Genomic DNA, 1,047,829 nt, shown 5'->3' with positions numbered 1-1,047,829 from the left:
CAGGATTCCCTTAAGTAGTCGCTCCATCAGTCCCTGAAAAATTCCTGGGGCCACGCTGACCCCAAACTGCAAACGCTTAACTCGAAATGCTCCCGGTGAGTAACAATTGTCTGCGCCTCCGCTGTGGCGTCGTCTACCGGGAGCTGTTGGTAGGCCTGCGCCAGGTCTAATTTTGCAAAAATCTGCCCCCCTGCCAGGGACGCGAGCACGTGGCTTACCACTGGCACCGGGTAGGCATTTTGCTGCAGTGCCTTATTCAGAGTGCACTTGTAATCCGCGCAGATCCGTACTGCGCCGTTTGCCTTCAAAGGGCACACGATTGGAGTCTCCCAGCGGGCATGCGAGACGGGCTCCAGCACCCCCTGCTCCACAAGCTTGTCCAACTCTTCATCGATCCTCGGCTTCAATGCAAAGGGCACACGGCGCGGCTTCAGTCGGATAGGGCAAACAGCCGGGTCCAGATCGAAGGACACCGGCGGCCCTGTGTATCGTCCCAATTGTCCGTCAAAAACAGCTGCGAACTCCTGGCACAATGCCTCAAAAGAAGACGGTGCCGACTCTATTCTGTGGGCCCCCTCTAGGCGGATGCCGAAGGCCTCAAACCAATCACGCCCCAATAAGTCCGGCCGCCGGCCCCCTGCAACCACAATTCGCAATTTGCCTTTAAATTTTCTGTGCTGGACGCGAAAATCCCCAACACCTAGGACAGGCACCGGATTCTGATTAAAGTCTCTTAAAAAGAAATCCAGGGGACGAAGACAATCGCGGCCCGCTTTGGGGCAAAACCTGCGGAAAGTGGGCTCTGAAACAATCGTGAACCCCGACCCAGAGTCCACTTCCAGTTCACAGGGCACCCCTCTATGCGAACCACTTTCGTGATCCTTGGTGGTGGCCGTACACTATCACTTTGGGGCTGAATACGGGTCGAAGAACACTGACCCACAATCTCAGGCTCTGAGCCCCAGCACCTCAGTCTCTCTCTTGAACGATCTCCAGTCTCTCGATCTCTCTCCACTCTATCTCGCAGCACTCGGTTTCCAGCCCGACAGACTCGGGCAATATGGCCCATCCTCTTACACTTCCGACACTGGGCGTTGCGGAACCTGCAAAACCGTCGCTCGTGTGCTTTTCCGCAACTGTCACAGCTCTTGGGGGACGACTGGGCCAGCAGTCGGCGATGATCAAGCTGTCGACTTCCTTGCTGCCGGCGGGAGGACTGAAACACCTTCAATGCTCCCCCCGTTACCTCGTCCGACACGCCTTCCTCTGTGTCAGTCTCCACCGCATGCACACCAGTCGCCTGTCCACCACGGAGCTCTCGAACTGTGCGGTCTGCCCCCTCCCGGGAGATGACAAAGTCATAAGCTTCCTGGAAGGTCAAAGACTTCTTGGCAACCAATTCCCTCTGCAGCCTCTCCAGATCGTGGAACTCACAACAGCGGGTGAGTTCCCTCAAGGCAGCCACAAACGATGACGCCGACTCTCCACTCTGCTGGTACCGCTGGTAAAACATCTGCCGGCAGGCCAATTGTGAAGGCGCCGGCTCAAAATGGTTGCCAAGCACCGCAGTCAATTCCTCAAAAGTCTTTGACTCAAGTGTGGCCGGGGAGATAAGGTTCTTTGCTAATTTAAAAGTAGCCTTTCCGCACACACTGAGGAATGTATCCCTTCGCTCCTCAGCACTGGTAATTCTATTAGCACGGAGGTAAAACTTAAGTCTGTCACAATAATCACTCCATTCTCCTGGCTCATTGACATTAAATTCCTCAATTGAGCCACGTGTTGCCATATTGCCAGCCGATCCCTCCCGGGCGTTGCTGTTGGTCTCTGTCATGGCGGCAGTTCACTGGCTAGATCCCATCCTCGTCGCCAGTGTTATAAAGTGAGTCCAGCCAGTGATAGAATAGTAACACATTTATTCATGGCAGCAAGCAAGTAAAAGACACTCACAAACACAAACCCTGCTGCTATATATAGGCACTTGGGCTAGCATAGCCAACCCAGGTGAAACTAATTAAAAGCAATCACTATCTCCTTTAACTATTTCCTGGCTGCTCTGTTACAGTGCTGTGCCTGCAATTCAGTACACAACACGCTACCTCACAGAATCATAGAATTGTATAGTTGGAAGGGACCCGGGGGTCATTAAGTCCAGCCCTCTGCAATGCAGGTATCTCAAATAAAGCAGCAATGACTGCTGGATATCCAACCTTTGCTTAAAAACCTCCAAGGAAGGAGAGTCCACCACCTTCTGAGGGAATCTATTCCTGCCTCATGCAAGTCATGCCAGAAGATGTGCAATGGGGCCACCCTGCAGCCCTACAAACTCAACACAGCCATCAACCTCCAATTGGACACTGTTCCTCTGTTCCTTGTAGCATTTTATTGTTCAGAATTTAGCTCATGCTGTTCCTAGTATTCAGATTTAAAAAAAAAAAATCACTTGGCCATGATGTGACTGAAAGGTGACAGGAGGCGGCTAGGAGTCTGACAATCTGCACAGCATCCTCCCCTTATACCATAGAGGCTGCTTGTACCAGACAAAAACTAGTAGCGATTTCTCACAGTTGTCAAAGGCCAGCCACTGCATTTCATGTAACAGACAAAAAGGTCTTCACACCATTGCATTCTGTATAACAGGAGTATTCTGTTTCCCTATCTCTCTGCTACGAAATTATTTTAATGGACCCTGTCAAACTTTGTTTCCTAATAACTATGTCTTAATTTATCTCAAGAGAAAGAACAGCATATAACCTCTCACAAATGACTAAAAATATTTGCCCTCAGGGCCAGCTCAAGACATTTTGCTCCCTGAGGCAAAGGACATTACCACTTTAAATGGCCATGGATTCCCTCAAAGAATCCTGGGAACTGTAGTTTTTTAACAGTGGTAAGAGTTGTTAGCAGACTCCTGTTCCCTTCACAGACCGACAATGCTAGGGTGGTTTAATAATCAATCCCTCTTCCCAGGGAACTCTAGGAACCGTAGATCAGTGAAGAGAATAAGAGGGTCTCCTAACTACTCTCAGCACTGTTAATAAAACTTCCCAATATTCTTTGGGGGGAAGCCATGATTGTTTAAAGTGGCATGGGACTGCATTAAATGTCAAGTGCATATGGGGTCTTTCTGTCTCTTGACTGCCAATATCTGCCTCACTTCCACACTACACATTGTATTGCTAAGCACCATGCAGATGGAAGTATGAGACAATTTCAGCACCCCATTGTTCACACATTAGCAGATAAAAAGGAGTACGAACCACATGCTATTTTAGCTCATCTCATAAAATGTGAACAAGTTCTTTCTTAGCCCCCTTCAATATTCTTCTACAATTACAACTTGTGTAACATTTTCAATAAGAAACTGAGATTAGATTACAGTTCTGGAAAGTAGAGCATTGGCCCTTTTAAAAATGTCTGTTATTAACAGCCATGCCAAATTAATTATATGTCCCTAAAACTGAGATTATTTTTGTACTGGGAAACAGTAATATCTCTCTGCCCCCTCTCTTTGTTGGCAAGTGTAAAGACTTCTTTCAATCAAGCATTTCCAGTGCAGTGCAGTTAGGGATATAATTGAATAGGTTGTAAAATGTACAGTATGTAGCATTTGGAGGCCAGTTCTGCTAGGGTTTTTCTTCAAGAAGCCTGGGTTACTGCACTGCATCTTAACTGTCAAGCTATTTTTTCCTTGCTAGGTTTCATTTGTGTTATTTCTTCACCTTTTGGAGACCCCTTACCTCTCCCTCTTAAATCTACACTCACCACCGAGCAGACATAATCCAAGATTTTCAGTAAATCAACACTATATGCTCCCTACTGACTAAGAGAATTTGATACTGACAGATTATTACACCTAGAAGAAAAATACTGCCATAGTTTCTCTAACATTATTTGCCTGGAAGTGAGAGCAGGGAGAGAGACGTGTGTGATATCCATTATGAATGTAACAATGCCAGTATTCTGCTGTAATAGAATTATTTTTAATTTATATTTCATGACAGAGAACATAGGTTTCACCATGAATCTCTTTCCCCATCTTTAGCACATTTTGGCCACAAGGTCCTGGAGATACAATTAGCCTCCTTAATCACTGTGATTATTTAGACCACAACAATGCCATTGTTTTAGCTCATGAGATCTATCCAACACAGTATTTATATGAACGACAGATTATTCCACTTGATAATATCAACATGCTTTGCAAGCATTTAATTAATGCAGCCTCTTAATGGCACTGTGAAGTAGGTAAATATTCCTTTCTGTATTTTACCAAGAAGAATGCTAGATGTAGCAGTAGGCTGAGATAGTGTGTACATTCCCCTCCCTCAGAGCAGGAGGAATGGAGAATTTCATGGGAGATTATTTCAAGATCCTGCACAATAGGATATTCTGATTCAAGTTTGTTGGAAAAATTCCTTGGAAACCAAGGTCCAGTTTGGGGCAAGTATTCTTTGGTGAGAGAACCCCAGCAGAGATTTAACATGGCAAAACCTGCAGCAAAGAAAAGTGTGGAAATAAACGCTGTAGAACCTTTAAAGTGTGCCCTTTCCAGTGAACTCCAAAATGTCCCATTTAAAAAGCTCCTTCCAAAGTTTCCCACTCACCTTAGCATAGAAAAATGTTTGGAAAGTTATAAAATGGTTTGTTTACAAACTCTCCAAAGGTCAGATTCATGTGGTTTTCCATACAGCAGTTAAAAAACAAAAAAAAACGTTGAACAGGCAGTAAAATGTAGCTTGGTTGCAAAATGGGAAAAGTTCCTAAACCAGTGGTATAAGAAAACGCTATTTTCAGTCTCCATTCTGGTCTGAAACAAAAGAGGCTGGTTAAAGCCATGCGGCTGGAGGGAACAGTTCAGAGCTCCTCATGCACCATATAGGCTGAGGAAACAAAGGCATGGTATCTATTTCCTCTCAAGGTGAGGGGAAGCGTCATAAGCTAATACTAAAGCAGGACAGCTTACTCTATGGCATCGACCCCTTCATGCATTCATTAGACTCAAGCATGCTGGTTATATGAGGCTGGTTTAGCCCACAAAGTATTGGTATGGTGGGCATTTGGCTAGGGATGCTTCCAGAAGTGTTGCTCCTAACATTACCCAGTGGTTGTTCTTACTCCGTAAGCTACAATGAGAATTGCAGTTGACTTTCCCTGCTATCAAGAGTGCTGTACTTTTCTCTATAAGTATGTCCCATTGGGTGTGGCATATTTGAAGGGTCCGGTCCTTCTGAATGTTTTAACTGGGACAAAAATGCTCATCTATCTTTGAAATAAAGGTCTACGACACCATAATGCTGTAATGACTAATGGAATTAGGTGGGCACCTAATTTCAGTAGGAATTCTTTTCCAATTTTTTGCTAACTGTTAAGGACCCATCTGTTTACCTTGACCGCTAGTACCAGCCCTGATACTTTGGTATGGAAACATTTTACTGAATCTCTTTGTTATTGTTGCAAATGCAAAGTGGCGTATAAATTTGCTAAATAAAGAAAAACATTTCATATGGTTTTTTTCTTTAAAAACAAACAAACACTTCCTGGTCACTTTTAGCAACCAGATGATTTTACCAACATCATTGATGACAGTGACTGCAAAGGGTCTTTTAAAAATCTTTTTTAAAACAACATTATGGTGGTTTATTTTTTGCACTTTCTCCTATAACCCTTCAAAACAGCTCCAGCTGTTGGCAGTACATAAGCACTTCCCAGTTCCACTGGGGAATCTCTCTTACTGCAGAGACCAGTATGTAGACAGTAGCCTTGAGCAGGGATGGAAGGATAAATTATGTTGCATGAATCCTCCCTTACTCTGTGAAGGGACTGCAGGGAAAGAGGAAGGCAAACTGGGCTCCGAGACTGCACTGCTGCGATGTTTCTGAGCCCTAATTTCTTCCCCTCCCAACACAGCACACTTCTGCACACCAAAGGAAAGATTAGCAGCGCCCTCCTTTCCCCCTCCAAAGTCACTGGATGGGGAAGGGCAAAATCCAGCTGTTTCTTCTCCTATGTCCCTGGGAGAAGAGATTTTCCCTAAAGTTCACCTTCCCACCATCACCACCCCCATTGTTTTTCACAGGTATCCCAGTCACCTGTATATATAAACAAAGCAATAAACTTTTAGAAAACTTATTTAGAGTAATAGGTACAGTTGGTCATCATTTCCATTTACAGGCCAAGGTCACCCATTGAATCCTCCTTAGCGAAGGAGGTATTTGAACTCAGGTTGACCATGCTATTTTCTGGGATTACGTTGGTTAATATGCTGTGTTTAAATCCCAAGCATTTTTGTAAGATTAAGTCCTAATAATGACTCTTTAGATTTGCACAGTAGCATAGCACACGGCTGGGGCTATACAAATATGATAAAACAAAATAACTGTATCATTAACACCAATCAAAACATCATTTTGTGATAAATCCACATGCAAATTACTCCCCCTTACTCCAGTTTGTTTACTTATTTTTTTTTGAAAGCAACATTCACTGAATGATTTGCCGTTAATGGAGAAGAGAAGATTAAGAAACAAAAACAGTAGCTTCAATCCATCATTAGGGAATTAATCAATTGGCAACCAGTGCAGGCAGCTATTTAGATCTGTGGCCTGAACAGCTTAATTGGGAGAAGCATGTTAAAAGGTCTAGAATGATGTTCAAAGGAACATAAATAGTACATTTTGGACTTCTCATCTGGCTTTGATTTAACAGTTTCTACACCAGGCACTTTAGGAAAAGAGCAAGAAAGAGAGAACACAATCTAGGCCTAATCAGAATATTCTTTCCTGACCTCATAACAAAGGGTCGTTTGCATTAAAAAAGTAAACAAAAATAGCTTAAACAGGGTTTGACTCCTCAGCATTTGAACATTTTTGCCAGCTATCTCTGAAGAGTACATTAATAATAATAAGATAAAAACACCCAGAAATATCAATCAATCGAAAAAAAAACACACAACAAAAGCAGACGGAATCCACTCCTCACATCTCAAAATAGTGAGAATCTCCAGGGTTTGATTTATTTTTGGGTGGAGATAAGGACTAGGCACAATCCAGGCAGAGGCATTACTACCTCAGTTCAGGACTCCCAGAGAGATGCACCTGGCACCAACAAGGTGCCTTCAACCAGTGTCTGTCCTCTCTCTCTCTCTCTTCCTCTCTCTCTCTCTCTCTCTCTCTCTCTCTCAACATACCCCTCTTTTTGTCTATGTTCTAAAACTACCGTACCTTTGGTGCTCAGACAAGGAGGGAGGGTGGAAGGCAGACAGAGAGACATTGTTGGACTCCAGCCCCTAGCAACCCCAGCTAGCATGGCCAGTGGTGATGAGAGAGTTCTAGTACACAACACAACATCTGGAGGTCTACAAGTTGAGGAATGCTGCTTACCTCTTCTCACTCACACATGCACAGACACGCAACACAAACCTTTATCATCTCTCCTCTTAGATGGGCAAGGGAGTATGTAACTTTTCTGAAGCTTTGATGATGTGTGCCCCCCCCCGCAACTTCAAACATTCTAGACAGATGTCTGAGTATTTCCCAAACATTAGCAATCTCCATTATCAAGCAATCTCCTTAGCAAAGTCACAATAAGGTTTTTACTCAGTTAATGGATAGATTACACTTGAATAGTTTTCCCTTCCTGTTCCAGGTATGATTTCCAAGCCATCTGAAAGCAGGACCATGCCCCCAGAATGCCTACCAGGGCTCAGGCTATGAAACGTGTGTGTATCTTTCTACCTATCTAAGGAACAAATTATACATGATATTAAATGTATCTCTGCATTTAATGTGCACTTTTTAAAAAGCATAATTATCAGGACTACAGCAGACAGGGAGGAGCAGCTCAATTTCCCCTGCTGCAGTAGTGACAAAAATTGCTCCTTTGAAGCTGCTCTTTGCAGTTTGAAAAAAATCCCCCCTTGGCACCAATGTGCAACAAGCCAGTTCCCTTCCCAACACTACATTCTGTTCTTCCAACATTCTGTCACACTTTTGTGTGACCAATGAAGAGAAACCCAAAGGCTATGCAGACAGAAGCTGTCTTGATAATTTTTTTTATCTCTGTGGCCACCAGGTACAGGAATAAGTTATGCCCCTCACTCACTGTGTGCCCAAGTGCACACCTACTTCATACATCCCCATACTCACTAAAATAGTTTCTGTCACTAAGCAGTGTATAGGCCCACCTTAGGCTGGTCAATTAGCTACAGCTGTTCATGGCTAGCCGGCTCCACTCTCCTCTCACCTGGATGACTGCAATGTGCTGTACATGGGACTGCCCTTGAAGATGGTTCAGAGACTGCAGTTAGTGCAGAATGCATCTGCTAAATTGGTAAGCGAGGAAGCCTGATGGGACCATGTGACACCAGTCCTGAAAGCATTGCATTGACTGCCAGTGTGCTACCATGCCCAATGTGTTACTACAAGCATGCAAAGCCCTAAACAGCTTTGAGCCCAACTACCAAAAAAGAGTGCATTTCTGTATAACACCATATTGTGCCCTTCAATTGGCAAGGATGGCCCTGCTAATGGTGCCACCGCAGGGTGCTAGCTCATTGGCATTGACAGGGCCTTCTCAGTTGCATTTTACCATTTGTTGAATGCCCTCTCTGGTGAGGTGCATCTGTTTTCCTTTTTATTAACTTTCAGGAGCATTCAAAACATTCCTGTTTACCAAGGCATTTGATGGCTGAATGTTTCTGTTCTTCGCAACCTTGAAATGATTAGCTGTGATTGTTTTTAAATGGTTCTAAACTGTTGCTGTTGTTGTTGTTGTTTTTACAACATTGTTCTGATGTTTTGCTGCCCTGGGTTCCTTGGTGAGGAAGTGCTGGATTTAAAATTAATAACTAAACACATAAAGCAAAATAAATAAATAAACAAATATATCTTTTGGGGGTTATTTTTATAATTTGGAAATATGGCCCAGATCAAGAAGTGTATGGTACAACTTCACACGTGTCTGCCATCAGGGCAATCTGGTATCTATCTATGAGACACATCTTCTCGGGGCAATCGCAAACACACTCTTCATTAGTAACAGAAAATGATGCATGTGGTTACCTACCGCAGTGTGAACATGATGCTGCCAGAAGACTTTCACATGGAATTGCTTAGCTGAAGGCCCCTAAATGTTTTAACATCTCCAGGAGACAGCACCCTGACAATGTAAGTAAACCCAACAAACCTTATGAATGTATTGTACATGACGTTTATTTTGGAGCAAACATGTTGCCCTGCATTCCAACCCCCTGGAGGCATGGTGCCATCCTCTTTATTCGTCAAGAGTATGCCCAAATCCCAGAGTTGGCTGATCTGCAGGAGGCCCACACGTTCCCTGTCTCTGAAAAGAAAATCCAGAAGGCAGCCTTCAGAGTTTATCCAAACACAATGGTTGTTGGACAGACTAGACGTTTTGAGACGCTTCGCAAAAGTGGTGTTTGATTGGTATTTGGCTCTTCTGTGGTGCAGCAGCAAAAGTCTATCTTGATTTTTTAAGAACAATAGCTGGGCCAATTCCATCTCATTTTTTTAATGCAGGGGGGAAAAAATCATAAGAATTCAATTGATGCAAGGCCATATTGTGGGCTATACCCAGAAACAGATTTCTGTTTTAAGTCACTCCCATGAGTGCGGAATAACAACAGATATGTAGGGGTGAAGCCAAGTCTGAAATCTGATTTCCTAATCAAATGGAAGTGTTTTCTTTTATCTTTGACCTACTTGCCTTAGAAGCTGTTGGCAATTTCTCCATAGTCTTATTATGCATTTCTAACACCCCTAATTATTTGTAAGGTGAACCGCACAGCACAAATAGTTTAGAATCGCTTTCTTGCCCCTGAACTGTAGCATCACCTGCGTGGTGTATTTGGATCATCAGAATTGAGAATCAAGGTAGGAAGCTCTTGGGGCACAGTGTGCATCGAAGCTCTTCCACTTCACTATTCACGTTGCTGATCCTAGCTTCTTCTTCTAAAACGACACACAACTGATTGGTTAGAACAGCAGAACTGGAAAGGACCAACATATACAGCCCAAACCTATATCGTACACCTCAGCAGACCACAGAGCAACTCAGATCCCAGTGTGCTGTAGCAGGAAGGAGAGGATCCCTGCATAACAGCAAAAGCAGTTATCTCAAGATTATCGGAGTAAGGGAACCCACATGCAGAGGAAGCAAAATTACTGCACAATCACTAATCAGTATAACCTGGTAAAAAAATTCTTTGCAACTCCAAACAAGGCAACCTCTGAAAGTTGGTGGGGCTTAATGCATTTTAGTGCTTGGTTATTAATCCTGTTTTTATTTATGCTTTCTCCATCCATTTGTTACCTGCCCCAAGTGTTTAGCATATGATGGACTATAAATTTAAAAAATTACATTGGTAGGCTTCTCCCCCACCCCTTTGGCCATTAGAGCATTTCAAGAAACATTCTTCTTTCTTGCTGGTTTTTAAACTTAATACTCCAATCACAGAAGTCTCGGTCTAAGCAGAAAAGCTCTGGAAGGAGACAATAGGAAAATGGAGAGCATGGCAGAGGCACTAATGGGAACATAGCGGCGTTTTCTTCACCTCTTTCACTGCTCCCGTCCCCCCCTCCCTTGCCCATTTTTAACCACATATGTACTCTCAATTTCCCAGGCTAACTACAAAGCAGTTCTGAAATGTACAAGACAAATAACAATGTCAGTCAAGAACAGCAACTGAAGCTAAGTGGCAACTTACTGTGCACAAAGGTAGAGCAATAAAGTAAGCACGTGACAGAGATCCTTTGAGGGCTGGTGGCGCTGTATTTTTCCGCCTTTAAGAGAAACAGCAGTATTCTGTCACTAACATCGGCAGGGCCGGTTGAAATACACAAGTTTGACTGCAGAGAATTCCTGGCATTTTCATCCGGCCTTTTTTTTTGCGGGGGGTGGGGAACCCTCAGCCCTGCAAAGGGGACAGTTCTTAACAAAAGCCGGCAGCAGCCACCTCTTCATGTCAAGCTGCCCTAAAACAGCATGTGTGGGGCTCTTGTAAGAGCGTGTGCTTGCGGCTGGAGAGATTGTAATAAGGTTGGCAATTTTTATTCCTCCACCACCGATGGAATCACTACTATCACGTCCATCAGTTCCCCCTCCCCACCCCACTCTATCCACCCAAAATCCCACAGAAAGCTTCTCTGACCCTGTCAGTTTTTTCACAGCCCTCCTTTTCAAATATACAGCCAGACTAGTTATATGTATTTATTATTATACCGTGTTACATTTGTACCTGCTATTCCACAGGCCTGACTCCTGCGCTTTTTCACTGCAGTGTAACATGCAGATATTAGCAGATGACTGTACGTATTTCCTTGCTATGAAAAGCTTCATTTCTGCAGATCAAGCTGTTGTTGGCAAACCTATTTGTACCCTACCACTCCTCCTGTGAGCGTCAGGTGGCGTACCTGGGTCTGTCTCCTTATATTATTAGTCTTATTTTATTTTCTTCACAACGGCCTGCTAGGTAGTTATGCTGAAAGACCATGGCTTGATTTGAATTGAGATCATCCCAGCCCAGCTCTCTGTAACCACACCAGCTGCCATCAATTAAAAAAAAATATATCTCCCCTGCTCTAGGTGCACAGACTCTAATGTGCACAATGAAACTTTTTCATGCATGGAATCATGTGCTAAAGGAAGAAAAAACTCCTGCCTGGCCTTTCCCAGGATATGTTTTTACCGAGTGAGAGGCAATATACCAACACACTATCATCCCTAACAACTAATGCAATACAGAAGTCTATGTGCCCTATGGAGTTTGCTCCTATGGCAACAAGCTCTTTGCTTCTCTAAGAACGATTCCCCCCACCTCCCAAACTCTCCCAGGAGCTGGACAAATAAGGACTTACATGCAGCAGCTGAAGCAGCTGACATTCTAGGTGAAGGAGATGGAGGAAGTGACTATGAAAGGGTGCAAGTGTAGGGCAGTATGGGGCACGGAGCATTGCCCTAGCACTGCAAGTGACCCACCTAGCCACATAGTTCACTAGCCTTGAGCCAGTCATAACTTCTTAGCCTGACCTACCTTGCAGGGTTGTGGGGCAGATAATATGGGAGGTGACCACGTATGCTAGCCTCAGTTCCTTGGAGGAAGGCAGTTAAAGCAACAATAACTGAACGGAGTGAATAATATGGAAGCCACTGACGAAAAAATGTGAATATCACGGTCACTTCACACAATAACAAACAGCAAACTTTGGTATCCTTTTAGTGTGTAACGGGGGGCTTCCTCCAATCTCAACTCCAACAGTGCATCTCCATGATACACTCTATGATTCTGGCATTTGTCACGCTCACATTTTGTTTTTTAGGCGTATGTATTTAAAACGCCCTATGTGCATATCTAAAACGAATCTCAGATCAGATCCACACCAGGCATTGAAAGCAATATTCAGTGCACATTTAACGCACATTACTTCCCCCAAAGAATCTTGGGAACGGTATTTTCCTCCTTACAGAGCTTAACAAACCGTTATGCAGCCTCTTAGCTGCAATACCATTGTGAAAGATTGCCCGCAGCTGTCATTTGCAAAGGACTGCATCTATTTAGTGCAATCCATTCTAAACAACAACAACAACGACAAAAGGAGGAAAGTGGTGGCTGATGTCCACATAGCGACTCAACACCAGTTAGTTGTAAAGGTGTGGTATTCAGGTTGAACCACAAAAGCAGATAGTGTTCTGTGCTATGTTGAATTCCTGAACGTGTTTGCTCCTTCATATGATTCACTATGGTTAAGTTGAGGATTCTAACTTGAACTCTTCATATTTGCAAAGTGTGTTTCCTTCGCCTGCTTTTATTTTCTAACTTGCAGAACTGAAAAGGTCTTTTCAGTTCCAGTTGACCAAATTGCCAGTGAACAAGGAAGAGAATTTGGGGGGGGGGATAGCACAAACATACCCTCCCGATTTTTTATCAGCTTGACAGTATCCCCAATCTACACTTCTTCAGTACAACAGCAATGAGTAAATCATTCCTGGATGTACGACCGCAAGCCATGAATCTCCTTATCAACCCTGGATGCTTCCCCTCATCTCCAAAACCCAATACCCTCTTCTGTGATAAATGATGGGCCTCTCAGCTATAATTCTCCATGTTTAGGATAATATAAAATTATGTGCCATGCATATTATAGGAACACAGACACTCTCTATTAATAGAAATTAATGCTGTTGTTACCAGATTGTACTTGGGCTGCCTCTGACAGATGAAGCAAAGCAAAGGCTGGGAGGAGCTATTTGATTCACAATAAATAGATACCAAGATTTATGATTAAAATAGAACATCTTAATGATTTACCATAGCAATGAAACCAATAGGCTGGTGTTTCAATCCGATATCCACAAATTTGTATAATCCTCGGGGTAAAACAATTTAATGTGCTGTCTCTTTTATAGTTACAAAAGGCCTTTCATATGATCAATTATACATAAGAGTATAATAAATGTAACTTTCTTCATACTAATCACATCTAACTTAAATTCTCTTGTTGGTCTTTGGAGTGTATGTAGCATTCCCCATAAAGTTTTAGTCTCTGCTCTTAGCAAAAGTTAATATGCCCAGAACTTTCAGATAAATCATCAGTACAAGGGTCTTTATACCCGCACAACTATTCACACAATTAGGGGCCACCTCCTCCTGTGAAAGACCCTTGCTTAATACAATAAACTTGCTCTTTTGTCTTAAATGGCACTAGGGCTTTCTTTTGCTGAAAAGGCTGAGTTTCATACTATGCCCCATGCATGGAATCATAGCTTAATTCTCTGAGTTATCCATGACCAGCAGAAGCATCTCCTTGGAAGTGCATTCATGCTCCTGTGGCAGGAAAAGATCCTTCTTATTCCGGGACATGCTGGCCCATGAGATGCAAAACCAAAGTTGTGCTTGTGCATGCACACACATGCATATATACTTCACGGCAAAAATATATAGCAAGAATTTGGCACCTCAAAAGTGTCCCCTGAGCCAACCACAGCACAGTGCTTCACTTTAGGGTGACCCTAAACCTGCTATGCCCTACACTTGTGTTTTGCCCTTTGTACCTCTTCCAGAAAGAAACACAACCATTTCACACTTGGGCATGCCTGAGACTGAGTTTGTGTATGCAACAGGGGGCTACAGCCAATCACAGCTCCCTGACACATGCCTCTGTATGACACATTCACTGCCACACTCACATTTTACATGTTTGGGCACAGACACAAAACATCTCAGATGCATACCTAATGTGCAAAGTGTCATCCACTCCCTTCCCTCCTCTGGCCACTGATAAGGCTGGCCTTAGATTAAATGGTGGCCTGAGTAAGGAATATCTTTGGTGCCCCTTCCATTCAAATTTCCATTTCTTTCAATTATCTTGGGTTTTTATTTTTTATTTTATTGTATTTATTAGGTTTTATACTTTGCAGGTAGTACATAAAAGCAATATAACAAAACAACAAGAAAAATGTAAACATGTGGGAAAGAGTAAGTACTATGGCTTGAGAAATAAGTGAGAGGTTATCATAAAAATGTAGAGTATGTCTGCATAGATCTTGGGTTGTTTTTATTTATTTGTTGTCTTTATAGCTCATCTTTTCTCCAGAGAGGTCAATGTGACATACATGGCTCTCACCCTCCTCATTTGATCCCCACAACAACCCTGGCCCAAGGTCACGTAGTGAGCTTCATGGCCAAGTGGGGATTTGAATCCTGGTCTCACACATCCTAGTCTGATAAATTGTGTGCGCATGGATCTGATCATAGCCACATACACTATTTGTTGAAGTGACACGGATATTGTATATTTCCACATCAAATTAAAATAGCAACCATATTAGCACATTGCTGGTCATGCTGATTTGTGTTGGCAGCTTTACGAGTGAAGATGAACATTTTTATCCTTTAACTGCTGAGTATCCACTCAGTTGAGTAGCCCAGTGAGTAGATAGCCCATTACAGTTTATCACCAAGCCCTAGGCTGCTTGCCTCTAGAACTTAGCTTGGGACATTCCCACTAACTCCTGAGGTTTCCATTCCACCAACTAAGACCAATAACGAATTTCGCCAACAGCTCTATAAGAGCCTCAGCAGCAGCCAGATGTGGCAGAAGACAAAGACTACCATTTCTCTGCTTCCAACATTATGAGGCTAAAACCAATGTAATCTAGGACTCTACCAGCCCAAATAAAAACCTCACATTATTCACCCAAATACTCAGTCACATTCATACTCTCACCTTAGTTAATCAGGTACCAATTCCTAGCTCCCACCTGAAAAGTGGTCAGACTCCAACCCCTTCCCAACTGTCCCTCACCTAGGACAGCACTGTGCACCCCCAGGGTCAGCCAAAACACAACCATAAAGGGGTGGGGACCCCCACTCATAATTCCCTGAAGCAATGCACGGCAATTCTTTACAGCTCAAGGAATAGACGTGAAAACTCCCGTTCCCTCTCCAGTACTTCTTGATGCCAGATGCTGTTGATTGGAGGGCAAGCAATATATCTCCAGGTGAAACTTGAAAAATTAGAATATTGTGGAAAAGTCCATTTATGTAAGCAAGTGTTTTCATTAGCTACTGCAGTTTAATATCTGAGATAGACTCATGACATGCAAAGCAAGATATGTCAAGCCTTTGTTTGTTATAATTGTGATGATTATGGCATACAGCTGATGAAAACCCCAAAGTTGAAATTGTTAATTTGGGGTTCTCATCAGCTGTAAGCCATAATCATCACAATTATAACAATAAAGGCTTGTCATATCTCACTTTGCATGTCATGAGTCTATCTCATATATTAGTTTCACCCTTTAAGTTGAATTACTGAAAGAAATGAAACTTTCCACGATATTCTAATTTTTCGAGTTTCACCTGTCAATAAGAGATAGGCAGGTGTCAGGAAACCCCCCTCCCCGCGGCTGGTAGGGTCGCGGGAGCGTCTGCAGTATAGAGAACCCCAGAAGCTGATTACCAGTTCGTCCTCCCCCTCAAGCACCGGAAGCGACCATTCCTCCAGTGGGGAGGGGGAGTCAGAGGCAGGAAGGCGATGCAGGGGCTCTGAGAGGATCGCGGAGCCTCAACACTGAGGGGAAAGTGGGGAACGGGGTCAGGTTCCCATGCTCCGAAAGGGTAGACAGGAAGGACGTGGAAGGGGGAGGCGGTGGTTCAGAATCCCACGCCTCTTTTGCTGGACAAAGAACAGGAAGTGGTCATTCCTGGACTCTGCAGAGGGATGAGATGGACGTTTGATCTTTTGCTCCACTGTACATAGCTGTGCACAATAAAGAACTTATTTTTTAGAAGTTCTGCGTCTGGCGCTTTACTCATGAGCAACCACTAAACGTCCTTACAGCAGGTATGGCCAATTCATACTTCTTGGAAGTAGGAAGCCAGAGGTTCTCAGCCACCACCCCTCGCTTCTGATTATCTAGCTGCCTCCCATCTTCTGCTGTGTCCCGTGATGCAAATACTGTTCCTGACTCCCCTTGGCTGTTCAGAGGGAAGGTAACCAGATTCTCACTATCACTTCACTGTGGGCAATGAACACCCAAGCTAGGAATTCAGGCTTCATGTTGGTTATTAAGCCAGGAGGAACATACCTTGGCGTATTATCTTGGTGCCTTGACTTGGTGCCAGAGTCCCCCTCTTCAGACATAACAGGCAACAGTGGCTTAATACAAGCCATAAATGAAGTTCTGAAGCAGCACATTGGGGTTAGAAAGGAGGGCACAGGGAGGAAGGCTCAGCTCCAATGCATCTTCCCAGCTTCATAAACTGTGGTTTGTAAAGCCCTGAACAATTGCCCAAAATGGGCCTGTAAGTCACAAATTAAGTTCCTAGCAATGGAACACTACCCACATAAATGGCCATTGATTGGCAATCCCAGCTTACCTTTGCAAGTGCAAATATCTGAGCTTTCCTGATATGTCCCTTCATCATCCTTGGCATACTGTTCTGAATAGACACATCCCTCCAGCTTTTGAACATGTTGCCTTAAAGTCTGGCACCTTTTTGAAACTAGGCTGTCAGGAAAGGAAAAATGAACAAGAACATTGTAATCTGTTTCGACCATTGTGAAGAGAGAGACATCTGGTAGGCCACTTGGAAGTCAGCCAGCGATGAAGGCTTCAATTAAAATAATGAACGCTTTCTCAGGAGTAGCACCCAACTCATTAAAGAAGCCCCCCATGTGACTTCTCATGTCATCAAAAGAACATCACTAGAGGGGGGAAACAGACTAGTGAAGGAGAAAGAAGGGGGACAAGTACAAGAGGATAAAATGGATTTTTAAAACCTATAAATGAATAATATGTTTCTCAGATGTTCTGTAAAGACTTGGATTGGAGCAGACTCAAACAACCCTCTTTTTTTAACATGTTACAAAATTAAAGCAGCAGTTGTGGCATGATATTTTTGGTATGCTGCACTAGGGCGTGTTGAATTTTTCATCTTTAAAAATCCTGATTTGAGGGGTGTTAAAAAGTTGTGGTATGATTAGGTAATTTGAAATATATTTTGGTTACTTGTAAATATTTAGGTCTTGCTTGGTAAATATCTATGTGAAAAGTTCCTACTTTTTATTTTTTTTAAATTTTTCTGTCATTTAAACGTATATGTTATTCCCAAATTTTCATGAAAACAGATGTTGATAAGTGCCTAAAATTGATTACAAGATATTGTAGTTCTGTTATATATGTATTGTAGTTATCTGTATTATTAATATTAATATTATTAATTATTGATATGTAGTTATCTGTATTATTAATACTGGGTATGTTTAGCCTGGAGAAGAGAAGGTTAAGGGGTGATATGACAGCCATGTTCAAATATATCAAAGGATGTCATATAGAGGAGGGAGAAAGGTTGTTTTCTGCTGCTCCAGAGAAGCGGACACGGGGCAATGGATTCAAACTACAAGAAAGAAGATTCCACCTAAATATTAGGAAGAACTTCCAGACAGTAAGAGCTGTTCGACAGTGCAATTTGCTGCCAAGGAGTGTGGTGGAGTCTCCTTCTTTGGAGGTCTTTAAGCGGAGGCTTGACAGCCATCTGTCAGGAATGCTTTGATGGTGTTTCCTGCTTGGCAGAGGGTTGGACTGGATGGCCCTTGTGGTCTCTTCCAACTCTAGGATTCTATGATTCTAATATTATACAATGGTATGCGATTTCTTTTTTGCTTTGTACAACCAGTGATAACTGCTTCACTATGACTACAAAGAAGAGAACAAGGCAGGGAACATTCACACATATGAGCAACCTTATTGGAAGTGGAAGAGACATGTTAAGATATGGACTGTTGCTGAGAGAACAAAGTAAGTGAGGATATGAGAAACTATCCAGCTGCCAGTGTTGCAAAAGACTTATAGCCTAAAGTACTTGAAAAATGGGAACGAGCAAACTGTTCTTTTGTTTTCCCTGTTGTGAATTCAAGAGTTACAGTATTAGCAAAGATTCAAGAAAGTTGAGAGCAAGCAGAAAACATATCTCTTGGAAGGGGCAAGTTAGATATTAAAGAAGCCTTTGCTTTAAAACTTGACAAGCTCTATGACATTCTCAATTGCAAATGTGAAATCATTATGTGCTCTGAATTTGGCTGTGCTACCGATTGCACAAAAGAAGCTCACATTAATTGCACATGCTCTAAAGACAAGAAGATCCCAGTGAAAGAACTTGCTTTCATTAAAGGCCAGAGAAACAATATTGGTTCTATTGGACCACACCAAATTGGTTTGCCAGATTTTCCAGAACGTAACAGACTGATAAAGAAGCAAAAGCGAGGAGAAGTTGAGAGAACAAGACTTGCTGATGCTGAATAGAAAAAGGAATGTTTGCAGACTTCTTCACTTCCATCACATGAAGAAAGTTCCTCGGGGGTTGGAAATGAAAAAGAATCTGATACAGAAGATGGAAGTGAATCAAATTATGATTTAGCAGCTCCTTCAACTTCTAATGGAGAGAAACAGTACAATACATTAGATATTCCTAATGTTGCTATGCAGAGCATCAGATACGGTGTTGGTCTTCGTGCCACAGCTGCAATTACCACCGCTGCATTTATTGATATTGGCTTGATCACTGAAGAGAATACGAAACTTGTTGTTGACCACAATAAAGTAAAGAGAGCACAGGAGAAATTGATGTCATCATTAGACAATGAATTTGAAGAAATTCAAATTCATTGTCTAATGAATTTGAAATTCAAATTCATTGTAAGGTGGCTTACAACAGCAAACAGACTTTGTCGCTTGTGAGTTTCCAAACATGGCCTAAAAGGCAAAAACCTCAATAATTTAAGGCTGATTGTAGAATACATTGTTGGTGTGTACTATCCGTGTTGGTTCAATATAAAAGTAAAACATTTGTGGATAGAAGGCCCATGTCATTTGTTGTTTCAATTGCAACAGCTTAGACTGCAAAACAAGGCTGCTGTTTTGCTGACTGTTAAGCGTTCAGCGTGGTATGCATTTAGTGAAATGTTAATTCAGACACTGCTGTGCTCAAATAATAAGGAAGAAAGGAGAGCTGGAATTCAAAAGATCATCGATTTGAGAGGTGGCAATGATGATATATTTGGAGACCTTTCAGTACGTCCAAGGAAGACACCTTCTATAAACACCTCTGCTTCAAACTTATTGGAGTTGATAGACTGGTTTGATGGAGTTTATGAACCTCCATTAACATGCAAAATGACCTTGACAGAAATAAAGGAATTTGTTGACAAGCCTATGCAAGTTCCTCAGTGGCCTTGTCATGGTCAAGGGATTGAAAGATGTGTGAAACAAGTCATGGAGGCTGCAGAGAGGCCAAGAAGCAGGTCGTCTGCTTTTGTCAAGAAATGAATCAATACAGGACTTGATGAAACTTGTTATTAATTCCAATTAATGTTATTCTTTTTTTTTAACTATAATAGGACGTTATAAGATAAAGTGATGATATGTTGTTACAGCTGGAAATAAAATTTCTTTATATTTTGCTTGTATAAAATGATTAAAAACTTTAACTTTGCTTCAAAATGCGAGTTTTTGGCTTTTTTTTAGTGTATTTCAAACAAATCTCAATTTACCAAGCTAAACATCAACCAATCATAAAAATAATTGCAGATTTGGATTCCTCATGTGCAATTACATATTTTTAGACCCCCTCATTGAGCAAATTCACAAAATAAAATTTTCCGTCCTTAAATGACACGCCCTAATGCTGCACAGTTCTTGTGAATGTTCCAATACACTGGCATCATGGTTTACCACAGCCCCATAATTCCTAGAAAAGCAGGTCACACCAGGAAGACACATTCAGCCTTTCTACTTAATAATCACTCAGTGCAATAAAATGTTCAATGCAGTGGTGTTAATTTTACTTCCTGGTTGGATGAAGAGGATCTCTTTATGTGGATAAGGTATCTTAAACATTATTATCGAACTGGTCATTGTCCAAAGCCCAGCTTCCAATCCTCAAACAGGAAGATGGAGTTATGGTGTAACCTACACATGTGTTCTCAGAGGCAAACTCGCTGAGTTGAATGGGGCTTACTCCCAGGTAAGTAGGTCTAGGATTTCAGCCTAAGCAGCCAGTGGAATATTTTGAAAGCATGCAGGAATGTCAACTGGGGTCTAGGTGTCTGCTACACCTCATCACAGTCTAAGCCTGAAGCTGGAGCCGAATGTATTTTGATGCTGGATCAGATAAGTCTAGCAACATTCAGGTGTGGGCATTCCCATTAATTTCTCATAATATTGTTCAAGTAAAGTTAGACATCGAGCATTATTCTCTCCAGGCCATTTATAATGACAAAAATAAGCAAAGCCTATGTCGCTCTACAAGTGCTTAATAAAAATGCGGTGCTGAACCACGCTACCCTAATTTGGAGCTGTGGTCATCCAGTAATGGAGTAAGGAAGGCTTAAATTAGAGGCTCGGCATAGCAGAATGCAGTTGCTAATGAGCCAGCACAGAAGTTCCTTCTCAAGCTCATTTAGAGTTTGTAATGGCAATTGGTTCATGACATTGTGAGGTCATTATAGTGGCCAAATTATTTTAGCGCAGCTCTTCAGAGACCTTGTTATGAAGCCAGTATGAGGTGATATTACAATGGTAAAATTATTTCCACGCACACTTTGGAGAAAGCAGCACTACAATGCTCTTAGGGTGAAACTGCACTGCAAGATTACAATCTGAAGTGAGAGCACAATGCAAGTCTGTGGAGATTAGACTCAATTATGATGTCAAAACAAAATGAAAAAATGTCAATGCAAGTTATACCATTAAGGTCGAGACTTAAACCTAGGAAAGCTCTGCATTAAAATCCCACGTTACCTTTAAATCACATTCTTGTGCTCAGGTGTTGCGGCATGCATGCTGAATGCTTTGTTCAGCTGTCTTGCACCAGTAGGGCACCGAGATGTTCCATAGGTGATCACTGTTGCTGAATCGTGCAGGTGTTGACTGACTGACTTAACTAAAAAAGACCCAAGGAAATGTAGCATTAATAGTTGCAGCTTAGCAACGGCACAATAACACATGCCTCAATGGTTCTGCTCAGAATATGCTCCTCTTCCCTCTCCCAGGAATGACCCTGGCACCAGATAGGCAGATAAGAACTGAATGATGCAGCAAGTCCCGTCCCCCCAAGTGTTGGCCTAAGCTTAGGGAACTCTATGCGTTGGGACAGCACTAATACATCTTTCAACCTTCCTCTTTCACTGAATTTTCTGAGAGTATTAAAAAAAGGCATGGGTTGAGTCCTGAATCACATACCTGACTCAAAGTCATAAATCAAGTAACTGTCACCATGAACACATGTGGGGCCTCCTGACAAGGTTATATTTACCAACTGGTGGCCAAATAATGACAAAATTCCATGTCGCCATTTGCCATTATGAAGAGCTTCACATATGGTCTGCACGTAGGCTTAACATTTCTTCAGATGGAGAATCAGATTCATACATAGACAGGAACCTGACGGCTGTTTTGCTGCCTTCATTAACATTGATGGGGCAGTTCTTCCAGGTAAGAGCTCAGTATGGATAGAAACCATAAAACTATAGATTGTGGCAAATGCAGTCAGATTTCAGGGACTGCAGTGAATATTTCCTTTTCTTTTTTGTGCAGGCATTTCTTGTATACATTTTGTATACTTTCCCCCCATTTCATTTCTGTAGCAACTGAATGGGTTTGCTTCGAGTTTTAGATTCAAATTATTACAAACCACATTCCCTGGTACCAAGCTCATGTCAGAAAAATACAGATTCTGAATGAGAAAATTGAATTAATTTGGCAACCTCCCAAATCACAGCTCATATATTTCAACCATAAGGTATGTAACACTCAGTTTTGTTGTACCTGTTCTTGTAGGGAAGCTTTGTTGGTGGGGTGGGGTGTTACTGCCAAAGATTTGCTCTGCTGCTAAATCTGTCGTCATGTATATGCAAATAGTTAATTGTGTTTTATACCTGCATTATCTGTTGCACTGATTATATCAGCCTCAACCTGTGTATACTGATACCATTAATTAGCATAAAGAGTTATTCCTCAAAACCCCATGGCTGTACCTCTGACTCATTTGTCATGAGGGTAGTAGAAGTCAAGCACAGTGCAGTAATATACCAAATTTAGCCTCTGAGATGCAATCATCTTTATTAATTGTCTAATGTAGCAGAGCCTGATGGAGATAATACCATCCTGCAGGGTGCTGATAACCTCTTACTTGTCTCTTAAGTCATTTGAAGCCTGATACAAAATTGTATCAAAGGAGCTTCCACCCACAGGGCAATTCCATTTTTGGTGGGGTGATCCACGGTAGGGCCCTCCACACTGGTGCTTTTTCATGTGGGTGGATTCTTCAACATGCCACTGGTGCAATAATCATGCACTAGTAGTGGGTTTATACTGGACCATCCACACATCATTTTTCTGCCATGTTTCTCTAACGTTGCAGCATTGCTGACCATCTGGGGCATTCTTGCACTATGGTGCACCAAAAGTGGGACTCAAAAAATCCCCAAACCCCGGTATATTTGCACTGTAGAAAATAACTAGATTTCATCCAGACATTATGGGGCATGCCGGGATTGAAAATGAAGCAGTATATCTACCCCCAAACCTTTGCATGTACAAGTACTGTAGTGTTGAAAGCAGAATTGCTTATAACGTCCCAATACCATCATAAGCACAAATAATCACGAATGCACAATTATAAGGACATATGGAGGGGCCCAGAGAGCAGACTACATGCTAGAACCATTCCAGAATCCACTACCTGCACACTGTATTGTGACTCAAATGAGCCAGACTTCTGGCTTCCTAACTATGAACCCCACTGAATTCTGTATGAATCCTGCATGTTAAAGAACAGGGCCCAAACTGCATGGGATGTTCTGTTGCAGGTTTTTTTCCCTCCACACAGACACAGATTTAAAACCAGATAAACAAAAGTGAAAAATTTGGCAGAAGACCAGCAGTGCAGGCAGGCAGGAAGGGGCTGTTTTAACGCTTTCCCTTCTGGTTTTTTTCCTATTGAAATCAGCTCCTGCAGCTGCTTTTTGGTCCATGTCAGAAGAGATACAGGTACTTCTACTTTGTTTGTTTAAATGATTTCTATTCCTCCTGTCTTTATCAAAGTGCACTGAAGGCAACTTATAATAAAAAGAAAACTCGTATGCTTTGGAAATGCAGAATAAGAAATACAAATTGCAGCCAGTAAAAAAAATGGGAGTTGAGACATCAAACTGACCTAATAAAGAAGACACTCACTAAAATAATATCACTGCCTACCTAAAGGCGAGCAGCATGGAGGTCTGGCTCACCTCTCTATACAAGCTATTTCAAAAACCTGGGCACCACAACTAAGGCGGTTCTCTCTGGAACAGGTAAGAAGAGGGCCTCCATAGTGGAAGAGAGCCCCATGGCAGATTTCACTTGTGGTGAGGCAATTCCAAAGGTATTCCAGCAATTCCAAACACAGCTGGTGGGAGCGAAGTGATGTTGAGTGGGCAAATGGCCAGGGATGAAATAGTTAAGAAACTGCCTCCCTCCACCTCTCAATATGCCTTTTATTTGAAAAACAAAACAAAACACCAGCCTCTTAAATAGTTGCTTTGGGTTAAAAAAAAACTTTGGGGTGGTGGAAACATTTGCAACCGAGCATCACATGTAGTATGGGCCTAAACATCCACAGTAATTGAAAATGCTTACAAGAAGTAGGGAAACAGCATTTAGAAGCAAGCGAGCCTGTGAGCATAGCTCCCACTGTGCCACTTAGAAAACGGACCCTTCTTCATCTCTTTATCATTTTACTTAAGGTATTGTTAATGTGTGGAATAAACATATCTCCCCAAGTAAAGAACTGCTTCTAAAACAGTAGACCCGCTTAATGCTTCCATTATTGATCTGTGCAGAGGTGTCTCGTGCCAAACGGCTCGTTCTCTTCTCTGCAGCTCCAAGGAAGCAAGCTGCATTTGCTTTTGGCAAGTTATGAACTCACGCATTTTATGCAGCACTAATATGAAGCGAATGCCCTTATAAATAATCTACGCAAGCAATCTTTGACATTAATATACTTTTAGTGATACTGAACCAGGGCGGATAAAGTTCAAGAAAAAGACCTACGACATTAAGGCCTATGAGGTTTGAAAGCTACACAACTGCACTTAAAACAAAACAAAACAAAACAAAAATCTTTATTCGGTTTTTGCCACCTGCTCTTATATTTTCTGTTCACCTCCCATCTACATTCCACTTATAAAAACAGTTTAGTTTTTATGGGAAGGTATGTCAACAAAAGCAATAGCTTGGATCCTGAGAACCAGCAGCAGAAGTGAATTCATGGAAAGGGAATTTATTCATCTCTTCTTTCCCCGAAGAAGAAGAGGAGGAGTTTGGATTTGATATCCTGCTTTTCACTACCCGAAGGAGTCTCAAAGCGGCTAACATTCTCCTTTCCCTTCCTCCCCCACAACAAACACTCTGTGAGGTGAGTGGGGCTGAGAGACTTCAGAGAAGTGTGACTAGCCCAAAGGTCACCCAGCAGCTGCATGTGGAGGAGTGGAGACACGAACCCGGTTCCCCAGATTACGAGTGTACCGCTCTTAACCACTACACCACACTGGCTCCCTTAAATGCTTCTCTGGGGGGTCAAGGAGCCCTCCTGAAGACTGTAGGATTGAGTGCAGGGAGCTTCTGGGTATGGCTCCCAAATTAAGGAGATTTACCTGCTACAAGTAGGTTTTCGAATATTCCCCCCCCCCAGCTTCCTGCACCTGATTCTTCACTGTTCAGGAGGAAATTTGTGACCTTCTAGAGCAGAAGCCTTCAACTTTTTCAGAGCCAGCACCCACCTTTAACCCAAACATGCACTTAGGGGACCCATTTCTTAATTTTTTTCCACGTTTGTATGGTGGTTGTTCTGCTCCTGCTGCTCAATACGTAGCATGTCCTGATTAGGGATGTAAGAAGGAATCATTTTCCATTCCTCCCTGTTGCATGAAGTAATGTTTCCATTCCTGCACAATTTGCCTACTGCCAAAAACTACAGTGGTGCCCCGCTAGACGAATGCCTCGCTAGACGAATGCCTCGCTAGACGAAAGGCATTCGCTAGCGGAAGGCTGCCCTGCAAGACGAAAATGTCAATGGGGCGGCCTCGCAAGACGAAAAAAAATATTTATTTATTTTTGCGCGAAAACCTCCGCGCTGCATTGCCGCTTCGCTAGACGAAAAATTCGCTCTACGAAGACACTCGTAGAATGAATTATTTTCGTCTAGCGGGGCACCACTGTATACTATTCATATTGCTGTCCACTGTGGCAAAATTACACAATTTAGGTAATTAATTACATAAATTAAGATGGAATTGTCATAATTCCCTTTTAAAGCCAACCAACATGGTGGCTTCTTGTGGGAGCAAATTGCAGTGTTTTTCTGCGTGCTGTGTGAAGAAGTATTTTCTTTTGACTGCCCTGAATCTTTTAATAGTCATCTTCATTGGATGACCACAAGTTCTAGTGTTATGAGAGTGTGTCTTTCCAGGCTCTCCATGATAAACTTCTATTATGTTCCTCTTATTCGATTTAAACTAAAAAGACACCCACTCACCCTGCAACACCCAGTCTTCTTGTAGTGATCTGGATACTCACCCTAGGCTCCTTTCTTCCCTGCCCAAGTTTGAGCTGCATATAAATGCTCCATCGGACTGAGGTTTTGGACCCTGCTTCCCTTCTCTGTGTTGCATACCTGACCACCCAGGCCCCCTCCGCCATCTGGATGAAAGATACTAAGATCGTTTCTCCAACTCTGAGTGGTTCAGTGTTTCAGTTCATTAGTTTTTGTTATTGAAATGGGAGTCTCATGGGAAGGTGATCTCATCATGTACTGAGTTTCACTTTTTGTAAGAGAGAGAGAGAGAGAGAGAGAGAGAGAGAGAAGCATACCTCGAGGTTACTTTTTTAAAAAAAATAGAAAAATAGACTTAGACTGTGAGGCAGGAGATGGTACAAAACATGCACATAAGGGTGGCCATTTGTACTTTTCAGAGAATAATCCTCTACTTGGAGGTGTCTTCTATTGGAAGGACTGTCCAGTCAAAGTCCAGTGTAAAGATGAAGGAAGAGCAGAGGCCTTGAAGTTGCACATCAACAACTAGCAACTGGACAGCAGACTGAACAGGCATCTTGGTCACCTGATCAGAGTCTTCCTATGTTTTGTGAGATGAATTGCTTTTTTGTTAAATTTTAGCAACTATTTCTCAGTCTGCATTTATACATATAAATTAGCATATTCATACCCTCCAACATTTCTCTGATGAAAATAGGGACATCCCATTCCATAATTATAATTTTACTATTTATACCCCACACATCTTACTGGGTTGCCCTAGCCGCTCTGGGCAGCTTCCAACATATAAAAAAAAATAAGACATTGAACATTTTAAAAAACCTTCCCTATACAGGATTGCCTTCAGGCGGCTCGGGGTTGGGTAACTCCATGCCCTCCAACATTTCTCCAATGAAATTAGGGACATCCTAACGAAAAATGGGACATTCTGGGATCAAATCAGAAACCGGGATGGCTTCTCTAAATCAGGGACATCCCTGGAAAATAGGAACACTTGGGGGATTTGCATATGCAGTTTTTTTAAATGCAAATTGATGCAAAGGGTTAAATTCCCCACTTCAGATGGGGGCAAATGGTTCAATACCCTCTTCTGTCTCCACTGCGCAGCCTGCCGGATCTGGATCCCCTCCCATTGCTAATTAAGTACTTAACATAATGTGTAGTTTGTCCCCTAGACAACATGCCTAGTAGTGGTTTCTGGTTTGCAGATTGCTTATTACTGCCTGGCTTTCTTGTGGGCCTGCCTGAATGAAAGTATGTCGGTGAATCTCTACCTCACATCTGTCTGGATGTCACAGTGACTAATACGGCATTCTGTCATTCTCCAACATTAAGCATAGCCTCCCAAACTCCAGACATGTAGATATGTGATTACACTGCCATGCAAGTGAAGTACGAGGCTGTGACATACCCCTCAACTGTCCCAATTTAAGCTGGGCACCCTGTTTTGGGGGACAGTGCTCTTGCACAAGTAACATGACTTGTACAGCAGCATGGCCCCAAAAGATGTGCGTCCCAGTTTTACAGTTGAGCATGGGTTGGAGGGCATGCTGTAGTCAGTGTAAGTAAAGCATGTGGTCAGCAGCTATTGTGTGAGTCACACATGCTTAGGTTTGGTTACTGACTCAGCTGACTCAGTAGAATATGGAAACATTTATCCCACGTGGCATGGTTGTATTTCAGCATGGGAGGGGCTAAATCTCAAATTTCATTGGAAGTCAGGATCATGCCATCTCACATGGAAGCCCTCCACCTACTCATGGGTATATTTTGACTAGTTGATGTTACTAAGTGAGGGCACCATGGCACTCTGCACATGTTTAAGGCACTTTATAGGTTGTCTGCAAATCCTGGAGAAAAGGTGAGGTTTAGCAACTGGAACCCTACCAACACAAAAAAACTCCAACAACTGCCAATTCAATCACTCAGCTATAAGCCTACCCCCCTTTTTTGCAACATTTTGAATATCATGTGTATAGATCCATGTTCAGTTGTGCAAACCCATGACCCCCCCCCCCAAAAAAATCTTCTTTTTTATGAGAGTATTAACCAGATTACTGCAGAACAAAAAAAACCCACTGCCTTATAATACACTGGCTATTGTAGTCTTGCAGAAAATAAAGAAAAAACAAGCTTCCAAAAATTGAAGATTTTATGCAGTGCCATTTTACCAGCAGTGTGTCTGTCTTCATTTGCAATAGCAGATAAATAAATTCCTGGTAGAATCTGTATGACACTGCCCTTGAACATAGTCTCTGATGAGCAAGTTGATATAACATTAAATCCTTCTTCTTTTTTAAATTCTAAGGCCTACTCCAAATGGGAGAATTGTGAAATAGATGGCTTTAAAAGGACAATATGACTTTAAGATGTACAAATACATAAAATCGCTGAGAATTATACACTTTAGGCATTTCATGGAGCCTGAGAGAATCAAGGAACATTTCAGGGAGATTACAAGGAACACAAGGGATTTTTCCCCTTTAAAATTGTATAGACAGAGCTGACTTTGGGCACCTGCTGAATTACTATTAAAAATTAAATTACTAAGCCTAAACTAACTTGAAATTTCTATTTCCGACCCAGTTTGGAGGTAGTTCCGCAGGCAATGCCCAAGGAGTACTATGCCTTCCTGCAGGTAGCAATGTAGCCGAAGCACCTTGCTAATTGTTCAGTCCTCTCAATTTAATATTATCAATGGAAAATACGAGGCCAGAATCATATTCAGTCTCTGATGAGCCTCTTTCCTCGACCAAGTTATCAGAGATCCAGATTGTTGCAAAGGTGAGTCTGTAATCAGAAATGGCAGATTAATCTGTGTTGCATTTAAAGAAGTTTCAGAGATAGTGCTGGGTTCTTTGTACCCCAATTGGACCCACTCTACCCCGCTTGAGGTTTGGAATTCCAGATGTCACCTGGAAAAGAGACATCTCCTGTTACGGGGCCATCAAGTAACACTATCTTGTTCCCCCAGCCTGAAGCGGACTGTTGTCACTTTCAGTTGCTATTTGCTCTGAAAACAGTGGCTCCTGGATAACAAGGGGTGACATGACACAGACTGCAAATACCATATTGTGGCAGCTGGGAAGATAATGTGTGTTACCAGAGAATTCACAAAGGGGGGAAACTTTGAAACACTTTAAAAATGCAGGTGCACAAATTACTCATGCCAGGAGCAGCGGTGGCATTTTGTAATAAAATTGTATGTTTATTCGCCATCGTTGAATATGTGCACCTTACAGTTTCCGGAGAGAAGGTTGCACAATGCTGGATAGTTTGCCAAAGGATTTAATGCACGTACAGAAAGGAAATGCAACTTATCAATTATCAATTTATAGGGATATATTCCATCCTTCTCCTGCAGATGGAATGCTTGCTGATGCTTTGGGGAGTTTGGCAAACAACAGAGGGCTCCTCCAGATGATCTGCTTATTGAGCATTCATCCTGCTTTGCTTGCACAACAAACAATGTAGAGGTTAGGCTATGCCCAGTCTTTATCAAGCATTCATTTGGATTTGTTTATGGGTTTGTTATTCAACAATGAGCCTTTGCCCTGACTTCCTTGTGCAGTATTTATACACCTTCCTGTTGATCATTTGTTCATCCTTCACTTTTCAGTGCATTCCCTCATCACTTTCCTAACAGCAAAAAGTCTGTTTCTTTCTTTTTAAAAGTGAAGACGTTGCACTAGGGCAACAAAGCACTTAAATCCAAGGAGACCATTTCTGTATTTTATGGATTCCAATTGTTCTTCACTTATCTGAAAGTTCCGTGCCATGACAAGAAATCAGGGTTCTTAGTATTGTTGAAGGCAGTTATATCTCCCCTCCTGCAGATTTTAGCCAGTGCCAGCTTTCTGCCCGCTTTTTTGTGTTTGTTTTGGCTCTACTGAGGTTTGACTTGCTGACTGTTCTCATATGTATGTGGAAAATATACTGCAGGCTGGTTTTCTGTATGCTCCTATGTGAACTGTGGTAATTTGGGGAGGATGGCCTCCTGAAAGCTTCCATATGAATTTTTCTAATGCTGGAGGCACACTAGCTGTGTGCTCCTGTTGAGTATGTAGATTGAAAATGTCGAGCAAAAGATCTGAATATTTAAATCTCCCCTCCCCTCCTGCTTATAAAGTAGCACAACAATTACCTGAAGAAGAAAAGAAGATTATGATTTTAGCTTGATAGTGAATTGAGCGAGCTCTGGAAAAATATTAATCCCTCACATTTATTTCATGTAGAACTGGATTTGCTTTTGATACTGGAAAGGCAAAATAAGACCAGTGAGACAAGAACTCCACCCATATCGAGGGAGTTGAAAGTGGTATTCCATTTTTGTCCCTCTTTGGTCAAACAATGCTTTTGAAAGCTGCCTGAAGGTATTGGATTAGTCATAGGTTTACTGTGGTTTATTGTCTGCACATCACAATAAAACCATACTTAATGGTTTGCCATGAACACACTGATCTGAATCACTTTGTTCCTCCCCACTGGTGCGTAGAGGAAACAAACCACAACCTCTGCCTTAGCATTATGTCCAAACCAGGCATCGTGGTTTGTTTCTCTCCAGACAAACCATGAACCATAGCCAATGTTTGTTCTTGGCTTACTGATCATGATTTGTTCAAGTGAAGCAAACAAAAATATTGCTTCAGACATAATGCTACAACAGGTTTCTTTCTCCCACACACAAGCAGGGAGGAGCAAAGCAACCCAAACTGGCACACTTATTGTAAACTATTAACTATGGTTTGCCATGCTATGTGAACCAGGCCATATAACACCCTGTCAGTGACTGATATTCTACATTATTTATGTTTGATAATATGATTTGCATGATGTTTAATCCGCTTTCCGAGTTCTCTGCTTTGGCCAAACCACATCACACACGAAGTTCTTGACATATTGAGGGGAAGTGGAGACAGAAAATTTCTTCAGCAGGTGAATCAGAGTGTTGCTTGATGCATATTTAAAATGAACAATAAGAACAATAAATGCCTGTACTGAATAAATACAAAATGCCACACTTGGCTCTCCAACTGCATTTCTTTCAGTTAGCCGCACTGGGGTGTGGTTCCCAACATTTATACATGTACCTCAAAAGAGTAGAATTATGTGAATCTATAACATGGCTCTTTAATAAATCTATTCTGACTTTACACACAATTTGACAGAACGTTATAGCATGGTAGAATAATACAGGTCAACAATGCCAATTCTTCAGCTGCCTACTGCACAGGGAACCATCTCTAATACATCATGCTGTAAGGTCACCAAGGTCAACTTTCTCATTAACCATATATATTCTCTGTGTAGTCCCGTAGTCATTATGCAAAATGGCAGCATATTAATTGCAATGACTTCTCATCTAAATGAATTTATTTCAAATCTCACTTAATTCAATATTAATTAAAATGAACAATTTGTGGCATTGAGCTATCATCTGGTGAAACAATTTTTTATACTCTTCTTTTTCAACTGATCAGGTCAAGCTGCATAATTTCATCCTGTACAGCCCACGCCTATCCATGTACACACAGAAGGAAGTTCCACTGAGTTCAATGGGACTAATGCACAGGTAAGTGTTTTTAGGGCGCCACCCACAGAGCAGACAAAAGCAGGTACTTCCCCCCGCCCCACCATGGTACATGGGTAAATTATGGAATTCACTTCCCCAAGATGTGGTTAACCATTCAGGTAGCTCGAGAAAGAGATTAGACAACCAGCATGCTTATGAATACCAGTCACCATGGATCAATAGTCATTATGTTCTGCTTGTAGGCTTCTTATACGCATCTGGTTGGCCAATGTGAAGGACAGGATACTGGACTAGGCAGACCTCTGGCCTGCTCCATCAGGAATATTCTTATATAAAGAGATAATGATTTCAGTTGGCCAACACAATGCAATATAGGAATCATTGTACAGGACAATGGAAAAAAGCTGACCCTTCAGCCCTGGCCTTTCTTTAGTTTTAGAAGAGAGAAAGGACTCTGCATACTATCTAGGGGGGATTCAGGGAACATTGCTATTAAAGCTGTAGTATTACCTCTGGGAAAAGACTGTGGGGAAACATAAATGGAAGGTTCTAGAGGAGGAAATTGGGATACCATCACAAACACAACAGGAAATGAATGGAAAGTTTTAAATAATCATATTTTCTTTTATTTAAAAGGCAGATAAAAATCAGAAGTTCCTCTTTTGTATTTTTTTGCTAAGGTTTTCTTTTGCTTTCTTTGTGTTCTCCTCTCTTTCTCTAAGGTGCTACTGGAAGGAATTTTTTTTCCTTTCCTCTATTTCTATTGTTGCTTTTCTTCTTTTGTTTTTCTACTTTGTTTTGTATCTTTTGTAACTGAAAATTTACTGTATTGCGGGAAAATCTCAATAAAAAAGAAAAGAAAGTTGACTCTTCATTAGAGGGCAAAGGAGCTACATACACAAATAAAAAGACAGAACACAGACAGCAGCCCTTATTTTCAGTAACCACTGAGTACCTCTACAAATGGACAACTTACAGGATCTGTACCAGCCACAAAGGGAGTCAAGCAAGGGTGTATTCTAGCTCCGGCACTGTTCAACTTATATATAAATGGTATTGTCCAGTGTCTAACATCTCCAGAGTATCATGCCCCTAAATTGGCCACAAAACCCATCTCAATTCTATTATATGCAGATGATGCGGTTCTTCTATCCCAAACAAAAGTAGGCCTAAAAAGACTGATCAGAGCATTTTCAGGATATTGCCAGAGAGAACAGTTGGCTGTGAATTACAAAAAAAAAAATCAAAGTCATGGTTTTCTCAAGAAACTATAGGGCCCATAGATGGCGCATGGACAACCAGCTAATTGAACAGGTCAAGTATCTTAGCCTTATTTTCCAGTCTACGGGGTCATGGGGAGCACACCAGAAATCTGCAAAAGAAAAAGCGTCTTAAAACGCCAAAATTTGGACACCCTTTTTCCACACAAAAGGTGGTCAACATATACCATCAGTCCTGGAAGTATTCCAAGCTAAACCCCTAGCAGTGTTATTATATGAAGCTCAGATGTGGACAGGTACACACCTTGGATCTACAGAATCTGTCCAATCAAAGGCAAATTTTCTCTGTACCACCCTGTGTCCCAAACGCATCATTGCGCCTAATTTTCCCTTGGTAGAATTACGGATCTGGCGTAGGACACTTGACTGTTGGCTTTGCCTAAACTCAAATCCTCCAGGTCTAATATCCCTAGTGCTGCAAGATTGTCATAAGAGCGCCTGGACTAAAATTGTCTATCAAAAATTTCACTTGTGATTTATCACCACAACAGCTACTCACTTTGGGTTTTAGTAAAGCAAACAGTCTAATTTGTCAGCACCGCCCTAAATGATATCGCATTTTGTCCATGGTATGACTATTTTTCAACTTCCCACTTTCACTTTCTGGTGTACTTGAGGGACGATTGCAACAGATTCCACACGAAAAATGCTTATGTCCCTGTGGAGATGGCAGTACCGAATCGGTGGTGCATGCCCTTCTGGCTTGCACTCTTTATAAAGACTTGAGGAATGAGATTATCACCCCTCTTTTATTGTCCATTCTGGGTCGCCCAGCCACTACCACAGTGTCCCTTCTCTTGGCAGATCAAGATGAACAGGTGACAACAAAGGTTGCAAGGTTTTTAGCTGGGGCAATCAGAATAAGATCTACTATTTAACTATTGATTCAAAACCCTAAAATGTATTTTATATTATTGACTATTTATTTCTATTCTTTGTATATCATATTGTTGTTTTATTGCTATGGCTGATGGCTGATGCAAATAAAGATTCGTTCGTTCGTTCAACCATTGAGTACCTTCTCAAGTTTATGGTGAGCTTATCTCTGCAAGGAAATAAGCAAGGCAAACCTGATTCTCCAAAGCCTTTGGTGCCATGTACTACATGATGGCCAACTGGCCTCCTAGGTAATGGCATCAGTGAACATTCATTTTGTGCCAATTCTGCACCAGGGCTAACCTAGGGGTCTCTTTTCTATAACAGTCCTGGAATCTGGGGGAGAAAACAAATTCTGAACATGTGCAAAGTTTATTCTCCTTAGCCCTGAGTAACTACAGATTTCCAGCCTCCCTATCTCCTTAGAATATAAGAGCAAGTGGCTTCTGCACACATTTTTACGAGTTTTGAGTTAAGAAAATATATATATCTTTCCCCACCCAAGCCCGCTCTTGGTTTCCTCCTCCCTGTCTGAGGCAATTTTTCACAGAAACAACAGGGTTGCTTTTTCCCTTTTCTAGGTTACCGGGATGGGACAAGAAGTCAAGAAACGGTGTAGATTGCATGCACAGCAGCTGCCAGAATGGACCACTGTAGCTTCAGACATTTTTGAATAGGTGGGAGAGTGGAGAATGTGGGCTCTGGCCTGGGAGGCCTGGCGTTGGGGTGTCCCACCTGCTCTTAATGACTAGTCTCCACTGCCAGTATTTATATTGTATGCTGAGGCGTTGGGGAGGAAAAGAGTGCAGGAGTTGTGGGGAGGGGAAGCAAACGCATGTAAAAGAAAACATTTTGCATCACTTTGTTTGCCTCAGATCATATAACCTATGTGATTAACAAGTGCCCCCCTTTTTTGCAACACCATCAGTAAAGGGAGCACATGTGCAACTTCTGAAGTTTAGTTGTGGTGCTGTCAAGACTGGGCCATGGGCACAAGTCAGAGGTGAGCCAGAAATGAGGAGTAGCCAGTAGGGAGGTTGGCAAATTCTGACAGAAATGGAAATGGGAGTGAAAACTACCGGTGTTTGCTTATTTGTCTGCTGCCCAGAATGGAAATCATAGAATCATAGAATGGTAGCATCAAAAGCGACCCCAAGGGTCACCTAGTCCAACCTCCTGAAATTCAGGAATCTCAGCTACAGCATCCATGACAGATGGCCACCCAACCTCTGCTTAAACACCTTCAGTGAGGGAAATTACACCACCTTCTGAGGAAGTCTGTTCCACTGTTCCACAACTCTTACTCTCAGAAAGTTCCTCCTGGTGATTAGTCGGAATCTCCTTTCTTGTAACTTGAAGCCATTGGTTGGGGTCTGACCCTCCAGAGCAGGAGAAAACAAGCTTGTTCCATCTTCCCTGTGACAGCTGTTTAGATATCATACCTTCTCTCAGTCTCCTCTTCCTCAGCCTAAACATACCCAACTCTCTCGACCATTCCTCAGTAAGGTTTGGTTTATGACCCTTGAGCATCTTGGTTGTTCTCTTCTGTACACGTTCCAGTTTGTCAATATCTTTCTTGAATTGTGGCACCCAGAACAGGACACAGTACTCCACGTGTGGTCTGGCCAAGGCAGAATACAGAGAATGTGATCAGTATTCACTGGTGTTGTTTTCAGTAAACAGACGATAGGTGATTGATTATGTTTCCTCCCCTCCACCATTTGCATTGTGTTTCCTTTGCACTGGAATGAATTGTGTGAAATAGCGCAATGACAATGTACTTTACATAATTAATTACATAAATCAGGTAAATTACATGATTTTTGACAACAATATGAATAATGTAGGTTTTGGCAGAAGAAAAACTGCAGTGGGATGGAAGCAGTGCTGCATGCAACAAATAAAGGTCAGAAAAGTAAACAATGACTTCTTATATCACTGTTCAGTAGTCAAGACTGAATAGGGCCAAAGCAGGTCACACGACCAAAGAGGGAACTAAAACTGAGGATGGAAGAGTAAGTCAGGATTAAAGAACAAACCAGAATGAAGATTGGAGGAGTCAGCTAAGGCTGTAGGATACAGGAGCACATCACAGCTCAGGAAGGCCTCGTTGCTTAAGAAACATTTAACTGGAACAGAAAGCTCTCTTAGAGTGTTTCCCATCCAATAGCCAGTGTGGGTGGGCAGTGGCTGGCTGGGCAGCAGCCTGTGGATTCAACACTGCCTTCACCACACTGGGCAAACACACATTGACCCAAAAGCTCCCAGTTCAGTTCCTGGCATCTCCTGATAAATGTCAACCTTGGGTTTCACCATTGCATCTCAGTGTGGTGTAATGGTTAGAATGCTGGGCTAGCACCTGGGAGAATGGGGTTCAAATCCTCACCCAGCCATGAAGCCCACTGGGTGACTTTGGGCCCATCACTGTCTCTCAGTCTAACCTACCTCACAGAGTTGTGAGGATAAAATAGGAAGAGGAGGGGCTCATGTCCACCATCTTGTGCTCCTTGGAGAAAAGGTGGGATAGAAATGCTAAACAAGCAAGCAAGCACATTCAGCACAATGTGGGTGTAAAGGAGTTGCTCCCTAAAAACTGGGCCAGGGGCAGTGCAGAGGTGTGGGTGTGTGCTGGCCAGAACAGAGCTAAGAAAAAAACGTGGTTGCCCCTGTTGAATTGGGATTGAAGGAAGGCATGAATATACCCTTTACCAAGAAATGTGAAATTAGATTCATTATTCAGTGGAGCTGTATGTTTGCCTCTGTAAGCCTTACAGAGAGTGACGACCGTAGTCAACAGAAGATTTATTTTTGTATCCATATATGTTAGTTGTTTCATTTGTATTCTTTGTACCAAATCTTCTTGCTGAACTTCTGTAACCAAGGGGAAAATCCAGTACAAATTGAAGGTGTTTTACAACATGGCGCAGAGACTTAGAATTCATTAGTGTACTGGCTAAATCATACAGTTGCACAAGACATTATTAAAACATCTCCGACTGGAGGGAGAGTGGACACAAGACTTCAGGTTGGGGCGGGGAGGAGCCTAAATTTGCATTTTCCTTTTGAATCTTTCTGAGGCTCGCAAATATGTATTTCGTTTGTACGGCATAGCTGGCCTAGAACAACCACTTATTTCTGTGCATTTTTAATATAGGTTAGCTTTAATGAAACTATGTTGTGCCTTGATATCAGCCTAACATGCCCACAAAGCAGCATGGGCTTTGGCTTCACATCAATATTTCCCTGTCAGAGGTATACTGGAATAAAGGTATAAACTTAGAAGCCAACCCAGCAGCATGTTAATTATCAATGAATTCAAAGGGAATCTACCTTGAAGGAGGAGACTATTGCGCAGCCACAGCTCCCCTTGACGCCAATAGGAATGACACATGTGCATTTATGACACAGTAAGACCTTGGATTAGAACGGCGGGGTCTAGTCATAGACTAGCTAATTCATGCGGTCGTAAGACAATAATGAGGCCTGAACATTGTGGGAACTTCCACCATCTCCAAAGTTCATAAAGCAATGTACTTTGGGAAATATTCCAGCAAGGTACTCCCCCCACCAGACTTAAGAAAATGAAACAAATCTTATAGCAGGGAGAGTTTTTCCTGGTGAATCTTAACTATGACTTCAGTCTTAAACTTTAGGGGAACAAGCCAACTTCAGTAAGTGGATTCCCTACAGAGGAGTGGGCCTCAGCAGGGGTGCCAACTTGAATAAAATAAAATATTGGGGGAGGGGTCCAGGTAAGCCCTGCCCCACATAATATTGGGCAATGGGGGGTGCTTGCTTCCTCAAATATTTTATTGGGGGTGAGCGATAACCCTAGAAGTTATGTCACCCTGGTAAAGCAAAGGCACTCTGAACCTTTGCAGTTATTAGTCCCTCCTATAAGCCCAAGCACTGGAAAAAAGGTGCCACAGCCCTGGCATAAATTATTCTGTGCCCATATTGCAGATCAACACCTGAGAGACTGAAAGACTGTGACTTGTCTATGGTCACTTCTTATGTTCAAGGCTCACAGCTCACACATTTAGGAAAGCCAGCTCTCAGAATGGGGTGGAAGGATTATGCAGGTAGAAAGACACACAGAATGGAGGCAACCCCTGTACAGCTGTAGTGTATCCTGCTTGACAACTCTCAGTTCAAAAATAGTGAGGCAAAAGGTGCCAGCAGTGTACAAGCAAATGCCTATTTGCTTGAGCCTATTTGGTGACACGTGTCAGGACTGCATGGAACCCACAGGGACAGGATGTGAATCAAAAGTTGTCCATCGCTGCCCTCAAAGTGCTTCTATCCAAGAACAAGTAGGGAAACTCCAACACAATCCCTCGGCCACCCTCCCTTGCGCTCAACAGTCTCAAAGCCGCTAATTTGTCTGAAGATTATAAAATTGTACATTTATCATAGTGATTAAGGACAAACATTTTTCTCCTTGAATCAATTTAATAATTGTCTGGATCAATTATCTGCGAGCAGAGCATCATTAAAATGCATTTGTTTTTGTCCACAACCATGAATCTGACTGTGTGTCTTGCTGCAAGGGTTCCTATTGCATGGCATCAGATTGTACCTGTCATTAGGCAGCTGCAAATCACCTTGTATCTCCTAATGCAACATGACTGTCAAGCCAATACAATATTCTATAGTCTAATTTTTCAGTCAATTCCTTGTTTTTGCTCTCATAAGTAGAAAGTATACCATCGTCTGGAGTCATAAACAGAACCCAGGTGCTTTATATTGGGCCCTGTTTAAAATGTGTAATGCCCACCAATCAGGGAAGAGACTTACAACACAACCCTGTTTGCGTCTACTCAGAAATAAGTCCCACTGAGTTCACTAGGGCATAATTCTAGGCAAATGTGTATAGGATTTCAGTCTGGGAAATTGCAGGGAAAAGTTACTTCACAGAAGCTGACAAAATGAAAAGAGAGCTTTGGTTTAACTGTTTTGTGGTCAGATGCCTCCTTGTTATCCTTTCACCCACAGATTTGCTGGGTGTAGCACAGCATCTAAGGCAGGCTTCTCCTGAGCATGAGAGACGAAGAAGTGCGGCCACTGAAACTGCACAATAAGGCCTCCTCCCAACGATGCATTCTTCAGGCACCTCCCAATCTTCAGCCCAGATACAGTAATGAAAGTTTGCTTTGCAAGTTCAGGACACCATTCTACATGTTATGTTCAAGGCAGATGCCCTGCACTAATTGCCAAGAGGAGCAAGAACAGGCCTATCAAACATTATACTTTACAAGTTGTTTTATCGTTCTGTTGTGCAAATTATCTTTGCACCAGGGCAAGCTCAAAGCAAGTGGGGCTGAGTGTTAAGAAAAAATTACAATAGAAGGAGAGAGATGTTCTTAGCCAGCTGAAATCTCCTTCATGGTAGTAGAAGCCTCATTCAGAGACCTTGAAACTCTGCAACTCCTACTATATTGGTACACTTAAGTGGATTTTAAGCAGTCACCAACTTGGCATAGCTTGGTGTTGCCGTGATAATATCCAAGCTCTGCAAAAGTTGCCACCCTAGGGACCAGCTTTCAGGGCTATGCTTGGATATCACAAACATACGCATCAGCCCTTTCAAAATATGCTTGGATGTCACAAAGTGAAACAGGGTGATTGGCTTGATTAGGCTACAAAACAATTACAGGAAGACTAATTTCATAGAACATCAGAATAAAAGTTCCTTCTCTGTTGTAGCATGCCTGATCATGTTATATGTGTTTTCAAATGCAATGTAATGACTATCAAATGAGGTTTTATGCTCACTTACATCTTAGTTCCAAGATCATCATATCTCTGCTTCCCAGTGACTCCTGCCCAAAGCAGTGTTCCCATACAGATAAGCGATATACTGTCTTCTTCACCTGTGTTATTTCATGGCTTAATAAACAGCAGGAAATTGTTATTCCCTCTGGAGACTAAGAACATCCTCTCCAAAACAAACCTAAGGTTTACCTAACTGAATAAGTGCATCCTTGTCTCTGTTGTCTATGTCAGGATGCAACTTCCTGAGCTGATGAAGTTGAACATAATAACAGATTTTTCTCCCTCCCATTATGACTGAAATTTATTTGGGAGGCAGAAAACAGGGCAATTTGAAAAAGAGACAAATCAGAGGCTTCAGGAAGTTTACATTTGGATCCATATCTCATTCCTGCATGTCTAAAAAGGATACCCCCTGCTCAAAACCCAAGTTCTTTGTATGCACTTCCTGTCACCCCCCCCCCCCTCAGTTGAACATTACCTTATGAGCTGCTCTCCCCCTTTTTTACTGCCCCCCCCAACAGTGATGATGTTCTTCTGGCTCGCATTCTGTTTTTTAAGACGCATGTCTGTTTTGGAACTCGGTGAAAAAGAGATATGAATTACAAATATTATGATGCATTAAGATGCGAAAAGACAATGGTTAAATAACAAAAGCTGAACGCCTGAGCCTAGAAAAGAAATACCGCTAGAATTCCATCAGAAGGAAAGATAAATGAACAGAACTACAGTGACATCTGCTGGTCTCTTCATTGGCAAGACAGGTCCTGGAAACTGACAGCATATGGTGAGGATAGAAGTTAAAAATATAGATATTCTTCATAAAATGTTCTTGATGTGCAACAACTATGATAATGAACTCTAAGCATAGGAAAAAAAAACCAGTCATATATTTCAGGAAGTTGTAGTATTACTCCTGCAATCTCATGTGTAAAGCAAGGTGAAAAAACAAACAATTACATCATTCAGCTGAACTGCTGAGTATAAATGTTAAATGTGATCAGTAATTTGAGGTGGATTAATTTCCAAATGTCCCTCTTAAGTCTTGTTAAATAAGTTCAGTTTCACCCAAACACCCAGAACATGCTTCTTGAAAAACACGAGACACACAAATTTAGTTATCTCAGAACAATCTGCCACTTCTTAATGCATCTATAGAAGATGGCAAGAACTATAAAAGTATCCTGACCATGATTGGTCCTTAAGGATACTTAAGGATACTGTTATGCAGATATTTAAAGACTGTCATGATCAGAGATTTGCCATTTAAGCATTAATGGCTTGTGCAAGTTTTTGTTGTTTTAACATAAACTGTCAACTTCTACCTTCCCTGAAAATATTCAGTCTGGGTACTTCTTTAATTTTGCTTTGGACCACAGCCACAATTTCCCTTTGCCTAGAGAATTTTCTAAAATAAACTTTGTACTATATAATCTTTGATTTAGTCCTAAAAGTTAGGGCAACAATTATAACAATCCTAGGTCAGTCGGTTAAGGACACTGAATCTGCTGTCCTTAACACCCTTTTCATAGGAGCAAGTTACATTGTATTCAGCAGGGCTAATTCATACTCAATGGAATATACCAGGGGTCAGCAACCTTTTTCAGCTGTGGGCCGGTCCACTGTCCCTCAGACCATGTGGTGGGCCGGACTATATTTTTTTTGAGGGGGGAATGAATACCTATGCCCCACAAATAACACAGAGATGCGTTTTAAATAAAAGCACACATTCTACTCATGTAAAAACACCAGGCATGCCCCACAAATAACCCAGAGATGCATTTTAAATAAAAGGACACATTCTACTCATGTAAAAACATGCTGATTCCTGGACCGTCTGTGGGCTGGATTGAGAAGGTGATTGGGCCGCATCCTGCCCACGGGCCTTAGGTTGCCTACCCCTGGAATATACCATGCTTCTGAGTAGAGATGTATTGCAGTGCACTGTTACTTAGAAGGAAATTCCTTATGCATCCATGGAAGCTTGGTGTGTGTGTTTTTTAAATAGAACTGAAATACTAATTTATTTGGAATATTATTTTTACAAATTAAAGAAATTTATATCCAACTTGGAAAAATCTGAACTACCCCAGTATAGATGAAAGCTGGACGCTACTTAATGAAAATGGTAGTTTTTCTTCACTAATTAATTAATTTAGAAATGTGTCACATAAACACACTGGCCACAATCCAGAACTCCACAGGGATCCTGCACCATGTATGGCACTTTCCCTGCACTGAAGAGAATGTTGCAACCAAGAGCTCCATTTCAGAACGAGGTGGGATGGGTAAACACTGGGAGGCAAGATTCAAAGCAGTGTGTTTTAAGAACACATCTTATAGTTATTTCCCTTCTTTAAAAAAAAAAAGCATTTAAAAACAAAAAATTGGTCACAGCAAAAACATTTTAGAAAACAAAAACATTCAAACACTACTCCCTCAAGGGGAAAAAACCCACCCCTTAACACAAGTACCATATTTTTCGCTCCATAAGACGCACTTTTTTCCTCCCAAAAAGTAAGGGGAAATGTCTGTGCGTCTTATGGAGCGAATGGTGGTCCCTGGATCCGAATTGCCCAGGGGCCAAAAGCAGATCCTGCTTTTTTTTAAAGAAAGAGAGAGAAGGAGGTGTTGAAAGGACCCCGCTCAGCAGCTGATCAGCAAGAGATAGGGAGAGAGATAAGACTCCCTGGCTCCCTCTGGGCACCCCCTTGCCCAGGCCTCCATTGTTGAATGTGCCTGCAGAGGGAGGCTGTTTGTTTCCCCAGTCACATGTAACTGGCTGATTAGATTATCTTTCTGCAAACTGTAGAAAGGACTCCTTAAGAATCTGCAGAAATGTAAGTTGGACCCCATAAAAATAGGGCTTTTCCTCTTGCTTTTCCCCCTTTGCAAAAAAGCTTTGCTTTCCCCCTTTGCAAAAAAGCTTGCCTTTCCCCCTTTGCAAAAAAAGCTTTGCTTTCCCCCCTTTTCAAAAAAAAGCTTTGCTTTCCCCCCTTTTCAAAAAAAAAAGCTTTGCTTTCCCCCCTTTGCAAAAAAAGCTGCACAAATCTGAGCCGATCCTCAAAAAAACCAGGGCTTTTCCCTTTGCAAAAAAAAGCTGCACAGATTTGAGCTGATCCTCAAAAAACCAGGGCTTTCCCCCTTTCCTCCTCTAAAAACTAGGTGTGTCTTATGTTCAGGTGCATCTTATGGAGCGAAAAATACGGTAATAAGGCTGCTAAAATGTTAAAATGAGCCTGAATATTTCTTCAGATTGTGGGAGCAATTTTTCAATATCTAGCATATAAGAGGACATAATAAAACAAGGTTAGCAGTGCACTCATACATATGCCGACTCAGAAATTTAGTTCAATGGGGCTCACACCCAGGAAAGTTCGTATAGGACCGTTGCTTAACTATTCTTTTTCTCCTATTTTTGTTTTCCCTCCCATACCCTTTGCAGTGCGGCCAGCCAAGTGATGTGCAACCTATTGGTGCTAAATACAGAGGTGCGTGTTTATATCTGAACAGCATCACTCTGGTGTGGTCTGTTTTGTGCAGAAATTGTTGGAGATAAGAAATTCAAGCCATGGACCGTGTACCATAAGCTCCCGAAGAGACCACATTTGAGACTTGCATACATTTGAGACAGCCATTGCACATGTGCAGATGACAGCTTCGGTGAATTGGTGTTCAGTGTGGGGGGCAAATCAGGCAATGTGTATCAGGTGAGGACATCTCCACCCCCCTCTCTGGGGGTGTGCTCAACATAAGAAAGCATAAGAAAGTGTACCAGATAGGGATGGGAAGAATTGCTTTCATTCTCATTTTAATATGTACCACATTTTCACCAATATGCAAAACAAAGCACAGGTACAGCTGCCATATACCCAGATTTTTCTGGACATTACCCAGGATTTCAAAAGCAGAAATGACGCCCGGGGGAATTTCCGAAAGGCGGCACTTTGTCCTGGATCTTAGGCAAGTCAATCGAAAAATTGTGGGTTTTGGGCACTTTTGTGAATAAAGCTGAACAATTTTTGGGGTGTCCTGGTTTTTACTTTTTGAAATATGGAGCCCTAACCATAGGTCACTATTGAAATTTGCAATGCTCCAAATTTTGGTCAAAAGTGTGTGCAAAAACCTGTGTATTAGTGAAAATTGCAAACAAAAGTGTTTCTAATTAGTGGACCTAAAATGCATTCTATTTAGCAACAAACTGTTTGCAAAAATGCATGTGTTAAGCAAAATTGTGTACAAAAAATACATATAATAGAAGAAATACACATGAAAATCATGTACACTTTAAAAAAATCAAACATATGTGGAAATGGGGGGAAACCGATATTAAGGCAGTGGAAATGAAAAAAAAACAAGAGAAACCAAATTTGAAAGATTCATTCATCCCTATGAGGAGATGCATCCAAACATAGCAGCAAAATCCTAGGGGCCAAGGAGACTACCCTGAAGGGTAGTTCAGCACTGCGACTTAATCTCTTCCTCTTTTGCCCGCTAGTTTGTTATGGGCAAGCCATCTCATTGTTAATGTAAAGTGCTAAATAAATTGCTTAATGTGGGTTGTTGATATTATTGGAATTTGATATTAATCTCTGACCTATTGGTATGTTTCACACTCTTTAAACTTTTGGTATGTTCTGAATTAATTGTATTCCTTCAAATGCTAATAGTACATGGTACTGTGTTATTTGTTATGGCTATTGTGCTATTTTCGTGAGTCACTTTGAACATAATGTATTTTTGCAAAATGTAATATATAAATAAGCTGACTATGACTGACAGTGGCTATGATATAAAACCAAGAAAAGGTGCTGCTTAATATCTCTGATTCCAGTCCCTCCTACTGAAGTTATCTGCGGGCACATCAGATGTCTTTTAGTTTGGACTAAAGCCACTGAATTAAGGTGATGTGCTGCGTACAGAAATACAGACTCTTTTCGGATGAATGCCACTAGCACTTTCACAGGGAACAGAGCTGATTAAAATCCTGTTTAAAATTTGCATCTCTGGGATTGGTAGTAACCCTGGGGTCCTAGAGGAGCCCCCAGGGAAGGCCTCACAGTGGTCATGGGAAGCATCAGATTTCGTTCTCCAAGGGCGCAGAGGAAAGTATGACCTTGAAGAGGGAGATCTGGTGTCAGATGCCTCCTCGCTGCTACCATGGAAACTTTTGCAGACTTTGCATTGAAAAGAGGGGCATGGCAGGGGCAGACCAGGCCTCTGACTTGCCCATAAACCAGGGAGTTTACTCCAGCTGGAGTGTTGTGAAAGGGAAGGGGGAATCTATAAAAGGATGGAAGCACGCAAGACCACCGCTGAGCCCTTACATCTAGACTTCTGTGTGGTCAAGCATGGTGTCGGATAAGGTAGTTCATCCACTGTCATCCACCCCACCTGTTATCACTAAATTGAGTGATCTGTTTGGCAATCTAAGGCTTTCACCCCTACCTAAAGCAACAATGTATGAGCGACATCCAGCACCACGTGAGTGGCCTTATTCTCATGCAATGAGACTTTCCCTTCCTCTCCTCTCCCTTGCAACCCCAACGTCTGTTCCAGGGCTGCAAGGCAGGACCTGTTCCACCAATAGTACCTATTCCGCTGGATTTTATCCAATGTCTGTTTATTTTAAAAGACCAAATGCCCCGTTTATATTTCCTATATTGGTTAGGGTGTTGTTCTCTCTTTTCTGTTGGATATTTAAAGGCGGTTGATAAATAATTTATTTAACTATCATATAAATAGCATATTTTGCATATTTGTAATTCAAGTTATTTTTTTATGAAGATTCCATCACTTTCCTCAAATGCCTTTAGAAAAAAAACACCCAACACATAATATTCAAAATACCTGCAACGTGTACCATTGCCACCATAATCTTAATGATAGGAGGCAGGATACACAATTAAAAAACAAAAAACAAAAAAACCTTACATTTCACTTTGAATCAGGCCTGGTGCCAGTACATAACATTCTGGAGCAAATGCCAGGGCCACAACAGGATTTATCATCACTGCCAGCAAACTGCCAGTGCTACCACCATAGCTGTGCAAAGAGGGTCTCTTGGTCCACTTGGCACGTGAGTTGGTCAGCACCTCCTTGTCCATGATGTTGCCATCATTCTGTCAAGGATACTGGCCTCACCCCTCCAACCTTCACATGCCAGGAGTGGGCCAGTTTCAGTAACAGGGCAGAACTGACCACTGAATATGTGCCTGACAGGAAGTTTATAATTCTAGGAAGTTTAAAAGAAAGGCATGAAGACAACTGCCCTCTCCTGTTGTTTGTCCTTTTCATCTGGGATTCAGAGATCCACTGACCCTAAACGCAGAGGCTGCATTTAGCTATTATGTCCAAAAGCCACCAACTGTACTGTATCATGCCTGCTCCTATGAGCTGGCACAAAAGGGTGGGGAAAGATTGAGATGTCAGTTAACTTCTTTTCCCAGCCCTACATGGAGACGCAAGGGATGGAATTTTGGGCCTTCTTTATATAAAGCAGATGTTCTACCACTGAGGTGTGGCCCTATCCCAGCTAGATCAGCCAGGGATCTGATTCAGTATAAAACAGATTGCTCTGCTCCTAATTCCTTGGAGGGCAGCTGTGCAATGATTTGTGTGGATTGTCACCCTCTTATGAAGGGGTCCATTTTCTGCCTGCAAAAGTTGTTCTTCAACAGGCAGCTAATGAAGCAGCAAAAATAAAATAAAATAGAAAGGTTGTGCTTCAATGATGTGGAATTCTGGGACCTTTAGATTTGATCTACTAAGGCTTTCTCTCTCCCTCTTGGGTATCAGCAAAGGTGTATGACACTCCAGGCTTCTAATTCATGGGCTAGTGGCTGTTCATTCTGCTACCTGCTGAGCTTTCATCATAATGATGAGTTCTAGTCTTCAAGAGTAATATTTTACAGAGCAGCTAGATGCACAGAGGCAAACATACACACACAAAGAGAGTAAATAATAGCACCTATCATACATTCAGATGCCAAATGCCAAAAGAGAACAATGATTGAGAAGCATGATGCACTATGAACATGGGCTATGGGGTATGGCTGGAGTGTAGAGTTAAACACAACCCTTTTATATAACAGAGGCAAGTGGGAAGAGAGAGGATGTTCCAGTCTTTCACTCTAACTTGTTCATTCTTTTCTGGTCCAAGGGTATATATATCCATGCAAAGCAAAAAACAAACAAAAAAACCCACAAAACACAACCCTATTCAAAATCCTCATGATAGCTACTCTGAAACCTATAGGCTTTCAGCATCTGTGAACAAGTTGCTTTGCTGTGGCCTGTTTCTAAAGTAAGGCAACTACTCCTAAATGGACAGCCAGCCTAAAATCACACAAGAGCAAATAATCTTTGCCTTCTATGTACCATGTATCAAGGCAACTTTAAATACCCTTTTCTATTTCTTCATTGAAAAGACTTATACAGGTATGCTGCCTTTTCTATGACCAAGGCAGTTACTTTTTAAAAAAACAACAACACAAAAACAGCTAAAAACACGATCACATTAAAACTATGAACAGCAGATAGAAATATCAGTGCAGTACCATTATACTGGAAACAGAACAATTCACAAGCAACTCTGGAAACCCCCCAGAACAGCACGAGGAGGGGTGGCTAGGGAATCCTTCTGTCTGGCAAGATGAAATGCTATAGATTGCTATAGGGTTACATTGGATTCTTCCCCCTGTGCGCAATTTGGTTTTGATCCGATTATGGGAAAGAGAGAGAGAGAGAGAGAGAGAGAGAGAGAGAGAGAGAGAGAGAGAGAGACTGTCCCCTATGTCAAAGCTAGTACTGATACCAATACATAGCCAGCCACAAACTTGAATTAGATTTGTTGTTGTTTAGTCGTTTAGTCGTGTCCGAATCTTAGTGACCCCATGGACCAGAGCACGCCAGGCTCTCCTGTCTTCCACTGCCTCCCGCAGTTTGGTCAAACTCATGTTAGTAGCTTCAAGAACACTGTCCAACCATCTCGTCCTCTGTCGTCCCCTTCTCCTTGTGCCCTCAATCTTTCCCAACATCAGGGTCTTTTCCAGGGAGTCTTCTCTTCTCATGAGGTGGCCAAAGTATTGGAGCCTCAGCTTCAGGATCTATCCTTCCAGTGAGCACTCAGGGCTGATTTCCTTAAGAATGGATAGGTTTGATCTTCTCGCCATCCATGGGACTCTCAAGAGTCATATCTATTTATTATTTGCCATATCTATTTATTATTTATTTCATGAAACTGATACACCACTTGATTGGGGGGGGGAACCCTCAATGTGGTTTATAAAAAGAATAACACAATAAAATTATCAGCAAAAACAGTTTAAAACAACCTAATGCAAATGATGCCTGCTATTCGACTCCTGTGGGAGCCTTTGGAGTCCCCTCCAGCAGGCATGTGGAGGGACACCAGTCAGTGCCTTCCTACAAGACGGCTCCTTCTTTTGGATGTGGTGTAGTGGTTAAGAGCGGTAGACTCGTAATCTGGGGAACCGGGTTCGCGTCTCCACTCCTCCACATGCAGCTGCTGGGTGACCTTGGGCTAGTCACACTTCTCTGAAGTCTCTCAGCCCCACTCACCTCGCAGAGTGTTTGTTGTGGGGGAGGAAGGGAAAGGAGAATGTTAGCCGCTTTGAGACTCCTTCGGGTAGTGAAAAGCGGGATATCAAATCCAAACTCTTCTTCTTCTTCTTCTTCTTCTTCTTCTTCTTCTTCTTCTTCTTCTTCTTTAGCTGAGATTCCTGCATTGCAGGGGGTGGACTAGATGACTCTTCCAACTCTACAGTTCTTTCCTTCTATTTTTAACTTGAACAGGGGAGTTTAAAGGAACACTGGGGGCAGGGGAGGTGTTAGAAAAAACAGACTGGCAGTATCCTTCACAGAAACCCAAGAAGGCAGGCTCCAAGTGAAAAGATAGGCCAGATGTGCATAGGGACAGCCTCAAAAATAAGGAGGCTGCTTTCTTCTCGGGTCCAAAACTGGGGCTGGTTTGTTGGCAGCCCCTTCAGGGCCACTATTTTGACAGCTGGAAGGATAATCTAAAACATCCAGTCCCTGCTGGATCTCTAATCGTGGTAGTGGACCAGAATACGACAGTGGAAACTCAGCTTTTTGCATCTCTGTGTTTTCCCCACAACAGAACAGGTAAGTTTTCATGTTTTGATGCTGTCACTACTTTCTACCTTTTGTATTTTCCCAATCTCGCTCATCTCATGCTGTCACAAGACTGCAATATCAGGTGTTTTGAATGTGAACTTCTCTCTCCTAGTTTTTGTTGTTTTTTTAGCCTCTCCATAGCTAAGTTGCACCAGAGCAGGCAGTGCCAGCTTCCACAAATCCCCAGTTAAGAATCCACCTGTTATTTCCCCATGCAACAATTCTCTGCCTCTAGCCTCTTCTCTCTATTACTGAAGTAGTAACTAAATGTATGGTCCAGGCAACATGGAGTGGTTAGCCTGTGGCAGCTAATCATTTGAGCCTTTTATATTTCTGTATTTTACCACTAAGACTTTTTACTTCTTGTTAAGCCATTTTTGTTAATAAATATTCTCATTATAACTACAGCGTGACTATTGCTAATTCCCTAAAGAAAGCGCACTTATATTGTCACCGCAAAATTCCCTTATGCAAGTGAAGTAATTGGGCCCAATGCAATAATGTCTGTGATGTACAATCATTTCCAGTAAAAATTCCAAGAGTAGTATTGCTAATTCCCCAAATTAGCGTGTTCCATGAATACATGCATAGGCATACCGGTATGTGCACTTGCATGCAAGAGGATTTGGTAATGGTGAAAAATGTTGCTTCCAGAAAACGATTTTCATCAGGACCATGGCAGGGGAAGGAAGGGTTTACTCTTCTTCTCAAAATCCTGCAATTCACTGGTGGTTGGACTCTCTGTAGCAGCTATTTGTGTGTGTGTGTGTGTGTGTGTGTGTGTGTGTGTGTGTATTACAACATGTATATTAATTGCATTCATACAATAAACATAATGTATATTTTGGCCCTTAGATTTTTTTGTTTCTATTAGTGTCTAAACAAGCATATGACTTTCCTTTCTTGTAAAACTATCTAGAATGTTTGTTTGAAGAGAATTTGATCATTGGTGAATAGTTTGATACCACATACCTTTTTCTGCAGTCCTATGTACTAATAAAGGGACCCAGGTGGCGCTGTGGGTTAAACCACAGAGTCTAGGGGTTGCTGATCAGAAGGTCGGCAGTTCGAATCCCTGTCACGGGGTGAGCTCCCGTTGCTCAGTCCCTGCTCCTGCCCACCTAGCAGTTTGAAAGCACGTCAAAGTGCAAGTAGATAAATAGGGACCGCTCCAGCGGGAAGGTAAACGGCATTTCCGTGTACTGCTCTGGTTCGCCAGAAGCGGCTTTGTCATGCTGGCCACATGACCCGGAAGCTGTCTGCGGACAAATACCGGCTCCCTCGGCCTATAGAGCAAGATGAGCACCACAACCCCAGAGTCAGACATGACTTGACTTGATGGTCAGGGGTCCCTTTACCTTTACCTATGTACTAATAGTCAATCATATAGACAAAAGTGCACTGTCCATGGACAAAAATGAAGTATCAGCAGACTTGCGGGATCTCTAAAGTTTACAGAGGAGGAAGAAAAAAAACTTTTGGGGTAGCAAACCTTAAAAAAAATCAAACCATAAAACATACTGTAACGAATCGGATCTAAGTTAAGGGATTTTCAGAAACCTACGGTGTTTTATGAGTTAATGGGCACCCCAGTTTGAGTGGCAGGTATCTCATGGGAGGCGGGACATTCCACTCTTTAAAAGGAGGGAGCAGCCGTTAGAGAGAGAAAGTGGTGACTGGAAGAAGGAGGGCGTGGGGTCAGGATAGTGGTGGGTGGGTTAGGGTAGGTTAGGGTAGGTTGAAGATGTGTATATGATGCTGAAAGAAAGAGTTTACACTGTTATGAAACTAAGCTTATAAACGATTGCATTACTGAAACCGTTATGTTCTGAATGAAATAAAGACTTATTATTGTTGAGCTAAGAAAATATCGTCGTTTATTTGGTCGAGCGAGTTATGTATGCCAGTGTTTTTCAACCACTGTTCCGCGGCACACTAGTGTGCCGCGAGATGTTGCCTGGTGTGCCGTGGGAAAAATTGAAAAATTACTTTATATATAGTCAATATAGGCACAGAGTTAAATTTTTTAACATTTTCTAATGGTGGTGTGCCTCGTGATTTTTTTCATGAAACAAGTGTGCCTTTGCCCAAAAAAGGTTGAAAAACACTGATGTATGCTCATGAGGAGGTGAACTCAGGGAAAAGACAAAACTGACCTGCAGGGTGATAGTTTGTGTCTTGGAGTTCCCTCAGGAGGGGCTAGCAGGCGGAAACCTTTATATTGCCACAGAGTTGCTAAGAGGGCTTAGCTAACTGATATAGTGAGGGATCTAATGAAAGAGAGACCCTGAACTGTAGGCAAAGAAGAGTTTAACCCCTGAAGCCCAGAGCGGATGATATAACTGGCCACGGCCGCTGGACAGGAAAACTCCGGTTACTAAGAGATTCCCAGATTATTAATAAAAGGGGATTAACATCACAGACGGACCTCAAAGGGACAGGTGGGGTGGATTGAAATTTGACCCAGAACACCTGATTAGAAATTCACTTAGTAACAAGGGGACAGTATGAAGTGGAGGTTCGTCGCACAGACCAACGACGACTAGGGTTTGGGGAGATGCATTTAAAGGTGAACGCACCAAATCCACGCTTTCTGAAACAAGAGGTTTTCCCTTTTCTCTGTCTTGAATCTTCCATCATTCATCTTCAGCGGATGCCCCAGGTTCTAGTATTATGAGCGATGGAGAAACCCTTTTCCTTTTTACACTTTCCCCACATTGTGCACATTGTTTAGGGCTTCATACCCTGCCAGCAAAACCTTAAATTTGGCCTGGTAACATTTTGGCAGCCTCACAATTGGTTTGTGTGTTGACAGAAAGCAACCCAGGCCACATGTCGTGCAGCTGCATTCTATACTAGCTGCAGCTTCCAGATCAAATGCAAGGGCAGCCCCACACAGAGCACATTGCAATAATCAAATCCTGACCTTTCCAATACATGAACCTCTTGAATCAAACTACCCCTGTCCGGGAATGGCTATACCTATCACACCAACTTGAGACTGGTAAAAAGCACTCCTAATCACCAAGGCCACTGAATTACCATGATGGATCAATGAGTATTCCCAGACTCCTGGGACCCAATGATAGATCAAGCAGTACCTGTTCAGAAGAAGTGCAACCCCATCCAAAACTGACCTATAAGAGACCATAGAACCACCCACCCACAGGTCCACCATCTTACAGTACTAGGATTCAGCTTCAGTTTACTGGTCCTTATCTAGGGCAACACTGCCTCTTGACATCACCCTTTCCTTTACTATATATTTCCCTTTGAGCAAGCTGAAATGGTAGTTGTCCATATTTACAGCTGGGTATTATAGTACTGTATGCACAAAAATTAAAGAAGTGTCCCTGTATAATGCAGTAACCATTTTGCTTGAGGCACACACACACCCAACACTAGCCATCCACACAGCATGGGTGGGAAAACAGCACTTGATAAATGTTGTTTATTGGGGCCAGAAATGAAGCATGGGCATATCCAAGTCTTCAAACAAGCACTGTAATGACTTGCTCCCAGTGTTCTGGGCGACATTGCCCTTTATTTCACGTCAGCTAATCTGCACACACTGCCCTTCCAACATTATCCTAAACTATTCTGCCAATCCAAACAATCCATTTGCCATGGTTTGCGGCATCAAAATTCTTGAGTCTTCAAAACAAGTTGTTTGCATTAGCAGGAAGAGTTGTGGAAGCAAGAGGCTGTGTATTGTATTTCTGTCTCACAAGCAGGTGCCCTGAGAAGCATCTATTTGTAGCAACACAATCCAGATGCCATGGCAGTGCTTCTTTACATGAGCAATTGTGTACATTCCCGTGAGTTTACTCTCACCCCCAGGAGGGGTCACCTCGCAAAGTTTTCTTGTCCTGGACGGGCTCCTCGATGCTAAGAAACTCATAACTAATTACTATGACTTCAATTCTTAACTGGACCAGCTGTGTCAAAGCAAGGAAGCCACAGTTCCCAAGTGTTGTAGGATCTATAATTTATCTTCCCTATAAAAAAGTCAATATTGGACAAAAGAATGACATTTTAAAAAATCATAAAATAAGTAGTGTGGTATTTACCCAACACGGTCTTTTCTTCTCATAGTTTTATATCACATGTTGAGCTCTGTTTATACACCTCTTATGCTTTTTGTGTGCGTGAGAGTCGGATTATTCTCTTCTCACTTTGGAAGACTTCTGGGCTAGAGATGAAACAAGACCACTGAGAAAAGAATGTGCCTACGAGAGAGCCTCTGAAGACACTGAATTTTTAATGCCATAAAATAGGTTAGGAATCTAATTGTAATTTTTCTTAATTTTAAAATAGTGTTCTTAAGACACCCTGGTTGCTCAGGTTTGGGAGAAGGAATAATGAAAGTGTTTATTTCTTTATGTGTACACTCAGTGGCACTGTTTTTGTTTGCATATGGAAAGCCAAGTCTCTCAGCAACAACAGCGTCAGAAGAAATAAGGAGAGCTCTTTTAATATTAGAACAGCAGCAGAAGTGAACTCTTCATCAAAGATTTAGGGACTGGTCCTGCAGCCTTTATTCGCAAGAAGAGTTTTTTGTTCTCTTAGAGTTGTTTTAGGTCTTACAACCCATATTCAGATGTGATGCTCTTACCCTTAAAAGGGATAACTCTGCAAGCATTTGGGTTTATTTAATTTATCATTATCAGACCAAGAGATCCACCCATTCTACCTTAATCCAGTATTGCATTTCCTATGGTGACCAGTAAGATTCCTTTGAGAAGCGCACCAGGAACTGAAACATTGTTATGGAAAATCCAAACTGGCTTTTGTTTTTGGGGAAAATAATATAAAACAAGACTATTTAAGTATCATAATTGAATTTTGAAAAAGATCCCAGTCAAATAAAGTTTTATAATCTTTACTATGAATTTGGAAAGTAGGAGATGATTGTAACCCAATGAACAAAGGAGGTGCCGGTAAATAATTCTTTTAAAGCCTTAAGCTTTCCTAAGAAGGGGGAGAGAGTTGCATATACCTGTAGTGTCAGTATATGGTTATGTTATTACGTGGCACTGGATTTGGCCATACCTGAGCAGAATCAATAATGTCTTGTTCTAGCTCAGTTCCTGTTGCAGACATAGAATAAAATAATTTTTAGCTTCCTCTAAGTCCTCCATGACAGGGGACAAGAATAATATGTTAACAATGTACATGGGACAATGCTGTGGCAAAGAGAGAATCAAGGTTCATACCAAAACCAGCACCCTAAATCTAAGTGTCAATTCAATTTAATTGGGTTGTGGATTATGCTAGATGTTATTCAGCGTCACCCCTGGAACGCTCTTTTTCTCTCAGGGTGTTATGTACTGAGTTGAATAGGATCCAAAATGCAGCAGTCTGATTGGTCCCAGAACAATAGGATTCAGAATGTAGCAGTCTGATTGGTCCTAGAACAATAGGATCCAGAATGCAGCAGTCTGATTGGTCCACAGGAGCCACCCAATCCAGCTCCAGGTGGAAGTGAATCTGCAACCTGATTGGCATACAGGAGTATCCCGGAATTAGCCAATCACATGGGGCCCATTGTGTAAATAATGTATATAAAGCAGACGTTTTGGGGAAACTTCCATTTCTCGCTACTATGAGCTGAATAAAGAGCATGAAATCACACTTGACTCCGAGTATATTTCACAGGGTATTATTTTTGTGCCTAGATTGTGTGGTATTTTAGTGGCCTGTTGCATTATTATTTTATTTGTCTTACCTATAAGCCACTTTAAATGCAAAAGAGAGTTTAGTTTTTAAAAAAATAAAAAAATCAATAAAACATATGGAGTGGGGAATCATTATCAACACTACAGGACCCCTGTGGAAATTACTGAGAACTTACTTTCCTAATTTGATAGCTAAGGACTTCCTTTTTCTGACACACATTAAGGATTTTGATTGGTACCTTTTTATGGTTACTGGGTGATCGTCTCTTTGTCAGTTGGTGAAAGCAAATGCAATCCGCTAACAACCATGAATCAATGCAGTGGGTGGTCAGTATTCACACGTGTATTGCCGAGGGTTTTCTGATATTCGTTGCTACCCTGACCTGCTTTCCTGTTCTTTCCTACACACTGCAAGTGACCTCTGTAAACATACAAATTCCAGTTCACTTCCCTGCAGATTCAAGAGTGTGAGTCAGTGCCTGAGGGAATAATGAGGAATTCATTGTTGTTGCTACAAAGAATGAAGTAGGAGAAACAATGCACATTTTCTCCTCAGAATGAGAGGAACAAATAGACAACAAGAGTACCAGACTTGAAGTTCATGGAATTGTAGTAGCTAATTTGAAAATGAAATCAGGGACTGCCTTCTGACTAGCGTGGAGTGGACCAGGATAAGACACCCACATAAAGAATGGAGCAGTGTGTGTGTGTGTGTGTGTGTGTGTGTGTGTGTAAAAGTGAGGGAGAGCGCTTTGTGAAAACTACGTATTTCCCTGCATCTGCCATGCCAGACCCTAGAATTGATTGTGACCTGCTTCATAAAGTTGTATGGCTGCATAGAGGCTTTGGCAGCCAAAACTATGGGCAATTATCCTGGTTGCAATTCACTACAGAATGCTTGAATGCTCAAACTGGGACGAGGTTGAGAGTGCACATGCCAGCTCCAACCTCAAGGCCCCTGAATGCAGCAACCTCAACCTTCCCATATGGACCAAGAATGACTGAAGGGAGCTTTTAAGCATATTCAGTTGAATGTGCTTAGAAGCCCATCTGCAGTTGGGAACTATGCATTATCAGGGTTGCTATCACACACTTAGAAGCCCACTCCATACCTTCCTTCTTTGAGATGAGAAGGGCACAGCGTGGAGCTGTTTGAGCCTCATCAGCTCTTTCTGAATGCTGGAAGAGGGTTTATATCCACTGAGAAGGTGGTATAATTTTTAGTCCAGTGACATGGAGAAAGCTGACGTTAGTACCACAGAAAGCAAGTGGAACTGGGCAGTCATACCACAAGGTCCTTGTAACATGGAAGATTTAAGTTTAAGAGAATGCTGCCAACATGTTGCACCTCTGACATGACAGTTAATTTAATAAATTATACAGTCGAGCAAGTCTTTTGAGATTCCTAATTCCAGCATCAACTTAGCCATCCACTCAATCACTTTTTCCATATCTTCTGACTGTGGAACATTTTAAAGACGTTAGTAAGAAATAATAATAATATAGACTGCTTTGTCATGAATTCTACTCATATTGATCCAGAGCAGATTCCAACGCATAGTTAGCAGAGTAAAAACTTAAAACACGTTGCATAGACCAGAGGCAATTAATATTTCATCCAGCAGAGCTTTACTGCAAATGAAGGCAAATGAGCATAATGGTCACAAATCCAATACATTGAGGATTAGCACTGTCCATAAGAAATCCAGTTGCAGCAGACTTAACTTAAACTTACAATAACTTATCTTAAGACTAAAACATGAACACTAAGCATACTTTACAGTATACAGAACACCACACCAAAAGGAAAGAGAGACAGAAAGTGAAACCCAGGCTCCTTCTGGCCTTATTATTATAGTCATCATGACCTTGACAGAAAGAGATAACAGGACGAGTGTAAGCCAGCTGTACTCAGCTTCTCTGAAGGAATAACCCAAACATAATGAACCTTCTGCCCGTTTCTAGGCAGAATATAAACTTAAGTGTCAGCTAGAAACTTCCAGCTTGCACCAGTTTCTTTCACACAGATAAGCTTCCAAAACCCTCTTGAATTTATTAGGATATGAAAGATCTCTACACATCAGATCAATACTTTCTGTACCAAGAAATGCAAACTGACATGCTTCCACACAGGGCATTTACTTTTTATGGGGCATCTGCATACTAATCTCATTAGTACAGCACATTCTTTCCTTGCTCAGCTTCCGTTTTACCTGAAAGTCAGAAAATTCAACTTCTCCAAGTGTCCAATTTCTCCAGGTGTAGATGCCCTATCATGCAGATGATCCACAGGTGGGGGCAGTTATAGTCTGTATAGATTGCTCAACTCATTTCCTTTTCCATGGCCTATATTGCCTCTCTAGGAATCAACTTTATAGCTTTAACCCTTCATTTTCCAAACAGCATTGCCTTAATATCCATTTTTCTCCCCCTTCCTTATCACCCTCCCACACAATTACAGTGGGAAGACAATCATGACTGGGAACACCTAGAAAGTGAAGTTGCTTGCTTGTGTGTGTGTGTGTGTGTGTTATGGTCATGGCATCAAAGTGAGGAGAACCAAGAAGGGAAAGCAAAGGAACAAATGAGAGAAAGGATTGGGGAGCATTTATCTTGTCAGTAGAAATAACTGGATTTATTTTCTGATTTTTTTTATCATTGCTTCTTTAAAAAAAAATCCCCAATAGTGTGCTTTCCCAGGAGTTCTGAAAAGACTTTTTCACATATGTGATCTTATCAATAGTTTCATGCAAGAAAAGACATTAGGTTCATTGTCAAGACAGTTTCCTTCATACGTTTGCTTAGATTCAGAAATGACACAAGCCTTATGAATAATGTAGTGTGTGCATATTGTCATCTTTGGATAATATCATCAAATACACCAAGATTCCCTCTAAATTATTGTTCGCTCAAATACCTCCCTCAGTCATGAGGCTGAATTAAACTGAAAGCAAAACAGCCAGGATCCAAACAAGGGTAAATTTAACAGCAGTCATAAACTCTGCTGAAATCTGGAATAATTGTATACCCATTATTAAACAGGCCCAGAGTCCCCATTTACAGAAACCGGGGGTCTTTCTGATCATGGAGTTTAGACCAGTCATCTGCTTAATCTGGTCTTAATCAATGTGGACTTTTTATTGTTACTTTTTAGAATCAAGATAATATTTGATCCATGGGGAAGAGAAATGTGCTATAAATGCAGATATTTTCCCCTGTGTGCTCCATGGAAAATATACTATTATAGAAGGTCTTTTTAAATAAATAAAAATTAGTACTCATAACATAGTGCAAAACAAAAAAAAACCTCACTCTATGGAATATATGGAATTTTTTTAAAAAAAGTGTTATCTTTTCATTTTCTTAAAAAAAACAGGTAATGGAGACAATTTACAATACAAAAACCAGGGACCGTGGAGAAGAGTTGCTGGGGTATACGACAATCCAGTCTGTTATTGTTGCATAACAGTTTCCAATAGGGCATACCTTGGAACCTGTCAAATCTGGGAAATATTTTGATGCTGTGGTTCATAAGCCAAAGACTATGACCATTTCATCTCTTGTTTGCCAATGCCTGTGGAAGTGTTTATCTAAATGGCTCAACATTTGCTCAAATCAGCAGCATCCCCATCATCCTCATCACCACCATCATTAAATAGTTTTCTTCACTACTCCTCGCCACAAGGTCTTAGAGCAGGTTTCAGCCATCTATCCCATGTGAAAGGCCAGAGTAAAGAAATGCATCTTCAGCATATGATGGAGACGACATAATGAAGGCGCAGACTTGCAGACTCACCAACAACTTCAATCCTTAAAAAAGGTCAACAACCTTGGTTGGCCCTTTGGTTGGCCCTCACGCCCTTCACTTCATCAAATCTGGCCCTCTTTGAAAAAAGTTTGGACACCAGTGGTTACTCCACAAACCTCTGAAGGCAGAGGAATTACCAAGTGGGCACCTCCCAAAATTTAACCCCAAAGAGAGTCTGTAAGGAAGGTTGGCAGTGTTTCAGATATTTGGAGTGTAAATAAACTATGGCTTTAAATTCTTGAATTGGGCCCAGAAATGTTCTAGTAACCAGTTGATGTTAAATTGGAAGAGTCTCCTTGACTTCAGCTTATCATTTTACATTATTTTTGCTTGCTGAGGTAAAATATTGCACAACCACCCCTCCCACAGCAGCAGCGGCAAGACACACACAGTGACTAAACATTACAGAAGACCTCTCCCCGTATCTACCTGTCTGTACTTTAAGATCAACAGAATGGGCTCTTTTGTTTTACTATTAGGGAGGCTCATTCAGGGACATAATGCAGAAAAGACATTAAACAGTTGAGCTGTTCAGGTTTGTATGAGTGGCTGTTTTTTTAAGGTTTCTTTTTTTATTTATTTAAATAATACAGCAAAAATAGAACATCAACAGAAAAAAATGAAATGAAATTGAGAGGGGGGGAAAACACAGTTCAAAAACATTGAAAACAAATATACTTGTTGTATAGTACTCCCCCCACCCACCCACAGCTTCCCTCCGCTACAATTCGACTTCTTTAAATCAGTATCTCCACATTTATCCTTACACTCTCCAAATGTATCGTTATTTGTACTTCTTTTATCGTATGAGTGGCTGTTTTAGTTTCCAATCCACTGTATTTAGTTGCTACCATTTGTTACTATTTTTAAATACACACACACACACACACACACACACGTGGTTGTTTATAATTTATTTTATGTTGTACCCCACTCCGGCATCAGTACAGAAGATAGGCACGTTTACAAATCTTTTGAATAAATAAACTGGTGAGTTTCATTAAACATTACTGGTATATGGGAAATGGGGCAGAGCAAACTATACACAGAGATGCTGTTTTCTGCAGGAGGCTTGTATCTGCTGTAACTTTTAGATCTATCCATACGTCTTCCCCACCTCCTACCCCCCCCCCACCACGTCCACACTAAGGCCTTGCAGTGATTGGATAGGAGTTTCCTTTGTACCAAGTCCATGTGTGACTAGTAGGCTCACTTGCAAGTACCTGACATCACCTGCCAGCCCCTGGTCCATCATCAGTTCCAACTGAAAGTGCAAGGGAGCCTGGCTTTTCTTTTGTGAAGGGATGAGGTTTTGTCAGCCTTTCTTAGGATTCACTTTGCGGTCATCCTCGTTTCCGTGGAGAAGTATTCAGAGCTGCAAATCACACGCTCAAGCCAAACCCCAGCTAGCGTTGCATGGGGCTTGCATAGGAGCAGTGTGTGACAGATTACGGACTACATATCAATTCATTTGTCAGCCGCTGATCTGAGCTTACACCAGTGGGGAAGGAAGAACAATTTGTGTCTCGCAGTTTTTGTGATGCAGAGCTGTTGGTACTAAGAAGCAGGATTAGAACATCACCTCATTTCTCACACAGTGCAGAACATACTAACAGCTGGCAGTCACTAGAGATCTTAGTCAGATTCAAATCACTAACCTAAAAGGTGAAAGCCTCCACATCCCATTACCAAATCCTAATACATCCCATCCCCCGGTCAATTAAGGGTTGATCATTACGAATTCCATGTTGGGTTAATTAATTACTATATCTGAACTCTGCCGTAGGATTTATTAGATCATCAGGGGCCTGCAATTTATTTTATTTAGTGCTGCATGAAACGGTTCTTTCAAAAAATAAAAATAAATCCCTAACTAAAAATTTTAAGAACGCCGTGGTTTTTTCCCCCCTATACACAAACTGCTATGTAGACATTACATATATTATTGAAGCAATCCTTTGGGATTGGCAGGAACAGCAAGGCAGCGAGCTAACAAGCTGGCCCAGAGGATAAAGTACATGTGGACCACCACAGATACAAGCAGCGTGAAAGCCAGAGGGCCTGCAGAAACTATTGCCATGTTAATGAACCTCCACATATAATGTGAAAAGGTTTGTTTATAGAAAGGTGCAGGATGGAAGAATATTTTCAAATCCTCTTGGAATGAACCAGATTTGCTTTTCAAAATACATAAATATTAGAAAAAGAAGCTCAATGTCCAGGAGGTAAATCAATCTATCATTACCTACCCCAAGCTCCCATATTGCAGCTTGAGTAAAAAAAACTACTGCAAAGGACATTTGCCCTAATGAGGGACCAGAAATTCTCCTCATCCGCAAAGCTCATTCCTGAAAGCTGTCCTGCCTGCCATGACTTACCCCAGTAGCCAACAAAGAAAATAAGCAAATCTACATTTGCTTAGCAGCACATGTGAAGTAGTAAAGAATATAGCTTTTGAGTATGTGTAAACTGTATTTCTCTTACTTCTAAATAGAGATGGGGGAAATTGATTCAGTTTGCATTTAAAGGCAAATCCTTTACCAAATTTTAAGGCAAATCTATCAAATCCACACTTACCAAAGCAGTATGTGAACGGAGAACAGTTATCCTTTGACATTTACACTTTTTTGAATTTTGCAATGCATAGAAAATTGTGCATAAAAATGAATATATTTATGAACATAATATACAAACATGTATTTTGGGGGGGGGGCTGCTTGCAAAAATGTGTACATTGATAAAAACTGTGCAATGTGTTTATGAGGTGAAATTCACACTAAAATCCTGATGAATTTTCATAAGATTTAAACAAAAATCCCAAATTGCTGAAAAAAAATGCAGAGAATGAATTTCAGGTTGGAAAAATGAGAAACTGGGAGAACAGAAATTAACAGATCTTTCCATCCCTACTGCTGAGTGACCATTGCTTTCAAACCCCTCCTTATCTGGCATTAGGCAGCCCAGTAACAGGACATGGATCCAAGACATGTTTGATCACGCCCCCCCCCAACACTTTCTATTTTACACCCAAATGAACTCGCTACACAGAAAAAAAAACATGCAGAACTACCCCCAAATCAGTGCGTCCAGAGCTACTACATGAACGACAGAAATCTGATATATAGGATGATTATGGAGAACAAAGGAAGCTGCTTTACCCAATCACACCCTCGGTCTATCTAGTTCAGCATTGTCAACGCTGACTGGCAGTAGCTCTCTCACACTTCTGTCTTTCCCATCCCTAGCTGGGGATGCCAAGAACAGCACCTGAGACCTTGTGCGATCATGCAGAGCATATGCTCCACCACTGAGCTATGGCCCTTCCAGCAGAGAAATCCCATACATATCTAAAGTGACTATTGAATGGATGGTGCTGTTTTTGTGCTTTATACTTTTTCTTGGGTTTTATTTTACTGTTTTTATTCTTTTTAAACTGTACACTGCCCTCGGAGCTTTTGGATGACAAGTGGTTCATAAATCTGCAAAACAAAGGAAGAACCGGTCCAGATCAAAATGTTTGACTTCTAAATCAGGCTGGATTCCCAGCGCTTTCTCCTTGTGGAAGGAAAGTTCTGGCATAGAGGGCGCCAGTGCCTGCTGTTGCTGCAGCCCCAGTTGCCATGCCAACACGAGCAAATGAGGTGCCTCCTTACACAGGTGCTGGAAAAGATCCATAAAGCCTACGAACATTTCTGAAGGTTTGGCCCTTTAGAGTGCAATATTCCTAACCCCATTAACATAGATGGTGATGATTCTGTTGACTTTTGTGAAAATCTGCATTTTCAACGTGCCGCCCTCTGACTCTTGCTCTGACTCATACTGCTTGTGGCTTGAGTATTGCAACCTTACAGTTTAAATATATCCCAATCTGAATGCTACAAAAAACGCAACTGTGTAAACTAGCTCACTTTCATTTCTGCCATTTGGCCACGACCTCCAGGGAATTAAACTGGCTTAAATACAAGTTGTAATAGTTTGAGGATCCCGAAGCTCCATATAAACAAGAAAAATGTTTTCAGTTCTATCGGCCATGGCTAATACTTCCTCTACTGAACATATTTGGACTAAAATGGTTTCCAAGTCTACTCCAGTCACTGTTCAACATCAAGAAAGCTTTCCTGTGCTATCCTTCAGGGTTCCAACTTGTCCTCCATTGTATTTAACAACTATATGAAGCCACAGGCAGCAATTATCAGGAGTTTTGGACTGATGTGTCACCAGTATGCAGGTGGCACCAAGTCCTAACTCTCAATTCTTTCTGAATCAGGAGAGGTGGCTGAGGTGCTAGACAGGTCTTCGGAGGCAGTTATAGACTGGACGTTGACCAAAAAAGTTGAAGCTGAATACTGAAAAGACAGAGGTAACACATGTTCCAAGTTCTTGAGTCTAAGAAATGTGAATATAGTTTGTTCTGGAAGGAGCAGATCTCTAGTTTGGGGAAATTCCTGGATCCAACATTGGTGCTTTAGACTTGGAGTGCCTATTTCTTGCTCTGGCTAGTTCACCAGCTATAGCTCCTTTTGGACAGAGGTGACTTGGCCATGGTACTCCACACTCTTGTAACTTTCAGACTGAATTATTGCAATGTGCTCTATCTGGTGCTGCCCTTGAAAACAACACAGAAGCTTCAACTGCTCCAAAATGCAGAAGCCAGATGACTGGGTGTGTGTTCCCTTTAGAACTCATATAACAGCAACATAGGTTGCCAGTTTCTTTATAGGCCAAAGGAGGATGCTCACATTTGTGCTGAAAAACCTAAATGACTTTTGTCCCAAATATCTGAAAGACTGCCTCCATCCCTACAGACCCTCTTGGGTGCTAAGATCAGCGGAGAAGGTCCATCCTCTTGGTGGGTCCATCACCTTCTTAAGTTTGGGAGGTTGCCCATTATTTCTGGCAGTCCCTGCACTGGGAAATTGCCTCCTCACAGAGGTGCGGCTGGCACCTTTACTGTATTGTTTCAGGAGTATGCTGAAGACTCACCACTTTACCCTGTCCTTTGACATGTGTGTTTTTAGGACTGTAATTTGTTTCAAATGTTTTTAATATTGAATTTTAAATTGTTGTAACCCACCCTGGGTCTTGCTGGTGAAGGGCAGAATAAATTGAATCATCATCATCATCATCCATCATTATTAAAACTTCAGCTGAGCCATCAGTCCAGGTCCAAATGCAAGGAGGCTAAGCACTTTCTAACAGCTTCCTCTTTTATCTGGCTGCAGTAGTGAGGTGCCAGAGAGATGCCCAGGAATACCAGCAGCTGGCATTGTGTGTTTGGTTCCCCTCAATAAGCTGCCCCTCATCCCACTCTCCCAAGAGCAAATGTCCCTTTTACCTCATGGGCAGAATGGCTCTTGAGTGAAAGGAACTGCCTCAGGCTTAGCACAAGAATGGTTTTGTTTTTAACAAACTTCCAGCCTCAATTTTTTGTAGCCAACTTCCAATTTAATGTAAGCCACAGCATTTTAAATGCAGCAAAATCCATAGCAATTCATTTTCATGCAGCTTCGCACAACACTTTGCATGGGCAATGAATCACAGCCATTCTGTAAAATTAAAATACTTTGCTAACTCTTAAATCTGCTACTGAGGACATATTTCAAAACAATTTTGGCATTAATAAGCTGGGCAGCCTGTTTTGTCAAATTATTCTGGCACTGACAATGCAGACTGACTGATATCTTGAATGACCCTGGCACTAGAAAACCAGGCTGGCTGGGATTTCACTTCACCCTGGCACCAACAGTCTGGAAGTGGAACTGGTTTTTTCAGATTAATGAGAACCCTAAAAACTGTATAAAATTGGAAAAGGAAAAAGTGCTTTCAAAAAGGGAGAAGCTACTTGCTGCCTTCCCACTGGCCATTTGCCCCTTCATCTTCTCCACACAACTCTTATCTGCTTTCCAGAGGTTCACTCTGGAAGTCTTCTGTTTAATCATGTTCTTATTTCAGGAGAGTTTGTATTCTGTCAGGCGTGTCTTGCTGTAAGATTTATAAAGCAGCTGTCTTTATTGTGCTAATGTGCAACAACAGCATTGGTTAAATGCTAATCTTAGGAAGAAGCTACATAGTTAAATGAAGAGCCACACAGTAGTGAGTTAAAAGCTTCCCGCATAATAAAGGTGTACAGGAGCCTTTTCGTACATTATCAGAGTAGTGTGGGGGCAACTTCTGCATGACTGGATCGCAAGCTGCTCTGGCAACATTTGTGGGGAGAGGAGAGGACACCACATATGGATCAAATGAGACTGGCATGGTAGCTTTGTAGTAGAGGGCCAAATTACATACGATGTTAATCACATAATTTGCCCTTGACTGCAGAATATTTCTTGCAAAAATAGTTAGACCCTACTGTGGGGTGTATGGGGGCTAGGTCTTTACCACCCCCACCCCAGTCCCTGTTTAGATTAGAGACATTGTGTGGTGGTGGTAGGGTGGAAGCTCCCATTTGGTCCATCACAACATTGGCCTTGTTGACTTGCAGTGCAGCCACCACTGCCGCTGTCTTTCACCACCTCACCCTTAGCATTCAGAATCCATTTGGGGGGGAGGGGAGAGAGAGAGAAAAAAAGAGGCAGCCAGTGGCAGAGCTTCATGCTCCAGCACCGGGGGGGGGGCAGGCGGGGACAGGGCTGGCATGCGTCCCGGGGACGTGGTGTGTGTGCCACCCGCAGGAGCATGGCACCCAGCACAGGCGGGGAGACAACCGTGATGGCACCCCACTGGGATTGCACTGCCAGGGGCAATGCGCTCCCCCCGCACTCCTCTTCCTCTGCCAGTGGAGGCAGCCAGCCAGAGAGAATGGCAGGACATGATATATGACAAGGCATGGCATTACAATATCTGTATAGTGATGTACATTGTATACAAGACGTTGTGCCCCCCATCACACACACACACACCTGACCACAGTTCTCAAGAGGCAGTGCAAAAATGGTACAAATTCCAGCTTCAAACTCCCCATATACAATATCTGAGAGGCGTTGCGAAAATGCTCGTGGATAAAATGGTAGATCTGCACGTGCTTTGTCTCAGATTGCTGAGGAAAATAACAATGTTTGCACCATGGATCAGCTTATATCAGAATCAGAACAAGGCGGTCCAGGGCTGTTAGTACCCATCTCAATATTATTTAAGGCAGAAAAGTGGCCTATTCGGTAAAGGGGCAGTCTAGATAAAAGTTGGAGTTCACACCATTGCAGAGTACCTAGCTTAATAACAAATAAAACATTAAAGCTAGAACAAATCTATTTTGATATTAGCATACAATAAAATCCTCGTGGAGAGTGAAGCAGTCCCTCTGTCATTTGTTTTACTTTTTAAAATAGGTATAACATTTATATAAAATTTCTTAGTATTCCTTTTAATGTGGAAGGAAGAATGCCAGTTATGCTGCCTTATAATAACCCAAGGGCCACACCTCCTTCTATACAAGTTTATGAGGGCCACATTTCCTTCTACACAACCTTCTGAGAGCCACATGCCATTGGGGGCTGGAGCTAGAAACAAAAGGGGCAGCAGAATAATGTAAAAATTATCTTTGTACACAAGGCTAGTTTCTACACACACTTTCACCCTCCTCTCTATTTTCAATTTTTCTATTTTCTGGTGTTAAATGTTGTAGATTCTGCCGTTGTTGTTACTGTGCATTCTATGAAACAGGAAACATAAATTAAGTAGTTAAAAGAGGAAGAAAAATGATCAAATGCTAATGAGATGGGTTCAAAACCAAATGGTTTTAAAAGGTCAAAATGGCTTTCCCCCATATATTCTTCCATAAAGTATTTAGATATTTTGTGGGGGGGGGGGGTTTGCATACAGATCTTTGTGCATAGAAAGATTTACTATTTTTCTAACAAGTTCTAGCCACACTAGGTGATCTAAGCTCATGTTTACAGTGCATGCATGCAACTATTATGTGTTGAGACAGAAGGGTTTTATAGCCAGTGGGAGTTGCATCTGCAGTTACAATTCACAATACTATCTAGTGCTACTCTAGCTGTTTTCTTTTTTTAGGGGGGGGGGAGTAAGAAAAGCAGCAGGAATCTTTGCCAAAATAAAGCTTCATATATTTTAGTTCTTTCCTTTGTTTTGACACATCCTCAGTGTCTGCTCCTCAACACAAGCAATCAGCTAGTTTTTGCCCAGTTTAACAGTTCATGAAACTAGTTGCTCAAACAGTTCCATCCTCTCTCACATCCATATTTCCTCCAGCAATGCAAATACAAAAACCATTTGTAGGAGGAAACTGGTTAAAAGAAAAGAAAAAAGTTATCAAATCTAAAAGGCTGGCTTTGCAAGGAAAATCCCAAATAACTATACCTTTTAGATAGCTGGTGTCCCCCCCCCCTCAAAAAAATCGCATTCCAGATACATTGCAGGTCCAAAGTGATTATATGTTATTGCTAGTGTCAGAGGAAACTTCTTCCTAAGTGATTATATGTTATTGCTAGTGTCAGAGGAAACAGTAGAGGAGAAAGATGGAGCTACAGAAGTAGTTAATTCTAGAGGAAATCACGGAGTCCAAAAACGACATGCTTTTTATGGGGAGTCACAAATTGGAAATGTAATCACTGTGGTTAAGGAGCTGCTACCTATGCTGTCAGTGCAAGCAGATCAATATTAGGAAATCTGCCCATATGGAAAAATGGACACTGAGTTCACAGAAAAAAATTATTAGTCAAAACATCCACTCCAAGAGGCATAAAGCAGATTCCTTTTACTACTCAGTTATCAGAGATCCACAGATCTCAAAGTCAAGTCTCCCTAATGAGGTGCAAGCAGGGTAGGTACAAACTTCTCCTCATATCCTTCTATTTTTTATTTTTTTATTTTTTTTTGCATGCCTTGATTGCATGAAGTGATGGAGCATCAAGCCTTTCCCGTAACGACAGTTACAAAGTGAGACAACAGCTCAAGCCCTGAAGCCTTTGAGGAACCATGTTGCAATGAAAATATAACAATACGCTATATCTTTACTGGGAACCGTTGCCAACTGGAGACATGTGGTCCGTATTGTCTGCATTGAAAACATCTGGAGATCAGTGATAGTGTGGTGTTAATATTCTGAAAACTGGAGTGGGGCTGTTTCGCTCGAGTCAACTTGCCATACAACAAAAATGCATAGGAATGAAAACTGGGCAATTTGGAAATCAGAGCTATTATTCTGGGGGCAGAATCAATTTTCTCCTTGTACCTTCCCAAACTGTGTTTCTCCTTCTTGCTCCCCGACAAATTATGCTATTCTGGTGCTTTGCAAGTACAAAACAGTAAAATCTCACAAGGTTATAAAAATAATAAAGGTAGTGATTGACAAGCAAACACTACCCACAAATCCTGATGGGAAGCTCAGTTACTTCATCATCACATGAAATAGGGGGAAAGGAAATGCACCTAGAGAATTGGGAAAGATCAAAAAATACAAGACAAAGGTGCTGTTAGCTGTGTGAATCCAAAACAACCAAAGCACAAATTGGGAAAAAGTCTATATAGCAGAGAGAGGTTTTCTGTTTTCCAGTTCTAAATACAGTAAAGAGAGAACATAAGATACAAAAGTAATATTAATTTTAATGCACATCTGCAAAAGATAGAATGTTTTTCTCCATCAGCTCACTATCAGAGATGTGCCCATGATGCCCTGGGCCCTAGGCAGTGTTAGCAGAGATGTATCAGATCATCAAAGAATGAGATGGAGAGGCCATAGCTCAGTGGTAAAACACATGCTTGGAATGTAGAAGCTCCTAGGCTCAATCCCTGTCACTGTCCAGTAGGACTGGGAAAGACTCCCTATCTAAAACTCTAGACAGTCACTGCCAGTCAGTGCTGAGCTAGCACTGCTCTATCTTATATTTGCCTTTTTGGTGCTGTCAGCCTCCTTTCGGAATAAGAATATGGGAACCAGCTGTACGTCATCTACCTCTCCTCTTTGAACTGTATCTGGAAACTTTATGGTCTGTTAACTTTCATTTTTGTTTTGTATTTATGTATTCGTATTTTGTATTTATGCCTAGACTGGTGGGTTGTGTGTGTGTGTGTGTGTGTGTGTGTGTGTGTGTTTTGCAATACTGATTTTATTCTGTTTGCTGAGTTGTTGATTTTTGTTATTTTGAATTTACTGACATGTTCTGTACAGTATTTTGTATATTTGTATTTCCAGTGTTCTCTGTTTTGATGGTTTGCTGTAAGGTGTTTTGGGCACAACTCATGAAAAAACGGCATGCTGTATAAGTAAATGCAGTCAATCAATCAGGCGAGTATATTTTGCATATTAGTGTTCAGCTTTTCTAATACAGTTCACAGTTATGGAATGGTTCTTTGGCTTTATGCAATTCATGTATCAACACTTCATTTTACTGCTGGTGCAGAAGAACTAATATTTTGTGAGGATTTCCTTACCAACTTCTATCACAAACTTGGAATATTGGCTACACTATAATGAATGTTAGCAAGAACTGCTATTTAACAAGGATCAGAACACACCTCTTTGAAATGGTCTGGCTAATATTCAACTTCACTTTTTTTTCCAAAGAAGAATATACAAAACACACAGGGAATTTTGTGTTAGTGCCAGTGATTATATTACTTTCAAAAGAGAAATAAAAATCTCACCCTGAAGCTTCAAATTATTACAGAGAACAGCTAGAATTTATTATAGTGAAGAAGTACCACACAGAGAGCATTTGTGGCAGATTTTTGCCAGACTCCTTGCAAAGGCATGAACATTTTCATCTTGTATGTGTTTTTGAATTAGTTACAATTCTCTTTTAACTTTGAATTCATTTGTATAAAAATGTGTGTACATGTAAAAGGGTACTTGATTATCTATATACTCTTAAGTATCCCTTTGTACGTTATACTTAAACCGAAATAAGAAAGTAAGTAAGTAAATAAATAAATAAATAGCTAAATATTTTTTTCTCATATGCACACTTGCACAACTTGTCTTTTTGGCAACAGGTGTTTCACGATCAAGGAATCAAAGCAAAATATTAGACAGGAGGAATTGGTGTGTGTATGAGTAATTAGTTTTACTTCAGAAATGTAAATGTTGTTGCCTTCTCTCTCAGTGTGAACAATTGTATTCATGACCAACTTGGGACCAGGATACCTAGCACATCTCCTTCTGTTATACAGATCATGCCAGCCTTAAAGATCTTCCAATAAGACCCTGATGGTTGTTCCACAGCCAGGGAACTTGGTGACACCATAGAAATGGGCCTTCTCTCGCTTCAGTACTTTGTGAGATGGAGACAATACCGTAATGGTATCGAAATGTCTCCTAAAAACTTATTTGCTTGCCATAGTTTTCCTGGACTCCAGCCCCAGGACAGGGATGAAGGAGAAATTTGATTCAATTTGCATTTAAAGGTGAACCTACATAACTTGCACTTTTTGAAACCATGCATGAACCAAAGCATAGCTATACTTCAAAATGTGCATTTCTCCAAATTTTGCAATGCAGTTCTCCAGCTAAGTAATGTAAACAAAAGGACCACAAGAGTCATCTAGTCCCTTCAATGCAGGAATCTTTTGCCCAACACGGGGCTCAAACCCACAACCATGAGATTGTTAGTCTCATGTTCTACTGAAAACAATTGGTTTGCAAAAATGTGTGCAATTAGGAAAGAAGAATCCCTGGCTATATTGTTAACCTTTAATTCTAAAGCAGACCTAAAATGCATGTCAGCAGCTGCGAAGGAACAGAGCAATTGTTTAATTACTTTAGCATTTTTATGCACAAGTATTCCCACACGCATATCTGTGTCTCAGCTTGGATGCACATTCCTCCCCCAGGACTAGTTCTATAGAATGTGGGGAGGGGGGTCGCAGCTGATACTTTGCATGGAGAAGGTCTCACATTCAGTGCCTGTCACCTCCAAAAGAAACTGTCAGGTCTAGGAGAGGCCTCTGCCTGAGACCTTGGAGATTCACTGCCAGTCAAAATAGATAGCACTGAAATAGATGAACCAATGGTCTTATTTAGTATAATAAGGCCGTTCCTTGCACCTCTTGGGTCTCATTTGTGAGGTAAGGAATAAGGCCTCAAAGAGAAGGGTTGATGTATTATTAGAGAGACAATTGAGATGTCAAGCAAGTAGCCCTTCCAAATCTATATCGTCAAAAGAAATGAAGACGCTTAGGTGTTCATTATTTAGATGTGAAGCTGCAAAAGAGATGTCGCCCCTTCAGTAACAAACCTGTGTGACTGTCTTTAAATTGCATCTAAGCCCAATCATCTCACACCCAAAGATCCATCGCACCACCACAGGCTACTTGATTCATTTAACTAACTTGAGAAGCAACATCAAGATGTAAATCAAGATGGTCTTAATGTTAAATCCACATCCACCCCAAATTTTTCCTCATTTCTTTGTCTCCACCACTACACTGAAAATGGAGCAAGGCTTTCCAGCACGCATATCAATTTTTTGCCTATTCCTGAAGATTAAAATTACCCATTTAATGGAACATTTTGCCGTTAACAATCGTCCCCGCCCCCCTTTTGCTAACCAATTGGACATGCTTGAGTTCACGCCGTCAGGGGTAAGTGTGACCATAAATCAATGAAGTTCTAGAAACCTTGATGCATGGCTACTGAAGGGAAGGCAGGGAAGCTGAGATAACACATGTATTAGTTTTAGTGACCACCGTGTTATCTTTATTGAAGAAAAGTTTTATTCCCCCAAGTTAGATTACTAATGAATGTGTAACAAAAGTTCTTTTTCTGTAAAAGGTGATAATTTTACACAGGGGATTTATCAGTCTTTTTCTCGGAAAGGCTGATACACTGGGAGTTCTTTAAAGGCCCATTTAAAAAGAGAGAGAGAGAGAGTCTGTACTCCACATGTAGCTTTTATGACCTGTAAAGTAAAGGGACTCCACATGCTCTGAGGTTCAATTGAAATTATTGCTAGGAATGTAGGAATACAACAGTAGGACTGTATTCACCTCAAGAGTTGCATGCTTTGTTGATACAGCATGAGAGGAGACCATATAGATCAGAGCTCTAAGTTGGCTCTTGCTTTGTTCTCCTCTTTGTATTCTGCTTTTGTTTCTCTCTTTTGGCCTCTAGGAGGGTCACTCTGTACTCAACATAATCTGTTGCTGCAAAGCACTTTGTGGTCATTTCTACAAAGGTTTCTATGCGACGGTACAGATATGGCACCTAACAGTGGCACAAGGTTTAAACAATATAATATTCCCAGCCCCCAATTCTTTTGCTCCATAGGGGGGGGAAAGAAAGGGGGGGAAGCAATGTCTTTGTTAACATTTACAATATTTGGGTCAATATTATGTCCATAAGGGCTTCTTTGTATTTTTAGTATAGAAGTCCTTACAGCTATGGGATGGGGTGTGGCGCTTCACTGTCTCAGCTTTGCAATAATAATCAGTGGTACCCTCCAGAGGTTTTGGACTAGAACTCCCATCACCCTCAACCAGTATCACCAGTGGGCAAGGATGATGGAACTTGTGGTCCAACTACATCTGGAGGCCTCCATGTTGGCTGCCCCCAGATTAGACTCCTTAACATCATTGGCTCTCTATAAGTCGGTGTGCCAGACAGCAACTAGGGCAGACTGGGGTGTTGTATGGCAGTCTTCCCAATATGTTGCATATTCCGAGGAACAGGTATCTATCTACCTTTTGCCAGTGTGCTTCAGAGTTTGCATTACTGTCAAGCCAGGAGTTCATGAAGCTGGCATGTCCCCTCTCTGCCCCATACTTGTACCTCACCCTTCATTCAATGAGCTCAGCATTTATTTATTTATTTAGCATAATACCTTGGTGTGTGGGTGTGTGGGTGTGTGTGTGTATGTGTGTGTGTGTGTGTGTGTGTGTGAGAGAGAGAGAGAGAGAGAGAGAGAGAGAGAGAGAGAGAGAGAGAGAGAGAGAGACCTTGGGCCTTTCCCTGTAGGGCTGGCAATAGTTTCTGTAATGCACTTCTGATTACTATTATTTAGAAGAAAAGGTATGAGCACACAAGTACAGAAATACCTGCACCTGTGTCCAGAACAGAAAAGGGTAGTGTAGGGCTGGGGAGGAGAAACTGATGAGAAGGACAAAGCAACACAGCACAGATACATTTCCTTAAGCTCTTTCCACTGGTGCAGACAGCAAATTAAAATACCCCCAATCTCAAAGCAGTGCTTTATTGTCATAACAGGGGTAAGCAGGCAGGTACGGCTAGGCTAGCTGAGTGACAAATTGGAGATGGAGGGGAGTACACAGAACAAGAAGCGGAAGCCACAATTTGGTGAAGGCCACACATTTAGCTGGAAGTTTGAACCTGGATTTCTCACATCAGTAACCCAACATTTTAGTCGCTGAACTATACTGGGCATTTGATTTGGACCAGTACCTTTGACATCTGTTGACGGGTGTACTCAACCAACCATTCCCCCCCCCCACTAACAGCTGATTGTTTCCCCATCACTTCTGTCGAATTCCATGTGGAACTGAGTCATGTGATGAATCCAACATATGTTGAGCTCCGGGGCCAACAAACGCTCAACAAACCTGACTTCTGGAGGTTGCTATATGTGTGTTGGCTGGGGATCTGGGCATGTGTTAGACCCTTCTTTATGACACATTTTCATATGGATCTCATCATGGGGTGACTGCAAGGGAGGGGGGAATCACATCAAGGGAATAAGAGAACACTTCCAAAGTCCATGTGCCAACTTTCCCTTTGTGGTTTTGCAGCACCCAGGAGTGTTCTGTGAATATTTTTACATACCGGTCATATATTTGTAGCATGTGAAAGGAATTCTGCTATGGCAAAGCTGAGGGAGGTAGAAGGAAAACTGGAGAGTCTGAGGAAGGATGGGGAAGGATTTTTGCTCTACTGCCCCCTGTTGTTGGTCTCAGCAGAACTTGCTGCAATACCTGCTGTTCCAGAAGGTATTCTTCCATACTATTGTTATTTTCCTAACTGTAAAATTTCCTTTTTAATAAAATTGTAGCTTCTTGTATCCTTTCTATTAACTGGTGTACTTCGAACAAATATTTTTATAAAAAAGCAGGAGTGGGGGACTTTTTTCAGTCCAAGGAGCACATTTCCTCAAGGACAACCTTGGGGGAGCACAGAGGGAAAAGGGGATGGGCAGTGGAAGTGACTCCTACTTTTGCATAGTAGGCTACATTTTAACCTCACAAAGTCAGAGGGCACTGTGCACAGACACTCCTTTCTCCACCCTCAAGCCAGACAAGCAAGAGGCATTATCAAAGCATTATCATAATAATTTATATTGCACCTTCCAGACTGATAAACTTAATGACAACCTTCCCACCTGACACTATAGTTCTTCATAAACAGAGCATCTCAATTCTCTGTCCTGCCTTCTGCTTGCTATACTTTTGCTCCCCAGCTCCATCAACATTTTTTACAAGATCGCCTTTGTCTTATCTATTATCAAGTTGTCTACTGTCTTAATGTGAATGTAGGTCCCAGTGCTTCCAAGAAAGAAAGAATCTTACTTGAAAGTAATGGCACTGGAGAAGTACTGTGGACCTCAGTATGAATACGGGGATGCCACAGGGGTGTGTGTTGAGCCCTCTTTTATATACACTCTATACATCTGACTGTGCTCCCAAGTACCCTAGTAATAAGATCATTAAGTTTGCAGACGATACAATGGTGGTTGGTCTAATTACGGCTGGAGAGAGGGAAGTGGCCTATAGGAAGGAAGTTGAGCAGTTGGTGGAGTGGTGCAGGGAAAACAATCTATTCCTCAATTTAAAGAAAACAAAAGAAATAATTGTGGATTTAAAAAAAGTAAATTGAATATTCAACCACTTAATATCGAGGGGTGTGTGTGGAAGAAGTCTCAGTGTTTCGCTTTCTGGGAATGGAGTCGAGAGATGATCTAACGTGGGGAGCAAATAGTAAAGATCTGATGAAGAGACCACAGCAGAGGCTATACTTTCTGAGAATCCTCCGGAAAAACAATCTATCAAAGGACCTGTTGAGGGCATTTTACCACTGTACGGTAGAAAGTGTACTAACCTATGGTCTGTGTGTGTGGTTTGGGAATTGCATTGTTGGGGAAAGAACAGCGCTGTCCAGGGTTGTAAAGACAGCAGAGAGGATAACTGGGTGCACTCTTCCCACTTTGGACCGAATTTATGCCTCCAGGTGCTATAAGAAAGCAACAGACATTGTGCAGGATAGTGTGCACCCCGGAAACGATATTTTTCAGCTTCTGCCTTCTGGAAGGAGGTATAGGGTCATAAAGACCAGGACCAGCCGCCTGAGAAATAGCTTCCACCCAAGAGCGATTTCTGTTCTGAATGCAACGAAAGGCAGTCTGTGAGGGAGGGTCTGTACTCAGATGTGGGGTATCAGAGTTTTAGGAGTAAATTAGGGGAGGTATCAGAGTTTTTAGGGGGTTATTATGCAGAGGTGGGGTGGGTGGGGTGGGGTGGGTGGGGATAGCAGGTTGACAGTTGTAAGTTTCATGTAGATGTTCAATTTCGTTGTTCAGCATTGGACAATGACAATAAAGATTATCCTATCCTATCCTATTCACCCTGTGGCTTTCTGGAGGATTTCTTGCTTTTATAATTTCCACCCATTATCTATTAGGCTTCCAAATTTAGATACCTCATACCTTTTCTAATTAGCTCGTTTCTGCTACAAAATCTATGATGTTCTTATTGCACAGGGTTGCCATATTTCAAAAAGTGAAAACCAGATTTTCCTGGGCATTTTGACAATTTCTACCCAGACACTGCTTCTGACTGCAGTATTCCGGTTATGTCCGGGCAATTCAGGATGTTGCACAGGTGGGAGGTAAGATACCTAAGCTTAATTTACCTGCATATTTATTCCACATTCCCAGTATTTGCCATGGAATCAAATTTATTTGAATACCACACCTTTCATTATTTGATACCTACATCAAAGTTTCTAAAGCAGCTTTGATAAGTAGTTGTTCCAATTGGTACAAATTCTCTTCATCATTATGTAAAAACCATAGACTCAGTCGATGCATCATAATCTATCCTTAAATTTGGGACAGTTAATCCTCTTGTCTGTGTTGAGGCCTGCATGGTATTAGCATCAATTCTAGGCCATTTATCCTGCCACATGAAGCTGTCCAGGATATTTTGCCAACTTTTCAATTCTTTTGAATCCACTGACAAGGGCAAAGCGATAAACAAAAATGCAAATCTTGGTAGGACAGCCATCCTAATTGAATTTATCCCAGCCACTTCCTGGTAAAGATTTCTACTAGCAGGCATCCTGCAAGGTACCTGAGGTTGCATTGGAACCCCAAATGTAAGGTGTGGATAAAAGAGGCTGAGGTAGTGTGGTGCTGCCTTTGAAAAGAAGTTATAAGTAGACAGGGTAAGCATGCTCTTCCAACACACCACTTATTTGCTTCAAATTGCACCCTCTCAAAAACTACAACAGAGAAGATATGTAGGCTCAATTATCTAACTTAATATTCTATGTTCAGACCCTGTGAGTGACAGTGGGAAAGGCACAGGTCTACAGATCCACTGCAATATAAATAATTATGCAACCCATTTCTTCCCCAAATCAGTACTGGCGAGATAAACTGGTGCTGTCTCTTTGAACTCTATGAAATGGGTGAATTATTTTCAGATGTTGCTTTTATTTTCAGAACTTGACAGTGCCATCCTCAGTCACACCGTTCCATTCCACTTAGAACCAGAGCTGTCAACCTTCCTTTTTTTTTTTTTGCATTGGGAAACAGCCATAGCTGTCAACTTTCCCTTTTTTTGCAATGGGAAACGGCACTGGAATAAGGGAATTTCCCGCAAAAAAGGGGGAAAGTTGACAGCTATGCTTAGAACTGTTTTAACTGTTTTATAATGGTAACAGGTTCATATGTTTTTATAATTCTATATTATATTGTTGTAACCCACCCTGATGGTGAAGGGCAGGTGAGAAATTTTGGAAATAAGGAATAATGCTAGGCAGGCCCATGCAGAGCTTGTCTGAGGCCAGGGGGGGGGGCTTGTTCTTGGCATGACAGCATAATTGGGAGCCCCCAACCACCTTAGCCCTCCAAGGTCCAGGGCAAGGGTACCCAGCTCTCCCTCCCCTCTGCATGGGCCTGGTAACATGCCCCAAGTCATTAGTAGCAGTACCACTATTGCCTCAATTGCATCGGGGGGGGGGACCCCCCTCTCCAACTGTTTAACCACTCTGATGTAAACAACAAACAGGAGGAAGATTCCTTTAACAATACAGGAATACTTAGGTATTTCACAAATTAATATGGCACCAGCACAACAGGGGGCATCCCTGCTGGTTCCAGGTTCTTCATCCTTGCTATTTGGATTTGCACCAAGGAAAAGGGTGTGTGCGCAGAGAGTAAGTTGGAAGCCTGCACAATTTGTGACAATACAAAGTATCATTACTAGTCACAATGTGTGTCTGTTAAGGTATCAGCTTTGTCTTAACAATTCCCCAGCTTTGCAGAACTTGAGCCAACATCAGAGAGCTTTAAAACTCTGGCTTTAAATTGGCAGGCTTTAAAATCGCTGAATAAATTCATATTGTGTGTGCATATCAAAGCCTAACTTAGACTTTTAATGTAACACTTAGAATTATAATGTTAAACCCCAGCAAATTCTTGAATAGGGAACTGATATTTTCCTGTGCCTCTTAAACTCATAACTAATGTTTGCTTCTTGACTTACATACTCGAGGTTACTTGATCAATTACGTTATGCGAGCTTAGCACACTTTAACTACCCTGCTGTACTTACAAGGATGGTTAAAGAATAGTAAAAGTTTCTCTCTTCAAATATGTAAAGCAGGGTTGTAATTATGACTGCAGTCAATCCCATGTACACTCACTTGGGAGCAAATTCCACTGAAATCAATGGGACATAACTCCAAATAAATACGTATAAGATTCTGCAGCACAAATAGACAGCAGATTAATGAAGGTGGAGTACATGGGTATGCTTGTGTATCTATGGTACTGGTGGCAGACTGGCTCATCCCTGTAACACAAAACTAGTTTTTTTTCCTCTCTAGCAAATTAGAAAGCTGCTTTGTTTCAAAAACTCAGTCTACAGCACACCTATTAAAGCTGCAACACTGACATGAGAGGGAATCCTATTTAAAAATATTCTGCCTTTTTCTTTAAATAGGGGAGAAAAACTTTCTTTATAATCACTGACTTGGCTCACATCCCTGTTTCATTTAACCTCATCTGCCTGACTTTTACATTCGTGGAACAGATTTCTATTGCCTTGGATTCTCATATAATTGGCTGCTATGATATTCTTGGACTGCTTCTTTTCTTTTCTTTTTTGTTTGGGGGAAAAAACCCATTTGATACCATTAATCATATTGCCATATGTAATAAATTGGCTGCTTTGGGTATATTGCTTGAAACTGTCACATGGTTCCAATCAGGATCCTGCCAACTGAAAGTGGCTATTGGAAACTCTGAATCTTCCTTTCAGGCTCTTCCAGTTGGAGTTCCAGAGGGTTCGGTCCTGTTTGTACTGTACATTAATGACCTGCAGGCTGGTTAGCTGCACGTAGGCCAAGACTTACAAGTATGCACATGTTCCTAAGTGCCGCACTACATAAGCAATAACCTGCTTGCTATCAAAGTCACATCGTTAGACTCAACCTCTCTCAGCACTTGCAAAGCTTGGAGGCTCACACAGCACATCTCTAAATTGCAGCTGAAACATGCACAAGTACGAAACCCAAAAAAGGGCATTTGGTAGAGCCGTGTAAAATGATTCAGGGAACAGGAATACCGCTGGTATTATTATATTTTTGCAGTTGTCAAGCTCCTTGTCATGTCACAGCTGGAATACCAGAGTCATCTTAGAAGAACAAAAGAATAATCTGAGTGGATGGCTGGCAGGGCTGGGGAGGGAACAGGCTGTTATTTTGAGCTTTGGAGAGAACAGTTTACAAAAGGTTCTTAAAAGCATTTAAAAAAAGCATTAAAAAAAGAGGGTCCAATATTTTTCAGACTAAGGAGAACACCCCTTTTCCCAAGCCCTTGAAAATACTATTTAGTTATTTAAAGCATCTCTTACCCCAACCCATTTTTTCAGTCAAGATTCACAGAGCAGCTTACATACTATTAATAAAACTCAGGTAGCCTCAGGTTACAATCTAAAAGGCATGACACAAAAGAAAAATGGATGGGGAGGAAAAAGGAAAACACTAATTCTTAAAAGTCAAACAGGAGTTGTTATAATGGTCAGCAGCTGAATTTAAACAATCCAGGAAGAGAAAGAGCCGAATGCAGCTGGTCTCTCAGCAGAACCTATAAAGTGGCCCCACTTCCACATCTCTTCTTCTGCTGCAGCCTGAGGGAAAATTCTGTTATTCGCACTGCAAAACAACTGAGCTAGGAATGTTAACTCTATAAACCAACAGTCTGGTGCCTGGTCAGGGCCTGGCTTGCACAGGACTCTGGGTCAGGAGAGAGAAAGAGAGAGCCTCACCCTACCTCCCATTGAACAGCAGTGACACTACTGGCCGGAGGTCAGGTGAGTGGTATCGCCCCACCACCCCATCTACTACTGGAAAGCATGGATTATACATTTTAAGGATGATGTATTCCCTGTCCCTGGTTTAGATCATCAGACTGGTTTCTTCTGTTCAGCTTCTTCATTTCCGTTCCTGCGGTTTGAGCAGCAAAGTATTTCCTTTCCAGAACCGAGAGTAGGGCATAATCTTATGAGTTCAAGCTCAGTGAAGATGGAGCATGTGCAGGGTGGTGGCTCAGAAGATGGGGTGAGTGAATGCCTGATGATTTGCCTTCTATGACCTAATATACTGTTGTGTCACTGCCTTTGGGAGCAAAGAGCCTCTTGCCACATGCCCTTGAATGGAAGGTCAGCATGGAAATGCCCAAACTCTGGCAAAGAAGTCCTCCAGCTGAGAAAAATAATCCGGCCGTGGCTTGGCAAGAGCTTTTCTTCTCTCCTCAATTTTTCTGACTTGACATGTTGCTCTAGTGCACTTCACATCTGATTAAATTAGTCGCATTGCATTATATCCTATCAAATCTGACATGATGCAATGGAATGTGAGCAGTGCATATAAAGATGTACTGGCAGCAGATAGTAGCTACCTGTCCCCAAATGATCGCCTTGCTAGCAGCAGATAAGGGGCAAAGCTGATGCCTGATTTTGATATGTGATTTCTTTCTCTGCTGACATAGAGGGCCTTTGTATCAAACTGATTGCAGTTTTGGATTATAATCACAATGCGCTTCTCCTAAGCTTTTGCAGCAAAACTCAGCATGAATAATAAACATTAAAAGGATGATGACTATATTGATAAGACCACTTCAGCTAACAGAGAGATTGGGAGGGCTATGCACAATCCATCTTTTTCTTCACACAGCATAGGGCCACTGTACTGTTAGAGCACTATTATACCACTTTAACAGTTAGGGTGGTGCTGCACAGAGCATAATGGAAGGATCTCTCCTTCTTCCAACTCGCCCCCTAAATCTATTCTGGGTTTCCCCCCCCCCCAACTCTCTAGGGCAGATTTGGGGATGACACAGGGTGTGCATGAGGGGAGGAGAGCGGGGAAATCCTTTTGCACTAGTGCAAATCCTTGCAATAGTTCAAATATGTAGTTGAATACCATCCATTGCTTTCTCCAAAGAATAATGGGAACTGTAGTTTGTTAAGAGTGCTGAGAGTTGTTAGGCGATCCCTATTCTCTTCCTGTTGCTAAAATTTACAGAGTGGTTTAATGATCAATCTGTCTTTGGGAATCAAACTTTGGGAAATGTCCTACATTCGCAAAATGGCTCTGAGGTCTACTGTCCTCTCTCTCCATTGCCCCCCTGGTGCTGTAGTGGGTAACAGACAAATATATTTCCTTGTGGTGCTTCATTTCTGCAGCATCTTGCACAGTTCTGAAATTATGTATTGTTTTATTCAGTGGTTGAATCATAATCACAAATGCATCTATGGTGTGTCTCCTTTCAAGGGTGCCTGAAATGAGTTCTCAAACTCACCATGCTGGAAAATGACAATTAATCCCTCCATTTGCAATCCCATCGTTGCCTTCAATTTGCACCAAAAACATTCCACGAGCTTCAGAATGAGCTCTGTGATAGCAAGGATCCAGTTTCTCCACACCATTGTGTCTACTCAAGCAAATGTGACAGAAAAATAGTGGAGCCTTTCCCTTCATTTTCCCCAATGTAGGGCAATATTAACTTGGTTTCCAGAAGACTGAATGGCAATTAAACCCATGAATTTGCCCAGCTCTCCTGCCAATGAACTGTCGCATTCTCAGTTGCACTTCTGACTGATGCAGCTCATGAGGCACAGCCTATGAGTCAGGAAGCAAAACTGGCTGTGATCTCCCTCCTCTATTCTGAATTTGATGTGAGGGCTGGTGAGGCCTCCTGTGTATATTGGGGCAGTTCAATGGTTTGCAGTAAATACAACTCGCCATGAAGCTAACTTGTGCTTCTAATTAGATCATAGAGCAGTAAGCTCTTCCCTCTTTTCCCCGAGTATCAGTGGTGCCAGGAAAGTTCAAAAAGGCAGAGGGCATCACCTCTTTTATCTACATTATCCAAGGAGGATGTTTTCAAAAGTGCCTATGGGAGGTGAATATAGGTGGGAATAATAGCTCTGAAAAGAATAGTTCAGATTCTTCTGTTTGGTCTGTGTTTTAAAAAAATATATATCAAAAATAAAGTCCCTTGTTCTATCAGAAATTCATAGATAGTTGATTCATCTAGACTGTGGCCTTTATGTTCAGCACCTCTCTCCTGGAGCAGGGGTGGGGGTGGAAACCACACACAGAAGCTTTGGAAGTGCACAAGTAACTTTAAAATGTGGCAGGCACAATGTAGCTAGAGTTAAGTGCTTTTAACTTTAAGTGATTTCACTGGGAAAGCTAAAACACATGCTTATCATTGCAATCCTATGCAAGTCCCATTTAGTTCAGAAGGACTTGCTTACAAGAAAGGGTGTATTGCAGCCTGAATCTATCACATTGATATCAAGAGGACTTAACGTGCTTGATTTGGGCAGGAGCATGTCAGATGTCCTTGCCTTTTGCTTACATTAACATCAATTAATCAAATACTGAAATATATTAGTTTTACTGGGACCACTGAGCAATCAACTGGCCATTAGAATCCTTATCTGGTTTGGATTTTCCAACATAGGCAGCTGGGGTTTGTGCATACAGTTTGTCAGTGGGAAAACAGGGAGGTTAAATCATTTCCCCAGCCCGCCACGTGCCTGATCTGAATCCGAACCATTCACATCTGTAGCTGCTATTTGGGGGAAACAAATTAAAGACATGAATCTCTGTCATAATACAGTATGCTGTTTAGCTCTAAGACTTAGTTATTATGTTTTAAGTATCTCTCAGCCCAACCTACCTCTCAGGGTTGTAGTGCGGATACAACAGGGAAGGGTGAGAACAGTGCCTGCCACCTTGAGGTCCCTGAAGTAACAGTGGAGTGTAAATGGGAAAAGAAGAAGATACTTTCTTCTGAAATTGAAAAAAAAAATCACACCATCTTTATTAGGTACATTTCCTCTAAGCAAAACTTCTGAAGGGCTTTTCAACAGAAGCAGTGAGTCCATCAATAGGCCTGCAGTTGCTAACCCTGGAGTGGGGTAAGGCAATTTTAATCAGCGAAAGCAAATTTTAATCAGGGGGCTAAGAATTAAGCACACATTTGTTAATGTTTCAAAGGTATTTCGAGTCTGTTTTGATACTGATTGAGGAAAAATGGAAAGGTGCTGCTTTCTACCATGTATTTATTGAAAATATTTATTTCATGGCTCTCAACCATGATTTCCAAGGCAGATCACACACACACACACACACACACACACACACACACACGGGGCTGGTTCCAGAGTTCCTGTGAGCAGAACTCTGTTCCTGGGACACTCCTGCCAGCTCATGGGTAGAGATGATTTTCACTGATTCCTTCTTCCCCTATATATTGTAATAATGTTTTTGGGGACCCTCCAAAAGTGTGTGAGCTGTGGTGTCAGGGGAACTGGCAAAAAAAAAGGCTTTCCGCCTCCTTCCCCCAGTGGGAACCTCCAATGGGTATTGAGTCAAAATAAGAGTACCCCTAAGCATTTTTAAATAAAAAAGCATTGGTTAAAAGAGTTTTGAGCCATGCATGATGGCACCTAAGCACTCATCCACAGAACTAGATCTAAAATTATCCCTAAGCTGTGACCACGATCCTGTCAGTCCAAAAGCATTCTCAAACTGAGAACCTGATCATGGTAATGGCTGGTAACGTTTTGTTTACATGTAATTGGTTTAAAGGCTTATGATCACATTTTATTAAATTGGTGGACAGAGGTAATTTGAATGTGAATGCATTCCTTGGTGTTCCTTTCCACTTTATGTTTTCTTGTCTTCTTTGAAACCTGGCTTACCATCTATCAACAGTTAAATGCTTTTAAGACATGTTGGTTTCAATGGGAGATTTCAATCCCATTGATTTTAATTAGAGAGGGTTAACTGCCCTGAGTGAGGAGGAATCATAAGGGTTTTATTTCATTTTCCTCCTTTGTTTTCCCCAAGTATATCATAACTTTAACTCAGGGAGAGCAGGGGAGGGGGTGAGACAGAAGGTTCTTGTAAGGGGAAATTATTATTATGTTTTCTATGAGTAAAACAGAACCAAATAGAGAACATGCCTGCTATAGAATTTCTTTTTTAGTGGATCTTAATATGAAGCTGGGTGTACTTTGTATGAACCCTGTAGCCCTGATGTAACATTTTCAATTAATTTGTTTATTGGTTTAATAGGCTTCTTCTATTACATTTATGAGACTGTATGGGCTTCCTCTGATGGCTAATTAACACCTTTTTACATTTTTGACCAAAGCCTTGGCTTGTCTGCTGGGTAACACAGCAGACTTTGATTTATCAAGCTTTGGAACTGAGTAGTTTTATAGGGAGGGGTTCGGGTGGGCTAAATGTGGCCATTAAATCATATCTTGCTTATTATCTGTCTTTTCAGTCATTAAAAATACATAGTAAATAAGCTGTTGCTATGTCAAATTTTTCATTTTTAACAGAATTGCTTTATTTTGCTTTGATTTTTTTAACGATGCTGCTTTCAATTTATGAGGGTAGGGGGATAATTAAACTGGTTCAACTGGCTAAGTACTTCAATAACTTGTCCTTAACACACTGGTCTGGTTTTGCTTACACTCTGTAGAGCAGCTGGGGGTGGGTGTTAAATGCCCAGATAACAAAGCTATGGTTTGGCCCATCCTATCTTAAAAGGTGGTTGTCCTAGATATGCAATTTTATTGGAATGACTCCTTGCATCGAAAGGACTAGAAACTTAGGGCATATTCCTACACTTGAGATCCCTTGAAAGGGCTTTAGGATTTGGCCGAACCTCTGCTAAGCTGGTGGAACACCCCACCACCCCACCCAAAAATATGTTGGTGGAACACTCTGCCAGTGGCACTGTTCTGGTGGCAAATATATGCCAGTGAATTGGCTAAACTGGAAACAGTTGTTGGCAGAGCTCAGAGGTGCCAAGTTGCAGCCAATGCACATGTATGACGTTACATGCATCATGCTTCAGGAGGATGCAACCCAGTCAGATGACCAAGGTATAAGTAATAAAATTATTATTATTATCATCATCATCATCATCATCATCATCACCATCATTTATTGAATAGGATGTCCCTATTTTCATTGGAGGAATGAAGGAGGGTATGCAGCAGAGGTGGCAGGTGTGGGCAGAGGATCGAGGCTCCCACTTCACCTAGGCTGCAACCAATATCAGGAAGTGAGGATTTGTGTGGAACTTTCTCTTTGAGGGGAAATCCCTCTGAGGACTACCTTATTATATTTGTGCCCACTTTACAGACTTTACCTCAGAAAGATCCCTTGCTTGTTGCTGCCGTTGCCTGGCTTTATGCCTTCCTTCCCTGAGAAGAGAGGTAAAATGTTTTGTCTCCTGTGTGGATTTGAACAAACCAACCCATGAACATGGTTGCACCTGCCTGCTCTAGCAGACAGCACCACAGAGTTCCCTTGGCTGTGGTGCTGTCTGCTAGCAAACCTGCACAGCGGCAAACGGCTGCTGACTCGTTTGAGTCTTTCGTCCTTTCTTTGATTGTCAAATCCCTTTATCCACCTCAAAATAAAGATACACATGAATCTAATTAATAACCAAAGTAAAGTAATTTACTGACAGAGTCATTCATGTACATATTTAGGTTACAAAACTGGAGATATAAACTATATAAACTGTATTAGTGAGTCTCTTAACACATCTTTAAGCAGCAGCAGCCTAACTGATCAACAGACCAAAGCTAACTGACACAAAGTGGCAGTTGGTCCTCCCTTAGAATGTTGGACTTGACTGACATCATCCCACACTAGCCTGCTTCCTAAAGTATCACTGGTTTGCTCATTTCTATATATAGGGTGCCTACATTTTGCATGTGCAAATGGCTTTAGGTACCTATTAGGACCATAAATTACCATATAACATATATTCAACACGAAAAACTGCAACAATTTGTTGTTGACCAAGGACAGCTGGACATATAAACAGCCCCATTACCTTCAGTAGCTTATGGCCTCACCAAACCTAAATCCAGCCCTGCAATTAGCATAGATGTTACTTTTGTGCAGTAGGCTGGTTTCTGTACTTACACGTCCCTTTCTACTCTGCAGCCTGGTGAAAACACTCAAGGAGCTGGTGAGAGGTGTGGCATAGGAGCAGGGTGTGGTTGTGGAGGGTGTGTGGTCTGAGGAGAGTGCTGAGGGTCATATCAAGACTTGCCACATTCCGCCTCAGGCCTAGAGGTTCCCCTGAATTTAGAGTATAAGGATGTGGCACATAGAACTTCTACAAAGTTAAGGCTCGAAGCTGGTTATCTGTTTACCAAACCCTCAGATAAGAAGGTTTTGAACTGGATGGTGTATATGGGCATTTTACACTGGTTCTATCTGAGTAGTATTTTTTGCTGACCCCTAATTTTAGATGTTTGCACTTAGGTTAAAAGACCACCGATGCTTTTAAAAACAATATTATACTTCAGCGAAATGTTGGCTTATGTTGCACAATAGCTACATCAAAGTATCCCGTCTCAAGCACATTGCTTCATGAAATTCATATGATGCACTGTAAATATTTACAGTATTTTAATGCAATGAGTTTGACCTGGAGAAAAAGCTATAAAATAGTTGAACAAAATCCTCTGGGAAATGCTAGCAGGCAGCGCTGCCAAGTCTCGCCATTTTATCACAGGCCTCATAACATTTGATCCTTTTATTACGCCCCTAGATCTGTTTATCTCAGATTTCATTTGGGGGTGAGAGGAGGTTGTCATTAGCTTTCAGATTTGCGGAGGAAAGCTTGAAATTAATTGTGTATTTTAACCTAGTAGCCCTTACCGAATCTTTTTTTATCTCTGTTGACAATTAGATTGAATACTCAAAGCAGTATTATTGTTTCTGAGTGACAACATTATCAGGCAGGTATTTCATTTTGTTTTAAACTAGAGACTTAAAACATACGTGCCTAGGCAGTGGAGTCTCACTTATTTTTTTATTTTTCTGTTAGCTCCTAGGATTTCTCTGCCTTTCAGGCCTATCCCTCCCAAGTCATTGTTAGGCATACTCAAACTGCACCCCCTGAAATTAATGGTCATGTTCACTGATTTCAGTAGTCTGAGTATGATTAATACAGTGGTGCATCGCTAGATGAAAATAATTCGTTCCGCGAGTATTTTCGTCTAGTGATTTTTTCGTCTAACGAAGCACCAATGTAAATCGCGGTTTTTGCTAGACGAAAAAAAAATTCGTTTTGCGAGGCAGCCCCATTGACGAATTCGTCTTGCGGGGCAGCCTTCCGCTAGACGAATGCCTTCGTCTAGCAAGGCATTCGTCTAGCGGGGCACCACTGTATTGGAGATTACCCATAAAATACAACTAAAAGCATGCTTAGTCATGCTGCCACATGACCCGGAAGCTGTCTGCGGACAAACACCGGCTTCCCTCAGCCTATAGAGCAAGATGAGCATGCAAGCCCAGGGTCGTCTGCAACTGGACCTAACGGTCAGGGGTACCTTTACCTTTACCTTTATGTGCCATAGCGTGTTCTCCCTCCCAGAGAACACGTGTTGCGGTTGGGGCCTAGCAAGACACCCTGCTGGAGTTGTGGGGCGGGACTTAATTAGCTAGCCAAGGATGCTGATAGGGGCTTTTGGGGTTGTTGGGGAGAATTGTATGTTGCAAATTTTGATAGACAGTGCAGGGGTTATATATTCTGGGTGCTCGCAGCACCAGCCCCTCTTTGCTGCGTGCACCGGATCTCCCACCCGTCCCCCCCTCGTTTTGTAGGTGTGCGCTTTGACCTTGCTATGCCTGTCATGGGGTCGCCTGCTTTGTGGCAGGGGCCTGGTAGGAATTTTCCCATTTGGCTGATTGGCTGTGGCCATTTGGTTTTGCCTACTGCGTAGCAATTAGTCACAACTTGTAAGGTTGGCGGTTAGGCATTGGTTATTCAATTGGTTGGTGGAGGGGAAGTGGTTGGCCGTGCCTGCCCCTCCAATGCTGCTGCTGCGCGGGGAATTCCGTTAAAGGAATCCAGGGGCTCGCCATGCTTGTCTGTCCCTTGGTCATGGGTTAGGGCCACACAAGAGCCCCTGGGAACATTAGGGGAGAGGGAGGGTCCTGGCCACCCCGACCCCAATCCTCTCCTCAATGTGTTTTCCCCTTGGCTGTCTTCCACCAAGCGGATGGAAGTCAGCCTGTCCCCTAGATGGGACTTACAGTCAAACCAATGCCTAAGCAACCACTCACATGTAATTTAATAAAAAAAGTTGTGGCCAAAAATTATGCCAATAACCTTAAACAAAATTCCTGTGTGCGGTGTGAATTATTTGTGGGTGGGCTTGAGGACCTCTACACGCAAATAATGTTTGTTCCCTTAGGAGTCAAGCTTTCAGTCTGGCAGCACCTATGCTGTGGAATTTTCTGCCTTTTACATTAGGCTGTACTGTTTTAGACACCACCTAAAAACCTTTTCCTCCTCTCCAACAAGCCTATACTGACACATAATTTGGTTATGTATACTTACCTTCAATATTTGCTGATTTTATTGTTTATTATTATTTAACTTATTTTTACTGACTTTTCAGGTTGACCAAAAAAAGTGTGATAAATCTAAACAAACTAGCTATTATAAGGATCTCTCCTGCCCCTTCATGCTATCCACAAACAGCTGAATTGTCACTGTATTTTTTTCTTTTAAAAAAATAGAGAGAGAGAGTTATGTTTACATAGGCTAAGGTTTGCAGACATTAAGTGTATGCGAGATACACTGTGTATTATTAATAATTGTTTTAAATTGTTTTGTATACACTACTTTAGAGGTGTTGCTTTTAAATTAAGTGGTTTTTAATTTTTTTCAATATAAATAAATCAGCAGTCTGAACTACTCTACAGGCCAGCATAACAAATCAGACAAAACATTTTAATATAGCGAGAGGAACTCTCTTTAACAATTTAAAATACTGAACCCATCAAGACCTATTCAAACATTGGTAAAGAAGAAAGTAAAATAATCTCTCTTGGGGTAGGTGGGAGTTACCATCAAATATAATGATAAAAACAACAGAAACAACAACTGGATAATATATTGATCAGGCCAGCAGTGGTAAAAGTGTTAGATGTATTTTACTTAAACAATTTTTCCTGGTTCTGGTATGGGAGATATGTGTGAAGAAGCAAATTTCCACATGGTTTCATTATTGAAATGGCATTTACAGCACCAAACAAGTGATTTTTTAAGTCAGACAATACTGTTCACTAACTTGCAGGGCCGTCAATACAGCTGTACCTCGGAAGTCGAACAGAATCCGTTCTGGAAGTCCGTTCGACTTCCAAAACATTCGACTTCCAAAGCGCAGCTTCTGATTGGCTGGAGGAAGCTCATTCAGCCAATAAGAAGCCACGGAAACCCCGTGAGACGTTCGGTTTCCAAAAGAACGTTCGAAAACAGGAACACTCACTTCCATTTTTTGATCATTTGGAAGGCAAAACATACACGTTCCGGGGCGTTCAAGAACCGAGGTATGACTATATAGGCTTTCTATTCCTCTTCATCCCATCCTAAGAGGTAAATGGTTGGGAGACATAATACAGATCTCTGTGTGTGCAAATGCAGGTCTCCAAATTGGGCCTTCTATGGACTTCCATGAGAAGAGGAAAAGAACAATCACTATTTTCGCAGTAGCAATATATCACACGTGACTAAGTCCAGTGGATAGAAATAGCACCCCAAGGAAAAAGCAACATTACCTCACTTTCTCCAGGGCACAAAATGCCTTCTTTGTCAAAAGTGTGAAAAGTTGTTCTTTGTTGGACCGAGAGCACTTCATAAAATCAAGTCAGAATTAGGCAAGTGTTCTTAAAATGTGGAGGATTGCAGATCTGCTTGTCAATTTTCATGGGAATGGGAAAATGAGAAGCCGGGAGAAAGTGATATTGACAGACTCGCCCATCCCTACAAGGATTCTCTGGCAACCTCCTACCCTAAAGGTGCCAGTCTCACTCAGCCCTGAGCAGCGGAGGAACGCTGTTGAAACAATTTGCTAATCTCTTTTGCAAAGGGTGGCAAAGTGTGCTTCCCTATTTCATGATAATTGGATGAGGAAATGTGGGTGGGAGCACAATTTATTTCAGAGTTTGAGGAATTATTTACCAATTAAGGAGAGGAGCCAAGGATATTGTAAGCTACATTACTCTGGTGTGAACATTCCCTTTATTATATTATTTATACATGTGAAATGGTTGCTTTTATGAACTAAAAGGTTAATCACTTGAATGGGATTGCTTAGCAGCTCTTTACCATCCCACATACACACACAGAGGCAAATTGGTTAATTTTATGTGAAGAAAATAACCTGGCAATTTTTCTAGCACTTATCTGCACAGCGCAGTTTAATAATGATCACTGTGTCTGAAATGGAATAAAGAGTCCAGAACCACAGCTCCGCAGTGACATGGGTCTCCCTTAGGAGGTACAAGCAGTTGACTGATATACTTTTAGGTAACATATTTTTCAAAATCATCACCAATTTTGTAGGCATTGCCCCAAACCAGGAAATGGATCACCTAAAAAGAAGACAATCAATCTGTATGAATTTTGTACATGCTAATTTAGATGTATAAGAAAAAATTACATACAAAAGTGTATATTATCAGGAGAAATTCATACTAAAATGCTGATAAATTTCAAAGAGCAATACAGCAGTTCTCATCACAGGGGGAAGGCTATGACCAGGTGACTTGTGTGCCTACAGGTAATGGACAATTTCAAGCTCCTGCTGCTGCTGTCCCATCTTAGATTCTTTATCTGTAAACTGATCTTGGGCCGATAAATAGAGCAACTGTCCTTCTGTAAAGTAGGAGCAGTGGACATTCTCTAATTTTATCTCATAAAAGGGTTCTCTGATTTGATTCTCAGTTGGAATAATAGTAAGTGCAGGACAACTGCATCTAGTGTTTGAGAAAGGCTGATGTTTTAGGAAGGAAGAAATGGAATCTGGAGACTGGAATATAACATAGATTCTGCTCAAAATATGCCATGGGATCCTTAATGACCACAAGTGGTCAGGACCTCCGTTTTATGTCTCTTAGGAGATAGCTATGGCAGCCTTTATAGATTTGAGTACACTAACTGTGAACAAAAGCTGAAACTTTTAGATTTAATGAAGCTGAGGATCTAACAGCAAATAGCAACTATTGAACTTGTTATGGACAAACCTAGAGTTTGATTAAGTCCACAGAGCATTCCATACACCATATATATATATATATATATATATATGCTGTAGTTTACATGTCTAGCTTGCTTCAAGATTAAAGCAATCACTATATTTTTTGTTTCCTATAAGCACAAAAATCTTAAAGAATTGTAGAAGTGAAAGAGCCCTAATTGGTTGCTGTGATAAAAGGGTGTGTGGCTGTGCTATTATTAATGCTTAAAATTATATTGCAAGCACTGTACAGTTGTCATATGATTTTCCTGACATTCCTAGTCTAAAAACTAGAAAAATATTTTTCTGGCAGTCGTCAGTTCATCTGTTCTTCCTTCTTCCTCTGGATATCAGGAAAATGTCTTAGGGGCAGCTTTTCTCCTCCAGTTCACCTAAACAGAAAAGTTGACCCTAAGCAGTTTTTGTCAGTAAAGCTAAACCAATTTGGGGTTCTACTTGTGTACCTGGTTGTTTGTTTCTGGCTTTTTCCACAGCTGCTTTTAGCCCACATGGTGGCGTTGAAGTGTACTCTCCAGACTCTCTGACCCGAGAGAAGTTCTGGTCACTGATTCAACAGCTGATTTGATCTCCTCTATTATGAATCAGTAAACACCTACATTTCTCTAGCTTTCTCAAATGTAAACAAATAGTCTGCCGAAAGTCTATGAATTTTGGCCCGGGGGGCTGAGCCCTGGATCTTTTGCGGCAGACCCTGGACCACCTGCTCCTTTCCCTCCCTTTTGCTAAACTGTAAAAAATACATTTTAAAACTGTGTTTACAGACCAGACTCTGTTTGTTCTAGACCAGCTGGATCAAGGGGCAATGCTGGGCAGACTCCAGTCAGATGGCATCTTAATTTACCCAGAGGCACCTAAACATGTAAATTAGAAGGTGCACATTTGTGCCATGGCCCTGGGCTCACAGATACTGTAGTGGGCTTTTACCTAGCAGTTCCCTTGTTAAAAACGCAACAAGTTTCTCCTTTTATTCAGTGTTCTCTAAGTAATCAGGGATATGGAACCTCCAGGTGCTGCAGAACCACAGGTCGCATCATGCCTGGCCATTGGCCATGCTGGCTGAGGCTGATAGGAGCTGGAGTCCAACAACACATGGAGTGTAATAGGTTCCCCATCCCTGCTCTAAAACATCACCATCTTTGTCACAGTGAGAAGTGTGACCAGCATAGGTTCCTGCCTTACATATATTTCAGACTCCGATTTACCGTATTTTTCGCTCCATAGGACGCACTGGACCATAGGGCGCACCTCATTTTTAGAGGAGGAAACAAGAAAAAAAAATATTTTTCTGGTTTTCCTCCTCTAAAAGCCCTGTTGCTTTTTTGTTGTTGTTGTTTTTCAGGATCAGCTAAAGGTTTTGCAGCTTTTTTGCAAAGGGAAAAGCCCTGGCTTTTTTGAGGATCAGCTAAAAGTTTTGCAGCTGTTTTTGCAAAGGCAAAAGGCCTTTTTTGAGGATCAGCTAAAAGTTTTGCAGCTTTTTTGCAAAGGGAAAAGCCCTGGGGGTTTTTTTTTTTGGTTTTTTTTTTTTTTTTTTTTTGAGGCTCAGCTAAAGGTTTTGCAGTTTTTTTGCAAAGGGGGAAAAGCAAAGCTCCTTTTGCAAAGGGGGAAAAGCAAAGAGGAAAAGCCCCATTTTTATGGGGTTTAACTCACATTTCTGAAAAATCTTAAGGAAAGGGAGCCCTTTCTACTGTTTGCAGACAGATAATCTAATCAGCCAGTCACATGTCCTGGGGAAACAAACAACCTCCCTCTGAAGCACATTCAACAAAGGAGGGCGGGGCTGAAAGGGAGCCGGGACTCTTATCTCTCTCCCGATCTCTAGCTGATCAGCTGCTGAGCAGTGTACTTTCAACACTCCCTTTTCTCTTTGTAAAATAAAAAGCACAATCTGCTTTTGGCCCCTGGGCAATTCAGCTCTAGGGACCACCATTCGCTCCATAAGACGCACAGGTATTTCCCCTTACTTTTCAGGAGGAAAAAAGGAGCAAAAAATACGGTACCTCAACTTGTTTAGGAGGTGAATCATTCTCCTGTAGTCTTGTGACCTGTTTTGGCTTCTAAGAAAGGCCTTCTCTGGGTTTTTGGAATTCTCTCCAGAGATAGGCTCTTCTGTTTTCCAGACATTGATTTCTGCCTCTTGCTGAGCTGGGTCTAGGCCATGCAGCCCGGAGGATTCTTATTTTGATTCTCAATTCTGCACTTTGCTCTGTTTGGACTCCCAATGTCATTTTCTCTTCTTTTATTCTTACAAATGATTTTCTATCTTTACTGATATTCCCTACAATAAACTGTCTTCTGGGTTTTATTTTAAGCTTTTATTGCCCCCACATTTTAGTCCTATTGCTTGGTTCTAAACTTGTGAATCTTGTTCACAAGATTCCACAGAGGAAGGATACCACAGAGCAGAAAGAGTGGTTGGAAAGACTCTAAATGGGGTCAGGTCTGCTCGCCCGTGGTTGCTCTCCTTCCTCACACACCCTTTGCCCTAGGAAATTCCTATTGGAGTCTCCTTCAGGTAAGGGAGTGGAGCAAAATGGCCCCCACTAATAGCGAGAGTGCCATTTTCTTGTGGTGAGGAGCCATCTGTTCCCATTACATTTGCTTGTGAGTTGGCGCTACAGTAGCAGTCAGTGGGCTTTGCGCCTGATATCCCAGAAAACCTTGGCTCTTTTCATATTAATTGACTGGCTAACAGAATTGACAAATACTGTTCTACAACAAAAAGATTGTGTTAATTTTCAGGTTTGCAAAATCCATTTAAAGTATCATTTGAACCTTTTGGAGCCTGATTCTTCACGGGAGAAGATGCAATCCACTTATGACACCATTCTGTCTCATTTTCAATTTGGAATGTGGGTGTGAAAATCCATCAGCCTTGAATTTTAAGAATATTTTGCCATTAACACCATTTTTATGCACTTCATCTGTCCTTTGAAACATCACGTGAACATAGTTATGTCAATATACCCCAAAGCACAAAATAATATGATACACAAACACAAATACACACATTTTTAAAATCAAAATAGTATGCTTCGCTGTATTTAACTAGAGTCCCTATCACATACTAAAGAGGCAAGGCTCTAAATTAAATTTCATTGTTAGCCCCCAGTAGATAAAATTCCCTTCAGTACTCTCTGCAGGTGCAAACTGATATCCATATGGCCCAATGAATGTGTAACACAGATTTCTCTGTTGTCGTCAGATTAACAGCACAGCCTTTGCATGGTTACCCTTTGGTGCTAAATTCTCCTTTCACTCAGGGGGTTAAAACAGCCTTGCGCTATCCAGATGTTCAGTGAAATGAAAGATTAGCAATTCTTGCCGCCACTGCTCTTTCCGCCCCCGCCCCCCTTCTCCTTTTCTAAAACTGATATTTTCTTTAGGAGCCTGTTCGGAGTGAGTTGGAGGAATTTCTTCCCTGAGGTATATCAATCAATAGGCTGCTCTGGAAGAGGAGCAAAATGTTGAACAAGTAGACCAGAGCGCTATGAATTTGTTTACAGGGAATGACTTTCCACTGAATGAAGTATGCATCCCAGGGTTTCACTTTACCCTCTAAAACAGTGGCAATCTTTTCTGCTAAACAGACAAGGCGCATACTTTTTTCCAGAAGCATTCTTATTAATTTTCGTGCAAAACTGCACCTATTTACTTCAAACTGTGCATTAAGCGAGAGGGATAGGTATTAGAAATATGTCAATATAAAATTCCCACTTGCCATAAACAATGGCTTCCCAGGGGAGAAATGAGAAAGGTAGCCAAAATGGATGCCACTCAATGAATGCCAATTTAAAATCTACCAGACCTGTCTTTCGTATACATAGGCATGCTCAGGTCCCTGCTGTTCCAAGAACCGTTCAAGCATAGAATAAGTAGCATTCCAATGAGACAAACCTTCTGTCTCAGCTGATGTTTAACAAGCTGTTTTGTTGCTGTGACTGGTTCTCAGGGTTTGGTAAGAAGGCCTCACAAGAAAGACTCAGGTTGTTGCTAATGGGGATGGGTGAGAAATTAGTTCAGTTTGCATGTTAATGAGAACCTTAAAAAAATTCACATTTCCTGAACCAAAATGAAAACCGAAATACAACTCTCCTTTGAAATCCACACTCCTATGAATTTTTCTCCAAAGAATGAGTACAAAATTAGATACCAAAAAAGCCTCCTTGGAGATTACACGGGGAAATTCTTATATTGGGAGAAATATTCTAAAAAATGCATACAAATTTTCATCAGACTTTTTGTTTAATTGCAAACCTAGGAACAAATGGGGTCAACTGGAAATTAGAGAAACTGAAACAAACCAAAGCTAAAAGATTTACCAATCCCTAGTTGCCCAGTGGGGCAGAGCCTCAGCAACAGTGTCCTGGCAACATTACTGCAGCTTACCTGAGGAAAAGGTGAGAGGCAAGGTTGTGGAGAGGAGGAGGAGGAGGAGTTTGGATTTGATATCCCGCTTTATCACTACCCGAAGGAGTCTCAAAGCGGCTAACATTCTCCTTTCCTTTCCTCCCCCACAACAAACACTCTGTGAGGTGAGTGGGGCTGAGAGACTTCAGAGAAGTGTGACTAGCCCAAGGTTACCCAGCAGCTGCATGTGGAGGAGCGGAGACGCAAACCCGGTTCCCCAGATCACGAGTCTACCGCTCTTAACCACTACACCACACTGGTGAGGTCCAGATTCCATCAAACTGGAATATAAAATGTTTCTTCAGAATCCTGAATATATTTCTCCAATTTTGACTATGTTCCTTTGTTGTTTTTGGCTTAGAGCACAGCACATCAAAAACACACTGGACAGTAGAGGCTATGGGCTGTATCCAGGGATAGTCGTACTCAGGATAGACCCATTGACAAAAATGGACATCACTTAGGTCCATTAATTTCACTGTGGCTACTCTGATTAGTTGGATACAACCCTGTATTGCCTATCCTCCTTAAGCCTTATGAGGCTTATAGTATTTGTAGGAAATTCATCACCATCATCGCAGACACATACACACTTGCATTTTGTGTCTTGTCTTGACACTTAGTTTACAGCCTGGGGCTTGCATGACTTATTTGAGGCATCTTGGGCTATTTATTATTCAATTATTTTGCCTCAGAGGACATCAATGGGAACTGTTGTCTAGCAGGAAGAAGCTGAAGCACCACACCAAGCTAGGAAGCGTCCTAGAGATGCTTCCTGAATAATCCTGGCACCATAGAAAGGTAGCCAATGTTATATCTCTTCCAGGTGTCAGCCATGAATGTGATTTTTAGTTTTACTGTCTATTAAGCAGAATTTAAGTATTCTACATACATAAATTTTAGGGGTGCACCTGTTCAATGTTTGTATCAGATTGTGATGTGGACCGTGTTAGTCAATATGTGTATGGTTGGTTCTGCCTTGCAGCAGTGGGATATTTGATCTACAACATGGGTAGGCAAACTAAGGCTCAGGGGCCGGATCCGGCCCAATCGCCTTCTAAATCCAGCCCGCTGACAGTCCAGGAATCAGTGTGTAAGAGCTGTTCGACAGTAGAATTTGCTGCCAAGGTGTGTGGTGGAGTCTCCTTCTTTGGAGGTCTTTAAGCGGAGGCTTGACAGCCATCTGTCAGGAATGCTTTGATGGTGTTTCCTGCTTGGCAGGGGGTTGGACTGGATGGCCCTTGTAGTCTCTTCCAACTCTATGATTCTACATGAGTAGAATGTGCCCTTTTATTTAAAATACATCTCTGGGTTATTTGTGGGGCCTGTCTGGTCTTTTTACATGAGAAGAATGTGTGCTTTTATTTAAAATGCATCTCTGGGTTAATTGTGGGGCATAGGAATTCATTCATATTATTTTTTCAAAATATAGTCCGGCCCCCCACAAGATCTGAGTGGACCGGCCCCGTGCTGAAAAAGTTTGCTGACCCCTGATCTACAACAACAGTGTGATTTTACAATTTGGAACCAATTGTTTATCACAGAAGCTTTGAAGCCGATTTACCTATTTTATCACTGTCACAATGTTTTAAGTGAATCTGGCAAATGGAACTTTCTGCATAAATCAGTTAAGTTTGCAGCCAATTTTTTCTTTTATGTTTTTATTTTGATTGATTTTTTTCAAACTCAACTGAGTGTAATTGCATCTTTCTTTTAATTATTTATTTTTGCCTCATTTATTCCATCACATTTTCCTCATTTACCTGTTGGTGTGTTGACAACAGCAAGATTCATTTACAGTATTTAATTTTTAATTTTTGTTGAATGTCCATTTCTTGGACTAATCAAAACTGGCCACAGGATGTCACTATTACTCTACAAACATACAGCAAGTGATCTGTTTGTTTATTAAAGGGCAAGTCTGAACAATCTCTGGACACAGTTTCCTGCACAAGCTCTCTTAAAATAATGTGGACTCTGCAAGACAACCACTGTTTCCTTACTAGGTTCCCATTCAATTGAATTTATACTGGAGAGACATCTAATGGAGTCTGTGTTCTCTCCTTCACCAGTTAGTTTGCATTCATTCATCACCAACATTAGCATGGCTTTTCGAGAAATCATTAGGCCCACTGGACACTGGATGTTATGCAGTCATATCGAGGCTGCTTTACATTGCTTCTGAGGGCACCTAGCTGCTACACTGTGCAAACTGACCCTCTAGCAGCTAAGGATGAGCAGATCATTTTATCTGTGGTCTCTTTCCCTTTTGCATGTTTTCCTTCATAAACCCATTGTATCCTGTTGCTGCATTAATCTGACACTGATTAGTGATTGATCATCTCTCTTATCAAAGTAACATTTGTGAGGTATTGTAAAACAAGACTCCCTCTGCCCCACAAAAAAATCTGTCAGCATAGTTCCTTCCAGTTACAGGGGCCTGAAACTGGGTTGGTCACCAGTCTCACCTTGGAGAATCTACCTACCTACCTATTCATTATAACCATGGTAAAATTATTAGCCTTCCTGACTCAGCAATGAGTAATTTTTTATTGAAAAATACCTTAGTTGTATACAAAAAAGCCCAAAATGTAACCAAAAAGGACAAAACACAAGCACAACATATTGCATGTGAGATTAAAATCAGATCCACAAATCCACAAGAGTTGAAGTTCAATCTTTTCCTCAAACATTTTAACTAATTTTAAAAGTAATCGCCGTCATTATCTTCCTCAAGGATGGAATCAAAGCAATCTTTGTCTTCATCTGCTTGGTTGTCACAATGTTGTGCGTGATGTATTGCTGTGCACACCAAGCTATTCTTCATACAAGATCATGTGTGTGCTGTGCAAGATTGCTTCCACTTGCAGGACAAGAGCTCTAGACCTGACTCCAGTGTTGGTTTTCCTGTCATCCACTGTGTGTCCCTGTTCCTGGAATAGACTTCCATGGAAAAGTCATTACTACAGTAAAAGCAATTTCCACATGGATAACATAGAAGATATAGTTGTGATGGGGAGGAAAGAAATGGATAGACGTGTGTTGATTGGCATAAGTCCCCAACATCCATAAATTTTATGTCAAACCATAAGTTTTGGGGTTTCTCAATAACAGCCAATATATCATCAGGAAAGATGGCGTGGTTTGCCCAAAACAGTCTGGCAGGCCAAACCCTGAAGCCTGGCAGGCCTAATTAGACCCACAGTTTGGAGGTTCCCCACTACTATTCTGTACCATCATTAATCCATATATCAGTCCTCACCCACCTGATGATACCTGTTCCTGTTTGTCACTACACATATGTCTAGCAGCATAGTCATGCATTCACCTCTTTTCTGCATTTGCTTATGTGCCCTTACCACTCCCTGGGAAACACTAATTTACAAAAGAAATCAATCCAGCTACAAGAACCCCAGAATATATATGCATGATTGTAAAATTGCAAATGGCAGGGGAGGAGAATATAGACAAGCATTGTCTGTGTATGTAAGTGAAGAAGTCCCAAGGATTTCAGCTCACATGCATGGAAGTCATACATGAGGCAAGCATGTGAGCTGAAACTGACTTGCCATTCCATGGCAGAGCAACATCCCAACTTGCTTGGCAAGCTCACTAGACAGGTTAAATGCCATAGGAATCATTTTACTGTTTATCCACTAGATGGTACCCTCACCTTATCATTTTCGTATTGTCAACTGCACTGGGGCACTTTTATTAATTTCCACAGTCCATTTCAGTAAACCCTTTTCCTTTTGCATTTACTCCCCTGGAAGATACCTGCTCACACTGTTTCCACTTGGTCTAGATGGAAGGAGTGAAAAATACCACTCCTTCAAGCCCAAGTCATCAAATCTGTAGACACACTTTACTGACCCATGGTGTACAGGGATGTTCTGTTAGTATAACAAGTGGCAACGTGTGGTGCAGTGCCTTTTGTTAAACAGGGTGTTTTTTATTTGAAAGAGCCTTTGTTGAAGCATGCACACATTCACACATTTGAACTGGCCACTGAATGAAGACAAGGAATGGGGCTGTGGTTATCGACAGGGCAGGTGAGAATGTGATCCTCTCTTTAATCATAAATCCAGAGTTCTGTCTAAATCTAAATTCTCCTCTAGTCATACCCATAGCTTATTGTCATTTATCACATGCCTAACAATGCAGAGGACCTATAGGTTTTGACTTATAAAGCCTTTAATGACTCAGGACCGCAATACCTCAAGGACTGACTCTCCCCATATAAACCTTCCCAGATTCTGTGTTCATCACCTGAGGCCCTTCTTCATGTGAGATCTGGAGGGAGGCAACAAGAGAACAGGCCATTTTTGTAGTGGCTCCCCATATGTGGAATGCTCTGCCCAGGAAGATTTGTCTGGTGCCTTCATTATATATATTTTAGGCGTCAGATGAAAGCATTCCTCTTCAACCAGGCCTTTGGCTGATTAATATCCTACAGCCTTTTAAATATATCTGTGGGGGGAGGTTATTGTTTTGTTGTTTTGCTTTAATTATTTACTGTGTTTTATCATGTATTTTATTCTGTGAACCACCCTGACACCTCTTGATGAAGGACGGTATATAAATTCAATAAATAATATTTCTGTACCAAACCAAATTTCCTGCCAGATTAATGACAGTACCTGAAACAGGCAGATCTACAGCAGATGCTGTTTGTAGGCCACAACCATGAAAACTCTTGCCCCAGACCCAGTAACTCTCCAAAACAATCTTGCTGAGACCATGGGGATAAAAGGGTGACAGACAAATGTGCACCTATAACCACAATAGGATCAGGCTGAAAATACACAATGGATGGTTCCCAGGCAGGGCCGTCTCGTCATAGATGCTGGGTGGCCCGGCGTGCCAGGGCACCGGGGCCCCGTGAGCCCGCCGGCATACTGGGCGCCCCCTCCCCAACCCGCACCCGCCCCCACGGTCGGGTGGTCAGGTGGGCGCCCGCGCTGCAAGCCGCCCGCCCTCTGGAGCCCCAGCTGGAGCGCTGGGAAGGGCGCACAAAGCCCCGCGCCACTCCAGCGCCACGCCCCTCATCCCCCGCTCGCCCACCCCCCCTCCCGAGGGGCGGCCAGCACGGGAGGGAGGCGGGCGGAGAGGCGGCACGCCGGGGGCGCCAAGGGATCGTTGCGCCACGGTGGCCGATCCCTTTAAGACGGCCCTGTTCCCAGGTATGAAAAGGAGAGACACTCCTGTCACCGCTGCTAGCCTGAACAAATCTTGAGAACACACAGTGAAGGTCTTCTTTCTCACACAAGCCAAGAATAGTGTGTAGAGGAAGTAAGTTGTCTTCACACCACACTATTTGCCCATGTTGCCTTCTAATCTGTCTGGCAGGTCAGTGTCTCCGAGCTGTAGATGCTAGAGAGGGACTGACTCTTTGGTCCTTTTAGATGCCAAGCATGTGCTTTACCACTGAGCTGTGGTCCCATCCAAAGGAAGAGTGGTGCTGAATATTCATTGGTGAATATTTGCTAACAGACACCAGCACCAATGTAAACAGTCAAGCAGGCATGGGCTTAGGTAGCTATCATCCTCATCATCTGGTTTCTTTTAGCAGGGAACACGGAGTAGCATCTATTCCCTTGTCATGGAGGAAGAGGCCATCAATAGCTCCAAGCTACGATAGCTATTTTCTGCATCCACTATCAGAGGCAGTATGACTCTGAATGATCATTGCTGGGAAGCACAAGTGAGGACAGCGCCACTGCACTCAGGTCCTGCTTTCAGGCTTCCCATAGGTGTCTGGCTGACCACAGTGGCCATATCTGTGCCATACAGTTGCAGCACATGGCTGCCCCCAAATAACACTGGGGTTTGTTAAGGGTTCTGGGAAGCGTATCTCTTTGAGGGATAAGCTACAGTTCCTAGGAAGCCATGCCTGTTAAAATGGTATAAATGTGCTTTGAATGTGTGGTGTGCATGTGACCTAGAACAACAGGATGCTTTAGTAGATGGGCCATTGGCCTCATCCAGCAGGCTCTTCTTGTGTTCTGATCTGGGTGGAATCTACACAGACATTATAAAAAAAGTTCTGAAAATGCTTTTATAAAAAGCGTTTAAAAAAATACATTTAATTTTCCAAAAGGATCACCATTGCCATCTAGTGTCAAATTGCATATTTCACTTAAAACAAATTTAGAACATTTTATTTGCAGCTATATAGCTGAGTTCCGGGAGTCTTCAGGCTTCAGTACAGGATCTCTGCATTAAATTAGGAGAAATGAACAACTAGTGGAAAACAAAACATCAAATGTGCTACAGAAAGTCCTCATTTATTGCATTTTTTAAAAAAATAATAATTTCATTTTATTTATTTCAGAATATTTATACATCACTTGACTGGGGGGGAAAAGCCTCTCAAAGTGCTTTGCTTTGACATATATATCATATATGTACCACGTAAGGAATCACACAATTAACATAATACCTGGTTTGGCTCTTAGACTTTTGGTGATCAATAAATTCATGTTCTCCTATTAAAATGGGCTAATCTGCAAGGCATGTTGGGTATAGATGCAATGAATTAGGTAAAGGTCAAATGACCTTCACCTTTCTAAATTATACAACTCTTCTGGTTTAAATTTGCATCATAAATTTGCACCTTTTGCTACTAGACCAGTTTAGATAGCTAGAATAGGGTGGTTCTTCTTTGGTTTAACTTTCCTCTCTGGGAGGGGGCAGGAAAAAACATTTTAAAAAGTTCAGTTGCTATGAATATTCTGGATGTTTATCCAGTACAATCGTTTTGTCCTGAGCTTTACAGAGCAGCTGAAAACACCTCTGTAGTTTCAGCATCCAATTTGTGTGATACATGGTTGTTAATTGAACATTTAGGAAAGTTATTAAAAACACTCATTCTGTTCTGCATATGCCATTTTTATATTATTATTCTAAGGGGAGCTAAGCATGCTAATGCAACACAAAAGCCCTTCAGAGTTCTAACAAGAGTACTTTTCTTCCTTGGCACGTCTCATAGATTGCCGTTTAAATGAAAAATAAGCGCAATATTTAATATGGAGTTCTTCAATTTAAACTTGGGCTTGGTCGATTTGCAGGAATCCAGAACAAACTTTTTCTACTTGTGCTTTTAGCCTGCCCTGTATCATGGTCTCGGGGCACTTATTTTGCCAATAAGTACAGACATTCTTGTCACTGAAAGGTTCTTAGCTTGCCAGCACATGTAGTGAAAGCCTGAGTGTGTGAATAGGAGATGCGACTGTCTGTATCAAGGGTGGGGAACCTCAAGCGGAGTGTGGCCCTCCAGACCTCTCTGTTTGGCCCTTGGGACACATCTTTCCATTTCCCATCCCTCCTCAAGTGATTTTGCTTAGCTGAAGTGTGTGCTTGAAACTGTGATGTTGCTTTTTGCTTGCCTGAGTGGGCAATGTTCTGGCTTTTGTGTGGCTGGGATGTAGCTTACTGTACCAAAGTAGGAATCACTGCTGTCGCCCCTCCCACGTTGTTGTTGTTGTTGTTGTTGTTATACCCTGCCCATCTGGCTGGGTTTCCCCAGCCACTCTGGGCGGCTTACAGCATATATAAAACATAGTAAAATATCAAACATTAAAAACTTCCCGATACAAGGCTACCTTCAGATGTCTTTACCTTTACCTTTACCTTTTAGGACTGGTGTTATATGGTCCCAGTGGCCACTCCCAGTCACCAGTCTAGCTGCTGCATTCTGGATTAGTTGTAGTTTCCGAATCACCTTCAAAGGTAGCCCCATGTAGAGTGCATTGTAGTAACCCAAGCGGGAGATAACCAGAGCATGCACCACTCTGGCAAGACAGTCTGCGGGCAAGTAGGGTCTCAGCCTGCGTACCAGATGGAGCTGGTAGACAGCTGCCCTGGACACAGAATTGACCTGTGCCTCCATGGACAGCTGTGAGTCCAAAATGACTCCCAGGCTGCACACCTGCTCCTTCAGGGGCACAGTTACCCCATTCACGACCAGGGAGTCCCCCACATCAGCCCGCCTCCTGTCCCCCAAGAACAGTACTTCTGTCTTGTCAGGATTCAACCTCAATCTGCTAGCTGCCATCCATCCTCCAACCGCCTCCAGACACTCACACAGGACCTTCACTGCCTTCACTAGTTCTGATTTGAAGGAGAGGTAGAGCTGGGTATTATCCGCATACTGGTGAACACCCAGCCCCAACCCCCTGATGATTTCTCCCAGTGGCTTCATAGAGTTGTTGAAAAGCATGGGGGAGAGGATGGAGCCCTGAGGCACCCAACAAGTGAGAGCCCAGGGGTCTGAACACTCATCCCCCAAAACCACTTCATACTTTGGCCCTGCCCACTTTTGCCTTTGGTCCCACCCACCAGTGGCATGTGGCCCCCAGAAGGGAATGTGGCCCTCTGGCCAAAAAAGCTCCTTATCCCTACAAGCACTACATGAAATACCTGCCTTCCTTGGTGGAATTCTGTACAGTATGAAATGGTCCTAATGTCAGTAGAATGAAAAACAAAGGTGAGTGGACAATTAGATTTGAATTTTATGTAAGAGACAAAATTAATGTGAATTGGAAATAATGGGGAGAAATTAATCTTTCTGCATGCGTATGAGACAGTGAGCATTTTAATTAGGGTATCAAATACCAATCATTTGTTTCATGCTTCTTTTTTATTAACTGGTTAATCAGTTAATTTTAAAAAATTGACGCAAAAATGTTAACAGCACAAGTGAGAGGTATTCTGAGAATACCTGATGAAAAAAATGATTTCTCATGATTCAATAGAAGCAGCAACTCCTTTGCTCATCAGTTGTACACAAGGCCACTGAATTTGACCCAGCCAAGCATATGAAACTAAGTATGACTGAAGCTGAGCCAAAACATATGCTTCCCAGTTTCACCACTTCATTCTCTGGCTTTTAAGTTGGGTGGCATTTTAGTGATTTGGGATGATGCAAATAGAAGCAGGGTGTTCGTCCCATTTGTTGGTGGTAAGGTTCATAACTCACTGATGCTTGATTTTGGTTTTATTTGTTTTTTAAAATCTCCTTCCGTACCCAATGAGAGAAGATGGAAGCAATACTTCCAGTTCCTGCCCTTACTCTGGTTAAGCTTAAGGGGAAAACTCCCAGAGTGACAGCAGGAGCAAATAGCAGGGCTTCCTTCCTGTCTGGATAGGAACTGGAGGAAGTTTGTAACAAAGAACAGCAGCAGCAAAAATGGCGCCCAGCAACTGCAGGGAGGGTTATTTTTGTTGCCGTTAGGAGTATGCAAACAGCAGATGGGGAAACAAAAAAGGTGAGCTCAGGGAGCACGATTTCAGGAAACCTTCCTAGCCACCTTCCCACCTGCTCAATTCAACCTAAAAAGTTACTTTTAAGGACTTTCAGTACAGGTCAGTTTCTGCTTGTACTGCCAACATCTATGTTTTTATACCAGCAAATACTGCAAATTGCTCATGCAGCCCCAACTAATTCTGTTCTAATTAGTCTTCCAATTCCAAATTGCTTAGTGCTAATGGTAGAACTTCCTAAAATAGGTGCTGGGGACCAATTCATAAATTAGCTTAGTGGCCTGAATGCCACAGCAAAGCCACTCGTCCATAGCTGTGATAGTTGTTGTGACACCCTTTGTGTCAGCCATTGTCCCACACTTTAATTATCAGGATTTAAGAGAACAAATACATTATTAGGCAGTTTAGGGGAATATCCTCATTGTGTTTGTATAGAGAGCCAGACACAATGTCCCTTACTCTCATCAACCAGGTTTACAAGTCACATATTAATCAAAAGTTGACACTTATCAGTACACATACAGGTGGGTAGCCGTGTTGGTCTGCCATAGTCGAAACAAAATAGAAAATTCTTTCCAGTAGCACCTTATAGACCAACTGAGTTTGTTCTTGGTATGAGCTTTCGTGTGCATGCACACTTCTTCAGATACACTGAAACAGAAGTCACCAGATCCTTAAATATAACACATAAGGTATTTATTTTAAAACATTTGTACCCTTCCCTTCCCTTCCCTTCCCTTCCCTTCCCTTCCCTTCCAATCCCACTTGGGTGGAGGGAGGTGGTTTTTGCTGGGGCATATTTTCTTATTATTTTGAAAAATAGGGGTGGGGGAGCTGTTGGCCAAGGCTACAGGAGCTAATTTTCTTATTTTTTATTTTTCAAACCTACTCTCCTTTTCAAAAACAAAATTATATTATGTGTATACATGTATAAGAAGTGAACCCCATGTTATTCTGGTAGTCATGATGGTGCTATGATTAATGTGCCTTTAAAATATGAAAATGCACATGCTCAGAGCATTTTAAACAAATCAGAGGTGGCTCTTGCATATTAGGAATGTAGAAACATCCCCAGGGTTCCCTGGGAAGAGGCCTTGGTTGTTAAACCACTCTGGGAATTGGAGCTCTGTGATGGCCACTGGGATCTCATAACAACTCTCAGCACCCTTAACAAAATACAGTTCCCAGGATTATTATTTTTTTGGGGGGGGGAGCTTTGACTGTTTCAAGTGGTATGATACTACAGTACTTTAAATGAACAGTGCAGATTGAGCCTTAGCCTGATTCTCGGTTTGCTAGCTGACTTAAGTTACAAGGAACCAGGGCTGGGGAACCTGTGGCCCTCCATAAGTCATTGGGTTGCATTTCCCAACATCCCTGACCAGGGCCGGTCCACAGAAGAGAAGTGGCAGCAGCTTCCAGCAAGATCTTGCGAGATCTTGTGCACTCTGCAAGATCTCACTGGAACCTGCTGTCGCAAGTGTTGCTGCACAACCCAAGTAACAGGGGCTTCTGTGATGGGGTGGCAGGGCAGTACCTTTTTGTTTCACCTCAAGTGGTGAGATGGGACAGGCCACCCCCGTCTCTGACCCTTGATGGTGCTGGCTGGGACTGATGAGAGTTTGAGTTGCACAATATATGGAGGGTCACAGGTTCTCTCCTTCAAGGTTTCTCCCGACCGGCGAGGATGGCGCCAAACCGGAAGTCCTCATTTTCTTTTTAAAAACAAACAAACAATGGGGTTGTATCCAATGTTAGTTATACTCAGAGTTGGACTATTAAAATTAATGAACATGACTGACTTTAGGTCCGTTAATTTTGATGAGTCTGCCCTGAGTATAACTAATATTATATGCAACACAATGGCAATGGCAAGTGTATAACTATTTGCGAGGGGGTCCAGTCTAGATTTTTATTATAATGAAGTTATAAGAAATATTCACTGTAGCTGTAGTAAAAAAGTTGCCTTTACTGCTGGCGTCACAGCTGTTTCCCTACGTTTTTTGTTCTCCTTATAACAATTGCCAGAAATACCTCTTTCCTATCCTCTGCTTTTCTTACTTTCAACTAAATTGCAATCATTTGTCCTCCTGCCTTCTTATCCCCAGTGTCCCTTCTTCTTGCGTCATTGTGCGATGAAAAAAAGACATTGCAACCAGTAAGGAGAATCCCTTGGAGCTCCTGATATCCGAACAATAATATACACAGTGAGAGAATGCATGAGATTATGTGTAGTGTTATACTGGCAGGTGTTTGAATGGATGTTTTACTCTCAAGTATAAATTAACTGAAGCCCCAGAGCAAAAACTGCTCGTCCAGATATAGGCAGCCCATATGATGTACCCATTGTTGGACAGTGCCACTCCAGATGGCAGGAGTGGGACTGAAATTGCTCTCTGGTTGTTGTCTTGGGGGGGGGATTTACCTGGATAGAAATGCAAAGTTGTCAGAAATAATGTTCTGTCATTCTCTTAAATAGGGAGTTTAGGTTTGGTGGTGGTTGTTTTCAAAAATGAGGGCACTGAAATATTTCACACTGAAGTGGTACAGAAAAAAAATCATCATGTAAAATTGCCAATCATAAAATAGATCCAGATTAAGTCATACTTAGAGGAGGCCCGTTGAAATGAATGGGACTTCATTAAATCCTTTTAAGTGACTGGAAGGCATCTGGGCATCCTTATGGTACTTCTGCCTGTAAGAACCCTGCCACTTGCATTTGCACTCTCTGATCTTTGCAAGTCTAGTCTGGCCTGCTGTCTTGTTGCCTGCTGCACCTTGGCTTATGTGTGGCTCACCTCACAGGGCCTTGCCTCCATGCCCTTTGTGGCTTTGCTTCTCTTTGTTGTTGTCTTGCATTGATCTCTCTGCTGGCTTGTGGTTCCAGGGTGTGGTTGGAGTGTGTGTAATGGGGTGGAATGACATGGTATGGCACTGAGAGGGGCTATCTCAATGAGACTGAGGTGTGTCTCCCGGCGCGCATTTGAGTGCCTCACTGGCCCGGTGGTGCAGCCATGCATGCTGGGAACTGTTTCTGGATTGGCCAATCTGGATGGATTTGCGACGAATGCAAGGGGCATGTCTGCACTCTTGCTGCAATTTGTTTCCTTTGCCTTGTATTGCCACACATACCCTGTCCACTGCCAAACAGAGTTTGGGTGAAGCAGAATTTACACTGGAGGAACAGCAGAATATCTGGGGGTTTCCCATTCTTTGGGTGGTTCTCTCTTTCACTGAAAACCATGTTTATGGAACAGTGTTAAGAAATTAAAGCAGATCTTAAGTGCTCCCTATTTGGCATGCACTGCAGTGACCACAGTCAAGAAAACGAGAAAGCCAGCCATAAGGAAAGATAGCAACACCGCTCACGAAAGTATTGAAGGAAAAGACAGCATGTTTTCATATTCATAACATTCAACACACAGTTTGTGGGGCTTAAAAAACTAAATGGTTTCCAAAGAATGTTTCATATTCTCATTGAAGTATGGAGTAGTGAACAACAATGGTCTAATTAAATGCCACATCTTGCATTGTCTACAACACCTTCCAGTTAACATAATTATCAAGAGGTAAATGGAGATTTTGCAAACGCATACCTGCTCTCCATCCCCATTGGCCAAGAATGTGAAAAGACAGTACCTTAAGTGCAAATGATGATTCCCCCCCCCCTATATCTGCAGGGTGGGAAACAAACAACTCTTTCCACCAAGCTCAAATATTGCTAATGCTCACAATTACTGTGTGTTTTCATAACAACACATTAAGCTTTTGCATACTTATGAGCTGTGTAAGCTTCATTAGCCTTAGATTACTTCCTGGCTGTTTTTGTGAGGTTTTCTCACACCCTCCAGCCCATGACCTTCCTTCCATGATCTAATATCAGAGCCCTGCTGGATCAGACCAAAGACCAATCAAGATCATCACTCTTTTCTCACAGTGGTCAACCATATGCCTATCAGAAGCCCACAAGCAGGACGCGATCCCCAGCAAATGGCACTCCTCAAGACTTCATACATACTTCACACCTCTGAGATTATGTTCCCCTTTCTTTTCTCCAGAATGATGGCCAATGTGTTTTTCTCATAATCCCATGGCAGAGTTGCCAGGTACATCTTTTGTTAGGAAGGTTGCTATTGCCAGCCTGGCCTTCAGGAAGCTTTGGCAATAGTTGATCTTCCTCCCACACACCCAGCTAAGGATGCTGTATTATCTGGGCAATATCTCTGACAAAGAATGAAGAAGAGGCTGCAGACTGCAAGGCCTGAAGATCTGATGTGGGCCAACAGATCTGACTGCCTGTTGGGATGTTAAGTTGCGCTGCCACCTATGTTTAACCTGCATGTTTGTAAATAAACTCAAATATTACAAAATGCCATTAATCCTCTAACATCCCCCTTCCAAGTGCTGCTTCGGGAAGTGGGGTGACCATAATGTGCTTGGCATGCTTTGAACTGTTGACTAGATGGGAAGTTGCATTTTCCCAGTCACAAAGTATTGAGGCTGACATAGAACAAATGTAGGCTTATGCCAAAGAAAATTCTATTAGGACAGACCCAATGAAATTAATGAACCCAAATTAGTGATCTCTATTAATTTAAATGGATCTGACAAACATTGACTACAACTCTTAGTCTGCCATCTCATACACACTTATTTGGGAGTAAGTCCCGCTGATATTGATGAGGCTTAGTTCTTAATAAACAAGGATAGCATTGCAGTGCTAAAATCTCATCCTATAATTTAATACTAGGTCACTTCTCCTCTTCTGCAGTACCAGTCTCTACCATCTTCCTTTTCCCAATCTTTGCTTGCTATTCCTTTTCTTGTCCTTTTAATGGGAGCATTATTTATCTTTAGTAAATAACCCAAAATGCCTTTGAGGGTGCATTTTATAAATTAATTACTAATTACATTATTAATTGTTATCAAGCTTCATTTCTGGAAGGCTACAGAGATAGTTGAAATGCAGAAATTCTCCTGAGTCTGTCTTACAGTGTTTTATAGACCTCATGTTTATGCAATGTGATTGATTTTTCTCATGTCCTCTTAAGTTTAAACTATATTATTCTGTATTAGATAGATGTTGCTTTAAACTACTCTTTATGCAGGTTTCAATTAAAATGTTATGGTGGCTAATCATTCAGATATTTGTGGTTTCTCTTACACAACTACAAATTTCCTTCCCAAAAAAAATTCCTCTAGAGAAACAGCGAAACTGTAATTAACCTTTCTCTTTTTTTATTGAGTAATCCTTCCACTTTGTCATTTTACTTTTACTGATGCCAGTGATAGAACATACAAATTTGATGTCGTATGAACAGAAAGGATTTGTATTCTGGGAGTAACTTGTAAGAAAGCGGCTGGTAAAGCTAATTCTGGTCTTACTGTGATTACCAATAATATTCCAACAGCCAATGATGCTTATTTTATCTCTTTCAGCTGTGCTAATGAATAGTCTTATTAGCATATAGGCATGTCACCCAAGACCCCTTCATTCCCCAATTTACATCACTTTCCATCATAGCCCACTCAGCTCTCAATATATGCATATGTTCCCTCCAGAAACACTGGCAGCCAGTTTGTTTCCTCATAGGCAAAAGGTACCAGGTAAGACTGCTGTCTGAAATCATGGAGAGCTACTGTTGATTGGTGTAGACCAGCCCTCCCCAACATGGTATCTTCTGGATGTTTCGGACTACAATTCTCATGAGTCCCAACCAGTATGGTCCATGGTTGGGGATAATGGGAGTTTAGTCCAAAATGTCTGGAGGATACCAGATTGAGGAAGGTTGTTACAGACAATAAATTCTGACTTAGATGGACTATTGGTCTGACTTGGCAGCTTCCTATTATTCCTCCCTCCCCATTCCTATGTTCTATAGATCATAAATCCCTCCTGTTCTTTTTTCCCCTCTCCTCATTCCAAAGTCTTATGTGAAACAGGGGATCCTTGAGTCTTCTGTGTCACTGTCCCCCCCCCAGGGGATTCCTGAGCCCCCTTGCAAGATAGGCATGTAAGTGTAAGAGATGGAATAGTAAGGCACTAGTGTATTCCCCCTAACAAACTATCATGACACGTTCAGAATAATGTGTCCTTTATTCCACTTTAAATGGGTCCCAGCAGTGCACCCGAAATTATCTTCATACAACTAGCAGAGTTAAACAGTCTGGAGGGGCTCCGTTTCCTTTCTTCTGGTTGCTTACCTGTATAGTAATTTTCAGAAAACAAGATGGACTTGACTGCCAGCCCTCGGAGAAAAGGATCACAGGTCCCATGGAAACCAACCCTACCGCATAACAGATGATGCAACTAGAGCTCAGCACAATTCCAGCACCACTGTCCAATGGATCTAAATATTGTTGTTAACAGTCTAGGCTAGACTAGGCTACTAATCTGCTTCTCATGTGAACCTATATGCCAGCCATGTCCAAAGTCCATTTCGGGGGCCTAATCTGGCTCGCTGGCTGGTTTAATCCGGCCCCTGTGGCAGTTTATTTCCTGCGGTAAAATCCTAAAAGTTCAATCCTGAAAAAAGCTCAACAACAACGGCCCTTCACTTCATCAAATCTGGCCCTCTTTGAAAAAGTTTGGACACCACTGTATATGCTTTTGTGAAAGTTAGGCTAGACGGTCATGTTGCGTCAAGTAATTAGAACTCTTAAGAATTCTGTATGAAATGACTACTTGTCCTGGGCGCTGTTTATGTTTTAAACGTCCGCATTCTGGTCTGGGAGGATTGGGGCCATGTGCAACAATATGCTTATTCTTAGCCTCTGCGGTTGCACTGGAGTTTCAAAGGAACCCTGGAGGCTGCAGAAATGGTTTGCCAGTGGTGCCTGCCACCCCTTGCTTCACACTGTTATTCTCTACCGGGCTTGAGAATTCGCTGCTCAGGGCGGCCGCTGTAGCTCTTTGTCTGAATTGTTGTAGACACCTGTTTATTGCCAAATGACAGTAATGTAGCTTCAGGGTGTTGGTGGTGCAGGACAGAAAGGCTCATAGTTGGAAGCTCTTACCATTTCCTTGGACTACTAAATCAGCTTGCGCTGCCCAACCCTGCCATTGCTTCACAAACTGCAAGTAGCAGGTTGTAAAGCAGGAATATTCACAAACCCAAACTTTAAGCTCAGTCTCTAAAACAAATCAGAGGCATCTGGCTGTTTTGCTGTCAGTGGGTAATGATGCAGCCGTGTCACAAACCCAGATGTGATTCTACATTTCTGCAGCTGTTCTGATGGGAATTTCAATGCCCCAAACATCTGCTACTGGGAATCATAGGCATGGCAACACAGACAACCTTTCAGGGCTGTTATTTTGGCTTGAGTTTTTCCTTCTTCTTTCAAACTCCCACCCCACCCCCCGGATATATTTTTCCCTATTTATCTAAAAGGTTTAAAACCTTCCTATGTGGGAATAAATGGCAATAATCTTAGAATCAGTACCAGGCAGTACAAAATCCCAGAAGCTGAGAGTTATGGCTTCATATGGCTGAGAAATGAGGTTTATAGAGGATGACATGATAGGACACTGTCTGTCATGTAAATAAAGTGAAAGGGAATTCTTAAAATGAAGCCATTATTGTCTGTTGCATAAATATGTATTTAGATCATTTTAATAATGCAGCGGCGTTAGTCTTTCAGGTAATTACATATTTAAAATATGGCACAGGAAAAGCTTTTTGAAGATCAGTTGCATTTCAAAAGATGTCAGCCATTTTAATGTATCAAATCAGAAGAAACTTGAGAAATACATCATGAAATAATTACTGATCAAATATGTGCATGAGAGAAGTACCTTAAAATAAATGTTTCTACAGATTTGTATGTGTGTCAGTGAGAGAGAGGGAAACATTCTCAAGCTAAATCATTTCTATGCCATCTTTTATTATTTCATAGATAGAAGGGGGAAAGCTTTTCTGAAAATTGTCTGTATTCCAAAAGTTAACCTCTCAGCTATTCAGATGAACCAACAAAGAACTGAAAAGGGAATAGCTTAGATTCCTATGGAAAATCAATTCATCTCTGTGGTTTTCTTTTAACTGTATCTAACAGTCAGATTGATTTGTTTAAATCTGGGGAAACAATACCCTCTAAGTCATCTGCATGCCAAGTTCAGTCCTGGCATGAGATTTTATGACATAAATACAATAAAAACAGAATTTATTCTAGAAATGCTGACTTGGCAAAATGGGACACGCCACCCCTGTCATAATACTTTGATTTCCTGTATGTGAGACCATTAATAAACTGAAAGCAAACACAGGATATGAAAAATCAATACAAGGTACTGTAATGTTATAGCTGCAATAGCATTCCTAATTATGATTTCTTTTTTCAAGGAAACAATTTGGTGTCTAGCATCTGTGCAGTTTTTCCTTGTCACCGACCTATTTTGGAAAGTTTGTCTGAAACACAACCCACCACAACTGACAAGGTGTTCTAACTGAGCTTACTGCATAAGTCAGATTTCTAACACGTTTCAGAGCGATAACAATGAGATCCCAGCTGTGATTTTTATCTCATGTTACCATAGAGACGTGGTGTGCTTGTAAAATGGTGGCTGCGGTGGTTGCTGCCGTGGCCTTCAGAGGTGAATCAGAATTACAACGCAGGGTGTAGAGTTCATGACTACAAAGGTCACATCCACCCCATACAATTAAAGCACTCTTATGGCACCTTAATAGTTATGGCTTCCCTCAAAGAGTCCTAGGAACTGTTGCCCTCACAGAGCTACAATTACCAGCACCCCTAACAAACTACATTTCCCAGAATTCTCCATGACTGTTAAATTGGTATAAGAGTGCAGGTGCTTGAAATGTGCAACAGGGTGGATGATGAACACAGACACATGGGCAAACTCCCCCAATGCACCATTTTTTCCTAATATGTTTTTCTGCCCCAGTTAAGCATTTCAGTGTTGTTTTAGCTTTGTCAGTCTCTAAAGGAGTTTTTCCAATGCCATCTAGAGGGTTGGCTATCCCTGGCATAGGGATTTCAACTGCATAATGCATGTGAAAGACTCTTGAGTACTTGAGTGAGCGTGTCATACAGATGGTAAGGATTACTAAATGAAGGAAAGGGCATGGTCCTATAGCAGTAATGTTGATAGTGATCCCAAGTAGTCAATAAAACACAAGAACGCATGGGTTATTTGGGCTTAAGTTGCAGGTTCCAGATCTAAAGTTGCATCTCAAATACTGGAGGAAAGATTAGAAATGGGATATCGTTCTACTTCTGCTAAATCTACTTCTTGGTATGTAAAATATCTTGTTCACCTATACAGTATATTAAAATGAAATTCCTACACAATTATTTTTCTTATATTGCATTGACATCCTTCCATTAGTCTTCTTTTTAAAAGTGACTTCTTTTAAAAAGTAGCTTCTAAACGTTGTGGAAGCATATAAATTGGTTTAAGAACATAAAAATTGCCTGCTGGATCAGGTCAATGGCCTATTTGGTCCAGCATCCTGTTCTCATATTGACTGACCAAATGCCTGTAGGAAACCAACAAGCAGGTCCCAACCTCTCCTGTGGTTTCCAGCAACTGGTATTCAGAAGTACTATTGCCTCTGATTCTATAAGAATGTGTGGTGGAGCTAGAATTCCCCTCATATGTCACTGCTTCTCTACTGATACACAAAAACTTTGAACAAGTTGGGAGCTTGTTGACACATATGTTTGTTACTTTCTTAATGTGCATACCCATAAATGCAGCTGGTGACCTGGGTCTACCTTGTAACATGTAGTCCAGCCTTCCCAATATAGTGACTGCCAGATGTTGTTGGACTTCAACTCCTATCAGCCTGGCCAGCATGGCCAATGGGGAAGGATGATGGGAGTTGTAGCAGTGGCAGATTTGGGTATTATGGGTACTGTGTGAAGTCAAAACTTGGTGAGTCCCCCAACCTTTGTTCTGCCTTTCCAAAGGTGGATAAGGATGCACCCACCTTTGGGAAGGAGGTATGAGGGCTCTGGCAGGATCCTAGAACCCTCCCACCTCCTTCCCAACTCCAGGAAAGTGCTAAGTAGGCTTTTAGAAGGAGGCGGGAGGCCTCGGGCCTCCTTCCCAAAGTCCAGCATCTTGCTTACCAGGCTTTGAGACAGTGCCCTCTCAGTTCAGCACCCAGTATGTGCATACTACTTGCACATTCCCAAATCCACCCCTGGTTGTAGTCCAGCATCATCTGGAGGACATCAGATTGGAGAAGGCTCTAGTGATCAAAAAAGTTAGTGATCTTCAAGTACTTCTCCATCCCTAGTCATTGGAGATTGCTTGTAGCAGGTAGGGAATGCTGATTCCTTTAAAATCCAAGGGCTAGACATTATGACAGAAATGTGTTAGGGCCAAATGCAAACACACATTTTCTATGACTTCTAGTCATGTCCTAATGTTATTTTGTGCTCTCCTTTCTGGTCAACGTGTTTACCATTTATGTTCTAGAAATGACAACAAATGTGAGGACCCATATACAGTCTAAATGATGCTATCATAAGTATGTGGGGGGGTGATGAGGGAAATACATGGTTTTTTTAAAAGTCCATGGTGTTTTTAGTGTTTTTCAGAAAAGAAAAAAAATACATATCTTATTTATCAACAAACAATGTTATGCTTATAGAAGTATTTGGGAGGAAGGAGAGGGTCCCTTTTTGGAGGTTACCCTGGACCTGTGAGATGGAGGCCGGCCTGCCAACAAAGCAAAGTTAGCTTTCTGCTTTGGAATCTCTGTCAGCAGCAATCATTGATATGGCTGTTCCTCCTTAATAAAATCCATCATGCACTCCAAAAGAGTAACTAGGACACTTAGTTTTTATTCCACATGCATCTCATTTGTCTTCAGCAGGTTCTTCCATAATCTCATCATTATTGCTATCACCCTCTGAGGACAGCTGACTTGCATTAATCAGCTAGGCCTCCCTCATTCCTCACTAGATTCTTTGCAGCTTTACTGTGCCCTTGGGCATCCTAACTTTACTTGAAAAATTAATAAACCTCCCCTCTCTTATCTTACCTTATTAATGTCTGTCTTTGTAACCCATTATCCCTGCATCTCATCAGTGACCATTTGAGGCTGTGGTGATCACCAAAGGATTGCACCCTGGTGAGGCAGCGCACAAGAGTGCCCTACATAAATGCAAAAGAGGAAGTTCAAAGCCCAGCTTTGTTGTTTAGGAGTCTGAATGGTTGATGAAGTGAATGTGTGGGAATTGTTAGGATTCCACAGAAGGCCATTAAGGCCCATCAGACATTTCCCTGCTGCCTTCCTCACGCCTCCTTTCTCCACCCACCAACCAGCACACACCCAAACCTCCTTTTCTCTTTCTCTTGCTTTGCAAACCATGGGCTTGTTATCTGTCCAGTATTTTGAAATACTGGTATGCTAATTACTTGTGTTTGCATTTTTGGGGGGGAGGGTTGTTGTTGGTCATGGTTTGCAGTTATACTGGCTGTCTCCCTTGCTTACTTAAAAGTACAATCCAATTGAAAATAAAGATTTTGCAGGTTTGCTCATTTCACACAGAGATAGCAGCTGGTAAGTGTCTTTTGCAATTCATCAGAGGCCTCCCCGACCACCTGCTCTTGGCATCCTGCAAACAGCTGGCTCCGTGTATGTACCATAAGCTATTATCTTACTCAATAAATAATGAAAGAAAGAAAGAAGGCAGGATGGAGTCATTTCTTTGTAAATAAAATAAATTGATCACCATCTTTCTTTTCCCATCTAGAAAGAAGCCATCACGTTAAAGGTGTGTTCTGTTTAAACAATATCTAATGGACATGCATGTCCAGGCAACAAGCAAACTCAAATGCATGACAGTTTCTTTTTTCTAAAAAAAATAATGCTGCATTTTATAGAGACCGTGGGGAGGTTTTTGTAGAACTTCAACTAATGTCACCAGATGCCCCACTATTGAGAGGGAAAGCTATGTTTTCCAAAGACTGCCCCACTTAACTCCCCCCCCAAACGAATTTCTGTTCTTTAGTTCTTAATTGTAGTGGATGTCAGCAAGTCACTCATGTTTGCTTTGGCCTTGCACTGCTGTTGGACGGCACCACTGCTGCGTTTTATAGCTGCCTGGGTTTTGTTCAAGTAGGGCATTAGGGAGAAGCATTAGAAGCAAGAGAGATCAGCGCAAATAGTAAGCTTCCCATGTGCAAAGCTTGCAGATACATTGCACGTCTGATGTATGTTAAGATTTGTGTCACTATCTGCACTTATCTGCATTGGTGGGGGGCTGCATTTCCATCTGTGTTTCAGTGCAGGAGGGAGTATACATCCCTGTACACTCTTGGGCTAGCTGCTCATGGATAACACCATCTTGTTTCCTTGCAATTAACATGTAGTTCAGACAAAGCTGATGAGTATCACTGTGACTGAACATAATAATGCTGAGAGCCAGGCTATCAATTCCATAAGGAGATAGTTATTGCCGACCAGATTTAAAGGGGGGGCGGAATCTGCAACGGAATTGTTGTTAAATTATTGTTGAGAGTAGAGCCGAAACTGATAGTAGCTTACTGAGCTCATATCAAAGACAAGGTGCAAACAGGGCCTTTTTTTCCCCACAACTCAGTAACTTCCTTGCCACTATGCTACAATATGTACAGTAGATTCCACTGACTTGAAAGAGAGCTTCAGCCTATGGGATAGCGCCAGCATTTAGGGGTGTTGTGAAAATTCAAGCAAAGGTGCTCTACTTACCCTTTGTTACTTACTGCTTCATCCCTGTCCCCGCAAGGAACAAAGAACTCACCTTGGAGCCAGAGAGATGTCTGTGCATGTTGAAGGGTTGCTACGAAGTTGAAAGAGGTCCACTAAGTCTAGCCTTCCTCTGTCCATTGTAAAGTGAAGATGCTGGCAGCAGGGGCAAATCTCAGCAGGGAACGGGAAAACTCTGCCCGTGTTGGTATGCCACCAGCATCTTCACATTGCAAAAGTCAGTGGAAAGAGGAGGAGTTTGGTGGTGGGCATCTCCCATCTTCAAGGGAGCTGCTTCCACCACCTGCTACTCTGTGCTGGACCACATGGTGAGTTTTCCCTTAGGTTAATGGGCAGCAGAAGTAATGGGATGTTTAAGTGTTCTTTCAAATGCTTGGGGGAGAAAAACAAGGTTTTCAAGCATTTGAATGGAATCCCTGTAGGGCCAGGTTCATTTTCGAAAAGCACAGGGTTGCTTATCCATCATGGATATAATTAGAAAATACTGCATTTTACCAAATTCTTCTCCAATAAAGAGTGGTGTTGTTTAATCTAGCTTCCTCAAAGTCCACCTAATCATTTTTTAATTATATCTAATTACAGCAAATAAAAGCAATCTGCTGCATGAATAATTTTATTAGGATCTTATTTTAAATTATTTGCAGGTAAGGAACTAAGGGCAGTACAATGGATGCTGCTTTCTCATATCTGTAGAACACTTTTTAATCCCTTCTGGACTTTTGCTACTTTGGAACAGATTTTCCATCCAATGTATATTCTAGCCAAAGTAGGTTTTACATTCAAACGCAAAAGCCAATTTAAGTCACAGTTTAAAAAACACCCTTTTAGCTGTTTATACCAGTTTGGCATGATTTTATGAAAGCACTAAGCTCAGCCCCAGAATGAAAGGAACAAAAGAAAAGCAGTGTAGCTGTAACATAAGCTTTCTGTTAAGCCAAGTGGTTACAGATCTATAGAGGAATGTTAAGTCTCATAGTTCAGGACATTGAGAGAGACAAAAGTGATAGGTATTAGAGAAAGTGTTTTCCTCTCCAGTTTGGATGCTGAATTCCAGAATGTGGCACTGGGTGGTTATTGCTCTACTACAGGGGTGGAGAGCCTTTTGACCCTCCAGATGTTGCTGGACTAAAATTCCCATCCTTGACCATTGGCCATGCTGGTAGGGCCAGATGTCCCAAAGCATCTGGAGGGCTGCAGGTTCCCCATTCCTGCTCTATTCCATGGCAGTTACGCTTTGGGATCCCACAGGGCTCTGTTGTATACACCCATGCTTTTTAATATTCATATGAAACCACTGGATGAAGTCATCTGGAGATATGGACCAAGGTGCCATTACTACATGGATGACACTCAGCTCCACCTCTTTTTATCAAATCTAGGTGAGGCAGTGGGTATTCTAAACCAGTGCCTAGATGAGGCCCTACAAAATGAGACTCGATCCAAGGAACTAGTTCATTTGACCAGCTGAGTGTTGCTTAGCCTTTTCTTAAGGACAATAGCTGCAATGTGAGAGTGTTCTTGGATTCAGCACTGCTATTTAGAGGCTCAAGTGGCTTCTGTCACCAAGACGCCTTTTATCAGCTTGGACTGATATACTTGCTGCAACCCTATCTGGACTGAGATAGACGTGCCACAGCTATCCACATTCTCTTAACCTCTTATTAGATTGCTGTGAGGCACTGTATATGGGGTACCTGGAAACTTCAATTGGGTGGCAAGATAGTTTACAAGGATTGGACATTATGATCTCATTATTATGTCATCTGCACTGGCTTCCAGGCAGTTTTCAAGCAATGTACTGGTCTTAACTTGGAGTCAAGTTACCTAAAGGATTGTCTCCTATAGAAGTTACCTACCTTAACTTTAAGATCTGCTTCAGGAGCTCTTTTTCTGTTACTCTCCACTAAGCAAGGTGCTGCAGGTGGCTACTAGGAAGAAGTGGTCTTCAGTTGTTGTGCTTCACTTATAGAATGTCCTCCCCAGAGAGGGTCCCCTGGCATCTACAGACTGGCCTTTTGGGCACCAGGACTTTGTTGTTTTCACCTAAAAATGTTTTAATAATATTTCAATCTTGGTTTTTTCCCCTCGTTTTAAGATCTGTGAAATGGTTGCTACTGCTGTGAGTTTTACTATATTGTTTGACCTCTGTGCTCCTGGTATTATGCTGCATTTAGATTTTATGGTTTTAATTTCATATGCAACTGTTTCACTTTTATTGTAAGCCGCCTAGAGAACTTTTGCTATTGGATGAAATATAAATTTTGTAAATATAAACAAGCAAATAATCATTATGGAAACATACTGGAATAATTGCAATGAGTAAAAGATAAATAACTGGAGTTTGCTTGTGTACGTGCAAAAATAATTTCCTTAACAAATATATATCCCAAAACCAACAAAAAACTATTGAAGAGAACCTGAATTGTCTTATGTATTTCCAGTTGATGACATATATAGCTGACAGTTTATAGCCAAGTATATTGTATTGGGTACAATTTCTCTATTAAATCATGTCTATTAAATCTGGGATTGGATTTAGCTTTCAACTGATTAAGATCTTCATAGTTAATAGTTTCCAAATGTTGTCATACTATCCATGAATAGTTGGAAGTTGTTTTACGTTTCTATTATGCTGCATTTTAAAATTTTACCACTATTAAAACCAGCTCCCTGTGAACTGTGATATTGCTTCCTAGTTCATTACACCCAACAAGAGGTATTTTTCCTGTGTGTGGAGTAAAAGTGCTTTGCAAAAATCCCTGAAACAAATGAGGCTGTCGTAGTATCAGTGTGTGATTATACCCTGTAATCTTAATGTGCACAAGTGTCTGTGTTATCCTTGCACATCCTCACCAACAGTGAATACATCAGCCTATTTCACCACATCATTTCTGAGCAATACTTTATGAATGGTTTGTTCATAAACAAGATTTCATGAGGTGCTGGATACCATCTTGAGACTAGTTTTGATCTGAGAAGTTTAAAAGTCTCTATCCCATCTCAGGCTGTTGTTCTCAGTCAATCTGGAGATCTCAGTTACATTTTCCTTCATATAACGGATTAGCTCCCTTGGCCTGAAAAGCGAGATGAGCACTTCCACCCCATAGTCGCCTTTGACTGGACTTAACCATCCAGGGGTCCTTTACCATTATTATTTTTTACCAAGTGTAGGAGTCCAATATTATATACAGCTGGGAAAGAATGTGCCTAGAGTATCTAGCTCTATCATAAAAGCTTTAAGGCTTCAACCCAATAACCAATAACCTGGAATCAGGGATGGGAAAGAAATGCAATTCAGTTCACATTTAAAGCCAAATTTCACAAATTTGCACTTTTCGAAAGAATATGAGAACCAAAACACAGCCATCCTTTGAAATTTGCACAAAACAATGTGTGCAAAAATGCATAGATTGGGGGAAAGTGTGCATCAAAATGAATACGTTTGAAAAATAACAAGCAAAAAATGCATTGCATTAGGGGAAATAGCATGCAAAAATGTGCACATCAGTGAAAACTATGAGTATCAAAGCATGTATAATGATGCAATGGTATTTCATGTGTGTAAGTGTTTTGTCTGGAGCCCAGAACAGAAGATATCTAATGGATATAGCATAAAAGAATTCACCAGTGTGGTGGACCCACACTGTTCATCCTAGATAACCACAATTCATTATGTGACTGTTGCATAATCATGAATGCCTAGCAACATCACTATTCATAGGACCCTTATTTTCTCACATAACTTTTACCTTCCATAGGTATAACCAGTTAAGGTAATCTCTCGTCTTGTTGTGAACCACTCTCAATATGTCACTAGTTTCACAAAGTAAGCATGCACTACCTTTGCAATCAGTACACAAAATGATGACTAATGATGGATGATCACCCTTAGAAGACTCTGGAGCCATTAATCATCCCAACTTCTATCACATCTCCAGCTTGACAAGTTTGCCATGTGACTAAGCAGTGCTAAGGGCGCACACAGTTGACACAAGAGCAATCTTGAGATGGGAAACTGTGAAGGGTGGGGGTGGGACCATCACTGCTGAGTTGTTGAGCACATCATTTGCCTGATCCTACTTACATAATAGAAACAATTCCCCACTGATTTCATTGCACAATACAGACTGTTTGACTAGTACACTAGAGCATAATATTCCATATGAGTACTGTAGCACATATCTCTTTTTTTTCTCAAGTGTTATCATTAAGTAGGAAATGCAGCATATTTTTCAAGCTGTCTGCAATTGCACTGGAAACCCACATATTTTTAGTTAAAGACTGAAAGTAAATTGAGGATATGGAATATCAATGGGAGGTAGTGCTCCAGCTGCTAGTGCAGCACTGTTAATTACACAATACTTTTATGGAGCAATTCAGTGGTAATTCTTACTGCTATTCCTCCTTAATAAGATCCATTGTGCACCATAAAATAGTAACTAGGACACAGTTTGTATTCCACATGCATCTCACATCTCTTTAGCTGCTTCTTCCATATCCATAATCTCATCATTATTACTATTACCCTCAGAAGACAGTTGACTTGCATTAATCAGACAGGCTGACATTCCCTTACCAGATTTTTTCCCCAGCAGTTTTATTGTGCTTTTGGACATTTTAATTAACTTGAAAAATTAATTACAAATTCCAACCTTATTAATGCCCATCTCCACTCCCCAACTTCTGTAGTCCATTAGCACAGTTTTATTGGCACTGACCATTGCAATGCAGGGTCAACAAAGAATGGGGCGTTAAGTAAAGATCACACAGAAATGTCCTTAAGTGGAAGAACAATCATATCCACAAATTATGCCTGCTGGACAGGATAGGATCACATCCTCAGAGGCCATCTTCCATCCATTGCTGTTAGCCTGCTGGTGATATCCTGAATGTTGTGTATTGTTCTTTGCACTAGTACAGTTAGTTTCCAACAGAAGGAACGCAGTGCCAGAAGTGACTGCTCTTAGCAAGAACTGTTTCTTTTCTCCATGAACCCTACATGTTGAAGGCTCAGTGGCAGAGCATCTGATTTGTATGCAAAAGGTTCTGAGTTCAGTCCCTGGCATCTCCTGGTAAAGCTGGACAATGTCCCTTTCTGAAACCCCTGGAGAATCACTGTTGGTCAGTGTCACCAATACTGAGCTAGATGAACTAATGGTCTGAGTTTGTATACGTCCTATGTTCTGTGCTTGTTGTTGTTTTAGTCGTGTTCGACTCTCCGTGACCCCATGAACCAGAGCATGCCTTGGAAACCCTCACTTTCTTCTCAAAGCTTCTCCTTTTTATGTCCATGGAGTTTTCTTGGCAAAATACTGGAGTGGTTTGCCAGTTCCTTCTCCAGGTGGATCACATTTAGTCTAAACTGTCGGCTATGACCTGTCCGTCTTGGGTGGCCCTGCACGGCATAGCTCATAGCTTCTTGGAGTTATTCAAGCCCCTTCACCACAACAAGGCAGTGATCCATGAAGGGGATTAAGCTTAAGCTCCTGCCATCATCAGTTGCATATATGCAGCAGTGAGTGGTCAAAGTTGCCACATAAACCTGAGTTTGATGTCTGTGAAGCTCTCTGTGGCGTAAGATGCATTCTAATGCTTCTTCTGCTGAAAGAAATCAGAAGGGAACAAGTCAATTGCTCACTCTTTCCCAGTAGTTCAGTAGCAAAGGTTGCACTTTGGAGGAAGCAGTGCTTCATGGATCCCACCAGATTTTTCAGAGATGGAGGAGCTCTGTGAATGACCAACATTTTTTTTTTATCTGGAGCAAGAAGCTTTCTGAAGCAGTTTAAAGTTACACATCCTATTGCAACCAGGAGAAAAGCTCCTGAATAATTTAATAATCTCAGGCTGTTCAGAAGAAGAAGAAGAAACTCATTGCTTGGGTCCTTGGGACATGGATGAAGTTGTGTGGGTGGAAGTATATATTTATTCACTGTGGACTTTGATAAATTATTTACCAGTTCAACTGCCATTAACAAGATCTCTGAGTGGCAAGGTCTCTGCTGGAACGAAATTTAATCGCTCCCTTCATTATTTACACAGGTGAGATCCTCACCTTTTAATATAGAAATCTGGTACCAGGTTCCCTAAAGTCAGCTGAATAATTGGAACACCCCAGGCTACCAATTTAATTCAGCTTCTTCCGAGTCACTACTCTGGGCCCAGTTCAGACTTGCCTAGCATCAAATAAGAGAGATTACTCACTTGTACAAGAGCTGCAAAAATCAGACCCTCATTTTGCATAATTCAGCTTATACTGCAGGGAAACAAAGGAAAATCTGCCTGAAAGTTTCGAAATATATTAAACGTTTCCCATATTGCCAAACACAGTGTTTTCAGCTGTGTGTGACAAAGAAGCTCTGATATACAATTGCCATCAAGGTTAACTATGTAGTAGTGGATTTATATGGCAGGCACTTAACCACAGACAGCTTATTTTGTCACATGAAAGTATTCCTCATAGTTGGAGGGCCAAGTCCTATGACAATTATCTATGTGCAAAGGCGACATTCGTTCACTTCTTCAGTGGACTTTTTGGTAGCTTAATGTGAACTAGCTTTATACTGTAACAAGTGCATATTTGTAAGTGATTCTTCATGTCAATGCTTCTCTAGCCTTCAGAGTTTGTGCATCTGCAGTCAAAACTGGTAAAAGTTTGGAAATCAGTGCTGGTAGGAAAAGCTTCCAGTGGCCAGAAGACAGGATTTATTGAATGCATTTCTCCAGTGGAAGCTGGTGCCAGTTGGGGATGGTTAAGCAGTGGGTCACTAAAGATCCTACATGGCACCTAGCAATAGGTAGAGTTAATGACAGGCACCACGTAGGAACTCTCCAGGACTAAAATCCTATGCACGCAAGAGAGTGTGCTCCATTGAATACAGTGGGATTTCCCTTTTGAGTAAAAAGGATAGGATTGGGGTGAGACCACAGTGATGCAGACCCCAAGCAAGCAGGCAGAGCAGAGAGTGGGTGATTTCATGGGGGGGGGGGAGAAGGAAGGGGGCTCATGTCCTGTGAGGAAACTGAGTCCTGTTGCTGCCTCCTTTCCCTTTATGGACCAGCAATGCCTTTCTCCCTCCCTCAGAAGAACTCTTGCACATTCTCTGTGGCACTGCTGCCCCCTTTAACCATGAAAATTCTGCCATAGCGGAGAGCAAAATGAATAATATTCTTGTCAAAAGCTGAACTGTAGTGGAACAGAACCAGTGCTGCATGCAACAAATATGGGGTGGAAGAGAAGCCAATGTCTTCTTACATCCCTTGTTTTGGTGCTTCACTCCACTCAACAATTTATTACAGTATATTAGAAGCATAGGTGCCAACTCCCTGGGGCCCTGGGTGCCCGAGCACTCACAAAATTCCCCATGAAGGGGCCAGGCACCCACAAATTTCAGTGCCAGGGCCATGCACACTGCATTGCACCCGCAGCCCTGGGCACCCACAGTCACGGGGCCAAGTTGGTACTCCTGATTAGCCTCTCAATTTGGGGGCCACCACAGAGAAGTTCCTGCCATGATAAGCCACTGCCTCCTGAACTTCTGAAGGTGGTGGCACTACCAACAGGCTCTCTTCCACTGATCTGAATTTCCAAACTAGTGCATTGGGGTCCAAGTCATTTAGGGCTTCATTATGTTAATGAAAGCACATTGAATTGGGCTCAGAAGCGAATAGGCAACTGGTGTAGATGCTTGAGGACATTTGGTTGGCCAGTGTGGAATGCAACCCTCTTCTAAAACTAGGAAACAAAGTGGAGAAAGTGGGTCATTATCCTGAAAGCATTCAGACAGAGCATCATCACCTGGACATAATTCTCTGGAAAGCTCTTGCACTTTAGGCCCCGTTGAACTGAACCTTCTCTTGTGCAGTTCCTATCGATTTTTGTGAGGTTTTCACCGAACATCCCAGTAGACTGTGCCCCTTTTTTGTACAAGTATTTCCTTCAGAAATATAGTTCAGCTGATGAAAGATGAATGGAGATGCCTGTGTGTATAACTATCTTTTAATTCTGGCTTGTCAAATTGTGACAGCCACTCTGGCATTGTCATGTTAGATTGTCATGTTCTGTTGATGTCAGAATTTTACCTAGAAATAGGAGCTGACATGATCTGAATTATTATATTTTTAACAATAAAGGCCAAACTATACCTTACACACAGATTTGTGTTACATTACCCTGCTGGCCTTTTTCCTTCCTTTTTTTTTGCAGAGGGAACAATTCTAACAGTAGTAGCAGTAGTAGTAGTAGTAGTAGTAGTAGTAGTAGTAGTAGTAGTACCCTGCCCATCTGACTGGGTTGCCCCTGGGCAGCTTCCAACAAATAATAAAACAACAAACATTAAAAACTTCCATGAAATTAGCCTTATCTGCTACTTTCCTTCTTCAGTGTGCCCCCATGTTGGTAGTGAGTGGGTTGTTTGAGGCAGCTGATTTAGACTTTGAAAATAGCAGGAAGGTGAAGTGCTGAACACCCTTCCCCTTCCATTTCTCCAGTGCCAACTGGAAATCTAGAAGTGGCTGTTCCTGTGTAATATGCCTCCAACACGTAGTTGCATCCTTAAGGCTGGATCCAGCGCTGCTTGTGCAATGGGAGGTCTCCTCTCCTTTCTTCTGCAGCTCCCTCATACCCTCAAAATCTGCTCCAGAAGGTTGGGTGGGGGCACCGGAGTAGATTTTGGGTACATATGAGGAGAGGAAAGATGTGATTACTAAGACCCAGCATGGGGTTTCTCAAACATAAGTCATGCCTGGTGAATCTTATTTATTTATTTATATAGCATTACAAGATTGGTGGATCCCCTGTGATATTCTTGTGGAGAAGCTGGTAATATATGGGCTACATGATAGGTGGATTTGCAGGTGGTTGACTGACCAAACCCAAAGAGTGTTCACTAATGGTTCTTCATCATCCTGGAAAAAAGGTGACAAGTGGGGTGCCACAGGGTTCTGTCTGGGCCCATTGTTGTTCAGTTCCTTTGTCCAAGTTATAAATGACTTGGATAAAGGAACTGAAGGAATGCTCATCAAATTTGCAGGTGACACCAAACCAGGAGGTCACATGGAAGATGGAGCAAGCTTGTTTCCTCCTGCCCCAGAGAGTAGACCTGAACCAAGAAAGGAGATTCTGACTAAACATCATGCATAACGTTCTGACAGTGGAATGTATTCCCTCACAAGGTGGTGGGCATCTGTCATGAATGCTTTAGTTGAGAATCCTGCATTGCAGGGGGTTGAACTAGGTGACTCTCAGGGTCCATTCCAGCTCTACAATTCTATGATTATATTGTGGCTCACTTTTTGTCCCACCTTATGTGACTGAATAGAAGTCAGGACTAAGCCTGTCGTTTGGAGGAAAATTACAGCGCTGAGTCTAAAAATTTCCAGAAGCATCACAAAACTGGTTATGAACATACTATTCTACAAACTAATTGAAATGAAAACATGTCTGATATATGTCAAGGCATTTTGCCCCAGGCAAAATAAATTCTTTAGGCAACAGGAAAACTTAATGCTCCCTTGGAGAAATAGCTTGAGGTCAAAGGTAGCATTTGCTCTGTAGCCACATGTGTTTTCAATCTGCTTAGCCCTTGCGATCAGCAAAGCTCAGCCATGCAAAGGGGAAGATGTGAAGGGCTAGAAAGCAAAAGCATACAAATGAATTTCCTAAGAAAGATAAAGTACAGGCATAAATAAGCTCGTAAAAAAATAGCAATAAACTTGATGCTGTACAAAGAGAGAGATTATATTGTGTCCCATTCTTGCAAATGCCATATCTCAGCCCCAACCAAGCCTGGTGCATGTTTCCTAACAATGTTGTTCAGGGTGAGAGTGTGGGGACGTTGAGGGAGAGTTTGGAGTCCAGCCATCTCTCAGCTGCGGAAAGGCCATAGCTCTGGTAGAACCTGCATTGTATGAATACATAGTATGCAGAAGGTCCCAGCATTTTCAGCAAGGGCTGCAAATGTCTCCATGCTGAACTCCTGGAGACCCACTGCCAGTCTGTGTAGACAATGCTGAACCAAATAGACTCAGTATAAGGCAGTTTCCTTCATTGTGATGTTTCAGGTAGTAGCTGGAAACTGGTGGCCACCTGAGCAAGAACTTGTTTTCTCAGCCATAGATAATAATCCGATTTGAATGAGTATCTTGGTGAATATTGGTGAGATTTTTATTGGTGTTGGTGGAGTTCTAGAATAAATAGTATAAGACTGTCAGTGTTGTAGTTAGGTGCTGTAGTGTAAACATTTTGTGTATATACCTAGGGGATTGGTGGGACTGATAAATGCTGAGAGTAAGTAAATGTTTGTGTGGGGGGGTGTCTAAAAGTGTGAATGTCTGTAGGTGTAGGTTGGTTGAAGTTAGGGTGTTAATGGGTGTGGAATATGTCAAGGGGTGAGTGTGAAATATTCAGTGAGTGGGATCCTACTTTATGGATTTTGACTGAGAGTTTTTTCTTCACTTTATTATTATAAATATTGTGTTCATTTTTTATTTTCTTTGTAAGTCTTTTTGGATAAAAAGTAGCATGTAAACAACACTATAAATAAATAATAAGACCGACATACAGAGAATTTGGGGGGGGGGGAGGGAGAGAATGTGAATAGCATGGAACAAGAGCAGCAGAGTAGGTGTAACTGCTGGGCCAATAGGAATGGTGTAAACTCCCAGTACTAGCTTAACTGATGAGCATTTGCTTCTAAACTCTGAAGCTCAGCTGAAGATGCTCACATAGCAGGAACAATAGGTGCAGAATTTCCTGATAGGACTAGTGTTTGTCTTCTATGCCTAATGGGGTCACTCTGTGTACCATATGAAGCGTTCTCTTATCTGAAGTACATTTTTGTAGCATGAAAAATGAATGCTGCTTTAACTCTTTCTGTAGCATGCTTTATTGCCAAGTAATTCACTATGATTTTCCCCAGCTTTCCCCCCCTGCAACCTCTGTAGCAACAATTGCTGTTTGTACACCACCTGATTCTCTCTGCTCTTTTTCTAAGGTTAACTGTGTGCACTTGGTATGCCTGTGCCTTTTTAATGGGACTGCCTGAAGTGCTTTTCAACCCCTACTGCTTATCTGACTTTCAATATTCTCCAAGTGGGAGAATGGCAATTGTATTTTTCAGGGTCAGATATGATTTTGCTGGCAGCAGCTGTGTTAAATCTCTAGTTTGGTTTTTTTAAAAGGAGGAGGAGGTGGTGGTGGGGGAAAAGACAGTTCTAAATTGATATCCAATGTTTTTGATGCTTATGCAAGAGAAATCCTCAGACTGACAATTAATGTCCTCATACTGATTTAGGCAATGTTACATAATTTTGCTTTCTGAGATCTACGACGTAACAGGATGAACTTCCAGTGCAGCTGAGGCAAATGTTATTGAAATGTTAAACTTGAGGTGTTTTGCAACAAAATGGCTGGCAAATACATTTCCAAGGAACCTCTACACTTTACACTGAATCAACCCAATGCTCAGATTACAAAAGGGGCGCGGAGAGGGCAGTCCAGGCCCTATTACCCCTTTTGACCATCCACATAGCTCCTGTTTTTAAAAGAATATGCGTGTGATTTAGCTCAATCAATCAAACTGATAAACCCGGCACAGGATTATCCAGAGTTGATTCCATAATGTGTGAATTGACAGTAAACATGAAGCCAGCTGACAACTTGTTGGTATTGGTTGGGCAGGTAGCATATCTGTGACAGGCCAGGGACATTCCTGGTTTTGAAGCTCTCCTTCTGCCCTTTGTTGTTGTTGTTGTTGTTCAGTCATTCAGTCGTGTCCGACTCTTCGTGACCCCATGGACCAGAGCACGCCAGGCACGCCTATCCTTCACTGCCTCTCGCAGTTTGGCCAAACTCATGTTAGTAGCTTCTCTTCTGATGAAACATTCTCTTCTCTTCTGATGAAACATTCGTATTTTTCTACACCTGCTTTGCTATTTTCAGGGTCTGAGTACAATTAGGTCTAAATAGCAGCTAGAGACCATTGTGGGGATTGTCAGTGACAGCTCAGATTGCAGGGGTGCCAACTTCAATGAAATATGGGGGGGCAGGTAAGCCCCGCCCCACATAATCAATCACAGGACACGGCACATGCACACCATTTGAATGGCAATACTTTCAACTTTGGAGTCCCTGCCCCCCCCAATATTTTATGGGGGGGCGAAGACCTCCTTGGCCCCTAGGGGTTGGCGCCTATGTCAGATTGTACCATGCTAACTAAGAAGTGCGCAGTTGATAGAATATTTCAGAACATTCCTATTTGGGAGGCTAGACAACCCACAACTCTCTAACACATATCAATTCCACATTCTTGCCAGGACCTTCACCTGACAATAACATTCACATCTGCTTAATAGGATTATTATTATTTTCATATTTTTGATGTGCATTGCCTGCTTGTTATGAAGGTGCCATGCATCTAAATTCACTTTGATCTTTGTGGCTTGGGTGGTATGACAGTAGTTTTGTTTGAACTGATCAAGAAGGAAATCCAGCCATAGAAGGAAATCCAATTCATAATATTATTGTCTGACCATAATCCCTTAATCTAAAAACTGAAATTAATGTACACTCATTTGAGACCTGATGTAATGAATGATGGGTTTATGAATTATGGGTTAGGAGTACTGGGTTTTAAAAAATTAGCTCTACCATGAGTACACTGGGTGACCTAAGTGAAAGCACTCTCTTTCAAACTCACCCATGAGGCTAACAGCAGGGATCTGCTTTACAGTGTTGTTGTAATTATTGCTGAGATTTTCCATTTTGAGCAATTTGAGCGCTTCAAAAAGCACCATATAAGTATTGATTTATTAATTCAATCATAAGACTGGATAATTCCAACAATATATGAGTCAACAGAAATTGCATCTGCACATATTGGGTGGTATGCAATGCCATTCCTACTCAGAGTAGACCCATTGACATTAATGTTGTTGTTGTTCAGTCATTTAGTCATGTCCGACTCTTCATGACCCCATGGACCAGAGCACGCCAGGCACGCCTATCCTTCACTGCCTCTCGTAGTTTGGCCAAACTCATGTTAGTAGCTTCGAGAACACTGTCCAACCATCTCATCCTCTGTCGTCCCCTTCTCCTTGTACCCTCCATCTTTCCCAACATCAGGGTCTTTTCTAGGGAGTCTTCTCTTCTCATGAGGTGGCCAAAGTACTGGAGCCTCAACTTCAGGATCTGTCCTTCTAGTGAGCACTCAGGGCTGATTTCTTTGAGAATGGATAGGTTTGATCTTCTTGCAGTCCATGGGACTCTCAAGAGTCTCCTCCAGCACCATAATTCAAAAGCATCAATTCTTCAGTGATCGGCCTTCTTGATGGTCTAGCTCTCACATTAATAAACATGGTCAACTTAGATTCATCCATTTTAATAGGTCTGCTCTGAATAGGACTTGGATTGGTGCTATAGGAAACAGAAGCTTTAAAGGGCTCTGCTCTTCCAATTCCAACTATAGCAAGCAAACCCCTAACAAGTAGCTGGTACAAAGTGAGGCACCTCCTTTTAATCCAGGAATGTACTTCGGCCCATATTGCATCAGCTGCTCTGGATTAATAATACTTGTATTTCCTTACCATATTAACGACTGCAATATGAATGCCATTTGAGAAAGAGAACCTTAGCAGCATTTTAAACTATATTCCAAATTCAGATATTATCGTTAAAATGTGTTTTACATTACTCTTGAATTCCCCCTCTCCAGTGCAAATCTAAGCGTTTGCTCTTCGTTTTTACATACTAGATTGAACATTTTCAAAGAACCCTCTTCATTTCCCTTTTATCTCTTGGTACACCATTTCGCTGCAGCCTCCGTTTCCCTCTTGTCTTTTTATTCAGTGTGTGACTCATCTGCAAGCGCAAATTACCTTCGCTAAAGTATTCTTAGGAGAAATAATTAGCCAGAAGCACCTCCTCTGCAGGCTCCCACATATGCCTCAGAGACCGGGGCGCTTGACATAAATCATTTAGTCCTGAGCCCTAGCACACACCTCTCCCAAAGGACTCCGTAATTGGCAAAGTAGTTGCCAACTGGGTTTAAAGTGATTTGAAATTGTTTTCCATACAGCCTTGCTGATAGCTAAAGGTTTCCCCTTTACCTCAAGCATGAGTTACAGTAACATGATTGAATGTAACCAGTTATTCAGTTCAAGCTGTGATTCTGATACAGTATAGACAATATAAATTCCCCGGAGCTCTGTGAGGCCACCTCAACGGTCCATTTAAGTCCAATTCAATTAGGCTCACTATAGTTCTTAGGATTTCGTAGGTATGTTTGCAGCAGCCTTGAGGCTTGAATGTGAGAACAGAATTCATCTAGGACTTTTAAATTAGGTCTCAGGTGTCATCATTCTAAATGAATTATTACACTGGTATGTTGTTCATGCCACTACAGTTAAGGTTACGTTAGTCTCTCTAGTCAGCCATTTTAACACACTGAGGGCTGAGAGATGCCTTGTAAGGTCCTTCTGTGGCTGTGACTTTTTTTAAAAAAAACACATAAATTCTTAAAATAATTACACTATCAGGAAAATACATGGGCTTCTTTATATAGATAGATGGAGATATAGATTTAACAGGAAACTTCCTGGTAGATTTGAGTTTCCAAATGGTGTAAATTCAGGGAAAGCATATTCCTGTAGAGCTGGTAACATTTCCCGCCCACCCCCCGCCCCCTTACAGGATGCCATAAAGAAAAGGCATCTGCCCCAAACAATTAGCAATTTGATCCAGCAAAGATGACAGCATAATAACAGGGCATACTGTGAATTCTTATTGAGCTCAGTAGGGCTCCCCTGTGGTGCACAGGGAAATGCATTTTTATAAGAAAATGCACAACTGAAGAACTGTAGAAGGCAACAAGCAAGGTATGTAGCATTACCAAGAAATAGAATTTATCCTGTATGAGAATATATTCTTAGGAATAATGTAAAGCACAAAAGAAATGGATGAGTTCACTCAAGGGTAGCTATCATGGTGTCATTCAGATATTTTTGACTACAACTCCCATCAGCCCCTATCAGCATAGCCAATAGTCAGGAATTATGGGAGTTGAAACAACATCTAGAGGGCACTGCATTGACTCTACCTCATCCCTAAACAAATAACAAATAATGGTTACTTAAAGGAGTATCAACTTCAAAAATGATAGAATGATCTCGATACGAATCCAAGGCAGTCCTTTTAACATCACAGTAATCCAAGTTTATGCACCAACTACCAGTGCTGAAGAAACCGAAATTGATCAATTCTATGAAGACTTACAACACCTTATAGAAATGACACCAAAGAAGGATGTTCTTCTCATTATAGGGGATTGGAATGCTAAAGTAGGAAGTCAAGAGATAAAAGGAACAACTGGCAAGTTTGGCCTTGGAGATCAAAATGAAGCAGGGCAAAGGCTAATAGAGTTCTGTCAAGAGAACAAGCTGGTCATCACAAACACTCTTTTCCAACAACACAAGAGACGACTCTACACATGGACATCACCAGATGGGCAACATCGAAATCAGATTGATTATATTCTCTGCAGCCAAAGATGGAGAAGCTCTATACACTCAGCAAAAACAAGACCTGGAGCTGACTGTGGCTCAGATCATCAGCTTCTTATAGCAAAATTCCAGCTTAAACTGAAGAAAGTAGGAAAAACCACTGGGCCAGTAAGATTCAATCTAAATCAAATTCCTTATGAATACACAGTTGAAGTGAAGAACAGGTTCAAGGATTTAGATTTGGTGGATAGAGTACCTGAAGAACTGTGGATGGAGGCTCGTAACATTATACAGGAGACAGCAACGAAAACTATCCCAATGAAAAAGAAATGCAAGAAAGCAAAGTGGCTGACCAATGAGGCCTTACAAATAGCGGGGGAGAGAAGACAAGCAAAATGCGAAGGAGATCGTGAAAGATACAGGAAATTGAATGCAGATTTCCAAAGAATAGCAAGGAGAGACAAGAGGGCCTTTCTAAACGAGCAATGCAAAGAAATAGAGGAAAATAACAGAATGGGAAAAACCAGAGATTTATTCAAGAAAATTGGAGATATGAAAGGAACATTTCGTACAAAGATTACCACAATTAAGGACAAAAGTGGAAAGGACCTAACAGAAGCAGAAGACATCAAGAAGAGGTGGCAAGAATACACAGAGGAATTATACCAGAAAGATATGGAGGTCTCATACACCCCAGGAAATGTGGTTGCTGACCTTGAGCCAGACATCCTGGAGAGTGAAGTCAAATGGGCCTTAGAAAGCCTTGCTAACAACAAGGCCAGTGGAAGTGATGATATTCCAGCTGAACTATTTAAAATTTTAAAAGAGGATGCTGTTAAGGTGCTGCACTCAATATGCCAGCAAGTTTGGAAAACTCAGCAGTGGCCAGAGGATTGGAGAAGATCAGTCTACATCCCAATCCCAAAGAAGGGCAGTGCCAAAGAATGCTCCAACTACCGCACAATTGCACTCATTTCACACGCTAGCAAGGTTATGCTTAAAATTCTACAAGGCAGGCTTAAGCAGTATGTGGACCGAGAACTCCCAGAAGTGCAAGCTGGATTTCGAAGGGGCAGAGGAACCAGAGACCAAATTGCAAACATGCGCTGGATTATGGAGAAAGCCAGAGAGTTCCAGAAAAACATCTACTTCTGCTTCATTGATTATGCAAAAGCATTTGACTGTGTCGACCACAGCAAACTATGGCAAGTTCTTAAAGAAATGGGAGTGCCGGATCACCTCATTTGCCTCCTGAGAAATCTCTATGTGGGACAAGAAGCTACAGTTAGAACTGGATATGGAACAACTGATTGGTTCAAAATTGGGAAAGGAGTACGACAAGGCTGTATATTGTCTCCCTGCTTATTTAACTTATATGCAGAATACATCATGCGAAAGGCTGGACTGGATGAATCCCCAACTGGAATTAAGATTGCCGGAAAAAATATCAACAACCTCAGATATGCTGATGATACTACCTTGATGGCAGAAAGTGAGGAAGAATTGAAGAACCTTTTAATGAGGGTGAAAGAAGAGAGCACAAAATATGGTCTGAAGCTCAACATCAAAAAAACTAAGATCATGGCCACTGGTCCCATCACCTCCTGGCAAATAGAAGGGGAAGAAATGGAGGCAGTGAGAGATTTCACTTTCTTGGGTTCCATGATCACTGCAGAGAACGACTGAACAACAACAACAAAAAAGGAGTAATTAGTACCTTTTTCTGGGCTTACCTCTTGTTTTCTTTTAAGATTGCTGCCCCTGAGTTAGGCTGCAAGTAGGTCTCTCTACAGACCCTTTTGAGTGTTGATATCAGCTCTCTTGATATTTTCTCTGCCCTCAAAAGCTTAGGAGAAAACAGCCCCTCAGTTGTGGAATTCCTTCCGCGCAGAGGAGCATCTGGCACCTTCAATTGATACTTTCTTTCATTTGCTAAAGATGCACATCTTTACCCTGGCATGTGACAACACACACACACACACACACACACACACACACACACACACACACACCTCTCAGTCCAGTTGTGATTGTGAGTTGTTTTCAGCTGTTTTTACAATGTTGTGACCCACCATGGAACCTTGTGGTGAAGGTTGAATAATAATAATTATAATAATAGCTGTTTGTTGCTGGTCTTGTTATAAATATTATTTTCAGATGAATCAAGAGAACCACTGAGTTACTTCCAGGGCTTTTTTCAGCTGGAACTCAGTTCCGGCACCTCTCAGGTGGGCACCATTGACATTATAAAAGAACAAGGGAGGCATTCATGGTGAGTTCCAACACCTCTTTTTCTAGAAAAATATCACTGGTTACTTCTTTGTATCCATAGACAATCTACAAGAGGACAGACCAAGAAGGGAAAACGACAGAGCACCACTTGTTGTCACCTATAAAGGTAAAGGTAAAGGTACCCCTGACCATTAGGTCCAGTCGCAGACGACTACGACTCTGGGGTTGCAGTGCTCATCTCGCTCTATAGGCTGAGGGAGCTGACGTTTGTCCGCAGACAGCTTCCGGGTCATGTGGCCAACATGACTAAGCCACTTCTGGCAAACCAGAGCAGTGCACGGAAACGCCGTTTACCTTCCCGCTGGAGCGGTACCTATTTATTTACTTGCACTTTGACGTGCTTTCGAACTGCTAGGTTGGCAGGAGCAGGGACCGAGCAATGGGAGCTCACCCCATCGCAGGGTTCGAACCGCCGACCTTCCGATTGGCAAGCCCTAGGCTCAGTGGTTTAGACCACAGCGCCACCCACATCCCGTTGTCACCTATAGATCCCAGCTAAAACCATTCCAACATATCATTAATAACCTACACCCCTTCCCCATCTCAGAAAACAATCCTTTCCATTTATAGCCCTTGGCTGGTAGGCCTTTCCTTGCTTAACAAACAGTGCCCCGGCGTGAAGCAGTCACTTATCGGCAACAACAATTGCTCAGTTAAGATCAGACATAGTCTAGCCACCGTGTAAGCTTTGTGCAAGCAAATCAGGATGAATGCTGAGTAAATTGGTGATCTGGGGGAGCCCTGACTCCCAGGTAAGTGCATATAGGGTTGCTCGCAGTCTAAATCCCCACCTGCTTTGAAATGTTGTATGCTACTACAATAAAAGCTTTCCAGTAATGCAATTTCAATGAGCCTATGAGTTGAGAAAGTTGACACCTAACCCCGTCCATTAAAAAGAAAGAAAGAAAACTGCTTACCAACATTGCTAGCAAATAGCATGAAGAGCACTATTTTTTTAAATATCATTTTTATTGTTTTTATATAAATACATTGAGAAAAACTTTCACATTTATCTTTCCATTCATTTAACATTTTGGCCTTTTAGGGCCGTGACTTCCCTCAAACCCTCCACATGATGTTCTAATATCTATTACTTTATACCATACTTAATTCAATCATTGCTTTAAATCATCATATCCAACTTAATCACTATAATTTCATATTTACGACGACATTTCTTCGATAATCTACAAAGCTTCTTGCAGTCATATCAACATATTTGATTGAATACCATTGTCTTTTAAATAATTCGTAAATTTAGTCCAGTCTTTGATGCATTTCTGGTCCCGCTGTTCTCGGATTCTTCCTGTCATTTTATCCAATTCCGCATACTCCAGTAATTTCACTGTCCATTCTTCCTTTGTCGGTGTTTCTTCTTGTTCCCATTTTTGTGCTATTAAGATTCTCGCCACAGTCACTGCATATTGGAGAAGTTTAAAGTCTTGTTTTTTAATGTCTGTACCAGTAATGCCCAGTAAGAAGGCTTCTGGTTTTTTAGCAAATGTATATTTCAACATTTTCTTCATTTCATTATAAATCATATCCCAGAAGCCTTTCACCTTCTTACATTCCCACCACATATGATAGAAAGTACCTTCCTTTTTCTTTCATTTCCAACACTTATTATCAACCTTATACATTTTTGCTAATTTGACCGGTGTAATGTACCATCTATACATCATCATCAAGACATTTTATTTTAACGCATTACATGCAGTAAATTTCATTCCTTCTTTCCACAATTTTCCCCAGTCTTCTAGCATAATATTATGACCAAAATCTTTTGCCCATTGTATCATCACCGACTTCACTTCCTCATCATTCAAATGCCATTCCAACATTTATACATTTTTGACAATGTTTTGTGATTATTAGTCAGTATTTCAATTTCAAAAATAGTTTTAACATCTCCAAATCCATTGTTCTTCATATCATTTTTAAACATTTCATTTATCTGATAATAATGCAACCAATCATTCACAAATTCTTTTACCTCTTCATATGGTTTTAATTTCCATTTTACACCATCATTTTGGAGTAACATTTCATATGTTATTCAATTTTTGCTCATATTAACTTTTTTCAGACTCAACACTTCTCGTGGTGATAACCACCATGGTGTTTTTCTTTCTAATAAGCTTTTATACCTATCCCAAACTTTGTAGAGACTTTCAGAAAATGTGGTTTCCAAAACCTTTATGTACTTTAGTTTTATCATGCCATAAATATGCATGCCATCCAAATCTATTATCATGTCCTTCAAGATCTAATAGATCTGTTTTTTTCAGCGTCATCCATTCCTTTAACCAACAAAGATAAGCTGCTTCATAATACAATTTCAGGTCTGGCAGTGAGAATCCACCTCTTTCTTTACATTCAGTTAGTAGTTTAAATCTTATCCTTGGTTTCTTCCCCTGCCAGATAAATCTTGATTTTTTTTTTTTTGCCATTCTTTAAAAATGGTTGTCCCTTTGATTATCGGAATTGCTTGAAACAAAAACAACGTTTTTGGTAGCACGCTCATTTTAATTGCTGATATTCTTCCTAAAAGAGAGAATTTTATTCTTTCCCACACTTCCAAGTCTCTCTTTATCTTAGTCGAAGAGCACTATTTTTATTGTTTTTGTTTATCATGTCATATTGGTGATGTGCAGGTGGTGGCAACCCTCAGCACTAAATAATGAATAAACCATCATTACACTGTGGCAGCAGCATTGATGTCCTATTTGGTAATTACAGGGCAAAAAGATGTCCGTCTGTACTTGGTGGTCTATGGATGGGCTGAGAATCCAGGGTTCTGTTTCCCAGGGGGTTTGGACCAAGAGTTTGATATTTTTATTTATTTTATTTTTATTGTTTGCAGTTTTTCTAGCATGTTTTCTGTCATCTTTTTAAAGTACTTTTTGATATATAGCCCACCTTTCCACCATATGAATAGTAAATAGTTGTTCTTAATATTCTTTTTAAACAGCAAAATATTCTTGCAATGGGAGGGTTGCGGGATGGGGGCGGAACACACCAACCGTTGGTGAATTGAGATTAATACCCTGAAGTACTAGTGTCTTACCACTTAGAAAGCATGACACTCCCAGCTTTGTACGGGAGTCCTGTTTGTATAACTTAATTTGTCATACCTGCATAATTCACAAGTGTCCTGTAAAGGATGATATCTCTATATCGGCTATTGGATGTTGAAATAGACCCACATGCCCCCCCCTAATTTGAGCTGGGTAAATTACTGTAGAACCACATTGACATCTAGTGGCCAAAATGATGCACATTGATATTGAAAGTATTTCCCAAGGAAAGGTATTTCTCTAGTGTTATATTTTCTGGCATGTTTCAGTTTGAAAGAGTAACATGTATTTTACATTCTTAATACTAATGTTCGTGGGTGTTTTGAACAAATGGTTCAATATGTGTGTGTTGGTGGGGGAAGAAATGCATAAAACCAGTGTGATGGAAAAGGCAAAATGGGTTGTGACATTAAGAATATTACCCTAATTTCACCTTCTCATGTTCCTCTAAGTATTTGTGCTTTCACCTCTGCCAGCCTCATCTGGCATCATTTACAACTGGGTGATTTATAGAGTGCAGTAAATATCCATTGTTGGAAATACAGGACCAGTATTATTTAAAGTTCAACTATTAAAACCAAAGCTGTATCCAGATTGTTTTCTGAAAACAATGGCAACAGCTCTCCTTGCAGCCAGAAGATAACAGCTGTTTATATTTTATTAAGGCTGTGGAGAAGTCTTGCTGTAGATAATCTTGTTTCTCCCTTTCATCAAATAAAAGGTGTGTGTTTTTAAGGCTTTAAGACTATGTCTGGTGGGGTAGCAAGAGTAGCTTTACTCAAGGGATATGTTTATTTTCTTTGAAAGGGCTCAGATTAGTTTGGTTTGATTCAATTTAATTTATCAAATTATACAATATTAAAATTAGGAAAACAGAAACAACATTCTGTTTTCTCTCTGGCCTGAATGAACCTGGTCTTTGCTGTGTTGGAGAGAGAAAGGTTTTGAAGAGAGATTCCTACTCTCTAGTAGCAGAGTGAAGCACAATGGTGAATGCCAGGAATGTTTAAACTTGGTTTTATTTACACCTGCCCTCATCCACCTTTAAACAAATGCTCCCTACAAAAATACTGAGACTAGAATAAATCACAGGGAGTTCACTTTGCAAATACTGTAAGTGAATGTTTTCATCAGAGTTTCCAGAAGCTGCAGCAAACAAGTCTCCATCAGCTGGCGCCAAGACAAAGATGGGGAAAAAAAGGTTCCAATTGACTTTAAAAGAAAACTACTTGGTTTTCTTACAAAAGAAATCATGCAATCTTTGTGTTAGCAAAGATACGGGGTCTAAATTCTTTTAGAAAGATTCTTCATTCATATACAGCATTTTCTGTGTTGGGAGCAAAGCCCTTTCCTGCATGCAAGTATTAACTCTTTCAGTAAGAGTCAGTCCTTTAAATAAATGTTGGTCCACTATTTTAATGCCTCCCTAGCCATGCACAATGGCTGTCTCAAATGCATACACCTCAGCTTAACTGTGAAGTGAATATGGTTTTAAGTTTTCAAACTGGATGTAAACTGGCTTGAGGGAAAACACATCCAAGAGGATAGGTATGGATTTTGGCTAATGCTGTGTGTGCATGACTTCAGACACCAATGGTGGAAGCGCATTGGAGCCAGAGTAAATGGCACAGCATAAGAAGCATTGATGTGGTAGGGTGTTTGTGTTTGTGTGTGCGTGTGTTTTACTGCATCTGATCCTGCACCTTTAAAAGCATCTCCCCCCCCTTGTAATTTATGGTTATTGGCAGGCGAGTTAAGACTGAAGGTCATTATTTTGAAGTGAAAAGGTGTCACCTTGTATACATGGCACCTGAATCCCCTTCATTTTAATAAAGCTGTGCTTTGTGTTTCTATGGCTCCTGCTCACCTGGAAAATTGACCGATTTGCCGTTGAATCTGAAACTTCCCAAGGGCCAGGCATGCTCCAGCTGGTGAGCCATCATCACGTGTAACTTGCCGCCCCTATGGAAATGATATGCTAATTTATGCCCCCAAATGAAGCATCTGTGTTGCCATTTGTGCTGCAGATACCAGCAGAAGATCTCTGACAGTTACTCAGGTGTTAAGAGTTAAGTGAGAAAAATCAGATTTATTCCCCATTACTGCCATAGCCACTAAAGCAATTGAGACTGGATTTTCCCCTTCCAGTGTTTCATGACGGCATCTTAATAGTTTGAGTCTTGGTGATGCATTACCAGAAAAACTTTCCCAGCTGAATTATTCATGTATGCAGCCTACTAAGCCAGATAATAAGAGATGGCAGAACCTTTCCTTCAGTCTCATGGGACATATTCATATATTTTAAAGATTAATATTCTGGCCAAATATATACCTTTCAAGGTGTATTTTTGTCTAGCTCTTTCCATTCCATTCAATGAGTTTTCTGTTATATTTGAATTTTATTCCCAAGAAACAAAACTAGAATGTACTCACTTTAAAATGAAATAGGTGTGCTGGATTACACACACACACACACACACACACACACACACACACACACACACGTGTAGAGAAATCTTCCCGACTTCATTATACACCTTTAGGCACCAGGGAAAAACATTCCTCTTCAACCAGGCCTTGGGCTGATTAGCATCCTGTACCCTTTTAAATGTGTTTGTGGAAGTGGGAGGGGGAGAGGGAGGGGTTAGTGTTTTGTTTTGTTTTGTATTGTACTTGTTTTTATTATGTATTTTGTTTTTTTATCTTGAGAACCGCCCTGAGATCTATAGATAAAGGGCAGTATACTAAATATAGATCGATCAATAGATCTATCCAGTGTCCAAATTGTGTTACCCTCCTACTACTGACTTTTTTTGGGGGGGGGTTCTAGTAACGTTCAGCCATTGCAAACTGTGCACTGATAATGCTGTAACAGCCCCCTTTTAGTTATAAGCATGAGTATGGTCTTTGTCAAGAATCCATGTGTAATGGGAGATTAGAACCTCTAGTTGCAGTCTGCCATTTTGTTCCAAGGCTACAAATGGTTCTGAAATGAGAGCCAGGTTCAAACTACAGACAAACTATGGCTTGCACAAGCCAGTTTGCTGCATCTGGACAAAACAGCAACCTGTGGTTTGCGGAATATTGAATTGGATGTTTCTCATTCCACCTCTTGAACATGAAGGACAGGAAAGGGGAGAAAGAGAAGCACACAGGCTCAAAACTTGCCATAGCTCATGCGCTTAACATCATGAGGCTTTCCATGGTTATGACTGAACTGGGCCCATACGTGGCCTTTTGCAGAATTGGGAGCCTTAATGACTACCTGCAAAATTGCTCAGTAACTGAAAGACCCGTGGATCAAACAATAAAGGATTAAAGGCACAGCAGAGGTCAAAAATGTTTATTAAAATTCATTTACCACTTGACTGTTTAAAAAAACGCCCTCAAAGCTGTTTACAAAAAGATATCCTATCTTAACCATGGGATCAGAATAACAAATCAGATGGCAAACTGAGAGTTCAAATAGATTTCCTTAGTTCTGGTAGTAAGTCAATGTATCCCTGTACAGACCATCCAAGCGTGTATTTTATTTATTTATTGCATGTATGTCCCACAATTCCTTTCATAAGCTCAAGGTGGCAAACATGATTTTCTCTCACCCCCCCGCCCATTTTATTATCCCAACAACCCTGCAAGGTAGGCATGAATGTATGCATGAAAGTGGGGCTGACATTGTACTTCCTGGTTCTGCCCACAATTTCCATGTGTTTACTGTGTGTAGGGCCTTCTGCAGCTGTTACATTCAGATTGTGCAACCAAAACATTTGGGCCCTACACAGAAGTAACAAGTTGAAGTCTGGAGACTGGGGTGTAGCCAGGAGGCCTCCACATATCCATTTCTACACTTTGATCACCTGCTAACATAACTCTCTCTTGCATAGCCTTTAAGTAGATAGGCAGAAATTTGGCAGGACAGCTTTCTCCTTCATCTGATAAAGCAACTGTTTGTGTTCATCATAAATTTTACAAGTTTCAAATCTCCAAGGTTTTAAAAACTGTTGAAATTTGTAATGCAAATTGTGATTACTAATTCTCATTATAAAATAAATAGATTAAATAATAAAAAGAAATGTTGCCAGAATGATATAAAATCTTGGGATTACTTTTTCCTCTGAGATCAAGATTGTACATTTACATTATGTACAAATGTGCAAAATACATTTGCTGGATAATCTGCGGCAAAAATGACAAAACATTTTTTTAAATAATTACAGGATCATTAAGCCTAGGCAATTACACACAAATGGGCCAGCAGATAAATGATTATTAACTGAACTTCTAGATAATGTTTCATATTGTTTGCTGTTTGCTATTGTATTTGCTTCTGTAGGATAGCAAATTTGGATTTCCATTTGGACGGAATAGCAAATAAACTGATGATCTGTTGTAAGCGCATTTAAACATGGTTAGACACATACATTAAACCCTACAGTTTAATTAAAAAAACTTAAGAATATGACTTTTGATCTATGCAAGACAGAGTTGTCTCACACTGCAGTGTAGCTAATCCACTATTTGCAACATTTAGGCCTTTGAAAAGACTGCAAGGCTGAACCACATCTGGCAATTGGAATTATAATTTACCACATTCAGTAGTGATTAGATTACATATTTATTTAATGTGTATGAATCCACAGTTCCTGCTCACAGGGCACTTCCCCAAGAGGAAGAAGAGGAATCAGTTTTTGCCCACCTGCAGCAACCTGCCAAATCTGCTGGCCATAATGTTTTGGATGCCTCAGACCGAGAACCTGACAGCTTCCCAGCATAGCCTATCCAAGAACACCCTCCCACCTTCACAGCTCTAGCTGCAGGCTGCAAAAATGGGAAGCTGTGCTTTGTGACTTTTTAGAGGAGAAAGTCACCAAGGTTTTCAGAGACAGGACACCAGCCAGTAAACACAATGGCATCATATTTTTGTTCAATCTAACTTATCTTCCTTTAATACTAAAGGTTTTTCTGCCACTGCAATGCAGCTAGGCCACCACATTCCCTCCCAATGATCGACAGTGGTGTATCATGACAACAAAATATCATTTCACATATTGTTGGGAGAAAAAAGTAAGCAACACAACCCCTCTTCTCTTTCTCTCCCAGAATAACTTGGCATTCTCTTCCTATTTGCACCTACCTTAATCCCCTAAATTTATCAGTGAAAACAGTGAAAACAGTGCTAGCCCCACTAAACCCAGCACAGGACTGTATGCCATTAGAAAGGTGAGGTGCATTTAAAAGCTAGGTCATGGCACAGTACACTTAACTGAAAGATTAATCTGCTGTGATGCATCTTGCTTGTGTCTTCTAAAGTATATGGACTACTGTGTGGGGTATTGATGAGCAGAGAAGTCTGCATTTAAAACCCTAAATTCAATCTGAGAACCTTTGGGTTCTCTGTGGCTCTCTCACTGTATGAGATACACACACAAAACTTTCCTCCACTTCCCAACCCATAAATGCAAGGAAGAGGATGCCCTGGTTGATACCACAGCTGGTAAGAAAATGTACACTGGCGAGAGAAAGGAAGAGAGGGGGGAATTATTTATGTGATAAAAGTTGTACATCTGTGGATTTTACTTTTAAAGACAAAATATACTTTACCACATTGGATGGATTTCATAATAGAGTAAGCTCACAATTTATGCACATTTAACTTGCGCACATTCAGCATTATGTGCTTAACAAAATAATAATAATGATTGAAAATATGAAAAAAGGGGCAGAAAGGGGGTGGGTGTCTGAGCAAAAAAGACTTCGGCAATCCCTCCCCCCTGCTGCCACCGCCATTGCACCCAATGTGTTTTGACTATACATGATTTTGGCTTTAGGGACATAACCCCCATGTAAATTGAGGGCTTGCTGTATTTTGCTAATCTGTGCACACTCCAAAACACAAACTGACTTCCAAGCTGAAGTCTGCATAGCCAATAGTAAGTACAAATTTATTTTAAAAAAACATAGTTCTACTGACATCTACTGGAAAGAAACAACTCCTAATGCAGTACTTCAAAGTTGTTGCTTTATTTGTAAGATCATAAGTTTGCACATGTAGACTAATATAATAATTTTAATATCAGGTGTAAATACATTTTGGATCTATTTAATAAATATTTGTTAAATATAGATAACATAAAGTAATTATAAGTAGAGAAGTGAGCTTCAGGAAAACTTTGTACCAGCTCCTCCTAATGATAGGTGTTGGTGGATTAATCTGAACAAGACAGCATACAAGACCAAGAACCAATTCCGATTGTTAAATTTGCCTTCAGTGAATTTAAGCTGTCTTTGGCCTTGTTGTAAAGTGCAATGGTTTCATCTCATGCTCAAATCCAGAATTATTATTTTTTTGCAAGGCACTCATGTGCTTTAATTGCTATTAGCAAGAAGCCTTTGAAAACCTGTGTGACAAGACATTCCAGGGCCAGTAGCACAGCAGGGTTTAATTCCTCTGGACGATGAAGCACAGTGTAGACTTATGGGTCCTCTGCAATGTTTTATTTATAAATATGCAAGTAGGGCATGCTGGAAACCAATAAGCAGACACCTAAAGCAGGCAGCAAATTTACAAATCCTGCATCAGATTCCTAGAGAGCAAAATGTGTAACCCTGCTAAGTCTATTATTGAGTTTCTACTCTGCAGTTTCCAAACAGACTTCAAAGGCTACATACAGTACATTATAGCAGTCAATGCTAAGTTTTACCACAGCATCGCTAACTGTGAGTAGGCTGTCACTGCCTAGGGGGTGCTATAGCCGGAACACCAGCCAAAGCTGATGAAAGTCACTACCTGGGCCAACAGTGACAAAACAGGATCTAGAATTAGCCCCAGACTGCAAAATAGATCCTTTGGGGCAGTGCAACCCTTACAGGACATGGGTGGCACTGTGGGTTAAACCACAGAGCCTAGGGCTTGCTGATCAGAAGCTCAGCGGTTCAAATCCCCGTGATGGGGTGAGCTCCTGTTGTTCGGTCCCAGCTCCTGCCCACCTAGCAGTTTGAAAGCACACAGTGCAAGTAGAGAACTGGAGGAGCTGGTACACAGTTTTCCTGAAACTCACATAGGTACTGCTCCGGCAGGAAGGTAAATGGCGTTTCCGTGCGCTGCTCTGGTTCACCAGAAGTGGCTTAGTCATGCTGGCCACATGACCCGGAAGCTGTATGCCAGCTCCCTCGGCCAGTAAAGTGAGATGAGCGCACAACCCCAGAGTCGTCCGCAACTGGACCTAATGATCAGGTGTCCCTTTACCTTTACTTTTAAACCTCACAGAATGGGTTGAGCACTATCTCTCTGAAAGCAAATCCCACATTTGGAAAGCCTGATGAGGCATGAGGCATATACACATACAGTACCGACACATGTGTCTATGGCTGCTCCATGCATGTGGTGCTGGTGAGATGCAGAACATGGCTGCATAAGTGCAGTGCATTAACTATCTTGGTTGTTGAACGGCTTGGCTCCCAAACAAATTGCCTCCCGAACACCACAAACCCGGAAGTGCTCCGGTTTGTGAATGTTTTTTGGAACCCGAACGTCCAACGCAGCTTCTGCGACTTCCAATTGAGTGCAGGAAGCTCCTACAGCCAATTGGAAGCTGCACCTTGGTTTTCAAATGGTTCCTGGAGTTGAATGGACTCCTGGAACGGATTAAGTTTGACAACCAAGGTACTACTATACAGTTAAACATTCCTACTTATCTGAGTAATAGGGTTTCTGTTTCAGGTCTCCAAAGCAAGCAAAGCGCCTTTTAGAAGCCCTCACCCTCTCCCCAATGCCAAGGCTTGCTTTTGCAAACCCCATATCCAACTAGTCTTTCCTGCTAGCTACATTCCTATTACAAACTGCTTCTCTGACCATACCCAACCACTTGCAGAGCACCAAACCAAGACCCCACACTACAGATAATACTGCTTACTGATGACAAGGGCTGTTTCCTTAATGGCAATCAGGAGCAATAGGTGATGTTGGCAGCTATGACAATACTTCCAATTTTTAGAAGTATTATAATTCCAGAACTGAACTGTTTCATAACCCCTTTTGTAGGTTACTACATGCTTCCTCAATTCTAACCAGTATTGACTCTGTCAATAGTTGACCACAAAAAAAGCTTTTGCAAAGAACTATGAGAGCATGTTTGTTTCATTCAGTGTAAAGAGTAAAAATAAAACTAAAAATCCAAGAACTTTTAATGCATTTTTATAATGGAGTTACTGTCGGAAGCGATTTTATATTTTTTGTAGTTGATGGATATCAAGTTCGCTTTTCTTTGATTCTGGTAAAGATGCCATAAATAAAAACCTAATCTAATCCATTCAATACAACTGTGCCCATGACACGTTACAGAACTGGATCGCAAACTGAAAAAAACAAATAAGACTAATAAATTCAGAGTAAAATAGTTTGCCATGCACAGGTTAATGCACATGAACTCAATGTCCTGTACTATCAACTTAGCGTCTCAGGTGTGTAGACAACCACACAGCAATTTCCACCTCCAGACCTACAATCCACAAGAAGCAAGTTCAATCTTTTATGAAGAAACTATAATGGGCATTAAAATTGCCTCACAGTTCTATTTCAATATGAAATACACTTACAATCATCACAGTAGTGAGCAAGCTGTTCAAATGAATTTTTTTTTAAATCCCCAAGATTGCAAATCAATTAAAACATATGATTCAGCTAGCATTAAGCACTTTTACATACCATTGTTCCAATGTCCCCACTGTGGAAGGATGTGTGGATCCAGAATTGGTCTCCACAGTCACTTACAGACAGTTTTGTTAAAACCGTGTTTATGGAAGACAATCTTACTCGGCTATGAGTGATCGCCAAAGAAGAAGAAGAAATGTTATGTATTACTTCAGGTGAACCTCATTTATAAGAGCTCGTTTGATAGCCAGACTACAGCACAGAAACTTGCCAGTAAGAAAAATTGGGAACTGAAAATACAGTAGCCTACAATCCAGAACTTGACAGTAGGCTGAAGTTTCATTTTTTCAAAGGTGTTTAAGATTCCTACTTGGTGCAATGAATTCTTCCTTCCATATGTTAACAGAAACCCTTCCCCAGAAGTGAAAGATAAGACAGAGAAACTCTGAATTTCCTCATTTAATTGTTCTTAACAAATTAAGTAACAGAATACAGAAGAGATCTCATTTGTTTAAGGCCTTGGTTTCTGAGCAGCTGAGGCATTGAACAAACTGAAAACATTTTCTGGGGCTGCCACTGAGTTCTGTTACTATGAAATATTTCTTTTTACTCCAAAATATTTCCATGTCTTAGAGATAAAACATTTAGGACAGGCTTCCTCAAACTCGGCCCTCCAGATGTTTTTGGCCTACAACTCCCATGATCCCTAGCTAGCAGGACCAGTGATCAGGGATGGTGGGAAGTGTAGTCTCAAAACATCTGGAGGGCCGAGTTTGTGGAAGCCTGATTTAGGATTACAAAAGTTCCTTTCACTATCTGAGTGACTGGTGTTTTAACTGCTTACATACAGGGGAAAGATAAAATGGCTATTGTGATTTTGCAAACTGAATTAATGTTACATTTTCTTCTTGTCCTTCCTTATTCTTTTGTTCTTCCCCAGCTGCTTAGATAAATTTTCCTAGAGAGAGGAGGGGGAAAAATCAAAATGAGCACGACTTATTTCTTACCCTGTATAAGCCACTGTGCTTTTCTGCACTAGTAGGATACTTTCAAGGTTAATGATCTACAATTAATACTCTGTTTAGTTTTATATTTTCCTGATTCACTGAACGGATTCTGAAAAGATTTATACTTATATCATTAAGATTGTTTCTGAATGGAGAAAGTTGTCTGCAAAATGATGCTAACCATTCATAACCATTGGAGACGTTACAGAACAGATTCCATTTCAACTTCTTGCTGTTAGGCTTTATATAGGAACTGTTTTCTCCTAGGTATGAGTGACAGACAATACAATTGGAGCTCTTTCTTGTCACTTGTGGGGCTTTCTGCACAGAAAACAGGCACTGCATTTAACAACATCTCGTAAATAAATTACACTGTACTTTCCATGGCACACTGGTGTTGTTTCTGATTAATATAATTTTTAACAGAGTAATGTTTAGACTATTATGCTTCACCTACCCCCTCTTTTATATGACCAAGATCAATAATACTATTGTATAACTCAATGAATCATAAAACACCACATGTTTTTTTCAGAGCAGGTGGCGTTTTAGGGCTCTGAAAGGTTTTACGTATTGGATGCATTCCAAGAAACTTAGCAACTGGAACAAAAGACAGTTGATTTCAGATGAACATGAAGTTTTCACAGGTTTTATACCCTGTTTACAAAACTACCTTCAACACAGGATAGAAATTAGTCTCCTAAAATTTCAAGACCCTCTGTCACTTTCTATAGCCTTTACCTTTAAAATTCTCCATCTCTCCAGCACTGCCCACCTAATCTCCTCTTATTACACGCCTTAGCTTTGCCATGTTTCATGCTGCTACTTGATCTTTCTGTCTTCAGTGCTCATCTGCCAACTGCTGTTATTTCCTTTTCCCACAGAAATCATGCACCAAACACATCAAGCAGAAAAGGAAGCAAGACCGAAAAGTGGCGTTCAGCCACCCACAGGCATGCACCTCTGACTTTATTCCATTGTTTCCTTCTCAGAACCAGTCCCACGCTGAACTTGTGGGGAGGTGAAGGAGAAAACTGTCAGTCTGGGGATTGGGCATGAGAAATAATATTCACCAAAACACAACCTTTTCCTTGAAGAAGCTTTCCCACCAAACTACTTTTAAACTTGGGGGGAAATTTAAATAGTAGTTTTCTCATGCAACAAGTAAATCGAAAAATTCATATGCCATTTTAGAGAGTGTCTATGTGTGTGGCATTTCAGCAGCCAGTTAACAGAAGCCATCGCTATTAGGGTAGACTTACAGGGGAATTGGTGTAGTTCTGTTCCACAAGTATATTTCTGGCACAATTGTTGATGTGTTTAAAACGATCTGGTCCTAGCAGGATACCACCATACCAGCGGGACACCACCACCAGAACATTGCGGACATCCAGGATCTGTAATAAAAACACTTGTCCATTAACACCTGGAAGATGAGCTATGTGACTTGTGTTTGCCTGGATGCGCTCTCCTGTATACCATGAGCGCATGTCATTGCTGATGCAACTCTCTGAAGTATTTCTAGAATAAATATTACCCCCTTTTTTTTAGAGCACAAGCCAACTCCATCTTCCCTTGCCCAAAATTCTTTAATAAGAAAAGCTGACTCTGGTCCAGAAACTCAAATTCTGCATTGGTACATCAACAATTTACAATATACTTAATAAATTCAGCATATGACTGTTAACTGCTCTCACTATTGAGGAAGAAGTACAGCAGGAAGAGGAGAGTTATTGTAAATTAAATGTAGAGGGCTGCAGGAATGGAGGCAGCAGCGCCACCTGCCGGACCCTAGATCTCCCATTCAGCAAAGGCTAAAATCACTACCGGGGGAAAAATACAGCAGGTGAAGCTCTTCTGGCCATGATGTGTAAACAAGGGCATTGCGAGAGCATTTAGTGGAGTTTGAGGAGGATGCCCAGTGTGCTATCTCACAGTGTACGTAGGACCAAGAGACATGGACGGAGAGGGAGCTGCTGCAGTGACCTGCAACACCTGTGCCCTCTTTGTCTTCCTGACTGAGAACGTGCTACACTACGCCTGCAGCAAGAGCAAGCTAGAAGAGAAGTTACAGCAACTTGAAGCCTCTTAGAGACCAGGTGTTAGATGAGGCTGAAGCATGAGGGACCCATGGAATGTTGGACACAATCTTTCACCTGCCCATTGCATGTATCTAGTTTTAAAATAAAACCATAAGGCTGATCAGCATGCAGAAACCAATTCATGCCCTTGGACCAGATTAGGACCATGGCCTATGCTTTCAAATTATCTCCGTTGTAAGATCTACAAAGATTCTTTAAAAGTTTTGTTGTTTTCACCAACATATACAAACGGTAAAGAATTCATGATAGCAAATACGTCTAAGTAGAGAATACTTCCCACCCGGCCAATCATTTAGCCAAGTAGGTCCTTCCCAAGGGTGCTCTCTGATGGGGGGTCAGAGTTTTTGAGTCATCGCTCATACAAGAAAGAAAACAACACCAAATCTCTGCAAAGTCATTGCCGAATGTTTTAAGTCCCAGACATTTTTAAACCACGTTGAGATTCTCCAAAAACCAAATTCTGTCACACTCATCAAATTCCAAGTGTTCAAAACTGTAAAACATGAACAGGTCATGTTGTCTATATCTCCCTTAGGAGGAGATCTACTACAGTAAAAGGAAATAGCACACAAAGAAGGTGGCCCTCCTTTGTTTCAGACATAATTCATAGCCATTTCTTTTGTAATAAATCCCAGTTGCATGGCTACTCTTTTCACTGTTGAGAGACGGAGTACTAGTAAGGTTTTTCGGGGCTTCCATGTCTTTAAATGAAGCGCTTCTAATTTACAGGTTCAAGCAATTTTATTGCCGTCTATTGATTACATTGGGGGGATTAGTGACTAATCTCCCCTTGAGTCGCCTCCCTGAGAATTGCCCTGCATCAATTTCCTTTCCCCACAGGGAGGCTAATTACTTATTCCTTTTTTTAAAAATAGAAAGCTAGCGATTTATTTTTATTTTTTTAAATGTACTTGATTCTTCTACTATTTTAATCTTTTATGGCCTGGCACATGAGGAGGATGAAGAACTTTTCAGCAGGTACAGAGTTTATGGTTAATTACCAATTGGTTCCTTTTACCTGCATGAGATGGAGAAGACGTCCACCTGCAGCTGTTTCACCATCATCTTCACAATCTTGTAAGAAAGTCTGCTTGTCTTCACAGTATATCCTAAAAGCAAAAAGTGAAACAAAAAGTGTCAAGTAACAAAGCAAACATCCTTTACATCTTTGCTGCTTATCCCATAATACAGATCTCAATAATATTGTTTATGGGACTCTTGCTTTTATTCAAATGCCTTAAAATCTATCATAACCACCTGTAGTTACACTGTATGACAGTGCGAGAGAGTTTTGATGCTATTAAGGTAATGCTATTAAGGTAACAGAATCAAGGCAGATGTTTCTCTCATTCATCCCTCTGAAATAATTGCCACTGAAAATTGGCTACTCACCTGTATGCATATATATTGTGAGTAGCACTGGCTATTTTCTTATTCTTGTACAACTCAGAAAGAACATTTTTCACCTACAAAGGAAAAAAAAAGCTTTTTTCCCAACGTATAAATGCTTATATGCTTCTCTTTTAAGGTTTTGCAAACAATGCTCATTCTCTGCGGTTACTACTAAAACATTTCAATTAAATTAAATGCAACAGTGGTGCAGACTTATGGCGTCCATACTTCTGGTATCAAGAAATTATTCATTTGCGCAAGTACATGTTTCCTTGGCAGTAAATGCCACTGGATGCAGTGGTGTATATGTCTGTGCAAATGTGCCCAGGACAACAGCCTGCAAGTGCAAACTTTAAGACAGCCTTTGCCAACCTGGTGCCCTCAAGATGTTTTGTACTACAATGCCTATCAGTCAGCATGGTCAACAGAATGACAGGAATTGTAGTTTAAAATATCTGGTGGGCACAAGGTTGGCAAAGGCTAATTTAAGATATAGATGTAATGGTAAAATGCACCCAGTACCACCTGAGATAGTGATGCTCAAGGAAGTTAATGTGTTAACCACAAAACTCCAAAGACCACGAGTGCAATGAAGATCTTTCCAAGACAACCAAGGGTGCCCCAGAGTACAACTTCAGCTACATGGACTGTTGGGGCTTACAAAGAACATGGACTGGGATGGGGGGAGAAAAGAAAGGAACAGGTTACAGATCGACAGAAGGGCTGATTCTTTGGGTTAGCTTTTTTTTTTTTTACCATTGGAGGAAAGAGTCTGGAACTTGGACTGTATCACCAATGTCCATAGTTATGATATAACTATACATATTTTAAAAGGCACTTTGAGAATGGCTGAAAAATGTGATGCAAACATAAGCTGAGATCCTACATTTCCTTCTCTAGACAGAGCAGAGCTCATAGAATATACCTTCCCATCTCCACACACATCCTTTTCTCCACAGACCTCTGAGGTTCTGCTCTGTGGGGTCCTTCAAAGTGGTACTGGGAAGTGAGGGAGACAATGAATGAAAATGTATTTAGTATTCAAGACATTGTCAAAATTTTAAATGAAGAGTGTGGATGGAGTAAAGAGAAGAAGGTGAAGATGAAGGATATAGCAAACTGTTGTGGAAGAAAAGCGCTGGAGGAAGATCGACCTGCAGCTCTTAGCCTTGGGAAAAGTTTTGTATGCTTAGAAACATGAGCAGCCAGCCAGGTACATTGGGCCAGTCTTGTACATTTGGCAAGGCATGTGTGGAGGTGAAAAATGGGGCCCCTGATATCTTATTAAAGCAAAACACTACTGATCAGATGCCAGAGAAGATGCACTGCCTGGTCTAGAAAGTCACAAGGGGCTCTTTGTGTAAGAAAATGAAATACGAAGCAGTAGAAATAACATCAACAGGCCTTTACAGATCAAGACATCAAAGGCTGCTTCTGGGGGTTGGCACCCTAGACCCACACACCATCTTCCTGTTTGAGCTCTGTGTCACTCTGTGTAGCCTGGAAAGCTTTTTTCTCACTCAGAAACTTAAATCAACAGGACCAACAGTATGTGGATTAAAACAACAACAACAACAACAACAACAACACACCACCACACTGGGTTGCTTTTTTGCCCAATAGGTTACAGAATCTATTGTGTTAATCTGTGGAAAGAATCAAGATTCCTCCATTACCCCTTTTACACATTTAATCTTTGTCTGCACTGTAGGCCCTAAGAGCTCAATAAAGAATTAGATGGTAATTTATTAGTTGTCCTTTCCCCCCATATCTCCTTAAACATAGTTATCTATTGTTCTGTTCTTATCAGATGGCTCATGTTTCCCTGTACTAGACAAACCTTGTGATGAAAAAACTGTTTTAATAAACAATGCATAATTAATACCACTTTAAGCAAAACATTATTAAAGCTGTGAGAGCTTGAGAAAACATGCCTGGCAAGCAAATTGCTTTTAATTCAAAAGGAAAAAAAAAGAAGTCATCTCTCTAGAGTTATCAAAATACATCTCCAATATTTATCTTTGCAGTATTCCCATTATTTCACAGCAAATTCACTTACTATGCTGGGGAGAGGGAAAAACTGATATAGCATACCTCAAGACACAGTTCACACTATCTGCAAAGAGAATTTTGCTTTGAAAACAGTTTCCCAAATCATATATTTCCCTTTCTAAGGGGAAAAACTGCACCAAAGGAGGGAAATGTAAATAACTAACTGTGCTAATAATCAACCAGCAATTCTTGAACAGTTTCCACCACCACCACCATGCAAATGGGACTGAGCTGGCACAGTCTGGTATGTGTGGATTAATAGTGCATTCCTATGAATATCTACTCAGGAGTATGTCCCACTGAGGCCAGTGGGCAATACTCCAAACTCTACTGGTGCAGCAATAAAACTTCTGGCAAATTTTCAAAGCTAAGCAGGGTTTCAAATTGGATGGTGGACCACATGCTGAGATGCCTGCATTGCAGGGGGATGGACTAAGATGACTGTCAGGTCCCTTCAAACTTCAGTCACCACAGGTATTCATGTCAGCAGAGGGGAACAGCCTAGGAAACAGGAGGCATTTGCACTGCACCAAATCCCACTACAGTTGCTCACAGATGTATTTCCCTCAGGGGCATAAAGCTGGCCAAGGGACGCAGGTGGCACTGTGGTCTAAACCACTGAGCTTCTTGGGCTTGCCGATCAGAAGGTCGGCGGTTTGAATCCCTGTGATGGCATGAGCTCCCGTCCCTCGGTCCCAGCTCCTGCCAACCTAACAGTTCGAAAGCACACCAAAAAGTGCAAGTAGATAAATAAGTACCACTCCAGTGGGAAGGTAAACGGCATTTCTATGCACTGCTCTGGTTTGCCAGAAGTGGCTTAGTCATGCTGGCCACATGACCCGGAAAAACTGTCTGTGGACAAACGCTGGCTCCCTTGGCCTGTAAAGCAAGATGAGCGCCACAGCCCCAGAGTTGTCTGCCACTGGACTTAACTGTCAGGTGTCCTTTACCTTTTTTAAAGCTGGCCACTGTGGATACTTTGGTCTTATGCTTTTCAAATAAAAGCTCTCATGGAACAGATAATGCCTGTAGGACTCCGTAAGTTATCCCAGAGCTCAGGATAACATGTGCTATTTCTGTGCAATCCACTGCTCAGCTTCAAGCCAGATATACAACCCTATCAATTCAAAAGGTTACCACTCATCTTTTCTTATCCGATTATCTTGAATCCAAATTACTGCACACCTCTTTTTTTACAAATATTCTGGATCCAAAAGGCTATCATGCATCTCTTCTTTCAAGATGATCCTGAATCTAAATTCCCCAGGTCATTCATTTGAATGTGAACAGCAGTATTTAAGCCAATAAAACCCTCTGGAATAGATGACAGAAATCTGTATTTTGCAGAAGAAAACATATTTGTGGTGTTTGTGTTAAGCACCACAAATGAGAACATATACATACATACTTATGAATGTATACTTATGTATACCTATATACATACTTATAACCTAGAGAGGAGGAAAGACTGAAAGGCTTGTCAGAAAGCAGATTTACTAACCTGTTTGGGGCTCACAACAGGTGCTAAATGTGCCTGGAAAGTGCTTCTTCGGTCTGTAATTGGATTTCCATGATAAACTGGAGGCAGCTCTTCATCTGCAAATTTAAGAATTTAGGTTTTGTGCAAAGGTGGGCTACTGTACCATCTCTCCAACTAATTCAGAATGCCCCTGCTAAACTAGTCTCTCCCTCCATCTCCTACGATCACAAGTTTCACTCCTCTCTTTTAAATCCTTTACACTGATTTCTTTGGTTGCCTTCCATCAACTTTTAAAGCTTTCCTTTTCTACGGCTTGCTACAAGTTTACTATGGGTTAAAAACTGCAAACAAAACGCTGCCTCAAACCGGGAAGAAAGTTGGGGAATTGCTTTGTGCGAGCAGAGCAGAGCACACGAACCAAAGGCTCACTTCATGCTCATGTATGCAACACATGCATCTCTTACCAATATTTATAAAGCACAAGATATAGTGGGGGGAATCTCCATGCCTGACTCTTTTAATCATATAGCATAATCTCACCTAGGATCACACTCCTGTCTCTTCTGCACCATGCCATTTGCTAAGCCATTCACTGCACCAACAATAACTTCCATATTGATCCCTTCACAATTGTGGTAAGGGGGTCCACACATAGAAAGCAGTGTGAGAGCTATGGCATTTTCTGATCCCACCTCTGATGTGTATGTGCTGAGTGAGGTGGATATCTGAGGAGGGAAGGTTCAGGAAAGAATGATCAGGGTTCCAGTTCCCACAGAGATCTGTGTCTTCCCTAGCTCAGACACCCATGTCTAACATGCAAAAGTTGGAGGCAAGCTTTAGGGAATCAGTCCCTTTGTAAATGTTCACCCCCTTCACAAAGGGATCAGTTCCTCTTTTTATTTTGCCAGACCCACTTTTAATCAAAAGATCAGACAATACAGTGCAGATACCTAACACAGACTAAGTCACAGGAGGACAAAGTGATTTGCAGAAGTGCTTTCACATGGCTTGCAAAAGTACTTGGCTCCACTTCACGAGCGCCGTTTCATATATATTTTTTAAAAGACACAAAAGTAAGAGTGGAAACATAACTAAACAGCAATAGCTACTCTACCTTCCTGGCTTTCTGACAGATCAAAATTCAGAGTTACAGCTGCACATTCCTGGAGGGGTTGATACTCCAGTGAAAAATTCTCTTCATACTCCAGATCAGTTTCTTCTGTAATTTTTTTAACATCTGGTCCTACTGGTATAAAAGCAATACCTGCTTTAAAAGGATTTCTTGACAGTTCAAACTATTTTAAGTGATTAGTAGCAACTGTGGGGAAGTTAGTGGTACAATTACATTTGCAACTGGCACTTCTTAAGAAATACATATAACACATACTTTGAAAAATAAGTAAAAAGGATGCATTGGTCATTCAGAGGGCAGAGCAAATTATTAATTATAACTATCAGAACCACATGTAAAGTATTATAAAATATTTTGGACCCACTACTAGGAATATCTACATGTGCAATTGTCACATAACAACCTACAGACAGGTTGCACTAGTTTTCTGACATCCAAGTGCTTCCTATATCAGAAAAAAAGGAAAATGCATGAAGTGACACTCACACATCGTATTTTTCAGGGTTTAAAAGAAACAGAATGTACAGGTTTAGAGAAGAAACATAGCATAGCAAGTATTACACACTTCTGTGCATTTTGAACTTGCAAAAAGTACCTCCAGGGATCACAAACGTGTGCAAACACGGTTAATATGTCTAAATTTTCCATTCCCGCTTTGTGACTCTCACATATTCAAAAGCCTTGAAAAACGTATCACTTCAGGCAAACTCAAGCAAAGTTCAGATTACTACTAGGAAATTTCAGCAATAATATAGATGGGGTAAAGCAAGGCAAATTATTTGGCATAGATTACTATAACGCCCCTTATTCTGCTGAATGTCCACTAGATCTCTCAGGATGCTCCGATCATTTTCACCCACATGCTGATTCCCTAGTATATGACACCAAAACGTTATACCACTAGAGGGCAAAGAGAACTACCAAATGTGGGCATGGCTAAATGCACGTCTGGGTTCAAGAATGCTTTCCAGAGGATAGCAGAAAAATATGTGGGCTGCAAATCCTGCAGTTTTCAAAGCCACCCCAATAGTTGCAAAAAAAGTACAGCAGATCACATTAAAGATCCCACCCTAAGTGTTGTAATCTACCTATTAATTTCCCCAGTAAACGTGACACCCTTCAGGAAGAAACTAAACATGAACTATCGTACTGAAATGTCTCTTATTTATTTTTTGTATCAAGATGATAAAATTGCAATTTGGAGGAATAACAGAAATGCCAGACTACATGCCTGTATATTCCAACTGTGTTGCTGTTCTGTTGACAAAGAAGCAAGACTTTGGTATGGTGGCTCCCACCCTTTGGAACTCCTTCCTGTTACAAATCAGTCAGGTTCAATCTCAATTATTTTTTCAGTGTCTATGGAAGACCTTCCTTTCACAACAAGCCTGTTAAGTAGAGATTTTTTATTCCCTGTCTGTATCAGCACTGGGCTTGAAAATTGTGTCTATATTTGTAAGGTTTTCAGTGGTTGCTCATGAGTAACCAGGCTGACGCAGAAACTTCTGAAACTAAGTTTCTTTATTGTGCAAATATATACAGTGCGGCTAAGAAAAAGACGTCCAGCTCATCCTTCGGCCGAGCCCGGGAATGACCTCTTCCGGTTCTTTGCCCAGCATAAAAGGCGCGGGATGCGGAACCCCCGCCTACCCCCTCTACGTCTTTCCTCCCTGCACAGATGGGGAGACGGAAAGGGTGCTTCTCCTCTCGGCTCTGCCTGATGCGAGGGCTCTCTACCCCTGTTAGAGCCCTGACTCCTATTTCCTGCTCCCATCTCCCCCTCCCCACTAGAGGGATCACTGCTCCCCTCACTAGATGAAGATGAGTTGCTCAGCATCTGGAACAGGGGCTCGCAATACCGATAAAGCCCTGGCAACTCCTTGCCTTCCGGTGAGGGCAGTCCCCTGACAATATTGTTTAAGCGCTTTGCGATGTCTTGTTGGAAGCAAATGATACATGAAATAAATAAAAGCAATAAATAAATATTCCAGAACCTTAACCCACATACAACATTAATTAGTACTATTTCCACTGCATGAATATTTTTGTATTCCTGGTTTCAGTTCTGCTATCAGGTATTTTTTAAACACTTACTAAACTGCAGCTGGCGTTCCTGCTTTAATAGCACTCTCACTTACCGTTTCTCACTTTAGGAGAAATGCCGAGGCCTCTGAGAAGTGGCTAAAAGTGCCTTTTAAAAAATAATCTACTGATCTATTGGAACTAGATGTAATACTTTGCTTGAAATTGGTGGGTTTTGGGGGGGGGGGTGGAGTGGGGGATATAGAAAGCAGAATTGATCATTTTCTCAAGCAACTGAAAGCACCTTACCCTGCCTCTAGCTTTATTTGTGCTGCCTCAACTGATCCAGCTGCACTGGGGCCTTACAGTAAATGAAGGCAAGACTGTGTAGACTGCCATAGCCCTTCCCATGTCTGATCACAAGCCCTGCATGTACTTCTGGTTATTGGGTCACATGGTGCCCAACAGGTTTTAACACAGCCTTCTCACTTCCCACTTGCGGTTTTTCTACATAGTAATGATCAAAAGTAATCATCTAGGGTTATATGCAGTGCCATGTGAGCAGAGTCATGTGTGTGCAACAGGACTTCTCCTTCCTTTCCCCACGTGTTCCCAAAACCTGCTCCGGAGCGTTGCCCAGACCCATTTGTTTAGCACCTTACCTGAATCAGAAGACTGCGATTTTTCTATCAAAAATTCACGTATCTTCTCCACCCATAGATAAAGGATGCTTTCACCAAGATTCTGTCTGAAAAGCATGATACAAAATATACAAATCTACTCTAAAATTACTTTTTTAATGGATAGCACCATAGAAATCTATATGTTTCAGATGTGGTTTAGGAGCCTTCTTGTGTAAAAATATCCTATGATACACCACTTTCATTCCAGGGACGCAGAGTGGCTTGTTCTTTAGGTTTTGGAAGAGAGAAGTCAGGAAGTGCAAACCTATGCTTGCTTCCTCAGAAGTAAGTGCCAAGTGATGTTACACCATAACACATGACCTTTGCCTAGCTTTGCTATAAACAGTTGTCTCACTAAAACAGATTGGACTATTTTGTATAAGATCCATAAATCTTCACTTCCAGCAAAAGGTTCAACTTCATAATGCTTTTTCAACATTGCTGCCATCTGCTGGAATTATGTATAAAACATTTCAGGACAGTATTTGGATTTTTAAATATATAACCATGACATTTATTTTTATTATTACATTTGTTTGTTTGTTATTCCCCGCCTTTTGCTCTAACAGGACTCAAGGAGGCTTACAAATAATAGCTAAAAACATAGAAAAAATGATTAAGCATTAGCAGAATTCAAGTACATATATAATCTGAAAACATACAAATAACTGCAATAAAAGCAGCATGGCAGCAGCTATGCTTCCTCCTTCTCCGGACACTGGAAAGTCATGGCTCTTTCAATATGATTTACAGATACAGCCGCACCCACTCTCTGCTTATTTGTGAAAACATGGTTTTCACAGAAAGCAGATACTATGCTAGATCCCAGCTTCCCATGCTTCTTTCTATAATTCATATTCCGACAGAGTACAACTTACACATAGAGTTCTTCCAGATAATTTGCAAGTTCCGCATATTCCTGTCCAGAAAGCCAAGGAGCACTAGAATTAAAAAAAGGAACGTACTAGTTTAATATTTGCATCATTTTAAAACCATTTTATACTTCAAGATACTAAAAGCACCTCATGGTGATTATGCGTTTTATATGCTTTGGCAAAATCAAATCACATTGCAATCCTACCTTCTTCTACATACTGGGACAGTACCCATATCACGAAATATGATAATAAAAAAACTAGGAAGAGACACATTTTCACTTGCTTTCTCCCTTATGTTGCTGGGGAAACCCAGCCAGATGGGCGGGGTACAAATAAATTATTATTATTATGAGTTCGCTGAGTTCCTTTAAACCAGGATGATTAGCTGATTTTGGCCAGAGGGCTACATTCCCTGTTGGTCAAATATCCAAAGCTGAAGTGTGTATGGTCACCACACTCTCACTTGCTCCACACAAGCCTGTGTATCACACAGAGAGAGTGGTTACATATTATGAAACTAACAGTTTGGAACAAAAGGCACAGAAGCTTTTTTCAAGAATGTTAACTTACCACTTACTTTATTTGATAAATAGGTGGTGCTGTTGTAGGGTATTCAGGAGGAAGGATCACCTGAAAAGTTTTAAAAGTAGATCAGCCAGAAATGTTCATTCCAAATCTAGCTGGGGACGGGGTGGAGGAGAACGCATGATGGTTGCAAAATGCATGACGGTTGCAAAACATTGTTAAGGTATAAAATAACTGGAAACACTAGTACGTAAATTCTTAGATGACAGTCCTGCACACAAAGTGAGCCTTACTTATGCATAGTTCCAGTTACAGGTGGGTAGCCGTGTTGGTCTGCCATAGTCAAAACAAAATCGAGGTATCTGAAGAAGTGTGCATGCACACGAAAGCTCATACCAGGAACAAACTCAGTTGGTCTCTAAGGTGCTACTAGAAAGAATTTTCGATTTTGTTTTTACTTATGCATAAACATGTACAGAATCAGTATCTTTAGGTACCTTATGGCTCTCCCATAATATACAGGAGATTTTACTTCTCCCATTTTTTCGGCATTATAGGCGAGACAGATGCAAACATTAAAGGACAGAACCCCCAGAACTATCTTGCCAACATTAAAACATACTTGGAAAAATAAAAATCCTAACCTACAAAGAAAGTTTTGCTTTTTTAAAAAGTTACAGAACTCTGCAACAACTAATAAAGTAGGATGTTCCTTCCAGTAGCACCTTAGAGACCAACTAAGTTTGTTCTTGGTATGAGCTTTCGTGTGCATGCACACTTCTGCACATGAAAGCTCATACCAAGAACAAACTTAGTTGGTCTCTAAGGTGCTACTGGAAGGAATTTTTTTATTTTATTTTGTTTTGACTATGGCAGACCAACACGGCTACCTACCTGTGAAAGTAGGATGTGTCCCCCTACGTCCGACTGGATAATTTAAAAATCAATTGTGTGTTAAAGAATAGTCCTAGTTATTCGTAAGTAGCGCACCAACGGTTTCAAGACAGGGTGGGGTCACATTCCTCACCACATCCCCAGTGCTGCATTGCCATGCTAGCTCTGACCTCTAAAGACTGCATATTGAGTGCAGTCACCATCAAGGGAACCCCTGCTCACTAGCAGCACCTTGCGCTTACAGGCTTCACAGGATCAGGACCCCCAATTGTACAGGGTTCCTGATTGTGTGGATGCCCAAAGCAGAAGCAATTGTGTGTATGAAGGGATCCCCTTGCAGACAACCAGTTACAGTTCAGTTGTCAGAGGGTGGAGCTGATGCAGAAGCACTTGCCCTGCTCCAAGCTTGAAATCATGAATGCCTTATATGTGAATAATGCATAATGAAGGCTAAAGTTAAACGCAAAAGATTTGAGGCCAAGCCACAAGCCAGAATTCCTTCATTCTTCATTTTATTTGTATGCTGCTTTCCCACCAAAAGAATCAAGCTCAAAGCAGCCTACAACAACAACAAACAAACAATACCTCTCAAAACCAACCATTTCAGAATAACACAATAAAAATTACATTTACAATGTTACACCTCCTGGCAACAGCAAAAGTAGGCTCCAATATGTCCATTTGAGACATCCAGTTGCAAACTCAGAGCCCAATTATGTCACAGGAAAACCTACCTGCAGGCAGAGTCTCCACTTTGGCTTTTCCAGGCAATCACTAATCTGAATGCAGAATATTTTTGCATCTTCATCAATGGTACACCATTCATCACCATATATAGCAGATAAGGCTTCAATTTCTTCTGTCTAACAGAAAATTATGCAATGATATTTTATTTTATTTATATACTGCTGAACTACAGTACAATAATTTCTAAGTGGTGTGCAATATTAACTTGATGCAATGTAAATAAAAATCAGTTAAAATTACAAATTCAGAATTCAGTTAAAATGCCTGTTGGAATAAACAAAGTCTTCAGTAGTCAGCACAAGCTGACTCCCCAACACAGTGGCCGTTTAGGTATTACAGAATCGGAACATATGAAGAGCCTGCTGGATCAGGCCAAAGACCATCTCATCCAGCAAGTTTGCCTCACAGTGCCCAAATCTAGGTGGACTTTAGGAAGCAATCAGAGAAATGCACGAAGGAAGGATTTATAAACAGCAGCTAATAATGATGGTCGCATTAAGCTTCCAGAGCTAGAGGAAGTGCGCCTCTGCATACCAGGTAGTGGGAAAGTTTCCTTAGGGGTATCCTGGAAGCATCTATCCGACCACTACTGAATTCGGTGGATTTGGGTCAGATCCAACGGGATGACGAATATATTAATATGCTTCAAGGTGATGCTAGACTACAATGCCCATCACTCGCTAACCGGGCAAGGTGGGGCTGCAGGGCGATGGAGTCCAACCATATCTGGAGCCACATCGCTACCGTAGGCTTTTAGCATGCAGGCAAAACTCCTTAGGCAAACGCCCCGTTTCTCTGACCTGCCCCCTTCTCCTGGAATCCGAGCCCGACGCCCCGCCATCACCCTCCCGCTCCGCAACGCGCTCACTTGTCTCTGGGCCGTTTCCGGGTCACTCGCCGCCATCACGGCGCGGGAAGGCGGAGCTCGCGTGTCCAATCAGCCGAGCGCCCGGGACGCAGAATCACTGCCCCCGAGAAAGAGGTTAGCGCATGTGCGTAAAGGCGAGATGGGGGAGAAAAAACCCTCCCGGTATTTTGGGGGATGCGTGTTGCGGCCTCTCTTAAGAGCCAAGAGCGACACGGAGCCGGAGGCGCTCGGGTTCGCGTGGGGAGGGCACTGTCACCGTTTGGGGAATAGGTATGGCTGAAAGGCCACGGGAAAATGCAATGTGCAGCAGGTGAAACACATAAAGGCCAAAAAGATGCAAAAATAAGAGTGTCTTTTTCAGCTTCCCAGTCGCGGTAAACAGCTGTTCTGTAATTCAGTAGAAAGTGTTTATAGATTTGGGAGTGCTGTAAAAGGGATCTGGCGTTTAGTAAATGTAAACACAGACTTGAACGCAGTCCCATTGGATCCAACAGAATCTGCATTTTTATTGACGTTTATGGTAGTAGTTTGCATTGACGATTTTGAAAAGCTAGAACTTTGGCCAGCTTGCAACGATGACAGGACTGTGTGGAAACTCTCACTATGAATAAATTCATCAGAATGGGAGTGGTACACACGGCCTCTGCAATTTGCATTATTATGAACTTGAAAGTACAGTTACCATATTGCTTCAGGCCCAGGGGGAAAGCAGATGTGGCAGCAACCACAAAAAAATGTCCTTACACACCTGTGCAAATATTCTAGGTGCACCCTGTTACATTTAAATGAATTTACCACATTTTTTTTTATTGTTCACATGTAGTCTCTGGCAGAATAATGCCTGCTGATGATTCAGGTTCATCAGGGGTTAACCTATCACTCCCATGTTAGGTAGGTGTTCCCTGGGAGGCGGAGCTAGTTGGCATTCTAAAAGGAGGGAGAACAACCTTGAAAGGCAGTTGGGGGTTTGGCAGTTGGGAGTGGAGGATTAGAGAGAGAAAATGAGAGGTTAGGCTTTGGGGAATGGGAGGAAAGGTCATTACCATTGCTAAAGGGATGCAGGAAATATTATAACTAAGCTGAATTACACGAGAAGAAGATTTGTACCAGTAATAACCCGAGACATCCATGTTTTCAAGTTACCTAATAAAGTTAAATGTGCTTAAACGTTCGCTGACTGGCAGTGTATCAGTACCTTAAGAGGTGTGACTAAGAGGAGAGAACAAAGCTTTCCTGTGGAAGAGGAAACTGTTTGCTTATTCTCCTGTCATACAGAGGGCTGGACAGTGAAGCCAAGTGTGCCACTTATTTGCCTAAAGGGAAGGCAAACTGCAGTAGTTGGGAACCCTGGTAGGGAGATCCCATAGGTGGCAAGAGGTTTTCAAACGTAGAGCCCTGAGGTACCCCAGAGACAACTCCCATATGAACACTGAAGGATTCATCCTAGTTGTCAGTGAAACCTAGGGAGAGTCACTGCTGGGGAAGCATTGAAGGGGAGGGAATAGGATCCCTCACATTTATCATGCCAAGAACAGGTTTGCTAATGCTATATGTGAGTAGACAGGTACAAGTGATAAGTGCGTTCAAATGTTCGCTTCACTTATATACTAAGCATCATATCTATGGTTGTCATTAAATCTGCTGCGATACAGCATGTTGAACACTCCCAAGCAGAAATCTATGCCAAACTGAGCGAAGCAGTGGCCCAAAACATTACTGGAAGCAATTACAGGGGAGCCATAGAATATGAGTCGAAACAGACATGGTAGTGGCCATAAATAAAGTGCTCACCCACAAAATACACAAAGATGTCTACCTAGAAGTCATGTGTTCCAACCTACAAGCCATTTATGCCAGTTCCAAAGTCCCATTAGTCATTTCCACTATCTACAGAAGTTGGATATATCTAGATTCAAAGGCTTTTCTGCATTTTTCCTTTGTGTGCTTTTATATTTTTTATAAATTTATTTGGCTGCTTTAGTTGAAAATTCAGGTAATTGAAATAATGATTATCTTATGTTTTGATATTGACCTATGACTTTCTAAAGAAAAGATGCTGATAAGTCACTCTAAGAAGAAATGAAAACTACACAATATGTGCATATTTTTGTGGGGGGGGGGAAGAAGCATCAAGAGCACTTGCCTTCTCACTTTTTGGTGCAATGCAACAGCAGATGACACATCTACAGAAAAATGATAAAAGGCCATGCTAGTCAAGTTAATGATGAAACAGTCTGTATTTTTTGTGTTATCTTCTAAAATCTGAATGTATTCCCATAATAGGCCTTTCCACGTAATTTCTTTTGAATGTCTTATTGGCTTGATTTGAGGTAATTGTGTGAGACAGGTGGACCTGCAATCCTAGGTTTGTTGCAAACTCATATTGCTGTAGTTATCTGAGCATGAGCAATGCAGTCTTTGGAGATGACTATTATCATGACAGCTATGTTTCACATGTTTCAACCTTCTTTTTAAGAGTCAGTTCAGATCTTTAAGCTTTCTGTTCCCAACACTGGACCATCATGTCCAAATTAGAATGGTTTCATCACCCCCTCTGATGGAGGCATCCCACTTCTGTGCTGAGGGTACACACATCCTGCTGTAAGGAGAGATCATGTACAAGTTAGGAAACAGAAAACATGAAGCAATCTTGTGCTTCCTATTCCAAATCTTGCAAGACTATTCTAACAGAAAATTCACACAGGAGACTGCAGCTGTATTAACATTTTGTAAACCTTATAGATCCAAGTGAGAGTACCGTTTGTGAAAACTATGCCTCCATGTGGGTGGCTACAAATCTTACAGTGGTGGCAGCTCAATAAATTTCAGAATTCTCTCCGAAGGAACTTGTAATTCTCAGGAGGAGGAAGATGTCTCAGCCACTCTTTGTGAGTATCCATGATAGTTAAACTCATATTTGAATGGTAAGAGTTCCAGGAGAGATAAGCATCAGCCCATCCTAAACACATTTTACACATAGATTTTATGCTGGCTGGTGCATCTGATCTCATTTATATAAGCAGTGAGTCAAGTTGTTCTTGAAAGTAAACAAAACATCTCATTTGTTAAACTTAATTTGAATTAAGTTTTTAGCATCACAAGGAACATTTATTTAGGATTGTAATATTAAATATAGGACAGAAATGTGTGTGTGTTGCAAAAGTGTTATTCTATAAAGTATGAGCAACATGATAGTTGGGCATGATTTTAAGAGACCATGCAGTTAATATTAAAGAGAAGAATGTTAAAGCATACAGCCTTGCTTAATCAGAATGTGATCTATCTACCCCAATATTCTTTATAAAAAAGCACAGGAAATAATTTCCTGATCACGTATTGAACTTCTCAGGTATGGGAATGGAGTCTTGGTCCCGTTATCTTGTTCCTCTTGAAATATCCAACCTTCATTACATTATCTAGTCTCCTTATTAATCTATTATCACCATTGGTGATCATGAACTTTGATGGTGGTAAATTCCATAGACCAAGACTGTGATTATATCATTGCAACAACTTTTATTTGAAAGCTCCTTGATGTGCTGGTTACAGCTTATGCTCTGTGAGCCATTTTTGTAGTTCTGTTGTTTTGTTTACAAACTTCTATAAGATTATTTCACTGGATAGACTCCAACCAAAATAACTACAGTTGCTCCATTCACTTTTCAAAATGGTTTGTAATGTTCTGAGCGATCTCTTTAAGAAAGAAATTGAGTGATCACATCCTTCTAAAATGCAGTCCTATTTACATCAAATCAAGCCTTTTAAAAAACTCTGTAGGTGTTGCTTCCAAGGAAATGTGTATAGGCTGCATGCTTCACTAATACAGGCATTCAATGGCCTTGATAGGTAGTTTTGTTTTGCCCCCTTTTCTGTACCTTACTCAAGAAAGTGATAGCCAGAACTCTACATATGCCACACCAGTACCATAAAAACATACATTTTGTATAGTTTTTGTAATGTTAATAACATTCAATTTCCTGGTACTTTTTATGTGATGCTATTTCACAATGTTATCACTATATTTTAAGAAGAACCACCAAACACCACTAATAAAAACCGCCCACCTCATTACATCTTCCTTTGCATCTTTCTGGTTTCTAGTTCCTCCGGGTTAAACATGTCTAGTCAAGGAACAGCCTACTCTTCACAAATTTTCTCACGGCACTGTAGCTCCTGGCCTACTTTTGCAGTACATTATCTAATGGGAAATGGAAATTACTTTGTTTCGACACACTGGCACATTATTATAGTCTGTAACTATTAGCAACACTTTACTACAGATCTGTCTGCAGTTTTGGCAATATCACAGCTATTGCAAAATTATTCTCAAGTGCTGAAGGCACAAGTTAACACACTATGAACTACTGCAGAAAACTGGATGTAGGAATTAGGAGCACATGTATATCACCAGTCTGGGATTTATTTCATTCCATGCCACAGGGTTTTCTTCTGACACAAAGAAAAATACTAGGTAAGAAAATGATACTTAACATTTAGTGTAGATTTTTAAAAGCTTCATGTCAGCAGCTAAAACCTGTTTTCCACTGTTCCATTTACATTTCTAGCATTGTTATAGCTTATCATTCAGTTCATTGTCCTTGTTACTTTTCTTATTTAAAAAAAAATATGAGCTATTTCTCAAAGTTTCTTGAGAAGCCTGTTTTAAAGAGATGCCTCAACTAATTTATAAAGCTCATATCAAAATCAGATTATGCTATCTATATGAAGATTTTCTCTACATATTCTCCCAAAACATCTTGCAGAGATTAGTAGAAATGAAATAATAATCTGGGAGGGCGAAGCCTCCTCTTTCTTTTATATCTGTAAACTCTGTAATTCTGCAGGCACCTCTTACACAACTTACTCTTTACTACAGACCTCAATTTAAGAGTGTGTCTTGCAGTCCAGTTCTACCGGTATCTCATTGGGTTCAGGGACACCTAACTCTGCATATCATTGGGCTGCGATCGAGATGCAGTTAGGCTGTAATCCTCTGAGCACTTATTTGCCAGAAGTCCTATTGTACACAATAAGCAATTACAGTTGTGCATTCTGCTCCAGCTATTCAAATCCCTGCAGAACCAAGCCCTGCCATGGGCGTAGGCAGGATTTGTTGGGGGGGGGTGTGCATGCGCGCAGGACACCCACCTGCCATCATCCTCTGTCTGGCTCTGGCTAGCAGATTCAGGCTGAAATGTCTCAACAACAGTTGTTTTAAATTACTTTCTTTTGACCCTAAGTGCTCAGAAAAATCTGTCAATATCTTCACTAGGATGTGCCACAACATCATTCAAGTGACCCCAGCCAGTACTGTATTTCAATTTCAAATATGCTGATTATTTCTACTTTTAGTAAAGTATTTTATTTACTTGATTTAGGAGGGCAGGCCCGGGCAGCTGCTCCCCTGCCTCCCTGCCTAAACCCAAGCCCTTCAAGGTGGGGATGAGGAACCTGTGACCCAGATGTTGCCAGGTAAAACTTCCCTAAATGCTGTCCACCGGCCGCGCTGGCTGAGGCAGGTGGGACTTGGAGGTCCAAAAGCCTAGTTGCAAAGACATGTTGCTCTGTTCACAAGGTCGCAGGAGCACCTGCAGTTCCCTTACTTCCTCGGGGCGGTGGGCAACAAAACCCGCGGCGTCTAAGGGGTGCCGGTGCCTCCTCTCCGCTTATGGGATGGCAGCGCCTGCCGAGTGCCTCGCGCGCCTCTGCCGCTGGGTGGAGCTTTGCTTCTCCGCTCTCGCCGCTGCCTCCCGGGAGCCTCTTGGCAGGCCGAAGGGAGGAGGAGGAGGAGCGCGGCCGGGAGGGCCGGCAGAGCCACGCGGTCACGTGCGCGGGAGTGCGAACTACAAGAGAACCCGAGGGGAGGGGGCGCGCGGAGCGGACCGCGGCTGGTCGAAAAGGGTTGCGCCGCTGCCGGCCTCGCGCCGCCGCCCGAAGCGGTGAGAGAAAGAGGGGAGGCGGAGAGTGCGCGCACACACACGAAGGGAGGGGGGTGTCGGAGACGTAGAGAGCGCAGCCCAAAGAGACCCCCCCCTTTCCCCCTCGCCTCCTTTCCGCGCGCGCCTGCTGAATTGCTAGGTGGGGCTGCGTGCGAAGCCGAGGAGCTTCCCCCTCACTCCGTGTTTGCAGCGTCGTTTGGGGATGGGAGTTTTCGTCTTCTTCTTCTTCCCAAAACCTGTGAGTGCGCTTTCTGCCTCGCTCGGGGCGTGCTGCCCTGCTGAACCCCGTGCCCCAGCAGCCCCCACTTGGCTGGCAGCTGCAGCACACTTCGGAGTAGCGGGGACCGGGGGTTGCAAGTGGCGAGCGCGCTCCTGCGAAGTGCAAGCGGCGGGGCCGCTCCTTTGACTGCTCTCTACTATTATGTACAATAATAGTAGCGCGGGGCGCAGGAGGTCTGGGCAGGCTTTGCGCAGAAGTGCGGCTCCTGCTATATCGCAATTTCTTGCGTCTTGTTGGCGGCGGGGGGCTCCCCCCCCCCAGTACCAAAAACCGTCACGTGTGACAAGATGTTTTAATTTTGCGGGCTAAGTTCGCTGCCTTGCGAACCCGAAATTTCAGAGGGGCCAACAACCCTTTATCTCTTTTGGGATTGGACCGCTGAAAAAGTGGCAGCATAGCATCAGGAATGTTAGTACCTGAAGCCTGTCGCATCTTAGGAGGAGCTTTTCTTGCTCGTTTTTTTTTTTTTTTTTTTGTCAGGGAAACAGACATTGGGGAGGAGGTGGCAAACCCATCAGAATTTCGTTTCCTGCTATTTGCTAAGGTGTTGGTCATTCATGGTGCGATGAAGTGCCTTTGGTACATGTGTTATGCATACACTAGTATATTGTGTGTATGTTCAGTCCTAAACTACTGTATATACTTGAGTATAAGCCTAGTTTTTCAGCACATTTTTTGTGCTGGAAAAGCTGCCCTCGGCTTATACTCGAGTGAGGCGGGCGGTGGGGGCGGCGAGAAAGAAGCCCTCTCTCTCCGCTCGTGCTGCCACCCGCTCTCCCCAGTCAACCATTCCTTAAGAAGCGTACAAGAACGGCGGTTCTTTACTCTCCCCAGGCAGCTTGTTTCATTCCTCAACTGCTTGCATAAATGCAAACTTGGCAAAGGAGGAAGAGGAAGGAGCAGCCCAAAGGGCTGCTTTCGGGCTGCTCATTCCTCCTCCTCCTCCTCCTCCTCCTCCTCCTCCACAGCGACAAAGGTGAACCGGCTTATGCTTGAGTCAATAAGCTTTCCCAGGTTTTTGTGGGAAAATTAGGTGCCTCGGTTTATATTCGGGTCGGCTTTTACTCGGGTATATACGGTATGCAGTTTTATTCATATCTCTCCTTAAGGCACTTTATCCTGGATTGCATGGGTTTGAAATAGATGACCCTTGGAATTATTTCCATCTCCACAATTCTATGATTCTTTTATTCTGTGATAACTACAATAATAAAACCTCTGAGCATATGGAAGGAAGTACAGTGGTACCTTTGTTTAAGAACGGCCTGTTTCTGAACGATTCGGTTTATGAACTCCACAAAACTGGAAGTAGTGTCCCAGTTTGCGAACTTTACCTCAGTCCAAGAACGGAATCCAAAAGGTGGAAGGGCACCAGTGGTGGGAGGCCTCATTAGGGAAAGTGCACCTCAAGAACGGACTTCCAGAACGGATTAAGTTCATAAACCGAGGTACCACTGTAGTTGTAACATGAAGTCATCACAGAAACTACAATGGTGGATGTGCAGTTGAACATGAGAATTAACCAATGTGTATTTAAAATTAAAATGGAAGCCCATTTGTACAGTGATTGAACACACATTTTCGGACATCCGCACAGGACTTTTTGTCTCTTGTGTTTTTTGTGTGTATGGTTAAATGTAAGATAGGGAGTGAGAAGACTATCAAACAGATGGAGTATTCTAACTGGTGTCTTTTTAACCTAAACTGGCATTGTAACTTGTTTTGATTTTCTCTGGAGCAAGTATAATGTAGTTTGTTTTTTAATGTTTTATTAAAATATTTCTTGGGTAGCAAGGGTACATACAGTGTCTCAGTTTTCAGATAATAGGGTCCTTTCTACAAGTCAGTTACATTCAGTGATGTAGTTAATAGCTGTGGTCTTACTCATCTTCACATTGCCTTCATACTGACTTTCTAAACAAAGTTGGTAACTGCAAGGAAACTCTTAAAGCATTTAAAGTTGACAATATTCAAGTCAAATCTCCAGGATTCTGCTTAAACAGCTAAACTGTTAATTTGGACCACATCCTAGCTTACTGCAATGTATTGTTTTTTTTTTTTGGTTAGGTTGTGCTTCCTAGGATACTCAAAATAACCTACACAAAACATTTCTGCTTCTGGGTGTAGATGTGGTACAACAAGCTACGTTTTTGATCTGTTTAAGTCATAGTTTAAATGAGACCAATAACACGCAGGTTTACTCTCCTGACATAGCCAGGATTAGTCTGCTGACATAGCCAGTATTAATTAAATATCCCTGCCTTATATTTATGTTAGCTGTCATATAGTTATGAGAAAGATGCCCTCAGTCCTGGTGAGAACTTTATAACTATTCATTACAAGAATTGTTCAATTTTTCATTACTTTAACAGAAATGCAAAGGTACATATTCAAAGTTATAGTTTGCACCGCAAAACCCATCTTATTTAGCTTACAGAAACTGCATTCATAACCTTTCACTATCTGTAAATCTTAATTTCCTTAGGTAGGCTGTTTCCCAAAATGGGAATGGGCATAGAATTTTAGAAAACTTAAAATGCAGATGAAAGGTTAGTACAACTCACTATAACAATGTCTAACTTACCTGGCCTTAAGAATTCAGCCAGTGGAAGACTTCAGGCTCTCAAATTTCAGCAGTGCACTGTGCAGCACTAAAATTTGGCACCCCCTTTGAGCTCTGTTGTATAGCATGGTTTTGGCACAACCTGCAGTGAGGTACCTAGTGCAACCACACCAGTTGTGCCACTCTAAAGCCACCTCTTATTCAGTGGGTGCAATAATTAAATCAGGCAACAGGGATTTCAGGGCACTGTTATTAGAAAGATCAGCGTTTTGTGTTATCATGCCCATCACTGAGGAGTGATGCCATCTTACAGAGTGCATTCTGTTCCTTGATCCTTACGGAGACTGTGCAACATTGCATGGAGCAGGAAAGGTGATGAAACATCACATACTGGCATTATGCAGATCCAGCAGCACTCTTTCAACATATCCAACAGTTAGAGCTCTTGACAGTTCTGTGTTTGCCAGTGTTTCTGCTCCTCTTACAGAGGTGGGAGAAAAGCAGCAGCCTCTAGTCACTTCTCAGGGGCGTAGCAAGGTAAATTGGTACCCGGGGGCAAAACATTTTTTGTCACACACCCCCCCCCCCCAGGCATGGGGAGGTCAGGTGGTACCCGGTGCGGAAAATTTCTTGTCAACCCCCCTATTGACACCCCCCCGCAAAAATGGTTTTATGTTATTTCATATTTTCTTACAAGGAATAATAACAAGTAATAATAAAAAAAAACTTTTATTTATATCCCACCCTCCCCGGCCGAAGTCGGGCTCAGGGTGGCTAACATTAGATACATAACATTGGTATAAAATCAAACAATAATTAAATTACCTTCTAAAAACATCTCAAAATCAAATTAAAGTCTAATTAGATGGCTTTCCACAGGGTTAGGGTTGGGAACAGAAATGTTCTCTGATCTGAAATTTCAGCCTTCATGACATAGGAAAACAGCCAAGTGAACAGCTATTTTGGTGGAGGAGGGTCAAGATATTAACCGATATGCATGAAATTTCATATATAGCTATATAATCCCTAGTATAGTAAGATAAGACCTTCAGAGCAGGCATTTCCCCCCCCCCAAAAAAATTCCTTTTTTCCCCAAAATTCTTTTTTTCAAAAAAGTTTTTCCTTGATAATTTGTCACCCCCTCCATTATGGAACACGGGGCGGACCGCCCCCCTCGCCCCCCTTGCTACGCCCCTGATTCTTCTCCTACCTTTCAGGCAGTAATGCTACAATGTTCTTTCAATCACTCTTATTTGTATCCAGCAAATGCAAATACTGTACCACTGTACTAAATGGAGATCTGTGAGCTTACAGCAGAAAAATGACAATTGGCATATTAGCCTTGGTACAAGCAAGTCACATTAAATTCCCCAGGGCTTATTTTAGGGATGTATTTGAAGTTTTCCAGTTTAAGGGTCTGATACTGTTTCAGTAATTCCTGTAGTCTAAACGTGTGTGTGTCTTCAGCTAGTGTTGTTTCCATCTGGTCCATACAGATAAATCAGCAATTGGCATAGACGACTGTTTGAACTGTGCAAGCTGCATAGTTAATATCCTCCTTGCAGGCAGCACAGAGAGTTGGGTCAGTGAGGAAAACATGCCTGTATTTCCACAGCATGCTTTCCATTATCTCAACCATTTATTATATAGTGCTGAATTGGGAGTGTGGAGGCACATAAAATTTGGGAGTGTGATAAAAAAAGACATCATTTAATTCAAGATCACACACCAAAAACTGCATAGAGTGGAAATTAAATAAATCATGTTCAGCCTGGTGTGTTTTCACTTTAGCATTTTCATTAGTAGTAGCACATACAATATTCTACTCTTCCACATTTTCATACACTAGGGAGAACTATGCACACTGTTGAAGGAAGGTTGGCATTTAAATGTAGTAGTAAATAAACCAAATAGTAACAGCAGCAGATTAAAAATTTTAAGGCAGACAGAGCTAATAAAACCATATAGGCTACAAATGGGATGAAATCTGCAGCAGCAAAGCCAGCTTCATTGCTTGCTAAACCAATGGGGAATAATGTGTAGTTTACAAGTGAGTCACATGCAGCCCCCCCCCCCACACACATGATACTTAGATCCGGCCACATGATATTAGTAAAAGTCAGTGTCTCAGCTAAAACAAGCATGCTAAAATCAAAACATTAGTTCTAGTTGAAAAGGAAAGGATAGCATGACAGTGGCAGTGTGTCTTTTTAAAAATAAAATAAAAAATAAGACTTCTAACCTCATACTATTTCCCTTTTTTCAGTCCTTGAGGATACAAACTGTGCATGATTGATAATTTTTTCAGTCCTTGAGGATACAAACTGTGCATGATTGACATGCAATGGGATATTTTTATCACTTGATTAAAAACAGAACTTTGAACCTTTTTCTAGGAGTGTGGTGACTGCAGCACCAGCATGATCTTGATAATGCAGAAACCCTGAACTATCAAGATTTAAAGATAAAGTAGTCAATGCCATCTACTAGAACAATGTATAGGAGCTCTCTCACTGATCTGAAAGATCACAATGCAAACCCATTCAAACATTGACATGTCTCCCAAAGAGCTTACCAAATGATAGCTAGGTCCATTGTATTATATAATTTGCACACTTTAATGCAAGGGTAGCCAACATGGTGCCCTGCAAATGTTACTAGACTGCAGCTTCCATAATTCCTAGCTACAGTGGTACCTCGGGTTACAAACACCTCGGGTTACAAACACTTTGGGTTACAGACTTCACTAACCTAGAAGTAGTACCTCAGGTTAAGAACTTTCCCTCAGGATGAGAACAGAAATTGCGCAGTGGGAGGCCCCATTAGCTAAAGTGGTACTTCAAGTTAAGAACGGTTTCAGGTTAAGAATGGACCTTCGGAATGAATTAAGCTCGTAACCAGAGGTACCACTGTACTGCCCATGCTGGCAGGGGCTGATGGGAGTTCTAGTCCAACAGTGTAGAGAGCACCAAGTTGGCTACCCCTGCTTTAGTGGTTCCCCTTCCCTTAGTCCCTAATGCAGACTTTCTCAATCTTGGGTTCCTAGATGTTGTTGGACTACCACTCCCATCATCCCTGACTGTTGCCCCTGCTTGCTGTGGATGATGGAAGTGGTACTCCAACAACATCTGGGAAACCAGGGTTGAGAAAGGCTGCCCTAGTGTTTATAGGTACAATCCTGGTGGTCCAAGTGCCCTTTGATTTGCTGCTATACTCCCATGTGCATTTCTGCTATTGCTGTATGAGTCCAAGACTGAATAACTGGCAACTAATCACCCGCCAAACCTTCCTTGATAAGGAATTGCATAAGAAGGCAAAATGGAGTCACTATGTGCCTTGTTCTATGATAGTTGCCAGCAGGGTGTGGCCAGGATTTATGTTAGAGTGGGGCAGAACCGAGCTACCTGTGATGTGATTGGTCAGTTAGTTAAGTATTTTTTTTTATTTACAGCTTGCTCCCCTGGCTACACCCATGGTTGCAAGTGATTAGAGTGGTGGAATATTGGAAATCTTAAAAACTCATTATAATGCTGGAATTGGTTAGTGAGGTTGCAGCTAAGCAAGAGAGGTGGGGTGGGAAGAAGGGACCAAAAAGGGAAGGACTGTAGCTCAGTGGATAGAGTACACGATTTCTATGCAAAATTCTGAAGCTGACTCTTTGACTTCTTCATGTAGGCTTGGGGTACTTCTGTCTGAAATCTTGGTGAGCTAGCTCACTATTGTCTAGAAGGATCAAAGATATAAGGCAACTACCTATGTTCCTAATCCTCCTGCAACATTCCCTTAATATATTTTCATCACAGATCCTCATGTGCAACATTTGCTCAACTGTGTACAATATCTTCTGCTTACTGCTCTGCTTAAATGAGTGGCTCCTACAGGTTACTAAACTGCCTGTTTCTAGAAGATATGCTGTTACCTTGTAAGTCCCTGAGGGTGAGGAGGTGGGGAGGGTTGCAGAGTAATAATATAATAGCCTGGAACACTTAAACATATTTCAAGAGCAGCACTTCCAGTTCTTCATGCACTAGCAAGCTTCCATAAACCTAAATAATACACTTATGCTCTTGAGTATTTGGACCATTCTATTGAACCAATGGAATACTTGCAAGTAAATACATTGCCAGTCTTGTTCACCTGCGGACACTACAGAAATGTGAAATTCATAAGTTTTCTGTCTGAAACCCTTAAGTTGCATTCTACCACAACTGAGAATTTTGATTAATGCCCAAACAAACCTGCTTAACTTAAATGGTAATCATCTAGGTAATGCTGAGTCATGGAATGAAGAGAAGGCAGGTGCAAACTTGTCTGTTAGATCTGGAGCAAGTATCTTAGCTGTGCCACGTATATGTTGGAAGCGGCAGAATCCAGATGACACTTTTAATGGCACTGAAAACATTTCTTACACTGGTGACAAATAGACCCTTGAAATGAACCTAGATGATGAGATATACCCCAATCTTACTAAGTCAAAAACAAGTCTTTTATATTTCTTTCCTGACTATTATTTTGCAGAGATTCAGTTAAGTTTGTATATTGCAACTTTGATTGGCCAAAATGTGGGGTTGTGCCATCAGCAACATTCTTTGTACAGTAATGACTAGTCAGACAGTTATTGATATACAGGGCTTGTGCATAGACCTCCTACATGCCCTTCAGATAATCTGAAAGCTCCCCTGTCCCTAAAGCCATTTCTGAAATTTGAGGGATGCTAGAATAGCTTCTGGAGAGCACAAAATTGTACACAGATGGTCAAACTATGGGCTGCACATGGAGCCACTTGCATATGTATTCATACAGAGCTTTTTTAATACCTGAGCTAGCATACCCTATTAAAAAATATTTCTAAACTAGTGCAGATTCATTGCTTTTGGTTGATACTGCACTCAGACATATGGTCTTCATGCAACCCCCTGTCACTCTGTAGCCTACCAAGCCCTGGGGAGCCCCATCCACTTTCCTTACTGCCCAGCTGATCAGCCAATTGATTTTGGCTACATCAGGATCACTGAGAAGGGGATGCTTTGCCGTCCTGCCACCCATGACCTCAATGCAGCCCAAATCACTGTCCCATACTGCTCTTAACCGTTCAGGAACAACAATCTAGGCTGTATTGGGATTGTTATAACTATTAATGGTAAAGCAGGGTGTGAACTGCCCTGGAATCTTCAGATGATGGGTGGTATACAATTATGATGTTGTTGTTGTTGTTGTTGTTGTTAGTGATGGCCACCAACGTATATTAGACAAATTAATAGAAGGTAAGGCTTTAATCAGCTGCTAGCGATGATGACAATATTTTGATTCTACTCTCAGAGGCAATATCGCTCTGAATACCAGTTTGTGGGAATCACAAGTCAGGAGAATGTTGTCATGCTCTGGTCCTGCTTATGGGCTTTCCATAGGCATCTAGTCAGCCACTGTGAGAACAGGTTACTGCATTGGATGTGCTTCTCGCCTGATCCAGCAGGTCATTCTGATGTTCTTAATTAAGCAAAGGCAATTTTATTTGTTAATTAAAATATCAGAATCTGTTTAAAATATGCACTGCAATTGAACTGTGGAATTGACATGCGTTAATACATCTTGTGGTAGTGAACTTGGTTGGCTGTAAAAAGGGAATTATAAAACAGAAGATGAGACGATGTGCTACCACTGGTACTGGAGATGGTGTGCTTTTTTGATGCTGGTTGCTGGGAAGCACAAGAGGGGAGAGTGCTATTGCGCTCAAATTAGCCTCTATGGGATCAAGGTGTTGGACTGCATGATGGGCCCCTGTTCTGATTCAGCAGTGCTTTCCTTATGTTCATGCTGTTTCTGTGTGCTGGGTTCTAATGTATTTTTAATTGCTAATTGTTATTTTTTGTGAATGTTGTCACTGAGTACTCCTTTGTTTAGTGAAAAGGGGGTGGGATATCAATTATACAAATAAATACAATAATTATCTGTATTTTAGTAGAGATGAACACAGAGGCAGAACAGCAGCTTCTCCACAATGCTAGAAATGGACACAGTGAAGACATCAGGCAGCTGCTGGGAACTATGGACAAAGGAGAGGCCATCTTTAACATCAACTGCAAAGGTTAGTATAGGCAGCCTTTTGAATAACACCTGGGACATTGTTGGGAAGTGTTAACACCATGGCTTCATTGGAACAAAATGTATACATTACTGCAGAATATTGGTCTTCTGGTAGTCCTTAAAGGTAAAGGGACCCCTGATCATTAGGTCCAGTCGAGGACGACTCTGGGGTTGCGGTGCTCATCTCGCTTTATTGGCCGAGGGAGCCGGTGTACAGCTTCCGGGTCATGTGGCCAGCATGACAAAGCCGCTTCTGGTGAACCAGAGTAGCGCACCAAAAACGCCGTTTACCTTCCTGCCAGAGCGGTACCTATTTATCTACTTGCACTTTGACATGCTTTCGAACTGCTAGGTGGGCAGGAGCAGGGACCGAACAACAGGAGCTCACCCCGTTGCAGGGATTCGAACCATCAACCTTCTGATTGGCAAGCCCTAGGCTCTGTGGTTTAACCCACAGCGCCACCCGCCTCCCATTCTGGTAGTCCTTGGGAGAATGTAAAATATACTGGAATATTTCAGGCCAGACGTCATATCAAAATACGGTGTGTAGCTTCTTGGGTCCGTTGCAGGAAAAGATATATTTTTGAGAAGGTAGCAGAAAGGCCTTGTGTCATCTGGCACCACTGCTTTGTAAAAGTGCCAACTATGTTTTGAATAAATGCCTTGATGGATTATGATCTGCTCCCTCAGACAAAAGCTAAGCTAAAGCCATTAGTGAAACTCATGGCAACTCAGCCTTCCTTTTTAATGTCACCTTTCCTCCAAAGAGTGCTGTATGTTAATTATCATAACAGCAATCCTTTTGAGATTAAGGTTAAGCTGAAAGATAGTGAATGGCCAAAGGTTTCCCAGCTGAGGGGGGAGCCCGAGTTTTCCTGGTCCTTGTCTGAAACTCAAGTCTAACTGCTACAATGCTATTACTTCTCACTGAGGATGATATAAATTCAATTTATATCAAACACATGTGAGAGCATCTTAAACTGGTGCAGTGCAGAATCATGTAGGATCTTTTTCAGTTTTCTTGGATGATATATCTTTGCTTGCATGAAGGGATGCTGTAGTTTAGATTTGTTGTGTTTTATATTGTATCTTTAGGCAGAAGCAAATCTAACTTGGGATGGACACCTCTTCATCTTGCATGCTATTTTGGGCACACCAGTGTTGTCAAGGATTTGCTGAAGGTATAAACTTGTAATCTTCTAATGAATTAATATTTTCTGTGCAACAGAAATCAGCATTTCTCCTCCAAAGCAATCAGCATTTAAAACTGAAATGCTTAACTTGTAGGTAAAAAAGTTAAAACAGTTAGATGCTGAAACCGTATGCAGGAGTTTATTATGTACCCATTACACTGTGCAGGTGTCTCCTGTGGTACATAGTGGGTATGAATTGGGCAAAATCTTTATCAAACCTTCCAGCTTCAACCCTTCAGCACAGGCATAGGCAAACTCGGCCCTCCAGATGTTTTGGGACTACAGCTTCCATGATCCCTATCTAACAGGACCAGTGGTCAAGGATGATGGTAATTGTAGTCCCAAAACATCTGGAGGGCCGAGTTTGCCTATGCCTGCTTCAGCACACCCAACATCCCCTTGCAGGATGGCCATGTCCACTATGTGCACTAATCAGGAACCCTTGACATATTCTTCAGATAGTACAACTGAGCTACTTTAAGTGTGTGTGTGCATGCATGTGCATATGCATACATGCACACACACACACACACACACACACACACGAAGCAGAACATGTTGATACTCTTAGCAAGTACAGTGGACTAGAAGGGATGCTTCAAACTGATTAAAATGTTCAAGCTGTATCACTTATCTGTGAAGGTATAAAGGACTCTTGATGCAAGTAAGAGTGCTCCTTCAGCTAAAGGTTTTCAGCATTAATCCTAGTACTTAAAATAAATGGCATTGGTTTCTGAGTCTGAAAGATGAGAAACCAAGTTGAATCTGTTAGCCCATAGGCCTTTAGGTCACCAGCAGGAGTTCAAAATGAAATCTAGGCCTCCTGGCTCTAATTTTGAATTCTGTATGTCTATGTAATTGTTAAACCACATAATCCATTTAGTTCTGCTGCATGTGTAGCTTGATCTGACCTCTTTGTAACCCTTTTGAGAAAGAAAATGAGCTGAATCCAATTTGAACAAACTGGATTAAAGGTGGCGGTGAAGTAGACTGGCACAGAAGAATTGTTACCTTCCCAAACACAGAGGGCTTAGAGCTCAGATCAAGACCAATTTAGCTGCACTTGAGCACAGAACATAGCAAGTCGACATGGGTAAGGAAGGCTGTCCAAACCACCTTTTGGAAAGTTTTAATTTAAAGTGAGTTTGGCATGGAGAAATTATAGTCTTTACTACGCTGGCTAAACTTTCTATTTAGAAATTTTTGACCACAGTCCTTCTAATACAGCCTATAACTGTCCCAAGTAAAACAGATTTTATGTGGAAGTATGCACCATTGAAAGCAAGAATAGAGTTTGTGTGAATGGTCAAAAACCAATTTTCTTGGATCCCAAGCGCTACTAAACAATCTTTCTTTATAGGCTGGTGCTGAAGTAAATGTATTAAATGACATGGGAGATACCCCACTGCATCGTGCAGCCTTCACTGGGCGCAAGGTAAAATTAACAAGTTCAGCCTCTTTTCTCAGAGGCGTACCATTGTTCCTTGTGACTGTTCTCCTTATTTCAGTGTATCTGAAGAAGTGTGCATGCACACGAAAGCTCATACCAAGAACAAACTTAGTTGGTCTCTAAGGTGCTATTGGAAGGATTTTTTGATTTTTGATTTTGTTTTGACTATGGCAGACCAACACGGCTAGCTACCTGTGACTTGAGAGCCAGTGTGGTTTAGTGGTTAAGAGTGGTAGACTCATAATCTGGGGAACAGGGTTCGTGTCTCCACTCCTCCACATGCAGCTGCTGGGTGACCTTGGGCTAGTCAAACTTCTTTGAAGTCTCTCAGCCCCACTCACCTCACAGACTGTTTGTTGTGGGGGAGGAAGGGAAAGGAGAATGTTAGCCGCTTTGAGACTCCCTAGGGTAGTGAAAAGCGGGATATCAAATCCAAACTACTCCTCCTCCTCCTCTTCTTCTTCTTCTTCTTCTTCTTCTTCTTCTTCTTCTTCTTCTTCTCTTCCCTGTAACAGACACCTTGTAATTTCCCTGTCAGAAATGTTCGTTCTGTTTAATTACACGTGGCATTCACTTCCCAAGAGCAAAAGTACAAAGCAAAAGTAAACTGTTTAAAAGGAGGGAGTGGCCTCTGTAGATAATGCAACAAAACTTTGTCTTTCAGGAGGTAGTTATGCTGCTTTTGGAATACGAAGCCGATACTTCCATTGTTAACGGGAATGGGCAAACTGCAAAAGATGTTACACATGATAAAGAAATAAGAGAGATGCTGGAAGGTATCCATTCTGTAAGATCCATTCTGTAACTCTTCTAGAGTTTCAGTTTGCCCTTAATTTCAAATAAATAAACCTTGTTGGTTAGCATTTGCCATTGAATTCCTCTGTAAGCAGAGACGAATGCTAATAGCCCTATTGCCAAATAGCTGCACTCTATGACTGCACGCCATGGGGGTGGACATCACTTGCATGAACTGAGCATGTACAAACCTGTTCCTGTGGATATGATCTGGGTATGAAAGCAGGTTTGGTTAAAGCTGCCTATCTAGATAATCAGAGATGCACGAGACTCTCCAAAGCCTGCTTACTAGTACCTTTTAACTGGAAAATACTGGGGATTGGACTTTTGGATTTATGTATGCAAAACATCAGTTCTACTGCTGAGCTGGTCTTGGCCTATATTGTTCTGGAAATTAACAGGCTTGAAGTTTAGGGAATATAAATCTGTGACCTGCTGCTCAGGAGGGAAGGACCCACAAATGTTAATTGCTTTTTCGTTGGGAATGTAGCAATAAAAGAAACTTTCCTATGGGAGGATGTTGTTTTAATTAATTATTTGTACTTAGCTGTAGAAAGGACTCAAGAAAGAAAACTTGAAGAACTCCTCCTGGGAGCTGCACGTGAAGGAGAAACTGAAAAACTCACAGCACTGGTACATACTATGTTACCATTCTCTTGACATTTTTAAGCCATACTATACAAGTAATGCTAGATACAGGTTTTTTTTTTTAATAAAACTAGATAAAAGGCATGGTGGAAATAGAAGTCAGGCAGTGGAATGGCCAGGAGCTCTGGTTGTGCTTTCTGTCTATAATTCTGCTCAGCTGGCTGTGGTGTGTCAGAAAACGCAACTGCAAAAAATTACAAGTACAGTGGTACCTCTGGTTGCGAACGGGATCCGTTCCGGAGCTCCGTTCGCAACCTGAAAGGTCCGCAACATGAAGTGCCGCGTCTGCACATGTGCACGGTGCGATTCGGTGCTTTTGCGCATGCACGTGACGTCATTTTGCGCGTCTGCGCATGCGCGAATTGCCAAACCCGGAAGTAACCCGTTCCGGTACTTCCAGGTTCGGCGCATTCGTATCCCGTGACGAATGCAACCTGAAGAAATTGTAACCAGAGGTATGACTGTATGATTAAATAATTTTTTTAATACTTGTCTCTAGTTAAACAGGTCAAATTCTCCTGACATCAACTGTACTGATCAGGTGGGAAATACACCATTACATTGTGCAGCATATCGTGGCCATAAGCAGTGTGCTTTGAAGCTCCTAAAATCTGGAGCAGACTCCAAAATAAAGAACAAAAATGGTATGTAAAAGTTTCATTTGATTAGCTCCAGATTTCCCCTTTCACAAGAAAAGCAAAGTGAATGTGTTAACTAAAAATAAAACATTATTTTCATCTAACTGGGTCTAGAGAGTATTGTATTTTAGCACTGTCAATTGGCATTCTATTAGAGAATTTTAATCCGGGTTTGTGTTGCCAGTAAATAAGTACCAGATGCCGATGAAAATAAATACCCAATAATCCTATTTTAGCTCTTACAAAGCCCATATGCTTAACCAGTACCGTCTGATACATTCTTGAAAGGACTTCTGTTGCTAATGTCATTCTCACATTTAAAAAATTGAGCATGACACAGGTGGCACTGTGAGTTAAAACACAGAGCCAAGGGCTTGCTGATCAGAAGGTTGGCGGTTCGAATCCCTGCGATGGGGTGAGCTCCTGTTGCTTGCTCCCTGCTCCTGCCAACCTAGCAGTTTGAAAGCACGTCAAAGTGCAAGTAGATAAATAGGTACCGCTCTGGCGGGAAGGTAAACGGCATATCTGTGCACTGCTCTGGTTCGTCAGAAGCAGTTTAGTCATGCTGGCCACATGACCCCGGAAGCTGTACGCTGGCTCCCTCAGCCAATAAAGCAAGATGAGCACCGCAACCCCAGAGTTGTCCACGACTGGACCTAATGGTCAGGGGTCCCTTTACCTTGATGTTTAGTAGAATAATTTTTGAATCAATCCTTTGCGATACCTTGAGTAAAATGCCTGTTGAACAATGCCTCAAACCAAAAGAGCATCCTTTGCTTTTCCTCTCAGCTGTGAAACATAAGGTATATTCTCAGTGTTGAGTGTTGTCAACTGTATTGATTCTGATCCAGCTACGATGAAGTAAATCTGTCTGCTCTTTTGAACAGGTCAGACACCCCTTGCTTTAGCCCAAGGTGCAGAAATGAAACACATACTTGAAGGGGGCATTGGGAAGGTGGGTACAGCAGATTGTGTGTTTAATCTACCATTACCATGGGTCGACTTGTGTTTAATTTCTCAATTCTTTTGTAGGTGAGCAACAAACCTCTGAAACGATATGAAGGACTGCTCTGGAAGGTGCCTATCTTTTTTCCTTTTTTTGCCTTCTCCTTATGTTTTAATTTGCCAGAGTTTTTTTTATTTCAAGCCATAGCAATAACACAAACTGATAGACGGTTCATTCACTGTACTAACTCTCAAGATAGAAACAGAATTCATATCGTAAATGACCTTATCTTGAATTGCTTTGCTGAGACAATGGCTCTTGGGAGCAGGCCAGGGCCAACGTGTCTCCTTTCTCCAGGGCTGGATTTACGCTGACCTTTTAAGCATTATTAGAACAATATCAGCTATATTGTTCTAAAACAGGCATCCCCAACCTTCGGCCCTCCAGATGTTTTGGACTACAATTCCCATCATCCCTGACCACTGGTCCTGTTAGCTAGGGATCATGGGAGTTGTAGGCCAAAACATCTGGAGGGCAGCAGGTTGGAGATGCCTGTTCTAAAATGTCACAGGGGATACTGCTAAATAATGTTCATTACCTTAACGTTGTTCATCCCTAACAGCAGCTCCCTTTCCTACCTGGTTCCTGGTTGCTCTGCAGTGCCCTCTGGTGTCACATTTTAATCAAGCATTATTAACATTCTTAGCAAAATGTAATGTGACCCTTACGTCTTCAAAATCATTCCTTGGCTCTTTCTTAACATTATAAACTATGAGAGTAATCCGCTTCAGGTCATATCTTCCATTTAAGCTCTTCCATTTCTAATATGACCCATCTGTTCTGTGTTGTTGCTGTTGTCTTAAAGACTAGTGGGTGACAAAATGTCTTAACTTCCTTGACATGTATGAAATATAGGCTGCTTGAATCTTTTCTTCATATCTGATCAATATTACTTCAAGAATTGAACCAATTACAGTTTATTGTATTATAATGAGCTGTGCAGATATAGATAAGGGTGGAGCTAGATGCTTGGCTCTTCTGTAATGATCTCTTTTAAGAACTCACAGGCTTTGGGGATATACTTGAAAAGTAGGCTATTGTCCTATCCTCACTTTAACAAAAAGTCCACAGGATAGGCTAGTAGTAACTGTACTTGGAGCCTTTTATACCTCTCGGGTAAAAATGTTCATCCCTCCCAGGCTCCAGCTGAAGTTTTCAAGTAAGCATTACTTCAGTTTACTATCAGTCAAGTATCATAGAACAAATAGCAGAGTAGTCAGTTTCAAAACTTTTGGCCTCCTGAGATAATGAAAACCATTAAGGATGTATTGTTCAGCATTAAAGCTGCTTAGTAATGCTTCTTATTGCTTGTCATGCAACACATGGCAAATTCAGCTATTGCTGAGGTGATAGACTCCATTTTTGTTTTGTTTTTAAGAGTTCAAGATTTTTTGGTTGGAAGCCATATTGGGTAGTACTGGAACATGGAGTCCTCTCCTGGTACCAAAAACAGTAAGTGTGAAATTGAGCATCTCTCTAAGGCCTTTTGAATGTATAATATTGATAACATCTGCTTTTGAAACATGATTTTGAAATTGTTGAAAAGTTGAACTCTCTTTACCTATACATAAGTTGAAAATTTCCCTCTCAGATTATAATTTTATCATTCCATATATTTGTAGAAGGTGGTTTTTATTTATATTATTATGGATTGATTTGTATTACAAGGAAGACTAGCTTTGCATTTGTTTTCAGCTCTCCGAACACTCTTCATGTGTAAATATAATGGGCAGTATTTTATTACTAGTCTTAAGTCCACTGATTTCAGTGAGTTTATTCCAAGTACGACTCAAATACCACCCAATCACATTCTACTATAAAGAAATTCTGCATCACTCCAAAAGCCTTTTGGTGGCTGTAATACTGATGATAATGATTAATTATTTGTTCTGCCTTCTTTTGAAGGGCTGATATTGGGAACAGTAATCGCCGCCAAGGATGCAAGCACTTAACGCAAGCCATTTGCACAGTAAGCAAACTGGGGAACTCAGAAATATCTGTTATGATTGTGGACAGAATGGGCTAGGCTTAGGTATGCAATATCCAGGTTCAGATACCCAAGCAACAGAGCAAACATTTTTAGTCAAGGTTGTTCTGTTTTTGTTTTTGGTGTTATCTGGTTCTTATTTGTGAGCCACTTTATAAGGAGAGTTCAGGCACAGATATTTTAAACAGCTGAGGAGAATTATGTATCCTCTTCTTATGTTACATGATATTTCCTCCCATTCCTTAGAAAAGTCTACTAGAATTGTACATGTTGGGGCTTTGTGTTTCAGGGCTTTCCTTTTTTTTAGGGTGTAATTTTTAAAACCAACCTAGCTTCTAAGAAGGCTAACAGGTAACAAGCAGTACAACTTCTAGTTTTGCAACATGCCCTATTCCACAGTAATAAACTTATAGGAACAAATTAGTGCGTAAAATGCACACATCAGCTTAAATACCTATTGTGAGTAGGGGTAAAGAATGATGGATTCCAAGTGGGACACAGAATTCATAGCCAGATATATTTTTGAATACAGTCACACAATGCCAAGGCTGGGATAAAAAAAGAGCAGAAGTACAACAAAGGGGTTGCAAACGCTGCAGTAAAATGAGGACTCTGCTCTGTGATTTGTACCGTTTGTAAAACTAAGCAAGTTGGTATATGTGCTGTTTTGCATTCTTTTGTTAGTTACGGGGGGGGGGGGGGGGAAGAACCACAAAGAACATAGAATGCTCTGCCCTTTGGTCACTGGAGGTACTGCTGGACTCCACAAACCCTGACATTTGCCCATAACATGTTCAAACCTATCCTTAACAGTCATGATTATTAAAAACTTTCAACAGGGTTTTAAACAGGGTTGAACGCTGTGTTGTTTTCATTGTAATCATCTATATGTTTTTAATGTATCTTCTATTGATTTTTAACTTTTTTAATGATTGGGGTTTTTTCTTCTTCTCTGTTTTTAGCTGTTCATGTTTTCTTCGTAAGCCACCTTGATTCCCTGTCAGGGAAAAATGTGGGGTAGAAGTAAAGATATTATAATAGTAATCTGATTTTTTTTTTAATGAGATTCTCAGAATGATGGTGATTTATTTTTATTTTTTTGCACCAAATTTTCTCTGAAAGAACGAAGTGGGCATGGATTTAACGAGACACAAATGCACCAACTGAATAATCTGTGACAAAACCCATTTTGCTTGATAGTTTGCTATTCCCCCCCCCCCCCCGTTAGAGAGCTTTAAGTGAACAAGATCCAGACAAACTAGGGATGTTGGATTTGACCTTTAAAAGTTTCAACAACTTAGTCACTTTTGCAGATGGAACTTGTATAGGAAGCACTGTGCAGTTGGCTGACCTTCTGTTTCTGACCTGCTGTCTCTGCTTCCAATTGAAGGTAAAAAGTGCAGATGGCAACCTGTTCTCAATCAAATGCTTTGATAATACGGTTCACAGTTTTAAAGTTCCCAAGACCAATCAACAGTCAAGAGAGGTAAGTATTTCTTTAACCAATGCTTGGTAACTTGCAGATTCTAGCCAAGAACAAAACCACTGCTTGCCTAAATGTCGTTGGATAGGAATCTTTTGGGGCTGAATTGATTGAGTTCTTGTAATGCCACACTAAATTATCTTATTGCCATGATGAATGGTGCTGTGTAGTTGTAGCTTTGTCTACTCCTTGTGCTTCACAGGGAAAGCAAGGCAATAACTAAACTGCATTCTTCCAACTCTGCCTGAAAATTTCCCTCCCAGCATTTTAACTTCACTGCAACTTCCTTAGCTAATCAGACTAGGGAAAGCTGCCATTAAAGGCACCCCATGTCCACAGTGCTCCATGCACGATCAAACCCAGCTTTTCATGAAATGCCTATGAGGAATTACAGGGACAAATAAAACAAGTATTTATGCTCTTATATATATTATTTTATATCCTATTTGTGCCCCATAAGCTTTAATTAAGAAATACCTTACGAGATGCTTGCCTGTTGGTCTTAAAAAAAGATCCCCCCCCCTCAAGAGCAGTCCTTTAAAAAAAAATAAAGTCTTATCAAACCGCTTCCTTCCTTCATTGCTATCTAACTTTTGCCACTCCATCTTTGTCACCTCTGTTGGTGACGGTAAACTCTCAAGATAAGAGCCATGGTGATTTGTGTGGACTATACAGTGGTGCCCCGCTAGACGAATGCCTCGCTAGACGAAAAACTCGCTAGACGAACGGCATTCGCTAGCGGAAGGCTGCCCCGCAAGACGAAAACGTCAATGGGGCTGCCTCGCAAGACGATTTTTTTTCCCCCGGCGCGAAAACCTCCGCGCTGCATTGCCGCTTCACTAGACAAAAAATTCGCTCTACGAAGACACTCGTAGAACGAATTATTTTCGTCTAGCGGGGCACCACTGTACCTTATTAAAAGTTTAAAAGTAGCAAATACTGCTTTCTTCTCTAACCCCCCCTTTCTTCCCCCCCTTTTTTTCTTGCAGAACTGGGTACAGGCAATAGAAGACCATTCAGCATACAGCACACACTATTGTACTCAGGAACAACTGAGCGATGAAGAAGAGGAGGATGACACAATATCAGTTGCTGAGCTACAAGCTTCCCTCAAAGTAAGAAAAAGCTTCTGTATCTCATGCTACGTAGAGGTCTTCTTGACTCTCTGAATTTCTGGATAACTGTGACCCTAGGGCCTTTCCTCTGGAGTACACCAACACGAGGTGCCCTGGTCTGTGCAACTAAGGTTTAAAGGTGTACATAATAGAACTTAAAAAGTCTGTAAAGGAATCTCTCTCCTTTTGCTTTCTCCCTCCTACACACACACACAGCTTTATCTTTAAGCCACTCTCTTGCATTTGAGCTGCTATTTTCCTTTGTTCTGTATGAGAACAACAACAGGTTGAATTTCCTTGCTTTTGCAGCCAGATTTGGGGGTGAGGCACAGATCTGGGGATTCTAGCCTATGCACTTCCAGTGTTTAGAATTCCTGGAACAAGCTCTTCAGCTTTCCACTCCCGTCACTGCTATCAAGCTCAGAGAGATGCAGAACTTGTTGGTATAGGGCTTCTTTTGATTTCTGCTACAAGTGCTGCTACTATTTCCTCATTTTTTATTTATTAACATTATTCCTATTGTAGCCCAGCATTCAGCTAAATAGTCTTGGCATGAGTTGTACAAAAGAGCACACAGTTCATGATAACCGTTAAGTTAAAAACCACTTCCTGAAGAAGCAAGACGTTTACAGATAATGCCACACATTTTTAATTTCCTTTGGATTTGGCAGGACACCAGAGACTTGTGGTATATTGGTAATACTTTAAGTTAGAAATATACAAACAATACACTACATGGCAAACAAATACTCCTAAAACAGCAGTGAAACAGCTAATCTTGCATCCAACTCCTAAGGTGCTTCATGTTACAATTCACATCTGTTAGTATATCTAACAAAGTAGTACTGTTAGTTCAGGGATTTCTGGCTGCACAATGGAACTTCTCCTCCCTCTTCTTTAAAACAGCTTCACATATATGTCCCATGTCTGAAGGTCTTCATGGCACTACTTAAAATAGTGTGTAGAATATATCAGCTTCTTCTACTACTGTGGTTTTTTATTTTTATTTTTTAGAACTAGCTATTGGGCAGATATAGTTCTTCTGAACACTTTCCTGCCTGCTTTTAAGTTGTCTAATAAGAAAGTAATTAACTTTTCCTTTGATACCAAACAAGGAAAAAACAGTCACTTTAAGTTACATTCATTTAAGTCATTAACTGGATGTAATTCACTTCTAAAGCAACTTTAATTCAGTCTATGTAGCCATGTGAAACTCAAAACAGGATGCTGTCCAGAGTAACACATTCTCATTTACTGGGCGGGGGAGGGGGGGAGTGCGAAGAGGGTTTTACTACTTCAAGCCAGAAGAGGGAGCTCATCTGTTTTGTTTAAATATTTCTGAAGACCTGTGTAGGTATTTCTTAAAACAACAACAACAACAACAACAACAACAACAACAACAACAACAACAACAACAACAACAGTATTTAAGGATTATTTGAAAACCTCTGATTATAGGAAACAGTTCTAGCATAAGAAAAAAAGCTCAGTAATTGATTTTCATATTAATAAATAAGGTAAATAAGTAAGTTTAACTAAATGCATGGTTGCAGTGCTAGTAAAGTAATTTTTTATCCTAAGAATAATTTGATTATGCATATCTCAACTCTTAAGAATTATCTTGCGTACAAAGATACACTTCCTGTGGGAAGGGGGATTATTGGTTTGTTGTCATTTTTACTTTATATTTTGTGGTTTATATATTTTAATTTTATGTTGAGATCTACAGATGAAAGGTGGTACACTAATAATACTAATTTGGAAAAACAACGATTTTAGAGATTGGATGGCCAATTGGGGTTGTATTTAGATTAAATTTATCCGGTATTTTAAAACCTCTTAATGAACTTCATGAGTTTGGTCATCGCTGTTGTTGTTCAGTCGTTCAGTCGTGTCCAACTCTTCGTGACCCCATGGACCAGAGCACGCCAGGCACACCTATCCTTCACTGCCTCTCGCAGTTTGGCCAAACTCATGTTAGTAGCTTCGAGAACACTGTCCAACCATCTCATCCTCTGTTGTCCCCTTCTCCTTGTGCCCTCCATCTTTCCCAACACCAGGGCCTTTCTAGGGAGTCTTCTCTTCTCATGAGGTGGCCAAAGTACTGGAGCCTCAACTTCAGGATCTGTCCTTCTAGTGCGCACTCAGGGCTGATTTCTTTGAGAATGGATAGGTTTGATCTTCTTGCAGTCCATGGGACTCTCAAGAGTCTCCTCCAGCACCATAATTCAAAAGCATCAATTCTTCGGCGATCAGCCTTCTTTATGGTCCAGCTCTCACTTCTGTACATTACTACTGGGAAAACCATAGCTTTAACTATACGGACCTTTGTCGGCAAGGTGATGTTGTGTTTGTTCTACTAACATGAGTTTGGCCAAACTGCGAGAGGCAGTGAAGGATAGGCGTGCCTGGCGTGCTCTGGTCCATGGGGTCACGAAGAGTCGGACACGACTGAACAACAACATCCATACTTCATCCCAATTTCATTTCTTTATACTGTACAGATCTTCCAAGGGGCATACCTGGGAACATAACTACAGCATGTGCAGAACTCTAAATAGAGCCGGTACATGCTGTACTGTTGCAGATAATTTCTGGAGAAACCTTACAGCGCATTGCTCATTTCAGGGCAACTAGTGAATAATTCTGCTTAGTCTATCTTGCTTCATCAGTGCCTTAAAAATTTATGCTGTGAAATTTGAGCATCAGCTGTGTCACCTTGAAAACAATTGTACTTCTGGAAACTAGAGGACATACCTTCAGCCATAGAGGGCTTGACTTCAGAAATTGATGTTGTGTTTGTTCTTTTTCTGCCCCAGTATGATGGTGCTTCCAATAGAATAAACTATAACTCAGAATCAGCAATAGTCATTATTAAACACTGAGTGTGGGTGAGCAGTGTGGCAAACTCAGGATTCATTTATTGGCTTATTAACAGGGCAAATCTATGTATGTCTACCAGTACTTAAAATTAGGTCTAAGATTAATGGGACATATATATAGCTGGATTGCAACCTAACTGAAGCTAACCGTGCAAAGGACAGTATATATACTGGTGGAAAACCTGTACTTTTCAATATGTTGTTGGATTCCAACTCTCACCAGACTGAGCCAGCATGGCAAATGGGCAAAGATGGTGAGAATTGTTGTCCAGCAACACTTGGAAGGCCATGGTTCCTTCCCCCTAACTTGAGAGAGACAAATAGGTATAATACTTCCTTAGATCAACCTATAATAATATTATGTGGGTGCCTTGATTCCCCTGAATTCCTCGGTGCCAGATTCCCCTAAATATCTGATAGGTGTTAGAATTTCATCAAGCCTCCTGAATCCCTGGATCCAGCAGGGATTCAGTTACCAGAATTGCAAGGCCAGCCTGCTAATGGCCACTAAGTATGAGTTGTTAACTTAACCAAGATGGTAAATACGTAAACCATATATCATAAAGACACCACAATCTCTGCTGTGCCTAGACCCATGGAATCTACTCTGCTGCAGAGATTGAGGTGGCATGTAACAATATATCCAGAAGAGTGTGCAAGCCTCTGAATTACAGTAAACTGCATATGCTACTACGTTTGCTACTACATACTAAATTGCTTATGCCACTGTGTTTGCCCATTAAGAAGTCATTTCACCTATTTTATCTCTTTAGGGCCAAGGTAAAACTCATAAATAGCAAAGAAAGTTAGGAGAATGGCTTCTGAAAATCATGGGTTTTTTATTTTTATTTTTTTATTTTTTAATGAGCTGCTATGGCTCTTGGATGTCCTTTATATTGTGGCACTTTAGAAATAAAACCATACATTTTAACCTTTTTTAAAAAATGCTGGATTAACACTTGTGGATAACTTTTTGTAAAAATTCACATGTGAATAATATGAGCAGCTGCTCTCTTTATGAAATAGAGGGCCAAAGTAGATGAGAATTGGAGATCTGTAATCAGATCTCCGTCCCTTTGTTTTTTTGAAACAAGCAACTGCAATGGAGGTGCACCTGGATTAGGACTGTGGCATGGTGAGGGGACACTTGACATTTCCCCAGTGTAAATCCCCCGCCAAAGCTGATATTTGTCTCCTTAGGGGAAAGTCATGGTTCCTCCATGGCTGCTTTCTTTTCTGCTTCTCTTTCTCCTTTTCTCTTCTTAAAAAGGTACCTTTAGATTAGAGATCTGTGGTGGCATCTCTCATATGTCACCTAGTTTGGCACAAAGTTTTAGAATGATGTAGGTCATGTTTAACTGGAGAGAAACTCTTTAAGATTCGTTATCCTGAAAGTGTGCAGTTTTTCATAGCATACCAAATTTCTGTTTCCTCTCCACAGGTTGCACAGTCATGGCAACAAAGACTTGATAAAGAGATTTCTGGATTCCTCACCGTAATTAGGTCATGTGACACTTCTCAAGGTGACTTGTTTTTGTTCATAATAAGGAACTCTCTTGTTGCTTTGACACTTTCCAAGCTGATCAACAAGAACAGCCTTAACTAGTTTCTCAGTAAATATGGGACCACCCCTGTTCTGTCTGACCAGATGTCTCAATCAGGCCTTAGTAATGGGTGCAAAGTTAGCTGATCTCATATTCAGCGTAATTTTTGCTCTTTTGTGTCCTGATGTTTGCAAGTAATTTAACTCACACATTTTGATGCAGTTTAATACGTATTTTTCAAAAGGTTAACTTCCACTTTCTGTGTGTCCCTCAATCTAGAGAATATGCACAGAGAGGGGGCAGGTTGGCTTAGATACAAGCAGCGACCATTTTGCGTGTGTTTGATTGGTGTGTGACCACCGGTGCGCAAGCCGAAGGGAGCAGACTTAGATGCACTTTGCCGATGACCTAGAATGCAACCCCCTTGCAAACGGGGAGTGGCCTGTACAATGTGAAATTAGAACATTTAATTTAAGAAAGTAAACCTGACAAGTATTGTAATACTCATGTTTCATAAAATTGTGTGCATTTAAGCTGCAAAACCTTCCTCGTCAAGGCAGTATTTAATGCATTTTTAGAAACGAAGAATTCGCTGGGGACAGAAGCCTTCTCAAACTTATCACTCTGGAGTTCTCTTGCCAAAACACCTGAACTTTCTGCAATGCTGTTAGACTAGCATTTCATCTTACAAAATTCTTATACAGGCCTACAGTGTTCAGATGTTTCTAACTTCCATTGCTCTCAGACTGTCAAAATTTTGTGCAACATTTGTAAATGAAGAACAGGCTATAACCATTAACGGAGGATACAAGATTTTAGAAGTTGTGGTAGCTGACTCAGAAACACAAATTTAGGATTATGTAGTAATGTGCCATCCAATTGCTATGAAGGAAAGGTTACCGTTCAGATATTTTCCCCTTTCAGGCTTGTCTAATAGCAATCATACTGTCTATCGAAAGCACTGTCATGGTTTGTCCTTCTGTCTTGTGATCATAGTAAATTGTACTTCCTCCTAGCTAAGACTTATGGGTTTTATTACAACAGAAAGTAATTAAATGTTCTCTAATTAGACATTCCTTTTTCTCAAGTCAAAGATATCAAGTGTATCCTATGTAAGAATGGCTGATGGATAAAGGTTCTGGGTCATGCTTCTGTGAGACTGTTTTAATAATAAACTTTGTAGGTTACATCAGCTAAAACAACAACAAAAGGTGGGGTGGAATAAAATAGTAACACATATATTACCTGCCCTTCTTCTAAAGGAATGCCTACTTCGTTTCTCAAGAAGGCTGAAGAGGTTTCTGAAACATCAAGAGAAACTTGTGAAGCACTGAGCAATTGTCTCAAACTCTTCACTAAGCAAGAAGGGGTAAGTATTTCTATATGACATACTCTCTGTGAATCATAACAATGGCAAGTATCTATAGAAGAACAATATAAGAACATCATTTGGATGGGATCTTTTCTCTCCTTTGCAGCCTTGAGTTCTGATTGCTGAGCAATATTCCCTATTGGTTTGGACCACTTAAGAACTTCAAATATTTAATGCAATGTCACTTAAGTTCATAGCCTGAGAAAACATCTGAAGTGTTCTCACAAATAACAAATGCAGTTTTAGCAGAGAGACATTGATAATAGAACTCTAGAACACTGGTCAAGTTGATAAAAAGAAAGAAAGATCAGAAGTGGAAGAAATATTGGGTGGAATGTACAGTCTGCTTCCAGGGGGAAGCAAAAACAAGAATATTGTGGCTCCTTAAGGTGTAAGCTTTCATAGATGAGTCAGCTTCCTCAAATGCATGAACCTTTGGTTCTCACTGCAGCTAGAATTCAGTTGTCAAAAATCCTGTCCGTTTTAGACAGACTTAAGGCTCTCTCAAGATGGTTCAAGTTCCACAAAGCCAGCAGTTTCAAAACTAATGCAGACATGACTCATTATTGGTAAAGATGCTGTGCAACACTTAGCCTCCATGTACCCCCATTTTCCTTAAGTCTTTCCAGCCCAAATACAGATGAGGATGAAGTACTTGGGACCAGCAAATATGTTCCATGTTGTGCTGGTCCTTAATATGTTGCTAGACATCCTCCTTTGAGTTTCCCTGTGCCTGTTGTTGCTTATGTCTGAAACCAGCAGGATGGGGTGTGTTTTTTTTGTTTTTGTTTAGGACTCTACTCTTTACCATCCTTATGATGGCTTGTCACTGAGGAGTTTTTTTTTGTGATGCACTACAGCAGGGGTTGGCAAGCTTTACCGGCCATGGGCCGGATCACTCCCATGGAGATCGTCTGTGGGCCGGACTGGCGCAGTGTGACACTGGAAATCGCATCTGCAGATGTCTGTGGCACCGGAAATCGCTTCTGCGCATGCCCAGACACTGGAAATCGTGCCTGTGCAAAAGCAATTTTTGGCGTCTGGACATGCGCAGACGCGATTTCTTGTATCTGCGCAGGTGCGATTTCTGGTGCCGCTCGGCGAGTCCCCGCACTGGGCAGCGCTGGTTTAGTGCAGCATGTGGGGGACTCGCCGAGTGGGCGGCTCAGTTTGGGGGCAGCTCGTGGGCCAGTAAAACAGTCTTTGTGGGCTGCATCCGGCCCATGGGCCACATGTTGCCGACCCCTGCACTACAGTAAGACTGAATAACGTGAGAGGTCAAAGTTTCTTATTCTGGATTTGAAACTCCAGCATGAATGAAAGAAAAATATTCACTATCATATGACTTCAACAGTGGATACGTTGCAAAATGTTTGAGGATATTTCGGAACCTGAAATGCTTGTTGGGGATAAAACAGGTTGAGTGGTGGTGTGCTGCAACAGAACAGGATTTAACCCCTTAGGTTGAATCACATGACAAGGACTTAAATTACTCATGTGCTTACATAAATCCACTGCTTATTATAAATTAATTAAGCTCATGGGAAGACAAATAAAGCTACAGCGTAGCCATTTGTTTTCAAGGTAAATTGTTTTCAAGGATAACTGGGTGCATTACAGAATGTTGAGCTGTGTCGTACGGTATTGTAAACTTGCAAAAGCTCACCGTTAATCTGTATGGAGATTATTAGAATAAAGTTATGGCTGAATCTAAAAGGTTTTTATGGTGGTAGATGTGAGTTCAGCTTTGTTTTTCCTTTAGCAAGTTGTATTGCAAATGAGGAAGCAAGCTGACCGTGACTCGCAGCACCAGTTACATGACAATGCAGCCCATACAGTGAAGCTATTGTAGGTTCTGCAAAAATAGTCTTGAATAGTGAAAATCTGAGCATATGTCTTCTGTTACAGTTGAGATAGGGAAAAAGTGTTGGAAGAGGGAAGGATTTGGTAAGTTTAAACTTCACAAATAACGGCTAAAAATGCATCTAAGTAATGCATCTAAGTAATTATTCATTTGGGCTGTGCTCTTAAGTAATGTATATACTTAAAGTGAATATTAAGATGATGATGATGATGATAATAATAATAATAATAATAATAATAATAATAATAAATTTATACCCCACCCATCTGGCTGGGTTTCCCCAGCCACTCTGGGCAGCTTCCAACAGAATGTTAAAATACAACAATCTATTAAACATTAAAAGCTTCCCTAAACAGGGCTTTCAGATGTCTCCTAAAAGTCTGGTGGTTATTTTTCTCTTTGACATCTGGTGGGAGGGTGTTCCACAGGGCGGGTGCCACTACCGAGAAGGCCCTCTGCCTGGTTTCCTGTAACTTGGCTTCTCACAGTGAGGGAGCCGCCAGAAGGCCCTCGGCACTGGACCTGTGTCCAGGCAGAACGATGGGGGTGGAGATGCTCCTTCAGGTATACTGGACCAAAGCCGTTTAGGGCTTTAAAGGTCAGCACCAACACTTTGAACTGTGCTCGGTAACGTACTGGGAGCCAATGTAGGTCTTTCAAGTCCGCTGTTATGTGGTCTCAGCGGCCGCTCCCAGTCACCAGTCTAGCTGCCGTATTCTGGATTAGTTGTAGTTTCTGAGTCACCTTCAATGGTAGCCCCACATAGAGTGCATTGCAGTAATCCAAGCGAGAGATAACTAGAGCATGCACCACTCTGGCGAGACAGTCCGTGGGCAGGTAGGGTCTCAGCCTGCGTACCAGATGCAGCTGGTATACAGCTGCCCTGGACACAGAATTGACCTGCGCCTCCATGGACAGTTGTGAGTCCAAAATGACTCCCAGGCTGCGCACCTGGTCCTTCAGGGGCATGGTTAACCCATTCAGGACCAGGGAATCCTCCACACCTGCCCTCCTCCTGTCCCCCCAAAACAGTACTTCTGTTTTGTCAGGATTCAACCTCAATCTGTTAAAATAGCTGTGTATGGGATTTTTGTCAGGAAGGTGAGGGATAAAACTGAAATACAATGAAGTACTGGTTTAGAAACAGACTAAGCAGCACTCCAAAGCCAAGCATCCCAAACAAAAACTTTACTCAATGAGGCTGATATTCAGAGGTTCCCACTGAATAGTCACAGCATGTATTAAATTAATACTGAGCAGTATAAAAAATTTTTTGAAGGGGAAGGGCCATAGCTTAGTGGCAGAGCATCTGCTTTATGCAAAAGGTGCCAGGTTCAATTCCCAGTATCTCCAGATAGGGCTGGGAATTTCCCCCGTTTGAAACCTGGGAGAACTGCTACCTTCTCAGTGTAGGCATTACTGAGCTAGACTGACCAATGGTCTGATTTGGTATAACACAGCTTCCTGTTATTAAATTTGCTGCAAGTTGCAAGATGATTTTACCCATATTAAATGTGTGTGTGTGTGTGTCTTTTCCCCATTGACTGGGGCATGGGAGGAAAGTTTATTATTCTGGAATTGGAACTCCAAAGTTCTGAAATGCCCTCCAGGAAAAGAATGTGTAACAAAAACTTCCCTTTCTCTAGCAATTAAGGTAGAGTCAACGTTTGAAGAATGGGGGAATGCAGGGTTGTTGTTGTTGTTGTTGTTGAAAAAGGAGTAGTATTCTGTGTGGGATATGAGCAGTAAGCCTTACAGAATAATGGCATAAACCTGTAGGGCGGAGACTGCATTTGCTGTTTGTTAAGCTTAAATGAATTGTTTTCCTGCTTGAAAATATTTATTGTAGATCCGCAGAGTGATCTTGGGATAGTTATCTGGATCAGGACTGCAGCATGGGGAGAGGCAATCTTGCTCCAATGGAAACTTCTCCCTACCACCGCTATGCAAAACTACAGGATCACAGTAGCAGGCCAAAGGGATAAAAGTCCATTGACCCCACTCCAGAGAAGCCCCCCCCCCCCCGGTTGGCATTTCTGCAGTAAAAATCACACACTCAAAAGCAAACAACCTGATTAATGCCATAGTTCAGACCTTAGCATTGCACATATTAAAGTGCAACACTAAATATAGCTGTTGTGGTCAGGGTCAGAATAAAAGCTGTATGGTGCTGGGTTATAAAATGTGTTGGGTCCCTTTGTACCTAATCCAGTTTCTGCCATCCATGGCCATTAAAAAATGTACTGAAATCAGATGGGCACCTGTTCCTATTCTTTTCTCTTTATTAAAATACCGTATTTTTCGCTCCATAGGGCGCACTGGACCATAGGGCGCACCTCGTTTTTAGAGGAGGAAACAAGGAAAAAAATATTTTTCTGGTTTTCCTCTTCTAAAAGCCCTGGTTTTTTGAGGATCAGCTAAAAGTTTTGCAGCTTTTTTGCAAAGGGAAAAGCCCTGTTTTTTGAGGATCAGCTAAAAGTTTTGCAGCTTTTTTTGCAAAGGGGGAAAAGAAAAGAGGAAAAGCCCCGTTTTTATGGGGTTCAACTCACATTTCTGCAGCTTCTAAAGGAAAGGGAGCCTTTTCTACAGTTTCCAGACAGATAATCTAATCAGCTAGTCACATGTCGCTGGGGAAACAAACAACCTCCCTCTGCAGCACATTCAACAAAGGAGGGCGGGGCTGAAAGGGAGCCCGGGATTCTTATCTCTCTCCCAATCTCTTGCTGATCAGCTGCTGAGCGGAGTCCTTTCAACATCCCCTTTTCTCTTTGTAAAATAAGAAGCATGATCCTCTTTTGGCCCCTGGGCAATTCAGCTCCAGGGACCACCATTCACTCCATAAGACGCACAGATATTTCCCCTTACTTTTTTGGAGGAAAAAAGTGTGTCTTATGGAGTGAAAAATACGGTAGCTTCAGAGGACTTTTTTTTGGGGGGGGGAAGAATGTCCGTCTAGTTTATGAAGTTTGTTGCTGAGTGCTCCATGTGACTCTGCTTGTGAAATAAATCTATTAATGTGTTGATGATGGTTGTTTCTTTAAATAGCACCATTTTGTGTTCTGTTTCGCAAAATGAATGGAAAATTAAAATTCTGAATGCAATGTGAGATACTCATTTACATTTTTTCCTGAGAATGTGGTTCAGATTACAGGGATATTTAACATCCAGCTAGGTCACTCGGGCTGCAGTCTTAAACTCATTTACGGTAATAGGAGCCATTGAACAAAATGGGACTTGTTTCCAAGTAAATACTTTTAAGATTGTGCTTAGAGGGGAGAGCTGCTAGGCTTCATAGCACTGTTTGTAGGCCAAGCCTAGGCTCATTTAGTTGTTCTTCAGTGGTGTCTTGTTGGGTGGCGATTCTGGGGTTAATCTTCATCATTTAGGCTTTTTTTGATTCCCATTCCAGCATAACCATCCAGAGGTCTTTTACCTTTATGGGAAGTTTCACTGTTGGATTTTTTGCCTGTCAGGGAACTGTGAGGAATAGGAGTTCTGCAAAAATGGCTGACTTCAAGTTGGTATAACAAATAACTAAACATCCCCCCTCCACCCTGCTGCCTTTTGAATTGCGTGTTGTGGTTAAAGGTGGGGCAAGACACACTTTCTTGTCTGTCCTGTCTGTCCTGAACTTCAGAAGACTCAAACCTGTGCATTTTTACGCGTGGAGGAAGGAAGAAGTATGTCCCACTGCGTTCAAAGGCACTTTAAATTTCGAATAGACATGGTTAGGATTGCACATTTAAATCCTCCTGAATTCAGTGGGGCTTAATCTCAGGTAAACGGTATTAGAACCGCAGTAGTATTGTTCCTTGGCAAGCCCTCTTCTTGACAAAAGTTGCACTCAAGCTTCAACCGTAATGCGTGTCTTTGTGGAAGAGAGATATATTTTCGCAGCAAGCAGCAGGATGCCTCCGTGTGGCTTGCTGCACACATGCTCCCTTTCCCACTCTTTAGGACCCAGCAGGAACTCGAGTCAGTACTTGGGTTAACGGGTTTGCAGCTCCGGCGAAGTCTTGGCTCCCCTTTCCCTTGCATCGGCCGGCTGCTTTTCGTCCTGAAGTGCGCGCGGGGCGGGCGAAGCGAAGGAGCAGCTTCCGTTTCTCCTCCACCATCCCTCTCCGACTGCCGCGTCTGTCTTGGCCAACTCCAGGAGACGCGGAGACCGCGTGGGGGCGCCCCAATTTGGCCCTCCAGAAGCCGACGAGCAGCGCTTCTGAGTCAAGAGCTTTCTTCTTTTGCTTGCAGCAGCCGGTACTAGGAAAGCGCCGGCGACCTAATTAAGCTGGTGCTGCGCCTGCTTGCATGTATCGCCGCTATCCTTGGTTGTTGTTGACGACCCGGGACGTCTCTTGAAAGCCTTCCCTGCTCGGGAGCTGCGAGCCTGCAAACTGGCCCTGGGGAGTGGGGGGGGGGAAGCAGCTTGGCTCTCGCGATAAGCCCTGCAGAGGCGTTGGTGCAGTTGCAATAGCGGCGCCGATTTGGAGAGCGGACTAGAAAAACGAGAAGGTGACTGAGGCGGCGGCAGCAGCCGAGACCTTGCAGGGCTGCGCGCGAGGTCAACAATGCCCTGGTGACAGAGGCGGGAGGAGAGGACTCCGGCTGGGCGGCTTGCAACGCAAGACGACGTTTGCCAGCAGCTCATAGGATTCACCGTGTGTGTGTGCGTGTGTGTGAAGGTGTAGAGCACAACACACGAGCTGGAACGGTAGGTTTCTCCGGGTATGCAGGTCTTGTTGTGTGTGTGTGTGTTTGACATCGGTGGGGAAATATTCCGGAGGAAGAGATGGAAGGTGCAAGGACAGGAGGGACAGATCTGGGATTCTGACACCATGGGAAGGACATGCTGCCAGGCTTTGCCGCTCTACTAGGCTCAAAATCTATTCCATCGTCCCCTGACCCTGGTAGCTTGTGCTATGAAGCTGAAAAGTTAGTTTTCTCTGGTGCTTTGTTTTCTGATGCTGAAAGTTTAATGGCTTCCGTCTGACATTGGAATGCATTCCCCTTTGCTGTGTCAAGGAGCCTTTAAAAATGCCTATGTGTTAAAACATAAGTCAGTTCTCAGAACTGAGTTCAGGACATTTTTTTTTAGTACTGGGGGCTCCTTAAAAATAAATAAATTGAAGCTTAAGTAGAGGATGCAAGTAAAATTATAGTTTGTGGTATTACTTCACTGACACAGCTTTTATAGTTTCATAGAAGTTGGTATTGTTGTATTTCAGTCTTTGCAAACTCCAAAGAGATGTTCAATATTGACATTGAGGCGTTTTCAGCGATATCACTATAGTAGCACATAAGATACAGGTAAGCTTCCTGTCAGGTGTGTGTTCTGTAGAACAAAGGATATGCGTTGGCTTTAAAATGCAGTACATGCAGATCTTCATCTTAATTTGAAGGTATGAAATGACACTGAAACTAAAACTGACTAATTTACTTGAAGTCTGTGATGTGACTGAAATTCAGTAGTAACCTAACAAACTGCTATGCCCTTGGAAGTTAAGCCTATTAGTTTTCAGGGTTCTTACAAATAAATGTATTTAAAATTGAAGTTAAATTTTTCATAACTTAATTCTGTTTATTCCTTTGTGGGAAGCATTTTACTTCTTAAAAGAGTGGTGTTTGGCTGGCTTTATTATTTGCTGCAGTGCTTCTAATTAATCCACAGTTTTCTGGAAACTATCGCGCCATCTGCAATGTACATTTAAAGTACTGTAGCATTGTACAACTTTAAACAGTCATGGCTTCCCCCAAAGAATTCTGGGAGGTGTAGTTTAAGGGATCAAAGAGCTGTTAGGACACCCCTTAGAGCTACAGAGAGCTACAGTTCTGAGTTCCCTGGGGATGGATAACCTACTCTGCACATTGTAGCTCTGTGAGGGGAATTAGGGGGGCTACCAACTGAAGCATTTTTTAAAAGATTGGTCTAGTGGTGGCTGTGTTCATGATAGTTAAATAGAACCTCCAGGTTCTGAGACAGTCTACCTTTTTGTACCTCTTGCTGGTGGGCAAACAGCAGGTGAGGGATGTCACCTTTAGGCTAGTGGCAGGTTGCAAAATCAGGCTGTGGGAAAATGCTTGCTTGATTACATGGAACTTTATGTCTCTTCATGTTGTAGGGGACTGCTGTCTTACACCCACTTTTACTCATGCTGAGTTTCCTACATGGGTATCGCTTCAGTGTAGGAAATTATGACATACACAGCATGGGTGAATGGGGGTGAAAAGTAGTGCTGATGTGCAGTCAAAGCTGTGGGAACTATGGTTATTTGACCTGCCATTCACTGGGTACTACTAGAGTTGCAGCTAAACTAAACCCATTAACTCCTTACCCTCCACTGTAATCAAGCTTAAGAAGGCGTAGCTATATTTGTTCCCATTCATCCCTTGCTACCATCCCAACTACAATTTTTAACTGTAAGGTCCTTGTGGGCAGAGACAACTCATTCTCGCTTTCCGTTTCTCTCTCTCTCTCTCTCTCTCTCTCATATTTTATTTCTTTTTCTTAGGAAACATTGGAAAACACAGGGTAGTAAAGTTCTATTCAAAGATGAACTTGCTCCAAACTTTAAACATTACAACAATGCCGCCTACGATTATGTTAGCCCATCCCTCATTCTTCTAGAACGAAAGGCTGTTATTTATTGCCCACTTGAAGGTCCCATAAGAGACTTCAAGCACTTATAAAGGGAAATCTCAAGTGCAACTGCAAATATCTAGCTTACCCCATCTGAACTGAAGACCATAAAAAAGTATTTCGAAGGAAAACAGGGTGATGGATTAATCCCTAGAATGTTGATCTTTCCCAATTTATTGTGGCCCTTAGGGGATTTATTTCCAGCTCCAAATAGTATGAGTATTGTGTGTTGTGCAGATGTCTCTTCATGACACTTGGCACACTCCCTGGAAAGATGTGGAAGTGTATAAGCCTTGCTTATGTGTTACAGGGCTGGCCCTACTCCAAATGGCACCCAGGGCGAGGAATATTTCAATTCCCACCCATTTGCTTGGTTTTTGAAATCCTTTTTGTGCATTGTGTTTGCAGCCCTTTTCATGGTTTTGATGCACAAGTTGCATACTGTGTGTGATTTGTTCTTGTTAGACAAGATGGTGCATTTGTGCATTTGGATCGTATCGCAATCATGCCCACACTGTTCACTGAATGCGACTGTTGAAAGGCTTCCCACAAATAAAAAGCATCTGTTAGTACAGCCATAGCCATGCAGCTCAGTGTCCCCAGCTTTGCAAGTGAATATGTAGTTTTCAGCTGTTGAGTGGATCATTCAGTGAATTGTCTGCTCTGACTGGCAGCAGCTCAGTCTTTCAAGTTAATGTGTTTTCTAATCCTGCTACTTGAGATCCTTCAACTGGATCTATAAAAATACCTGCTGCCGAGAGCATACTCAAAATCGTTACATCCAAATTCATGAGATCCAGAATGTTGCTGTTCCTGCCTCCTTCAGTCCAGATGGCGATAAGATAAAGTGCAGAATGCAAATTATAATGTAAGGCAGTGGAATTTGCTCCAGATTGTTACTATTTGACGTAGAAATTTGAACCAAGATTTTGTAACTCTTCCAGGGTACATGGTAATTCTTAATTAAATCTTGTTCTGAATATTATAATATATATATATTTCCCCTGGCTCAATTATTTTCCCTTACCATTTTTGACCAAAGTGTGCACTACAAACAGGAAAAAACATACCGGTACTTTCTCTGCACAGTGAGTTGTGGACCCAAGCATATGACCATGTGGGAAAATTAAGTGATATTTGGGGATCTAAAGCACCACTTTTTTCAGTGCCAAATTAATCAATTAATACGTTTATGTCGATACTTGAAACAACCTGGTGATAGATCAAGGTCCTCTGTTTAAAGTTGGCAAAAAATATACAAGTGCAGGGTTGTATTCCTTTCCTTACAGAAGTCCCTTCGCTCCAGAGGAGGCTTCCATTAACATAGATGGAGGAGGAGATGTACTTTCCCCTTTCTCTCTGAGATGACTTCACTTTCCTTCTGCACTCCTCCAAAATATGTTCCAGAGAATTAGGGAACCTCTTTGGAACAGCCATAGGAGGTGCTACTGGGAGGTGTCATTTGGTACAACCCATATTTTATGACCAGGTTTAGTAGTTTAAAAAAGCCAAATTTTGTGAGACATATTGGTACTGGTGGTTCAAGTTACTTCAGCATAAATAATAATACCGTACTTTTAGCTGCCATTAAAGACACAATGTTAAATAGAAAACTATAATTTTAAGTGTTAATTCACTTAAATAACTCTGTAATGACTATGAGCAGTCTTTCAGTGATGGAAGTTTATTTGGGTAGAGGACAATATTGGGCATTGCCTCCTGAGTTTCAAAGCTGTAGCTCCTTCCTTAACTTCTCATACTAAGTTTAATCAGTATTGCACATACATCTCTAGTTCTCTGCTGTAGATATGAAACATGTGAAGTACCGTATACAAAAATATAGGGCTTCAAATAAATCAGACTTAGAACTGCTCAGATTTGGCCTGTATGATGGGCACAATCCTGCCATTCTGCTCATACAGCCATTCTTACAATATATTAGGGAAAGAAAGAGGGATATGGAGGGTGGCAACATGGAAACGGGCCTTTTCTGTGGTGGCACCTCATTTGTGGAATGGTCTCCTCAATGATGCTTGCCTGGTGCTTTCATTACATATATTTAGGTGCCAGATGAAAACCTTTCTCTTTAATCAGGCGTTTGGCTGATTAACATTCTGTGACCTTTTAAATGTGTCTGTGGAATAGGGTGTTATTGGTTTATTTTGCTTTGGTTTTACTATGTATTTTGTGTTTTCATTTTGTATTTTTATGTTGTGAACTGCCCTGTGATCTTCAGATGGTGGTATACACATTTAATGAATGAATAAATGAATGAACCATCAAATTTCCTTTAACTCCACAATAGACTTCATATAGTGAGCCTGTCTTGTAGAACACTGAAGGAAAACACTGCTGCAAAGAATGGCCTGATTCATGAACATTCTAATTTGACTCTGCAGGGCCTTCTCTGTAGTGGCACTCTGTTTATGGAACTCCCTCCCACCTCTTGGAGGTGCACAGAGTGCCTTTGTTAGTGGAGTTTCACTGTTGTCTTTAACACCCATCTTTTCACCTAGGCCTTGGGGTAATTTAGGTTGGTGGGTGACACCAGCTATCGTTGACATACTGTGCTGCTGCAGAAAAACAGTGCTTTTATGGTATGGTTTTTCAAATTGGTTTTATCATTGCCGTAAAATTTATTTTTGTTTAATGTGAATAATGCATACCTCCTGGAATCCTGATGAAAGGCAGTGTAGAAATATAGCACTGTAAATAAATCATTGTAAAGGAATTTGAAACAGAGCCACCACTATAGACCACAATGTATTAGAAGACTGATAATGCCGGAAGGCTTTCTGAGGGATCCTAGGGGCCAATCATTTTTGGGTTTAAAAGTCAGTACCAATATGTTAAATAAAACCTGGAAACAAACTGCCTGTCAGTGGAGCTCAGTAATAACATACTATACTTAGAGTTGCCAATAGCTAAGGAGCTGCATTCAGGACTAGCTGAACTTCATTGAATCATAGACTCAGAAGAGCCTGTTGTGTTTTACCCCAAGCTCATACTAGCAGTTCCATTAATTATACAAAAGTTGCATTAACTGATTAATAGGAAACTTACTTTGCCTTTCATAGCGCCTTCAGTTTTAGTTGCCAATTTTACTTAGGCAAATTCTTTTTGTAAGCTTTCCTATTCTGTGACACATTAAAATGGTGAGGCAAAACTTCATGGTGAGTGCAGAAGTTCCTCGGTCAACTCAATCCACTTCTCTGAGCTTGTTGACATGGTTTAGTTAGTAAACTGGAGCCTATTCTTGAAATAGCTTTCAGTTTCACGTTCTTGGGAGAGATGAGAATTTATTCATACATGTTTCTACTTATAGGTGAGGAATCTGAAACTGGAGCACGAGCAAGAGAAAAACAAGATCTTATCTGAAGCTCTAGAAACACTAGCTACTGAACACCATGAATTAGAGCAGTCACTGGTCAAAGGGTCACCACCTCTGAGCATCTTTAGTGAGGAACAGTTCTATGATGCTGTTTCAGGTAAGTGTGTGACATAGAAAACTAAAATGTTAGGGTTCTTTTCTTTAAAAGACCAGGGTCAAGGGTGTGTGTGTGTGGGTGTGTTTGTTTATGTATAAACATATACATATATACACACCTTGGCTTCTCAGAGTAATGAGCAGAAGAAAAGGACTATTATGTCACAAGTAGTTTGCAGTATATAAATTTTGACTCTGGCTAGGAAGAATATGTTGAAAGGGGCGGGGCAAAAGTAGCAAGATTTGGGTGCGAACAGCTGCTACTGGATCAGGAGTAATGAATTGTTTACTCTAAGTAGTAGGTATGTAAATATTGGTTTATATGCAATAGAGCTCAATTCTTATAAGAGCCACGATCACTCCTAGCCTGGCTGCTTTTTGCCATCTGTTTCTTGCCTTTCCACCTACAGCTAATGAAAAAGGATTTTAGATCATGATTCAAAAACTAAAATGTGGTTGGTGCAGGCTCAGGAGAAGTAACACTTTAAAAACCCATGTTCAGTGTCTAAAAACAGATTAAAACATAATACACACAATTTCTAGCTTGCGTGACCAAAATGCATTAGATTAAATTGAATCGCCCTGTTGTGAGGAGAAATGCACTGTAATAAACTAGGTGTTCAAATAGGTTTCTGCTACTGAAACCATTCAGCTGGCTAGGATTTCAGGGTCATCTTAGAATGGATAAGTAGTTGTCTTGACCATGTATAATGTGTCCTCTGCAGAAAATAAGAACCAGACCTCTTCGTTTGATTCCTATTTTTGGATAGTGACTGAAGGAAAAAGCCTGTTCTCTGAGAATGAGGGATGCAATGTGGGTTGGAATCCCTTTTGCAAACTTTGTTAAGCTATCAAAGGATTTGAGAGAGGTTTTGCTACCAGCAAAACCCCTCACCAAGGTCAAGAAATGCTAGAGAGAATATGTGGTTTGGCTAACTTTCTTAAGAACCTTCTCTGTGTTACTTCTCTACAGGCAGCGAGAAAATGTCATTAAGCAGGAGGCTATGGTCTGCCTAGTTGCCATTTGTCTTGTTGATAATTGTTTCTCAGCATTAAATTGTCTTGTGAAAATTATTTTTTCACGGAACCTGAAAGACAACACAGCTGCTCCTAATGTGTGCATGCATACCATAAGTGTCTTCTGATATGTAGAAATATAACACAGACAAATTTAGTGACTGTCCCAGAAGGTAAAATCTATCAGAACTTAAAGAAACCATTCTGGTGGAAGAACGGGGTTGTCTGCGATATAGGTTATTTTTGTTATTTATACCCCGCCCATCTGGCTGGGTTGTTAGAATACATACAGATGTTAATATAAAAGTTTAAGCCAGGATCTGTGCACTTGTATCCTAATAGAACATCTAAAGCTCCTCTGGTAAAACTACATGTCTGGTATGCTTTGTGCCTCCCCAAGGGAGTGGGGGTTGGACTCCATCGTAGTGCTGCTGTTTCGAGGGAATGTAATTTCTCATTTGTTTGTGAAGTTTGATAACATGATCAAATTTGAATACTGCACCAAGTAGTCGATTACTGAAATGTAATTCAGGGATATTACAGTTTCCTTGTATGAAAGGGATTGAAAATTCACCCCCCCAAAAAAACCCCAATCATCTTGGGCAGATAAAGCCAAACCTTAAAAAAAAAAAAGCTTGACTCTAAGTGAGAGGAAAAATGTAGGCTATTTGTTTTCACTTGAAACTGTGTATTATGGTCCTTGTAAGCTGCAGTTTTAATTAATTGATACAGTTGTACCTCGTGTTGCGTTCGCTGCGGGTTGCGAATGGCATGGGATACGAACGCGCCAAACCCAGTAACGGAACGGAGTGCTTCCAGGTTCAGCAGGTCGCAGATGCGCACCGTGATGTCACGTGCATGCGCAGACACGCAGAATTGCAACCTGCGCGTGCGCAGAATCGGCGCTGCGGGTTGCAGACTTCTTAGGATACGAACGGGGCTCTGGAACGGATCCTATTCGTATCTAGAGGTACCACTGTATAAGACTTTACAATTGGTAGGTCACCTGGAACCATACAAATCCCTTGTTTTAAGGACTTACCTAAATTAATACAAGTTTGCCTTGTTATGCTGTCCTTCTGTAAGTGGATAGGAATAGTCGGTTTACGATTTTATATCCACGATAGCAAACTCTTTTGAAAAGTAAAGCTCCCTGTCAACTTGGGATGTCTGTCAGGAGATCAGGAATTATGCAACCCTAAGGTCTCTTGTATTACCTAAATGGTTTCCTGTGCACCATAATTAACCTGTAAAGCTTCACTTGTGCCTTACAGAACAGCTTGCTCAGCAGCTAGTTGCCCTTTAAAAAAAGAAAGTCTGCATGTTTGGTATAATAGGACTTACCTAGTAGACAGCTAGTTAGCTAATATTTGCACCACGTAAGTATTAAAATGTTATAAGAGAACTCTCCTGTACATTTTGGTATCTAACACTAGGAATAACTGACTGCAAAGGGAAGGTTATGAGCCAATTTCATGATGTGAAGAATCTGCTTCCATCCTGAGTTCCGTGTATCCAGTGTCTTGGATTGCTAATATCCATACATAAAAAACAGCCAATATGTTCCAGCTCTTGAAATTTTGCATTGCCATCTATGCAAACATAGTGTTTGCTTTGATCAGATTTGTTTACAGCACAAGCTGTAAACATTTATGCAAAAGGTCTGTGTGCTGTCTTCAGTTCCTTTTCTGTGTTTGTAGCTGGGTTAGAAAGTAAGTGACTAAACTTGGTTTTGCCAGACATTGGAATTAAAAACACGTCCTCAGTCTCGGGAAAATATGTTCTATGAAGCCTAGGGTGGTTGTTGGTAGGTTCTAAGCTCTTTAGATAGCACCTCCTCCTCCCTATGGCTGGTAAAAGTACAAATAAGTGTATTTAAAATAGCAAATGCAAATCTGAATCTGTGTGTGTGTGTGTGTGCGCGCGCACACACACACACAGTTGGTGAAATTTTGTACTCCACGTTTAAAAATAGAGATCTACTGGCCCTGAATAGCATTACCTAGTTGGCTTTTCTACCCATTTGGGTGAATGAAGGTCATGGAACTTGTAGTAATGTGTAGATGCAGCTGATAACTGAAATCCTGGGCATCTGCCAGATGGGTATGATTCAGAGAAATGCTGGTCCTTGTTGAGTGTATTTCAAAGGATTGTTATGTGTGTAACCAATGCGAATGCACGTTGTGCTCATTTACCATGTTTACCATAGTTGGTAAAAAAAAATGTTTTCCTTTCCTCATTGGGTTGTACTTGCTGGTGAGTATATTTGCTTTAATGTGTCAAGCTGCGTTTCACTGTGTTTTTATCCTTTATTGTTGGGGCATATGAGTTTGAAAAATCTTGATGTGCATTAAAAAATAATAATCAGGAGAATACCTGGTGTTAAATTTAGCTAGTAGCACAGGAATTAAATGACACACCTAGAGGAAAAGGCTGGATTCTCATATTAAAACTATGAAACAAGAGTTGTGTAGGAACTCGTATCTTAACCCTGATTCCAATAAGTATGATTAAAGGACAGGCTAATATTTCACCTGTAGCAGGCCTAAGTTTAGGAGTTGGTAAGATGTTTTGCTGGTACCCTGTACTTGTCTGTCCCTGCTCACATTCCCATCTTTGTATAATCCTTGGTGCTGAACAATTTGCTCACCCATGTTCTTTCAGAGACTCAGTCTCTACTTGTACTAAGTTTTCACTGGACAAATGCTGTCATCAGTACACCATAGGCTACTTAAGTTTCATTGCGCTGTGTGAAGGAGGTGTCCATTAGCCTGAGAAAGGCTAGCCTGAAGTGTGTCTCATTTGGCGTTCATCTGCCTTACAGATTCAGAATCCGAAAAATCATTGAGTGGATTTGAAACTGTGACAACTTACTCATTAGAAGACAGTGTGGATTCTAGTGACACTCTAACATCTGACATGTCTGGAGAAAAGACCTGTAAAACTGGAGAGACTCTGTCAAATGGCATCAAAAAACACAGGTAGGATTTTTGTCTAGAGAGGCTGCAACCTTTACTGCTGTACTAGAAAAAAAACCCCACCCCATATGTGGTATCTATAAAAGATACTTGGGGGTACTTCTGCCTTTCCCTTTGAACAGTGGTGGAACAGAAGTTCATTTATACGAGATCATCTTTTTTGTTGTTAACATTTTTTAAAAAAAGTAGGGTACATTGATGTGACTACACCATGTTGCAAATGAAATACATGAATTCTTAACAATGCATGTTTCTGACTCATTTAAATTTGTCTCACTGACATCAATACTGGTCTCTTGTTTCTTCATGTTTTTTTAATGTGGGTCTCTTACTGCTTTTTAAAAAAAGTTTCCAGTTACTTGATCGCCTTTGCATTATCTTTCATTCAATGCTAGTATTGGCCAGATATTTCAATATGTTTTTGTAAACAAAAAACATCAAAAGCAAGAGGTCATATTGAAGACAAAATGTCACACATCTTCTGCTTCATCTGTTCTTAACTTTTTTTTACATGTAAAAGGAGGACAATAGATCCCGTGACATGTAACAAATACTGCACCTTATTTCTCAGGTTTCAATGCAGAGAGAATTTAATATGCGCACATTTATTTTTTACTTCCACTGTTTCACTATCACTAGTTGCTTGGCATAAAGACGGTGACCTTATTTTATTTGCTGAAGACAGGGCATTCAAGAGAGAGAGTTCGGTTTAAATACGTTTCACTCTCATATGTATCATCATTTACATGCTTGCCTCTTGGCTCAATTTAATTCATTCTGATCACTGCAAAATGGCACCGTGGCTTGTGTGCAGAATGAAACCCATCATGTCTTCACCCACAATTGTTGTAGGACTGTAGAAATATTTCAGATTTTTTGGCACAATGAAATTTAAACGAATAAGCAGTCAAAATTCCACACCCCTCCCTCAGATTGACTCTGTTTAATAAATGATAACCAGCACCCCCCCCAATCTCCCATGCCTCTTCTCACGTTAGAGGAGATAGTCCTGCTAATGCAGTTTGCACAGTGTTCATTCAGTGGAAAAAGGAAGGATTAGGGTCCTTCATCAAATGATTTTTTGCTAGGATGCAAAGATCAGCTCAAGGCAGCTCTAACTATAGGAAACAGTCTGCAACTTGGCAGCTTTCCACAATGCTTGTTGTAAAACTCTTTTGCCAAAATGGTAAACAAGAGGTGACAAGAGCCGCCAAGCTCTTATTTGTTCCCCAGTCCCCTGGCATTTCTCTTCTTTCCACTACAGATGTCTCTCATTAGGCTTTTTGGTCACTTTTTTTTTTTTTTTTACATCTCTATAATTTTGCCCCCATACCCTTATTCAGCAATAATTATGTCTTTTGCTGTATTTTTTAATGGACTTTTTGGTAGCGTTTTAAAAATGCAGCTAGAGCATATTCTTTTTTAACTTTCCAGCTCGCATCTCTTTGTGAACTATATTGCAATATCTGACCTGTCATCTGGCGCCATTTAGGGAATTGGTGTCTGCAAATACTGTATATTGATGCAGATTCTCAGAGCTCTGTGGGGAAACCAATCTAAATTTTGCCTTGGAGCAAACTTCCTCAGGGGATGAAGCTGTTCAGTTGTCTTGGGATTCTTGTCCTGTTTTCTTCTCTTGTCATACCGTGACTACTGTTGTAACATACATTTATGTGGGCAATGTTTTACCATGGTTTGTCTGAGTGCTTTATGTTTGCATTTATAACTATATATATTTATATATATACATAGGGGAGGAAATGCATGTGTAATTTTAAATGTAGCTTTGATACAACACTAAGGTGAACATACTTTTATGGTAAAAATTGTAAATAAATATCTGTCATTATTCTAGAACTGCAGTGATGTTTGTATTACATACAGAAAAGACATTCTCCCAAAGTTTGGAATTGGGCATGTTTCGCATGCGGCATGTGACTTTTCTGCTAAGAACGTAGCAAACCAGTTAGTCTTGGGAACGAGTTGTCATTTCATCTGACATGTTCATTTCTGGATTCTCATGCTTAGGCTTACATTATGTGCAGTTCTGAAACAAGGATGGGAGGAAATAACTAAACACATGCACAGGCCTAGTAGTGTCTTTTTGTCTCTCTCTGTGTGTCTCACTTGTTACTGTGCCATTTCACTTTTAAAACGGAACAAGAAACTGGCTGCTCAGTTTTCCTCAGTGGAAGTTCATAATGCTTTTGGAAGTGTAATAGATTGAAGGGGCAATTCTGACCGTGTTACTCTGTCATAATCACATTGACACTGGCATAATCCCAGTTCAGCGTTGGTGTCAGCAATGAGAAGGGGTAAGAAAAGTTGTTAACGACTCTAGGGTGCTGATTTCAAATAGCAAAAATATTTAAACTTCCATAATGATACCTTGTAACAATATTTTAAAAGCCCCAAATATACAAAGGCTAACTGTGGGCTTATCAGTGAGCCAGACATGTAAATAATGTTCATTAGCCCAAGTACGGACAGTGACCATTTTATGCGCATCGGATTGACACGTGATCACGCACATGCTCGTTGCTGCTGACCCGGAAGTGGTCCCAAAGTGGGGTGGAACGGGGGCAGGGCGGGCTTATGCAAACTCCACTTACACACACAGGTCAGGAATGGAACCACCAGTGTGTAAATGTAGAAACAACTCCTGTTCTACAAAAAAAAGCATGTTAACTGATTTCCTCAGCTGTTTGTGTCTATGTGCAATAAGTGGCATGCTGAAGGAAGTGCTACTAATTGGCTGCAGCTCTAACTCCCAATGAGGTCTTGTACTTGGTTTTTTGTGATTGCAACAGGAAGGAGGGCCCCTTCTGGTTAAAGATTCTATGCTTTGCTGGTATTACCAGTAGGTGACTTGTTGGCCTCTGCCAAACAAAATAAGGGCCATATACTGCTCTCTCTCCCATCTGCCTTAATTTATGTGCTTTTAGGGCTATGTCTAGCAACACAAACTATACAATCAAGTAACTTCAGAGTTTCAGAATTGAGATGCTACTTGCCCCTCATCTTGGGACTTAAATGGATGCTAAAGTTCAGTCCATTTGTAGCACTTCAAATGCTGTTAGTTTCTTGAATGACACGAAGCTGGTTTATTGACAATAGTTGCCTTCCACCTAGTCCAAAAGATTATCTTGGATGGTCTGGGGTGCGAGGGGAAGAGATACAATAGTCCAAACAGTTTGGGGGAATTCTGGCCACAAGTTCAGTCTATGAAGATGTGTTTGGGGACCTCCATGACACGTAATGGGGTGTAACTTGTAGACACTTAACTAGCTCCATATAGCCGCACCACAAAATCATTCAAATTTAAGCATTTAAGAATACTATCCTGTAAAATTTAGCCTTGAATATGAGAAGTACTGGTAACTAGAATAGGTGAAATCAGAGCTAAAGCCAGCTTCATGTGCAAAGAATGTGTCTTGTTGCTTGTTTTTCTGTGTCCCTGGTGCTAAAGGCATTTGCTATCGGTTGTTTGAGATAATTGGCATGTTCAAACTCTTGGAATTTTTCATTGTTGACAATACATAACTAATGTTAAAAGAATACATGATCTGAAGCAGAAAAGAATATTTGCCATTTGATACAAACCATATGCAACTTGTACTAAGCATGTTATTTAAGGAATGCAAGCCCATTGGTATAGCATAGTGAAACTGGATGTAAACTGTAAATATGGCTTTTATGAGACTCTAGTAGATCAGATTGGAATTTTCATTCAAAGTTCCTGACTTTTGGGCATGTTCTCTTCTGTACATTCTATCTATACATTAATAGTGAACTCATTCTCGGAGTACCGATCCTTATCTTGCCAAAATTGCACCATCCATGTGCAAGAGGGAAGTTTCAGCATGCCTGGGAGCAGACGGGAGGTGGGGAGAAGAAACCGCAAGGTTTGCAAAATGGTTTAGGTGGGGGAAAGCCCTAAGAGGAGAATGCCAAGAACTGCCCAGTGAGGACTGCGAATGTCAGTGACCACAGAACTCTGGCTCACAGTTGAAGGAAGGGAAATGGAAAACCACGAATGGTGGTGAAATTGGCGTATCCTGGGAAATCCTGGGCATGTGTGGCTGGAACCCTGAACAGGAGCATTCTACACAACAACACTTTGTTGTAGGTTGTACATGAGTTCTGTAATGAGATGATGCTAGCGAAAAGTACTTTCACATAGCATACCCTGCTGTCATCGCTAAAACAATACTGTAAGGTAGGTAACTATTGTACCCATATGGCAAGTGGAGGCTGAGAGTGTGGCTTGGCTAAAGCCATCTCTTGGGTTCCTGACTGAGGCAATCCCATTACCTGGGGACTCATAGATCAGTCTTTTTAGGTCACTATGCCAGGACGTGCTCCAGATCCATTTTGGTCAAGTTCCATGGGCTTCGTCAACTTATCTACTGTTCTTTGTTTTGTTTTGTTTTTGACTTACTGGAACATTCACCTGGCCAGTTTTTGAAGGTTATGCCTTTATTTTTATTGCCATGAAAATGCAGGTCTTTTTACTGTTGTAAAATAAACTAAGCATTCTCTATAAAATTCAGTTAAACAACTGCTAGATGTGTTATTTAGGCATACACATGTACCCCTTCAGGATTGCAGCAGTAAAAGTGGTACAATTGTTTTTTTAAAAAAATAAAAGAATTAAAAAGCATTGTTTAAGTTAAACACTAGTGTCAGCTTGTCTTCTGCAAATAACCTGTGCAAGGAATGTTTTTATTGAGACAGAACACACACTTCCTTAGTATAACGCTCCCCTCTTTATTCACTGTAACACTTTTCAAATTGGTAGGCCCATAGTTACCTGCTTTGGTGAGTTAACAAATACCATGCTGTTTAAGGCATATAACATAAAGAATGCAAAATGTAGTGCAGTGAAATAAAGCAAAATATTTCATAGAATTAAAAATCTATTAAGCTGAGAAATCATGTTCTTCTTTCTCACCATTGCAACCCAGTGGCAGCCATTACATCAAGCGTAGCAGGGAAGGGCCTCTAGCTTCATCACTGCAACTGAGAGGCCAGTGACTGCCTCTCTTCGAATTTTTCTACCCCAGCTGTTTGTTAAGAGAACTTGACACTAAGAACTTGAACCGAATCGTCTTACTTCTTCATTCCTCCTGAACCATTTCTCCATTGTGTTGTGTTTTTAAATTATAATCCTGAGGGCGGTGACTCTATTTTGTATTGATCTGTAAACTGGTTTGGGGCATTTTTTGGCTGAAGGGCAGGATAAAGATTACTGTAAAATAAACAATATAAACCTTGCCCTCTATCCTGATGAGTAACTGAAGAAAGCAGTTCTAAAACTAGAAAACATTTTCCTGCCCTTTTGCACTAATTTGGATGAAATCAATTCTGACAATCTTTTTTTTTTTTAACTGATCCTTTTCGCTGGAGTAAGTAATAAATGCTGGTTGCTGATGATAGTTGCAAAGAAGTATAGGGAGGCATATTGTTAAGGAGCTTTAGAGTCATGCAAGTTTTTTTTCCTGAAATTGAAGACTTCTGTCTCACTTGTGAATTCTTTTTCAGATATCCTGGACTGGGCACTTGCCTTAATAACGGGGCCTTCCTGTCTCCCATCGAGTGGAGTCAAAATGTTATCTGGATGCAGGCCTGTCCTGTGAAGGGACCACTACTTCCTTCCCAGATATAGTACTCTTAGCTTAGCTTGGGGGGGGGGGGGTAGATGTAGAAGTTATAAATGCGGGTGGGGGTGGGCAGATAGAGAAGTCCCCTAAATATAACTTAAGCACATTACTGTTTCACAAGTGATATTTATGTCTATACTTTAAATGTCAACTTGTTTTAACCTTCATGGCTTCCACCCATTGAGCCCCGAACTATTGTTGTATAAAGGGACATGGACAGCTTTGGGTATCTCCACAGAGTTCTTTGGGGAAAGCCCTGATGGGTAAACTGGTTATGACATACATAGTGTAGAGGTGGCTAATGCAGCATGTAACATGGGAAGCATTGAATGGTATTCCCAAATAATGTTACTATTAAATTTTGAATGGTGGCTGAGAGCATTTTATTCTGTTTCTATGCAATTGTGTGTCTCCCCCCCCCCAAAGTTGTGCTTATTAGTCCCCTTCACTATTGGGATGCAGTGGTTTCCTTTCCCCTTCAATTTTGTGCAATCTAGCATTAATCTTAATTGAAAGTTACAGAAAACCAACTTCTCTGTCAACTTTCCACTGCATTTGCTTTCTCCTTCTGTGGACTTGCCTTTTCTTGTGCTACAAAATAATGAAACACTAATATTTGAACATGCATATCCTTAGTGGTGTACACAGGCAGGAACTGAGCTGTGTAGTTTGAGAACATAGAGACTGGGACAGACTGTTGCTCATTTATGATGCAGGAGAAAACTGTCAGTGTAAGATGTTGCTGACCTCTTTCTTGACTGGGCAGCATTCTCAGCAATAGGGCTAAGCTCGCAATACCGTAATTAAGAGAGGAGAGAGGGGAAAGAATGCATTGTGAAAGGAAGCTAAAGACATAAACAAAATAAATCCCACTGGATCAGGATACAAATACCCGTCTAGTCCAGCATCCTGTTCTCACAGTCTCCACCAAATGCCTATGAGAAGTCCACAAGCAGGGCCCAATTGCAACAGTGCACACTCCTCACCTGTGATTCCTAGCAACTGGTGTGCACAGACATGCTGTCTTTGAAAGTAGAGCTAGAATGCAGCCGTTGTGGCTAACAGCCATGTATTCCCCATGTTTAATGGTCTCTTAAAGTCACCAAAGTCAGTGGCTATCACTACGTCTTGTGAGAGTGAATTCTCACAAGAGTGAATTTTGAGGCTTTGAGCTGAGGGACCGACCTGCTTAGTGGAGATGCCATTGGAGTTCCTAAAGGTTGTGGTACTGGGGAAGCTCACTTGCTACTGACAAGTATCATAGGAGTCAGAAAAATATCTGAAGGGGAGGTTCAAAGCAACCTTGCGGATCTCCCTACCAAGTGTGGCCCAGGATGCCACAAAAACATGTCTCCTCTAAGGAGGGAAAATAAAAGAGGGAAGACTCTTGGGGTCCAGTACACCAGGCTGGATCTGTTTAGTGGATCCTTGGAAACAGTTTGTTGAGTAGAGAAGTACATTCAAAATGGGTAGTAAATCTAGGGGGGAAACTTTACAATGACAGGAGTCTGCCATCTGAATTCTTGTTGGGTTCAGTGAGGTTGAAGCAACACGGTGAAATTGGGACTATTTTCAGAGACTTGGACAGGATTTTGTTCGTGGCAGGCAGAGATTTAGTCTGAAGAGTCTCTATATAGCATGAGGATTGAACACAGTACTCCCAGAATGACTGTTCTCAGGAAAGTGAAGAACAATTTTCTCCAATTGTGTTTCTTACTATAAGGGTAAAACACCCGGTTACAAAATGTCAAGTGTTTTTAGTGATATACAGATGATTCATTTTGGTGTTCTTTTGAGGAAAATCACAACACTAAGCAAGTGTACATGTAGGGTTTGTGTTACTTTAAAAAACAAAGACCACACTTCTTTAATACTGGAAGAAGGAATGTATTTGACTGGGATCCCTCAGGTCTGGTGACTAAAAATAGAGCAAATTATGCTTGGAAAGACAGCATCTCTTTGGTGCACAAGTATATTACAGGCCACCCAGCTTAAAATTGTTCCCTAAAAAAAATATCAATTTTTCATGCTGACTTGTATGCTAACGGTGCTTTATTTTTTTGGGGGGGGGGGGAATTCACAGACTTTATGTTGGCCTGATGTAGAAATTAATAATGTATTTTGCACCATTAGAACTGGATAAACACAAGTTGGGTTTTCCTGCCATAAGGGCTTTTGGCAGGTTACCAGGTATTTTTGCTTACTTTAATCTCACAACCCTGTGAGATAGGTTAATAGCCCTTCTAGTGAGTGTGATCACGATGTAAGATTAAAAGCTAACCACTTGCAATTAACTTGGTGGTTGTGGTGGGTGGTGGGATTTAAAAAAAATTAAAAATACAAGTGTAAAAGCATTTGTATTTTCTGTTGTTGGCAAAATGAAGACACTTCTGGTGCCGAAAGGTGCTGTAGTACAGGCTTTGTACAAAGATAATCTTTCAGGGAGTTGGACAGCGGCATTGTAGAACAGTTACTTCCAGTGATAATGCATGTTCATTTTTCCTGTTCCATTATGGGCTCTAGTCAAACTGGTTTTGTAGGCTTTTATGCTTCAAGCAATAATTCTCATGGTATACTTACAGAGGCATGACTAGCACCTGCTGCAATACCTATCTACATTCTAGCCTGACTGTTGTGGGAACAACCATGAAAAGTCATTCTTTCTTTGCATTGTTAGAACTGGTTTTTGAGCTTAAAAAAAAGACAGCTCAATATATATTTGGGGTAGGGACAGAGGAGACTAGTAAGAGAGAGCAATCTAGATAATGGCCCACTGTTCAGAACAGTCTTCCTTAAGTGTGAATTTGTCTGGATCAGAAACAGCTTCTAGTCTCATCTAGTCAACTTCATCATTCAGCTGAATTGTATGAGTCTAGGGGAAGCAGTTGCATAGTAAAGAAATTAACAGGCTTCCCTCACCCAAAGGTAGGCTCCCTAACACGCTTAATGCCTTTACCAAGTGTCCAGCATTAAGTGGGATGTCACCCACCCACTTCTTGTGCTTCAGAAATACATTTACACAGCTGCACATCTTTTCTTAAATTCCTGTTTTTTAAAATTGCTTTTACAAATTGAGCTGTGGTTACTCATGCAGAATATTGGGCTGTTTAACCTTAAGTAGTTCTTAATTAAATGTATGACAACACCTTACATATACCCAAGTTTATTATAATGATTCATACTTTTATATTGAGGACATAACTTTTCAACTACCTGTGTGACAAAACAGTTTGTCTGAATTGGTTACCTAACAAAAGTTGCTTTTTCTTTATTGCTACTATAGCAGCACATTTGGGTGGTTTATATTGAGGTACATAACTGGTTTGAGATCAGTGATGTATCATGAGCCCTATTTGAATAGAAAAATTGAGAGTTGGGAGACCAGTTGGCTGTTGTAGTGCAGGTTTCTGTTATGTCTGTATTGCATACACTCTTCATTCTACAAATACTTAAAACTAGAAGTATATTATTCAGGTCTAATGAACTTGGTCTCTTGCCCCCATCCCCACCCCCCCATCTAGGACAAGCTTGCCTTCTCCAATGTTTTCCAGAAATGATTTCAGTATTTGGAGCATCTTAAGAAAATGCATTGGAATGGTAGGTGAAACATTGCTTAGAATAAAAAGCTTAATCTTAGTCTTTATAGTAAATGTGTAGTAATAGATTATTGATTCCCCACCCCTCCAAACCGGCTTTTGAATAAAAGAATTAAGGACTGACTGATGTATGCATGCATTTTGGAAGCAAATGGCTGTGTGTCTTATATAAAATCAAATGTCACAAAAGTATGGCAAGCTTTTATCAGTTGCATCCAGCATGAGCAATGGTCAGGGATGATGGGAGTTCTTGTCCAAAACATCTGGAAGAAGCTAAGTTGGGGGAATCAATTCTGGTTTGTAGCCTGCAGGTAAAGCTTGTTAGGTTTTTTATTTCTTATACAGTGCCTGTTAGGTACTTCATAAATTAATGCTGCAATTATTAATATTGTAATTAATAATTAACAATAAAATAATTACAGCTTAATTAATACTGGCCCTTTTGCATTAATGCCTTCTAAGTGTTATTTCAGCTCACTGTAAAATAGTCAGCCTTCTTTCAACTCTTCTTATGATTTGTGTTTTAGTAATACTTTCAAGCTTAGCGTGGTCCTTTCCCTTGCCTATTTTATCATTGCAACCACTCTGTGATGTAGATTAGAGTAAGTGAGGGACTTGGAATTGTTTTGTTAGTTTCATGGCTTAGTGGAAATTTGAAACCAGGTTTCCCTGATACAACTTCAGCACTCTACCCCTTGCATGCTGTAGCTGTACGGGCTCTTGTTTAAAAGGGTGGCAGGGTTCCTGCCCCCCACATTCCTTTCATATTACCCTCTACCTCCCCCAATATGTACCAGCTGTATTTTATGATAAGACATATACCAGTCATAATGTTGGCAATGCACAGTAGTATATGCAAACATTTTTAATAAATGCTTTTAACACTCTGCTAGGAGCTGTCGAAGATCACTATGCCAGTCATTTTTAATGAGCCACTGAGTTTCCTACAGCGACTGACAGAATATATGGAGCATACATACTTAATTCATAAGGCCAGTTCGCTTTTGGACCCGGTTGAAAGAATGCAGGTACTCTGCTCAAAATTAATGCATCTGGTGTTCTCTGAATGTTGCATACCGTTTCATGCATAAAGAGGAGAGCTGCTTATTATTACAACATCTGAAACACTGTTGTGAACATTGTTGTGCATGAAATAAAAGTAATTTTGCCTCCAGCTATTAATTATCAGGGCTGTAAGGTTGGCATTAAGCAGTACTGCTTAACTCTTTGGTTTTTCTATTTTTAAAGTGGTGGTTGTAATTGACTTTTTCCTCGTTACATGTTTTCATGCCACTTAACTACCTGAATGCTTACCTCTTTATGAGAGTTAGTGCTTTAAAAACACACACAATTGGTAAGATTTTCTGCTTTAAACAAAAATAAATATGAGTGCAAATTGCTTTTTCAACAGTGTGTAGCTGCCTTTGCTGTTTCAGCTGTTGCCTCTCAGTGGGAACGTACAGGAAAGCCGTTCAACCCATTACTTGGAGAGACGTATGAACTGGTCAGGTAACAAACTCACAGTGCAATTTAACTGGCTGGCTCATTGAGAATTGAAAGCTAATGTCAGATATTTGTTCATTGATTCTTTTTTTAATGTACAAAGCTGATGTGGCAATGCCTCATTTTATCCCCTTTTGTAGAGAAACTGCAAATATCACTCAACTGTCACTTTCTTTCCGTGTTTAGAGAGGACCTTGGATTCAGACTCATCTCAGAGCAAGTTAGTCATCACCCACCAATCAGTGCTTTTTATGCTGAAGGACTGAGCAATGACTTTGTGTTTCATGGTTCTATTTATCCTAAACTAAAGTTCTGGGGAAAGAGTGTTGAAGCAGAACCCAAAGGGATAATAACTTTGAAACTTCTTGAGTAAGTTGATCTATTTGATATCTTTTGGCTGCCTTAGGCAAAAGGCAAGTGGCATGTAAACTGCAGTGTTGTATAATGTATACTGGGGGTTCCCAAACTGTGGCCGTTCAGGTGGTATGTGTTGTGTTGGTGAAATTGGGAGACAGCATACCCATCATGTTAAATGCTGATTTTTAACTGTATTTTAATTGCTTCTCTTAGTTCTTATATTGTATTTGATTGTATCACAATTTAAATGCTATAGATTACAATCAAATACAGGAAATTAAAAAAAATGCAAATACAATTAGAAAATTATATGGCATCTTTAATAAAGCATTACAATTGCTAAGACAGATGGAAAAATCATTAAGTGCTCAGCCAAGGCACTCACCAATTTTCAAGTGGTCTGTGGGGGGGGGACCGTTTGGGGAGCCACTCTTCTATCCTTAAACCTGAACACTCCCTCCCCATTTGTAGAGATGGAACCAAGCAGGCATGGTATATAAGTAAAAGGAAGGAAGGCAAACTGCACAGGTCTGGTTGTCAGGGCTTTGAGAACTAGAGGATGGGTGTGCCTATCTGATATGGGCAGAGATCTTTCCTTGTCAAAGTTCAGGTAGAGTGAGCTACATCTGTAAGTATGGTATTTGACCGAGCTTAGGCAAGGTCAGCTGCTGAAGTTCCTGTCTTTGAAACCTGTGCAGAAGAGTTGGCTATTCTGGGATTGTCTTAAATGTGTTTGAGAGATTCCCAAGTAAATTTAGGATAGGAGACTTTCATGGTGCATGCCTGAAACCTAGATTCATCTGGCAGGAGATGGGGAGAGAGTTAAGGTAGGACTGACTGGCCAAGATTTGCTAAAGCATACAAAATTGTGAGAGCGAAAAGTAATCATCAGCTTACGCTTCCTTGCACTGTGAAAGATTTTGACCTAAAGGCATGTTCTGATGACTTTTGTTTTGTGAATCTAAGAGCTTGTTCTCTTTGCTCCCTTCCAGACATAATGAAGCATACACATGGACAAATCCTACATGCTGTGTGCATAACATTATTGTGGGCAAGCTTTGGATTGAGCAGTATGGGAATATGGAAATAACCAATCACAAGTAAGATGGAAGTCTTAACTTGCTACTTAGCTTGAAAGTGTGGCATGCTCATACAGTAACAGATATAAAATGCACTCTTAATTCCAATGCATAAGAAAACATTAAAAACATAATCAGTGTCGTCAGGCAACATGAATAGCACTGCTCAGCTTCACTCAAATCCAAAATGTTGCTGGAGAAAGTGTTTGTCAGGGAATATTATGTTACCCTTGCAATGGTCAAAGATCCAGTGTATTTAATTTATATTGGATCAGGGCTTCTTTTTTCCTTTAATGCTTTCAAAGTATCTCCTTAGTAGTAAAGCCCATAAACCAAAGGCAGATATAGTACATATATTATGCTGAACGCTACAGGAGTTAGAGCTTGCATGCTCGAAGTACTTTAAATGGCTTAGCCAGTACAGTATTTGATGTGAAAGTGTAAATTATGAGAAGGCGTAGAGTTAAATTTCATTTTTTGCCCCCACAGAACTGGTGAAAAATGCATGTTAAACTTCAAGCCCTGTGGCCTTTTTGGGAAGGAATTGCACAAAGTAGAAGGTTACATTCAGGATAAAAGGTAAGCAAGCCTCTCTGCTTATATTTCTAAAGCAGATGGCAGATCATTTATATTTTTTACAAAAATGCTGAAATGCTATTAGCCTAAATTATGTTGCATAACTAGGGATGAGAAGCCTCAGTCCCCAGGGGGCAGATTTGGCCCTCCAGGCTACCTCTCTTGTCCTCAGGCGTTTGTTCAGGACACACCTCTCACTGGCCCTGCTCCCATTTCCTTGAGTGCTTTGGGCTGGCTAGAATGTGGTCTTAACTGTGATAAAGCCCCTTGCTTGCCTGGATGGAGAGTCTCGTGTATGAACCTTTGACTTCTGCATGGTTAGAATGCAGCCCACTGTACAAAGGCAAGAGTCACATTCTTTGTGTTTCCTTCCTTTGTCTCTGTCCCTGCTCACCAGTGGCATGCAGTTTTGTGGGAGAATAATGCTTCCTTTGGGGCTGAAAAATGTCCCCTACACCTGACTTAGATGTTCATTAGCTTCTGTGAGTTGAGCATTTACTGTCTTAACTTATGTTTAGAGCCGTAGTCTTCATTCAGCCTTTTCAGACCAAGGACCCACCTTTAAACTCAAACATGCACTGAGGACCCATTTCTTAATTTTCTACCGTCTGTTTCTAGGGTGGTAAGAGCAGCTGTTGCAACCCATCTTAGGTCATGCCGTAACCCAGTATTGAGTCCCAAGCAACCAATTGAAGACCAGTGGTTTAGAGTGTGAACCTGATTGTTATAATAAGTCAGTACTTCAGCTGTTCCTTAATTTGTTTGTTTTGTGGGGGGGGGGGCTCTTTGACAGCAAAAAGAAGCTTTGTGCACTCTATGGAAAATGGACTGAGTGTTTGTATAGTGTTGATCTTGCAACATTTGAAGCTTACAAAAAGAATGACAAGAAGAACACAGAAGAGAAGAAAAACAACAAGCAGGTATTGATATTAAAATATAACTTGGTAACAGTGATGTCTGTTTAAAACTAACACCAGTAAAAATGTCCTCATCTAAGGGCATTGTGCATGATTTGAAATGATTTATGCAGCCATCCTGTTTTCCTCAGTGCTTTAAAAATCCTGAAAATGTTTTTTTCTTCTCCTTTGGACTTCGCATGCCTAGTTCACAATGTGACCCAGTTTGGACAATCTTGCAGAGCTCCATAAACCATGGTTTATAAAATGAGGAAAGCACACTGGGCTCAAAGCACTCTTCTCTCACTGCCCTCGCCTCTCACTCATTTGCACCAGCTTTGGCACACGTTGGCTTGTATTAAGCTAAGGGTTCCTGTTATGTCAAAGGAGAAGGAACTCTGGCTTACCGCTGGTTAACAAGCCAGGAAAATAAGCTAGGTTACATCCCAATGTACTGTTCTAGTTTACCAATAGTTTCCTGGTTCATATGCAACAAAGAACTCTGGTTCCCTCACTGCGAGAAGTGAGGTTACAAGGGAACCAGGCAGAGGGCCTTCTCGGTAGTGGCGCCTGCCCTGTGGAACACCCTCTCATCAATGTCAATGACATAAACAACTATCTGACTTTTAGAAGACATCTGAAGGCAGCCCTGTTTAGGGAAGTTTTTAACGTTTGAAGTTTTATTCTGTTTTTAGTCCTCGGTTGGGAGCCGTCCAGAATGCCTGAGGAAACCCAGCCAGATGGTCGGGGTATAAATAATAAAATTAAAATTATTATTATTAACAAGCCAGAATTTTTACAGTAAACTCCTATAGGGGAGGAGTTCTCAGTCCTGACATATGTTCCTGCCATCATAACCTGTGATGGATTAAACTTTGGTTAATGGTCCGAAGCAAGCCTATTTCTTGTTTTTATGGAGATGGCAGCATCTTGTAGTCATGTAATTATAGAGGTATTTAAAAAATGCTTTCAGTAAACAAAAGCTCTTTAAACTTCATCACATTTGTGATGTTGTATCCTGTCCTTGGATTGATTTTTGGAGACAACACCAAATTGGGGGGGAGGCAGGCTGCCATGAAAAGTTTGTGGGATTCTCTCTTTTTGTAAGGTGTGTGTGTATGGCTTTGTACACACAATTGCAAATTGTGGTGCCTGCTCTTGGATTGATCAGCCCCAGGGAAGGATCTCATACCTTTTTAAAGACCTTCAAATTATTCAAGGTGAAAATAAACTAATTTTTACTCACCAAAACATAGGGAAGTTGGGAGAGATTTAGTTTTGGCTGGATCTTTCCCTTAGTCTGTGTGTGATACCAATTCTGGTACATTCTTAATGTTTATAATTTCAGAATGCTCCAGTAGTGATTCACTTGAATTGCTGCCTGTAACGCAGCTTATTTCACTTATTATCAGGAGTATGGAAAGGCTCTAGAGATCTACTGCAGTCTTTGAGAGGCAGCCCTGTGAAGGGCCCAGGGGGACAGGAAGAACAGACAAGAAAAACATACCATTCATATATGCCTCTTGTGTTACTAGCAAACTCTGGATATGCAGAAGATGGCTGCCGCTGTGGTGCAAAATGCAAAATGCTTAAATATATGGAGCCTTGCTTCGGCTTGTAGGTAAACGTGGAATTTACAAGGAAGATGGAATTGAATAATAGCAGATTTATTAATGGCAAGGATTTGAAGCTGAGATACTTCCAAGTCCCTTCTAGAAAGTTCTGGCTTCACATGCTCAAAAGGAGGAGAATTGAATAGATTGGACCACAATCAGTACCTCACACTAAGATCTGGCACACAGGACATAGAGCAGCGAAGAAGGTTTAAAAAGCCAATTAAGAAACAGGAAAGGGAAGAGACATGCATGGTTGAAGGGGCGAAAAAGAAAACAACAAAACAAAGCTTTGCCTCATGGCAATTTCTTCCTTTTAACAGTCTATGGTCTTATAAATTTGCATACAATCAAACATAAAAGATGTAGACAGTTATTTTGTTTTCCCCCAGGCAGTCTGCACATTTCTTTCCCCTTCCCCCAATTGCATATGAACTGGATTTTTAAAAAATAAAAACACACACCAAGGAATTGACTTGATCAGATGAAAGGTCTGTCTCGCGGGGGGGGGGGGGAGCCTGCTGCCCTCCGTACGTTGTTGGATTCGATTCCCATCAGTCAGCTAGAATGACCAGTGGTCAGAGATGATGGGAATTGTAGCTTCTCATCTAGCTTTCTGTTGCCAACCATCAGCAAAACATTCGCAAGCGGGGCATGTCAAGAGATAATTCAGTCGTATATCCATAGTACCTATACAATTAATATTTGCCCCCGTCATTTACATGATTGGTTACACCGTTGGGACTATGGGTGTAGCTGTAAAGCACATGAAACGTTAACTTATTTAAGCAGGTCTTGCTGATGGCTGGATGGTAAGACCACATGGGGGTCATTTTGTAGGTTGCTTTGAATTCTGTTGGAGAAAAATGGGAAATCATCACTATTTAACGGAGGACTAGGCATCTGTTTTGGGATGAAGGACCACATTACCTTGGGGGGTAGTGAGGGGCTGCATAACAGGGCAGTGGACTGATCTAAGCAGTAAGTGGGTAGGATACATGTTCTCTCTCTCCCCTCAAGCTTGTGGTGTTGTGCCGTAGGTGGCGGCCCACAGATGGCTCACTTGTGGCTTAGTCGGGCTGAAAAGTATCCTCATGAACCTGTTGACAACATTCATCTTAGTGTAGCATTCTGTATGCAGGCTGGTTTTGCTGCCTTTCTCAAGATCCTAAAATAAAAATTAGGTTATTCTGAATCTAGCATGTGTTGCTAGAACACCTATTCATTGAAGCAGATACGTTTTCTAATGCAGCCTTGTATATTAGGCCAGATATCTTATTAGGCTGTGGAGAGGAAATGTGATTCTGCTAAGAGGCTTATTAGGTAGATCAGTAAGAAACAAAGCCTTCTCTCCATTCCTCCTTCACCAGCCAACTTGGTTTTGTGCTGGATGCAGAGGGCATCGAGCACAGAAAGGAAGTAGGCAAGCAGAGTAGGGGACAGATCGCTCCATCTCTCATCTGCCATCTTACTCACCTGCTGACATGGAATTCCTTATTGCCTGTGAATGTTCCAGGGTGGTCCAAACAAGTGGTGACATGTCTGAGAATGATCACTCCCTCCCTCCCTCTCCTTGTGCAGAGTATTTGGGAATTATTCAATGTTAACTCCCATGTTGTCCAAAATGGTCTCCATTTTGACCATGTATCTGTAAATACCTTTATTTGTTTTCTAAAAGGTTGCATATATATATATTCCATCTGTGCCTAATTCTGCTGCCTCTTTTAACTACTAGAGCTAGTTTCCAGATTCTTGTTTTTCATTTTACTTTCTTCTTATAGACGGGCAGTTCTGATGAACCAGATGAGATGCCCTTGCCAGATTGTGAAAGTGTGTGTGTTATACCTGGAAGTGTGTTGTTATGGAGGATAGCCCCAAGGCCTTCTAACTCAACACAGGTGAGGAAGAACACCTTGACCAAGACTCTGCATTTTGTATATGTGAGAGTGAGATCTATCTCATGTTGCCTGGATTAAAGGGTATGTAGGTGAAGAGAGGAGAGAATATGGATAACCTTCCACCAGCTCGTGCCTCCATTTCAGCAAAACAAAATTCAGGTTACAATTAGGTGTCTGGCATTTAAATTTGATCCTCTCCCTGTAACTTCCTCAACCTCTTAGCACCTCCATTAATTACTATGTGTAACATTTGTATAAAAAAAAGATTATCCTTATCAGTGTAGAATTTTTTTGATAAAACACGTTTAGTTAGCCTTTTCTCTTTCCATAGCAAACATGACCAAGGCTACCTCCTTCCTACCTAGACACAAGGTGGGGTCCAGTGCTCCTGTTTCACTAGCACAAGGGATGTGTATTAGCAGAATTATAGTTTTGTTCTTGGAAAGCATTGTGTAAATTTGGGGTTTCTACTGCCAGTTTAATGTTTGTTTGTTTGTTTGTTTGTTTGTTGAATATTGTGGTTCTCCCTGACAGTTTTTATGACAGAATATAAATTTCAGACTCTTGCTTCCTCGGCACATATACCGCAGCGCATGTCAGAATATTTATTGTATACTTGGATTTATGGCATACTTGTCAAAAAACTTGTCTGCCTCTTTTTTGCTCTTTAGACCCAATTAGAATTCTATCTATTTAATATGGAGAGCTGGATATCAATTAGATTCAATTAATCCCTACCCCTACTATTTATATACCATTAAATCCTCAGTATTTAATACTAGTAAATGTTTGCAATCACATTGGAGCCTATACTCCCCATAATCATCTTGTGGTGATTAGAGTTCTGAAATATTCCCTTGCCTCTTGTTCCAATTGATGAGCCTGCAGCAAATAAAACAAACCTGTCCTTCATCGTACAGCTTAACACTTTCTGTTATGTTGACAGTGATCCCCTTCCATTGATCTCATTCCAGTTCTTGATATCCCAGCCGTTTTCTGTTTGAAAGGCCACTTAGATAATTTGATGGTATCTTTTCATTCCATGAACATACTCCTTTCCCCAAGGTCACTGTAATGAAAACATTGAATAAAAGGCCCCAAGACTGATCCCTTGAGAAACTCAGTTGGATACTTCCTCTGAGAATGTATAAGCCTATTAACAGATGGTACTTGCTCATAAAAATAAAAGAACATTCAAAAAGCTCTTTGTTGTTTTTCAGATGTACAACTTCACTACTTTTGCTATGTCTCTGAATGAATTGGATCAAGAAATGGAAAGTGTTATTCCTAAAACGGACTGTAGGCTAAGGCCAGATATAAGAGCTATGGAAAATGGTGACATAGGTAATTTAAAGGGCTAGCTGATTTTTTAAAAAAATCTATATCCAAATGCTTCATTGTATAGGGCATACTTTTCATGTATAGATTTGTTTTAGCAATCAAATTTTACAGAGTCTCCTGCAAAGGAATGCCTGTTAGTGATATAAACAGTAATCGCTAACTTTTTGTTTTAAGAATATTTACATCTGACATTCCCCTTCTACAGCTAGCAAGGCAGCTCCTCCTTGTGCAATGGTTCTCTGTTTTGTCGTTTATTTTATATAAATGAAAATTTATGCCTTATGAATGTGAGTTCCAGCTTGTGCTTTCTGTGTCAACTTTTATCAGGAGATGGTTTCTGATTTTTTAGCAATGCCATCAAAATTACTCACTTTCCTTTACACAAATGCAAAGTCATGATATATTAACAAATTTCACTTGATTTCCAATGTACATTTACAGAAGCAAAGAATATGTGAAAATGCTGCAATGTCAGGGTTGTATCCAACACTATCACTTTGCTCACATAACATGACTTCACCTCCGCTGTGCAGCCTTTTGTACACCCTCAAAATCTGCTCCGGGGGGTTGGGGACCTTCTGAAGGAGAGTTGGAAGACATGAGAGGTGTTATAGGTAGGAATAAGAGGAAGGTGAAGACCTGTTGCATAAAAGACTCTTTTCCTCATGCCCTTAATTACATGTCTGTTATCTTGCATCATTTCTTGGTTAGTCCCATTATTTGGGAGCATGGGAAATATTACAATGAAGCTGGCTTTTGAATGATCTACCAGTTCACACCACTGCACAAAAATCTCAAGATTCTAGTTGTGCCAACCAAAATGGCATTAAAATTCTACCCCTGTCACTGACATAGCACTATTCCAGCAATTGGGAGTATTCTTCTGTATATTTCAAGTTGGCTCCAGCCTTTTCTCTCTGTCTGTCTCTTGGTAGATGTAGCAAGTGAAGAAAAGAAGAGGCTTGAAGAAAAACAAAGAGCTGCTCGTAAAAACAGGTCAAAGTCAGAGGAAGACTGGAAGACAAGGTCAGTAAACTGGGGGCTAAAGCACTTGATTTAATAGTTTACAAATGTTTTTTTTCTAACTCTCTTTTTAAATGTCTGCATACTTGGGAGTGCCTGGCAATATTACACGTCCACTGCTTACGTGCTGCAGTACTTTCCCATATCAAGTTGCTCTGAAAACTCACTGTGCCATCATTTTCGAAAGAGGCCTTTTATATTTTACAACAGTGATTTAACTACTTACTTCTCATTTCAGTCATTACCCAGTAGATTTTTTTTTGCTCATGTTTAAGCTTTCAAAAGCACTTAGGTTTAGCAGTAGCCCCTTGTATTTCAGAAGTGCAATTAGACTTATGAGTGAGGTAAACAAATTATTTTCAGCAGAGCCACACTGGAGTCTGTGAAAATCCCTAGCATTTTTAGGCCACCAGTGGGGACTCAGATGTAATTTGTAGCTGGTCCCAGGGGAATTTAGAAAGAAGGGTACTTTTGACCTCCTGTGTCTCTCCAGCAGTGTTTGAAAAAAGTAAGGTTAGGCAGACTTGGAAACTCTCCTGTTGAATACTTTGTTGTATCCCAAGCAAGTTAAATGATTCTGTGACAGGAGTGGGATTACAATTGTGAAGAAATTACAGTCTGATGGAATAGAATTTTGGTACAATTCTGTCTTGAAGTTTAAAATTTGGAATTCATATCCAATAAATGCAACGAGTCTGCATTTTGAACTTGTGAAGTAGCTTCAAGCTCAGCGCGGGTTTGTGTTTTTTGTGCAATTCTTAAGTCTTGGCACTAATCAGTGTGCTTTTCCACGAGTCTCCAATAGATGCATACCTCTAGCAAACACAGTACACGTGTATTACTTCCACCCATATTCCATGAAAACATGAGGTCTGCATTCCTCATTGTAAAAGAAATGCATTGACTATCAACATGCATGCATCTGTGTGAACATACATACATGGGCAGCCTAGTGTTGTTATTTTTTTATCATCCTTGCGATTTAAGTTGGTTTTGAAATTTGTCTCGGGGAAAGTTGAATGATAGGGCAGCGAAGCTACCTTGTGAAATGCAGCCTACACTCCCATTCTTAAAAAGGCATTTAAACCACTTCTGATCGTAAAAACATCTTGAACTTTATTATTGTGCTTGTAAAGTACATGCAACATTATACCAACTTGAAGGAAGCAGGCACACACTTTTGTATACACAGTCCAAACAAGGTGATTTTGGTGCTAAATACAGAATGCAGTAATATGTCAAATAGACTGTTTCATGGCTACATTTAATATTCCTTGCGTGTTTCTTTCATAATGGTAGAAAGTACTGAGTGTACAGCACATTAATTCACATACCTTTATTGTGGGTATTTTCACAAATAACAACAATGGTTGTGATGCCATTTCAGTCCCCCAGAATAGGACTTTAAAATACCTTTTATTATTATTATTTGCCAGTAAGCAACACTTTCTAAAACTGAAGAAATGACTCCAAAGAAAATTTTTGAACTATTGTTCTTTTTATTAGGTTTCATTTGAAATTTTGGCAGCTTACACCTCACATTCTAGTCATTTTACACAGATGTTATACTGATAGGACAGATAGTGTCAATATTAAAAAGTGATACAATTTTGTGCTTTATAATGGTAGAACACCAAAGTGATCATGCATTATTCAATTGCTCCAGTGGCTGTATTTTTTAAAAAAAAAAAAACAGTTCAGCCAGAAATCTCATAATTGGGAGATTTAAAGACTGCTAATTAGGGATAAAAACAAATCAAAACACTTCAATACGAGTTTATCTAGTTGCATTGGAAAATCCAGGATGAAAAAAGTTTTCCTAAAAGAAGCAAGTACTGCATATATCAGGCAGGCTAAGAGGCTCGATAGCCCAAATTATGAAAACATTCAACTCTTGGTTCAGATTCATGTCCATATTTAAAATCAGTTTAATTATTTTAAGGTACTGTTGCTGTTTCTTCAGTATAATTAAATTCAGCAGGATGTTTCAGTTGCTTTGCAAACAGGTCAATGAACCCAAATAACCCTGGACTATTGTGCAAAGAATGTGATGGAATGAATTGCCTTTGAAACAAAACAGCTGAAGTTACGAGTCACAAAGGTTTCTGGCTTGTAAAAATAAATTATGAAATTGCATGTTTAATGCAAGATAAGGGCAAGGTTTTGCAATACAAGTTGCTTTAAGGCACATCAGTAGTCAGTGTGGGAAACAAGGCCTGCCACATGGCAAAGTACTAATTTTCTAAATGAGTCAAGCTACCTCCCAGACCTTACCTTTCTTGCAGAAGGCACCAGTAGGGTCTTCCAGCCTCTGAATAGGGCAGCACATCAAATCATATCTGTTTCAGAAATGCAAACTTTCTACTGCATTGGTCAGTGCGTAATAAAAATCAGAATGAGACAAGTAAGTCTTTTTTTAAAAAATCAGTGGGTAGCTAGGACAATGATACATTGTTGATTTTAATGGGACATGAATGCTTGACTGTTTTTCTGGGCTACTTTTATTATCCCTGGTAAAGAGCCAAGTGCGTTGGTGTGAACAGGGACAGAATGGATTCCCAATGGAAGTGTTTTCCCCCGTTGTTGGGATTATTCCTTTTCATTGCCACACTCTACATTTTAAGCAGGGAGACTGTGGTTGTTTTTTAAAAACAAAAACAGTAACAGTAAATGCCCTTTTAGAATTCCAGTCCTATGTTTTAACTGTGAACAGAGAATGGGAACAGAGTGAATGGTGGACCGTGACTCCTGTATATTATACTGTTATCACAGTGAATACCTTATAAAGAGACAGACAGATAACATGCTGTATTATGCTTTACTTTGAATTATGCATTTATTTCTACAGAAGTTTCTATTTTTACATGGAATTGCTCAGTGCTCCTAAATGTCTACCATATGTTAACAAACACCATGCAGAGAATTGCTAGAAATTGCACCCCGTGTGATAACTTGCCATAATGCTAGCTATCATAGTACTCTGGTGAAAACTGTTATGTGCAGTGCAGATTCTTCTGAGAGGCATCTTGCTGTGGTTTGAAAATTCCCACCCTGGTTGGTGCTGACCCAACACTGGAGTTGGAGCCCAGTCTATGGAGGGCAGCAGACTGGGAAAGGCTCTGCTACAACCACAGAAAGTCAGGTGCCCTTGGTCCCTCCTGCAAGGTACTTGCAGTACGAGCTTTTCAGGGGAAAGGGGGAGCATGCACACTTCCTCATGCTGGCTTTGAGTTCCAGGAACATAGTTTAAGGAAACAGAATGAGAAACTGACACTTTCCTCCAAGCTCAGCTGCCAATTTGAATATTCATCATCAGGAACTTTCCCCCAGATCCTTTTCGTCCTGTTGCTGCCACACATGGTTTCTATTGAGAAATCAAGTACCTCTATACTGAGAACAAACAAAGCTGTAAATTAGGAATTAAAACTTTAGAAGCTTCTAAATGTTGCCTTCCTAAAAATACTTATGCAAATACTTATACATGAGCTACCTGCCAACAGGCACTAGACTCTACAATTTCCTTCATGGTTTGCTCATTCAAATGTCTTATTGTTGCTGTAAGTTGCATTATGTTTTGTCTCTCTTTAAAAGTCAGCCAGTGGCCCAGGGACCCAGGTTTGATCTTTTCTGATACTTTTTTTTGCTTGCTTTCCTAACATGCTTGGCTTTGTGTTTTAAGGCTTAAAATTGTTTCCAGTACCTATAAATTAGTGATACTCGAAATAAGAATTTGGTCCTCTTAATAGAATCCTGTCGGTTTTCCAACTTACCCAAATTGACTATTCTGATTCTGGGTTTGTTTATTTATTTATTTATGGGGCAGTTTGGGGGGGTTATTTTTAGCAGTTCTGGTAAACCTGATGATTAATATTTAAATAGACCTTGAATGTTAATGTCCAGGGTTTCTTAAGATGTACACGGGAAAGAAAGGCAGAGGCATATATTCTTTTCCAGTATCATAATTTTTAAGATTGTTTGGTAGTTTAAGGGTGAGTTTATACCATCATGGAAAGAATTTTAATCTCTATATGATGATTCTCTCCTTACCTGTCAGATTCTTTTTAATACATCCAATTTGTCAAATTTTGTGAAGTACAATCAAAACCTAACCTTCAAAACATGGGTGTGGGGTTGTATATACAGTAATTCTTCACCAGAGGAGGGATAATAGTGTTAAAACTCACTGTTGACTTTTCTTCCCTGTTAAAATGATCATATAAACTCAGTTTGCACAAGGTGCGGTAGAATAGTAAATGTACCCAACAATTTATATTGGATTATTTGCAGTATGTATGTACGTAGTCACTTCTGCCTATTCCTAGCAACCTAATGCTTATTAGACCAGTTTAGACAGTCCTTTCCAGCTTTAAGAAGTGTTCCTGCCATGCAACTCCCCTGATGTGCATTGCTTCAATCTTGGCTTGTATCATGCCAGTCTCCCTTGTGTTCCAGCAGCAGAACTGTGCCTTAGTACAAGCCAGGAATAAATGACAGTGCTAGCACACAAGGAGGTGGGAGGAGCACTTGGTCCCAGCACTTGTTCTTTGCTTCATAATAATCTGGGGCTTACGTATTATCTTTCTACACTAAACTGAGCCATTGATGAAGGACAATTGCAAGATGGCTAGAGTGTTGCAGCGACAATGCTACCTACCTCCTATCTAGTAGCATGATTTCTGGTAGTTTACTTCACTGCCATGTCACCTTCCATTTTTCATAACGGACACCTGTTTGTTTTTTTGTTTGTTAAAAAAAACAGTGGCTGGGTTTGTTTGTTTTTTAAACCCTTTTCACAGTGAGGTAAGAAACTGAAGCTCACCTCTCTTTCCAGGGCTGTTTTGGATGCTTGCTTCAATTAAATTTGCTAGTTGTTACAATTTTGAAAGCTGGACTGATATGCATGTAACTAACCTGCAAAAGGAGGACTAGCTTCCAGGATCACATATTTAGCCAGTTGTCATGTGTCCTGACATGACCCTGTTGTCTCCACGCCCTCTGAGCAGGTGCATGGGAGTGGAAAGGAAGGAAGGAAAGCTGGCCAGCCCACTATAGTCCTCTGGCTGAGAGCTCTCTAAAGGAGCGAACAAAATACTTGGAGCCATCCCCGAAATGAGGCCTCCTAACTGTGTTTCTCACTGAACGATAAATATAATTAATTTTCCCTTTCTCTCGGTCGGATCAAAATGTTGTAAGCAGGGGAAACAGTGGCTCAAGTAGATAGCAAGGAATATAATTGTATTGAACTTCCAATGTTTCCAGAATATATATGGCAGCTCAAACATACATTGACTAGAATATAGATACTCTGTTCAAAATCATGTGACTTTTCTCCCTCCTTTTCAGGTGGTTCCATCAAGGGCTGAATCCATACACCAGTGGACATGACTGGCTTTACTCTGGGAACTACTGGGACAGAAACTATTTCAGCTTGCCTGATATTTATTAAGCTGTATCGGGAAGTCCAAGACTAACACAAACAAGTCTTAATCAGTTTTCAGTGTTTTCCTTTGTTCCTGTACTCTTAGGGAAAAAACCACCCCTGAATTTTAACTGAATGTACTATATTCAGCAGCTTCTGCAGCAATTATGGTAGCACAAGTTTATTGGGAGGAGTTTTTGTCCACTCCCCTATATTAAACCATGTATAATATGCATATACCACATCCGTTACAGGGAGAAAGAGCACTACCTATATTTGCTGAAGAAAACAGTGCAACTCATGTTCCGTCCCACCCAGGTCAAATAGAAAATAGAAACCCTTTAGGTTTTCTGTCTTTCTCTTTGGTCAGTGATAATCTGCTCACATAATGGAAATGTGAAGCCTCTTATGAAACAAATATCAAAAGCACACTCGGGAAATGCAATACTACCATGGCTTGGAGGCAGAGAAGGGCCTGCCACTCTTAAGAAGTACTCAACTTTCTGAAAGTAACGTTCCATTGCTTCATAAAATACTGGATTATAGATTATTAGCCTCAGAATGTTACTCTCTCTGCACCAGCCTGCCCTTCCCATTCATCTCCAGATACTAAGTAGGATTAACTGGTATAAAATACTCAGAAATGTCTATTCCATGTTTAGTGCAGTGTTTTGAATTTGCTCTTAAAACTTTTATTACCATGCTCAAATCTTTATGGAATTAAGAGCCATTTAACTAAAATGAAGGTTGGTTTTTTTTTAAATCTGCAATTCACTTAAGATGTGCTCAGCACTATCATAGGTGGGAGGAACTGGTCCTAAGCAACAGCATGGATATTTCAAATGTATCTGGGTATTTGCTGTCAGAAGCAAACTCTCAAAGGAAGTTGTGCACATTTCAAAGCCAGCAAGGCAGCTCTGAAACTACTGTACACAGCAGATTTACCCCTTTGTTTGGGGTACATTAAACTTTATGGGATTATATATTTGTATAAAACTGAGTACATAAATTCCAGAGGGCTTGCTGCTCTTGTATAATTTAATTGCTGTTTGGAAGTATAGTGTTAACTGAATAATTTAATTGCTATTAATAAAGACTTTAAACTGCCTCACGGCCAGAATTTCTTTATTGCATTCAGGGAGGTGGGAGTATCAAACCAGGAAAGGGTGGGTTTTTTAAGGTTTGCAAAAAAAATTGAATCAGTTCACCCTAAAGCATAGTGGTGGTTGAATAGTTAAATGAATGAGATTAGTTATCCTAATTTCAGCAATTTTATGGAAGTATTATTATTTATCTTCCCACCACACTGCTGGGGGGGGGGAGGTGAGAGCCTATTTGGAGGGCCAATGGTAACCCACAACTCTTACTGCCCCAGGTTGTCTAGCATACAGCAAAGTCTTGCTTCACATATTGTATATTTTTGAGATGGGAAAGGACACTTTGTGCTGGGCAGGAGAGATGGAACCCCTAAACTTTCCTAAAGTCTTCTGCCATACCAGGGAACTTGGAGAGAGGAAAATAATTAGCCTCTTTCTTAAGTATGGGCTTTAGAACTACAAAGGAGCAGTGAGTACTGCTGCTTCTCTATATATCCAAAGTCCAACCTGAAATAAGAGCTTGGCCTGCCTCTCTCTCTCTCCCTCGGAATTGCCAGAATGACCACAATTAATGTCCTGCTACTACAGTCACCCCAAAAATGTGGGTGAAGGCTTCCTAGTTCCCACCTTGGGATGGAAAAACCAATGGATGAGACAAAAGGAGCATTCTTATATAAGAGCCTGTTTTCATTTTGCAGTTGCATGGAATCTCCATGCCCTCATTCTGTATTTCCTGGACATGACGTTCTATTTTGTCAATTACCCGGTCATAAGACTTTCTGACTAAGGGCCTAACAACTTACTGGCAAGGGAATATTGTCCTGAACTTTAGGAACTGTATAAAGGCAATGTTCATTTTGACTTTCTTTCCCTAGCAGTAAATTTTAAACTTCTCAAATAGATCAAAGGTCAACATGAGGAAAGTGTCCTGATTTTAGTTCACTACTCCTTGATTACTAGTCATATAACTCAAAACCAATGCTTTTTTTAAAAAAAAACAGTCTTTAGATAAGAGCGCTTGCATTGCTTTATTGCGTGTATTAGTTAATCAATTTCTAATTAAAGATGCAGGTTTCCATTCTGGGGTGAAATGTTGAACAGCACCTCTTCTCAATCTGGGAGGGAAAAAGGTTAACTCAGTGAATTTAGCATTTTTTGTTCATGGCAGTAGCAAAACATTGGTGCAAATGCTCTACCACATTCTCTTGCAGAAAGGTACAGTCATACCTCTGGTTGTGTTTGCTGTAGGTTGCGTTCGTCACAGGATACGAACGCACCAAACCCGGAAGTACCGGAATGGGTTACTTCCGGGTTCGGCACTTCAGGTTGTGCTCTTTTCATGTTGCGAACGGGCCTCCGGAACGGATCCCATTCGCAACCAGAGGTACCCCTGTATAGGGACTCTAACTCAGTGCATTCTAATGTGACAGCAACTCAAACAATCTCAGCCAGAGGTTGTTCCCAGCCCTACAAACCAAGTTCTTTTAACTAGAGAAATCAGTGGTTTGAGCATCCGAACTATAACCAGCAAAGCATGTGCTCCGTGGCCTTCTTTGCAGCAAGAAATTGGAAACTACAGTTTGAAGTAGGTTTCCAATTTTGGCTTTGAGGCCGTGTGCGAACAATGTTTTGCTGATTCAGGTGTCACAGCAAACTGACTGGTGCTGAACCAGAACCTTGAAAGAGCAGCACCATGCAAGAGCAGAGTGAGGGCACCATGACTCTGCAACTCATTTCTGATCCTCTTAAGGAGGTGGCTGACCCGTAGCACCCCCACCCTCAGTTGTATGTTTGCTTTCATCACATATGCATTAAAAACAATCTCTGCAGCAATCTACAATCAAACATGGTCATGACAAACATAATGGATCTCAGCTCCACCTCACTACAGAAACAAAACAGCATATTCACTGGATGATGATGAAGTGGTAAAACAGAGGACTATCTTATTTATAGCAGAAGTTCCACAAATGGGGTACAGTAGCAGAGAATGCCCTGTCTTGGGTCATCAGAAGCGGGACCTCCTCAACAGATCTTTAACCCCAAGGGTAGTAGATATAGAGAGAGGTGTATTCTGGGACCAGACTATAGACCTATAGACAGCCAGTATGGCAAATACATGTGGGATGAAAATGAGATTATGGGGGAGCAGAGAAGAGCAAATTCTGGAGGCTTTTGTTGACATGCAAGGGCTGCTTGGAGAGAGGCAGAGATTTAGTAAGCCCTTGCTGATGTTAGTCTCCCCAACTTCAGAATTATTTCCTTTGTGCAAGTGATTCACAATCCTGTCTGCCATGACAGACAGCAGGGATTCTATTAACTCTTATTTTTTAAAGTACAATCAGTTGTGCACAAGTGGAAGGGGGCCAGGAGAAAGAATTACAATTACAGTAGTTTGGTGCTCCCTGTTTCCAGCTGAAACATTGCAACCAGTGCCAACCAGAAGGGGCACACAGGTAGGGAGAGAGACCTGATTTCCACAGATGTCATAGTCCTGCCACCCAAATGGGAACTCTCAAATGGGAACAGGAAGCGAAGGCAGTGTATCTTCCTAACCTCTTCTGAACTATATGTAGCAAATAGGAAATTAAGGCTACAGCCATGCCTGGGAGTAAGTCCCATTGGATTTAGTAGGTCTTACTTCTGAGTAGACACAGAATCACACTTTTTATAGCTTTTCAAAATAAATTAATTCATACATTTTGGTGATTCTTACAAATAACTTCTTCACGCAGCTCATCATGCAGTGTTGGCCACTGGCTAACACACACTTTTGAAGGTGTAGGATTTGAGACCAAAACCCCTTTCCACAACGCCAGCTTACTCAAGTGGTAGCCTGCCTCTAAACTGGATGTTACATATAGCTATCAACTGAGATATCTATCTTTCTCCAGGTTCAGAGGCAGTCTGTCTCTGAATAGGCTGATGGAGACTAACAGGAAAAGCATTATTGGCCTCAAACTCTGCTTGTGAGCTTCATTATGCACCTGGTTTCCATTGGGGGAAATCCAGGGATGCTGGATTAGATGGAGGTTTGGAATGGTTCAGCACGTCTGCTCTTCTATGAAAAGTCTTTTCATATAATCTGATCCCTAGCCCATTTTAAAGAAAAGATTGTTCTTTTCTGTCTAGTTTCTTGAATCAAGTTTTTGCTTTTTTGTTAGCCTGTGAATACAACCCAGTGCTTCAAGAATCTTAACAAATCCCACTGTTCTGACGCATGAAGGTTTTTATCCTGTAATACTATACAACAGACAGGAAAATGATGCATTTTAGCATCTCTACAGCCTAAAGGAATTTCTAGAGCCGCTTACAAAGATCAGTAATAAACCAGACAGTTAGGTCTCACTTTGAAGGAGAAATTTTAAATCGTGTAGTTAATGGGAAGGTGGAAGGTAGAGTAATTTTTTGTTTGGAGGTCCTGAGAATGTGAAGGATGAAAACAAAGAGGTGGAGAACAGGAAAAGGCAGGAGGAGGATACTGTGCTCTAGCAACCCTAGAAATAGTTCCCCTCTAACCTGGCCTACCATTACTTATGTCTCTTGCACAGGCTCTGCAGTAATGATCATTATCATCATCATCATTTATATAGCCTTAATGAATACAAGTGAAACATTAATGTGTACCACTATCTACATTTGTGCTCCTCCACCCCCACCCAACCCATGCTTTTAGTCAGGCTATGAGCCTGAAATTTGTCCTTCACCTCCAACTACTAAATTAAAGGAAATGGATGTTTATGTATAATTTTGGTGCAGCTAAACTGTTACTGTCTACACCGAAGCTGGGAATGCATCAAGTCTGTAGGAGCCACACGGTGTTTTAATAGATGCCTTAACCCTGTTCACATTTTACTTACAGGTGGGACATAATTGTGATGGCTGCAGAACAGGACCATGCTTTTAGCCCTGCCTGCCCCTGACATACATCTGTATGTGAATAACATAAGAAAATAGGCATTATAATCATGAAATTCCAAGCTCAGAATTGTTGTCCTACACAAAAATCCACTCCTAGTGACCCTGTCCCCCTCCTCCCCTTGGCTTTTCCTAATTTCATTAGGGAGATGAATTTGGTTGTTCCCATTGTCAAACTGTAGATCTACCAGCAGAGCCCAACCTACCTTCTCCGCTCCCCACCCCAACCTGGTCTGCACTGTCAGGAGCTTCCAGGGTTTCTTAGACGACCCAAGCTGGAGATGCCAGGGAATGAACTGTGGACATTCTGCCTGCAAGTCATGTGGTCTACCCTCACCCTTCCAAATGTAAAATTCTCCTTAGCAGAAAGCTGCTGCCGCTGCACACTTTTACAAATATTTTACCTGCCATATTTTTAATTCTGACCTGGCTTTCTGCCTTGTACTGATGCAACTGTCAGCTCTCATCGCATCCGCGCTATATATGGAGAGTACATGTAAGGCAGATTTAAACCACATGGCTTCCCCAAGAGAACCTTGGGAACTGTAGTTTGTTAAGGGTATTGGGAATTGTAAGTCCACAGTCCTCCAGATTCTTTGGGGGAAATCATGCGCTTTAAATTTGCATGGAATGTGCTTTAAATGTCTATTGTGTTTGTGACCTATGTTATTGGAAACTGCTCCCAAAAGTATGTCTTCTTTATGCCCATCTTTGTAGGTCACATCTATTCATGGTTTAATTTCTCGATAGGACCGAATTACACACACACACCCTTTATAGGCTATGCTATCTTTAACTACTTGGTCAGCTCATGAAGATGAGAACTGTAACTATTGCAAAACTGTTTTAAGTATAACAAGGCATCTGCATTATGAGGCCCACCAGGCTAGAATGACACCAGCAAGCCATCAGCAGCTCTTGGGCTCCTTGTGACTTAAGCTGGCCTCATCTGCTGCCAACGAAGTTGCATTTGACCCATGTTTGTAGGAACTGATGTACTGTTTCCTAATCACTGCAATTTTACAACACCAGCACTTTGACAAACCCCAGATCATCCCCGAATTTATTTAAGTCTACTATCTCCCTCTCCCTGTTTGGCTATTCTCATACACCCTCATACTCTGAGTAATTGGCCCTCAACACCACGAAATGCGTCCTTTTAAACAATACACTAGACAACATCCAATGTCATGTGAGGAGTAGGGGTGGGAAGGGATGGGTAAGGCCTGTGTCAGAACTGGACATCGGTTCCACAAGCAGGCTGACACTCTTGGTTGTCACCCTTAATAGAGAGCAGCACTTCTAAAGCATCAAAAGCAAAGGCAAACCGGGTAAGATTTTCAGAAGTAACAAAGACAGCATTTCATGGATTGTTGAAAAAAGAACGGAACTGATCTGCATGTCTCTGCAAATCTCTAGAAAACCCGCAACCTATTCCATACTTTCAGTTCAACAACAAAAACCAGAACAAAATTACTTTTATCTTTCACATGCAATAGCAGCTGGAAAATAATTCTTGAGTGGCGTTCAACTAAGTTTTACTCAGACTTATTCAAATAAATGGGCCCAATTTAGTGATGTTCATTAATTTCAAAGGATCTACTCTGAGTAAAACTTAGTTGAATGCCACCCTCTATTTTAAAGATAGCTCTTCATTAATTCTGCAGTGTAGAAAACTTGCAGCAATTATTCTGTGGACCTTCATCAAATTTCTAACCCAAACTTAGTCTCCAATAATGAACAATGCACATGAAGGAAAAAGAAAGCAAATGACAACAGATTCAGCGAGGGGGCTCACAAGCTTCAAACCCATTTCTCAGAAACTGGCCAAATGCACATTCCAAAGGAAATCAGCAATATCCCTTCAGTCATTTGTTGAGTATTTTTTAAACGTTCTATGAACAACACTTGATTTGCTACTGCATCTCTGAAAAAGGGACACTCACCAAACCAATTAAGATGTGAATAGCATCAGCACCCTCATACAGCTCAGAGCACCACTGTGTGTCCTTGGAAACAGGGTCCCATGCAAATAACTGGGCAGGGAACAGATGCGCACAACACAGTGCTCCATGTGCCATTACCCTCTCTACGCACTAAGCCACTCTCTCCATGAACTACAAGTTCCATAGTCCCTGGCCATGCTTGCTGAGGCTGGTGGGAGTTGTAGTTCAGCAACGCCTGGAGGGCCAAAGGTTTCTTTACACCTGCATCAAGTCCTTTTCTGAATACTAAAGTCCTACCAATGTATTGCGGGGCAAGGTGGAGGGTATTCCATTTCCAAACTTTTAACTTTTCTGCCAAACAGTCAAAGAACAGAATTTAAGTTTCATAAAAAAAACAGAAGCCAGGCACAAACTTTTGCATCAGAGCCATCACCTGGGAATACATTCCATTGAAATCAGTAGGATTTGAGTTCCAAGTTGAAAGCTTATGGTCATTGCCAACTGAGGTGTCTGCAGAGAATTCCAACATTATTTTAGTGTCCCATTTTCAGCAGCTCACAACCCTTAAAAAACAAACTACTTGTCTACTATTTATTTTTCACCATATGAAAATGGTACAGCTTCTTCTCTAGAGGGAAATGCATAAAATAAATGTGGGGTTAGCCCCCCCCCAAGTTTGCAACCTTGGAACAAAACTTTCTGATCACAGAATGGCTGCAGCATATCAGAAATGTAGCCCACTACAGAATACATCTCTACAACCAACCAACCAACCAACCAACCAACCATAAAAAATATAAACAAAGTGAACTGATGTACTTACCCGTTTGCTATTCTGTCCTGCGCATAGAGGCAGTAGTAAATGTGATTTCTCCTGCTATACCATAGCTGCCTGCAAAGGGTGCTTTATCCCCAGCTCCTGAGCCCTTCTTCCCATTCATCACATCTTCCAGTGGTATGGCAACTGAAAGAAAAACTGGAGTTGGAGGCCTGCCGCTATCCTGTGCGGAGTTAAAATTGGGATTGGCCATTTTCGGATCTGCTGCCCTGGCAACTGGTACAGGTATCGTAGCGAACCTCCTCACAGTCCCGCCAGTATCCTGCTGTGCAAGGACAGCATGGCCAGGGATGGGTTTCCAGTCCTGTTTATTCTGAACAGAAGAGCCCACTAAAATGAAAGGTGGTGCATTTCCCTTCTTCCCTTCTTCCATCATCACATAAGTTGGAGAGGACACTTGTGGTGGTTGGCCTTGTTGTAGCATCTGCGGCTGTAGATACTGCGGCTGGTCCTTACCACTAGATATGAATAGGGTTGCCTGGGGAACAGGAGCACCAGTTCCAACAGGTGGAAGGGGTGGTGGAGGTGGTGGTGACTTGCGACCTTGTTGATGCATATCAGTTAGACAATAGAGAGTCCACACATTAGAATATGGTGGTGGTTGTCCTGGTTCGCTTGTTGCCATGGCTATAAAATAAAAATTTAAAGAAAATTTGCTGGCATGAAAGACCATCTAGTAGGATGTATGAACTGCAGTCACATTGCATAGCCTTACCCACAACTTTATGCCACAAAGAAAGGATGTTACAGAGAGGAGAGAATCCCTGAAGGCAAAAGGGAGGACCTTGGCATGGCTGAAATGGAGAACAGCAGAAGAACCGGTTCTCATAATTTTTGAAATAAATCCAAAGTATCAGATTCACAACTTGGGGGGGGGGGCAATTTTTGTCATTAGGTACTTCTGTTGGTTGTAAGGATACTGTTTTCATATGGGTGACCCAAAGATCAAGGGTTGAAAGTGTCTCCTCGACCACAAGTCCTGTCCAGCCATGCCAACCCTTTGTGTTCCTCTAACCCCTGTCCCCTTTGGCATTCTCTCTTCTTTCTGTAAGATGCTTCCAGACCTTACCTACCTACACCTCTCTAATGGGAAGTGATTCTAGGGAATAGTGTGCCATCGCAGGGCACACCAAGGCCACGGGAAAGGTGCTAGGAGAGCTTCTCCAGCTCGAGAACAGGAGTGGGCTACACACTTCTCACGGAGGGAGAGCAGAGAACGAGAGGAAACGGTGTCACCATGGGAAGCCAATCCTCCAGCTGCAGCAAGATCTGCAGTTCTCAGCAAGAAGCGATTAGTCCCCTCTCTGTCAACAATCTGGAGAAGACGAGACCTAATGGGACAGCCCAGGCAACCACCACCATTTATTTTAAATGCAAAAACCTAAGCAGTGCCATGGCTGAGCATTTGAATACTTGTTCATTTTTTTAAAAACCTGAAGCCACAGTCACCCACATCACTTTCTGTTAACTGCTGTGAGCATGTGTGCAATTTTGATTCAAGATGCATAGTCTATTGTGAGAGGGGCTAATCATGGTTTAAAGAAGGGCCAAAAGGCATTGGCCTAACTCCCCGCTGAGTGTCATCCTGCTCCTGCCCAGTCTGCTTGCAGGAAATGATACAAGACTTGAGCAGAAAATTGGGGCAGCTGGCACTCATCCAAGGTACATTTTGGGGCCTACTCACAATCAACCATGCACCTGGAAAAAAGAGAGGCAGAAATTCCAGACATGCACATTCCAGTTAGGTGCTGTGGGCTCTGTAACTCCCTAAAAGCAAAAGTGACCAATCACTTATCTCAACATTGCACTGCCATAGATAGTTGCATTTAAATAATTAAAGCTCCAGTCCTCAAGGCACTGTACCAGCACAAGGCTTTTGGGGTCACAACCACACCATTCATTTAAAGCACATGGCTTCCCCCACAAAGTCCTGGGAATTGTAGTTTAAGGGTGCTGGGGGCTCTGTGAGAGGTAAACTGCAGTTCCCAGTATGCTTTGTGGGGGGGAGTCATGTGCTTTCAATGTACAGCGTGGGTGTGACCTCAGTCTCAGCTGAGCTATGGGCACAAGTGCATTTGAGGAGATGCAGCCATCTGTTGATTGTGGAGCAATAATATCACTACAACATGGAATAGGCAGCTTTCAGAAATATCTTGACTTTCTTACCTGACATAATAAAACCTGGATCAGCTGAACTCAGTTCCTCTGCAGTATCCATCCTGTCAGGGTCACATTCTGCATCATCTGCAGATGGATCTAGAATACTAGCAAACTGACCTGCATTCTGCGAAGCCATCAGCGGATTAAAGAGACATGCTACAGTGTCTACGAAAGGAATTACTATCTGCTGTGGAAACTGCTCTACATACGGTGGTGGTTGGGGCTCTCCACCAGCATTGGGATCATCATCACACATGGGGGTGAGCTGTATGTCTGATGTGAGCTCAATTTCACTTGAACAAGATTCAGCCTGCAATGGGTCTTTATCAGGAGGAGGAGGTGGTGGTGGCGGCGGGGGTGGCTGTTCTTCCAGCAAGGGGTCTGAGGAATCTGGATCTGCTACGTCAGCAGGTGGCTGCTCAGCCTGACTGCCTGAGGTAACTACATCCCCAGGAGCGGAGGTGTGACTCTGAGTGGCGGACCCAGCCCTGAGAGAGTGTACAGAAGCTGCAGGGGCAGCAGGCTCTGCTTCTGCTTCTGCTTCTGCAGGGGCAGCAGGCTCTGCTTCTGCTTCTGCAGGGGCAGCAGGCTCTGGTTCCGCGGGGGCAGGCTCTGGTTCCGCGGGGGCAGGCTCTGGTTCTGCGGGGGCAGGTTCTGGTTCTGCAGGGGCAGGTTCTGGTTCTGCGGGGGCAGGCGCTTCCTCTTCTGCGGGGGCAGGCGCTACTTCCGATGGGGCAGGGGCAGGTTCCGGTGCGGGTGGCGGGGCCTCTGTGACTGAAGCAACAAGATTCTCTACACTTTGGGATGAGGTAGGGAGCGTCTGCACTGAGACTGCCACGTCCTTCAGTTCAGCTTCGGAAGAAACAGGTTCAACTTTACCTAGCATCTGGGATGCCAGCTGGGCTGGATCGGCCGGGACGTAGGCGAGCCCAGCTCCCTTTTCGTCCCCAGCCCTGTCTGCAAAATCATCCACGGTCGATGGGTACTGGGTTGTCTTGGTGCACTGTTCACGGCGTGGTTCTTCACTTATCTGGTCCTCTTCTGTGTCTGTCGATTTCTCCTTCCGTTTCGGTTCGTCACTCATCGGAGCCGTCGTGTCCGCCTCTGGCCTATACGCATCTCCCACGTCAGCCCTTTTGCGGGGCACCTGCGTTGCTCCTGCTGTCCCTTCTGCCCATCCTTCCACTGCAGGATGAACAGGAAGCAAGGTTAAACAGCTTTCTCCTTAAAGCGCTCTCTCTCTCTCTCTCTCTCTCTCTCTCTCTCTAAGCCACCTACTTGCAGTTGCTTAAAACCACCAACTTCCAAGTCCAGTTTGAAAAGCTTAACACTTATTTATTAATTGCTGGGAGACTCAATGAATGGTTAACATGGAACTTGTGAAACGTTGAAGTTCAACTGTCAAATAGTGTCCACTTGTCATTTCAAGGCTGCACAATAGGAGCCGGTTTTCAGTAATTCCCCAAAGACTGTCTTTTAAAAATACTATCGTTTTATACTTTAAATGCTGAACAGGAAATGCCATAATGACCTAAACAACATTAATCCCTTTCCATAAAACCACTTATTTCCTTTGGAGAGGGGTTACAGCTCAGTGACAGAGCAAGTATTTTTTAAAACCTCTCCCCGTAATAGTTAGCTCATGATCTGTGATTTTTATTTTTTAATGTGGTTTCAATTGTACAGATGTAATGGTTGCAAACCGCTTTGCTATTTTTTATTTAATTCTCATATGCAGGTATTTTTTTAATGAACAAATACATATACAAGGTCCGCTATTTGCTCCCCACTGCTGCCAGGCAGGACTGGGAAAAACCTCTATTCAAAACCCTGGGAAGTTGCTGTTAGTCAAGTATCAACAATACTGAGATAGGCAGCTGTGTTCTTTATGGAAGGTGTCTGCTGAGCACCACTTTCTATAAACCCCAGGTTCCTACAAATCATTAAGTGGGTCCTTTCTACTTCAAACAATTTATCTGCTTCTGGACCATTACCAAATAGTGGTCATGGGCCTTATGGACCTGACCTGAAGGCCGAATAACCCTAAATAGCCACTATGAGGAGGCTGCCCCCCTGTGGCCACATGTCCATTTGGCAAGTTGCATGTGCACTATTCTCTCCTTGTTTTCCTCTCACATTCACTCAGCAGCCTGATTTAGAAAGCAGGGGATACCTTTTCGTTGTTGCTATTGATTGTTAAACAACTGGGCACCAGAATCCTCATGGATCTGCTGTGAATCACTCATGAGATCTACCTTCCGGCCACCTCTGCCTTACAACATAAATCAGGCACATATTTGGGGACAGGGTATTTTGTGACTGCATGAATCAACTTCCCCAACCTGCAGCTACTTATTTGTTGCACATTTTCCACAAAAATACAAGTCAACTTTCTACCAGGGATGAGGAAGCTGTGGGCCCTTCCGATGCTGCTGGGCTAGAACTCCCACCATCCTTGACTGATGGCCATGCTGACTGAGGCTGGTGGGAGTTGTAACCTCTGGAAGGCCACAAGTTCCACCATCTCTGAATCTAAGCCTAGCAGCTGCTGACTCAAAGTGTCTCTTCAAATCGCCATTTAACAGGGGATCTCTCCAAATCCAATTTAGCTCCCTCAGTTATACTGTAACCCCTTTTTGAGGGACAGAATAACACATTGCAGTAGTTCTGTGATCCTGTTTACAGGGGCAAAACTGGGCTTTATTTCACCCAGGTCAAAGACCCACCCACCCAACCACGTGCACACAGAGAGGCTGGAAGCCTCAATAGCGCCCCTCTGAAGGCTTCACCCAGGGCAAAAAACCTGGCTAGGTCCAACCCCACCCCCACAGCAATGGCTCTGCTGTGTAGCATATTTTAAAAGGCATGAGATTCCAGGACTCAGGCTATTATATAAGTGGAAGACTGATGTGACAGAAAAGGGGTTTCTATTGCTACAATTGATAACAACAACTGTTCCTACTACTACTAATGATATGGTTCAATATTCTCTAAACACAGAGATATCAAGTCTTCTTAACCCAAAATGATGTTTCCAATAGAAAAACTGCATTTAGAAAGAAATACAGTTTGCATAGTGCCTGTCAATATGTATATTCTATATATATATTCTATATACTGTCTAATGTTTATCCATACATATAATTCCTACTGATTTAAAAACATATGCGCTAAAACACAAGACTGCTGATTTCCCCCCAATACAAGGAAGGACAATCTTTATTGCAATTAAAAGGTTAACAATGTTTTGCTCCATTTGACACATTTCGTATTTAATTCAGTAACATTTAAGAAAAGAGGGTTTCTTACTGTATTTAATTTTCCTGGTGCCATTTTCCAGGGTGAAAAGCACCCTTCCCAAGCTGCATTTTCTTGTATGGGGTGAGTTTCAGTTGGAAAATGGGATGAGGAGAGCCCCCTTTCCCCCATGCCAAGCTTCCACTTCAAATCGCACCCTCCAGTGGCTGCACTGTATTTCTTTTAAAAAGAGGGAGGGAGGGCAGGAATGATCCACACCATAATGTGCATTCAATGCACACTTAAAGCAGACTGCTTTCCCCAAAGAATTTCAGGAACTGTAGTCCCCCCAACCTACAATTCCCAGTACCCTTAACAAACTACCACTCGCAGGATTCTTGGGGGGAAGTCATGTGCTTTAACTGTTGGCTGTACTTTAAATGTGTGGCATGCATCTGCCTGTGCTAGTTCTTGTCCCAAGAGCTATTGCTTTTCTGCTAATGTCTTACCTCTAGTCATATGAAACTCTCTCACCAGGTCTTTAATGTCTAAATTAGGGTGGTCTGGAAATAAAAGGTGGGAAAAGCCAATTAATTTTAATTCAGGATATCAAATTTTACAAAGGCTTAAGGGGGTGGTTCGCTGACAATTTACAAATTGGAGCCATTGCGGCAGTACTGTTAGTCCAAAATGTCACTGAATTGCTCTATAAACTAGTATTTAACTTAAAAAAGAAAGAAGCAAAGCAAACCTTCTCGGAAAAGTATCAGTTCCCTGAAATACACAGCAGCAAATTCAGTAATGTTAGAGGGACTGGCTTTCAGAACTGCTCTGCTCACTCCCTCAAGTAGAGTCTTGAGGCCATAAGGAACCACCATCCTGGGCTTTGTGGTATGCATTTTTGCCACTTGAAGACAATACTGCAATTTCACAACTGTAAGGAAAGGAAACTGGATGAAAAGAGAAACTGATGTTTTCTACAATCTACACAACCACTTTCTACCCATAACCCCCACATGAAAGGTATCACTCAGTGATTTTTCAGGGCCTCTAGTGGACAGTAATGAGGAAGTTTAGCATGTGTAAACCTCTTATGGGAATTTTTGGAGGGGAAGCCATGTTAGGCTGCAATCCACACCTCCCTCCTTGCCCAGTTCACACTGCTAACTACTTGCACCCCAAAGGGTAGCTGTAGAATGATGTCATTTTGTGTATTTATATTCTGCCTATTAGGGTAAACCATCCCAAGGCAGCTAACAAAAATCAATACAAGATAGCATTTCAAGAGGTGTTAGACTTCTGCAGCAAAAACAACAGAAGTTGCTTCCAAACCATTTACTGAGCATTCCTATTGATTTGTTTGCACAAAGTTTGTGGGAAGGGTTACACACCTCACTTTCCAAGGTATTTCCCCATCACTCTCCAAATCACAAAAAGCACCACCTGAATTTGCAGGTATGCACTTGAATCACACCTGTAAATAGCAACAGGTGGAAAATGTCCAGAGACTCTTATGATGCCTTACAGATTAACAAATTTAATATGGTGCATGGAGTTACAGAATACATACAGGATTTTTTTGGGGGGTGGGGGTGTAAAAAGTGAGGTCAGCAAGGGAAATAAAATGCAGAAAGTATTAATTATGCACATTCTCAAAACAGTTAAGTACATCCTTATCACCACACCTGTATTGTATTTCCAGCTATATTTCTACTCAAACCTAAATGTGTGTGTATCTACGCATGCATACACACACACGGGGGGGGGGGAGGGATAGAGACATATGCATCTGATGAAGTGGACAAACTGGTCCACGAAGTTTATGCCATAATAACGTTTGTTAGTGTTTAAGACACAAATCGTTGTTATGCTGCAGAGGAATGTGCTGGGAGTCTTTCCCGCGGGGAGGGTAACCACAACTGAAATAAACCATCCAGCCGTAGTAGGGCACCGCTCCAGAGACCTCGGGCCCGGACTCCGACGCCCTTCCCTGCACGCCCCCCGCCCGGCTTCGCGGCCCTGCACGCAGGAAGCCGCCCCTCGCTCGGCTCCTTGTTTGTTTCCCCATCCAACCCGCTCGCTCTCCTCATCAGCCGCAAGGGGGCTCCCTCGCTCAGCTAAATCGCCACTGGCTCGAAAGCGGCCCGACCTTTCTTTAAAAAAATACTTCGCTAGTCGGCTGCGCCAAAGCTCCCGCCTCGCCCCTTGCCGGAGCCTCCTCTGGAGCGGCGAAGGAGACCGGCGGACCTTTTATATCGAGAAGCTCCTGGTGGGCGGGGCTAGAGCGCACGCATTTGTGAGGTCACAAAGGCCGAGTTAGACCAGCGCTAAGGAAAGGGCGGGGAGGCCGGGCCTGATGTTCACCAGGCCTACTATATATATACGCGCGATTCCCCTCAGCGCGGCCAACCTGGGATGAGCGCGCGGCCCACTGAAACAGGCGCGAAGGGGGTTAGGGCGTCAGGAGTCCAGCTGCAGTTATTACATGGCCGTTACATAAACGTGTGTCATTATTACAATAAAAAACCCGCCAGTAGCTTCACACGTGACGAGTTATCTAGTGTAGAGAATTAATATGCCCCTCCCTGTTTGCATTTCCAGGTGAAACTGACCTGGCTAAGCTCGTTTACCGGAGGGAGGCGAGTAGGGTAAGCTCTTATTAAGCCTGTGTTGTTCAACAAGAGGACTACCTGTGCTGGCAAAAGGCAATTTCCCATTTAAATTTAAGTTATAATGGCAATTAGAGACGGTGTGTTTTGTCTGAATTGTGTTTACAATCTGCAACACATGCTTCTCCCACTCGTATAAAATGTATTTTCATACTGGTGTCAAATGTTAGATTGCATACTCATGAAGACACATACCTCTCTCCTTCCAGTATTTTGGAGGTGCTTTATAAATAAGTTGCAACAAAATGGATGCCTGCATACGTACAAATTTACAACACACGGTGATGTGAGGCATGTGAAAATGAGTACAAAAGATGTCTCGACTTTTCAAATCCACTTGCAACTTGTCAAGAAATGCTATATAACACTGAAAAGCTCAGCTATTCAGCATTAAGTTCTCTCCTAGCTCTCTTAAATCTGTAGAATTTTGTTTCACTGCTTGAGAGCCTTCCAAGGGCCATAACACAGTAACGAGTTGCATGCAAGTCAACAGGGCAGGGGACTGTTGGCATCCGCTTCTGTGAGTACAGTATAGCTATACGATGCATGTGCTTTCCAAACATTTATTTGCTACATTGACTTCTGTGTGCATCTGAAAATAAGGTATGTGAAGAGATCCTGAAACACACAGCAGGCACAGATCTCCACTGGGGAGTTCATGTAACCTTTTGAGGCTTCAATGTTCTGATTTTTGTTGAAACAAAATAAAAAAAAAATCCTTCCAGTAGCGCCTTAAGAGACCAACTAAGTTTGTTATTGGTATGAGCTTTCGTGTGCATGCACACTTCTTCAGATATATTGTCATGTATTTTCTGATTTTGAACATTGTGGACCAATTCTCTGTAACTCAGGGGGATGTAAAAGATAAGTGTGGGACTGAATGCAGGTGGACTCTTGGCTTGGCAAAGCTAGTAGTCAAGTGAGTACCGGTAAGCAATTGAGTACAGGTAGATAAAAGGTTTTCCAAGCCTGCACATGCATGGAAGGCAGAAGTAGATCTTTGTAGATCTGGAATTATTCAATACACTCTGGTAATTAATACAAGTGTTTTTTTTAATGCCAATGTTTTCAAAATACTGAGATCTATTCAGGCATTTCCCTATCTTATGTTTGAGCTAAGGCTTGAAAGCACTGAACTACCTGTATCTGCAGGTCTATACTACAGATTAAACCGTATACAACTGAGATGACCACCACCTTGAATACCTAAACAAAGTGATTTTTGAAAAATTATCAAACTGAAGTAGTGAACATTGTGCATAAGTCTAATGGATTTTATGCAACCATTACATTGGAAGAGATCGAAGGCCATCTAAACTTAACCCAGCACACAAAGACCATTCACCCACTTGCACAACACAGTTCAACCTGGGGCATAATTCAGCTCACAAAACAAACTGGAAGAAAGACAAACAAACTCCAAGGCCTCCAAGAAACTTAAGCTAGAGGAAAATCCCTTCCAAATGTAAATCATAGCCAGTTCATACCATGTAAAATTTATCCAAGTTATGCCAAATGAATTATTGTGAGTGTGACTTATGCTACAAAGCTTCCAGTCTAATTGTGGCAGTCTTGGCACTCCAATAGAAAAAGAAGGAAACCAATTTTCAACGCAATGGTTCACAAGTGAGGAATGTGAAATTGTACAATTTCATTCATAAATATTATTGTATCATATCATAAGTCCAGCACACTCCATTTCCTCTCAGCTAGACTATCCAAAAAAATTATCTCAATATAAACTTTCTTTTGATTTCCACAGTTTGTTCAATTTAATTAATTACTCCTCTACTGCATTAACTCTGCTGTTATTTGCTGTGCAACAACTGTCCCTTTCACATTTGTTTGATCAAGCAACCCTCCTGGCTAAGATGCTGATGTAATCTATGCAGGTGCTGAGGGATACAACAGGATGGCATTTAAAAAACAGAGATCAAGTCAGGAAAATGTTCTACAGATTTTATTTAAGACCCAATGTGGTGATAATAAGAAACACGCATTGAAAGTTTAGTGACAGAACATAAAGTGTTTGCTCCAGGGGGGGAAAGTGAATACATCTTTTAAGGTAAACATTTTTTTAAAAACAGTAAACAAGTACAGATTTTGCATGGGAAACATGTCTGCAGCACACATGAAATACTGTTGTCCAAGCCACAACTGAGACCCCAGTTCATAGGTTGAATTATGCATACACAAGACATAGGCAGTGCATCAACTGAGTGGCATGAGTACTATTAAACAGCTGGGTTTCCCTACAGTAGACACGGAGGAAACTAAAAGAAAAGAATCACACACTCTTGTAACCAGGTATATTTAGGGAAAACCAGCAATTTTAAGTGCATGCTCCCCATTTAACCAACATCTGCACATGTATTCTGTATGCTGATATTTCTATGCAAGTATGAATCAGTTCTGAGCTGAATATGGTAGAAGTACCCAATCTGCGAAACCTGGAGAAACTAAAACATGAAGAACAAACATTCAGGTTCCTGCAGCAGCTCAGAACATTTCAGCCTTTGTTCTCACTGAGGTGATAAACCAATCTGAGCTGTACACAGAAAACTAGGTGTTAGGAAGAAGGATTCTAGGTTAGAAACTTCTTTTCCTGAGAAGCTAGTCTTCTATGTGGAGGTGTTGTGGTTGTTAAATAGAGGAACATTTAATCCTGTGAGCCCACTTCCGCAAACTTTCTTGACAGAAGCCAAGCACAGGCCTACCACCTCAGAGGAGAACTAGGCCTAAAGACCCAGCCTAGATTTTACCCTAATTTGAATAGAGCAGATGGGGAATTTAATCCATTCTCCTATCAAAATTCCTTCTGCCCAGAATGGAAAAAGGTAACAGGCCCTAGCATTTATTCTCCCAAGTGCTTGTGTGTATTGCTCAGTAGGTGGTTAAGCACCACTCTCCTTCCAACTCTGTTCAAATTAATGCCCTTGCAACTGCATTAAACAAAAACTATTGGGAAACCCTCCACATGTCTCCTGCACCACATCAAATTTGGCCATAAGTTACACCATTCACTTTGATAAACACCCAAGTACCCTTGAAAAACTATGCATATTTATCACTAGAAGGCTACTTAACTGAAGGGTAATTACAAAGAAGGGAAAACCCTCAAATCTTGTTCTTAATTTTACTCAGCAGAAATATTTTTAAAGTACAAGTTCTGTAAATTAAAGACAGTTATAGCACACCAAAGTAAACAATCTAAAGTGACATGTAAAAATTCAAGTTATTCACTTGAAGGACGTCATAATGCAATAAGGTATCAACAACAACAAAAATATACCAGACCTGGTAAATTCTTAATAATATATATATAAAACCAATGAGATGCTTACTCTGTTATTGCTATTAGACCATGCCTCCGAGCTATAAAGTATAAAAACTTATTCCAATTACATAAAATACAGCTGAGATTATTCTCATCACTGGCATAATCTAATATAAAAATACCTTTGACATTTACAAGATAGAGGTTTCTTCTATGTGTGGATGAGAGGAGTGGGAGTGGAGGAAATACATGGATGGCACTGAGCCGCTGTCAACATACAAGGCAAGATTACTTTGCTTGCAGGATTAGCACATCTCAAAACAGACCTGGCAACAGCAATAGGCCCATGGTCAGGTCACTACTGTTTTATTTATAATCTAGACACTTGTGAGGAGCCCCTCCTAAGAACTCATCATGCCAGTGCAAAAGTCTTCTAACTTTAATAGCCTTGTTCAGGCATTTATTGGTGTGTAATCCTCAAGTCATGTAAGCTGGCACAGGTGTACTTAAAACAGTTAACTTCTACAATAGTCTAAGATGCTGAGCTAGTTTAACTTACTAATTCGTGTCTAAAGAAAAACTGCAGATAAGTTAAAGTGCTTGCACCAATTTTTAAAAAATCTAGCAGAAAAAGTTTGTGTGTGTGTGTGATTGATTCATAAGCAATCAGGGGTCAAAATTACTTTCACATAGGCACATGTTCCCAACCCACTATGTGTTTTAAGTTTTGTTAAATTTTGTAGCTGTAGGATGGCTGCTCCTATTTCATGAGCTCAGTATGGGAAGCTTATCCTCAGATCCCATGACCATGCAGGGATGAGGATGCTGCTGCTGTGTTTGATACCCATTGACTCACTGTGTGACCACCAAGGGTGAAACAATCTTGTTGTAAGGCAACTGCAGTCTCTTGCTTGAGCGCTGCTAATTACCCAATCTCCTTCCCCTTCCAAGGAATGTACTGCAAGGATCCCAACAGGTGTTTATTTATTTTTTTTAATCTCCAAGCCAAGAAACAGAATGGCAAATCCTGCCATTTTAAGTGAGCCAGATGCATATGCTGCAGTGCCATGTTTTCACACAAATGCAAACGAAAGAGCAAACATCCCATGTCTAAAAAATGAAACCAAAGCAGATAAACTGTCAATCCATTGAGAAATGGGACTCCTCCAAAGCAATAAATAAAATGATGATGATGATGATGATGATGATAAATTCACAGCATATAGTGTTACTAAAAAGTAAAGGTGTAGTTACATCTCTTAAACATTCAACTTCTCTTTTTAGAAGGCAGCAGGTTCAGCTGTCGTGAAGTGCTTTTTACTGGCCAAAGGGAGAGTGGGGCAATCTGACCCACAGCTCCAGTCCATACTTGGCAGTTTGGGGAGCAGGCCTATGCAGGTTGGGGAATGCTCTATATGTACTGCACCACATAGAGTATCAGTAAGAGATGGAGGTGAAATGTGGAGTCCCCTGCTTATATGTATCTCCATGTGTTCACTAGAAGCCTGCCAAGGTCTGAATCGGGGCCAACAAATTTGTACTCTCCATATGCCAAGAAAGTGTTGGAGCCAGTCAGTCAGGTGAAGTACAAACAATGTAAGCATTTTTCAGAGTGTGCCAGAATAAAAGTTTATAGCTAGATACCAGGAGTGAAAGTAAGGCTCTAACCACTTTGAAAGAAAAAGGTACTTCAGTTCTACAAAGTTACACAATTCCCAAGTATTTAGGAAAACTGCTATTCCAAAAATTGGTGTTCGAGTTGTTTTTGTTTTTTTTTTAAAAAAAACACCTACCTGTTAAAAATAACACACTAAAACAAACTGGAATAAAGATAAGTGACATCATAGATCTGGAATGCCACTTGGCAAGTCCCATTATATTTAACATATGAGTGATAATTTGTAAACACCTTGTTAACAGCAAAGCTAGTAGGCAACAGTACCATTTAAAACAGATAAAAAATGTCTAACACAATTATTAAGGGTTTAAAAAATAAACATTTGGCTGAAAAATAGAAGTTTCTAAATCTTCACACAATTTAACATAAATATAGGGGTAGGCTCTGTTACACATGCATTTGGATGATCAATATAACTTAAATGAGCAGGTTTGCTGTGCTGTGAGTGAGCCAGGCTTGATTCTTTCCAGGTTCGCTCTGCTTTTGTTAGCCTTTGAATAAAATAATATCTATTTCTGCCTATTTACAGTTTCAAACAATTAATTACACAGTACTGTTTCAACAAACAGTTGGTATCCCTCTTCAAAAGAACAAATAAACCTATCCAAAATGAGAGAAAAAAGCTTTTTGCAGAAAATGAGCCAATGTTGTTATAGAAGTCAAAGTGTGCTTATTGTAGGCTCATTTGTACAATCACAAGCTAAATATGTTCCACTTGTCTAAGAACAAACAAAAAAGACACACCTCAAAAGCAAAGGCTTCCAAACCTGGAGAAGTCCTCTAGCACAAACCCCACAGATTCCCAGAGCAGATATATGAAGACAAGTGGGAGGTGGGGGATGGAATAATTGAGTAACAACTGCCTCTCCACGATCTAACCCAATTTTTCATTCCCCACCGCCCCAGGCCTTCACATATCTATCCCAGGAGCTGGGCAACTTCTAGCACCCACTCACTCAATTAGGACTTGTGCAAGAGAAATTGCTACTGGATTAGGCCTTAGGACACAATGTTTTTTGGCTAATTTTGCCCTTAACCATTGAAGATGGTAATGTTTTTCTGCCACCAATTCTAGATGTCGCGGGAAAAGTGTCTCTGGCACTGGTGGTTGTTTTCAGTAGAGAAGCTGGCCCTCCTAACAGTTTTGCTCCGAGTGCAGAAACAGGGAGAAGAAAGAGTTGAGGCATCCTGCCCATCACTGGGGGACCACTTCTTTTAGAGAGGCTATCGCTGCATGTATGCGGACATGCAATCTGTTCTCAAAATCATACCCTGTGAATTCCTCCTGCAATGAAAAAACAAACAAACCAATACATTAGCCTACCTCCCTCAGGTTTACCAAAAAACATGGTAACTTCTACGCAGGACAGAATATGGCATTTATTTGTTTTAGGACATAGCTCAATACCCTCAACGGCAATGCAGGCTGGGAAAGATAAGAGGTTTCCATTCACATCCCACAATTACTTTTAGCAATGCTACCCTCCAAGTCCAGCTAGGCTATACCATGAAGGAAAGGATGCCCCATCTTAATAATAATAATAATAATAATAATAATAATAATAATAATGCTCAATTCATTTTCATTTATTTATTTATTTTACCTTTGCCTGAAGCAGTAAGGCTTTGCCTCTTGGTACTGTCTGTAGAAGGAAGCAAAATATCATTTTTGGAATTTGTGTGCAAATGCAAGAAAATAATACTTTGAGAGACAGACAATGGCACATGATGGGACTTTCTTCATTTCTTCACTCTCTGCTTAAATCTGCTCTGGAGGTTTTCCAAACCCTACGGTGAAAAATTGGGGGGTAGGCAGGGGAGAGGAGAGGACATCTTGTTGCACCAGTGGAAACTTGTTCTATGGTCTGGTTAGTCACCACTGAATGTCTCTCTTTAACTGGTCTAATGAGAATTCAGGTTCTAATAATATGGAGTTTGGTACCAGAAATTAGATACGTAATTTTAATAAATAACGTCACTCAATTTTTAGGTATCTCAAAATAACTGGCAGCTGTCTCTTTTGTTAAAACACCAACAACCTCATCATTAAAAAGAACAAATTTGCACACACACTGGGCGATATTCAATTAATGAGTCCCATTAGCACAAGGGTTTCTGCTTGTGCAACGTGACTCCCACCTCCCCCCAAATCTCAATCTAGAAAGCAGTAAACCTCGTAGGCCATCATCCACATGCATTGTGTGTTTTTAAGTATACAAAAATGGGGTATAGCCCTTGTACATCCCCTCCTCTTCATATAAGGATCCAAATAAAAAGGCAAATACGAAATACTGATACATCATCGATGTGCCAGTGGATCTCTGTTTTTCATGTTCAAAACAAGCTCGTGCTGCCTTTCCATGGTCTTGCTGGAGAGCAATTAAGAGGCAGGTCTGAAAAGCATTAATTAAAAGCTATTTTAAGACATTCTCTTAAAATAAGACATTCTCTTAAAATATGGCAATGAAGAGAAGCGTGGGCGGCTGAGTGTATGAAGCATGAAGAGAAAGTGTACAAAGATCTCTAATTTTTACATGCCTAGATCTTTACACTCTTACTAGCTTCACAAGTTTTACCACGCACAGTTGGAAGGCATTAAGTATATGTTAATAGTGCTTGGATTACTCAGTGTTCCCTACTGAAAAGGGGCTTAAGCAACCCAGCAAGCCACCCATTCCTCGCTCTCTTTACCTGTACCGATGCTCTTCCCTTCCCTCCTAATCTCATCCATGATGCTAACCACAGCTCTCCCACTTCACCCTAGATGTGTTGGAGAGGGAGGGGTAGGAAGAGAGACTCCAAGCCACATTTGTAGCCAGCAAATGCCTGGTTTAAGAGTAATGCTGAGCATGCAAAAGAAAGGAAAAAAGGGAAAGCGGAGAACCCTTACCCAATAAGGGTTCAATGTAGCCAATGTAATTTTTAAAAATTTGGCCACTAGGCTCTACCTACCATATTGGCATAGCATCAACTACAGGTCCCTGACATGATAATGCTACATGTATACAGACCAGCAACACAATTTAGATATCCTCTCATGCAGTATTCTTTAACCTTTTATTGTGATACTTGAACTCAAGCCTCATTGCAAAGGGGAAAATGGGTCACCTGGCACCATGCTGATGTCATGTGACTAACATCAGAGTGGCTGGGGATGATGGAGTTCAGGAACTAGCCCGCCAGGCTGAAAAGGTTTTCCACCCCTGAGCTAGATCATATGTTGAAATGCCATATGCAATTCATTTGACTCCCATCTGAGAATATCACCTGTACTACCAGTGCAATATCATTTCACAACATTTAAACATTTTTCACCAACAATGCTGCAGTCACTCTTTTGAAGCTGTAATGTCACACCAAATATCAGGCAGTTCCAAAGCATAGCTGTCAACTTTCCCCTTTTCTTGTGAGGAATCCTATTCGGAATAAGGGAATTTCCCTTAAAAAAAGGAAAAAGTTGACAGCTATGTTCCAAAGTATGCAGTACTGTTTACCTGTGGGTCTTCTAACAAGAGACAGCCAAGTTCATAGCAAGCATAGGGTTGGATATACAAATTGTTTTGGCGGCACAGTTCATCTTTAAGGGCTCGTTGAAAGAACTGTAAAACAAAATCAACACATTCAACACACAGTGACATTTCAGTGAACAAAAAAAGCCTTTAAACTGGACAACACATTCTCAGATCTTGCAACTATCTTCACCTGCAGGGCCTGTTGATTTGCCAGTTAGCTTTGGAACCAGTTAATGCATCAGATCAGAAATAAACTTGGAAGAACTCCCTAGCTGTTAGGGGTTCAGGGACTTTAGAAGAGGAACATACCTGAACAGCATCTTCAGCATTTCCTAAACATTTGTGTATGGCCCCAAGTAGCAAGTTCTTTAAACCAACAACAGTGGAATCATCAATTTCATGGCAAGCTTTATCAGGAAAGAAAAAGTTGAAGCATTTAGTTTTTAAACTAGATAATTTTTTTAAATTTATTCAACAATTTGTATGCAATTTCCTTACAATTTCCTTTAAGCAGTATACAAGAAACCCAATGTAATTATAACAAAAATGAATTAAGATACAGAAAGCTGCTTAAAAAGCTTTAAAATCAATCTTCCCCAAGTTGCTGCTCTACAGATAAGTTTGGGACTTCAAATTCTCATCAGCCAGTGGACAGGGATGATAGGGGTTGTAGTCCAAAACATCTGGTGGGCAAATGATTGAGGAAGGCTGCTTTAACTGATCCCCCAATCCTCTGTCTTCACTTTAGACTTTTTAGTCCAATTAACATCTGGACAAAAAAATGCTAATATTCTCCCCTTTCAATCATCAGCCAGCAGATGGATCCGGTGCCAACCCTACTACTCATGCATGATGGCAATGGGTCTGATCTGGACTGTGGAAGCAGCAGTGGCTGCAGAGCTCCATCAAGCCCCACCGGCGCCAGCTAGGGGGATAGACTGACCCCTAAACCAGGGGTAGGCAACCTAAGGCCTGGGGGCCGGATGCGGCCCAATCACCTTCTCAATCCGGCCCAGGGACAGTTCGGGAATCAGCGTGTTTTTACATGTGTAGAATGTGTCCTTTTATTTAAAATGCATCTTTGGGTTATTTGTGGGGCCTGCCTGGTGTTTTTACATGAGCAGAATGTGTGCTTTTATTTAAAATGCATCTCTGGGTTATTTGTGGGGCATAGGAATTCGTTCATTTCCCCCCCAAAATATACCGGTAGTCTAGCCCACCACATGGTTTGAGGGATGGAGAAGAAGAAGAGTTTGGATTTGATATCCCGCTTTTCACTACCCGAAGGAGTCTCAAAGCGGCTAACATTCTCCTTTCCCTTCCTCCCCCACAACAAACACTCTGTGAGGTGAGTGGAGCTGAGAGACTTCAAAGAAGTGTGACTAGCCCAAGGTCACCCAGCAGCTGCATGTGGAGGAGCTGAAAAACATTGCTGACCCCTGCCCTAAACCTTTAGCATGGCCATTCAAATATGCAGGAGAGCCAGGTGAAACAATATATGAATTGGTTCATAGTTCAACTAACACCGAAAGTGTTTATAATAGCTTTAAAACATACTGTTCTATTGCATAAATATTTTCATTTATGTTTATGCTGGAGGAAATGCCAGATGTGTTTAAAGAAGCAGCAAATTTATGTTGACTAAGAATCGGTTAAGAAACAAAGGAGCAACAAAAGGTCTGTGATAAAAAACAAATAATGTAAAGCGTTATGAATCCTTTATTTGCGTGAACCAGGGAGGAACACGTTGGATACACAAGTGTACACACACCAGGAGTTTAAGTCAAGCTTTCCAGCCTTGTATTCTGTATGAGTCAAATGGCACAGAAAAATGAACTTCTGGAAATATGTTCAAGTTGCAGCCTTTGCCTCTGGATGGCTTTTCCAACCCTAAAGCCAATTTCCCAAGGCCTAAAGTACAGTCATAAAAGTCAGAAGGCGGCCTTGAGAAGCTATATACTTTTTATATACAGGAACTTGTTTTAAGTCTTGTCTAATTTGCTCACAGTGAGTGCCAGCTGCCATTTTGAATATGAATCTCTTCCATCCTAAGGCTTATAGCTTCTTCAGCAACCCAAGACAAATGACATCACCACTAAGATCAGCCTTGGCACTAAAGAACTCTCTTAAAGAGATGCATGACAAGGCATGCTCTATAGGAATGCTGTATAGTTTTGTTTTTCCTTTGAAGCAATATGCTTTTTTATCTTCAGAAATCCACAGTCTAACAAAGCGTGCTTCAAATTAAGACAAAACATGAGTAGATAGTAAAGAATATTTGTCGTCTGTGCCTGTCTCTACTTCCTGAAGATGACATATCTGGCATCAGTTATTCATGCCCTAGTTTTGAAGTGAATAGGTTGTGACAATGTGGGGTTCTCTTTACACATTCAGGAAACTTCTACCAGTTGTCATCAGGTGCTGGAAGACTGGGTCTTATACCATCCCTACTGGTTGCCCATATGTTTCAGGGCTTTATTTACACTGCTGGTTCTGAGCTTTTAATGTGTTAAGAGTTTAGGACCAGATTGTTTCAGAAACCAGTTGCAAGATATGAAGATGCAGACTGGACAACTAACAGCCAACCTTATCTACCGGTATGTAATATCAAGTAATCTTTGCTGTGCACAGAGGGGAGATAGTGAGAGGAGAGGGGGTGGCATAAGCTGGATGGGCAGTGGCTAACTTCCCATCTCCCTTGCAAACCTTGGACTCCTGCATCTATTGATAGCTCTCTCTTGGGAAGCTACGTGAGCACTGAACATCAGAAATAGAGGGAACAATGGCAAACCACAACACTGAACCAGTAGCTACCATGCACTATATCTGGGCTCACATTACTGCCAAGAATATGTTCTGATGGGTGGTGGGAGAACAATACTCAAATTTCCACAATCTGGTTTATTATCCACTTTGAACTGCTTATTATTCAAAGCCCAAGAGTTATAGTGTATCAATCATTAGATGAGTAAGCCAGTTTCTGCCTTAAATTGGCACCAACTGCAAGTATTAGTGACAGAAAAGTGATGGTTTATAAAAGAAACAGTTTGTTCAGAAAACAATAATAAAAAGAAACAGACATCACATCTTGTACCTTGACTCATGTGCTGTAGGTTTGGGAAGGAGCAGTTTGGAAGAGCTTTCCATAAATACAATACTTCAATGGATGCCAGTATACAGAGTTGCTTGGTTGGTTTCTGCTTCCTAAATCTATCTGCCTGAAAACAATAAAATGGTTTATTTTAATTTCTATCTAAGCCAAGGGCAAGAAGTTTTCAACATGCTTTCAAAATGCAACCTTTAAAGTTATACAATTGGACAAGCTGAATGATATTTTTAACATTCAGCCAGAAAAAATAGCAAATCTCTAAAGACTGAAATGTCAGTGTAAAGAATCATGTGCCACAACATAATGTTCCAGTGTACCCCTAAACACTACAAAGTGTGTGCTGTTCAGGTCTCCAGTCAGTCTGGGACTCGCAGGGCGCACATTTTTAAGTCCCACTCTTCCAAAACATTCCCCTCTAGTACTGAAAGGCTCAGAATAATGGCTGGCTGATCTTTGTGCATGACCATGGTGCAGCTGGGCATTTAATCCTGTTGTTAAGTTGCTTTGAGACTTTTTTTGTACAAAGCAACTAACAAATATAAACACCAATACATGTGATGCAGATATCATGTATTTAAAGTTAAAGGCACTTCCCTTTAACTTTTAAGAATTTTGTGAAGCATTTCTGAGCTCACATCAAAGGAGAGCATTTATGTTTCATGCACCCACTTCCTGGATCAGATTCGTAATCATAAAGAGTCAAAACTTGTCTTGCGAGGACGAGGGACTTTTTCCAATTCATTAAGAAATAAGCAATTTGTGGGCAAGTCCCAGACTCCTATGGGGAGAACCATAGCATATCACTTATTAGACCCTTCACCTCATTCAACCACACCTGTCCACCCAGACCAAGCCACCCCCATAGCAGAAATGTACTGGTTTTAAGGTCAACAACACACACTTGGGTTACTGCCCAACACCATGTCCACAGTTCCCTCTTCTAATTTAGATCTGCATCCAGGAATCTTAACTCCTGGTATTATCTCAGGTATCAACAAAGCAAGGGGACAAACATGGGAAAGTTTTCAAGGGCAAGATAGGACAAAGGAGAGAGAAAGAAAAGGGACCAGATAAAAGTAGTGAAGCCTTTTTCTCTCCAGATAGCTTGTTGGCAATTTAAACTGTTTGACATGCAGTGTTAGAAACCGAGATATGAAAGCTGGGAGCTAAACGGCACCTTAAACCTAGGTTATGGGCACCACAACAGAATGTCCAGGTGCACGTTTTAATAGCAAGAATACAAAGCTGACAATGAATTAACTGAAGCTAAAATCTCATGTTCATTTTTCACATGGTCTAGTCCTCATTTGAAGACTGCAAAAAAAGAAAGCCATGTTTCCCCTGCCTGTCACCTTAATATTTGAGTGTCCCTCAAAACACTACCTTTCTGTAAGGCCAGCTGAGAGGCAGAACCTATCAGCTTGCCTGATGCTACAGTGATTTCTTGGAAGTCAAGCAGAAAGGAATTTCTCCTCCCACACCCTCAGCACCAGCAACGGCAGTTTAAATCTGAAATTTTAGGTGCAGTACTGCTCAGAAATTGCTTGTGCTAATGAAATTCCCAGGTGCAAAATGTGCCTAGAACAATGGGAGTTTTGAATGCTATTGACACGGCTGTAAGCCAAGACATAAAACAAATGTCATATAGAGATTTAAAAATGTTCTTACAGCACTAACTTTAATAGGATCATTCTACAGACACTAAAAGCACAGTAACTGAATAAGGAAAACGTCATGAACATAATGAAAAATGGGTTGTCTATTTTTCTTTTCAGAATGTCACATGCACTATAATATTATTTTGCTTTCCCATTAAGACAGACATGGTTTAGCTTTTCCAGTGGAATTCTTCCACTACCAGTTTCCATTTACAGAAGTATTCCTGTATCTGGTAGAAGAAGCACACAAAATTAAGATTCTCACTAAAATTATGTGCACTCTCTCCATAAGGAGAAAATAATGTACAAACCAGCACAGCACTGAATCATTCTCTAGTGCTGATCTCATGAAACTCACGGCCTGTTCCTAAGTTGAGAGGGGTACAAACGGGGGGGGGGAGGTGCTGAAACACACATGCTTCTCATGACAGGTCTTGACATACTTATTTTAACAGGGTCAGTAAACATCAGTATTTAAGCTGCATTGTTCAGAAAAGATTTTAAAAGATTCAGCTTAGATTGCTGTCATCACCACCACCACCACCACAATCAACAAATCAACTCGGCTTATGCTCATCAGACCTTTTTGACCGAAAACTGCTCAATTTGATTGTTTTTTCTTTTAAAAAGCTTCTGGACTTCTTTGAACACATTCTGAGCTCCATTCACATCACCGGTGGCACCCTGACACACTGTAATAAAGCACACACCAAAGGTTTATTCTAGTTTTCTTAGGGTAAAAAAGATTTTCACCTGCCATTCCACATAGTTATTAAACATTTATGAAATTTTTATAAATAACTGATGCCTGAATTGCTTGTTTTTCTTTCCTTGCCCCATCTTTATGTAGGATACCTATTAGATTATAAGCCTACAAGCTGGTTCTATGTTGCTTTAGATATTTATACAGTGCCTAAAAAAACTTAGGTGCTTCATACATAAATAATAATGAGATACAAACAAATGCAGATAGAGGCTATCATGCAGGAAGAATATAACATGCTCACAAGACATTTCATCTAATTAACAGTAAATAAAAATATATAAATACACACCACTGTTACACTAATGTTGTGATTTGTGAAGCTGTAAATTTAAGGTTTATTTACAATACATAATCTAGAAAAGGAAAAATGTACTGTAAATTGTGGATAGTTTTATTGCAGAGATATGCTACTGCCATATAATGATCAACAAATTCAACACACACACACCACACACATTCCTATTCATGTAATGATACTTCCCTGCTGTCAAATAAGCATAGTAGCATTGGGACCATCTTGATTCATTTTTAAGACGCTCAAAGGATTCAAATGCATCCTTGAAGTTCATTTCTATCATGCTGCACCAGCCTGTAAGAACAAGCAAAACATTTTTTAACACACTGAAAAGAAATGGTTTATACACGGAATAAACACAGCTGTGTGTGTGTGTGTGTGTGTGAGAGAGAGAGAGAGAGAGAGAGAGAGAGAGAGAGAGAGAGAGAGAATATAATCTGGAAGAAATAGAATCTGCCACTGATGCAGGACTGAGTGAGGCCTGATCCCTCACTGCACATGAAAGCACAAGGGTCTTGGGTGTCAACAGCCATTGCAGAAATGGACTGGAGTTTCTGTAAGCAGGCAGCTTTTCTGGCAGCAAGTTGCCCATCACACTTCTTCAAGTAAAACCTGCTTGTTTTCTTTCTGAAGGAAGCCCACAAAGATTAGGAGATGTTACAGTTTCAAAGAGTGGGTGAAACAAAAATGCATTGCTTTGTCTTCTTTTAGAAGCCATGCTGCCTTTAATTATATCAGAAACAGTCTTCTGTAAGAAGCCATTGAATAAAAACTAGAATCTGAAGTGTAAACACAGCTCTTAACATGCTTTCAAAATGGGGGGGGGGAGTGTACTTTTGGTTTACTAATGCTGCACTTTCTTGACAGTAAGCAAGACATGCATTCACTCCACAGCAACAGGCTGAACATTACCAATGTAACTTTTCATGTGTGTGTGTTAATAAAGGCAATGAGCATGTAGCTCAAGCAATCTTTATGCATCAATGGAAAATTAAATGTGGTAAACCAATGAACTGTGATTTTTTCCCTTTGACTGTTGACCAACAAATGATCATGATTATATAATTTCCACCCAGAACACACAATATTTTCCAAGGATGATTCCAGTTGGAAGTTAAGGTTCTTGTTAATAAAATGCATACTACTAACACAACTCAATATTGCTCATTCAAGCACTAGTAGCAGTGATGAAACACAGTAGCAATAAGAAAATACATTAGTTTTATTATATACCAATTTCATATAGACAGACATGCTGAATCTCTCTCTGATCAGTTGCCAGTTCCAAAGCAGTATGAAAGGAGGTCAAGGCACTGTTGATTTGACACTAAGGAGAGAGAGAGAAATACTATGATCAAAATGCAAATATGAATAAATACTAATTCTATCATTATAATTCCAAGCCCTCCAGCAGAGTTTGGAAGCAAGGATGGTCTGGTGTGATTTTACTGCAAGCCTGCAGCCCAAACATCAGCTGGCTACTCAAATCAGGCCTGGTTCACAGGACACACTAAATTGGCTTAGCAAGATTGCACAAATGTATGGTCGGCTGGACAGGAGCTGACAGCAACTCTGCTGTTCCCTGGTCATTTTAGCTGCTGCAATGTACTGAGTTAAGCCAAGGTTTGACTTAGTGTGCCATATGAACCAGGTTAAGCTCTCTTCTCATTAACCAACAGCTGTAACAAAGGTTTGTTGGTTCGTTTCTCTCCAAATAGCTTGTTTGTTTATTGGTTTGTTTGGAGAGAAACAAACCACAAGCACTGGTTTACTCACAATGCTAAGCCAGCCTCCTGGCATGGCAAAAACAGGAGCTGAGTAAGAGCAAAGCAGGCACAAATGAAGAGCTTTCACTGGCAGACTCTGGTTCTCATTAAACCATGCTTGAAGTATGGTTAACATTGCACATGAATAAGGCCGCTGTCGTGCTGCCACCCTTTTAGCTAGCAATGTACAATTTCAGAACAGTTTACTTCTCCCACATGGGGTCAGGAAGACACTGGATTGACAGAAATTAATGCTACCAACAGAGCAACAGCCAGATATGAAAAATGTCACCCTTTTGCCAAAGGAAAACCTCTACTTTGACATCTATAACTGCCAACACATTCTGGAGATATTCTCTGCACCCATGAGCTCTAGAAACTTGCTTTTAAGTTTAGTTTAGTTTAGTTTAGTTTAGTTTAGTTTAGTTTAGTTTAGTTTAGTTTAGTTTAGTTTATAAGAGTCCAGGGAGCCATGTTTCATGCTAAATAGAACACTCCCCCAATCACTGTCCTCTTGACTATATTATGGATAGGCCAACTGCATCGACACTCTTTTATTGAAATGGTTTTGACTAGGGATGTGAAGGCCCGGAAAAAAACCCAGTTTTTCCCCGTTCTTGGTATGAGCTTTCATGTGCATGCACACTTCTTCAGATACCAATGTTTTTTTTTAAATACTGTGGAGAGGAAATGTGAATAATTGTTACTTCTGGATTTTTAAAAAGTTTTTTTTTTGGTTCCACATAAACTAGTAAACAATTCAGGAGATTGTTGCTCCATTTGTTACAAATACAAATAAATATTATTTTTAAAGTAAATTCTGTTTGCAATAATTGTTTGGATACACCATATTTTTAATATGCTAGTTGTGATAATTTTATGCCCATTAAAATTGTCCATAGTTATATTTTATGTTTCTAAAGTAACAGAAGGACTTTCAATCTGGAAAAGAAAAAAGAAGTGCTAATGTAGCATTTTTTCCTGAAATTTTTCGTTTCCCCCCCGAAAAAACTGGGGTTTTTTCCGAGCTTCAAAATTTCCAGAAATTTTACATCTCTAGTTTTGACTCAACAAATCTTGCGGAATTACAGTCATACAGAGAAGTCTATCAGTACCTCTAGACGCTGTATTCTTCCCTTGAAGAACATAAAGAGAGACGAGTTTGGATAAGCAGCTTCTTTTTTCTGGAGAATGTCTTTAGCCTCTTGCAATCCTGCTTTGGTGTCACTGCCATCCAAAGCAAAAAAAGGACGAACCACAGTGTGGTACCACAGCAAGGCTAATCTGAAAAGACACGCACACACACAAAAATCATGATGCTAGCTGGTTCTGTAATGAGGAGATGCTGACAAAAGATTCTTTCTTTCTTTTTCTTTCTTTCTCTCTCTCTCCTGCGTCCGGCCAACGTTATGCCAATACCTTAATTTAAACCTTAATCACAGCAAGAGGAGACATTGCCTTTAGTGAGGCGGGTTTTCTTTTTATGCTTCTAAGCAAGGTCACAATCCTACAGCATCACACACACAGGGTAGGACAGAAGTGTGCATTTGTGTTGTCATTCATTATGCAACAGAACAAGCAAACATTCCCTCCACCCAGCCACATACTTAAAACCAGGTTGCAATTCACCACACAATCAGCTACAGTAAAAGATTCAGAACACCTCAGGCTATGCTCAGCTTATTCTTCCAGCTGTGCCAGAGATGTCTGGGGTTCCAGCCGAAGGCCACTTGCGCGCACATGTAATAACACTATACAGGTACTACTAGAAGGAAACAGCTCAGCACCCCTGCATTATGGGGCTTTCCACTTCATTTCAGAGGAAGAGGTAGCACTCAGTATGCATCTCTTTGCACATACAAAGCTCCACTTTTATTGAAGTGAATACACACAGTATTTCTCAATCCAAAACCCTATCATAGTATTAAAAAAATATGAATTACAGACTACAATTGGAATTAACATCTTAAACCAGAATTCTAAATGAAAACAAATAGCTGGCATGCAAAATAAAAACCAACAGTGACCCAACTTTACTGGCACAAGCTCAACACCAGCTAAATCCTTAACAAAAAGATATGTTTCTACAAAAGGTAAAAGTGGTATATAATTCATTAATATCATCCAAATCTTTCCAATAGCTTCACTGGATGGAGGCTGCATTCACAGTATTTCACCTCAAGCATAACTATTCCATCCACTGAGCTGAATGGAGGAGTTCTACATGTTGGTCACAGACCACTCAGGGCTTTTGAGAAATGTGGTCCATCATTGGAATACACAGAATCACACAGTGGCACAAATAAGAAATTCTAAAACCAGTTTTTAAAGTGCCAAATTATTACTGCCTTAAGAGTTGTTTATTTCAATCAGCATTTATCTAGGTTGTTTGAATTTGTAAGCATCTGAGGACACAAAAATATATCCTTGGTGAATTAAAAATCTCTCTAAAAGCCAGATTCTCATTTCATAAACCATCACACATCAAGCAACAACTATCTGGTGATGTTTCCATTAAGATAAAACAAAAAGAACAAATACAAGACCGCTTCCTAACTTACGTTGGCTTGCAGTTTACTTACTTTCAGTACTAAGTTATTTACCAAAGCATTACAATATAGCTACTCACGTAGCTAAAGGGGCCTTCATGTCCTTACTTTCACTTGCATATATCAGTGAAGAAAGCCCCTGCAGGCGGTCTCCAGGAAAACCCAGCAGGTTGATGATTTTGAGCAGGTTTGGGGGCACCATGGATATGCAAAGATGAAAAAGTCCATATCCAAAGCTAACAGCACCTTTCAGACGATTTAGTGAATCCTCCGTTATGCTTTCTGCAGCAATATGATTATCATTTGCAGCGTAAGAAGTCAAGGATTCCTGAGTTATCTTCTTCTGATATAATTCCTGAAGTGTATTAATGTCTGTATAACATTTATTGTAGATTTTCCAAGCTTTTCTAAGGATCCACCCACCTTTTATATAAGCTGAGAAAAGAAAAGAAGAGTTCAGTCAAAGACAGCAGCTTTTCCAAACAGAGAAACAACATAATAATGGTCCCAGAACTGACCTGGACTCTGCAATCATAATCTGAGGCCCTTCTTCATGTTCTTTCTCCATGAAAGGTCCAGGAGAACAGGCCTTTTCCCGTTTGTGGAATGCTCTCCCCAGAAAGGTTCGTCTGGCACCTTCATTATACAGTCAAACCTCGGCTCTTGAACGTGATCCGTTCCAGAAGCCCGTTTGGCTTCCAAAATGTTCAACAACTGAGGCACAGCTTCCGATTGGCTGTAAGAGCTTCTTGCACTCAAACGGAAGCTGCGCCAGACATTCGGCTTCCGAAAAACAGTCGAAAACTGGAGCATTTACTTCTGGGTTTTCGGTGTTTGAGAGCCAAGGTTTGACTGTACATCTTTAGGCGGCATGCAAAAACATTTCTCTTCTCCCAGACCTTGGGCTAATTAAACTATCTACATATGACTTTTTAAACTGTGTGTGTGTGGAGCATAGTTTTTGTTTGTTATTAAGGTACGTATTTTTGGTTTTTATATTGTAAACTGCCCTGTGATATTTGAATGGAGGGCAGTATAGAAATTTAATAAATAATAATACTAGTAATAGTCATTCATATATACTGAACATCAACTTATTATACCTTTCCCCACAAGAAGCAAACCTTACAACACACAAAGTGTTCCACTAACACAAGCACTTTTGGCTATGCGACGGAACTTCATTTCCTGTGTGCCCCCTAAATAAGTTCTAGGGGTTCCCCTAGCCCTCTTCAGATACAGGGAAGCAAGAGGGTGAGGAGAGGGAAGGGAATTCCCATTGTAGAGTCAGAAGTGCTTGTGCTAGTGGATCTGCTTAATGGACTAAAGCCTAAAAAACCTTTCCAACTTATACATGTGCTCAAACCAATATGCAGGGATTCTGAAAACAGAAAAAGACTAAAGAAACTAAGCAGTTAGTATGTGATATTAAGAGGAAATTCTGGTTTTCGGAGGATTCTGCCAAGGGACTCAGAATATGTGGGGACATAAAGGGCCTAAAGAAAAAAATGATGTAGCATGCAAACTCTAACCATAAATCTTTACAATAGTTAAGTCACTATTCATTCCCAATTGCTTTGGATAGGCTGTAAACAGTGAAGGAAGGAACAGTTTCTTTTTTAGAACTACCAAGCTATGGATAATTAAGCTGTCTGTTGCAAAAAAGCATTCAGACCAACAGCCATGATTCAGCTTTATTAGGAGGCTAAAGTTACTGCAAGACTGTGCAGTTCGACCACTTTCTGCTGCATAGCACATTTGGTTCTCGTGTGGCTCACCACAAGGCAAGTGTTTACACAATTTTGTTCAGCAATGCTGCAGTAAGCATGGAGGGGGGGGGAATACATAGTCCTCTCCTCACCTTGGCTTGCACATTGACAGATAAAGGTCAAAAATGAGAGGTACACTTCAGAACAATCTTATATAGATGTGCTATGTTTTGCACTGAAATACTAGTTTTCAAAAAATAATCAGATATACATGTATTTCTTCAGTATGCACTAGATTTATTTTAAATATGCCTAATATCCAAGGGTGACGCAAGAAAGTAAAAAACAAAAACAAAAAACCACATACTCTGGATGTAGAATTACTGTTATCACATCATTTGATTAAATGTTAAGCAGCTTCTAATCTGACCAACAGTGTTAACTGAAAGGAGACCAACAACTCACTAACAGTAACTTGGATTTATAGGGCCTAATGTTAAATAACATTAGACATTCCAAAAAGAATTTGAAACCACATACAAAGAAAGCTGTAGCATGCACATGAAAGGAGAAAAAATTCTTTCCTTCTAGCCAACTGTCTTAACAGGCTACTAGAATGGAAATTGTAAGTTGTCAATCACCTGCAAATCAAACTGGTCAACAACATTTTATACTTTCTTGTCACCTACAAGTGGGAAGGACTGGAGAACTCAAAAATTCAATTGGGGTGGGGTGGGGAAATAAATATTTAATATTAGAAGTCAGAGCTCACCAGAGAGTTCTTGTTTCACAAAAGAAAGCACAGCAAGATAAACTTGACAGTCTGCTACAATGATTTGTCTCTGAAGTCGATCAATCATGGATGGGGTAGCCTTTCGGCCATCAACCTGTTTGAAAGCCATGAAAGTAGGGTAGAAACATCCAATGAATCTTAAATTCTTCTAACTCAGGCAACATATTCTCCTTGCAACAAGGTGGTCTTTAATTTCCCAATAGGGACACACACAAAAACTGTGTGGAATCCTAACACAGCACTGAAACTAAAGAAAACTGCCTATCACATTTACAAAACTGTCTATGTTTGGAAACTGAAAATATTGTACATTTTCCATATGTTGCAGAGGAACACTTTCATATGTAAGAGCATTATGATAAGGAATATATTGTGCATCCAACATAAAGTGTGTGTACATACTTCCTGTCTTCTGCTCTAGCAGGTAAAAAAGTTCATTACTGGAACCATGAAACAAGTATATCTATTGTATTTCCCATTCCAGAGATTGCAACCTTTATTTGAAATCATTTTCTTATTCTGTGGAAGCATAGAAGGAGATGAGAGGCAGTAGCAATAAAGGAGAAACCCTTCAAATAAAGCCATGGTTAGCTTCACATTTTAGTTCGCTTTGGCATAAATAATCAGATTCTATTACGTAAATGCACATGCAAGAGTGTTTTAAAAGGAATGGATTAGAAAAGCAAGCAGTAATACCTGCACATACATTTCATGTTGGGAATATATATCACCCTTTCTTTATTCAAGTGTCAGAGGACGTTACTGTCTTTTACCAAAAAAAAGTGATAATCTGAGGAGTGAGCACTGAGTTTAATAGGGCATTCTGCCTGCTGTTCCTCTCCACAAAGTTGCTGCCCACCCCAGCCCCTCTGCAAAAGATGGTGGATGGTGCATTTGTACACTGGGAACAGGAAAACAAAGACCTCCTCATATTCCCATTAGAAAAATATATGGAATAGTGAAACTAAACAAACTGCTCAGATTTTTATACACTCAACATTAATAATGCAGGATGTTCTCAAGGGAAGCCAAAGCTTCATTATTTATAGACTATGCAGAGTGCTACACTGGTCCACTGAACTAGCAAAGACAGACAGCATCCATGGGATACTTCAGCAGGATTACTAGCCCAAATTAATCATTCTGGTTTTGAAGAGGAGACGTGCCAACTACATGTATACAACAGGTGCTGGCAACTGAAGCGGAAATCCTCTATTAACTTATACCATCTGAAAGGGGAATATATTAATTGTTATTTATTTTAAGTGCAAAAACATGTGCTTCAAATGTCATTTCAATTACAAGTGTCGGCTTTGCAGTCACAGACAAGTATCAAAGGTAAGCAGAGATCCACATAGATTTGTCAAGTCACAACACTGCAAATGCCTGTATGAACCTACAATTCAATAGACAGAAGCTAAACGGTAATTGGTAACATCTGGATTAACAGATGTACCTCCTTTGCTCTCCAAGTCCCGCCTTTAAACTAGTGTGGGGAAAGTGAGGGGATAAGACTAAGCTTCAATGCAGGAGGCCTGCACAAGTGGTAAAGAGGGGGGGGGGAGAAATGAGATATTCGGGGGGGAGTTTGTCTGGGGTGTTGGGGGGGGAGAATCTGGGTAAGATTTTACTGTTTCAGAGAAACTGAAGGCCAAGTTACTTTGGAAGGTTTGATATTTGATGCTCAGATTCCACCCTCTGTTCACTTGAGATTTTGGGCAATTGCCCCATTGAGTTAGCATTCCACTTCCACCAGGAGCCAATGTGGAGTTCTATTTAGAGTTTTCCTAAACAGAAATTCTATTTAGTTCTCATGGCTGAGGATGCAGGCTTCCATGGACAGAGCTGGGGTGCAGAGGAAACCAAGGGAAAGTGCAATAGGAGCAGATTAACAAGAGTAGGGCCTTGTAGCTGTGGTCCCTCTGGTTTCAGGGGTTATCAGCTATCACTGTCAATAACTCAGCAGGACTAGCAAATAGAATGGAACACGCTTCACAAAAAGAAGAAAGCCAAACTACTATAGATGGCCAATATCTACCAATGAACTGCGTAGTGGCACCTGAAAGAAAGCTTCCAGAACAGCAAGACTAACCATATCAGGCTACATTTTTTGTCATGACAACCAGAAGCCAAGACCTTATCTATCAATTGCCATAAGCAGTCTGAAGTTGGAGCTTGTGACAAAACAGGCCTTTAGGATCTCCTGCCTGGAGTGCCAAAGACCAAAGCTTGGATACCGATGCCTATTTGAACAGATGGTGGTCATGTATCCTGACAATTCTACAAAGTGGTAAATCACAGGGATGATGGGTAGAATGTAAGACAAGGACCTCAGAGACCAAGATTTAAATCTTCACTCAGCCATTAGAAATATATCTAGCAAGCAGTTGCCATATTAGCATTGGGTACATTAGTTCACATATTAGCAATGTTGCACTTACATTCTTCTTAATTTTGTTTTTAATGGTTTCTATAACTCCTGCTTCTTCACTCTCACACAGTTTTTCGGTAGCTTTTAAGTCCTCACACGCCAGCTGCATTTTTTCTTCTTCAAAAGTCATCATGGCATTCTGTTAAAACATAACAAAAAAAGCCCCTATTGAATCATAAAGTGACAACCTAATCTAAACCTGCTTACTGCTGCACAATCTAAGGATATTGTATAACGGTTTTATAAGCACTTGAAATAAGCTCACTATCTAAGACACATAAGCATCTCACCCAAGAGCACTGCATTCAAAATGTCACTGTGAAAATGAGATGAGAAGTCAAAAATTTAACCATTTGCTACTGTGCACTGAATAAGTATTATAAAAGGGTACTGGGATGAAGGCTTCCCAATGGAAAAATGATATACAATTAACTGAAGACTTTCTTGGAATCATTACACAATGTAATAGCCAAGGTCACAATTAACTTTGCTACCATGCTTGTAATTCAGGAACAGAGAGCATGTGGCCCTCCAGATGCTGTTTGATTTCATTTCCAGCTCCAGCCAGCATAGCCAGTAGTGAAATATGATTAAAACAGTGGTCTAACAACTCCTGGAGAGCCACAGGTTTCCCTTATTGGACGTAGTACTTATCAGATTGGCCATTCCAATGCATCATGAGAACATGAATCTTTCCCCATATGGCATGTACTTACTCTAATAAGTCTAATGCTGTATCAGCTAGCATCAGGAGACCACCATATGAGACTCTGGGAGTGAGGACACAGAGTCTAAATATTAAGACACTAGAAGATTCTGCTCTACTTTCATTAGATGCAAACTAATGTCAGCGCTCACATATTTCCAACAGAGCATGAAGATTCTGAAGCATCCAAACTCCCTATACAGTGGACACTCGGGTTGCGAACGCGATCCATGCAGGCGGTACGTTCGCAACCCGCAGCATCCGTAACCCGCAGCGCCGCATCTGCGCATGCACGAGTTGCGATTCAGCACTTCTGCACATAGCGCGATTTAGCGCTTCTGCGCATGTGCGAGCGCCAAAACCAAGAAATAAGCCGTTCCGGTACTTCTGGGTTCGGCGCGGTGCACAACCCGAAAACATGCAACCTGAAGTGGCCGACACCTGAGGTATGACTGTATATAATATTCATATTTGGCTATTAGTTTTGATGACCTGTCAAAATTATCATGGAATTCTTTTTAACAGCTTACATTTCAGCTATTCCTGATACAGCATGTATATTCCCTACAAGTTAACTCATTCTTGCACTTCCAGGCTTTTAACAAAGACATAAAAAATAATACTCAAACCACTTTCCAACATAAATGAATACACTGCCACTGCCACTTGAACACCATGGACAAACTCAGAATCCTTCCCAAGTGTCCCACTTCAGCTTGGGATTCATCCAAACCTGCTGCACACCCAGAGTATTAACTCTGCCTTTATAGCTTGGCAGGTATCTGGGGTGGGGTGACCAAATAAATAATGGCTAAGCAAATAAATAATGCTTAAGCAAGGCTGTTGAATTTATTATATACAATGCCAAACCATACTTTTAACAAACACAAAAACTGCGGCTTCACATCATGGTCTAATTGAGCCAAGGCTTAGTGTTGTGTGAACCAGTCCAAGAAAAATCTGAAATTAAAATAGTTATCTGCTTCTCCCAACATAACTGGGTGTTTCATATACAATTGAACTGAAATTACTGTGATACTGTGCTTGCTGAAAAGAGAAGTAATGTTACACAAACACTTTGGTACTGTTACTTCCATAGTTTCTATTTGTACAGATTCTCCTATCTACCTATCACTTTTATGCCTCAAAGCAAATAGTAACCCCCTTTACTTCTGGATAGGGTAATTTTATCTCAGCTCCCACATATAGCAAATTTATTTCCCAATGCTTTTTCTAATGGACGTTTTGAATGACACAGGCATACAAAGTGATGCAGCTAAATTTAGAATAGTAACTAAGCAAAAGCTTTTCAGGGCACAGTGATGCTGTGCTGTGGTATTACACTGGTTCAGCAAACCAGCTCAGATGAGCAAGGTTTTTTTGGGGGGGGGGTTCTATTTATACACACCAAAAGGAAGCCATTCCTAAGAAAATATACTGCATTAAGCCTTTCCCTGACATGACAGCTGATGTTACTGGGACACTAGCAAACTCCCAAGTTTTACAAAAATGTCAACACAGCTGCAAGTGGGATTTGCCCCATACTTCTTTGCTTCTCATGTAAATTCAACAATAGAAGAAATTAGGACTAGTATATACACACATTCTTAGTTTAAAGGTGCCATAAAAACTTCTGCTGTCTTCACAACTTACCTGAAACCACCAAATTTTACAACATTTATCATTGCATGTGCTTTCATGGACAAGGGTCTACTTCGCTTGATGCATCATTATCAGCGGCATCTCAGAGGATGGTTAAGGGGAAAAGTTACCTACGGTATTTTAATTTGCTCTAGTATGTAGGTAACGACCAAGCAATTTACTATGCTACTGAAGGAACAGGTCTGTCTTAAAAGTAGAGTTTATCGTCAGATGTTGCAGTTATCTTTTTAATGTATGTTTGAATTCTTAGAAGATGATCTGCGGTAAAAGTTGTCAGCATAGCCAGCATGAACTGTGCATGTGCTGCCAGGATACACAAAATTTGGAAGTGTTTTTGCTAGCCGCTAACAATGAACCTTCTTTTTCAAATTAAATAATTCAGTATCATACTACCAAGTGCAGAATTCACCAGCATTAAAATACTTCTAGATCAGGAGTGGGGAACAGGATCTGATGGGTGGGCCTTATTTGCCCTACCTACTGCAGGCCAAATTTGGCAGATCAGCAGGTCACTCACCTGTTACTTGATGTCAGGGGACACAGTGGAGTATTCTTCTCTACCTGCCTGCTGCTGCCACCTGCCCACTCAGAGGTGAAGTGCACAAGCTGCTCTAAACAGCACTTTTGAGCCGCTGATGAATGAGGATTAAATCCTGCTACCTTGACTGCATGATCCTGTTCCAGTGATGTCAGTTGATAGGCAGGTGGGTGTGCTTTGAGAAAAATGGCCTTGCAAGCAAATTGGACCCCCTGCATATATCCTGCATCACATTAATGTTTAGACAATATAATATAATACAATAATATAATATAAATGACCGCAAGAGTATTTGTGCTCACCTACCAAAAAACTGACAAAGCTGGCCCCAAAACTCATTAATGGACTATGGTTTCTGTAAAAGAAAAAGAAAAAAAGGTAAAATTACTACTTGTGTCAACATTCCATATTATTACTTAGGTGGAAGCACAAACTCTGATCAAACATCTTTGAAAAGAGCCAACATACACATCCAATCGTTTTAAAGTTGTGCTGGCAGGGACTATTCTTCTTTAATTTTCTGGATCACAATAAAGACCTGTTCTATAAAATAATCATTCAAAAATTCAAATCCATGTTCCACTTTTACACAATATACTTGGATTTAATACATTTCCAGGATTTTCCAAATTCCTAGCATAAAATCAAACTCCAGATTGTATTTTTAAATAAACATAGAATACACACTAAATATGAACTAATTGAAATTAATGACTATATTAATTTAGTACAGCAAGGAAAAGTTCTAGTCTGCAAGCCAACTGCCAAATAATAACAAGAGAAGGAATCAGGCTTGCAGGCAGATGTTTCTTTTACATTTCCACCTGATATCACACTGGTATGAAGCATCAAGCTATATTTTTGACAGAAAAGTGGCTTGCTTCATTAATGGTATGATCGGCTACAATGAAAATTCCAAAAAATATCCAAAGTTCTCCTAAAGAACAAGTTTCCAGAATAATCCCATATAAAGAGCATTAACGTTTTTATCATAAACACTAAAAACACATGGATAATGAGGGAAGGACCTCTATTTTCCAACAGCTGTTGTTATCAGGCACAAACTAAAGTCAGGTCCAGAAGCATTCCCAAATTACAAATCTGCTCTATCAAAAGAACAAATACCCCATTGATAGCAGGTCAGCTCATTTCCATTAGAGCATCTGAATTTTACGCCAGCACCACCTCAGGATTCACTCTCATAGAATCATAGAGTTGGAAGAGACCACAAGGGCCATCCAGTCCAACCCCCTGCCAAGCAGGAAACACTATCAAAGCATTCCTGACAGATGGCTGTCAAGCCTCTGCTTAAAGACCTCCAAAGAAGGAGACTCCACCACACTCCTTGGTAGCAAATTCCACTGCAAATTCTCATTCTACTGAGGTCTCATCCAAGGGCTGCAAACACTGGTTCAAGACAGAATGCTGCTCAGATAGTATATATGCTGATCTAAGCTCCTTCATTTAGCTGTTAAGTAGCAAAGGTGACTTAGAGAGTTCCGCCAGGCTACATAATTTCTATGTACACTTTGACCATAAAACTAAGAAATGACAGCTGATGAAGAATAAACGAAACAGGGCCTTGTCCTGGAGTTAAAAATCATTGCAACTGGAGTTTGTTTCATACTTTAAACAACAAAAATAGAGGAAATCATTGTTTATTTTCGTCCTGGCCTGAGTCCTTGCAACCTTTCTATTTGATTACATAATTTCTATGGCACAAACAACCCTTAAACTCCTTTTTTCTACATATACCCAGAGATACACCTAGATAATTTGGGACCTTGGACTTAATGCTCTTGGGAGGCCTTTCAGTTGATCACAGTCACTCTAAAAAGTACTCGTCATTTAAATTTATTTGCCTTAAATTGCCTTTTATAGTCATTGCAGAACTACATCTCAAAACTAGATAGCCCTTCTAATCTTAGCTTGCTGATTTGAAGTTATCATGCTGACAGCTAATAATAAGACAAACTGATTTCAGTATAACCAAAATATGGAAGGAATGAACTGGGAGTGTTGCATACATTAAGTAAATTTAAACAGTAAATTAGATACTTTTTACTCAGGCGTGAACAAAATATTTAATTGCCACAAAGTTAAGAAAAATTAACTGTTTCCCAGGAAACCTAAATCTATTCCACAAGAGACCACATGAATTTTAATTAGCTGCCAGCAATAACAAGTCCCCCCCACCCAGGAACTTAATTAGGACACAAAATAATCAGATGAACAAAAGAAATGTCTGAAAGGTCATCCTGCATTACTTCATATATCTCTCTCTCTCTCTCACACACACACACACACACACACACACCCTAAGCAAATTCATATACCTAAATTAGGTATAGAATGTACTTAAATCTAAACTTTCAGATAATCTTGGGAGGAAGGGGAGGTTGCAAAGGGGCAAACTACTGTTTTGCAGCCATTTTCAACAGAACTGTCACCTTTGGCCTGATCTGGCACTCGGCAGCTAGATTTTACTCTATGCCAAATTTCAGATGGTTTGGACAACTGACCTGGAGCTTATTAGCATTCAGCACTTATAATTGATTAATGCCCTTTGGTTCCTTCACTGAGCCTGTATAATTTAAACAGAATTCAGAGTGAAATGGAATTCAGCTAGCATGCTACTGCAGAAACATGTTAATTGACCCTTACATGTATGTGCTACTTCATTTAAGATGTACCGTATATGACTGGCACATCATACAATGACCACTGTGCTTTCCCTTCAACTGCCTTCATTTCATCCAATTCCAGACCAATTCCACAACTGGTTTCTGCTCTAAAACAGCTGTCTTTTTCTTTTCTCATTTCAATGCATGGAGTTCAATGTTGCACTATGACAAACATCCCATCTGTGCAAGCATTTCAGCTCACCAGACAGCACAATCCTTCCTCTCTGTCCCCCCTATGTGCTCTTCTGTAGGTTCTCCAACCCCACCCAGAGCCATGGGGGGGGGCACAGGGGGAGGAGAGAGGAGAAGAGCCCCACTCCCCAAGCGGAAGTCCTTGCACTCAGTTTCTGCTGATGGAGCTGTTGTCCAGCGGATCTTTAAAAGAAAAAGAAAAAGCATGCCTCCTGTCAGTTATTTTTTCCACAGCTACGAGCAAGGTTTGGGGGAAAGCAGCTCATATTAATATCTTTATCTTTTCCTGCCTTTTTGATGGTTTTCGTTCAACACTATTTTCTTGATAAGGCTGCATGCCTTTGAACTACAGTACAGATCTCCATAATGGGATTTACTGGCTAGAAAAGAGAGCAATTCCATATTGGCTAATCCTCTCCTGAAAGGTGGGGGCACATGAGGGATGAAAAGAAAACACTAATACAATATAAGAAACACTAGAATATTAAAGTAATGGTATTCTTACTACACGTTTTTTACAAAAATTGGAAAGCTATTTGGAAGCAGGCAGCTTTCCATCATGCTTAAACAATCTCTGTAGAATTGGACAAATAATAAAACAACCTATAAGGAGAACCTGCAACAATTTGTTGCAGTGCTCTTGTTCATTTTTCCAGCCATTTTCCAGGGCACTCCATTGCACTTCCACTCCTTCCCACCCACCTATCTTTTTTGCCCCCTTAGCAAAAGTATTTAGTTTACAGAAGTACAATAATCCCCCAGAGGCAGGGTAGAGACCACTAATACCTCTCTCTTTTTTCTCTGTGGCCCCTTTTTGGCTAAAAACATGTTGTTACTCACTAGCACAGTTTGCTATTACAGTGAAGAATGCTATTCTAGGTTTGTTTGGAGTTCTTTTTATTTTATTTTATTTATGAAACATTTCCTACAAAGCACCTCAGAGATTTCACGTTGCAATAAAAACACACATAAAAGGACATATATAAATAACAATTGCAATGTAATATATGTACTGAATGGAATAGGTCTCCACATAGAGGGCTTGCTGAAAGAGTTTCGTCCATGAAAAGGAACTCCTGAGAAAGGGGGGAAATAATTAAATATATGGAGAGCGGAGGAAGCCCACTTGCCATTTATTTGGCACAAAGCTGTGATCAGCGGCATACTTGGCTTTGGGGAGGCAGTGTGAGGGCTCTGGCAGTTTCCTAAAGCAGGGCAAGGTATCCTCCACCTTGCATGGAACCCAATAACTGAACCTTCGCGTAAGATTTTACTGAATTGCCAATATGTTGAGATATTGTGGACTACAGCTGCAGTTGGCAATAGTCTTTTATCAACAAATGTCAAAAGCTTTTCAAAATACATCAAAGACTTTTTTAAAAAAGAGGGCTGCCATGGATCTCAGCCTGTTCCACAATTTACATGATAACCACAACTTAATACTTATCTGAGGGAGTCTTCTCCTTCCATCCTCTTCCCCCATTTCCTCTACATAATGACCAGACTTGAGCACCAGTTATTTTCAGAGCCCTTCAATGAACAGGAGCACCCCATCAATTCCAAAAGGGAAAGCACACTTATGCAAGCAATCTCAGGTGTGCAAATAATGCTTTCTTTGTTGAAATTAATGGTTCTCACACAGCCCAACAAGACAATGACAAAAATCTACTGACAGCATACAAATCAATATGGCTAACCTGATCCAAAACACCCACCAACCCCACTCACACAGGAAACCAAAGATCACCACAGCTAACCACAAATGAACAATCACACCCTACGCCAACCCCAATCTCTCTCACTGCCAAAGGAGCACAAGCGAACAACAGAGAACCTACACAAACAACGCTGACACCAAACCCTACTCATATTAAGTAAAATAGAAACATCGTCACCCCACCCCACCTATCCCCCCATCCCACCCACCTCTCTCCCCCTTTTCTTCTTAATGTCTCAACAACAAAAACTGATTTGTAAAAATGTTATACGGAAAAATACGAGAGGGACATTGCACTTACCTTTGTAAATCAAGAAAATCTTTAATAAAAATATTTTTAAAAAATTAATGGTTCTAGCATAAAACAACAGCAAATTTTCATGTAAGCACTGGAATCATTCTGTAACCAATACTGCTGCTACTACAATTCTTTAAATTGTACCAAATATTTATTTTACACTCTGTTCGTTTCATTTTTCATTACATTACATTCTGTTCTCAAACTTACAGCTCACTAACATAGAACAAAAACCAGAACAACCCTTTCAATCTTTATAGAGGACAGAACTCAAATTAGATATTTGTTGGATATAAGCAAGCAAGGAGATTGGTGTACTAGCTTCTTGGCAGAAACAATAAGCTCAGAGGGCTAGCAAAGAAGCTGTACACTGAAAAATCCAACAGGTATGAATTAATTAAGGGTACAATCCAAATACAATTGAGCTCTTGGAAGAGAGAGAGCTCTAGCTGCAACACAGAAGAACAATGATCTATCAGTAACGCAGGTGTTTTCGAGCACAATTCGAAGTGTTGCACAGGTGTTTTCGAGCACAATTCGAAGTGTTGCTGCTGACCTCTAAAGCCATAAAGAGCCTCGCCCCTGTATACCTGAAGGAGCATCTCCACCCCCATCGTTCATCTTAGACACTGAGGTCCAGTTCTGAGGGCCTTCTAGAGGTTTCCTCGCTGTAAGAAGTGAAGTTACAAGGAACCAGGCAGAGGGCCTTCTCAGTAGTGGCACCCACCCTGTGGAACGCCCTCCCACCAGATGTCAAGGACATAAACAACTATCTGACTTTTAGAAGACATCTGAAGGCAGCCCTGTATGGGGAAGTTTTTAATATTTGACATTTTATTATGTTTTTATATGTGTTGGAAGCTGCCCAGAGTGGCTGGGGCAATCCAGTGAAATGGGTGGGGTATAAATAACAAAGTTTATTAATTATTATTATTATTCAAGATTTTAACTTGTAAATCCCCCAAAGCTTTGGTTCTTAGGTCTAATACTACCCATGGTGATGAGTTAGTAAATTCTTGTTCATTTTTATAACTGTTAGTTTCCATTTCATCTTCCTAACTAGTTTTGCATTTGCTGACACTCTTACTTTGCCTTCTAACGCTCATATCTTCTCTTTTAATTATTTCTCTGACCCCCAGCAACCATGTTAATGCTACTTTTCACTCTTACACCAATCAACATTACTAAATTTGAGTCCTCTTCTTCTTTTATAAAGCCATCCATCTTCAGCTCCTTGACGGCATGCATCCCCTCAACCCGCATCTCAACCACACAAAATTATCCTCTGATCTGTACATTCTCCATCGGGATATGGAGCCGTTTACTCACTTTGTTGGCAATGAAAGTGACCCTTATCGGAAGAAACAGGTGCTGTACAGTTAAGGTGCAATACTGAGCAATGACAGGAATAAAAAGGGGATGCAATTTTGAAGAGAATAATGGAGGTAAGAAAAGAATATTTGTCAGGAATTAAAAGGTGTGAAAGACAAAAAGCAGAGCCAGGTGTGTTTCTGTCACTGCTAGGAGACTCTGACTGACTGACTGAGTGGCAAAGACACTAGACAGCTCAGGTAGGAAGAGCCAGACACTCAAAAGTACTTTAATTGAATGTTTCAATTACTTCTACACTTGTTTTTGATGCTCAACTACAATTTAACAAACCTTTTTACATTATTGCATTGCCCCAAACTGGCCATTATTTCAGTCAACTTAGAAGAGGCTTAAAGCGGACACACCTACCCCTTCCTGACATGACACTGAGAAATTTCCTATGAACATGTACTTTAAGTGACTGTTCTACACAAGTGGGGTTAATGGACTAGTCCTAGTTCTGACAGGCAGCAACCTTGGTTCCAACTCTCAGAAGTCTCTCCCTGTTCCATCACCAAGGGTCCTCACCCATATGTTCAAGCTTCCCGGAGGGAGGGGGGAATTAACTTCAAGGTTACAAGCCTCTCAGGCCAGAAGTTGTTGGAAAAACTATAGGAGGAGCAGTAATTGGCTAGCTCGGACAAAATCACATCTCACAACATGGGGTAACATTTTTTTTTCAAGTAGTCAATACTGTTATGAGTTGGGAGGTCAGTCTGGATGATATACTGGGTCTCCTCCAAACCTGTAATTCTGTGCCTGTGAAGATAGAATGAGTAAGATGAAGCCTGCCAAACCAGTTCGTTTGCCAAGATAATGGCTTTGGCTGACCAGTTAAGTAAGGTAAAGGTAAAGGACCCCGGGATGGTCAAGTCCAGTCAAATTCAACTATGGGGTGCAGCGCTCATCTATGCTTTTCATGCCAAAGGAGCTGACGTTTGTCCACAGACAGCTTTCTGGGTCATGTGGCCAGCATGAGTAAACCACTTCTGGTGCATGGAACACCGTGATGAGTGCCAGAGCACACAAAGGAGGAAAGCTACTCTCCATTTATTTATTCCCCCCACCAACCTGCACAAAGCTGCAACTATGGGCTTACCCAGCTTTGGGGAAACAGTGTAAGGACTCTGGCAGAATCCCAAAGCTGGGTAAGCAATTACTAGGCTTTGGGAAGGAAACGGGAGGACTCTAGGACCCTGTCAGAGCCTTTGTACCTCCTTCCTTTAGCTGGGCAAGCTGCTCACTACTTTGCAGAGGGGGGGGGCAGTTCTGGGGGTTCCTGGCTTTACGCCATTTTGCTTATATTCGCGATGGCCAGGAACCTAACCCACCACGTAACATGTGAGATAGCTATACTGCTATTTGCCATATACAAAGAGGTCACTTTGTTGCCATCCCACCTCACTTGGTTAGATGCCATGCCATCCTAGGATAGAGTACAATGGGTCAAACGGGGTATAGGTATGTGAAAGTGCTGTGTGAGAATTTTGAGTGATGCTGGAAGCTGGGGACAGAGAAACATGTCTTGCTCTGAGCTGGACTTGAGGCTCCCCTGGAAAACTAATGGGGAAGCAAGATCTGTTGGGGGTGTTAATGTTGTGAACCCCTCCATCTTACATTCAGGTGCATATATGTGTAAATATAAAATAATATTCACCACTGACCATTCCAACCCTGGTTAAGTGCACCCCTGGAAGCTCTTGCTGCTTGGAGACTGGGGTAGCATGCAATATACAGCAAGAAAGAATTACAACGGTTATTATACCATTTGACTTACAGTATTCTATATTCTTCATAAATCATCTCTTTCCTTAGGTACAATTTTTTCTATTCAGAAGGTAAGTCGGAAAGCCCCAGGCAAAAACCACAAACAAACAAACAAACAAATAGGAGTGCTGGGATTCTAGGAAAACTGTTTTGTGAAATCTGCTTTATGTCCTATCTTCCATGCAGCAACACAATTAGCAAATGCTGGAAGTGATTAATACTTTCTATCATTTCCGTTACAACTAGCTGAGAGTAGGCAGCAACTAACGGCAGCCACCCCCAAGTCATCTTTTGATTTCCCTTTCCAATTACTAGATTCCGGTTTGCATTAACACCGATTGGATCATCTATTCAAATAAGATGCTATTTGCAACACCCTGAAGCAGTTGCTGAAACTCTTTAATTTCAGAGGAGAAAACTGAGACATCATTTCTTTCTGCCACCATTTCTTCCTGTTAGCTGGGCTCTTCTAGTTTCTACCTCTGAGGTCCACAGAATAGGGAAGAAGGTTGTGTGACCTATATTCATAGTGCTGGTAGAGTTATACCACATGTTTTTTCTCAACTAAGATCAACTGAAGGATTCCAATTTCCCATTGGTATATACAGTACTTTACTATCCACTTATCTAAATATCACAATAATTTTGGAACACATATGCCACTTCCCACATCTCAGCTGTTATTGCTTCCTAAAGTCTGTCCTAGAAGTTAAGGAAAGGATACACAGACATACACATACGTTCAGGAGTCAAACTTTGATGTAACAAAGATATCTGAAATGTTCCTGGTTTATGAGTAGACAGGTATACCAATTATCAGCAGCAGCACTCCTGTGACTGATTATTAGTAATGGTTTATGTAAATAATTTAATGTTTTATCTGAAATTGACAGAAAGCATAGTTTAAGATCAGATTAGTTTCCTCAAATGATCAAATTAAATAAAAGGTGAAACAGCTATTTAGACTCAACTCAGATAATAAGATAATGATTTCCCCCCTCTTTTTGAAGTACAGTACAGGATTCTTTGAGTGTTAAACAAAAAGCACTGATTTTGATGCAGGTTTGAAGTCTGTCAAACCTGCATCCCATCCAGCTGGCACTGTTGTACACCAGGTGTTCAATACCCAGCTGTGTTTACAGCTCTTCCAAGGTAAAAGTCAGGACACAGTCAAATACCGGTACCTGCCAGGATACAAAATGCACTGAAGTATACATTTGCCCCTCAAAAGAAAAAAATATTACTCTTTCATACTTCAACTTGCCTAGAGCTCAGTCTTTGCATAATGAAGATCACAGGAGAATAATTACATGAACTGGTCTCATTCTTTAAAATCTTAAGAAATCTATTTTGTGCAATAGAAACAGCAGAAATGGAAATGCAACGTATGATTTTTCTAGAGGATTTTTTTAGCTTGCTAGAAAACATTTGCTGAGCAACTCTATTCTTAGTAGAGCTTCCTCTAGTAGTTGGTATGCTTTATACACACGTATTCAGTACAATATGAGACCAAAACAACATCCCTCAAGTAAACTGAGGCCAAAACAAGTCATGGTTTGTTCCCCCATACAGTCCCAGCCCCGTAGCATCCCTTGCACCCATTCTTCCTAGTCCCATTACGATTTTGTAAAGCTGGTATACTATTTATAACTTGACACTGAAAGTTTGATGGGGGGGGCATGTATACTTATACCTATTTTGCCTTCAAGACCAACCACTGAGATAACTTTAAAAAACTTAAAACAACATAAACTATATTGCGTGGCTATGTCCTGACCCCCGTGGAAAATAAATGACACATGACACAATATATAAGGTTAATGGGCAGAAAAAGGCAACAACTTTATGATTACAGATGAAGAGTAGTATTGGCTTGGGTATTGGATCTAACCGACTATATCTGACTCCAGCCTGTGTGCTGGGAGTCCGGGAAGGGTAACCATAAGTAGAGGGAGCCCTGCTGATGCACATCAACTAGGAACACCCCCTGGGGTCACTGGTAGGGGGCGTGCCTTAGGCCCTAACCTCCCAAGGCTTTGGACAGGGCCACGCCCCCCGGAATCCTTTAACAGAATACCCTTCAAAATGCGGGGCAGGTGATGGCCCAACCTCCCCTCTTCACTTCTACAGAAATATTCCAAAGCCTAACCGCCAAAACCAAGAGTTGTGACGAATTACTACGAGGTAGGCAAAAACCAAATGGCTGGTGCCAATTTGCCAAGTGGAAAAAGTCCTACCAGGCCCCTCAATGGCGACCAACCGAAGTCCATAGCAAGGTCAGGAAAAGAAAACCATGAAGGGCGGGTTAGGGTGGGAAAACCGGAGCAGCTGAAAGCAGGGAACAGGGAGATCCCCCAGCTCGTGACTACCCGCAATACCACCTCCTGCTAAGGCAGAAGTGGCTTTAATATAAAGAGATTCAGTCAGCAGCAGTCATGAGATCAGCAATAAAATCAGATTCCATTCTTCTTCTTTGGCGATCACTCGTAGCCGAGTAAGATTGTCTTCCATAAACACGGTTTTAACAATGAGTCCGTAAGTGACTGTGGAGGTCAATTCTGGATCCACACATCCTTCCACAGTGGGGACATTGGTTTCCGGGCAGGAGTTGATGACAGATGAGATCAACAATAAAATCAGATTCCATTAAACTAGTTAGAAAGAGGAGAACTTTCATTCCTGTCTAAATGCAGCAATGATAAGCCCTCGACAAACTGAAGTAAGTAGCGAGTTCTAAACTGAATAAAACTAATAAAGATATTTCCTTTTTGAGATAACTGTTAAAATCTGAATGGGGTGGTTCTGAAGACAAAAAAAGGTTTTCTGCAAGAATGTTTGATCAATTTCAAGATCCCTCTAACTCAGCAGCTTTAGTGAAGCTGAGCAGTTTGTCAGTGCCTGAATGAGAGGTCACCTAGGAACCCAATATATATTGACTTGAGTTAAATATTTCATCCCTCTTGGATTATGCATGGAACAAAGACATTAAAATAAACAAAGGATGTGATGCAGGAAGGCTGACAAGTGTACTTTTGCTGGTTCATGCACTACAAAGAGGAATAGCATAAGCATAAATTTAACAATTTTATGCTGAAATAAATCTCAAGGACTTAAGCAGAAAACACTTCCAAGTGAATGTTTTAGAATCAGGGCATAAGGATATACCAGTAGTTCTTCACATTTTACCAAACGTTAAATGTACCAAAACTTACTTTGGCTAACAAAAGTATCTGTGAAATTGTACACTGGGAAAACAAAAACACATTGAAGGGGATAAAATGGGGAAGGGAAAAAGTCAACTAAGCAGATAATCTGCTCTGCTGAACTGAAATAAAAGAGTGTAATAGAAGATGACAGTACTCTTCCCCCAAAATGCTTGCAGGATTCAAGGAAATGCTCTCATTAAGAAGATATACAGCATTTGTGCTTAAGCTTCTCTCTCTTCAGCGGAATCTAGGTGGAATAAAAAGAACTGCACTGATGTGATCTTAGTCATGCTAAGAAAAAGACTTTCCGTGAAAGACTGGAAAGTGAATCGAGAGGGGAGGTGGGAAATTGGCTCATACAGGATGTAGAGATGGCACGGTAGTTTATGCAGGTGGCAAATGGCTGATCACAGGCCAGATTACCTAGGTGCAACAGGAGCACTAAACAGGGCTTGCAGGGAAGGACAGGCACCACCAGTAAGCAGAAGCAACAAAGCTTCCCCAGAGCAAAATAGGGCAGACGTTAAGCATGACTGGAGATCCCAGAGACAATACTTTGAGACAGCCATCATATTAGGGAACTGGCAGGGGAATCAGCATCAGCTAAATCAATGTGAAATAAATGGTCACCAAAGCAAGATTATCAAGCAATCTTATGATAATTATTTCTTCATTTCAAGAAATTAGTCCCAACTCTAGAAGAATTGAGGTCATAACAGTCCCCACCCACCCACCCACTCCTGCTCCGGTGTCTCAAACACAGAGAAATGCATTTCTGCGATCGAAGTACTTGATGCAATTCTGTCTACAAAGCCAGATGAGAGGGTGCCTGGGAATACAATTCACACCACCCTTAAGAGGCAGAAAAGGCCAAATACAAGTGTAACAATAAATACTACTTCAAATTATGAGAAACCACATTGAAAACTGGTTTGACAGAGGACAGGAGATCCAAACTGTTGCCAGTCAACTTTTGAGTGAGGTAGGGATGAAGAGAATGGAATTTAGGAAAGTGTCATATTTGTGTGTGTGTGTGCGTATGAATGAATTAAACAAGGTCAAATGCAGCTGTTTTCCTGACCAGAATTAGCAGTACAGCAGTGTTTGAGCAAGTACAAAGTTCCTCATTCTCACCACTGAATCATTAGCACTCCCATATATACAAAAATATGTGTGTGTGTTTGTGTGCATGTATGGGGAGTGGATTTTTGTGTGGCAGTACTCACTGGTATGGAGGACCAGCATCATTATTTATTTTTTGCTGCCCATGGCAGCCATCTTGTGCTGGCATCCCCAGCACTTGTATCAATATACCAGCTCCTCATTTTTTACACCACCATCACCATACACACACAGGCTTCCAGGACTTGTTGCATGACTACCAGGCAAGCTCCTAGGGGCTGAGGGGCCTTCGCCACCCCAATAAAATATCTGAGGGGGCTGGGCCCCTTCACAGTTGATGGGCATTGCCATTCAGATTGTGTGCGTGCACCATGTCATGTGATTTGATTATGCAGGGTGGGGTTTACCTGCCCCCCCCTCCAAATATTTTATTCAAGTTGGCACCCCTGCTGGAAGTTTCTAACAATTCCCATTTTATAAGTTAAATATTAGGGAGTAGCTATCCCTGAAGCCCAACAGATATTTCGCAGTGGGAAGACAGGTAAACTGGGATGAATGTAAGAAACGCAGACAAGGAAATAAAATGAATATGTAATTGTGATGTGAAGTCTCACAATTTGTGGGCAGGTCATGAGGTATCCACAGTCACTGGAAAGTTCACGCAACAAGGCAAACTGTAAGCAAACCAATAGGTACCAGTGGCTGTAGTGAGAGAAGAACTAATTGATTCCCAGCAGGAAGAGATTTTGGAAAGATGGAAACAAAGGCCACCATGCAGAATTTCAATTTTGTTGCGAAGGGGGTCATCATACTGGTGTCAAAGTGGTACCCAGAAGTATTATTGCAATCTACTTCATTTAGCACTTATTCCGGAGGTCTATAAAATTGATTGAAATTTTTTATTAAACTGTTGGGGAGGAATATAAAAACTACTGAGAGTGGAGGAAAAACTACTGAAATGAAACCACCAACTACTGAATGTGTGAGGTAACATAGCATAGGGAAAGTACCTAAGACACAACCAAGGGAGGGAGGAAGCATAAGAAGACTCTTATTTGTTTGTGGGGAAGAGAAGTTTATGTGGCTTATACTGAAATACCTATATCCACCTGGCTGTTACGTTGCTTCTACATTAGTACATTTCTCTAGAATTGTCATCTTTTCTTCACACCATTTTCATAGAAGATCCAGTTTGGTTGACAAATTGTTGTATTATAGACTGATTTTAGCCTTCACATGTTTCTCACAATCAAGTTGTATCACTTTTTAAAATTACAATTTAAACCCAAATGCGTTACCAGACAACACTAGTGTGGACAAGCAAAGTGCTACTGAGGCTTTTCAGAACACCTGTATCTTTAATTAGAAGTATCCTGTTTGCAGGTTCTGTCCCTTCATTACTTCCTGCCAAGCATACACAGCTCTTGTTCCTAGAAATAGTTGTCAAGAGTACTTTAATTAGTTTTTCTCTCTCATTATTTTGTTTATTTCCCCCTTTATTTTATGTAAAATTGAAAAGAGAATTATGAGAAGAAATCACTGATTAAAGTCCCTATCGGAACTGATAATAAGGGAAAACTAAGTGAAGCTGAAGCAATAATTAAGAAGCTATTCATCAGTAATCCCACTGCTACACTCAATAGGAGCCAAAAAAAAAAAGGATCAAAGCCTTCAAGTAGAGAGAAGTTTGCTTATGAATATATATTACAGAAAGATTGTAGTCAAGGGGAATAGCATTGCTGGGTAATATAGCACTGTATGAAGCGCAGTCTTCATTTTAATTCTGCTTCCCGCTGACTTCAGTGTGACTGAGGCATAACCTTTCTGTAGAGCTCTGATGTGGAAGTAACATTAGTTGCAGTCAGTGCACAACCTTTTTTCCACATATACCATTACAGTACCAGGATAAGACCAGCCACCACAAAGCAGCACACTGGGGCACATTCCACCAAAGAATTGCCACTGTGCAGTCTCTATAAACTCTAGTGGTTTTTATACAGACCCCCACATATACTGTATATGAATGAAGTTCTATCAGCAGCAGTGTTAGGTGGATGGTGTCCAATGCCTTCCTGGACAGAAGTAGCAACCCTTTCCACCACTGCTTAACCACAGTTTAGAGATCAGTCCCAGGATCCGCTTTTAAGGCATTAAAAGCCTTTAGGGAAGTTTTTAATGTTTGATATTGTTGTATTTGGTTTCTGTTGGAAGCCGCCCAGAGTGGCTGGGGAAATCCAGCCAGATGGGCGGGGTACAAATAATAAATATTATTATTATTATTATTATTATTATTATTATTATTAATGTTCAGTCCTGAACCCTGTGAAGTTATTAAGCATCTTCAAGTATGTGCAGAGTGGCTTCTTTCTTTCACCACTAACCACAGTTGATTGTCGCACGTATCTGGGTCTAAGCATTCAAAGAAAGAAACAGGACACTGGGGGGGGAAATCAAAAATACAGTGGCCTAAGAAAAGAAGAGATCAGATCATGATCTGGAAGTGGTTAGCCCTCAGTGTATAAAACCATTCTGCCATTCAGCCAGATTAGCTGAAGCAAGTTTCAATAGACACCTGCTGAAAAAAGGTGCATTAGCTGACACAGGGTGTGACTGCAGTGACAGGTATTGCTCCAAATAGGAATCAAGGCACAATAGGAAGGTGTTAAGGAATTAAGGCACAATAGGATGCGGGTGGTGCTGTGGGTTAAAGCACAGAGCCTAGGGCTTGCTGATCAGAAGGTCAGCGGTTCGAATCCCTGCAACGGGGTGAGCTCCCATTGCTCGGTCCCAGCTCCTGCCCACCTAGCAGTTCGAAAGCACATCAAAAGTGCATGTAGATAAATAGGTACCGCTCCGGCGGGAAGGTAAACGGCATTTCCATGCGCTGTTCTGGTTCGCCAGAAGCGGCTTTGTCATGCTGGCCACATGACCCAGAAGCTGTACGCCAGCTCCCTCGGCCAGTAATGCGAGATGAGCGCCACAACCCCAGAGTCGGACACGACTGGACCTAATGGTCAAGGGTCCCTTTACCTTTACCTAGGAAGGTGTGATCTTGTTCAGTAGGAGATGCAATAAAAGAGAAAGACGTCATTTATTTAATTTGGTATGTGGGCAATCCTTCCACATATGTGGGTGATACATACAGGAAGAGCAAATCCCTCTGAACATGCTCAGGGCTATTACCTCACACATCCCAAGGCCAAGTGAAGGCATAAAAAAACAAGCTCAAGGATGAGCACCAGCTCGGGCGAGATCTAGGTACAGCAGCGAGGGCAGCAACGCCAAGCACAACAAAGGAAGAAGGACAAGTGGCGCACATTGCTAGGGTGGCAACGGAATGGGGAGCAGGTGGAGGGCTTCTGGCGAGCGAGCCTCCATGCACCCGAAGGCAACCCCAACGGTTATCATTCCAAAAAAGAAAAGCGGGCGAGGGGGGCGGCTTAAATTTAGGCTGGAGATCCGTCCCTTCTCACGTGCCCCCAGTTTAGACTGCAAGGTCCTTGGGGGGGGCCAGAGAGAGAGAGAGAGAGAGAGAGAGGGGATGGCGGGTACCTGTATTTCCTGAAGAGCTGGTCCGACTCCCGGAAGCCGTTGTTGAGCAGCATGTTGATGCCGGCCAGCGCCAGCTCGGAGTCGTCGAGGGGCAGCGGCGCCTCGCCGGTACCGCCGTCCTGCTCGGAGCCGGCCATGGCAATGGGCAGGTGGGAGACCCGCCCAGCAGGCTCCGTCGTCCTCCTGCACGGCGCTCAGCCTCCACAGGCAACTGCAAGCGGAGAGGCTGGGCGGGCAGAGAGGGATATAAAGCCGCGCAAACAAAGCCGGGGCTCCTTTCCGCCGCCCTTCGCGGCCCCTCCCTCAGCGGCAACCGCCCGCTCTCCCCTTCGCCGGCCCGACGCGAGTAGCGCAACCGGTTAGCTAAGGCGACTCCGCAGCCCTCGGAGCAAGGGCTTGCCGCTGGCGCGCCTGCGCAGGGCAGTACGTAAGCCTGCGTGCCTCTGGCGCCGAAGCCGCTGCCCTCAGTCAGCCACCGTTGGCACCTGCTCGGAGTGGCTGCTCGGGGTTCCAAAGGGGGGAGATCTGGGGCGGGATCCCATGGGGAGAGTTCCTGTTTGCTCTTCCAGGTCGCGTCAGCGGGTGAAAGTGGCTTCTTTAACAAACCGAAAAAAGAGGAAAAGGAAGGGGGGGGGGTTGGTGATGGGGGGAATATAAGCTTTATATTAAGTCCGCCACCCCTAAGTATCGAAAGGGCTGAAGGGTGCACCTGATGCAGTGCTTTGTTTCCAGCAGTGGCAGAACAGATGCCTCTGTTAAAGTCTCCAGGCACTTGGTCTATCGAAGATAGGCTGCTGCTGAATGTGGAGGATCCATCATCTTGCCATCCTAGTTAACAGACCGACATAGCCCAGTCCTCTCCGGTGCATGTTTGCTCAGAAGTAAGTTACACCGATTTCAACATATATGTGCTTGTTTCCAAGCTTTTAAGTCCTGCCTCTCGTTCATAAGCGTGGTGGGCTAACAACATAAAAGAGTAGGGGGGGTGGAATCGATGTTAAATTCGTCAGTGGGGCTTTCTCTCTGGTTGGTGTGCTTAAGACTACAGCCGTAAAGGATTATTGTTATTTAATGCAGTACTTACAAAGTGCCAAAAAATTTCCAAGCACAGTACTAAAATAGATGTATTAAAATATAGGATAGTTCCTGCCAGCAGTTGAAATGTGATACTCTGCACAATTGAACTATATTTTCAAACATTCTGTCAAATGTCCGTTTAAAAAAACCTTTACGTGTGTTTTGATTTAGCTATAATTTCTCCTTAGAGTGAACAAATCACGATAACACTGCTATGACTGTGTGTGTGCTGTGCCTATATAGCAATTTATCAAGTGTCTCCATAATATATATGGTTTCCTGAAGCAAAAAAATCTCAGGAGACTTGAAATAAAAATGCCAGAGACTCCACGATGTAATGTTACAATTATATTTCTGCCTGCATTGCTGCAGTAGTGAATGTGAGAAGTTGAAGCTGTGTTTTTACTTTATATTCCCCTTGTCATAGAAGCCCTGCCTCCTAATACCAGGTGTCTGACAGCAGCAGGAAAAGTACTCTAAACATGTTCAAGGAGGTTGCCCTCCCTCTGGTTATTCTTTCAAGGACAAACCCTGGACTCCAAAGCAGATTGTGAGGCCAAGCCTTGGCCCAAATTCAGTGTAAACATGTGACTGCAGCTTAACACAGAAAATGAAACAGGAAAGGGAACATTTTCCTCCTAATTATAATAATAATATAATATTTATTATTTGTACCCCGCCCATCTGGCTGGATTTCCCCAGCCACTCTGGGCGGCTTCCAACAGAAACCAAATACAACAATATCAAACATTAAAAACTTCCCTAAAAAGGGCTGCCTTCAGGTTTTTTCTGAATGTCAGGTAGTTGTTTATTTCCCTGACCTGTGATGGGAGGGCGTTCCACAGGGCGGGCGCCACTACCGAGAAGGCCCTCTGCCTGGTTCCCTGTAGTTTTGCTTCTCGCAGTGAGGGAACAGACAGAAGGCCCTCGGCGCTGGATCTCAGTGTCCGGGCTGAATGATGGGGGTGGAGACGCTCCTTCAGGTATACAGGACCGAGGCCGTTTAGGGCTTTAAAGGTCAGCACCAACACTTTGAATTGTGCTCGGAAACGTACTGGGAGCCAATGCAGATCTCTCAGGACCGGTGTTATGTGGTCTCGGCGGCCACTCCCAGTCACCAGTCTAGCTGCCGCATTTTGGATTAATTGCAGTTTCCGGGTCACCTTCAAAGGCAGCCCCACATAGAGCGCATTGCAGTAGTCCAAGCGGGAGATAACCAGAGCATGCACCACTTTGGTGAGACAGTCCGCGGGCAGGTAGGGTCTCAGCCTGCGTACCAGGTGGAGCTGGTAGACAGCTGCCCTGGATACAGAATTAACCTGCGCTTCCATGGACAGCTGTGAGTCCAAAATGACTCCCAGGCTGCGCACCTGGTCCTTCAGGGGCACAGTTACCCCATTCAGGACCAGGGAATCCTCCACACCTGCCCTCCTCCTGTCCCCCAAGAACAGTACTTCTGTCTTGTCAGGATTCAACCTCAATCTGTTAGCCGCCATCCATCCTCCAACCGCCTCCAGGCACTCACACAGGACCTTCACGGCCTTCACTGGTTCTGATTTGAAAGAGAGGTAGAGCTGGGTATCATCCGCATACTGATGAACACCCAGCCCAAACCCCCTGATGATCTCTCCCAGCGGCTTCATATAGATATTAAAAAGCATGGGGGAGAGGACAGAACCCTGAGGCACCCCACAAGTGAGAGCCCAGGGGTCTGAACACTCATCCCCCACCACCACTTTCTGAACACGGCCCAGGAGGAAGGAGCGGAACCACTGTATAACAGTGCCTCCAGCTCCCAACCCCTCTAGCCGGTCTAGAAGGATGTTATGGTCGATGGTGTCAAAGGCCGCTGAGAGATCCAGCAGAACTAGGAAACAGCTCTCACCTTTGTCCCTAGCCCGCCGGAGATCATCGACCAGCGCGACCAAGGCGGTTTCAGTCCCATGGTGAGGCCTGAATCCCGATTGGAAGGGATCCAAATGGTCCGCTTCTTCCAGGCGTGCCTGGAGTTGTTCAGCAACCACCCTCTCAATCACCTTGCCCAAGAATGGTAGATTTGAGACTGGGCGATAGTTGGCCATATTGGCCGGGTCTAAAGATGTTTTTTTAAGAAGCGGTTTAATGACCGCCTCTTTCAGCGGGGCTGGGAAGGCTCCCTCACAGAGGGAAGCATTCACCACCCCGCGCAGCCCATCGCCCAGCCCCTCCCGGCTAGCTTTTATAAGCCAGGATGGGCAAGGATCAAGGAGACAGGTGGTTGGTTTCACTCGTCCAAGCAGCCTGTCCACATCCTCGGAGGTAACAGACTGAAATTGATCCCATGCAACTGGACTAGACAGGACTCTGGCACTCTCCCGCCCTGGCCCTGCTCCCACGGTGGAGTCTATCTCTTTCCGAATCTGAGCGATTTTATCTGCAAAAAACTTTGCAAACGCATTGCAGGAGATCTTGGGGTCCCTACCAGGCCCCGATGACGAAGGTGGCTCCGATAGATTCCGAACCACCTGAAAGAGTCTCCTGCTGCTATTTTCCGCAGATGCAATAGAGGCGGTGAAGAAAGTCTTCTTCGCCGTCGCTATCGCCACTTGGTAGGCTCGACGTTGAGCTCTAACCTGTGTTCGGTCGGATTCAGAATGGGTTTTCTGCCACCGGCGCTCTAGCCGTCTCAACGATTGTTTCATCGCCCTCAGCTCCGGGGAAAACCACGGGGCTGTCCGGGCTCCATGCAACCGGAGAGGGCGCTTCGGAGCCAAACAGTCAATAGCCCTGGTTAGCTCCACATTCCAGCGGGCCACCAGGGAATCGGCTGAAAGGCCATCAACATGGGATAAAGTATCCCCTACCACTCTCTGGAAACCATTTGGATCCATTAAGTGGCGGGGGCGGACCATCCGAATTGGTCCCACCTCCCTGCAGAGGGGAAGGGTTGCGGAGAAGTCCAGTTGTACCAGGAAGTGATCTGACCATGGCACTTCTTTAGTTTCACTTTTTTTTAATGTCAGATCACCAACATCCATAGAGGTGAATACCAGGTCTAAGGCATGTCCTTGGCTATGAGTTGGACCAGACTTATTCAGGGACAGCCCCATGGAGGCCATGCTTTCCACGAAGTCCCGAGCGGCCCCTTGTAAGGTCGTGTCGGCATGGATGTTAAAATCCCCTAGGACGACCAAACTAGGTGACTCCAGGAGAACATCCGCCACGACCTGAAGCAGCTCGGGCAGGGAATCCTTGGTGCAGCGGGGAGGTCGGTACACCAAAAGGAATCCTGTACTGCCCCTATTGCCCAACTTCCAGAACATGCACTCAGAGAACTGGGTCTTCCCAATAGGACGCCTGGTGCAAACTAATGACTTCCTAAAAATCACTGCAACCCCCCGTCCCCGCCCAGATGGCCTGGGTTGCTGTGCGTAAGAGAAACCTGGTGGACAAGCAGCGGCAAGGACAGGCCCATCCGCTTCATCCAACCAAGTCTCTGTTACACATGCCAGGTCAAGTCCACCATCCACAATCAAGTCGTGGATGGCAGTGGTTTTATTCAACATTGACCTGGCATTGCACAGCAGCATCTTCAGGTCATGTGGGTATCCCTTGCTGAATCCAGTATCCGTCCGGTCAGGACCAGACCCGGAGGCAGGAATAGTCCTCAGACAACGACTAAACCTGCCTCCTCGGCAATGACATGGTCTGGTCTTAGCGTAACTCCTCCTCCTGCCCGTGATCACTGAGATCGGTTGTCCCAGTGCATCCCACCCTGTGGAACCTGCCCCAGCCATTTTGTTGGCCGGGACCCCCTCCCAGGCAGCCCTGACCCCACCCCTTAAGAACAAAATTAAACCTATATAAAAACAGAAAACAAAACACAACAATACAAACCAAAAACTATAAAAATTACAAGTAACCAAAATTATACAAAACTCAAAACCCCACTAAACATCTATCCCACCCCCACAACAAGAAAACTTAAAAAGATGAAAAGAAATAATAATAATAATAGAAACATTTTAAAACATTTAGGAAAAAAAAGAAAAAAGAAAAAAAAACATTTAAAAAAGAGCTGGACAGCAGCAGCACTCAGGCACTCAGGCAGGGGGGTCCTCCTGGGCAGCAGCAACCAGCAGCAAAGCAGAGGCAGCAGCAGTCCTTTTATGGCCTTACCAGGCCCCGCCCTGGGCCAGGTGGTGAGTGGCAGGAACGGGGCCCTCAGGCACTCAGGCAGGGGAGTCCTCCTGGGCAGCAGCAACCAGCAGCAAAGCAGAGGCAGCAGCAGTCCTTTTATGGCCTTACCAGGCCCCGCCCTGGGCCAGGTGGTGAGTGGCAGGAACGGGGCCCTCAGGCACTCAGGCAGGGGAGTCCTCCTGGGCAGCAGCAACCAGCAGCAAAGCAGAGGCAGCAGCAGTCCTTCTGAGGCCTTACCAGGCCCCGCCCTGGGCCAGATGGTGAGTGGCAGGAACGGGGCCCTCAGGCACTCAGGCAGGGGGGTCCTCCTGGGCAGCAGCAACCAGCCAGCAATTGCAATGGATTGAATCCAGACTGAAATCCTGCACTGTACATGCTTACCTGGGAGTAAGTTTCATTGAACTTAAGGGGCTTGCGTCAATAGACAAGTAAAGGCTATTGCTGATGAACAAGCACACAATTTTAAAATCTTGAATGTTTATTGACACAGCTGTCATTTAAGCTGCAAGAAGCCACACACAAGGATAATCATGCAGAAACCACTGGATTAAAAATAAAATGAAATACCAAGTATAAATTTCCAATTATGTAGGACTGAAGATTGTGGGCAGCAGGGGGAGGGGAGGCCACCTGCTCAATGTCAAAACTGACCTTGACACTCAGGTTGGAGGTTAGCGGTGTCAGGCACCTGCTTAGGTCCACAACTTGCAGGGGACCCATTGCCAAACCCCAGAATCTCCTGGCCTTCTTCCTTGCTGTTGCTGTTTGTTTATGCCCTGAGGAGGACCTTAAGGTCCATAAATACCAACACTTTGGAGGTCCCGAGCCTCAAGGAGGTTAGATTGGTCTCAACTAGGGCCAGGGCCTTTTCAGCACTGGCCCGGACTTGGTGGAACACTCTGTCACAAGAGACCAGGGCCCTGTGGGATTTGACATCTTTCCGCAGGGCCTGCAAGATGGAGCTGTTCCGCCTGGCCTTCGGCTTGGACTCACTCTGACCCCTTATATGGGATTTGGTATATAAATTTTCCATTGACTTTTTTGCTAGCCCATGTAGGACCAGCATGGATAGCTGGCTTGGGTGAATATCTGATGTTTCCTCCATTTATGGTCTTGATTTATGGGCTACTACTAAAATGAGGCTGCGTTTTAAGCCGTATTTTAATTGTTTTTTAATTTTTTGTTTTTTTCTATTATGTTTTATTGTAATTTATATTTGGTGTTAGCCGCCCTGAGCCCTTTTTGTAAATAAAAATTTATTATTATATTATTTGTCCTCTTAAATGCAAGTAGTGACTAAAGGAAGAAGATGTGCATAGAATCATAGATTTGTAGAGTTGGAAGAAACCACAAGAGCCATCTAGTCCAACTCCCACAATGCAGGAATAGTTTGCCCAGCATGGGGCTTGAATGCACGACCCTAAGATTAAGAGTCTTATGTTCTACTGACTGAGCTACAAAGGCTTAATATCCTAGTTCCCACTAATATCGTTCTTAACAAAATGATTATTATTTTTATTTATTTATTTATTTATTTATTTATTTATTTATTTATACCCCACCCATCTAGCTGGGTTTCCCCAGCCACTCTGGATGGCTTCCAACAGAACATTAAAATGCAATAATCTATTGAACATTAAAAGCCTCCCTAAACAGGGGCAGTTCTGAGTTTAAGGAGCAGCTAGGAATTAAGTACACACAGGTATATGGCTAGAGCTTTCTGGATTTTCTGGTGCATGTATAGGCCTACTGTGTGCTGTTGCTTGTCAATGCATCGGTGTATTCAACACCTGGACTCCTCATCCTGCTGCAAGAGACATAGCATTAACATTTAAAAACCGATCCTAAGCACTGTACTCCCAAGTTGTTTCGCCTACTAGTGACTGCTTTACAGTCAAGCAAGAAAAGGATTTCAGACAGTAAGGATTGTGGTATTAGAATTCAGCAACAAAAATCTTGCGAATCTTGCTAAAAAATGGCTGAGCACCTTGCAAAGCCTTGCTTTCCGCAGAAGCCATTTAAAAGAACCCATTTATTTACTAGAATCGATGCTGCTAAAAATATTCCAAGCCTGCCTGAAATAGATTGTAGGGCTTTACTTATTACTGAAATTTAAAAGTCCTTGTATCAAAAAAGTTATAGCTTTTGGGCATATGAGTCCTTACTTTAAGTGATTGTCGTCTGACAGCACAGATGATGGTCTCATTTTTTTTTTAAATGCATGAGTTTACAATTCTTTTAGTTGGCCAGGATAGAAGTTAAATCTAAAGAAGAGGTGTTTCTTCTCTATGTAGGTTCATATTAAAACACTCAAGCAATCTTCCTATCATTCAGCCCAAATTGGAGAGAGACAACCGCAATCCTTCTAAAATCTGCCATCTAAAGTGATATACTCCCTTGCCTAACAGTAGAGCTGGCAGTTTCTATTGAAATCAAATAACAATCTCCCAGCTGTATCGAATTCAGAGTGATAACAAATCCATGTATGTGATGTTTGGCCCATTCCTATGCATTTTTTCTCAGAATTAAGTGCCACTGAGTTCAGTGAGACTTTAGCCATTTAAAATTTCGGATAGCCTGCAGACTTGTTGCAAGTGAAACCTGCAACAAAATTTTGCAGTGGGGTGTGTTTCCTTTCAGAATTCCAGCCACACAGATACCCCTTTCTCTCTGTTTTTCTAGTTCTTATCTCTAACAGTTCATCAGCATTCAGTGGTCACTGAGCACACCCAGTCATCACTGGGCTGTTCTGCAGGGTTCCCTACTATCCTGTTCACCTGAATATATTTTGCCTTTCTGCAAATCTTGAACTCACAGGCCTATGGATAGCTCCCTTTTGTGAGTGGGTGGTGCTGGTTTGGCTACCTAAGCAACTGCACTCAGAGCCTGAACATGACATGTAGAGTTGAGACAGATGGATCAGGCCCCTGGTTGCATTGAAAGACTTGCACAGTATGTTCAGAGAACAGACCAAACACATTTGGGTTTTGTTGGGACATGATCCTGCACACACCCCACTCTGCAAACGTTTGGTGTATATGCCATGTGAGCCATATCCGGTCACCCATGAAGCTCACAGGTTGACCTGGGGCTAGTCCTTGTCAGCCTAACCTACCTCACAGGGATGTTGTGAAGATAAATGTGGGGAGAGCTAGAATCATGAAAAGTACCTTGAGTTCCTTAGAGGAAATGTGATATATATAAACGTAATGGAATAAACAAACAGATGAAATGTAATCTGAAAACAGGCAGCCCAGAGTAATTTATTTCTTACATTTAGATTTGCCTTCATACAGGGCCGTAGCAAGGGGGGTGTAGGAGGTGGTCTGACCCAGGTTCCATAATGGAGGGGGTGACAAATTATCAGGGAACAATTACTGCCCTACTAGGGCAGTTCATAAAAAACTTTTTTAAAAAAAAAGCCTGCTCCAAAGGTCTTATCTTACTATACTAGGGATTATATACCTATATATGAAATTTCATGCATATTGGTTAATATCTTGACCCTCATCCACCAAAATAGCTGTTCACTTGGCTCTTTTCCTATGTCGTGAAGTCTGAAAATTCAGTTCAGTGGAGCACTTACTGTTCCCAACCCTAACCCTGTGGAAAGCCATCTAATTAGACTTTAATTTGATTTTGAGATGTTTTTAGGAGGTAATTTAATTATTGTTTGATTTTATACCAATGTTATGTATCTGATGTTAGCAACCCTGAGCCCGACATTGGAAGGGGAGGGTGGGATATAAATAAAAGTTTTTTATTATTATTACTTGTTATTATTCCTTTGTAAAAAAATATGAAATAACGTAAAACCAATTTTTGCGGTGGGGGGGGGGTAGAATCAATGGGGAGGGTGACAAGAAATGTTTCGCACCAGGTACCACCTGACCTTCCTACGCCTCTGCCTTCATAACCACTATTCTTCATGTTGTTGCAATTTAGCCAAGCAAAAATCATGGAGATAGCAAATAAGTACCTAAGTCCTGTGTGTTATCTGTGGAGTTCCCTGCAAAGCATGAGGACCATGCTCTTTAGTTAACACTGTTTGGCCCACTTACAATCAAGTTGTGCCAAGATTTGTGGTGTTGAAAACTGTATTTCCATTACATTAAAGCAAACATGACGTACTTCAAACAGCAGGGATGAGGCAATTTTACTGCTGTTAGTATTACAGTCTGTTGTTAATAGTTTTATAGTCCTTTTCCTGCGTTAATAAAGTGCATTTAATCTCTTTACTATGGAACATCAAGAGATCAGCGATGCTGTGGGGCTGCTTGCAGGCAAAGTCTGTTGCATAGTGATAAAGGCTGTAGGTTACACACACGGCACTGATTCGCAGGACTTCAGTTATAAAAAAAGTTGATGTGAACAGAATAAAACTGGATTGGTATTGTTAGGGTTGTGCAGCTTTTTTTTAAGAAGACCCCAGAATTGTTGAGCTTTTTAAGGGAAACGTGGGTGGCGCTGTGGGTTAAACCACAGAGCCTAGGGCTTGCCAATCAGAAGCTCGGCGGTTCAAATCCCTGCGATGGAGTGAGCTCCTGTTGTTCAGCCCCTGCTCCTGCCAACCTAACAGTTCGAAAGCACGTCAAAGTGCAAGTAGATAAATAGGTACTGCTCCGGCGGGAAGGTAAACGGCATTTCCGTGCGCTGCTCTGGTTCGCCAGAAGCAGCTTAGTCATGCTGGCCAGTGGCCACATGACCCCGAAGCTGTACGCCGGCTCCCTTGGCCAGTAAAGCAAGATGAGGGCCGCAACCCCAGAGTTGTCTGCGATTGGACCTAATGGTCAGAGGTCCCTTTACCTTTACTTTAACCCCAAAATAGTGATTTGAAGCTTTCTGAGCTTTTTCTGCTGCTTTTTCCATCACATTGTCATACATCTGGGTTTACCTACTAACACAGTCAACCACTTAAAAAGCCTATTGTGGCTAAAAAGCAAAATATAAATGTAATTTATTAATTAATGGGCAATATTTGTCTAGTGCTGTTAAATGGGGGGCTGTGATTGGCTGCACCTCTTGCAGATTAAACTGCATCCTTCAAAAAGAGGGTGGGGTCTTTATTTTGTAGGGGAAGGCTGCCTAACTCCTCATGATAGGAAATATTGACATTGTGCGAATGAAGGTCAACATGGGCACAAACTTCCCCATCCTCTTCAATGTAAAGGAATGTATCATGTCTACAGTGCACATTTGACTCATTTCCCAGTCTTGAGTGTTATGGTGCAGCCTTCCTCCCATGCACTTCCATGGGGCCCTGTGTCTAGGCAGATTTATTGGATTAGAGCAGTTGTATTTGTTGCACCATTGCCTTAGCTTCCTTTGCAAGCTTCTTCTGCTCTCTGTACTTGAGTTGCATTGGCATTATTGGAAACAAACACAGAACGAGAGAGAGGAGAATTAAGATATTTTTGAGATGTATGAATGATTGCTTTATGGCACAGTTTCTGGCCCTGTCTTCTGCTATTGAATCCCGAGGTCAGCATACAGTGTGGTTATCTTATATTGCAGTTATTGCTTCTAAACAGAAGTTTGGAATCATTGTTGTAACGCAAGAGGGAGACTGAAAGGCTCAGTGATGAAATAATGAAATCAAGGCATAGAAGGGCCTTTCAGCCCCTAAATCAATCCATTCAAGTTTAGTCCATGCTGGTAAAATTATTATCATATGACAGCCTTGCTTAGGCACACACACAGAGAGAGAGAGAGAGAGAGAGAGAACATTGTGTTCTCTCAGACCAGTTATGATGTCTAAAAACTGCATTGAGAATCAAAAGCAGTATGCTTCTGAACACCAGTTGCTGAGGAACAATAGTGGGAGACAGCTATTGGCCTCAAGTCCTCTGTGGTAAGAGGATGATGGACCAAATAGGCCTTTGGTCTGATCCATCATGACTCTTAATGTTAGACAGTCTTTAAAATAAATAGGTAGGTACATTAAGGTAGGTAGGTAGGTAGGTACACAAATTGGGTGGCAGGGAATCAATTTTCAATAACATGTCAGCATTGGTGTGTGTGTGTGTGTGTGTGTGTGTGTGTGTGTGAAATAAATCAAAATATTCATTACTGTTATCCTCAACACTTATTATCAATATAAAATTTCTACAAGGTAAGCCACTCATAGCTGCAGCACAGAAACTGATTGCTGAATAACCTTGAGAACATAACAAAATGTACTTGAGTAACCTCGTGAAGTGCAATACAGGGAAGTCTATTCCACCTTCAGTACCTGTTTTGGTTTGATGTACAAATACCTAACATCTTTACCCTCAAGGTCATTTCAGTAAAGGGAGGTTTAAGCAAGGGTTTTAGTCTATAATTAACTAGCTCTTATTTTGCTGTCCTTTCCAGAATAGCTAGTTTCTCAGGTGAACATAGTAATAATGCTAGAGCTGTTAACCTTTCCAGAGGCTGAATTACATTTGATCCTTTATGGCAATAATCCTTCACTTGAACTCCACGGAACTTACTTCTGAGCAGGCATATATAGGAACGAGCTGTGCTCAGCTAAGTTGTTGAGCTGGCCAGTTCCACTTCCTGATTTTGTCCCCCAGCTATCACCTTGTGTTTCTTGTGGCAGACAGTGCCTCTGACTCACTGACATTATGCACAAAGCGCTGTACTTAAGTCCGTGCACAACCAATCACAGTGAGTGACTAACTCTAAATCACTTGTAACATACATTTTACTGTTCAGTTTGGAAACTTATTGCCCTCCAGATGTTGGACTACAGCTCCCATCATCCTTGACCATTGCCCAGTTGACTAGGGCTGATGGGAGTTGGAATCAAACATCATTGGAGGAGGAGGAGGAATAGTTTCCTCATCTACCTTAGTGTTTCCATTCTCAAGGGGGCTTCTGCTGAGACTGAAAAATGAATAAAACAGTAAAATCAATTGGTAATTCAAAACGAAGTGTATAACAATCAAACAGTAAAATAGGGATTTAAAATCCAAGTCAATGAAAAGGTCTTCACCTAGAGCTAGAAAGTAATCAAAGTAGGTACTGGGTGAGCTTCCCTGGGGGGAGCATTCCATAGGGTGGATGCCACAATCAAGAAGTCTCTCTCCCCAGAGGCAGGAGAGCCAGAAAAAGGCCTCAAAGGATGGCTGTAATGTAGTTGCAGGTTATTGTGAAAGCAGAAGGGCATTCAGATACCCAGATACAAAGCCATAGGGTTAAACACTCAGTCAAACTATCATGGCAGCTTTGAACTCACACACACACACACACACCCTACCCAAAATTCTGATTACAAATTATGTCATGTCCAGTTTGGCCCTAGTAATAAATGAGGGCTCACACAATATTGACTCTGGAAAGAGATTGTACATACTGTACTGGGGAGAGTGTTTGTTTCTAACATCTGATATAGCACCCCTGAGAAATACAGTTTTGTAATCTGAAAGGTTTTGCTACATGTGCTTGGGAAAATAAATGACTGCAATATGTGTTTTAGGAGTGGGTCTGATAAAAGTCTTTGTTTCCCTTTGTATGCCTGAACATGAAGGACTCTTCCTCAATTAAGTGTATTAAATGTGCGCATTCAAGCACAGTAATTTTCATGTACGTTCAAGTGACAGCATTATCCATGGGCAACAGCTGGGTTAGGGCTCTTAATGCTTAGATAAGCTTTAGTCAGAGGCCTTCATGCCTTCGCTTCATTCTCAAGACACTGGAGGTCACAGTGCTGGCTTCTTTGTTTTTCTAAGGAAAAGCCAATTCACGAAGCAGAAACTGGAAAAGAACTGACTATTTGTGTTTATGTGTGCTAGATCCTTTCCCCTCTTGATATCTTGTCGGCTTAAAATAATCCCCAAGTCACTTTCCTATCCACAGGGGGAAGGATATGGAGACACCTTATATTTTCCTTTTCAGGGGGGAAAACGCAGCCGCAAGGGGGAAGGGGAGAATTACTGGAGACTAATTGCAGGAAGGAAAATAGTAAAGCAGCCTCATCCTGATAGCTGTCCAATTCCAACACCTTGTTTCATTCTGCATTTATTTCAAAGGGGAGGCTGCATTTATTTTGCAGCCTCCCCTTTGAAAAGGGTGGCAGGCAGATCTGTGACAGGGGATCTGCCTGCCATCCTTTTCAAATGTTAAATTAAAGATGGGGAACCTGTGGCCACCCTGCTCCCATCAGCCCCAGCCAAGGTTTATCTCAGTCCATTTGATAACTGTATGTGGAGTGGTACCATCTTGTCCTTTGCCTCAGCCAGCAAAATATATAGGGAGCTGAACTAGGCAGGAATATGTGAGCTGGAATTAGGGGAAACATAGAGCAGCTATTCAGGCCAATGATGTAGCACTATATTTAAGAAGAGGCAGAAGACAAAAAGTTTCTTTTAAAAAAGCATATGCCACCTCAGGTTCCATGACAGAAGAAAGCCAAGATATAAATATAGTAAATAACTTTCTCCTGTACTACTGTTTTAAAAATATTGACACACCAAGGTGCCCAGTCATACATAAAACCTCTAAATAAGAGTTTTCCTCTTTAATTATTTCTTGTAGAGAAAGGGATTAGCAAGGGGCATAAGGCAAGTTTCCAGTTCACTGCTGCATCCCTTAAAAAAGATCCAATAAATCATTAGGGAAAATTTATAAATATCTATTAGAATGGGAATTAAAAGATGAGGAAGTGAAATGTGTGATGACAAAATGGGCCCAAGATTTAGGAAGACCAATCTACAGAGTGCAATGGGATAAATTATGGAAAGTTAATATGAGATTTACAGCCTGTACTGGAATTAAGGAGAATATGATGAAATTAGTTTATAGATGGCACTTAACCCCAGAGAAAATAGCAAAAATTTCTAAGACGCAATCGAAGGATTGTTGGAAGTGCCATGAAAAAATAGGCAGTTATTTTCATTGCTGGTGGAAATGTTCAAAGATTTTTGGTATTTGGAGTGAAATATACGAAAGATTAAAGAAGATGCTTAAGTGTACGTTTGGGAAAAAACCAGAGGTCTTCTTATTAAGTATAACTCCTGAAAATATCCCAGAGGATAGGAAAAATATTCTTTTGTATGCGTGCGCAGCAGCCAGGTTACTTATAGCCCAAAATTGGAAAGGGGAGAAAATTCCGACAATTCAAGAATGGTTGATTAAATTAGTGGAATTCATGAATTTGGCTAAGATGACGGCAGCAATTCGAAATATACCCAAACAAAGATCTAAGGCTGAGTGGAAATATGTGGAAGACTATCTGAAAAAAGAAGGTATAAGAACGGATTTGGTGATTTGCTTAGATTGAGATATATGTGGGGAGATTTATATGAAAATGTGAGCTATTTATTTAGTTATATATTTTTCAAGCATTGTATAAGGTATAGCAAGTTTTGTTTCATTATTAAGGGAAGCGATACACAGACAATTGGAAGTCAATTTTTAATTGTTATTTTTAATTGTTGCTTTTTTCTGTGTTTTGTTTTTTCAAATATTATTTTTTGTGGATTATAATGTATAGATTATATGTGTTTTAGGGAGTTTGTTTGTTTGTTTGTTTGTTTGTTTGTTTGTTTCTATTGGTTGATTTGATATGGTTGTATTTTAGAAGTCTGAAATTAAATAAAGCTATTTTAATATTTAAAAAAAAAAAAAAGATTGCTAAAGAATCTAGCAGAGGTTCCTTTCAGGAGGTAATACTGATCTGCTAAAACAGGGGTGTACAAGTGATGAGCATACCTTGTCCAACCTCTGCAGCCTGCATGCTTTTTTCCCCACCTGCACCATGCTTTTGTCATGTTGATGAATTATTGTATTATGAGTGCAGAGAGGCAGTATGTCAACATGCTATGCTCGGGCAAATGAATAATTAGATCTTAAGCAAAAGGTGAATAAGTAGGGAGTGGTGCTTGTAAATGTAAACAGGATATGCTTCCTTTAATACTGTTGTGTTCCAACATAGCAAAAAGAGTGTTGACACTATGCTCTAACAAAGCCACTATTACAGTTTCTGACTGGTGCCACTTAACTCTCATGAAAAGCTGTCTTTCCTGGATTAGTACAGCAGCTCTGATGATGGTATTCATGGTAGGTGTATTAGGGGCTTGTCCAGGGCTGTCTTAAGCTTATCTGGCGCCGTGGTGCAACGATCCCTCCGACGCCCCCCACCCCCACGTTTCCCCCCAGGCGGGGAACAGCTGGAGGGCAACTCCTCCGGCCATGGCATGGCAGAGGCGGGCGAGGGCGGCAAGCTGATGCCAGGAGGCGCCACGTCCAGCCTCCGCCTCTTCCCTGGCGCCCTCCAGAACGTGGCGTCGTGGTTCCCCGTGCCTCTAGCCTCTATGGCTAAGACGCCCCTGGGCTTGTCATCTTGTGTAACTGCTTGCTTAATCCATGTAACTGCTTGCTTAGATCCATAGGGTGCCTCATGCCAGGGGCTCAGGGAGGATACTCCAAAGAGTCATCCATCTGGAAGGGCCAGAAGACTATCAGTTCAATGCAACCATACAACAGGGCAAAACAGGGCAGTGCTTTCTTGTGGGCTATCGAGGAGATCTGTACTTCAGCTGACTTTGCAAACGAAAGCAGGGAAATGGACTAGAAGAGGCATGGAAAAATAATAGGATAGATAATTACTAGTCATAGCTGCAAATGGACACTTGTTTAATGGTGCACTATGCACACATAATTATGACTATACCTTTTTTAATGAACTGGATGCTTCCCTATATATTATGCAAAGTGAAACAAGGAGAAAGGGAAGGCAAGGTTAGAAAGCAAGTCGTATGGGTGGCATTGCTGTTACTCCTTTTGCTATTGACAAACATGACTTGCGAACCATGTGGTTGAACTTCAGTGCTATTGAGCAAATGAGGAAATGATTTGTGAAAGTAAAGTATGAATGCTAACACTAATCCAAGCCACAGAGCTGATAATGAGCAGCAAATTTTTCTATGGAAGTTTTTTTGGTGCTAACAGGACCAGGATGAGGAAATTAAGAAGTGGGCAAAAGGAGAAAACCTCCCAAATGTTACTGGCCAGGTAACAGGACAGTTAATTTCTTTTATGGTTTCATTAATTTATAGACTTAAAGCATTACTATCAAAACAATACATATCCTATTGGGTGCCACAGTGATAGGAGGTATTAATATTCTAGTGATGAAGGGATTCTTAGCAAAGTGCAAGTATCCATGAGCAACGAGTGGTATCCAACTAAGTCGGAGTACATCCACTGAAACAAATGGAATTAAGTTATTCATAATTATTTAAGTCCACTCCTTTCAATGGGTCTACCGTGAGTATGACTGGAAATATACTGATTCATTCATCCCTGCATTATACTGGTGTAAGCTGGCTGCCAGCATGGCAGGACCATAGGATTACTAAACTGGTTTCTGAAATGTATGTGTTTGTCATAAGAAACATCTTCTTTAAAATATGAAACTGATGGTAGAATTGAGTGTATCATTGCAGCCCACATTGCTCAGGTATTTCTTAATTGTTATTTTTTTAAGTGGGCTGGTATAAAGGTAAAAAAGGTAGAAGGAAACCCTGCAAAAATGGCAGTCTAAGATGTAGATAAATCACGAACCAGTTGAATTTTCTAGACATGTGTGAAAGAATACCTCTGGTTGCAGATCCTGCAGTCTCCAGACTGAAATGCTCACGGAAGATCAAACTACCTTCATTTTCTCCACACATACACACACACACACACACACACACACACACACACAAAAGGGCACAGCATCTTTCTCACTTCTATTATTATGGGAAGAAATTACACCACATAGAGATATTTTATGCATATTAAGTAAAAGATAGTGGGCTGAAACTTAATGTCCTTATTCAGCCAAATTATTTTGATTAAAGTTGATCAAAATGGTGCCATGTGTAAATACAATAAAAATACAGAATATTTTTTAAAAGCAAATTGCATTTATTTGGCCATATAACTCTTAAAACTGTAACTTCTTGGATTGCATTCTTTTAAAGTGCTTCATATTCAGGTTTATATTATTTTTCTCAATTGCGTAATGCACACTTCAGTATAAGAAAGAGTTGGTTCAGCAACCCAACATAATTGTCTATTTTTATAAAATTCTGCCAACAAGGTCAGATTCTGGTTGTAATCCAAATATTTTTCAGTTCTAATTTGGGTAGTGCTTGTCATGTCAGGTGCCTCAGGACTGGCCTCTTATGTCAATACAAGTGTTCTAGTTATGCACAACTGTGGCTGAGAGCAGAGCCCCACCCGATTGTATTATGTACAAGAGCATTTTGTATTTCATGTGGCTTTATCATATAGAATGAATTGTACACAGTAAAAGCCAAACAAAATTTCAAAGCATCTAACAATGGTGGCCCAGACCACAATTCTGAAAAATATATACATCCTTAAACCATGTTAGAAATAAGTGGCAAGAATAACACACAGTTTAGAAGAGATGAAAACATATTGTGGCATTCATACAGTACATTAAGGAGATTTCATCCTGAGGAGATACATGGGGAATTTAATTGACAGGGCACCCTTGCAAGCTGACAACACCATGAACATCTGAAATTTTGCTCACTAAAACAGGTTTGTCATTAATTGCAACACCCTTCAGACAGCCAAGGAACACGTCCTGAACAGGAAGCCATGGTGTTGCCAAATTTACTGTAAAGAGAAAGGATAAAGGTAAGTTGGATACAGCACACTGCAGTTTGATACAGAATTGTAGAAACCAGTATTTCTTTATTAGTAGAAGCGGAATGAAATCAGTATATGCGTATTCCTATTCAAATAAACTTCTTTCTTACTGTAATATATAATAGCTATTAAAAATTACTTGGGATTCATCTACGTTTTGCAACAAAATGTTAACATTTTACAAAGGCCCTCTTTTCCAGTCCCACTGATTGGACAGCTTTAGAAAGATGAATACCAAACTCTCTAGTCAAGTATCTTCTCTTGCCCCCTCCCCTTCTACCTAAACTCGCTGTCTGTGGTCCTGTTCCTATCTATTTTCTTCCTGACAGGCCTCTTGGTCTGACAATGCCGTCTTCCCTTGCAAGCATCAAGCTCCCATGGAACTGGCCAGACCTTTGAAGTTCTTTGTTGGGATGACTTGTGTGTCTCCTCCAAAATCTTGGAAATGGATCGTTTGCATCTGGAGGGAAGTCGCAACTGACACCAATGGAAACTTCACTTCTGATGTAAACAGCAGCTTTCTTAAGGTAAGGTCACTTGTCATCGGGGATAGCTGGCTTAGGGGGAAGGATTAAACCTTTTCTTCTCCCTTCTGTGGTCCTGCTGCTTTTGTCCCCATGGCTACTATTTACAATTTTTTAAAAAGTGCACTTTCATTTCATTAATGTGCACGTTAACTGCATTAATGTAATTAACTTCTCATCTAGTTTGGCTTGTTCATGAGAAATGAGAAAGAGATTCTACTTTCTTTTGACTGAATGTGGTTTTTCCAGATAGAAGGTTGTCACATTCATTACATACATTTCTTAAAAAAAAAAAAAAGTTAGCAGCACTGAAAGATTAACCAGGAAGAGTCTTCCTACCTGGAACTCTCCCAAAATAAAGTGGTTGAGCATGGCTGGTGGAGAGCATAGATGATGGTCCAGTTGTAGAGTTACTCTTTGCGTCTACTTCGAGGTACACAATGTTCTGTTTCCGAGTTACTATAAACAATCACATGAATCAGTTAGTTCTGCCTTTCATCAAGGCATTCATCACTTTCAGTCACAGTAATACTTCACTTATATCCTTCTCCTTGGATCTATCTATGAATGAAAATCTTTCCTCACCTACAATTCCATGAAACCTATTCTAGACAAATACAATATGTCTGGAGGTAGCCATGTTTAAATATTAGCCTGGTGTTGGTTGCTAGCCCTTTTCTCCCTGAATTACTTCTCCCCTTGCAGCTATTGTTGTTGTTGTTGTTGTTCAGTCGTTCAGTCGTGTCCGACTCTTCGTGACCCCATGGACCAGAGCACGCCAGGCACACCTATCCTTCACTGCCTCTCGCAGTTTGGCCAAACTCATGTTAGTAGCTTCGAGAACACTGTCCAACCATCTCATCCTCTGTCGTCCCCTTTTCCTTGTGCCCTCCATCTTTCCCAACATCAGGGTCTTTTCTAGGGATTCTTCTCTTCTCATGAGGTGACCAAAGTACTGGAGCCTCAACTTCAGGATCTGTCCTTCTAGTGAGTACTCAGGGCTGATTTCTTTGAGAATGGATAGGTTTGATCTTCTTGCAGTCCATGGGACTCTCAAGAGTCTCCTCCAGCACCATAATTCAAAAGCATCAATTCTACGGCGATCAGCCTTCTTTATGGTCCAGCTCTCACTTCCATACATTACTACTGGGAAAACCATAGCTTTAACTATACGGACCTTTGTTGGCAAGGTGATGTCTTTGCTTTTTAAGATGCTGTCTAGGTTTGTCATTGCTTTTCTCCCAAGAAGCAGGCGTCTTCTAATTTCGTGACTGCTGTCACCATCTACAGTGATCATGGAACCCAAGAAAGTGAAATCTCTCACTGCCTCCATTTCTTCCCCTTCTATTTGCCAGGAGGTGATGGGACCAGTGGCCATGAGCTTAGTTTTTTTGATGTTGAGCTTCAGACCATATTTTGCACTCTCTTCTTTCACCCTCATTAAAAGGTTCTTTAATTCTTCCTCACTTTCTGCCATCAAGGTAGTATCATCAGCATATCTGAGGTTGTTGATATTTTTTCCGGCAATCTTAATTCCGGTTGGGGATTCATCCAGTCCAGCCTTTCGCATGATGAATTCTGCATATAAGTTAAATAAGCAGGGAGACAATATACAGCCTTGTCGTACTCCTTTCCCAATTTTGAACCAATCAGTTGTTCCATATCCAGTTCTAACTGTAGCTTCTTGTCCCACATAGAGATTTCTCAGGAGACAAATGAGGTGATCCGGCACTCCCATTTCTTTAAGAACTTGCCATAGTTTGCTGTGGTCGACACAGTCAAATGCTTTTGCATAGTCAATGAAGCAGAAGTAGATGTTTTTCTGGAATTCTCTGGCTTTCTCCATAATCCAGCGCATGTTTGCAATTTGGTCTCTGGTTCCTCTGCCCCTTCGAAATCCAGCTTGCACTTCTGGGAGTTCTCGGTCCACATACTGCTTAAGCCTGCCTTGTAGAATTTTAAGCATGACCTTGCTAGCGTGTGAAATGAGTGCAATTGTGCGGTAGTTGGAGCATTCTTTGGCACTGCCCTTCTTTGGGATTGGGATGTAGACTGATCTTCTCCAATCCTCTGGCCACTGCTGAGTTTTCCAAACTTGCTGGCATATTGAGTGTAGCACCTTAACAGCATCCTCTTTTAAAATTTTAAATAGTTCAGCTGGAATATCATCACTTCCACTGGCCTTGTTGTTAGCAAGGCTTTCTAAGGCCCATTTGACTTCACTCTCCAGGATGTCTGGCTCAAGGTCAGCAACCACATTACCTGGGGTGTATGAGACCTCCATATCTTTCTGGTATAATTCCTCTGTGTATTCTTGCCACCTCTTCTTGATGTCTTCTGCTTCTGTTAGGTCCTTTCCACTTTTGTCCTTAATTGTGGTAATCTTTGCACGAAATGTTCCTTTCATATTTCCAATTTTCTTGAATAAATCTCTGGTTTTTCCCATTCTGTTATTTTCCTCTATTTCTTTGCATTGCTCGTTTAGAAAGGCCCTCTTGTCTCTCCTTCCTATTCTTTGGAAATCTGCATTTAATTTCCTGTATCTTTCACGATCTCCTTCGCATTTTGCTTGTCTTCTCTCCCCCGCTATTTGTAAGGCCTCATTGGACAGCCACTTTGCTTTCTTGCATTTCTTTTTCATTGGGATGGTTTTCGTTGCTGTCTCCTGTATAATGTTACGAGCCTCCATCCACAGTTCTTCAGGTACTCTATCCACCAAATCTAAATCCTTGAACCTGTTCTTCACTTCAACTGTGTATTCATAAGGAATTTGATTTAGATTGAATCTTACTGGCCCAGTGGTTTTTCCTACTTTCTTCAGTTTAAGCTGGAATTTTGCTATAAGAAGCTGATGATCTGAGCCACAGTCAGCTCCAGGTCTTGTTTTTGCTGAGTGTATAGAGCTTCTCCATCTTTGGCTGCAGAGAATATAATCAATCTGATTTCGATGTTGCCCATCTGGTGATGTCCATGTGTAGAGTCGTCTCTTGTGTTGTTGGAAAAGAGTGTTTGTGATGACCAGCTTGTTCTCTTGACAGAACTCTATTAGCCTTTGCCCTGCTTCGTTTTGATCTCCAAGGCCAAACTTGCCAGTTGTTCCTTTTATCTCTTGACTCCCTACTTTAGCATTCCAATCCCCTATAATGAGAAGAACATCCTTCTTTGGTGTCATTTCTATAAGGTGTTGTAGGTCTTCATAGAATTGGTCAATTTCGGTTTCTTCAGCACTGGTAGTTGGTGCATAAACTTGGATTACTGTGATGTTAAGAGGTCTGCCTTGGATTCGTATCGAGATCATTCTATCATTTTTGAAATTGCATCCCAGTACAGCTTTCACCACTCTTTTGTTGACTATGAGGGCCACTCCATTTTTTTTACGGGATTCCTGCCCACAGTAGTAGATATGATAGTCATCCGAACTGAATTCGCCCATTCCTGTCCATTTTAGTTCACTGATGCCTAGGATGTCAATGTTTATTCTTGCCATCTCATTTTTTACCACATCCAGCTTACCAAGGTTCATGGTTCTTACATTCCAGGTTCCTATGCAATACTTTTCTTTACAGCATTGGACTTTCCTTTCGCTTCCAGGCATATCCGCAACTGAGCGTCCTTTCGGCTTTGGCCCAGCCGCTTCATCAGCTCTGGATCTACTTGTACTTGTCCTCCGCTCTTCCCCAGTAGCATGTTGGACGCCTTCCGACCTGAGGGGCTCATCTTCCAGCGTCATATCTTTTATATGCCTGTTGTCTTTGTCCATGGAGTTTTCTTGGCAGGGATACTGGAGCGGCTTGCCAGTTCCTTCTCCAGGTGGATCACGTTTGGTCCAAACTCACCACTATGACCTGTCCATCTTGACCTGTCCATAGCTTCCCTGAGTAATTCAAGCCCCTTCGCCACGACAAGGCAGTGATCCATGAACGGGCTTGCAGCTATTACCCCAAACCTATTCACCTTGCAATCGTAGGTCTGAAAACCCTGGGAGGGGGGCAGCTGGGGGAGGGAGGATCTAAGGAAAATAGGCTAGGATAGCTACATGCAGTATTACAGCTGCAGTGTAATACATATGTAGTTTGGGATGCAGGAATGTTATTTGCAGTACTGTATAGTTATAATATACTGTATTATTTCATATCTATAATACAATATACTGTATAATAATACAATAATAATATAGATATGAAATAATACAATAATATACTGTATTATTTCATATCTAAATAGTTTTTCTATTGGGAATAGTGCCACGAAGCTTAAAGGAAGAAAATAAAACATATTTATATGCAACAGTAGCCGCTAGGTTACTAATAGCGAAAAATTGGAAAAGTGGGGTAATTCCAACAAAAATAGAATGGCTTGCCAAAATTCTAGAATATTACAATATGTCCAAAACAATGGAAGAAATTGGAAGGACCACAAGAGAAAGGACAGACAAAGACTGGAAAATGTTTAAAGGGTATTTGCAAAATTATGTTGAAAAGTCAGATCTCCTATTATAATAAACAAGTTCCGTTAGGAAAATTGGATATTAAACAAGTTGGATAACAAAGGGGAATTGCAATAAGAAATTGGAATAATACTGTGTTGAAAGAAAGAAAAAGGATAAATGGAAAGGAATTGCAGCTGAGTCGATTGGAAGTCAAGCACAGGGTGGGGTGTGGGGTGTTGAAAGGTGGTGGGAAAAGGAAGTAGATGCAAGGATGCAAGGAAGAGTATGGTAGAGTTTCTTTTAAGATGTGTAGAATGTATGTATGTTTGTTTGTTTTGTTTATAATATGTGAATGTACTGTCAACTGTATCGATGAACAATAAAATAAAGTTTTTTCATTAAAAAGTATAGTTTATTTCATTGTTATTCCAGTGAGAAAAGTACGTGAGAAAGCTGCTACAGAGAAAAAGAGCAAATATGACTCCACCAATCCACCATCTAATGTTACTTAATAGATCTGTTAACCGAAGCAATAAATCACCTTGCTTTAGAACAATCTTGCTGTAGTCCCACTGAAATCTATGGGACTACCCTTAGATTATTCTGAACTGATTTACAGATTGTGTTCGTAACACGTGTATAGTCAAGAATTCATATCAAGCTAAACTGAAGATGCACACAAATAAACAGATACAAATTAAGATATGCATTTAAAGAACATTAGTTAAAAATGCATTAGAAATCCAGTTAGTCATCTTTTAAAAGCATGAAGTGCTACATTTTTTTAGAGCTCAGCAATGTCTGACTCTCATTTTCTTGCCTCTAAAGAACTAGTGAATGAGATTGCATAGTACCTGCTATGGAGTGCCATTTTCCATCACACAGAGACTGCCGAGGCGTGACTGACGTTGAGAACTCTCCAGCACCATTATTACCAGAGGCAGTGAGCTGTGAAAACAGACATCTTTTAAATTAGCAGTAACAAAAGGAGTAAAATAAAAGCATGGACACAAGAAAATGTGACGATGAAATATTTGCTGAGCCTGATTAATTTAACCAATGCTTTTAGGGACAGTTGTCTCACTTGTAAACCCTAGATTGCTATGCAGTTGATCTTTGGGAACTTCCAATCCACAGAAATACCAAGAAAGTTTTATATTCAGTGCATTACTTTGGTGAAAAGGAAGTAGCCATGTTAAGAGTTTTCTAGGTGGTTATTGCTAAGTTGAAGTTGATTTAATACTGTAGTTAATTTATATTAACATTACAAGATGTTGGCTTACACTGCCCTTGACAACACCAGTGTCTGCAGTGAAGCTTAGATTTTGCCCATTGTCAGATGTGTCCCATACTGCTGCCCTGTACCACATAAATGTATAGGAACCATGAAAACTCAGCCAAGTTCTATTTGCACAACTCGTCATCTGCATAGTCCATCACCAGTTCTATTTGTCGTGCTTAAATGTGACAGAAGTCTGGGAGCTGGCTTTTGTAAATACTGATACTAAATCTTAGTAGTTCAAAGTAGATGGTCCCTTCCCCTCACCCACTCTGTCTTCACCAAATCTGGGGGGGCGGGAGAAAGATGGAATCACACCTACCATGCCTTCTTCCATGTACACAGTTAAATAGTTCCTTTGTTTGCTGCCAGTATGAATTAAAATGCCATTCAAGCTTCTTGAACGAATGTTAAATACAATCCTATAGTCCAAGCTCAATGAAAAAGCATTTTCTGGGAAGCAAAAAGAATTGGGAAAACACGTTAAAGAGGATACCAGCTCTGTACACTGTTACTTGCTACTGAGATGTGTATGTGTTCCAAGAGCTGCCGGTCTTTTCTTTAAAGATGGGTATTATGTAGTCCCCTAGTCTGTAAGATGGGTGTCCCTGGTCCCAAAAAGGTTCTGACAAAAAGGCACAACTTCTGAATCCCTGTTCTGACTGAATGCATAGCTAGTGTTCAGAACCAACAACTCCTACACCTTACTTACCGATGACAATATGCCCCCCTTCGTTGAAGAAAGAGATCCCATTCTCCAAAGCATTATCCAAGCAAGGCAGAACGCCGCTGTTCTGATGGTATGTACGCATGTGCTTTCCTCCCGCGTTGAAGTTTCTCAGGCAACCTGCAAAACTCTTTCTTGGTATACTCTGGAAATATAAATTCAACATAGATTATAATATTTACTTGGAACAATGCATCACTCCATGCTGCCTGGCCTAGGAACAGATGCCTAAATAGATCATGCAGTTTTTAGGCAATCTTGAAATGTCAAAATCTCTAGTGCTACATGTATTTTAAATTTGCAAAGGAATCAGGGTCAGGCTAGAACATTGGTGAGGAACCTGTGGCCCTCTAGTTCTTGTGAAATGAAACTATTGTGCATCCATATTTCTCAGTGGGAGTCAAGTTGGAAGGTGACATGCCAGTGAGCATCTTGGCTATGAGACCTAGAAGACCAGCTCCCTACCTTGCAGGCCTTTTCTACCTAGCCTGGTAGGGTGGAGCCCTGACTGACCCGAGCTACAAAAGCTGAGGCTGCTGAAGAGGCCAGAGACCATCCTGGCTGTCTCTTAGTGCAGACCTAGGTCACTGAACCTGAGCTTCCACAGCCACCACCTGCCATGAACCACCACTGGCAGAATCGGCAGCGACAGAGATGTTCTATGCTTACGCTATTTTATTCGCTTGTAAATTATGCTGTTTTAAAAGTGCATTTTATATTTGACTTCCTTTAGTAAAGTTTTATTTTTATATATTTAAGATAATATCTTAGTTTCCTGTTAATTATGTTGCTTTGAATGTACACAGTACTTTTTATTTGAAGTTCTTCAGTAATGCTTTTTTCTGGATTGTTTTATTTTGTGTTTTAATGTGTTGTAAACCACTTTGAGATTTTCTTCCTCTTAAAAATATAAGGTGGTAATAATAATAATAATGCAATTCTCATAGACTGGAAGTACTTTGTGTGAAAACTGGACTGCCACTATCTTCAGGTGGCATTCAAACACACCAGCAAATTCAGGTTGTGCCATTATGGCTGATTGGGATGTCCTGTGCAACAAGCCCACTTCCCCCAAAGACTGGATTATATATGATAAGGAAGGTGTGGGGGAAATGCACTGGAAAACATGGAATACTACTGGCTTTGGCAAAACTAACCTCCTTGCTAACGAACTAGAATAAATGCCCATTAAGTATTGTCATCTAATCTGCCTACAAACAAATCAGGATGAATGCTGAATAAGCAGGTCATCTGGAAGCACCCCTGATTTTATGCAGCTGAAAAAAGTAAATGTTACCTGCCTTGAGCCAATCACATCAACTGAAACATCAGCATTTTACCTGAATTTTCAATGAAGGAACCCCTCCTAGGTAGATCGGTGACTCAGTCATGGCAGAGAAGGAAGGTTCTGTGTTTACTTCCCGAGCTTTCAGACCATCAACAACAAGTCGTACTCTCTTTCCAGCTCTGCTGAACACCACCTTTTCAGAAAACAAGCACAGTCTTAAACAAATACACCCAAGTTAAAAAAATAAAGCAGTGCTAAATGTCATCTTGGAGTAGCACATAACTGCTTTTTTATGCTAAGTGGTAACAGGACTGTGCCTTTTTTCAACTATTTTGAAGTTTAGCATTCTATGGGGGACACATAACTGACCTTCACCTGGCATTGTCCACACATTCTGAAATATATATTCACAATGATTAGAGCTGGAAGCTTCAGCTGGTGACAGTGATGCCTGAGTGGGTGTTAAATAAACTCTAATTTGCTGCCATGTAGTCATCTGGCAGTTCCTTGATGTGGAGAGTATGAGAGATTCTCTGTGTTTTAAATTTCACCAGAAATTGATCTGAAGTAACCAGCCACAGAAGGAGAGAGGAATGAGAGGCAAATCATGGATTGGGTTCCAGTCAGATACCCTCAGCAGTGGTTTGGACCAGTGGTTTGGACCAGTGGTTCCCAATTAGCTAAATACTGCGCCCCCCCCCCTGTTTTTCAAAAGCCAAGTCAAGAACCCCCTACTTTTGAAAAATTTGATACCTCTGTGGTAGTTTTTGTGGGTCTGCGGCACGGGGTCCATGGCACAATTCTCATGTAGGTTACGCAAACTCCCTGGGGTCCATGGACCACCAATTGGGAGCCACTGGTTTGGACAATAATTGTATCACTATACTTTGCTGCTTCTCTTTCCCACCTTGGCAGTGGTAGCTTTTGTCCACAAGCTGAGTTAGAGATTTGTCACAATGGCTGCCCTATGCACTAAATGACTGAATCCTTTAGCCTAGGCAGATTTCATACTCACAGTATGCCACTGTCCGTCATTGTATTTAGCTTTGCTTTTGATTTTTATCTTCCTTCCATCAGCAGCAAGTAAAAGGACAAAACGCCCTTTTGAAAGGAAAAGAGCTGTGTAGCTGTTCCCCAGCTTGTCTCCCATGAAGAAGATCAATCCTCTAGATGATGATGTACGAACATCCACAGCAAAATGGGACCTTGAATTATATTTTTTAAGATCAGAGAAGATTAACCAATACGGAAGCAGAAAATGCTATGGTTATATTATTATATTTCTCATTAAATTAATATTGAGTTGCTTCCAAGTTCCTCTCTCTTCAGTGCTCTCAATTACTCTTTGATGAAGGATATAATTTACCACAGAGACATCAATAAGCTTCAAGTTTAACCAGATATTTGAACCTTGGTTGCTGTATCCAAGCCCAGAACTGATTATCGCATAAATTAGTCAAACAAATGCCGCATTGCCTTATTTATATTATTACAATATGGGATGAAATATGTTCCTAAGAACCCAGTCTGAAAGTACCTGTATGATGTCTGGGGACATGAGACAAGGACTCGGGCAACAGAACTCAGGTGCCTTACTCTTCTCCTCTGGGACAGATCTCAGGCTGAGGGCATTACTGGCTTAATCTCCATTGTGCTGCAGCATCATGCATATGGTGACATGAGCCAGAAAAAGCTGATTTTCAGTTCAGTTCACCTTGTGACTTAAGGAACCAACAGTAACATGACTTGCTGCATATAAATCTTACTCCAAGTTGTGTTTCCCAGTCCGAGCAATTCATCCAATGGAACAATAGAACTACCTTGCCACAGGTCTGTCTTTGACTACATTCCTCCCTCTGGCAACCTGGTACCTAGCCACCAGCCTGCCTTCCAATGGTTTCTCTGGCCCTTGCTTGCCTGATCCATTGTCTGAACTCCAGCCTGCTTGTCTGCTGCCTTTGACCCAGCCCTTGTCTACTTTGCCAGACAACAGCTATGAAGCTAGGTCTCAACCTGAAAGTATTCCATGGAATTCTAGATGCTTTGAAAATGTTGAGAACAACAAACAACAACAACAACAAAATCCCATTACCTGTCTCCTGATGATGCTTGAGATGTTGTAAACAACAAATGAGTGTCAGCCGTATTGCCAAAATGATAAGCTCCAGTGACAAAATTTAACTGAGCATGTAATGGACAGCCCTTGTTGTTTTGCTGCACACTTCCATCTGTCAAATAGGCAATGGTTTTTTTCCTCTGGAAAAGAAAACGTAAATATTGAGTACTTGCACCTCTTTAGAATAACCCAATACAAGGTTGGGGGTTAATAATTTTGCAGGGTGGAGAGTAAAGAAAAAATAAATCAAAGGTTATGCATTTCCTTGAGATCATTGAGTGTATTCACTCATTTGTCGCGTCTGAAAATTGACATCTTGTTTTTCTCTCTGGTATCTGAGGATATTTTTAGAACTATGTTTCAAAACTCATTGAATCACAACTTGAGGTTTTCAAGGTTTTTAAATGCTATTCCTCTAAGCTCTCAGTGTGGGGTACTTGAGTAAATTATCCATCCTCGTCTGACTGGCAATCTATACATGTTTACTCTTTATATTAGGGATGGGGAACCACAATTCCTGTTATCCTTTACCATTTGTCATGCTGGCAGGAGCTGATGGGAACAGGAATCTATAGAACATGGAATCCATGATGAGCTCAAAAGACGAGAGTAGCAGTTGCCAATCACCATACTCCTGATGAAGGAAGCAACACTAGCACCAAATGAGCCCACGCAACCCACCTCTGGATCTGAACTGCAGCTATCTTCTGGCTATCGATCAACCACACTTGTTCCCTTATCATCCTATGAAGCAGCATCCAGCAAGGAAGCAGAGGAGGAAGACTACATCTGCTGAATTCACACTTCACTGGTAAATGCAGCGATGCCCCCCACCCCAGTTTTCTAGGGGTGGTTCTGGCTTTATGCAATTTTGCTCATAAGCACAATAGCCAGGAATGTAACCCTCACATAAGATGTGAGCTAACTGTGTGTTCTTTCCATGGTAATTACCAACTGCTATTCTTTCAAAGTGTGTATATACTAATTCAAGCACATTAGCAAAACATTTACAAATGGCTTATTTGTTGACTATGATCACTGAATGTATCCAAATAGCTTTCCCTTCCATGCTGAGCAGCATGGTTACTTACAACAGATCTCTCTACAGTACTTCCTTTACCCAACTCATTTCCCAGAGTTTGTTCTAAATCAGAGCTCTCTCTTATTATGCTTCTGCTATCACCACTTGCCCTACTCAGGCTTAAATGCACAAGCAAGGAGAGGAGAGTTGCACAAGCTCACCTCCCATCCCCATTGCCCTCTGTGTGTTTAAGGGTAACTGTTTGCAACAAGGACGCCTCCTGTACTCATGGAGACTCCCAAGCATTTTGGAATCCTGATTTCTATGTCTAGAGAACTAGACATAATTCTATAATTAAACAAAACAACAATCAGAAGCTACATTTTCTTGTTGCATAAACTTGAATTTCCTTTCCTTTTCTTTACAGAACTCTGAACTCCCAACCTTTAAAAACCTTGGATGGTCCACATCATTCAGGTCTTTCAGCAGCAGCATCTTTGGTTGTTTCTTTATCATACAGGATCCTAGGGATACATCAATCTTCTTAGTGTTATCAGTTAGATTTTGAACTTGAGGAAGCCGATCTGATCTGGAATAGGTGTAAGAGAAAGCACATATTTCACATAGCGCAGCCAGCTGGTAGGCTTATAAAATACTTAGGAGAAATTCTTTTTTTTCTAGGAAGACAGTGCAAATGAATCAATTTAGCCAAGTTTCCCCTCTAAATGCTTTGCCTCTCTACTGTGTTTTGTATACGAGGTGACACATTTGGAGGTGGCATTTTTATTGGCACTACTTTATCAGTGAAAAATGAATGCATCTTTGGGAGAGGTGTTCTGAATGCAGCTGTGCTGAGAACAAGCACCCACAATATAGGCAATAACATCTTTGAAAGCTATAAATTTGTAAATCTTAGTTGAACTGATGAATGTTCTGCCTCGCCCAATCAATAATACTTCTCTTTTAAGTGGCTCCTTACTTATTCTGTTACAGGGCGATGTGCAAAAATATTACTTTCTCTCACAGGGACCTTCCACCTGGAATCTGATTTAACAAAAAGTTCTCTAATTTTTATGTTAGAAAATAGCTGATACACTGGATAGGTTACATGGGCTGAAGTCTACAGGTGGTAAAAGATTGCAGCCTGAGTTGAGAGAAATGAGCAGGTGGGCTCAGTATGGGTGGTAGCAGAGGAAGAGGGGCAAGCACTCCTCTAAATGAGGAACTTACCCTCCTCTTCATTGCTGGACCCCTGTCCTTAACACATACTGTTATTTTTCTTTCAGAGAGCAACTTGCCCACCTAGAAATATACTTTCCCCCTCCTGTTTGCAGCCCCCAAAATATTTTTCTGGTGCTGCCTCAGGGACTCAGCAACACCAAAACAGTTATAAAAGTGTAAAAGTATCACAACTGTACCTCCACACATTTTGGGTGGGTTCTGATAAACTGATGCAGTGTAAGCTGTACTGGGAAGCTGCAGTGTGCCTAACCTGCACCAATTTCCTGATAGTCCATGAGGTAAGCAGTACGGCAAATGCCAGCAGTACAGTCAACACAGAGGAAGGGTGATCCAAACCCTGCACAATACAGCGTTGTCTTTTTCAGGTACTACTTGCTAACGTTCTGGTTTCACTTTCAGGCATACAGGTGCTAATTTTTCAGTATATGCCCAAAGGCACCATGCAGTGTATTACGATTCTGTTGTGCTCATTGTAAACACTGGTTTTGTGAGGAGCAGAAAGTACCATATTAATGGATTAGAACAGAATGTGCTCTTGTACAATATGTTTACCTTTGTATAAAGACATTGGAAATGCATCCTTCAAAATCATTCCCGCCCAACTCTATTGGCCGACTCATTGTTTTCCTTCCAAGGGTTCCAACTATTGTTGACTCAGGCACATCATCAACTAGCATCTTAAGGCTGGAAAGAGAAAAAACACAACCTAGAGTAAGTCATCCCAACTTTTATTTAATCAGCCACTTAACAGTCATACAGTACGTTTTAACAGTTGTTCACAAAGCTGTTTACAGCATAAAGCACTACTTAAAAAAGAAAAGAAAACCAACCAATCAGATCAGATCCGTAGCATTCCATTCTTAGTTATTTTACCTGCCTCAAAAAATAGGCAAGTGAGAGCCCCCAGAAGGAGGACATTCTATAATACTGAGGCTGCTACCCAAAAGGTCCAGCTTCTAATGGACACTAATCTAGAATTCACAAAAGATGGTACCCTGAGCTAGTAAATTATGATTTCAAGCACAGCCTTGGAAGGAAAAGGGTTGCATATAATCACCAGTGTCTATTTATTTATTAATCGTGTATTTATTAAATTTGGACTGACTGCAGTAGAGTTTCTGCATGGGACCATGATTAAGCAGAGTAGAATCAGATTCTGCACAAATTATGCACAAGTATGTGGCCACGTTGGTGCCTCTTTTGCTCTTTGTTTTCACACTGCAGCACAAAACCTACACTACTCATTAATAGTCTAACATTTTCTGTGGATAGCCAAAGGGCCCATGCAGTGTGTGTATGTGACTAAATTAGAGCATCCAATACAGATTCTAAAATTCCATATAGGCATTATCTTAGAAATCAAACCATTACATTTGACACATTGTTGTTGATAAATTGGATTGTTGCTGCAGTGCTCTCCACACAGACAGAATTCAAGCAGCCAGTTAGTTGTCATGGGATAGGGTTATTCCCTGCCAGGTTACCTCCCACAAGCTGGTATTCATGGAGTAAGAAGCCAATATTTGTGATGGCCAAACCACAACTGAACGTTCAACTAACCAGGTTAACCACGGTGGTGATCATCACATGAGATGCATGTCATCAGAATCTAATCATAGAAGCTTCTGCTCCACCAAGCCAACACAAATTAACAGTGGGCACAAGCTTCACAATTGCAACATTACAGAATTTCCCCATTAGGTGGATTTATGTAAAAATAAAAATGCCATGATTCCTAGGTTGCTAGCAAAGATCAAAACGATTATGAAAAGAAGATATCTGAGCAAGTCCATACAAAGATGTGGAGGCAAAAGGTTAGCAGCATCTGTGTATTTAGCATAACCTGGGAAAGCTAAGAGATCAATTTATACATGCTAGTTGTGATCTAGCAGTTTCAATCTGCTTGCAGAGCTCTGTGTGCACAATATTTGCTTCATTCTGTTCTCCGAGAGGGAAGCACATAGTGCACACAATGGGAAATGCCAGTGAAGTCTCACAGAAGAATATAAAAAGCCTTTCTACTCTTACGTGCAGAGCTCTTGATCATGCCCTATGGGAGAGGAGTGGGTTGTAAAACTGGCCTACAAAGCACAGAGATAAGTACATACAGAACACACACAAAATAAACTGGGTCTAAAGTTTTGTCACAGAAAATGCTCTAATATTCAAGAATGGAACTGTGAAGACTTTGAAAATACAAAAAAAAAGTCTTGTTTATTCTGAGGTTCCACATCAACTGCTGGCATTAATCCTAATGCAGTTTTAACTTTCTAGATATTTATATAATCAAATGTCACGTCAAGCAATACAGCCCCATGTTTTTTCTCTAACATAGCATTTACTCTGTCCCATAAAGTGTTGGACTTACGTGTCACCCTCTTTCATCACTGTTACGTAATGCATTGAACCATCTTCATATCTCTTGCTAGACTGACCTTCTTCATCAGCTAACCTTACGATGACAGAGCCATTTCTCAGGAGCACAGTAAGCACATCAGGCTAAAAACAAACAAACCAAAATTTAATTTTTGAGGTTTTAGCTTTGGCAAAAAGGGGGATTTGATTATCTTTGGAGAACATAAGAAGATATATATTTCATACCCGTAAATTGTAATATAGCAATGTTCCATCAAGGGCCAATGTGTGAAAGCCAAATCCGATTTGGAAGTCGTTAGGAAATGGAAAACCATCATCACTCAAATCAAGTACTCCATTCTTAGAAAAAGTCGCAGCTCTCACAAGCTAAAAATACAAATGGATAATGAATAGGTTTCCTTTTTCAGAAGAGTCATTCCTACTTTCCTTGCTTCTGTCTAATGTATCAAGTGGAATTAATGGATCTCACATTATGGGCTCCATGGTAATGTGGGGCTCACAGATCTTATTCTTGGAAGGTGTGAAAGTCCTCACTTTGCAAAGTTATTTGTTTTTGTTTTTTTGTCTTAAATGAATGAACTGAAATGAATGAAATGCCATCATGATTAAATAATGTTGAGCTCTATAGATTAGTCTCCATTACCTAAGGAAGCCGTAATCGGCAAATTACCTTCCAGTCTTCAGGACAATTTTTGCTGACACCGAGCATCTCAGAGATGGTAGGGGAAGACTCAAAAGAAGTTTTTACATTCTTCATGCACCCACGAAATGGAGGTGTCGATATATTAAAGCTGTTTCCATAAAGAAAGAAAAAATACCACATAGCCTTTAAATTTGCCATTATTGATTCCAAACGTCTCATTTCATGTACAAACTTCCACTTCTTATCTCCAGAGTAATTCAGTAAGTGCTGCTAAGACATTGTGACTTGCCCTAGAAGATCACTAATTAAATATCTTGGTTAGAAAAGGGTATCCCACTTTCAAATCTGCCACTCTATTCACTGGCCCTCACTATGCACATGAGAGCAGTATTACAATGGCAGAATGACAAGTGCAAACCGGCATTAAACTTATGTGAAGCATATTTTTGTATCTAGGTAGTGAGGTTTTGTGTTTGTGAACTGGAACTGGGGGTACAAACTAAGGCCGTACAGTTCAGCCCAGGCCTGGGAAAGGACTATCTAGGTATTTCAGTGAAATGCTCCGCTTTGTGTCATGCCTGCACAACTGAAACCTACCAAGCTGAATACAGCCCAACCACCAAGTATTTGTAGCGTTCAAGGTGATTTGACAATACTCACACTAGGCATCAAACACAGGAGAAACGTCAGTCCCCGTCAGACCACAACACCTGGGAGGTCACATCATTCAGCTCAGTGGACCCCAAGTTGTGCAGGCCTGACTTCCATCCATAAAACAATACAACAATCTTAAGGAGTCATCTGTAGTGCAACTCACCGTTCTCTTACAGAGGCTGGGATTCCACCCAGGTAATATGAATTGAACGGAAACATACTTATGTTAACTTGTTCTCTAGGCCTGCCAAAAGCAACTAATTGTGGACCAATGAGTAAAAGAACCTGAAATGAATAAAACAATCAGAATTTAAACCAGCCTACAAAGAAACAAGGGAATTTATATATATATATATATATATATTTCATATTATCACAGCTTGTTTTTAAAACAGGTTATGCTTCAGAAGTTAATCTAACAATTGTTCCATTGGGTAGTTAAATAACTAGTGAAAGTGAGAAAACTAAGTTCTTTGAAGGAAAAAAGACATAACATCTAGAAGATGCTAAGCAGAAATGTTAACTTTTATAAATGGTGTGAATTTGCATAATTTATAACATCATTCATAAGTGATTACATTGTTGGATATTCATTTATTTTACATTTTTAAAAAACCCAAAAAAAACCTTACTATTTGATCCATTCCGTTGTTTATGACCACTTGGCTCTTTGCTTCTTTTGGAGGCTGTGAATCAACTTTATACCTGAGTACCAGCTGGCCTTTTTCAATCCTCAAACTAATGAACTTATCCTGCAATTAAGAAATAATATGTCATGTAATATATTATAAAGAGTCATTTATTTGAACTAGGCATAATTAGCAGCACTCTGTGCAGTAATCCTGAAAATTTCAGCCTTAACATTTTAAAGAAAATGTGCATTACCAGTTCTAGTGGCTGAATGTACAGATGAATTTGAATCTGATCCACGTTTCAGAAATCCATAACTCGCCATCCTCTACTTCTTTTCAGTGATCAAAGCCATATTGAATCCAACTACTGCACATTTCTGGTCTCTGAATCAGGCTGTCTGCTTGGTTCTTCAGGCATCTAAGGAACCTTAGTCTCAAGGAGTCAGGCTTGTACTGGGAACCTCAGGATTTTGGGTCCCCATTACTGTGTGTTCAGGCCTCAGAGACATCTTTATGCATAACAGAACAGGAATCTGCAACGTCAGCCTTACAATTGGCAGGCAGCATATTGTTCCTGGATTGGCCAGAGCTGGTATGATTGCCATGGCAGGTTCCACGGCCTTATTATACATTTCTAGGTTAGGAGCTCCTATGTTGTACCACTAAAAAGCCCAATAAAACACAGCCATTCCTTTGAACACTTTGTTCTGCTTACTGCAGTTCTGTCCTACTATTACGTAAGTGGCCTACGTTAGAGAAAGCAGAAGGGCAACTCTGAAAGAAAATTTTATCGCTATGCCCTGAGGAAAAATTAATCCTTTCAGTTGATTCGCATCTGCATTTTTTTACTCAAGCACTATTTCCTTTGATCTGACACACGCAAAACTTTTGCCTCAACTCTATTTATTTATAAAATGTATATAGCGTTTTTCTATATGAAGACAACACAAAGCAGTCAACACAGTAAACCACAGGCTGAATATTTAGGTTGGGGGTTGTTACAGTAATTTCTCCTAATCTTTCGTTCAAAACATTTCACCTGCTAACCTCACTTCTTCAAGTCTTTTGACTGTGGGCAAAGTAATTGGGCATAACCGTTCTTTCCACTTCTGCCATATAATAAATAATAACAATAATATTTTTTATTTATACCCCACCCTTCCCAGTTTAAAAACCGGGGTGGCTAACAGCAAATATAAAATGCACCTTAAAAAACAGCATAAAATACAACATAAAATGCAGCATCAATATCAATAAAATTCAAAAATTCAGGGGTCATTTTGTGGAAGAAGAAGAAGAAAACCCCAGTCAGTAGACATCAAATGATCACTAGGGCTAACTGGTAATATGTCTCTATGGTGCCTACTGGCATCAGAATTCCTTGCTGGAAGAATACAAAGCTTTAAATGGATCAAGAATAGTCTTCTTTCAATTGATTAAGCTTATGCCCTGGCCTGAAGAATTAGTTAACTAAGATTTCTTAATAATCACTGAAGTTACTCATCATTTTTTGCCACCAAACAATATGAAGCACTGTGTTTTACAAGACGTGTAAAGCACGAGCTTTTTAATATATTTGTTCCTAATTACATTCAGGTTCTACAGTTCAATTTTCTTATCCATTCACTCTTAATTGTTATGAAAATATTAATTGCATGAATCTCTTTCTCCACATGAGCAGTAATATTACCTGATTACTTGCAAAAAACACAATTCCATCATCTGTAGTAGTCTGAATGGTTTGTTCATATCGTCGAAAAGTGCTAGTTGGTGAAGTTACATCAACATGTGCATAACCTGTGCCTTCAAAATAAAGTTTGGAAGACTGTTCTTTATATCTGTAACGAAGAACGGGGGAAGTGAGAACTACTGCATGTTCAGAATCTCAAGAAGTATGTTAAGCAAACATTCACAAAATGAGTATTTTTCCGTTTCAGATCATAAAAAGGGGAAGTTGTATTGTTAACTTTTTAAAAAAAATTGTCACAATTATTTTTTTAAATGCTGCTTTCTCCTCCTGTTGGGACATAAACAAGAAGAATCTACACAGAGTGGATTTATCTTGCACGATCTCACAGCAAGCCCACACAGATGACCTTACTTCCCCAAGATGAGCATTCTCATCCTGTGACAGCTTAATCATTAGTATCAACCTACTAAGTGGAAAAGATTTTACAGAGAGAATGCCTGAGTTGTCTGTATGGGCTTCTTAAAAACTGCATAGGACTTGGAACAGTTCAGCACACCTAATTTTTAAGGCTTGTTGAACACATGTTCAGCTTCCTTTGCTAATTCTGTTCCATATGGATGTCATTACAATATGATAGAAAAGATGTCTCTTGAGGCCACAATTGCCAAACTTTGACTGGGATAAGGAGAGTGTGACAGTGTTAGAAACTGAGATATGAAAGCTAGGAGCTAAATGGCACCTTAAACCTATGTTATGGGCACAACAACGGGATGTCTAGGCACACTTTTTTATAACAAGAATACGATACTGAAAATGAATGAACTGCAGCTAAAATACTATGTTCATTTTTCACACGGTCTAGTCCTTCCCCTGCCCACTCCCTAATATTCTTAATACTTCTCCACTCTTCAGAGAGTAGCTGGAAGTGAGGAGGCAGAAAAGGGTCCTCCTTTCCTTCCACTCTGCAGTTTTAATCTGAAATCTTAGGCACAGAACTGAGCCCAGAGCTCAGAAACTGATCACACCAATGAAATTTCCTGTGCAAAATGCGTCTAGAACAATGGGAGTTTTGAACACTGATGATAGATTATTCTGTGGTGCAATGTGTCAGTGCACCTGGCTGTTAACCAGAAGGTTGGTGGTTCGAGCCCACCCAGGGGTGGGTGTGGGCAGGATTCTTGCATTGCAGGGGGTTGGACTAGATGACCCTCAGGGTCTCTTCCAACTCTGTGATTCTATGTATTATAAAATTCCAAATATACAGCACATGCCATGTGGTAGGTTTTTGTTTTTTTTTACCTTCTGCATGGTTGTACTTCACTGGTATCAAGATTAAAACTCCTCTTGAAATTGTACAGGCTGATAACTCTCTCATTCAAGCTATCCAGTTCAATGCAGCCTTCATAAGGAGAGTAGTTTAGCGTACTGGGAAGCTGTAAAAGTAAAAACAGTCTTCAGTGAAATTCAGCACCATAATTTTAATTAATTATGAAGATTGCTGAATTCTGCTTTTCAGTGCAAAATTTGGTTTGATTTTTTAAAACCCACCTAGGATATATATCTCATACTTCAGTTAATAATAATAATAATTTATTTTTATCCCACCCACTCTGGGCAGCTCCCAGCAGAATACAGTGGTACCTCAGTTTAAGAACAGCCCTGTTTACGAACTATTCAGTTTACGAACTCTGCAGAACCGGAAGTAGTATCCCAGTTTGCAAACTTTACCTTGGTCTAAGAATGGAAGCCGAATGGTGGAAGGGCACCGGCAGTGGGAGGCCTCATTAGAGAAAGTGTGCCTCAGTTTAAGAACGGTTTAGGTTTAAGAACAGACTTCTGGAACGGATTAAGTTCATAAACCGAAGTACCACTGTATTAATAATAACAATAAGTTATGGGTTGTTATTGTTTAGGTCGTTTTTGTGAAGCAAGTATGAAATGAAAGACTAATTTGTAGTATCAGCACTTGATTTACACACACACACACAGAGATAGATAGATAGATAGATAGATAGATAGATAGATAGATAGATAGATAGATATAGATATAGACATATACATAAAATATTTCCATAAGTTATAAACACATTACTATAAAATCTGATGGATATCCTCCAACATAGAAGACCACATTGTCAGGATCCAGGTTGAGAAGAGTATGGCTATTTCCACTGTTGTCATCAAAAGGCCCAAGGCTTGATGGTGAAGGAGAGGTTGCACCTTGAATGTAATTGAGTTTTGCATACTGGTAAATCCTAAAAAGAAAAAGGGACAAAAGTTGAATATCTCAACCTAAGCCCACAAAAAGATCGGGAAGGATTTTATTATAGAGTCCCATACCTTTCAAACCTCACAAGATCCAAAATTGCATCCTTGGTATCGCTTTCGAACACCGATTCAGGCACCTGTATTTCAGCTTCGTCGCCCCCTAAACTATAGGCGCAAATGAGACGGCCATCACGGACAGCCATGCCTATGTAGTCCTTGGAACTCTAAACATGAAAAATAATAATTCTTAATTAAGAAAGCTGGCTTCACATTTTAAAATAATCTTTAGAAGTCTCAGGTGTGTGTGTGTGTGTTAGGCTATGCACAGGGAGTACTGTACATTCCCCCCACCCAACCTTCCCTACCTATTTTGTGGTCCCAGTGAAAATTACCCTCCTGAAGCTGCCATTTGCCCCAAGATGGCAGCTGCCAATTGGTGTCATTTGTAACTTGAAGCATAAACCAATTCTAGGCCAGTTAAAATGGCACACCACCTCCAAGAAAGTATTGGGACCATAGTTTTGAGCCTTCTGGTTATATTTTTATTTCTTACTTGCCTTTCACCATGGGTTCCAGAAGTTTAAAAATAGAGTATTCAAACAAATTAAAGTCACAAGAATACAGCGGGTCCTAAAATATTTATCTCATGTGTCAAAAGCCAGGATAAAAAGGTGCATCTGCAGTATATAATGAAAACTACTTTATGAAGGTGCCAGATATCTCTCTGTGGGGACGGAATTCCAAAACTTAAGGGCTGCCACAGGGAATGCCCTCTCTAGGTCACAAAACCCCAAACTTCTGAGAGTGGCCAAACTACCAAGAGGGTAGTTGATCTTAACATCCAAGAAGATCCATAGGGAAATATTTGGCCAGGGAGGAATTATTCCCCAAGCCAAACTGGGCCTATCTGAGGGTTTTACCTGCCTCATAGCTATTGTCACAGCTTGCTAGTGGATAAGGCATTGTGTTGGATCTTTAGTCAAGGGAGAGGAGTGGGGTTGGGAGTCCCATCCCCTGCTCCCAAGAATCAGGGTACCCCATTAAGGGAATCCAGAGGAACATGTTTCTGTCCAGATGCACAGGCAGGGAATGATGGGCCATAGCAACCCCACCCCAGATGATGATTCTGGAGGGGTTGCCCCAATTTGATATACACCATAGGGTGATCCTTAACCTAGGATTAACCCTGCCAAATCCAGATGGGCTGGATGATTCAGAATACACACCCAATGCCTACTGACATCTGCAATCATTAAAATTGTGGCCTGTTTAATCCCAAAATGCTTTGTCTTGTGATTACTGCATCTTCCCATGCCTTGGCCCCCACCAGCCACAGCCTACTATGCCTGGGCAAACAAGCCACTTTCAGTTAATTGACGGTTAGATAGAATAGTCTGGTGTCCATTCACATTTGCCACCCCAAACTAAGTTAATAAGCCATGTCTGTGCATGTTTCAAAGATGTAACCGTCACTCTACTTTCAGCTAATATTATAGTCAAAAAGTGGAACACATTCACACAGTGATACAAACTACAGTGGTACCTCGGGTTAGACGCTTCAGGTTACAAACTCCGCTAACCCAGAAATAGTACCTCGGATTAAGAGCTTTGCTTCAGGATGAGAACAGAAATCGTGCAGTAGCAGCAGGAGGCCCCATTAGCTAAAGTGGTACCTCAGGTTAAGAACAGTTTCAGGTTAAGAATGGACCTCCAGAACGAATTAAGTTCTTAACCCGAGGTACCACTGTACTTACATATGTGAGGTTCTAAGGTATAAGAATAAAATTATCCCTTTATTGTTTTTTAAATTCCTGGAATGTAATTTTAAATTATAACACAATGGGCCTTCATTTACAATTGGACTGCAAGCTTTAAAATTATCAATGGATTGCAAATTAAAAGCACATTTGCTTTTTAAGGCTAATTTGGTTCCAAATGGGCGCATAAAACTGCGCGTATCTCACATAAAATAAAAATTGAAAAATTTGCCACCTAAAGCTATATAAAATAAACAAATTGGCAGAACTGAATTTGCCATCTAAAGCTATATAAAATAAACAAATTGGCAGAACTGAATTCACATAGACTTTTTGTTTTGTTTGCTTTTTGCAAAGATACTCACTTTATTAAAGTAATTCAATTATTTGAACAACTGCTCAGATATTTACAACCCATTGTCCATATTGTAATAAATATTAATATAAATAATGGAGACAAGAAACAAATACTTACATCCTTGTCACCCAAGTACATGACAAACATGTTGGACGTCTGCCGCCGTGGGCTGTCCAACCGTGAGAGAGGCCTTTGCAGATACAAAGAAAGAGAAGTATAGCCTTTCAGGTCATCAAGGTTATCTGGAGGCCGAACCTCAACCCCAGAACTGCCATTGAACCTCATTGGAACAGCAACCTATTAAAAATAAAAATGATCAGTTACAAACTCATACGGGAATCAAAACAGACATGCAATATTATTACAATTTTGACTTAAGTTCTGGGAAGCCATGCAACAGCCTTAATATATGTAAACAACTACAGTCCTATTCGGACACTTCATTCTCAAACAGTTATCACTGTGTGGCTGGGAGAGTGTTCACTGGCCGATACCGGCTTTTGTATCCCCATTGGCTTCCCTCTGCCACCCATGTTTTTCGTGTATGTCTGGAGGGAGGAACCTACCTTACATACATGGGCTCCCTATAAAGTTTGTAGCCTATGTGACCAGGAACCTTATATGTGTAGAACAGGCTCCTCCTTCAGACCTCCCCCCCCCCCCGCGCTCCAAAGTATTCAAGAGGAAAGCAATATTTACATTCTGTTAAACAGAGGAGAAGCAGGTAACTGAAGCTCTGTTACTGAGGGCCTGTAGGATTTGCACCATGTACCCATGGAAAATACTGGTTTTTCTTGTGACTTACATTGGTAAGCACAGGAACATTTTTTTTAGCATGTAAGTAATGGTTCTTACTCAATTAGTGAACAATATTAGCACTTTAATTCTTGTACCCTCCTTCTCCGGGGCCATCTTGCCTGCTCCATAAGGGTAGAGTCCTATGAACATGGATTAGGGAACTGAGATAATGCCATTAAGCTCAAGCTTCCCTCTGTGATGCGTGCACATGATGAAGAAAGCGCTTTCTGATGCTTCCAGTCTGTTCAAAAGCAATTTCTCCCCATTATGACCCATGGGAGTTCAAAACAATGGGCCACAAATTAGCAGGATACCCAAGTTGACACCCATTTACAGCAGCATCTTTTCCCCAATGCTTTTGTGAACTGACTGCTTTTAATGACTGGGCTGGTGCCGTACTGTGTTTTTTAATTGTAATTGTATGGATTAAACAGATTTTATATATGTATATAGCTTTACTTATATACTTTTTATTATTGTTTTTCCTACACTTTTAGTGGTTCTCATTTTAATATGTAAGCTGCTTTGAATCCCATCAGGGGAAAAAGGTGGAGTATAAATAATAATAATAATAATAATAATAATAATAATAATGTCCAGTTGGCTTTTCAGCATCAAACCTGTCCTGAGGAAAATTGCTCTCTGGGCAGACCTGAAGAATAAATTATTTCTCTTTATTAAAGGTTTCACTTAACAATAATAAAATATGTGAGTGTGGGCATGTAGCAACATTCTTGGGTGAACATGTGGTGACAAGTAGCAAAAGAGGACAGAAAGAAGAAGCTATGGAAGGTTCTACCACAAGCCACATACCTTGTTAGCAGCATCTCTTGCTTGCTGGATGAGCTCTCTGATGCGGTTTATATTCTCCGATATGTTAGCTATTGGCATAAGTTGTTCATTGATGCGTGTAATCTTGTTAAACAGATCTGGGAGGATGTTTGTCAAGTTCTTTACTGTGGATAGGATTTTTTATTTTTTTTAGTGACATGAGGGAAGCATTATGTACTAAAATACAAAATATGAGTCATGTAATCTGCAATTGCTGGAATATAATGGGGGCACACTCAATTCATACCAGGGAAATTTCCAGAAAACCTATTCACTGAATGTTTATCCTGCCTGTTTGAGGGGTAGTGGGGAGGGTTGTATGACATTAAGTAATGCAATTGTCCTCCCTCGCTTTCCAGTACATTTTCCTTTCATTTCTCATCATCATGCTGCTTACTTTAAAAAATATATATATATGGAAGGAGCTTTGTTGCGCATCTAATCCACTTTAACTGTATAACCTGAATTTGCCAGTCTCAGAGTGAATCCCACTCACAAAACAGTGACAGTCTGGAAGTGCCCCAAGACTTTGGGTGAGGACCTTTTCTAGGAATTCACAACAATAACCAGATTTATAACATCTATATTTAGCAAGTTGTGAAAGAATATTCAACAACAGCAACATGGCCTAGTTCACCCATCAAAAACAAATGCCGATATCACTCCTGAAAGGCTGGAAGAGGCCCACGGAACAAACAAACTGCCTACCTGTATTGTTTGCATCATTCAAAGCCTTGTTATAGTTAGAGCTCTGTGTGCTTCCATACGAAATCTTTATCTTTTCCACATCTTCTTTAATTGGGTTCAGTTCCATGAGAACATTAGCAGTAATGTCATTGGCATTTTTGACCATGTTCTTTGCACTTGTAATCAAGCCATCTGTGTCATCTAGCAGAAAGGAAAAGATGCACAAAGATCCAAACATTTGACTGGTTTCTAAATGACCACATATCTTGCTCCTTATTATCTTTCCTTCTCCATTTGGGTAGGGCTGTTTTTTATTTACTAGGCAAGGGCTGACTTAACTTTTTTGGTCTGAGGGCCAGTTACCCTTGGCCAACCCTCCAGGGCCTGCACCCTCTTGCACACAGCTCCCCGGCTCGTATGTGGCTAATCCCTGCAGATCATCTTAAGGGAATACCCCCCCCCCACTCATCAGTTGATTGATCTGATGACTGGGGAGAGAGTGCAGGACAGCATCTCTCATTTATTTATTTTTCTGCCAATTGCTAAAATTGGTGGGGGTTTGGGTGGTTTGCAGAAGGAAGGATTTTGCTTGCGGGAAGTTGGGCCAGGGATTAGTTGCTTGGCATAATAAGAAATGCAGAACAAAATATACAGCAGTGGAAGTCCACATCAAATTATTTACCTCTATTTATCCCCTGAAGGTCATTTTGAAAGCTTGTAAGATTTGCCTTTATCACATTTTTCTTGTGCTCGGCAACCTCAAGTCTGCTCTTTAAGTCATCAAGAGTGGGACTGATATCTGTAAAAATAATAATAATAAATAAATAAATCAACCAAGTGTTAAATCAGTCTGATAACTATGGATTGGATCATTTTCTGGTGAAGCTTCACTACTTTGTTCTCTAGTCTTTCAACAGGAGGAGGGGAATCAAACTCCATCACAGCAAAATTCAATCCTAATATAAGCACATTAAATGGTCACCTTTACAGTTGACTTTGGAGATGGGTGAGCATTGGGTATACTCAGTAAACCTGTAATTCTGCATTAAAAACCCAATATTCTGCAACCAGATAATAGCTTTCTATGGGATCAGGTTGTAAGTAGTAGAATACAGGAAGAATTACCCTTTCAAAAAAGCTCCAAACTGATTTTATTAGTTGCCTAAAAGCAGCTAGCTGAGAACTATGCAGGGCAGAGATATTAGGAATCATATTACATATTACTTCTTAATAGCCAATAACAGTGATGAGGGTGCCACATGTCTTATGAGCGGACTGGAACTGCATGATTTTAATCACTGAAACCCAACTATTCTCAGAATCCCTCAATCCTGCATATAGCATCCTGGGCACTGGGAGTATTTCTGGCTGCACACTCTGACCCCTGGTGGGTCAGGGTCTACAATAAAGTAGGTATCAATTAGGACGTTGCACAAATCACCCAAACAGAAATATATATGACTTACAACAGTTTTTGAATGATATCTTTTCTCTCATGAGTCAAGAAGCACGCTGATCAAGCTACATGCAATTTCTCCCCTTCACTTTGATTTCATCTTGTTAAAATTGCTGCAGGCCAGATAAAATTGTTGCATTGCTGGATTTGTCCCATTCCCAGCTCTGAAAGGTTGTAAGGCTGTAATGCTTTCTAAAGTGGTAAAGCCTTCAGACAGTACTTTTACCACTTTAAAGTGGGGAGATCTGTTTCTCCAAAATTGTTCCCAAGTAACCAAAGCCACACACTATTCAAAACCAGCCAGTCTTACGTCTGATACAGTTACTTTGTTATTGGCTCATCCAAAAACTGCCAATTTCAGACTAACGTCTTTCACCATTAACATTGCAGTAGTAAAGATGGTGCGACTCAACCCTTAATGAGACATGAAGTCTGGAGCAACAATATCAGAATGGTGGCAAAACTTTTATGAACCTGCACATTATTTATTTGCTTTTCAAGATACCCTGTAAGGTCTTTTGCGCAGCCTGTGCTTGATTTAACAGATTGCCGCTGTTGGTCTTCAGTCTCTTGGCACTTCCAGCTAGGTCTTTTCTCTCCACTGTCTGAAAATGAAGCATTGCCATGTAAAGTCTTCATATAAGGGAGGCAGGATACATAAAAAAGTCAAAGTACACACAATCAGGAGGATTTAATCTCTGCCAGGTGTTTTCTATTTTTGTTGGATGCAGTCCATGAACATCTGCTACTGTGCAATCTCCTTTCATTTTAAAGAAACTTCCATGCAAGCCCTATTCAGAATATGAGATGCCTGGAGAATTGTCAGAGTGTTGCCTTGGAACCTATTGTGAATCTGCCTGGATTAATTCTATAATATCTAAAGTAATGATGAAATGAGATGGTGTCTTTTTTTTTTTTTAATCACAGCTAAACTGAACAAAACGTAGGCAGCCCTCAGGTATGTAAGATTAGGATCAAAGCTTCCTATTCTATCTCCCCAATGAGTCTGGAGTGCTATTAACTCACTTTTCATCAATCAATCACAGATTTTAACTGCATTAAAAAAACACCGTACGTGTGTAGCATATTTGCAACAGTAGCATTCCAAATCATGCAAGATACTAAGTTGTTAATTTGAATACAAGCCCTCTAAATACCCAGTTAAGAGATGCCATGTTCTAGCCTAAGCACCTTAAGAGAACAGAGACAACAAGAAGGAGCAGGGTGGTGTCTCCCACTCTGGTGCTTCAGCCGTTCCTCTGCCCATTCTCCTTTCCCACCTGCTATGAGGTCCAATAAGAATTTTGTGACAGCAGGCAGGAGAGAGGGGTGGGACCAAAGAGATTGAAAGCAGGCTTTCCTCCAAGGTTAACTTCAGCTAACATGCAGACCGTCTAAGGTTGGACCTTAAGGGCTGTGCATTTTATTTAAAATAATATAAAATAAATCCAATGGCTAAAAAACAAAACAACAATTCTGATGTGATTTCAGAATACTCTTACCGATAAAGCTGAGTCTGCAGCATTGGATGCACTGTTGGCTGCAACTTCTGCTGCTTTGATGGCATCAATAATGTCATCGTAGGCTGTAGCTGCTGCCACAGAACAGGACACCAGCTCGTCATCGCTGACATTTTTCTTGATCCTGTGGAGAGAAAAGCAGGAAATCTAGCAATCTGGACCATGTATGGTGAAAATATTTTTCGCTGCTCTTTTGGTGGCGTTTGCTCATAAATGCCAAGCAGAAAAGTATACATCATATAATAACACAAGTGGTCCAACAAATGGTATTTTCAGGCGCCCTTTTTGGGTAGGGACACTCTGCTGCTGAAGTTCCTGTCTTACCTTGAGAATTCATGTCATGAGGAAATTCTTATGAGGCTGCAGATCAAAGAGACCACTCCAATCCCCAAGAAATGTTTACATGAAAACCACAGAGGTAAGCTCTTAAATTAGAATTTAAAACTGAAACACAACACACACACTTTTATGAAAGAGAAAGAAAGAGAGAGGCAGCCAAAGCCATAGGTGCCAACTCTCTGGGTGTCCAAGCAAACACAAATTTCAGTGCCAGGGCCATGCACACTGCATGACACCCACGGGTCTAGGCACCCACGGCCATGGGGCCAAGCTGGTATTCCTCGTCAAAGCAAAACACTTTCAATTCCCACCAATTCCATCTAGTTAAATGCTGGCTTTACTTTCCCACTGAAAGCAGTGAGACTTAAGCATGCTTCCCTTTAGCTGGTTCAGTGTTTTAGGCTGGCAAATTTACAGTGCATTATGTAGATTCGGTCAAAAATCAGAACCCCTCTGGCATTCTAAAGATATGATCATGTTCTTGAAAGTGATTGATACACAGGGGTCATCTGAAGGGAGCGTGCCTGCAGGTTTGGCACCAGTTTTATGGGACCCTAGGCAAGCACTGCCCTGGTTCCCCATCCCTACCCTACAAGCAGAGGCAGGTAGCAGTGGGGAGGGGCTGCAGGAGGCAACCCAGTGCTCTGAAGGGAAGTTCCAGGTGAAGCAGCTGTCATCTTAATTTCCTCAGAAGGCCTTTGGTCCCCTATATCAGGGATGCCACAGAAATTAAAGATGGAAGAGGCTGCAACTACCTCTTCTCTTTAGAATGCTGGGCCCCAAATACTTCAAAAGGCAGGAGGCTGATGTCAGTTGTGGTGGGTCCTTTAGGACCCTGACATTTGTCCTACCATGCTGGCTGCTGGAGCTGGCTCTGCATGTTCACCTTCCTTCCTGCTGGTGTGGGCTTGAAGGGCAGGAAAAGGGGTTTAGAACATGATTCAGTATAAGAACCTCTCCCATTTGATCCACGAATCAGCTCTCACATATAAATAACAGGTTCCTCTTCTTTTGCCTTCGCCATTCACCTTTAGTACAATGCTCTTTAGCAAGATACACAGTATCTAGCTATTCATCTGCAAAAATGAAAACATACTCATCCAGTTTTCTTGCCAGGTCTTGTAAAAAGTTGGCATGCTCTTCAGCTCTCACTACTAGAGGTTCCTTGCTGGCTGATAAAGAATGGCTCTTCAGTTTCTCACTTAGGTCCTTCCTCGCACCATCCAGCTGAGCAGCTAAGTTTTCATATTCCTGAAGTTTGAAGGCAAATGTCACTTTATTTGCTGTGACCCAGACAGATTTATAAAAGTGCAGGAAATAAATGGCAATTCTATCTTTTGTGTGCTTCAGCTTTTCATGCAAATCTTGGTGCTTTGAGCACAGCACAGAGGATTAAGCACAAAAGATTAGACAGAAATGGGGGGAAATGTTTTCAACATATAACTTGTATTTTGTGAGCAGCTGTTACTGCCTACAAAATCAAATCATTATTTGCAATAGATTTTTTTTATTTCCATTACAATGATTTCTCTCTCTCTCTTCACAGAATTAAAGCATTGCTTCTTCAATACCTCTTTGCTCTTCTGAAGCAAGCCAAATACACTGTTTGCTTGAGACAATGATGCTTCAGCAGAACTCAGAAGATCCAAGATGTCAGTCTGTTGTTTAGTCATTGCATCAATCCGTTTCTGACAAGGAAATGAAGAGGATACTCCTTAAATGCAGCTCTCATTGGCAGAGATATAAGTAACATAGCTTTCCGAGTTAGGGGCACAATCTAGCCATAGGCTGTCTCCAGGCGCAAGTGCAATTTGGGGAAAGGTATAACTTGTTTAATGGTCAGGTTGCATTTACCCAAAGGCAGGCTGATCTTAAATCAAGCATGTGTCTTAGGGCCAACCAACATGTTACATTGTCTACTAAGTCGTAGCTTTAAGTGAAGGGTTTTCGTTTTGGGCATGAATTGTCTAATCTGGATTGGGACCCATGCCTGCAATTTGCATAGGGAAGAAGTTCCCAATGAAGCAAATGAGACTTTCCTCACCTAATGCAAATTGCGGGCATGGGGCTCTTATCCAGTTCAGAACCATAGTATGGACAAAAGGTTAGAGGCCCCCCTCCCATGGTTTATAATCCAGGCCAGGAGTACCCCCACCACTCCCACTGCCACTTTGTACAATACAAGCAAAAAGGCACCGCTGCATAGCTAATGTAACCTGGCATGTAGAAGTAAAGATTCTGATTAGGAGAAAAGGAACACTGGCTTCCCGCTGCAAACCCTAACTGAAGGGAGGAGGACACAGAAAATTCATAGTGCAAGCCTTTGCATGGTCTACTCAGATTTAGGTTCCATTGAGTTCATTGGGCCTGACTCCCAGGTAAGTGCATATAGGACTGCAACTTATGCCTATTAGCACTCTACAGCAGCCATTGCAGGGGTTTGTTATCAGTGCTCCATATTTCTGAACCCTGCTTCCTGAAAGCCAAGAAGGGTTGGTCCAGGATTAGGGAAGGAGAAAGCTCTTCCTCACTCACATCCAGTGCTTCCCCCCAGGGGGTACTCAAGGGTACGCAGTACCAGCATCTCTTCTTGTTGTTGTTAAAAAGTGTGTTACTTACTGTAACAACTTCATGGTGAGTACCGGCACCTATTTTTCAAGTGAAGGAATTGTTGTAAAACTGAAGACTGTCCTATCCTGAAATCTCTGGATAATTATTTCCTAAACTAGAAACAATTACTGTTATTATTAATAGGTAACTAATTAACTACCTACCTACCGGTAACTGTTTCCTGTATAGGCATTTGGCACAAAAGTAAAGCAGAACAGGATGGAACAATTTATGACATGTCTGTGTATCATTGGGTCTTCCCAGGTAATTTCAGGACAAAGAGAATAGGCCTAGGCAGGCTGAACAATTAAATTACACCTCATATAACTGTTCCAGAGAAACTAAACTTTGTTTATTAAGAAGCAAAACGCAAAATAAAGCAGCAGTTTCTTATTCCATCAGCCTTTCACAGTATCCTTTTGAGAGAGATTATTGATAAGGCCAGATAAAACGACTTGGCATTTCACATATTCTTCATCTACTAAAGATTATTTTAGAAAGAAAAATAAAATAAATAAAAGTGGTATTACCTTAACATCTTCCAAAAGGAGTTGATTATTTCCATTTAAATTTTCAGCCTGATTTGTTTGCTCTTTTGCTTCTTTCAAAGATATCCGAAGGTCTTCGAGCTTGGATTCATACTCATTTAATGACTCTCTTATAGTTTTAATAAGTCCCTGGTTTTTTGCTTGGTGCTTTTGTAGTTCAGTCCTTACACGCTCCAGCACTATGGAGGGAATTAGAATGGATAAAGTTTGATTATTGGATAACATAATACTGTAAGAACAAATTTGATTATCCATACTGCTGTAAGGAGATAGCATCCACCTAGCTTAAGTCCCTTCAGGTCACTAGTCTTGCTCTGGTCTTGCCAATGAGTGGATTTTAATCAGCTGGAATGTTCTCTCCCAACCTAGTGCTCTCCAGATCTTTGGACCAATTCCAATCAGCCCCAGTCAGCATGGCCAATGGTTGGGAATGATGGAAATTGTAGTCCAAACCATCTGGAGGGCACCTGATTGGGGCAGACAGAAATTAACCACCTGTGACTGGACTAGTGAGACTACAGGAAAGGAAACATCCATTATTTTTCTTTAATTTGCCTGCCATAACATGATGTAACAGGGCATTGTCAGGCTAGAGGCTTAGTGAATAAAGAAGTGTTTCAGCTGACTTACATTAAAGTAACTAAAATAATACAATGCAAAATTATGCTACTGCTACAATTCACATGAAGACCTTGACTGGGCACCCAGAATGTACTATGTACTATGTGATTTTCTCATACAAGCCTGCCATCATTAAGTATTTTGCACTCTCTCCACAATTTCTTTACCAAATTGTTTAGCAGCAAATGATGAATACACATCTGTTGCAGGCAAAGTGAGGAAAAAGGGGTGGACATTACATATCACTGCTTGCTGGTTTTGAAAAGAGAAAAGTTCTCACCTTGACTTCTTGAAATGCAAAAACTAAAACACAAAGCTTATAGGTCCAGCTGCAGTAAGCACTGAAGGATGGAGGTTTCACATCCAACCAAGAGGATTTATTTAACCTGCTCCTTGGACTTAGGCACCTCAGAAAGTTTCTTCCTGGTCTAGCATTTTCTGATCCTACCATCTGTACTCCTGTCCCCAGGCCTACCACCCTCATCTTCTTCTCCGCCTCATGTTAGCTACAGAATGATCATACATGATAAGACCACTTTCAGTTCCACATTGTTTACAACTCCACTGGGCATTTCCAAAGGAGACAACGGTCCTCATTCTAGCAAATCTACTCAGAGTCATTTCTATCCCAGGATCTATGCATACAGTCTTTATGCTCTTACAAAGCTGGGCTTCTCTTTTCTCCTTTTCTGCTTCTGTTAGTTGTTGCTCAAAATTGCGGTTTCTCATCTCGTTAATCATTCGCTGAGCTTGAGCCAGCTCTTTGGCACCATCTCCTGAAGGCAAAGGAGTTGCTGCTGTAGAAGTACCAGCTATCTGATCAAGGAGAACTACAACAAAGAAAAAACACAGATGAACAAAATACTCTGACAGATACTTTTTCTCAGAGCCATGTGTTGTTTTCTTGTCTTAACCTAAAAGGTTCTACTTTCCATTCAACACATATTCAATGATGCAGAAATAGTCCATCAAATCATCCTAGTGAAACAGCCCAGGCCTCTTGCCTCGGGGTGGGATGGGGTGTTACACCTGCTTTTTAACATGCAGATTATATCCCACTTGTTTAGTAAGGAACTGGGCTGAGTGCCTATGTCTATCTTGCCAAGGAGATGCTGCCAAAACAACTTTCCCCTGGTGAGTTGTCCACTCCTTAGCTGTTCTACTTAAAAGCAGTGGTTCTCAAAGGGTGTGGCAGGAGGAGATGGCAAGTGTGGCAGGAAGATACAAGGACAATCAAAGAAACATTTGCACATTTCATTGTAGTATAGAATAGCATTTATTTATTTATTTATTTATGCATGCATGCATAATATGGATAGATCTCTTCTCAAAATGAGAGCAAGAGCATCAAGTGTTCAGGAGATGATTCATGTTCTTACACAGCTGTATTGTTTTATACTATGTGGTGTCCTATGATCACATTATAAAGTAGTTGTGTTCTATGTTATAATTCAAGCACTGCTTAAGAATTGTTTCTTTTTGTTTTCCAATGTATTTCTTATCATTAAAAAATAGGTGTAGCATAAACAAATGTTTATTCTGAAAGTGTGGCCCAGAGAAAAAAGTTTGAGGATCACTTATGAGTATTTTACTGCACAGATCATCCTCTTAGACACCTTCACTTTTTGGCAGCTCCTAACAGGGCAGGGCAGCATCATGAGGGCAATCCATGGAATTTGAATTTCTACATCAGATGCAGGGAATGTTTTTCAGTCTGAGGGTGGCATTCCCTTCTGGGCAACATGCTTGTGGTGGGGAGAGTCAGAGGCAAAAGTAGTTGAAGCAACAAATGTGAAAGTTACTTTAGGACAGTAGGATAGTTATATACATATTCATATACTCTCCTCTATCCTCGATCCAGACAAGGAATAGGATTATCTGATCCTATTGCAATTGCAATAAAGCAAAAATAGTCTGGGCATGAAGCAGGGCCAGTGAAGAGTGTGGCCTAGGAAGAGTTTTGAGGCCTAGACAGAGAGGTTCGGGAGGTGGGCACATTTGGCCACCAGGCCTGAGGTTCCTCACTCCGTTCTACACATTACAAATTGGGGGAGGAGAATTACCACAAAGATGCCATTTTCAATAACACTTCTGAAGCAAGCATAATGTCAGATCTTAATGTAGGGCAATAATCATTCATAAGAGTTTCTCATCAATAACCACATCTAAAGCCACTGCTCATAAACCCCACCTTTTATTTGTTTATTTTATTTTATTTTATTAAAGATTTTCTTGGTTTACAAAAGTATGTGCCTTGTCTCTTTTTTCAAGTTGCACAATCTTTTCTACAGATCCGTCACATTTGTTATGAGAAATTAGTGTCGAGTACAGTATAAGGTTGGGGAGGAGAGGAGGGGTGGTGGTGAAATTTATATGTGGGGTTTTGTGTACGTGTGGGGTTTTGGGTCAGCGTCAACTAGATGGGTTCTCTTTCTATTTGTTTGTTACATTTCCTTGGTAGTGAGAGAGGTTGGAGGCCCAGGGTATGGCTGGTTGTCTGTAATGAGGCTTGTTTGCATCTGTGAGGGGGTGGGGCTTGTTGGGCCAAGTAAGACAGTTTGATTCGTATGCTGTTGGTGGGTTCTTGTTGTTGTCTTGTTGGGCTGTGTATGTGATGAAGGGGAGCCATATTGTGGGGTGAAGGCATCCTCTTCTATTTGTCTCCGTGTCAGTTTCAGTTTATTGGTTAGCTTTCCTAGCAAGGCTGTTTCCCATATGATTTGGTACCACTGGTCCATGTAAACCCCACCTTTTATAACAATACTCCATAATCAGAGAAATGTGGGTTATCAAGTTGCAGTAGTGAATTAAATCAGCTGGAATTTATCTCCACAAAACAGGATTGTGATCAAATAAAATAATGTAGGAGATCAGCAATTACTCTTACCGTTAATATTGGTGGTAACACTTTGTATCTTTGAAATCAAGTCTTTCCCCCTTTCGTTAGTCTTACTGAATTTGTTGAACAGCGTCTCTGCTTTCTTGTAATTGCTTTCAGCCTGACAAGAAGCAAGAGTTTTAAAACAAGAGAGCACAAATCAATATTTGTTTTTAAAAAGTATTTGCTACTACAATTCAATGTTTCTGATAGTAGCTAACAAAATTTGTTATGTAAGGACAGATTTCATAAACTTGGTGAATTTGACTTTTACTGGTCATTCTTAAGATTCTACAAGAGGAAATATCAGAAGTGTTTGTGTCATGTTGCCCTTGGTTTCAGTGGGCAAGGCACCTTTCATCCATATGCAGACCCCCTGAATCAAGAGGAAACCAAGATGTAATGCTTACAAGTCATTCATTCTGATAGCTATAAATGCTTTTGTTCCCCAAACTACATACATAGTTCCTTCAGTTATCTATGGCGAAGTAGCCCAGGCAGCATGGGTCACCCCAAGTAGAAGGACAATTAATCTTTAGTTCTGCTATGCCCTCTGTAATATCACAATCAGGACCTTCTTGGAAGCTTCCTGGTTCTGCTTTTCAACAACATATTCAGTTACTGGGATACCTCTCCACCTGTGTCTTCTGGAAAATGCTGGAAGTTCCTAAATGGGAGCTCTAGGTCTTTGATTATAAGTAAGCCCCACCAGGATCATAGCTATCAACCCTCCCTGCTGTTTCCCAATGCTACAATAAGGGAATTTCCCGTAACAAGGGGGGGAAAGGTTGACAGCTATGACCAGTATATTGGCACAGTGTTCAGCCTGTAGGATCTCATCATAGGGATCCCAAAGGGGGATATCTACCCTCCAGGTTGCAGACCTACCCAATTCACCCCTCTCACATCTTTATTTTTCTTCCATTGTGTGCTCTTTAACTTCACTGCCTTCAGACCTTCAGTTTCCAGCTTTTTTTTTTTTTTTTTTTTTTTTGCTGCAGCTGCTGCTATCTGGGGATGTTCAAGTCAGTATGCTATCTGTCTTAGGTGGCCTCCTTTCCTGTGTCTGCCTGTCTTCTCTTTCTATCCTCCTGAAGAATATCTTTCTGTCTGTCACTTCTCCTCACCTTTCCCGTTAGCTCTCCTCTTTCTGCTGAGCTCTTTATTTACTTTTGATTACCTTACATGGCTATTATTGTCTCTCCTCCCTGGGCATCTGTTTCTCACTTCTCGGCTAATTGGCAGGGCAGAATACCAGCTGGCAGTGCCCACGTGACTTGCCATTTGTGGGTAACCCCACTCAGAATCTGCTCCCTCAGAAATCTTGATGCAAGGGAAAGGAAGCTTCCTCTGGCTAGGATCCCTCAAAGTCAACACAGGTAAATGAAATTTAATACCCCATACATGATCAAAAGTCTTTCAGGCAGAGATTAGGCTTTCCATTAGAATTTTAGTGAAGGCACTGACATTTCCTGACCAGCAAATTCCAGCACTTCTTATATATATAAAAATGTAAAGGGCTCACCTTTTCTTTTAGAGCATTAACATTTTGGTTAAGGTCGAGCAGGTCTGTCTCCAGTTCATCCACTTTTGGGCCGTGAGTCGTGATAACGGTACGATAGCGGCTCAACAGAACCTGAAAAGAAAGGCCACCAAAAAGAAGGGGAAAAGGGATGTCTGACTGAGCTGAAAACTGTATCTGAATACAGCATGAGTTTGGGCCAAAAACATATTTTACCTAGACAGGAATCCTAAGTCATTTACATAGGAAAGAATTCAACTGAAAGACTTAGGCTGCAATCACACCCATACATGTAGGAGTAATTCTCATTACACTCGGTTAGATGTATTTCAGAGAAAACATGCGTTGGAGCAAGCTGTTACTTCCTAGAAAAATGTATTTAGAGTTTTGGTGTCAGTCAGAACAGATTCAAAGATCTGGTGCATCCAACGCCTTCAAAGTATTTGGCATCTAGCCTGTCTATAACCCACGCCAGTAACACGTTTACGCAGCAGACTGAAAAGATTCAGAATATCAGTTCAGGCATCATAGCATGATGAGACGGACGACAGGCAAAGCCACAATCTACTTGGACAGAGCATACAAAATCTCACCCAGCATGTCTTACTTCCCGAACTTATAGGTTTGTGCTAAAGAGATGAATTGGGGCCATGAAAAGCTTTCGCACAGACAAGCCTTAAGCCTACCTTCAATAAAGCAGAGCATAAATAGGTCCCTTATGGCACTATGCAGACCTAATTAATTCTGTCAGTTCAACGCCTAGCAGCTGAGGCTAGGGGACCTGATGGGTATTGGGTAGTGGAGTCACAGGGGCTGCTAAGTCAGCAATGTGCAATCATGTGGCTGCTGACAGGCCAGCAGCAACCATCATAGACCATGTCATGGCCAGTGCTAGACACTGCTAGCCATGGTGGTAAACTAGCAGTCCTCAAGTTTCTGCCACTGTTCCTGCTCCTGCTGTTTATAGGGGCTGATGGGAGCTGGAAAAAAGGGAAGGTGGGAAGCTCCTCTTTCCACACAGGCCCAGCTCCAAAATACGGCACCCTTGGACAGATGCCAGTATCCCAGTGCCCTGGCAAGCCTCACTGCTATGTTGACATCTATCCTGCTGGTTGTTCCTAGGACAGGCTCAAGTGGGAGAAGGCAATCTTTCAGATACCGGGGTCCCACAAAAATGTAGGTTTTCAAAGACAAGCACCTGCACTTAGCATATTTTTCCGTGTATATCCCCTGTGAGATTGCTGAAAAATGCTCACCCACTCAATGGCACGCCCAATAGCCGCTGACAATCTCTGGCTCGCAGCAGCAACCAGTTACATGGCCCCCCATGCACTATCTGTGTACAAGACCCCCAATTTTAAACAAAATTTTTAAATAAAAAACCCCTCATCATATACACAGAACAGTACAGTAATTGTGCTCACAAATGAATCTGCAGCCAGTATCCAAGCAACAGTTATTCCCCCTTGCCAGTGCCAGGCACTAACCATGCAACTATGCCAGCTTTCCCCCAACCTCCTGCCCTCCAGAACTTGTTGGACTACAACTCCCATCATCTCAGACCACTGGCTGGGAGCTATACTATGGCTAACTGAATTTTCCAATAAGGGAATCCCAAGGACAATGTGGACTGGGCTGCCATTGTCTTTCCCAAAGAACTGGCACAGGAAAGGACCGTGCAACTGGCTCCACCCGTCCAACCTCAGCCACATGGGATCACGTCACAGACAAGTGGATCTCGCCCAGCTGCTTCTAAAGGTCATCACATTGTGTAGTTAATTTGAAACCTATTTCTTTATTTCTTCCCCCAGCCCCATAAGGAAATGCCAGCTTTTCACATTACCTTCAGTTCCTTGATGCGGTCTTCCAGATGCTTCATCTGCCCCAATGCGTGGGCACTAGCATTGACGTTTTGCATCTGAGACTTAATCAGACGGAGCTCGTCCCCCATTGTACTCAAATCATTCAGCAAAGTAATTACACAGCTATCACAGGCTGAATCGAAAAGAGCACATCCAAACAGTGCAAAGTGTTAGTTTGCTGTATAGGCAGAGAATGACAGCACCAAAATAACACCTTTCCACAAACTGTCATCTACTGCTATAAATGAACAACAAAGGCAGGGGAAGCTCAAGTGCATTTAAGGCAGTAACCAAATCCTGAGGCCCTCCCTAGTATGTATTGACTTATTTTAGAGTTACTCCCTGTCAATTTTCCTTAAGAGTAGGATAGAGGAGAACCTTTTCTTTACCTCAAGAGCTGCATTCTCTCAGAGGTAGTCTGTCAGGAAAAGTGCACTGTTGGTGGGTGGGGCCAGTGGCACTATAAACACGCTCTCTTAAGATCATCATTGCTCCCATGTGTTCTCTCTCTCTGTCTCATACACATACTTATTTGTTGCATTTATAACCCAACCCCAAGGAGTTCAATGTAGCTACATGGTTTTCCCCATACACACACGCAGACTACACAGAGACTTCCAACAACACAGACACCATCCACAGCTACACTCCAACACCCATCCATCTACAACCTTCTCCATTCCCACCACCACCATCATCCACACAAAGCAGAGGCTGAGTCCCCTTTGCAGAGAGAGACAGAGAGAGGAAGGGCAGAGCTGATCTGCTGCTATGCTTCCTACCTCCCAGTCCTAATGGAAAGTCTTCCCTGTGGAGGTCTTTCATTCTGGATACAAAGGGAACTAAGCAAACTGGAGGAGCAGGAAAGACCATGGGGGGGGGGAGTCACAATGAAAAAGTAGGCAGCAGCCCCTTTGTAATCAACGAAGAGGGAAAGGTGGAGAGCAGAAGCACAGAGTCTCTCCTCCTCTAGCTCATTTGGTGTCCTTGGCTAGCACAGAACGCAGCAGGAATGAAGGCTTATTTAAAAACTCACTTTTATAGCAGATGAAAGGAGAAGGGGCTGCAAGACAGATTTGAGTGCACTGTAGGCTGAATATCACTCAAGGGGTTCCCCATCCCTGTGTAAGCATTTCTGAATAAGTTCACTGTCAAAGCATGTGTTGACCTTTGCAGTCTCCCATTTAAAACAATGGTGACTCTTTAATGAAGCCCTATAAGCAAGCATACAAACTGCTCATGCATTATTACTTACAGTCGCAATCTTCTTGAGGATCCATATCTTTTGGTTCTTGGCTTATACATTCTGGAGGTTAGGGGGCAAAAGAAGCAAATTAGAATCACATGATGACACAACACAGATATCAGGTGTAAGATTTTCAAATCGCATTCAGAAAACTGATACCGCTATATAACGGATGCTTTCATTATTCACTGAAAACTAACCATAACTCTTAGCAGGTTTTCTCCTACTGGAAGATAGAACTTGTCTTTTCAAGAGTTACTTTCCCAGCAGGCACTAGGGAATGCTACCCAATTTGGCTTCCTTTGTTCTTGTTTTTATCTAGGACACCATCTGAAATTAATCTCTACTTCTCTTCAGTTCTGTTGCCTACCTAACAAGGGGTTTATGTGTTTTACTTAAGGCTAGAGACAAAATGGGACACGGGTGGCGCTGTGGTCTAAACCACAGAGCCTAGGGTTTGCCGATCAGGAGGTCGGCGGTTCGAATCCCCGCGATGGGGTGAGCTCCCGTTGCTCAGGCCCAGCTCCTGCCAACCTAGCAGTTTGAAAACACGTCAAAGTGCAAGTAGATAAATAGTTACCGCTCCGGCAGGAAGGTAAACAGCATTTCGTGTGCTGCTCTGGTTCACCAGAAGCAGCTTAGTCATGCTGGCCACATGACCCGAAAAGCTGTCTGCTGAGAGGGCCATGAAATTGAGGGCTGCCAGCTGAATGATAACAGCGCCCCCTCATAATTAAGATCTCATTTATTCTTGTTTTAATTGTGCCGAATCCCGATTCAGCTCATTTTATTGGTTATATATGGTTTTTATCAGTATCTGTAATATGTGTCTTTTTGATGCAATGGCCTGTAGGCTATGCAAATAAATAAAGTTTGTTGTTGTCTGCGGACAAACGCCAGCTACCTCGGCTAGTAAAGCAAGACAAGCACCGCAACCCCAGAGTCATCTGTGACTGGACTTAACGGTCAGGGGTCCCTTTACCTTTAGAGACCAATCAGGGTTAACCGGGGAATCAATCACTGTGTGTGCCTTTGTCCCAGCAATACTGGGTGCAACCTGAAACCTGCACAGCATCTAACCCAACAACTAAATCCAAGTGAGTCTGTATCTTTATTTTAAGGCTGTGGATAAATACAGATAATCTCAGTAAATTCACATTAAGGACAAATATCTTGCATCCATGCCAAAAGTTACCTAGGCTGGAACTAGGAACTTGTGCAGCTGCTCTATATGGTGAGCTATCAGACTGCAACTTGGGACATCTTCCGGGCTCTGGCCTACCCACCCTCTACTTAGCTGAACTTCCAGCCTGATGAAGAATTCTGGAGAACTCAAAACCTTGCTCACTCACTGACTTTGGATTTTGGATTCCCCCAACCCCATGGGCCAACATGGCTTCATTTGCTTTCTGAACATCTTGCTAGTTGTGGTTAGAAAAAAAGGTCTCAGGCTGTCCAAACTGAATAATAGCTTGACACTGGAAAGCAAGTTCACACTACCCCGAGTCATTGGTGTTCTCAGGATTATTGTTACAGACTGGTTCACTTTAAATAACAACTTCCATTGACATGAACAAAAATGTCATGCTATATCTAAGCCATTCCGAAGTCTGCTTCTGCAACAACTGCCAGAGGCAATAACCCCGCTGTTGTTCACTTACACAATGATAAAATGAAACCAGTCAAGAGCACTTGAACTTGCTATTCAGCTAACTTTGACCCTGATTTAGCTCTTGAACATGTAAACAGAACAACGGTTAAAGTGACTGTAAGGCTCATAATTTCACAATAAGAATGTAAATGAGCCTTGAAAGTCTGCAGTGAAAAAACCCTGAGGCCCAAGAATTAATCTTTAGCCCATCCAAATTTCCGCTTGTCCTGTGCCTCAAAATCACAGGTTCAAGCAGGTTTCCATTTGACCTGCACATTCTAGGCAGAGGTCTGAGCTTGCCCCTCTTTTCCCAGGAAAACCCCACTCTTTGGCGCTAAATCAGAGCAAACTTAAATCCAGAGAAAGCTCCAATTGCCATTTGCTCCAATTAAACGCTACAGTGGTACCTCTGGTTACGTACTTAATTCATTCCGGAAACCTGAAACTGTTCTTAACCTGAAGCACCACTTTAGCTAATGGGACCTCCTGCTGCCGCTGTGGCGCTGAGCACAATTTCTGTTCTTATCCTGAAGCAAAGTTCTTAACCTGAAGCATTATTTCTGGGTTAGCAGAGTATGTAACCTGAAGCGTATGTAACCTGAAGTGTATGTAACCCGAGGTACCACTGTAATTAGCTGTTTTCTCCAGGGGGAAGCAGCAGGACAAGAGGAAGTGTGGATAAGCCCTTTGTAAGGATAAATCACCCTTGGGTCAGGCCAGGATCATACTTCATGCTGGAATTTTATATATTTATTCCAAACCCGAATAAAGCATTGGAATACACAAATGACAAAAAACCCTGTAAACATTAAATAAGTAGTTCCTTCTGCAGCATTTGGGTCTTTCCCATACCGATCAACAATGAAATCAGAGGTTGCACAGCATGGGTCCATGCCATGGGTCCAGACCATGCCAATTCTGCTCTAGTCCCCTGAAGGATGCTGGCATTTGAAGAAGCCATGGTATGGTACAGACTGCTGCTTATGTGACCCCAGACTCCAGTAGTTCTCAAACCACTATAAAGTTAAAGGGACCCTTGACCATTAGGTCCAGTTGTGTCCGACTCTGGGGTTGCGGCGCTCATCTCGCATTACCGGCTGAGGGAGCTGGCATACAGCAGTGCACAGAAACACTGTTTACTTTCCTGCTGGAGCGGTACCTATTTATCTACTTGCACTTTGATAGGCTTTCGAACTGCTAGGTGGGCAGGAGCTAGGACCGAGCAACGGGAGCTCACCCCATCGTGGGGATTCGAACTGCTGACTTTCTGATCAGCAAGCCCTAGGCTCAGTGGTTTAACCCACAACGCCACCTGCAATCCCACTATAAGTAACCTCAAAACAAGCCCTTATTCTCACATTCCATGGCTTGGCAGAGATTCCAGGTTGTGTTTAGCCATTCCTATGAGCATACTGGATTAGAATACTTAAAATGGACTGAGCTTGAGCTACATGGAACAAAAGGCTTTTTACGGAACATTCACGCGTCTACTATCATAGACAGATGAATTCAGCCTCTCGGTAGATTGTCTGTCTGCTACTGTGTGAATCGAAAGCAACTGTTCAGGCTAAGAAAATGTGAAGCTAGAAGCTCAAATTGGAAAAACTGCAGGGGACGTAGTCTTTCACATTTAACCATTGACCACCACGCATACAAATCCCCCGTAGATATATTGCACGATATATTTAATTGGCACCTTCCTTTAATGCAACTTTTATTACAGCCTGTGCAGTATTAAGGACAGTCTGTGATGATGCAATTAAATGCTTCAGTAATCTAATGGAAGACCGCAATTATGTCTGAACCTACTAAAATAACTGGTCTGCTGATTACAGGTGATACTGCTGCTGATGTGGAAAAAGCAGTTCAAAACCTGAAATAAAACTGCATTCTGAGTCAAGTTCAAACTTGTCCTGCCAACCTTTAATTTCAGCAAGACAACATATTTTCTGCAGAATATATCCATCAATAACACAACTCTAGTGAAGGAGCTTTTGCATAATGGAAGATAGTTAACATTACCTTTGAGAAAGAAAGCATCTCAGTCGATTCATATTAAGAATGAATGAATTGCATTTATGCCAAAAGCTACGTGGGCTAGAGCTAGGACCTTGTGCAGCTGCTACCAGACTGCAGCTCAGAACACTTTCCAGGCTCTGCCAACCAGGTTGTCTGCTGGGCTTTCCTGAACAGCTAGAGTTTCCTGGTTGGATTGCAAACTTCCCTGAGCAGCAAAAAAAATCCTAGCACCAGCATAGGAACATAGAAAAATGCCTTATACTGAGTCAGTCTATCTGTTTAACTAGCTCATTACTGTTTACGCTGACTGGCAGCGGCAGTCCAGAGTCCATACAATTTCCTTTGTGTTGTACAGTTCAATGGAATACAGTCACTAGGAATAGCTATACAACTCTACATACCCCCAGTCAGGCGCTCACAGGTCATGAGCTGGCCGTTATCAGGGCAGTTGCACTTCTGACAGTAACCTCCATATTTGAGTGGGTTTCCAAAATAACCAGGAGCACAGCTGCACAGGGAAAACAAACACAACTTGCAATTAAAACATTATAAACTCAGATTGAAACATCTGCTGGCATCATGGTTTGCACAAAATCCAGTTGTAAAATCTAGCCATTTTATTAGATTTAATTTGTAACTGCCTGTTCTGACAAAATTTTCACACACAAAAATTCTTAACACATCACATCAAATATTTGGGGTTAGCTGTAACATTTGAAGGACTGCAGAAAGCAAATCCAACTGTTGACAAAAAAATAATAACCCCTGGAAAACTTGACTGTATATTGTTTCTTTCAGATCTCCTATGACACTGGCCTTCAACTGGTGGGTTGGGACCTACTTGTGGGTCTGATTCAATGTAGATCGCAACCAGAGCACTACCACAACCCAAATACATATTAAAAGGTTAATAAATGGGTATCCAAATGCATGTTTAGGTTAAAAGTGCCTCCTTGATATGAAAAGGTTGAAGACTATTGTCCCACAAGGCAAAGGACCAGTTAGTCCAGCCAGAGTTGTACGTATTAGATAATAACTAATTGGTTGCTCCTCATTGTCTGGACATGTAATTCAGGACTCCTGGAATCTTAAAGAAAATTAATATGTGGTCATGAAATTCAATATGTTGTCATTATTAACATAAAGAAAGAGAACTTAATTCAAAGTTATGCAAGCCAGGATTAGGGAGAAAAGAAATCAGCCAACAGAGATGATGTTTCAAAAAGTCTAAATTAAGAGGAGCACATTTCAAAGGGCTTAAGCACACTTCCTCTTCTCCTACTGGTTTCCCCAAACAACTCTTTAGTGCTCAATTGGAGCAAACAGCAATTGGGGTTTTCTCCAGATTGATGTTTGCTCCAATTGAGCACTAAAGAGTGGGTTTTGCCTGGGAAAGGAGTGGGGAAAGGGGGAAGCCTGCAAAACCTCTTGTACCCATGCTTTCTAGGCATGGGGCAAGTGGAAGTGTGGACATGGCTAAAGTGACAGTACCCAACTTTTTTTACTGCATTGATTTGGCCAAGGATTCCTACCTTTGAAATTCAAAGCTGATTTCAAGTTGGCTTCTTTCAAAATGAACCACTACATGCCAGTTTGGACAAAACAACTAACTACAGTTAAGGCATCCTTTTTGAAGCTGCTTGAAGTGCATCTAGGTTAATTCTTGTCAGGCTTAACTATGCTTTAGTGAGATGTCCAACATATTATTACATATAGGGTTTAATCCAGCGGGGTGGGAAAGTATACTTTCCTTTGAAATCAGTAAAATTTTAGCAGAGTTAAAATTTATTTGGACTGCACTTGTATTTCACACTGCTGCTCAGATCCAAATGCTCCAAAGTGCATACAAGGGCTCTCATGCACAATAGGAGATCTGTGTAATTCACATCAAAACCAAGAACAGTGTGCACAATCCCAGCGGAATGTGCAGACTTCCCGAAACACTGAACTGAATGCAGCAGGTTGTATTTGCAGAAAGCTTTCTGTGTGCTTTCAAACCCCACAGCGCCTTGGACTGTAGACCAAGTATGTTAATATGGCACACCCTTAGAATACACAATGGGCTGATACACTTGTCATGCAGAGCCAGACCATGGCTTAGTGCAAACATCCATGTGTGGGGGCTTCTGGAAAGAAGACTGTAGCTGCTTTGCTGCTTCCTTGTTATTGTGCTGCAGACTTGTACTGAGCTAAGCCACACCTTGGCTAAGTGTGTTGCTTGAACCTGGGCACGCGAGTTAGCTTTCTGCAGACTAACCACAAGCTATAACCAAGGCATGTTCTAGGTTGATGACTCACAGTTAATCTGGAGAGTGCTCAATCATAAGCCTGGATTTGGATAACATGCTGAGCCAAGTCATGGTTTAGTTCATGCCAGAGCCATAAAATAGGAGACAAGGAAGTGAAGCAACCACACTCTTGTCTTCAGTAGCCTGCATGCTTGTATGTTTGTGCTAAACCATGGTTTGGCTTAGCATGATGTGTGAATTAGGCTAATATTTTGCAATGTGCCACTTTTTAAATAGAAAACCCATATTGAGACAAACAATCACCTTTCACAGTGCATTCCAGTATAGCCTTCTTTGCAGAAACACTGAATTTCTCCACCATTTTCCGCGCATCCATTAGCAAAACTGGGGGGAGGGACAGAAATACAATACATATGAAATATGTTTTACACTTCAGGCATATTTAGACAGGTTTCAATATCTTGCAATAAGCTGAGGTTTAAATTGCTGCCAGAATATCAAATATCATTGAGAGTTCAGGTGTATTGCTGCCTATCTTCCTAGACCTTCTGAGAACAGTTTGTTCTGCTTAACAATGCAAACAACCAAATCCTTAAAAAGGGAATAGGGAATGAAAATGACATCTATTGATGTGTTATTATTGAGCAAATATAAATGTACTGCATTTCCTTGAGGGTTCTAAGTGAGGCATTCTTATCTACAGAAATCTTTGTATTTGGTGATGCATAGCCATGGATAATCTCTATGACAACTCACTCACTGTTTCTCTGAATTGTGCACAAGATTTAGTCTATACCCACATAGCAGAGCAAGGCATTTATGCCAGGCTACCAGCCCACCCCACCCTTTATGAGGCTCATAGTGGCTGGTAACCCCAGTGAACTGAGCATGTGTTGTATGATGGCACCTGTGCAATTCACTGGATCTCACTCATTGCACAAGAACAGTGCCTGTTGGTGACAAAGGGGGATGAGAGGAAGCAGGAGATCTGATACTGTATCAAATTGCTCAGACAGCGGTCCTATTACATCTGCTTCTCCTCTGTGGTGCAGTTTCTCAATTCCCTTCCCCCAATAAAAGATCCTTGCACCTTGGGAATCTTGATACAATTTGGTACCCCACCCACCATTCAACTATGCAACACATATGTTGCATAGGCACAGGGATCAGGATGTAAAACATGCACTATTGTTTGCTTTTAAAAAATCACTTTCTACACACTCCTAGGGAAAACCATTGGTGAGTTTACAGAGGAAAAAAATTCTTAAAAGTAAACTAACTCTCCATATCTATCTATCTATCTATCTATCTATCTATCTATCATCTATCTATCTATCATCTATCTATCTATCTATCTATCTATCATCTATAGTCTATCAGTTATTTTCATAAGGCTCTTGACCTCTGCTTTTGCAACCGGCAAATGTTTGAGGCCCTTGGCCATTAATTATCTTAATTTTAAGTGCTACAGGGTCTTGCTACTTCACAGGATCCCAAACATTTTTAGCCAAGCTCCATTCTGAAGATTCAGGTCCAATGTAATCTTCATCAATTCCTATCACCCCTTGAAATGAAAACAAACCCAAAAGGCCACTGTCATACACTGCAGTGTGCTCTGTCCACACAGGCAATGTTGTCATTAATTGTCCCACCTATATTCTTTCGGCAAACGGTGGTATTTCAAGAAGATCAGACAGCTGCAATCTGCCCCATCACCCTGCTATCACCCAGTGATAGCTTTTTGAACTCCTATCATAGGATCAGGTGTCCCATTTTAGGGAACCATACTAACATGGGAAAATACACCATATCTAAGGAATAACATGCTCAAGGAAGGCTCAAGCATTCAAAAAAGAACTACACTTAGCAGACATAATTCTTTTCATGGCAGAATGGTCCAACACCTTTGTCAAGCAGCTGGAAGATAAGGAAAGGACAAAGGGTGAAGAAAGAGCTGTTCAGTGTGTGTGTGTGTGGGGGGTCCTTTCCCCATCCTCTGGACCCACTGGACCATTCAACTAACCTGCTGTACCTGAACTGGGTGTGGAGAGTGCAGCTGATTGGGACACAGCTATGGGCAGCCTGAAGAAGTACCATTCACCTTGGGCCTGCCCATAAAAAAGCAAATCTAGAGTGAGAGACTAGGGTGATGTCTGCTGTTTCCAGGAACTCTTTTCACTGTGAGACTTTTGTGGGTGAGCTAAAAGTTTGTTTGGATCCTGGGCAAGAACCCAGAGCCTGAGAGGGAAGGTGTGTCAGAAGGTAAATGAATTGATATTGAAGAAGAAGAAGAAGAAGAAGAAGAAGAAGAAGAAGAAGAAGAGGAGGAGGAGGAGGAGGAGGAGGAGGAGGAGTTTGGATTAACATTCTCCTTTCCCTTCCTCCCCCACAACAAACACTCTGTGAGGTGAGTGGGGCTGAGAGACTTCAAAGAAGTGTGACTAGCCCAAGGTCACCCAGCAGCTGCATGTGGAGGAGTGAGACACGAACCTGGTTCCCCAGATTACGAGTCTACCGCTCTTAAACACTACACCACACTGGCTCTCCGTAGTATATATATTAGTAACTTTGTGTTACTGTAACATTTTTTATATGTAACTCTGTATTTTTGTAATATTTTGTTTAAGTTGTCTGTTGTTACTTCAGTGTTCTGTACACCGCTTAGAGATATTTTTAATATATTAAGTGGTATAGAAATTAAACAATCAAATAATCAGTCAATGTGCCAAGCACAAGAAAAACACAACTCTCCTTTCCTAGCATCCCTCCCCCACACCCACACAGTACCTGTTTGTAAAAGGACAGCGACATGCCCTGCAGGTTCTTTGCTTGGCATCTCCAAAGTAGCCTTCTTTACAGCGTTCACACTTCTCACCAGCAGTATTATGCTGACAATTCTTTTAAAATATGTACAAATATATAAAACCAGAGAGTTAACAGCAATTCAATTATCAGCAGTAGAAAATTAGAGTTGATCAGCTCCAAGCCATTTCCTCCACACAATTATATTACCGCAAGAACATATGACTTTGACAATGTCTTCATTCTCTTGAATTATAGAAAAGTTGCTCAACTGGGGCCAGAGATGGAAGAATATTACAGTATCCACACAGCTGGTTAACATGTCAGTGTTTTAAATAACTACACATCCAAGAATCGACCTCTTAGTTGGAAGCGATGCTAATACTTGTGAGCAACTTTGGATTCATTTCACAATCTATTCGAGTCCCTCTATAAATGAATATCCTGCTACCCTTTTTTCTGTTTAGCCCTTTAGTTTGAACAAGTTTATATAGTCTCAAATCTAGGTAGACTGGTCCAATAAAATATTTTTTTGTACTTCTAACAGCCCTAGCATAGGACTTAAAAGTCCCAACACCACTGGAACAACAACAACACTAATACAGGGAGGCAATTGCCTCAGGACAGGTACAACAACTTTTCTTAAAATTAGTTTTTATTGAAGATTTTATTGTGTTACAAAATAAATAAACCAACAAGGAAAAGTACATATAGCGTCTCCACTTTCAATTCATACAGTCTTTTTCACAGTTTGTTTATGTTTGGTATAAGATACTAAAGTCCTGGACATCCCCTGGTTCAGGGGAAAGAAAGGGGAAAGAGAGTTGGGGGGGGGGAGTGATGGGGGATGCTGTTCTTTCGTTCTGTTGCATAATTTTACCTGTCACAGCAACAAAACCTGATCAGATCATCAAACTGCCACCTATGAATTAACATTTTTACTTTATGGGGACACACAACTGCACCCTGGAAAACCTATTTCCTCTGCAAAATGAATTGAAAGCGTCCATCTTTCAATTTGAATTTGGAACCAATAGTCATCAAACAGTCCACACAGAATGCAAGCTGCATTAATTAGTAACAAATATATGGCACTAGCTATAACACAGTTTGCATAGCTATTAAAACAGCAGGAGCAAGGCCAAAAAAGCAAACCTTTACAAATCTAGTCTTCTCTTGATTTTCCTGCCTGGGTGTTTTCTTGTCATGGCCTGCCCCATTTCTCTAATCAAAATGTCTTATGATTCATACATCTCCTGGAACATGCTGGTTTGGCTAACAATTCCTATGATTAACCCAAAAGGGTTTGTTTAAACCAAAGTCAAGGGAAGTATTGCATAATCATCATCAGATGATTTCAATGCAGCCAAAATAGGTTCATAATGAAAAAGGCACCCATGCAATGAATCTGGCAGTGAACAGGGGGCAAGTTCCTATGATAACTTTTCAGAATAAACTATTGAGACAAAAGCAGTGAAACAGAATACAAGATAACAATCCACAAAGAGTGCTATTGATGCAAACCTTGATCCTTCAACTAGAGCTCATATTTGTGCAAGTTCTTTAGCAACAGAATGGTAAATTACACTTTTCAAAGCACAATTCATTTCAGTCGAGATTTGCATCTTGCTGCAAAATTAGTTTGCAGAAGTCAGACATTTACCAATTATGTCTGCATTATAATTGTCCATTTCCAATGTGTGGAACTACCTTCTCTTGCCATGCTCCTACATGCATTCTGTAGCTTTCACTCTTTGAGCAGAACTAGTTACTACAAGAGAAACATGCTGCGACCACTTTCTAGTCTTTCTATCAACGTGTAGCTTATTATCAATGTGTGACATGGTTACTGTCCTGAATGTTTTCTGCTCTCTGGTTCAGACAGCCAACAAGTTGAGATGGTAGTGGGAAATGCAGTGCCATGGCATCACATCACACATTAGCCACACATTACCAGGAAAACTGGAGACACAAAAGTGGCAGCAATTCTGTAATTATTATTTTTTTGTAAAATGCAGTTTTATGATGAGTGTTTAAAGTCTGCAAAGCAAGCAGCTGGCATAATCATACTACAATACCCACAATCATGGTTCAGATAAATAGGGTCAGCGAACTAAAGTTTCCCAGAGGAATGCACTGCTAAATGGGTTACATTTTTAAAAGATTGGGTGCCATTTTCAAATGATTAGAGAGATGGAAGCATTTATTATTGTGACACACAGATTTGTATTCCAGGTAAACAACTTGCATTCTTACACATACTGTATGTTGGATAATATTTTACCTATGTTTACGAGAAAAACAACAAATAGATATACAGTGCCTTGAAGGCTAACAATTTCATTATAGTAAATATTTCATGGTTGAGGGTGTACTCCATCAGATGCATGGAGTGTTGCTGGACAATACTCCATGCATCGGATTAATTTGATTCTAGTTCATGAAAGCTTGCACAATAATACATCTGTTAGTTTTTAAGGTACCATGCAATTTTTGGGGGTGTTGCTGTTGTTGTTTTTGTACTAATAGACCAAAACAGACACCCTTATGAGATCACTACACTTTATGAGTTCACTACACATGTGCTCATAGAACTCATTCACTTCAGAGGAGTGGTCCAATATATGCATTGCTTTGCATGCACAATTTCCCCCCCTCTACTAGACAGAAGGGCCTACGATCTAGTGCAGTACTGGACAGAGCAAAACTTCTATGCACGTCAGTGGTTAGTAACTAACAGCAGTGATAAATCTCAACAATCTTTGCTATTATTACTTACAATACAAATTCCAGAACCATCCAGACATCTATTTGCATTTCCATGACAATCGCAAGGAACACACTGTCCTGTTGATAGGCCACTGTTCTCACGGTAGAATCCTGGGCTGCATTCCTATTGCATATGAAGGAGACTTTTTTTTAGAAGGCTATATGTTTATACCTTTAAAAAGAGGTGTTCTATGAAGTTTTAAGGAAGAATAAATTAAATTGCTAAATATTGTCATATGAATACCTGTTATATGATTAAGAGGCACAGGTTTATTCTAATATTCATCTCAGTTTAGTAAGCCAAGACATGTGGCCACAGTTTTTCAGTTTGGACATAGAAGGAAACTATACTTAATGGAAGACTTCCCAGCTTGTTTGCTCACTTTCACGAAGGGGTGAGCCAAGGGTCTCTGTGTGAGGCCAAAAGGCTCCTTCATAACTTGTCATACTGAGATATGATCAAATGTGGTCAATGTCAACCATGTCCAAAGTCCACGAACTGCCCAACCATTTTGAAAAGTAGCTGTATATATCAGTGCTCTGAGATGTGTCAAGAAGGATTCTCTCAACCTAAACCCCTGAAGGCTGTTCTGGCTGGATATATTTCATATTCTGTGAAGAATGTTTCCAGAATAAGTCCAGTTTAGGAAAGTATTTAAAATACAGCCAAAGGCATTTTTGTTCTAGATCCATAGGTTTGTGTAGAACTATGTTTCTTCCTTAGCATTTAACCAGTTTAAAGTTTAATTTTCAAAACTACTTGCTGTAATATAACCTCATCCTGATTTCCTCACCTGAGGGTATATGAAACTATGTTTAAGCAATGAGATACATTCTTTAATATGAAGCACAATTTGTACGTACAGGCTTGTCCCAAAGACAAGTGAAGCATGAAAAGAATGTTCATCAACTAGAAGCATTTAAGAGGCAAAGCTGCTCTTCCGCGATCAATGTCAACTGACAGAATTTTGGGGAGCAGGGTAATAATTTTTTTAAAAAAAAAGAAAAAAGAGAGAGTTGTCAAAAAGCCATGTCCTGTTCCAATAAAGCATATCAGTTGAAAATGTGGCTTTCACCAATGAAAAGATATTGTTTAAAAAAAAAAAAAAACTTTGATAATCTCTGGGCCACCACTTCAACCATCCCCTCTTCAAAACCTATAATCTTCTATGAAGTCCAGTTGTAATGTGAGCATCTTGACAAACCCAGTACTGTATGCATGCTCTCTGTGCTTAAACAAATGGAGTGAGAGGAGGGATATGGGCCCACCCCAGATATCACCAAGCCCCCCTGGACCTGTCCTTGTCCTCCATACATGGAGTTTGAAGTCTGAAAGGGGCATGTACATCCCTAGGTGCTCCACATGATGGGAGACCTTGCGCATTCAGACTTCCCAATCGTGTGGAGCTGCTTCATGTGTCTATTCATTTCTTGTAGCATGACACCTTATTCCTGGCTGAGACTGCAGAGGAAAAAGTATTAGCAAAGGATTAATCCCCAACCCATGCTAGGGTCCTGATCCAGATTGCTTCTTCCCTCTGTGTAAAAGAAAGAAAGCAGTCAAGGACAAACAATTAAATGAATCGCCATTTGCAGTTTTAGCCCTTAGGCGTGGTTCTGGGAAACTTGTCTTGAAGTCCTATCTCTCCCATGAATTCATTGTTTAGAGCTGGGCAAAGCCCCCCATGTGTAAAAAAAAATAACGAGTAACCTCACTTGTTTATTGTAAGGACAAACAAAATGAAGATTATAAATCCCATTGCAATTAACAGGTCTATGTGAATGGTTGTAGTAGCATTTTTTTAAACAACAACAATTGATGCTGTTCACAAGAGGGAATTATCCTGCAGCAGCTACCAATACAGGCATTTAAAGTATGGATTATTGAAAAAACAGCTTCCTGAAATAAAGCTACTTATGACCCAATTATTAAAAATCAATTAAAGAGAACTATTTGAGATGTTCATATGAAATAATCGGTGTAAAGCTAGTTATTGTCTTTCTTGTTTAATATTTTTTTTAAAGTTCTTCCAATAGTAGTTTCCCTGCACACTCAAATTCCATTTTCAATTGCCTTGAAGGAAAGTAAGATATCCTGTGCAGATAACACTTCCATGGAGGACACTGGAGTGTGCACTGTAAGTTTTGACAAATGCATATTTGTCCACTTTCTTCATATGTCCACTTTGTGCAAATGGATGGGGAGCAAATATTTTGCTGGCCACATGGCATTACCACTCTGGCGGTCAACATTTCAAAGCCACAGTAAAAGTGAATGTGCATTAAGTTTTGTATTTGAAACAAGGACTCCAACCTTTTTAAAAAAAAAAGAAAAAAGAATAGAAACAGCCTGGCTAACCATTCTATGACCTTGTACACCAATAGAGTCTAGGGTAAGTGGTTAACAAACTGCCCAGATAAGGACTCAAACAGCAACATTTTGTAGCAGGTCTTCTGTTTGTTACAGGAAACAATATAGTCCAATGAATAAAGAAATAAGTTTGTTGTTGTTTTCACTCAGAATACTGCATAACACACTTTTATGTCAGGGCTATAAAAAGCAAAAAAAAAAAAAAAACACCTTACAGCGGGGGGGGGGGAGAGAGAGAGAGAGAGAGAGAGAGAGAGAGAGAGAGAGAGAGAGAGAGAGAACACACGTTACCTGTCTTGGTTTAAAATCCCAGTGATTTTGCTGCTGCTGCCCTCCGTCACGAAGATAAGGGAATGCTATCCTGTGTTGTGTAGCATGCACCAAACAGTGCCGCAGGCCTATGCACAACACCAGCCATCCAATGTTGCCCGGCCTCTGCATTCCAGCCGTCATTTTACTTAGCTTAAGGCTTTGCTGTTCACATGCAAGGAGGCTCTTTTTGCTATGCAGCCCTTTTCTTATACTAGCCTCTTATTGTTCAGCTTCTCTGACTCAGTCTGTGTGCTGTGATATGCCCCTCCTTTAAAACTTCACACATGAGTCAGGTTGTGCAACACATAGCAGTTCCTGAGGTTAACGAACCGCTTTCTAATTCCTGCAAATGAGCGTATATCTGCATTAAGGTGTGGCAGGCATCACCTTTTCCCTGCCTAAGACAGTCAGACAGTACTAGACGATTAGAACTGTAAATCACAGGCTGAGTAATTCTGTGGAAACATTGCAGGGTGTGTGAGCTATTTTACGGAGTACTGTAGTTCTATACCTTCCTTTGGGCTACATGTTTTAATCAGTCCAGGAAAAGGGAGCAAAAGAGGCATTTTTGTGCATGGTGAGTAGGAACAGGAATGAGAAGAGTTTAGTTAATGTATTATATGCAAGCCTTGGCATGCTGATCGATTGCATTTTTCATATAACAGACTGTGAAGTTTATTTTTTTTTAAGCCTCTGAAAGTATTTTTAAAAATGACAAGCAAGCTTTATGTTATTATTGTAACCTGAGAATAAAATAGATAGACTTGCACATCAATCCAAGTGCATTTACTTGGAAAAGTCACAATGAACATATCAATGAAGTGTTACCAAACAAGTAGCATTATTAGAGGTAGTAAAACACAGAAGAAGACAGAAGCTGAGTAGGTACAACTTTTCTCCCATGACAAATGGCAGCTGTCAAAACACATTCTCCTGTGCAGATATCAAGGTACCGGTCTTTGGTCACCCCCACGAGCAGAAGCTTATGCAGAGAATTAAAATACCTGAAGATCAGTTATCACCCCCTTCCCATTCATCAAATAATCAATCTGATGGCCATGGGGGGCGGGCGGTAATATGCATCCCCACTAGGGAGCTGGAGTAGATGGAGATTTAAATCTCTCCAAAACCATGTCTACTTTCCTCCTATTTCTCCTTACTTTCAATTCCTTCTCCTCCTCCTCCTCCCCACTGCTGCCAATATCAGTGGGTTTCTGGGAGGCATGAAAATGTTGTTTGAGGATGGGTTCAGGCTCCCAGGCCACCCCGTATGTAGGATCAAACCAGTCAAACCCAGATTTTCAGGTTAAAAAATTAAGTACTAGGCAATTTTTTCTCTCCTTTACTTCTGAACAATTCTGAATATACCTGTCACACAACATTATGGGGCATAATATGGAAGAATAGTGTTCAGAGAAATTTCTGATGGCAATGATGTCTTGGTAGAGTGGGAGGGAGATATCTATTGCATGACCACTCCTGCTGATTGGCAACTGAGGAACTAGCTAGTTGGCTCAGCATATGTATGAATCCACACACACACACACACATCCCAAAAACCCTCCACAGCCTGACTTTTTTGTATTCACCTAAAGAAATGCTGAAATATTATGCTTCACACATCTTTAGAAACGGGGTTGTATTTTATTGGTTCTACTTTTAAACATTTCTTGGTTCTATTTTTGTCATTTGGATGTTTGAAGTTTTTTGTTCACACAAATGAATTAAAACGAACTCCATAAATTATAAAACTCCATAAATATATAATAGCTGAATAAAGTACAACTAGTACAAAAGGACTACACTGTGAAGGTGGAATGTCCCATCGAACATAACTGTTCAGGAACACGTCTCTACTGTGCTTTTAAGGCAACCAGTAAGAATGAATGAATAACACTCTCTCGTTTCTATAGCTAAATCAATACTGTTATCGTGTGTCATGAATGATGCAGAGCAGAAACAAAGACAATTTCCTACCTGACATGAATCACCCATATATTCAGGAGGGCAGGAACATGTCTCTACATCCAAAGCAACGATGCTATTTCCTGCATTGGAGGCTTCTTCCAGACCGACCTCGCCCAAGGTTAACCGCTGAGATTCTGTGAAGTAAAGTCCTCTGATTCGTAATCCATCCAGTCTAGACAGGACCATCATCAGTTCCTCTCGAGATACGAAGCTATTGCTGCTTGCATGTCTGAAGTTTCCCTGCACATTCAATATATAATTAAAGTTAGGAGAAAGTTTGATTAGCAATCTACTCAGTGTAAAAAATACTGCTGCACAAGCAAAGGGATATAGATTAAACATAATAATAATAAAATAGGTTCATGCCTTATAAGAAGCAATGGGTGCTGCTAGCCTAAGGGAAAAGGAAACTAGCAGAATGAAAACCCAAGCAAGAGACAATCTAAACTAAAGTAAAATAAATGAGGGTTGGCCTCAGAAGTAGACATATAAGGGCAGATTACAATAATAACATACAAAGGACAGGAACAAAAGGTTTCACTTGACACGGGGCTGTGCAAAAAATTTCCAGTGCTTAATTATTCCACAGAAAATTTGCTGTTTCATTAGTAACAATGAATGGGTGCCAATTTTGGAAAAACAAAACAAAAAAACCATACTAAATTGCATATATGAATACAGTATAATAAAATACATTTAGAAATCCACACTTGGGAGAAAATACATTCATAATTGTGCTATTCTATGAGAAAATGCATTCAAAAATATATTTAAATTTCATGTGAAAGTGACATGGAACGGAAATACACTCATCCATCCACACTTCATTGACAGAGTTCGTTGTAGGCTAGACTACGAATGCCTGAGAGGAAACCTCATGCATCAAAATGTGATTTGTTTGGAAAGGCCTCAAACCATTTGCAAGCACATATGTAATTGAAGGCAGAATATAACTCAAAAGTACCTTTATTTTTCAAGTTCAGGCATGAGCCTGACGAGAACCCAACTTGACTTTGAGACAGCGGGAACAAGCAGCTGTTTCACTGTAAATAATGACACTATTTCTGGACAACAATGAGGCACTAAACAGAATAATCTGAAGCCCTTTTCAGAGTTTGGCTTTTCAAAAGTGTTATACTTCCTCGGGCTGTGAGAAGTCCAGGTGCAGCACAAAAGGAAGTATTTAATTTAGTTGAGAGAGAGAAAAATACTGGAGAAGTATTTCTGGAAAGTGGGTTGTACCATTTGCAGTATACAGACTCGCCAAGCTCAACAGTCACCAGAGTCTCATACAAAGGAAAAGTTAGGAAAATATACAGCAAAAAACCACTCACTTTCCACAACTAATGAACCTTAGAATTAATAACAACTGTAACCCATACATTACTTTGACCCCATTGCAGTCCAGATTAGGGAGAGACCCAAGTGCCTGCATGACGCCCTCACAAATCTATGCTTCAAGTAAGCACCAATCGTACCATCTAACTCAGTATACAGCAACTTCATATATACCATTTATGCTTCATATTCTCAGTTCCTTATTGACCAAGAGGCAAGGGAACTAGGCTTCACCTGACATGCATAGCGATATTCTCTTTGTTGTATGGTTTCTGTTCCAGATTAGAATGTACTTGCAACACAGTTTCTTCACATTTGTTCATTTTCAAATATTTACAACAGGAAGCAAACAATTGTTTACAGAACAATCCTACACATGTTTACTCCTAAGCAAATTTTGTTCAGTGAGCTTTACCTGCTCATAAGAGTATTAAAAATTGCAGCTTTTAAAGTATACTTTGAAGCGAGACTGTTTCTGATGCTGTTCTCTAAAATAAGCAGAAATGTCAGCTAGTGATTTATGAAAGGGAACTTCCATGATTCTTACCTCAAGTAGCCGAACTGATCCATAATACTGTTTGTCAGGCAAAGGGTTGTTAGGATCCACATAGATTATTTTCATTTGGTGGCCCTGTGCAAAAATATTACCGGTACCATTTCAAACATCAGTATAATATTCAACGTGCAGAATTAGCATGCTTTACAAAACTGCATTAGTTGAGAGATATTTCGGTTGTTATTAGATCTCAACAAAAGGAAATGTAGTTAACATTAAAGTATAGTAGGGGTGGGGGTGGGGAACCTTTTTCAGGCTGAGGGTGGCATTGCCAGAGGCAAAAGTGAGTGAAGCAATGAATGCCAAGTTTGCTTTTGTACAGTAGTCTAGTTTCTACACCCATTCCATTCTACCCTCCATCCAGGCAACCAGGAGGAATTATTAGAGTTCAGGGACACATTCCAGCCAGGGTTTGTGGCCTGAGGAGAGTCCCAATGGTCAGCTCCAGGGCTCATCCAGAATTCCTTTTGTGCCATGTTTCTAGGCACAGGTCTGTGCTTTAAAGCTACATGTCTGAGTGCTTTTTTATTTTTATTTTTTGGCCCTACGGAAAAATCCGCTTCTTACCACTGAATCGGAGCAAATGGCAATCTGTGGGAAACCTGAATTGCTCTTTGTTCCAATTCAGCATTAAAGAGCAGGCTTTCCTGGGGGAAATGGTGAGGCAGAAAAGAAAAGAAAAGAAAAGAAAAGAAAAGAAAAGAAAAGAAAAGAAGAAGCAGCACTCAGACACAATGCTTTAAAGAGCAGACCTGTGCCTAGAGAGCAAAAGGTAAACCCCTAGAGAGCTGCATTTTTTTTGAGTTCCTCACCCTGGAAGCTTATTGCATCATTTTAGAATGCTGTAAAATAGAAACAGTGTAAAAACTCTATTCAGACCAGGATGGTTCTTGGGGAAAGTTTAGGAGCAGGCTTTAAGCTAACACAGCTCATTCTCGATTGGCCTCAACATTTTCTTCCAAGAAATAGTAAATACCAAAACCAGGAAATCCCAGGTTTATTTTAATGTGTGGTCTTCCAGTTCCTTGCAGCTGAAGCTAAAGCCATCTTTCTAGCAGATTTATTCTCATGTGGTCATAAAGATAGCACATTCAAATAAACACATTTCAGGCTTTCGCCTCTCCCCACAGAGGCTGCATAAAGTGAGCAGCAGGAGAGGGAGAGGGAGAAGCAGGAGAGGAGAAAATGCCACCTGAACAAAGCAGAACAACCCTTAAAAACAGTTTAACAGGAAGACTCTTGATTTCACGGGCAACTTTCACTTACAGTAAGCTGCACATCGGGCCTTTTTTCCAGTAGATTCATGCCTTCGCTAGGCAAACCAAAGGATTTAACTTGATAGCTCAAGTAGCCGCCATATGAAGAAAGCTGAACAACATATTTAAAGAGATGATGAGAATTATTATGAGAGCTTATGACATAGTTTCTAAGTATTCAGAGCACACTTATCTCAGTACCTTGACCCTTGCAAGAACATTTCCAGTGCTACCAACACAGGATTAACGGAGGTGCAGAAGCAGTCGGATCAGGAAAGGGGTAATGTATTCTGAAACATGCATCTTCAGATGGCATTTCTACAGGCATAACAAGTTGCTAGCTGCTCAAAAGTGACTAAGGCCGCAATTCTAACCTAGGACTAAGCCTTGTCGAATTAAATAGCATGCTTAGGACACACTTAGCATTGCGGGGGCATAGGAATTCATTCCTTCCCCCCCTCCAAAATATAGTCCGGCCCCCTGCTGAAAATGTTTTGCTGACCCTTGCCCTACTAAACTGTCAGTACTACAAGCTAAGATGCTCTATTATTTATTACTCCAATCATGCAGCAAACCCCAAGCAGAACTGATGATTACTACTTAAAATACTTAATAGAGGACAGGGAACCAGAGATTACTGTACCTTAAAAGTGGCTAAATTGTGTGCTGCTGCTATAAAATTAAGGAGACAAGCTTAATTTTAATCTATTTATGTTTGTATGCTCTCTGTTGTTGTATACGTTGCACTCTGGTCAGTGAGCGAAATAAATGGATTCATTCATTCACCCAGCCCTAACACACATCACGCCTTGTGATATAATGCCAGGTCAAAAATTATGAAACCATTATCACAATATGGACTTCAAACCAGTTTTGGACAGTATATCAATATATCACCCAGCCCTACTATTGACCTTGGGTGGTAACAATGTTCTGAAAACACCTTTGAGGGTCATGTACCTTTTCTCCCAAGTAAGATGGTGGTGCTACCCAGTATAAACTGTGCACGGAGGGAGGCAGTTCTTGAACATCAGCAACGACACTGTTGCTGCCTGGATTGAAAGTTACAGGGATGCTCATTCCATTATCCACAGCTTCTAGGTGCCAGTTCCTCATATCAACAAACTAAGAGTGAAGCAGACAATAAGACACTAAGCGAAGTTTCTATACTGAATACAGTTTTCCCAGAGCAATAGTTAATGTGCATGACTACCTGTTTTCTGGTGAAAATGTTTTGTTTTGCCTCATGTGAGAAGTTTTCCCAACTCTTTGCCATGAGCAACAGCTGCTGGTTTTGTGTGACACCACAAACCGTCTCAGGCAAGTTATTACATTCTGTGGGCTGAGGTTCTACACACATACCAGCCACATCACAACATAGAAACCCTTCTGCAGCCCCACTACAACAAGAAATGGGAACTGGGAAGCCACCCAATGCACAAGTGCTGACAAACTATGTGTCTGGAGGGGTGAGAGGCTTGCCATGGGGATTGCTACGGTGAGTGGAACACAAAGCCTGTGTGTTATAGTGATGTGCAAAATTTATTGCTTCTGTTCACAGAAAATAAGCAAGTCAAACTCTCTTCTGCAATCAACAGTCAGCCAAAGGCTGAGGAAAAAAGTACCAGCCACAAACTCAACAACAGCCTCAATTAGCCCTAACTCTTCCAAGAAATTACAATGGCATAAAGGGGAGGGGAATAATACATCTGAAAGACACATGTATATACAAAGTCACAACCCCAACTTCAGACATAAAAACAGTGACTCTAATACAGTCATACCTTGGTTCTCAAACGGAATCCGTTCCGGAACTCCATTCGACTTCCAAAAATGTTTGAAAAGCAAGGCACGGCTTCAGATTGGCTGCAGGAGCATCCTGCACTCAATCGGAAGCCATGGAAGCTGTGTCAGACGTTCAGCTTCCAAAAAAAGTTTGCAAACCAGAACACTTACTTCCGGGTTTGCGGCGTTGGGGAACCAAAACATTTGAGTCACAAGGCATTCGAGAACCAAGGTAAGACTGAAATTGGAAAAAGTCTTTAATTTTAGGTCACAAAACTAGACAAGACTTGATCCATGATTGGATCATTCAATGTAAAGAAGAGGTTAGAAGCAGCGCACCTATAAGTTTTTCCCTGCAAGTCAAGCAGCACCTTCAGGCAGAGGGCTATTTAGACTGAGGAAAGTGAAGTGTGTAAATTCTTGATGGCACCGAAGCCCAATCCAATTTCCCCATGCCATAGCTACTTTGAATTTAAGGAAACGGGAAATCCAATCAGATCTCCTGCTAGCTGCCCCCTTAAAATAGTGATTGAAAAAAAGAATAACTTACAGCAAACATACCTTAACCCTACGTTTATTTGTGCTGCGGCATATATTGGTTGCTCCAAAACAAAAGCAATTGGTACAACCCTTCGGGTTAGCAGAGTCCAAATAAAACGACCCAGAGCGGCACATGTCACACTGAATACCTTCAACATTCTCCTATAAGTCAGTTGCAATAAGTCATTAAATGTTTCCACATAAAGCTCCTGCAGTAATATACACATGAAAAAAGCTGTAAAATACATACAAAATAATACATAACATTGTTTCATCGCCTTGATTTTCAGTACACAGTAGCACAAATGCAAATGAGGTTGCCTCCTTCTGAAAGGAGTTTCAAGCAAATGACATGCATATGTTTTGCTCCTTTGAGTGCATAAGAAGCAGCTCCACCAATACTATGCTTGTGTGCATTAAAATTAAGGTGCTTCCAAGCAAACCTTTTTTGTGGATTGCCACACATTTTGACTGCTGTCAGTCGCAGACTGAGTCACACTGAACACACACAATATTGTGAGGCTCTTGATCTAGTTGGAAGCAGGGATGAGAAAAATCCATCTATTTCTGGTCCTTGTTGCTATTTCATGTGTTCACCCATAAGTCTGTTCTGTTCCATTTCTACATTGATCTGGATTTTATTTTTATTTTAAAGCTCTGCACAGAAATTTGCAAAATATGCATTTTAAAATGCACTTGGATATCTTTGACCCAAGAACAACCATGTGTCAGAACACTTAGGAACTGTAAAAGCTGGTGAATAACCAACTAATGTTCTGATTTGAACCTTAGTCCAAGAGGTTTATTTTAGAATTTGCAAAGATCAGCATACAATCGTTCTGAGTTTAAAGACTGAGCCCAGCTATGTGTGTGATAGCCACCATGTCAGAGAATTACAATAATACCAAATATATGTGATGTGCAGCTGATAAGACAACTAAATTAATCATACTAGAAAAAGAGAAACGAAACTCAAGGGATTGTTGCACTTGTACTTACTCCTGGAAATGATTATTTGGAAGCACTATCAAAGTTTGGCAATGAACAGTTAGTACATCAAGTTAACACTTTATATACGGGACCATGTGCATATTCCTGATGATCATCAGGGTCACCTTCCAGCCCCCAAATTCTATGATACTATAAGCCAGAAGCTGAATGTGGGGTCACAACCGCATAACTCCCGCAAATCCACTGCTACGTTCACTGAGCCCATTACTAGATGATTAGTAGTGAAGTGGGCAGCTGGAGTGAAGTTAGCAACATTCCACCAGCATTTGTTAACCAGAGTCCTAGAAATGTGCTAAGCAGTGCACATGAGATACTGGAGCAGTGTACACAAATATCCCCAGGACAACGGGAGTGGGTTTTTCTAGCACCATTTGCACTACTGGGAGTAGAGAGTATTTGAGAGAGAGAGAAAAGGTTTCTGCACAAGGGTTCCTCTTGATCAATCTGTATAATAACAGAATCCAGTTGAAGTGTTTCTATTGATTTCAGCAGGAGGTGAATTTGCTTCCCTCTGAAATAAGGGATGAATGGTGAAATAGACACTTGAGGAACAGCAGTGTTGCTACATGTTTCCCTCCGAGGCTTGTTCGCAAACCAAGGTGTTGTACTAACAAATGTTTCCTTGGGAAGCTCGCAAGTGTTAGCTTCATTTAAGAATTACCATTGGTTTCATATTATGGTAATTCTGACATGGAAAACACTATACAGCTAATTAAGAATTTTATTATTCCTTAAGAAATCATGGGAACGGTAATCATCACTACTTAACTAAGGACAAACTCCTGGCAATTACAGTCGCACCAATTTTGAATGCAAAAGCACCTGACCTTACAGAGGCAAACTCCTGTCTGTGGATGACAAACATCTGGCTCTGTTCCTTCTCTGTTACATTCGCAGGGTTTGCAGTTTGGAAAACCATAGGAACCAGAAGCACATTGATCGCACCGTCGACCAGTTATTCCTATGCGGCATCTTCAGTAACAAAATAAAACCAAAAAACAATTTCTGAAAAAGGTATGCTTTTTTGGAAACTCAGTGAGCCAATGAAAGAGTCTTTATATAACAGTATTAAAATCAGTGTATACAGTAGTTTTCCATTAGCAAATAAATATCACACTGTGATGTCATAAAATACCAGTGTTTCTTAGATATAATTTAGGCATCAAAGACAGACATGCTGGAACAAATATTTAGAAGTGTCAGCTATAACTGAATGCTGTTCTTCAAGTAAAGACCTCATGATTAAAACTCATTGCTTTCTTTCACAGGGGTATACAGCAATGGCATTTTTTAAAATATCTGAATAACAGATTAGCCTGAAGGACTAAACAAGGTTCAAAGCTCTGCTTGAAGTATACATAAGGCAAGTAAGATAAGAACACCGCACACAGGTGAGGCACAATACGCACAGTGTTGAAGTGCGATATCCACACATCTTGATAATAAAAGCAAATTTGCACACTAAATTGGGACTTTGAGCTTTGGTGCACTGCATAGATCTGAAGCTGTGGAAAGATAGTAGCTCTGTGGCCAGCAGACATGTGGCTGCTGACCGGCCTGAAGTGTATGTCGTTCAGAAGTCACATGTCTGTATGATGCTAACCCCAGCAGCCCCTATCCCATTTTCTTCTGGTTAGGTCCACAGGTAAGAGGGACAGGTTCCCCTGTTTCCTCAGCTGATGCTTGATGGTGTTAGCGTCTTTCTTCCCAAACACACCCAATCACCACCATAAATGATTTAGGTCAATTGCCAAATTTGATTCATATGTGGGAAGTTCGAAACACTTATTCTTTCATAACATGATGTAATGCAGGCCAGGGAACCTTGGCTATTGGGTGGGACATAGATATTGTATATAAATATAACGACGCATACACCAACAATAAAGCATACTGTCTCCCACAATTATTTCTCAGAGTAAACCAACCTCTTAGCACACACTTAAAGCTCCTAGGCATTCCACTTTTCAGAAGTTAATTAACACTGCATAGATGCCTATTTTGAAGAAAAGGGCTTCTTGTCCCATCCCATTTCTCTCCCTTGCATTCCCTCCCCCCCCCCCCGAACATGGAAGTTTAAACTGTAGCCTGATAATATGGACTTACTTGCACTGCCCAACAATTTTATCACATTCAGCATTTTCCGGATTAATAATGCCTTTCCTTGAGCAATTGCAGCCCTCGCAACCAGCGAGGGGATGATAGCCGAAGTGCTGCCTCACACACACTTCACATCTGGGCTTAATGGTTTGAGGGGGACAAATACACTTTCCAGTGATGTCATCACAAAGTCGCCGCCCGCAGCTGCATGCTGGGATTGAGAGAACCATTTAACACATGAATAATATTGTATACCAGTATATGCAAGTTCATCTAAATGTGAATAGAAGTATAAAAAAATCCACTAGAGCTTATTTTGCCTCATACCAACTTTAGTTTGTCATAAAACGGTCTTAAAATAGTTTAAAAAGTAAACAATGAAACATACATATGCTACAGGAAGTAATTTAGGATAAGCATTAGGCTTTTCCAATTACAAACACAAAAAGCACAATAAAAAACAATTAGAAAAAGACAACATCTCAGATATCTCAAGTTCTAGGAAGAACATGAAGGTGTAATTCTGCTGCCAGGGTTTTTTGAGGCGCAAGAAAGACTTGAAAGCCTGGCATACAAGAAAGATTTGCAGCTGTACACAGACCTGGACCACAAAACTGCAGAGACCAGCACTGCTGTGCTGCCCTCTACCTCTTTCTCTCTACTGAGATCCGCCCAGTGTGTTTTCCACAGCTCTCCTCTGAAGCCCCATCTCTAAACCAGCTTCATGCCAGCATAGGACTTACAGAAAATGGTAGAAAAACAAGAACTCAGGCCACAATGATGATTCAATTGATTCAAGTTTTTCAAGTCTCTTATGGATAGATTTATTTCTTAAAGTTTATATACCAGGTGAAATTAATGTGCCAGGACAAGGCCCTGTTTTGCTGATTCTTCTTCAGCTAATAGAGTCTTAAAAGTCTTAAGGTCAACATGTACTAAGCAACCAGTACACATCGGCCTTAAGACTTTAAGACTCTATTAACTGAAGAACAATCACCGAAACAGGGCCTTGTCCTGGCACATTAATTTCACCTGGTATATAAACTTTAAGAAATAAATCTATCCATAAGAGACTTGAAAAAGATGAATCAATTGAATCATCATTGTGGCCTGAGTTCTTGTTTTTCTACTATTTTCTGCATCGCTTCTATCAAGAAGTCCAACTTTTTTAGCATAGGACTTATAACTTAAATCAGAAATAAGGGGAAATGGTGAGAAGACAGGATGCCACATAACAGTTACAGCTATACGATAAACCACTGTTTGAGACCATACATATAATGGCTTACTTTAGGGACATACATCTTGAAAGTGCAAGTTTGTTGCTTAGGAGCAGACTTTGAGTACAGTAAGTGCAGATTGTGGCATGCACTCCTTTCAGAGCGGAGATCAGTACCTAGTCTCTCTCCATTTTAGAAAATGTGTCAAGACATACCGTATCTTTTTAACTGGCCTTTTAAATCAGTATTAGTGCTCCTACTACTGCGTGTAATGCTGTTCGTTATGCTTTATCGCTTTAATGCTTTTATGATACTGTTGCTTTATTGTTATGCTTTGTTGTAAACTGTCTTGACTGGTTTACAAAAGGGCAGTATAAAACTATTAACAGTAATAATGTTGATATTACTACAGATGCACTTGGATGTCACGTTACACTATTGTATAGCAAAACATAAATGAGCCTAGCCTCCTCTAAGGCCTGCTTAAACAAGTCAACTTCAAAAACCATGGTTTTAAAGTACCATAGTTAAATGTTAACTACAGTTTGCTGGTCTGGGCAGTAAGACAAACTGTGGCTAACAAAAAGCAGAGGAGAAAGCTTCTGAAAACTTATACGGAGAGGAAATCGGGGAACATGTATGTGCAAGAGGATTAGGCTCATTTACATCTTGCTAAAACATAGTTTAGAGTGACACCTGAACGCCAATAGTACAAGTATTATATAATATAATAATTTCTCAAAAACCCACAAAGAGAGGGAACCAAGGCTTTTTGTGGAATCAGTAAATGTAATAGCTGCATTAATATTTGCTTTGGTCATTTAAAAAAAAAAAAAAACCTGCATATAGATGACCACTGATGGGACAGGCTATAAACTTAAGGGAAATAAAACTGGAATGAAATACAGAATGAAACTTTAAACTCTTTAGGCAACATTCCAAAAAAGTGTAATCCAGCACATGACCTCTCCCAACAGTTATCAATGACATCCTTACGTTTGCAAAAGGGAAATCCATAATAGCCTGTTTGACACCTGCTACACTGGCGGCCAATGATGTGTTGTCTGCAATTGCACTGCCCTCCCACAGGGTCGCAAGTGCGACTGGTGGCACCATTTCTGTGGCAATTGCAAGGCAGCGCCCCATCATTGTAGGCAGCTACAAGTGACCTTGCAGACGTTCTACAGAATTCTGAGGAAGTGGCAGTGCTGTTAAAAGAAAAGAAAAATAAATAAACTGTAATTTGCAAAGCACTATGAGCACCAGGGTGGGCAACCTGTGGCCCTCCAGATGTTGTTCAACTACAACTCAAATCATTCTTGACCATTGGGCTGAGGATGATGGGAGATGGAGTCCAACAACTTTTGGAGGACTACGGATTCCCCACTGCAACATTACATAGACAGTGTAAGTAAAATAAATTAACTAATCAACTGGTAACCATATAATAAATAACAGGTGTGTTTGGTGTTGAGGAATATGAGGCTGACTTACTTAATGTAAAAACTGTTCCCACCACAATGATAGATGAAATCAAATGACTTGTCCACAGTGTCTTTCTGAAGAAGTCTATAACTGTAGCTGTCTGCTGGAACAGCCAGGACACGTTCCTTTAAAAATGATAAAGAAATGAAATGATATGTTTAATCTTAAGTATCCAAGCACTGTTTCCAATTTCCATTCATTCAATGCAATGTGTATGCAAACGGCACTTGCACTGCACTGATAGGAGCTCCAGAAAACAAGGGCCTTAAAGTATTTTTATTTTGCATACCACCCTGCATTAGAAACTTAACAACAGCCCATTAAACCCAATAAAATAGGAGAAATAAATAAAACATATCACAGCAGAGACAGAAAACACAACAGAATCTGGAGAAATAAAGCGGTTCTTCACTGGTGCCTAAAAGATGTTAATGAGGGGACCAGGAGGGACTCCCACAGGAGAGAGTTCCACAAGCAAGACATCACAGTCTAAAGAGTCTTCTCCTCCATTGCCACCTGCAGCCACATAGTGGTAGCACTCAGAAGAGCTCCTGAGGAACAGCTTGATATAGTAGAAGCAGATGGATTCCCTCAAAATACAGAGGTCTCAAGCAGTGGAGGGCTTTAAAGGTGAGAAGCAGCACTTTGAATTGTGCTTAGAGACAGACCAGAAGCCAATGGAGCTTTTTAAAGACTTGGTGAGATGTGTTCCCAACCCAACATCTTGTTTCATTTGGTGCCACGGTGGCAATGTTTGAACTGCTGTTTCTAAGCAGTCTTCAAAGCAGGCCTTCATACACCAATTGTTGTAGACTGGATAATTGTTTGTTTGTTTGTTTGTTATACTGTAATTCTAAACAGCCAGCTCATTCAACAAGCATCATGGGGATGTATGGTTATAAGCACCAAAACATTTTATAATTATTACCGTAAATCATAAAATATTGTAATTTGCCTATCTCTATCCATATAAAAGGAATCTTCCCTGATTGAAAGAAAGCTGCAACAGCTGCCTGTGTGACTCAATGAAAGTAGCTATACCACTGTTACCTATGCTTTGGGCAACTTCCCATTTAAACTGTTACAATGTATATAGCATGTGGAGCTGTGTTTTTAAAAAGTGAGAAAATCACCATTGGTCTGGAATAGGACTACAGATTTATTGACTGGGCAGTTTGATCATATTACAATTGTATGTTGTCAAACGCACTGGTTCCCAGCCTGTTTCTGAGCCTAATTTAAATAGGTTGAGACAATGTTCACTGAAAGATTGCCTTCTCCCACAAGTATTTATCAGAATCTTAAGATCTTTTTCAGAGGTTCTGTTCCATATGTCCTTGCCAAACAAAGTGAAGCAGGTAACCACAAGGGAAATGGCCTTTTTGGTAGTGGTATCCCAGTTACGAAACAACCATCCCTTTGAAGTTTGCCTGATGCCATCTTTGTGGTTTTTTTGGTGCCAGGGGAAGATATTTTTGTTCACCCAGGCTATTTAAATAACGTATGTCTTATGGTCTGGCCTGTCCTCTTATGTTTAAAAAAAACTAAGCAAAACTGTATTTTAAATGTATTTTTAGTTTTTAATAGTTTGCATTGTTTTGTACTGTAGTTTAATTTTTGCATTTGTTTTGTAATGAACTTCTGAATTGGGGTGACAATATAACGTTAGTTAGTTAGTTAGTTAGTTAGTTAGTTAGTTGAATTAATATTTAAAAAATAATAATTAAATTGTCTTGAATATAACAAACCCTACCAACACAAGCATTTTTCCATTAGGAATTTTCACAGTGACTGAGATATCATGCTGAGGGATGTCAAGTTCAATTTGATTTTCTGCCATCACCAAACCTCGGCATCCAGCAATATGTGGACAAAATGAAGCATTAAAGGACCCTAAAACAGATAAATGGAAAATAAAATAAAATGAAAACTGTGAAAACTCAAAACATGCTAAAAATGTCTAAACCCGTGTAAAACCCAACTCACCTGACCAGAGTCGTCCTCCATCTACAGTCACATGTACAGGAAATGTTGGGTCCTCCGGCTGGTAAAACTGTATGACAAACACGTATCTGCCCAAATGTGTCACTCTCCCATGCAAAGTAATTTGGTTCTGTCAACATAAAAAAGTTTTGTGTTTTGAGCTTCATCCTATTTGTAGTCCAAGTGTGGCAATGTCCAAGCACCATCTTTGCACACTACTGGTTATTCAACTTAGCACAACTGAAAGTGTGGGAAAGTATCTTATATAAAAAAGAATGTTAAGTTTATGTACAGGATTGTAATTTTTTTAAAAAATGCTAGAAATCTCTTGTTTGAATTCTCATCCTGCTAATTCTCAGATTGTTGCTTGGACATAGAAAGCTGCAGTAGGGACTGTCCTTAGAGGAAAAGAGAGGCACAGCTGGTGACTTCAAGAATTACTTCTTTCTTTCTGCAACAGCTTTTTGCCAAGACTTGTAGTGGAATTTAATGTCAGAGCAAAAACTCTGTAGGAGGCCAACGTATTGTGAACCATTTAAGAGAAACTCCTACAGTTCTGCAAGAGTTCAGCTGCATGCCAGATGATATTAACTTCTACAAATCAATTGACATAAACACACCCACATCTGTGCTGGACTATGACCCATATTTAATTCAAAATGTTAAATACCTGTGAAGAAGTCAAAGCTACTCCATTAGCTGTATGAGCAGATGCCAAAGGAGAACTCAGTGACTCCTGGTATATCACATTTCTTTGCACTTCTGCAACCTGCCCATCCCTCAGAGCATCCAAGACCACAGCTGAAGGAGGCATTTCATATTGCGAGGGGAGGCATGAAGCACTTTAAAAGGGAAACAGAATCAGAACATATACATGTATACACAGAAAAGTGAGTTCAAATAAATGTGAAGCCTATACATTTCATTTTCAATTTGCTTGCTGCCTTTTTACATTACTGTATTTACAACATACCCTGTAAGTGTCCTGGAAAAACCGGGACATCCCACTTTTCCCCATGAGAGCATGGTGGCCATTTTGGGTGGCGTGATTTCGCACAGAGATCTCACTCCAAAAACACTTTTGGGAGATGGCCACGATCTCGCACGGTGCTCCAAAATACATGTTTTGGGGCGCTTGCTGATGTGCAAGAGTGCAGCCCAGAAGAAAGCATGTATTTTGGTCTCCTTTATCTTGCACAGGTCACATGACTAATGCATGAGCACGGCTGAGAAGATGCACATCCCAGTTTTAGGACTCAACATAATAATAATAATAATAATAATAATAATAACAATAATAATTTATTTATACCCCACCCATCTGGATCCCCAGCCACTCTGGGCGGCTTCCAACAGAACATTAAAATGCAACAATCTATTAAACATTAAAAGCCTCCCTAAACAGGGCTGCCTTCAGATGTCTTCTAAAGGTTTGGTAGTTGTTTTTTTCTTTGACATCTGGTGGGAGGGCGTTCCACAGGGCGGGTGCCACTACTGAGAAGGCTCTCTGCCTATTTCCCATAACTTGGCTTCTCGTAGCGAGGAAACCACCAGAAGGGCAGAATGATGGGGATAGAGACGCTCCTTCAGGTATACTGGACCGAAGCCATTTAGGGCTTTGAAGGTCAGCACCAACACTTTGAATAGTGCTTGGAAATATGTTGGACGGTATGTTTACAACCCACAGAAATGTACATTGTCATAGTATAACAATTCAAAATGCTGGTGTATGGCTGTTTTAAATGTCCTGAGATGGAACATTGGTCAGAGTTTGCAAAGAAGCTAAAATAATTCAGACAAGTCAAATTTCTCAAGAGTGTGTGCACAGCTCTGGGCAAAGCCTTGCATATCTCTGCTAAGAAGAAAGCACAACTGAGATCAAATTATTCTTATTTCAGATTACATAGAGTGGCAGCCTTGCTGTATGATGGGTACTGCAGTTATTCCCAGGTCAGAGAGAACCTTAAGCCTTTTCTTGATGGAAGCAAAAGGGAAGGAAGCTGTTTACCTTGGATCAGCTGAATACCCAGAAGTGGCAATGCAATATACTTTAGGTTCCAAGTACTCTATAGAAAAATCTTCCAGAGGAATAAGGCAAACTTTATGCTAGGAAACAAAGATGACAATGAAGGTTCCGTTATTTTCTTCTTCCAGCTAAGAGCAGCATGTGAATAAGGCAGCTACAATATGTGAAAACAGCACACCATTTGTGCTGTTAAAGAAAGGAAGGAAGCAATTCAGTTTAGCAAAGAGGCAGTGCAGTATGTGGAGACCTGTGAATGGAAGGCTTGTAAGCTGCAGGACCCTGCCAAGGAAAGGGAGGACAGAGAGCTGAAAGCCCCTTTCCATGACCACAGGGCCTTCTACAATCTCTTGCCTTCATTAGAAGGATTTGTGAGAAGCCATGAGGGCAATGTGGTTGGCCAAGAGCTGCTACTCTACCATTATAGGGAATTAGAAGTGTACGCTTTTGACAGTGACTCACACAGTAGTGCCTTGAACTGCTTATTGGTCTTTACTAAGAATAGAAGCAAAAAAATAAGCAATCAGCCTACTTTTACTGCACAACCACAGTAAGATTATTCATTCCAACTCCATTTATTCAAGGCTGATAGCATTCCTGTGCAACTACAAAATGTGGACTGCATCCCAGAATTTGGCACACTGAAAACCTCAACTTATTTTTGAAGAAGCACAGTTCTAATCCTGATGAATTCAGATAAATGTCTGAAAACACACAATGTGTACCTATTAGAAAGCCATGTATCCTATCCATGTATCCTGCACAGGCTCTCATTAAGAAAAGTTGAAAAAATGCATGCAATTCAAGGACTGCAGCTAAAGGCTCAGAAACAAAAGCTGGCCTCTTCTGATAGCTCCAGAATCCATTTTATGGTGAACTTAAATTAGCCTCCCTTGGGAATAGTAACAGCCCCAATCCTGTGGAACTGAGAGATCCTGTGGAACTTTGTTTGCCACTTTCCCAGAGGCAGGTAAAATATTTTATTTTTAAGAAAGCCTTTGAGAATTCCTGAGAACAAACGGCTATTGCCCTGTGTTTTGTACTGTCTGCTCATATTTCAGATATTGTGCTGCCATTTTATTCCACAATTTTTTCCGTTCTGTTATTTAGTTGGATTTCATTAAGTGACTTTCTATACATTGCTTCTAACTTTATAAAGCTGTGAGAGATATCATATGAAACAGAAGCACAGAAAAGGTTAAAAACAAACAAATAATAAATAAACCAAATGTATAATAATGATTCAAGAAACAGAACAGCAAAACAATCTCACTGGCTAACCAGTGAGACAAGAAATTAACTCCAGAGAAATAAAAAAACCAGAAGGGGTGGGGTGGGGGGATCCCCTGGCCAACAGAATCTGGGTGCATTTCCTTTCTGATTCTGGGTAACTTTACTAACAGGAACATAGGAATCTGTCAGGCCCTTGGTCCACCCAGCTTAGTATTGTCAACTCTGATTGGCAGTGACTCTATAGGGTTACAGGCAGGAATATTTCCCAGCTCTTCCTGGAGATGCCAGGGACATAGAACCTTTTGAATGCAAAGCATGGGCTCTGTTACTGAGCTATGGCCCTTCCCCTATTCAGCCACTTTATTTTTTAAAAGAGTATTCAGTATGGATGTCCACAGTACCTTGCAACAAGCAAAAGTTCAACTCCTTCTGAATGCAACCACCAGGGTGCCACATTCTATTCTGGTTTTTAACTCAGTGTTCTCCATATTCATGCTAGCCAATGCATTGTTTTGAAACCAGAAGGCACAAGGGGATAAGTGAGGAAATATTTAAGTATCCAAAAGGTGGCAGCAAAGATCTTATAATGAAACTTCTAAACCAATTTACTCCCAAACCTATCTTCATAGCCAGTCCCTTTGCTTTGCAGTTGGGAAGGGTTGAAAAAGACACATATGCACACTTTTTTTTGGGGGGGGGTATTATGGAACCACACAATCACTGTGATCATTTGAAACCAAAATATGTGAAAGCCTGCATCACAGTGGCTGGCAGGACATTAATAATAATGGATTATCATTGTGGTTATTGTTATTAATTTATTTATACCCCACTTTTTTCCCTGGCAGGGACTCACAATGGATCCACAAGTGTAACTTATACCAAGAGAGTCAGGTGGCAAGAGATCCCTTATTAGGGACCCCAGAGTAGCCCACTTGATGGGGAAAATACTACAGAACAGAAACTTACTAGGAGAAAATCTACTGCTGAAGCCCTGAGATGGAAGTTTGCATCAGCCAGAAGGTCATAAACTGCAACTCGGTGCATTTCATCAAGCACGGCACTGCGGCATAGAAAGCTAGAATAGATTTTAAAAGTAGTTAAAAACCATACTGGAACTCTTCCACCCCCAAAAGTGTATTCTTCTTCTACCGTTTGCTTATTTCCTCCGAAGCCAAGAAACCTGTACCATTTATATCTGGCTATTTTAAATCATGTTGACAGGATAATCAATCCAATCCAAAACAGGGAATTATGTTTAGAATTAAAGAATTAAGTTCTCTCTATGGATTAATGCAATGAAAATTATTTTAAAATCTATTTACATCAGTATTTGACTCCCCCAGATTATTCTGTTTTCTTTAGATGGAGACACACACTATACAATCCATACACTATAATATCATTGTCATTAGATCAAGCATAGAGCACAATAACATAGAAATTTGCCTTCTAATGAGTCAGACCACTGTTCCATCCAGTTCAGTGTTGTCAACACTTATGGGCGGCAGCCTTCTAGGTTTTTAGGCAAGAGTCTTTCCTAGTTCTACCAGGAGACACCAGGAACCTTCAAAGCACATGCCCTATTGCCGAGCTGTGGTGCTTCCCCTACTCAATTCCCATATATTTTAAAACAGTATTCAGAATGAGTACACAGTATGCATACATAAACAAGTTAAAAAGAAAGACAAAACAGATATTCAAGCCAAATGGATAATTAAGTTTCCATGTTTTCCCACCTGTATTTGCAGCTATATATATTGATTTTTGCCTCCATCACATTCCCAGGGGTGTCAACCTTCACATTGCCGACATATACTCGATCATGTTCATTAACATACTCAAGGACTATGACGTAGCGGCCAACTTGGGGGATGTTCAGCCTTATCTGCATATCCACCTAAGAAAATTTGAACCACAAAATTCGAACTATATAATTCCTGAACGCCAAATCCCAAACCAACCTACAGAAAAAGCCTCCTTACCCTGCATCCCAGAATGATTGCCCCATGGGTAAGTCACACAGTAATACTGCAGGGGGTGCATGGAACTAGAATGTATGAAATTGACACATATGGTAGCAGATTTGCACACAAACAGAGCCATCTTACCTCTTGACCAGTGATATGAGACATTACGGGATGTTTGGCTGTTGGCTGTTGGGAACCTACGTTCCTGTAGTCTCCTCTGTGCAAGGAAACTCTGACTTCTGAACCAAGCACACAGCTAAATCTGTCCAGTGGCAGGTGCTCATACTGTAAACAACTTTTTAAAAAGGAGGAAGAGACACCATTAAAATAAAAAAACAACCCAAGGCAATGATCTCAATAATATAATAGGTGCACTAACTTATCTGTTACTGCCTGTCCTGAATATGTGCAAGCTTCTGTAACTGGGAACTGCAAGATGGGGGCTTCATAGTAGTCGCTAGGCAAGAGCACCAGGTAATCCTAACAGGACAAAACAAGATTCACACAAGCATATTTATTAAGCACATATAGAATGATTATGTGAAAATTTCAGCATAAGTTGCAAACAGAGTGGGTTCCTGTTTCTACAGAAGATTAACAGTGCAAGCCCATGTATTCAGATATAAGCCCCCAGTTATTTTGACTTATTCCTATGTAAATGTGTATAGGATTGCTCCCTAAAGGCACAGTCCTGTACTCAAGATCTTCTAGCAGAGGGATTTTAAGACGTGGCAGAAGCCAGGAAACAATAGTGGATCTTGATCTATGGTGCCACATGTCCAATGGATTTGTATGATATTCTTCAACCTTCAGTCCTAGGTGCTGTTGGACTACAACTCCCATCATCTATAAACGTTGGCTGGTGATGGTGGGAGTTGTAGTCCAACAACATCTAGGAACCTGAGGTGAAAGACTAGTGGAACTCCTCCAGTGTGCTAGTGGCACCATTCCATCAGCAATTATATGCCAATGGAATGGGGGACAACGACAGGGTAGAGTTGTACATGTGAGGGGTACACTTGTCCCAAATCCTATGTTCACTCAAATCCTATGTTCACAGTCATGCTGCTGACAGCATCATTTTACACCAACCCCAGACCTGGACAACAGAACTGAAAGCAGTCCTTCTGCCCACTCTGGCACAGAATATGGTGTGATTCAGCACCCAATCACAGCACACAAGCCTAGCACAGAGAGACCACCACTCCAATAACTAGGCACAGTTCATGAGGCTATATTTCTCTGACCTCATGTTGTGCACACTGAGAGGTCAAAAGGGGGAAGTCTGATGGGGGGGCAGAGAAAAGAAAGGGAACTCCGCACAGAAGGGGAACATTTCACACAAAGCAGTCCAACATCACACAACACACATAAACTCTTAAGAGGAGCTCTGCCTCAGGACTCCAGGCACAACCAACTGACAGTAACCTCCACTTCACCAACTGGGGGTTTCAGAACCAAGCAAGTAAGGGGAAGGGGAACACAAGTTGCAAAACGTAATATCTGTGATAGCCTTCCACGCCCCTTCCCCCCTTTTTTTGCTATATATGAAAACTCTGTTTTGACTGAACTATACAGCACTGGGGGAGAAAAGCAATGACAAACCTAGACAGCATCTTAAAAAGCAGAGACATCACCTTGCCGACAAAGGTCCGTATAGTTAAAGCTATGGTTTTCCCAGTAGTGATGTATGGAAGTGAGAGCTGGACCATAAAGAAGGCTGATTGCCAAAGAATTGATGCTTTTGAATTATGGTGCTGGAGGAGACTCTTGAGAGTCCCATGGATTGCAAGAAGATAAAAACTATCAATTCTTAAGGAAATCAGCCCCGAGTGCTCACTGGAAGGACACATTCTGAACCTGAGGCTCTAATACTTTGGCCACCTCATGAGAAGAGAAGACTCCCTGGAAAAGACCCTGATGTTGGGAAAGATTGAGGGCAAAAGGAGAAGGGGACGACAGAGGATGAGATGGTTGGACAGTGTTCTCGAAGCTACTAACAGGAGTCTGCGGGAGGCAGTGGAAGACAGGAGTGCCTGGTGTGCTGTGGTCCATGGGGTCACGAAGAGTCGGAAATGACTAAACGACCAAACAACAAAATACTGCACTAACATTCTTCCCCCTCATAATTATAGCAAACATCTTACCAAAAGGACTCCCTCTGCCATGATTTTAAAAATCCAGGTTCCAGGAGCCAGTGAAAATGCATCTGCAAAGCTCTTCCCTGGGACAGTGACAAAAGCAGGTTCTTTACTGTGTGGGAAGACAACACCTTTGCTCTGAGGAGTCCCTGCCAGCAAACAAGAAAATAATAATATTTTTTTAAAAAAACACTCCTTGATGACTCAGAAACCAAAATTTTTATTAATTAAAATGAGATAAGCAGCAAACTGAAAGAGCAGGTGCATCCCCCTGCCCGCCCAACCACGTATGTACCTGCAACTCAAGGCAACACTTCATGTGTCTGATAAAAGGGACTGTAGCTCATGAATGCTTATTCCATAATAAATCCATTAAAGGTTACCACATGACTCTGTTGTTGTTTTTACATTTTTTAGATTTATACTTTTAAGGGGAGAAAATCTTGGGTGGCCACCTAAAATTATGTGTGAAGAGGCTCAAAGTGTGTGACAGACATATTACTGCAATGCACTGCAATAGACTGTATGAGGTATGAGATTAAGATCCAGGCAAATCTCACGATATACCGGTATGTGATCCACATTCTGTTACAGGCTGCCCTCCATGAAACCACCCTGGGAAATATCTGTCAGAAGAACTAAAAGTGGCAAGCAAGCTATTAATAAGCTAACATTTTCAATGAACGTTGGCTTTTTTTTTTAAAGGAACCTACCTGTTTTAAGTCTAGCACCAGAGGTCCTTCTCTAAATATCCCTGCCACTCTGTAGGCTTTCATAATAATAATTACTATTATTTACATGCTGCCACCTGATTGGGTTGCCCGGAGAGCCATGTTTTAGTCGTTTAAAAAAAAAAAGATTGCCCGGGATTTTAACTGATTTTCTATCTACTGCTTTTTGTACTTTTACTGTTGCTACAATAACTGTCTTTTTTACTGTTGCAAAAACCAGCAGCTGAATTTGCTTAATTAGCAAAGTTAGGGTTTGTTCTATGATAACCAAGCTGGTAATTCTTTACTCAGTACAGATCTTGAAGCAAATGAAAAATGAGGAAAAGTCATAGCCCTTGAGTTGTCAGGGCAATAACTCTTTCCTTTACTTCAGCCTGACTCTCTTCAAATCTAGGGCTGAGCAATCTGTTTGGCACTGATTTCTAGGTTGGAAATTTGTGCCACCACATATTTATATGTCTCTTCCGTAATCAGGCATTCAGTAATTAAAATAAATAAATAAATCAGGGCCATGGCCCACTAGCATCAAGTGAGGAAAATTCTATGACAGGATGGGATATAGGAGCAAGTGAATTTCTCTCTGAAGTTCTTCTGCCTTTACAATGTTGCTAATCTGTGTTCTCAGATGTCTTGATCAAATAAAATTATTTTTTAAAATTTGAAACACAGTCTTCCAATGTATGGCACATGCATGCTTATCCTTTGACAATGTGCAGGCAAAGGCAAATGTTTAATTTTATTTAAGATCTTAATTTCGAAATGCTGTTTTTTCGTGTGTTTGTCTTGTGTGTGCTACGTTGATCAGCTGAAGAGGACGATTTGGTCTGTGACAGTTTAATAAAATTTGATTTGATTATGTGCACACATAAAGTATATTATTACTACTACAGCTACCCTGCCCCGCCCCAGCACATAGTAGACCTAACAAACATGCAATAGAGGAGTGCAGAAGATACCAAACGAGGCTGATGTAAATCAGGGGTGGTTGTCCTTTTCTAGCCAGGCCAAACTTGATAGTTGGGCAAGGCCTCTCGCTTGCCTATCACCTGATGTCCCTTTGATGCCAGGTGATGCTGTACTTTGATATTCCAAATAATCAGGATTTCAAAGGGCAGTGCTATTTGACAGACTTGTAGCTAAAAACCCCTGGAAGCTCAAGCATGACTAGTGGGGCTGTCTGACAGCCCTCTGAAAAGACTGCTGGTTTGGTTCCCTCCAATCACCTGACGGGCAGGGGGTGGGAGTGCTTTTCAGAAGCATCAGCTGCCTATGTGCTTCCAAAAGGAGGGAACCAGGTATGCTCAACCAAATGGAGCCCTTTGCAAGCCTCCCTGCACTGTTCCCTTCAACTTCCAGGTTCAGAAGTTGAAAAGCGGCTACTTCAAAGAGCAGCAGTGGGAAGGGAAAGCGCTTCGCCCTCCTTGAGTAAGGCACATTCCAAGCATCCATCAGCTGATGGGCAGGCAGGCAAGAGTGTGCCTTGTTCCAACGAAGGAACAACAAGGAGCCCACTTTAAGCTACTGCTAGCTCCTTTGAAGCCCCGCCTTTACTCACCCCACACCAGACAACATGTAGGGGGTGGTGGCATGGCATAAAAGAAGCTTTTAGTTCAACTGAATTCAGTGCATGAAGACACTTTGCAACTACCTGCTGAGTTTCGCTGCCATTTTGCTCTACCTACCTTTATGAAGCCAAGAATAAGCGATTATGTGGCCAGATACCGCAGCAGTTCCAGGATTAATATACCTCAAGATAACACGAAATAAACGGAGGTTTGATTTCTCCACGTTCAAAGTTATCCTTACTTCATTCTGTAAAATGGGAGGTTAATAAACAAGAAAAAAGCCATAAAGTACCAAAAGGATAAATCTTCAGAAGCTGTGCAAGCAAAATACTCAATTCCTACCGGGGGGGAGGGGGATAAGAATAACAAGTACCACGCATATAGACAGAGACATTTATGCGGAAGGAAAAGCATTTTCTGGCATAAGGAAGAGAAAGACAGGCAAACCTAGCAAGAAACGTATTCACTTACAAGTGTTATTAGGGTCAAAATGTTTTCCCTCAGCAATTGAGATCCTCCCTCAACAGCTTTTTGAAACCAAGGTGACATAGTGCAGTGCTAGGTGGAAGAGCTTAGGAGAAGCCACAGTGACAGGTACTACCACCTCTGGCTGGGGAAAAAAGAAGCAAAGAAGAGGACAGGAAAGCATATTATTTTAATACTACCACCCAAAAGGCAGAAAATGTCTAGAAACATTTAGCAAAAGTAAACATGGTAATTTAAAAAGTTATGGTGGGTTTGGATGAAACACAGGTCTAAAGCAGTTCTCTTCTTAATGATCCTCACTGTGAATGATGTCCTGATGAATCTGGAAGGATAACAAGTTTTGGCTGTACATACAGTCCACATTTTTACGGCTGCACTCTTATACACACTTACCTGTATAGTCTGCTCCTGTGTTTTTGAGAAGACACGTATATCATTGCTCTGTTAAGTTGGCATAGCACTGTGGTGTCCATGTGGCATGGCTTAAGGTTAAGAACTGTGTTAAAAGATGTGTACTCATGGATGATGTAACTTGCACTTCTCCAATCTATTTTAACTTGGCATTTGAGATAAAGGTTTTCCATGTATTAACTTTAGGGTAGGGTTACCAGGCATCCCCGGTTCCCGGGGACAGTCCCCAGATTTGCAAATCTGTCCCCAGACAAATTCCGCCCCCGGAATGTCCCCAGATTTGCAAATCTTTCCCCAGGAAACGTGGCAGTGGCAGCCGCGGCAGCCTCAGCAGCCAGGAGCCAGCCTGGTAGTGCAGTTGGCTCTGGCTGGCTTCAGGAGCTGCTCGCTGCTGCGACACCCACCATTTTTGCTCTCTGGAAGTCCCCATATGGTGTGTCTTATGCACAACACATCATATGGGGACTTCCGGAAAGGAAAAATGGCGGGCACCATGGCCGCAAGCAGCTCCTGAAGCCAGCCAGAGCCAACTGCACTACCAGGCTGGCTCCGGGCTGCTGACTGTCACCGCCACTGCCAAAGGGGAACTGGGGAGGTCTGGTGGTATAGATCTCCTGCCCCCTTCCCCCTTTGTTTTGATTGATTAGGGGAGGCTCGGGAGTCACGGGTGGGCGGGTGCTGCCCAGTTTTTTAAAAACTCTGCGCATTAATGTTTCACAGGGTGTGAATGAAGGGCTTTGCACCTTGCCTGGCAGAGAAACCACGCACCTTGCCCCCTTCCTGGGCAACGCCTGCCCGCCCACCCGCGACTCCTGAGCCTCCCGCGATCTGTCAAAACAAAGAGAGAAGAGGGCAGGAGATCGGGGAAAGCTTGGGAGACACTGGCAGGTAGCGCGCTGTGCATTTCTGTTTCACAGGGTGCAAAAGAAGGGCATTGCACCTTTATACAATATGCATGTCTGCTTGGGCCCAGGGTCTTTTGCCTCACTATCCCCACTACTGACTCCATGTTGCTACTCAGCTTCAAAAAAAAAAAAAAAAGTGTCCCCGGATTCATTGAGAAAAATCTGGTAACCATACTTTAGGGCATAGCTGTCAAGTTTTGGATTTGAAAATAAGGGATCAGCAGCCTCACCTATCCCGGGGACAGTCACATGGCAGTGGTGGGCGCAGCCAGAAGCAAAAGTGGGCGACACTGGTGTGAATGCGCACAGTAGGCTTACTGTATTTTGGAAACGCTGCCCGTGGGCTACGACGCCTGTAAGCGCGGGAAATGGCTCCTGCTTGCTTTGAGGCTGCAAGGAGGCGAGGTCTTCCCAGTCCCTGGCCAGCAGGGGGAGGGAGAGGAGCTGCTTCCTTTGAAAAAACGGGAAATTAAAGGGATATAAAAAATAAGGGATAGCAGCGGGAAACTTCTTGAAATAAGGGAGATTCCCCGGGGAAAACGGGATACTTGACAGCACTGCTTTAGGGTTGCCAAGTAACTACTACCTAGAGAATCCAACTCGATGTCCATGATGCAATGGAAAGGTTTGAAACCAGATGACTGAAGTTCATTTGGCATATGCCTGGAGTTATTTAACTTATTATTTAACTTATTTGGTCCGATTATTCTTCCTCACCCTTTTTCTATGCATCTCCCATTAGTTTTTCATCAGTGACCACCAACTACAGGATTACTGCAGCAAGGAGAAGGAGGAGAGAGGTTTGGGGTGGGGATGTCAGCATTGTTTCCCTTCCTCTTCTAACAAAAACTTCAAAAATGAAGTTAACTTAATGGGAACAAAACAGGAAATGCTGAGCTGTTCTAATATCTAAAATTAGTATAAAACAGCCAAAAAATGTTCTTCTTTGGATCATCTTAACTAGACATATTCTGGGGGCTGATCCAGGTTTCTTAAGAGCATGCTCTGTTTTTGAAGGCTAGGAAAAGCAGAGGGGGAAATGGCAATGGAGAAGTTGTAGTTCATAAATTTATATTTTACCCTTGAGAAATTCTGACACGGTTAACAAAATTTTAAAGAATAACCCTAAGGGAAAGCCCAGGATTAAGAGGAGTAAGGCATACAAATGAATGTAGATTAACCAGAAGGAACCCATTATATATCGGGACCCAGGTGGCGCTGTGGGTTAAACCACAGAGTCTAGGGCTTGCTGATCAGAAGGTCGGCGGTTCGAATCCCTGCCACGGGGTGAGCTCCCGTTGCTCGGTCCCAGCTCCTGCCCACCTAGCAGTTCGAAAGCACATCAAAGTGCAAGTAGATAAATAGGGACCGCTCCAGCGGGAAGGTAAACGGCATTTCCGTGCGCTGCTCTGGTTCGCCAGAAGCGGCTTTGTCATGCTGGCCACATGACCCGGAAGCTGTCTGCGGACAAACGCCGGCTCCCTTGGCCTATAAAGCGAGATGAGCGTCGCAACCCCAGAGTCGGACACGACTGGACCTGATGGTCAGGGGTCCCTTTACCTTTACCTTTACTCCAACAATCTCTCTGAACATGTCCCCAAGGATGAACAAACATCAGTTTATGAAATAAAAATATCCTCCAAAAAGATGCCAGGACAGCACTTACTGAATACATTCCTCCAATTTTTTCTGTAATGCTCACAAATTGAGAATCACAGAACCATAAAATTGTAGAGTTGGAAGGGGCCTTGAGGGTCATCTACTCCAACCCCCTGCAATGTAGGACTCTCAGCTAAAGCATCCATGAGAGATGGCCATTCAACTTCTGGTTAAAAACCTCCAAGGAAGGAGAGTCCAACACCTTCCAAGCAAGTCTGTTTCACTGTTGAACAGCTTTTACTGCCAGAAAGTAATTCCTGGTGTTTAGTCAGAATCTTCTTTCTTGTAACTTGAAACTATTGATTCAGGTCCCACCTTCCAGAGCAGGAGAAAACAAGCTTGCTCCATCTTCCATGTCACAGCCCTTTAGATATTTGAAGATGGCTATCATATCTCCTCTCAGCCTCCTCTTACCCAGGCTAAACATGCCCAACTCCCTCAACTGTTCTTCATAAGGCTTGGTTTCTAGACCCTTAATCATCTTGGTTACTCTCCTCTACACATTCCAGCTTGTCAATATCCTTAAATTGTGGTGCGCAGAATTGGACAGAGCACTCCTGGTATGGTCTTACCAAAGCAGAATAAGAGTGGTACTATGACTTCCCTTGATTGGAACACTATACTTCTGTTGATGCAGCCTAAAATAGCATTAGCTTCTTTTCTTTTTTTGGCTGCTGCTGCTACATCACACTTTTGACTGATGTTAAGTTTGTGGTCCACTAAGACCCCTAGATCCTTTTTACAAGTATCACCGGCAAGCCGGGTGTCCCCCATCTTATATTTGTGCAGGTGGTTCTTCCTGCCTAAGTATCGAATCTGACATTTGTCCCTATTGAAATTCATTCTGTTAGTTTGGGCCCAGGTCTCCAATCTGTTAATGTCATCTGGAATCTTGATTCTGTCTTCTGCAGCATTAGCCACCCCTCCCAGTTTGGTATCATACCCTGAATTCCTTCATCTAAGTCGTTTATAATTGAACAACAATGGGTCCAGGAGATAACCCTGTGGCACCCAAGTTGTTACTTTTCTCCATGATAATAAGGAACATGAGTGAGCACTCTTTGGGTTTGGTCAGTCAACAAGCTACAAATCCACCTAACAGTTACCTCATCCAGCCCACATACTGGCCTGACAGTATAAGGCAGCTTCCTAAGTTCCTACTCAATTGTAACAAGCTTAGGGCAAGTCTAAAAATATTCACTTCTGCCTCACAACTCCAGCTATTACATCTAGGAAAACTTGCTATATGGGTCATCTCAGTCACATGGGGAATTTCTACAACCACAGTGGATTTCCTGGAAGCATTTCCTGGAAGCTGTTCGGCAGTGGAATTTGCTACCAAGGAGTGTGGTGGAGTCTCCTTCTTTGGAGGTCTTTAAGCAGAGGCTTGAAAGCCATCTGTCATGAATGCTTTGATGGTGTTTCCTGCTTGGCAGGGGGTTGGACTGGATGGCCCTTGTGGTCTCTTCCAACTCTATGATTCTATGATTCTATGATCTGTCCCTGGTGTGGATATATCTCCAAGTGACTGGAAGGAATCACATGGCAGACTGCAGCCAGTGGTGGTGTAGTGGTTAGAGTGTTGGACTAGGACCTGTGAGACCAGGGTTGGATTCTCCACTTGGCCATGAAGCTCACTGGGTGACCTTGGTGGCCAGTCACAACCCCTCAACCTGACCTACTTTACTGGGTTGTTGTGAGGATTAAATGAACTATGTAAGCCACCTGGAGCCCCATGGAGAAAAAGTTGAGATGTAAATGCAACAAATAAATAAAAATAATAAACTGCTGCAGAAAATGCAAGAGGGCACGCGGAATCACCACTTAGAAGATCTTCCCACAGAGGAAGGGTAAATGCATAAAGCAGGCTTTGCTAAAGAATGTTTCCTTCACACCCATTATAAACTTTTTAAAAAGAAAAGAAGTTTAAGTATATGCAGGATTAACTTCTTCTGGCCTCTTCTATAATCCAGCAGGACCAAGGAAATGAACTCACATCTTCTTCCTGAGGTTATTTCACAAAGTAACATCTGGTCAGTTAAATACATACTTGTACTGATGACATCTGTGCATAACCTCGCCAGCTAAAGCCAGGGAATTCTTGAAGATCATAACCAAACCGGATTCCTCTTCCATTAGGAGATGTACCATCTTCAACTTCAAACTTCAAGTGATGTAAATCAGGTAAGTAGTAGTCCTTTTCAGGCCTTTTGTAAATACAGAAATGAAATGGCAGGCAATGCTTTTGTTTTCTAAAAATGTTTCATTTGCTACATATGAAAGAGAGACATAACATTTAAGAATTGGCCTGCTGGATTAGACGATATGGCAGAAGTTCAGGAAGGAGATGGCTAAACGAATCCTCTCCATACTACTGCCAAGGTGAAGTCACAAAGAGCGCCCTCTCAGAACTTGGTGCCCACTGTTGAAAGTAGCTGGTTAATGCCAGATTACCAATCAAGGGTTGATGAATCAGCACAAAATCTTAAGGAAGTTTTGATGCTGTATTGTGTTTTTAATATTCGATTGGAAGCCACCCAGAGTAGCTGGGGAAACCCAGCCAGATGGGTGGGGTATAAATAAAAATTGTTGTTGTTGTTGGATTTACTGGTGCCTAAGCTTCACTTTTCCATCTTACTTACTCATTGCAGGATTTCCCAACCATGTGCCTTCTGCACTGGCAATCACCCGACATATCATCGCACACATGGCTTATGGCCCCTCCCACGTCACATTTGCACCCTGCAAGTAAAGGAAAGAACCAAACTTTTTAGGAAAGAACCATACAAAATATATGATGCCAGAAGAAAGATTTGTAGGTTTTCTGGGCTAAAGAGATGGGAAGAACACTCTCTGCCTTTCTGTAAATGACTTTAGTGCCGCATTGTTTATGCTGAAGATCAGTTCTCAAAAAATGTATATGTATGACTTTCTACAGTGGGCTGGCACAGCCCCAGAGTCATCACAGCAGATACACAACAAAGTACCTGTATAGATCAAAAGTCACCTCTCCATCTCTCAAGATACATGTACATAGCCGTGTTGGTCTGCCATAGTCAAAACAAAATAAAAAATAAAAAAATTCCTTCCAGTAACACCTTAGAGACCAACTAAGTTTGTTCTTGGTATGAGCTTTCGTGTGCATTTATTTAACGATAGTTCTCCATCCTGCATTTTATCCTCACAACAACCCTGTGAAGCAGGTTAGACGGAGAGATTATGACTTGCCTGAGGTCATGAAGTGAGCTTCAAGATTGAGGGGGGACTAGAACCTTGGTCTCCCAAGTCTGGGTCGCTAACCACTACACCACACTGATTCTCAAAAACTCAGCACTGGCAACACAGTAAGTGCGCAGTAATCAGGAGTGTGAACACAGCTTAAGGCCATCAGTTTAAAGAGTGATCTGTGTTGAAGAAAGCAGGTATTTAATACTGATAACTTGCCCACTGTCACTTACCTAAATTTAAACAAAAGGCTCACATTGGTAAGAAACAATAATAAATGTTCATATGCAAATATGTTATATAGGAGTGATTTGAAGACTATATTTTTTAGAAATATGTTGTGTAGTAACTAAACCATACTGTACCTCGACATCCAAAATAATTATTGTCTTCTAGGCCATAATAACCATCTTCACAAGTATCACATGAATCTCCACAAACGTTAGGCTTGCAGTAACATTCACCATCCACCTATAAGGGGAAGGGAGTGGAGAAGCTTTCAAGTTTTCCTTTGATACATTTCTTATTTCAAAAGAGTCTTTAGTAATGACCTAAATTATTTTTAAATAGGCATGAATGGATGATTGTGGCATTAGCTGTTAGCTGGTTTGCAAACACAGAGATCACTATGTAGGAAAGGAAAGAGGCCAAATGCCCCACCTCTGCAGGATAGCCTTGTATGGGATTATCTCTCAGGTTCTAATCTACATATGGGGAACCTGGAGTCTTTGAGCCACTGTTGGACTCCAGTTTCCAGCATTCCCAGCCAGCATTGCCACGGATAGGGATGAAGCCCAATAATATCTGTGGGGCCCTATTCTAACAGTAGACTAGAGTGGGAAGTTCTTCCTGTGATTTGCCAGATATGAAGTCAGCCAGTCATGGGTAACTTTGGCAGGGTGAGGGAGCTCATTTATAAAAATTAGCTAAACCTGACACCAACTTGCTAAGCAAGCTACTTGGGATACAGATATGAACAATTACATGGGAGTAGTTCCTATTTAACTCAGTATTTATTTATTTAGGTAAGCTACTTTTTGATTTCCTAATAAAGCTTCTCTAGGAGGCTTACATTGTAGACCAAAAATTTAAAAATAAAAAGATTACAATATAAGCCAACAAATAAAACACAGCAGATCAAAATGTAGAGAAAGGGATAAACAGAGAGAGGGATAAAAATGCACAGAATTAAACCAGTTTTAAAAGAGGGAGCAGAGAAATAAAATTCACTGAGCTAAAACTAGGTTGTCTTCCTGTTTGCCTGGCAATGAAAAGACATTAGGGTAGGTGCTAGTTGGGTCTCTCTGGGAAAGGCATTCCACAAACTAGGGAGTCACTACTGAGAAGGCTTTTTCACTCATTGTCATCTGTAGTACCTCACCTGGAGGGGACATTCATGCATGTCACAAAGGACTCAGAAAGATGAAAAGCAAAGTTTTAAATTGGGCCTAAAAAGCAAGACTTGCACCCAAGCAACAAAGAATATTGGGATGCCAAGGTCCTTCCCATCCACACATTGGGGCTGTAGACCAGTGTGAGAGCTGGTGCTTGATATGGATTTGTTCAGCCAAAAAAGTTGAATAACACATAAGTAAAAACTGAGTATTTTTACCTGCCGACACTCTCTGACTCCACTCAGTGTTCCAGATGCCTCACACTGGCACTCTGTAAAGGCAAACATATCCACCTGAAACCCATTTTCTTAGAACCCTGTATATGATTGACATCTGCTGGATGAGGGCTAGACAACAGGCATGCCTAAAGGAACTCTCTGCCTTTTAAATTATAAGACCAAAATCCATAAAGACTTAGAGTTCATATAATACTCTAACTTGGAATGTCTACCTGTGGTGAGATGAGCCTGCCTGCCCCCTCCATCCATTCTCCAGCTCCATCTGCAGAGCAAAACTCCTGAACTAGAAGATAGCATCTGTTTGAATCGAAGCTCCCTCTGATTTCACAATCCAGACCCTTAATGAAAACAGAGCCAGGATTACACAGACAGGGAGATTCCACTTTAAAATAAATGTGGGCAGTTCCATTTCAGGTATTAAGTTCATGATGGAGGAGGTACACATGAGACAGAAATGTGCTCCTGATTTCCCCCATAGAAATTCTGGGGGGTAAGTATCTTGGATGTGTTCCTGCTAGGTTGACTATCTGTTATCTTCCTCAGTAATTCTCCTGGGGCTATGAAAACCTTACCATCACAACCACTCTCCAGGGAATCTTTGCTGACCTTGCCACATTCTGATACCATGTAAGTGGAATTCAGTACTAATAATTCCTATATATTTTGCTAGATTGGTGGAGGCACGTTACCATAAAAGTGACATGAATGTTCTTTGGGGGGGGAAAGCTATTTTAATACTTTTTTCCACACAGCAAGCTGTCTAAAGTCTAGACCTATCAGATACACTTTGGGCATTGCTGAACATTTTGAAAATGCTTCCAGTTATTGTTGTACTTATTTTCCATGTTCTGCACCTCAACATAACTCTGGGCAGTTCATGAAAAAGGCAAGTGTGCTTCAGAAAACTACCAACAGGAGGCTTCTTGGACAAATAAATAAACAATTTTCTCCAAGCAAAAAGGCCTCATTCTGTGCCAAATCAAACACGAGATTGAGCGTGCAGTTCTATAGCCCTTGAACCTGGGAGTTAAGTTTCATTGAACTTAAGAGAACTTACCGGTACTTCTGAGTAAATATTTACAGGAATGTCCTGCAAAAGCATGCTTGCATTTGTGTATTTCTAATTTTATTTTTAAATAGCAGCTGTAGATGACCCTGATCCAGATCAAGACTGTGGTGTATAGGAAAAGAGGCTTAAGCCCTTTATTCTGTGTCATTTTCATGATAATCCCCAGCCCCAAAAGGCTGCTAAATGTCCTGTGGATATAAGCTGCTATATGAGTTTTGCAAGTGTATGTTGCCTAACTCTGCTAAATTTACATCAAGTGATTATGCAGAACAGAATTTGGCTATGCATCATTAGGCATCTGTGTGTTACTAATGGGAAACAGAGTGGTGTTTTTTATTTTGTTTTGTTTTTTAAGCAACTGCAAGAATACTGGATTGTTTGATACTCTCAGCATGTGAGAATTGTGCTTTCACTAAAAGAGAGCACAAAACCTTCTGCAATATACAAGGCAGCTGAATCCAAAGTTAGTGGTTTAAGACTGCACAGTGGAGGCCTTCGCAACCATGTCCACATCTGTATCAGCCAGTGAACCTCAAATGTGAACAGGTACTATCATTTTCTTAGGGTTGCTGAATAAAAGATAATAGTGGCAGGTCTGGAGGACTTGGACTGGGCTGATTACACATAAAAAACCACAGGCTTTATTTTTACAATATAACATGAGGTGTGTACAGTACTTTTTTTTCAAAGAAAAAATGTTTACAGGTACTCTCATTTTCCTACTCATATTGAAATACTGCCCCTCAATGAGGCCAAACTTAGATTCACAAAATGTTTAGGTGTATGCGTACCCCTGCGTTCCCCCAGAAAAAAAGCACTGGATGTGTATCAACACAGCCTTACCTATGCATCCATATGGGTTTTCTCTGGCCAGATGCCAGTAAAGTGGTTTGCAAATGCTACAGCTTGGACCTTCTACATTTTGCAGACACCAGCAATCGTTCTAATGGACAAAGAGAATAATGCATATGTCATGACAGGGAGCTAAGGGTCTTGACTAGTATACAGCTTTGAAATACACACAGGAAATGGGAGATGGAGAACAGTTTTACAGATGGAGAATCCAGACTTAGAATTAGTAAGTTGTCTGAAGATAACACAATGAGCAGAATTCACCTAATGAGTTCTATCAGCAGAAGTCCTGCACAAGGGCTTCCGCTTACACAACAGGACTTTCCCTCTGCCCTTCCCCTGCAGCCCCTGAAATTGGCTTGGAGAACCCCCAGAGACAGCCTGCAGGGAGTGGATAGGGTAGGTTGTTTCATCTGGCAAGCTGCAACACTTGCTCTGATGGGACGTTCACCATAGTTCCCTCTTGAATTCCACCCAATACAACCCCAATACAATGGTCTGTAGCTGCTACCCTATACTACCAGTAGTTTGAATCCTTGCATACAATATGTGACTGGAGGAGCTGAAGGAACCTATCCAAACTCTGAGAAAGTGCCCCCCCGCCAACTCACAGCTGCATCCCTCCAACTTGCAGGTGTACCCTTAGATAATGTGTTCATTTCTTCATGCTTTTAAAATTAATATTTTTATACTGCCCATCCATAAAGTCCACTGGACAACTTACATTAAGTTATGGATCAATAAAACACACACACAAATAAAAGATTATCAAAAACCTGTTTGAGGGGGGAACAATCTTACACCTCTTTGCTCAATGGAACTAACGAGACTTGAGCAGCACAGAGGCAAATTCACTACAGAACATTTCCCTATTATGTATGTATATTGTCATCAAATCTCACAAGTAGTAATATTCACACATTTGATATTAGGAGATATGACAAACACTCCATTTCTCCTACGCTTATGAACTAAAGAGGGCTTACCATCCCACTCAGCACAGTTCCTTATCTAAAAGTTACTTACTGGAGGAGTCTCCTCCCTAGGGCTACCATGCCTGTGAGGACAACTTGCCCCATGCCCATTAACTAGCAATGGAAAAGGGTGGAGAACCAGTCATTCAAACCCTAGCAATGTGGCCTTGTGTTATAATTGTGGATGCCACAGTCAGGTTATTTAGCAGGATAAGTGCTAATGTGTTGCCAGCTATTTGTTTCTTTCTCCGTATAAATCCACTGTTAGGAAAATGAATGTTCAATGAATTATGGCCTTTGCATGACAATTCTATTCTGAATACTTACAGAATAAGAATCCATGGTTCCTGCTGGGTCACATTCATTGGTGTTTCCTGTTTACATAAAAAAAAAAACAACCCCGTTATTTTAAGGCTATTTATTTTCAACAATCCATATAGCACTTTTTAAGTGGTTATTTCACTATACACTGAGCCTCACAACAAACACTGACAGTTTCTCTCAGATATATTCTTAATAATATTTAAATACCTCCTTTTATCCTCACATTAGCCCTGTAGTAAATGTTGCTCCCATTTTACAGTTAGGAAACAGAGATGGAAAACATTAACTGAGACCAATAACATGAGCGAGATTTCCCATTAATTTTATACATAACACTGCCCACTCATTGGTTTTGACTGACTTGGCCGTGGCCATTGAAGGAACCTCATGACCACAGGAAAGCAGAAAGAGATGTATGTGCTTGTATCTCTAAGACTTAAATCTAGACACATTCCATTCATGGAGGATTGATCTATAAACAACCATTAACTCCTTTCCTGAGGCATCAGGACAACAGAATGCCAATTTCCCCGATGAAGCAAGATTATAGCATTTGAAACTTCTTAATTTTAAAAGGCAAGTAAGAGGGGATGTAAAGGAAGTGTATAAAAGTATGCATGGCATAGAGAAAGTGAATAGTTTTTCTTCCTCTCTCTTAACACTAGAATGTGTGAATGTACAATGAAGCGGAAGAATGTTGATTCAGAACAGATAAAGTACATCTTCACACAGCACATAGTGAAATGATGGAATTTGCTCCTATCAGAGATAGCAACTTGGATGGCTTTAAAGAGGATTTTCAAATAAATTTTATTTACTTATTTATTTAAAGCATTTTATTTACTTATTTATTTAAACCACTCTTCAGCTGAAAAATGGTTTGCAAATGTCTGAGATAAGATAGTATGGCTTCCTTGCCTCAATAAACTGTCCTTCTAAATCACCAAATGACAGCCTTCAGGACACCTGTCACCTTCCTACCACCACCTGAGCTCTAAGATCTAAGCATCTTACAAGATAAAAAAGGTAAAGGACCCCTGGGCAGTTAAGTCCAGTCAAAGGCGACTATGGGGTTGAGGTGCTCGTCTCGCTTTCAGGCTGAGGGAGCCGGCATTTGTCCACAGACAGCTTTCCGGGTCATGTGGCCAGCATGACTAAACCGCTTCTGGTGCAACGGAACACCATGATGGAAACCAGAGCACACGGAAAAACCGTTTACCTTCTCGCTGCAGCGGTACCTATTTATCTACTCGCACTGATGTGCTTTCGAACTGCTAGGTTGGCAGGAGCTGGGACAGAGCAACAGGAGCTCACCTCATCGCGGGGATTCGAACTGCCGACCTTCTGATTGGCAAGCTCAAGAGGCTCACTGGTTTAGACTTAGCAATGGCAGCCTAAACAAGTGATTAGCCTCACAATGAGGGCAAAACCTGTCCAACTCCCCTGATCGCATTCAATTTTCTGCTCCTACAATATTGCCATAAATAGATGTGTCTTGGTAAATATTACCTTGGCAATGAGGAAAACTGTTGGCTGCTGAGAGACATCTGTGACACTGTTGTCCTGTAAAGCCTGGTTGACACTCACACTGGCCTGTGACTGCATCACATGCGCCCTGGTAGGAGCCATGGGTTGAGCACTGACAAGCTGAACAAAGGTGTTAATTTTATAAGGACACCAGGTTTCATATTACTACACACACACACACACACATATACACACCATGGATAAAAGTTTGGAGACATGCTCCAGCAAGCAGCTGCGTCTTTGTGGATTGATACATTCCATGCTTCTCCTTTTGGAGAGAGATATGTAACTTGGGGTCAGAGGTCTTATTCATCCTCCTTCTCCTCATGTAGCCCCTAGCTATGTAGGCAATCTCTCTGAGGACACCATGCCAGAGAGCAAAGGCTCCCTCAACTGAACGAGGACAGCTATATTTTCCACTAGTCTTCATGCCTCCATTCAAGCACGTTGGGCCTTGAGGGGGATAAAACCCCTCGCAAGTTGGTGGAATTCTGCAAATATAACACACTGAAATCATCAGCTTCTGAAATCCTCCTACTCAAACACTTTCAAATCTTGCAACATTTTTGTTCCAAAAAGTTAATTTTCACAACAAATGTCAAGACACAGGTCCTCTAGTTCTATACTGAACAATACAGTGCTGAAATCTGCAATTTTGAATGCAGGCCTGTTTCTCTTATCACCACACCACCCCCCACTTTCAGTTAATCTGAGGAAAGGAGTTGTTTGAAGCAAAGAGCATGGAAAACATGTTCTCTGCTTACTGTGTAGGTTGTCAGGAATTCTGTCAGCTGCACAGCTACTATACTGTTCTTAGTTATGCAGCCTTTGCCAAGTTGGTGCCCTCTGGATGTTAATTATATTATTAACTACATCTCTATCCTTCCCTTCCTCCCAAAACAGCACAGGCAGTCAACAACAAAGCAGCAAAATGGTGCAATAAAAATAAATTAATTAAAACATCAAGGACATCTAAAAACATTTTAAAACAGTCACATATCCTCACACCTAATCATTTCAAGGTTGCCAGGAACAGTCTCTTTCAGTCATCAAATGCCTGGGTGAACCAGAATGTTTTAAAATTCCTCCTAAAAGCTGATAATGAGGTAGGAAGACACACCTCATCAGAGAGGGCATGCTACAACCAAGGTACTGCCAATGAGAAGGCCCAAGCAGGGGTCAGGGCCAACCAAGCATACTGGCTGGGACTAATAGCAATAGTAGTTCAAGACATCTTTGAGGGTACCAGGTTGGGGAAAGGGTAAGTAGGCATCACTTTCAGAGAGTCACAAAGATGTGTATTCTACCCAAGCTAAAGTTGCTGGGCACACAAACAAAACATTTGCAATATATTGAGCCAATCTGCTGGTCCTTATGTACCAGTAATTAGCTGTCCCTTGTGCAGCTTGTTTTTTCCCTTGTGCAGTGGGAGGGTGACCAAGATCAGCATCATGGCACAGGGGCATTAATCCTTTGCCTCCAGTCAAAATGCTCCTCCCACCCACATGCCTGTTTAGTCCTAAGTGGCAGCTGCTCTCTAGAGCAGGGGTAGGGAAACGTTTGTGGCTCCGTGGGCCAAATCCTTTATCAGAACTTAGCATCGCAAGCTGAATTTAACAGGTGGGCAGGGCAACCCACCTGTCAATCACCTGACATCATTTTTCTTAAATACACCTAGTAAACTAAAACAGTTTTGCTTCCACAAACAGTAATACGTTGTTAAATGAAAGTTCATATCTGAGAAAGAAACTTGATTGGTTACTTACGCAAACAATTGGGATAGCTATAGTAGCCAGGAGCACACTGGCTGCATTTTGGCCCAGCATAGTTTGTATAGCAATGACAATGTCCCAAAGAGCCACACGTGTTGCTCATGGACCCAGATGTATCACAGTTGCATTCTGTAAGGGGGGGGGGAGAATAAGAAACCATGACATTGTTATTTGTTAGTTTTCTTTAAGTTAGAGGTTCTTGACCATTTTGGGCCTGTGGGCACGTTTGGAAATCTAAAAGACTGTTGTGGGCACCGCAGAATGCTGATTTCTTAGAAGGAAAACTGGTGATGCTCAGAATTCCACCACCCACCCACCCCCCCCCAAAAAAACCACTTATACCCACTAAAGCATGCAACCTCCCTGCCTGTAAGAAGCTGGCAGCCCCTCCAAAACAAAATTTATTTGAAAAAACATTGAGAGGGACATGTGGTTTTGTAGGGTACCTAGAAGAATGTATTGGGGTTCTATGGTGCTCACAGGTGCTACACTGGGGACCCCAGATTTTAATCATACTTTTTATCCCCCAAAGCAAATGTCAAGAGATGGCAGTAAAAATCCTAATGCTTCTGTTAGGAGGAAGGAGGGAGAGAAGGACCACCTTCAGCGAAAGGAAAAAAAATGATGTTCTTCTTGGTATGTCAATATTTAAAATTGTGTTGACATTTATAAAAAAATAATAATTCAACTATTTACAAGCTGCAAACCCTGAAGTTTTCCAGTGGACACTAATGCACCATAACCAAATAATAATCGCTATGCCTTTTTGTCTGTAAAGTTAGAGAGATGGCTCTAGCATTAGGCAGAATGAGGTAGCTACCTCAGGAGGATGCTTTTGCGTGTTATGAAAGAGCAATAAATTATTGGCTATTTAATTTAGTGTTGTCACATTCTCACTGACAGGGAGGGGAAGAGGTGGCTATGGGATATTCTGCCTCGGGCATTAAAACGACTTGACCTGGTTTTGGTACTATGAACCTTGACTTGGGAAGGTGGGTACAGAAGGCAACATTCGCTGCTCTCCCTTAGGCAGCAAAATGTATGGGGTGCACTTTGTAAGTGACATGTCTGAGGACCAAGCAGGATGAAATGAAGCTATCCTTAGTTAAGTGTTTGTGGTATTGCTAGACGATACCCTATAGTACTAATTCTCTCAGCCAAGCAGCCTATTAGTAAATCTGCCTTAACTTTTTGCAATGTCAACTATTAGCATAACCATCTGACGTTTTGTGACCATTTAAAACAGTGTTTTTCAACCTTTTTTGGGCAAAGGCACACTTGTTTCATGAAAAAAATCACGAGGCACACCACCATTAGAAAATGTTAAAAAATTTAACTCTGTGCCTATATTGACTATATATAAAGTAATTCTCTTGAATAGGAATCAAATAAACACAAATCTTTAGAATTTTTCAATTTTCCCCACGGAACACCAGGCAACATCTCGCGGCACACTAGTGTGCCGCGGAACAGTGGTTGAAAAACATTGATTTAAAAAATGCTGATCAGTCTAAACTCTGCAAAAGCAAACTGACAGATTAATGGCTGCTTAGAGACAAAAGCAATGCATTTATTATGCATATGCATTGGCTTGTGGTACATTATATGAGATTTAATGAACTACTGTTGCTACTTCACTTTTTTTAAAAATTTAAAATAGCTACTTCACTTTTTAAAAACTTCTTTTCCTATGAGACTTTACGCACCTCCAGCAGTGAGCTACTATCCGAAGACGCCCAGAGGGAGGGCAGGAATGCAAAGTAGACGCCTCTTCAGATACATTGTAACCTAATCCCCTTTTAAATATATCAGAAACATTACTGAATTTGGCTTCAATATGGAATTTAGTTCAGATTTCTCAGCTCCATCTTGAAATTATCTGGGCTGTTATTAGACTGCATGGTGAATTCTGTTGTTCTAAGCCTCATAAGGTCCTCGTGGATAATTACTTAGGTGGAGGCTTTTGCTGCAAAAAAAAGGGTGCCCTCAAAATCACATACTGGCCTAATTCAGGCATAAGGCTAAGCCCAGCCATGGGTTGGCGTAAAGAAGTAAATATGAAAGCTCCCAGTGAGAAGATCATGGGCCCTCTGGTCCCAATTGCTGTTGTGCTGCTGTCCAAACCTGGCCTTGTGATTTTGTAGCCCCCGAATAAACCATAGAACAAACCTTTTTTATGGTATAAGCTAAACATTTGACAAAGTGCTAAACCAAACCATAGCTTAGCACACAGCAATGTGTGCGGGAGCAAAAGTGGTCGCGATCTTCTTATTGCAGGTTTGCTTAACATTACGTGCAAATGGGATCACTGATTAGTTCCATGTAACAGAAAACATCCCCCCCCCCACACACACACTCCCCAGTACTTCAGGTGCTTTAGTAGGGGCTCTTGCACTGTCAAATCAGTTTTCTGAGCATTTTGAAATAAAAATGGCTCCACTTAAATCAATATAATGGAGAGTCTTTCATCAATTTTAATGGCTATGGATTTAATGTCTCCCCCATAAATCTCAACTCTTATATTTGGGATTTTAACATTTCCCTTCCGATCTATTTAGCTTTCATAAGATGCTTTCCTTTCTTTGGCTGCCTTTTGTTTTTCCACAGCCCCTCTCACCAGGGCCTCATGTCAACTTTTTAAAGCTCAACATGTCAACCAAGCCAATTTGAGGTACATTTTCTTAACAAAGCCATGAACTGACTCATTTCCAATGAAACATTCGTCCATGCCAACTGAAGGATATAAGTTATGGTTTTCATTAAATCATTTGTATCTCTTCCTGGTCCAGCAATATCACAACTCAAACTCTCTTGCTGTGCTGTCTCAATCCAGCATTTTGCAGTAAGTGGAGAACTTTTTCAAAGTTCATAATATTTTCCAGTGTCACATTCAGGAAGGGACAAGCATTCTGCACTCCTGTGAACATAGTGCTGTTTTTATTTTATTTTGCCTTCATTTCCCATCACTTTCCAATTACTGGGCCATGTGATAACAAGAAACTGTCACACAATCATGTGACACATTGCATTGTGACACCGCAACACATACTGTATGGGGAAGAATTACGGTACAGTAATTGCTTAGCGGGATGTGGGTGGTGCTGTGGTCTAAACCACTGAGCCTCTTGGGCTTGCTAATCAGAAGGTCGGTGGTTTGAATCCCCACAACGGGGTGAACTCCCATTGCTCTGTCCCAGCTCCTGCCAACCTAGCAGTTCAAAAGCACGTCAGTGCAAGTAGATAAATAGGTACCGCTACAGTAGGAAGGTAAACGGCGTTTCCATGCACTATGGTTTCCATCACGGTGTTCCATTGCACCAGAAGCGGTTTAGTCATGCTGGCCACATGACCCAGAAAGTTGTCTGTGGACAAACACCAGCTCCCTCAGCCTGAAAACGAGATGAGTGCTGCAACCCCATAGTCGCCTTTGACTGGACTTAACCATCCAGGGGTCCTTTACCTTACACTACAGTGGCACAACACATGCTGCAACCCCATAGTCGCCTTTGACTGGACTTAACCATCCAGGGGTCCTTTACCTTACACTACAGTGGCACAACACATGCTTTGCAGTTCCAGGTGCAACTCTGGCATCTTTAGTTAAAGGATCTTAGCTGACATGCTGGGAAAAACCTTGACTGAGACCCTGGAGAGTGCCTGCCAATGAGAGTGGATAGCACCTAACACTGCAATCCTATACAACTCTATTCAAAAGTAATCCCCATTGAGTAAGCCCCATTGAATTCAGTAGGACTTACTCCCAGGTGTGTATAGGATTGCAGCCTAAAGGACCCACTGCTTTACTCAGTGTAAGGCTGTTTCTAATATCTCAATATGTTTTCTCCCAATTCTCAAAACGTAAGGATGCAGCCTAGAGGGTTTTTCCATCTCCCCCCTCCCCCCTCCCCAGCCAACATGTCATTTTATAGAACTCTGGGACAACATTCATCTCTTTCAACAAATTTAAATCAGCAATCCAAAAGGAACACATGACTGTATGCATTTTCAAGTTTGATGTCCCCCTGACCAGATCAATGCGTTTAGATTTGTTTGTTTATTTTACCTTGACAGAAGGGGAAAGAATAGTATCCAGGCTGGCAGGCGTTGCACTGAAAGCCATCTACGCCAACACGGCAAAGGCATCTTCCAAGGAAGTCACATATTTCAGGGAGGGTGCCAGCTGAATTGCACTCACACCCTGCCAGGGGAAGACAGGGCACTTTCAGAAATGCTTCTGATAGAAGCAACACACTTCACACACATCAGAAGCTAAATTACCTCCAGGATTGTAGTGAAAATTATCCCCCGTCCCACCATTTGCTAATTCACAGTTTGACATGCAGGTCATAAAAAGCTGATTTGCACTGAACACTCACAAGTTCCATAACTAGGTCAACATGCTCCTTCCCCAAGCCTGTTGGAAATGATATTTATTTTTTTCTTCATTGTTTGAATTTTTTAAGACAGATGTGGAACCTGTGGCCTTCCCGGGGTTGTTAGACTCCACCTCTCATCAGCCCTAGGCAGCCTGGCCAAGGATCAGAGATTATGGGCAACATCTGGGGGACCATAGGTCCCCTATCTGTGATCTAATAAGTTCACAAGGTGGCTAACAAAAACGCAACACAAATACCGTATAAAAATAAGCCAAAACCATGATTACTTACTTTGACAGAAAGGGTAATGGAAATAGCCTACAGCACAGCTATCACAGGCAATTCCCTGAAATCCTTCACGGCATCGGCACTGTCCTGTTCGTCTGTCACATTCACTGTCACCTAATGCACCTGAGCCATGGCACTGGCAAGCTAGGGACATTTTTAAAAATTTAATAGTCTTGAAATTCAAACGTATTTGGATTGGGGGGGGGGGGTGAGAATTAAAATTGCATTGTATTTGATTTTGGCATCCACCAGCAGAACTGTAGAACTTACGTTGACAACGTGGCCCAAAAAATCCTGGTTTGCAGCCTCCTCCTCCTAATGCAGAAAGACAGAATGACACCATGGAATTAACAGAACAAGCAAAGGAAATCCTCAAATGTAGTAAATATTAGTTGCTAATGAACATTATTAAAGGATAAGCCCTGCCTTGCTGATTTCCAGCTGCAGGAACTGAGGAAGCCAGGAAGCTCTAAGTAAAAGATTTTGCTAAGAAACAGACAGGTCTTATGATGGATGAATTCTTGACCAGCAGAAGTCACCTTCCTTTGTAGGTGGACATACACACACGTATTAAACCTATCTTTCTTTTCTTTCTTTTTTTAAAAAAGTGTTATTTATTAAGCTTTTAAAACAAGCACGGACAGTTCCAAATGTTGGTGTTGTTCAAATGTAAGAAGCTGTGCACAGTGTTGTTTATTCTGATTGGTAGTGGCTCTCCAGCATCTCAGAAAGAGATCTTTCACATCACCCTGCTACCTGACTCTTTTTTTTTTTAATGGAAATGCCAGGGATTGAACCTGGGACTTTTTGCATGCAAAACATGGGTTCCTTCCCTCAATGGAGAATGAAGTGAATCATTGTGATGCACTGTCTGCCTTTGGTCATGTCCACACCATACATTTAAAGCACTCTTATACCACTTTGACAGCCACGGTTTTCTCCAATGAAATCTGGGGACTGGAGCTTGTTAAGCATGCTGGGAACTGTTGCTCTCTGTGGGATCCTCCAACAACCCTCAACACCCTTATAAACTAGGATTCTTTGGAGGAATCCTTTAAACACATGCATTTCTACTCAAAGTAAGCCCCACTGGGTTTAAATGGCAAGGCCCCCCTGAGCTCAAGGCCTCAATCCTATGCATACTTACTTGGGATTATACTCCTGAGTAAGTATGCATAGGGCTGGGGTGTTGAAGCCTCTTTCTCTTATCCCAGCACAGAAGTCAAGCAAGCTGCCAGAGAACAGACAGAGCAATCAGTCCCTCTCTGGAAAAGAAGAATGAGGGAAAGAGAAAGGAGAAAAGTGGGTGGCATAAAGAGAGCGAGAAAATGAGATGGCAGTAAGAGAGAAAAAGGACATCAACCAAAGGAGGACGGGACTCACAGATTTTAATCCAAAAACGAAGCACATTCATACCAACAATTTCTGAACATCCAGATACAAACCAGCCTCAGAAAGAAAAACTCATATGCTACTTGAGTAAACCCACCCTCAGATTAACTATATTTATCGGGATTGTGCCTATGATGGATACAGGGTCATTAAATTATAAAAATGCAAACACAACAGAAAAAGATCACTTGCCAGCTATATGACCAGGTGAAGGGTCTTCTGGGCTTGGAGTAACAGGATAAACAGGATTCCCTTTCAAGAGGGGAGGAAAAGAAGGCGACTTTCAGAAAATACCTAGTACATTTTACTTACTTACTACATTGGTATATATCGCCTTTCTACCCAAAACACTCAATGTGCTTCACAGTTTAAAACAATTACTTATAATTTCATAAATATGATACAATGGCTCAGGATCGCAATACCTCAAGGACCATCTCTCCCCATATGAACTGACCCAGACTGCGTGAGCATCATAAAGCCCTTCTTCGTGGGCCTCTTCCACAAGAGGTCTGGAGGGTGGCAACACGAGAGTGGGCCTTTTCTGCAGTGTCTCCCCATTTGTGGAATGCTGTCCCCAGGGACGTTCAGCTGACACCTTCATTATGCATCTTTAGGTGCCAGGGAAAAACTTTCCTCTTCAATCAGGCCTTTGGCTGATTAACATTCTATGACATTTTAAATGTATTAGGGGTGGTGGTTATGGGTTTATTTTGTCCTTGTCCTTGTTCTTATTATGAATTTTGTGTTGTGAACCACCCTGTGACCTTTGAGTGAAGGGCGGTATACAAATTTAATACAACAATAATAAAATGAATCATAACCATTACAGTCATACCTCTAGATACGAACATTGCGTTGGTCACTGGTTACGAACGTGCCAAACCTGGAAGTACCGGAACGGGTTACTTCTGGGTTCGGCGGTTCGCGCATGCACAGAAGCGCTGAATCGCATCACGCACATGCGCAGATGCGGCACTTCAGGTTGCGCACTGCTCATGTTGCGAACAGTGCTCCGGAATGGATCCCGTTCGCAACCAGAGGTATGACTGTACTTGAGATAATTCTGGAAGATGGGAGGGGGGAATGTGAGTTGGTGCATCCTGGCTGGCAGAGAGCATCTCACTGTGTCTCACCCCTTCCTCTAATGTAATATAGGAAGCTGCCTTACTTATAACCAGACCACTGGCTCATAGCTCACAATTGTCCACACTCTCCAGTATCTCTCCAGGGTGACAGATAGGAGACATTCCCCGTCCTATCTGAAGATACCAACAACTGAACCTTGGACCTTCTGCATGTAAAGCAGATAACTCTGTTATTGAGCTACAGCTCTTTCCAGATATTACATGCATGGAGCTGCATAGACTTGTTGGGATTAGGAAGGTGGGGCAAAGGATGAAAACAAAATCTTTTGCTTCTTACCTTCCTTTTTTCTTTTGACTAACTCGGGCTCCTCACTTGTCAACATTCTTTGTCATTCTTCCTCCTCCCAAATCCCCCTCCTGACACATCACGTTTACCTCTCTTCTCCCCACCCTCCAGTACCTCCCTTGGCCTTATGTTCTCTCTTACCCAAATCTTCTTCCCTTTCCCTCACCCAAAACGTTCCTCTGGCTTACTTCCCCTACCCTTGCTCAGATCAGTGCTCTGTCCTGGCCCTCCCCATCTGAAGAAGAACTTGAGCTCACAACTCTGGTTCTGCCAAAGGCTTTAGTTTTCAGATTAGATCAATGCATGAGGTCACTGGAATCTGCAGGTACATGGGAGGTTAAATATAGGGCTAAGTGCCAGCTAAGGCATTGATGCAACAAGCAACATGCCCTTAGTGGCAAGCAGCAGCTGGAGCCCTGAGACTTGGCAAGCAAGTAGGCACTACTTGAGGTGCGTTGGCAGAGACACAGTTAACATCGCATCAGACTTACTGCTAGCCACCTCCCCAAAAGGGGGTGCAGTCTTGAGTGACATTGGTGGTTCCTAAACAGGACTAGGCATCTCTTGGGGGAGAAGAGTGGAAGGCTCCTCCATCCATCTACTTGGGCCCTCCCCAGTGTCCCCCAAGTTGCTGTCTCCCTCCTTAAAATTCAGACACATTTTGTGCCCCAGAATTAATGATGACCACTGGGACCCTCCCTGAGGTCTTCTAGTGCCCATTCTTCATACCCCTCCAACTCTTCCTCCAGGTCTGACCACTCCCTCCATGACACCCCAAGGGACTCACGACACCCTCTTTCGCCCACATCTCTCCCTGGCTCACCTTCTCCTGCAATCAACCCTTTGCTCTTCTTCATCCAGTTCTCTTCTTCTCCACGCTTTATTTCACCCCAATCCACCCTGTCCTTCATCCCTCCTCCTCACCTTCCTCTGTTACAGAGAACTGGGTGAAATGATGCATTTAAAAAATATTCAAGGGATTTCCCATGTGCCGGTAGACCTTTGGAATGCTTCAGTGGCCACCTGCTTCCTTTCCTCTAGCTATTTTCTGCATTTTTCTGCAAACCGTCCCCCCCCCCGCCCGCCCCCACCATGTTTAGGTATGTAGACATATTGCAGCTTTAGAAATAGAATTCTATATACTATGGCCTTTGAAACCAGACTAAGATGTATATTTTTAGGACCCATCCTATTTTTCTGATTGTAAGTTGTTTTCAGCTGTTTTTAATGTTGTGTTTTAAATTGTTGTACGTCACCCTGTGACCTTGGGGTTAATGTCACATCATCATCATCTCATTATTTTCTAAGGGCTGTGTTCAATAAGTAACGGTAGCCTGAAACACAACTGAAATATTATGCAGTATTGGAATGGAAACAAAGAAAACAGGGTTGGGGAGGGGTAGAAACACTCAGCCAGAGACAACATGTTTAAAAATAGAAGCTGCAGATGTCTGCTTCCCAACCCATGAGCCAACCAGTCACGGAGATATATAACCAGATATTTTGTTAGTAGAATTCAGTTTTATCTCACATTTATGACGGCTGCTTCCATCCATGCTACATTTATTTCCTTGTCTTTTTTTGCAGTATAACTTTTACTTACTGGTGACTTTTTGAGGAAAGTGATTGGAACAAATGCATGTGTAGGGGGGGATATTTAATGAGACAGGACAAAAATGTAGAGCTGTGTGTTAATATATGGATACTCACCATAGCAGAAGGGGAAGCTGTGGTATCCTTCAGCACACTGGTCACAGGTCTCACCCTGATAATTCAACTTGCAGTAACAGCGACCAGATCCTTCCTCACAGCCATCAGAATGTTCTGAGTTACAGCTGCAGGCTGTATATAAAACAATATCAGTCCCAAATCTTTCTTCAGCTTGAATTTATTTACTTCCTATTAAAATTACAGGAATGTCCACTGCACTTGGGCTTGCTTCCTGGTATAGATAGCACTGTTGCTATAATACTTTCCATCTTTAAAGTGCTGTGAGAACTTTACCTCTTCAATCAATACAGTATGATGTTTTCCTGTCAACAGCAGCTTAGGTTGATTTTTCTCAATATATCGGTATGTTCCTCTTAGGCTCACACGGGGGAGCGGGGGACAGGGAAGATGCTGCCTGCCTGTCAAATTGCTTTCTAGTATCCCAATTAACATCCTGGGTCCCAGTTTCTGAGCGTTATTAATGCTTTTATTTATTTAGGCAGCATTACTAAAAAGATGGTTAAAATGGCAAAGAAATGGCACCAGAGTTAAAGCCAATCTGAGCAGTATTTTAAGGGGCCTGACTAAATAAAAATATATTTGCTCAATTCTAAGAAGGACATGTGATTTGGTGACTGGTGGGCCTTCCTGAGAAAGCTTGTCTTTCTGGTCTGACACCATCCTGACCCCCAAAAATGGGAAAACCCAAAGGAGGAGCCCCGAAGACTATCTGAGCATATGGCTGAGTTCATGTGAGGGTAAGCAGTCCAAGGGCCTTAAAAATAAGTGCATCAGCCCTTTGAATTGCCCTAATGAAGGAACAGCAGCGGGTTGTCCCATAAAATGCCTTAAAAATACTTAATACAGTAACTGAAGAGATGTATTCCGTTCAGCAGGCTCCAACTCAACAGTTCCCATGTCTCAACCCTGACATATATTGCCAAATTTCCTAACTGCAGTATTCGGAGCCAAGTAAAGTTTCTGAGAGGGTTTCAGGGGCTACTCCACATACAATGTGTTTCAGTAAGTTTGACTGGGACGTTCTTTGAGCATGGCAAGCAGTTACTGATCTATCTTTCTCCAGGAGCAGTCACAGCTGGTGCATCAGCATTACCTCTTTTGGTCTCACACCAAAAACACAATAACATGACATGGGAAAAACCTATCTGAGCATTTCTCAAGCACATATATGGTTCCTGTAGCTTTTAGGTTTGCATGGCAGAGTTCTTGCAAACTGAACTTCTGAAGTATGCTTAGAATCAGAGAAACATTAGGGCAGTAGAAATATACAGTACTGACTTCACATTCTAAAATATATTGGCATTAACTTCCCATTTTTACTACGGATTCCTATGAAATTGGAAGGTAGAGTGGAAACAAGGTCAGCCTGCCTATGAGGTGGGGTGAGGCAGCCACCTCAAGAAGTGGAAGCCCCCCCACCCCCGGCCCCCCACTGATAGAAGAAAAGCACCACTGTCAGCAGCACCAGTTTCCAGCGACATCTCACAAGATTACAGCATGATTTCACTGGAAGCCAGTGCCACTGCCGGCACTTCACAGCACCACGTAAGAGAGACTTGTGGGGAGGCAGGATGCCAGCGGGGCAGCACATTCCTGTTTCGCCTCAAGCAGCAAAACGGGACGCGCTGTCCCTGGGTGGAAATCAGTAGGGAAAAAGCAAGAGGGAAAGAACATACGTATACATCCATGTGTTGCTGTCACTGGAACACCATAAGGACGGTAGAAGCCCTTCAAGCATTTCTCACAATTTACACCGGCTGTGTTGTGCTACACGGGATAAAGTAAGGGGGGAAAGTGACATGAGAAAAAGAACAGCTAAGCAAGGAAAGAACTGAATGAGGATGTTTTAAAATATGTTACTATGGCCAAGGAAGAAGGTTAATGTGGCAGAAATGCAGTGCATTCTGGATTTCCTTTTTTTGGGGGGGGGGTCTTTTGCATGTTGTCAGAAGCTAAGGAGTTAGAACCCACAGCTCTGGGTACAGTTACCGTAAGTGATGACCCTGAAGTAGCTAGGTCCACTAAGGCTGTCTCTTGGCTTATTACCTGGTTTGACTTCCTGACTCAAACTCCTAGTCTGACTCCCAACTTAACCCCCTTCTCTTGGACTCTTCCCTCCAACTTGACAGCTTCTATGGCTCAACCCTGACATGTACAGTCATACCTTGGTTTTCAAACGCCTTGGGAGTCGAATGCTTTGGCTCCCGAATGATTGAAAACTGGAAGTGATCGTTCCAGTTTTTGAACGTTCTTTGGAACCCGAACATCTGACACGACTTCTGCAGCGTCCGATTGGCTGCAGGAACTTCCTGCAGCCAATCGGAAGCTGCGCCTTGGTTCCCAAACGTTTTGGAAGTCGCACAGACTTCCGGAACGGATTCTGTTGAACTTCCAAGGTACCACTGTATTGACAAATGCCCTATATGATCAACATCTAGTGAAATTAATGCAATCTTATATGAAAGACTGACTTCATGGCTGCCTTGACCATTAAATGACTTTTTCTTAAATACAGTGGTACCTTGGTTTACAAACTTAATTTGTTCCGGAAGTCCATTCTTAAACCAAAGCATTCTTAAACCGAGGCGTGCTTTCCCTACTGAGGCCTCCCGCGCCAGTGCCCATCCACCGTTCGGCTTCCGAGGCAAAGTTCACTAACCAGAACACCTACTTCCGGTTTTGCGGAGTTTGTTTACCGAATAGTTCGTTAACAGGGCTGTTCATAGACCAAGGTACCACTGTATAAGAGAACATTCACTTTGGCTCTCCTTTAATTTACATCAGAAGAGAAAGCCAGCCAGTTTTCTTTTTTCTTTTTTTTTTCTTAAATGTTTTAAAATGTTTCTATTATTATTATTATTTCTTTTCATCTTTTTAAGTTTTCTTGTTGTGGGGGTGGGATAGATGTTTAGTGGGGTTTTGAGTTTTGTATAATTTTGGTTACTTGTAATTTTTATAGTTTTTGGTTTGTATTGTTGTGTTTTGTTTTCTGTTTTTATATAGGTTTAATTTTGTTCTTAAGGGGTGGGGTCAGGGCTGCCTGGGAGGGGGTCCCGGCCAACAAAATGGCTGGGGCAGGTTCCACAGGGTGGGATGCACTGGGACAACCGATCTCAGTGATCACGGGCAGGAGGAGGAGTTACGCTAAGACCAGACCATGTCATTGCCGAGGAGGCAGGTTTAGTCGTTGTCTGAGGACTATTCCTGCCTCCGGGTCTGGTCCTGACCGGACGGATACTGGATTCAGCAAGGGATACCCACATGACCTGAAGATGCTGCTGTGCAATGCCAGGTCAATGTTGAATAAAACCACTGCCATCCACGACTTGATTGTGGATGGTGGACTTGACCTGGCATGTGTAACAGAGACTTGGTTGGATGAAGCGGATGGGCCTGTCCTTGCCGCTGCTTGTCCACCAGGTTTCTCTTACGCACAGCAACCCAGGCCATCTGGGCGGGGAGGGGGGGTTGCAGTGATTTTTAGGAAGTCATTAGTTTGCACCAGGCGTCCTATTGGGAAGACCCAGTTCTCTGAGTGCATGTTCTGGAAGTTGGGCAATAGGGGCAGTACAGGATTCCTTTTGGTGTACCGACCTCCCCGCTGCACCAAGGATTCCCTGCCCGAGCTGCTTCAGGTCGTGGCGGATGTTCTCCTGGAGTCACCTAGTTTGGTCGTCCTAGGGGATTTTAACATCCATGCCGACACGACCTTACAAGGGGCCGCTCGGGACTTCGTGGAAAGCATGGCCTCCATGGGGCTGTCCCTGAATAAGTCTGGTCCAACTCATAGCCGAGGACATGCCTTAGACCTGGTATTCACCTCTATGGATGTTGGTGATCTGACATTAAAAAAAAGTGAAACTAAAGAAGTGCCATGGTCAGATCACTTCCTGGTACAACTGGACTTCTCCGCAACCCTTCCCCTCTGCAGGGAGGTGGGACCAATTCGGATGGTCCGCCCCCGCCACTTAATGGATCCAAATGGTTTCCAGAGAGTGGTAGGGGATACTTTATCCCATGTTGATGGCCTTTCAGCCGATTCCCTGGTGGCCCGCTGGAATGTGGAGCTAACCAGGGCTATTGACTGTTTGGCTCCGAAGCGCCCTCTCCGGTTGCATGGAGCCCGGACAGCCCCGTGGTTTTCCCCGGAGCTGAGGGCGATGAAACAATCGTTGAGACGGCTAGAGCGCCGGTGGCAGAAAACCCATTCTGAATCCGACCGAACACAGGTTAGAGCTCAACGTCGAGCCTACCAAGTGGCGATAGCGACGGCGAAGAAGACTTTCTTCACCGCCTCTATTGCATCTGCGGAAAATAGCAGCAGGAGACTCTTTCAGGTGGTTCGGAATCTATCGGAGCCACCTTCGTCATCGGGGCCTGGTAGGGACCCCAAGATCTCCTGCAATGCGTTTGCAAAGTTTTTTGCAGATAAAATCGCTCAGATTCGGAAAGAGATAGACTCCACCGTGGGAGCAGGGCCAGGGCGGGAGAGTGCCAGAGTCCTGTCTAGTCCAGTTGCGTGGGATCAATTTCAGTCTGTTACCTCCGAGGATGTGGACAGGCTGCTTGGACGAGTGAAACCAACCACCTGTCTCCTTGATCCTTGCCCATCCTGGCTTATAAAAGCTAGCCGGGAGGGGCTGGGCGATGGGCTGCGCGGGGTGGTGAATGCTTCCCTCTGTGAGGGAGCCTTCCCAGCCCCGCTGAAAGAGGCGGTCATTAAACCGCTTCTTAAAAAAACATCTTTAGACCCGGCCAATATGGCCAACTATCGCCCAGTCTCAAATCTACCATTCTTGGGCAAGGTGATTGAGAGGGTGGTTGCTGAACAACTCCAGGCACGCCTGGAAGAAGCGGACCATTTGGATCCCTTCCAATCGGGATTCAGGCCTCACCATGGGACTGAAACCGCCTTGGTCGCGCTGGTCGATGATCTCCGGCGGGCTAGGGACAAAGGTGAGAGCTGTTTCCTAGTTCTGCTGGATCTCTCAGCGGCCTTTGACACCATCGACCATAACATCCTTCTAGACCGGCTAGAGGGGTTGGGAGCTGGAGGCACTGTTATACAGTGGTTCCACTCCTTCCTCCTGGGCCGTGTTCAGAAAGTGGTGGTGGGGGATGAGTGTTCAGACCCCTGGGCTCTCACTTGTGGGGTGCCTCAGGGTTCTGTCCTCTCCCCCATGCTTTTTAATATCTATATGAAGCCGCTGGGAGAGATCATCAGGGGGTTTGGGCTGGGTGTTCATCAGTATGCGGATGATACCCAGCTCTACCTCTCTTTCAAATCAGAACCAGTGAAGGCCGTGAAGGTCCTGTGTGAGTGCCTGGAGGCGGTTGGAGGATGGATGGCGGCTAACAGATTGAGGTTGAATCCTGACAAGACAGAAGTACTGTTCTTGGGGGACAGGAGGAGGGCAGGTGTGGAGGATTCCCTGGTCCTGAATGGGGTAACTGTGCCCCTGAAGGACCAGGTGCGCAGCCTGGGAGTCATTTTGGACTCACAGCTGTCCATGGAAGCGCAGGTTAATTCTGTATCCAGGGCAGCTGTCTACCAGCTCCACCTGGTACGCAGGCTGAGACCCTACCTGCCCGCGGACTGTCTCACCAAAGTGGTGCATGCTCTGGTTATCTCCCGCTTGGACTACTGCAATGCGCTCTATGTGGGGCTGCCTTTGAAGGTGACCCGGAAACTGCAATTAATCCAAAATGCGGCAGCTAGACTGGTGACTGGGAGTGGCCGCCGAGACCACATAACACCGGTCCTGAGAGATCTGCATTGGCTCCCAGTACGTTTCCGAGCACAATTCAAAGTGTTGGTGCTGACCTTTAAAGCCCTAAACGGCCTCGGTCCTGTATACCTGAAGGAGCGTCTCCACCCCCATCATTCAGCCCGGACACTGAGATCCAGCGCCGAGGGCCTTCTGTCTGTTCCCTCACTGCGAGAAGCAAAACTACAGGGAACCAGGCCTTCTGTCTGTTCCCTCACTGCGAGAAGCAAAACTACAGGGAACCAGGCAGAGGGCCTTCTCGGTAGTGGCGCCCGCCCTGTGGAACGCCCTCCCATCACAGGTCAGGGAAATAAACAACTACCTGACATTCAGAAAAAACCTGAAGGCAGCCCTTTTTAGGGAAGTTTTTAATGTTTGATATTGTTGTATTTGGTTTCTGTTGGAAGCCGCCCAGAGTGGCTGGGGAAATCCAGCGAGATGGGCGGGGTACAAATAATAAATATTATTATTATTATTATTAACAAAGTTATCAGATTTCCATATGTTGCAATACACACACACACAGAGTGTTCATTTCAAATGGATGAAACGTGTTTTTTAAAAATGGAAAATGTAACACCAACTTATTTGGGTAGCAGAGTTATTTAAAACTTTGTGATCATGAAAGATTAGATCTACAGCAAGGGAATGGCATCTGTGTAACAGTAACTCATTGCCTGACACAGAAAACAAAGCATACATAATATCGTTATTTTGCAAAGAAGCAGACTCTGTACACCATGTCCCAGTTTTCTTCAGTTGGTCATTTATGCAAAACTTTATAATTGTGTTTCTATGATAAAAATTGCAAAAGGGTAAGCCCAATACCTATGTCCTCTTTTAGGATGGAAAAATTATAATTAGATTTCATGGCTAAGCAATTTCATGCAGCTTAATTTCCACAAAATCAAATTATGGACAATCAACATCAGTTGCAACAGACAGCAGGTTATTTTTAAAGATACCAGTCATTTTCCTTGCTTTGATGATGTTCAGAAAAGATGCTTAGCTAACATAATTCTTTCATGGGCAAAAGTGCAAAGAGGAAATGACACAGAAATGTCAAACTGGAAACAAAGAGTTTCCCTCTTTCCCTTAAAAAATATTTTTTCTTTGATTTACATCCAGCTACATGTGAAACAAATACTGTTTTCAGTTTTAGCATGATGGTTTCACTGGATGTTTCCTATGACCCCAAGTCTCAAGTGGAAGGCTAGCTGTCCTCTGAAGCAGTTGCTAGGGAAGAATGACTTCTGCATCAGTTCTCCACTGTCCGCCCAGTTCTGAACATAGCTTGACTTCTTCAGCTACCCAAGCAATGGCCTGCTTCCCCCCTTAAGTGATCAGAACTAGTATGACTGCACTGACTGATGAGATACATTTGTAGTTTCCCAACAGGCTTTCTGGCCTCCTAGAGATCACCAAGACTTCATTAGCAACAGAGTAGCCATGCTGCGTGTGATGATCCTCCAATCAGCACCCTAAACATGTGGATGAGGGATGACCAGCACTGTTTTGATGTGTTTTTCTACTGATAAACAGTGTCCAAAGTATCTGATTTAAATGGCAAAAGTCATCCTGCAATTAGTCTGGAGAAATGTCTCAAAATATCTCTCTTGCGTCATTTCACCTTCATTACTCATGTCTCTTTAAAAAACATATGCATGTATTATTTCAAACATGTATTATTTCAATCAGAGGTTTTGGGATGAATAAGATGAAGTATCCTATACTTGGTACCACACTTTCCCTTTAAGTGGTATACCAAGCACAAGGTACTTCATCTTATTCATTTCAAAAGTCTTGTTCCCATTACAGTGGTACCTCAGGTTAAGTACTTAATTCGTTCCAGAGGTCCGTTCTTAACCTGAAGCGTACTTAACCTGAAGCACCACTTTAGCTAATGGGACCTCTTGCTGCCGCTGCGCCGCCAGAGCACGATTTCTGTTCTTAAGCGGAGTTCTTAACCTGAAGCGTACTTAACCCGAGGTACCACTGTATTTAATTGCTGTTGGCTGTGCCTATTCAGAAGCTTAAAAAATAAAGTTCACAACACAATCTAACACACACACACACACACACACACACACTCGGAAGTACGTTCCACTGAATTCAATGAGGCTTGTTCCCAGGTGAGTGGACATAGGATTTCAACCTTATATGACTATCGCATACTCATTTACGTGGTTGTTGTTGTTGTTGTTCAGTCGTTCAGTCGTGTCCGACTCTTCGTGACCCCATGGACCAGAGCACGCCAGGCACGCCTATCATTCACTGCCTCCCGCAGTTTGGCCAAACTCATGTTAGTAGCTTCGAGAATACTGTCCAACCATCTCATCCTTTGTCGTCCCCTTCTCCTTGTGCCCTCCATCTTTCCCAACATCAGGGTCTTTTCCAGGGAGTCTTCTCTTCTCATGAGGTGGCCAAAGTACTGGAGCCTCAACTTCAGGATCTGTCCTTCTAGTGAGCACTCAGGGCTGATTTCCTTGAGAATGGATAGGTTTGATCTTCTTGCAGTCCATGGGACTCTCAAGAGTCTCCTCCAGCACCATAATTCAAAAGCATCAATTCTTCGGCGATCAGCCTTCTTGATGGTCCAGCTCTCACTTCCGTACATTACTACTGGGAGAACCATAGCTTTAACTATACGGACCTTTGTTGGCAAGGTGATGTCTTTGCTTTTTAAGATGCTGTCTAGGTTTGTCATTGCTTTTCTCCCAAGAAGCAGGCGTCTTCTAATTTCGTGGCTGCTGTCACCATCTGCAGTGATCATGGAACCCAAGAAAGTGAAATCTCTCACTGCCTCCATTTCTTCCCCTTCTATTTGCCAGGAGGTGATGGGACCAGTGGCCATGATCTTAGTTTTTTTGATGTTGAGCTTCAGACCATATTTTGCGCTTTCCTCTTTCACCCTCATTAAAAGGTTCTTCAATTCCTCCTCACTTTCTGCCATCAAGGTTGTATCATCAGCATATCTGAGGTTGTTGATATTTTTTCCGGCAATCTTAATTCCGGTTTGGGATTCATCCAGTCCAGCCTTTCGCATGATGAATTCTGCATATAAGTTAAATAAGCAGGGAGACAATATACAGCCTTGTCGTACTACGTGGTAATGAACCCCAATTAACTCAGTGGGACTTCTGCAGAAACATGTTCAGAATTGCACTGTCAATCTTTAATTACTGAAGCTCACACATCAAGCAACCAGTAATTTGGGATATCTCCTCTTTTGGAACATTTTTAGAAAAGATCATGAAGGGTATGATAAGAAAATGTATTACATGGTTTCAAGACAGAGAGGAACGAAATAAACACTTTAATAAGGGGCGTTTTACCTGACAGTTGATGCAGACCCCTCCACCTTGATACCGTTCATAAAGATTTAAGCTCTCTCTACGTTGCTCAACTTCAGGATCATAATAGCAGTCCATGGCATGTCCATGGCAGTTGCAGGCTGAGAGAGATGATAGGTTTCATTACAACCATCAGGCAAATGAGCAATGGAACACAGAGAAGAAAAAAGTGTCTCTAATTTCCATATATCGTCATGCAATGAGTTTTTTCCATCAGATGCAGCAAGGTCATCACAGTCTGTTCAGTCCAGCACTGTTCAGACTGAGAATTGCCATTACAGGGGACAAACAGAGGCCATTGTAAGATTGAAAAAGCTGCAAATTCACAGGGTATTTCTTAGCAATACTTTCCAAGCACACAAATGGGGCCAAAATTGCTTCTGAAGAAGCAAGGACTATCTCAACCAATTTTTTGCCAGACATCTGGCCTTGACATTGTTCCAAATCAGAGCAGATGGGAAGAAGGGCAGGGAGTCAATCACTTCAGCATCCAAGCATGACCTGGAGATACCAAACCTGCATGGTTGCACTGGAGCGCTTAACAATATAGGATGATGTCATATTATTTACTTATTCACAGCCTATCTGTTGCATAAAAGAGATTTTTCTTCCATATTACTCATGCGGGATTCAGGTACTGTTTGGTCTGACATGCCTAGTTTCTTTCAAAGGTTTTTGCAATGTTTGTCACTTTCAAGCTTCGCAATATAGGCCGCTTGGCCTGAAATGTTTGCACATTGATTTTCCTCAGTCTTTTGTTCTATGCCACATCCATGGCACATGTCCACAGTTGAGTGCTCCCAATGTGGCTCTCCAACTCAGTTGCAAAACATGTTCCAATTCGCATCCAGAAAGCAGCTTTGCCAGTCCTTAGTTTGTGATGTGTTTCCCAAGCACCCACAGCTAGCTGGCTGTCAAGCACTTGGGAAGTGTTGTGAAAGGGACTTCGGCAAGTGGATGAGACAATTCACTTGCCAGTCATTTGATGTCAGAATGGCATAAGGTGGTTGACAGGTTGGCTATTTTGCCCACCTGTCAAAGTTGGTCCACAGGGGCAGAGACAGATAATAATCTGCCTTGGTCTGGAAGGGCCCTAATTTAAATGGCTGGACTGAATTATTTCAACATGTGAGGCAATAATACATAGGGAAATTATATTATGTATATTCAAAGCACCTTTCCCTCCCCACCAAATAATCACATTCAGACTCTAAACTTACGTTCACAAGCGTTTGTACTGCTGGTTGTTGCAGGTTGCCATTGTTTCTGGTTGTATCCAGGGCAGCAATGATTACAGGTTTCTCCACAAGTGTTATGCTGACATTTACATTGGTACCTGGATATACATTATACAAGTAATTGTCATTTGATTTCCCCCAGCTTTCAATGATTCTCTTTTTTTTGTATTTTTCACACTCTAATGTGATGTGCGCACAAACCTAACTCACAGAATGTATCAGTAGTCTCTTCAAAATTAAACTTGAATCCTTTATAACAGCCATGGGGTTGAAGTATTATTATTATTATTATTATTATTCCAAACCGCCTTATATGAAGACATCTCAAGATGATTAACAATGTAAAATAATACAAAAAATGCATTACCATACATTTAAAGCACTGTTACAACACTTTAACAATCATTCCCAAAGAATCCTGGGGAATGTAGTTTGTTAAGGGTTAAGAGAGTTACTATTCCCAGAGTGGTTCAATCCCTCTTCTCAAGGAACTCTGAGAACCGTAGCTCTCTGAGGGAACCAGGATCTCATAATAACCCATTTTCTGACACTGGGATTAATTTCCACCTTAGAAACAGTAAAGTGCTAAAGATGCCTTAAATAAATTCTGAAGTTATAGAAGAAAAACCTGAAAATGATGCCATCATTGTACAGCCACAAAACAACCGTTTTGAAAGCACAATGGTTTTGGTCGTACTGTTGTATCCTTACCTGTATGAATTTATGTCACTTTCGGCATCACAGATATCTGCATGTCCATTACACACACACTGTCCACCAACACTGATGTCTTTTATGCTGTAGTAATACTAGACAGAAACAAAATTTGCAGATAAGTAGCTGGCAGAGCTTGTCCTCAGGGTGTTCTCTCAAAGATTATGAATTCTAGACCCCAGATGTTATAAACTTGCTAGTGAAATATATATATATGACCACCAATAATTCCCCCTACCATGAATTTCTGACCTTGATAAACTTCTTCTCCACTAAAATTTGTATTTTAAACATATTTTGGTTATTTATTGATTGATATGGGCTGAGGGGCAGAAGATAAAAAGGGAAGTGAAAAATAGAATGGGCAGCTCTAGAACAGAAAGTTATAATCATGGCTGAAGAAGGGAGAGCTAAGAGGATTGGGAGAGCCCTGCTTGATCAGGTCAAAGGCCCATCTCGTCAAGCACTCTGTTCTTTCATAGGGAACCCACCAGCAAAACCTTAGCGCAACAGTACTATGGAAGCAGATGCAGTAATACAAGTATACAGCCATGAGTTGAAGTAGCTTTTTCGAACCTTTCTGATCACCCACAAATCCATTGGCTGTCTTTAGGCAAACAACTATGGTTCAACACTTCATCTTTATATTATTATCTTTTTAAAAGGCATTGTAAGGATGATTAGATTAGCATATGACTAAACCAGATCAGGGTAGCTGAAGGGTCTCAAACCCTCGGTAAGTTAGGGGCTTCCCCTGCATATGAAGGCAGGCTCTGGCAGATTGAGTGGACAAGACCAATACTGAGTCCAACAGTCAAGAAGGTGGTCTCTACGTGTGCTGTAGAGGGAAGTGAGGGGCTGATGGAGCTCATCAACTGGGAAGGTAGCCCCTCTAGGAGAAGGAAAATGCTGGTCCTAAACTTCTGCTGCCTTGCAGGATACCTTCAGGAGAAGAAAATGAGTAAACTCCCTAAGATAGTTGGATGGCACCTTGTATCAACTCCTGCAGCCAAGCTGCTATGAAACATATTGCTCTGCTTTCCTTTAGACCACATCAACAAGGCCAAGAGGGGGGTCCTGTAATTTGGGCTTGCACCCCAGGGAGATCAGTTTGGTGCTGCTAACGCAGTGGTTTGACTTCACCCCCAGAGGTGCACTCCATTGTCTCTCCAGACAGACAGACAGATCCAACAATTCTTTGAGCACTTAGGAAGAGGTGCAACACATACTTATTTTCATGTGTAGCCAGCCATACAGTGGTTTCTGAGGCTTCATACAGCACCTATGCAATAACAAGTGTTTCTCCATAATGTCAAAAGGGTACAGAGCTATGCAGATCAAAGCCGAAGATCTCAGAATTATGTTAAGTCCCATGCTCCATGGTTTCAATTTGGTCAACTATCTATTGACTTAAACAGCAGGAATCCAAGACACAGAGTAAGCATTACAGCAATTTAGTACAGTGGGGATGCAAAAAAGATAATTTCCACTCACTATTCATGTCACTGACCAGGGGCCCAAAATAATGTATAGTTGTCTCAGAAACTCAAAATTGTTAGTCATTTTCCAGAACTGTTTAGTCATTAGCCTTATTCAGTGCATGTCTGTTCCAATATAACAATGCAGGGGTTAAGATTAAGGCTGCAGTCTATAGGAACTTACTTATCTTGCAGTGCTCAGTTGAGTCTTACTTCTGAGTAGACATTCACAGGAGTGCACTGCACGGCTGCAATTGTGCATATGTGGATTTATTTCTGAATAAATATGCATAGGATTGGGCTTCTAGTCATTTGCAAGCACTACTAATCCATATGGTGTCCAGAGAGCATAAAAGTATGTTATCTGAGCACCACTCCCTGCCACCAGCCCATGTATGGCAGATAAAGCCATACTCAGTCAATAGTTATAATAACTTCTGTGTACATTTAAGAAAGAGAGAGAAAGATTCTCCACCCTACCTGAGCAGTACTGATGTAGAGTGGAAGGAAGAAGGCCAATAAAGAAATCAAGTTTGCTACCTTATCCTCAGTGACCAGGAAAGGCAAAAGGTTGCATCTGCAGGGGAATTATTTTATCTTACAAATTCTGCTTCACATATGTGTAATGATTAAAAGCCTACTCCATGTTTCCCTAGCAGTTCTAGCACATGAGAATCTGGAGTAATTCAAAACCAGGTTTTATTTAGGAGTCACACTCTTTTTATGTAGTAACTATAAAAGATTCTAGTAGAACTCTGTGAAACAACCTGCTTGATAAAGGTCATAGTGATAAAATCATACTCTGCTTAGACCATTTTTCTGCATCTTCCTGGATCCAAATTCCCTGAAGAAATTTACAATATGCATCCCACTTTTTCCAGAAATCCTTAAATATGAATGCAACTGGCGTAAATAGCGGCTTTAGACCAGAGGTAGCCAACATGGTACAATATTGCTGAATAACAACTCCCTTCAGTACCAACCAGTATGATCATGGCCAGGGATGATGCTAGTTGCAATCCAGCAACATTTAAAGGGCACAACGTAAGTAGGAAGGTGCCTTTGCAGAGTTAGACCATCGGTCCTTCTTGTTTTTAAGCAGAGTTTGGATGGCCATCTGTCATGGTTGTTTTAGTTGAGATTCCTGCATTGCAGGGGGTTGGACCAGATGACCCTCGAGGTCCCTTCCAACTCTACAATCCTATGATTCCTCCCTGTCAAAACATAACATTTACTCACTCTGCGCGTCACTGTAGGATCCCGTTGAGCTTTAGATATCAAGTGGCCAAGAAGGGTATTGGTTCTGAGGAAATGTAAACGAATATTTGTTGCTTTAGTAAATTCTCTAAGTATAGGAGAATGGGTGAAGTTATTTGCTCCTGGACGACCGTTTACCAAGGATATCACAATCTAAAATGAGACAGAGAAAGATCAGTTTTAAAACATGGACAAATTAATAGAAAGCAACTTATAAATATCTAGGACATGAATAAGCAAACTGGGCCCCTGGTCCATTATTGCAACCATTATTTCAAGGGTGGGCATTGTTTCAAAAGGTGAATGGATTCCAATGAAATGGTGTTAGAATTAGTATAATGCCACCCACTACAAGCACAGCTAAATGCAAACGTAGACATAGGCAATTGGTGGTCACATAATACAGCCAGACTAGGTAAGTGAGAATGACCGTTCCCCACATTAAATGGGGAGCAACTTTTGTGTGGTCGTGCACAGCCCCCTTTGGACCCCAGTGCGGCTCCTGCCTGTTCGGGCTGGCATCACCTTCCCCAGGCTGGATACCTGTGGTCCCCGCCTACCTCAGCCAGCGTCCATTCCCGCCTGGGGGAGGCGTTGCCAGGGGGATTGGCCAGGTAAGGGGAGGGACCATCCAGCCCACACAATAGAAGGCGTAGCTTACCTGGGGAAATGGCAGTCGGGCTCCAGAGCTTCTCCCACCCTCCACTCCCTCAATTAACTCTTAATTTTGCAGGTTAACCTCTTCTCCACAGGTATGCAGGTGCTGCTATGTCAAGGCCGCTGTTGAAGGGCCGGAAAGGAATTTCACTGCATTGGCAGGTTTTGCCTTTCCCGTAACAAAATGTCACAACTTTGGCAGGTTCAGGCCTTGGGCGGAATCCTTTAGTCATCTTCCTAAATGGGGGGGGGGGCGTGGGGCACAGACCCCACACCCCAAGTGCGGCTGCGATACCAGGGTTCCCATTAAAGGGGTCTAGAGGGGAGGCACTGACCATATGCCAAGAAGTTGTCATTGCCCTCCCCCTCCAGTGACGGCGAACGGGGGGCAGGCTCTCTGCTTGAACATATGTTCTCCAGAGCCAGCCCAATCCCCACACATTCTGGATAACCCTGAAGTTTCCTAGATCCCCGGCTGGGGGCTGGGAAGGATAAACGTCCAATGCCTGAGCCAAAGTCTCCCTACATCTGAATCTTAATAAAGTTGTGGCGTATTTTAATCCCATAGCACGTTGTCTTGTGTCATTATTCCGCTCAGGGGTCGCCTGGGGTTTGGGGGACTCCACCTGTCCACGCAAAGGAATTGCAATAGGTTTCATTGTAGAAACACTTAAGTAACTTGCAGCACAAGCCTAGACATATCCTCTCAGAAGTGAAATCAGTGGGGCTTACTAACAGTCAGGCCTGGAATGAGAAGGCGGAGTGGGGACAGCAAAACACCATCCTGCTTTGATGATGATTTGGGGGAATGTTGCAGCCCTGAGCTATCAACCATAATGTTTCAAATGAGCCCTCTTTAACAGATTTGGGGACAAGGGCTGCGGAGAGAAGGGAGAATCAGTGAAAGTCATCTCTTCCCTTTCATCTAACAGAAGCCTCCAATGGATCAATGAGCCTTTAATCAGTGGAGCAACATAACCATAGTGTATTTTACACCACCCTTCAATCATATTCCAAAACGGTTTACAACAGCAAATCAAAGAAAAATGGGTCTTAAGCCATGAATTACACATGTACAGCGGTACCTCGGGTTACAAACACCTTGGGTTACAAACACTTCAGGTTACAGACCCCGCTAACCTGGAATTAGTACCTCGGGTTAAGAACTTTACCTCAGGATGAGAACAGAAATCGTGTGGCAGCAGCAGGAAGCCCCATTAGCTAAAGTGGTACCTCAGGTTAGGAACAGACCTCTGGAATGAATTAAGTTCATAACCAAAGGTACCACTGTATAAAAGACTAAGTACAGTGGTACCTTGGTACTCAAACAGCTTGGCTCCCGAAAAAATCGGCTCCCGAACGCCACAAACCCGGAAGTAAGTGTTCTAGTTTGCAAACGTTTTTCAGAAGCCAAACATCCAACACGGCTTCCGATTGAGTGCAGGAAACTCCTGCAGCCAATTGGAAGCCGAGCTTTGGTTTTCGAATGGTTTCGGGAGTCGAAAGGACTCCCGGAACAGATTAAGTTCAAGAACCAAGGTACCACTGTATTCTAAAGGCAACAATTGCCTAGGCTCTCAATCTATTAAGATAGTCAACAGTCACAGCTTCTCACAAAGGATAAATAACCTTGTCCCATTTGTGAAATGAAGGCATCTCCAATATTAACTATCTAATTGAAATAAACTTTATGTCTGGTAGATAAACTAGATTAAATGGTTGAACATTTAATGTACTTTAAAGCACTTAGAATTATTGCAAATATCAATACTAGTTATTTGTACACCCCTAACAATCAGCTATGTTGTTAAAAGATGTGTAAATACTGAAGGATTTGGCGAAAATGAATTATTATTTTTAGTTGTAGCACAAGGATCCATGACATAAGGGATTGCCGGCAGCAAATAAGGTTTTTAATTATTCTCTCATTATGATAGAAAGAAAATACAAAATGTAGTTGTGGAATTTCCCCATAAGCCAGACCAGGTTTTTCTAAAGATTAAAGAAAACTCTTCAAAGCCCTTTTTAACAAGAGCTCATTGTAGAATAATAATCAGCTCCACTAACTCAGAACCCAGTTCTTGGAACTATACTATTTTAGGAGCCAAATGGAATATTTATCCATGCCTGTAAGCACAGTAAGTTCTACCAATAGGGGGAAAGAGATTATCTGTATCAATGATTGCTAGCTAATTCAAGACCAAGGTGTCTGTTTGTAGTTTTATAGCCTACAAAATGACTTATCATTTTTAGAACGTGGTGGCCAGAAAGGAAAGCAAAAAGCACCAGTAACTAGGGCAGTTGTCAGTAGTGGCACTTGTGGTGGACCAAGAAACATAGAGGAGGTGGATATCTGGTGGGAGCAAGTGTTCTATATGTCTTTGGAAGAGTGGAGTGTAATTCAAGAGTGCTCATCTTCAGATCAACCCGTTCACCAATCTAACTTGTATCAGAGTCCTGGAGTGGAACAGGGAGGTAGACAAGTGAAGTGAGTTTCAATGGTGGTTACAGACAGAAGAGAGAATGGCCACTGGTGACTAAAAACCTATTTACTAGTACTGATCTGCCTTATAGTTTTGTTATGATACTATTACTGAGGTACATTTGAAGTACTTTCATGCAAAACTGTGTAAATGCTAAGTGTTATTATTGCTGTCATCCCGTCCTGTTCCCCCCCCCCCCGACCCGCTGCCCTGAACTTACCTCTCCATTTTCTAAAGGCACAATCCGAGAATATTCTGTAGTGCAAATGACATCATCATCTTTTCTAACACGGGCATTCGCTTCCTTCCCAAAACGTTCCCAACAGCCTTGCTTAGAATCTAACAAAAATAAATAAATCACTGTGTGCAGTTCCTGACTTTCAGAACATTATTCCACCGGTTACATAGAAAATAATATAAACCACTGAATCTAAAAAGGAGAGAATCCTGGTAACTCAGATCCTGCTCCTTGACTTCCCAAGACTCTTTACTGTTCTCACAAAGTTATGCCAGATAGTCCTGTGACACGTTAAGTCTGAGTGTTTCGGTGAGTCTGAGAAAGGGGCAAGGGAAGAGCAGGTCTTGTATGCCCCATTTAACAGGAAACTATCACCTCTTTCCCAATATTGGGGTGTCTAATCCACCTCATTGGTTGTTTTTAAACCTTGAGACACAATGTGCAATAGGCACTGACAGAATCTGGTCTTAAGTTTGCCTCAAGTGAGCATTAAACTACAAACTTTTCGTCTCAGCCTATGTAGCATTCAGCATGCTTGCTAAAATCTATTGATATATACAGTACATGTTTGGCTCGATAGGATTAACCACGGTTTCTAAAGCTTGGGCATAACAGGAGGCTGGGGCTTATTAAAACAGAAAGTGAAATATTTCCTTCTTTACTTACTGGTGAAGGAAATGAGAGTGGGAAGTCTGCAGCCTGATGAATCAGTCCATTAGCAAGTGATATTTAACTTAGCTAGAGGTATTTGGGGGTGGGGGAGAGAGACTTGTTCATGAATTCCTTCTTAGAAGTTAAACACCCAGCAGGAAATAGTTGCTATTGTCAAAATAAAAAGTTACAAGAGTTTTAAAAACTGGTACTCACAAGCAAAATATTGCCATGGCATATAAGTTTTTCCAAAGTCTGTTGATCTTTCTAATACCCACAGATCTGGACGAGGAGAATTTGCAAATTTGATGAGGACATAGGCCACGTGAAAGAACTGGTAATAAAATAACATGTAGAGAAACATTAAAATATACTAAATTGTACAAAGAGAAAGGTAATCCTGTTATTTCTGCTAGAAAACGATAGGGCTGGTGAGGTTGTGTCTCCGGTGGAATTTACCATTTAATGTCTGATATTAGTAACCAAACAATATCATGCCTATGTTCATGTTTGTTCTGACTATTAATCAAGCTGGCTGGGGGTGATGCGGGTTCAACACTGTTTTGGTCTGGACCAATGTTGTTCAGTGCTCAACTAACTGGATGTTTCAAACACACTTTAAACAGCAGAGGTAATTAACTGTAAATTACTTTGGGTTGCCTTGGGCAAAATAGTGACTGACAAATTTAAGAGTATGGGAAATTCCATTGCCATGAAACAATGATAACTACAACAATTTAGTCATGAAGACAAAGTAGAACTATGGTGCCAGAACTACAATGAATGCAACTTCACTGGAGCGGATCTAGAGTAAGCAATTTTTACACTATACCCATAGGGTTCAGTCTTCCTAACTCTTCTGTCAATGTTCATATTAGTGGTATTTTACTTGGAACAGTGTGTGGAGGCTTGGCCTATTTATTTCTTTAACATCAAAGAGAATGCAGTAATTAACAAAGCTGAAGCCTACACTTTATGAAGAAGAGTCAGTAGGCCTGTCCCAGGCCTTCGAGCACTGATGTTTCTTGGTACCAACTTCCCAAATGAATAGAGCTGTATTCTGGCAAGGCGCCGACAAAGCAATCATTAGCAACAAGACATGGTACAGTTCAAAGAGAGATTTTAAAAAGTGAATGACAGAAGATTCATTCTTACAGCTACTAAGAGCAATTTGTAGTTCAAATTTTCATACCAAGTGGGCCACAAGAGTACTTTGACATGGAACCCATGGGCCACAACACTGCCTTGTCATATGGGGGGGTGGGAGCTAGTCCTCACTTAACTGGCTTTAGGAAGGCAGCTCAAGACCTGGGGACATGTCAAATTTTGGCCTTGCCCCCCCCCATCAAATGCAACAAGGCAGTGTGTGTGCGGCCTGTTGGTTCTGTGTCAAAGTACTCTTGTGGACCACTTGGTATGAAAAATTGGGCCACCCTGGCCTAGGTAATAGGCCATTATAAGAACAAAAAAGTGGCTCAGCACCAGAGGGCAAATGGGTGCCCCCCCTTCATCTGGCAGGTAGTTAGAAAGACAAAAGGCCAGAAATGAGACTTGAGTGATGTGAGCTAGAAGCTAGAAACAGAAAAGCAACAGGCTGAGAAGCCAGAGGGTCAAAGCAATGTTTGACTTCTGTTGGAATCCAAGGCTGCGGATATGGGGGAAGCAAGGCCCTCTTGGGATGTTAATGTTGTGAACTCCTCCATCATAGGCTCAGGTTGTATATATATGTGTGTGTAAGTAAGCCATATATCATAAAGACACAACAGTCTCTGCTGTACCTCATTCTGAAAGTAACACAAACCCTGGGTAAGTGCCTGGAACCCCTGGAATCTCACACAGCTCAAGAGACTGAGGTGGAGTGCAACAATACTGTTCATGAAATATATATCTAGCATAGTAGCCAAGAAACTGAGCTATGAATAAGGGAGCTTCTGGTTAGAATCTCACTAAAAGCCCTAGGAAAGCCATACTGTCTTTCCACCTCAGTTGTGGCATCTAAAAATGGAGGAAATACTGGTGTACCTTACAGGATTGTTGTAAGGATTACCGTTAAAGAATAGAAGTGAAGTTAAATAATGCTTCAAAGAGCTTTACAAATATGGTCATCACACAATTGGCATTAGTATACTATTGCCTAATTATATCACACAGAAATGCATGTATTCTCAATCTTCCTCATAAGATAGGCAGTTGGGAAAATATGTGTCCTTCTGCAAATTATTTGGTTATATCATGGATTCAATCGATCCAAATACACACCACCTTAAGAATTTTTAACCAACTTACTTATGAATCACAATGATTCATTGTTATTATTAAGTTCATACTGCTCTCAAATAGAAAGATGCTTGTAAGCATTGCCTGTGGCACTCAAACAATTCTGACTTCATCTTTTTTGGCTCCAGCTAAGGTTCATCCAAAGGACTTTTGATACTGTGGTTAGTATTCGTGTGCCACAGAAACACAATATCTGAAAATATTATATTAATTTGATTATCTGAACATAAAGAATGGAGAAGGAGCATAAGCACTGGCCACATTTGGACTATCATATTTCAGTTTAATAAATTAAGTTATGAGCAAGTCTTACTCTTCTACATGCAGCTTTTTTTGATATTCCCTGTGGGTGATCAAACAAGAAAGTCCATAGTAAATTATTGCTTCCAAATCAGGAAACTATGGTTGATGGTGCCAAACAAGCCAGTATATGAAACCATGGTTTATTGTTGCCATTAATCAGAGTTCCTTGGTTTGAATGTAGCCAAGTGCAGGCTTCCTGCCTTGTTTGCTAGGTTGAGTGAAGGGAGAAGCAAAGAGAGTGTATGCTGGCATATGAGGTTTGTTTAGAATTGGCTTATTTATTAAGCCAATCTTAAGTCCAAACACAGCAATTTTCTTATATACCTTTCAGTGCTTACAAGTTGTTGAAATCTTCTTTAAAAAGTTAGACGGTCTCCCTGTTTGCCTTGAAATACAGAACATATCTTTAGCATACTAGTAGAGAGTCTCACTGAATTCACTTGAAGCTATTTCTGAATAAACATGCTTAGATTGTGCTACACATGATGATAGTTTTGTTTTTTGTTTTTTTTATAAGATTTTTATTATTTTCCAATAAGACAAGAGAAAAACATAACATAACATAAACCCCAACATTAACACAATAAAAAACACATTACATAAACACAATCGACAAAGAAAACAATTAAAACAAAACCAAAACCAATACATACCTAAACTGGAACACCAATCTATCTCTTACTACTTAACAAAATCTAGTTTCTAATCTTCTAAAGGGACCTCCCCCGCTTTCCCTCCTCTGCCTTCAATACTAATATACTTTGGTAACATCCATTTTTAACATTACAATTCATTATCCAACCTTTTGTAATATCATAAAAACTTAACATCTTATAGTATCATGAAATAATTCTTACATCAATCTTATATTTCTTTTCACTTGAGCTGCTGCTATTAATCGGTTACATATCTCTTCACTAATTCCAAATTCCCAAAATCGTAACATCAAAATCTTAAAACTTAACATCAAAATCCTAAAATCTTAACACACTATCTTCAGGGTACCATAAATCCATCCTAATTCAATTTTTATCATTTTCACCCTATTCCCCTTCTCACCATTTTTCTGCTCTCTCCCATGCCCCCCCACCATTCATCTTTACATTTCCCTCTGTTGTCCTTGTTCAGTATCATCTTAAAATTTATAAATCTCCTCCTTGGGCGCCTCAAGAGGCACCAGCTCTCCTCTCCCAGCAACTCCATTTCGCAATTTTGGTTTCCTTCCACTTGTGTCTTCAAAAATCTTCTCATCTTCATCTCTGGACTCCCACTCCAGAGACTGAATCTCGTAGCTCCAGTCAAAACATCAGCCCTGTGTTTCTCACTGCACCAGGGCCGTCCATTTACCTGGGGTTGCTGAATCAATTCGTCCCATTTCTCCAGCACCTCCCCCAGTTCCCTGGAGAAATCTGCTTCCAAATTATCAAAATTCTCCCAAATCTGGCTGGTCTCTCCTGCTCCACAACAGATTTCTTTGAAATTACGTCCTAACCAGTTCATTTTCCGATTCACAAACTCCAATTGCAGAAGGATTGTTCTTTGTTCCTGGGTAATACCCGGATCTAGAATCAGTTTAAAAGCGAAAGCAAGCATGGTTGGAGAAAACAAAGGGTGTCAAATGTCAGTAATTTTCCATCTTGCGTATTAGTTTTCCAACGCCATTTTCCCTGAGACAGGGTGCCAAAAATAATTCCAAAAGCCACAGAAGAGATATTTCCAAAATCTTCAATCCCTCAAATTGGGATTTAATCCATCTTCTCTGTCAAAATGCTTCGTAGCAACATTGTGTCTAGTGATGCAGCTGCAGCCGCTTGAAGCTTAATTACCTCCTCTGCACAACAAAGGAGAGGGACGGGCTTCCTTTTATCATCCCTCCCGGTTGCCAATTATTCAAATGTAAATCCAATTAGTCCCGTACTTACAGCAGCCGGGGTTCCTCTTTTTTCTTTGAAGTTAGCAGGAAAAGCTTGGTGCTCAGGTCTGGCAGAATTGCTGCTTTGATCTCCCGGGGGGGTGCATCCGCCTCTTCAGTCCCGTGTCGGTAACTCCGCTCGCTTGATTTCCCCCCCTTACGAGGGTCAATCAAGAGCAGAGACGGCACGTCTGGGACCCACGAGGCCGCGGTCCACGGGATGCTCTTCCCGTGGCTTTAAGGGGCCCTTGGCGCAGACAAGGAGACCCCTAAAACCCCCCGGGGACTGGAGCTGATTCAGCTCCACTCCGCCATTATCCGGCACCAAACCGGAAGCCACATGATGATAGTTTTGATCCCTTTATTTAGAAAATCAGCCATAACGAAACAGTCATATTAAACAAATAGGCATTGTCCTTATGTATAGTACATAAAGACAAACAGATTAACAGCATTTGACTTTCCTGGTTGTATATACAGCAATTTCTATTAAAAGAAGTTGACGCATTAATCTTTCAGGAAAGAATAAAGCTTCTGACATCTGGTATGCAGTTATTCAAAATGAAATGTTCAAATTAATCTTAAACCACACATGCTTAACTTATCAAGCCACTTTAAAGTTTTTAGATTCTGGGCCACGTCGCATGGCCATTTCATTATTTATAAGATTTATGTGAAATAAATGAAAGCTCCCAGGTGAGAGCTGCGATGGTCTACCATTTTCTATGTGAGACAAGGGTTAAGAGCCACCTTTCAGAGAGGACTCGTTTTATTTTCTTTCTCTCGGTGTTTGTTTCTATTTAGACTATTTTCTTTAATGTTGTCATATTATGAAAAAAGCTTTAATAAAATCTTATTTTTATTTTAAAAAATTATTTATTTTAAAAAATAGAAATGTAAATAAACAAGCAGAAATCAATACACACAAGCCCAGCCACAATTTACCATATCCAGCTAAATGCTTTTTAAAGGTTTTTCAGTGGCATAAAAAGTGTTGGTGGCACAAATACAAGGCAAACTATATAGAAGGTCCTAGGATATGGTCTAAAGACACATATTTGGCTCTGGTCAGCAGCTGGGTGGGTGGCTGACTGCTTGGTAACCTTAGGTTCACAGCCATGGGTCTCATCATGGCTAAGTAAAAGAGGAAACTATACTGTATTCCTGGCTGTGGGGGACATTTTCTAAATGGATTCATTTACTTTAGCCATGTGCCGCTTATACGGGTAATCTTGCGTTGTCATATTTCTAAAAGTGAAAATTCAGACAAAAAAGTTGTGGCAAAGTTGTTGAGCTTTTTTAGCAAAATTGCAAAGTAAAAATGAAGTTTTTGATTTCCCCCCAATTTCCGCCCATACACTGCTTCTGACTGCAATATTCCAGATATGCCCAGAAAATTCCACGCATATGGTAACCCCGTTATAAGCCAACCCTACATTTGCTCATAAATCTCCAGATATCCTACTTCTTGCATTCACTGCTTGAAATTGACTGATCCATCGCATGAGGGGGCACAACCAACCAACCAACCAACCACTACCAGTTAAAATTTCAAATATATGGTTTGATAAACTATATGTTGTGGTTGTGGGGAAAGCGCCACAACTACAAAGAAAACTCATTATCTCATTATCTATGAAAAAAAAGCAGAACTAATGTAAAAAGGAAACCTATGAGGTTTGCCAAGCAATGAGTAATGTTAAAGTCCATGTTATCAATAGATCTTGCAACAGATTCATTATGGTCTTTGAAGCATTGTACCATTTGCTTAAGGGTTTTTTAGTTAAAGGTCATTTGCATGTCTATGTCTGTCTGCTAAGCAGCACTTACGTTATCTTTGCAATGCAATAAAAGCAAAATAGGAGGCCAATAACTATCCTAAAAATGATCACGTCCCACTTGTGAGCTCCTGGCTAGTTCATATGGAATACATACTAGGCTAACATGAAATGGGGGGAAAGGCCTCCCTCCCAAATGGGAAGGCTTTGAACTGGTGTTCAAGAAAGGAATCTATTTAAGGTATTGAATGTACCCCACATATTTCAACATTTAGGAAAAATCCATAGATCTGTGATAATCAACATGCAGTTTATAGGCTACTATTGCAACAGTAAAGGAGGTAAAGTAGCCGTTTTCAAGATGCCCCAGGTCCATACAGTTCATGTAAGATGGAGATCTGAGAAAAGGAAAACTAAGTCAGGAAAAAAACGTTTCCTTGATCTGGAGACAAGCAGAGACCTGAATCGCCCACGAAAGCAGCTGCAATGTCTTCGCTGAAGCAATTTCATTCATTAAGAACAATGTTCTTAGAGTGGACTGTAGCATTGTGAAGCTAAGATGGTGTGCCAAACCCCATCTTTGCCTCATTGCCTCAAAATGCTAAGTAATTGTGTGTGTGTGTTTGTGTGTGTGTGTCAAAACAAAATAAAATAAAAAATTCTTTCCAGTAGCACCTTAGAGACCAACTAAGTTTGTTCTTGGTATGAGCTTTCGTGTGCATGCACACTTCTTCAGATACACTGAAACGGATACACACGAAAGCTCATATTTTATTTTATTTTATTTTTGTTTTGACTATGGCAGACTATGGCAGACCAACACAACTTCCCAACGGCTACCCACCTGTAAGTAAGTGTGTGTGTGTGTGTGTGTGTGTGTGTGAGAGAGAGAGAGAGAGAGAGAGAGAGAGAGGTTATCAGGAGAGGACTGAGAAACAGGAGGTGGTGCTTAATCCTTCCCTAAATCAGCTGATTTTCCTTGAAAGTTATCTCCTAAAGCACCTTCCCAGAGTGGGAAGATTTCAAATAAAACCAGCAAGAGGAAGTTACAGGTGGGTAGCCGTGTTGGTCTGCCATAGTCAAAACAAAATCGAAAATTCTTTCTAGTAGCACCTTAGAGACCAACTGAGTTTGTTCCTGGTATGAGCTTTCGTGTGCATGCACACTTCTTCAGATGAAAATAGTTTTGGAGGCATTTAAAGAGGATAATAAGGAAGGATGGGAAGTTGAACACACAAAGCCCACCACCTGTTTCTCCCTTACAAATACCCACCTGCTTGGGAAATGCAAGTTTGGGGATATGATCTGCTGAAGAAGCAAGCATTCCAGAAGGCAGTGAAAGGAGGTACACCATACAATATGAACATGAGACTGTTTTCTTAAAATGTATTGTCGTGAAGTCCATACTGACATTGTATAACCCCAGAGATTTGAAAAACTGTTAAAATATTGCAGTCTGCACGTGGCAAGAGTAATGAAGTGAATGCAAGCAACCAATAGACACACAATCAAGTTGTAAAGTATTCTAAATATATTATAGGGGAAAACAACAAAAGGCAACCCCACCTCACAAATAAAACCATATATTCTCAGCTCTTATCAGTGTGAGATACAAGAATCTATAACCTTTTAAAACACACAAGAATTATATATCTGGAAGGGACTCATCAGGATATTTAATCTAACCTACAAGACACAGAACAAATAGCCTATATCTGAAGGATCTCCAAGATGCTTATTAAAAAAAAAAATCTCAGAAGCAGATCCCACAACCTCCCTCAGCAGTACATTCCTTTACTTACGGTAATTGCTCTGATAATTGGGACATTTCCCAAAAATTAACTGTAACTTAAATCAACGGCCTCTAGTGCTAATTTCACCTACTTCTTTCTCACATCCTTTAAAATATTTCAAAGTATTTATTTCCTCCACGTTTTTTGTGCTACACTGCCCTTTCCATATTATATGAGTGAGTGAGTGAGTGAGTGAGTGGATATGAGTACATACATCTGTGCATGTGCTTGTATGTGTACCCAGTTCTTTTATCTAGGGCAAGGGTGGGAACCTTTTTCAGTATGAGGGCTGCAGTCACTTCTGGGCAACCTTCCAAGAACCACATGGGGCCAGAGGCATAAGTGGGTGGGGCAATTAATGCAAATTTTACCTTTGTAAAATAGTCTAGTTTCTGCACACATCCTCTGTCTTCCATGCAGGCAAGCAATAAGCATTTTCAGAGTTCAGGGACACATTCCAGCCAGAGTAAAACACTCAAGGAGAGTTTAACGCAGGGCTGGCGAAGGGTGTGGCCTGGAGGGAGGGTGTGTGGCCTGGGGTGTGGGTTCTGAGAACCAGGCGGAGGAGCCTGGAGGGCCACATTAAGTCTCAAGGCCTGAGGTGCAAGACCTCTGCTTTTCCTTCTGAATACAAGTCTAAAGCATCTGACAAAAAATTACAACACAACCAATGCAAAGTTTGCAAAATTACTATCAACATAAACACAATAAAACAAATATCTGAACAATAAATCACACGGTTCAGAATCATGCCATTTTCATAATGGCAATTCAGCCAATAAATAGACAACAATATTTCAATAGTTAATGCATAAAATATCTAAGTAATCCAATAACGCACCATAGAAATTCAGAGAAACACAGGACAACAAAGTCAACAACATGTACACTTTCCCCAGAGGAGACAATGTGGTGCCTTTAGATGTTGCTGGACTCCAACTTCCAGTGAGTATGGCCACTGGTCGGGGGGGGGGGGGGCTTTTTTCAGCCAGAACACGCCAGAAAGGCATTCCAGGACCTCTCAGCTGTGTGCCGGGAGTAGACCTAACCTGACAAGCCTCAACAAAGCCCCAGCTCACGAGGAGACCCTCCCCAGACCCCTAAGGGGACGTACTCTATGGGTCTAGAGAGGGTCTCTTCATAAGCCAGAGATGCAGCAGGGCTTTGCTGAGGCTCTTCAGCCTCCTAGCCAACAGCTGATGGAAAGCGCAAGCCAGAGAAGTGGAGGAGGGGAGCTCATTAAGGTGTCCAGTTGAGACAAGGAAGCCTCTCTCCCTCTCAGCTGCTCCAGCTCATGCAAGCCAGAGGGGGCAGGTCTCCTTAAGGTGTTCAGCTGAGGTGCAGAAGGCTCCCCTGGCCTCACCTGAGAAGCCTCAACAAGCCCCTGGCACATGAGGAGGACCCCCACCACCCAGCCCAGAGAGATCCTCCTAGGGCTCTGGGGTGGGTCTTCTGAGGGAGGTGCATTGCCTAGGAAAAAAAGCAATGGTGAGTTTGCAGTCCAACATCATCTAGAGAGCACCACATTGGCTACCCATGTCCCAAAGCTACAGCAAGAGGGATAATGGACTGGATATTAAAGTCCAAATTTCTTTCTTAGCTGTTGCTACTGTTGGTCAAACTGCCCCTGCTGTGCTGTTTGAGTCCATGCTGGGTTTGGAGTTTATCCAGATTACTGAATTTAGCTGTGCCAGCCTGCCTTTTTTCACTTCCCCCATGCTAAGGGGAAAACATTGTGATTGCATTGCTGGTATTCATTAGCTCCATTATAAATCAGTCATTTAATATGCACAATGAGAGGAAAGCCACTGCAAACAAAATCAAACACTTTTCAAATGACATGTTCCTCCTATTTGCTCTCAGTGACTTCCTTCCTACTTACCTAATCAGTGTAAGATTTTAGCTCTTTTTAATGGGTGAGTGGAGCAGTGTGGAACAACATCTTTTGGTATTTGCTTTCTTATAGTGAAAGTACACTGAAAGACAGGAAATGCTTTCTTGGCTGTCAATATTTCTATAGAATTTATGTGTATTGGGAATACACTGGTTTACAAAGCTTCCAAAGTATATTGTTAAGCACACTTGTTACTATGCTTACCAGTTGTTGTTGCTTGGCCTTAGATACCTCAGCAAAGACTCATGGGCTTGTACAGCAGACAACAAAACTACTGATCCTAAATCAGATTGATAGTGAAAGACACTTCACCCTAAGAATTGTCATCCACAGCCAGCTCATGACATCTGTTCACTGGCCTCAATCACACCTAACACTGGCCACAACCCATGGTTAGAGAAATTAAACTGTGTGAGAGCTGTGGGCTGCTACACAGACAGTTCAACCACTGCCTCCTCCTAGAGTAGGGAAATAAACTAGAATGTGGCCAGCTGAACATTACGTGTGAACCTACACTACTTTCTCTCCAAAGAAATCATAATTGGAAGCCAAGGATCGTTTTTGCCTTCCCATTCATGGTTTGTTTGAGAAAACAAATCACAAGTTCTGGTTCTCACTTAATGCTAAGCCAATCACTCTATGGTTTGTTTCCGCAGTCTAGGAAGGAAGGAGTTAAGAAGGCACTGCTTTAGCTGTGTGCATCAACAACCAGTTCCTCAGGAACTCAGTTAGGTTTCTTGATAGCAGCTGAATTAGTTGTTGCCCATTCCCATATGCTTACAGTCATTCTCAACTCTCTGCTTTTGGATCCGTTTAACACCACAGAATTTTGCCTCTTTCCTTAATATGAAGCGTGTTGGTTGTTAAACATGAAGTTAGGTCTGAAAAATGAGTGTGGTGATTTATTTAACGGCTGCTAATATCACAAAGATACCACACTGGGGACAAGTGATGTTTTCCTACACCTTCCTAGAAGGAAGGAGCATTGGGGGGGGGGGGACAGGTCTTCTCTTTCAGGTGAAAGATAGATAACTCTATGGACAAGCTGGGATCCCATAATGCCTGCAGAGAGCTGCCCCTACCTCAGTTGAACAAAGCAGTCTTGTGGGTAGTGGGAGCTTGCATGCACCCTGGAGCTTCTGAAGCTGCAGGAAATCCCCGCAGTAAATCATTCTGATCTAGTGAAGCCTTCAGCATTTGAATTATTGAACAATATCATCTACTGATGGAACAACAAAGTAGCAGCAACTAATTTTCTGTCTGCATCCATTTCATTGGTAATTTAGAACAGAGTAACCACACTATTCAATTACATAAAGCCCTCCTGTGGCACATTGGGTCAGTGTGTCTGGCTCTTAAGCAGAAGGTTGGTGGTTGTGGGCAGGATTTCCTGCATTGCAGGGCATTGGACTACAATTCTATTATTTATTTGGCCTAAAACATAATTTAGAAAATAGAGAAGAAGTATGGTTAAAGGTTTTTAGTCAACTAGCAGTCCCCCTTTAAAGAGATTAGTCACCTGTCTCATCGATAAAGTTTCATAATCTCAATACAAGTGCTATTTTGAATATGTTTAACTAGCATAACAATTTTATCAATGCCATGGACACAACTTAATTGATAACCTCATATCAAGGACTGATAACTGAGGTCAGACACTGTGACCCAGAGCTCCTTGATTATAGAGTGGAATCTCCAATGGCCTACTAGTAGGGGAAGGAAGTTGAAAGAAGTCTTGTTGAGCTCAGCACCCAAAAATAATTCAGAGTTACTCAATCTGGAATCTTATAGGCATGCATATCTCGTTACATCAAAATGGGTTTTGTCCTGAGATGTGTGAGCAAAAAGAGACTGGCAGTTAGCTCTTCTAACATGGAACAGCTCCCATTATACTTTGGGCCATGCATAGACAACAGACAAAGGAAAATGTCAAAGTCAACAACATGGAAAGCAACACCCGTACTTGCCTGTCCTAGATCTAAAGTAATGTTGACCACATCATACTTTAAACCTAAGGAGAGAGAAGGACTTTGCCACCAGCGCTCTGTCCCATCTATAGCATTGGTTGGTGGGTGAGCTTTGTTGGGATCAGCGGCATCACAATAGTCACAAAACTGGCCCTGAAAGAGAAGAAAACAAAAAGATGTAATGATTGATGTGACAGTTTGAACTTGACCACCAATAGTTAAAGATCTAGGAAGTTGGAAGATCAAGCCAAGGGCAGTGCTTTTCAACAATCAGCTAAAAGCAGAATTAAAACGATGGCTCTAGATGGCACCTGATAAAGTGTTATATTATCTAACAACACCCTTGCCCATGGCCAAAATCCACCACCAATTTTTATGCACGTTACTTCCAGGCACAAGGAATAGTAATGTACTAATTAAAGGGCAATTCACTAAACTTCCAGGCACACCAAACAAGAAGCAAGGCAAGAAGGAAGCTTTTCAATAAAAGGACAGTTGCATGAAAGGTTTTTTCTGCACCAGGTGGAGAATTTTATTAGGGAGGATCATCAGGTCTGAAAAAATACAGGACAACAACACGAAAACATTAGGCTGCAATGGTTTGGCACACAGCAATGGCCTCCCCTGTGGGAGAAGAGAAGTGGCAAGTGGAAGTACCGGTATTTAAAAGGGTGGTAAGAAAACAAAGTAAACGAATTAGATTGAGGACGGAGGTTCTTCATCCTTTCCCCCTCTGCTGATGATCAAACTGGACAGGGGTTTTCTGCCTAGTTACTGAAGATTAGGCCACAAGAGAGTCATTTCAACTTAACTAGGTCACTTGGAGTTCTGAGGACAAGTTTAATAATGTTTCTAAATGTACGTCAGTGAATTCTTCTGGAGCAGCAAGCATCTCAGTTATTTAAAGTACATTCCACAAGAGCTGCCAACGAAGATGGCAGATGGAAGCTAAAGGAAAATAAGTTGTCGGGCAAACCTTTCCTTTTGCTTTACACGGGCAGTATCTGAAGCCCGTCTGGTACAATGTCTCAATTCCAGGAGATTGGGAGTATTGCCTGGATGTGGGCCATGATTCATCAAAGCAGCTCTGCATATACAGTCATACCTCATGTTATGGCCGCTGCGGGTTACGTCTTTTCAGGTTGCGCTCTGCGCCAAACCCGGAAGTACTGGAATGGGTTATTTCTGGGTTTTGGCATTCGTGCATGCGCAAAAGCACTAAATTGGATACGAACGCTGCGGGTTGCGGACGTGCCTCCGTCACGGATTACGTCTGAAACCTGAGCATCCACTGTACTAGTCACCTCAAAACGCACATCTTCTAGAGTTTCCATGACTGTATATAAAATTATTCTCAGTACAAAAAGGAATGTAGCCTATGGAAAATTGGAAGTATGGCAGCATATGTACCTTCCACAGGAGTCGTCTATACAAAGCATAAATGGAACATGTAGGAAATGATCTTCTCAAACATAGTGTTGTTGGAAATTCCAGTCCGGCTCTAAGCACAACACTCATAACTATGTTGCCAATCTAGGGTCAAAACCATAATGACACCTAGGTTGTCCCTCTACTTTACCCTATTCCGGCACCCTGCTACCTGTTGGGAGCTGAGTTTCTGCTGAATAGAGTCTGCTGCTCTTGGATAGACTCCCTGGCCTATTTAGAAACCTCATCTTTCCAGGGTTCCAAATAATGTGAAAGTCTAAATAAGTACAACATACTCGCTACTACTGCAGATGTTTCACTGCTCAATAGGGGAGAGGGGATGCTGCAGGAAAGGGGACGTGTACAAGAGGGAGGGGGCTTATTATCGCTCTCCCCTTTGAGTGAAGTTAATTGTGTGTAGGGTGGTGGTAGAGAAAGAACTGAATATAGCTCTGAGGTTACAGGATATTGGGTTGCCCTTCCTAATGTCAGGTAAATTGCTGGTTAATAGTCCAATATGGTTTTCGCAATGGGAGTGAAGGGTTAGGGCAGGCTTTCTCAAACTCGGCCCTCCAGATGTTTTTGGCATACAACTCCCATGATTCCTAGCTAGCAGGACCAGTGGTCAGGGATGATGGGAATTGTAGTTTAAAAACATCTGGAGGGCCGAGTTTGAGGAAGCCTGGGTTAGGGTATATTGGGGAATACCTCATGTTTCAATGAGATACCCAAAAAAGCTTGGAGAAAGTCATATACATATACCATTAAATGAAGGAAAGGAGGGCGCGGTGCACATGTATGTTGTTGTTGTTCAGTCGTTCAGTCGTGTCCGACTCTTCGTGACCCCATGGACCAGAGCACGCCAGGCACGCCTATCCTTCACTGCCTCTCGCAGTTTGGCCAAACTCATGTTAGTAGCTTCGAGAACACTGTCCAACCATCTCATCCTCTGTCGTCCCCTTCTCCTTGTGCCCTCCATCTTTCCCAACATCAGGGTCTTTTCTAGGGAGTCTTCTCTTCTCATGAGGTGGCCAAAGTACTGGAGCCTCAACTTCAGGATCTGTCCTTCTAGTGAGCACTCAGGGCTGATTTCTTTGAGAATGGATAGGTTTGATCTTCTTGCAGCCCATGGGACTCTCATGTATAGAAAGAGCTATTTGCATTTTTGAAGAGGCAGAAACATAAGAGGGTTTAGAGATGTTTGCAGCCTAAATACACCTCAGTGATGCAGAGCTGGGAATGTGATGTTGGGAAACAAATCAGCTGCCTTGTAGGATTCCTGAAAGTGACCTTTGTACATGTATTTATTTTAAATACTCATGTACCATTCTTCATCTGGGCGATACCAGATGTAAACATAATATAAAGCAGTCACACTTTTGACATATTTAAAACCACAATAAAATGAAATCCACCACGAGGCAATATAGATACCAAACTAAAAATGTCAGCAGCCAACAAGTCTTCAGCAGGTACTCACCCAAGTTAGTGCCTGCCTTATTTCATTAGGGAAGGAATAAATACTGGTAATAAAACTTTGGAAGCAACTTGGAAATTCTGAAACCTCACCCAGAATTCTCTCCAAGCTACCTGAGGGCTGTGGATCTGCCAGAGCAATTACATCCTTGAGTTAAGTGTCCTTATCTCCCTCACTTCCTGCTTTGTATAATATCTTGCTTGAAGAGTTACACAGAACTCAAAAAGTTTGCCACACTTTGTGACCTTTTTGGTTGATCTAAAAATAGGTATTGGCCAATTGTGAGTTTTGGAGTTTGGTTGGTTGGTTGTTTGGTTGTTGTCTGTCCCCCCAATGCTGCTACCTTTGCTTTGTTGTTGTTGTTGTTGTTGTTGTTTGCAGTAGACCTTTTCTGGGCACACACACACACCAAAGTACAAGGTCAAGCCCCATTCATAATTCTCACACAGTGCAGGGCACAGTGGAGCAAGTACAGCATTTCCAGTTACGTAACTGATATTTCCTGTTGCTTAAGTTCTCTATCTTACATCTATGATTATCTGAATATGTTCATTCACTCTCTCCATTCTTTTATACTGCGGACATGAATAGATGTGAGCATGTTTGTTTAAGCCTTCTCCCATTTCATAGGTATTTGAAATATGGTGTCCATAAAAACTCTCTTCCTTAACTTTGAATTCAAGGGTTGGGGCAGTGTGATCGCATATGCACTGTGCTGTTATCACATTTTCCAGGTCTGCTTTCCCCAGTCTTTTGAAAGAATTTGGAACCCCTCTTGAACCAAAAAGATGACTGGTAAACTACAGAAATATTTCTGCTATGTGTCTCAATGAGGCTTTGTTAGAAACAGGAGAGGGAAGCTGCTGAATGCACATTTCTACAAATTCTGTAAGCAGCACACAACATGTACTCTTGTGCCAGGGCACATCTATCAGTAATCCTTCCGGGAGCTTGGATCAAGCACAAATCACAGGTGACCTCTCACCCAGAATCTCTGCAACAAATGTTAAAGTAAGAGGAATTCTCTTGTTCACTATTGCTGTCATACCTAACTGTAGAATTATATCAATTCACAACTAAACCACAGGGTTTTAACTTCATAAATGGGTAAAAGGAAACAATACTACAGAAACAGTACCTTTGGCTTAATTCACCTGTTAGGATTTGCTTCTGCCTATATTATTGTAATTGCTTCTAAAATCTCTTAATGTTAAAATCAAGTAATCTGCAGCATTCAAATTTGCCCCTCAAATGACTCCTCAACCTCTAATTTCCTGTAATCATATAAAATTTGTTGTGCAGGTTAGCTCTAAGAGGGATTGTCATCTCACTCACAAAATAAAGAAGGCTTAGTCTACAATCCTAGCTCTTCCTACCTGGGATTAAGACCCACTGGATTCAAAAGGACTTCTGGGTAGAGATGGTTATGATTGCACTGTAAAGCTGTTCTGCATATATGTTAATTGACTTAAAATATGCAAATCTAAACTGATTTTGGTGAGCATTTAGAATCAGTTAAAAATAGACAGGAATCAAATACATACATGACAAATAGGGATTTGGCTTGGCAATCATTTGGCACATTTCTTCACATATGCCATTGTAAGGTACATGCAGAACTAATGGTGCACATTGTAATAGATCATTTTTTGTAAGAATTTACTGTTCTTATCTTCAGACAGGCAAGATCCTACAAGCTACTGTCAAAGCAGAGAGTGGGGAGAACAGAATTCTGTTCTCACACAGTGGCGAACCAGATGCCTATGGGAAGCGCCCCACCCAAGCAGGACATACCGGTAAGTAGAATAGGTCTTCTCCTTGCCTTGCCAACAGATTAGCATATCATAATACTGACACAACTATACAGTACCAGATGGAAGGCAGGTCAGTGAGGAGAGTAACAGAGATCACCAAAGAGTCCTTCCTTCAACATTGACAGGTATAGAGTGTAGGAGATTAGTCTTATTTTTGTAAGTTATGTGGTCAATTCTGGACAAGATGGGTATTTGGCTTTATCCAGCAGAGCTCTTCTTGTGTCTTCTTAGGACAGGCACAGAGAAAGTGGAAGGGCAGCTTGTATATATTGCCGAGATCCCTGGGGATGCCCTACACAATTGGCATATGCCATCTCTTCCTATGGAAGGAAGGCCACCAATTGTTAAGAGGACCTTTTATTCAGCACTTCCTTCACAAATCCTGAAGGACACTTTCCTGCCAGTACAGCAGTTTCCCCCATTTTTAAGTGGTGAAGCAGCATCTCTAAGCTGCAATGGATGAGTTAACTACCACTATAACCTCGTTCTGTATTCATAACCAGTAACCTTCAGCACATGCAGAAGAGCCTACCCTTGTACTCTACTTGACAGACTGTGGGTGAGTGAGAGCCAAAGAATAATACAGTAGTTACTTTGGCCCTCATTTCAATCATAATTGTGTACTGAACTTATGGAATCACCCAAACATTTCCAAAGTGTCAGCACGTGGATCACGAGAAGAAGGCAGTGAAGGCAGGGGTATCCAATCCAGGTTATCTATACATAGGGGAGAGTACTCCCTCCCATAATATATTTTTTTCCTACACAGTTCTTGTGCCTTTAATCTATCAAAGAAAGACAGAGATTCAACTGGTGCATCTTTCTGCTGCACAGAGATCCGATGGGAAAGCTGCACCTGTTAAATTTCTGTCGTGTACAGGTGTCAAGCTGTCAGTAAACAGCGGTTAACGATGCCGGTAAAACAAAGCTGGCAACCATTGATTTAAAATATGCAGTTTGCGCGTAAATGAAAGCACTGGCGGAAGGAGAGGCGCCCGCGGAAGAGATCCAACCTTCTGCCAATTCATTAACTATCCTGATGCTATGCTGTTCAGTCTAGATTAAGGGGTACATCATGTTAGGAGACCAGAGTGGCTGCACAGGTACAGAATGAGTTTATTTGTCCGCATTTAATGATCTGGACTGGGGGATCCATGCCACTGATCCCTCAGTTGATATCCACTTAACCCACACCCGCGCCACCCGGAGTTACCTGGATAGTTTTCCCCGCGGGGAAAGCGGCCGGGCCCCCCACCAGCTTGCAGAAGAGCTCTCGGCGAGGCCTCCCGCTCTCGTCCTGGCCGCAGGTGTCGGTAGCCGAAATCTTGGCGATCTCCGCCAGGTTGAAGTAGGGCGGATGGAGGCTGAACCCCAGCGCTTGGGAATCGTCCGGGGAACCTACCCGAGGATCGGCGGAGCAGTAGCGGGACCAGAGCGCCAAGACGAGCCCGGCCATCGCTGGGTTGGCAGCCCTGCTCTTGGCCATCCTGACTGGGCTCCCTTCCAGCGCGCACGAGGCGACCCCCGGGCTGCGTTTGTTTACGGCGCGCGGAGCCACTGATCCGGGAGGGAAGGGCAGGAGGAGATGGGCCTCCCTCCGCTCCTCCTGCGCGCCTTTGTTTTGCGCCGCTTGGCCCGAAGGGCGCAGAAAAAGGAAAGGAGCGGCGAGGCGGAGGAGGCGGAGGCAGCGAAGACACCCCCTGCCGCTCGGCCGCCAGCCTCGCAGGATCCAGGCGGAGACGCCGCCGCTCATAGCTGTCAAGTTTCGGATTTGAAAATAAGGGATCAGCACCCTCACCTGTCCCGGGAACAGCCTACGGTTCTCAGGGACAGTCCACGCGGTGGTAATCCCCCCAGGTTACAAATTAATTTACATCAGGCTACACACCACCATCTTTCCCCACATTCATATGCGGGATTTGACTGGAGTAACATATGAATGGAAAGGTTTGCAATTCCACAAACATAGGTGTGCACTGCCTCGAAATAAAAAGAAGTGAACAAAATAAGGCCTTTGGAAAGGCCATATAGACGGATACCTTTAGCTTCTGCACCCCTCCTTTGCACACCTGTCAACACAACCACATAGGCATTTTCCACAACAGCTCCGCAGCACAATTCCCTTCTGCAGGCAGGCACCCGTGTGCAAGAAATGCGCTCCGCTCCCCACAGCGGACCCATGCTCCCTCACCCTCTCGAATTTCCCCTCTGCAAGCTGCATCCATGGATAGAACATCGCACCTAAATATTTCCATTGTGCACAACGCGCAGCATTTGCACGACCCCCTCCTGACAGCACCACACACGGAGGGATAATTTCCACACACAGCTTGATGGGCACATGTGCAATAACCCCCCACCCCAACCCAACATATATATATACATATCAGATCTGCATCAGAGGGAATGGCACATGCCTCTTTGTCAATTTGAGCATAGTTGCGCTCTGTGGTCGGCAACATACGGGAATAGAAAGAGATGGGCCTGCAGGGATTGACAAGTCATCTGACCCTCACCCGCACCTGATTGGGATTGACAAGTCATCTGACCCTCACCCTCACCTGAATCTCATAACTCTCCGGTAGCTGCCTCTGATCAGTTATCATTTAACTCTTGGGGAAATAATTAACATCACACATCATGTGCCTGGAAGTTGCCAAACCAATTAACCAGAAGGATTACTGTTAATAGCACCAGTTTTCCTATAACTTGATGTTGCTGGATAGTTTTGATGAACTGCAAAAGCATTTTTAGTTTGCTTTCTGTTGCCACACTGGAATGTTTCTTTATTAGTGCTTTATATCTATAAGATTTTGCAGACTTTGGGTGTGAACTGGGGCCCTACCAAAGAAACAATAACAATCAAGTTGCGCCCCACTGCTTCAAATTGGGCCCCACTGGGTAGCCCTGAGTCTCATAGTTGCTGGGCCTGAGTTGCCCTTCCCTTGCATGAAGTCTTGGGTTTACTATTTTGGGAGAGGGGAGACTGCGGCACTGGAGAGCGGGCAGGCTGGCGAGGCCCCCTAGATTTAGAGGCCCGAGTTGTCCTGCCCTCACATGAAGTCTTGGGGAGCGGGAGGGATAGCAGCAGGAAACGGCTTGGAATAAGGGAGTTTCACACAAAAAAGGGAGACTTGACAGCTATGGCCTACATTGTGGAGACGGAGTCCGGGTGAGGGGCAAAGGGGGGGCAAGCGATCCACTGAGAGACCTCTCCTTCAGCCCAGCCTGGGAAACAGCCAGCAGTCATAACAACGGCCATGTGTAGGGAGGTTGGCAGGTTTGGGGTCCCCATCGTTACGCAGAGAGAGACTAACCCTCCATCATAGCATTTCTCCCGTCTCTGCGATCAGAGGTGCCAACTTGAATGAAATATTGGGGTGGGCTGGGTGGGGCAGGTAAGCCCCACCTACATAATTGATCACATGATGCGATACACGCGCACCATTTCTATGGCAATGCCCATCAACTTGGGGGGCAGACCCCCTCAAATGTTTTATTGTGGTGGGACGAAGGAGCCTCAACTTGACTCCGTGGCGTTTGTTTCCGTCTCTACAACTCTAGCTCAGGTTGAACCAACCAGCCAGTCTCTATCTCTTAGCATAGGCCCCCTTCACAGGTTGGTTGGGGGGTGTGTGGAATGGAAGAACCATCTCTGCTAAATGCAGAAAGTTAGTAAGTAAATGAATAAATAAATAAATTAGACTTAATGATTGGCAACTGAATATCTGAAGTGTAACATTGAGAAGCACTGCAATGTTTTATGAGGTGATGGAGGTGATCTGAAGTTTTGTCTGGCAATGGCCCATTCACACTTGCAAGTAGGGATGGGGAGAAATTCAACACAGTTTTTATTTAAGGAAACTGGTTTGCACTTTGTGGAATAATGTGAGAACTGAAACACAGCAGTCCTTCAAAAGTTGTGCTTATATGAATTGTGCAGCTCTTCAACCAATCAATGGCGTTTTTAAAGAAAAGCATATATTAGGGGAAGTGTGCATAACAATTATAGTAATATATTAATGATTATAACATACAGGGGTGCCTTTTATTAGGAGAAGTTGCTTGTCAAAATGTGCATGTAAGTCAAAACTACATACAAAAATGGATTTATTAGGAGATATTTGCACTAAAACTCTGAAGAATTTCCATGAATATTTTAAAAATATATATATTTGCAAATTCCTGCAGAAATGTGGAGAATTGTCTTTAATACTGGAAAATTGAGAACTGGAGAGAAGCAAAATTGACAGACACTTCTATCTGAACATCATCACCTGATGTTGCAGTCCATAAGATTTAAGTGATTAATATGTGTGTGTGAATCAGACTGGTGACAGGGTTGTGTGATGGGAATGAATAAAAATAAAATAAAAATAAATTCATTCCAGTAGCACCTTAGAGACCAACTAAGTTTGTTCTTGGTATGAGCTTTCATGTGCATGCACACTTCTCAGTCAATCACCCATTCCTACCACCCTTCTGAGTAATACCCCTCCCCACTCTCTCACTACAGTATATATAAGGGTCTGGTGACTTCTGTTTCAGTGTATCTGAAGAAGTGTGCATGCACACGAAAGCTCATACCAAGAACAAACTTAGTTGGTCTCTAAGGTGCTACTGGAAGGAATTTTTTTATTTTTTATTTTGTTTTGACTATGGCAGACCAACACGGCTACCTACCTGTAACAGGGAATGAATAAATTACTAAAAAGCTAAGTCTGCCTCTACAACACAACCCCCATGCACTGAACTTAAGATAAACTACTCAGGGTTATATTTTTAAATAGCTTTAGCTACACAAATAATATTTGTAATTCACAACCACTTAGGGAATGTAATAATATATTCCCCCCCTCTCCTCTCCTCATCATCCCCAAACATCTTAGACAACGTCCAACATCATCTGAGCTTGGGAAATCAAGGATGGAGAACACTGGTCACACACACACACACAAAATTCAATTGCTACATCCACAATGCTGTTTGTATTGCTTCCTGTATAGTATAACAATAGAAATGGCAGCTTTTTGGATATATTGGTGATAATTATCAGTTAATAAGGCTTGCATGTTACACACTTATTGAGGTCTGACGTTACACATGTAGCCACATTTTAACGCCTTTTGTTGTTGCTTTTGGGAGAAAGACAGTTTTGGGAGTGATTAATTTAGAGCAGAGAAGCAGTATGAAGGAGAAGAGCTGCTTCGCCCTTTCCCCAACCTCCACTACAGATTGCCCCTTCCTAAAGTTTCCTTTTTGGAGGGGGGGGGAATGAGAGAGGAAGAGAATAAATGGGTAGGTTTGGTTCATGGGCATAGCCAGGATTTTTTTGGGGGGCAGGCCTTTTATTAGAGTGGCAGAATCTCAGTTTGCTATGTATTTATATTGATTTTTATTGATTTGGGGGGCACCCCCTGCCCCCCTTGGCTATGCCCATGTTTTTACATGCTTTTCTGTGTAATGTGTCCTTAATTTTTCAGAGTTGAAACATGTTGACTCAAACATATACTTCCTTATAGACTCTTGAAAAATGTTGACTTACACATTACACTAAACTTTTTTTCTGCAGAGTGTCAAAATCACCTTTCAGCAACTGTAAATGGAGACACTTCCTCTGCACATAGGCTGCCAGAGGCTACTTCAGCACTTTGTCAAGGTTAAAGCAGCATAAGTAAAGTGGCAGGATTACCTTATAACTTACTGCCAACATCTTCTTGGGGAAATTTTGATGAGCACAACTAACCAGCATGCTGATCAAACAACAGTGTGAGCTGCATGCTGGCAAGTTTTAAACCCAGCCACAAGCTGGATCAAGAAAGTCCACCAGTTCTACTTAATTATTCGGTTAGAAAATTGTGGGTTTTTAAATCTCAATCACATTGCATTTGGAGTATAAGACTTCTCCAGGAATAAAACAATATGTCACAGGGGCAATTCATATAAATTTATTTTTAGAAAACACTGACTGTATATATGTTTACTCAGAATGAGTCTCATTGTGTTCAGTGGAGCTTACTGCAGATGGGTATGTATAGAATTTATGCCTGAGTTGTTGTTTTGGTACATATTCCAAGGCAAGCATATCATAAGCCCATGGGTAGCTTGTGGACTTGCCATAAAGAGCTCAAAACCTGTTCAAACACATGAACAACAGGACACAGCATGTTTACTTCATACAATGTTTACACTTGTTGTGCATCTTCTGGTGCTCAACGCTCAGTGATCCAACTTTGGATCCAGAAGGTGATTCATTGATTGATCAATGAGACAACAAAATGATGAACTTTAGAAACATTTGTGGTTATTTTTATTCAGTTTATTATTTTGGTTTCCCAGTTCTCCCAGCTAATTGCTGTTAATATTTCCAGCCTTCTCTTTTTCTCTCCCTTTCTCAGTTATAGAAGTCTTGGGAATGCCAACATATATTACAGCTTAGAAATATTTCTTCTGCCTTTCACAGGGGTCCTGGTAGCAACACCCTTATCCTCTATGGAAGCCACATCCGATAGAGTTTTGAGTAACAGAGCCTTTAGCAATGCTCCCCTTCAGGCAAATTAGCCCCCTTTATCTTAGGTCAGAAAGGTGGCATGTTTTTTTCCATGTATGCTGGAGGCCACAGTCTTGCTATCCATCTTGGTATCAAGGATGCAGACTGGATGTCACATTATAGCCTTTAAATCAAGCTGCTCACTGGGCCATTTGGCAAAAGCTAACATGTGGTAAGGGCAAGCTTTCAACTGATTGTCTGGATAAGCTCTAACACTTTTGTTTCTAATCCAAGACACACTGGAGAGTTGTACCCACTAACTTGATCCAGGGAAATGCTTACAACACTGTATGAGACACAAAGAAGCCATTTGTGTGCTTTTAAGAAAAGAACAATTTAGGTATTTTGGCTTCTTTTCCTTGGTAAGATCTAGGCACTCTAAGCGAATTACACTGACTTCTTGTTTCTCTTGTCTTATTGGACTTTTGCCCAGTCCAGTGTTATATAAACATAAATAAAAAAACACTTGTCATTCCACAAAGGCATAATTAAACATCACTCTGAAACCCCAGCTGAGGCAATTCTCCCTATAATTGACAGGATCGGTCTCTGAGTGCAGTAAAAATAGGGATGAGCTGCTAAACCTGCACTAGATGGATACATCTCTAGCCAAATCATTGTTAGATGCTTAATGCAGACATATTGGTAGGTAATAAAAAGACTCTCAGGGCTTGCCCAAGACATTTTGCTGCCTGAGATGAATAAAAAGATGGTGCCCAGCCCACTTTGCCTATACTGAAGCTGACCAGACTGACAGCTGAATCTTACTTCAACACTGGCAGTGGGACTGCATTCTCCACCACACCATAAGGCAGCAGATAAGCACAAGGGGACACAACTCTCCCCTAACATATCTCTGCCACTGATTGCTCTCCAGAATCTGCTGCCTGAGGCTGGTTCCTCACTTTGTCTAATGGCAGAGCAGCCCTGGGGAATAATAAAAGTAGGGAATGACAGCTACATTTCGCTGTTCCAAGTGCTACTGATGCAGTGTTGTCAGCTTCTGTCATGCCAAACAAATATTGCAGGGTGGGGGATTCATGCTAAATCTTTTGTATTTCACATCCTGTTTTTAATGTGCTGCAACCACCAATGTTCCTTCTCTTTGTCATGTAGGTCAGGAAAACTGGCTATTACCACACTTTTGCCATCGCATTCAGAACAGCAACTTCAAGCAGCTGAAATGTCATAGTGATGTTTTCTGAGCAGAGGCCCAAAGGCCCAGCCCCAGGATGAAGTAGTCCATCCACCGCCCAGCCATAACCAGGCCCAGAGAACACACCTCCATTAAAGACAATGCTGGGCCAAGGAGTTTGCAGGCACCAACAGACAGCCGGTGAGCTATGGAAGCCCAGTGTTCATCGGGCCTACAAGTGCATATTTTGGACACTGCCCTGCCAATATAATTCCATGTGGTATCCATAATATTGCAGCCTTATAATGGTTCTATTCATCTTTCCACAATATCTACATGGTGTGTGAAAAGCAGAAATCAGTGATAGTAGGGTAGGAGAGCTGAAAAAGCATGCCATGTATATTGTGCTCTCGGAGGCTTGGTTTGGTCAGAATCGAGTACAGTGGTACCTCAGGTTACAAACGCTTCGGGTTACAAACGCTTCGGGTTACAGACTCCGCTAACCTGGAAGTAGTATCTCGGGTTAAGAATTTTACCTCAGGATGACAACAGAAATCGCACGCTGGCGGCATGGCAGCAGCGGGAGGCCCCATTAGCTAAAGTGTTACCTCAGGTTAAGAACAGTTTCAGGTTAAGAACGGACCTCCGGGATGAATTAAGTTCTTAACCAGAGGTACCACTGTATACACACTTCCAGAGTCAACACTAAATACACTACTTCTGGTAAATGAGCCACCATAATTGCTACAGGGCTGTGAAAATTTGTGTCCTAACTTTTTTAGATTCATCTACCCATGTAGCCTACTATCTGAAACCAAAGGGGTGCAATGGTTGGCAGATGTGAAAACTATTGGTGTTACTTTCAGCTCTCCTACCCCACTATGAGCATTACGTGACTAAAGACTAACTTGATGTCCATTGATTTTGGAGGGTCTACTCTGAGTATGACTTCATCAGAAGCCACCCACTATATTCTCATTTAAGATGCCATCATTATAAGTCATCTTAATGTCATAGTCAATTTATTTGTGTAGCACATTTTTCACATATACATGGTGTTCAAAGCTCTTCAAAGGATAGACAAATTAAACAAAGGTGCTCTCCTCCATTGTCTTACGAGACAGACAGATGCCAACAACAACAACAATACATTACAACTTAACATTACCAATTCCATAATTACAGGTCATTTGAACATTAATTATCAAAAGTTTAAATGGGCATAAACAAAACAAAACTAGTGAAAAAAAGAGAATAACAAAATAGCCTCAAGGCACTTTAAGCAGCCCACCCTGAACAACAGGAGAGATCCCCTTCTCACCAGGGTCTCTGGTCTCATGCCAGGAAAGGGCACCTTCATCTCCATGGCAACTGCTCTCTTTTCTCTGGGCAACAGAGCCCCAAGAGAGGCAAGATGAGGAAAAGCCTCTCCAAGTCTTCAGATAAAAGCACACATACCGTTCCTATACGCATGCCATGAATAAACAAATTGCCATCTCCACACCCAAAACACATACAGATAGCGTATTAAAAATAGGCTTTACTGGAGCATAACTTTTTATTTCAGCTTGTTGGTAACCTAAAGCCTTTAACCTTCTGGATGCAGCATTTTTAGACTGATTTTAACAGCAAAAGTACAATTCACTCACAAATTAAGCTCCCCTGTAATGTAAATGTGCATGGAAGGAAATGCTAAGGAAAAACAGTAGAAATTTATTTTGCTTCTTTTATTGAGTCAACTGAGGACAGGTAAACAGTTAACTATGGAATGAGTCATAAAATACACAAAAGGGGAAAAGGGGAGATGGGAGGAATCTGAAAACTTGGCAAAACAAGCCATGAAATCATAACTTGCACACAATGTACCAAAGCTGGGGTGGGGGGTGGGGTGGGAATCCTCAGCGCTGGGAGGGGAGGAAGAAAGTATTTTTAAACTTATTGTAACTATACATTTATGAGGAATGTTTGTACACCCTAAGAATGATACAAAGAGCAACTTGAGTCCTGCTAAAGGTTTTAAGAACTGAAGCGGGTTCCAAAGAGCACGCACAGTTGTGCCACTAATTGGAAGCCAAAGCATACAACATGCCACAATCCTCTCTCACCAAGTGTCCAGGAAACCACATTGATTCTCATGTATATGATGGAAAGTGAGTCAGGCACCTCTTCACCCTATTCAGTGAGTCCCATGATGTAACTGACAAGTTACTAAACAACAGGAAAATGGGAATGTGTGCTTTGTTGTACTGGTTTGGGGACCTCCAGTTCTGTGGCTCCAGTTGTGGCATCCGATTTAAATCTTATACGACAACTTTCCAATGCAATATACAGTTAATGTGTATAACTCAATGCCACAGGAGGATGTATGATGGTCATATATTATAAAAGAACCAGGCTATTTATTGTGGGATTTGTGCTATTTCATGCAGAATACTATTGGCAGCTAGTTAATGCCATATATCCACAACCCCTACAATATAGCAGGGGGAAATTAACATGATAGGTCACTCAATTATTGATTTTAGTTTGTGTACATTTACCATCAAGTATCCAGGACTGGTGATGCACAAAGCCAGAAGGCATGTTCCTGTTTGATCAGAAGGAAAAGCTGTAAATGGAGTCAACCAATCAGTACAGAATAAGGCCCCATCTCTGCACTATACAGAGAGCTGCAATTCCCAGACTTCCTCTAGAAGTAGATTGTTAAAGCACTCTTAAAACTGTAGCTCTATGATGGCAATAAAGGTCTCCTAAAATCTCTCAATGTACTTAAAAACTAGTTCCCAGTTTGAAGGAAGCCATGACTGTTTAAAGGAGTATGATACTGCTTTAAATGTCTTGTGTAGAGATGTGGCACAACATTTTAGGTATGGAATGAAGAGATTATCCCACTGATAAATTACTTGTTGACGAGATAACAGTGACAGAAAATGCTGAGTGGCTGCTACACATTTCACACTGCAATATTCTGCTGTGGACTGCAGTGGAATCTCCTTGAGTTAAAACTGCATGTATAGCTAAATGCTCTGGAGAAAGTATTTAATATGCTTGTAAATAATTCAAAGCATGCTTTGAAACCTGTTTTACTTTGAGTTTGTAAGAGATGAGTGATTTTCATAAGGTATTTCTTCTTTTTTTGTATTTTCCCTTGTTTACTTGTTTAATAACACAAGAAAATCTTTAATAAAAACTATTTAAAAACAAAAACAAAGCATTGCTGGGATGTTGGTTGCCCATAATTCAATTATCTAAAGAGGAAGCAAAAGAAAATGAAAGAGCTTGGCATTATTGGCCACAGGACGCCATTTTAAAAATGGCAGTGTGCGCATGCACGCATTAAGAGTTCTCAGTCTTCATGATGCTTCTTTCGTCTCTAGATGTTAAATCCCAGGGCCTGCAGATTCATGCATGCATATATCGCATACTGATAGTATAGTTTGGTGTTAATATATATGTTAAGACGTTCTAAATCCACTTCCAATTACATTTCATTTCTGTGCCCATGGGCTATAGAATTAGAAATAACAATACCTGCCTATAATGATAATAAGAACAATACCTGACCTTAGACACTTGAGGTGTATATTTTTAAGACCTACCGGTACCTTATTCTTCTTATTTATTATATTTGTGTATTGCCCTTTATCCAGAGATCTCAGGGCAGTTCACAACATTAAATTACAACATAAGAAACACAAATTGTTTCAAACTGTTTTTAATACTGTGTTCTAATGTTGTAACCTGCCCTGGCACCTTAGGGTGAAGGGTGGGTAATTAATAAATAATATTAAATTACGGATCTAGTATCCTGTGGCACTGCCACAGAGCTTCATAGTTTTTTGTTGTTGTTACAAGCTGTTGTTGTTAAATGCATATTTACATGCATATACTCTAATGCAAATATATAGCATAATGAAAGCTCACAATAAACTCCATGAGCAGAGATCATAGGCACTCAGTTTGGGGTATCAGCATGTAAAAGTTAGGAGGATGAACATCAGTGCCGCCCTTGGCTATATGCCTTCATTCCACAGTGGCACAATGAAAGACTGGATCTATTTTTAAAGTGCAGTTTGTACGCCGTCAGTCTGGGGCATCTAACTGTAAAAATCAGGATCTATGGGAGTTTTTTTATTGTGCAATCCATGGGTATAGAATTGAGTTACTAATGCTCCAGTTGTAAAAGTCATGAGGTTTTATGTCTTAGCTCTCCATTCTTTTTACACAATTGGATTGAATATATTATTTGTATAGCACACTTTCTAGCATGGATGAAAGCTGTAATCAGATAGTGCACATATAAATTATGAGAATTTGTGATGATTTGCTTCTCTGAATTTATACTGCAGCATTGCCACAAAGTAGTGGATTTGTGATTTGTAATGGATACTCTGAAGGCAAAAAGGTGAGTTGAGACTATAAAGTGGGATATGGGGCATCTCCAAGTGAAAAAAAAAACAAAAACACACATCTTTATGGAAATCTGAATTTTACATTTTCTCCTTCTAGACTAAACCCATGGTAGGTGTATTTATGCATGAGGTGACCAGCTTCTAGACAGTAGGATGCCCAGGTGCTTATAAAATAAGATGGGCCTCTTTTCCAGAAATCAGCAAACGAAGCTTTTCAAAGCATGGTTTACATGCTGTTAGAGGAGTCAGTTGCAAACTGCATTGGATAGGGTGACCAAATGCAAAGTTGGTCAGTTTCTTACTACCATTTATGTTGCATTCCATGGGCATGGATTGGAGTTATTGTTAAATGGTGGCTCTGACTGTAAAAATAATGAAGTTTTACGTCTTTAGGCTCTGCCTAAAACAGACCTTCAGTGGGCACGGCTTGAAGGGCCTCAGTCAGAGCCGTCTCTCCCATTCGGCTTAGTGGTTCATTGCACCAGGGCGCTGGCCTCTCAGGGGCGCCCCAGCGAGTGGGGGAGCTGCGTGGCTTTGCAGCGGCCTCCCCTTTCCCTGCACGCCCTCCAGCTGTGCCCCGTCAAACATATGGCTGGCAGGCGTGCAGCTTGCCTCCCAAGCCTCCTCAGGAGGAGAGCGATCCTAAGGCTCCGGAGAAACGCCCCGGGGGAGGGAGCGAGGGAACCTGGAAGGTGAGGCGGAGGTGGGGGGAGAAGGACAAGGGATGCGCCAAAACGCGTCACCCCCACCTGCTGTGGGAGGGGGGGTTCCTGGACAGCGGCAAGGCAAGGGGAGCGGGTCGCCCCGGGTACCGCCCTGGGGGGTGACAACTCGGGGCGGTGCCCCGCCCCTTCGATCGACGCCGCCGGTGCGCGGCAAGTTTTAAGGCTGCAGCGCGCGAACAGCAGTGTGCGCTGCAGCATTAAAAGTTGCCGTGCCACCGCACGGAAGGGGTGCTGGCTGCTCGCGCCTGCGACCCAAGATGGGCACGAGCGGCTGGCACCCCTCCTGACCGTGCAACGGCACAGCAACATTTAAGGCTGCAGTGCGCAAACAGCAGCACTGCAGCCTTAAAACCAGGGTTGCTGTGCGCACCCCGTGACATCACAGCACATGCCCTGTGACATCACGGCACATGCGCTGTGACGTCAGGGCACATGCGCGCTAGGGAGCAACGCCCCGCAAAGAGGCTCCCTATGCCCGTTCCTGGAGACGAAGCGGCCCCTTTGTTGCAGTGGGAGGCGGCGAAGGCAGCCAGGGAAGCAGACTGGAATAGGCGTGATGGGATCTACTGACTTTAATTCTTTTTTTAAACTTTGAAGCAGCCGCAGGGGAAGCACCGAATCATAGAAGTCCGACTTCGACCACAGAATTGTAGAGTTGGAAGGGGTCCCAAGGGTTATGTAGTCCAACCCACTGCAATGCTAGGGGATTCTATTAGCAGCGTTTACTGGGATTTTTTTTTTTTAAGCCTGTGAGCGTGGATTTAAACCCTGCTCCCCACACGGTCCGTTTCCTTCCTCTTTGCAGCCCCAGGCCCGTTTCATTTTTTTTTCAGCTCCCTAAAAAACGGTCTACAACTCTGGGGAACCTTTCCTAAAAAAAGATCAACAACTTTGGGGTGCCCCCCTAAAAAAAGGTCAACAACTCTGGGCAACCTGGGGGTGTGTGCCGGGCGGATCTTTGCACCCCGGCACTGTATACGCTTAAGACGCCTGGCCTCAGCTTCTTTACCACCAAACTTGGGTCTCCAGCTGCTTTTGGACTACAACTCCCATCACCCCTAGCTAGCAAAGATGATGGGAACTGTAGTCCAAAATACCAGCTGGAGACCCAAGTTTTGGAAACCCTGTTGGGAGGACAGGCCTAGTATTCTGGGAACTGTAGTTTGTATACAATTCCCAGCACTCTTAACAAACTACCTTTCCCAATATTCCTGGAATCCTTAATACAGCTTGTCTGCCTGGAGAGGGTGTGTGTGTGTGTGTGGCCACACTCTCAGGCAGAATTTTTTCCCCTGCCTCAGGACTCAAAGTTCTGGAAGAAGTGAGTAACCTTTCTTCAGCCTTTTCAAGAAATCCTAATAAAGGTGTTGATCAGCTCACACAAGTGAAATTTGCGCGTGCACACACCACGGCCAGTAGGCCTCCTTGCACTCTTTTTTTTTTTTTTTTGGCCTTCCTTCTGTTCTGTCTACCCTCATTTAGGCGCAGAGCCAAATCTCTCGCTTGCAAGTGCTGCTGCAACGTGCGACGGCGAGCACGAGCGCGCGCTTCTCAACGCCCGGCTGCATATCAATTCACCATAGTTGCTAGGTCAGCCGCTTGCTGTGTAACCGAAGCGGGCGAGGGAATTCTCCGAGGGGGCAATGATGAGAGGGCAAAGCGTGCAAGCTCCGAAGGAGAGAGCAGGCCTCGTGCTGCTGCTGCTCCTGCTGCTGCTGCCTGGCTGGCTGGCAGACTGCCGCGGCTCTTACTCAGACGCCGGCCCGGGTGCGGTGTTGCTGCTGCTGCTGCCGCCGCCTGCAGCTCTGCAGCCAGCTCTGCTCCAGCGGCTCCGTAAGGCGAGCCAATGATCGCTCTCGTGCCGACGCCGGGGAAGGCCTGGGAAGGAAGTGCTGCTGGGGAAGCGATGCGACTTCGCTGGATTTGGCAGGCATGAACCGCTTTGGAGATCTCACCATGTCCTTCAAGGTAAGCTTTTCCCCAGCCGCGCTGCTGTTCGGCTTCTTCTTCATCTTCCAAGTGCTCCTGCGGCTGTGACCTGTTATCACTGCAGATGCCATGGCAGGCCTGGCTCAAGCGGCTGCCTCTGGCTTTGCGGGGCAAGCTGGGCTCCTCTCTTTTCTAATAAGCGTCAATGCAGCTGGCGGGACCCAGGTGGCTGGCTAAAGCAATGTTTGCTTTTTATTAAACGGCGATCGGGGTGGGGGAGTGTTGAAAGGTTAAGCATGTGGAGTGTGGGCAAGGCATTCATTTTCCGGCTCGATTTGAGACTGAGCTGCGGTGTGTGTGTGTGTGTGTGTGTGTTTGTGTTTTAAACTGGGCGGTGCCTAGAAGTGGTGCCGTCCACTTCAGGATGAAGCCTTTCACCCGGTAATCCCAGATGTGCTAAAGCTGGCCATGTTGAGTGGTGAGGGGAAAGCTCTCTGTCCATGCACAAAAGCACTCCTCTTTTCTCCTGCTAACTATTTGCACGTGCTGTGTGGCTGATGAGACCTAGCATCAGAAACACGCCCTGTGTGGAGCAGTGTTGTAGGAGGAGATGTTTTCTGCACAACGCAGACATAACACGTTCGGGGATGCTGTACAGAGAAAAGAGTTTGCTCTGAATTATTTATGTATTTATTACTAATATTCCTGTTTTGTTTTTTTACCTCAGAAGTAATTCGGGAAGTCTCAAGGCACCTCACAGCAAAACCAACAGGACTGAAAAATAATAGTTTGACATAACAATTAATAATAATATATAAATAATAATAATAATAATAATAATAATTTATTTGTACACCGCCCATCTGGCTGAGCTTCCCCAGCCACTCTGGGCGGCTCCCAAATTAAAGAAATGAATTATAATAATTTCAGTTTGTGTGCAGCCAAGCATCTGCTGAAACAAGTTAGCTTCTGCCATTGACCAGAACGCAAGGAACAAGGAGCCAAGCTGGCCTCCCTCCACAGAGCATTGCATATTTTACATGCCACAACCAAAAAGGCCTCTCTCTTGTACCTTTATGTCTGCCCACCGCCACTTTTCCTCACTATTATATTGTATGAAATTTGAGGCTGTGTTATAAAGAGGGGTGCAGTTGAACTTCCTGCCCCCAATAACATATTGAAAGAATAAGTTGAAAGTGTTGCACTGCATAGCCTTGCCCCAATGCCCCATGCTGTCAACATGTGCACCTGCTATAGGATTCCCTATCTTGGTACATTTCCACCAATACTGTCTCCACTGTCTGGCAGTGGCTATCCCATGTCTCAGGCAGGGATATGTCCTGTTCCTTGTTACTTGATCCTTTTAGCTGGAAATTCTGAGTAATAGTTCTGAAAAATGAAGGTGATGTTTGTCAGTTGTTCCTACTTGGTTATGCTTGGTTATGCAGAGAGAGCGTGTTATCGTACTAGGGTGGTAATAAATTAAGATAGGCCGGACTTCAAGGATTCTAGTAAGAAGCCTAAATTCACATAATTCACCCAAGTACATAAAAGAGAGGAGGATTATAACTAATCAGAAAACAGGTGACAATTGATAAACAGAAATCTTCGCCTGAAAGTTTTGCTCACTGGTCTCTATATTATGCGGTTCATGTATTCTTGTTTCTTTAAACAGATACTTTCAATTTGATGCTGTTTGCAAATACTTAATATTTCTCTTCAACCTGCATCTTATTGCAGAACATTTTGTTCATTTGTATGAGTGTGTTTTTTTATGAGCGCTTATTATTGGAGTGCTGGAAAGCTAGAGTGTACAAGCTTCCAAAGAAGAAAAAAACAAGCTCAATGACAGAAAGATACGAAGCTTTTAGTAGGGAATGACATAGTAGTTTGAATTCAGAGAAAACAAGCTTTTCCAGAAGCAGGGTAGTTGGATTTTCCTCAGGAAATGGGCGACATCTCAACATTCCCCTAAAAACAACAATTCTGTCATCTGTACAGGATCTATCTTTTCCTTATGCCCTTTGTTAAGCTTTACCCATATAATTTTATTATTTTTGGTTGGTTGGTTGATTAAAATCGACATAAATTTTTATATGAGTAAAACAATAGAACTCACCCACCCCTGGTCTCTGTTTTTTGGAAAAGATGCACATGTGTCACATCCAGCTCTGTTTTAGAAGAAGCATTCCCTCCTGTGTAGAAGAGAAAGAGGGTTTCCTCTTCTAAGGTGACACCTGCCATGTATTGTAATTGTAATCTTTAAAACATCTAATCTGTTTCACGATTCACAAGCAACAACTTTTTAATTGATTAAAACATTTTAATTGAGTCACTGCACTGAATAATTATCTGAATATTTAAAGCCCAGCCCTTTGGAATTCTTGGCCATGGTCTTGAGGAACACAGGGGGTGGTGGAATTGCGTTGTTCCTTCTCTAGGCTGCCACATGGCTAACTATGAATCATAGAATCATAGAACAGAATCATAGAGTTGGAAGAGACCACAAGGGCCATCCAGTCCAACCCCCTGCCAAGCAGGAAACACCATCAGAGCATTCCTGACAGATGGCTGTCAAGTCTCCGCTTAAAGACCTCCAAAGAAGGAGACTCCACCACACTCCTTGGCAGCAAATTCCTCTGCCTCATTTTAGCCATCCCACTAGCATGACAAGGTAGCTTGTGTTCCTCTAGCATACCAGGGTGTTGGTTCTGTCAGATTTTATGCCCCCTTAGCTGCTGTATATTGAATATAGGGTTTTGCCTTAAAAACTATTCTTGTGTGCTTGTTTCACAATGGTCTGATCCCTTTCTGTTCTGATGCATATCTTATCCACTCTGGTGAGCCAGGTTGGTGTGCTATGTGTGGTCTTTCTAGAGCAGAGCCTTCCAAACTTTTCATGTTGGTGACACACTTTTTAGACACACATAATTTTGCGACACATCAATTCAGTTTTACATAATTTCGCGACACAGTGATTCAGTTTTAGGGCTTGCCGATCAGAAGGTCGGTGGTTCGAATCCCCACGATGGGGTGAGCTCCCGTTGTTCGGTCCCTGCTCCTGCCAACCTAGCAGTTCGAAAGCACGTCAGAGTGCAAGTAGATAAATAGGTACCGTTCCGGCAGGAAGCTAAACGGCGTTTCCGTGCGCTGCTCTGGTTTGCCAGAAGTGGCTTAGTCATGCTGGCCACATGACCCGGAAGCTGTATGCCAGCTCCCTTGGCCAGTAAAGCGAGATGAGTGCCGCAACCCCACAGTCGTCCGCGACTGGACCTAACGGCCAGGGGTCCCTTTACCTTTACCTTTAGAGGTTATACTAACCCCTTTCCAGCCCCAGGAGGAGCCTGGGGAGCGTTCTCTTCTACACACTACAGCCGACACACTAACGTGTCACGACAAACAGTTTGGAAAGCTATGTTCTAGAGCATAAAATAATCTGCAATTTTTTAATGACTCTATGCTTGCATTAGTGTGTAGGCCCAATACCCACAGGGTAAGAAGCTGTTCTTTGAGAGTCAAGTGGGTAGAGACCAGCTTTCCTTTGCGGAACAGCTGTGTTTCTGTTAAGAAAACAAAGCAGAGAACTTGCACCGTTAAAAGCAAAGGGCCCTTGCCAGGAAAGAAGAAAAAAGATCCCTACTAGCAAGACTTCACAGATACCCCCACGTTTGTACAGAATAATCTGATTTTTGTTGTGTTTTGGTTTTGTTAACAGAAGGAAACACCACTTGCAAATGCTGCGTTTTGGGCTGCAAGGAAAGGAAACTTGGCACTTCTCCAGCTGCTGTTGAACAGTGGGCGTGTGGATGTGGACTGCAAAGACAGTGTAAGGACTTTGTGCATGACAGGAACAGATGATTTGCATCTGTTTGCATAATCTGGTCTAGTGGCGGAGAGGGGAAACTTGACATGAATGCATTATTTTCTTCATATTGAGTGTGCTTAAAAAGCAATTTGCACAGTTTGCGAACCCTCCAACATATTTCAGCAGAAAATTGAGACTCGTTAACCCAGAGTGCTGGGATTCATTTTGCACAGAAGCCACAAACTCTAGCATCCTCTTGTGCTCAAAGTATGGGAACTTTCAGTAGTTACTCAGCAGGGATCACAAAGCATTTTACGTGTGCCAAAAGGCCTTCCCTTCTCCATTGAGCAGGTGCAGAGAAATGCAGGTTTGCATGGCTTTCTATCATTATATATTTAAGATAATGAGTTTGTATTTCTTTATGCCCAGCTTGGTTCAACAACTCTAATGGTAGCATCGTACTATGGTCACAAAGAATGCGTGCGAGAATTGGTGCTGCAAGGAGCTGATATCAACCTTCAGAGAGAGGTACGGTAGAATTCTGAATTTTAAAAGGGATTGCAAGAAAGACTGGGTCAAACTGCAAGATTCAAGATTCAATATTGTGAGAACCTGTGGCTGTCCTCAGTGAGTGACAATACATGAGGTCAGCAAGTTTGGATCCTGGTTAGTAGGTACAGCTAAGGGCCCCCAAAGAGGAGCAATAGGATGTCACAATGCCCTAGTTAGTACAATCAGTTCCTGATGTAATAAGCCAGGATATGCAGGAGTGTTGTGTACTTGCATACAGTCCCTATGCAAAAAACAAAAAAAAAACCAACAAGCCAGGAAGCTCAAATTAACCATAGATTTCCATTTCATATAAGCCAGGAACAACATTGATGGGTTCTAAAGAAGAGGATTCGGAAGTCAACTTTCATTTAATTTAAAGTTGGCTTTTGAATCCTGGCTTGTTTGGACCCCAGTTTGCACTTCAGGAAACTTGGATTAACTGCAGCTTCCTGGTTTATTTCTTCGCTTTTGGGGAGCTAGCAAGAGCAAAGCGGGTAGCTGGAGGTGCATGGAGGTCATACATAACCTTGCCAATTAAGCCAGGATTAAATTGTGTAAACACGGCCAGTATCTTTGACTGATGACAGAACACAGAAATGAGTCAGAATAGTGGAGTTGATATTTTGAATTTCCTTGGTTACTTGCAACCAGGATATCAATCTCTTGCTGTAGGGTTGTCAGCCTCTTATCTGGCTTCTGTAGAAGCAGGAGACAACATTTGCCATTAAACAGCAAGCAGTGTAGTTCAACTCAGACTTGGCCTGACAATTGGAGGTTGCTATTCTCCCAGGATGGTGCTTCTAATCCCCTTCCATCATAATAGCATTTTAATCAACTTCTTTCCTAACAGCCTTTTAAGTGCCTGTCTCAAAAGGACTACAGGATATAGTGACAACCACATCCTCATTTTAACATATCCTGTTTGTATGCACAGCTTTTAATTGCAGTTCTCAATGTTGCTTTTTAAACTCGGAGAGAAAGTTAATCACCAGTGAAAGTTGCCACCTTTTCTATGGTAGGGCTCCTCTGTTTTGCATAGCTGTATGGTCCATGGGCCTTCTCAACTCGGCCTGTGGACGGTCCAGGGATTGACGTGTTTTTACATGAGTAGAATGTGTCCTTTTCTTTAAAATACATCTCTGGGTTATTTGTGGGGTCTGCCTGGTGTTTTTACATGAGTAGAATGTGTGCTTTTATTTAAAATGCATCTCTGGGTTATTTGTGGGGCATAGGAATTCGTTCATATTTTTTTTCAAAATATAGTCTGGCCCATCACATGGTCTGAGGGACAGTGGACTGGCCCACGGCTGAAAAGGGTTGCTGATCCCTGCATTAAATTGTCATCTGTCGTGCAGATATTAAATGCACAGATACCTTATGAGAAGAAGGAGTGGCAACCTTGATTTGGTGATATCAGAATCCCCTCCAGTAGCAAATAAGTGGTCTGTCTAGGCCTGCATTAGTATTATTCAGAAACTTAGCATCTTGACAGTGCACCAGGAGCCTGGAGTCATTTTTTCCTGATAACAGAAAACAGGTATATGTCTAACGGATGACACAATTCTCATCTATTTACAAAATATGTGTGTATACCTGTCTTGGTTACCTAAAATTAGGAGAGTGGTCCCTTTGATGACATCTGCAAATTGCAACATTACCAGATCTACTGGTGGATAATAGGAGTTTTCCTAGATGAATTTAAAGATGGTTAAAATTGCTTTAGAAGTTGCTGGTATGAGGCTTTCATCCAACAAAGCCCTTAATGTATGTGAGCAGCTCCATTATCTCAGTGTACTTAAGCATCTGATAAAGAGACCTAGGAGAATAAAGCTAGCATGTCCACTTGACCTAACTCTGAGAATCTCGTTTGAAGTATTCCTTCAACAAGGGGAAGGCATAGCAACAGATCTCGCTAAACTTATTTTAATGTATCCTGTTTGATGTACAGATGACCGGTTTGCCATATGGTTGCATGCATGCTTTTGTAGCTAACCACTTGGTAAACGGTTTAATGTATTTGTTCCTAGATTAATTTGGGATTGTGGTTTAAAACAAACTCTGGATGGTTATAATACAACATCAAATCATGGGTTATGAAACTGGCTTCAGAAGCTCTCCCCACTGCCATGGAGGAGGAGAAAAAGGAAGGGGGAAGCATGTAACCCAAGTCATGTGCACATAGCACTAACTAAACCATGGTTTAACATTATGAGTATACTAGGCTGCTTCATTCCTTTTCCCTCACAGCTGTGTTACAGAAATTTAACAGGTTCTGTTTTCTCAGTTGTTCTATCCCCAAGCTATGAAAAGTAGTATCTTGAATTTCGGCTTTGTTACTCATTTTGAAAGTTTAAATTTTTTTTAAGTGTTGGCTGGGAGTGATGGGAGTTGTAGTCCAATACAACTGGAGGGCACAATGGTTGGTGAAGGCTGTCCTGGAATCTTCCAGAATAGAGTCATGTGGGAATGTTTTAATTGAAGAACAACTGCTGCTAGATATGAGAATTTGGATTTGCACATTTCAAGCATTACCAACTTTAAAATAAGGTTTTAAAAGTCATTGTTATGTAGATTAAATGAAATGTACTTACATACCTAATCCATGGGCTTTATGTTTCTCTTTTTCAGTCTGGTGCCACTGCCCTGTTCTTTGCTGCACAACAAGGTCACAATGATATTGTGAAGTTTCTCTTTGAGTATGGAGCCTCCACAGAATTTAAAACCAAAGTAAGAGATTGTGCTTGGCTTTAACACGATGATGAATTTTGGCAGGCAGGGATTTGGCATGGAGAGCAAGCAAGAGGCCCATGATATAATTTTGCTTCTTGCCACACAGTTCTCTGGCAGGAGAAAAAGCTCAGGCTTTTACTGCTCCATTTTCATTGTATGAGTGCTGCTCCATTTCCTAATAAATTGTACTTTTCAGTTGCAAAAGGGCAGAATCAAAGCTGACCAGATTGGCTGTCTCTTTTATGCTACCCAGTGGTGTGAAGTCAAGAAGCAATATCTAAAATGAAAAAGAAAGAAAGAAAGACAGAAAGAGGCAACTCTGCTTGGAAGTCAAGTTGTATGGAATTTACAGCTGCAGGCACTCAGGCAGCTGGATTTTATTTATTTTTTAAAAAGATGCTGTCATTTCATGTTTAACATGACAGGAGTAGCTACTGTATACCTGCCAAGATAAGACTAAATAACTCATGTGCTTTAGGCTGTCAGATGACCGTGGCCTGAATTGTGAAAGAACTGACTCCTTTTTGTAGTCAATGCCACCTGCACAACTGCTTTAGGCGAAATCTGTTTCTTTGTGCTAGCATGAAATCACCTATGGTTCATGCAAAATATACTCTTCTCACCTTCACCTTTTCTACTCTTGCACTATATTCTTCATATTAGGGAAGAGCTGAATGTAGGGCAATTTTCCCATCAACTTTTGCTCTTGGCCACCTGTTAAAACAATTTCTCACTGAATTTAACTGAACGGAAGCAAACAAAGCACGGAAGTGCACAGATTTGGAAGAGATCTTAGAGTGCTAAGGAAGGACAGATCCACAGAACTGAAGCACCAGTTCCTGTCCTTAGTTTTATGGGACTTAAGAGTCTATGGCTGCGTTAGTCTCGGAAACAAAGGTGGTATCCAATTAAGTTTTACTTAGAGTAGACTCATTAAAATTAATGGACCTAACTTAGTCATGTCTGTTAATTTCAGTGGTTCTCCTCGGAGTTAAATTTAGCTGCATACTACTGAATGACAGTATTCCAGCCTAGTGCACAAAACTGTGTTGAACTTGTTTTGTTACATTTATTTACTTCTGGAGTTCTTTCCCTCACCCTCACCAAAACCTTGTTTTTTATTTATTTCATACATGTCAGAAACCAAAGCTGAGGCATTGGCCCAGCTTGAACATCACACAATAATTTAGCATGATGAGAATGAGCCTAGCTGAGCCTTTGGCTCTGCTGCAGTGCAAGGAGGAGTTTGGAAGCTTTTCCTTCATTATTATTTTTTATTAACCACAGCTTGTTGTGTCATCCGAACCTCTCAAATTGTGGATGATCATAATTATGAAGCTGGCTTGTTTCAGCAAACTAGTTAATGTTAGCCACGGTTTAGAGTCCAGATCTAATGTATAAGCAGGAAATTTATTGAACTCTGCACAGAGGACATGCACGAGTTCCCCCTTGCAAAAGTTTGCCCTGGAAGATCAAAAAGCAAGAGAGATGAGAATTGTGTGTATTTCTTTTCAGAACTTAATGTAATATGAAAATCTATAATAAGTCAGCCAATGCCAGTGTGAGAGAGAGGGAGAGAGAGTGAAAGGGAGCGCACTCTCACATTAAGGCATGCATGGTATTTATGCTATTTATATACCGCTTAATTATCCAAGGTCTTAAGTGGTGTACATAAGGATGCAACCTTCTGCATTCATGTGGGTGGGTAGGTAGTCGGGAGAGATTGGCTTTTGCTTTCCTTCCAGATTGCACAGTAACACGGCAATGGCAATATTCCGAAGTAGTGTTATTGGGATGTGCATGTGGGGGCGGGGGGAGGACTGCAGCAAGGGAACCAGAAAAATGAGAGAGCATGCACAGCTCTTTGTAGCACATTACACTGCATGTTGGTTTGTTTAAAAAAAAAAAAGCATTTTGCAATAGCTGAAACCCGTTGTCATTATTGTCGTGAAATGCACAACATCAGCAATATGATTTCTGCCTTGGCTTTTCTGGTTTGAAAATATCTTGCATGTGTAATGCCAGCATTATGCAAAAATCTCTGCTTTGATTTGTTGGTGTGCAATTGTGCCAGGATGGTTTTCATTTCTCGGAATTTCCAGCGTATTTGCCAGACAGCGGTACAGCCTCAGCTTCTAATTCCCTACAGATGTAGCCAAAATTGTTCCAGAGTTAACATAAACAACTGCATCCAGTACAAAAAATGATGAGGAATGTGAAACACCTTCCCTAGGAAGCAGTGCTTGTCATTACTTTTTAGATGAGGAGGAATAGAGAAATGTCTTAAGTGTAGGAATGAGCATTCATCCTGATTTGCCTGCAGGGTGTTTTATATGTTTTCCAGTTAATCGTTTGTTCATTTCACACTTTTCAGTGCTTGTCTGTACCACCTTCCTGTCCAGAAAATGGTCTGTTTCTTTTTTAAAGTGGATTTGTTACAGACCTCAGTACCTCTGTGGGAGCAAGTTGCTCACTAAGCAGCTCTCCGTGGTGCTACAGCTACCAGCCTTCACCTGTGGGAACTTGGTAGAAATGGGTCAAAACAGCTCTTTCCATTGCTGACAGACTATCTGAACCGTTTCCATCTCAGGCAACTTTAAGAGTGTTTTTACCTCTCCCCATGCTTTTTTCCTTTTGTGTCATGTTTGCATGGAATAGCCTCTTTGTAAAATTCATCTGCAGACCATGCTTTGAGGCTTTGCAGCCGGAGAGCTGGATAAAAATGTGTTAAAGAAATACCCCCCCCCTCACTGCTTACCTCGTTTATGTCTGCCCGTCAGTAATGTCACTTTTCACTCAGCCAGGCTTCCAAAGCCCTGCTAAGAGAAAAAGTAAAAAAGGAAGGAGACTTCCTGGAAATACACAACCAGGGGGCAGGATGGTTCACTTCCTTTGACTTGCTTTCTCTTTAAATTGTGCCTCCCAATTCCTAACTGCATGATGTGTGAAAGGGCAGGCGTTACTTCAAGAGACTGATATAGTTTCGTTTTACATGACATCTCATAGAATTGCAGAGTTGGAAGGGACTCTGAGGATCATCTAGTCCAACTGCCTGCAATGCAGGAATACTCAGCTGGCCATACAGGGATCAAACCTGCAACCATGGCATTAGCAGTACCACACTTTAACCAGCTGAGCTAACAAGTTGGCGGTGGGGCTGAATGTTGGAGCAAAAAAATGTTAGGATCCAGTGCTAGTGATTTTATGGAAGCTAGTTGTAATAATAAACAAACAAACAAACAAACAAACAAACAATTTATTATTATTTATACCCTGCCCTTCTGGCTGGGTTTCCTCAGCAACTCTGGGTGGCTTACAACATAAATAAAACCCCAATAAAAACAGTCCTTAAAAACTTCTCTAAACAGGGCTGCCTTCAGCTGTCTTCTAAAAGTCTGATAGTTGTTTATTTCCTTGACATCTGAAGGGAGGCGTTCCACAGGGAGCATATAGATACTAAACTTCATGAATGACTGTAATTGAGAAGTCATAATGTCATAGCCAGTATAATAGGGCCTTTCCTGTGGCTTTCCAGCAAGACCATTAAAGTCCAAGAAGAAGAAAAGCCAAGTTCATGCTGTAGGAAAGAAGAAAAGTGCTTTCCTGTTTGAAGAGGCCCTGGATATCCTTGGATGGGGAATGTTGCTGGAAACTACAAGTGACAGCTGTTTGAAGTAATATAGTGTGGAAAAGTTACCAGAAAAAGCCATGCTTTTGAATAAGGTTCAGAATTTCACGTTTTAGATATGTGGGAATTATGTGTTGTTCAGCGGTGGGGTTGATGGCCACATATAGAGACAGCTTCCATTCATTGTGAACTAAACAGGGTCGCTTCCAACTCTACAGTTCTATGATTCTTTGAATATTTAGTTAAGCCCTCAACAAGATACACTTATTCCTCCCGAAGTTCTTGTTCCAAGGCCAGGGCTTAAATCAGAACCTTCCAAACTGTGTTTCGTGACACGTTAGTGTGTTGGCTGCAGTGCGTAGGTGGGTCATGAGAACACTCCCCACGCTCCTGCAGGGGATGAAAAGGGGTTAGTTTAACCTTTGGCTTGATAGTAAAACTGAATTACTGTGTCGCGAAATGATGCGAAACTGAATTACGGTGTCACAAAAGTATGCATGTCTAAAAAGTGTGTCACCAACATGAAAAGTTCGGAAAGCTCTGGCTTAAATTCTGCCACTGCCAGCAGTTTCCCCTGGCATTATCTGCAGAATTTGCATTGGATTTCTGCATTGCTATTATTGTATCATATTGAAATGCAAATCGTGAGTGGTATTCTACAGGCTTTGTCTTTCCCCCTTCACTTGTGCTTATTTTGTGCTTTCTTTTTACTCCCCCCCCCCATACCCTTCCAGGACGGAGGCACTGCTCTGTTAGCTGCGTGTCAGTACGGGCACATGAGAGTGGTGGAGACATTGCTGAAGCACGGTGCCAACGTTCACGATCAGCTTTATGTGAGTTTACTTGGAGTTGGCCTTCAGCCATTCTGACCCTCCCTTTCCCCTGGAATGTTCAAGGTTTAAGGAAACCTTTCCGGGATTCATTTTTTCTGTTAATGAAAAAGCAGAGTGCTCTGGAACTGGTGTTTCTGTGCTAGTTTACGTGCTGGAAAGGAGTTGGTGGAAAATTCAAAGCTTGCCCAGTATGCCAGCTCCTCTTTACACTTTGAGCCATTCTGCACATTACACAGAATGAGAAGGCAAAATTATAAGCTGTACATGTTTAATATTGCACATGGAGATTGAGAATAACGGAAACTGCCTTTTATGAAGTTTCCCTGCAGAGAGCTCTCTTGTGCACCCAAGCCCAGGAGAGGGGCAGCTACTTCAAACAGCTCTTTTGAGAAGCACTTAAAGGCAGCCCTCCACACTGGAACTGGAATGTGGGGACTGCCTTTAAGCGCTGTTTGAAGCATCTCACGTACTTCTCCTGCCAGTCGGTGGGTGGCAGCAGGGGAGAGGGTGGTAGAGATTCTCCTCTCCCACCTGCTGTTGCTGCTGCCCACCTGGTCATAGGAGAAGCATGTGTGCTGCTTCAAATAGCACTTTCAAATAGGATATGAAATATGTAATGTACTTTAAAGCAACGATTGAAAGGAAGTTCTTAAAACCAAAAATCTGATCAGCTTCTGTTGCTCAGCAGCACTCGCAAAGGACTTCCACAAGAGGCAGACTTCAAATGCACATTTGCTGGAACCATTACTCAGAAAGCAGCAGGGTTTATTGTTTAATCTTTAAATTGATTACATGAAAGACTGGAAGCAGACTAATTAAAGAGCAAGCTTGCTTTTTGCGTTCATCAATGCTGCAGAAACATATCGGTAGTTATGAAAAAGATACTTCAGCATGTACTGTAAGCAGTCTTGCTATGCTTGTGGACTAATGGAGGAAAGGAAGAGTTCAATGGTTCTGTTAAAAAAATCTTTTTTTGCCAGCTTAAAAGCTAATTAAATATTTTATTTAAAAAATTAAGGACGGAGCTACTTCCCTTTTCCTGGCTGCCCAAGGTGGTTACCTGGATTTAATTCGGCTATTGCTGTCTTCTGGAGCAAAGGTCAACCAGCCAAGGCAGGTAATGTTCAGCATTGTTAAGACACAGACAATGTTTTAGTTACCCTCCCTTATTTATTTTTAAGATTGATATTGCCTAGATTTTTCCCTTCATCTGTTCATGTGCTAAGACTAACCAGCTGTGCCTTGGTGCTCACTACATTCCATTTATTGGTGTGCCTTTGATATGGAAGTTAATATTTGATCAAATTTGGATACGTGTGCTGCTGTTGGGTTTTCTATACAGACTGCCGAGGTTGTAGTTTAACTTCCTTTAATACTTGGCATTTCTGGTTATGCATTCTTACTTAGATTATAGGTATTTCCTTGAATCTGTCCCATGGAACAGTTGAAGGAGGTATGTGTGCCATGGAATCCTTAGAGAACACAAAAGTTAGGCAAGAAATTTTCTCTCTCTCTCCAACAAGACCAGAACAGTTACAAGGGGTGGAAAACCTCAGTTATGTGTGGGCCATATGTGGTCGTTCTTGGCTTTGTCTGGCCCTAAGCCATGCTCCCTGCTCAGGCCGCACCTTTTCACTGGCCCTTTTCCGTGTCCTTCATGAGTGCCTTTGCCCGGTTGGAAGGTGTCTGTGAACTGTGGATAATATGCCTGTTGCTTGAGCATGGAAGCCTCTGGGTGTGTACATGTGAAAAAGCCTCTTCACTTTCAGGGCTATGGGATGTAACATTTCCTCACCCATTTTTGGCTTTGGCCCTGCCCACCACTGGAATGGGGACCAAGGAAAGTTCCCCATGAGGGACTGCAGCCCTTGGGCTCAAAGAGGCACCCTACTAACAGGAAATGCCCAGTGCCTCTGAAATCCGGCTTAAATCCAGAGCCACCCACTCACTGAACTATATTGCACCAGAGGTTATTTTCCACCAAGAGTAGAGGAAGGTGTAAATGTGGGAAATTGCAGATTCTGGGTAAGTAGGTTCCTTAAGCATTTACATTCACAGGTCGCTGATAACAAGCATGAACTCAAGTGATGTGGCTTCTCATTTGGTATTTCCAGGCACACAAAGCCGCAATTAACTATAGGATGTGTAAAAATCATGTTAGCATCCTGTGTTTCCTTATCCCTATAACATAAAAAGAACCCTCCTGGATCAGGCCAAAGGCCCATCTCATCCAGAATCCTGTTCTCACAGACCAACCAATTCCCCATAGGAAATTCACAAACAGGACCTAAGCACAACAGCACTCTGTTCTCCTGCAGGTTCCAACCACTGAACCATACTGCCTCTGACAGTGGCGTTAGAACATAGCCATTGTGGCTAGTAAACACTGATAGCCTTGTTCTCCATTCATTTGTCTACTCTTTTTGAAAGCCCTTTAAATCTTGTGGGAATGAATTCCATAGTTTAAATTTGCACTGTGTGTAGAAATTTCTTTTGTCATTATTGAATCTCTTTAACATTCAGCCTCACTTTGACTATATCTGAACTTTTTCCAGTTCCACAGTATCCTTTTTGAGGCAAGGGAACCAGAATTGTGTGCACTATTTATTGCCTTGTTCCTCGTGTGTTTTTGGATTTTCTGCCACTATCCACAGGGTTTCAGTTGCTTCTAACAAGAAGTAATTGTTATTGGATACTACCACCTTGAAAAGCAGGACCCAAAGCAATCTAGTCCACAAGTAACCCTGTCACCTCCTCAGTTGGCAGATCTACTGTTGACTCAGAAGGTTATGGCCTGAACTAACAGGTTTACTGCAGTTGACAGTCTTATAAGGTTACGAGTTCTAGGAAACACTGACACCTTGTGACACTGAACTTAATTACCTGCCTCAGTTTTGCTAGCTGTTAACTTCCAGACTGAGTGTTTACAGGAAATGCGGTAAGATAATAAATGCTGCAGTCCTATACATATCTATTCAGTGGGACTTAGTCCTGGATAACTGTGTACAGGATTGCATCCTAAGTGCCTTGTTTGGTTCCCACTTGGGTCCATGAAAGCCTTTGCATTTTTTCTTTGTATTAATATTTCCAGTTGTTGCTGGTGAAGACAGTGGAAGAGTGTGCCTTTGTGGGTAAAGTCAAACTGTTGGAGAGTTACAGTGCCTGCTGTGGCTGCAGAGACATGTTTTATTGCAGGTGGGGCAGATGAAGGTGTCTGCTTTTGCTGCTACAGGTGCACCATGGCATTTTTTCTCTCTGCGCTCCTCATCACTGAATATATCAAGAAATAAGCATTTCAGATCTTCCCCAATTCTACCATTTGATATTTAAGAAACCTTGGTGGTACCATCCACCAACCAATATTTTTACCAACCTGTGGTTGAAAGCATACACAAGCTCACCACAAAATTTAGCTGCTGCACAGCATGAACAGTCACTAGTAGAAAGCAAAGAGCAATTTCCTTTATGAAATACAAAGTTTTGAATTTGCATCCTGTATAAGCTACAGGTATTAAGATGCTCATTCCTTATCTCAGCAGAATTATATATTCTATGGTTGGAAAACTATTTTTTGTTTTTTGTTTTTTAAAGAAAGACGCAAGGCTTTTTAAAATTGAATTGGGCACAGGAAGTAAAACTCAAGAAGCTCCTCCCCCTCAGCCTTGTTTTTCTACTTCAGCACTGTATTATTTTTGTTTAAAAAGAGTCCTTAAAAAGAATACAGAACTACACTTAATGACCTGATAACAAACAAAATAGACTCTTGTCTGTGGTTGATAGCATTCTGCGTTAAGCTTTTTAAGGAACCAGTACTTCCTGCTTCTTAAACTTTGGTGTAGCATCTGATAATAATTAAGGCGTTTAAAACAGAGAAAATACTGTTTGTTATACAGAGTACTGTTTTCATCTTAGTAAGTTATTGAACATTTCATTTGCACTGTTCAAACTTTTATTCAGCCACAAGGACATGCTGAAATATATAGATTCTATTTGCCTGTTTGCATTCCCTGAATGCTGAGCTGAACACGATGTCCCTTCTCCAGGGGGAAACGGGTTTTCATCAAGGATTCAAGTTCATTTTGTCCTTGAGTTCCAGCCAGAATCTTGTGGTGAGCTGCCAGAGCTGTTCAGCGTGCTGCCTGTATCAAACTGATTGGTCCTGTTTTGCATGTTATTTCGTCTTCTTCTTAAAGGATGGGACAGCTCCATTGTGGATAGCCTCTCAGATGGGTCATAGTGAGGTAGTGCGAGTGATGCTGCTCCGAGGAGCAGAACGAGATGCTACAAGGAGTGTGAGTAGCTGCCTTTTGTTTTGTGGGCTTTATATTAGAAGAAAAGGAGCCAACAGTGCTCTGTGATATGGTGGATGCGGGTAGGGAGCCTGTATGTTGTTGGAGTCCACCTCCCATTAGCTTCAACCAGCATGGCCAGTCACCAGAAATTATGGGAGTTGGTGTTTAGCAACCTATGGAGGGCTACATGTTCTAGAACATCTCATTGGTGTGCTGTGGCAGTCAACAACTGCAGAATAGGTTGGCTAGCATCCCTCTCAATTATCTCTCATTGCAAGGGGCATCTTACAACAGAAGGAACAGCTTCTTTTGCTTCCAAGTTGGAGATGTTTTACAAAACCAGAACGCAGAAACATACTTAAGAGAAAAGCCAACCCCTTTCCTCTTGGTAATAAAAGTGTAAATTAAACAGTTAACCTCTGTCTCCGAATGGTCCCTGTCACTGTCTGCCACATTACTAAGAAAGATTTGGTAGGTCAGTAGCGACAAAGATGTAGTGCTCAGATCCACTTGGTTATCTGTTATTTCTTGTAGATTACACAGCACGGCCTTGGCATTGAAGGCAAGTTTGAGGGCTGACGCATTTTGGAGGCTCAGTTTAAGATCAAGGATAATCCGGATCTAAAGAACCTCTTAACAAATGTTGCATGCCCAGTACAGTTCTTTTTCTTGAGCACTAGCCTTCTGTGGTAACTGATGAATTTCATAAGGGTCTGCTGTTCAAAATAAAGTAAAGCCCAATGGACATACAGTTCATTCAAATGAGTAGAATATAATAGATTAGGATTATTTATGTTTAGTAAACCACCAACTGCTATTTAAGAAGAAAAATGTGACGGGCTTTCAAGACTCCCAGTCCTTTATCTAGTAAAACAGGCCCAAGCATCTTTTCATGTCCAGGTCTCGTGGTTATCACCAGGTTGCTCCAAGAAGAACGGAAAGCTGCCACTAGCCTTCATTAGCCATATGCCACTTTGTGTGGCCTTGTCAGGGAAATGCCACTTCACCTATTACGTAAACCCATATTTGCCACCAAGTATTAATACTAAATAGATAGCTGTAGACATCATCCTCATCACCATTATTATTACTTTTATTATGCACCAGCAGTTCCTGGGGTGAATTACAATTTTAGAATTAAAAACAGTTAAAACAAATGACAATCACATGGAAAAGGGTAGGGAATGACTTCCTGGTTTATGTATCTGTGTGGTGCAGACATTTGTGAATTTCTACAATTTTTAGGTATGCCCTTAAAACCTCTTAGTTGTACATCTATAAATGCAATGTGTGTGGCGTTCCTTTGGTCATAGCAGCCAGTATGTGTGGAGGAGAGCTGCGGACTGCCCTCCTGACACCAGCATTGCTACAGCTGACCTGTAACAGGGTAAAGCAGCAATGGCAAAATTGAGGCTGTGTAGATGCACCAGGGGAAACACCACATTCACCCCAGACTCAATGCTGCCTTGTAACAATGCTGGTGTCAGCAGGGTGGCTGCCCAATAGCAAGCAGAGCTGGTGCCATAAAAAGAAGGAAGGGGTAGTAGCAACTCTCCCTTTCTCCTCTTTAATCTTACTTAATATTTATTTTGCTGCTGCCTAAGCAGTGGCAAGGCCTTCCGAAGCACCAAGGTCCTACCTCGAGTGAAGCATTCTGGGCATGCTGGATGCGAGACTGCCTGCGGCGCTGCTATGGTTTGCTGCTGCCGAAGCTCTAAAATTTAGAGGGAAATTTTACAGTAATCTTAAACTTTTTCTAATAATTTTAGGTAGTAAACTGCAGCAGGGGAACAGGGAGTCTCAGTCATCGCTCCTAGAATGCTTTACTCCAAGGAAGGCTTTGCCCCTGAACCTTTCTTGAGTGAGGCAGGGATTAAGGAGGGGGAGGGCTTCTGATGGCAGCAAGCATGTCATGCTATACCAGTGAAGGCAAGCCCAAGTTAACCAGCCTCACCACCTGAGCCAATTGCTTCAGTTTGCTGAATGGCAATGCTAGCTCAGTTCAATAGGACCTATTCCTAGATTAAGTGACTATAGGATCATAGTCTTAGGAATGTTTCAATGACAATATTTTTAAACATTGAAGTCTGCAAAGCTGTGGTATGGGTATCATAAAAGCACTGCTGCTACATGCAGTAAGGGCTTCATGTACAGTAAGGACACTCAAAGCCTGCTAATGGGAGAAATAACATGCTCTAAATGGGCTATAATGAATGAGAGGATCCTTCCCTTATGAATTCTATACAAGGACAAGTCTAAAACAGGACAAATGGTCATCTTCGATTCATGTTTCTTCTCTCTCCTCCTTTCTGTTGTAGGATGGCACAACTGCTTTACTTAAAGCCGCGAACAAAGGATATAGTGATGTTATAGAGGAATTGCTTAAATTCTCTCCTACGCTTGGTTTATTGAAGGCAAGTACTGAGAAAATATTTGGGATGCTCAGAACCATAGTTCCCTTGGATGCTATGGGAGCTCTCACTAATTTCAGTGGGGCTCTCACAGAAGATTGCTCAGTTTCACTCAAAATCCTAAGTTATTTCAAGTATTTTTCCAATATAGAGATGTTAATATAAATCTGAGCGGGGTCCTGTGTCTTTTCTCTATTACATATGCCATGTCTCGAACTCAGGAGGGTTAAAGTCTTCTTATGCCCACCCATCTTTTGGAAAGGTTCAAAAAGGCTACCGACTCCGCCAGAACCTTTCCTGCATAACTGATAGAGATCTGAGATTTAAAAGTTATGTATTATTATTATTAGAAAAATCATCTGCATATAGATATATTTATGTTTTTGTATATACTAGAATGGAACATCAGCTCTCCATGCAGCTGTTCTTGGGGGCAGCGCTAAAGCAGTAGCACTACTCATAGAAGCAGGAGCAGATCCGTTCCTTAGGAACAAGGTAGTGTACTTTTGTTTTAAGATTGTCAGACCTTTGAAACTGAATCTCTTCATAGAAATTCTTATTAATTTTAGCCTGAAGTTATACATTAGGAACAAATTTTAGCCTGAAGTTTTACATTAGGAACAAAAACAGAGAATAAATTCTCCATGTCATGTATTTCCATTAGAGGGCAGCACAACTCTTGGGAAAAAGTGTTTGCGTCAACCACTTTCATTCCACAAGGTACCGGTAATTCTGTTACCTGTTGCAGCAAAATCATCCATGTGTCAACTGGCACCTTTAAAGACTAACAAATCTGTTTGGGCATAAGGTTTCCTGGACATTTCTGTCACTGCAGAATTGCACCACCTCCTCTTCTAAATTTACTGGAGCCTCCACGGTATACTAGAATACAAATATATTTAGACCAATATAGTGTATTTTTCACTCCATAAGACACACTTTTTTCCTCCTAAAAAGTGCGGGGAAATATCTGTGCGTCTTATGGAGCGAATGGTGGTCCCTGAAGCTGAATTGCTCAGGGGCCAAAAGAGGATCATGGTTTTTATTTTACAAAGAGAAAAGGGGGTGTTGAGAGGACCCCGCTCAGCAGCAAGAGATGGGGAGAGAGATAAGAGTCCCCGCTCCCTTTCAGCCCCGCCCTCTTGCCCAGGCCTCCATTGTTGAAAGTGCTGCAGGGGAGGTTGTTGGTTTCCCCAGCGACATGTGACTGGCTGATTAGATTATCTGTCTGGAAACTGTAGAAAAGGCTCCCTTTCATTTAGAAGCTGCAGAAATGTGAGTTGAACCCCATAAAAACGGGACTTTTCCTCTTTGCTTTTCCCCCTTTGCAAAAGGAGCTTTGCTTTCCCCCCTTTGCAAAAAAAGCTGCAAAACATTTAGGTGATCCTCAAAAAACAGGGTTTTTCCCTTTGCAAAAAAGCTGCAAAACTTTTAGCTGATCTTCAAAAAAAAACAGGGCTTTTCCCTTTGCAAAAAAGCTGCAAAACTTTTAGTTGATCCTAAAAAAAAACCCAGGGCTTTTCCCTTTGCAAAAAAGCTGCAAAACTTTTAGCTGATTCTCAAAAAAACAGAGCTTTTCCCTTTGCAAAAAAAACCTGCAAAACTTTAGCTGATCCTCAAAAAAACCCAGGGCTTTTAGAGGAGGAAAACCAGAAAAATATTTTTTTTCTTGTTTCCTCCTCTAAAAACGAGGTGCGCCCTATGGTCCGGTGCACCCTATGGAGCGAAAAATACAGTAGTATTTTTCCTCCCCAAGGGAGGCCCAGAGTCAATTCATTACAGATCTAGTTTAAATGCTATTGAAGCCTGAATGTAAAGTCGAGTGCCAGCTGATCCTGCTCTCATGAGTGATCATGCTTTTATTGGAAATCATTCTTTTATTGGAAAGAAATCTGTTTAATAGTCATTCATCCCTGCAGCATAGCATATAGAGCAAGGATGGGGAACATGTGGCCCTCCAGGTGTTGCTGAACACCAGCTCTGACCATTGCTCATGCTGGCTGGGATTGATGGGAGCTGGAATCCAACAAGGTGTGGATGGCCACTGGTTCACCATATCGTAGAACCTTTCTGACTCATTTTCTTTCAACTTGAAAGCCAGAAAACGAAAGGCAATAACTTGCACTCTTTGCAGCGTCTTGAAGCAGAATCGCTTCCCTGCAGCAGCCCAGGGAAGTCACTAGAATATGATGGGGTAGCTTGCTGAAGACCCCTTTGGATCTGCCCTGGGGATGGGAAGTGCAGAGTCCTTCAAATGGCATTCGCCCTCCCCATTAGCCTCAGCCACCATGGTCAGTGGTCAGGGATGTAGTCCAGCAACAACCAGAGGACCACGTTAGCCACCCTAATCTATGTAATTCCTCACAAGCCAACTTTGAATTATAGTCCCTGTTAAACAAGCCTGCTGAAAGGCTCAGTGATAAGTTTTCTGATGAGACATGCCTGAGTCCACAATTGAATGCAGATCAATGTTGAATGCCAATGCTCCTTTGAGTGATGCTCCTTGAGGTCTGCTGCATGAGAACCAGATGGTGAAAGTCCTTTCTCTGGTTTCCAACCAACTCGTGTCTTGTTTCCAGAAAAATGAACTGCCTTCAGATCTAACAAAAAATGAGCGCATCCTACAGCTCCTGCAGACCAGAGAAAAGCACCGAAAGAGCTAATACAGCTTTGCATCTCAAGAGAGAGCCAATGAGCCCTGCCCATATTCGCCCTCAAGCAAAGATAGTTATCCTGCAGAACTGGAAATGTTTTGCTGAGACTCAAACAACATGCCCCGACTCTTCCTCTGTGATCAAGGTCGGGATTCTCCATGGAGTGGCACTGCTAAGGTCCTAACACCACTGAACTCACCAGATTTTTGTCTCTGGCTTCAGATGCAGGGAAGACTGGGTCGCTAAGTGGCTTTCCTGAATAAAGTCTTTTTCTGTTCCAGAGAAATATTCCTTTGCTGTAGCATTATCTGTTCCTTGAAGTAAACCTCCTGATCCTTATCAAAAGTCGCACAGGTCTTTTTAGTAGTGCTCTGGCAAGTCCAGTTTGGTCTGAACCCTTCTCAGGGTATGCAGGTGGCACAGATGGGGGCACCAGCAGTTTGGTTTCTCATAGTGCTTCAAGCCTCCTTTTATAACCCATTGGTGTCATGGTACCACTTAGGCCATTTGCTCACTGGTGTCATGAAGAAACAAAATAAAAAAAATCCTTCCAGTAGCACCTTAGAGACCAACTAAGTTTGTTATTGGTATGAGATTTCGTGTGCATGCACACTTCTTCATGAAGGTTTCTGATAAAAATGTGGGGTGTTCTTCAGTTACTTACAGCAGCACTCCCCTGCTAAGGCACACATCACCTGTTAGATTATAGTTGTCACAGTGCAGGGCAGCAGGGTTATCAGGGTGTGTGGGTGTGGGTGCTTGTTTGGGGGGGGGGGAAGATGTTGGCAGCGAGGGAGCAAAGCCCAAAGTGAGTGCCACCCCCTTGGGTCTGTCTTCCTGTCCACCCACTAGGCTGTCAGGAGAGGGGCAGCTTCCTCTTGCTGAATTGAACACCCAGAAGAATGCTGTTGTGATTAGGCTCAGAGTCACACGCAGCTCTAGGGCTGCAGGCTGCAAGCCACATCATGTTGGGATGATATAGCTGTTAGCATTCTTTAATACCAAGGCCCACTTCATAAATTATAGTCTTGCTACACACATAAGTACCTAGTATCTCTAGACAGATTTCTTATTGCCTACTTAATGATGCTTTCCATTTATTTATTCAAGACCTATCTTTCTATATAGAGATTCTGTCTGTCTGTTTATCTATCGTCTATAATCTATCTATCTATCATCTATCTAATGCATATCTCATGGAGCTTTGCATCTGTTTGTATATTGCCCTTCAAATTATTTATCCAAGTATGGTTTACAATGCATATTAAGTTTTCCTAAATCTAAGAAAAGCATAATGCATGGTTAAGCCCTTACTCAACTGGTTTGTCTACTATTGGATCCTAGAAGGCTTTTGGAACTACTGTACATTGAGCAAGCACAATAATACGCTAGGAAGCCCAACCATGCAGGAAAGGCTAGCAAACACATGTTCTATGCAATTTAAATCACTTTTTGAAGAGATTTGCCTTCTCTGGAGGCTTGGGGAACCCCAGAGCAGGCTTGGGGGCATGGAGGGAAGGAGAGAGGGCAAAGCCCCGTTGTTCGAGTGAAACTAGCAGTACATTGAAGCCAACCCTATGTGTGCCTGTTAGTCCTTTGGAACATCCCAAGAACAAAGTGAGTACTGAAAGCCTATTACTCTGTAAAAGAATACAGTTAAGATTATATTTGTTGGATCAAACCAAGGGTCCATCTAGCCCACATAGTATCCTTTTTCCAACACTGGCCAGCCAAATTGTTCCTAGAAACACTTATTATTATTATTATTATTATTATTATTATTATTATTATTATTATTATCATCATCATCTTGACGGCAGCTGTTGTCCCCCATTGGTATTCAGTGGCATGCTATCTCTGAACAGCGACATTCTAGTTAGTTAACTAACAAAATTTACAGAGCACTTGTACAGAAAACAAACAAACCTCTAAGTGATTCAGGACTGTGTACACATTACTGTTTACTCTGCATCCCCATTGCTGGTTTTTTAAAGCTGTGTACACACAACATTAGCCACAATTCATATTTATCCCGAAGTTTATTGAGAAATCCTGCTGTTTAATGTGTTTTCCTTGAACCAGCTTCCATCCAAGCTGCAAACTTAAGGTACAGTCACTTTGCAGTTCACCTGAGGTGTATACAGTTGAGAAAGCCATTGCACAAGTGTGCAGATGATTGTTTCATGAATAGGAGTTCAAAGAGATTGCTTCGCTGTGTCCTCTCTGCCCATTTGTGTGGATAGACAGCGGGTGACTTAGGAACGCATCAAACCTGACTGGTGTGTACGATGCCAAACAAAAGCAACTTGAAACGCAGCAGGGAAAACAATCTTGCTGCATTTTAAACTGGTAATGTGTACCCAGCCTACATAAAAGTATACACTATTATAAAGTTTAGCTGTTAAAGCTATTAACCATCAATAGCTTTGTACTGGACTGATACATTTCTCTATCTGGGTCAGTTGAAAGAACAGTCACCAAGCCTGTAACATATTTTAGGCACGAGAGTCTACCATACAGGTGCTAGTATTTATCAGCTCCTGTGAATTGGACTTCCTTCAGAAACCAGAGCAGCACAGATGTCCTGCTGAACAGATACAAACCAATGGCGTAGGAGCCTTTACATCAATAAGTGGTGCTTTAAAAAACCCTTATGTCTGATAATTTGCAACAGCCTATTTTTTTAGCATAGTCAGGATTGATAACTCCAGGTGCAATATGACTGAAACATTATCCTAGCTGTCAATATAAAGAGACACTGTTTATTATATATGTATTATAACTTATAATACTTTCCCTGTGAACTGCTATGTTAATATGCCAGTTCTTGCTAGTTATAACTAGGTGCCAACCATTGAGGGTCTTGTGTGTTTCTCTAATTTGTTAGAAGTCATGCTACTCAGTTGCTTGTGTCAAGAGTGGACATATTTTCAGTGCCAAGGGAAATCAAAATACCATTTACAAAGGCTGCAGGCTCAAAATTTAGCTGAAATATTTCAGTGTTACCTTGGTAAATAATAATGTTTAAAAGACCCACTTTGCTGTTGCTCAACAGTATTGAGTCATTTTGACGTATGCTGTAGAATTCAAGGATCATAGCTATTGCAAAACAAAGAGTCTGATCTATAGGAGGAAGGGAAAGAAGTGGTGAAGCAGGGCTGTAATGAATTGCAAACACAGAGAATGCACTTTTCTAATATGCTGTTGATGGTGGTTTTAAAAAAGTGTTTTGGAGCACTATGCTTAGCACAAGATAAAAGCAAGCTGCTTGTGTGACTTACCATTAATACTGTGATATGTAGTTTCATGTTTTGGGGTTTTGTTTTGTTTGTGTTTGGGTTCATTCTCCTTTAAAAGCTGCTGAATTAAAGCCTCTTGCCCTCCTATTTACCTTTGGGACTTTGCCAGGGGTAATGAGGGTGCTAGGATTGCTGAAAATGTCAGATTTTATTTCCCCAGCCAGCAGGTATGTCAATGCTTAACACCATTTGGATCCCTTCCAGTCAGATTCAGGCCTCATCATGGGACTGAAACTGCCTTGGTTGCGCTGGTCGAGGATCTCCGGTGGGCTAGGGGCAAAGGTGAGAGCTGTTTCCTAGTTCTGGATCTGTTAGTGGCTTTTGACACCATCGACCATAACATCCTTCTGGACCGCCTAGAGGGGTTGGGAGCTGGGGGCACTGTTATACAGTGGTTCCTCTCCTTTCTCCTGGGCCATGTTCAGAAAGAGGTGGTGGGGGTTGAGTGTTCAGACCCCTGGGCTCTCACTTGTGGGGTGCCTCAGGGTTCTGTCCTTTCCCCCATGCTTTTCAACATTTACTTGCAGCTGCTGGGAGAGATCATCAGGGGGTTTGGGCTGGGTGTTCATCAGTATGTGGGTGATACCCAACTCTACCTCTCTTTCAAATCAGAACCAGTGAAGGCGGTGAAGGTCCTATGTGAGTGTCTGGAGGTGGTTGGAGGATGGATGGCGGCTAACAGATTGAGGTTGAATCCTGACAAGACAGAAGTACTGTTTTTTGGGGGGACAGGAGGCGGGCAGGCGTGGAGGACTCCCTGGTCCTGAATGGGGTAACTGTGCCCCTGAAGAACCAGGTGCGCAGCCTGGGAGTCATTTTTTGATTCACAGCTATCCATGGAGGCGCAGGTTAATTCTGTGTCCAGGGCAGCTGCCTATCAGCTCCATCTGGTGAGACCCTACCTGCCCGCAGACTGTCTCGCCAAAGTGGTGCATGCTCTAGTTATCTCTCGCTTGGATTACTGCAATGTGCTCTATGTGGAGCTACTTTTGAAGGTGACCCGGAAACTGCAACTAATCCAGAATGTGGCAGCTAGACTGGTGACTGGGAGCTGCCGCCGAGATCACATAACACCGATCTTGAAAGACCTACATTGGCTTCCAGTACGTTTCCGAGCACAATTCAAAGTGTTGGTGCTGACCTTAATGCCCTAAACAGCCTCGGTCCTGTATACCTGAAGGAGTGTCTCCACCCCCATCATTCTGCCCGGACACTGAGGTCCAGTGTCGAGGGCCTTCTGGCGGTTCCCTCGCTGCGAGAAGCCAAGTTACAGGGAACCAGGCAGAAGGCCTTCTCGGTAGTGGCACCCGCCCTGTGGAACACCCTCCCACCAGATGTCAAAGAGAAAAACAACTACCAGACTTTTCGAAGACATCTGAAGGCAGCCCTGTTTGGGGAAGCTTTTAATGTTCAATTTATTTTAATATTCTGTTGGAAGCCACCCAGAGTGGCTGGGTAAACCCAGCCAGATGGGTGGGGTATAAATAATAAAATTATTATTATTATTATTATTATTATTATTATTATTATTATTATTATTAATTGTATGGAAGGAAGATTTGTCTACTTATGCTGATTGCCAAAGTATTTCTATGACATTATTTCTGGTATATTGTTATTTGTTGCATTTATCTATTGCTTTATATAGAAAATGTCTCAAAGTGGCTTACAAACCCATAAAATATAAAACAGTTAAAACATATTTATGTCTGATATAGAATGTTACTTGGTTAAAAAGAACAACCCTGGTTATACATGATAATGTTTTGATGTAAGTGTAGCTTGTAAAGATGGTGTTGTAGTCAGTCCTATGGTATACCTGTGAAGCCTTAAATTATATTACAAAATCTAGAGCTTCATTCCTTTTGTGACAACCTTTAGCATTATTTTTTGCAATATACAAATGATTCATTTAAAACATCTGGCCTATAGACTTCCGGCGAGGACGCCATCGCGGGCGGTCGTGGGTCGCTTCGGCAGCGAGGCGACCCAGGCCGGCCCGGGGGTTGGAGCCCCGCTACCGCAAAGCAGGGCTCCGGTGAACCGCGGGTCGAGCGTCCCACGGCGAGGGCTCTCCGGCGAGCCCACTATAGCTCCGAACCCTTCCCTCGTTCCCCCTGTAAAGGGGGAGTGGGGGTGAAGGGACTACGGAGCTGGGCTGAGGAGACATGCCCCAACCGGACCGGCGAAGCGGCGGCAGCCGCTCGCGGTGAGCGATATCGTTCTACCTGGCAAAGTAAGACAGAAGAAGCCCATTGGCCGTGAGTACTCTAATATTGGATTTATCTTGGCATTTGGCTCTCCGGGAGAAATGACGGAAAGGAAGCCCGTTCTGATTCCCTTTGGAGAAAGAGAAAGTAACTGTATCGATGGCGACTGCTGCTACAGCGGTGGATACAAATGTCTCGAACTTTACAGGCAAGATCTGTTAGACCCCTTTTGGGGATGAAAGTTAGTGGAAATATCTCTTTTTAAAAAAGGGATGGAATGCAATCTTTTCGCCCTGACTCCAGGGAAAATGGCTGCGGAGATCTGTGATAGAGATGGAAAAGTACTGTGACTAAGATGGCAAATACTGAAATTTGATACCCTGTGCCCATTTCTACCATGTTGGGCTTTGTTTTCAAGCTGGTTTTAGACTCTGGTCTCACTCACGAACAAAGGATTATTTTTTTGAAATTAGAATTGTTGAACCAGAAATTAACTTTGCTGAACCAGGATGTTGTAAGACAGTTATATCCCACAAAACAGACCATTGTGAGCATGGCTAAAATGGAAGAGACCCTTGGCAGGGAGCTAAAGGGGATTATCGAAGTACAAAGTACAATGTTTTTGCAACTCCGAAGAGATGAAAAGTCCTGCTGGAGTGAGAGTCCCAGGATCAGAAGACAATTTATATCCAATTTCTGGGGTGAGAGCCCAGGAATGATGGGGAAAAGATTTATTCGCCTACAATCAAAAGATGAATGGAATTTTGAAGCGGAGATGCTGGAAAATGAGGATCTGTGTACCCTGATGCTCCCTGCAAGGACTGTAATAGACTGGGTCTGGATCTGTGGACTTACAAGAAAAGAGGACATTCTGGAAAATGGTTGGGGTGTAAGATGGAGGAATATCTGGGGGGAAGCCCCGAGATGGTGTAAGAAAATGGTCAGAAAAGGGATAGGGTGAAATACATTAAGGATAAAGTTAGGATGGTTTACTATGGTACCCTGAACTCGGCGTGTTAAGATTTTAAGCTTTTGAACTAGAGAAGAGATATCTGAATTTTTGTTTTATTAGCAGCAGTCTAAGTGAAAGAAGATGCTCGATACGATTTGATATAAGAAGTAATATGTTATGTTATAAAGTTGTATTATTATTACGAAGTTATATTTGGAATAGATTTGATGCAAAATAAGAAGCGATAGATTATCTTGGAGTAAAAATAAGATTTTAAGAAGCTTGTTTAGTTTAGATTTTTTAATGATTTAATTCTAGAGATGAGAAGTTACTAAAGTAAATTAGATTTGGAACCAAAGGGGAGAAAACGGGGGAAGTCACTAAGTAGTGATGTGAACAAGAAAAGTTTTTTTTATGTGTAAACAAGAATAAGATTTTTTGGTGTATTTTGTTTTGTTGTGGTTTGACGGTGGGGTTTGTGCTTGGGTGTGTTGTGTATGTGTTATATTGTTCTTTGTTTTGAAAAAACCAATAAATTCTTTTTTTAAAAATAAAATAAAACATCTGGCCTATAATGTTTGAATTAAAGGAAGATATATCCAGGTGTAATTTTATAGTTCTACAATAAATTTTGTGTAGTTCAACATTACATGAACTTGGATTAAGCTGTGCTTACTATGTCAAATATCATAATCACATTTCTTTCCAGTGACTTAAAGTGTAAATTGATTCCAGACTGGCCACTTCTTGCTCTCTCTAGCCAGACATGTCTCTCTTCACTGTAAGCTATGTGCAGAATTGAAATTGACTTCTATAGTTCTGGAGATAGAGGATTGTATGTGCATACATACATCCAGCTATGCTCCATGCACGGTAGTGGGCATGACATAGCCATGTTAGTAGAGGAAGGAAAATACCAATGAAAAAATAATGCTGTTGGATTTTTTCTAAGGTTTGAGACAAGATAGAAGAAGCATGCATCAGGGAGGAAAGAGCAGCAAAATTATTTGATGATGATATCATGCATAAAAAGTGAGTTAACCAAGAGTGGCAATTCCAGAGTAAATACATAGGTCAGGATTCACCTAACAATGGTGGCCAGCAGAAGCTCTGGGCAAGGACTTCCACTTGCTTTCCCCACCCCCTGAAATTGCCTTGGGGTGGATGGGATCAGGAGAACCCCCAAAGCAATGCACGGGGGGAAAGAGGGGGCACTGTTCTGTCTGGCAAACTGAAGTACCGTGGTACCTCGGGTTACAGAAGCTTCAGGTTAGAGACTCCGCTACCTCGGGTTAAGAACTTTGCTTCAAGATGAGAACAGAAATTGCGCGGCGGTGGCAGCGGGAGGCCCCATTAGCTAAAGTGGTGCTTCAGGTTAAGAACAGTTTCAGGTTAAGAACAGACCTCCAGAACGAATTAAGTTCTTAACCCGAGGTACCACTGTACTTGTGGAGACAGAACATTTGTCCAAGCACAACACTGAATTCCACCTCGTGTGGAAGCACCCACAGAAACATCTCCTTGCCTTTAAACACTGCCAATGGAAATGAGAGGATACTGTCAAAATGTTGCAGTGTTTGAACAGCAGTTGGACTCCACTCATGACAGTTAACCAAAGATGATGCAAATGTAGCTGTTTCTCTTAGCAATACATGATAGTGTATAGAGATAGGAACTTGCTCCAGAACATTTTCCCATTTCAGTATTATTTTTCTCATGCCTTTGCATAGTGCTGTGTCTTTGCTAAATTATGTACAATTCAGTTTCTTTCATCAGATTACTTTCCCATGTAATCATTAAAATTAAAATGCTTAGCTTGTCTTTGCTTTTTTATATTCAGACGCTGAGAGGCGTTTAGTATGCAGACTGAATATGAATTTAATAGAAACTTTATCTGAATAGGGCAGTTCCCTGATTTACTAACACCTACTTCTGTTAACAGCCACTCTATTTTGAAATTTCACCCTAAGCTTGAAACTCAGGTTGGTATTCATCCAACCCACTTCTGGTATTCATCCACTTTTGGATTTCCATTATGAGAAAGTCAGTATCTTGAAAAGTATCCTGCAATCTTCCTTGAAATACCTTGATGGATGATTAATAATAATAATTTATTATTTATACCCCACCCATCTGGCTGGGTTTCCCCAGCCACTCTGGGCGGCTTCCAACTGAATATTAAAAACACAATACAGCATGTTTTATTATTATTTATTAACCTTAAATCTCCTCACAAAGGAGATCAGGGTGGTAAAAACACTAATCATAAAATAATACAAATTTAAAAATCTAAAAACCACCATATATTTTCACAGCCAACAATTTCAAAGTTGCCAGGAACAGTTTTTAAATGCCTTCTGGAATTTGATGAGGAAATAAATGCAGCTCATTCTACAAATGGGGAACTACCAATGGGAAACCCCGTGAGTAGCCTGAGTCACTTTCTTCCTTGTGAATACATATGTGGCTTGCAGAAGTGCCCTAAGTTGCACTTTAAACAAAAAGCTAAGACCTAAGTGTTGTTTGCTGCAGTATCCCAACGTACCTACCTCCAAGCCGATCTACCTGCAAGTAAGCATCTCAGCTAGTGGTTTCATGTAGTAAACTGGTGCATATACTTGAAAACACATCTGTTCCACTCACAAATAATTCACCCAAGCGGGAATTCCCTAGAGTAAGCTCTTTGGTCTTTTAAGTAAGTTTGGGAGCTGTATTCTCCTATTTTAATGTTATTATGTTAATATTTATTAAACTGCATTAATATTATTATTAAACTGTAGTTTAAAATGTTGTATTATGCTTCTGTTGCATACATTTGGTAATTTAAAAAATGAAAACTTGCTTATGAATCAGAAAAGAAAATGATTTACAAATCATGAAAGAAACTGGATCAAAGGAAGTTGCTGAATGAGATTTTCTAAAAAAAGAAAAAGGGCGTAACTGGCTGTGGTTTGCCATCCTGCAAGTCATCTAAACATGAAAATTGGTCATAGCTGACTGACTCGTGGTATGGTTACCAATGAAGTCTTCTGTGAAGCATAATTGACAGTGGTTTTATTTGGATCACTGCGGGCTGCATTCTTCTACACTGTGTAGAATATCTTAAAATGGATGATTTTGGTTCCTTGTTAATGTATTTTTTTGTTAAACGCAAACAAAAACAAAATCACAATCAACCCTCGTCTACCTTTTCAGCAGTTCATATTTTCACCACCAGCTGGCTCTAAGGGAGGTTGCAAAACATTTTCGTTCCTATAGGAACCGCTGATTGACATTCTCTCCTGGTTGCTCATTCACCCACTCCCGAGTCAGATTACAAACAAGTTTATAGATTAGAAGCTTTGGTCACCCAGTTCTAACAATTACAACACTTGTCAGGCCACTTCATGTCAGCAGTATGCACAGAGACATTTTACACCCACAGAAACAACATATTGGGCTGAATTTATCCATACTGCAACTCCAGTAAAATCCATACTATCACAATGACTAATAAAACTTGATCTAGCATAAAGGGATTATTTAACTGAAGTACTTTTATGAGGAGGAATGTGCACTTAGAGCCACAGTCCTATGCACATTTACCTGGGAGGATGCTTGGTAAATGCATGCCAGATTTAAATACGTGCATTGGCAGCCACTGCCTTATCGCTTCCTTATCAAGAGATGCTGAAAAATGTGAATGAGATCCACAGCCATTGATCCAATTACCTGTATGTTCAGTGAGAGCCTCACCCACAAAGATACACAGTATGGGGCAGACACGTAAACACATTGGGAAGAAATAAATCTAGGCTCCTCAAGAAATGACGCATTTTAAATAAAGCACAGCTTTATGACAAACACACCCATTGTTAAGAGACTTGTTATAAAAATGAGATAGTTTGACTCATTGCAATGTTGGTCCCTCAAGCACACCACACAATTAGCAACCATGAACAAAAGCAACTATTAGCATAGAAGTCCCAGAATAAAACAAAAGTTCGATTGTTTTCAATGATCTAGGTCTGAATTGGGCTGACATTGTATGTGAAACTTAGATCCCAGTTCAGCCCCACTGATCCATGGGATACTACTTTTTAAAAGGACATTTGGCAACATTTATTAGAGGAGTTATAATTCATATTATAGATCCAGGTAGGTAGCCATGTTGGTCTGACGCAGTTGGGAAAAAATAATAATTGTCCAGTAGCACCCTATAGATCAGGCATGTCCAAAGTCCTAATCCGGCCCGCCGGTCAATTTAATCTGGCCCCTGTGGCAAAATCCTTAAAAAACCCTCAACTTCAATCCCAAAAAAGAGCAACAACTTTGGTTGGTCAGTCCCCATGGCCCCTCACTTCATCAAATCTGGCCCTCTTTGAAAAAAGTTTGGACACTACTAAGTTTGTTCTGGTATAAGCTTTCATGTGCATGCACACTTCTTCAGATACCAATTAATATTATGTTTATTTATATTCCACCTTTTCCCCTGACTGTCTCAAGGTGGCTTACAGTTAAAAAAGAGACATTAAAAACAATTAAGCATTAATAAGATATATGAGATCTATTAAAGATAGCACCTTTTGTTAAGAAAAATGTTAGCAATGTTTAGGTTTAGTGCCTCTGAGCACATGCAGAGTTCTTCGGAAGAAATGAATTTCAAAGCGTCTCACTGAACATGTGCAAAATGGCTTTTGAAATGTTTCCTTGCCTGTCCAGTGACGACAAAATATTGTACCTCTCACTTTCTGTTTGGAGGCTGCAGGCTGGGAATAGGGACCTGAAACGGAGAGGGCCATAAAATCAACCTTGGAGCAATCGAAGAAAAACTGGAGCTACAAACATATGCCCGGACAGACGCCCAACACATTTATGAGCTTCCATGGCGCAATCTCCAAGGACATTTGCCGGGAGGGAAAGCCTACAGATTACAGCAGCATTTTCTTCGGAGTAAACATGTTTGGGAGTTAAAAACAGGAATTCCCGCTGGGCGCGTCAGCGCAGAAGCAGGCCCCACCGAGTTAAAGCCTTACTCCCAAGTAAAGCGTACATAGCTTGGACTGCGGCCTAAACCGTTCAGGGACGGCAACAAACTTGAGTCAGCGGCACTAGAGAAACCGGTTACTCCTTGGGCAGCCGGACGTGTTTCTCAGGCGGGCGGGCGCGCAGGTGGCGTGACGGGGCCGCAGCTCCGCCTCACAGGAAAAGGCGGCCAACTTGGACTGGGCCTAAGGCGGAGCTGAGGCGACGTCGATCGCTTTGGTTGGCGGCGGGCGAAGCGGCTTTCCGACATCGCCTCAGATCTCAGCGCCGCCCCTCGCGGAGGAGGAGAAGGGACGGAGAAGGGAGGGGCGGGACCGCCGAGACCGCCGAGCCTTCCGTCTCTGAAGCGCCTCAGTGGCAGTTCCCGCCTTGGCTACGTTGGCCGCCCAGCGACTTCGCAGGTTGCCGAAGCCCCACAGCTAATCGAGCGGGAGGCTCATCGGGGAATGGGGAGCCGCGCTGGGCCAGGCGGCCAAGGCGGTTGCTGCGGGCTGTGCGGCCTCAGAGTCGCCGTCGCAGTCTTCTTGCTGGCGCTTCTGCCCGGCCGGGTAAGTGGAGAGGGTGCCTTCAGGGAGGAGGAGTATAAAGCTGGCGTGGGTGTGTGTGTGGTGGGTACATTTTGGGGTAGAGGAAGACCACTCACAGACTTGTCTAAAGGTCCCTGACAATGTAATGAGAAAAGGTTTGGGGGGGGGGGTCTGAAACGTGGGGCGGGGCGGTTCGAGGTGAATGCTTGGGGGTTTGGTGGGTTCTGACCTTAGCAGCAGTAGTAAGAAAATAAACCCCGGGGTGGAGGTGGGTAGGGAGAGACTATTTGGGGTGCAATTCTGGGCAAAATGCTGTTTTACTCGAAAGTAACTCCTGTTGAGTTTTGTGGGACTTGCGCCCAGATCCATCTGGGTAAGACTTCTGCTTTAACAGCAGCTGGCCCGGGTATCTGTTCTGCTTCAGATAGTTCTGGTTAAGAGTTTTGCTTCGGTGGCATGGAGGCGCAAAGGGATGCGGTAGGTCACGAGAACTTTAAAACTAGGACGGGCAGTCAGTCGTTCCTGTCTATGTCAAGCGCTTAATTGTACAGTAAAAGGAAGCGTACATCTTCAGAGCCGGGTCAGGGGCGGGGAACTTGCAGCCTTCAAACATTGCCTGCCCATAAACTCGAGATCTATGCTGGCTGGAGCTGATGGGGGGGGGGGGGGCAAGGACATCTTGAGGAGTACAGATTACCTACACACCCACACCCACACCCCCAGTGTAAGGCAATTTCCATCCTTCCTTGGGAAGTGCTTGAGCCTGTTGTAGAGAGCAAATTGGTGTATTATAGATTGCAGGCCCTTGTGAATTGCAGCCTACAGTTCATTTCGGGTTTTATTTATCTTGCACCAGTGGTATGTGTGGCACTTCACAGTGTAAAAGAGGACAGGCTTTGGTCCCGAGAGCTTGCAATCTAAACTTTGATGCAAGGCAAGTGGTGGCATCACATAGGCATTCTGTGAGGCAGTTCCAAGCATATAAGGGAGCAAAGGAGGGAGATTGGAGTGAGCCTATTGTGCTGTAAGAATGTTGATGTCTAAAACTCACAGGTAATTTTAGCACATTGAATGCAGAGCCTCAGGGGTGCCACCAGGGGCGTGGCAACTAGTATGGAGCGGGAAAGGCAGAGGGGCACCCAATTTTGGCGTAGCAGAGGGTGTCACTGAAATTTGAGACCCCAGGGTCCACTATGGTAAAATAGCAAAATCTAGCCGTAAAAAAGTGAATATTCAGTGATGAGAAGTCTGTTTTGTCATTAAAATAGTGTTAAATCATCATGCAGTGGAAAAAATGGCTGGATGAATCCAGCATAAATGACCAATTGTTTGAATAGTAGTGTTATTGTGTAAGCAAGACTAAGAAGTCTCCTGGGTCAGATAATTTGCCAGACATTATTAGTCAAGCAACTAGGTGATATACATAATATAATAATACCGTAAATGGCATGATGCAGTTCCAGTACTTATTTGCAAACCTGCTATTATTCATAAATGTATTAAATACTTCTAACCTGCAGTCAAAACTTTTGTTGATGCTACAAATTTAAAAGCAAGTTATGTGTGTTCTGTTTAGTAACTACTGTACTATACTGCCGCCAAATAGATGCAAAGCAGTAAAGTGAAGTTAGACATCTATAACCCATTGTTTCAGCTGACTGGACTCCTCAGTGGTTGTTGAATCCTGATAATCTCATTCTCTGTTCCACTCCGCAAGGAATCTAGGCCTTATTATTTAAAATTGAAAGTCTGAGAGGCTCACATCTAACACACCTGGCAGTCATTCATTGTATGGATATGATCTGCATTGACACAATGAATGCAGAATTACTCAGTGGACCTGTTTCACAAGAGTTGTGCTAAGAGCAGTCACAGCTCTTATGTCTGTTGCTCTTCTCTTGTGTCTTGGATACCTAATGAATAGTCTTCTGACATAGCACAGATAACTTACTGTATTTTCTTTACTTTTTGATGCTTATTCCAAGTGACATGATAAACCTTTGATGTGCCTAACATATTTTCTTTTGGTTCTTGGGTAGGACACTAACCATCAAGAGTGTAGACATGGCTGAGCATATGTGTCATTGAATGCTGGATGGCAGACATTAGAGTAATAGATGCAGATTTCCATATTACTGTATCTGCATGCTGGTTATTTCTACCATTGTTGTATTCCTGTCTGTCATATCTAAGAGGCACAGAGGCCCAGAGGTAGAAAAAGTGGCAACTCTACAGAATAGCAGCTGGTTTCCTATTGATCGTTGCTGCTGTAGGCTTTGCTTGTGGTCTGCATGGAACGAAGAGGTGGAATTGGATTGCGGTTGCCCATAGAGATCATAATGAATATAAGCAGTTTCAACAAACTGCTCACATACCTTGGTGCTCCTTTGAAGTTGTGTGTGAGAGATGTGAGATTTACCTACTGCTACTGGGGCACATTATGTCATTGAGACAGTACATGCACTGTTCTTTGCCATATGTCCTTTATCTTATCTTATAAGAAAGAATTAAGCTTTGCATATTTGGCCACCATTATCCTGCCCCGCCCCATTCCAGACTTCATTGAATTATTTAAAAACAATTACCAAGCATAAAGTGTTTGTTTTCCAAGAAAAATACACTACAGATGTTAAGTATTGTATGTAGTCATCCACATGGCATCAAAACAGACTGCTTGGAAAATATTGTACATTACAGATTAAGCTCACATCCACAGGGTATTCTTCATTCTGGATGTTAAGATAATTTCTCCATAGTGGTCACCATTATAAATGTGTGGAGTATACGGTGTTTAGAAATAGTGGTACTTGTATTGAGCACAGCTTTTCCTTGTTCATACTAGGTGCTTAAATGGGTTGGGAGCTTAGTGATCAACAGGGCCCCTTTCTGCAAAATGAAGTAAAATAGTGCACCACTTCAAGTTGCAGATGGAGCTCATTTGGAATGTTCCTCTGCCTTAAAAGAAGCTCCCTGAAAGTATTAAGATACAACCTTTATTCCTGATGTGCTACTTTTCTACTAGCTAGGAGCATTCACAAAGAAAAACATTGCAAAATGGTAGCTTTGAACAGCATTCTGAAGTGGTGTAGTCAATTCTACTGCCTTATTTATTACATTTATACCCTACCTTTCCTTCAAGTTGCTCAAGACAGCATACACAGTTCTCTCTTTAGCTATGTGGAGTGGGGAGGAGGGAGTGGGGCTTCTGTTTAGTTTAATGTATGGTGCTTTTAATTGGTGTAATATTGCACCACTGTTGGGAGGTGGGACTGGTATCTAGCCATAGGATTATGACTTAGGAAAGGAATGCTATCAAGTAGATGTGTGGGAAGCTGTTGTGTCTCTGTGCATCCTAAAATTAGAGGACTACAGTAGAACCTCAACTTACCACTGCCCCTACTTAAGAACAATTCGACTCGCGACTACAGCAAACCCGAAGTAAATACCAGGTTTGCTGCGATTTGCGCACGTGCAGAACGGCACTTCTACCAGTTACCCGGATCGACTCACGAATAGACTTCTGGAACGGATTCTGTACGTGAGTAGAGGTTACACTGTATTGAAATATGTGAGCTGAAAGGGTGCTTAACCTTTGAGAGTTCCTGCAGTGGCACTGTGCAGTGCTGTGTGAGCACTAAAATGTATGACATTTTAATTTAGGTAACCTCTGTGTAGGTAAATTCCATTTTATGAGCCATCTTCTTTTGGTAAAAATTGGATGGTTTTGCATAAATTCAAAATTTAATTTAAACTTATACATTAAGCTGGTATCAAGAGCCTAGTTCACATCGTGTGAAATCCTATTTAAGGAATCTTAACTAGGGTATGGTATGATGTCTGCATGGATAAATTACAGAACAACAACCATCACTTGGTCTTTGGGCGCCACTGTGCAATGAGGGAGAACCAACACTAGATGTTCGATTTCATGGAAACTTTAATTATGATTTGGATTCTAAATTCAGGTTAGCCAAAACCTTGATACGGTGTGATGTCTGAAGTAGCTGTTTGGTGTGTTTGAATATTGTAGGATCACAATAGGAGAGTACATTCTATGGTTTATAGTTAGAAAAAGCTTCAATAGACTGGTTGGAAACTTGGCAGTGTAAAAGAGCATGGTCTAGGCTGAATTTTGGGTACAAAGGATGGGAAATGGTTTATTTTGAATGATTTTTTTTAAAGGTATGAGACTGGTGTGCTGATGGTGCTTTTATTCTATAGATTGTGTTATGGTGTTTTTTGGAAAAAAAATATTTTGTATTTTGGGAAATGGTTTGTTGTGTTAGGTTAAGAGGAATGTCTAGTATGTGCTGTGAGTTGTGCGTTACGTTTGTAATTTGGTCACAAAAAGGCCTTTTCAAAACTATTTTAGTCAGTGGTATTTCCTAAGGCTTTTCACTTAATATGCTCAATACAAACCTATTGTGAGAAAGTTTTAAGTGGAATGTTGGGTGGAATGAGAATGAGTGTGGGCAGAGAGGGTCAGTTGGAAAATGACAGCATGGCTGTGCAATGGGACAGAGAAGGAGCTGGGATTGGATGTGAGATGTGAGATGTGGCGGGGGGGAGGAGTACTTGCACACCAATACTTCATTTCAAAGAATTAATAATTCAGGTAAGCCAAGAGGTTAGAAGTTAGGTGTGAAAGGAGATGGTGGTGAGGAAGAAATTTCAGGAAATTTATAAAAATAGAGGCATGGGGTTGTGGAATATCTCTTAACATTCACAGTGACAATCTCATTAAAGAGGAGCCTGGTTAGGAGGAAAAGTTGTCCATCAGTCTTACCTTATTTCACTCAATAATTTAACCACTTAATAGTCATCAGATGTTGCATTTGAATTGTTGCCCTTTGGAATGGTCTGAGATAACTTATTAAGGATATTTATTAGTTTATTTTTCTGTTTCAATTCATATTTGCTTGCTTATTAATAGAATTGTAGGCCTAGCCTCCTCAAAACATAGTAATCAAATCAAATAACCCTTTTTAGTTTAATATGTTGTGTTAAAGCCTTTCCATGTTCACTCAAAGTTGCAAAATACTTGGAAAATAAAGCTAGTATATGCTGTATTTTGTGTAGGATAGTATATCTCAGGGGTGTGTGTGTGCGTGTGTGTGCGTGTGCGCACGCGCACACACACACACACACACACAAATAAATCATAATAATACTAATTCTTACAATTAAGGATACCGATTGAGCTATGATTCTTTAACATGCTAAGCAAAGTTGGATTAGTTTAACATTACACATGAATATTTCTGGTTGATTTTTTTGTAGCCAAAATGTATGAATGGGTGCATTTCTAGCATCCTGAGTTTCAACAAGTTTTGATTGGAGGGCATAAGAAAGAAAGGTGCAAATGAGAACTAAAAAGGCTTCACATTGGTAGCCTCCCTATGAATTTTATGTGTCCCCAATCTAACAGATGTGCACAGTAATTTGTGGCAGTTTCTCTTAATAGAAACCACTTAAAAGTAGATGTATGTGAATGGAACATAGGGGGGGGGAAATCTCACCTAGTTTTCATGCGTGGATCTTGGTATTACTAATAATGAAAATAGTATCCATAGATGTAATGCTCCAAAATTGAGTGTAGCATTTTTGCATATGGTTCAAATGGGTTTAGATAAATATCAGTGTTTCATAGGGTGATAGTTAAATCATGGCAACAAAAAAGAGAGAATAATGTTTTTGATTTTGTCATTAATTCAAGTCTGCATTAGCTGAAACGTTTCCAATAATATTTGCAAAGAGAAACATTGTACTGTACAGTAGTCCTAAACAATACTGCCTCAGTTCTTGTCAAAAAGGCAAATGATGTATAAAAAGAAGCTGGTGTTTTTCTGGTATACATGAGAGACCTTTATGTACATGTTTTTATACATGTTCAATTTGAGGAGGGAAGAGATGACAGATTACAATTTTATGTGCTTTTTTTAAAAAAGATATAATTTAATTATAATGAATTGTTATATGCCTATAAGCATCAGCTGCCTTCGGTAGAGTAATAAATAATAATGTTTGTTCCTTTGAATGGGTAGGATTCAAATCAATTTAAATCACCAATGAGAAATGGCTGATTTGAATACTTCCTAAGTGACATGACCTCTGTAATGGCATTTGTCTAATTATATAACCAACACTTGTAAGTCTGTTCACCATCTTATCCTGACCCACTTATCTGGCCTGGATGGGAGAGGTGCTAATCAGAAGCTAATATGCTGAATTTAGGGAACACAGAAAAGCCATATTCTCCTTTAAGAATTGTAGTACTGAAGATTACAATATGGTTTGAATAAACAGTGGTACCTCTAGTTACGTACTTAATTCGTTCCGGAGGTCCGTTCTTAACCTGAAACTGTTCTTAACTTGAAGCACCACTTTAGCTAATGGGGCCTCCTGCTGCCGCTGCGCCGCCAGAGCACGATTTCTGTTCTTATCCTGAAGCAAAGTTCTTAACCTTAAGCGTTATTTCTGGGTTAGCGGAGTATGTAACCTGAAGCATATGTAACCCGAGGTACCACTGTATAGGCTTGAGCGCTTTGACATCAACAGCCAAAATATAATTGTCTCCCTCTTTCCACACCTGGCCAGTTTGTTTGAAGAGCTGTAGCTCTGTCATGAGGAGCAGAACCTGAGCTTTCCATGCTGCTAAGTCAAAACTTTTCCTAGCAACCAGCTGATCCATGCCTCAGCCTAGGGCAGCTACACTCACCTACTGCTTAAGGGTAGTTCCACAACAATGAACCATATGCCAAAGTGGATTCAGGGCATGTGTAAGGGAGTGGTTCTCGCTCTCTTAAGGGAAGTGGCAGTGCAGCCACTACTGAAAAAGCTGCCCTGGATGCAGTTTCCATTGATGTTTTTCCTGTTACAATTGTAGTACAGTATTCCATTTTTATATTGTACAAATGTACAGTTTCTTGTTCCATTTTATAACTAAGTAAGGTTTATAAATAATTATAATAAATACATAAAATATGCTGTGTGCATATCCCTATCGATGCATAATCGGTAAGCAATAGGGATCAGACATAATTCTACAAAATGTAGTTCCAAAAGTTCATTTTTGTAAGGGAACAAAGTCAAGGCTGAACAGTAATCTGGGAATCTGTCCTTGTAAACCAAGTACATTACATATAACAAAACTGTTGGAAGTATTTCCAAAAACAAGTCTGCAATCTATAGATAAAAAAGCTTCCATAAATTTATAAATTTCAAAGTATTTATGACAAAAAACTCAGTTAAGCTTTTACTGCATTAAGATTACAAAAAGTATTCTTCAAGATACAATGAATGAAAACCCTACAAATTCAAACAGAAAATTGTTTGAAAATAACTATTATAAACACCCCTATTATATGTATTGCATCAGTAAGATAACCAGTGCTTTTTTCTATATATATATAAAAGTTTAGGGGTACTCTCATTTTCCTACTCATATTGAAATACTGCCCCTCAATGAGGCCAAACTTAGATTCACAAAATGTTTGGGGGTTTTGCACACCCCTGTGTCCCCCCAGAAAGAAAGCACTGAAGATAACTACAGGTAATAGCAAATTATGCTAACAATATTTAGTACTAACATAACATTTCAAGAACAAGTACTTCCAATATTCTGCAAAAATCCTATAAAGTAGATCAGCATTAATATTCTTCTACTAGTGGTTTCAGCCCGTTACAATAACGGGCGCTAGAACATATGGGCAGCCGCCGCAAGAGCAACAACATCCCGGCTGGCGGGGAGGGAGAGCCTGCGCCTCGAGACTGGACTGAGGCGAGCAGGTCCGGGTGGCGTCGCCGCCGTCACGTAGTTTGCGTGCGGGGTTGAGGAGGCCGAGCAGCAGCAGCAGCGGGTGTCTGCTTGCCTCCCTCTCCGGAGTCGCTGCGGCTTTCGGAGACGCAGGTTGTGGGGAGGAGAGAGAGCAGGAGCGATGTGGCTGCTGCTGCGACAGCCTGCCTTCACTTAGACCCGGTGGGGAGGGGAGCAGCCGCTGAGGTGTGCGCGAGAGCGGGACTGCGAGCCAGGCTCATGCGGGGCAGGTGAGGGGCCGAGTGGGAGGAGGAGGAGGAGGACAACAGCCGGGAGCCTTCTATTGGCCGCCGCGCACGTCAGGCACATTCTGGCGCCTCGGGATCTCCGCGGGTGTTCGTGCCGCGAGAGGTGGGTGCCTAGGAGGGCCCGGAGCGCCGAAAGGGGCTGGCGGTTGCCGTTGACACGGGACTTAAGCGATGGGGCGGTGAAGAAGAAGTCGCCTTCCATCCCTCCTCTTCTCTCCCTCCCCTCCTCTATTCCCCTCTCGGCCGGGTTGGCGCCGGAGAAGGATGGCTGCGGGCTGCTGCGGCCCAGAGCGGAGTCTGCGGGGAAGGCGGGAGGAGGGAATTGGGCGCGAGGGCGGGGAAGCGGTTTAACTTTCCACCCGCCAAGAGGAGAAAGAGGGAGCGCTGCTGGCCCGCCGGCTGGCCGCGTGGAGCCCCAGTCGCCTCCCTCCGCTCTGCTCCCCCAATAAGCAGAGAAAGAGGAGGGAGGGGAAAACCCCACCAGCATCCACCCACCCCACCCAGCCTGAAGGGGAACCATCTTTGCCCCCCACCCCACCCCCTGTTGCTGTGTGTAAAAGGAGACTGCAGGGGGGGAGGGAGAAGTACGGGCAAAGAAACCTCCAAGAAACCCAGCAGCTGCTACTCCCATCGTGACCTCCCTCTTCGGCTTCCCCTCGTCCTCTGCAGCGTCGAAGTTCCATTTCAACCACCCCGCTTGAACTGCCGACACTGCTCTTGGCCCGATGTCTCTCTGCACCAATCCCTGTGTCCCTGGGGCACATGCACAGTAGCGCAAACCCAGAGACACACGGACTGGACGCAGAGACACTTGCATTTTATATATATAGATTGCAGATTGAGGGATGGAAAGGAGCTGAAGCTGAAGGAAAAGTGGCTTGAATAAGGTTCCCAATGGCTGATAATATTTCAACTAGGGACTTGGTACTTATATAAGCCCTCTAAACTTTTTACAGTGTTGCTAGACTGTTCTAGCTATTGTTTCTAGTCACATAGAAGGGAACACCACACTCTTGATGAGATAGGAGAAAGATGCCAATGACAGCACATTTCCTTTCAGCCCTGTGGTTGAAGTGTTGTCACTAGACTGTCACATGATGCATGTGAGACACCAGAGTCTTGCAGATCTTTCTCTCCCTGCCTGTCTCATGCAAGTTTAGTGATTTTTCTGTATACCTTTCATCACAGAATTTAATACAACCTGTATGTACACATCATCCTCATAAGACTGATATTTTTAAAAAGGGAATTCATTTGCAAGTTGATGAGGGAAAACAGGAATGATCACACTTTCATCATTAATTACCAGTTCAGAGAAGTTGCTGACTGAGCTTGCTTCGTAAAGGTTTACTTGGTTTGAATCCTTTAGTCTACTAATGAGGAGCCTTTTTTCAGCCCAAGGGCCACATTTCTTTCTGGGCCAGAACAAAAGTGGACAGAGCACCAAATGTAAAACTCACCTATGTACACTATGCTACTTTATATACATTTACACACACACACTTTAAAGCAAAAGGCGTTAGCAGTCCAAAGGGACATTCCAGCTCGGAGGAAAACACTGGGTGTGAAGCAGAACCAGTGAGGGGGGTGGCCTGGGAAGGGAAGTGTGGAGGTCTGTACAGGTGAAACTCAAAAAATTAGAATATCGTGGAAAAGTCCATTTATGTAAGCAATTGTTTTCATTAGCTACTGGAGTTTAATATATGAGATAGACTCATGACATGCAGAGCAGACTCATGACATGCAGACTCATGACTTGCATGCTTGTTATAATTGTGATGATTATGGCATACAGCTGATGAAAACCCCAAAGCTGAAATTGTTAATTTGGGGTTCTCATCAGCTGTACGCCATAATCATCACAATTATAATAAATAAAGGCTTGACATATCTCACTTTGCATGTCATGAGTCTGTCTCATATATTAGTTTCACTTATTACCGGTAAGTTGAATTACTGAAAGAAATGAACCTTTCCACGATATTCTAATTTTTTGAGTTTCACCTGTATATGGTCTCTGGGACTTCAGAAACCAAGGAGTATTTTTGGCCCGAATGCTTTTGTGTAATCAAACACAATTCTGAAAGCCTTCCTCCCATGCAGCTCTGTGCTCTTGTCCCAGAGTATCCTATACATATACAAACCATATAAATGTTAGAAAATGGTTTCTTAGTCCTCTCTTTTCCTAGTGTTTGCTATCAAATAACTGTATTCATTTCATATAATTTATTTCATTGGAAGTGAAGGCTGCCAACACGAAGTAATGAAGGCCATCAACTTGGATGGCTTTAAAAGAAGATTGGACAAATTCATGGAGAATAAGGATATCAATGATTGCTGACCATTATGGATATGTTCTACTTTCACTTTCAGAGGCAGTATGCCTAGAATGGCAGCTGAAGGATGTGGGGAAAGTAGACTTGGGCTCAGGTCCTGCTTTTTGACCTCATAGGCATCTGGTTGGCCACTGTGAGAACAGGATACTGGACTAGATGTGCCTTTATTTCAACCTGATTTAAAAGTGATTTGCATCCTAAGAACCTTTCTCTGAAACTGATAATTACTCCTTACCATTTATGCATATTTGTTGAATATTTGGCATTTGGTATTTGACTGTTAAGATCAGATCAAAGGTTCACCTAGTCCAATATTGCGCAGTGGCCAACTAAATGCTCTTAGTGATTACAACTGTTCTTAGGGAATTTGTGTGTGCAAAAATTGACCAAGATCAACAAAATGGGACAACTAGTTCTGCACAGGGCTTTGAAATCTGTCATGTTGAAGGTTGTTCTGAGGTGATGTCACTTGAAAAGCATTGTGTTGGGATCTGGGAAAGCTCAGCCTGTTGATAAACTAAAATGCCTGTAGTTTGTGGGTATATTTAAAATGGTATTCTGATGAGCAGCCTCTGTTGGGACACTTTTAACATGCTTCTTGCAAGTGTAAAACCTATGGTCAGCACGGTTAACATTCATTATTCTTCCTCTGTAGGTATTTTCAGACTCGTGTATCTGGTATGGCGAGTGTGAAGTTGCTTCTGGAGATAAAAGGTACAATTGTGAATATAAGGGCCCACCGTTGCCACTACCGAAAGATGGCTATGATTTGGTACAGGTAGGTTTCTAGTGAATTACCATTTTACTGGAAAATAAGAACTTGAGTGGGGATGGGAAAGAAGAACTATGCATATTTTTTCCTAAACTCTGTTGTAGCATAAGGAAATTTAATCCTAATGCTAATGTCAGTATGAGTAAGGCAACATGGTAACTGAATTATGGACTATGTTTTGTTTATTCCAACCCACTGACAAATACCCCTTCCTTTTGGTCCATGTGGGAACCACTGACACTGCAAGCCATAGCCTCCAGAAGATCAAATGTGATTATGAGGCTCTGGGCAGGAAGTTGAAGCAATTAAATGCACAAATTGTCATCTCATCTGTCCTCCCAGTTGAACGACGTGGCCCAGGGAGAGAGGGAAAAATAGGGGAAGTGAACAACTGGCTTCGCAAATGGTGCCAGCAGGAACGGTTTGGATTCTTAGATCATGGTCTGCAGTTTCTTGAAGATGGACTTCTGGCAAGTGATGGGCTGCACCTCACAAGGGTTGGGAGGAATGTTTTTGCCAAGAATCTCAAAAACCTCATCAGGAGGGCTTTAAACTGACTTATGTGGGGGTGGGAGACAGTGGTCCTGAAGGTAGGAGTCTATCAAGTGCTGAAGATGATGATACAAATGTCAAGGACCAAATGGAGCAAACAGCACGCACACCTAGTGGTGGGAAGAAAAAAACCTTAAATAAGAGACTAGAGGGAATGATCAATGGTCTTCAGTGTCTGTATACTAATGCACAGAGCATGGGAAATAAACAAGATGAAATTGAGCTCTTGGGTACAGCAAACTAAATAAGAGGCATTACTGAAACCTGGTGGGATGAGTCTCATGATTGGAATGTAGTAATAGAGGGATACAATCTATTTCAGAGAAATAGACCAAACAGGAAAGAAGGAGGAGGAGTGGCGTTATATGTCAGGGATGTGTATACCTGTGAAGAGATCCAGGATTTAAAACTTCAAAGCCAAACAGAGTATCTGGGTCAAAATTAAGGGAGAAAAAAAAACAGTGATCACATTGTGGGAGTTTACTATAGATCCCCAAGCCAAACTGAGGACACAGATGATGCCTTCCTGGAACAGATGACCAAGCATTCAAAAGGAAGTGAGATAGTAGTAATGGGGGATTTCAACTTTCCTGATATTTGTTGGATGTCAAACTCAGCCAAGAGCATAAGGTTGAACAGATTCCTCACTGGCCTTGCAGACAATTTCATTGTCCAGAAAGTGGGAGAAGCAACAAAAGGATCAGCCATTTTAGATCTGGTCCTAACCAATAGTGATGACCTGGTTAGTGGGGTAGAAGTGGCAGGATCATTAGGTGGGAGTGATCATGCTCTTCTGGAGTTTATTATACAGCGGAAAGGAGCAACCAAGCATACTAAGACTCAAATTCTAGACTTTAAGAAAGCCGACTTCAGAAAACTTAGGAAAACGCTGGGTGTGATCCCATGGTCAGTAATACTAAAAGGGAAGGGAGTTCATGATGGATAGGAGTTTATAAAAGGGAGATATTAAAAGCACAACTTCAAGCAGTGCCAATGTGACGTAAACATGGAAGGTGCCTAAAGAAGCCAGGGTGGCTATCTAAAGAACATTTAACTGAGTTAAGATTTAAAAGGGATATGTACAAAAAAGGGGGAAATCACCAGAGAGGAATTCAAACAAACAGCCAGCACTTGTAGAGACAAAGTCAGAAAAGCTAAAACACAGAATGAACTCAGGCTTGCTAGAGAGGTTAAAAGCAATAAAAAGGGCTTTTATGGGTATGTCCGTAGCAAAAGGAAGAACAAGGAAACAGTGGGGTCACTTAGAGGAGAAGATGGTGAAATGTGAACAGGGGACAGAGAAAGGGCAGAACTCCTCAATGCCTTCTTTGCCTCAGTCTTCTCCAAAAAAGAAAACAATGCCCGACCTGAAGAATATGGAGCAGATGATTCAGCAGGGGAAACACAGCCCAGAATAAGTAAGGAGGTAGTACAAGAATACTTGGCTAGTTTAGATGTATTGAAGTCTCCAGGGCCAGATGAACTACATCCAAGAGTATTAAAAGAACTGGCAGAGGTGATTTCAGAACCACTGGCAGTAATCTTTGAGAATTCCTGGAGAACAGGCGAAGTGCCAGCAGACTGGAAGAGGGCAAATGTTGTCCCTATTTTCAAAAAGGGGGAAAGAGAGGACCCAACAATTACCACCCAGTCAGCCTGACATAAATACCAGGAAAGATTCTAGAGCAGATCATTAAGCAAACAGTCTGTGAGCACCTAGAAAGGAACGCTGTGATCGCTAAAAGCCAGCATGGGTTTCGCTACCTCAGAGTTAGGCCACAAATCCGCCGGGGCTCCCGATAACTCACACACTGCCTTTGTGACCGCCCCAAAATTGGAGCCGTTTTGAGGTTTGGCAGTCGTTGTATCCAGATTAGGTTGAATAGTGGAACCATTTAAAGGGGGGGGGGATTTAGTGTATTTGGTTTTCCCAGCAGGGTGTCCTACCTCTGTGTCCTTATTTCAATCTCTTACATGAATGGTATCTAGAGTTCCTAGGTTGTCCACAAAAATTGCAGCATGGGTTTCTGAAAAATAAGTCATGTCAGACCAATCTGATCTCATTTTTTGACAGAATTACAAGCCTGGTAGATGAAGGGAATGCTATCTTGATTTCAGCAAGGCCTTTGACAAGGGGCCCCATGATATTCTTGTAATGAAGCTGGTAAAATGCGGGGCAGACAATGCTACCATTCAGTGGATTTGTAACTGGCTGACTGACCAAACCCAAAGGGTGCTCATTAATGGCTCCTCTTCATCCTGGAGAGAAGTAACGAGTTGGGTGCCACAGGGTTCTGTCTTGGGCCCAGTCTTACTCAACATCTTTATCAATGACTTGTATGATGGGCTTGAGCGCATCCTGATCAAGTTTGCAGATGACACCAAATTGGGAGGGGTGGCTAATACCCCAGAGGACAGGATCACACTTCAAAATGACCTTAACAGATTAGAGAACTGGGCCAAAACAAACAAGATGAATTTTAACAGGGAGAAATGTAAAGTACTACACTTGGGCAAAAAAATTGAAAGGCACAAATACAGGTTGGGTGACACCTGGCTTGAGAGCAGTACATGTGAAAAGGATCTAGGAGTCTTGGTAGACCATAAACTTGACATGAGTCAACAGTGTGATGAAGCAGCTTAAAAAGCCAATGCAATTCTGGGCTGCATCAATAGTATAGCATCTAGATCAAGGGAAGTAATAGTACCATTGTCAGACCTCACCTGGTCAGACCCCACCTGGAATACTGTGTCTGGTCAGACCTCACCAGGAATACTGTGTCCAGTTCTGGGCACCACAGTTCAAGAAGGATACTGACAAGCTGGAACGTGTCCAGAGGAGGGCAACCAAAATGGTCAAAGGCCTGGAAATGATGCCTTATGAGGAACGGCTTAGGGAGCTGGGTATGTTTAGCCTGGAGAAGAGAAGGTTAAGGAGTGATATGATAGCCATGTTCAAATATATAAAAGGATATCATATAGAGGAGGGAGAAAGGTTGTTTTCTGCTGCTCCAGAGAAGCGGACACAGAGCAATGGATTCAAACTACAAGAAAGAAGATTCCACCTAAACATTAGGAAGTACTTCCTGACAGTAAGAGCTGTTCGACAGTGGAATTTGCTGCCAAGGAGTGTGGTGGAGTCTCCTTCTTTGGAGGTCTTTAAGCAGAGGCTTGACAGCCATCTGTGAGGAATGCTTTGATGGTGTTTCCTGCTTGGCAGGGGGTTGGACTGGATGGCCCTTGTGGTCTCTTCCAACTCTATGGCTCTGATTCTAAAATAAAAAATAAAAAAAATTCCTTCCAGTAGCACCTTAGAGACCAAATAAGTTTGTTTATTCCACTTAGCCTCTGTAGTTGGTATATGCATTTCTTGGCTTCAATGTCTATATGGATTAAGATCATATCAAATCTACCAGTGTCTTCTGTAATGTTATACTAAGCAAGTATGAAATAGTAATTACTAATTTCACTATTACAGTGATTTTAAGCCTGTTAGTAAGTAAGCTGTTGAAAACAGTGAGATATTTTCCAGGGCAATTGTCTAAAGTTGAGTGTGTGACCCTTGCAGTAGAAGAAAAAAATTACAGGCTACTTTATAATACTTGAATTTTAAATATTTATATATATTATTTTCTCTTAAGGAACTCTGCCCAGGTTTTTTCTATGAGAATGTTAGCCTTTGTTGTGATGTAGAACAACTTCAGGCTTTGAAAAACAACTTGGAGCTCCCGCTGCAGTTTCTTTCCAGGTATGTGGGAGCCACTTGTCTGGTTGTTGCTTGTGGTATTTGCCCCCCCCCCCCACTCCCGCTTCTCAGTAAACTAGAGAATATATGGTAGACATTTACTTGTCTAGGAAATATAATGTGAAAATATATATCTACAAATGCCTTTATTACAATGTCTGTCTTCACCCAACAAGTGCTCCAGAAGTTGTCCTGCTCATTCTCTGATGGTGGAATGCTACCAGAGAGATGCATTTTAGTAGACAACTTTCTAGAAAGGTTGGTCAAATAAATGTATGTAAATATTAAGCATTTTAATGATTTTATTCTGCTTAATAATATCTCCAGACATCTTTCCAATAAGAGAACTATCTGAAGAGTCTCTGTGATGCTTTCTTCATATTTGTTTATAGTTCATATTTTCTTCAGTTTTTATTGGGGCAACAATACTGAAATTTAAACACAGTGGACCCTCTGGATATACGAATTTAATTCATCCCGGGGGTCTGTACTTACCCCAAAAAGTCTGTATCCGGAGGCACCGCTTCTGTGCACAGGCGAGGCGCAATAGAGCGCTTCTGTGCATGTGTGCGCGGCAAAACCCAGAAGTATTCACTTCCGGGTTTGCCGCGTTCGTAACTCGAAATTACATTACCCAAAGGTAATGTAACCCGAGGTACCACTGTAAATGGTGGCTTCTGAATCTTGGGCTGCAAGCCTACACATTCTTATATGGGAGTATTCCTATAGTAGAACTGACCTCTGAGCATGCATATGTCAGATTCGACTGTATGTCTCATTTGATTTCATTACTGTGCTGCTTACATAGTTTCATTTCTTTCCTCCAGATGAAATGCTGTGAACTTTTCTGTACTAAATATTGCTGTAGCCCTTGGTGATCATTCTTAGAACTACACATTTCAGGAGTGCATTATTAATTTAAGCTTTGATATATGGACCATAAGAACTGTTTGTTGTTCTTGAAGACAAATGCTACGTTCTGAAAATTCCTGCATTTTGTGTGCACATACTGGATAAATGAATAAATGCTTAATAATTACTCTCTCTTCAGGTGCCCATCATGTTCTTATAATTTTGTAAACCTGTTCTGCGAACTATCCTGCAGTCCTCATCAGTCTGAATTTCTCAATGTAACAAATACAACTTCATATATTGATCCAGTTACAAAAGAGAAGAAAACCAACGTCGTTGAACTGGAGTATTACATTGGAGAAAAATTTGCTAATGGTAAGCGAGGCAATCAAATAGTTGTGTATCATTTATTTTTGTTCTTAGAAGATTGCAGAAAAGCAGTTATTTGCCTGTATTCTCATGTGTAAATGAACTGTGTGGTTCATCTGCAGGTCAGAAGTTGAGTAGTACAGAAAAGAAAGGATTGAGTGAGTGTCTGGGGAGGAAGAGAGCTGTGTGTATATGTGCCATTGAAGTTAGAAAAATGGGATCCAGCATTAATCCTATTTGCAAGGCTAATTCAAGAGACTATAATCTTACAGTTCATTTCCCCCACAGAATATTAAATCTGGCAACTCTTTTGTTCTCCAGTGCCCCATAAAGTACCAGGGTAGCATTTCTCATCTGCCCTGTCCAGTTCTGTTGGCAAAATTCCACTGATACATGTTGATGCTGGGCTCCCACAAAGTTTCCAGAGCTCGTAAAATTTGGAGTGTCTCTTAGTCTCTTAGGCAATAGAGCAGTTTCCTCCTTTCCTGTTTGAGGCAACTGCTGGGCTTGAACACACCCAGCTACTTTTGCACATAGCTGTCAAATTTCCTTTTTCTTGCATTGGGAAACGGCCATAGCTGTCAACCTTTCCTTTTTTGCAGTGGGAAATGGCACTGGAATAAGGGAATTTCCTGCAAAAAAAGGGAAAGTTGACAGCTATGCCTTTGCAACCAAATTGTCACATCCTCCTTGTACATTTCAGTTTCCACAGCAAGCAGAAGATGGATTCCTTTGCTGCTGCTGCTGCTGTTTGCCCCAGATCCTCTCACAGCACTGGGGTTGGGTTATCTTGCCCTTACCTTTTCAGAGGCAGAAATGGCACTCTTGTCTTCTGTAAAGGCTAGTGCAAAGGACAAGAGATCCTTCCTGCATGCTTGGCAATTAGTGGAAAACTATGTGGAGAATCCATTGGTGAGCTAGTGAGAAGATTTGTGAAGCCTAGATTAATCTTGGACTGTGTCAAAACCTTTTGTCTTCAAGTATTTATTCTGTTATAAATTAAGAATTGCTTTATTTCAGATACTGAGCCAGCTTTGTAAATTCTTATTTGTATCCTTACTGTATTATCAGCATTGTCTTTTTCTTTATTGAAATGATACTTCTAGCTATGTATAATGCATGTAAAGATGTGGAGGCACCATCAAGCAATGTTAAAGCACTGGGACTGTTGTGTGGAAAAGATGTTAGGGAATGCAATGCAACCAACTGGATTCAGTACATGTTCAGCAAGGATAATGGTCAAACTCCTTTCAACATGATTCCAATATTTTCAGGTAGGAAACAATGTTTTAAATAAACTTTTCCTTATTGACTATTAGTTGCAAGTGTCTTAAACTTCCTTGAGCCACAAATACCGTATTTTTCGCTCCATAAGGCACTTTTTTCCCCCTAAAAAGTAAGGGGAAATATCTGTGCGTCTTATGGAGTGAATGGTGGTCCCTGGAGCTGAATTGCCCAGGGGCCAAAAGAGGATCATGCTTTTTATTTTACAAAGAGAAAAGGGGGTGTTGAAAGGACCCCGCTCAGCAGCTGATCAGCAAGAGATGGGGAGAGAGATAAGAGTCCCCGGCTCCCTTTCAGCCCCGCCCTCTTGCCCAGGCCTCCATTGTTGAATGTGCTGCAGAGGGTGGTTGTTTGTTTCCCCAGTGACATGTGACTGGCTGATTAGATTATCTGTCTGGAAACTGTAGAAAAGGCTCCCTTTCCTTTAGAAGCTGCAGAAATGTGAATTGATCCTCAAAAAAACCAGGGCTTTTCCCTTTGCAGAAAAGCTGCAAAACATTTAGCTGATCCTCAAAAAAACAGGGCTTTTAGAGGAGGAAAACCAGAGAAAATATTTTTTTTCTTGTTTCCTTCTCTAAAAACGAGGTGCACCCTATGGAGTGAAAAATACGGTACATACTGAATTTGGACCATCCCCCTAGGCAATGCAGGATTAACTACTGGGCTAATAAGGCTATAGCTTTAGGTGTGTATGCATATAATTTCATATATACATAAAAATGTAAGGCTATAATCACACACTGCAATTAAATGAATGCTGATACATACTTACAAAGGGGAGGAGATGCTGTGAGGTCACTGTCTGTGGCTTATCTTCCTCACAATGTTTTTTTGTGTGTGAGCATGTATGGAAGAAATATTAGATAGGAACTGTCACTGTTGTCTTTTTCTGCATCTACCGAAGACCACCTTCTTCCAATCAGCCTTTTAAGTTGATATCTTTTCCAGAGTGCATCTACATTACAATTCTTTGAAAGATGTCTTATTACTTGTTGTTTGCTGCCCTGGGCTCCTTTGGGCAGAAGGTGGGGTGGGTTAAATGCAATTAATACATATGTAACTTGTGGCAATTTTGAATGCTTGGAAGATTTTACTTCTATGGGCCTTGGATCAAATGGTAAACTTGCTTACACTAGTGAACAAAAAAAAAATTCTAATGGTTTGGCACCAATACAAGTTGAAGTTGCCAAACGGAAACCATTATCGGTTTACGTTGGTTTTAATTGGTCATAGATTATATCTACAATTTTAGTATATTTGGGTATTTTTTGAGTGTGTTAAATTTTCTCTTGTTAGATGTTTCTATCCGTGGGATGACTCCTATGAACAATGCCACCAAAGGCTGTAATGAGTCTGTGGATGATGTCACTGGGCCTTGCAGTTGTCAGGATTGCTCTATTGTCTGTGGTCCCAAACCACAACCCCCTCCACCTCCTTTACCTTGGCTTTTGCTTGGTTTGGATGCCATGTATGTCATCATGTGGATCTCCTACACAGGATTTTTGCTTGTGTTTTTTGCAGCAGTTTTTGGAGTTTGGTGTTACAGGTAAATAGCTCCCTTTTTAAACAGCATTGAAAATTAAGTGTTGGAGTTGTTCATAAACTGTTAAATAATCCCACTGTTCACTAAGGGTAGAATCCAGTGGGACTTTAACCTTTTCTTTTATCCTGCAGCCCCCCACCCCCCGGCTAAATCTGCTGTAGAGAGTGAAGCCATGTTGTTTGACAATGAACAGCTTGCACATGGACAGCATTTAGAACACCCCCATACTTCAGTAATGCTTTGTTTTTGCTTAGTGTGCAGTTAACTGAACAGTCACTAGCATTCTCTGTGCTTTAAGGAACTATCCAGGACAAGTATATCATACCAGTATATTTATACATTTTACACCTACACTGAGTACTGTATATATTGACAGACTTGGCATGGCAAGGTGAGGAGAGTGCTTGTTATATGTCAGGCTTAGCTGGCTTACCTTGAGATTTCTTCTGCACCTGGTGTTGACTTAAAATAAATCCTGTGTGCTGCTGCACTGTGTATCTCCAGCTGCATCTTTTTTATCTCTGAAACTACAGAGGCAGCAGAAAATCTGTCAGAGTAAACAACTGCCCTATGAGCTGTTCATAGTCATGGGATTCACCCTCCCTGATTGCTCAGTTTTAAAGAGACAGGGAAGGGGGAAATCAAAATACCCCACAATGTATTGTAACTCTCAAATTAATTTTTGTTTGTTTACAAATGGTCTCATAGAACCCTTGTCTGTGCCCGACAATTGCACCATTGTAGCTTGGTACAATGAAACTGTTTGTATGAAATTGTACCACATGGAAGCCTCTGGCCACTCTAGTCTGTGCAAACTAATTCAATAGTTCAGTTTTGCTGAGAAAGAGGAAGTATTTTTGAGAATTCGAATGAGGTCACTAGGAACCTATAATAGATTAGCTGGTGAGGGAGATAACTGCTTAGAATGTGTTGAAACCAAACACTGTGCTCTAAAACAAAGTGATTGTGATTGTAGTGCTTCCCGACTAGAAGGTGGTAAAAAAAGCTTGGTGCGCTTGTTTTACAAGATGCTTATCAAGGAGAATAACAGGACAATAGAAGGCGATAATAATAATTATGTTGTTAGAAGGGATGATTAATATCAGCATGCTCAGCCATGATGATTCTGTGACCTAGTTTGCATGTCACCTTATTTAAAATAAACTATGGTTTAAAGTGAACATGCATGTAGCTCTTTCCTTCAGTGCATCAGTAACAACAAAGAAACCAGAGGCTGACTTTTTCCATTATGTGCGAAGCAATGCCTTGTGGCTTGTTTCCCATCACACTATGGCGATAAGCCAAGGCTTGTTCATATGTAATGTTTCTTGCTGGGCACATTGAAGAGGGGAGCAGGGGAGTAGCAAAGTACACAGTTCATTCAATTAAATCGAATCATGGTTTAATGTGACATGTGAAAATGGCCAAATGTAGTAAGTGCTTCGGGTTCATAAAATGTACAGCGGTACCTTGGTTTGCAACCGCTTTGGATTACAAGTGTTTTGGATTACAACCATGTCAAACCTGGAAGTGTGTGTTCCTTTTTTATTTTTACAACCCATTTTTTTTTATTACAACTCATTTGGGGGAGGGGAGGATCCACTGGCGAAAGCGCCTTGGGTTACAACATGTTTTGGTTTACAACCGGACCTCCGGAATGGATTATGGTTGTAAACCAAGGTACCACTGTATATGTCTTAGTGCCTGCACTGTGTTGATGGCTTTGTAAACTTGTATTCTACACAAACCTGAAGAGCTTAGGAGGTATGTGTAAGATGCTACAGTGAAACCTTGGTTTTCGAACGTAATCCATTCCGGATAAATATTCCCTAACTCGAAGCAGAGAGAATGCTGTGACTCTGCAATGATCCAGTGAGAGAGAGAATGGCACTATGTTGAAGAACAGCAATTAATGTCAAATATGGCAATGCAGTTACCTGCCACAGAAATGGCTATTGATGGATTTTCCCTAAGCACTATACGCATACTTTAGCCACCACAGAGTGGCTCAGCGCAAGTACTTGTAATTGATGTAATGAAGACTTGGCTTCCAAAAATTCTCTAATAACAGGAACAAAAAATCTGTAATAACAATTTCTGTATTTTCTTTGTAAACTGTAACGTAGTTTGTCTTGAATCACAGTATTAAATAAAATAGAGCTGAGAATCATATACTCAGTGCTCTTATTCATGCTCATCTCTTTTACAGGAAGAGACACTTTGTTTCTGAATACACACCTATTGACAGCAACATTGCCTATTCTGTTAACTTACGCCAGAATACTGGTAAGTTCTAGAAAGTAATGATACAGCATCTGTGTGTTTTCCTCTTTAATAACTTTGGTTATAAGATATTAAATTACATGCTGGGTGTATTGTAAAACGATATGTCCTGAATTTTTTCCTTGCATGCCATTTCTCTCTCTCTCTCTCTCTCTCTCTCTCTCTCTCTCTGTAATAAAAAAGGAACTTAATAATATGAATTATTTGTTTTTAAAATAAATATCCTACACACAACTCTTCTTCACAGTTCTTCCACACATATTATGCTGGTGTACTTCCTGATTTCTGCATTCAGTGGCTGAATTATGCCCTATTTTATATGGAGCCAGGCTTAATAATGTCATAGTCCTCTTTTTCATTTTCTACAATTTTGTTCCTGTTCCTAAATTAAACAGAAAAACCTGGAAGCCCTAATTAATTGTAATTGTTGGTTAGGTATATGAGTCGTGTTGGAAATGGATATCTTATTTACCTGGATGTGCTCTTGTTCTTGCAGGAGACGCTACGTCGTGTGAAAGGCTGGGTGAAAGATTTGAGAACGTGTTAAGAGTCACATTCACATCATGGGGGGCTTTCTGTGTTCGAAACCCAAGACCTGTTGTGCTCTTTTCCCTGGCTTTTATTGCCATGTGCTCCTCAGGCCTGATGTTTGTCAAAGTAACAACAAATCCTATAGACCTCTGGTCATCCCCAAACAGTGAAGCTCGCAAAGAGAAGGAGTATTTTGATACTCACTTTGGACCTTTCTTCCGTACTGAACAACTTATTATCCAAGCTCCAAACGCCAAGCCAGAAATTTATTCTCCATATCCATCAGGAGCAGATATTCCTTTCGGGCCTCCATTAACTAAAGATATCTTGCATCAGGTAATATAGACGACAGCCTTTTGCATGCTCAGTGGATGCAGGGGTGCAAGTTGGAAAACTGAAAAACAAAGGGGTTTGGGTGGGAAGGATGCCTTTGATTGGCAGTTACCAAGAATTTCAGGGAAGCCCCTGTTCAGATACTTAAGCCCTGTGTAAGCCCTAGAAGCCCTTGAACAATCAGTATTGTGTACCATTCAAGAATTGATCTGCTACTGCTACTTGAAGTTATGGCTTAGCGGTTCCAGGTAGCTGTGTCCACCTTGACTATGACTGCACTAAGAATCCTTAAAGCACATAATGACACTGGTTCAGATGTAACCATGGTTTAGCACTCCAAGTGAATTGAGTCTCCCACCAGACTCGCAAGCTATTAACTCCTTTTCCGACGAAGCCTCAATAAGGGGATTGGAAGTCTCCATATCTGCTTTCGATTAACTACAGTTTATCATGTCATCTGAACCCTCAACTATGGTTACTCTTTACTATGGTTAGTTGAAACAAGCTAGCTTCATAAATTCTGGTTTTGAAGTTGGCTTGTTTCTCAACTAATCATAGTTACTCTTAACCTCAGTTTGTCAAGTTTTGGATGACACTGCATATAGTGGTTAATCTGAAATAGAAAGAAAAGCTTTCAAATTCTAACTTGCAGCCTTTGCCAGGGGGAGAGGTGGGAGTTTACAAGCCCAAGGCTCACTGCAGCTTGTTCTTGTAATACAAACTGTGGTTTAGAGCAAGCATCCCCAACCTATTAGGCCTAGGGGGACATTTGAAAATCTAAAGTGCAGAGGGTGTATCACAAAGCACCCATTTTACAGAGGAACTGTCAATGCTCAGTACCGCTCCCCCACAAGCAAAACTTTTACACCACCCAAAAAAACACAAAAAGACAACCTCCCAAAGCTGGGAACCACCCAAGCAAAACAACCAAAATAATAATAATTTTTAAAAAATTAGGAGTGACAGAGAGCCTATCTTAGTGGGTGTCTGAGGGTGCTATGCTTGAGAACTCTAGTTATGTCTGAACTGGCCTATTGTAGAATTAACAGTTGCTGTATGTTAATGTATAATACAGAATTCTGTATTTATATCCTACCCTTCCACTGTAAATCAATGCTCTGGGTAGTTTACAGCATAAATGCAGAATAAAATAAAACAAAACCATACATTCTAAGCAGTACTATGAAACCTGTATTTTCATAATCTAATCTCCTTTAGACTGTACAGTTGAGCCACAGTTGGTTGGCTTTATCCACCATATCTTAAAGGTTGTTTGATGCATGGATGTAAGAAAAGTTCTGTTCTGCTGCTATGACACTTGAGTTCTTCCTTTCTCATCCTTTCAGGTGCTAGACTTGCAGAATGCTATTGAAAACATAACTGCTTCTTATAAAAATGACACCGTAATGCTGAAGGACATCTGCCTGGCTCCTCTTGCTCCCAACAACAACAACTGTACTATTTTAAGTGTACTCAATTATTTCCAGAACAGTCATTCTGTCCTAGATCACAGTATTGGTGATGAATTCTTTGTCTATGCGGACTACCACTCTCACCTCTTGTACTGTGTCCGGTAAGCACAGTGATATTTCACACACATATATATATGTAGCTTGTCAAAATTGCTTTTGAATATCTGTTCAACAGACTGACTTTCGCTTCCTTCTTTGTTCTACCTGCTTCTTGGATATTTTGCTTGATACAAGGATTGTAGAATACATTTTAAGTAAAACTAAAAAGGAGCTGTTGACTTGGTTTGGAGAAAGCATCATTCATACACCATGCTTTGTGTCCAGGATCAGGGTACCAAGCCCCACCACTGCTTTGGAGCCTAGACAGAATTCCTTGCAAACTGAGAAACTGTGGATTAATATAAGCCAGTGCCTGGGGTGGAGATGGAGCTTGCTCCCTAGTTTCTATTCCTGGTTTCATAAAATTTACTTTATGAAGGCTTGAACAATTGGCTTAATTGGGCTGATCTTTGTACTTGTAAAGGTCTCACACCTTACTGCTATACGTAAAGGTAAAGGCACCCCTGACCATTAGGTCCAGTCGTGTCCAACTCTGGGGTTGCGGCGTTCATCTTGCGTTAATGGCCAAGGGAGCTGGCGTATGGCTTCTGGGTCATGTGGCCAGCATGACAAAGCCGCTTCTGGTGAACCAGAGTAGTGCACGGAAACACCGTTTACCTTCCCGCCAGAGTGGTACCTATTTATCTACTTGCACATTGATGTGCTTTCAAACTGCTAGGTGGGCAGGAGCAGGGACTGAGCAACGGGAGCTCACCCCGTCGTGGGGATTTGAACCGCCGATCTTCTGATTAGCAAGCCCTAGGCTCTGTGGTTTAACCCACAACGCCACCCACGTCCCATACTGCTATTCTTACATGATTGGAAATAGGATTACTTACTTTGTTGGAAATTACTTCAGAGTAAGTAGAGAATATACATGATTGAGGTGTTAAGGGAGAAAATGAAATGGATTCAAGGGCATTCCAAAGTAAATAATGGGAGTTCAGAAAGCCTTCACTTCAAAATACGATCTACTGCAATATTGTCACAAGCAGTGTATGTTTACAAGTTCTACTTGGATAACTGTTAACAACTGTATATGAATTTCACAGGGCTCCAGCCTCTTTGAATGACACAACATTGCTTCACGATCCATGTTTGGGAACATTTGGTGGCCCTGTGTTTCCTTGGTTGGTGATGGGTGGATATGATGGTAGGTGTGAAGGATCGAAACAGGTGGGGAAACCTTACTGAAATGAAGGTGTAGCTTCCACATCCATTTGTTACGATTCTCAGTCTCCTTTCAAGACTGTTAAGGTAATACAGTCATCTTAGTATCCAGCCTATAGCCTACACTTTTTATCAGCTATGAAGTACACACTACATCTCAAATTGCTGGCAAAACGTTACCACTGCCATGTGGTGTTTCCATGCCATGTGGGAAAATATTCATGATGAGGAATAGTGACTTGCACACAACAAACAGTATTTTCTTGTTTAGTAGGAATTAGTAAGATAGTGGAGTATTTAGTCTGGATGGAAAACCAATTTTCTGGTGAATACTATTTAATTTCAGTGCACTGGTTAAAAGCCAGTGTGTGAGCTAGTATTCTTTTACTTCATTCAGCAAGGAAGACCCAAGCATACATACCTAAAAGCAATTGTAACACTTTGCATGGGTTGGGGAGGAGAGATGAGGACCTTCTGAGGACAATGGTGTGTGGAGCGGGGGGAGAACTAGTAATTGGGCCCCTTAAGACTGGTGGTAAGTTTCATTGAGATCAGTTGCATTTACATCTGTGTAAATCGGCTTAGGTTAGCACACATGACACTATTTCTGCTAGTAAATGAAATGGGTCTTATTTAGTGAAGTAGCATGAAGTGAATATGGAAGACGCTTTATAACAGGAATAGACAACATGTTGCTTGCCATATGTTGTTGGGCTCTAGTTCTCATCATTCCTTGGTCATGCTGCCTATAATCCTTAAAATAGTTCCTTATGTATTTTATCTTTTTTTAATGCCTAGGTGAAAATTACAATAATGCTACAGCCCTTGTGATCACATTTCCTGTCAAGAATTACTACAATGACACAGAAAAGCTAATGAAAGCACTGGCCTGGGAAAAGGAGTAAGTCTTTCTAATTGAGGCTTAACTGAAACATTGCATGTAAAATTCTTATACTAGAGATGAGTCAGTTGCCTGCCCAAGAGAATCTGGCAAGGTCTACTACACAATTTTTTAAACAAACAAAAAGCTATTTGTGTAACTCAGAAATGAACATGTTATAGACAAAATGCTAGTGTTTTATCTGACATAACTTTTAGTTAGTGCAGTGGTGTCCAAACTGATTTGATGAAGTGAAGGGCCTTGAGGGCCAAAGGGCCAATCAAAAGTTGTTGAGGTTTTTTTTAGGATTTTACCCCAGGAAATAAACTGTCACAGGGTCCGGATTAGGCCCCCGAAGCAGACTTTGGACATGCCTGAGTTAGTGTAACCTTGGAGCTGCACAGTTTCCCTATGCGAGCATAAGATGCTGAAGACATCAGATGTTTGTTCATATCCTTCTTTTCATGATACAGATCCTTCCAAGGTGGCTTATAAATAACATTAAACTACATCTTAAACCCACAGTAGTATAAAAAGTCAAGGGTGTTCCCATAGAACACCCTTTGGAGGTGGTCACAGAACATTCAGCTGAAGCAGGCTGTGAGGCAGCCTTTACTTTTGTCCTTCACATTTCACACTTTCTTAAAAGTATGAATTGAGCCTAAGGATAACCTGGGACATATGGGAAGCATGTAGTCATCAAGATAAAGTAGAATGTTAGGTCTAGTCCAGAAGTACAACTAACATAAAAAATAATAATGGAGGCCTATGTGAATAATGTGAGAAATTCTTTCTGACATTCTAAGAACCCATTGATTTGTTGTCTTTCAGGTTCATCTCTTTTCTGAAAAACTACAACAACTCAAATTTAACAATTTCTTTCTCTGCTGAACGTAGCATTGAAGATGAAATAGACCGGGAAAGCTACGGTGATGTCAGTACTGTTGTAATTAGCTACGCAGTAATGTTTGTGTATATCTCTATAGCTCTGGGACACATCAAGAGTGCTGCTAGATTCTTGGTATGTATCTTTAATGTTTTAAAAGCAAGTCTACAACAAAGAAAAGTGGGCTGAAACATTTATTATATATTTGACTACAGTTTTAGCTCATCTGTGTGTGTTTTTACTTTTATAAGGGGAATTCCATTAACTTCATACCATGGTTTTAAAAAAATGCTTTGTCATGTAATATGGTATATGAAAAACTTAACAGAAATTGGCTGCTCAGTGCAACTGTTTTGTGTTGACTGAGTTGATTGCAGGTTCCTTCCCTTTTCAAAGTACCAAAAGGAAATATTTTATTCAACCTCAGAATCATTCTCTCACTAATCCAGCAAAGGATCTTTCTTTATATATACTGAATACTGGATTAGGTGCTGTGGGTGTACACTGAGGTTTTAATGATATTTTGATGCTAGTTTTCAGCACTGGGTGGTTTCTAATAGGATACACATTCCTATTCTGGCTCTTTTTATGCAAGACTACACCTAGATTTTGGTGTGAGGTAGTTTTGTTAAGCTACAATTGTACTTGAAAAACATTTATAATTATTACCAATCAGGTATTTTAAATATAATTGTTGTGATTTGTTTCTTCTTTTGCTAGGTGGATTCAAAAATTTCCTTGGGCGTTGCAGGCATTCTGATTGTACTGAGTTCAGTTGCATGTTCTCTGGGCATCTTCAGCTATTTTGGAGTTCCCTTAACATTGATTGTTATTGAAGTCATTCCATTTTTAGTGCTGGCAGTTGGAGTGGACAACATTTTCATTATTGTCCAGACATTTCAGGTATTTTTCTGATTCCTGCCCCCCCCCCCCGTGTGTAATAAATTAGCTACTAATATAAGTTGAATATGAATATGCAAGTGGGATCAGTGGCCCATTTAGGCCAGTAGTGTTCCTCTAACTTGTGGTCAGATAGGAAGCTACTTTAAACTGAATGAGACCATTGGTCTCCTTAGCTCAGTTTTGTGTATACTGACTGCCGCTAGCTCTCCAGGTGTACAAACCTAAGTCTTCCTTAGTCCTACTTGGAAATACCAGGAATCTAACATGGGATCATCTCATGCAGAGAATGTGGTCTACCATTGAGCCATGGCCCCTTGATGCAAGAGGTTTTGCTATAATAATAATAATAATAATAATAAGAAGAAGAAGAATAATAATTTATACCCCACCCATCTGGCTGGGTTTCCCCAGCCACTCTGGACGGCTTCCAACAGAATGTTAAAATACAATAATCTATTAAACATTAAAAGCTTCCCTAAACATGTCTTCTAAAAGTCTCGTAGTTGTTTTTCTCTTTGACATTTGTACCCAGACAAATTCCATCCCTGAAATGTCCCTAGATTTGCAAAACTGTCCCCGGGAAACGTGGTAGCGGCAGTCTCAGCAGCTCGGAGCCAGCCTGGTAGCACAGTTGGCTCTGGCTGGCTTCAGGAGCTGCTCGCTGCTGCCACCACTGCCGAAGGGGAACCGGGGAGGTCTGGCGGTACAGATCTCCTGCCCCCTGCCCCCTTTGTTTTGACAGATCAGAGGAGGCTCGGGAGTTGGCCGTTGCCCAGGAGGGGCGCAAGGCGCACAATTTCTCTGCCAGGCAAGGTGCAAAGCCTTTCTTTCTCACCCTGTGAAACATAAATGTGCAGAGTTTTTAAAAAACTGGGCAACAGCCACCCGCCTGCAACTCCCGAGCCTCCCCCGATCAGTCAAAACAAAGGGGGAAGGAGATCAGGGGAGGCTTAAGAGTTGCGGGCGGGTGGCCATTGCCCAGTTTTTTAAAAACTGCGCATTTATGTTTCACAGTATATGAAAGAAGGGCTTTGCACCTTTATACAATATGCATGTGTGCTTGGGCCCAGGGTCTTTTGCCTCACCATCCCCCCTACTGACTCCGTGTTGCTACTCAGCTTCCAAAAAAAAAAAAAAAAGTGTCCCCGGATTCATTGAAAAAAATCTGGTAACCATATACTAAACTGCTGTTATAACTCATGTTTTTACACAAATATGTAGTGCTGCTACATTTGGAACACTGTGTACAGATTTAGCACCCTAGATCTAGAAAAGGGCAACCCAAATGATCAAAGTGTTGTAGTGTCTTCCATTCAAAGAAAGGCTGAAATCTGTTTAGGGGGGAAGATGACTCTGAAAGGGAACGTGACAGACGACTATAAAATCATATATGTGCAAATAAGTTTTTCTTTCTCTCACATAAAGCTGTAACTGTAGTTATTGAATGGTGATATATTCTAGATAGGCAATAGAAAGTACTGTATCACATAATATATTTAACTTGCAGAATTCACTGCCACAGTATATAACTGCTGCTGGTGTGGCTCGCTTGTTAAAAGGGGATTAGACAAATTTATGGAGGATAACCATATTCATGCTTATATGGCAACTTTGTGTTAAGGGATAGTTTGACACTGAATACCACTTGCCAGGGAACAACAGCAAGAGAAGGCATCACCTTCTTATCCTGCTTGTGGACTTTTTGGAGGCAAATAGTAGGCCACATGCAGGATAATGGACTAGGAGGAGCTTTTGATCTGATCCAAAATAAGCTCATGTTTTATTCATATTCATGTCTGAAATTTGTAGAATAGTACGAGTTTTTCTTCCGGGTGGGGCATGAATTGTCAAACCTCTGTAGGATGCAGTTTTTGGGGGGCGGGGTAGTGTTGGGTGTTGGTCCTCTTTTCTTTCCCACCTTTGCAGGCTTTTTCTGTAATGGGAGGGGAAATTGTCCTGGCATGCCCTTGGAACTCTCTCCCTCTTTTCTGTCTCCATTGTCAAAGCCCTGGTGAAGAACCACCAGCAGCAGTAGACGTTTCCTCTGCTCCTGTGAGGAGGCCTCCATGCTTGGACCTCCCTTTCGGAGATGGATTTCTCTCTTTTTGTGGACAGGGACATTCACGCAACCCTTTTAAAAATGTGTTTTATTGATTTTTCAGAAAGAGAGAGAATACACCAGCAATATCATTCAGTTTATCCCTTACCATCGCTCCCCCAAACCCTAACAGAACTTGAATATACCCCAAAGATTCACACAATCCTATTGCCCCTGTGCTGCCTTCAGAGGGCCAAGTGTAAGAGGGCCTTACACTTAAAATTCTGGTTGTACTATACAAAGAATAAAGAGATGTTTTGTTTTCTTCTAGTGGACATAGCACAAAGAAGTGACTAGAAATGGGAAAAGGGGAACCAGAAAATTCATATATGTTCATTTTCTATAGTGACTGTGTGAAATGATCACTGTTCTGGGATAAGGAGAATTGAGTGGGCAAGATTGATGTACATTCTAGGAAACATTAGATGCGTATTTATATTTCCTTGAACACAAATGTTTGGATCATAGATCCAAGGAGAACCTTCTCTAGATCTGATTTCTAACAAATGAATACTATTTCAGAGAGATGAACGCCTTCAAGGTGAAACTCTAGACAAGCAGATAGGCCGAATCCTTGGAGATGTGGCTCCTAGTATGTTCCTGTCATCATTTTCAGAGACAGTGGCCTTTTTATTGGGTAAGGATTTTTAGTTTGTAATTCATTTTTGGTTTCAATATACCATATTTTTCCATATCTAAAATGATGTTTTTGTATTATAAATATTTTTTACAATTGTGGATCATCTTATACATGAATAGTGCAGAGTGGGGATGGGCGATTAGCCGCGTGAGGAGATTGGTAGCAGCAATTTTGCGGGTGATTGGCCACGGCATGGTCTGCTGGCGATTGGCTGCTGCTACGGCAATTAGGCGGGCAATTGCCAGCGGCCGGGCATACAATTGGTGGCTTTGTTGAGGTGTGCGATTGGCAGTGTCGTTGAGGCGGGTAAGCGATTGTCTTCAGTCCCCTCCCAAAAAAAGCTCAGCAACTCTGGGCAATCTCCCCCCATTTCCGTAATTTGGAGTTCAAAAAAATAGGAGTTGTCTTATACACAGGGGCATATTATACACAGAAAAATAAGGCATGTTCATCCTCATCAATTGCAGGGTTCAGATAAATACATACTCTGCTTAATTAGAACATAGATGGTCTATTAAGCCATTATTGCTAATCGCTCTCTTCTGCGTTGTGCAGTGGAACTTCTGTCAGAGAGGTGGGGAGTGCTGTGGAAATGATCACACACAAGATTTGTATTGGGGGGTACTGAAAGTTACTAAAAGCAAAAAAAGCAAAACCATTATACAGCTTATCATCCCAGTTTTTTGTTATTTTTTTACATTGTGCTAAATTCTAGCTGGTAATGTTAAATTTGTCTTCTACCCAATGTATTGCTGGCAGCTAGGGAGGAAAAGGGTCATCGTGTGGAACAAAATGATAAACCAACATTTATTCTGTGGTTGCTTGTGAAATTATGGCATCTACTTAAATTATCTTACATGAGATTATATTCACCCTTGAAAGCACCTGCTGCTATGCATGCTGCCTGTGGTATTGAGAGATGATTTTCTGTCATCTTTTTGTAGAAATCTTAAGCATGCACTGTTAATTTGACAACCAGGGATTAAAATAAACTTTGCACTTCTTCATATTGAGAGAGACAGTACGATACTTCTATTTCTGTCTTTCTTTTAGGATCTTTGTCTACTATGCCTGCTGTTCGTACTTTCTCCCTATTTGCTGCAGTCGCTGTATTTATTGACTTTCTCCTTCAAATTACTTGCTTTGTAAGCCTCTTGGGCTTGGATATTAAGCGTCAAGAGGTAAGCCTGCTACAATACATTCAACATTAGTTTTGAGTAATTTAATTGCTACTTCAGCTTATTTGATTTTGGCATTTTGTTTTTCAGAAAAATCGATATGATATTCTGTGTTGTATCAAAGGTGGTGAAGAGATCAATAATGTTCAGCACTCTGAAAGTGTGTTGTTTTTATTCTTCAAAAATATATATTCTCCATTTCTTCTTAAGGATTGGATGAGACCAGTTGTGGTATGTGGACATTAATGTTTGAGACTGGCTGAAAGTCTTTTCTTTTTGGGGGGTGGGGTGTACTTTTATGCTAACTTTATCAATCAAAATGCAGCAGTTGAGTCTTTTAACTGTTCATCAATATTTTGTGAAGATTCTTCTCCCTACTATCACTGATGTTTTTCAGGATGTCTTAAGTTATTTGGTAGCCTGAATGAAGTAGTGGTGTTCTGTAAGCTCTAATTGTTGCTTCCATCACATTGCCAATGCAGTATGGCATACATTTTATTCTGGAGTTCTTGTGATTAATATATTTGAAGATGTTTCCGTGTAGAAGACTAGGTTTTTTCCCTAAAAATAATGTCAAAAATTAGGGGGCATCTTATACACGGATACATCTCCCCCCATTTTCTTAAATCTGAGCCCCCCAAAATAGGGAGCATCTTATACATGGGGGTGTCTTACACATGGAAAAATACGGTATATTTTACAGCAATATTAAGTTGACTAGCAGCCTTGTGCCCACCATTGCTCAGGAATTCTAAGAAACCAAAAAGCCACTTGGTGGTTAAAATCAGTTCAGTGTTGAACAGTTCAGTCTTGATTCAAAGTAGCATCCAATTATATCCAAACATAGATGAAAACCTGATCTTTGATATCAGGAACCAAATTGTTTAACAGATGCATAATTCTTTGAATGTGTAAATAAAAGTTGTTTCTGTGAGTTAAATCACTTTTTGAAATATCACCTATTTTTAGATATCCATATTTGTGGGTGTGCTGTCCTTCAGCATAGCAGTTGCCAACAAAGTCGAGATTGGCCTGGACCAGAGCCTGTCGATGCCAGATGTAAGTGACTTTTGCATGCTATGCCCCTCTTTTTCTGTGGGAAAAACAACTGCAAACAACATACTACTCTTGTCTTACCATGTATAGGGTAGAGAGAAGCATTTTAAGTAGCTTCATATTTCTCATTCCCTCTCCCCTTTTTCCCGATAAGGACTCGTACATGTTGGATTACTTCAGCTCTCTCAGCAAATACCTGCATGCAGGTCCTCCAGTATACTTTGTGCTAAAACAAGGACATGACTATACTACTTTGGATGGGCAAAATATGGTGTGTGGTGGAACAGGATGTGACAACAACTCCCTAGTTCAAGAAATATTTGATGCAGCAGAGATTAACAGTTAGTAAGTGCTCACTTTTTTCTTCATAAAGTCTGTTCAGCAAATAAACTGACCCAGACACTGCAATCATAATCTGAGGCCCTTTTTCATGTGCTTCTTTGGTGAGAGGTCCAGAGAGTGACAACTTGAGAATGACCCTTTTCTGCAGCTGCTCCCTTGCTTGTGGAATGCTCTCTCCAAGGAGGCTTGTCTGGCTCCTTCATTACATATCTTTGGGCGACAGGCAGAAGCATTCCTCTTCTCCAGACCTTTGGCTAATTTCATAAGGATGAAAGACACTTTTCTGTTAAACCCTCAAAATTATTTACAATCAAATTAAGTATATTTTATGTTATGGCATTTTGTTGTAAAATACTCATCTTTAATTTTTTTTTAAAAAGTCATAAGATTTCCCAATGGCAGTTTAAGTTACATGAGATGAACTGTGAAATTCTGAACACTTCTACTTGTAGTCTAGGAAAACAATTGCTAATCCTCCAGACAAACTAGACTGTTGTGTATACTGAACATTTAGTGGGAGAAATGTCCTGTTTTGAAAGTTCATTAATAATGTTTGGATAAAGGTGGCTTGTTTTTCATATTGTAGCACAAAAATTGGTTATGCTCCTTCTTCTTGGATTGATGACTACTTTGATTGGGTCAAACCACAGTCATCCTGTTGCAGAATCTACAACACCACTGGGCAGTTCTGCAATGCTTCAGGTACTGTTTGTTGCCTTTGTACACTCCCTTAAACACATCTTGCTCAGAATTCTCCTGTTGGGATGCGTGGAATTCTTAACATGCTTTGATGCCAGCCATGCCTACCTAATCCAGCTTGCATATTTTACATGGGGACAGGATGTGGAGTATGCTTTTAAATTCCTACATTTTGACAAATACAGCTAATAGTTTAGTGTTGATAACACATATTGGACATTAAGAACTGACCTACTGTCTTTTTTGCTCCATAAGAAACACTTTTTCCCTTCTAAAAAGTAAGAGGAAATGTTGGTGCATTTATGGCGCAAAGGCTCCCTGTCAAGCAAGCGGCGAGAGGCAGGGGGTGGTGGTGGGCAGCGGAGGAGATGCTGCTTGTTCCTCCCTGCTGCCTCCGTTCACAAAAGCAGACTTGTTTTTGCAAACGGACGTGGCGGGGAGGAAGCAGCAGCATCTCTGCTGCTACCCCCTGCCTCCGTCGTGTTCAGCGGGAGGCAGGGGCGGCAGTGGAGATGCTGCTGTTTCCTCCCCTCCGCCTCCATTCGCAAAAACAAGCCTGTTTTTGCGAACTGAGGCGGCAGGGAGGAAACAGCAGCATCTCCTCCACTGCCTGCCGCTGCCTCTCGCTCAACACAGTGAAGAGGTGGCAGGGGCGGGACCTAGCAGCCCAGAAGGGGAGAGCTGCCCTGATGCTGTGTGCCGTGCTTGCGGTCCCCCCCCCTTGCTTTAAAGCCAGCTGGGGAGAAGGGACGGATCACAGTGTCCTCCCCTTCTCCCCAGCTGGCTTTAAAGCCAGAGGCAAAGGGGTGGGGGAGGAAGGAGGAACCTTTTGGGCTGCGGAGGAGGAACATGCAGCCCAAAAGCTGCTTTCTCCTCTTCCGCAGCCGCCGCCGCCACCAGGTTTGAGGCAGATTTTTTTTTTACTTTTTTCCCCCTTTAAAAAATAGGTGCCTCTTATGGTCCGGTGCATCTTATGGACCGAAAAATACAGTAATTCATATCAGCATCATGGAGGCAAGTCCCCATTCTTGCTTCCAACACATTTCTCGATGTTTACACACAGCTGAGTAATGTGTTGTGTGCTGTAGCAGCAACGGCTACTGCTATACAGGGAACTGCTTCCTATAGAGCTTGCCGTGTGAAGCACTTCCGCTTTAAATTTAGGAAAGTAGACTTCATAGCTTTGTGCCATCTGCATTTGGGTTGGATTATAGACATAGTGACATTTGAATAGAATCCAATGGCAGTTGCTACTAAAAAAATGCTGACATATGAAGAGCCTGCTGAATCAGGCCAGTTGCCCATCTAGTTCAACATCCTGTTTTCATAGTAGCCGACTAGTTGCTTGTGGGAAGCCTGCAAGCAGCAGGCCTGAGCGCAAGAGTGCTCTTCCCTCCCATTGTTTCCAGCCACTGGTATGCAAAATCATACTCGCTTCAACTGTAGAGGCAGAACCTAGCCATCATAACTAGCAGCTTCTGGACGTGGATGGCGCTGTGGGTTTAATCACAGAGCCTAGGGCTTGCCGATCAGAAGGTTGGCGGTTCGAATCCCCACGACGGGGTGAGCGCCCATTGCTTGGTCCCTGCTTCTGCCAACCTAGCAGTTCGAAAGCATGTCAAAGTGCAAGTAGATAAATAGGTACTGCTCCAGTGGGAAGGTAAACGGTGTTTCCGTGCGCTGCTCTGGTTCGCCAGAAGCAGCTTAGTCATGCTGGCTACATGACCAGGAAGCTGTATGCCGGCTCCCTCGGCCAATAAAGCGAGATGAGCACCACAACCCCAGAGTTGTCCGCAACTGGACCTAATGGTCAGGGTTCCCTTTACCTTTACCTTTACTGGTAGCCTTATCATCACATGAATTTGTCTAATCTTCTTTTAAAGTTGTCCAATTTGGTGGTCATCACTGCTTGCCATGTGAGCAAATTCCATAGTTGAACTATGCACTGTGTGAAGAAGTACTTTCTTTAGTCTGCCCCGAATTTTCCAACATTTCATACATCGTTCAGTCAAGGTGTTCTTCTAATTGAGTAACTGCTTGGGTGTCTTTTGCACACAAAAATGGGACTCTTCAGCTAAGATCTTGGTTCTTTGATGAAACTGCTTTATTGTGAAGCAGGTTTTTTTTTGTGTGTAGCCAGTTAACATACATTTTCCAACAATATTTATGCAGTTGTTGATCCATCCTGTGTGCGCTGCCGGCCACTGACTCCAGAAGGGAAGAAGAGACCTCAGGGTGAAGACTTCATGAAATTCCTGCCAATGTTCCTCTCTGATAACCCTAATCCAAAATGTGGCAAAGGGTATGTGTCAACAGGGGAGCATTTAGAGGGGACACATTTTCCTTCAAAGTAAAACTTATTCTGACAAACACTGTAGTCATAAAGTATAAGAGACGCTTACCACCAGTGGTAAATGAGGCATTTGTGTGTGGAGTGGCAGCAGTGCCACATTTGATGGGATCAGGCAGTGTGAGGTGATGAAATCAGGGCAGCTCTGGGCTGGTGACGGTTTTGTCCCACAGATGTGTGCACAGCTTTGCAATGTCTTTCTTAACCTGGAGCTTCCCTGACCTCCCTGCCACATCCCAGAATATGCTGTGCTGCCACTTTCCATACGTACCCCTGCTGTTGATGTGCAGTACCAATCTAAGTGTCTGGCCTTCATTCTGACAGCCCAGAACATTGCCTTCTGTTGTTCCACATATCTATCATTGTGGTCCTTGAAGAAAGCATCTGCATTTATTTTGCAGAATTACATATTTGGGCACAATTGTGAAGGGTATTCAGTTGGATCCATAGGTTCTCTCCTTTCACACATCCTTCCATCAGAGAGGAGCTTGTTTGTGGATCCAACTCATAGGGTGCTGGATTCTTTGGCAAGAAGTCAGACAGTGGTAGTCCAGGGCCTACTGAGGAAGATGACAACACAGTATCGGGGGGTGAAGCGAATGACTGTCTTACACCATTTTACATTTGCTCTGTGCCTGTTCTTCCATTTGCCTTCCTTCTTGACAGATGAGAATGATGTCAGTTGAAGGACACTGGCCGCCTGCCTTGGCAAAATACTGTGTTCCCTTATCTCTCTAGATTAGCAAATTGTTACACAATCGTAGAGTACTGTGCCCAGGAGTGTCCTAACAGCATTGTAGAAGCTAGCTGTCTCTTGGATGCCTTAGCTAATTTTAACTGAAGGAGCCTAATAATCATTCAGTTGATATGTGTGCTGACTGTACTTTTCTTTACAGGGGACATGCAGCATATAGCTCTGCAGTTAACTTTGTAAACAGCTCTGAAGTTGGAGCTACCTACTTCATGACTTACCATACAGTGTTGAAAACCTCTGCAGACTTCATTGATGCAATGAAGAAAGCACGTGTGATAGCATACAATATTACTAAATCCATGAGCACTGAAGAAAAGAACTATCATGTATTCCCCTACAGGTACATGGCTTTTTCTCCACCTCTGCCCCCCCCCGTCAAATATTTAAGCGTTAAAGGGTGTTTTTTTCTTTGACTTACTTATATACCAGCTTTTAACAGCAAGAAGTTCCCATGACAGCTCATGGATATTAAAACAGGAAAACAAATTAAACAGAACTGTTATACACTATTAATTTCTGAAGACCTGATGCAATGAAGTTCTATCATGTCTCCAAAAGGAGGCCAAAGGGGAACATAACAAACCTGTCAAGGGCCTGCACACCAGAAATCTAGACCCACAGCTGTGTTTCTAGTAGAAACTAATTTGGGGTAGCATTTGGATAGTGTCTAATCAGCTGATCTTAAAACCTTGGGGGATTTGTATGGGAAAGTGTGCTCCCCAGGAGTCCATGTTTAGGCTATACAGGTGGGGGTGGGGGTGGCAACACTTTTAACAGAATGTGGAAGCAAACCCAGTGGTAATATTCTGTAATTGGTGAGAGATGTTTTTGCCAACCTATGCAGATGGGGTCTTTTGTACTAGTTGAGGCTTCCAGACAGAGTGTTTAAAATCAGTACAATGTAGTGTGTGTTAAATAGGCCCAATCTTGGGTGAAAAATATACATTCTGGTGGGTTGAATGTTGTTACTGAACCATGGGGTGATGATGTTGACCTAGTGTGCAGTAGCTGTAAAAAAAGTGAATTCCATGTTGGGAGGTCATTATGAAAGGGATTGGACATAAAACTGTGAATATCAAAATGCTGTTGCACAAATTTCAGAGCCATAGCTTTTAAGAACAGTTTACACACTGTAATATAACAAGGGTTACTGAATTGTCCTGAAACTTTGCTTTCCTTTGATGGAATGCTGACGGCCAGGTGGGTTTAGCTCCCCCTAGTGTTCAAAGCCAAGAATGTACATGCCTCTCAGGAACTTTTACCCAGCCCTTTCAAGGACACAACCTTGGATACGTTCCTGCCAAGTTGCTTGCGGCAGTAGCTTAGCAATTCTTTCAGTATTCCTGCTTTTTTAAGCTTTCACATTTTTCCTTGATCTTTAGTTTGATTTTGGGGAAATAATTGGGAAATTACTTTTCATAATTTTCTTTAATGGTGAAAACACTATAAATAATTTGTTACTCTCTGAATGAATGGATTTATTACAGTCATAGACCAGAAATAGACATATAGTGATAGAGAACATACATAGGTTAAAATTAAGCTCTATAAGTGAGAGCATGGCTACTCTCTGCATCCTGGCTTTTTAAAATGTCTAGATTATTCCTATTTCTTCCACCAAACATTTTGAAAAATCTGAAAGTGGCATTCTCTTTTGAGAACTAGATGAAATTAATAATTTAGAATTAAGGTATCAAAGTAGCCAAGCATTCAAGTCTTATTCTGTTAATCTCTTATCAATGTGAACATTTTCTATTCTCTTTATATAGCGTGTTCTATGTTTTCTATGAACAATATCTCACTATTGTGAAAGACACCATCTTTAACCTCAGTATTTCCCTTGGATCAATATTCTTAGTAACAATGGTGCTGCTTGGTTTTGAAGTGTGGGCTGCCATTGTTGTTACCCTTACCATTGCTATGATCCTGGTCAACATGTTTGGAGTCATGTGGCTCTGGGGCATCAGCCTGAATGCAGTTTCATTGGTTAATCTTGTCATGGTAAGTTCACCCACATCTTTTTCTATCTTCTTTCTTAACTTTTGGGGTGAACAGCAAATGTTATGTGCCATTAGCCAATGTTGCTGAAATAGTACTACCTTCCTCCCTGACAATTGTCCATGCTAGCTGGAGCTGATGGGAGTTGGGAGTCCAGCAACATCTGAATGGGGAAGCATGTTGGCCATCCCTGCTCTTGAATTACAGTGTGGGTGCTTCATACTATGTGACTATGATCTTAAAGGGCTATTAGACTCTTATCAAAACGTGTTTCCAAAAATATCTGCCAAAATCTGGTTCAGAATACTTTAACCCTCCTCCCAAAAACTTTCTTGCAAAATAACATGAAGTCTTCTCTTTTCAACTTTGGAACGGCTGAATGACACTGAAGCCTAATCCCAGCTGCATTGTTTTGTCTGCTGTGTCTTCCACAGTCCTCTTTTGTTTTCAGAGTAGAAAGAGCATAAAGAATGTAAGCTGCTCCCATTCCAGTCTCTCCTCTTTGCCTTCTCTCAGCTAGCCTCACCTGCCAGCTGATTAAAGCATCCTGGGGTGTTGAGGCCCTGCACTCATCAGTAGGCCAGAGAGTAAGAAATACTTTAGCACAGGTATAGCTCTCTAGCCTAAATACATAAAGTCATTTTCCATGTCAAGTGAACTACTTCTAGGTGGGCAGGCTTTTTTACTCAAGGGCTCAATGTTCTCTTATGTGAAAATTTCCATATACTAGTGACAGACAATTTATTTCAGACATTTATATACCACTTAATATTCAGAACTTCTAAGTGGTATACAGAAAATGTTTTTTTAACCATGCAATGAATAAGAACAATTTAAAATTAATCATTAAACCTTAAAAATGAGTCCAGGAAAGGTGCAGAGCTGATATAAAGTGTAGCCTATGGAGAGTGCTAAAAGTTGGATAAAGAGGTCTGGAGGACCATATTAGGCTCTTGATCCCAAGGTTCCCCATTCCTGCTGGAAGTAAAGGTACATAAGTGTGGGAAACTTCCTTAACAACAACAAAAATCATACCTAGAATGTTGAAAATGGGATATTTTGTGGTAGTAAGCTGCTTAACCTATGCTGTCTTCTTTCCAGAGTTGTGGTATCTCTGTTGAATTCTGTAGCCATGTGACAAGAGCATTCACTGTTAGTACAAAACCAACCAGAGCAGAGCGCGCTGAAGAAGCACTATCCCACATGGGCAGCTCTGTAAGTATTTTGTTTTGAAAACTATTCTGTTGTGGCACTAGAAACCCCTTAAGGGTATGCTCCTATTTCCAGTGCTCCAAACTCCCATTGTTCTAGGTGCATTTTGTGACAGGAATTTCATTAGCACAAGTAGTTTCTGAGCTCTGGGCACAGTACTGTGCTTAAGGTTTCAAATTAAAACTGCAGAGTGGAAGGAAAGGACCTTTTCCTGCCTCCCCATTTACAGCTACTCTCTGAAGACTGGAGAAGAGACCCTCTTAAGGATATTAGGGGACTATCCTTAAGGATCAGCAGGGGAAAAACTAGACCGTGTGAAAAATGAACATAGTTTAGCAGCAGTTCATTCATTTTCAGTGTTGTATTCTTATTATTTAAAAAAACACACCTAGACATTATTGTTGCACCCATAACCTAGGCTTAAGGTGCCATTTAGCTCCTAGCTTTCATATCTGTTTCTAACACTGCCTATCTCCCTCTCAGGGAGGCCTGAAAGCTGGTACAGAGCATAGCCTATAGTGACATACTTACTGAGAGTGTAAGATAAAGTTGATTAGAATAAAAACAATTTTGTTTTATAAATGACAGTAGCAATTTCCTGTTGTTTCAATTAATGTATTGTATAAAACTAAACACAGTTTCCCCCTTTGTCAGGTTTTCAGTGGCATTACTCTCACAAAATTTGGAGGAATAGTAGTGCTTGCCTTTTCCAAATCCCAGATTTTCCAGATCTTCTACTTCAGGATGTATCTAGCCATGGTACTACTTGGAGCAACCCATGGTCTAATATTTCTTCCCGTCCTACTTAGTTATATAGGTAAGATCTTGCTCGATATGTACAAGTTGACCTGAAATTTTAACTCTCAAGGAAGTGTGTATAGGGGTTGCAGCTTGAGCTTCATTCTGTATTAATGTGATGTCTTTAATTGGTTTGTTTATGCTCATAATGTGTAGGATATGACTCCACAGCATGAAGGCAGGAGTCAAAACTGGTGGGGTAAATGCAGAAGTCTCTGCCTGCAAGGACAGCTCTCATTCCATCTGAGAACACCTTCACTCGAAGGAAAATAATTATTTCAAGCAAACTGATTTTGGGATACTACTTCTGTCTCTGCAGAACCAACTAATTAATTGCTGAAGCTTTTGAGTAACTTTTCCCTTTTCCTTCACAGGACCCTCAGTAAATAAAGCTAAAGCACGTGCAGCACAAGAGAGAAACAAAGGTACAGAGAGAGAGAGACTCTTATTCTTCTAGCCATTTTAAACAAAGTGGTCAGTGGACTCGTTAAATTCTACCTGAAGCCCTCTTCACCATAAGTTTCAGCAAGTTTCTATGACTACTGTCGCACAACTACAAACCACTATTACTGGACAGATTAGAGATCTACCCAAGTAGATGACCAGTAGTTCTGAACAACTTGGACTCAGGAAGTACTGCATATTTCAGTTACAGTGTTACTAAAATTGGATCATAAATTATTATTATTTAATACATTCTAGTTTTTATTCTTGTGAAAGTGTTTCACACAATGAATTTGCTTTCCTGATGAAATCTAAAGTGACATGTATGAGAGTAGATTGCTGACCCACTGACACTACTTTTTAAATGCAAGGCAATGCAATTTGTGGCTCTATTTTTAGGAGAGACAAATGAGCCATTAGTGGAAAAATAATAATATTTTAATAATTTGCCAAAGGGTCTCTGTGTATATATACTTTATTATAAAATAGGAATTTTTGTAGGTCAAAAGTATCAGTACATAAAATGCAATAAATTAAGTTTATACATTTTGTATAGCTTTTCTACTTCAGAAAGCAGTAGGCTTCATTAGTGCTTGGTCTCCAAAAACCTGTTTAAAAAACACAACATGCTCTTCACAGTGTTCTCCTGTAAAACAAACAAAAAAGACTGGAATTAAATCTGAAATGCCTTCCCAGTACAGTACATTATTTAATTTGAACGCAGTTCCTGGGGATTTCTAGACTGGTCAAACAGGACCACTGGTCCAGCACAAGAACACATAGTTCATTAAAAAATAATAATGCACTGAAACTTTGTACAAAGACTTGATTAACTGGAAGTAGTTTAAGTAATATGTATACTGCTGTAGTATGCAAAGTTACTACTATGACAAAACTGGATTCTCAGCACAATCAAAATAACATGCCACTTCAGCCAGAACTAGAACAGTCTCCCTACCCTCCTCTTGTCCAAACTTCAGCACAATTGTCCATGAGACTTTCTTGGCAATATCAGTCACAATATGAAATTAAATTCAGACCAGCAGATTCCCATAAGCCTTGTATTGCCGCAAACACTGGGACATAACTAATCAAATTGAGGGGAAGGATGCATTTCTAAGTTCTTTATCACTGTTATGCTTAAACCCTGCTACTAAGAAATCCACACCATGGTATACATGAAAGAAGGCCTTTCATGATTTGAGTGTGGAGGACTTCCAATGTAAAAATGGTGATATATGTATGCATCTAGGCACCTATACTCTTCCCCGGCCAAGGGAAGTATTCAATTAAGTCATATTCAGAGTACCTCCATTAAAATAAACAAGTTAGCCACGATTAAATCAAATGGGGTTGATGTTGAGTAAAATGTAATCAGATACCAAACAGCTACAGCGAAATAAGTCCTCCTTCCACTTGCACTCTTTTGTCACTCTGACTAAAAGTGAATTCCTAAAACCCAAAACATATAGCAGCAGAATACCCATGTATTAAATGGTCTTTACTACAGTTGTCATTTTCCACATTATACCAGAATCTGTCAAATCAGTATTCAAAATGTAGACACAGTGCCTTTAATTGCAGAAATGATATTTTAAGAGCAAAACAGTACAATTTGTGGTGGGTTATCTTTATTTGAACTCTGTAAATCAGTGCTTTAAACTTCTTAAAAAGCTCGTGTGTTCTAAAAATGTATGGTCTAGACAGCTTACGGAGGGCAGGGGCAACGTACGCAGGTTGTGTATTAATACCTCAACTGTTCAGTTATCTTAATAAACTTGTATGGATATTCACTAAAATGTGGCCAAGCTCCATTTAAATAGCTTAGCCCAGTCCCTAAATTTACTCTATAAACCACAGCAGTTTTTCCAATTTTCTCTTAAGAGGGCTTACTGAAGATATTTACCAGTAAAGCAGATCTGTAACCAACATTGGTAGTAAGTGGCCAAAAGTACAAGAACAGATTGCTGAACCTTGAGTCTATCCCAACTTACTAAGATTTACAAGACACCATCTAGTTTAATAAACTTTTCTATACAAAGGTAAAGGCTGGTTGGGATTATCTGACACACTTCCCTCCCCGCTTTGCAAATGGACACTTTACCTGGAGTGAAGCTAGGGTTTCCACGCAATCGCTGATTTCTCTGCTCAAAGAACCTGAATATGGTATAGAATAGCATCTCATCTTCCGTCTGCTTTGCTGCATCAAGAAACTTTCGAGCAGAAATACTATCATGGCCTCCAATGCCTCTGATGAATCTCAAGGCAGCCAGTACCTGATGTTTGGACAACAAAACTTCCACTATTTCATCATTTGCAGTAGAAAGTCTCTGAAAGCAAAGTGCCTACAATTAGTGGCTGCTGAACTAATGAAAGCCCTAACTCCAACACACGGGGGAATGATCTTGCTATTTATTATGGTGGATGATGAAGTGTTCAGATTGGGCTGCTCATCTTGCAGGAGACTCAGGCAGGAGCAAAGAAGTGTGGGAGGTAGACCCATTTCTCCTTAGTTTTTTTCTCCTGCCTAGGACTAAGCAGTTTGGCTCTCCCAGCTCTCAATGTTTTGTTGACTGCTAGTCAGCTGAGTCCTCTTTAACTACTTTCTTTGTTATTCTTAGTTACTTAGCAATCATCCTCTTCCTTAGTTGTTTATTGGCTACTTTTCCTGTCTTTGTTACTGTTTGGTGTTGGTCCTTTTATGTGTCCTCTGCTGAGGTAAAAAGAAAAAAGCACCATTGTCTCCCTGCTAAACATCTTTCCCTATTCTATGTTCAGTGTTTCACTTCTATTTTTTCATTAATTTCAATCTTTTTTCCTTGTTGTTGGCTGTTGCCAGTGGTTGAGTTGCCTTTTCAACTTTTTTGCGTCACAGGCTGCCTCCTGCAGTGACTGTGCGCTGCTTCCCTAACAGCCACTCTGCGCCTTACTCGCAGCGTCTTTTTGGATCCTTTATTCAATTATCGCTGCTTCTGCAAAGAAAGGAAGGGACAAAGAAAATAAGATTCCAACTCCTTTTTCTCCTGTCCGCTGCAGCGGTGCAAAGGGCTGTTGTGACATGTTTTGCCTGCAATAATAATGGAACCAACAGTCTGCTTCAGTGACTCCGTTTCCTCCCACTAAATTTTCATGGCGTCCTTATGAGTCTCTGCAAGGCTTGGGTGCCTCTCCACATAAAAAAGCGAAACAAAAGTTGAAGCAGCTAAACCCAGCAGGGTCCTCTAATGCTTTTCACTCAAATCACTCTTTCCGCATTAAGGGCCATTGTGTTTTTCCCCAGTGTTGTTGGTAAGGTGTACCCTGTAAACAAACCACCTTCAGAGCAATCCATGACTCAGCCACCCAGCCCCGGCTCAGTTATCTAGTGAGGTTTTACTGCCACCTGCTGGCAATACTAATAATGACATAGCCATGTCCTCTGATTCTGAGCCTGAATTTCAGGGTTTTGCTGATGCCCAATTAGGGTGTAATGAGCAAAGTTCATTGTCACCAATGGGTCAAGGTTTATCAGAAGTTTCGAATGTGAACTTGCCTGCTTCATTAATTGATCAGTTGAAGGATGCCCTTCTTGCCTCGTTATCGCTGGCTAAACACTTCTGTATTTTCCACAAAGACGAGGTTGTGCTTCACACTGATCCCACTTTCATACCAAAAGTACTTTCAAGATTTCATATTTGACAATATTCAACAGGAGTTGGTGCTTCAAACGTTTTGTCCTAATCTGCAGCATCCAAAAGAAAAGGCTTGGCATTCTTTGGATGTGCAGCGGGCTTTGAAGATCTATATCCATCGTACAAAGAACATTAGAACTACAGGTGTCTTGTTTGTGTCTTTTCATACTTCATCTCTGGGAAAGAAAGTTTCTTCTGCCACATTATGCAGATGGCTATGTGCTTGCTTATGAGTCTCTTAAGTTATCTTCTCCATCACATCCACGCTCTACCAGATCAGCTTCTACGTCAGCCGTCTTTGCTGCTAATGCTTCCCTGCTGGATATCTGTAAAGTAGCTACTTTGCACCAGCCAATACTTTCACTAGGCATTACAAGCTAGATCTTTTAGCCTCAAGTGATGCGGCCTTTGGTCACACAGTTCTCCATCAGGTTCTATAGTTAGCTCAACTGCAGTTGGGAATTACTGTGGTATGTCCCAATCCGAACACTTCATCGTCCACCATCATAAATAGGATGAATGATCTTACCTGAATAGTAGATGTATTAGGTGGACAATGACTTATTCGGAACCCTCCCTGTGTGGGTCTGCAGTTGGGTCATTTTCATGAACAGGGTTTATAACTGTATTCATTATATGCCATTATGATTTATTATATGCTTGAGTTTTATTGTGGAGGATTTGTTTTCTTGACATGCAGGTTTTTCCCAATGTTGCTGCACATTACTTTCTTTACTCTTGTTCCTGTTCACGTGTTAGGCAGGGGGAGGTAGGCCTTGTGTTTAATTTAGTTTTAGATTTTTGTCATGATGCTCCTGCTTGGCAAGTTGGAAAAACTGAGGGGAAATGGTCTACCTTCCACAATTCTTTTCTCCTGTCTGAGTCTCATGCAAAAGGAACAGCCCAATCTGAATACTTCATCATCCACCTAATAAATCTACTATTCAAGTAAGACAAATCATCCTTTCTGTACTCTGGGCATGAAGATTATATCTTTACCTTACTTGCAACCTCTGATCGTTTATACTTGTTCATGATTATTTGTTGGTATGTAAGCAGACAAGGAAATCACATGTTAAAGGTTTTCTCTGTGTACTTACCTTTAACATATCCAGGGAGAGCTGATGTGCTGGAGGGTAAATACTCTCCAACGACAGTAACAAGCAGGCCTGAAACAGGAAGTTCAACAGTGTCTCAATACTTCACAATTATGTGTTAAAACCTAAAAGTAGCATGGTTGAAAATAGTGTGAGCCAGAGTCCAGATTCCTGCTATGAAGATACACCTACAAAGTCTGGTGAAAGGGCAGCGTAGAATTAACCAAGAAGCAATGAAAGCCGTATAGTGAAGGACGAAAGAAACTAACTTACCAGAGGTTTTGAATCACTGAGAACATGATACTGCAAGAACTGGTGAAGCATATAGAATAGATTGTGCTGAACAAGGGTTTTGATAACCAGTTCATATAGATAATGCTAAGGAGGCAAGGAAAAAAACTGATTAAACCAGTAGTAACTTGGCAAGTATTAACTACATTGTTATCACCTTAGTTATAGGGGATGAAACAGAAGAAAAGTTAACAACTGAAAAAGGGCACATAGACTTGTACGTGCAGGGTTGTGTGTGTTTTTTTAAAATACTATAATTTTCTGAATTCAGTTCTAGAACTAAGTAGAGCTAAAGGCTACTAGTCTGTATAGCAGAGATGGGGAACCCGTGGCCTTCCAGATGCAAACACCCATCATCCCTGGCCATGCTGATGGGAGTCTGAGTCCAGTCACATGAAGAGGGCCACAGGTTCCCCTTCCCCTGCTCTAAAACTCGTTAGAGATGAACTCTTCAGATAGGTTAGTAAGCTCTTTGGCTGCAGCTCGTCCTACTTCAACCTCTTGGCCAGTGAGAAGAAGGCAGCAGGAACAGATAAAAAGTCTGAACAGAGCAAGGTTGATCCCTTCTCTGCCTATGGATTTTTCTTCAACTTGAGCTAAATTCTTTTCAACTCTATACTTTCTCTGTTGGGAAGGGGTTTACTGGGTTTAAAAATACTCAAACAGATTTTTCTTTTTTCTTTCCTGGAGGTTGAAAGGGAATTGAGACATTTTCTCATGAGCCTGCCCTGTTGATAGTTCCCTAGCATTTGTGGCCTTTGGAACAGGAGGACTGGACAAGCAAATGGAGGTTCAAGTGCCTGGACAGAAGGAGCTGTAGCAGAAAGCAACTTGAAACTCAATACTACCTTTAAGACTAATCCAGCCTACCTAACACTATTGGGTGAGCAGAGCTCTCCATATGAAGGAGGGTAATGCAGTGTATGATAGGTGGTGGCAAACGACTGGACTTTCTCCAACTGTATGGGTGCATGTACATGAACTAGAAACCTTACACTGAAAGATGCCAACACAAGGGCTCAAAATTAGCACACTTACAAAGGCTCATTTCCAATCCTGAATATTTGACTAAGCAAACACTCCAGCGTTTCAGAAGGGAAAATATGTAGCTTTGATCCCAATACAACTGTTCATTACTAGCCCAAACTCTCCACAATGCTATTCATCATATTTATACTTAGTTGATATCTATAAGTTGCTCTGTCACCTCAAATCACCTCTAAAACTTCATATATAATTACATGCAAACTAATGCAACGGTTCTGTAAAAGAATGTGGAATGTATATAAGGGGAATGAGCACATTTTAATTTTACTTAATAAATAAACAGCTTTAATATTTCAAAAATTGGTAACTAGTGTGCAGTCTACAAATAGTTAACAGATAACCGGGATAGCGAATCATAATCTTATATAACGAGACATTTTAAGTTTTTACCTGAACAGCTATCTGGAATTGGTTGAGTGAGCGAATATACTCCATTAAGACAGCTATAGTGAACTTGTGAGGTGCTTCCTAAACAGGAAAAGGAGAATTTACTAAAGGAGATGCTTCAATGCCAATAAAGAATCTGTTTAAATCAGGAGTCAGTTTTTTGGTCTGTGGACTCATTTCTACCTTTGAGAAAGTGTCACAAAATATCTACCATGGGGGGACGGGGGGGGGGGAATGTGTCCCATTCATGACCATCATCAGTCACAAAAAACATTACAGAAGTCAAACTGGTAAGCCTAGAAGGTAAGTAACTTGCCCAAGAGGCAGTACAACAAGGCAGAAGTGGGGTCTGAGCCCCAGAAAATAATCTCGCTCTCTGTCAACCAACGTCCTCTCTCTCACCCCACCTGCAGTCATAGTCCTTTCTTCCCATGGCCCCCATCGACTCAATTTTTGTCCTTGAATCTATGGCACACAGGTACAGAAGTCCTCTCTGCTCTTCAACTAGTGAAAAGGTTGGCTATCGTTTTAGGAATGATGTGGACATGGGCAGTAAAAGCCCAGTGAGAAACAACAAGCAGCCAGAGGAGCACTACAGACCAGGGAGACTACCTGTCAGATAAAAAATATATTTGGTGCAGCATGGAGAAGACAGCATGTGGCGGGGGAACATGATAAGGACCCCCAGGTTTAAAGTGTCTGATTGACAGCTATTCAGACTTTCTTCCTGCTTCAGAGAGACTGACAAATTACTTTCTGTTTACCACAACAGTATTAGCTACTGTCGGCTGTGACTAATACTTGCCTCCCTTTGAACTAACATATGAAGACCTATGAAGTTAAATCAGCATGCTGGTGTGTCTACATCAACCAACCTTTTTTTCAGTAAAGACAGACAAAACATGCGTATACATGTCTGACTGATCAATAACTGCCTGGGTACGAACTGGCCGTTTGGGAGGTGGATTGCTTCTGCTCTGTCCAGTTTCTAGTGCCTGAAAAATACCAGAAAATATTTTGAGATATAACATATTGAGGACTGATAACACTTACTAATTTTATACTTTGACACCTAGATACATTGGGTTGTATTTGACAAAGTCATACTTGAGTAGACCCACTGAAATTATTGAATTTAAGTAATGTTTATTAACTTCAATCCGTCTACTCAAAAGTGACTTAGTCAGCTACCATGCCTTACTTGGTAATGGATTCCACTGACTAACCAAAATCCATGTTTATGTCTCGTGCGCCTCCTCCATGAGTGGTCTGGAGGGTGGGAACATGAGAACGGGCCTTTTCTGTAGTGGCTCCTAGTCTGTGGAATGCTTTCTTCCAGGGGTGCTCACCTGGCACCTTCATTACGTATCTTTAGGCACCAAGTGGAAATGTTTCTCTATAACAGAGCTTTTGGCTGATTAAACGATCTATCGCCTTTAAATATGTTTGTGGGAGGGGGGTTATTGGTTTGTTTCTGGTTTTTTGTTACAAAATGAGAAAACAAAAGATGTATTTTTATGTAGCGAACTGGCCTGTGATCTTCAAAGAAAGGAAGGTATACAAAATAAGTAAGATCAGGATTAAACCAGAACTATAACTTTAATCAAAATGGCAATGCCTTCAAATACATAAGAATATAAGAGCCTGCTGGATCAGACCAATGGCTGTCCTGTTCTCACAGTGGCCAACCAGATGCCCATGGGAAACCCGCATGCCGGACCTGAGTACAAAAGTACTTTTCCCTCCTGCAGATCCCAGCAACAGGTACTCAGAAACATACTGTCTCCAACTGTGGAGGCAGAGCATAGTCATTATGGGTAGCAGACAATGATAGCCTTTTCCTCATGAATTTGTCTAATCATATTTTAAAACCATCCAAGTTGTTGGCCATCACTGCCTCTTATGGGAGTATGTTCCAAAGCCTAACTATGCACTGCCTGGAGAAGTACTTTCTTTTATCTGTCCTGAATCACCCAACATTCAGCTTCACTGGGTTTGGTCTGGGATTATTCCCCCCCCCCCCAATTAAAAATTTACTAGTTCCTTTTTTAGGGATTGCAGTGATCATATTTGAGCATTAGTTACTTTTCATTATGAATTACAGATTTGATCACTGTCAAATCAGTGATCAAAGATTATTGCTAAACAGAAACAGTATATACAAGTCCCATGACAAAGAAAATGATGTTCATAACTTGCCATGTTGTAAGTCTGCTCTGCTTCCAAGTATTTCTTATATTCATGATTGAGTTTGTCAAAAACTGTAGCAACCACGCTCAATGATCCTCCGTCTGGTTCACTTAACACTGCAACAAAAAATACACACGACAAAATTAGTGGCAGGAAACACTGGTATATTAAATTCTGCAAATACCTCTGAAAATTAGTATCTTTATTTATGCATCGCTCTGAACCACATTTCATACTATAATAAACTAGCTAGTAGTCACCATAATATAGTTACTTTTAAATCTTCTTATGCTAACTAGAGGCCAGATAACTGATACTTTAGGTACTTAATATGGGAATGGCATATTGTGCAAGAGAGTGCTTTTAGAATTAACTTCTTACAAAGTTTTTCAAAAGAACAGCTCCTGGAAACTGGAAGCAAAATCTTACTCTGAGAACACACAGAAAGAATAACCATCTTGCAATCTTTTCTCTGAAGAAGAAAATCCATTAGTTTTCCTTTGTCTGGTAAGAGATTTACTATAGGCTCCAGTTTCACTTGCAGATTCCAGAGGTAACCTGGAAAAAAAAACAACCAACAGCAAATGCTTTTTCAAAAGGAATCTAAACTTACAACGGTAATATGAACCACTTCCAAGCAAGACTTTACATATAGCATCTTTGTCCTTATGTCATGCTTGTACAAACAAACTCTAACATCAGACCAAAACATTCCCTTACAACCACATTATGATACTATACTACATTAGAAGTTACTGATTCATAACTAGTTCTTCATTGAGTCAGATATTTCACCAACCCACTTGAGTGTGGTTTTTTAATATCTTAAATATGAGGATAGAACATACTTGGTTTTTCTTATTTTTTAAAAAGATAGCATTGTAATTACACAAACTGATGAAAACAGAAGAGCTCTGACAACTTCAGACATACCTTCGCTTGCACTGATGATAATATCAGGCTGAAAGACAATCCAGGATGAAGAATCTAAATGTTAAACAAAACTCCACAGAAATGTATTGGCCTTAGTGTCTCTATAAGGTCTCAGGGGTCTACAAAGTCACTTCATGGCCCCTTTTAGATGCTGCCAAAATTACTATTACTATTAGAATTGCTATTTGTCAAAATTGGGAAATGAGAACACCGTCCATGACAGAATGGCTAACAAAATCTGAAACACAGTATGTATGGTTAGGCTGACATATATGAAGAGAGGGTAGACAACTAGATAATATCTTCATTGAGAAATGGAGCCATTTTATAATGTGCGTGAATAATAAGGTATAGAAGAAAGTAAACCCATTTGTGCTACTCTGAATTTTGTGACATTAATTTGTTATGCTTGTGTGTACAGTGGTACCTCGGGTTAAGAACTTAATTCGTTCCAGAGGTCCGTTCCTAACCTGAAACTGTTCTTAACCTGAGGTAACACTTTAGCTAATGGGGCCTCCCACTGCCGCGGCATGATTTCTGTTCTCATCCTGAGGTAAAGTTCTTAACCCGAGGTACTATTTCTGGGTTAGCAGAATTTGTAACCTGAAGCGTCTGTAACCTGAGGTACCACTGTATGTGTATATATATATATATAAATCTTTTCCTGTATGTTCAGCTCTAGATATCCCATTACTCTATTTTTATTCTATTTTCTTTGGCATATGTTATTATATTTGATTCATAAGGCTGGGGAAATAAGACTGAGCACACTTAACTGGGCATAAACCCAACTGAATGACCAAGTAAAGTAGCATAGGACTGTGTTGCATGCCAAATAGTGCAATTTTATTCTCTTCAAAGTTTCAGTGCACTATTGCAATATTTTTCAATTCTGCTCCCTTCAGATATAAAATCAACATGTTTATCATACAAGAGAGAGAAAAGAATCTGGCGTTCAGTTCCAGAACAAAACAAACTGTTGAAGGATACAGAGTTTACAGGGAACTGGCAACTGACTGGTTACAGAAGCTGGACCTGCACATGAAGAAAGAGATTGTATCAATTACTCATGATCCTGAAGAGATTAATTTGTTTTGATGAAGATTGACAGTAGTAATTTACTCCATATCAATATACCTTGAGGAGTTACAAATATGGTATAGGAAAATTAGGCCCAGAGGTTATTGTAATATTTAAAACGCAATAAATTTATAAAAAAATATTTATATATAAAATAAATAATTGCTCATTAGCATTTACTGATGAATCAGCTACAGTACTAAGTCCTTTATAGACAACACATAGGTTGACTATTTGTTGCACAGGGTCCCCAATACCTTCCCTCAAGGGATCGTGCTTGTTTTAGAGCTATAGGCATATTTAGAGTTCTGGGTGGAATCTGGAGAAAGTGCCATGAAATGATGGTTAAGGAGCAGCACCACTCCTCCTCTCCGGTGTACCATGTTGTGACCCAAATGTCAAAACAGAGCCTGCAGAGACAGGGCTTGCATAAGGGCAGAAACAGACATCCATATGACACTGGATGGAGAAGGTTATTTGCCAGGTGGTTTAAAGCTCCCAGCACCTGGTCTTCACACTTTCCCTTGATACTTTGACTACACTCACTTGTGGGTGAAGGCACATGGTGGGGAAGTGACCGACAAGGGGTTTCTCAGTACATTTTCATACAGCTCACTCAATTTTCCATCCATCCTTGTATAAGGATCAGAAAGTGAAGACTCTAGCCAACTTCAGAGGGCCAGTCTTCATTTTCCAAATCCCGTTCAAATTGACAGCTGAACATGAAATTTTCAGTGTTTCACATGAAGCTGAAGACTACTCTGGTGTAGAGACACAGGCTGCTTAAAAGGTGCATTGGGGGGGGGGAGGGCAAACACAAGGAGGGGAAGCTTCTGAGCAAGGTCAGCCCACCTGCTAGCTCTCTCCAGGCAATGACAGCCAACGGCTGCCTAGAGATGATACTGTTTCTTCCCGTGAACAAGATATTTGAAACATTTAGCAAAAATTAAACAATATTATTCCTTAGTTATTAAATAAAATGGAACCCAAGTGATAGATGCACAGTCAAATGTTACATTTTCCAGTATCTCTTTCTTTAGATCTCTCTACCAACTAGATTTCCAAGCTAGTTAAACAGAAAACAAAAGACCCCCTACCTGCCACAGGAATCTGATAGGGTTGTATAGATCGTGCTGGAAGTACAAGCTGGTGAAGGATAACTGTGCCATCAGATTCTCCTTTGAGTCTGATATCAAATATAATAGAGGTCTAAAATTGACACAAAGAAATAAGTTCCCTTGTGATGCACATCAAAACTAGTTCATACGTATATGGAAAAGTGCAAAAATGGTGGAGTAGCCTTGTCAGACTTCTGATATGAGGTGTGGAGGACCTTCAAGGGCCAACTGCTAACAGAGAGTGGGACCATAGCCAAAACTCACATACAGCCCATTTACAATCAGACCACATGCACATACTTAAATGCATGTCAGAATTACAACTTGTCCATTTAACGACCCTAGAAAAATCACTCTCAGTGCTGCCAGTAACCAACTGCCTTTTGCCTAAACTCACACATGAAGTTATACTCGTAATAGGTCAACATGCATACAATCTCGTTCACCCATTTCCCCCAAACACTGAGCACAGCTATTTCACATGCAGGCTCCCTTTTGCCTCTCCTTTCCTCACCCCTCTTGTTCTCTTAGTTTAAGAGGACTTCTCCCCAGTTTCATCACACCACAATATGCAGTTATTGATTTACTTCTCTTCCGTCCTCCTCCATCATTCTACGGTATGATAACTAATTACACACATTTGTTTTTAAATTAATCCACTAGTGACACATGGTGGTGTGCTTTATTCCTATACTATCAACAGCCATCCAGCACTGGAGTAGCAAAGGCAGGGTGGAGCCTCTGGAACAGTGGAAGTTCTGTTGTGCTAGTGGAATTCTTTTTGCACATGTGGCTGAAGGTATCTAGATCTCACCATGCTCTGCCTTCACAGCTGGGAGGCAGCAATGCTTTTGAACACCAGTTCCTGGAAAGCACAGGAGGGCTGAGGGCTCTTGTGCTTGAAGCCTGTTTGCTGCTTTCTCACAGGCATCTGGTTGGCCACTGTAAGAAAAGGATGCTGGACTAGAAGGGCCAGCAGGCTCTTCCTACACTCTTAAAAGATTTGTCATGCCCTACACAGCTACAACTTTCACATAACTTTATTCTTTTATATAATGAATGATCTTAACAATCTGAAGCACAAGCAGGCAAAGGAAGATAAAATGGAAGGATTCCGCTGTTAATGTTTAATATGACAAATAAAACCACAGGGGAAAGTAGTACCTCAGTATCCTGATGATGAACTACCACCAAGTTGTCCACAACATTTAGTGCAAACTTGCCAGTCCTGTATAACTTCAATATATGCAACTTCTTGCAGGAGCCTTCTCTATGGTACATTTAAGCATGGAGAAACAGAGAGCGTATTATTATCAAGAGCATTGATTTTATTATTATTATTATTATTCTTTAATCTTAACAATCAAAATTATAAATAACAGACAAACTTGCCTTGGTAAGTGATAAAGAACTACTTCAGCTCCTGTGCTGTTGGATGTCCTTGAGTGATGTCTCAAGTACAGAACATAAAGTTGCCCATATCTAAGGAGATAAAATTATTCTATTTTGTATGAACTCATGAGCAAATTTCAAAGAAAAGGGTATGGATGGATTTCTAAGGTCTTTCTTGACAGCCATCATAATTTACAATACTGTATATTGATAATGCTTCTAAATAAAGGCTCACAATTCCATAAATGGAATCCATCACAGCAGAATCATTATTTCCTTTGGGGAAGACTTAAAAGTTTCCTTAATCCCTGCACTGAAATTAATAGAGAATTAATTTTTAAAAGGTGCCAATCCATGGAACTAAGGATAGGTGCAATTCAAAGTTGCATAGAATGGACCAGTATTTTTCAAGTTGAAAGGATAAGGAAATTTAATGATTCTGGGCTGAAAAGATGAAATGCATTCTTGCCTGTAGTAACCAAATATAGTAAATATAGGGAGTAAATATAGTATAGTAAATATAGGGAAGATTGGGCCAGGGTCTTTGCCTGTCTCAGGCAGTTCTTTTTAGGGGGGGGGGGGAAATCCATTTTAAAGTGTCCAAGAGGGGACTCTTTGAATTCAAAACAAACTAGGATTCAGTAACTTGCTCTGTGGTGTACATTTTAAGTTTCTTATTTCCTTTGCTCACTGAAATAAGTGGACTTAGAAAGTGGCTGTTATGTGTAGCTATTTCACATCCTCTCTTAGGAAACAGAATATTGCATTGGGTCTCTCAGTTCACTGTAGAGAAAACCAATTGCTTAGTAAGAAAGAAAGAAAAGTAAGAGATATTAAGGGCAACATGTCCACATCTTAGAACATAAATCTAAAGGGAGGGGAAACCCCCCCCCCCACAATAATACTTACATTGTAGCCATAGCAATATCTCTTTCAGAAAGGCTCAGTTTGGAAGCCTTTGGAGCTGCAGGTAATTCAATTTCAAACTTGGACAGCTTTGACATAGTTCCACCCTAGAAGAAAGCATGTTGAAAATGTTGCATATAATACTAATTCTATGTGGTTCCTCTTATGGTTTTCATAAAAATTATCCCAGCCTACAATATTCTCTCACGGAGCGTGCCCAGTACCAAGCAGTAAAATGAAGTTTTCAATTTGCAATTTTAAATTTGCAACTTAATATTATATTCCAGTTGATTTTAATGATCCACAAAAATAGGTTTATGATTGGGTGAACTGTTCATTAAATAACTAACCTATCCAAGGCATCCACTTCGCTACTTAATATTCCAGCATTAACATTTAAGTAAGCTAGCACAAACTGAAGCTAGAAAATGTCCAAGGTACTTTGTCATCTAAAAATATTCTGCTGGCTCTGAATCTGCCCCCCCCCCTTCAGTCTGTTCTCAAAATTAATTTGCAGCTGTGACCTGCACTACTAAATCAACTTTCAAAAACCTCATCTTTGGGGAAAAGGAAATTAAGACATGGGGTTAAAACAAAAGTTATACATTATGATTGACTTCTGACATAACATGTTTTACTGGAGACTTTTCCTTTGAAATCTTGACAACATAAAAAAAAATCTACAGGTGAAAGCAGGTGCTGAATAGAATGTGGGTTTTTCATAAATTCTGTGGACAGATGGTAGAAGTGGAGATTCACTGCAGCTCCATGATGCTTCCAAGTTCCAACACACACACACACACACACACACACGCACCCTCCTCACAAAACTGCCTTCCAGATACTGTATTTTCCATAAGGCACACCTGACTGTAAGACGCAACTAGTTTTTAGAGGAGGAAAACAAGAAAAAAATTATTCTGAATTAAATGTTGTACTAACTAAACTATTTAACAAACTACCAGTATATCAGAATAATATTTCAACAACGTAAAGTGAATAGCAGTCAACGGTGGCATTAAGAACCACCATCACTGTCATTAACAAATAAGGAGAGACTTTATCCCCTAGTAAGGGGGGCAGGCAATGGAAATATATGAGCTTCCCACATTGAGTCCCTTAGATCTAATGACTGTATGGTGGGGACCTACACAATTATTTTAATAAAGGCAAAAGAAGTGGGACTTTCTTCATTTTTGTTCATTGCAGAGAGCTCTGGGGGCTTTCATATGAGGGAGGAATGAGGGAGAAATCTAATTCAATTTCCATTTAAAGTCAAACCTACCTACTGGTAATTCACATCTTCCCCAAATGTTCATCTTGATGCTGCCACCTCCTCCTCCTCTGTATTAATAAATGCTTCCGAAATTTCATGGAGGGAAGACTGGGGTGTGGAGTCAGGAAGGGAGGGAGGGAGGCTTGGGAAGGAAGCTGCACGCTTCCATCATAAGCCTCTGCAGGGATCACTCTCCTCCCATGGAGGCTTGGGAGGCAAGCTGCGCGCCAGCCAGCCATCTGGCAGGCGTGCAGGGAAAGGGGAAGCAGCAAAGGGACAGGAGCCGCTTACACGGGTGTAAGCGGCTGTTGCCTGGTTTTGCTGCTCCAAATCGAGCAGCAAAGGAAGCAGAGCCCAAGCCCTGCTGTGTAGCTGTCTTTAAAGCAGCAATGGGACAGCAAAGCTGTTGCCCAGCTTTGCTGCTCTAAACCGAGCCGCGGAGGAGGGAAGGAGGCGGAGCCCTGCTGCGTGGCTCTCTTTAAAGCAGCAATGGGACAGGAGCCGCTTACACAGGTGTAAGCGGCTGTTGCTAGGCTTTGCTGCTCTAAACTGAGTCGCAGAGGAGGGAAGGAGGCGGAGCCCTGGCTCCCGCCCGTCCCTCCTCCAAGCAGCATTCGCTTCATAAGACGCACAGACATTTCCCCTTACTTTTTAGGAGAAAAAAGTGTGCCTTATGAAGCGAAAAATACGGTAAACCATTTGCTGACCAGGGCATACAAACAGCACCTCCAAGTGCCATGTAAAACATAAAAAGGTAAAGGTAAAGGTAAAGGTATCCCTGACCGTAAAACATAGCCAAGCTTAAAACCAAAAGAAGTAGGAAAGGTGTATATATCTGGGAGCAAAGGAAAGGCAAGGGAATGTAATGAAATGCAGCATAGTTTTAAAAAGCTCTCTGAGCAGCTAAGTAAAGCAATGTGGATGATAACACTGGACACTCAAATACTACTATTACCTTAAAATAGAACGGCTGTAGAACATTTCCAAGAACTGTGGTAGACAGAAGAATTACGGAACTCTCAGGACAGTACATGTACCAGTTTACATTGATATTCTGACTCTTCAAAAGTTTTAAAGTTCGCTTCTCTGGTAACACCTGAAGACAAACAAAATCCAGTATATTTCAAAATGCAATATATTTTACAGTTGCTAATCCTAAGAAATATTGAAATTTGCTCTAGGTGGGCAGACAGCATGTGCAGAATCTGGTTGTCAAAACTTCCGAGTGGTGTAATAAATAATAAAATATAATAATAATAATAATAATAATAATAATAATAATAATAATAATAATTTATTATTTATAACCCACCCATCTGGCTGGGTTTCCCCAGCCACTCTGGGCGGCTTCCAACCGAATATTAAAAACACAATACACAGCATCAAACATTAAAAACTTCCCTAAACAGGGCCACCTTCAGATGTCAGGTGTGTATCAAAGTGGAATCAGGTAACACTGATTCTTCAAGCAGCTGCACTGGCTCCTGATATGCTACTGAAGCCAATTAGAGGTACTGACATTATGATATAAAGCCCTGATGCAAATACTTTAAGGAGAGCCTCTCCCAACATCCATCACCTCAAGTCTTGCGATCTGGAGGGGAAGCTCTTCTTGTGGTCCCACTAACTGCTTAGAATTGGGAGCACTGCTGATAGGACTTTCCTGCAGTATTGTATTAGAATATTCATTTCCTTCTTCACCAATATGGGATTACTTAAGTGTGGAAAGGAAAATTTAAATTTCAAAAGCCAAACACGAAATTACAGGATTTAGTTCATCTGGCACTGAAATGCCACTTGGCCTTTAAAACACAGCAAATATGGCAGAACAATGTAACAGACTTTAAAAAAAAGAAATCAGATTGTTTTTCTTACCTGATAAAATTCAATTCCCTGATCTGTTATGAAGACTATTTCTGCAGAGCCTGTCCAGCAGAATCCTAAAATGTTGGCATTCTTGGTCTTTAACAGCAAACAACATTCAGTTGAAATAGGCAAATATGCATACAAGTTCACTTAAGGCAGAATTATCATGGGTCTCCCGTTCTAGTTTACATGTTTCAGTTCCAGCAGTAAATCGAGAAAGGAGTGCCCCAAGTTCAAGAGTGTCACAAGTGCCTTGATGTGCAAGTAAAGCTTCCAAGCAAATATGAATCCTCATTGACAATATTTTATCATATACATTCTGCATGTTTGTCACTATGCAAATACAGGTATTATATTATCACATACTCTTGTCAAGCATCCTAAAGCTTAGTTTAAAATAAAGAAATATGAAACTAAACTTAGAATCTCATCCTATGCATGCATACTCAAAGCAAATTCTAAGTTCATTGCAACATTTCAAAATAAGCTTTCAAATGCAATTGAAATATTCAGTGAAGATTTGTAGCAGTTATACTGTAAAACAGGACATCTGATAACATGGCTATCTCATCACCCTCTCACACATGTTAAGCAAAGGCATCCAATATCAGTCATGCCAATCATTACGTTGTATCTGTTACTTGTATCTGTAACTATCTGTGTTAGATGTTACTCATAATGATCCATTCCAAGTGACTAGAAGCATGGTGAAAAATGGACAAAGCAAAATTAATCTGAATTAATTCTAATCCCCTGAGTTGTCAGGGGATTTAAATATTCTGCATCTGTTACTAGGTTTAAGAAATATATATAATAACAGGAGAAAGTTTGTTGCATGCTATTCACCCTGCCCATTAAGGATCACACAGGAAGCAATAGGCTTAAACTACAAAAGATTGACTGGAGTATTAGAAAACACCAACAAGCAGTCTTGAGGTTTTCAGGAAAAGTTGGCCAGCTGTGTGTCAGAGACACCGGAATCACAGAATAGTCTGTCTTCTTGTGTACTTTTGCACAAAGGTGAGGAACTTCATCATCATCAACAACAACAACAACAACATAAAGCTGCTGTACTGGACTCTTTCACAGTTACTCTAAAAGCTGCTTCACATAATTATAATTTATCACATGGATGTAGGTTCTATGAAAGAAATTGCATGTACCCAAGCACAGTTCAGACTACCCTCTCCATGCATTCAAGAACAAATGATGAAGAGACATGGGACAGCATGAGCTAGCATAGCTGTTTGTGCAGAGTTAGTGGTTTCCTGAATCCACTCAAGCAGGTAAATTACAAAACTGGATTTTGGAGAAATATGGGAAGAACTGATTCATATCACTATGAACATCAGCACAGTGAGCTAGCTTTTTCAAGTGCTTCCACTTGAAAAGTGCTTCCACTGAATAAATGTTTCTGCACTACAATCTTATGAAGTGGCTGAGTACTTTTCAAAATTGATTATAAGCAAGAGAGGTTCCTAAAAAAGCAGAAGGGCTCTGCCTCTTGAAAGAGGAACTGTTCATTATATATGCTTGGGCCTTCTTTGTTACTTGCTACTGCTTGTTCAAGAACAGATTTGGGGATTTTAATACTTCCAAGTATGAAATCTGATCCACTTAAATTAACAAGCTTTCTCCTCCTCACCTCCCAATGTTCATAATTGTAAAATGAGAGCCACTGGCTAAACCTTGCTGATGGTCAACATTATTTTTAAAGGCAAGAATTTTGGTGATGGTGGGCAACTAGAACCTAAAGCATTCTGAAGAACTACAATAGCAGCATAAAAGTGAGATGACTCCATTGTGCATTTTGAAACTTTTTTTATGAACCAGCAAACTGAAGGTTAATGGAGGTTACAATATTTTAAAGATTTAACTTAGTTAACTTAACTAAGTTAACTTAGTATTTGTTTAAATGTACCTTGCATTCTTGAGTATATTCTATTTGTGGGATGTCTGGAATGAAGTTCAGAAAGTCCTGGAACAACAAGAAAAGCACCAATTAAGAAACACATAGGTTGAAACCACACTGTTTTAATTGGCTTAGGCACACCTAACTGTATAGAGTAAGACTATTAATATACTTGAATCTCTCTTCTTCGTAAATTAAGACAAACATCTAAGAGCTTCTTTTCTGTTTTAATATCCCACTTTCCACCTAAATGCTCTCCAATCTTTAATTGGCCATGGAATGCAATACTGTTCAAGACACTGCAGAAATGTAAAGGAGAAAATTATTTCCAGACAAATGTAATGGTGAGTCATAATACTGTCATAATTCAATCTCTTGCCTCCAGAGCTGTAGCTGCACTCAGGGTAAGCTAATAGTAAATATATTAAAACAAAAGAAAAGGCAGAAACCCTGCAGAGAACCCATTACAAGACATCAGCCACCAAGGACAAAAGAAATGGCTATAAACACTCCCACATGTCCCTAGACAGAGGTTTAAATATAATAAAGAAATAAAACCCAAGAGGCTCAATTCAATCAAGTTTCTTTAATCTTCCTTTCCCCAATTACAGTGGTATCTGAAGAAGTGTGCATGCACACGAAAGCTCATACCAAGAACAAACTCAGTTGGTCTCTAAGGTGCTACTGGAAAGAATTTTCTATTTTGTTTTTACTATGGCAGACCAACACGGCTACCCACCTGTAAGTGGTACCTCAGTTTAAGAACAGTCCAGTTTAAGAAAGATTTGGTTTACAAACTCTGCAAAACCAGAAATAGTGTCTTGGTTTGAGAACTTTACCTCTGTCTAAGAACAGAATCCTAATGGTGGAAGGGCACCGGCGGTGGGAGGCCTCATTAGGGAAAGCGTGCCTTGGTTTAAGAATGTTTTTGGTTTAAGAACGGACTTCCGGAACAGATTAAGTTCATAAACCGAGCTACCACTGTACTTCTAAGCCACAGTGACCGTATTAACATTATCAGCTACTCTATTAGTCTAGATTTCATTGTGCTTGACTATCTGGGTTGTTTTTTTAAACTTGCAATTTCTTACCACATTCTTTGATGTTCTCTGGACAGCCAATATCTTGTTGCCCAAAGAAAATTTGATGCACTTCACTTCCCCTTTGTCTTCCATTCTATAAAACAATAAATTGCCAGAGGAGATAATTTATGGCCACTTTACACAGCAAACCTATACATGTTTTTCAGAAGCAAGTTTGATTGCATGCAGTGGGCATTGCTCCTAGTTATGCCAGGAGGCCAAAAATCAAAGCACAAAATAGATAATTGAATACTAGCAACATGCCTGCCATTATAGCAGGTTGGAAAGCATGTATGTCTGTGCTGAGGGAGGTCCTCTATACTACCAAGGTCCCAGGACACATACACAGCCCTCCCTGCTGTCACAAATTCCTTGTTAATGAGTGCTGGACTTGCCCAGTATTGTGGATAAAATGTATTATTATTATTATTATTATTATTATTATTATTATTATTATTATTATTTAATTAAATTTCTATATTGCCCTTCATCTGAGGATCACAGGGTGGTTGACAATATAAAAACAGAAAAATATATACCACAGTAACAAACAAAAACAATAACCTCCCACACACTAGCCGACCCTTCTATCGTGTCTACCACAGTGATTTATTTTTCTTAAAGGAATGAATGGCAAGAGAAAGTAAAGGGACGCTCTTAAGGCAACCATCGGGAAAGGGGTTTAAACCAAGTCTTGCCCCTGCTCACCCTGGGGTCTGAGGGAGGGAAAAACCAAGACATCTGCTATATTGAAACAAATAGCATTCTTTATTCAGGGGGACTTTTGGAGGATGCTTCTTTGTTTGTTTAAGTTTTGCACAAAGTTTATTAACCAATAAAAGTAATTTGAATTTGGTCAGTCTTAAGACCAAAAGGCAAGGACTTCCTGACCCCTCTATACTGTAAGCCGATCACTGAGACTGCTTTCTGGCAGGCAAAGCACCATCCCTAAATTTCAGGAGCTCTTCGCACTATGAATGTGGTGCTAATATTTATATTTCTGATGTTTTAATCTATGTTTTAAATGCTGTATTTTTGTGTTTTCTTTTTCACTGTAAACCACTTTGAGACATATACTGGAAGTCAGGATGTAAATCCCTTAAATAAATGGCCAGATTATGTTTCACCTCAACTGTAGAAGCTTAAGAGTGCTTATCTGGTCCTATAATTCAAAGGAACTCCTGAGAAGTGAGCTAGCCAGGATGACAAAGATAACGAACCCACAGCTTTATGCTATGATGATTCCAAATATGTCACAATCTAAAAGCAGACAGCCAGAGTAGGCTGTATACATTTCTAAAAATGTTGTAAGTCTTGTGTATTAAATGAAACACAAGTGGCCCTAACTAGTCACACAAATCAGCATTTTCAAAGAAGCATTCAGTTTTGTATCAAGGTAGAATCTTAGAGACCGCAACTAAAACCCAACTCCAGGCTATCAAGAGATTAAGCAGCACACTCTGTTTTAGAGCACACTTACCTGAATGAGATGGGATTGCGGTCTTCCAAGCCTTTAACTACGACCCCAGTAGCTCCACCAGATCGAACAGCAAAAACCTAAGTAATTAAAAAGTTAATATCCAGATTTAGGTTCATTCTAGTGGAGGGTTCTTAACTCACTGTGGTCAGTGACTGAAATAAATCAATTCATTCATTCATTCATTCATTCATTCATGGTTCTTAACCTCGGGTTCATGGATGGGCTTCACGGGGTCAATGAACTGGGGGGGGGGGAAGCTTGATGCAGAATTTGTGTATACCGGTATATGTTTATGTGCATTTTTCTGAGGAGGGGGTCGATAGCTTTTATCAGATTCTCAAAGGGACCCATGACGCTAACAACGTTAAGAACCACTGCTCTAGAAACTTTCAAAGATAAACATCAGATTTTCTAATTATCCATTTCTAACTATCAATGTAGTTTAATTTAATGCATTACTCATTTAAAAAACTGGTTTAACTATTTTATTTAAAATATAAAGGACCAGTTCTCATTATTTTCTCTAAATGTCAACAGTTGCAGTTCCTTCTTGGCCACTTGCATGCTGCTCATGGGTCCTCCCCAGCTAGGGCAATGTGAGGCTTGTTTCCAATGACTTCTCCCTACTGATAAATACTAGGTTAGAATATGTCAGTTGCATAATTCATTCTGACCTGATACCACTCCCAAAGATTGTGCAAAAGTTGCAACTCAACTGTTGGTGGCCTCGGGCAAGTGGTGGCATATAAATTTGTACAAGCTGCCAGTGAGCTTATGAACCCGAAATAAGGAGCTCACTGGCAGCCAGAAGTCACATGCATCTCAGAGATCACATCTCCTAAAATACGCTTATCTGCCTGCTAAGACAAGGCTGTGCTCCAAGTTCCTGTTCAGGTAAAGCTGGATGGAATGAGGGGCAGTGTGCTTTCAGTAGCTGCTCAAGTTTCGCAGCTTCCTTTGCCTCATTAAGGGAATTACCCAAGTGCTTTAGCTAGTGAGGACAAGGAAATGGGTTGGCAAGAGTGAAAGTGGAATGGTTTTCTACAGTAATTTTGTTAGTACTTACTTGGATGTATTTTATGCCTGGACACATTTAGAAAGGCAGGATAGAGAAGGTTTAAACAAACAATATGCTTATTGGAAAAGTTCACTGATAACCAGACTGTGCACAAAAAGCTGTAACAACTTCCATAATCAGGAACAGCTAAAAAGGGTGCTTCTGAGATTGTGAAAATTTGTGTCAAATGTACTTTTGGTTCAACAACTGCAGGCACACACAGTCAAATGTGCTTTGCAACAGTTCGCACATGGGAGAATTTTTTTGTTTTGTTTAGTCCAATTACCAGCAGAAGGATGTTACAGCACATTATCTGTTTAAACAGACCAAAGAGATGATGTCAAAGCTACAGTGCGGCAAACACAGGCTTTGATGTAAAATTTCAGATTCCCAGTTGTCTTCAAGACCAAGCTCACATGAAGCCAGTTCAAGAAACTTAAGCAATCACATGGAGAATCTGCAACAAAGAGATCACATGAAAGCAAACACTAATTAAATTAGTGTTTCAGACATGTGATTGTCACTAGAAGTAGTTTTATTTTTCAAGAAAAATATTGCAAATTATATCCATTTTGGCTCTTGCATTAAGAAAAGGGATAGAATTTTCTCTCATAGGTTATTTATGGCACCTTTAAAAAACTGATTCAAGAAAACTATCTCTGCTAGCAAATTGAAGTGCTGACGGTAAACTCATGGTAGGTGCAGAGATTGTGGAACGGACAACCAATTTGGCCTTCACCTTTCTGCCCATAGCATGATTTGTGTTCTATTAGTAAACAAGCAAACTGTCTATATGATTTAACAATGTGGACATCCCAACCAGGCAAAGCAAGTACTAATTCCAGAGAGCCAGAAGAACACCCAAAAAAGCCAATGCTCAGAACAGAGAGGGAACTGAACATTAAACATTTTTGTAGAACTAAAAACATCAGTAAGGGCAGTTTCCCCACATCCTAAGACACAATGAGCTGCACCTGCTGAACTTCCCCTTCTTTGCAACTATTAAAAGAAGTTCCTTGTTCCACCTGGTCATTTTACAGATACAAACATTTCACAAGATAATAGGCGCTGCTGCCCAACATCCAATCTTCTTACTGGTTACATTACTTCAAACATCTTGCAGGAACCATTTTTCCGTAAAAAGAAAAGCAACCATCCTACAACCAAGTTGGAGAGCCTTGCTGCAGCTCCAAAGGCCTGCCTACAGCACTAAATCTCTTTCACTGAGAAGACTCTGGATCATATTAATTCTCAGGGCTGTTTTCGTGACTGAGTTGTTATGTGTGTTACTTAATAAATTTTTATGGACTCATAACTTTTTTCTGTGTATATATTTGCTATTGTTTTATTTAGTTGCTCCCCACTCTGGGATTAAACTATGTGATGATGATCGTGTTATAAATATACATCATCATCAGTATTTACAGAAGCCACCCATTCCAGTAGATCTGAATTCTAGCAGTGGCTTTCAACAGCTGAATCCGGATTTGCAAGTGGATGGCATATACCCTTCTAAGATGGTCCACAAAGCACCATTCTTTCCAAGGAAGGCAAAGAGAAATTCATCGGATTATTTAAAAAAAAAAAAAAGACCACAGGCTTCCTGCACATTTAAATAGGTTTTTTCTTAAATTTCACCTACCACGCTTTTACCTCTCATCCCTGCATTAAAAATCCCACCTGCGGAGCAACTGTTGAGAGCTACAGGAGAGCCCTTTCCCCCCCGCCCTTTCATTACATTGAGTCAACCGTGGGGGAAACAAGGCACGAAGATGGGCCCACACTGCGGGGGGAAGAGAGTGGCAAGAGAAGCTCTGGTGCTATAGACTGCAGCTGCAGCTGGGGTTTTTTTGAAGGGCGGGTCGGTCTGGGAAAGTTGGGAGGCTCCTGCCTTTGCTGTTGCCGCCTAGGCGCCTGCTATCCCGGGGATGGCGGCGCCAGCGAGCGCGTGACCGGCCGGTTCCACGGGGGCAGGCGCGGGAGGGAGGGAGGGAGGGAACGGGCTGCCCGGCGGGTTCCGCCCCTTCCCTCGGCCCTGAGCCCCCCGCCTTCCTCACCTGCTTATTGGCCTCGTCGAAGAAGACGCAGTTCACGGGACTCGCCTTCTCGAAGTGCACGGGCCGCGCGCACAGCGCCAAGTAGTAGTCCTGGTCGGCGGCCGTCGCCATGGCAGCGGGAGGAGAAGGGTCCCTCGGCGCTAAGCAACCGCCTCTCGCCGCGCTTCGGGCCTTTCCGCGCCGCTTCCTCTCACTGCCCCCCTCAAACCCGCTTCCCACACAACGAGCCGGTTCGTGGTGGATGTGGCTTTTCCTCCTCCTCTGGGCGGCCGCACAAGCGCTTCCCGGTTAGGCGGCTCTTGCGCATGACGAGAGAGCTGCCGGCGGCCCTTAAAGGCGCAGGACGACGCGGCAAAGACGCCGCTATAGGCCGCTTGCCTGGAAATGTCGCTCTGCTCTTCCCACCAGCAGAAAGGGAGGAGGGGAGGGGATGAAAAGAAAATTATTGCTATTCTTTTGTAAAAATTTGTACGCCGCCCTATACCAGCAGGTCTCAGAACGGTAACAAAATAAATTCACAGTATAGAAACAAAAAATACACGATAAAAATAAAAGCAAAGACCACCCAGCAGAGCATCTGATCAGATCGGGCCGGCATTTCCGCTTCTCCCGGTGGCCAAGCAGGCTCTGAGGCGACTCTCTGCAACTGGCCTTGTCGTGCCACCCAGAGGTTGGGCGATCTGCCCCCCCCCCGCTGGTGTCGAGCTGAGGGGTCGTCACAGCAGGAGCACTAGCAGCGTCATGCCTTAAGGTTGCCCCCTGTCCCTTATAATAAGCGACTGTCCCTTATTCCAAGGGCAAATGCTGCTATTCCTGAATCGCTTCCTCCTCCTCCTCCTCCTCCGCTGAGCTCAGCTCCTCCCTCCCGTCTCCACCGTTGCCTCCCTCCTGCGTGTCCGCGTTCTCTCTTTCCTTTCCCTACTAGGATGCGGCAGCTATTGCTGCTTGGGTCCTCGTTGCTTTTACGTGCTTCCCTGACCCTGTTCCTTTATAGAGGGGGTAGGGTGGGTATTGCAAACCTATTATTTGAGTACCAAGGAAACCCCCTCCCCCCAAAAAACAACCCTACCACCCAGACTATTTAAAGTGCTTTAAATGTGTACTGCAGATGAGGACTCAAAACTCCCTTCCAAGAAGCTGTCACAGTCCTAAATTCACTTTCAACTTGTTCCTTCGAAAATAAGTCCCAATTAAGTTCAGTTGAATTTACTTTCAAATACAGAGGGTGGAAGCCTTAAAACAGTTGCTTTTACAGTATTTATTTAAATAAACTGATGCAAAATATTGTATAAAGGGGACAGGTCCAAAAATAAAGCACACATGGTAACCCTAGTGGTTAGATGAACTTATCTGACTATGATGCATGCGTGTGAATGTCAAAACAAAATAAAAAATTCCTTCCAGTAGCACCTTAGAGACCAACTAAGTTTGTTCTTGGTCTCTAAGGTGCTACTTAGTTGGTCTCTAAGGTGCTACTGGAAGGATTATTTATTTATTTATTTTGTTTTGACTATGGCAGACCAACACGGCTACCTACCTGTAACTGTGTATGAATGTGTGTGGCATTAGCAGCCTCATGGAAAAGGATGCTGGAGGCAAAGCTCTCTGAGGAAGAGAAACAGAATTTGTTGCTATATTCTCCTCTTTCTTTTTATCTGGTTTCCACATTTACCATTCTTCTGACCAACAGAAATTCAGCAGGTGGGGAGAATGTGAATCATTGAAATTTAATGTGCTTTGCGAACTTAGATCCATAAATTTCATTGGGTCTCCTCTTATGAGTATGACCAGCACTGGAAACAACCCATTGCAATGGATTGCTTTGAAGTCATTTCTGCATCAGGTAAAGTAATTTTTACACACACACCCAATTCCCCCCTCCCAACTTGCCCCATATTTTGCCTGACCTGTCCCTTATTTTGCCCAGCAGAAGGTGGCAACCCTAATGTCAGTGCATGCTAAAAGGTCAAGGAATGGGTCCCCAAAGGCATGCTTCAATTAAAAGTGGGTCCTGGGTCTGTTGACACTGGCAGCTTTCCAGGGTTACGGACATTCCCAGGCTTACCTGGAGATGCCAAGGATTGAACCCAAGGTTGTGAATGTACTGAGCTACAGCCCCAATTTAGCAAACAGACATTTGCTGCAATTCTGTACATGCTTACTTGGCACCAAGTTCCCTTGAATCTAGTGGGCAGTGCTTCTAATGTAATGTACAGGATTGCATAAATCCTAGACATTTGTCTAAACTTCAAAAGCCAATTTAACTACAGTAATAGCTACCACAATTTCTTGACCCCGCAAATTTCCTAATTACACATTGTGTGACCAAGTGTCCGTATCATTAGGCAATAAGGTGATAGTTACCTGCAAGCTCTGCACCAAGTTGCCTGCTACTCTCAGATGCTGAGGAGCAAGGTGGGTTGTTGCCTTAGTTAAAGGAAGATGCACTTGCCCATCAGGTCAGCTTCTGGACAGAGAATAGGAGATGCACACCATCTTGTACATCTCTTCTGGCAATAAAATGCCACAGACCAGACATGTTTCCCACGGTGGGGAGACTTGGCTCTCAACATGACAAATATTAAAGCATTTTTACTTTCAATGCTTTTATAAGCCAGGGAAGGATCACCTCCAGAAGAATCCTGTCATCAGTATTGGGTTGTATAAACAACTGTATCCATTATAAATGGATACGCAGAAGCATGCTTGTACTAAGTTCCCAAAGCAGCTAAATGTCAATGTAATGCTACTTTGTAATATTAAAATGAGGAAAAAGTTTCTCATGACCTCAGGTTTAGCATTACTCTGGGGGAGGTCTTCGAGGTGTGTTTAGAAAAAGGCAACAGTGGATGTACTATTTGTCTTTGACCTCTTTGAACCAGTACTATCAAGACTCCTTCCTTCCTACACACACTGCCCAACATAAATTAATCAATTACTGTATTTGACTAAAAGCCATTACAAATCCAATTACAAAACCAGCAAATCCAATAAAACCTGTTAAGATCCAGAAATAAGCAACCATTTACAATCAAATTAATGAATCCCTTGCGCAACCTACAGTGTTGTCTTTTATGTGACTAGCACAAATGCTTGTAGTGGCTTTTGCGAATAAAGCTGCTTTATATGTGACAAGCGAGTCACAGTCATATAATAGCCAACATATTTTCACTTTAGGGCTCTGTCCTTGCAGCGGTGCAAACATCTGTTCCAAAAATCTCTTTCTGGGGTTTTGATAGAGCTGGGCTGACAATGGAGTATGTATCTAATGGGGAAGATCTTCTAACTTCACCTGCCCCACAAATACAGAATCTTAAATGCCTTGGAACTTTCCTGTATTTTCCATCGAAGACTGATGTGGGCATTGTTTGAAAGCGGAGAGCTGCAAAAGCAGTTCTCAGAGAGGCAAAGGTAAGTGTCTGCAAATATTGGGCTCTGGTGTGGTTAGATTTCAGCAAATGGTACCAATGGGAGAATTTTGAGATATAGATTGAAGTCTTGCTCATTATACTGCTTATAGATCAAATCCCTGAGCAGTCTTCTAACTCCAGAGAATACAAAAATGTCTGTTGTCAAGGTTTTTTGAGGCTAGCAAGTCTTGTACTAGCTTGGCCCAACCACCCTTCTTCCATTGTTCCTCCAGGCAAAGTCTAGGCAAATGGTCCTCTGACATATCGAGGACCCTTTTATAGCCGTCTCCGCCCTAGCTTTTACAGACACCACGCCTGTCTCTGTCCACTGCCTAACATTAATCATCAGTACTTCAGGGAAAATGACTTGTTTTTCACAGAATCAGATTTGGAAGGGACCAAGAGGATCATCTATCTAGTCCAACTCCTTGCAATGCGGGAATCTTTGCCCAACATGAGGCTCAAATTCATGCTCAGTTTAAGTGTCTCATGCTCTACCGATGAGCTATTTGGCAGACTGTTTCTCATTGAAGGCCTTTTGCTGTTGGAGAGGGTTTTGTTTTTGTTTTTGTTTTACTTACAATACCAAAATCTGTGAAGGTGGCTGTAGTAGCTGATTCATTAACAAGACTACCAAACCATTTGCAAACAAATGCTCTTCTAAAATGTGTTGAGGAGGGGGGATTATTGGGATGTCCTTGTTTTTATTTCTATTACGTATTTTGCATTTTTATATTGTGATTTTATGTTGTGAACCGCCCCAAGACCTGTGGGGTGGTACACAATAATAATAAAAAATGCAGGTCATCTGAAAGGTTGGTCAAAGGGTATTTTCAAAAAAAACACCAAAGAATTTTCAATAGTTCTTAATACCCAATTTAGTAAAAGCCTATCAAGAACAACATAATAGCTTTAAAAGCATACATTTCACGTCTGCTATATTCAGTGGATGGCTGCTTTTGATTGTACTTGTCTTAATTGAAAATTGAACAGATTTTATATGGACAGTTAAATACAATGCTTAATTTAAATATCTTTTGTATAGACCAGCCTCTCAGCATGTTACACTCATTCACTTTTGTGAGAATGATGATTTTGAACTAGAATTTAATTTTTAAAGCTGGACAAAGACCTGAACAAAAAAAAACCTACATGAACACAGGGACAAGATCAGATTTGTTTATTATCCCTCTTATTTTTGCATGGAATGAGCATTTCCATAGGCCACCATGAGAGCTTCACACAGCAACAGTCTCTCATTACAACATAGTGAAGGGATCTAAAAGAAGAAATCTGAAAACAAAAGGTGACCATTCTAAAATTTTACCACCCTACTAAGTCCAGTAATCTAATAAATCTGTCAGTGAATGAACTGTTTTTTAATACTGACCTTAGTGAAATGATACAATTTAGTTACACATGGGTACACTCCAAGAATGAAATCAACAATACATGAATAGAGAGGCAGGTCTCTCCTCAACTTCCATATAACATCTTGTAGACATGTTCATTGTTATAGGACTCTAGATTTCTTACACATATGCATCAAAAAGGATTTGTGTTCTATTGGGTTTTTTGTTTATGTGGTCATATCAATTGCATCAAATTGTATTACATGGGAGGCTATGTTACATACACATGTGGAGACGAAAGATGTTTTCTGAATCACACCTAAATAATCTATTGTACAAAGATGTAAATTTACCATGATCTCAAGTTTATGCATTTAGGATACAACTGTACAGAAGCTTCTTCTGCTGGGCATCCTTACAAATTTTGTGTAATTTAGACTTGTTTATATTTTTTTTCAAAGCTACCTCCATGTGAGAATCATATTAAGGTGCCTTCTGTTCAAGTATTGTTCAAGAAAAAAAGACCAAATATTTTTGCTATTGATAATCCAGTAGCAAGTTTCTTCTTTCAGCATTTAACATAATGGCCTGCATATTTAAGAATCAAATTACAGGAAAAGAGTTTTTTTATTGTGTAAAAAATCATATAAAATGTTTTAGGCTGTTCTTAGTGATTAATATAAATTTTGTTTATCGAATATTAAAGTTTTTGTAAAAATAGTAAACTTTTGATATGAAATCAATGTTGAATAGTTATGAAACATAATGCGAGCCTCCCTTTAACCATACACTATTAAAATTAAAGTATGTGCATAAACCGTACGCACAAAAAGTTTTAAACTTTTCCTTCCATCAGGTATACCAGTATGTAAAAGTGGAAGGGGAAGGAAAGAGTATCAATCACTCTTTCTCATTTTTATGTAGTACTTCAGTTTAGTCTGAAATTGTGACATTAAATAAATTAAATATTTCATCACACCATATTCTTAACTCAGCTACACTGACCTGAAAAATTCTTTTGTCAGATTGAAAAGGAAAATTACTTTCCACTGTCACAGAGCCATGTAGTTGACAGTCCCAGTGACCTAACTTGTGGGCTTTTCTGGAAAAAAACAACAACACCAAAGCACCAATGCACGTTTCCTGAAGTTTCATTTACGGCATTCTGAGTTGACCATAACTTCTGTTGCTTTTGGCAGCTGACATTTAATCACTGCACTTAATGCAAAAAAGATGTTTCAGTTCAACTCAAAGTGCTATTCATTGCAAGATGTTGGTGGACTCCCATAATCACTCGGATATAGAGACCCCTTTTTTCCATGATTTTGAACATGATCTTCACTCATCTTCTCCAGAGCTTCAATCTATAAAACAGAAAGACATGTAGTAGTCAGAAACAGTCTATACTTAAATTTACTGCAATTCTGCTTGGCATGATACCAATTTGCTAAACTTGTACTGCCTTTGTCTTCACCTTTTATTGTTGTCAAATTACTGATCAAGTCATGTTTAAACAATTGTGAGTTCATGCAGCATACAAAAAGCCTGTTATTGAGCTTTGCCAATTTTATTTTCTTCCTGTTTCACCAGAATTGCCATCCTCAACATTTTTTTCCCTTGCAGAAGCAAAATAGATTGACACAATATGCAAGATAGTCTCACCTGGGTAACAAAATATCTTTTGTGCTGGGGGGAATGGACAAGGCATAATGGGAAATGCAAACAACAGCACCATCAGTTCAGCCCACACACAATTATGTTCTAAGAACAGGGAGTTAGTTGGGATTTTCATACATAGTTTTGTATGGTTTACATTTTAGTGAAAATACTGCTTCTGTTGAACCATTCCCAGTGGTTACTATACAAGCATATTCAATGGAAATATTACTTGCATGCTTAACTAAGAGCCAAATTAAAGTCAAAATCACTGACCCATGTTAGTGAAAACAAAGTCCCCAGAGACCAAACAACTCCAGACAACTAATTCCTTTGAGCCTCAGAGGACCTTTGGCCTCAAGTTTCCCCAAACAGCAGCACTCTATGTCATATGGCAATCTACTACTGAAACTGCTTTGAAAAGCAGTTTGCGTAGACCTGGCTATTAGCTTAGGTCTTCGCTGAAATGTAATGTCAGTCTATGGTTCTGGTGGTTGCAATTACATTGTTTTGCTGATATGCTGTTTGGTGTATAATTTATGTATATTCTACCATTTCATTGTTACCACTCTAGAATTGCTAAATGCAGTGAAAATCACAATACAATTGTTTAAAATAAATGTTTATTGTCTATAATAAGTTACAAATAATTCATTAATTTTATATATTAAACAAGCCTGTTTTCAATTTGAACTCCAAACCCAAATATATTATTTTTGCAGTTCACTACTCAAACTCACAATACTAAAAAAGGGGGGGATTCCAGCAGGCTTTTTATCTTAAGTTCCAATTTTATTGTTTTAATTCATTTTAGTTTCATTGTACTGAGCCTTCTCCATAGTACTTAGATTTGACTGTCATTAAGCAGTACATATAATGTCTAAAATAAGTAACAAAAAGTAGCAAAATGAGTATAGCTAAAGCAAGAACAATTTCCCTAAGACCACATTCACAGCAGAAAGCATTATATTGTCAGATCAAGTTAGGTCTGGTTAATTCTTTGTGCCCCAAGACTCAGGATTTTCAGGACTATGATAAAAACTGGTTTGCTGAAAACCCTACATTTGCTCACTTTATTGGGCAGGTTAACACTTTGTCTCTTGCAGAAACAAAGGGTTTCACTAAAATGGTGCATGAATAAGTTTCATGAATAGTACTCACACATATATTCCAAGGGGGAATGCTTCATATTTAGACAACAAGCCGCATGTCCAAATGTATGAATAACAATACAAAAAAATTGGACTCAACTCTGCCTTCATAATGCAGATCTCTCTGCACATTCTAAGAGCTTCTCTGAGTGCAGCCTAGTAAATAAGATCATATTTATACTCCCCCACTCACTCCCAAGGTGGGGAGAACTTACCTCAGCTAAGAAGTCCACTTCATTGTCAGCTGCTAAGTTTAAACCTGAGACAGCATTGAAGAGCTCTCTTTCACCAAGTGTTTCAGATACACCATTCTTCTGGAAGAACTTTCATTAAAAGCAAAGATAGGTTTAACCATTGAATTCATAGAAGCATTTCCCTCCCCCCTTCTTTCTCACTTTCTTTCTTTAGTCTAGCAGTTGCCTGAGGTAGCTATTATTTGTGGACATTTGGACTTGCAATAAGATTTTCTTAAGCTTTCTAGCCTGTATTTCTCTCACACAAATACAAGCAGGTTTTATAAGCCTGTGTTGTATTATTTGCGAAGGGCAGTGGACTCTCCAGATCAAGCTCAGGGCCTTGAATAAAGTCTTTTGAAAACCAGTCAGCTGGTTTTTTTTTTTTTTTTTGTATTGCAAGCAACTAAGGGACCAAAAATCAATTACAATTTAAAATGTTCTCAACTCTTCCTTGAATGTCCCTGAATATAATTCTCAATCTTCCCCATTATAATTAAACCTACATTTTCAGAATGAAGTGATAAATATTGAGAAAACTTCCATATACATTTTAAGATACATGCACTTCTACAGATACAAATACAAAATAACAAGACCGTCAGACGCTTTACCTGTGAAACATTCCTGCAATCTCTAAACAAGAACTGAAGTCCATGTGGGTGAGTGGGCTCCACAGACTGACTGACATCAATTAACCAGACCTATAATATAAATAAGATGAGTATTTCAGATATTTGCAAATGGAACCATCTCTAGTTATTTTTCTCCATGCAGAATCTGCTTACCTTTCCCCCTTGCCACAGCATGTTGTATTCACTTAGGTCAGCATGAACTAAACTGCACTCTTTATACAATTGTTGCATCATCTAGAAACAAGCAGCAAGTTATTAATGGGAATGCTCTCCATGCTACTAATTATTCAATATTACCACTAAAGACTGATTAAAAATTAACAGTGTATGCATGAGCATGCTGGATACAGAAAACATATAAAAGAACTTAGCTTATTTTTCAGAAACAAAATATTACCAAATTAAATTACAGATATTTGGCATGCTCACTCTAGTTAGCTTATCTGAACTGTGCAGAATTGCAACTGCATATGACTGATAGGCATGTTTTTAAAATGCCCTAATCACTCTTGCTTCTACTAAAAGTACTTAGCCATGCCTTTTTATAGTACACTTACTACACTAAGAAAGGCTGTCAAATCTCGGGAGTATTAAATATAATCCAAGTATTGTAGGACTCTAGGAAATACTGTTGTAAAGAGAATTGCTGGTTTCACAGAACCAACACTTTCAGTGGTCTTGTATTTGAATTTTTGTTCAAGCTACTTGTAGTAATCTTTGACTCAAATACAGTTCTGACTAAGAATACAATATAATTAAAGTACATAGTAAAACCACATTAACACATCCATAATAAATAAGCCTATTAAAAGAGCATAACTGTTAAAACCACCATAAAATAAAGTATTTCAAGATCAGGGAAATGCTTGTTGAAACAGGTGCATCTTTAAGAGCAGGTGGAATGCCAATACTGATTATTCCACAACATTGGGGCCCCTAATGAAAATGGCAGACTCCATTTTATTACAAGCCAATAATCTGACCATGAAAAAACTAATGGGCTTCATTTGATGATCTTAACAACCTTAGCAGACAGCGGAGGGACCCTACACACACATTTATATAAATTTAATAAATAAAGAAGTAAATAAATAAATAAATATCTGTTATTTAAAGGAACTCTTGCCAATAGTTTTGAGACAAGACAATTGTATTGATCTTACATGAAGAACTTGATAGTAAGCCTTCTTCATATCTTCACTACTGAGTTTTACTTCTTTTAGTTTAGGAGCTGGAACTTGATCCTGGCCAATGAAGGACATAACTAAGACATGCTTTTTAAGGGTAACCACTTCTGGACAAGGAATGCCAGCTGCCTGCATTCTGTGAAGAAGACAAAAAAAGCATTAGAGCATTAGAACTTCCAGTTACTGTAGTCAAAAACTCACCAAAGTGCCTACACTGTCATACCTGTTTTGACTCAATTACAGTTTATAAAAGCATACAACAGGGTTGTGAATCTTCTCAGCTGAGCAGGCAAGATCCTTAGCTCACCCACCTCTGGTGGGTCACTTTGACAGGTGGATGGGGCTGCCCACCTGTCAATCACCTGACATCAGGTCACACATTTCTCCTTTGCCGTCAGCTTGAATTCAAGCCAATCAGTTAAAGGACATTTTAGCTGATCCAAACAGAGCTTCAAGTCACTGCCAATCAAGCAAACCCTGTTTGATTCCGCATTGTAAGGCTCTTATCAGTCGTTTGCACCCATGTCTTTCCCTGCCCCACACCTAACATATACAACTTTAGGTGTCGGGCAGGTGGATTGGGAGGTGGCGGCCTTGGGGGCCAAATTAGGCACATTTGTACCAGCCCTAAATAGACTTGTGGGCTGCAGATTCCTCATTACTGCCATATAACATTTTAATAACAGCTTTAAATGTATTAACTAATGGGTTGTACTCAATTATGCTTTATGTTGGATTTTTTTAAATTTTTTAACCCTATTGTATATTTGTATAGGTTTGTATTTTATTGTATACACCACCTGGAAACGTGAGCATGACAGGCACTATATAGTTTTAAATAAATTAAGATTTAAAGCAGAACAGTTACCTGTATAGCAGTATATGGATGCAGCAAATTGTAAAAAATGTAAAATATTTTATACATAAAGGAATATGGTTCAAGACACATAATCAGTGTTGAAGGGAGATTTTACATTGATTCCCAAGTACTTGGTTTTCAACAAGATGCTACTGCTTATTCATACCTACACCTACATTTCTATACCTTTTTAAGTTGTGCATTTCTTTCTCAGCCCACATTCGGATTATCTTTCGTGGATTCAGTTTGCTGAAACGATCTCTGAACCTATAATCATCTTTGATATACTTATCACGATTCTTAAATTCATTCAGAGTTGTTTTAAACACCTTTATGGCACATTCTGAAGGTATGGGGCTGGCATCCTCACCCAAACTTTAAGAAGGGGGAAAAAGAAGTTTTAGTTACATGCCTACAAACCAATTTTAAAGAATCTTCAACCAGTAAAACAGATGAGAAAGTATAAAGCAAAAGACGAGAAAGCATTTGGAAAATTATTTCATTGCATTATATCTCAATATGTCAGCTTTGAAACATTTGACCCATTGAACTTGTGTTAGTTAAATATTCATTTTATAATGATGTATACTTTACATTACTAGATTTAAATAGTAGATTTAACTTAAGGTTTCATGATAGCCTATAATATGATTTATTTCAAGGAAGGGGGACAAATGTGATGCTGCATACTTCCACTGCAACAATTTTATAAAATTTAAGCTAACGAACAGTATGTTCCAAATACTATGTTGCTCTGCAGTTGCTCCCATTTTTACACAATCCAAGTATCATAACCATATTTTTAAAAATACCTTCCTCCATATGCATGAAACACCACTGACTCTTTTCCTGTACTTATGCATCCAGTGATGGTCTCCAGCATTCCAGAATTGACCATCTTATACAAAAGTAAGCGTGTTTTAGGATCTACTGCTTTCTCCTGCACAAGAAGAGCGGGGAAGATAAACTTTTATTATGCTGTATGTTTAGTACAGATGACAAAACGTTCCTTTGATTAATCTACAAAAGTGCTATGAACTTTAGCTTGATCAGGTGCTTTAAATTTTTTAACGATCCTCTATATTTTTCTGTATCAATTACTTCAGACTTAACACTCCCATAGCATAAAAAAACCTACTCAGCAAGTGCAACTCTCAAATAATGTTCTGTTATGGCTCCAGAAAAGTCTTAACTTTTTCAGTATTCAGGTATCAAGTTTATCCTAAATAACATAGCCCTGTTAAACTATGCAATTTTCATTTTGTCTGAGCCACCAAAACGTACAGCAGTAGAATGTTCCTTCTTCTCATGGAGCCTGGCACTTCGACGTTCCTCGGAGTATGCATGCTGCTTTAAGGCATTGAAGACATGATTGGACAATTTTAGGTCCATACCAATTCCATCGCCAACTTGGAATTCAGGCGCAAACTGTGAAGACAGGTGAAATTCAGTGCATGACATGGAATTTTAACCCCAGATATTCTGTGTGTCTGAAAAAGTTGCTGATAGGGGAGACCTACACCTGCAGCACGTCCATTACTTTCTGTAGCTCAGAACAGCAGATATAACTTTCCCCCATATTATCATAACAACCTAAAAAGAAAACCTATGGGAGAAAGACTCACTCCAGGTCAGTTTGGGAGCTTTAAGACAGAGCAGAAATTTGAACTCAGATTTCTCAAGTTCAAGCTTAGCACTTTATCCACTAATTGCAGATGATAGTAATAAAGATAAAAAATTTAATTTTTCTTGTCAGAGGCCATGACAAATAGGCCAATATAGTTATAAAAAAGAATAAAAATATTGGTCAACTATACAATGAATCTCTAGCACAGGGTTGGGCTAGATGACGCTCAAGGTCCCTTCCAACTCTACAATTCTTTGATCCTATGAAATCCTTCTACAAAAGTATTTAATCAGAGACATTAGGGGGCATTCCAAGGTAATAGGATACCATGCTCCCTTCTGGATCTGGATCTCTGACACACTCTTCAGAAGCTAAGAAATCATGGCCCGGTTTACATGCAATGGTAAAATATGGCTTGTTTAGATGAAGTGTGGCTTGTTTAACCATGGTTTGTTGGCCACCCTGTGCTGGATACTCACCAAGCTACAGAGGCATGAGGTAAGAGCAGCTATAAAACAAATTTAGCTTGGGAGAAACAAGCCATGACTGGTTTGTTCAACATGCTATGAGTTACCTCGCAGATGGGCAAACTATGGTTACAACAAACCAGGGCTTAGTGTTATGTGCAAATAGAGCCATATAATTGTTTTTAAACAGGTGCATAAAACTTTAAATACTGGCATAGATACTATCATAACATTTGTATAAAGTGCTGGGTTATCATGGGAAGTGAAGCAGAATATATCAAGAGTCAACAGCAATATATGTTTTGCAAGCAATCACGGACCAACCTTGGAATGTCAATCATGAACTTAGGACAGAACTTACATTTTCCATTCGAGCAGTATTCTTTCTTCCACACACAACCTCATCATGCTTGGTAGTAATATCTTTTCCTTTTCCTATAAAGCCTTTCTTTGGAGTAGTAGTGGGCTTATCTATGAATAATAAAAATATTGAACTCAAAATACACTTCCAAGACTGGTAAATGTATGCAACCTTTTTAGCCACATCCTACAAAGCATTCTAGGGCACAAATTACATGGACGCTATCAATATCACCATCCTAAACTTTTATGCATTAGCCATTCATGCTAACAATTTCCAGATAATATTTCCCTTTCAGACAGTTGCAATAAAATATACTACACAGAATCTTTCTATCTTAAAAAGGATATATAAAAAATTATTTTGCCCAGCAAATTAAATTCTACTTCGTGTGTGTGTGTATGTATATAGAGAGAATTATAACATATGGTTCCCTACACCAACTACCCAGATCCTTTCCATTTCTTTTAGCTGTTATTTCTTTGCATTTAGTAAAGATTTTTTGAAATGTGAGTTGCTAATACTTCATATTTAATCAACGTAACTAGAAAATGCATGAACTACTGACAAAGTTATTGGAAGGCTGCAGCTTCCCATTCCTGAATTTGTCTCCCAGACAATCTTTGGACAAGAAAAGTACACATAACTGCTTTACTCACATTCTTTTTTCTTCTCCTCCCTACACTCTATTCTAAATTTTTAGAATTCAAGCTACAGTTTAGCAGGGATTTGTCTTTTGCTATTGAAAGCACTCCCATGTGCTCTATTAAAAATTATAATATTTAAAAGATAAACAGCATATTATGTAATTGACAGCTTGATCTTCATTAAGCAGTTGCCAATGACCTCACAAAACACTTTCAGGATCCTACAATATGAAAAACTTTGTGTATAAAAATGGTACATTTCATAAGTTTTTCATCCAAATGGTACCTGCTCTATAAGGATCATGACGAGTATCCTGCCAATCGACCTCATCTTCAGAGCTGTCACTGTCTTCAAAAGGATGTACCTTGCGGTAGTTCTCAAAAGATATGGACACTTGAGAAATAAAAACAAAAATGTATATGACTTAACAGTTGCTGACCACCACACAACATCCAAAGATAGAAGGGTGACTGAGAAACAGAAAGATTCACCCTAACAAAGAAATCATGACTCATGATAGTAAGTAACCTTTGCTATCTCCATTTATCTTCTTTTCTTCACGTCGAAGCTGTGCATCATACTCTCTATCAAATTCCATTTGCAGCATCTGTGCCAGCATCAAGTCACTGGAAGTATCAATATTCTCCCCACTAATAAATGATCCTTCAACAGCCCTGGATATGAGAGACCAAAAGAGAACACTTAGTGGGACAATTCAGCCCTTGGTACTCCAACTAAGAGTACAGTACATTTTTAGCTTCCATATAATATACGTTGCAGAGGAGGAAGTTGATTGCTTTGTGTAATTAAAAAGGAAGGTGGTGGCTATGCAATTTCTTCATTTTAAAGGAGCCTGGCAGGACACTAAGTAATTCTACTCCCTTCCTTTTGAATACAGCTCACTTCAAACAAGGAAGCAATTCAGACTCTTTCAGGCACCTTGTGTAAGATGAGTCATTTCACTAGGCACCAGCTTTTTTCCTCTCTCAAACCTGAAGAGAAAGCTATGGCAGCAACAGGTAGGAAGGGCCATAACTAACATTTTTACCCCAACCAAAAGACTTTGTCAAGCCCCAATACCATTGCTACAATAGTTTCCCAAAATCACACTCAACATATACTTCCAAGTACAGGTGTGAAAAATTGCAGCTGTAAAAAAATATACAGAATCCCACTAACAAGCAACTAACTGTAATAAGCATTCATAATGTAAGGATATTCAACTTACGATACCACTTCTGGAAAAGAAGAATTTTCTTCTTCTAACTGTAGCTCTTTAGCTAACTGTTCACTCATGACATCAGCAAACGAACATGATATTGTGGTGTTTTTAGGAGCTCCCCATGGACACTGCAACAAAAATAGATATCTTTTTGGCTATGGATAAGACAGATAATTTTTCTTTGCATAAAATCCTGATGTCACATTTCTTTGTATAGATACACGGAAATACACTGTGTAAAATGAATCCAGTCTTGTGAAGTCACAGAAGTGACTCATACTACAGTACTTTTCTATTTAAAGATTGCACAATGCCTTTATTCCTTTATAAAGTATACATAAAAATATATCAGCATTTAAAATATGAGAGCTGTTTAAATATTTACCTCTATAATCCACTCAATTTCTGTTTCAGATCTGAAATTGTCACTTTCTCCACTTAAATAACTGAACATGTCCAGGATAAGACAGTCTCCCTATGTGTTTTTTCACTGATCAGTGCCAACAGTGTTAGAAACCGAGATATGAAAACTATGAGCTAAATGACACCTTAAACCTAGGTTATGGGCACAACAATGGGATGTCTACGCACACTTTTTATAACAAGAATACAAAGCTGAAAATGAATGAACTGCAGCTAAAATATCATGTTCATTTTTCACATGGTCTAGTCCATCCCCTGCCCACACCTTAATATCCTTAAGAGGGTCTCTTCTCCAGTCTTCAGAGAGTAACTGGAAGTGGGGAGGCATAAAAAGGTCCTCCTTTCCTTCCACTCTGCAGTTTTAATCTGAAATCTCAGGCGCAGTACTGCACCCAGAGCTCAGAAACTGCTTGCGCTAATGAAATTCCCTGTCGCAAAATGCGCTTAGAACAATGGGAGTTTCAAACACTGAGGGCCAACTATGAATCATCCTACAAAATACTTACTGATAAAAATCAGAAGGGTTTATATAAAAGTGTCTTATTGGCTGATGAATATGTGTCCACACTGATCAAAGATCCAGATGACAGAGAACAAATAATTTTTACCATGCCAACTTTATTGATAAAGGACCAAAGGTCAGGCTTACAAAGAACTCTTCTCTCAGAAATTCATATTACACAACACTAAGGCTGATCTTGCTGTTCTAAACTAGATTGCAGCCTATCTGCTCCAGCTTACATTAGAGAGGTCATTGAGAGTTAGGAATTATTTAAAATTTGTAAAACAGCTGTTACTTTAAACATTACAGCAGCACACCCATAAATCTAATTTATGAATGATGGACCAGTTAATGGTCTGTCTCAATGAATACCAGGTTTTAGAGCACTACAAATGAGTTACTTGGCTCTGAGCCCAGCACCATATCCATCTGTAGCCTCTTATCATAAGAATGACAAACAGGCAAGCTTATCTGAGCGTAGACACAAAATTGCTTAAATAAGTTATTACTCCCGATCACTACATTCTAACCTTGTTTTGGGGAAGTTTACGACCAGGTCATTGAAACAATAAGAACCCTATACCTATTTGCCTCTATGCTGACAAAATTGCTCACTCAATTTTGTCCCACCTACCACCTTTCTGCCACATAGCCTCCGGTGGCTATGAAATGGTTGTTCCCTCACCAGCCCCCAATTCTATCCTCACAGGACCCCTTGGACCCTTTACTCGTCTCTACCAGCACAAGGTTGGCCTTCTGAATTAAAGCAACCCTGCGGGCAGGCGGTGGAAATGAAAGGAGCCAACGACGGGGTCACTCCGGCCAATAAAACCCGCGCCCCCACCCGCCGCAACCAGTGTGGCGGAAGAGGAGGCAAAGCCAAGGCCCCCTTTCCCTGGAGGCCTGACGCCTCGTTTACACCCGCCGAAGGACGAGGCGGGCAGAATTAGACGAAGTGAGTGGACTGTACCGCGAGGGGAGGCAGCGTCGTTTTTCTTAACTGTCACCACAACATTCCCTGAGAGGAAACCAAGTTTGTATGGTGTGGGGGGGGATTTCATTTTGTTTACTCTCAGGGAATTACGCGACGAGGCCTCCGCTCTACCCGCTTATCAATGGGGGAATCCCCCGCCGCCGCCGCCCTTCAAGTGCCCGAAGCGACGACGGCGCCCACCCCGCCACCTCAGACCTCCTCCGCTGGCTCTCGTTCTGGGGGCGGCTGGATCTAGACCAGGCCTGAAGAAAATCCTCGGGCACGGCCGCCGCCGGCCCTCCCTGCCTCACCTTGCTTTGGGGCCAAGCTGGACTCGCGCTCGTCTCAGGAGCGGGGACGACAGCAGCGATACCTCCGGGATCCATGTTAGGCGTGCAAAGGAACGGAGATGGACGCCGAGAGAAGGAAGAGCAGCGACAGGGAAAGAGGGAGCCTGGCAGAAATAAAACTTCTTCCGGCTTCTTCTCCTCTCGCCTCAACTCCTCCCGCCCCTTCGCCGTCGGCGCTGTTGCCTATTGGTTTGCCGAGTGCACGTCCCGGTGACGTCACTTCCTTTGGAATCTCCTCTTCCCTAAGGGCCTTCTGTGTTGCTGTTGGCGGTCGCTTCGCTTCCTCCTTTGGGGTACTGATCAAACCACCACTCCGTCCCTTGAACGTTTCCTTTCATTCGTTTATGGCACTGTTTTCTCACAATGCCGTGAAAATAAACCACTGTTCAAAAAACTAAATTAGCGCTGGAACCTACGCTTCTGAATAAATGGGAACACGAATGGCTCCTCAACGATGACCTTTAAATCCATCTTCTCTTTCAGATGAGAAATGCCTGTCATTTGGGATTCGGCACCCCCATGACTCGGGTTTCTTTTTCAATCACAGTCTGCAGCTGTGGGGTTCACCACTGAGAAACATAACTAAGAGTTGCCCTTGTCCACTTCCTATAGATTTTTTTTTAAAAGTGTGTGCATGGAAAGGTACAGAAATACCTGTGCCCATGGTCAAGAGTGAGAAAAGGCAGTAAAAGGTGGGGGAGAAGTTGAGATGAGGGACCAGAACACACAGCACAGAAATAATCCAAGGACAGCCCACTGCTGTGGACAGGAAACAGCAGTGTTGTTCGGTCCTGTTTATTGAGCATTTATTCTGTCCTACACTTTCCAGTGCATTTAGCTGTCATTTTCCTTATTACAAATAAGTCTGATCTTCTGAGAAACGTGTGAATCCCTAGCAAAAGCACCCTTAAACTGAATATATATGGACATTCGGTAATCAATCACGCAGGCACACAAAATTAGAACCTAATTACTCACTTGTAAGGTATCACCCCATCTGGAAGATATGTGGAGCACTTTGCAGTTTTCATTGTATTGTTTTTAAAAAAACAAAACAAAGAAATAGTCAATTTGTTGATTGCAAAATTATTGTTAACGTCAGTTTATTTGGGGTTATTTAAATAAATACATGGTACAATTATTTGCTTATATCAGTGGTTGCGTGTTAGTTTCACATTCTCCAAGTGCATCATAAAATGTACCAAAAGATAAAAACTTTGCAAGAGAAACCAAGGCACTTAGAAACTGCGCGTTTCTATGTTATCACTCCCTTGTGTTAGTCTGCTGAAGCAAAAACAACAAAGAATGTTGTAGCACTAAAAGGCTAAAAGCTGTATTGTGGCATAAGCACGCACGATGATTCATCTTTACATGGGTACCGGGTAGAGATGAGCAGCTTCCTTGTTTATAAAGTTTCTGATCTCCTTTGAAAGGAGTTTCCATGGCCTGGGCGAGCAAACCTAAGTCCATAGTACATTTGTATACAGCTGTGCTTACTCCGATTTTCGTCTTTAATCCTAAAAGCTATTCATTTTGTCCCGTTTGGAGTTCTTGCATTTTCTTCACTGCCGCCTCCAACGATAACCTTCTGCTCTGGAAATCTGAGGACAGGCGGCAAAAAGCACTTGGGGGAAAAGAGATGTGGGTTCCAGGCGGCACCCCTCTCAGAAAAGACTAACCAGCCAGACGGTGTATAAGCGTATTATAAAATGAACTGAGGACGCGTAGAAAGGAACAGGGAGAGCGGCGGCGCATTCTTTTCCTTCCGCCCTGGAAGAAACCGTTGCCCATTTAAGAAGGCGGTTCCTGGGAACCTTTTCTCCGCGCCCATTGGAGCAGACTCCAGAGCAACGTGTCTCTGTCATGGCAGCCGCATGCAGTCGCTCTTCCTCGAGTAGTGGGCTGGCAGGTCGCAGCGGTCGGGAGAAAGTGCTTTTCTTCCCTGTCCCCGGACTAGTGAAATGATTTGACAGATGTATTTAAAGAGACCTGCAACTGGTCTCGCCTTCTGTTTGTTCTACTTGTCTTCTTATTTCACCAACAAGGTGAGGTTGAGAGAGCTCCGCTGGTTTAAACTGCCCTTTATTTCGACTTTAAAATTTTCACAGGGTCGCAAGTTTTGACTGGTCTGCTACTTTTTATACCTCGGAAAATCGAACACACTGTTTGCCTTTTCTCCCCCGCATCGGTGAGCTTGTGTTTCTCTGCGAGACAATGAACAGCTGCTCATTGATTTTCAGTTTCTTTCGAGAACTGACTTTTCTCCTCGCAGCGACTTGCAACTACCGGAATGGACTTTCCTTTATTTAGCCCACTCTTAAACCCCACATGGGGAGGGGGGGTTAATTACTAAACTAATTACTAAAGCAAGAGGTTGATTACTAAACTAAATTAATGACTTTATAGTTGCCTTAAGTGAAGGATAAAGTAGAAATACTTCTAGGGCTGTCTGAGAACTCTTAACAAAACTCAAAACAATTAAATATCATTTACAAAAAGTCATATGGGGTTATCACAACCCATTCAACCTTAAAGTATATACAGACAATAAAACATGCTCTCAAGTGATAAGAAAATTGTGGCAGTTTTATTTGTATTATCATTTGAAAGCACAACTTTTTTGATAGTTTGTATACACTGCAAGTCTTAAATATTTAGGTTTAGGACGCTGGGTTTTAACTATTAAGAGTTTATGGATTTCTTCCATTTAAATGTATTGGCTTTCCCACCCTATAATGTTTGATCAGACTTTTAAAACAAGCCTTCCAAGTTAGGTTTTTTTAATGCTTATGGCTTCTTGATCTTGGAGTTTCTTCATTTTTGGCACTGAAGTTAGGAGAAAGAAAATACTACTGCATATCCTAGACACACTTGGGAGCAAGTCTCAATGAGGTACTTCAATACAAGCTTCAGACAATTTTGTTCCCTCCTCTGTGACAAGTGAAATGTGTAACCTTTCCAGGATCTACAGCCACTTCCAGACCTAATCTGTTGCTGCAAAATCAAGAAAAAGTCTTTGCAGTTCCTTAAAGACTAAGGCTGCAATCCAAACCCTATCTACATTGGAGTAAGCCCCATTGAATTCAGTAGGACATGCTTCTGAGTAGACATGGTTAGGATTGTTCTGTATTAACTTTATTGTAGCATTGACTTTTGTGCACTAGATTTGACAAAGTGAACTGTAGTTCAACAAAGTTTCTTTGGAACGCAAATGCCTGACAGAATGTGTCTTCCTGCCTGCCCCCCATCTCCTTGTGCCATGAGATTTTTAAAAGAAAACCTTTCCTTGAGCACCTTCCTTCGTGGGGATGTGTTTTGTATGCACCAAAGAGAGGCCTCTTCTGTGGCGATACCACAACTTTGGATCTGAGAGGTACCTGGCACTGATCGCCTTTTGTGCCAAGTTAAAACATTTCTATTTGCTCAGGGATTTTAAAGAGTTACATTGCCTTAGTCTACTTTTAGTTTGCATAGTCTTGTTTTGCCCCATAGTCCATAAATTGTTTGACAAATGTGTTATTGCATCTGCAGCTGTGATTAATTCTCATATTTATTTTATTCCGTTCTGGAATCCACTGGATGAAGGACAGCTTAGAATTAATTTACATAAATAAAATAAATTATGCCATCTTGTATTTGTTAGTCTTTAAGGTGCTACAAGTCTTTTTAGCATCTTTCTAGCGTCTGTTACCTTTAAAACAGAGAAGACTGGAGTCTTGCAACATCCTTTAGAAAAATCAGGTTATAAGAACACAGGGATGGATGAGAAGCAACAGGCTGTGGTATTTTCAAGGCAGAAAGTTCAAGGGGGAAAGTTTTTAAAAATAGCATGTAATTTAATCAACCAAATTAAATTACTTGGGGTGTATATGTGTGTGTGTGTGTGTGTGTGTGTGTTACTTATTTGTTGCTGTGGTTTGGTTTATGCTTAAGGCAGAACCAGAAAAGGTCATGAGAATCCAATGCAACAGGTAGCTTCTAAGGCTTTACTTTAAATCTGCTTCAGCTTACAACATCTACTTGCAACTCCTATGTTTGAATTACAGGGGGGAAATGTACATCTGATAAGCCAATGAGTTTGGTAGATTCCCTTACTTGAAGTGGTCACATAGTTAATTCAAATTGCACTCATTAATAAGTGAGTTCTGTCCCAAGTAGCCTATTCAGGTCAGGGCTAGCTATGACTTGTTTCTTTTTATTTTTATGGCTGGGTTCTCTTTCATTGCCTGATCCATTGCAAAAGCTTGCTCCTTGCTACAGTATCAATTATACATAGTTCTGCCATACCTTCTTCCGGCTAGATACCATTCATCACTGCTGTTTGTGGAAAAATATTCCAATTATTAAAATTATGTTTATGCCAGCCATTAGCATATAGTGTAGTAAGCAATTCCTATCAACCTCTGATTTGAATGGCATGAAGGAGAAATTCTGGTGTATTCCAAACTTGTTTCCAAAACCTGAATGCAAACCTTGATTTAAATTAGTCTTGCATGAAAAGCTTCATGCAGCCACCAAGCTCAGGTTATATAGCAGGATAGGTTGGGCAATGCAAAGGCTAGATAATGTCTTGGAATACAGAGGACGGTTGATTGTCTCAGTGATGATACATGCCTTTGGATTGCAAGTTGAGAGCTTCTGAAGAAATTATAGTAGCAGAGCTGGAGAGGTCATATTTATAGAGAAAATCTCATTAATGCATGTGTATCTGAGACAGAGAGCATGTACATGTACATGTACGAAATGTTAATCCTTTTTTATATATAACTTTAATCCATAACATTGCTATATTTTATTGTAGCTACATACCTATTAATAGGGTTGCATCCTTTTCCCTGAGAGAGGCACATAACAACAGTATACGGTAGGCAGAACTTCAACAGTTGCAGATTTCCCAACATTGCACCTTCATACAAGGTAAACTGAGTCTACACCTGTTGAATTTCATCAACATGCCATCTCACATATACAATTTGGCCCTCCACAAAGTGCTTCCAAATGCTTCATTAGCCTTGTTCAAGCATTGAAATAATGGATGAGGAAATAATGTATTTATGGAGTGGAGGTTGAGAAATACATAATGGCTAACAGCGAGAGCAGCCCATAGAGGCTGGAAGAGATCCCTCCTCTGTCAAAATCCAACATTGGCTCTTATGTGCTATTATTAGTATTTTATTTTCATTATTTTATTTTTCTAGCATGTAAAGTTGAAATTTGTAAGTGGTATACTGTTGATGAGAGATTGCAGCCTTATCTCTGGCCTGTACAATGAAACACTCAGAAATCAAGGAACTTGCTCTGAATGAGCAGTAGAGTAATCTTTTTCTTCTTCTTTATTATTGTTTTCCCCAAAGTGCTGCATCGTTCAATGTGTACATTGAAGCAAAATCATCAACAAATTGGGTAGTCAGTCACTGTTTGTCTTTGTTGCTCTGTGCATTGTACCCATGATTCTTTACCAACATCAAAGCTCTAAACCAAATGTTTGTTTTGTATTTTGTTTATTGGGAGAATATCTAGCCTGCTCTTCATTAGATAATCCTAAAGTATAGGTGAAGGTAAAGAGACCCCTGACCATTAGGTCCAGTTGTGGACGATTCTGGGGTTGCGGCGCTCATCTCGCTTTACAGGCCGAGGGAGCTGGCGTTTGTCCACAGACAGATTTTTAAAGGTCATGTGGCCAGCATGACGAAGCTGTTTCTGGCAAACCAGAGCAGCGCACGGTAATGCCATTTACCTTCCCGCCGGAGCAGTACCTATTAATCTACTTGCACTTTGATGTGCTTTCGAACTGCTAGGTGGGCAGGAGCAGGGACCGAGCAACAGGAGCTCACCCCATAGCGGGGATTCAAACCGCCAACCTTCTGATCAGCAAGCCCTAGGCTCTGTGGTTTAGACCACAGCGCCACCCACGTCCCTAATCCCAAAGTATAGGTAAAGGTAAAGGGACCCCTGACCATCAGGTCCAGTCGTGTCCGACTCTGGGGTTGCGGCGCTCATCTCGCTCTATAGGCCGAGGGAGCCGGCGTTTGTCCGTAGACAGCTTCCAGGTCATGTGGCCAGCATGACAAAGCTGCTTCTGGCGAACCAGGGCAGCGCACAGAAACGCCGTTTACCTTCCCGCTGGAGCGGTCCCTATTTATCTACTTGCACTTTGACGTGCTTTCGAACTGCTAGGTGGGCAGGAGCTGGGACCAAGCAACGGGAGCTCACCCCGTGGCAGGGATTTGAACTGCCGACCTTCTGATCAGCAAGCCCTAGGCTCAGTGGTTTATCCCACAGCGCCACCTGGGTCCCTAATCCCAAAGTATACAAAACACAAAATGTATAATGAGCAACAAAACCAGTTTCATAAAACCAATATAAAACTCATCACATATAACACATGTGTTATCAAATAAAAGCTGGAGTAAAGCATGGATGGAGAAAGTTCTCTATCACTGTTGGGATGCATTTAGTAAATAATGACAAAGGATGCCCAGGTCATATGGTTTGCTCCGGAGAAATCTGTGCTGAGCTAACAAACCCCTTGCTTTTTGGTTTTGTTGAATGCACACACAAATGAAATTCCATGGCCACATTTATGACAAGGTAATGGGCTGCTGCTACATTTGAAAATCATATGTGGAAAAGAAGCTAGGAAAAGGCACATGACTTTGTAATGTTAGAATGGCAGGTGTATATATGAGGACTTTTCCAGATTATCTAGTTTTCCCCATGCAAAATGTAGATGTGTTTTGTCAGGCTTCTGGGAGCAAGACTTTCTATGGTGATGGACCATAGTTCACAGATAAGGCACATCCTTTGTAGAGTTCCCCCGGTACTGTTCCTGAAATCTCCAGTTAAAGTCATCAGGGAGCAGGTATTGGAGGGCTTGGGGATTTACTCTGCCTGGAACTCTGGAAAGCCTTTTCATTCAGAGTTAAATAGACAATTCTGGGCAAACAAACTTGGCTTGGTATAAGTTCTTACTTTTCTTGACATTCTCTGTATTTTGTACTGTGTTCCCATTCTGACATTATAGTAATAAGATTATTTGGCCATTTCCTGTCTGCAGGACTGTATGTGTTTTCTCAAAATTTTGAACTGTAGCAGCAGAATTGAGCCTAACTATCAACTGAGCAGTGCTCAGAACATGCTTATGATTTCTGTTAAAATTACTTGAAAAGTGTGTTTGTGTGTGTGTGTGTTTGGATTTTTATGTACTATCCCCTAACTTGGTGTTTTGTCTTCCAGTATGTTCTGTCTGTCCTGAAATTCACCTACCCCACTCTTTTTCAAGGGTAAGTATTTCAAAGGCGCATTAAAAATGACAGAATAAGTAGGTAGCTGTACCAGACAGAGGCTAATGTTGGTTTCTTTATACAATTGCTGTATATCCTCATCTGGGAAACTCCTATATGTTTTATTGTTACAACATGTTATCCACTTGTCCTAATTCTCAGCTCTCTGCTTCTGTGTCAAAAACTGCTATTTTCTTCACCAGCCCCTCACTGTAGCTGAGGGGGGGAGGAATGTACCATTTTCCAAGTTTTGATAACTTTCACTCCCCATTTCAAATGTTCAAGGGCTTCAAATATGTCAAATCCTATGGTCAGCCTACTTCCCACAAAACAGCAGAGGAAGGCTGTACAAAGGCAGTTTAACCAAAATCACAAGGCTGATGGCAGAGGGTTCAAACTGTTCTGAGGGAGAGATTTGATTGGTGGTTTAAAATTGGCAGCTATGGAGGGAAAGGAGAGGCTAAGACCAAGATGGTGGGAAAGAAAGTTCTTATTTTCACAGTGGCTTCTGAAAGGTCTCTGTCAAGTTACAACAGTTCTTAAGATTCTGTGTGACAAACCCTGACAAAACAAATGTAAGCTGATGATTATTTGAGTGAGGATTATCTAATTATGCATGAGGTAAAAAAGTGAATAGAGAGAAATGTATCTCCAGTAAGACTAGAAAATGGGATCACTCAGTTAAACTGATGGGAAGTAGACTAGATTGATCATGTTGTGTGGGGGAGCTGACATAATGCCCTCCAGATGTTGGACAACAACTTCCATTATGACTATTGCCCATGCTGTTTGGGCCGTATGGAAGTTGGAGCCCAACAACATCTGGAGGGCATGATATTGACGACCTCTGCTGAAGTGGCTTGCTTTGGGCCACCCAACAAGTTCATAGCAAGACTCATAGCTTATACTGCTTACTGACACTAATTAATATAATAATAATAATAATAATAATAATAATAATAATAATAATAATAATAATAATAATAATTTTATTTATACCCCGCCCTTCCCAGCCAGAAAACCGGGCTCAGGGCGGCTAACATCAATTAAAATCACAGCAAGAAACATAAAAACGATCAATTTAAAATAACAGATTAAAATACAAATTTAAAAATTCAATTAAAACTGCAGGTCTCAATTTCAAAAATAACCCACCAATAAAAGATGAAGCATAAATATTAAACAGAAACCAACCCAAAGGCCAGGTGGAACAGCTCTGTCTTGCAGGCCCTGCGGAAAGATGCCAAATCCCGCAGGGCCCTGGTCTCTTGTGATAGGCTGTTCCACCAAGTCGGGGCCAATATTGAGAAGGCCCTGGCCCTAGTTGAGGCCAACCTAACGTCTTTGTTGCTCGGGACCTCCAAAAGATTATTATTTGAGGACCTTAAGGTCCTACATGGGACATACCAGGAGAGGCGGTCCCTTAAATACGAGGGTCCTAAACCGCATAGGGCTTTAAAGGTCAAAACCAGCACCTTAAACCTGATCCTGTACTCCACCGGGAGCCAGTGCAGCTGGTAAAGCACTGGATGAATGTGGTCCCGCGGCAAAGACCCGGTAAGGAGCCTCGCCGCGGCATTCTGCACCCGCTGGAGTTTCTGGGTCAGTTTTAGGGGCAGCCCCGCGTAGAGCGAGTTACAATAATCAAGTCTGGAGGTGACCGTCGCATGGATCACTGTGGCCAGATCAGGGCAAGAGAGGTAGGGGGGCCAACTGCTTAATACGGCGGAGATGGAAAAATGCCACCTTTGCTGTGGTTGCAACCTGTGCCTCCATAGAAAGAGAGGCATCAAAGGTTATGCCCAAACTCTTGACAGAAGGCGCTGGCACTAGTTGGGCCCTCGCAAGAGATGGGAGTTGGCCTCCCAACCCCATGTCGTCCCGACCCAGCCAGAGGACCTCTGTCTTCGAAGGGTTTAACTTCAACCGGCTCCCACGCATCCATGCAGCCACAGCCTCCAAGCACCTGGCCAGTGTGTCTGGGACCGAGTCAGGGCGTGTACACACATACACATGCACACAATCTCAATGTGCATCCTAATCAATATTTGCATTGCATATGTTGGATATACAAACTAGCTTCAGTGTCACTTCTGCAAATGGCCTTAGAGAAGGAGAAGTTGGCTTAAGCTCTGTTCCCTGTGGCCTCACAATAGCTGGAATCTTTGATTTCAGAATTTAGCAGTGTAAAAGCTTTGTGGTTTTTCTCCACTTAAGCAGCTGATGCTTTAACTACAGGTATGGGTGCATCTACTGGCTCTGCAGCAGCCATGCCTGTTAGAAATATAATTTGTTGTTTTGTTCCATCATCATAATTTTATTTTGTTGCCCTTTATACTGCCAGTCCAATGACTGAAGGCAGCATATGATCAGACTGTGTCACTCATGGAAGAAGCCCCCACTGTGAGTAATAATTGACCTGGGTTAATTGTTTAGAAACAGAACATGTACGTGTTTTAATTGCAGCTGGCAGACACTAGTTGGTGGATTTCTCCTACACATTTCATGGAAGATTGGCTGGACTGAGATCAGCAGCAGTTCAAGGTAAAATGAAATTGCAGTGTAAGAATATACAGATGACATTCCAGTTAATATTCACTGGAATATGTGTCATCTTATTTCAGATACTTGGCTGTGGTTCTTACCCCATAATGTTATCCCATAAAGAACTGTGCAGTGGTAAAATAATAATAAACATGCGCACACTTTTTTTCTGCATGTAACTGGAGTGTTTTCTTTATGCTTTTATATAACTTTGCACATATACTCATGAGATTAAAACCATAGGATAGGCCACAGTTTCATCAAGTGTATGTGCACAAGTGTGTAGACTTTTCTCTTCCAGCCCCCTGTCTCATTCTTATATAATTAGCATGGTGAAATGAAGATACTTCCCAACTCTATAGGGCATTTTAGATTGCATACAATCTAGAACCGAGAAATCTGCTGTTTGCATCTTAGTATGCAAGATCACTTACTTGCTGTTTGACTGTCTAGCCTAGGCACCCCCAAACTCGGCCCTCCAGATGTTTCAGGACTACAACTCCCATCATCCCTAGCTAACAAAACCAGTGGTCAGGGATTATGGAAACTGTAGTCCCACAACATCTGGAGGGCCAAGTTTGGGGATGCCTGGTCTAGCCTAATTATGAACTGTTCGGGATATATTTTTAGGAATAGCTGATTTATTCCATGGAAATCTAGTTTGATGTTTAAATGAAAGACATCTACATTGAACACATTAAAAAAAAAAACTCTCATGAATTTGAGAGGCAAAAACCCACAGAAAAAAATACTTCATTTTGTCAAGGGTTATGTACATAAGTCTTTAAGAATAGCCGCCCTGATCAGGCCAGTGGCCCATCTAACCCACCATCCTGTTCTCCCAGTGACTAACTAGATACCTATGGGAAGTGTGTGAGCAGGACCTGAGTGCCCCACTGCTCTTCCCTCTCCCAGCAACTGGTGTGCAGAGGCATAATGCTTCTGGAGTTCGAAATAGAACATAGTCATCCTGCCTGGTAACCATTGTTAGCCTTCCCCTCTATGAATTTGTCTAATCCTTTTGAAGACATCCAAGTTGGTGACCATCACTTCCTCTTGTGGAAGTTGGTTCCTGCGCACTGTGAGAAGTATTTCCTTTGTCTGTTCTGACTCTTCCAACGTTCAGCTTCTTTGGATGCCCTTGTGTTCTAGTATTTTGAAGGAGGGAGAAAACCTCCCTCTCCACTTACTTCTTTCCATGCCTAATTTTACACACCTCTATCATGTCCTCCCCTAGAAGAATAGTGACCTGTGACATAAAGATCTGTGCTTAGAGTAATTCATTCTGAGCAACACCAGTAGTACTGTTCTTCCATTTATAGAATGGCTGCAAATCAGAGTATAGATAGATATCTGATGGAGCTCCAGGGTGGCATTCTTTGGAAGCAATGGAACATTGTGGTAAGGGTAGCTTAAATATTGTTCTCGTCACCCTGATGCTTTCTGCTAAAAACCAAAGCACTGTTGTCTCCTAACTTGGTTAAATTTTGTTCTACTTTGGAGCTTAAGACTTCACTCCACTAGATGTCAGTCTAAGCAAGGTAATCCTAACACAGAGACTTTCCTGGACCCTGCTCTTGTTGAGTAAAAAGATGGGATGCAAAGATGGTATGCTGCAGAAAACCTAAAGATAAAAGGGGAGGAGTGTAAGGAAAGAGGCATTCCTTAGGGTACCCAGAACTCAAGCAATTTAATGCTTGGACATGGAAAGAAGTACGCAGACAGCATGTATGAGGCAGAATAGGAAGTCTGTTTTTAAGAGGCATGCTTCAGAATTTTGCACTGGCTGCAGCTTCTACCCTTTCTTCAAATGCAGCTTCATGCAGAATGTGTTACATTAGTCAAGGGGTCCCCAACATGGGCATAGCCAGGATTTATTTTGCAGGGGGCAGGCTTTAGATTGGGGTGGGGGTATAACCAAATTATCTGTGATGAAATTGGTCAGTTAGTTAAGTATTTTTATTTATTTACTTGATTTGGGGTGATAGCTGCTCCCCTGCCCTCTGGCTATGACCATGGTCACCAACCTTGTATTTGATCTTTGTGTTTGAGCATATTCCCTACAACATGGAAGATTACTAACTTGCAGAAATATCAGCACTGGGGTGTCTTAAGATATTGATCAGCCACAATGATGGAAGGCTCAGGCTGTGTGCAAGTCATGAGTTCCTCACCCTGTTCACTGATCCACAGAATAAATGAGATTTTGGCTTTTGGCTTCCTTGGTCCCTAAAGTTCCCTTCAGTCTCATTTGCAGAAATACTGAGTGTCATCAACCCCAACAGATTTCAAAGTGGGTGGGGTGACTCATATTGTACTTGTGTCTCTGAATGCAGATGGAAAGCTATAGGAGCTGCTTCTAACTCCTACAGAAATCTAGATCTGAAAGTAGGCTGTTTGTGTACGCATAATTCTCCAAGAACCTCTTCATTTTGTGTCTAGAATGAACAGACTGTGCCTTGGGTGATGAGTGCATCCACACAACAACCTTAACTTGCCTATTATGCCATCAACAAAGGAATCCTAAGGATGAGAGGGGTGTTTAGATTTTGAGTGTATGCTGAAATTTCTCTGATTGAGATCTTTTAACTCCATCACACAACAGTTATCTGCAATGCTCTTTGGGTAGATGCCATGATGATCAATCCAGATTTGTAGCGTAGGCATGTCTTGTAATCACCAAGTTACCATTCCGATTCATGGAATACTGCATATTTCTTTCGTACTTGTCAAAGAATGCACAACACAGTGCTCTCTGCAAAGTCATTATAGCAGATTCTGAGCCTGACCGTTGTATGGCTTGGCATGTTAGAGTGATGACTGCTGTTGAAGCGTTTCCCGTAGTGCTAGACATTCTTTTCCAGCCCTGAAAAAGAATCCTTCTTGGCAGGATTGAGTTCTGAAGTTACATCGTGGGAACGATTCTAATAGCCTTTTCCATTGCATTTTAGATGGTCACATTGGACATGCAAACATTTCAGGGATTCCTGAGACTTCACATTGTGGTCAGTGATCTCGTTTTCCACATGGAGATCTCATTCTCAGCTTTAGGGCTTTATTTTTCCACTGCTACTTCAGTTCAAATGACATTGCTTGTTTTAAGGAGGCATCCGATTTGAAGTTACCAGCAAAATAATTATGGTAGTTGTCAGTTTGATCCAGATAAGATTTGGGCCTGGTGTGAGGAAAGAGAATTTATGTTGTATGAGCAGAAGTTGGATTGAATTCAACTAACTCATTGCTTGAGCAGAACAACATACTTAAAAACAAAATCAGGAGATTACACTGTAGAGGCATGTCATCATTGCAGCTACTCAGAAGAGCTAACCCATAAGGATACTGGATGCACTCAAGCCAAGCAGGTAGAAAATCACCACAGATGTGCATCTTTGCAGCATGGGAATGTCAGATACAATGCCAAGAGATGTATCTTGCAGAGCTGCCAACTTCCTTCATGGCTCTTAATTACACCTGATCCAGGTTCATTTCCCTTTGTTAGTTGGGGAAAATGTTTTGGGTAGATTTCTTTTGATATTGTTTGTATACAGAATCTGACATAGTCATAACTGTACTGTATCACCATTTGTTTTTACAGATCTGAAGTGCTGTCATGGCTTCCGGCTTCTGCACTTTTTGTGGGCATTATTATGCAGGTTCCCAGGGCACTGTCCAGACTGGTAAGATACAGTACAGGCAAATGGAAACGAACATGCTTTTTCATTTGTTGGGTGTTAATGTTTTACTCCAGATAGCATACTAAGGTTAAAGTCATTGACGCTAACTGAGGTTAAAGGTCATGTTGTAAAAACACTAAGCTGCTGTTTGCAACCTGTAGCATCCTCTGGAGCAAGTTTAGGGAAAGGGGGGGAGGAGAAGGGGCAAATCCCATGCACAAGTAGAAATCCTTGTGCTGACTGGATGGTTGCTTTGCAAACAATTCTCTAATTTTCAGCTTTGCGTGTATATTGTCAGCTATGTGCAGTGGTGACAATAACAATCAACTTTTGCAAATATGATGCATGAACAGTGTCATAAGACTGAAATGTATATCTCCAGCTGTATATAATGCAAAACTGTAATTATGGTGAAAGAGGTTATATATTGTTTTTTTTAAATAGCTGCCTGATCAGTCAATATAGAGATGACAATGGGTAGTAATGACTCCAATAGCAAAATAGCTAAGAATTCTCAGCCAAAACAGTCACCTTTAACAGGAGCCAGAGTTCATTCCCTTCCTCTCTTTCCTTTTGCCCTGGGAATTAGCACATGAAGCACTTACATCCTCTGATAAGGCAACTGGGGAAGTTTAGTCTATGTGACTCTTCCTTTCTCAGTTGACTTACATCCCATAATTCCCCGCCCACACTTTTTCTGTCTCCCGACTCTTCAAAATCTACTGTTATGATGTGGCCTCAGCTCATTGTACATGAATATGAAAGATGCTCCATTTTGACACATGAAATAAATAGGAGCATAAAATGCCTTTTCGTTGTTGTTAACATGATTCCTAAATTAGTGCTCAAATGTCTATTGCCACTACTGTGGTGCATCATATGACTACATATAGCTTCATTTCCAAATCAGTCGAGCTGGTTTTAATTACCGTATTTTTCGCTCCATAAGACACACTTTTTCCCTCCTAAAAATTAAGGGGAAATATCTGTGTGTCTTATGGAACGAATGGTGGTCCCTGGAGCCGAATTGCCCAGGGGCCAAAAGCAGATAGTGCTTTTTATTTTACAAAGAGAAAAAGGGGTGTTGAAAGGACCCTGCTCAGCAGCTGATCAGCAAGAGATTGGGAGAGAGATAAGAGTCCCGGCTCCCTTTCAGCCCCGCCCTCCATTGTTGAATGTGTTGCACAGGGAGGTTGTTTGTTTCCCCAGCGACATGTGACTGGCTAATTAGATTATCTGTCTGGAAACTGTAGAAATGGCTCCCTTTCCTTCAGAAGCTGCAGAAATGTGAGTTGAACCCCATAAAAATGGGGCTTTTCCTCTTTGCTTTTCCCCCTTTGCAAAAGGAACTTTGCTTTTCTCCCTTTGCAAAAAAGCTGCAAAACTTTTAGCTGATCCTCAAAAAAACCCAGGGCTTTTCCCTTTGCAAAAAAGCCGCAAAAATTTTAGCTGATCCTCAAAAAAAACACAGGGCTTTTAGAGGAGGAAAACCAGAATTTTTTTTCTTGTTTCCTCCTCTAAAAACGAGGTGCGCCCTAAGGTCCAGTGCGCCCTATGGAGCGGTAAATACGGTATGATGTTTGCTTTGTCCCCTTGGTGAGCAATTCTGCACTGGATGAGAGCCAGCACAGACATGTAGTGGTGGGACCAGGCTTCAGATATTTGCTCTTCCCCAAACTCAGTCTCAGTTCCTCATCTTTAAAATGGCAGTGTTAAAATGGGATTGTGAAAACAAATGGGAAAACATTTTCTGCACTTGAAATGCAGTCTACACAGTGGCTGTAGAAATGGGTCTTACTTAGCTGTGAGGGCATGTGCCTGCCTATTTTATCTAAGAATTTACATTTCTGTTATGTACTGAGCTGAATCCTAGAACAATAGGATCCAGAATGCAGCAGTCTGATTGGTCCGCAGGAGCCACCCAATCCAGCTCCAGGTGGAAGTGAATCTGCAACCTGATTGGCCTACAGAAGTAGCCCAGAATTAGAATCATGTGGGGCCCATTGTGTAAATAATGTATATAGCAGACATTTTGGGGAAAGTTCCATTCATTGCTACTATGAGCTGAATAAAGAGCATGAAATTCACACTTGACTCTGAGTATATTTCAATTTCAAACTGAAATGAAAATTTATGGAACAACAACTGACTGAAATGTGTTAGTGAGATAGTAGAATTGAGGAGATGACAATTTGCTTATGCTGGCTGGACCAACATACTGAGCTTCCTTTATAAAGACTAAAGCTCCAAAAAATATCATCAAAGACAATAGACATCTGGCGAAGGTTAGCTGAGCTGGGCAATCTGGAGCCATTGTTGGCAGCAAAACACATTTCTTTTGGCTCTAGAAAGAGCCAATAGCATATGGGAGGGGAAGGGGTGTGTGTGTATATGTATATACATGTGTGTGTTAAAACTTGGCTGCAGAAAAGGAAAAATGTAAATTCTGGTGTCAGCTTTCCTAGACATTACTTCTAGTATTTCCTATTATTGTGCTCTAGTTCAAGTGGCCTGTGTTAGATGACGGGCTTATTTTAACTTTCTGCCTCAGCAGCAGTGAGGGGCAACATAAATGGTAGGTAGCAAGGCCAGAAGTGGAACTAGGAACTGTTCTTTGTTTTTAAAATATGTAATGTTTTTACAAGAGATTAACAATAATGATTGACAAATTATTGAGCATGGGCAGCATGAAATCTTTGTTTTTTGATCCCACTGAAGACCAGTCAACAACTGACTGGTTATGTCATTGAATACAATTTCTTGCAAATTCCCAAGTATTTAGAATGTACTTTGTTAAGCGACTGTATCTTAGGACCATATAATTTGTTATGGCCTACTACATGTTTGTTTCTAACAAAAAAAACAAAACAAAAAAACCTTTATAGTGGAAAAAATACAAGAATAACAGATAAATTGGTATCTGAAGAAGTGTGCATGCACACGAAAGCTCATACCAAGAACAAACTTAGTTTGGTCTCTAAGGTGCTACTGGAAAGAATTTTTTAATTTTGTTTTGACTATGGCAGACCAACACGGCTACCCACCTGTAACTAGATAAATTGTTTATACAAATAAAATAAGATCAGTGGCAAAGACCTAAAATAAGTATCCTATCAAATAAAGCTGTTCCAATGATTTACAATTTTTATACAGAACTAATTTATAGTATCCTTGCACGCGCGTCTTAGAAGACAAATTAGTTTGACTAGATAGTCCATATTCCGAGTTTTCCATATAGTTTCCAGTTTGGATGTGGTTCGTTTGGGAGTGACGAGATGGGTTTCATTAGCTCAAGGGTCCCCAACCTTTTCTGACCTGTGGGGGTGCTATATGGAATCAAGAGAGCCATGAGCAACACCCTCTCTCCCTCCTAATCTACCAAATGGCTCCACTTTTCCTCCAGCTGCTCACTTGTCAATTTACACGTTTGAAGGCTCAGATCAGCATCTTGGGTATTTGCAGTGCTTTTTTTTCTGGGGGGACGGATGCAAGGGTATATACCCCTAAACATTTTGTGCATCTTTGTACTTTTGTCTATTTGCTGTATTATTTCCCCTGATTTGAACTATAAAATGGTGGTTTCTTGAGTAAAAATGAGAGTACCCCTAAATATTTTTAGAAAAAAGCCCTGGGTATTTGAGTACACATTTTTGCATGATTATTATTTTTAAAATCACAGTGGGTTAATAAAGAAATAGATCAGAGTTTTGAACATGTGTGAAATTGACACAGGCTGAAACTAGGCTGACAATTCTGTCCCTTCTTGGAGACTGCACTATTTTTCCTCATGGTGCTAGTTCTTAGCACTATGCTCATGGGAGAAATTTAATGCTTTCCGCACCACCTAATTTCATACCTGCAAGCTCCTACAGCTGTTTATAAGGGAAACTGTATCCCTAGAAATGTCTGGTTTTTAGAAGCACCCAAGGAAACATGAATAAGTACAGAAGAGGATATTTTCAGAATCTGCAGTGCTAATCTATTGGTCACATTTTCTCCCTTGACAGCCAATTCCTATCTTTCTTACCTTACACAATGCTGCAGACGTTATAGCTTGTGGAATCGAGGCATTTGTGCAGAAAGAGGTATGACAAATGAATTTCCTGTGTTGTTAAAGCCTGTACCAGGGCTTTTCAATAGTGAAATTAGTGTTGCCATGTTTTCCCAGCTCTGCTAAATAATCCAGTTACTAATTTAATTTAATTTTTAATAAGGGAAATACTTCAAACGTTTTCCTTTTGGAAATGAAAAGAAAATTATTGAATTCTGTGGGAGGAATATGTATTTTGAAGTCTGTAATAGAGCAATAAACATTGACATCCTAGGCATCAGTGAACTAAAATGGATGGGAATGGGCGAATTCAGTTCAGATGACTATCATATCTACTACTGCGGGCAGGAATCCCGTAAAGAAATGGAGTGGCCCTCATAGTCAACAAAAGAGTGGCGAAAGCTGTACTGGGATGCAATTTCAAAATGATAGATTGATCTCGATACGAATCCAAGGCAGTCCTTTAACATCACAGTAATCCAAGTTTATGCACCAACTTCCAGTGCTGAAGAAACTGAAATTGACCATTCTATGAAGACTTACAACACCTTATAGAAATGACACCAAAGAAGGATGTTCTTCTCATTATAGGGGATTGGAATGCTAAAGTAGGGAGTCAAGAGATAAAAGGAAAACTGGCAAGTTTGGCCTTGGAGTTCAAAATGAAGCAGGGCAAAGGCTAATAGAGTTCTGTCAGGAGAACAAGCTGGTCATCACAAACACTCTTTTCCAACAACACAAGAGACGACTCTACACATGGACATCACCAGATGGGCGACATCGAAATCAGATTGATTATATTCTCTGCAGCCAAAGATGGAGAAGCTCTATACACTCAGCAAAAACAAGACCTGGAGCTGACTGTGGCTCTGATCATCAGCTTCTAATAGCAAAATTCCAGCTTAAACTGAAGAAAGTAGGAAAAACCACTGGGCCAGTAAGATACAATCTAAATCAAATTCCTTATGAATACACAGTTGAAGTGAGAAAAACAGGTTTAAGGACTTAGATTTGGTGGATAGAGTGCCTGAAGAACTGTGGATGGAGGCTCGTAACATTATACAGGAGGCAGCAACGAAAACCATCCCAATGAAAAAGAAATGCAAGAAAGCAAAGTGCTGTCCAATGAGGCCTTAAAAATAGCGGGGAGAGAAGGCAAGCAAAATGCGAGGGAGATAGTGAAAGATACAGGAAATTGAATGCAGATTTCCAAAGAATAGCAAGGAGAGACAAGAGGGCCTTTCTAAACGAGCAATGCAAAGAAATAGAGGAAAATAACAGAATGGGAAAAACCAGAGATCTGTTCAAGAAATTGGAGATATGAAAGGAACATTTCGTACAAAGATTACCACAATTAAGGACAAAAGTGGAAAGGACTAACAGAAGCAGAAGACATCAAGAAGAGGTGGCAAGAATACACAGAGGAACTATACCAGAAAGATATAGAGGTCTCATGCACCCCAGGTAGTGTGGTTGCTGACCTTGAGCCAGACATCCTGGAGAGTGAAGTCAAATGGGCCTTAGAAAGCCTTGCTAACAACAAGGCCAGTGGAAGTGATGATATTCCAGCTGAACTATTTAAAATCCTAAAAGATGATGCTGTTAAGGTGCTACACTCAATATGCCAACAAGTTTGGAAAACTCAGCAGTGGCCAGAGGATTGGAGAAGATCAGTTACATCCCAATCCCAAAGAAGGGCAGTGCCAAAGAATGCTCTAACTACCGCACAATTGCACTCATTTCACACTCTAGCAAGGTTATGCTTAAAATTCTACAAGGCAGGCTTAAGCAGTACGTGGACCGAGAACTCCCAGAAGTGCAAGCTGGATTTCGAAGGGGCAGAGGAACCAGAGACCAAATTGCAAACATGCACTGGATTATGGAGAAAGCTAGAGAGTTCCAGAAAAAACAACTTCTGCTCTGTCATTGACTAAAAAGCATTTGACTGTGTCGACCACAGCAAACTATGGAAAGTTCTTAAAGAAATGGAGTCGGATCATGAGGAAACTCATTTACTGTCTATGGAGAATTGGTTCAAAATTGGAAAGGAGTACGACAAGGCTGTATATTGTCTCCCTGCTTATTTAACTTATATGCAGAATTCATCATGCGAAAGGCTGGGCTGGATGAATCCCAAATCGGAATTAAGATTGCCGGAAAAAATATCAACAACCTCAGATATGCTGATGATACAACCTTGATGGCAGAAAGTGAGGAGGAATTGAAGAACCTTTTAATGAGGGTGAAAGAGGAAAGCGCAAAATATGGTCTGAAGCTCAACATCAAAAAAACTAAGATCATGGCCACTGGTCCCATCACCTCCTGGCAAATAGAAGGGGAAGAAATGGAGGCAGTGAGAGATTTCACTTTCTTGGGTTCCATGATCACTGCAGATGGTGACAGCAGTCACGAAATTAGAAGACGCCTGCTTCTTGGGAGAAAAGCAATGACAAACCTAGACAGCATCTTAAAAAGCAAAGACATCACCTTGCCAACAAAGGTCCGTATAGTTAAAGCTATGGTTTTCCCAGTAGTAATGTACGGAAGTGAGAGCTGGACCATCAAGAAGGCTGATCGCCGAAGAATTGATGCTTTTGAATTATGGTGCTGGAGGAGACTCTTGAGAGTCCCATGGACTGCAAGAAGATCAAACCTATCCATTCTCAAGGAAATCGGCCCTGAGTGCTCACTAGAAGGACAGATCCTGAAGTTGAGGCTCCAGTACTTTGGCCACCTCATGAGAAGAGAAGACTCCCTGGAAAAGACCCTGATGTTGGGAAAGATGGAAGGCACAAGGAGAAGGGGACGACAAAGGATGAGATGGTTGGACAGTATTCTTGAAGCTACTGACATGAGTTTGGCCAAACTGCGGGAGGCAGTGAATGATAGGCGTGCCTGGCGTGCTCTGGTCCATGGGGTCACGAAGAGTCGGACACGACTGAACGACTGAACAACAACAACAACAACAACAATAGAGCAAAAAGGGAGCCGAATGATGGTGTCACTCTGAAGATCCATAAATAGCTCAGATCATTGAATCGGAAAGGAAAAAAAATACTGATTTTGATGCAGTTCAAGAGGTGTATCCTTGGTAGCTTTGCCTTAGTGAAAAACCACTTCCACAAATTGGGACACCCATTATTTTTCAACTGCAGCCCTATAGTATTCTGTTCCAGAGAGTTCCCAACCATCAGGATCAGCTTTGGAAGGGAGGAACTTAAGCAGGTAGGAAGAATTGGTGAAAATCAGATGCCCCAGCTTATATAAGTGGGAACTCTTTCCGCTAAGGCTGTGGTGAGGAACCTTTGGTCTACCAGTAATTGATCCCCTCAGTTAAAAGCTATTTGAAGTATAATGTAGATCCTACCTGAACAACAACAGCGAGGGAAGGCACATTTCATGGAGAGAGGTGTTTAAAAAAGAAAGAAAGATGAGGCCACCACTGAAAAGGCCATGCCAGAATTAGCTCCTGGTGTAGAATTAGCATTTTGCAACAGCTGTAGTTTATGAATCCTCTTTAAAGGCAGACACACATAGATTGCATTACACTAATCCAGTCTAGAGGTAAACAGGGAAATATCTGCTACATCCAGATAGGGTTGCAGGTAGTAAAAAAAAAAGGCAATCCTAATAATTGCAGATAGCTGTCTTTCCTCAGATAGCATTAAGTCCAATAGGACCCCCACCCCAAAAGTTTCAAACTTTGCTTTCGGCTGGGGTATGTGTGCAATTTTAGAAGCTAATTTATTTAGGAGCTATTTCAAGTTGAGTTCATTTTTTCTTCTACAGGTACCATAATAATAGAACTTGCATTTGGAAAACTGTCAGAAGTCTAGATGCATGTATAATAACATATTTTCTTTCCAGTGTTTTGATTGCATTTTATTTCCTTTCTTAACAGCAGCCCTCTAGACTAAAAATCTGTAGGTAAGTTTCTCAATGTATAAGTCTATAGAGAATTTCACAGAGGGTCTAGATTTCTTACAGATTGCACAGTTGGTTTTCTAGTCATCGTAAACTTCAAAAAGGACAAGTTTTTAATGCTTAAATACAGAAAAGCTTTGAACGTAAAGATGAAACTGCCTAGAAATTATATTACTCAGCAGGTTGACACACACAGTCCCACTAATACTTCTCCAGGTGAATCATAATTCCATGGTTCTTTTTCTTGACTCACCTCTTGGAGTTGTCTTTCTGAAGCCAACACAGAGTTAAGCCTCCTTAAGCCCATTAAAATCAGTGGGCTTCGGCATCCCTAATTATTCGTTGGATTTGGTCCTAGGACCAATTTGCATTGGGTGTATCATTATTAAATTGGATTCCTTTTTAAATACAGTACATTATTGTTTTAGAGAATTATAATAAGTGTTCGGAAATGTGTATCTGTATTTGATGAGATTTGGATAAGAGGGGATGGATGAATTAATTGTGTTTGCGTACATATTTTTTCCACAGTGCTTAAATACACAATTTCCAAAAGACCTTGACAAAAGAAGATTGTTCACAGGCAAACAAAACTATGAAAAGATATTATATAAGAATGATTGAGTAAAATATCTCAAAAAACAATAAACATATATTAACTTTGTGTTTAAAAGTAACGCAAGTTAATAACTTAAGAAAACTTTTTGGAATTCAGATGTTTTTGTATTAAGCCAGTATCCCCACCCCCCAAATGCAGATTATAGCAGCTTCAGAGAGGTGATTTGCATTGGAGAAATGGTGTGAGAGAAAGGACTAACTTTTTCTACCATGGCCCGCATGGCCAATTTTATCCAGCTGTGATGGATAAGTTACTGTACTTGACATCATGTGACACCAGATGTGGGATAGCTAAAGTGTGTCCATGACAGCTGCGGTGGGGCTTGCATTTGGCCTGGTTACATTCAGCTCCAACTGCAAGCCCTGCTTTTGGCAGAAATATTTGCAGCCGTGGTTTGAATTCAAGCTAGGGCCGCAAAGCAAGAATAGGGCAGTTGGGGTCATGACAAAAGCAGAAGGGGATGTTGTGAGAAGGAAAGGGCTATTACACGATGTGTGTCTTAGCTCCCCCCCCCCCAGCAAGTTCAGTGTGTAAGTTATTCTCATCCATTTGATCATGCTTGTTGCCTGTCATGTGGCAAATATAGTAGTAGTAGGAATAATAACAAAACTGAAAATTATGAATAAAACCAGGGCAGGGCTTTGGTAACGGCAGCGGCAGACAACATGGTGCCCTACATATGATGTTGGGCTGCAGCTTTCATTGTCACTGACTGTTGGCAATGCTGCCTTGTGCTGATGGGATTTGGAATCCATCATCATCTGAAAGGTACCATGTGTGTTATCCCTGGGTCACCATGTTTGAATTGAGCATGGGATCAAATCTCCATTCAGCCTTGAAGCTCACTTAATAACTATAGACTAGTCAATATTTCACAGCTTAACCCTAACTTATAGGGTTGTTGTGAGGATAAACAAGGCATAGAACTACATGTACTTCCTTGAGCTATTTGGAGGCAGGATGAGATAGAAATATATTGCAATGAATGTCAGTCATGTGGCATACCGTTTCTTCCATGCAGAGTGCTGACTCTTCTGGTAGCAGCAGGGTGCCTTCCTTTCTATGATCCACAGGTAGGTAGGTTGGTTTAAAAAATAATAATCCTGAGCTTACTGTGAAATGGCCGTCTCCTTCAATTTGTCTTGCCATTGGATTCAGGAAGTGAACGTTCCCTCTTGATCGTGATTGGCTATTGAGAAGAAAAGACAGGAGGGCACAGGCCAAGCAACAAAACCTTTCATAGAGACGGGTCTGCCATAGCAAGTCCTAGGAAACAGTTTGCTGAAAGGAGTCTAATGCTTTTCAGGTGTAAAAACCTTTCTTCGGGGCATCTGCATAGAAACAAAGGCTTAAAGCTATATTTTCAAGCGAAATCTTCGTGTCTTTGTTTCTGAATCATTGTGTATATATGGATGATATTTTAGTCAGCCAAATAAGTTTTTTTTTTGCACTGGAAACACATTAGGCACATTTCAGTAAATTGTTTCTTAGTGCCTCTGGAAGTCTCCTCTTCTCTCCCCACATTATTGCACTTGTTTTTAAGAACATACAGCCATGTCCATGTTTACTCAGAGCTGTTTTTCAGCTTTGAAGAGAGAGTGAATAGTGGGGCTGTCTTCTCCATGAGCTGTCTTGCCCACTCCTCTCATTTGCAACTCACCAATATCTGAATTAGGTCTGGATGGGATGCAGAAGGAGGCCTTCTCTGTGCCCTCTGTTGGTTTTCAAACTCTCTCCTTAGGGAGGCGCCTCTCGCCCCCTCTTCCATCACTTTAAAAACACCTTCCTTTTCAGACAGGCACCCATCCAACCTGCCATTCTCTTAAGTTTTTAACCTTCCTGGTTAATTAGCTCTGAATTGTGTTTTAGCTCCTTTTTTTGTCCCTCTTATAATTTGTATTTTTCTTGAGAGTGCTCTCTGTTAAAAGCTGCCTCAAACATTAATGGAAAGGCAGGCTAAAAAGTTTTAAAGTGATTAAAACAAGATTGCAGCCATAGCAGGCAAACCTTAGCATTGAAGGAAAAAGCCAGTAGTAACAATGAGAAACCAACCACCCAGATCCCTCTCTCCCCAAGGTAAGGCCTGTCGGGGGGGGGGGGTCACACATGCCCTACACTTTGAGAGAACATGTGGAAGGGTGTGGGTTGTGGAGTTGCAAGCCCTCCACCACCAACACTTGGTGTGACCAGCCTCCATCCCATCTTCATGTTCATTCCTGGTACAAACAATCTATATGCACATCAGTACTTGTGTAGCACTCCTCCACATGAAGGGAGACTAGAGTCAATGTCCCCACTTTGTTGTGGGGTGAAGCTCTATGCTGGATGCGATCCGTGTGGTGGGGCAGAGTCACAGCCGCCCTCTCAGCACCAGCATCACTGCAGCTTACTTGGAAGGAGCTGGCATGGGGCAGGGTGGCAGCAGAACTGCATAGTTCTGACCTCACCAGCACCTTGTCCTACCGCAGGTCCCTCCAGTATGTTGCAGCAATGCTGGTGTTGGGAGGGTGGCTCAGTCCCATTATGTGGGCTCCTATTCTTGCGCATACAGTGTTGTACATGAATCAAGCTCCTTTACATGCCTGTCAAATTTGCAGGCATGGACACAGCACATCTTGGTGGCAGTGGTGGAGCTAGCCCTCAGTCCCTCCCATACAAAGCAGATAATACCTTGTGTTACACCCAGGGTAGTCAACCTGGTCCCTACCGCCCACTAGTGGGCGTTTCAGGATTCCAGGTGGGCAGTAGGTGGTTCTAAGGCACAAGCTGAATCCTTCTGTTGAGCACCAGTGGACGGTAAGGAAATTTTACCATCAAGAATTAGCAGCATTAGTGGGCGGTAGGTATAAAAAGGTTGACTACCCCTGTGTTACAAAATGAAGTCTGTTTTCTGTGTAGATACCCAAACACATGTCGTATTGTTTTTGTTGCTGCTACATGAAAAGAAGACATGATATCAAATGACTAATAAATTAAACTGAAATTGATACAAAGTGGCAGCTCTTTTTAAAATATTGTTTTTCCTAGAACATTTCTCCTCCAGCAACCATATCTTGGAACTAGTTATGAAGGAGGTGTTTATCTCTGTTTGCTTTGATGTTGTATTTTACAGTTTGATACAGATGGCTATTTTTGGGCTCTCATCCATTTGCTATGCATTGGTAAGCTTTTAATAAATTTGTGAAAATTAAGCTGTAATGCATAAGTGCTGCTCCTTTTCATTTTAGCATTTAGGTTTCGGCTGAGGCTCCCAGTTTTCTGGCTTTTGTCCCTCAGTACAATAGGCAACAAATTGCATAAGCGGAGTTTGTTTGTATTGCTTTCACTTGGAACAGAAGCTTATTGTGTGTTCCTTCCAAAGGTATATGAATGAATCCAACTTTGCATTGAATTGTATGACACCATGAAAATGGAAGGGAAAAAATATAGGCAGATCAAAGCACTAAAATGATTTGGAGAGAACAGAGCACTGAAGAGTGAGAACAAATAAAGGAAATGAGATTTTTATCTATACTGGTTGGAAATAAATGCATAACTACAAAACTTGGCATTAACCAAAGTAGCTTAAATGCTGCATAAAAGTTTAGATTTTTCTAACTGCAAATAGATTTTAACAAAAACAAAATTGATACCAAATTTAAATTGGTCCCTAGCTGTCTACATTATGACTTGGGGCTTGTCCACTCCAAAGTGTTTGCATTTCTGTAGTCCACATGCCATTACCCTCAAACAACACCATTCTCAATGCTTTCCTCCTATAAATTCAGCTTTATCCTATATGGAGATATTCCAGTGTTGAGGGAAATCAGACTCCAAACTGCTTCAGATCATTTTTGGGAGTGTTTTGTCATGGTTGGATCAATTGTCACTTTCTGCTACTCCCCTTTCCATGCCCACTACCTGATCTGTGATTTGATTTCTTTTCCAGCAGTGTTCATAACTATTTCTGGTGTGCTTCTGAATATCCCCCCCTTTGATCCTTCAGATTTTTCACAAATCCAGAAAACTTCACAAGCAAACCACATCAAACATTTCAATACCTGATATTTTGCCCAGCATTCTGAAAAATGTGTGCTGAGAATCACTTTACAGTAATTGCTTTCAGTTCTTTTTCAGCCCTGCTTGTAACTATTTCTGATGGCAGAACAGTCTCTCTCTCTGATTTGCAGAAAACCAAAAAACGGCACAAGCAAATTTACAGTTGCCTGACCATGTGTACTTCCTGGGTGGGGGGAATTATTTTAAAAACAGGTTGCATGCACCAGTATGTGCATACATGCCATGTTGGTACTTAATCAGCATTACAGAATCAACAAATCAGAAGGAGGGGAGGCATAAAAGGGAATGTCTACTGGTATGAATGGGAAATAGTGAAGTTGCTTTTCATATAAAGATTCAAATACTTGTAGGTGTAGACTACTCCTTTCTAATTTGAATGGTGGTGGGGATAGATAAACGGCTAAATAATGCTCGTGTGGACAAGCCGTTACTTGCCAGAATGATTACTTTTACATGTTTTGTGTCCTTTTATTCACAGGGGCTTACAAAGTATATTATAATTCATGGAGACCTAATTCTCTAAGGTGATTTTCCTCTTGTTTTTAAAGAGGGTTATGTAAAAGAGAAGAACCACTATTACAGAATAATAAAAAGATCAGGAGAAAGAGGTGTAATGTTTTAAGGTTTTACTATGTTTATATATATGCTGGAAGCTGCCCAGAGTGGCTGGGGCAACCCAGTCATACAGGTGGGGTATAAACAATAATAATTATTTTAATTACAGATTGTTGTCATGACTGTAAGAACAAAGGGACTGAGGCACAGCTGTTTAGTCAGTCATAAACTGAGGTCTCCATATCTCTGTGGTCAGTAGAATCCTGATGGAGGCACTTAAAAAACAACAACTTTAGGTCCCGTCCCCCCGCCTTAGTTTAGTTGACTATGGCAAGAGCTACCTGAAATACATGGTCATGAGTCTGGAATAGTGAGCTGTAAACATCACTCCCCTCCCCTCTGTATCTCACACACAAGAGTTACTTACAGCATGATGGATTTTGCTTGTGTGCTTCTTTGAGAGTGGGTCTTTGCAAGAACTCGAGGTATAACATACGATCAATCAACCATTTAAGAGCAAATTCTTCACTGCAGCTTTAATGCTCATGTTCCCTCTTTTCTCCTAATTTAGAAGGATATAAATTCTGTGACGGACATAATGGCTTTGAGCTGGGTCACACGGCCTAGTACCTGTAATGTTCTCTGAGAGTGTTTCTGTTGATAGGGTGTGATGGTGCTGCCGTTTGCTTTTGACTCTCTTAATGGTAGCTGCAGTTCAAAACTCTGTGACTTTGTGCTTATCAAAGAGCCAGACAGCCATGAAATGGTTGTGAGTAAATTTAAAATAATGTTAGCTACCGGTAGTTAGTTCTCCTAATCCCCCAGAGCAGATTTGTGTGTGTGTGTGGGGGGGTCTTACTCACAGTATATATTCCCCACTCCTCTATAGACCAGAACCCTCTGGATGTTGCCTGATTCCAGCTCTCATCATCCTTGACCCAATGGCCTTGCTGGCTGAGGCTTTTGGAGTCCAGTAACATTTGGAGCACAGGTTCCCCTCTCCTACTGTAGACCAGCTACCCTGTTAACTTCTGAACATGAGGAAAATAATGTCGCCTTTCATTTATGTTTTGGACAGGAGTGTTATACCTGGAAACTTGGCAATGCCGTTTTCAGGAGTCAAAACACTGTCCCAGCAATTTCTTTTCAGCTGCAGGGCAGAAATTCTGGGAAGTTGAGCCCAGCCAGGCTGGTTCTTACCTGTTCTCATGGCCTGCAAGGGTCAGTCTGGCCTGTGCACTCTATGACTGGCAGCTCACATTGAGTGGGGTTGTGTCCCATGGATAAATATAGCTTTCCACCTTCCCCAGGGCAATTCTTCTCTGGCACTTAACCAGGAGTGCAGAGGGGTTGTTTGTGTGCTACTGAGCTGTAACCGAACTCCTGTGCTAAAGTTGGGTTTGTCAACAATAGTCAGGCAAGCAGAAATCTGAAACATGGGTAGTTTTGCCCAAATCAAGATAAAGAAAACATGGCAGGAGTAATAATATAACATTACATCATGTAATTGGTCTTTAGGGATGCTTAGGTATAATATTTGGTGGAAATCACTGTGTTTAGACCTCACTCCCAAATATAAAATGATTTTCTTCTTTTAGTGATTCTCAGCAACAATATATAAACTATGCATTCAGGTAAAACTTGCATTCCTTCTTTCTCTGTTTGTTGTTTTGCTTCAGGGCAATCCTAGCTGGGTTTGATTTCCTTTGGAAGAGGGAGTAGTGAAGACTTCTGCCTTTTTGGGGTGGTGGTTTCCATAATATTTGCTTTATTTGCAATTCCACAAGTAGAACATAAGTGTACACAAGCAGTGCATGCACCCCCACTGTTTAGAGAGAGGAATCCTAAATTCCAAGGTGCTTCCAGACTTTATCTTCCCTTCCCTGCCATTCTTCACATGCACACCCCTCTACCTGCACCCCAGCTCCCTTAACTCAGTGTTTTTTATATTGTAATTTTATGTTGTGAATTGCTCTGAGATCGACAGGTATAAGGTGGTATACAAATTTAATAATATAAAAATTAATAATATAATAATAATAATAATAATAATAATAATAAATTAATTGGAGGGGAAGGGTGTGTCACCTTATGGAGGCAGAGAGGGCTTGAAAGTGAGGAGGAAAGTGCCTCTTGAAATCTCAGGAAAGAGAGTAGTTGATAACAGATTTCCAGAGTCATGACTGCCACTTTCTTTTAGTAGCATAACCACAATTAGTATGAGAAAATGTTTTTGATTTGCATAATATATTGCAGAACACAGCTTTTCTTGGGGCAGAAATTGAGGGGTTTTTTGTTTTTTGTTTTAAAGTATAATATTCAATCTGCTCTAAATTCCATGGGCACCCAAGCTGCGGGGTATTAATGGGGTCAATCATATACACTTTAATCATTCATAACAGTGAAAGGCAACTGAATTTTTTATTAGCAAGATCGTGAGGTTATGGGGCTCCAAATCTGGTTTTGCATGCATTAATAGTTCATTATAGAAGTATGACACACTCTGAACATTGTAAGGTATAATTTCATGCCTCAAAGCAATCACTGCATTCTGAGGAATCTAAATGGAATTTTGCCAGAGGGGAAAAACATAAATCTCATGCAGCAATGTTTAAGAACCTTGTATACACCTTATCGCACATGCCTGTATACACACAAAATAATCCTATAGAGATATCCAGAAAACATTTATGGTTATTGTTTCCCAAAGGAATACTGTCTGATGTGTGACGGCAGAGGACAAAACCCACACCCTCACACTTTCTCTTGCCCTTTAACTCAAAATTGCAGAAATGTCTACATTATTTAAATTACAAATTTGGTAGATGGCATAATATGTGACATCGTTGTTCAGTCTGGGGAATTAATACTGTACTCTCTTTTTATTTTTAGTGTGGTGATGTTGGCTTTTGCATCCCACCCAGCAGGTAAAAGAATTGATAATTATAACTGGGTTTTTTATTATTATTATAGGGTATGGTTTCATTTTCTTATATATGCTGTTTAGGAATATAATCTGTTAGATACACACACACCCCTGATCTGTAGGTCTTTGTGCATTCAGGTGCACAGGTGGGTCACTTGCATTTAGGCAGGTATCTGTTCCTTTTGATAGTTAGCTGATCTGTACATACAAAACTACATCAGTGGGGAGTGTCTCCTTGCACTGAAATTACTGGGAAATCTTTTCTAGAAAGGGAGTTCTGTTTGTCTATCATAACACTTGCATGTAGATCTGGCATAGGCAAACTGCGGCCCTCCCGATGTTTTGAGACTACAATTCCCATCATCCCTGACCACTGGGCCTGTTCGCTAGGGATGATGGGAGTTGTAGTCCCAAAACATCTGGAGGGGCAAGTTTGCCTATGCCTGATGTAGATCATACCAGTAGATTGAGATGTGATTTAACAGAGAGTTTTAGAAGCTGGAATCAATCTTAGAAACTTGGTCATACTACCTGATATTTTATTTTGTACAACGGAAGCGCAAACATTGATTTCTGTTACTGGTTTTTAATGGGATATAACCTGGTCCAAATTGTAATGCTGAAACTGAAGTTCTGGTGTTGTCTGTTTAGAATGTTGGTTGTGTGCTGCACCTTCTCTGAACAGCAGAAAGTTCAGAGCACCATGCGGAATATTGGAGGGGGGGCCTGGAGAGGTGGGGTGCCTTTGCAATTATCTGTCATTTATCAATTTGCATGTTGAGCCACCACATAGATAGTTCCAGGTTTACAGCAATATTGAATCAGTCCTTCCAAGGCCAGTTTCCAGCTATGTTCTCTCATATTTTTCTAAGACAGTAGTGGAAACTAATTAATTCCTCATGACCATGAATATGGACACAGTGAACAGAGCTTATGCTTTTCCATTGGAAAATCCAGTATCCAACATAGATCTTTTTGCAAGTGGAAATGTGTTTACACACACCACTTCCTTTTCCTGCAACCTCTCTTTGAACTGCTAATAAGAATCAGGTGCAGCTCAAAATGGTGAGAAAGGGGCCTTTTAAGAGTAATGGCAAATTAAGGAGTCCAGAAGCTATAAAAACACGTTTAAACCAAAGGATACCTGTTAAATGGAGTTTCTGTATAGAGATTTAACTGGGTTTTTTTTTTGCCAGTTTTCTCATTGAATCGATTATTTTATTCCACAGGTGATCTCTTTAGTGCCTTGGAATTTCCGTTCCTTTACTTCTACAGGTTTCACACAAGTTGCTTTGCCAGGTAATATTCCTTTACCAGAATGAGTTTGTCAAAGTTAGTGGCATGTAAAACCTGAAAAGGACAATATTTTTTCTGGCACAAACCACCAAAGTTGTAGAAATGCTGAGAAGGATCAAGAGCTCAGCTCTCTCATTCTGTTGGGATGTGAAAATTGCTCAGCAACCTGTGACAAAGTCTTCACTGAAGGCATCTCTCGAAGGCTCAACGTTGGATTATTCTTCGTAAATCACATTGTTTTCAGTGATTACAAAGAATTAGACCATAATACTCCATTATTAGCATGTGGATTTATTTTCCTGTACATCTTGTTATTTGGAGGACTTTGCAAGTTGGTTAAAAGGAGAAAGTTTAACAAAAACCCCATTAATTCAAGTGGGAACTGCTTGCTACCCAGGAAGAATTGAATTCTTTGTTGTTCATCTCCTAAGCATGTAGTAGTACACATTGCCCAAAGTTCATGAACATTTATTTATTTATTTAATAGTGAGATCTGTCTCCCATACTGCTGAGTCACTGCCTACTTCTTTTTAGATTCAAGTGTGTCCAAAACCCCTAGTTAGGCCAGTCTTTCTGCACACTAAGTAGACATGCCCAGGATTGTACTGTAAGGCAATTTACAATCCTGGGAATATCTGCTTAGTGATTAAGTGCCATTGCTTGATTTTTTTTTGGGGGGGGGAGCTTTGCTCTATTGGACATGGCTATAAATTTTACAGCAACATTTCCATGAGTTTAGCTGCTGAAATAATAATAATAAAATACATGAATATAATAAATGAAACAATATAATAGAGTATTTGTATCCTGCCCTTTCAACCAATAAATTCAGCTTGGGTCCAAGCTTGATGGCTGAGTAGATATTTGAATCTGGGTTTCCTATGTCCAGACAGAATGCTTTAGCCATTTCAGAACACTGGCTTGGATCCTGAGCTTGGATGCTGCTGGTGGGAACATCCTAGGATCAGATTTTTGTTCCTGGGATCCTGTCACCCATGGAAGAGGAGTTTGTGCATCCCAAAAAGTGTCTCTGGAAGGATGGCGGACACTGTAGAACAGTGTTGCAGCAGCTGCAGGAGGAAGGGGGAACTGGTGAAAATTACCTCCTTCTCCCTTGTGCCATTGGGATTCTGTGCTAGATCTAAAGCTTCCTGTTCAGAGAAGACAAGCTAAGGAGCCAAGCCACTGCCTTTTGCCCAATAAACTGCAGTTTTCAGTGCTCATCTCTGTAACACTGTTACAGGGTGTAAGGGCCTCTCCAGATGTCATCTCTACAGTGCATTCCTGGTTATTTGTGCTCATTATCGTGGTGGTTATATTTGATACCACTTTCAGTACTGTTAGTGCCTGCAGACATTTCAGAGTGGGTTTACGGCTTAGTTTTCAGCCAGTGCATGCTCCATAGTTTCCTGCTGAAATCCTATTACTTTTTATTCCACAAGTGTTTCAGGGGTTGTTTGCATCCAAGGTAGCACCGGTGGAATTCCAGTGGCATTGCTGTTTCCTCCCTTCTGCGCATCCCCCAAATCTTATTTGGAGGGTCCATCAACCTTCTGGAACACATTTTCAATGCTTGTAGGGGGCTGTGGGGTGGGGGGAAGCTTCATTCTGCTAGTGTAGGTATCTTGCACTAGTACAGGCTTCCTCAAACTCGGTCCTTCAGATGTTTTGAGACTACAATTCCCATAATCCCCGACCACTGGTCCTGCTAACTAGGGATCATGGGAGTTGTAGGCCAAAAACATCTGGAGGGCCGAGTTTGAGGAAGCCTGCACTAGTAGAACAAAGGTGTTCTTCCCCAGGGTCCCCCCCCCCCCGTTTGTTGTGCTATAGTGCAAGTGCCCCTAAAGACAACAATAGTGCAGTAGTATTCTGGAAGCATTGCAGAACATCTCATAAAGTGGAATGATTTGTGGGGATGGTCTAGTATAAATCTACCACTATTGCACTATTATTGTGTAAATGACATCTTGCAGAATACACCCTCTGGTCTGGAGGGATCCTTAGTTGAAAATGATAATTCTCTCTATTAATGGTGCTGTCTACTGCCACCTTCTGCAGCGGTCTTCTGGGATTCCTACTGACCTTATATACAATGAAGCTGAAAAGCAACACATCCTCAGGACAGTATGCAGCCTGGAGTTTCCTAGCAAAGGTAAGACGTGTGCAGCTCTGTTTTGGTTAGGTATTTAAGAATGAGCATCTGTCATTCTTTCATATAACTCCAGCCCATTCTCGTTATAACCTTTTGTAAATAGTTTTTTCCTCCAACTATACTTTATATCCACCTTTGTTAGATGAATGGATCATCAGAGTGGCAAAAGGATGGTATTCGTCCTCTCCTCCAAAGCAAATTAATGTGTGGGGTGGTAATTCTAAATGGCATTTGTGATTATCGGGACAAACTGGGCTGCAGTATTATTCATGTGTGATAATAATTTAGTTTTGTGAATGCACCTGCAGATTAATGTATCTGAAGAGGTGAAAAAGTCATGGGTTGAATCCTACAATAAAATGACATATATTCATCCAGCGTTACATTATGGAACTGTATCAGTTTCTAGACACACCATTTTGGTTCATCAGTAACGGTTTCCATGGTGACAATCTCATTTCTGGTTACACTGTTATTCAGAGATTAGGCTCCAGATTGTATCATGGATAAAATTAGTGGCAACATGACCATTGGCTTAAATAAGACAACAGATCCAATAATGATTTTCATGGTGATCATAAAGATCCTTATTTTTTAAAAAAAATCCTTAATATTGTGTCTGTGATATATGTTTGGGTTTTTCAAATCCTCACAGTATCCGCTGTGAGCATTGCATGTTTCACATCAGAGAACCTGCACATGAACTGCGAGAGGGGCAAATTCATCCTCCTTTGGTTTCCTGTTCAACAAAACATATGTGTGAACACTCATTCTGTTGTCTTAATTCAGTTTCAGTTTTGGGTCTCAAGTATGTCTTGTGTATCTGCCAGAATGCATATATAGAATTAATCAGAATTTGACAGTGCAACCTGTGTGCAATTTCAATATCTGAACAGGATGTAGGGGGAAAGATTGGGGCAGGTGTCTTGTTGCAGCTTTAAGTCAGCTTTTGGTTGGTTTCCATAGAGATAGCTTGATAATAGTCGTGTAGCATCCAGCACTAATTATTGCACCGAAAGTGCTTCAACATCTTCAAAACTGTCTCCATAACAACACCTTGGTGTCTAACATAATTATTAAATTTATCGAGGAAGTGGAATTAAGTGTCCCTGGCTCTTTAAAAATACGTCAGTAGAAAGCCTTTTAACAAGCTGATACCACATTATGGTCACATTGTGATGAAAAGCAGTGTATACATTTGATTAATAAATATCTTAGATTTAATCTTGCTCATACTATTTAAACTATCAAAAACAATGTCTAAAATTGTAATACAACTTTTTTTTACAGCTCTCAGTAGATTAACTGCACTCAGGCGTCTAAACAGAATATGGAGGAAGGCAGAACTACAGAGTGTGGTTATGTACTGTTAGTACAAATAATTATACAACATGACTAGTTTGCAATGAGTATTTGTAGAGCAGCACCCTGGCTCTGGAATGAGCTTCCATTGAGCAGGTACTGGCAACAATAGAAAACATTCTTCTTTTACTAGGCTTTTGAGCATGAGTGGAACATTTAATTTATATTGTCCTTCAGAGATGAGAAATACTGTGAGATGGTTGGGTGCTTGTTTTAGAGGTTTTAGTGATTTACATTTTACTTTTAATTACTGTGTTGCATTTATTGCTTGTTACTAGATGGGTAACTCACCCTGAGACCTTAGGGCGATTCAATGATTGAATTAATAAAAGTAGGAAAGTTGCCTATGCATACTTCACAATTTAAATGTAGACAAGAAGTGCCCAAGGAAGAGAATGAAGAAATACTATTTACATGGTAATATTGTGAGTTAATGCAGTAACATTATTATTGCTGAGTTACAGAACTAGGATAGAATATATTCCAGTCTTGCATCAGTACTTCCTCCTTGCCCAGATATACAGTTATACTTAAGGGCAACAGTCTTTGCAAACCAGTTGATTACATTTACCAGGTCCCAACCCTTGCAGCCATTCTGTGGTCCCAGGGGATAGTCCGAAGACATATGGTGCAGCATTCTTGATGTAGCCTATCAAGTTTGAGATCGGTCAGTACCTAGTTGGAAGACCAACTGGGAATCCTAGATACACACACACTGAGCCCCATCATGGCAAAAGGGCAGGATGAAAATGTAATAAATAAATAGCAACTGGAAAGCAGCCATCTTCTCCCTTCCCATCATCCATCATTACTTCTTCCTTCCTTTTAGAATAGAATAGAATCATAGAGTTGGAAGGGATCCTGGGGCTCATCTAGTCCAACCCCCTGTAATACAGGACTATGCAGCTGTGCCTTATGGGAATTGAACCTGCAACCTTGGCATTATCAGCACCACACTTTAACCAGCTGAGCTCTCCAGCTGATCTTCCATGTGTGAGACTATCACATAAACTGTGTGAAAGATCCAACCTGAGTAGCACAGAATAAGAAAGATGCTTATTGGTGATCAATGCCCCAGCAACCACTACCACATTGAGTGTAATAAACATGTCGTAAATCCGCATCACTTTTTGTTATGCAACTCCACCTCTACTGACATGCTTCCCAATACAAGAGGAAAACTGACTTCCAGGATCTATCAAGGCTATATTTATCAATGAGAATTATCCATATTTCTTTCCATCCCCACCTTGGCACTCCAATGTTTTTATTTAGTCTCTTTCTTAAGTGATTTATATTTGGGAAATTCTAAGCTGTACTATGATTCATAAACATAATTTTAAATGGAAGGGAAAGAATAACAAGTCTTTGTCTGGGAATAATTTCCATTGCTAATTTGCGAGTACAGATTCCAGATGTTCAGTGAACAGAGCATTGCAAAATATGCTTATACAGAAGATTTTAAAATTACACCATTTATATCAAGCATCCTTCAAAGAGAGTACAATTTACATTCTTATATAACACAATAGTCTAATATTCCTTTCAAGATCTGTTGTATTCTGTTTTTTCTTTATGGCTCTCAAATCTTACAGAGAAATCCTGTCCTTCCACCCTGCATCACTAAGTGCCATTCCAGGTGGAGGGTTTTGAAAATGTTGGAGTAGGTAGCATATGGAGATATGGATAAAGATAAGACAAGGGAAGGCAGGTCAGACACCTTTTTGGTGCCATCATTTCTTCTGGTAAATGCAAGGTTGTTGAAGAGAAATATATTACCAAGGTAAATGAAACGTGTAGGTTTAATTTTTCCTGGCTATGTCCACCTAGGTGCTTGGTTCAAGCACCACCAGTGTCTAAAGCATTTTGATTCAGCTATCAAAGATACTGCAAAGTTCAAAACATACATTATGCACAAATTATTATAGCAATATCCCATTGTCTATTTTAGAAAATGAACTCACTTCTGGTGAAGGAGCAGAGGGAGTGAGCACTTGACCCTTTCCCTCCCACCGTTTCCTTGTTTCAGCTCCTACTCACTGGATTTTCCCTTTGTAGGGTTTCAAATGCATTTCCCCCCTTATTCTGAAGAATTCTTATGGGCAAAGGAACTGTGATACACAAAGGGAGCTTCTTTGCTCACAAGAGCATTGTTTTTCAGTTAGACCAGGCATGTCCAACAGGTAGATCGTGATCTACCGGTAGATCACTGGATGTCTGCGTTAGATCACTTGTAGATCATTGCCTCTCCCCAAAGAAGCTGAACAAATGTGGCTCCCCTAAAAAAAGCTCAACATTTTACCTCCTCCCTGAAAAACTCAACAACTTTGACCCAACCCCCCCCCCAAAAAATAGGCCTTCCTCCTTCCTAAAAAAAAGCTCAACAACTACTTTGACCTGAACCCCCCAAAAGGGGGTAGATCACTGCCAGTTTTTAACTCTGTTAGTAGATCGCAGTCTCTTGGGAGTTGGCCACCCCTGAGTTAGACAAACCAGCCCATTTGACACATGCCGTCACTAGCGTTTGTGAATAGACTGTTCTGTTGAGAGGAAGAGGAAAGCCAACATCATGCAAGTGATCATCCTTACATATTTATGCCAGACTTTCCCAATATGGTGCTCCACAGAGATTTTTATTTGCAAATGTTTCTGATTATGCCAACTGCCAACTGCCAACACACACCACACACACACACACACACATATATATAATGGTGGTGAAGAGTATACATATCAATAAAATTAGATTCAGAAAACTAGTACAGAATACATCATTTTATAGTCAAAACATATGTGGGGCACCAGTTTGGGGAAAACTGCCATACATATTGACTCCTGGCTTTCCAAACTGTCTTCTCCAGCATGATTTCATAAAATGCTTTTTAAATTATCAATGTGCAATTTCTCTAAAAAGTTACATTTAATCTCTTCATAGAGGACTAAAATGTTGAACAACCCCAGTTTTTGCTGTCATTCCTTGTCCCTTTCTGCTATAATAAAATAACTTGCCGATTTTCTTTCCATTACATCATCTGAGAAGCAGCAAAAACACTCCAAAAAGTGGCAGATTCAAGACTTTAACTATTATTGTTGGGGCGTAATCTGAAACAGCGTCAGCAAAGCAGTTTGCTATCTGGCCTAGGAATTGTTTTGTTTTCTATGTTGTCCCAATGGAGTCATGAACTAGAAAATTAAATTATAAATGGAAAATTACCATAGATAAATATTCCCAAATGTATGGACATATTTGTGAGGACAAGCTATTTTTATTGATGAATGACATAAATAATGCTTTTTTTAGATTTCTTGTGCTGTTTCCAAGCCCACCTCTCTCCCAAATGATTACAACTTGACTAAAGTATGATAACAATTTCCCATTTCACAACTTCTGACAATTGTGAAGAACATGCCGGCATTTCAGTAACTTGTTAATATTTAGTCAAGACCTGATTTTTTTTTTCATGCTTTAAAACTGTTGGCTTAGAATAGTGAGCATGCCTGGAAGGCTATATAAGTCCCTCAGGCTGTTGAGCATGATGCCTAAATGCAGCCCTCGTGTTCAGAGGTCATGTCTACCACTGAATACCAGCCGCTTTCACAGGATTCTGGGTGGAAATGATGGGAAACAACAGATGGGTTTTTGGTCTGATTGAGAAGGACGCTTTGGAGATGTGGTTGCGAATAGACCACAGCATGTCTGGGGTACCTGGGGCCCTCAGAGGATGTTGGGGTCCAACTCCAGTCAGCCACAGCGAGCATGCCAGTGGTCACGAATGATGGGAACTTGAGCATCTGGCAGCCCACAGCTTCCCCATCCCTGGACAAGGGGAATTAGCTCACCTGTGCTGAACACCTGTGCTGACGAGAGAGCTATTGTGCAGCTTCTTGAATTAGTTCAAGAGATTGCGCCTGCTTTACTACAGTTTTATAAGCCTCAGCAATTTTGTTGAGGTTTTTTCTTTTTAAAGATCAAAATTAATCACCACTGGTAAAGAAACTTCATGCCTTCATGTTCCCTAGCATGTAATTTTAATTCCTATTAAAAATAAGGACCCCTCCAGTCACGTTAATGCTGTCTTCTATCTTCTTAAAGGCCAGCAAAACATCAAGATTCTCAGGAATTAGAGGGGAAGGGGGATATTGCAATTTAATCCTGAATGTTGGGAACTTAGAGATGATGAGGGGATGCTCAAAGAGGGAATATATTTTCCTTGGCTGTGTGTCTGTGAGTATCAATTCTGCCCTGCACCAAGGGGCCTTTACAGGCTAGGTCAGAAGTTAATTGCTATGAAAATACATTAAGGTTACTTTATTTACTTGAGTTGCTTCTTATCAGTGCTGCTTAGGGCTCTGATGTCCAGCGCCCGTTGAGACCAGTTCATGTTTTGCTTGTTTGACACATGGCTCTTTCCTTTTCTTAGATCTGCCAAAGTTCACGTTTACAGCTTAATGTGCGGGAACGCCCAAGGGAAACGTGTATCAAACTAAACTAGGGTGGATGTAGCCGATTGGTGGCTGCATCACCTTCTTTCCTTGGCATGTAGGCCACTACTAAGGCAGCAACCCAGGTTTCAGAGACCCTGAGATCTTATTGATACTGTTGTTTAATGTGGATGGCAAACTTCCTGTACCTCCGTTAATTCTCTGTTGTCCGTATGATGTTCTCCTACCAATCATTGCCTCCCCATGCTTTCCCCTTCCTCAGTCTGGATTTTCAGGGATAGACTGAGGAGAGGGTATGATGATATATAATAATATATAATAATAATAATAATATAATAATAATAATAATTTTATTTATACCCCCCCTTCCCAGCCAGAGAACCGGGCTCAGGGCGGCTAACATCAATTAAAATCACAACAAAAACATAAAAACGATCAATTTAAAATAACAGATTAAAATACAAATTTAAAATTCAATTAAAACTGCAGGTCTCAATTTCAAAATAACCCACCAATAAAAGATGAAGCATAAATATTAAACAGAAACCAACCCAAAGGCCAGGTGGAACAGCTCCGTCTTGCAGGCCCTGCGGAAAGATGCCAAATCCCGCAGGGCCCTGGTCTCCCGTGATAGGCTGTTCCACCAAGTCGGGGCCAATATTGAGAAGGCCCTGGCCCTAGTTGAGGCCAACCTAACGTCTTTGTTGCTCGGGACCTCCAAAAGATTATCACTTGAGGACCTTAAGGTCCTACATGGGACATACCAGGAGAGGCGGTCCCTTAAATACGAGGGTCCCAAACCGCATGATAAAATCTGGACTGACAGAGGGGGAAATATAGGAAGGCAGTGATTTAGAGCAGAACATCATATGGACAACAGAGAATTAATGTGGGTGCAGGAAGCTTACTATCCCCATTAAACGACAGAATGGGTGAGCCCTAATTTTTTTTTATGTAGAAATCATTTAAAAAAAGTAAAGGGGGGAGAGAAATGTAGTTCCTAAGGAACGCTGTAGGGAGGAATTATCTACCTGCAACCACAGCAGCCAAGTAAGGAGGTTAGGGGATTGAGGAGTGAGGAATAAAGAAATTAAAAAAGATTCTTACTTCTATTTGGAGATACCTTATTTCTTTCTGCCTTTTTTTGGTTGTCCAGCCTGAAAGGGTGCTGTTGTGTGCTTGAGCTGGGGGAAAGCATCTGTTGCTTGGGTTTCTGCCTTTGTGCTAGACTATCAGCTTAAAAGGGAAGACCCGGTGATATGCTATGCCCACTTCTTTTAGGGCTGATGTATAAGGCCAGAGAGTCCCTCTGCCACCCCAGTGTAGCTGGGCTCATATCCTGGAATATTTCAATGGTGACTTTGCCCGTATTTTAGGTTTCTAACATTCCGCAGTGCTTTAGAAAGAGTGTCTTTGAGCCTGTAGTGTTCAAAACAAATTGCCACATCTCTTGGGGCTCCCCCAGTTCTGCTTCTGCCTCCTGGAACCTGGTGAGCTCTTTTGATGTCATTGAGGGACAGTGGTATGTTTAAGTTCAGGGAGAGTATCCAGTCAATAATGAATTGCACCATGTCCCCCACTTCCTGGTTCTCCGGAAGACAACCATTTTTCCTTCTATGGCTGTCTGGTTGTTCCTCCAGCTTCATAGCTAAAACTTCAGTCGTCATTTGTAAGAGCTGGATCTCAGACTGGTTGGTTAGAGCAAGATTGTGTGCAGAGTTTGCTTTTTAAAAAATAAATAAATTGATGTTTAGTTAGAAAGCATATCCAATTTCTGCTCAAACGGAGCTAGGGCTGCTTTCCAGGGCCTGCCTTATTTTTTAAATGTACTCATCTGAGTCTCTGTCCTCCTCCATTGTGGCAGCTATTTTCCCGCCCTTGGGGGCCTTCATGTTGCCTTTAGGCTGTCAGTGTCTGAGGCCTCCTTTGAAGCCTCAGGCAGAGCTCCCTCTATTTCTTCCTGAAGAACTAACTTGTAGATTTGCTTTTTGGTTCCTGTATTCCTTGCTGAGGCTGTGTGAAACTTTTTGATTAGATGTCATTAAGATCCACTCTGCTTCGATTTTGTCCCAGGGTGACTGGAGACACAGAATTATGCCGCCATTTAGCTTTCCAGCTAGCCGTGCCCCTAGGCAAACAGACCCAAGTGATGAAAAGAGCTCAGGATGTAGCTGGACTCTTCTGGAAAATAACTCAGAGAACTGTGCCAATCTGCCTCAGGAAGGCTCACCCAACGTTTTTGTTTGTAGGGTGCTTTACAGTTCAATAGCTTGAACATAGTGCAAAAACTCAATGAACTTTTGTTTTAGAATCTTAAAAAGAAGGCATATTTCCTCTCGAGACAAACAAAAGCTACCAAGGAAAAGGCAATTTTATTTAATTTTAATGGAAGTTGGGAATATGGAAGGTGTAATATTTTATGCAACATTCGACAGTAACACATAAAATGGATCCGCAAGTAAACCAGATCAAGACCCATCAGCATCATGGCACAGGCAGGTTTAAAAGATGCACCGTCTGACAATTATTCCAATGAATAGCTCTGTCAGTTTAGTTCAATGGGTTCTTGTGGTTAGAAGGAAACTGATAGCAACTTCAACTTAAAAGGCAAAATATCTAAGCTCGTTTAAGCAAAACTAGAAGAATATTTGGCTTGAAGATGAGTAAAGTGGTGCTTCTGTGTCCTGCAAGGTAATCCCCTTCAATTATTTCCTTTAAATGATTAATCTACAATTGAATCAGTTAAAGTTTGGAGCCCTGGTTTTAAAAAAGTTTTCTTAATTTTCTGTACTGTCCCCCTCTCAAAATCTCTTTCGAGTGTCAATATTTTGCGAATGAATTTACGGGAAGTTGGTGTAACAAATCACCATCTTCCTTGTCTCTTCTAGGTTATAACAGCTCTATCCCCATTCTTCTTTGAAATTGCAATGAATGTACCAACAGCCTGTTGGTAAGTATTTTGCAAAAGAAAAAGATTGTGGCTGTTCTGAATTAGCTGTTGGATTTCCAAATTATGTTCCTTATTTTTTTTATTTAAAACAAAAACAATTCAGCTGTCTGGCAGCAAGATTTTGTACAATAAGAAAATCACAGAGTAGTTTACAATATATAATCATACATACCATAGTAACAAACATTTCCACCACAGTTAAAAGGCCATAAGTCTGGGGAAAGAAGAATGTACAACGTGATAGAACACATCAAAATGGCTACTTTTGGGAAGGTGCATGGACTATGCACAGCAAAGGAATACCAGGAACACCTTTCATTGGATAGGAGAAAAATTGTATAGAAATGCCATTAGATTAGCAAGGGCCTCAATCATTAATGTAGATAGAAAGAAGGTGGCTAAGGGTGATGAGGATAGAGGTTTATAAAATTAGGCATGGAGTGAAGAAACTGGAAGAGGTTCTACACTCCTGATCTAGAGTGGAGGTTTTCAAGCAGAGGCTGGACAGCCACCTGGTGGTGATGATGCTCCAACTCTGGATTTTGTGCATCAAGTTGAGGACTGGACTAGATATCTTACAGGACCTCCACCAATTCTGATTCTTGTTAGGGACATTAAGGTTTTGCAAGCATCCAAGCAAGTGAACAGTTAATTTCAAACTAGGGCTGGTAGCCAGTATATCTGCAGTGCTATGATATGGTATCATGCATAAGATCTGCTGAAGTTTAATAGGCACATGTCCAAGTAAGTGTTCATGGAAAGTTTGCAATTGGGTCTTTCTCCAACATCCTTCTCCACAAAGTAAAATGGTGATGATATTTCTGAGCTATCATAACTTTATTATTCCGGGCTCATGAGGAATAATGATATCATTATAAAATGGTTTGCACCATAATGGTTATGCAAGAGCTTGCCTTTTCAGGAGCAGTGCCACTTGCATAATTTGCAAAAACAGCCTGGTGGTGAAGCTAAGAGTTTAAATGGATGTAATGCTATTAAAATCCATACAGCTTTGCATGGTTTGCCGTGTAAAAAATGCCCTCTTACCAATAAAAACTACAAAAGTTTGTTTTATTTATAAAGTTCCATAAGGAGCTTTGCTGTTTCATAAACTAAGCCTTGTGGCTTAAAATATAAGGTCATAACACTGAATTGTAGAAAAGGAAATGGAGCTGAGCCAGCGATTTGTGGATTCTTCTTGTTGAGTGACTTAAGAGAAGCCCCCCCCCCCCGCCCCCCCCCCCTTGCTCAGATTAATGAAGTGGTGAGCTGACATCTTTAGAAACAAGAGACAGCTCCACTGAACTCTGCTACCTCTGGAGCCCTTTGTTCAAACTGTGTGTTCGCAAGATTAGTGCAGAGTAGGAAATGTCATTGCTAGAATGGTGATGGAGAAGCAAGAAGCTGAGGAAGTGCCTTTGATGAATGTACTGCATGGACCGTTGTGTCATAGACCAGTCTGGCAGACTATTGTATAAACGGATAGGACATCAAAGTGATCCATCCAATTAAATTCCCATTGTGAAGGTTATTTCCCAAGCCTTTCGTTCCAGAAAGAATAACTGACCGTTGACCATGCTGGCTGGAACTGATAGGAATTGGAGTCCAACAACTGGAGCACCAAAGGTTGTCTATCCTTGGTGTGGTGCCTAGATTGCTGGACTGGATAGATGTGAATTCAAATGCCAGCTCAGCCACAAAGCTTGCTATAGACCTTGGGGCCAATCTCTCTCTCTGTCAGCCTAACCTAACAGATGAGATGTTGAGGATAAAGAAGAGGTGATACCATGAATGGTGCAATAAAATAAAAATAATTCCAACTAGCTACATTTCAAATAGCCTCTACCATTTCTCTTTTTTGCTTTCTGCAATGATCACCAAGTAGTTCCCTTGTCTGAGAGCTATTCATGGAGCAGACGTGCACTTGGATTGAGCCCTAGAAAATATTGTGTTTTCTCTGGGTCCAAAGAACTGCATCAGGCCTCTCCTTTTCCTTCCTGATGCAAAGAGGGTCAGGGAACCCTCTGAAACAGTTTGTGATAGGACATGAGAGAGGCTCTTCAAAGAGATGAATAGGGGACTGCATTCCAGTGAGAGATCAGAAGATCATGAGAGGCTTTGGATTCAAGCCACTATGTTGACCATGTGTGGAGAACATCAGCCCTAAAGGCCAAATGAGGCCCCTGGATGCTCCCCAGACCCTCCCCAGCCTTGCTTCACCTTCCTCTAATGTTTATTTCCTGGCTGGACTGTGTTCTGGAACCGATAATGACTCTTGCTATACTGTACAAATGCAAAATTTACATTCATTGCTCTGCCCACCACTGGCGATGTTGATCCCAAAAGGGGAGCCTTCTTAAGAAGAGCATCATAAGTAACATTAAATCATGGCTATTGCCACATGCTGTTTTAGTTATTGATGTTTGCAAAGCAAGCTGCTAGAGAGGGAAACAGAGTCCTCCCTTGCAGTTCGCCCCAAAGCAGCAGTGCTGGGCAGGAGCTAAGCGGCTGCTGCCCAGCCCCGCTGCTCTGCAGCTGGCGGCGGAGGGGGGTGGAGAAGCCCAATTTTGGGCTGCTCGCCACTCTGCCACTGGCGGAGGGGGCAGAGAAGCCCGATTTTGGGCTGCTCCCCTCCCCTGCCACTCTGCCGCTTGCGGAGGGGGCAGAGAAGCCCGATTTCGGGTTGCTCCCCCCTCCTCTGCCACTCTGCCGCTTGCGGAGCGGTGGCGGGGCAGGCTGGCCAGCTCCCCCTCCATTTTGGCGCCCTAGGCAATTGCCTAGTTCGCCTAAATGGACGCGCCGGCCCTGCACAAAGGTACCCTGACAGCCATTGTGCTCCTAAGTGAGGAACCAAGTTCCTGTCATCTTGAGGAACCAGGGGTAAGCAATTGGGATGCCATCATACTCTCAACAAATTACCAGTGGTTGTTATTCTATTACTTAAGGAACTGAAGAAATATCTCAGCATGAAACTTACTATTTTGGCAATGCCATCCTGTTCAGTGAGTTTCCTGTGATTGCCCAAGTGAATCTTTGTTAATGAAGCTTCTCGACTACTTTCTTTAACAGTCTTTTACTTGGTGGATTTGCTGAAGCCTCGCTGCTTTACATCGAAAGGACTGGCATATGAATATATAAGGAGAAATGATGAAGAGAATAGCCAAGCATTCCCATCAGGAGTAATAGTCAGTGACTGAAAAATCCAAAGCAACAGCCGTAAAGATGTGCAAACTGCAAGTGACTTAATTCCACATTCTTCTTTCTTCAGAGCCATAAAAATGTTATTAATAGCAGTGCGGAAAGTCAGGACTCCGTTAACCTTTATACTAGCCAGGCTAAACTAAATTGTGCAGTCTCAACTAAACTATATCCACTACCGTAAAACCATCTGGGCATGGACTGCTGTAAGAAAGGTGCTTATCCTGCCCCGTTTCCAACCTTACTTCGAGTTCTGCACCATTCAGAATTTGATGGCTGTCCCTTTATCACAATATAAATTATAGGACCGTAGTCTCACTTGTGAAGGAAGAATGGACAAGCTTCTTGGTCTGTGGCAGATTTCCAGGTGTATCTGGGTACAGGGAAGACTTGGTAGTATTTTGTGCTCAGTCTGTGTGCTTGCTGCTTCCTTGCTCTCCCATCATACACAACTCCAGTGAAACATGAAGAAACAAAACCACGTGGGAGGTATCCTAAGTGTGTCTGCTCAGTGTCCAACAGTGCAATCTCGGACGTGTCTTTTCAGAACCAAATCCTATTGAATAGTTGTGTCATGATTGCAGTAGGAGGTGGCTAATTTTTGTTCCATTATTATAAGCAATTCCTACTGAGCCTTAAGCACGAACATTTTGAAGACTGGCACTTGGGAGTATCTCCATGAAAGCACAAGCAAAGCGACTGTTTCTGCCATACCTTGCAAATAGGTACCAGTTCTGTAAGCGTTCTTGTCAGAGTTTCCATTCAGTTTAAGGTTATCAACCAGATAGCTGATGATCCTCCACTGATGTATAGCACCAGAACAGCTGCATTCTTTGTGGAACACTTATTCTGTATATTTTTTTTAAACAAAATTAGGCTGAGTGATCTTATTCACTGTGAAAATAAAACTATAACCAGCATAGATTTGGTATACCCTCTTATAAGATGGAAGTATCACATTAAATTATTCTGTCTGCATAAAAAAGCTGTTTAGTTCAAGCTTGGAACTGCCCCCCACCCCCCACTTACCCCAAATATCTGAAAACCAGAAACCACAATCTGATGTGTGTTCATGGACGCTGGAAAGCTCAGCTAATAGAAAAGTCCTTTGAAGTGATAACTGATTAGCACAACAAGGCCATGTTGAATGTAAAATAACTGACCAGTAAATCGTATTTGCATTTTTCAATGTGTCGTTTTTCTGTCTTATATTGTTATTTATTATACACACAAACACACACAAGCATTTACACACCTTAAATTCCAATAGGTGCAATCCCTACAAGTATATACAGTTTATAATGCAAATCTATATATGGCTCCTTGGAAGTAAGTCCCATTGAGTTCAAACAAAAAATAATAATCCTTCCAGTAGCATCTTAGAGACCAACTAAGTTTGTTATTGGTATGAGCTTTTGTGTGCACAGTAAGGCTTACTCCTGGGTAAGCATGCATTTGATTGCAGCCTCAATCTCTGCTATGTATTTGTAAGGAGTATATTGATCCCCTGTTGTCGTTTCCTCTACAACTTTGTTTCATTGGAACACAGGCAGTTTCCATAACAATGTTAGCCTTCTGCTCTCTCCCACTCCCAGCCATTTTGGTTCTGGACAGCTGCCATTATCGCTCTTCATATCCTCAAAAGGGCTGAATTATGTACTTTTTACTCAATCATTAATCAAAAGCCTAATGCAAAGCAAAAATAAATGAATAAACCCCTACATGGTTCAAGCTTCAAAAGGCAATTATTTAGGTAAAGTGAAGCTTTCATTCAGGCTTGCAGCCTGTCAGTTTGGAATTGAGAACAAATCATACATCTATGATGGCCACAATATAATTATTATGGTGGTTGGGGAAGAACATTAGCTGCTATCTGCGAGTACAAAATGGGTCTTTGTATCTCACAACAGGTTGCCATCTTGTTTGGGATTTAAAGTTGCTGCAGACTACAGATCCATGACTCATTTTGGTCTAGAAAGTTGCCTCCCATCACAACCCACCCACCCACTCCCCTCTTCCACATGGCTGGGGAGCCTGATTAGCTAAGGAGACACACACACACACACACACACACACACACACACACACGTGGAAGAGCTACATCTGAACAAGTCTGTATGCACACAGGTCTCTTCTCATGTTTGTTGTGTGGCCAGGAATATGATGCTAAAGGCCCTGCGTGAGAAACATTCCAAAACTGGTGCACATGTACATAAAGATATTAAATGGGATGTGAGTGGTGCTGTGGTCTAAACTACTGAACCTCTTGGGCTTGCCAATTGAAAGGTCAGCGGTTCGAATCCCCAAGACAGGGTGAGCTCCTGTTGCTCGGTCCCAGCTCTTGCAAACCTAGCAGTTGGAAAGCATGCCAGTGCAAGTAGATAAATAGGTACTGCTGTGGCGGGAAGGTAAACGGCATTTCTGTGTGCTCTGCTTTCCGTCATGGTGTTCCATTGTGCCAAAAGCAGTTTAGTCATGCTGGCCACATGATCTGGAAAGCTGTCAATGGACAAACGCCGGCTCCCTTGGCCTAAAAGCGAGATGAGCGCCACAACCCCATAGTCGTCTTTGACTGGACTTAACCGTCCAGGGGTCCTTTACCTTTACCTAAAGATATTAAGTGTGGGTGCCTGAAATGGATACAGAGAATATTTTGCTATGGTTAATAATAATAATAATAATAATAATAATTTATGTATTTATTTATATGCCGCCCATCTGACTGAGTTTCCCCAGCCACTCTGGGCGGCAATACCAATGTGTATAATTTATTGCACCGATTATATATAATTTATGCATTAAAAGCATAACCAAGCAGTTGGTTTCAAAGGGAAATAAACTTTCCTAATGAGATGCAGTGGAAGTCCTATTAAAATATTTTGAGGAGATATATAGCTGTAAGAGCTTTAGTTTATTTTGCCTTTCAAAATAAATGTTTTGTTTTTGTTTTTTTAATGTGGCTAAGTGGTAGTTTTATTTATTAAACAGTATATATTTTTATACTTCCTTATGGGCACTACTGGAGATTTTTGTTAGGTGTTATAGGCAAAACTGAATGATTTTAAGTTACCTGATGAGGCATCAGCAATGCTTAATTAACTGCATAGCTGAAACGTGGCTGGCAGCCCTAATTATTAATACATCTGGGGAAAATGAAAACACTTTAATCCTTTCCTAGTCTAGGACTAGAAAAGCTTATTCAAAACATGACAGCTCCAAGTGCCTCTTAATAGGTGCTAATGGCTTTTCAAAAGGCTGTATGTAGCCTATGGCAGCTGGCAAGTCCTGTGTTAGATTAGCTTTGTCCTCATCTTGCAGCTCTAACAGGTAGATGTAGCATACCTCAGCTGAATAGGAAAGGTGTTTTTGTGCTGGCATAAATCCTCCTCTGTTTAGCAGAGTACTTTGAAAAAAACTGGACATCCCCCTTGCAGGAGTGTACAGGACTTGTAGAGTTGTGATCTTTATGGTGTAAAGTAAACCCATGAAGTAGGTAGAAAGCTGTAACTCCTCTGAAGACCACAGTAAAGGTAAAGGGACCCCTGACCATTAGCTCCAGTTGTGTCCAACTCTGGGGTTGTGGTGCTCATCTCGCGTTACTGGCCGAGGGAGCTGGCGTACAGCTTCTGGGAATAGCTGTCAACTTTTCCCTTTTTAAAAGGGAAATTCCCTTATTCTGAATAGGATTCTTTGCAAGAAAGGGGAAAAGTTGACAGCTATGCTTCTGGGTCATGTGGCCAGCATGACAAAGCCGCTTTTGGCGAACCAGAGCAGCGCACAGCAACGCCGTTTACCTTCCTGCCGGAGCACTTTGACATGCTTTCGAACTGCTAGGTGGACAGGAGCTGGGACAGAGCAACGGGAGCTGGGACAGAGCAACGGGAGCTCACCCCGCCGCGGGGATTCGAACCGCCAACCTTCTGATCAGCAAGCCCTAAGCTCTGTGGTTTAACCCACAGCACCTCCCGCGTCCCTTTGAAGACCACAGTACCATGCCTCAAATCTATACATTGCCACTAAGAAGTTACGATCCATTGTGTTCAATGGTAGTTGCTCCCTGGTTAAGCAGGTGTAAGGATTTCAGTGTGCCTGCTACACAGTTGGAAATTATCATGAACCTAGCAGGCTATACAAAATGGATTTAAATAAACACCGAGTAGTTTTCCCCCAAGTACAGTACTACCTTTCCTGCAATAAAACAAAATAGAGGAAAGAGATTTTAAAGTTCAAGTGTCTCATCTGCCCTTCAGAAATGCTTTGCTTAAACAGAAAAGTTAGTTTTTATTTTAACATCCTTATAGGAGACATCCTCAAGACTCTGTGGATTGCTATGATTGCCTCTGTAGATTTTATAACCCTCCTATTCCCTTGCACGGATTATCAGTTCCAGGTACACACAGGATAATTGAAATAATATCTGTTGATCTCCTCATAGCTCCAGGCATAAAAATACTGTATAAGCTATAAAAGGATGGGTTAAATTAGCACTTCACCATATTTTAACCATTCTGCAAATACTGCCAATTGCAGTTTACCATCATCACTTCAATATGTTGCTATGAGTAAGAAGCATCTGAGGAACTGAAGTCTAGATAGTGGCTTAGAACTAGAGATGCACCAATGGAAGGCAGTGGGTAGACTGACTTTCCTTTCCAGCCTCCCCAAAAGCCTCTTCCTATAATTCAGAGAGCTGATAGGAGGAAATACCATAAAATCAGGCAGATACACCTTTTGCTCTGCTCATGAAGGTCCCTCTGGCTCAAGTTTTGGAGATCCCCAGTTCCTTCACTGTTAATAGGCTTCCCTGATGCTCAGAAGAGGCATTTTCTAGTGCTACTGCAGAGAGAGGAGTGTGGGAGTAATTTCCTATCCCACCCTTCAACGGGCACATCTCTGTCTCCAACCAGTATATTTGCATCAGATAGAACACCACAAGTAGTTCTAATGAAATTTCATGGGAAAATAGTCCATAGCAGAACCTTGTAGTTAATAGTGTGACATGGTGAAAAAGATCAGGACCCTTCACACAACCGCAACTTGCGTTTTGGTATTTTCCTGCCAAGTGGTAAAATTCTTACTGTTATCAGGTGCAGGTGTGTAATAAAATACTGTTACCGTTCAGTATCGAGTCCTGTGGATGCCCTATGGCGCTTTTGCATTTATGATAGTGTCAAAGTTCACTGTACTGAGAACCCCTGCCCTTTCTTACACTGGAACATGCCTTGTCCAGAATCTCACACACACAATCAGTCTCTCTAGCTCAGTATTGTCTACTGACTGACAGCAGCTCTGAAGGGTTTCGAGAAAGTGTCTTGGAGATGCAAGAGGACCTGGAACCTTTAGTTTGCAAAACATGAGCTCTGCTTTCCTCTTTCTTACCTGCATCTTGCCATCAGTACTAGCTCTTTTCAGACAGAGGAGAGAGGTGTTCCCACGTTAGCGTTGCTGTTGTATTGCATGCTTTTGCACTGCTATTAAGACTTCACTTTCTTTTCCCTGTGAACAATATAGATGTAAACAAAAGCTATTACACTAGGCTAAGCCTACTTGATAACCACTTGTTTTTCTTTCATTTAAATTACAGAATGTTTAAAATCCACTGAATAATGAACACTTCAGGATCGTAATGGTAGCAATAAAGTGAGAGACACCAACAATTTAATCTTAAAGACATACTGTATTTAGGTATTGGCAGCCTCATTGTTCCTGCAACCACCACCCCTACATAATTTGTTGTAACACTGTAGGCAGGCAGAGCTTTTGAAAAGTTTCACTTGCTTGGGTGTATGTGGAGAGAACAGCTTTTCAAATAATAATCTGTACAATACAAGTGCATAGTACATCATCCCAAAACATTATGAGAGAGAAGAAATGGATTTTCCAAAGCCCATGTCTTTTTTCTTTTTTTATGGAACTATTTACAAGTCAAAATTCTTGGTTTTGAGAAACAAAAATAAAACCTTTTCTCTTTTATTCACCATTTCATTGCTATTTTAATGCAATTTTGGAGAAAGAAGGGAGAATTACTATAGTTTACTTCAGTCATGTTTTGTGCATTGACATTTCATTAGTATGGCTTCAATTTATGCTACTGAGTTTTTTCATTTTGTCGGTGCTTTTATGCAAAACACCTTCCCCTGTAACGCCCCCACCCCAAGAAGCAGCCAAACATTTTTGCAAAACCAAAGCAGGATGTTTCCAACAAACATGCCATTCAAGAATCCCTGTCCAGTTGTTTGATGAGGGCTAATTTCCGTATCTTAACTCTGGCATAAACCTGCATAGATACTGAAGGAGTTAGGAACTGCATTTGCACTACGCAAACCCACACTGAAGTAATGGCACTGCACTTGTGACTTTCTGTCCCTGGTAGCCTCAGAAAGGCATCAGCCAAGGATCCACACCCACTAGGTAGTCTGCACCACCTCTTTTCAAAGGAGGAGGGATTCCATATTAACAGGGATACTGTCCACAGTGAATAGGAGAGGAATGTGGGTGAATAGCTCTCTGCAGCAAACAGAGGGTCCAGGGACAGGGGTTCCCCCCCAAAAAAAAATTGTGAAGGCACAGGTGCTGTTTTCGGGTTAGGAGGTGGCCAGAGCACAGGATGTTCCTTTGGTTTACAAAGTGCCCTCATTCTCCACTCTGAAGTTTGCCATCAAAGAACAGTCTTTCCATGCAAAATGATAATGGTAAAGGAATTATAAAACATCCTGTCTGACTCTTATGTATGCACTTGGGTCTTAGGCCCTCCAAATAATATGCACTGGACCATAGCTGAAGCAGACCCACCCTAAAGTGCAATCTCTTAAAATGCTAACGGTTGTTTTAATCAATAACCTTTTAACTATGCACTGCAGAACAGTTTTTGGTCTTGAGGCTATGCAGAATATACATTTTTGGGGTTTGGCTAATGAAGATGCAGAAAATGCAAATTCCCTTAATTTCAATGAGGATTTCCTTGGAGTTGCAGAAAACTATATAGTGTTTTTCTCCATTCTTCAAACCAGCTTATGAGAATGCATTAATATGGAAGAGGGCAAGTGAGTGACAATTCTGGAACTAGTAATTTTTTTACTTTAACAGCAGAGTTTTATTCTTAGTTCCTCTAATGGATGTATCATTCAATATATTTTTAGTTTATACTTGCGATATACAAGTCAGACAGTGGGGCATTCGTGTTTGAAAGCCAAAAAGAGGAAGCAGAGCTATACCAATAAAGTGGATTTTGTTTCAATGGAGGTTTGTATTTGTATATTTTTTTGGCTCTACTTTTGTTCCCAACTTCTGTCATTTCCAGTGTCGCTAATGACTGCTACGGGGGGGGGGGAGTGGTAATTATCTTGGTGGACACAACTGTTGCTCAATTAATTGTATTACGCTATAAACAGTAAAATACTCAACTTTATTGAAATCACTGTGTCAGCCAAGAACTGTGTTAACTGAATCTGCACTAGAAAAAGTGGGACATGTACATTAACTACATATAAAAATAGTAATTTAATTCTTTGTTGCATGTCCTTTAGCATAGTAGCAAGCACATCCAGCTGTCATTATCTTCTCATATTGTGTATATGTGTGCGTATACGCATGTATATACACACATATACACATGCAGGAGGAATGTAACTAAATAGTTGGGCTAGCACAAGGATTAGTGCTATCCAACAGGATTTCCCTGCTCTCCTCCCCCTCCACATGCCCCACACTGTCTCCAAATTGCTCTGGATGGCTGGAGGAAGCCTCAGAACATGTTTAGGTTGTTCATGGGGGGTGGGAAGAGGGCAAGAATGTTCTCTTGCGCAAGGAGAAATTCGTCTACAGGCAGAACATTCACCGTAGTGCTACATTATATACAACCCCAAATGCACACATACAAATATTTAGAAAACAGAACACACATGGGGATTGTATAAGCTTTGCATCTCAGCTTGGGTTTTGTAATTTATGAACACAGTTAAAGTACTATAAGTTTGCAAAGTAGTGAAGTATATGGAGAAGTATGAAAAAACGTAACAATTTCAGTGCCCCCCCCCACTCTGAAATTTGATTTGTACAGCCAATTCTATTTGAAAACAACAGCAGCAGCAACAAAAAATTACCTACACTTGAGGCAAGTGTCTGTTATCAAGGCCCTAGGCTGCCGATTCTGGCCCTTGGCTGTACAAGTTGGTTTTTAAAAAACACTGTTTAAATATACAGCACCATCAACGTGCCTCAGAATGCACTCTAACATAGAGCACAAAATACAAACACTACAGAGTGCAAGTCTAACCTTCTCCACAGAGGGAAAGTACAGAGGTTAGAATTATGCATGTGGCTTAAAACAAGACACTTTCAAAATGTCATCTCTCTTCCATACTTAACATTTGAATGGCATCACATACAAAGTGAAAACAAAAAAGCAGCTGTTGGTTTCCTCACTTGTAGGTGTCATACTTTTTTTTTAGTAGTAGTGTAATCTATATATAAAAAATAAAAGATGTTGATGCGGGGAAAACTAACAACCAGGGATTGCAAAAGATCATGCCTGGTTATTCAAATGAACCCAGATTACCTCCCTTTCAGTAATTACGTCTTTAAGCAAATAGAGAAAAGTTGTCCTCTGGCCTTTAGTAAACAAAATTCTAGCAATGATCCAAGGCTTCCTTCCACCTGATTCCAAACCTGCTCAGCGTCTCTCAACTAAATCATCATCCCACCCATCAGGAAAAGTGCACTTTCAATAACAGATACAAAAATAGATTGGCACGTTGTTGACACAGTGAAGGTATCTTCCGCAACCTGTCATTGCTTTAGGAATCCTTTTGTAATATGGAAACCGTTTCCAGGAAAACTGGTGAGGTTTCCACAGGAGCAGAATGTATAGTTTAAATAAAGTGTGAAATGAAGGCTGCTTCCTTCTCCTTGCAGGAAAGTTTATGGGGAACTCAAGGAAGTTCTTTTTTTGTCCAAGTGGTGTGAATCTGCTCCACCCACTGTTCACTCACATGCAACTCATTCATCACTTGCATCGAGTAGTTAAAAGTTTGTCTAGCCTGAGAGTCTTAAGGAATTATTCCTACGATCAGGTTGAAAAGCTGCACTGAAAAGAGAATAAAGGGTGTTGGGGCATCTGTGCCCCCATTTTTGCATTTCCAGTAGTAACTGCTGCTCTTCTGAGCTCAACAGGGAAAAAAAAGTTTTTAAACCCCTCCCTCTTCTCGGAAGGGTAGCCAGTGCTAGGAATTCTGGACCAAGCGTCTATAATGTGGCATCACTTCATGTTCAGGTAGATGGAGAGCAAATTCCAAGGCCACTAACACTGGGAATTCAAAGGCAATCAGCTCCCTCCTGTTCAATCGGAACTTCTCTTCCAGTTTCTACAACAAAGCCAAACAGATTGGTGTATTAGTCATGTAGTTTAAACAGCTTCTTCCAATTGCACTTGCAAGTTTAAAATGGGTATTTTTGGTCTTAAAATTACATCCAGCCTTTCTGATGCAGCTAACAAGCAAAGGCCAATGCATGATATAATGAAAACACAGAAATTCCTTTCATCTAAGCCACTGCCGGGTCAACCCTCCTTCACTGTTACTTTTTGTGGTGAAGGTTTGTGGCCTGGAGGTACTTACGTCGATAAGATGTTTCACATCATGCTTTTTGAGGTCACTGCCAATTTTGGCAGCTAGTAGGACACATGCTCCAGCGCAGAGCTTTCTGTTCTGCTTGTTGAGTTTCCCCTTGAGAGCAAGCTTCTCAAAATAGACGAAGGCCATAGCCACGGTGGGTTCCTCAAAACCACACTCTTCTTGAGCTAGTTTGCGCATCTCTCGCTTCAGGCTGAAAGGGGAGAGAAAGGTGTGTCGCGGAAGAAACTCTAGCAATACCTATAATTCAGAAGGCTTGCCTAAACACCACCAGTAAACTGCCAATATATCATACTGCTATGCTTCACTCTCAGTACCTGCGAATGCAAAGTGTCCCCTGAATTTCTGAACATTGAATTGCTCATGTTTGAAGTCATTTTCCCCCTCCAAAAATATTATTGCAAGTCTTGAATCTCTAACTTCCATCATTTTGGACAAGATGGTGGACTGGAGGCAAGGAAACAGAAGCAGGCAAAGGAACTGGAGCTCCTGAAATACTAATGTTCTGGCCCAATGATAGCTCTTCCATAATTCCTTTTGCTCCCTAACTTTTAAGTATCTGCTGGTGCAGAGGACCGAAAAGGTGTTGATACAACACTTGCACAAATGGGATAGGGGCACAAAGGATACAGCACATTATCCCATTGTATTCCCATACCCCCCTATGGTGGCCTTGGCTGCTCATAAGTATTAATGGAATATTTTGTCATCACATCTGTACCCAGTTGTGCTTCCCTGTATACAACTCTAGGAGCCTGCTGAACACTGCGAAATAACAATTTGTGAAGTTTGCAATGCAGCAGACATCTTTGTACCAGCATGTCTTCAATTCAACAATAGAAGAACAACCTTTCATCTATTAAAATATACCCATGATTAAGTCTTGCTATCATTTGGTTGCAACAGCTTTCACTAATTTCAGAAACTCTCTCTGTCCCCTTTTCAGCGGCTTTCACAAGAACATTCACATCCCTGTCCTTACCTTTCTGTTCCTTTAGATATTTAGAAACACTGCAGGACCATAATATATACTTAGACCACATGATCCCTATCTTATTTATTCAGCTTTCTAGTCTAAGCAAACAGATGGGTTTCTTCTGTAACAATGGCCTTTGGAGGTCATTGTTTCAGAAAGCCTACTGTTAATATTTAACCTCCATCTACCAAACCTATTAAGGGTAGCTGCACAGCAATGGTACCTTCTTATTTTACTGAGTGTCAGCTTGATGTAAGGAAACTTTTCCTTGAAGGTCTCATTCATATCTTTCTTAAGGTCTGATGGCTTCACATAATCAATTACTGTTGTCTGTAAAAGATCAGGGGGGGGGGAAATCAAGGTGAATTTTCTCAAAATTTCCAGTAAAATCAGCAAAAATAAGTAATAGTTGCATGTTCTTATCTTAAAAATGATATTAAGTACACTCTGGCAATAGCCATCAAGAAGTTGCTTATCTGATTATTGTTTCAGAGGGACATCAATTTTAATCCATTACCATAAAATTCAACAGAAGATTATTTGGTACTTTAAAAAATTGCTATCTTGGCATAAGCAGTCATGATCTAGAATTCATTTTATCAGATGCAAGTTGTGATTGTCACTTGGTATGTGTGTGCACATGCACCCACCCACATTTACATATATATTTTTTGTAAACAGTAGGGTCAAAAGGCCATAAATGCAAGGGTAGCAACAGGTTAATGAATGGATCACTCTTATAGTGCTCCTCTAGATAACCTATTTGTCAGAGTAGAGTTAGAAAGAGAGTTAGAATGTTCACAGAGGCAAGGGTTAAGTTATGACTCCAACTCCGGGGAGGGGAGGTACAAGCCAGTCCTCACGAGGAGGTTAGAAAAAGAGCGGGAAAAGCCTTTTGAGAGTTGCTGGTCAGGGGAGAAGCAGAGCTCAGAAGGTATCTGAACTGAATGACTCTGTGGAGTGATAGTTGAAGTTAAGAACTATTTATAAATACTGTTTGTGAATTCTTAATAAAAATTATAAAGACCAAGAGACGTTTGTGTGGTAATGTGAAGAGGAATCGACCAGCCCTGACACTATTTATGGAGCATTCACTCTCATTAGTTTGTGGGGAGGATATATGAGAGCATACACTCATTCCGCATTCATCTTCATTTGCTTCCAGGAAGTTTATACATCTTTCTGTATACATTCAGTTCACACTTTTCAATGCACTTCCCCATCACTTTCCTAAACTGCAAAAAGTTAAGTTTTTTTTTAAAGTGGCTTTGTTGTGCTAGGGCAACAGAATGCTTAAAACTACTTAAACAATACACATTCTTTGTTACAGTTCAAAGACCCACAAAACAGTTTCAAAAGCAGAATGCAGCAGAGATACAGGCAGTCACTATATTTTATCCAGAGCATGTTGAATTCTATTTCTTATTAGCTCCGAGAGAAATTTTGCCACGGCCAGGGTAATATTATTTGACTTATCTTCAAGAAGATACTTGAGATAGAAGGTTTCAGAATTTCTATGTAAATTTACCAATAAGGAAAAATACTTTACATTTCTCAATATGCTCTTTCCCCCTTGCAAAATACTGAGAGGTGTCCATATTATTTACATGAGCTGGTACTGTTGAGAATACTATCTTTTCAGCTATGCTATGTTAAATTAACACCTGCAGTGGGAAAGAACCTCAGAGTCCCAATTAAGTCTGAATTAAAATAATTAAATTTGCTGATGAAATTTTAGCTCAGTAATTTTACACTAAAATTTCCCTCTAAAGCAGTGCTTTTCAGCCAGTGTGCCATGGCACCCTGGGGTGCCTTGAATGATGGTCACAGGTGCCGCGGGCAACACTGGCCTCTGTCCCTCTCTCCTTCCTTCCCTCCTCTGATGCCTTCTTGCATCTCTGTATCCCAAAGGCTTTCGTGGCTGTTTGTTGCAGCAGCCCTGGCTACAAGTTCCCCAGGTGAATGGTGCCTCTGGGGCTGGCTAGGGGGTGCAGGTTGCCAGGAGCTGAGGCGGCCTGAAAGTAAGCAAGCAAGTGGGCGAGGGAGCCCGTCAGCCAGTCCACTAGCCCTTGCTGTTGGGAATGGACAGACAAGTGGGAGGCAAGTATGGGCTGCAATGGCCTTTCTTGGGCTTGCTGTGTGCAAGGCTTGCCTGGGAGCTGAGTGCCCGATGCTGAAGGGGAGCCTTTCCACCATGCAGTGTCAGCAGTGCCTGCTGCTGCCACTGCTGCCTTCCAAAGTAAAATGCTGGCCTCACATGCACCTTTGGCCAGTCTCCTTTGGGCCATAAATGCTGGGGGCATCCTCTTCCCAGGCCCCTGTGGGGCAATGTGAGGAGGCACCTCTCTTTGGGGTTGGGGGGCAGCTCAGAGACCAGTGGCAGCAGCAGCGGCTGCCCAGAGAACTCCCAAGGAGAGGAGGGTGAGCAAACATTCCAAAAGGGTGAGAGGCTGCCAGCTCTGCAGGCAAGGGGTGACATAACTGGAGTCCTGAGCCCCACAGGGGAGCCGCAGAAAGAATGTAGTTGATCAAGGGAGCCATGGACCCATTAAGATTGAAAACCTCTGCTCCAAAGTATTTTTGTTGAAGTATAGTGACATTTAGGTAGCTCGAAATATTCTCCCATTGGTTCTGAGTGGTTTCATTTATAAAGTCTATCCATTTGTTCTCTTGCATAGAGACTGTCTTGTCTGATGTAGACAGCAGAGGAAACTCTTGGTAAGTGATGACATATATTATACTGAGAGATGAGCAGGTGAAGGAAATTGGTATTAGAAATTCTGCCATATTTTTGCCAAAGCTGATATGAAGATAGGGTTGTTGTGATTAAGAAACCACTTTAAATAGTAACAGACTGTCTTGACATACAGGCAACTCCCAATTTATGTTCCAAGGCACCACATGTTTAAGTAAAATTGCATATATTTGAAACACATCTTAAGAAGCCTGCAAACACCCTATTCCGCCTCCATCCCACTCCTTTTTCTGACATTTTGGGTCACTCTCGGGTTCGACATGATGCATGTGTGCACAACTGCACACATACTGGATATGCCTAAAATGGTTGCTTCCTGAATATACTTCCTTTCTTGCCCTATGTAAGGCAACAATCCAACATACACTTAACCTGGGACTAAGTCCCACTGAATCAGTGGAGCTTACCTTTGAGTAGACATGTACAGAATTGTTCTGCAAGCTTGGCCAATTATCAGATAGTTCCAACAATATCTAGAAGGCCAGAGGTTCTCCATCCGTTGTAGAAGCCACAAGTTTTAAGGTGTATATACTTTGGGTCACTCTCCTCTTACTCTTGAGTAATACCCCTCCCCACCTTCTAACTATATATAAGGGTCTGGTGACTTCTGTCTCAGTGTATCTGAAGAAGTGTGCATGCACACGAAAGCTCATACCAATGAGAAACTTAGTTGGTTTCTAAAGTGCTACTGCAAAGAATTTTTTGTTTTGTTTTGTTTCTTCAAGTAAAGCCTTTGCCTGTTCTTCCCACGAAAACTGCTAAACCATTCACACACTTTTCTATGGCATCATTTAAAGTGGATGGTTTGAAAAGTGCACCATGGAATTCTGGGTAGCAGGAACACTGAGTGACACAGCATGCTTTATAGAACAACGTATGTTTGGCCAGGATGCTGACCTTTTCTATCTACTCCCAAAGTCCAAGTACAGAGTTCTGTTTCCCCCCGAAGTGCATAACACTTGTGCAACACATGTTTAGAAAAATAAGTCTGAGTGCTACGCTATTACACTTTCAGCATTCTTTTGAGTAAATGCCAAGACAGAAGCTTCACTAGTCTACAGGGAAATCCACAAATATATTCCAAAATGGTTTATAAATTAGTTCAGAAACAATTCAGGCAAGGGTGTGCCCTCTCTCAGATATTCATGTTTATGTGTGTTGTTGTTTTTATGGAAGTGCCCCGTGACGAATATCACTACTACTAGCATTCAGAGGAATGCTAAGTGTCACGTCCTTTACACTGGAAGGGCCTTCCTCCCTTAATATATTAATTCTGTTATTTCTGAACAGTTGTTAGGGCTCAGTAGTTGACAGAAAAGGCTATCAACACCGTCCAGTTCTGCCTGTATATTGTGTAGAAAAGAGCAGAACGGAACAGTCGGAATTTTACTTACAAAAGTATACCGGTACATAGTTTTATTGCATTTTATTTTAACTGTATTTTAATGGGGGGGTGGATCTCTGAAGAAAGCTAGCTTTCTTTTACATTCCAGCTTCTCAAACTGCAACAGCAAATTATATTACCTTTTAGAATATGGTTGGTTTGGTAAGTCCCTAAAGTGAGTCGCATATATTAATGTGGCATGTCCTTAAAAAGCAAAGGACATGAAAATATTGTTAGCACTTAAACTTGGGAGAAAAGCTGGCATGCATCCACTGGAACTGGTAGCTATTTATCCTGGCAGGCATTCAATTCTTCAGCCAGACACAGCAAACACAGCAGTGACCTCCCATCGCCTTTGGTGGAATGAACAGCTAAACTATGAGCTGCCCTCCTGCAGTCTGAGCCTTTGCCATGGCCTACCATTGAGACAAATAACTGTGGAGACTTCTTTGCAATCTAAAGTTATTCTGAATCTCTCTTGGAAGTTGTCCAGCAACCAAAAATATAAGAAGTTGAAGCAAAAACAAGTAGTGGATATCCATCCCTAGACAGACTTGTTTTCTACAATAATTTTCAAGCCATAAAAAAAGATCAGAAATATAACTCAACCTGCTAACCCATTGGAAGAAAGGTAACTGCTATATACATAGTCTTCACAAAGCTCCCTCTAAGTATTGTAAGAAACATTAGCCATGCACATTTTTCTATGTCTGCATACCTAATATCATGTGGCAGCAACAGTTGTGGTCCAGATGAAGTCGCTCCATTCATGGGTGCTTTGAGCTGCACTCAAATGCCATAAATGTAGATGAAAATATTTACGGCCAGACCTACAGATTTGGTTCATAGTTGGTAAAATCACACTGCAAAACGTCAGGCACTGTGACTGAGTCCTGTTAACAGTGACTGGCAGCAGCTTAACTAGGTTTCAGGCAGGGGTCTTCCCCAGCCCAACCGGGAGGTGAATGGACTGGGCATTGGAACTTCTGCACACAAACTGTGTGCTCCACCACTGAGCTCCAGCTCTTCCTCCCAACTGATTTATTTGTCAAATGTCATGCCTTCTCTCATTTGTCAAAACACAACGAGTTTGGATCCAGTTGTGCTTTACATTGAAATTAATGTAAAAAAGAAAAACCATAATCATCAAGTCCCAGTGTTTTCAATGGGACTTAAGCACGACTAAATTGCTTTGGACTGAACCCATCCAATACTTCATCGATATTTGTGCTAGTAGCCTTTTAAAACTGAAAGAATGAATTATGTGTGTGCAACTGTGATAGCATAATTCAGTGCCATGAAGCCTGTATGTAGTATAAAGGATAGGCTCTACATACGTAATGTAGAGCAACTGTGGTTGTGGCTCACTGCTTCATGGAAATTATGAATAGTTTATGTGCCCAAGGTCTGTGACAGAATTTTAAATATCGTCTTGGGGATTCCTTTTATCATCACCAGAAGAAAAGGATCACTGCAAAAGGCAACTGAATATTTCATGCCAGACTGTACTGCAGGAATAAAATATTTGGTGCCTCTACATGGAAAGCACAAGTGACATTTGTCAACAGAATTATCACCAGCTTGTACTTTTTAAGTGTTCTCAGTAAATCAATATTACACATTTGCATCCCTTATTGTATCCTAGATACAGGAGTTGGCATTATAATCAAGAAGGCACATAAAACTGAAACAGTTAATCAGTCTGAAAAGTGCCTGTCTCCACCAATTGCTTGCATGTTGCCACATTGTAAACAGCAGCAAATAAGAAAAGGGAAATTGTACCAACTTTTTTTAAAAAATAAAAGTCTGCTGCTTCTATGATTCCTATGGCAGATGGCTGTGTGATGATTTATTATAGAACATGTTCCTTGGTTTAAGAAGAATATTTGTTGGCAAGCAGCATCTGTTGTATTTCTGCCTGCTGTTCAGGTGTTTTAAAAGCAGAGATTCCACCAGGGGGGGAAATATGGCAATTCAAATGTAGCCAAACTGCAGTCCAAGCTTCTCTTCTGCCCCTCCTAAAGCATGGTGGGCAGAATATTGGGATCCACTGGTACATGTCTGGGTGATTTGCAGTAGATCAGCAAGGATTCCTGACTCCCAACTGTTTAACTATAGCAAAGCTAAATTACTCTCTCTTCCTACCCCACTCCGAATAAATACTGAAATTGGGGGTAACCAGGTCCAAATTTGTATGTGGAAAGACTGAGCTCCTGGTACTCTTTCAGCAGTTACAAAGAAGCACCATTATATTTAATTCTAAGTGTATGACTTCTGCATCCAGTTCCAGTTGGTGGAAACTGCGGTTCCAGCACGAGACAAGAGTTAAGTCTACCCTCCTAGAACACAATCTCAAGTGACAAGTTCCAGACTAAACTATTCTTGATATCGCTGGTGAAAATGTACCACATGGTGTCTCTTTCACCTTATTATTGTTATTATTGTTGTTATTATGTTTATTATTATTATTATTGGTTTTTATTTGTTGCTCATATAGGATATTTTGTTTTTTAACGCTTGATGCTTTGCTGTGTTTTTATATATGTTGTAAGCCACCCAGTGTGGCTGGTGAAACCCAGCAAAAGGTGAGGGATATAAATTAAATTATTATTTATTATTATTGTTTCAAATTCTGCAGTTGTCATTTGGTCCGTTATAATTCCATCCATCCTGCTGACAGAACTCTATTCAAAAGGCTAGAATAACAGATGAGACAATGCCTAACTGTTGCTCTATTCTGAATGCAGTGGACAAAAGCCAATTTACACCACTACTTGTTTAGACCATCTCATATATCTCAGTGCTCCCACACCCCAATACAAGTGTGTGTGTGTGTGTGTGTGTGTGTGTGTGTGTGTGTATTTCCTTGTCTCACTAACTCCACTTAGTTTGTGTCCACACCCATAAGAGACAATAATTTCTACAAGGCTGCAGCTGCCAAGCTCTAATGACAAAAGCCTGCCAACTAATGAAAGTTTAATTACACACCGGAGCTCAACATAGAGAGAACAAAATGTTCCATGCTGACATAAGGGCTACTCTTTACTCTGCCCACTTGTGAAATGTGGTAATTAAAGCTGTATTCTATTCAGGACTACAGGCCTATCTGCTACTGTATACAGTAGTTTTAAGAGCCAAATTAGATGTGACAATGGGCGCCATGTTTTATCTTCATATGCTGTGTTCATGTATAAAGTGTGTGGGAAAGAGACTGGCATCAAAAGGATAGTGAATGGGCGAGAGGAGCTGAGTAGGAAAATAGTTACATGTTCTTTGAATAAAATAAAAAATAAACTAACTAAACGACAAACCTTAGATTTTCAGCCAATGAAATACAGTAGCATAATGCCGTTTGCCCTTTCATTGATCCACAGCAGCTTTCATGTCCCAAAAGGCAAAGCATTTGTCATTTATAACTAGGATTCTTAAGTTGTTACTCTCAGCAGAGATAAAGAGCAATCGGTTTAAGTAAGATGAATTAAGGCTTCAAAGTTTTAGCCAGTGTATAATTCACGTTCAATTTTGTCACATTATCAAACATTACTCACCATATATGAAGGGAATATTAACACCCGCTTGTGCTTCCCACACGGCCACTGAGGATCATCCAAAAGATTAGGGTCGTATTCAATATAATCTCCTAGGTCACTGCCTATGAAGAAGATCAATGCATACAAGCAACTGCATAAGGTAATGTGAAAGACATAAAATAATAAATAACTGAAGACAAGCTTACAGGCGAATTGCAGAACACTGCCTTTGCATGGGCAATTCAGTTTCTGAAGTGTATAGTTAAAACTGTGAAGGTGAATGTTGATGTGGTCTTCAGTGGCAATCTAGGGATGGGCAAGGAGCACTGAAGCACAAAAAGCAACATACTTAACCAAACATGCCAGAAGATGTGCATTGGGAATGACTACAGGCTTCCTATCTGAATGGTCATAATGTAATCTATGAATTTTAAATCAGCTCCATTAATAGACAGCAATAGATATATATATATTTCCCCCCATATAATGTTCATAAGTGGACTTACTGAAGAAAGAACTGTGTTAATGAAAGCCCTAATGTACAAATGGCTGCACTGCACTGAGCAAGCCTCTAACATATCTGGACTCAGAGAGTGCACAGTCCATAGGTCATGCAACAACAGCCAAAAATGCTTGCTACTGGTAGATACAGCTAAAACAGTTCCAGCGTGCCCCGAGTGTCGGTCATGAGCTACCACGAAATCTTCCAACAATATTAGAAGGGTCAGCAGCTGTTGTTGGGCCTAGGGGTTGTGTGATAGCTAGATCTCATGGGCTTGGGAAGGGGTGTACAGGTTCGTGGAATGCAGCTGAAGACAATCACGCCAATCTATTCCAGAAAGTTACATTTAGGCCAAGGACTCAAATGCACATTTATTCTAAAATGTTACCTCCATCCATGCTCCCTTGGGTGCTGTTAGCCCTTCCCAATGAAAGGCTACGATGGCTTGCATTGCGAAATTGTGAGAAGGATGAGGTGGAGTCTATCGTGTTTCTTCGTCCTCCCAAAGCGTTGGTTGAGAAGAGAAACTGGGTGTAAGAAACAGTCTAAGAAGAAGAAAAAGAGTCACACAATGTTTTTTTAAACTGCTCCACAACAACATGGAAGCTCATGTACAGAACCTGTTTACTTTAAACTTGAATTTCAAGAACTGAATGTTCTGAATTTTTACAGGTGCTTAGAAGCCACTGTTTCCTAAAAAAATAAGAGAATACTGTTGCTTAAAAAAATAGTAACTACAGGCTACAAATGTGATTTGACATTTGGTTCACGAGATTATATGTTGGTAGGATAAGTAGTCTTACCTTCCCATTGGCTCCCAATTCCACACCTTCAAGGCCAACTATGTCTTTCAAGCAAACTCCTGCCGCAGAATGGCATGGCCTCCCACCTTCTGCTTTCATATCCCTGGGAAGCAGAAGCCAGTGGTTAATATATTTTGCATATAACTAGATATAAATCTTGTTTGTTCAACACCCTTTCTCAAACACAAGTAAGAAAATAATGATAATTATGTAGAACAGGACTCTCTTGCCAAATTTTTATATGCTAATACTAATAACGAACACAAAATCAGAACACACTTGCCCAGGGAAGCACAGTTGTATCATTAAGCAGAAGTAACATTTATTGGATTATCTGAATATGGATACAGACCTATAAAAACCTATGCGGGAGTTCTGCGGGACATTCTCTCTTTAAGGGAGAACAATGGCCGAACACTTCAGCATGTGAATAATTTAAAGCACAATTAAAAATTAACCAGATTTTTTTTAAACCTGGGAACAAAATTGAAAAGCCAATGCTCTGTGCAACAACAGAAGCCTCAGAACACAATGCTTTTTTGAAATCTTATGCACTGTATTTACATGCAGTTCAAAATATGGGTGGGGCCTGCTTATGAGACCTGGGGAAGGAACCCGTGGCCGAAGAGCTGCGTGAGGCACCAACTTTCTGTAGGTGGGGGGAAGTTGGGTGGGGTGGAAGAAGGAGAAAGAGAAGGGGCTGGCAGAAAGAAAAAGGGTAGCCCTCCTCACTTTTGGTCCCTGTGTACCGCCATCATGCAGGCCCCAGCAGATTAATCCTTTGACAGTTTAAGGTTCTCCACCCTTGTGGGAGACAGATGAAGTCTTATAATAGTCTCTATTTCGAATTCATGGAAATTAAATGTGACATACCAGTTTTTGAAAATAAAAATAGTGGTTAGTTGTGTATAGAGGATGACTACAGCATATGGGTGAAATTTTACTTCTTGTTCTCCTGTGCAGTCCTGAGGAAAATTCCTCCTCAGAAGCTGGATTCATTTGGTTGGAGTAGGTGCCCCGTGGAATCCCGTCCCATCAGATGTCAAGGACATAAACATCTACAGTACATGACTCTTAGAAGACACCTGAAGGGAGACCTGTATTGGGTAGTTTTTAATGTATTGTGTTTTTATATTTTGTTGGAAGCTGCCCAGAGTGGCTAGGGCAACCCAGTCAGATGGGTGGGGTGGGGGGGGGAGGAGGAGGAGGAGGAGGAGGAGGAGGAATCTCCCACTCATACAAAGGCAAATGCCAGTTTCAGAAGAGGAATTTGAAAAAGTAGATGCATGCTATCTGATACAAGCCCCTGAGAGCACCTCTCCAGTATTAAAAGAGCTCCAGTGGGGTTTAATTAATTTCTGGGCAAAATTTAAAGTGTTGGTTTTAACTATTAAAGCTTGCATGTGGAAACGTGCTAGTGATGGATGGGGCCAGAAGCATACCTGGCACAAAAAATGTTGTTGCTGTTCTTTATTATTATTATTTTAAGACCATCAGAAGAGCTTGGACCCAAAGGAGGAGGAGGAGGGACACAATACCTTGCCTAAGAATATACTGTCTTCAGGAAGCCCTTTCTGAGAGTGGTATGGTAAGGGAAGGGAAGGTAGATGACAGTACAGGCTGGCAACATTAACCCTGCCATATGAGAATCCCTTGCAGACAATTGCAGTGCATGGAAATAAGGCAGTCAGGTCGTGCATCAACAGCAGTGACCAGAGGAAGAATGACTGCTGGGATGAGCACAGAGTGAAGATATGCCATGGTGCATCTTGTAGCAGCATGACCGGCGCCTTCATTTGCCCCAGCTGCAACAAAACATGTCTCTCCTGTATTGGTCTCTAGAGCCAAAAGCAGGCGCTGTAACTCTACCATGGTTTGACTTTACTCCCAAAGGCACACTCTTCCACTGTCTCTTGAGACCGATGCCAACAAGTACAGCACAGATTAGATGGTACCAAATGAATAAAACTTTGAGGTACAGTCTACAGAAGCAAGCATTGTCAGAATATACTGAAAGGCCCTGTCAAAAGGAGGCAGAACTTCCTTAGGTACAACTCCCTTCCTCTCTGTTCCCCGCAGTACAGCACATGGACTTTCAACAGTCCCTTGGGCCACTTGAAGGATAAAAGTCCACTGTGTTGCAATGCCAAGGAACGTGATTGTACTGGTGCCAGTTTGAAGTTGTGGCACTGCATTGGCACTACAATCCTTCATCTCTAGTGCTATCGTTGTGCAGATGACACACCACCAGGCCTTTCGAGAACCATTTTAAAAAAAGAAAAGAAAAGAAAAAGAAAGCGATTTTTGAGAGCTGACAGAACAGTCCAGAAGTATGATTAAAGAATTGCATTTGGTTTGAAGTGCAACCTCTATCTATAAAAACCTTTATTTCAGATACACCGCATTATTAATGAATTGTTAGCAAATTCAAATGGTGTGAAGTATGGTCAGTTGCACATCAGATAAGGCATTCCTTATACTCTGTACATCACAAATAACAATATAACTTTATTTGATTTCAAAGACAAATGATTCCTAGTTATAGCACACAGCAGCTTCTCACTTCGTTCAGAGTATGCCACATCATGAAGAGGCCAACTGCAGATCTCAAACGCTGAAGAAAAACTGCAGTTCCTATTCACTTCTTTTGGAAGTACAGATACTGATCATCTGTCATGGGCAAACATTTTAAATTAAGTTTACCATTTTTTAGAAATGTCATCTGCAACATCCCTGATGCATGTAGCACATAACATTTACCCAGAAAAACTCAACAGGTATGAAACAAATATACATACCCAACATGGCTACAGTCCCGATACGGCAGCACTGAAAATATGCTGCAGAAGGATCTTCTGCCACTAATAAGGACTATTCTAGAAAACAAATAAAGTAAAGGCTATGATAGAGGGTAGCAAATCCAGCAATTCAATTCAATTCAAACTTAAAACTTTGCTTGGCAAAAACTGCCGCTATCCTACTTTTCTTTCTATTGCTCTGTTGCAGACGATTCTCACTCATAAACTACACTGTTGTTGTTGTTGTTCAGTCGTTCAGTCGTGTCCGATTCTTCGTGACCCCATGGACCAGAGCACGCCTATCCTTCACTGCCTCCCGCAGTTTGGCCAAACTCATGTTAGTAGCTTCGAGAACACTGTCCAACCATCTCATCCTCTGTCGTCCCCTTCTCCTTGTGCCCTCCATCTTTCCCAACATCAGGGTCTTTTCCAGGGAGTCTTCTCTTCTCATGAGGTGGCCAAAGTACTGGAGCCTCAACTTCAGGATCTGTCCTTCTAGTGAGCACTTAGGGCCAATTTCCTTGAGAATGGATAGGTTTTTCAATGGATCTTCTTGCAGTCCATGGGACTCTCAAGAGTCTCCTCCAGCACCGTAATTCAAAAGCATCAATTCTTCGGCGATCAGCCTTCTTGATGGTCCAGCTCTCACTTGCAGACGATTCTCACTCATAAACTGCACTGTATGTTGCACTTACCAACATCTGACAGGCCAAGCACCATAAACTGACATAGAACAAGGGAGGCTTAACACTTGGTTATCAGTGCTTTAAGAGAGATCGCTACTAACCATATCTCCAGTGGGACAAAACGGGGAAAGAGCCTTATGCATAGCAGCCTGGGTGCAGAATGAAAAGCTTGGGACTTGAGCCAATGCATATCCACAATTACTTTGCTCTCTTCTGCACCATTTTGAGATATTCAAACGGACAACGGGGGGGGGGGGGGAGTGGCTTTAATAATGCGGAAGATGATCCCCTTAATTTGGCTAAAGAATTTGAATAAAAACAAATTGGTAACCCTACTTCACTTGTTCAAACATGGTTTACTTAAATGTAATATATTTAAGAAAGTTTGTGTGTGTGTGTGATAAGAAGTATCTGTCTTCAGATGTTTTGATCTGGTTACTGGCATAAACCTCCAGGGAAAAACCAAACAACTATCACTTTTTTGTCACTTTCATAACTTCACATATCTTTGACAAGGCAGCCCAAGGGAAACTATTAATGGGTCAGACAGCTGTGTTTTATTTTTTAAACACTGTGCTGTGCCAGAAATGGTTGAGAAATAAATGGGTCCTCTAGTCCAGAGTTCATAAATGCAACGATAATTGGAGTCTGCCGAACAGATGACAATACAACCACTTCTGCATTAAGAGAGCTAAAATCAAACAGATGGCTTCACTCCACTGTGCTTTCACACAAAATTTACACTAACCACTGCAGTTCAGAGCAGTAATTAAGTCTGCAAAAGCATCTGACGTGCCAGCCTTTTCAAAGCATGCAATCTAATGTCCCTGTATGCAATGAATTTTGCATGAAATGTGCAATGCTTCCAACTGTAAATGCAGACAGACCTGGAGGGAATGTCCCTTTAACCTCAGCATGCAATTGTGCAAGCAGTGAACATCAGGAAGCACTTACAATGAACTCTTCACCCTTCAGGTGAGGATTATAAATCATCATTAGCATGCAATTCTACTTATAATTGTTTTGTCCTATTGCAAGCAAAGAGGAAAACTTCCTACAAAGCACAGCATCAGAATATAGAACAAGATGCAGATACTGACCAGCCATTTCCCTTAAAATTAAAGTATTCGTGATGAAACAGAAACCCTTGTTGAAACTTCACACATATAAAGGATTAAGTTAGCCTATAGCTCAACAAGGAGGCAAATACCCAAAGGTATTTCAAAGCATGTTCAGTCACATCAGTGGGGCAAATATCTTTGATACTACATACCAAAAGAAAGCTCACTATGAAAATTAGGGGAAGTTCTCAGAGGGAGAGCACACATTTTGAATGTAGATGATCTCATGCTACAGTCCTGGCACTGCTGCTGAAAAGCCTTAGGCAGCAGAAGATGTGAAGGACCTCAATGTCTCATTGCTGCCGGTCAGAGTAGGTTATATTGTGTTAGATCAGGCATAGGCAAACTGCGGCCCTCCAGATGTTTTGAGACTACAATTCCCATCATCCCTGACCACTGGTCCTGTTAGCTAGGGGTGATGGGAATTGTAGTTCTAAAACATCTGGAGGGCCGGAGTTTGTCTATGCCTGTGTTAGATAGACAAACAGACTGACCTGGTACAAGGCAGCTTCCTATGTTTCTACACTGCAGTGTGATGTACTCTTAATCTGAAGCATGTTGAACTATCTGGTCAACCCCTAACATTAATCATGCTGGGGAACAGGATTGAACAGAAGTGTGGCCTGCTGCTGAGGCAGAAGCAGAGTTCTTAAACCGGCAACACAAAACAAACTCAGGCGAGTTTCATAAACAGAAAAACAATACCTACCTTATTCTTTTTTCACAAGTTGGAACACTTCTCATTGCTAATGGCTGACAAGGGATCCAGCTACTAAAAAGGATCTCTCTGTTTTCCAAAGGCATTTTAGCACCCAAAGCTACTGGGTGCTGGGAGCACTCAAAGTACTGTATCTCCTCACCCACCAGGCAGGCTGCTGAAATTCCTTGGCCTGACTATCCCCCTACATTCATCCTGACTACTTCCAACAGCTTAGCAAGCACCAGAAGAGACATCCGCTCTTGGATAGAGCCTTGCAAGCAACATTGTGCTTTGGTCCCACTCTCCATTCTGTACTTTTCATACCTGGAGATTCTTGATGACTGCTGCTCACCCAGTGTTACCTCAGCTGGCTTCTAGGGCACCTGCTCACTATTTTTAAAGCCCAAGTGAGGCCCCTTGCATAGTATTTTATCTCCCTATAACATGCCTCCCTTTATAATTCCTGCACCTATACAGCATACACCAAAAGTGTAACCAAGATAAATTTATTTCAACTGCTACTCTTGCCAATGTGCTTTGCCAGACAGATGTTACAGGCAGCATAGAGATAAGCATCCATGGGACAAAGCTTCTATCCTTCAACTGCAAAGTGTATAAACTCTCACCTGCAATGCTGCATACAGTGTGGCTAGCAGCCTCACCCACATCCAGTGGTAGCCCAGGATGGGGAGGGTGCTCACTGTGGGTTAATCCTGCATCAGTAAGCGCTTGTACACACTACCACTGGGCAGTGGATAATTTGCCATTGCAGATCCTGGGGCAATGATTTTTACATGATTTTTTTTTAACCATTTAGTCCAGCTTGAAGACTACAGAATACAGAGGTAATTCTCTTGATATGTCTTGCTTTTCCTTGCAGAGGATTGTTGCATTAGGAAATGTGGTGATCTGCATACAGAATCCAATCTCCACATGTAAAAGATGATCATTGTCTCCTACAAAGGCACACTGCTCTTTGCCTGCAAAATACCTGCCATTCCTTGTATCATTCTGTCGCATGTTCTTGATGAAATGAACCTTCTTAAAGTTCTTTGGTCTGGGTGAGCCTGACAGAGTTCGGCATCTGAAAAATAAAGCAATTGAAACCAATTAAGTTCTCTGCTGAATAGCCAAAATATCTCAACACAAAGGCAGGAAGGAAAGACCAGACAAATTATTCAGTTCACCATCCTCCCCACTCAGGAGTCTGTAGCAATAACGAAAACAAGAATGTCTAGAAACAAAAGGGGCTTAAAAAAAACACAGAATGAAGCAATATATTTAAAAATGAAAAACAGAACTTCCTGGATTCTGTTACAGATCCTAAGAAAGATGAGATAGGGAAATGGAAGAATGATGTGTCTTTTCATAACCATCAGAATTCTCTGTAATAGTGCAAACCAAAATGTTTTTCAGTTTTTAAACACTTCATAATGGGTAAAGTTCCTTTTGCTAACAAAAATAACTGGATGGTGCAAGGATGTCTTCTCTAAAATACGTTTGCTTCCTCTTTTCCCTCCTCTTTTAAGTCTGTTAACACACTCCCATTACGCTGCATCCAGTATGCTCCCACCCCTGGTTCGGGATGTGATCTATACACAAAATTAGCCACAATGTGTATCTATCCTGTTGTTTCTTATAAAATACTGCATTTTGATGCATTTCCCTTAAAACCAGCTTTGATTATTGCGAGAGAGAAAAAGAATGCCCTGTGTGTAAAGCCAGTAATGTGTACACAACCTAAGCTGTAGGAAAACGGTGCAAAACGCACCACAGAATGAGGCAGGTGTTACGTCTAGGTAACGTGTTGGACCAAAGAGAAGGGAAAGATCAAAGGCACCCAGCAGAGGAAGAGCAAAGGGTAAAGCACTATTAACTGAGGACTGATTGGCAACAAATGGTGCATGAATTGTGACAGGTGGATATGGTGGTCTAGGAAGGCACTGGAGGATAGACGTGAGAGGTGTGTAGGATAAATGCACTGATGTAATGGAACACACAAAAATATGACAATGAGAGATGGAAGTGAAGGGATATGATAGCACACAGAGAGCATGTTTTCAGCTTCAAAGGTGTATTGTCACATGGCCCTTTGCTGACAAGCAATCTTAAATCCAATGTATTTGATGGAGGGCCATTGATTCAGCTTTAGGCAAGGTAGCCAGATGAAAAGAGGACAGGGCTCCTGCAACTTTAATAGTTGTACAAAAGACAGACTTTCAGCAGGCATAGCTTATCCTGCTGCCATTTCTCCCTCCACTCAACTATTCCTATCAGCAGTCACAATGGGCTCCAATTAAAAGAATCCCCACTGCGAGCAGAAGTCCACTGGAAGGAGAACTGCGAGTAAACAATCTGAAATATTAAACATTATTTATTTCTTTGGGCAATTATAGCTGCATTTGAATAATTTATGACGGCACTTCACAATGCTCTCATGAATGCTTTGTTACATACGGTCTAAAAAGAACAGTCTCATTAAGAGGAAGCAACAGATTTTGCTATTCAGTTTTTTTGCCCCTTAGGAGATGGGGAAACGGTTCTGTTCAATTTGAATTGGGTGGATTTCAGTAGTAAATACTGATAAGCTAAATTACTCAGGCCTTGTCCTATGGAGAAAAAATTCTGTCCTGCCAAGGGGATATACCACAGGCAAAATGCACAGGGTCTGTTACTTTGTAAATACCGCATTGGCCTGAATATAAACCTCACTTTTTTTCTCAAATTCCAACAGTGAAAAGTTGAAGTGCAGCTTATATTCATGACCTTATGATATGCAGCCAGGAGCACAGGGCAAACAGAGGCAGGAGCGTGGCAAAGCGGTGTCCGCCCCGCTCGTAGTCCCCCGTCCTCTCCCCCAAGGCTAGGAAGGGAGAGCGAGGAAGGGAAAAGGCTGCTGGCAACGTGGCACCCCCCCTCCCCCGCCGCCCAGTATGCAGCCAGGAGCAGCGAGGAATGGAGCAGCTTATATTCAGGTATTTTTTTCTCTCCCCCCCTCCAATTTTAAAGGTGCAGCTTATATTCGGGTGCGGCTTATATTCAGGCCAATACGGTAATTATACTGCTAAAACATGTATATCATATCATATCATATCATATCATATCATATCATATCATATCACATTTCTTCCATTATCAACTGCAAGTGCATTTCATTAAGAGCTCTTTTTTTAGTTTAAGTTTCTTCATAAAACAAAAGAAATTACTGGTTATGGTGTGCACCTGGATACAGTAAGGATCCTTTGGAATGGTTTGAAACAAGCAATTTAAAAAGCTGGAAAAAATGTATTAAGGGATGTTAAAAAGTACAATAGAAAAATATGAACACTCTTTGGATGAATGAAAGCATGGCATGTAGCGGCCAGGCAAACATAACAAATTCCAAGGATAGCAAACAGATAGTGTGATGGTTTCTATTAGCTCATTTTCATATAAGAAACCTAGGACAAACACAAATGATAAAAATGTTTTCACTTTATCACAAGCAAGTTCAAAGTTTGTGTCGTTTTTAGGAGTCTGTGACTTGTGTCCCTTTCCAACCTTATAGAAGGGTGAGATTGGCAAGTTATTCATTTCTTTATTTTGTCTTTGTAAATAATTAACACCATGTTAAAAAAAAAGAAAGGGTTGTAAATAAACAGTTCTTTGACTCCGAGCAAGGCTGCCTCATGTTATGAGCTTGTTTTGGGTTCCTATCAAAGCCCCAGCTACAGTTGATCCTCTGTCCCTGGTGAACACAAATGCTTTGATGAAAGAGCAACACTATCCTGAATTGGTAAACAGATTATTAGTCAGTCATGCAGCGTTTGGATTCTAACAGGGTACATAGATAGTATCACAGAGCATACTGCATTTGCAAGCTAACTAGAGGTCTTTACATACGAATTTGCCTTCTGGGGGCTATGTTTGCAGCATTATGAATATATTTGGCATGAAATGTCGGATGCTACAGGATAGAGACCTTGAAAGCTACAAGTTGTCAAAGAACATTGTATTTATATAAGGTGTGCCCCAAACTGCCATGTGTATCACTTCAGCAGTCCCAAGAAGTTCTTTGTGGATTGAACGTTCATCAGTGATCAAAACAGTACTTGTAAAGAGCTCCAGTGTTTACATTCTTTTTGCACTGACCAAGCTGAAACAATTCTATAACAGAGACTGTCTTTTGTGAGTAGGACTCTTAACACATAACAGTTAAATTGCACTTGCTAGTCTCACTTCCTTGTTATGTCAGGCAGGGGTGGAGACCGTCAAATCTAGGGGGTCAAATGTAGCCCTCCAAACCTTTCTATTTGGTCCTTGAGAATTTCCCCTGGCCACACCTTTTCCCTCAAGGCCTCATTCCCTGAGTTCTTTTGCCTGGATGCAATGTGTTCTTGAACTGTGTTAATCCTCTGCTCACTTTTGCCTGAGGCTGTGCCCAATTTTGTCCCCAGTGGCATGCGGCGTTCGGAAGGCTGCCCATGAAAAAATGTGGACCTTGGTCTGGAATAAGTTCTACAAGCTTGCTATACGTGTTTATTGTAACCTATAAAGAAGCCAATGTGGCAGGATCTATATCAGGCATAGGCAAACTCGGCCCTCCAGATGTTTTGGGACTACAACTCCCATCATCCCTAGCTAACAGGCCCAGTGGTCAGGGATGATGGGAGTTGTAGTCCCAAAGCATTTGGAGGGCAGAGTTTGCCTATGCTTGATCTATATGCATATGGAAGAGGGTCAGCCCTACCAGCAGAAGCTAGTGTGGCAGAGCTATGGAACCAATCCAGTTCACTTCTACACTATGTGTAATGTGGGGCAGGGACATCTTTTCCTTCATCTCAACCCACAAAATGTATTGGGTCAGCCTTGCATGCATAGAATCCCTTGTGACCTAAGCACATAAGGAGTAGGGAAGGACACAGCCCTAATCTCTTCCCTCACCCCCCACCCCTATAATTATTTCACGTTCTTGGGTTGAAAAATATCAGTTTTAAAAAAGTTCCATAATGTCCAAATTCTAACAAACGTCAAAATAAAGGGCGAAGGGGAATAGAAATAGAAGATATAAAGAGCTACTGCGCTCAAGTCCTAGTTATGTGGTTCCTGTGGGCACCTGGTTCGCCACTGCGAGAACAATGCTGGACTAGATGTGCCTCTGGTCTGATCCAGCAGAGTTCTTAGATGTTCACATGTAAAGCCCTGGCCTGTACATGGGGATGACAGTGGAAACGAGTGCAAAGCAGGGCTGCGGATCAGAAGAGGGCAGTGGCTTCAAAAATAAGGTTGGGAAGATGGAAAGGGGGGTTAATAGTTGCTTAGTGGGAAGCGAGGAGATTAATGTGGGGAGAGTGGCGGAGGAGTTGGTGAGTAAGGGGGCAGAACCTTTTGCCCAGGCATGCCAGTGACAGAATCATTTCCTGAAGAAAAAAAAAACATCCATACACTCTGTATAGTTATAGTTACCTCCGTAAAGGAGCATTTTCCTCAATATCTTCTAAAGTCTCCAGTGAAGACCTTTGGGAAATCAACCGACGTCTGTGAAGGAAAAAAAACAAAACAATTAAATACTAAAACCATATGCAATTTTTGCCCCAACCTTGATAAATAGCAACACACTTTTTAAAACAAAACTGAGCTGAACTGGGCTAATTAAAAATAGCAATACAGTGGGTGCTTGGGTTGCGAACATGATCCGTGCAGGAGGCATGTTCGCAACCCGCAGCGTTTGCAACCTGCAACGCCGCGTCTGCGCACGCATGGGTTGTGATCTGGTGTTTCTGCGCATGCGCAAAGCGTGATTTAGTGCTTCTGCGCATGCGCCGAAACCCGGAAGTAACCCGTTCTGGTACTTCTGGGTTCGGCGCAGTGCGCAACCTGAAGCATCTGTAACCCAAGGTATGACTGTATAAAATACTTTTCTGCTTCTTAGATTTCTTCACACTTCTCTTCACCATAAACAAGGCTATCATGCAAGAGAAGTTATATTGCAAGATTTCAAATGATCTTGGGCAAATATTCACTACTTCAAACCCCCAGTTTGATCTAAGTGTTTTAAAAGTAAACACTTGTTGCCCAGATTCCAGCCTGTGGATCTGTATGTGCATAGTACATACCATATAAAAACCAGTTCTCCTGTCTTCAGGCTTTTCAAACTGCTACTGAGGTTTTTCCTATGCAACCTGCATAGGTGGGCAACCTGCAGCCCAGGAGCATAGCTGTCAACTTTTCCCTTTTCTTGCAAGGAATCCTATTCGGAATAAGGGAATTTCCCTTTAAAAAGGGGGAAAGTTGACAGCTATGCCCAGGAGACGCATGTGGCCCCTGACATCATTTTCTGTGGAATCCAATGTCATCTTAAACTTTCATTTGAGTTTCTTCCTTCCTGTTTGTTTCCTCTTGTTTGTCCTGGTTTCTGAGATCTTAAGATTAGGATCATAAGATCCTGGATCAGGCCAACCACCCTTCTAGTCCAGCATTCTCTTCTCACAATTGCCAACTAGATGTCTGTGGGAAGGCTGCAAACAGACCCAAATACAACCGAATACAACAGTACTCTTCCCACTTGCAGAATTATTTACACCAGAAAACAAGATGCCCTTTTCTGTTGTATGAGAAAAAAAGATTTCACATTATGACTCTGGAATCTCAAACTCAGCAGCAGCTTGCAGCCCTGGGGCCAAATTATGACCCCTTGCAGGTTGCCAGGTGAAAGAGTTGTCACTCACTATCTTCAGCTCACGTTGCTCGCCTTCCTGTTCCCTATATGTCCTCTCTGCTTTTGGATTATCTTTGAAGCAGGAGCAACAACAAAAGGACCAGGAGAAAAAATGGAGAGAGGAAGGTGGCCACATCACAGAGGAGACAAGAAGAAAGGGAAGGGGAAGCTATGGTGGCAAGGGTGAGGGGACATGACTGAAAGGACGTAAGATCTTCCTTGGAAACTAGGCCTGCTGCCCTGATGACTCAATATTTTTTAAGCATACATGCTTAAGCTTCAATAATTTGAAGGGGGGAATGCAGCAAGATAAAATCAATTATAGAAAAAAACAAGTATCATACAATGAACATACAATAGATTGTATCAGATTGCATAATAAAAACAAAGCAAAGCAAAACAGAACAAAACAAAACAAGAGCTATAATCAAATTGCCTAGGAGGGAAGTTGGAGAGACTTAGAAGTTTGTTATCTCTTGCAGAAGAATCAAAAGGTATTACCACATTTCAGATAGCATAAATAGCTTCCTGTTAACAGGGTTATACAAATAAGACCACACTAATTATTAGATATTTATATACACACAAATACACATGCACAGAAATACAGCTAATGCCATCTCTTTCATTATCTGCATTAGTTATTTGATTTGTTTACAGCTAACTTGGAATCTCTGAAACATTATTCTATTAATTTATCTCTTCCTGGTACTGAGGATTTTCTGTTATGTTCTTAAACTTCTTTATTCTTTTGTTTTGGTAACTGCTTTGGGGATCTTTGTTAGAGCTGAAAGAAGGTTTGTAAATATTTAAAACCACGATACATTCATGGAGGAGAAACAATAAATAAACCATTAAAATTTTAGAATGCACATGCCCCCAAAGTTGAGGGGGAATAGTAACATCTTGTACACCTATTGTGTTGTCCAAAATCATAGTCTGCCAGCTACAACATGTATATCATTTCTTTGCCAATGTAAATTCACCTCTGATGTAATTTGAATTGGATTTGTAATGTTTAAAAACAAAAACAGAATTGGATTCATATACTTCCCTTTATTTTGTTGTGACACTAACCTTGTGTTTAGGGTTTTAAATAAATGAACGAACACACACACACACACACACACACACACACACACAACATCTAGTGCTAATTTTATTCTGATGTAAGATTTCTTACTAAAGACTTTAGTCACTGGCTATGCTGGCTCACTGGAAGGACAGATCCTGAAGCTGAGGCTCCAATACTTTGGCCACCTCATGAGAAGAGAAGACTCCCTGGAAAAGACCCTGATGTTGGGAAAGATTGAGGGCACAAGGAGAAGGGGACGACAGAGGACGAGATGGCTGGACAGTGTTCTCGAAGCTACTAACATGAGTTTGACCAAACTGCGGGAGGCAGTGGAAGACAGGAGTGCCTGGCGTGCTCTGGTCCATGGGGTCACAAAGAGTCGGACACGACGAAACAACAACAACAATGCTAGCTGGGGCTAATGGGAGTTGGAATCAAACAACATCTGGAGGGCATTGTGTTGGCTACCCCTGGTGTAGGATGAAGCCTGCCAAATTCAGACACAGCCCACTGGGATGTTCTAAAGGGAACAGCACAATAATTCATCTCAGCAGGACTTACACAGAAGCATTTTCTTATGGACTGTTTCACAGTGATCAATGTGTATGTTTAAAATTGAAGAAAGCCAGGCTGGTCTTCGCTTACTGCACGGATGAGGAACCTTTTGCCCTCCAGATGTTGCTGAACTACAACTCCTATCATCCTTGGCCACTGGCCATTCTTGCTAGGGTTGATGGGAGTTGTAGTCCATCTGGTTCCTCACTTTAGTGGGTAGCTAGCGTGCAGAAGAGTTGTGGGAAACTCAACATCTTTTTTGTTTTTAAATAAAGCAGATTTAACAGACGTTCTGAAGAAGATACCAAAAGACCTGCTCTTATTTCATGACTACAGTAACTGTGCATTAATCATGCAGCTCCATCTAATGCAATTTATTTCTGGATGCATTTAGCCTTTGGCTCATCCCCTTGTTGGCTTAGAAGAATACATCATTCTTTTATACAAGTGAGCTTCTCATCCAGCATTTCGTACTGTCTTTCCACCTATAAGCATACAAATGCCTCTTCCCCCGAAGGATGATGTCACTGAATTTTTAACCTGAGGTCTATTTTTAGTGCTATGCTTTTGAGCTCTAAAAAAATTCTCCAGTGACCTAGCAACTGATGAAAACTGTGATAATAGAGAAAGAGCTCCCAAAATACATGAAATTAAGACTCCCTGGCAGTCAAATGCTTTGGTTTCATCCCCTTCCCATGCCAACAGCTTTTTCTCCTCACTTTGTTGGTGTGGAAAATTAACATTTTTTTACCCTCTTTGCAAATGGAATCGTCTCTCTCTCTCTCTCTCTCTCTCTCTCTCATTATGGTGGTGAGGAAAAGAAAATACAAGGCAGCACAGTGTGACAATACAAACATGAATGGTAGTGGAAAGGCCCCCTCAGCAGCACTCCTCTTTGGCTCAAATAAATTAACTGCCATGAATTATGTTTTGTTGGCTTATGGTTTGTTTGGAGGAACAGGATGGGTTTTATTCTTCTGGTCTGTTCATAGCATTTTATTTTAATTTTAATTTTAATTGTTTTCAATAAGTACTGCCCAGAAAAGTGCCACAGAAATATTTAAATAAATTAAATAATAATAATAATAATAATAATAATAATAATAATAATAATGTATTTATTTATTATTTATATTTTAAAAGTTAATCTGTTATATGCAAAACTATTCAACACAGTGTTTTTAACGCATGTTTTCCATGTCTCAGCCACTGGTGTTACCAAAAAGGGGCAGCTGCTGAAGAGGTGGAAAATTAAGCCTGGCATTTGTTTTTACAACTTGCTGCATTCTGTTTACAGACACTTATTCACAGGGCCATTTTTCTCACACTCTGGAAATTCCTGTTTTCTTATATCATATCATGGATTGTTGTGCTCTTTGTAAACCAGAGCTTTTATTGCTTTTGTTTTGAAAACTGCTGCTGTTTTATCCTAGGCAATGTAACAGACTAACCAAGTCTACTCAAAAGTAAGTCTTGCTGAATTCAATGGGGGTTACTCTAAAATAGGTGGGATTAGAATTTTAGCCTACTATACTGAAAAGCCAGAATATGAAACAACGTATCTTTTACTGCTGTTTTGCACTAAATAATCCACTAAATAAATCAACATTACAACTAAGAGCCAACAAGGCAAATTCCAATGAAATCATGGATAAATGAGGTGATAAGTCACTGCCTCATAAATAATGTTGTAAAAAGTAGGATTAACATTGACCTCACAGAAATTGTGAGCCTGTCCACATGGTAACTGGGTAGTAACAACAACAACAAACAACAACAGCAACAGCTTGACAATCCAATGTGCACAACTAGTTGCCTACTAGCTCATGTGGTGCCACTTACCCTTCCAAATTTCCTCCTGTTATATACTAGACAGGCGCTGTCCCTGTTGCCTTTTCAGCGCCTACCGAAGACCTTCCTCTTTCAACAAACCTTTTAACTGGAAATCCTTATCCCACAGTCTGCATCTGTATTGGTTCTATTTTAATTGTTTTTTTAATACAGTGGACGCTCGGGTTGCGAACGTGATCCGTGCAGGAGGTGCGTTCGCAACCCGCACCGCTGCATCTGCGCACGTGCATGACGCAATTCGGCGCTTCTGCGCATGCCCAAAGCACAATCTTGTGCTTCTGCACATGCGTGAGCGCCAAAACCCAGAAGTAACCCGTTGCGGTACTTCCGGGTTTGGTGCGTTCATATCCTTCAGGGAGCGCAACCCAAGGTATGACTGCATATGGAATTGTTTTTAAATGTTTGTCTTTGGTTGTATCCAATGTAGCACTAAGTAACTGATTCTGTTGCTGTACAGATTTACGCTTGTGCCATGTTTACTGGGAAGACCCCAGAGTACGCAACAAAGAAGCCTCCTCTTTGAAGAGTGTAAAACACTGCTTGTATATTTTAGGCCCATTTGTATTAAAAACGAGCCCTACCACAGGCACACAAGACCAAGTCTGTCAAAAAGTTAAGCAGCAGAAGATCTGCCAGCACATCAACCTGCTCCATTGTAGAGAAGGAATGGAGAACATCCCAAGAGTCACAATCCTCATGGAGATGTGAAAATACTAAAGAAAAGAGTTTTAGTGGCAGCCAAGATAGATCTACTCCATTTATCAGGAGTTAATTCCTCTTTAGTGATGATAGTGCAAGACTGTGCCACCAAAGCATCTAAAGTAGAAGCACAGATACAGCTGCACATGGAAGAACAACACCTTTCTTGCCCTTTTAATGTAATTAATTTTATATGTGAAAACAATCGCCGTTTTAAGCCACACACATGAGGGTGTAGATCTGACCCCTGCCTCCTGAACAGCATATTCCATGCCCTAGTCTCAAGCAGAAGAAACAGAAGCAAAGAAAAAAGGAGCACTTGTTCCAGTCAAATTAACTGCATTACATGAACTACACAAAAGGGCAAGAGGTTCATTAAAATGTGTCACAAAAACAACACTTCAAGGGCTCTTTCAACACATACATGGGAGCTTTGCTGCAAAGAAGAAAGAATGTTTGAACAATAAAAGCACTGTTTACTAGGATTATGCCTATAAAGCATAGTTTCATTGCTGCAGTTGCCATATCTCACTGAAGGAGTGATTCATTGGCAGCCCAGCCCAGCCCAGCAGAAGTCACAGAGTGTGCATCATTAACAGCAACTTTAAAAAAAATAAAAATAAAAATACCCAGTGTTTTAAAAATGCCTACCAATGTGCTGTAAATTCTATTCCATCCTTTTCCCTTAATGACAAAACCAAAGTGTTTTATGCAGTTTATTTTTGGGAATATAAAGTGAACAGTTTTCACTGATTACCAGTGGTGTTTGGTCACCCATACATGCCTCTAGTTTCACAAGAATTATAACTGTTTGTACAATTCCTCAACCAATTAACTCACAATGTAAGTTACAAATAGCAAACCTCAGGTCTCCTCAGATGAGGAGCAGGATCCTCCAGCATATTTCCATTCTGCCAATTATCCCAGATCTGGACATCCTAACCCCAGGACTGGAACTGTCTGGTTACATATCCCTCCTGCGTCTCTCCCAGGGCCATAGGAGCAAAAGAGACGGTGAGTAAAGCAGGACCTTTGGACTCAGCAGCTCCAGGACCCATGTAGCTGCACACAAGGCTACTCTGGAGGAGGAAAAGCACATGGGAAACACCTGCTAAGATCAGGGCCTGACCAAGAACCAGGAAAGTATGGAGTCTCCAGATCCTTCTTAAGGTCCATGTCTGAGCTGCTTAATTGTTGAAGCAACAGCTCTTATTCAATCTCCAGCTTGCCTGATAGAGGGGAATGGACAAGCAGCTTGTGCCAATTGTGCCTTGTTGGCTACTGCAAGCACTAAACTTCTCCGTCTGCTCTACCCAAAGCCAAGTATATGAAAATACTGCACTGTTTGGATCTTCAAAAAATTCTCACTCTACTCCTGCCAATATGCTCACAGAAATGCTGCAGAGTTGTTCAGAAAGATTATCTAAGTAAGCATCAGGAAATGTCAACAGGGGGAAATGATTTCAAGTCAGTCATGTGCCTATAATTAGGCTACATTATTGAGAACAAGCTGCAACATGGATGAAGATAAAGAAAGACTTCTATGAGAAAGGGACAAAGGATCCCTGTTTTGTTTTTAATCACCTGTTGTAAAGGTAAAGGTAAAGGTACCCCTGACCATTAGGTCCAGTCACGGACGACTCTGGGGTTGCACGCTCATCTCGCTCTATAGGCCAAGGGAGCTGGCGTTTGTCCGCAGACAGCTTCCAGGTCATGTGGCCAGCATGACTAAGCCACTTCTGGCGAACCAGAGCAGCGCACGGAAACGCCATTTACCTTCCTGCCGCAGCAGTACCTATTTATCTACTTGCACTTTGACATGCTTTCAAACTGCTAGGTTGGCAGAAGCAGGGACCGAATAATGGGAGCTCACCCCGTCACGGGGATCTAACCACTGAACTTCCAATCGGCAAGCACTAGGCTCAGAGGTTTAGACCACAGCGCCACCCGCATCCCTTAATCACCTGTTGACTATATACCAAATGAATCCTGTTATACAATGAACAGGACTTTCCATTCACTAGAAATTATGAATCAAACTACTTTGTCCTAAAGCAGTGTGATATGATCAGGTTAACATGGAACAAAAGCTACCCGTCTCCTTTTATTTAAGTTTTGTTTTCTCTCCAGTGTTCTCAGATTAAATAACAAATTTTCCATACACACCCATACATACACAATTGGCTTCACCTTGGTTTTTTATGGTATGGTAGATAGCCACAGGCTGCATTCATACTCCAATTTATTCTGTTTTACTGCCATTACCCTAACTGCTTTTTGCGCAATTTATTTGAGCTTTCATCTGAAGTAAAAGCAACTTCTGTAAAAACTAATGGAATTTAACGGAATACAGTATAGCACTAATTTAATACTTATATCTGTGCTATTTGATTTCAGAAAAACTCTGCTTGCAGCTTCTGAAACTTGGAAAAATCACATGAGGCAAACTTTCCCGCCTTTGTGATGAGCTGTGGGTGGCACAATGGCGCATGCTGCACTCCTGGCTCATACTTATTTATTTGTCTGATGAGGAAGTGTGGGCCAGTGTTTCAACACAGAAAGTCATACCAAGCAGGTAAAGCCTGGAAGAATGGCAGAAATTAGAGGAAGAGGGACAGCATGGAGGAATGACATGTGTGAATGACATTTATCACAACATGGCAGCATAGCATTTGAGATGTGGCGGAACAGGCACGCGCAGCGTGAAAGGAACTTTAGAAAGCAGGATGGAAACGCTAGCTTTATAATCAGTTAAACTAATGCAATGAATTCCACGTGTGAATGAAGCCAACAGTCTGACTGTCCGGTAGGGGTAAGCAAGGATCCTCTTTGACAACCAGCAAAGCAAGCTATTGTAAATTAGGAGAGCTGGTCTATTTTCTTCTTTTATGCTCACATTAAGTCACACTTGGCCAACACAGCCGTAAGCTCCTGTTGCTCAAGAGCCTATAAGCTTAGGTGGTATCAGTGGCGGAGCTTCATGCTCCGGCAGTGGGAGAGCAGGCGGGGTCGGGGCTGGTGCGCGTCCTGGTGGCGTGGCACACCACCTGTGGGGACGGGGCGCTCAGCGCGGGTGGGTGGCCAACCGCGATGGCACCCTACTGGGATAGCGCTGCCGGGGGCAGTGCGCTCCCCCCGCACATCTCTTCCTCCGCCAGTGGGTGGTATATCTGCACACGTGCACATTACTACCACTTTTATGAAAGGCTGTATGAACAATTTTTCGCGATGCAATTTCTTCTGTCTTGTTCCAAGTCAAAAAAATGAAGAGCATCCTGACCCCAACACCACACCCACACCTACTGTTCTGGTCTTCCTTTATCATTCTTACAGCTGTCTACCAGCACAATATTGCTCCCTGAGCTAGTCAGGACAATACAACTGTATCTTTCAAAATCTGGTGCTGTGGCAAGATGTTAGCAGCCAGTATTACAGATATTGAGTCCTGGGATGAGGAGCTCACAGAGCTAGTATCACATAGGCACAAGGACCAGTGGAACTTCCACTTCAGCCTGCTATAATGGGGAAAGTTTGACCAGTGCTTAGTACAATTTCCACAAGACTCTTTTAAGTCCTAGCCTTGAAAAACAGAAGAAACCATCTCCTACCACACATTTAAAAAGTGCTTTGTTACTGCAGAACTGTTTACAAGGATGCTGGCACTGGCCTTTCATGCCAACATGAAAGCATCTTTCACTGAAAGATAATCCATAAAGAAAGCTGAACTTTTCAAAGAGATCTGAGTAGAAGCGAAGAGGGAAAAGGTCACTTTTAAGAATTATACATTTGTTTTTGTCCTTTGAAGCAGACAAAGATGCTGGTAGCTACTTCCAGTTTTTCCTCCCCCCAAACTGCAGTGGGTATTATATATCCACTATATAAATGAGTTCCACCTCCTATTTCTTTTAGCAGAAGAGGTTCAACTTTGTGCCTTTTAAAGACAACAACAACAACACTGAAAATAAAGCTGAAATGGCAATGGTGTTCAGATCATTCCACCAGTGCAAGATGCATTCATTGTACAAAGACAGCAAATGTGCATTTGGTTCATTCCTTCTTCCTACTTGTACATACACTTCTGTTTAACCCTCTTCAATGTTTTAAGACAATTCTGTAAAATACAGTTTATGTCGTGCTATAGTCCTGAATAGTTTTTTCACTGGTATTAAGTTAGAATTTTGCAGATGAAACACAAGGACTTCCAGAAACTAAAACTTGAGTTATGACTACAAGTGCTACAAATATTGAGCACTTAATTTTATTTATAGACCACTTTTCACCTATATAATCATAAAGCACAAAACCTCCTAGAAAGCTGTAAGCCACTGTACACAGCTATAGCTCACAGGCAGGATGCAAAGGCTTTCCTGTGACTATTGTGATGAGGAGAAGGGATACTATGAGAAGAAAACAGAATTGCTGTACAGTGGAACCTTGGGTTACGTACCGTCCTCCTTACAAACGCTTTGGGTAACGAGCTCTGCTAACCCGCAAGTAGGTCTCCTGGTAGCGAACTTTGCCCCAGGATGCGAGTGGAATTCACATGGCGGCGGCGCGGCGGCAGGTTAAGAATGGTTTCGGGTTAAGAACAGACCTCCGGAACGAATTAAGTTCATAACCGGAGGTACCACTGTACAGAAATAAGGAAGAAGATTGGGTTAACAAAATGAAACCACATTCCAGTGATCCCCATTGAAGAACTTGAAGAAAAGTAGGTGGAGAGAGATCTCTTACACCTCCCACATATTCCTCAGTGTTTTCTGATTCAAAACAGGAGATACTGGGAATGATGAGAAGGATGCATTTTTTTAGCCTACCTCAAAGTAAATGTACTCACCTTTTGCATTCTCATGTTTATATATGTCATTTGAGATTAAGGACAATGGGCATGATGCAGGACACTGCAAAGGACTGGCTATTCCCTGTTCTCCTAGTTATTACCAATAAATAAAAGACTGGTGGACTGGATCCAGACAATATCTGTTCATTACCAGCTTAAGTCTTGATACGAACCACTAGGTTTAAATGACTACAGACGCTTAGTGTTGTCTGATTACACAGGCATTATTTGGTTAGGCATATGGGACCCAAATACTCCCTTATTTTGTTAAGTTAAGTAGATATTTTTTTTTTTAAAAAAAGAATATGAAAGCACATCACAACAATCTCATCTGGTGAGTGAAGTCATCCTTATACTCACTTCTCAGGACTAATTCCAGTCATTATAATTTGATTTATACACATTACTAATGTAATGTATGTTCAAAGGCAGACTGGACAGTGGTAAAATCATCTTATTACATGTTGGCGAGGAAGAAGCAATGATTACTCTCTACAATTATACTGACACAGCAATGACAGTGTTTACATCATTGTTTGGATGAGATTCCGTTTCTAAATTGGGAACAGAGCATCTCGAAACAATGCTGTATACAGTTATATGTATGTTACATCACAAAAGCTTGGGTAGACCTGAGGTTTCCAAAATGAGCCTGCTAATCTATGAAAGAAATACGGTAAGTATATTTAAACCTACTATAAACAAGCTTCATTTAGAGATTAACAGCCCCTGAACGTGATTCAGCCTAGAGTTTGCATACACAACCCAGGAACAACCCTGAGGCTGCAGTAAGTTCGAAGTGAGATTGATTTGGGGCAAAGGAATGGGGAAGTGATCACGAGCTCCCTCACTTCAGCTATGCTGAAGTTCATCAGAAGACAAGCAAATATGTAAACATCAGCAGGATTTTTCCATCTTGAAAACCGATTTCACGGTTCCAGAAAATTCAGACAATAATATAGTGAAGGAGTAACATAGACCCCTCTCTCCCACCACGTAGACAGCCTCTATAATCAAGTGAGTCTTCCACGTGAACAGTTTATCATAAATTTTATTTATTCATACATACATACATACATACATACATACATACATACCCCACCCATCTGCCTGGGTTTCCCCAGCCCCTCTGGGCGGTTCACAACAGAATAATAAAAACACAATAAAATATCAAATATTTAAAACTTCCCTAAACACAGCTGCCTTCAGGTGTCTTCTATAAGTCAGGTAGTTGTTTATTTCCTTGACATCTGATGGGAGGGCGTTCCACAGGGTGGGCACCACTACTGAGAAGGCCATCTGTCTGGTTTCCCGTAACCTCACTTTTCGCAGTGAGGGAACCACCGGAAGGTCCTTGGAGCTGGACCTCAATGTCCAGGCTGAATGAAGGGGGTGGAGACACTCCTTCAGGTATACAGTGGTACCTTGGTTTACGAACTTAATCCATTCCGGAAGTCCATTCTTAAACCAAAGCGTTCTTAAACCAAAGCATGCTTTCCCATAGCAGCGGGGGGCTCAATTTACAAATGGAACACACTCAACAGAAAGCAGAACATGTTCTGCTTCAAAGGCAAAGTTCACAAACCAAAATACCTACTTCTGGGTTTGCAGCGTTCTTAATCCAAGTTGTTCATATACTAAGCCAGGGGTCAGCAAACTTTTTCAGCAGGGGGCCGGTCTACTGTCCCTCAGACCTTGTAGGAGGCCAGACTATATTTTGAAAAAAAATGAATGAATTCCTATGCCTCACAAATAACCCAGAGATGCATTTTAAATAAAAGCACACATTCTACTCATGTAAAAACACGCTGATTCCCGGACCGTCCGCGGGCCGCATTTAGAAGACGACTGGGCCGCATCCGGCCCCCGGGCCTTAGTTTGGGGACCCCTGTACTAAGCTGTTCTTAAACCAAGGTGCCACTGTACAGAGGTCCAATGTGTAATATTCTGCCCTCCATCACTGCCCATGTTTTGAGGGAGAGAAATAATGTGAAATGAGCAGCTACATGATTGGGTCATGTTGCTCATTCAAATTACCATATATATTTGTGTATAAGCAGACTTTTTCAGCACATTTTTTATGCTGAAAAAGCCCCCCTCGGCTTATACTCGAGTGAGAGTTTGCTGCTGCTGCTGCTGCTGCTGCTGCTGCTGCTGCTGCTGCTTGTGCCGCCGCCACTCCTCTGCCAAGTGCAGCTCCTGTGCCTGCCCTTGCGAGCGGCAGAGGCTGTTGCCGGTGGAGGAGGAGGAATGACCAGCCCAAAAGAAGCTCTTTCGGGCTGCTTGTTCTTCCTCTGCTGCTGCCGCCACCAGCCTCTGCCTCTCGGCAGCACCCTAGTTAGGCAGGGGCTTGTACTCGAGTCAATAAGTTTTCCCAGTTTTTTGTGCTAAAATTAGGTGCTCAGCTTATATTCGGGTCGGCTTATACATGAGTATATACAGTATTTCAATACGGCCCCTGTGAACATGTGACTATGGGTGAAATGTAGATTCAGAGTTGGCCTGATGTTAGATCTGCCAGTTTATTAATTCATGTAACTGTCAGCACCCTTCTTGCATTGGTGGGGAAACATTTTTATTCCAAAATGTAAGCCACTCTACATTCAAAAAAGTACCTAAGCAGTGTACAGAAACAGAATATAAAATATAATGCAGAACACAAAAAAGCATTAAAACATATTTGTGTGTGGACAGGGGGGTCAGTTTGGATCAGCTTGCTTTTGTTTTATTATGTATTTTGTGTTCTCTGTTTTGTATTTTCATGTTGTGAATCACGCCTATAATCTTTGGATGAAGGGTGGTATACAAATTTAATAAATAATAAATAAAATCATAATGAAAATTTGAAGAAATAGACTAACTTGGAAAGCCATGGTAAAAGAAAAAAGTGGTTTCCTTCACTTCTAAGGGAAGAGAAATCCAGGGGAAGCATGGAGTTAATAGTGCTCACAGAAATGAAGGTTAACTGGCAAATAGCACAGCTTAACTAACTAGTCTATTTATTATGGCCAAGACCAACAGTAACAAGTGTACAGTAGTCCCTTTTCCTTTTATGCATGTTGTAATATAATTTTCAGGTTTTGGTAGCCATCTGCAGAGATCAGAACACATCTCCAGATGCAGCTAGTAGCTTTTACAGTGTGGTCATCTCAGTGTTGACAACAACCCCCATAATCTTCATAGTTAAGAAATCCTGGGATGTTTTGTCTTGACAGACCATCCTAATTGTTAATCATGCATTTGCTCTGCCAATTCCCTTATCAGTGGATGCATATCTAGTCCTTCAGTTTATGAGACTCAGCAGAACTTTCTAACAAGCTGAATGAAGCCTTAGAACCTCTCTGCACAAATGAACATCAGACTGAAAGGAATGTTTAAGCTGTACGGTCTTAATTCATACAATGTTCTGTTTGTTTTCCTTTCCTTTCTCCCATTAATAGGTTTATTTTTATTTGCTACCTAGATTCATAGATATGCTTTCCCTTCCTGAAAGAGGGATACAAATAAAGATTTGGCTCACTCCCATCCCTCTTAATGTCTTTACAAGGTTTGCCTTCCTCAGGCAGCAAATTGTGAATTACACTGAGTCAGAGTATTATCAACCCTGAAGCACACCACTAAAGAAAAAATCTATACTTGGCAACTTCATTGCTGTCACAATATGCAATGAATAATGTGAGATTATAAACTCTGGGATGCTTCCTGATTAAATGGACCTAAACTTGTATTTTTGTTTTACAAAACTAGACTGACAAAAGAAAGCATAAAATGTGGATGATAAAGTTTTCAAGGGACATGTACCGGTACTTCAATCTTTTGGAAGATAGCAACACATGTTTTTATTTTTGACATTTTTTATTGTTAAATCTCGTCAAGTTGTTTTATGGGGAAGTGATCTGTAAATAAAATAAACAAATAAATAATTTCCCACTAACGTTTACCCAGAGAATTTCCAAACCAGCACTATGCTTTCTGTACCTACTAAATTTGGGAGGCTGCCAATGCTGGGGTGGAAACAGCAGATAGATAAAGTGGCTGGTGCTACATGTTATGACTATGTGTACAGGCCATTTCCAGCAGATTCCACATGCTGTTTGGAATGGGTACACCCATTACTCAAGATAAAGGTAAAGGGACCCCTGACCATTAGGTCCAGTCGTGTCCGACTCTGGGGTTGCGGCGCTCATCTTGTGTTACTGGCCAAGGGAGCCGGCGTACAGCTTCCGGGTCATGTGGCCAGCATGACAAAGCCGCTTCTGGCGAAGCAGAGCAGCACACGGAAACGCAGTTTACCTTCCCGCCGGAGCGGTACCTATTTATCTACTTGCACTTTGACGTGGTTTCAAACTGCTAGGTGGGCAGGAGCTGGGACTGAGCAACGGGAGCTCACCCCGTCGCGGGGATTCGAAGCTGACCTTTTGATCAGTAAGCCCTAGGCTCTGTGGTTTAACCCACAGCGCCACCCGCGTCCTATACTCAAGATAGTTTTCTGCTAATGCAATGTGGTTACAGATTGTTTATTTCTCATTCAGGGAGAAATTCTGAATTAATACTGTTTCAGAATGACAGCAAAGTGAAAAAGAAGATGAAGTTGAGAAGAAATGGATATGGGAAGATTTAAAATTTTTGCCTCTGGAGGTTCCTAGAAATATGCAAAAACTGTTATAGTGGAGTTCCATATGATTTGGTTTAACCTAACTAAGGTCTTTAACTGTGATGGTTAAGGTTTCAGAGGCCTGGTAGCAAATATGCTTTGCATTATGTGATCTCACTGCTTTGCAAGTTTCAGGCATTTCTTATTTAACTTATTCAGCCTTACCCTCAACAGGTTAGTCTTGACCGTGATGGTAAACCCATGCCTTGATTAAAAAACACATGCACACAGAAAGGTAAATATCATGGGGAAACTGGGCTACAGCCCTTGTTCCAGAGGTACTAGATTTCTATTTGCAGAATATTTCTTTATGGAGGACATTCAGTCTTGTGAGTTCCCAGATGTAGTCTGAAGTTGGTATAGTACAGGAAAAGAGGGTTACCACATCACTGAGAACTAGGTCTAGAGCAGGGATCCCTAAACTAAGGCCTGGGGGCTGGATGCGCCCCAATCATCTTCTAAATCCGGCCCGCGGACAGTCTGGGAATCAGCATGTTTTTACATGAGTGTAATGTGTTCTTTGAAGTGAGAGCTGGACCATCAAGAAGGCTGATCGCCGAAGAATTGATGCTTTTGAATTATGGTGCTGGAGGAGACTCTTGAGAGTCCCATGGACTGCAAGAAGATCAAACCTATCAATTCTCAAAGAAATCAGCCCTGAGTGCTCACTAGAAGGACAGATCCTGAAGTTGAGGCTCCAGTACTTTGGCCACCTCATGAGAAGAGAAGACTCCCTAGAAAAGACCCTGATGTTGGGAAAGATGGAGGGCACAAGGAAAAGGGGACGACAGAGGATGAGATGGTTGGACGGTGTTCTCGAAGCTACTAACATGAGTTTGGCCAAACTGCGAGAGGCAGTGAAGGATAGGCGTGCCTGGCGTGCTCTGGTCCATGGGGTCACGAAGAGTCGGACACGACTGAATGACTGAACAACAACGTGTTCTTTTATTTAAAATGCATTTCTGGGTTATTTGTGGGGCCTGCCTGGTGTTTTTACATGAGTAGAATGTGTCCTTTTATTTAAAATGCATCCCTGGGTTATTTGTGGGGCATAGGAATTCGTTCATTTTTTTTAAAAAAAAATATAGTCCGGCCCCCCACAAGGTCTGAGGGACAGTGGACTGGCCCCCTGCTGAAAAAGTTTGCTGACCCCTGGTCTAGAGTCCTTGAAGATTTGTAGGATTGTACAATTTAACTATTATAGTTGTCTTTCCTGGATCTTCTACCATTGGGTGATCCCCTGTTGCGAGAGCAAGACTCCCCTCTTTCCAATTTCACTACACCATGCATAATTTTGTATACCTCTATCATGGCCCCCTGCCCTTACCTACCTATTTTCTAAATAAAAAGCCTTAAACACTATAGGGCACTGGTCTTCAGCTGATGGGTGAGGACCCACTTCTGGGTTACAGCCTGGTCTAAGGCGAGTCACAACCACCAGGCAAATATATCACTTAAAAATTAAAGGAACAGGTTTCCAAATGCACGTTTGGGTTAAAGGTGGACCGTGGTCTGAAAAAATGGAAGGCTGCTGTTATAGGGGACTTGCTCCACTGCCCTGATCAATCTGATTGCTCTTTTCTGCAGATGCAGTCGTGAACGGAGGTGGCAGTTAAGGCAGTGGGTGAGTCAGAGGTGGAAGATGCTTGCTTAACTTTGAAAGTAAATATCACTGACTTCAATGGAACTTGTTCCCAAGGAAGTGTGAATAACTGCAACCTGACAGCCTGTTTGGAAATCTGGATTGTCATGCCCTGTCTTGATGATGGTCTGGACTGAGAGCCCTCTTCGCACCCCACCCTGAGCCTTAAAGAGATGAGGCAAATGCCAGCAACAGCAAGAGAAAAGCTGCCTGTGTCTAACTCCTTCTCTTCATCCTACTGCCCAATAGTCAGGGTAGGTGGGTGGGGGGGGGGAGATGATATCAATTAAAATGGCGGGTGGAGAAGAGAGAAAGAGAGCAGCAGTAATATCTTTACTAACATGGTGCCTAATTAAATCAGGGACACTTTTTAAAAATGCATGGAAATGATTAATCAAAAGCTGCAGCTCTAATTTAAAGTCTTTTCAGATAAATTATTAACATTGTGGCATTCATGGAAGGAAAGCTTTTACAGATAAAAAAACAAAAAAACAGAACCACATGTGTGAAGTACAGGGCCCTCCATTTCAGATTCATTAACAGCAAACAAAAAACCAGGGACAGGAGTAGAAACCACAATCTGAAAACCAAGAGAGAATACCATAAAGAATTTACTAAATAGCACACCATTAAAATATGAGAGGCTTGAGAGATTCAAACTATTCACCGTCAGATACCTCTTTCATAAATTAAGAGAGAAAACAGGCACTCCCCCCCAAAAAAGGAACGTGTCCCTTTTGCAATGACAAAAACCTACAAAAACTGTTGCTAAAGAATATTCCTCAGACAGACCATGGCAATCAATAGAGTGCTGGGGCAAAGATGTACTTGAAATCCTAGGTGTATGGAATGTCAAATTTCTAAGCAAACAGAAAAACATTTATTTGCTTCCATCCATTCTAGGCAGTGTTCAAAACTCCCAATGAGCTCTGGGCACAGATTTCAGATTAAAACTGCGGAGTGGAAGGAAAGGAGGACCTATTTCTGCCTCCTGACTTCCAGCTACTCTCTGAAGACTAGAGAAGAGACCCTCTTAAGAATATTAGGGCAGTGGGCAGAATGACTAGACCATGTGAAAAGTAAGCATAATATTTTAGCTGCAGTTCATTCATTTTCAGCTTTGTATTCTTGTTATTTAAAAAGTGCACATAGACAATCTGCTGTTGTGCCCACAACTTAAGTTTATGTTGTTATTTAGCTCCTAGCTTTCATACCTCAGTTTCTGACACTGATTCTAGGTTCCTGGGGGTAATAGCATCTGGCTTGAAAACCTTTATTGATGAAACTCAGGTGTGCAAATAGTTGTGACTACTCAGTAGCACAGGAAAGGCTGTCTAGATATACTCAAAAGCACTCTTGCCTTGTAGCACTCCATGTTGCAGGGATGAGACAGGTTCTAAAGGCAGGACTTCAGAATTAAACACAGGTTCAGAACTAACCCATAGCTTCAAATTAAGCTCTAGCAGTGTCAGTGAAACCAAACATCTTAAACTCCACTAAAACCATCTAAAACCACCTTGAATTTACAGTGAATTTACTGCAATCCCCCCCTTTCTTATACACAAAAAACCATCAACAGCTTTATTGGACTGGGGGCTGGGGGCTGTGTGCATGTGTGTGTTGGGGGGGGAGTAGGCTGGTACTGGTAATTTCATTTCTTGTGAACACATGCACAACTCAAACCCAAATCACACTAATTAATATAATCTAGTATGTTAAATATAATCCAGTATGTAATTACCTAAACTGCTAACACAAACAGAAAAGCCAAGGAACTCTGATTATAGCTTCACAGCATATTCAGAAGCTTTGTGAAAACAAAAATGCACAGTGCACCATGTCTTGCATGATGTAGCCGGTCACAAAAAGTGACACTATAACTTTGCTGATAATGGATGGAACAGATCCTACCAAAGATATCAATTCTTTCAACTGGAAGTTCAAACTGCAGGAACATTACAAGGTCAAAAAGCATACAGCGTAACAAATGACTGAAGAAAAACCAGACCCTTTTCTTTCAATTCTACGCTTCTTCTAATTCTCACATGGCTTCTCTTTGATAATGTCTATATAAAGGCTCACCTTGAGTTGCATTAATGTCTTTCGGCAAGCAATTTCAGGGCTGCACCTACTCATCCTGCTGATAAGGCTTGTCTGCCTACGAGGCACTGCTTCCACATTTATATGGGGCAAAAGGTTGCACCTGAGTTGAGTAGTTCTTGGGTTTATGCCAAGAATGTGCATACTTAATTATTCATTATATATCTAAATCACTCAAAAAATTCAAACACAGTAAATATAACCAGATAAAGTGAATAAGACTGAAAAATTAAGCTCATTAATCAATTTGATTCTCTGAAGAATGCAAAATTCTTGGTGGGGTATTTACTGCAAAAGTATTATAAAAGTGCTCAATGGACTACACTGGGGTAGTCACTTGAAACAGACCCAAAAAGAGGAACTACATCCCCCATGAAATAGGATAAGATTTGTGTCACATGTGTACATGCTAATTATATGGGGGTACTGTTTTGCTTGTTTATTTTTTGTTATGTATTCTGCGTTCTCATTTTGTATTTTTATGTTGTGAATGGCCTTGTGATCTTTGGATAAAGGGTGGCTTACGAATAATACTATTAGAAATAACCATAACATGAGACCTGCCACATTTTTTTGCTGTGTAGTCCTCACTTCCTAACAGTAAATGCTCCTGTTAAGGGTTCCTAACTTAACTCTCCTCACTATACTCCATTCCATCACCAGTTGTTTTCCATTTTTGTTTTCCAACTGATACTAAACAGCCAGTGACTATTGAGCACGCTCAGTCCTCATGGGCTTGTTTGTGGGTGGGTTTTCCCCACATATCTTTAAAACGTATTATTTAATACATTTGGGGTTCCCCAAATCATACTGACACCTCCCACTTGTTTCACAGTGGCTCTGTTTTGGCCCATTTCTGTTGGTACTCAGCACCCTAGTTCACTATTTAGGGAGTCATTAAATTCTTTGGACTCTGATTTTTTTTAAAAAAACAAAAAACTCCAAGTGGGAGGTGGTGCCATTTTAAAATAAACATTTCCACATCTCACATCAGAGACTTCTTTTAAGATGGTGCCCACTTCATCATGTGCATGTCTCACCTAAAAACAAAGGAATGATCCTGTTTTCTTAAGAAACATTGTTTTTATTCGCATACAAATCCACACAGATTTAATCTACTGTATTATAATTAATAACTAGAAAGTATGTTTGCCATTTCACCACGGTCAACTGAGCTGTAAAATACAGTAAATAAGAATGGCAAGGGCTCGTCTCTGCAGGTACACTGATTCTAAGATCAACCTGAAAAACAGCAAACAGCCCAACTGCATTTCAAGGACCTCCCAAGGGCAGCATGGTGTCAGAGGCAAGGCCTCACTCTTCACCCTTCTAAAGGCAACAACCTTTATTGTGAACTGGTCTACAATGCAAAACTTTCAGGGAAAGCATATCAACACTTTAGGCAAAATATGAAATCCATTGTCTTCACTTCCTATTGGCATGTTATATTTATCTTGTGGCTTCAGAATTCAATAAATATTTCAGTCACCGAGAAACAAACTCTCAATGACACCTTGTTCCACAGTCTGCAACTGAAACATGTTGCTAAGGAAATAAGGATAAGTGGAGAAAGTTTTACTTGGTGTTTTATTAGGATGTGGTGATTTTTAAAAAAAATAATAATACAAATTTCATGCAGTTAAAGTGTAAGAACTTAATTTGTATTTTGTGTCTGGTTCTGGGTTAGGAATCTAAATAAGACAGATGTTGAAAGGTTCACTATTTTGCGAAGACACCAATACTGTATCTAAAGTTAGTCCGCATATGCTTGAGTTCGGCCAAACAGAAGAAAATGTGAAGGGAAAACAAAAACTCAAGAGTCATTTACAATTTATATGTTTCACTTTGAAGTCTGTTGCTAGAATCACATGAGAACATGCTGAAGCCAAAGCAAACTAATATATCATCAGTATATTCTACTGGCATAGCTGGTTTTGTCAGGGGATTTCTCTATGAGCAGAAGGCTGTTCTCCCTCCAGTTCCTATCCAAAAGTATGAATGTGAATGATTCTTGCAGTCTAAGAATGACTAATTTGCATTATGCTTGGAAACTTCCAGTGCAGTGCAGTCTTAAGCATACAGTATTTAAGCAGAAGTTAGTTCTATGGGATTTTCTCACTAGTAAGTTTAGTAAGGATTTCCCTGCTACCAAAAACGAAGCAACAATTAGATAAAACAATGCCAAGTGACATAAACATTCAAGTCCTGGAGAAACAGTGAAAGAAGTACCAGTAAAGAAAAGAAAACTTAGATGTCACACTCCAGATACCACTTTTATTTAGAAGGTAGCAAGTTCCAAAACAAAGCATGTAAAGAAAGCAATATCCATGATGCATGACTACAGCTGGTATTTAGCTGATAATGCCTGAAGGAAAATATGTCATATATCACTTTAGACATGGAATGACACCAGAGATAGTAAACACAGAAGCATAGTTACTGTCAATAAAAAAACTACTGATGCTAGTCCAAAACAACAGGGAGTCATTTACAGAGAGTGAAATTCTCACAGTATAAATGATGCAATTTTGATTACAGACAGGGGCGTCGTTGGGGAGGGGCGGTAGGGGCGGTACGCCCCCAGTGACAGGGTGATAAGCGGCGGGTGGGGGTGAGAAGCGGCGGCCCCTCCCACGCGCCGCTGCTCCCTCCGTCACCCCGGGAGCAGCAGCGCTGCACGGACGGGGTGCTCGCTCAGCCAAGCACCCCGTCTGTGCAGCGCTGCTGCTCCCGGGGTGACCGGTGGTGCGTGGGGAGTGGCAGGAGGGGCCGCCGCTTCTCACCCCCACGCACCGCCGCTCGCTCCGTCGCCGTGGGAGAAGCAGCTGCTGCTGCTCCTGGGGCGACAGAACGAACGGCGGCCGAAAGAGAAAGCGGGCAGGGAAGCAAAGCCGGCGCTTAAAGCGCCGCTTTGCTTCCTTTTTTCCTCCCCTTTCGGCACTGAAAGGGAAGGGGGGGGAAGCAAAGCCGGCGCTTAAAGCGCCGCTTTGCTTCCTTTTTTCCTCCCCTTTCGGCACTGAAAGGGAAGGGGGGGGGAGCAAAGCCGGCGCTTAAAGCGCCGCTTTGCTTCCTTTTTTCCTCCCCTTTCGGCACTGAAAGGGAAGGGGGGGGAAGCAAAGCCGGCGCTTAAAGCGCCGCTTTGCTTCCTTTTTTCCTCCCCTTTCGGCACTGAAAGGGAAGGGGGGGGGAGCAAAGCCGGCGCTTAAAGCGCCGCTTTGCTTCCTTTTTTCCTCCCCTTTCGGCACTGAAAGGGAAGGGGGGGGAGCAAAGCCGGCGCTTAAAGCGCCGCTTTGCTTCCTTTTTTCCTCCCCTTTCGGCACTGAAAGGGAAGGGGGGGGAAGCAAAGCCGGCGCTTAAAGCGCCGCTTTGCTTCCTTTTTTCCTCCCCTTTCGGCACTGAAAGGGAAGGGGGGGGGAAGCAAAGCCGGCGCTTAAAGCGCCGCTTTGCTTCCTTTTTTCCTCCCCTTTCGGCACTGAAAGGGAAGGGGGGGGGGAAGCAAAGCCGGCGCTTAAACGCGCCGCTTTGCTTCCTTTTTTCCTTCCCTTTTCGGCTTCTTTCAGCGCCGAAAGGGGAGGAAAAAAGGAAGCAAAGCGGCGCGTTTAAGCGCTGGCTTCGCTTCCTTTTTTCCTCCCCTTTCGGCGCTGAAAGAAGCCGAAAGGGAAGGGGGGAGCAAAGCGGGCGCTCTCAAGCACCTGCTATTTCCCTTTTTTCCCCCCGGGGGCGTGGCATCGCGCTGTGAACGTGCGTCATGACGTCATGACGCACGCACGCGTCACGATGCCCCGCCCCCAGGGGTGCCTCTTGGCTTCCCGCCCCGGGCGGCCAAGGGGCTAGGAACGCCCCTGATTACAGACACTGACGGCAGAAAAGTAGGCATGAAGCTAAAATGCACTTTTCAACAGTAAAAGTACAGCTGATAGCAGATTATTATTTTTAGTCCCTACAGATCAACAGTTAAGGTGGCAAAATGTGAGCAGCAATAACCATTTGTGGCTGTGAATCTTCTGAAAAGCACACAAGACATTCCACTGATTTCACCAGCACAATGCCGAACAGAAATCAGTATTTACAGCTAGACTAAATATCTGATGCCTTTCTGTAAACCGGGAACAAGGTCTGTTGCCCAAAGGAATTAATAAATAAAGGCATCCTCACCATGACAAAGGAGAGAAGCCATAATAAAAAATGCACCTGTGGCACGTGAATTCCTATACAGTACAAGTGTACAATTACACATTAGAGGGAGATATAAATCTGCCTTCATGTGCCTCTGTAACAACAGTACTTGAATGGATGAGGGCCCATAAACTGAAGCTCAATCCAGATAAGGCAGAGATAGAGAATGGTTTGACTACCTGGGTAAATAATGTTCAACCAATTATGGGTGGGGTTGCACTCCCTTTGAAGGTACAAGCTTGTAGATTCAGGAAGGCGGATGTCTGCATCTATTACTGTCACTGGAGGTACAAGTGGCTGCTATGGCACAGAGCACTGTCTACCAGCTACTGTATCTGGATTTTGATAACCTGGCTTCAGTTGTCTATGCTAAGGCTTTTCAGACTCTGCAGCTGGTGCAGAATTCAGCGGCCTAATCCTAACAAGGATCAGGTAGTCTAAACGTATAATAATACCAGTTCTGGCCCAGATGCATTAACATCCGTTATTCGAATTGCTGTTTTAGCTATAGAACCCTAAACAGCTCAAGACTCCAGTACTTTACAGATCATCTCTTCCAGTACGAAGCTGTCCAGAACCTTAGGTTGTCATTGGAGGCCATCCTCCTGCTCCCAGAAAAGGACTGTGGTTACAAAAGTGCCTTTTCAGGAGTGGTTCCCAGACTAGGAAATGCTTTTTCCAGGGAGGTCCACCTGGTGCCAACATAACTGTATTTACAGTGACAGGCCATGACTTTCCTTTACTCCGAGGCAGTTGGTTGTTATTTTCTCTCTCCTTCTGCTTGATTATTTTTGTCAGCTCACTGTTTTAATAATTGACATAGTGGTGCAATTGGGGAATGAGGGGTAGGAGTTAGTTTATGATCACTTCTAGTTTTTTTTACTCTGTGTTACTGCATGCAATGTTTATATTTTACTAAATAAATAATAATAATTTTATGATAAGAACTGCAGCTTACTGACACTGTGTTGCCTTCTTAATCCTTGTAGAGTACTCAGATCAGCCTGGACTGCTATCATAGCCCAGACACAATTATATGATTTCAATTGTAATGCTTGAATTGTCCTGCAGCAGCTGAATGCTTGCTTCACTGTTAATTGTTTTGTTAAGGTCTGATCATGTTCAAAGCATTTAGGGGAACGGGTTTGCTTAAAAACAATCAGCTATCCGTGCAGGGCTGTCATTTGAAGCCTGTTATTTATTCATCAATCCCTGCCTACAAGATAGATTTTTTTAAAAAAATCTTTTAAACAGGTAAACAGAACGCTTACACTTAAGCAAACATGCTTTAGCAGCTCCCTATTAACTAGAGATCAATGCTAGAGAACAGCAGAATGAGAGTGATGGGGTGGTGCATCAACTCATGAGTAATGCATGATAACAGCAGTGAATAAACAAAGGATTAAGATATCAGATTCGGAGACAGATCACAGTCAGAAGAAAATGCTGCTGATTAATAGATGCATGTACATTACTTTACATCAGGGATGGAGAACCTGTGACAGTGCAGATGTTATCAGGACATGCTGGCTGGGGCTGATGGGAGTTGGAGTCCAACAAGTTGGCTTTAGGGACACAGGTCCTGCTTTAGATAGTACTCCACCTCTTTTTCACCTCTACGTTGCAGAGATGTTCACCCTACTTCTAATTATTTTTGCTAAAATCCCCTGGAATGAAGAGGCTGTGCAAAGAAAAGGAATCTAGAGATCTCTGTGTAATATGCTAAAAAACCATTCTGGCAGCTTATCAGAAGAGGAAAGGGGGTGTGAGAACAACCTCTTTTAGCATACAAAGGTTGGACAACATGGTCTCTTGCCACAAGGAAGATGTTCTACTTGTCATCTGAAACCAGCTTCTTGAGCAGAAAAGAAAGGTGGGGCTTGTTATGAATCTAGGTGTAACTTCACAAATTGGAAAACAGGAGGAGGGGCTGTCCTTTGGTCATCTAGTTTTAGCATTTTATCATGCCTTTAAAGGCATTTTGGAGCAGCACACAAGAAAATCTCACCTCTCCAGAACAACACACATTTCCCAAAGTATTTACAGTGGTACCTCAGGTTAAGTACGCTTCAGGTTACAGACTCCGCTAACCCAGAAATAACGCTTCAGGTTAAGAACTTTGCTTCAGGATAAGAACAGAAATCGTGCTCTGGCGGCGCAGCAGCAGCGGGAGGTCCCATTAGCTAAAGTGGTGCTTCAGGTTAAGAACAGTTTCAGGTTAAGAACGGATCTCTGGAACGAATTAAGTACTTAACCAGAGGTACCACTGTACTTAAAAGCAGAAGCCTTCAAGCCAAAACAAGCTACACCAACATGATGGATTACATTTCTAGCACGGCTGCCTAGAGGATGTTTTGCGGGTGTCCCTTGCTCTGAACTGGTGACAGTGAGATATTTATTCATCCTTGTGAAGTGACCATAAGCACCCAATCCTTTCAGTGGTCTGTGGTTTGACTTAACAGCACACTGCTGTTCACTCTTACTCAGACTAAGTTCCACTGTGTTCAATGGAGTACTCCCAGTATATAGGATGTAGAATTGTTCATTTTTTAAAACTTGGGGCAGAAACCAACAGACTAAAGAGCCAACGTGAAATGCTTCACTAAAATTCAGTTAAAAGCATAAAAGATCCCAAAACATCCAAGCTTCTATCAACATCGAAAACCTTGCACTGAATGGAAAAGCTTTACAATGCTTCAAAAAGTCGCTCAGGGCAGTTTCAGGCTCTGACATGTTGCTAGATGGAGAAAGTTCTAATGTGTTTTGGTAGAGCAAACATATGGTATTTGTAAAAAGAGCATCCTCCATTAACTCTAGAGAGCACTTCAGGATATTATGGTCACAGATTCTGATGGTAGGAAAAAACGGCACAAAACAAGATGTTCCAGAACAACCCCAAATATTTGTTCAGTCTATGAAACTATCCCCTAAGCACCAACAGAATTCAGCACAGCCTCTTTGCACAAATGTCACCAAAGCTTATGTAAAAGAAAGGTGCAGCAACTTACATGAGCAGGGAAGGGAGACTATTGCAAAGTACCAGTAACATTTGACTTAAGATGGAAAAAGATTTGCCTGTAAACTTTTGAGCACTGTTCCTATTTTTGTAAAAATATTTGCATTTTAAATAAGGAAAGATCCATCTGTTTTATATTAAGTGCATACGGTTTCAGTAGTATGGTAGTGAGCATGCCAAACAAGAAAACCATTTCCACAGAAAAGGATAGTATTCCTTGCCAAATGCATTTCTTAAACAGTAGAATCATACTTCAAGGGTCGTGTAGTAAAACCGTCTGCCAATGAGAGAAATCCCCTGCTACAGTGGCCACTCAGTCTCTAACTTTGTAATAGGTATTTTCCTACCACCCAGTTGTGTTTTTCTCACATCATCTCCTACTACTCCAAATTCTATGTATGTATTCAAGAGATAGTGGAAAAAACTGCATTTGAAAAGGCAGAACACACCGAAAGTTCTCAAATAAGTGGGCATTTAATATAAATAAATAAGTTCTAAATAAATTATGCAACCTGGCTCCCAAGTAAGTAAAGAAAAACGCAGCACCCAGAGAGGCATGGTGATGAAGTAAATTTGTGGATTAAGTCTAAGTTTAGTAATATAACCATTTAATGTTTATACACTGCCAGAAGCATGCAAGTTTTGCAAAGAACACAGAGGGGACAAGAGTCTGGTTCCTGCCTAGGAGATTTCAGGTCTACATTTTGAAAGCTCTCCAGCAAGTGGCACACCGTGTGGCACACTCTGTACACTTCAGCAACTGATATCCATATCTCACAGAAGCATCTCACATCTGAACTCTATAGTTCTTCTGGTCCCTTACCTTAGTTCAGTACGAGAGAAGAATAGGCCAAATCCTATATATATTTCCATTTTATAACCAACAAGATCTTATAAATCTTTCGCCTTTCACACAGTGGATTAGATTCTCATAGAGAGACATACTGCAGGCAGAAGGGCCATAAAGAAAAGCAACTGTCTTACCATCCTGGCTGTAAGTACAGCAGTGTTATTAAAAGCGTTAATGAGTACTAATCCCTACTGTATGATCTTTGGTATGTGCTCACCTAATCCCTTTACCCAGAGTTTTGACTACAGTTCAGCTACATAATCATCCGAGAAGCCCTAATGCAGCTTTCACCAACGTGGTGCCCTCCAGATGTTAACTTACTTGCACTGGCTGAGGCTAATGGGTGCTGCAGTCCAGAACATCTGGGAGGGTCACCTAGTTGGCGATGGCTGTCCTAGTGCCTCTTAAACCACAGTACAGAAGGAAGTGCCTTCGAGCATGCACAGAGTGCTTCCCCCCGCACCAATAATTCAACCGACCCCCATACATCTTGGATTAGGAGTGAACTTTTTTCAAGACCCCCCCAAACCCTGGCACTTCACTTCAGAAGGTGGAGGCCCTTTCTTTTAAAGGAAATAATTCAAGTCCTTCGGCGGCAGGGAGTCCTGAATGAACAACACACACACACACACACACACACACAGAGAGAGAGAGAGAGAGAGAGAGAGAGAGAGAGAGAGAGAGATCCCCAGCCCCTTCTGGGTGCAGACGCGTGTGCCTCACTCACCGGGACCTCTGGAGCTCGAAGGCGCTGGTGCCCGCAGGGCCTTGCTCGAGGCAGCAATAGTTCTGCGGGACGGCTCTGGCGAAGGAGACGGGCAGGATTCCCTGAGTGAAAGAGTTGAGGCGACCTCTTGCGCCGCCCGCCGAGGGGGTCCCGCAGGAGCCCAGGAAGGCGGCGGCGGCGGCGGCGGGCACCTGCACGGGAGCGAAGGCATCTTCGTCCTCATCCTCGTCCTCTTCCTGCTGCTGCTGCTGCCCAGCCACCCTCGAGGGGCTCGTGAGCCTGGCGCCGCCGCCGCTGCAGGAGGCGCTGGGGTAAGCCTGCGGGGCGACGGGCTGGAAAGCGCCCAGGCTGTGGCGAGTCCTAGCGCTGCCGTTACTGCAGGCTGCTGCTGCAGAAGCCACCCTCGCGGCCGCCAGTGCTGCAGCACCGACGCCGCTCTGTTCACCGCCGCCTCCTCCTCCGACGCCGCCCTCGTCGTCTTGCGGCACGGCGGGCCGCCCGTCCAGCGAGATGTTGGTGAGGAAAGAGAGCGCTGCCTGCCTGCGCCGGGGGTCCATGCGCGGCGGCGGCGGCGGTGGCTTCCTCAGGCAGGGCTCCAGCTGCTGGTGGAATGTGCCGCCGCCGCCGCCGTTGTTGGCACGAGCTGGGCTGCTGCTGCCGCTGTTGGCGGCGGCAGGAGCAGCCGCCGCCATTGTCTGTCGCGCCTGCCCGCCGCCGCCTCTCCCGCCCTCGGAGTGGACAAGAGTGATAATCGCCGCGATAGGCACGAGCTTTCAGGCGGCGGGCGAAGGGTCAGCAGCCGGCGGCAGGGCGGTGAAGTCGCAGCCGCGCAGCGGAGGGGAGTCGGGGCAGGCATGGCATGTTTCCCCTCCTTCCTCTCGGCTGCCTGCACGGACAGCGCGCCCGACTTCGTACAGCAGCCTTCTCCTCCTCCTCCTCCTCCTCCTCCTCCTCCTCTTTCTTCCCTCGTGTCCTTTTGCTCCAGCCTTTTTCTCTTCCCCCCCCCCCCCCCCTTAAGCCAAAGTTATTGGCTTTTATAGGTAACACTGGCCCCGCCGAGCGCTCGGTGCAACAACACAGCAATCACGTGTGGAAAACAGAAAGCTGGGAAGAAAAACAAAAGCTCCGGCCTGGAGGAGGAGGAGGAGGATAAAAGGGGGAGGAGGAAGAAGAAAGGAGGAGGAGGAGGCTGAGTCCAAGTCTAAGGAAGCGCCTTCAACCTTTCTTTTTGTCTCTCTCTCCTCCTCCACCCACCCCCGCTGTGTTTTTGGTGGGAGGAGAAGTAGGGAAGGTGGAGTCTGTCGGTGTTGTGCCACAGCACATGGCCTTGAGGAGGTTACATTAAAAGGAAACTAAAGGCGGGCTCCTAGGAGTTAACGGGGTGTAGGAACTCGTGGATTCCTCACAGGCCTCAGGGGGGCCCTTCCTGAACAAGAGTGTGCGTGGACATGCTGCGTGGTGGCGCATTTCCCTCCCCGACATTGTTGAGGTTATGTTGCAGTTGCCCGTTTGATCACTAATTATGAGGGTTCCCTGAAGATCCACCGGGATTCCACCCCCAACCTGAAGGCTCTGGTCCCAGTTAATAAACACCCTATCCAGAAGGTGCTGGGTGTTTTCTGTTTAGAAACGATTGCAGTGTTTCCCAAAGTGTGGACTAGAAAGGGTTTAAAAGGGTACACAGCATTATTTATTTATTTTACTCTACTACATAATGTTTAGATAAAATAGTATTATAACTACCCCCAAATTTTATGAGAGACTGAGAAAGGGTATTCTGGTAAAAGGGGTACTAGATTATTATAATTTTGGGAAACATGGCTCTATTGAATTACTAAGGGAAGGCTCCAAATCAAATGCTCGTCGCTATTGAAAAGTTGATCCAGCCCAATGTAAGGATTATCTGTATATAATTTAAGGGCTCAGGGGGGCTGCAAACCACTTCAATATTTTTTTTAAATAGAAAAAAAGGAATACAGGGAAATAGATTTTTTTCCTCATCTGAGAGCTGTTCCAGGTTTCTCGCATTAGCGCAGACCATCATTTTTTGTATAATATTTTTATTAATTTTCACAAAATCATTTTGATGGGCTTCCTTGCCCTGCTGCTTTCTGTGTCCCTGGGAGTGAGGAGAAAATGACTAAAGATGCCACATTCTCTAACTGCACAGTATTATCATTATTATTTATATTTCTTACTCACCCTTCAGCATAAGGTTACAGGACAAATTACAACAGTGTAAAAAAAAAACACAGAGTTAACAATTTACAATCAAATGAATAGGTGGGTTATAAAAATATATCTCAAGTGCCAAAGGCCAGGAAAAAGCCTTGTGTCTTTAGCAAATCACAAAAGCTATATAATGGAGGTGCCAGATGCATCTTGGAGGGAATTCTGCAGTTCAGCAGGTACTACAGAAAATGCTCTCTGAAAATGCCACCATCCCCACAACTTCTGATAGCAGTAAAACTACCCTAAGCAAATTTAGACTGTTTAGACTGCTTTTTTCAGTAGTATGTGAAATCCACAACTTGCCAGTCTACTATTAGAAAAAACAGACAATTGGCTGTGTGTCAGAATCTTTGCCAAATCCCTCTGTGATATTGGTTGTAGTTCAGTGGCAAGAGCATGTGCTTTACTGTACATGTAGAAATCTAGATGGACTATTGGTCTGACTCATTAAAAGGCAGCTTTTTGTGTTTGTTTTTCCATGTGTTCTTAGAGGAAGGAAATGATTTGTAGGCATAATGACACTCTCTTGTGGCCTCATTGACTCCTCAGTGCAAATCTGCAACATGTTGGCTGGTTGGCACATTCTGGGATGGTCACAGCTACCAACTGGTACTATGGCAATTGGTTGATATTTGAAATACATGGGAAGTTGTCACACAGTCAACAGCATTTACCCACTTAGCAGTATTGAGTGAGGTAATGTCTATTTATTTCTGTTTAGGGAAGCTTTTAATGTTTGATGGACTACTGTATTTTAATATTTTGTTGGAAGCCGCCCAGAGTGGTGGTTGTTGTTGTTTGTTATTTGTTGTTATTTATATAAGAAAATTGTACTCCTTACCATATCACCAAAACACAATCTTAATGTCACTTGTCTCATGGACAGACCATCCATGCTTCCATTTCTCACAGTATGAGGGAGGTTGTTGAGAACTCCAGGCAAGCTGTCATTTGTGTGGTAATGTATGCTGTATTTTGAACATTCCTGCTTGTCTCTCTGCAGCCTCCCACACCTTCCAGCAGACAGCTTTTAATGATACACTTTAATGGATTAGCTTTATTCTTTTAAAGTGTAATATTTTGCTCTTATCACATACCCCAGGTATCTAGCATGAAGAGCATGCCAAGGACAACAATTCTGTTATGCTTGGCAAGGACTTTTGATAATTTAGCATACATCTCTGAAGATCACCTGTGTAGCAAAAGTGATTAATATTCTGCTCTGACTTCTAATCTTCATTTTGGTCTACAAATAACTCTTTTTTGCAGCTGGAACTCGCCGGAACTCAGTTCTGGCACCTTTCAGGTGGGCGCCATTGCCATTCTAAGAGCTGTTTCTGGTGAATTCTGACACCTCTTTTTCTACAAAAATAGCACTGGATCTACACTGTATGATGTCAAAATTGTACAGTAGATCCTGTGCATTGGAAAAGAGGACAGGTGACAATATGGGTGTTCTGCAGTAATTGATTTGCATTGCCTCACTCCCTTATCCCCTTACCTCCTTTCACTCAGCAATTTCCACATTCCAAAAGGAATGGTTAACAAGAATGTGTAACCCTCACCCACATGCTACTATTATTCCCCCAATTTCCAGCTCCATCTGACAACCAACACATGTTTCTCTCACACGTTTCTATTACCACAGAAATATAAAGCCTTAACTTTTCTAGCTTCCAGTTTTTGGTATCTTTGTGAAGCTGTGATACCTTCTGGATACAAAACTAAAACCTTTGTAATTGTATTTTCACCCCTTGCGTGCTATTATATCCAAGTTCTGCTTCTTGTGGGCTTCTCATGGACCGGTTGGCCCCTGTGAGAAATGACTGCTGCTGGACTAAATGGGCCTTTGGTGTTGTGCAGCAGGACTCTTCTAGTGTTGTTATATCATCATGTCCTTTTTTTGAACTAGATATTCCATTCATTTAATATTCTACTTGTCATCACAATCTCACAAAGATGTCAATAACATTTTTAATCTACTGTTCCTTTAGTCATGGCCTCAAAAGCAAGTGAATTCTCTCCAGGGCTGTTGACACGCTGAAAATTGGTTGCCTACATAAAGGTATAAGAAGCTTAAAATTCAATGCTTCAGGTTGATTAAAATTTAACATCAAAATCCAAAGTGAGGCAACTCACTAAGCTTTCTTCTAAAATCTTAGCATGTTAAGAGCCTGCAGTTTGATTCCCATTGGTACTAAACTGGACTGGGAAAGAACAGCTTGACAATACGTGGAACATGCGGATAACTACAAATGAAATAACTCCTTCGATGCCAGACTTAGCTCAGTGGTGGAGCACAGACTTTACATGCTAAAGGCTGAAGGTTTAGCCACCAGCATCTCCAGGTAGGTTGAAAAAGACTCCAATCTAGGGCCCGTCCACACACAGTCTGTACATACATTGTGAACCCCTTGTTGTTGTTTAGTTGTGTCCGACTCTTCGTGACCCATGGACCAGAGCACGCCAGGCACTCCTGTGCCCTCAGTCTTTCCCAGCATCAGGAATACAGTCATATAGTCTTGTAATTTTATCAACAAGCATCCGAACAAAAACTCAGATCCTATCTATGGCTTCCCTGGAGAGAAGCCAACCATAGCTTGAATTAAGTTGGGTATTTGCAAAAGAAGCCACATGACCAGTTAAGCCTTGTCCATTCAGTGTTCTTCTCCCAACTATGGCTATCCCACATTTTTTCTTCCCTGAATCCAAAGAATTCCCATGCAGACAATGTGACTCTCACTCTCCTATTTGGATTTTCAAGTCCACATTAAGCTGTGGTATGGGCAGACCCATAGGTGGTACTGAACTAGATGAACCAATGTTCTGACTCAGTTTAAGGCAGGTTCCTGTGTAAGCTGACATGGAAGGAATCATTCTCATGGAACAATTACACAGCAGAAGCAACTCACTCAAGCATGCCTGTGATTTTCTCTTAACTGCAGGATAACTGCTCTGGAAGAATAGGAAACCTTAAATGCACTTGTAAAATATTCTGTCCACAATTGACAAGCTATAATTCTGTTTTTATTTTTTTTGCTGTCTAATAACCATGCTGTTTGAACTTAGTCAACAATTCCGTTATACACACATATTCACACATATTTGTATGCTATAACTCACAAGGTCAGCAGTAACTGACAAGGTGTAAGTGAAGTAACACTTTATTCAAAGAAACAAAACAGGTTAGGCCTAGTGAGCACAACTCTTCCCAGTACGTCTTGCCCCAATGAGACAGTTGCGAGGACTGAAAGTCCCTGCCTTTCCCCTGCTCTTGAAACCTCCTCCTCCCTTGGTTCCTTCCCAAGCAATCTGAGGCTCTTCCATCCTGTCTGCCTCTACTCTGCCCTCTTCATACCTCTATGGGTTCTGGGAGGGTGGGGGTGGGGAGCTGGTCACAGCAGGAGGGAACTCCCTGGCTTCTTCAGCAGCCTGCCTGATCTCTGCCTCTTGCTCCCCCCTCCAGCCTCTGCTTCTGCCTCTGATTCCGAACTGCCGTCTGCCACAGCCTCTTTCTGCTCACTAAACCCTGTTACCTCTTCAGCTTTGAACACCTCCTTCTCCCAATCTGTTCTGTTCCCTCTTTTCCCTCTGACCACTCATTGTCATTCCACTATCATTCCCCTGGCTTTGAGCCTTCTTCCCTTGGATGTTCTCCAGCTAGTGCCTCCCACCACTCCTCTGCATCCAGACAGTCCATGACATCAACTCCCTACCACAGAAAAATGAATTGAACTGAAGTCTCACCTTCAGTGCACAATTAACCCATGTAACCTGGAAGCAATGCTTGTCAAAGTATAATCAGGTGGTTCACTTCTCCCTTTCAAGGAATGCAGCCATGCAAACACACCCTGTTACATCATCCAGCCCTTATGTAACTAATTGATAAAATCTTGAACAAAAACATACACTGTGTTCAAAGTCAAATTGCAAAGCACAGTATCACAATTTGAGATGGAATGTCTATTTTGTTTTAGTGTGATTTGAATTCACATGTTTATGTTTGCAGTTAGGCTACTTTTGGAAAAGTAGAACGTGTATGGAATGTTGGGGTAAAGTTTGTTATTGAAATAATAATGCCCTCTTCCATATATTTATGTATATAGCTAAATATTGCCATGCATGCTTCTCACATTACTTCTTTCTCTAGTGATGGAATGAGCAAATCTGGTCAGCTTGTGTTATGCAAACATGAAATTAAACCTCAAGCTGCCTTGCAATGGAATGATACATTTTTTTAAAATCTTTATGTTTAATGGTAAGCAGGGAAGAAATAATCCTATCCTTTGTGTGTCTGTCAGGCATATATACTTCTCCTACTGCAGTGTTTATGCTGATCTTACTTGAAGTTGCATGCATGTTTGCTTAAATAAATATTTTTTTTGGTATCACAATCAACAGAGAGTCCTGTGGCACCTTATGTAAACATTAAACAATATATGTGCACAGAGTGAGCAATCTGGGGACAGAAGAAGTGAGTGCACTTTGCAGCTCAATCCTATTCAATACTTACAGGTATGTCCACTGAGCAGTGATAAGATCACTCCTGACTGTCAACTTATTCCTGGTCAAGGATATGCTAGCATAAGGATTCTGTGCTGTTGTGACACAATTGTTCTGCCTTGTTGGTGAACACAACCAGCTCAAGGGGGGGAAACAGTTTAGATGGTGTTTGAAAAGGGTGGAGTGGAAGTTAGTTGGGGTCATGTGCTTTTACAGGGGTAACGCCCATCCAAAACAACATACTGTTACACACATTATATTTTGCAAAATTAGGGAGCAAAGACAAAAAAGTTTTGCAATACTCCAAGGAAGAGAAGGACAATTCAATAACACCTCTTATTCCCTGCCCCCCCAAGGGCTATAAACATGAATACATCAAATCCCCAGACCCTTCTTTCCAGTCCCAGCTATTTATATTATTTCAGCTAACACCTCTGAACTTTCTTTCCAAGAGTTACCGGTATCTACATGCATTAATGGCCAGTTGAATATAGAGATATAGTAATCAAGGTTAGACTGAAACGTCTCTTTTGGAGCAGAACTATTTAAAATCGGTTCACTGCTTTCACCCTTAAAACTGGTCTGTGTTGGTCTCTTACTGAATCAGGCTCATCCGTTTTCCCCTCCAAAGCCTCTTGCTTGCAGGTCAGGGTCAGATATAGTAAGATGGGAATTTTCCAGTAGGTCATTCTGATAGTCTTCTATAACAGTCTTGCTTGGAAGGGGCATATCATTTTTTTTGCCCAGTCCTGTAAGGTCTGCATGCCTTCCAGAATCCCATTCATTGCTGAGGGCAATGTCAGCCAGTGTTTCATGGCTGATTGAATTGTTATCGAGACCTTGGTTAGATTTGTTAGCAGTTCTTCCCAGACTTCCAGGATCCTGTCTGTTCATTTGAGGTGAATACCAGATAGAAACTACATACTGCTTTTCTATCTAATTCTCATGTACCCACATGTTGAGACATCCGGTATTCTGCGCATATGTGTGCTTGCACACCTTGCATTAGCAGAAGTGCCTGTGCTGCCTCTGATTCGGAATCCCCATGTAATTGCCTGGCCACACACTAGACCAATGCATCTCTGTGTGTTCCCATCATTTGAGTGTGTTCCTAGCATTATTTATTAAATTTCTATACTGCCCTTCATCCAAGGATCACTGGGCAGTTTATAATGTAAAAACATAAATATACATACCATAAGTAGCATCCCTGCTACTTACCTCATCCTACTGTTACTGTCTCAGTAGTGTACTATGTTCTGATTGAATCAGAGCAGCATACACTCAGTGACATAAGGGGGGAGGGGTTTAAAGCGTGAGCATGTTTTGTTTTGAAAACAGCAAGTGTTTAAGGTTAGGCTTCGTGAATCCCTCCATGCATTGTCTTCCTTGAACTGGACAGCTTTGTGTGTTGAGGTGAGGGGCTGAATACGAATATAAAAACAAGTTCTAATTGCATCAATCTCCAAGCTTTCAAAAGCAGAGACCTCCTGAATCGGCATTGAAATGCATCTCCTGTATCCTCTAGACTCCTTTTTAAAATTTATTACTACCTGTGAGCCATAACATCTGGTCACCTCTGCGTTTTGTGCATTAGACATCCTAATTAGCTGATTAGGTATCTCCTGTACTTTTTAATTAGCATCTCAGCTAATTAATTAGCATCTCAGTTCCTTACAGTTTTGTGCATTATTTAAAAACATAAAAATAAATCGCCTGTGCTCTGCCCATCTATGCTTGTACATCATGGTCAGATTGTAGATAGGGAGACAGTGATGCATATATAAATATTAGCGCTGAGTCAAAATTTAACAAATTTATTGGGGGGGGTGAGGCTGGAAGAAAATCCAAGATGTTATTTTAAACAATTGAGAATTAGCATTTTACTGGGACAAGTGTTGGCAAAAACTTTTTGTTATTGCTCTCTTTAATTTGCTCCCATCTCTCCCGCCCCGCCCCCATTTCATTCAGAATGCTATTGCCTCATGATAGCATTGTTCTAACTAAGGCATTGTGGAGGCACATGGTGGCCTACCAGGCTACCAATTCAAGCGATGGGGCTACTAAGTTATAAATAAAAAGAGAAATTTTTTTTCCATCTTTTTCCAGTCATTTAGCATTCTAGGCCCACTGAGCATGTTCAGTCCTCACTGGGCTATTGTTGTTACTGTTTTTTTTTTTTTTTTTGGCTACAGAAGGATGCATAATTGAATTTGCTGTTGCTATAGGATATAGAAAATTAAGGTTAGCAATTCAGAGATTATCACTTATTTGTCATTCAGCCGAATTTATGTGCATTCATTTGTAAATCAGTCTTACGGAGTTTGGTGGAGCTTATTCCAAGTACAGTACATAGGATTGCAGCTTTAGTGGCCAAATTATTTTAATTGCCAGTGTCGTGTTCCTGGGTGGAAAAGATCCTGATGTAGACAGTACAGTATAATTTTCATGATTGTACAGGCAAGCTCAACATACTTTTTTTTAAAAAATGCCCAAGCTTATGATTATAGCACTGAAACAAATTGAAAAACCAAACAGCAAGTTTGTCTGTAAGGAATGAACTCTAAAGGAAACACAAGTTTCAGGTCAGTGTAACTAGAACTTTTCAAATACTCCAAAATGGATAAACATGTAGAGAAGCTATGTCATAGAATACTTAAGTCTAGGTATATGTTTAGACCAGAGCTTTCCAAACTTTTCATGTTGGTGACACACTTTTAAGACATGCATCATATTGCGATACAGTAATTCAATTTTGCTGGCAAACTGGAGGTTAAACTAACCCTTTTCCAGCCCTGGGAAGAGCGTGGGGAGCATTCACCCGACACACCTACACACAGCAGCCGACATTCTGACATGTTGTGACACACAGTTTGGAAAGCTCTGGTTTAGATACATTCCAGGTATCATCTCTCTCCTTTTTACAATTAAATGTTTCTTGGTTTTATTTCCTGCATGGGGGCTGCATGCACAGACCAAAGGCTTGTTCATAGCTGTACATGAACTGCACAACTACACTACATGTGTAGAGTAAGTTTTGAAGAACAGATTGGTTTTGCACAGGCCAAAAGACAATTCGGTCAAATGAAACTTTGGTTCACGTCAACCTGAAAGCTGTACATTGTTAGTGTAACTGCAAAAGCTATTGAAATGTGCAACCTGTATTTAACTTAGACTAGTTGTCTCCTATTGGAGAAATGATGGGCATGAATATCCATTAATGCATGTCTGCCACATCCAACCAATATTCAGTGTAAGCAGAGATACCGGTTAGTAAAGTATAGTCCTTAAGAGACCAAGTTGTTTCGCAATTTATTTGGGGTGCTGAACATAAATACCAACTTTTATTTCAATCTTCAAATGTTTGAAGGAGATACGACGTTGCAGTATGTTACCTTCTTTGGGTTCCCTTACTTAATGTGGAGTTCAGCCTTGAATGTAATAATAATAATAATTAATAATAATTTATTATTTGTACCCCGCCCATCTGGCCAGGTCTCCCCAGCCACTCTGGGGAGAAGAGAATGTAGAAGAGTATCCTAAACATACACACCAGCTTTAATTCTGGCATCTTATTCTACATTTGAAGTGTTGCATAATAATATGTTGCATTTTCCTTCTCGCTCCTTGCAAACAGGTGCAGGGAATTGAGGTTTAAAACACAGAACCATATTCTGAATATAGCTACATGATAGCTCAATTAGCCCTGTAGCCAGCCATCCTTGGTTATGCAGAGCAGTTGCATTTCTAAGTGCAGCATTTTGGGAGCAAGGGGCATAGCATCAGCCAATTTCCTTGCTACTCACTGGTGGAGAGGATGTGAGGGCCAGGCCAGGAGAAGAGGAAGACACCCCTATGCAGAGAGTATGGTAACTTACATAACGGGCTACGCAACGTCAAGTTTGCACAAAATTCAATACGAACACCAAGAATTAGATGACTGGCATATTTATTTGTTTGATAAATAAAAAGGATGTTCAGGGTGCAGTGAACAAAGGGATACCAAAAAGGTGTAAAAAGTGAGCTGGTGGTTTGTTGGAATAACAATGTCAGGGATCATTCCTACAAATGTAAGTTAAGGAAGGGTTAACTGGTCCAGTGTTTTAAAGCCACGAGGTGCTGTAATACCAAGAACTACAGGTAGTTATCCTCTGGTTGCACCCTCTGGTGGCTGTTGCTTAGCAACTTGGTGGAGCAAAATTTTTTTTTTAAAGAAATAAAATTAAAAGCATGTTCATTATGCTCTAGCTGCAGTAGTAGTTTCATTCTGTTGGAAGCCTGGCTTGACCTGCTGTCTGGCTGCTTAACCAGAGGACTCTGTCTCCTGACAGTGTTATTTTCAGATACAGGTAGGTAGCCGTGTTGGTCTGCCATCGTCAAAACAAAATAAAAAATAAAAAAAATCCTTCCAGTAGCACCTTAGAGACCAACTAAGTTTGTTCTTGGTATGAGCTTTCGTGTGCATGCACACTTCTTCACACGAAAGCTCATACCAAGAACAAACTTAGTTGGTCTCTAAGGTGCTACTGGAAGGATTCTTTTAGTGTTATTTTCAGCAGTCTTACTGCTGAGCCCACCTTTTGATAACTCAGTGAAGTTTGCCAGGCTCTTCACATTCTGAATTCAGTCTGCTTTAGCGACTTCTGCTAGCACAAGTGAATATTCCTTTGACTTGGGCAGTGGGACAACATATCTGAGGGGAGCAAGTTAGCACAGAAGGCAGAACAGCCTGTGTGTCACACCCAGCCCTTTTCTTCGGTACCTCATTGTTGTCCCTGTCAGTCCCCATACCACCAAGGTCACCCCCCCTTTAGAAAACTTGCCCTGGAGAAAGCAATACTGTAGACCCCTCTAAAGCCAAACAGATGTCAGCAGCATAGGCAAAAAGAACAAGGGATTACTAGCTGTCTAGCTCATGAACAGTATTTCAAACAAATATTTCAATGAAGAAAGCTATATTTACAAAACAATCTCAGGCTACCATTTTTAAATGAGTACTGCAGTTCTCTTAATGGGATTTCCCCCCACGTATACTGTAGCCAGTTTTCAACCCTCACAAGGAAGTGCTGTACAACTACGGTAGGTATACTACTTTACTTAATACCACACCAAGAAAAGAAGTGCTTCTTTGTGAGTTTCATGCAGTGTCAGACAAAAAAAGGAGGGGAGCTTTAATGTGACAATTTTGACCATGTGCAGATTTCCACAGTTAACAGCAAGCAGAGCTATCTTTCATACCCACACATATATTTAAAGCACTCTTATACTATTTTAACTGCTACGACTTTCCCCAAAGAATACTGGGAACTTTAGTTTGTTACGGGTGCTGTAAATATTTTGGGGAGAAAGCCATAACAGTTAAAAGTGGTATGACAATGCTTTAAACACTTTAAAGGTATGATGTGGATACTTTGTCTGATTCTGAAGGAAGTGAGTTCACCTTTTAATTTCTGTCTGCTGTAAAAGTATTTCCCCCAGAATATCCTGGGGTGAACCTTCAAATGAACTCGTGCCCTTCAGAATCAGACAAAGCTTCCTAAGTTCAATTTGTTCCTTTCTTTCCAGAGTGGAAAGAGAACTTTCAGGGTAATTACACCTCTTATGTCATCCACAGTGTCAGTTATCTAGTTCAGGTTACTTGTAAACTAATGTAAATAATTTAGTGGTTTGGTTTATGACAGAGGGTCAAGTCATTCTTAGAGTAGTTTTTATTACTGACTCTTTGCTCTCCTCCAATAGGAGAGGGATTCTAGAACTTTCCTCACTATCTTGGAGCACATGGTATCAGCATTATCTTTTTTTTTAACCCTATGGCTGCCACTTTCAAAGATGTCCACCATGCTACACTATACATGTAGAAATGGCTTCGTTAGTTTGCTCTTGCCCCCCAATTTCCCCAGCCTCATTTCTTCATTATTTCATGTGTTTGTTCTGCACTGCACCCCATTTCTTCTGAGTTCTGGTTGTAAGCAGGGGGATTTCGAAGGAGCAAATCTGTGGTCCAAAAACAATAGTGGCACTTTTACAGCCAGATTGTCTATAACGATCCCCACCCCGAGAAAAAAATGTCTGAAATGATTAGCAACCCCCCCCCCCCCAATCAGTTCTAGAATTGTGATCATGCAGTTGCAGCATCTTTCCCTTCCCCTATGTTACCACTGCAGATCATGGGCATTGATAAAACACTGAGGGGAGGGAGCAATCTTGATGAGATTATGATTAATTTGGTGCACCAATTTACTGATCTCACATGCAGTCCTGTGATTCATTTCTGTTACTGCAAATACCCACTGAAAATGTTTTCAGGCTCAACTCTTATATGCTACCTGAGCAGCAGATCTCATGCATGTTTACTTGAAGGCAATGGCCACTTTGTTCATTTAGGCAGAAGATCGCAGCTTTAAGAAGCATCTAGCGATATGGTGTAGGAAGAACAACCTGCAGAAGATAGCATGAGTGTAGCACATGCTACACTTTAAAAATTAACAAAGCAGCCAAAGGTTGGAACACGAAAATAAAGATGGAGGTGTATTTTAAAAGAATCTTCCACCTTTAGCACAAAATAATTGGAGAGATAGTATGAATAATAGAATACTTTTTTTTAGTCATAGTGGCAATGATTTGATAATTATGTTAGAAGCCTGATTTTGCATTTTATTCTGATGTTGATAAGGGGAACGCTGCATTTAATAGCTTTGAACAGCATGAAAAATTATTGTATTCATTTTAAAGTTCCCAGTAGCTGAGTTTTTCCTATTTAAGTGATGCTTTTTCTCAAGTGGCTTGGTGTGGTCTATACATCCGGGTAAGCCAAACTATGGCTTGTTCTGACTGCACAAATGGGAAGGCTCTCAACTTCCTTTGCTCCTCCCTTTTATGCCCATGCCACACAAGGGTGGGGAACCTTTGTCCCAAAATTGGTTAACCAGGTGTCTCCTATTGGTCTGCAGGCCCAGTTAAATCAGGCGTAGGAAACCTCTTGTCCTCAGATGTTGTTGGACATCAACTTACATCAGCTCCAGGCAGAGTGGCCAATGGTCAGGATGTTTGAAGCTGTAGTTCAGGGACATCTGCAGAGCCACAGGTTCCTCATCCCAGTGGTAAACCATAGGCAGTGGCAGGCAAGCCACATTTTTGTCTTGAATTTTTGCTCTATTTATTAGGGGGGCTTTGCAATGGTGGTGCAGGATTAGTAATACAGCTGCTAAATTATGAGTGTTAACACATCTGTTGGACAAATAAGTATTTAAATCCAAAATAAAAGATTTGGGAAAGACCAGTCATAGTTAAGAAAATCCATTTTTTATTAGATTTTTCCCCCAAAAAATTATTACAAAATGAAAGTGGTTACAAATTATTTAAGTTATCCAGTGCAACATGGAAGCACCCTCTAAAGTTCCAACTAAAGTTCACAGGAATCTCCTAGACCTGAAGTTAGCAGCTGCAATGTGCTTGGCCCCCGAAAGTGACACCAACTTACACCATGTAAATGTAGCCAGTAGGGAGATGAAATGCAGACTTCAAAGGAACAGAAAACAGGTCCTCCAAACTACAAGGTGCAAAATCAGGACAAGACACAAACATATATACAAAACCCAAAATATATATACATTAAATAGTTGTGTTTAGGTACCATGATTTTCAGATGGATTTATTTTTTCATTGACTTTAAATATTTATGGAAACAAACAAAAGGATTTCTCAATTTGTAAAATGTTATTCCTCAAGTTATGTTTTTTGTTCCTTGCCTTTTGGAGAAAACATCACATTATAAGGCTGTCTTCTTTTAGGACGCTGGCAAGGAGCAAGGTCCTCTTTTATGTAACCTAAAAAAAAGACACAATGAAATTTCAACACATGATTTGGGCAAGAGAAAGCACTATCAAACATTCCTGCTTATTTTAGTGTTAAGTGGCTTTTTAATTTTTTTTTAAAAAAGATTTTATTGTTTTCCCATATGCATATAAAAATAAACAAAACATACACAAATACAATGAAAATACAAAATACAATAAACAATAAACAAATCAAACAACAACACAGTAAACATAAGAAAAACACATACCAACCTTTCTAAACACTTATCTTTATCTCATTCTTATTCTGTCTTCTAAGCATAGAGGACTTCCCCCACACCCTCCACTGCATTGTTAATCCAAATATACTTTAGGTAGCTATATATCTACTTTCATAACTATTAACCATCTTATTTGTCCTTAGATTCCTTTACTAAAAACATAGTTCTTAATCTATTCTCAAAATCTTCAGACATTCTTATTTATATCTTATACTGTAAAATTTTTCCAAAACTTTAACTTAAATTTATCTAGCTAAAGCCTGTTCAACAGCTAATTCTGCTCAGATATTCAATTTTACACCATTAACTAAGTAGTCCTTAAATTTCTTCCAATCCTTCGACACCTTCTCCTCCCCCTGGTCTCGGATTCTCGCGGTCAGTTCGGCAAGCTCCATAAAGTCCATTAACTTAATCTGCCATTCTTCCACCGTTGGAATCTCTTCACCCTTCCAATTTCTTGCCAATAAAATTCTAGCTGCTGTTGTGGCATACATAAAAAATACTCTGTCTTGACTGGGTATCTGTTCGTTGGTCATGCTCAAAAGAAAAGCCTCTGGTTTCTTACTAAAGGTAAATTTCATTACCTTTTTAAGTTCATTGTAAATCTTATCCCAGAAGGCTTTAACCCTTGGGCATGTCCACCACATATGATAAAAGGTACCTTCCACTGATTTACATTTCCAGCACATATTAGTCATTGACGGGTTCATCTTAGCAATCTTAACTGGTGTTAAATACCATCTATAAAGCATTTTCATAATGTTTTCTCTTAAATTATTACAGGCTGTAAATTTGATACCTTCCTTCCACAGTCTTTCCCAGTCCTCCAACATAATGTTATGTCCCACATCCTTTGCCCAATCTATCATTGTTGATTTAACCATTTCATCTTTCGTATGCCACTCTAGCAACAGATTATACATTTTGGAAAGGTTTTTTGAATTCGATTCAATTAGCTCTGTTTCCAGTTTTGATTTTTCAACTTGAAAACCAATCTTCTTGTCTGCTTTAAAAATCTCATAGATTTGATGATATTGCAGCCAGTCGGTGACCTCGCTTTTTACCTGATCATAACCTTTCAATTTAAACGATTCACCTTCCTGCTGCAATATATCTGCATATCTTAACCATCTTGCAGACATATTAGGTCTCTTGTAAGCCTTGGCCTCCACCGGTGAAATCCATCTAGGAGTCTTTCTCTCTAACAAGTCTTTATATCTCACCCAAACCTGATACAGGGCTTTTCTAACAATATGGTTTTTAAAAGTCTTGTGGACCTTAGCCTTGTCGTACCAAAGATAGGCATGCCAACCAAACATGTTATCAAAGCCTTCCAAATCCAACACATCAGTATTTTCCAGTTTGAACCAATCTTTCAACCAGCAAAAGGCCGCCGCTTCAAAATAAATCTTTAAGTCCGGCAAAGCAAAGCCTCCTCTCTCTTTAGAGTCCGTTAAAATCTTAAATTTAATTCTAGGCTTTTTTCCCTGCCATATAAATTTTGATAGGTCCTTTTGCCATGTCTTAAAACAGTCCAACTTATCTAAAATTGGAATGGCTTGAAATAAAAACAGCATCCTTGGTAAGACATTCATCTTCACAGCAGCTATTCTGCCCATTAGTGAGAGTTTCAATCTTGTCCATATCTCTAAGTCCTTTTTTATCTCAGTCCACAGCTTCTCATAATTGTCCTTGTACAGGTTCAGGTTTTTTGCAGTGAGATTGATCCCTAGATATTTTACTTTCTTAGCAAAGTTGAGGCCAGTAGATTCTTGTAACTCTTGTATCTGTTCTGTTTTCATATTTTTAGTCAATACTTTGGTCTTCTGTTTGTTGAGTTTGAAAAGTTTACCCAGTCTCTCTCTGGAAACAGTTGCAAAAAAAGTAATCCAAGGAAGGAAAAATGGCAACTAAATTACGCTGCCTGCTTACTGACCCGGAATCCTATCCAGAGGGTGAAGCAGTGTCTTCTTCAGTTACCATTCTCAGTTTTAAGTCTTTATAAACAGTTTAAACAACTTTAAAGTCACTTTTACGAAGTTCAGCAGAATTAGCAAAACTTTTTCCCGTTAGTCGCGGCTTAGCGCTCTTGCCGCTACCTCGCTCTATCAGCAGTTCAAAGAGAGCGGGCTTCCTTTTGAAGTTTCTCTGTAAGATTTACGCTTCAAAAGTCTTAGTTCCAGCAAAAACGAATTTACTTACAGAGTTTCTACTGCAGTCCAAGTTAGGAAGTGCCAGATGCTCAGGTCAGGCGAAATCGCTGCTTCGTTCCTCAGGGGCAGCCGACTCTTCAGTCCCGTGTCAGCGCTCCGTTCACCCGTTCTCCCCCCTTACGAGGGTCGATCGGGAGCGGAGATGGCACGTCTGGGACCCACGAGTCAACAGTCCACGGGACGCTCTTCCCGTGGTTTTAAGGGGCCCGTGGCGCAGGCACGGGAGCCCCTATAGCCCACCGGGGAACCGGAGCTTCTCAGCTCCCGTCCGCCATTACCCGGCACCTAACCGGAAGTCGGCTTTTTAAATTTTTATATAAAAATTGTAAAAAGGTCTCCATACGAAAAGTCTAATGTTAGAAGCAATATAATCGTTACCATTTCCTAAAAAATAGTGGAGAAATATTAGCTTGGTCAGTACAGCCTAAGACTCTTAATCTCAAGGTTGTGGGTTCAAGCCACATGTTGTGTGAAAGATTCCTGCACTGCAGGGGGTTAGACTAGATCAGTGTTTTTCAACCACTGTTCCGCGGCACACTAGTGTGCCGCGAGATGTTGCCTGGTGTGCCGTGGGATAATTACTTTATATATAGTCAATATAGGCACAGAGTTAAATTTTTTAACATTTTCTAATGGTGGTGTGCCTCGTGATTTTTTTCATGAAACAAGTGTGCCTTTGCCCAAAAAAGGTTGAAAAACACTGGACTAGATGACCCTTGTGATCCCTTCGAACCCTACAATTCTATGATTATATGATTCTGTTGAAAAGTTAAAAAAAGTTTAAGGACTATTTTGAAAATAAGTTCAATGTTACTGAAGATTCTCATTTCAGGATTCATACACATAAAATGGAAATAATCTTGACCATTCTCTATGATAAATTTAGGAAATTGTTTGCGCTCTTAACAATTTATCTGGTTATAATACGTTTCTTTTAAAAGTTTGTACTTGAAATAAGCTTCTGATCCAGGTTTACAAATAAGTATATTGGATTTCAGCCAAGAGTGATTAGGAAGTGTATGCCTGTGGAACTACTGCAATCAAACTACTGTGGTCGGCATACCAAACAAGCAGGAAACAGTGTTATTTGACATGTTAAGCTTCTTAGCTGCTATTGTGGCACAGCTTATAGTTCTAGATGTAAGGGTAACTTTCTATGTTAGAACAGGGAAACATTTTGCTAGCATACTAGAGTGGTTACAAAAATAAGCTTAAAGTAGAGGTGTCCCTGGTTAATTTTTCACCACAGTAATGGACTGATTGGATGACTGTATGCAAGTTACTATCACTTCAACTCAGGCCTGCATCTGCAATAGGGAGATAATAATATTGGATCTACCAAGTAAATATTTCTGAAAGTATGTTTGTAATTGTACTTCCAGCACTTAGGAAAAGTGCTAAATAAATTGAAAATATGATCACTTGCTATTATTATAAATATTAATGAATGTATGTATTAATATTTAACAGGGTGCACAACTAATACATTTAAAACACTGATGAACTCTCATGAGACATGAATGATATTGCTAAAACCCAAAAGACTACCAGCACAATCCACTGAAATAAATGGCTAAGCTCCCATTTATTTTAGCAGTCCAAGTTTAAGTTTCCATAGCACCCCAGCCAAGGCAATTATCTGGTACATACCTATGTCATACAAGCTGTCCTAGCTTTATTTATAAGAAATGTTTCTTTTGAGCAATAGTTTGACACATTGGGCACAATGTTGGCTATGCACCTGATGATGAAATGTTGCCTGGCTTAGGGTTTGAACATGGGGTATATTGACATAGATTCAGTTTCCCCTACCAGCAAAATTCAAGTGAGCCAACTGGTACTGGCACTTCTCTGCAGAAATTTTGGGGGAGGTCTGGGCTTTGCCAGGTCCCTGTGTTGGACATGGCATCCCTTGCACAGAACAGGAAAGACTCTACCTGTCCCAAATGAGTAACGCCTGAATCTTGTCTAGTCTTCCTGCTAGTAAAACAGGTGACCTAAGCTCCAGAAACAGGTCGATTTGGCTCCCTGCTGTTCCATCTCCTTACATAAAAATGTTAGTTCAATAAGTTATTCCTTGTTGTGAAGTGCCACTAGCAGTGCAATGAAAAAAGTTAGGCACTGTTCTCAAGTACACCCACTTAGATAATGGCATTCTAAATAACTAAGAGTAACTTTGTGCTTGAAAGGCTTCCGGCATGAAAATTCTAAACTAAACAAGAGGTATTTTATGAGGAAGCTGATGATCTCTAGATACTCTTTAAAAGGAAATGGGATTGCTATAGTTTTTTTCATAGCTTCCTGCATATGAAAGCAGCATAGCACTAATCTACTGGGACATCATTTAATGCCTGGATTGCATTCAGATAAAGAATGCATGTACTGCAGCAACTAGAAACTGATTTAAGGAGGATTCCACCAATGACGACTACTTCTGATTACATATACAGTGGTAAACTATACAAAACATATTTTTTCTTGAATATTTATGTGCTGGGTTTCTTTTTCTTTTCCCCACCAAACTATTTCACGTTGGTCACATTTGCACATCATGGTAAACCATGATTAATTGTTTACGACATATGCACAGATGGCTCCTGTTTCATTGCCCCCATAGTGTGAACAAAAAACTACAAAATCCCTAATTTAGCATTGCATTTGAACCATTTGGCTTATGCAAACCAAACAGAAAGCAGCAAGCAAAGAACAAACCCTTCCTTCACACTGTGGTTTGACTGAAACAAATCAAACCATGATCTCCAGTTCAGATTTAACACTAAGCCAGGCATCATTATTTAGTGCCCGGAAGGAGCCAAGCAGGTGTTGTCTATGTGTTCATAGCAAACTAGTAACTGGTTTACCATGAAGTGCAATGCAGCCATTGTTTCTCATTTTGAAACATCAACAATCATAAGTTCTGTTATCAGGCAGGTGGGTAGCTAAGTAAGGGAACACTTTGTTAAGTATTTGAAATACTTTAAGAAATGTAAAAATAGTGGGAGGAATTCAATGTCACACTAAAACATGTTCCACCAATGCAAGCATTTCTGCTTGTCCAATGGAATGACCTCTCTCCTCCCTCCCATATACTGTTCTGGTTTTTCTCCCAACCTTCTCAAAGCCAATTTTGACATACATGGGCAGGGGAGGGGGAAAGCTCCTATTAGTGGAAGTACTTAGTTGAATCTGGCCCAGTTTCCCCCCAGTAGTTCTGTAGGCTGGTACTGCAGATTCCTGTAATATTCAATACAACCCAATTGGCTGATGAAACATTTATTTTAATATTTGTGAACTGCACTTTCATATAAACTATCTCAAGGCAGTATACAGACTAAAAACATAGTATTACAATAAAAAACATCAAACGCAGCAGTTAGAGCTGGTTGGCAAAGAATCTCAGGTTTTAAAGTCCTGTCATAATCATACAGTTTTAAAAATATGTCTAAAAATGATCATGCCTGCTGAACCTGTATTAGCAAGGATTAGCAAACTTGTGGCAAGGAGTTCCAAAGGCCAGTGCCTGCCACAATAAAGACTCGGCCCCTGATAAAGGCAGCTGAACCTCAGGGGTCTAGGCGACCACCAAAACAGCCCCATCAGAAGATCTCAACGATCAAGTCTGAATATGAAGAAGACAGATCTGTGTCTATTAGTTGACTGTACCACTTTTTTTAAAGCCACTATTTCATATACTTGCCTCTTTCAACACACATCTGGGTTGATGGGAATCCGACTTCCCAGAAATTTTCTGGTGTATCAGGAGGAACATAGCGAGATCGATGCCTTGAACAGGCAGCTAACTTCTTTTCCCTCTCCTCTTCTGGAAAATCTGCATAGTACTAAAGATACATTGCAGAATCTCAGTATTAAGAAATAACACCTGAACCAGAATACCCAAAAAAGGTTCCCTTACTTATCCACCCCCAGGCACTCTTGGAAGAAAGTGGTTTTCTAGCTCCATTTCAATCAAGGTTTAGGCCAGGGTTTGGCACAGAAACTGCTTTGATTGATGACTTCTGTCAGAAGAGAGACAGGGAAAGGTGTCCCTATTAATTATCCTTGACCTCTCAGCAGCATTTGATACCATCAACCATAGTATCCTTCTGGAGTGGCTGCCCAAGTTAGGGATAGGTGGTACTGCTTTGCGGTGTTTCCGATCCTGCTTGGATGGTTGTTTCCAGAGGGTGATGCTGGGTGAGTGTTTGGAAATTTCAGCTGGTGCAGAATTCAGCAGCCAGTCTGCTCACTGGGGCAAGATGGTTTGAGCATATTTCACCAATTCTGGTCTGACAGTGGTGCAGTGTTACTCTCATCCCATTTCACCTCATGTCTATACTGATTCTAACAGGATAATATATTAATGTTCCCTTAGAATGGGATGTCTGTTGCCAGATTCTTATCCTTATTCGTGTATTATTTGTTTTAGAATTTTAGAACAGGTGTGTTTTACAAACTTTTTCTCTTTAAAAGTTTGGTACAGTTTCCTGCTTCAGGGTATTGAGTCTAGGCGACCTTTAGCTTCTTTGCAGTTTGACAGTTCTAAGGTTCCGAAAACAATGTGCAGTATCTTCCCACTGACCTGAATAACAGCTACAAACTCACACATAAAGGCTCTCTAAGGAGGCTCCAGAATACTTCAAGAGGGAGTACATTTAATTCCCTTTGCGTTTACTAAGATAATATGCTGTGCTTCAAGCTATGGCGCCTGTCAGAACTGTATGATACAGATATTGTACAGTACCACATTGTCTATATGTATTCAGAAATCTCTTTCTTAAAGCTAAATTCTTGCTTCAGTTGAACTAGAAATCTGACAGCTTGCAAATTCTGAACACTGAGGAATCATAAAAAGGGTCTAATATATAATGCCAAAAAGGGCATATCATGTAGGCAGCAAGTAGAAAATATCAGTTTCTGAAGAGCGGTGCTTAGAAAATGCGTGGGATTTTAAAGGCTGGTTTACACATTCAAGTTCCTCACTTGGTGACTGAAGGGATGAAATGCATGCACAAAACAAACATCACATACAAGACATTCACATATGGTAGCTCAGTTGGTAGAACAAGAAACTCTTGATCTCAGGGTCATAGGTTTGAGCCTCATGTTGAGCAAAAGATTCCAGCATTGCAGGGGGTTGGACTAAATGACCCTCGTGGTCCCTTCTAACTCTACAAATTCTATGATTCCGCCTCACATCCCATTATTTTGGTGCTACTGCTGAAATTCCACCTGCCTTTGTGAAACTAGTTTGCTTGGATTGCTTTTATTAAAAGCCTCTTTCTAGAAGTGTTTTAAAATTCTGCCTTTATTCTTAACATTTCTTCATTATAAAAAAATATTCCCCATGTGTTTCTAATCTCATAGTCACTACTATGAGTAACTCACAAAAATCTAACAAGAAACAAGTTCCTAAAGAGAAGTCCTGCACTGTGCAGAGACAGGAAATTAAAATTGTTCACACACAGCTCTTGGCACAAGACACAGAGCTGCTTTTATGTCCCTTTCTTATTATTCTAGGCTTCTGGATTTCACATATTTTGGAACAAAAGTAAGCTTCACAGTAGGCTATAGATTAAGCTATGTGCAATACAGAAAGGTATCGCAAAGTTTTTATTAAATTTGTATTAAGCTCCTTATTTTTAAATATTTAATTTCAGAAACATATAGTTGTTTGGGTTGTTTTTTTTTAAATGGGAAGAATAGATAAGAAAGATGGTTAAAAATACAAGTTAAAAACAGTAAGTGAATCTCTTACATAGTATAAGACTCATCTATGCCCCCAAACAAATTGTAGAATACATTAATGAATGAATTACATGTGCTCTTACAGCCAGAGTGGATTTGATTTAAATCACTAGTCAGTAAGACTTGATTTAAATCATTTTTACATAAAAGTTCAACCTTGCTGGCATCCTCTTAATATTTACAACCAGAGGAAGGTTTCATTTTTTGGAATAATAAATTTTCAGAGTAGTTTTTACAGTTACATCAAAAATTACTGATTTGGTTATACTATCAGAAATACATAGATAATTATGAAATTATTGTTTGTATTTGGACAACTTTTCTGCAGTACTTTATTGGAAGGAGAAAAATAATCATTTCCTTAATAACAATTTAAACAATTTATTTAACTAAAACAATAACTTTATAGCATATGTATCCATGTTTGTTAACCGATGTGGTTAAACATTAAAAAAAAAAAAAAAAAAAAAAACCAACACCTTAGACTGAGTTTTAGCACACATGAAAATTTAAAACAAATCCTTATTTCCTGATGAATAGCCTTTGGACTATAATGTACCTTAAACAGAAAAGTATCTTTAGAAAGATTTTCCCCCAAAAGCATTTTATTTTAAAAATCCGATTTAAATTTTAAAAAAGCTGCTTTAAATAAAACAGCTGATTTTTTATCTTTTTTTAAATCATTGATTTTTATCCACCCTGCTTACAGCATAATGAGATGTAATTTGTATCAAGCTATTTGATGCAATAACATAAGACTGGGGGGGAATGCTTAAGGTAGAAAAGCAGTGTATAAATTATTCATATGTATTATTCCCTTGTGATGATAAATGGTCAATTTCAATCTTAGTATGGATTTTTTTTTGGGGGGGGGGGAATCCTAAAACTATGCAGGGGGTGTCTGGGCCACTCTTCCAACTGCAGCCCCCACTCCATCCAAATAGCAACTTCTGAAGTCGGGATCCTCAGAAGCATGAGTTAAAAAGCTCTAAATCTCAAGTTGCAGGAGACCCTATGCACCTTTAGAAGTGTCCAGGAGATTTCACAGGCATTTTCAGTTTTAATCTATAGTCTATTTTTGCACTGTTCGAAATCAGGAGTCTTTATTGCACTCTGTTATTTCCATTTCTTCCCAATACATATTATAGTCAAGCAGGTAGCTAAACATTCAAAAATAAGGGTCATGCATGCCTTGGTTAAATGCACACTGCACCATTTCATCAGCTATGCTACAGATATATGTCTCTGTATATGAAATACAGGGACTCAGGTGGCGCTGTGGTCTAAACCACAGAGCCTAGGGCTTGCCAATCAGAAGGTTGGTGGTTCAAATCCCTGCGACGGAGTGAGCTCCTGTTACTCGGTCCCTGCTCCTGCCAACCTAGCAGTTCGAAAGCACATCAAAGTGCAAGTAGATAAATAGGTACCGCTCCAGAGGAAAGGTAAACGGCGTTTCCGTGCGCTGCTCTGGTTCGCCAGAAGTGGCTTAGTAATGCTGGCCACATGACCCGGAAGTTGTACGCCAGCTCCCTTGGCCTATAGAGCGAGATGAGCGCCGCAACCCCAGAGTCGTCCGCGACTGGACCTAATGGTCAGGGGTGCCTTTACCTTTATATGAAATTCATGAGATACCTAAATTATTCTATTGAAAAAACAGAATGAGGTTCATGATATCAAGGAAAAACAATTAACTTACTATTTCACATTCCTTACAAGTGTGTCCAGGTAATTTTTTCCTTTCCTCTTTTTTACGGACCACCTCAATGTGAGGAAAATCTAATACAGTGTTCCTTCTGGAAAGTAAACAGAAATTGCAAGATCTAAACAAGGTTGCAAATATTATTTTTTTGCATAAGAAAACTATCATTTACTTCACAGAGTGTTTGTTGTGGGGGAGGAAGGGAAAGGAGAATGTCAGCCGCTTTGAGACTCCTTCGGGTAGTGATAAAGTGGGATATCAAATCCAAACTCTTCCTCTTCTTCTTCTTATTTATTACCTGCCTTTTACCATAAGGTCCCAGGGTGAAATTACAGCATTAAAGCACATTATAATAAACAATTTTCCAACTTAAAACTAGTTAAGACAACTATGTTGGTTTAATGTTTCATCAAGTTGCTTTAGCAATTTCGGTTTTGCTGTTGCTTTATGATTAATAATAAAACATACTTAAAAATGGGATTAAAAATGTGGCAACTAACTTAAAATTGTACATCTGAATATTTTGCTGTTTTTTATGTTTACTGCTTTTTCATGTTTATATAACTAATGAGAGTTAAGAACAGATGGACACTGTAACTGTCATTCAAATCCTGTTTACTTCAAAAGGATTTGACCACAGTATTATTTTAGGTATAATTGACAAAGGCACAACATATCAGTGCAATCCACTAAATGCTGTTAATCTCTGTTCATCTTTAAAAGGTGCTGAACAAGACAATGGTCAGAGAGGCTTCGAAGGAACGGTAAGGATCCCATGTTAATATAACTGAATGTAATGGAAGATATATCCCTATGTCTTTCATCTTCTTCATTCTCCACAAAATGGAAACAGGTATATGTTTAATCTACAATCAACTAAAATAAAGCAGTGCATTTTCACACCCAATTTACATTCTTTATAACTCTTCCCAAAGTTTACTTGATCTTTTTCAAACTACGATGTCCCAGTTCTGCCATATAATCACTTGAAGAAAAACAAGCGAATAATCTTTTTTTTTTTAATACAGAAGAAGTCTGGTTGCCTTAAAGATGATTTTCACAAGCATATGGTAAGTACCTTTCATCGCTTTTATAATATGATTCCACAAAAGCCTTCTGTTTGGTTTTATCTTGTTTGTCTCCATGCCCTGAAAATATAGAACACGTCATAAATTTCAGTAAACCAACTTGGTCACAGCCAACTACAATATAGATTTCTCAGTACTTGAAAACAATAATTTCCCTTAAACACCTATATCTTTTAAAAGATAATGACTTGGTTTCGAATTAGCCCTCCTTGAATGGTAGGGATCCTTCTCCTTAGAGGGAACTGGGATCCAGTAGACAGTCCTGCTAGGGTACATAGGTGGTGCAGATTTTTTGATAGGCTTCCCTTCCTTCTGCAACCCCCTCTGCTGCCTCAAGCTGCTTTGGGAGGGTCCCTCAAACATCTGGGGCAGATTTTCAAGGGAAGAGAAGACAGCAGAAAACTGTCACCTACTTCTAGCAGCAGGAACATCCCATTAGTGGAGGAAAACTCACAAACAGCTCTCCTAACTAAGGTTCTGCTGACAGGACTATCCATGGTTGAAATCCTATGTGCATTGAATATAAAGCTGTAACTCATCCACACCCAATGTTGGCAGTGAATTACAAGTCTAAAAACAAATACATACTCTGTAGGCTTTTCTTTACTGTTGACATTTCCTTCTTTTCTTCTTCTTCCTCTTGACAAGACTCCCTATTGTTACATCCTAGGACATTGTCATCTTCTAGATAGGATTCATATTCTTCATATGATGTCCGATCAAATATTTCTGCAAAAGTGTCATTTCTTCTTTTCTCTCCTTCGACAAATGTGAGCAACAATTATTGCTAGCATTATTCTTGACACCTTGAGCTAAAAAGCAGCATAATCTATTTGAATATTTAGCAGCAGATGAATAAAACCAATCAGGTTCTAAAACTAGCTTTGTTATTTATTAACTTAAGGCATGCCATCTTGATTATCTGTATTAGAAAGATAGACCAACCCATGACTTAAATAGCTTCTTGGGAATTTCTGGTAGATACTAGTATAGGAACAGAATAATGACAATTTTAAATCTTCTTTCTTGGCATTGTTCAAATTAGTATCCTAAAAGGTGGGGTATAAATAGCTGTAACAATTAAGTTTCTTAAGAACCTGCAGGGTATTGGGGGGGGGGGTCCCACCTTTAAATATGAACTGGCTGAGGGCTTTTCTTTCATTTTTTTTTAAACCTTGCTGCCAGTTTAGGCTGCTACTTTGCTGCCCTCAGCAGCCTGGCAGGCTTCATTGCAACATTCTGATTGGGGCATTCCATCTCAAGAATGCCACAAGGCTGCACAGAGCAGGGTAAAGGTGTTTTGTTGTGTGTGGGTTTGCTTGTTTTTGTAAACTAAATAAATAAGAAATATCTTAAAGCACCTCAACTTTAAAGGTAAGAGCACCCACAATTTTTAGAATTCTCTTAACCCCAACTCACTAAAAACTTTTACAGAAGCCACAGTTTTCAGTTATGATTGATAGTGGTGGCACCTGAATACCAGTATTTAAGTGGACCTTAATTATCCCAGATCCAAGTATTTAAAGGCTTTTATAGGGCAGCTCTAGCATGTTGAATTCTACCCTGAAATGGAAAAAAAAAGAATTCTACCCTGAAATGAAGTATTCACAAGTGAAGATCAAAAAGAAGCAAGATTATATGTACTGGTTATTACCTCTGAAAAGTAGACAAGCTACCACGTTCCAGGCCTGTTGTAGTTTCTGAACTGACAGGATAGCTGAGCATATAGTACATTACCACAGTACACTAGAGAAGCTACCAGACTGTACAGGACTCTAGTCATATAATTCCCCTCCATAAGAGACACACAGCTACCAAGTTAGACAAAGCTCAAGAAACATACACCAGGCCATAGCTTACAACATTGCTGGGTCCAGAAGACTATAATAAGGACTCCTTATGGCAGAGTTATACAGCTATAAAGCAGGGAAAAAATACACGGTTTATTTTCAAGTCAAACATAAGCATGTTGAACCTCTGGACCCAAACAATTGTTCTATTGTCCTCATTCTCTAAGCTGTGCATTGTTGGGGGGGGGTCATTATTTTTATCGTTCCAGTGAACTGATGGACTGCTCATGCATTTTCCATCATCCCTTCTTAAATGCTAAGCAGGGAAGTCATCTTGGTACATGGGACAGCCGTGTATGTGTGCCATACATCCCTATATGCAAAGGAGCTTGTAATTGTTATATTCAGTTTTTCACTTGTTTTATTAAAACAATCAAACAAAAATAACTTACTTGAATTGTTTACTTCTTTATGTTCTTGATTTTTCATTCTTACTAGAATACTATCACTGACGTATGTATAGTCCATGTCTACAGTCTCTGCTTCAGTTCTTGTTTGGATCCCTTCCTTTTAGGCAACAGAGTCACAAAACAATTATATAACATTTTTTTAGGCTACTGCAATCAAATACATATTTTAAACTTCTATACCAGAGCAAATACCAAGAACAAAAAGTGTTCAGACTGTGGATTACATTTTAAGATTCTGCAAGAATCCTTTGGAGGGGTAGATCACACATATTCATTTAGTAGCGTCATCACTTGCAAGCTGTGTAACATGCAAGCTGAGAGTTGATTGAAACCTCAGCATCTCCCATGATTCACCAGGCCTGAAAATATTCTTCAAATCATTCTCCAAAACTAGTCTATAAACTTCCAAACATTGAGAATCTATCACATAAATGACACAAGCAAATGTACTAACTCAGTTTCATGTTAGCAAATGAATTATTACATTTGAGGAAGCAACCAACCGAAGTCATTAGTATTTTAAAAATCCAAAACATACCTGAATGAGCCTCTCTTTCAATGAAAGATATAATACTCCCTCTGTGAGATGCAGGGAAACTTTCCTGAGTAAGACTCAAGAAAATCTGAATATCTTTTTCTTAATGAATTATCTTTCTATGGATAAACAATTTCCATTTGCCTTTCCAAACTGGTAGAATTATACAAGAGAAACTCAGAAACTGTGTATCTGAATTGGCTTTCTAAGCATTTGCAAGACCAAGAACTAAGTTTACACTTTTCTATTGTTTCTGAAACTAACACTTCAAATAGGAACCATTCTAGTCTTGCTTTATTTTGAGTAAAGCATAACAGGTTAATAGCCATAAATAATATTTTGGTTTGTTCTGGGAGCTTGGTAATAGTCATACTATAAGATTGCTTACTTTTGCATCTATCAGAGTAACATCCATTTTGTATTGGGAAAGGTCAGCTCCTGGGTCTATGCTCCATTGCACATTTTCCAAGGATGAATTATCTTCAAAGGAAGAGAGAATTAATTTGTAAAAGAAATGAATGTTCTAAAAGTCATAGAATTCTAAGGATATGTAGATCAAAAAACCGAGACAAATAGTGACTAATTCAGACCTCAACTGCTATAAAAGGGCAAATTTTCAAAGGGATCCTCAAGATCGATGAAAAAGTGTGCCAGCCCTTGAATTGGCACCACTATTTCCCTTTTCATTATTGTCAATAGAAAGGTGGCTTTTTGTTTTAAGGCTGACTGGGGCAAAAACCTTGTGGAAATCCACCCCTTTTGCCCTGACTGAAGCAAGTTGACAGGATTATGGATGCAGCAGACACTCACTACAGATCTGTCCCTAATGGGGATGTAGGATCTCTGTTAGATGATGTTAACACCATTAAAAGGGTAAGACAAAGAACACCAATGTTCTGATATTTCAATAATATGATGAGTTACAAGGTACCTTGCTCCTTGTGCAGTTTTGCAGCTTTTTTCACTCTGCAAGGATTTGGTTGAAGCACAGATGCTGGCTCACCTACTGCAGTTTGCAACCGTATCCTCTTATTTGTTGGTTTATGGACACCAGCAGCCTACCGAGACAATAACAATGTTAAAAACCTTTTGCCCAAATATTCTGTCTATGCTGTTCATAATTCACATTAGCCAGATGTATCAGTCTCCTGATCCCCCACCCTAGAAGTACAAATAAGTAGCAAGAAAGTTCCTCCAGCAAATGTTGCATAACTGTCACGTGAACTCTCTCTTCGGCAAAGAAGCAAAAGAAATGCTACCGTCCCCCAAAAGTTCAGATTATTATTTATGCTAGGTAACAGTATTGCTCACAAACATACCTTCATATCTTCAGAGAGGTCTGATTCCAGGACGTCATTTGGTGGATTACAAAAGGCAGTAATCTCTTCTTTTATTTGTACTTGAGGTTCTCTCTCCAGGGATGCTTCCTGTACACAGGGATCCTCTGGTGAATCTTGGCTCATTAGATAACCAACGATGGTTTTAGATGAATAATCTTTCACTGGTGGTTGAAAAACATCACAAAGAGTTGCCTGCCTCAGCCTAGTTTTGGAGGTCTCAGCACTTACATGGCTTTTTTCTTGACAGCGAAAACCCGAAAAGCGATCAGATAAATCTAAAGGCTTATCAGTTATATTATCTCTATTGATAGGAGGATTGTCTGCATGGGAAGGGAAGGTATTTTCTTTTTCAGAGCTGATCACATGCCCACTCCTTTCATCAGGTTTCTTCCTTTTAGGGCATCGGCTGCCTAATTGTTTCTGTGATGGAAGAAGGAAGTCACTCTTGCCTGTCTCATCTTTATCTAAATGTGTGTTGGTCACACATGTTATGGGCTCATCTGCATTCTGTTTCAGAACCACTTGCTTACCAGTTGGAGACTGGCTGATAACCGAGGTTATTTCAGTCCCAGGTTTAAGCGGTACAACAAAAGCAACATCTTCAGATACTGATTTCACTTTCCCAGATCTAGAATAGGAAGAATTGTTGATGGAGTTGTTTTTCAGATTTGACTTACGTCCTGTTGCTAACACAGAAGAGGAAAGACTTGTATTGAGGCCCAAGCTGCTCTTCTTCACATTTGCAGAGGCTCCAAAAACAGGAGAAGGTACCTTAGAATCCCAGTCTGTAACTGGAGAAGCGTCCTCAATTGGATCTGAAAATCTGAATAGTTAAAAGTTGAAAATATTTTTTTTCTGCTAATGTGAACTAGTACAAAAAACAAACTAGTCCATTGAAAAAAGTAACGTTCAGCATAAGGCTGTAACTGTTATTTAAGACAGGAATTAAATTATCACTGTCTTCTGAAAGACTGGATTTATTGTCAGAAAAATCAACATAAGCAGAGCTGGACACACTCTACACTAAGAAAACCCTGATTTTGAACAAAAGTTGGAATGTAGGGTCAATAGAGGTAAGGATGAAAGTTAAGTAGGTTTGTTCAATATCCTACTAAAAGATCCTTGGATTTCTGAGTCTTTAGCACAAGGGTAGAGAAACCTTTGGCCCTCCAGATTCTGGAAGGCCCATCAGCTCCAGGTAGGATGGCAAAGGATGATGTGAGATATAGTCCAATAACAAATGGATGTCCACAGATACCCCATCCATGCTTTAGCAGATGCTGCCATTAGTTTTAACCTTCTGTCCATATTTATTATGCATTTTTGTAGTACATTAAATAGGAGCCCTGAACTTTTAAAGAGGTAAATGGTTTATTATTTTATAAACTGCAAATAAAAACATTATAGTGTGTGTGCATAAAAAAATACATAAGTAGGAATAAGACCAGGATTGGTACTTATGGTGACATCTAGCATATTACCAAGTACTTCTATTCAGAGTACAAAATATTGGCAGGGAAACCATATTAATTTATCTTATTACATGGCGTATACAGTGGTACCTCGGGTTACAAACGCTTTGGGTTACAAACACTTCGGGTTACAAACTCCGCTAACCCGGAAGTAGTACCTTGGGTTGTGAACTTTGCCCCAGGATGAGAATGGAGATCGCGGGGCAGCAGGCCCCATTAGCGAAAGCGCGCCTCAGGTTAAGAACGGTTTTGGGTTAAGAACGGACCTCCAGAATGAATTAAGTTCGTAACCCAAGGTACCACTGTATTAAAAATTCTGATATTGTCAGAAAATCTAAGTATGCTATTTTTGAACTAAAATGTGGTAAGTTTTCTTCATTATTACCATATTTTTCACTCCATAAGACGCACCTAGTTTTTAGAGGAGGAAAGGGGGAAAGCCCTGTTTTTTTGAGGATCAGCTCAAAGTGGTGCAGCTTTTTTTTTTTGCAAAGGGAAAAGCCCTGTTTTTTTTAGGATCAGCTGAAAGTGGTGCAGATTTTTTGCAAAGGGAAAAGCCCTGTTTTTTTGAGGATCAGCTGAAAGTGGTGCAGCTTCTTTTTCAAAGAGGAAAAGCCCCGTTTTTATGGGGTTCAACTCACTGTTCTGCAGCTTCTAGTCCTACTGCCACTTCTAGTTTCCAGACAGATAATCTAATCAGCCAGTCACATGTTGCTGGGGAAACAAACAGCCTCCCTCTGCATTCAACAATGGAGGCCTGGGCAAGGGGGTGGGGCTGGAAAGGGAGCCTTATCTCTTTCCTGATCACTTGCTGAACAGCTGTTCAGTGGCTTCCTTTCAACACCCCCTTCTCTCTTTGTAAAAAAAAAGAGCACAATCTGCTTTTGGCCCCTAGGCAATTCAGCTCCAGGGACCATGCATTTGCTCCATAAGACGCACAGACATTTCCCCTTACTTTTTAGGAGGAAAAAGTGCATCTTATGGAATGAAAAATACGGTATATTAAATATGTTATAATATATTACTATAAAAATATTTCTACCAAAATTTATTCTATGAAAGTCCATTTAGCTTCATATGTAAAATCTTCATCATTATTATTTTTTTTTAAGAAAATTCTAAGACTTACTCCAAGTTGTCACCATTACTTTTAGGAAACGCATGAACCAACTGTTGTCTGAAATCTCCCTGTGCTTTATTCCGAGGTTCCTATGAAATAATAACACCACTTTACATTTTGCAACTTCTGGTATGGCACATTTTTTTAAGAAGCTCAAAATGCACACATTCATATTTAATTTCATGGCAATGGATTAGCCAGGCCTATGTTGACAGAACAATCAGCTTGAAGAAAAAGTAGAGGCAGGTCTGTATGCAAACCCCGGATTTGCTGAATGGAAGAGGAAATTGAGAAAGAAGCACCTGGTTGTGCATGTAGTTATCTGTCAAATTCTGGATATGCTCAGAAAAGCCTGCTTCTTTGAGTATAGTTCCTTGAGCTGGATTAGTGTGATTGCACTCAGCTTATCTGATATAATTTTATTTAACCAATTATGTTCTGAAGCTATAGCAAAGGGATCCCATTAAATCAAATCACTGCAATGATTGCGCTATATTTCACCAACCAAGAAATATGAGTAGCAATTCTAAAAGATATGGTTCTATACCACCTTCATGCAATTTATTTTCCAATTTGCCATGCAAAAAATAAAATAAAAATGTTCAGCCTCCAAAGACATAATAAGTATACAAGTGAGGCATACGTTTTTGAAAACCAACATTAATTCCCAGTAATGAAAAATTACAAAATGAACTGTAATTTTCATTTTCATTTAGTTTTTGACACAATAAATGGACAACAATGATTACACAGTGATTTATACAGTCGATTGTCTCATCCGCTGTCATTAGCAATTGGTTGGTAGTACTTTTTGCCAAATCTTGAGACAAAATAAGCAAAAGAAAAATTGTTTTTCCCTATGAGAGTTTATTTCCCAACTAGATTTTTGTGGCAGATCATGAAAACAGGACTCACAGGCTCATCAAGTCCAAGTGTTTCTGCAATAACTACTGCCAAGGTAAATGGTGATCTTGTAGCAGTGCGCTCTCCTGCTATTTTCTCATCTGTACAGATGAAAGAAGAAATCAGTAACTCAAAACATACAGTGTTACCTCGGGTTACAGATGCTTCAGGTTACAGACTCCGCTAACCCAGAAATAGTACCTCGGGTTAAGAACTTTGCTTCAGGATGAGAACAGAAATCGCGCAGCGGCAGCAGGAGTCCCCATTAGCTAAAGTGGTACCTCAGGTTAAGAACAGTTTCAGGTTAAGAACGGACCTCCAGAACGAATGAAGTTCTTAACCCGAGGTACCACTGTATTCCACTTTTGCTAGTACAGATAGGATTAGGTTTAAAAAAGAGGTCCATAAATTGAGAATTGTGCAATAATATAAGTATGATTTCTTCCAAGGCAATTAATTCAGTAGAACATTTCTGAATCCTTGATTTTTAATTTTAAACCTATTTCTCGAATGCTCAAGTTAAGAAACAATTTAGAGGAACATATAGTATTTAATAATATGCAAGTTTGCAGTAGCCGTCTCTTGAGGTTCCTGGTTTCTATTCAACACTTCCCTATAGCTTTGGAGGGTGAATTGTTTCCTCATAAGAGTTGGCAAAATGCCCAGGCAAATGGGCAATCTCCAGGATACCTGAAAGGGCTGCTAGTCCTGGGTCATATGTCCCCTCTAACGAAGAATAAGCAGAGCAAAGGACCGTACAGAACACTTTTCACACTGAGGGTTTTTTTATTTATTCAATTCCATTCATGAATCTCTCCCCATAAAATACCTCAAAGCATCAAACATCAACAATTAAACAATTCCATATGCAAAAACAAAACAGAACAAAATTGAGATCAAATACAGATATGACCTTGGATAAAGATCTCCACTAAAAGCTTCATTTATTTAAAATATTTATAAACTGCTTAATTATTATTTTTTAAAAAATCTCTTAAGCAGTAAAATCGTCAATAATACCGAGTGAATACCAAGGAAAACTGACTGTACTCCTTTCCACTATCACTAATTTAAATATATAATGGCAAAACTTGCTAAATTTACGTGATACTGGGGAGAGCTGTGGGTCACAGGTATCAGCCACCAATACTTCTTCAGGACAGACATCCCTTTGGGTGGATGAAAGAGGGGTCTTCCCAAGCTCTAAAAAAAGAGAAAAATAAAGGTTATAATCAGATACAGCATCTTTTTAAAATGAAGTTTATTTATGACATCCTACAGCAATTCGTCTTTGGTATCAATGGTGGTTCTCTGCCTTGTGCTTGATCAAGAGCTGCCCCCACATTCAGATCCAGAAACAGAGTGAGCAACAATGCCCAGCTCAGGAGCAGCTCCACTCACACAGTTTCCCCCTCTGACAACTGGGAGTTAAGACTGTTCCTTGTTATGGAAACTCTAAAATAACTGGCTCTCTGTTTGTGGGTATGACAGGATGGAAATACTTTTGTTGTCCACTAGGTGGTAGTCTGAGACAGTTAGTAAAGAAGCACTGCTACCAAAAATTAAAACAAAATCGAAAATTCTTTCTAGTAGCACCTTAGAGACCAACTGAGTTTGTTCCTGGTATGAGCTTTCGTGTGCATGCACACTTCTTCAGATACACTGTGTATCTGAAGAAGTGTGCATGCACACGAAAGCTCATACCAGGAACAAACTCAGTTGGTCTCTAAGGTGCTACTAGAAAGAATTTTCGATTTTGTTTTGACTATGGCAGACCAACACGGCTACCCACCTGTAACCAAAAATTAAGAACCATTTCCTAAAAGGATGGAAGGATTTGGAACTGTATATTTTTATATTGTATAAAGGGGACCTCCTTCAAACTGTAATTATTCTTAACATTTTTAGCAGGGAAATAGATTTTGAAAAAGCATACTATGAGGTCTTCCTGTCTGTTCCAAATCTGGACCCTTTTGTTCTATGTACTGGACATGTCTATTTTCCCGTTTTCGGTGCAGTTGATTAACCATTGAAAGTGACTGAACAGGTGAATCTGGAACAAACTCTTCCATGTATTGCTCTTGTTCCCTAAGAAAAACAAACAAAATTAATGTGAAACCTAAATACTACAAAAAACAGAAAGGGTTGATCTGTCAAGAGTGCATTAAGGGTCACTGGGAATTGGTATCTGAAGAAGTGTGCATGCACATGAAATCTTATACCCAGAATAAACGTAGTTGGTCTCTAAGGTACTACTGGACAATTTTTAAATTTATTTCGACTGCTCAGACCAATACGGCTACCTACCTGAATCTGGGAATGTAGCCTTAGAGAAGGCATAAATAGTCCTTTTAAATTCTGGAAAAAGAGTGGCACTGCCACTTAGAACAGGCATAGGCAAACTCCAGCCCTCCAGATGTTTGGGACTACAATTCCCATCATCCCTAGCTAACAGGACCAGTGGTCAGGGATGATGGGAATTATAGTCCCAACATCTGGAGGGCCAGAGTTTGCCTATGTCTGGATTAGAAGGAGGGAATCTGGCAGAAGGTGCTAATAAAAAGGCAAGTGGTGGACAAAACAAAGACTGTCTTGGCAGGTTGAAACTAAAGTAAGTGGCTGAGACACTGGCAGTGAAAACATAAATTATAAACAAAAGATCAGGGAGTCAGTGGCACTATAAAGGAATAGCTGGAAATGACAACAGGCTCATTTACCAAACCTTTCACAAGTTCTGGTTTGGCTTACCAGCCAAGCATATTTCGTAGTTGCCAGAGATCACTTCTTCTGCTATGACCCCCCCCCCCCACCAGTCATCTACAGGCATTGGAGGACAAAGTACAGAGGTAGAAGAGACTCTTATATTGTCCTGGAGTAGCAGAAACACTAAGTCTCTCTTTCACTGTTTCCATCTGCTCCAAAACCTAGCAGCATGGCATGAGATACACTGCCTCCTTACCTCCCTCAACTAGAAGACAGTAGGATACATTTCTTGTAAAGTGCTGGGATGTGGAGCTACTCTGGTATTCAACTTTTCAGCACTCCATGAGCAACTCTTTCCCTCTCAGGAAAGGGAGGGTGTTACACTGAGATGGGACAGGGTTTATCTTTATTGTGGTTTGGTTATCATCATTATCCATCACTTCCTGGACAAACCTTTCCCTACATCTATTTGCATAGGTACAAACAGGATTTATACGTACTCTATCTTCTCTTGCATCTTCTGAAGCTGTTCAGAAATCTTTTTATTTTCATCCTGTAAATTGTTTCTTTCATTCACTGTAATATGCAAAAAAAAAAAAAATGAAATAACATGGGAATTTCCAGTTGTGTTTTAATTCTTCATCAGTCTTCTTAGGAAATCCGTTAGATGACTAAAAAACTCACTTGCATGAACTTGTACTCCAAGACATGTTGTTTTCAATCTAAATAAGGAGTTCCAGCCAAGTCACTAACAGAATGTTATAAATGCAATTTGTAACTTAATTATATCACACTGATTAACTGTAAAATCCAGCAACTAATTACTTACTAATTGACTTTTTCATCACATGAGAATATTGCTTCATAGAAATAAATAAGACTGGTGATGTAAAGGAAAGGACATTTTAAAAAACATACTGGTCCCACTGTCTTGTGTGATGTTTGCAAAGATGTGCCTTTATTCCTATCCTATCCTTGACCAAAGTCATGATTCTATCCAAATTAGTGGGCATTTGTGAGTTGCACTCCCTTCACAAGAAAGTCAAGTAATAGTTTATATCCAGGAACTTTGATTCCTTTTAGAAAGGCCCCTGAACCTAAGATGTAGAAGAGTTCTCCATTTGTCTATAAGCAAAACAACACAATCTCATTAAAGGGAAAGTGGTGACATTACAAAATGTCATTGAATCCAACAGTACCTGATTAATGGGAGGAAAATACATCAACACCCTCCACTCCTCAAACAATCAACATAACAATTGTATAAGCAGAAACATTGTATAATTGTGCTAGCACAGCAAACACCTCCAGGAGACCAAGCGAGTCAAGTCAAACACAGAAAAGGTTCGGCTCCTTCCCCTCTACCCTGCAAGCTAGTCATAAGCCAAATATAATCTGGGTTTGGGATGGAATCTTTAGGGATCTATAGCAATAAACAGACTCTGGCTCAATTCATACACCATAGCAAACCACAGTTTGTGCTTATCCACAATGCCGTTTGAGCTGTCAAACATACAGTAAATAATAATTTAGAACTATTTGTCTCCTATTATTTTCTATCTGCTCAGAACTATGATTCGCTCTGATTTCTATAGTGCAGCAGCTTCTTGAGGCAGAGCAATTCCTAACTCTGTGGTGCTGCTCTGCTTCTGTTGAGATGATGGTCTGTCGCTGGTTTCTGAATTCGGATGCTATGGCAGACAACAATTGGTACAAGCTGTGTTTTGCAAATTATCTTCAAACTGTGATTTGACACCTTGATTTGGTGGTACCTTCCCTAACCATGGTTTGTAAGCTTCCATAGGTTTGGATGTAAAAACAAACCATAGCTTGGCAGGACATGTCTTATCCAAAAAGTCAAGCCCAAGTGAAATGTTATTGGGCTACAACTCAATCCCAGCCAAATTCTGCTTGTGGTAGTTTCTGACTTTTTAAAAACATAGGAAAAAAGCACTTCTCCATATTTTATCTTATTTTTATCTTATTATATTAATTTTTTTGAAAGCAAATAGTGTTTTCTTAAGACATTCCAAAATTTAAGAGGCTAAATTTTGGGGAATGAATGTTCCATCAGACATAATGAGTATTTTCTGTGGACAACTTCTTAGTATCTAAATATAGAAAATATAGAAAAACTGACCATTACTGAGTGTAATTACTCAAAAGAGTGTAGTAACACATGTAAAGAGGTCACAATACTGTATTATGAAATGACTCAAGGAAGATAAAACTCACTCAGTTCTGTAATCAGCTTGAGGTTCTGTTGCCGAATATTTTCAAATTCCTGCTGTTTTTTCTTCATATGCTCTTCAGTTACTGCACAACGATCACATAATCCTGCTCTTAACCTATAGAAATTAGAAGATAAAGATATGTTAGATAAGCATAATAACTTTTTAAGTACTAGATAACTCAGGGCATACCACTGATCTATCAAAATTTCAAAAGTAGGAAGTCCATGGCTTAGTTTTTGAAAAACAGGGGCCCCAAAATATTTACTTAATTGGGAACCACTGCACAAGAGGCCATAAATATCCAGTGGAAATTATTCCTTAGTAAGTGTGTTTAGGAAGGGATGCGGGTGGCGCTGTGGGTTAAACCACAGAGCCTAGGGCTTGCCGATCAGTAGGTCGGCAGTTCGAATCCGTTGCTCGGTCCCTGGCTCCTGCCAACCTAGCAGTTTGAAAGCACGAAGTGCAAGTAGATAAATAGGTGCCACTATAGCGGGAAGGTAAACAGTGTTTCCGTGTGCTGCTCTGGTTCGCCAGAAGCAACTTAAGTCATGCTGGCCACATGACCCGGAAGCTGTCTGTAGACAAACGCCGACTCTCTTGGCCTATAGAGTGAGATGAGCGCCGCAACCCCAGAGTCGTCCGCGACTGGACCTAATGGTCCGGGGTCCCTTTACCTAAGTGTGTTTAGGATTACAACCTGAAGTGTGGTACAGATGATCTAGAATTTTAAAATCTTGGCTATCAACCATTCTTATTATTATTATTAATATGAAACACATTTTTGATACATGGCAATCAGAAGCACAATTCTAATTTTACTATCAAAGACCTTCCTTCAACTCCTAAATCTTTCCTACCTGTAGAACAACAAAATTGCTTTGGATGATCAAGTTAGAACACATCTATTTGAACTTATTTCTTTACACACACACCATACAAGGTTACATGCTTCATAGCACTGAATGAACTTCCACGTCCTTGAAAAAAGTTGTCCAATACAAATCAAAAGGCTTTGATTTTAAAATTTAAAATAGTGAGAGAGGTCATCCATTATCACCTCTTCCATTTAGTAAGCTATTTACTACTCAGTTTTATATACAAGCAGCAAACAATAATCTAATTGGCAGGGCTTTCAAGAAAAGAAAAATTATGGATAAATCTTACCATCAAAATAAGGTAATTTCTACTTACCGATCTTCTAAAACTGTAATTGTTTCATGCAATGATTTTTGTTGCTCTCTAAGCTGCTGGTTTTTGGTGTAAAACTCTTCGAGTCTTTCTGCATCCCTAAATGTAAATGGAAATTCATTTACAGCAACTGTATATGTGATAGATGTATTTTCATTAAGCAGAAATCATATTAACTCAAAGTTAACAAAGTAAGAAAACTGTGCTAACCAGACTAATAAAATGACTCATCTGCAGTACAAAGCACATTATTCACATGGTGCTTGATGGAAGAGGGAAGTGGTAGCATTGTACAACAAAATTATAGCTATTCTACTCATATGTTTTCCGTCAAGGAAAACTTTGCATTAGAATGGGCTGCAGGGAATTATTTAAATGAGAATAGATAACCAAATTACAGTGCAAGCCTATGCAGGTTTTCTCACAAGTCCCAGTGTGTTCAGTGGAGCTTACTCTCAGGTAAGAGCATACAGTTGTGAAACCTTAATGAATCAGAATGGCGAAGTTGTTCTACATGCATGGATGGGATGCTCACAATTTTTTTCTTTTAAAAAAGCAATATATGGGGAGGTTTAACAATTTCTTCCCCTTAGCTGCAATACCCATGAACCCCCTGCAACATGGAAATGACCCTCAGAAAAGACACTCCCATGGTCTCAGTGAAAATCAGAGTCCCTTATGCTCAACATTAAAAATAAAGAAGAAGAAAGATTGATGCTGCACACTACACATTTAATCTAATGTGTGGTAGTTATGTCCCATATTGGTTTATGGAGCAGGGAGAACAAGGTGGAATAAGATAAACAAATATAGTCGTACCTTGAAAGTCGAACAGCTTAGTTTCAGAACGTTTTGGCTCCTGAATGCCGCAAACCCAGAAGTGACTGTTCCGGTTTGCGAACTATTTTTGGAAGCCGAACGTCCGACGGGGCTTCTGTGACCTCCGATTGGCTGCAGGAGCTGCCTGCAGCCAATCAGAAGCCGCGCTTTGGAAGTCGAACCGACTTCCGGAATGGATTCCGTTCGACTTCCAAGGTATGACTGTAATAGTCTGGCCCAGGGGTCTGCAACCCGCGGCTCCGGAGCCGCATGCGGCTCTTTTACACCTTTGCCGCGGCTCCGGCATGCCCCCTTTCAATGCCCTCTCTCCTCCCCCACGATGGCGCTAACTGGAACCTGCAAAGGAGCCCAGAGACTGGGAGCAGATGGATCGGGGCTTCGGCGTCGGCAGCATCTCCTCCTGGGCTGCTATTTTGAACGCCCCGAGCCCCCCATCTCTCTCTCCCCCACCCCCTTCCGGCTTGTTTGTATGGTGAAAGAGGACGCAGCTCAGGGCGCAAAGTTTCCCTGGCCGAGCATGCAAGTTAGCCGCGGTGCCAGAGCCCGAGCAAGCGGGCAGGGCAGGGCAAGGCAAGGCAAGGCGAGCTTGGGATCTTTATTCGGCACCTGCCTGCGCCCTCCTCCTCCTCCTCCCGATACCAGCCGAAGCGGCTGCTCCCGGAGTGCATGCACGCTTGTTGTGTCGCTGTGCCTGCCTGCGCGCGCATCCCTAACGCTGCCTCTCCGGGGCTGTAACCATTGTAGCCAGCCGCAAAGCAGCCTCCCCTGCCCGCCTCTCAGCCACTCACGCCCCTCGGGGAAGCTGCTGACACAAGCTCGATGGGGTCCCGTCTCCCGCTCTCTCTCTCCCTCCTGTCCCGCCCCGTTCTGTGGCCCTGGCAGGTCTGCCGCTCTCTGGTTACTAAGCCAACCTCCAGGCCTGCTTGCTGTTGCCGCCGCTGCCGCCAAGAGCAACGTGGTTTCTTCCTCTCCTTTAACTTTCTCAAAACGCTCCAGGAGGAAAGCCGCCCATCTTTCCAAGATGATAAAGCTAGGTTCCCCCCCTCCTTCGCACTCGCTCCTGCATATTGAGCATTTTTAAATTTTATCTTCCATTCTGTGCAATGGCATGTGCACAAAATAAGATTTAATGTCGTTTAATATAATATCTAATATATTATATTTAATATAATACGAGACTTTCCTGTGCTTTGCATTGACTCATAATAATAATAATAATAATAATTAAAAAAATATAATACTTCCTTTTCTATTCTTTGCATTGGCTCCTAATAATAATAATAATAAGGGTTTTCCCTATGCTTTGCCTTGGCTCCTACTACTTTATTACCACTACTAATACTGTATATATATACGCAGGAGTCAATGCAAAAAAGTAAGAACTTATTCTTGTTGTTTTTACTAATTATACTTTGCATTGGCTCCTATACGTTATTTATTATTATTGCATTAAGGTAAGAAACAATATATGCAGTCTTATATTTGTTTTAAATGTCGCAATGGTTTTGCGGCTCCCAGTTGTTTTTTTCCTTCGGAAATGGGTCCAAGTGGCTCTTTTTGTCTTAAAGGTTGCAGACCCCTGGTCTGGCCAAACTATTATTTGTTTTAGTTATTCAATTTATGTATATATTGTCTTTCTGAAGGAGCCTAAATTGAATGCAGTGGTGGCAGCACTGCACACTTACACATGGTACTGGCCTGATCTTAGAAAACGGGTGGGATGGAAGGTCCACATCTAATAACAAATGGGTGTGCAGGTGGGAAACGTACAATCCCCATGTGCACACCATTTAGCTCTCTGCAACTCAAGCAGTTCAGGGCTGGTTTTTGTTAGATTTAGTCAGTGGCAAAAAAACAAACACAATTTAACTAATGCAAGAAGGATTTTTACTAACAATAACTGCAATTATGTGAGGATAACATGAAAGCCATATTAACAGTAGCAACAACTGATGTGGCACCTCTTTTTAAATGCTGGCAGTCAAGCTTTGAGAAAAAAAGACACCAAATATAAACACTTCTATTCAAAACTGACTGGAGTGTGTAGTAGTTTTCCAGACTTGCTTTAGAAGCTGCTATATCTTAGGGACTTAAGCTTGCAGCTCAGCTATGAACAGCTACTGGGTGGCATTAGGCAAACCAGTATTTCTTACTCACATGAAACAAAGGGAACCTTACAGCGATACTGTACTGACAGTACTTTAAACAACAGTGCTATCCTGCTATCCTATGTGTGTTCACCAAGAGGAAATTCTCACTATATCCAAAAGGGGGTTGCTTCCAGTTAAGTATGCATAGCAACAAACACTAAATAGGTTTTCCAGCTTGAGTTTCTCACACACAAAATTTGAATGCCTGTTATAGGCATAGTGATTGTGCCAGTAAAGAAAGTAGCCACCTAAGACAGCGTAAGAAATGCACAACATGGTAGCCTAGGCAATTGAATGCAATCCTCTAATCATGCATAAAAGTCCCACCTGTGGCTCAAAAAGCTTCCAATTTTAGTCCAAAGCTAGAATTTATTCTAAAGCTAAGCAGCAGTTATATTACATTAAAGCAGAATTTCTAAGCAAACTTACCTGAGAGCAAATTGGATTAAACTCATTGAGACTTACTTCTGAGTAAACATGTTCAGGCTACTCAGTTGTAATCAAGTCACTTGCTAGGAAATATATGTCACTGAACACAGTATTTACTATGAGTGAAGCATGGGTAGGATCGCTTGGTTATAAGTACACTCACATTCTAAGAACAGAGCAAAAAGTGTAAAAAGAAAGAGAAAATAGTGCATGATGGTCATGATGCTGCTTGACAAAACTGACAGGCTCTTCGGGTATGAAAATAGCCTTCCTAATGAGTGGTCCCTGACCCTGCATTTCCAAGACCATTAGCCTCACCGCTGAACCAGAGTGCAGCATAAGGAGCTCATTGTCTGGCTGGTTATCAGTGCTGAAATATTAAACCTCAGGTATTCAGAAAGAGTTGGGGAGAACAAGAACTCCTATAGAAGACTGTTATATCTACAATGCTCTACTTGTAGGATGATTCCAGCAAGTAATAATTAAGTCATTTAGCTTGGTATGTATTAAATCTCAAGAGAAAGTCATCAATAATACCCATCTTCCACCAACTCTGAGCTGAGGATGGAAACTTTTTAACAAGGAGATATACATGACAATATTATTCCAAACACAATCACGCTACACCAAAGTTGAAATTGTAGTTGGAGTACAAAAATGTTTTTGGAAATTTTGTACAGGCTGAAATGAACTTAGCAGATGTATCCTCCCCAACATTAACAACTTTATCCTATGCAAGTTACTTAGAAACATAAGAAGAGCCCTGTGGGATTAGGCCAAAGGCCCATCTAATCCAGCATTCTGTTGTCACAGGGAAGCTTGAATGCAGGGCCTGAGTACAATGATACTCTCCTCACTTGTGATTCTTAGCCACTGGCATTCAAGGGCACACTGCAGCCCAACACTGAAGGCTAAACACAGCCTCCACAACTATGTGCTGTGTGAATAAGTACTTCCTTTTGTCTGTCCTGAATCTTCCATTGGATGACCCAGGGATTTAGTATTATGAGAGGTGGGGAGAAAAAAAACCTTCCCTATCTACTTTCTCCACACTTGCTTAATTCTTGCCCACTTCTATCCTGTCTCTGCTTACACACTTTTTTCCTACACTAAAGAGCCCAAAAGGTTACAACCTTTGCTCATAGGGAAGCTGTTCCAGCCCCTTGATCATTTTGATTGCCCTTTCCCGAATCCTTTTCAGCTCAACAGTAACATTTTCAAGGGGAAGCAACCAGAGCCGTTTGCAATATTCCAAGTGTGGTATCGCCATAAATTTGTATTAATGGTATTCTGATACTGACAGGTTTTCAATTCCTTCCTAATAACATTCTTTTTTACAACAGCCACACAGTGGGTCAACACCTTCATCAAGCTATCTACTATGACCTTGGGTATCATTCCTACTAAGTCACTGCCAGTTCAGGCCCCATTAGTGTATTTGTGAAATTAGAATTGTTTGGCCCCATGTGCATCACTTTACATAAAATTGAACTTGCCATATTACTGCCTATTCACCCAGATTGGATAGCCCTCACATTCACAATCCCTTTTTATTTCAAAAATCTTGACAATTTGCTATCACCAGCAAACATGGCTACCTTACTGCTCACCACTAACTCTGGATCATTAATAAAAAAGTTTTTAAAAAGTTAAACATTAGTCTCAATAATGATCCATTAAGAGGTTATTTTCTACATCTTTCAGTTGGAGAACTATTTATTCCTATTCTCTGCTTTCTGCTGCTTAACCAATTACTGATCCATAAATGGACCTCTCCATTAACTCCAAAGCTTATTCAAGGCTTTGACAAGTGACTTTATCAAAGGCATTTTAAAAGTATACCTGTATCTACATCCTTGCTGATATTCTACAAGGTTAGTGAGACAGGATCTTACTCTTGCAGAAATCATGCTGGTTCTGCTTCAGTAAGACTTGTTGAATTGACAAGTAAATTCAACCACGTTCCATGAGACTTGTTCCAAAGAAAGTGTGCATAGTACTGCAGTTTTAATGTACTTGATTGCTAAACATAAGAAATGTTGCCTCTATTACAATCCTTGCAATATTGTCCTTAACCTTTTGCTTTATAATTCCTAGAAAAGGAGATAGTGTGCTCTGTCTGAAAAACCAGCCTCTGCAGACCAGTTAGTAAATGCAACTATTTCCATCAAATTAAGAATTATAGCATATGTGGAGATACTTACAAACACCTTTCTGTTTTCAGCTTGGTGATCTTTGCCAGTAATCCTAAAGAAAGAGAAACAGAAAAGCAATAATTTATACAGTGGTACCTCAGGTTACAGACGCTTCAGGTTACAGATGCTTCAGGTTACAGACTCCGCTAACCCAGAAATAACGCTTCAGGTTAAGAACTTTGCTTTGGGATAAGAACAGAAATTGTGCTCTGGCGGCGCAGCGGCAGCGGAAGGTCCCATTAGCTAAAGTGGTGCTTCAGGTCAAGGACAGTTTCAGGTTAAGAATGGACCTCCAGAACGAATTAAGTTCTTAACCCAAGGTACCACTGTATTTTGAACTTCCATATACAAATTAATGAAGAATAATGTCTTTATATGTAGAAACTACCAACAAATGCATAAATTTGGGGCTAAATTATAGGGTTATTGTTTTGAACAAGTTATTTCAGAATTTATAGTTTGTTTTTCAGTTACTTCAGTTCTCAAATGAAGGTAATGAACCAATGGTTCCTAGGATGCTTTCTCCAAGGGTAGCCCTGAAAAAAGCATATTATAGAAATCTAGCTAAGAAGTTGCCAGCACTCCAGATGGAAAAGAGAATTAGTGCAACATGAATGCAAGAACAATTTCACTCTTCTGTTTCACCAGCTCCCCTTGGGTTCTGGGCACTTTTTTTTGCTAGTTACTAAGGCTGGCCGAAATTTATTAATCCCGGTAATCAAGGCTGTGACATTCCTGAACCATAGCTGGAAGAAATAATGAAAAAAATCCAGTTCATTGCAGAGTACGGTATCTTAAACTACACTATTCAATATGGTGATTACTGATTGCTTTTTAAAAATCAAATTCATCAGCGCTCATGCTTCTGTTTTGAAAGCAAGTCATGCCACACATTAATGCCATGCTCCATTACAGAAGAAAGACAAAATAGAAAATGCATGAAAATGACTTCAAAAGAAAAATTAAGGGAAGACAGGAAAAGAGGGCTCTTGTCTCTTTAAGCACTAAACTATGCTTGATCATGTAGATCAGTTAGGAAAGAGTTTTTCTTAAAATGTGGCTGCAGTTTGGCAAGACAATTAGATATCTGGAATTAAGACCCCTAATAAAGTGCTCTGCTTTAATCCTTCTCCACACCCATCAGAAGGAATGAGACTACACAACAATGAGGCTCCTGTAAGGACAGGTAGACTGTTTTTGTTATTTTAACACTAGCAGCCTCAGTTGCTACTGAATAAGCTATACTACGAAGGCAAAACTATAATAATACTACTTCACTTGAATTCAGGAATTATATTTCAAAAAACTTTCTGGAGCCATCCTAAATCAATAAATTAGAATTCAGGTATGAAGTCTGTTGTATAAATTCTGAAAAATTATGTTTGCTTTGCAGATCACTAGAACATTTATTTTTTCTCTCCACTGTTCTCCTTCAGTAAAACAGACTGTCTCATAACCCATCAAAGATGTAGTATTTGTGCTTAAAGATTAGTCCTAATGAGATTTTTAAAAAGTAAGTAAACTTACCTTAACAGAGTTGCCCTTGTGTCTTCCAAGAAAACGTATGACACACAGAGAGCCAGGGGCGTAGCAAGGGAGGGTGGGGGGGCGGGCCGCCCCGAGTTCCAGGGGAGGGGGTGACACTTTGGCCGGCCCCCCCCACCCTGCCCTGCCCTGCCTCTGTGCCGCCGCCGCCTCCAGCAGCACAGAGGCTTGCTAGCCCCTGCAGAGAGCACAGAGCAAAACCCACTGAACGCGTGGCAAAAATAAGATTTACCACTTACCGGTACTTATATCTGCCAGCTCGCTGCACACACAATTTTCATTTAGGTTAGATTAAACTGAATTATAACCTATGAAATTTTGCAAAGGGTGGAACTACACATTACATGCATTTCCCAAATGAGTGTTTGCTGTTCAACAGCAATGTTTGGACATTTGTGGGGGAAACTGGAGGGTGAGTGGTGAGGTGTCTTATCCATGCTCATCCACTGATTCTCATCCACAACCCTCTTCCCAGTACTTCACACCCACACCGTCACCCAATTTGATTTATTTCAAGTTTCAGAGTTGGATGCATGTGTGGAATGTGGGGAAAAGCCACTGGGATATATTACAAGGGAAAGGTTTGCCACCTCCTCCTATAAACTCTGCCCTAAAAAATCCTCCCATACACTAACATAATACAGTCATACCTGGGGTTACGTACGCTCTGGGTTACGTACTTTTTGGGTTACGAACTCCGGTAATCCAGAAGCGCAACCTGCAGCACGCGCAACGCGCAAAAGCGTTCTGCGCAGTTCACGCATGCGCAAACCACTACTTCCGGGTTTTTCGTGCGCTTGTTTGGGTTGTGTACTTTTCAGGTTACGAACTGTAACCTGGGACCAATTATGTACGCAACCCGGGGTACCACTGTATATACAGTGGTATCTCGGTTTTCAAACGTCTCCGTTGACAAAAGTTTCGGAACTCGAACGCCGTAAACTCAGAAGTAAATGCTTCAGTTTTTGAATGCGCCTTGGAAGTCAAACAGGAAACGTGGCTTCCGCTGAGTGCAAGACCCTGAAGCCTAACTGTCAACTATTGAATTTCGGTTTTTGAACATTTCGGAACTCGGTCTTCCAGAATAGATTATGTTTGAAAACTGAGGTACCACTGTAGTTCCATCCTTAGCATAACGTCTGGGAAAGTTTTTCATAACCATGTTAATATCCTGTGTTTTTATTCTGATAATCAGGCTGGTGAGTTCATCATTATGCAACAATGAATTTGTCTAATTTAAGCCATGAACCAAAGCAGAGAGAAAAGTTGTGACATAAAATGAAGGTTGCGTTTGAAGCCTAGGCAGTCAGCACTAAGTGTAGTATGCAAGTGTAGTATTTTCCTCCAAAACATGTTGTTAAAAATTAGAAGAAACATAACATTATCATTTGATTGCTTCCTTGGTAGCACAAGGATGAAGTCTGAACATGGAAAAACAACAAAATGACACAGTACAACCAGTGTAAGCATAAGGCACTTAGTTCTCTGGTTAGTGTCAATTTTGCTGACATTTAGAATTCAAAATTCATGAGTCAGCTTTAATTCATATTTATAGACTTCAGAAACAAGCAAAGTCCAGGCAAGTCTGTGTTTGATGTGTCTTAAATATCACTGTACCCAGTTCTATAGGAGGTACCCCACCTTTTGCAAAAATTAACTATCCTTCAGGCATGTCTTTGATGTACTCATACAGCATCTAACTTTACTAATCATTGTGTAGAACGCAGAAACAAAGGTTTAGGCATGAAAAAATCTGCCTTATGGCAAGGCTGCACTGACACACCCATAGTCAATCTAACTAGATTTATTCAGTGTCATTTATTTCAGGGGGACCTATTTCCAAGAATATACAGGCCTATGTATTTTTGAAAGGTCATCCCTAAGTTTTTATTATTCCAAACTCCAAAAGAACATTAGACAGATTTTTTTTTAACTTAAGTTTTCTGTTATTCAGCTTCATGACATACAGGCACTCCTTAGATTGCAAAATCCTGAGTTGATGATGTCTCAGCATGTGCCTCACTGACGACATTCCACCCACTGTAAAAACTCAGCTGAAGAATGAACCGAGCCAAAAGGATTAAAGGTAATAAACCTAGTAAGTTCAGTAAATGATTTGTGGCCTATAGAAGGTAAAATATATTGAAGAAATTACTATGCCTCGCACACCCCATCTCTTATCAGGATCCCTTAATCCAAGTGAGAGGGTGGGGGTAACTGCAGCAAGGCAGTGTAGACTTCTGCTATACAGTCATACCTCGGGTTATGGCCGCTTCAGGTTGCGCGATTTTGGGTTGCGCACTGCGCTGAACCCGGAAGTAACGGAACAGGTTATTTCCGGGTTTCAGCGCTCGCACATGCACAGAAGTGCCAAATTGCAACCTGCGCGTGCACAGATGCAGCGCTACGTGTTGCGAACACTGCAGGTTGCGAACGTGCCTCCCGCACAGATCACGTTCGTAACCCGAGCGTCCACTGTATTGTTGAATGCATTAACCTGGGCTGTTTTAATTATTCTATATGCAACATTCCCAGATGCCACTTTCTCTCTTGGATTTTAATCAGGCCTGCTACTATTGTTGGTATCCCTAGTAGCTTGGACAGGGTTTTCTGCAACAGGGAAAACACAGCCTGTTATTTGGATGTATCTGTTCCCCAATACAGTGGTACCTCAGTTTACGAACTTAATTCGTTCCAGAAGTCCGTTCTTAAACCAAAGCGTTCTTAAACCTAGGCGCACTTTCCCTACTGAGGCCTCCCGCTGCTGGTGCCCTTCCACCATTCGGCTTCCGTTCGTCTTCCGAGGCAAAGTTCGCTAACCGGAACACCTAATTCCAGTTTTGTGGAGTTCGTTGCCCGAATAGTTCGTTAACAGGACTGTTTGTAGACCGAGGTACCACTAGGCTAGTTTGCTAGGTGAAATCAGCTGTTGGTTTTCTTCCTGCCCTTTAAATATATTTGTTGTTTTACCCGTTTTCAATTATCTTATGAGTAAACTGCCTTGAGACGGCAGTTTGGAAGGCAATTAATAAATTAACTGTAACAACAACAACAACAACAACAACAACAACCACTCTGATGTTGCCTGTTAATATTGCTGGCATTCCTGGGAATGAGTTGCATGATTCTGTCTGCATATAGAATGCAAATGCATGAAGACTCATAGCTGCTACTTCTGGCATGTGTGCAAGTGCGTAAGATGTTATGAGATGGGGGCTGAAATCTTATAAGACACAAGAATCTATGTCCAATTGAAAGGGACTAAGTTCTCACTTGAAATGCATAATTTGTTCTGCATGATTAGCTCCATCAGTCTCCGTAAGAATCTCTTGTGGTTTCATTGTCCCTTCTACATTCCAAGAACAGCTAGAAAATACTTATCATGTACACCATACACCTTGCTCAATTTCTACATCATAGATACCGTACTCTGGTGAGGATTTAGACTGGAAACTACATCAGCACTCTGCAAAATATTAACTCTGTTTCACAGTTCATTGTAAAAAATCCAGCAGGAGAAAGAATGGTAAACCAGAAAATCTTATTTTAAGCAAAAAATAAAATAAATCCTTCCAGTAGCACCTTAAGAGAGCAACTAAGTTTGTTATTGGTATGAGCTTTCGTGTGCATGCACACTTCTTCAGATAATCTTATTTTAAGATTATTCAATTGCCAGTGTTCAAAACTTCAATATGTCTAGGTACAAAACATTCTGCTTAAGCAACTGAACATTGAAAAGATCAGGTCTAGTCAAACAATATCAACTCAACATCAGCCCACATTCACCTGGATTATCATACACACCCCACCCACCACATGATTAACATCTTGCTGTTTTCACCAAATGTTTTCTGAACAAGGCACAAATACCAGCTGACCAAGAGCTAATTATGATGTATTTATTTGGTAAACACACTGGCCTATTATAGATCAGCAACCATAATATTACCTTTTACTTCTTTATCATGGCACTCCTTCAATTTGGACCATAATTCCTTGAAGTAATCAGGAGCAGGTTCTGTGGAGTTTGGACTTCCACAAGTTCCTCCAGAGGTGCTCATCTTGTGTTTTCTGTTTTGAGTGTTTCACTTGTCTTTATGCAGTTCTTGCTGTTTGCCACTCTTTTAGTTTTACATCACACCGCTGATTTATTTTAAAAAGAAAATTAGATGCCTGCAATGACAGGTTGAAAACATTTACAGTGTTTGACTTGCAACAATTGGGAAAACACATGGTTGCTTTCTTGTTCCCTTAAGCTCCTTTTCTTCCAGCAGGGGAAGCAATACGGGGATGTATTATTCTTACATATAGGTATGCGCGTTTGGTAACAGCATCCTTTAATCTTCTAGTTCAGGAAGTCTTTCTTTTGTCTTTATGCTACAATTTTATTGCCTTGTATTGTTTTACTTGCTGATTGATTTATGGCATGCTACTGTATTCTACTGCATAGTTTGCTTTATGGCATGTTCCTGTATTCTACTGCATAGCTTGCTTTAATATGCTGCGGGGGCCTTTGGGCTGAAAAGCAGTACATAAATGAATTGAATGGTGATGATGATGATACCCTTGCATAGCCTCAATAGTAATTAGCTTAGGCTAAGTGACCTTGAACTAACTTGCTTCCTCTGGAACCTGTAGCCTAATGCCCAGGGCATCAGGTACAAGTAACAACAACAGTCTTGTGGGACTTTAAAAAACTAATACAATCACTGAGGCATAAGACTTCAACAGATGCATGGAATGGACACTAGTCCATAAAAGCTTATGCCATAATAAATGTGTTCATCTTTAAGGTGCCACAATGGTTCTTGTTGCTTTTGCTGGAACAGAATAGCACAGTCACCCATCTGTTAATAAGTGCAGTACAATGTATTTCAAGGTAACTGGAAGACTGTTTCCAATACATGACATGCAATTCCCTTCTATAAGTACCAATTCATACTGTTCAGAGACTGAGTTGGAGATGAGTACATCCCCTCACTGGTGAACATGCCTCACTTATGCCATTTGTCTGTGGAAGTAAAGACCAAGACTAAGAACATTTATTTTAAAGTTCTAAGAGTACATTTTACTGATATTTTAGGAATAATCCAGATGTTCACCAGTAGGTGCACTACTGCACCGAGAGCTCAGAAACTGCTTGCACTAATGAAATTCCAAGTCACAAAAATGCGCCTAGAACCAGTATTTTTTTCTTTAAAAGTTTAGGGATACTCTCATTTTCCTACTCATATTGAAATACTGCCCCTCAATGAGGCCAAACATAGATTCACAAAATGTTTAGGGGTTGGCGTACCCCGGGGTACCCCCAGAAAAAAAAACACTGCCTAGAACAATTGGAGTTTCCAACGCTCCTGCTTTTACAGACAATCATTTCAGTGCAAGAGTCCCCCCCTCCGCCTCCATTTCAGAGCACACGATTTGAAGTTAAAGAGATCACAGTTGAGCTTAAAAAAATCTTCCTGTATTCTCCACACCTGGCAGTTAAAGAGTAAAATAAATAAATAAATAAATAAATAAATAAACTCCCCTCGCCCCCGCCCCATATCTACCTCACACAGCTCCTGTGCCTTCAACACACCCCAGAAAGCTATGGGTAGTTTTGCAGCTTTAGTAGCATTGCAAGAGGCAAACCTCGAACGAGCCATAAAGTAAGGAAAGTTATTCAACTCGTAGCCTAACCTGAAACTCTTAGCCGGCTACCGACTGGAGGAAAGAAGAGAGGGGGAAACAAAAACAAAGCCTCCACGTGACACGCGGACACGCCCCCGGAAGGCACAGCGCGCGCTCCTTCGGAGTTTGAAAAGAGCGGCTTTTTCAAAAGGGTGATAGGAAGGGGAAGAGGAGGGTCCTCTTTTTTCCCCAGCTCACGCGCAAGGTGGCCTCTCCACCCCCTCCCCCCGCTCGCAACAATCGCGGAAGGCTGTTGGTCCAGCCTCAAAACCGGAGTCGGACCAGTTTATGGGGTGGGGGGGTGGGTGGAGTTCCTTGTTCCTGCTCCCGGCTGAGGTCGGCTTTGGTTGGCTCCCTGTGGCTGCGGAGGGAAACAGGGCGGCGGATGAATGCGGCCGGCCGGCTTCGGGCCGTGGAGGAAGAGGGGTTTTACAACCAGAGTCGGAAAGAAAGAGGCGCCGCGAGGGAAAGTCAAGCGGCCGGGAGGGAGCTCCGCCTCAGCCGGGCGCGCTCTTGTTGTTACCTGAGGCAGCTGCTCGGTCGCTGGAGGCAAGCGGCGGGAAAGAGAAACGGAAAGTCGGAGGGATCATACTTTGGCTGTCGCGCCCGCCTTCCGACCGACGAGGAAAGAGCTTCGTTTTCTGTTTGTTTCCCCCCCGGCGTCTGTGACCGGAGAGCTAGCGGCTTGGCCGAGGTTGCTTTTGGCGGGACGGAGCTGCCCCTGGTGGCCGGAGGCTGCGCTGGCGACTCTCTCCTGCTCTCCGCCTCTGAGGGGGATTTCCTTCCCCCCTTGCCAGAGAATAATCCCCTCTTCCTGCTTCTTTCCTGGTGGGCTATTTGCTGGCGGACCATCTGAAGTAGCGCAGGAAGCTCTGGACCAACCTACCCCCCGCGCAGGTCCATCTAGCTCAGCGTGGCCTGCACTGACTGGCAGCAGCGGTTCTCAGGGTTTCAGGCAGGCGATATGTCTCGGGGTTTGAAGCTGGGGGCTTCTGCACTCCCGGCGGATGCTTTGCCACAAGAGTTAACCGCCCTTCCCTACTTAAGGCAGCAGGTCCACTTGTCTAGAGTAGTGTTTGCCCTGGTAGAGAAGCAACGACGGGGGGTGGGTAGGAGAGAACCCAGCAACTAGGAGTCCCAAAGCAACTTAAATCATCTGCACTTCTTTTTATTGAACATTTTTGCCAAATTAAAATACTGTCAGTATTTTGCAAACTGGGTGCTTCAAATAGAACAAATGCCATAATTTATTCATTACTGTTTATTAGAAACAGTCTAAACCACAGAGCCTAGGGCTTGCCGATCAGAAGGTTGGCAGTTTGAATCCCCACAACGGGGTGAGCGCCCGTTGCTCGGTCCCTGCTCCTGCCAACCTAGCCATTCAAAAGCACGTCAAAGTGCAAGTAGATAAATAGGTACTGCTCCGGCAGGAAGGTAAACAGTGTTTCCATGCTCTGCTCTGGTTCGCCAAAAGCGGCTTAGTCATGCTGGCCACATGACCTGGAAGCTGTATGCCGACTCCCTCGGCCAATAAAGCGAGATGAGCGTTGCAACCCCAGAGTCGTCTGCGGCTGGACCTAATGGTCAGGGGTCCCTTTACCTTTAAGTGAATATTATTTTAGCAGAAGGCTTTTTAAAAAGCTTTATGTTGTGGTTCTCAGTTTTTGGTTTAAATTATTTTTGTATCAGTTCATGCAGAAAGCATATTTTATAATAAATGTGGACATGTTGCTGCTTTACAGCGGAGCTGCATGCCAAAGTATTTCACTTGTTTCTATGAGGAAGATACAGTTATAAGTCAATATTGAAAAACATCCTTCAGGTGAAACCATGATTGTTTATGTTCCCAGACGGATTTCTAACTTTCTTCTTTGAACAGCGTTCAGCCCTTTCCCTCATGCCACAGAAACAACAATCCATAATCTACTGAAATGAAAAACTGATCTGCCATGCAGTCTGGGGAGCAGCTCCTCTCCCCATTATATAAAAGGCATGTTACTGGTAATTACTCAAAGCTGATAGCATGGATTTTTGCATGACAGTAGATGGGCGCAAATGCCGAATAAACATCTATCTATCTATCTATGCATGACAGCTGAAATGCTGAAAACAACTTTCAGCTGAAATCTGGGATTTGAGGCAGAAAATCCAAACTATTTGTTATGTGTATAGCCTTTACATACACAAAATCCATTTTCTTTTTTAAAAAAATCTTTTAAGTTTTGCAAAACAGCAAATAAGAACACACACACAAGCTCATTTTAAAAACATAGCTATAAAACACACAATAAATTAGTTAACTGGTAATTTGCTGCCGTTTACTGGTGGTACCCCAAATGTGCTTTGCCTACAAAGTTCCATTACTTTGTCATACAGTACTTTTATATGAAGAACTATTAAGTGTAGATAATAGACAAGGCTTTATTGCATGTTAAATAGATTCATGGCAAACAGAAAGCATGTAGCCCTGAGCACTGAGTCTTACTCCCACATGCTGAAGGACTTGACTCAAGCCAGCACAGTGGACCAATATAAGAGCAGGGTAATATGGGCTCAGGATCCTTCCCTCTGTTGTGAACTTTTCCTATGCCGTAGGAAACCTGGGTACTAATAACTGTGGATTGCAACCATTTGGAATATATACAAACATGTTCTACTTTCCAAAATATACATTAATTTTTAAAACTCATAGTATAGAGAGTTTTTTTAAAATGAAATCTCAAAATCTGAATGTGTGAAACAAGTAAACTGCCCAAATCTGCAAGTTTCCTTTTACAGTTCTTAGGCTCCAATCCAGCTAAAATTAATTATGAATAAGACAAATTTAGTAGAAAAATTACTTGTTATAGCCAATTAAAGTCATATTCAGGAAGACCCAATGAAACCATTCACTTAAATTCTAAGAAAGGACTGAAGTTTCAGGGGGTCTTACTCTGAGTTTGTTGGATACAACTCATTAGTTTTATACTGATGAGAACATATTTTTTCAAACATTATAGTGATACTATCTAACTGTGCTTTGTACACTTAAAGGCCTGTTAAGTCTGCCATTCAGTTTTATATCAGTTGTTATAGACACCTGGCATTCTTCCAAGAAATAACAAAGATAACTGTTCATCAACTTGGATATGCACACACCAAGCTGATACTTCCTTTGTGAGATTATGCTAGATCTCACATAATGCACTGAGCTGTTAAAGTACCGTCCTTTAAAACATAGCCTACCAGGTACCAATATTTTACTTTTTACTTGCCTTGTCATTAGAAAAAATCCTATTTATTTTGTAAAAATTCCTATTTAAACCAAGCTTTCTTGAGAAAAGAAACAACTAGAGGATTTTCTATTCTTTTAAAATCCAGTTAAAAGGGGGATAGCAAGAGTCACATTTACTTTAAACAAAAGTTATTTTGTCCCAACAGGCATGACAAAACCTGTCTTCATTCCTTTCTATTCAGCTCAGCCAGTACAGTACTTAGGTTCAGTAAGTTAATCAGTTACCAGATTCTATAGCCTTTGTTTTCAAAGTCTAATTCTTATTTGACATTGTACCTGGGAATATACTGAGATCTATATCCATTGGTTTTAAACAGATCATAAAGGTGGGTCTGCAATTTTGGTAATCCTTCTAATTTTGGATGGCCTCTTCTATATGCTATTTAAAGCAAATGAAGAATTGACCTTTTAATATGCAGCATATAAATTATGGCTATGCCGTATCAAACTTTGGCAAGATCATTTTATGTGCTAAAAACATTAAATTATTTAGGGGGTTGGCAGTGGAAAGTAAAATACAATTTTAGCATATGCATAGCATTTACTGTATCATATTTACATTGTTAGATTATTGTGTTTACCACATATTCTGCACACAGAAGTTAAGACAGGAAAATAAGAGATTTGCCATAATTTATGTAGCAGGTCAGTGGCAACACTATTATTTAGGCCTTTCCCCCCACTTCTGTTTCGTGCACTAACCTAGAGTTCTAACTATGCCTACTTAATGAAGAATCACTAAAAGGAACTGCAAAATGATGTCACCAGTAGCCATATATGATTCTGCAAAACAGAAATACTTTTAAAAAAAAGAAATAAATAAAATACACATCTACACTGCATAAGAAAATTAAAATTATGTGACAGGACTACACAAAATGCATAATAAAGGGAGATTTTAAAAACTTACCTTTTGGTGGTGACTGTGAAAGGTTAATGTGACTCTGCTTTTGATCAGGAGTGGTGATTATTTATTGTTACCCTTTCCCTGAGCTTATAAACATCAAGCACATGTAGGATGAGAGAGCCACTGTGGACCACAGTGCAGAATGCTGAGAGAAGTTCTGCTGCACCTAAGATATATACAATGTGCAATGGATAACCTAATATGTCTTTCATTTAACTGGCTGGGCAGGTTTCTGCATTCTCTGGGACATGGAATCATACCAGAATTTGTTGGCATAACAGGCCTGTCAAACCAGTTCCTTGGTAGAACAGAAACCTGTTCAGCCAGTGTGCATCAAAGGGCAGCTCAACATGCTGCGGCTCAACTTAACTCTGAAGCTTCATAAGTGGTGAATTATTCACGCCTCCACCAACTCCCAACTTAGAATGTTGTAGCCTCCAGCAAAACAATTTACCAAAGGGTTGGGGAGTGCTGTATCCGTATCAAATACAGCAATATCCTATTGTTGCAAAGTCTTCATTATCACATATCTAGATGAAGTGGTTGATAGATTGGTGTTTCATTTATGAACGGGAAGATAGGAAAGTATGCACTTTGAAACAAACCATAAAAATTGTTTTTCCCCTAATTAAATGAGATTTAAACATTATAAATGGTCAAAACAACATCTAGGACTCAATACAAAACTCTTTTTTAGTTCTGGGTAGAGAATACTCCATTAAGTAGTGGAAGAGGAGTTATACATGTGATTAAAGTGTAGGTAGCACAACACCAGGGTCCTTTTTGGAGTTGTGTTTCGTAGGTACAGAAGGTGTGTGCAGGAGAGGCAGGTCAGAAGAGATATGTGTTTAAACAAGTAAAACGCCGTAACAAAATCTGTTGAAACATCATTTGCTGACAGTGAGATATTCCTAATTCCTAACCTGCTACAGCCTATTGAAGGTTTTAAAAGCAGTTATACTTTTACACTTTTGTTTATTCTTTTCAGAAATAAAAAAATAAGAAATAAAATAATGAAAATATTTCAGATAAAAATAAACAGGTGTGTGACAATTAGAATGTCCATAGCATTATAATACAGTTACACTTTATATGGTTTATGGCCTTAGAGAAATTCCCTTTAACTCATGGTTAGTAAAGAACCGGACTCTAACCAAATCCTATGTTCTTATTGATCTGTATAATCAGCATTTTTCACAGTGACAGCATGATTTCCAGTGATTCCTAGAATGTTTTATTGTTACACAAGGCCTTTTCAGACTACTAATTCACTGAGCAACTACAGTAATATACTGTAGTTGATTGTTAAATAGTATCCAGATGTCTTCCCTGAAGAAACCAGACCTTGGTCTTGCATGGGCAAAATCTTTCCTAGCATACCAAAGTTGGCCCAAGACATTTTGCTGTCTGAGGTAAAGGACAAGATGGTAACCCCATCTTAGTGAGGGTAGCAAGCTACCTGAGGGTTGGCATCCCCAATGCAGCGTTTGGGGGCACTGTGGTGCTCAGAAAATTATACCAAGGCATGCGCCAGGCTCTCCATTCCTCACTGTGCTGGGCTGGCTGTGAGCATGCGGGCATGTTTTCTGCTGAGGCCCTCCTGCTGTGTTCTAACTGGACACCAGCAGACACCAAGAAAGGAAGAGGAAGGAAGAAAGGTAAGGTAAGGAGGAAGGGGGAGCAAAAAACAGAGAAGCCATAAAGATTGGGAGGGGTCCACCCCCCCCCCCCAAATAAATAAATAAATAAATAAATAAAACCAGAGTAACCATGAAGGGAAAGATTGGGAGTGAGATGAAGCAACCATGAAGGGGGAGATGGGAGGCAAAAGCAAAGAAACACCTGGTACCCATGAGTGAAGAGCTGGAGGGAACAAAAACAGAAAAACCAAAATGGCCATGAGAGGAAAGATGAAGGGAACAAAAAAAAAAAAAAAAACCCACAAAGCAGCCATTTTGTCTGACTGAGCTGTTACTTCATGCTATTCTCCCTCTCTAATGTGACCTTTAGACACAAGGCATTCCTCTTCAACTAGGCTTTTAAAATATATTTAGGGGTATTTGTGTTTTGCTTTGGGGGGCACTATGTTACGTATTTTGTGTTTTTACTTCGTATTTTTAATCCCCCTTGGTCTTTCAATGAAGGGCAGTATATAAATTTAATTATAATTATTAAATAAATTAAATAATAACAGTGATACCCCAGGCATATGCTGGTAGACGTTTGAAAGAGCTGGGAAGAATTTTTTTTCTGCCATCCAGATTGGCTGGAGGTAGAAATAGTTTAACGTTCCCCAAGGTAGCCTCTAGTTTAAGCTTCAATTTGTCACTTAAGATGAAGTAGTTGATACTTCTTCAACATAGTGCATGATTTGAAGGACTGATGCCACAATAGGCACTTAGGACAAAAGGGGGCCAGGTAAAGCTCATATGTTCTTGTTCTTGGCATCTTTCTTGGGAGGCAATGGAGGAGTGCACCTTTGGGGGTGAAGTCAAACTTGGAAGGTTGCAGTGTCTGCTGCGGCTGTAAAGACATGTTTTGTTGCAGCTGATAAAGGCGTCCGGTTTTGCTTCAGGCTCAGGCCAAAGGGCAAGAACACAATATGCATGTAAGGACCCTGAGCCACCAGTCTACTCATAAGTAACCAATCCCTGATACTCCTTCATGGCCATAGGAGCCAGCTCCTAGGGACCAAGGTTCCTTCACCCCCCATGAAATATTTGAGGGTGATTTATACCCCCCCCCCCCCAATTGTTGGACATTACCATTGAAATGGTGTGTACCACATCATGTGATTGATTGTGCAGGATGGGGTTTACCTGCCCCACACCCCAATATTTTATTCAAGTTGGCACCCCAGTTCATGGCCAACAGCTGTGGTTAGGGTGTGGTTTAGGAAGTAAGAGTCTATAAGGCTCTTGTGCCTTCCATTTGTTGGAAGCAACACAGGTATCTACCCTTGCTGTGCTTTATCTTGCCTGAACTTTGTTATGTTAATGTTGGACAATTGCCTGACTTTGTCTCTGGATCACATTGATACCTAGACTCTCTTGGCTTGACTTTGTTGGTTGGGACTGGGCTACATCTCCAACCCTGCTCCATTGGTGAGTATTTTGGTGAAAGTTCTATCTCCTGTAACTGCAACCTGGGCATTAGAAGACCCTACTGGATATGACCAATAGCCCATCTAGTCCAGGATCCTGTTCTCACAATGGCCAATCGGATGCCTATAGGAAACTCAAAGGCAGGACCTGAGCACAAGAGCACTTTCCCCACACACCCCTGGTTTCCAGCAACTCTAGCCCTTAATGACATCCCTGGAACATGACATTCTAACTCCCATGAGCCACAGCCAAAATAGACAATGCTCAGGGATTATGGGAGTTGGAATTCAACAACATCTGGAGGGCACTGTGTTAGCTAGCCCTGTTCAGAGCAAAGGCAGCGGCATAGCTAGCCATTTGGGTGCCCGCCGTGGCACGTGCCTCCTGCAGCCGGGGGTGGAGTGAGCCGCCCATGGGGATGGGGCTAGCCAAGGCAGGGTGCGCTACGTGGAGCCTCTCTGCAGCCTCCCCCTCAGCTGTAGAGTGGCTGAGGCAGTGGGCAGACGCAAGTCCCATGCTGCTCAAAAAAGCAGGTGGTCTGCTCGCCGCCTCCCCCTCAGGAGACACGCATGGCTCAGACACGCTGCAGGCCCCGTGGTGTGGCGCCCAGTGCCCCCCACCTCACCTAGCTACCTGTGGCGTTGGAAGCGGGTACTGTGGGTGCAGGAGTTTTGTTTTTGTTTTTTTAAAAGTGTCATGAGCCTAATTTTTTTATTTTATAAACACATATTTTTTCCATTTTGTCACCCCCCTCAATGATGACACACGGGGCGGACCGCACCCACCGCACCCCCCTTCCTGCGCTAAAGAGCAAAGGAGCATTCCTATTTTCACTTAAAAGAGAGAGAGTGACAAAAAACTACCAATGTGCTCCCTTTGTGTAACACTTTTAAATCTTACCTGAGTTAACATTTTTCTGTGCCAGGCGTTAATGATTACAAATCCTTGGTCCATAAACACCTGAAGAAGAAGAAGAAAAATAGGTGAATTAAGTTCTTCTACTAGTTCATATCTCAAGCTGTACATACAGACGATAACAGTTGCCAAATGATTAGCAGTTGGGGCATGATAAATTATGTACATGCTTCGCTAACCTTGTATCATTTAGCCATTATTACTTTAATTGGCCCTAGCAACATTTCCCCTCCATGTGTTATAGAAATAAGAGCTTGAAAAGGGTTATTAAATGGTATTCAAATGCACGTATAAAAATAGCATGCAAAACTATGCTTTGCAAATGATTTCAAAAAAGGAGCAAACTTTGAAGAAACCACAGAGACTAATGAAGCTCAGATGGGAGGACAGATGTGCAGTATTTACACTGCAACCACACCACCTCAGGCTATTGTTTCTTACAGCTAAGCAGGGTTGGGCTTGGTCAGTGTAACTGAATAGAAGACTTTCAGTTAAATGTGCAGCAGGAAATGGTTCTGATGATGTAGTGGATTAGAATGAGTAGGATTAATGTCACACTTTATGTCATAAGGAGGAACACTTGATTGCCGGAGGTGCTGTAATTCTGTTGAAAGAGAAGTTTTAGAGAGCTAAGCTAGACATAACATGCAAATATATATATATATATATTAAAAATCCTGCTCAGTTTATTAAAAAGCAGTTTTGAGGAGGAGGCAATTTAGAAGAAGGAAACAGCATGTGTATATCAAGGGAGAGGAAAATGTATGTGTTTAACCCTTTTCCCACCCATTGCTTTTCTGCTTAGACTGTCATCCCTCTGGTTTCCAGATGACAGATTATTATTGCAGATCTGTGTCTGGACAATTTGAAATTGGGGGTGTGTGTGGAAATTTGGTGTGGAAAAAACAATAAAGCTACTATTTCTAGAACACCAAATTTTGCTAGAACTTTCAGTCTAAAAAGACTGTTAGGTAAATATAATGCATACGTACAATTTCTTTTGTTTAAGGAGTCTAGCATATCATGTTTAGATTTACCCTATATCTAAGCCCATATTTAAAAGCATTTCCAATTAAACTCCCTCAAAATGTGCGGTTCATGAATGAAGGGAGAACTGCATATATGAACAAATGAAATATATTTATTTATACACCACTTGATTATAAAAAGCTGCAAAGGTGTGTTTTTTTAAATAAGAAATTTGAGAGAGAAAATCATACAAAACTTAAAATACTTAAAAAACATACAAAACTTAAAAAGCAGATGGAAACTACCTCAACTTTCTAAGCATCTGGCTAGGTTTGTCTAAACAAGACTGTTTCTAGCAGGCACTTAAAACAGTGCGGTGAAGGATCCTGATTTATCTTAATAGGCAGGGAGTTCCAAAGTGCAGGTGCTAAACAAATGTGGAATGGGTATTGTGCTGAACCTATAGTGGTGCCAGTTCTACTGATTGAAGCAGTCAAGTGAGCACATGTGGGATAAGATAACAAATTTTAATTTTCTAAATGAAATGCTTTTATGTATTTAACACTTGTCCTGAAAGACCTACATTGGCTCCCAGTACGTTTCTGAGCACAATTCAAAGTGTTGGTGCCGACCTTGAAAGCCCTAAATGGGCTCGGCCCAGTACACCTGAAGGAGTGTCTCCACCCCCATCGTTCTGCCCTGACACTGAGGTTCAGCTCCGAGGGCCTTCTGGCAGTTCCCTCACTGTGAGAAGTGAAGTTACAGGGAACCTTCTTGGTAGTGGCTCCCTGTGGAATGCCCTCCCATCATGTTAAGGAGATAAGCAACTATACAACCTTTAGAAGACATCTGACAGCAGTCCTGTATAGGAAATTTTAAAAATATTTAACATTCTATTATGTTTTTATATATGTTGTAAGCCGCTCAGAGTGGCTGGGGCAAACCAGTCAGATGGGCGGAGGAGAATAATAATAATAATAATAATAGGATAAGAATTTTAATTAAGAGGTTCTCTGTTTCAGTTTATTTGTATTAATTACACTGCAGATACAGAGTACTGATATTTTCAACTATACAGATTTAATATGTCACTGAGGAAGAAATAAATTCATCAGATGACTGACTATGTTATAAAAATAGTTATGAAATACATTCATTTCAGTCTAGATGGTGATACTATCAAAATAACGGATAATTAATCAGCTTGAGATTTTACTCAAATAACTGTCTTGTCTATCTTATTAGTCCATCTGTTAGTGCAAATATTGTGGTATCTTCATATAAGCAACATTTTGAAGTTGTTATAGTGATAGCAGTTAGGGAGGGGGTGTTCTAATAAATCCATTTAAAATAAAGTCTTCATTTATGCTTTTCAGAAATGCAGGCAGCATAATTTTAAACAGATTTTCTTAGTTGTAAAGGTATTTCTTTCTCTGCACATTAAATCCATGGGTACAGTTCTGTGCTTCTGAAGTCATCACAACACAGCAACTTATTTTAAGGTGAAAGGGTTTAGTTTCACAATCTTTCTTAAGGAAAAATAAGTTAATGGTACAGGTGCAGACTTGCTCCCATAATAAAGGTATGCACAAACATTCATATCTACAAGGACTCATTATGGAACGTTTACAACATACTTCCCTGTAGCCATCAAAAAAATGCCTGCTACTCTTCTGTCAAATTTGAAAAGCATAGCATCCACACCTAGGAAAACTACCTAATATATATTTCCTTTGCAGTATAGTTTGGTAGTTAAAGGGTAAGGAGCCCCTAATTTGGAACTGGCCATTTGATAATCTAATCCTATGTGTGTGTGTGTGTGTGTGTCCCCATACTTATGGTTCAGGTGTGTAGTAGGATGAGGCATCCAGCTTAACTCCCCTCTTTCTTTCCAGCTGTGTTGATGTGTAAATTCAGTGCAAATACAAACTGCCTCTCACCATGCCATGGCAGGCTGCAATTTTACCCCATAAGCCATTAAACTGCCAGTAAAAGTGGAGTGTAAAGATAATAAATAATATATATAAATATAAAGAAGTGTGCATGCACACGAAAGCTCATACCAAGAACAAACTCAGTTGGTCTCTAAGGTGCCACTGGAAAGAATTTTCTATTTTGTTTCGACTATGGCAGACCAACAAGGCTACCCACCTGTAACTGTATATATAAATATAAATAGCAACAGTTGCCTGTTAGGTTGTGGCTACAATTCAAGCTGCTGTTTTAAAGGGCCCTTCTAACTCAGGGAGTATTTTTTCTCCATGAACTACATATGAAACACTTCTCTAAATATTCTGGTTCCATTAATGAGAAGCATCATAGGAAAGCAAAAATCCCATATAACGTATAGGGGTCTTTCACCTATTCCGCATGCTATGATGCTCTTGTAGTTTGAGAAAACCACCTACATTTTCCATACACCTGTGATGAAAATGTAATCTACCGTATCGCTTCATCCAACTAATACCACCTTTTTGTTGTTGTTTCTTATGTCTTTCAATGGTTCTTTGAAGGTTGAGTTAAAATATTATACCTGAAATTTCAGTGTCACACATTAATTGTTATCCAACCTGTTAAATAACAAAAATGGTGTGCAACCCTAAGTTCTACCACTCTGCTTCTAACCTAAACACCAAAGATGCCAATATTAACTCAGGGCTCATACATGCTTCTGTTTGTTCCATGATTTCTTGGCATAGATCTAAGAGGTTTTTCCCTGGGAAAACCTGTTGTTTATTGCTGAATCGGAACAAACATCAATCAGATTTTCTGTGGATAAATTCAATGGTAAACAGTGGGTTTTTCTGGGGAAAGAGGCAGGACAAAAGAAAAACATCTCAGGCTCGTGCCTAGAAGTCATGGGACAAATGGAAGAAATCACATGTAGAGGTGTGAATGAGCCCTCAGTTTCGGTTTGAGTTGTTTGACCAAAACTGTAATCCAATGGGATTAGGATGAATTAGAATTTCACAGATGGTTATGGCTGGTATAGATAATGGTCCCTGCATCGTATTGGTGAGCACATGGATGCAAAGGATAAAGGCTCATCTAGACATTCCTTTTCTTGTGTGTTCCTTATGATTTGTGCTCATGATGGTATTGGGACAGTTATGCATGATCCCGCTTTCAATACTTTCTGCACCTGCAAATGTTTCAGAGCAGACGAAAATGCTGCATTTCCTATCAGTACATGTCCTGTAGCTTCCTGCTAAAATCCTTTAACTTTTTATATCACATATCCAGACCAGGCATAGGCATAGGCAAACTCGGCCCTCCAGATGTTTTGGGACTACAACTCCCATCATCCCTAGCTAATAGGACCAGTGGTCAGGGATGATGGGAGTTGTAGTCCCAAAACATCTGGAGGGCCGAGTTTGCCTATGCCTGCTCCAGATTGTCATTATTTTGTGGGAGGGATTCAGGTGCACACCAGAACTTTAGATCTGCACAATTAAAGGGTATTAAAACACTATGTTGCTCTGGCACAATAAATCCACTTTTTTTTAAAGGGGGGGCAGTTTGGAAAGTGACAAGGAAATACATTAAAAAATGTGGGGTGAAGGGATGATTAACAGGGAGAACTTGTGGACTTCCAGATGTTTTGGACTCCCATCAGCCGCAGCCAGCATTAACAATGGGAAGTGATGGTGGGAGCTGTAGTTCAACATCTGGAGGGCCTCAGTTTCTCAATCTCTGATCTACAGTAAAGCTTCTTTATCCTTTCTGTGTCCCACAACATAATCTGAGTCTTGGCTCTCATCTTCACTTGGTGTTCTCCTATTATTTTTCTCCCATAGCCAAGTTCACATACCAATTAACCACCTGCAATGCTATCGAGCTGGAAAACATGGCAATAAAGCTTCATAGGAAATTAGATTCCCTTACCTGCAGTGTAATTAAATAAAACTAGAGAGAAAATGTGCATCTGGGTGTTTCTAATCTGTGCACAGGATGTGGAACACTGATTTTCATGAAAAGCAAAAGATTGACACTTAGTGTTGGATCAGCAGTTTAGCTTTGTTGAATATAAGTTCATGAACTTACAAATGACCATTTGGGTTTTCCCCCCCCCCCCAGAGTGACGGTGCTCAAATTACTGGACCAGCCATATTATTTTCAGGAGCAAAAACAGACTTGCAGGGGCAAAACAGGCATACAAAGGCCCCATTTGCACTATACATTTAAAGCAGTATCATATCACTTTAAACAAGGGATGGCTTCCCCCCCAAGTAACTTAGAAACTGCAATTTCATAAGAGTGCTAAGTGTTGTTAGGAGACACAATTTGCCTCACAGAGATACAGTTCTCAGAATTCCCCAACATGGTGCCCTTCAGATGTTGTTGGACTACAACTCCCATCATCCCTGACCCTTGGCCATGGTAGTTTGAGGCTGATGGCAGTTGCAGTCAGGGTTTTTTCCCCCCAGGGGGAACTCAGTTCCAGCACCTCTCAGGTGGGTGCCATTGCCATTCTAAGAGAAAGAGAGAGGAATTCATGGTGAGTTCCGGCACCTCTTTTTCTAGAAAAATAGCACTGGTTGCAGTCCAATAATATCTGGGAGGCATCAGGTCAGGAAAGGGTGCATTAGAGAAATGAAGCATGCAAAACGTCTGAGCAGAAACAAAATGCTTTAGTTACAATTTCAAACCTGCACCTCAGTTTGACTCTTATGTAACTGTCTGGGAATAAGAACAATTGTTTAAATATTGAAACCCATAGTTGGCCTTCATACACAAAGAACAGACCACCCAATAGTTAAACAATTAATTTTGCTTTACAAGAAGAAAATTATTGTCCTTAGGCAAAACTAATTTGATAACTATCACTCTTCTTCACTGGCAAAAAAACCCAAAATCTTTTCAGTTTTCATAGCTGGGCTGACTCATAACCAAAGTCTCGATAGCATGTCTTTCCCAAAGAAGGGCCAGTGAGAGTCTAAAACATGCCAGTGATTGTGTCATGATAAAAACCATGAGGCCTTCTAAGCCACTTTTACAGATGTAGGTAATAAAAGCCAATGTTTTCTCCTCTCTGTAGATTTGAACATTTAATGACTGAAGAATTCTACATAATTACCTCTGACTCATAAGCATGAAGGCACATTTAAAACAATTAGGCACAATAACAAATTCCAAAGCATTTTATATTGGATGTGGACTCCAAATATCTCCAGATGCAAATGTGTTAAGTGTCAGATGCTTGGTTTAAGAATCTAGTCCTTGATAAATGACAAAGGAGATTAGTCATGATTCAGGACAGCTGTATGAAAAATGACTTTGCAGAACAAATAAATAAAAGGCACCAAAACACTGGTTTAATTACCGTAAGGGATGTCAGCACCCCTTCCTGACTCGTGATATTGGTGTTGGTGACTTGGATTTGGGCTGTTGTTATCCAAAATGCTGACACCATTGTTGTGATCTGAGGGCAGAAGAAGGATGTTTCCTATGTTCTTGTGCATTGCTCACCTTCAGCAGCTTGAAGGACTCCTGAGGTAAAAAGTCCTGTGTCCAAGTTGACTGCCATTTGCCTTTCATCCAAGGTTCTGCCACAATTACTGCTAGCTGAGTGAAGTCAGGAAAAGCCCCTGCCATATCTATGCCACCTGCAACCCTGCCAATCTCTTGGTCACACCGGAAGTGAAATTATTGCACTCATAGGAACATAGGAGGCTCCTCTCTACAGTGACCAGCAGTGGTTTCCCCCAGCTGTCCATGAAGATGTCGAGTTAGAACCTGGGACCTTCTGCATGGAAGGCATGTGTTTTCCTTCCACTGAGGTACTCAGCTGCTGCTCTGCCATTGTTGTTTGGAACAGAATGGGGCATAGAGGGAACACCATTTCCTTCTTTTCCTTTCCTGTTCCACGGTGTAGTCTCCCCAGGCAAAGGGAATGGCACAGAATGTTACTTCATAAATGAAGGACTGTGAATCTGCTTGGTCATCCTGTAATTTATTTCTGTAACTCCGTTAGGTATCCTAATGGACTAAACCTGTGGAGAACACATTGTAGCCGATTAATGAAGCCTTCAGAGGAACTTCCTAATGCACAATTTAAGACATCAGAAATGAAATGTAAGAGAAAGGTGTCTGTTAATAATCTCTTGCTTGGAGAAGGCATCAAGCACTTAAACAAAACCCCCAGGGCAGAAGAGGAGGTTAACACAGCCTAGTAATATTTTAATTCTGTCATATAATCATAAGAGATGTTACCCCACCCAGGATAATTTGCTGTTTTGAAGGAAGAAATATAGCAACCTGTGGACAGATGAGCATAAGTTCTGATTTCAGCAGTGTGCCGTGGACAGGACTGCTCAGCTAACTCATTTGCCATGTAGTCTAGAGATTGGCAGGAGTGTTCTCTGCCTTTTCCTTAGTAGGAAAAAAGAACCGGAGAGACCTATCTTACAGCATTATGAAGCTGCAGAAGATAGTTATCCTATGCACTAAGGTCTGTGGAAATCATTGATAATTTCCCCTCATAACAATCTCCTTCCCTGAGATTACAACGATGGAGAAGGGTACAGGAGTAATACTGATCGCACTAAATCATCATGACACTTCCCATATGATAAAGCTCTGAATAGGCAGTCCATTCAAAACATTTTTAAAAGGCAGTGAAGGTACATTAATGTCTTGTGCCACATGTCAGGGTCTGAGTTACACTGGGGATTTTCAGGTATTCAGGATGTTGTAGGGTTTTCCAGTAAAAAGGAACAACAACTGAGAAATGACAGGAATAAAATGAGTGACTCTAATGTGAACCTAGTGGAGCATACGTTTTGCACACAAAAGGTCCTAGTTTCTAAAACACCAGTTTCAGAACCCCAGGGATCTCCTGCCAGGTATAGATAATTGTGCGCTAGTTGGACCGGTGGAATATGTGTTCCTAAGAGCCATTAGCATCTATTTTTCAGAAAGCATTAGATCCTTCCAGGGAGTAATTCCAAGGACAACTCACAAAGCAACTGTGTCACTTGGAACAGGTCAGCCATTACTAAGCAGGCATTTGTGAGGCCACTATGTGAGAAATAAGGAAAATAATTTAGGCAGTAATTTATATGAAATATGAGTGGTTATCTTTTCTCGTAGTAGTGGTGGGGAGGATTTTAAAGCAAGTCTTCTTCTTGCCTGTTTATGGCAGCAATCCACATGGCGGTCTCCTGCTGAGGACTATTCAATATGGCAGGCAGAAGTTAGATCAGGATTCATTAGCAGATTTATGGGAAGTTTTGAAGAGGGCTGGTATAAGACATTGTACCACCTGAGGTGAGGCCAACCAACTAAATGCTTCCTCTTAATGCACTGAACTTCTCCACCTGTTTAGGTTTTTTTGTTCACAGTGCAAGTACTCTGAGACCATCTTGTCCATATCTTGCTCTGAGGAATCCTAGAGTCAAATCCTAGGGTCCTTCTTCATGGTGAGGTGTTATGGGCAAAGCTGGAAAGTGCTTGCACCTTGGAATGTGCTTGCACTGTTGCCACTGCAGAAAACTTAGCAGAAAATTGAAAGTGAAAACAGGCACTCTCCAAGGACATTCCCCACAGTGCCTTGCTCTGAGAAAGTCTTCCTCCTATTGATGGATAGGTTACCAGGAGATATCTTTAGCATCACCACATATAGTTTGCTGCTGCAGCTAGTAGACAAGGCTAGTGACTGTTTAACAACAGCAACACCTTAAAAGGGGGACCGTTCAGTTAGGCTACTGATAGAAAGTTTTGGAGGAGGGACCAAGAATTATTTTTAAGGACTGTGAGTTTGGCTCTGGTACTGAAACCTGATTCATCAGCTAAGCATGAACTCACAGAACCCGTTGTTCTTTTCATTACAGCTCCTCTTTCCTGAACCACTATCTAGTTAGTGGACCTTGTAGTTATAGTAAGAAACAAAACAGATGCTGCACACTGGGGTGAAGAAGTCCAAGCACACACAGAAATATGTTTTGGGTGTGACTCAATGACAGAATGGCATTTAAATTCATGGCAAATGTAAATAAAATCCAACTGTCAAGCTCCAGTCAGTTGGTTCTGATAAAGCTATTATTTAACGACTTTTAAACTATATGTCTCCCTTTCTCTGTGGTACAGCTGAGCAAGTTGTCTACTCCTGAGTTAGGTTTTGAGAGTTTACCATAATGTTTTCCCCACCTTTGGATAAAACATTCCCCTAACACTTTAAATTATCAACTCTTCCTGTGTGTGTGCATTTTTAAAAGGATTTATATGTTACTTTCAAAAACCAACTTTTCCTTAAGGCAGCTTAGGATCAGCATTAAAAACATTTTAAAACCAACATCCACAATTTTAGAATAAAAATAACAGCAGCAGAAAAACAATGTCTAATTTCTTGTTAATCATCTAGCACAAACATCATTAAATTATTCAGAGAACCCAGACAAATTATAAATCTGAAAAACTGATAACTGCTGTTTTCTTTTGTTTAAAAAAAGCAATTACAGTTTGCCTTATGGTAAATTGCAGAGAACATCATTGAATTAGCTGATTTAATACCATTTCAGTCAAACTTGTGAATCAAACGTTATCCATGGCCCACTGAGCTCCAGCGATATCCACCACAGTGCTCAGTAGTTAATATTCTTTTTTTCATACTCGACAGTGTCTGAGTCATGGACACATGATATTGTAGATAATCACAACCTGGCAAACAGTGTACTCTCTGTGAGGTTAGAGAATCCAATAGGCAGCCAATTAGCCAAAATGAAACACATACACCAGTTCAGGTGGTCCATTGTTAGCTGAAAGAGAAAAGGGCTTGCTGTGGCATCAGCACTGGAAAAAGGAAATGTGTGGGCAGACGTGAGGAAGGTTTGACTCGGACAAGCGAATACTCAGTACTATTGTCATTCCATCTGGTGTGTGACCTGAAAGGGCTTGGCTCCGAGTTCTTTGCTCTTTCTCATGGTCCTTTGTTCATTGTTTTGCAACTGTGACTGTGAGGTTTTGAAATGCATAAATAGTTCTGATGTTGTATCAGCGATGCTGGATTACCTAGCATGCTAAGTATGCTGCACCATGGGGCCCCAGCTAAGTTCTTCTTGTAATGCAATTAACTGGGACCTCCTCTGTAATTTGTATGGGAGAATTTTTCCTACTCATGTCTCTGAGCTCCTTTAAAGGGTTCTGGAGTTCAGGATATGCTGGCTAGTGTCTTTCACATGATAGGAGAACAATGGGTACATTCTCGGTTGTGATGGTTTTGTCATAATGGTAGCCTATCCTGTGTGAGAAACGTAAACGTAAGAATGCTCTTGATTGGCGGCATATTTCAAGTGTGAGATGAGTAGGGGATAAAAACAATGACTGCCTGTGAGGGTTTTTGTTTTACACAATTGTCTTTGTTTGCCATTCTTGGTGTTAGCAGAAGACACCTTATGATGAGGTGGAAAACAGGATCCACCATCAGGAAGGGAGAGGTGCCACTAATAATAAATAATAATAATAAACCTTTATTGTCACTACACCACCTGTGTGCAGTGAAATTAAATGAGCCCCCACCTCCACACTCAGTCTTGTTCACACTGTGTGTGTTTGTCGGAAGTCAATTGCACCACTATTTTTTTCCATTCAGCACTGCACAGCAGGCATCCTGGCAACAGCGTCACTGCTGTGCATCAGCAGGGAGGGGGGAGGTGTGGAGAGATTGGACCGATGTGGGCCTATGTGGAAGTGCAACAGCAGCCCTACCACCATGCAAATGTATGGTAGAAAATTAAATAAGGCATCCCCAAATGCATGTTTGGATTAAAGATGGGTTCCGGTTCTGAAGAAGTTGAAGACTACTGCTCTATAGTCTCACTTTACAGTCTTGGCAAGGGTGGGGTAGGCAACGTTCCATTTATGCTTACCATAATTCATAAAGCAAAACTTACAGCAGGAGAAAAGAGCACTTTATTGTCTTGAGGTTGGCAGATCACCCAACGTCTCCTCCCAATTTAACAAGCGTTAAGCTTCAATGAGACGCAAGATACATCAAGGGGAAAAATATAGCCGCGAGGCTAATGATGACAACAGCTGCCAGCAAACTTTCCACTGGAAGCATGTAAAGACTTGAAACGAATCTTAGCTCAATTTTTGTTTTAGCAGCATCAGCAACATGTCTGTGCTGGCAGAAACTCATAGTGCATTCCTTAACACTAGGGACTCTAGGCTTGCATTTGAGAATTATTAAATTCACTCGCAGCTGTGTGGTAGTAAAGGAGTGTTAAATTCATTTATATGTACAGTATAAGAGATTCAAAATAGTTTTGCATAAGTTTTCTTCTGATTGCCAAGGTGAGAGTCAGGGGAGGGGCAAGGAGTTACACAACCTAGAGAACCATACAGTACTCCTGTGCACTAGAACACTTGCTTAGCCCCCTCCCTAGCATCTGAGACTGAACCATGATTGTCCATTTTCAGATGGTGTTTTCGTTTTGTATGCTTTTGAGAAAACCAGAGGTTAGATCTCAAAGATGCTGAATTATGCCCTCAGTGCTAATTTCCAGGAGGTGCTTTATCTGTAATAGGGTGATAATTTGTCAGGAGGCGGGAGAGGTGATGATTTTTGTTGGGATCAGTCCAATTTTTACTGCTTCTTTGGTGGGCGGGGGAAAATATTATTTACTTAAGAGGATCAATGTAAATAACAAAGCCAACAACACTTAACAAAATTTAGGAACCCAAACAAAAAAATCACTAGCCAGATCCTCCCCCAGTCAAAGCAAATCACAGTGATTCATACGCAATGCAAAAGACATAATGCAGATGGAAAATCATATTACTATTATGCCTTCCATACCTCTAAAGACGCTGCTGGTAACTGTTGCTGTATGTTACTCCTATGAGCCTAAACAATAAAGTTCCACCAAATTGTGTAAAAGGTTGGGTCTCTCTACTTCCCTTGCAGGATTCTCAGCTGGTGCGTCATTCTCCTCAAAGATAGCGATGTTCCAGGTATTTCCATACCATACAGAAAGTTTGAACAATTGATAGGTTCATGGCATGAAATCATGCTCAAATAAATCATCCTCAAATAAAGACAATAAACTATGTATTGCTTTTCCAACTCTGAATATGTGTGTGTGTGTGTGTCCGTGTCCCATATTTTTAAATCTCACAAAAAGACATGTCAGTCAAAAATGAAAATCGACTAGCTTACAAGTGAAATGTGCAAGACTCCGAAGGGAAAGGTAGTGGAGGGCAAAGGTATACAAGAGATATCAGGCGGACCTGGCTTGAACAAAGTGGTACCTCCACAATAGTTTCCTGCTGAAAACCACCTGTCCTAGGCTCCAAAAACCTGCATATGAGCAGAATGAAAATTAAGGAAAACACTGCCTGGCCATGAGAAGAGTAAATGAAGACAACTCTGGTGGTAAGATGATTCTGGCACACTATTTATATGATGCAGAGTCACTTAGAGTAAGACTTCTATGCATTATTATACCTTCAAAGTACTTTTCCTCCCTCAAAGAATTCTGGGCACTGTGGTTTGCTAAGGTTTTCTTGGAACTGCAGTTCTGAAAGGAGAAAACTATAATGCCCAAAATTCTTTGAGAGGAGAAAACGTGATTTGAGCCTGTAGATATTTGGGTTTGTGCTGGGAAATTTGAGCTACTTACTTGAAGCCTCAGTTCCATCTGTAAAATGGGAATTAGGGAACAGTTATGAGAGTGAACATGATGTAGACTGTGATGCACAATTAAAGTAAATCAAAGTACAACTTCGTAATTAAATGTGATTTTTAATTATCAATATTAGTAAAAGTATGTTTTAGCATCAATTCAGACAGATCTGTATGATGAATAGTTATTATTCCCAGATAGGACCTGATCAAATCTGCTTTGTGGAGATTTGTACTTGGGTAAGAAGTGTGATGTTGAGTTCAGTGTTTCCTTGTAGTTGTGCCACTGTAGAAGACATATGACCATTGTACTTATTCAAACAGGTTCAAACTTCTTCATGCTGAGTAGGAAGAAGTGAAGCATGGAAAGGAACATGTACAAGAAAACATGCCTGCACTCACTGTACTTTCTTGCTGGGTTATTTGTGGCCACTGTGTAAATCCAGGAAAAAAAGAATTGGAAATACTAGATCCTCCAACTGTCCTTATTTTCCAGGGACAGTCCCGGGTTTACAGAAGCCATCCCAGTTTCTGATTTGATCCTGGAATGTCCTGCTTTTCCTTAGGATGTCCTGCTTTTCATCAGAGAAATGTTGAAGGGGGATGGAATAGGATATGGTTACCAGATTTTTTTCAAGGAATCCGGGGACAATTTTTTTTTAAAAAATTCTTGCTTTATTTTAGGAAAGGTTTGCCCAGAGTTCGTGACCTTTTTAAGGGGTGAACCCCAAAGTTGTCAGGCATGCACCTCAACACAAGGCAAGCGGAGAAGCCCATCTACAAACACACAATGCCAAAAAAGAGGTTGGTGGTGCGGGGGGAGAGAGATAGAGTAAAGGTGCTCGCTGGTCTTGGGAAAACATGCATTAAAACACACAAGGCACTGGGTTCCCATAACCGGGAGACCGCTGGAGGGCGAATGGAGATTTAAGTGGTGGCGGTGGTGTCTCGTTACCAGAGGTGGACAAACAGTGGACTCGCACACAGCCCTGCTCACAGGAGAGGCTGCTGGTGGCGGGGGGGGGGTGTGTGAGGGAGGCTCCGTCTCCACAGAATGTTTCAACCCCCGCACCCCACTCCCGGCGGGAAGGCAGTGCGGCACCGCCGGGAACAAGGGGTGCCGCAGAGCCTTCCTCGCTCCCTGTTAAACTCTCCATCTCTGCAGTGGCAGTTGGAGAGGAGGGAGAGAAAGCAAAGGAGCCCGCCCGCCCACCTGCCTGCCTCCCCCCACCCCGTTTTCCCCTTAGCCTTTGCTTTTGTGCCTCTTTGTTCCCATGAGAAGCTGCTGCCGCACTCTCTGTCTCTGTCTCGCAATGCAGCACAGCTCTTTTCTATGCTTCTCCTCTTCTTTACTGCCTCAGTGCCTCACTCGCCACCCCCCAACCCGGGCGCGCAGAGCCCGCAGCAGAAGAGCACCGCGGGCTCTTCTGCTGCTGGCAGCTCTGCGCGAGTTTGGGGCAAGCATTGATCAAGGACGCGAGCCAGAAAGAAGTTCTCTGGCTCGCGCCTCAGTTTAAATAGCACCACCAGAGCCAGTGGATTGGCTGGCTGGAACATTGACATGGCTGGGACCTCCGGTGGTGCTTGCTGCCATGGTGTCCATCATGTTGCCTCGCCGGAAGTCCCCAGGTATAAATCAGGGGACATTATTTTAAATCCGGGGACACTCTGGGGAAAGATTTTGTCCAGGGACAGATTGGTGAATCTGGGGACTGTCCCCAGGAACCGTGGACGTCTGGTAACCCTTCTAATTTCATTGGAAGGTATGGAATTAACATCAGCAGAAACAAAACTTAGCTCTTAGGAGTATCTATATGTTAATACAGCATATTGCAAAGACCACTGTACAACTTAAAAGATGTCTTTTTGCTGATTGTTATAAAATCTGAACGCCTGTTCCACGTTCCAGATAAAGACACTTTATGGGGAGAAAGTTTCATTGAACTGGAAGGTCCTTACTTCTGAGAATTCCACTGTCTGTTGTGCTAAAGGCCAAACTAGATGGGATGTTGGAGACATCTGATCAGATTTCCCTTGTCTGTTTCTCTCTTCCTCCCTCTGCATTGTTTTAAAAGTAACCTTGCTCCCTTCCCAAAGTGGATCGGGACCATAGCCCTGAAGGATAATTCTTAGGGGTTTCTCACTGTGCTTTAAATCATACCCCCCCCCCTCTCTCACACACACAAGCTATTGTTTGCCCTTTCATGGTTGGGGCAATAATATTTAAATCCACATCTCTGTGATATTTGAACCAGACAGCTAGTATCATTTACATTTTTGTATTTTCATATGAAACAGATTGCTCATGCCAGCCAGGTCAAAGATAAAAGGCCTTAGAGATGATGCCATATCCAGAAAGAAAAAAGGATTTTACTAAACATGTCTCATATCAATTCTGGCAAGTCACATCCTCTTACAAAGCTTCTGGCAATCCAGAATATCATGTTGCAATAAACAAGCACCTCTAAGGTGTCAGAGGACAATCTCTTCAGTTTTCAAACAACCTAAGATTGCTACTCTTGTAGAGTTTGTCTTTATAGAATGAGAAAGCCACCCAACTATGTGCTGGAGCAATTTGAAACAAAGTTTAGGCTCCTCGCGATGCTCTTTATAGTCCTAGTAAAAAAGTGTTCCTACTTATCAGCATAGAAATTGCCTTTAAAACGAAAGCCGTTAAATAACTGCCTCTTAAAGCTCTTTAAACAGGACATCTTTTCCAACCTCTCTCTGCGTGTAGTATGTAATTCAAATGAATGCTTCTAGCACCCCCTAGTGACATATTGCTGGTTTTGTTAAGATAATCTTAATAGTAGTGCTACAATGGACTTCAAGAAACATGGCAAAACTAATAAATGTTGCCTCCCACTAGTCAGTCATAGTAGGTCTTTCCTTCTAGTGAGCTAATGTGCTCACTATACCCAGTGGTTTTTGCTTTTTGTTTTTCAGGAATAAAGGTGCCTAGGTGACAATCTGCGGCAAACACTTAAATCATAAATATAGCTACTGCAACCCAAATCATATTGCAAAGCTAAAAACATGTTCTACTGTCACTAAGACTTTGAATACAAAAGTGTGTCAGTAAAATTAACTAGTGGGAATCTTAGGCATACATTGTAATTTTTGGTAAATAGCATACTGGTATAACATATGCTGATGCAGCAAGTTATGGGTTTGTATAATACCGCATTTTTCGCTCCATAAGACGCACATGAACATAAGGCACACCTAGTTTTTATAGGAGGAAAGGGGGAAAGCCCTGTTTTTTTTGAGGATCAGCTCAGAGTGGTGCAGCTTCTTTTGCAAAGGGAAAAGCCCTGTTTTTTTGAGGATCAGCTGAAAGTGGTGCAGCTTTTTTGCAAAGGGAAAAGCCCTGTTTTTTTGAGGATCAGCTGAAAGTGGTGCAGCTTTTTTTTCAAAGAGGAAAAGCCCCATTTTTATGGGGTTCAACTCACAGTTCTGCAGCTTCTAGTCCTACAGCCATTTCTACAGTTTTCAGACAGATAATCTAATCAGCCAGTCACATGTCACTGGGGAAACAAACAGCCTCCCTCTGCATTCAACATTGGAGGCCTGGGCAAGGGGGCGGGGCTGGAAAGGGAGCCTTATCTCTTTCCTGATCACTTGCTGTTCAGTGGCTTCCTTTCAACACCCCCTTCTCTCTTTGTAAGAAAAAAAGAGCACGATCTGCTTTTGGCCCCTAGGCAATTTAGCTCCAGGGACCATGCATTCGCTCCATAAGACGCACAGACATCTCCCCATGCTTTTTAGGAGGAAAAAAGTGCATCTTATGGAGGAGAAAATACTGTAATTTGATCACAATGAATCTCCATTACTACTACAATATCCAACATTTCCTCCAAGGAGCTCAGGGTGGCATTCATGGTTCTCCCCACTCCCCATTTTATTCTGTGAAATAAGTTAGGCTGAACGATGGTAGCTGGCCCAAGGTCACCCAGTGAGCTTCATGGCTGAGCAGTGATTTGAACTCTGGTCTCTAGGGCCCTAGACAACACTCTAACTACTACACTACAGTGGCTCTCAAGAGTCATTAAAAATGTTTTCATGCTTATTTATAACAGGCATTATTTGCCATAGATAAAGTAGTAGTTCTCCATGGATGTTATAAATTTTGCAATATATTTGGGCGTACTGTGCATTCAAATTCCTCTTACAGTTTGACATCCACTGTTCAGTCCACCCTTACTTGGCAACTGAAGTTCCATGGCACAAAGTTGCATTCTTGAGCCTACCAAAGAAGACCATTGCTCAAATGAAAAATCTTGCGCTGTCTGGTATTTGAATAGAACTAACCTTAACTGTATGATAGAGACATTTTCTTCCCATTAAATATTATAGAAGTCATTGTATGGGCTTCATTTGAAGCAAATGTACTGTATTATACCTTTGGCTACAGTTCCACATGTTGGAATCCTTGAGTTCAACTCCTCAGCAGACCATAAAACAGGCACAACTTTCGGCATATCAGTAAATCTGATTGATTGGTTAATATCACCCAAGTTCAAAGTAACACGTCCTGTCAAGACAAGTGGTATTTTCTTTAGTAATTTACCACTTCCTTCTTCCTCAAATCCAGTAGACAAAATAACAATGGAGAGGGAGAAGGAGGTCAGGTTGCTCCAAGCATTTTAAGAAACAAGAATGTTTTGGCATAAATTAAGTCTAACCTGTTACTATAAACATCAGCAGCCCTGAGTGGGAAGGCACGAGTGGAGCCCCACCTAAGTCAATGAAATATGTACATAGTTCAGACATACAAGTTAAATCCCAGGCTGCAACAATAAAGAGTAAGAACCCCAAGCCTTTTCCCAGGTTTTATCTAAGCAGGCATCGGTGCCCAGAGTGCGGCAATTCGGCTACTAATTTCTTCTCTGAAAGAATTGTGCTTCCTCTGTTTGTATAGAACTTCCTTCAGTGTTAACAACTGGGCCAACGTAACATGTTCAAATACAATAGCCCCATGCTGCAATTGTTGTCACCTGTGTTTTTTCATCCCCTGAGTTGCAGACAAGCCACACCTAAACCAAGTGAGGAAAATCTGAAGGCTATTTTTATGAACCGGGGAGTAGGGGCAATTTTGGTTTTTAGGCTTTATGTCATTTCTGAGCCTCTGTTTCTGAACATACAAAAGCTGCTGCTCAAAAGATGTACTATAAGAAATCTGTAAGAAACACACACACATTATTTCTACCTCAGATGGGGCCCTAAAATGGCTTACATCCAGAAAAGCATACAAACAGACAATAAAATATAACACGGTCATTCAAAACAGCAGAAAGAGATTCAAACCAAACCAAACAACTAGTGGAACAACAACCAACATATCTACCATTTCCCCCAAAACTGCAGGAGGAGCCTGTCAAACCTCTCTAAGGAGAAGGTTACACAGCCCAGGTGCCATACAAATCTAGCTTTACCAACAGTCCATTGTAGTCTGTCTCAGTACCAGAATGATTTTATACCTCAGGTATTAAAGTGAGGACCAGAGGGATGTCAGGTAACACATTCCATGGTGCTATCATCTGGGTCTTTCCCAAGCAGGAAACAATATGGAGTTCGGTGCCACCAGAAAAGGATGCTCTCTTGCACCAGTATGACAGAGGGGTAGTAGTAGTAGTAGTAGTAGTAGTAGTAGTAGTAGTAATAATAATAATAATAATAATAATAATAATAATAATAAATTTATACCCTGCCTACCTGGATGGGTTTCCCCAGCCACTCTGGGCGGCTTCCAACAAAATATTAAAAATACAATAATACGCCTTGGCTCCTATAAAAGTTTGCTATGTTTTCCACATCCTTTCAGCAATTAGTTGGGGATACCTTGCACTTTGTCAGTTGTTAGAAAACAGTGTAACCAATGAAAGCTCTTCCATTGGAACAGTAGGTTGATTGGGTCAGAAATAATCTACCCCAATTGTCCATGGATGTATAAAAGAAACCCTAATGTGTATATTATGAGGCTTCCATTTTAACTGAGGAGAAAGTAAGTGGTCTCAAGCAATTATGTGAAGTGCAATTGGATTTATATGAATAGTCTTGTGGTGTTGGAATTGTCTCAGCCTCTATTCTCTTGATAGTAGACAATGTTATAGCCTTTCCCAAAGGTCTGTTGAAAGGATAGTAAAATTCTTCCTAGATCCATATAATTGTGGAATTTTTAAACTCAAGACTTAACTTAATGGATTATGTCCCTCACAAATTTAGGAGCTGGGATGCTTTGTAGGGCGACAGCCTAGGTTCTCTGGTGCCAGAGGGCTTAGCACAGAATTTTTGAAGGCTATGCATAATAAATCCAGTGCAGAATGAGCACAGGCGAAGGTACAGAAGACATTTCTAAAACTTATGCTTGATTCACATTTGCGTGATGTGCTTTTTCCAAGGATACAGCAGCCATCAGAACCAGAATCCCTGACACACACACACACACACACACACACACACACTGCCAGACCTCTGTTATTTTCAGTGAACTCATTGCTGGAGTTAGCTAGACAGCTAATGTATAGTTAAAGAAAATGACTCTTTCCTTAAATCTGGCAATGGTAGCAATTGGTAGCATTTATAATGATGCTAGCTCTTGTTTTCAGCCTGAAATGAGCCCCAGTACCAGCTTGTCCCCCCCCGAGCCCCAAGCTAACTATTTGAATGCATCCCAGAGTTATTGCAGTACAATCATAAATGTGTTTGCTTAGGAGGAAACTCCACCATGTTCAATGGAATTTGGTTTGAAGTAAAATGCTTAAGATGAAGTCCAGTGCTGTGTGAGTAGAGATTCACTCATGCAACACAACTTCCCCTGCCTCCACCCTAGGAGTGAGAGGTGTGAGGATTGCTTCTTTGAAGGTGTGTTAGTGTGGTGGTGGTGGTGGTGGGGAAGAGACCACACTCACACCATACATTTATAGGACTATGCCACTTGCCTCTCCAAAAAGATATGGGAGAATGGGATACTAATGTCCAATACCAAGATGAAGGTCTACCAGGCTTGGGTGTTGAACACACTACTTTATGGAAGTGAGTCATGGGCAACTTACAACTACAAGGAGTGACAACTCAACGCCTTCCGCATGCGCTGCATCAAGAAGATTTTGGACACCACATGGCAGGACAGAGTCTGAAACAAAGATAGGCTCGCCCAAGCTCACATTCCCAGTGTGTTTGCACTCAGCAATGTCTCTACTGGCTTGGTCATGTCTACAGAATGGCAGATGGCAGGATCCCCAAGGGGAGCTGGCTTCAGGCACCAAGCCCATTGGCAGACCAACTCTGTATTACAAAAATGTCTGTAAATGAGACATCAACCCTGGCAGCATCAACACTGCCAGGTGGGAATCCCTTGCAAACGGCCACAGTGCTTGGAGACAGTCAGGTCATGTATCCATAGCAGTGACCAGAGGAGGAATGACTGCTGGGAGGAACACAGAGAGAAGAAACGCCTAGGCACATTCCTCCATTGTCTCCTGAGATGAATGCCAACAACCACTTTAAACAGTCATGGCTCCCCCCCCCAAATAATTTTGGGAGCTGTAGTTTGTTTGGGTGCTGAGAAAATATTAGCAGACTGAATGCATGGCGAGTGGGGTTGGGGTGGGAACAGGACCATGCCAACTCATTCTACCCTCACCGTCTGGGCCCCCTCAGTTCTTCAGCTGAACCTACAGAGGTGAGGCCAGCCAGTACAATCTCTCACCTGCCTCCATGTGCTTAGTCAACATGGTTGGAAAGGTCTGAAAGTGTCTCCTCGATTTTCTTTTATTATACATTACTAGGGGAGGGAGGAGGAGGAGCAGCTTTGGGGATCCTATTATCAGAGGCAGTCCACAAGATGTCCTTTACTCCCGATTCTGTGTCTGTTAAGGAAATACGATGGTCTGTAGGCTTCATCGCTTCTGAGATTTCAGTATTTGTTGAGTTAAACATTGCAGAGTGCTTGAATGGCCCCACCCATGTGTGTCTACTTCCAGCTGACCATAAACCTTTATTGTATGTAAGAGTAGCCTCCCAAAAGGTGCATTGCGTTGCTCACAGTATCAGTGAGTCAGTGTTTGATGGGAGTAGCTTAGGGTGCCTGGTACCAGCTGGAGCAGGGAGGCTGGCCAGCAACAATACCCCTGCAATCAAGCTTCATGACAGCCTTAACAGCAGACTGTAAATAATAAAGGCATTCCCCCTGCCTCCCTGATTGGCAGGGAACTGTGTGTCAGAGTAAACAGCAAGAATTGCAACAGTCCTTGTTTTGCAAATAAGTAGAGGCACATCTTCCCACTTGTTTGCACACTTTGTTCCTGTTTCATGTATAGTAAATTCATCCTATCTTTTTCTGGGTACTAGCACACAGAGCTTGTACATACATGAAGGCCAATTTCTCAACAGGCTAGCTAGACAGATGATGAAGCAGCAACACCTCCATACATGGGCTCTCATCCTACAAAGGAAATATGTGACTATTTTACCACTCCACCCTGCCCCCACCAAAAAGCACATTCAGGATTTTTTTTGTGTGAATTCAGCAAGTTTAATTGCGTTGTTACGTCATCTCTATTGTCTGTTAATATTTGCTTAAGCAAAGTACACAAATTAGTTTAAGATATCATCATCATTTATTTGTAAGATGCATCTCCATAGTTAAGCCATGCTCAAGATGGCATACATACAACATCAAAAATTCTTACATGATTCACTTTAACAGTTGCAAAAAATATAACAAAATTTATGCTGACATAAACAAAACAAAAACAATAATAAGTATACAATGAAATTTAAATAAAGTGTGCACTGCCAAATGACATGAGCATACAGTATAAAGGTGATTTGCTTTGTGAGCGTGCACTTTAGATGCAATGATTCTAGCATCTTTCCCATCAGATAATTACATTTATTGCTATTTTCCGTGTATGCAATTAATCTTATGTAATCTGGTTTGTAGTCTGCAAGGCGGGGGAAGAGATGTTGAAGCTAGTTTCTGGAATGGATCCAATGTTTAGTCAGAGGGATTTAATTGCAATTAGGAAAGTGGTGGGAAACACACAAAAAGGTGTGGGATAAGTTATTGTTCGATGCAAGACAATCAAGTTTGATTAACTGAATGCTCGTTGTTGTATAACCTCCCCATAAGCAAATCAGAATGACCATTCAGTAAAGAGTGGTCACTGTCAGTGTATAACCCCAGTGTAAGCATTTTGCAAGTGACTCAGGATGCAAGTGCAATAAACATGTTGATCTGGAGGAGCCTAGGAGGGCCCTTTCCAAAGCTATTTGAAACTTCAGGCTCTTGCAATGTTAGCTGTTACCTGTGACACTCTGCTGATGGCCAGCTTCCATTCTTTCACCCCAAGACCTATACATGATCAATGTCCCTCCCCCTTTCCTTTTGTTGTTGTTGATCTAATCCTGACTTGTAATGCAGGGCAGACTAGCAATATTTATGTTAGAATGTTCATCTGGCCATGTGGTTCCAAGGATACTAAGAGCATAATGTTAAAAGTCATTGACAAGTGGTGAGTTATAACCGTAGAAACCGTTTTGGTGTAAAAAATTACTTGGAGAGCAGGGACTGGGGAAAACAAAACCTGACAGGGCTGGATATCCATCATTCACTCCCAGTGGCATTTTTAAGGAGCCAAGGACTTGCAAAGTAGGCATGGAAGGCCATTATGCGAAGTCAGCTGTGGAGATTTAAGGCTCAGCAGCTGTATGTGTGGTGATGGAACAGAAGACAGTGGGTGATAGACAAGAAAGGGGGAATGCGGCAGCTGAGAATGAAAGGCAAGAAATAAACTTTACCCCCACTCCCCACCCCAAAAATGTACAAGAGAATTCAGACAATAGGCCTTCTGGAGACTGATGCTTTTCACAGTCCGATTGGATTTTGATGACCAGGTTTGAATTTATCTGAGGATGCAATGAGCAGTCTGGACAATTCATACTTCCTCCCTATCATTTCTCTGTCTGTTAAATGGGAATGATGCTGACCTACTGAACAGGATCACTGTGAGGATGAATAAAGCTATATGATGTTGTCATGTGTTTTAATCTGGTTTTTAGCTTATCATTGATTTTTATTATTTTTGAATGTTTTAGTTTTTAAATCAATTTTATTGATATTAATATTTAATAATGTTTTATTCCTTTTTGTAAATTGCTTTGAATTATTATTATTATTTTTACAATCAAGCTTGTGCATAAATTTTATGAACAAAATGAATGTTGTGCCAGCAGCTTGGAGAGGGGCAGGGAGAGGGAACAATAACTACATACAGGCTGAAGCGTGTTATAAATGCCCACAACTTCCATTAGTCATGGAGTTTGATGTGCCCATAGGGTATAGATCCAGTCACCAGGCAACTCAACCACAGCCTACTCCCACTGTCCTGCCCCACTTATTAAGATAACATTTGAGAGTAGCAGGAATCTTGGGCCCACTACATTGCAACCCGATAATGTGGGTCCATCCTATGACAACAGTTAAATGATAGACCAAAAATGTTGCTACAAAGAAGGCAACTCCCACTCCTTCCTCCCATTGTGGGGACCAATCATGAATATGGGTATAGTTCTTTCTCTGTCTCATCAACTAGCACCTAACCTCTGTCCATAACAAGGCACTAACATTAGGGTGGGGAAGTCCATAACGGCAGTGGTCAAAGCTGGAGATGGACCTCTGATTCATACCCTAGGAATGGACTAGTGAGGAAGATTTCCTTCCAAGTCTGCCCCAAGTTTCCATCTTCAGAAATCAGCTGGCACAGTGGCACAGCCTCATAGCTGGTTCTGACCTATATTACATTCGGTGGCTACTAGCCACTGGCCAAACACAGCAGAAGATTCAGGCTGGTCCCTCTGCCTCCTGCAGGACAAGCACAAAGTCCCCTACCCTACCCTTGTAAGTGGGACCCAGGGCTTGTTAATATGCAGCTTTTATTATTAATAATAATAAAAATCCACAAATGGATTTCTACTTTACCATCTGCTGGGCATGAAAGAAAGTCCATGTTCTCATTTCTTTATCTTTTGGTCAAATGGGTGTGAATTTACTGGAAGAATACACTTAGTCTAAACACCCACCAGAAATGCCAGGTGTTAAAGCAAAATTGTGGCATATAAAATAGCTTTTGAAGGAAGGCATTAATACCTGTAATTCATTACCAGCTGTATCCAGTCTGCAGTCCATTGCTTCTTAACTCAGCTTTAATGTTCTTCTTGGATGACTCTTCCCTTTGAATAAGAGCTCAAAAGAACATCTTTAGAAATGTCTAAATGTCTGCCTCCTAGGCTCGTATTATTAAACCGTATGTTATCAAGCATTGTTCTTTCTTTGCTTTCTCAGCTAGCAACCATATTGTAAAATGCAATCCATCAGCTGCTTACTTGTGTTTCCTAGCCATTTCACTAAAGTCTTTGTTAATTTTCTGAATTGATTCAGACAAGTGGTCTGCGGATTGCAGCTAGGAATGTAGGAGAAGTGTGATTTTGCTTGCTTTTTAATGACAAATTACACTTGTTAAACCAATATGCAGACTGAAAAGCAGGTGTCCTTCAAAATTCACATTTCTCTGAATTTTGTGGTGCCATTCCTCCGCCTAATAATATATAGAAAAATGCATATAGTAGGGGCATTAAAGCAACAAATATTAGTGAGAATAACATACAAAATGCATTATAGTGGGGAAAAGTCCTTGCCAAAATGTGTATATTAGTCAAAACTGCATATAAAATGTGTATATTAGGAGAAATTTGTAAAAAAATGCTGACAAATTTTTCATGAGGGTGTGTTCACAAGTCTGGTGTGTACAAGAAAGTTGTGGGCAGGGAATGAAGATGGCGGGAAGTAAGACTAAATTATCTTTCCCTAAAAACTTAATTGTATTGTGCAGCAGTATCAGCAACCTTGAACTTCAGATCTGGAAATACTGTTTTTAAAAGCTGACAGCTTTAGATAGAAAATCCAAGAAATTCCCCCCCCCCCCAGCCTCATATTTAGCTCATCTGTGGTACTCCGGGACTTGCAGTGAGAAAGGAATGAGATCATCGTAACGTTGACGGACACTCCAGTGCGACGTGATAAAAAGCCTGCGCCAGTTTCTTTTTCAGCACAAGTTTCAAAGCGCCCTCTGAGTTTCAATTGTAATGAAATGCTACACAGGCCTGTATGACAAATGATTTTGGGGATTAGCAGCAGGCTGTGGGAGAATAACCTCGTGACATATTTTGTTTTCAGTTCAACGTTTATCTCTATCAGGTTTTTTTTTTTCCTTTTTCTTTTTCTTGGTCTCTGAATTAATTTCAATAAAAACTGCAAGACTGCAAAAGGACTTGTGGAGCTCTTCAATAAAAAAGTCACTTTTATGTTCTATGATAACACTGAACAGACTCCAGACGCCCCATTCTCTTATCTTAGATATACAGTGTAGCATAACTTGGGGGGGGGGGGAAATAGAGGAGCTAATGCATCTATAAGGCGAGGTAACAGTAGCAACAGTAGCATGTTAACGTAGTAATCATTCTTACATGTGGAATATCTGAAGATGTCTTTTATTGATTTCAGTTTATTTAACTGAGTTAAACCCTAGAGATATGAATCTCATTTACAAGATGGTTCTGGCAAGGAGGCAGATTATTACAAGCGCACTGAGAAGATAAGGGATGAAACCAAAAGTAAAAGATCTACTTATTTGTACAGTATCAGAATCTTTAAACCTTGCTCTCACACACAGAGATAAATGAAGAGCAATAGAGATGTTAAAGAATGATATTGGCTAACTAGTAGTTTCTTCAGCGGTGGGTGGTGGTAAATTATTTAGACCATTTTAAAGTTATCAGCTCTTTTCAAGGATTGCAAATATATTTACAAAACAAAGGAAATGTTCCTCTTCTTCATCGTCCGTTATTATACTTTTACGTCTCTATGCGCTGGTGTTTATTTTGATAACAGTGTTAATGCTTGAAAAGCATGCATGAAAAGCATGTGTAATATAACTGCATATTGCTTTAAGATGACATGTACGTATTGTGCACAATTGGATTTATTTCCCAAAGCATTTACAATTAGCCAGTACTTATATACCACAGGACATCAAACCGGAGTGCTAGCAATGCATTAACCTAATCCTAATTCCAGAAGAAGCACTAGCTTCTGGCTAGATTGTTTATGTCCTAAGGATAGATGCATTTGTGATCTGATGTTCTGCTTGAAAATCATTTAGATTCTAAAATTTTAAGAGGAAGGCAGTAAAGGAAGTTGGAATGTGAACTGACTCCTATTCTTGAGAGCCAGTGTGGTGTAGTGGTTAAGAGCGATAGACTCATAATCTGGTGAACCGGGTTCGTGTCTCCACTCCTCCACATGCAGCTGCTGGGTGACCTTGGGCTAGTCACACTTCTTTGAAGTCTCTCAGCCCCACTCACCTCACAGAGTGTTTGTTGTGGGGGAGGAAGGGAAAGGAGAATGTTAGCTGCTTTGAGACTCCTTCGGGTAGTGAAAAGCGGGATATCAAATCCAAACTCTTCTTCTTCTTCTTCTTCTTCTTCTTCTTCTTCTTCTTCTTGTTAAAAATTTCAGAGGCTAGATGTGTTTTGGTTCACACGTTGTTTTGAGAACTGCAAATTAAGTTGGTTTGCATTAAAATGCAAACAAAAGTGAATTTCTTCTCCATCCCTAGTAATAGTAGTAATTCTACATGTTCCCCTCAAAAAATTACCTTAAATTGACTTTTACATTTTGTTAAATTTCCTAACAGTCTTCAGGCTTTCTGTCTGACTCTGATCTTAGTATAGCATACAGCATAGAAAACATTGACAAAACGGGTTCTGGGCATGGACAGAGTAGCCTACTGGGATTGCAGCTGACAGGGGCCCTGCTGATTGTTAACATAAATGAGATTTCTTTTCTGGTGTTGTAGAATAAACAGAATCGCCTTACCATGGCATGAGTCCATGCTCTCAGGAAGAAAGGCCACTGCATAGAGAGAGCATGCTTTCATTTAATGTACATATTATTTGATTCAGCCAGAAACTGGACAAGGTATTGTTGATCTGGAAAACGCCTGAATTATATCCCGCTGTACATATTTTATAGAGTCTGTTATTATGGGTCTACAGCATTCTGTTGCATGGTCTGTTCTGGTGCCTGGTGTATTAATTAGTGAAGGCAGGCATGTACAGTATTTGGAATAAAAGTAATTTTCCGTCAGTAGATACACAATTAAAGCATTGTTATTCTCCTGCCACTTCAACAATAAAAGAGCCATGTTTTAACTTCAGCTCACCTGCTGGTGCTTCCAGAAGGTGCATCCTGGATAAGTATTGCAATGCAGGTGAAGATTTGCACCCAGATTCATATCTATATAGGCTGTGTGCCTGGAAACCTACTTCCATGGGGTGATCTCCCTCCCTTAACTGTGGCAGTTATGTTTTGCTGTTTCATTGGTACAGTTACAATGGGGCAGCATTTCAATGCAAAGAAAATGCTTCCTATAAATGAATAAAATCAAGTTGTTTAGCAACACAGTTAACCAGAATTACATGGAAAAACTGAATGGCAGCTCCATATTAGAAACCTGAATGAGCACCAGCCTTATGAAAATATGTTTATTTTCGTTCTGTCGGTTAACAAAAAGTAGTGGCTTTGGGCAGCTTTATCTGAGTTTACTTGCTTCTTACTTTTCCCAGTAGAGGGAGCTATGAACTTCATTAAATGTTGCTTTATTTTTTCCTCTGCTTTAAGCAGAAACTCTTTATAACAGGAGTGAAAGATTGCTGTGACTCTCAAACACAGAGAGACAAATTGTATTCTTTAAGGAATACCATGTGCAAAGTGAGAGCACTGTTCCATCTAGCTCAACATGGCCAATGCTAAGTGGGCACTAGCTCTTCAAGATTTCAGGCTGAGCCTTACCTGGAGATGCTGGAAGCTGAACCTGGGATCTTTGCATGCAAAGTATGCATTCAACCACTAAACTACAGCCTATCCCAAGAAACGTTATTGTCCTTAGTTACAACAGATCTCCTGGACAGTGTACCTTTTGTTTCTGTGATCGGCTGGGACCCAACAGGTGAAGCATTTCCCTTTCAAACCAACAAATGAATGACTTTCTCCAATTCCCATTATTGCCTCTGCAATAATTTTGGGAGAAGCTGTGCTATTTGAATTTATTTCTATCAAACAGCTCTTGAAAGCAAGGATCTCTGCCAGAAAGAAAAAAAGTAACTATAGCCTAACAAGCTACTTGCAAAGACAAATTAAATACTTCTCATGGGGGAGGAGAAAACTGGAGAAGTTTATTCAATCAATCAATCAGGCAGCAAGTAACAACAAGGTGGTGTGCAAAATAAAATAAAATAAAATAAAATAAAATAAAATAAAATAAAATAAGCACCCTCCTCATCATCTTCCCACCACTCCAGCAATTAGGCTTGAAAACACCATCCCATTAGGAGGGCATTTTCAGGGAGGGCTCAACTATCACCTCCATGTGGTGTGAACATTTGCCAAAAATAGTCTTTGGCGCAACCCTGACCAGGTGTCCCAATTAGGCTTGAAAACAGCCTTCCTGTTTTTTAAGTTTAATTGCTGTGCATGGAACATTTTCAAGGGGAAGCTAGAGAGTGAAGGGTGTTGAATTGGGATCATTTCAAAGCAGCAAAATAAAAAAAAATGGAATCAAGAAATTAAAACATTGCAGCACCAAAATATTAGAACAGAGAGCTAAAAACAATTATTATTATAATTTAATTCACAGAGCTAACCTATTGAACTAACGTAATAGCATAATGAAAATTCAAAAAGATTGAGTCAAGAGAATTCTGGATTTGTCACAAGATAATGAGTGAGTGGAATGAGTAACTCTGCTCCCCATCCTATATATACTTCTGTATTCTTCAGTCCCCCAACCAAATTATCAGTCCACTTCTTAGCCATATCTTACCAGTTACTCCTTACGGCAGCCAGTTCTGGGGCAGCTCCTGATTACATCAAATCTCATAGAAGACAGGATAGACCTTCTGAATTTCTGTGGCATGTTGCCCTGGGCTGGGGGGCATAAGGAGAGAACTGGCAGTCTGCCCCAGGTGTAGAAATGACAAGTTGCAAGGCTGTGATTTTACATCTTCATCTGTTCAATGTCTTTCTCTCAGACACAGATTTGAACTGTCCAGTAAAGCACGGCTCACATAAACCAATTTCCATGTGTTTTTGTAGGCACTGAAAACGAATTTGCTCTTTTATGAGTTTGCTTTGTGCTCCACTCACATTTCCAGTGTTTGAACAATGTCATTTGCTGCCATAGAGTTTTGTTTGGAAAGTGTTTTGATGCTTGGTGCGGAAGTCGGCTTTCGACCAGAACCTCATATTTTGTTGCATACATAAGTGCATAGCTCAGAGCTGCTTCCCTCCTCCTGTTCTCAAGACATTAATTGTTCCTTCGTTTGTGGCTTGTGCTAAAGGATTCAATTCCAGCCTTGGAGGTTAGGGGCATGGTGGGGAAGATGGCAGATTTATCCTGACAAGTCTAGAATTTCTATTGATCACAAAGATCCCCTGAGCTCAAACCCCTTCCAAAAGTCTCAAAACTGGTGCAGAGCTTACTACATTGGCTACCCCTAGTCCAGACATGTCATGTTTTCCTGCATTGTAGGAGGGTTGGACTAGATGGTCCTCACAGAAAATATAATTCCATCAATGTTGCTGTAGAGCCAGGGTAGCTAACCTGTGGGCCTCTCAGTGTTGCTGGACTGCACCTCCCATCAGCTACAGCCAGCATGGTCAATAGTCAGGGCAGATGGGATTTGGAGTCCAGCCAAATCTGGAGGGCCATAGGTTTTCCACCCCTGCTGTAGAGAACAAGCTCTGGGCTATATGTTTTGCCAAATGGCAGCTTCCTTCCTCATTTTCAGATGAAATGTGATACACAACAACATACATGCAAGGGGGGGGGGTAGAGAAGATGTGCCATTCTGAATTATTTTGCACAGTCAAGTGCAACAAATTAGAAGTCCAGCTTTTAAAAAACAGATATTTAATCTTTCAACCATGTAAATGAGATTTTGTGTGCATTATGGTAAGAAGCCAGTTTCATCTAAAAGAAGAAAGATGGTGAGCAATGCCCATGAAGCCTGAGAAATGCAAAGAGTTTTCTATGACTTGTGGTGCCTTTCTCCATGGAGGAAATAGTAATGGACCTTCAACTCCCCACCTTGATCCTTCACTGCTACACCACTGTTGCTAGGGTAGGACACTTCCCTTTTCTAGGGCACATTGATTTCACAGTGCCATTATTACATAAACCTAAGCCAAGCTATGGATTAGTACAAACATGCAAATGTGTGGGCTTCTCAAGAGGAAGTCACTTTCCCCCCTCACAAGTCATTTTGCTGGTGCGCTGAGTTAAACTACAGTTTGGTTTAACATTTTATTTGAACCTGGTCTTGTGGTTTAGCTTTCCCAGACAAATAATGAACCATAGGACAAACCTTGGTTATAGCTTGTGCCCTACCTAGAGAGGATAAAATCATGAGCCCAGGTTTGGATGACATGGTAAAACGAACGATGGTTCAGTTCTGCATAGCAGCAAAATAGCAAGGAGCAAAGTAGGCACAATCTCCTCTCCAGGAGCCGTCACAGCTTCTCATTCACACAAAGCCATGGTTTGGCTTAGCATCACATGTGAACCAGGCCATTGAAACCCCCAAACTGCAACTTTTCATTCCCCTTCTGTCAAAATTTTCTCCAGGACAGGAAATATATCTTCATCCATTCCTGTTCTGAACTTCATAACTCAATTCCCTCTCTAGCTGAAACATCTGATCATTTAAAAAATAATAAAAAGAACACAAGGCAAAACAAAACCAGTTTCTTCAGTACAAATTATATGCAGAATCAAAGGTTTCTGCCAAGCTATGTTTTTTAGCTTTTAAGCATAATTGCAAATGCATTCCAAGCCACTGAGTCCCAAAGTAATGGCTTGGGCCTTGCTGGTAGATGCTCAGCCCATTTCACAAGATGCTGGTTTGATTAACATAATAGCACAACTGTGAGAACTACGGTAAGTATAGCACAGACGACTTGAACTTCTAACCCCATTAGATGACACCTCACTTAGAGGAGAGGTGAAGTCGTTTTCAGACTGAACTCTGGAGACTTGAGTGGGCAGAGTTGCTTCCTAAAGATTCCTCATCATGTAGATGATAAAGTGGCCCACAAATCTTATGCCATAGTAAATTTGTTAGTCTTTAAGTTGCCTCAAGACTCTTCATTCCTTCCCACTCCACCCAAAGAAGGCTGGACCTAGTCCATTATACTTCAAGCAGTTGTTTTTATAATGGGAAATAAAGTTAAACCATTGCATCTTGAAATTATTCCTGTATAGTCCAAGAATGTCTAGCAAAATGAGCCATCAAGTTCTTTGCTATCCATTTCCTGTTTTGTCTGTAGATTCCTTTGGGAAGCTTACAGAACACAGACTTTTTAGAACACAATACAAACACTTTTCCTTTTTAAGATGATGCTACTTAGCAGTTTTTGCATGCGAACTGTTATCACAAAGTGTTGGGTTTTCTTCTTGACTTGCAAACTACAAATATTAGGGATGTTCATGCTCATTGCAATCATTGAGTGAACAATCTGTGTGTCTGCTCATGATTCAGATACTTTGTGTAAAATGCATTAACTGCCCTGTCTTTTACCTTGCATGGACCATCTTTAAGCTCCCAGTCAACCCTTTTCCTTCACACGGTCCAAGCCTACCTTTCCTCTGATTGCTGCAACTGAATCCCACTGGTTTTGACTCACATGACTTCTTTAATATGATTAATGCCATAGCAGCCCCATGGACATTCCTCACTTTTAAAGCCCTTGAAACAACAGTGGTGACAAAGAACAGGTTAAGTCCTAACAGATCTCTCATTTGCAAGGAATTACCTAAGAATGCTTCTAGAGCTATTGCTTGCGTTCTCATTTATTATGCAGTCTTTCTCCCTATTATCATTACCAACCGGGTGCTTTGATGTTTCATTCTATCACTGTGAGAAATGTACCTTGTAAGTGATCTCAGAATAATGCATATAGCTGGTGGTGTCATGGAGCAGAAACACAGGGAGAGCGCCACTTCTGGTCTTTTTTTCCAGAGCTTGAGTGATGCTGTCATTTACTGGGGCAGCATTTTCCAGGGTTTTAAGTTTGGAAGTTTAGAGGACAGATCTGGCCTCATTATCCCTTTGTTAGGTATGGTGGACTTAGTGATGGGCCCAAGGTGAGCTTCATTGCTAAATCTCAAGGGTGTGGATTCAAGTGCACCCACTCAAAGTCTGACCCTTGCACTCTCCATTGCTGGCCCACTGTTCCATGACTGCCAATTGATACTAATAAAATGGGTATTATGTGATGTACTCCTGTTCTTCGGGATATGGATCAACACAGCTGCCTTCTTTTTTGGGCTCTCCTAGAAAACATGGTTGTGGGCTCTTTTTGGAGGCAGGGCTATGGGGACTATCATAATGAGCTCCTGCACATCAACATTTGCTGCTACATTGCTGTAGGAAGTGCATGCATAGCTGCCATATAGGGTACAAAAACACACAGGGCACAACTCTCTGGCAAACTCCATAAAAGGAATACCTGCTACCCTGAATATACAGGTAAAGGGAAAAAAGGCCCCAAATTACATCCCTCTGCCTCAATAGACCCTTAACCTAATCAGCAGAGGAAAAAGGTGAAATTTGTAAGTGATGATATATGCTGTGTGGGTATAATAGTTAACTTGTAATGATGGATTGGTTTCAGACTAAGATGGTCACATTTAGTTTTCATTGAAATCAGTGGGACTTAAACCTTCACTTATTTGTCTCGCGGATTTCCATGGAAACCAATGTTCAACTAATATACTATCCAATGTAATGCAATTCTGTGCATGTCTACTTAGAAGGACGTCCCATTGAGTTCATTGAAACTTAATCTCAGATAAGTATGCATCAAATTCCACCTTTAGTCTAGATCTAATCATTTTATTTTTAACAAAATGTTCAGTGTAAAACAGATTGACAGTTGTAACACAAAAGCAGGGAAGGCTTTCCAGATGTTGTAGGACTATAGGGCACTAAACTCAGCTGGCAGAGCCAAACTTGGTGATCTAATGCCAGTGTAAGCCCTGAAAAAGGGATGTTCCATAGGCATAGTGGGGTTGGACCAGAGAGGGGAGGCATAGGCTGCATCCTAAGACTGTTTGTCTCAGGACTTGGCTATATTGGCAAAGAGAAAGCATTTTATGTCAGTTGTATAACACTGTGACAGCATATGGTGCTGTAGAGTTCTGTTTTTGCCAACCCGATTTCTCATACAAAGTTTACAATGCGTTTAACTGAAATGCTTCTTTGATGTATCTAGTCACATAGCTTGGCAGCCCAGCATTAAGCTGGCAAAATGGGTGGTATACTTCAAAGAAAATTGTAAAGCCTTTTTTTTTCTCTCTGCCAGGCATGTGCTGGCTCAGCAAGCAGCAGCCCTGCTGCTGAATAGAATTTGGATCTGGCGTAACTTTACATCAGCTTGCTTTATGCCTGCTTCTTGTGTATAGGATTGCTCCCCTAGAAACATGCATGCATCCCAATCAATAGCATAGCATATCAGCAGTGTGTCAATGCAAACATGCTGAAACTTGCTTCTCATTGTGGATGCAAATGAGTGTGCTTATGTAGTTGCCCAGAATCAGAAAAGAAAATAATAGGAGTAAGTGTTTTTTTAGAGGATCTCGAAGTAATAATAATAATAATAATAATAATAATAATAATAATAATAATAATAATAAATTAACTAATTAAATTTATATACCACCCATCCAAAAATCTCGGGCCAGTTCACGCGGTAAAAATACAGGATAAAAGCACAAAATAAATAGTTAAAACAAAACAAAAACAACAACACCCTTCTCCCACATATATTGTCTCCTTTTCAGCTTCAATTTGATAACATTAAAAGATCAGAGTAAAATGCACCTGCAAGTTCTCCACAAGCTTCCAAAATCTGAGCTGTGCTATTCAGTTTAAGAATTCTTGGCATGCACTGTATTGGACTAATCATATATAGCATAAAATCCATCTAGCAAGATCTGTCTCTGTATCGTCCCATGTTGCATCAGTCACTTATATCTAAAGAATTCCTAAAACGAATATATAGAAATAAACACAAGAAAAAAACCCGCTTGATTATGAGATGATTCTGTGTTTCCTCTTACACATTGACAATCTTTTGACTATGGCCTGCTTCTCATATTACATCTCATATGTGTCCTCTGGAGTCAGCTGCACATTCATTCATGTAGGAGAGAAGATGAGCAGACTCCAAGGCCCTTTGTGCTACATGCATGTGCCGTACCGACAGCACGGGCAGTCAGGAGCGCCTACCTATTTTTCTGATGCAACAAGACTAATGGTATAATTACATTTTAAATATTGGGTGAATCAGCTGAGTATTGGTTCCATATTCTGGTCCATAGAAATAACATTGCCTGAAATCTGCTTGCACTGTTTCCCTGCCATAGCTGTCAACCTTCCCCCCCCCCCTTTTTTGCAGGAAATTCCCCTATCAGTACTATAGCCTATGGTATAGTACTGATAGGGGAATTTCCCGCAAAAAAGGGGAAGGTTGACAGCTATGTTCCCTGCCCATCATATGCAGGTGCCACCATGCCACAAGTCAAGTCCTTTTTGTATACCACCACATCCCTGCTAAATATGGGCTTATTAACTTCCTTGCTAAAACCACAATCCTCTGTGTGGCATATGCTGTTTGTATCACTGGCTCACTATGGGCAGGAAGGCAAAATAAGCAGTGATTTCACACATATTTCCAGTAGATAATAAAGCGATACTAAGAAAACAAAAACAAAAAACCCCACTGATAAGCTACATCGTTCCTTGAAGCACTCTCACATGACGGAAATCAGCCCAGATGATCCTAATGAAAGTGGTATCGTACAATATCATTTAATGTAACTCAACAACAGTGTGGCAAACATGTGGCATTGGATATGGATGGACCTAAATGTTGACCCTAGATTTGTGCCTCATAGATTGACTTGACCGAATCCTGGACCATGCTGGATGGTTTGAAAGTACCCTTGCTGCAAATCGAGACCAGACATGATAGAAGTTTATAAAATGATGTGTGGCATAGAGAAAGTGGAAAGAGAAAAGTTTTTCTCCCTCTCTCATAACACCAGAACGCATGGACCTCCAACGTTGGAAGATGCAAGGCAGGTAAAAGAAAGTACTTCTTCACACAGCACAGAAGGCAGTGGTGTCCACGAACTTGGATGCCTTTTAAAAAGGATTAGACAAAATCATGGAGGAGAGGGCTATCAATGGCTACTAGCCATGATACTATGTTCTGCGTCCGCAATTGGAGGCGGCGATGCTTCTGAATAGCACTTACTGGATACCACAGAAAGGGAGGGTGTTCTTGTGCTTGAATACTGCTTGCAGGTTTCCCACAGGTATATGGTTGGCCATTGTGAGAACAGGATGCTGGTCTAGAAGGGCCACTGGCCTAATCCAGCAGGCTCTTCTTATGTTCTTAACCAATGAGGGAAAAACAATTAATAGTAGCAGAGGATCGATTCCTAATGCCTTCCATGATAGATAATCTTGTATGTGTCTCATACATACTTAGAAATGTAGTTATCAACAGAGCTCACCAAAAAGTGTTTGACTTCACCCAGGAAAACAGACTCCGAAATGTCTAGGTCAGATTAAATATCATTTAATTGCTTTAGAAAATAACATTTAACTGCCTGAGTAGCCAGTCATTTTAACGATTGTTTTGATTTGCTTTTAAATGTTTTTATGTAGTTGTACACTGACCTGAAGTTTTGTAAGTGGGCAGTATATAAATGCTTTCATAAATATAAATTTAAAAATACATTAAACATTTTCTTTGTTGATAGAATTTTATTACTCCCTTCTGTCTTTTCCTCCTACACTAGCACTGCACTGTTATGCACATTACACAGTCTTGTTGAATACAGTGGGACTAAATGTGCTATCAGATTGCAATGTAGGGCTCACGAAGTAGGAAACTTTGTTCTGTGTGATAATCCTGCCTCGACTCATTGGGATTCTGCCACTGCAGAAATTAAGCAAGAGTGTACAAATGCGCTTCTATGTTTGAAAGGACAAGGTAGCTCCAAACATTACTCACTAGAGTAAGTCACAAATCATGCTTTGTTCATGCTTCTATGGAGTGCTGTACCAGTTTACCATAGCATTATCCATTCTATCTGTTGACTCTTCTCCTCTCATTCAAGAATATCAGCAGTCGTTTTTAAAATGTGAAAGTTTGATTTACTGTTTGATTTTTTATAGATTTTTTTCAAGGAAGTACAGTATATAGGATTAGTGCTCAAATGCTCAGAGTAATAGTATCATTACAAAATGTTCTCACTCTGGAAGCAAAGCATTATTTTGAGTTAAATGCAATGTTTCCCCTTCAATTTCTTAGTGTTGCCATTTTTCCTCGGACTATAAACTTGCAGCTGTTTCTCTATTGTCGGTTGCTTTTATTAGTGCCCCTCTCAGTCCCACCCTTCCTCTCAGGAGCTCTTAGCAGCCTCTTTGCTTTATGGAGAAGTGGGGGGTTGAACCTGGGATACCACAAAACCCAAGACCCTAGCCATTTGCACCATGCTGGCTTGGCCGTGAACAGCCCTAGTGGAAAATAAATTCTGCCAGAACTAATGGCAAATCAAGTTGATGGACTATGCCGAAATGGCAAAACTAACTGGGAAGTTCAGGAATCAAGAAGACAAGAAATTTAAAAAAAGGATGGGAAATGTTTATAATGTATATACAGAATCATTGTAAACAGGTCAAAACATTAGCAGGATTTTAAAAATACTTGTAATGCAACAGAAGGTACAGTGTAGATAACTTAGGAAGATGAAAAATTGGAGAAGTACTGAAAAAACAATCAAAAGGACCCATTGAAGGGATGGGGGGAAGTCAGGAGATTCAGAGTAATCTTGACATTTGGATTTTGTACTGTTTTATATTTTTTAAAATCAAATAAAAAAAGATTATAAAGAAGTTCTGTCATGCATATGAGCTCACTTTCTTTCTTTCCTTTTTGACATGTGGTGCTAGGATTGTGTTGAAATGTGATCCTGTGACTCCGAAACCTAACCTTGGAGTTAGCCCAAAGAAATAGCATTGGCTTTCAGATGAACTTCCCATGCTAGAATGGATACACCATGGAAGACAATCTCAGCTTCCACCATCTCCATCAGGCCCCCAGAGCAGTGGCAGATCTTGTGGTCTCAAATTTCCTTGGTGCCCTTTGTGACAACAACATTCTGCAGCCCTCTGCCTCTCATGCTCCATTGTAAATCAAAGTTGTATTGTCCCTGGCGGCACTCCTGAGGCTGCATGCCCAGTGTGATCAAATCAGTCACGCTCCCCTAAATCCACCTCTGTCCTAAGTTTTCCTCCATTTGGTCCGGTGCACCCATGGGGGCATGGCTGGAGGCTGGGCCTTGCCGTGGCGAGAGTCCTCAGCAAGAACACCTTGTGGACACCTTAAACCGTTGAGACAACAGTTTAAACCAGCAAAGCTGAGCTAGTTAAACCAACAGAGACTATTAGTGGCTGGACATTTCTGGGCAATACCCACAGGAGTTGTCCACAGCACCATTAATCCGGCATATGTACAGTATGAGCTGTCTCCCGCTCGCCTCCCTAGATGTCATTAATACAAAGCACTAATTGGACTCCTTAATCAGAGCAAGGCAAAGTTGGGGAGCTGCAAGCAAATGCCTGTTTTGGCTGTCGCAGTAATAACGGCAGAATAAAAATGAGTCATGGTGGTGTGGGGCTCTGTATCTCATTTCCAGGGCCTGTCAGCCTTCCCCCTTCCTCCTCACTGTCCCTAGGGATGAGCGTGCAGTGAGGCTAGGCAAAGAGAGTGCTGTGCTTGACGGCATAGCCAGCAGTGTTGTCTGCTGGGGCTCAGAGAGTGAGGCCGTTCGGCTCCTTGGCGATGTTTGTTGTTGTTCGTATGGTGCAGGAACTTGGCAGGAGCGGAGCGGCCAGTTTCCCACTTTCAGTCCCACAGTCAGGAAAGTCTCACAGCCTGTGGAGGAGCCAGGCTGACTGAAAGAGCCAGCCAGCTCCACTGTAGATAAGTTAATGTACACAGAGTGGACGTAAATTACCACGACCCTCAGCAGCAGGACATTGGCCAGGGCCTGTCAGAGAGAGGACAAACGTCGGCAAGCTGTGCGTCTCCCTGACATTTACCTCTAGATAGAGCAGCCTGCTGCCCTACAAGGAAGGACCTCTTGGAGCCAGAGTTTCCTTGAAAACAGCTGCGTGTCCCTGACACCTACAAGCTAATGCAGTTTTAATCAGGGGAATTAGCTGAGGGCGGCTGACTGTTTTCCCAAGCTATTTACATGGAGGCAGCATGTATGTTCTCCCTACTTTGTGACTTTATTGACAATTCCATTATGTTTCTTTATCTGTGTGACATTTTCCCTCCTCCTCTCCAGAGAGCAACATTTCTTTTCATCTCCACCCACAAACCCTACGCCATGCTCTTTGTTTACACAGTGACATCAGAAATGAGGTCTCCTCAAGACCTAGAAATTAATGAAACTATAAATAAAATCAGAGAATGATCTTGGCGCATGCCTAGTTAATGGTTTCCTGTGTGTTCTGAAGCATATTTCTTGATTAAGAGCCACAGAGACAATGTATGATGTTGTGTTCGTTCCAATGAATCCACCTACATTTTTATTTTATGTTTAAGCCAATACATCCAGTTGAGATGTATTTATTTCAGATAAGATATTAAAGGAGAAGAATATTTGACTGAGAAATAGTGTAAATCATGGTTTGTATTTGATGTGTTGGATTGCTCAGCACTACTGATACTTTTTGGTCTTTCAACACAACTGTGTGTTGTGACCCTAAAAGCATAGTGCTTTATCCTAAAAAAACAACACATTACTTGAAAAGAACTTCTATTGATTATAGTGAACCTTCCACTAATCCTGAAAGTACTGCACTGGCTGCCAGTGAACTACCAAGCTGGATTCAAGTACCAGCATACAAAGCCCTAAATGGCTTTGGACCCAACAACCTAAAGGAACACCCCCCTCCATCCTGATGGGCAGGGGAAGCTCTGTTGGTGCAGCTGCTTCTGGTTGATGCCCAGTCAGCATTAACCCATGACAGGAATACCTAGGTGGTGCTTCTCTGTTTGTGGAATGTCCTCCCTAGTGAGGTGCACATGTTTCCCCCATCACTGTATATCAGGAAACTATTAAAAACATTCCCATTTACCCAGGCATTTGATGGCTGGTAGATACTGGCCATCAAACGGAAAGTGTGAAATTATTCACTGAGGGAATGTTAATGCTTTTAAATGTTTTTAGCCAGTGTGGTGTAGTGGTTAAGAGCGGTGGACTCGTAATCTGGTGAACTGGGTTCCCCGCTTCCCTGCTCCTCCACATGCAGCTGCTGGGTGACCTTGGGCTAGTCACACTTCTCTCAGTCTCTCAGCCCCACTCACCTCACAGAGTGTTTGTTGTGGGGGAGGAAGGGAAAGGAGAATGTTAGCCGCTTTGAGACTCCTTCGGGTAGTGATAAAATGGGATATCAAATCCAAACTCCCCCTCCTCCTCCCCCTCCCCCTCCTCCTCCTCCTCCTCCTCCTCTTCTTCTTCTTCTTCTTCTTCTTCTTCTTCTTCTTCTTCTTCTTCTTCTTCTTCTTCTGTTTCAATTGTTCTTAAAATGGTTTTTAAACATTTAAATTGAATTTGTATTTTATTTTAAATTGTACTCCTTTAACACTTTGATGTTTGAGCTCCTGTGGAAGAAAGGGGGCAGGATGCAAACTTCACACATAATGTAAGTAACAAAATAAGCAAATCAAAAGTTCTTCAGGGCCCTGATGTACACTCAGAACTTACTGCAGGGGTGGGGCATCTGTTGTTGGACTACAACTCTCGCCATTCCCCATGCTGGGTGGGACAGATGGGAGTTGAAATCCAAGAAAGAGCCACCCTCACTTACTGATTGCTGTGTTTCCTTTTTGGTTGAATGGAAGCACCTTAGTAAGAACATGATACCATGGACTACACATGGTCTAGAGGTGTCTATGTAACAGCGACTAGCAGTTCTATCCCTTGAGAAATGAGATTCATAGGGGGCAGGCGGTTGTGAACATAATTATTACAATCTGATTCCTAGTGACAAGTTGGTTTCAAAAACCTTTTATAAAATTAATGTCCCAGTGGTCTGTGTTTGAACAGGTTTTCTCCCTGAGTTAATCATTAGCCCATTGCAAAGTTATTATTATCAAATACATCACCGAAGGTCACAGAAAGAATAAAACTCATATCTGAAACGTAATAAATAACACAACCATAACTTAGCTGAACGAGACTGTTACACCCTGACACCTTTTCAAGATTTCTTTGCTTTCTGGCAATGTAAGCAAATGGTGCAAAGCTCTGCTTTCGGAGGCATGTAGTGAAATGCAAGAAAGAAAGTGAACCAGAAATGACCCATTGTGTTGCTTATGCACTCTGACTGCATTAGGAAGCCTTTTGTTCTGATGTTTGGACTGCGACCGGAAACAAACAGAAAAGCTTATCATACAGAAGAACAAATCCACACTTTGGCAAAACTGGGTGGACTTTTTAGTCACTGGAATTTTTTCTTCATGGAATAGTTTATGAGCAAGATATTTCCTGAATCTAAATGTAACTAATTATTATTATTTTAATGGCAGTGTGTGGGAACTTTGTCTCCCCAGGCCCCATGCATATGCCTATAGATTCCTGTGAATAAACAGATACCAGAGCTTAGTTTAAGTGGACTGCAACAAGGCTTGCTTTCAGTGCCAAGGCTGATGAGTAAAGTATGCAAGAGGACCCACAACAGAGTGTTGCAGTTTGGGAGTGCTTCTGTTTGGGATTCTAGCCAGCCATGTACGTTTCTGGGACACTCCATCAGAAAACATAAGCTAGTTCAATGAAGTCCAGACGAACACCACAATGTGGATGCATCCACACCAGCTGATCAGATAAATAAGCCTGGTTTTATATACAGATTTCCTTAGCTAAATTGGGACAAGGAAGTAGTTTGGATATTTTTTTTAATGTTGTTCCTATGGTATTTGCAGACACTTAAGGTTTTCTAGGAACTTGGAGCCATCACTAATCCACCTAGATAAACAATATCTCCAAAGCTTCTGTTGCAGCACAATCACAGCTTCTTAGCATGCAGATCAGGAAATTGCTAGTGCTAGTGCAATTATAGGGTGGCCTCATAGGATGCAGACATTCACCAAATCCTGCTACTACAAGGCCAAACAACAGACCCCACCAACTTATTAACTTTGTATCTTCTAAAATTCCAAACTAGCATATAATAATTTTCTCTTTGCCTTCTAAGCAGTTGCTTCAGTTTTTCCTATAAAAGTTAATCGTCTATTTAGCTGTAGCTCATAAAAAAACAGAGCATTAAAATATATAGGTGGGTACAGAAGGCTCAAATCCAGAAAAAATTGAGAATACAGTTTATTGTTGTTTTTTTAAAGTTAATTCATGGGAAATTGGGTAACACAGAGAACTTCTAGATGACCTGTTTATTGTGCATTTATATTTGCTTGTAGGCAGTGCCTCCCCCCCCTTAAAAATGTTTAGGGGTACTACCATTTTGACTCCAGAAAATCACCATTTTATAGTTCAAATAGGGAAAAATAAATACGGGAAATGGACAAAAGTACAAAGAACATGCATTACCTTATATTACTTCATATTATCAAACATCCACATTCCACACTGCTTCACACATTGAACGCTTGCTTCTGTTTGAGACTCAGGAAATACCGTGACAGGATAGGAGGCCATCATCAGGGGTAGCAACGGAACTGACGATTCACCGCGCTAGAGAAGAAACTAATTTATTATTATTATTTTTTTAAATTAGTTTCTTCCCCTGTTAGATTCATAAAATGTTTAGGGGTGTGCGTATACCCCTGCGTACCCCCCCAAAAGCACTGCTTGTAGGGAAATTAGATGGCAATGTCCATTTAAACCACTCTAGAAATTGTAGCTTTGGGGATCTCTTAACAATGCTCAGCTCCTTTAACAAAGTACATTTTCCAGGACTCTTTGGGGGAAGCCATTACTGTTTACAGTAGTATGATAATGCTTTCAGTGTATAGTGCAGAAGGAGCCTGAATTTGCTGGTATGTGGCTGAATATAGCCCCCAAATAGCGGCAATCTTGAAGTGCCTTAGGAATCCAAAAAGAGGTTCTAGTAATGCAACATCGGTTGCATTAGTTTATAGGGAAAGCCTTCAGGATTGGGGAAAGGAGGATCACCCAATCCTGGAAGACGCCATACCAGTCATAGAAACTATAATAGGCAGGATTTGTGAAACGCCCATCTGGGAAGGTTATTCAAAGACAAAGTTGCTGCCCTACAAGTTAATGTAAGTTGATTGATTGATTGATTGATTGTTGCGGTTCTCAACCAGCACACACATATATACATAAAAACAATCCAAAATACATTCTAAAATATAGACTATAAATATAAACTTTAAACTTTAAAATTTTTAGATAAAAAAAAGATATCACTACTTTAAAGGGTGGGCTACAGCCAATTATAGCACTGGTTCGTCTTTAGCTCAGTCCTGAAGTTATATGGGTACTGCTAACTAGATTGAACCAAATTTTTATGGCTCTAGCACAGAACTTGGCTACCTTTGCTGTCACATTAGCATTAGCATCCGAAAGAAGCCACTCTATATAGTAATTGTCCGAGCGTCCAGCTTGCTCAGCCAGCGTCACATGGATAAGCTCGCCTCGCACCTCCTCGTAGAAGCAGCATCGCAAGAGTATGTGGCCAATAGTTTCCACCTCTCCAGATCTGCACAGGCAGTATCTCTCTCACAATGGAGTCCGTTTGTACTTCCTTTGGAGAACTGCGGAAGGCATTATACGATTACGGGGTAGAGTAAATGCTCTTCTGTGAGAGGGTTGATTCAAATTAAGCACAAGTAGTAAGCCACAGAACAGAGCTTGGGTGCAGCTTGTGGTTTGTCTAGCATGTGATAAAACACAAGCATGGGTTTGAATGTAACATGAAGCCTAATTATAGTTTATCTGAAAGCAGTGCAAAGGCACCAGTATGACTAGAAGAGGAGCAAAGCAGCCATGACCTTTGCACGCTAAAGCTCTGGTTTGGCTTAGTGGGTCATTCTAAAGTGTGGTGAAAGATTTTTGGACACACATCGCTGTAGTCTGAAGCATTTGTTTTCAGGGCAACAAAACACAGGCATTCTTTGAAATTTGCACTTCTCCGAATTTTGCCATGCAAAATTGCATACAAAACTGTAGAAATTCACATTAAAATGCTGAGGAAATTTTATGGGGACTTTTATTATTATTATTATTGCCAGCTGATGTGGAGATGCGGTGAACTGAATATAGGGATGTAAAAATGAAAGACACAGAGGAGCCAAAATTGACAGTTTTGACTATCCCTAGTCAAAATTTCTTAATGAATCTTTCCTGTGTCTTAAAAAACCTCTGCACATATTCATGAGCTGTTTGTTTGTTTGTTTGCTATTTCATTTCGTTTTTGTCCCATGAAACACCCCAAAGCAATTAATAAAAAACATAAAAATCCCTACAATCTACAATGCACAGGAACCTGTTTACTCTTCTTGCTCAGTTCCTGTGTGCAATGGGCTTGGCATTTCCTACACTAAACATGCCCCTTCAGTCATGCCCACATTTTATCATATGCCAGGATTAGACACTCAGCCTCCCTTCCCTTCTGAACAGAGGAAAAGTGCTAGGGGCTCTTTATTGTGAGCAAGTGTCAGGGTGACTGATGTAGCTGTTTTCTTTCCTATTGATGGGAGTGGGGAAATTGATGGGAAGCTTTCTGTCTCTTTTTCTTCTCTCTCAGATACAGCAGCCATTTTGTATTATGCCAATGCCTCCTTCCCCATGGCAGCCATTTTTTTTACTGTTGCCATTACACCCTGCCCACTGCCCCCAAATGGTTGACGACTCTTGGTTAAGCTGATCAGTTAAATCAGGGGTCCCCAAACTAAGGCCTGGGGGCCGGATGCAGCCCAATCGCCTTCTAAATGTGGCCCATGGACAGTCTGGGAATCAGCATGTTTTTACATGAGTAGAACGCATCCTTTTATTTAAAATGCACCTCTGGGTTATTTGTGGGGCCTGCCTGGTGTTTTTCCATGAGTAGAATGTGTGCTTTTATTTAAAATGCATTTCTGGGTTATTTGTGGGGCATAGGAATTTGTTCATTTTTTTTTCAAAATATAGACCGCCCCCCCCACAAGGTCTGCGGGACAGTGGACCGGCCCCCTGCTGAAAAAGTTTGCTGACCCCTGAGTTAGATGATACTGTTATGTCTATAGTGGTAAGTCTGGACATGCTTAAATAAAAGTACTTTCCCAGGTTTTTAGGAAATACTTTGCTACGTTACTTACTACCGAAGTATCAGTTGTTTACTTTGCTTGTATGTGTCCAGCACCCTTAGACACCATTGCAGAAAATGTAAATTGTGTAACGCCAAAGTATAATGTTCCCATCTGGTGATTGTAAAGGTACAGTGATAAAGTTGCATTCCTTGACAATGGAAGTGGTTTGGAAAGGGTGAGACAGTGAATATGTTTTACAGAGACAAATAATGCTATGATACAGTAATTGACTCTCATGGTTTGAAAAATGACATTTTGGATGTGATCCCACCTTCTGACTTTATGCTTGTCAGGAATAGGATCTATTAGTTCTTAACAGAAATAATAATAATAGCAAGCAGCCAAGGACAGCCATGTGAATTGGCTTTAAATCAATGTTTCATGTCCCCCTCCTCCTTTGTGGGCTGTTCTTAATTCTCTGAAGTTAAGAGATGAGATTTTACAACCTCCAGCCCTTTTTGTATTTTTTTAAAATATATATAGTGAGGTTACTAACCTCTTGCAGATTTTCTTTCTTTGATAGTGGTCTGTGTCCCAAAAACCAAGATCTCCTATATTGCTCTTAGATTAAAGAGAAATTAAACAAAAGAAGGAAAGAAACACTGGAAATGTTTTACATTTTGTGTCTCTTCAACTGTGTCATGTATGCTGTTTAGGCTGCTATAGGAAATTCTACTTTCAGTTTATATCATTTATATTTTAGTTTATATTTATTATATATACTTTCCTGGTCCATTCAAACAAACACAGCAGAATAGGTGTTAATCCTTCACCAGTTTAAATGGCACTCACTTTGAACAGTTATTACAGGAACTTCCCTGGATGAGAGCTCAATGATCTTGGTATTAGGTAACGTTTTGTTCTCTTTGCTACAGTAATTTGGACTGCAATATTTATTTTGGCGTTCCGCTCTTCAGTGACTCGGCCTCAGCAAAATGCTTTGATGATATTTACAAAAGGAAGATGAAACACAGGAGACAATATCTTGCTTATTAGCATAACCTTACTTATGACATAATATTTATTAGCATACAACCCTACAATTTTTATACAAGAGTTATTTAGTCTAATCAAAATTATTTTCTAGATTGGTGGAAAGATTCCAGACTAGGGATGGCCAAATTTCAGAAGTATATAGTTTGTGAATTGTGAATACAGATGCTGGACCAGAAGAACATTTGGTCTAATTTGGTAATCATCATCTTCTTCTTTGCAAAGTTATGAACCAGAGACTTCCTAGTTTACATTCACAACCAGCAGATTAATCCAGGTCTTCACAGCCTGGTCTGATGACCACAGATTAACTCATCTTATTTGTTTCACTGAAACCCACTGGAGCTGCCGCTATTGTTGCTTGCAGAATTATTAAGGTTGCTTCAAGCTCAAGATGACCATTTTCCTGGATAATCATCATCCATGGTTACAGGTGGGTAGCCGTGTGTGTGTGTGTGTGTGTGTGTGTGTGTCCTGCTCTCCATGCTATATGGAAAGAGCATAGTTTGGTGCTAGAACATCTGCTTTGCATGCATTTCCAGGTAGGTCTGGGAATGTCCGCCATCTGAAACCTTGGACTGGTGCTGCCAGTCAGTGTAGAGAATATGGAACTAGGTGGACCGATTGTTTGACTGGGTATGAGGCAGCTTCCTATGTTCTTATGATCACTGCTGATCCAAATGGATTGACAATACCAGCATAAATGGTACAGCAATGGCAAGAATTGCACCAGTCCCTCTCCCCTGTAAAAGGTGGTACATTTTCTCCTTGTGGGGTTCTATCTGAAAGTAGCCTAAATGTACTGAGGAATTTATCTTAGAAACATTTTGAACTCTGTGATACACAAGTTAATGGTAAGGATCGTCAACATATGGTAAATAACCCGGGCATAATGTGAACATTTAGGGGCTGTACTCTTCTAAGCAGAATATTTCTCAAGTTATCTTCAGTAAGTAAATGAAGACATAGAATCAAACCCTTAAAAAAAAAGTGTTCAAATTACAATTGTTCTTCTAATCTATTGATTGTGACACTAGTGTACTCTTCGTCTGATTTTTTGCAGAGTATAATTTATGCCTCCTCTTTTGGAGTGCTGTTTCATTTGGCCCATATTTGAATATACTGTCAAAAGAAAAGAATGCCCTTCTTGAAAACAGTATCAAATATTTTATCCACAGCGCGTTTTAAAGAGTCCCTGTGGCAAAGGCCTGTATTAAATTTCATGTTCACAGTTGTACTAAAGCAAGATCTTACCCTATCTTTTATATTCCTTTTGTACATATCATCAAAGCATTTCACTTAGGCCAAGTCACTGAAGACCGGAAAGCCAAAATAAATATTGCTGTTTAAATTACTAGGGCAAAGGGACCACAATTTTATCCAACACCAAAATCATGAATCTCTGATCTAGGGAGGTAACTGTAGTAAGGTTTCTACATTTTATAGATTTGGCTAACATATCAGTTTTGATTATGCTGGTTATTTATTCCTGATTACTAAAGACATTCTTCCATCTAAACAGTAATTTATCCTGACAGACTTTTGGACTGGGAACATTTATAGTAACTTAAAATTGCAGTTGCCCGTCAAATGAAGGTCCTTGTTCTTACGTTCTTTAAATCTGCAACTAGGTCTCTTAACAGGAGTAAAGATAATGCATGTGAAGTAATCTATTTCTTCTGGATCCTTGCTAGATATGGAGAACATAGGAAGTGCCTTGTTGTACCACATCTAGCTCAGGCCTGTCTGCACCACTGGTCTTCCGCAGTGGGTCAGGATCCAGTACTCTGTACCAACCCGATCTAAAGTATGTCATAACAGCACTGCCACCACCATACAAAAGCATGGTGAAAAATTTATGTGAGCCCACAAATGCATGTCTGGGCTAGAACGTCTTAATAGGAAGAATGTCATGAGATCACACAGCACTGTGAGAACTGGTTGCAATGGAAATGCTAATCAGTTGTGGGGATCACATTTACACACATTCACGCAGCAATAACAACTGAGAAAATTACACGTCTCTGCAATCAAAATTCTAGACCACCAATAAAAGACATCTAGATCCATCCTCAATGGCTATGCTAATTTAGAGATTATGGTCTGGATCCTACCACAGTTTACTCCATTAGGACCACACTGGGCCACAACTCAGTGGCAAAGCATCTGAAGAACCTCAGGTTGTGTGAACAGCAATGTGGGATGTACATAACTTAAATGAATAAATAAGAACAATCTAATTTATATTTGGTTTCTGACCGAGGAATGGAAAAGAATTCACAAGCTGAAGTCTGCTACTACTCTATATACATCTCCCTTGCTGGGTTGCATTTTAAGGCTGTATGATACATATCCCAGATATACTGTCCACATTTGTGAATTCTCCTCTTTCTGGCTTAAAATGGATCACACTGTCTCGTTTTGTGACGAAAAGCACATGAAACCAAAAGGATTAATGCAATTTGTCCTAACCAAGACATTAGGGTTGTGTGCCCAGCCCAATAAAAGGAAATACATTGTTCATGATTTCATTTGCAGTGACAGAACAAGAGAAGGAAAGAGAGAGACAGAGAGTGAAAAAACAAAAATACAATATACAGGAGCCTAAGCTGAAACCTCATTTGTCACGGGAAGGGGGCTTTGGCACAATCCAGCCTGTTTGTAATGTAGTGTCTCCAGTCGGCTTGAGTAAAAGTTGGCTGCAGTTTCTTAGAACCTGCCTTTTGAGACTCAGTGGCTGCTTTTCTTCCCACAGATTTGATTACACTAATTGCACATTTTTTACAATTATAAAATCAAGGTCATGGGACAACATTAAATGCTAGGAATTGATGGCTTTTGTTTTTATCCTGCTTTTAGTGAGGTGTTTGTCCTTTCCCCCAGATGCATTTTTAACTAGCCTATAAACATTGTAGATCTGTTGGACATAATATTTTATGGATTACAGCTTCTTTTTAAAGGAAAAACATGTAGGAACAATGTGCTATGACAGAAGGAAGCTCTGTCAAGATCCTTGGTTGTTGTTTTTTAAAGCTGTAGTCCTATAACAGTAAATCCTATACTTCTGAATAGACATGCATAGGATCGCACTGTCAGGGCTCACCCACACTTTTGCTTGACCCATATTTTGATCGTATTGTTTGCCAATTAATTTCCACAGGTCTGAGAGCTTTTGCGGGCCCAGGCGGAGTGGAGCCAAGGGCAGAAAATGGCTGAATACAACACAGGTGGCAATAAAACATGTGACAGCCATATGGATATGGGATTAAACAGGCCACAACTCCTCCGAAAGATAACTAAGGCCAAGGCATGGGTGTGGCTAGTTTATATTGCCTGGGAGGGGGCCAGAAGGAAGACTGCAAGATGAAGTCTCCCCTCTGGTCTGTTCCCCAAGCCATGTCCATGAATTCCCCTGTGATTGGTTGCACTGCCCATGAGAGAGTCTCCAGCAGCCAGTGTGGTCCATAGGAGCCAACCGTGCCTTGCAAAAACCCAATCTTATTTGTTGAATCAGATCTTATCAGATGCATGGGAAATCTGAAGATAAATTTTGCTTAACCAAGCTTCAATTTGGTAAGTAAGATTGGATTTTTGCAAGGCTCAGCCACAATCAGAAAGCTCTCGGACCCGTCCACATCAATCTGTGTTTTATTTCATCCACATGCCAGTTTGAATTCAAAGTACCTATTTAAATGCATAATCTTAAATGCACTTTTAGACATATTTTATCTCAAAACACACACACACAGTATATTTTATCCTTTTTTAAAAATGTAATTTTAAAACTTATTTTATCCTAAAATATCCCAATTTAAAATGTAATTTTGAGATGAGAATGGCATTGCAAAATGTGGAGAAGTGTGACATCTGAAGAATGGCTGTGTTCTGACCTGCACATTAGTCTAGCAGTCTGGGAAGTTCAGATTAGAGCAACTCATATCAGAGTTTAAAAATAATGAATTCTCCAAGCAGCCATAACATCTAGTTTGGCCCCGCTCTCCAGCTGCTAATACACATGCAACTATATTCCTGTTGGCCCTGTCAAAGGCTTGATGTCCAGTTTTATAGACCACCATAACCCCGTTAAATTGCCTCAGTCTGCTTTGCAGATGGGGGGGGGGAAGGGAAATAAGGAGAGGCGTGCATTTCTACATTTCTACATTTGTGAGAAAAGTGCATAAAAGACAAGAAATGAATCAACCCAGAAAGCGGAGGTGGACGAGGACTGTGGTTTAAATGGGGATTTCCATCGAACCAACAGTAGGTGACAACTCATGTGGAATGAATACATACCAGACAAGGCATGCAATCCTTAATATTGACCTAAGAACCCAAAGAACTGGGTGTGAAGGTTGTGAGGGAAACAGTGACAGATCTGTTTCTTACCCATTGTAAGTAATTGTCAAAATGGACAGCACAGAGAGTTTTCATTTATTATTTCAGTATGTATAGCCAACTTTTCCATCCCAAAGGATCTGCAAAAGTCCATAATTATTTGTGGGGTGTGTGTGTGTGTGAAATATGCTTCAAATGTGCTTTAAAGGTATAGCAGGTACTCAGCTTAATGCTCCTTTAAGAGTTGTGTTGGAAGGACAAAGGAGTGTGTGTGTGTGTGTGTGTGCGTGTGTGTGGCCAGAGCAGAAAGAAAAGCAGCAGAAGCCAGAAGGTTGATCATGGTGAAGGTCTTTTATGTTAAAACTACATATTTGTCGTTCACTTCTAGCTTTCTTCATTCATAGAAGGAACAACACAAAGCCCACTTTGTCACCTGCATGAAATGAAATCTTATTCAGCAAGTACCGGTATGTAAAGGAAACAATTGCACAGAAGGAATGGCACTGAGATGCAACAATTACAGTGATAATTAAATCTTACTGTTTTTAATTCTCCCCCGCTTCCCCTTCCCCTTGCCTTTCTTTGTTAAATTTGCAAATTTGCAAATTAATTAAAAAGAAAAAAAGCTTATATGTATGTTAAATACATAATTGATTCGCAATTGCAGCAATTATTATATTAACACCCAGAAAGGTAGGCAACAATTAACAAGAAAAAACAACCATAGCACATGTATAGTGATTAAAAATCACCACCTGGGGGTGTCCTGCTCCAGGTGACCCTACCTTCAAAATGTAGGTGAGGGGAATTGGTGGCAGGGCCTTATTTGTTGTGGTGACTTATCTAAGGAATGTCTTCCTCAGATGCATTTAGCTGCCCCCCCTCATTACTATATTTAAGATGCCTGTTGCTTTTAGTGACCCCTGATTTTGGATATGCATGTTCTTTATGCCCCATCTTCTGATGTTGTTCTTAGATTGGCTTAATTGTTGGGTTAGTTGCTTTTAGTTAATCATTTTTAAATTGTCAATTTGTTTGAGTTATTCTTTTATAAACTCCCTGTGGCCTTGTGCAGAAAGGCAGGAGAGAATTTCTTTAAATACACATTCATGTCACATGTTGATAATATTAATATGGGATAGGACACAGAAGATACAGGCAATGCACATTTGCCAGTATCACACTACGATTGATTTCCATTTACCATTACTAAATAATATTGTGTGATTTCTGGATTAGGCAAGTGAGCCATCTTCTTCTACCCAGAAGGGTTTATGGACATTTTTACAGGTGAAGACGCCTCGGTTGTAAAAAAAACAACAGGTACAGAATTCGCTGAAGCAGTAGTCACTTCATCCAAGATTTGATTGCCATAAAACAATCTTGTGGACATGCTGTAAGACTACTTCTTTGACATCACAATAATTGTTGGTCTGCAAAAGACTACTGGAGACCCCGATAATTGGGTCTTTGGTGGCTGCTTTTCCATTTGGCGTTTGTGTAATTTAAGTTGCATTTCTTTCCCCCCTACATATGGGGGAAATTTATTATGATGCATGTAATATTTCTTAAAGTAACCTTAGATTTCCTACACTGGGAGGGCTGAATTTGTAACGTCTGTAAAACAAACAAAAAACAAAAAAACAAAGCAAAAGCATACTGATATGACCTCAGAGTCAGCTCCTTCATCACCCTTAGAGTATCACAGTGTTCAAGACTGTGCAGTGCTGTGACTTTGCTTCTGTAATACTTCAACAAACAGAATCCTTGGACTATTTCTCTTCATTAGCCTCACGCACCAGTAAAAATGTGTGCCAACGTTGGCCTCATGCAGAGGAACAATCAGAGGAAGTAGTTCAAAGAGGTCATTCCTCCCCTTTCCCTGTGACCTGTGCTTCCCTCCTCCCTTAAACCAGCAGCGGCAAAGATCAAGAAGTGTCAAAAGATTAAGATTTTCCACTTCGGAGCATTGTGTGCACATTAGCAGCATCACACTACATTGCCCATGATTCGTTTTTAATTTCAAGATATGACAGGCAGAGGAAGAACCGCAGAATGGGATGTAGCAGAGAAACCGTGGGAGAGGAAGGGTGTTGGTTAAAAAGCTGTGGGAGATTAAGGCAAATACCGCTTTTCAAATAGATCTTTGTATTTTGCACAAGTTCTTTATGTGGAGGGAGAACAAAAAAAAAACCTCCACGTGTCTTTGAAACTCCTGTGTTTCCTAAAAAAAGGGCTTGCAATTATGATTGCCAGCTGTTTATTATTTTACTTGTCCATCAACATAAACTCATAAACCTGGCAGGTGGCCAGGACTGAAGACTGAAAAACCCGTGAACTTCGGAGTCAAACTAGTGCTTAAAAAATAAAATAAGATCATATTGGCCCCATTTTCCTGCTTTGTCCTCACAGTTGCTTTCCAGGTACTGCTCTTAACCATTATATTTCTGACACCCTAGCCCTGCCCAGCAAGGTTGAGGGAACTGCTTCTGTGTCCCCTTGGATTGCAGTGGTAATGTTTATATAGGGCAGTGTTTTTCAACCACTGTTCCGCGGCACACTAGTGTTCCGCGAGATGTTGCCTGGTGTGCCGTGGGAAAAATTGAAAAATTACTTTATATATAGTCAATATAGGCACAGAGTTAATTTTTTTAACATTTTCTAATGGTGGTGTGCCTCGTGATTTTTTTCATGAAACAAGTGTGCCTTTGCCCAAAAAAGGTTGAAAAACACTGATATAGGGAACAAATGGAGAAAGAAATGTTGTGGTTATGAATAGGATGTATCAGAATCATGTGGGTGTTGCTCGGGGGGGGGGGGGAACCCACCCAGACATCCTTTTTGTAGTGCCTTTATGATGAGTTGTGCTCATGATGCTAACATATACCACTTTTAATACCATTTGTGTCTGGAAAAGTTTTGGGAAGGCCACACTTCTTCATTTCCAATCAGTACATATCCTTAAACAAATTTCCTGTGTGCTGTGTGAGTTATTTGGGGGGGGGGGGTCTTGGGGACCTCTACACGCAATGGGGTTGAAAAGAACAAAGAAATCAAAACAATCAGAGAATTCAGCCCTGTGTGACATTGCATCCTAAGAATGAGATGTGAAGTTCTTTCTCCCTTTCCATTACAGAGTCTGTGTGTATTGTCCAGCCTTTAACAGTCTTTTAAAGAACTCTCTGTTTGGAGTTGGATCACCAGACTATCATTAATTTTCATAGTTCTCCTTGGTATAATGTTGTTTCCTTATCTGTCCTCTCTTCTTTCCTTTGACTCAGCCTTTGAATGCTAATCTGCTCTTCAGTGATGACTGCATCCACCCTCACATCGGATCTATTTGTTTGCATTGCTTGAGCCTAAACTGGATTGCACATTTCTTTTAAGAGGTGGTGGTTTTGATAACCGGAACAACAAAAACAGAAAGCTTCACAGTGTTTCAAGAATGCTCAGACCTGGGACCCTTGAGTAAAACCAGGGAGCTGTGATCTGGGCTTGAATTTCTCCAGATTCTGTGTGTGCTCATGTGCAGAAATCTATATAGAGGGCATGATTCAGAGCCCTGCATGCAGTGGGGGGGGGAAGGGGGGCACATTTAATAGTTCATAGGAATGCATAACATTAACTTCAACATACAGGATCACATATGGTGGTCTACTTATCTGACGGATAAGGCAATCTGGCACAAGTGGGGTGTGAAGACACTAGCAGATTATTTTCCCCAGCCTCTGCTTTAAACAGAAACACACAGAAACACACACACATGCTATTTCCCAAGTTCTGTGTTTAAGGCATGGCATGTGACGGGAGTTTTTTTTTATCTCGGTGCTCCATCATCCTCATTTCTCTGTGTGTTCTGGGAGACTAGGGGGAGCGGAGCTGCTCACAGCAGAAGGGGGAGACTCCCTGGTCTCTTCAGCAGATTACTCATTACTGTCTCTTGGCCCCCCTCCTCTCCAGCCTCCACTTCAGCCTCTGATTCTGAACTGCCGTCTGCCACAGCCTCTTCCTGCTCACTAAACCCTATTGCTTCTTCAGCTTCTGACAGCTCCAGTCTACACCCTCTTCTCCTTCTGACCTCTCATTGTCATCCAACCACTAATCCCCTGGCTCTGAGTCTTCTTCTCTTGAGGGTTTCCCCAGCTGGTGCCTTCCACCACTTCTCTGCATCCAATCTGTCCATCACACACACACACACACACACACACACACACACTCCCAGGATAATGGGAATTACTGTTTGGTTTTTGCAGGAACCCAGTTATTGTCTTATATTCTCCTTATAACAGGCAAACATTTCAAGGGAACCATGCAGCTAACCCTGGCCTACATTGTTTAGCTGCTAGTGACATGTCCTGGCTCATGATATCAGCATGGCAGGATCTTCTTCATGTGGTATCAATGACAGTAGCCCAAGCTCTGCAGTCAAACTGTCAAGCGCACCCTTGGATGGTGTGAAATACTCTCACACTCCTCCTTGCTGTATTGTGACAGGACGATGTGTGATTGCACTAATAATGTGCAACGTCAACATTATCTGTACAGGAAATAGTTGCCTGGCTGATGGTAGTGACAGCCTTTAGCGCGAAACCCAGAAGATTAAACCCAGCTGGTTGAAGGAGATCCCAGTCTAGTAAATTTCTCCATGTCAATGACTTGTATGGAACTAAGGGAAGCAGCTGCCTAGGAATTACAAAACAGAACAAATAGGCCCCCATTGTGAGTTTTCCCCTTTTGCTTCACGCAGTCATCAAATTACCCATACTAGATTGGGGCTAGTTTTTGCCACAGTAGTGGCAAGGGGAAAACTGCTCCACAAAAATAACTTCCTGTATACAGAACGGCCACTCTGTCAAGCCTGTCTTTACTCTCTGTGTGAGAATATAATAATAATAATAATAATAATAATAATAATAATAATAATAATAATATCCCACCCATCTGGCCCCAGCCACTCCAACCCATATATAAACCCAAGCACTAAACATTAAAAAAATCCTGATACAGGGCTTTTCATTTTTTCTAAAAGTAAATAAATACTTTAGCAAGAAATCCTCCAGTATCAACGATCAATGGACCTTCTATATATCGGGGAGGGAAATGTATAATAGTTGCTCAAGACTAGTAGTTAATTTTGAAGTGCTAGTTGTTTAGAGATGGCAGAAGTCCCATGCCTGTGACACACAAGGAGCATACATTATGCCTTCTGCAAGTGTCCACAATAAATGGAATTGTCTTTCATTGAGTCAGACCATTGGTCCATCAAGCCTTGAACAGTCTACACTGACTGGTGGTGGCTTTCTCCAGGGGTTCAGGCAGGAGTCTTCCTCAGCCCTATCTGGAGAAGTCGGGGATTGAACCAGAGACATTTTCTGTGAAGCCAGATGCTCTACTATTGAGTTAAATCCCTTCTTCCATCTTTTCCTCTCCATCCCATCTACTTCATGCTCAGCTCCTGGGTAAACCCAAGTCTCCTGATTATCTGATTGTTTCTTGTCATTGCTGAAAAGTATATATTTTTCAGTGTTTAGAGGAGATTCTTCCTACAAGCAAAGCTGTAGAAGGAAATCACATCACCAGTGAAGGGACTGCCAGCCTTGGCACTTTTCTTCTCATCCTGTTTTCGGAGCCCAACGTCTGTCATCCATTCAATAAACAAGCAGCTTATCACACCATAAACATTTATTTAACCCCCCTCTTCACCTGGATCCTTACCAGCCAAGCAAAGGGCTTGATGGCGGTATCCCCTTCCTGTCTAATTACCACAGCAGAGAAACACACACACACACAAACTTCATTCTACTCTGCTCTGTTCTTCTGATATATCTGGAGAGGTTTGGAAGGAGACACTTCATTTCACATAGCTGATAAGTGCCTTGTTTCCCTGCCTTCCTCATAGCTCTTAGAGCATGGCCACCCTGCTTCCCTGAAGACATACCACTTATTCCATCCAACTGGAGTTAGCTCTAAATTCTGGAGATGGCAAGCACAGTTGTTTGCATTTCTTCTTTTAACAACTGACTGTGCTGGACCTAGATTGCAATTCCAAAGTTCGTCTGTGTGTTTGTGTGAGAGAGATTTTATTATATATATCTCACAAGATATTCTTTGACTCTGACATCATCAGAAAATGGAATTGGTTAAGCATGTCCATTTCCTTAGCTCCCACAATATCCATTTTTCTCTCTGTGGACTTATTTTGTTTTTCTTTCATGGTGTTGCTCCCACACAATGGGGCCAATTTTTGCTCAAGACAAAGAAAACATAAACAGACATGTATTTGGAGTTAGCACAACGTCTAAGCTCCGATGACTCTCCCCCTCCTTCCCTGCCTTTCCTCCCCCTTTTTTTCCACCCATTCCCCCCCCCATTTTGCAGCATAGAAGAGACGCATTGGTCACTGCATGTTTTAACCATTAAACATCTGATTTACAGTAAGTGGGAACTGTGTGCCTCTTTTTGAGATCTGCAGTCCTAATGACACTTCCTTTGAAGCACATTCCAATTAAATCAAGGGAACAAATATTTAGTAAAATGTACATCAATCTAGGGAAAGTTAGATAGATTAATAGAACTTAAACATTACTCATTTTATTTGGATCAGGGAAAGGTATTTAGGATCAGGCTGTAAGGGTTGCAAAAAAGGGGCACCAACTTCCAATTCCAGCGAGTGTTTTGTGCTGTAGAGTCAAAAGAAGCATTATACTCATCCCTCTGTTAGCTGCAGGTTAACGAACCTCAGTTTGGAAAATTGCCTGCACATTATGCTTCATAACTTTCTTTTTAGAAGGTCTAGACTTTTTTTTTTCAAGCACGCAATGAAGCTCAGACTTTGGGGGCCCTGCTGGCATGGGCCCTGCTGTAATTACTCCACTTGTACCATTATAAATCCAGTTATCTTAGGATGCCATGAATTTCTATTGCTTGGTATCAAAGCAATTCCCTTGTAAATCACAGCTCTGCCTTCACTCATTAGCTAAAATCATGGAAAAATGGCAGCCACCACCAGGATAGTTCATTTAATAGAAATAGCTTAGAAATTGCACATGTTGCTTCATAACTCTCTTTGTAGAAGGGCTAGAAGCATGATTTTTATTTTGTTTAAATGAAGTCTCAGAGTCTGGTGCACCTGTTTGGGGGTGCCAATGAAGACCTTCATGGGTGCTGGGTTGGCGAACCCCACCCAAATGGCCCGGGCCTCCTTTAGTTTTAATAGGAGAGTAGGGAAAATGAAGAGTAGAAATGGCACAACACACTAAAATACTAGAATTCAACAGGGACACTTTGTTGTAGTCATGTTTTCAAGGTATCCTCTCAGTTAACAGTGTTTGCTTGGTCTACCAACCACAGGATACCCTAATTCTGCACATGCTCTGCATACTTATAAACCTGCCGTTGATTATGGCACTCCTCAAATGCCCGAAGGGTGGTTGTCACAATGAAGAGGACAAAGGACATGTTCTCCACTGGCCCAGATGGCACAACTAGAGCTAATTGGTTTAATTTACAAGACAGTAAATTTTGACTGAAGCTTCTTGATAGCAGGAGCAGATCAACAATGAAATAAGTTACCTAGAAGTTGGGATGGGGAAGAATTTCAGTTAGGATTGAATTTAAAGCTGAATTTATCAAATTTGCACTTTCTGAAACAGCATAAGAACCAAAACACAGGCATTCTTGAAAATTGTCACTTATCTGAATTTTGTGATGCAGCCAAACAATGTTTCAAAAATGCATATATGGGGTGGTATAAAAATGAACATATCTGTGAAGATAAGATACAAGGCAGCATTATATTAAACAGAAGTTGCTTCCAAAAATGTGTACATTAGTGCAAACTGCAGACAAAAGTGTGTGTATACAGAGAAATTTACACTAAAATGCTGGAGAATTTTCATGAGGATTTTTTAAAATGCAAATCTCTGCAGAAATGTGGACAACTGAATTTAAAACTGGAAAAATTAAAGAGAGAGAGAGAGAGAGAGAGAATTGAAATTGACAGATCCTTTCACCCCTACCTAGAGGAGGGATAGTGGGATCTCCTTTGTTGGAGGCCTTCAAGCAAGGGGTGGAAAGCCTGCTGGTTGAGATTCTTTGCTCTGGATTTTCTGCAGAGGGTTGGACGAGAAGACCTACAGGTCCCCTTCCAACTCTGTGATTCTAAGTTTGGGTGGTTTCGGGAAGTGCTTTTATTAAAGTGCATGTGTATTGCTAATATAGAGGGTGAAAAGTAATGAAACAAAGGAACTGAAAGCTGCAGAATATGGAATAAACTTGTGAATATGTATGGAACTAACCAGCACAATGCTAGTTTCTGAATGCATTGGTTGAAGATTAGGAACAACTCCAGGAATTCAGAACTCTTAAATGGGGGGGGGGGAGATTCAGGTAATTAGAGTTCTGGAAACATCCCTAAGAGCTGATCAAATAGGAAGACGAGCATGAAAAGCAGTGCCGGTTTGAGGTGCTTATAAATATCCCACTGTAGATGCACACAGCAAAATGAAAGTGCCCGTTAGCATCCAGTATCCAGTTTTATCCCAGCAAGGGAATCCTCACACTGTAGCAGTCCCACTGGGAGAAGCAGTCGAAGGGCACAGCGTCCTGCTTATAAGGGCTGCCTGCCAACCTTTTGCAAGAATGTGTGTCTCCCTATTTTCCTCTACAATAAAATAATAATTTGGCAGAGCCGGGGAAGAAGATAGTAAATCAATACCAGATTGCAGACCTCGCTGGGAAACTCAGTCTATTTGTCAAAGCGTGTCAGCTTGCTATGTGAACTGAACCTGGTTCGAAGCTTCTGTACTTGCTACATGCTTGGCTTTAGGAAATGGAGGAAAAGCTCAACTCCGTGTGATGCTCACAACAGGGTTACCAATCATGGTAATGTGCTTTTGAAAAGTAAATGCTGGTTGGGGTGCAGAGTTTGTTATCAAGATTTCAGCACATGGGTAGGGGAGACTTAGGCCTTCCTTCACTGATCACAGTCTCTGTGAACTCCTCCTTATTCCCTATCCATGTGACAATTAGCATTAGGAGGAAGTTCCCATTGTCAGCAATCACAGAGATAGTGGCAGGGAAGGGAAAGCTTAAATCTCTCCTCTGCGTACCTTGCCAACTTGATGGCAGTCCTCTTGCCTTGTGCCATGTATTTAATGGATTAATTGCTAATCACACTGTTAATGGTGCATGTAGTCAGGCTCCAAATTCATGGTGTTGAAGGAGGAACAATGTCATCATTTGTCCAAATGGGTGCCATTCCACTAGTCTTACACTCAGTAAGCAATGTGTGGTAGGAAGGAATCAGTGGCAAGTAAAGTAGAATCTGGGAAAGACTGAGTAAGCAGCCACAATGGTTATATGAGACTGTGGGGCATTGAGGCTGTTGCAGGTGGTGTTTCCCTGCCAGCAGGATAAGGAGGAAGAGGAACAAATTGAGCCTTGTCGACTCAGCAAAATAGAGTGGAATACAAAAGAAATGACTGGATTCTATTTTCAGCCCTTATGTGATGAGCAGTTGATCATGTTACTTGTATGATGCCATGAACTTTTTTCTTCTTCCAAAAAATCCAAATCATTCAGAATGTCTCAGGAAACACCTTTCTAGAAGTTTATCCATGACCAATACAAATATGGTCTAGGTGCAATCATGAATATAATCCCCTGATGACACCACAAACTACCGGTACTTAACAAAGTTTTTCCAGTTTGTCCCCACCCAGAGATACTTCAAACTGAAGCAATGAGCCATAAATAAAGAATATGGGGTTTGTTTTGTTTAGAGTTTTTTGCTCTTTTTTGTCTCATTTGTGGAGGTTGGACCAGTTTTATTTCCCCAAACCAGCAACTAGGCTCGCTGTGAGGAGGTTTGAGAACCCTGAGCATTAGAGAATGTTTTCAAACTCAGTTCCTCCAAGATGAAAAATGTAGGCTGTACAGGGCGACTGTAACAGACACATGCACTCTCAATCTCGCTTTTTCCCTCACAGCATTAAATTTCTCCTTATCTAAATGTTTTATAGCAAACATTACAAATACTACTTTACTTCCATTTTGCTCTGATGCTGTTTGGCTGCTCTTAGTGGAGTTGTTCTGCATTTGCCTCCTGGCGTCCAAGATCAGAAGCAGGCCTGAGGCTGTTATTTATTGCCTGGCTTTTGCTTTCGATAAGAAATATTCTTTCACATGCCACTTTCCTTTTACAGAAGCGCCCTGTGTCTGGTGTTCAAATTATGCTTTCCAAGTTCAACTGTGCGTCTAATTGTTTCTGGCTTCTTGAAAAGTACTCTGGGGTAGTAGACAAGCCGTCAGCATGTGGGGAAAATGACCAGTGACTTAATATAAACCTCCTGCCTTTTATCAGCTAATGTCCTAACTTGGGTTCTGGCACAGACCTTTACCTTAAAGCCATCTAAATCTTGATGGAAAATAAAATAGAACTTCACATACCTGTCCTGTGGATTGCCCTTATCAGAAAGGGTTAATTGGTTCAATTAGCCCCCTCCCCACGCTGTCTAGCTTTCAGCACTTTATGATGAAACAAGACATATTGACATTTTTCTTAAATGAAAGTATCTTGCAGCTTTGGAAATGAACTATGCCACTTGTTACACTTCTTCATATTTCCTTGCATCTCTTTCTTACCCTGGAAAGATAATGTTCCCTTGACAGAGCTAAAGGATGCTATAGCGGAGACTGCACGCCGAATTTCCATTCAGGACAGCCTTTCCTGTTTTTGTGTTCAATACAAGTACCAATAAATTTACAGTTACAGGGAAATATGTCCACAGCTGGTCAAACCTGTGGGGCACATACTTCCATATGTGGTGGGAATGCCGCAAAATCCAAACATTCTGGACAACAACCATACGAGAAATATGCAAAATAACCAAACAAGTGCTAGAAACCACCCCAGAACTGGCTTTACTAAACATCTTCCAAGACAAAAATGCCCACTTACAACACAAGGAACTCATAATCTATCTACTCTCAGCAGCCAGAAACATCATAACCAGACACTGGAAAGACCTGTCAGGAGTAATGTCTCAACAACCAAAATTGATCTGTAAAAATGTTTTATGGAAAAATACGAGAGACATTACACACACTTTGTAAACCAAGAAAATCTTTAATAAAAAAAAAACAACCTGTGGGGCACATAGGTGCTTCTGCATGCACCTATATGCATAAGTTTTGGGAAGGGAAAAGCTACTGAACTGTCGAGTCCAGATGGACCAGATCAAGCTAAAGTGTTTAGTGTCTTTATCTGCATTGACAATATATGCTTTATTATTAAATCACTTTGAGTTGTTTTATGGGAAACAATTTCATAACTAAAGTAAGTAAAGGTAAAGGGACCCCTGACCATTAGGTCCAGTCACAGATGACTCTGGGGTTGCGGCGCTCATCTCGCTTTACTGGCCGAGGGAGCCGGCGTTTGTCTGCAGACAGCTTCCGGGTCATGTGGCCAGCATGACTAAGCTGCTTCTGATGAACCAGAGCAGCGCACAGAAACGCCATTTACCTTCCCGCCAGAGTGGTACCTATTTATCTACTTGCACTTTGTGCTTTTGAACTGCTAGGTTGGCAGGAGCTGGGACCAAGCAACGGGAGCTCACCCCGTTGTGGGGATTCGAACCGCCGACCTTCTGACAGGCAAGCCCTAGACCCTGTGGTTTAACCCACAGTGCCACCCGCGTCCCTCAAAGTAAGTAAGTAAGTAAATAAAATATTGTTTTTCATTTTTCATTTTGTTTTTTGTTTTTTGCTGATTATTGCTCCAACTGTTTTACCATTTAGTTGTTTTACTGTTTTGTGTTTGTTTTATTGGCCTGTCAATGGCTGGCTGCTATTAGCGGTCACTTTGAGAGAGTTTAACAACAATGACAGGTATGGTTGGTAACCCCCCTGAATGTCCTCATTTAGGGACGGGAATGCGGGTTGTGAATATTTTAAATAAATGAATAAAACATGCCCTGTGGGTGGGTGCGTACCCTTTCTTGGCTAATTCATTAAGGGGTGGACAACATCACAACACATACATTTTGTAGCCTATGTAGTTGATTCCAAATGGAGGCTAAATATGGCACAAAGATATTGCAAATGTGGCCCTGGCAACAGGTTGCTGTTTTCTAGTTTATAGGATCCCCCCCCCCGAAAAGGTAAATCCAGATTAAATGGGGCAGGTGTATACAGGCTGCCATTTTGATGCCAATGACACCCATTCCACAATAGATACCCAGCTGGACACACCCACATTGACAACTCTCATAGATAGCTTTGAATTCCATTGACTATTCCTCATGAATCCCAAACCGGAATTAAGATTGCCGGAAAAAATATCAACAACCTCAGATATGCTGATGATACAACCTTGATGGCAGAAAGTGAGGAGGAAATAAAGAACCTTATAATGAGGGTGAAAGAGGAGAGCGCAAAATATGGTCTGAAGCTCAACATCAAAAAAACTAAGATCATGGCCACTGGTCCCATCACCTCCTGGCAAATAGAAGGGGAAGAAATGGAGGCAGTGAGAAATTTCACTTTCTTGGGTTCCATGATCACTGCAGATGGTGACAGCAGTCACGAAATTAGAAGACGCCTGCTTCTTGGTAGAAAAGCAATGACTAACCTAGACAGCATCTTAAAAAGCAAAGACATCACCTTGCCAACAAAGGTCCGTATAGTTAAAGCTATGGTTTTCCCAGTAGTAATGTACGGAAGTGAGAGCTGGACCATAAAGAAGGCTGATCGCCGAAGAATTGATGCTTTTGAATTATGGTGCTGGAGGAGACTCTTGAGAGTCCCATGGACTGCAAGAAGATCAAACCTATCCATTCTCAAAGAAATCAGCCCTGAGTGCTCACTAGAAGGACAGATCCTGAAGTTGAGGCTCCAGTACTTTGGCCACCTCATGAGAAGAGAAGACTCCCTAGAAAATACCCTGATGTTGGGAAAGATGGAGGGCACAAGGAGAAGGGGACGACAGAGGATGAGATGGTTGGACAGTGTTCTCGAAGCTACTAACATGAGTTTGGCCAAACTGTGAGAGGCAGTGAAGGATAGGCGTGCCTGGCGTGCTCTGGTCCATGGGGTCACGAAGAGTCAGACACAACTGAACAACTGAACAACAACAATTCCTCATGTTCATGGGCATTATTATGACTTGTGGGAAAGTATCTAGCTTCCACAAAGAAAATGGATGGTTTTTTGTTTTGTTTTGTTTAATCACCATGTATAACTGCATGATAAAATTCAAAGTAAAAAACAAGACACAATTCTCCCTTCCACAAAGATTTGGGAAGGTTGGCAGAAGAAGCACAATCTCAGAATGGACTGTTCTCTGGAATCTGGTCAAAGGAGCCACATGGCAGGATTCCTTTGAAGGACAAAAAAAGAGAGTTGTTGTTGTTTTAAAAATCAGCTGAGAAACTCTTCTGCCCATGCTCAGCAAATGTCAGTGGATGAACCGTTAAGGTTTATGGGAAGTTCCATTAAAAGAGGTTTGTTCTTGCTTTTCCATGTGAAAGTGACATCAAATAAACCAATATATAAAGATTGAAGAGTGGAAATGTGGAGATGTGGCATGTGAAATGTTGAAAACCATTATAAGACCCTTCATTTTCTATCTAATCTATCTATCTATCTATCTATCTATCTATCTATCTATCTATCTATCTATCTATCATCTATCATCTATCTATTTTTAATTAAATAAAAACTGTAAGGCCATTGAGACAATGCCCTTAACATTGAGACAATGCCCTTCATGCATACCTGTACATGTCTAACATATTACTGCGATATACTACAATATACGGACAGCATAACTACATTAGCCAAGCAAGCGACAACGTTTTAGCCATGTTTTTAGCCAGTGTCTATTCAATGTGGTAGTAAACAACTAACTGCAATGTAAGCAAATTGACCTGAAGTGTGCTTTTAGACGACATTACCTCACTACCGAGCAATTGTATTGAAGCACGCTGGTTTATGTCCGGAATCAACAGACCCACCTCATTTAAAAAATGTCTGAAGTTCTTTATTCTCCAGGACAATTCTGGGAAGATAACACTCCAGAATTTTATTCCCCCAACTATTACCATGCATAGCAAGCATGACCAAGCTTGATATGGCACTGTGTGTGTGTGTGTGTGTGTGAGAGAGAGAGAGAGAGAGAGAGAGAGAGAGAGAGATGAACAACTATTTCATTCCATCGTATTTAATCCTCTGAACTTGTTATTTTTATGACCATATGTTCATGGCCTATGTTGTACCTACAGTATCCTGTTAACTCTAGGCATACATGTTGTGAATGACTTCAGATAACCTGTGCTCCCTCTGCTGGTCCTAGAAATGTAGGAAATAAGCACACACACACACTTTGAACAGAGTATATCAGTTATATCAGAAAATGCAACAGCAACACTTTTGATTTCAGGCAAGATATGTGGATATATTTGTGAAGTGGAATTTGTAGGAGCCAACCAATGTTGACTTTCAATCAAATTTTATAACTGCTGAATCTACCATAAAGGTCTCTCTCTCTCTCTCTCTCTCTCTCTCTCTCTCTCTCTCTCTCGGTTTTTTGCTGTAGTATAACAATTTATAGGCTACTAAACCAGGTTGCGCAGGCACACACACTCACACATCTATATACAAACACATGATGGCACTACTTAATCTCTATTTTCTTAAGCCTCCACACATGTGAAGCACATTGGAAAGAAATGGGTCTACATCCTGAAATACCCCACGTGGATCTCAGTTGAGTATTTCCTTTTTATCTCCAGCCCTTGAAATAGTTGTGACTGTGTGACAGTGCCAAAAACCCTATCTATACCTCTAACCCTGTAGCCTGACAGAGACCAGCCCACATTTATATTTGGGTGCGCACGCTAGATTGCCGACTGTAGCTTGCTTTCCCTCCTCTATCACACTCATGAGCTGATTTTGTGTGTGTGTGTGTGTGTGTGTTTTAATGAGTGGAATGACATAAGCGCTGTGACTTCCAGTGATGCTGTGTACCAACAATTCTGGCAGGAGTCAAGCATTCTTAGAAAACCAGGCCATTTTTATGTATGAGGTGCTTAAATGCAGTCCTGGATGAAGTCAGTCAGCTTAAACACTTCAGCCAAACATCCCCCCACCCCACAAGCATCTAAACTATTTCCACTTTCAAGTGGGCCACTTTCTCCTCGACACTTGAATCTTTTGGCAAAGAGCACCAGTGGCAAGAAAGTACATCTTCTCCAATCGGCTAAAAAAAAAAAAAAAAAAGCCAAAAAGAGGTGGGTCAGTCTTTCCTTCCCCTTCCCCCTCTCCTCCAAGTATGCAGTGGGTGGGTGTTTTCAAGGAGTGTGTGTTTTGGATGAGGGAGAGCATCAGCTGCCTGGTATCAGTCCTCTGGCTCCGGCTGGGCGGGACGGAGTCTGAGCAGAGCCAGGCGCGGGAGGGTCAAGTACAGGTTGCTGAGCAGGAAAGAGGCAGGGGGAAGGGAGGCTTGGGTCACTCCTTTCTGTCTTTCATTTTTCCCCCCCTTCCCGTCTTGCACAGTGAAGGGAATGTTGGGTCTATTCCATCAGTGTGGTATGTCTGTATAAACATCATTAGCCCGTACCGAACTGACATGCTGTAGATTTTCATTTCTCCTTACAAATTGCTGCTCTCCACAATAAAAATACCAGTCGTATTAGATGGAATATGTTGAGGGAGGGAGGGGAGAAAGAGATGGAGATGTTTATTCTTGCTCCCTTTGATCTCGTGGAGAGAGAGCCGGGAGCAGGCTGCAGGCACGAGAGGCGACAGAGACAAAGGCAAAGACGTCACCCAAAAAGAGTTGGGTTCTTTTTTCACGTTGGCGCACCAAACAGTGGGCCCTGTTTTGAAAACAGGTAGGAGGCTTGGAGGCTTGATTCATGGCAGGGCCCTTGGAATGATGTCATACATTCTTCAAGGGAACACTCCATGGCAGCAGAAAGCAGAGTTGGCCCCAATTTTGCCTTGTTTCGTCCTCCCCCAGAATGATCCTTCTTTAGGCAAGAAATTTAACTGATGGCTCCAACTTCTTCAGCAATTATATTCAGTGGGGATGGGTGACTCTGCTCATTGCAGTTTCTCGTTTTCCCATCTTAAGTTCTGTATTCCACATTTCCAGTTCAGTTTGCAATTATTATTATTTTCCTTATGAAAATTCACCAGCATTTTAGCATGAATTTCTCATAAGAACGCAAGAAAAGCAGTCTGGACAGGCCAGCGGTCCATCTTGGCCACCATTCTGTTCTCACAAGCTAGATGCCTGGGGAAAACCAGCAAGCAGGATCCAAGCTCAAGTGCACTTTCCCCTCCTGCAGTTTCCTGCAACTGGTATTCAGAAGCATTGCTGCCTCCGACCGGTGCAGGCAGAGAATAGCCATCCTGGCTAGTAGCCACTGATAACCTTATCCTCCATGAATTTCTCCAACTCCCTTTTAAAGCCATCTAAGTTGGTGGCCATCACTGCTTCCTGTGGGAGTGAGTTCCATACATTTGTATGCACTGTTGTCAAATGTACACATTTCTGCTAAACTACTCCATCAAAGTAATGCATTTTTATATGTCCATGTTCACCGAAACATTACTTTTTAATGGACACTTCACCCCAGTATATGTGTTTCTGTACACATTACATGACCGGAGAACTTAATTGCAAAATTTGGAGAAATGTGAACTTTGAAAGATGACTGTGTTTCAGTTCTGATTGTTTTTGAAAGTAAGAATTTGGTTTTTAAAAATGCCTTTAAATGTGAATGAAACTGAATTTTTCACCAGCCCTACTTTCAAAATGTATTTGACAAATGTGGCTATGGGCTCGTCTGGTTGTCTTGAACCCACAAACCCTGGTACCCACAAACTCATAACAGTATTAATAATTGTAGCAACCATGCAAGGGGGGAAATGACTGGTAGTTTGAAGGAGTAGTAACAAAGTCCTATCAAAGCATAGTCTTCCATCTGTCTTTATCAACAATTCCTATTTAGAAACTTATCAGCCTTTAAAAACCAAAACCAAAACCCTTAATTAAAATTTCCAGAGAAAAATAGCATGGAGCAACACACCCACTAGTCGTCTTCCAGGAAGCCTGAAACACTGGCTGACCAGCTGAGTAGCAGCATCAGTCCTCCTACACATTATGGCTACTTACCACTGCAGGCACTCTCCTGAGATCTTTACTCAATGTCTGAAATGCCAGCTCTAGGATTACAGAATGAAAGGAAAGCGGAAGCTGCCTTTTTACACAGTCCTTTTTGATAGATTAGTAAAATGCTCTCTGTGACTTCAGTAGGTCTGTGTGGAAGCAACTTGAGGAGCACTCTGCATGTGATGTTTTTCCTACATGGAAAGCATTAAATGTCTGAAATAGCATGCAGTCAAATGTCACATGTAACAATTTCAAACACCTGTATTTTTCTCTATGGACAAAAGCAATTAGATGACCATCATTGATCGCTGCTTCCCAGCATGTTTGTCAATGAGCAACATAAATGCACATCACATCTGAAGATCTGCACCCAGGTTTTACAGGATTGTATCCAGCATTAGTCATTTCAAGCTGACCCCTTGAAATGATTGGGCATGACTAATACAGGACTATTAATTTTGGTTTACTTTTGAAAAAATTAAATACCATAAAAAAGATATGTGAATAAATATATTGTACAGGTTTCTCACTATTCATCTCTCCCACCTGCCTTTCCTTGATTTTGGAATTGCTTTGCCCTGCAGGGTTTGCCCTGCCAGATCTGCAAATTTATTATGAGGCAGCCTGTTTGTGCTGGTTAAGAGAATGGATTACATTGGATAATGCAGACATCCTGGACTTAGAGGGTCGTGATTTAAAATTCAGCTGGCATGCATGTCTTTGGTATGGGAAGGCGAAAATCTATAAAAGTTTTATTAATCATATTTTAAGGAAGAATTTGTATAGAGTTTGGGAGAAATATAAAAATTTGCAGGAAAGGAAAACACATCTATGGCTATCTCCCATTGAGGCTATTACAATAAAGAGAGTTAATATGGATAGAAAGTGGGCAACTTACAGGGAATTGCCTCACTTTAGGGGGAACCTAAATTTAAATCAATAGAAAATGTAAGGAGCCATGTTACAGACTGGCTACAATATTATCCGTTATATGAAATGTTTAAAACAGACAGGAAAAATGGTTTTCTGGACCAAAGCTCACAATTTGAAAAAGAACTCTTACAAAGCAAAGAAAAACCTATTATCTAAAATGTACAATCTGTTGTTAGATTGAGAAACAAAAGATGAGCTTGTTAAAGCTTCTATGACACACTGGACACACTTTTCCATTTAGAGATATCCAGTGCTTTTTGGGGGGAGGGGTTACAGGGGTACACATACCCCTAAACATTTTGTGAATCTTTGTACTTTTGTTCATTTTACTGTATTTATTTTCCACGATTTGAACTATAAAATGGTGATTTTCTTGAGTAAAAATGAGAGTACCCCTTTAAAAAAATTAAGAAAGAAAGCACTGGAGATATCAACAATTAACATCAACAGTCCCTAATGGCTTGGGACCAGTTTACGTCTTGCAAGATCTCCTTTACATGTGCCCACTTGATCAATTCAGTCTGTGGAACTGGAACTATTACAGGTGCCACATAATTCTCATTCCACAGTTGTGAGAAACTGGTCTTTTAGAGTGGCGGCACTGCATTGCCTATTGGGGTTAGGCAGACACCTCTGCTGTACTCTTTTTGTCACCCGTTTAAAACATTTTTGTTTTGAGCAAGTGGCAAGCCTATCCAGATGCATAGATACTGATGTCTTTTAATCTTTTTTTATTATGGACTTTAATTATTTTACATGATTTTTATTGTTTGTAACTGTTTTTATTAGCAATGTTAATATGTCTTGCAAACTGCTTAGAGGCCTTACTGCAATCAGTGTTGTTGGGCAGGTGTGGAGTCCTTTCCGTTGCTGGCACCACCTACGTCTGTTTTTATCTGTTTTCAAATGGGGTAATGCAGAATCACTCTGCAATGAGAGTTTAATATTGGAATGAAACCAGCTTCTCAAGAAGTGCTTTCCAGGGTCAAAATTATTCTATATATCTAGACTGGGTGTAGACTATGTAGAAAAAACGAGTACTTAGTCTCTATTGGTTCTGGAATAAAATGTCATGTGTACACCCCCTCAATATTTTTCCTCCAAACTTATCATTCCGTCTGCCTTTTCTCACTCTAATTAAGTTTGTCAACTTGGCCATACAGGTAATTTCCCACTCCTTAGAAAGCCAAGTGAGTAGAGTAGGTGGTTTGGGATTTTCCTGGTTTTGGCAAATGAAGGTTTTTGCTGCCTTTAATAAGTTTTACTCAGAGTAGACCCATTGAAATTAATAGCCTCCCACGTATTACATAGGACCATCAAGTTCAATGGGTCCAGTCTGAGTGGAACTTAGTTGGATGCAACCCATAATATTTCCATGCAGGGAAGCAGGTCTGAGAAGAATGTGTTAGTGGGGAACCAGGCCCATACCAAAGGATTCTCAATCTGGAGGTGCAATCTATCAATCATAGCAACACACTTCCCCAAAAAGTAAAAAGTACACAGGCTCAGTGGTTTTTCCTGCTAGCGTCGCTTGATGAAATGTTTAGCTTTGTAAAGCCTGTGAAATGTTCTCTGCACTGTATTGCTTGCACCTAGTTAAATTTTATATCTCCAGTTTTCTTTTCTACACACATGAGTTTGTAATTCTTGTGCAATCATCTGAAGTTATCTTTATAGTTTTCAATTTATAATTGTATTTTGCTCAGTCTTTCCCCAGGATGCATTGCTCTGGAGAATGCAAGGTGAACTAGACAGGCAGCTGTTAACATGATTAGCAATGTGAGCTCTCCCCACCACCCTAAAAGCAAATAGGAGGGACAAGGTGTCTGAACTGGATCAAGACCACAGTGAGGGGGCAAGAGAGAAAATTCCCCTCAGTGCCTCCTGGACCCCATTCCAAACTATCCCCTACAGTTTCCTTGTAAAAAGCAGTTTATGCCATTGCTAATGGCATCCTAGTCCTGAGTCATATGAACTAGGCTCTGAGTGGGTACAGCCATTGTTTCTCAGGTTCAGATCCACAGTTGCTTCCTCTGAACTAACTTATAGTTCCTATGAGATCCAGGTTCATATGAAACATTCTCTGAATGAACATATGCTTTGGGAAAGTTGAAGGGTGTCATATGTCATAGCTGGCAGGGCTGTCTTAAGCATACGCGGCGCGGGCTGCAAAGATCCACCCGGCGCCCCCCCCCAGGTTGCCCAGTCCCAGGTGCGCAGGAGGGCGGGGCCGGCTGGCTGCCTCAGTGTCTTGCTGGCTCAATCACCCCCAAACACGTGGCGCAGAGCCCTCCACAGCAGAAGAGCCCACTGTGGCACTCCAACCGACAGGCGGGCTCTTCCCCGGACTCAACTCTCAGGCCCCGGACTCTTGGCCTGGCGCCCCTGAGAGCCCAGCGTCTGGGTGCCCCGCACCCCTTGTGCCTATGGGTAAGACGGCCCTGATAGCTGGAATGCCTGGCTCCTCCTCTTCTGTCCTTGTTGTGAAAGGGAATAGCCAAGCACAAAACCCAGAACATTCAGCTCACTTGACTGCTGAGACTGGCTTTTTTCTACCTCTGGTTTGGGGTAACGACAAGAGCTGCAGCCCTTGAGGCAGACCTGGCAATACGTGGCTTTCCAGGTGTCAGTGAAGTACAACTCCATCACCCAACAATTGTTCATGCTGGCTGGGGCTGATGGGAATTGGAAGACAGCAACATCTGGAGAACCACAACTATGCCATTCCTGCCCTGGGGGGAGTGAGTAAGGGACATAGAGACAGACAATGAACCACTCTAGGGCCAGTAGTGTTGGAGGAGGCAGAAGCAGCCCCAATGCTATTGTGCTGTGTTGTATTTCTGTGTAAGCTGCATTGTGGATCCTTCAGAATAGACAGGCAGGAAAGAAATTAGGGTTGCCATATGTCCGGAATTTTCCAGACATACCAGGAATACCACAGTTGTCAGCAGCATCTGGGCAAAAATTAGTCAAATGTCTGGGGAAAACCTGGTGTATGGCAGCCCATGTCGGCAGTGCCGATTTTGCCTATTTCCCCTTAAATAGCTCCCTATGGAAACTAATCCACCAAATAAACGAAGTAGAGACAAAGTTAACTTCCCCCTAAGGATTTTTTTAAGAGTTTAAAAATTATGTGAGTCTAGTCATAAAACAAAATAAAAACTAAATAAACAGATATATTTTGGATCTTGAATATTGCTGCTGCTGCTGCTTCATATACATTGTTCAGTCATTCAGTCGTGTCCGACTCTTCGTGACGCCATGGACCAGAGCACGCCAGGCATGCCTATCCTTCACTGCCTCCCGAAGTTTGGCCAAACTCATGTTAGTCGCTTCCAGAACACTGTCCAACCATCTCATCCTCTGTCGTCTCATATACATTATAGAGCACATATTATGGGGAAAGACTTGCCTTGCAAGGCTGCACTTCTACATATGCTTACTTGGGAAAAAGCCTCAGAGAACATTGTGGGACTTAGGATTATGCATATGATTGCACAATATATTGGCCACCCGCAATCCAGTCAGATGAGAAAGCACTAGCCACTCATTGGAGCAGTACGCAGCTCAAGCAGCTCCTCCCTTTAATAAGCTACTGTAGCTGACAGTGACGATCATTTTGATGGGGCAGCAAGAGTGGGAGAGGCTGCAGTTATGCAGCAGAGTGGTTCTGTATATATTGCTGCTGAGGTACAATTGAGTGTTTGGGGGGGGCAGCAGCATTGTTTTCCTTCTGTGCTCCACTGAGTTTTATTTGCGATGCAGTTAGACTACAATGATAAGCCCAAAATTATAAAGGAAACCAATGACTTCGAAGTTCACTATATTGTTTTTCCTTCTCAAACTCAATTCTGTAGAGGTGATAAAATGCAAGCTCCATGTGAAAATAGAGGGGGGGGGGTCTTATTCTAAGCTCTTTCCTGGTCTGTCTTCATTTATGTCTTAACCTTTTCACACCATGAAGGAGCAGTAGTGAGCAGTTAAAGAACCAACTTGTGTAAATGGAAGCTTCGCTTCCCATGCAAACTGCAGGTGTGGGTACCCATTTCCCATTATGACTACAGGAAAGAGTTAAATCCCCTGGCCCTCCCACCAGGGTCCCAATCCAGATCTCCCCTGCTCAGACACCTACTATTTACATTTTTAAAATTCCCGTAATTACTAATTGTGTGTATGTCATGGCATCCCTCACACATATCCCTTTTGATGGTTCTGGCCTAACATGGACAAGGGAATGTAACACTCGTTCTCATGAACACTGTGAGTTTCAGAGACCTGCATGTCTCTGAAAGGGACATATGTGCATTTCCTCTGTGCACATTACAATGGAAGCGCAAGAAACAGACACATGATTCACTTGTGCTTCCTCTTCCCATTTCCTTAATGTGCAAAGCCATCATTAGCCTTGACTTTCCCTTCCACTTTCTCTTACTTCAGAAGCTCAGTTATAACATATTTTGTTGACATTATGTGTTTGCCAAGTTTGGGCTGTTCAGTGTCCATAGAATTTCATTCAGCCCCCCCCTCCCCCGTTCTTTATCCCTTTTATCTTTGCTCTTATTAATGTGGTTATCCGTTGACAGTGTTTGCTGGAACAAGTACAGGAACGCTGGAACAAGCAACACTTTCCTGTTGTTGCAAAGTGCTTGTTTCAAAATGAGCACAGTTCAGCAGGATGTATCATGTTACATGTTGGGAGGGGTGTATCTGTGTATAGATGTGTATTAAGTGTATGTGTGAAGTAAGTCGCAATGCAAGTTAATTGTGCTGATCACTACAGATGAATATATTTAGGTCTTCAGGAGAGAAAGAAAGTGGAGCATCTCCAGAAATCCTTTTTATTACACATTCATCAGTGGTGACTGATGCCATTTTGACTTGGTAGGGCTGCAATTTTTCACCTTGCAGTTTCCCTCACAGTAAGACTCATATAGCAATTGTTTAGGAAAGTGTGCCATTACATATGTGCAGAATGCCATTGTCTCCCCATTGAAAAATATAAATTATTCTCTGCACATCTATGGGAAAGAGCTTACATGTAAGAGTCTCCAAGTATGATTTTCAGACAAGAGTACAGTATTATTGTTGTTGTTGTTGTTGTTGTTGTTGTTGTTGTGAGTTTGGGGGATTGGCCTGTATGGTGCCTGAGTCCCTTCTAATCCCTGGAATCCTGTATCCAGCAAGGGTTAAAATCTAATGGAGGATTCCATTGTTGAAGTAGCCAGGCCAGCTTCTTGGTAATGGGCCTAAGCATTGTCCATAGTCTGACCAAGGAGGTTGCTCTGACCCATAGGGCAAATAGGTGGGCCCCCCTCCCTCACTTGGTTGGTAGTGAGAAGAACAATAGCTAGTATAAGAGAGAGCTGGGCTAAAAGCAGGCAGAAACCAAAGAGTGAGAGCCATGCTTGATTTCTGCTTGAATCCAAGACTGTGGCTATGGGAGAAAAAAGACCTCTTGGGGTGTTAATGCATCATAGGCTCAGGCTGTATATATGTTGTAACAACAACAACAACAACAACAACAACAACAACAACAACAACAACAACAATGCCCTTCAGCTCTCTATATTGGACAAACAGGCCAAAACTACGCCAAAGGACAAATGGACATAAATCTGACATCAGGAATCACAAGACAGAGAAACCATTAGAAGAACACTTTAATCTCACAGGACATTCTATACAAGATCTCAAAGTAGCTGTCTTATTACAAAAGAATTTCAGAAATAGACTGGAAAGATAAGTTGCTGAATTGCAACTTGTTACCAAACTTAAAACCATGGGGAAACCTGGTCTGAATAGAGACATTAGATTCTTATCTCATTATACATGATAAAACTATTTTTAGCCATCTCACCCCTTGCTTTTTCCTGTAAAACCAATTGCAGTCATTAACAGTCGTCAACAGGTTTACCACACCTATCAGCCAATCACCCATTCCCACCACCCTCCCCACCCTCTCACTATATATAAGGGTCTGGTGACTTCTGTTTCAGTGTATCTGAAGAAGTGTGCATGCAAACGAAAGCTCATCCCAATAACAAACTTAGTTGGTCTCTAAGGTGCTACTGGAAGGAATTTTTTTTTATTTTTTACATGGCTACCTACCTGTAATACTACTACTAATAATAATAATATATGCTGCCCATCTGACCGGGTTTCCCCACCCACTCTGGGCAGCTTCCTACAAATTATAACACCACAGTAAAACACAAACAAAACTTCCCCATACAGGGCTGCCCTCATATGTCTTCTAAAAGTCAGATTGTTGTTTATTTCCTTGACATCTGGTGGGAGGGCGTTCCACAGGGTGGGTGCCACCACTAAGAAGGCCCTCTGCCTGGTTCCCTGTAACCTCACTTCTTGCAATGAGAGAACTGCCAGAAGGCCCTGAGAGCTGGACCTCAGTGTCCAGGCTGAATGATGGGGGTGGAGATGTTCCCTCAGGTAAACAGAGCTGAAGCCATTTAGGGCTTTAAAGGTCAACACCAATTATGCTTGGGAACAGACCACAGAGAACCACAGTCTCCGCTGCCCCTTGTTCCAGAGATTGGGGTGCCATGCAACATTATTATTAATTACTCAGCCTTCACCCCAAGGTCCCAAGACTGACACAATTTCTCTTAGAAAATAAGCCATGACACTTGACAAAAACATGTGAATTCATAAGTTGTTTACAGGAACACATAGTTATTCAAAAGTTTTTTAACGTGGGGGACAGTTGCTTCTAGTTGCATGCAGTGTTCCTTCCTCACAAAATCAATTAGACCTTTCAATATCCAAAACTTTTATTTCTCTAAATTAAAAGATAAAATATTCCAACCAATAAACAAAACATCATTTGTGCACATTGTGCACACTGTTCAGGGCATCATACCCTGTTAGCAAAACCTTGAGCCAGGCCACATCAAAACATGTTTACAGTGCACAACTCAGTCCTGAATATGTGAAATAATAATATCTTCTGTGCAGAGTACATCACACCAATTAGTAATCATAATCAGCATGCTATTTATGAGATCAGGGAAAGTATCTACCATGTCTGAAGAAGGATGAGGAGTTAGTCAATGTGATATCCAGACAGGCTTAGAACTTTTCATTTTGGAAATTCACTGACAAACTCACCAAAAAGTTACTATGTCATAGTCAGAAACAAATGGATTTAATTGTCCTCTGCCTCACAATGATGATATTGTTCTAAAATACTGTAAGTCAGAGGTCTTCAACCTTTTTGAGTCCATGGCTCCCTTGACCAACTACATTCTTTCTGTAGCACCCCTGTGGGGCTCAGGAGCCCAGTTATGTCACTCATTGCCTGCAGAGCTGGCAGCCTCTCACCCTTTTTCAAACACCCTCCCTTAGCTTCCTCTCCTCTCCCCTCTCCTTGGGTATCCTCTGGGCAGCCGTTGCCACCGCCCCTGGTCTCTGAGCCCCTTGCCCCAAAGAGAGGATGTCTCCTCACACTGCCCCACAGGAGCCTGGGACTTGTCTGTCCATTCCCAACATCAAGGGCTAGTGGACTGGCTGACTGGGCTCCCTTGCCCGCTTGCTTGCTTGCTTACTTTGAGGCCGCTTCAGCTCCTGGCAACCAGCACTCCCTGGCCAACCCTAGAGGTACCATTCACCCATGGGGCTTATAACCAGGGCTGCTGCAATAAACAGCTGTGCAAGCAAGCCTTTGGGGGGCAGAGACATGACAGGGCATCAGAGGAGAGAGGGAAGGAAAGAGGGACAGAGGCCAGTGTTGCCCGCGGCATCCCTGACCATCATTTAAGGCACCCCAGGGTGCCATGGCACACTGATTGAAAACTACTGCTGTAAGTAAGTAAGTAAGTAAGTAAGTAAGTAAGTAAGTGAGAAATCTCTATGTGGGACAAGAAGCTACAGTTAGAACTGGATATGGAATAACTGATTGGTTCAAAATTGGGAAAAGAGTATGACAAAGCTGTATATTGTCTCCCTGCTTATTTAACTTATATGCAGAATTCATCATGCGAAAGGCTGGACTGGATGAATCCCAAGCCGGAATTAAGATTGCCGGAAGAAATATCAACAACCTCAGATATGCTGATGACAGAACCTTGATGGCAGAAAGTGAAGAGGAATTAAAGAACCTTTTAATGAGGGTGAAAGAAGAGAGTGCAAAATATGGTCTAAAGCTCAACATCAAAAAAAACTAAGATCATGGCCACTGGTCCCATCACCTCCTGGCAAATAGAAGGGGAAGAAATGGAGGCAGTGAGAGATTTTATATGATCACTGCAGATGATCACTGCAGATGGTGACAGCAGTCACAAAATTAAAAGGTGCCTGCTTCTTGGGAGAAAATCAATGACAAACCTAGACAGCATCTTAAAAAGCAGAGACATCACCTTGCCGACAAAGGTCCATATAGTTAAAGCTATGGTTTTCCCAGTAGTGATGTATGGAAGTGAGAGCTGGACCATAAAGAAGGCTGATTGCCAAAGAATTGATGCTTTTGAATTATGGTGCTAGAGGAGACTCTTGAGAGTCCCATGGACTGCAAGAAGATCAAACCTATCAATTCTGAAGGAAATCAGCCCTGAGTGCTCACTGGAAGGACAGATCCTGAAGCTGAGGCTCCAATACTTTGGCCACCTGATGAGAAGAGAAGACTCCCTGAAAAAGACCATGATGTTGGGAAAGATGGAGGGCACAAGGAGAAGGGGACGACAGAGGACGAGATGGTTGGATAGTGTTCTTGAAGTTACCAACATGAGTTTGACCAAACTGCAGGAGGCAGTGGAAGACAGGAGTGCCTGGCTTGCTCTTGTCCATGGGGTCACGAAGAGTCGGACACGACTAAACAACAAAAGTACTGTATACACCAGGCCTCCATGCAAAGAAGCTCAGTACAAGCTGTTATCTCCCTACCCAAAACACTCAGACTCATTTAAATGACACAGTCCAACTAAAGGCATGAGCCTTTGTTTTGAAGAGTTTTTTCTTTGGCAAAGTTCCCAACTTGGCAATTGTCCTGTTTTTAGCCATGCAGGACCATTCTGTCATCCCCCAGCATTGCCAATTCCTTCCTTCAGTCAAGCCATTTAGAAACAATAGAAGCAAACCTTTCAAAATTCAAAATGTTCTGAACTCAAGCTAGGAGACGGGGGTGGGGGAGGTTTCCAACTTTGGAAAGCTAATCAGTCCCTGTATTTATCATACTTATCTACACAATCTGTGTTGTGTCATACCCAGTGGCGGAGCTTCATGCTCTGGCACTGGGGGCAGAGAGCAGGCGGGGGTGGGGCTGGCACGCATCCCGGGGCAGGGCAGGGCACCTGCAGGGGTGGGGCGCCACCTGTGGGGGCGGGGCACATGGGCGGGGGGCAGCCACGATGGAACCCCACTGGGATCACGCTGCCGGAGGCGGTTCGCTCCCACCGCCACTCTCTTCCTCCGCCAGTGGTCATACCTAACAAGACTCCCAAAGTGACACTGGTGGGTGATTGCCGAGGCCTGGGTCAGACTGATTCTGCCATGACCAAAAACATAAGAAGATCAGGCCAATCACTCATCTAGTCTGCCACCCTCTTCTCTCAGTGACCAGCCAGATGCCAGCAAGACTTGAGCACATGAGCACTCTCCCCTCCTGTGGTTTCCAGAAACTGGTATTCAGAATCATTGCTAGTAGCTATAACCTTACCATGCATGAATGTGTCTAATCCACTTTTGAAACCATCCTGATTGGTGGCCATCACTGCCTCCTGGGGGAGCAAATTTCATAGTTTAACTATGCGCTGTGTTTTCTTTTATATGTCCTGAATAGCAGGATGGAGAGCACTACCTATGCTTAGGATACTTAGCTGTTGAGGAGTGCACCTATTAATAATAGAGGCAAAGGAACTTAATTAGCAGGCCACCTGGCTCCCAAATCTGTTTGACTGGCCAGTTACATAAATTGGGCAGAGTTTCACAGAAATCAAACGTGGAGTCTGCAGGTGTGAGCCTTGGCCCTGGAAAGTAAGGGGCTTTATTTTAGAAGTGGCTATTTTGGATGCTGGGAACAAAAAGCAGATGGAGAACTGTAAGCTTGCTGGAAACTAGAGATTTGTAATGATTCTGCCTAGAGGTAGTGCACTCCTCTCTCTCTCTCTCTCTCTCTCTCTCTCTCTCTCTCTTCTCAAGCAAAGATATGAATGAATAAATTTCCCTAGACATCATATTACTCCAGTGCTTTTTTCCTGGTGGAAAGTGAACTGGAAAGATTTCTTTGAACTGCTTACCCGCAAAGAGGGGTCAAAACAAAGGCATAATATTCATTTTACCTGCCCTATTGGCAATCACCTATAAATACTGAGTTAGTATCCAAAATGCTAACATAAATTAGACATTTGTATGCACTTTAAACATAAGCTATGCATGCACTCAAATGTGTCAGCCCATGCCTTTGTCATATTTCAAATGTTACCAAAATTTATGATATTCTGAACTTGTGGAGAAATCCCCTCTGCTTCAAGAATATCTATCCCCAGCTTTGCACTCTGGTGAGTGCATTCTGGTACAGAACTTTGGGGAAATTAATCATTACCGTGTGAATACTCACAGTACACATTAATCAGTAGTGCCTGTAGTTTATATATGTATTGAGTTTCAGTGGCTTGATTTAAACAGATCCTCCGCAACTTAGAACATAAATATATCTGACATGCTGACCCAGGCTATTCCCTTTTCCATGAGCTGGTTTCCTTTCCAAACTCATTTCCTTCGTCTTAGGCCTCTCTGCAAACCTGGGCTGCAGTCCGAAGCACACTTACTAAAAAGTAAGTGCCATCAAGTTCTATGGGACTTGCTTCTGATAGAAGAGAGCAACATTGTGAAATATGTCCACCACCACCATGGTGCCTAGAATGCAACATTTTTAAGATTATCTATGGGCCTATTAGATATTCTTAGTTTAAGTTCCTGAATTGCAAACAAAAGTAAGAGTAGACACTGATGAAGCTACTTTATATGGAGGCAGATCATTGGTCTATCTAGTACAGTGTTATCTATTCCAGGGGTAGACAACATGGTGTCTTCAAGATGTTGTTGAACTCCCATTCTTATGTTTTGAAGTTCTCACCCTAGGCCACTAGGGGTGTTGTGTATATAGTTTCACTCTGCCTACCGTGGCTGCAGTTCTCACTCAGGTCCGCACATGCAAACGAAGGATTGAGATTGCCGCTCATGGATTGAGTAGCTAGAGAGAGAGTCGTTACTGTTGCATGTTACTGAATACTATATAAGCAGGTTGGCTCAGCCCTTCAGTTCAGTTCTGTTCCAGCCTGAGAATAAAGAGAGCTGCTTGAAAATCACTGTGTCGTCTGCTATGTCCACCCACTATTTAATACCCATCATCCCTGACATTAGCCATGTTGGCTGGGCTGATACAAATTGCACATCTGGAGGTTCACCAGGTGTGGGCCCTGGCTTACTCTGACTGACAGTGGATTTCCCAAGGACTCATGCTGAAGCCTTTCACATCTCTACTATCTATTCAACTGGAGATGCCACAAACTGAACCTAAGAAAGGAGTGTAGTTCCATGGTGGAGCATCTCCTTTGCATGCTAAAGATGCAGGCCCAATCCCTTGCATCTTTAGATAGGGCTGGGAATGTCCCCTGCCTAAAACCCTGGGCAGCCACTGCAAGTCAGTGTAGACAATGCAATACTGAACTAGGTAGACCAATGATCTGACTCCTAAGTTCCTTAGGCAGCTTCCTAAATTCCTGTGACTTGATGTATGCAAAGCCAATGCTCTACCATCGAGCTATGGCTCCTATCTATTTTTTTTTTTTTTTTAAGACTCCACAGCACATTTTCCAGCCCTTTAATCTGCACTTGTCCCTAAGAATTTTGCTGAAATTTTGCCTAACACATGTGATGAGGAATGCTCCTTTGATAAACCAGCATTGTAATCTTTTTCAGGCAGCGGTTTCACTAAGCCTGTAGCTTTTAAAGTAAAGTTTCTTGTAGCTGAAAAGAGAAGACAGCCAATTCTGGTGCTACATTTAATAATTCATAAATCAAATGAAGTTCATGAGGGTTCAGAGTTTAAAAGTTTAAAAGTTTTGCTTAAGCTGCCAAAGGTTTTAAACAACAATAGGGGGAAAAAACCAACAAAACTTTTCCACCCTGGAGTGCTACACTCAAATACATGCTGCTCGGGTATTCATGTTTATTTACTCGGAAGTCCCACAGACTTACTTACAGGTAAGTGTGTGTGTGTGGGGGGGGGGGTGTTAGGCTTCCAGGACATGTAAAATACCTACCTCTATTTTTATCTTTTTTTTAAATCTTCCATGAGTGTCCAGGTGACATGATTTCCTTCTGTAAATGGTACCTAAATAAGATCAAAGCTTGAATGAATGATACATCAGTTGCTGCTGGTATGGTTTTCCCTGCGATTACTGAAATTCTGCTTTTAATTGGTCTTAATATTATTGTTTTTATGTTGTTGTTGTTGTTGTTCAGTCGTTCAGTCGTGTCCGACTCTTCGTGACCCCATGGACCAGAGCACGCCAGGCACGCCTATCCTTCACTGCCTCCCGCAGTTCGGCCAAACTCATGTTAGTAGCTTCGAGAATACTGTCCAACCATCTCATCCCCTTACTTTGAACAAACAGATTTGGAACTTTGGCATCTATGTCTCATATATGGGTCCATTTAATGGATCATTTAATAATCAGCAAGAGATTTGGAATCAATAAGTTGGCAAGAAATCAAGGTGTTGCTCAATAACAATTACATGTGATCTAACATCCTGGAGGAGGGAACTTTCCCTAAATGGTGCTCAATATCCCAGTACAAAGAAATTTTTTGACTTCACACTTCCATAGGAAAGGCATGATCCAGCAATAATGCTAGGCTTCTGTTTCATATTTGGATACATGCTGGTAATGTAAAAGGGCTAGGTTAGCCATTTTCGTAGCTGGTGGACTTGCTCAATAGCAAATACATTTTTGGATAAGATTAAAGACGCCATTGAGAGAACAAAGCTGCAACTACTAACTACCATTCGGTTTAGAGTAATTTCTGAGCAAACATGCTTTAAGACTGCAAGGTGAGTACTTAAAGCTTTGCTTGGTAGATCCACTGTTTTACCAGTTAATTGTACACATGATATTCTAACTTGTCATTGTGAACTAATCTCTTTCATGACATTAACTCCCAGGATAAGTATGCAAAACACTGTAGAGTCATGTCTTTTCCACCAGCTGTAGAACAGGAACTGCTATAAACTATATTAAGGTGAAAGTAGTTAGAAACTCACACCTCCTATTTACTCCTGGCAAAATAAGTCACGTGTTGACAAGCCTGATTTTATTTACTGCAGTGCTACTCATTTATATGCACACTATAAATTATTCAAGATTTGTATGTTTTATATAAAAATAATAACAATAAAAGGAGAAATAAGTTTAAATGAGAATTGGGAATTGGAACTAGTGCCTGAAATTATTTTATTCTCCTCCCTCCCAAGCCCTTTTCTTTTGTGCCATGCCTTTTGGAGATTGTAAGGGCAGGTGTGGGGAATGTTTGGCTCAAATGTTGCTGAACTACAACTCCCAACAGCTCCAGCAAGCATGTACATTGCTAGAGACCCAAGTTTTATCTTATCACTGGCATTTGGAAGCCAAAGCATATTTACACTGGCGGAGGAAGGGGGTGCAGGGGTATGGTCCACCCCGGGTGTCATCCCTGAGGGGGGGGTGACATTGCTGTCCCTCCCCCCGGGACACTCGCCATGGGCGCTGCTCCCATGGGATGCTCACTGTGATCAGCGCCCCCCCCCCGCTTGCTGTGCTGCCCCCGTGGGACGCTTGCCCCTGTGGGCGGTTCGCCCCACCCCCGTGGGCAGCTTGCTGCACCCCTGGGTGCATAGCATATGCGCCACTCCGGGTGCTGGAGCAGCTAGCTCTGCCTCTGCATGTTTACCCAGAAGTTACTATAAATTCAAGAAAAGACTAGTGACTCTATCAAGCAAAGCTTTGAACAATTTACTGTGTTATATTATATATATATATATATATATATATATATATATATATATATATATATATTTGCTGAAGAGCAGAGAGCAGGATAAAAGGTTAAATAAGTAAAAGAAGAAGAAGCTAAAGTTCCATGGGGTCAAGAGCAGTAATCCATTTAATAAATGACTGAAAAAATAAGGCCATTGTGATGAATGGGGAGCTGAGGTGGCGCGGAATATTGTTCAATGAGTTTGAATAAATGTGGTTTTTGTTGTTGTTGTTGTACCAAGTGGCATTTGGCCTAACTAGATCCTGGATCTAGTTCCTCTTTGCTGATTTAAAATGAGAGTTCTAGCAGCCTTGCGCCACATCTTATTTATTTCTGTAGGGTTCATTCATAATCAATAGTTATAGAATTCCTTAGTGACAGTGTCCTTTTAGAAATCCTTTTTGCCTATCAGCCTAATTTTCATCCTGAGCATCAGACACTAGAGGCTGAGCATTGTTCCATCAAGCACTTCTGATATGATTGTGAACCTCCTGCACTGAAAAGTTCTTTGAGTTCTGGTATGTGCCCACAGTTTCACAAATCTTGAAGATTTGTGGCTATAAAACTAGTGTCCAAGACAGCTGTGTTAGTGCCAAATCAGTAAGCGACTAGCCACCAGGTGGAGCTCTAGTTAGCTAATACAGTATGAGCACAATCCAGTTGAAGTTGGTCACAGCCCATTGATAACAATGGCAGATTTAAGCAAGCACTTTACTTTGTCCTGTTCAAATCACCAAGGCCTAAAAGTGGTTAACTCAGCTGGGTCACACCCTGTATGTTTTACCACAGACTTGGCTGCTCTCAATTAACTGAAGTCGTTCCTGATAGAGGTAATAACCAACTGTGGATTTGGGAGGGATTTATTGGGGGGGGGGGCGTTTCTGCAGATCTCTGGAACATAGGAAGCTGCTAAGTCAGACCATTGGTCCATCTAGCTCAATACTGTCTACTCTACACTGAGTGGCAGCTGCTTTCCAGGATTTCACACAGGGGACATTTCCAGCTCTGCTAGGACATGCCAGGGACTGAATATGGGACCTTCTGCCTGCAAAACAGGTATGATGCCCCTTCATCTCTAGCTGCTTTCTGTGCAGGTCATTCTGTAGTTGCCATCATGCCCATTGGCTCTGGAAAGTCTCCTTCCAACTCACTTTAGCAGCCATGGAAATTCAATCAGCTGTCCCAAATATTCAACCCGTCTTCCAGGTGCTTAACTGCCAAGGAACCTTCAGTACTGAATTCAGCACAATTTTATTTTATTTTATTCCATTTTCAAATAAACAGAAACCACAAAGATTAAGAAAGATATTGCAACATGCAAAGAAATTAGGGCTGGCTGGCTGGGAAGAGAAGATATGGAGGGGGGAAGGGAGGGGTATAGCAAGGCCCCAGTACAATATTCACTTGTTTTGCAACTTCAGCACAATTTTTGACCTGGTTGTGGAACCAGGTAAAACAAGAGTCATATGTCTGATCTATGTTGCTCTAGTTTATATCACTACATGGCATGCAAGCAAGTCTAAAATCAGGATCACAGTCATTTTACTAGAAATAAATGCCAGGCTTGTATTGAAAAAAACATGCCTTTATACTAGGAGGCATTGGCCATAGACTATATTAGACAATGCTGTACTGCTCCCCCCCCCCCCCCCCGGAGCACTATAGTAACCTAGCAATCTGTAGCCACAAGTGCCTTTAAGATGAATCATGCATGAAAGCATGGTTTGCTCTGAAACTGCCTGCAAAATGCTGTGAATCAGGGAAGGAATTGTCTCCTTTCATTCAAATCCAGTGCATTTCATCATATCATAGAATTGTAGAGTTGGAAAGGACCCCCAGGATCATCTAGTCCAACACACTGCAAAGCAGGAATCTAAACTAAAGCATCCATGACAGATGGCCGTCCAACCTCTCCTTTAAAATATACTAGGAAGGAGAGTCTGCAACCTGTTCCACTGTCGAACAGCTCACTGTCAGAAAGTTATTCCTGAGGTTTCGTCGGAATCTCCGTCCTTGTAACTCGAAGCGGTTGGTATGAGTTCTACCCTCCAGAGCAGGAGAAAACGAGCTTGCTCCCTCTTTCATGTGACAGACCGCTTTTGAAGATGGCTATCATATCTCAGTGTGTGGCCAGTCACACGCTGACAACTTCTAGGAGCCACAGGTGAGAGCTGAGTGCAGGGTGGGAAACAAAGGTGGGCAAACTACCCCCATAAGGAGCACACGGTGTCCCCCACCAGACCTACTACCCCTCCAGGGGACACAGATGGCGCTGTGGTCTAAACCACTGAGCCTGTTGGGCTTGCCAATTGTAAGGTTGACAGTTCGAATCCGTGCAACAGAGTGAGCTCTTTTTGCTTTGTCCCAGGTCCTGCCAACCTAGCAGTTCAAAAGAAGAAGAAGAAGAGTTTGGATTTGATATCCCGCTTTTCACTACCCGAAGGAGTCTCAAAGCGGCTAACATTCTCCTTTCCCTTCCTCCCCCACAACAAACACTCTGTGAGGTGAGTGGGGCTGAGAGACTTCAAAGAAGTGTGACTAGCCCAAGGTCACCCAGCAGCTGCATGTGGAGGAGTGGAGACGCGAACCCGGTTCCCCAGATAACGAGTCTACCGCTCTTAACCACTACACCACACAGGCTCTCCAAAAGCATACCAACGCAAGTAAATAGGTACCACTGTGGTGGGAAGATAAACGGCATCTTTGTGTGCTCTGGCACTCATCACGGTGTTCCATGTACCAGAAGTAGTTTAGTTATGTTGGCCGCATCACCTGGAAAAGCTGTCTGTGGACAAATGTCGGCTTTCTCAGCCTGAAAGCGGAGGTGTGTGCCACACCCCATAGTTGAATTTGACTGGACTTAACTGTCCAGGGGTCCTTTACTGTTACCTTTTTTTTTAAAGCTTACTACCCCTTCCCTAACACCCCATGTTTTGCATGTATGCTGAATATATAAGGTAGCAATAGACAATGAAAGAGGATGGTCTTAGCATGTCAATTCAGTAATATTCCAAAGGCATCATAAGAAGACACATTGACCCACCTGATCTTTTGTATTGTGAACACACAGACATTGTGGCTGAGTTCAAATATTGCGTCAGACATTGCATTTTCACAGTCCCTCCGTTTGTTTGTTTGTTTGTTTGTTTGTTTGCTTGTTGTTGTTGTTGTTATTGTTGTTGTCGTCATTGTCGTCACACTTAACAAGCAGACACAAGGAAGGAAATGTTTAGGATCAGGATACCAGTCAAACTGGGGACCTTTGGAACTCATTTGGAAAACTAATGGCAGGTGTGTAACTTCAAAAGATGGCTTAAACAACACTTTCAATGTTGCAATAACACGATTAAAGGAATAAATGGGAGTGTTAAGCAGGAGGTGGAAGGATGTGCACACCAGAAAATGAGAACACAGTAATAAATTAAGGGATTTTAATCTCCTAATAAATATTTTATCTCTGTTTCCTTTTACTATGACAGCTATATTAAAGAACCTCACCCTTTTAAAGGACTAACATAGTTTTTTTTAAAAAGATGCAATTTATTTATAGACGGTTGCTCCTGATACTGTATTCAGTGGTGAAAACACTCGAGCCTTGCTTTCACTTGAAGCATTAGATGCCACTGTGATTCCATTGAACAATGCATGCCAAATCAGTCCAACAATATTGGACTAATAGGAAGGAAACGAAGAGTCTTTGGAATGTCGATCATTTGCAACCCAGGATAAATATGGTGCCTGGCAACTAAACGAGCTGATAGTAGAAACGTGGAATTTTTCCAAAACTGTATTTTTGCAACAGTGACTACTTAGCAATATTCATTAACTTTGACAGAACTCTGCACACAGAACTGGGTGTGTTTCCACAAGTGAAGCTAAGAATGCCTTCAAGGGCTTATCCACATTAGCATAGAAAATTGTGACCAAAATTCAATCATTTCTGGTTACTAAGGCCAGGAGCTCGGCACAGTGCATTTATAATACTTAGTTGCTACACCAGTCTAGACAAGGCTGTATTCTTGTTCTGAATTTCTCCCACATTACCATTGCAAGCTGTTTTAGCTAGGAAAACAAAATTTTACCTCTCATCCCTTTGCTGAGGCAAATGCTTTCGTGGTGATCCTTATGGTTGCATGATTGCCACTAGCATTTATTGGACAGCACTGTAACATCACTAGGAACAAATGGCGTAATCCCTTCCGTTACACGCCTCTGCTTTTCTGTACTTCATTATTGTTATATAGTTACTTTTAATTAGAGACTGCCATGGTGGCCTCAACCCTAACCATCGTACGTTGATAGTTTCTTTGTGTGCAGAGCCTACATGTAGACCAAGTTGCACACAAACTTTATGCACAAAGGAACCATCAGTGTGTGAAAGGCAGGGCCTACTCCAGCAACCCTGATCCTATCAGACTAGGGTGGTCAACCACAAGAACATTAGCACAGCCCTGCTGGATCAGGCCAAAGGTCCATCACTGTCCAGCATCGAGTTCTTATCGTGATGTCAGCAGGACCGGTGCTAGGGCTTCTTGTGCCCTAGGCGAACCACCTTCTGGCACCCCCCACCCCACCCCCCCGCCAAAGCCTGCTTTAGCGGGAGGTGGGGGTGGTGGAGAGGCAAGCAGCAGTTTCTCTGCTGTAGCGGAGAAGCTGCTGCTCGCCCGTCCCGCCCCCTGCCCCCCGCCAAAGCCTGCTTTAGCGGGAGCCGGGGGTGGTGTAGGGGGCAAGCAGCACCTCTCCGCTACAGTGGAGAAGCTGCTGCTAGCCTATCCTGCCCATCCCGTCCAAGCCTGGCCAGCGCCCCCTCCATTTTGGCATCCTAGGCAATTGCCTAGTTTGCCTAAATGGATGCACCGGCCCTGGATGTTGATGACAATCTGCAAGAAGGAACTGGGTGCAATGGTGGTCCCCCTCCAGTTGTGATTCCCAGCTACTAGAATTCAGAGAGATACAGCCATTTTTGCATGAAACTGATGCAAGCAGGAAGTTGTAGAAAAAAGTTGTGCTTTGTGCTCATACATATGGTCTTGTATATGCTTTCAAATATTTTGCTAGAATGGGATTGTTTACTCATCACTGAGGAAACATGCTCCAACTAGTTCATAATGTTGCCACTTGTCTCCTGATGCATATCAGGAGACAGGAAGACATTTAGTCAATTCTGCGATGGCTTCGTTGGTTGTCAGTTAGTTTCAAGGCCCAACCTGAGGTGCTGATGCTTACCTTTAAAGCTATCCTGGGAACCACATGCCTCAGAACCTGCCTTTTCCTCTATCAGCCCCACCTCTTTACATTCTCCAGGTTGGGTCCTGTTCTGCGTACCTCCACAGTTGCAGGGCCTTTCATTTCCCCTGAGAGCCTATCCCTGATGTGGCGGGATGGCCCCTCTGATGTGGTTTGGAGATGCCCTTCCCATTTGACCTCTCAGAATGGTAGCAAAAGGGATTCAACAGTTATGAAAAAAACATAGCAAAAAATACAGTACACTCTGAGATAGATGTTAAGATTATATTTAAAGGTCCTACAGTGTTCAAGCATTCATCTTTCTCTGTTTGAATCAATGACTACCAGTAGTTCTGTTATTTGCTTGAGCAGCTGAACTGCTTCAATCTGGTAAGAATTTGAAAGAACACACACACACACACACACACACACACACACACACACACACACACATTCTTTGGTGATCACTCATAGCTGAGTAAGATTGTCTTCCATAAACACGGTTTTAACAATGAGTCAATAAGTTACTGTGGAGGCCAGCCAATTCTGGATCCACACATCCTTCCACAGTGGGGACATTGGTTTCTGGGCAGGAGTTGATCACGGTGTGGATTTGCCAGGCGTGCCTTCCTCTTAGCACATTTCTCCCTTGCGTCCTCAGTTTGAGTGTATTTAAAGCCCATGACACCTTTGGTAAAGTCTGTTCACCAATTGGAGCACTCGCAGGCAAGTGTTTCCCAATTGTTGGTGTTTATACTACATTTTTTTAAAAATTGCCTTGAGAAAATCTTTAAACCTCTTTTGTTGACCACCAGCATTACACTTCCATTTTTAAGTTTGGAATAGAGTAGTTGCTTTGGAAGATGATAATCAGGCACTCACACAACATGACCAGTCCAACAAAGTTGATGTTGAAGAATAATTGCTTCAACACTGGTGATCTTTGCTTCTTCCAGGACACTGGTATTAGTTTGCCTGTCTTCCCAAGTGATGTGTAATTTTTTTCAGAGACACCATTGATGGAAACTTTTGAGGAGTTGGAGATGGCGTTTATAAGTGGTCAATGTTTCACAAGCATACAGTAAGGTTGGTAGTACAACACACACACACACACAGAGAGAGAGAGAGAGAGAGAGAGAGAGAGAGAGAGAGAGAGCAGAAGTAGACTTACCAAACTATTGAAATACACTGGAAATTAAATATACTTTGTCTCTGTACAAGTATTTTGCAAACTTTTTAAGGTGTCAAACTCACCTCTTCCAAGTAGTTTTTGGTTGCTGAATAATGGTGAGGATTTCATTATTGCTATTAACCTTATTACTTTTTTCTTTTCTTTTTTTGGTAAATGTTCCTAGTGGGAGAAATTTTTGTTTTGTTGCTTTTAATCATTGTTGTGAGCTGGGAGGAAGGTTATAAATGTTTCAAATAAATTATCTTGTCTTTGAAATGAAGAAATGAATGTTGGAATGAATATTGCACACATAGCTCTGTGCTACAAGAGTTTATGGGACCCTTTTCCTGATGGAGAGATAGTTTGGCTAGGGTTATTTATATATCCAGAACATTTTTATCCTGCTCTTCAGCAGAAAAAGTCTCCCAGAGCATATTGCAATAATCAGTGATAAACCCCTAGGTTAAAATCTAAAACATATAGCACAAAAGGAAAACTGACTGGGTGGGAGGAAGAAAAAAGCAAACTTGGGCACTAGTTCTTAATTACAGAGTTCTTATAATGACCAGTTTGAATGGAAAGATTTCTAGGAGTGGACTGAATTTTTTTCTGGCAATGGAAAAGCTTTCCAGTCCCATCTCTCCTTCAGCAGCCTAACATGGCAGGATGGTAAGACCAGGTTGGGGGAAAAATAAAAGATAAGATGATGGGGAAAGTAATTAATCATAAATAGATGGTTTTTAAAAGAATGCTTCTGACAAGTGATTTATGTCTTGAGGCAGAAAAGTGAAGGGGCATAATTGCAATCCCCTATCCCCATCACAAATAGGGTTCAACTGGTTACCTGCATAGGGAATAATACAAGCGAAAGGAGATGCACGGTTTTTGAATTGAGTAAGGCTAAAAAAAAGGTTGGGGGCCAAACTGTATATTAGTAACTTCCTTCCTCTTATGGATGGAACCCTGTACTGTATATGGACATTTGCTGAAAGAATCTATTGGTGATCTCACAGTGGCGAAGGACAAAGGAAGGAAAGGACAGCAAAGAGTCATTTTGTACACAACCAGAGGGGAGAGGGGAAGTGCTAATAGCTTTGAACTATTAACACACTTGCTGAAGAGCATGGAACACAAAAGAATGGCCCTGTATGCATGGGAACACTAAAGACTGAAAACTCCACTTCTGCAGGAGTTCCTTGAGGCTAGGTTCTCACAGCTCAGTTAATTTGCACAACAGCAAAATTCTTTTGGAGCCTCTGTGGCCTAGAGAATGCACAGAGGGTTGCCAGATTGCAGCCTGGACATTCACTTGATACCTTGAAAGTCCCCAGTAAAAGGGGGGGAAGAGAGTGACACAGCAGCTGTGGTTTGTTCTGTCATTTCCCCATCCATTGTATAATCCACCTGAACCTGCCCTGCTCTTATTGAAATGAGCAGGGCCGTCTTAAGCCTATCTGGCGCCATGGTGCAGGGATCTCTCCGGCACCCCCCAATGCCCCCCCATCCTTTGGCAAACAACGCCTGGTACCGCCTCCCTAACTCCCTCCCTCCCTCCAACCAGCTGGAGCCTCCGGGGGTGGGGGAGCACTGCAAATATACCTGCTCCTCTCCAGTACCCCTGATGCACCTGGAAGCGCGCAGGACGGCTGGGACTGGGAGCCCCTCCCAAAGGCGCGAGAAACCCCTTCTAAGCACCCAAGAATAAAAGCAGTGTTTTTCGGGGGCCGGGAAGGGGGCAGAGGATCCACCATCTGGGCAGCTGCAGGACAAAACGTGGAACACCGCCCATTTAATTGCGGGGGGTGGGTGGGCTGGATGACACCGGGGGGTCACTTCCAACTCTCCAGTTCTGCCACAAACTTGGGAAAAACAGGCATGGTGTGCATGTGTGCAGCAGGAGGGGACCTTGGTAAGCATCTAAAACAAACCGGTCCCCCCTTTTTGGATGGGGCTGGGTGGGATTCCAAAATAAAAAGCAAAAGTGCTCCAGCAGCAGGCTGGAGAAGCGCTCAGAGGAGCGGCGGCCGCCGGGGATCGCACCCTGCTCGGGACTCCTTGGGCTCCTTCCTACCGCCCCGCGTCCTGCGCAGCGGCAGGCTGGAGAAGCGCTCAAACTCAAAGGAGCAGCGGCTGCTGGGGATCGTCGTACCTCACCCGGGACCACTCAGGCACCTTCCCGGCTGCCCCGCGCCCTACTCCAATCCTGCGCAGCGGCAGGCTGGAGAAGGGCCCCGACGACCAATTGCAGCACTGAGAGGAGGGAGAAATAGAGGGCGCACGGAACTGGCGAGGCTGGAGCGAGGCGCCCCTTTTCCTTCATTCGCTCTGAGGCGCAGCGCTCGCCTCATGGAGGAGGAAATCTCCAAGGGAGAATGGGGAAGGAAGGGGGTTTAAAAGAAGAACGGCACAAATAAACACAGACCCCCTTCCTCCCCCCTTCCCCCTCGGAGATTTCCTCCTCCGTGAGGCGAGCGCGACGGATGCAAGGGAGTTACAGAGCCGCCAGAGGTAGACCGGGGAAACGCAGCGGCAGCAATGAGGGGAGAGCTGACTGAAGGTTCCTCCGAACTGCGCGGCGGGAGAAGAGATGGAGTGAGTGGGGCTTCAGCCACAGAGCGGACTGAGGGACTGGCGGCATGCAGGAGGGAAAGGGGAGGCCGCTGGCAAAGCCGTGCAGCCCCACTCGCTGGGGCGCCCCCTAGAGGCCGGCGCCCTGGCGCACCACGCCACTAAGCTCTATGGCAAAGACGGGCCTGGAAATGAGCAAGTCTCCAGGTGTGTTGTGCAGCAGGTGAGAGAGGATACAAAGGGTCTAGGGGAACGGCTTAGAGAAACTGTTTCTGTTGGAGCTCCTGCTAGATCAATAAACCTAAGTGTAGATCTCTGGATGCCATGTGGCAACTCAAAGTTGCTTTCTTTGTAGAGATGCTTCCTGCTGGTTTCACTATGGCGCTGCCTCAGTTATACCCGAGCTGCCTCCTATTTGGTGTTCTTAGGGAATTAGGGGAATGGCTGCAGGGAAGGGGATGTGGTGGGAGCTGCATGGCTGCTCAACTCTTGGAGAGATTCGGGAAAGCGGGAAAGCTGAATGGTTTCATAATTATAGCTACTGTACTTCCCTTACAGGGTTGTGAGGAAAAAATGGGATGGGGAGAATGATACATGTTGCCCTGAGCCCCTTGGAGGGAACAGTGGGATATAAATGTAACAAATGAAAAAATGAATCCCTGCCACACTCCACATCCTGTAACTCCCAAAGTCACCAGACTGCTGGGTCCAAGATCAGCATGTGGGTCCGGCAGGTTAGCTTGAAGCTGGATTCTGTTTGCACATGATCCTGGTAAAATATTCTGAGAACTACTGGGTTAAACTACAGGTCAGAAGATTTCATCACAGGTATTTAACGTTAATGTTATGTTGTCTGCAAAAAAGGAACAGAGCTATGACATACTGACCCATTCTCTTGTAACTCTTTTATGCTCATGGAATATAAATGTGGGGAAACTTGTGACCCTCCAGATGTTCTTAGACCCCAGGTCGCCACAACTCACAAGCTAGCATGTCAAATAGTCATGGGTTTAGGGAATTGTTATCCCTCAGTGCTATCTGGAGGGCCATAGGTTGCTCATCCCTGACACAACTGTTCTTATATGCATGTATCCAAGGAGCAACTTTTAAAAGCCAGCCCATCACCACAAATGAATCAAAATGGATCCTGGACAGCTGGTGGTTTCAGAGTACTTCCATATGTTACTCCCAGCAGCAGAAGATACATCAAACCAGACATGAGGTGGGGTTGGAAGAGGTGTGAGTAGCATATTACAGTATCTCCAGGGAAGACCTATTAACTAGGGTAGGAAAGAGGTGTTAACTACCATCCCTGTTTTGAAGTGGATGTCACTGTGCCATCCACACTGGTGTGCCAGTCGTAGGCACTGAGCATGGAGATTGGCACAGTCCCATGTGGAATGCAAATGTTCAACAAACAAAGCATACTGATATTTTGGGAAATACCTTCAGGGCCTAAGCATACTTCACAGTGGATGGATGTTTCCATGGGTGAAGCTCCCTTACCTCTATCTTCTCATCCCCAGATTATCAAGATATGGATCTATGAGAAGAGACGTAACAGGAATACTGAAGACTGCAAGAGTCTGGCAATGTGAGACTTTATGTCTGGCACGGCTTGAGAAGAAGGAAGTCTGGCTTCCTCTCTTAATTACGAGAAAGCGTACATGTACAACCAAAGAAAGCATTTGTCAGTTACAAGCACCTACTGCCTTTCTTTTAAGCCTACAAGCAGTAAATAGTTCCGAAACACGAAGAATGGAATTGTAATTTGAATGTCCAAAAAATGAAATAAAAACATAATATTTTTTTAAAAACAACAACACGGTTTTGTTAAATTTAACTCCAAAAATATATTTCAAACTCTTCTGAAAATATAGAATAGGACAGCAGTTTTAATCCTAATTTGTGGGATAAACCAGGGGCATGTTCACATCATTCCACCACTCACTTCCTAGAATATATCCCAGAAACATCTGGTCCACTTTGTGCCACACCCAGAGCTGAAGTCAATCCCCCACTTCTAGACTAGGTTGTGGAAAAGTGTGTTTCTGATTGGAAAGAGACTCATTTCCTTGCAGTGAATTCCTGAACAGGCATTATGCTAAGCATGGCTTGCTTCCTTAGTTGTAGACATAATTAAGAGCTGCTCTTGCTGTGTACTCCCTATTGGCATGGAAAGGCTCTAAGCAACTATTTAAGTGGCAGAGTCCAACCTTCTGCTCCACCCACCCCACCGTCTCCAGCAGATCCATTCCAGGGACTGGGAGAACCTGCCATTTCCACTCCCATAATTATGTTTCCAGATTAACGGCTATTTCTTGCTGTGCCGGTGCAGCCTAGCAAGCTTGCCTGAATGTTGAACAATCGCAAAAAGTAAACACAAAATGTAAACGGGGGCCCAAAAAGTTACCTTAAGCAATTGCAACTGGAAATTAGAAAAATCAAGACCAATATGGTTTACAGGTTTAATTACAATGAACTATAACAAGTTACCAAGTTATGAAATTATGTATGGCATGGAGAAAGTGGATAGAGAAAAGATTTTCTCCGTCTTTCATGACACTAGAACTTGCAGGCATCCAATGAAGCTGAACGTTGGAAGATTCAGGACAGATAAAAGAAAGTACCAGCACCTAGTTAAACTATGGAACTCGCTCCCTCAGGAGTCAGTTACGGCTACCAACTCTGATGGTTTTAAAATAGGATTAGACAAATTCATGGATGTGTGGGCCTACCAGTATCAATGGCTACTAGGCATGATAGGTATGTTCTACCTCCACAATTGGGGGCAGCAATGCTTCTGAATATCAGTTGCTGGAAACCACATGAGGGGAGAGGGCTCTTGTGCTCATGTTGTCCTCCCTGGTTTCCCATGGGCATTTGGTTGGCCACTGTGAGAACAGGATACTGGAGTAGATGGGCCATTGGTTTGTTCCAGCAGGGCTCTTGGTATGTTCTCATCAAAGGCACTATGAAACAAACTGACAAATATGGCCGAAGGCTGCAAAAGTCACAACAATATCTGACAATGGGAAGGATCTTACAGAGCAGTTAATAAAGGTAGGGGACACGATTCTCCCCCTCCTGATTTAAACTCTGTGAGGTAGATTAGGCTAAGAGGTAGTGACTGGCCAAATATCACCCAGTGAGGATTTGAACCAAAGTCCTAGTCCACTACTGTACACCACACTGGCTCTAGAGACAGCTTTGCTTATATAAGCACCATCTGCTTCAGAATTTTAACATGGTATAAGTAAATCAATCTTTCATCTGATAATTTGGGTACAGCGATGGGAGAATTGTTTCACTTTTATGAGAAACAAATTTTGCATGGTTTTAACAGAGAACACAACATTCTTTAACTATAAAGCTTATCCTGCCATTCTGTAATTATAGTTTCATGCTCTCCCACCACTCCCTGCCAGCCCCCTTAGTTTCTGTGTTGTAGTACAGTGTCCCACCATAAAGCCCAAACTCCATACCAAATCAGGCCAATAAATCAGAAATCCTAATAAAAGGGAGGAGGACTTTAAATGAAGCGCGTGGGTCTGACTTGCGCTTTGGTCAATCCTGGGCAAAGTACACTTTTATTGGGCCAGCATTGTGCAATAAACAAGGCTCCAGAGACCTTTGCTCTGCCGCTTCCCAACAGAATTTATGTTTTGTTTGCATTTGGGGGTGGAGGGCAAGTGGAAAAGGTAAGGACTGTTGTTTTAAAGTCCTTATATCACACCACTTATGCTATGAAGGTAATCTCAGAGCAACGCTAAGAAAGACTACTTTGCATTATTTTCAGAAGGACTGATAAGAGAAAAATCAGCTGAAAATGTTGAGAATATTGGCTTGAATTGTATCATGTTGGCTGCAACCTAATGAGCGAGTGGAATTGTTGAGGGTTCTGTTGCACTTTTAGGGTACGATTTTCCTGTTTCTGAGACTACGGCCTTCTTCACTTCAGATTTGAGTTCGCTTTCTTGAAACCTAGCAGTAACCTCATTAGCATATCTCATCCATATCTCACCATTTTCTCCAAAAAAAACAACAACCCTTGATAAGAACCTTGATAAGAACTAGCTACATCTCATCTCTCCCTAGCTACCTGTGATGGAAGAGATTCCAGTGACAAACTTTGTATGTTCACCCACCTAAAATTCCATAGGTCAGGCATAGCCAAACTTGACCCTCCAGCTGCTTTGGGACTACAATTCCCATCATCCCTGACCACTGATCCTATTAGCTAGGGATGATGGGAGTTGTAGTCCCAAAACAGCTGGAGGGCCAAGTTTGGCCATGCCTGCTAGGATAAAGGACAGCCTAGAAATGTCAATAGTAAAAACTGTACCCAAGTTTCTTCCCAAATGTAGATAACTTTGCCCTTATTTCATTTCTACTTTCTAAGATAGTTAATTCATTAGGTTGAATCCCAGCAATCATTGCATGGAAAAAATGACTTCTGTTGATGCAATGAAACCTCTCCTCCCCCATGTGCCCCCCCCACTCCAAATCTACTACAGAGGGTTGGGGGAACCTGTAGAGCAAGTAGATGGGAGGAGGGTGTCCAGGGGGCAAGCAGGAGAAAACAGAGAGGAACCTCCTCTGCTAAGTCACTCATGAAAGGACTTTGTTGGGAAAAGTCTATTGTACATAACCTTTTGAATTATTCTTTACATTCCCGATACCTCTTAATTTGTATCCATCTACAGTTTTGATGAACGCACTCCTAGTTGCCTTTCCCAACTCACTAAAAATAAATTTTACTTTTAGCAAACTTTTTTGACCCAATTCGTACATACATCAGCGGCACCACCAAATTCTTTCTCAACGAACTTGTGACCCAACATGTTCATATCTGTTCAGGATTGCAGTAATCCCTGTGAGATTGCTAGCAGGTTTTTTTTTTGTTTGTTTTTTAGCTATTGAGCTGGGGAGAGATGCAGGTGGTTACTCTGAATTCACCTGGAAGCTGCTGCATGTAGTCAATTAAAGAAAAGAAACTAGATCTGAAATAGTATTCTGCTTGACTCATTTGGAAGAAAATAAATTTGACCAAACTGTTAAAAATAAGCCTGCTTATTTCACTGATCTTCTGAATTTCACTGATCTTCTGCCACATATCTAATAGTTAAAGGTAAAGGATCTCTGGATGGTTAAGTCCAGTTAAAGGTGACTATGGGGTGCAGCACACATCTTGCTTCAGGCCAAGGGAGCCAACGTTTGTCCACAGACAACTTTCTGGGTCATATGGCCTGCATGACTAAACTGCTTCTGGTGCAACGGAACAGTGACAGAAGCCAGAGCTCACAGAAATGCTGTTTACCTTCCTGTTGCAGTGGTACCTATTTATCTACTTGCACTAGTGTGCTTTCAAACTGCTAGGTTAGCATAAACTGGGACAAGAGCAATGGGAGTGGGAGTGGGCCCCCCCACCCTCATTGCTTCTTATTATCATGTCCCATTCGTTATCTTTGTATTGAATGGTACCATAGCCTAGAATCTAAGAGAGACTGCAATTTTCCTTCTACTGATACATTGACAGATTGAAGAAAGGTGGCATGTCAAGAAATTGCTTCCACTCGTGTTCATACTGTTTTGGTAGGGCTGTTAAGACAACACTGTCCAGAAAGAAAGTACCACATGCATGTGGATGAAAAATGTAAAAAAATAAAATAAACCCAGCTTCTAAAAGTTGAAAAAGAGGAAAGAGAATCATGACAGATGTCCACCCCTGACCCTCGTTTCAGCCAAAGCACTTTGAAGGCTTATCGCTTTTGCTTTTTGCCTCTGTAATACTTCTGAAATGTATAACAAAACAAGTTTTTGCAAAAGACACCATCAATCTTCGAAAGAAACTGGTTCTGTAGAGCATGTTACTAGATCTGCTAGTGTGTCTGTACACACATGCATATGAACCCCAATTTTACATGCATGTACACGGACAGTGCTCACACTACTACATCTGGGACCTTTACCATTATGTGCTGCAGACAGGATTGAATTGGCTGTGACTACCTTGCTCACTCTGGAAAATTAGGCAGTCATCAATAAGAACCAAATATGAGTGTGCTTCTTCCAAACAGCTGTAACCACACCAGAGTTACAATTGCAGTACATGTATTTATGAATGATTAAAATGGTTTAAGGGTAGAGTGGCTTTTGCAGCTTGAAATGCCATTACAGAAATATTAAGAGAGGGTTAATAATGATACATTGCATGGGCTAGCCAACCCAGGTGGCCTGAGATACTATTGCAAAGGTAAGAGAGAAATGGCTTGAGGTGAACAGTTGTCTAATATGGAAGTGGGAGGATGAACCAGTTTTGCTAGGAATCAGGAAAGATTCAGATGGGGGGGGGGGAAGGCCACATACAATTGACTAGCTTTTTCCAGTCTCTCTGTCATATGCAAATTTGATTATATTTTGCTGGTGCCACACAATCAGGAGCCATGCAAAAATATTAAGATGCCTGACAGAAAGACGACATGTTTGGATTTCACCTGAACACACAACAGTTTAAAAGCAGGGAGAGAGGCACTAGTGTGTGCATTTTCCTCACCTCAATGTTCCTGTGGCCACTCAGTTCCAACCCTATGCCTAGTGTGGGAGAGCTGCAGGGAGCTTTTGCATATAGAAAGGTCGCCATCTGAACCTTGGTTACTTACTAGGCAAGTTGGACCAATGGCCTGACTCCATAGAAGGAATGTCCACATTGTTAATACATTGTTGACAGGTCATCTGACAAATGCTAAATTGCCAAGAACAGACTAGGTGACTACAAGTCACTAACAATCTCAGATTAACAGGTCAATGGACTCCATCTCAAAAGCATTTCAGAGGTGCTAAGGACAATGCAATACATGTTTGAAATATTCTTGTTTTCCACAGAGTCAGCAAAAGAGAGTGGCAAGGAGAAAATATTCTATAATTGCATCAGCCCCTTTTTTATTACATGTCATTTCATTACTCCCTGTTATTACACATATTTGCCCTTTGATACAGATCAAAAAGTGCATCTGTCAAGGAAATTAATGAGTCAATCACCTGCTTTACTGAGACTCCAGCCCCAGAATTCAACTTCCACTCATGGAGACACTGAAGAAATAGAAACACAAATACCTATATTTTGTGTAAGAGAGCAATGCTCCCCTCCTCTCAAAAGATTTCCCCCTTCCTTGACATATTCCAAAGGCTAACATAGATGATTAGTGGGGTTGGGTGCATTCTGACAATCCATGCAGACTTGCTCCCTGCTTAGATTGTGTATGTAGTTCAACACATTGTCTACATAACTTACCATCAAGCTGGGTGTTGATTTTTCTCATCATGGGCATTCAGGCAATTTGTACACATGGCAACCCTATGCACATGACAACCAGTTCACCATGCACACATTTTAGTTGTGGAAATCCCCTCCTCCCGCAACCGTACATAGGCATTAAGGCTGAAAAGCAAGCAAGACATTTCAGATAGACATATTTGCAGTCATGTCAAGAAGGGTCATTTGTGTACAGCATCAGAATCCCTATTATTGCTCACCCTTTTGGCTGGGATCTATGCACCACAGATCATCACATCAGGTAGGCAACTTACCTCCTTGCCTCCAGTATGTGGGGTTGTAGACATGGCACTTCTGTCTTAAGTACTGAATAGATGGCTGGTGTGCTATCTAATGTTTTGATTGATGCCTTGTGTGAACAGTAGGAGTACTGGAAGTCATGTCATTTTATTTGTGCTTGATTTTGAAATCCAAAATGGAAGTTTGAGTAGTCACCGCCTACTGGTTGAATCTTTTAAAAAAACCCAGAGTACAGCTAATCCACAATTTCAAAATCATGAGCTTTAAGATCAGGTTAATTGTATACCGGTAGTTATTTCTATTACCACTTTGGCTTTTTAGTCTGTCTTTCATGATCAAAAGTGCCATGTTGTACATTATGTGAAAAATTATGTTAATTAGAAATGTAACAAGTGAAGTTGGGAGATAAAAATGCAGTGAATCTAAATGTTAGAACAAGCTTTTTAAAAACCCCTGGAGACAGGCTGGATATTACATTCACTGAACATGTCAATGAGAAAAAAGGTGTGTGACCCTACCCAAGTTGCATTATTTTCAGTGGGGTTTAGTATTGCAGCCTAGAATGAGCAGGTTTCCTTCCTTGCATCCTTTCAGACAGCAATGGGGAACCATCAGCCACTGCAGATGCTGCTGGACTACAATTCCCATTATCCCTGGCCATTGGTCACACTGGTTGCAGCTATGGGAGATGGGAGTCCAAAACCATCAGGTCCAAAAACATCAATGCAAGGGAAATTGACAAAACAGGTACTGGGTCAAAGGGTGAAACCTGCCCTTCACACTACAAAACCAAAGTATGACCTCAGCATAGGGCATGAGACTCTTAATCTTAGGGCTGTGGGTTCGAGGCTTACACTGGGCAAGAGATTCCTGCAAAACGGAGGGTTGGGCTAAATGACTAGTTGTGGTCCTTTCCAGCTCTACAATTCTATGATTCTGCGAGAACCTGTAGCCCTCAGGTCTCCTTTTGGCCCTCCAATTCTCATCATTCCCACCAAATGCATTGGTCACTGATGACTGGAGCAACGTGTGGAGTGCCACAGGTTTGCAGCTTCTGGTATAGCTTATACTGGTTCAAAAACCACCCTAACATTGGCATTGCTGGCTAGGGATAAATGAGATGAGATATCATTATCTGCGTGCATGAATGGTGGAAGTACCGGTAAGAATATTCTTTTGATTCCTTTCCAAACTTGCATGTAGCTGCTCCTTGAGTACACCCCTCTATTGTATAATACACTTAAAAGAAATCACATAGTACAAAGAGAGAAAAACACATAACCTTTTTATTTTTAAACCTCTGGTGAAAACTTTTCACATTGACATCCCTTTTAAAAAAATGTAAACCAACCTAGCTATGGGTCAGGTACATTATACAGATTGCATCCAGTACTTTAAAGATGCCTAAATATTTTGTTGGAGTATTTACATACTTTATCCATTAGGTAGTAATGTTTCACTGCAACTGATAATTCTTCTAGCACATACTTTATTCCGTGGCAAGATAGTGGGGATGACTGCGTATATAAAAGCTCATGTCCAGATAGACAGGTAGGGTCAATTTCTTTTCCTGAGAAAACGTTTGTTCTTGAAACTTGTACTTTATAAATCAGAAACACAGAAAAAATGTTTTCTGTTACAGTAAAAAAAAAAAAACTTGCAACAAAAGGATGCCTAGTTAACTTTTTTCTTTTAAATTATTTACGTACCATTAAGTTAAAATGTTTACATTCATTCCATTCATTCATATAAAAACTGTTGTTAAATCTTATGCTGATGATTTAACACTGATTGCTGCAAGACAAATTGCACTTTTTATATAAAAAACAAAATTATTGTGTATATGGAAGGGGGAGAAAAAAATCTGAATGCTACCCTGTTTACAAATTCTGACTGACTACATACAGTTCAGCCACAACATAGACGCTCTGTCCTCCTCCATCACAGTATATGTTAAAAACAACAATGCAAATATTTTAAACAAAAGTTCTCGATAGCCAGTTCTAATGGGAGAAGGGGGGGTACCAAAATACGTTTCTTTCCTTCATTAGGCTGTATTGGAAGTCTGCTTCGGAAAAGCTACTCAGAAATATGGGCATGTCGTGAGTGGACGGCACTAGCTGAAACACTGACATGCAAGAAGAGATTGCATCGAACTGTGAAGTTCAATATATGCTCACTTGTTGCTTAGCTCTTCTGTGTTGCTCTATAATGCAAGCTTTGCCTACTTCGTCTTACAATAATATCAATACCAATCAGATCTTGGATGTTGGTCGAGTGGGGATGGGGGAGAAAAAATACACAATCCACAAATACACGAGGCAGCACTGGTGGTTGTGGTGAAGATGTAGCAACAGTGTAGATGGGCACTCCTTGTTGAGCTAAGAAGTGGTTTGGACTCCCTTGGTTGTCTTGCATAGCTGAGGATCTGGGCAATCAAACAGAGACCATGAGAAGGAAAAAAACACCCCCCCTTCCCGCGCACACACGCTAGAATCAAGGCACAAAAATGACTGGCAAGGAATGTCCTTGTCATCATAGTCACTGCTTCTTGGGACAAAACAAAACAAAACAAAACAAAACAAAACAAAAAACACAAGTGTCGCTGGCTGGCTGATGCCCAGTGCATGGATCCAGCACCACTGACTCATCACCACTTCATGCTAGAGCCAAGGCACACCAGGAGGAATCCTGTCTCACAGAGGCCGTGACTTCTGCAGTGGAGGCCAAGCTGACGCCCGAATAAAGCCCTTCCTGGCCGGAATATTTGAGTGTGCTAGTCTCGGGACTGCTGGCATTCTCTCCCCGGCCGGACATCACTGAAGAAACTGCCTGCAGAAGAAGGAAAAGGGAGCAAAAGCTGTAAAATAGCACATATTTATCAAGGAAAAGCAAATCTGCCTGCCCAGGCTGGAGGACTGCTGACACAATCACAGGAATTACTACCCATCCACCCATTAGGCTGAGAAGTGATGAGAACATCATTCAGTTTGAAGGAGTGGCGTGAAACATGCATGAAGTGAATCAGTTCAGTGTCGTTGGGTTAGATCTGGACACGTAAGGCCCCCAAGCCCCCCTCCCAATTGCTGCTTCCTAATTCATTAGGTTTTACACAAAAGCAAAACGTTTCCAGACTGCACACTCTGGACCTATGCCAAATAAGCAATTTTCAAAGGTGAAAGAAGTAGTGTCCTAGGTTTCCATCTCAAAATTATCAAGAGGGTTGGAGAGCCGCTTCTGTTTGGTGCATCATTATGGGGAAAGGTGAGGTGAGGAACAAAATTGGTTTCATATCTTATGTTTCAAGTGGGAAGATCATTTTTCAATCAGATTGAAGTACCCAGGAACTCCAGTTTCCCTTCTGGTGATATTCCTGCAGATGTGCAAGGTCCAGGGAGTTCAGGAGCCATATGCTGAATTTAGAAATGCATCTTTCAAAACATTTTGTTTGTTTGTTTGTTGTGTGTGTGTGGGGGGGGGAGAAATGGCGTCCTTAATCTCCCAGCCCTGCGCCCACAGGAAAGGATGAGTCCTCTTCCCTTTCCTCTCTAAGAACTGGTACTCAGGTATATGCACAGCACATGACTCACATTTTGAAAACAACAACAACAAATGCTTACAGATACATTCAGTGTTGTTTTTTCTTTAAAAAAATGTTTAGGGGTACTCTCATTTTCCTACTCATATTGAAATACTGCCCCTCAATGAGGCCAAACTTAAGATTCACAAAATGTTTAGGGGTATGCGTACCCCTGCGTACCCCCCAGAAAAAAAGCACTGGAGACATTACATCACCTTTCAGTCAGAAATGGCTCATGAAGCTGTTCCTCTACAGGCCAGGCCAGATAAAGCAGTTTATTATAGGCCAATGAAAACTTTCAGTTGCTAATAACCCCAGATCTCTGGGAATGGACTCACTCCCTCTGCGTAGGGAACTCCAGATTCCATGCCTAATTTTTTGCTGTTCCTGAAACAGCATCTGGCCATTCATTTATTCAGAATTATTTATTGATAACCAGGTGGTTAACAAAATAGCACCAGTACAATAAAATAGCAGTAAGCCCTGGTTTGAACATCACACTAAACCAAACTATAGCTTAGCAGGACTGTATAAGTATTCCTGGAGAGGAACTCACAACCGCTTTGCTCCCCCTGGTATTTTTCACTGACATGGTGTGATGAACTAAACCAAAGTATTGTCTGAAATGGGGCTCATGGTTAAGCCCCCTCCTCACTAACTATGGGTTGTAACCAAGGTTTCTTTGGCTAAGCAATAGTTTAGCTTAGCATGATGTGCGAACCAGGCACAAAACATAACTCAGAATGGTCAGTAAAGCTGGCATGAAGGATATATGTATGAAGCTTTCCACCAACTAATGAAACAACAGCAGCATATGTGCCTGGAATATTTCTAAAGGGAGGTCAGTTCACAGTTGCGGGGGGGGGCCACCACAGAGAAGGCCCTTCTTTGAGCTGCTATTAGATGTATCTCCACTAGGAGCAGTGTGACTAGCTGGGGCCAATGAGGACAATCTCAGTTAATGGGGTGTTCTATAAAGGAGGAGCCACTCTATTAGATAGCCTGGTCCTAAGCCATATGGGGTCTTATCAGTAAACAACAAATCCTTAAATTGGCTTGGTAGTGAATAGGCAGGCAGTGCAATTCCTTCAGCACTGCTGTACCTTATGTACACAGTCAAGCACAGTACTCTGCAGGAGAAGGTGCTCTGTAGATACCATTTCATCAGGAAGTCTGTTCCCTGTGGTGTAGGAATCAGACTTCTAATGTGGTGGCACCTAATCTTCAGAATCCCCCCCTTCTCCTGTCCCATTATAGATCAGACAGACACAATATTTCCTGTCTTTACAGCACCTATTGAATATGTTTACTTTCAAAAAGCCTGTTTAAGTGGTGAATTTTATACCAGTTGTTATCTGCAAGGGCCTTAAATTGTATTTATATCTGTTCTATTGTTAATGTGAACGTTGTTAATTAACTAAACAGACAGACAAACAAAATGTTCAGTCAGATGCTCCAGTGAGCATAAATATTAACAACAACAACAACAACAACTTGTACCCTGCCCATTTGACTGGGTTGTCCCAGCCACTCTAGGGGCCACTTTCCACTAGACTGCAGCTTCTGCACTGATTCCCCAAGGGTAGTTGCTAAAAAAAGAATCCCTAAAAAGCTGCAGTCATCCCAATCTTTTTTATTTTCTTTTCACATTAATGTATTATAGCAAGGTGTTCCAAATTGCTAAGATCTGTTTTATAACCATACTGCATGAGCCTCCTTCCTTCTGCTTTTTTAAAAAGCACAATTCAACATCAAACCCTATTTTAGGCCCAAGGAAAACATGTGAGTGGTTTTATCACTGGCACAGTGCACATCTCAGAGTGTGGTTGTGCGTGACAGAAAATGGGTCTGGGCTACATGACAACTGGCAGTGGGTATTCAAAACATAATATCAGTGTGAATTCCAGAAGCTGGGCTTGGGACAAGAGATAAGAAACGGGAGTGGGAAAGGACAGGCAGGCTTCTGTAATGAATTATGCACCTAGTGTGGCCTTCCCCAGCCCGGCGCTCTGTAGACTACATCTCCCATGGCTGCTGCGAGTTGTAGTTCAAAACTAGGTTAGGGAGACGTGATTGAGCAGGGGAGTGACAATGATGGTGGTTCAAAACAAAGTTTAAGTACAGCAAGAAGGGAGTTTGGAAAGGCTCTGTTGTGTTAACCTTATGGTATTAGCTTCTGTGTTGTACCCATAGCAGCTATTTCTCCTTGGCTGTATCAAAGACAAATCAAAGAAGCGTTTCAATTAAACCTGTTGCAAACTTTGTATGAGAAATCGGGTAAGCAAAAACGGAACTCCACAGCACCATCTGGTGTCACAGTGTTAGAATGCATAAACAACACATATAAAGTGTTTTTTCTTTGCCAATGTAGCCAAGTCCCTTGATAACACTGGTTTGTTTTCTTGAAAACAAATGGGGAACAAGCAGAGGCACAGTCCCATATTACTCTATATATACAATAATACATGGGTTTATTAATATTCATCTTTTAAATGCATTACTAGGTTCAGATGTGTTCTATGTTTTGTGGTATAAATATAAATGGGAGAAGAGAGCTGGAGGCAGGTGAGATATGCTAATATGGAAGTTATAGCGACTTTATTTTTTTAGATTCATTTCCCCTTCTCCCTTTTTTACTCTTCTTTATACATCTTCTCTCCCTCTCCCTCTCCCTCTCTCTCCCTCCCCCCAACCTTTTTTGGGGGGGAGGAATGACCTTTCAAGTTTTTTCAGATGTGATGTGTCAGTTTACACAAATTATATGCTTAATATGTTTGCTTGGTATGGATTTCTTTTATAGATATCTACATTATAAGGATATTGCGGTTCCTAGCATTGTACTATCAATGCCTGGAATGTGTTCTAATAACATAGCCACCAGTATATTGCCTTTTCATTTATGAGTAATATGGATTTTAGTAGTTGTATTTTATGCCAAGGCATTAGGAGATTTTGAGATGGAGAATAGTAATGTGTCCTATACTTATAGACGACAGATATATTATACTTACTTTAATAGATTTATTATGATTTTAAAATTTGTTACATGGTGTGTTAAGAGCTTAGGTTCTTCTAGCAAAGGAAACAGGTGCTCTATAAACTAAAAAAACCTTAAAAGCTGATGTGGCCTTATTACAGGAGACACATCTTTTGGTGGAAGATAAATATAGAATGTGTGGGAAAATTTGTAGGCATTTTTCCATGTATAAGACGTCTCCTATTTTGGGGGACTCTGATTTAAGAAAATGGGGGAAGATCTATCAGGGTATAAGACACCCCCAAATTTTGGATATTATTTTTTAGGGAAAAAACCTAGTCTCATACACTGAAAAATACGGTACATGCTAGTAATCATTCTAAGCATTCTAAGGGTGTGGCTATACTGAACCTCATAGAAAATCTCTGCTGGGGTTTGAAGAAGGTGGTTGCAGCATGCAAACCCAAGAATATTACTGAAATGGAGGCAATTGCTCATGAGAAATGGACCAAGAATCCTCAGGAATGCTGCCGGAAGCTGCTGTCTGGTTATGCATCTCGTTTGCAGCAGGTCATAGCAGCAAAAGGCTGTTCTCCTATGTACTAAATATGCTTGCCATGAAGGAGCTGAATAATAGTGAGACTTAAGAAGCCAGTATAAGTTGCAATTTCAGCTGAATATGGGGAAGCCACTTGAAGCATCTGTTGTGTCAAGCTATTTTAATTGCTTTTGTTTGATTTGCTCATTGCAAACAGCTGAAAGTCTGTAAATTTTGATAATAAACCTGATTTGCAATGGAGGTTGAATTATTTCGATTGAAGCTGTATAATCATTTGGTAACAAGCATATGGAAGACAGATGCAGAAGCAATAGATATAGAATGTGTTTAAAATGTGGCTTTGGGGGGCAGCGAAAGTGGCTTAGACAGGAGTGTTTATGGTCCAACATCCACATATGATCACATATGAAAATGACTGGAACCCAGGGAACATTGGGCAAAACTACAAATGGCAAAGAGTGTATGGTCAGGTGTTGTCAATGAGGAAGCAAAAGGCCTCTTGGATACATAGGGAAGGAAGTAGGTTGCAGCCCTGAAAGTTCTACCTTCCAAGGGAATTAAAATGAATTTGGGCTAAAAACTATTGCTGACAACATGAATTATACCAAATCTCTACATTGCTTGGAATCATTTGGCACCGTTGTCTAGAAAAGACGAATGAATCATTTCTGCACAAGCAAAGGAATGTGTTTTCTCTAATTGATTAATTCCCTTTTTGTGAACTGAAAAATCTTCATATTCTTTTGTGCCAATTTGGAATTTTCCATGCTGCCAGAGATAAGAAGTATGGAAAGTTGCAGAAATGATATATTACTGCAATCACTTAACTAGCAAGTGTATTCGGAGGATTGTGAGTGAGGTACTAGTATTGTGGCTTCGTGGTGGGTTATCATCTGCAGCATTTTTAACATGACACCATTCTTATCTATCCCTACATCCATCCTGTGAAGGATATTGGGATGAGAGACAGGAGCACTGGTTGAGTGTCTCCAATCCCCACTGCCTCAATCTGCATGGCTCAGGTGTGAGGAGTGAAGTGGCACGTTGCTTCCTGCCAACATCAGTGCACCAACCCAGCTCTCACCTTCTGACCTCCACAAATTGAGTAAAGATTCGAAGGGAGAACCAGTGGGACTCACATAGACTTTTCCCTACAATGAGCAGCCCTGATTGCCCAAGGTTCCTTCAGCAAGTCCCCCATTCAGAACTTAGTTGAGCATATGGAAGTCAAAGGAGCAGATCTGGCCAGGTGCACAGACATCAGAGGTGGAGCTAGGCAGGAGGACCGACATCAGGAGCAAGTCCGGGATGTGCAACTAACTCCATCCTCCATGTGTGCCCAACATCTACAATCACAAAACAGCCTTACCATAAGGCAATATGAACCAGTCACTACAGCAAGCCATTTACGGGTGTGAACTGTGAGCCCTGGGAAAGCAATAATTCCAGCATGCGCACATTTCTATGGAACATGTCCCTTCCGTTTCTACAGTCCAATCAGGGGCATGACAGGTAGGACTGCATCATCTCATCTTCACGTGATTTGTATTAGCAAATACTGGGGGTTAGGTCAATGCTACTGGTTAATGATTGCTGTGGGAAATCCTAGTGCTACATACAGTAGGGTTTCTTGACGCTGATGTGTAAAAGTGCAAAAGCAATAGTCATATGTATAGGAGCCTTTAAACAATGTGTACATGTATCTGGGAAATCTAGAAAATCAGGAGTGTCTGGATTTAAAGTTGTGCCCACACATCTCTTACCATACCACTTCTGTCTTTTTTTTCCTGCAGAAATAAAAGCAGGTAGCAATGGCTTTAGTCCCGCAAACAAACAAACAAACAAACAGCTGTGTTTCTTACTGCTCTGACAAACATTTCTCATGCAGTTCATCCTGGTCACTGTTCTTATCTTCATCTACCACTACACACACACACACACACACACACACACACACACACACACACACGTGTGTGTATATATATCCCCCATTGTGCACTTAAAAGCCATTCACCAGCCTTGACGATAATTCCTTCTTTCCATTATTTTCCATGACCTTGCCAGCTCCTCCACCACCACTCCCCAGCAAGTGTTTCACAACTCCACAAATGTGTTTCAGTGCGGCTGTATTTTGTGTAGTTCGGCAAAGTTAAGTCTCTCTAGGGGGCCTGAACTGCTGGTGGATGTATTTGTTATGTTGTTGGGTGTATTGTAAACCACAAGCTTACCCTAAATGTTCAAAAACAGCATGCTTTGCACTTTTGACTGCATGCACAGCATACATTTAAAACACATTTAAAGCCCATAGTTTCCCCAAAAGAATCCCAGGAGCTGTAGCTTACCGCCCCCCCCCCCCTGAACTGCAATTGCCAATAGCTAACAAACTACGGTTCTTAGGATTAGGAAAAACATCTCTTATACCACCCTGCTTTTTTTTTAGAAGCATAACTAGAAGACCAACCAGTTCAAGGCCAAGCTAGCAGCAGTGTAGTATATGTCCATCCATACATAATAACAGTTGCAGGAGGACATGTTTTCTCTTTCACAATGTAACTGCATATTTGAGCAGTGAAGCAAATAAAAGGAATTGGGTCAGAGAACAAGAGACACTGAAACCAAGGATCATAAGACAAATAGCTATGGAGCTTATGTAAATAGAAGGAAGCCATAATGAAGCTATTTCCAAGTAAAGGACATGGCTGGAATACATATACAGTGGTAACTCTCAAGACAAATGCCTCGCTAGACGAAAAACTCGCTAGACAAAAGGCATCCGCTAACGAAAGGGTGACTTGCAAGACGAAGTTTCCTATGGCCGCGACTCGCAAACGTTTTGCGGGGTTTTTTTCCGTAAAACCGTGCTTCCTCCGACCGTGCTTTGCAAGACGAAATTTCCGCTATATGACAACACTCGCGGAACGAATTAATTTCGTCTTGCGAGGCACCACTGTACAGCTGAATGTGCAATGCATATCCATCTAATGCACACTGCCCAACCTCTCCTCTCAAGAGTCACGCTTCTGTTATGGGGATAGAGCCAAAATTCCAGCACACAAACAGCAATACTTAGGAAATGTGCCCTTTTTTCCTAGATCAAGGGTGATGAACCCCCGGGCCGGATATGGCCCACAGCTGGATTTCATCTGGTTCCTTGGGTTCTCCTCCTGCCCATCAGCAGGAAACAGCTGAGAGGGGAAAGAGTTTTGATGTTCTGCAGAATGGTCAATTGCAACTGTGTTCTCTGAAGGAAAATCAAAGCCAAAGGAGAAATGTCCCAACAGAGAGGCAGACTTGAGTTATTTGCAAATTTGACCAAAATGTCCATGCACTTTGCAGTTGGATGCGTGCAGTTTTTTTTGGGGGGGGGTGCAATTGCATTTTGAAGTTTGGGACTCTGAATAAAGCAGGGTTTGCAGTTCAGCTGTGCATTCAACTGAGTCTTGACATTATTTGCATTCTTCTACTGGGATTACAGAGTTGTGTTTTTTTGTTTTTTGCCTTTTGCACAGCCAGTACAGATAAAGGAGGTTGGAGAGCTTTATAAACAAACTTTGTTGTGTTTTTATTATTGTTATTTTTTAAGTCTATGGAGAAAATGGAAGGGTAAAGCGAGTGGCACTGCTAAAAAATATTTCTCATTTTCCATAGGAAATGGCTGATTGTGCCTCAACCCCCTTTTGGGTCTGGCCCAGTGTAGGTACTACACAGCCTCCTATTGGAAATTGCTTAAATCATCAGCTAGCTAAACTGTTCCTCAGAGAGCCTATATTTTTACCGTTCACTATGGCTTATCATGACGTGCAAACTGGAGCAATGTTTCAAAAAGCCATACATATTGAGATGTCAGCAATATGCAACTGTATCAAAATGTAAAATTTAGTTGGTGCATGTCTACTCAGAAGTAAGCCCCACTGAGCAGGACTTACTTCCATGTAGCGTGCATAGAATTACAGCCTAATTACAGGCTACTCAGTGAAAAGGGAAGATGTTCAACCAACCGCCCAATTCTAATTTAAATGCTTGATAGCCCTGACATACACTTGTATAAAGTGAGTTGAGCATTAACGGCTCTCCATCATTATCTCACAAAGGTGGATTATAGTCACTTAATTAACCTTATCAACAAGGTATTTACAGTACTCAATGCTGAAATAAAATGTACATTGGAAGTCAAAGTACCTATCTTCCGCCCATTTACCTCCCTACCAAATACATCACCATCAGAAAAGGTAGCATTTCCTAGACTGGACCCATGAGTGGGGAGATCATCTACAAATAGAGCTTCAGTACTGTGCTTTCTGTGTATCCGACCCAACTCCCTGCTATGACTGCTAAGCATAGGATTTTAGAATATAGTCTTTATGAAACGGAAACTTGTTTTAGCACGTGGATCACTCCAGCCTGGATCAGGGCCAATGCCTATATTGTACAACACAGAACAATATAAGATAGGATACAACACAGTATAAATAAGAGATAAATCTTGTAACTTAATAAAGATGTTTATGAAGTACTTTAGTTTTACATCGTGTTTGCGTTTATAGGTAATTTCCTCAGATATTCCCCGTCCAGTATCAGCTCCCTAACTGAAAAGTTTATTTAGATTACTGTTCTACTAGATAAGATAAAAATGGAGATAACGTGCGCCACAAAAATCTACTCGCTTGCAAGCATGGAGACTATTTTTGTCACTTACCCCTGAGGCTGTGGTTTGTGTGCTAGGGGAAGCATTTTTTCGGCAGTCATCTGAGTTCGTAGAAGACGTGGAAGTTGGAGTCATAGGAACGGCATTATTGCTATTATTACCTGCAACGGTAGCACACAGGTTAGAACTCTGCGTTCTCCAGATGGCCAAATCTCTTGTCCCACCACAAACTCTTTTGATTATATTTACCCGAGCATGACTTTGTCTTAGCCAAGTTCTTTGGTTTTCGTTTCCTGGTTTGAATTCCCTCTTTCTTCATAGCAAGGGGTCGGGGCACCTAAAATGCAATACCCCCCAAAATTTAAAAAATCTGAAATTTGTTTTATCTTTGGATACATTAGAGACATCCTACAATAAGCAAAATTACAGTGAAAATAATGGCATTAGGACATGATGTTTGATTCATTATGTAACCACTATTCATGTAAAATTTCACTATTTTCCTTTCTCCAGTTCTACACCCTATATGTACACAGAGGAACGGTCATAGGATATGGTTATGGTTTTTTTTTATCTGACTGGCCAACAGTGACACTTGATTCTGCAATGGGCATTGTGCTCTGTGCAGATATAGAGCTGCATTGTGCATATGAGTGTGGGATCTTTCAGGCCTATAGACTTTATCCATATCCAGCATCCTTAAGAAGATGGTAGAATGGTAGTCTCCTTTTGGGTGGCAGTGTTGGGAACAGTGCTAGACTCAGTCCAACCTTTTCTCATCCATCTAGTTGGGCCTTTCCCATCAAACTTACGGTAATTTCTCTCAATTGTCTGCACTATTGAAGAACTTCTATGTGCCTAGAATGTTTTACATGTGGAGTAAACCAGTGGTTCCCAATTTGCTAAGTACTGTGGAGCCCCTGTTTTTCAAAAGCCAAGCAATAGACTTTTGAAAACTTTGATATCTCTATCGTAGTTTTTGTTATGTGAATAGTGCCACAGACACCCTGAGTGGGTTATGCAGACCCCCTAGGGCAGGCAGACCACCAGGCAGGCATCCTCGCAATCTTGTTTTAGATGCCTAATGAAAACTTTTTTTTGTTTTGGCAAACCTATCCCAACACATAATTTCATTGGCTATATTTGTTTTAAATGTGTAACTGATGTTAACTTTGTTTTAACGATTGTTTTATGTATATTTGTGTTTTCTAATTGTTCTGTGGATTTTTGGTTGTGCTTCGTCTACAATTATATCTGTGCACTACTGAAACCACTCTTCGATTAAGCGGTTCATAAATCTCCCAACTACTAAACCAATAAATAATACCCAAGACCTGTCAGGAGCAGCAATCAGTGACTTCTGTTTTCTGTTTAAATTATTATTTACTGGAACATTAAATGATGGGCTGCGACATGACGTGGTGCCATGGATTTCTCTATTGACATCCCCTATCATTTAGTAGCTAAGTACAATTGCATACATGCAAAATAAAAAAAATAAAAAATGGGAGGGATAAGAGAAGCCCTCCCCACCCCAATCCCATTTTACCATCCTAGTAGAGTTGGACTTGGGTCTCCTGTGAAACTAAATGCATGTTCCATCTGAGGAATGGTGTGCTGGATGGAGTGGGCATTAAGCATGCATCAAGCAAGGACTAAAATAGCTCCTGATAATATGAAGTAGCTGCTCACCCCATGAAGTTTCATGTACAGGCCACAGGCATTGCATACAGGCTCTCCTTCTGCATTCCTGCGCCAGAGGGTGGTGGTCGTAGTGTGACAGTTGGCGCAAGACAAACCCATTCTTCTCGAAGAAGGCTAAGAGGCAAGCACAAGGAAATGCCAAATCAATACAAAGACACATGAAAAGAGCTCTTCTGCACATAAGCAGTAGCAGGATTATATATAGACCATGAAACTGGCTGAGAGAGAGAGAGAGAAACAAAGAGACAGAGAGACCATTAAGTGGTAGAAAAGGAAATAGTCTCAAAGGTTTAATGGGCCAACACATTTCAAAAATATATTCTCCATGGTCACTCAAATACACAATGCCATGTTTTCTACCATGCTTTTTGGTTACACAGTATGGTTGAAGAAAAGGTTGTGCCCCTGAGTAAGATTTTTTTTTAACATGTTAGGCCAGAGGTTTTCAACCTTTTTAATCCACAGCTCCCTTGACCAACTACATTCCTTCTGCAGCACCCCTATGTTGGTCAGGAGCCCAGTTATGTCAACCCTTGCCTGCAGAGCTGACAGCCTCTCACCCTTTTTCAAACACCCTCCCTTCTGTTGTGCCTCCTCTCCTCTCCCCTCCTTGGGAGTCTTCTGGGCAGCCACTGCTGCCATCCCTGGTCGCTGAGCTGCCCTCCCTGCCCCAAAGAGAGGTGCCTCCTCACACTGCCCCACAGGGGCCTAGGAAGCACCCCCTGGCCAGCCCCAGAGGTGCCATTTGCCTGGGGAGCTTGTAGCAAGTGCTACTACAACAAACAGCTGTGCATGCCTTGGGGAGGCAGAGACGCAAGAGGGCATCAGAGGAGGGAGGGAGGAAAGAGGGACAAAGACCAGTATTGCCCACAGCACCACTGACCATCACTCAAGGCACCCCATGGTGCTACGGCACACTGGTTGAAAAGCACTTTGTAAGGCAATTTTTCTGTACACTTTTCAAACTCCCATCTCTCCCCTCAGCTCTCCAGTAAATTGGCTAGCAACTTACTTTTATGTCTGTTCCCACCAAGAAGCAAAACTAAAACATCTTGCTCCCCCTCCTCCTGAACCATTATCATTTCAGTTTCTGCCACTTCTTCCTGCTCCCCCCCCCAAAAAAAAGTGCCTTGGGAGCATCTGAATATATTAATCACCTTCCAGTAATTCATGCAAAGAGCTATGTGGAAGAATTAAATTGCAAAATACTTTGCAGAAGTGGGCTTTAATTGTTGTTGTTGGGTTTTTTTGTGTGTGTTTTTTTGGCAGGGGGTGTCAGTAAACTCATGTATAGCAGAACAGCCTATATTATAAACAAGTCATTTATGGCACTCTTCAGTGGAGTTTGGAGCCAAGATGAAGCAACTCTACATCAGAAATAATCATACAACAAAGAGCTTTACAACCACAGACCATAGATCATAAGTAAAGCTGCTCCCATAAACATGTGAAATGAAGGTGAAAGGGTTATAAAATTTCCTGTAACAAGTGATCTCTTTTCCATTAATCATGGGCAAGAATTTCAGCTACATCATAAATCTGCTGTTTTGCACAAGTACTCAAACATTACAAAAACATAGACTGACTGACTATAGATTTACAAACTAACACATTTGCACGGGGGGGTGGGGGGTGGGGGTGGGAATCCATTACAGAAATATGTATTTTTCTCATCCCAGATTGTAAATGATGACACCCTGGGAAAAATGAATTTGTTCAGGTTCCACCCACCCTTCTTTCTGCAAAATTTGCCATAGTTTCCTAGGATTTTTTTTAACCATTGGCTCTGCTGAGATAACCGACACATAAAAAAACAAATAACCATTGTCAAAATCTGTTTAGAATATTACTGTTTCTCTAACTTTTGTCACTTTTATAACGAAAATGCATTCTTAAGCAACTTTTAACAGATAGAAGGAACAGTAGGGGGGAACCACAGAATTTTATGATTATTACATAAAATGATTTTATTACTAATTGTGTTATTCTTAGGATAATATTAGATTCTCAGCAATCATTCTGGAAAATGTATATTTATAGTTTTTATGGTTCCAGGATTCTCATTTGTTCCAATGGCTCAGGAGCAAATTGACCAATGTTTCTCAACAATGATCATCAAATAGTTTTTTTGATGTGTTCATTATCTGTGAATGTTTTGAGGTGGCAGTTGGAGGCACATCATTAAAGGTCATATAAATTAGATAATACTGGAAGCTATTAAAAGAAATGTACAAATTATTTCAATGAAATGGGCTACTGTAGCCTATAGTCATGTTTTCTTAAAAACATATGACCATATGTAAAAGAAAAGATATATGAAATAACTCAAGTTTCCTTTTCACTTATTTGGAATACATAGAGGTTTTTATTCCTGTAATGTGGGCATTGGGGAGACACAGGAAGACTTTCTTCCTCTTAATTAGATTACATCCTACTTGATGAAATTAGGTAGATAAACAGTTACAAAACTCCTCCTGTTATTAACTTTGAAAAGCCCTTTGTCCATGATGGCACCATTGAATAGATGGTAATCAGGTGAGGAAAGTGTGACTTTTAGAAGCTCATTGTCTACCTTGCCTGGGTTGGTTGGTTTGTTTGCCTCTGAAAAGATTGTGTCAGCCTAAATAAGATTAGCATTGATTAAATTTATGGTAATCAGGATTACAACACAAACGAAAGGCAGTTCAAAATCTGTAATGGTTGGCTGAGATGACATAGCCTAAGTAAGAAGAGTACTGATTAAGTAAAATGCAATAGTAACAAAGCAAAAATATCTAATAGCACATTATTTCATATGGGAGGAGAATAAATATATTCTAGTTGCAAGGGAGGAAAATTTGAAAAGTCTTTTGGTTAATTATTAGCTATATATATTTTTTTTTAATCTTGCCTTCCAAATCTATTTTTCTGGGCTATTTACATAACATTCATGTAAAATAACATGAAAATACCAAAACTAGCTGGAAATAATAATAGATAGTGCAGTGTAAAACAGGCATTGGCTAAATGAGGTTTCAAATTATGGGGATTATTTTTTTTAAATGTTCTTTACCTGGTTGTAGATGCCAGGTAAACTTCCATGGGAAAAGTGTCTGACAGGTAAGAGAATACCAATACCCCAAAGATCTCTCTCCGGTTATCTAGTGGTAGGATGAGTTGAGGTGGAAGTTGGTGAAGCAATGCCAATGTCTACAATCTAGGGTAACTCAATAACCCTTAAAAGCCATCTGAGAAAGAGGGAAATCCTCAGAGGTTGGATATTTTCCCTTTGATAGGGTCCCTAGTTCATGCTAGTTAGTTTACACCATGACACTTCTTTGCAACCGGTGTGCATTTCTATTTAATAGTCAAATGCTGCATTTCAACTGTGTGAAGATCTTCTGTTAACGCTTACCAGGTTTTACTTCCAGGTCATTAGGCGTCAGACTAAAGGGTTTGTGTGAAACCAAATCACCTCACTCCCAGCCAAATGCCAACATCCTAACTGCTACAATACCCTCTTATGAGTTCACTGTTCTCATATTCCAATTAACTGGTTATTGTGCTATGCACTACTACTCTCTGGGACGCATGGGTATATTTATATGTTTGTAGTGTAACACAGCCCCCTGAATTTTTGGATTACATCATTGCTAGTTCCCCCCACATCTCATCTTACTCTGTTGGAGGCATCTAGGGAAAAAGTCTGACCGTGACATGGGATTTTTTCACACCCTCTTTAAATATCAACTTGGCTATAAGCAGAGCCAGGGCATGCATTTTGCTGTTTGAGACAACAAGATGGCGCTCCCTCAGCTCCATACACAAAAGCCGATGGCATTGACAGGAGAATCTTACTTCAACATGAAGCAAGGATAGTGTACATGAGGGCAGCTGGCTTGCTTGGGGAGTACAGGACAGGCTGTGCCATGTACACACACTTCCCTCCCTCACTGTGCCTATACATAGCCTATCAGGAAATGTAAAATCTTTTTAACTCTTTTGAATGTGTTTAAATATGTGCCGTGAACAGAATTTTACTGATCACAGCAACATTTTGTTTTATTACAATCAAACAGTATAAACTTTCTGCTAAAGCAATCAATCAATCAATCAATCAATCACTTCAGTTCATTGGCTTTGATTAACAAGAGAGAGAGAGAGAGAGAGAGAGAGAGAGAGAGAGAGAGAGAGAGAGAGAGAGGTGGTAAAGGAGTGTGTGTATAAATTAGACATTGAGAGCCCCAAAGAGGAAAGACTGCAGAGTCAGAACCTTCACCCTTTCAAGAAAAATCCTGGCAGGGTGTGTGCTTGGAAACGACCCCCCACCAACCTTCAGACTTGGCTCTGGCCAAGTCTGACACCAACAAAAAAAACCCAGCAGCGGAAATTAGTCCTGAACTAGGAAAGGGGAGTGTGAGAGGTGGAAAGTGGCCTCTTAGCCCAAAGCCTTCCCCAAAATGGTCACATTAAAGAGTGAGTGAGGCTTTAGTGTTAGTGTACTAGTCCCTCTGCCCAGAGGTCAATTATGGGCCAAGTCTCACCCTCAGGGTGGAGTAGCAGGATGAACTCTCAGGTAGAAGGCAGTTCAAGGAGTTTTCCCATTAATCCCACACACACACACTCTTCCATGGAGTGACAAATGAATGAATGATTGAAAGCAACAGAGAATCCTAGGCTCCCTTACTTCCCAACACCACAACTCATGAACCTTACAGTGATTTACCAGCCTTTCTCATGGAGTGAAAAAATCACTCCCGTGGAGTATCTTACTCCTAAATTTCTTTTACAGTATTGTGCTTTAATTCCTCAATGAAGAATGGCAACATTTGGGATATATTTGTTTCCTGGGTCAAACTTAAATGATGACAAAGTAGAAACTTGTCAGGAATGTTTGGGGAACATATCTTATGAATTGCTTAATTCTGGAGAATTAGTGGTTTCTACTCCTAGTGTGCACTGACATACTTTGAATTCCTGAAAATCCAGCCCTAAAAATCTCAAGGCTTATTAGACAGCAGTGAGGACCACAATTTTGTTTCTGAAACACAGGACATGCTCATAGTCCTTACGATCAGGCAAAAAATGCTGAAGGTAACCAGGGGGGTTCCTTTTACCAGAACCAAACAGATAACAACTGTCTATATACCAAAACTACAATTAGGCTATTCCCCATCCTTAATAATAATAATAATAATAATAATCCTGAAAAATTAAGATTGGATTCAAGCAGCTTCATTAATTTCCTAGCATTGGCAATATTGAATTGCATCCCAGACTTAATCTCACTACATGGTTAGTGGGGATTCCTTCATTTTTTCGCTAAACAACTGGCCTCAGTTGCAGGGTAATGTTGAGAAAAACACGTCTAAAGTCCACATAGGCTTTTGGAACTTGCCCCATGCATTTAAGATTTGTAGTACATCTTACTGCATATATCTTCCCCAGAAGGAAAAAAAAAAACTCACTGAGTTAAAATTTAAAAGAATGTATGTGTGATTGCAACCCCTGTGAATGTCTTGTTTCAATCATTTCATTTCATTGCTAAATCCAAGTTCAAGTTGCCTACTTCTATAAAACAGCCTAATTTTAGGTAGTGTTTCAATGAATGGCAGAACTGAACGAAAAACCCAAGCCTTTGATTTTTGTAAGAAGTTTTGTTTGCAGTGCAAAAGTTTAAAGTACAACTTCTTTCAGAATGTTTTTAACTGTGTAACTGCTTTTAGATTTTTCGGATTTTAATTGCCATCTGTTTGTCACTGTGAACATTCCACATAGCAAGTAGCTCTTAAAATGAAGCAAGAAGTTGTGGTTCTGATACCGTGGATCTGCACAGGGCTATTTATTTCAGGCAGCTTGTTTTGCAATAGAAAAATATTGAAATGCATATTGAGAGGCTAAATGAATTTAAGGATAAATTTAAGGTAATTTAATTTAATTTATTTTAAGGATGAATTTAAGGTAAATGAATTTAAGGATCTGGGTGGACACAGGAAGAAGACCCTTCAATCGTTCACCCACCCCACTGATACTCACCACTCTCTTCGCAGGCTTAATGAGAGGCCTGCTAAGTCCATTCATTTTGGTGTACAGCCCACAAGCATTGCAGAGATAGTTGCCAGTTCCATCCCTTCTCCACAGGGGGGTCTGGTAGGAGCCACAGTTGACACATTCCCGGCCCTCAGAGAGATCCTCCAGAAGCTCTGGAGCGGAGAGGGGCAAAAAAGCTGGGTTAGCTTGGAAGTCATGCAGAGTCTCAACTGACTGCTTTGGAGTTATCTTGCCCCTCTCCACCCTTAAAAAAAATAATTAAATCAGCTGCATTGCTCTCCCTCCCCAAAGACATAAAGTGGCTAGTCCCATCACATCCAGTGGCCAAGGAGTGCACCCCATGGATTAGCATCACAGTCAAAACAGCTAAGTGAAAAAAGCCACACTAAATTTCCAGCTCCCCCATAAATCCATATTTTCCCAGAAGGAGTCAAAGTGCACATTAGATAGCCGCATTAGATACAGTTAGACGCTGCAGTTGTCCTATCCAAGTTTACCTGGGAGTTAGCACCAATGAACATAGCAGGACTTACTTAAAAGTAAACACACATATGCTGTCTTGCTGCAAGCTCGCTGAGCTAAGAGAATAAAATCAACTTCTGAGCAAAGTGGTTAGGATCAGATTCTGCTCAGAAGCCTAAAACCAGTGGAGCTTCCCCTCCTTCCGAATGAAGTTCAGCAAATTAAATGTCTTTAATAATATTTGTAACAGCTTTTCTCCAAGGTGCAATGTGTAGATAGCTCTTCCCCCTGCTCATTTTACAATCACAACAACCCTGTGAAGTAGGTTTAGGGTAAGAGGTAGTGAATGGTTGAAGATCAACCAAATAAAGCTTCACGGGAGGGGATTTGAATCCAGATCTCTCTCCCTCCCCCATCTAAATCTGACACTAAAACTCCAAAGCAGCACACTTTCCACAGTAGTTCCCAGAGTCATTCGTGACAGCAAAAACAGAGACTTCTTGCGGCATCTTAAAGACTAGCAATTTTATAGTGGCACAAACTTAAATGGATGTGAATCTTTTTCATATCCATGTACAGTACTGTAATTCTCAGTTGCAGGTATATTTATACACACCCACACACCATTTTTCTTCCATTATACAACCCAAAGTGGTGTACATACAGTTTCCCATGCAGCCACACAAACCCCAACCCAGACCTTCTTAGCTGGGATGTATGCAGAATAAGCTCAGCGACCCTTTAAAAACTTAGCACCCAGTGTCAAAGAAACAACTGGGTTTTTCTGGTTTTAGCTGTTCTCATTTTTATATGTAAGCCATCTTGAGTCTCCTGTCAGGGAAAAGGGGGCAGGGGTAATAAATAAGAAGCAGAAACAATCAAATACTGGTGATTTTAAAGGGAGGCTCCAGGTTGAAACTGAATTGGAAGTCCCCAAGGAGTCCAAATGTGATTATTTGGGGCTTGATCAGTCCCAAAGGAGCAGAGCTGAACTTAAGGTGTGAATCAAATTTCCCTATGGGGCCTCCCTTTGACATTCCTTTACAGCCACCTTAATATCAGTGGCAAGAGAGTCCTGGTAGACCAAAACGTTCTCTTCCATTGCTGGTGTCAAATTTGTATCTCCCTATCCTTCACACAGAGACTGGCCTGTTTGCCTTAGATGGAAGGTGGGGGGCAGATGGTGGCGTATATCATTTTGCAAGGTGAGCAGATCAATGAACCCCTGATGTTGTGTTGCGATGTTGTTGGGTCTGGTTCCTGTGCCTGCAACTACTGAGAGGCTGTTTTAGGTTGGGGACATGGAGAACAGTCCTGCCAGCCGAGATGTAACCAGTTCCCATTTCTTCCCATTCCTATCAACCATCTACTTGGACACTAAATTTGCAGAGTATTCTCCCATCCTGATCTTGCATGTCCTTGGTACTGTTCAATAATGAAAGTAATGAAACCATCCTGCGCCCTACTTCTCGGGCTTGCATTCAGAAACAATAAGCCTACCTTTACTTCGCAGCAATTTTTAAAAACATGATCCTTTCAATTGGGGCTTTAAAAAGAATAAATTCCAACTTAGAAAGGATTGCATTGATGAGTGTCACCACAGCAGCCCGAGGGAAGGTCAGTATCTCTTTCGCAATGCTGCAAGCCCCTTCCTCCTTCTCTCCCCACACCCACCCAAGTCAGGCGCTCTGGTCAAGAAATGGGAGGCAAATTCAGCATTTGCTCAATTTGGGTGTTCCCTGGAAAACTTGAGCCAGCAGCCTTGGAGGCGAGGAGAACCGCAGGCAGGAAGGCGGTCGTGCCCTCTCCCCCACCCCCTCCTTTGCGGTTCTTCCCCAGCTACTATCTCGTCTTCCTACGTGACTGCTTTGAATGGCTCGCATATCTCCCTTCCCTCTGCGGAGATCGGATCGGCTCGCGGCAGCGAGCTCAGGAAAGAGATCATCCAAAACAAGCTTTTAAAAATCCAGCAAAATTAGTTTTTGCCATGCTTTCTCACACCAAACGCAGCGCAAAATGCTAAGTAAGCATTGTCAATTTTAGATAGGCTTCCTTCCGAGTAAGGATGGAGACCCAAATGGGAAAACAACAGGACTCGCCCAGGAACACGGTGTATTTGCGGTGTAATGCTTACGAGTGGTGCCTTTACTCAGAAGTAAATCTGCACTTGCTCCATGGGGCTAATTCTAGAATAAGTGCGTTTAGGATTGCCACTTTAAGCACCTTTTATTTTATCCCTGTCCTCTCCTCTCCGAAGAGATTTAAATCGGAGTCACTTCGCAATTCGCGGGCGGGAGCTCATTGGTTTTTACCGCTTATCTTAGACGGAGGGTCCCTTGCTGGGATCGCGACCTGGGACGTTAATAACTCAATTTCTGCGATCGCTCCGGATTTCCTTGAAATCCAAGCCAAAAAATGGCGTGGCTTAACATGTTCCCGACCCCAAGTCGAGGGCTGGGAATTCCCTGTCGCGATTTTAAAAGCCGCAATTTCCCCAGCGCATTTCTCTGTAGATATAGATACAAGATTTTGTTGGGGGTTTTTTTTTTTTCTATTTCCAGGGATCCGCTGCAGCCCGATCTTGTGCAAGCTTACTCAGAAGTTAGTCCCTCAGAGTTCAGTGGTTCTTAATGCCGCGTAAGTGAGCCTCACAATACATGCACCTAGTGGGGAGTTCGCCCCCTTGAATGCACTGGAATTTACTGTCAAAATTGGGTACATATTTGGAGTAATTTGCACGGGAGAGAGCAGCTTCCCCCTCAAGGAGAGCGTGCCTTGATTGATTGATTGATTGATTGATTGAAACCTTTATAGACCTCCTCCTGAAATATCAAGGCGGTGTCCAACATAAATGTGCAAGTGCAATAAAACATAACATGCATTTTTTAATTTAAAAATGCGGGTTACTGATTCTAATAAAATGCCATTGAAACCTGTGATTTAATTATGCTTGGGAGCAGACTTCTCCAGGCTCCCTTGAAATCCCCACTACTGTATTTGCCTTTGGGGCTGAGTTGCAAGGGGCTTCAGCGCCCCAAGCACTTTCTTTTGAAAGGGCAAGGAAACTCCGTTTAAATCAACGGGCGGGGCGACGATTAAGCCGCTGCGAAAGCCTAACGTGTCGTCGTCGTCGTCGTCCCCCCAAAAAATCCATGTACTTCGTTGGAGAACGGGACGTGCCTCGACTTCGAGAGGACTTGATGGTTTCTGGCAAATCCCAGGGGGCGTTCTCTCCCCCCCCCCGAAAAACAACCGCTAAAACCTGCGGAACTGAAATAAAAGGGGGCTGTGGAAAAGTGCAGGTAGGCGGCATACTGAGAAGCTTCTGCAAAAGATCGGAGGTTTTGCCTCTGTGCAAAGGTCGGCAGGCTTCCGACTACTTTTCTGACCAGAGAACAAAGCTAGGACAGAACTGGACTTAAGCTGCGAGAGGTATTGGTGGGATCGAAGTGGATGAGAATTGCGAGCGGGATTTGGAACATCAACTCCAGAGGGTTAGCCGCGTTCCTTTGTTGCCGCAAAAATAAAATAAAATTAAAAAAAAAACCAATCTGCCATCCGGAGCTCATAATCCCAGAAGCCATTAAAAACAACAACCACCAACCTCTTAGGTTGCAATCAAATATCCATTTTCCTGGGAGTTAGCTCCATTGAATTAAATGGGACTGCCTTGTGAATCGATATGCATAGGAGTACACTGTCCATTTTAAGATGCCACCATATTTTTTTTGGGGGGGAGGGGTAATTTCAAGTAAATTGATGGCACCTTTGTGGGAAAGCAAGCAAGCCGTCCTCTGAGTGTCCCTAGGCACCCGCCAAGTATGTCTGCTGCTGATCACAGCCTGATTTTATCACAAAAGTTCAATCACCGCAAGATAAGTCCGTATCTAGAGAATATGTGATCCCTCTCCCTCCCACCCCCCCAAGAAACAGTATCTCAGCTTTTCAGTCTTTCTGGGAATCCATGCTTAATTCTCAAAAGGGTTTCCAGAAAGCAGAAACCGCCCCCCTCCCAATATAAAATCTCCCTGCTACCGAGAGGAACTAGACTAGAGAAACGCTGTTCCTGCTTTTTCCTACTTGGAAATAATTGATTACTGTTGAAAGTCACCGGATCATTGCCTTAGGTCGGAGAAGCCGCTGGAAAATGGGCCGGACTGCAAGCCTGGAAGTAACCCCCCCCCCCCATTGAGCTCCCTGCGCAAATATCGCCAGCTTGAAACAGTTTCAACGGCCTCTCCTGTCCTTTACCTGCTTTGCAGCCCTAGGCTTCTGCTCTTGGGGCACGCAAGAAAGTGAAAGGGACCTCGTAAATGTCAAAGGAGCCTTTGCGATTCGTGTTTAACGACAAGAATGGGGGAGTCGAAATCCTGGTGGGGCGAGAAACACCAGGCCCTCCCCCCCAAAGATCTTGTCTTGTCTTTTGGAAAGGATCAGAAATGGAACAGGCAAAATCGCAGCAGGCCAGGACTCATTCCTGGTGCAACGTCAGCCTGTAGTTTTTGAATACCTCCTGAAAAAAAATCTATTCATCTCTGCACTACAAGCCTCACGTGCCACGGCTTCAAGGACACTGGAGTCAAACAGTGAGATCACTCCTCATGCAAAAAATAACACATACACGCTGTGTCTTATCCTGAAGAAAAAGAGTTTGCATGAGACAATAAGACACCCCGCTCCTCTTCTATAATAAAAAAAGTTTTATAAATAACAATTTATTTAAAAATTATATATATATATATATAGATCTGGTTGTCCTCACAACAAATTTGTCGGGTAGACCACTCACTTTACACAGACATGGGAGATTTTAGGACATTTCAGTATTCTGCTGCAGTTAAGTATGGTTCCAAGTTCCACCCATAATATTCAACCCCCTAGGTTAAGTTTATCCGTTAAAATGGATGTTTTAAATAGTGAGAGACTGCTGTCAAAAATAAATGTATACTAAGTAGCTTATTTGGAAACAAGCCTAATGGGTTATAGTGGAGTCTGCTTCTATGTATCTTGCTTAGCAGCACAAAAATAATTTAGCCATTTATAAAAAATTAAATTAATGCACTCTTTACTTTACTCCCATTAAAAAACCCAACTTAATTTTGTGCTTATTTGTTTTCTTAAAATGTACATTAGACTTCTGGATTTCACAAACTAGCAATGATTTAGTATAATGATTAAAATCCAGATCAAATATCTACTCTGTGGACAGATTTTGAGTAACAATTTATGCATCTCTTGTGGTTGCACTTAATTTAATATTAATTATTTGGGCTAATTAGTTGTGAGATCCTCATTCTTTCAATGGCCCCAAGCTGGAATCTACATTAATATGCATTATGTTTGTAGCTGTCACTGCAAGGCGCAGTACTATTTATTGTTTTCACTTGCTTGATAGATGGCTTAAAAATCAAGGCTGGTATGTCCCATCTAAGCAGGCTAACATAGTATTTAGCATGCAAGCAGGTATGCTTATGGACACAACCTAGATTCCAAAAAGAGCTGTGCTTATTTAGGACTAACAGTCAATAAATTATATTAAACTATTTCAATCATTTTTCAGAACTGTGTCTTTGTAGACATAGCTGAAGTTTTTAAAATATTTAACTAAAATTAATTTTTCTTGCAAAAACAATTAACAGAATGCAGACTTGCACGAGAAATGTGTGTGTGTAACACAAAAGTTTAACACAACAACGCTATCCCCCACCACCCGCCAACAAAATTCTGGCCCTTGTCCTGCACGATTTAGTAACAGAGGAAGCTGATTGGCACTGAGTTGGCCCATTTAGTCCATCTTAGTCACTCAAGTGTTTGCTACATTTACTGGAAGCTGCTCTAAGACTGGGAGAGGAGGAGACAGGAGTCTTCCAGCTCATATAGAACTTTCTACCCTATTAAGAACATTCATCAAAAATTTAGGAAGCAAATTTTAAATATTTTTTTTTTACAGGAAATTCACCATAAAACATATAGGAAATCTACACAAACATATCGATCTATCAAGGTGTGTGGAAACAAATTTGCACAGAGCTTATGCAAAGCTCTGCATTGCAATATAAATTTGGTCTGCATCAGTTGTATGCCTAGACTGGATGACAATACAATCCCCCAACTCACTCTGCTTGAGAAGTGAGTGGACGAGGTTGAGACTTGCGTTCTGCTTTATTCAGTTTAACTTTACACGAAGAATTTCCCAGTGTACTTGTTTATTAGTGACAGTTTCCAAAATAAACTGTGCGCAGGAAAAGCAAAGTACATCTTATTCCCAGACTCTACAAGGATAGTGACAGTGGTAGAAATTGCTGTGATTTATTGTACCTCCAATGGAGCTCAGAGTACTCCATATAGAAGTATTTCAACGAATGAACGACCCTATACAGCAAGTCTCCTTGAAACTACTTGAAGGTAAGTGTGTGCAGGATCGCACCCATGTGTTACAATCTTATGCATGTTTCCATGTAAGAGAGGTTGCAACTCCAAGGGCACCAAATGTGTAGAAAGTAACAAAGGTCACAACTACAGCCATTGCTCCACCTGCTTTTACCTCTGGCCCCAACCACCCATGGCACAGGGGCCCCAGAAGCAAATGTGTTCCTAGGATCCCCGCCCCACACATCCCCAATTACTTCAAGTATATGATTGCATTTGGGCCTTAGCTTTAGTCAATGTACATAGGATGCCTTAGCTGCATGTATTGGCTGTGATCCAAAGGTTCCCCTCCTACAGTGTTTTACACACAAACAATGAGGACTCCCTCAATCTGCACCAGAGGGTGGCTATCAAATACGCCCCCCCCCCCAACCATAAGCATCAAATGTAGCTTGCCCAACAGAACTTGGGACAATCTTCATTTTTTTACCATCAATACTGGCTAAGCAGCATTTACACATTTCCCCAAGGATCTTCATTTAGATTGGAGTTAGGTAGGTTACTACTGTGTCAATATTACTGACCAAGGAGTAGAAGAGGTTAAGTGAGAGACAGCAATTAGTGCAAGACCACCCAGTGACTCCATGGCTCAGTTAAGATTAGATCCAGGGGCCCTTACTGATAATATGTTGCCTACAACTATTGTTCTGCACCAAGTTACAAAGGTAGCATGTGAAGAGCCCAATACTTGGCCTTGGTATTGGACTCATTGTAGGAAGGATCAGAATGTAACTGCTTGCAGTGAGTTTTCTTAGGCAACAGCCTACTTCCTAAATGTTCTGAGAACAGTTACACAGTAATTCCGCAGTAAGGTTTTCCCCTGTTGAATTCATTTCTAAATACATTAAGTCTACAGTGGTACCTCTGGTTACGTACTTAATTTGTTCCAGAGGTTCGTTCTTAACCTGAAACTGTTCTTAACCTGAAGCACCACTTTAGCTAATGGGGCCTGCCGCTGCGCCGCCAGAGCACGATTTCTGCTCTTATCCTGAAGCAAAGTTCTTATCCTGAAGCAAAGTTCTTAACCTGAAGCTTTATTTCTGGGTTAGTGGAGTCTGTAACCTAAAGCATATGTAACCTGAAGCATATGTAACCTGAGGTACCACTGTATTTAGAACCGGAACAAAGGCTTTTAAAGAGAACTCTGGTGTGTTTTTTTTGTTTTTTTTGAAAAAGCAATATCTTTCTAGATATCACATCATGGATACAGTAAAGTCCCACACAGTGAAGACTGAGTTGGGTATAGATGGGTGGGAAGCATTTATACTGGCTCATGTGAGGCAATGGATTAGTTTTTAATTAAAATTAGTAAAAAGCTTTGTGTCACTAAAATAAACTATAAGTATGGTATACTTGGTTTTTTATATATATATAAAAAATCAACTCCCTTTAAATATTTGTTTCGTTCAAAAAAGAACTGAAACAAATATTTAAAGTTTTTTTATATATTAAAAAAATGAGTGTACCCTGCTTTCAATTTAGTTTAGTGGTATGAGTTGTGGGGGTTTCTTCTGAAATGATTCAGCACCAATGGTTAATATATTAATCTTTAAACACTTATTTTTTTAACACCAGAGCTTTCCATTCTTATTTTATCATAGTACTGAATTCAGCGAATTCAGATAAATTATTTTTCAAAAACGCAATATTTGATTCTTCTGCATTATTTAGCAAAAAAAAAAAAAAGATACTTAATTTCATTCAGAGTTCTCCTAATTGTTTATGGAAAATCATCCTGGGTGCCTTTTTTTTTTTTAACAACAATGCGGTATTGAGAAACTAATGTTTGTTTTAAAAGGTTACCCAATCAATCAATGGGCTAAAAAGCACGCAGTTAACTCACTGAACTTTAACCAGCTAGCAGCCTGAGTTTTTGTATTTTGCAGAGACACGTCGCCTAGATGTAGATGAACTAATTTAAGACACACAGCCCTCTCTTCTTCCCCTCCCCCCTTTTTTTGCCAAGTCAAATAAAACCGGTTCCTAGTCAAATCGAAGGGATAATAAACGGGCTTTGGGGTGCCCAAGCTTGAAACTGATTCAATAATTCCCAGCCCGTTTGAAGGCAAAATCTTGCAGCCAAGCAGGCCCTTGATTAGGTTAACTTCCTCAAGTTGGTTTTGCAAAGAAATGCCCGGGGAGACGATCCCGGGTTTTTGGTCTGCTGGAGAAAAAAACAACGGCAGCAATTGCGGAGCCTATTGTGGTTTAATACAATGAGCTCAGTTTCTCTCCCTTAAAGGCAAGGGAGGAGAGGGTGGAGAAACTGGTGGCGATGGTGGACTGATATCTCTCCCTTTAAGCTATTTTTTCACACCTCGCCAGGAGAACAAGGGTGCTAAGCGTTGAGAAAAACTATAATAAAGCCAGAGGTTTCAATCTTATCAGGGCGCTTTTGGCTTGCTCCATTGTTCTCAAAAGGGAGCAGGGGCGGGGGCAGCGTTCTAGGACTGCATGTGAAAAGAACCCAAGCGTTTTGGATTTTATTTTTTAAAAGGTGTCCCACCCCTTTATTTAAACTCTGGCCGGCGTAATCATGAGATTTAAAAGAAAGACATTACTTGGCAATCAAGGCAGTATCAACAGTACCAGCTGTTGGGAACCGCAGCTGTTGCAAACCAGCTCAGGTCCTGGTTGGCTTCTGGAAGACCAGGATTGCTAGACCAGATGGGTCTTCAGCCTGATCCAGCAGCCAGTACCTTGTAGAAGTTAAAATATTGGACCCTTTAAAGAAAAACCAGTCGCCCAGCCCTGCAGGTTTATCCTTGCCTTGCTTAATGCCTGACACTATGTGACAGCCATCTTTCTCCACCACCCTCGCCCAATAAAGGTCCATTTGACAAAATCCAATGTGAGATGGTGGAAGGCAGTTGCCAAGTATTGGGCAGCTGCGCAAGGATCCCAGCTGTTTGTGACTTGTCTTTTGGCACATATGTCAGCATGTATGTGGCATTTCAGATACAGGCAGCCATTTATTATTAATATTACATTAGGTCTTGCTAACTACAGTTTAAAGGTGGGGGAATAAATGCTATCTCTTTAAGAAAGAAAGTAAAAGGCGTCACTATGAGAAGCAAAAAAGGGTCCAGTTCCTTAGAGATCTCAACTGGTCCAAAATATCTTTGTAATTAAATGGCATTACGGATATAGAAATGGCCAGTTAATGTCCAAAATATCTTCCAACACCATTGCTTAATATTAGTTTAATTAAATTATCAATCATTTCCCGCAACACAAGGTCCCCAAGCTATATTAAAATAAAACACCTAACTTCCAACTAAATGGATATATGGGATGGCTTTGCAGCTCCTAAATCTACTTTTTTTTAAAAAAAGATGTTATCTGAAAAAGGTATAATGAAATGGTACCTTCACTTTCCTTTCACTTTCAACCATCCCATTAAAGTTCTGTTCAACCCAGGGTCTTGCCACATTCTTAGGCAGTGTCCTCTTTTTTGTGGCTAAACCCAAAAGAAATTATATTATTAGCCAATATGCTAAACACATTTTACCTATCTACCCTGGGCTAACCAAGTCAGGGTGGGAGAGCTTATGCTAATTCTCTCTCAATAGGAAACTCAAAGGTGAGGCTTTCACACAGGTGAAGCAGGTAGGTGGGGTGGGAATGTTGTGGACTAAATACCGATGTTTTGTATGAAATTGAGTAGATTACTAGAACAAAGTCCTAAATATCTTGTCCAAAAGTTTGGTTTAAAAATATATCTGACACCTAGACATTTCTCCTGAGGGTCCTTCCCCAACCATTTGATCAAAGGATTAAGACAAATCAATTTTAAAGGAATCTACCTGGAATGATATAACTGACTGCTTCCAAATGGGAATCTCTATTTGAAGGGGGGATCTTAATTGCTGGAATTCTAATTACTTTATTCTTTTTAAAGAAAATAAATATCACAGCCAAATATTTATTTATGCCATTATTTTATTTAGGGAGATCAGTAGGAGAGAGGAGTTGAACTTTGGAAATAATCACCACCAAAGAGTATTTTTTAAAATAGTGTTTTTCTACTCCTTAGGTGGGTCTGATTTTCACATATAGAAATGAAACAGGGGAAGAGGACCCCAGAAACCTCCTTCAGAGGCACCAACTTGTAATTCTCACTAGCGAATTGTGGCCACTACGAGTGGTATCTTAAAAAGCAGCTAACTACATTTGCCTCACCAATTTGTGATAAACAACATTTCACTTAAAAGTTATCCAGTTGCTATTTATCCTGTATATTCGCTGAATTTATGCTGAATAATCAACCCTGAACAGGCAAGTTAGGAGTAAGCTGTTAAACTCCTGATTCTAATAAATAAATTTTAGCGGACAATTATTTTAAAACACACGCACATTCACACACCCCTACATCCACACATTTTAATATGTTTTATGGCCTTTAAAGATCTTTGTCCGAAAGCCAAAGGATTCTGAAGGTAGGTTTAATGGGGGTGCCTGCTCCCCCCCCAAAGGAAAAGCCCTATAGCATTTTATTGCCACCCTTTCTCAGGCGAACTCCCTGGGGCGCCTCTGTTCACAGGTTTCTTTCCAGCTGCGGGCGAGAAAAGGGAGGCCATCTTTTCCAGCGCCACCCTTAGATTTCAGCCCCGAGGGAGGAAATCTCTTTCCCTCTCCAAACTTCTCAACCCAGCACCCAGCACGACAAAGCGGCGCTCACGAGGTGAGGTCACGCTGATCAAAACCTCAGTTTCCTAGCATCTCCTTAGGCCCAAACTGCAAGGTTAGGGCGGCGCTAGGGCGCGTGATGGTAGCCTGAAGGCTCCTTCGGGGAGTGGGGGGCGTGCGTTTAACCCTTTCCCTGCCTGCCATGGCAGCTCTCCAAATCTCCTCGCCCAAGACGTTCTTTCCACCGGGGTTTCGCAATGCGCGTTTCCCATCAGCTACACAAATAACAACCATAATATTTAAATCCTGAATTTGTCTTGGGCTGTCTGCTTTCAAATAGATGTCATCCCTATAGTTTCGATGGCGAAGGGGGAAGTTACACTCATTTATTCAGAACAAAATAAAATATAAAAATTCCGTCCAGTAGCACCTTAGAGACCAACTAAGTTTGTTCTTGGTATGAGCTTTCGTGTGCATGCACACTTCTTCAGAGTTCCTGAATCTGGACACACGTGCGCACGTACAAACCCTTTTCCATCATCCCTTTCCTACTCAATGGATAAACAGGGCCACCATCCAGTCAGGTTCATTGGGGCAATGGGGAAGGGGGGGGGGAACCAAGCATTTACATGGAAACCTCTACATCTATCAGCCTTTATCTGTGTATATCTAACGATCACTATCTCTACGTCCAATACGAACTATACCAATGTCTAGCATTAACTCATTTTGTCTTTCTGTATTGGGTCTCCTGTACATCGCTTAGAGGCAGACGGGCTGTGATTAATATTTGGATGGATGTGCCCTCTATATTCCCAGAGTAGGAACCGGTCCTTCTAAGCCTCCGGTCAGGCTGACCGTTGCCTCCCAACAAATCCTTCCCGAGTCCTGGCCAAGCCAGGATCCCAGCAACAGCTAAGGAGGCACTTGGGGAGGGTTACGGGGAGAGAAGATAAAGCGCCCCTCTCTCTGCCTTGTGCTGACAGCGCACAACTGCCACGGCCAACGGGCCCAGCTTTTGATCCCCGTTTCTCTTTTGCACTTTCGGGGTCCTTTCCCGCATCATGCACAAAGGAGCACAGTGGACCCAAGACAGTCAGAAGTGATTAGGAACTGGGTGCTTGTGGCGATTTCTGGGTAGAAAATGTGCCTCTTATTTGTCAAGCCAAGAACACTAGAAACCTCTGTTCATTCGTGTTCAAATAAAAACCATAAATCATCATCACCACCATCACATTTTAAAATACAGCAGCACCTTTTAGAGTTAACAGTCTACACACGCTCAGTTTGCTTAATTTTCCTAGGATTCTTGCTGACCCAGAACACCTTTTCCATGCAAAACTTCTGCCGCTTGATAATTAGGATTCCCACCTGATGGGACGCTTCGCCTTTCCCGTGCCATGCCCTCCCCACCCGTCTGCGTTCCCTGTCCTGCCTCTCTTCCCCAATTTTGGATTGTCACCCCCTCGTTCTTGCCTTACCTGCGCTGGAAGGCCGCACGGCGAGGGGCCCGGCCCGGCTGGGCAGGCAGTGCAGCATGGAGTTGTCGAAGGGGCTTCCCCAGCCCGGGCTGGTGAACTGGGAACCCACGTAGGGCGCGTAATAGGATCCGTTCAAGGGCCGGAACTGCTCGCGGGGGCTGTAGGCGGCCGACTCCCGGGCGGCGCCGTTGCTCGCCGGCGAGCTGCTGGCCGGGTAGCTGAAGCGGCCAGACGCCGGGTGGGCGCACCCGCCACCCGTGGCACCGTAGGGCGCGGAGGGGCTTTCTGGGCCCGCTTGCGGTGGCCATGCCGCCGGCCCACCGGCCTGCCCGGGCCCCGGGGTGCTGGGCAGGTAAGGCAGCATGGAGCTCACGCGGGTGGTAGGCACGTAGACGGGCGATCCTGCCGAGGAGGGCACGAAGCCGCCGCCTGCGCCGCCCGTGCCCGGGGACGAGCCGTCGTAGGGGCCCGGCTGCAGGCCCTGGTGGTGCGGGTGGTGATGCGCGTGCGGGTGGTGGTACATATCCTCGACGGGTGGCGGCTGCTGTTGCGGTAGCGGCTGTGAGGGATCCGGGCTCAACTTGGCCGACGTGCGGCTGGACCAGATGAGCTTGTTGGCCTGATCCAGGTCCGCGAAAAGCAGCACGTCCTCCCAGCTGGAAAGGCCGGACGGTGCCGCGGCCAGGGAGACGAAGGGGCCCAGAAAGGACCGGCCGTCAGGGAGGCCCAGCGGCTGAGAGGTCTGCAGCGCTCCTCCCGGCTCCTGCTTGAAGGTCCGGCCGCCGCCGCCGCCGCTACCGCTGCCGCCAGGGGAGCAGCCTGAGGACGAGGAGGGCGACGGCGAAGGGCAGGGCAGCTCCCGGGGTGCCAACGAGTAGGGCAAGTCGTCGGGGCCGCAGCGCTTCAGCAGGCACCAGCCACTCTCAGCCAGGGCCATCCAGTCCCGAGGCGCTCAGCAATTCTCCCTCAGCCTCGCAGCGGCGGCGGCAGCTCCTGCTTCGAAGCTAGGGGGGGGAAAGAAGAGGGAAAAGGCCCGTTAGCAAAAGCCAGAGGTAGATGGGGCTCTCTCCCCCCACCTGGCCACCCACCTGCCCAACCACCCGGGTTCAGTCTTGCAACTTAAGAAGCACGTTGTTGTCGAGGAGTGCCTCTGGGCACGTGCAGAGTACTAGCTACTCACCACTAAGGAACCGCAACCGCGATCCTCACAACCGAAGCTACAAGAAATGGCTTTTAAGCCGCCCGCCGTAGCCCTGCTCCTCTCCTTTATTTGACACCAAATAAAACGAGGCCTGTGGAGAGTGCGCGGCTCTCCGTTCCCACATCAGCGGCCGCGCAGTTCTCCGGATCTTTCGCGGACAAGCACAAGAAGCGAGCCCTTTCCTCCTCCTTGGGTTTCCCCAATCCCATCCCTGCCACGGACCCGCTGGACAATCCGGCCCTCTTTCCTCCTCCCCAGCCTCGGCTTTCCCACCTGCAAAACGGAGCCGAGCCAGTGGAGTCAGCCGCGAGCGCAGCGCAACGAAGCTCTTTGAGCTCCGCGGAGACGCAGCAGGAAAGCGCAGCGCCTGCGCCGCGTCAAAAGGAAAGCAAAGCCAACAAGCGGGCTTGGGATGGGTGGGAAGATCTCAGCAGGCTACTCCTCGCTTGGTCCCACCTCAGCGTCTTCCAGGATCGGGAATCCCTCCGGCGTAGCGCCTGCCCCCAGAACAGCAGCCGCAGCGCTCAGCCTGCCCGCCCGCCGCCGCGCCGGGTCCGCTCGCTCCGCCCGGGCTGCCTTTTGGTTACAGGCACAGCGAGTGACAAAAGCAAGAGGGGGCGGGGGCTGTGGGCCGCCTCCGCCAGGACCAGCCACCCCCGCCCACCAACAACCCGCTCGCCGCCCAGCCCCACTGCTTGGTTTCAGCCAATGAGTCACTAGAGTGGCTGCAGAATGAAAACAATTCGCAATGCAAGCAAACGGGGGCGGCGGAGAAAAGGTGCTGCCGAGCAGCCCAAGGGCGCAATGGCAGGAAAGTCAGGGGGTGATCAGTGACATTGTCCCTTCTTGGGGGTCCCAGGGCAGGCAGGCAGGGTCGGGGTTGGCTGTGTGGGTTGCCCCCACCCTCGAAGATCAAAGCTGCCAAGGGGGAAACTGAGGAGGAGCAGGAGGTTGGTGCCAGTCTAAGCCACGGTTCCTGCGCCTCCTCTCCGGCTCGCCGCGGCCTGCCGAGGGAAACCCGCCTGTGCATCTTGGGAAGGGGGCCTCTTCCGCAGGTCAATGCTTGCCGTCTCGGCCTTATTCCAGCCCTCCCCACGATCCAGGCTCCGGATCATTGATCCGGGGAGCGCCCCAGTGCCGCCGCAGTCTGCGCCCAGAATCCGCCCTCCAGCCCCAGAGGATCTATGTGCCCAAATTCTCCCGCGAAAGGCGCAAAATGGGGGTGGTTGTTCCTCAGGGTAGGGGGCCCCGAGATGTCAGCGATCAGAGGCCGACGGGGGAGATTAGGCAGACACCGAGAAGAGGATGCTGACTGCCCGGGCTGGGGGCCTCGCCGGGCCCTGGGGAAGTCCAGGGTCCCCCCTCCCTCTCCAAGTTCCCCAGTCTCACCTTTGTGGCGGCGGCGGCTCTGCGAGGGTCCTTGTCGGGTGTGTCTCGGCAGGCGGCAAGACTGCCAAGGCGGAGAGGCGAGGCGAGCGGGGCTGCGCGGCGGCTGCTGTACGTATAAAAAAGCCGAGCGAAAGGAGGCGCCTCTCTCCTCGCGGCCGGAAAAGTGCAGCCAGCAAGTCCTGATTGGAGTCAGGGAGCTCTGAGCAAACAGCGAGGAGAGAGAGTGGGGGCAGGGAAAAAGGGACGGTGGGGGTGGCTTGGCGGGGGTGCCCGCCCCAGCGCCAGGCAGGCCCCCCCCCCGCGCCCAGGAAGAGAACCCGGCGCTGGGGAGGAGAGGCCAAGCCAGCCCTCCCCTCCCCTTGTAAGCCAATGAGGTGCTGGGGAAGGAGGCGAGGGGAGGCTGGAACAGGATCGGGTAAAGCAGAGCGCAGGCAAAATCCCTCCGGCAAAATGCGCGGCTCTCAAAATTGCCTCAGGGATTCATGCGCAATACCATCCCTTCCATCTTTCCCCTTTATGTTTCCTCATATTCTATCGCTTCAGGGTATCACATCCTTTTCCTGGTAAATAAATGAACAAACAAACAAACCATTTTCCTCCTCTGATTTTAAATTCAGTCATGGGTAAGGCTTATATTTCTTCCTGTATATTGTTTCTTCGTTTTTCTCCTCGCTCCTCTAGTTCTGCGAAGATTCCTCTGAAGGAATCAGGAGAGAAAATGTGTTTTCTTTTATTTTGAAGTTAAAGGAGCCTTCCTCCCCCTTTTTTCCGCTTCTGATCCCTCCCAGGCAGCTGAGCCCATGTCCCTTTGCCCAGGACCAGATCTGCGGAGATCCAGGGTCTCCCGGCCGGGCCAGATCTCCCTCCTGGACCTCGGTTCCTTCCTTCCTTCGGGGGCCTTCCCTGCCCGCCGGTCTCTGCCTTTCCTCTCCTCCTCTCGCTCCCTCGCCCCGGCCTTTGGCTCTCTTATCTTAACTGCATACACACCGATATGGTACTTAACAGGAAAGTGACTGGAAATTAAAATAACTTCTTCCCTCAGAGGTTATCAACTAGGTATCTGTCATCATCAGTCGGTCCAGAAACCAAGGCATCTGCGCCCAAGAGCTGGCTCGGGTATCTCTCTCTCTCTCTCTCTCAGTGGATTTTTGAATTGTATCGGTCGGAAAACAATTTCGTGGCCTCGGCGAAGCGGGCTGCGTTTCTCGGCGGTCCTCCTGGGCACAGACGCCTCGGTTTCTCATCGGGCGACAGGTTTGTGTGTGCGTGTGGTATTATTGTCTTTTCTAGACAAGGAAAGAGGGAGATCCCGCCACTACCTATTTGGATTGCTAGGAATTTTTTATATATATTTAATAATCTTTGAGTGTACTGGTCAGAATACACTGTGTGCTGTATGGATCCATATATATACATGTATTTATTGTTTACGCGCGTGCTCATTACACGCACACACAGTCATTTTATGTATGTGCCTCGGTGTTCGCGCCTGCAATGCGTATGAGAGAGAGCAAATGTGTCGTTTAACACATTTTCTTGGGAAAAAACCCCTTAGTTTATTTCGGTTAAACTTCTAATTGCAACGGAGAGAGTGGGTGAAGGAAAAAGAAAATATAGCCATTTCCTACTGGAGATGACAGAAGAAAATGACACTTAATGACTCAGACATAGAAACAAATCAAAAAGGTAATTCGACTTCACAGCCTCCCTGGAAGGGAAAGCGGGAGTTGAGATACTTGAAATGAAAAATGGATCGAATCTATTTTTGTCATCTTCGTGCATATATGGAGAAGGTTGTGCTTGTTAACAGCCGAGTTTCAAGATGATCCAAAAGTGCGCATGGCTGTGCATGGCTGTGCAGAGATCCACAAGGCGCTGGGATCCGAAAGGAAGGCTGCCTTTCGCTCTTCGTCTAGTTTTCCCCGGGGACAAGTCGGCTGCAAAACACGCTCACAGCCCCACCGTTCTGTGCCCTCCTCCCAAAGCCCCCGTGATTCAACTTCCTAGGCGAAACTACGCTATATGGAAAGCGCACACGACCCGCAACCCCCCTGCCCCAGGATGTGTGAATTGCTGGACTGTTGCTTGCGAAAAACAAATGAAAACCCTATGCTGGTGAATCCTTCCTTCTTCGTCATTATCGGAAGCTAGGCAAGGAGCTTTTGCACCCAAAAGTGCGAGCTTCAGGGTTTGTGTGTGTGATTGTAGAGACTTGAATGAAGGATCCACTCTAGGAGGAGCCATTCCAAAGGGCGCCAGGCTGGGCGATTTAGGGACACCCCAGTCCCCGCCGTGCCAGGGCTTGGAGCGACGGCTCCTCAAAGCTCTGATTTCTCCAGTGGCTCAAAGGTGACCTGCTTTGTGAGCCTCTAGTCTCCCAAACTTTTTTCCTCGCCGCTGAGCTGCGCCCCGCCCCCTCTTTTTCCAAAGGGCTCCGAGATAAGCAACTTTTGCCTGTGGAAGAAGGGGCCTTATGCGGGTCTCCCCTCCACACCTCTGTCTCCCTCTGGACTGGGGCGGCTCCTCCTGCCTCCAGCCTCGCTCAGCTGAGAAACTGGCAGGGCCCGTCTTTGCCCTCGGCATGTTCTCGGCTCTCGGAAGAAGTCAAGCAAGCCCGGAGGTGGAATCCAGGAGGACGTTACCTCGGGCGGAATATTACAAAGAAGGCAAGGGAAAAGAGAAAAAGAGAGAGATGACAGGGAGAGAAAAGTCTTTTGGTTCGGGGGCAGATCTGAGAGAGGCGAAAGGTGATGTTAAACACGATTTGTGTTAGTAGTTCCAGTAGGGCGAGGTTGTTAATTTTTTTATATACCTCTTAATGTCGGAATAGGCTTCTAAGCGATTTGCAAAGCACAAAAACCAGCCAGGCATTGAAACATACCGGTACTAGTTTCTTCTAAGGAGTGTTTGCAGAATGGGATTGTGTACCGTTAGGGTTGCATATTAGAACGACCCTAAACACACACACGTATACACCCTTGTGCACTTGTCTACCATAGAATCATAGAATTGTAGAGCTGGAAGGGACCACGAGGGTCATCGAGTCGAACCCCTGCAATGCAATGATCTTTTGCCCCACATGGGGCTAGAACCCAGGAGTTATGATACAGTTATGATGACGAGAGCAAAAAACAAACAAACCCCCAAACATCTAGTGCTCCAGTCGACGCTCTTTAGAAGTGGTGGAAGGCTGTCGCTGTTATCAGTCTTGGTTGCGGTGCGGTGCGGGCCAGCTTCCCGGTTTCACAGCACTCTTCGCCTGAGTAAGAGCCCTGAGTAATCAGACTCGCATACTTGTTGCACCATCCAGCAGAGCCAAGCGAGGCGGTCCTGTCTCTCCTTCCAGACCCAAAGGGAAAGCCTCCGTAGGCAACAGTCACTGCCCCTAAACCCAACCTTCCTCACAGGGTTGTTGTTGTGGGGGGGGGAGTTAAAGGGGGAAGGGGGAAACCCTTGTATGCCTTGGAGGAAAGGGTGGGATTTGAATGCAATAAACAAATAAGTAAATGTGCAGATGCTGGCATATAGCAGGAAAGAGAGAACGCCTGGCAGATGTCTCTAGACGGGAATGAGAAGCAAAGACCAAATCAAGTAAGTAAGTAAGTAAGTAAGTAAGTAAGTAAGTAAATAATGCTTAACTAACTGACCAATTGCATTGCGGATAACTCGGTCCTGCCCCCCCTAACATAAAGCCTCCTCTCCTAAAATAAATCCTGGCTATCCCCATGCCTCTCTCCATAGGAGCTAACTCTTAGGGGCCGTGGGGGCTTGGTGGGGGCCCCCACAATAAAATATTTGAAGCCCCCTCCACAAAGTTGATGGACATTCCTATTCAAATGGTGTGTGGTTTTTGTTTGTGCACTGTGTCATGTGATCGATTACGCGGAGCGGGGCTTACCTGGGCCCCCACAGTATTTTATTCAAGTTGGCACCCCTGTCTCCCTCCCTTTACCGAACCAGTTAGTTGGGGCTCCCCACGTTCCTCATCTGCTAGCAGGGAATGGCCCCCGCACCACGGGCCAACTACTGACAGTCATGCTTGGGCCAGATGTAGCTCGGGGGCTGCCAGTTGCCTATCAGGGATCCAGGGGCTCTCCTCTTGCTTCACCAGGCGATGTCGTGCCGTCGCCCCGTCGAGCAGGCAGGGAGGAGGCGAGCCTCTTCCTTCGGTTGCTCGTCAGCGGCGCTTTCTACCGGGGGGGGGGTTGTTTTGGCTAAGGCGCTCAGGCAGGCAGGCAGCCCCCCACCCCACCCCAGTCTGCGTTGGAAGCAAAGACTTCGAAGGGGAGGACGGAGGAGTCGTCCTTGCACCGCAGCCTTGTTTGCTTTTCAGGTCTAGAACTGGCGTCGCAAGTACGTGAAAAGCAGGACCAAGGGCAGAACGGAACAACCGCGTATTTTTCGGATGGGTAGACGCGTCATTGAGGAGAAGCGCGCAGCTTATTCAAGGGAGCTTTAAAGAACTGTCGGATTTATTCTGCCGCAAAGCTCCGTAGACTAGAGTTGACTTCCTCATTTGTCACAAGAAATCTGCGAAATCTTCAAAGGGCCACGAGACTCGTCATATTTCATGACACCTTTTGCTCCCTTTTCCTTGCCAACGACACCTCTCTCTCTCTGCCTTTCTCGCTTAAAGAGACGGGCGAAGGTGTCGGCCATCAATTGCTCACTTCATTAGGGACAGGTTTTATTTTATTCATTTTATTTAAAATGGCTTAGCCCTACCAGAATGGAAGCGGGTTCAGTTTACACGTCCGCATGCGTAGTCTCAATTTGAGAGGACGTTTAGGATTTTCACAAATTAATGTTACTGATTTTGTACACACGCACGCACAAACAGATCTGGAAAACATTTAATCCACTTTCATCACAGTGACGTTTTAATTATTCGAAAAATCCACCAAATGAGCTTTTCAGTGGTTTGTGTGAAATCGTTTTTTTAAAATAACATTTCTGGAGGAGTATCGTCGATCATACAGCCCTTGTTTGTCTATATAACTTAGTACGGTACGCTGGGATTCAGACTTACATGTGGTTCTTTTCTGGAAAGCGAGGACTTGCAAATCGGACCCTGACAAAGGACACTCCACTCTCCTGTGTACGCGTGTTCCGGGGCTCTATTATGAGTCAAAAAAAGGAGAGAGGATGCAAATGGGATTAGATACCGGTACTTTGTACATGCCCAGAAGAAATACTCATTTCCACGCCGGAAATCTCTGTCCTAGATACCTCCGCCCCGATAACGGGCGTTTGGGAATTGATAGTTATCCACTGTTCAGTAAAAAGCACTTTTCTTATGCTCAGGGACACTCTCTTGCTTATGATTAACCCTTAAAATTGAGGACAGCGCCCTGGCACAAATGAAACTCTGATGCTATCTCGATTGGTTGGGTTGGTCCAGTCTAAGGTCAAAACATACTTAATAGAACGTAAGTGCAGATAAGTAACTTAGATGTTTACTCTGTGAGTTATTGACACTTTCAGATCCCAGTGAACTGAACCTGAAAAGTTAATCACGATGACTAATGTAAGTCTTTTTATTACTTCAAAGTGGAACCAAATGCAAGTAATTTCGGTTGTACTCCTTTGCACGCTCACCTGGGAGTAAACAGCACACAGCTGAGTAGACATACACAGAATTGTGTTTTTATTCTGGATCCAATCCATTCACACACCACCAATTGCTGACGGGGTTTTTTTCGGGGGAGGGGGACCGCGGAACAGAATAGCTGTAACCGGGATCCCTCATGTGGCTTCAGAGAGACAAGAAGAACTGGATTTTACCCATCAGCTGTTTTGAGCAAGTTGAGTCCGGAAGAGGAACATAAAGTTTATCTGAAGATTATAATCAGGATTGTCTCGGTCACGAATTTAAAAGCCTCAGGCAAGGCCAGGCGTGAATTTATCAGGGCTATGTATCGGCCTGCGGCATAAGTTCCATGGAGTTCAGTGGCGGTTACTCCCAAGTAAAGGAGCAAAGAATGACAGCCTTTGGCTAGTGTAGAAAAGAGAAGCGAGTTAGCTGTGTTTTTCAGCAGAAAGAAAAAGACGAGACTTCTTTTTGCTTTTAGAACAAATAAATTAGTAGCTTTTATTTACTGGTTTCCAGTTGCATAACCCCACCAGATAAGGCGAACTACAGCATATTAAGGTGTTATTCGATCCATTACTAAAAACACTGTTCTGTTCTTTTCTGTTTAAAATAAGCATTTCTCTTACTTTAGCTTGCCACACAACTTTACACACACCTTGGGAGTAAGATCCACTGAATGCTTTGTCCAGCGACCCAAATCTGCCTGGGATCCGGCGGCACATAAATGGTAGAGGTGGGGAATCCGCGGTCCTCATATATCCTTGCACATCTTTTTTTCCTAAATCTCCTTTGACCGCTGATACAGATTCATTCAGGAGAGTTTACGTGCCCGTTTGTTCACACATTGGATTTTTCTCCTGGGCGGCAACCAGCTCCACACAACCTTGTCCTTGTTCAAATGGGGACCCCACACCCCGCCCCAAGTTAAGTATGCACCTTTACAGCTCCACACAACCTTGTCCTTGTTCAAATGGGGACCCCACACCCCGCCCCAAGTTAAGTATGCACCTTTACAGTCCGAGGCTAAGCGTGTTTCCTGGGATTCGCTAAATTTAATGGCAATAAAATAAATAAATACAGGTTGCAGACTTATTTTAGTAGCAGCATACTATCAAGAATGTCTGGTAGTTCTGGCGAGAATATCGTCTTAACGTTTGTTTAATTTTTTTGGTGTAATCCGGTTTGGGGATCCGCTTGTACATTTACAATGCGAAAGCCCCAAATTGTTTTATTCTACACGGGAGAGCTCCCATAGAGGTCGAAGAAATTAGTTCGTCCTTCTGCAGAGTGTCAGGATCCCCGATGAGCTGCATGGGTCCAAGTGCACCCCCGGCCCCGGCGCTGGGCAAATTCCATCTAATTCAACAGCGTTTACTTTCAAAGAAGTGTTCGTGGTTGGGATCCCGGACAAGAAAAGGCGACTGACATTTCCGTAGACTGCTAAATTACTACGACTGAACTATGGGATAAATTCCGGGTGGGGGGCAGGGCTTCTATAATGCACCTAAGATGCTGCACCCTGTCAGCCTGCTGTTGCTTTTATCAGCATATTATTGCTGTTACTGTAATAACTAAACCATTATTATATTTATAAATTATCTATTTTCACAAACACCATCTTTATTTTTATGCATTTATATCCCGCCTTTCTCTCAAGTTGGGATTCAAGTCGGTTTACAACATTAAAAAAATATCATCAGATAATACAGAATAATAAAAACTCGTTAAAAACGATAATTGAAACACCTCAAAATTTATCATCCTCATCATCACATCATTACTTTTATTGCTGGGGTCCTGAATAGGCTACAGAATTTATTTATTTTTAAAAGAAGAAAAGAAATAAACGAAACAAAACCTTGGAAGTGCACAGTCGAGCTAAAATTCTAACTCCCTGTAATTTTAATAATGTTTAGATATGTGTAACCCTTTTGCTCTGGAGAGGAGTCATGTGTGTGCCTCGGATGAGACCCGGCCTTGGATTGCGCTGCGCTGCGCATCTCTCTAACCTTGGAAACTCGTGGGACTGAAATGAGCTCCAGGAACCTGGGACGTGGCGACGGCGTTTAGGATCAGGGCGCGGTGCCAAGTCCCTGGGATCCGTAGGCAACGTGTCTCCAGGCTCGGCCTATGCATTAAGTAGAGAACGAAAGGTCACTTTGGTAGCTATCAAAGGGGAGACGCGCATTCTTTTCAAGCTGTGTTTATGTAACACGCTGTGCTTAATAAATTGCTGCTCAGCTCCGAGCAGGCTGATAAGAGCGGACCTGACGGAGAGAGCCAGGCTCTGGGCTGGGCTTCCCCTCCCCCTGGTCTTATCCGCACTCCTTGCCAAGGCAGGGTTATCAAGGCCACCCAATGGATGCGAGGAGTCCCACTCTCAAAACTCCCCCAGACAGCAAATCAAGAAATGCATTCAAAGGGAAAAGATACATTCGGAAAATATTTTGTCTAGGCTACCTTCATTTTTTTTAAAAAACAACAACTGTCTTTTAAACTCTGGGAAGTAAATCCACACACACACACACACACACACACACACACACACAGAGGGGGGGGGACTGGAAAGTCCTCTCAAATTGTTGCTTTACTGCTGAGTGTATATTCCAAGACAAGAGCTCCTTCTTCATCATCTTTGGTGATCACTTGAGTAAGATTGCCTTCCATAAACACGGTTTTAACTGTTAGTCCATAAGTGACTGTGGAGGCCATTACTGGATCCACACATCCTTCCACAGTGAAGACATAGGTGGGAGTTGATCATGATGTGGATTTGCCAAGCGTGCCTTCCTCTTAGCACGTTTTTCCCTTTCCTCCTGAGTTTTGAGTGTTTTCAAAGCCCATGACACCTTTGGTAAAGGCTGTTCTCCAATTGGAGCACTCGCAGGCCAGTGTTTCCCAGTTGTCAGTGTTTATTCTACATTGTTTTAGATTTGCCTTGTCTTTAAACCTCGTTTGTTGACCACCAGCATTACTCTTTCCATTTTAAAGTTTGGAATAGAGTAGTTGCTTTGGAAGATGACAATCAGGCATCCACACACAACATGACCTGTTCAACCGAGTTGATGTTGTTGAAGAATCGTTGCCTTGACACTGGTGATCTTTGCTTTTTCCAGTACACTGGCATTAGTTTGCCTGTCTTCCCAAGTGATGTGTAAAAATTTTTGGAGACACCGTTGATGGAATCTTTCAAGGAGTTGGAGATGGTGTTTTATAAGTGGTCCATGTTTCACAAGCATACAATAGCTTTGTAAACAAGCATTTTGGTTTCCCTGCAAATGTCCCAGTCCTTAAACACTCTGCACTTCAATTGGGGGAAAGCTGCACTCCCAGAGCTGCAATGCAAGAGCGGCAAGGCATTGGCTACATAGAAATAAAGATAGGTTCTTAGGTCTTCTGAATCCGAACCCTACATAAGAACTTAAGGAGTGCGCTGCTGGCTCATCTAGTCCAGCATCCTGTTCTCACAATGTCAGATCATAAACTCAACAGTACTCTTCCCCATCTGGGGTGTCAACTTCAATAAAATATTGGGGCGGGGGCAGATAAGCCCTGGCCCACAGAACCGCTCACATGATGTGGGGCACACACACCATTTGAATGGTGATCAACCTTGAATGGCCTATCAACTTTTGGGGGGGTCTTGACCCATTCAAATATTTATTGGGGGGAGGGTGAAGGGACCGCAGCCCCTAGGAGTTGGCTCCTATGCTCTCCATTTGTGCTCCTGAACAACTAGTATTCAGAAACACACTGCCTCTGATACTACAGGCAATACACCTAATAAGTAGTCATCTTAATGATTGATCCTATCTGGATATTTTATTAATATTACTGAATTTATATACCACCCTATACCTGGAGGTCTCAAGGCAGTTCACAGAATAAAATCAAATTATAAAACCTTCAGACATGACACCGTTTCCTACATGCAGACTGTCATTCCAAATGACCTGACTTGAAGCTGAAAGCTCCTACTCCTGCTTCTCTTCACATATCTCCACACTACAACATGTCTGTACAATATGTGACCCATCAAGCTAAATGCAACCTAGCAGCCACCCTGAAAGCAAAAAGAAGTGCCATAGCTGTACATGGCACAGTGTTTCGCTTGGTGGGCCACACACTGTGCTTTCTTGCATTATAATGGCCTCGCTTCTGAAGTGACACAGAAAATGTGTGACATGATGCATTCTGATTAGGGTGTCAGCTTGGAACTGGGGAGCTCTGCATAAAAAAATTCCTATTTGGCCATGTAGCTGGGGACCTTGTCGTGTAACCTACATCACAGGACTGTTGTGAAGATAGAATGAGTTGGGAAGCAAAGGACCGTGGGTACCAACCCCAAACTCTTTGGGTGGGGCATCTATGCAGGAAATAAATATAAAATGCATAGCGCTGGCATCCTGCATCGGTGCACAGTAGTAAGCTTATAGGAACAGACTGGAGAGAGGGGAAGTGCCTGCCAGCTTGCCCTGTGGGCATTGCAACAACTTTCATGTGGTTCTGGAACATGTACAACAACAGTAATGTGCCTATTCCTTGGGTGAGACATCTTTACAATTGACCGGAACCGCAGATGGAGACAGGAAAGCTTCTGAACACCAGTTGCTGGAAAACACAAGAGGAAACCTGCTTGCAGGTTTCCCAAAGGCATGTGGCTGGCCACTGTGAGAATATAGATGGGATATTGGCCTGATCCAGCATAATCTTCTTGTGCTCTTATGTCATTTCAGCGGCATGTCTTTCCAAGCAAGCCAGTCTAAGTTCCTTGTAAGGGTTGCGTGAGAGAGGAGCGCAGACTGGCCTGGGCACTCCACTCCATCCCACAACGTGCCGCAAGCTCAGAGCAGTTGGTGATTTTAATCATTTAACTTTATAGGTTTGAAATGGCTGTAATGTTAGCTTTTCTTATCTTATCCAAAGTGCAGGGCATTATTCCAGCCTTGTTTTCATTTTTAGTTCAAATTTCAACCTGCGATTAGTAAACCTTTTCCCACACGCCTCAACACAGCCTGAAAATGGATCTGGCTGCGTGATGGAGCAACCAGCTGACCACTCAGAGCATAGCAGCAGTGCAGCCGAGCCTGGTTTTCTGCACCACAGTATACAATTATTGAAGGGACCAAATGACCAATGAAGCCTAGCTTGTTGGACAATGCAGCACCACCATCAAAACAGTACTATCTAGCCCAATGTCCTGTCCACTACCCAGAGATGGTTTGTGTAGACATTAAAATTCATGTATAACATGCCAATTGAGCTCAAAACCATGGTGTTAAAATGTATTTCTCTTGATAGCTTCAAAAAGTGACATCTGCAAATGGTTAAAAACAGAGGTGTGTCAGTGAAAACAATTACGGCACAATCCTAAGTAAGTTAACGCAGAGCTAAGTTCCACCGTAGCCCTGTCCAGTAGATTAGCAGCCACAGGAATGAAGGAAGTGCTCTGCTAAACCTTGCCTTCTAAATGCCAGCAAATCTACTGGCCATGCCCCAGCTCATGTGTAGTTCAGCATCAATCTGAAGGGGACCTATGCACAGATGTATGTATGCAAGGCAATGCAATCTCCCAGGGTTTTCATTCCTGAAGAGGAAGGCCAGAATGCATGGAACTAATCCAGAATGCGGCAGATAGACTGGTGACTGGGAGTGGCCGCCAGGACGATATAACACAGGTCCTAAAGGCAGTGGCGGAGCTTCATGCTCTGGCACCAGGAGGGGGGCAGAGAGCAGGTGGGGGCGGGGCTGGCGCGCTGCCCGCAGGGGTGTGGCACACCTCCAGTGGGGGCATGTGCCCAGCGCGGGTGGGGGAGGCAGCCACGATGGCACCCCACCGGGATCGCGCTGTCAGGGGTGGTGCGCTCCTTCCGCACTCCTCTTCCTCCGCCAGTGCCTAAAGGATCTACATTGGCTCCCAGTATGTTTCCGAGCAGAATTCAAAGTGTTGGTGTTGACCCTGGCTCAGTTGCTATCTCTTGGCCTAACCTATTTCACATGGTTGCTGCCAGGCTAAAAAGAGGTGGGGGCGGCGGCCATATACACCACCCACATCACTCTGGAGGAACTGTGATACCTCAAGTGACACACAGTGATGCCAGTGTGATTCCACACACTGTGACATATTATGGCAGCATCACAGCCAGTGCAGCCTCTCCTTGCTACTGCAGCCTGTTGGCTCCAAGACCAGCATGACACTAAGCAACTTGGCTCCACACCTTCTGGTTTCTATTGTCCTTTTCCCACCCCCAAATGCAGCACGTGACAAAATGGAGACTGCGTGTGATGCAGTCTGCATGTGACTGACTGGGGAAGTTTTGTTATCATCTCTAGCTGTGAATCAGCCCCTTGAGGTCAGTGGGCTACTGGTTTTGATAAGCAGATGTAAAGTTATGAGTCTCATTTCCCACAGGTTAACCTCCCTGGCTCCTGATGCAAGTTGCTATTCTGGTTATCTACCCAGAGGGGACATCTCACTCCCGGCATGTTTTGGGTCCCCCCGTCCCCTCAACAAGAGAAGCTGGTGTTGTTATTTGGAATCTGCGCTGAATCACATTTTAGGAACAATGCTGCTGATGTCATCTTTATCTTTATTGCTGGATTTGGCAATCTTGTGGGCATGACTGCCACCGTGATGTAATTGCCTGCCAATAAATAAATGGGGATTTGGCTCTTGACTTCCATGAGATGCATCTCTTGTTTAGCTACACCATGGTGGACCATATTTTGACAATAGCTGTAATGAATACAATGGCAAAACATTAGCATTCTCATCAAGAATGTCACTCACTGCAGCAGCTATAACTAATGGAAAGAGCTGCTGTAAAGTGTGGAATATCATTTTGACATGACGTTGCTATATGAAGAATCATAGAATCATAGAATTGTAGAGTTGCAATGGACCTCATCTAGTCCAATGCCCTGCAATGCAGGAACGTCACTCTTCCATATGCCACCCAGAGGCTCAAGGTGTGGCGGCATGTGGAAGAGCCTTCTTGGAAGTGGCTTCCAGGATCTGGAACTCGCCCTGCTCATCAGATGCTCACCTGTTACCAGCATGGTATACATTTTGGTGACATGCCAAAGTGCTCCTTTTCACCTAGTTTTGTGGAATGTCTTAATGTGAGTTTTTCACTCTGTATCCAATGTTGCTTTACTTTGGATTGGTGTTCTATGCTCCCCCCCCATTTCCCCCCTTCATTTTAGTCGGTTTTTTAAATTATTATTCTTATTGTTCTTTTTGTGGGACTGTCTTGGAGGAAATTTCATCCAGTTTGGTTGATCCTCTCTCCTTGAGGATCCCAATAAACTTGTGAGGACCCACAAGGTTCCATGGAACAATTTGAAAATCACTGCTCTGAAAGAGAATCACCAGTGGTGGTGTCGGTTGTTATTGTTGTTGTTGTTTTGTAGAATGTTAATGTACAATATTTCTCTCCAAAAAATAAAGCCTAGGCTAAACAGGGAGCACTTCAGACAGAGGAGGCTAGAGAATATAATTTTCCTTTTCCCAGTCTCAACATGGGCAACTTTATGCAAATTTAATGAATGAATGAATTGATCAAGCTACTCATGCTCCTACAATTAAACAAGGTTTCTTTAAGTGGGTGACAGCAACAAAAATTAGTAGATTGTGGTGGGTAAGCTATTTTGCTTGCTCCCTGGAAGCAGCTCAGGAGATGGATGGTTGGAATATTGTTTTATTCAATCATAGTATGGCTCAGTCTTGCAGTTTTATTTGATGAGTGGGTTAACCCCAGAAACCACAGGACATCTCATCCTTGTAAAGAAAACGCCAACCCTCTGTGCTTTTGGGTGATTTCCACGCATATTTGGAAGGTTGGAGGGAGTGCTATATGAAAGATCAAAGAATGTGTAATAGAAAACAAACACAACATTTTATTATCTTAGAGACATATGCTGCCTTAACGTAAATACACTTATTTCAAGGATTTCCCCAGGGAGAGGGGGTGGAATTGAGAAGTCAGTTAGAGCTTTAGTTCTGTGTTAAAGATTAGCAAAGACATTTTGGAAGGTGATGGCTTGAAAGTACCTTACAGACCCACTCTCCATACAGACTTCAGTATTTAAGGAGCTCTGAGCTGGTTGCTCCAGCTGCATGGTTATAACCATGGCTTTAACCAGCTATTTTTGTTTCAGACCAGCATGGAGTCTGAAACCAACATTCGTCTCTACCAATAGTTTAGAAACTTTTATCTTTTGTTACAAAGCAACGTTTTAACTGCCTGTGCATCTTTTCTGACTGCTGTATGGAAAAGCACATGAATCTGACCTTTGAAGGGTTTTTATGCTTTGTCAAAGAAGCCACAATACAAAATATGAAGTCTCAGCTCCAAAAATATGCTGTTGAGACCAGGAAACCTTTTTACTCTTTATTACAATCCTTTTACCTGCAATGCTGAGGTTCTTGACTCACCACAGAAAGTGAAAAAAATAGTCACTCACTTGAAAGAACAGAAAACCCTCTGCTATGCCTTCGAAAAGCTTTCTTAAAACAGCTGGCCTAAGCTATCCCAGTTACAAGATACTTCAGTATACCTGAAGGAGCGTCTCCACCCCCGTCGTTCAGCCCAGACATGGAGGTCCACCAGCGAGGGCCTACTGGCAGTTCCCTCACCGCGAGAAGTGAGGTTACAGGGAACCAGGCAGAGGGCTTTCGCAGTAGTGGCATCCACACCCTCCCATCAGATGTCAAGGAAATAAACAACTATCTGACTTTTAGAAGACATCTGAAGGCAGCCCTGTTTAGGGAAGTTTTTAATGTTTGCTGTTTTATCGTTTTTTAAATATTTTGTTGGGAGCTGCCCAGAGTGGCTGGGGAGGCCCAGCCAGATGTGTGTGGTATAAGTAGTAAATTATTTTAAAAAGGTAAAGGTAAAGGACCCCTGACAATTAATTCCAGTCACGAACGACTCTGGGGTTGCGGTGCTCATCTCGCTTTACTAGCCGAGGGAGCCGACGTTTGTCCACAGACAGTTTTTCCGGGTCATGTGGCCAGTATGACTAAGCCGCTTCTGGCAAAACCAGAGCAGCACATGGAAACGCCGTTTACCTTCCCATTGGAGCAGTACCTATTTATCTATTCGCACTTTGACGTGCTTTCGTACTGCTAGGTTGGTAAATTATTATTAATATTATTATTTAGAGAAATGTGATTTACAGTGCATTTGTGGTCATAGATGTTTCTTCAGTCAAAGAGAAAATGTCTTGGTTAGTATTCTTAGTGGTCAATCTTTAATAAAACATAGCTGGTGGAAATGACAATCAGGGGTGGGGAGAGTCCCCTGAATATTAAGACTGCCAATTCCATCATAGGAAGAGTATGCTCCTATAAGTACATTTGTTTCTAAACACAGCTTTGACTCATTCATACGTTACAGTTTTAGAGATAGCCCCCCAAAACAAAACCAATACAGGAGCATAAGTTAATTTTTTTAATTTTTTAAAAGCACCTTATAGATACCATCATCAGAGAAGTGGCATGTTGATTTAAGCTCAGATCTCATGGTTCCTGCCCATGCACCGCTCCTGCAAAAGCTACTGGCATTTTTAAATCTCTGTAGAGAGGAAAAAAACAATGGAGGAAAATAAATCTGTTCTCTGAAGGAACTTAATGTAAGTTGCTGACACAAAGCCTTACAGTTAAAAAGTTCTCCTGCCAGGTCGCCTTGAAGTTCGTTTCCTCTCAGACATATATTTTTATTCGTCTTTAAAAACAAGACCAGTATTGAAACAGCCTTCTCATTCTAAACATCTTCTCAAAACGATGAGGTTAAATTAGATACTATAATCTCATGCTCACTAGGATCCATTAAATAATTGTTGCATTTTTGCTTTGGTGAGTAAAACATTTAGGCCAGCATTCTGTACAGCAATTTCTCACTTCAGCTACAAAGAAAGGGAAACAATGGACTAAAGGGCACAATTTAAAGCCTGGATATATCAATCAAAGCATGTATCAACAGTGGCTTAAATCAGTTCAATGACATCTTTTTCTGCACTCAGGTATTATTTTGGTCTGATCATATTGTCTTGTTCTTGGTAAGCACCGGAATGGGAATAGCTGTAAAAGTTCTAGTTGTAAAGGTTTTATTACCATATAATGATTAGGTTGCATACTTACCTATGCACACTTAGTAAGCCCCATTGCAAATAGTTTGAGTAAATATGCATAAATTTTAAATTTGTTGTTGTTGATCGAGCAGTATACTGTATAAACCTTCCTAAATAAAAAACAAATGATGGCATTTTAATATGGCAGTTTATTGTGGCCTCAGAGTTGCTCTTACATGCAAGTGCTGATGTCTGCATGACATCATCCTCATCAAAATTTTATCCCATACCCCCCACCTTCCATTAACACAGTTTCATTTCTGCTGTAAAAGAAAAGAAAACTTACCGGATTTTCTGTGGAAACGGACTTCCTTAAATGGGAATAATATGGGATGGCAACTTGATGCTGCTGCTGTTGCTGCTGCATGGATGCTGTGGAAAACTTGCATACATGCATAGTACCAAGTCCTGCTACGTGGAAGCACCCTTGGTGCATGAATAGAGCGATATAGCCAATATTTTCCCCTCTGGCAACTCTCCTTGTAGCTCAGTGGTAGAACATCTGCCTCGAATGCAGAGGATCCCAGGTTTAATCCCTGGTATCCCCAGGTAAAGTTGAGAATGTGCCCTGCCTGAAAACCTGAAGAAGCTGCATGCAGTCAGTGTAGAGTGACAATACTGAGTTACCGGTAGATGTCCATGGTCTGGCTTAGAATAAGGCAACTTCCTATGTGCCTATATTGTACTCTTGCACAATTAGTGACACCCTTGTGTCTGAAAGGTTACTCCTTAAGTATATACATATAATGAAATATTCATTTAAAACATGCCCCCAGCCCTGACACTTATTATTAATAATAATAATAATTATTATTATTATTATTATTATTATTATTATTATTATTATTATTTACAGTCATATCATCTGTGAAGGCTATCAGAAAGCAAGGAGCCATTTTTTCTCTAGGATGTAGAAAAACTCCCCTCCAAATTTCAGAGGACATTCCCCCTCTTCTCTTCTCTTCTCTTCTCTTCTCTTCTCTTCTTTTTCTCTCTCTTATTAATCATGGCTCCTGCATTGAGCTTCTTCCTCCTGCTTTTGCCTTTGACAAAGTCCTGCCTCTGACAGCGCTGATCTCCTCCTGGCTTGATTTACAGAGTGCTGTCACTTCTCTGCTCTTTACTTTCACAATTGCACATTCAAACCTGATAAAGTTCAAGACCCCAAATGCTTCGAGCTCTCAGAGATTTACAGGGTCTCCATGCGGATGCCTCCTGAGCAGCATCAAGGCTGATGGAATCCTCCCAGGAGGAGCTGGTGGAGATAAACTCAAAGCCCTGGGAAGGGGGAAACCGAGAAGGTAGGTAGGTAGGTAGTTTCCATCCACTCTGTTATCATCTTCATCAGCCAAGACATCTATTCAAAGTTCATCTCTCTGAAAGCTTCTAAAAGTTCCTCTGAGTGCCAGAGACATATTTATTCCAATTCATGAAGAAAGCAATATATTTAAGGTATGAATGAATGCGATGCCTTTGGCAGAGATAGTTGCTGCTACGTTGGGAAATCTCTGCAGCTGCAAGGAGGTTTGGTGGGAATGGAGCCTATTTCTTGAATGTGGTGTCAAACAGTCATTCCCAGCTGCTTTGAACCGTGAGTGGAGCCCAAGCGACTTCATGGGTGGATCATCCATCTGTAAACAATAGATAGCAAAGAGGCTATAGCGTAGCAGAGAAGGATACTAGGCCGGGGGTCAGCAACCTGCGGCTCCGGAGCCGCATGCGGCTCTTTTACACGGCTGCTGCGGCTCCGGGGCGGATACGCCCGCCCACTTCTCCAGCTGGCAGCGACCGCCCTCCAGCTGGCCGGTGGTCCGCCCTCCGGAGGCTGAGGGCGCTTCTCAGGGGCGTACCCAGGATCACCTGGCCTTGAACAGCAGGGCAGCGGGGCTCGGAGGCGGTGGGGACGCAGTAGAGGTAGCGCAGCTCAGCCGAGGGCCCTGGCGGGGAGCGCGCCTGAGGCACGCACGCTCCTTCGGGAAGAGATGGAGCTGGGCGAGCGGGAACTTTGAAGACCCCGCCTCCGCCTCCGAAGCAGGCGCCCATGGGAGAGGCCGCCCCCTGAGCCTGCCTGGTGGGACCAACCCTGCCCAGCTCCGGGAGTCTTCCTAGCGTGGGAGGCGGCCTTGGGGCGGACAGGGGAGCTCCGGGGTCGGCGAGTATGTGGGACCCCGCGGCATCCAGAGGCAGCTGGGAGGCGGGACGGGATGGGGGCAGGAAGGGGGCCTTCAGATGCGTCCCCGCACGGGCACTGGAGGCCAGGACTCCTCGGCTGGGTCGTGGGACCGCGGGGGAGGGCTGGCCGCGGTTCCTCTCAGAAGGCTGCTGGCTGCTGCGTTGAGGCGACGACGAGGTAGGCAGCTGCGGGCTGGGCCAGTGGCGGAGGGTGGCGGGCGAGGGGGGAAGCCCTCTTTTTAAAAATGGTCGAGGAAGCGTCGCCTGTTTCCCTGCCGCTGCCTCCTTCGCTCCTGGTTCCGCTCGCAGCCTCAGACCGCGCTCTTGCGGGAGCGCGTCTCTCTCCGCCCCGGAGCAAGGCCGGGACGTTTTTCAGTTTTTCCTCTGTCCTGAGTGTGTGTTAGGGGAGCCTTGACAAAGCACCTGTTGGCGTGGAAGAGAGGTGTCCTAACTTGGATCTGTGTTCAAGTGCAAAATCTATCGCCATTGTCATTAAGGGGGCAGGGAACTCCCCTAAAAAGGTTTGAACACTACGAACTACTACAGCCACCTGTATGCAAGTCAGCACAAACATCACAGGCTTCTCTGGTGCAATTCTGTGCTTTATTTAGCAAGAGAGGAGGTTGGAAGAGGTGAACATAGCCTCTGGTCTGGAATATTAAGGGTAAAAGACACTAAGATTATTGTAAAAGCCAGCAGTCTTCAATAAGACATGGGACAAACATTTAACACAAGTGTGCAGTTGAGGACTCATTTTTTTTTTATTAAAAAAAACAACAACAACAACAAATCAAATATTTGTATGCTGTTGCAACCCACCTTGGATCAGGCTGTGACCTGGTAGTGGTCCCCAGGGTGGATAAAAATGAATGATTTTTTTTAAAAAAAATGGATTTTTTTTTATTTAAATCGGATTTTTTTTATTTAAATCGGATTTTTTAAAATTTAAATCGGATTTTTTAAAATAAAATGCAGTGTTATATTTGTTTTAAATGTCGCAATGGTTTTGCGGCTCCCAGATTTTTTTTCCCTTCGGAAACGGGTCCAAGTGGCTCTTTTGGTCTTAAAGGTTGCAGACCCCTGTACTAGGCTGTAAGTGCCTATTAGCAGAGACTCATGGGGCTGAAAGGACGCAAAGTACAACCAGGTGATCTAGGGATGCTGGGAAGCCTCTCAGGAAGAACTTCATGGCAAGAGAGAGACCAACCTGACCCCATCCATTGACCGGTGAAGGAAAAGCTGTTCCAATCAGTGCCGGATTTATGTATAAGCTAAACAAGCTATAGCTTAGGGCCCCACTCTCTTGCCCCCCCCAAAAAATTCTTAATTGTATTTCACTAGTAATATACTTCTTCTTGATTGTATTTCAATTCAACAATTACATGGATAAAATACATATTTTGTTATGTGCAAATGGCTTTAGATACCTATTAGGTCCATAAATTACCATATAGCATATATTCAACACAAAAAACAGCGACAATTTGTTGTTGACAAAAGACAGCTGGACATATAAAAGGCTCCATTACCTTCAGTAGCTTAGGGCCTCATCAAACCTAAATCCGGCCCTGATTCCAATGCTTGCTTCCCTCTTTCGTCTCCATTTCTTTCCCCCTTTTGTGTTGTGTCTGTTAGACTGTGAGTCTACAGGCTAGCAAGGCTTCAAGACTATGACCAAAACAACAACAACCCTGCATGCCAATTCCTAAATAAATATTGCAAGACACAATCTGCTTCATGAAATTGAATCATAGTACAACTCCTTCCGGGGGTGATTTTTGTTTCAGTTTTTAGCCACTGTAGAACAACAGTCATAGTGAATAAAGATTTGTTGCATCTCTACTGCTACTAGCTTATACAGCTTAGACTGAGGAAGGGTTGGGGGGGGGAATGTTAGGACTATATTAAAAATTATTTAAACAGGGCCTTCAATGTACATTGTATAGGATGCTCATAGGATTAGGATTACCAAAAACACAGGTTCCTGGCTCAAGAATATTGCAATGCAAAGGTAGCTCCATAAGAGAAGAGATGTGCAGGATCCATGACTGGCTCTCCTGACAGCTCTGAACAGGCACGAAGGTCATAACAACATTGGAACAACAATGGAAGCTGGCTTACAATGTTCCCACTCCCTATTTTATCCTCACAATATCCTGATGAGGTATGCTAGGCTGCGACATTTTGACTGGCCCAGCATCACCTGTGGAATTCATGGCCAAGTGGAGATGTGATGTTATGTCTCTTTGGTCTTAGTTTAATACTCTTACCAATATACTGGTAGGCCATGCCCTAAATTCTTGTATAAACCATAGTAGACAAAGATATGCCTACAAGACACAGGAAAAGCATTGCTTGTATCTGTCAGTCTCTGACTACTTTGGTCATTATGTTATTGTTGCCTTTTTCTTTATGTAATCTGAATGCCTGGCATGCTCTGGTCCATGGGGTCACGAAGAGTCGGACACGACTAAATGACTAAACAACAACAACAAAGACAATAAAATAAAAGAATTATATGCACAACCAATAGAATACCACAGCAGGAATGGAAAGTCATCAAATTTTGTATAAATACAACAGAAGGTTTTCGAGAGAAAGGAATGCTGCAATTTCAGGCAAAGGACAACAAATGTAAACTAATGGCTGAATCCCAAATGACACATTATAAACACAAGCTCACAAAGATAACCAAAGAATTAAAAAATACATACTACTGGTAGGAAATGGTTAATCATGGAAATAAATTCTGTATCTGAGTGCAAAGTGCCTACTGTGTTTAAAAAGGAAAATCACTTAATTACTTCTGTTGAAGTCGGTTATTCATTTGGGGCCATCAAGCAATAAGCGAGCGTAACTTATGGACTGCAATATAAATTGGATCTGTGCCTGCATCATTCAACAAAAACAGGGTTACTGCAAAAACAATACAGAGGTGAGGTCAATTGCACAGAGTTCATGAGACAGTTATATCTAATTATGGCATGAAATTCACTGGGTGTGCCAGATGCAACCGTTAAACGATGAGGAACCCAACAGACAGTTCTGGAGCAATTCATCTTGGCCTAGCACCTCTTTATTATGGCCTTTGACACCTGAGATGTACCATATTGTTCCATGTATAAGAATAGGTTCCCCCCTAAAAAATAATGTCCAAAATTTGGGGGTGTCTTATACATGGATAGATCTTTCCCCATTTTCTTAAATTGGAGTCCTCAAAAATAGGGGGCATCTTATACATGGGGGTGTCTTATAGATGGAAAAATGCGGCATTTCCCCCCCAGAGCTCACCTATTTTTGGTCACTGCATTTTTTAATTGTAAGTTTTTTAACTGCTTTAAGCTGTATTTTAAATAGTTGTAACATGCCCTGGAACCTTAGTGTGAAGGCCAGGTTAATAATAATAATAATAATAATAATAATAATAATAATAATAATAGCACCTTGGCTGGTTTACATGAGTGTGAGAGCTCGAAAGTGTATGTGGAGTTTCTCAACTTCCCCACTATGCAAGAGTACTATTGTTCATATCACTGGAGGAGAGGCTCTGTTCATACAAAGTGATGTGTGTGGTGCTACCCCTTCCATTGAAGTGAATGGGAAGCCTGCTTTTATTGGAGCAAATCGCTAGAGCTTGTGTTGTTCACATCACAGTGCAATTACAGCTCTGGATTGAGGGCAGGAGGTGCATATTTTGAAGCAGCCATCCAGAACCAGATGCTTTCAAGGTAGCTTGGACTACATTTTCCATGAGTTCTGACTGTTAGCCATGGCAAGTAAATAACAAATAAACAAATAATAATAATATAATAAGTTATTTATACCCCACCTATCTGGCTAGGTTTCCCAGTGTTAACCAACAACCACCATCTAATATTAACCTACGGTGGTAGGAGGTTCTTTGCATCAGAGAAGGTAGAGAAAGGAGGCACATAACCCCTACATTTCTGGTCACTTTCCCATAAAACTACCCCAACACTCTTTTTACTTTACCAGTGTTCCAGACCTGTGTTCATCTTGAAAACCTAGGTCTTTTATCCAGTCCCAAGGACCCTTTGCAATAGAGAAGCCATCAGGCCAACATTAGCTCCCAATATGCCTGACTTAACATCTACAGATCACAAAACTACCTACCAATTCTGTAAAAAGAACCACCTCACACATTTGAGAATTCACTAACAAGCTGAAGCTCGTGAGCCAATTTTTCTGTGTTTTTTATATGTTCATCCATAAAGGAGTGCCATGCATTCCTCAATTCCATGATAACACCCTGAAAGTATGGAAACTGGGATTGGGGTGCATAACAAAGTGTTTGGAAATATCAGCCTTCATTTTAATTACCGGTACTTAGTCCTTTATAAGTAAACTTTAAGCCAACTGAAGTCTACCTTGGGTAGTTTGAAAAGCGCCAGCTTTTTCCAAGGAGCTTTGCTAATCCTTTTGTGCTCAGCTTCTCTCAGAGCAAGGGTGTCACGAACGAAGAGCTTAGCAATGAACATAAATTTCAGGGCTAAATGTATTGCTAAAGAAAGTTTTGGAGAAGTCCGCTAAGCTCATCTTGTCTTTTCTAGAGTGGTTCATGGCTTCGAAGACTTGGCAAAGATAGCAAGCAAGAATAATAATTTGCATTATTTTCATAACTTGAGACCATCTTGCTGTGAGTCCTGGAAGACCTGCTTGCTGCCTTGTAGGCCTTTTTCAACTGGCCTGGAAGGATGAGGTCCTGATTGACTCCAGCTACAAAAGCTGAGGCTGCTGAGCAGCGTCTTGTGCTGGGGTAGGGCTTTTCGTTGTGGGGGGTTGTTGCTGTTATTGATATTAACCTTTTGCATCTTTATTTTAGTTCTTATTATGATTTATGTGGAAATTGTTCTATTTGGATCTGTACTTTTTGATGTGTTTTATTTATTGGCATGACGACTTTTGCTTATAATGTCATATGTGCTATAATGTTTTTTTGAGACCTCTCTGTTATATGTTTACAGTTGTAACATTGTTCTCGAACAGAATGTGTTCCGGAAGTCCATTCAAGTCCCAGAAACGTTCAAAAACCAAGGCACGGCTTCCGATTGGCTGCAGAAGCATCCTGCAGCCAATCGGAAGCCGCGCTGGACATTCAGTTTCCAAAAATCATTTGAAAACTAGAACAGTCACTTCCAGGCTTTGAGCATTCGGGAGTCAATTTGTTTGGGAGTCAATGCATTTGAGATCCAACGTACGACTGTATTTGTTTTTGGCTATATTCTGCATCTGGCTGACCAGTAAGATCTGAAGATGGCGACGACTTTTGGTTATGTTTGTAAATATCACGTTGTAAACCACCCTGAGCATGGTTTGAACTATGGAAAGGTGGCAGTACAGTCCCTAGATCTGTAATGCAAATGTACCATTGCTGGTTACAACTGCAGAAGTAACTTGATCTCTCCCCACCTAGCTTTAGAAATCCATTTTATTGGAAGCTAATGAAAGCTAATGATTTATTGCCCTGTCTATTTCCTCACTCTAAAGACACCTATATACGCAATCAGAAGAAATGGGAATTCCGTCCTCTTTGACTCTAAATCTTGTAAAAGCAGTTAATATACTTGGGCATTGTAAAGACGACACAGCTACTGTGTTTTTAATAAGGCATGTAGCGATATCAGTCCTTGCATCTGGCAGGAGGTGCAAACTCTTAAACGAGTGGGTAGCTGTAGTCTCCTGTGGTGATATCAAAGAGTGAAGCCACAGTACACTATTGCTCACTGACGCGAGAGCAGTGGGTGCGGAGGGCAGAGGCAATAACTCTCGCTAGGCTTCGCCAATAACCTCCATGGAAATAAATCATTTTAAAACTGAAAGCTCTGTTTAAGCTTGACTGCTTAACTGAAATAAATGTTTCTATAAAACATGCTTACAATGAATTACGGGGTTAAAAGTGGGAGCGCACATTCCAAAGTGTTGGTGCACAGGTGAGTAATGGAGGGGCACGCCATTCAATGCAGGTCGAAGCAAAGGCAAAGGGTGCAGAATGAAGGTGAGGGCAGAAGAAGGGCTGAGTCCATGTGCTTTCCAAGTGCTCAGCTCACAAAGAACTAGAACCTTGGCATCGAGCATCGCAGAGACCTTGCAAGTGATTGAAATAACCATTGTTTGAGGTTCAATGCAAAAAACGAATCTAGTGACACAGCACGTTGGGTTGTTTTGAAGATTTTCACAATCCTAAATATCCAAATAGCTTTTTAAACAATATGTTTACCACCAAGGGTTGCATGCAGCCATAGGCTTTTCTGTATTTATTTATTAGGAAGTCTGGGATAGCTCACTCAGTAGAGCATGAGGCTCTAAATCTCAGGGTCGTGAGTTCAAGCCCCACATTGGGAAAAGGATTCCTGTACTGTACTGCAGGGGGTGGGACTAGATGACCCTTGTGGTTCCTTACAATTCTCTGATTCTATTATTTATTTGCCACTTTTTTATTTCAAGGAGCTCAAGGCGGTATGTATGGTTCTCTTCCCCATTCCATCCTCACAAAAACCCTCTGTGAGGGAACTTGATGGCTGAGTGGCAATTTGAACCCTGGTCTCCAAGGTCATAGTCCAGCACTATAACCTTCATGGCACACATAGATCACCTATGAAATTATTTTTAAATGTATTGAACTTCCATGTATTGATTTCTGCTATGGTTTTTAAAATGTGATGCCCACATTATACAAATCATTATTTCTTTAAGAAGAAGAAGAAGAGTTTGGATTTGATATCCCGCTTTTCACTACCCGAAGGAGTCTCAAAGCGGCTCACATTCTCCTTTCCCTCCTTCCCCCACAACAAACACTCTGTGAGGTGAGTGGGGCTGAGAGACTTCAGAGAAGTGTGACTAGCCCAAGGTCACCCAGCAGCTGCATGTGGAGGAGCGGGGAATCAAACCCGGTTCCCCAGATTACGAGTCTACCGCTCTTAACCACTACACCACACTGGCTCACCACGATTTATATCAGGCCTTCACCAGGTTCAATCTTGCTAACTGTAAAATAAATGATTAGTTGTTGTAGTAGAATTTTTTTTATGAACAAGATCCCATAAGGTAATACACAATAATTAAAAACAATACATATCCAAAACACAACTTAAAAACAGAACCAGACACCCAAGAACACAACATGAGTCTGCTGACTCAGGCCAAAGTCTCATTCCAGAATCCTGTTCTCACACAGTGACCAATAAGATGCCCATAGGAAACTCACAAGCAAAACCTAAGCACAGCAGTCCTCTCTCCAGGTACAAATCCCAGCAACTGGTAATCAGATGCCTACTGCTTCCAAAGGTGGAGAACTTAACACTCATCGAAAGATGGATGAACAGTATTTGCAGTCTTGCCGAAAATGGGGCCAACCTAATCTCCAAATGAAGGGAGTTCTATTGGAATGCTGCCACAGAAAAGCCCCCATCCCAGGTACACACCAACCTAGCCTCTCCTTAAAGGCACCAAGAAAAACATACTAGATGGAACCACCAGAGAACTTCTGCGACAAATTTGCAAAAGAAAAGGAAAAATTGATGATCAGAGTACCATGTCACTGGATACCACTGTTCAAGGTGGTATCATCATGGAGGTTTCCAGAGCACAATCTAGTCAGGTTATTTTGGATCAGTTTCTATTATTATTATTATTATTATTATTATTGGTTATTATTATTAAATTTTGGATACCACCCTATACCCTCAAGTCTCAGCGTGGTTACAACATAAAATCACAATACAGAAACACAAAATACAAATTATGGCAATGTAATGGTAGATGCAACCTGTTTGAAGGAGTTTGACCAGCCACATCAGTGCCATTTTTGCCCTTGTCCATCATGGCTTATATTATAACAACTAGCCAAAGGGGACTGAAGGGGTTGATTCAGGGAGTGTATTGGTACCTAGGATGGGAGGTGCAAAGGAGGGAATGTCATCCAGCTTTTATGAGGCAATGGTGTGGCTCCTTCATAAGAGGACCTATGTAAAAAAAAATAATACTGTTAAAAATAGACCTCCCTGGACCCAGAAGTGTTGGGTAGCTGTTGCCCAGTGTCATGCCTTCTGCTCTTGATCACAGTGCTCAAAAAGACACCTTATTAAAACTCCCCAAGTGAGCACTTTTTTTTGCATAAGCTGTGACTACCAGAAGAGATGGAGTTCTAGTTTTTTATTTCAAAACTTTTAGTGCCTGGGTGGAACTGGGGAGCCTGCAAAACTAATAATCTCACAGCTTTATTTTCAGTCCTATGGTCTGAAAGGGTTTGCATCCTGGTGCTGGGTGCAGAAGAGCTGTGCAGAGCAGTGGATGTGAGACCAATGGCCACTGTCCAATCGCTGTGCTCTTCTGCTACCACTCACTCTGCCCACCTTGACTCAGCAGAGCCTGGGAGAGAGAGAGAGGCAGCAATCTGAGCTAAGTCGAGCTCTTTAAACCATTTGCATGAGTTTATGGTTCAAGCATGCGCATGTGAAAAGGGCCATTACTCAAAACATTATTGTGCAAACTAGTCAGGTAAATATTGTTCTTGCTCAATACTTCCATTGTTTTTTAAAACCCAAATGTGCATGGGCATGGGCATGGGCATTGTACACCCACCATAAAAAGGAAAAAGCACAAAGCTCCACTCCACACATTGTGAGACATGCTAACTAAGGCTGGTAACATTTGTTCTTGGAGTCTTGAATACTTCCTGGGATTTTTAAAGGTGAGGACAATGTTCAGAATGTAAATACCGGTAGGCAGTGGTGGGTGTGGAAGAGGGATGAAGTTCCACCCACTGGTATGGAGAGAAAAACATGACTGTTTGGAAGCTAATGTGGCAAATAAAAAAATCAGATCTGAATTAGCCATTAAAGATTAATGTATTAATGGAATCAGGATTAATGTTTCAATGAGAGGAGATTGGCCTTTAAATATGCTGGACACACAAAACCATGCGGCTAGGTCATTCCTTTTCTCAGTTCACATTGAAGCTGGCTTGGGGGGGAAATACATCAAAACATAGCACTTCATAAGATACGATTAGATAGACATAGGAAAGATATGGATTGCAGCTACTGTCATGTGTACACCACTTCTCAAACCAGCAGTGGGAAAGCACTGCATGAAGACTAGATGTAAGTTGAAGCATACACAGCCTTAGGTTCAAGAACAGTTTCTCTTTCCCTTCTATGACTTTCTGATGATTTTCAGACAATCTGCTTTCCCATTTAATGGCACTTGACACTGGATTTGTCGACTGCTTCTAATCTGCCCATTATGTTCTGATGGCTTCTGCACTGTACTTACGTATTTTTAAAATATTAGGTACATTTGGTATGAAAGGGTCTTCTCCCTGTTTTTGTTATTCTGCATGTAGCACTTTGAACACCCAGAAACAAAGAGGCCAAGAAACGATGGTTTGGCAACAATAACATGAACAGCAATGGTATTAACTTGGATTCGCTTCCTTAACCTGCCCACACTTGAACTGCATGAAATCCATCCATTCCTATGTCAATTAGAGCTTCAGACTCTCAGAAATGAACAATCTCCAAAAGAGAATGTCCACTATACATAGCCCAGCAAATGAACTGCCAAAATAGGAAATGTCTGGACCAGGAGCTACCTACTGTGGAATCTATGAATAGGCTGACCTTTTTGCCATTGTTTTTCCACTTTCCATGTGGAAAACAAGACAGGTTTTAACAATATTATTTAAAGGCTTGAGCTGGTACCTAATTACTGCCCCTGAAATGTTATGCATTTAGAGCTCTAGCACTCTGGAAACACAAGTCCCACATAGGGAATACGTGCCTGGATTCAAAGGCGGACTGGATTCTAATTGAGTCAAAAAGCCCTGGGCTAAAAAGAACATTTGGAGGACTGTATGCTTCAAAGTAGGGAATTTTCTACAATATGCAGCTTTTCACTGTGGCATAAGAAGCTAAACAACAAGCTCCCCTCCCTTCTATGCATCATGGTACAGAAGCCCCCTAAGGATGCAGGGAGGGTACATCCATAGCTTTAACCACTGTGTAAAATGAGAATTATGTGCATTGTTAAACCATAACTGAAATGAGCTCTGGGGGAAGTGTCACTTGTTCCTAAAGGGAGGAAAGCAACGAGAGATTTCGTCCTCTCGGGAGCTATTGACTGATTCCAGCAATTTTAGCTGAGGGTTGGAGAGATGCCTGCTCAGGAGATCTGCACATCTCACTTGAAGAAGCAGGGCTAAACTGGAGGGAACTTTACAAGGACAGAGAAACCCTCCTCTCTCAGAGACACACATGCACACATACACACTCACACAAAGAGAGAAATGACTTCTTCAAGTACATTGTTCACTTCTAATAATTTGATGAACATTACTCGTAATCTATTGCTATTTAATGAGAATAGTAGTAGTAGTAGTAGTATATAGTAGTTTAGTCAATATAAACCTAAAAGTAAAGCAAAACAAAATAAAATAAAAAAATCCTTCCAGTAGCACCTTAGAGACCAACTAAGTTTGTTCTTGGTATGAGCTTTCGTGTGCATGCACACTTCTTCAGATGCACACGAAAGCTCATACCAAGAACAAACTTAGTTGGTCTCTAAGGTGCTATTGGAAGGAATTTTTTATTTTATTTTGTTTTGACAATGACAGACCAACACGGCTACCTACTTGTAACTAAAAGTAAAGCAGTCACTTCCAACTGATTAACACCTTTGTATTTATGATGGAACAATTTTTGACCTAGCCACAGGTTTTAATTTCAAATATTTCACAACTAGGTGAATTACATGTTGGCGATGTTTTTAGTACACTAAGCAATGGGCATTTGCTCTAAATAATTAGCCGGGTAATTATGAGTGCAGCTATTTTTTAAAGCAGAAAGTGCTTTTGCAGGTCTTTCTCTTACATTTAATTAAGAAAGCACATACCGTAGGGGACACATCATGGAAATAAGAGGTAGTGGAATGCCTGTTAAACCACATTATCGTTATTTTCTCTGAAGAACGCTTTAATAATGCTAATCTCATCTCCATGCTTTGACAGAAGTTGTAGTTTCCTTCCTTTTCTGTTTCCTAAAGCTGAATTCTTTTATGGGGTTTGTTTTATAGGAGGCATTATTATTTTACTTAATTATCTCATCTTCTGAGAGCCAATGTGTTATTGAACTAAGAAGAATAAATAGTATGAAATGGTATGAAGAGAAAGAAAGAAAGAAAGAAAGAAAGAAAGAAAGAAAGAAAGAAAGAAAGAAAGATAGTTCTATATTTTAGGAATTGGCTCATTTTGTAAATCTTTGTTGCTCCATGTTCATAGTGATGGACAATAATACTTGTGTTAGAAGATTCTTGTTTTGAGCTACTGTGGGTGAATAGTCAGGAAATGCAGTGTGGGAGTTCCTCTTAGTCTGGCCACAGGACACTGGGATAGGAATATGGGGGAGTGTCTCCTGTATTAGCTGGACCTAAATTGATACAAAGTGCTGCTTAATCTGGAAAGCTTAACATATGAAGTGCAGTAATACATACTAACTGACACTGTGGAAGATTCCCAAGTGATAAGTGAAAATGCTTTAAAATGCACATGTGATTTTTGCTCTAAGTACACTGACAAGGAAATAAATGCCACTGAATTGATGGAATCTATCTCTGAGTGATAGATGGCAGAAAGTGAGGAGGAATTGAAGAACCTTTTAATGAGGGTGAAAGAGGAAAGCGCAAAATATGGTCTGAAGCTCAACATCAAAAAAACTAAGATCATGGCCACTGGTCCCATCACCTCCTGGCAAATAGAAGGGGAAGAAATGGAGGCAGTGAGAGATTTCACTTTCTTGGGTTCCATGATCACTGCAGATGGTGACAGCAGTCACGAAATTAGAAGACGCCTGCTTCTTGGGAGAAAAGCAATGACAAACCTAGACAGCATCTTAAAAAGCAAAGACATCACCTTGCCAACAAAGGTCCGTATAGTTAAAGCTATGGTTTTCCCAGTAGTAATGTACGGAAGTGAGAGCTGGACCATCAAGAAGGCTGATCGCCGAAGAATTGATGCTTTTGAATTATGGTGCTGGAGGAGACTCTTGAGAGTCCCATGGACTGCAAGAAGATCAAACCTATCCATTCTCAAGGAAATCGGCCCTGAGTGCTCACTAGAAGGACAGATCCTGAAGTTGAGGCTCCAGTACTTTGGCCACCTCATGAGAAGAGAAGACTCCCTGGAAAAGACCCTGATGTTGGGAAAGATGGAGGGCACAAGGAGAAGGGGACGACAAAGGATGAGATGGTTGGACAGTATTCTCGAAGCTACTAACATGAGTTTGGCCAAACTGCGGGAGGCAGTGAATGATAGGCGTGCCTGGCGTGCTCTGGTCCATGGGGTCACGAAGAGTCGGACACGACTGAACGACTGAACAACAACAACAATCTCTGAGTAAATATGGATAGGGTTTCACAAGAGTTGAAAATAATAAAAGCATAGACCCCTTTTCCATATGTGTGTGTGTGTGTGTGTGTGTGTCCTGTCAATCATCAGCATAAATTGGATTGAGTAACTGTTATTTGCTCCAGTCTCCACAGAAACGTAGCTGAGTGGGGATGGGAATCTTATATCTCCAAACTAAATACCTGGTCCCCTGACTACACCAGCAATTACGTAAATGAAAGCTGAGTATGAAGTTGGGACATCTTAACATTCTTGCAAAAAACACCCCTGGACCACAACAGAGTTTTTTGTTCAGCAGCTTCTTTAATGCCAGGTATACAGAATACTGCAGAGTCTCTTCTTTGTTTGATGTTTTCTTCGTGGCAACTTCACCTGTATCTTTTGGAGTGGCGGAATTACAGAGTCATCGCCAACCTCTACAACCTGCGTCATGCTCCACAATATCTAGCACACCCCTCTGTGGCAACGTTCATGTTGCAGACTGGCAAGACTATAATAATTACATCTATGCTTGACTTTTGTCTGCCTTGGGACCTTGATCTGTATTATGTGGATCTCATGATACATATGGACACATGTTGATGTCATATATTTACAGTTGAATAGTTGTACCCATCTATTATTATGTTTGAGTTCTATATTACATCTGTTTATATGTACAATTGATGAAAATTGTGATTACTTTAGCAGCCGGTTACAAACTTTGTGTGTTTGGTATAACGTCAGTCGTGACCTTGGTTCTTTTGGGTGTTATTTGAGGTATACAGAATAAACATGTTCAGTTGGGCCTTAATGTTAGAATCATAGAATCATAGAGTTGGAAGAGACCACAAGGGCCATCCAGTCCAACCCCCTGCCAAGCAGGAAACACCATCAAAGCATTCCTGACAGATGGCTGTCAAGCCTCTGCTTAAATACCTCCAAAGAAGGAGACTCTACCACACTCCTTGGTAGCAAATTCCACTGTCGAACAGCTCTCACTGTCAGGAAGTTCTTCCTCATGTTTAGGTGGAATCTTCTTTCTTGTAGTTTGAATCCATTGCTCCGTGTCCACTTCTCTGGAGTAGCAGAAAACAACCTTTCACCGTCCTCTATATGACATCCTTTTATATATTTGAACATGGCTATCATATCACCCCCTAACCTTCTCTTCTCCAGGCTAAACATACCCAGCTCCCTAAGCCGTTCCTCATAAGGCATTGTTTCCAGGCCTTTGACCATTTTGGTTGCCCTCCTCTGGACACATTCCAGCTTGTCAGTATCCTTCTTGAACTGTGGTGCCCAGAACTGGACACAGTATTCCAGGTGAGGTCTGACCAGAGCAGAATACAGTGGTACTATTACTTCCCTTGATCTAGACGCTATACTCCTATTGATGCATCCCAGAATTGCATTGGCTTTTTTAGCTGCTGCATCACACTGTTGACTCATGCCAAGTTTGTGGTCTACCAAGACTCCTAGATCCCTTTCACATGTACTGCTCTCAAGCCAGGTGTCACCCATCCTGTATTTCTGCCTTTCATTTTTTTTTGCCCAAGTGTAGTACTTTACATTTCTCCTTGTTAAAATTCATCTTGTTTGCTTTGGCCCAGTTGTCTAATCTGTTAAGGTCATTTTGAAGTGTGATCCTGTCCTCTGGGGTATTAGCCACCCCTCCCAATTTGGTGTCATCTGCAAACTTGATCAGGATGCCCTCAAGCCCATCATTCAAGTCATTGATGAAGATGTTGAATAAGACTGGGCCCATGACTGAACCCTGTGGCACCCCACTAGTCACTTCTCTCCAGGATGGAGACGAGCCATTCATGAGCACCCTTTGGGTTCGGTCAGTCAGCCAGTTACAAATCCACTGAATGGTAGCATTGTCTAGCCCACATTTTACCAGCTTCTCTACAAGAATATCATGGGGCACCTTGTCAAAGGCCTTGCTGAAATCAAGATAGGCTATATCCACAGCATTCCCTTCATCTACCAGGTTAGTCTGACATGACTTATTTTTCATAAAGTTTAAAACTTCCAAATCATAAATATAATAACAGCCACCAAGTGATTGTGCCTTCCTTTTAATTGATAGGCTTATGAACCAATTAAAACAATTGACGTTAAGTCGGGTGTGTGTGTAGGAGAACCAACTCAGATGCGGACGCCCTGATCCAGACAACTCATTGCATCCCATTGCATTGTCTTTTTTCCACTGGCAGTTTTAAAAGCAACTTGTGACCCAGGGTGGAGACCAAGCTTGTTAATGATTTCCAAATGGCAGAGGGGTAGAACTAGACAATGGAAGTGCAGGGGGACAGGATACCAATCCTGAGAAGTCAAAGTGCTGCAGGGTAAAATGTACATGCCACAGGCATTTGGAGAGATACAAGATGCATAGGTATTTATATGCTAATGCTAGAAGCCTGGGAAGCAAAATGGGTGAGCTGGAGTACTCTGTTCTTAAAGTTACAGGTAGGTAGCCATGTTGGTCTGCTGAATAAGTATGCATGCACACGAAACCTCATACCAATAACAAATTTAGCTGGTCTCTAAGGTGCTACTGGAGGGAATTTTTTTATTCTGTTTTTAAAGAAATCATAGGTGGAATGGAGAGAACTAGCAAGGCATGGTTAACTCAGGATACAAATTACATAGCAAGCTTTGTCAACTTGGTGCTCCCCAGATGTTTTGGACCCCAGCCAGGATGTATTTCTTCACACAGGTCCCCTTGTGTAATTTCCCTAGTACTGGGGAAAGTTCCCTGTTGTCATTAGACAACAACATTATTGTGTGTTGGTGTGATTCCAGTATTGTGCGATCTCCATAATCAGGACCAGTAGGTCATAGCTGACTTCCCATGGTAGGCATGAAGTTTTGGTGGCAAAGAATCAGCAGCGACTGTATACTTCTTCTTGGCGATCACTTGTAGCCAAGTAACATTGTCTTCCATAAACATGGTTTTAACAGTGAGTCCGTACGTGACTGTGGAGGCCAATTCTGGATCCACACGTCCTTCCACAGTGGGGACATAGGTCTCTGGGCGGGAGTTGATCATGGTGAGGGTTTGCCAAGCGTGCCTTCTTCTTAGCACGTTTCTCCCTTTCGTCCTGATGACTGTAGACAGTGCACTCTCATTTTGCTCACAGTGGTCATTTTGTGACCCTTGGCAATGTCTTAATTTTTTATCATTAATAATTCACACAAAGAAGGGCATTTGTAAAACTACACACACACACACACACAAAATTTGTACGTCTACTTTTATGTTGAAAGTTCACTACAAATAGAGGTGGGAACGGCACTGGAAGGGGGAGGAGCAAGAGAGGCATTTTACAAATTTTCAATGTATGAATACCAGCACCACATTTTTTTTTACAAGCATTGAGGAATAATGGTGTAGTAGGCTTTTCTCTCAAATTCTAACCTGTTTCTTGCTTAATTTGGGTGTGTAGTAGAAGCATGGGTGGGTTTTTTTTTTTTTTTAAAGAAACAGACCCTGAAGGGATTGCATAATCATTCCAACTATTCTGAGTTAACTGGATTAGCTGGCAAACCAAATATTCCAGCTACTGACTAGTCAGACTCCTAAACAAATGTTGCCAGAAATCCTGTCTTCTCGAAGCAGCCTCTTTAATCTGAAACTACAAGCACACACAAAGAACACGATAGACTGATGACAGATATGAAGAAATGTAAATAATCTATTGAAGCAAGGCGGCTGCCTTCCATGTTTTCTGTGATTAGCAGTATACAGAGGATATTTGCATGTGCTCAGGAATCTGTTCTCCTGGTGATAGAGCTTGGTTGTATCAGCTGTCATCTTTTTATTGTTTCAGTTTGGCACTAGCTTCCATTCTGTTTCTTTACATGCATTTATTAGAAATGATAAAATCAATCTGAATACATGTGAAGTAGATCATTGCAAAGGAGAACAAGAGGAAGTTTGGTGAAGCATCAAACCTTAGGAATGGGAGGGAGAATTATCGCTGCAACTTTAAATTTCCTCTTAGATACAGGATACAGTTAATAATAATAATAATAATAATAATAATAATAATAATAATAATAATTTATTTATACCACACCCATCTGGCTGGGTTTCCGCAGCCACACTGGGTGGCTTCCAACAGAATATTAAAATACAATAGTCTATTAAACATTAAAAGCTTCCCTAAAGAAGAAACATACACTCAAAATGTATATTCTCTCCATTGTTTACATTGTTGGGGTTTATAAAAGCAAAGCAAAACTGAAAGTCTGGTGTACAATAATAATACCTAGCATTTATGTAGCACTTTGAAGGCAAACATGTATTATGTATTCCAAAATCCAGATTAGGTTAATACAACTTTTATTAGGCTAGTTTTTGTAAGATGTACACTTATGGCTTTAGGTAAAGGGACCCCTGACCATTAGGTTCAGTCGTGTCCAACTCTGGGGTTGCGGGGCTCATCTCACATTACTGGCCGAGGGAGCCGGTCATGTGGCCAGCATGACTAAGCCACTTCTGGTGAACCAGAGCAGCACACAGAAACGCCGTTTACCTTCCTGCCGGAGCAGTCCCTATTTATCTACTTGCACTTTGACGTGCTTTCGAACTGCTAGGTTGGCAGGAGCAGGGACCGAGCAACAGGAGCTCACCCTATCGTGGGGATTCGAACCACCAACCTTCTGATCAGCAAGCCCTAGGCTCTGTGGTTTAACCCACGGTGCCACCCACATCCAATTGCCCCACCTGTTTTCTTTACCATGTAGCCTGATAAGCCCAGAGAAGTTTAAAACTTCTAAGATGTTATCAGCAATGACGACAGTATTTGAATGGTCAAAGAGCTTGTTTTGCATACATTTAAGCTTTGATTAAATTGTCAGGCACTATACTTCTTGCATTTCATAGCACTTTGTGTGACTATTTTAAATTTTACATACCCACCCCACCCTTTGCTTTGGCAGAAAGGGAAGCTCACAGAAAGGCCACATTTTATCATTGTCCCCTTGTGTCACGTGAATGTATACTGGCCAATTTAGGATAACACTTCAATGTATCCTTTGAAATTGATTCTAGTCCTTAAAAGCTTTGTTAGTCTTTAAGATGCTATAAGACACTGCTGTTTTCGTTACAATGGACTAGCATAGCACAGAAATAATTCTATATCACATCACACAGTCAGAAGAGAATTTGGCCTTTTAACGTGTTTCTTTTTTCAGTTAACAAACAACCCATAATATATTAAGGGTAATTTAATCAGTGCAAAGCCTCCTGTCAACCAAATATTTAAAGTGGAAATGTGCAGACGTCCCACACTTTCTAGGCTAGTTTCCTGTCACTTTTCTTATCATAAAACATCAAATTTTGGGGTGGGGGGAGCAGGTGTGTTGTACAAGAGCACCACATTCACTGTATTACACAACCTGAATTTGCAGGCATGTAACTGAATTAAGCTGCAAATCAGCAACAGTCTGGAAGAGGCTTTGGAAATACTGTATATGAAGTAATTATTTTGTTTTGTTTGAATAAAACGTCTTCCTTCTAGGACAAGGAATCTCAAGGTGGCTTAGAGCCAATTAAAAATAATCAGCATCAAAAAGCATCAGCTAAAAAGAAAATATGCAACAACGAAACAAAAACACAAGTGTACGTCTAAAAAAAGTTTTTCCACTAGCTTTCTAAAAACCAGCAAAGGGGTGAGTTGAATAGGGAGAGGGCAACAGCTGAGTAGGGCTTAATTTCTTATAGCTACCCACATTACATCAGAAGGTGGTTCATTTTGAGCAGGAATTCCTTGAAGGATCTTAAATGTACTGTATTTAGGCTACTAGGACAGCCCTGTAGCAAGCTCCCCACCCTTCTTATGTCAATAGAAATCCTGATGCAGGCCTGTGTTTAGAGCCCTGACAATGAACTGTATATATCCCTAATACGCCTGTTGCGTTACCCACACTTATACAGAAACTGAATGAGTAAGCAAGCTACAACACACAACACCTGTTTAACAATATGTGTGGGTTGTGTAAATGTTATGTAAAACAGTATTTTAATTTTCTTTGCATTGGCCAGGCACGTAAGATGTAGTCATTTGTCCAAGAACCTTGTAGCCATTCTTAGTCCATATTAGGCATGTGTAGCTGCTGAATCAGACCACTGATCTCAGTACTGGTATTTTCTACACTGACTGACAGCAGTTCTCCAGAGTTTCAGGCAGGGCTCTTTCCCAATGCTACCTGGGGATTCCTGGGACATTTTGCACGAACAACAAATGCTCTACTACTGAGCTGTTCTTCCATGCTACATTGAAAACGAGGTACAAGCAAAGAATGACCCGTGAGAAACCTGTTCTAGTGGGGGAAAGGGAGACTGAGTCATGCAAACAAACTCCCACATGACAGAAAGACCGGCTGGGTAAGGCGCACATTAATATTGTAGAGAGGAAACCAAGCACCTTTGCACATTGGGACTGCTTACAATGACTTTTGTTGCTGATGGCGCATGTTTGGCTCTCCTTGTTAAATGTTGTTAAGCAGGAAACAGGTTTTAAGGCAACAGGGTCCTTGGGAGTTCAAACTCCTGCCTCCAAATGTTCTTACAAGATGCACACTTGGCACCGACTTACAGGAAATATTTAATTAGAATCGGAAGGCGCTGGCTCCACTGACCTTGTATTTATATTCCCCGTGTACTCTGGGCTACAATGACTTCGGCTGATAGTTTACACTGGTGATTTATTTATATCAACCAATGGAGAGTTCTGCAGATTCGAGGAAGATGCAAGTGGATGGGGAGGGGGGGCTCAGAGAGCAGGGGTTGAGGGAGACAGTAAAGGAGTCCTCTTCTAAAGGAGGGGGACCATGAATTAAACAGGGAGAGTGACATATTTATGAGTCCAGTATCAGTTGCCTGCACTGATAAGCCACGGTCATTAAAGGAAGGAAAAGTCACCTTTGTGTATATAAAATATGCAAGATACATAGCTTGAAAAGAGTGGACAGGAAAGCATTGGGTAAATAAAGGATATCCCATGAAGCATAATGTGCAAATGAAATTACCTCACCAGACAGGAAACTTATCCATTTATGCAAAAGGCATTTAGGAAGCAAGGGGGGGGACCGTGTGCTCTTATTATTTATTTCATTTGTATGCTGCCTTTCCTCCAAGGAGCATTCATCTTTCTTCCCACCCATCCACCCTTTTATCCTCACAACAACTGTGTAAGGTAGGTAAGACGGAGAGACAGTGACTGGCCCGAGGGCACCCAGCAAACCCACAAAACAAGGGGATTTCAGCAGCCATCATGCAGAGCAACGAACAGCAACAGCTTCAAGCTAAACAAAAACCACAACAGCTCCTCAGAACAAATTAATGGAGAAGCAAAATCAATTATCACTGGAAGCCCAGGAAAATATTTTGATCAAAACAAGGAAAGCAATAGAAGAAGAAGAAGAAGAAGAAGAAGAAGAAGAAGAAGAAGAAGAAGAAGAAGAAGAAGAAGAAGAGTTTGGATTTGATATCCCGCTTTTCACTACCCGAAGGAGTCTCAAAGCGGCTAACATTCTCCTTTCCCTTCCTCCCCCACAACAAACACTCTGTGAGGTGAGTGGGGCTGAGAGACTTCAGAGAAGTGTGACTACTAGCCCAAGGTCACCCAGCAGCTGTATGTGGAGGAGTGGAGACGTGAACCCGGTTCCCCAGATAATGAGTCTACCGCTCTTAACCACTACACCACACTGGCTCTTGTTCTGGATTTTCTGCAGCGGGAAGCTAGGATAGGAGAGAGACCAGTGCCATTTCATGGCTGCTGCTGCTCTATTTGCAATGGGAAAGGAGATCCACTGGGAAAGTAGCTGGAAGAGAAAAGATGGAGGTTAATGAAGCAGTAAATTAGAAGACTAGATGGCAGACTCCTCTAATTCTTCTGAAGCATAGCCAGCTCAACAGTCACCACTGAGCAAACTACATTTTCATTTGGGCTCACACAAACAATGACATAAAAGGTGACTACAGGGATGACTCAAGTGCCCACTCCAGTAATCTTAAAAAAAGAACAATAGAACCTGAACCTCTAATCCTTTTCAAGAAAGAAGATAAACATAATAGCAGAGAGGACAAGCAGAAAGAACCACGACCCCTCTCTCCCTTAGCTTCTCTAGAACTCTTCATGAGGTTGATGATTAATGTCAATTAGTGCAGTCCAGCCCTGCAGGAGTATTGTCACTGATTTTAGTGAAGAAAGGATTGCGTTTATTCCACAAGGGCACAGAATTGCACATTTTGCATGATCCCACTAGTTAGCAATGCATCACTTTTAGGAAACTTTGAACCGTTCTCAAAAGAAAACTTCACAGCAGTTATCTGTTCATTGCGCAAGTTGCAACTGGGACCTTATTTGAATATTCACAAACAGAATGTATATCCAGCTACATCTGAAGGGCGCCACCCCTAGTTTAGAGGCAATATCATGACCCTTCAATAACACATTCCAGCCAGGTCAAAGCCCTTGAGGAGGGTGTTGAACAGGCTGGGTGGGGGCGCAGCTGAGGAGGGAATGTGTTTCTTCTCTTTTGGAGGTGCCTAAGTGTCTGCCCTAGCCCAGGAGCAGGGCGTTTCGAATCTCAGCATTTTCCCACTCTACCTTCCCCTCCAGTTTTCACCTTCAGCATTTGCATATAGACACTCAAGGTCACAAACAGATAGGAAGGTTATGCCGATCAGCAATGAATTCCCCATAGTCACCTTTGACTGGACATAACCATCCAGGGGTCCTTTACCTTACCTCCCAAGAAAAAAGAAAAAGAAAAAAGCTGCATACAAGGAAGCCAGGGTAATGAAACTACCGTGTTTCTCATAAAATAAGACGTGCCTATAAAATAAGCCATGGCAGGATTCTCAAGCATTTACGAAATGTAAGACATACCCCGAAAATAAGCCGTAGTGCTGGGTGCAGTTCTGGAGGGCGCCAAGGAAGAGGTGAGGCTGCCCGCACCTCCGAGCCTCCTTCCTGCTGGAGGAGCTGCCCTCCAGATGCTGCCCGTCTTCTTTACAACAGCGCCGCACGGAGTGAGAGCGCTAAGCCGCGGCAAGAGGAGGAGGAGGCCTGCCGGCTCGGCACCCGGAACCGGCTGCTGCTGCAGCACGGAGAGGGACGCCCAGTAGCGCTGCGCGGAGCGCCCCGAGCCAGCCGCCTTGCCTCCGCCTAGCCCGGCTTCCGCCTTCTGGCTTGGCGCCCGGAACCGGCAGCTGCTGCAGCGCCGAGCGGAACGGCCGGCAGCGCTGCGCGGAGCGCCCTGAGCCAGCCGCCTTGCCTCCGCCTAGCCCGGCTTCCGCCTGCTGGCTTGGCGCCCGGAACCAGCTGCTGCAGCAGCGTCAAGCGGAACGGCCGGCAGCGCTGCGCGGAGCGCCCTGAGCCAGCCGCCTTGCCTCCGCCTAGCCCGGCTTCCGCCTGCTGGCTTGGCGCCCGGAACCGGCAGCTGCTGCAGCGCCGAGCGGAACGCCCGGCAGCGCTGCGCGGAGCTCCCCGAGCCAGTGGCCTCGCTTCCGCCTGGCCCGGCTGAGGAGGCCTGGCGGCTCAGTGCCCGAAACCGGCTGCTGCTGCAGCACGGAGAGGGACGCCCAGCAGCGCGATGCAGAGCGCCCTGAGCCAGCCGCCTTGCCTCCGCCTAGCCCGGCTTCCGCCTGCTGGCTTGGCGCCCGGAACCGGCAGCTGCTGCAGCGCCGAGCGGAACGGCCGGCAGCGCTGCGCGGAGCGCCCTGAGCCAGCCGCCTTGCCTCCGCCTAGCCCGGCTTCCGCCTGCTGGCTTGGTGCCCGGAACCGGCAGCTGCTGCAGCGCCGAGCGGAACGCCCGGCAGCGCTGCGCGGAGCTCCCCGAGCCAGTGGCCTCGCCTCCGCCTGGCCCGGCTGAGGAGGCCTGGCGGCTCAGTGCCCGAAACCGGCTGCTGCTGCAGCACGGAGAGGGACGCCCAGCAGCGCGATGCAGAGCGCCCTGAGCCAGCCGCCTCGCCTCCGCCTGGCCCGGCCTCCGCCTGCTGGCTTGGCGCCCGGAACCGGCCGCTGCTGCAGCGCCGAGCGGAACGCCCGGCAGCGCTGCGCGGAGCTCCCCGAGCCAGTGGCCTCGCCTCTGCCTGGTCTGGCCAAGGAGGCCTGCCGGCTCGGCGCCCAGAACCAGCTGCTGCTGCAGCACGGAGAGGGACGCCCAGCAGCGCCACGCGGAGCCCTGAGTCAGTGAAGTGGGTATCTCCCCTCCCCCCCTCCCATGGCTAAACGGTTTTTATTTTCTGTATTTTATATTCTTTCACCACTTTGACACAACACTTTGGACTGGGGACTTGCTAGGTTGTTCACCAGGCTCCAGAGGGACCCTATTCTTGTATGTTAAACTACTGGTATTGGGATTGGGACTAAATTACTCCTCCCCCCCCAAAAAAAAAATACTTGCCATTGTATTTGAATTTCCTTTGTGTTAAAGAAAAAAAATAGTTTTGCAGAGAACGTACATAAGCTGTGCAGTCTTGGCAGCCTGCACCCACATTTAGTACTTCTCATGGCTCTCACTTGGTCCCTTTATAAATCTGCGGTAATAAAAATAAGACATCCCCTGAAAATAAGCCATAGTGGGGGTTTTTGAGAAAAAAAAAATATAAGACGGTGTCTTATTTTATGAGAAACACGGTATGCATAAGATACACAGATATTGGTGAGTCTTTCCCTTGCACTTGATCCAGAAGTTGTGGTTAGTGCAGAATGCTGCAGCACAATTGCTGACAGGAACGAGACCTTATCAGCACGCAGCACCTGTGTTCAAAGATCTGCACTGGTTGCTGATTTGCTACCAGGAAGGTTCAAGGTATTCCTATTAGTATTTAAGGCCCATAACAACTTGGGACTAGTTTACCTTTGAGGTTGCCTCACCCAATGTATGCCCATCTGACCACTGAGACCTGCAGAACTGGCACTGATATAGACACCACATAATACCCATTCCACATTAGTAAGGAATTGATATTTTAGTGTGACAGCACCTACACTTTCAAACTCCCTCCCTTTTGCTTATACATCTTGTAGAAGTGGTGTATAAATTTTATGAAACAAAAATATAAATAAATAAAGTTGCTAAATTCCTAGGCTCAAGTCCAGCTAATCAATTCTCACTGAAAGTGGTGGTTAGTTGTAAGACTAATTCCCGCCCTCCCTTCCCAGGTGGGCGGTGTTTGCGGCACCGGGCGGGATCACCTGGGCAGGTTCCACTCCCCTTGGGTCAGGTCAGCCCTTGACCGGCCTCCGGCCAGGATGGGACAAAGGACAGAGGCCGGGGGGCGGGGTCAAGGGCCAGGTAAAAGCGGCAGAGCCGCCAGATTTCCCCCCTTTTCGTTTCTCTCCCGCAGGTTCACCCACCCCCCCTCCCTCTACTTAACTCAACTTTCTCTTTATAGTTGCTGTGGTAGGTTCCGGTCTTCAAGTCAATAATTCTTTGTTTGCAGGTTAACTTCTTGCGTTGCAGGTCAGCGGGCGCTGCTGTGGTCGTAGATGGTTGCCGTATTCGGGACCGGGAAGGAATTTTCCCTGCATTGGCAGGTTTTGCCTCCCCCGCAGCATTTCGTCACAACTTTGGCGGAGTTAGGCCTTGGCAAGGCTGCCTTTAGTCTATCATCTGGGGGAAGGGAGCGGCCATGCTCCTCTTCCCAAGCGGCGGCGCGTGCGGGGCCCGTTAGAGGGCAAAATTCGGGAGTCCCTGACCTCTTGGAGGCGGCGCACAGGTCAAACTCCCGAACCGGGGCCAGTGGCTGGGCATGCTGTGTAAGTGTGTGCTTTACAGTCCCCACCCACTGTGCCTCTTCATCCTGCATATCCTCAGCTCTCGGGCTGAGAGGGTTGCCTGCCAAGGCCTATGCCAAGTTCTCCCACTTCTGAAATTAATAAAGTTGTGGCCAATTCGAACCCATACCTTGGTCTCGTCTCATGTTTTTGGTGGAAGGGGTGGGCACCGTGGACAGGGATTTGCACGTGTGACCGCAATTTCAGTCCTATTTCTTTGAGTTGGATTTGCAGAGTGAAATCAGATTAAGTCATACTTTATTTTAATGGGTTTACTCCATGACTAACATTGAATGTCACCCAAGGTGACTACCTTTAGCTAGATTGGGGGCCTGATGTTTATTTTACAGGGGAAAGGAAAGTTTCAGAAGCAGAATGGAGGTAGGTAAATGGCATATTTTGTAACATGCGGGTTAACTAGCAAATGGTCAAGGGTGGTATTCAATTCTGGTCCTGCACAGAGCAGACCAACTGAAATTAATGAACCTACCGGTAAGTTAGTCAAGTGCATTAAATTCAAATAGTCTACTCTGAGTAGGACTGGTGTTGAATACCACCTCTAGTTTTAGAAGGTAAGAAGTAACAAGTCAAAAGATTCAAGTGCATGGACCAAGGGCAAAATAAATCACACACATATTTTTCTTAAAACAAAACAGTGAACAGAAAAGAGTGTCCAAGCACTGGAGAGTTCTTTGTGGATATCAAATATTTACACAAGTAACCTCCCTCTGAACCATCTTGTTTTTCCTCATTCCTGGAATCTTAATGCTAATGTATTCATTGCTGAGAGGAATGACATTTTTGAGGATTTCTTGTTCACAGCACAGAATTAACCCCCAAGAAATCATATTCTAAAAGAAGGAAAAGATATACAACCACATGTTTACAGAACCGTCATACATAAAATAAAACCATTTGATTTGATATAAATATATTCTGCATTTGGAGGAGAGAGGGTGCCAATTCTTTTAAAAATTTAAAATCACACAAATTCCTCACCAGTTTAAGAATCCAAACCTTCATCATCCCATTATAATTTTTTTCCATTTATTGTTGAAATTTATCTTGCCCCATGTCTATTAATTTTTCCCATATCAGTTAAAAAACACAGAGAGATATTACCAACCAGAGTTAAGCACTTTCAGTTTTCATTTATTTCAGTCGGAAAAGTAAGCAAGGTTATGATCCTATATAGAAATTTACCCAGGAACATTTCTGAGTTGACATATATAAGATTGCACAGAAATCCCTTCTATTAAATTCAATGGGACTTTAAGCTTTCTTACTTTGATTAGATCATGTTGTTGTTCAGTCGTTCAGTCATGTCTGACTCTGCGTGACCCCATGGGCCAGAGCACACCAGGCACGCCTATCTTTCACTGCCTCCTGCAGTTTGGCCAAACTCATGCTAGTCGCTTCAAGAACACTGTCCAACCATCTCATCCTCTGTCGTCCCCTTCTCCTTGTGCCCTCCATCTTTCCCAACATCAGGGTCTTTTCTAGGGAGTCTGCTCTTCTCATGAGGTGGCCAAAGTACTGGAGCCTCAACTTCAGGATCATAGAATCATAGAGTTGGAAGAGACCACAAGGGCCATCTAGTCCAACCCCCTGCCAAGCAGGAAACACCATCAAAGCCTTCCTGACAGATGGCTGTCAAGCCTCTGCTTAAAGACCTCCAAAGAAGGAGACTCCACCACACTCCTTGGTAGCAAATTCCACTATCAAACAGCTCTTACTGTCAGGAAGTTCTTCCTGGAATCTTCTTTCTTGTAGTTTGAATCCATTGCTCCGTGTCCGCTTCTCTGGAGCAGCAGAAAACAGCCTTTCACCCTCCTCTATATGACATCCTTTTATATATTTGAACATGGCTATCATATCACCCCTTAACCTTCTCTTCTCCAGGCTAAACATACCCAGCTCCCTAAGCAGTTCCTCATAAGGCATTGTTTCCAGGCCTTTGACCATTTTGGTTGCCCTCTTCTGGACACGTTCCAGCTTGTCAGTATCCTTCTTGAACTGTGGTGCCCAGAACTGGACACAGTATTCCAGGTGAGGTCTGACCAGAGCAGAATATAGTGGTACTATTACTTCCCTTGATCTAGACGCTATACTCCTATTGATGCATCCCAGAATTGCATTGGCTTTTTTAGCTGCTGCATCACACTGTTGACTCATGTCAAGTTTCTGGTCTACCAAGACTCCTAGATCCTTTTCACATGTACTGCTCTCAAGCCAGGTGTCACCCATCCTGTATTTGTGCCTTTCATTTTTTTTTTTTTTTGCCCAAGTGTAGTACTTTACATTTCTCCTTGTTAAAATTCATCTTGTTTGCTTTGGCCCAGTTGTCTAATCTGTTAAGGTCATTTTGAAGTGTGATCCTGTCCTCTGGGGTATTAGCCACCCCTCCCAATTTGGTGTCATCTGCAAACTTGATCAGGATGCCCTCAAGCCCATCATCCAAGTCATTGATGAAGATGTTGAATAAGACTGGGCCGAAGACAGAACCCTGTGGCACCCCACTAGTCACTTCTCTCCAGGATGAAGAGGAGCCATTGATGAGCACCCTTTGGGTTCGGTCAGTCAGCCAGTTACAAATCCACTGAATGGTAGCATTGTCTAGCCCACATTTTACCAGCTTCTTTACAAGAACATCATGGGGCACCTTGTCAAAGGCCTTGCTGAAATCAAGATAGGCTATATCCACAGCATTCCCTTCATCTACCAGGCTTGTAATTCTGTCAAAAAATGATATCAGGTTAGTCTGACATGACTTATTTTTCAGAAAGCCATGCTGACTTTTAGTTATCACAGCGTTCCTTTCTAGGTGCTCACAGACCGTTTGCTTAATGATCTGCTCTAGAATCTTTCCTGGATCTGTCCTTCCAGTGAGCATACATATCTATTACACAAGATATGAGTAACTGCAACTTAAAAGTATGGTTCTTGCCAGCTTGCTCTTATTTTTCCATGCTCATGCAATAAAATCTAGAGATTAAAATACTGGCAAATAATCTATTTTTAACACCTATATTAGTTTCTTCTTTGATAGTTCTGGTTTTAACAGAGGATGCTTTCAAATTGTTGGGGTTGGGATGCAATCATGTACTGGCAAATTGAGGTCATGCAATTAAAATGGATTATTATGACTTCTGACTTTTTGATTTAGCAATTAAGAGCTCTTTCTGTTACTTTACATGCTTTAGACATGGAAGAGCACAAAAATACCTACCGTAACCCAGGCTTACCATTGAAATGAATGTACTGTATCTGAAAATATCAGAGGTATGCCATTAGTTGATTAGACTTTGCTTGGGTCCAAGGGTCAGCAAACTTTTTCAGCAGGGAGCTGGTCCACTGTCCCTCAGACCTTGTGGGGGACCGGACTATATTTTTTTTTGGGGGGGGGGATGAACAAATTCCTAAGCCCCACAAATAACCCAGAGATGCATTTTAAATAAAAGGGCACATTCTACTCATGTAAAAACACACTGATTCCCAAACCATCCGCGGGTCACATTTAGAAGGCGATTGGGCCAGATCTGGCCCCTGGGCCATAGTTTGCCTACCCATGCTCTAGTCCATAAAGGGATTCCAGTCTCACAGATACGAAAAGGACTTTAGAATTTGGCTCAATATGATGCTAGGAAACAGACTGGTAAGCATATGTCAAACTATTCTTGAAAGGTGGCTGGCGGTTTGATTGCTGACTTCAGTAAGATGTGGATTTCATTATTTTTATCCATTAGAGTCATACCTTGGAAGCTGAACGCCTTGCGACTCAAACGTTTGGGCTCCCGAATGCCACAAACCCAGAAGTGAGTGTTCTGGTTTGCGAACTTTCTTTGGAACCCGAACGTCCAATATGGGTTCCACGGCTTCCGATTGGCTGAAAGGAGCTTCCTGCAGCCAATCAGAAGCTGCTCCTTGGTTTCTGAATGTTTTGAAGCATGAAGAATCTTGGGAGCTGTAGTTTACCATTCAAAGTGCTACAATTCCCAGCACTTTTAACAAACAAATATAGTGAAGAGTATGGGTGAAAAGCTATGACTGTATTCCCTGACCACTTTGTTTTTAACCCCACATGATAGTAAGGTAACAGAATTTAAATGCAATAATAGACTACAAAACAGACTGCAAAAAGAAAATGTGCAAACTACCCAGAAACTCAGAACAAACAAACCGAAACCTTCACACAGCAACAACAGAATACCGGTAATCTTTTTGTTCTTCAGCTATGATTCTCCACTTTTTGGAGGTCTTCTGTCAACCGCCCCCCTCTGCCCTAAACTGCTGTGGGGAAAAGTAAGTGGAGGGTCAGAGGGATGAAGACACTGAGCAAAGCACTTGGGAGACGGAATATGTTTGAAGCCAAACCACAGGCCGCATTTGTCAAGCTCTTAAGAAACAGAAATGAAGGATCAAAGCAGGAGCCTTCGACAAATATTAACATTTGTCACCTACTATAACTTTTGAAGTGCTTCTTTTTGAATTTTGTAAAGGCAGCCAAGTCCTACAGGAAAAAATCTTTGCGCATCCAGAAGAATAATATAATGGTAATGTTGCCATAATAAGGAAGTCCAAATTTAAGATAAGACACTTTGTATGCTCCCCCCTCCCACCCTCCTCCGCCAGCAGAAAAACAAGCCATCTATTCATAATGTCTGTGTAAAGTATCTTAATATCCTACCCTAACAGATTTCTCTAATTTATTATCCATTTAAATGGTGGGTTGTTGTTTTTTTAAAAAAAATAGTTTTTATTAAAGATTTTCTTGTGTAACAAACAAATAAACAAAGAAAAGTACATGTAGCGTCTCCACTTTCAATTCATAGAGTCTTTTTCACAGTTTGTTTACATTTGGTATGAGACACTGTTGTCATAGACATTATGTGGTTGGGGGCAAGGAGGGGGGGTGAGAGCTGCGGGAGGATAATGATATTTTGTTCTATTGCATTGTGTTTGTGCAGGGTTTTTGTGCCAGCATCACGTGAGTAGGTTCATTATTTATATATTTATTTGGGGGGGGTGGCACTGCAAGCAATTGGGGGGTCCAGACTTTGGTTCGGTTGGTTGCAGTGTGGTTTGTTTGCATGTGAGAGGGTGAGAGAGGGCAGTTGTTGTGTCAGCTTAGCCATATTGATTCATATGCTACTGGGGGGAATAGGTCATTGTCTTGTTGTGCCGTACATGTGATAAAGGGGAGCCACACTGGGGTGAAGGCACTCTCCTTTCTTAACCATTTTAATATTGATTAATATGCAGTTAATGCTTGTTGGATGTTGTTGAAACGGGCATTCAGGTGTTGTTCTTGAATTTTATACCCTGTCTAGAAAGAACCTCAGCCTGCAAAGGAGCTTACATTTCTTTGAAAAGAAAAGAAAAGTGAACTTTTATTATTAAATGTTTTATTATTAAATTTATTAATAAAACCAACCATTTAAATACTGCAAAAACCACCAGATTAATAGCTTTCTTTTTGACAATAGAACAAATACATTCATTCCCATGTAAATATTTTGATAGCTTTCTCTCACCTTTTTATCACCTAAGCAATGTTAAACAATTTGGAACAACAACCTTATCTGGTCCCTTTTCAAATCTTGAATCTAGGGCCAATCCATACCTTGGGTTAATGTGGGTTGTGAATCCCTTATGCCTCCTTTAGTCTCTGCTTGTCCATTCAGCATTCTCCTCCAACTACTGCTATCGCACACTTTCTCCTCCCTCAATCTAGAGATTCCCTATGCAATCAGTGTAGTTTATGTGTTTGGATTTTCAAAGCATAGTGAATCTCCAGATATAGGGAGAAAAGAGTAGTTGGAGGAGAATGCAGCATGGACAAGTGGAAATTACTTAAAGGAGGCAGAACAGATTCGCAATCCACATTAAGTTGAGGGATGGACAGGCCCTTATCCTTAATCAATTTCCCTGCAGATTTTATTAAATGGAACTCTGTATGTGTGTTCAGATCTCTAATCTCTGAAAGCTACACGCGTCTCTGCAGTGATTCAAATCAATGAACTGATATGCTAGAATATTTTGCATTTCAATGGAAGATCACATAACATTTCATCTTTGCTGACTTAAAGCATGTTATAGCTAGGCAGTTTTTCAGATCAAGATTGTCATATGCCTTTCCCCCCTTTAAAATACAGCTCTAGTGGACACGCTGAAAAATTAGCAGAAAGGTTCAAAGAGGAATCTTCATGACCGGCTTTGTTTCAGTTTTTGAGTGGGATTTGTCAGCTACGCATTTCTTCTTCCAGCAGACTAAATAAGAGACAGAAAGCCAGATAATTTCTAGGGCCAGAGATGTGCCGAGGTCTCAACCGGCTGGGCGCCAATTCTGTTTTCCTCACCCCCTCAATCAGGTGGCGTTCAACTCTATGCTGACATCCAGACCAGCAGAAATCCAATTTAGAAGTCTTGGCCCTGCTGCTTGTTTTATGAGCAACTTGAACCATCCTGAAAGATTTACTGGTCTAGGGCCTAGGTATTTCTCTGCATAATGTGAGATGCATAATAGTGACAATAGCTCAGCCTTAATTTAGGAAATCTAGTCACTGTCAAGCGTGGTAAATCATCTTTAAAACAAACACTCTTAACATTTTCAAGATAAAGTTCATTCCCTTGTGCTGATGTGGTAGTATGGAATGCTGCGAGGATCTGGGCAGGGATTCAAAGCAGTAAAATCACATTAGGTAAGATATAGCTGCCTCTTGTTGCTGGGATTTCAGAGAATGTTGGCACCAGGGTGACAGGCCGCATAATCCTTAACGGGGCAAGTGTGTCTGATACGTGTTCTTTGTTCCAGCAGTTTCACCTTTGTATTTTAAAAATCTTTTAATAGTACACTCTTGTTTTTAGATGCAATAAATGCAAATAATTGCTATGTTACTTGTTGGGGAGTAGGGGAAAGGTTCTGGGTCCAGCCCTACCATTAAGCAGAAGGAGGTGGCAGCCTCAGGCTGCGGGTGCTGAGGGGCAGGTAGTTGCAGTGACGTGTTGGAGCAGAGCTGTGTCTGTCCCACAGCTGGCTGTGCATTACCAGGGGCAGCCGAGAACAGTGTCTTGTTGCCAGTGTTGAAATAAGATTCAACTACTAGTCCAGCTACCTTCTGTACAGAGAATAGCTTGGACTCTGCTTCATCTCAGGCAGCAAAATGTCTTGGTCTGGTCCTAAAAGGATTCAAACCACTTTCCTTGAGGAAGTAATCGTGTGGTTTTATTTTCCTAGACAGATTTTAATAATAATAAATAAATTTATTATTTATACCCTGCCCATCTGGCTGGGTTTCCATTTTGTTACTTAGAAAATTAATTTTTATTTGTCATAAAAGATTTCCCTGCCCCACAGCTCTGGAGTAGAAGCTATTGCGATTCTTCTGAGTGCTAAGCAGTACATGCTGACATGAGTGTCAAAGGCAGCTATTGCATTGACAGCGACAGTGCCATAGTCGTCTGTTTTCAAATGCTTCTCATTATTTCATACTGTCCAACTTTTTCCAATGCAAATCTGGGATGCACATCCTCCGGGATGGGCTCCCAGGTGAGTCGCATGACTCACACCTTGCTCTCCCCCCCCCCAAATGATTTTTCAGAGCAAGAGCGCAGTGCAAAAGTGTGCAAGATTGCAGCACCCAAATGGCCACCGGGATCTTGCATGAAAAAAATTGGATGTCCCATTTTTTCCAGTGCACCTGGAAAGTATGTTATTTATTAATATGAGGTGTCTTTTATGGTTACCCTCTCAATGCAGCTCCCATAGTGCTGTAACACACTGTTTAGAGCATCAGATTATAAAACCAGAGATGTATGCATATTGCATATTCTAAGGCACACTAGCACATTGGGGTGGGGAATGGTCACAGCAAGAGATTAAAAAAAATAGCAAAACAAAGCAGTACAAATATTTAAACACACAGCAAAAATAATAGATTCAAAAACCACCAGCAGCCGATAAATCCTAAACGTAAATATATATTCAAAGTAGTTTGGAATAAAAAGGTATTCAAGTCTTATTTAAAAATCATCTGTGTAGGTCCCCCACATACCTGTCTAGGGAGGGAGGGAATTTCATAGGCCATAGGCTTATATTGGTGCAAGTGGTTGTTCCAACAACCTGGCCCCCACTGGTATGGGCTCGAAATTGGGCCCAAAAATGCTCATATCACTTTGTGACCATTTATAATGACATTATTGCTACTAGATAAGCACCAGTGTGAATACATTGTTAAGGCAGAAATAGCCTTTGTGTTACAATTTGGAAAGGCCCTCTATATACAACAGTGCTTTCGGCTGCAACAATCCAATATGCCCTAACTTGGGAGTCAGCCCCTCTCAGAAATAGGACTTACCGTACTTTGAAGGATATAGGATCATGTTAACCTGTTTTGTGACTCTAATGAGAATACTTAGCTAATGCTGAAGTAAGGCAAACATGTTGATGCTCTTTAAGTTATCTCATTTTGCTCAGATTCCCTTTATTAATATATGACTGGTTCTGGATGTAATCCCAGGGAGGCTAACTTCCAAGTAAACACACGGGTGATTTTGAATGAGTTCTTTATCTATATTTTTCTTAATGAAAAGTGTAAAGGAAAGCACCATAGGTGCTTCCAACATAGTGATGGTTAGAACTGGCTCTGCAGGTTTTATCTGTCTGCCTTTGCACAATGTTGCTCTTGTAAAACTTTGTACTCTAACATGTGAACTCCCAGTGCCCTCACAACATTCGGTTCATTTCCTCGATATCACAGCAAAACAGTTTCTCAGAGACTGTAAAACTGAAGGTGTAGGAAGACGTGACTTGAAAATTGTTCTCATCAAGGTGGAGAACATAATCATAAAAGTGCTCAAATGCAAATACATCAGAGGAAGTTTCTGAAAACTTGTTTCACACCTAAGCATGTACCGTAAGGTGACTACAGAGCATAAAAGGCTACTTGCAATAAAACAAACTGGTTTATAACAGGGGAGTTATGCATGGATTATAACCATTGCCATCAAGTATACCCCACAGGAACCTTGGTTATATAGTTGTATAGTTGCCAAGATTCCTATTTTACCAGCAGTGGTGGTGGACACCTTGAAACATGAAAAATCTAGGAGGGTGTGTAAAATCTAATACATGCTGGAATAGCCATTCTGTAAATAAAATTGCTGTAAGAAGAAGGGGGATGTGCTAGAAATACTTGAGATCAATTGTTTAGAAATGAAGTCCTTGGAATATTAACATTTGATTAACCTCATGAAGACTGAAATCATCCGGAGCAGCATAAAATGAGCCAGAATAATCAGTTTACAAATATATGAAATTGATGAAACATTTTTGTCTGATAACAATCAGTGCTATTTTTCTAGAACTCACCACAAATGCCTCACTCGTTCTCTTAGAATAGCACGGCACTGAGAAGTGCCAGAACTGAGTTCCAACGTGTTCTGGCTGAACAAAAGCCCTGATAACAATATTTTGGAAATATTAGAAGTCTGAATTGTATAGAATTCAGGTCCTGGGATCAGCTGCGTAGGAAGCCGTTCGGATGCCTGGGGCAGCACGAGCCACCCATAGGGGCGGGGCGGGGCGAGGGGGTGAGTCGCCCATAGGGGCGGGGCGCACTGTGGAGCCTCTGGAGTCTGCCTGCCTCCTCCTACTCAGCCGCCCTACAGCTGGGGGGAGGCAGCGGGCGGACCATTTGGATAGCGTGAGGCCTGCACGTGCCCAAGCCACCGCGTCTCTCCCAGGAGAGACGCATGGCTCGGGCACACTGCAGGCCCTGCAGTGAGTGCCGCCTGGCATTTTGTCACACACACCCCCCAGTGATGACACCCAGGGTGGACCACACCCACCGCACCCCCTTCCTCCGCCCCTGCCTGTGATAGAGCCCACTGTGGATCAGCAGCTCTATGATGCAGATGCAAGGTCCTGTAGAGAGAAAGAACATAAGTGTTTGTTGAAACAGAATCTTGCCCTTGCTCTTTCGTGAGCTATAGGTCTCTTAGCACAGCCTAAATGAGTTTTAAGGTACCTACCCAAATGAAGGTCTGAAGCCCTGAATTCCACCACAGGGCAACGACTAACATATTGAGCAAACAGGAATCTTTTCAGTAATAGGAAGCTCCCATATGCTGGCTGGGGCTGAGGGGAGCTGGAGTTTATTATCTTGTTGGCCACAGGCTCGCTACCCCTACTCAAGGGGAAATTTACCTCAATGACAGGGATGCTGTTAGAGAATGGCCCAAGACCTGGATTGCTGGTGCTAGGCCTCAGATCACCTACCCCTTGGATTCCTAGAACTAGTTTTACATAGCTACTACTACTTTGTGGTTCTCCTGTTGTTTGAAAACCAAACCACTGATGGGTCTTTCCTGAAGAATACATCAGGCTTCTCCCTCAAAATACAACTACTACAGTTCCAGCAGGGCCTCCTGAAATCAGTTCAAAGGCTGAAAACCAAATAATGAAAGAGTGCAGAAAATGAAGATGGTGGGGCTCCACTGATATAATTTGTTAAAGAAATTGCAGTTGATTTACAGGTCAGGAGCCTTCATCAGTACTCTGCAGGTTTAAGACAAAATATTTCAAAATATTTCAAAAGACAGGGGATGAGATGGTTGGACAGTGTTCTCGAAGCTACTAACATGAGTTTGGCCAAACTGCGGGAGGCAGTGAAGGATAGGCGTGCCTGGCGTGCTCTGGTTCATGGGGTCACAAAGAGTCGGACACGACTGAACGACTGAACAACAACAATTTCAAAAGTTACTTATCGGGGGTGGGGGATATTTCTGCTGATCCAAGAAATGTTCTGAGGGTAATGATACATAACTGCAGGCAAGTAAAGCGATGTTCTCTTCTAAGCTGGGCAGAAGTACCTTTTGAAGGCTAGCAACAGTTTACTAGGATTCATTCCTCAATTTCAAAAGTTGGATTTTCTGAGATATTTAGGGGTGGGAGTATGGGGTTCAAACAAGAATGAGGAAACTGTGGTCCTGCAGGTATATAAGTCCAACTCCCATCGGACCCAGCCAGCATGGCCAATGCTAGGATGATGTGAGTTGTGGTCTATCAAAATCTGTAGGATCAGAGGCATAGGAAGGTCAGGTGGTACCCGGTACAGAAAATTTATTGTCAACCCCCCCCCCCATTGATCCCCCCCTGCAAAAATGGTTTTACATTATTTCATATTTTCTTACAAAGGAATAATAAGTAATAATAATAATAAAAAACTTTTATTTATATCCTGCCTTCCCTGGCCAATGTCGGGCTCAGGGTGGCTAACATCAGATACATAACATTGATATAAAATCAAACAATAATTAAATTACCTCCTAAAACATCTCAAAATCAAATTAAAGTCTAATTAGATGGCTTTCCACAGGGTTAGGGTTGGGAACAGTAAGTGCTCCACTGAACTGAAATTTCAGCCTTCACGACATAGGAAAACAGCCAAGTGAACAGCTATTTTGGTGGAGGAGGGTCAAGATATTAACCAATATGCATGAAATTTCATATATAGCTATATAATCCCTAGTATAGTAAGATAAGACCTTTGGAGCAGGCATTTTAAAAAAAAGTTTTTTATGAACCGCCCTATTAGGGCAGTAATTGTTCCTTGATAATTTGTCACCCCCTCCATTATGGAACCTGGGGTGGTCCGCCCCCTACGCCCCTCCTTGCTATGCCCCTGTGTAGGATCACACATTCCCAATCTCTGCTGTAAGGCCTCCTTCGTCCTTGTAAATTCTGCAGTACAGGCGCCCTCCACTATCAGCATCCCTCCACCAACTGGATAAGTATCCTTGGCACAAGAGGATAGATATTTGTCGACCAAGGAATGGGTCTCTTCTAAGGGAATGTTTCTCTCTTCCTCAAGGTGACACTCACCTTCCCCAAGACCCTCATTCTCCCAAACAACAGGGGAGCTGTCAGTGTGGGAATGGGACACAGCAACAACGTTCCTGAAGGTTTCATCTACTACTCTCTCTCTCTCTTACCTTTTCTAGCACTGCCACCTTGGCCTCAAGGGAATGAACTTGGTACTCTGCTCCTGAATCCTCTAATGACAGCTTCCGATAGATGTTAAACAGCCTGGGTGACAAAACTGATCCTGTAGGTTAATTCCCACAGGACTGAGCAACAGTCACCCAGTGCTATTCTCTGGAACTGCCCCAGGAGATAGGAGCAGGATCAAATCAATATGGTGTTCCCATTGTCCATCTCTATGTAGCAGTCTCTAGAAGGTTATCATGGCCAATGGTCTCAAAAGCTGATGAGAGGTCAAGGAGAATCCAAACAGGGTCATGTTCCCCCATCCCCAATACAGAACATCCATGTAATAAATTCAAATCATTCAGGAATGGCCACAGTATTGCAGTATTTGGGTGTGGGAATCATCTGTAAAACTCACACACCCCTATATTCCAGGCAGCACCTCAGCTACCTAGGAGAAGACTCACCACTTCCTAGCACCAATCTATGGCAGTCTGAGTGGTGCAAAAATATGACCTAATAGTGTTTCTGTTAAAAAGATATGTGGCTCCTGTGGAATAAATGAGCCAAAATTCACGGTTGTGTTAACTGTACAGAAAGCAACTCAGCAAATACCGTCTAACTGTGTAAAAGCAAATCACAAGTAACAGATATTTTATCTTGTTCAAATCTATCTAGTTCCCTTAGGCATGTAATCCAGCCTGAAAGCATTGAAACACCTTCTTATCTTTAATATATTTACCCTCCCATTTGCAGATAGGGAACTCCTGGACATCATGCCCAAGGGAACACAAGTTGTATTCGGTGGAAACAATCACTGCGTGCAAGGGATGTTCAGCGAAGCTAGCGCATACTATACATGCCATAGAAAAAACTTAATTGGTCCTGGTGGGATCTACAGGAAACCAGAACTGGATTATCTTCTCATTTTATATATATTGAGAAAAACAAATTTCATCCCTTGTGTACACATCCTAAAAGAGGCTCCCATTTGGGGAATAACCAGCTAACCATGCAATCCTATACACACCATCATTGCCTGGGGGTGTGCATCACTGAAAATAGTAAGATTACTTTGGAGGAGAATGTGTAGGATTGTAGCCTAAAGTGTTTTTATTCATATTCTGTTCATGCAGATGTATTTTTATCTTTCTCCACTTTCTAAAAATATGTATTGGTATCTTTCTTTATCCTTCAGGTAACATAACCAACCACAATCCCTGAAGCTCCAAGCATCTCTTTGACGTGATGAAGCAAGGTCTACAGATTTTTGTTTCCCCCCTAAATAAGGTGGCAAAGGTGGTCAAGAATTTCCCAACTGGCTCACGTCTCTGAAAAGATAACCTCTGGTCAACTGAGTCCCAATTCTTCTGTCTCCACTTTGTGATATATTTTATGATCTCAGACACAGCAGATTGTTAGCCTGCAATGTTTGGAAATAGTAGATGATTAAACCTTCTGGCCAGGTGTAAATGCAACCTTTGTCTTCCTCAAGCTGTGCGAGAATTGCCTTCCTTCTCAAAATTCCCACCTGGCACTGAGCCTTACAAACAGCCTCATCATACAACCCAAACTCAACCTTCCACAATTTCTGATTTATGAACATATTAACGGAACATGTTCACTGGGTAACCCTAAGTTTTAGGGAAAGTGCTGAGCAAGCCACTAAAAAAATAGAAAGAATGTGCCCTTGGAGGATTGTGTGCCCCCCTCTTCCTCCACTAGAGAATTTTGTACCAGGTAAATAATAAAAAAGTGTAATGATTTACTAGGCTTTTAAAGTGAACTGAAGGTAAGTTTGCATTGCTGCTCCATCTAAATATTCGTTCTGCCTCTATTTCCCCCACCTCCATCAGTGTCACATGACAGACTATTCCTAAATCCTAATGCACCCATAGTTCTTTAATAATATGACAATATTTTAAATCTTACCTTGAAGTCCCAAAAATAAAACATTGCTTCACACACAGAAAGTCCAAAGACGCTGTACAGAATAGTTTAATTTCTTTGGATACGATGATTTCACATTTCTCCCTTCTTCTGGGTAGGGTTTCAGTATCATATGTCTATTGAATTATATTCATTGTAAATTGCTTTGAGACTTCAATATCCAAGTCTAATAAATCAAATCAGTCATCAATAGTTGCACAGCAGGCAGAAATTCAACAGGTGAAGTTTCCCCCCAGGTCTGGAATTACAGTGATGGTAAAGTTGCACCTGCAAAAATGGTACCGTATTTTTCGCCCCATAGAACGCACCGGACCATAGGGCGCACCTCATTTTTAGAGGAGGAAACAAAGGAAAAAAAATATTTTTTCTGGTTTTCCTCCTCTAAAAGCCCTTTTTTTGTGTTGTTGTTTTTTTTGAGGATCAGCTAAAAGTTTTGCAGCTGTTTTTGCAAAGGCAAAAGGCTTTTTTTAGGATCAGCTAGGTTTTGCAGCTTTTTTTGCAAAGGGGGAAAAGCAAAGCTCCTTTTGCAAAGGGGGAAAAGCAAAGAGGAAAAGCCCCATTTTTATGAGGTTTAACTCACATTTCTGAAAAATCTTAAGGAAAGGGAGCCATTTCTACAGTTTCCAGACAGATAATCTAATCAGCCAGTCACATGTCCTGGGGAAACAAACAACCTCCCTCTGCAGCACATTCAACAAAGGAGGGCGGGGCTGAAAGGGAGCCGGGACTCTTTATCTCTCTCCCGATCTCTTGCTGATCAGCTGCTGAGCGGGGTCCTTTCAACACTCCCTTTTCTCTTTGTAAAATAAAAAGCATGATCCTCTTTTGGCCCCTGGGCAATTCAGCTCCAGGGACCACCATTCGCTCCATAAGACGCACAGGCATTTCCCCTTACTTTTTAGGAGGAAAAAAGTGCCTCTTATGGAGCAAAAAATACGGTAATTGTCATAGAAACATAGAATTGTAGAGCTGGAAGGGACCCCAAGGGTCATCTAGTCCAGGGTGATTCAGCACGCAGCCCTTGAGGCTTTGTTTGGTGGCCCTCAGCAACATCTGACGGCCCCCATGCAAACCTTGCGCTGCCTTCCCAAAACCAATTAAGTGAGGTGCTGGGCTTTGGGAAGGAGACAGAGTCCTAGAGTCCTCCCACCTTCTGAAAGCTGAGAGAACACTAACTACACTTTGAGAAGGAGGTGGAAGGCTATAGGACCCTATCAGACCCCTCACACCTCCTTCCCAAGGCCCAGTGCCTTGCTTACTTGGTTTTGGGAGGGCAGTGTGAGGGCTGGGGGGGGGGAATCACATTTTGGATTCACTCTGCCCCCATGTGACAAGGCAGTGTGTGCCCCATGGGTTCCATGTCAAAGTGCTCTTGTGGCCCACTAAGCAATATCCCCATATGCTGAACTGTATTTGACTTTCTCCCATCAGAGCAAATGTCTCCCATTCACTCATATAGGAAAACAATAAAGCACTAGGGCAATAGTGTAGTGAGGTGGATAGACTGTGTTGGGTCTGCACAAACCACCCACAGTCCAGTGGAGGTTGCAGAGTACAGAGGGATGGGTTGCATTTCCCTCTCCCCAGCCCCTGCACCCTTGCAGAGCTCGCCCAACCATGAGGCAAGGTGAGGCGGCAAATACAGCTTTCAAGGAATGCATCGCCCATTGCTGCAGTGGAAGTGGAAATGGCAGCTGCAGCACGCTACTTGGAGGCCAGATTTGTCTCCTCCTCAGCAGCTGCCCCCCCTTTCCAGCTCTACAGTGGCCTCTTGCCAAATAGGAGGCACTGCTGGTTTCCTCACCCCCTTCTTCCTGATGTAAATCTTTATTTCCCCCTTGTTCCTGATGTAGATCTTCACTCATCTCTTCTTCCCTGGCAGTGGCAGGGAGACACAATTTTGGCACAGGTGCCAAAATGTCTTGAGCCACCCCTGTACCACCCTGTTATATTCAAATTATTCTGCTGCCACTGTCCGATGTATCATCACGACAATCATTTTGCTAGTGTTAAAGAAATACTGGACAGAAGAAGCAAACATACAGGATGGTTTTCGTCCGCTCTCCAATCAAATTGTTCAGCCTGCTCTATACCTATCTTCAATGTCATTAGCAAACTCAGCCCTTTGAGGGTCACTGTCCAGAGGCCTTTTATTTGCTTTTTAAGGTAGAGTTCTCACCCACAGGCATATGATGCACAGAGATTATTGCTGAGCAAATAATGGGCAGTAAAGGCCCTTGTCCGAGTATTTTCTCAGCACATTGGGGCTGACTACTATTCAAGGTAAAATGCAAAGGCAACAAAATTGATCTCCAAATACCTTTATTTCATTTTGGTCTCCTCCTACCCTTGAACCTCTGTTTGCTCAAACACTGTCTTCCTCAGGGTCATAAATTAGATAGAAATTCTGGAGAATAGAGAGCAGGTGAAACTACTGAAAACAAGAGATTCTTTTTGTCTAATTTCTGAGCCAAGAGAAGGCAATGCTCAAGTGACCAAAATATATGATGATGATGATGATAAACAGTACAAGTGATTTTGCCACCTCTTGTTCCAGAAGGTCTTCTGTGCCTTTGAAAGATGTTTGGCAAGGGAAAATGCCAATAGATAAGATTTCCCCTGGTATTGAGATAAAGTGATGAGGATAGCTTGTTAAATTTCTGCTTATCGAGAAGCTGCTAAAAGGTGTCTTGGCTGTTTCTCTACCTCCCAAAAGCTCTTTCTAATCCCTAGTCATATTCTGTGCAAGGTTTTTAATCCCAGAAAAAATGGACAATGTTCTTTTGCCTCACAGAAGCTACCGGTAGTTTACTCCATAAACAACATTGTCCCATTAGTAGGGTTGCCATATTTGAAAAAGTGAAAATCCAGACACAAAATTTATTGAGGAAATTCACCAAAATCTAGACTTCTGACATGGGTTGACATATTTTTTGGACATTTAAGAGATTTCCACCCAGACACTGCTTCGACTGCCATATTCTGCCTATATCCAGGAAATTCCGGATGTATGGCAGCCCTACCCATTAACAACCAAACATTCCAAGCCACCACACCAGCCACTTTTACCCATCTGTTGCACAAGCTTCACAGCCACACAGGAAATACTAAATAAACAAGAACTGCATTGTAAAACAAATTCTGTACGTATACGGAGGTTGTCCTGATAGATGTACCTACAAGTTTGCACCCCCAAGTCAAGTCTCAAAGTGGCTAATTGGAATCAGTAACAAAGGCATCAAAGTGACTCCAGTGTCATTCACTCTTTTGTTCCATAATATATTTTGCGGTTCTGATTACCGTCATTTTAGTCCAAATCTCATTGCATGGACTTTGTGGCTGCTCTTTGTAGCAGAGTGACCAGTGCACAAAACCAAACCATTAGGCATGAGGAACGACAGCAACCAAGAACGAAAATTCTTTCTAGTAGCACCTTAGAGACCAACTGAGTTTGTTCCTGGTATGAGCTTTCGTGTGCATGCACACTTCTTCAGATACGATACAGCAACCAAGAAGTAGACTGAGCACCGCATCTTCTCCATCCTCGCAATTTACCTCCAAGATTCTATCTATTCTTTGCAAACCAAACTTAACAGGAGAAATATGAACGCAGAACAGAGCAAAGCAGCTGCATGAACAATGTCAGCCAGAGGGTCAAGCGTTATGCGACTGACTGCTTGACAAAGACAGAGGATATACTCTGACCCAAAAGTGAGGAACATGAACATCCCCTACAGTTCATTTTGTCCTTGGCTCTTGTAACAGGAGTGAGGAAACTCAAGCTGAGCCAGGCAAAGCATCTGTATAGATCTATGTTAGCCTTTCCCCTCCATCTAGTCTTTCTTTTCTGGCTGTTTAACTGGGCTTAAAGCTATTTCCATTTTTCTGTTTTTCTTCTTCTACCCACTTTTCTTCTCAGTACATTTCCCTCCTTATCCTTAATACTGTGCTGGGGGGGGGGTTAAAATCTTTGTTTCTTAACTTCAGCCTTGGCAGCAGGCAGAGATGCTGGGAACTATGCCATAGTTTCATTCACAGTGAATGAAATATGCACCATCCTGATAAGAACGGAAATATGGAAGGGAAACTGGGCTGCACTATATACCTGTTGGTGAATAAAGGCAGGGTTTGTGACAAGGTATTCCCTTCAGCCCTCCAAAGAATTGCAGTGTCTCATGGTAGTTTTCTTCCCAGCACAAACAGCATCCACTGGCGAAGCGATGTAAAAGTTGTTGCTGGCATCCGTCTGCCTCAGGAGACCATGGAGTGCACCTCTGGGGGACAGGTCAAACCGCTGTGTTAGCAGCACCGAAGTGACCTCCACGGAGCACTGCCCAGACATGAGACCCCCCTCTTGGTCTCACTAATGTGGTTCAAAGGAAAACAGTGCAATACATTTGGCACCAGCTTGGCTGAAGGAGCTGCCAGGAGGAGGCTAACAAGGCACCATCCAGCCACTCCAGATTTGGATAGGGTTTACTCCAGGTTTGGGATGCGGGTGGCGCTGTGGGTTAAACCACAGAGCCTAGGGCTTGCTGATCAGAAGGTTGACGGTTCGAGTCCCCGTGATGGGGTGAGCTCCCGTTGCTTGGTCCCTGCTCCTGCCAACCTAGCAGTTCAAAAGCACGTCAAAGTGCAAGTAGATAAACTCTGGCGGAAAGGTAAACAGTGTTTCCGTGCGCTGCTCTGGTTTGCCAGAAGTGGCTTAGTCATGCTGGCCACATGACCCGGAAGCTGTACACTGGCTCCCTCGGTCTCTAGAGCAAGATGACCGCCGCAACCCCCGAGTCGTCCGCGACTGGACAAAATGGTCAGGCATCCCTTTACCTTTACCTCTTAGCCTTTTCTTCTCCCAAAGGTGTCCTGCAAGGCAGCAGAGGTTTAAGATCAGGTTTTTTTCCTTCTTCTAGATGGGCTGCTTTCCCAGGTTGATGAGACCCACCCACCTCTCACTTTCCTCTACAGCACGTGCAGAAACTGCCTTCTTGACTGATGGACCCACTATGTATCTTGTCTATTCAATCAGCCGAAGTCTGTCTTCACGTGCAGGGGAAGTCTCTAAATCAAGGGTTTGAGACCCATCAGCTAACCTCACCTAGATTAGCCAGCTAGTTGCAGTCATTCCAGGAGCCACAGGTGAGAGCTGAATGCAGAATGGGGACCAAGTACCCCAGAAGGCACATGGCATGCCCCAACCAGAGCTACTATCCCTCTCCTAATATACCCTTCACTGTTAGGAGCAGAGCATTCACTATGGTTGATCTGAGATCAGAGGCTATATACTGTAGTGTTAATGTTCTGCTTCACTCAGATTGAACAAATGGAGTCTTTAGCTTGGTTTTACAAAACCAAAAAGTCTGCTCTTAACTGACTTTGCTGTATCCTAGTTCTGTGGGCTGAGAGTGTCTGAGATATGTGTAGTGAAACAAGTGATCCATTTTCAAGGGACAGCTTGCTTCTCCTGCTCCACTTGCCGTTAGGTCTGAAAGACAAGACATATGTGGTTCAGCTGGCATGTGGCTGTCAAATTTCCCATGCTGCATTGTTTCAAATTGTTTTGCTTATTATATTTTAAGCAATGTCTTTGTTCGCTTCATGCCAATATGACACAGCATATAAACAGCCTCAGCCCAGCATACCTGAAGGAGCGTCTCCGCCCCCATCGCTCAGCCCGGACACTGAGGTCCTCCTCCGAGCGTCTTCTGCTCACCGCGAGAAGCGAAGTTACAGGGAACCAGGCAGAGGGCCTTCTCAGTAGTGGCGCCCTCCCTGTGGAACGCCCTCGCTTCAGATGTCAAGGAGATAAAAAACTTCACAACTTTTAGAAGACACCTGAAGGCAGCCCTATATTGGGAGGTTTTTTTAAAGGCCTGATGTTTTTATTATGTTTTTAGATATGCTGTAAGCCACCCAGAATGGCTGCGGAAACCCAACCAGATGGACAGGGAATAATAATAATAATAATAATAATAATAATAATAATAATAATCTGCCTTAAACAAATTTGTGGGGAAAGTGAACTTGGAAAAAAGATCTGAAGGGAGATATAGAGATGGATGTCTCGGGGGGTGCGGCAAAGGTATCTTTTATAGCAGGTATCTTTTATAGGAGAGTGGAACATAATAAAATCCTGGTTGGATCAGGCCAAAGGTCCATCTGCTTCAGCATCTTGTTCTTACAATGGCCAGCCAGATGTCTATGAGAAGCGCACAAGGAAGACCTGGGCAAAACAGCACAACTGAGAGAAAGTCAAGGTGGGGCACAGACACCTGGAAGATGAAAGAGAATTTTAGCTAAGGAGACATGCAGAGGAAGTGCCAGAAGTTTAGAATATTGCATAGGGAGAAGCAAAACGATTTGGCAATGGACTAAATATTAATTTAGTCAAATGTTTATATTCCTCATTTCCTGTCCCAATAATAGGACTTGCAAGACAGCTCAAATCAAAGGGTGGGGGTTTAAATATAAATACCAAGGCTATGTGCCTGGTCAACAGGGTGGGTGGTGGCACTGCTAATGGAGATGAGGCAAAATCATTCATTGTAATCTGCTGTTTGTTCTGTTAGGAAATTATCCAGTGCTAGCTGATCATGAAAACACTTACTACTTAGATAGAAGGCAAGGAGAATAGTCTATCAATGCAGTAAGATTTAAAATGAGTCCCTGTATGTAATGGTTGACCGATTGAATCCAAAGTAACTGTTGAACTAAGTTCTTTTAAGTATTACCTATAATTTCATGGCTGTAGTTCTTTCTCTACATTTCACCTCCAGCCATTTTTAAACTTTCCTGCTGTAAACTCACTTGGGTACTTTCTAACCATTGCTGATATCAAATGTTGTTTTATGACATGTTCAGTCTGAGGCTTTTTACAGATGGCATAGTTTGTTTTTACAGTAGTTTTTTGTATCAACCAGGGTGCGTATTGGCTAGTGTTGATGTGTATATAATATGTATCAATATTGATGTATATTTAGCAAAAACAGTATATATAAAATATGAATTATGTACACATTAATGAGTTGATTACACATTATTAAACTATCAGTAGAATTTTGCAATCTAATTTAAATAAGAAGGTGGGTGAGAAATTCTGATACTCAATTATTTTTTTACTTCTAAGTGCATTAGTGGTTCTTGCCAATTTCCTTATTTTTAGTGTTGAAACCTTGGGAAGATGTTATTCACTGCAGCAGCAAAAAAGTAGAAACAAGATAGGCAAGGTCAGACATCTGCTGCTTTCCCCACTTTCTTATCCATGATGTCACAAGCATCAAGGTCTTCTGGCTCATTTTGGCTCACATCCTTGCAGAAGACACAAAGTGACTCAAATTGCAGCCTTCTGTTTTAGTCATAATAGATGCCTACTTGTTAGAATATGAGGAATGCAATCCCATCCCATTAGAACCAGTGGGAACCTTGCCATTTACCTCAAAGTTGTATGAACTGCTTGCACCTTTGTTCTGCAACTGAATCAAGGACACAGAGACTGAAATTAAGAGCTATGTGCAAACGCATCAAGTGGCCTGGGGCTCTTATTTACTGTATTCATTTTAGATTTATGACCCCAACTACCTATCAACAGATGCTGAAGAGTTGACTCGTCCTAGCCTTATAAAAGAAATGTACTAGTTTTTTTATATAATTGTGTATATACACACACACACACACACAAATGACCCACATGTTTTAAGATCTATTTCTAAGCTATCCCTTATCATGACCCAAAAGCACTACCGTGTGCCTGGGTGGTACCATAATGAAGAAGAGAGTTTGTGACCTGGGAGCAATCACCAAGACTTTGCTTGCTCTTGGTACTCTAACACAGTTGTGGGGAACCTTTGACCCTCCAGGTGTTGCTGAACTTCAGGTCCCATCATGCCTTGTCATTGGCCATGATTGCTAGGGCTGATGGGAACTGTAATTCAGTAACATCTGAAGGTCAAATATTTCCCACTCCCACACTAATATGTCACAAAAATTGGCTACTCAAGATGATCCTATCGGGTGATATAATGGAGACTGCAGACAAACACAAAGTAAGCAGGTATGAAGTTTAATGGATTCAAACCATTTAAGACTTTGCAGGTAAAAAATAGTGCATTGAATGCCCACCAGAAGTCAGGGCAGACACTGACCAAATATGCTTCCAGTGACCAATCTACCTGTCAGGATAGTAGGCACTTCTGCTCACCATAGTTCCAGTTACAGGTAGGTAGCCGTGTTGGTCTGCCATAGTAAAAAAATAAAAAAATAAAAATCCTTCCTTCTTCAGATATTGAAGAATTGTGCATGCACACGAAAGCTCATACCAAGAACAAACTTAGTTGGTCTCTAAGGTGCTACTGGAAGGATTTTTTTTTTGTTCTGCTCACCATAAGATACATTAAAACAGCCCCATGTATGGTAGCCTTAGTACCTTGATATATCAAAATGCTACAACTGGAGATATAGAGTAAGCATTGAGCTCTTAGACCTGGGCCAGGTAAAAAGATACAGAGTAAATGGCATCAAATTCCATGTCTCTGTGGTTTCAGCCAGTGAGCCCATATCCAATTGAAACAGTGGGAGAGACAGAATAGGACATAGGACGAACTGGCGAGTGGGGGGGGCAATATTAGCATATCTCCATCATTTTCCCTGTCAATATTTTACTCACTCTGAAGAGATATTGGGAATGCTGGCAGCTATGTGGCCAGTATCTGCTGGTCAAGAGTATTAAAGATTACAGAATTAACATGATTCAAAAGGACCCAATTCATCCTACTTCTATTTTGAAAGAGAGATATTCTGATTTTTATTTTTACATTTGCATCTTATCTTTCCTCCAGTAAGTCTATACACAGTTCTGCCTCTTCTCACAACAATTCTGTAATGAAGGTTCGGTTGAGAAAGAATGAACTTCATGGCCAAATGGGGATTCAAACCTGTCTTACTTTGACATCCTAACTGCTACACCGTCTTGGCTTATGCAAGCCACAGGCTCTGTCCCAGTATGATAAAAGGCAGGCTGGCAGAGATCTAGAGAAGTAGTGATATTCAAGTAGCCTTGAAGCTGCTTTGCAGCTTTCAGCAGCTGATTTAGCAGTTTCCCTCCGAAAAGAAATCAACAGTTCACATCAAATTTTGATTTTAAAAAAAGAACAAGAACAACAATAAAGTAGGGAGCTGGTACCCACCATCCTGAAGCCAAGTGATACCTGATTTGGTCTGTCATTTGGCCTTGTAGACACACTTCACATGCATGAAATTATGGCACTTGATACCCAAAGCATCTTCCTGCTAGAATGACCTTCTCCACAATCCAACACATAATTAAGCACACATAACATGCAGTCATAAACACATGGATATCAATCAGCATGGGCACTGCGCCACTGTGTTCGACTTGGCCCCTGTTTTTCCTTTTGAGAGATCAACGCAGCTTCTAGCATTATTGTAATTTAAAATGGAGATAAATTTTAGTTAATGTATAAAGCTAAAGCTAAAGGTACCCCTGACCGTTAGGTCCAGTTGCAGACAACTCGGGTTGCGCGCTCATCTTGCTCTATAGGCCGAGGGAGCCGCCGTTTGTCCACAAACAGCTTCCGGGTCATGTGGCCAGCATGACTAAGCTGCTTCTGTTGAAGCAGAACAGCACACAGAAACGCTGTTTACCTTCCCACCGGAGCGGTACCTATTTATCTACTTGCACTTGACAGGCTTTCGAACTGCTAGGTTGGCAGGAGCAGCGACTGAACAATGGGAGCTCACCCCGTCACGGGGATTCGAACTGCCGACCTTCCTATCGACATGTCCTGGGCTCTGTGGTTTAGACCACAGCACCACCCACATCCCTAGTTAATGTATATATACACACACACATATTTCTTGCTTTGTATTAATACCTAAAACTGTGCTTGGTTTTCGACCTTGCAGTTACCAAGCAGTAGGAGTCAAATGATGCAGCAACTTTTTATAAATATAGATCGTTCTGCTCTATTCAGTGTAAGACAGGAAGCGTGTTAAAAGTGTTTCCAAGACATTATTTGAGGAGGGAGGAATCATGTCTTTGCTTGATTTTAAATGAAAAACGTGTTCTGCAACTGATAGGGTCTTTTATGACATTTCTCATGTGACAATATCAAAGAGTCTGTTCCACTTCAGCTTTGTAATATTGCCTACTGATTGAATCACAAGCACATGATTAAGAGCTGGCCAACAAAGACTTTTTGGCACCAGAGGCAAACAACAAAATGGCATCTCCTCCCTGCCAGGGAAGAAGGGATGAGTGAAAATCTACATTAGGAACAAGGGAGGAATAAATATATACATTGGGAACGAGGGTGGGAGGAGATGGGCAGTGCCTCCTCACCAAGAGGCCACTGTAGAGGTGACATTGGGGAGTGCTGCTGAGGAGAAGGCAGATCCAGCCTCCAAAGAGTTGCAGCAAGGTGGAGAAAGACTACTTGTTTTCTCTAAACAAAGTTTCAGAGTAGTAATACTGGCCCAGACAAGGCACATATCAGCATGTTACTGAAATTCAGTACTTTGATTCCCTGCTTAATTTTTAGTGCCAGTTCCTTCCATTGTATTTCCCAGTGCTGAAATTACAAAGGAAGACAGAAGCTATGTTTAAATAATAAAACCATCCATCAACCCCAAAAAGGTCAACATTTTCTTAACCACACTATTAAAAATTCAGCAAGTCTGCCCACATCTCAGCTCAGAAAGGCGGCATGTGAAGCAAAAAAGAAATAAATAAAAAGAAGGTAAACTCGAACAGAAGGCTATAACAAAACCTTTTTGTGTTATTGGTGGAAATGAAAGAGAAGTGAAGGGGGGAAACAGCGGAGGGGTGGCTAATCTGCTTGCCATCGGAAAAAGAGCCGTCACAGTGTTTTCCTTTCTACGTAACACGTGGGTTGCTTAGGGTGTACAATACCAGGCCGTGCAAAGGCCTTGTAGCCTTCTGTTTCAATGGCTTGTTGACATAAGGTGGAGTTTTGGGTTACTGTGGTGGAGGCAGCTTCCTGCCACAGTTTCTGATAGCCATAAATCAAAACATTGTTACTGGCCTTTTTGTTCGCAGCCATGCTAGGCAGAAGTATAAGCTTGTTACGGACCCCCCCCCCCTTATGTTATCCATAAATATCAGAACGCTTCTCCAGATATTAAGTTCTACAACTATCTCCTTTTTTAAAAGTATTAGAAAACTCATTTGGACCTCTTTCAATCTCTGTCTCTCTCTTGCTTTCAAAGGAACATAGGGAACTGCCTCCTTCTACTTTCATGGGACAATCTTCAGCCTAGCTGGTGTGTGAATGCCTCAATAAATGGTTTCTGACCTCTGCATATGCCATAACAGCTAACCTTCTAGAAACTGAGGTAGAGCTTATTGGAGCAGACAATGTTCCTTTGTTTTTGTGGGACAAGGTATCATTCTCTGAGAGGAAAGGTGTGTTACAAAAAGGAACTCTCAGTCAGCAGTGTCAGGAGAGAGAGATATCACAACCAACAACAAAAAAAGCTAGTTCTCCACAGCACTAGTAAAAAAATATCAACTGCTTCTGTTGTGGATGGAACCAGAAGTCAAACTTGCTACACTTCCAGTCAGGAGACTCAGTTATACAGCTACAAATAAAACGTTTCAAGTGTGTTGTAAAGTTCATTATACAATTGTGACACTAGGTGGCGATGGTGAGCTATGGCAAATTTAATATTTTTTCAAAACTTTTTTATAAAAAACATTTTCACTGTATTTGTTTCTGTGTGTCCAGATTCCACCAGGCTCTCCTAGCTCTGCCATCAAATAATGGAAATTATATTCAAGTTGCTCTAAATAAATGGTATCACACCTTTCATGGTGCTGGAAAGAAGTGGGAGGGAGGCTTCAACTTCTATGGAATTTATTTGTCTGGTCAACATTGTTCTCTACTTTCAGACAAAAGTCTCACTAAGGAGAAAAAAAAAACCTGACAGCTGTAACTTTATATATCTAAATGTTTGCAGATACTTTGTAAACTACTCTAAGGGAAAGATCTCTTATGTTGCCTGCACTGTGACTTGTGTAAAGGAGTTAATCTCTGAGGTACACAGAAGGAAAACCTCTACTGGCTTACTAAGAGTCTTCCAGGGAAATTCAGCTAGAAAGTTATGGAATGATAGTATGTCAATGCTACATACACACTATACATCAAAAGCACCTGGCTTCCCCCAAAGAATCCCGGACACTGTAGTTCAACCCTCAAAGAGCTACAGTTCTGAATTCCCTTAACAGGACTTTCTCTGACCCAAAAGATTGGACCCCATTTTGCATGTCTGAATTTCTATTTTATTTTCTTTAATTTGTTTGTCTATTGCTGTTCCAACTGGTTTTTGTTTGATGAAATATTGTGTGTAATATTAAGTGGTATATAACTGCTTTAAACTAATATATATATATTCTATGCCTGCATTGACTAGACAAATGAACTTGGAAGGTCCAGAAGATCAAATATATTAGCGGTGGCAGACCTTGGGGAGAGCCAGTGTGGTGTAGTGGCTAAGAGTGGTATACTCGTAATCTGGGGAACCGGGTTCGTATCTCCACTCCTCCACATGCAGCTGCTGGGTGACCTTGGGCTAGTCACACTTCTTTGAAGTCTCTCAGCCCCACTCACCTCACAGAGTGTTTGTTGTGGGGGAGGAAGGGAAAGGAGAATGTTAGCCGCTTTGAGACTCCTTCAGGTAGTGAAAAGCGGGATATCAAATCCAAACTCTTCTTCTTCTTCTTCTTCTTCCAATGTCAGCGGTGCCTTGTGTGACTCCAAAATTCTGTGGCGCCCCACCTCTCGCGCACCATTTGCATCATAGTTGTGGCACCCCCAAGGCTTAACACTCAGTGTGACCAAACCAGTAACGTGCCCCAAAATGCACCTCTGATATGAGTTATAATACAAGTTATTACTTCTATTAATCATTTTGATATTTTATTCATAGTTTATTTTATACATTCTGTTGACGTATCATCACATTCCTACTTTAGCATGTCATCTTTATCAAGTGAACAAAAATGCACATTAAAAGATGTAGCCACTCTTCATTAGGCTCATTTGTGCCAGTCCTTTGTACCATTTCAAATTACAATGACACTTGGATATTATTCCTTTGAAGTGCTTGATTTATTTCAACCATAATTTTGGGATGCTCCAGCAAATGAGTAGATGATGTTGCTCTGCTCATATTTAGCACTTTTCCTGTCAAAATGTTTGTGTGTGTTTCAAGTCCTGTTATAGTATCTTTAAGCTGCGGGTACCTAAACCTTCTGCTTTCTCATCACGCATGTGATAAAAGAGGCACTCGCCTATCATAGTTCATGCTGTAAGAGCCTCTAATGGACTATGGGCCTTTTTGTGCTTGCTGACAACAAGATCTCTCCAAGATTATTTTATCTCTCCCTCCCTCCCCCCCCCCCACCCATACCAGACTGCTTCTACAACCATGAATCTGAGGATCAGAGTTTTTCACAGCATCTCTTGCCTTTGCCCAGTGGGTAAACAGACAACCAAAATATCCAGATCTGAGGCAGCTTGACCTTTTAGTGACCCTTAGGCTGACCTAACACAAGTCACTCTCACCGGCCGATTTGTTTATCTTGGGTCTTTGGTGCTCTGAACCCTAAAGCATCAGCATTCCCAGTCTGTAAACTCCCAAGTCCCACTGCGACCACTTGCCCGTCACAACTTAAGTGCCTGCCGCCAGCTGAATGACAAAAGCAATTTTTAGTTTCTACTCCCCCATCCTTGAGATTCTAGCGGACTGGCGGTGACACAAAGTTTCCACAGACGGCGAAAGACCCCAAAGGCCTTCCAGCTTATACACCCCCCCCCCCTCACTGCCATACTGTTATCTCTCTGCCTCTGATTAGCAGTCTCTTTCTCTCTCACTCTATAAATTAAACATGCATCCTCTACACAAAACTCAGTGGCAGTGCCTGGCTTCCTGACATGCTAAGTGAATACCGCAATTGAAGTGATGCTCTCATATCAACAAAAGATGGTCACCCAATAAAGAGGTCTCTTTAACTGTTTGCAGTTTTTTTTTAAAAAAAACTTTTTTTATTTAAAAAAATGTATTTCTCCAGCCTGCCCCTCAAAAAAATTGGACCAAGAATGAACATTCATTTATCTAGCACCCATTCATTTTGTTTTTATATACAGTGGTACCTCGGTTTTCGAACATCTCTGTCGATGAACATTTCAGTTTTTGAACGCCGTAAACCCGGAAGTAAATGCTTCGGTTTTCGAACATGCCTCAGAAGTTCAACATCCCACATGGCTTCCACTGAGTGCAAGATCCTGAGGCCTAGCCATCAACTGTTGAGTTTTCGGTGTTTGAACGTTTCAGAACTCGAACGGCCTTCTGGAATGTATCATGTTCGAAAACCGAGGTACCACTGTATATAAAAACAAAATGAATGGGTGTTAGATAAATAAATGTTCATTTGCACATTTTCTTCCTGTGAGGATACATGGGATGAGTCTCATTAAACAATTTAAACATATAAACCAGGTATAGAGAACCTGAGACCAATGGGCCATATGTGGCCCTCCAGGCAGGATTGCCAGCTTGGCTCCGTGACTGTGGGTGCCCAAAGTCATGGGTGCCATCCAGCATGCATGGCCCTGGCACCAAAATTTGTGAGTGCCTGGCCCCTTCACTGGGAATTTTGTGGGTGCTTGGGCGCCCAGGGACAAAGGGAGTTGTCACCTATGCCTCCGCGTATCTCTATCAGGCCTTCCGCAGGCCTTTCACCCTGTCCCCCAGTCTTACCTCTCACAAGCCCAACTTCACACCCCAAGAGTTTTTGCCTGGCTGAAATGTGTCCTTGAGCTATGATAATGCTTCTTGGTTGTCTGGTTGGAGGAGAGGGCTGTGTGAGTTGCATACAAACTAGCCAACTGCACCAAGGTAAAAACTGTATTTGCTGCTCCTGCCACTTTTGCTTCTGGCACTGTCCACCTCTGACACGTGTTCTACAGAAGGATATGTGACCATTGGGCTGAAAATGGCTCCCTACCCCTGATATAAACAGAACTTCCTGTACGGAAATGGCTTTGTCGTAATAGTTAATATTTAAATAAGGAAAAGAAAAACATGTCTTATGTTCACAAGACATAGGGGGGCTGCCCCACCCAAATCAAGTAAATAAATAAAAATACTTAAATAAATGTAGAAATTGTAGAAACATTTTGTCAGATTTTTCTGAGCACTTGGGGTCAAAAGAAAGTACCGTATTTTTCGCTCCATAGGGCGCACCAGACCATAGGGCGCACCTCTAAAAGCCCTGGTTTTTTTTGAGGATCAGCTAAAAGTTTTGCAGCTTTTTTGCAAAGGAAAAAGCCCTGATTTTTGAGGATCAGCTAAAAAATTTGCACCTTTTTTTGCAAAGAGAAAATCCCTGGTTTTTTTGAGGATCAGCTAAAAGTTTTGCAGCTTTTTTGCAAAGGGGGAAAAGCAAAGCTCCTTTTACAAAGGGGGGAAAGCAAAGAGGAAAAGCCCCGTTTTTATGGGGTTCAACTCACATTTCTGAAAAATCTTAAGGAAAGGGAGACGTTTCTACAGTTTCCAGACAGATAATCTAATCAGCCAGTCACATGTTGCTGGGGAAACAAACAACCTCCCTCTGCAGCACTTTCAACAATGGAGGCCTGGGCAAGAGGGTGGGGCTGAAAGGGAGCTGGGGACTCTTATCTCTCTCCTGATCTCTTGCTGATCAGCTGCTGAGCGGGGTCCTTTCAACACCCTCTTTTCTCTTTGTAAAATAAAAAGCACAATCTGCTTTTGGCCCCTGGGCAATTCAGCTCCAGGGACCACCATTCGCTCTCTAAGACGCACAGGTATTTCCCCTTTTTAGGAGGAAAAAAGTGTGTCTTATGGAGTGAAAAATACGGGTAATTTAAAACAGCTGCTGTTGAGTCGTTTCATTCCAGATCTGCTAGACAGAGGATGAAGGCAGGTAGGTGTCCTGCTCCCACCCCAACATAAATCTGGGTTATGCCCGTGTATGTTCATAACATTACATTGGTATTGAGCTGTGCGAGAGGAAATAAACAAATTGCCTTTCTTCCAAGTGGGTGCATGATCCACCAGAGAACACCTGGAATGTTAATGTGCAAATTTACCTAGGAATGTAGTAAAGCCCATTAGAGATAACTTTAGATTTGGCCATTGTTCCACATGTAACAATTTCATTGAGGCTAAGTGGTTTGTGAATCCTGTTGATATCAAACAATATATATGTACAAAGAGTTCTGTGACTGTAATACCAAGGGAGGGCTGCACATTACCTCCAATATGCCTGAGAACACCAGTTGCTGGGGAACAGGAAGAGGAGAGTACTGTTGCACTCATAGCCTCAGGCCACCTTTCTCTAAACGCACAACTGTACTACTCTGGGCAAACCAATTAGAAGAACAGATTTCAGAATACAGACCAATCTTTACCATAATGTTTGTGTGTGAGAAAGTGGGCAGCGGGGGCGGGGGGAGGGGGAGATGTCATGCCAGGGAATTTCTCCTCTTCCAAGAGTGACTAGAAACACCCCATCTCAAATACAGGCCCATTATCAAGCCCAGCTTAAATAAACTTCACTGTGCATTCAGTGATCAACCTCCCTCAGAGCTGCTGGCTCCATTCATCACTGCCACGTTTTCAAAGTGCCTGCGATGACAGCTCATGATCATTAACCTAGTAATGGTGTGCTTTACATTAAAGTGAAGGCACATCAAACAACAGGCCCTTACAATTCAAAAAGGTAACTAAATGATAAAATAGACATTCTCCAGCTAACCACATACAGATGGTGACAAAAACCTGAGGAATGAAAAAGGAGGACTTTGGGAGAGGAAGAAGAGACAGCTATTTATGCAACAATCTGTTGTTTACCCCCCCACTTGTTAGCATTATCATTGATTATTATGATTGATTTGGGAGAATGAGAATGATTAGGATTTTGAGTGATAGGGTTTTGAGTGACTTATGTCATAGACATGCATGCTATATCGCTGAAACTTTTTGTGTGACAAGATTAGAAACTCAGTTCTGGACCTGAAAACAAATTCCTGAACTGATCATGTGCTCAGATATACCACGTTCTTTAATTCTATGCCTCTGCCCCCCAGACACCATTTTGCACCTGGCACCAGTTAATGGATCTTGGGGTAAAACCTGCAAGTCTGATGTCTGCCCACCCTGGGATAAAGATAAAGAAGCTCATTGGGTGATCTTTAGCCTTTCACCATCTCTCAGCCTTACTTACAGTTGTGAAGACCAAACAGGCAAGTGGTGGGGAAGGGAAGCCTTCGCACACCCCTAAGATACTAGGATGAAAGGTAGGGAAAATATGAAACAAATAAAAATAGTTAAGAAAAATGCTGCCATTCCCAGCTGAAAGAATATTATAACTATTGTTCTTTGAGGTGAACATGGGACAGCCAAAAGCCCTCCACCATCAATACCAGCTTTTGAGATTCTTACATGGACCCTGATCCAACTCTAGCAATGGTTAACAAGTTGGACATAAACTTTCAATATGTACATTCCCATTTGCCCTATCATATCCGCTCAGTTCAATGGCCCTTGGATGACCATGGTGAGGAGGATTGGCACAGATCAGAGTTATCAGATATATGTAAGTTAGTAGTGATGATGATGATGATGATGATAATAATAATACTGTAAATCAATAATCTTTTATTTGAAATGAAGCACTAATTTCAGTGCTTCACAGCTCAGAGATATGATCTTGGTGGGGAAGAAAGATGAGAGAAAGATCAGACAGATTCAGCAGCCTTCACCTTGCACAAGAGAACTGGCTGTGCACAATTAAATTGGGTGGTCCATTGGAATTACTTTAGATGCATCCAGACTGCTGTCTTGCCACTGTATTCCAGTTGAATCTGTGACACGGTGCTCATGTAATAATTTTACCACAAGTACACTTTTTGGATCACCAAGCCGTGTTTTCTGAAAACGGTACAATAAAAAGGAGGCAGCAAAATTGGTCCATGGGGGGAGGGGGCGGAACCAAACTGCACAATACCTTTATTAGGACCAGCTAAGCAAAAGGTGTGAGCAAGCTTTCAAGTTCACCAGGATTCTAAAGAAGAGTTCTGGTGAACTTGAAAGATCCCTTCCTGCTTTGCAACTTGTCCATAGGTCTTAATGAAAATGTTTTTTTTTTTAAAAAAGAAAATAAACTGAGAGCTCTAGTAAGCTGCAATAGTAAAGGTATTCATTATTTTCATTGCCATGATCCTACACTTTGTCGAAGGGAAACTCCCCACCAGAGTAGAAATCATATATCGAACAGTTGGAAAGGTCTTCAATCTGAGCAGGCAGAAAGCAGAGAGTAAGGTTACCATAACTTCCGTCATAGAGCTTTAGTATGCTGATGAAAATGTAGTATGCGCACGCTCAGAGGATGACCTCCAAACCATCCAAAATATCTTTGCAGAAGCTTACGAAAAGCTTGGGCTATCACTCAACATCCAAAAAACCAAAGTGCTGCACCAACAAGTACAAAATAACCCCTCTGCAGCTCCACAAAGCCAACTCAATGGTGTAACGTTGGAAAATGTCAATCACTTCTCCTACCTAGACCGTTATCTTTCCACAAGGGCCAACATTGATGCTGAAATCCAGCATTGCCTGAGCTCTGCAAGTGCGGCTTTCTCCCGATTGATGTGCTGTGTTTGAGGACCAAGACATTCGCAGGGAAACCAAAATGCTTGTTTACAAAGCTATTGTACTACCAACCTTACTATATGCTTGTGAAACATGGACCACTTATAAACGCCATCTGCAACTCCTTGAAAGATTCCACCAACGGTGTCTCCGAAAAATTTCACACATCACTTGGGAAGACAGGAGAACTAATATCACTGTACTGGAAGAAGCAAAGATCACCAGTGTTGAAGCAATGATTCTTCAACATCAACTTCGTTGGACTGGTCATGTTGTGCGGATACCTGATGACCGTCTTCCAAAGCAACTACTGTACTCTATTCCGAACTTAAAAATGGAAAGCGTAATGCTGGTGGTCAACAAAAGAGGTTTAAAGATTGTCGCAAGGCAAATCTAAAAAAATGTAGAATAAACACTGACAACTGGGAAACACTGGCCTGCGAGTGCTCCAACTGGAGAACAGCCTTTGCCAAAGGTGTCATGGACTTTGAAGACACTCAAACTCAGGATGCAAGGGAGAAACGTGCTAGGAGGAAGGCACGTCTGGCAAATCCACACCATGATCAACTCCCGCCCGGAAACCAATTTCCCCACTGTGGAAGGACATGTGGATCCAGAATTGGCCTCCACAATCACTTACGGATTCATTGTTAAAACTGTGTTTATGGAAGACAATCTTACTCGGCTACGAGTGATCGCCAAAGAAGAAGAATGGTATAACCAGGAGTAATGTAAGCATTATCAGAAGACTAGTTTTCAACAGTTTCAAAGCTTGGTGTACTAAGAGGGTCATGTGAACCAATGAGTTTGCTTAGAAAAACAAGTGAGGTTAGTGAGCAATGCGAACACTTAACTCAGCACAAGTAAATATTATTCTTAGCACAATCTGTTGTTGAACAATAGAGTCTTAAAGAGCAGGAGCCCCAGCACAGAGTGACTAAGGAAAGCTATCATCCCAATTAAGTCATTGGCATTTTGCTTTTAATCCAGCAAGGCTATTTATTTGAAATAATGTATGTACATGCCAGTCTTACTTTAAAAATAAAAGTGATACAATAAACATTTCTCAAAAAAAAATTTTTTTAATCAAAACAAAACGTTCTGACAGCAGTGATGAACAAAAAACAGTATAAAATCAGAAGAAACAGGCTAATGAAACATAGCAGCCACCAATCACTCAAGGAATAAAAAAAGCCTTGACCTGTCAACAAATTAATAATAAAGATGTTGGTGTGAACCAGACCTGTTAGGGGAGGATATTCTATAGCCAGGGCACCACCACTGAAAAGGCCCCCTCCTCAGTGTTATACCATCTAGACAGGAGTTCTCAGGATGACTTAATACAGATTTCCTAATCAAGTAATGTAAAAGATGTAAAATTATGTAAAAGACATGCAAAAGTGAGATATAAGCCTGGGTCTTCATGTCTGCAGGGAGGGGGAGTAGGATCACAGCAGCAAGCCGCACATCCCATCTCAGGAGTGAAAATGTACACATCTGCAGCTTGCCTACATGTGTGCAAACTATGACTGGGGGCTCCAGGCACAGTCAAAAACCCTGCAAAACATCTAACCATGTGTAACAGCCTACGTGTGCACAGGTTTTTTGTGTATAGTGCAGATGTGCAAACAAATACACATTTGCTAATGGATAGTGTCAGAGCCCAGCAAGGTCAGAAGAAAATACTAGGGTCCAAGGCTGTCATAGGTCATCTGAAAGTAGCAACTAAGAAGCCGAAGAGCCAGAGGCAAGCAGCATGGGCCAGAAGTGAGGTTCTGCAGCCAGCAGACAAAAACTAAAAAGGCTGTAGCAAAGTTGTCAAAGACAGGCCAGTGCAAGTTCTGAAGCAGACAAAAAGGTATGTCTTCTTTGGCGATCACTCATCATAGTCGAGTAAGATTGTCTTCCATGACTACAGTCTTAACAGTGTGTCCTTGACTGTGGAGACCAGTTCTGGATCCACACATTCTTCCACAGTGGGGACAGAGGTTTCTGGGCAAGAGGTGATCAAGGTGAGGATTTGCCAAATGTCCCTTCCTTTTAGCACGTTTCTTCCTTTCATCCTGAGTTTGTGCTTCTTAAAGTCCATGACACCTTATGGTAGAGGCTATTCTCCAATTGGAGCACTCACAGACCAGTGTTTCCCAATTGTTTTTGGTTATACTGCAATTTTTTAGATTTGCCTTGAGAGCATATTTAAGCTTCTTTTGTTGTCCACTGACATTTCACTTTCCATTCTTAAACTGGGAATAGAGTAGTTGCATTGGAAGACAATGATCAGGCATCCAAACAACATGACCAGTCCAATGAAGCTGATGTTGAAAAAGGTATGTACAGTGGTACCTCGGGTTAAGAACTTAATTCGTTCTGGAGGTCCATTCTTAACCTGAAACTGTTCTTAACCTGAAGCACCACTTTAGCTAATGGGGCCTCCCACTGCCACTGTGCCACCAGAGCACAATTCCCGTTCTTATCCTGAAGCAAAGTTCTTAACCTGAAGCATTATTTTTGGGTTAGCAGAGTCTGTAACCTGAAGCATCTGTAAACTGAGGTACCACTGTATTGGCTTCTTGAGTGATGAACTGCTCAGGCTGAGGAACCAGGCATGTTCATGTCCTATATTGTCCCAGTTATATCAAATCAGAAGAGAAGGAGGGAAGAGGATAAACACTTTTACAAATCTGAATAATTAAGATACTTAAAACAAATGCTTGTCACACTGTATAGACATGTAACATTTACAAAAATCGATAGCCCACCATGCACTATTTGTGCTGCTTTGTTCCTTTGAGATCTCTTGCATTGAGTTTAAAATTGTTCCCTCATTTCCTACCTCAAAGGGGTAATTTAAAAAAAATGTATGCACACAACACACACACTAATGAACATCACAGCTGATTTATTTTTTTAAGTGAAAGGAACATAATAATTTAAGGAAGTTACTAGTAATTATCTAGGGTGCCAACATATAGGGATGCATTGCTACAGGTAGAATGTGAATTTATTGGGATCAACTGTATTCCAGCTTTAAGCTTTTGGGTACAAGCTGTGTCTCTGATGTGCCTTCCACAATAGGGGGTCTGTTCTCAGCAGGGGACAAACTACAACACTGGGTGAGGGTGGTGTTTGTTGTTTGTATTATAGTTCTCTGATATTTATTTCATTTCCCCCTCTCAGCTTCCATTGGATTAAGCTTTCCTCAGACAATAGAGCCAACTCTGGCTGTTTAGGTTAGTTTTTAAAGGTCAATAAAGTTCTTTCTTTCCCAGGAAACCCTCTTCCTTCCTCTTCAGTCATGGGCGTTCCCAGGGTTAGAACCTCATGGTTGATTTCAGCTTCACTGGGTTTGGCCATTACCCTCCCTCCCTCCCTCCTTCCAAAGTCACCTCTTTCAGGCAAGGGGGGTCCTTGGATTTTGTAAATAATAGACAGATGGGGAACTATGCCAATCAGCTACTTGGAAAATATCCAAGAGCACCTAGCCATGATTTTAAGTAGAATCTAAATGACTATTCTGCTCTCATGTAAAGTATTGTTTCCTACACCAGTGGAAGAGGGAGGAAATCCCAAACATACCGCCTTAGGCTTCTAAGGATGTGCATTTTTGATCACTGTGCTTGCAAGAAATATGACTAAGGCAGAGTAACCTGCTTCTCTCTTAGTGAGGGTTGCTTAGCATTGCTTATACTGTATTTGCATCTAGTGCTTTTGGCTTTGCTCTCATAGCAAGATTGCACTGTTCCTCACAGCTTTAGATATTTTGGGGGTTTTGCACACCTCTCATCACTAGCATTCTACATGCTTACATCTAAGCACCTGTATTTAAAGCTACCCTTCGGTATCTTTCAAGCTCATCAATTGCACAGAATATGAAAGGAACATAGCAAGCTGCTTTATATTAAGTCTAGCAGCTCTAGCTACTTCTACAGTGACTGGCAGTGACTTTCCAGGGTTTCAGGCAAGAGTCTCTCCTAGCCTTTACGTGTAGAAATTGAGGATTGAGCCAGGGATCCTCTGCATGCGGAGACCTTGCTCTATCACTTAGCTCCGCCCTTCCCCAAAGGGAGGTGAGGGGGGAAGGGTCTCGTTTTCAAACTAGAATAGGCAAATCCTTATTTTGGAAGATGATATGGAAGGAACACACCAAGCTCAGTTCACAGAAAAGTCACATTACTATTGCAAAGGATAGCTGTTCCTACCAGTACGATAAATCACACAGTTCCATACTGGTTACAACCTGTATATAATTTGGCAGTTGCTGTTGTTGCATACCATAATTACAAACAAAAACAATACTCCTCCATATTATTATTTCTGTGTGTACGCTTCCTCACATGCAGAACCATAAGGCTGGTCCAATGCACTTCTGGTTGCTAAAGAATGCTACTGCTACTGATATTTTATGATGTTTGTGATATTTACTATTCTGGTAAAGAAAACTTCTGTAGTTCTGTCTTAACTTAAGTCTCTCGGTGTTTTGTTTTTTAAGTCTCTCGGTTTTGTTTTGGTTTTGGCCCCCCCATCACAGCTTAGTGAAAACAATCTGTTCCTTGTGTTCATCAAAACACCAGTCAAGTACAGCCATCAACAAAATCACAAGATACAGATGCCTCCTTCCCTTGTAATTATAGGATGTTCCACTGTCTTCATGGAAAGCTGGAGTGGTCCACAAGTAACAAGAAGCATCATAGAGCAAATGCCATTACAAGCAAATAGAGCTGGGGGTAGGGGCAGGGGTGACTCTTGAAGTTTATTTTAAAAACTGACACATCTGGGTATAAATAGCAAGAGAGGTACCATATCTTTGCCGCAAATGGGGCATTTTGAGCCAAACTCTTTTTTGCAGCGCTCTTTGTAGCCATCTGGTCCCAATCCATGTGCAACAGATTGTGTTTTAAAACATGGCTTTCTATGCCAGGATTAAACTACTGAGCCTAGGGCTTGCCAATCAGAAGGTTGGCGGTTCGAATCCCCACGACAGGGTGAGCTCCCGTTGCTCGGTCCCAGCTCCTGCCAACCTAGCAGTTCAAAAGCACGTCAGACTGCAAGTAGATAAATAGGTACCGCTCTGGCTGGAAGGTAAACGGCGTTTCTGTGCGCTGCTCAGGTTCGCCAGAAGTGGCTTAGGCATGCTGGCCACATGACCCGGAAGCTGTACGCCGGCTCCCTTGGCCAGTAAAGCGAGATGAGTGCCGCAACCCCAGAGTCGTCCACGACTGGACCTAATGGTCAGGGATCCCTTTACCTTTACCTTTATGCCAGGATAGATAATGTAATTAATAATATTATTCTAATTAATTCACTGTTCTCAGAGTGGGAAGGATGGGGATTGGGGGAGGGGTTTTTATTCCACACCTCTTACTAAAGACCTAATGAGGAATTTGCAAGTGATTGGAAGGCCATTGATAGCTGTTATTTTAAAACAGGGAGAGATGTTGCAGACACAGATTCCCTGATAAATACTCCATGCTGAGCAATCTGGCTGCTGAGCTAACAAAGTCTGCAGCAGTGAGAGACAGATCAATTAATTAGCCGCCACCAGTCATTACCTGTATGAGCATTGTTGAGCATAAAGCCTAGTCTGGGGTAATCATTCATGAGCACAGACTTCCAGATCTCTTAACACCCTTCTAAGCTATAAAAATGAAACTGCTACCTGATCAGCAATTAATCGGGACCAGGTGGACATTTTAAACACATAGAGACAAGAGAGGTGGGCTACCTGGTACTATCTTGGCAGAACAGTTTTATGGATTTCTAGGGGAGTCTACTTTCATATTTACTAGAAGTACATGGAACTAACGTTAACGGTGATCACCTGGCTGGTGACATTTCCTTCCTCTGGTACCTGAAACACACACCTTTAATGGACTTCCACCCAAAAAAGATTTAACACTGAAATCCTATGACAAACTCCACCGCCAAGTGGTACATACATACATGCACACCTAATGTTATTTCTACCCCAACTTCCCATGGTTCAAACCATGCTCCAAGCAGCTTACAACATGAAAAACATATTGAACCCTAGGCCAACCCCAACCTCTCTCACCACCAAAGGAACACAAGCGAACAGCAGATAACCTGCACAAGCAACGCTGACACCAAACCCTACATATAGTAAAATAGAAACATCGTCACCCGCCCCCCCACCCATCCCTCCCACCTCTTTTTCCCTTTTCTTCCTAATGTCTCAACAAATGAAACTGATTTGTTAAAATGTTACATGGGGGAAAAAATACAAGAGAGAGACATTGCACAAAGTTTTGTAAATCAAGAAAATCTTGAATAAAAATGCAACATAACAAAAGTAGTCATAAATAAAACATTGAAAAACACACAATTTCCACATAGATCACAAGATCTAAAATAAAAATAAAAATACAACAGTAACAACACAGCCCCCCCAAAAAAACCATAACAACACCCCAGTATAGAGGCTCTCCCCTGCCCTAGTTTTTCCAGCAGATAATCAGGTTAAAATACTGGAGTGAACTCAGCCCTGGGAATGACACATCTCCACCCCCCTTACTGGAGACACACTGGCTTTATTGTTACAACACATCTTTTAGTAACTCTACCATGGCCAATATTTGGCAAGACACCTTGCAATGGCTTTCAGCATCTGATGAAATGCATCTTTTGCCGAGTGAGCATCTAGGAGAATGAAAGGATTAAAGACAGATTTCTTTCTTTTTAATCCCCTGTAGAGGCAGGTGACCTAAGCCCATTGCACTCCTTTATATGCCACTTTACAAGTAAAATGTAATGGATAATGCACCTATTGTTAACTGAAAGCAGTCATAGCTGCCTCCTTAGGTTATGATAAAAAGGGAAATTGCAAAACAAATTAGCCGAGGTCCATTGTCTTGATGTTTATTCATCTGCTTGACTACACACACACACACACACACACACACACACACACACACACAGAGTGGTGCATAGCCCACGCAATTGGTGCTGCCCAGTTTATTAAATATTCAAAGTTGCCAGAGAGATGCCAGGTTGGATGTAACACTATTGAGATATAATTAACTAAAGTCTTTCTTAATAGATTCTACTTATTCAACATACACACATATATGTGGATGCTGCTGTAATACTGTGTGTGAGAGAGATGCTTTTATCCCGTGCTTTTTTCCTAGAAAAATATGTGCCGGCACTTACCTTTACTCAGTTGTTACTGGGGGGGGGGGGGAGAAAGAAAGAAAAGAAAGAAATTAAAATATGTGCCGGTACTGCATACCCTGAGTACCCCCTGAAGAAGGCAGTGGCGGAGCTTCGTTCTCTGGCACCGGGGGCAGGGAGCAGGCAGGGGCGGGGCTGGCACACGTCCTGGGGGCAGGGTGTGCTGCCCACAGGGGCGTGGCGCGCATTCTGGGGGCAGAGCGTACCGCCCACGGGGGTGTGGTGCGCAGCCTGCGGGGGCGGGGCAGCCAGCACGGGTGGGGGGAAAGCCGCAATGGAACCCCACTGGGGTCGCGCCAATGGGGGCGGTGCGCTCCCATCGCCCCCCACCTTCCTCTGCCACTGGAAGAAGAAAAAAGGCACTGCTTTTATCTGAGACAGATCCACTGGCTTAACCGAGTGATTTCTGTTACTTCCATACTTGCAGTCTAAATTAATTAATTAATTAAAAAATTGTCCTGCAGCACCTTAGAGACCAACTAAGTTTGTTCTGGGTATAAGCTTTTGTGTGCATGCACACTTCTTCAGATACACTTGCAGTTTAGATTGGAATTGCAGTTTAGATTGGAATTGTCATTCTTTGTTCGTTCACATTTTACAGAAAATCAGGACACTGACAAATTGCAGCATTTCAATGTTTTGTGTTTTGCTTCCTTTTTCTCCTACCATAGAACTGTTTTGTGGTGGCATTTTTTTTTAAAACAAAAAGCAGTTCTAGACGAAGGTCTGTTGAGGCTTTTCAAGGCTCCTGTGCCTTTACTTAAAAGTTTTCTGTTTGCATGTTCTTCCTATTCATTTCTTTTTGAGTACAAGAGCAGGACTATTTATTATTTATTACTTACTGTATTTATTTTATCCTGCTTTTGATTTATATCCAGTTCATGGATATAAAGCATATGCTGTTCTCTTCATATACCTCAACCTCCCTGCCAGGATATTTTCTGTGTTCGCAAGATATGGACTATTCTACCCAAGGATGAGAAGCTGCCATTTGGACTGCCAGGATCCAAGTTGGAGAACATAATCTCTTCCAGCAACCAAAAATAAAGCGACTGTGACTTCTCCTGCCCACTTCCTCTTTGGTCCTGTTCCCCCTTTCCCCATCGTACTGGAATTGATCAGGGCTCCAAGTATGCCCCACAGAGAGCCAGTGAGAAAGAAGGCAGGCAGTAGACATTGCTATCTTACCTCCTGACACATTCAGAGATGTAGCGTTCTGCAATTTTGATTCTGGCAGCTGCATTGTTTAGAAGTCCACTCCATGTTTTTCTACTAGTTCTAACACTGCGTAATCTGGAACAAATCCAAACTCTTGTTTCAGTCAGGACTCACACTCCCTCCACAAGCTACACTTGCTGTGAATGATTCCTGGTAGACCTCATTCTATATATGTGCTGCTACTAAAATAGTTTTTAATAAAACCATTTTTTTCTGGCTTTCCTTAGCCTCTGAAGAACCATACAATAACGCTTCCCTAGACAGATATAGCAGAATTAATAACGAAGTCCACTTACCGTAAATAAATGTTTACTTTTGTAAACACGGAGAGAGACACTGGAAGCAATACACTGCTTTCTGTAATGTAATCATAATGTAATACAAGATAATAAGCACCATTAGTGTGTGCAAGCACTGATAACATATACAGTATTATACTCAAACTATATAGTCACATGCAAGTCAAACAACTGAAAACCATTTCCTACAGATTAAGAATTCAAACTTTTCGTCAAAACAGTTGCATTATTCTCCAAACACGTGCAAAACAGACATTAATGAATCACCCAGATGAATTGTTTCAAAAGCAGGAATAATATCTTGCCGCTGATTTGTAATTCTGGACTCAGGCTTCTTGGATCAAATCTGGAGTTATTGCAGCTCATATCATATGACAAAAGCCCATTAATGTCATATTAGAGGCCCTTTGATTACATATAGTACAGGTCTAATTTTTAAACTTGTACACTGCAGAAACCCTCCCTTAATGATCAGATTCAAGGTCTGGCTTTATAACAAACCAAATTCAAATGTGGCTAACTAACATTTCCTGAGGAGCTGTTTAGCCATTTGTCAGGGAACAGCTGTTTATGCTTGGCTTAGATACTGTATAACTATTGTGCATAACACAGAGATTAGGGCAACAGCAGCATCATATTTAAATTGGCACTATTTAATTTCCATGTTTTTTTTCTATACAGCACATTAATTCTGTGCAAGGAAGAAGTTAGAATGATTCTATCAGTGTGCTTTGCAGATGGTGGCTTTGTGTGTTATTTCTGTCCTGCCTTTCCATTTCATATCCAAAATGCCCAGTGCAGCTTACATTATACAATACCACATCAATCACAAAAATACTTTAAAAAAAACAAAAACAAAACAACAGCAAAAACTTCAAGCTAAAAACCATGGGGTAATAGGGAATTTTCAAGTGTCTTAAGACTGTCAAGGGGGAAGCCATATGCACCTCCCAGGACAGGCCATTCCATGGCATGCTTGAAATACAAAAGGCAATACATACATGGTGAAATCTAATGTGTGTGTGTTATGTATATGCAGCAAACAAACATCACACATCACAATTATACTTTTATATTTACAACTTTTGAAGTGGGCTTATTCTAGTCATAGACTGAGAGATAGATAGATGGAAGTTTCTAATTTTATCTGCATCAGAACTCACACCAAGCTTTTCTAGGTTTAATAGTGCAATCTTATTAATTTTTATTCAGAAGTAAGTCTCATTGACTTCTGTGGAACTTACTCCCTGGTAAGTGTGCTTAATATTGCAGCCTCAATACTGCACACCAACTATCTACTTCATTGCACAATTATACCAACAGTGCACTTAAGTTCAGTTAGCATGCATGTACCCTTACAAAGAGCAAGCATGGAAAATTATTCTCCATAGATGATAAGGATTGTACACATATTGTGATTTTTACATTGTGATGTATACCACGTTGTGATTGTTATATACAAAATGGTATAAACAGTGCTTTTTTAAATAAAAAAATGTTTAGGGGTACTCTCATTTTGACTCAAGAAAGTCACCATTTTATACTTCAAATCAGGAAAAATAAATATAGTAAATGGACATCGGGGTAACAACGGAACTGATGATTCACCGTGCTAGAGAAACTTTTTAAAAAAATAATTTCTTCTCCTGTTAGATTCACAAAATGTTTAAGGGTGTGCGTACCCCCAGAAAAAAAGCACTGGGTATAAAAACATTTTAAAACAAATAATATATCAGTCAATTTTAGAGCTGATTCAAATTTGCAATGGTGCAAGTCGCTATATTAAAAAATGGTGCATAGAACACAAATATTGAGTGATTGTTTTTAACCTTGTGTAAGTTACACAAAGTAAAAACATGACATTAAAAGTAACAAAAGAAGCTATAAAACAGCAGCAGATAAAACAAAATCAGAAACACCAGTTTAAAAAGCCAGACATAGCAAGCGCTAAAAACTGAAGAACCAAAATGTCTAGATGTCAAAAGAAGAGGAGTTTGCTGTATCCGCTAAAGAAAGGAATTTCAAAATCGTACTGCCACCACTGAAAAGTTGTCATGGGTACTTGCCCATCAGATTTCATGTATGGGCAGGACCATGATCAGAGCCTTAGATGTGACCTGGACCCCAAAGGCGTTCAAGGTTAAAATCAGTGTTTGATCAATCCCTCAAACAACAGCAAAGCAATGCAAGACAAGAGTAACATGGAATGCAAGAAGCTGTCGTATGCAAAAAGTGGACTATTGGCCTCCATCTGGCAGTGACTCTCAATACAGAATTCCTCCCCAGCCCTACCTGAAGAAGCCAAGGATTGAATCCAGGACATTTTGCATACATGTGCTGTGCCAGCGAGCGACAGCCCTCCCCGACGATTGGATGGAAGCAATAGCACAGGGACCTCCACATGAAGCAGGGAAAACCTCCTTATCTGAAGCTGCGAGTCAGTGTAGAAAATACCAGATAGAATCTGATAGAGCTAGACCAATGGTCTGGCTTTGCATAAGTAAACTATTAAAATAATAGATTGAAAAGATACTTGGTTGTTGGGGAGGTTTTTTTATGGGAAGGAGGGAACTTCCAATCAGTTGGGTGAATTACAGCACACAGAACCAGCACATTTGTGAAACCCTTCCAACTAATATCAGTGTTATTACCCTTCATCGTTTGGGGAAAACAAACATAATTTTACTGCCATATGAAAACTGTCGCTGCATTGTTAAGTAAGCAGTTATGATACGCTGTGATATTAAAGATAAATATGCTTGTCAATTGAGCTGAAGCAGTTAATTAGATAAACAAAACATCTCATTTTTATTTCCTCATGACCAGCAAGAGATGGGTAGAAAGTAGCGTGTATTAATGATGTTATTTTCCCTACCATGGAAGAGTGTTTTAATAAACATACAAAGCAACTTTATCGGTTCCTCATAAACCTTGATTGAACACACAGTGATAAGGTCTGTTTAAAATGTCATCTTCACAATAACACACACAGAGCCAACTTGAGCCTTAGCAATGACCTGTGTAAAAGAGGCCGCTCTGGAAAGTGCAGGCCCCGTTGTGCGATGTATATCATATAAACAGTTCAAAGCTTCTGTGGCTGTTCCGTGTGTGCAATTATGGGTGGCTAAAAGGTGGGGGGTTGTCAAGTGTGTATATACATTTATGTGGCACCAGCTTTAAAGGCCATTTTCTTCCGAACAAGTCTGGCTTTGGTAAAAGGTGAATAGCCTGAGAGGGCTGGGTCCTTTGAGCCAGAATGACCTTCAGCACTTAGATCTGCAAATAGAGACAATTTCACAGGGCTTTTTGAAGGAGAAAGGCCTCTTGTTTTAATCACCCTCATTATCATCATCAATGCTAACACACAGCCTATGAAAATAACCTAATTTGCATGGCAGACTATTTCAAGTCCTGTGAATGGAAGGAAGTGACAGAAGAATTTTGTGGAATGAAGAGCCTTGACACTTTTAATTTTCTTTTTAAAATGTAACTAGTCCCACTAATTCCAAATTCTTTCTTTTTTTATAATCTCATTCTTGTCATCTGTGGCCTGGGAATATATTTAAATGTTCCCAGTTTTCCAAAACTAGTGACAACAGTGACACCCAATGGTACTAGAAGGCAAAGCCCCAGTCAACAGATACCATAATAAAATCCAAATCTTTTTCAAATGGAGAATATTGGAATAGACAGGAACAGCATCTGAATGGAAGAGTAACACACCAGCAATTTCCTTTTGCAATGGAGGCCTGGTTTTGATGTGGGCAGTGATGTATTGGACAAGTGAAGTTATTGCAATTCAGCACACTTTCATTACATAAGCTTTACATGGGGCACCATTTTATAGCTCAGTTACATATACATTTTATCTGCAATTAGCGCTTAAAAGCTTTTGGAGTGATAACCCTTTTAAACTATTAGTGAAAGACTGCTTAAATGAAAGAGTATTCTATTTCTATGGTCCTATAGGGTAAATTAAATCAATCTGAATGGTCACCACCATTTTATTATTATAAATTAATTTTCTTCCATCATACATAAAATAGAAACAAAAACAAAACAACAAACGTAATAAAACAAAAATATCAGAAATAACTAAGGGGGCCACGAATTCATTCTCGCAATTGGTCAACAAAATCTGAAGACACCAGTTAATAGAAGCCATTAAGAGCTCTGCATTTTCTGTGCTTGCAGCACCAAAGAGTTCTGATACTGAAGTAAATAATTTGTTGGTAAAAATAATAAAAGTCCAACCACAGTATAAAAATGTTCTGGCTCTTCTAAACCTTTGGAAACCTTTATATTGTGGGTTATCATTCCTGTGATTGCCAGGCTACAAAAATGTTAATATTGAAGATTTTGGCAAGCTCTGCAGTCTTCCTTCATTGTGCTATGAATATCCTAGCTCAACCATTGTCACCACCATTTTAGCAACTTGTTTCCCCCCCCCCCCCCAATTAAATACTTTGTCTTGCACTTTTGATCCAAAATATTAAGCACTCGTGTTCCTCCTCCTCCTCCTCCTTCCATTCCATGGGTAATTATGGGCATCATGCTTAAATGAATAAATGCTTATTGCAAAATTATCTTCTTTATTTTTTTAAAGGATTCTTGGTGCAGTATTTCCAATTATATGGAAAAGTCCATTGCAGCTCTCAACAACAACAAAAGCCACCCACCTGAAAGCAGAGAGAATGAACGGAAGTCTTCTAGCTCACTCTCATTTATGCAGAGATAATATTTAACTAATAACTTTGCATTGTGATATGATCTTCTTAGCAGTAAAGTGCATTACCGCCCCCTAGTGGACTCTCTCCACAGAGCGAGAGATCAAAGCACCTAGTGATAAAAGTAATACAGGTTTCATTTCAACTACCGTACTGTACTGTTATTTCTTTCCTTTTTTAAAATGTCACCTAATCCTTATGTGCTTTTGGACTTCGGAGATGGGGCGCATAACCTTTATTAGAGATTCATCTTTATTCAAATTTTATTGTTTTAAAAATGTGCACTTTTTAGAAAAGTCAGAAAATGCTTTCTTGCTGTGACAGAACACCTAGCTCTGTTTTCATTTTCAAGCCTTACTTTGTGTCATAGAGCTGTCCTAGATTTTAAAAAAGGCACACATCTAATACTTAACTCTTTATTTGCAAGAGAAACACTTACAAGCAGCTACCATGGTGGTCTGGACACACACACACTTCTAGTCTTCAGGCAGCTGTCCACAGATCTGGGCCCTGTGGAGCAGTTTCAGCAACAGGGAGACCCTACTCTGCTGCTGGCTTATATACCCTCCCATGCCCACAACCTGAGACTTTTCCTGCATGTAAGGCGCTACTTTTCTTCCCACCTCAAGATCCTCCTGGTTCTAGGAGACAAGAGGGACAGGGGAAGGTCAGCTCAACAGCCTACTCTTCTTCCTCCACATCTGACATGCCTTCCTTTGTCTCAGCCTGCCTTGACTCTCCCATCTCTCCTGGCTCCTGCCTTGCGGGCAGTCAGACCCCATAAATCAGTGGTCACCTCTTCTGGGTCACTCCCCTAGTCCCCTGCCTCAGTCACATGTTCTTTGGAGCCCTGCCAGTCCCTGACACTTTGCAATTTGAAAGGACATGTACTGACCTAGAAATATTGAAGCCAATGAAAGTTGTCATCACACCCATTTTACTTACCAAGCAAAAACTGAATTATTTTAATCTAACCAAAATATATTTTGAATTCCCAAAACATGTTACAACTTTTTAGCACTCCTCCTTTTTGGAATTCTACTGCATCTTCCATACCACCAGAAGCTGACCACCCTCATGACTCCTAGTAACACTGCATCTAGAAATACTATACTATACTGTTCTATAGTCTAGAAATACTATACTGTTAGTTGGTAAGCTGGAATTAGTCCAGTTTTAGAGCCACCACATTAAGAGTTTATTTTGTGATCCCCCTACCCTTTCATTCTTAGTAAGTTTCACAATTTGACCACTGAGGTGTGATTGCCAACCTCTGGATTCTGGAATCCCCATATCTAGACACTTGGAATCCATGCTACAGAAAGTTTACGCTCAGAGGCATGAGAAACCAACACATTCTCCTGAACTCTGCCTGAGATCATTTTCCACAAGCTGAAATAATTGATGTTATCTAATTTGTGACCAACTCCAATTAACCCATCTGAGAATGCATCTCTAGATGTTCGCAGGACATTGTTTATGCACATCATACTAAATCCTTCTGCAAAACAGATTCCTTGGGTCATTTCATTCAGCTTTGTTGAGCAAAGTAATGTCTGGGTCTTCTCTTGCTAGGCTGCTCAGTGCTTGCATTTGTTGAGTTTACAGTTCTCTGAATTTGGTGCCTCCCAAAGACACAGCTCAGTCTACTCAAGCAGTGGCCACAAGTGCAGGCATTTTCAACAAATGACCACTGCAACATGTGCGTCAGGTAGCTACTTGGATGAACCCGAATACATTCACAAAATATTGCAAAATAGATTTGTACTCTTCTTCAGAGGTTGTGCTTCGGAGGTGTCTCCTCTAGCAGGTTATTTCAAATTCTTAATTTAGCTGGTACCCACTTAAGTCAATAGGAGTAGCTTAAGAACATTGCTTTTGTCCTAGTGCCCACTCAAGAAGGGAATGTTGTCCTCAACTGAAGGGTGTTTCTGAAGGAGCACTAGGACAACACCAAGACTCCATCCCCATCCCACTGCTGACCAATATACATGCAATAATTGAAGACCCAAATGTCTAGAGTGCAGCCAGTGCAAATATATGTTTATGTTATTGTGCTTTTAGAAGCCAAACTCACTCCAAGGAAGGAGAGAGTCAAAGATTCTGTTGGGAGTGATGACATTTTCCTGCCTTCAAGCAATAGGATGACTACAGCTCACTTGGCACTTTTAGTGCCCATTTGAGAAATGTAGTTTCCTGCTGCTGCATTGCACAGCTGCTCTTTTCACCTATTGGCTGTGAAGTAGTGTCCTACGTCCGGTGGCCCTTGGCAACCCTTCCCACCCCCAGCTGCTATACAGCACAGGCATAATGCAAAACAATGGAGCTAGGACAGCCAGAAGGGAGCACACAGCTAGTTTAGGAAGCTAATTACTGGAACACTATCTGTAGGAACCCTGTTACCATAGGTGTTGGGCCCTATGCATAGTTCTTGGACCAGGACTGCAAGTACTGTTTCTAATATAGTGCAGATTAGAATATAGTTTGACAGAGTCATACACTTCAGGTTTATATTTACAGTTTAATAAAAGTATAAATTCAAGTCTCAACATCTGTCTTCTATACTATAAAGGTTTAACAAACTACTTATTAAATAAATTAAGAAAGGTTTAAACAAATGTAGTTTTCTGTTGGCTAAGGGATGTTAAAGTAATTTTGTTCTCTACATTGTGAACAGAATGACATAAAATAGCATCAAAGCAACAAAAAGTAAGATTTGCTAATACAAGTGCCCTACTTCCTTGTACTAGATTTGAGGTCAATGCAGCACCTCGTGTCCATTCTCTTAAGACAATGAATAACTTAATTCACCTGCTTATAAGACTAGTCATGCTATGAACGTGTTTTGTAGAACAGAGAAAAGGGACAGAGGATACAAAATGATTTAATAACTTTATCATTCAACTTTTCCAGCTGTGCTAAAATAATAGAACACAGAATTACACCATTGTATACCAGAAACTCCTTCGTCACCAAAGCTTTGACATTTGCCCTATGACATACAACATTTTTCCTTTACTTTTTGGCATAAAATGCCTCGTTTGTTTTAGTTCCTTATATAAACTGGGTGTTCAAAATCAATGAGAAGTTCTTTGATGGCAAACTCCTGAAAAAAAAATCTAGATCATGTGCCACATTATTTTATTATGTTACTATTAATAAACTCTCTAAGATCTTTTTTCCGTGCATATGCATTCACAATTTCAGAAGACCATTTGTGGAAATAGTTATCCAAATTGTTCTTGGAACTAGCTATTTCACTTTTGAAATACTGCAGCAACTATACAATTAAATAGCCAGCAATTTCTAAATCAGAACAGAAACAAATACTTTATAAATGTAAGCACGCTTGTTTAAGAAGTCAAGCAGCTCACACTTACTTAACAAATTTTTACTTCGTTCTAATACACAATCATATGCATCTTTTTTTGAAAGATAAATGTAAGGGATCCAAGACCCGTTTGCTTTTATGGAATATCCAGATGGCTGTGCTTAGGAATTGCAGCACCATGGATATTTTTATATACCATGGATATTTTTATGTATGCAATGTTTCTGTACCTTCTTTCATCACAAACCGTTCCTAAGACATGATTAACTTGGTTCCAGGCAGTTTGCAAACTTCTGCATAAAATAAAATAAAAATCTCAACCAATTTATATGACACAGATTATATTCACCAAATATAGTATATTCCTGCAAGTAGTTCCCTTTGAGTAAATTTAACAGGAATCAAATTGTTAAAGGCAATTTTCTTTCTAATCTAATGTTTCACCACATGCTTATAAGAATTTGTCTGAATTGGAGTTAAATACAAATAAATGGTGTATCTGTTAATTATAAATCCAAAAATTAAGCTTATTCTCTGCAATCATGCACCATCTAAAATATGTGATTTAACCTCTGGGAGACTATCTATAGCCTACTGCAGAACATTCAGAGCAAGATGCTTTTCCATATCCTTGGATAGCATTTATATTAACCCATCTTTGCCTTATCCTCCCTAAACAGCCCCCCCATTTATAGAAATCTCACAGACATATCAAGCACTGTCTTGGTTATTAACTGAATGGTCCCAATGAAGTTTCACAAAAGAAAAGTTCATGCATACTGTGAAGTTTGCACCAAAATGAGTAATATCCATATTACAGAAGCTATTGTTCCTATTTATCTTAAAACTCTTTGCTGTATATTCCCTTTTTGCAAGGTGGCATTTATGTCCAATTACTAGACTTAAAATGTTAAATTCTAGCCTATAGATAGAATGGTTTTCTTTTCCATGTATACAAATAATAATGTTGGTCACCATTCTAAAAACTGTTCTCTCAGTTGAAGGGATTATGGCCGAGATCCTGAAAGCCTCTCAGGCAGAAAGAAGGGTTTGCTATTATGCAGTGGATTTTCGTTTTATTACTAGCAACAGCCTGTACTATATTCAGCACCACATTGGGAGTTTCTCCCATTTGTGGAGGCGGCTTTTCAGGAGGCCAATTCTAGAAGGCACCCCTACTATGTAAGTGGAGGCTACAAGCAGCCCTTTAAAATCAGGAACTTCTTTTGTAATAATCCTCATTCTCCTTTAAACAAATGTGGAACAGTAAGAAAACCATACAAAATTATAGGCTTTCAGATTTTAGAGGCATTTTGTAATACTGAAACACTATTCATTTATTGTGCTGATTTTTAAAAATTCCTGTACCTAGCTCCGAGGCTTAGCTTGCTTTTGCAATTTATTACTGACACTACTATGAAAACATATTTAAAACAAATACAATTTAGAGAATTAAAAATATTTATACATGAAAGCAGCTGACGGTATAAAAATCAACAGTGAAATTAGAGTTCATACATATAAAAAAAAATACCAACAGGAAACTGTCCCTTTAACATAAAGGGGTTGGGGAGAAAGAGAAAGGCAAAAGATATAAAAAAAGACTGCATTGTTAATTAACCTAAACTTGGTTTAGCTTTCTTGATAAGGAGAGGTTGACCACTCAAACACTGATTTGTATTGTCAGTCTAAGCACTTACAATGCAACAACTCCATAGCATTAGAAATGTTTTCAGGACAAACTTTAGCTGCCACTAAAGCTTATGAAGATTCAATGAGCAAAATGTAGTTATAATATGACAAGCTACCGTAAGACACTTTATATTTTAATACAAAAGGATTCTTCGTTCAATAGCCTTTCGGCAAATAGGACATTCACTCATTCGATCACCACAAAGCTGACATGTTCCGTGACCACAGAGAAAGATCATATTCTTTAGACGGTCCAAACACACGGGACACATGGTCTGCAAGAGACAAAAATGAAACTAAAGAACTGTCTGGAGACAAACAATAACCAAGTATTATACCTTATTAGCTTACTACGCCTAATGTAAATACCATTTTCAGAAAGTGAGGCTGGTGAAATAAATAGCATAAAAAACTCTGAAGGTTACTCATCAACCCCCTGCCTTAAAGTAGTGTTGCTAAAATTTAACTCAGCGATTAAAAATTCTCAAAGCACTTAACATACATCTTTAGCATTCCTCACAGAAAGATACACCAGCATCATTTTGTATTGTATATGGGCTTAGGCCAACTTCACATTTGCTAAATACATTCAAAGTTTTGAAGTAATGCTACATTCTTCATATTTTTATTATTATGACCATCATTGCTAAGGTCTTTGTAAATGACATCTATTTTATACAATTAAAAGGTATAGTGAAACATGAAATAAATCTGTCACACAGAAACAGACTGTGAAGCTCAGTTAAACACTTCTGAAATTTTGGAAACACACAAACCCTTTCGGAATTTCTAATGGCAACTAAAAAGAATATCTCCATCTATTTCTAGATATTATGACCCCTTTGAGTCTGTAGAACTCTGTCTGATATGATATTAAATAAAAACGGGAGGTCATGACTTTATTAGAACGCCCAAGTGCTGTCTGTATCAAAGGAGGCCAGAAAGGAGACTGTTGGTCCTGCCTACAGGACAAAAAGGAAGGCAGAGTCTAGTTTGGATGACTTAGCTGATTTGTCCTTGGAAGGATAGACCATTCAGGAAACTCACTGCTCAGTTGGAGGATCACTGCTGTCCTGAAAATAAGTTTAAATATAAGTTTGGGGGCGGGGAGGGGAACAAACTAAAGGTGGCTTTTGGCTTTTTATCTGTGCATTCATCTTTCTCCCCTCCTTTTTAATAAAAGCATAAAAATTAGGGATGCTTTTGAAAGCAGGACTAGTAGTAGTTTCCTGTGGATTTGTTCTCTTTGGCTCTTGTTCTGTCCTCTGGTGGTGGTGGGAGAAGAGACTATGGATTATATCCAGCACTGTGCAAACAGTTCCACTCACACAATGGGATTTCCCTTTCCTCTTATCTCCCCACGCACCCCCATGATCTGCTCTGCAGTTTATGTAAGAACCATTGCTGTTTATATTTTCTGCAGTGTTTGTGCTAGAAAGTGGGTAGAGGAAAGGAGAAAGAATAAGACATGAATAGATGAGGGAGTGCCTTTGCAGTGATTGTCTTAGCAGTAGCACCCTACTTGTACTTTCTTGCTGCCCTGATTCAGAGGGAGCTGAACTCAACACTACTGCCTGTAAATACTGTCTTACTTTTATCACTGTTATTTATTTTTAACATCAACTTAGTGGATATGGGCTGGTTAACAAGATTACTAATAGATAAAGGCTGATAAGGTCCAAATAGAAATGTCATTTCTAATAAGGGTTTTTTTTAACCCTTCTACATGGCAGGGTTTCACTATTTGCAAAGGTTTAAAACCCATATTAAATCTGCCATAAAGTTTGAAGAAATGTAATTCTTTCAAATGAAGTGGCTTTTGTCCTACATTCCAATTGTTAAACATACATGAAATGAGTTGCCTTTGCGCAAAGTATGTCCATGCATCATTTTTGAAAAACCCAGTTTGTGTCTATGGACATTTTATGTGAAAATAGAAGACTACGTTCGGAACCTTTCTCTATTTTTTTTTTAATTATTACTGAACCTAAAAGATGGTTAGGGAGATATTCTAGAGTTGATGACAATAACTGCAGTGCACAGTATGCCTACTATCTATATTACTTTAATTGTTGTTTTAATTATTAACTTGCTCCATGATGTTAAGATGAAGGATTGGTAATAAATCAAAAACAACAATAATATTCATAACATAAACCTTTATATTGAGCTTTCATATAATGCCTTAAAAAACAAAGCTTTCATTTGATATTGATCATAAAAGTGTATCTATCTCTTTTACCTGTTCTTTTATGTCCTGCAATTGCTGCTGCAATTTCTGTACATCAGCGTTGACATTGGTATTGTCCTTGTCCTTCTGCAGAACAGGAATGTTTCCACTTGCTACACAATGCAGAGAAAAGAAAATGGTGACATGAAATACTTACAAAAGAGCTGAACGAATTTAAAAATTACTACTAGCCCGTTAATTGCATCAGAACAATGGTTCCAATGCAATCCATTTCCTGAATCAGGAAGGAGTTTGCAAATTGAAACCACTGCTAAAAGAAGAAAAATAAATTAACTCACCAATGTCATCTGTGGAGTCTTCTGTACCTTTCCCACCACAACACATAATGAAAGGCACTCTTCGCTCTACCACTGCCCGACACTGTACACATTTTTTCATCAGGCTGGCACAATCTGGAGGGGGGGAAATTATTCAGATTGATGCAGGGTTTTTTTTACTTATTTAATGTGAAAGTGGAATGTAATGAACAGATTAACGATACTGTAGGAAGCCTAGAACACATCACACCCATTTTGCATAGTCCTCACCAGTGAATATTGATTCATCCATGTTAGGAACTGGAGACAGTTTATCATCCAGCACAAGATGGTTTCAAAAAGGTATGCTCCTCCCACCAGCATCTACAATCAGTTATTCACTTTTATAAGCGAAGGGATAATCTCACACCAATCTGGGACTAAGCTTTTCCTCTTCTCTGGTAAGGGGGTGGGCAGAACACCCCGTATACATTTGAGTGTGACAAACTCAGAAACTGACTTTTATATTTTAATACATCCATCTTCCGATAAACTCGCTCTATTTCAGTAAGTGAATTTAATCATCTTATTCCACAGAACAATTGTTAGCCACCAAAAGAACTTACTTTCACAAGCACACATGTGTCCACACGGCTGAAAGAGCACAGCTGCTTTTTTGTCTGAACATACTACACATTCTTCAATCTACAAAGAAAAATTACATAGCATAAAGAAGCTTTTAGTTTCTCAATTGTACCTCAATCAGCTTAATGTCTGTTCTGGGTGCATTAGCTCAAAATATGATTAAATATAACACTATAATGCATATACAGGTGAAATTTGAAAAATTAGAATATCGTGGAAAGGTTCATTTCTTTCAGTAATTCAACTTAAAAGGTGAAACTAATATATGAGAGAGACTCATGACATGCAAAGCCTTTATTTGTTATAATTGTGATGATTATGGTGTATAGCTGACAAGAACCCCAAATTAACAATTTCAACTTTGGGGTTTTCATCAGCTGTACGCCATAATCATCACAATTATAACAAATAGAGGCTTGACATATCTCGCTTTGCATGTCATGAATCTATCTCATATATTAAACTCCAGTAGCTAAAGAAAACAATTGCTTACATAAATGGACTTTTCCACGATATTCTAATTTTTCGAGTTTCACCTGTAGAATAACACGACTTGCTAGGAAGACACAATGGCTCCAGTCTCACAACATTTTAACATTCTTTGAGTGTGTTAGCACTTAGGAAAGGATGATCTGATATGACACATTATGCTTGTATTTATATATAAAAAAACTTTTCACAAATCCCTCACAAATGCTCCTGAGTTAGCTTAGCAACTGATAGGAAACTGGTTTTAAAAAAGAATGAATAAATGGACAGTCCTCACAGTGGAGTGAGGTGAGGCAGGGTCTCCTAAGCAACCAGTGGTTTTTAATTTTTTCATAAATGATTTGGAGTTAAGGAGGAGGAGCAAGGTGGGCAAGTCTGCAGACACCAAATTCTTCAGGGTGGTGAAAACCAAAGGAAACTGCAGAGATGCAAAAGGATGTCTCCCAAAATTGTAGACCTAGTAAAGGTGCAGAGAAAGTCGATCAACATAGACATGAGGGTGGAGCACATTCTGTGCAAAGGAAGGTTAAAAGTTGGGGGCAGGGTTTAGTTTCAAAGGCAACCAGTGAGAAAGTGGACAGAGATTTTTTCCCCTTTTACTCATATCACCAGAACTTGGGATCGTCTAATGAAAACGACTGGCAGAGGATTTAGCACAGTCAAAAGTAACTCATAAGAATATAACAGTCTGCTGGTTAGGACTATGACCCAGACTGTCATTTGCTTATGTGTTTCTGCTGTTTGATTCTAAGAGCATCATTTAAAATGCTCTAAGTTTAAAAACTGTGGGAGGCAGTGAAGGATAGGCGTGCCTGGCATGCTCTGGTCCATGGGGTCACGAAGAGTCGGACACGACTGAACGACTGAACAACAACAACAACAACAACAACAAAGTTTAAAATGGTGCATAAACACTTATATTTTAAGATATGTCATTCTAAAATGAGCTGGAAATAAAGGCACACACCTTTGTCCTGGACTGAACTTGTTCTTTGCAGATAAGGCATTTCTTGACTCTTGGTGAACAGAGAGAACAGGTAGCAATATGCCCACATGGACCAAATAGAGTATCTCTCTTCATATCAGAACATACCATGCATTCTTCTAAGGTTTCTGAATCATTGCTGATCATAGAAGGGCTCCGGGAACCAACCTGACCACTGAAGACAAATATTCATTGAGATATTATATAAATATTCAACATAATGTGCATAGTTTATCTAACCAGCCATGTTAGTGGAAGCCATGTACAATGACTTCCACATGCGAACAGGGCTTTCCCCTCCTCTCCACCTCCTGCATCCCCCAAAATTGGCTTGGGATGTATGTGTTTTGGGAGAACCCCTAGAACAGAGTACATGGGAGGGGAGAGGGGGCTGGCAAACTGCAATGCTTACGCAGGTTGAATGATTGGAAAAGCATGATGTTCAATTCCACCCTATATATGTAATCATTTTGCATTATATCATACTTTGTTCTATTGCTTCAAGATTAATATTACTCATCTGCATTGGAAATTCAGGGGAATAGTAAAAAATGCACCCTGCCATTAAGGTAGAAAGAATTAGGTAGAAAAGGGTGGCTATTCTGTATAGCTTAAAATCATGCCAAAGGCAAAAAACCTCAAGTTTGGTAAGTATTTTAATTTTGTATTTTTATTTTTACATTCCTCCTAGACTGTTTTAACACTTAGATCAGCGCTGACATTTACTAAAAATGGAAAACAAATAGCAGAAGAATATATTCATTAATACTTCTTAAAACGTCACAAAGTGTGCATGCAAAGCTGAATTCATCAAAACTCAATCAGGCTAGATATTATGCAAAAAAACAAACAAACTGACAAACAAGTAAGATTATTTAACATCCAGCTTGTTTTACTTAATGTCCAGCATATGAAGAATTCCAACAGACGCAAAAGCCTTCCTTTATGGCTTTTCAAATGGTCTTAATAAATATATTACAGAATAGTTTCTTCTCTGAGGTTCCCCTCCCTTAACAGGAAAACATGGCTATATGCACTTTTGACTGACATTTAGTTAAATTTATGTTGGAAAACTGGCAAAACCTTGGATTATTATTTAAATATTTCAAAAACCTGTGAGGCCCACTGAAGAATAAAGAGGCAACAGCTGGGATCTAAAGTGCTGCATACAGAGTTCAGACTGGGCACAGGAACCTTTACCTCATTCCTTCAACTGGCAAGTTTCCTAGGCAGCTCAAAAATCCACTGCAAGGTCAGGGGCTTTCTACACCAATATCCCATGACACACAAGGTGCTGCCCCTGGGAGAATATATGCAACAGTGTGTATGTGGACGGAAGAGCCGATTTTGATCAGGCTCATATTCCAAAATTCCTGACTTCCTGTATGATCTGGAACAGGGAGCATGCATTAAGTAATTTTCTATCTCAAAGTTTTGACCAATTGCGAAATGTTGCTGAGAGCAACATGCACAGAATAGCCACAGTGGACAGTGAATTCAAAATTCAAAAAATTGTATGAAATGTTAATTAAAAGTCAATGGCAAAATAAAATGAATGATTGAAGAAAAAGCTTCCACTAGCCCTGGGGTGGAGAAAACATTTTGGCTCCAGGGGCTGATTTTTTTTCAGGCCCCACCCCGCAGGACAACTTGTGGGCAGAATAACTCACCTGTGTATCACATGTCATTATGATGTCATATGGTTGTCCTACCTGCCCATTCAAATCCCCTGCATATGGTGTACCCCAAGCATTTGGGAACCATAGCTCAAAGGGCATTGCCGCCCCATGTGTTGCACTTTGGGGAGGGGGAAAGGAGAAAGTAGTCTGCATTCTGCAGGCACTGCCAGCAAGTGGAACTTCTCATTGTCAATGCTTGCAAAAGGAACCTTTCTCCCCTCTGTGTCAGCCCTATGCTTGGAGCTTCTCAAAGTGTTCGACATGGGGCTAGCAAAGGCTTCTTTCTCCCTTTCTGATCAAGTGATCGGGAGCAAAGAAAGAAGCCTGAATTTTTCAAGTATTGACTGTATACAGGAGAGATCCCTCTCTCAGTCAATGCCTGCAAAATACCAGGGCTGACTGTTGTTGCAGCCAAACTGAGCTGGATTTAACCCCCTGCTTGTCAGCTAAACCAAGGATTGTATATATTAAAACATTAAGAAACTTAAATGAGAACACCACTCTTCATTTTAGCTCACGTGAAACTAAATATTGTGAGAATGCAAATCTACCTTAATTTTATTTGCTTCTCTTAAAACTGGGATAAACGTACTTATTTATTTACAAGGTTTCTTACCCACCCTTCACCCCATAACGTCCCAGGGCAGGTTACAACATGTGTGTGTGTGTGTGTGTGTGTGTACACTTTATCAGCTGTTCTATAGCAAACAGAAAATTGGAAAGGAAATGTGGGTTAATCCTATTGCGCTGCTACAATACAAACCTGACTTTTTCTTTGTGACATTTAGCCAATGCTTTACAGAGGCTAGGATCAGGACACAAGTCAAGGGGCGACTGACCCTTCTTATTACGAATACCAAGGTCAGCTCCGTTAGCTGCCAGGAAGCAGGCAATAGATGCTGCACTCTTCTTTTCTGCTCCCTGAGTACCCAGTCCCATTATCAACTGAAAGAAAGTAAATTCGCAACTAATGATGTACCTGAAAAATAATATCTTATGAGAAAACAAAACCAACAATATCATTAATAGATTTGAGCAAATGCTAGCCCTGAAGTGTAACTTTATGCAGTTAGTTCTTTTCAAAGTTCCTTGAACAGAGTGAAAGATTTATCATCTGGTAGTATCAAACACTGCATGCGCAGAGTTCCAATGGCATAGTGAGTGGGACTACCGGGTTGCCTCAGAAGATGGCAGATGGAGGGTTTGGCTCCGGTTGAGCAGCCCACTTGCTGTGAGAGCTGGGGGGAAGCACAGAGGCAACGTGCACCCCCAAAAGAGCCCAAAGGATAAATTTGGGCATCTAGCAGTCTAGCAGCATCAAGGTTTTAAAGCTCTCTCAATGCTTTCTGGATCGGGAAGTGTTACCCTTCCTCTCCCTCTCCCCACATACCATCTAAATCTGCTCCTTAGAGTCCTCCTACCCTATGGAGCTGATTTTGAGTATGTATGGGGAGCTGCAGAGAACATGAGAGGAGGAGGAAATTCCACTGCACTAGTGGAGCAGTAGTGTTGGATATGATGCATGATGTTGACAGTTCTTTTGTACCAAGCCATTCATCCCACATACCAACCCTTCATGTGCAACTCAGCATAATTCTGGCATTTGCCATTTTAAAAGTTCAAATCTAACCCTCATCTGCTGTTAACACTACTGCCATAAAAATCACATAATTTATCCGCAGTTATTTTTTCCTATTGTTCTGCTTCAATGAAACTACTTGAATAATAAAAATTAACTCACTTTCCTAGCATATACAACCACACAGACAAATATGCTCAAAATACTATCTAAAATGTACATATAAATTCTAATATCAGTTTCTATTGTTTAGTACAAAGCATACAACTGAAAAGTTAGAAGCCATGCATACTATAATTATTTAGCCCATTTTTGTTCTGTATTGCTGCTTGTTAATTCAAATGACATTTTATGAACTTTTAAAAATATAAGCTGATTACCAAAATCAGAAACATTTGGGGATTTAAAAAAATGTTTTTTTCTACCAAAGTTGTCCATGATAATATGCCAAACTAATTCTCAATTGGCATTTATATTTAATGGAATATTATCTTTAAATAATTGCTTTTCAGAAAACAGAAAGCAGTCCAAAACAAAACAGGATCTTGCAACATACTGCAGAGAGAAAGTATAGTAGAGAAGAAATAAATAAATTCAAATTATTTACTGTGTTCTTCGATGGCTCCCAAGCAGTATCTACCTTGCCCACATCTTGCATGTCTTGGAGCTGACGAAGCTGTGACAAAGTATGGTGCCTCAGGGCTTCATGGAGGGGTGTATCCCCATCTTTATCCTGAATATCCAGTTTAGCACCTGCACGAACTAGAAGCTGAGGAGAAACAATTCAACATTTTGAACATTTATTTTCTCACATAATGAGTCACAGACACATTAGAAACTCTGAAGTGCACAATAGCACATAAATTTGCCATGCAAAATCACTTTAATTATGTTCAGACTTATTTGTATCTTTTACACTATACTACATACTTAAAACTCTGCTTTTACCAAATCGAATTTTAATCTCAGGAAATATAACTAGCACACAATTTGGTATGTCAGAGTTAAGTAACAAGCTGATAAGAATGGGCTGCATCTAATGGTTGAGTGGCTGGGGAAATGCAGCGAGATAGGCGGGGTATAAATAATAAATTATTATAATATTATTACAGTGGTGCCCAGCAAGACGAAAATAATTCGTTCTACTAATTTTTTCGTCTTGCGGTTTTTTCGTCTAGCGAAGCGGCAATGACAGCCGCGCTCCGCTAAACGGGAAAAAAAGACGAAAAAAAAAGACGAAAAGCAGCCCCATAGACTTTTTCGTCTTGCGGGGCGGCTTCCGCTAGACGAATGCCGTTCGTCTAGCGAGTTTTTCGTCTAGCGAGGCATTCGTCTAGCGGGGCACCACTGTATTATTATAGTTGCATGACCAGAAGGCAGCCCAGACAACCAAACTTGCTCTTCCTCTTTCGCTGCAGCCCTAACACCCCCTCCAAAGTCTCTCCATGGGGTTGGGGACAGGGTGCAGGCCACAATGTACAGGAGGAGTGAGACTGATTTCAGATTATTTCCCCCACCTCCCACTATACAGGAGTCTATTTAGTGAGGCTTATCAGGAAACACAAGGGCTACAGAGAGGGAAGAGGCAAAGAGATAGGTGGCACAAGCTGTCTTCCATTCATGCAACCACTGGGACACAACAAAAAGAGTGTTCTATCAGCAGCTACTTCAATTCAGTGATATTGTAAATATATATTTATTTCATTTGACGAACACCACCTCTGATGCCTCCCTATTTCCAAATTCAGGAATATTAATATAGTTGGGATAAAATGGAGGCAAAATACAAGTTTGCTGTGAAAATGTATGGAGTACAAGCTCAGTTCAGACATTGCACTGCACCATAGCTTAGCATGATAGGAACAAGCTACAACAAGCCTTGGGCTTGTGTGCTCCCGAATCCTCCTCTGGGACAGCCTAATTCAGAAGTGTTGTTGTGCAAATCAATCAACTTTGGTAATACAAACTATGGCTTGTTTGACGTGAGCCAATTTCAAACTGCAGATGGTAAACACAAGAACCATGTAAAGATAACAAAGAAAAAGCAGATTCAGAACGTAAAGAATAAAAAATAAGCGAGAATCAACTAGGGCCTGAGAGTTCATAATAGCAGGCAAGGAAAACAAGTTCTTTGTAGAATCTGCCAAATTATAAATGGAATGAAGTGAACAGTTCACATGTCAAAGGAAATGCTGAAAAGGACAAAAGTAGAAATGGTAGATATGGAAAGATACAATTTACCACATGGTAGCTGACCCCTATGACAGTACTTCTCAAAACAGGTCCCCATTCAAAACTTTGAACCCTACTTTTCAATCTACAATAGAACTAGCGAGAATATCGACAGCAAGAGGTAGTTCATTTTTAAAAATGTTAATATAGCAACAGACAGTATGTGTTTGAACAGAATTTAAGCATGATATATACTAGAGAGAAGGAGCAAGCATATATATTGCAGGGTCCACACAACAGGAATTGTGTGCTTTTGGCCTGGTAAAAGACAAAAGCACCTAATTGTGCAATTCATCCAGGAACACTGTAACCCACAGTCTGAGAAACTGCCTTATGGTCTACTATTGGTACCTTACCCGCACTATTTGGGTGTGCTGTCGTTCTACAGCTAGGTGCAGTGCAGTTTGTTGATTTACATTCTGGATATCCAGGTTAGCATTGCCCTGAAAGAGATGTTTCAATTGTTACTTATTAACATTAAAACCAACAAGAAATCCTAAACTGGACCTTTTCTTGGGACGTGCATGGGCAAGCAGTGGGGCGGACAGATGAGGCCACCTTGCCATGTTCCCTAAAGCCAAAAAATATTTCATCTACATATTAGTTCATGAGGCTAAAACCAAATAAATATCTAACTACTTATAATAGCATACATTAAATACTGATCATGTGACATGAAAACCACATTAGATCTTTCCATTAGTCATCTTTAAAACCCAATTTATACATAAGAGCATAACACTACTTGCAAATGGAATTAATGGAAGCAACAACCCTCAAAATGTCTTACTAGATTAGACATTCAGTTAGTAACCTTCCCACCTGCTTACAATAAGGACAGCTGCTTCTGGATAAGCACCTTACCAAATGTGCAACTTAAGCTACACTGGGACTAGCTGGTAAAATGGAGTGGGGGAGCCTTTCTTCCTGCAAGGCTAACTAGTATGCAGTGGCTGTGAAAAGTGCAAATTCCATGCTAGGGATAATTAGGAAAGGAATTAAAACTGCCATATTATTATGCAGTTATACAAATTTATGGCGTGACCACATCTGGAATACAGTTCCTGTCTCCTCACCTCAAAAAGGATATTGTAGGAGTTAGAAAAGGTTCAGAAAAAGGTAACCAAAATGATCAAGGGGGTTGGGCAACTTCCTTATGAAGAAAGGTTGCAGTGCTTGGGACTTTTTAGTTTAGAGAAAGTGGAGAAAGTGGCCTGGAGAAAGTGGGTAGGTAAAAGTCCCCCCCCCCCTCTTATAATTATAGAACTCATGCACATCCAATGAAGCTCAATGTGGAAGACTCAAGACAGATAAAAGAAAGTACTTCTTCAAGCAGCACACAGTTAAGCTCTGGAACTCACTTCCCCAGGAGGCAGTGATGGCTACTAGCCTGGATGGCTTTAAAAGAGGATTAAAAAAATCCTAAACAAAAACATGAGAGGGCTATCAAGGGCTACAAGCCATGATGGCTATGCTCTGCCTCCACAGTTGGAGGCAGCAATGCTTCTGAATAGCAGTTATTAGAAGCCACAGGAGGGGAGAGGGCTCCTGTGTTTGAATCCACAGGGATCTATCTGGCCAGCCACTGTGAGAACAGGATACTGGACTGGATAAGTTATTGGTCTGATCCAGCAGGATCTTCTTACAAAAATGTTAATACTAAAAATCAGGGTCATTGTAAAATGCACTAATATAACGTAGAAAATGTAACTTTTGTCATATCAGAATTGGCAAAACAGATCCCTCAGAATATGTGCATTTTCCATTGATCTACCTCTACAAACAAAACAGGGTTGCATGGATTATGGACAGGGACACAGCTCACTAGAAGAATACATGCTTTGCATGCAAAAGATCCTGGTATTTCCACAGCTGCCTCAAGTAGCAGACAATGATAAAAGAACTTTTCCAGACACCATAGAGAGTCAAGTGACAGAGTAGACGGTGGGTAAGATGTACAAATGATCTAATTCATTAAAAGGCAAACTGGCATAGAAAAAATGTTTTGGAGCCCATGTAGATATCTTTTAAAAAAAAAATTGCCAAAGTATATTTTAAAAAAACCTTACCTGATGCACCAAGAGTTCTGCCACTTCCACATGATTATTAAGTGCGGCCAAATGCAAGGCAGTATAGCCATCATCTTTTTTCTCATCCACAATCCATGGTCTTGGGAGCTTAGACAATAACACCCGCATTGCACTGAAATAAAATATAAAGTAATGTATTGTTATCCTGTAATGGTCCAGTGGTCAAGTTGCAGATATTGGGCAACATTCCGCCTGTTTCCATAATGGAAATCCATTTGTGCAATAGGACTCCTGTTTTTCTTTGTCCCTACTCTAGCATCTGCATACTCCCAAAATCTGTTGGAATTCTTTTCTAAGTAAGTTGCTTTTAATCACTTTAGCGAGATTCTTTGAATTTTACTAAATTTTCATCCTAACTTTCAAGCTCAATGAGAACCAATGAGAACTATGCAAAAAGGACATTATTACATTCCAGCAGTAATAAATTATAAACACCTTCCCAACGTTTATCATGAAGGAAACATGAAGGTGATGCTGTACCAATGTCCTAATTATGCAGTGATATGGGGTTGCCTGAAGAAAGAAAATACTGACTTTCTTTCTTTTTTTACAGAAGTACATATGTAGAATGTCCACTTCCAACCCTGCCCTCAATCTCAGCTTCTTCCCTGCGATTAAGTTACTTCATGTTCAGGAATGATGTCCATGCAGCTCATGTACCACCTGGTGTGCTTCAATCTGCTAGACTGACACTACATATTTTCTTCCTATTAACTTATATGAATGGAATTCAGATACAAGATTCTATGGCAACAACAGTGCTCCACTGCTTTTTTTCTTTAGGGGAGTACAGAAAGGAAATGTATGTGTGTTATACCTTACATATATTTAATTAATATACTTAAACACACTTTTACACTCCTAACAGTGGAGGGACCTAGGCAGGAGAATCCAAACATGGGGTGCCACCGGAGAAAATGGCCATTATCTATCTAATTATCGTCCATCTAACTTTCCCAGGTTGCAACATGGAAAAAGGCATGTACAGGTAATACCAGGGAGTCCTTGTGATATAGCTAAGGTTAAATAATTCTTATTTGTCAATTATTTTATATTGCACTTATACATTGTATTTACAACACATTATTCCTTTCAAATATTTTAAAACATTTAATAAGTGATGCTGTCCCCCACCTCCTCTCTACCCCCTTTTCTGAATGCTGCATGTTGGAGTTTCCTGCAACAGCAATAACCATCCTTCCCTTCAGCAGTCCTCCCATAAATGGAGAGCTGTGATTACAGGAATGCTGCATACAAATTACTTGTTTTAGGTCTATCTGATTGGAGTCCACCCCTAATTGCTTGCAATAAGGTATTTTATCAAGAGATGAATAGGACATACCATCTTTTTAGCCATGTGTAGTATATTGTTTTGTCTGCTGTTTTCACTATTCATAAGAAATACTGCAGTATTTCCTAAGCTCAACTGCCCTTGTGCTATGAAAATTTTTAAAATAAAACTAAGTACAGCTTTTCCATCTTGCTTATTAACTGATTTAGGTTCAATTCTTCAAATTTTAATTTGTTTTCACACACAGAAGTATTTCTAAAATGGCATTACATTTAAATGCTGCTTATTCCTTAGTTTTTTCTCAGTATCTTTGCCCTCGTTTTGATGGATAATGTCTCAAAACAGAGTCACAGATGCTCGAGGCTTGTGAATTCAAGACAAAAAAAATCTAGAAAAACCTAAGTAGAAACAGAATACCTCACTTTATTTGACATTGCTAAAAACATATCAGCACAAATGACTGAGCACTGTTGGGACTGCAGGATGAACAATCAATAGAGAAAGAAAGAGCCACGCTCTGCCCCTGGAACTGCAACCAAGTCAAGATACTATTTTTTGCAATGGTTGACTAAATATGGTCAGGGAAGAGAGAGGCAGAAGAGAGTCTGTTTGCCTGGGAGTGGATGTTTTGAATGCTTAGCTGCCTATAAAGCTGAAACAGTTTTGCTCGCTCACTCTGAGAGGCAAATAGATCCGGTCGAAATAGCATGTATGTGGGAGCCCTGACCTTAACAACATCCATTTGACATCTGAAGACAGAAAATAGCTACAACAAATCTGGCTGGAAACAAACCCAAGGAAGAAGAGAGACGAAGCGCAACATCTGAAGTGAAGGAAGGGGGAAATACTTTATTGGGGGGGGGGGGCTGATGCAGGTGCATGCTGAATTTTTAAGATTTCGTGAACATTTTTTTAGTTGTTTTCAACTGACAAACAAGAAGAGTTTGTCCTGCTTTGGATTTCCTAGCAGCCTTACCCGGGATATTTTACTTTCAGTCTTGCAGCCACAAGGAACTTGTTTCCACGCATCCACATAGCAGATACCTATTAAAATTCCTGTTTACGTTTTAGATATACTGTAACTATTTTAGAAAGTGAAATATGTATTCACTTTCACCTTCTCACTGCTCCCCCTCCCACATAATGAAGAGCTGAATCAGCGAATAGAGTGAACACTCAAGATGAGATGGCTGCTGCTGATGTCTCTCTCTAGGTCACTACCTCTCTTCCAACTGCAAATGCTGCATGATAAGCTTACAGGTAACAGAGCATTAGAAGTCCTAAATTATTCCACATGTTTAAAGGATTCCTGTCTGCATGTATCATTTAATAGATTGTTTTTGTTAATCTCTATTGTAGGTAACACTTATTGCCAGTGTGTTTAAGTATCAAGCATCTGTAAAGAGTAAATTTGGAAAAATCCTATTTAACCTAAAAACCATAGACAGGTACCTGTTTGACAAGAAATCTTGTCTTAGCTGTATTTTAGAACATTGCATCCAGTGCTATCTAAGCAATTTCTAAAAGTATTAATTTTAGAGAAATGCATCACTTCGTTCTCCCTTTCAAACCACATCTAGCTAGCATTTTGTGACCAATTTATTATAGTAAGGAAAAAGGATGGCAATGCAATAACTGCACAACACTTTTACTAAGAGAGAACATTAAAGGTATTTTATTCTTAAGCATGATTACAATCCAGTTCAAATCTGAAAACAAGCAAGTTATAATTCTTATGCTGCATTGCTGTTCCTCCTTGTAGTACTGTGCTAGCTACTGCTAGGCTCTGATTTGCTCTCTATTAGCTGCACTAGCTTTTTGTCATGGGCTGCAGAAATTGAACATACATGGTTTTTCTCTTGCCTGGCTACCATTTAGATGTTTTACTCAAGCTTCTATCTAAATTAATACTTATGAGAACCTATTTCCTTGTTCAGATCACAAATCAATGTCACAAATGCCATTAAGCATCTTTCAAAACTGTTATTTGTACATTTCACCTCTTGAAAAAAATAGCTGACCCCACAAATTTTATAGGTTCTTGCCACCTAATCTTGTAATTTCTATGCCACACTAACAGATTCAATAGAAAGAGGTGGAATTAATTAGATGGCTAAATATTGCAATATATCTGATATAGTAGCTGGCAAATGACTCTGTATTGCAAATATAGGAACTATTGCATGAACTTAACTGTTTCATAAATGTTCAGTAAGGACCAGCTCACAATGCGTGATCTAGAGCCAACTCTAGGCCAAATCCTAATATTTAGAAGATTTCCCGTCACCAGCTTTGAATTTTGTACTCAGCATCATCTTCAATAACTCGATAAAAAAAATTGTGGGAACTACAACAAACTACTAGTATTGGGACTTTTACAAAGAAAATCATTTCCATTTTATTTGAATAATTGCCTTCAGCCTCTAGAATGAACAGAAATAAATATGGATGCAGACAGCCAGCAAACCAAGCTCAAAGTGGAGTACAACATCCCATTTCACAGCCAACTTTTGATGAAGGCAGATTATTCTTCATATGCAAGCTTAATTGACAGTAAGAAACAATGGAAGTCCAGACAAGTACTTGAAATCCTCATAGACAAACAATGACTTTTAATATGCTTTAAACTACTGTGCAGGTAAACTACACTGTGAATTTTAGCTTCACCAGCAGATTAAAACAAAAACCAGTTCCTGAAATTAATTGGGAACAATTATTTTGCACTTTAGGATAAAGAAAAAATGTTTTCAGTTTCAACCGGCAATTAGCAGCTGTTAAAACCTGTCCAGAGCACATACTTCTTTATGTACCCATATGCAGATACAATATTATGGAATGTAAAGAAGTATGTATTTTTGGCAGGTATGAACTACAACTAAAAGAAAACTGAACTAAGCTGATCAAAGAATGAGGAATCCACTTTAGTCGTATTTGGGTGAAAGGATCAGGTGAATAGTAGTACAATTTGTGAAACATTAACATTTGTCTAAGTGTTGCATATATCTTCATTGTCAGAGCAATATTGGTTGTAGAAGCAGACACTTTATTTTCTATCCTAAATGTATCCTAAGAAAATAAAATCAACATCACTAGAATAAACAATAAAAACATGACACTTGTGTAAGCATGTAGGTGCGAGAAGATCACTACTAATCAATTGAGGGTCATAATCTTTTTAAAAAAAACATTTTTTAGCTGAAAACTCAGGGTAAGTGGATTTGATATTATGGCACAATGACATCTGGGCCATAAGGCACCATATACTTGCTTATGTTGCAAGCAGCCATCTCTAAATTCTCATTCAATTCATGTGTAAAGCTTTCATATGTTAGCAACCAGATGTCTTTAGTTCCCAAAGGCTTAAATTGAGGAAAGCCAATTGTTTTCAAAATTCAGAATGCTAATTAAAGTTTTTAGAAATTTAAAGATGGTAGATTAAATTTGAATATCATGAGGCAAAATCTGAACCAAAAAATATGAAATTATCTTTTTTGATGAAGAGTTATGAAATTAAATGCTTGCTCTACCCCTAAACTATTACTTGCAAGAACCAGGTAAAAACTGGAAAAAACAAGAGCTGAAGCCTTAAAGAAACATTCATAATACATATATTAATTCAGCTCATATTAACATTTCATATATCAAACAATACATAAGTAGTACAGATTCTCAAAACCGAATTCTAGCTGTTACTAAATGGAGCAGTGTTAAAAATATCAAAAGTTTTCAAATTCGGATTATATTAAAGATATGAATGTTTCTCATTATGTAGATTTGAAATCGAAAGTTATGGTTTTTGTGTATATTGCAAGCACATTTTGTTTTAGCCAGCAACCAATATTTAAAGATAGTTTGTAAAGCAACACTGGTATTGTAACACTATAATCAACCAATTTATAATCTAAGAGCAGAATTCACTAGCAGCAAAGGAAGCAAACCTTGCTTATTTCTATGAAGCACTGCCCATTTCTAGAAATAGTGCACCTGAGCAACAAATTAAAGATTAACTTTTGAAGGCTCACATTCTTAAAACTGAGCACTAACATGAGTCAGACTTTGCACCTTTTCCTGCACCAGTATTGCAAACAAGCAGCAAAACAAACCTTAGATAAAAATCACATAGGACTCTGTAAAGTCTTGTTTCTCTTAGAACATAAGCCACACTATAATGTCATCTCCATCACTTAGGTCAGCTGTTGAATTCTAGCTAAGCACAAGCTGAACTCTGGACATCTGCTGACACAGTTGTAACTCAAACATCTCAACCATTTGACTGACAAGGCTAACAGATGCTGACATTATCAAATGCTACCATGCTTCTTTCCATGGTCACTTTTTATCCTGATATAGCCAGTACATGGAACTATTGCCATCCAAAAGAACACTCGAGCAGCTGGACCTGTACAACAGTTTCCATATATAACTGATAAAAATAGCTACCGGTTTTATTGCTGCTCAAGGTTTAAGCCAAATATGTGCTGTTTATATATTTAATAACAAGGAATGAGTGCATATTTACAGAAATCTTATCACCACCAGGACACTTTGCAACAAAGCTGGCAGGATACATTTAATGTATGCATTATTAATATATACGTTGAATATTACCCTTCCTTTCGTTTGACTCAGTGTAAGCCTTTAAATATCATATTGATTTACTGCATGTACTGACATTTCTTCAAAATCAAAAGTGTATGCACTTTTAACTCTGATATCAAAGGTTATGTATTATGATAATTGAAACAACAAAGAGAGGTAAGAACTGTTTATGTAAACCCACACACCCACACACAGATGTTCTATATTGAATGAACATTTCTACAGAAAAGGCCTTATAGAACACGGAAATATGAACCAAGGTTGTTCCAAAGTATAACTGTAGAAGCATTTGTCCAACACCACTAGCAAGCTAACATTGCTCCTTCTTCACCTTCCCATAATCAGTTCTCTGTCAACAGCTGCTGTAATTAAATGTGGCAGTAGCAAACTTATATAAAAATAGTATTCTCTTTAACTGAAGTAATCCCCTTGGGAGATAAATATGATACCCAATAGCCAAGAGAAACACACTACTGATATTAAATAGTTCAACATTCACGAGAACATTCAATTTTAAGGCCATGTCTTAAAATCTTCTATTATGAACTTGTATTATGATTAGAAGTTATGATCACAAAAAGCATACAAAGAGAACAAAACCAACTATTGCAAGCCACGAAAGTGTTTTCTCCTATTGTTTGACATTTGGAGTTTCACTTTTTTGAACTTTTTATTATAGAAAGATGAGCCATTTGGGGAAACTTTGGAAAATTGCAGATTTAAAAAGGAATATATACTGCATACAGATCTTGTATTCACACAATACTGTAACACTTTTATGAACACAACATGGAAACAATTGTATGCCGCTTAAACTTCAATGCTTTGCTAAAGCTGGTAAAATGGAACCAAATCACTTGTTTAATGGATTTGGTCCCCTTCAACCAGCTGTAGCTATGTATTGATCACTACAGGACAAATGCTTTCATCAACAAGCTATGCTAATAATGGAAGTAAGAAAATATTCAAGAAAAAGAAGGCTTTTTAAAAGCAGTCAAGCACATGAATGCAAACAAACTATCAAAAACTGACCACCAGCATCTATTCCTGGCAAACTTATAGTAGGGACCTCACTTCCAAACCAAAATCCTCAATATTTGAAATTGTGTCTCATCTGCACATTCTTATTGTATAGCAATATGAATTTGAGATTAACAGTTCCTCTTGCTTTATGTCACTGCTTTTTTTAAAAAAAAGTAAATGTAAGTCAGTTCTTATAAAATAAATGCAAAACACATGTAAATATATTTGTGCTACAATTCCTCTATTTTAATACCATCTTTGTACAACTCAAATTAAGTTTAAAGAGTAGCAAGCAGTCACTAAGACCTCTTTTCTATTGTGTTCTACAAAAATTAACAAAGATGAAAACGAAACTAGAGTGTTTTTTCAACACTAAAGGGCCAATACAGATATCAAGCACCACTATAAAAGCTTAAGATGAGATGAATCTGTGATAGTAGTACTCTTTCACAAGGGCATTATGGGATCAAAAACTATCCTATTAAATCAGGTCAAATTGATACGGTTAACATGCAACTATTATAGATCAAGTCATAGTTTGTAGAAAGTGACTAATGGCATTACTTCAGGGCTGAAGCAGTAGGATCTGAGTTGATAAGCTTGTTAATAAATTCAAAGAAGAGTAGGGGAAAGCATTGCAAGCAGTCTAATTTTATAGTTATCACATGACTAGAAGTACAAGGTAAGTAGAACAGCTTTTACTAAAGCTTTGGGAAAGCAATTGGTGTCCAGATAAAAAGTAATTGTGTAAGCAACGGGAACAAATTAAGCAAACTTAAGTACACTGTAAACTTAAGTACATCTTTCTGGATATAAATTCCATTGAGCTTAATGAGTTTAAGTTCTGAGCAGACATGAAGAGCATTCACTTTTAAATTAACTATGACCTGGTTTGCACAAATACTAAGATAGACTATGGCTTAGCACATGAAGCGGAGACTGCAGCTGCTTTGCTTCTCTATCCAGTCATGCTGGTGCTGTGAACTAAAATGTGGTTTGGTTTACATGTCATCTGAAACCAGGCTCATAGTTTCTCTTTCTTGACGAATCACGAGCTGCAAACCTTCAATAAACTTTGTTACAGCTCATGATATGTCCGGAGCTAAGCCAAACCATGCCTAAATTCACAGCAGAAAGATAATCGGAGGAGGAGCAAAGCAGCTACAATCTCTTCTCCAGGAACCAGCATTCAAAGCGAAGCTATACTTCTAAGAAATGCTAAAATTTATAGAAAAATATTAAATGCCAGGATCATGGCATTTATTTAAACATTACCTTTTAGGATACAATTATAGGACCCAAATTAGAATGGGAGAGATGAACATTGTTTCTATTGAAATACATTGTTGTGAGTTCGTACAGCAAAGAAACAATACATTTACAACTTAGTTAAAATATTGTTTTCATTTTCTCTGAACAGTAGCGCGTGCACACACACACACACGAGTCATACACCAACAGTTAATATTTTTTAAATAAAAAATGAGGGCAGCACCACACAGATGCAGAGATTGTCTATGCCAAGCAAAATGTCCTGAATTATTTCTTGTCCACTGGGCCCAACTATCCCAACTCTGGGCCCATTATGTAAGCATGATATTTTTACAGGGTCTATCTATATGTGCATAAAATTCGGTGCATACATAACTGATGATATAAAGATCTTGCTAGTGTAATTATTTAGTTACAGTAACTTGTGGACTATTGCAATGCACTCAATTTGGGGCTGTCCTTGAAGACAATTCAGAAACTTCAATAGGTCCAAAATGTAGCAGATTACTGGCTGGGGTTCTATTTAGAAGTCTTATAACCTCTGTTTTAAAACTGCTGCAGTGGCTGTCAGTTCATTTACAGGCACCCAATTCAAGGTGCTCATATTAGTGTTTAAAGCTCAACTAAGGGCCAATATCTGATCTTCCTTCCAACCTCCATCCTTACTGACCTTTTCAGGTATTAAGATCAGCAGAGGAAGGCCTCTTTGTAGTTCTATCACCAGCTGCCATATAGGGGCATAGAATCTCCTTCTCAAGGGCAGGCCAGCAGGCCATCCAAAGCTATAAAATTTTCCAAATGCTGCTTTGCACAGTGCAGATCCCATATAATCTCTTCTAGTATATATTTTTCTTAGGCTGTCTTCACACTAGTTTGCAGTGGCATCTATCAACAGGTGGCACTGCAAATGATCGTGTACCTACAGCCTTCTGAGAGCTGCAGAATTATGGCAGCAGAGAGTAGTGGAGGAATAAGGTGCTGGGAAGCATTTTCTTATGCAACTCTAATACTTGGGAAATGTGCCTTTATTTCTAACTTTGAGGACCAGTGTCATGGTTTTGATACATCAGTTAATAGCTATTTTATTCCAAGTCTCTTCTATATCAATCCTCTTCATGGTTTCTATCAGCATGCCTCAAATACGTCACCTCGACCTATTCAGTTACCTGAATTTTTAAGCAATGAGAATACAATTTCATTCCCAACACAATAATATGTTATAGCCATGTAGTGGTAGCCTAAACAGCCCCACATGATGGCTATTATTAGAGTCCAAAAAGAAGGAATTATGGTGGCAATCAGATAAACATAGGCAGCAGTTAACAACACAGGATAAAAATAAAGGATTGAGGTGGGATGGAAATACAAATGCAGTTACACATGAAACATCATATAATATAAACTGCACAAGTGTACACAGGCCCTGCACTGTGTCTGAATAGCAGCATATATTACAGTGGAACCTTGGTTCTCGAACTTAATTCTTTCCGGGAGTCCATTCGACTCCTGAAACCAGTTCTGCAATGCTCACTTGAGCTGCTGGGAACATTTAAACCACTTAGCAACAGAAAAGCCATAATGTACAAATGAAACTTGCATCTGAACAAATGTATAGTCTTTCCCACAATGAAATCATTTTTTTTCTTGATGAACTTTAGGAACTAACAAATGTTTACTGTACCTTGGATTTCCTCTTAGTGCAGCATGATGGAGAGCATTAAATCCATTGTTATTTGTAATAGTAACATCTGCTCCAGCTTCTAAAAGTACGGCCAAGATGTCATCACGTTTTTTACTTATTGCATCATGAAGGGGCGTATCACCCTCAGAATCCTAAAAATAGGCATTAGTTAATTCCTGCTTATACTGCATATTTGCAGAGAAAACATCTGATGCAAAAGTTACATTTAGTAATTTGTGCTATATAAAGATTACATCTATACAGAATATAAAAACATGAATGTTAACTTGATCAATGCAAAATGTTACTTTTGCTAAAATACTATGATCTTTTAAGAGGGCTCCCCATTTTTCAGCTGAGGTTGCTTTCCCCACTCCAATAACCACCACTGGGCTACTTAAGGAATATCATGCCGAGGGAAGGAGGAAAAGATAGAAAAGACTGGAGAGCTGTCCATCATCTAGCATCAAGCTCCCTATATTTCAGCTGAAGTGGTCCTGCCTTCTCCTAAACTGTTCCAGTAGGCTACTCAATACCTATCTTGCCCTGAGGGGAGGAGAAATACAACTTTCAATATAACTTTCCCCCTTTGTAGCTTCTTTTTGCTGCTTCATTCTACAATTTTAATTTATGCTTACTGTTTCTATGTAAACCGCTTTGTAAGGTTCATCTGAATAGCAGCATATATTACAGTGGAACCTTGGTTCTCGAACTTAATTCTTTCCAGGAGTCCATTCAACTCTTGAAACCATTTGAAAACAAAGGCGTGGCTTTTGATTGGCTGCTGGAGCTTTCTGCACTCAAGCGGAAGCTGCGTTGGATGTTCGGCTTCTGAAAAACATTCGCAAACCAGAGCACTTCCAGGTTTGTGGTGTTTGGGAGCCAATTTGTTTGTCAACTAAGCAGTTCAAGAACCAAGGTTCCACTGTATATAAAAAATGTAAGTAGAGACCAACCATATATTTAAAGAATACCAGGTATGATGAAAATGTCTAATACATTTCCATCTATGTTTGAGGAATTTCAATAGTTATTTTGTCATTTGGAAATTTTATCTGTAGTATCTGTAAATACTAAGTGAAGTTTCCACACACTATTTAAAGAACACCTCTTGTATCGTGTGTTGAAATAGTCCAGTGTTGACATAACCAAAGCATATACCAAAGCATGCTTTGCTACAGCCATAATCTGGCCTGTAGGAGCACAGCTGGGTATGCAAGTGTCCCCAGACTGTAAACCTGATAAGGTGATACCTATCCCATCCAGAAGAGGTTGAACACCCATTTCCAGATCAGCTTGTTCACCCTCATCCAGCTCAAGAGCCTCTCAACATTGACTGAGAGTTTCCACTGCCTTCCTGGCATCTGATGGGAGAGAGTTGGGTGCCATCAGTATACCAATACAATTGCACTCCAGATTGCACCATTGCACTCCAGATCGCTAGATAATGTCTTGCAATGTAATACATCAACACACCATGCTATCCCTGAACATACATGCACTCTATTAACTATGAAGCCCTTACTGTCCAATAAAACCAACTTGGTTGAAAAACTGAGACATACTGTTTCAATCAATAGTAGAAGATCCCCAAGATTACAAAAGTTGTCTATGATCTAAACTATTAAACACCACAGAAGTTCAACAACTGAACTGACAGTAACATGTTCAAGTCAAATCCAAGAAATAATGGCAACAAATCAAGGTTATGATTGCATAGATCAAGGTTATAATGCATGTTTAAGGTCATAATTGCATATACTTCCATATACAAATCAATGCATACAGCAAGAAAAACTGCTCAAATCTAACAATTATATGAAATTTGGAGGCAGATCCCATTTTGTAACTTTAATGTTATTTATGTACATTCAATAACCCCATGTTTCCATACATTTTATTGTATCAAAACAAATAATAAACAGGAACTTAAATTACCTGGAGACTGGGGTGGCAACCAAAGTCCAGTAATGTCTTTACTACTTGGAGATGACCTTTATTAACAGCAATATGTAGTGGTGTCTGTCTACGTTTATTGCGAGCATTGAGATCCGCACTGCCTCTGTGCAAAACTTCTATTACAGCTCCTTCATCACCAAAAGCTGCATGGTGAACAGCCCTGTCTCCATCTTTGTCCTAAATAATCAACATTCAGTGGAATTAGTCATATTACTCTTGCACTGGACAATAACTCTGGCTCATGATTAAGCACTTTCTATACCAATAGCAAAACTGTCTTATACAGGCCTTCACAACACAAATTTCGTTACTGAACCAATCAATATCTACTGGTGTTTTATGGAATACTTTTGCTGTTTTTATTATATTGTACAGGTTGTATGCTGCCTATATATTTCTTTTGAAAAAGAGGTTTATAAATATTTCATTAAATAAATAAATAGCCACAAAGGAAAATGCTGCAATGGCATAAAACAGTTAGAGAAAGAATAAATTAGAATATAAAGTACAGTCCATGTGACATTTTGGCAAGATGTAAACAACACATATTGCACTACTTGTGCATCACGGCAGTTATTTTGCTGTTAACATGTACAACTATTCCATGTAATAGTCTAGTGAAGCTACAATGCAAAGACTAGGGCAGAATTCTACCATTTAGCAGGGTAGCACAAACTGCAGAACACAGGTTTCCTGCCTCTTCACTTGAAAGTACAGTCCCTATCACAATATGGATGTCTCATCTCTTAAATGGCCACTGTTAAACTATGTAATTATCACAATTTGTATTTTTCTGCATTTCATTTCCTTCTGACCTCACCGTTTATAATCCTCTCCCCCAAGGTACAGGCATATATGTACACACCTGCAACTCAGGATAATACTGAATACATCAGATGAAGTGGATGGTAGTCCACAAAAGTTTATTAATATGTCTGTTAGTCTTTTAAGATGCTTCAAGGCTATGGTGTTTTTGTTTAAAAAGACTGGAAACAATCAAATTAAACAGATTGCAATAAAAGGAGTCATAAAAAGTCAAAATAATCCTTAGCCAGAAACATTTATAAATGACTGATCTGAAAGTTTAAAATCATTATGTAACACTAAGTGACTTCTATTAGTAGCATTTAGTTGACAAATTAAAGATTTAAATACCTCAGCTTCTACATCCACATTCTGTTTCAGAAGCAATTTCAAAATATCAACATGTCCATTCTGACTAGCAGCTTGCATAGCTGTGTGTCCTGCACACTGCCCATTCACCTGGAAATACATGATAAATCAAGTCAAGGCAGCTTACAAATACAGTATACATTTATTATATGTACATATGCTCAAGAACTGCACCAAACTATCTAGAGAACAAATTCAATGTTGAATGACAAGTAAATAATCCAACATACTTTACAAAAAATGTATTGAACACATTTTAATACTTGTAATTTGATGAACTGTCTCTTCAAATTCCAGTATCTCATTCACTAACCAGCTTGGCTAAAGTAATGCACTATAAAGACCTTTAAATCTACTAAAGAATTTAAGATTTATATTAAAATGCTACCTTTTAAAAATTCCAAAGGATTATGGAATGGGGTGTCAATGATCATCCTTAAAGTCATTTGGCTAGATCGGATCAAATTCTGACAAATTGTTATGTATTAAAACAGTACCAATAAAACTACTTTTTCAAGAAATTTTAAATGCTTTTCAGTGTATCTGCAGACCCCAAGATACTGTACAGGGAAATCCAAAGCAAGACAAATTGGGTGAAGGCTACATGTCATAGTTCCCTAACTATTTCTTCTCTTGGATGAACCAGGGCATTCCACCCAAATCCTAGCTACTTGAAGGGATAATTATAACAAGTATTTCAGGATAAAACTTCCTCTTCTGGGTAAGTTGAAATAATATAAAAAAGTTTTTGATAACAATACAGTGTACAGGAGCCAAACGAAAGCAACAAGCTGAAGAACACCAGAGTTGGACTGATTTGGGCCATTCCGTGAAAAATGAGCCTGATAAGAATGCTAGATGAGCGCTGGACTTTGGTGAGGAAGATTCCAAACGTGCAGTCTAACCATTTTTTTAAAAGCTAAAGACAAAAGAAGTTTATTTTATGGACCTTCTTTTCAAAAGTCCACCCACGTAGTCTTCACAGAAGTGTTCAAGTTAAAAAAAAATTGATGATTGTCCCACCCGTGACAGCATTTTTTCCTTAATTTTGTATCGTTAAATTTCTTAAACTTAATTCCTGATTGCATAGTTGTAACCAATAAACATTGATTTAAATAGATATGCTGAGTTTATCATTGATTCACCTCCCAACTCACAGAGTTTTTCCATAAATCAAACTTATCTCAAGCTCCATGTCCTTTTTTTGTCCCACCCGTGACAACACTTTAAACATTTGATAAAATTGTCAAAAATATCCATAAAAATAATAAAAAATTAGTAAAATGTCCAGCATCTTATTAAGAACATAGTTTAAATTTTGCTTGTTAATTTTTATGTATATTTACATTGTTACACATGTGTGAATACCAAAAAACATGGTCAAAGTGTCCCACCCATGACAATGGAATGGCCCATTTTCCCTTTTAAGCACTGTACAATTAAACTTCTTCATTTTACTCATGCCATTATAGCTCTAGCTGCAAAGATCACAAAAGGAAGGCCTATCTTTGTTTTGACCATTGAGAAGCGCCATTAAAAAAAAAAAAAAACCCTAGAAAGGAACTGGAAGTATCTTTTTGAATTAGCAGTTAAAACGTAAAGTACTCACATCCACATCTGGTCTCTTAAGCAAATCTTCCACTTTGGCTACATCTCCATTAGCAGCTGCTTTAACCAGCTCTTCATTAAGATCCCCAGATTCTTGAGTTTCAAACAGTTTCTTCAGTAACTGAGACAATCGCTCTGTGAATATTATAACTATTTTAATACAAATCACAATATCTGAATGTTGTGTTGCACTTGAATGAGCTTCAATGTATTTATAACACTTACGTAAACCAAACAAATTATCTATTTAAAATGTTGCAATTTACTCCAGAAAAAAGCAGCAAAAACAGATCCACCACTACATAACTTAAATATTAAGAATCATTCCCTCTAGTAGTGAACTTGGGTGGGTCAAGTGCCTATCTATTTAGAAGTAAAACATGGCCAGCTAACAATACAGCAGTACTTCTACATATTGAGGATATTCATATGGTATACAGAACTATAGGAATGTACATTTAAAAACTCATATAGCCCTGCGAGATTCCATGACTTACAGAATGTTGAAGAAATAGAGATAGGAAAACACTCATTTCATTGAGTGTTCAGAATGAATGGCAAAGGCAGAGACTTGTACCTTTGGCTCCTACCTTTAGGTGTGATTGTACAGCAGCACAGTATGTTTCCTCCCACTTAACTCTAAAATTATAGATTTCTCTATTCTTTTCAATGGACAGCATTCACTTCCACTCCACAAAGAAAAGAAAAGGAAGGTTCTAAAGGAACCTAAAGTTGAGCAGACTGTGAGAGTTTAGAAATAGGTGTATAGCTGAGGGCAGGTGGGACATGAAATGGCACCTGACTTGTCTGAGCTTCCAGTGGTTCACCCACAGAATTCGTCTTACCAGGATTCAGTTTCAATTTATTGGCCTTCAATTAGCCTGACTCAGAACACACAAGGAATTACTTCCACTGAAACTACCTACAAGCTTTCTTGCACCATCTTGTGGGCTGTCTAGTGCAGACATCGGCAACCTCCGGCCCATGGGCCGGATGTGGCCCACGAAGGCTGTTTCACCGGCCCACGAGCCGCCCGCCAACCGAGCCACTCACTCAGCAAGCGCGGGGTGGGGACTTGCCAACCAGCACCGGAAATCACATCTGCCCATGTCCGTAGTGTCGGACATGCACAGCGCAATGCCGGAAACCGCGTCTGCGCATGTCCAGATGCCGAAAATAACATCTGCACAGGCGCGATTTCCAGCATCACACTGCACATGTCCGGTCCATGGACACTCTCTGTGGGCTTGATCCGGCCCATGGCCAGATAACCTTGCTGACACCTGGTCTAGTGTTTACTACTGATGGAACATTTTAGCTGCATCTGACCTAGTAAGGTTGCAATCCTACAAACAATTACCTGGAAGTAAACCCCACTGACTTCAATAGAGCTTTTTCCAAGGAGACAAGTTATTTATATCCACAAGCTGCTTTTTTATTATTCTGAAGCAATTTAGAACACCATACAACAAAAGTCTCTTCTAAAATCAATTCATGTATAAAGTAAAAGCACCCAATTATTTTTCCACTCTCCTCTGGAAACAGAATAATTGACAGAAAATTTTATTTCTCTGAAAGTTAATGTGGTACTTTCACTACATATTTTTCTCTTAGACAACACACCTTTCATAATTTCAGATCATGCAGACACTAACTTTCTAACTTACCCCCAGATGCATTGCTTATAGCGGAGCCGGCTGATGCTACCTTTGACACAGCAGCTGGATTGTATGTCCAAGAAGTTCCACAAACCTCTACTTTTAAGTCACTATCTGAATAGATCTGCTGGACCCTTCCAACTTTACCTAAAGTCTACATTGAAGACAAGACAGTCAAACACATTTATTATGTTATAGCTTTGTAAGTACAGATTGTCACACCCCATACTATATTTTCAATCAAGTTGTATATACCCTAGCCTCCCCCAGTCTACTGTCTTCCAGAAGGTTTGGACTATTGAGTTGCATCTAATGCAAGCCAACTCAGAGTAGATGCACTGAAATTAATGAACATGACTGACTTAGTTTCAATTAATTCCAATGAGTCTACTACCCTGACTTAAAAAACAACAACCCTACAACTCCCATCATCCCTGACTGCTGGCCATGCTGTTTGTGGCTGATGGGAGTTATAGTCCAAGACTTTGATGGTACCATGTGGGAGAAGCCACCACTATTGTTTGAATCATAACGATAAGCAAAGATAAAAGCTAGAAATCTGCAGGATAATATTAAATTAAAAGCTAGTTAATTTCTGTTATGACAACTGTCAGCGCTCCTCTAAAAAAAGGACATGCTTTTCCACCATCTTGTCCCTTACTCACATCACAATGGCAAATGTAAGTAAATAGCTTGGAAATACATCCAGCAGAAGACATATATTCTCCTTCCACTGGGCTAATTATATGGGGATGGTGGTCTTGGTTTGCATAGGAAAAAGACCTGCCACACTTTTATTTCAAAGGGTATCACAAATATCTATAAAATCTCATTGAAGGTGTTAACAGAAATTAATTATTTTCTGGGATAAGCTGTGGTTGTAAAAGAACAACTAGAACAATTGTCCTGAAAGAGGGAAATGACATGTCTTCTTCACATGTTGATTTAATGAAGTACCAAGACTATCAAATTCTTCTATTTCCAAGCATTAAGAGACAGAATTATAGTGTTATACTAGGAATTCCTATACCAGCACCACATGACATGAGTGGACACCAGCATCCTGACACTGATACAAGGGCACAATTGACACCAGACAATTGTGTACATGAGCCAACATCTGTACTGATGCACAGATTTCTGCCCAACTGCCACAGCAAGAATGTATAAGGGTTTTTGCAGCATACTATTAGCACAAAAACAAAAGGTTTCCCTTCAGCATTGAACGGTTCTTCATTTAAAAGAAACCACTTAGCTTAAACTTACAGGAAGCATTGCTTCAGCCCATTCGCCGTGTCCTCTTTGAAGCAGCTTAATTCTTTCTAGGTCATAACAAACTTGGACAAGATCGCCCACTTGAAATTGTGAGGTACCACCTTCAGCACCTTGAGCAGCATCTCCACTTCGGACAACGTTGGCTTTGGTGAGAACAGCAGGGTTAAAAGTCCACCTGAAAAGTATCAACGGCCATGAAACATTATGATGAAGTGTTTGGTGTTTATATTAACTGTACAGCTACATTACTAACCAATCTTAACCCACATCTACCAGTCTACAACTGGTTGATTTTGCAAGAGTCCAATACGCCTCCATGGTTGTATCTACTAGTTTAAGAGTATCCCTCAAATGTTTAAAGTAAAATGAAACGGATTGATGTAGTCACATTTCTGTAATAAGTTACTAGCCCCACACGCTAATTCAATTTGATAACTGATTCCCAGGGCTGACTCCCATTAAGTATTCCAGGTAAGAAATAGGGTAAGAATGTACCTATTGCCACTTGGATACTGAACAACAATGTCATGATCTTCATCTATGCCACAAACTGTGCCGGTAGTAGTTAAAGTTTCAAACATTCCATCAGTCCATCCTCCGTGGCCATGCTGCAAAGACTGAACAATCTCCAAGTCAAGATCAATGTTTACTAGATCACCGATCTGCAGTCCACCAGGATTTCGGTTACCGTTTTGTTCACCTAAAGTTAGAATTTTAAAGGACAAGGTAATAACAAAACTATCAACTGGATCCGCTGTAGTGCTAAGGTTCTCATTCCGGTAGTGCAAGGATTTAACCTTGGCAGAGAAGAATTCCCTCCCCTTCTCCCTCTTGTGCACCCACTAAATCTGGGAGCTCCCTCATAACCCTGCAGAGATCTGGGAAGGAGCAGGGCAAGGAGAAGAGGTACTATAACTAGCAAGCATTGAAATGTATGTAGAAGTGCAACTCACTAAGCAATATAAATAATAGTATCACCATTACAGCTAGCGGAAGTAGCATACAGCTAGGAATTGTTAATTATGATAAATACTAGACAAAAAAGTATTTTTACCTTTAGTGGTGTCAATCCCTTACTAAGTTATGCACTCACACAGGGTTATATCGAATGCTGCACCAGCAGGGTTCCACTGGTACAATGGGATTTCCATTTCTCCTCCTCACCCCAATCCCAACTCTAAATCTGTGGAAGGGGGTCCCTCAACCCTTCATAGCTGTTTTTGAGGATATGTGAGAAGCTAGAAGAGACATTCCATTGCACGCACAGAATTCCACTGCATCACTGGAGCTCCAGCATTGGATACGACGCAAAGACTTGAGTCATAGTAACTCACAGAGCAAAATTCAAATTATGTTACATTTAACTCACCAAGCACAGGACAGTGGTCTCTGTAGAAGGACCCTCCTTTCGCATCCTGAACACATTTAAGGTCTGACTAAAATAAAACAAATGCAGAGACAGAGACACAGATCTTTAGCTTTAAGTATTTTAATACAAATACTGAGCGAGAATTTGTATCACAGTAGTAATCTAGTATCTAGACCAGGGGTAGGCAACCTAAGGCCCATGGGCCACAAGCAGCCCATGGGGGTCATTTAACTGGCCCATGAGCCGCCCCCCAACCGAGCTGCCCGCTCAGCGAGTCCCCACGCTAAACTGGCACAGCACGGCATGGAGACTCGCTTCCGTGGTGCCGGAAATCATGTTTGCACAGATGCCGGAAATTGCGGGCACACACACACAATCTGGCCTACGGAGGGATCTCCGCTGGAGTGAACTGGTCCAGGCAGGGTAAACCTTGCCGACCCCTGATCTAGACCATTTTTTCAACACGCTTCCCCCTAATGTTCCTTACGTTGTACCCTTCCTTCTGTGGCCTACGGAAATTTGAAAATAGATGACTGTGCTTTGTGACGGATACTGTTTCAAATGCTAATTCAAGAGCACTATAAAGGGAAATGCTAGTCCTGTTGATATGGATGTAATTTTAGATTTTTATATGGCGTTTTGGTGTGGTTTTATGTAGTATTGTTGTAAACCACTGACATATTTTATGAATAAAATATGAAAATAAATTAATACTTTTGTCACTCATCCTGTTCATATCGTGTGCCCTCTCAATCAGAGTCAACTCACAGAAGGCTTTGTCCAACACTATTGTCCTTTGTTTCACTAGTCTAATAGTACCATGTTGTATTAAAGTTAAATAGTTTTACCAAAATATATGGTTTCTAGAATTTTGAACAAGCACATTGAAGTATTCTGAATGCTATTTTATCCTTTACAGGATACATAAGCAACTTATTTTAAAAAGTAATCACTACTGAATATACCATAGATAACAGCAAATTCTAGTATGTTTCTTCTTCCCTAACTCTTGCTTTCACTATTCCTAATCCAAATAGCAGCCATCTGGTGCTATCTCTGAAGCAATTCCCATTGGGTAAAGGTCATTCAACGCATGTACACTAAAGTGTGAAGCGAACAGGAAGAGTCTTCTAATCTGTATCAGCTGGAACTAGAGGAGTAAACAAAGGAACAGGTGGTGTATCAGCCAGCCATGTGCTGTTCAAAAATCTTTCTCTTTATTACTTGAGAAAAAAGGTCCCAAGTACTAAACTTGAGGTACTGGCAGATTGCATCATGAAAAGAATACGTCATCCACCAAGTTATATGAACACACACCAGAATGATCCTATAAAATGAAAGGCTGCTAACAGATTACCTCAGAACATTTATAAAAAGTTAAAAAAAAAAAACTCAACTACAAGGCAAAACACATATGCATTCACACAGCACACTGTGATGTTACAAATATGCTTGCTATAATCTGACCCTATATTTCTAAGGATTAATTGAAATGCACTGCTCTTTTTTCACTCCTCTCACCAAATCAGTGTGATCAGAAAGAATCAAAGCATGTACATGAAAAACGAATGGCTGAGCTGCTTCCAATAGCTAGGCATGTATTTGCCTAAATAGGAAGCCAAAAAAAAAACCAACCCCTTCCTATTTAGGATTCTAGACTCAAATGACACCTTCTATTCAGCAACAGTTGTTTCAAAATAAAACTATTTCCTTCAGAATTTAGGAGAAAGATGAATTTAAATACAACAGCCAACACAACAGGAATAAAAGTATAATCATATTTACACATTAGTTACAAAATTTTGGCACTGGTATATAGGAAACTTTTCCTGCATACGAAATAAATTGTAAGTAATATTTGTGCAAACTACTATTAAATGCAGTAGCAGTAAATTGAGATTTAAAAAAAAGGAAAAATGATTTCAGTAAAGTGAAGAAATACATTTGACATACTATTATAACAGGTATGTTCATGTTTAATGAGTCCCATTTAACACATTACTTTATTCTACTGAAACATTGCATTTCTCAGTTTGCTACATAGCACTGTCAAACTGGAGTAAAGTAAAAACTGTCCCAGTTTTGCCAAAGATCATGTAGTACTATTGGAATCACATGGAAAGCTCACTTCTCATTTAATCAAACTTCAAAGAGCACTAAAATACTATGAAACTATTCAAATGTTTACTACAGCCTAGGGTGTAAATAAATTATTATATTAGGGAATTAAACTCTTTTCAGCAATTTTGTCATTTATTTTGTTGTAAGTATCTTATTTACAAAACCAAATGCCTTTGATTGAAATAGAAGCTAGTTCCAAAGTTGTAAGTAGTTTGCATGTTTAATGAACTGAGACCAGACTTATGCATATGCATGAGTTGTCCTACAGCTGTAGGAACAATGAAGTGGCTAATAGCATGCAAACTGACAGAAGGATATAACAAAAGAAGACAATAGCACAGCGCAAGCCATTTTTACTATTCCCCCATGAAGCAATTTTACTCTTTGTATTGCTGTACTCCTTACCATGCCCTCAAAGCCAACTCTGTAAAGGTTTTTAGCGCCATTGTCCCATAAAACATATGCTGCACTGTGTGGACTTGATGCACTCCAGTCTTGGATTTCAGTGACCTAGCAAAGTAAAGAAGAGGAATGGGAGTATGTTGCCAAAAAAGTAAATAATCTTTAACCACAACCTATAGATAAGAATGCTTCCATTTATTAATCATTTGTTTAAAACAGTTGTGCAGCACCTTTTGACTTCCCAGGTGTTGCTGAACAACAACTCCCATCATCTCTGACCATAGGATGTGCTTGCTAGGGCTGATAGGAACGGAAGGCCAAAGGTTACCGCGTCCTAATTTAAGACATTTATATCCTACCTGTTGAAAAAGTTCAAGACAGCCAAGAAACAAGTTATAATATATAAATAAAAATACGAAAAAACCAAAAAACTACATCATTATTTAAAAATACACAAGGCAGCACCAAAAAATGGAAAGATAAACCCCTTAACAGCCGAACGTTTTCAAAAAGGAAGCTCTTCACACGGCAATAGATGACCATCAGGGAATGGCCAAGGTGGCTCTCTCTCTGGGAAAGGAGTTCCAAAGCCTGGGCACTGCCCCCCCCCCCAGCCCTCTTCTCTGCTCTTAGAAAATTTTGGAACACACAGGAGGGTCTCTGTTGGTGACTGAAAGCTTGCACATCAGCAAAGCAGTAAGCCAAGTTATGTCTCAATATTTACACACATTTAGAGGAAGAGTCTTAAATCAGCTATAAGCACCATGTCTTTCTTGAGACACAAGCAAACAGACAACCCCCCATTTTATGTTTTTAACCAAGTAACAAAAGTGGAGCTTTCCTTCAATTTAAACATTAGTGAAATAAGCTTACACAAAATATAAAAACACTGGACAACCAATAAATTCACAACATAGCAAAACATAAAACAGCTTAATTTGTCTTAAAAACCTAGCATATCATGATAAAGCCTCTCCTAAATAAAATCATGCTTAACACAAAGAGAATTACATTAAGAACGTGTACACCCCACACACACATACCCGGATCCAATTCAGGGCCCAATCTGGCACTTCAAAGCAGCCTCAATGCAGCACACATCTAGACCAGAGCTAAATCAAGAGACTTGCTGACTTTTATCTGGGTTTAAAATGCTAATTAAACATGCAATCATGGGGAGTAGGTGATGTATGCATCTCCTTCAACCCCTTGACTCCCCCAACCCCCTTTGGAGGGGCCCAGGATGCTCTGGGTAAGCACAATTCAACATGGGACTGCCTCAACCAACTCTAGCTAAATGCCAGGTCAACCCAAATTGGTTTGGGATTCAGCATGAGCCAGTGTACAGCTCTAAATTATGTATCAGGGTGCCACTACAAAAAAGGCACTGTTTCTGTACTCAAATAGTTGTGATTTAGTGAAAGGTCAAAGTCTAGAATGAAGATCGCAAATCCAGTTGGAGAGGTTCCTATGAGCATAAAAGGTAAAGGGACCCCTGACCGTTAGGTCTAGTCGCGGACGACTCTGGGGTTACGCCGATCATCTCGCTTTACTGGCTGAGGGAGCCGGAATACAGCATGACTGGCCAGCATGACTACGCCACTTCTGGCGAGCCAAAACAGTGCACTGAAACGCCGTTTACCTTCCTGCCGGAGTGGTACCTATTTATCTACTTGCACTCTGACGTGCTTTCAAACTGCTAGGTTGGCAGGAGCAGGGACTGAGCAACGGGAGCTCACCCCATCGCGGGGGTTCGAACCGCCAATCTTCTGATCGGCAAGCCCTAGGCTCTGTGGTTTAGACCACAGCGCTACCCGCATCCCGTACATATGAGCAGAAACGGGACTTAAATAACTGGGTCCCAGACCATTTCTCAGATAGAAAAAAAATAAAAGCCAGCACCTTAAATTGAGCCTTGAAACAAACTGGTAACCAGTGTAACTGGTGTTAAGATAGTGTTAAATGGTCTTCCTCCTAATATCATCTTAGCAGCGACATGTTGAACCAAATAAAGCTTCTGGTTGTCTTTAATGGCAACCTGACTTAAAGGATATTGCATTAATCCAATCTGAGTGTTACTACTGCTGATGTAGGCTGGTTTTTCCATTTAAGGTCGTAACTGGAGAGTCATCCAAAACCACTAGCAGACACTCCTGACTACCAACGTTACCTGAGCATCTAGGGTTAGCATCAAATCCAGAATCCAAAAGCTGAAAACCTGGGTCTGTCAAGAGGGAGCATAATCCTATCCTGTTCAATAGAATTCCCCACTAACAGTACCTCTCTCTACCTTGACTCGGATTATGCTTCCATTTGTTTGCCCCCATCTATTCCAGTATTGCCTCCAAACAATGGCTTGGGGTGTCTACCACCTCCCTGGAATTATCTGGTAGAAATGTATAAGCAGAGCTGCTGCTGGCATTAACAGCACTTCAGGTCAAACCTCTGGATGATCTCACCCAATGGCTTCCTAGAGATGTTTAAAAGCTTGAGGGACAAAAAGGAACCCTGTAGTACTCTACTCACCAAAACCATGTGGCAGAGCAGCCTTCCCCCAGCACTGCCTTCTGGCATCAACCTTCCAGAAAGGACTAGAGTGGCTGCAACACAAGTGTCCTCAAGTTCCAAGTCAGCAAGCCAAACTAGACACAATACCAAGGACTGATCCAGGAGAATCAGTAGGTACACACATCCCAGACACCTAAATCTATCCCTCAAAGGACAATAAAGATATTTTCTTTCTTGGAACCAGACCAAAAAAAAATTAGGATTGATTTCAGCAATTGCCATTATTCAGTACTAACTGGAGAAACCACCAAGCATTTCAATAGCAAGTTTAAAGGCAAGTTAGAAACTGGATGGTAGTTAAGGGTCAGTCAGTCCCTTCTCCCCACCCCCCCACAAAGGGTCTCAATATGTCTTCATTTACCGCATTTCCCTTAGAGAAGCCTAAGTCACTTCTGTGGTCCAGGTAGTCCATGGACGGGCTCTACTTAACTATGAGGGATCAGGATCAAGAATACAAGAATATATAAGTAGACTGTCCATGTCCTCAGGCATCTAGTGTAACATCTAGATATGTAATAGTGGAAAATCACTATAACATGACTAGATGGTACACTCATTATATCCATATCTGGCTCTGCTACTATGATGAGATCCAAATTGGTACAGATACTAGCAACTTGACCTGTAGAATGTATTGACAGCCCCTCTCCCAGAGGTTGATGAGGGCCTCAGCAGGATAGTCAAATACCTCAGCAGAAAAATCCCCCAGACACCAAGAATACATTTGAATCTGTAAGTGCCCACAGGTGCATCAATGCAACAGGTCCACCAATTCTGAAGAATTTTTTTTGTCCTGTATTCAAAACCTAACCAGATATTGAACTATGCACGACAAGGGAGTTGTCATATTCTGAACTCTTACTTTGCCTCGACGTCCATTGCCACCATCCTGATCTTCCCATTGCCAATCAACTCCTCGTACCACCCTGGCACTTGTGAAGATTCCTCTTGCAGTGATTTTCTTTGATTTACGGCGAGACTCCAGCAACACCCTAAAATTTAATATCAAATGGTGTTACAAGAAATATCAGATTAAAAACAAGTTGTTCAATAGCAAATCTTTAATTTTCAAGAATCAAAAGGAACTGTTTTGATTAAAACCATGGGCTCATTTGCAAGAATGTATGGGATAGAAATTAAAAAAAAAATTTTTTTAACATGTCTTAAATTTCAATACATTGGACATCTCATTATCTGAGGTGGTGACAAGACCCTTCTGTATCCAACACAGTCTCATAATTAGGCATTTTAATGAAAATGAGCATTTAAAACGTACCTTTCACTTCCTGGTGTGGTTATTCTGTAAAAGCGATGTCTAAGGTGATGTTTATCCCCATGATAACACACAGTGCATAAGTCATAATTGGTGCATTCTGCACATTTCCATCGAATACCAATTATTGGTTGTTGGCGACACGTATCACACATTGTTCCATCATGTTTAATTCCTGTGGAAAGGAATAGAGTTAGAACAGTATTTTGAAATGCATATATGCAAGCATATGCAATATACAAGAGCACATGCATCAACAGCATACGTATACACAAAACAGCTTGCTAAACAGCCAAGGGTTCCCCACCACTGCTCCATGTAACTGAGAACACTGAAAAAGCATCACAGCTGGTGACTGAAGGCTTTAATACTCAAGATGTTCTCAGATGTAGATGGCATTAAACCACTCACATTAGCTACTCTACGATACAATGGAGACAGTAATGTATTATCTAAATGTGATCTCAATATATCAGAAAGTTTTATAATAGCTAGAAATGAACTTATTTGAGAGGAAGGGGACAAAGCATTTTAGCAGTGCAGTCCTAAGCATGTCTACTCAGAAGTAAACCTCACTGAGATCAGGTAAGTATGCATTAAGTCAGGCTTCCTCAAACTCGGCCCTCCAGATGTTTTTGGCCTACAACTCCCATGATCCCTAGCTAGCAGGACCAGTGGTCAGGGATGATGGGAATTGTAGTCTCAAAGCATCTGAAGGGCCAAGTTTGACGAAGCCTGCATTAAGTCCTCACAGATAAGTATGTATAGCAAGGGTGGGAAAACTTCTTCAGCTCAAGGATCATATTCCCTCATGGCAAACCTTCTAGGGGTCATGCACCTGTAATGGGCAGGACAAGAAGCAAAGGTGGACAAAAGCAACTGATGTCTTACCTTTGTACAGCAAGTTACATTCCAGCCACACAAAAATCAGTTCTCTCTATATACCCCCAACACATTTCAGCCCCAAACATTTATCACAGGCCAAAGGTACATTCCAGCCAGGCAAAAACATTTAGGGAGGTTGCAGATCAAGGCTGACAAGAGGTGTGGGTGTGTTGGTCAAGATACAGAGGCCATCTTGGATCCCTGGGCCTCAGCTGCAATCCCAAGACTTATCCAAGAGTAAGTCCCACCAAACTCAACAAGTTTACTTCTAAGTATACATTCCACTGTAAATGTAATTTTCAAACTATTTAAAACTCTATTTTGAAATTCTATTAAAATACTTGCACATATTTTAAAGATATAATTCAACAGCAATGACTTCCCTTGGACTGCTTAAGTGTTAAAAAACTTATGAAAGTACTAAGGATGCTTAAAATACTCATTTTAGCAGGTCCAAAAACCAACTGTCATGATGTATATTTACAATTCTGAAACTACCCAATATCCATTTATTACACTACCAATTAAATTAATTAAATAAACTTTTAGCTAACCTTTTCACAGAAAAAATACAGCAATGGAAAAGTATCTGTCCCTCATCACGGGACACAAACTTTATTTTCTGCCCAACTTCTTGCCTAATGGGCAAGAGTGACAGTACTGATAAAATGTTAGGTGATGTTTGTTATAGGCACTGAAAATCCCCTAAGGCAATATGAATATACACACATGCATGCCCTTTACACTTTGCATGTGATGCATCAAGTGTGGAATGCCCTATAACAAAGACAACTCTCTTATGCACACTTACTTGGGAGTCACATTATGTTCAGTAGGGGCTTCAGGGTAAATATACCTGTACATAGAACTGGGCTCCATTATTAGTTAATATGCATAATCTGAGAAAAAAGGCTAAGAGTATTTTAATTAAAAGTTTGAGCGGGAAAATGTACAAACCACCTGGTTTTGCTTGTTACTATGCTTGTTACTATTTACTGAGAGGAATGTAGTTTGTTAGCAGTTTTGAAATGTCTATTATACCACATGCACTAAAAACCACTTTGTATCTGTCAAAATAGGAACATCTGCCATTAACATTCACTTGCAAGTTTACTGCGAGAAGGAAGATGCTCAACATACTGTAGTTCCATTCACTTTCAAAGAACTCTTTCAAAGTTATCACAGTCAAAGGCTACAATCCAGTGCACGCTTACTTAGAAGTAAGCACCCCTAAAGACCCGGGGTGTGTGTGGCTCCTTTGATTAAAGCAGCCAAGGATCGCCCTATAAAATCCAAGACCTAACACCACCAAGTGGGGAAAAGTTGCAAGGAAATGAAGACTTCCTTTCAACAACAAACGACAAGGTTAAATTTGTAGGTCCCCATTTTCAAGAAGACAGTCGTCCTCGCTGTACTTATTGCAGTTTTATAAATATAAATTTTATTTGAGCATTCAACAAATAAACACTTATACCAAGGGCCTATACTCAACAGAAACAATAGTTCTAAGCATTCTTGCCTGTGAGCAAGCCCACCTGCAGTAAATGAAGCTGACTTCCTAGCAGAACGAGCACAGGGTCGCGCTTGTCGCCCCTTCTGCGCTGCGTGGCATCCCCACCCGTCACAGCTTTCTTTTTTTGGGGGGGGGGGTTGTTGTAGTTGTAGGAAACAGTGTTTCCATCACAGTGAAGAGCCCGAGGGCGGACAAGCCCATCGCAGGCAACAGAGGGCCGCCTGGATGTCTACCGACTACCCAAGCCGGCGCCCCGACGACGCGACGCCAGCCACCGGCAGGGCGAAGCGACATTCCTCCACGAAGAACAATAAGTCCTCTCTCTCTCTCTCTCTCCAGCCTCGCTGGGAAGCGACCCCCCGCCCCACACTCCCCACTCGGCCCGGCCCGCGACTCGAGGCGCCGTCCCCCGCCTCCCTCTCACCGGTGGGCGCGCTGTCGAGGATGCGCAGGTCGTAGGCTCCCGAGCAGCGGTAGTTGGCGGCCGTGCCATTGTCCCACACCACGACCACCTCCTCGGGGCTCTCGAAGCTGCGCACGGTGCCCACGTGGCCCTCGCCGCCGTCCTGCTTCCCCCACTTCCAGTCAGGCCCCCTCACGACCCGGGCCCCGACGCCCTCCACCATCACGCGGTTATTCCTCGAGTTGCTCATCCTGCCTCAGCGCTTTCGGCAGATTGGGCGTCACGGGCGGCTGCGGCCAGTAACGGAAAACGGAGGTGGGAGGAGGGCCCAAAGGCTGCGTCCGCTTCGACGCCGGGGGCAACAAAGGCGTCGAGCCAGAGCCGGGCCGGCCGGTCTCCCTCACTGGAAAGGGGTGGGGTCGGACGCGGACTCCGCCAGCGGAGCGCGACGCCTGCAGCTTACTGGCCGGCTCGCACCCCCTTTCCTCCCCGCGATGGTCTCTCCCCCGCGGAAGGCGCTCGCGCCGCTCCCTACAGGTTCCAAATGCAGGGGCGAACCCGGCGCTTCAGCTGATCCATCCGGGTACCATGGCGGCAGCGCCACCGCGGCCTTGCGAATGGAGGAAGGGCGACGCGCCCTCCTGCGCATGCCCCGGTTCTGCCATTTTAGCTGCCGGGGGAGGGAATGGCCCCTCTCGGAACAAAGAGGAGAGGCTCCTCAGCGCCACCTAGGGAGCCGAGACGTGTATTGCATTTTCTAAAGGCGTTTTCTGTTTCCGCTTTTCCTTGAAAACTTTCCAAAAAGTATTAGGATTGTTAAGTACACAAGTATAGATTTTCTGCTACTGTCCATAGATGCCAGGATCCCCATAACACTGCCCCTTTTAACCGGCATCATCTCATCACACCGAACGCGACCAAGATATTTCAATCAAAGCGTCTGTAGTAAAAATGTCCAAATGTCTTGAAAGTAGTAAAAATCATTTAAAGATTATGGATATAAAACAAGAATATTACACACCACTCTTATGTGCTTAATAGAGATATATGCTAGCTCCATAAAATGTATGGGTGTCCTTGGTACACAAAACTCGGTCCAGGATTGCAGCCTGAACGTATCAGGGAAATGACATGGGCAAAATACTTGATGCCAGCAAAGTTTTTATTAAGACAAAAATATATAACCTCAAGAAACTTGTTATTACAGGCATGCCTTGCAAATAGTAATGTGCCCATTAACTTGTTTTTGTTTTATTTATTTCTAAAAAAGCTTTGGAGATTCTACTATTTCATCCACTGGAATTGCATTGAAAGATGTCATCCTTGCAGATATGCTTACTAATAATGACCAGGTGATAACTTCCAGAGGACTAGCTGTATGAGTCTGTTGGTGCAAAAAGCAACCTTAGACTAACACTTTTATTATTACATATATGGCTTTTTTGTAATAAAGTGTACAAGCTTTTGATTGCATGTATTGCACCAGCTGGCAGCCTTCTTGTTGTTGTTCAGTCGTTCAGTTGTGTCCGACTCTTTGTGACCCCATGGACCAGAGCACGCCAGGCACCCCTATCCTCCACTGCCTCCCGCAGTTTGGCCAAACTCATGCCAGTCGCTTCGAGAACACTGTCCAACCATCTCATACTCTGTCGTCCCCTTCTCCTTGTGCCCTCCATCTTTCCCAACATCAGGGTCATTTCCAGGGAGTCTTCTCTTTTCATGAGGTGGTCAAAGCTGGCAGCCTTAGAAACTGTCAAACCAAATTCATTACTTTCCCCTTACCACTGAAAACAAAAAACAAGTACAATTCAAATTCCGCCCAATAGATGGCAGATACTAGCCATCTAAAGTTGGGGCAGCAGGGATGGGGGATTATTTTAAAGTGATAAAACTGCAGGTGGCAACCCCCATTGTTTTCTTTCAGGTCTTGGGCTTCACTGATTCCCTGAGGAAGCCCGGTGCAATGTGTCCTGAGTATTAATTAGGGAAATCTATTGTTATACCCCTTCTGCCTCTTTAAAGAATAACTGGATACAAAGCTGCATCAGTGTATGGTAGCTTTCCCAGCTGTGTGCATACAATACATTTCCTGGTACGTAACAGCACCCTTCGTGCAACACATGTCCAGCTTCCATTTTCATTCTGATTACCTAGCTAACAATTTCCTTTTAATGGTGTCTTTGTTGTTTTTCCTTATTGCTTGATGGTGCCTTCCTAGCATTCCATCCCAAGCCTATTACAGCTAGCCATTATTCAAATGTGCTGGTCTCAACTTTTGATTTGTTTTGTCATTCTATACATGTGTGAATTTTCTTTTGCTTTGCAGGTGCATTCCATGCACCGACTGGTGGCTTAGCTTCTGACACAGAGTATATTTGGGGTGGGGTGGGGTGGATGGCTGAAGATGAGATATCATGTGACCAGGAGCAGGGTTGTACAGCAAGACCAGATGTACACTGAACATTGATGATGAACTACAAAGAAGGGTAAGTTACTATTAAGCACAGCACACACTGGATTGGATTGCAACATTTTTATTATGTTGCCCAGAGAAATCTGTTTATGTAATAGCATATAAATGTTGTTATTATAAATGAATAAATTTGCCTATCAGAGCAAAACACTTTTTATAGATTTTACCAATTTTCTTGCCTTTTTCTTTCTTGGCTCTTAGTCATTGTGCTTTTTGTTCCCTTAAGGTTTTTCAAGCTTTTTGGGTCAATGGCTCCCTTGACCATCTACATTCTTTCTGCGGCACCCCTGTGGGGATCAGGAGCCCAGTTATGTCACCCCTTGCCTGCAGAGCTGGCAGCCTCTCACCCTTTTTCAAATGCTCATCCTGTTGCAGTATTCCCTCAGCCTCTTCTCCCTTCTCCTTGGGAGTGCTCTGGGCAGTTGCAGCTGCTGCCCCAGCCTCTGAGCTTTCCCTCCCCCCTTGCCCCAAAGAGAGGTGCCTCCTCACACTGCCCCACGGGGGCCTGCGAAGCAATCCCTGGGCAGTCCCAGAGGCACCATTTACCTTTAACATTTAGTCTGACGGAGTGTTCTGTGGAACTCAAAAGGTTGATTCTGCATTTTTAACCCTGATTGGTCTTGATGGAAGATATTATTGTCAATATTTCACAAATTTACAAAGCACACCACAGCCTGGAGCTATTAAAATAGCATAACATAAGCCTTCACTCACCTCCCCACTCAATCACCATGATCCTTGTAAATGCAATTATGATAAAAGCAATTCATCTTCAACCTGTAACCCTAATTTAAAAAAACAAACAAAACAGAGTTCTATGAAACCTGTTATGATTCTAGTACTTTCTCTAGGGAGGGAGTGGATTGTAAAAGCTGCTAAAACTCTGGGAAATTGGGGGACTCTAGTCCATTATTACCCTGAAATGGTTTAAAGGGATATTAGACTAATTGATGGAATAGACTAGTATCAATAGTTATTTTGCCTGATAACTAAATGTGGAGGGATAATGATGTAGAGCTGTCATGGACTGGCTGGATGCATAGAAGTGGTGGGAGGCACCAGCTGAATCAGAGGCAGAAGCGGGAGCTGGAGAAGAGGGTTGCCAAGAGGCAGGCTGCTGAAGAATCCCCCACTGTTGCAACCAGCTCCCCTCCCCCCTAGTCTCCCAGAACATGAAGGGGAATGAAGAGGGCAGAACAAAGAGGGACAAGATGAAGGTGCCTCAGGTTGCTGAGCAGGGACCCGGGGGAGGAGGAGCCTTAGAGTGCAGAGGACCTTAGTCCTCACAACTGCTTCATTGCGGCAAGACCTACTAGGAAGAGCTGCTGTGCTCACTAGGCCTGATCTGTTTTCTTTCTTTGGATAAATAATTAACTTTACTGACACCATGTGAGTTATTGCTCACCAGCTCCCGACCCCCGCCTTGACAAGAGCACATTCTTGGCATACAAAATGTCCCAGGTGCAATCTTAAAAGCAAGTAGTGGTAAAGACCTCTGCCTGAGACCTTAGAGAGATCTTGCCAGTCTGTAGACCAGGGGTAGCCAAAATCAGCCCTCCAAATGTGGAAGAACTCCCCATAAGTTCCAGGCAGCAAAGAAAATAATTGTGATGAGAGATGTAGTCTGGAAGACACCAGATTAGCTGTCTCTGCTGTAGAACATACTGGTCTGGGTAAACAAATAGCCTGACCTGGTATTTTTATTTTTTTTCTATTTTTTTCGTTAAATTTATATACTGCTTGATTGGAAAAAAAAATAGCAAACAAACTTCAAAGTGGTTTATTGTCTCCAGCAGGGGGAGCTAACATGATTACAGTATTTCCCATTCTGTCTGGAATTGATGGGTGTTGAGCCACAATGTCTGGAGGACCCCATGTTGATAGCCCTACCCACCTGAGAGTTGGCCACAGTTGGCTCTGGCCAATTGACCCTGTGGACAATACTGAGCCAGATGGACCATACCTACAGTGAGTGCCTATGGAGTTAAATTTGACTCTATATAAGGCATTTTCCATGTTCCTATGTGCTTGTGGGATTCCTGCAGCCATCTGATTTGCTTCTGTAAAAATTTGAGTCCTGGACTAAATGGATAATTGAGGCATTAAACAGGCATGTGCTACTTTCAGTGAGACTGCCACAAATCCTGATAGCTGAAAGGTACGGACATTACTGAAGATGGATTTGAAAATCATTAATCCGTGAAGAGATCAGCCATGCAAACCTGCAACTTCTTGCAGACACGTTGATTTCAATGTCCAGAATAACCAAAAGCATCAAAGCTAATATTTGGACAGAGATCTTTCCAGTAGCTGCCAATATTTGTTTCTTTAGCGTGTGGCCTCCGCAACAAAGGCCGATGGAGCCACGTCACCAGGAATGCCACCCCCGCCACCCCCATTCAGCTTTAACGTTTGCAGTCGGGATAAAGGTCGGTCTGCACATAGAGGAAGGAGGGCCAATCAATGTCCGCGTCGTGCCGATTCCCAGAAGGCCGGCTCCAGTCTCAATGCCCACCCATCCTCCCCAGGGAGAGAAGGGGGAGCGAGGGCGGAGCAGCGTGTCCTGCTATGCCCTGTGGCGAAGCAGCGGGCGGAGGCGAAGAGATTCTTGCTGCTGGTGGTGGTGCTGCTGCTGCTGCAGCCGCTGCAGGTGGCTGCTTTTCTCGGATCCTTCCTGAGGGGGCGCTATCCTGCTTGGGCTCAGCCTCGACGGCAGCAGCAGCAGCAGCAAGACCACCAGCATCCTAGGCGTGCCGCGCGCTTCCCCGGGGCTGTAATGTAAGCTGCGGTCGCGCAGCTCGGCGGAGACTTCTGGAGAGATGAACCTGCAAGGGCTGACCCGCGGGGTGTCCTTCTATCTGGAAAGCCGCGTCCGGGAGGGGCTGCTGGCTTCCGGCGTCGGGTGGTCCCTGGTGCTGTGCTTCGGTGCCGCTTACGCCTGCTATTACCTCAGCAGCATCGCCAAGGTAGGGGGGCTTCTCGCGTCCCTTGGGAAGCGGGGCCGACCCCGGCCAACGGAGAAGGTAGCCGCAGGAAGCGGAAAAGGCCAACCGAGGTCAGCGCCAGGCTAAGCCCATCTTTGAAATAAGCAGGGCAATTGTCCTTGGCTCGCCTTGGGTGCAGAGGCGGCGGAGGGAGGCGGCGGAGGAAGCCTTTGCAGCGCGCGGCGCCCTATTGCAAGTCGATGGCTGCTGGGCTAGTTTGAGGGGCGGGGGGTCCCTTTTCGTTTTCACTGGGAAGGAGTGAAATTCATGAGTTCCCTGCTGGCTGGGCAACCTGGTGCTTCCGGATTGCGCAGCGCATATTGCAGGTGAAAACAAGGTGGAAGGGAAAAAAGTGAAATCTCAAACCTGGGGTAAAACATGTACACTATACACTATACACTATTTTATACACACAATAACACTTTACATGAGTCAACATCTCCTTCAGGATGTGTATAGTTTTGCTTTTGCCTCCTAAGAAGAGCCCAGCTGGAGCGGAGGGACCAGAGGTTAGGGACCTTGTTTTGCCAACCCAATGCCTCAGGGAACCTCCATTCGCAGGGCAGAAAGGCAGTAGCTCCTCTTCTCTTCTTGTTCCTCGGCAAGGAATACTCAGAGGTATACTGTCTTTGAACCTGGGGGTTGCATCTGTATGCTTCATGACTAGTAGACATTGATAGATCTATCCTTTCACAACACCTCAAATAGTTTGTGTAAGTACATTTCATGGTGACAAACTGATGAATCGTACAGGCGGTTTTCAGGGTTCACAATTCAACTGAGCGTAGCAAAAGGCTGTCAGCGTAGAAAACGACACTGGCAGAAAATGGCAAGTGTGGGCTATTTGAACCCAAGGGGGCAGTGTATTTCCAGGCTGCAGCCCCAGAAAAGGTCCCCTCTCTCACTCTCTCTTTCATTGCCACATTCTAGATCAGGGCCCCAAACCGTGGCTTGAGCTTTACCCAGGTGGCCCACAGCATGTCTGTAATAATACAATTAAGACTTATGCTGCAACAGGCAGAAAAATTACTAAGTGGTCTGCCATGGCCCTCAGCAATTTTCAGGTAGTTGGTGGTGGTGGTGGGAAGTTTGGGAACCATTATTCTAGATCAACTGAAGCTTCTGATGACTTGTCAAAGGTAGCCCCTTGTATCATGTATTGCAATACCTGTAATTCAATCTGGATGCAACTGAGGCCAGATCCGACCTTAGGAATGGGTGTAGCTGGTGTACCAGCCTAAGCTGGGCAAAGGCACTCTTGGACCACCATCACCACACGAACCTCCAAGTGCAACCATGAACCTGGTGAAGTACTACCTAGTCTAAAAGAAGCTGAATCACTGTTACGGAGTATCTGTTTAGGAGCACTTCTGTGTTGTTTGGATTAAGCTTCAGTTTGTTAGCCTCATCAGCCCATTACCACCTCTCGGCACTGATTTAGAACATGGACAGTTCCTGGGTAACAAAAGAAATAGCAAAATAGAGCTGCTACATCATGGTAGTAGTACTTGAAAGGCATTGTACCAAATGCAGCACTAACACACACAATAGATGTAGCAGCAGCAGTAATAGATAAAAAACAAAGATTTAGAATTGGCGGGATGGGTTTCTATATAATTAGGAAGTGATGAAGGGACATGTAACATGAGGCTGCAGTAAATTAGGAAGAATGTTCTGTGAAACTGAAGGAGGGGAATAGCTTGAGCAAAGAATGGATCTTGCTGAACCAAAGGCATGAATAAATTTAAGACTGCATTACTATGCTCACTTACCTAGGAGCAAGTCACAATGAACTCAGTGCCAATACACTTGCCTTTTTCTCTCTCTAGAAACCTCAGCTGGTGACTGGCAGCAAAGGCTTATCCTGTTTCCTACAGGACCATTGCCCTGTGGTGACAGAAACATACTATCCCACTGTGTGGTGCTGGGAGGGCCGTATTCAGACTCTCCTTCGCCCTTTCATCACATCTCGACCATCTGTGGAATACCGGAAGTAAGTGCCTCTGTCCTTTGATAACTTTTCTCTGTGAAATATTTATGAAGGTTCAATCGTATTCTTTATAGATTGGTTCTGTACTGTTACCTCTAATATAAGATCTTAGTGTGGTGTACTGTGCTACGTTAGGCCCCTTCAGGAGTTACTTTCCACATGTGTTGGGTGGAAGGTCAGTTTGAAGGAGGAAACCTATACACATTTAGCTGAATGTGCACAGTCAGGATTCACAGTCGCACAGGTTCCACATTGCATAGACGAACCTGTATGCATTCGGCCAAAATGCCCATAGGTACATGGAAGTCTGAGGGCAGAGCTGGTAAAAGTGGAGTCATTGGGATGGGGACAACACAAATTGCCCTGCCCCACCCCTCTTCACACCATTATGGAACATGTGGAAGGTAACTTCTGAAGGGGCAAGTGTATTCATACGTATATGAGAACTGGCCACACTTCTGAGCATCATCTATTATTGTAGCTAGTGTATTTGAGGCACTTCCAGTATCCTGAAGAGCTAGACTGTATGCACATGACAAACCTCTGGGCTCGGAAAAGGCACCAGACTGGTGGAAGGATGTCTATTTTCTAAGGATTCCTGAGAATTTGCTGTAATTCTAGTTAAGTGGGAAGTTTTACTTTCTATTTAAGGGGTCTCTGGTATTTATTTAGCATGGGAATAAATGACTCTTCCATTGTTAATGGGGATGTGGGTGCAAAAGAGCTATGTATCAAGAGCCCACTTGGCAACAGAAGTTTTTTTCCACACACTTAGTTCATATTCTGTTGCAGAAAGCAGACCTAAAACTGCCTTCTAAGTTTCCTTTTCAGAGCTTTTGCACTTAAGCAAAGTGGTGAGATGTTTGCTCCTCAGCAGTGGAACACTGTAGCTGCTAGACAGAAGCAGCACAGATGTTGTTATTTTGGTATCTTAGTCACGTGTTTGCTCACACTGCTCTGCTTATGCAGCAGTACGTTTTTAAGACTGATTTAATAGTTTCACCTTGGTTGCCCTTTTTTGCTACTGTACATTAAATTAATGCGTATACAAAGATGTTTAATCATTTTAAAAGAACTGCAGACAGAAGAGCAAAGCAGAATTTGTTTTACCTCCCTCTCCATCCCTATATGTGCTTACTCACCTTAGTCCACTTGATGGACCTTGACTTGCATGCGTAAACTGGATGCACATCCACATGCATGCCTGAATGCAGATGCTCTCTGTCTGCACTTCATGGTTTTCAGCTGAATGTGCATTTGTATTCATGTCCTGGAGAGGGAAGCATGTTTGAATGTGCATCTGAACGCATCTTCCACAAAAAGCAGTGTAATCCAGTTAGAGCACATCTGATTTAGACCTGCTGTTCTTGATCTAGCCAATTATCTATGCATGGAAACCTGTTTCCTTTTGTGGATTTGATCAGGTTGGCTGACTCCATGAGACCAGTTCTAATGACTGCACATGCACTTTCAAGAAACCAGGAAGCACCTACTGCTCTAACAACTGCCACTGCTCCTTCTCACAACTTGAGAAGAAGAGCTTCAGCAGGTTTCCTGTGGAGATTGGGCTGTGAGATTATGCACCTTAGGGCATGGGTTGAGGCTAACTCCTGACTTGAGCCATTATTGACATTGCAAGGGGCATTCCACCCCACAGTTTAAAGTATCCAGGAAAGAGAATCGGGCTCTCAGCTGCATATTATCCTGTACCAGTTCATTCCCTATTTTAAGACCCAAGCTGAAGGAAGCAAGTAGCCAGCTCTGCCTTGTCTTTCAGCCAGCTGGTTGAGGCCTCATGCCTGCCTGCTATTTTCTGCTGCCAATGTTTGGAGACAGCATGAAAGTAGTGTGCATGCCAGCCCTGGCCTTTTTTTTTTAAGCAACAACACAATTTTCTTGAATTCCTTCAGGAGTTGTCCTAAGGTGGGGTCTCTCTGTTCTCTCATTCTCCTACTCAGTGTGTTCACCCATGAAACATCTGATTAATGAATGGGAGTGAAGGCGGTAAAGTGATTTTTTTTCCTTTATTGTTGTTTTTGCAAAGCTAATCATTGTTGGTTTTTCCAGTGAGCTTATTACAGCAACCGATGGAGGGCAGATTTCACTGGACTGGTTTGACAATCATGATAGCATTCATTACCCAGATTCCAGCATCAGACCCACTATCCTCTTGCTGCCTGGCCTCACAGGAACTAGCAAGGAATCCTACATTCTCCATATGATTCAGGAGAGCAAAACACTGGGCTACAGGTAAAAGCAGTTTGGCTTGCTAATGTTTCTGTTTTAACCACTCGGATTAAATCTGCACAAGCGGGAAGCCACAATCATATGTAGCGGGTAGAGGAGTAGCACAGACAGCGCTTGGAGATACTTTTCATCCCTTCATTGGCCCTGACTTTCCACCCACCATCTGCCACAGGCTCCTTTGGCAGCTGTCTCCGTGACCCACCTCCAGTCTCCACCACCACTACAGCAGGCCGTCTCAAAGATGGTTCCTGACGTGTTGCGGAACTTCAGTCAGGGATCCATGCAGACTTAGCTTGACGGGGGTAAAGAACTGGTGACTACCTTAGCATAGTGTTCCAAGCTATCGCCACACAGGCATAAGCTTATGTGGAGGGAAGGAATTGGTCTCAGAGGATGTAAGCTCTGTGATGCATGTCCACCAAGCCAAATCCATCACAGTGAGAGAAAGGAAAGGGGAGAGGGAGAGAGAAAGGTTTCTTTCAGCAGTGAGGGGAACTTGCCCTTCTCCACCTAGGGATGGGAATTGTTTCAAAGGATTGTTTCAGTACAGGCAGAGACTATTACATCCCAATTCCATACCAACATTCCTTTCAAAAGTAAGGAAGCATTGCTGTTTTACTTGCCCTCCCGCCACATTACCACACTCCCTGTTTATATGTCATACGTTTGTGCAAAACAATGAGTATGTTGATGTCCCTGTTTTGATTAATTGGCAACTCTATATTTTTAAACTGGAGCAGCTTTGAAATGTACGGATCTTCACATCCAAAGACACACAGGTTAACAGTTCTGGTAAACGGTGCTCTTCTGTTTTTTTAAAGGTGTGTGATTTTAAACTATCGAGGAATTGCTGGTGAAAATCTCTTGGTAAGAATTGCTCTTATTTAAGTAAGAACACTGAGCAACCATAATGTTAGCATATAGCATGGGTGCGAATACCTGCAAGCATGCAACACTTCATAAGCAATTTACGGTAATTCCATCTCTGGGAGGGTTTGTTCCTCATTGACAATTGTGCCTCTTTTATCTCATGCAATGTAAAGATAAGAAAATAAAACAGTAAGTAAATGTCATATAAATAAGGAACCTACATCATTCATTCATTCATTCATTAAATTAATCAGTAATTTTTCATGTGTTAATTGCGTTTAATTAATCTACTAAATGATTTACCTACATAGAAATTTATCTAACTTGGAAAACAAATAGGGACTTCCAGATTTGTAGATTCAGTTGAAACATTACTGGAGGTTTATGAAGCGAACCCCCATAAGGAGGCATGGACAGCTGCCAAAGGAGACACTAGTTCCAGGCTGGCCCTTTGCGAGAGTCTCGACAGGAGGAGGAAGCGGAATGTAGAAGCACTTCTCCCTATCACTTACTGCAGTAGATGGTGTTGAGTTATAAGGCCTGGTGGTTGTCATGCTGGGGCAAGATGAGGCTAGTGTCAAGATCTTGCAGCTGCCAGGCATCAGATCTATGCTGAAAAGGGCCCAAAGTTGATCCCTGACCTTGCCACTGTGGCCACTCTTCTTGCTCGCTACACAGAAGGAGAGATAGGAGCTGCTCCTTGTCACTTTCTCTTGTTGCTTGATTGCTTACCTAAATGGTGATGGTAGGAAAGAGGAGGAGGAGCTACTGCTGTTGCTTGCTTTCTCTCTTCAAGGCAGCCGTACGGAGGGCCAGTCCTCACATCCTCACTTCCGTTGTTTCTCACTCAAACGCCCAAAGTGTGCAAGTGCAAGTAGTGATTACAACAGAGAGCAGCAGATCCTTGGTCACTGTTGGTGACAAATGGGCCAGTGGACCTAATCCCACTTCTATCCAGAGGGGGAGAGGGCAGGTGGGTGAACAAGCAGAGACTGCTGCTCCTCTCACTATGGCCTACATGTTCACTCTCTAGACAATCAAGCAGGATGTAAAGAGATGAGAAACTCAAGCGTAAGGAGAAGCTCATCAACGGCAACTTTTGCAGCACCCCAAAACCTAAAGCCAGCTCTGGAAGTAGGTTTGTAGGCAGCACGTGGAGATGCAGAAGCAGCTTTCCCTACTTGTTCGGATCAGTGACCAAACAATTTTAGGGTTTGTGAGGATTTAAGGTCCCCTAAAAGCCCACATGGTCCTTCTTCCTTCCTTCATTTAATATGCCTCCCCAGAAGGCAGCTTTCCCTACTTGTTCGGATCAGTGACTAAACAATTTTAGAGTTTGTGAGGATTTAAGGTCCCCTAAAAGCCCACATGGTCCTTCTTCCTTCCTTCATTTAATATGCCTCCCCAGAAGGCATGGAGATGCACATTCAGTGCATCCTTCCTATCTCTGCAAGCTACAAGGTGCCGTGGGCTGAGGTTGTAGAGGGGGATGATAAAAGGGTCAAGCTCACATAGCATTGCTGCTCCATATACTTTTTGAAGGATGTCTCTTTTACTACCACTTCAGATTTATGTATTTTTGTGTTTTCATACAATAAACCCACAACTTATGTGGGGGTTACGTTCCGGGGATCGCACCTAAAGCCAAAATTGTGTAAAGTCCAAACCCATTGGGTTCAATGGTGGGTGAAATTGCCAAAGTCATTTCCCCCATAACTCCTTTTCCATCCCTTTTTTTGGCATGCGTGTAAAGCTGACTGTGCACAAGTTAAATGCACTTAAGATGCGGGCTTAATATACTGTAAACAGCCCTGTGATTCTCAGATGAAGAGTGGTATAGCAATTTCATAAATAAAGTGAAATAAATTTATTTATCTTTCCCCCAGTAGCAACTAAGAAGATGGAGGAGTTCCCCCCCCCCCCAAAATGAGGAGTCAGTGAGAAGTTATATAAATGATTAAGGTCTTGGTCTTGTCACATAACAGCTGTTGCCAGCCTCTGGAGAGGATTTTTGCATGTGAAACACAGTGTACAGTTTTACACATTTAACGTGCTGGTTTCAAAGTATGAATAATACAATCTCTTAATGAAAGAAATGTGAGAATCCATTTTCAACATACTTCTGGAGATGAATGTACAAAGCAGTTTTGTGGCACACCAAGCCCTTTTTGATTATATTTCAGATGAAGTGAAAAGATCTTTTGTTTAGCTGTACTTTGTGAAATGCCATGTAATCGGCTTTGCCTGTTTTAGCAATAAAAGGCTGTTTCCCCCTATAAACAGCTGCAGTTGTAACTCGTCCAGTGTAAATTTTTTAGCATAATGATATAAAATCCATTCCTAATGGTTCTGAAGCGATAAACAAGAAATGAGTTAAGACAAGCACAGACACATGCAAGTAAGTTATCTTAATCCTCAGAGCACAAATAAACTCCCTCATTTTGGGAAACAATGCATTTTAAAAGAACTAAATTACAAATAAAATACCAGTAGATTAATGGTGCAATGCTACGCATGTTTACTCTGTTCAGTGTGGCTTGCTTCTAGTTAAGCATGCAGAGGACTGTGGCTTAAGGCGCACTTTCCTGGTGATCAACCCCATTTAACTAAGTGGAAATTCTGGGGTAACATGCTTAGAATTGCACAGCATATTGCCAAGCAAATTACAGGTAAGAGATTTTTTTCTAATTAAATAATTTAAAGGAAGCTGAAATTTTAATGTCTCTGCCACCTGGGAGTTTAGCTTGTGGAAGAAAACAGCAGTGCAATCATATACATGTGTACTCAGAAGTAAGCCTTGCTGTTTTATTACTGTTACCCGGAGGGCAAGGAGGGTGGAGTCCCATTGAGTTCAGTAAGTGAGTATTAAATTGCAAGTGTAGAGCTCAGCCTAAAACATCTAATGGGGCCAGACTGAAGAGTCATTGCATTGAAAAATCAAGGTTCCTCCTTTTTACTTAGTAGCCAGAGACTGTTCTGCGCACACATCTGCACTGAGCACAGTTCACTTTAAGACTGATTGTACATAAACTACCATTAAAAAGAAAATACTGTATGCCCAAATATTCCAAATTTTGTTGATTTTGTAGCTTATCTTGTAATGGACTGTGATGGATGGAGTCAGAGGGAAAAGAAGGTGGAGCAATGGAGACAACAAGTGGCATGGTTTAACCCATCAAATGCCAATTATTAGATGTAGGTCTTCATTTCAGTTTTCAGCTCGGCCATGGACTCGCTGCTTAGGTTTGAGTATCCCAACTCAGTAGTTGCTGAACTAAAGAGGAAGAGGCAGTTAATCAGTCCTGAATCTGCATATTACCCACCCGCATGCACCTCTTCTATCAGCTTCACCTTAGCTTGACTCATTTGTTTTTTGTTTCAGAAAGAGCCCCAAAATTAAACACTTATGGCATTTATAGGGGAGAATTTGTGGGTGTGGAAGGGGTATCCATGATCTTATTTCCCACCGGATGTTCAAGTGCCTCCTGTAGGGTATGGAAGCCTGTGTTTCCCTCTTAATGTCTAAGCTCTAAATTCTTTTTTCATGAAAACACAGCATAATAAACTTGCTTGCCTTTCAGATGCCACAAGATTCTTTGTTATTTTAGGATCTAATACCTCTTTAAGCTTCACCCTGCCATCTGCATAGTAAGAATAATAATGCTGGCTTGCTTTAAAAGTTTGCTTAAACAGGACAGTTTGCAATATTTTGAGCTTTAAAGGAAAAAAAGCACAGTGTTTAAATATTAAATCATGTTATATGACCATTATAATATAAGTCATCATGGGATACCAAGCAGTAGGTGTCAGCACCCTTACAACTTCATTTTTCCACAGGGCAAGTGGGGCAGGTCTATCCTACCTTGCTATGGCAGCAGCAATCCAGCTGAAAGCTTTTATTGGTTTATCCTAGGTTATGGTACAAAGTGCCTTTAGGATGTGGTACAGATGAGTTACCCACATGCTCCTTTTCTGTACAATTTCGCACTGCGCAAGAACTTTGTGCACAATGGTTTTAGTGAAGATGGCTCTTTCCAGTGTTGCTATGCTTCCGTATGCTGTTTACGGTACTCTCAATCAACTTTGGACACCAGTGCAACAGTTATTGCATCTAACTGTGTGCACTGATTTGTAATTGGGCTCCTAAGCCTAATTACAAATATACATTGAGAGCCAGTGTGGTGTAGTGGTTAAGAGCGCTAGACTCGTAATCTGGGGAACCGGGTTCGTGTCTCCGCTCCTCCACATGCAGCTGCTGGGTGACCTTGGGCTAGTCACACTTCTTTGAAGTCTCTCAGCCCCACTCACCTCACAGAGTGTTTGTTGTGGGGGAGGAAGGGAAAGGAGAATGTTAGCCGCTTTGAGACTCCTTCGGGTAGTGAAAAGCGGGATATCAAATCCAAACTCTTCTTCTTCTGCATATTTTGTAGAATACATTTCCTTAACATATTGTGAGCTTAGTAGGATTTAATTGCTTTGCAAAAGTTATAGTGTAGGGGGGAGAAGGAGTTCATAAAATTTTAGTAGTGCTGCTATTAATACTAAAAGTGAATGGATTTGAAATCTTACCTCCTTGAATATCCTAAAAATGTCGTTGGCACTTGTGTTAATCTTTTTGTATTATATTGCTGTATCAACCAACCTGGCACTGCGTTGGCCTTGGCTGAAAGGCAAAACAAGTGTTTATTGTACTCTTGCCCACTTTTGGTCTCTTACAGACCCCAAGGACTTACTGTGCTGCTAATACAGAGGATTTGGAAACCGTTATTCATTATGTACACAACTTATACTCCTCAGCTCTGTTGATGGCAGCAGGTGTTTCTATGGGAGGGTAAGTATTTATGCAACATAAATCCCAGTAGTGTAACTCTGTGGTCATTAGAAACCAATTTGCAAAGGCCCTCAATAAAGATTCTGCATACATAGCACAGACTACATGGGAAATGCACTAAGTAATTTTCCATCATGTTTCTACTTCTTCTTGAAAGAAAGTTTACAGGGAAAGTGTTATGTATTGAAGTTCTCACCCTAAGCCACTAGGGGTGTTGTGTATATAGTTTCACTCTGCCTAGCATGGCTGCAGTTCTCATTCAGGTCCACACATGCAAATGAAGGATTGAGAGTGCTGCTCACAGATTGGGTAGCTAGAGAGAGAGTTGTTACTGTTGCATGTTACTGAGTACTATATAAGCTGGCTGGCTGAGCCTTTCAGTTCAGTTCTGTTCCAGCCTGAGAATAAAGAGAGCTGCTTGGAGAATCACTGTGTGTCGTCTGCTATGTCCACCCACTATTTAACAGGAAGAGTGATTTTTCTAATTGAACCTTCCACATGATATGCTTTTGTTTACCATAATAACTTACAAGTTTATTTGCTGGAACTGATGGTACCGCTCAGAAAACAAGTGACAATAATTGGCACATATGACTGGGGGGAGCTATGTTTGAACATTTAAGCAGAATTTTATTTATAAACCTCAAACCTGAATTAAGAGCATCTACAGGGTAGTAATCAGTATTTTATTATTATATACATCTTGTGTGATTGTAGGATATGATTAATATAATTAATGTAACCAGTCTTCGGAATTGTGGGGTGTGACCTACATCTTGTGATACCATTTATTGTATTGGGCCAGTCACATTCCTCCTTGTCTGGGTTTGATTATGGCAGTTGGTTTACAAGTCATTATCATAGGGTTGTAGTACCATGAGGGAGAGATGCTTTGCTGCTTACCTGAGGCAATCAGCTCTGTGTAACTGTTTATATTCCTTAGGGATTTGGTTATTGTTAGTAGGAGACTTCTAAGGCATAAGCACATAATCAAAAGCCTTGTACACTAGTCTGTTTGTTTATTAAAGAATTTGTATAAAAGGGAGGCAGCAAAGAAATGTTTTCTTCCCCTCCATTTTTATCTGTGTTATTGTGCATATGGACCATCACTTGTAAACTGGAACACATTTATCCTTACCCAGTCTTTGTCTTTCTTCAAAAGAGTGACACCAGGCCAGCTAACACTAAAAACTTTTACAAGACCTTTTCAGACATCATAGGGAAGCAAAAATGTTCGCCACATACAGTCTGTATTGTATATACAACCTTACACCTAAAAATAGCCCCAGAGGGATGACAAAAAATGCTACTGCCGACACTAATATGTTAGTCTCCCTGAAACAACAAAAAGCTACCCCAATTGGCTGTGATCTTTTGGCTGTGATCTTTTGCCTGTACCGTGTTTCTCCTAAAATAAGACACCGTCTTATATTTTTTTTCCCTCAACAAAACACAGTATGGCTTATTTTCAGGGGATGTCTTATTTTAACCGCGTCGCATCGGTACGCTGCATAGCCACGCCTCTCCAGGCTGTTTTAATGGGAGGTACCACGTCACTATGGCTTATTTTCGGGGTATGGCTTATTTTCGGGGAACGGCTTATATTTCGCAAATGCATAGAAATCCTGCTATGGCTTATTTTATGGCTATGTCTTATTTTAGGAGAAACAGGTTAGAATGGGCTGTCCTTCCCATTCCTTTTAACACCGGTGCCTTTGAAAAATTGATCCTGAGGTGGTGGAGATAACGGGGATAGTGTGGCAAACTGTGGGAGGAGCAGGAAGTAGGCAGAAATTGCACCTCCAGTTGCATGAGTTTTTTTCCATAGGTCCCTACTTAGGGGAATAATATTGTTGACTACCAAACAGAGTTTAGGCAAGAAATACTGCAATAATATATCCAAAGCACTCAGGGAAAAACACACATACGCTAATACCCACGACAGCTCTCTTCAGATTGAGTCAGAAATCAATCCAGTGAGTTCAGGTAAACTTTTAATTTAGTTGGTTGAAAGTTTCAAGGTTATTATCCGTATCAAAAGCCATGATGGAAGCATATTAAAATGTTTGGCCCCACAATGCCATGCACATGATGGCTAGTATTGCCTTGACTAGTTTCAGCACTTCATCTGCTACAACAAATGTTTAAAGGTAAAGGGACCCCTGACTGTTAGGTCCAGTCGCGGACTACTCTGGGGTTGCGGTGCTCATCTTGCTTTACTGGCCAAGGGAGCCGGCATACAGCTTCCAGGTCATGTGGCCAGCATGACTAAGCCACTTCTGGCGAATCAGAGCAGCGCACGGAAATGCCGTTTACCTTCCCGCCAGAGTGGTACCTATTTATCTACTGCACTTTGTGCTTTCGAACTGTTAGGTGGGCAGGAGCAGGGACCAAGCAATGGGAGCGTCACGGGGATTCGAACCGCTGACCTTCTGATCGGCAAGCCCTAGGCTCTGTGGTTTAACCCACAGAAGACTGAGGTATTTTCATTTGTGATTTCTTCTTCTTTTTACCTATTTGTTTATCTCTTGTTTGTAGCATGCTCCTTTTAAATTATTTGGGCAAAACTGGCAGAGAAACACCATTGAAGGCAGCTGCAATTTTTTCAGCAGGATGGAATGTTTTTGAATCTGCAGAATCACTGGAAAAGCCAGTGAACTGGCTTCTCTTTAATTACTACTTAACCAGCTGTCTACAGTCTTCAATTATTAGGTGAGTCAACCTCACATCCATTTTGAAAGACCACAGTATACAGTATTAGCATGAAATTCAGGTTCATTGCCAGTCATGTCAAATATGTTGTGGTGTGTTGAAGGAAGCAGTACCCAAGCGAAAGGTGTCATCTTCGGCTATTTTTCCTCATGTGGTTACTCTCGGATTTCTATTTATTTTACAGACATCGGGAAATGTTTGATAAGCTGTTCAATATGAACCTTGTCATGAAGGTATGAGGGTTAGCCTTTTGTATTTCACTTCATGTTTTATTTTTACTAACACTTACATAAATCCTTTACTTGAATTCTGTACTTCAGGCTAAGACCATTAGGGAATTTGATAAGCAGTTCACCTCAGTCATGTTTGGCTACCCTACAATTGAGGATTACTATGCAGATGCTAGTCCATGCCGTAGACTGAAGAGAATTGGAATTCCTGTGTTGTGCTTAAATGCTATGGATGATGTTTTCTCACCAAATCATGGTAAGTTTTTTCCCCTTTTAAGAAGATGCTGTTGGTTGACCTCAGCGATTGAGTTGTGTCCGAAATAGAATGAGAAGTTAGTACAGAACTGGGTGTGGAGTGTAATTTTCTTATGGTGTTCCACTTAACGCACAAGTCGCCAAATATTGCACCAATAAAGGATACATAATACTGTAATAATTATGGGCGGCTTACAGAATATCTAAAAATCTAATAAAAACATCAAGCCTTAAAAACCTCCCGATACAGGGCTGCCTTCAGGTGTCTTCTAAAAGTTGTGTAATTCTTTATCTCCTTGACATCTGAAGGGAGGGTGTCACTAGTGAGAAGGTCCTCTGACTTCATAGTCAGAAAAAGAAGCCTTACATAAAGCATGTGTCATAATTCTTGATTTTTTGTTACTGCATAACATCTCTGGCTGGCTCTATTTTTAATTATGTAAAATGAAAATACAACCTTTAGCAACCTAGAACCCCAGACTTTTGTACGTCATAGCTCAGTTAAAACTTATATTACCAAAACTGGTCTTCATAAAATTGATATTTTAAAGCTGCATTCTGCTCACAGCAGAACTGCACTTCACCAAAAAACATTAATTGTGTTATAGACTGAATGATAGTTATGAGAGAGAAATGTTGGGATGGGAGCTTATACTTTGTTCCCTTATTTCTTTAGCCATACCAGTAGAAATTGCAAAACAAAATCCGAACGTGGCTTTGATTCTTACTTCTTGTGGAGGCCATATTGGTTTTCTGGAAGGACTGTGGCCAAGAAAATGCACATACATGGACAGAGTCTTCAAACAATTTGTTCAAGCTGTGTTTGAGCATGGAAGCAAAATCCTTAACATATAACAACTTATCAGAACCATGACTGCAGCACAGCGGCATATTATGATCAGGGTAACGAAGCTTAATGCACATGATTTAGCAAATAAGCCAGCAAATGGATGAAATCCATTATTAGGAGTGAAATATAGTTTTGCTTTTATAATTTTGCAATATAGTTACTTTTTTTATTTTAACATGCCTTATAAAGAATGACCTTAAATAAAAAGAATACTCTGCACACATTAAATTGCACTTAACCAAAACCATGTAAGTAAACCAATAAAAATTACTCAGGTTTTTTATTTATTTAGATCATTTATTTAGGAATCTTGCATACTTGTTCACATGCACATAACATTCAAAACCACGATTCTATTGTAATACATGAAGTGGGCTTGTCTCTAAGGACACTTATGGAGGAAATGCTTTAGGAAGATTCTAAAAGTAATGCAAATAGGAGTTAAAAAGCCATCATTAACTTTAGCCATGGGCTACAATAGCATTGGCCAAACTGCGAGAGGCAGTGAAGGATAGGCGTGCCTGGCGTGCTCTGGTCCATGGGGTCACGAAGAGTCGGACACGACTGAACGACTGAACAACAACAATAGCATTACAGCACTTTAGACCCTATGGGGATTATATGTACTGCTTTTTCATTTACGTTGATGCCATATCTGTCTTACTTTTTAAACATTGTTAATTAATTATAAAACATTTATATTTATACCAGATGTTTTATGTTGAAATGCAGAATGGAAATAAATTACATTTTTAAAGAAACATCTTCGTTTAATTTTCTGTGCAATAGCAGGTAAGGTTTGTATGTAAAGTAGAAGGAAAACTAAGCTTCTCATTAGAAAGATTAGGATATATTTAATACAAAATACAATTGCCCCATCTGAATAGCATCACTGGATTATTTTCAGTCTCACTCTCCATCCCACTGGGAATAGAAACAGTTTCAGGAAGAAATGTAAGTATTTTTCAAGAGGTTATGAATTTGAGACTATGCCCTGGAATGTTTTCTTACTGTAATACCGTTGTCCCTCTGCTTTTTCCTATTCAGTGGAGTAATATTCAAGAATGATCACCTCCTGAGTAAATAAAGAACATTTCCCACATATCTAGATCCACAAATTCCTCTATTCGTATTAACAGAATGGAATAGTGAAGCAATACGAGTAAATTTGCTTCCTTCTGCACTGCTGTCTAAGGCACAGTTCCACCTCTGGCATTCTGCTGCACAGCCCATATAGAGGACTTAACAGGGAGCTAAAAGTTGTTTGCGGTGGGTGAAGGGAGTAGGTTTCGGCCCATTCCTCTGCCCCATCCCCATTATCATGAATTATCACACATCAGCTCTAGTCTCCTTCTAACAGATTCTGAAGCTTTTAAACCTGCTTCTCCACAGCAGAAAAACACAACTTGGGGTGGGGGGTGGGGGGTGCATTGGTTGTAAAATCAAGCAGCGTGTGAGAGAGTTATATCAATTATTCTCTAAAACAAGTTATTAAATAATCCTCTTACTAAAATAGTCCTCATAAACCAGCAGCTGCTGGAAGTTTTCATTCAGTGTCTCCCTGAAAAGTGCTTTAGAAACAAGACCTCAAAAAAGAGTCTGAGAATGTATTGTCCTGTTAATATGATGACAATGGAGAATTTAAAGCCAGAAAACATATGCTCAAAAGCATTTCATATAAGATGCTTTGAAACCGAGTCATACTGCTTAATTCTAAAGTTAAATTGATTATGACAGATTTTGGATGAAGATTTCAATCCTACATGCACTGACTACAGCAAGACTTGCTTTCAGTTTGAGCCTTGAAACAAATAAAGCAGCCCATTGCTATTCATTTCTATAGAAGCAAAAGAAAAGTACAATGACTTAATTGGGACTTTTCTCCAGGGAAAATCCATTCAATCCTTTCTTGGGTTACAAGTCTAAGTGAAATTGGTGCGATTACCAACTGTATGGGATTGGAACAGAGTTGTGTGTTACAGGGACTTTAGCATTAAAATACAGTACAAATTCAGTTCTCTTTCCAGTATTGCCAAATCAAGAAATTTAGTAGTTTTCTATAGTAATTTTTTTTCTAAAACCAGAACTGTTTCCAAACTACTTTTTTGCTTAGGAAGTTACATATGTTTATAATTCCATTAATGTAGTGTTTTCTAAATTCTTAATACTGCATTTAAATACTACAACCCCCAGCCTCTTTTTAGTCCTACCGGTTCTTACTTTGTAGGACTAAGAGCACTGCTATGCCATTTGTTTTGACCTCCACCTCTTTTTCCCAGGGCACAATAAATTGCTGAGTGATTTTGTTTTAACACTAACCAGAAAATAAAAGATAAACCTTCATACCGGTATATAGCACTCCTTACACACGCTTTCCTGGAGTAAGCCCCTTTAAACACTACATTTTCTTGACGGGAGCAGTAAGAGGTCGCTATATTGCTACAGCGCCTTATCTCTTATCGGTGGATGGAGGAAGGAATTGGTATAATTCCGTTACATAAAAACGATTACAGTATATAATTGCGAATTTAATTCTCTCTAGTGCCTGCCCGTATGAAACCGATGCTACAAAAGAGAAAGGCATGGGAAGACTCAGGGTTTGCAGAAGTGTGTGTGTATATATGAGGTTTTCAGATGTATATACATTATACATATGTACACCAGGACCCCAGGCTTCCACAAGGAACAGTCTGAGTGTGCACAGTGTATTTGGAACACTGAGCTTTGGAGGGGGACGAAAAGGAACGAACAGCCACCCGAACGAGACAACTGCCTTCAACTGCTCATGCGCAGGTGCTTCTTAGAAAGCTCGTCGCCGGAAATCCGGCCCAGACGCAGGGAGGCTTTTCGGGCAGCAATAAGCGTGACTGTCAGGTGTCAGCTGGCGGCGCTTTGTGGGCGGGACTAAAACGGTGTCTTCGCAAAGGGAGGTTAAAGCAACAAGACGTTTCGCGCCGCCGTCATACTTCTGGTATCTCAACGCAGTCTTCTGACTCCTTCGTCAGTAGGCAGGGCCGGATGTAAGTTTTTTGAAGCCCTAAGCTGCTGAAGGTAACAGGGACCATTATATGTCCGGCTGTCCTTTGCCAACAACAAATTGTCGCTATATGGTAATTTATGGACCTAATAGGTATCTAAAGCCATTTGCACATCATACCAGTCCATGCAGAATGTAGGCACCCTATGTATAGAAACGAGCAAACCAGTGATATTTTAGGGAGCAGGCTAACAGGCGAGAGCCATTACTTACATCACAGGAGCCTACACAACACAAAACACTTGCTGTATGTAGATTTTATTTTATTTTTTATCTTATATTTTGGAAATGTACATCCAGGTTTTTTTCTTTTACATTTTTTGGGGGGCCCCCAAGAGAGTGGAGACCTAAGCTATAGCTTGTTTAGCTTATACTGTACCTAAATCCGGCAGTGGTTGTGGTAAGAATGATGGAGGTACACTGGGCAGCCGATGGTTCCGCTCAGGCAGCCATAACCCACCGGTCCACAAGAAACAAACAATACTTTTTCTTGATTGGTTGCTAGAACAGAACTCTGGGGTTTTGAAATAGAACTGACTCTTGTCGGGTGCAGTAGAAAGCAGAGAAATGATTTATTGCATGAATGCAGCTGGGTGGTTATTTCAAAAGAAATACACATTGTTGTTGTTTTAAAAAACAACCTCAGTGCGCCTGGTTCTTGTGGGGCAGCTGGAGGAAATCGGTGGAACACTTTCGCCTGGCCTTCCTCTAACCTGGTGCCCTTCAGTTGTTTTTTGGCAAGGATATAATCATTTCCCGGATTGAAAGATAGAATTTCAAAGCAGTGCAGCGAAAGGAGGGCTTGTAACCTTTCACTCTTGAATGGTTTTTTCATAAGTAAATAGAAGTTCGCTTCCTTGCCCCTCACATGGAGGATTGTGAGCGCTGTACTGTAATCGGGAACCGGAGATCCTTCTGGAAACCCATTCTAAGAGTGCCCTTGGGCTGGCGTGATACCCGGATATGAGGAGGCGTTCTAGCCGCTTCCTTTTTCTCCCTCTCACAGTGTTATTCGGCGCCGGCCGGGTGACTTGAGGAACCTGCGCGGCTGACACCGACGCTGCCTCGAGCTTAGCCCTCCCCCCTCCCCACGCCACTTTGTTCGCGCGCGCCGCCGCCGCCGCCTCGCTCGCCCGCCCACCCACGCGGCGCCACGGCCCCAAAGCGCCTCGTCCTGTGAGGGGGGCAACTTGGCCGACCTCCTCCTTCTCCTCAAGAGGTAAATGACAATCCTCCTGCCCTTCCTCAAGCAGCCGGTGGGAAGGGGCGGGGATAAAACCAGAAAGAAATATACGGAGGCTGTGGCCTTTCCCCGTCGCCGTCTCCCTCTCCGCCTCCAACCCCGAACCCCAGTTCGGCCATCGGGACCCTGAGAGAGAAGGAAATTATTGACAATGGGAATTTTGGCTTTGTTGGAAGCGCGAAACCGCCTTGGGGAAGGGGAGAAACGCCCCCCCCCGCGCGCGCCTCAAAACACCCCTTACATTCTTTGTATTTACAAGCTCGACTCCCCTTTCTTTTCCCCATGGAGCCCCGAAGCGGTGCATAGCGGATTAGGGATTTCTGGTGTCAATAGGCAACATGGGCTTGGGCTACTGTCTTTTAACTACTTAGAAGAGAGCCCCATTCAGTTCAGTGGGGTTCGTTCCCAGGTAACATGGCTCTCCCTCCAGCTCCCCGCCTCCCTCTCTCACGGGCAAATCTGGCTATTGTTCTGCTAGGTACTAGCCAGGTGAGGGGGAGGGGGGGAGAAGTGGCACAAAGCAACTTCTTTTGATGTGTTAAACTGCTTTGGATGTGCTAAATCGTAGCCATTGCATTGATAAAGGAACTGGTTTGGCAAGAGGCTCCTCTTTACGTTCTACCATTGTAAGATACCACAACCCAAGATTTGGAGGAGACCCAGGATATCGCCTCAACTGACCCCAAACTCAAACAGTACCCGATGTTGTGCATGTGGCATTTATTTCAAACAAGAAGACTTTGCCTTCCTCTCCTTGCAGCCCCCACCCCCATCCCTCTGGAGCAGATTTTGAGGGCTTGTGGGGAGAGGAAGCAAAATTCATAGAATTGTAGAGTAGAAAGGGAGGGACCACAAGGTTCATCTAGTCCAACCCCCTGCAATGCAGCTATCTCTCTGCCCAACATGGGGCTGAAACGCACAACCCTGTGATTAAGTGTCTCATGCTCTACCAAGTGAGGGAAGTTCCGTGTACAAGCTGGGTGGCTGTTTTGGATACAAATCAAAGTGTGCATATGAAAGATACACTATAATGTCCGTATGAAGCACTTAGTGATGAAAATGTTTATAATGGGCATAAATCTATGGACTTGTGTGTACAAAACCTGGCCTTTTGTACAAGTCAGGTGGTCTCACAGTTGGGGTAGTGTGGGCTTTTGTGATAACAGGAAGTGCTTGTTCTCATTTCTTGCTATTGTAATTAAGAGAATCTTACACACAGGGCCGTCTCATCCATAGGGGCTAGTGTCGCGGCGCGCCAGGGCGGCGGGCCCCCCAGGGGCACCCCTGCGAGCCCGCCGGCATACCGGGCGCCCCCCTCCCCAACCCGCCCCCGCCCCCACGGCAAAAATAATAAAAATTTCAAAATAACTTGTGCACAGTAAAATGGCATTATTAGAATCTGAAGTAGAATAAGGCCTGGATGTTTCTGAGACGGTTAGAAGAAGTGCTTATTCTTAAATGTTGATGCTGTGCTCTTCAAGACAAATCCTGTTAAAATTTCATTTAGTTTAGAATGATGTAGAATCGAATCTAGAGTGCAACATACAGAGCAGCTTGAAGCTGAGTCAGGCAGGGGAAAGGAACTTGTGACCTCCAGCTCCCATCAGCCTCAGCCAGCATGACCAGTGGGTCAGGGATGTTGGAACTGTAGTTTAACAACAGCTGGAAGGGCAAAAGCTCATCATCCCTGGAATAATTTTGTGCCCTATATAATTTGCACAAACTTGGGTATATTATTAATTACCTAAAACTCTTACTTATTTAATATATGGTTCACAAAATATCTGCAGCTTCCCATAGCATTAGAAAGCTAGTTGAAAATGTGAACGCATATTCTTGGAAATAAGTCTCACTGCTGTAATGAAATACAACTGAGGGATAACTGTAAAACACTGTCATTTCCAATAATATTTTGTTGTTTCTGTGTTTATAGGAGATATGTAATGCTCTCCTTGGATGCAAATTTATAAGGAATGTGTTTTTCACAGATCAGCACATTTCTTCAGCTGAGACAGAGTTTATTTATAAAGCAGTACCTGTGAGTAAGCCAAGTCATCATGTTAAACTTTGCATTTAAGTTCTATTTTTTGCAGAAATAGTTGGAAATACTGAATAAATGACTTAATACTTGTCTTTTTCAGAAATGGCAGCACAGAAAAGAAAATCTGTGCTGGTAGAACCCCCTGCTAAGCGGCAGAAACTGGATAAGAATAGTAAATCAGTATCAATTAGCAAAGGAAAAAAAGTGCTTCATGCCAAATCAAATAAAAATACTGTTTTGAAGAAAGAAATGCACAAAGTCTCTACCAAAACTAACAGGACAGTTGTCAATAACTGCATAAACAGATCCTCTAAACCATCCTCCCAAACTAAACGAGCACAGAAGTATTCCAGACAGACTTCAAATGAATTAAAGAAGAAAAGTTGTAAAGCAGTATGTGTGAAACAAACTTCCCTAAAGCCTATAGGAAAATTATCTTCTACGAAAGCATCCCTAAAATCTTCCAAACTAAACCATGGTAACCATGTGAGGTGTACAAAGACTTCCTCCAAACGCACTTCTACAGGGAAGGGAAAATCCAGTGCTGTCAAAAGTAAGACTTCTCGTGAAACCAAGAAGCAAAAGAATTCATCTGCAGATGTTAAAAAGTGTTCCACTGAAGCTCTGTGTAATAGACGTTCAACATTGCACAATAGAGCTACTCATAAAAACATGTACTCTGAATCAAAATCGAGGATAGAAAATTCCAAAAAGGGTAGAACTACTAAAGCCACTAAATTCCTTAAAAGTAAAAAGGTTGAGGTTCAGAATTCCAAAAAATCTTGTGCAAAAAAATCAGCATCTCAAAGCAATGAACGGATGCGAACTAAAACTTTCAATGACAAAAAAGCTTGTGAGTCTGACAAAGGGGGGAAAACTACAAGGTCAACAGATACTAATTCTAAAAAAAGTACTGTTAGAAATATAGAAGAGCAGTTGCATGTCACAAAAGCTAAGGAAGTGTCTTGGAAGGAGACTGTGCAGGATGTTCCTCAGTCACAACCTACTGTTTCACATGATGAGCGTCAAACTCGAAGATCACCAAGATTGCAGCAATCATCTAATGTGCCTACCATATCTTTGCGCAGCAGAAAAATTGAAGGAGGACGTGCTTCTACTCGAAAGCAATGCATCCAGATGAAAAAACAGGTTCCATGTATTAAAAATGAAAAGCTGGAATCTGTCCAGCCAATAATGGAGCAAAAAATCATGAAAAGCGATGAATATAATAATGGAGAAATAGAAATAACAAGTTTTGAGAAAATTGATTCTCTGAAACAGAAAAAACATGAGGTGGATTCTAAAATCGGTGATTTGACCACATCTGAAGAGAAGGTAGGACAATCAAGAAATAATCCTGACTGTAGCCTTCAAGAATCTAATAATGGATCTGTCAACACAACTTCCTGCTCTGTGACATCAACATGCAGGGTAATAAGTAAAGAAAAGGAATCAGTGCATAGAAATGGAAAAATCAGTGTAAAAGCAAAGAGAGATTTTTCAGACTCTTTCAGTCAAAAACCTGCTTATCAATCAGAGGATGTGATGAAGTCAAAAAAGATTAGCATTCTTGAGCTATGTGAGGAAATTGCTGGTGAGATTGAGTCAGACACTGTGGAAGTAAAAAGAGACCATCCCAATGCTGAATATGGAAAGGAGGAAGAGAGAGATACAGTAGTGGAGTTGCCTCAGACTGCAGTATCTACTGAAGAGGAAACTAATCAGAACTCTCAATGTAAGCGATTTTTCCCCAGCAAAAAAGGAATGTCCGTCAAATGTACTGTGAATGGCAGACATAGTACTGCAAACAAAAACTCTAAATGGACCAAAATAAAATTAGCAAAGGTTAATCACGTGAACCAAAGTCCTTCAAATTCCTCAAGTACTCCAGCACCTGGTTCGTTAAAGTGCAATATTCCAGAGAAACAACAAGCAGCAGTTGTAGAAATCCACCTTCCAGAAGCCCAAAGGAAACAGGTACAATCAGAGGACAATGGCAACGCAGCACATGAGGAGAAGCTAAATATACCTTGCTTTAAAGGAATCCAGGCTAAAGATAGGGTGGCTATAGAAAATGGTCTCTCTACCCCGAGCCAACACCATTGCCCTGAGCTAGCTCCAGATGAGGTAATCAGTTTTTAATATTATTGTATGATGATTGCACATTTATTATATTTCAGTGTCAGATTAGAAATGTTTTGTGAGGCAGTTTGTGCTGTTACTTTAATACACCATGGTGCAATCTGCTTAAAATGGGTCATTTCATCCCATTACTGCTACTTTTTCTAAATCATGTGAAAAAGCTATTCTAGTCAATTTCACTTTAGGCAGGTTACAGGTAGGTAGCCGTGTTGGTCTGCCATAGTCAAAACAAAATAAAAAATAAAAAAAATCTTCCAGTAGCACCTTAGAGACCAACTAAGTTTGTTCTTGGTATGAGCTTTCATGTGCATGCACGCTTCTTCAGGTACTTTAGGCAGGTGTTCATGGTTGGCTGCCTATACAATATTCTAGCACATCCATTGTTGTTTTACAGTACAACAGAAGCTTTCTAAAGCTTCCCTTCAACAGCAAAACCAGACATCTCTGCAATGTACCACAGCGTAATTGCTTTCTGTGGTCAATAGAATAATGTGCAGGGCAGCACCAAGTGCAAAAAGTGGCCCACAATATTTTTGCCAATTTAAAGCTAATTTATGTAATTCAATTACTAAATTAAACAGGAATAAATAATGTGAATGATTGTTGTTTCTCAAGTGCTGTATTCCTTTTGTCAGTATTGGATCTATTGTCAGATTGCTAATACAGTAAATTCATATGGGTTTTTCTAAGTCTTTGGTTTGGTAAGACACATGACACATAGTGGAATAATTTGTCTAAAATGCTATGTTCCAATATTTTCTTTAGAGCTTCAATTTACATTTGGACTCAAGTCCAGAAAGTACGCCAAGGAAAATAATTACAGCACAGTCACCAGTGAAGGAAGTAAAAAAAGAAAGAGCAGAAATAAAACCTCAAGGTGAATCTTAAAATACAAGTACTATACGTTTTCACAACTTTATAACATTTTATTTGTGTGTATTATCAGTAGCTGAATTCTAAGTTGTATTACAGGAATCTCTTGACAGATTTGTTCATAAAACTGTAGAAGCATGTAATGGTTCCTATTTTGTTCAGTGTACAGTTCAAGGGATTGTGTTTGGCTATTCTGAATCCAACATTGCATTTGGTTACAAAAGTTTTTTAGTGGCCAGATATAAACCTTCATATAAAACTATGCTGTAAGGCAAACTTATACAGAAAATCGATTTATTTCAGGTTAATATTTGTATTTTATTTCTGCATGTCTGTCATTCTGTGCCATCAAACAGATAAAATCTCAAATACTGGGTATACACGGGATAGTGTGTGTGTGTGTGTAAGTAAGTAAGTAAGTAAGTAAGTAAGTAAGTAAGTAAAGTAACACATTTATTCCTTTATAGATGCAGCTCCCAAGCAATTGGTTCGGACTCTGTTCACAAATAAAAGCTCCGAGACAAATGAGAGCAGGTATCAATTAGTTGCATTGCTTGTTGCCTTTTTTCCTGCAGTGAACCTTTTAAAGCATGCATTAAGCCCTTCTCAACACAACTATTGAAATAGAATCATAGAATTGTAGAATAGTAGAGTTGCCAGGGACTACAGTACAAGAATCATCTCGTCCAACCCCCAGCAATGCAGGAATCATTTTGCCCAGCGTGGGTCTCAGACTCACAACCCTTAGATTAAGATTCTCATGCTCTACTGACAGAAGCTGTTGATGCAAGAATACCTTTCTTTTTGTATTGCCCTTGGTTTTGGAAAAAGAAACTTTTAAGTGGCTGCAGATCCTGTATTTTCAGGCCTCTAAACTCATGGGTGTTCTTTCCTCCTAGTATGATCAGGGCCTTCTGGCGGTTCCCTCACTGCGAGAAGTAAAGCTACAGGGAACCAGGCAGAGGGCCTTCTCGGTAGTGGTGCCCGCCCTGTGGAACGCCCTCCCATCAGGGGTCAGAGAGATAAACAACTACCTGTCATTTAGAAAATACCTGAAGGCAGCCCTGTTTAGGGAAGTTTTTAATCTGTGACTTTGTATTGTATTTTAATATTTGTTGGAGGCCACCCAGAGTGGCCAGGGAGACCTGGCCAGATGGGCGGCGTATAAATAAATTATTATTATTATTATTATTATTATTATTATTATTATTATTAATGTCAAGACTAGTACTTCCCCCTGACATTCCTATGAAAACTGAAACAAATATTGCTGCTTCTCATACTTTTTCTTATGCAAGCCTTGGTTCTTGCCATACGCTATTCTGTATATCAAGTAATTAGAGGTTTCAAATGTTAGAGGTTGCTATCTTTTATTATTGAAGTATTAAACTTTTATAGACTTAGTTATGGCTTCCAATTAGCTTATTGAATATAAATGCAATTATTCCTTACGGGAGTTGTATGCAATTTGTATTGACTGAAGTCCTGAGTGATGATATAATTAAAAGATTGCTATTGAGAATTCAAACGTTCATAACTGCATGCAACCATATTGTTAGGATAAGCAGAACATGCTGAAAGGTGCCCTCTCTAAATAGGCTCCACTATACTTCTTCATCATTCATAGTAAGGAAAGTGCCCCCCCCCCCCCAATTTCCCATAGATATTTCTGATAGTCTGCCATGCAAATAACATATTAAAGAGAAATCATTCCTCCTTGCCGGAGTTTCATTCCCCCACCCCACCCCACCCTTTGTCCATGTCTTTTTTCCTAAGGCTACATTTTCTACCAACCTTGAGGACAAATGGGAAGCTGCATGGAACTACCTCTATTGTTGTACTGCTTGCACAACCCACTGAATCATAGCATGGTAGTAACAGACACTAGTGCAGCCTCCCAAACCCAGCAGGCTGGCTTCTCTCGCTGAACTTTTAGAAAGCCAGTAAGTTCCTTAAGGCTCATGGGAGAATCATGATGGGGATGGTCAGTTGTGTGTGGTCACCTGGAAGCAATTCTTAGTAGGCCAAGCAAGTGGTTATTTACAATCCTGGTCTATCACATGAGTGTAGGATTTGCACTTGTAGATTTTGCTTGTTCTTTAATATGAACCATATTTTTTCAACAAAGCATAGCTAAAGAATTTTAAACAATTAAAGATTTTTTTGCATTAAAATGGGTTCCAGTTACCTCGGTTTAATATTTGCATTTTTAGCTGAATTTAAGTTCATATTAAAATATAGAGAGAAATTGGCAACATTTTGTTCATTTGAACTATTTTTATACTTAAAGGACATGTTTGCCAAAGATTGCATTAGCATCAAAATGTGGTGGGTTCCTTTCATCTGAAGAACATATTCGAAAACCAAAAGATGTAGCAAAAGATAGCGATAAGCAGCTGATCATAGTAAGTATTGTGCATTGTAAGTATTTTATGTTCATCTTGTGCATAATTTTAATCAAAATACATTGCGTCCAACTAAGTTTCACACAGAGTAGAACCATTGAAACTAATGAACCTAAGTCTACTTTGCGTAGGACTAGCGTTGGCTACAGCCCACTGACTAAATACCCACCCACCAATGTCATGGATGGCACTCACTTTTATTCCTCCTAAATACATTGATGGTTATTATTTAATTATATAAGTAAATGTAAAGTGCAGATTTAGAGATTTGGTCACAGAGAGGAAAATTGTGCCTTGTGCTACTGACTCTGGGTGCCCAGATCACTACTGACAGGTATTGTTCCATGAGTGAACAAAATAGAAACTCACCTCCATACTCTCTCTCACATCAGCATTTTGCTGGTTTGTGGATAAAAAACAAAATTCAAACAAATCACTTGATTGAGTACACTTGCAGAAAATCTTTTCCTCATGCTAATGGAAAGTAGTGTAAATTTGAGCAACATGGGGTCAGCAAGAGTTCATATTTTTGTAAACTGCCTATTGTGTTAAGAAACTTTGTTTAATGTGCATATTACTGCTCCTGAATAAGCACTATATTTACTTTTTAATATAGGATGCAGGACAAAAGCGGTTTGGAGCTATTTCCTGCAACATTTGTGGGATGCTCTATAGTGCTTCAAATCCTGAGGATGAAACTCAACATCTACTCTTCCACAACCAGTTCATAAGTGCTGTAAAATATGTGGTAAGAACATTTCTTTCATATAACTTTGTATGCTTTGGAGCTTTTGCTATGGATTAGCCAGAACAGTGTTTATTGCTGGATATAGACTATTTAATAATCACCCTAAAAAATGTAGGCAAGAGTTAGATCCATTTAAATATGTTTTTGAATGCTAGTCAGTTATTAATGTATCAATGCTTATTCATCATACCTTTTCAAGTGTTATTTTCTGGTCCTGGTATTTTTTCCTATGCAGCAATATTACAGTATATGACTTAGCATTCAAGAATGGACTAATCTAGTTAGTAGTTTCTCTATTTGCATAAAACTGTAAATATGTGTAAATTAGGTATGGCCATATTTTCAAGTAACTTGTCTAATAGAAAATGCTAAACTTTGCATAGTCTGACTTTTAATTTCAAAAATTGCATACCAAACAAAACTGCTATTAGTCTAATCATAGTGTGCCCCTGTAACTTCCATTAAAATCAGTGAAGTTTGTTTTCTTTATCATATATGTTACCTTCCGTACATTGACATTGATAAGACCTCCAGGACAACTGAACTGAATTCACCAAGCTACTTAATTTATGTATGACACAAATTCAAACTTTGGTTCAAATCTAGCTTGGAACATAAGAATCTTTTGTACATCGTTATAGTTGTACAATTCACAGTTATATAATTTCTAAGAGTAATCATCCACAGATATATCACAACATTTATATTTTAAAAAGAGGCTATCTGAAAACGATCGGATCAGTATTTGTTACCTACACAAGGTAGTTAAGCCGTTTTAGCTTTTTTTAAACTTCTGCTGTCCAGGGCTGCCTTCAAAATGATCACAGCATATCAATTGATATTACTAATAAGGCTCTTGTTTCTAGACTCTTTGATTGTATGAAAGTACAGGACTAAATTAGTTTTTTTAATGATTGAGAGAAAGTGAAAGCTAAATTAAGGGTGTGTGTTGGAGGTTTTGTGACCCAGAAATGGAGCAATAGCCCTTGAAGTTGGCAAAGCACTGGCTTCTGTACTCATAATGCCTCACAGCTAGCCACATTCTGAACTAACTGCAGTTCCCAAACTCTCTTTGGAGGTAGCCCAATATGTGATGCATTACATAGTCTAATCTTTTACAAATTCTACCATTTTGTGATGCCCTATATTGCTATTAGTAAGGGAGAAATAAATCCAAAAATGGAGATGAGAATGCATATTATGAGACTTTGAGGAAGTTTCTTTTAATATTTCTGGGTTTCTAAAATTGAAACCTACCTTTTGAATAGGGTGGAATAGAAATCTAAACACCTTGATGAAATGAACTCTTGCTGCTAGTGCTGAAAAGGATCTTCCATCTGGTAGCAGTGGTTAGTTGCTTTAGTACATTATTATTATTTGTTTGAAAAAAAGAGTATGTAGTACTGAAAATAACAGTTCCAGATTATTATTTTTACGTCATGTTTTAAATTTAGAAGACTGCATACCTTCCAGGGAGTTCCCCATTCTTCCTGCTTCAAAGTGTTTTGTGTTTCAGATATACGTCACTTAGGCTAGTGAAATATACCATAACTTTCTGCATCCTTTCTGAGCAACATAAACTCTAATTTCTGGCTAAGTCCCATCTTAATAGACTTAAGTGGCTTTTTGTTTTGTTTTTCCATGCAGGTACTGCTCATTAATCACCATCAGTGTGGATCTGAAGAAGACTTAATTACCTAATTTTTGAGTATGTTTAACTTCAGATACACACAGCATAGCAACTTATCCCTTTAGGTTCTTAGAAGGTAGTTATTCTTTTTATAGCCTCATTTTTGTGACTATGATCGTTATGACCAGTTACAAAATGAATGATTCCGTATTTGAACCATTGCATGCCACTCAGTTCATTGAAAACCTCCTGGAGGTCTTTTGCATGCCAAGATGTTAAAACGTAATATTTTGTATTTATGGAGGTAACAATGTTTGTTAAAGAAACTCAGTTTTTAAAATCTGCTCATTTCTGTTCACTGGAGACTAGAATGCATCCACCTGCACATATAGTTGCTCTGCTTTGGTGTTTGGGGAATTGGCTCTGATAACCAAGTAGACATACCAGTTCTCAGCTAATTTGTCTTAGAGTTGTTTGGGGCAACCACAGAAAAAGGATAAGAGGAAATTCTGAAGTATTAAAACACTTTGATAGTGTTAATATGAACAAATTAAACAACAACCCAATTGGTTTTGTTGCCTACTAAACAAGATGCAGATTTTTTAGGGTGTGCTGAGGGCTGCGGTAGGGGAAAGTGAAGTCCTGTTGTACAAGCAGAAATCCATTCCTCTTACACATAGATCATTTTGCATAGTGCTACAAGGAATAATCGTTGCGAACATTGGGTTAAGCAATGTAAAAGTGTCTATTTAGTCAAGTATGTATTATGTGCTTTTTTAGGGCTGGAAAAAAGAGAGAATTTTGGCTGAGTATCCTGATGGCAAGATAATAATGGTACTTCCTGATGATCCAAAATATGCTCTAAGAAAGGTAGAACAAACCTTTAAAAAAACTCTATTCTCTTCTTTGTTTTTCACATGAGCAAATAGCTTAGTTAAGCATTTGTATGAACTTAAGTTACTGTAACAGGGAACAAGGAAGAATTACTGTTGTTCATATGTCCAACTGTGGGTGGTTATTTTTAAAATAAAAAGTTTCCATAGTCCCTTTTAATATTTCAACAAAGACGTAATGATCTTTTTACGCAATAACAGAAACAATCATTGTTCTTTTCCAAGATATTCATTGTTGCACTTACTTTTCTTTATTTCTTTACAGATTCTACAGTAGACCAAGAACTTATTTTAAAAAATCTTGTTTTACTTGTGAATGTACTGGGTATAATTTTATTATGCAATTTTTGGCAGGTTGATGAAATCAGAGAGATGGTAGATAATGATCTGGGATTTCAACAAGCTCCTCTTACATGCTCCAGAACTAAGACACTGTTATTTATTTCTAATGATAAAAAAGTAACAGGATGCTTAATCGCCGAACATATCCAATGGGTGAGTAAGGCTGTGTCCAGAACAAGTTTCTTCTTCATTCATTGGGTGGTTTTTTAAAGCTCTCTTCATTTTTGTAGTATTTTCTGTGGGTAGGCCATACTATAAAGAGCATTATTTGCAAGTGGCTCAGTCTTCTGTTGAAGGCTGGGTTTTGGCTTTCATTGTGTTTTAATCTTCCATAAGCTGCTTGACACAGCTGGCAGTAACCCTTTCTGTAATGGGCAATGTGAACTGTTTGAGGAGGGAAGGAGTAGCATACAGGAAGTGTTTTCCTTCATAAAATTGGCTGTTAGCTTTATGCCCGAAGCAATCTAGAATGTCTTCCGTAAGTGGGTTTACTCAAAATTCTGTCTGTCTGTTGCAAGCTCCAAGCTGCCTGAAGACAATGTTCTCTAGTTCTGCTCAGATATCATAAAGAAGATAGCTTGGGGTGTGGGTGTTTAATGAGGTATTTCCTTCTACCCCCCCCCCCCAAAAGCACATCCTAATGAGGGATACTATTAAGATGAATTGTATGCTGCACCAGTTGGTCAGAGGACAGACACACCCGGGGGGGGGGGGACTGGTGCAGACCATATACCCTAATTAAATTCTAAAGTTGCACATTGTAGGGAGTGACTGTTGACTCTAGCAGATGATTTCTCAGTTTGAAACACGAAAGCTGCCTGCTTTTTGTTCCTTTCCTTGTAATAAAAATGGCAATGGTGTGATTGAACAAAATTCTGAAAGGAGGTAGTAACGAAAACATCTATAATAGAAAAGTTCACCTTACATTAGCTATTTTAGTGCACTTTGCATTGGTAAAGTTTGCTGAAGCTAGGTTTGTTCTCTAGGGATACAGAGTTATCGAAGAAAAGATACCAGAAGTCAGTTCAGAAAACGAGAAAGTCACATTTGAAAGGCAAAAGGCTTGGTGCTGCTCAACATCGCCTGAGCCTGCTATCTGTGGAATTAGTCGCATCTGGGTGTTTAGCATGATGCGTCGGAAGAAAATTGCTTCTCGGATGTTAGAATGTTTGAGGTAAACATTTATTTTGTATTTTAGTATGAAATGTGTTGTGTATAGGACTGGAGTCCCCATCATGCTTCCTGCAGGCACACATACACCATCCCTGATACCCACAAGAGGATCTCAGTCCTCAGAAACAAACAAAAACTAGTTGGTTGAATGCTTTTTCCACCTCTGCTGTCTGTTAAGAATAGTTCCACTTTCTTTGGCCTCTGTACAGAGTTTTAAAATGCCCTACAATCTTTGCTCTTTCCTTCTCAATTCTAGCCAGAGGTGAGGAGAGAATGTGCTGTGGTGGATGTGTCAATAAGGAACAAAAAGATAGTGTGTTTGTGAAAGGGAAGTGGCAAGGCACATTTTTAGCAGCAGTAACCACGGGTTTTTCCTCCCCCCAAAAAGTCCCACGAGAGAGGGCTGAATGACTGGGGAGCAATTCTGTAGTTCTCTCCATCCAAATAAGCCAGAGGCTTTTCCAGTTGGGGGGACATATTTTATAGTGTTGGATAGACTATTTTTACAGAGCAGTTCATGGATCCAAAGCCCAGTTCCTCATGATTTTCACAAGGTACCAGCTAAAAGCCAGCATCAAATCACAGATCGCATTGATGTCCTCCAGATTTGTGGAACATGGCAGATGCTGCAGGGGGTAGATTTTGGAGGAGGAAAGGGGGAATCTCATTCCACTCTTGGACAGGACACAGTTGAATAGTGCCCAAAATATTTGGAATTTTATACAGTCATTTGAATACTCTAAAGTGCTTCACAAATCAGAATATTAATCTAAATAAGCATGCTTGCAAAACATAAAAGGTAAATAGCACATAAAGTGAAAGGTGTGACCGGCTGACTGTTATTGGAAGCCTTCTGTTTCATCGTAACCAGAGAGTAGATAGTCATATTTCAAAAGTTGTGTGAACTGTTGTAATTTCTTCCCCTCCCCTCCGGTCTTTAAAACTGCTTTTTAAAAAACATGGAATAGGGTGGCATTTGATGGTGCTAGTTGTTTCACTTGATTGATGGGGATTATTTGATAAAATAGCATGGTACCCATATATGTTAACGCGATTACTTTTTAAAATATCTTTAAACAGGAGTAACTTTATATATGGCTCATATTTGAGTAAAGAAGAAATCGCCTTTTCTGATCCTACCCCTGATGGAAAACTGTTTGCAACACGGTACTTTGGTACTAGTCAGTTCCTGGTATATAACTTTCTCAGTGGACAACAACCTGCTTAGAGTGGAAATATTATAGCAAAATTATTGTCCAGCTGCAGACAGAGAATGGGGAACTTCCTAGCAGTTAACTCAGGAGTAGTAACAACCAAAATGTGGTTGCTGATTTTTGTTAACTGTAAACAGTACGGTAATTTTTTTAAAGGCTATTTTTATATAAAGAATGTATTATATCTATAGTAACTTAGTCATGTTTACATGCAGTATATAATTGTTCATAGTGGACTGTCAACTAGTGCAAGAACTGTGGTCGCCTTTAAAGTACATTTTGAAGTTCACAATGAAGTAATAATACCAGGGCAGTGACAGCATTTCTTTCAATAAGAGCCTACACATACATATCATCACTAAAAGATGTTCTACAGCATGACATTGTTTAGTTTCCGGATACACTTTGAATGGAAAACAATGTTTTTAAAAAGGCAGTGTTGAATTAGCCTGAGATGGAGGAAGCCCTGACTTTTTCAGCAATAGCATACTTTTTTGTGGACTTCACTTTGATACTTTATCCAAAATCCCTCCAATTTCAGAGGGTGCATATGTTGAAAAACTGCTGTGGCCTTTCTTGACCTGTATATAATGTAGATTAAAAGTAAAGTATTTGATAACTTTAAAATAATGTACTAATGCTCAGTAAATTTAATCAATGCCTTTGATATGGTTGAATATTAAAAGTTGATTGAAACACTAGTCTGATTATTATATCAAAGTGATGGGGTGATTACCAACTATGCTAAATTTTGAAGACCTAATATATCAGGTTCCTAGTGTCACTATAGAAACTTTCCATCTAAAGTGATACTGTCTGACAAGAGTCTATCTCATTTCCAATAGTAGCTGGTGAACTACCTCTAGGAAGCCCTACAACATGAAGGCATCGCAGCTCAAAACACCACTTACCTTTACATTGTTAGTGTAACACTGGAAACTGATGACAGGAGATTTTCCACAATTTTAGGAATAAGACAGACTCTTGAATGGTAATGTGATAACATTAATTGAATTTAATGAAAGAACATTATAAACATACTATAGCCACAATTGCAGACAATTTCAATTCAAACAATAAAATGTGAGGTAGACTGGCTAGTGAAGCTAATTCACCAAGCTTTGGTTAAGAGAATTTTACATCAAGGATTGCTTCAGACCTGATGAACTTCTTACACAGAGAGAGTATGTACCCCTACATAGAGAAAAAGCAGGCAGACAATGCAGAGCAACATATATGATGCCTACACACAGATTTGTTATATATACATATATTGGAACAAATCTGATATGGGATAATCACACTATTGATTTACAGTTTGCATACCTTTGCCCCTAGAAATAAAAATTACCAGTATAGGAAATTGGTCAGGAGTGAAGCAGTCCTACGAAAAATATTTAAACCCTTTTCAGAGGTAACACAAAACAACTGCATAAATTACAGATATGAGTGATTTGTTTTATAATTACAGATTACATTCAATATTAACCGGTGTCTTAACTACTTATATTTGACAAGTCTACAGGTAAAATAATGCTGGCCTCTTTAATACATTCATGTCACTGCCTTGCTGGCAAGGCTTGTAACCAAAATATTAGATTGTAGCATCTGGTATCTTTTTCTGATGTAGGGCCTACTGTCCCGTAAAATCATGTAGAAATCTTGCATTATTAAAGCACATGGATGTCAGTAATTAATTTCTCAATACATTTCCGCTGGAATTCAACCGAAACTCTTATTTCTTTGCCTTAGTGACAATGCTTTGAATGTGCTCTTGTCCAATAGAGAAAGAAAATAGATGTATCCAGAATCTTTCTACACAAAGCATTCCCCAATATAACGAGAGTAGTTGAGCTTCTTTACTTCCAACAATGATTTAAAATACGGTATTTCTGCACACGTTGGTCAGTGGAGTGCACTAGTAAAAACCCTAACCAAAAACTGCGTAAGTGGGGTAGCAATGTGAGTGGCAAGAGCTTCAGGCAGTTACTTTGAACTAATACTACTGAAAACCAAGTTCAGAAAGTAGTGTATCAAGTAAGGATAAGAATATGCCGTCAAGGAGATAGTACATTTTTCTAGGTAGAGAACATAGTGCTTAGAAACGGATACCCATAAACACAAACTGTTCTGAGATGGTATGTAGACAGTCTGCTACAAATATGGCCAAAAAACCCTGATTGTGTGAAAAGGCGCTTAGCCTCCAAGTTCTCAACTTACACATATTCTTGTACCTCTTTACCAAGGGTCTAATCACTCTCAGCACATGGAATTTTAAGAACTTAGTGCAAACA

The 1,047,829-nt window shown here is 41.5% G+C and overlaps 16 protein-coding genes and 2 long non-coding RNA genes across 39 annotated transcripts; 7 read left to right on the top strand and 11 right to left on the bottom strand.

Annotated features, from left to right (window-relative positions):
• Positions 1–10,611: 10,611 nt before the first annotated feature.
• LOC117049928 lies at positions 10,612–21,450 on the bottom strand. The gene is made up of 3 exons (XR_004427033.1): positions 21,322–21,450; positions 16,901–17,031; positions 10,612–10,802 (listed from the first exon to the last, which is right to left on the bottom strand). It is a non-coding gene; the product is annotated as an uncharacterized LOC117049928 (long non-coding RNA).
• A 125,264-nt stretch (positions 21,451–146,714) lies between these two features.
• Positions 146,715–161,797, bottom strand: IMPACT (impact RWD domain protein). Of its 2 annotated transcripts, none has more exons than XM_033155056.1 (11): positions 161,709–161,797; positions 160,828–160,956; positions 159,252–159,304; positions 158,675–158,737; positions 157,776–157,861; positions 155,074–155,205; positions 153,981–154,075; positions 150,428–150,501; positions 150,054–150,144; positions 148,196–148,330; positions 146,715–146,884 (listed from the first exon to the last, which is right to left on the bottom strand). In XM_033155056.1, exons 1-11 carry the CDS (start codon positions 161,742–161,744, stop codon positions 146,822–146,824), a joined length of 957 nt encoding a protein of 318 aa, XP_033010947.1. In that variant the 5' UTR covers positions 161,745–161,797; the 3' UTR covers positions 146,715–146,821. The 2 variants fall into 2 exon arrangements, with proteins under 2 accessions (XP_033010947.1, XP_033010948.1); XM_033155057.1 differs by having other exon boundaries at positions 155,074–155,202.
• On the top strand, positions 161,724–234,739 carry OSBPL1A (oxysterol binding protein like 1A). 5 transcript variants are annotated; one of them, XM_033155054.1, is made up of 29 exons: positions 161,724–161,822; positions 176,450–176,575; positions 177,670–177,755; positions 179,128–179,202; positions 179,882–179,993; positions 180,560–180,645; positions 181,160–181,304; positions 182,186–182,253; positions 182,331–182,375; positions 183,683–183,756; positions 184,210–184,273; positions 185,682–185,777; positions 186,764–186,889; positions 191,213–191,294; positions 192,578–192,684; positions 204,511–204,673; positions 208,514–208,670; positions 217,852–217,927; positions 218,820–218,954; positions 219,338–219,435; positions 219,616–219,798; positions 220,779–220,886; positions 221,355–221,444; positions 222,235–222,361; positions 225,732–225,848; positions 227,069–227,192; positions 228,125–228,215; positions 231,804–231,827; positions 233,556–234,738. In XM_033155054.1, exons 2-29 carry the CDS (start codon positions 176,455–176,457, stop codon positions 233,656–233,658), a joined length of 2,883 nt encoding a protein of 960 aa, XP_033010945.1. In that variant the 5' UTR covers positions 161,724–161,822; positions 176,450–176,454; the 3' UTR covers positions 233,659–234,738. The 5 variants fall into 5 exon arrangements, with proteins under 5 accessions (XP_033010945.1, XP_033010943.1, XP_033010944.1 ...); XM_033155052.1 differs by lacking the exon at positions 161,724–161,822 and adding an exon at positions 167,528–167,647 and having other exon boundaries at positions 176,453–176,575; positions 233,556–234,739; XM_033155053.1 differs by lacking the exon at positions 161,724–161,822 and adding an exon at positions 167,537–167,647 and having other exon boundaries at positions 233,556–234,739.
• A 998-nt stretch (positions 234,740–235,737) lies between these two features.
• Positions 235,738–249,088, bottom strand: CABYR (calcium binding tyrosine phosphorylation regulated). 4 transcript variants are annotated; one of them, XM_033155048.1, is made up of 6 exons: positions 248,995–249,088; positions 247,579–247,761; positions 247,337–247,390; positions 243,597–244,775; positions 241,416–241,556; positions 235,738–235,843 (listed from the first exon to the last, which is right to left on the bottom strand). In XM_033155048.1, exons 2-5 carry the CDS (start codon positions 247,724–247,726, stop codon positions 241,423–241,425), a joined length of 1,515 nt encoding a protein of 504 aa, XP_033010939.1. In that variant the 5' UTR covers positions 247,727–247,761; positions 248,995–249,088; the 3' UTR covers positions 235,738–235,843; positions 241,416–241,422. The 4 variants fall into 4 exon arrangements, with proteins under 4 accessions (XP_033010939.1, XP_033010938.1, XP_033010941.1 ...); XM_033155047.1 differs by having other exon boundaries at positions 248,977–249,081; XM_033155050.1 differs by having other exon boundaries at positions 241,416–242,057; positions 244,470–244,775; positions 248,977–249,081.
• Positions 249,089–253,761: 4,673 nt separating this feature from the next.
• On the bottom strand, positions 253,762–292,274 carry TTC39C (tetratricopeptide repeat domain 39C). Its single transcript, XM_033155044.1, has 14 exons — positions 291,855–292,274; positions 276,252–276,300; positions 273,050–273,178; positions 270,588–270,702; positions 268,187–268,541; positions 266,673–266,841; positions 265,025–265,118; positions 263,978–264,085; positions 263,313–263,422; positions 261,058–261,181; positions 258,273–258,370; positions 257,946–258,050; positions 256,056–256,094; positions 253,762–255,736 (listed from the first exon to the last, which is right to left on the bottom strand). The coding sequence occupies exons 1-14, from the start codon at positions 291,989–291,991 to the stop codon at positions 255,647–255,649; spliced, it is 1,722 nt and encodes a 573-aa protein (XP_033010935.1). The 5' UTR covers positions 291,992–292,274; the 3' UTR covers positions 253,762–255,646.
• Positions 292,275–292,514: 240 nt separating this feature from the next.
• On the top strand, positions 292,515–321,096 carry LOC117049923. Of its 2 annotated transcripts, none has more exons than XR_004427032.1 (3): positions 292,515–292,735; positions 310,130–310,291; positions 320,677–321,096. It is a non-coding gene; the product is annotated as an uncharacterized LOC117049923 (long non-coding RNA). The 2 variants fall into 2 exon arrangements; XR_004427031.1 differs by lacking the exon at positions 320,677–321,096 and adding an exon at positions 315,546–315,673.
• On the bottom strand, positions 308,994–449,031 carry LAMA3 (laminin subunit alpha 3). The gene is made up of 78 exons (XM_033155046.1): positions 448,516–449,031; positions 442,584–442,736; positions 430,876–430,993; positions 429,991–430,109; positions 426,613–426,783; positions 423,893–423,990; positions 423,164–423,279; positions 421,926–422,044; positions 414,499–414,589; positions 412,802–412,933; positions 409,850–409,909; positions 408,536–408,577; positions 408,269–408,409; positions 407,665–407,799; positions 403,596–403,730; positions 401,812–401,949; positions 400,306–400,352; positions 398,996–399,095; positions 397,063–397,115; positions 395,816–395,921; positions 394,868–394,967; positions 394,276–394,432; positions 388,882–389,011; positions 386,475–386,617; positions 384,707–384,807; positions 384,469–384,622; positions 384,097–384,257; positions 383,327–383,435; positions 381,110–381,207; positions 379,772–379,943; positions 379,105–379,231; positions 378,872–379,011; positions 377,128–377,243; positions 376,630–376,841; positions 374,420–374,624; positions 373,141–373,285; positions 371,324–371,464; positions 369,938–370,102; positions 368,988–369,089; positions 367,713–367,796; positions 365,837–366,067; positions 361,187–361,300; positions 358,393–358,502; positions 355,909–355,989; positions 353,758–353,864; positions 349,696–349,746; positions 348,422–348,573; positions 346,582–346,692; positions 345,066–345,177; positions 342,841–343,008; positions 341,540–341,736; positions 339,971–340,087; positions 339,496–339,650; positions 338,043–338,184; positions 337,046–337,145; positions 335,767–335,883; positions 335,106–335,285; positions 334,380–334,522; positions 332,886–333,065; positions 330,726–330,877; positions 330,478–330,640; positions 329,685–329,818; positions 328,386–328,533; positions 326,696–326,815; positions 326,227–326,348; positions 325,437–325,557; positions 324,992–325,132; positions 324,759–324,889; positions 322,943–323,074; positions 321,593–321,737; positions 320,104–320,267; positions 319,027–319,216; positions 318,064–318,204; positions 316,709–316,868; positions 316,319–316,449; positions 315,572–315,665; positions 310,628–310,747; positions 308,994–309,731 (listed from the first exon to the last, which is right to left on the bottom strand). Exons 1-78 carry the CDS (start codon positions 448,786–448,788, stop codon positions 309,586–309,588), a joined length of 10,332 nt encoding a protein of 3,443 aa, XP_033010937.1. The 5' UTR covers positions 448,789–449,031; the 3' UTR covers positions 308,994–309,585.
• A 12,871-nt stretch (positions 449,032–461,902) lies between these two features.
• On the top strand, positions 461,903–483,249 carry ANKRD29 (ankyrin repeat domain 29). Of its 2 annotated transcripts, none has more exons than XM_033155042.1 (10): positions 461,903–462,092; positions 465,769–465,879; positions 466,288–466,386; positions 469,039–469,137; positions 473,503–473,601; positions 474,620–474,718; positions 477,645–477,893; positions 480,212–480,307; positions 480,701–480,799; positions 482,884–483,249. In XM_033155042.1, the coding sequence occupies exons 1-10, from the start codon at positions 462,057–462,059 to the stop codon at positions 482,965–482,967; spliced, it is 1,071 nt and encodes a 356-aa protein (XP_033010933.1). In that variant the 5' UTR covers positions 461,903–462,056; the 3' UTR covers positions 482,968–483,249. The 2 variants fall into 2 exon arrangements, with proteins under 2 accessions (XP_033010933.1, XP_033010934.1); XM_033155043.1 differs by having other exon boundaries at positions 461,904–462,092; positions 477,795–477,893.
• An 11,529-nt stretch (positions 483,250–494,778) lies between these two features.
• On the top strand, positions 494,779–542,770 carry NPC1 (NPC intracellular cholesterol transporter 1). Of its 2 annotated transcripts, XM_033155040.1 has the most exons (26): positions 494,779–494,992; positions 506,027–506,149; positions 510,337–510,443; positions 511,492–511,667; positions 512,768–512,935; positions 514,242–514,491; positions 516,698–516,774; positions 517,268–517,638; positions 518,982–519,208; positions 520,259–520,359; positions 521,175–521,277; positions 522,088–522,277; positions 522,863–523,045; positions 525,666–525,780; positions 526,837–526,964; positions 527,052–527,192; positions 527,931–528,020; positions 528,172–528,362; positions 528,946–529,061; positions 531,231–531,360; positions 532,305–532,502; positions 533,932–534,163; positions 535,262–535,375; positions 536,027–536,189; positions 536,545–536,595; positions 542,364–542,770. In XM_033155040.1, the coding sequence occupies exons 1-26, from the start codon at positions 494,891–494,893 to the stop codon at positions 542,366–542,368; spliced, it is 3,852 nt and encodes a 1,283-aa protein (XP_033010931.1). In that variant the 5' UTR covers positions 494,779–494,890; the 3' UTR covers positions 542,369–542,770. The 2 variants fall into 2 exon arrangements, with proteins under 2 accessions (XP_033010931.1, XP_033010930.1); XM_033155039.1 differs by lacking the exon at positions 542,364–542,770 and having other exon boundaries at positions 536,545–537,163.
• Positions 537,072–561,815, bottom strand: RMC1 (regulator of MON1-CCZ1). The gene is made up of 20 exons (XM_033155041.1): positions 561,457–561,815; positions 558,343–558,419; positions 556,872–556,956; positions 555,790–555,846; positions 553,878–553,964; positions 552,958–553,098; positions 550,730–550,833; positions 549,821–549,910; positions 549,593–549,698; positions 548,408–548,519; positions 547,221–547,265; positions 546,231–546,284; positions 545,727–545,855; positions 545,307–545,413; positions 543,983–544,102; positions 543,111–543,188; positions 541,656–541,760; positions 541,386–541,454; positions 538,719–538,944; positions 537,072–537,260 (listed from the first exon to the last, which is right to left on the bottom strand). The coding sequence occupies exons 1-20, from the start codon at positions 561,565–561,567 to the stop codon at positions 537,181–537,183; spliced, it is 1,983 nt and encodes a 660-aa protein (XP_033010932.1). The 5' UTR covers positions 561,568–561,815; the 3' UTR covers positions 537,072–537,180.
• Positions 561,816–566,031: 4,216 nt separating this feature from the next.
• On the bottom strand, positions 566,032–578,660 carry RIOK3 (RIO kinase 3). The gene is made up of 13 exons (XM_033155038.1): positions 578,474–578,660; positions 576,271–576,392; positions 575,571–575,716; positions 575,328–575,435; positions 574,395–574,504; positions 573,224–573,367; positions 572,752–572,879; positions 572,126–572,314; positions 571,057–571,216; positions 570,047–570,127; positions 569,873–569,962; positions 569,241–569,348; positions 566,032–567,582 (listed from the first exon to the last, which is right to left on the bottom strand). The coding sequence occupies exons 1-13, from the start codon at positions 578,546–578,548 to the stop codon at positions 567,475–567,477; spliced, it is 1,569 nt and encodes a 522-aa protein (XP_033010929.1). The 5' UTR covers positions 578,549–578,660; the 3' UTR covers positions 566,032–567,474.
• Positions 578,661–580,340: 1,680 nt separating this feature from the next.
• Positions 580,341–624,057, top strand: TMEM241 (transmembrane protein 241). Of its 2 annotated transcripts, XM_033155034.1 has the most exons (15): positions 580,342–580,557; positions 585,749–585,795; positions 588,262–588,339; positions 591,935–592,016; positions 596,021–596,098; positions 599,966–599,991; positions 601,629–601,680; positions 603,720–603,768; positions 605,145–605,190; positions 606,820–606,855; positions 608,114–608,148; positions 609,377–609,446; positions 611,505–611,598; positions 620,292–620,353; positions 623,423–624,057. In XM_033155034.1, exons 1-15 carry the CDS (start codon positions 580,486–580,488, stop codon positions 623,481–623,483), a joined length of 888 nt encoding a protein of 295 aa, XP_033010925.1. In that variant the 5' UTR covers positions 580,342–580,485; the 3' UTR covers positions 623,484–624,057. The 2 variants fall into 2 exon arrangements, with proteins under 2 accessions (XP_033010926.1, XP_033010925.1); XM_033155035.1 differs by lacking the exon at positions 606,820–606,855 and having other exon boundaries at positions 580,341–580,557.
• An 8,390-nt stretch (positions 624,058–632,447) lies between these two features.
• Positions 632,448–682,269, bottom strand: CABLES1 (Cdk5 and Abl enzyme substrate 1). Of its 2 annotated transcripts, XM_033155032.1 has the most exons (10): positions 681,318–682,269; positions 653,881–653,952; positions 649,427–649,519; positions 645,929–646,006; positions 643,131–643,233; positions 642,716–642,872; positions 641,844–641,947; positions 634,380–634,486; positions 633,166–633,373; positions 632,448–632,913 (listed from the first exon to the last, which is right to left on the bottom strand). In XM_033155032.1, exons 1-10 carry the CDS (start codon positions 682,007–682,009, stop codon positions 632,773–632,775), a joined length of 1,755 nt encoding a protein of 584 aa, XP_033010923.1. In that variant the 5' UTR covers positions 682,010–682,269; the 3' UTR covers positions 632,448–632,772. The 2 variants fall into 2 exon arrangements, with proteins under 2 accessions (XP_033010923.1, XP_033010924.1); XM_033155033.1 differs by lacking the exon at positions 645,929–646,006 and having other exon boundaries at positions 681,318–682,268.
• A 13,402-nt stretch (positions 682,270–695,671) lies between these two features.
• Positions 695,672–737,885, bottom strand: RBBP8 (RB binding protein 8, endonuclease). 5 transcript variants are annotated; one of them, XM_033155031.1, is made up of 20 exons: positions 733,985–734,130; positions 731,738–731,961; positions 726,253–726,295; positions 720,633–720,728; positions 719,443–719,555; positions 717,708–717,783; positions 716,441–716,592; positions 715,600–715,707; positions 714,517–714,605; positions 713,611–713,690; positions 711,687–711,832; positions 710,989–711,170; positions 710,601–710,727; positions 710,058–710,149; positions 709,117–709,231; positions 707,463–707,633; positions 706,865–706,934; positions 705,784–705,880; positions 702,040–702,181; positions 695,672–695,878 (listed from the first exon to the last, which is right to left on the bottom strand). In XM_033155031.1, the coding sequence occupies exons 2-20, from the start codon at positions 731,847–731,849 to the stop codon at positions 695,781–695,783; spliced, it is 2,109 nt and encodes a 702-aa protein (XP_033010922.1). In that variant the 5' UTR covers positions 731,850–731,961; positions 733,985–734,130; the 3' UTR covers positions 695,672–695,780. The 5 variants fall into 5 exon arrangements, with proteins under 5 accessions (XP_033010922.1, XP_033010919.1, XP_033010918.1 ...); XM_033155028.1 differs by lacking the exon at positions 733,985–734,130 and adding an exon at positions 737,646–737,885 and having other exon boundaries at positions 710,989–711,832; XM_033155027.1 differs by having other exon boundaries at positions 710,989–711,832; positions 733,985–734,132.
• A 103,182-nt stretch (positions 737,886–841,067) lies between these two features.
• On the bottom strand, positions 841,068–873,295 carry GATA6 (GATA binding protein 6). Its single transcript, XM_033155025.1, has 6 exons — positions 872,296–873,295; positions 859,280–859,446; positions 853,253–853,378; positions 851,810–851,897; positions 851,612–851,721; positions 841,068–842,631 (listed from the first exon to the last, which is right to left on the bottom strand). The coding sequence occupies exons 1-6, from the start codon at positions 873,230–873,232 to the stop codon at positions 842,458–842,460; spliced, it is 1,602 nt and encodes a 533-aa protein (XP_033010916.1). The 5' UTR covers positions 873,233–873,295; the 3' UTR covers positions 841,068–842,457.
• A 92,276-nt stretch (positions 873,296–965,571) lies between these two features.
• On the bottom strand, positions 965,572–1,008,640 carry MIB1 (mindbomb E3 ubiquitin protein ligase 1). 2 transcript variants are annotated; one of them, XM_033155024.1, is made up of 22 exons: positions 1,008,374–1,008,640; positions 1,005,555–1,005,726; positions 1,005,141–1,005,270; positions 1,001,714–1,001,818; positions 999,188–999,254; positions 998,314–998,518; positions 997,810–997,993; positions 996,553–996,697; positions 994,887–995,020; positions 993,260–993,367; positions 992,084–992,281; positions 990,146–990,297; positions 980,259–980,391; positions 978,546–978,632; positions 976,565–976,726; positions 975,142–975,323; positions 972,682–972,874; positions 971,207–971,285; positions 970,623–970,736; positions 970,336–970,436; positions 969,141–969,166; positions 965,572–968,368 (listed from the first exon to the last, which is right to left on the bottom strand). In XM_033155024.1, exons 1-22 carry the CDS (start codon positions 1,008,600–1,008,602, stop codon positions 968,338–968,340), a joined length of 2,937 nt encoding a protein of 978 aa, XP_033010915.1. In that variant the 5' UTR covers positions 1,008,603–1,008,640; the 3' UTR covers positions 965,572–968,337. The 2 variants fall into 2 exon arrangements, with proteins under 2 accessions (XP_033010915.1, XP_033010914.1); XM_033155023.1 differs by lacking the exon at positions 969,141–969,166.
• A 4,837-nt stretch (positions 1,008,641–1,013,477) lies between these two features.
• Positions 1,013,478–1,028,268, top strand: ABHD3 (abhydrolase domain containing 3, phospholipase). The gene is made up of 9 exons (XM_033155022.1): positions 1,013,478–1,013,791; positions 1,015,639–1,015,802; positions 1,017,867–1,018,049; positions 1,018,868–1,018,913; positions 1,023,635–1,023,747; positions 1,026,286–1,026,459; positions 1,026,644–1,026,692; positions 1,026,780–1,026,945; positions 1,027,621–1,028,268. The coding sequence occupies exons 1-9, from the start codon at positions 1,013,645–1,013,647 to the stop codon at positions 1,027,797–1,027,799; spliced, it is 1,221 nt and encodes a 406-aa protein (XP_033010913.1). The 5' UTR covers positions 1,013,478–1,013,644; the 3' UTR covers positions 1,027,800–1,028,268.
• Positions 1,028,269–1,031,956: 3,688 nt separating this feature from the next.
• On the top strand, positions 1,031,957–1,046,231 carry ESCO1 (establishment of sister chromatid cohesion N-acetyltransferase 1). 4 transcript variants are annotated; one of them, XM_033155019.1, is made up of 11 exons: positions 1,031,958–1,032,050; positions 1,034,008–1,034,112; positions 1,034,216–1,036,242; positions 1,037,023–1,037,134; positions 1,037,598–1,037,664; positions 1,039,421–1,039,535; positions 1,040,152–1,040,283; positions 1,042,694–1,042,783; positions 1,043,161–1,043,301; positions 1,044,135–1,044,322; positions 1,045,402–1,046,231. In XM_033155019.1, exons 3-11 carry the CDS (start codon positions 1,034,218–1,034,220, stop codon positions 1,045,547–1,045,549), a joined length of 3,018 nt encoding a protein of 1,005 aa, XP_033010910.1. In that variant the 5' UTR covers positions 1,031,958–1,032,050; positions 1,034,008–1,034,112; positions 1,034,216–1,034,217; the 3' UTR covers positions 1,045,550–1,046,231. The 4 variants fall into 4 exon arrangements, 3 of the variants coding, with proteins under 3 accessions (XP_033010910.1, XP_033010911.1, XP_033010912.1); XM_033155020.1 differs by having other exon boundaries at positions 1,031,963–1,032,050; positions 1,034,063–1,034,112; XM_033155021.1 differs by lacking the exon at positions 1,034,008–1,034,112 and having other exon boundaries at positions 1,031,988–1,032,050.
• Positions 1,046,232–1,047,829: the final 1,598 nt, after the last annotated feature.

This window comes from Lacerta agilis, chromosome 7 (assembly GCF_009819535.1).
Source record: "Lacerta agilis isolate rLacAgi1 chromosome 7, rLacAgi1.pri, whole genome shotgun sequence".
Lineage (NCBI taxonomy): Eukaryota > Metazoa > Chordata > Lepidosauria > Squamata > Lacertidae > Lacerta > Lacerta agilis.
The sequence above is the reverse complement of the archived record's forward strand: the minus strand, read 5'-3'. Positions and strand labels throughout refer to the sequence as shown.

Excerpts from the sequence above, each read along its gene's own strand:
- IMPACT (XM_033155056.1), bottom strand. The coding sequence starts at position 161,744 with ATGGCGGCGAGTGACCCGGAAACGGCCCAGAGACAA. Across the intron at positions 157,862-158,674 it reads TATCTGGAAGAACTCTATGT|ACAGAATCTTGGTGAAAGCA; the intron begins GTAAGTTGTACT and ends CATGCTTTTCAG. Across the intron at positions 150,502-153,980 it reads CTGTTGTGAGCCCCAAACAG|GTGAAAAATGTTCTTTCTGA; the intron begins GTTAGTAAATCT and ends TTTCCTTTGTAG.
- OSBPL1A (XM_033155052.1), top strand. The coding sequence starts at position 176,455 with ATGAACACAGAGGCAGAACAGCAGCTTCTCCACAATGCTAGAAATGGA. Across the intron at positions 184,274-185,681 it reads TAACGCAAGCCATTTGCACA|GTAAAAAGTGCAGATGGCAA; the intron begins GTAAGCAAACTG and ends TTCCAATTGAAG. Across the intron at positions 228,216-231,803 it reads GAGGAAGACTGGAAGACAAG|TCAGCCAGTGGCCCAGGGAC; the intron begins GTCAGTAAACTG and ends TCTCTTTAAAAG.
- CABYR (XM_033155048.1), bottom strand. The coding sequence starts at position 247,726 with ATGCATACCACAAAGCCCAGGATGGTGGTTCCTTATGGCCTCAAGACT. Across the intron at positions 244,776-247,336 it reads AGAGTTTCATATGACTAGAG|TGGAAGGATGGGCAGAAGGG; the intron begins GTAAGACATTAG and ends TTCATCCTGCAG. Across the intron at positions 241,557-243,596 it reads TCCAGGTTTTATTATGTCAG|TTGCCATACCACTGGAAGAT; the intron begins GTAAGAAAGTCA and ends TTTTTCTTTCAG.
- TTC39C (XM_033155044.1), bottom strand. The coding sequence starts at position 291,991 with ATGGCCGGCTCCGAGCAGGACGGCGGTACCGGCGAGGCGCCGCTGCCC. Across the intron at positions 276,301-291,854 it reads CAGCTCTTCAGGAAATACAG|AAACCATAGTCCATTAATGA; the intron begins GTACCCGCCATC and ends TTTCTTTTACAG. Across the intron at positions 255,737-256,055 it reads CCTTACTGCTTCAGGCAAAG|GAGGAATTCACAGGGTATGA; the intron begins GTAAAATAAATA and ends TTTTCATTGCAG.
- LAMA3 (XM_033155046.1), bottom strand. The coding sequence starts at position 448,788 with ATGGCCAAGAGCAGGGCTGCCAACCCAGCGATGGCCGGGCTCGTCTTG. Across the intron at positions 423,280-423,892 it reads AGTGACATAAATTCATACAG|GTACCAATGTAAATGTCAGC; the intron begins GTAAGGATACAA and ends ATGTATATCCAG. Across the intron at positions 370,103-371,323 it reads CAAATAAACGTAGGGTTAAG|TTTGTTGATATGAGGAACTG; the intron begins GTATGTTTGCTG and ends CTTCACTCTTAG.
- ANKRD29 (XM_033155042.1), top strand. The coding sequence starts at position 462,057 with ATGAACCGCTTTGGAGATCTCACCATGTCCTTCAAG. Across the intron at positions 465,880-466,287 it reads ATGTGGACTGCAAAGACAGT|CTTGGTTCAACAACTCTAAT; the intron begins GTAAGGACTTTG and ends CTTTATGCCCAG. Across the intron at positions 469,138-473,502 it reads CCACAGAATTTAAAACCAAA|GACGGAGGCACTGCTCTGTT; the intron begins GTAAGAGATTGT and ends ATACCCTTCCAG.
- NPC1 (XM_033155039.1), top strand. The coding sequence starts at position 494,891 with ATGGGGAGCCGCGCTGGGCCAGGCGGCCAAGGCGGTTGCTGCGGGCTG. Across the intron at positions 514,492-516,697 it reads TTTGGAGTTTGGTGTTACAG|GAAGAGACACTTTGTTTCTG; the intron begins GTAAATAGCTCC and ends TCTCTTTTACAG. Across the intron at positions 526,965-527,051 it reads TGGATATTAAGCGTCAAGAG|AAAAATCGATATGATATTCT; the intron begins GTAAGCCTGCTA and ends TTTGTTTTTCAG.
- RMC1 (XM_033155041.1), bottom strand. The coding sequence starts at position 561,567 with ATGGCGACGGCCGCCGACCAGGACTACTACTTGGCGCTGTGCGCGCGG. Across the intron at positions 553,099-553,877 it reads AGGGAATTGAATTTTATCAG|GTGTTACCAGAGAAGCGAAC; the intron begins GTAAGAAAAACA and ends GTTTGTCTTCAG. Across the intron at positions 546,285-547,220 it reads GCCAGTTCCCTGTAAACTCT|ATTCTTCATCCTGGATTGTC; the intron begins GTATCCTTCAAC and ends TTTAACATTTAG.
- RIOK3 (XM_033155038.1), bottom strand. The coding sequence starts at position 578,548 with ATGGATCCCGGAGGTATCGCTGCTGTCGTCCCCGCTCCTGAGACGAGC. Across the intron at positions 575,436-575,570 it reads GATAAATGGAGATAGCAAAG|TGTCCATATCTTTTGAGAAC; the intron begins GTTACTTACTAT and ends TTATTTCTCAAG. Across the intron at positions 569,963-570,046 it reads TGCTGTGGCAAGGGGGAAAG|GTCTGGTTAATTGATGTCAG; the intron begins GTAAGCAGATTC and ends TTTATATTATAG.
- TMEM241 (XM_033155034.1), top strand. The coding sequence starts at position 580,486 with ATGTATTTAAAGAGACCTGCAACTGGTCTCGCCTTCTGTTTGTTCTAC. Across the intron at positions 605,191-606,819 it reads TGGAGACCTAATTCTCTAAG|TGATTCTCAGCAACAATATA; the intron begins GTGATTTTCCTC and ends TTCTTCTTTTAG. Across the intron at positions 620,354-623,422 it reads AATGTACCAACAGCCTGTTG|TCTTTTACTTGGTGGATTTG; the intron begins GTAAGTATTTTG and ends TTTCTTTAACAG.
- CABLES1 (XM_033155032.1), bottom strand. The coding sequence starts at position 682,009 with ATGGCGGCGGCTGCTCCTGCCGCCGCCAACAGCGGCAGCAGCAGCCCA. Across the intron at positions 641,948-642,715 it reads CCAAGGGAGCATGGATGGAG|GCAGTGACCTAGGAGATTAT; the intron begins GTAACATTTTAG and ends TCTTCTTCATAG. Across the intron at positions 632,914-633,165 it reads ATGTGAAACATCTTATCGAC|AAACTGGAAGAGAAGTTCCG; the intron begins GTAAGTACCTCC and ends GCTTTGTTGTAG.
- RBBP8 (XM_033155028.1), bottom strand. The coding sequence starts at position 731,849 with ATGAGCACCTCTGGAGGAACTTGTGGAAGTCCAAACTCCACAGAACCT. Across the intron at positions 726,296-731,737 it reads CCATGATAAAGAAGTAAAAG|GATTACTGGCAAAGATCACC; the intron begins GTAATATTATGG and ends CTCTTTCTTTAG. Across the intron at positions 717,784-719,442 it reads CAAGCTGATTACAGAACTGA|TGAATGAAAGAAACAATTTA; the intron begins GTGAGTTTTATC and ends TGCATATTACAG.
- GATA6 (XM_033155025.1), bottom strand. The coding sequence starts at position 873,232 with ATGGCCCTGGCTGAGAGTGGCTGGTGCCTGCTGAAGCGCTGCGGCCCC. Across the intron at positions 859,447-872,295 it reads CGTGCGGCCTTCCAGCGCAG|AGCTTCTGGAGGATCTCTCT; the intron begins GTAAGGCAAGAA and ends TCTCCGCTCCAG. Across the intron at positions 842,632-851,611 it reads CACAAACCACAGCCTCAGGG|GCAGTTTCTTCAGTGATGTC; the intron begins GTAAGTGACAAA and ends CTTCTTCTGCAG.
- MIB1 (XM_033155023.1), bottom strand. The coding sequence starts at position 1,008,602 with ATGAGCAACTCGAGGAATAACCGCGTGATGGTGGAGGGCGTCGGGGCC. Across the intron at positions 990,298-992,083 it reads GTTGCCACCCCAGTCTCCAG|GATTCTGAGGGTGATACGCC; the intron begins GTAATTTAAGTT and ends GCCTATTTTTAG. Across the intron at positions 975,324-976,564 it reads GGGAGCCATCGAAGAACACA|TTGATAATGGGACTGGGTAC; the intron begins GTAAATAATTTG and ends ACTTTCTTTCAG.
- ABHD3 (XM_033155022.1), top strand. The coding sequence starts at position 1,013,645 with ATGAACCTGCAAGGGCTGACCCGCGGGGTGTCCTTCTATCTGGAAAGC. Across the intron at positions 1,026,460-1,026,643 it reads CTACAGTCTTCAATTATTAG|ACATCGGGAAATGTTTGATA; the intron begins GTGAGTCAACCT and ends TTTATTTTACAG. Across the intron at positions 1,026,693-1,026,779 it reads ATATGAACCTTGTCATGAAG|GCTAAGACCATTAGGGAATT; the intron begins GTATGAGGGTTA and ends TCTGTACTTCAG.
- ESCO1 (XM_033155019.1), top strand. The coding sequence starts at position 1,034,218 with ATGGCAGCACAGAAAAGAAAATCTGTGCTGGTAGAACCCCCTGCTAAG. Across the intron at positions 1,039,536-1,040,151 it reads GCGATAAGCAGCTGATCATA|GATGCAGGACAAAAGCGGTT; the intron begins GTAAGTATTGTG and ends TTTTTAATATAG. Across the intron at positions 1,043,302-1,044,134 it reads TCGCCGAACATATCCAATGG|GGATACAGAGTTATCGAAGA; the intron begins GTGAGTAAGGCT and ends TTTGTTCTCTAG.